The sequence below is a fragment of the Lonchura striata genome, chromosome 1 (assembly GCF_046129695.1).
Source record: "Lonchura striata isolate bLonStr1 chromosome 1, bLonStr1.mat, whole genome shotgun sequence".
Classification (NCBI taxonomy): domain Eukaryota; kingdom Metazoa; phylum Chordata; class Aves; order Passeriformes; family Estrildidae; genus Lonchura; species Lonchura striata.
Window position 1 is genome coordinate 61439652 of NC_134603.1, and position 1153433 is coordinate 62593084.

Consider the following 1153433-nt stretch of genomic DNA (forward strand, 5'->3'; position numbering starts at 1 on the left):
AATGCAAAGAAATATCTTATTTGAACATCAACATTTTCATTTCAATAACTAAACCTGTTTATCAGTTTAGAAAAATGCCAAATCTTGCAGAGCAGAATGCAGACCATATGACTGAAGAACCAGAAAAAATCATGCAGTATTTCACTGAAGATAGCTAGAGTTCTACACAGAACTGAAGAACATAAAGTGACTTTGCTCCAGAAAGGCTTCTTATCACTAGTAAAGAACACCAAACAAAACCTTCAATATTATTCCTACCAGCAAAATGTTCTTTCCTTTTTGCATGTGATTATAGTAGAGTGGAGATGAACAATTTGCTGTTGACAGAAATGTGTTCCTTTCCCCATCTCCTTCTTTTGCTCTATCCTGTCCTTCCACTCAGTGGAATTGCTGTTCCCAATGTAACAACATTAATTTGATTTGAAATGTTACTGATACAGTAAAACATTGATCTTCCCCAATCAGTGTTCCCTAGTTACTATTGTTAAAGCTGTTTAACTTCAAGTGGGATGTACACCAATCTAAATGAAAGAACTGGCAGGCAGAATACTTGAAATCAAACTAATTATATTTGAATGATAGATTAACAATTAGCTGGAAGTCTTCAAACAATGTATATAGATAACCAAGTTATGCTCTTCTGTTAAAATGAACCCAAGATATTAAATACAATCATACAGCTTTTGGCAGTATTGTACAAGTTTCACACAGATAGTAATGACTAACATTGTTTTAGATAAGTGCTTGAAGGCAACTCCATTTAAGAAATAAGAGAGCAATACAGTCCTGCACCCATGTCAGCGTAGCAGTCATGTTTACAAACATATCTGATGTCAGGGCACTGGCTCCTGAGAGTTGCAAATAAACAGCATTCCATAGTCCAAAGGGTGTCTGTCTCATAATCCCTGAGGCTGTGACTGGTCAATAATGATGATGATAGGAAAAAAAGAATTGGGTTATGGATTGGCCCTGTACATCTGTGACTTTGAAGAATAGATTTTAATTGCAGTGAAGCTTGGAAAAAACACAGAGAATGGAAAACAAAACAATTCCCTTGTCTGGTCAGTTATGCTCATAAGCTCTATGATCCTTTGAAAAGAATAATAGTTTTCTAAAAGAGCTCAAGAAAACTGTAGTTTTAATATTCTGATTTTTCTCTCAATTAATCCAGAACCTACACATTTATCTTACTCCATTTTTACTGCTTCATATTATTGCCTTTCTCACAATCTCTTCTTTCCAAAACATGAGTACGGTACCTCCTTCCTTTTTTTCCTCCTGCTATTCCATATTTAATGTGTCTTCTTTTTTATTCTTACTCCATAAATGCACAAAACACATTGCTTACTTACAATGAACCTTCCTATTCCAGAAGTCTGGAAATAACCTGTAATTTCAAGAGTTTCTCTTTTCCACTAAGAAAAAAAACCAAAACAACTATTTACTCAAAACTCTGTAGTTCCTGCCACATTTCTTCATATCATGGGTAAAGCAGGAATAAGCTCTTCCTGCTTTTTCTGTGAGGGTCCTTAAGTGATAATACTTGTACAGCTAAATGACATTTTTCATAGTTCTTCCTTTTGCTAGTATGAAGTAATAGCTTTGCTATTATTTTCTGATTAGATGAGTTGGTATAACATAATGGAAATAAACTTTATACTGTTGTACATGAAACAATGAGAGTGATTAGGCTGTAAAGTGACTGCTAAATCAATCCTGGAAATGCAGCAGATTCTCATCTCCCTTTGACATTGTGAGTTCCATTTGGGTTAATGATGGCTATGGGCACACGCCGAGACAGAGGGGGAGCCCCTTCATTCAGTTTGCATGGCTTGACTTCTGTCAGGAAGACAACACTACAGACATTTATGTGGATGGCAGAACAACAACAATATGGTTTGTGATATAACACAAATTCACACATTTTTCTAAAGCTGAGTGAGTACATACTGTGTTCTCTCTTGCTCATTGAGGACAGTATGGGGCGTGTGCTCATTGACTCCTTATACTGATTGCTTTAAGTCTAGCAAAGGGACATCATCATCACCTCCTCCTCCTTCTTTTCTTTCCTGCTTAAGGACAACTTCTGGGATAGTCACACCTATTTCAGTTGACTGGGAAGCACCTTTTGTTGCACTATTCTTGTCTTTCTTTACCTTAGTGATCACTTCTGTGTAAGAGATTTCTTCAGTGAAGGGCTCTGCTGCTGGGAGCTCAGAGGCGATGTGTACACTGGCTTCCTGGATCCCCTCCTGACCTTCAGCTCCTGTTCGTTCTTTACTTTTTTTGTGGATCTTGAATGTCTCCTTTGTTGGAGCAGCTTGTGAAATGGTTTTCTTGATCCTTATCCCAGATTGTCTCAGTCTTTCTCCTGACTGCCTGATCCTCTCTCTCCTCTCAGGGGTTACTATCCTAGTTTGAAGCCTGTTTACCTTCTTGCCAAAGTTTTGTCTTGTCTTTTGGATATTTTCCCTTGAAAATGCCTTTTTGATGTCATCAATGCGCCTCATGCCCGATTTCTTGAATTTGGTTGCTTTGCTTTCTTCGATATAATATTCTTCATCAGAAGACAGATCATCAGGTGGGAAGAAATCATCCTCTATAGTTTCACCTGCTGTCATCTCTTTGATAACAGAGAGAGATGAAGGACACTCGGTTTCCTCCTGTGAATAAAAGCAGAGAGTCATGTTCCAGCCAGTTTGTTTCAAAAAGATGGTGGTTCAAGCTTTTTTTTTTTTTTTGGTTGGCTTGCAGTTAATTAGTGCTAATTGAAATATAATACTGAAACAAAGTAAGGTAGGCTTGTACCATTGTACTCAATCTATGCAGAGCACAAATCACAAAAGAAATCTGTGCCAAGTTCTCTAAAGATATTATATCCCTGGTTAAAGATTGCTTTTCACTATGGTTCTACCTGAAATTAATTAATGCAATGGTCCTATGAGTCCTGGCCTCTAATGGTTTTCAGACCAGACCAGACTTGTCTAGGTGTTGTTTTGTTGGGGTTTTTTTTTTGTTGTTGTTTTTTTTTTTTTTCTTTTTTGAGCTTATCTTCATCTCTGCATCAAACCTAGATCCATCATTCCTCACCAATAAAAGCAGCCACTGTAGACAAAAAAGGCTCTTGGGCTGGCATCAGCTGTATACTGTCCAAGCAAATGCCTCAATGATATGAGTAGCTTCAGTCTACTACTGTTACCAAAACAATTGTGCATTTTTGACTGTTTGCAACTTAGCAAACACTGCTGTTGCTGCCCAGAAGGGAATGAACCCCAACATATTGACTTACATGTGCTGGCTGCACAAGGGGACAAGTCAGTAAAAAAGGAAGATATTATTTGGTAAACCCAGTAACACACAATTCATTCAGCACCTGCACCATCACTGAGGTGAACATGATTTGTTCCATCTGGAAATGAATGGCATTCCTGAACAAGCACCTCTGTCTCCTGTGGTGAATTTGGTGGCCTGTTTGAGAGTGCAGAATTATATATTTATATGACATATCTAATGTGTATCAGCAGCATGCTTGGAAATGGTGACTATCCTAGATATCTTAGCCCTAGGAATTCATGCAGCCTTTCCAAAGAAAAATTGCTAGAGGCTCAAAGCTCAAACACATGGAAGACTTCCAAAAACTGTCCACAGTAAACAAAAAAATTACCAAGAATGAAAATGTCCTTGTGGTTAAGGATATCGAAGAGGAAAAAAAAAAGGGAAAAAAGTTTATGGCAATGAAGGATTTATCTGAACAGGGAGAATCTCCTAAGAAAGTTCCCTGATCTACATGGACAGTACAAATTTGTGGCTCCGTGTCAGTGAGTTACTTTTATCTAGAAGTTCAGTGCATGCAGAGCAGAAAAACTAACTTGTAGGAGGGGTATGAGATAGTGCCACCCCGTTCTTCCCTACCAGCTTTTTACATGCACATGCCTGTGCTCTTCTCCCAGGAGGAGTAGCCCTTTGGGGTGCAAACAGCTGTATGTACAACAGCTGTATGACACTTGTCTAAGCTGTTTCTCGTTAGTACTAACTACTTCAGCTGATTTCCGAGGCATGGCAGTATCAGGACTCTACCCTTAGTATTATCATCCTAATGAAGACAATAGGAGAGAGATTGAAGCTATGAACCCATGAATGGCAAGTAAGGCTAACTGAATATTTTGCTGTGAACCTCTTTCCAGTCAAAAAGATGTCTGCCATTTTTTACAGTGACTAATTAGTAGTGAGTCATGTTATTTTACTGTGTGCTAGCAATACATAAAATAACATACATCGAGCTATTTGACAGATAAAGCCCACTAAGCCCACTTAAGAGGCTCTCATCATGCCTTGTCTTCAATAAAAACCTTCTAGTAAAATAGTTGTTAATGCTTAGAAAAAAGAGGGACAAATTATGTTACATTGATTACAGCAGAATGTTGTTCAACTCATCTGTCAAAGTCAGCAGGAACAAAACTACAATGCTTTGCTAATAATCTTCATTAACGTGCAAATTAACATTAATTATATAAAGACTTCTACACATAAACATAATCTCTTTTTCCTGAAAATTAACTAAAAACACAGCTGGATAGTAATTCCTCAAAGTTTTTAAATTATACCCCACTCCTTCAGCTGAAATGGTAACAGAAATATTTTCAGAATTAATGTTCTGAAATTTCAGTACATACAGAGATGAATACAATATGGGGAGAGGAATACGGCTTTCATATGAAGATTACTTTTTAAAAGGAAAGAAGGCAGAGACACTATTTTCTCTGCAATATTTGTCTTCCTCTGGAAGAAGAATTTGTCTGTAGTTTTTGTCAACTGCCAGATTTTTATTGTGTTTACCTATAGTCTGTTAGCTACAGAAGAGAGCACTTTAGTTTTCCTACACGTGTTCAAATCAAGAGTTATGAACAAGAACATGTGAGATGAAGATCTTGTAGATGAGACACAAAAACTAGAGCTGCATGCAGATCCTGAGAAACATTTTCATTCAGCATGAACTCCGCCAAATATTTGATTTTCTTCTTTTCCTTGGTCTCTGCACACATCTTGCAGAATCAAATGTAGCAAGGCAAAGCATTAGTGTGAGTTTCTCCTCTCAAGATTTCTGGATGTTACCGAAGTGGAAAGTATTACTGAGACTGTCTAGCATGTTGGGAAGGTTTCAGAATAAAAATTCAGTGATTTAGGCTCAGTAGGTGAGCTTTTTCATCTGCTTCATTTTTCTCTCTCCTGCTTCTAACTCATTTCTTCTTATCGTTAGTTATCTGTGGGGCAGAGAGAAGAGAGGAGCTCATCCTTCCTAAGGCAGGAACAAGGAACTTTAAGACCAAGAGGGAAACAGACAGAGTCAAAGCATATAGCTACCAGCTCCTTTATAAGCTCACTAAAACCAAAAAAATCAAACACCTACTGATTTCAGCAGCACAGAACAAAGTCCTAAATTGGGTGAGAGCTTCCTCCTTGTGTATAAAGCAGATGGGACTGGGAATAGCAGGACTGAGCAGTCCAGTCTTTGGGGAGGGTGAGAAGGGACTTGAGCCATTGATGCTGCTGCTTTCAAGATTTTCGTTAAAAATCTGCTTAAGCATTTTTCTAGGAAGAACCCACCACCACCACTCAAGGGAGGTAAGAGAGGGTCTAAAATGAGGGCAGAGATTATTTCACAGTAAAATATTATACCAAGCAGTCAATTATTTTTAACATGATTTCTTGAGGACAGAGGCATGCAGTCATAGGGACTGTCTATCAATTAATACATAGGACATATACTCTGCTTGCCTTATCTACTGGCCAACCACAAAGACATGCACAGGCCAGAATCAGAAAATAAATCAGTGGAAGCTGAGCATTCCCTTTTCATCACTCCTCCTAGAAGGAGCACCTGCAGAGGGTGCTCACACTGGTCCTGGTTTGCCTGTTTGCCATAATGAGCAATTGCTCATTGGCCATAATCCCCTGAAAAGTTATCCACCACTCAACACACTGGAAACAGACCTTTCAAACAGAACAATATTTTTTCTTTCTCTTCCAAGAAAAACATTGGTAAATCTGTCATGAAAGTGTTTGATTTGGAAGTTGTCTTCAATTTGTACAAAAAGTGCAACACACACATGCTTGTATTATGCATCTCCCACCTTCTCACCCTTACCTGGTCCCTCCACTAACACAGAAACATTTAGGCAATTTCCACCAATTAGAGAATGGATCTGGGTTCTGACACAAAGAACTAAGTGCTCTTCAGCCAGAAGAGCAGAACACTGGCTGTGTTCTGAGTCATTCTTTCTGTCCCCCTAAACTGACATCTGTTTCAAGCAAGCATGTCATGGCTCAGGTACCTTGCTTGTAGCACTGAATGTTGTCAGGGGACAAGGGGGCTGAGAAGAGGGGTTGTGTATTATGAATGGGTGTAGGAGGAGGGAGGGGAGAAAGGAGTCAGATTAGATGGTGTGTTGAAACTGGAAATGTTTCGGAGAAATGCTTGTGTCTGGAGGACATGAAGCCTGAACAGAGAAAGACTTCAGGTTTTGTGGTAACAAAGAAGGGACCAAAAGCATTGGTTGAATGGTAAGGGAAAATCCTGGAGACATTTGCAGTTGTAGTTGCAGGGTAGTTAGATCCACTGCTTAAGGAAAAACTTTAACATACAAAACTTAGAGGTATAACATCATAGCAGAGCAATTGAACTATTCAGGAATGGCTGGTGAAGCCCCCGGCATGGCAAGTTTACTAAGAAAGCATCTTAAACTGAACTTAGTTTTTTCCTATTTTTTTAGTATTTCACCTCTCAAATATGCCTAGCCAAAAAATTTTGAGTTCTTAAGGGCCTGGCTGAATACAAAGTAAATATATAAGTAACCCTCAGCTTTGATGAAGGAGACCAGCATGACTCCATCGCTGACATTTTCACCCCGTCCTCTCATTTCAGTTTCATTCACAATTAGAAAATTTTCAAGGGGACATAGACTGTGTCTTTCAAACCCTCCTTTTGCTCTTCAAGCTTTCCATCAGCTGCCAAAATTCTGGCTGCTAAGCACCCATGGGAGGGAACAATGACCAGTCTGCAGGCACTGTGGGCATCTTCTAACCACAAGGAAGGGATCAAAGCAGTAGGATTTTTTTCCCATAGGCTGTAGTAAAGCATTTATGAGGGAAGGCTAATGCACCTGCTCCTCAACCATGCAAAGGGAAACACAGACTTTTCCACCGTGCTGAAACCTTAAAATCAGTAGGTAAATAATCTTAAATGTGGCAATGCCTCTAGTCAACCCTATGAGACTCTCAAGTTGGCAATTATCAGATAATTGAAGCATGCAGGGGAAAAGAGGCTGTTTCAGGATGTGCCTGCTTGATAACCCTGCCTGAATAGTCAGGCTCTCCTCTTCTCTGGGAAGAGAAGGGGGAAATGGCAGAGCAAATTGTTTAGCAATGTCTCAGGTATTTTGCTTTGGTGCTTTGGCAAAGATCAGGTTGGCTCTAAAAGCAGCCTTCCCTTACTGCTGCACTAGGGAGCCAAAGGAGACTGCTGGAAGAATGTCATGCCTTCAGCAAGGACTGCCAGGCTGGGAAAAGAAAAAGGTTGTTGAAAAGATTCCCTCACAGACTTACTAGCTAAATTTCCAGTCTTTGGGAGCACAGATGGGATCAATAATTAATAGCAGCAGTACTTTTATTTTCCTTAAGAAGATGTGTGTTTTTCATTTAGAGTTCACTTCATTTGCTAAGCAAGGCAGCGACTTAATATCACTGTAAAACAATACTTAAGTTCATGAACATTTTAAATTATAATTTCAGCAGTAATTTTATTATGTCAGTCAAAAAGAAAAAAAAAAAGAATTTGAGGGCATTTTAATGAATATAGCCAGTTCAAGAGCTTTACATCCCTTGTCCTTTTGTGTTTTTTGCTATATGTATTCAAAGCTTTGTATTTCAAAATTCAGACTGGGCTTCCCAAATTTGGAGAGAGGAAAAAAGGTAATGTACTGTATTACACATAAATATTTGCAAGAAATGCTATAAACTGGTTTTGTGCTCTCTTTCCAAATAGCTTGAAAATGTAACTCTAAAAGTTATCTAAAGGCAACAGTTAGTAGCTCTCAACTATTACCTAATTTCAATCAATACTTTAGCAGAACAAAGCTTTTTAAAATTAAAAAACCTCATAAAATCAGAATTACTAAATAAATAATTCTTTTTTATATATCTAAAATGACATATATGTATATATATACTTATGTACTGTATATGTACAATCAAGACTCAAAATGGTCTTAAAGAGACTGCGCTCAGCATAAGCAAGGAGGAGAGACTGATGAAACTCCATAACTTGGAGTCATTGTGTTGCACAGGGAAAAGGTCACAGCAAATGATCTCTCAGCCTTGGGGTGTATGACAAGAAAAGTGCAGGTGATGATTAACACAAGCACAGATGGGACTGGCTGGTGATCACCTGACAATTCTGAAGCAGAGCACGAAGCAACAAAATGGTCAAAGGCTACCCAGCGCCTGCTCTGGCATTGCTTGCTGTGTCTGTGACAACTGGGGATGCAAATGATGGGCAGCTTATGGGCAGGAAACTGCATTACCACAATGTTTTAAACAAATCTTAGAAATTTGCATGTTAGATGAATGATTTGTTATTCAGACTGTTGGCCAAGGTAAATCATTAAAACACCTCCTTGAAATTGTGCTGTAAATCAGCATGAAACCACTGATGAATAACCAATTACAAATCATTCAGTACTTTTACTCATATTCTAACAATTAAGAGTGAAGCTTTATAAATCTCAAGTGATCCCCTCATTTCTTCTGCAAATATTTCGGAATCTATGACAGCAGGCCAAAAAAGTGCTTAGATGAGAGAGAAACAGGATTATTTTAAAAGACCACCTAAAGAAATTTTATCAGGTAAACACTTCAGCATATAAGACTTTATGGCTAAGTGCAGTTGCTGCATTTAGAATTATTTTTACACAATGAAAAACCAGTTTGGACCAGTCAACTCCCCTCATTTCTCTTTTGTGAAGCCTAATACACATCCCTTTTATTTAAATCCTGACAGAAATTCATTAATTCAACCACCAGCATACAATGACTACAAAAGAACTCATCTCATTTTCCCCTTATCATTGTGACTTGCAGCAGTCAATGAGCAACCAGTTCCCAGTTACAGCACATCACTGGAGAAGCCCGTGGCTCCAGGCTACCACATGCTGCATAAAAAGAACAACTGCAGCTTCAGGGAAAAAAAACCCCAAAACTTCACACTTTCTCTGCTCTGCTATTGCTTTATGGAACTAGACCAGGGAATAGCTCTGCAGGTCAGTTTGCAGGCTCGCAATCAAACTGGTGAAATTCCTCATTTCCAAGTTTTCTAGAAGCCCCTTGCATGTGAAGGGGAAAAAGCATCACAAAGTGTGATAGGAAAAAAAAAATTGGTAATGTTTTGATTCATTCATTCATCACATGATGACTGCTCCTACAAGTCAGCTAGATCAGGGGAGTGTTCTCAAGTACAAGTGAGAACTCCATATAAACTAATTTCTGGACAACATTTTAACTGTATGGGAAAGCAGATACTTATAAAGTAGGAGCTGTATCCAGAAGTAGATGTCTACAACAGGCTGGGAGAATCAGGTTCCACACATTTCTCTCCACTTGGAAAGGAATACAGGCCAAATGTACAAACATCTGTGTTACTAATGTCTAATTAATGCCTGGCAAGATGAGTCTTGTCCCAGATCCTAAACTTCCTGGTTTTGACTTCAAAATTTCTTCATCTCCATTCCTGTCTTGTTTTGATCAACTTTTTTCCTGTAGTAAGGGAATAATTGCAAGGTTCAGCTATCTTTAGTAGTGTTGAGAACATGAATCCCAGCTGCATGTCCCCAATCAAGTCCATTCCCAAATCTGTGCCTCAGGAATGAAGGGTTTAGCTGAACAGCTGGATTTGATGATCTCAAGAGGAATTTTCCAATCTAAGTGATTCTGTGATTGCATTCTAAGATATGCATGTGCCAACAGCAGCCAGCCACAGCTCCTGGTGACAATTCCGAGCAGCCTCGAGGACCAGGGAGAAGAGGCACGACACAGGAGGCTCATGTTGTAACTGCACTCCTCTGCTGACTTGCAGGGGAACCCCAAGGGAAGCCCTGAACAGCTGCATCCAGTGCAAACGTAAATTAAGATCAGCTGTTTCCACCACTCATTGCTAATAGGTGGAGAAAAATCAATGGGAGCTCTGTGAAGGGGACAGCCTGTCCCCTTGTGAGGATCATCCCAGAGAAATGGGTCTGGGGGCACCAGATCCAACAGTGTTGAGTCCAGCTTGTAAGCAATTTCATTTTAGGAACACAGAAGCAGCCCAGCATCTGTTTTTTATAACTTTTAAAACTTTTTCTTTCTCCTCTTTCCTTGAAAACATGTCACTAGAAACACAGTTTTTCTTTAGCTGGTTGATAGCTTCTCCATGAGTGGCTGCTGCACAGCACGGGGCCAGCCCTGCACTTTGAACTGGAGCACTGGGCTTGACAATGCAAACAAAGGGCTCTCATGACACTCTCTGACACAATAATTGAGTTTATTTTATTCTTTGTTTTCTCAGCAAAGGCAATTACCTATCACAGCTGTAAAAATATTTTTAGGGTTTCTGCCACAAGACTCCAACAAAGGCCCTGTGTCGCTGGGCTGCTGAGGCCAGTGTTCTGCTGTCAGAGGTAGTCAGTCAATTCACACTATTTTTTTCCCCATTAAGTTTTCAGGCTGCACTTTAATAACAATTTGTGTTTTCTCTCTTCCCATGAGTTATAGAAGGCAGTTTTGTCCAGACCCTGTTGTCTTCAGCACTGAAGACATCCATTTATGGTTTCAGATCAGAACTAAAAGTACAGGAATTAGCACCATGTACACTAAAATTAACATTATTCCAGCTGTAAAAGTAATTTGGTTTCTTGTCTGTATTTCTTTCTATGAACTGACAGCTTCTAATTTTGAGCACATTTTTTTTTAGTATCACACTTTTTCTGTATCAAGATTTTCAAGGAAGATATTACACCGTTGACAAAGACAGAAACACACCTCAGAAACCCATTGCAAGCTTCACTTCACATTTCAACACAATGCACTGCCACCTGTTGTTTTTCCAGACTATCTGTTATGAGGTAAGATACCAGGTACATAAATATGAGGAAGGATAAGACCTCCTGTGTTACTGCAAACTAGAAAAATTATCAAATACGAGCCATCTAGCATCTGCTATGGGTGAGCTATTTAACTCCATTCTACTAAGGATTTTGTTCTGCAGGGCCATTTTTGAGCCTGCCATTCTTATGGCTAAATGGTACCAAATTAATGGCAATCTTGTGAGCTCCTGACACCCTGATTTCTACTGCCACTTCAGATGAAGGTGCTTTCACCTCAGGTTTCCAGATTATTATCCCCATCTTGATCTCATCATTCTTACTGTCCCAGTCTTTACAACCAATGTCAGTGGGCAAGACAAGACACATACATTTTAACTTATTTATGCATAATATCAGAGGCATACACAAGACTGCTTCTGTGAGCCTCTCCTGGTGTGTGCAGTGAAGCAACCACAGGGCAAACAAATCAGTTGTAACCCTAGGTGTAGGTCAGTCAAGCCATAATCTTGGTTTATGACACATCCAGTAATTTTAATGTCAGACAGCAGTGAATGAAACACAAATGCACATGCCACTTCATAGGAAGTAGTTACTCATTTATGGTGCTTATGTGAAATAATAATAGACTGAAAGCCCAGTAACAGTAACATGGACTTTATGGTGCCTATACAGTTCCATTTAAATAGGTCTTGCAGGACATGCAGAAAAGCAAATGAAACAAATTCATTCAGGGTAAAAGAAGAAAGAATCCACTTTAATTTCTGAATAATGTAGTCAGAATTATTTAAACTGTTAAATGCTCTTTGACTTCAGAGAAATGATAGCTCTTACAGCTGGTTGCTGAACAGAAATGAGAGTGACCTGTACAACCTACAACATCCTTTTTATTCCCTACTATAGTCTCAGGTCACATAGCACTCCAGGGTCAAAGTCTTCACTAGAAAGTCTGAAGTAACCTGGCATTTTTAATCATGCAGACAGCCTAGGGAGGAGAGCTGCCTGCTACCAAATCTTTTCCTGAGCACATGGCCTTCTAAAAATGAATGCCCTCAATTCCCTAATCGCTCTGCTCAAGGATGATCACTTTGTCTTTTTTTAATGTGAGGATATCGCCAACTCCTTTCATCATTGCTGAGATCTCTTGGGACAATCTCCTTCAGCCAATGATCCTTTTCAACCTGCCTACTCCCTCCATCAATGATAAGATCAAAGCTATTCACTTGAAAGGAAATCTTTAGTATTTAATTGGTGTTTCCTTTTTCTTCATATGCTGATGTTCTGGCAAAAGTTAAAACTAAAACCCACATGTGCTCGCTCATGTAAAGATTCCATGCCAGCAACACACGGGTCATTGGCCCCATCACAATGTTCTAAATAGTTCATCAGAAAAAACCACCTCTCTGCAGAAGAGCAGTCAATCACAGCCACAGAGTAAACAACTTGGTTATATCCATTTGTAACGTACAGCACAGGGAGTACGCTGGTTCCGTAGCTATTAACAGACTCCCACTAATCCTAGCCAAGCTCCAGTCATTCAGGTCTTGGCACTGCAGCAGTGTGCCTACCCTGGTGCAAATCAGCAGTGTGAAAATCACTGACTTGTGTGAAACACACCTTTGTTAGTGTACCTGTGCCTTGCAGTTGCAATGTGCTCTTGCCTACCTAGACTGCAGGTATCATGCAGTATTGCAATTATCCCTCTCCAGAAAAGCGTTACATGGTGGATCCTAGAGGGATCTACATATCTACCTCTCCTCCGTGCAAGTGGGAAAAGGTTGTTCAATTTACCTTACAAAAGGGATGGAAATTAAGGAGGCAGTCATTCATATTCTCACTGACAGTTTTAAACCACGCTAGGAAGAGGAAACCAGAAAGACAAGAAAAAATGCTGTTTCCCTTCCTGAAAAGTACCACCTAAGAACTAAACATACAGAACAGGGTGCAGGTCATTCTTGTCCAGCTAAACCAGCAGAGATAATGAACTCCTACTGAAGATGATTCTTAGGGAAAGCACACATTGGGAGACCCACCTTTTGTATGAAGTACCTGAAAATACCAATGGCTGTTCTTTACACCTGCATGTAAATCCATTTGGACCATATTTCACTATATTTTTAATAGACAACAGCTCATGCCTTGCTAGCAGAAAAATTTACATCATGTAATGAATATATTTTAAGAAAAAATATTTTCAAAGCATTGATTCTGCTGCAGTCATTATGGTAAAGGTCCATCAATGAAATGGCATTATGTCATTAGCCAGGGGAGTCACAGAGATTTATTACCTTTAGCTAGGAAATTATCTGCAAGCAAAAAGTGAAAGTGCCTGTTTTCTATTCCATGATGATGATGCAGCTTGCAATAATGATAATAATAGGAGAGATTTGGCCTGTTTCTACTGAACAACCATAGTAAGTCATTCAGTCAGAAAATCTGGGAGGCACAGTTTGGCTGTATATGGTACTAACATAACATTAAAGAGGTAATATTCCCTACCTTCAGCCTTTTCTCTTTTTTTCAGCTATTTTTTCCCAGTAGTGGAAAATGAACTATGTAAGAAAGCTGGGTTATGAAGAATTTGTCAGCTGTTCACTGTGGTGAATAAACTCAGTGAAACACACAGCCCCATTCATTGCAAATGATGTCATTTATGTACAAACAGATGCAAGATCAGAGTGTGAAAGAGTGATGGAGGTGCACTGTATTACTCATGAGGGGTGGTATTTTCAAGAATGCCTAATGAGGAACACAATTCATTTGAAAGACGCTTTAGCAACTTGCTGGTAAAAAAGGAGCAACTATGCTTCTGGCAAAATATCAAGCACTCTTACTTTCTACTGACCTGGGAAGCTGGGAAGTTCCAGCACAGGCAGGATCAGACCAAATGTATTTCACAGCACTCATTGACAAGACCCCAGAGCTGTCTGTGCTGTTTGTACAGATGCAAGTGATACCATGCTGTTTCATGAAACTTCCCTTCAAATACAATTATTTTAATGTACAATGAACATCCTAGGATAAGGTCAGTCAAAGAAACAATATGATTTCCTTGCCCACTGTGATTGAAAGAACAGTGCTATGTTAAACCATTTCCAAGGTAGACCATGCAAGGGAGTATTTCTTGTCATGAAGGGTTTGTGGATCTGAACCTTAGTTTGTACATATACTGCTATAGACTGAGACAGTGAAAAAAGTCTCAATTTGTCAGCAGTATGATAGCCTGGTCAATGCTGAAAGTTAAATAAGCTATGCTTTGAAATTAGTGTTAGAAGAAAGTCTGCATTTCAGGGAGCCAGAAAACACTTTTGCTATTTGCACTTCTACCTAATACGGTGAAAAAAATAACAGACGTGAATGTCAGGCATGGTTTGTATGACAAGATTTACAGGGCCTGCCTCATATTACCCTTCGGAGAGGCAGCAAATAGTCCTTGCTGATCTGCAGTTAATCTTACACGACTGGCTCAGAAACCTACCGACACTAATAATAGACCCTGTGTGCTGCTGCCAGTAGGTTCACGCTGAAAGGCACTGGGGAGCACAGATCAGTGTTAAAGAAAGCATAAAATAACTCCTATGTTGGACAGACTGCACCTTTTGCTTCGTTAGCCAACACCTACAGAAGTCACCGAGGAGGTGGCAAGGCCACAGTACCACAACAAATTAGGTTCATGGTTACCTGATAGATCACGACCCGGAATTTGTTTTTTCTCAGCATCTCCTCCTGTTTTGCTTCCACCTTCCGCACACTGATGCTCTGCCTCTCCACGCGCGCCCGCACCTCCTTCATGGTGGAGCTGACTTTGCGGGTTTTCTGCAGTAACTTGTTCACTGTGAAGCCTGTATTGCCATGTGCCTGGGCAAGCTTTAACATGTCAATCTGGATGGTCTTGATGGCATTTTCCATCTCCCTGTGCTTCTCCTCTATCCTTTTCTGGCTCGCCTGCACGCTGTCAACAATGTTGGCCACTTTGTCCAGGACTGTCACAATCGTGTAAGCTGCATCTTGCTCTTCCTCCTCCTCGATGACACTGGAGAGACGATTTTGGTGCGTTTTGTCAGCTTCCGAGGTGATTTCATGGCGATCCATTCTGCCTGCCTTCAGCCAGGTTGGAGGGAGGCGAAGTTTCGGTGATCCTGCCAGAACGATTCTGGCGCTGCTGCGGGGAGCCAGCGCGACAGCTGGCTCCGGCGATGCTCAAAGTAGGGCGTGAAACGCCGCTCCTGGAGCTTGGTCAAATACTTCTGACTACAAAATATCCACACATGATTGCTCAGATACTTTCAGCAACATGAAACCCCTAAAATTAGGAAGCAATATCTGGAAAGGAACATACGTTTAAAGGGTCACGCTTCTGTACTGATGAAGTTATTAGTGTTAATCCAGGAAAGTTAAGTAACTTGCTAATTAAGCAGGAAAGCAAACTTGCATATTTTTAAAGATCTACTTTTGTTTTCATGTTACTGGAGTGCTTTCCTCTGAGGGAATTCAAAAAGCGGTCAGGAAAATTAGCATGGCTGTTTCTTTTCCAGCAAAACAACTTCAGGTCTTCAGCTTGCTGCAATTACCCCATGGGGTAGCAAATAAACACACTAACCAGAGGCAATATAGTGAAAACGTTGTATTGTGACATGCTTTTCCAGTTCAAAATGTTGAAAGCATTTTTTTTTTTATTGAACAAATTATTAAATCCTACATGCAAAATTCTGAAAGCCTACACTACATGTTAAAACAGCTGAACACATCCTATTCACACTTTATCTTGGGATCTTTCAAACGACAACTAACAGTCTATTAATATAACTATGACCAGCAGACTAATTTGGATGGACTTCTTTAGCTCTTGAAAATACTCTATACAAGAGCACTAGTAATTCATTCACTTTTATTTTTTTTAATTTTAATCACAAACACTATACAATCTGTATTGTAGGTGTTAAAACATGTATTTTCTTTAAAAAAGTTTAAGAAGTATTAAAACAGTTTTAACAGTGATAAAGTAGGCTTTATTCCAATTATTTGTGTTCAATTATTCAACACCAATTTTTACAATACCTAAATCTACTAAGACCTACTTCTTTTGGACCTGTGCCATCTGTTCTAGCAGGTAACTTCCCAAATTATGAAATTTATAATTTTCGTCTTTAAAAATAAATTGTTGGAATTATTTCTGAAGATGGCAGTGCTTAGACCCAGCCCACACATTTTATAAATATGTTACAACTACACACAGCACACAGCTTCACAGGTCATGCGATAGGCAGTGTCTAAAAAATCAGTTACTAACTTCCAAAAACATTTAAATATCTACGGTATTTAAACACAGTGTTTTCTAGTTTCTCATAAGAAAAGTAAGCTGTAAACATTTTTACCTTTAGTTCATGCCTTTTTTGTTAGGTAATGTGGACTTATTTTGTTGGTTTTTTGGGGTTTTTTTAAGTCTACAACCATTGTTGGAATAAATCTGTGTTCCCAAAAATATTACATTCCATGGATAAAGCACAAGTCTATTACATAACCATGTGATACAGATACAGAAAATGAACTACTGTATTCAAAAACATAAAAGTAAATATACTAAAACAGTCCATAGCTGTTAGAGCTGATGCTTTCAGAATACAGACCAACATTGTGACACTAAAAATGTTCAAAAATAAGGCCTCTGAAATAAATATTTCCATTCTTTAAAAAAAGATATAATAAAAATGTACATCACATGGTCAATGTAGGTATAAAAAGCACTAAGTTAAACCATTCTGGATGATGTATCTGAAGTAAAATGGCCTAGGTTTTGCTTCTGCCGACGTCCTCTATTATTTTTGGGGCATTTTCTGTTAAAAAAAAAAAGAGAGAAATAGGAAAGGAGGGCTGATTTTATGTATACCACCTATAATTAAGCCTAACAATCAGGCATTGACTTAATTTTCTGTACTTAACAATAGCAAGGAGTCCATGATCTGTGCTGACAAGTGGGACACTCCTGCTGTTCAGTACTGGACTGTGACCTGGGAATGTCTGTAGGACCCCAGATCATGCAGAAGGGAGTCTTGCTTGACCTTGAGACTGAAACCAGCAAAGTGCTACATACTTCAGCCTTGATCCAGCAAACATGTTCCATAGGGAATGATTGCATTAGCTTTACTTGATGCATATTTCATATTTAAAACCCAGTGGATGGTGAGACTGGATCAATCAGCCTTTTGAAGCGCTGGACCTCCAGGTGCCTTGCTGCTCACTGCAGCCCATGAGACAGAGCCCACCCAGGTCTCTCTGTGGGGTGTCTCTGGCGGTCCCTTTCTTGGGCCCAGACACACAACTAAAAGGATTCACAAAAGCCAGCAATCCTGAATGGAATGGCACTTACTCAGCCAGGGCAATGAATGATGGAGCAGTCCTGCTGGGATGCAGCAAGACGTAAGAGACTGAGAGCTGGGGAATGATCATACAGAGGCTGAAAGAGGAGCTGAACCATAGCCTAACACACCACTGCTTTGGCCAGCAGGATGTTGAGTGAAAAAGGCAATGACATCAATTGCATGAGCCAAGTAACTTTTACATGTGCAGATGGTGTTTTATACATGTGCAAGTGTCTGTTAGGTTGAACTTTACAAGGGATACAGGGAAAATGGCCTGTATTGTTCATTCACAGGATGTCCCTCTACATCAGTGAGTTTTGGAAGCCTTAAACTCATGCAGTAGCAGAAAGTTTTATGGCCCAATGTAAGTGGAGCTGAAAAAGTGAAGGACAATCTGAGGAGGAAAAGTCAAACTGCGGCATGGATGCCCAAGTGTAAGACTTAAATACTTCATGCATCTATAAGGTAACAAAGTCACGCTTTATCTATCTCAAAGACCACAGTGTTTTGTTTGGTTCAAGTGCTAGAACTGTATGCCTTGTCATCAAAAAGAACCCATGGCTCTCATCTGAGTTTTTACACAGGGTGAGAATTTGAGACAACTCTGAAACCTGAACTTTGTGCTTGTGTGTCTTTAAGTTTCACAAAACAGATTTTTACAGTGAGTGTCTAATAATGGGACTAAGTTGCACGCTAATTTTCAGAACGTGTATATGGTGTAAGGGGTATTTTCTCTGTGTAACACCATTTACAGTGATGTTACAGGGAACAGCTTCTTGTCAGTCTCTCTGGTTTCACTAGGTGGTAGCTGGAGATCATAGGTTCCACAAAAATTTCAGCAATCCTAAATAAGTCCAGTGAAGGTATAAGACATCAGCTTAACTCTTGGATTTGTTTCAAGGATGATCTGTTCTGCTGTGTATTTGGTTTGGAGATTCAGAGTGGTTATTGGTGGTCTCTGAATTCAAACAAATCTGTCTTTTGTGACCAAAGAAACGAAGGGGCAGATAGGATGTTGCATAATTATCCTGCTTCAGTCATTAGGTAGTTTTTAAGTGGGTATTAAGCAAATAAAATGTTGGACATCATATAATTAAATACACAAAAAGTATATCCATACAATGTGTAATTTTTCACTGTTTTTGTCTTTACCTACCTGGTTATGCACATGACAATTGCAACTATAATGGCAATCTGTACAGCTCCAATTATTGCTGCAATAAGGACATGCGTAAGCTTTTGTCTACTTGGGACAACATAAAGAATACTAAAGTCTGTCTTTTCACAGTGCTGTCCAGTATATCCTGATTCACACCTGAAAAAGAAAAGGAATATTTCATGGAATCTGTAATTTGACAGCACCCTGGTCATTTTGCAGATGAAATGAGAAATCCAAGGTCACTCCAGCTGAGAAAGAGCTGGTGAGAAGGTGCACGTGTGATAATGCTTGGGTTAGGGAATGGTTTGGATCTGTGTGGCAAGAGAAGAGACAGAGCAAGTAGATATGTTCTGCTTTTTCTGGATAAGGTTACTAGTGGCCCTCTGAAAAGACACCAGTGTGGGGAAGACCCTCATTTGTCAAAAGAAATATTGGGTCATAATTATATTGATACAATATTGAGGAAGAGTGTAGCAACTGGGTGGAACAAGTAGACACTTGAAAGACAAATAGACAAGGCTAAATTAAATGCAAGAATCATGCTCATGAAGCACAGAGAGAGCACAGCTCATTCAACTCCATTGTCAATATGGGACAGAAGTGACAAAGAGGAAGGGAAATCTTGAAATATGGATTGAAAATCCACCTTGAAAAAAGAAGACCCCTTTTCAAGCTTCAACATAGAGAAGTGGTATCTTGCAAAATCTTCTGGACAAAACCAGCACCACACCCCCTTCTGCCTTGTGGCTGAGACAGAATTCGATGGAGGTCAGATTAGAAAACCCAATGGCTGACATCTGTTTGTTACACTATGAGTGAGAGTGAGAGTTTGTTACACTATGACACAAAATAACTCACACAAGCAGGCTAAATGTAAAAGGAAAGAAAAGAAAAGAACCCAAAAAGCAAACTTTATTTTCTGACTCCAGTATATATACAATAGAAAAAGTGACAGTGGATTAGAGGGTGAAACTGCCACCTCTCCAACCACACTGGTCAAACCAACAGTCTATCAATTCTCTCTACCCATAAAGAACAATGTAAATCAGTATTTATATGAGCAATGTGAGAAAATTTAGTAGAAATATGTAAACATCAGAAGTCATTGAAACTTTTAGAATAATTTTAAAATCCTCAAAAGAACAGGGCAACAATAGTTCAAGGAAGAATCCAAAATCATTTGCATGGGGTGGGGGAGAAATAGGTGGAAGCAGAAGAGAAGCACCTCTCTAAATGGTAACTTGCCTGAGCAAAGCAGCAGTTGTCTCAATGAGAAGCTCAGCAGAGGCTGTTCCTGAGCAGTGAGTGACATATTCAGGCAATGCAAGATGTGTCAGAGCAAATACACTCTGAAGCAATTCATGTCTCAAGGCAAAAGAGGCTGAGGCACAAGAAAAGGCAAGAGTCACCCATAACACTGAGATGAAGCCTGCAGAGTCAAAGGCCACCACTTAGAACCCTGAGCAAGTTCCTAGTACAGCTTTTCTTTAGACTGACATGAACGCATCACTATGGACAACTGAATCATACAAGTGGCCTCCAGCTCTACAGCTGGAGAAGAAATATTCACATACAGGCAGAGCAACAAGCCTTTTGTAAATTGAATCTGACAAGCCCAAATGAAACACAAAATCAGACTCATCCATTCAAAAGCTTTGTGCTAGGGTAGGCATTAATTCTGTGTGGAGCAACAAAATAATTACACCAAAGACCTTTTTACAAACACTAATGCAACTCCTAATCCCCCTCTGCATGCAGGGATAATAGTTGGGGTTTACATGTTCATAATCTTGTGACTCTACTTTCTCCAGCCATGAGCTGCTGTGTAAGGAGTTTTGGTTCAGGCATGAACCAAATTCCAGTAAGACTTGTTAAAGAAAACCCTCCATGTGGTGTAAGTGTGCCCAGCGGAAGCCAGGAAGGGAATAAAGAAAACTTTGTATAACCATACAAGAAGAATGAGGACAGTGAACACACTGGTAATCATGCAAGAAGACACAGAAAGGAAGAGATCTCCTTAGTCAAGAGGAATTTAATTTTATTTCTACTTCACTTTTGTTTTCATTAAAGAAAGTAGCAGATGAAATATTATCAATGTGAGAGCTGCTTTAATGCAGAAGAGACAAAACAAGGAAGAGGAGGCACAAGGAATTCAACCATGTTTCCTCAGAAACACTGAAATGCAAGAAATTATTTCTGAGAAATACTGAATGCAGATTCAGGAGAAAAAGTGCTTGCATTAAAAATTACGTTATGGCAGGATGAAGTAGTAGCCACTAGTTTTCTACCTTAAGCTAGTAGAACCGATTTTAAAGCATTCTGCTGCATAAATGTATAACAAGATAATATAGCATTAGTATAATAGCAAGATCAATAGAGGTCAGCAAGGATTTATCAAAATAAGCTGATTAGTCAATTAATTGATTTAGCATAAATAAGTTTAGATTTCTTTTTAAAGGGTTGGACTGTGTGTCCTTGACGCACGCTGCCATAAGGGCAGGGCAGAACTGCACTGCACAAGGAGGGCAGCAGGAGACAGACCCGATCCCATCTGTGCAAAGGCTGCTAAACTCAATACTGTGCAAGTGACTGCTACAAAACCTTCCTCCCCACTGCCTGCTGGCAGTCCTGGAGGGCTGCTGTACAATAAGCAAGGAGATTTGTTGCCCTCAGTGAAAGCAGAACTCAGAATTTGCTCTGCACAAGTATTTTCTGCAGTTTTATAGGTCATCCAATACCTCAAATGCATGGCTACCAGGAAATGAGGACCAAATTAAACTATGTATATGCTAGATGTCTATGAGAACTGAAAGCATTTGAAAATAACAATTTGCCCTTAGCATTCATCATTATATTTTCCTTGCTGGGGAAAGATATTTTTTTCTCTGATAGAGGTACATGATTACTACAGCGGATTGATGTCTGTTATAAGCTATTTGTTTCCTTAATAACTCTGCTCCAGTAAGAAATATACATAAAGCATGAGACCATCAGTATTTTAACAGCCAAGAAAAATCCAAAGGAGAACTGATACTCAGGGTCAAGAACTGATAGTCACAAATTCTGGACTGAAACCAACCACGTGAGGTTTGTTGTGCTAGGCTCAGTGCTGAGAATGTTTAAACACATAGCTGAAACTAGTAACAGTAAATGTAACTATAAAATAGAATTTTAAAGGATGGTACATTAATTAGATCCACCAAAACATTGCCTATCAATACTTACTAGAGTAATAATAAATATTAAAAAGATTGAATTTATACTGAATCATAAATTGATAAATTACTATAAGATTAGCACCTTCCCGAAGAAAATTCGGAGACAATAAAAATTAGTTAATTCAGACAGGAATGTTTTCCTTGAAATACTGCTACTTTAAACATTTTGAGGACAAATACATTATAAATTGTGTTAAATACAATTCTAGATCAAAAGTATACCGTAATCAGATAGTGTTGCCTAGTACCCATCAAGATTATGTTGGGGATGCACCCAGTTTCCCAAAAAGAAGCAAAGCCATGTTGAATTCTCTTGGTTCCAGACCAAAAGAACACCAAAACAGTCCTATTGGAAAGCTGAAAATAAACAAGAAAGGGTCTTGCACGGTAAAAGAAGTAATAGAAGCTTTCAAGTGCTTAAGTTGACAACAATACTGGCTCTGCCATTTGGGCTTCCTGCTCTCTGATCTGTCTGGAAACCCTTAAATCTTAGGAGTGCAAAAACACCTAAATATCATCAATCAATAAGGATCAAGGGAGAAAATATGAAAGCATCCAATGGATTTACAGCTGAAGTTTCAAAAGCGAAGGAAGCCTAAGAGTTATGGCAGTTTCAGCCACATAAATCTGAAAGTACAAGCTTGCAAGATAAAAGCTCAGGAGTGAAACCTCCTAATAAGTAGGGCACTGCATCTTGTTGCAAAGTGGCCTTTTGCTATAAAAAACTTTATAACAACAACAACAACAATAATAATGATAATAATAATAATGAGGAGGAGGAGGAGGAAAATAAATATACAGAATTTGATTAGTGAAATGTAAAGAAAAAAATTATCTGTGAGCCAAGGAACATTCATATATTCTGGAAAACACTGCATGGCTTAATATTGAGTGTTCTGAGTTGCTTGCTAGTTTACACTGTAGACAAAAGGTGTGGGCTAAAGAATATTTTGCAATTTTTTATTCTCTAGATGAAGCCTATTATTGTGAAAAGGGGCAATAAATGTTAAAAAGAAGGTATTGATTCTCTAGAGAGAGTTTACGACAGGAACAATAAAATGTACTGATAGTGCACTGACAGGCTGAGGGGTCAGTGGGGAAAGAGCAGTTACAGAGAGGAGCCATGCAAGGCAAAAGCCTTTTTAATGTGTTTCTGTTTTGTTTGGGTTTTTAAACTCTGGATATGATTTAGCAGCTGAAAATAAGAATACAACACTGAGGCTACATTCCTCAGAGGGATTCAGGTTTTGATGTACCTGACTGACCAAGCCTCTTCTCTGAGCACTATCTCCCTCCTGACTGGAGCAGCTGGGTGCTGCCCACAGCACAGGATACTCCCCCTATGCCACTGCTTAGATATCACAAAGTGACACATCCTGTCATTATGTCCAGAGAGCATTTTGATTTAGCTTTACAGTGATTTCAATCCGATTTTGGAGACATGAAGGACTTACCGGCAGGAAGCCTTCTGAGTGGAATAAATGAACTCACATTTTCCATGTATACAGTAACCATTGAAGCTTTCTGAACAAGGTATGTGGTTTCCAATGTAAATGTCTTCTCTTTGATCACTGGCATCTTGAAAGGAAATATACATAAACAATTATACACGGGTCTATGATGTTAATTTAAAATTCTCAACCAAAAATAGCATATCCTTAAAAACTTGCAGTGAATAAAGGAATAGAGGATAATAAAGCAGAGGCTTAAGGGGGAAGTTTCAGAGGCACCTACAGAGATTTGCTAGAAGGTACTGCACTGGAAAATTTATCCTCAGAGACCTCTAAGTAAGCTTTTTACATCAGGTTTCTCAAAAAGGAGAAAAGTGCTCATGACAGAAAGAAACCAAAGCAGGAACATCAGCAGAAGCTTTGTCAGTGGCACTGGGGCAAAGAGTTAATACACAGATACAGAGCTCTCTCCCATGTGTAAACAGATGAAAAAGAACCCTCTAAAAAGGATTAGAAAGATGTTGAACCACATTTTATGATTACTGGGTAGAAAACCACTTTATACAGCCCAGATCTGATTGGTTAAAGTTAAAATCAAACACACTTCAGTAGCAGTCTTCTTCAGAGAAACATTTTTATGGACAGAGGGTTTAAAAATATTGAAATATGTATAGAATACCCATTCCACTGGGAGGTGTGCTGGTTCTGGCTGGGATGGAGTTAACCTCCTTCACAGGAGCTGTTGGAGTGCTGTGGTTTTGATTTCTGGTTGAAATAATAGTAGTAACACAACACGGTTTTGGCTATTGCTGAAGGGAACTCACACAGCATCACACTTCCTCTGCTTCTCACTCTGCATCTCCCCTCAGCAAGAAGACTGAGAGTGGGCAAGGCCTGGGAGGGGACACAGCCAGGACAGCTGACCCAAACTGGCCACAGGAACACCTCACACCATATGACATGCTCAGCAATAAAAATTATAGTTTTGGTATTTCCAAGGTGGCAGTTGCTCTGAGGTTGGCTGGCATCAATCTGCTGGTGGGATATTGTGAGCGATAGCTTTTGCATCTCTTGGGTTTTCTTCCTCTTTTTCTCCTCCATTTTGCTTCTTAACCTCCTTAACTTCACCAATGAATTTTTGTCATGTGTGCTTTCCTGATTCTCTTTTCCATTGTCCTGAGGAAAGCTGGGATAGAGCAAGCAGCTGGTGGGCATTTAGTTGCTGTCCAGCTCAGCCCAGCACAGGAAAGCGGTACCATCTGCCCCAACATCTTTCATGCTTCTGTCCTGTTACCAAAACTATCCACAGCTGTGTTCATTTTCAACCATTTTCCCCCCAAAATTTTTTGGTAAAAAAGTCCTAAATACAGAAGTTGATATTTCATAATGAACAGGGATCTTAAGATGTGAGCGTAATTATTGAATTCTGTTCATTTCCAAGGCATTAGACTATAGCTTCACAAATAAAAAACTATAAAGCAAAAGGGAGTGTGAAGAAAAAATCTCTTATACAGTTGCAGGTATTTGAAATCAAACCAGCAAGAAGGAGAATGTATTTTTGCAAGACGAAAAGAGATATTTTGCTGGTTTAGGTTTTTTCTGAAATGTCTGGGATGTATTTTAATTTGGTTCTGGAGAAAAATCCCCAACCTTGTATTAGAGGTTTTAGATATAAGGAAGCCTGTTAATTCAGGCTGTTTTGAAGATACAGCAGACTTGATACAAAGGAAGAATACTGACTAATACTGACAGTGTGTCCACCACTGCACTGATGGAATGGACTATGTGGTGACATGTCTAAGAGGAGAAAAGTGGGGATGTCTCATACCAAAACTATCATCTCCCTCCTTGTCCAAGAATTTAATTACTGTCGTATCTGGTCCCAGTCAAACCTTATAATGAGCTACAGACAATTATATTAGTATATTCAGAGAGCTGTACCATATTTGGTTTTAATACATGTATTGATATACAATGTGAGGCCCACTGGAAAACTGAAAGGTGCATCCCCTGAAAAGTGGTCAGATAGCCACACACAGGTCAGAGGCAAAACTTACATCGAGCAAGGAGATGTTAAATGCAGGAGGTGATTCCTAGTGTAAAATAGACATTTACCCCCGTTTTGACAGGAATCCATTTTTAATGGGAGACACCTGCTAGACTGCTTCAGAGCTTCAAAGTGAAAGATGTAACTGGTGTAGGAGCCTTGAAAGAGTGACTGGATATAGGAGTTCAAAAACTTCACCAGAAGGAAAAGTCATGCATAAAAACTGAAACCCTGATGCTCATCTTGGTACAATAAAACCACCAAGCCATCTGAATCTGGAGAGACCTTTCAGATGGAACTTCAGGTAGCCACTTGCACTGCAGGAGGAGACTGTCACAGTTCCAGAGACTAAGAGATATTAGCCATTCAGAGAACAGAGTTTAACAAGATTAACTCACAGCAACTGAAAGCAAAAGCAAACAGGTAGGAGTATGGAGTGTTCTCTTATCCTGGATGAAAAAGAACAATTCAAAGAAGTTCACTTCAGGCTCTCACTGTCTAAAGAGACCTGAGTACTGTATTAAAAAAAATCAAAACAACCTTTTTTCATGAAGCATACTCTCTCCATCCACATCATTTGCTGAATATGAGACTGCACAAGTCATACACATTAATAATAATAATTATATACAATGGTCTTTCCACTAACTAGATTTCAAGGGCAATTTACATGCAATGAATAAAAGGCTGTTACCTCTTTGGAATAGGAACTGAAAGTGGTGTTTCATTACATAACATAATAAGATGCATATTGCATTTGGTGCCTTTTATACCTTCATAATGTAAGTGAAAATTGACATTAAATCACTCCAACTGGTACATCATATGCAGTGAAAATAAGAGAATTTGTGAAAAGAGAAAAATATATGAAGCTTTTTGACACTGAATGACTTTCGAGAAGAACACAAGGAATGTTGAAAGCCATGTTGGAATGGCTTTACTCAGAGAAGCCATGGGAGTGCAAAAGAAGTATGATAGAAAAAACTGAAGACCAGAGGTAACAGAGAAGATAGCAACCCCTTGGAACAAAACATGGATTAAGACCTGAACTGAGGAGAAAGAACAGTGAGTTATGTTCATTTGTGATTCCTTCCTGTGCAATATATAAAGACCCATTTGCAGACTGGATTCTCTTTTCAGGGAAGTTTTCTTCCTTCCTGGGACTGGAATTAGAGATGTCACCACAAGACTGAAGAGTTTATTGCAACCTTCAGACTACTACTCACTTATTCTCTTTCATGTGGCTACTAATTATGATGTAGGCACAAAAAGTCTGAGTTCAATCAAATGAGGTTTCAGAAGCCCTGGGGACAATGCTAAAAAAATTTGGGAACACAGATAGTGTTTCTCTCAAATCCTCCCAATAATGAGGGGGAGCTAGAAACAAACAGATGAACCCAGGATGTCAATACCTTGTTCAGGGACTGGTGCTTCCACCAAAACTTTGGGGTTTTAAATGCTGGGGCCTGATGGAACCAACCTGTCCTGAAGGGTAAAATTACTTTTTGGGTGTAAGGTGGGAGGATGGAGAGGGCTTTAGAATCGATGAGGGAAGAAGGTTACAATATCTTTACAGTAAGTAAGTCACATGGCATCACCTGAGGGTAGCAAGTGCTAGTGGGAGCACTTCCACTACTCCTGGGAGCATGGGGAGCTCAGGAGCACATTTGAAATGCTTGAACACCAACACACACATTATGAGAAACAAACAGGATGAACTAGAAGCACTGGTCATCTCCCAGAGCTACAATATCACTGGTATTTGCATGAATTGGTAAAATGAGTCCCACGAGTGGAGTGTTGAGATGGAGGGCTCCAGGCTGCTCAGGAGTGGCAGGCAGGGCAGACAAGTTGGAGGTATCATGTTTTATGTGACTGTACAGCACTTACAGTTAGTGCTGATGTGGCTGAGAGCCTCTGGGTGAAGGCTAGAGGGATGGAAAACAAGGAGATGTGGTAGTGGATGTCTGCTACTGAGTATCAAGCCAGGATGGGCACTGATGAGTTATTCTAGAAGCAATTATGAGAAATTTCTGGATTGCTAGCCCTTGTCCGTAGGGGAGATTTTTAACTTCCCACACATCACCAAGGGAATCTAATAGTGCTGTGATGAACAGGACTTTCTTGACATTTTCAGGAGATAATAACTTCTTGTCAGAGGTACTCAGCGAGTACCTAGGCTTGCTATTTGTGAATATGGGGATCATGGAAGGGGTAATTTCAGGTGTCTGTCTTGGCCATAGAGATCATGAAATGGTTGAGTTTAATGGCTGAGCTTTCAGTGCAATAAGAAAAAAGGACACTGACATTGCTACCCTGGATTTCAGTAGAAAAAACCTTCAAGCTATTCATGGAACTCTTTAGCAGAGTACCCTGGCAATCTGCCTTGGAGGGGTCCATGAGTACTGGTCAAGGTTTAAGAAGTGCCTTTGGAAGCACAGGAGCAGACAATTTTGCTGCATTGTAAGTCAAGCAAGTGGGCTAGAAGATCAGCTTGACTGAACAAGGAGTGAAGCTCAAAAGGAAAGATAATTTATATGGCTGCTGGAAGTGAGATCAGGCTTCACAGGAAGAGTGCAGAGCTGTAGTTTGTAGACACAAAAGGCCAAAGCTCATTTCAAACTGAATCTGGCCAGTGTTGTGTAAGATAACAAGAACAGCTTTTTCAAGTGTGTTCTAGCAACAGGAGGTCTAAAGAAAGCATTGAAGTGATACTTGATGTGTATGGTCATCTGACTAGCAGGAATGAAGAAAAAGTTGAGGCATTAAAGGTTATTAAAAGGTAAGGTAGGGTTCATGTAGGTGAAACATTTACAACCAATGTGATTCAGCGTATTAGTTTACTGAAAATATTTTAAAACAACCTAACAAATACAGAATCATCCATTTTCCCCAAACGTTAACAGAAAAGATAGAACCATGGCAGGGAGGCTTGTGCTATGTTATTTCATCAGGAATATCACAGCTTGGTGTCTTCTAGTAAAGTCATTTTCACAGCACTTGGAGGGAGTCCAACCGTGTGGCCACTGCACAGGATACTGAGCAGCTGGGCGTCTTAGAGGAATAGAGCAGGCAAAACTTACAAATCATGCACATCTACCTGCTTGCCTTGCAACACGCTGTAAGAAAGAAACTGCTCACAGGTCTGTCTCAGCTACAGGAATCAGAGCTGTTAGGCAGACTAGAAGGGACTTGCATGCTCTATGTTCTCATCTTGTGATGCTGTAACCAAGAAGCACAAAGTCTGCACCGTACCTTTCACGTCTGGCCGATACTGCATGCCATCATCTTTCTTTCCAACTGCATTTGTGTCATCTGTTTCTAGGTGATAAATACATGCATGGTCACTTATTAGGAAAGGATATTTTCCAGACCAGTAAGTGTGCATCACTGATAAGCCAGAATGATATTCACAGAACTATTTTAAAATTGCAGTCAAGCTGGACACACTCCCACATTGTTCCTCCCACACAACCAGGTTGGTATCACACCTAGTTGGTAGCCCTGGAGTCCAGACCAACATGGCACACCTCAAACTTTGGGTTTTGAATGAAAAACTTTTCTGTGGCATGGACCTAGGTTATTTTGGTGACAGTCTGTTTTGGTGTTGGAACTGCCCAAGTTACAGATCTAGATGTAACTGGCAAAAAGTTATAAAAAAAGTTAGAAATCTGTTATTCACATGAGAAAGTCCTAAATGCAAGGCTCCAAAACCAAAGGATTATAGGCAAGATTAGCTACAGGACAGTAGGCAGAGGGCTTCAGTGGACCATTCCAACACTGGAAAAGGAAATTATGGAATCAGTTTGGTTGGAAATAAGCGTATTTCAAATGCTTATTTCCAAATAAGCATTTGAAATGCAAATAAGGGAAAAAGCCCTTAAGAATAAAGGATCAATGTCTGTGCGATCAAGGCCTAACCTGACTCACACTGGAAGCACATTTTTCAGCCCACAGCAACAAGAGGGAAGACTTCCCACACACTGGTATTCCTTCTGTTCTCCTACCACCCCCTCATGTAAGAACTGTAGGATTTTTGCTTATGTTTTCCCAGGAGCTTTTCCTGTCTTTCCAGGTAACAGTAGGCAAAGAAAGGCAATGTGAACATAGCACTATGTGTGTAGTATGGGGAACTCAAAATTACAGGTGATGAGTTCAGTTCGCTGATAACTGCATCAGTGACTTCTGACCAAAAATGCAAAAGGGAAAGTCTACCAAGCCCAGTTACGCCAGAATTTCTTTTTTCCAAAACACCAAAGTTTTATCCTACCTGAGCAGTGCCCAAGGTGCCTGATGTCAATCTGCTCTTGCCTCAGACATGACGCCTCTCTGACAAAGCACGGATTGTTATAGGAACTTCCATCAGAAGCACATACAGGATTAAAACTGTATCCACTGCAGTCTATGTTACATACACACCTGTTAATTGAAGCATACAGCAAAACAAAATTGACATCCAGCAAACAAAGATTAAGCCATGTTAAGTCCTAAGTAAGCACTAGCTCGTGCACCAATGCCAGGAGGGGAGAGCATGCTGCATGAGGATGCTGAAGAAGTCATTGACATCTCAGGCTTCCAAGAATAATGTACAAAATTGTGAATATATACTTCAGTGTGTTTTCAATAATGTATTAATGTTTCTTGTAGTTTTACTCTGGTGTCAATCACATAAAATACACCTGAAAAGTGATAACACACTAGTAGGAAGATTTACTACATTAATTGATCAGTTTGTAGTATTTATTCTCTAGTGTGAAGAAAATCAGAAGAATATTCTAACCTTTTCAGTATCAGGGTCCTTGAGGGGGAAAATAAAAAGGACTCCCTTTTCTGTTAGGCAATAGAAAGAGTTTTATTTCAAAGGCTGTATGTATAGGCTCAATATGCTTGGTTAATATTGGTTAATATCTTGCTGTGTCATTTCAAGAAGACTTTCATACCTTTGAAAGTTAACAATAGGTCTATTATGTTTCATTTAAAACAGGATTATGCAATCTTAATTATTTCATGTTGCATCTCATTAACATTTTGGTTGTTTAGGAAGAATCATTTTCCATACAATTTTTAACTAGGGATTGTAAAATGAAAGCAGGAAAAATGAAGACCTAGTGTGTAGCTGCTTCCTAACCACACAGAGGTAGGACAGCCAAATACTCAGATAGGCCTATGACCTGTTAATGTTTAGATTAAACATTTTTTAATGTTTAGATTAGACTTTTGTAGCCCCAGCAAGTCCAAAAATTTTACATATGTGAATGGCACAGGAAAACTTTGCAACTTTCCATGCCTCACACCCCCTGATTATTTTAATCAATATTCTGCTTTCTAACTGAACTTCTATTTTTGAAAGAAAGTTTCTGTGTATGTTTCACAATGCTCTGCAAGTTCATCTCCACCTTTGGGATGGGGAAAATAAAGAGTGTGGCTGCAGAATGAGGGGGAAGACAAGGTGGGCACCATGTCCAGTTCTCAGTCAAGCTCCTCCTGATGTCCTGACTGTGAGAAAGCCACTCTGCAACTTCTGAGAAGGTGGCAGTGGGCACAAGGACCTCTCCTTGGCAGACAGCTCGACAGGGGGCACATGGTCTGACTGCCAGGAGTAACTATTAGCTTCATCTTGATGTGACTTAGTTTTGTAAGTCACAGGAGAGGGAAAAATGTCCAAGCAACCAACTTACCAGGCTATGTTCTTTCCCACTGTTGCAGATAAAATTAAACTATTAAGGAGATGAATGTATGCCTCAAGCTGGTAACAACTCTGCAGCAGAACCAAATTCCATGCTGCAGAAACACTGAAGACTGCTAGCATACTTTCCTCTCTTCCTCTTTTTTCCATGAGAACCTTTTGTTGCTTAATTTAAATATTCTAATTTTGCAGGTAATTTTCCATGCCTGTGCACTTCAGATTGTTGCTAGACAGAAAATCTCTAGTGCAAACAGGGTTTTAAGTGCACCTACTGACAGTGAAAAACTGCCCCAGTAATGAGTCTCTACACATCTTAGGGACCTACTTCCAAGTACTAATGAAGCCTCTAAATATCAATATGATGAACGTATTATAATATTTCTTACTAGAAATGGTAATGGTTGTAAACCTTAGAACCAGGATGGAAATACTGTTTTGTTTACCTACTCCCACATGATGTTAAAACTAATCAGGGGTTTATTAGGGTTTACTACATACAAATAAAAGGCTCATGGCTCAGCAGTCATGCATATTTATTGGCACAAACTAGCAGAGTGCTGGTCCTCATTTGTATGACACTGGTTGTGTGCAGACAGATACCTTTGCTCTCCCTTAAATCTGCCTGTAGTCACCATCTGATGCCTGTAGCACCATGATTATGGTTGGGTTTTGTCATTCCTGGTGACAAATAAGCTGAGTTTTGAATATATCTTTTTTTCTTCATGGTAACATTACAGACTAGAGTTGGAACTGCGTGAAAATTGCTTATGTTTCCATTATTTGCTGTATTTAGATTTACCATCAATTATTAAATGCTTACTTTCTCAGAATTGTCAGATGCTTGTTTTAGGGGTGCTTATGAATTCCTGATGTTCTGGTCAACAGTCTCAGTCTTATCTCTAGCCATCTCATCAATGTACAGAAATTTCACATGTTGGCCCCCTTCACATGTAACTGATTATCTGCCTGGTGCCATTAGCTACTTCTTTGCCTACGACCATGATGCCAAGTGGTACTTCCAGCCTTCCCCTGGCCAGTTAGTCCCTGGTCACTTGGCAGAGCTGTCTGACATGTAAAAGCAGGTGGTTTAAGCACACTGTGGCATAATGAACAGTTGAACTGGACTGATGCACTTTGAAAAAAATTGAAACTCTTATTCCAACGTAAACCTCTGAAGCCTTTCAGAGGGCTGAAAGAGGATGAGTTAAGGAGAGGACATGGCTTGGGTGCAATGGTCTGAAGGGAAAAGGGCCTCCACAGATGCAGTAGGGTGGCAGAGAGGGAGCCAGGAGCACATGTTAGAAACCAGCACTCATCAAAGAGCCTGTATAGAGTGTAGTGAATTTGTCCTTGCTCATAGACAGTTTCCACTAGATCAAAAATACTGTGGGACTGTGGGAAGTGCCAAAGCGTGAGATGAGAGCAGTGACATATGGGGAGTACTGCTCCTGACAGAAAACATGAAAAGAATGTTGTTTTTAACTGCTTAGTGTTTGTGAAGGAAGGTAAAACCATGGGAGAGCAAGTTGCTGCTCTGATGTTTCACATCAAACACTTTGAAACTGGAGCCTGAGTCCCTGTGAGCGGATGGGACCACCACAGACTGAAACAGAAGAGCAGCTCAGGAAAGTGTTGGAAGATTTGCCAACAAACCCACTGTGAAATACTGAAAATATGTTATATCCTGACGTCAGAGAGCTACAGAGGGCAGATAATAGCTCGGTACTGAGATGACAGGAAATCCAACTGCTTGGTGGAAGCAAGTTTCCCACCACTAGCCAGTTTGGGAGCCAAAGCCAAGAAGGAGTCAAAGCTCCACCAAGCAGAGTCCACAGGTATGACCCATACCACAGACCAAACAAGAAGCACACGAAGTATGTGAGAAGACACAGCAGACAGTGAGAATGAGCTAAAAGTGGTATCTTAAAGGGCAAAAATCTTATCAGAGGCCTTTGCAAGCAGGAGAACCTGTAAGAGGCACCAAGAACTGTTTTCCTTCAGAGCTAAGACTGAAACTGAACACAAAATTTCAGTCCCATATGGCAATCTGTTTCCTGAAGTCTCTGTCCTGCTGGGGACAGAACACAGAGAGAGCATAAGGACAATGCAGAGAACTGCTCACAGAAGCAGGGCAGGAAAAACTTGACATCATGAAGGGGGAGCAGAGACACATAGGAGAAGCACAAGAGGGGCACCCAGGAAGAGAGTGAACCTTAAATGTAAAATCCAGAAGAAAAGAGTTAGTCATTTAAGGTAAAGTCACTTAACAGAACTGTGTATTAAGGGCATCTTGAATGTGCTTCTTGCTTCATACGAGGAAGAAGTGAATGAGTGCTTCAAATTTTTGCTGGAAAAGCTTGTTGTAAAAGACAAACTGGAGTAAAAGAAGTGAGAACCCTACAAACATTTTCTTCACTATAACTTTCCAATTGGTTTTAACCAAAAGAATCTAAACAGTTAATGCTCCAAATTGATGTCTTGCTGGCGGAGGCTCCTGCTTAAGGTCCTCAACAGATCATTCTTTTAGCCCAGGAAAGTCAACAGCATATATTCAGAATTTTTCCTGAGGTACTAGGGTATACAGAAAAAGTATCTGAATTTTGTCACCTGTCATCAGAGAGCTGATGCATTATCATTCATTAACACCATTAGTTAAACAGAAAAGCATTTGAATTTCAAGAAAGTACAAAGTGATATAATTAAACCAAGCAGATTTTTTGTGTGGTTTTTAATAAGCAAGAAATGAGGATGTACAACTCATTTTTTTAGGGGCTACTAGGTATAACAAAATAAACGTGCTTAGTAAAATGAAGTGACAAGCTCAGGCTGTAAGAGCACTTGCTGCTATTAGTATATTAATTAGATCCCCAGAGATTAGAACACATTTTAAAGCTACCTTTGTTATCATGCTTCAAGGTGTACGTGGTCTGTTGGAAGTTCTGTGTGCTTAAAAACCCTGGTAGGTTCAAAGAAAAGAGAGGGGGGAAAAAAGGAAAGGAAAAGCATGACTGACTTGTGGAGCAGGCTTGGCTGCTGGGAGAGACTGGCATTCCCAACCAACGGATCAGGCTGCTGCATTTATGCCCACCTGGGTGTTTCTCACAGATGTATTTTTCTGGCCTGGCTTCGCAGGGAGTGCTGCTTGCTATCCCTCCCCAGTAGCTGACAAGAGTGAGCATTCTCAGGTACTCACCAATTCATTGGTACATCTGCTTACAAATGTAAAATGGAAACACTAGAGTAAAACAAAGTGTGTGAAATGCACACAGATGGATAAGGGTAAGCTTGATGGAATAAATTTAGGTGAATTGAAATAGCAGGGGTGCTGAAATTGCAGTTAAGAATATAACCATGCCAAATGAAGGATTACCTTTCATTTGATGCTTCTTCCCTTGTGTGTAGTTCTTCCCTGATGAAACCTGAACTAAGAAAATCTGGATTTCAAAGTGATTTTTCTACCTCTTTGACTAGAGTTGAATCTTCATCAGGTTTTTGGTGTGTTTATAAAAATCCCTTTATAGCACAAGAGAAGTAAAATTCAATTCTACAAAGCTTCTTTGTGCCTGGCTTTAGCACTCTGTCTTTACTTCTGCCCAGCAATCCAGAACACCCTTTGAATACCATAAGCTTCACCTATTTTCCACACATCCCTTTTCCTACATTCTCCTTTTTCATGGCATGGCTCTCTCTGACCACTGAAGAAATAGTCTTTACTGCAGTGAGCTTCTCAGAGCATACATGGTGAACTGATGTTTGCTCTCTCAAAAGCAGCCTAACCCTCCCTCCCCCCTCACATAATAGGAACCTTCAAAGACCTGGCAGACACTGCTGCAAAGATCACTAAAAATATACATTAAAAAAACAGACATGGATTATTACCCATCTAGGATCTATTCAATTTCTTAATAACCAATATAGTGAAAAGACCATTATGCTATTCCTATCATATCAGAATATCTTGCATCAATATTTTCATAATTCATAATCCTACAACACAGTCTTTAATCCCTTGTTTAGGTTGATTTTCTCTATTGTCTGAATGGTTTGTTTTGTGCACAAATACTTAGGATTTTTTTTCTTCTGTTGGATCAGAAAGCTGTGTGTTGCATTTACACAGGATTTAGATACCCTTTCTTATGAATACTTACATACAATGTCATACCCTAAAATGTTAATTAAAAGAAAAGAAAGATAAATGAGTGAAAAGGTGGTCAAAAGAGGAAGGTAAAAACTTGCATGCCAGGCTTCAAACAGTCCAAATCTTTCCCTGGAGGACAAATTATATAGACAAGGCAGAGACTAGGACTTTATAATATCCACATTGGCATTTTCTAACTGTTAATACTGAGAGTTCTGAAATTCTGGTTTGGCCTTTGTAAAAACAGACACTATGCAAATTATAGGCCAGTTGAATTTATATATTGCTGAGGTACCTTTGCTTTGCAAAGTAAATCTCATAAAATGTTAATCTCAAAAGGTCTACTTGGGGATCAGCTGTCAATCTTTCTTGAAAATCTACATTATAAGTCAAAACATATCTTTGACAGCATAGTACACTTATTAAAAAAAAAAAGACTGAATGTGCCAGAATCCAATTTCCATATTTTTTCTGTTAAAAAAACAACATAGGTAAAACTGAGAACATGATAAATTTGAATTTTTACAGTGAGGCTATTTTTAAGTTAATGACTTCTTTATCAAAGACAAAAAAAACCAAAAACAAAACAAACCAAAAGCAAAACCAAAAACAACAACAAAAAAAAAACCAACAAAACAACTCAAGTGGGGCCTTCACAAGATGGAGAAACCTCCAGAGGTCTGAAGATGACAGGATATCAGTCGCACTGCTGCAGGACAGATTGTGGGTGGACCAGCAGGGAAGCAGCTCTGCAGAAAAGGACCTGAGGTCCAGGGGGAGCAGCAGGCTGGGGGCCTGCATCACAGGAGGGTCACCAGCAGAGCAAGGGAAGTGGCTCTTGTCCTACATTCAGCACTCATGATGTCCCATGTGAAACACTCTGTCCTGTTTTGGGAGTCCCCAGTAACAGTAAATACTCTGAGAAACTGGAGAGGCTGTGATGGGCAAAGGGATGGAGTGGGGGCTGCTGTGAGGAATGGCTGGGGGCTCTGCACCTCTTCAGCCTGGAGAAGAGAAGGCTAAGGAGGTGACTGCTGTCACCAACAACCCAAGAGGGGTTATCGAGAAGGTGAGAGTGAGGCTCTTCTGAGAGGTACATGAAGAGGAGTGAAAGACAACAGGTGCAAGTTGCAAGGAATGAAACTGTGACTGAACATGAGGAAATTATTCCAAAGTGAGAAAAGTTCAGCCCTTGAACAGATAGACCCAGCTGTGAAATCTTTCTTCATGGAGATGGTTGGAGCTCCTGGAGAAGTCCTTGAGCTCACACGAATGACTTATCCCTGGTTGCAGTGCAGGGAAGGAGCCCAGACCCTCTAGGGATCCAATCTTTTGATTGTGTACTGATATAATAATCTGGTTATCACACAAACAGTCAGTAGAACTGAAAACCCACTGTGTGCTAAGAAAAAGTCAGGTGCAAACCATGTGTGTTTGTGATCTGGCTTACAGAATTTAGCCCATCAGCTCTAGATGGCCACAAGCTTTGTGCTGCCCCCTCTGTGTCCACTTCTTAACATGACTGCATATCTAATTCAAAATTCCAACAGAAAACACAGTCACATGCATACTACCTATGTTTATGAGCTTCTTGCCACTTTCTCCCACAAGAGTGTAAGTCTACCAACCTCTTGTGGACACACGTCTTTTTTTTTATTTGTCTTTTCAATAAACAGGAAGAAACTTTTGGCAGAGAGACATTTGACAGTCAGAGGAGAAAGGCAGACACTGACTGAATGATGTCAGGAAGCAGCATTTCTCATGATATATATAACCTGCTTCAGTTTTGTCACTAGATGGAAAGTCCCACCCAACCCATGTGAATCCTTTTCTTTGCATTTTGTTACCTCAGACCTATAGAAAATCCCTGTTCAGGCAAATGACATGCTATGTGTTTATGCAATTTCAGACCAGTGCATCCACAAGTGATTGTCTATGCCCTTGAAAAGACTGACCACAAACTAGCAACTCTTTGAAATACTTACAAGTTGTATGAAAAAAAGAAAAAAAAATATAAAGAAATATATTTCTGTGATGCTTCCTCAACCTGATTACTTTCAGAGTTTAGATAAAGAATTAATGTACTGATTTGCATAAAGCTGAATACAAATTTTCCAAGTGTTCTGTTTATGACAACCCTCTCCTCAGACTTTATTTCTGTGTCTTGACCTAGAATCTACATTGAAATTTTTTATTGAGGCAGTGGAAATTATAAAGTTGTTTATACTTTTGCATTCAGTTTACTATGCATTGTTATCACTTTTGGTTTAGACAGAAAATGTTTCTTTGAAGTAAAAAAAAAATGAAGATACAAATCGAAAATCCCATATAAAGCCTGATTTCTTCAAACTACGTGAGATCTAGTGCAATAAAAGCATATGTACCATTTTTGATCAAGAGATAGCCATAATGCTTTAACACCAAGCATGAAAACTAAGAATCTGTAACTTTTTCAAAGGGGAAAATACAATTTAAGAGCAACAAAAAATGAACATCACTAATTTGTAATATGGCATGTATCTCAGTTCTACAATTCTTCTTTAAAGTTGCTATTAAAATGCACCAAGATTCGGTAATTACACAGATTCATGAATTAATTTAGGCTTAAGAGATGTGTGGAGATTATCTAGTCCCAGCCCCTGCTTGAAGTTGGTCCCAAGGCTGTGTCTGATCAAGTTCAGATCATCTCCACCACCATACATGGTGCTGGAGTGTCCAGCCACCCTCAGGGTAGAAACATTTTCCATTATGACAACACAAAATTTACCATGCTTTGACCTGTGTCTATTGCCCCCCACGATATCACTGTGCACCTCTGAGAAGAAAGGACCTGCTTAGATAACTCTAAGGACCTTCAAGTTCAACCTTAAAAAATCAAGAAGCAACAAATGGTCTTACTTCTGCTTCTCTGTTGTAAGGATCCGCCTACAGTTTTCACTGAAAGTGTCAGGTGCTACCACTTTTTGCATAGGATCTCAAAGTTTTCCAGACCCAAAAGACAAACCATATTCTGCAGGGAATAAAATCATCTTTAGCAGGATTTTTCCACTATTGTGAGAAAATTTGCCTATTCTGCTCCCTAGGCTATTGAGGCTGGCCTCTTGGCAGATCCTGGGATTCCTCATTAATCCCAGCTCATTTTCCTCAAACGAACTCAACATGCGGTGGCATGTGTGGCACCTTTCCCACCAATTCACTAAACATTTTACCCATAAATTAATTTTCTTATTGATAAATGAGGAGTAGAGATACTCTTTCACTTCTCAAGAGCAGTCAGAGCAGAAGGAGCTGGTCTTTGTAAAGTCTCAGATTGCACAGCTTGGAAAAGAAGTTGAAAAAATTCCTAACTGTGCATTTACTGTTTGTATCATAAATATGGCTTGAGATGATCTACTTAACATTAGGGGACAGTTCAGCTAATTCATTTAGTTACCATAATGGAGCAAAATTTTCTTTGAATGCCCAGTTATCACCTGGATCACTCTATTAAGTGTCTTAACATCACAAGCTGCAAGCAAAGGCTGTCCAGGCCTAATAAACCTACATAAATGGAACTAAATGTACTTTTTCTTTGTGGTTCAGTAAATATTAGCACACTATTCAAAAAAGTTACAGTGGACATTCTTATGTCTTAAAAAGGAAAATCAAACCAGAATATTTTTACAAAATTAGGGAATTCTGTGATTTGCTAGAATTAGGGTGATAGTCTTTGTAATCTAGTGAAATTTGAATGAAATGATAATTCTGACTAGCAGTTATGAGAGATATTTGTGTTGCCATTTACTTTGTATGTCATGATATAATTTTATGATGTCAAAACCCATACTGAAACACAGCAGTAAAGAGAATAAGAATTAGATGTTAAAAGCAGTTATAAGGGGTGCTCTACTAAAGTTTCCCAAGAGAAGATTTTAATCCCATTTTGTTTCTGCCAGGTAAATAACTGTTTTAATTTTATGAAAACGTATGCCAATTCCTATATTCTACTTTAGCAAGTTTTTGAGTTGTTATGTGACTTGTCAAAACCAACATTGTGAAGGCAATCTGTGTTAACAGACCCTGATTTACCTATGGCTAAACAGTGAATATCAATGAAGTCTATTTTAATGGTTAAAGGCACTGGGAAAAATTAAATTATATTAAATTCCTGTATATAATTGAAAAATATTATCCAATAAATTGCAAATAACCTACCTATATAGGAATATTTTCTAACTTTTGAGCATTTTCTACAAAAAAGGCCTTGTTTCCACTTATATTTTTAATGAGGACTAATTAAAGAAATCTTAGAGGCAAAAGAGCACTCTCTGCCTGTTGTCAAGAAGCAGGAACTGGTTTCATTTTATATGAGTAGGATGTAGATAATAAATTTACTCCCCTCAGCTTTATCTGAATTTTCTTACAGTTACTATATACCTGCAGGAATTCCAGCTCTACTAGTGCAGAAAGACTAAGCAAGCTTTTACAGAAGTTGAATGCTTCAGGATTTATTTTCCCAAGCCAAAAGCACATTTCAGTGCATATAGCAAACATATATATATATATAAAATCTATGCCATCTTTCCAGTCATAAATGAAGCAGACCAAGGCAATATTTCAAAAGAATATTAGTATTACAAAAAACAGCTCTAGTTCATCTGTCTATCTCCTGGAAAGAGCAAGCTGGCTTTAGTACTATGGCATTTGATGAAATGTGAAGTATGATGTTAGAATTCATGAGCATTAGTACCATTTTGCTTTCCCTTGTATTCTACAATTTAATCTTGAATGTACATCTTGAATGTTAGTGCTAAGCTGCTTTACTGTCTGAGATGTCTTCATGCTGGTATCCTGTAATAAAACCTCGTGCAATTAAAGACATATTTCAACATTAAATGGATTCCAGCTGGAAGACAAGAAAAGGGAGAGTGATGTTTTCTCTGATTAGTGATGTTCAGGCACTGTTATTCTGAGATGCTGTTCCCTCTGTGGATACAAAAATGTACCATTTGCAAGTCTTTCAAACACCTTCATGCACTGTGTCTGCAGCCACAACCCCAGTACCTGCCACCAGCCCAGATCCCAATAAACCTTATTCCATCCTGGTGGCCACTGCCAGGACAAAGGCTGTTGCAAAACAAAACCCCATCAGCAGACAGGACTTCTTTTAATTCCCTAAAACCCCCTTAAAGCCTCATGGAGCTGTCTGAAGAAGACCTTTCCTTCATGATATCTCTGCCCTTTCTGAGAGCCATGCAGAGCCTGGACAGCTGGGGTGTAATACAACCAAGTACCTCGGTCAGGTAAATGTGGTGCATCTGTTTCTGCATTATGAATTGTCTTTAAAAGCTTCTTGTTTCTTGATCATTTGTTTTGAAATTTAATTGACAATAATTGATATTTTTCATTAATTTTCCCCTGTGTGCATCTAGGAAATCAAATGCTACAGTGAGTTTGGAAGATCTGACTAGCTCAAGTCTCCAGTTCAACTTCACCTTTAGGTCCTACATTAGCACGGATGGAAATAACTGCATGTAACACTTTATAAACATGGAGAACATAGAGAAAAAAAAATCTCAGGGTTGAATAATCAGTATTTATTTTGCATTCCTGTTTGTTTTTTGAGTTGTTTTGTTGGCAGGATAAAACAAATCAAGGCTCTTTGTTTGAAAAATATTAGCTAAAGATTTTCCAGTACAACTCTCTGTTGTTTTCTCCCACTAATTTTCAACTGCAGATGGTTTGTTCTTTACAGACACATATCAAACACATTATTACTGGATGGCACTAAAGCTTCAGTTAGTAAGAACAAACATAGTCAAGCAGACAATTGTGTACCTTTAGCATTTTTCCCCTTTTGTTCAGTGATATTGTTAGGGAAAACATTACATACCCGACATTCTCTGCATCTTCATCACACTCAGCTCTGTATTTGCAAACTCCACATTTTGAGTGCTTTCTCTGAACTTCTGTCCCAGATCCTTCATACTCTGAAAAAAACCCAGTAACAGAAAGCATGACTTTCAAATTAAGCTCTGGTTTTGCTTACCTAAATCCATTTGCTTTCAGGAATACTGTCAACATAAAGCTGTCGTATACTGAAGCTATTAACCTTAATAGTGCTCCCTTTTTGAAAGTCAGTCAAATGGAGGTTGATAGAACTGTACCAGTGATAGAAAAGCATCCCTGAAAACATTAATGCTTCATTGATTGGCTCTTCCTTTATTCTTATTTCAGTCATTTTTATTTATTCCCACTTCACCAGGCACATAACTGGCATTGACATGTATCGCAGTCACATTTAGTTTTAATTGCCACTGATAATGTATAAACCCTGTTCCTTTAGATGTCCTTGAATATTAGGTATTGGGGATGTAAATACTATTTTCTGTGACAGTCTTTAATTACAGATATCCTTATGCAAGGTTACTGCTTGCATTTTTTCTCCTTTTGGATTCCTGACTATGACATTAGACTGTGTTCATGTCACATATGCTGTGGTGTATTTTCCAGACTACTTTGTTTAGTTCCATAGGAATAAAAGAAAAAAGTTGTCCTAACAAGAATCTGGTAGAAATGCTATGTATCCTAAAAAGTAAAATCACTATCAAATATTCTGATCCTAAAAACATCTACAATAATTTTACTGTTGACATGGATATCAAAAGTCTTCACCACATAAAAGAGAAATAAATTATACTCTTACTGTTTCACTACCATTAGCCACTCCTATTTTTGATTTTTAACGAAGTGATTGATGAAGGAGATCAAGGTACTTGAAAGGAAGGAAAAGAACCACAGAAATCTGCAGAGGGAGTCGAGATCCACTTAAAGTATCACAGTGTCGTGGTGGTACACAGCTGACTGCACCAGGCTGCCAGATGGACAGAGATCAAAGTGATCCCATTCCTTTCCTCATAGCAGCTTTGTGTGCTGTGGCAACAGTAAATCAAACACCACCAATGAAACAGCTGAATTTACATTCTTTAAATACAAACAGGAAAAAGAAATCCACAACAGCTCTTCCTAATTTCCCTGAATCTTGGCTGCAGGGAATCTCTCCCTCCCACCTGTGGGGCTGTGTTTCCATGAAGAATAGTGCAGGTGAACCTGCAAGCTAACTGCCTTCTGTCTAAAGCATGCTGTGCATTTTCCAGAAATTAATACTTATCAAACAAAATTCCTGCTGTAAAAATTCTATCACCACTCTTATCAAGTTGCAGTAGAGGTCATCTGCTTTTATCTTTACAAATGCACATCTTATTTGATTTCCCCTTCTTTCCAGATGCCACATTCCTATGCCTATATTTGGCATTTTAAAGTGTCCTTTAGTGTCAGATTTCACTTTTCCATGCTAATAAAAATGATCCGCTACGGTTTGAATAAGTTAAACAAATGGCACTGCTTTCGTTCATGGTATTTCCACTTCATTTTCTGTTCTTAGGACCCTTGATGCCCTTTGTCAGCAAGTTGACACCTTCTGGAGGTATGGGTACAAGAGCTGGACATATTGTTCCAGAAAAGTTGTCATCAAAGACAAATACCATTTGTGACATTCTTCACTTTAAATATCCAACAGTCATATTACTTTTTGACCATTTTTCTGCACTGACAATCATATTTACTTTATTATCCACTTTATTCCCCAATGAATACTTTTCAGGGTCAACAGTCTGTAGGAGAGATGTTTTCCTGACATCAAGGAAAAATTACCTAGGTCCTGGACTTGCTACAGATAACTGTCCTCAGACATTAAAATCCTGCTTGCTTATGCATCCTGTTAGCTCAGTGACCTGTTCTCTGTCATCCACACCAAATCAGTGCTGACTGATTTGCTCCCAGGTCTCCAATTGAAGGGGTCATGAGGCCAAGAACAGTCTCTAGAAACACTCATTTTCTACCTACTCCTTAACATTAATGAGCTATTGATTTGCAGTATTTTTTCACATTAGATGTATACTGTGTGGATGGTGTGCTTTCTAGTTGCTTAGACTGGTATGAGATTAAAGATCACATTTGACTGAGAAAGGTTATGGCTCTGTGGTGGTCCTCTTAAATAAAATGTTCTGTTGTACAAATGCCTTTCTTGGAAAAATCAGTTTAAAAAATGGTAATTTTCTCTAGAAAGGTTTTCCATGATCTCAAAGTGACTGTAGTATTTTTAGTATTAGTATTTTTTCCCTTGCTTAATTTTGTACTCAGTTAATTTTTCCACCTTCTATTTCACTGCAGTGCTTCTCACAGGTGCCAATGAGAGGTTGCTGCCCCCCAGTCATCACATTTATCTTTTCTGAAAAAATATATATATTATTTATCATTATTCTACTAAAAAAAAAAAAAATCATCAACAGCCTAGAGAACTCTTTACCGCCCATTTTTAAAGCTTTCAAGTGCAAACCTGGCAAACCTGCTGATTACAAAATACTTCTTTAACATATGGTGCTTAATATCCTTCTATGGTACCACTAGCATGCAAAACATTTCATCATACCCCATTTATATTATCTGACTTGACTACAAATGCAAACAGAGCACTTTACTGAGCACTTTTACTGCACTATTAGCATTTCAATTTTGCAATGGAGCAAAAGAAGGTAGCATACACACAAGCACATGCAGCATAAATACCCTTCCTCTTCAACTCAAGTTATGCTCCCTGTGAATGTCCCAACACCTTTTTATTTTCAGAATCATAACCCAAAACTACTTGTTCATTGTTTCTTTGTATTATCTAATGTAAAATTCTCTCTCTCCTTTCTCCCATCCCCCCTTCCTAAAATTGCTTTCTCTACCTTTTAAAATTACGTCTGTTTTTTAAAAATTGCAACTATTGTTTTTTCTTGATTAGAACTTGCTGGATCTCATGTGTACCAGTCACCTAGCACTAAAAGTATTAGACACTGCATATACTATAGACTGATGTCCTATTGTGGTTTAGGAGTGATACTCCCCATTCAGTGTCCCAGCAAGAACCTCCAAATCATGTGCTACTCTCTGGCTCTGCTCTCCCCTCCCCTTTGTCCCTGTGGTAAATTGGAGGCACAAAAGCTAAAACTCACGGGTTGAGGCAAGAACAATTTACTGGAGACAGCAATGAGATAAGAAAACAAACAGTAACAGCAACAATATTAATAACAAAAGTGCACACAGAATAGACAGCTATTCACATGCTTAAAAGCTCACTGCAGCACCCATGGCTGTAGCTATGCTGCCCCTACCAGAAAAGAGCCATTCTTTCAGAAAAAAAACTCCCCTTCCCCTGCCCCCAGCAATGATGCAAGGTGGTGTAGAATAACTTCTGAGTCCTGGCCATGCCACCTCCTGGCTAATGCAAAAATGAATGTTGTTCTGGCTGGAACAGGTCTTTCAAGTCCTTCCACTAACACAGAGTAGATGAATATTGTTTTTCAACCTGAATTGGTAGCAGACCTATAGACCTATATCCTGTTAAAATATATAAACCCATTAATATTCAACAGCATGTTTCTTTGGTGCAAACATCTTCAAATGTTGCCTCTCCCTTCTTCATTCTCCCCCACATTTGATTGTTCCTACGTAGGTTGTAGGCATTGATTTTAATATTCCAATCAATTGGATCTTCCCAGCAGGTTTCAGTAATAAAAATTAGGTCAAAATATGCTCCCAAATGAACAATTCAGTCTCCTCTTGTTTATTATGCAAGCTTCTAATATTGGTGTATAGATGACTACAGAATTTCTTATTCTTGGTTTTGTGGGTATCTTGATTAATTCTGTTCTTAGCATATTAATTTGATGTTGAGTGAAAGCTCATTTCCCCTTTCTTTTCAGCTTCCTTACATGTTTCAGGGCAGCACCTCATTAATGCCGTGTCCTTCCAAAGAAACAAGGCACAAAGATAGGATCAGTGACTCCCAGTTGTCTCTCTGAGCTGTGCTCCCTAACACTTCTCCTCGAGTCATTATTCCACTGCAGAAGATGGTCAGCTATATCTTAGGAGCTGTAGGGTAGGATCCTGCCAGTGGACAACAGCTCTAGAGGAATTGGGCAGCAGTAAATTGCTTCCCTCAGCAACTCATTTGTGTGTTCCTACATTGGCAGTGTGGCTGGGTTTCTGCTGAGGGCTTTCAATCAAGCTTAAAGCAAAAGCATCCATCTGTGTCAAGGTGAAGTTTTGTCTGCCCTAAGGCATAGCTTGGAAAGGGAGCTATGCTGTATATTTGTATTTATCACTGTTCCCGGTGAAGTGGAGGGGGGGCAGCTGGAACCCCTTAGTAGCCATGTATAGATAGAATTCCCTGATAGAGTGTCCAGGAAAGCCCCTCTTGAAAACTAATTCTTAACTGGTTTGGGATCGTAATGATATTTACTGTGTCATACGGGATCAACTAATCTCAAAAAGATTTCTGACTGTGATTACCTCAGTATGGCTAGCACTGGAAATTCCTCTCAAAATACCACAGTCCACAGGACTCCACATTAAGGACTGCAATTCACTCCAGAACTTAGTGACTTATCCTACATGCCATTAACTTTTAGGGCAATTTTAATGATGCACTTAGTTAAAAAGGAGATTGTTCCCATAATTTGAAACAAAGCTGCAAACTTTCTCTTTTTGTCTGTAAGTATATATTTAAAGCAAGTGCAACACTACCCTGAGCTCTCCCAAAGTTTTGGCAAGTTATGTCTTGAATTCGCTTGACCACGCTGCTGGATCATATGCAAAAGCAGTATTTGGCAGTGTGGAAGGTCCTGCTCTCTTATCCAACAATGCAGCTGGCTTAGAATCAAAGCCCAGCTTTGTCCAGCAGAGATCTATACATGGCTGAGAGATCCTTTCCATGTGCAGTGTGGACCACACACTGCTGCTTCAAGAGCGCTTCAGTAAAGGCACCAGCCTTTGGAATTGGATTTTGCAAGAGCAGGCATTACAGGCTTAACAGGAGGATGCCAGGTCTACTTATGACTGCGGTGCCTGGAGGAGGGGAGTTTGAAGATTGGTTCCCTAATCACAATCCAGCCAAGGTGATTGGCTTGCCCAATGTTTATGACAATGAAAACGTGTCACTTAATAAGCAAAGGACGTGTGTGCACCATTAGATTCCCTCATGAGGTGTTAGGGATTTAACATGCCTGAGATCTGGAACTTCTGCTTTGCTTCTGTGCATGTGACACCGTGGATAATGGCAGGAAAAGCTGGCATATTGCAAGACTGGGTCAGCTTTCACACTGCAGAAACCTCCAGTTACTGGAGGTAACTCAAGTACCCATTCACTCCAGTGTCCCGCTTCAAATGCAGCTAACTCCTTTTTCTCCAAAAGAAGACTCAACAGCTTCAGAGTACGGATGATGGAAAATAAGCATGGTTAGATAATGGTAGAAAACAAAGGACAAGAAAGGCACCAGATACCAAGGGAGGTATCTCACAATGTCATGAACACACTGGACACCTTTTCTGCAGGCCCACTGCAGGGTATGACAAATCTGTCCTCATTTGCTACATATCCTGTGCAAGAAAGAAAAGGCGTCTGTCTTTATGTGCCTCTGGCTCCAGCATCCTTCCAAGAATACTCCAGCATCCCTGAAAAACCTGCTTAGAATAAGTCTCCACCAAGAGAATACCTGAACATTTAGGGCCTCTGCCTCTGCCTTCATGAACCTTTGCTGTAAAAACAGCAATTCTTTCTTGTTTTATTTCAGTGTTAATTTTACCTACATAGAATATGATCTTGACAGCAATAAATAGGGCTATTTGAAGCTGAAGTGGTATTCAATGACAGTGATGGAATCCACATCTTAAATCTTTTTAAAGCACGCATCATTTTAGGAATAGCAAAAAGACGTGATGCTACCTCCTAACCAGGGTGCTAATTACGATTAAGTTTCTGCGAGTCGTATTGAAATACATTAAAACAAATCAGTAGCACGATTACAAATTAAAATAGAAAATATTCGAGGCTCTAAATTGTGTGTGTTTTTTCCACCCTGACTGTGTGACAATTACTGGATAAGTGTTGTCCCCAGTGAGGGGAAGGAACAGATGGCAGCCTGCTAAAAAGCACATACTGTATATCAATTTATTAATTACTAAATGCAATCTGCTAGACGTTCATCACAAGATACTTCAGCTATTAAATTTCAGAGGGATTAGAAATTCAAAAGAAATTATTTTAATAATAATTAACGTAGCTATATGTATTGCAAGCATGTTATTTCCTTAGCTTAAAAGCCTGAAATGATTGGGTGCCATCTGTCTAACTACCATTACAACTTTTTTAATATCAAAAAGGCATTTTGCTCAGGTACACATACAAATACTGAATAAAATGAATTAAAAATTAATGTTATGGGCATAGTAGGGCACTTAGAAATCTCACCATTGTTGGCTGATTACTAGAGCAGAGAACCTGCCTCTTCTAGGGCAGTGATTTGTTTCTGAGGCTGGCTTGAAAAGCCTTTACCATTTGTTAGATCTTTCATGGTGTATGCAACAAATGCTGATGGTTTTAAACACATTCTTGCAAAGGCCTTACTATATCACAAAGTCAACATCACAGATGTGAACTGGCAATCTACTTTTTTCTGCCCCAATCTACATGTTGTGGAAATACATCCAGCAGGCCAAATAGTGCTGAAATTTACAACTGGCAGAGATGAACACAAATCTGAGCCTGTACCTTGTCCTTCTCCAGTTCTGCCTTGAAGTCTAACAAAATATTGAGGAAACAAAGGGCCTAATTTTATGACTGTATTCTTCAGAACAGGGAAACTGCAGAATTATTCATATGAGCATATAGAGAGAAGACCACACTTTAGGTGCAAATTTAAAGGATCCCACCATCTTCAGCCATGACCCTAGCCAGGCAACTCTTTAAAGTCTGAGTAGAACCCTTTAAAGCCTCTCCAATATTGCCTTCTGTAGGGCAATGGTAGAGTATTGAGAATTTTGAAAATTCTCTCATTTCTGAATTGACAATCATATATTCTTCTTAGAAATGGGTCACGATACCCATTGCCACAAGTGACCAACTGCTTGGTTTCAAAACTACAATTTTTATTACACTAATGAAGTTCCAGACTTCTGAAATTAGAAAAATGGGTCATTTTATTACAACTCAATGCTAACAGAGCATAGAAAATTGAAATAGCTCATTCAGAATGTCAGAGGGCAACTAGACAATTGTCTCATCCTTAAAAATTATATTACTTGATCTCATGCAGGCATACTGAAAAAATTCTTCCACTCTTAATTGTTTTCCTAAAATCTAATCTTTTCCTAAATCAAATTATTTTACTAAAATCTATTTTGTAACAGTAAAGATTATTTGTGGAGAACCTCAACCATAAGTTCTGTGGTCTTTAGGTGTTTTTTCTTGTAGCACGTGATAACTACTAAGGCAAGATATTTTCTGAAACAATCTTTGACAAAAAAAATATTTTGTGAATTTTTCTCTTGTTTCTAAATCTACTTTTCTTTTTTCTTCTTTTTTTAACATATAAATGAATGCATTATCATCATACTATTTGAGAGTAGGAGGGAGAATATGCACGAAGTCAAGTTCAGAATCATCAATGAGATTGTTCTGCAATGAAATGCAGAAAATGAAAAAGAACAGTGGGAATCAGTAGCACAAATCTCAGCTAAACATGAGGCCAACAGCTAATTTCAGCCGTGGAGACTGCCTCAGGCAGAGCTGTAGCAGCTGAAGAGCACAACTCGGATGCTTTCCCAGTACTTTATTTCAAAGTTAAAAATCCAGCAACAGTGCATCTGCACAGCACTTGCAATGCCTCCTGAATGCACACAAGCAGCTGTGCTCATCCACTCCGTGTGTGCAAGCATCACTGGTGCATACACAATCACACTAATTGCATGTTTGAGAAACACAGCAAGCACTGATTCTGTGATTAACACAGATCCTAGGAAGAAAAATCACATCTCTAAGCTAGCATGTTTGCTTGCTGGGTGGTTCTCTCTCACTCATTTTTGCATTTTTCCACTTCCACTGAAGTTTCCTCATGCTTCTGAGCAGCAGCTGTACCTAACCCATAGGGCACAGAGTCTCCCCAGGAAATTTGGTTCCCATTTGAGCACCCTTATCCAAGAGTATGAGATTAAACATTCTGGCATGGGTGGTTATTATATCTCAGTATATCCTGACTTTCCAAAAGAAAAGGAGGAGGAAGGTTGGGCCAGGATGCAGTTCTGCAGCAGACAGTCTCATAGCTGAAATAACCAGAGAGGAAGAAGTGTGGAGGGCACCACTGAACACCACTACCCTGCAGGTCACCCTCTGCCTGGGTCCCTATTCTTCCTTCGTGTTTGGATTCTGAACAATGCATCTCCATCCTCAATAGGTCCAACAGTTTTCTAGAAGTCTGATTTTCTCTCTGAATTCCCTTAACTTGTAGCAAGACTTTTCAGGTTTTAATGTTTTCATGTAACACTTCAACAGCTACTTGAATTATGAAAAAAACCCCAATTCTAGTTACAAAAAAATCCTTGAATTTTCAACCAGGGCAGAGTTCAATAACCAAAGCAGCAGTGGATTCCATTTTTTGAAGGACTGCTTTCAGACACAGAAAATGACTCAACATGTTGAAGACTAACCAACTGTCCCACAGAAGTATCACCCAATACTCAGTTTAGTGAGGAAGCTACACAGGGACAGGAATAATTCAATATATCTCAAATAGCTAAGATGTATTAAAAAAAGGAAGAAGAGCCAAACAGGATTTTCAATGTCTTGTTGTGCAAATTTCCTTTTACTTAACCTAAAATTAAGAACTAAATCCAACTGTTTTCATACTGAAGAGAAGAAAGAGCATTTCAATTGTCCCAAAGGCACTCAGAAGAAACTCTAATACATGAAGGCCTAATGTCACAAAACTGCTGGAGGACAGAGTGGGTACATTGTTTCTTCTGAATTCAATACCCAGGCAGTGCAGAAACTCACCTGGGGCCAAGGGAACCAGATTCAATTCTTTCTGCCTGAAGTGAACTGAATCTACATATTCCACCTCCCAAGACAATGCATCAACTACTTCTGCAAGGTATCGAGGGACCACCAAACCTCCTAAGCCGATGGCATTCTATTTTGCATAAATAATTCAAATGCACTGGCATGCTGAGCCCCAGCTAACAAAGCCTTTCCACAGCACGAATCCTTCCTCCCCAGCTCTTTGTCCCAGGCTCAATGAACATTTCAAGTGAGAACAAAAAGAACAGCAATGACAAAATAAAGCCCATGTGGGTCTCTCTTGCCCCTACAGGTGGATTTGGGCCCAGCCTCCTGCCCCAAATCAAGGAATGAGTATATTTGAAGGGACCTTTCACCTCTTCAGTGAGCAGCCAACAAAACAGCATGTTTTGGCCTAAGTTTTTCCAAACTGCTGTTAAAGCTACCCAAAGAATCCTGACATCTATCAGTCAGCTGCCAATCTCTTCCACATCAACATAGTAACATTTACAAGGGACTTTAACCAGGATTTTTGTATGCAGTTAGAAAATATGAAAAAAACCCAAACCCAACTAATCTCAATGGCATTCAAACTTTTCTAAAACTGTTCTAAAAATAAAAGTGAAACATGGACTGTTGGTCTCAGATTCAGTTAAAGAGAAAAACGGAAAGTTTCTAACCAGGCAGAAGCCTGACAAAGTGCTGAAAAGAATGTAAATAAGGTTCTTTATCTCTCTTGTTGTTCACATTGTTTATAGTTAAGTTCTACCACTGTGCGTCTCCGCACTGGGCATCAATGGTGTGAGTTGTTTTCACTTCAGGACCAATGGAATTGGTCTGGACAAAGCTCTCTATAAAGAACGATATATTTTGAAATAAATCAGAGTTTTACTCTCTCAGCCTTCTGAGTGGAGTCATCTCATTCCCGTCCTGCCTCAACAGCGTCAATGGACTAAATTCTGTCATCTGTCTCCTACAAGAACTGCATAGCAGTACCAAGGCCAGAAAGCTTGGCTTGCAGGGAGCAGTTGGAGTGAAATAACGGGCTGGCTAACAAAGGGGGAAGAAGAAGCAAACAGAGCTGGGGAAAGAGTGTAAAGCGTCAGAAAAGTCACCTGTGGAGGTAAGAAGAGGAAGTGTTTGGGAAGAAAATTGTTTCTTCAGACACTGTCCCAAAAGGAAACAAAGGTGAGAATGGCCCTGTGCTAGCAGCAGCCCAAGAATTTACTGATAGCAGTAAGGGGGAGAGAAATGCCAGTCTTCTTCAAGGTGAAGAGTGAGCTAGCTCCTGATTTTTGAAAAGTTAACTGTTACATTTAGCTACAGAGTGATGCCATAGATGGTTTTCCATAAAAACACATTTTCACGTAGTTATAGAAGATCTACAGTACTTCAAAACTCAGTCCAATCCATATGAAATGCAACACCTTCTTAACAATACCAAAGCCTAAAAGCAAAACAGTTTTTCTGTGTTTATATATATCTGTGTAACATATTTTTCATTCTATATGTATTATTGTTAGTAGTATCAAAGTTAGAAAAAGATTTTTTTTTTTTTTTTAAATCTTTGGAAGAAGATTAAGAGGTGTTGAAAGATTGGGACACTTCTACTGCTACCGGGGGTATTACATCTCCTCTTTGAATATACAGTTTTGAACAGAAAAATACTTTATTAAAATACTTCATATAAATAGATATCATAATGCAATTGTTGTATATTTTAGGCAACAAGCTCAACCAAGCATAAGGTAACAACTAGAAGTTTTAGACACTAGGGAAATAAATGGTAAGAAATTTATTGTGAATGGTAATTTTCTGGACAGAGATGCAGGTAAAATAGGGATTTAAATATTGCACTGCATTTCTGGTAACAAATGAATAATAATATAGGTCAAATCTGAGAGAATAAAATTGATGAAATGCACACTACAACCTATTCTTCTACCACTACTGTTCTAACATGGCCCAGTAACACTGCAACCTTAAAGATTATTTTAAATCCCATAATTTTCCCACAATTCATGTGGTATACAGTAGCCATGTAAATATATATATATATATATATATATATATGTATGTATAAAAGTGGCACACATTAGTTTGAAAGAGAGATCAAAATCAAAGATAAGTGGAGTTTGGTACTCACCTCCTTCTCCTGACCCAGAGCCATTATCTGAAAAAAAAAAAAAAAACAAACAGAGGGAGAGGGAAAAAAAAAAAAAAAAAGCAAGTGAAAATATTGCTCCAGGAGCAGATGTTTGTACAGGAACTTGTCATTGTAAAACATTACACAGATGTCACATTTCATGAGCCAGCTGTAAAAACAAATATTCCACATAAGGTCTGAAATCCTTTAATATGGTTTGTCCATACTCACTGTGCCCTAGTTTCACTCTTCCCTGTCAAGATATTACTCAAGGAACAGCATTATTCAATACTGAAAACAAATACCTTTCTTAGCCTCTTTTCAACTCTTAGAGATTAAAATTTGTTAAACGAAAAAGAGATGAAGAATACAAAGTCTAATGTTTGGAACATTTATTTTTCTTTACCCTCTAGCCCTGGGAGTGGTACTTCAAGGATTACTTCAACACATAAATCACCTGACTGCAGAAGTACCTCCAGAAGACAACTAGTCATCCAAGTAAGGTTAATTTAAGTCATCTAATGACAAAATTGCTTCTGTCAGTTGAGTCAATCACTTGGTATAAAGATGCTCTAATGACATTGTTATTTCACTGACATTTGACTGACTGGATTAGCATCTGGTGAGTGACAGCTTTCAACTGGATCCCATTTGCATTAGCAGTTCAAGTGTCAGCAGGACTTGAGCTTCTTCACCACCCCCAGCCAACTAATTCTACTTCAGAGCAATATGGATCTGTTTAGGGATTTTGCATGTGCATACTGCTGGGCAGCACTCTGCACAGGCTTCAGCTAGCACGGCAGTAAAGAAAGCCCTTAAACACATGAACTGAGTCACAGAACTTCCTGTGAGAATGAATGGCAACCACTGTCAGTGAATTGTTTCCCATTCCCATTAAATTAGCTCCTCTGGAAGCTGAGAGGAGAGCATGCACTCTGCTCATCCCACAATCTCATGCCTGCTTTGGTGATGGAGAAGGCAGTTGAATTTATCTGCTAAAAACTGAAAGAAGAAGGGGGACAGACAGAGAGAGGAATTTTACTTCCACACATGGAGGAAAAACTCTCTGTTTGCTCAGTTCCATTTCCTGCTTTTCTTTAAGGACATGTATTTCTAAGAATAATTCCTTCTAGTGCTTGGATGAAAGTGTGAAATTCCACGTTACTGGGTCACTTCACACATTAAAAATAATTTCCTGTCACATGGAGTATAAGGAATAGAGATTTGTTTTTCTTTTACCTTAATTTTCCTTTCTTTATTCCTATACCACTATTTGGTGTCTAACAGACTGAGCTTATGACTTTACAGAAATTAACACAAAAACCAGAAGGTTTTTTTTTTTCCATTGATAGTGACCCACTTTACTGACAAAGCAGGCAATCCCATATAAAATGTCCTTGTTGAGTCACTGGGAAATATGTTTTATGATGCAGTATTGCTTCATTAAGAATTTTGAAGGAGCATAATTTAGTTATATGAGTTAATATATAGGATTATTTGTGCTGTTGAAATCTTGTCATAAGCTGTTTTGAGGGAGAGGAAGCTGACATACAAATATGAGCAAGTTCACCATATGTGATGCATATGAAAGACAAAGGGCAAAATGTCTCAGAGAAGCTTGACTTTATCCATGTTTTTATTTCCAGCTCTCACTCTCTGCTTTCCCCTGAGGTGAGAAATGCTGCTCAGCCCCAGTGTGAGGGGCTCTGGCTAAATCCTGTGTGCATGGGGCAGGGCAGGTACCACACATGGAAAGCACCCTGTAAATCAAGGAGCTGATGTTCAGACCACCCGTCTCCATAGATAATTGGCTTGATATACATGAAGTCCACTTGGCAGGACATCACAGCAGCAGGAGAGATTCATTTCTACTTCTCTGGACTTTCAGCTCTCAAAAAGGATTAAAAGAAAAAAGTATCATCCTCTCTAATACTGTATAATTTTCAACCTTTCCCTGGGAGCTATGCTAGGACTCTTGTCTCCAGGGTAACCATGCTAAACTAAGCTGGTGTTCCTGCTTTTTTTGGTTTTCCCGGGCCTTGGCTAGATTTTCCCAGGCAGCTGCTAGTTATAAGAGTAGCATTTTTTTCGATCTTACTTGGACAAGCAGCCCTGCTCTTTCAGGCCTTTAATGAATTCAGAGTTTTCAAAAGTTGTTTTCATGCACCAAGATCAGTCAAGAAAGACACTCAAAGAAGTGAAGATGCTGGGCACAAGCAGCATTCCCCCAGCCACTGGTCAGCAATTAGAGGAAGAGTGACTGATGTCTATCTTTATTTAAGCCACCCTTTTCCAAATATGTGTCTTTTGCTTCAAGGTGTTCAAGGCCAGGCTGGATGGAGCTCTGACCTGGTCTAGTGGAAGGTATCTTCACCCAGGGCTGTGAGGTGGGAGCTGGATTATCTTTAAAGTCCCTTCCAAATGAAACCATTCCATAGTTCTATTAAAAATATGCTAATACAAAATATACAAGCTTCTGCTGTGAGCTGCTTTAATCCATAAGGAGTTTCTGGATAAAATACACAAAGAAGGACTTGGATGACACACAGCATCTGAATGCTGCAAGCACTCAGCTACAGTCAGAATCTCCTCTTTTGTTCTTTCTGAACAGGAGCCATTTCTGTACTGTGGGACTGCTTTTGTGCAGAGGCAGAAAAACTCCCCAAAACCAAAAATGTTTGCAGCCTCTCTCATTCAGGAGGGATGGCTTTTAACTCAAAGTGGCATGAAAATTGAACCGGTCTCTTACCTATTTAGGGCAATAGCTCCAAACTGCTAAGTACAAACAGGAGGGCAAATAGTCCACTGATGAATTTTAAGCAAGTGGACCTTTTCATAAGCCACTCCTAAGATAATAATTCCTGTCCTTGTTTCTAGATCTGCATATAGCTTTACTCTCCATTTTCCTTTTTTTTTTTTTTTGACTTAGAAATCCCAACATGAAACAAGGGACTGTGGCTTCCAAATGTATACAGTACACTAAGAAGCTGCAAGTCTAATCAAGTACTATATTATTCTGTAGTAATTTTCATACAATATAAATCTGGCACGAGTCAAAATAAATATTAAAATCTGTGTAGGCAGATCCAAAATTTCAGCCATGCATTCATTTCTCTAAACAACCATTTTTAATGTCAAAACTTGCATTTTGTTTATTTCTAAAGCATCAATAATTGACTCTTTTTTAAACATTGCTTATTTTAGAATCCTGAAACTCTGACAGCCTTCTGGCAAAGGAAATGAGAAAATATGCTGCAAATCACAAATGTCTGTAAAATTTTAATCAAAATATTACCTGCCAAGAAACAGAATAATGATTTAGTGACTAAATCACTCAGTGTAGCCTGTTCTAGTGCTGTAGCTACAGAAGGTATCAATCCCTAGGAAATGGGAAGTATTTTATTCTTGTATGAGATTCAAAAATCTGATATACTTTAAATATTAAACAGTTGTTCCAACACTAAGGAGGAACTTCATCCTATTGTCTTGGTGCATCCCAACTCTGATAGGAAACCAGTGAATCTGTACTTGTCTCCCAGTGATGCCCTAGAACAAAGCATTTTAATAGCAAATTCAAAGGTAACCAGTGAAAATTAATGGGGGTCTACAAAATATATTTTAATTTTATATATGAGTCTCCATTATGCGTGCAACAGATCAAGAGCACAAATACGTCGCTGTCTTGTCAGGGCATGGAGAGATTGTGGGTTATGGCTTTTATCATCCGATATTTTCATGCCACCTGAAGCACATCAGACACTCAGGGAGCAGCAGGTGCCATTCTAGTGGAGCTCTGCTGAGGCACTTAAAGTTGCAACAGTGTAGAGTGCAGTATGCAGCCTGAATCAGAACCTCTTATGCTGCATTTCCTGGCTTTTATGTAGGACTTAAAGAAAAGAAGAGGAAGGTTGCAAAAAAAAATTCCCATACTAGCTGAATAACGTAGTAATTAGCTGCCAGCAACCTGAGGCTGAGAAGAATTGATTTTTCATCTTGAAATTTCTCTTTCTTAGTAGAGTAGAATGCACATATAAACATTTTTTGTTGTTCCTAAAACATTATCCTAAGATTTTGTTTTAATGATAGAAAGAAACTTTCATGCTGTGTGTCCATTTCTTAAAATTAGTTGAGCGTAAAATTAAAAAATATTATTTAATTATGCATCGAACCTTCATGCTTCTCAGGCATTGTTATAGTAATATGTGAGTCCTCCAAAACTGGATTGATTTTTTTTTTTCCTATTTTTGCAGCATCTGGAGATAATTTACAGGGGGGAGATTGGGAAAGACAGTAGGTTCAGTCATCAGCCTGAGGGATGCTGGAATCAAGCTTCTGAGCTGGGCACAAAACATGGGCTTCCTTCAGTAGTAGGACCAACAACACAGATGGTTTTGGACCTTAGCAAACGTGAGCCAGACCTCAGAATAGGTCTGTGCTGCAGTCAAAGGCCTTAGAGCAGCTGGTGTGAAACATGCTGCATTTAAATGAGGTAATGGGACTGGCAGCAGTGAGAACTTGGACTAGGTACCCTGCACGTGCATTTCCCCTAATTTCCTGATAAGATTCTGCAGCTACCAGTGAGCTCCAGGCCTGATAGCTCTAAATTGTCATTGCAATTAACCAACATAAAGGTACTAAGGAGTGTGCATCTGACCCACGGTTATGCTTTTGGCTGCCATATGGATGTAACCTTGTTTAGATTAATCCGAACTTTTCTGTATCCAAAGATTGCAGTTGTTGACACTACTGAGTCATTTAATTTCATTCTAAGAAAGCCAGCCATGAGTCTGGTCTCACCAGCTTTGAATCCACAAAGAGGTTCAGAACTTCAACTGGTGGTTAAAGTTTCTATGTCTAAGAGTATGTTGTAAGATTCAAGACAAGGAAAACCTGTTCCATGTATCTGAAATATAGAAAAATCTATGCCTTAAGTATGTGGAAAGACAAAAAAGAAATCTGAGGTAGAATGATTTTGTAAGTTATGCATATCTTCAATGCAATGACCCGAAGTCAAAGATGATGCCTTGGGTACAGGTATGATCAGTGATGATCAGGATGATCAGTGTTATTTGTTGGATGCTACACTAATTCTGTATATCCTAAAAGTCCTAAAGAAATGGCTAATTTGGAATCTGCTCCAAATTTGTTAAAAGCCTTTTGATGGATATCAACACTCCTCTGTAAGCACCACAGAAGAATTCATAATCTATTTTCTCAAAGTATTTCAGCTTGTAATGTTTATTTATTAATCTGTTAGCATATCAGAAGATGTATCAGATTTCTTGCCTAGCAAAAGGTTCCATTCCTAAAGAGGACTTGGGCTTTCCACATTATTTCATTTTATAAAAAGCACAAAAATTTTAATTGCTGGAATTATGGGCAAAACTAAAGACCTAACCATAAAACATCATTCATTAATTACACAAAGTGGTGTTTTACATACCAGAATAACAAGGTCCTCTTGATACCATTGTTATCTCTTTCTGGTGCTTGCAAGCAGCTCTCCTGAGGAAGCATTCATTTTGGTAAGTGTCTCCATTTGACCCACAAACTGGAATATAGTTTGTGTGACACTGGAAAAGAAATTATAAAATAACCCAGTCATACAGAAATCAAGTGATTAATCTGAACTGCATATTAATATACAGGAAGATAGTTGTGTTATTAACAGCATCTTATAACCCTTTTTGCTAAAGAACTACTTGAAATATATTAGTTTTTCAGTATCACTGTATGTATTCCTCTTGGATCACTGAAATAATAGTCTAACTCCACATGGACTGAACATAGGAATTCAGTAGGAAAGATTAAAAGCACAAAAAAACTATGATGGGACTTTGTACTGGCTAGAGGGAATATGCCAGGCATCTAGAAGTATTTGAAGGATAAACACTGAGGCAGGAGAAAACTTCAAGATAATACAAGAAAGTATGACTAGGCACAGGGGGCTGAAACTGAGCAAAGGAGAATTTAAGGAGAACGGTGCTTAAGGGGAGATTTGCTGACCTTTTTGGTCAGAAGAGTCTTACAAAAGTGGAAAACAATAGCCATTCTCATTAAATTCAAGAGCATAATGAGTCTTTTACTTAGTCAACAGCTATAATAATGCTTTTCTATTACTACACTGAAAAATTTATATTTTAAATTGAGTAGAATTTGATACAAATAAAAAGAAAGGAAGGAAGGAAGAAAGGAAGAAATGAAGAAAGGAAGGAAGAAAGGAAGAAAGGAAAACTTATCATTCCAAATAGCTTTTGCAGAAGCCACCTGCATTTTGCTGTTTTCTTATATTCTAACAGAAATGGATTATAAGCCCCTCATACACATAATGTGCATTAAGATTCTGGGACCACCAATCTGCCTAACATCTGAGAGTTATGCATGACTTCCTGCTGAACTGGAGGTCCAAACCCTGCTTTACAGCATGGAAAAGGAGATATTGCCCTGTTTGGGGGTGTGGTAACTGTAATGTCAGACATCTTTTGCATCTTCAACACTTTTTTCTCTTTGTTAAAAAGAATCCAATCAAAAACGAAAACCAAGAAGCAATGATGAAATAGAGTAGCTACCAAATTTCTTAACCACACAAAGTTTATGATTAAACTGGTATAGTTCAACCTGTGAGAGTGCATGCAGAAATAAAAACATTAGTTAAGTTAAAATTACTTAAATGACTTAAAAATAGAGGAGTTTCTTCTCCCAGTATCAAATGAGAGTCTCTCCCACAACAGTTTCGTTATGCTTTGACATACATAATGGTCAAAATACTGAAATGTTAAAACATAATTTTGAAGGGTATTATCCTCCAATCCTTTGTCATCCTGCCATAGATGACCAACTGAGAATGAACTAAGCAAGTACTGACAAAAATAAATCATTCTGCCAGCTCTGAAAATTATTTCTATCAGTTCTGTAATACTTCCTTATACTAAGCAGCTCTTAGACACTCAACCACAGCCATTAGTCCTGCCACATGCCATACAAAACAGTCATTTCTAGAGAGTAATTAGCAGGCAACTCCCAAGAGGGACAATACTTTCCAAGAGATGATTGTCTGTTCAATAGATAGTTCTCAATTCTCCTAAAGTCTCTGTGTGATGATTTAAATTTGCAGGTTCTGTTCTGAGGATAGAAAATGAAAAGTAAAGGGATTCCTTTTGTACAGTTTGGTAAGCCTTTAGTGATTTGTTACAGTACAGCCCAACGTTCTCCTACAAGCATCCTTCAGAAGTGAAGGTGTTTTCTTCTGAGGAAGTACTCTAATACCTCTAATACCTCAAATGGGCAAAGGGGACAGCATCTCTTTGTGCACAGGATCTGCTCAGCACAGTGTGCCATGGGAAAATCCATCCGAGGTCCATCCAGTGTTGTGTGATTTCAGAGTTTCCAACATCTGAATGGACTGTAAGATTTCCTCACCGTCACTTAGCTCTTTTTCCTATTCTTTCCTATTAAAGCAGTTATCTTATTAAACTAATTGTTGTCAAGCCTTTCTTACAGAAATTGGAAAAGAGCCCCATGATGTCTCTCTCGTCATCCCACCTCACCCCATCTTACCTCCCCCACTGGTTCATAACACAAGCACTGTGTTGATCAGTTTTTCATTCAGGTTTTGTAAAACTCATCCAAAACAGAGCAAAATACCTTTTAGCCTGCAGAGCTCTTGCTGCCATGACATTAGAGGTGTTTCAAACACTGAAACTTATCATCCATTTTCCCTAATCTGAAGAAAGGTTGTGCCAATCTCAGCCTTAGTTCAGGGGTGGCTCTGATTAGTTGTGCTGCTCTGATCCCCAAAACACCCCTCTGGCATGCAGACCTCACTGCAGGTACAACTTCCATGTGAGGGGGACAGGAGAAACAGGAACTGATCTCTTCTCTGTGGTCACCAGTGACAGAACCCGAGGGAATGACCTGAAGCCGTGTCAGGGGAGGTTTAGGTTGGATATTAGGAAAAGGTTCCTCACCCAGAGGGTGTTTGGGCACTGGAACAGGCTCCCCAGGGAATGGTCACAGCACCAGCCTGACAGGGTTCAGGAAGTGTTTGGACCGTGCTCTTGAGCACACAGGGTGACTCCTGGCATGTCCTGTCCAGGGTGAGGAACTGGACTCAATGACCCTTGTGGGACCCTTTCAAATCAGCATATTCAGGAATTCTGTGATTTCCTCGCTAGCAGGAACATCTTACCTGACCACAACCTGGATCCCAAATCAATTTAATTTTGCAGCTCTCTTGTTAGGGTACATTTTTCTAAAAATGGCAGTTTTAACAACATAAGAAATGCCTTGCTGGATTAATTCAGCAAGTGTTTTCCTGGCTAAAACTTTTGACATACATAACATATAAGTTATATACAAAGACACAGATTTCTGAACTACAAGCAGGGGTGGCAAAGTAATCTTAGGAAAAAATGCAGTGACACAGTTATAGGAAACACACTTCTGGAAGAACAGGCTGATATTCCCACATCTTCCATTCAGCGCCTCTTCAGCTGAACCACTACACATAAATGTGTCTATTTTCCTTTCAAAACCTTGCAGTATCAGAAAAAAAAAAAAAAAAGCTAGCTCTCAGATATTCTTGCATGTGAAGAATCTAACAGTTTGGGCTGGGTGTTTGTTGCCTGAAACTTTTGGTGCTGCTAGTTGCAGCAAATTGAGTAAGCTCAATTAAATTTGAGAATTACAGGAATATTTTCAACCTGCTATGTTTGAAAAACACAGTATCTTCTCACCCATAGACTTCTTTTCTAAGAGTACAGAATAAATTATTCAAGAAGTAAAAGTAAACATGCAAGTAGTTTAAAAACAATACTTTTTAAAAAGCAGTCTTCAAAACAAATTAACAGTTTAGTGCATGGACTAGTTCTTTTTTTAATGTCTTCAAGACCTGGTTATTAGGAAGTCACAAAATTTACCACCAAAAAAAATAAATTAAACCACTGGCGATCCTAGGGTTGTATTTTTTTTCTTTTTTTTTTTAATCATTACTGGGCTTTGATTTTACTATTTCGCATAAATAAATGTTACAGACAGACTGAGACAGATGAAAAAGCCTTTTCTCATGAGAATTTTTTCACCCTTTAAAAGGCAGCTAGAACAATGTCCCCAGCACAGGTGACCAGAACACTATTTAAAAGCCAGCTCTGAAACACTGGAATCCAGAAACAGTGTAAGATCATATACACACCATTGCTATTCTGGTTCCCCTTGATTTATTATTTATTGGAAACAGAACACATAATTATTTTTAAAACACTAGATAGGCCACTCCAGGGTTTGCTGATAACACTGCCAGCTCTTCCAGTCTTGCCATGAGTCTTGTACATAATATTTGATACATTTGCCTGTCTATAAGCTGTGAAAAGAAAGAACTACTGTATTTTTCTCTAAAAAAAGTTGGTGGCGGGAGGGGAGAAGAATTGCCATGATAGTTATAAAAACTGTAAACTAAATGCTCAAAACCCAACAAAAAATTGAACCTGATATTTACTTATTTTTAAAACTTCAGAAGACATTTATATATATATATTTTTTTTTTTTTTTTTCCCTGAGCAGGACTAATTCATAACTTTTTAAATCACTGGTGACCCTGCTATTATCTGATGCAATCAGTGCCATTGGAAAAGGAGCTTATGGTTAGAGTCCATAAGCCTATCCCTGAGCGCAATTTCTGAAGCAGTGACTCTACAAATACTTCTGAATACTGAAGGATTAGTTAGAAATGGCAAACAAAAAGGTGAGCAGCCCTTACCTGGAACTGACACGCACATTTCAAGCCATCGCCCTCTTCCTTGCACACTCCTCCATATTTACATGACAATTCATCACACACTCTTACGTCAGATTCCCTTACATTTAGCTCTGCAGAAGAACAGAAAAATGAGACAGAAGAGATTTGTAAGATGAGTTATTTTGAGGACTGCCTTGTCCTTAAACCCTTGGAGCACCCCTGCTGCCTTACTCCCATATAGAAACTAAAGGAAAAATGCCAGAGATCTTCCCCAGGCTGCCCTCCAGGGGCAAATCCTGCTTCTCAGAGGAAGCTTTGCCTGCTTGAGAGACTAGTTGTGGCTAAATGCTGATTCACCACATAAACAGACACAGAGAAAGCATATATTTATTCTACCCAAATTCTCTTTCCATGTTTCCCCTGATGGGGATGCCACAGTGTAAAACCCTTCTCTACAGAAGTTGTTACTAGTAGGAGTCAGTAGGTTTACACAGGTTATAGCCTATGTTTCTCACCTACTACCTCTTTTTGCTTTACTCTCTACAAAGATCCTGAGGAAGTAGAAAAGCTGAACCATCAGAATTTCTCTGCCTGGTTTTTCAGTCTCTGCCATGGCCACATTGTTATCCTTCAGACTAAAAATAAACCTAACTGTGTTTAAACTATTATAATTTGCTTGCACTCTAGGAGCTAGAGTAATGAACCAGAGATCTGTGTCTTAGTTCCTGCATAAAAATATGGAGCACAAGTGGCAGCTCCTGTCACTGTAAGCTTGCAGCAGTGGCACAGCTGGCAAGAGGCAAACCAAGGTGTTTTACACATTAACTGCATAAGCACTAGCTCCAGTACAAAGGTCTCCTAATTAGCTTCAAGCTCTTTCTGGACATCACAATCCAAGGCTAGTTTTAAAAGAGAATAAATATATTCTTTTGAAATAAGTATTTGATTTGTATTATATATAGGAAAAAGAGCAAAACAAAGCACAAGGGGGATGATGGAAGTGGTCAGTGTCCGCCTAAATGTGAGCTCATCAGGCTGTGTGGGAACTGTGCTGATACCATTGATTCCACTGAAAAGGTGAAATAAACACCAAGGTCTCTGCAAAAATCCCCTGACACTGTTAAGTGTACAGTGAAATCAGAGGATATGATTCAAAGATGTCTGTGCTATGGTTCAAGCCAGAAACCTTCAGGAATACATAGCAAGTATGATCCACAAAAGAGGTTCACTGACAGTTATGTGATTTAAAATTATATCTGTGACTTTTAATAAGCAAGCCCTATCCAGAAAACTGTCTTAAAGAAAGAACTGAATACCAGTTCAGCCATTCAGAAATGGGGAAAGATAGGTCAAAAGCTGAAGGAAATAATCCTCACTGCCACTTAGAGTCTTAAACAGGCAAGCAGCCTCCTTCTCAGAGCAGTATCAGCAGTTTGGTATGACAGTGATAGACATCCTGGAAAAATGCTCCTATGTGTTTATGTAACATTATACGCCCACACATACAGTTTATATAAATAAATAAATAAATAAACAATAATTACTGTAATAAATTTTACCACTTTTGCCACATGCTTCTATATTTAACAGAGCATAATTATGTATTTTTTTATGGCACTGAAGTCACAGGATTACAGCTCAATGAAAAGTCCAGTTATAATCCACATATTTTTTTGTCAGCCATGAGAAAAAATTGAGAAACATATTGATTCTTTTCCCTCTATACGTCCATCACTCCCAAAAGCATAAATGAGGAGGGCAATGTCTGTAATAAAGGGCAGATAGGTATCCTGGTTGCCATCACAACCCCGTGCCTGTGTTCTCTAATGTTATTCTTAATGTCACCGTTTATCAAGCGTGACTGCTGCATTGTAGGAACCAAGCTAATGTGACAGAACATTGCAGCTTTTCAATTTAATGTGTTCATAACTCCCTCCTGAAGGAAATGTGTGTTTCTTTCTCTTCATGAAGGTCTGCTCCATGAAGATGAACAAACTATAAAAATTAATTAAGGGGAAATGATTGTCATATCTGAAAGAAGGGTCCACCTTTAGGTGATACCACATTTGAGAAAATGCAATTCTAAAAAGGAATAACCATACAGTCAAATTAGAGTGCACTGCTATCAAAATATTGTGTTCATCAGGTCAGAAAGGAAATCAGATGTTGCCCCCCCCTGCTCAACTCTCAGCTGAGCACGCTGGACTCAGTGCTTTGCAACATCCTATCCCCTGCTCTCGACTGGCAGAATAAATCCCTGGGTAGCTGCATCTCCTGCTTGAATTTCTGTGAGTCTTCACAACATCCAACTGCCTAAATAGTGTAGTGCAGACTTTTCCTCAATATTGGTGTTCCCCCAGTCTGGAGAGGGCACACAAACATCAGAAAGCAGCCCCTTCAGCACAGTGGTGGGCAGGGGACATCACTTTTTTGCAGAGGAGGACATGGTGGGCTCAGAAAGAGAGGTCAGAGAGCAGTTCAGCATCAAGGGTGGACGCCAGATGTACTTGTTCATTGCTTATTTCTCTGCCTGCAAAAGCCAGAGAGAAAGAGAAAGACTTCACAACAAAGCTATAAGAAATTGTATGAAGATGGGGATGCAGAATTAGCTCTTGTGAACCTCCCACACCCCAAGGAAAAAAGACATCTGTCTTTGTTTTTGATTCCAAAGGAGGAATTAAGTGGACAGAAAGGACACTGAGCATTAATGGTTACTTCATTTTAGTCATGGGCTGGTTTTCTTTCCATATAAATGATAAATACTGATTATAAGCTTTATGGCATTAAAGGAACACTGAGCAGGAAAGGTCATGCAGAGACCAGGTAACAACATGATTTTCCAAAGTTGCACAAAAACAAGATATCCTGTTGACTGGCACTTGAACATGACAGATGAACTTTTTTCTATGACAGGGTGTCATCTAATCCCTTATTCCATTCAGTGGCAAATTCCAGTGGCAGAGAAATCAGGCCTCCAACATGTGCATGATCACATCTGATGGAATCATAAGTACCAGGAAGTGTGGTGGCTGTAATTACTTCCACAGCCACAGCATTCCATTCAAAAAGGAATACATGTGGACGGGTGGATGGAAGTTAAGAGAGTGATGTGAGGAGGAACTGTAGATGTCTTGCATGTCTGAAATGTGCTCTCTTTTCAGTGAATTCCCCACAGAGAATTAAAATGGAGTCTCTGCAATTATTTGCAGATTAGTGGAATCATCATTGTAAGAACAGATCCATGAGAAGCGCAAGAATATGTAGCAAATGGTTTAGGGTATTTTCTTGCATGTTTCTTTAATGCCTATTGTAACTAATTTCCTTGACTTCCAGCAGGTATAAATAAGAGAAAGCCTCAGTGTGATTCATTAGGCACAGTGAGAATATGCTAGGTAGCAATCCATCAATTCCCAAGAGAAAATATAATTAACGCAATTAAATCAGGCTTCCAAATTTATGATAAAATTAATCTCCAAAGACCTGAAATGAGGCATTAAAAATGATTTGCTAGTATCTGTTCAGCCAATACACTTCTGTTGCAGAGGATAGATAGATATGATTGTTATTTTAGCTAGCCGGATGTCACTTCTACCCTTGGATGAATCCTGGAGTGAAATGGACTGTTCCATCCCACCCTGCAAAAGATTGTGGTTCATCCCGCACCTCTGTACCTGCCCCTAAAACAGAGTCTGTAACCCCATTGGCCCATGCCTTGTCCCAGCCCACCTGGGAGCCCCTGAAAAGGGGGCTCCAAGCAGCCATGCGGCCTCTTGGACTTCCTCCCTCTCTTGGATTTCCTCCCCTCTAGAACTCCCTCCCTGCCTGGGGCTTCCCCTCTCCTAAACCCTCCGTTTCTCTCTCCCCTCCCCCATCCTCCTAAGCCCAGCCACGTGCTACGCCTGAGAGCACGAGGCTTGGGCATCCCTGAATTCTCCAATAAATCTCTTCCCCCAAGAGCAAGCTTCAGAGATCTCTGCCTCCCAACACCCCCAACCGTGCAAGAGGAGCCTACTCATCCCACAACTGGCGCCCAACGTGAAAGAAAAAGGAATCCACGAATTTCGACACCTCCATGCATGGTAATTACCTGTGATAGCCTCCTCTTCGCTCTGAGCACAGGCTGTCGTTGCTAAGCAACGTAGAAGCCTTATCTCTTTAAAGTTTGCCGAGGCATTTTACCCTCGAGCACCATCGCCTGTGAATAGCCGGCTTTTGGAGCTCTTGGGACTGCCCGAGCAAGGAGCTGTGAGCTGGTGGCACGTGGCCACGTTAAGAGAGCGCACCGAGCACTGCCCAGCACTGCCTGCGCTGGAAGCCCCGAGGGGGGAGGTCTGAAGGTCCCGAGCACGGAAAAGCCGTCCGGAGAGACGCCCGGAGCTCTGAGGGGACCTGTGCAGAGTCCTGAGGAGAGGATCTCTGCTTTAGCGAACTCGAGGTGAGCTACACAGGTCTAAAATATGGGACAATCCCACTCTACCCAAGATAGAGATCTCTATAAACAATTGAACCATCTGTTACGTAGTCATAATAGTACTTTGCCTAAGAAAGAGTTAAAATCCCTTTTGGAATGGGTCCTGCCCCACTTCCCTCATGCGGATCGATCAGCCGCCTTTACCAAAGAATTCTGGGACTCAGTAGGTGATAAGCTTTTTATTGAGATTTCCAGGAGAGACGCCGTTGCCTGCGACCTACTCCCACCTTTTAGAGCTGTGGCCGAATTGTTCGTTCCACGAAAGCCGGTCCCGGCCATGTGGCCAGCCCACGCGGCTGCTGACGGCCGCGCCGCGATCCCCTTCCGCCCCGCCCCTCCCCCTCCCGCCGCGGCCCCGGCCGCAACCGCCGCGGCCGCCCCCCTGAGTGACGCGGTTCCCGCCGCCCCCGCCCCGGCCCCTGCGACCCCCCACCCAACCCCCGCGCCGCGCCGCCGGGCGCCGGCCCCCGCGGCCGCTTCCACCCGTGCCGCTTCCGCCGCGACCGCGACCCCACCCCCAACCGCCGCGGCTGCTCCGGCCCCCGCGACCACCCCCCGCACCCCCCCGATCCCCGCGCCGCGCCGCCTGCCGCCGGGCTCGGCGGCCCCCGCCGCGGCCGCTCCCGCCGCGGCCGCCCCCGCCCCTCCCGACTCCACCATGACCCCACCCCCAGCCCCCGCGGTCGCCGCTCCTGTCCCGGCCCCCGCGGCCGCCCCGCCCCCCCCACTGGCCGCGGGGCTCGTGCCCGCCCTCGCTCCCCCCGAAAACCCTCTAATAGCAGCGGCGGTTGCTACTTTAGCTGGCTCCTTACAAAGCGCCTTCGCCGCGCTTCTACAAACGCTCAATCCAGCGCTCACCGCCGCCGCTGCCTTGCCGCCGTCGCCCGCGCGGGGAGAGCGCGTGGCCACGCCCCCAATCCCGGACGTGCGACAGGAAGCACCGGGAAGCCCGGTGCGCCCACCCCAGCCCGAGCCCCGGCCGTGGGGGGACACCCCGGGTCCCCGCGCCGCGACCCCGTCACCCCCCACCCCCCGGCAACCCCCCCGCGGAACGTCCCCATCGTCAGCAGGCTCCGGCGGGGCGGCAGACGCGGCCGCCATCTTGGTTCGGCCGGCGGACCACGTGACGCCCCCCGCGCATGCGCGGTTCGCGGTGTCCCCGGTCCGGCCAGTTCCTGCCGCCTCTGCCCCGCCGCCGATGGAGCCTGCTGATCCCCACGCCGCCCGTGCCGCGATGTGCGATCAACCAGAACCCCCGAGACCAGCAGCGGCGCCGGCAGGACCCCCGGAGCCGCCAGAAGGAGTTCCACTGCCGCTGCCGGGGAATTTCGAGTCGCTTCCGGGTTTGCCGCTAAAGCCCTCCGTGCCGGGTGCCCACCCAGAACTCCGGCCAGCCGTGCAACAAGTAATTCTTGTCACCCCACCGCCGCCCCTACAGCCCCTGGATGCCCCCACTTCCTCTCCTAGGCTGCATCCACATTCCACAGCTGCAGCCTCAGCTTGGAGAGATCCCTCCGCATCCTCAGGTTTCTCCCATGAGCCTTTGCTGACAGTCTCCACTCCTGCCCCTCTGCCCCAGCTGTTGGCAGCTACTGCATCTAATTTACAGCTTAGCATGCAGCCAGGGAAAGAGAGACAGCACCTGGCAGCTGCTTTGACGAATACAGGATCCACGGAGAACTGTGCTAGCCCTACCAGTACCACCCCTGCTGCCTCAGTTTCCCAGGATGCTCAGGGAATCATTGATGGCCTCCAACTGATGGACAGGCATATATCCAAGCCTCATGGTCCCAGAGAGTGGACGGCTGTCCCATCTCTGGACAAGAGAGAATTCCTAGTAGCAGCAGGAGATAGTTGCTTCCGTTTCTCTTATGGTTACCAACTGTTGGGGGGTACCATAGAAAAGACATCTAAAGCCCTAGAAAGCAGCTTATTAAAACAGAAAAGGGGAATATATAAGGCCACACCCCAAAATAGCTTCAGCAAAGCCCCATATGCATACAATCTTTCAAATTGCTGTATAGGACAGCCTGACATGCCCATTTACAGACACTTTCTGAACAACAAAAAAGTAAAAATAAAAGTCTTGATCAAGACCTCAGTCACAGGACAAATAGAAAGCCCATGCAACCTCGTAACATGGGAGAGAGGGTTTGCTTGTGTCTCTACAGGTGAAGGACTCAGATGGATCCCGGCAAAGAATGTAAAGCCTTACCATACACCGAAATCTGGCAGTGCCCTCACCAGTGGCAATGACTTTGCAGGTGCAAACCAAGAAGCAGGCGCTCAGATTTGAACTGTGCTAAGACGAGATGAAAACTACCTGCCAGAAACAATTCAAGACTATGGACATTTATTTTCACATGCATGTTAATTTTGTACCCTTGTTGTTACATTTGTTCTCTTATTTCAAATTTTTGTATTGAGATTTCACCTATAGGTTAACCGAAGACAAATGCCTGGGTAACTCTGGCCAAGACTGCAAGCTCTGATACCATATCTCTAACTGATACAAAGCTCTAATAGACTTTTTCAACCTAGTCAATTATAGAACCTTCCTCAAAAGATTTTAATAACACTACCTCAGTTAAATTCTTCCATTAGACTAAAGCAGTCAAAAGGTTAAAATGCTCAATCAGTAAAGAAATAAACGCCACCTTGATTACAATTAATAATCTAGCTAAACAGTTTATCTGAAGGTTTGAGCTCTGCATCTTGGCTGAAGGAACTCTGTAAAGTAAGCTTGATTGTTTTTGGAGTAATAAATATAGTTTCATTAGCAATATGTTATGTACCCCAAGTTGTGCAAAAATAGTAATTAAGTCTGTATTTACCTTTTCAAAAGTTTAATGAAAAGGGGCAATTGTTGCAGAGGATAGATAGATATGATTGTTATTTTAGCTAGCCGGATGTCACTTCTACCCTTGGATGAATCCTGGAGTGAAATGGACTGTTCCATCCCACCCTGCAAAAGATTGTGGTTCATCCCGCACCTCTGTACCTGCCCCTAAAACAGAGTCTGTAACCCCATTGGCCCATGCCTTGTCCCAGCCCACCTGGGAGCCCCTGAAAAGGGGGCTCCAAGCAGCCATGCGGCCTCTTGGACTTCCTCCCTCTCTTGGATTTCCTCCCCTCTAGAACTCCCTCCCTGCCTGGGGCTTCCCCTCTCCTAAACCCTCCGTTTCTCTCTCCCCTCCCCCATCCTCCTAAGCCCAGCCACGTGCTACGCCTGAGAGCACGAGGCTTGGGCATCCCTGAATTCTCCAATAAATCTCTTCCCCCAAGAGCAAGCTTCAGAGATCTCTGCCTCTCAACACCCCCACCGTGCGGAGGAGAATAATCATCCCTTACACTTCCTGGTTGTGTGAGGCCTGACTGGCACAGAGCAACTTGCAAAGACCTCCAGCAAGGTCTTCTGGGTTTGTCTTTTTTCTCTGTCAAAAATAATTCATTTTGTGAAAATTTGTTACATCACTAAAAATGAGGAGAGACTTCTCCATTTTGACTCTTTTCAGAGAATGTGAAGTGCAGCTCAATACAACTAGCTGTAGATTGGCTTTTTGCCTGTGACCTCAAAATGCATTTCTCTGAGGTTCTTGTTAAAAGGTAAATTACATGTGTCAAAATGCTGAAACTGAAGATGAAATCAAATTTGTAGCTTTAAGTACATCAAACATGTTGTTTCCATCTGGGTACCTCAAGAATAAAGTCAAATCTAAGATGGGCAAATCTGTTTGCTTTGCTTTTTCAAAACTCATGTTTCTCCTGGGGTTGGCAATAGTACATAGTAATGATGAATGGATATAAGGAACCAAAAAATACCTTTCCCACCTGAAAGTGAGGGTGTGAATATTGCAGCTGTGCCTGAGAAAAAAAAAAACCTCCCTGCCTGCCTGTCTATCTATTTTCTCTTTCTATGGGTGAGATTGCAAACAGTAGAAGTGTTGGGACCCCTTGTTTCCTTTTGCTGTTGACCCATGGGTTTGGTAAAAAACGGCAAACAATTTCCACCATTTTCATTAGAGGGAAGAGGATTTTCTGTCCTCCAAGCAGTTTGTTCTTTGTGAAGCCAAGCTTTAAATTAGGCTGTACGACCTCTCGTGGTGGTCATATATAGACACATACACATAGACAGACCTGGGAGATTCACAAAATGTCTGTAACTCTACAGGTCAATAGAACCCCCAAAGTTGTAAGAACTTGAATTGAATCAACATTGGCTTGGAAAAGGGGGCCAGGAAAAATTATGTTCTGTAAGAATATGTTAGAGCACACAAAGTCCACTGGAGACAGTGATGTGTTATGACTGCAGCTCTCAGGACAACAAAACAGAGTCAAAGAAGGCAAAATCTGATGAACAGAAAAACTATAACCTGTTTGGTTTTGGGAGTCAGTCTTATGACTCTGGATTGGCTTGAGTAAAGCACTGGCTTTTTTTTTTTTTTTTTTTTTTTTTAGTTTTGCCAAATTATTTATAAATGAATGGAGAATTTAATGGGGGGAAAACTTTAATGGGGGGAAAACATCCAACAAAATCCTTCCCTTATAAAGGGAATTATAAAGCTGAGGTGCTCACACAAGAAGTACAGTAATAACCTGAGTCTTAAATCAAGCTCCTGAATAAAACTTTACCTGCCAGTCACAGCCTTTGCCACACAACAGAAATGATATTCAGAACCAGGCCTCTAATCCCATGCTTCTCAAAGGCATCCTGCCCACTTCAACTAGGTGAGTTTGAATGGCACTGCAAAAAAACTTTTCCAGGGAAGTATTTTGAGTGTCCCTGGAATACCTTTGCTCACCTCCTGCTGCCAGCTCAGAACAAAACTGCACAATTCTCCTGTAAATAAATCCTACCCATCACTTGCAGACATACGAGCATCCCATCTGGTAGTGGCTTCAGTCACTTTAGATTTCCATCACCACCAGAGACTCTGACATTGGTTCAGACACTTAGTTCACATGCACACATCTATACATAAACATTTACATTTAGATGGCTTCATCTACAAGGTCATCTCCATCCCACAGCTTTTCAAAGTACATTCAGAACAGCCATTCCTGCAGGAAGTCATGCAAATGCTTACAGAGATGTCTCACCCAGGCTCTGAACAGAAAGTGAAATTGTGGGAACTTCCTAATGTCTAGGAAAGGTATACATTAGGAAAAATACCTTAAAAATACCTAAGCCTCCCCTGACACAGCTTCATGCCTTTCCATCAGGTCCTGTCACTGTTCACCAGAGAGGAGGGATCAGTGCCTGACCCTGTTTCCCCCCGTGAGGAAGCTGCAGACCACGAGGAGGTCTCCCCTCACTCACCACTTCCCCAGGCTGAACCGACCAAGTGACCTTAGCCACTCCCTTGTGTGGCTTCTTGTCTAGACCCTTTCCCCATCCTTCTTGCCCTTCTTTGGACATTGCTGGCTTTAGCACCAGCACTGTAACCAAAGGAGAAAGTGGCTTTTCTTGCTTCATCAGTTAGAGAACAAAATACTACTAAAACACTGGAACCACAAGCTTCCCAATTAAGTGTATATTGTTGATAAAACCTGAGATTACCATTTATTTGATAATTAATGAACAACATCTGCATTACGTTTTCCAGAGCATCTTATTATCCTCATGTTTCAGCAGTTGTGGATATGTAAATCACAATAATTTGCATTGTAGAATTTATGTTTGCTGTTTTTCTTCTCAGAAATTGTCATAGGTTATGGGTAAAGAGAGCAGACAAGCCCCTCAGACAAAATTAGCAATTACTTGTCCAAATAAATAATACTTACTCGTGTCAAACAAGGCAAAGCAAGACAGAACAGGTCATACTATCTTGCTCAAATGAAACATTATGATTTTTGGAAAAGAAAACAGACAATAAGACAAACTACTGGGAAATAGTTCAGGGAGAAGAACGATGCCCTTCAGACACTGCATATCCCCTTTGAAGATGGCTGTTGCCACTGATTTGAAGTGACAGTTTAGCAAAAAAAAAAATATAAGAAATTAAGAATATGGAGAGTGGAAAGAGAAGAGCAACAAAAAGAATTTTTAAAGAAAGTCAATCAGAGAATAAAAAAAGAAAAATCAAAATGTAACACAAGAAAAACTAGAACAAATGTAAGCTTTAAATAATTAAACCAGTTAAAAGTCATCTAAATGTCCTTTTCATGATGTGATATGGTATAATTTTCTTTCAGACTTGAATAAAAAGAGGACAATTCACTGGGACAACCAAGAGGTTATATGGAAAAAAAAAATTAAAAGAAACATAATTATTAAAATTATTTTACTCTAAAAAAACCTAGACAATTGTAATCTAACAGCATGCAAATACTCCCACATTTTTTTAATTGGTCAATTCATGGATGCCTTATGTGGCTGATGGCAAATCTGCTGTTTTGGAAACAATCTTAGGCAGTATTAGAGGATAGCAAAACCTGTTTTGCTGTGTCTCAGTGCAATATTTAATGCTCAATTGTGCAGAAAGAAAAAATAAAGCTGTTCTTTGGCTCTTGAAAATGCTATCTGAGTGAATAAAGCTTGAAATATTTCCCTAAAACTACTTTTACAAGACTGCATTAGCTTTTGATTGCTTAAGTGCTGTCCAATTTATCTAGGATGATTATACTTTTACATTTCAAATCACCATAGTTTCCTTTTTGAACAGAGGAAAACTGAATGCATACATGCTGCTGAAGCAATTAGTATTCTTGTACACAATAGGAAACCACAGCAATTTTTAACAACTAGCACTCACACAGCAAGGTAACAAGACAGGCTTTGAACCTGAGAGTCCCCCACACTGCAATATTCACATTGCTAGTGTGCCTGAGATTAACTCTATTCAGTGTGAAAAAAGTAAGGAAAAGTGCCATAGTGACGAATGTTTGTATGACAGCTCCACCAAAATATTGGGTGCAGCCGGTGGTACATTTCTGTTTCCATCAAGGGAAAAAAGATACTTGCAGAGAAGTTAACTTCTTTCTTATATTAAAAGCTTTGGCAATATTTCAGAAATTCTATATGATCTGTAGGTGAATATGTAACCAAATGGTACAAATTGACAAGCTGTGCAGTTGGTTGGGGACAGGGATACATGTGGTAGGTACCTGGAATTATTTTCTCTCTCATAAACACTTTTGTATCAAGGTCGGGCAGTAGAGCAATCTGGCCTTCAGGAACTCAATCTGGTGTGCTTCTCTGTCAGCAGCTAACCAGGACACTGACTTTAAAACTTGCTTGCAAAGCAGAATATGTGTTACTACAAAAAAATTATTGACTATGATTATGCAAGGGCATTATAAAAATGTAAGCATGTCATTGCATATTTTTACATAAAATTAAAATAAAGTATTAGAAAAAGAACATGCTCATATAGCATATTTACAGCAAGATTGATTAAAACATATTTTATCAACCTCCAGTCTCTAAGGAAACAAAGGCTATGCAGGAGCTCCAACTTTCCAGACAGGTTGGTTTGTTCCTATAACTTCTGGGGCATTTAAGCCAAATCTGACAGCAAGGGAGGCCCGGGACACTGATCTTCCTACAAGCTAATGGAAAGTCAGTGGCTGCTTGGAGAAAAGGGGTCTAACATCTCCACTGCCAGTTGGAGGAATTCAGGGCATGTCCTGGTTTCAGCTAGGGGAGAGTCAATTTCTTCTCAGTAGGTGTTACAGTGCTGTTTTGGATTCAGAATGAGAATGATGTTGATAATACACTGATGTTTCAGGTTTTCCTTATGTTTATCCCAAATCAAGGACATTTTTTTCCTTGTCTCATGCCTTGCTAGTGATGAGGTGCACAAAGGAAACTGTGAGGGAGCACAGCTGGAACAGGTGACCAAAGGGATATTCCACACCATAGAACATAAAGACCAGTATATAACATGGAGGGAGTTAACCTGTAAGGGTGGCCGATGTGGGTTCAGGAAGGAAGGTCTGGCATCAGACAGTGGGTGGAGAGCAATTGCATTGTGCATCACTTGGTTTTTTTCCCTTTTTATTGTCATTATTATTTACCAATGTTACTGTATTTTACTTTAATTTCTATTATTAAACTGTTCTTATCTCAACATACAAGTTTTAGTTTGATTTTACTCCACATTCCACTGGGGCTTGGGAGGAAATTGAGAGGGGGTAAATGGCTGCATGGTGCTTAATCTCCAGCTGTGATTAAAGCCATGACATTGGGACGAGGCTCATGAAACCAGAACAAACATATGTAATGTGTTTATTTTTACAAACACAAGCAAATAAGTGGCTCTTATTGACTCTTCTCCACTCATGGCACTGTCATGGTCCTCACCATACTGAGACTCAGAAATTTAGACTTGGATCTTGTAAACACATGGACTTTCAGGATACAGGCAAACTTGTGCTGCTGAATGCTAATGCCTATACAAATGGATTTATTCTGGTAGGCTAACTTTAAAAATAGTGCTCTTACACTTCACCAGCCTTTGACAACTAATGGCACTCCTAGGAAATTTTTCATTTGGGTAAATTATACTGTTAAGGCTTGACAGTTGTGCAGCATGTGCAATTACAGTCAGTGGGAAAATGTCATTTGTCCTTGCTCCCTTAATGTTCCCTTGCTTTCTTGCTCTGTCTCTCAGTTTGCAGAGTAGATGGTCAAACATCCAAAATATTTGCAAGCAATTTAGTAAGGGGCTCTGTCTCTCCTCTCCCCTGCCTTCCAAGCTGGAGAGCTTCTCTGGCTTTCCAGCATCATTGCCCATATAAGAACACATTCAGCAAATACGGCACTCCCATGGAAACTATAGCTTTGGCTAATGAATCCTTGCCCTGAAAAAAAATCTTTCTATGCCAATTACAAGCCAAGGTGAACTCTTCAGTCCTGGTCATGAAGTAAATCTGACTGTAACTTCCCTAAACCTATAGAGGATTGGCAAGCTGTTCAGACACTGAAACAACAGAGCCCTCATTTATACTCCCGAAGAACCTGAATCCAAGTAAAATAGTGGTAAAAATTAACACTAAATCAATTAATAATCTTCCACAAACATTGCAGGGAATTTCTTCTTCAATCTGCAAGTGAGATATGTAACTCAAGATGATTTCTAAATTGGAAAATAATATTGGTCAAATTCCAATCCCATTCCTTACACAAAACTCAAAGGCATAATAGTTCAGGGATCAGCTAGCCAGATTAAGAGCCAGAGTAGAGGTGTCCTTATCTATTGGGTCTCCAGAATTACCATATTGGTGTACAGGTAGGGGATGGATGGCTGATGGCTCTACCTTGCCCTGATGCTAATTCCTGAGCTCCTTCTGTTTTCTGCTCCTCACTTTCATTTTTTCTATAGCAGAAGAGAAACAGGCCTTGGTGTAAGCAGCCAAGAAGATGCCAAGAAGATGCAGCCTTTCTATAACCATCAGATCACTGCCTACAGAGCTCCAGGATGCAGTCAGAGAATGGAGTCTTCATCTCTGTGAGCAAGAGTAAGGGAAGTGTTTAAAGGGCCTGATCACGAGGTTTCTTGTCATTGTTGAAACAAGGACTGAAGTCAGCAGAAACCTGATCACATCAAAAGTATGTCCATTTGCCAAAAAGCCCATATATTTTCTTCACTCTCAAGGTCATGTCAATCTGTTTGTCTTCAAGTCCTAGCATGAAAAGAACTGAGCTCTGTATGTGGATTGACACTTTCCTCTAAGCAAAGCTATGGAAGTGACTTGGCTTCTTGTTTGTTTTGCTTCATTTTAAAGATATTTGGGAGGAAATCAAAGCCAACTATAATTCCTTATTAACCTCCCTACCTTCTCTTATTCTTCTTGTGGTTCAGTGTCAGAGAGACAGTTGAGTCTTGGTCCTTGAAATTCGTTGTATTCACAGCTGTGGAACAGCCTCCCAAGTTGTCATGTAGGGATGAGTTGACCTTCTGGGAGACATTATTTCAAAAACTAAAATAAATTCAATAATGTTTTTTAAAAATAAAATCTCTCCCAAGTATAATGGAAAGCACTTAAAGGGAACTGCTAGCTTTTTATGGATGAAGCAACACAATGCTGACATAGATAATGCTGCACAACTCAGGTTATTACACATGCTCTCTGCATATTACACACATTATGCATGATTGCCGACAATTGTATGTTTCTTGGGGAAAAAAAAGAGAAATATTTTTAAAATGAGACATAAATATATATACATATATTCAAAACCCCATTAAAAATAGTAAAATATATTTAGTAATATATTTTATTATAAAAATATAATAAAATATATTTTCAATGTTTACTTTTGGCTCCAATGCTACTACTCATTCCCTTCTACCTTTTCATTTATCACAACATTTTTCCTTTAGAGATAAAAAAACAAAGAAGAAGAAAATTTTCTGGAATGGAAAGTCCTTACATTTCTCAGCTACAAACCCTAAAAAAGGAGGTGTCTTTGGTGAATTTTCTAGAAAAACATTATTTACTACGAAATGTCCATTGAATCTTGTCCAGGAACATGTCTATTTGAAAAGGTGTTTTGCCATTTGGCATAGATAATTTGAGGCTCCAGTCCTATAAACGCCTGTACAGACACTTAACCCTGAGCATTTGTGATATCTAAATAAGCTGAATGGAATTGATTATGTCCAAGACAAAGAATGTCCTTAAATGCTTGTAGGATCAAGGACACCAGCAATTTTTTGAGGATTTGATTTTTATGCAGGAAACAATTAACTTGACGTAGCCATTTGTCTATTGGTTAAAAATGTGTAGAATTATAGACTGGAGAATTTTTTTAAAGCACTATTTATTTGCCAGGTTTGAAACTTTTGCTTAAAAGCAGCAGAAAATATCTGACAAAAAGTTGTCAGATAGTGTATTAATTATTCACTCTCTACAGGGAAAATGCTGCTCTCTGCAAGACCATTTGATAGTGGAAATCTATAATGTGACTTCAAATAGCTTAAATTTTAGATATTACTCATTGCTCCCAGTTACTATCATTAGCAGCTATGTGAAACACCTAGAGGCTGCAGCGAAGATTGGAGCTCCCTTCTGAAAGGCACGGGTGAGGAGCAGCCCATTACAGTATAAGCACAGAAGCCATACAAATTGTGATAAAAATTAGAAAATATAATTTCCCTTTCAGTGGAAGTGATAAAGGAAGAAATAGAGGGAAGGATTTATTCAAGGTGGCAACACAAGGCCAAGGCAGGATGCCACAATAGAACCTGTCCCTGTCCAATTGTTTTGCTACAAGGTCATCTTTTCTCACTCTCATCACCTTTCCTTTAATAGACACCACAGCTAGAAAATAATTTTGATCACCAAAAATGGAGCAGACACAAACAGATTTAGGCAGTATATGTTGATTAATTTAAAAAATGAGAGGAAAAAAAAAATCCTAACTCGCTAAGGCTACTAATGCTAACTAAAGAGCTATGTTGATGCATTAAATGCAGCTTGGAGGACTCATCTGCTGTATTCAAATAGCTGATAATCACTGCTCAGAATTCAAACTGTGCTGCTGTGATAGAGCCTAATGCAGACAGTGTCATGCAAACCCAGAAATGTGTCTCATAGTCCCACTGGGAAAAACTTGTTTCATCAGGAACACAACACTGTAGGGGGTTGGCTCTTGTTCAGTAGCACATGGAAATATGGAGGAGCCTGAACAAGCTTTCGGGATGTGCTTTGCCCTAGGGAGGGTGGGACAGGGGGACAAAGAAGAGGGTAAATTTGGCTTAAATCAAATACAAATACTATTTTTAAGAAAAGACACTGTCTTTGCAAGGGTGTGAGGAAAAGGACCTGTGCTCGCAGCTCCACCTTATGTGGTCTCCTCTGACAGGGCAGGTGGTGTCCCTGTGCACTCAGGACCAGTTTTCTACTGGAAACACCTCATCTCACACACTCTCTCTTTCCAGCCAATGGAGATTTTCAGGACCTGATCCATTTCTTGCATAAACTGTAAGAGAAACCATTCCTGCAAGGCTCAGCTATGAATGTAGCTCAAGACTGACTGAACATGGGGAGAAACCTGCTGTGTCTAGAATACCCAACTGACATTTTCCAAAAATGTCAGCACATCACCTGTCATCAGAAGATGATGGGGGCAGCAAAGGTTTTGAACTTCTAGCAAGATCTGAAAACTGTAAACTTGTCATAAATCTTATTTCTAACTTTGCAAAAGTGGAAGAGCCTGCCAAATTTATACACAAATTTATGAAGAAAAAAGTGAATTTCATGTCTGCATAACCACCACACTAGAAGGACTACAGATCATACTTGACAGGTTGTGGTCACAGGATAGGAAGATCTTAATTTCAGAACCAAATTTCAAATTTTATTTTAAGTTAATAGTGCCTCACACCCATTTTATATCTGGAAGGGTTTGCCTTGCTTTACCCAGAGAAAATCAGTAAATCATTTCCCATGTCACAAATACCCATTCTGTGCTACTCCTGGCAACTCTTCTGACAGCTCTGAGGAGTGGGCCACCATCTCCAGCTGAGTAAATAAGGGAATGGGTGGACTGAACACTTGGTGAAGGATTCAGCATTACCACTGCTCATCTGCACCAGCATTTTCAATGTTAACAGAGACCGATAGAGCTGAGGCAAAAGAAAAACTTGCAGAAAACAGTCTTCTTGAAATGATTATGATTATGATTATGATTATGATTATGAATGTTTTCCATAACCTCCGTCAAGATCTTCGGGTGAGTTCTTTGCTGACACTTCTGATCAATTCTTCATACACAGGATTACTGAAAGGCCTGTGAAAACAAATAACTGGGAACATCTTCCCTCCAATTCCCTAATGCTGTTCATAAGAGTTTCATATAAACACAACCTTACTTGTAACCAGGTGAGGGAAATCAGCAGGGCCTCATGGCCATTTCTTACATATTATATCTGCTTCCAGCAGCTGTAAATTCAACACTTCACTAGGCATTAAATTTACTCTCAAGAAACATTTTCTAAGAGAGGTGACAGAGTTATTGCACTGTTGCAGCTGTGGAGTCAGATGGCAGTGTGCCAGAATTCCAACAAAATTTTAGATTAGAAATCTGACCATCTGCTATAGGTCGGAAAAAGGGGCTTTTATGTCTAGGCTCCTCCCTTGGTTTTGTAATTTCCCTGGCTCCGAAATGCATGGTCTGGTGTGCCACAGATGTCATATGCTTTCCAATGACTTATTTGCAGCTGATAAGCACTGGAATGTCTTAAATATTGAAGAGAATCAGGAATTACTTCTTAAATGGTATTATGTCCTGCTATTACTCAGTCTGTGACAAAGCAGGTAGTACTTTTCAAAAACTTCCAGATACTCTGAGATACTCCCAATAATAAAATACTCCAAATATTGGGATAACTCCCAATAATAAAATCTGCTGAGGTTTACTTACTTGCTACCTGAAACAGGATCAACAAGGAGAACACAATGGTTTTTTACCACCTGCATCCTAACTAGCTCTTCAATCAATAGTTAGAGCTGGTATATCTTTAAATATGTTTAAAAGCTTCTTTGAAACATACAAAAAAATGGAAGCGTCTTCAGATAGGAAATCATATTTTTGGGGTCTGACTTTCATATGAAAATACTATGAAATTCTCAATAAATGCAAGACAGGAAACATTTTATTGATGCTTACATGAATATTGACTGTACCGCTTTTATATAATTCTAAATCACAGCCTAAAAGAATGCTAGAAAAGTACAAAAATTAACCTGAGGTATCACACTGCACACTCATAGATGGGAAAACACACAATGCATCGGATCCAAGATGAGTATGCAGGTCCTGATAATAAAATGCACATGTCAGTAGCTCATTTAATCAATGGTGAAGATCAACACTAAAAGAAGGATTCTGTTTTAGTGTATATTCTAATACTGAATTTTAATTGTATATATCATTTTAATCCCCATGCATTATTCAAATGATCACTCCTGTTCCTATTTTTGCTATACAAAGTGGGGAGAAGAAAAAAGCCCCTGAATTGTATCTAGAGTCATGTATTGACTCAATAGCTACTTCAAAGGCCAGTTACACTTATCAATATTAAACTTCTAGAAAAAATTGAATTCACTCTTTCTCCTGACAGATAAAAGGCTCAGACTTTATAGGGGATATTTTCACAGCCCATGGGCCACCTTTCTTTCCTTTTCTTCATTCTGCACAACACTCTATGAAATATGTCTGGGGGCTCTGGGTCCATTAAATGCGCATCTTTAAAGCATTCTGACTCAAAGGGCCCCATGATTAGGCTGAAAGAGCTCCCTTCTCCAATGTGAAATGGCACCAGAGACACTCTAAAAGTGTTTAAATCCCGAACACCATGTCTGCACCTGAGCTCAGCCCTTGTGCACACAAAATAGACATTTGTAATATCCACTGTGCAGAACAGTGTTTTTTCCAGAATGCTCTTTGAAATCTGAAGACATAGCTGACATACCTTTACAATACTAAAAAAAATCACAAAAACTATTATTAGAGAAGTCACATTTCCATACCCTTTTAGGATTACTACAGAGAAGTGTCATGGAAATTTAGCCAATTTTTAGCACATCCCAAGCACATTTTAGTAGCTTTTATAAAGAGATCATATCGGATACTGATGGGTAATTATGAGTCACTTAATCAGCTTTATATTCCTGTTATATTTATGTCACAGTGTGCAAGTTTCCTGCAAAAACTGGTTTGGGGCTAATCTCTTGATGATTTGGTGGCTGTGGAAAAACATTCTGCCTACACGAGGGTGCCTGAAACATTAAGATATCAAACACATAAATTTGTTATTATGCCACTGCAGGACTTCAAAATTACTATTAATATGTATTCTGTAATACCGAAGATGTCCACAGGACTTTAAAACAGATGAACACAAATTTCAAAGGCAAGGTAAATATGAATTGGGTTAGATCAAAATACAGAAAGATAAGAAGAATAGATAATGAAGAGCAGTGCCAAGAGTCAGATAAAGGATGACAGGCATTAGCAATAAACAAGAAGAAAAACTTAGGAGAGGTTCAATAGTTCCTCTTAGCTGCCCCTTATAATAAGATTTTTCAGCATTGTTTACTGGTCATGTTATCTTTTTAAAACTGGTTCCAAATCATAAATTAAATATCTTTATTCTAAATTTAGGCTTTAGACTCTCATTAAAAGCTCTCACAGCTGGGTACTTCTAGAAGGTTTGGGGAGAAAAGAGTGAACTAGAAGCACTCGCTGTTTGGAACAGCATGAGTCTTTTATGAGTATTTTTGCTCGTGCCATGCAATTTTACACTTTTTCATGCATTTCCTTACAGTTCATGCAGTTTTTGGAAAGAGCTGCAGCACAGCTTGTGTCGGGTCTTGGGAAAGACCCAACACATTAAGAAGAAAACCCAACGCTTTGTGAGGAATGCCATCATACAGCACTTGTTGATACACTTACACAAAACCCTTCTGCTGCCTTCCCAGGCCGTTGCACTGAAGACGCCTGAGCCACAGCTTTGTAGGGAGAGCAGAGGGGCTCCAGTGCTGAGCACATGAACCAAAGCTGTCCTAGGTTCACTCCCAGCATACAGGGGAGAGGAAACATGGGATTGAACTCTACCACTTCTAAATAACTCAGGAACTGTGAAACCTCAGAGGCATCCAAAGAAATGTGCTTTCTCTCCTTATTGTATTCATTTCTTCTTCTCGCACTAACCTCAGTCATCCTGCATTGCTCAGCAGCTCAGCAACCTTCAGGAAATGGAAAAGACCTTTAAAATTAGGTAAGGCTGTAAGACTTAGTGATCAGATGAGTTCACTCATCCTCTCTGCTTCCAACCCTATTGTAAGGTTCTGCGCATCTTCCCTATTTTTGGATACAAATAAAAAACCCACCTTTGACAAAGTCCTATTTTCACTGATAACCATGAACTGACATGATTGAGATTGTTGAAAGGATCCATAATTCAATGCTAGAATTAAAACAGAAGATAAAAACAAAATAGGCTGAAAATTTCATCTTTGAGAAGCATCATGTAGAAACCATCAGCCATTTAAAACCTACTATGGTGGGTAGGGAAATTTTATTCTATTTTATCTGTGAACGATCCCAACTTCATACTTTCTTTGTCCATATCTTATATTTCTTTTCTTAGAATTTTGACCTCCTCATAATTTTTGTAGGTACTTAAGATCAGCTTCCATCTTGGAACCTAGCTTGGAACACATTGGCAGCCAATACTTTGGAGAGGAAACTGGACTGGGGTAGGTATTGTAAAAAGCAATTTAGAATGTGTAAGAATTAATTGTAATAATTTTAAAGAAAATAAGTAAGAAATTGTATAAAAATGGATTATAGGTAGTTATGGGCTATATTTGTAGTAACTAACTTACAGTTCCAACCCAACTTTCATAAACAAATGTAGATAATAAAGACAGTAGCAAACCTGAAGCAAGAAAGAAATTATTTGAAAATACAATTGTGCGACAAGAGTCTACTTCATATATCCTTAAACTTATAGGCAGTGATGTGTCACTAGATCTGTCTTTGGAGAGACTGACTGCAAATAGAGCATATTTTACACATGCATGGGTAAAACTTATGCTTGTATTTTTTGTCTTATAGAACTGAAACAACTTCTCTTGCCTGAGTCAAGCGCAAATTACTTTATCTGAGTAAAAAGATGGTGACATTCTCTGAATCTGTCTCTTGAGCCCTTTTTCTAACCTATTATATATGGTTCAAACAATTCTTTAGATAGGCTATTAAAAATAAATGTAACATTTCCCTTCCTCTTCCCAGTATCTTCATTTGAGATCTAACACTTCCGTGGTGTCTGAAAGCAAAGAACTCTACAATATATTACAGATATAAAAATACTGCTGCACTCAACATGGGAGACTTTTTTCTCTTTCAGAGTACCTGAATGAAATGAATGCAAGAAGTACTACTTCTGGCCGCCTTTTCTCACCATTATGGCATTTATGCTTCCTGTGTCTGACATTTCAAATATGTCTTAAAGAATCTTAAGGATCATACCATTTTAAAATGGCATTTGAAAATGATTTTTTGAATGATCCTCACTACATGCTACAACTTTTTAATTGCACTATTTATATTTTAAATACTATTTTATTCTTATATTTTTATTATCTTTTTGCAATAGCTTTCTACTACATATTATCTATGCTAAATAGAAACAATACACTTAATATAAACTCTCTCACTTTCTGCATCTGAGTAGTTGAGACATGCCTTAGACGTGTCTCAGCTGCTTAAGCAGGAAATGTGAACACAAGTGTATTTCCCAGAACTTTCTAAACAGACCCCCAGTATAGATAACCAGTATAGATAATGGCTGCTATAATAATAGTCATGAGTGCTTCTGCCCTGTCACCTGAGTGAAAATTCAGATTATTTAACCCTCCAAAAATTCCCAGGGAATTCAACAAATCATGGAAAGAGAAAATGGAAATGCATACTGGTTTTATACCTGGTGGCTATAGTTCAGATTATTTTAGATTGAAAATCCTTTGGGCAAGGATCCCTCCTGTAGGTTCCACACGACTGAGAACAGAGAAGACTATGACAGAAGCAAGGGGGAAACCACCAACTACAGTATTAAGATTTTTTAAATCATTATTTAATGCACAGGACCACAGTCAGCCATGTGGAAGTCACTGTCCACAAATACAATGGCTGATAGTCCACAACCAAAGAGAAAGAATGAGCCTTCAGAAAAGACAAAAGTGTCATAAAAATGAAACAGCTTCTTTGCCTGAGTGTTTACTGTGAGCACTGGGGAGAGGTTCCTTACTTATACACAAAAGCTTGGTACCAAATGACTGGTAAACTTACAGTTTCCCAATTTGTGTAGGGCTCCTGTACAGTGTTCCTAGGCAAATTAGCAGAAAAGCAGTCAGAAGAGCAAAACTGTAGCAGAAAAAAAATCACAAAACAAATATGGAAGAACCAGGATGACTTTGCAAATCGGACCTATACCAGAGAAAACTGCTGGACTCCTTTGAAAGAGTAAAGGAGCAGGTGGACAAGGGAGATCACCAGATGCCTAAATGTGCACTTGATAAAAGTCTTCATCAAAAACTTTAAATAAGTTAGTACACCACAGTGCTGGTCACATGGAGAAAGTGTTGGCTAACTCCCCAGAAACATTAGGCCACAGACAGTCACTTTCAGATCAGCAGGATGTACCCAGTGGAGGTCAAGAGAGGTCTGTGTTCAGCCTTGTTTTTCAATCTGTTCCTGAAAGATCGGGAAGGGTATGAAGAGCAAGGTGAAAAGACTTTCTGGTTGTGTCAGGGTGCTAAAACAGATGGCTAATGGAAAAGTTGAAGAAATCTTACAAGATTGAATGACTGGCTTATAAAATGCCTGATGTAATTCAATGCAGATAAATGAAAAAGAAACCATATGGAGAAAAATGCAACTTTCTTCACACATACATATTAGAGATACATCCTGAGACTGTTATTACCATTTAAGAACAAAATGCTGGTGTTCTAATAGACAGTTTTACAAAAATGTCAAGTCTGTACTTAATAGTGGTAAAACCCCCTAGACTGAATGTTATGAATTGTTAGGAAGAGAACAAAACATAAAGAGTACGTTATTATGCCACTATATAATCTAGAGTGCCTTTTTAATAATGTGTGCAGTCGGGTCCATTATTCCAAAAAGAACATAGAATGGAAAAAAAGGTTCAGAGACAACAAAAGAGGATGAAAAACATCAAACCTAGCTCTTCAGTAGCAAAAATGGAATCCAAACACAGTTGTTTTTCTCTTCAAAGATAATCCTAAATATGTACCAGAACTCAGCATGTTTTTCTGCAGCTGCTGTACAATGATATTCCTGATATTTACAGCTGTAAAGCAATTAGAAACATTTGGCTGAAAATCACTATGTAGATAATAACATTATTATCCAGTGTCCTTAAAAGAGAAAGAGGAAAAACTTTTTGGAAACTACTATGAAGTCTTAGTGGTGTGTCACAAGCTAAATTTAAGGCACAGTCTTCTAAATTACCCTACACAATTTGTGCTTCTTTTCACTAAGACTCTCACAGTCTCTAAAAAGGCTGTTTAGCTTCATCCTGAGAAAGAAAAAACCCCAAACTGCTATTTTTATTCTTTTTTACTATGTGCACTCCTAGCTATGTCCATTCCCACTCCCACCTCTCAGTGCAACTCAGAGAACAGCATTTTCTCAGCATGGATGTTAGAGAGGAAAAGAAAAAAATTCTAAGGATATAATCTGTGCTACCCTGTGGTCTCCATCTGGCATAATTTTGGCAGCATTTTGGCTGCCTCCCAAGAGACACTTGGGTAGTTAATTCACTGCTGTAGGAGCACAACATTTAAGCCAGCACCACACTGCTTCTTTTACTGTGCCAATCTCTAGTGCATCAGCCTGGATCTACCAGTGTTTTGCTGAATTGACCATTTTGGCCAAATACATCTCAATAAGACCCAATCTAGGCAGACATCATACTCCCTCATCTTCCTCTACCTTCCCTGACACAAGTCCCCTTGCTTTTCCACCTCCTCTGGCTTCCTCAGCTCAGGCTGAGATCCTCACGACATGCTGTAGCAACAGGGTGGACACTTGCAGTCTTCTCATACCCTGCCTTACTCTGGCAGGGCATTACAAAGAGGAGACACAAATCTTTCCTGGCAATGCTGTGACATCAGCGTGACCTCCTGAAGCTGGCCCAGACCAGCCACCGTGCCTCTTCTCTAGGGAGGCAACAAAAACCAGAGAAGGACTTAAAAGGGAAGAGGGACAGAGGAATTTTCAGACAGCTGAAGCTGCAGCCATGGATTCTCATGCTTCATTCACAGCTTACCTGAGTCAGGCCTGCAGGTGCCCTGGGCATTGGACAGCTTTTCTCAAGCTCTGTTGGTGCACACCACAAGAAAACTAAAATGCTGCTCCTGGTTCTAAGTGTACAACTTCACATGGAAGGGTAAAATATCCAGTCTTATGATGCATGTATCAGAATAGGTTTTAGAATAATATTTTTAAGTTTTATTTATGGGACACTTTTTATAAGCAGGTGATGGTGTATTGAGGAAGCATCTGTGCATATGTGCAAGTTTCCTCTATATTTCACCTCTTTAAAATTGAGTCCAAATGGCAAGAAAGATAAGCTAAAGCCTTCCCTTTACCCACAGATAAACATATTATGATTAAAGTATTCTTCCAGCATTGTAACGATTCAAGCAATAATAGAAAAGGGTAGTCCCCCTTCCAATGTGGGGAAGATGGAATTCAGCTGGACTTTTCTCCAGCTTACTGAGTTCCCTCAGCGTTCACCACTTGCAGTGTTACAGACATATCTCTATCCCACCTGTGACACATCACATCCTAAGCCAAATACACTATCTAGGGATTTTATATGGAATAAAATTGGTGGAAAGGACTGAAGGAGAACAGTCAGCTATTACCCACAAAGCTGAAAGGTTAGTGGTAACTATGAGACCATGTTTTCCTGAAGTTCAGAGAAGAAGTCTGTAGTTTAGAATCCTTAGGACTACAAATGCTTGTATTGAATTTCAGTATTTGAGGCACCACACAGAGCTTTCATATATGAAGATCCATCAAATATGTCATCAGTATTATGCTACAAATGATTGAAACTAAACCACTTCTCATAAGCAATGAAGATACTTTCCCAGCATCATTTCTCAATTTAAGTTACTAAATGCAACTACAGCATGACTTTAAATTTTAGGGTCAAAGCATACTATACAGTAAGGCAGGTGCTTCAATGAGATTTTCACAGTATAAAGATGTACTCTAAGTGAAGCTACTTGAGAGCCTTGCTATAAACACATTTTAGTCCGGGGTGAATTCTCTGAAGAGTCATAAGCACTTGAAGACAATGGGACTAAAACAAATAATGTCTCCTCAACCATAACTGCTGAATACTGGGAGAGATATTAAAATAAAATGCCATGACAGTTTATCAGGTGAACAAAATTTCAACCTTTATGTTTTCACCTCCTTTTTCAACCAGGATCTTCCATCTGTGAGTGTGGCAGTGATTAACTTTTCTTGCTACACCCAGATGATGCGCTGCTACTCACTGAGCACCCTATGCCACAGCACACAGAGAAAGCAAAGAGAATAAAAGGTTGGTAATTCACCCCCACAGAAGAATATATTTACGCTTTTTAAAGCAACCTGGCGTGTGGGGGAGGGATAAAGGAAGCACAACTCATTAAGGCTAAAGCAGAAAGGACCAGGTCAGGAAAAGCGAAAGGGATGTCCAGGAAAGCCTGGGACATGATTATGTAGTTACTTTAAGGCAAAGATTCTTACAGCAGAGGAAGATGGTCCCTATTTCAGACAGACAGCCTGCAGTGAATGGGACACAGCTCACCACTGCTCAGCAGCCCGGGGCCCCTGAGTGCCCCCCACCACCCTGCTCAAGGGCACAGTCCTTCCTGAAAGACTGGACTCACCCAGAAGCATGGCCTGGATATCCAGACCACTGGGAAAACAAAAGACTATGGGATTTATGCTGTAACATCAACATGGAAACAATGAGTTTCAAAGAAATGTACTGAAATAATTAATGTCCTTTTGACGAAGGAAACTGGAGATATGCTCCATTAGACATAACTTCTTGCAGTGCTTTCTTAAAGCTTTCTTTCATCCTTAAGTTTACTTTCTTTGCTTCTTTTTTTTTTTTTATTGAAGAATTTTGCTTGGTTTCTTTATATTAATCAGACTTCTTGAGAAGTTACTGTCCTGTGGTGTTAGGAATTTCCAAGATAGGAGAAACAAATGAAAAAAAAAATTAAAACAAATCAAATACATTGCCCTCCTGAATGGCAATGTTCAAAGTTGCATGTCTAATAGTATTCCGTATCCCTGGTGTTAAAAAAAGCCCTCTGTAGATACTCACATTCTTTGAACAGTACATCATTTATCACAGTTTCTTTTAGAAAGTGCTGGGGAAGATTTTAAGTGTCCAACAATGTATTCCTTTGATTTAATTTTTCCTGTTGGGGCAGAACTTCAATATTAATACTTTTAATACTTCAATATTAATACTTTTGGGGTCCAGTGGGGTTTTCAAGAGCTCTCTTTTTAGTCTCTCAATTTAGTCTCATGGACTTCAAACAAAAATAGGATGATAAACATATTTGAAGAATCTATACTAGAGGAAAATTTGACTAAATGGGGAAGTTCTTGAGCCAAATTTGGAAGCTGTATCCACTTACATTAGGAATACATTTGACATCCTGGTAGTAATTATTTCGGTATTTAACAGTTTGAGATGGTAGTAATTATTTCGGTATTTAACAGTTTGAGATGGGTGCTCAACTGAATTTTCTTTATGAAAACATGTCTGGATACCACCAAGAGTATCTTGAAATCTCAAGTCTGAGAAAAAGATACTGAAAGTGCTAAGTTCCAGGCAGAATGTGCCCTGTCTGCTCTGCATGTACTGTTAAATATGAGTCAACTAAAGTACAAATCAATAGCACCATTTTAAAATCTCTAAGATGTTTTGCCTTCAACTCTTTTTTTTTTGTCTCACCTAGCCAAGTGTGGAAACAAAAGCAAGCCTTCACAGCCAGAGGTGAAAACAATGCATGTCTTTCCTTTCCCCTTCCCTCCACTTCATCCTCTGAAGTAGAAAAGCCAGTATCCCACCTCTGAGGAAGAACTAATTTCCATGCCTGCCAGAGTACAGCTGAGAAAAGGCAATGAGGCAGGGTCTAAGGAAAATGGGAAACAGAAAAAGAACTTATTTCATCTGAAATACAACATAGGTAACATTCAAGGGTGGAGGAATAACTATGTCCTTTTCAAAAGCCCAGGAGTGTAAAGAAGCACAGGCCATCATTATTAAAAGACTGAAGTGGATTGGACACTGGTTGAAAAGCTTAAGAAGTCTTCTCATTTACAAATAAGAACTGCAAATTATCACAATGCTTTATAATTTGATCCCATCTAAATAATTCAATATTCATTTGTGTCTGATATAAAGCAGACTTCCACTGCAAATATATTAAATCCAAATTAATTAATACTGAAACCTGTTCTCCAGTAAAATAATGCAATATAATTTAATATTTTCTTCCCCCTGAATATATGGTTATATTCTGGTTATAGACAGTTACAGTCTTTCAGTGAATTCCCGTGCTGTGTTACACAGTGTTGCATCTGCAATGTGTTCTCATGAGATTGGAAAGCTAGCATGCAACTCAGTGTAAATGTCAGAGTTTGCTCAGGACAAGTAATAACAGATAAGTAGCTGAAAAATGAGATGCTTCTCTAAAGCCCTAAAGATTTAAAAGGAAATTATTATATTCTTCAGAGAAAAAGACGATGTTCTTCAAAAGTTCCTGGATCAGAATTGAAACACAATACTAGTCTTGGACACAGCCCCTGTGCTAATAGAGTGCTTTGTCAGAGTAATTGCCAAGTAGATGTTCAAAAAAGATAGCTTCTAGCTAACTTGGAGGTGTTTAGATGTTAAAAATGGGTTTTACAATTCCCACACCTCTTTCCAAAGATATTAGGTTCTAACTATTGTGTTTAATTATGGTTCAATCTCAGCAAAGCTAAGTTATTTTAGATAACTGTAAGTTACTGTGGCATTATCTATTTAGCTTTGCTTGACCACCATCAACAGGAATAAAGCCATGACATATCCTGGCCCTCTTGAATTAATTAAATTCTCTTCCAGCTTTAAAGATAAGGAACCATCAGCCATTCCTATACCCTAAGGACAGACACAAGCAGCCAGGCACTGCTGCCACCATCATCAACAATAATTATTCAGCTCTGCAGTTCACAGGCATGCACAGAACTGCAGGTCACTCAGGAATGCTCCACCCTAAGGCACACAGTAAGTAGCTTTTCAAACCCAAATACAAGGCACAGGCTGAAAAACAAAGCTCTTAGGAGTGTGAGAGAAAGAAATTGCAGGGATGAAGGTACCCACTGTTTCCCATGAAGGAAGGAGAGCAAGGAGATCTGGGTTTCATGAGAGCATGGTACAAGAGCGGAACTGAAGAGGAGCCACTGAAGAAAGTGCTGATGTTGGTTCTGGGTTGAAATGTGAAAGCCAGGTAAAAGGCATGAATTGCCATTTGCATGAAGGAAATTGCAGTTCAGAAAACTAATGAGGATTGAACAAATTGATGCCTCTCAGTCCACTGTCCTGCTTCCCCTAAAATTACTCAGGGGAGCACAGGTAGCATCAGTACTACTTAAGCCTGTACTTAAAGAGTTTTGACAAAAATGTTTCAAAATCTTCTTCCAGTCACTTGTCACAAAAGAAACTTAAATTCTGATTGAGAAGATACTGTTGGCAACATTTAATGGAGAGAGAGCTTGCCAGTTCTTCCATCAGAAGCCTCTTATATAGCATGTTCTGGGGAATTTCCAATGGCAGTAGAAGTAGGCCAGCCAAAACACCATAAATAAAATACAAAGGAAGACAAAAATCCCACCACTTGAAGGACAAGATTTAAACTGCTTTCACTGTAACTGTGACATCAAGAATCTTTTAAACCATCATTTTTCCTTTGCTTAATTATGCAAAATATGTTGGGTTGGTTGTGGGAAGAGAGAAAGTAAGGGATTGTTCATGTTCACCATTAAAAATAAAGCAGTTTTCTAAGCATAGTATTTCAGTGGCAACAGTAGAACAAGACTAGGGCAAGCCATAAGGCTCCAGAAACATCAAAGGGAATTCAGACTAAGGGGAAATTCCCTCCCTTGAACTTCAAGACAAAGATGGATGGTGGAAAAAGAGTAGAATTCTCATTGTGTATAAACATTTTCTCAGAAGCATACAAGTCTTGGTAAAGTGGTCAGACTACCAAAAAAAAAACTTTAAAATAGCATTGGTTTTGCTAATAATAAATCACTCTGTTGTGCCTACATGGATTGTGCACAATGTCAATGGTTTTGAAAAAAAATCCTTTCACCTGAACCTCACTCAGCTGATCTTTCTTAGCCTATGGAGTACTTGTGAGTGCTGCTGATAGTGTTTTGCCACACAAACAGAGACTGGAATCCCCTAATCTGACAAAGAGGACACTGGCTGCTTCTTTATTGCTCCTAGAGTACAATAACAGAAGCCATGAAAAATCTGTCTCCTACAAATTGTCTTGTCAAAGGTAGAGGCTTCCTTTTTCAAGAAAATACAATTCACAAAATGCTTTTGAATTGTAGATTTTCATTTCCATTCACATTTAACTGACTCATCCAAAATAAATATCTTCTAATAACAATTTATTTTCTTTCACATATATACAATCACTATTATTTTGGCTTATTTTAGCTTTGTGTTCCTCTGAAAATCAAAATGGAATTATTAAATTGAAACAACTACTTGTTTATAAAACCTCAGTGAAATTCATCAGGAATGCTCATGCTTACCTGAAAATAAAAAGACTCACATGAAGCAAAGTATTTTTTTATAAACTCCCATCATTCAAGTATTATGCCATTATATATTATGTCTCTTAATTAGAAAAGCATTCTTAGAGCTTGCTATTTTATTTTAAAAGCATGTAAGCATTTTTGCCATAATCATAAGACTGGAAATTAAATCTTTGTATTTTACAATACAAAATTTACCCTACAATAATTACAGAAAAGTGAAAGAGATGTTTCTTTGTTATCTTGGGTAAATTACTATGATCATATTGGAAATGAAATAGGTTTTCCAGTATCAGCTTATCAACCTCCCTCATAACACTATCTTAGTGTTAATTTAAATTGTCATTCCCAAATCTCAATTTATTCGTAAAACTAACCTCAATACCAAAAGGATATAATTTTTGGAATAGTCTTTGCAGTGTGAAAATCATAGAAAATAGGGTTAGAATACAAACAACAACCAGATCTGTAATCTTCTATTATCATGTCAATTATCTGTCATTGGTAAACGCAACCAGAGTTTTATTCAGCTCCTGTCCCCAATGCTCAGGGCTGTGCATCTGACATTTATGCGTTTTGTCCATTTATCTATAAGCTATTGAAATGTTTCTTGATATAAAATGTGCTTTTTTGGTTGGCTTTTTCTTTTGCCTTTTTTTTTTTTTGTTGGTGGTCTTTTTTTTTGGATGGGAAAAAAGAAAATAAATTATCTGACATTTTCTATAATAGCCATCAGATGTTTCACAGTAAACATATCAAATTATACAATCAGGGGCTCTGAAAAACTCATCATCATGTCCATGAATAAGGATGGAGTAGCAGACATCCTAAATTCAAACTATCAGAGGCACAGACACACGCTCTGCCAGCTGGCCATTTCTGTCAGCAGTGCACATTTGCATTGTGACCATGTATCAGATGCTGAAAGGGAGCCACACAAACCACTCTGCTGCCAGGGATGCAGGAGGCTGTAGGGTGCACCATGAGGAGGGAAGAAAACCACAGGCAATGCTTTATGGTATCGAATGAGGGGAATACTGCAGTGCCATTGCTATTAAAGTCTTGTATTTTGTGATGTGTTTGGCACTACTTAGGCTGATTCACACCCAAAAAAAAAAAGAAAAAAATCATTAAAAATCATGTTTGGTGGTCATTTTTATGTCTGCACACATAACAAGTGCAGAAGCATTTCCCTGGTTTGGCTGCACTGGGTGGCCTTGTGATTGTGGCTGGCAGTATGTCCCAGAACTGCTCTGATCTCCCTGGTCTTCCCAGGCATGGTGAGAGCCACTGAGGTTGAGAAGAATGTGTAGTCCCACCCAAGCCACAGATGATGGGAAAGAGACCAAGTCCCCTCCTTGCCTGGCTGCCACATGCAAGGGCCCGCGGAATAGGGTGGGAGCTGCTACATGACCCTCCTGCATCCTGCATCACATCCTCGGCAGCTCAGATGAAACCACACAGATGACAAGCAGTGAAAGACCCCAAACCTGAGACATTAAGGTCTGGCTCAGCTGCTGGTCAAAGCTGGGAACAGCTGTTCACAAGTTGCACTCTGCTTGGGTCACTCTGAAAGAAACTGGGAATAACAGTAGAAGTAATAGATTTATTTTTTTTTTTCTGGGAAGCATGAATTATTTTTTTCCCCCCTTTTATCTTCTTTTTAGTATTTTTTCAAATTTCTTTGTCTGGATTAAGGGCAGTTTTTGCTTCTGGTAATTCAGGAGTTCCATCACTTACTACCAAAACTTAAGATTCAGTCCTCAGGCTCTTCCAAGCTCAGCACATACAGATAAACGAGTTTATATGCTTTAGTGCAAAACACTGATGTGTTTAAAAGTTAAACTCCAACTGTGGTGATTTTCTGAACTGGGGTAAGGCTGTTGAATTAATGTCAGAAATAAGTCTTCACCCTTTATATTAGTTAGTAAGGGTACACATCATTATGTAAATATGCATTTATATTATTGATATACTTTTCCTTCCTTTCTGTTGAAACAACTTTGTGAGAAGTTGTTTTTAACATCGAGGCATCTCAGTTGATTTGGATTTATCTTCTTCCTTTTCACAGTACAATAGCGTATTTTATATTTCTGGTGTAATTACTAATTATCTTGATAAGGTGTCAGATGATATTACTAATATCACTATACTAGTAAAATGTTTTCCTTCAGAAATATATTATCATGAGAAATAGTATTTACCAGTAGCACTTTCAAGAAAATTTAAGTAAATGCATGCCACTTCATCCTTATTTTAAACTTAGACTTTTTTTTGAGCTGACCACAGTTGATCTTTAAGATAAGAAAGCTTTTAAATTGAGAAAATATGTTATTGCTGAGCTCTATTGAGAGTATAAAGTGGGAAAAGAATTGTCATAATCTGATTGTGCTGTTCGTGAGAGAACTGTAAATCTTGCACATTTTAAAAGATCAAATTTAATTAAAAAATGAACAACACTTCTGAAAATCAAGATATGTATCTGCACAATGCCTTTCTTTAAAGGTCCATTTTGGTTTGTTTCCTCTTTTCTGTCTCTATCATATTTGCATGAGCTTTTTTCTTTGAGGGCCAGAAAAAAATCTTATTTTATTACTTTTTCATTTTTCTTCTTGTTTTCTGATACTATGCCCATATGAGTTGGTATGTTCCATCTCCCACTTGTAAAAGAAAAGGAATATTAGCTAGCCTGCATAGTCCCAGTAGATGAAGAACAGCTAAACCACAATAAAATGGCTTTGTAAAGGGCAGAGCTGGCTTTCATAGGTACACACGGACAGAAGTGCAGAAAGGAAAGGAAAAAAGTAAAGAAATAAAAGAGAGGGAGAAGTTGGTGAGAGAGAGAGAAAAAGCAAGACAGCAAGAAAGTGAAAAAGAAAAAGCCCTGAAGCAGCAGGCTGCCGTTGTTACCCTTGATGCTGAATGTAAATTCCATATATTAAGAAATTCTGTTCCCTGAAATATGACTAATATTTTGGCTGTGCAGAAACATATGAATCTTAATAATGTAATCTTTTGGTCTGAAAAAGAGATAAATTTAAGAAAACACCATCAAAATAAGAGACATAGAGAAGCCTTTTTGAGAGAAGTCTTTATTTTCTCTCTTTCTCTCTCTCTCTTTCTCTTTACAGGGTGTCTGGACACTTGCTTTGCAAAAATTTCAGTGAGTTTTATGTGCATTTAATTGCAAGTAAAACCTATTAAACTTTTCAGTGCACATCTAGAGGCTCACCTCATTTCTAGCAAATACAATCAAATCCCAGTGATATTCCACTAAAACCAAGATAGTTTTCTTTTGATGTCAAATTGTAAAAGACACACAAAGTGGCAGGGATAATAAAAATGAGTAGTTTCTGAAAAATGCTCTTTTTCAAAATGTCCATTGTGATTGAAACAAAAGGATTTTGAGTCACACCTATAGGAAAGCACAAGATTCTAAACCTGCTTGAACCAGTGGAGTCATACTGAGGTACTTTGACACAGGTGTATTCTGCAGTCACCAACACACTTCCTACCTATGAACCCCTCAGAGCATACCAGGATGCTGATGTGAAATAGCTAAACTGGGTGTGCCAAGAGCTTGCTCATATACATGCTCCATCTGCTGTCTTGAACATTGCTTTCCCCTCCCACAGTCCCACTCAGAAAATAACTCCCAGACTAAGCTCTGACCCCTGTTGGCCTGAACAGAGATACACGACAGAGAGGCAAAGGCAGCAAAGCTTTCACTAGCAGGTAAAGTCACTGCTCTCCTTCCTTCCTTCCAGAAAGCACCATCTGCTCTTTTAGTGAAGAAGCACTGTAGCTTATTATGATGCCATAAACTTAATTTCCCCTAAAGTCTCGATATGCTGTACAGACCAAGAGTACAAACAGGGGATTCCATGCTGCTACCAAGCTGTGCATGAACTACTGGAAATGAATAGATAGAGCTAGAGAGAAACCAAATGCGTGATGCCCAGGTAATTCAGGGATAAGCATTATCTCTGGGGGTTCATGCAATTCCTTTTGCCAAAAATTTAACCTAATATGGAACAGCATATTAGGAGAAAAAACATCACTCCATTCCCCCTGTAATAGAGTCACACTCATGCTCACACTTGAATCCATGTGTTACCCTGCAAAACCCTCTTTTCCCCAGTGTGTCTAAGAGATTCTGGAGAGGTTTTTCATAACCAGCTCCTATAACAGCATGCTGGAGTAGAATTTTAGCTACCTAGCCACTGGCTTTTAGATCTTATAAGGTATCTGAGGGGTCTGCATGGGGCTGAAAGACAAGGCATGGGATTCCCAGGAGTACCAAAAGGATGCAGTACTTTAAATGTAGGTAGGCGTCCTGAGATGGCAGCACAGTTGGCAAAATAGCAGACATCCACTGTAATACTAAGATGCCTAAATTTGCTGCTAAGTAGCAAGCAGGAATGTTGTTACAACTGGTACCAAAACTGGCACCCTGTGTGTGAGGTACTTGTCACAGTTTTCAGTATCTAACAGTCGACAGACATCTTCAGTGATGGAAAAACCACTCATGAGATCATGAAATGTATTAGAGCCAGTGAAAAACTCACTGACAGAGAGAGGCAGTGAAAAACAATTGGTCCCAGTAACAGTGGAAATACTTCATGCTGAAAAATGAACCTGTTATCATCTCACACAGAAGATGTGATAGTCATCCCGTGTGTCAAAGTACACTTGCTACACAAAATGTCCAGTCTCTCCTGACTGAGGCCCAACCATCCATTTCAGGCCAGAAATTGCAGAGAAACTACCTGCTGCCCTCAACAAAAGTGTGAAAATATCACAAACCTGAAACCTAGAGACTGGCCAAACACCACTAATGTTGTCATACCTACATATAGCATGATTTCTGGGCTGACGAACCTTTCCTTCACATTAAACCTGCTGCTTGAAAAACACAAAGTACACTGGAAAAAAAAACACTTCTACAAGTTCAGAACTCTAGAAACCATGGCTAGAAGCCAGTTCATTTTTATTAGATAATGCTGTTCTAAATTTCAGTCTTCCAGAGTGGAAGGAACAGGAGGATTGGAGCAGCAGCTCTCTGGCCACAGAGAGCAGGCACAGACTTTCTCAGACATTTTTCTGGGGAAAGCTGTGAGAAAATCAGAGAAAAGAATGAGAAATAATTCTTATCTCCACTTGTTGCACCTGCGTATGTGAAATGTGTCATAGAGATTTGTTTACCAAAGGGTGATTTCTTAATTAGACACCGGATGGTGTTTGGATTGATTGACCAATGAGGTCAAAACTCTATCAGACTGGCTGTAAAATTTACTGGGTTTCTTAAGAAGTATAGTATAATATAGTATAAGATGATTATAATAAAGCAATTAACCAGCCTTCTGCAATCATGGAGTCAATGCTAATTAGTTCCTGGCTGGGGGCCTGCAGCAAAGAGGATCTGAAAAAAAAACCTATTTGGTCTTCAGAACTTGATGTCATGTGTTCCCTGGAGTTGACATTTCAGATGAGCTCAGGGATGGCCCCGGGTACAGAATGACCATTAGCACGTGGAGCATTGTTGGGGCAACCCTTAAGTGCACATTTCAGTTCAGTTTTATCTGAAATGAACCCAGTGCATGCTCAGCACAACCATACCATGATGTAAACCAAAGCACAGAAAGTGGGGACAACTACAGGATTTGTTTTGGACCAAGAGCCGCTTTCTGAGCTCAGATGCCAACTTTCAGAGATATCCTTGGCTGAGAGCCTCTATATCCCTTGCCAGAGGTTCACTGAAATCTCTGCCTTCAGAGGACTGCATCAGCTGCTTGTCTTAGCTCAGGAAATGGAAGCTTCCTTTAGAATGGTGGCCTCTTGGTGGGAAGTTTTTTATTCAGTTAACAATTCTCTGGACAAAACATATGCTCTTGAGAAATACAAAATCTACGATGTGAAAGAAAAAGAAAAAATCCAAATCTCTGCAGGCTCTGCCAAGAACAAGTGATATTACCTTTGCTTCTCCAAAGCTGTTGGCAATGTTTGTTGTACTTTATGACTTTTTCTTCAGAATGTCCAAAATGAAATCAGCACAGAAGGAAGTACAGGAGAAGACTCTTCTGCTGGTCAGTGCCTCTGAAGGTTAGAAGATTTATTGGGAAGTCTGTCTTTTTATTGGTATTCTTGGCTGCTCCCAACTGTAGCAACGGATCAGAGACACCACACAATTCTGAAAAGCGATTTATCCTGCCTGAATGGCAGGTATTCATACTGGAGAGGATCTATCTGTGCCCATCCAGATCTTCATTCAAAAGCATTTATCTCCAAAAGTCATTCCGGATAAGATCATTAAAAAGCAAATAATCAACTCTCACTTCAAAACTAAATCAAAGACTACAGAAGCAGGTAAATTATTTGAACAATTCTTTCCACCTTATTTTGTTTGCACTTATTTCTAGCTCCAGAAACAACTTGGAAACTGAGCTTTTAAGCACACTCGGAATTGAGTTTCTCTTAAATTTCTATTCAACTGTTCACGCTGAACTCAGGTCAGACTGAGCTCTTCCCTGAGGATTAAGGACACACCTGCCTGATAAAAGAAAGAACTGAGGGCAATATTCATGAGTTACTTCACCTCTTCAGTGCATGGAGCAGATCTACAAAGGGCTCAGAATTTGATAAGAGAACACCTTCAGAGAATGATTTGCTATTCATCAATTAATTTTTACAAAGGACACGTGAAAATCAGTCCTCGAATGCATGTTATTGTAAGTCACTATGAGGTGAGGAGCACTCAAACACAGGAGCATGGAAGAAAGTTTGAAAATTCTTCACACAAACCTGAATTGAACAGAAGAAAACAACAGTTTCCAAAAAGCAGGATGGAAGGTAACTGTTTCCATAGAAGCTGCTCACAGATGAAAGCGAAAAAGGAGGCAGAGAAGGAGGGAAAAATGAAAGAAAGCTACAATCGGTTAAGCCTTGCAGAGAAAAGATAAGGGCACCAGAAAGGAAGAATGATTTAATGCTAGCTAAAGTGATTACAGAGAACAAAAGGGCTCTTATAAATTCACTGCGGCTGTGAAGGGGGAAGAAATACAAGTGAGAAATTATGACTGTTAATAAATAAGGAGGGAAACAATACAAAATAGTACCACAAAGTGGCTGAGCACATGACTGATATCTTTAAAATCCTGAGTCTTTGACAGAAGAATATTTTTCAGAGAGGAGCAGGTAATTAGGAAATTAGTAGATTCTTGTAAGCATCATTTTCAATACATTAAAAAAAAAAAAATAAGTCACTTATTCCAGTGACTTAATTTAATCAAGGAACTCTTTTTAAATTAGTGGGGTTTTTAGCTCTACAAAACTGGAGAGCATCCATGAAGGGATAATACTGGTTTTGTTTAAGCCCTTTAGCAAAGCATAAAACTACCAGTATCATATATATATATATATATGTGTCAAGAAAAACAGTTGCTTGTATGTAGGTACTACTGAATGCCATTTTGCCTCAGACAAGCCTTATAATCATTGTAAAATACAATAAGTCTTCAAGATAGTCCTGTGGAACCTATCACTGAAGCCCTTTAAATCACATTTCTCAAAACAGATAAAAACTAAAGCAAATTAGTAAATTTGAATTTGATAAAGCATGACCAACATAATGAAATATTAGAAGTTTAAGACTTTGTCAGATTCAAAGATTCTGCTGCTCTGGGGAACTCGGACAACGCGTGGGGACTGCAAGCATGATGCCACTTCTGAAAGCAGATTATTTGCCCAGGTTTTGTGTCTGGCACTGGATAGTCAGACTCCATGGCAGATTAAAACATGCAGGTGATTTCTCCAGCCAGTGGACAGCCACGCTGCCCATGCTGTTTGTGCATGGCTGGAGCCAACTTCCAACTTCCCAGGCACAGGCACTCACTGCTCACCTTGCAGCAACTCTGCCAAGACCTCTCCTCTGCAAGTCACTGTGGGATTTCCAGGTACAAGGCAGAAAATGCAGCTCAGTATATCCTTACATTATATCTCTCAGGTCACAAAAATAACCGAGTAGTTACCAGCAAAATATTAAAATTGCAGGTGACTTTTTCAGTTCTTATTACAGAAAAGGGGTGAAAAGGAAGCTTCAGAAGAATTAGGACCTTTCTCTCTGGTTTTCTTGTGTTCATACAAAAAAAAAAAAAAGGAGATCAAATATATTAGAAATTACTTGAAGGTTTTAAGACACTCTATTCTGTACAAGAGGAAACAAAATGTGACCAAAAGACAGAATAAAATAGAAGACTATAAAAACATTAATTTATTTTAGCTCAATGGAATGAACATCCATAACTGAACCCTGATTTGTAAATGCAAATAGAGCAAACTATAAAATATACAGCACAATATTAGCATACTTCAAAGCTGTGGGAAGCAATTAATCACTGAGACAAAAGGCTCCAACTCAGGAAACACCACTCAGACTTGGCAGTGGCGTTCTGAGCCAGAACTCAGTGCAGACATTGGGGAAATCAGCTTTGCCATAGGTACAACCAAATACCACAAAGTCAAAATCACCCCTGGCCTCTGTATGCCTCAATTGCCATGATTAATTAGCAAAATTCCTTTGACATTGCTTCTTAGAGACCTCGGAGTCCACAGGAGAGCCCACTCCCAAAGGCTGCCCGTGTACCTTGGCCAGGAGTTGGAGCCAAGCAGGGGCATATGAGTGATGTGCAAGGTGACCAGAGCAAAGCCATGAGGTGCCTCTAGTCAGGGCAAGGGAGGAAGTGCAGAAAAACCCCAAGCCTTTCTTCCTTTGTCTGAGGAAAAAAGCACTGAAGCATCTTATGAATGGACAATGACCTGCAGCCCAGGTCAAGGGGAGAGGGCTGGGTGAGGAGAGAGTGAGAATGGCAGAAGCCTCTAAGCAGAAAGAGATGGGAGTAGAATAAAAAGAATGGGAATCTGCTTGGCTAGGGAAAGAGTTATGGGAGGCCTAAAGACAAAGGAACAAGATATTTGAGCTAGAGGCAGTCAAAGGTGTCAGCACAAGGATTCAGAGAGCGAGGTAATAAGGTCACCGTGACAGGCAAGAAAGGGGATATTGACGGCTGCCTTTCACCGGGCTTTGAAGTAGGAGGTAGAGGTGTCAGCAGAGATAACAATAAGTGAAATGGAAGGCAACACATAGATCTTGGTTTTTCTGTAGGAATAGGGACTAAAGGCCAGCCAGGGTAAATGTTTTTTGGGAGTAATTATCAGGATTTAAACAGAGCCTAAACGTGCAGGTCACAGAGGTGGTGGCAATGGTTCTGAGTTGCAGATGTAACACCAACAGAGGAGAGAAAAGGGAGTTCACTGTGCTTCCTGGGATTAGGTAGGCGGATGGGGTGTGTTTAAGAAGTAGTAATTACAAAGAGAAGCCCACTCCAAGCCTGAATGCACCTTGATATCTGGTTGTGACAAGCTTCCCAGAGAGATTCCCAGGGAATGCTACAATCCTTTGCTGCTCCCCATACACACATGCTGTCTGCTACTGTTATTTCAGGAAACAGCATTGGTAGAAAGTGATGGAGAATAGCAGAGGAAAGAAATTCTATGAGAAATAAAATTCAGGTAAGAGGAAGGATCTCTGGTGAAAACGAAAGCAAATCAAGAGGAAAGGAAGCATACTGTGCAACTGAGAGTCTGATCATGAGTCCATAAAAATATAACGTTCACAGTAGGCTGGTTAGAGGCTGGGGTATGGATGGACAATTGACCAAAAGATATGCATGAAGATATTGCATGAAGACAACCAGCAGAGGAGGAAATTACTGAAGGGCATGGGGAAGATAAAAAAAAATAAAGTCCATATGCTGAAAATACTTTTTTTTAAGCTAAAGTAAGTGTTATAATGACTCTAAGCTACCACAGTGAAGTGACTGATGGCAGGTACAAAGCTCAGTTCAGGTTACTGGTCCAGATCATTAGAAACCTCAGTGAGAGAAATTCACAGACAAGAATTCAGGAAAGTTTTGTTTGAACAAAAGTAAGAGGGGAAAGATCAGGCAGCCCTAAGGGTTCAGAACATGACTATTTGTGGTGAGGGAAAAGGTTTTTTTGAGGACAGAATGAATTGATGGTGCCTGCTGTAAAGAAAGGCATGCAGGCATATGACCTGAGTGTGCAGATGACAAACTGTGACAGAGGAAAGCAAGGAAAAACAAGAAAATATTTCCAGCAACAGGTCCCTGGGTGGTCCTGAGATTTCTTCTGTGGAGGCACATGGCTGACATATATGCCAGTAACAAGGCAGAGCTGGATGCTTTAACACACAGTGCTGAGAGAGGAAAATGGTAGCCAAGGGTTAAAGATAAACTGTGCAGAAATGAGAGCAGAAGCAAATTAACGAGAGCAGTGAGGGGAAGGATGAGATTAGGAATTAGATGTCAGGGATTTTGACAGATGGAAGGTCACAGAAAGGACAGGTGAGGATGGGCAGGTGGGATGGGGAGAGAGGGTTTTGAAAGAAAAGTGGTGGTGGTGGTGGTCAGATGAAGGAACTCGGTTAGTGGGAGGTCAGAGAATGACTGCCTCCTCCCCCCTGAAGTGGAAAGGGTGGATATAAATGTGTCATTTGCTCAGTATTTCATGCTTCTGTGTCAAAGGGCAGGATCCTTAATAGCACAAGCATTAAAAAGCATGGCAGGTTGGAGGGGGTTTCTTGGGATGTTTTTACTCTCACAGGACAAAATAAATGCCTACATTTTGCATCCTTATTTTTATTCCATAATTTAATACAAAGCTGTTTTTTAAGAAAACACCGCCAAACATTTAAAAAAGTTTACAGCTACATAAATAGATAACAGCTCACCTTGATACATAAAAACATCACAACACTTCTAATGCCTTTAAGTGTTGACATGAACAAGAGTAACTTGATTTTAAACTATCATTATTTATAGCATATATTGTAGTAGTTTCTTGTTTTACTGCATTTCTATTGTATCCAATAAAAACCACATCACTTGTCTGGAAATTTAGCACCAACACACCTAGCACTTTTTTCCTACAAGGGAGATGGATTGATAATACTTCCCACTATAATGGCAAGATATGTATTCTCCACGCAACCTCCCACTTACTTTAATTATGAAGAGAGTAGGGGACATGGATGTGGTGGTCCTCTGGCTGAGGGTCAGTGTATATGGAATGCACAGCAGTGATCAGGAGGACATTATGAACCTCAGCTGGCACATACTAGAGCTTACAAACACTTGTAAATTGCTTAAGCTACGGTCAAACTAGCTCTGGGCATAGAAAGAAACACATTAGAAGCTTCAGGAAATTATGGAAAACACTTTAAAATCTCCCTTTTCCTTCACAGAGTTTTTGAGTTTTAGTGATTTTTTTGAGGTTGAAGTCAAACTTTCAAAGCCTTGTCTTTAAATGCCAGCTGGTAAAAACCAATAACTTTAGATTACAAAATTCACAGCATGGATTTATAAATGCTATTTTCTTGTTTAGTGAATGTTAATGCATAACTGAACACCAAATTTCTCTGGCAATCCTCTGTGGCCTTTCTCTCAGAGTTCCTCATTTTTTGAGCTCCAGCCACTGCTTCTCAAGAACCAGCATGCAGACACTCAATTCTGCAAATAATGAATAAGTGAAAATGAAATGCCACGTTACCACCCTGAGCCTCCCTGACGCACACTGCTCTGAACAAAACAGAAGATGCTGATCTGAGACTTCATGGCTGTATTTTGCCCTCTCATACATTTCCAGGAGCTGGATTAACATTCATTGTGGCTGTTGGCTTGCCTGTGCTGAGAGAGTGACAACATCTACAGATACCCACCACTGCAAGCATTCACGGCTCCTTATCAAACCCACACACAGAAAGAACTGTGCCTCCTACTCAAAAACCTTGTTCCCTTAAAAGTACACGCTTCCCTCTCAAGATGTCAGCCCCTTTATTAAGCCTATTTATAGATAAGTAAAATGAATAGCAGATGGCCTGTGCAGATTAGGATTTTGAGGCCTGCTGCAACCCATAACATTTTGTCTTTGATGCGGTTAACATCAACCAGGAACAGCCATCTGCAACCTGGAATGCTCCTCTCTGAATTTCCTCCATTAGCAAATGCAGCAGTGGCACTGGCTAAGAAGTATTGATCAGAAATCGTGATGGATTATTCTAGTGTTGATCAAGACAGAGGGAGGCACATCGCAGGGGAGCAGTGCTGCTGGGAACCGAACCGATTCTGGCAGGTTCTTCCCTCCACTGATTCACTGATGACTCTTCTCATCTTCCCAGGTGCCTGGGCAGCTCTTGCATAGCTTTTCCTGCCACAATAATTCACTAGGATAGTCTTCTTATGGAACAGATAGCTTTAAACATCTTTACGAGCAGTCCCCTAAAAGTAGCTGTTAGCTTTAAAGGAAAGAACTTCATTTCTCACACAACTAAAATCTTTTTAAAGCAAGGGTGAATGGTTACAATGAAGGTGAGAACAAAGCCTTTGAAACAACACTGTTCAATTTTTAAAGTAAAAATTAAAATGCTAATTTGAGCATGGTGCCCTCCTATTCTTATTCCACTTATACACAAACTCCCTAAATTATAACTGGCTTACAGGGGAGGCATTTATAATTAGCTCATTTTTTCTGACAGGTTTATTCTTGTAAAGTATCTAAATATTCACTTAAGAATTATGGTATCTTAAAGTAAATTGATACGGGATGCTGAGGACGGCTGAACTTGGACAAGGCTAATAGACGCATTTTTCTTATGTGAAAAAGCAGATCTGGTTGATCATTTCAGCTGCCTTTTGTATTGTAAAAGAATCATAATTACCACTTAGAGGAAGACTCATTCTTTTCAGATTCTCTCCACCATCAAAAGTCTCAGAATGCTCTAAAAAGACCTCAAGGAATTAATTTCTTTACTTTCAAATCTACAGGAAGAAAGTTGCAGAAGCCAGCTTCTGCTTAAAAACACAACATGCTCATTCTTTAGATTATCAAGACAGGATCACAAAAACCTTCATCAGACTCATGCTCAACTCAGATGTGTCCTAGAAAAGAAAAACTAGGAATAAAGGACTTATGCAGGTAAGAAGCTATTAAAAAAAGAAAAAAATATTATTAAACTGACTTGTTTCTTTGCAGTTATTTGCAGCAAAAATGCTCTCAACAACTGGGTTTAAGCAACTTTTCTCCCATCCCATCTCAAGTGGAACAATTTATGTGATAGTCCAGCCCTGAAGATGCTTAATACCTGATACACTGATACCTACCAGAACAGACACTGATTGGGAAATCCATTTACCCAATACACAAAATCCAACATTCTCCAGTTTCTCAAAATAGAAGTACATGTTTTCTGCTATTATAAGACAATGAGGAAAGTAGGTTTCATCAAGAAGGATGATGGCAAAGAAAAATAGCAGCAAGACCTGTTATATATCCAGTCTTAAGCTTATAAAACCTTTCCATACTACCACAAAATTAATGAAATTATGTTTGGAGCTATAAATTAAAATTCCCTGCATTAATTTTGGATTTGTCTGTTCCCAACATTTCTCATGGCCATTACAGATCATTTTGTCTGTTCATTTATGTCTAAGACTTGAGACTTTCCAGCTCTCATTATTGCAAGTTATGTCAGCATTCTCGACTATGAATTAAACTACAGCTTAGTTTCCTCTTTAGGCAACAGAAGAGGAAATTGAGGATGGTCTAACATCCGAGGAGAAAATGTCTGTGTTGTGCTTATAGCAAAGGGACTTGATGATGCTGTCCCTGTCTGGTTTAGTCTGGCTTTGTAGGGCCATGTATTTAATTTTCCAGCCTTTGCTGAGGGCCAGTGTTTGGAAGCCTTGATAAGGTGCTGGTAGCTGACTAGCAAGCTTATTAGAACACAGGTGTGGAAATTAAGATGTGAGGTTCATACAAACTCTTCCAGTGATGAAGAAATTCAGATAGGTTGTTGGAATTTGTTGGAAGCAGCTGAAACCAATTCCTCATAAAATTTAGGGCATAAATGAGATTGCTGGGAGATTTGCTCACTTCAGTTGCAGGGAAAGGCTAGATGGTTTTTCTGACTTTCCTTGCTGCCTGGAGAAGCATTCATGAAGCACCATATTTTCTAGATGTGTCTGGTTCTTATGTCATGCTGTCTCTTTAACAGTCTATCACCCCTTTCTTCTTATTTAAAGTGACAATATCTGCATTGTCACTTTCATGACCATGCTAGAGGAATTCTGCAGGAAATACTGATTTTATATGCTGGAACCAGCTTGATGGCCAGGCTTTGGTTCCCTCTTTGCCAGTCCCAGTTGTGCATCATGTGCCCCTTCCTTCAGTCGAGATGCTGACTGGCATGTGAGTGACATGCAAAGCTGGGCACATTTGCTTTCCAGACAGTTAAGCAAATTTGCTGTTGTTTCACAAAATCTGTTCTAATTCTGGGAAAATTCACATCAGCCTCAGATTAGGTTCTCCCTTGGCATGGGGAATTAGCTCAGTTTGCTGAAGAAAAGAAAGCTCCAGAGGGGAATTGTGTTTCTCTCTGGCAGAATGAAAATTAAGGACAGGACAAGCTAATCATGAGAGATTATGTAATAGATGCAGCTTCTTATACAAACAAGACTGCTTCATACACTCCTAACAATTCATGCTAGGCTGATGTTGTGCTGGGTAACATCACAAAACAGCAAATGGGCAATAAAATGTGTATGCTGAAATCTTAATTTCTTTATTTTTATTATTGTGAATTGACAGTTTTATGACTGACAGCAAACATGTCTCTGGTGAGATTATTTCTCCTTTGTGAAGAACAACTCTGTTGGCAAATAAACTTTTGCAAAGCACTTAATTTAGAATTACTTTTAAAAAATCATACACAGATATCTGTGACACATACTGTCGTATAATCTCTTAAAATCTCTTACAGCAATAATTGTAACTCAGGGGTTGTGATTTCTGTGGGGCATTTTCAATGAGATGCTCAGATACCTATTCTCAGCCTGACACCATTTACACTTTTATTGATGGTCTGAGAGAAAATAGAGAAAATATAGTCTTCACCCAGATAAAGTTCACAGGTCACACAACAGATGAAAGGGTGAACAATGACAGAGAGAGGTTTAACTGCAGAGTGATCTGTGTTGCCTGGTAGCTTAAGTTTCCTTCAACTCCCAAAGGACTTTTAACACCACAATACCAAGTCACGGGCAGCCGTAGGAAAAAGAAAGAAATTATGTTGTTCATGTCCATAGAAAGAGGAACTTTGTCATGGTAAAAATGTCTCAGAAGAGGATTTAGAGGTCACAAAAATGAATTGGAAACCTGTATCTAACAGGAACTGACATTCCTGTTCCCACTTCTGTCCTCAAAAGGGAAACCTTGATAGAAGTGTCTACTAAAAGATTGAGGATGAGTGAAAAAAAGCAAAATCTCCAAAACAAAAATCCTGCTTAAGTGATTGTTGAGTTGTTTAGCTTATTCATTGTCTCCTAGATCAAGAGGCATGAAGATCTTCAAGACGTGACCTGTTGGGCTGCCCTCCTGGGCTGCACTGGAATGACATTTCCCCAGGCAGCCACCACTCCAGCCTCCTCATTCTTGGACAACTGTCCTGCTGTGGATAACAAGCATTTCCCAGAGGAGAATCCCATTTGACATTTTGAAATATCGGTGAAAGAATTCTGGAAATATCCCCATTTTCAGCCTTACTCAAACTTAGAAACAGCCTGAAAATTATTAACAGGCTCTGCTTAAAATTATCCCTAGTTACTGTTGAAAAAGAATATACTTCCTTCTCCTCCTCACTGTTTCTTGCCACACATGTATCATTTGGCTTTTTTTTAACTTCAAAGAAAAATTTTTATTGAATGTTTCCCTGAGTTGAGCACTTTTCTATACAACTATTGGCGATTTTCTGCTCTATCCAAACAGTAATGACAAAATATGTTTGTTGGGTTGGGATTTTTTTCATCCTCTTGTGCTTTGAAAACATTATGCACTGTTCTTACCTCTGCTGGGCACTGATTTCTTCTAATTTGTGTCTTCTTGCTTCCTTTTCCCCAACCACAACTCTTCCTAACAAGAGCTTGTATCAACATCCTCATTTTTCATTTCATAAACACATATGTGTGTGAATAAACAGATATATACACAAGTATAGACACCCACTCCAATGGACTAGACAACCGCTGGAGATAGTTTGCAAGATAAATATTCTGTGAGTCTATGATTGTACACACATGCATACAATTAAACAAAATTGTACAAATGGACTTGATGCACATGTGGAAACTTTAATTCACCTCTTAACTTCCCTTCCCTCCCCTCTGGACTAGACTATGGATGGATAATTATATTCAAGTATTTGGTAAAGCATACTTGGCATTTCATCTAACAAAGAATATGCATGCTCAATGAAAATATTTTTTCCTTAGAGCTTAATTAGTATTACCAGCTTTGTGAAACCAGCACTTTTAAAGCCCAAGTATATACATATACACTATCCTAAGATGTACTTGTCTGAGGTTTATGCTTTTGTCATATCAGTCATGTACAAAAAAAATTATTATTCGTACCTCATCAACAACTCCTTTTGTGTCGAGTTCCCTATTTTTCTGTGCAGGCAGCATTCCTCTGCCACAGCCTTCTCTAGGCAGGGAAAGTGCCCCTGCTTTTCTAAGAGAAGAGACATCAAAGCAGTGCTTAACACGGACACTTCAGCCACGTCAATGACATTTTCCAAGAACATGCACAGCTGCTGAATCACTCCCCTGAATCACGAGCACCTTCTTCCCATCACTGTTGGGATTTGCTGAAGCAAAGACCAACAGCACCCTGCTTCCAGCCTCTTCCCACTGCCCTGGCCATGCCATGGTGCCTCTCTGGCAGCTTCAGCCCAGCCCCTGGCACCCACCTTGTCTCCTCAGTCTGCTCTGGCTCTGCTCCCCAGCCCCTGCTGCTGGGGCCCCCAAACCTGAGCAACAAAGCAGGGCTTAGATATTTGCAAAGGCTTTCCTTACATAGGCAATTAAATGCTCTCCAGCCCCCCACTCATCTAGGACTAGTAGAGGAGGAACTCTGCTCTGTAGTATTCAGAAATTTCAGGGACAAAGCTCTTGAACCTTGGCTGCTTTTGTTAAAACAAAGCTTCACGTATGCACTAAACATCAGTGCTCATTTATCTGAGTCAGGTGTGCCATCATGTGCACTCCCAGAGCCCCGTGGTGGCCTGTGCCAGCGGGGCCTGGGACAACACCTCCAGCACATCCACATCCAGCGTGCACCTCAGCCGTCAGTAAGTTGGAAACCAGTTATGCAGTGTCTAGCAACCACTTCTAGAGACTTCTGTCTCAGCTTGGAGCTCAGGAGCTGATGATGCTGTACCCAAATGCCTCAGCAGAAAGATGGCTCCTGACATTAGAGAGCACCTTAATTTAGGAAACAAAAGAACAACAAGGTTTGGCTGCTGGAAGCAGATGCTCAAACGAATTCAAAGCCACAATATGGAGTTGATTTCACACTGAAGAGGACTTAACACTGAGACAATACACCTGGGGACTGGCAGACGTTCTGCCTATTCAAGTCTTTAAAAATCAAGTTTGGAATGTCTTCCAAAAAGCCACATCTTAGCTCAGAGAGAAATTATGGACTTTTACATGGGAATTACTGGATGGAAGTCTACACCATGCACATGCGGAGGTCAGGCCACATGCCCATAGCAGTCTCTTTTGGCTTTAAAATTATATTTCAGGTTGCTTTCCCTCCCGTTTTATGTTTTGTGACTATTTAAAATTGTAATTTCTCCTGGCTTGAAAAAGGTAATACACACACACCCACATGCTTTGAAAGAATTTAACTATGGCTTATGTTTGTAAACCAGCCATAATCTGAATTACATTACATTAAAGCTGTTCAATATTCAAATATTCAAATGCTATTATTTGCAGGAGAATTTTGCTACTCTGCAATAATGCTGTTTCCATTTCTTTGAATACTTTCATTGACTATATTCAAAAGACTACCTGCAAAAATCCAGCTTTAAAATATTATCTTCAGTGAGAGACTAAGGTGGAAGAAATATAAACAATCTTTCAAATTCCCTTTGAATTTGTCTTTAAAGAGATAAAATAACAAAATAATATTAAACAGACCTTCAGAGACAAAAACCTACTCTTTTTCCTCAAATAGCTAGTTTTATGAAGTCATTTGCAATCCAAATGCCCTATAAAAATGCTGTGTATGCTTTTTGCAATGCAAAAATTGGTGTAATCACCTATCGAACACAAGCTGCAGTGTATCATTCATTGAGCATCCTTCCACATATTCTGCTGACAACTGAATGAATTTAATACTTATATATCAGGCATGATTATTTATATCAACTGCAACTATATGTTAATTATTCAATAAATATAAATTCACAGGATTGCTGTGCCATGTAAATCCTGTAAAAATACATCTTCCCAAAAGTTGTTAGTAGACTGCTCATTTATTACCTTATGAAATAATAGCAACATTACAAGGAAGAGTTAGGAAAAAAGGTATGCTTTATTACATGTCAATAAATTGATCCGGTAAGTATTTTGATCTAGTGTTTGTCTCTTTTTATTTAATTACCTTTTTTTTCTAAATAAAGCATTTCTTGATAAGCAAATAACATTTTCTTACACAAGTCCTCTGTGGATATTTGACACAACACAATTAAATTCACAAATTGCAGTGTCCTTTTCTTTCCCTCTATTCTACCAAAATATGTATGAGGGAGGAGAGCAAGTTTAGTACTTTGGAAAAAATGTAGATAATAACATCTAAATCTCCCATGATAAGCATGAAACACTGAAATGTAGGGATTAAATTCAAGTGTAGGAAGGCACTCCCTTAGTTTTGCTAGAAGTAGTAGGAAAACCTGCCAAATTCATTGTTTAAAATCCTCATTGAAACTGGTCCTGAGATGCTGAGGAATTTTCTGTCCTACTGTTGCACAGAGACAGAGCTGCTGCTGACACTTGTAACAGTGCAGAGCAGGCAGGAACTGCACCACCTCCGTAATTAGGAGTCTCTGTCTCCAGGATGTGGCTGCTCTAATGATGCTCTCCAGAGTGGATCCAAACAGTAAGACAAATTTGTCTGGAGCTCTCTGAGGTCTGGAGCAAAAAGAGGGAGAGATGTAATGTTTGTTTGTTCACATATCAAGCCTGCCCAAAGGGGATGGATATGGACCAGCTGGACAAAGGATCTGCCCAAATACCTTCCCCATACAGCCACAATCAGTATCTGCTGAAGTACCTGTATGCACTTCACACACTTCAGAGAGGGGATAAGGGGATGTCAGTAAAAATTATTCCAGTAACTTTAAACTGCAGCTTTAGTAGTAGGACTAAAAGGGGCATGCAGATCAGCTGAAGGCAACACTGGGTGCAAGTGATGAATGAAATCATGATTCCATTTTTTCACTCATCCTGGACTAATCACACTTCTCAGACATGGACACAATGACTGTGCCTTCCCCTTGCTGTTCCTAGCACTGGAAAATAAAATCTTGCTTGAAATTCTCATGGTCCCCTGATTGCTGGATCAGTTTCAATTAAACAGAGAGGAAAACATGTTTCTGATGTAATTCACAAAGAGCAAAATGTCTTTGCCCTGCCACAAGAAAGTCAACTTCTGTGCAAGACAAGAAAGGCAAAAAAAAAAAAAAAAAAAGTAGAATAACAGGATAGAATGTAGAATAAATGTAGAATAAAGGAGTGATAATGTAGAATAAAAGAGTGATAATGTACAATAAAGGAGTGATAATAAAGCACAAGATCTTGGAAGTGAGTTTTGGTAAAGGAAGATGGTGGCCAAACACAGAGCATGCCTCAACACTCAAATACTGGGAAATGCATTGTCCCTTGCATATCCAATGACAGTGCTTGTGACAGCCCTTAGACGCACAGGCAGTGTACTCCACCTCCTGCCAAGGTGCTACATTTCCTGCTGACAGGATTCATGCTCTGCCTCCCACAGTTTTACTGCCTTGACATATCTGGTCCTCCAATTTTTTCTCTCTTTGTGTTTTCCTACTCCTCAACTTTTGCTTCATTTACAAGCTCATTAAGTATGGTGATATAATCAGGATCCTATTTTCCCCAGGGGATGGAGAGAGAAAGGGAAGGATACTACATGACAAATGCTATCATTTAATTTAATGTACATCAGGCAGATACCCAAGTACCATGTCTATGGGCTTGTCACAGCAACACATTAGCAGAACAAAATGAAGTGGAAGGGCTGCTTTTATCTTCTCTGTCCATAAGCCTGAAATATCATAAACCTAATAAGGAAAAGACAAGGAGAAGGCTTTCCTCAGAGAGGAAAAGAATAGCAAAAATGGGTGGCAAGACAGACATAAAAACCTCTCAAAGAGCTACAAGATCTGGAAAGATTGAGTAAACAACGGACTACAGAGGAAGTTTCTGAACTCTTGTGTCCACTGTGAAAAGCTGGAGACGCTGGCCTGTCTCTCATGCACAGGGCTGTTGCCAGAGGATAGGACAGAAATCAGCAAGGAGCTGAGACCCAAGGAATGCAAGACCATTTCTCACAAAGAGAGATACTGTCAGAAATATTCTTGCTCAAGGGTGCATCTTATTTCTACCACAATTCTGCTAACATGGTAGCAGAATACTGCTAGAAGTACACTAGTGGAATTACTGCTACTCTAGTATATTGCTACTGGATCACATTACATGGATAATGTGCCTCAAGTGTTGCAGCCAACCCTACAAAAAATTATATACAACACAATGCACCTGCCCTCTGCCCAGCACTAATCCACTACATTATTCATCTATCAGACAGCTCAGCCAAACCCAAACACTGCTCAAATGGTAGACAAGTTAAATTGTGTTGTCCCAGGGACAACCTTAACAAAAAAATCCCTGTATGTACACTGTAAGTACACCAACAAAGCATTTGCTTTGTCTTCCTCAGAGTGTGGAGCATGAATTATAGGAGCAGAGTCAGACCCAGATGGCCTTGTGCAATGGAAAGGAAAACAGACACTCATTAAAATGTCGTCTTCCTCTCTGCTTCCAGGATGGGTCAGCAAAATTTCTCAGGAACTAGGAGATCCTTTTTCAGTCTGGCAGAGGCATTCAAGGGAGAAGTATTCAGCTAGAAGACTTTCTGATTAATCTGTCACTGGCCTGCATTGCTTTTGGGACAGCACACCAGGATGTTGTGTTTCTCTGGGAGCTGAAGAACCCATAACTGTGCCTCCTGTATTTAATGCATATTTTTCAAATATAGCTGTAAAAATTAGCTTTCACAAAAGGGCCTTGGTAACAACAGAAACATTTTTTTTCATCATTTTTTACCCTACCAGTTTTTTCTTCAAAAGATGCATTCTCTGACACTTCTAATATGCAACAAGGCGTCTTGCTTCCACAAAGTGACCAAATCAAAACACAGAATGACAGTGAGCACATTTAATTGTGAGCCCATTACTTTTTAAGACCAGGACATAAAGCAACATCAATTTTCTGAAAAATACTGAAACGTATAAAATAATATAGTCATTTCTGAATTGTTTAAAAAAAACATCTTGTAATTTAAACTTTACCATATAATTTCAGTATTTAAAAAGTCCACATATAGGTAAATATAATGATTTGAGAATCTCAAATCAGGGTACTACATTTCATCCCAGAAGATCTTGCTGTTGCCAAGATAAAAAGCAATGAGGATCAGCATGTCTACATTAAGCTCTGACAGTGTAATAACATCTATATTTTAAATAACTAAGTAAAAGAAAGGAGGAATAAGACTTACTTTTCTAAGTCACAGTTATAAAAGTATGCCATCCTTTAAGCATAGAGATGAGGGGACAAAAATATTACATTGGGTGATTCCAGATTTATAAAAAACATGTATCCAAGGAAAAAAGGGAACAGTTTCTTCAGTCTAACTTTCTTCATCAAAACTTTGCAATACCTAAGAAAATAATGCCAAAAATTCACTATATTTTTTTAAGTAGAATGGCCTCCAAATGCTCAGAAAATCCTGACAATATAATTTCTTTTTAACTAGAAAGCATAACTAAATATTCCAATTAAAAATCTTAATCAAAAATCATTAATACATTTTTGAATGAACTGGATATGAATGATAAAGATGAAAAGACCAACTTGTGCATGTTGCCTATTTCTGATTCTAAACTGGAAAAATACCTAGCCAGTTTAAATTTAAAGACTTGATCTAGTCACTGTATGTTAAGTCCAGCACCATCTGTGATTTAATTTAATTTTTCTGAAATTAATTAGGAGATTTTTAAAGGTACCAATAACCATTAGATAAGTAATTTCAGCTTTGAAAAATCTCATTAATGATAAATATATGGAATGAAGACATCACAGCAAATTAAAAATTATGTGAGTCTTTCTGGGTGAGTTTTTTAAGCATTCTTGATCTAATATCCATATCTGTTAAGTCTGAAACAGTATTAAATCCTTTTGAAAGCATCTTCATTTTCAATATTTAAAGCAGTTGAGCACTTCAGCTCTAATCTAACAAAACAGTTAAGAACATAAGTATATAACTGTAGAATTAAGCACGTGCATATTTTCAGTATTAGAGGCTTAATCTGTCATTTTGGCTCATGGTCTGTTAAACAGAGAAAAAAATATTTCTAAGGGGAAACTACAATAACTGATAAAAGAATTTGGGTAAATATCCACTAGCAGGGAGAACATTTGGTTCTCTGTTTTCAAGGAAGAAGAAAAAAAGAAGAAAGAAATTATATTTTTGATGAATTGACTTTCCCTCTCCTGCTTCCTGACGCAGGATGCTTTTTTCAGGAATCTTCAACATGTTTCTCTTCCTTAATCCCCTCACTTAGCCAACTCCTCAGCTAGATGCAATGCCATCCCTTCTTTCTCTCTTCCATCCACTCTCTCCTTCCTGTCATAACACCCTTTTTCCAGTTTCTTGTCCAACACCGTGGGTGCTGCCCATGACCTCTCCTGCGCGGGGCTGTCCCTCCTTGTTGCCTTCTTCCTCACAGCCACGCACTGCCTCCTGTCTCCCAACAATGCAGTTTTGCTCCCTAATGGCCAGAACAAGTTCCTGTTTTCACCCCATGTTTTCTTCTTTATTTGAGGCCAGCATGATTTATTCCCATTCTTCCTGTCCTTACATTTGCCTCTTCCTCTTTCTTCAGCATTTACCTTGAATAAGCAATTTTAGTCTTTGCTAACTTCTGACTGAAGACCACTCCTTTTTCACTTGTTTCATCCTGTCTCAATCCCTTGATTCAGACTTAATATTGAACTCTTCCTTCTGATATTTTAATTTTCAAATTCCTTTTCTCTGAGGAACAGCTTTTCTCACCTGCCGTTCTGCCACACTTTCTCTGACACCTGGCCAATTGCCCTCTCCATCTCACCTTACACACTGACCTTCAGCAGACCCTTCCTACATCAACACACACAACTGTTCCATTTCCTAGGAAAGCTCTCTGCTTTCATTACTTTCCTTCTGCCCTGTCCACTTTTGACTCCACACTGAATTGTGCACAGCTGGCTTGGTAGCGATGTGGCTGCAGTTATATGAAGTTTAGCGTGAAATGAAAAATTTACTGAAAAGCAGGACAAACACTCTGACATTTCACCCAGCCTCATCTCCTTTCAATAATTGTTCTCTTCTTGGACAAAGACAGACAAAACTATGTCTTATTTTAAAGTCCTTGCCCTCATCGGCCTAAATCTATTGCCTCTAGAGAAGTTGTTCACCCGCTGCATTTCTCACAAGTGCACCTTTATGTGGCTCTGACTGCTCCCTGTCTTGACTTCACCTTTTTGGCAGTGTGCCTGCTTGGCTGAAAAGAGTCTTAATGAATTGAAAATACAAAAAGGGAGCACACAAGTGTAAATAAAGATAGGCAGGACAGGAGGAGAACAAAAGCATTGCCTGGGCACTCTGGCACAAAAACAGGAAGGCAAAAGCCCAGCTGGAGCTAGCAAGGGACATTAAGGTTAAAAAGAAACTATTCTACCAGACTGCTATTTGCAAGAGGAAGGGCAGGAGAGATGTGAGTCTGCTGATGAATGGGGAAGAGACAAGTAACAGGCATCAAAGAAGAGGCTGAACCTCTCAATGTCCTTTCTTACAAGTCTTCATAGACAAAGCCTGTTCCCAAGTCCCAGCAAATATCAACCCCGTTCAGAACACACAGGGCCAGACAAAAGCAAAGCAGCAGCAAGTTACAGGCTACTTAGAGGAAACCAGGTATGCTGAGATCCACCAGGCCAGGTTTCACCAAGGATCTGACAGAGATGACTGATGCGACCGTGAAGCTGTTGTCTATCAACTGTGAGAAATGAAGGTCACAGGGCAAGCTCCCTGATGACAAGGAAAAAGCTAACATTATTCCCATCTTTATGGAAAGGCAAGCAATGCAGTGAAGGGCATCAAGGGAATAATTAGTGGGTCAGCATCACCTCAGGCCCAGGAGAACATCTTCTTCTAATCCATCACAAAAGACAGGAGAGGATGACTAACAGGAACAGCCAGCATGGATTTTTCAAGGGAAAATCATGCTTGAATTCCTCACTCTCTTCCACAAAAGAAGAGTTTGAAGGAAGAGCAGTAGAGGTGCACTGTAATTAGACTTGTGATACTATCTCCCCTTTTAAGACAAGGAAATACAGATGAGATGGACCCATTGGTTGCAAACTGACTGGACTGCCAGACTCCATGGCTTGACATGTCATAGGTGGCCAAGAACAGCAGGGGCACGAACCCTTGGATACCCTCATCCATGGCCTGTGATGAGACAGAAGTTACTGTGGGTAAACACGCAGGACACATCAGGTTGCAAGGAAGGGTGGAAGTAGATGGATAAACAGCCACTGTGTCCTCTGTTTCCCTATTGTCCAGTGCCTGGAAAGGCTGTTTCCATAAACACAAAGAGAGAAATAAAAACCCCGGTATATTTTTTTGCCGTGTTTTGAATCAACTCTCTTGCTAAAGTGGAGAGGGCTCACACAGCTCTTTTAGAAACACAGCTCTTTTTTTCTTTGGGGTTTGTGCTCATAAGCCAAGCTGGCAGATGCAGATCTTGTAAGCTCAGGTGATGAAGCAGACCCCAAGAGACAATGAGTTTCAGCAGGTTAAAAATCATTCATGTTTCTATTACTTGTTTGATTAGATGATTAAAATTTACCACCAAGTGTGTTTTCAGAGATGTGAACTCAGAAAAAAAGGATTCCTCTGAGATAAAAGGTTTATGTTTTGGTTTGTTTGGGGTTGTTTTGTTTTCGTCATTCAAAGTGAACTCAGTTGCTCTTCCTTTTTTGTTGCCATGCTTTCTTGGATTGATCCAGTAGGGTTTCTTTTCTCTATAGCAGTTTTCTTGCTCCTCTTAGAAAATATAACATCTTTAATAGCTCTGTGAGGATTATGTATATTGTTGTTCTTGTGACTGCATTATCAGTGCCATGTAATAAAAATGCATTCCCCATATTTTGTTAGCCGAACATGCAACTGCTTTTAACTTGCAATAACTGCACAAGCCCATTAAGAGATGCTTCCCATTATGCTGCCATATCACTTACAGATTTCACATTTTTAGTGGAATAAAAAGTTTAATTGCTCCTCAATTTTGGGAACAACAGTGCTTAACATCTTGCATTAGATTCCTACCTCATCTTTTGCTGTTTCACTCTGTGTCTATAAAATCTTTCTCACAGTTAAAATTCCTTTTGTGTAGATAGATTCTGTCATGTGTAATGGCAGGCATAAAGTAAATATATTTAGTGAAGTGTAACATGAAGAATAAGGCAAATTAAACAAGATGAATCATAAGCAGGGCTTCTATGCTAGCTATGAAAGGCTCCAAAAAAGTGAACAAACTCTTTCTTTCGGACAGATTTCTTTATTCCACAAGATTTCTGCCCATTTTGCATAAAGAGAAAAACTGAAATTCATTATTTCAATATAGTGATGAAAATTTGTGGCATAAGGCATATTTATGGTTGCCATGAGGTCTGTCCAAGCTAGGGAGACATTCAAATTTCACTAAGGGGTATGAGTTTGTGAAGAAATGCCGAGAATCCACTCAAAAGTTAATCCATATGTAAAATGGATGTATGCACCTCTAGTCAAGCAAAGAAGTATAAACTTTTTCCTAAAGGTTTTATCCTCCTCTTTGGCTGACCTCTGGAGTTTATGCTGCCCCACCAGCTGGGCAGTGAAGCATTGGCATTCCTGCTCCAGGACCTTCTCCAGGTGGAGCAAGGGTACAGCTTGCAGGCAGCTTGCTGGTGCCAACAGGGACAAGGACTCCTATTCCCTTGCAATCCCTTCCCGTTCTCCACTTCATGGTCTCGTTCCATCTGGTACTTGTCACAGAATCATAAAATCACAGAATCATTTAGGCTGGAAAAGGCCTCCAAGGTCATCAAGTCCAGTCTTTGTCCAATCTCTAGCTTGTCAATTACAGCTTGGTACTAAGTGCCATGTCCAGTTTTTTCTCAAACAGCTCCTTGGATGGTGACACTAAGAACCAAGAAATAACACTAATAAAAAAATATCCACTATTTGCTGCACTACGGTTCTTCAATTTTTAGCTAGTGCTAAAAAGCCAGTTGAGAGCACGGTGCATTGAAGGCTGAAGTAGGTGAAACCCTTGGCAAGGTCAATCTTCAACACCTTCTATCATAAAAGCCTTTTTTGAAGTGGGATTTCTGTCACATTTAATAACCAAGATGAACCCACTCTCCAAAACTAAACAACAACTTTCTCTTCCTGCTCTGCAAAAACAGAGACAGTTTTTCAGTGTTATCTAATGATATTATTCAGCTGATGCTTCTAAGATACATAGAATAAATACTTGTTTCACTTCTATTATTTTCCTTTTCACAGCAAGAAATAAGACAGCCTTACTGACCATGGGAAAAAAAAAAATCTGTTCAGAGCTTCTTTAGGGTAAGTTGTGAAAGAATCTCAGAAACATGCCCATGAAAATGAGGATATCTGACTTACTGAAGAAAATGAGTTTTACAGTTCAAAATTTTGAGATTTTCTAACTTCTGAACAACTCAAGCAAATGTGGAGTTCTTTGATTTTAATGCAACTTTCTAATGCTAAAGCTGCAATAATACACAGAGCTGGAAACTGTATTTTTAGTTAATGGTGTATAACATTTTCCATAATAATATCAAGTTTTAAGTTGCTCATAGTGTGCAGGCTCATTGTTTTCATATAAAATTTCCAGCTGTGTCATTTTTAAGAACAAAGCTGGGGCACTCACAGTGTTTTGTTCGGTTGTTTGGGGTTTTTTAAGTAGCCAAATTGTAGCTATTGTGTTCTTGTGTTTGAGCATGTTTGCATTCAGGAGCTGAGATACAAGGTGCAGTAAAGGAGGTGTGAGTTCCCAGGCTCACACCATTTTATTCCGCTATATGAACATACATCCAACCCACCTAAGTTTTAAGCTGCTCTAAGAAGTTTATCTCTTATAGTGCCATCAGGAAAACTGGTCACAGGTTCCACCTTTCATGCACTCTTTTTAATGATGTCCCAGGTGAGCTCTGGCTTCAGCATTTTCAAAATCAGTGCTGGCAAACTTGTATATCTGTCCTACTTGTCACATTCATATGGTCTCAGTGGTGTCCTTGCCCAAGAGCAGAAAACAGTCCAAGTACAAAACTGAGAACTGGCTGTGCAGGAAAGAGACCTGGCAGGTACAGCATTGGTGGAAAGAAGACCACAGGAAAGCCAGAGGAGAGGGATCACAGAGTGGAAGAGGCAAGGATGGATAAAAGACAGACACTGGAAAACACAGGCTCCCAGGCCTGGAGAGACAGCACAGGGTTGCTAGATCTTTTCTTTTTCCAGTAAATATGTGGAAAAATTCCATGTCTGATTTTCAGGTGACTGGTTGATAAAGAACTACTTTCAGGGGTACCCATTATGCCATTAATTCAAGTGAGAGGTCTCTGCCAGGATATAATGGTCTTAGCTTTCCTCACAGCCACTTAAAAATTAGTCCATCCTTAGAAATGTCTGCATTTTTCCTTAGTTGTTAGTGGGGAGGTTTGATCTCTTTTTTTTTTTCCTGAAGAAACTTGTGTTAAGCAAAGCTATATTAAAAACACAAATCAAGCGATCGGAAACAGAAAGATTCCTGAATTAATGTTATTTGAGCAAATGTAATTTTTATGTTCTTGTGCAATTTTAGACAAGTTTCTCAAATCAGATTTTCCAGACATGTTCACTAATTGGGTATTTCTCATCGTCTGGAGGCTTTTTTTCCCTCAAAGCAATTCAAGCAGGAATGCAATAATTCACAGCAGTGGAAGCTGTTCAATGAATGTATCAAGTTCTATTTAAAAAATCTATGTGTCCATATCCCCTGTTTCCCTAAAATCCAAGTTTTCACAGACTTAAAGTCTAACTAACACCAAATAAATAAATAAATAAATAAATAAATAAATAAAAGGGGGTAAAGTCATTTTCAGATTAATCTGGCCCATGTATAAGTTTTAGAGATGGTTCAAACTATATACAAAAAAAGTTACTGATTATAATTCTGAGGTGGGAAATTTCTGAATACAGAAATTTAAAGAGCAAAATTATTGTAAAAATGTTTACAATAACATTCCTAATATTTGTTCTCTTTAATAAATTTCTAAACTAGGTTTTTAATTCCATTGGTAAGATAGAGTCAAGAAAATACATGTATGGTGGGATCAATCAAAAAGAAATGGGACGTAGGCCTGAGTGCAGAAACAGTGACCAAGGAGGCCAGATGCCACGACAGATCTCCCCTAGCACAGGGATGACACACTGTCAGCATGACAGTCAGCATCTATGACAGCTCTTTTGTGGGAATGTTCTATTTACAGGAACAGAAAGAAATAGCTGTTTGCAAGTTGCAGAACTTTACTAGACATAGGAAATGAAACACCCGCTTGCCTAAACGTGAGATATCCAACAAAAAAAAAAAAAAAAAAAGGCTGCTGCAGTTATTTGTGGTCTGAAAGAATTTAGAGCCAACACTGCACCTTCTAAAGCTACAGACATTTTCAAAAAGAAAACAACAGGAATACTCTTCAAAACGTACTTAGAGGGAAATGCACCACAGAGCCTGCCAGACTACATCAAAATCAAGAATTTACAAAAACATCTTAAGTGGTTACTGATTTCAAAGAACTAAGTACCTTTTCACTTTTAGAATACTAAATAGAAATTAATTCCAACAAGAGGATATTCTCCATGTAAGAGATTAAAATGATAGATCTCATAGTTTCCAAATTAAGCTGAAAACCTCAGTTTTCTCTCGCACTTCACTCTCATTAAAAATCCTTTAGCAGATCTATAAATTAAAAAATCATTGTGGTGCATTCTTACAATACACAAACTTTTGTAAAATAATATTAGATTCCTATTTTGTATACAGAAAAAGGAAATAAATTAACTCCTGGGTAATATCCCTGAAACATCAGCAGTATGAATGATGCTGGAGCATAATTAGGTTTGCAGAAACTCTCTCTTCTGAACACCCATACACTATGCTATTTAGGTATAGTTTTGAAAACTGTAATTAAACAGTCAGAAAACCACTGGAAAAGAAACAAAATAACCAGCCGCATAGAAGTCACAGGGAGAAAACAAACAAACAAGCCCCTGGTTGATCATTTAGGTTTCTTAATGAGTTCTGGTAATTCCAGTAAATTACAGAAGCCAGGAAGAAACTGAGCAGCCAGCTCCCTTCCTTTCAAACTTTAACAACTCTATTACGCTTCAAAAAACCAAATCATTGCCCAGCTTACTGAAATGACATTTTTCTCCTATATGCATTCTTGTCAGATAAATCTATAGCTAATATTTCCTCTCTGCCTGCTCGTTTATCCATACTGAAACACCAGGACAAACACAATTCCCAGAGCTCCTGCTAAACCCCTTTGCCAGCCTGGAAAGGATTTTCAGGGGCTGGGGGTTTATAGTTGGGCTACAGCATGGCACACATAAAGCAAGGAATGCTGTCCTGTTTCATCACCTCTGGCAACGATGGCTGGCACAGGGCTGGAAGAGCCGCCAGGTTTGTGGAGAACTGGTGAAATTCCAGCTTGCTCGGGGCTGGCAGCATCTCTGTATCCCACCACAGCAGCAAGCTGGACAATGCCGCTGGACCGGACCGGACCTGTGATGCCCAGCATTTCAGAGTCAGAAACAAGCCTTTTCTAAGGGACAGACAGAAGGCCACCTCTTTTCCAACATATTCATCCATCTCTCCCTGTTCCCATCATGCCACTCACACAGTTCGAAGCAGGTGGAAATTATTCACGCTTGCCTGCTGGGGATTCCCTCGGCAAATGTAACGCTGGATTAGAGCGCTCACGAGCTGTCTTCCCGGCGGCTCCGGGGCCGGGCAGCGCAGCCAGCGGACACTGCCAAAACACGCCTGGTGTCACCTTACAGCTCTCGAGGGACACTTCCTAATTGCCGTCAATTAGCCGCCACTACCTGCTGGACAGCAGAGAGCCAAGGAGCTTTGCCTGGTTGCTGTCATTCCGCCCTCGCCCAGATGCTGCCGAAGGACATCCTGACTTTGCCGGGTGTCGCACAGCTGGAGGGTGCGCAAGGAGCAGAACCTCGTCCTCCCCCGGCACGGCCAGCCAGGCCGGGGGCTGGGGTGAGGAGGGGCTCCAGGCGGGTTATCATCCCTGCTCGGCGCCACCTCACTGCCGGGGCGCTGGGAGACCTTGTGTCGCTGCTAATCTGAATTTCATCGGTGTTTTCTCTTCGAACGTAGGGCCACAGCCGCACTCGCTTCACGGCCTCAGCTGTTTTTAACAGTGCTGTGCACACTCAAAATGACAGGGAAAAAAAATTTAGCGGGCACAAATCTTCATATAAAAATAGCAAGAGGGATAAAAAAAAACTAACAAGCTTACAGGTATGACTGAATTCTGCCTTTTGTCTCACACCCACACCTCTGAAATGCAATAGAAGGACAATTCAGTCCTGGGGTACACAACCACTGACTGAGGTACAGTTCATTAGTAAACCCAGGCTGAACTGGATATAAACACATCCGTGTAGCCTGGAGAAATGGCAGCAACTGAGCCCATGACTTTGGTACAGCTTTGGAGGCAAGCCAATGGAATATCATTGTTTCTACACCTCCAATCTGTAGAGCTGTATGAGACTAAAATTTACAGGTTCTCACTCCTTTCTCTGATCAAAGAGAAACCTGATTTTCACAAGGATCATGATCTGAGAGCTCCTGTTGATTTTAATCAGTGGTTAGCAATTCTGGAAAAAATCCTTAGGTAGTGGGCTTTGCTCTACTGTTCAGGAAGTCAGACCATCAGCTCCCTTCCCCTGTTTGTAGAAATCTTTTTAAATAAGTTATTCATGGGGAAATACTAAGAAATACTAAGAAAATGAAAGACAATTTGATTTGCATTATTAACATGAGATTTTTGTTATGTGCTTTGTTAGTTATCAACCTACCCATCCTCACCCACAAGATAAAAAAAAAAAATATATATATATATATACCAAAATCAGAGGACAATATGGCATAAAGGTCTCAAATCTCATTGACTCTTTTCAGAAATAAAAGCATTTACTCACAGAGGACACATAACAGCAGATTCTGGTTGCTTTCCACAGTAGAAAAGAGAGATGTTACAACCTATTTCTTTCAGTTACCTGCAGTCACAGAGATGCATTGATCCCTAAAGGTGGAAAGGGGACCAAAAGACAGGTTTTCCCTGTCAAGTGGCCCCACACCAACACAGCCAGACCTTGCTGCTGCACTTCCACCCTATAGAAATTGCATGTACGTCATGGCATTTCCCAAACAGCCTATCCTCCACCTAATCCTACAATTAAAAATAAAACAAAACAAAACCAACAGAAACATCTTAACAGTGGAAAATGAATGAGCACAGAAGCCACCTTTTCTTAGTCTTTTCTAGATAGTGACTGAATGCTTCACAAGGAAAATCAGAGAAAAGTCATTAAGAGCTTTTGGTGGTAAAACTATTCTGATCTCTTGTAGCCTGAGTAACTGAAAGAGGCTAGGGACACATTTTCAAGACTTTTAAAGAAAGATGTAATTATGACATAACGCTAGTATTGGTATCTTATAATCTTCCATTAAGTAATTCTGAATGCACAGTAGGGTGATTTTAAATAGAACAGAAATATCTATTACCATAATACAGAATACTAGTAAGTAACTCCTGTGATAGAAAAACCTGTGTATTTGAGAAAGAACTGTGAAAGCAGTCTAAAGCTTCACTTTTCCAAATTAACTCTGATTTCCATATTTTGATACTGAATTTTTGAGTAATTATGTTTGAATAATATAAGGGGCTTGGTATATAATACACTGCTTTAGATTACACTTATCAAGTGTCTAATAAAGCAGGATGCTCATCTCTTTTGTCTTCTGGGTGAAGACTCTTTTATTATAGTGTAGTATCTTTTGTTTTAATGCTGCTCTGCAGTGGATTGCCAGCTCATTAATTTTTCTGCTATAACACCCAAATCCCTTTGCTGATCAGTGTGCTGAATGATTGATTCCCTGCTCCCAGACTAATTTTTTACATTGGACTGCATTTACCATCTGGTAGATAAATCACCCAAAACACTCAAATTCAGAGTCTGATTCCAGTGATCCTCTTTGTTTGTGCAGTCAGCAGCATGAATATCACTTGCAAATGTGGAGATTGTGTTCTTTCACCTGGATAACTGCTCCATATTGCAGACAGAGGTTTTAACAAAGAGCAGGAAAAAAAAAAAAAAGGTATCTGTTCTTTCTATTTTCTAGCCAAAATTTTTTTCATCCCTACTATAGCCACTTGCTTGTCACATGAAAAATAGTATTTCTTACAGTACAGAATCAGTTTTGCACATTTCAAACACATTTAACTATTTTCACAAAGACATCGTTTTGTAGGTGTAAATACCTGCAGAAGTGAAGAAAAGGACACCCTTTGCAGTTAAAACAGAGAAGAAATACAATAAAATAAATTGCCTTCCCAACCCCATGTTTTATATGACAAAACAATTCTATAACCTCAACAGGAGCTTGCTTGTTTTATTTTCACTTTTATAACCCTGAAATGATACTTCCATAAAATTATACTTCCAATCAAGACAGCAAGAAAAAACTCTGCCTCACAGAATTGTCTCAGCAAAATTCTGGGAGAGGAGAAGGATGAAGAAAAAGCTCTGGGAGAGAGGTGGTGCTTCAGGAAAAGAACCATTCATCTGCCCACTGCATGTGGCAATATTGCTTGGGGAGGGGACAGGGCACCCATTTCTTTCCTTAGTCTAAGGATATTTTGCTTCTCTTTGCTTCTCTGGAGAACCCAATTGGCACAACACACTGACCTCTGTCTCTCCCAGAGGGATCAGGCAGAGGCAGCACACAATCAGAGTCAATACTAATTAGCAAAATGTAAACATTTCATTAGATCAATGCTTCCCTGAATTTTTAAAGCAACAAACTGCTATCCAGCCACAATTTTTTATCAAATTTTCTATGGAAATACCTGTTGAAAGCTCTGTTTTAGCTGTCTACACCAACCAGCTAAAGATTTGATAACTTGTTCATGTGTTTTATGGACGTCCTTAAGGATTTAAACTTGAATTTTCAAAAGCGCTCATTCATTCTGAATGCTTAGACTATTCTGAACAGTTTTGGTACATGCACGAACACCTTTAACTATCCCATCTCTCAAGCTTTTCTGTTGCCCTGGGTAAGAATCTTGTTCAGTTCAAAATTTCTGAGAAAATAGCGCCACTTCTGCAAATGATGTTTATCCAAACACTCGTTCTTTGTAGTCATGCATGAAGTTTCTGTGAATAGGAAAGAAAGCACATAAATCTCTTGTGAGGTACAACAAACTCCTCCATACACTTCAGGCTTAAGCAACAGGACACTTTGTCACCCACTGCTGAAATCTGTGTGTTTGCAGGAGGTTTTCTATAGCCATAGACAGGCAGGTGTGGCAGCACGTTTTCATGGGGGGCTATGTCCCTTCTCCCCTCACCACGTGCACTGCTCTCCTCAGTTAATAGCTGAGACTGGTTAAAACACTTCCTAAAGCAGCATTTTTTTGTCAGCCACAGGTGAACACTGACCTGTGTCAGACTCCTGAAGCTGGAAAGAGAAGAAACAATCAGGGCTGAATATGGAATGAAGCAACTGGAGCCCCTAAAGACGTGCATTTTGTGTTGCCCTCAAACACACTGCGGCGATCAAGGGTAGATTAACCAGAGTTTGCACAGTTCCAACTCTCTGGCTTGCCTGACTGCCCCCATTCAGCCCATCTGCTTCCACATGGACCGCATGAGACTCAAGTTAGGCATAGGAGATGCCCCAGGGCCTTCCCTTGAGGAACACTGCTGTTGCCTGCCAGCGAGCCAGGCAACTGGAATGAGGCTGCCGACAGCTTTGCAGCCAGGCAGAGCCAGATTTCAGGAGGTTTTGGCCTCCAGACAAGACCTGAGAAGAACCATTTCATGTCCTAAACATCCTTTTGTCTGTTTGTCGACATTGTACCTTCTCTCTTCTTTGGCTGCTCTCTCTGTCTATTCATCTTACAGAAGTACAGAGAGTTTTGCACTTATTTAAGATACATAGGAGCATGCCGAGGTATCAGCCTAATAGGAAAAGGTGGAGAAGACCCAGTACCTACCAAGACAAATCAGATCACTTCAAAAAAAATTACTGACAGTTTTGTCTTGTTCCAGATTTTCTTCCCTTTAATTTTTACATGTTTTCCTGCTGGTCTTAATTAACACTCTTTTTGAACCATGCATGAGGATCCTGCCAGCTTGAACATAGTTATATAATGTGGGTGTTTCAAGACTGTAACTGCAACTAAATTTATTTTTATAATACGAAATCAAAAGAGAGGTATTACAGAGGTTTAGTTTTATTCTAAACCAAATCCTTTAAATAGTGTTTCTGTAACACATAATCTATTATCAGAAAAGTCCTGCCTTTTCAGTCCTTAGAAACTATCTACTGTAATGAGAATTTAAATTATCCTAAAATAAATCCCGATTTGCTAGTCAAACACTGCCTCCTCACAAACTACACTATGACCAGTGAGGCAATTTTAGAGCAACTTAGAAGAAATTGAACACTGATATCAGTGTAACATTAAATTGCTCTCTTAAACAGAGAAATTCACATCAATAGATATGCAAATGCATGTAGAGCCTGATCTGTCTACCAGCTCCCAACCAGCCAGGTCTGGGGATGTAACCGGGTCAGTGAGAACTGAAGTCTTACAGGTACTCTTGTAGCAAAGACTTTCATCGGCATCTTGACAGAAGTTCCCTGGCAATAATCTTAAAGAGAAAAAAAGACCTGGAAATTTTTCTCCTTTAAAATAAACAAACAAGTAGTAAAACATATGACCCATAAATCCTAGATACCTAATGGCTCAACTAATGGCACCACTAGATACAGTCCTAATAATGTAAGATTAAATAATTCTGCTTTCACATCCTCCTGAAGCCATCTGTGAACTAAATTAGAACCAAAGATACACTGTAGATGTTCATCAAGACAAATAAACAGATTTCAGGTTCTCCAGGAAACTTTAATTTCATCAGATCAGTTTTGACTGCTGAGCTTACTCCTAATCAGATTTTGTCTGTAACTTTTTATCCTTTTGTGAAAGAAAAATATATAAAGAAGACCAAGAAATGGTTTCATAAAATAAAATGTATTATCAACTGATTTACTGAAAAAAGCTCTTCTTTACACACTTTGGAGTTCCACAAAATATAGCTCCACTCCCCCACACTCTCTCTTTTTCTTCTTCTGTTTCTCTATATTTCTAAATTGTTAGAATTTAAAGATGATCTAGGAATGAACTACAGCAATTAGAAGGGATTATTTAGTTTCCACCATAGTATTTAATTATCATTTTCTTATTATTTAAAGCTATTTTTGGGAAAGAACAATTTTTTTAAAGAGTGTTTCTACAAAGAATGTCCTCAGTCTTCAGTTCTACTGAGCATTAGAGTCAGTAATGCTCCACATCAGTAATACCAACATGTCCCTTGTCTCCACTCTTGTTCCTCAGCACATGTGAGGTCACAGTGAGGAGGATATGCAGGAGCCTCAAGTCAGAAGAATAGATCCTTTTTCAACATTCCTGATGCTCAGCATTCTTCCTTCCACAAATTCTTCCTTGCTTCTACTGTTATCCAGGGAACTATTGCCACTGTCTGCTTAGTGGACACTCACCAAAGTCTGACCCCAGGCTGGAAAAGTCACAAGTGCTTTCAGCTGATGGATCAATGGTGGAATGTAATGATCTCTTTAGATGAAAAGGGTACAGGCTCCTGTCAATGTTGGTTGGATTCTCTGCATTTGTAGCTCTCTACTCAAAGTTCTTGGCCACAACTTTTTTTTTTTCTCAAGTCCAAGTAAATATTAACTCTCCCATTTATCCAGTCTACTGTCAACTCCAGAAGAAAACTGACAAGATAAAAGTATAAAATATTTATCCTTACATCAACAGGAAGAAAATGACTAGAATTCTTGTTTTCGCCTTAATAGGAATTATCCAAGAGATCTTGGTGCAGAAAGAATGTTTCCTTTGCTGTATTTTCCACAACAAACACAGCTTCTTTATTTCTCTTTTCAAAAAACCAATAAAGAAATTGGATTCAATCCAATCCCCTCAGTCAAGCCTCAATTGCTCCATCACACTACCAGTTCCCACTAGTGACAATGATGGAGTGACACCTGTTACAAGATGATTTTCTGCTATTCTGACACTTTCAATTCTACTTTAATTACCTTTTGGATCTTTAATCAGCATGAGAATCTGTATTGCAAGGACATTTCATGTCTAGGCAATTACACTAAAGGGAAACAAATATATGCATGCTACTATCTGAGTTTTAATATATCTTTTTAATAATTGTGTTTACTTTTTACTTATAGTTGATTTATATTCATGCCTTATGATAGTTTCTCAAAGTGGCATGTAACCTGATTGAGTTTAGATCATTTACTTCAGAAGTTCGATTGGCACAAACATGTATCACATTTTATTTGGCGTGACTGTTATAATTCATTTACAGGAATATAACTCATAGTATCTTAGATAAAGTAACCAATAATTCTAGTCCTGTCTACCATTTCAGGTCAAGTGTAACTATGCAAACACAAAACAACATGTAATTCTTAAAGTATGATAATTTACCTGAACCTGTATATCTGTTACATCCCTTGCTCTTAATGTTCTCACCAACGTGGCTGCATATCTTTAGCACAAATTGGTTTTGCTCTGTGTAACTTAGAATGATATCGCAAACAAAACCCCTCATCCACTTAATTTGAGCAAAAAGCACAAAGGGTATGTCTGTTCTAGCTGATAAGCACAGATGAAAGCCAGTCTTGAGGCCACATCTCATTCTGGTTCACAGAGCCCCCACTGAGCCCAGGCAGAAACTACGGCTGAGCTCCAGAGACCAGCAGCGCCTGAGGTTTATATCCTCCAAAATCCACAGTCACATCTGCCACGTGGACTGGGCCAAGGGAGCTACATGCTTGTGTTCACTCTCCCTTGTTACAGCAGGGACAGCCTGGATCCAAGCTGCAGACAACACAATAGTATAGAGTGAGAAATAGTGCACACAAAACTAATTTTGGCCAACTCACTAATTATCTTAAGGCTTCAGTGTAGCCATACCAGATAGGAGTAGATCTAGACCTCATGTCCTAAGGAAAAACAGCTACAACAGCACTGTAATAGGTGTCCATCAATAGTAAGCCTGGGGGATTCCTGCTACAGGATCTGGAGGACAGACATGAAGGCATCTAAGAAAGTAATGGAAACAAATGCACCAAATTTGCATTTAAACAGGATCTCATCTTGATATTCAATCCTCAAAAAGCTGTCGTGAAACAACTGTATTTTTACTCACTTCATTCACAGAGGTCTTAAGAAAAGCAGGGGCAGCATACACTCTGTGAGAGTCATAGAATCATTCCTAGCAAGTCTATTTTATCACATGAGGGACCAGCACATTGAAAGGCTTACAACACAAGCGTATCCCTGTTTACTAAAATCCCAGGTGCACACACCCAGACCAGTGCACTGAGCAATATCTCTTGTTGAGTCTGTGGAGCTTCCACCTACATCTGCAGCGTTTGGTCAGTTCTGATCCAACTACAACCCCTGTGGCTCCACAGGTGACCAGAGCATATCCCACACCAGAGATTCAACCAGGCTAACACGGAAGCTGATGATCCCATGTGCAGCCCGAGAGCACCATCGGTTTAGGAGCTCGGGAAGGAACTACACATTGTGCTTACCTTCACACATGGGATGTGTGTAACCCCCTGTAGTTCACAGCCCCCTTACTAAGGACACAGCTACCCCAGAGCCTGAGCACAACACTACACCACCAGCACATGGACAGCCAGGGAGTATTGGGAATGTTACGGAAGAAGACTACAGGCAGCGCTGGGAATAATATAACATCTCCAAAACATCATCCTAGGACTCTCTTGTCCAGAAAGAAATAACTGTTTTGTTTTTACCCCACTGGGGTAAAACAGGGTTATTCTGGGTAAACCAGTGTTGTTTTATTTCATTATTTTATTTCATTAGTTTAGCAAAGTATGGACTGACAGATGAACAAACATACAGAAGTCCACATTGTCAATTAACTCCAGATACGTCTTAATTCTCTGTTTCCTGCTCTAATCACTTTATCAAATGTTCTTCCCCTGGCCAGGGATGATGCAATTATATCGTAATTTAACAAAAGGCCAAGCTGCAATGCATGTGCCAAAGGAGCAGAATCAAGGCTGAAAAAGCCATCTCAATGTTCATGTTGTCTGCCTGTGTCCTCCGCCTTGTAATGTTCTTTTGTTACAGCAAACCCTTTCTTAAGCAGCATATTCTGTAGCAATAAAGGAGAGAATTTCAGCATTTCTGAAAAGAAACAACAAATAAATAAAGATAGCTATATAATCTAACAATGATAAAATGTTGCCAGCCCAGGAACCATCTCAAGAAGCGCAAAAAACCTGTTAAGGCAGCAGGTCAGACTGATGCACATATTAAATTTGCAAAAGAGCAGAAGAAAGGAGAAGTATTTTGCTTCTTTGAATATGTAAAAAAAATTAGAGAGTCCAGTCATTTGAAGAAGTAGTAGTAGTGTTGAAATTTAACTTTCAGTAGAAACAGAAATGTACATCGTAGCAGTGTGCTGAGAAGGGTGCTAATGCCAACATCTGGCCCCATGTGTAAATACAGGAAACTCATCCTTTTCAGGGAGTAGCTCCTTCAGTAAAAGTTAATGAAGCTGTGCAAAGGTAAGTGAGGGGAAAATCTGACCCAGATATGGTGTGTTGATGTTAGGTCTTTCAAAATAAAGTTGAGTACTGAAACCTTGCCATTTTGCATGAAACAGTTAACACATAGCAGAATCTGACCACTGCATTTGAAACAAAATTTTCCTTCCATATTTTTGGAGTTACCCTGAAAAGAGTGCCTGCCACAAGTATGTATATAGTGCATACATTTGCTTGTGCCTATTTTTGTTAGAACAGAATCATGCTTAATGTCTTCAATATAGCATACGGTTTTCTAATTCCAGTCTGGAAAGCTCTCTTTCTGTGATGGTTTCTAAATAATGATATTCCTGTGTTCCACATCATCTTAGAAACTTCCTCATACATTTCAGCAGTCTTCCATATTTAATCTCACTGATTTATGTTCATGCCATGGTCTAATGACCTATATGTCTCTGATGGGTAAGCCGCTAACGCCAGTGACACGTTAACCTATTAACCTCTCTTTAAAAATAACCATCATATTCATACAAATAAAATGAAAAGTCAGGCAGCAGCAGCAAAACAGTACCATTGTGGTATCACACAGTAACACAGTGTATATCTAAACTGGGTAAAATGAAGAGGAGCATTTCAAGAATGCGTAGCAGATTTATTATATTGCAAGACCATTTTGCCACAGTTTGCTGCTTTGTGAATTTGATAGCCTGCTTTAGCAGCATTATCCGTATTGTAAAATGTAATTGGCAGGACGATCACTCTTCTGTTCACTCATTTCTTGAAATCTCTGGTACAGTTTGGGGACCTTACCCTGGAAGGTACCAAGAGTTCCTTCCACCGTGCAAATTGCCTTCCAAACCCACTGAAGACAATGGGAGTGGGGGGCTCTGAGCACAGGGCAAGAAACCTTCATCACCTTGGAGAAGGCACTTTGTACAGCTCTCGCTGGTGATCCGTGTAGTGGAATAAACCTATCATTTTAAAAGGCAGGAGGAGGCATCCACAGCCATTTCTTCTGAGAAAAAAATAAATTCCTTTTTCTAAATAGTAGTTTTAGAAAGCAAACAAATCTTTCTTAAAAACTGTAAACTTTATATTCTATGTATTTACTTTGTTCTACTCCAAAACCATCACATCCTTCAAAACTAAGAAAACATGCTCCTGTCATACCAAACCACATTGCAACCTTACAACACCAGCACATAATTATGCATATTATGTATAAGTCATGAAATCAAAGCAGGAAAAAAAACTAAGAAAGCTTATTGTTCAGCACATCGCGGGGTGTTTTGCTGCCTACACCTCATCCAGAGTGAATCTCTACGACAGCCGGCAGACGGACGGGCGGAGAGGCTACCCCGTGGCTGGGCTGCTCGCAGCAAGAGTGAGACCCAAGAAACAGCCCGTGTGAGCCATCAGGGGCTGCGCTCACGGCTGCCACCCGGCTCGCTCCCTCTGCTAGCGGCAGGACGGGCACGGGGCAGCGGGAGGGGAGGACGGCGGAGGAGGGGGCGGGATGCGGGCAGCCCCCGGGGCGGCTGGCGCGCACCTGCCGGCGCCGCGGCGGGGGACAGCGGGAGCAACAAAAGCCGAGAGGCGGCGGCAAAGCCCTTTCCTTCAGCGGGGAGACCTCGGAGAGGGGGCTCCCCGCACCCCGGAGAGCGGCATCTCCCCGCCGGCCGGGGAGCCGGCTCGCCGCACCCGGGGCCGGGGCGGGCGCCGCTCCTTTGTTTTCCGCCGCCCGCAGCGCCACGGCGGGCCGGGCCGGGCCGGGCGGAGCAGGGGGGCCGCGCTCAGCCCTCCCTCCACGTGCACGCGTGGGCTGCCCGCAGGGGTGGGCGCGGGGCGGGAGCCGGCGGAGCATTACCTGAGCAGTTGATGCCTTTCCCCTTGCCGCCGCCCTGGCACTCGGAGCCGGGCAAGGGATGAGAGGCGCGGCCGGTGGGCAGCGCGGAGAGGGCGAGCACCAGGAGGGCGGAGGTGTAGCAGAGCGCCAGCGGGGGTCCCGCCCGCAGGAGCGGCCGGGTGGCGGCCGGGCTCTCTCCCAGCATGGCGAGGGGCGGCCGAGGAGTAGCGCCGGCGGCAGCGGGATGGCGGCGGCAGGCCCGCAGCATCAACCGGAGCCCGCGGCGCCGCCCGGGCGGGACCCTCCTTTCTCCGCCGCGCCGGAGCGCACCTTCAGCATCCCCGCCGCAGCGGCCGCACGGACCCGCCGCCGCCGCCGCCGCCGGGGCGCGGGCAGGGCTGTCCCCGCCGGGGCCGCGCTCCGTCCGCGCCCGTCCGCACAACGCTGCCGCCTCGCCCGGCCGCGCTCCTTTGTGCGCGGCGCCCGGCAGCGCCGCCGCTCCGCCTGCAACAAAGGGAGCGGAGCCGAGAGGCTGCTGCCGCCGCCGCCGCCGCCGCGGAGGGGGAGGAGGAGGAGGGAGAGGGAGAGAGAGATGGGGGAGGAAGCACACGTGATAGCAGCCCCCTCCCCCGGGACCGGAGGGGAGGTAAGGGGCTTCTCCTCGCTCGGCGGGCAGGGCAGCGGCGGCGGCAGCGCCCGCCCTCACGGCGGGGCCGCCCCCGCAGAGAGCGGTGCGGGGTCCCGGGCGGGCCGGGCTGCTGGCGACAGGCGTGCGGGGATAGCGCCGATGGGCGAGTGGAGCAGAGAGGGTCCCCAGGGGCGTCGAGGACCGCTGCCACAGGGTTTGTCACTGGCCGGCGTGATTTTTTATTATTCACTAATCAGCCGGCGTGAATGTGGTTGGGAAAGAAAGCAAAGAGATCATCTCTTCTATTAATTTTAAGGGTTGTGTTTAATTTTTACTGAATGGAAGCCCAGCATGTACAGCCGGAGCGTTTACACCAGTCCAAGTCAATTAATTTTTTACGGTGAAGGCAGTGAGTTTTGTAAAAGAGTGCTTTTTCTATCTACGGGTTTTCCAGTCCCTTGCATGGAGACACTTCAGAGGTCAGAAGCACTGCACAGGTAGAAGGCATATATCTTGAGTACAGATGCTCAGTATGTAACTGTGTGGCTGAAAGCTTTGTGTAAATTGACAGCACAGTGACTGTTTTTGCATGGTGAAAACACAAGGCAATGCTTTACATTCAACGAGATTTTTTCCTGTCTCAGTTGGCATGTTTCATGTGAGTTTTTTTAATCCACTGTGCAAACCATTTGTTTTTCAGGAATAAAAATTGCCTTTTTCCTTGATCTCTCTGCCGCTACACACTGCTGATGGGCTGTAAAATGTAGAGCTTCTGTGAGGAGATCTGGCTTGCACTTAGGTATAGCTGTTGTGTGAGGAGACCTTTGAGCAGTTTGCTAACCAGAGCAGTCAAGAGCAAGGCAATAAATCCAGGAGTAAGCTTTGGGAGGCACAGTGGTCAGACATATAAAGTCAGATTGCTGTCTGTTTAAATACAGCATTGAAGACTAAGTCCTGTATTACTAAGAGAGCAAGTTCCTGTTGACATAGGTGGTTCAGCACTGGCTGCCTCTGCTGAATAAATGCTCTTCTGTAATTACTTGGTGATGCTAGATGTGAGAAGAGTTCTGCTCCCCAGTAAGGTTGGGCACATTACCTCAAATGGAACTGGTGCTGATGAGACTGGGCTGCTGAGGTACACGGGTCAGGATGTTCAAAACTCTCTAAGTTTGGATGCTGCTGTCTAAGCAGATGAACCTTTGGGATCTTTGAGTCATGGGACTTGCAGAGATGCTTTGAAGGTATCATTCTGCTGTTGTAGGAGCAAATGCTCTGTATACCTTCTTCCCTAAAACACATCTAGATCCATCTTACACTAAATATACTGTTTTCCTGTACCTCTTGCTGAAGGGCAGGACCATAATAGCCCTCATCTCAAACACTTTCAAGACCAGTTCATACCCATTTGTTCTTGTGACATCCAGTGTTCCAGTTAGTAATTTCTCTTTCCCTTGCATATAAATCTGTAATACACTTACAGGCAGTAGTTATAGCCACTCTTTGCTGGTCTAACCTATCAGTACATTTTATTAGTCTCCTCCTCTAAGACAGAGCCTCTGTAACTCAGATTTTACTGCACTAGATAAAGTTTGGATTCAGCTTTCTATAGCATAGCTGCTGTTTGTAACAGCTTTTCACAAACTATTGCCAGTCTCTGCCATAGAGGTAATCTCTCCCGATTTCTTCCAAAATTGCCTTTGCTAATTGTCTGCTTGCAGACAATATGACCAAACCTCACTGATGTTTCAGGTCATGCCATGAGCGACAAATACAGGCTACTCCTTGTATTTGTCATTTACAGTCCATAATGATAATAATGCTTTTTATAAATGTCCAAGTGCATAACTGTATCTTTTCCATTGTTGCATTTCATCCCATTTCTTTTATTCCAATCCTCAAAATTATGTAGTCATCTTTTTGGTATATTCTGAACCTCTTTTCTATTAACAGTCTTGAGCAGTTCTTTGAGTCCACTTCCACATCTACAACAATGAAAAATACACAAATACAAACGAAAGGTCTCAGAACAAATTTTACCAGTAACAGTACTTCTCCCAGTTCAAACATCCCTCTTCCAGGGCAGGGGGTAGTCTGTTATAGGGAGTTCCCAGCTGAATTTACAACTTTGTTTCAGTTTCCCGTGTCTTTCTGCTTAGTCAGGCAAACTATATGCTGGGCTCATAGAATGGTTTGGAATGGAAGGGACCTTAACTATGATCTAGTTCCAACCCTCCTGCCATGGGCAGGGACACCTTCCACTAGACCTGGTGGCTCAAAGCCCCATCCAGCTTGGCCTTGAACACTTTCAGGGATGGGATATCCACATGCTCTTGCAGTTTAAAGTTGCTGCCCCTTCTCCTATTCATACAAACCCTTGTAACAAGACCCTCTCCAGCTTTCTTGTAGCCCTGCTTCAGATGCTGGAAGGCTGCTATAAGGTCTTCATGGAGTCTTCTCTTCTTCAGGCTGAACAACTCTGACTCTCTCAGCCTGTCATCATACATACTGCAACCCTTTGATCATCTCTGCGTCTCTTTTCTGTACTTACTCCAACAAGTTCACATCCTTCTTATCTTGGAGGCCCCAGAGCTGGCCACAGTATTCCAGGTGGGTTCTCATGGGAATGGAGTAGAGAGGGACTATCACCTCTCTTGATCTGCTGGCCATGCTAATTTTACTGCAGACCAGAATATGTTTGGCTTTCTGGACTGCAAGTGCACATTGCAGGTTGAGCTTCTCATCACCCAGCACTCCCAAATCCTTCTCCCCATGGCTGTTCTCAATCCATTCTATCCCTGAATTTGTGCTGGGTTTGCCCCAATCCAGATGCTTTGAGCTTCATGACTTTCACACAGGTCCACCTCTCAAAACTGTCCAGGTCCCTCTGGATGGCATTCCTTCCCCCCAGTGCATCAATTGCACCACACAGCTTGGTGACATTGGCAGACTTGCTGAGGGTGCCCTCAATTCCACTGTCCGTGTTTCCAACAAAGATGTTTAAACAGCACCAGTCCCAGCACCAGCCTCTGAAAGCATCACTTGTCACTGGACTCCAACTGGACATTGAGCCATTGCCTGCAACCCTTTGAATGTCACAACCCAGCCAATTTCTTGTCCTCTGAGTGGTCCATTCATCAAAATATGTCTCTCCAATATACTGGCAAGGATGTTGTGCAGGACAGTGTCAAATGCTTTGCACAGGCTCTGATAGACTATGTCACAGTTGCTGTTCCTTTATCCACCAATGCTGTAACTCCTTTGTGGAAGGACACCAAATTTGTCAGGCATGATTAGTGTGAAATCTTTTAAAAAGTCCAGATAGATTGTAAGTAAACCTTACATTTTTGGTGGGTTTTTTTGGGCTTTTTGTTGTTGTTGTTACTTTTTGACTCCTGGGGTGAAGTACATGCCATTTTTTATCTAGAAAAGCCACATCTGAGCAGTTCTGTCTGTCTGGAAGCATCTCTGGCTAGTTTAAAGTGAGTGATACAGTCATGTTTGATTGGCAAATTCACACTATGCCAGCTGGGTCTGCATTTCTACTCTGTTCTCTGATATATGTATTAAAAAAAAAAAAAAAAAAAAAAAAAAAAAAAAAAGAGAAGAACTTAAATACTTTCCTGCCAGCTTTAAAAGCAAAAGAATTCAGAAAGAATTTGAGCAAGCTACTTCTGCGGTGCAAATTGTTGCAGACGGAGGGAAAGCCACACCAACAAAATGACAGATTTTGTGTGTCTTTGGGATCACACTAAACTCTGCCACATTTGGTAACTTCCATCTTTGGCAAGTAAATGTAACTTTATTGCAATTATCCATCAACTTCACTTTTCCTCACCTCCAACTGCTCTTCTGTGAAAGTAGGAAGTTATACAGATTGTTGAAAATTGTCATCTTTGGTGAACTCTTGAATACTACCAGCAGTTTTTAAGTCCCCTGCTGATGCACGCACAATTTCTACCCTCCTCCCCCCTGATTTTTCTCCAGTAGTTTCTTTAGAAATGAAGAAGTACAACCAAAGGGAAACAGGGAATATGAATGAACAGAGAGAAGCTGCCGGAGCAGTGAGAGTGATTTCATTTGCCAGAGATCTGGACACAATACAGATACACTTAATTGTGAAAGCACTGTTTTGTTTTGTCTTGGAGAACTGAGATCTATAATTTAGTGACACCGTCAAAGCGTTGTTTGCACCCCCCTGTGGCCTTGTGCATCAGACAGTAGAATCCTGCTCTTTCCAGGTATTTTATCAGAGAATTGTTCTTATTAGTCTCAGCTTTCCTTCTTACCCAAAAACTGCCTTCCCAACTCCTGCACTTGTAAAGAAAACATCAAAAATATTAAGAGTAAAGTGGAACAGTGTTCACAGAATCAAAGAAACACAAAAATGTTGAGGCTGGAAGTGACTTCTAAAGGTCATCTTGTCCAACTCACCATGTTCAAGCAGGGCCATCCTGAGCCGATTGCTCAGAGCTTTGTCCAAATGATTTTTTAATATTTCCAAGGATGGCACTCCAAAGTCTCCCTAGGCAACCCATGCTGGGTCACCCTCACAGTGAAAATGTGTTTCCTGATGTTCAGAGAGAATCTCCTGTGTTTCACTTTGTGCCCATTGTCTCTGGTTTTAAATCAAATGTGTTTAATGAAATCTAGAATCAGCCTCAACAAAAGACTCAGCAGTTCTCGCATACAAAATATTTAGCTTCTGTTACTTGATTAGAAGTGCCCAGTTTATCCAACAGTTGAACTTATTTATCTGTCTCTATAAGGGGCTTTGTGCCCAAAATTTCAAATGACACCAACATAAATCTGACACCTTCAGTATTTGCAAGTTGCATAATACAAATAAGTATCTTCAGTATATAATCTCCCTGTATTATGATGAAATAAAATTAGTGCAAAACCAGGAAAGAACCAGGTGGCACTGGCTATGTCATTTAGGTTCATACATAGCTTATTATCTATTAAACTTTTTATTGAATTAATTTTTTTTCAGCACCACAGAATTTCTTCTGTGTTACTCCCGAATTCTTCAGCAATCAGACGCATGGCCCAGGATTTACAATGATGTCAGATTTGGGAGTGTATCCAGCAGACCCTACACAGGTGGTTCTTGCCACAGTTACCATGCAAACATAACTGTGGAAAGGTTTTCTTGTCTGGAAGGCTCTCAGCTGAACAGAAGGGCTGTTTAGCATAGTACTCTCTTGCTCCTTTCCATCCAGTACTAAATATGTGGCACCAGTCTCAGATCAATACTTGCCCTCTGTCAAAGTCTCACATGTCTAAATTTTGGTCCAGGAGCTTGATCAAGTGATTCAAGTATCTAACCCCACTTAAAGCTAAGGGGGAAAAAAAAGCCAGTTTAGGCCAAACTGAATTTGCTGTCACAGTAACGAGGACAGAGTAAGGGGAGAGCAAGAGCTCAGCAAAACTGGTTTTAATGCTGCTGCTCCTAAGAGCTGGGAAAGAGAAAGCTGATTGTGACTTGTGCCCTTTCCCTGCCCGTGTAACTTCATCAAGGCTCTGGGGCAAGCAACACAGGCAGTGGTGCAGTACCATTTTACTGCCCCCCAGCACCCTGCTGCCCTGTTCATCTCTGTCCTTTTCCAGTGCATAAAGCTGCCTCAATATCTCACCAATTTCTGAGGCAGCAATGTGCTCAGGCTGGTTATTATTGGGAAGCTGAGAACTCTTTCCTTTGTACTATGCCACTCTATTTTGCATTTTCTACCCCACTCCTATAGTTCTTCTCTATTTCCCTCCTTTTATTTTAATTTTTAATTTTTCAGGTGTTTCCCTAGATTTTATGCTTTTCCGTTTTCCATTCATCACGGTGCCAGATCTGTTTCTCTTTCTGTGGTTGTTTTGACTCTTCTTTCCCAAAATATCTTTATTCAGTCAAAAGGCATGACTAAAAGCCTATTTGGGTCAATAAGATGATTTTTAAGAACCAGGCTGAATATATATTCCTTCACATTGAATTTCCTGTCACAATGTCCCCATGAGTCAATAAATATTACTGAGCCCACTTTGCTGCTGGGAAAACCAGGACATGGAGAGATTTCTTTTTCTAGCACCAACCACGGAACACAAAGGATTCTGTAGCTGTAAAAGTAAGCAAAATCCTTACTTTTTAAAACCCAGTGTCAAACACATGCTTCTCCAGAATACTTTGTTTCCATCCAACTCTAACACCTTCTGCTGTCATCTATTCAGAGTAGTGGCAGGAACAGTAGGGGAAGCTTCAAACCATTCTCAGGACTGACCCAAATTTGTTTGCCCATATCACTTGTTCTCAGTCATCTATTCCAAACAATTTTTCATGTTGTTTGGCTTATATAAATAAAATATGAGCTGTCACTTAGCACCTTCACATCTTTTAATCTTTCCTAATGAATCAATTTTTTAGTTCATTATTCAGTTTGTTACCCTTTTTTCTGTTCCTTCTAATTTGTTGACATCTCTCTTCTTCAAATACTTCCATACTAACTGCTGATCAGTAAAAGTGATTTCCAGATGTTGATAAATGCTTTTGTCACTTATTGATCAGTCGGTTTTGGTTCTTTGTTAGTGAATTGTATTTAAACTAATAATTCCCAGCACAGTAACCTGTATGTGCCTGGGTGTGCCAGGAAGTTCATGACTGACTCCATTCTGAAGATTTTCCATGGTGTTCATAAAATCATGACAATTTTTCAGTCTTGCTTTTAACTTTTTGCATCTTCACAGGCAAAAATATAAAATATTTCATTGAACTTGATCTCCATTGCCCCAACAGCTCTCTGTATTCTGCATCAGATGGGTATTCAGTTTGCTTTAAGTTTAATCTTCAGTTAATGAGTACTAGGGCTCTTGCCAATTATACCACTTGCTTTGAGAATACCCTTCACATTGTTATCTGCGATTCTTAATCAAAATGCAAAAGAAGATTAAAGAATGACATGTTTTATGCTGTGTTTAATTGTCCCCAATGACTGGTTTTAGTAGTACAATATATGGTAAAATATTCTCAAACATTTTTGTCAAGGGCTTCTGTAATGTCAGTTTTATTTTGTTGTAATTTTTGCTGCAGAAATACACAAGTGGATGCAGCATACAGTTTGTTAGCCCACTGAAGTCATATAGAAAGGGACTATTACTTCCCTGTGCTTTTGACAGTGTGTAATTCAGAATTACATAAGCTTGTATTTATTGCTATATTTCATTGCATTTCTCAGTCTAATTTTCTCCAGCCTTCTGCTGTTCTCATACTCTGGTTTTGCATAACTTTTCAAAGTTTATTAACCATTTTCATCATGCTGTACATTGATTTCTATCATTATACAGTTAGCCTTCTCAAGCATATCCATATGCAGTTATGAACAGCTATGTTTCTCACCCTTGTATCATTACCAAACAGTCCAAACTTAATTTTCTTAGTTATTTTAATGTTTATGCAACACAGACAGATTGCATTGTTCTTGATCCACATTATATATAATGCTTACAAGCACAAAAGCAATTACATTATCATTATGTTAATATGTAACAATATACTTAGAAAAGCAGAACTGTCAAGAAGGAGAAAGAGGAACTGTATATTTTTTTAATATAAACAGTGATTGTGGCATACAAAAGAAGAATTAGACAAGGTGCCAACTCTACCCTAATGCACATTTAGGTTAGTGAGATACTATGGTCTAGAACAATGACATGCCTAAATTATGATATATTCTTCTCTTGTTTCTCCATAAAAATTCAGAAAGGACTTCTGAAACTCATGGAATCTCAATATGTGTCCATTAACATAGTAATATATTTTTTCCAATGGAGCTCATTTCTAAGTATTTGCAAGCCGTGACTTATAAATGGGAGGTTTATTGGATTTCCAGAACCTTGTGAAATCTCCTTTGGTGGATAATAAAGCTAAATGAATACATTTTCAGAGAAACTTGTCTAATATGATTATATTTGTGCCCAGAAATATGAGACTATTAGGGATTTAGATTGTCCAGAGCATCAGCTATCTTGTTCCATATGTTTCTGTCTGTCTGATGGAAGTTTTCAAGGTAAGAACATGACTTATTGGGTGAGCTGTCACTCTGTGTGACAAGTGACAGCTGAGACACCTTGAATAGGATGTACCTGGAAATATGGCATTTTTTGTTGCTGCATAATAATGTCTTTGTAGTGAATTAGGATGATTTCGCAGTGGCTTGCCTTCTTTTTTTTTTTTTTTAAGGTAATTGCACAAAGCATTTCCATCTCTTGTATCACTGTAATAAAGGTCGGAATACAGCTTCAGTTTTTTTGACAGAGTGATTTAATAAGTAATCTCTTCATATGAATAGTGAAATTTCTACTTTTTTCTTTTCTAGTGGAAAAATAGGAGATGAATAGGAATGTTTGCAGATAGAGCAGATCTCTTGACTCACTGTAATTACAGGATTTGTTTGTAGACATCACTGTCTCCTGTCCCAGCTTCCTTTCAAGAAATGTTGTGTCTCTTTCCCTAGATGGACATATGGAAATGAACACTAACTTTTTTGAAGACCACCTGCTTCTGATAGATAAAAAGTAGTTTAAAGACTGAGCTGCTTCTGTGGGATACTCCCACCACACCTTTGCTGGGTTGCAATGTGCAGGAACTTTTCTCCAGACTTCCCAGGCCATCAGCAGGTTGTAGGGCTTTCCCTCTTTGGGCTGCTCTGCCTCCTGGCATGGGCACAGACAGTTCTGCTGTAGGGGTGAAACCTCACTGTGAAATTACCTCATTACCTGGAGTCCCTGTTGTCTCCTAACATATCTCAGTTTCTCAGCTGGAGTGTGGAGGGTGGCTACCATTTTCCTTTCCAGAGGCACATGGCTGGTGGCTGTATGGCATCCAACATACAGCATTGCATATGTTCTTGAAACAGCATTGCTCTGTGTTTAAATGTTTGGCGTTGTTTCGTAGAAAATATGGACAGCATTAGGGTGCAGATTCAGTAGGTATTGCCGAACAGTCTCAATTATACATAGTTTTTAAATGTGGAATTTTTCTGAATCACAGGATGCTTCTAAGCTTGTAAGGTTCAAATAAGTCCTTCTCCCTGCCCAAGGATATGTGTTTTGTGTCGGGAAGTGGCACTAATTGCTTGTAAGTAGGGAGCAAGCTAAATTGTCTGAAATATATCAATCAATATGAAAGCACCAACTAAAACTATTAAGAGAGATGCACTCCATCTTACACAGAGAGAAATTATATCACTATCCTGCAGCCCCAAGAGATGGCATGAAATGTTATTTATATTTGATTATTTTCTCCCTCCCAAAAAGACATGATGTTGTGGATACTGATGTGAGTCATAGTTAACTTCCAGAATACCATTAATCCCTTTGTTCTTCATCAGGTCACGCATGCTATGCTGATGATAGAGATGATGAAAGGAGTTTTAGTTCACAAGACCCTGAACTTGCTGCACTTCTTCCTTTTACAAGGAGAAAAATGGAATTGCATCAGAGCCACAAAAAGTGCAGATTGTTCTAAAAAGACATATTTTACCAAAGCACTTTCTATGCCTGCTGTCGTGGTCTGTAGTGGACTTATTGTTGACACAGCTCTGGATATTTATATTCCTTCAGGAATAGCACAACATGATTCTGAATGTCGTGTGGAGCTTGACAATAGGATTGCTACCAAAGGAAAGAACTCATTCTGAACCGTGTTCTGAATTTCAATCTGCACACAATGAACTTTCACATGAAGGCTGATGGGAAGTGAGAAATAAGATGCTTTTGATAATTGAAATGAATTTTATGGAGCATTTTTTGAATCTTGTATGGATTAGTAACCAGTATCACTGAAATAACTCATTTACTGAAATAACTCTAAAAATATGTTTAAGTGAATTTGTAGTAATGGTGTAGCATCTAATCTGCTTTAAGGACTCCATTCTTGGAATGAAAAATGTTTCTGTCTATTCAGCATAAGGTTTTAAATTGAGCAAGAGGACATATATCACAGTTTCTCTGCTCCATTTTTCTCTCTGTCATTTGAGGTGTTTGAAATGTGCAACGTCTGTATTACTTATGTACATTATCTTGCAATACATTTTAGCATGCAGGAAAGTGTGTTTTCCAGATGAATGTATCTGGTGTTTTGGTGCCAGTGCCCCCAGAAATGCACCTGGCATGCACTGCTGGGAATAAGGGCTCTTGCTTGAAACAGCTTCCTATACATACCATCTTCTCACATTATACCTACCCACTTCTAGCAGGAGTCTATCCCTGGTGGGAAGATGGTGGAAGGGCTGTTAAAGTCTCCTTATGCTGTACAATATCACAGTTGCTCTGGCATGCTGCTGGATGAGCTCAGAGTCAAACACGCTCAGTGGAACTGAGGATAAATGTTAAACTCTTCTCGTACTAAGAAACAAGACATTTTGAATTTGCCCTCCAGACTGCACATGCACTTTTCACAGCCTCAGCATACAGGACTCTCCCACAACCATCAGGATGGGGTTTGTTATCCAGGTCTTCACTTCCTCTTCCAGGACAAGACCCATAATTTGAGGTCATGTTGCTCACCCACTCACGATTGTGAAAGGACAGGCTTAGTACCAAGAAAACGAAAAAGGACAAATCAATGTGCATGTCTAGGAGGTGGATTTGGTGTCCTTCTCCTTTCACTAGGTACCTCTAGGCAAGAGAGACAATGGGCCAAGAAGAAAAAGAAAACCTCATCTGTCATGTAGGACTTAATTTTTGGAGTTGGGAAAAGTCTGAAAACTCCTCAACAGGGAGCCTAGCAGATTTCCCCACTCATCTGAGACATTGGCCATGGCACAGCTGGCACAGCGAGAAGCATCACAGAGCCACAGGTTCAAACAACCCAATTTGTCAAATCTCTGATTTATTTTAGTATACAATTGAAATGAAAGATGCCAAACTGTGAGGAACATTGTAGTCATAGTGATGATGAACAGCACAAGTGTACTTGAGCATATATTTTATTAGAGAACTATTGCTGTACATGTTCATTATTTGCAGACTGACTCCTGTAGGCTATAAACTCTTCTAAAATATCACTGCCCTGGTGGTAGTTTTTTTTTCCTAAATTATTGTAAGCTTAAAAGGTTTCAGTTTGAAAAATCTTCCCCCAAACAACATTTATGTGGACTTGGCTTTGTGTTTTTTAAAAAGATGATACAACTATCCCTTTGAAAAAAACATCTGTTTCCCTTGAGCATTTAGATGCTGAGTTGAAAAGCAGTTTACAAATACCTATGATACATAACTTACAATCCAATATAATTTTATCCTATGTTCTTAGACATCTAAGAAGAAAACAATACATTGATTTGCTTCAGTTTTCTATACACTGTTGTGACAGAAAGAGAAAAAGCTCTTGCTAATTTATGCTATCTGGAAGGAATATGTGACATGCCTTCCCAAGAAAGGATTAGAAGTGAGATAAGTTATTAATAAACTAATTTTTATTTTTGGTTCAAAAAGTTCTTATTTTGTGGCTAGACAAATGAACATACATTTCTGATACTAAAAAAGCATTTTTCCAGTAGTAGAGAGATAAAGTAACAGAGCACTACAACAGAATGATGTTGCTATTTCAAATGTCTTATTTTCAATTTGAGTTTTCTGACTAATGAGATACAGCAAGAGCTATGATAAAAAATAGATAATCTTTTTAATATTATAAAAATGCAATTAGAAAAGGAAATATACAATTAGGAGGAATTTAATATAAAGATATAAAAATAGGTTCTTCTCTTATGTAGGCTCAAAGACTTTTTTATAAATTTGTTGAGCCATAAGATAGAAAAGACCAATCTCATCTGGGAAAAAAAATGCTGCATTTGGAGACACTGTCCTGTCCTTATCAATGTCCTGGCTAGATCCAGACTGGGATCTACTGACTACTGTTTGTTCATCCTGCTACTGTAAATTTTTTGTGTATTGATACACAGACTATTTTGGAAAAGCTGTACTTGGAGAGTAGGAACAAGGAAACTGAGAAATGACATCTGGCAGTTTAGGTAAGTCCTCAGACTAGTGTATGTCTGGTAATTTTTCATGAATGCCTCCAAATGCCCCAGAGTCTTGAGGAGCCTCATGCTTGAGAGAGCCCAGCATCCAGCAGTTTGCACTTTTGGTCTCTCTGGAAAGCCTGTCTGCTTATTTTGAGGTCTATATGTCAACAGTTTGCCAAACTCTTCTTAAAAATCCACTTCTTAGAGTCTGCTACACTTAAAATAAAAGCTGTGACAATGACCATTCTAGTTCTCAGAGACATGCAACTTCTGTTGCAGCATCTTTCCATCACCCCTCAATTGCTCCTAACTTTGGTAATTTATTCTGGGTAGTAATGTTCTAATTATGGTTTCAGCACAGCAACATTTTCTTTTGAAGTGAAACGCCAAGCTCTGTTATTTTAAACTCTGCATGGTAAGGCATGAAGTAGTGAGCCCTTTATTTAAAACAACCAACACTTTTTCATTGTAAAATGGTTTGTAGCAATATTTAAGGAACTGTGCTTTCTCCATGATTTATTGTTTGGTGCCAGGGTTGGCCTTGAGTAAAAAACTAGGATCCCGTTTTTTGGTTTTATAAAAACCAGTAACAGGCAAGTTATCATTTTCCAGGCCCCTGGCTCCTTCCATATATAATTTGTTTTATCCAACCTGAAAAACAGAATCTCTTAAAAGGCTAGAAAACCACTTTTACACTGTTCCAGAACTTCAAAACTGCACTGTGCATGGAGGAGGGAGAAATTCCAAATAACCATCCCTCTTTTGCCATTTCAAATTACCCAGATGTTCCTTGGTTGATAGGATGTGTGCCCCAAATTGACTGTGCACAGTGTACCTGCTCACTTCACAGAGCCCACAATTTCTCAAAGTCACATCTGAAGATGCAGGGATAAAAACTTGGCAATAAATTGTCAAGGTCAAGCAAGGTCTCCACAAAGTCTGTGTTCATATCAGCAAGAGAAGATCTGTAAAGCAGCTGCTTCTGATGACCTTTCATGCTTGTAATATGCATTTTAGGACATCTTCCTTCAACCGGGTTAAAGTTGGTCCCAGGAGCACCACACCTATTGGCATCTGGGCTGCACCTTCCAGTTTGTTTTTCTGCAAAAGGAATCAAATTCATGTGTTAAGGGACCCCTCCATACGGGAATCAAAGCAGGACCATTAAGGAGGACTGGGAGATGCACTCTGGGACTGTGCTACTGGTCCAAATTCAACAAGCTAGATGCACCCAAAAGAGAGTAAATGTCTGTGTTTTCTGTGCCTGGAAGGTGTAATTTCTCTGCAGGGAGGTTTGCTGCCTTCTGCTCTGCAGAGGTCTGTGCTTCCAGGAGGAAGATGATGAAAATGCAATGCTGAGTGAAGAGCTGTGGGTCTGTGGTTCCCACGCTGCATTGAAGTTCTGGGTAGAAATGAAGAAGTGAAGAGAGAAAAATGCTAACCTTTACCAAAAAACACAACAGCTTAAATTATACCAGTACGAATATTTTCTTTACTCTTTTAGTATTTATTAACAACACAATGTATGAACCCGCATAAAGCAAATGGCACAATTTGTGAGCTTTGCCCTGTTTCGAAGACAATGATAGAAAAGGCCCAGTGTACTGCTATGAATTTATAGAACACTGTTATTGATCACTTTACAATGTAGAATTGCACAGCAGAGTTGTATTAATTTATGTTTAAAGAGTTATTCTGCGAGGCCTGATCATCCTGTTTCCATTGAAGCCAAAGCCCAGCTGACAGGAAGCACAAATATGTGGCAGCTGCAGCTGTGGCTAAATCCTCCTTTGATTTTGAACTAACTATTCCAAAACCCCTCACTCCAAGCTCTGTTTCCAAGATCACACAGGCCTGACTCTGATAAAAAGGAGCACTGTCTAGAGAATCAGCATTTATCAGTCACCATAAAAAGCGTTTCTGAAGTGCAAGTTCCCTTTTACTTGAAGCAAAAGTTTTCACAGCCTCGTGCAACACCTCACTAATGACTCTGGCTGAAATTGTGAGATGCTAATTATGAAAATGCTTATGTGATGTATTCATACTAAGTCAGATTGCGAAAAATAAGTAGATATATTCTTGAAAGATCTCATAGGGGCTAAATGACAGGAAACTTGACACACACCCCCTACATAAACTTTAAGTTTTCCATTTGTCTGTAGAATGCAATCCTGGATCACCAATTCACTTTCTCTCTCTGCCCTTGAACTTTTATGGTTGTAGGGCTCAAACACTGCAGTCTATTTATTATTTATCTTACCATGGCACTTTGGGAGAGAAGCAGAGCTTATCATTCAAGCCCACGAAAAACAGGACAAAAGCATTTCAAGCAGAAATCAATCGCTTGTTTTCATCACTTTTGGGGTGTTTAGGCCTTTCAGGGTTTTAGCAGAGCAATTGTCAATGTAGTTTAGCAGCTCTCCCTTCATGCTGGCAGTATCTTACCTGAGCCAGTTTTAAGCTTTGTTTAATTTTTCAGGTAGTACTTTACTACACAGACAAAAAAATCTGATCTTGGTTTTGACAATATAGGCATGATTTGACAATATTGGATGATTATAAAATCTTGCAGATATGCAGGAAAATCTCCTTTTTTCCCCCATGTTAACTCCTTTGCTCAGTCGTGTGCCAGGCCATGACACAAACATCAACATTTCTCTGATCCCAGCTTCGAAAAAGTTTTTGAATTCAACTTTTCAGATTATGCTTGAACTTTATCAGGCTCTTATATAGGGGCTGCATAATTGGCTGCATAATTTATTTAATACCTATATTAAAGCAACTTACTTAAATTTATCAGCTTCAGGTAATTTTGATTTTTATCTATGGATTGTAGGCTACTTGGGCAATAACAAATGAGTTAAAAATACAGTAAGACCAGAGAACTGGAAAGAAACTGGAAACATGTACAGAGTGCAGGTGCCCAGGTGCTGGCAGGGGGAGCTTCAGTGGGCTCTGTGATGAGGGGCCAGGGCTGCACAGCCCTTTCCAGCCACCTCCAATGCCCCCACCACATGGCATGGCTGGGCCCTGTAGCCAAGGTGGTAGCCCCTTGAGGAAAACGTATTTTAAAAAGGCAAAATGCTGCCTGGCAGTGTGGGGTGAGGAAAAATGTGAGAGAAATAACCCTGAGGGGAGAGCTGAAGGAGCTGAAGGACACTCCCCTGCAGCCTCTGGAGAAGATCACAGTGGAGCAGGCGTTTCCCTGCAGTCCACAGAGAGGAGTGTGCTGGAGCTGGCACCCACCTGCAGCACCTGGAGGACACCGTGCCACAGCCCGGGGAGGTTTCCTGAAGGAACTGTGATCCATGGAGAGCTCACACTGTATGGACTGGGGTATCCCAAAGGAGCTCCACACTGGAGCTGGTGTATCCTAAAGGACTGCAGCCTGTGGGAAGGACCTCACCCTGCAGCAGGAAGATGGTGTGAGGAGGAAGGAGTGTCAGAGAGGAAGACTTATAGACCAACTGCAGCCCTCATTCCCTGTCCTCCTCTGCTACTTGGAGTTGAGGGAAAGGAAGGGAATTCAGAGATGAATGAGAAAAGCTGACCCTGGAAATACTTGTGGGAGAAGTGTAGCTTTTGTCTTTGTTTCTATTTCTACATCCAAATCTATTTTATTTGGCGATAAATTAAATTAATCTCCCCTGAGTTGCCTGGTTTGCTTGTGATAACTGGTAAGTGATCTCCCTGTCCTTGTCTTGACACATGAGTTATTTCAATCTAATTTTTTCCCCATCCTGTTGAGTAGGGGGAGTGAAAGATCTGCTGATGTGTGACTGACAGTGCTCCAAGGTCAACTCACCACAACCAGAAAGCATCCCTGTCTGACTGGAAGGGAATATCAGAAAATTTTAGGGAGCTGAGACCTAAATCATATGTTGTTATGAAACTTAATGCCTTCTGAGTTCATGGGAGTTTGATGCTGCCTTGAGACTATGACTGGAAATGTAGGCATGCTCTATAATCCAACCTTTGCTATCTGCAGAGCATGTTATGTATTTTAAGGTGAAATAAAGAATACATTAAGTTTACCAACAGAGGCTCTGTTGAAAGATTTAGTGTTTCTTATAATATACCCTGTGAAAAATCTTCAGAAACCTCAGGGGAAAAGCTTGCAAAACCTTTGGTAGGCTCACTCGGTTTCCAGCTGAACTGAACCTTAGGTAGGCTATTTCCATTCTTCTATGACAGAAAGGCTCAGTGGTGGCTGACAAGCTTTGTGACTTTGTGAAAAATTCAAGAGCAATCCCTCTGCCAGGACTCTGTGGACATGACAGCAGATGGACAGAGCTGCAACAGGGGTTGCTCAGTAAATCCTCAGCAGCAGGGGGGAAGGGGGCCAGCAAGCACCAGACCCCTTTAGGATCCAGCTAACTGTGGTAGAGCAAGCCCACCACAATTCCTCAGCAAATCCTGTGGTTGCCTTCCATTTCTGACTTCGCTGTTAATTTCTGCATCTCACCATCCCCAAGAAAGCAGTATATAGCCTAGAATTGCTGCCTTTATTTTGAGGTCTCATAAGGTTGAGACTCAGATTTTAATTACCACACACAGAAAATGTGTTTGCATTTTTTGCTTATTTTATATTTGACAGTGTTTCATCTCTGCTGGAAACCTAACTTTTCTATCAGTAGAATAGTTCTGAATGCTCAATGCTGAGTCAGAAATATTGCACTTCATATATATGAGTCATCATCAACTTTATCATTTTAGATCAAAAGAAAGCAAACCCATCCAAATTTTCTGGCTTCTGTGATGTAAAAAATTACAGTAAATCTGGAGTCAGTTTATGCACATACTTTAAGAAAGTTCTGGAGTTTTTTGAAGGTTCTAGGTCATATGATATGCAACTTTCCTTAGCTGTTTCCATCTTCATATATTAGAAACTTGTATGTGAATAATTCTACTTAAATTAACTCTACCCCAGCCAAAACCAGCACAGCCTTTTATCCACTTTTATATGAAATGTCAATCATCTCTGGTTTCAATGGAGGAAACTGTTATAAAACCTTCTGTGGTCTGACACAACTTTCTAAGATCATGAAAAAATCTCTTCCTTTCTTATCTGAAACAAAATCATTTTTTCTGAAAATGTAGATGTGTATCATACTTTTTGTGAATTGATACATAACAACACAAATGTCTTTTATATTCAGGGACATAATTTTATTCTCCTAACCACGTGCAAGTTGTACATATTTTGCTTACAGACTAAGGCAGTATTCATCTTAAGAAATGAGAAAGTAATACAAAATCAATAAAATATATGTAATGATTATTGATATCTGAGGTTAAATTTTGACTGCAACTAATTACTTCACAATAACAATAACTTTTTAAAGACAATAGTGCAATCAGGTTAGAACTAGTAAATAAAATAATAAAAAAACCACTCATATTTCCATTCTGGATCGGTTTCAATACCCAGTGCCAGAAAATCACATTACATTTAATTATTTTCTAATGGATTTGATTGCAGAGAGAAATTTTATACACATTTCCAGTTTTGGGGTGTTTTTCTTTCTAATTGTCATGACATTCAGAATTTAAATACAGGAAATTTTATTGCATAGATGCACAAGTTGTTGCTGACTGCCATTTCAGCTGCCTAAGTAAAGACTAGCTTCTCAGAGCTCAGCTGGCAATTAGTACCACAATTACACTTACGTGTACAGCTATGCTGGCAATTTACATCAACTCTGCAAACCATTTCACATGCTGCTAAGGCATTTCTTTTCCATGTCATTCCTTAGGCATAATCCATGTCATTCTTCTGATTGTTGGAGTTGTTTTATTCTCTGCAAACTGTTCTAGTTTCTCCTCTCAACCCCAGCCCTGGTAATGGGCAGTGGAGAAGAAGTGGAGCACTAAAATCAAGTGGTGACTGATATTACCAGTTTACCAGTCATGTGGCGCATGATAATTTGGCTTGACAATAAAGAAAGCTGTGTGGACATATGAAGAAAATCTATCTTGGTAACTGCCCAGAGGCACATTCCTACCCTAGAGTAGATGTGATAAGCTTTTACAAAGAGACAAACCATCTCTGGTTTGCCATGAGGAAGTAATGTGGACCAGGGTCACTGTTACGGAGCAGTTGGTGCATGATAATTTCGTAACATTCAGCAAGGTATTCCTGAATCTGTAATTTTCCCTCTCAAGTGTGGCAGCTGCCAATTCCCACAAGCATCAGCAAAACTCCCTGCAGCAACTGTCTCTATACTGATACCTGCACTCCTGCACTGAGTAACGGGGCAGGAAGCTTGAAACGAAGAGAGCAGGCTTGCTGGCACATGGGAGGAAGGTGGGGAGGGTAAAGAAAGTAGAGTTTTGGATGTGTAAAATGAAAGAATAGGCTATGAAGGTAAGAATATGCGGTAAAGAATAAAAGAAAGACCCTTGAGGCTTGGAAATCATGAAGTGGTAGCATGCAGTTGGAAAACAGGGTTTGGTGGATGCACTGCAGAGTGGCATGGACTTCAGAGTGGCATGATGTGGCTTCTGACAGCCAGAGAGGCTGGAAAGGGATACAATAGCTTTAGAGTTGGGATCAGAGCAGATGGTAACAGTGGGGTGTTGTCAGGCATATATGTAGGGGACTAATCAGCTGGAAATAAAAGTAACTCAGAATCCCACACATTCTCCATATACATTTTAGAAAACAGATCTTACATCTGTGGACAAAACTGAAGCAATGCAGACCCATCCTGGTATCTAGAACACTGCTCAGAGAGTCAGGGTCTTCCACACGCTCTTGCATGTAGTGCAGCTGTGCAACCTTGCTACAAACTCCTCTAGGATGGGACCTTCTTGCTCCCTTTTTTTCTCAGTGGTTAAATTGCACTGAACAATTACACATGTCCTGGCCAAGGAGAACATTCTAGCTGTAGGAAAGACAAGTTACCCACTGTCAGCTAGAGCAGGAAACTGGGTTCTGGTCTTCTATCTCTCTTCTAGGGATCATTACATTTTTGGTGGTTCTCCAGATTCTGATTAAGAGAATGGTCAATACCTGCTGTTTACAGCCTTCTGAACAAAAAGGTTGTTCCACACTTTATTTTTGTTGTAGAAAGGGTTTACTCTCCTCACATTAGGCTTAACATATTTGGGGTCAATGAAACCCTAAATCCCTGCAGTCCAGCACTGGGTAGCTAAAGGACAAGGTTGGTGCAGCTTAAGAGACTTCTGTATTTCCTTCCCACTAGAAGTGATTCCTGGTCCAGCTCTTAGATAGCCTAATCACTTCAAGGAGAGAAAATCCAGCAAGTGGAAGTGAGGACCTTACCTATTATTCTAGCTGCAAATTAGGTATGTTAGCAAGCAATGTCCAGTGGTGGGTGCCCTTGAACAGACAGGCTACGCTGAGCCATCATTTGTTGGGTAGCAAATCCAGAGTCTTCCAGGTAAGACTGGATCTTTTACAGCCCACATGCTTCTCTGCCTCCCTAAGTGCTGCTGTATCAAAAGTAGCACCAAACAGTTCTGTACTATTGTATTGTATACTGTTCTGGAGAGAACAATAGTAGGACTTTGAAGAAGGGGAACCTTCACAATAAAAATGCCATTATTAACATTTTAAAAGAAAAAGATTATACACTTGAGAGAACTATATCATCAGTTGTACCAGCTTTATTAAAACTCACAGCATGCCGAATTCCCAGATTAGGAAATTAGATCCCTGCTAGTATTTACACACATTAGAATATTTTTAATGAATATAAAGAATATTTTGTTTCTACATGATTAGAGAGAAAACAGGACAGATAGTGTGACGAAACTGATGAAACAATCATTACAACACTTCAAGGCACAAATGTAGCCATGCTTTCAACTGCTTCCTTCTTTCAGTGATGGCAAATGGGAAATTCCAAAGGTCCTTAAGGAAACAGAATACTTTTTTTTAACCTTATTGCATATGCAAATCCACAGTTTGGTGCAGCAGTGTAGATTTCAGTCTGAGGCCTAACACCAAGTGTCTCATTTAAGACAATATTGAATCTGATCTCTCAAAAGGTGCCAGTTAAACCTCACATGTATTTGCACATGCTTTCAAGGCTTTCTTACTCACAGCCCTTAGTAAGCATGTTTTTGTCTTTAAAAGTACAGCCAGACCTCATGCATTGCCTGCCCAAGAATAGCCTATATGAACATTTTAAAGTGCTGCTACTTGCTTTTCATTCCATGTGACAGTAAATGTAATAACCTTTTCTGGGGGCAATGGGAAGGTGCATGTCTGTGCAGTGGCGAGAACTTTCTGACAGTGTTGCTGAGTTCTCATTTTCAACTAGTTTTACACAATTCTCATTTCTAAGACTTATGTGCTTAATGACATAGCAGTAGAATAAATCTAATGTAGGCAAGCAAAAAAGCTTTCTCTGTGCTCTTAATCATTATACAGTCTCTGCTACATTGACAACTGCAGCATAAAGTTCATTTCTTGAAGGTTACAAACAGCTAACCTATTCATACAGATTTTTCTGTGATAAATCTGGTATTTTTTTGGAGATACATGTTTTAAAACAGGGCCAAGGACCATTCTTTAGCTGCATGAGGACAGATGACACTACGTGCTTCATCTCCAGATAACTCTTTCTTCTTGCCCTAAACAGAGTGGCTTTGTCTGAACTGCCATTGAAGGATTTGGCACGACTGGAATCCTGTGTTCCATTTTGGGACCCTCACTACAACAAGGACTCTGAGGTGTTGTAACATGTCCAGAGAAGGTCAATGAAGCTGGAGAAGGGTCTGGAGCACAAAACTGATAAGCAGTAGCTGAGGGAGTGTGTAGCTTGGAGAAGAGGAGGCTCAGGGGTGACCTTATCATCTGAAAGGAGGGTGTTGCCATGTGGGGATCAGCCTCTTCTCCAAAGAAACAGCAATAGGACAAGAAGAAATGGTCTCAAGCTGTACCAGGGAAGGTTTTGATTGGATACTATGAAAAATTTCTTCACTGAAAGGGTGGTCAAGCACCGGAACAGGCTGCCTAGGGAAGTCATGGAGTCACCATACCTAGAAGTGTTCTAAAGACATGTGAATGTGACACTTAAGGACACGGTTTAGTGGTGGACTTGGCAGTGCTAGGTTAATAGTTGGATTTGATCTTACAGGTCCTTTTCAACCTAAATGATTTTGCTATTCTATGGTTACTTCCAATGCTTCGTGTTGAATACTTAGCATTTATTTATGCAATGCTATTTCCTCTATTTTTAAATTGAGTTTCTGTTGCTTTGAAAGAAATTGAATCGAATTAGTATGAAATTTCAGTTCTTGTTTCAGTTCATTAGCCATCCCAAAACACAGTTGCCTTTCTAGTACTGGTCTCATGATGCTGCTGCAAGGTATTGTGGTTTAGGGTTAAAAACTTCTCACTTAATGTGCATTCCATTCACACTCTAAAAAGTCCACTAACAAGAATTCAAGCTTGAATTTAGCTATCACACTACACATGTCATCCAATGCTTTAGCCTGGGCTCCAGTGTGTTTTTCAGGAGCTGGGTATTAGTCAAGTAGGAGCTCAAATGCTGGCTTCAACTTAGTTTTATGTTTATCCTCTCAAAGATATGTGGGAACACTGAAGAAGAATCCATTCAAACATGTCCAGGGACTGTGACAGTTGCTTTAGTTGGTACTTCAGTAGTAGATAAAGCCTAGCTGCTTTTTTACTCTTTTAGCCATAACACAGGATTGTGGCAGGGGCTGGGTGTATCCAGATATGTTTCCGCAGCACAGGAAATATTGGTTGTCATTGAGCTGCTGCAACCACCTCTAAGAGGTCTTTGCAAACAAACAAAACAAGCATTAATTAGATAAGCCATTAGAGCTGGAGGGGCATAAGCCATTCCCTCATTTTTGTCCTGACTGATCCTAAGCATACTGATGTCATTGAAGATCTTTTTATTGATATTCAGTGAACTTTGGATTAGATCCTGGCTGTAGTTCAGTTATGGCAGACAGTAATGACATTATGCTTTTGTGATGATGTCATATTATTATGCAGTAAGCACAATAGTAGTGAACGCTGTTTGCACTTTCAACCTAAGTATGAAAATGTATATAATGAAAACTGCATCTGGTCCACCCTGCTTTCTCTTATATCCATAATATTCCCATGCCACAGCAGTAAAACTTTCCAATTCCCTTTAAAAGCCTGCTGGACTTTTTGATTTCATTACATTTATCAATAGCAAAGTGTTCACATTGTCTGCAGTATAGCCTTTGACAATTTTAAATATTGTGCTTTCACATTTGGTATTCTGCTTTGTTATTTTCCTAATGTTCACTAAGTCTTACTTTACAGTATTTAATATATAGAACTTGCCCAATATTCCTCTCTTAAAATTCTTAGTATGTACACATTTCTCTCCTCTCCCACATTGTCTTAATTTTCATCACTGCTGTCAAGCTTGTGAAAAAAAAAATAAAATGAACCAAGGATTGAGACTGCAGATATGGTGCAGCAATATAACAAATCGCACTTTACATATATTTTATTAGGTAGATTCAACCCTTCTGCTTATCCTGTAATGCTAAAGGGATTTTAATCTGCTTAACCACTGTGAGGCATGACAATATATATTGTAGTTCATGGTTATGGCCCAGCTTTCTGCCCCTTATTTAGTAAGGTAGATCACAAATTACTGTTGAAAAGGTAGGTATGTCATGTGCCCTAAAATCTTCATACTCTCTCAGACTCACCAACCCCACTGAAGAATGTGCATGAGATGTTTTTCTTCCACTATCTCAACTACAAAGTCTTAAAATTCTCTTTCCTATGCTGCTGGTCTCAGTAGAACAGAAAAAATAGAGTAGATTGCCCCTTCCTGTTGCCACTGCAGCTGCTTTTAGAGGGAGAAAGTTGTGTAGAGCAGTGCAGGAAAAAGTGGGTAGGAAAGAAAATAGAGAATGCTGTGCTGTGAAAGATGTAGGATGAAGTTAATCTGTGGCTTAAGCCTCTAACATCATCTTATCTTCTTAGAAAACAGTGCAGTCGACTCCACAGGGAGTTCACTACTGCACTGAACTTCACAACTCACTGCTCAGCCCAGTAGTGTGTAGCATACTTGAAGGAAAAGAGGGCTAGAACTGGCAGATGTAGAAGACAATCCTTCCAGCATCTCAATTGCATCTATACTTTACCTTTCTGGTAAAGGAAACTATAAGGAATCATTGCCGATGCAGCACAATCACAATCCTCTTGACTGTGGAGGATGCTAGAATAAATTCAAATCAGGAACTGTTCATTTTGTTCACCTTTTCAGCAGTGCATAGGAAAAGAAAGATGTTAAATCTAGGCTCTCATTCAGTGAAGGCACAGTTCAGGGACTGGTCACAAGTTACAGGTTTATGCTCGCTGTTCCTTGATGATTCTGAAGCAGTGTCTGCTGCAGGCAAAGAAAATTGTGTTTTGAAAAGCTACTACTGTTAATCTCTCCTTAGAATAGTTCATTAAAATAACCCTCATTAATCTTTTAATGAACTCTTTTAGCATTTTTCAAAGAGAACATGTATCTTCTGCAGGAATTTATCTCTAGTACCTGGTCAGGGTCAGTTGGATAATTTGGTTTTCTTTTGCTTTAAAAGAGTTATACTTCTCTTTAGTTTTCTTACTAGCTTTATTATCATATATTCTGACTTAATTTTTTATGCATAGTTTTAAAGAAAAGAAGCAACAGGTATATAATTCAGATATTTCATTCTACATTGGATTTATTTGTATTTTGTGTCTCCCTGTAATTTTAATAAGTTTGGGGGTGAAAAATATACTTATAAAATTTCATTAGAAGTATGATATTGTGGAAAGTGTTAGTATACTTACCTCTGTCAAATGATATAATACAAGTTATTTTTCAGATTATTTTTCAGTTCACAGTGTTTTTACAGAACTGTGTTCAAAAGACACAATTAGATAAATACATTTCTTCTGGTGGGCTGCAAAAACTTGAGATAAGTCAACTTTTGCTGAAATTAAATGCAAAATCCTTCTCAGTGATGATTAAGGAATTAGATGGCACTTTCTTCTTACTATCACAGCATCGGCCATTCCTTTCTTCACACAACTGATAGAACTGATGTGATAAAATCAGCTGTTCTTCATCAACACTATTTTTCCGGATTAGAAGAGGAGAATATGGCTATCTTGTAACTGTTATTATTTTTTTTGTCTAGTAATAATGAAGCCAATTGGTACTCAAGTAAAACACATACCCATTACATCAACAGCCCATTGGCAGATGCTAACAGGCAGCACATTAACTTACTGAGGGATAACTATGTTCAACCAGTATTAATGGATAAGAAGTAATTAATATGAAGGTCAATATAGCATGTGTAATTTTTAGCAATGCCCACTTTTAGCATGTAAGGGAAAAAAGGGATAAAAAAACCCTTGAGCTCTGGATAGCTGCCCCAAGAAAGCCATTAAGAAAAAATAATTAATTCCAGAAGGGAAAACAACCAGACTGAGCCTTAGAAGAGCTCATGGAAAGAAATCAAACTGCTTCACACAGAGGTAGAAACACCTTGCTTTGCAGTCTAGCTCTTCCATGAAGACAGAAATTATAGAGATTTTTTGCATATGATCCCTTGTCAAAAGTCCTAGTGTGCTGGGGAAACATTCTGCTTGTCCACGGCCATGGTCAATCTGTTTTAAACTGACAGGTTTATTAGCCTCATAACTAGAGAAAAAAAGAATGCTCATGTAAAGAGATACTGAGTATTTCTGCTTTGGATTTATGAGATTTTTCAAGAAAGGGAGAAAAAATACTATTTGCTCACCTGAAAAGTCACTTGCCAAATCTCAGAATCATAATGGGCTCATTCACTTGGATATTGTGGATTATTTAACTGCTGGTTTGTTCTTTGTGGCATATATATATATGTATACATATATGGATATAGACATAGAAACAGATATAGATACAAATACATATATAAATATATGTATGTGTGCTATTCATATGGGCAGCACTACAGGTGTAATTAAAGATGTTTCCTACAGGGTAAAAGAGGGAACAAAGATCCATTTGATATATCCTTTGAAATGGAAGGGAGAGAAGACTCTGCCACTGATTATTTCAAATGGCCAGGTTAAAGCGCTTACTTATGAAGCAACTTCCCAAACTTCTTATTAATGGTGTGTGCTGGGGGGATTTTATTTTTTTTTATTACTACTAGGACTAAATTTTTTCAACAGCCCAGTTTTTAAGCACATGCCACAATTGTCATATGACTTACTAGGAATAGCTGTTGTTACTATACCAATATAACTCCTTTTCGCAACAAAGCTTGTGAAGCCATGATTGCATTTATGACATTGTGGCAAGAAGCAAAAGAAGATTTTATTTCATATAAATTCAATTTACAATACCTGGTCAAGCAAGTGTTCTAGCTAAGATGACAGACATTTAAAAAACCAAAACAAATTACAAAGTAACAACTAGTTGGAAATCCAGTCTTTATTTTTATTTCATAACTTTCTTAGCCCAGGTAAGTATTTCAAGCTCTCAAAGATATAATTTTAGATTGTATCTGGACAACAACCTGAAAACCATAATTTTGTTTTCATTTCATTTGGTCACACATTTCATATGTGAAAGAATAACCATTTTGACTGTAATTAAATTGGAATAGTTTAAAAATTCTTTGATTAATTTTCAAGTATTTCACAAGAGGCCTTTCCTTGGTGTAGATTTATGAATCCTGAGTTTATGACTGAGTCCAATCTACTTGATGAGTTTATAAGATCCATTACTACTTATTCAAGTCCTAAAAATGAAGTTCCCTAGAACAGTATTCTACATTACAATTAAAAAACATACAAACAAACCTATCTCTGAACTTTATTGTTACTGGGCAGAATCTGCTATCAGGATGCTACAATGCATTTATAAATAATGCATGAAATTGCCTCACTGGAACTATTTCCAGAACTTTATGCTGTCAAACAGTCTCTCACTCAGTTCTTTTGGATATTCCACACAAGGAAGGTTTAATGCTTTAACACAGAGTTTGCTTATTTTATGTATTTGGCATTAAATGCCACTTGGGTTTAAAAGCATGAGGCAGCAACATGTAAAATACCCAATTCAAGTATCCTACATCCTACAGAATTTGCAACACATAGTTAAAACCCCAGACAAAGAGCACACCCATTGCTAGTCCCTGTGAGCTTGCTGTCATAAGCAGAGCTACTCCTTTGAAGAGTTCAGTGGCCTTTGCCATGAGGCCTCCTGACTTTCCCTTCTAGGACATGGTAAAGCAGGACTCAGGAAGCTGCAGACTGCTCCTGCTCTGCCGTGCCAAACAGGTACTTGGAGGCTTAAAGGCATGAGTTTAGTGTTTTTCTGATTTTTTGACATTTGACTTTACAATCCAATTGTCCTCTCATACCACTGTCTCAGTACAATTTTAAATTTACACTGCAGTAGTACTCAGAGGAACCAAGTACCTTTGTAACCTCATTGTATTAGGCACTGTCTGAAAGCTTATGAATATACATTTCAGGTCTGTAATCTTTGGGAAGAAGTGACTAGGATATAGATTACATGTAGACCATATTATGCTAAATGTATGCATTTGCTTCCTAGGCACTTTCTTATTTTCTCTTTTGAAGAACATTATTCCTCAGAACTGAATTTCAATCCAGTATATGTGCATAAGTTCCATGTTTTTAGTTTCATGGGCTATCAAGATGCATAATTTCTGGAAAATTACCCATGTTTTTCAAAGGAAAAGTTAAAAACTAAGAGTTCTTTCTCATTTTTTTTAAGGACCTGGCATTTTAAAGCATTTTATAGTGCAAATTGTATTTTCCAGAAAGATACATTCCTCAATAAACTTGATCTGGGTCAATTCTCCTCATACTCTAATGGATAGTCAGGACTCTACAATATCAATAACAAATTTGTAGATCAAAGTCCAGTGACTCTAACCAGTAGTCAGTCTGCTTTGGCATCACCCAACAGCCAGTTAAGCCAAGTGATACCTCTGCCTGTGATCTCCAAGGCAGTCTATATTCCTCAACCTATCTTTAACCTAGACTAACTTAAACCAACATAGACTAAACATAACAAGCGAACGTTCCACTGCTGCATTTGTCCAAGGGGATAGAAGCTGAATGTCAGAAACATTCAAGCTCCTCTGTCATGCATAGTCTTCTCTAGGGCACCTTTTCATTCGTGCAGCTTGAATGATGACTGTTTTCAACATCCTATATTCTGGTTTGTGATACGCCATCCTCATCCACAGGTTTCCTCTCTTGGCCCTCATTTCAATTATTTTCTCACAATTTTTCTTCTCTAACAATAGTTTTGTCTTCTCCAATGGTCCACATCTTTATCCAACAAATCCTTAAATTCAGCACAGAAAAATTATTAACTCAGCACAACTTTCCCCTCTTCCTATTCGCTGTATCTAATGACAGGGTCACATTTTTGCTTTAGAAATCATATGGGTGAAACTCAGTTGGGCTCAAAACCAACAAATAGAGATGTTATTGAGTTGCATAGAATTACCGGCTCCAAATAAGACACACTACCAAAGACACATATTATGAAAACATAGTAGGGATGGGTTGAGGGAAAAGAGTTAGAAGTTAAACTTTTCTGCCCATTTCAGCAAAGCACAGAGCCCAGGGAGAGCTGAGAAGGAAGAACTGGGAAGCTTCCCCATAGCTACAGCTCTCCTGGGCTGCCTCTAAGACACAGGGAATGTGACCAGTCCTGGTTTACAAACTCCTGGCCTCTAAAAGGTGAAAGGTGGCGTCATAATGCCTGCCAGCCCATTTCTGGTCATTTAATCCAACCTCCTTGTAGAAACTCAAAATGTCTCTCAGACATTTTTAGAGGTTCCAGGCCTTGGTCTGAATTTAGAGCATTTTAGATCCCAGCAAGCAGCTGAAAACAGCTGTGATTTTGAGTTTGAGTCATGGAATGAGTTAACAACTTTGAAGGTGGAACAAGCAGTCACAAAGGGTTAGATAGTACAGTAAAAGTAGTTACAAAACAGAGGGAACATTTTTTTTAGTATTGTACAGGGGGGTTTTAGTACTTGTACAGGGGGGGTTTTCACTTTGTACATGGGGGTCAGAAGTTCTAAGATGGAGGAAAGTGGGCTGATCCTGTTCTTCCTCCTTCTTCTTCCTTGCCTCCATGTTCTTGGTGATGTTGGCATTCACAGATTGGTTTAGAGTAGAAAAGCACTTTGTAATATAGGTAGTAGGTATTGGGGAAAATCTGTAAACATATTATACGTAATATATCATATAAAAGATAGCAGCAGCCCTGGGTGGGGGGAGAGAAGAAGAAGACAGCAGACAGAGAGGATGTCAGGGTGTGTGTGCCTCTGCCTGGGCTGCTGACCAAGCAGCCGCAGCCCACGAAGACAATCTTTTAGATAACTAACAATAAACTGCCTTGAGACCGAACAGCAAGAGCCTGCGGAGCTTTTCTTTGGAAGCACGGGTTGGAGGAGAGACTTTACCACCACACGAGACCCCAGAGCAAGCCCGGGGTTCTCACACCTCCTGAGCTGATTCAACTATGCCATATGAAGTATGGGTGGTGGAGATGCACTTTGTATCCCTCCCCTTTGCCCATCTGGAATGACTCTCTGGTCATTTTCTAGGCCTCAGAAACTCCCCTGAACCACCAATCTTTTCCACATGACCTTGAGTGTGTCCCTGCAATGTTGAAGATGAACCCCATGAGTATTCTTGGAGGCCTCCCTGCCTTGGCCAAGTTCCTACAGGGAATCTGAATGCCAGCTTACAGTCCCTCCTGTTTGGTGTCACCAGCAAACCAGCAGATCAAGCACTCCACCACCTCCTCCAGATGTTCAATGGCATGAGCCTCACTGGCCATGGTCAACCCCTGGGGTACTGCCTCTCCAAGGGCACTACAACCCCTTCTCCACTCTCTTTGGAGATCCATCAGCTGGCCCCATCAGTGTCTCGTGGCAGGGAACACAAGGGTGGACCCCTTTGTGGTGTCACAAATGGCTGAGGAGAGGGAAGAAGCAATTTTCCCTGCCCTGCTGGCTCCCACCTTGTTCACAGCTGGCTGCTGCCTTTGCCACAAGGCACCTGGATCTGCCGCCTGAGCCTAGGGGAGCTCAGGTGTATAGCTGTTCCTGCACTATGGGTACCAGCTTCCCCTTCTGTGTGACACATCTTGTGTTGACAGCTACATAGAAGTGCTAAAGTCTCTCAAAATGGAAAGAATCCTGGTAAATATAAATAATGTAAAATGTAAGGTGAAACCCACACAAGATAAATAAGACAGACATCAATTATTTTAGCCATGAGGCTTTAGAAGAGCACACATCCCACACTTATTAGCCTGAGGGTGCACCTATACACTGCTAGCCTGAGTGAGAAATCCATCACACCAGACTGCATCTACAGAGGTGCTAATTCATGTCTGGTTGCCTGGGAAATTTCACTCTTTCTTTCCATGCAAGCACATTAGTCCTAGCTGTTGTTTCCTCTGCCTCCCTGGTACTGCTTGAGTTTACCAATTCAGGGTCTGAATTCAGATATGGGTAAAAAACTGAAAAAATCAAAACAACCAGGCTGACTCAGAAGAGAGAACCTGAACTTCTACTCATCAGGTCAGAAATTCCATGTAACACCTATATAATCTGCCTCACCAAAATGTCTCCAAATCTTACACATTTACATGAAAATACTGGCTTTGATAAACAGAAATTTCTAACAAAAATAGCTTATGATTGTAAATACAATCCAGCCTTTCTTCACTGATTCCTGATGAGATTCTGTGGCTTGCAATGTTTTCATCTTAATGTTCCATTAAGTTAATGGGTTAGTCCCTGCCCCAGCTCTGTTACAGAGTAAAGTGCAGTCAGCAAAGTTACACTCCTATGGCACTAAGCAGGTCACAAAACCAAAAACAAAGTTGTATGAGATCCAAAAACAAGGCAATAGCTGTTCCATATATCCACTAAATGCATAATACTATTTACCATGAAGATGGCTTCCATAGTCAGGGGCAGTACAGAACTCGGAGAGAACAAAACAGCCCTGCCTCTGACTTGTATCATTGTAGAGGCTGCTGCAGACATTCCCACCGAGTTGATCCCTGTAATGTGTACAGAACTCCCCAAAGGAGCTTTTTCAGGGTGTCCTGTAGGAGATGATGTGTCTCTCAACCTGAACCAACTTGTCTGGGGCAAGTTCAAGGGCTCTTTGTATACTGCCTGAATTCACAGTACAGTAGCTGTGCTGTAAACAGTAAGCAGCACGCAGCAATTGCTTGAAAGAGTTCACATTGTAGCCTCCAAAAATTTAATCAGTGTCCTAAAATTTAAAGAAAATTTGAGTAAGTTAGGCTGCTTAAATGCTTAAAAAAATTTAGGACATCACTCCTTTTCAATAATAGAGATACAAATATATCCCATACTTGCCCTTACAGTGGTTTCCATGATTTGGCTCAACAGTTCTTACCCTGATCACAGCATGAGAAGTGGATCGTGCCTACAGCCCTTCTCTGTGTCCTGAAAGAATCATGTTTGGAATGCTTAGTGTGAGGAAATTGAAATGCAAGTATTTTCTTCATATTAATATTATTTAAAAGAGTAATTGGTAATGTTAGTGATGGTTTTCCCCTTTAATTAGCAATGTATAATGCAACTTTAGCTACAATTTAATTACATTATGAAAGCAGAAGGTATTTTCTGAAAGCTCTTGAAGTTTTTTTCTCTTGCTCCTAGGGAATTAATCTCATTAGTATTAATAGTTTATCTGCTTAAAATCCTCATATATTATGAGGACTGAGCTAAAAGTTTAACTATTTTTAAAAATTGTAACACTTGTAAATTAGACATGTTCTACTAAATCTTAGAGACATTAAAATGGAAAAGATCTTTGGAATTTCAATGTGGTTTTGGCTCTGTGAGAGAAACTGGACTTTTATTTATCTTAAGAAATATTGCAGTAATGTTGATGATCAATTTTATCAAACTGAAAAGAGCTAGTATACGACTCTCAGGGAAGATTTTGACATTGACAGAGAACACCTCTTTCCTGCTCAGAAAAGAAGGTGTGAAAGCATTCTTATTTACACTTCTCAAGAAAATGAGCTGTTTCTTCTCCCCTTGCCTGCAACAGGAAAGTTTCTTCACCTTACCTCCTTGGTGTTCAGATTTAGATTGTCACATGTCACACTCTCTATCAGGGAGGTGTCAAAGAAGTGGCTTTTGATCCTTGTCATGAATGATGCAGTTCACCTCTCAATGCAGCTGTTTCAGGCTATCTGTCATCTTAGGCAGATACATTTATTTGGTTATACATAGGTCATGGTTACAACTAATCTGTGGGCTAGAGATCCACATGTACAGAAAAAAGAGAAAGGAAGTCCAACAAAAATCATTAATTTCTGATGGAACTATTTCACTTTCAAAAAGAGCACAAAAGGTAAGAAACGTGATCCTAAAACTCATTCTGAGCTAACCTGCAGTGGAAACGCAGACATCCACAGCAGGCTATAACCAGGTCACTAGCAAATCCATTACATCCCTCAGAGAAGAAATCTTGGAATAAACACCAGAGGCAAAAGATCAGCAGCATGTTACACAAAGTGGGAAATGAAACTCTAGTGAAAATTTCAGTTTCCTTTAAATGTACAATATGCAACCAGATGTTTTGAGCGTGAGTATATTTGCATTCTGAACCCACAGTTTGGGCACAAACATTGAGTTGTAGAAGCAGAGGAATAAACAAATACTGCAACTTTCTCAGACAAAAACTGTAGAGTTAGCCCACCTTGGATTCCCTAGCTGAGATCAGCTAATGTTAAGAGGAATCAGGCTAACTGGTGGAAGACATTCTGGGTTTAACTGAGAATGAGAAGCTCCTGACACATATATTTCTTTTTAGGAGATTGATTCAAATTAGTGAATCCTTTTTCCTTCTCAAAAGCAAATTCTATGGAAAAAAAAAGCTGAAAGAGCCCCATTCTTTCTTTGTGCATGCAAAGGGAAAAGTACTACAAGAGAGACATTTATCCAAAACAAACTTTCCCTCCATTTATCTAGATACACTTGAAGAACAATTGCAACAAATATGAATTTGTATTTAGTGGAATTGTAGACGTTGATGAAGTTCTAAAAAAGGGAGAGCTGTTTTTTCATGCAGGCAGGATTACCTTCAAATTTCTTGTCCCACTTCAGATGAGTTTCTGTCATAAACAATGTTGGAAGCTGCAGCAAGAAATCTGAGTAAACTCTGGTGACACTTTTCCTATTGAACACCTCAGTAAAGCTGATTATGAATCAGGTGGGAAATAGCCTCCACAGAAGAGAGCACAGGTCTCCAAAATAAGCATGTAGTGAGCTATGACCTTCGATGTCCTGGTGGATCCTCAGTCAGCTTGTAAGGCAGAAGTTCTTATAAACCTTACCTAAAATAGTGGCAATCACTTTTCTCACATTTCTGGGTGCAGGAATCATCTTTGTTATTTTTAAGCAGAATACTTTAACTTACTGACCCTGGTGAATGTGTAACTGGGACACTCAGGCAGACTGCTGTAATGGAGATTTAAAGCACCGTCAGACAAGCAGCTCTTGTGCAGTAATCACACCTGCACAAATCACAATTTGGTACCTGCTTTTTGTGAGTACTTCTGAACAATGCCAGTTTATGGATGCCTAGCAAAGGGCCTCAGAAGAAATGACCTTTCTCCCTATAATTTCTTTGCGACCTCAGAGGAGAGTCCTGAAGGTAATTTGCAATTTTCCTACTGCCAAGAATGTCTTTCGAAATGCTGCAGTACATATCCAGGGAGCCTCAAGGCTATAATGATTTAGAATAACTCAAGGTTTGAGATGCATTTTTTTGTTTAAAATTTCTTAAGCCAAGACTTTGTCAGCTTTGAATGTTTCTAATTTACAACCTACATCACTATTCAACGAATAAAAAGATGAAAAATGAAATGTACATGCGATTTACGAACTCTCAGGTAGTACAACAGTTTTCATCAATAAAAAGTGGAAAACCCTTTCCTGGATGCATTCAAAACTATACTGAAGAAAAAAAATCTAAGGATTAAATTTCATGACATATGGAATGGATATTTTCAATTTTTATTTTTCCTGTGATTTGATTAATACACATTCCTTGTGTTACCTTATATATTCTACATTATTTTTCTGTACTTATCATTCTGCCCGTGTCTATACTAATTAAGGCTGTAACTATCCATAAGAGTCTCTAAATAATTAGGGTGGATAGTTAAAGCTTCAGTGAATCCAATGCTACTGAAACCTAGAGCAACTGATCTGCAATTTTATTGCAGCAAAAACTATACAGAATTTATACAAATTAGGTACCATACAAGATTACCTTCTTATAAGTCATGGGAGCACTAAAATAAAACTTGACTGCAAACCTAACACTGCTGATTTATACACAGATGTGATGAAAAGACAAAATGAGACAACTAAAGTATCAGCTGAGTATATTTAATACTTACAGATGACACTGCAATCATAAATGAGTAAACTTTTTTTTGTGGTGGCAAAGAATGAAAAACATTCTAGGATAATAAATGCAATATAAGGCTATTTTCCTTGTTTTAAGTATCAGATATATATTACCTGAGATTCAAAGCATAAGGCATATAAACCCCTATGACATAAAAACAAAAGCAGATAGAGTACTGAAAACAATCAACAGGATTTTATTTTTATCACCAACAGAAAAATTAATCAAGTTTCTATTCATTTGTGAACAGCTCATACTCTGAGGCAGAATTCTTCTGGCTTCTATGAGCAACACTGTTGAACAAAATTCAGCCAAAAAGGCGTCTGGACAAACCATCAGTGGAAATGCTTAATTCAAGCTAAAAATATGAAGAATGGTTCATATGAGCTCCTGAGCTACAAGAAAGAATTCCTAAATTAATAGCAGTTCTTATTTGACTTTTGTGAATACAACTTCTTGGGGTTTTTTTTGCAATGGACCATTTATCACTTGCTTTCCTTGCACTGCTTAAAAACTCTTAATTCTAATTTACCAGTAAGGTTACTTGAAGATATCCCTTCTTGTCTTTAATCTTTGCGAAATCCCTTCAACAAATTGTCACCCTTCCAGAACAGGGACTCGTAATCATTGTACCTTATTGAAATGAGATAAAACCAAGGCAGATAATATTGATTTTACAGATATTTGAATATAGAGGAAAGAACAGAATCATATTCACAAGATTACTAATGCTTTGTATTTGTATTTCGAAGCTTATTTTCTGTGAAAGCAGGAAGTCAGAAACTGGAGTCAGATATGTACACATATTCATAGGCACTGAGAGCTATAAAGAATGTGGGTTGTAAGATCTGAGTCACCTCCTCAGACTTTATTCCGCTTGTACAGATTTTGACCATGTAACACTGGAATTAATTATTCTAATTTTTTAAAATTGCTTCGTGTGTAACTGCTGTATGATTCCGTCCTGTCTCCACTGTCACTTTACAAACAGCTGGTAATTACTTAACATTTCCTCCTTCACAATCCAGATTGAGTCAAAGCAACATTTTTCTGAATACTTGTTTTCTTACCAAAAGCACTACGAAACTTAAAGCTTATATTGACTAGAAGCAACATTCCTATTTCAGCCAGTGTCACCCCTCACCATTTACCAGAATGTCAGGCAGAGGCACAGTTTCCTCTCCAATTTAACCTTTTGAGAATGTCAGAGGATAACTTACACTTCTTGAGTTACATTTCAGAAATTAGCTTTTGAAAACAGTTCACTGAAGCGACTAATCCTTGGAAGTTCAAAAGTCAATGCTCTAAAAGCTCCCCTGGTCTCCTGCTTTTTTCTTAGTCTCAGTCAAAGCTAAACAGAGATGGTCAATCAAATGCCTGCTTAACTTTTACATTAAAGATAAAAATAAGAGATGAAGGATCTTTAGTACTTCAAGCTCTTGAAACTGAACCAACAGAAAACCTAGGAAAAAGACAACTGGGTTTTTAATTTAGCGAATGATGAAGTTAGTCAAATTGTGATAAATGCTGAATTTCAAGAGACATTTTCAAATAATAAGACCTATTAAAATGTGCAGTATCTTATGTGTAGGAAGAAAAATCTTCACCCCTGTAATTAAACCTTGACTAATGTGGAGAAAATTATGCCTGTAGATGCAGAAGGATTATATCACTTCCTCATATCCCTATGAAAATTAATTTATGAATTTCAAGAATGTTTAAAAATCCAAATACATACAACCTGCAAAACCCATAAATCAAAGGACAAATGACATTAATTCAACTAGAAGTTTATATTAATCTGGCTGAACTTTATATTTGTCTTAGTTATCAAAACTGCTACAAAATCTGTTCTGATACACCACTGGTAAAGAGAAATTGATGGTTGTTTAAATTAAATTCCTGGAAAATAAACTTAATTATTGTAATATATTTCTGGGGTGTTTGAGAAGATGCAGTGGGTGAAGAACAAGTCTCTAAAAATTTTCAAGGATATTATGATTTTTTTTTTAATATAGTTGTAACCAGCATCTGTTAAGTATAGGAAAGATCATAGAAATTAAGATTGGACAAGTAGATATTCTATGAGAAACAGCACTGAGTTTCTGGAGAAGCATGAACCTGTCACAAGCTGTCTGGAGACCAATACTCTCTCCTGCAAAGTTATGGCCACATGTGTGCAGTTGTACACATTTCACTTCAGCACATCAATGTTTTTGAAACGCTCAGCCCAAAGAAGTAGAGAAAGGCATCTCTGGACTTCCAAATGGACTTTGCTGTGTCATTGGTGTAATTCCCATTGAACTCTATCAATTAAGTTTCCAAGCTGCTTGAGCCTTTTGAACAATAACTCACTGCACCACTTTCCATCTCTCCGTGTCCAAAAGTAATTGGCAATTTATCCATAATCAACGCTGTAGTCCAGAATATATGCTTCTAAATGAGAATTACAAACTTTAATTAAATAAAACTGAAAATTATTTGGTGACCTCAAATGTGACATTTCAGAGAAGAAAAATATGTTAAACATATCAGCCAATAAAGCACCAGTGTAGAAGAAAAGTTACATATTTTTGGAAGTGTCTTTATAAATAATAAACTGAATTGGTAGTATCAAGAAAAGATTTCTCAAATGATGAGGTTTTGGTCAAGAGTTAAAAAATTTTATAACAGGAAACTGGGTTTAGTGCATTCATTAACTTCCAAAAAATTCTGCAGCTTTTGTGACACATTGAATCTGCTTAAGTAAGGGTTTAGACTACTTTCAAATTTCTTTGGTTTGAAAATCATTAATTTAGATATAAAAAATGTTCAAACATTTGATACATATCATTACCAATATAATCTGTGACAAAAGGGGGTTTTTTGTGTGTTCACATTTCACATAAATTTTTTGTGATCTTTTGCTGTTCTGTAATGTACTTGCTGCTTCTGGGATTCAAAATCCTTCACAAATTCATCTTATATTTTACATTATCTCAGTCATCGTTTTAGCAGTCCTGTCTCCCAGAACTGTGCTTACTACATTCATGGTGTTTATTTCCATACTATGTTACTTCACAGCTCCTGGATTGGTGTCTGATTCACTGGTGAGTGATTCTAACCCTGGTTGCAATCCTGGCTGCTGCATTCACGTGTTAATCTGCAGAGCTCTCCTGCCAGCCAGCTTCAGCTACTCTACAGTTATCCTGCGTGTTAAATACATTCAGCACAAGAAATGAGCCCCTGCTGCTACGACAGCTCCACGGTTTTCTGACATCTTCACAATGATTATGAAAAATCAAATCCTATAATTCATAAAATCCACTCCTTATTCAAGTTACTGCAAGTTTATTGACCAAAATTGTGTAATGCTATCAGACAGAAATTTTTGGCTGTGGTGCATGCACTGACTGGTGTAACTCAGATTTCTCTAAATGTCAGATTGATTTATAATAGCCTGCTATCTCCTTTAATCTTTTTTTTCTGATTTTTTTTCATCAGCAGACTAAGCCTCTTGGTATTGGAGGAATAAATATTAGTGCAATATAAACTTGGAGATCTGTAGAGGTTTATGATGTCATTAGCTTAAGACAAGAGATTAAATCACTAGTGTTCTGAAGTCCTACAATGACTAGTTATTACATCCACAAAAAGGTTTCCAAGCCATGTCAGACTGATTTTGGTATTTTTCCTTTTCAAAAGGTTATTTATATCTGATCAGTCTTGTTTTAGTGGGCTAAACAACCAAGGATCTCTAAGTAATGCTTTCCTTGTGTAACCTCACGGTAGCTTGTGTATCTGTCCCAGATGTCTTCTTGCTCAAGCTCATGTATATTCTTTGTGAACCAAGAGATATTTTTATTAATAGGCAGAGTCAAAGGTACAGATCAAAGACAAAAAGTCAAGGTACAGAATGAATAAATTACTTGATCAGTTCCTATTCCCTACAGGCTTTCTAAACAGGAAAAGATTCCTTTGGTTCATGATCCATTCAGACTTTGAATTCTGCATAGAATGATGATTTAGGATGGCTTCCTGATATACACAGTGCTCTCAAATGTCAAGGGTTTTGTCAGGAAGCACAAAACTCTAATCTATACAATATACAGTACGTGGGAAAAATTATGACTCCTGACAATTTGAAATCCTGCCCACACTATAGGAATTTTCATAATGGCACTAAAAGATACCTTTCTAACTCAAAGACCCTTTCCTGCCAAGCTCACAAAATATGCTGCTAATCATGATGGAATGGAGCTGTTATAAGTTATAACCATTTTAATTTATTACAGAAAGCACTAGACCAACTGCATTAGCGACTAATACTTCTTCTATCATAATGCCTATATAGTAATGAAATAATTATGTCAAGCAATTACTTTAAAAAATATTCTTGCAAATTTTGACTATATGGTTCTAAAAAGCTACCTATATGGAAGAGACTGAAAATGCAGTGCTTACATTTAGTTTGGTAAGTTACCAAAGATTTACAAGCTTCTGACAGGCTGGAATTTTTCTTTTTCTACAGAAAAAAAAGGGGAATCCTCTTTGTAGCCACCATTTAAGTACTAGAATGCTGTGATGAGATCTCTCCAAGCCCTCTTGTCTTCAGGGAGTGACTATCTCTAGTGTTTCCTGAGAGGTCAAGTTCTCCAATCCTTTGGTCATCTTCCTGGCCTTCCTTCAGACCCTCCCCTCACAGTGTTCCCGGCTTAGCCTGATATGTGCTGCATAACAAATTGTGTGAATTTTACAGGTTGGAATGACCCTTATTAATGAAAACCTTTATTGTTGTGACTTCAAACCCTATTTTTAATTACATAAAATTATGGAAAATGCTAAATCCTTTAGCTATTTTAGGCTCAAGTAAAGATCTTTGGGAAGATATGCTATGCTTCAAAGGAAACAGTAAACCATGCCATTTGTAGGACAAAAATCCTGCAGTTTATATAAAAATTTACTGAGAGAAAATTTCCACTGAATTGAGAGTTGCAGATTTGGATCAATGCACATCCTAATCTAAACTATCTTGGGAGCAGAAAATACAGAAGTGAAGAGAAGGCTGCTTTGTCCCTCTTGAAGTATGAAGTATTAAAACCATCAGACTTTCTACACAGAGATGTCATAAATTCCACAGTTGTAACAGTAGCAAAGGGACTGATGTTTTTAGGAGAAAGAGTTATTATCCATGTTTTTCCTATAACTGTAGAGCAGAAGCTTTCAGTCAAAGTAAGTATTGCAAATGTGGTTAAAGACAGCACAGATAAACTTCTTTTAGAAGATTTACTTGCAAGAAAAAGAAACTGGAGTTTTAGAAATTAATGAAGACCTACTAAAGCTTCCATAAGATTACAGTATCCAAAATATTAAAGATTGGCAGTTGCATATTTTTTTCTTTTCTTTGATGCACAGTGTGTGTCTTTTTTCCCCACTGTTCAGAAACAAACCTTCTGGTCTAAAGAATTTATTACAGTCTTACCATTTTGAAAGCTTTCAAACCCAGCAACTTTTAAAGCTGCTTTTCTGGTTTTGCTTGCTACTTATCTATTTTCAAGGAAGATGGTAGAGTTGTTTAAACTCTCTGCTTGTCAGTTCCTAATTATAAGTTTTTGCCTTGTTAAAATGTTTGCATACATGTTCTTCAAAAATTATTATTTTTCCACAAAAAGGACCCTAAATTTAAAAATATTGTGTCCAGAGGCTGCAAAATTTAGTTTTTGAAAATAACATTCAAAACATCTGCGAAGAGATACAAGGAAGACAGAGAGCTTAAAATACTGTATTCTAAAAATTAAAAGACCTTTCTTGTAATGAAAACTGACAGTAAACTGAATGATATTATGATTTTGCAGCTGCACTCTCAGCTGTCCATAATTAGAGTGAATACTGCACATATATAGAACAATAATTATTGAGAATCTGTCCCAACATTGTGCCTCAGCTTCAAATGAACAATATCTCTCCTACATGGACTTGTAGGATATGCATTCAGGCACAAAATTATTAGCATAGAAAAGTGAAAATTAACATCTTAAATTAAGAGTTGCTTTACTATCAACAATGTTATTTACAGTAGGATTTGAAAAGCTAGGGTATTCCATAAATAACATTCTATTAAAAAATGCCATTTGGTTGCCATTATCTATTAGCGACAGAGTTTTCTTCCTCTTCCACTTGGTAATAATGTTGTGTATTACTTTATTTTAGTAAGTATGAGAAAGACTTATGTCGAGAACCTGCTATTATGTGAGTTAAGAAACCAAACACATCAGATAACTTAGTGGTCACCATGGAGCAAAGGTTAAGGATACATATGCCTGTTTACAAAATACTTGTTTAAAAGACTGTGGAACAAAATTGTGTAGGGCTTGTAGGGCACAGGAAGACTTCAGAAGGTGCCAGACTTCAGAAGTTAGGTCAATTTCAGATTCTCCACTTATTTATTTTGTATTAAGTAAATGCTCTGATCCATCTCTTTGACTACTCAGCAAGCGACAAGTTTTTGACAAATTCTGGGACTACTACCATCATCCTTCCCTACCTTCAATTTGATTCCTTACTAAGGCATAAGATAAATTTCTGATGCCAGAAAGCACAAAATCAAACACTAGGACTTCCACTATTTCGGTACTTGGACAAATTTCCAGTAATAATGACTCAGTGGTTTAACCCCTTGCAGCTCATGTAGGTGACAGGAAGATCTTACCTAAAGTCAAGAGGATATTGACAACTTCATTCACACTTTTTACATCTTCAAACAAATCATCCCAAGCAACATTTATATATATGCACATATGTATCTATGACTGCTTACTTACATATCTGACTGTTCAAATTGCTTCAGCTCCCAAACCTACTGAGCATAGCTTGTAGAGCCTGAAATGGGCTGTCTACAAGGAAGAATTTAGTTTTTTTACAAGGAAGAGTTTAGTTTTAACCTTTGTATGATCTTGTGGGCAGATGCAAGCTTGTTTTAAAGACATAGATGTGACTGCATTACTATCTGGCACCAACCCTGATCTAATAAGCTCTTCAAGAAGTTTGGAGAGACAAGTTCTGACTTAGTGGATTGCTAATGCAGTCCTTGGCTTTTTGACTAGAGCAGCCTCATATGCTCTTTACTCACAAAGAAGAGAGTTTGCTCCTACCTACCATCAAAACAGCTCAGATAAAGAAACATAGAATCACAGAATATCCTGAGCTGGAAAGGACCCACAAGGATCACCAAAGTCTGACCCCTGACAAAGGACAACCCCAAAAATCACACCAACTTTGTACAAGGAGCATAAAGTAGATGTAATAGAAGACTGGAATATGCCGGTCACAAGGCAAAGAGAGGAAGGAAATATTTGCAGAAAATAATACAGCAATCATTGCTCTAAATGCAGTATTAGATCCTTCTGCATTTTCCATCTTTCTATAGGAACCTTCTCTAGCTTCTAACTGCAGAGCTAGAGAGTGTGGAGATTTTATCATGAGTCCAGAAAGACATGATAAAGTGTGAAATATGGTCCAGAAATATCTGGTGTTCAACATTATGTTATTTGAAAAATACTATTTTGAGTTTCCACACTCATGTTTGCAAAAGAACCTGAAAGCAGAGACTGCTGAATCATCTGATATCAGAAGCCAGATTTTATTATTATTTTAATCTTAAAAGAGTGGAGAATTTTAGTCACTCAGGCCTGCTTTCAGCATTAGGCTCACTGTTTTTTAACAGTTATGATTAGTCATATTTGACCTTCTCTTTTCCATGCTCATTTTTGAAATAGTAAAGTGCATTTGAATCAAGTTTTCTTTCTTTCCCCTGGAACTGCAAGTATTAGAAATGTATTTTAAAGACACTAACACTGACATTAATTTCTAAAGACATTAAATTAGCAGTACCTTAGGGTTTTAAAATAAACACCAGAAAACAAAGTTGCATATGGAGTCATGAATTCACCACAGGTTGATATTATGGTTTTTATAACAAACACACACATCAAATGTAAATTCTTACATGTCTCCCTTCCTCGCTATGATTTAAGCTGTAACTGCTTATGAGACAGAGCACACAGAATACCTGAAGGCTTTTCTGATCCACCAAATTCGAGTTGGCAGTCTGAGAAATGAGATAATGAAAAAATACCTTTCTCCTTTTCTCACAAATTACACTGTTAGTTAAAACATTCTCCCTGGAGGATACGACTTCTCTCACTTCAGGTCTCACTTTTGCTCCATCCTTTCACCAACTTGTAAAAGTTCATACAAGTTAATACTTGGGCATTGGGTCAATGGCTTCAGGTAAGCATCTAAACCACCCCACAGTGAAAAATCAGACTTAATAGAGCTGCACTAAATTGGCACACATTCCCATTCCATCAGGGATACCCACTGGCTTCAGCAGATGGTATAGGCAATGTTTGTCATGTATCTGTGGTGTACAACGCAAACATCTGATCTCACATGGTGAATGAACCAGACTGAATGCACCATCCCTCCTCAGGACACCACTTGGAGGGAATATTTCCAGGAGGCTCAGAGACTACAACTGGACTTTGTAACTGCTACATCTTTTTTTTTTTTCCTTTCCTGGTAAAAACACTGCAGTGACACTCTGTAGAAAATAAACTTCTGTCAGCTATGGAGGAAGGTGAAGAGATGTGGTCATTGGGTCAATGATTATACAATACTCATTTTCTGGATGCTCACTTGCTACCTGATTAACAGACAAGCTAAAAACCTCACAGAGGATCATTTACCACCACTGCAATTTTTTCCTTTAATGAAGTTAGTCAGAAAAGGACTACAAACTTGGTGCCTAGACTATTTTGCAGCAAGGGTAAAAATCTTTATTTTCTGATTGGTACAAATGCAGCTGCTCTGCAGGAGTTGTCAGTGTTGATAATATTGTTGAGCAAACCCGGTGGAAAAACTCAGCATAGAAAAAATTGCAAAGACTTGAATTTAAATTCTTACATACAGAGGAGGATTTTTTTTGGCTGTCACTCATGCTCTATTCCCAATTTTGTTTCTCTGTTTTAATTTTGTACAGACATCTTAAAAGCATAAATGGTAGGAGAATTAGTATCTATTATCAGTACATAGTTTAGTTACTTTTTGAATGCAAAAACATTAATACATTTTAGTAACTTTGTGTGATTGACTCAGATCTGTGAATAGCACCATTGTAGTTATAAATGTATTACTATGGAATTTTGTGAAGAAGCTTGCTCTCAAGCTGAAGGAAGAAAAACAGGCAACTGCCTTACAGAGGAAAGTTCAAAAGTGAGTAGGATGAGAAACATGAGAAAGCTAAAACCTGGAAATTCTCTTATGTCCCAAGCAGAAGAGAGAACTGAACTCCCCATGCCTCACAGCAGAATATGAAGTGTAACACCTCAGATAATCTGGATGAATGAACCCAGATAAACTGCAACATCTTAAGTAATGCACCAGCACTCACTATGTAAGGCTGAAGAAAAGAACATTCAGGGAAGTAAAGGACAGGCTGCTGTTTTTCCTGGAAAAGGTTGTTAAGAACTAAACCAACAAGCACAGCTGAAAGCAAAAGAAAATGTACAGAATTTGACAGCTATGATATCAAAAGTACTGATGTACCTGAACATTTCTGGCAGATAGAATTGTATCTGAAAAGTTTAAGTTAGGAGACAGAGTTTCAGCAACAGCTCTCAGGCCATTGGGTCACCTGAAACAAGGCAGAATGAAAAGGGCTTACCACACAGCATTCAGCGTGTGTCAGTGCCCAATAACAGATACACTACTTACTGAGCTGTGGTTTTGTTGTCATTGTCTGGCAGCAAGATCATTTGTTTTAATGACCTTCTGCCATCATGTGAAAGCAATAGCTCTTTTGATTGGGCATGTGGTAAAATTAAAGGCTAATTGGTATTCCACTGACAATATACAGTAAGTGCCTCATTGTGCTGCTGACAACATCTGATGGATGCTGCTTCAGGGTCAAAGGAAATTAGTTTGATAGGAAAAAAAACCTGGCCATGCCAGGTTTGCAAGTTATCTACTAGTGTTCTATTTCACCAGAGATATTATACCATCCAAATTTAATACAGACCAGGCAGAAGAAAACAAAATGACAATAATGCTAAATATTATTGTGGCATCTGTCTGCTCTATGAGGTTACTTTTTTATCATTGTTTTGAAACAAACACACCATGAGGCAGCAACAATTTAAAGCATTCAGGACATCAGCGTAACAGTTTATCAAAAGAGGCAAATCTTGAGACCAATAACAGCTCTCCTACTACTAGAAATGTTACAAGCCTTGAAGAGCAGAGCTGGGCTGCTGGATATTCAGAAACCCTACACATGCCAAGTAGTTGAAAAGAAGTAGCTTATCTAAAGTGTTTTAAGTGCTAGATGCAGTTTTAGAGTTTATCTGCTTAGGTACAATTAGTGCAACACACTTTGGACACTGTCAGTTCTGCAGAATGTAAACAAGCAGCTGTGGCATGTTCCAAGGGCTACCCAACACGCACATTGCTATTTCTTTCCAGAAAGTTCCAGAGAGAAATACAGCAATAATTTTAATGTGTAATTATGCAGTAAACAACTTTATCTGTGAGCCAGCCTTTGTGTCAGAACAGGTTTACTTCTTATTTTACCTTAATGGCACTCATCAAAGCCTTAGTGGTCAGAACCCAAGCTAACATTAAAGACAGGCTTTTAAAATGGCATGGGAAAACTGGACCGGACTGAAGAATATAAATAAGCAGGCTTAGATTCTGAGAGGCTGAGTACTCATTAACTTCAGCGATTTCAAAGGCATTTGGGCTTGAAAACTTTGATTTTGAATTTGGGATTAGGAAGACAACTTCCCAAATGCATGCCTTCCAATTATCTTCTGTGTTCAGCAGAGAGCATAAAATACAGTAAAAATTGCAGCACTCATACATGCTTTTTGAACCCAGCTTTTAAGTGCCCTAGCTTTGCAAAGTAACATGAACTCCAAAAGTTCATTCCAGCAGTGCCTTGAACAGCTTGCATTATTACAATCCATTTTCAAAATACACAAACTAAAGAGGCATCATTTTTTTCCGTTAGGACAAAGCAAAGCAGGGTGAAAAAAAGAAGGGAAAGGGTGTGTGTCAAAGGGAAGGTCACCAGTCATGAACCCAGTCCTGTGTTCAGTCCAAATAAAAGAGCCACAACAGAAGTCATCCTAGTGCAACATCCCTTTTACAGGACACTGCACCCAAAAATGGGAAGAATATGCTGCTACTACGAATATTCTTCACCATGAATTTTCTCATTGCAAGTGAGAATTGCACAGCTGGCTCAGGTAAAAAAGTGAAGGCAATGAGTATTGAAAAGCCCAGTGCTAACCCAGTGAAGTTGGCAGTCCACCTTTGCAGACTGAGCCAGGGCATTTGAGATTCAGGCTTCTATTTATAAAATCAAATGTATAAAAAAGGAACAAATAAATGAGGAAGCTATTGCTTCTGTGTTGTTTAAATGTAACTTTTTCTAACTAAGCAGAAAGTTGCTGATTATAATTGCTACCCCTGTATTTTAGATACACACAAAATTCTAGGATACAGAATCTCTTTGGCAACTTCTAAAAGTAAATAGAAGCTCTAAGCACCAGATGATAAACTGTACTCAGACATTTTGATTATTATATTTCTATGGCACAAAGGAACAGAATCTCCAGCCTGGGATATCTTTTAATTATGCAGTAAAGCCTCCTATGAAGATACATAATAACTTATGCTACTGAAAAGCATGCCATGCATGAATACGTGCTGTTACTCTCTTCTTTCAGCATCTTTCAGTCAATAGCACCCACAAGAATGTATAAAGTTATTGCATATTATTGTACTGTGTATATATAACCTTGCTATATAACAAAGCACATTTTTCTGCAATTCTAAATAGGTTTCTCTGGAGTGTTTATATCTTTGTTTTTCTTACTAATTTTCTCCATATTATTTTCTAGTATACTTTGCTGCTGCTCACATTCTTTTCCTGAAAACTCAGCCTTTCTGCATCTGAGATCTAATGCCTCCACAATACCAAATCAACAACAACTACCCATTAGAGGCCAGGCTGTTGCTGCTCTGGTTTCCACAGCAGTGAGGCTGAGTTAGTTTTTTCAAAAAAAGGTGGAGAAGCACTTGTACCCACACAGAGCCAGTCAGATACACAGACCAAAACACAGCCCTCATGAAATCACCATCAGTACCAGCACCCACATCCTGTTTCCCCATCTGGCTGATTAGGATGAAAGCCTATATATGCAAGGAATCCATAGATGGATATAGTACAGATCCCTCCAGCAGCTGCTCTTAGACACTCCATCTGTCTAGTTACTGTCTGCCTGATCTTCTGGTGTCTCCAGTTGCTGGCACCTGGGCAAAAAAGCCCCTGAGGCATGTAGCCACACAGACTTCTGGCTCCCAGATCCCCTGGAGCATGTGCACACTTGCACACACTGACACACACCCTGTGGCTCCCTCTGGGCTTAGTCAATCTGTACCTAGCTTCTGAATCCCCTGGTCTGACACTTGCCTCACGTACAAACAGGCTCTCCCACAGCCTCATCCCCTAATTCCAGGGGTCCTTCCAACAGCTGGCTTGGACCTCCACCTTAATGTTCATTAGTAATTAATTACACACATTGATGGACACATCCACACAATATGCACCCGCTCCAGTCTTTCCAGTTGCTGTCACTTCAGACACACAGACACCTATGACATACTTATGGCCACCTGTCCAGCTGCTGGCACTCAGACCTTCACATTTGTCTTTCTAGCTGCTGGTATAACAAGCAAGAGCCCCTGTAAATCCTGGTGTCCTCTCCAGCCACTGGCACTTACTTATCTACCCACACAGAACAGACAGACCCTCATCCACAAATTTACCGACAGAGTTCAGTGACAAGGCTGGAAAAGCAGCAGACCACATTAAACTACTTACCAGCAACCTTGCAACTGGCCCTTGCTGTCTTCTCTTCCCTATCTTCTTGTCTTTGTCCCTTCTCAAATTGCCTTGGTCCTCCTTCTACCCACCTTGGTCTTTCTCCTAAACATTTTATAATAAGCCTTGCACAATCCCAAGAATCTCTGTCCTTGCACCCCATAATGACTTGAACGCCCTCTCAGGGTAATGATCCAGCCAGCTTCTTCCATTAACTTGTCTGGTGAATTTCACACTTGGTCCCAAGGCTCGTCCTTCTCCTTTGACAGTCCAATATGCAGAGCAGGGCATTTCCCTCATGCTTACCCAGTGACTTGGCCACTGGAGTTTCCCCTCAAGTCACTGCTCCTCTGTGCTCATGGCTACGAGACTCTGATAACCCCACATACAGCTTATGCCAAGACACTTTTCTGTGTTATATCATTACATTAGCAAGCACGGCTTAACAGTTTACAAATTATTTTCAATACTGATATTCCATGCACCATCAGCATTGAAGAACACAAGATATAATCAAGATTACTGAACACAAAAATTGCAGCAGACCCAAACTGCAAAGTTTTTGGTTTATAAGTATCTGTGATCATATGTTCAAATCCCTAGGGAGTTTCTCCACAGACTTCAGTAACTGATGGATCAGGCCAAAGGAAAAAGATCCTCTGCAGGGGGAAATAGCACAACTTTCATATTTTATTTCTATTCTTTACTATTTCCATCACTTTAGGGCTTATTCTTCAGAAATTACTTGCAAGCAGGTCATATCTATAGCCATGATTTGTAAGAAAATGTATGATACAAGTCAAAGCCCCACCCTGGCAGTTAGCACTTCCCCAGACATCTGTGCAGCTAAACACAGCACAAAAGGATCCAATGCTCTTGCTGTGAAACTCCCAGATAATTATTTCTTCAGCCAAAACCTCTCTGTTTCAGAGAGGTCTTCAGAAAAGAATTTGCTGACATGAGGATGAGTCACTAAAGAAAGACAGGAGCACAGGAGAAGGTTGTGGAGAATTTGACATAAGGATATATATGTTCTTTTTTTTAAACTTAAGAAATTAATGTCATGTATTTATGCTAATTAAAACAAAGCAAAACAAAACAAAACTCCCTTCCAAAACTCAATTATAGGTTGCAGAAAATCTGTAGCCATTTGGAAGACATAACCAGTAACACCAATATTTTAAATTTTTTTTTTTTTTTTTTACAGACAGAATTCTAAGGATTTTGGAAACCACCACAGAACACACACAAAAACAAAGGACATTGCCACATTAAAAGGCATCTTTAGGACTTAGAATACAACAACGTCAAATATGCAATTGACAACTTGTTGTTCTGCATAGTACTGAAAGGAGGACCCTACTGGAACACTAACAAGGAATTCCTGATTCAGGGATTTCTTTACAACTGTGAAGTGTTGTTAATAGAATATAAGGAGTACTGGAGATTTTAAAGAAAAAGATGGGAGTTTTGTGTGAGGTTTCAGCTATCCAGAAATTCTATGCTAACAACTTTGCAGTTTAAACTAAAACCAAATTTTTTAACTTTCAGAGTTTTCATTTATTTTATAAAACATTTATTATCACTAATCAAAGATACTGATGTTCCCCATAAAAATTTAAAAGGCAAGGAAATAAACTTTCCAAATCTCAAGAAACTTCTAAGAGGTAGAAGCTTAGAAGGACCACTTAAGGGTGATTCCCAGCATCATGCTCAGGCCCACTTCCCTAGCATCACCTCCATTAAGTGCATAATGTTGAGCTCACACAAGGCACTGTGATAAAGCCTTGCTAAGAGACTGGAACTGCACCAACAGCCAGCTCCTTACTGATTCCCAACTAGTAAGTCTTGAGGCAGTTGCACTGGCACACACTCAGCACAGCAATCAAGGCATTTTTGGGCAACACCAATCACATCAGTTAAATGTGGTATTATTTCACAAGCTTTTCCATTTCCATCTTCTTCTTCCTCATCCATTGTACACGCTGAAAAGGCTGTCACCTCCTGAAATGAACAAAGAAAAAGTCCTAATGAAGACAATAATTTCAATTCCAAACATACCCTTTTTTTTAGCGCAGGCCTGGAGGTACAGGCTGTATTAAGATGAAGTTCCATGATGGACTAAGACAGCAATCAAGCTGCTTCCTGGTTCACTTTCCACCAGCTCTCTAATTAATGGTTCCCATTTGTCCACAGGCTGAGAGATTTATATACATGCATTAAGCCATCCACAGAGGTCACCAAGACCTTTGTTTTATGTAATCAAAACTAATGCAGAGCCCACGGCTGGATATGTATTCAGAATAAAACACTAAATAACAGAATGGGAAAAACATATTATTGTACTTTAATTTTACCGTAAGATGAACATACTGAGATCAGTTCAGGTAAAATAGACCTGACCTCAAATTTTACTGCAAATAAGTGTTTTAGGTGAATTGTTTTTACTGTTATGGATTCTTTTTTTGCCTAGTTGATTTGTGTTAAGTACTCAAAAAAAAAATATAAAGACAACTGAAGACCAGTTCTGTGTGACCTAAGCTCCAATATTTAGGTTTGCAAATGCCCTTGAAAAGATATGAGGGGAAACTCCAGATTTGACACAATGAAACAAAGATAGTTGAGGCATTCAAGAGGCTAGAAAAAGAGGCTGCATCATGCAGCAGCTGTAATTTCAAAAGATTAAAAAAAGAAAACAATCCATGAACAAATGCCTAACACTTAACATAGACATAAATGTTGTGCCACTGAAATTATAGAAAGGCATCTGGTAAATAGTATTCATGCAAAATGAATTAGCATTAAACAAAAAAAGATCCAAACACACCAACCCCCCCACCCCCCCCTCTATTTATAGCCTCCCCCTCTTCCTTCGGGGGAAAAAAAAAAAAAGAGTAGGGTTGAATGACAGAATTTTTTTTCAATACTTCAAAAGTGAGTGCATGGAACAAATCCATAACCTTCTAATGTGTTGTTCTCTATTTCTGAAATCGTTCACAACACATACTTACCTTCTGTCCTTCAGTCAGCTGAACTCAGGAACAAAGAGGTTTAATTCAGTCAGCAAGTGGGAGGTATTAGACATAAAGACGAGACATCTGTCACCTCCTGGCTGGTGAGCAAGGTGGCACTGTCAGGAGCGCAGGCAGCAGGAGGAAGATGTCTGAGAATGGCTTGGATGTTAAATTTAAGTCACTGTCATAGCATTCAGAAGTCATCAGTAAAGCCAGATACTAGGGCAGGATTCAGCGCTGCCCTCACACTCTTCTAGCAAGCTGAAAAACCTTGGCAACACAAGAGAGGCCAAATTCAGAGGCAGCAGGCATGGGTAAGCACAACTGCACTCACTTTACCTAATATTAAGTAACTAATATTAATCATGTGGTGATAGACATAAAAACTGTGGAAATGTTGGAGAAAGAAAAAAGAAGTGTAAGAGACCCTGTGCCTGGGACTCAGAGTGGTGAAGGGCTCATGACCAGTTAAGTGGTACAGCAAAGCAAGATTTGAAAAATACAGTATGCTTTTTCAGAAAAAAAAAGCAACATGTTTTTAGCAAGTTTCAAGCCTTTCTCCACGGTGATCTCAGTGCTTTCTTACTGTCTATTTGTCCACTCCTGCACAGAGTGATCTTCTGCCAGATCACTAGTTATAATGACAGGTCTGAGCAAACAGCGCTCGCCGCCAAGGCCTGTGGATGCCGTGGGAAGGCGACATCCCGTGCCATTCACCCTGTGTCCACAGCCGGACAGCACAGCGCCGGCCCTGGCTGCCCACACGCACATTCTGTTTGAGACCTTGTACAAAACCCTTTCCAAGCCTTCAGGGAATGCTACCACCCCTAGCGCCATCACCCAACCCTGAACGACTCGTGTTTTCTGGGAGGAAAAGACTTCTCTGACTCCCATCCTTTTAACTCTTATTCACACTTCCCGCGAAGCCCTAAATCCAAGCGCCGGTGTTTTCTGAAGCAGGGCGCCTCTCGGGATCCCACCTTCCTCCCGGGCCAGCTCCTCGTCGCTGCTGAGTGCGGACAGAGCCGTGGGGCGGCTCCGGGACCAGCTCCTCGTCGCTGCTGAGTGCGGACAGAGCCGTGGGGCGGCTCCGGGACCAGCTCCTCGTCGCTGCTGAGTGCGGACAGAGCCGTGGGGCGGCTCCGGGACCAGCTCCTCGTCGCTGCTGAGTGCGGACAGAGCCGTGGGGCGCTCTGGCCCCGCCCCGCGGCGGCCGCCGTACCCGGAACGGGAAAGGGAGGCGGAGGGGCGCGGCGCGGCCGGCGCGGGCGGGCAGCGGCGGTGGTGCGGCTCAGCCCGGCCCGGCGCCGGGAGAGGTAACCTCGGGCTTCTTGTCCTCCCCCTCCTCGCCCCTCTTCCCGCGGCGGCCCCTCGTGGTGTGCTGTGTGCTGTGTGCTGTGTGCCGTGCCGGGCCGCGCTCCGGGCGGCCGGGGCCGCCTCCGCCGTGCGGCCGCGGGCGCTGAGCGGTGCCGCGGCTCACGGAGTCGCGGAGCGGCACAGGCTGGGGCGGAGCACGGTGGAGCGTGCGGGCCAGCCGCCCTGCTCCAGGAGGCTCATCCCAGAGCACGCGGCGCAGGATTGCGTCCAGGCCGTTCTGGAATTTCTCCAGTGAGGGAGAGTCCGCTCCCTCTCCGGACAGTGTTCCAGTGCTCGGTCACCCGCACAGTTGAGTTCGTCCTCATACTCCGGGGCCGCTCCCTGTGCATTAGTTTCTGCGCCTTGCCTCTTGTCCCATTGCTGGGCACCACCGAGACAGCCGGGATCCATCCTCTTGGAACTCCTCTTTCAATTACTTGCCGACAATGAGGAGGTCCCCTCATCTCTTTCCAGCGGCGGTGCGGGGTTGTCCGGGCTGACTGATATTTCCTCATCGCCCTGGAAAAGGACTGAGGCGGCACAGTCTCCATAGCAGTTAATTCGCAGCCCTGCTGGAGTATTTATGGAATGAAACTCACAAACGCTCACACTTGAGAGCATGTGGTCCACAGCAATGGCCTGCCTGCCTAGTGAAAGGAGCCGTGCGACACTGATGTTAAAACAAAGGCAAAACGTGACAGCAGAAAAAGACAGATTTTTTTTGAGTGCTGGAAACACTTGCCCAGCTGGTTTACCAAAAGCTTCGGGAAATCCAGTGATGAAGGGTTGGGAATTTCGGTTTTTAAGCAGGATCATGTAATTTATATGACTTATTCATTGCTCAGACAGAAATTACAGGGTTTATTTTAAGCACAAGAAAACTCTAACCTAGAACTTACTTGGTGCACCCTTGAGGGCTCTCATTGTGTAGCCCATGTAAGCAGTGACTCAGAAAGAGCTAAACAAAAGCAAGCTGGCACCTGGGGAGGTGTTCATGGCCAGTGACCTCACTGTGGTATTCAGCTTCTTCTGTTGCCTGAGGCAACACATCTGGGAAATGTGCTGAATGTGTAAGAAATTTAAATGCCTCTTGCTGCACTTCCATACTTTGAGTAGGGTTTGGTTTTGTTTGCTGTGGTGGCTTTTTTGTGTATTATGGAGGATAAGGTGATTGGTTTTGTGCAAACCATTGATATTTTCTTCTTTTTTCAGATTATTTTCACTGCTGAAAAGGAACTGCAATGGAGAGTACGGTATCAGTTATTTTTCTTGTATCATTTTCCATACTGCTGTGTGAAAGTTATCACCATGGGGTGGAGACAGCTACTGTTGTGCATACATCAGAGAGAGCTTTTCCAGAAAAGACAGTGGGTGTTAATACTGACTTGGCAGGACTAATACAGAAGTTGCACCTTCAAGAACTTTTTAATCGTTATGGAGAAAACAACTCTCTGTCAATTGATGGGTTTAGAAAACTGCTACAGAACATAGGTATAGATAAAATGAAGAGGATTAAAATAAGCCACGATCATGACCATGATCACGACCACAATCATGACCATCACGACCATGACCACGACCATCGCTCTCATCATAATCATGTTTCATTGAGTAAAAGCTCCGAGAAGACTGCTTGTCCAAGCCACGAATCTGATGCTAGCAAAGACCACAGGAGCAGCCACGCGAAGGAGCCTCATAAAGCCGAGAGCGTGGAGCGGCAGCAGAACTTTGTGCGCAGCAAGAACGCGCTCCATGAGATCATGGCGTCCGTCATCGCCGCTTCCGCAGGCGGCCACGCCGAGCTCCAGAGCGGGCAGCCCGGGGAAGTCAAGACAGTCGTTCGAGTGGGTGCTGCTGGCCCTGGTGCCGCTAATGTCACAGGGGGCCGCAATGCCACCTGGCTGGGTGCCACAAAGGCAAACGAATCTCGTGCTTCTCCAAAGGAGTTGGAGAGAGGGAGCTACCTCTATTCTAAACTGAAAAAACAAAGCATTCAAGAGGTGAGGCCGGTTCTGTTGTAGTCTCAGGAATCCAGATCCATCAGGAATATTGTCATGGCTTATTTTTCAGATGCTTATTGTTTACCTGGGTGCAAGTTTTGTGGTGTAACAATACCCATAGCCAAATGCATGCAAACAACTTTCCTTGGAACTTAACATTTTGAGGGAATATGGTGTTGTGTTCACAAGCTCAGAGGAAAATTAAGTATAAATGTACACTTGGTTTAATGCATTTATGATTTATATATTTAACTGCTACTAAATATTAAATAGTTACTAAACCTGAAAAACAGCTACAGTTTTAAACTTGCAGATCTGCCTTAGATCTGGAGCCTGTCTTGTTTTCCTATTAATGGAGTAAAAAAATCCAATTAAGGTACTGTGATTCTTACGAAAGCTGTCTCACATTGTGATAGTGTCAAACCGTCTTCCACTTAACACCTTCCCCTCCCCATCTAACAACGGGATGTAAACAACTCTGAAAAGGATCGTGGCAAAATGTCACATGTTACTTCAAAATAGTGTAAAATTAGCACTGATAAAGAGTATATCTGTGTTGTAGACATTTTTCTTAAACAGTCAGATCCTTTTCTGTTAAAGGCTTTAAAAAGCAAGCAGGATCTTGCAATGTTTGCAGCCATGCCAGGTAACTCCGAGTGGGTGTTGTGTGGCATGTAATGGTGGGTGCTGAGTTCACGAGTTGTTGCTGTGTTCTGCACTGTTGAAGCAGAAGTACTGCTGTTCTTTAAACCCACTGAGACTTTGTGTAGGTTGTGCAGTGGGGAGCTATTTACTCGAGGGAGTGTATGTACACGATGTACAGCAGTTAGTGCTACAAAACGGCATTTGACCTTGTTAATGCTTCCTTATGTGGCCTTTAAAACTGACTGAAAAGCGTTAGGCTTTTTCTATTTGTACATCAAAGCGTCTGACCCATTTGTGCTGAGAATAATTACATGTCATCTACCCAGACTCCCAAACCAACTTTCTGAAGCAGGATTAGGGTGGAAGTACATTTTTTACTCAATGGGTTTGTTAACAGTTTTTGAGTTATGTTGATGTAGCTGCTTTCATGTGGTGCCACTGCATTTCAATTAAGATGGGATGTGCAGTCCTTTTAAGATGGATCGTGGTATTTTGTTTCTGGTTAATCTTTAACGTGTCTCTTTCCACAGTGCTCCAATGCATCCAAACTGATGCAGTCGCATGGAATAGGCACTCAAGTATTGTTGACTGCTACAGAATTTAGTTATCTCTGTCCAGCTCTTATTAACCAGATTGATGGCAAGTACTGCATAGTCCATGCTACTAGTGAAAAAGCTGAAACTCCTCCAAAAAGTTATTCTCTGCAAATAGGTAGGCTGTTTTCTTTTTTTTTTGTAACATCGAAGCTTAATGGAAAAGTGTTTATGTTGGTTTTAAATCCAAGAAACCTATTTCATAGTTGTAGGAAGTGTCATTTTCTTTTGGCGCTTCACCAAGACTAGAGAAAAATCTTTGTGGCATACCTTTTGTTAACATCTGATTAATTTAATGATCAAGTGTGTTTGATAACAAAAATGTTAAGCAAACAAAATCATGTACAGCTGTTACTTATTGCTGTTACTATTTTATTTTTTTTGCCAGCTTGGATTGGTGGCTTTATATCCATCTCCGTCATCAGCTTTCTTTCCTTGCTCGGTGTTATATTGGTACCACTGATGAATCGAGTATTTTTCAAATTTCTTCTGAGTTTTCTTGTGGCATTGGCTGTGGGGACCTTGAGTGGAGATGCTTTCTTACACCTCCTTCCACATGTAAGTATTAATTATTGTTTCATTCATTATCTCAAAGCGGAGAACTTGGTAGCTGTATCTATTAGTGCCCTATTAGTTCGTACCCATTTGATGAGTCATTTCTCAACCCTGTTATGCAGGTTTTTTGATGGAAAGGTTTTCCATTTGGAACATCTGCATGAATCATTTCACAGTCTTTAAAAGTTCAAGAGCTTCATAGCATTATCCCACTCTCTATTTCCTGTTCTTAGTCATATGTGTTGCCATGTCCTTTTATTGTTCCTTGAATGCAAGAATTTTGCATAAATTTTCTTAGTGGTTTATTGCAGTACTGCCACCTGCTTTTTTCCCCAGTTTAATGGACTTTAGAGGTATTGGAAATTGCTCACTGAAGACTTTAAATGTGAAATAAATAATCAACTATTTTTTGTTACAAGCTACTTATGTTGATAGCTTTGTGATTTTTCTTTTTTTTTAACCAGAATCCAAAATTTCTGAAGTCCTGGGGAAAATACTACTTGATAGATTTTGGAATTGCTATTATGTAATAGGGACAATGAAATGGGAATATGATTGCTAAATTGACTATCTTTCTTGAAGTTCTTAAATAGACATTCTCCCCTCCCAAAAGTAGCTTGTTTCAGCTTTCAAATAAAATGGATAAAAGTGACTGCAGATTCTGTGGTTTTCCAGTCCTGCCTATAATCCACCAGGTGGTTCTTTTTCCTTTCAGTTAATTTTGCATTTGCTGTGTAAGGTTATGTAAATCAAAACGTGTGAATGAGATGTGCAAAAAGGTTTTTTATTTCTGATTATACCTGTATCCAGTAAGGAGAGGAAAAGTGTCAGACTTCCTTTAAAAAAATAAATTGCAGCCAACTTCCTTGTAGAAAAAATTGTTTGACATCTAGGAGTTTTCTTAGATGGGAAGCTAACTGGTGTGCTGGCTGTGACCACTGCTTAAAATGTGGGTTCTTTGATGGTGTCAGGAGTTTGTGTGGGGGCAGATGTACACCTTGAATTAAGCAGTGTCCATGCAGCTTCAGTGAGTGAGCCAGTGCCAGGCTTGTTCTCAGTCCTTGCAACGTTTCTTCCTATGAAAAAATTTCCAATCAACAGATTCCTTTTTAATTGCTTGAGTCTGTAAGCAGAGCATTTGCCCTGTGAAAATTGTCAAGTGTGGACTCCAGACACGAGGAAAATGATGTGAGGAATACTTTCTATGTTTCTTACATTGTGGTTCTTTTGAATATGACGACTTTCCCCTTTTTGTTCTCCCTTTAGTCTCATGGAAACCATCACCATCACCACGAAAAGCCTCTGCTTGATCAAAAAGGTTTTATGTACAAGCATCTTGTTTTTCAAAGTACAGAGGAGAGTGCTTACCTGGATTCTACATGGAAAGGACTTACAGCACTTGGAGGCTTGTACTTCATGTTTCTAGTGGAGCATTTGATCACTTTAATAAAACAATTTAAAGACAAGAAGAAAAAGGTAGGGAGACTATTACTCTGAAGCTCTATTGTATTACATGCTCATTTCTGAAAACACTTATTAAAAAACCTTCCATGAATATCATATATCTTTTAATTTAATAGCAATAGCTGACTGGATTAGTGTTAGAATGTCATTTTTATTAGGGACACATACACTTCTAAACCTTTTATTAAGGGCTCTTTGCTATTTCCATAACCAAACAATATAGTACACGGTTTGACATTGCAGTGAACTGTTTAATAAGAAAATATCCAGTTGCATCTTCAGTTTTAACAGAGTGATTTTAAAACTCACTTAATTACTGACTTCCTTCTGACATCTTGAGGCATTTATAACTATCTTAGCTGGTTTTATTATTATTATTTTAATTCCAATCCTGGATGCAGTAAGTTTGCATTGTACAGGTATTGTTCTGCTGTTGAGGAGGGCACTTGCACAGACAGGTAAGGGTTGTGAATAAGCGCTTACATAAATAAGCCTCCAAGTATGCTCTGGAAAGTGACTTTATGGAATAGCATTCCATGAGGAAACGCAGTCTGTCAAGCCCCTTGGTGCTTTCCCTTCTGTCCCCCAAAAATGCAGTTCTCAGATTGTTATGCTGGTTTTTATGTGTAAGGTAAAAAACTGAATTTTGGCAGGTCATTAGTGTTGGTAACTTACCAATTACTTATAACAGTTCTTTAAAGACCTGTGTAGCCAGGAATAAAGAATTATATAAAAACTGATTCAGTAAGAAAAATTAAACAGAAGTTTGTGATACCTTCCAACTCAAACCACTCCATGATTCTATTGTATCTTAAAGGCCATCTGGTTCCAACAAATCCTAAGCCTTGCTTGAAGAAAGTTAGTAAATACTAATTACTTAGTTTAAAAATAGCTAATTGCTAGGCTACCTCAGAGACTGATAATCTCTGTTTAGTTTTCATTAAATTGGTCATTAAGGCAGTATCACAGGGAAGATGCCATGTAAGCTCTTTGATCATGGGAGGTTGTGTTAGTGTGGTTTATACTGAAGCTAAACTAACTGTGAGATTTCCCTATCTCTAGTTAAATTTGTTTGACAGGAAAGAACATGAGTTTCAAGCAAAGCAGGAATTTTGTCTCCTCCCAGCCACAAGGAATGGATTTCCTGTTAGTCTAATTATGCCTTACTAGATGTTGAGTCAGTGATCATAAATTGTTGTGATACAGACTTTAGTGGGCAAGGAGGAGAGATCTTATTTGGTTTTCCTTCTGTATGTTATTAAAAAACATTATATTGACATTATGATAGAAAAGAATTAGCAGAATAAATTAGTCACCATTTGATGCATTTCACTTCTCAGATGAAAACCTTCTGATTGTTTCTTGTGAAAAATGTAGGACATTTGTGTGTGTGGGTTGATTGGTTTGTTTGTGGTATTTTTTGTTTTGTTTTTTCTTCCTTCCTATGGAGCCTGAGGAGCCTTTGTCATCTTACTTTAGTTAGTTTCTAATATTCCTCTTCTACACGCTTTATATGGCTTCCGTGTTGTCCTCTTTCTGTGCAGGCTGCATAACTGTTGTGAATATAATGTTGCTCATGTATATCCTGAAAAATAAGTAAAATATTCATAACTGCAGTATTTTCTTTTGGAATAAGAAAAAAAATGAAGATGATGGAGAAAGTAAGAAGTTTTCAGCAAATGAGGAGAAGTTGGATACGGATGATCGTAAGTCTCATTAATATCACACAGTTGTTTCTTTGTGGCAGCACTGTTTAAAAAACACCTGATTGATGGCAGCTCCTAGATCAGCTTCTTAATGTTGGTTGGATTGCTGCCTATTTGAATTATTTTCAAAGCAAAACCTGTCTGTCTGCTGATATTTGGAGCACTAGGTCTATTTGCTGCTTTCCTTTGAAAAGGATCAGTGGATTAGAAGTAGTGAATCCACAGTTTTGGAACTTCTAAGCCTTTTAATTCTGGATTTAACAACAGAAGTTGAAGTCATTCTGTGAAAGTTGCAGTACAGCTACACTTTGTACATTTCTCTTTAGACTGCTAGATGTTTTCCATGACTCATAATTTATATTTCTGGGTTTTGTTAATTTGATTATTTATAAAGGTAATATTACAAAATTCTAGACAATACTTGAAGTTCAGCATTCAGAGTACAAATGACCATGTTATCCCCAAGATCATGCTTTAAGCTAAAACACACCAGACTAGTTACCTGTTAGCTGTTGTTGCCAAAAGAGATGTTCTGTTTTTCAGGGTAATTTTATAACTAATGAAATACTTGTCTGTCATGTAGGAAATAATATTTATTAATTTAATTGCAGAGGCAGAATTTATCAAGTTTCAGCAATTAGTTAGAAGAACCAACTGTGGTGTGTCAGCAGTGTTTATATTAGGATATTTAATAGTCTGTATCGATGACTTTTTTTTTTATTGTTTATTTTCCAGGTGTTAAACTCAAGTGTCTGTATTTGTTTTGAAATATAGCAGTTTCCAAAATTATCTATAACATAATCTTCTGTATCCTTCTTCAGCCCTGAGAGTACTAAATGGTGCATACTTTTTAGATACTTGGTTTTTCTGAAGCAATTGAACTAACAGTCTTCATGCTGTGAAACTGGGACTTGGAGCTTTTTGCTGTTGTGTTTAAATTGGAGGGAGTCTTAGATGAAAAGATTTTTGCCTTTTAGGAAGCATTTGTGTCCATAATGTAAGGGCTGTTTCAGCAGTAGGAGATGGAAACTAGAAGTTTTCCTTGTTGGGAATTACCTCTGAAATCTGAATAAGTTGTGGAAACATTTCAAAAAAATCTTCTGGTTCAAGAAATTGGATTGTATCAATCCAATCCTGGGATTGATATCAGGATATCAGTCTCAATTTCTAAACTTCTTTACTGCTTCACATAGCCGAACTTTTTGTTGTATCTTTGCTTCCTAGGTGATTTTTAAAATGTGTAACATTGTACTCTGGGTTTTTGTAACAGGACCTGAGGGCTATCTAGGGACAGACTCTCAAGATCCATCAACCTTCATTTCGCAGCAGCCAACTGTACAAGAGGAAGAAGAAGTGATGATAGCTCATTCTCATCAAGAGGAGGTTGACAATGAATATGTGTCCAGGGGCTGTAGAAACAAATGCCATTCTCACTTGCACGATACTCTAGGACAGACAGATCATCTAAGTCACCATCACCATGACTACCATCACATTCTGCACCACCATCACCACCAGAACCATCATCCCCACAGTCACAGCCAGCGCTACTCGCGCGAAGAGCTGAAGGACGCGGGGATAGCAACTCTGGCCTGGATGGTGATCATGGGAGATGGACTGCACAATTTTAGTGATGGACTGGCAATTGGTAAGTGCTAACTCAGATGCTGCAGCCTTGGATGTGAAGGCAGTTAAGTCTTCTAGCTGTCTCTTACCTCTGTTAGTGATGTAGCTAATTAGCAGAGGATCTTTGAAGTCTAAACTTTTTTCTGAGAACATCATCTTAGTAAGTATGAAAAATCTCCAGCTTAACAACCTGCAGGTAAGTGATGAAACAGAAATTAGTTGCTTGCAGCTGTTTTTCTTAAGAAAATCTATAAACTGGGCTTCATTTTCTGCTTTTGTAGAGTTAAAACTAACATGTTTCAGAACTAAAGCTAGGCTTATAAAAAATATTTAAGATTGAGTTTGTATTTCAGTATCTGCTAGTGCTCAGGCAGTTTTTTAAAATGTTGGGATTTTAGTTTTTAGGACAAGCTTGTATTTTTTGTCACATACGAAGTAATTGTAGTTTTTGACTTCCATCAGGCCACTGGTACCATTGGCTTCTTCTTTCTCTCTTTCATCTTCTCTTGTGATGCAGCAAGGTCGGGTTCTATACTTGGCATATCTGTGTCCCTGCCTGTACTGGGTCCTGGTTACACATCAGTGTTACTCCAGAGCACTGATGGATAGGGAGATAAGGCCCTGGTTTCAATCTGTTTTAGCCTGAAAATTTTGTTTTCTGAAACAGTGGTCATGCTATACTCAAAATTTTGTTCCTAAAGTTGAGCATAATAGTCCATTTTTAAAAAAATTGAACAGGTAGAAACAGTTATTTTACTTGTAAACAAAACATTTAAGTTCTTGTTTCTGCTTAGTTCATGCCCCTGTTTTTCCCTTAATGCATGTAGTTGCTCAATCTTTTTTGATAATGCTTCAGTGAAAATATTTCTTTATCACAAAAATAGCAGATTGAATATTTTGTTTCGGACTTCTGTCTGGGAGGTCAGATTTGGGAACTCTCTCATGTTTTTCCTAGAAGGAGAACTAGATTGCAGGTATATTGAATTTAAAAGGTTAAAGTAGGTTACAGAAAGTGAAGTCAAATCAATAATCTTCAGTACTTACGCTAATCTTTCCTGATCTTGACTATTGTATGCAAGACTAATCTTTACAGGTATTGGATTTATTTCCAGGCTGTTTAGCATACTGGAGGCAGTTCAGCAGTATCAGTCTTTCTGTAAATTTTATTGTAGGAAAAAATTTGTTCTTGTTTGAAGAGGAAACCAAATAATAACTATTTCTCACAGCAATATTTGCAGTTGTTCAGATTCAGTCAATTCAAAGTGTAATGTGAAAAGAGACTTTCTGATTTAATCTCATTTTTGATGAAAGTTGAAGCATGAAATGTAAATTTTTGAGCGGATCAGTAGTGAAAAATGTGGTAGAAGGAAGATTTGCATACAAATGACACAGAATCAATTACCTCTTGGCATTAGGGAGATTTGGGAAGGAGCTATGACTTTATAGTTATGAAGGGAAAAGTACGAGAAAGGTTAATAAAGGCTTATTGAGCAAGTGAGAGCAATAGCTTTCAGAAGTCCTGCTGTGTAGCTTGTTCAAACTAATGAAAATATGGGTTTCTTTCAGTGTTCTGTATGTGCTTAAAGGAATTATTATCAATTTGATGGTGTTGTGAAAATGCCAATGCTGCTTGCGTAGTAGTTAATCTGTATTTTAAGTAAGATGTGAACGCTTCTGTAAAGATAACTTTAGCCAGCATAACCCTTCATTTAAGTTCATTCACTTCATGTGATTTATTATTCATAAGTTCCATCAGTTACTTTTTTCCTCAAATCTGTTGTGCTAATTATGTAGGAACAAGATTTAAAAGTGCTTATTTTTTTATTAAGGCGTGGAACTGTTGCATCTGACTCATTTGTGCGAAAGGATCATCTGTGATTTGAACTTTTATGTGTAATTACAACTAGATAAGTAAAATGCAGAACACTATTTTTATACTAATCTTGCATGGCTATTTTTTTTCTTCAGCTTTTGAGAGAAGTCATGTCTTAAAGGTATATTTTAAGATAAATCAGTGTCTTGAGAGGGGATAATACCAGACATATTAATTTCATCCTGAGTTTGTTAACATTTCAGGACTTCTTTTTAGCAGTGAAAAAATAAAAAAATATATTCTTGATATTTAAGCTTGTACTTTAATTACTTCTTACTTTTTCTCTTTGAACTTTATAATAATTAAGTTTATTATGGTCTTGTCTAAAGCTCTAGTGCTTGGTGTTTCACCTCAGGCCTTACATTCTCCCTGCTTTCCCCTAAATTTGCTGTTAGTGCCATCTGTTTTATCCAGATCATTAGTGAAGATACTGAAGAAAATGGGTTGTAGTATTTGTCCTGATGACATCCACCAGGCCCTATTAGTCCAGCAGTCCAGTCAGTGTGCAAGCCCTTATCTCCTCTTTGCCCAGATAAGACTGCTATAGGAGGTAGTGTCAGAAATCCTACTAAAGTTCAATTGTATTCACCATCTATATGATCAATTATTTCCTCAAGCTGGATGCAGCTTTTGGAGAGAGATTTCAAGAGGATATTCCACATGATCTTTTCAGGAACTGAGATGACACTGACCACTCCTGAGTCCTTTCTTAAAGATGGGAATAATGTTATCCTTTTCCCAGAGTTCCAGTGGGGCCTTCTATAGCCATGGTTTTCCACACACGACCAAAAGCAGCTCTCTAGTCACACTAATGTCTGTCAGTGCCCTCAGGTGAGTCCCATCCTGGGATGTATCTGAGCATTTCCAGGATTTTCTGCATTTCTCTGAACTGTTGCTCCTGTGGTTTGCTGTCTCTTTCTTTCTGGAATGGAGCTGGGATCTGGCTGAGATGACTGAGATGAAGGTTGTGCTGGTGTTTTGCCTCATTATGTCTACTGCTTCTTTCCCTTCCTCATCTATCAACAGATGTGAATTTTTCACGAATATTTTTTCTCAGCTAACATTCTTGTAGAACTGTTTCTTGTTATCCTTGGAGTCTTGTTAGTTTTAGATCAAGCTGGGCTTTGGTCTTCCTCCCTTTTGTTCCACTGCTTTTAGCTTCTTTGTTGCCTGTCTTTGTTCCTATTTCTTGTGTGCTTCCTTTTTGAATCCTAATTTACTAGGACACACTGCTTAGCTGGGCACATCTTCTGCAAGTGTTCCTGTACAAACAGGCTTGTTGGCTTTTGCATCTCTGTAATATACAAACTGGCCATCTCTTCTGGGCACATTATCTCTTTTGACCGATTCCCTGCCCTGCAATTCCTTAAATAAATTAAAATCTGCTTCACTGAAGCCTGGAGTCCTAATTTTGCTTCTTCCTCTTCCAGTCTCCTCCTGTGTCCTGAACTCAGTTACCTCATGCTCACAAGATGTCATTTTTTGCTGTATTTGCCATCAGTTTATCCTTGTTTTTAAGCAGAAGGTCAATTTGCAAGGCTGCCTTTTGTATCCTATAGTAGGAAACGATTACCAATACAATTAAGGAAGATCCTGGTTTGTGTGCCCAGTACTGTTACTTCCACAGCTGAAGACTCTCTGTGAATGATGATGTCCTGTGTTCATAGGTAGGCTTATCTACCACCTTTCCTTTCGTAACCTTATTCCTAGTGTTACTCTGATTGACCAAGAGGCTGAATAGACACATGGAACCACAATTCACACATTTATAATGGAGCAAGGAACCCCTTTATGGAGGTAGCCAAAAAAACCCAGAGTGAATTGTATTCTGTCCCTGTAGGCAGTTGGTATCTATCTGTGACAGGCTCGACCAGCTTTGGTGGTGTCTCCACAGCATCATTCAGGCAGTCTCATGGACTTCCCTTGGCAACAGGTCAGGAGATCTGTCTTTGACCTGCATGGGAGGAAATCTCCTATCACTAAAAAAAATATTTCCTTCCTTTTTGTACTTCTAATCTGATGTACTGAACTGCTGGGCAAGACAGGGCTTAGCTTATCCTCTCACTGCTGCCAGGGTCATGACCATGTTCTTCAGATCAGTAGCTGCAAGTGGGAACAGAAGATATTTCACTGTTTTCAAATGTTACTCATCTCAGAGTTCGTGTTTCTTGTTCCAGTGCTGCTTTAGTTTGCCTTCCTCTTTAGTCTGATGGGCTTGGGCTTTTGCCTCTGCAGAACCTTTTCTAAATACCCTCTCAATCCTGTTTGTTACCACAAAGGTGCCTGCTTGCTATGTCCTGCGTCCTCTTGCCTGGATGCTGCAGCACGCATCCCAGACATAACGTGGCTGCTGTCATCATCACTTCAGGGAGGAGCATCGGTCATTTCTTGCACTTGAAGACCTGGATAGCCATGTCTCCCTCAGGAGTTAGGTCAGCATGTAGCTTCCCCAGGGAAAAGAAGGGATTGTCTCCAGTGGAGTCATTGCCATTGTAGTGCTTCCCCTGGGAGCAGTACTCCTGGGTCCCTTGTGTGCCAGCCACTGTGGCATGGCTTTGTGCCTCTTTGACTGCTTATTGGCAGCATCTGGTTGTCTGACAGGCTCTTGGTAGCAGCTGAAGAGGAAGTTGGATGTGGCTCTGCACCCTTGGAGAGACTCTTCATGCAGCTGGGGACCTGACATGCCATGTGTCAGCTGTGGTGCAGCTCTGCAGCATGCTGCGTCCTCCCGAGCTGCTGCCAAACAAGAAAAATGGCAAGCAACAGGAGGAGCAGAGAAGACAAGAAAGATGAGGACTATAGGACTAGTTTAAGGGGTTTCTGTGGATTTGGGGATTACTTTCTCTTAAAAGCAACCTGCTGTGGTATTGACCCTAAAGCAAGCTGCTTAGAAGTTGATCTGTCCCTGTTGATTTCATAACCTCTCTTTATTGTTGTCTTGACTTTCCTTTCTTAAGGAGTGTGACTCTCAGGTGCAGTTGAACTGCTTTGTTCCCTTTGTATCTTTAAAAAAAAGTATTTTTGGATGGTATTTCCATTTATTGCATTTTTTGGGAAGGGTTGTGTTGTTGGAATGTTGGAATGTATTTGGCTTAGTTCAGAAATAAGGTATGAAATGTGGTTTACTTTAATAGCAAAATTCTGAAGAAGAATTTTGCGATGCAAGAATCATAAAAAACTGTTCAGTTAAAGTTTAAATGCTTCCACAAAAAGTAAAATTAAGTGAAATATATGTCCTAACGTAACACAAGCACATAGAAAAATGCTTCTGCACTTGATGACTGAATATCTAGTAATGTTTTTTTTTCCCTGTCTCTTCATAGGAGCAGCCTTTACTGAAGGGTTATCTAGTGGTTTAAGCACTTCTGTGGCTGTATTTTGCCATGAATTACCTCATGAGCTAGGTAAGACCGCAGAATTTCCATATGCTGCATGTGTATGTGCTTACAGGTGCATGTGGGAGAATAAAATTTGATCAGACAGCTTTATCTGTCAGGTTGTCTATTCCAGGATACTTCTGATTTACTTAAAGACTTTAACCATGTCTTAATTGAATTAATAGTTTTAAAATCTAAATATTTCAGCTACTTCTTTTAAAACTTTCTCTTGCAGTTACAGTTTTTTTTGTCTACTGTAGTTGTAGTTTTTATTCTCCTTATATATAACATAAATTGTGAATTGCAGGAGGACGCATGACAGAATTTGCTTTTCTCACATCTCTCCTTAATTTTATTCTTGTGCTTGTGCTGCTAAAAGGAAGGTCACGATTAGTCAAAGTACTTTCCACATAACATTTGCTGCTTTTTCATTAAGTCTTGGAAAGAACTGCTGTAGCTCTAAATTAAACTTGAAACTACTTGGAAATCTGTCTGGAAACAGTTTGTCTTTCAAGCTCAAGTGATTTAAATTCGTGTGCAGTCCCATGAGAGATTATTGTCATGTCTTACAATATGAGTTCAGTATTTGGCCCTTCAGAAGGGCAGCTGGTGAGAACACGATGGATGTGCTCAGTTGAACTCAAGACAAAGCTGGTCTTTCCAGTTGTCAGATCATTTTGGATGTGCAACTGGTGTTTATTTCTCAGCTGTCATGGTCACAGTCACACTTGGTGTATAGAATGAAGAAAGAGGAGTTTTCTTTCACTTTTTTTAAAGTTTAATTCCCCAGAGGGGAGAACCTTCAGTTTCATTTAATAGAGCTTGTAAACCAGTTTGTGTAAACATTAAACTCTCTCTGTATTAACAGTTTGATATATTTGTACAGTAAAGTTATACAGAAATGTGTTATTATAGAGAAAATGTATCTGATTTTATGGGTTAGGAGGAATTGAGTCTTGTTCATACTAATCATGGAACTTGCATTAATGACATGTACTAAATGTTGTTAGTTTAGATATAAGAAGTAAATTAATTGTATGAACCTGATAATTTTAGATTCAACTGTTCTGTTGGTTTTGGAAATAAGAAAAATCTCTTAAAATTTAAATCATACTACTTTAATCAGAACAGAAAACTTGATAGGAAATATTTTCAATACCAGAGGACATAAAGCAGCATAGGAATATCAAAACAAATGTGACTACTTGAGGTTAGCTGGTAATAAAATTGTATCGTTGTTACTGCTAAGCAATGTTTTTAATATACCAGTTCATCTTAGTTGCAATAGCTTATAGGAAAAGCTGTTGTAACAAATTACTCAAATCAGCTTTGAAAATCACTTTTATTTACTTTAACTGGAGATAACTTAAAAAGAATCAATTTTATTTTCAAATAATAAGCTTATATTACTCTGGTTTAGAAAAAATATGTTCTGAATTACAAAAAATCTGTTTCTGGCTGGTGGTCTTATCAGTCCTTCAAGTAAAAATAAGATGTTAAGGATCATTTACAGAAATAAATAAAGAAATTATTTTAAATTTATAAAACAGATTAAAAGTACAAAGAGAGGTTTCAGATAATAAATTGAATATGCAATTGAGTGGGAATATTTTATTTAGGAGCACTCAGGCATATCAGGTACTGCAGAATTTTAGTGGTGGTTTAAATTCAAACTGTTTGAGGATATGAACTATTAGAGACCATCAAAGGAGGGGTACAAAGATGGTGAAGGGCCTTGAGGGGAACCCATTTGAGGAGCAGCTGAGGTCACTTGTTCTGTTCAGCCTGGAGGAGACTGAGGGGAGACCTCATTGCAGTCTACAGCTTTCTCGTGAGGGGAAGACAAGGGGCTGATTCTCCTCTGTCCTGTGACAGGACCCAAGGGAATGGCCTGAAGTTGTGTCAGGGGAGGTTTAGGTTGGATATTGGGAAAAGGTTTTTCACCCAGAGGGTGTTTGGGCACTGGACCAGTCTCCCCAAGGAAGCAGTCACAGCACCAAGGCTAAGCTTTCAAGGAGTGTATGGACAGTGCTCTCAGGTACATGGTGTGATCTTGGGGCTGTCCTGTGCAGGGCCAGGAGTTGGACTTGATGATCCTTGTGGCTCCTTTCCAAGTCGGTGATTCAGCAAAAAGCTTCTTCTTTCAAAAATGCAAAGACTTAAATGTTACAAACTTACAGTATCTGCTGCTGTGTTGTTCATGTGCACCCTTTAAGTTTCTGTCCCTCAGTGATTTCTGATTTTATGAAGGAAAAAAAAATAAGTCAAACAACAGCATAAAAGTAGTTTAGTAATCCTGTAAGTAAGAGAACTGTAAATAAGACAACACTGCAGTACTTACCCAAGAATGAAAACTTCATTTTGTTTCTTTTTTCCCCTGTTACAGGAGATTTTGCTGTCCTTCTAAAAGCTGGTATGACTGTGAAGCAAGCTGTGCTTTATAACGCTCTGTCAGCTATGCTGGCCTATCTTGGTATGGCCACTGGGATCCTTATTGGCCATTATGCAGACAACGTTTCAATGTGGATATTTGCACTTACTGCTGGCTTGTTCATGTATGTGGCTCTTGTGGATATGGTAAGTGCCTAGACCTATTTGAATTTTGTAAGACACAGCTTAAGAATTAATGATTTGAAGCAACTGTTTCTTTTGAAGGCATTTAACACCTTTTTGTTTTTTTAGGTACCTGAAATGCTCCACAATGATGCCAGTGACCATGGATGTAGCCGGTGGGGATACTTCCTGTTACAGAATGCTGGGATTCTCCTGGGTTTTGGGATAATGCTGCTTATCTCAGTATTTGAACATAAGATTGTATTCAGCATAAATTTGTAATCCTGGTTGCCAGGAAGACACCTTGGTGTTAAATTATAAGTGGTAGGGGTTTTTTTTTCTACAAATTTCCTTATTGGAAAGGTACATTTGATATAGGCTAGATATTTTTGTTGGTGTGCTTTGTTGTTGTGTACTTCCCTCCCTTCTTGCCTGATAGAAAGGAATACCGTAAAGTTTGGGGTTTGTTGGGGTTTTGTTTGTTTTTAATTGTGTTTTTTCTACTTGGGATTTAGCATTGCTTATGGTACTTGAAAAGTGGTACTTAGTAAAACATGGCCAAATCTGTATTATTTTTATTGTCTATTGTTTGGGGGTTTAGGTTTGTTTTTTTACTGAATTTATTTACTGTATGTAATTATAAGTGATGTTTTTGACTTCAGTGGTTTTGCTGGTTTAAAGAGGTAAAACAACAGTGGTTTTTATTTTAGCACAATTAAAATCAGTGGATACAAAACACAGTGAGCAAAGTAAAACAAGAACAAGACATATAATGGTTAGCATGTGTTTATTGGTAAAAACTCGTCTCTTCTGCATCCAGCTGGTGTATCCGGGATGGCAGATAAGTTCATTCTGTCCTTTGTGGTGGTGCTGGTTCTCTCAGTAGCTTGTGGATTCCTATGTCATATTCCAGTTGGTTTCTGCGCCAAACTAATTGATGTAAAACCAAGTGTTACATCATATGTTTCACTTGTTTCATCCATTCTAAAAGGAGTTGCTCTTCACTGGTTTCTCAAATCCGTAACAAAAGTCCAGCTCCTAAATTGCTAAAGCTTTAAGATATGTGAATTCCATCAAAAAGACTTTAAAAGCAGTGCTGTATCCCACTTACACTGCCTGAAGTGACAAAGGTGTATTAAAGCCTCTTTGATATCAAGGGGGAGGAGTGCTACAGGCTGAGATAAACAGTCATTTCCTACAAAAGCTTCCTGAAGTAAAGTGTTGATTTACTTCGGGAAAGTGAGCTGAGTGGGAGAGCTGCCTACTTCTAGTTCAGTGTGATTGCACACAAACCTGTGCAATATTTTTTGCAGGAACTAAAGCCGAGAAATCCAAAATAAGGAAATTTCTTTGGTAGCATGTCTAGAGAAGCAAGGTGTTAAAGATAATAAGTGTATACTTAAGTATGTAGTTTAAGCCTACAGTCTTAATATGTTTAACCATCCTGAATGTCACTGAAGGAGGAAGGTTGAAAAAACCAATGGCAAAATAAATTCTGCATTTGCAGGGAAGGTGAACATGTCAAAGTTGTTTAATGGTGAATAAATAACAGAATTATGCTATCTTACTAGCTAGCTTTAAAAATCCCAGAAATAAAACGATTAGAACCTATTTCTGATCCACTGCTCCAAATCATCAGCTGAATAAAAAACTTAAACAACAAGAGAAATGTTTGATAATACTGTGTATGACAGGCTAAAACAGTTTGTTGGTCTCTCATACAATGAAAGCCAAGAACCATTCTGTCACCTCAGAAATAGATATTTTCAATTAATTGAGAGGTTTTAGGGTCTTTTAAGAGTTGAGAAATCAGTACCACATGAATTTTTGCAGCCAATGGACTATTACCTTTTCCTCCTCCTTCAGTCTTTCCTCAGGTTAGCAAGATTGATACTTACTTTTCTGCTCACAGTGATGAAATCCTGTTCTGTGCCTCCTTTGAAGCTAGGGCTTGAGAAAGGTGTACTTCCTTCAGCTCTCCAAATGCATCCCTGTGTCCTAGCGGGCTTTTTAGGGCTTAGGCATGGTGTTTACCTGTGGTGTGGGAAAACTCCATAAATACAGTGCACTTCATCCACTTTCTGCACTGCAATCCTGGCTGCTACAGAAATCTGTTGTCCTGGGGGATTTCAGACTTGAACGAGCTCAGTTTGCTTTGAATTTTTCACTGTTGGTTTCTGTTAGCCTACAGCCATAATAGCTGCCAGTTCAGCTGGATTTCTCTTATCTGGATATGTCACAGGAAGTGTGCAGGTAACCTACTGTTCTAGAGATTTTATGATTAATGACTAAATGATGGAGAAAAATCTACAAATTTCAGTGTTTCCAGTGGATTCTTAGCTGGCGTTTGATGTACTTGACTGACATTAAAATATCCACATATCAAAACCCATTGCTAATTTAAGAATCAAAATAATTATTTGCTTTTAGAGCATGTGGGCATTAATGTCTCTACCCTATACACAAGCATATGTCACCCATGCATTGTTCTTTAATCATTGATGGAGAAACATCCATGACAGGCAGCTGTCCAAACTGATAACTGAGAAGGTGGCAGACTAAAACTTGATGTAGTTTTGTATCAGCAGGATGATAAAATGTAGGTTATTATTTTTTTGTGTTTTGAGTTGGTTGGTTTTGTTGTTGTTTGTCTTTGTTGGCCTTACAAAGTAGAGTATGCGTCTGTTGCAAACTACTGTTGTTGGAAATACTCAAGGTTTGGCAAACTGGTGGGGCAGAGCCTCTAAGTAGCCCTTTATTTTTATGTGCATATTTTTCTGCAGCAGTTTTTAATGTGCTTGGCTACACTGGATACTAAATGCAAGTGTCTGTGTATCCATCTGTAGCTTAATAATGGTACAGACCTTAATTTTTATGCTGTTACAGCTGCCTTATTGCTTGTGCTAGATGCGGGTAAACAGAATAGGCAAACAATGCTGGAATCAATCTTGGTTTGGGTTTTTTTCTGTAACATATTCTTCTAATGGTTTTGGCCTGTATTTGTACAGAAGAGGTGTCGTGTTACTTTGGGCAGCAGGAGTCAAAGGTGTGGAGGTTCTCCAGGTTCTCCCCTGCCTGGCCTGTGGGGATCAGGTGCTGGTACAGTTTCTGTGCATCCTTTGTGCCTAAATGTGATGCCATGTGTGTTGTGGGAATACAGCTCTTTTATGTTTATATAAAGCACAGCCCAGGCTGTGAATTCAAAGGCTGGAAGAGAATTCACGGAGGCTCTCCTGCTGCCTGAACTGAGACACCACTGCAGTTAAAATCTCTGTGGAAAAACAGGGTCGTTCTGTTTTCCATGAGCAGAAAACAAAAAGATGTTTTAATGGAATGTGGATTGTTTTTCTTGGTTGTTTGGGTTTTTTTTAATTTAAAGTACGTTTTTGGTGTGTGTCTATATGGTTGCTGTAGCTGTTACTGTATTGCTGTGTGCTAGAGAAAATAAACCACTGAACCAAGCCGCCGGCGTCTGAGCGTTTTTCTCAGTGATGCAGGTACGGTGAAATATGTAAGAGCCTCGAGAGAAAAGAAAGAAGAACAAAACCAGGTAGTGCCAAGAGGTCGAACTGCTCTGCTCAGGGTTTCCCGTGCGGGGCGGGGCGGGCGCCGCCGGGGCGGGGCGGGCCGGGCGCCGCCGGGGCGGGGCGGGCGCTGCCGGGGCGGGGCGGGCGCCGCCGGGGCGGGGCGGGCGCTGCCGGGGCGGGGCGGGCCGGGCGCCGCCGGGGCGGGGCGGGGCGGGCGCCGCCGGGGCGGGGCGGGGCGGGCGCCGCCGGGGCGGGCCGGGCGCTGCCGGGGCGGGGCCGCCGCTGCCGGGGCGGGGCGGGGCGGGGCCGGGCGCTGCCGGGCGCCGCCGGGGCGGGGCGGGGCGGGCGCCGCCGGGGCGGGGCGGGCCGGGCGCCGTCGGGGCGGGGCGGGGCGGGCGCTGCCGGGGCGGGCCGGGCGCCGCCGGGGCGGGGCGGGCCGGGCGCCGCCGGGGCGGGGCGGGCGCCGCCGGGGCGGGGCCGCCGCTGCCGGGGCGGGGCGGGCGCCGCCGGGGCCGCCCCCGCCGTCATCTTGGCGCGCCGGGGCGGGCGGCGCCGGGCCGGGCATGGCTGCGGGGCCGGGCGGCGCCGAGCGGTACTTCACCCGCTGGTACAAGCCAGGTACCGCCGGGCCGGGCCGGGCCGGGCCGGGGTGGCGGCGGGGCCCTGACTCCTCTCTGTGCCCTTCTTGCAGACGTGAAGGGGCGGCCGTGCGAGGACTTCTGCGTGCTGCAGCACTCCAACAGGCGAGTGGCGGCGGCTGCCGAGTCGGGCTGCGCCCGGAGAGAGCCGCGGTGGCTGCGGCAGCCGGGACACGAGAGGGTTGGCCTGGGACACAGCACCGGGCAAATCGGCCTCCCCGTCCTTTCATTACTGCTCCAGTGAGAAGCAGGAGCCTTGGCCTCTTCCCCCCGCCGGCCCCCACACCCCCCGTACTGCCCAGCAGTGTCCGCGGTGCTGCCCTCGCTCCCTTGCTCCCTCCTGCGAAAGGGCCCCGTACACCATCCCTGGGGGTGTTCATGGAAACACTGGACGTGGTGCTCAGTGCCGTGCTGTACTTGGCACGGTGGTGTTCGGTCGTCGGCTGGACTTTTCTAACCTAATTGATTCTGTGATCATCAGTAGCAGAAGAGAAACGTTCCAAAAGGCCTTTCCCTAATGACATTTTGAAGGAGTCTGTTTAACTTGATTTAGAAATCCTTCAGTTTGAACAAACGTTCATCTTTTTCTAGATAAAACTTAATTGCTTTTTCTTGTGCAGTAACCGACAGTGAAGGCAAGATAGGAAAAGTGTCTTGCTTTTGCTTGGATGTAGCTGGATATCAGTAAATATGAGTAAATCAACCTGTACCTGATGTGGAATCTCCTTCCATACCTTACCTCCCCCTGCTGCAGCCCATTAGGGCATCGGGTGCATTTCTGGAGTGCTCAGTCTCAGAGAGAACAGAACCTAACTACTGTCCATGCAAAAACTAGCAGGGCCAGTGGCTCATGGGTTGAGGAAAGGTGAGGCAGTATTTGTGTTCCCAGTGAGTTGCCGGCTCTAGGAATTTAGAGTAAAAGGAAGGTATGCGTGGCACAGGGCAGAACCATCACCTCACTGCAGCCTTTGGAGTTGGAGCTTCTCTGTGGCTGTTTCCTGCAGTTCTTCCTCAGTTCTTCCAAAAGGGAAATTAGTGTACCTTCAAATAACAGGTGTGACAGTAACAGCAAGGTAGGACATCCTTCCATTTGTACTGAATACTAAATATAAGGTTACTAATCTCGGGTGTCTGGTATAAACAGTAGTTTAAATCCCACTGATTTGTTCAATTGTCTGTGAAGACTGTTCTGCTACTTTGAATTCTGAAATATCAGGACCCTTGGGTTCCACAGCAGCTTAGCCAGTTCTGTAAAGTATTTTACCATTATTATGTGTGGGGCTGTGGCTCTGTTTGCTGTTCCTAGGCAGTGTGAAGTTGTCTCTTGATGTTTTGTTTTACGAGGTCTCAGCTTCATCAGGTGACAGCTCAAAGATAATTTGTCATCTTCCTCTTAGAAGGAGGCTGGGGTGAAGGAAGTAGCTTTGCTGCTAGGACATGCTGGATACGTTCTCCAGGATCCAGCTCCCTCTTGTGGGAGCTCTGCAGCCAGAACTCCCCAGGAGTGTGAGGAGATGGATACAGCATCCACAGGGAGCGATCTGGTTCTGTGCCCTGGTTTTCTCTGCAGTCACTCTTCTTTTGATTCTGGTGCTTCCTGTAGGTTTTATACTCTCAAACAGAAGAGCTTCCACTCTCTTAATTTACTGGCAAGTTCATGCTTGTGCATTAGGCATGGTTCTAGGCCAGGCAGGCCTAGTCTCTTCAGCTGGGCTCATCTCAAACTGTCCCATGTCATGGTAAGAAATAACCTCCTTTAATAAAAAATTAAGTGCAAGCAGCAAGTTAACTAAGGCCCAGGTCATGGAAAGATTACTCAGCTGTTCACCACAAAGGGCTTTTAGCTGTTGAGAAACCCTGTTTTCTGTTACATTTTGTGACAGAAGTACACCATGCTTTTCTTGTCTTATCCCAAGTACCTACTTCAGCTACTGGCTGAAATGAACCAACCATGCTCTCATGGGGTATAACAGATGGCTTACAGCACTGGCTTATTTAAAAGCAGTGGTTTTGTTTCAGTAAGAAGTGTAGGGCTTTTGACAGTCCAGTCCAGTATCTCAAAATGAAACATTTTCCATGGGAGTGGCTTTAGGACAGAATGCCATTTTTGTTCAGTTTGGTAGGGCAGGTGTCAAGTAAGATAGGCAGAGAAGGTTGTGGGACTTGCTTAGAGCACAAAGCTGTGGCTTACAACTACAGTGGAATAATTGTGGTGTTCTGTTGTTTTTTTTTTTTTCAGAATCTGTGTCATCACCTTAGCAGAAGCCCACCCTCTTCTTCAAAGTGGGAAAACAATTAAAAACATTAATTACCAAATCAGTGCAAACTGTAGCAGACTTCAGAATAAGGTCTCTGGAAAGTCAAAAAGGGTATGGCTTTTTGATTTCCTTAGTTTTGATTTTAATCTCTCACACTCCCTGAGATCTTTCTGTCTTTTCTTGGATAGAAACCCAGCAGGTTACTTTTGTATTTCATTTAAAACCAGCCCCTCTGCACTTGAAGAATTTAGACTTCCTCAAGAGGTGCCTGTCTGCCTGTCCCAGCAAGGGTCTTGCAGTGCTCCTACAGCACTGGTGGTTTCCAATGCTGTTCAAACACACTTTTTTGGTAGTGTACAGAGGGACATAAACATCCCTGAAATAATAAAAACTTATTTCCAAGAAGATGTAAAGGATTTGGAGACTAGATATAGATGGGCCAGTTCAGTGTGGTGGGTTTTTGAAGGTACACTTTAAGTAAGCAAACACCAAAATGAAAGGTGCTGTTCCTCTCCTCTCTCCTCTGACTTCAGTCTCATAAGAACACAAGTTTGCTAGTCTGCAAGAAATTAATTAAATCTAAATCTGTAAGCTTGTAACAAGCTTTTATTTGATTTGTGCACATAACTAAGTTGGCATCTTCCCTTCTATAGGGAAGCACAGCTCTGGAACTGGGAATGACCTATAACTATCACACATCCTTTCCTTTCAGACACTGCTGATGGCAATACTTTTACAAGTCCTGTGCAATTAAAACTACAGACATGTTTGTTTATTTTCCAAATGCAGGGAGCTCAGTTTTTAACAGAACTTGCCCCTCTGTGCAGGATATCTTCAACAGATGGAGAGGAATACACAATTTACAGGTAAGGTTTTTCCCATTTTTTCCTTGCCTTGCCATACCACACACATCTACAGAATCTGAACGCTTTTGCAGTTGCATACGAGGGCGGCTGATTGAAGTGAATGAGAACATCCTCAGTAATCCCGCTCTTCTGCAAGAAAAGGTAAGACACTTTCTTGTTCTTTATTTTTCAGCTTTTATTTCACTGCTAACTTCAGTCTTGCTTTTTAGCCATCAACTGAGGGGTACATCGCAGTGGTTCTACCCAAATTTGAAGAAAGCAAAAGTATAACTCAGGGACTTCTAACGCAGAAGGAGTATGAGGAAGTATTGATGCAACGCCGCAGTTCTGCTTCATGAGATCAAATCTGCACTTCCCATCTATGTTTGATACTAAATAAGTGACGTTTATTGTACACTGTGAGTTTTATAGTATGGGAAAGGCCCAGTGCCAGTTTTTAAAAGTGGAACTAAACTCCTTGATTTGTAAAAGAATAAACCAGTTCAAATAGTTTGTATATTAAAATTTCTGTAAAAACTTGATATTTTTTTTTCTCTTTCTCTGAATTCCATATTAATTGAGGTTTTAAAATAAGCTCAGAATGACAAGTTGGAGAGTATTTATGTTCCACAATCAGCTTTGCTTCTGCTTAATGCAAGCATAATACATATAGAAAAAATCATAGCATTTAGCTATCATGTCATTTAGCTAAACTAATACAACATGGAGTTTGACACAGGTGAATGGAAAATAAAAATGCAACAAAAGCCTGTGTACAAAGAGCAGATAAACTTGAAAATATGTATTTCACACTAAGTTGTATTTTCATGGTATCCTGAAGTCAAATAATGCCCTTTGTACAGAATTTTGTAATAATCAGTATCTATTTTCTTCAATTGTAAATGGCATAATGTCAAGTCTGCATAATACTTCAGTGGTTCTACAGACAACTCAAATTCTGCTCAGTAAGTTTTAATAAAAAAGAAAGCAACAACTGCCATCTACAAATAGGGTAAAAGAAAAGGGGTTTGAGTCAAGACTATTAATCACTAAGAAATATACTTTTTATGGAGATAAATCCTGTCAAGATTAAAATTCAGGGGTGCATCTATTGAAAGAGGGCTTTTTTTTCCCTAGGACTACTTCATTGCAGGTATAACTTGTAACTAAGGTAACATTTCAGTGCTTCAGGCCACAGCCTTTCAGACTATATTCCTGATTCTGCTTTATCAAACACATAGACTGAAATAGGCCAGAGATGAGTTTACAGACTTCAACAGTAGTGTAACATACAGCACAGGGGTCTTCATGTAAAATGTCTATTAGCAGCATCTTTGGGTTGACACATCCACTAAGACATTCAGAAGCATGAATTACAAAATTGGTATCAATAGTGAGCATAAGAGAAGCATTCACATTATAAAAATACAGAACATTTAGACTAGGTTGTATTTTAATGGCTAAGTAATGGGACATCTATTAGATGTGACAAAGATCAACAGTTTTATATCAAATAAACCTGGCTTGACTTTCCACAAATGAAAGCAGTATTGAAACTTCAGCAAGTGTTATTTTCAAAAGGGAATTCCTGCATTTCTCAGTGCTATGATTACTTGCTCTCTAAAAATGTCATGTTTGTTACGTGATTTTCCAAAGACTTGATGCCAAAGGTCTCCACTCTTCTTTCTGGAATACGTGCATTTGTACCAGTTCGTATTCTGTCTTCTTTCCATGGTGGAGCAGGCTTAAGACAACCATTTCCCGCTTTATTCTGTGTATGTATAAAAGAAAGATTTCTTAAAAACAACCAACCAACCCAAGCAAACCAACCCCAAAACTTTTAAACAGTGCAGATTAAGATAGTACTCACCTTTCTCAGTAATTTGCAGCAAAGTGGAAGAAGTTGACACAACAGAGTCATCACATTCCTTGTTTTCAGAATGCATGCATCAACCTAAACAAGACAATTAATAGTAGAGTAATACCTCTTACTCAATACTTGTGTTAGGCAGTTTTTGGCATGAGATGATCTGTTTTGAGCTGGGTTAAGTAATACATTTTCTGTTAAAATACCTCCTAATCAAATGGGTTTGCCTACATTTTTTTAAACTTCTCTATATAGTACATGTAAAACAAGAGCATCCCTTCTGTACTGCACAAATTGAGCAGACACATCCCAAGAGAATGAACTACTACTAATATATTAAAAAGTAACAGAAGTCTCTTGGAAAGGAGCTCTTACAAGCTAAGCATGGATCATCACAATTCTTCATGGTTTTCATTTTGTTTTATGTCTTGCCAGCATGATTTAGAGAGTCATGTATCACCTAAGCTTTAGTTCAATGTTACACTTAAAGTTATCTTAAATCTTGACACTCAGCATAGGTCACAAATCTGAGCCCTCAGACATTTACTTGAGAACCTGTTACTGCTACATACCGATACATCCCATTTAATTTAGAGGGTGTAAAACAAACCATACAGTAACCCCAAGGTTTGGTTCTGAGTGGCTTGCATGCTTTAGCCAGTTTCACACCCTGCTGTAAAACTGAAATACCCTTTCCACAGCCAACTAACTGGAAACAAATATCCAGCTGCATGGAAATGGTCTTGCTCACACTGATCACTGCTGGCTCAGGAATACTGATTCTCTCTGATGTTGCAGATCTACTTCTTGTGTTAACAGTGATGAAACTTTCATGATAGGTGTCCATGTAGCTATTTATAGCAAATATGAATATCAGAAAAAAATCTGTGCAGTCCAGGGTAGGTGCTATCTACTGAGAAGCAAATGTGTTCCAGTAGTGGAGTTGGGGGTTTGGAATTTGTTAAATTTATGTTAAGCATCAGTAACAGTAATTTTACAGTGGTGGAAATACATATTACCTTCATTAAAATTTTGATCCCTGAAGTCCATATTGAGGTACATTTAATTACAGTTCCTGTTTATCTGAATGGAATTCTAGTGGATTACAGTACTACTGCAGCCTAGTTCCATATTTTAACTGGAGTATAAATTAGTAAATTACTTTATTTCAAAACAAGTTAGGTGTTACTTTGAGAAATATATATAATTTTTTACCTTACCTTTGTAAATGTAGCACTTTTACCCTGAGCAGAAGCTTTAGCTGTTGCCTGGAGCTGCTTGCACAGAGAGATGAGTTTTTCAGCCTCCAACAGAAGCAAAGGCTTGTCATCATCACGTACCTGGTATGTCATCCAGGAAGACAAAATAACTCTGTGTTAAAGACTCCAAATTAAGGGAGAAGCAACTTCTAAGCAGTATCACTTATGTCATAAGATACATCACCTGATCAGAAAGAGCATGAAGAGCTGAAGCGAGCTTTGTGCCCTCTGTGGCAAAAATCTGAAAGTAGGAGAAAGCATGTAACAGAATGAATCACAACAGAAAGGCTTTTTACCTTCTGGTTTAATCGTGCTTTTAAGTAAAAAGGTAGCAGGAAATACTTGTAATAGTGGTATACGTCTATAATTCACAAGTCAGCAGTTTGCAGAGACTTCTGAAATAACAAGTTACACTACAAACTGCCATCCTCACTGATAAGCAGAGTTTAAAGATTTTCCCTTTACATATAACAGTAATTATTTCTTGCACTGTGGCAGCTCACAAATGTTTTGTGATGACAGCTCCCTATTTGCTTATTGTCCTTTCAAAGGTAACCAGCTGTCACACACAGGTATTCATACTGGAAATAGCATCCCACATGACTTCATTTGGACCCTTCTGTTTGCATTGTGCAAGTTTTTACTTCTTATTTATTTTCCATGAAAATCCTGCTGCTCAGACTAGGATTTAGTATCTGTTAACACTACCAGGGACTGAGCTCAGTACACAACAAATACTACAGATGTATTGAAGTCCACTGTATTTGCCATAATGCCAGTTTGCTATCCCTACTCCTAGCTGGAATCTATCAGTGTAATGATTCTGTCTGAAGCTAATACTGGAACACTGGGAAGTTCACTTTCAGAATATGTACCAGGGTTAGGCTGCTCAAAATCTACAGCTGCCAGTCAATTCATGGTGCACTGTACTTATGTGTAAGAAATCAGACACTGAAGTTCCTGTTTGGCTTCACTCAGAGAGTCTATGTCCTATTTTGTTAAAAATACATTACCTCTGCCTGATGAAATAAATCTTGAGTAGTTTTCAGAAGTCCTTCTCCTCTGTGGAAAATAACAAGAGCAGAAGATATGCCATTTATAGACTGCAGATTATTTTTCTTGCTACTTTACAAAAATTATAGTGTCACCACTGAACATTTTACAGTTCACACCAGTGAACTATAAATATCAGTCTTTCAGAAGATACTGGGCACAACGGTAACTATCTACAGGAACTGCATTTAAAATATTACACAAACACCTCAGTAGCTACAGCACTGTTGGGGAATTAACAATGGCTCAGTTTTCATAAGCTGAACAAGACTAGAAATCCACATCTCTGGCATACTGAGTATTACTGGAGTAGTAGGTAACAAAAAAAATCTCAACTCTGGTTAAAAACCTCAAGTAAACCTAAATTTTTCAAGTAAGAAAGCTGACATTGCACAGATAAATTTCAGATAAACGCTTTTCAGTACAAGGATCAGTAATTCTCATCTACAGTCATGTCTCATCTACAGGTATATACACTTGTGCTTTAATTCCCTTAATTTTTAAAGTATTTAAAAGCATACTTAAAATGTTTTCCATACCAAAGAGACATTTAAATAGATGCCCTCTAATGAAACGGGTGTTTAGCCCTTTAAAAATAAAGGGGGGTTTAAAATTAGGGTTTTTTTAAACAGCTTAGAAATTCACAAAGATGTGTAAAGCTTACAGACAGAATCAAGTTCCTTTCTAAATGGGTCCTAATTATTATGCTCTGAAAATGAAAATTTTTTCTTTCCTATGAACACTGTTAATGCTCTTTTCCCCACCAAAATTTTCCACATGCAGTGTAATTACCTGGTAAATAAATACATGGAGTAGGCCATGCTTGACATGCCTTGCCCATGTTGCACAATCTCATTCTCCTGATCCTCCCATTTCTCTGTCTCACAATCCACATCAGATGTTAGCAGATGCAATTCTAATCCAAGTTTTGCAATTTTTGCCTGTTCCTGTAAATGGTAACCATATTTATGGCACTTAAAACACATTCTTCAGATGAGATAAAAATATGAAAGGAGTTTTTTTACTAAAATGATGGCATCTTACCTCAGTATCTAGTTTGACTGGCTTTAATGCTTTCAGATTTGCATTATGCTTCTGTTTCAAACAAAAAATAATATTTTTAAATAAAAGGAATTGGTAATCATTTTACTAGCAAGTCTTAAAGAGGTAGCTCTATATTCAGAGAAAGACTTTGCAGGAGAGTTCCAGAGGTTCAAACAAACTTCTCAGCAGAAACTGAGAACCTGTTCTGATCTGTCTGTCCTGAAATGGCAGGTGCAGATGCCCTGAAATTCCAAGGAAAAGACTTCTTTTCCACAGTTCTCAGGCTCCACTTCCTAATACAGTACAGTCTCTTCCCTTTACCCTGTAAATCCTCAATAATACTCAGGACTAAACAGTCTTAAGCAAGTACTCCTGCACTGATTTTTCTATCATAGAGGGTACTGATATAACAAGGATGCTGATCTGGCTAACAGCACACTGATGTAGGCTACAACCCATATGAATGAAGGTGTGAGGAGGCAGCCCATTATTGTGTCACTCTGGAGAAGCAGCTGTAAGCAAGTACTGACACTCATCATTTCATGGGTTTCCTTTTTTTTTTTTTTGAGTCATGAACTATCCAAAATATGTCTGGCTGCAAGCCAAATATTTGCTTATAGTAAGCAATAATTAATGGCATTGATGTGAGTAGACTACCTGGTAAGGCAGTGCTTGCCAAATGCATTACACACTTAGGCAGTAATTCATAATTTGTTTCATAATTATTTGCTGTTCTTGGCTTTAATTTCATTTGCTGGTGCTGTCACTGTGCAAAGCCAGCAAGACCACCAGATGTGGGAGGCACAGTCCACATTCAGAAACCACTGGACTGCAGAGGAGTAAAGTTGGTGTCATAATTTGGAGAGGTGTGAGGCAGAGGAGGAAGCTGGATAATCCCAGTGTCCAGCTGAGGGCCTTGTCTAAGATTCTGAAAAACTCTGAAAAAAACTTGCTGCTATTCATTAGTGGGAGGAGTACTTGGGCAAATTAGGTTCAGTAATGCATGCAGGAAAAAAAAATCCACACAAACACAAGAAACAACACTGTTCATTGTGAACAGCATCAGAAATGAGATTCTGGTCCCATTTCCATTTCTCACTTCAAGAATCTGAGCAAAAGTACTCATACTGAAGTTCCTAATGCAATTTAGTGCTCAGTTTAACTTTGTGCCACTTCCCTTTTCCTATCCAAAAATGTTTAAATATTCTGACTCTTATGAATGTCTATCCAGATGAGACACCAAAATTCTGCCTACGTATTAGAAATGCTGATCTCGTATTGAAACATTTAGCACAAAGGACTGAACTCCTAATTGTGATCTGACTATACTGCATATTAGAAATGCAATTTAAGAAATGGTGTTTTCAAAGCAGTGTCTTAAAAGAAGAAAGGAAGACAAAATCAAACTACATTTGTTTGTAAACACAAACTTTGGTCCAGAAGGTATGGCAAATATTTAAGCTGCAGAGTGAAGGGTATTCAAGAAAACCAGCACTGGTTACAACAAGTAACTTTTCCCATTCACAATTAACTAAAGAAACCTCAGAATGTTTTTGCAGTTTTCCCCACTCTAGCGTTCCCCTTGCACTGTTTGAATAGTACAATTGTTCAAAGTCAGATCAGTAAATATGTTATTCTGCTTTTAAAATATGATTCAACATTTTAACTATACAGAAAAAATATGCATTAAGGACACACATGAATCATCACTGCTGCTCTGGTCCTCATCTACAGCATGGTTTAGGGTGCCACTTATTACCAGCAAACAGCACAGTGGCAATTAAACAGATGTAACAAAATATGTGATCTAATTAGATTGGCAGGAACAGTGTGGCCTCTGTGCAGGGACAGCGTGGGTGTCAGCTAGGCACAGCAGATCTGTGATGGCAGTAGGGGGAGGAGAGGCTCTGCTGAAAGGAACAGCACTGCCAAGACAGTCAGTCCCAAAGCTCAGAGCATCAGCCAGGCAAAGAAATTACTCTATGAAGAAACTCTGGTGTTCTGTGGATGCAATCTACATTTCCTGTCTACTTTCAAACTGTGCATTTGTAACTGGTAAGTATCTTGCAAAACTCAAAAAGAAGGCAGCAACCTTTCAAATAATAACAAAGCAGAACTGTTTAAATGCTGACCACAAAAATTTTATTGAATTATTTAAAAAAAAACATATGAATCCATAACTGGGACTCTGACTTCAAACATTTAATCTCTAAATTATGACATCCAGAAGCTATGTGTCTTAGTCAAAGGGGTCAGGGAAAGGAACCCTAAATAAAGTTTCAATATTTAGTTCCATAACTGTGATATTCACCCATGCTCATGCAGCCTAACATATTCTATTTAAATCTGCATATTGGCTTTATAAAGCTTTTTTATAAATATTTGATTTATAAAGCTTTCTCTTTTCATTAAGGTCAGATGTTGTAATGTGTTTGAAGCTGTAGAATTGGACAACAGAAGACATGGAGACAGAGGACCATTTTAAACCCAAATTCCCCTACAGATTAAGGAAAGAAAGCAAGGAGAGAAAGAAACAAGCTAGAGATTACTGTACCTTTTGAGACCATTCTTTCCCTTTTTACTACCCAGGGAAAGATTCAGTTCACAGCCAAGTGAATCAAATGACTGATTACATGACACCAATAAGATTTAGGAGGCTTTCTAACAAACAGATGCTCTCAGAAACAGTGTAATATAAATTATAATCAGCTAAAGATATTAAATACCTCACACCTAAAAACTGGGTATTTGGTGTAACTTTTTTCTCTACATTAAACACACTTAGGATCAAAGAAAGAAACAAGAACCCATTATTTAAAGAGGCTACAACAGGCTCAAACATGAATCCTTGTTCCAAATAGGTTAACTGAGGTTACAATGTTGTCTTTGTAGTATGATTTATTTTTTCTTTTAATTTTCAGTCTATTGCAGCATATTCCTACAGTTAATAGCAACAATGCACTTTTTAAGTATATAGCATGAAAGTAGAGTATGTGGTAAAAAATTAATGAACAGGAATTAAAGTTTATGTACAATCAAAGTGATTAAAGCATATAACACAACTAGTTACATTTGTCTTCAGTTTGCTTATTCACTTAATAAATTGACAAATGTTGATATTTTACTGTCAGCCATCCAGTCAGGATGCATGTTACCAAGATATTGTTATGTCCCTATCAGGTTGTGACAGGGAAAGAAGTCAGAGAACAGCAGATGCCAAGTAAACACAACAAACCCAAAAGCAACTTACCCCTGGTCTGGGCAGTGATAGGTAGACACGCTTCTCTCCTATGAAGAACACACAGGTTTATACCAAAATTTTTATACAGATTTTAATCAGTGGGGTCAGAAGCCTTACTTCATCCTTCCTTAAAATGCAGTACTATAAAAGCAAATTACTTACCTGTAATTCCTCCTCTCTGAATACTGCAGAAGATCCTCTGTCTCATGCTTTCAGAGACAGGCCAAGAGCTCTGTACTGCTAAGATTTTAGCAACTGGCAATTAAGAAAGCTTCTCTGAACATTTCCCCCAGTAATATTTCTAGCCCCCTGCATGTATTTCACAAGGAAGTAAAGCAACTCTCTCCAATGACTCACCAGCTACACACACTCATTTTATCACAAAATACAGAACATAAAACTGTAGCTGCATGCATGGCTTTTCTTGCCATGAGTTAAATGGTCTGAAATTCGGAGTAGACAGTGCCACTAGTGAGAAATACCTAGGCAGGTTTTCCTAAGTAATGCAAATAAAACTCTCATGTTGTACTGTACTATACGTATCCCATGTGTGTTGTATTTTATGAAGAGGGTTGTTCTACAGCATTTTACACACTTACTGAATTGTTTCTTGTGTATCCAGGAGCCTACAATATTCCAAGTCTGAGCAAAAAAAATTAAGAAATAAAAAATCCTTTTTGGTTGTTACCTAAAAGTTGATAAGAAGAGTTTATTTTCAAGAGGAAACACTGCCTGGGCTAACAGCCTAAGATTAGAGTTTCAATTACCAGAAGAACTTAATAGTCTACGAAGACTTGCATTATTAGAATAGATTCATGAGAGGAAAGTCTGCTAAACCAAATTAAAATAAGTAAAAACCTTAAGAGCTAGTAAGAAATTTTTGGTATTACCAAAAACCCCAGAAACAAGGAAAAAAACCCAACTAAAACCCAAGGGCTACTACAATGGATGTCAGTACAGGTTTACATAGAGACCACACATCCCAGCAAAGGACAACCAAAAGACGCCTCTACAATTGCTAATTCCTCTTCTTGTATCAGCTCCTAGAGAAATTCCATTCTGAGTCCTCAGAAGACAGTTCTTTTGTGCATTCAGGATTTTTTGAATGCATGCCCTTTTTCTCCTGACACAACAGGAAGATCATAATCTCTGTATCTAGGCAACTGACTCCTACAGTTTTAGGATGCCAACAAGTGTCCTTCAAGCCTCTTGAAAAATACGAAAAAAGGAACCTTCTTTTCTAAGATCACTTTCTCCTTCCCCTATGCAGTTTTGCAAAAGATGAATGAGTTAACAGGGCACAAGCTGCATAATTGTTTTTTTTTTCCAGAATACAGTGTTATTCAGATATTAATTGCCCAAACATGTATCCAAGCAAGATTTCTCCCTAAAGACCAATACAAATTATGAGAAGTCATTTACAACATCCTATACATCAAAACATCAGCTAAAGGGCATGTAAGACATACCAAGAACAAAAGTGAACTTGCAATTTTAAATGCTGCAGCATAAAAGATCTCCTTGGAGCTATGTAAAAACGTGTTGTGTCTTGTTAAAAAGTTCAAACACAGAAAGCTTTGCCATAACAAATGGAATAAGAATGCTCACTGCAATGACACAGTACTTGCACACACAAGGCAAGCATTCAGAATTGCAGAAACCAAATGGAAAGTGATAGCAAACAGAAGTAAGAAAATAAAAATTGCTTTTGCTCTTCTAGTAATTCCCATTATTTGGCTTAGCAAGGTTTCTTTGCTCACTATATTCAAAAAGAAGAAAGATCTAACTATTTATTTCTTGGAACATTCAAAAAAAACCCCCTAAAGATCACAAAATATGCACACAAAAAACATACTTCACCTGACCCATAGATACCAGACCTTTCAAAGGAGTAGATCAACTCAGGTCAGAGATAATCGTAATTAATCAGAAAACACTTAATTGCATCAGTGTAATTACAGGACTTTTGATTCCTTTAACAGAATATGCATTTATAATTTTAGGTATTTAATTTCCTTAGTTTGTGTGTCAGATCTTTGCTATTACATCAAGAGGCTTGATATCAAGACCACATGATGGTCTTCATTTTATTTTACTCTGCCTTGGTTTTTCCTAATGTGTTTTCTGAAACATGTTTTTCCTTTTTTAATTTTTTCACTTAGAATTAATTTTCATTATTTCATTCTATGTCTTCCAATTTTCTGCTTTCTACTAGTTCCAATCCTGATTTTCCCTCCATAATACTTCTATAAACTTTTAACTCCCACTTTTGATGCCACTTATTCTCTGAGAGTATGGCAGCATGCCTGCTTCAGTCTTCTTCCTAGAATTTGAGCTTCCTAATTCTGATCTGTATCACCTATACACCACCTACAGCCATTCAGAAATCTCATGGTCATTCAACTCCTCTCAAATCAAGTGGGCAAAACAAAAGAGGAGGGCAGAGAAGTATGTTATCTTCAGAAATCATTTTCTCACTTCTTACCCCAGTTACAAGGCAGCAAATAAGAAGATTATTTATTTACATTCTTCTCCACCATGTTCAAACCAACACTTTAGACAAAAGAGATTGATGAAAGGTCAGGTGGTTCATCTCAAAGTGCAAGAGCCTCAGAGTTAAGCATCAAATGGAAATGAACCAAGCAATGCCTCTGTGGGAAGAATCAGACTTCCCATGGCTGGCAGGAAGAACTCTCTTGAGGAGCCTGTCACCCTCCTCATCCCAAGCCTGGACACACCAACATTGTGGAGAAGGGGCCACCTCACCACTGGATTAAGAAGTGTTTTAGGATTGAGCAAAATAAGGACAACTGTACCTTGCTGTACAGTTCTGCACAGCACAGGAATATTTCCAAAATACAAATAAGGGTTACTGGGCTGTGGTGTGCTCACCAACCTCCCCCAGCCTGTCATGCCTGTGAATCCTGCTACCATAGAGAAGCCCTTTTCAATTTGGGCATGTTCTGGTATAATTTCACTAAAATTGATTAAAATATTTCTTCACTTTCAAACTGAATCCAGCTCCTCCCATGTGTCTTGGAATCTCAGCATGAGAAATACCTCATTTTAGGTTATGAAAAAAAACCACTGGATAAGGTGCTATGCAACTGCTCATGAAAATAAAGAAATGAGTATAAACAATGTGAATCTAGTGTAATCAGAAAAATGCTTCTTTTATTTGATGTGTCATGTGTCCAGCACATTTAGTCACCATTCAATTTTTGCATCTTAACCTGTATTCTGAACTCTCTAACAAAGCCAAACATTTAAACTGGTAGTACAAAAATACAAGTTTTTAAACTGAGAAGAAAAAAAAAATATACCTCTTACTGTAATTCTATCTCTTCTTACATACAGTCACAATTTTACTATGAATAAAGCACTTGATACATTTTATTCTGTAAAATAAAGTCACTTTTACCAACCTCAACATTAAGACAGTGTCATGAATTACAAGAAGAATAAAGCCTTATCAAATATTATGAAACTCCATAGTGTTTGGAGGCAAAAGGTTTGTGAATGCCATTCCTTTAATCTTTTAGCAAGTAAATATGTTCATTTCATTTATTCACTGGGTCACCAGTTGTGTTTTCTTGGAGAAGAAAGATGTTGGAAGTGGCAAAGTAACTTCAGAGTATTTTCTGGTAGAAAAAAGGTCAGGGTATTTGGGTGATATTTTTTCTCCTCCCTTTTTTTTTTTTTAATGACAAGAGTCACTCTGAAGTACAACAAGAGAAAATAAATAAACAAAACCAGATTAGCCCACAATAGAGAGGAAAACTTTGTAGAAAACTTTGTAGAAGGCCCACCAATTATCTCCTTAGACAATTATGTCTAAAGACATAATTGGTGGGTACTGTGAAACAATCTAGATTCAAAGGACAGTCTCTAACTAGGCTGGGCCATGTGACAAGGAAAATGGAGATTTCTTAATAGTGTTTTGGCAATGCAAGATCTAACGCACCCAAGGCCACAGAGAGAACACAGGCAATGCTCAGTATCTTACCAGTGGTGGTATCAGAGTGCTTTATGCTTAAAGAGAGACTGAGGAAATGAGAGACACTAACAAGAACACTCGTGTGGTTATGCCAAACAAGAGAAATCTTCACTGCATCACTTACGATGGCCTCTAACCTGCTCAGCAACACCTATCCATTCTCCTTTCCCTCCTTCAAGCAAGGACATTGAATTGCCCTTGTGAAATGATGCTTTAAAGAAAGTGGAAAATACCACTTATGGAAAATGTGTTATCTGACATCAGCAGCTCCAAGAGAAAGTTATTAACTACAGAGGAGGCTGGGCATCTGACATCAAGAACAATTTGTTTGGAGAGCCAAGGATATGCTTTGCTGTGGTTGCATGATTCTCATCCTATTATTTTTAAAAACAGTAATATCTATATATGTATATGTATGCACACACACAGAGATAGATATAAATATAAAAAAAGGTTATCATTCAACCTTGCTAGATCATTGTATGAATATGAAAAAAATCACATATTGCATGATCAGCCCTAAAGATTCCAAATTTATTCTGACAAATTAACAACAGCAAAACAGCATAATTTAAGTTTCATTTTATAAAATATTATCTTTAGAGAAAGCAAGTTTGACCCTGGCTCCCAAAACAAACAAACAAAAAATCTGCTGGAAGTTAAAAGACCCATAAACAGGCTCTCTGATTGCTGCACATATTTATATTGCATTTCAGACCAAGGTGGAAGAACAGCTGGGATAGCAATCACGTTTTTCTCAAAAGTCACAAACTGCCAATAACCTGAAGTACACACAATTATTGTAAACCCCCTCAGAATTTCAACATATGTTTTCTTTTTACAAGTCTTGAGGCTCAGGCATACACTCATTCAGCAACCAGCAGGAACAGTTTAAGATATTACACCCCATGACTGGTTGCTACTCTGCTCAAAATGCTGGCAGTAAAGACCTGCTTACACAAAATATCAAGAACAGAAATTTAAACTACAAAATAAAGTCTGAAAATGAAAAGAGGTCTCAATAGCAAGATGAAGTACTGTATAATTGATAAAGTGTTATCTAACCTGAATAAGGATTTACATTTTCTGTATCTTAGATACAAAAAATTAAGCGCCCATATTTAGCTAAATCTAAGCTTTTGAACCTGAGCGATTTTCTTGAAAATACAAGACATTCAGTATTACTATATATTACATTCTATCTGTATGCAATTATACCTTAAAGACTGAAACAAACAAGTAGCTATAAGAAGCATGACAGGCTACACTAAAGACATAATGTGAAAGAAAATTACATGTATAAAAATGAAAACCAAAATACCTTCATTTTAAAGGTAAATTACCCTATGCTAAAATAGACACATAATTTTTTTCCTTAAGAATCCAAGCTTTTCTTCTACATGTTGTACAAATACCAATAAACTTACCAACCAGAGAAAATATCCCAAGATTGTGCAGAGTCGTCAGAAATTCCATCCAGGAGAAAGGACAGCAGTTTAAAAATCAAATAACTACATTCACTACATTATGAAGTGAATAAAAGGCAAGCTGACAGTAGAGAACATATATGTATATATATGTATTTTCCACAAATTCAGGACATTAATTAAACATGTCACAATTCAAGTTGTATCTTGACTGTCACGAATTGATGATATGTCCAAGCCAAAAAAAGAGGGGTGGGTGAAAGTCCTATACCCCTTATATTTGGACACTGCTGGCAAAGAGCTGTGTCAAACACTTTTGTGTCCTCTGAACAGTTCTATTTGATTTTGCTAGAACTAATCCCAGTGCAGAAAATTAAGCATCACTAATATTATGTAAATCAGGCCTTTAAATACTGGGTTGCTTTTATTTGAAAAAATCCAATAAGCAGCCTGATGTGACATCTAAACAAACCAAACATATTTGTGTATTACTACCTAGATCCCACAGGATGTGGAATTGTTTACTGCACTCCACTCTTAAGAAAACAGAATTTCCTAAATCACACTTAAAATTTCTTACATTTGAAGTAACATTTTTCTATTTCTACACAGCTTTCTTACCTCTTCTTCCTTCAAACACATCGTTGATTTCTCTTAACAACAGAGACATGTCACTAAGCTGTGACTCCCAGGCCTCGCAGAACACCTCAAGATTTTCTTTTGCAATCTTGCTAGATGGATGTAATGCCAGGGTTTCTGCAGCAGAAATTATCTGGACGAAGAACAAAGCATTTGCTACTGCAAGTCCTAGTACATAGTGTTCTACATGAATTCACAAATGCCTCCCCAGGCAAAATACAAAATTAAACTGCTACTAGTATGTCTTTGTAGTGTATTCATCTGACAATTGCAGGCTTGATGATCTTTCTTGTGAGTTCTTTTAGCTACCACACAGCATTAGAGCAAAATTCCTGCTTAGAAATGAATGCTTTGAACATGGAAAAATTAGGTCTCTTAAAAATTCAGACAAGTAATTTTTATTGATTTATTTGTAGTAGAAGAGGCCAGTTAAAAGCTGAACATACCTGTGGGCCAGTGACCTGAAAGGTATCCTCTGCATGTATGCAAGTTATCTCAAGGGGCTCAGTTCCAGAAACATGCCTTAGTAAGCGACACATCTGAATTATTTAAAAAAAAAAACATGAAAAGAATTGTAAAATAAGGGCATTTATTAGTAGTGAGAAAAGGTGTACATACAAAAATAAGGTGTACAAACAAACATAAACTTATTGATTGTCCTTTCAAATATATACTGGGGACTGCACAGCTGGGTGCTTCTCAGGGAGAATTAACAATAAAAATGGGGCTAAATCCTGACTTGAAAAGTGTGGAAAACCACTGAGAGAAAGGGAAGTCTTAATAAATTAAATTAAAGTAAATTAAGTAAATTAAAAGTAAATAAAAGTAAATTAAAGTAAAACAAAAACAATTTCACATATTTATGACTAAATAAAACTTAAAATAGACACACATATAGAACTTGGAAAGACTGTAGAATAAATAGCTTTAGCAGAACATGGGTATTCAGAAACAAGCAACCATGTGGAAAATTTAGGCTTTCATCATCCAATGGACTAAATTATCTTTGAGCAAATCAATGTCAAATTAATTTAGGGAAGTAATACTGTTTCCTTCATCTTTTTTTTTTTTAAGAAGATTAAGAATGAACTTGAGTTGAAAAGGAACATGGAAGTTTTCAGATCAAAAGGAATTTTTAAGACAGAGACAGCACATATGCAACTTATTGAACTGTCCATCATCAGACATGATGTAAGGTCTCACAAGCAAGCACTATTTAACCTTCTGGTTATGCCTGAAAAAAAAAAAAAATTATGTCTCACTAGAACACTAAATAGCCACAGATCAAACAGACATTAAAGTTGAAATTAAAAATTCAAAGCATTGCTCTTCCAAGTCCTCGAAGTTCAAGGGTGTTGCTTCTGCATATTCATAGTTCTGGGAGGAATCCTCAAGCCCTCTATATAATAATTTTTTTGAAATGAGTATTGGATACCATGCAAGTACAGCTGCTGGCATCACCATATTTCAGATCAAAGTGATCTATATTTATATGCCTCCTGCTGGCATAGGTGCCTCTGCTCACCTGTGAGAGAGACAGCAAGAAGGTACATGTGGTTGACATCCCCTACACACATTGCTTTTAACAAAGGAGGAAGATTTTCAGTGGCCCTTTTGACTGATTGTCAAAATCAAACTCACTGCATTAAAAACTTAACTGTGGATCTCCAGCATTCTTGTATACCTGGATTCAGCTATTGCTGGATGCCTGCTGCTTGAAAGAAAGGGGTGATAATTTCCTCTTGGACCTAGAAACTTGCTTTTTAAATTAATATTTTAGGCCAAATGTCTACATAGAGATTTAATCTAGATCCATTGGGCACAAATATAAATCCCTTCTACAACATTTACATGTCACAGTGACATCTGTGGCTCAGACCCTGACAAGAACAATCCAAAATTCAGCAGCATACTATAAAAATAAAATAAAATTACAAAAACACAGACCAACGGCATCCTAAAGAACAGACTGATGCAAATTCAGGCACTCATTTTCTAAGTGCCCTATACAATGAAAGCAGATGTGAACTCACCTCAACAAGCTGTTCTTTCTGCTCTGATAGCTTGCAAGTATATTCTGCTACAGCTTCAAGATTTCCTTCTACTCCTGTGATTTTTAATGCTTTGAGAACTGTATGATCTGTATGGTATTTTAGAAGATCTGCTGCCAGAGATGTTGCTGCACTGTGGACCTTGAATAGCATTAAAAGAAGGAGAGAGAAACCATGAAACCAAAAAAAGAAATCTATCCAGTACCAAGTCAAACAAGCTTAAGACAGATTAATTTTTTAAGAAGCAAAAAAATTTACTGGCATGAAAGCTCATATACAGCTTGCTTATTATCTGGAGCTTTAGTTCTTCAACTACTATTCAAAGAACAAAGATAAAAACCACTGAAAAAAAAAACCCACCAAAAAACAAAAAAAAAAAAAAAACCCAAAAAACCCAACAACAAAAAGCCAAGAAACTCTCCCCACAAACAAGAAAAACCAACTTCACAACCAAATATGGAGAGAAACAAAAAAGCAGCTGGGTAAAATGAGGCCCTGAAGTTATCACACCACTGCTTTCTGATTATGTTACAGCCGGGGAAAAACCAGGCCCATGAATCTGTGGATCACCAAGCTCAGCATAAGCAAAGTACAGTGGCCATTCCACTTCTCCTAAAGAAAACACATTGAACTGTGTAAGTCAGATTGAAGCCACACAAAGATGAATTTATAAAGTATTAGAAATTAGAATTATCAGTGATGCAAAGAAAAGCTTGAATATAATCAGCTTGTAACACAGCCTTAGGAAAGTTTAAAGCAACTTTTCTACAAGAAGATGGGTCTTGAAGAAGTCTCAATCTCCCTACAGTCCCAACAAGCAAGGAGAAGCATCTCATTTAAACACATCTCTAAATCCAGACACACACTCAGGTCCTCTTGTGAAGCACCCTGGTTGAAAACATGTATCAGTGACTGCTGCTACTAGTTCTATTAACTAGTCACTAGGTTACCTGCACCCTGCAATCAGCCCCATTTTAAGAACATTGCTAAAACCAAAATAGCAACTTCTTTAGAAACAGCAGAGCATGCTCACAGGACTATTGTGAGTCTTGTTACACTGCACTCACTTTGCTAAACTAGACTGAGTAGAGAACAAACTTGGTGTTCAAGAGAAAGTATTTTTCCAGTTCTTATGAATGTGATGCGCTTGTAACTCACTCCACAGAGAAAAATGTTTATTGGAATGGCATGTTGAGGTTTTTAATTCACTGGACTTCATTTTTTCTGCCTTTCCTCTGGCAGTACTTCCTGCGCATCCAGAATCGAGTTCTTCTGGATTTGTTTTTTAATTTCACAATAGACAAGACAACTGAATTATTGCCTCAAAAACAGCTGCAATTGTTTTTTAGAGGGGGAAAAACGAGCTATGACAAGCTGTTATAAACTATTTATATAACATTGTTCACATGGCATTAAAAATTAGCACTAATCACTAATCCCAGAAATGAAGTCAGCTCTGAAGAAAGGATAGCTGAAAGGCTTGTAATGTTGGAGTAGGAACTGGCAATTCTTATTTATACATAGACTACACAGGGATCACCTTTTCATTAGAGGTTCTTTTCATTCTGATCCAAAATAGAAATACACTTCTACTTAATGCTGCCTCTGATCATGAGTGGTAAAATCACCTCAAGAAAGGAGGATAACTTCTGTTTCTTCCATAAAAAGACAGAGGTGGGTAGAGAACTACTTTAACAAGGCTGTCTTTTGTTATCAGCCACTCAGGCTCTCAAAAACACTTAATTAGAGTCACAATATTTGAATTTACCAGTAGAAATCTTGGTTGCTGACTGCTACACTGCAGCACCCCAAGTCAGACTGACAGGACAGCCTTCAGCCATGTAAAGAAGTATGGCCACTCTGGGATCAATTAAATCATTACACAGAGAACAACAAAAACAACATAATTTTCTGAGCTTGCTTCTAAAAGCATGAATCCTTTCTTTCACAAAACATATTCTAGCCACCTGTGGCTTTATTATCTATGCAATTAAATAGTCACATCCTAATTTGACCAGGAACTCTTCCACCTCATTCAGCACCTGGGAACAATGTTACTCAAAAAGGATAATCTCACAGTTAAAGCACTGTGAAGCACTCACATTCCAAAGTGAATGCCATTTTGGAAAAGCTCTGCTACTTCCATAATGGTGACCAAATTATAAACCAGAACATAATCAAAGTGCAAAAATTATGTATCCTCCACTTTCTAGAGCCCAACACTCTGCCTGACAGCAAAAGTGCAACTGAACTGAAACAGATTGAAAACACTTTCAAATCTTCAAGACAGTTGCAGGAATTATAGTCCAGAAGACAAAATTTCTCATTCTGCCTATGGTAAAAAAGGGGGGCATGATTTTTTCAGCAGTTGAGATTTTCCAGTTACAACAGCTGACAGCTCAGCCTAAACAAGTTCACCACATTTTTCTAACATCTTTGCACTGCTCTGTATTGAAACTCACTGTTCTTAATCTTCATTTCTCCATCTGTTTAAAAGAACAGCATTTTGAAGCAGTTAAAAAGATAGCTGAATCATGTGCAAATATTTAGGAAGCTACCAGAAATCAGATTCTGTATTTGCTTCAATTCTGTGGAAAAGACAAGGCAGCGATGCCATCCTTCCTAGGAAGGGTGAAGACCCTGAGCAGCAAGTGCAGTCCATCCCATGTACCAAATGAGGCAGGTATTCCATGTGTGTGTGCCAGCTGACCTCAGCATACTTGCACTTAGGAAAACAAGAATGATTTACTACAGACTCATACATAGCTGCCAACTGCTGAGGAAAAAAGCCCTGAGTGTAAGGCACTATGATAACATATTTCTGCTAAGGAAATCAATAGGAAAGGTTAACTACAAACAAACTGCAAATGTAATTTATTAATTTATGCACACACTAGAAAAAAATGTATTTACAAAGAGTGATGCATACATCTCCAAGGGAAGTTTGCCTTTACATTTAAAATAATTATTACATACATAGTACTTGCTTCCAAACGCTTCTTTTTTGGGTTAGCAATGAACCTATGAAGCCAAAAGATTTCTAATCAGTAAAGACAAAGACGATGTAGCTAGCTCCATGATGCTATTATGATTTGGTTACTCTTGTCTACAAGAGTAGGCAAGGCAACAGTCTTCTTGGGTACAGGATCCCATTTTACAACCTCACATATGAAATTCAAACTTTTATTCACCTTATCTTGCTTAAGCTGCACTTACCTCTCTTTTAAGTTCATTCATGCACTGGCACATTTTTAAAATGGCTACTTCCAAGTCTTCCATGAGATCCTTTGTCTTTTGGTTTTGCTAGAAACGAAAGAAACCAACAAGACATTACACAAAAAACCCAGCAAAAAAAAACCCCACCCTGACATCATATGTCATTATCTCAAGAAGCTTTAGAAGATAGCCTTTTCTTTCCAGATGAAATGCTCTCACTTGTGCATCCTGTGTATATTCTACTAGAAAAATTATTTTATAGAAAAATTTATCACCAAATTAAATCTAAAACCAATTGTGATGCAATCTGATTGACTGCTTGTGTTCAACAGGAATTTATTTCTAAACCTCACTGAGCTTTCTTCAGGAAAAGGGTTTCCTTGACATCTGCCAGAAATCTTCTACATGACCATCCTAAAGTAAAACAAACGTTTAAGGCATTTTTCTTTTTAATAGAAACACCCTTTTAAAATAAAGTGGTACCTAAAAATGTTATACCAAATGTTTTATATTGAATTATAAAATGCTTCTTCAGAACATTCACCTTGCAATGAAACTGTTGAGCTGAAACCAAATATCCACCTCAGTGAGCTGTTATTGTTTTACCTGCTACTGTGTCTTTAGTCACAACTAGACTGGGTTATTTATTAATGAAAATTCTTAATGCACAAGCACACATGTGCACATCCAAGTATTTTCACAGATCATATATATGCATAATCTTGAACTAGGCTCTCATTTCTATCTCCTGAAATGTAACCTGTAAATTATTTAGAGGTGATTATTTTCCACCAGTAATAGAGCTTAGAAATAACCACACATCCTGGTTTTGGCTGGTATGGAATTAACTTTCTTTATATATCTGGCATGCTGCTGCTTTGGATTTGTGATAAAGGCAGTGCTGACAACATGGTGTTAGTTATTGCTGAGCAGTGTTTGCACAGCTGCCTACCAGGGCTAACCAACAACACCAAGCTAAACACAGGTTTAGCTCCTATAGTTAAAGGGAATCTATGCAATTGATATTCTGTATGTGTCTTGTTTGTCATAATAATATTCTGTATATTATTAAGATTTATATGCCCTTCAAACTACACTACTGCATTAAAAACACATGACAGTAGTACCTGATTCAAAGAGGAAAAAAGGAACAAAAATGCTTTCTCGTAAATAATACACTCAGTTAAGTAAATATCCTATACCAGGACACATCTGCCTTACTTCAGAGCGTTGATAAGACTTTGTGCTATACATATCCCCAGGAGCAAGACTGAAAGCAAGTCAGCATCAGAACCAGAAGCTGCATTTTCCATCTCTGCTTTTGCTTCCCCTTTTGCATGTGTCTTCTATCATTTTCAAGGAACAAGTAGGACAAGAGATAGAGGCTGGCTTAACATGATTCTTTCCCAAAAGCTACCATCATTTAAATAATGTAAAAAAGGACAAACAAAAATAGCCTTATTGTCTCTCTTCTCCCTCCACAATATTAAAACCCAGTCAATTTTTTACAATGTTTTCCTTTCCAGCAGTTTAACAGTTTCTGTTGAAAACAAGAAAGAAAACTGTGGTCACAGCTATTGGGATCAAGACAATTGAAATCTCTGAACTACTCCACCAAAAGACTTCACTGTTTAAGACTGTGCAGTGATACTTCTGTTCACTGCCTTGTTTCCACTCACATCTTCATTAAAATTAGTCTACTGCCATCAGTAGCCTAATTTAGCCATCAAAGAATCAATGAAGCAATACCACTGGGGTAGGGGGAGGACAGAACATATGGATGCTGCAAAAGCACAGAACAAACTCTGGCTTTCTTGATCAGCTCCCACTGTGAGGAATATACCCAGTTCTCTATTCGTAGACCAGAAGAAAGACTGCATTCAAAATTTCTTTTCAAAGTAGAGATGAAAAGATTTACTTTGCTAAAAAGCTCTTACAGCTTGCATCCACACTGAAACCAGCTGCTCTAGTTCCATTTTAGCTTGTTTAGACAGCTCCAAAATGTGCTCTCTGTGTTCATGACTGGTATAGGCAGAGTCTGTGAAGTCTTCTGTATGTTCCAGGATAACTTCCAGCATTGTTGAAAGGTTCTCTTTTGAGAGAAAATAAAGATTCTCACGGAGACCTTCAACCTTATTCTGAAAAGAAAGCATGCCATTTTCTTGAGAATTTATGTGATTTAGTTGTGATGCAAATGCAGAAGGTAGAGCTACCATTTGACATTTTATTTTTCTCCTTAATGCTTTTTAAAATTACTCCCTTATTTTCAAAATAATCCAACAATTTGCTTGCATCCAGACCTACAGTTTGGGGTTTGGAATGTTTCTTGAAATTGATAATACAATCAGCAGTTTACTAGCCACTTACCAGAAATAGCAGCAAATATATCATTGCATTCCTTATCAGGAATAACAGAAAATATATCATTGTTCTACTCTTGTCAATAAAAAGTTTCTGAGTTCAGGAAGTTTCAGAAATTAAATATAATCCAATTTTGTTTGATCCTTCCACATCCATGTAATCCATTTTGAGTAGTTTTCTAAAAATGTGTATTTAGCAAATTTAATACTCTGGGGCACTCTCAAAAAATTTAAGTGGAAATTCAAAGAGAGGAAATAGATAAACAAATAAATTGAATCAAAGTGACATGCTCAAAAGCAGTAAGCCATGGTTGCTCATTAACTGTTCTTAATGGAGTATGAAATTTAGAAAAGCCTTTATGAGGAAAAAGGTCCATTGAACTACAGGATAAAATTTCACTTCAGAACATTTATTTTGAATGTCAGTTTGCTCTTTTAAATGTTTGTATGAATATTTTTGCATGCGGTTTTAAAAACTTTAACACTTAAAAAGCAAGAATTCTCAAACAACAACTATTTTAATGAAGTTCTGATCACATTGTAATACTTCAGTTTATTCAATGTCAATGCATCACCTCACAAAAAATATTAGAGTTCTGAATGTATACTGTTTCAGAATGAGAGGTGTATTTTGGCAATGACAATTAAATTATAGTCACCTCTTGACAGATTCCTTAACATTATAGGACAGTTATTTAAGTCAACACTGCTGAAAAGATGCAGCTCCATGATCTCAAATCTAAAACCACTTTTTTTTTTTCCCAAAATCCTAGTTAAGAGGTACTTTACTGGTTGTAGAAAACAATATTATTTCTACTCTTACCTTGAATTCTTTGATGCCCGAATATATGCTGATGGGGGCCATTTCATTTTCTCCATTTGGTCTAGAGTCAGTTACAATTTCTATCACCTGTTCCAAAGCTAGTCTCATCCGATGAAAAACTCCATCTTTGTTAATACGAGCAGATTCACAGTCTGGATGCCTCAGACAAGTCTTTTTAAAGAAAGTAGAGTAACTATTATGAAAGAGTACACATGCAGTATATTAAAATGAATGCTTCCTGCTAAGGCAAGTCTAAAGAGCATGTTTAGAACATGGTGAATTCTTTCTGTTGAACTGCTGTTAAGTTCACACTGTTACTTACAATATAAAGATTTTCTTTCCTCATTCTTTACACTTATACCCTTCTTTAGCAATAAATCAAAAGTGGGGCTGAAAGAAGAGAGTCAGCTCTCCTGGCAGATGCCATGCTTTGTGATTTAGCCAAGTTGTGTAAGGGTGCACAAGCTCACTCACCTTTGAAGCGGTCAGAAGCATCATAGTGCACTTCTCAAGAACAGCCCTAGATGCTGCCATTCTAGCCTTTTTCTTCTCATCCTTCAAATCCTAAACACCAAACAAGCAAACAAACAAAAAAGACACAATATCTAAAATATTAACTTGTGAGACTGGAAAAAGAACTCTTGCAGGTGAATGGGTTGTGAGAAAGCTTTCTAATTTCTGACAACTGCTATTTTCAGCCTAACTCATGATCTAGAACTTACTTTGAAGACAGTCTTTAATTTATGCATTTATTCTTGGCTCTATTCAATTCAGATTTCAAAGAAAGAAGATCTCCAAGATACAGAGAATGTTATGTAAACTGTTGCTAATTTTGATACCTTTATCATAAGGCATTATTCATAAAACAGAAAAATGAGGTGAAAAGAATAGCTGATAAGAAATATTTTCTGAAATGGAGGGAAAGGTAAGGCAGAAACAGAGAACACCTGCTTTTCATTATACTGCAGTGGAGGAAATGTAAACAAAATCTTTTTTCTACTTGAGTTTTGCATTTGCTACATACTAGTAATAAAAAAAGCCTTAATAGGCTGAAAAAGCAATTCCTTGGTATTTCTCTGCTCTGAGTACAGAAATTTATCAAGAACTTTCCAGGGAAAGATGGATACACCTGCAAAACTGAACTATAGCCCCAGCAAAGTTCAGCAAAACAAAAGAATTTAGACTCCAAATCAGGATATGGGGGAAGAGGGCAAGACATCAATCCCTCAACGTGCAAGAGGGTCTAATAAGGGGGAGAACTTAGAAAGCTACAACTACAATCTTCTCACTGCTCACAAAGACAGATGAGCGCTCTCTGAGTGTCAAACAGAAAACTGAATGGGACCAGCTGAAGCTTTACAGGATGTAATGAATCCTAATATACCCAAGATTAAAAAAAACACCCAGATAAATCACAGCAGTAGTCTGTTTTGACATTTTCATAATGTCTGTATTTAGCAACTACAGAAAATCTTTAAGATAAAAATCACACTAAAAACCAAACCAACAAAACAACCAAACAGGAAAACAGTTGATTTCTGAAATTCTGACATTACACACTGATAAATCTGATGGCACTCAAGAATTTATGGCACACTTAAAAATACTGTGAGGGAATGCTTCCTCCCCATAAAACTAGTAATGCCACATAGCAGTCTACACACTGAGCATATCAAGAAAGTCTTGACAAAATTGAAAAAGTGGTAACACAGCACTCTTGTCAAAAGAATCAAGTAGGCAAAGATGGGAGAGCAGACCACTTAACACTGAAAATTCAGCATAGTTGAAAAGTGAATAAGACTTCCTAATAATGCATGTTTCCCTTTCAAAGGAACAACTGCTCAGGGAAAAAATACTTCAAGAAAAAAAAAAAAAAAAAGAGTTCGCTTCTAAATAGGTATTTCCTTTAAGTAGCTTTCCCAGTAATGGTTCTTTGACACCAAGCATGCACATATCAACAGTAAAAGAAAACACATGATTTTGATCAATTTGTTTATACAAACTGAATTCTGAATTTTGCTGGATATTAGGGACACTGTATATTTATAGCGAACCCTGGTTTAGCTCTGAACAGAGGATTGGATTATCAAGGGAAAGCAACTAGGGCTCACAGCAGAAGTCTTAAGCCTCAGCAAACTCTTTAATTTACATGGAAGTAGTGGGGAAAAAAGCTTCCAGTATGAATGAAAGGCTTTGACAGAGTAGTTGCCTGTGAGAACTAAAACTCATTGCTCTAATATAAGAAGGTTTTGACCTAAACCTAGAAAAATTTTTCATAATAATAATAATAATAATAATAATAATAATAATACCCCCCAAAATCTAACAAGCCACCAAGCAGATGCTTTATTAGAATCCATTTGGAGTTTTTTAAGATAATGAAGTTCTTTCACTACATGCAAACATCAAATATTCCGTCACAACAGTCAAACTCTACCAGAGTAATGAGCCAGAAAAGTTAAAGCCAAAAGACAGTGACCGAAGCCAAAAGACAATGTAAATATCACACACCCAGGCTTCTGGAAAATATGCAGGGCAAACAGTGCAGCTATATTTCTCGGGCTAAGCTTTAAAATCAAAATATGTGTTTTGGGTGGATCTAGGAGCGGGTAGGCTCCAGAGACAGGACACCAGCAATTGTTTTGTTTTCTTTTATCATCCACCTTCCTGATAATAAGATGAAGATGATACTGTGCAACATTCTCTTACAACCTCTTCCTAATACTTACATTCTGCCGATCTCCAGTTAAATGGGCAAACTCCACCATTTCATTTCCAAACTGGCTGAATATCTGTACAAACTCCTGAAAACTACTGACTTTTTCTAGTTGCTCCATTGTTGCAAGAACCTGTAAGATAACGGAAAATACTATAGATTATCAAGATGCTGAACAAAAAACATCATTATAATACCGTACAAGTAATACTACTATTTACAGACACTCCTAAGGTGTGTAGTTTAAAATGCATGTATTTTGTTACTATTTAAGCATTAATAACACAACAGCTAGAAATCAAATATAAGTGAATTATCATGCTTCATTCAAAGTGAGTAATTTGTTGTCCACCCTCAAAAATCATTCTCCTTGCTCCTTACAGTATTAAGTAACAGTATTAATGGATTCAGCTTCCAGATTCAGAAAAAAATGTGGTTTAAAATTTAATATGAGAGTAACAAGTGCAGATTGATACCCCTGTGTTGTAACTCCATTTCAGATGCCTAACTTTCAAAGTCTAAAATCACAGTTGTACAGACATGCATTTCAGTGGCTCTGTATATTAAAAAAAGCAACAGAATTCAACAAATTTGAACAAAAAAGTTAGAAATAAGTGAATACATAGTTTTATACTTTCCATAACAACCTACTCTAACTCTGGATATTTCTATTAGTTGCATATAAAACAAAGAACTAAATATACCCAAGTTGTACCATGTTCTTACTCAAGATACATGAAAGCATGTAAAATAAGCTTTTTTTTTTAAACATTCAGCAAAAACTATCATAGAGCTTATAAATTACTGGTTACTGAAGATATCCTGTGAAGTCACTACATTATGGATTATAACAGAAATTAACATCTGCATTTTTCAGGTTAGACATATACTTGCTAATCTCAAAGACACCTTTCAAATCCACTAAATGTCTTCAAAAGGGAAAACACTCAAAGCAGTTCTGTATTGTCTTTCAGACTAGAGATAAAACACTGCATGAAAATTTAATAGACTGTACTTGAAAGGGAGAAACTTCAACTGATTTTTCCTTTTTTATGCCAAAAGTATCTCCCACCAACTACAAAAACTGTACACACCTGATTATGACAAACTCCCCCTTCCCTGAAACCCAGGCAAACTCTCCTAGAAGCACCCATTTGTTTGTGGCAGAGCAGCTGCTCAATATCAGTTGTAAACTAAGTAAAGCAAATGGCCCACTAAACTCTGCGACTGCTGTGGAATTCACAGCTTGTATCAAGCAATATGAGACTGCAACAATCTGTATGAGGATAATAGGTTGGGCAACCATTTCCACAAAGGCTGCAGAAAGAAATATTCTGGATTTGGGTGTTGATGCATGAGAAAGGCTGGAGTACGAAGGACTTGGAAGGAAGATGCGTGAAGTTGTGAAAATAGCAGTATGAGAGTGGAAGAAGGAGAGAACCACAGGACTGGGGAAGTGAGGATGTAGAAAAGTGTGGATAAAAGAGGAAAACATACAAGCTAAGGCCCAACTTTCTCTTCTAAGAATAGATAAAAAGAAATATTAATGATGCTCAACCATTCTAGGTTTAATCAAATGAAGTAGTTTATGAGTCTGACCTTGGCTGCAAAAAACTGTTACAGTTTTCTGTGTTTTTCTCATGACAAATTTCTTGTCAAATAAAAATTACAGTGAAAGCACATGCATTTCCATTACATTGAATAATTCTAGACATCCCAGGAAGAGCTCTGACATTCCAAAAAATTGTATAGACAGCTCTAAATTTGTCTAAAGCTTATTCAAGATGCTGATACAATGCAAAACACCTGTGATAGCTTCATATTTTTTCATTTTAAAGCTTTTTCAACAAGAAACATGTGGACAGTAATGAAGACATACATATTTTAATTAAAAGGTTAAAAAAATGTTAAAAAAAACGAGGCTTTAAGCTCTTATTAACATCTAAATTAGCACTAGATATTGCACAGCTAGTGCTGCAGGATGAATGTCTCCTTGCAGACAGCAGTCGTAGGCTGACATCACTTCAGGGCACATCCATATTTTGATCCAAAATGAACAATGCAGCAACTCCCCCACTATCTGTCACTTCCCTACTTATTGTTCTGGCTCTCCTATCCTGACTGGTGACAGTGAGTGGAGCAAAACCTTAAGCTCACTGATGCAGTGACTAAGTCTGATGGACAATGAAACTGATTTTGTAAAGGAAAGATTTTGTAGGAAAGATGTGGGCAGGTATGGAAGAAAATGTATGCAATCCAAGAACACAAGGACAGCATATATGGTGCAGAGAATGTGGAAGCAGGAACAGGATCACTGGGGATCATCAGCTGATTCTGGAACAGATGACCATTCTGGAAGATCTCAACCACTTCATTTGTCTTAGGGATTGCATGTCCAGCCACTCTGTTTTTCTATCCTTTACCCTTGATTGACTCTTTATTCACATGAGGAAGATAATGACAATGGAAAAAAAAGGTGTTCAGAAATAAGCATTAAAAAAAAAAAAAAGCAATAAAAGTTTAACACTGGGCATTCAGTCTCTAAGATAAAAATGGAGCCGAGATCTTCTGGAACAGTGATTCATTTTAAGAAGCCAGAATCTTCTCCAGTTGGCAGTACTGATGCTCCTCTTCCTATCTTTCCATCCTCTTTGCCATATTATACTACACAGTTTCAGAGTATTTGCATGCACTTCTTAAATCCCTGCCTACATTATCCCTCTACCACAAAGTCTTCTACAGCAAGAATCTCTTTGCTATCCAGCATAGCAGTGTCTCTTCATAGCAATGTCTCTACACACTTTTCAGGAGTACTTTACAGTAAACATTAGGGCATATAAAAATATTAAGCCAATATTAAGCCTATATAAAACACCATTTATTTAATCTGGTCCTGGAGATGTGAATTGTGATCTACTGTTACCACAGACAAAAGCAGACTTTCCCAGACATGCACTATGCATAGAAAGGAGCATGCAGTAAAACCCAGATCACAAAGAATAGCTGTGTCCTGGGGTGCATCAGCTGGGCAAGGGAGGGGATTGTCCTGCTCTGCTCTGCACTGGGGTGGCCTCACCTCGAGTGCTGGGGGCAGCTTTGGGTACCAAAATATAGAGATATTAAGCCACTAGAGAGTTTCAAAGGAGGGCTATGAAGATGGTGAAGGGCCTTGAGTGGAACCCGTATGAACAGCTGCTGAGGTCACTTGGTCTGTTCAGCCTGGAAAAGAGGAGACTGAGAGGAGACTTCAATGCAGTTACAACTGCTTTGTGAGGGGAAAAGGAGGGGCAGGCACTGATCTCTTCTCTCCTCAGCGATAGGACTCGAGGAAATGGCCTGAAGTTTTTTCTGGGGAAGGTGAGGTTGCATATCAGGAAAAGGTTCTTTACTCAGATGGTGGTTGGGCACTGGAACAGTGCCAGGGAAGTGGTCACAGCACCAAGCCTGATAGAGTTCAAGAACCATTTGGACAGTGCTCTTGGGCAGATGGTGTTACTCATGGGGTGTCCTGTGCAGGGCCAGGAGTTGGACTTGGGTCCCCTTCAAGTAAGGATATTTTACAGTTCTGTGCCTATGGCAGTCAGAGTCAGATACACTTACTTGGTACTATGAGATTGCTTGAAATGCTTTCAAAATTAAATGCTGCACCTATGCTCACTATATTCATATTGGTGTGGATATGACAGTATTTTCATACATATTTAAAATTACCAGAAACCTAGCCTGCTCCTCAAAGGATATATTCTTCCTTATCCTTCCGTGATACATGCATTTGCACAGTTGCTCCATAGCCTAAACCTGCCACTTTTGGAAAGGTAAATTAATTAGGATTACTGCATGGAAACTGATATTAGTAACACTGCTGCCAACTGAATCAACCACTGAGAGAAGAAATGAGCACAAAGACAGCAGATCAGTGCAGCCAAGTCTAAAGCCAGAGAGAAGCAGGTAATTTCACTGGTTTTGAATGCTGGAGTGAACTAAGTGTCTTGGATCTAGGTGCTACAAAATAGAGTCCAGTGGGTCTGGAAAGTAAACTGGGACAAAGGAATACAACAGAGACACCATTAAGGAGTCAAAAGTGGAAAGAGGGACACTGCTCTAGATTACAAGCTCAAAATTAATGGAAACCCTCAGGCCTTATCAGGTTCTCATTTTTCAAACATAGGCTTTTTCTATTTTTGTTTTAGCACATTGTGAAGAAGAAAATGGAAGAATATCCTACAGGCAGACAGTGAAGTCTGCACTGCATGAAATTATATTTGAGGTTAAATGGGCCTTCACAGATTCTTTAAACCAACCAAGCAGTTTCATCCTAAATCTCAAGACCTAAGTTAAACTGTACAAGAAGCTTTTAATCTGTAAACCTCACTTCAACTGGCAGAGACTTTTACGTGCATTCCGCACAGCTTTTTGTCTAGATGCCAGAATGCTCTCTTTGTCTTAATCCTGATGGTACAAAATCCTGTCATTAGCAAGTAGAAGATTTATTGACCATTTTAATCAACAGACACACTTTTCACCTCACAGCACATTTAAAATTAAATAAGCAGTAACACAGCATCTTCTCTAACATAATAAGTGAATAAAGCAATATGGGTGATATAAAATGCAGAATGACTGAAAATTTTAATGCTACTGTCTTAGAGCCATCCCCTTTTGGATATCTGGTAAGTAAACATGTGCAAGGCATTCATTTTTATCTATTTATTTTATAATTCCTGGATACCTGGTAAGTAAACATGTGCAAGACATTAATTTTTATCTCTTTAATTTATAATTCCTCCACAGAGACAATGACAGTATCACATTTACTACTACCATTCTTTTGCACTGACTACAGGTATCAGTTGAACAGAAGAGAAGCTACAATACCTTGTTCCTGGAAGTTATAATTTGCTTAATAACAATTCTGTCTGCTAGCACCAGCACCTTTGTGACAGAAGAAAGCAATAACCTTGCAGCTTTTACCACACCCGTTTTGTCTGTAAAGATTGTTATGTGGCTATCAGATTCTGGATGATCCAAGCTTGCCACATCTGTAAGCTGTGCAATTGTTTCACCTAGAAGGAAAAAAAAAAAAAAATAAAGTGACTTTCCAGACTTAGAAGAAAGACACTGGGATATTAAGCATTCTTAACTTTTACCTTTGAGGGATAAGACAATTTCAGAGCTATCTACAATGCTTTTTATTTCACTTTACTTCCTTCAACTGACTGCTGGTGGCACCCTCTCCATATTTAAATGTGGATTACTATTCACTACTACCTTATTCTTCCATCTGTAACATACACTAATTTGTTTACAGTAATCTACAGCTATTTGAGGGGGGGGTGATGGGCAAAATTAGGGAGTGTGGAGGGAGAAAACATTCATGGGAGGTATTTTTCTAATTTTAATAGCCAAAGTCACACCAGTATTCACACTTGCAGCATCAATCCACTGAAATAGTGGGATGCAGCAAGGAAGAAAGAACTATAAACTCCCTTCCACTTTCCAAATTTCAATTAGCGTTCCCGTATTTTATAGGTTTCCTATTCCTTTAGAAGTCTCCAGGCATGAATAATAAAGAGATTCCAAACCGTAACTTTACAACTTGGAGGACTGAAGCATTATAGTGAAACTACTGCACTTTACATTCAAAGGAGGGCCACTGAACAGGGCACTGTCAGAGACAGGAGAGGAAAAAAAGGAAAGGAAGCACTGATTTTTGGTTCATGACCATCTTTGTATTCAACTTGGGTTTAATTAACTAGATATTTGAAAAGGTTTAATTAACCACTTTCCTTTTTTATGCAGGTAAAAACTCTACATCCACTGCAGCTAATGTATTTCCTTATCTGAGAAAGAAACACAGACCATATCCAATTGAATCTTCTGGAGTGCCCTAGATAGTAGCGCTATACAGGAAAGACAGAGCAATCTGTAACCAGAGAAGGGCTGCTAGGAGACTGGGCTCAGGCAAGCTCTGAGACATGATTTTTGTTAGCATGCAAGACAAGATGACCAACCTACAGCTGACCTATAGATCATCCTTAAAGATCAAATCTAGGCGATTTGATCAAATTCCCTATGACTCATTTGCAAAACCTCAACAAAGGTAATCCACCTAAGCAGGCAAAATACTCCAAAAGCCTGATAAAGCTTGTGCTCTCCTTTGAAGAAGTACTGGCACTCCAGAAATACCACACTATACAGAACAAGGAAGGTCTGACAGTCCTTCAAACTACAGAGCTCCACATTTCATAGTGCTTCTCTCCTCTGATACTTGTAATCCCTCAGGTTCTTAAGATGCCAAAATAGTATTGCATTATGGAAAGGAACTTCCAGTACATTTGCAGGGACCAGGCCAGGTCACAAAAGGCATGCTCCAAATAATCAGTCACCCAAATATACTGTACTATAGTACAGTCAGAGACAGTGAGTTCCACAGCTGAAGGCCCTGGAAATGGACAGAAGCAAGAGGACTTATAGAAGTACAGCTGCAGTTCAAAGAGTGAGGGGAAGCCAGAGGTACTCCCAGTGAAGCTGTAGGACAAGCCTCCAGTCAAATAAGGAGATCATTTGACAGTAAAACACACTGGCTATTGCATTCTCCACAGTCCAATTCATTTCACTGCACACCAGTCTCTACTTTTTCACCTCTGTCAGCAGATTAACCAATTTTTGTGTTGTCACAATACCCATGATAACATAAAATGTTGTAGAATCACACAGAGAACAATTAAAACAGATGCAAAGTTCTTTTGGTAACCAAAAGAAGATGAACACCATTATCCCATTCTTATGCTATGGGATTCACCTTCTTGAGGATGAATCAAGTCATAGGTGAAGCAGCTAGTTACACAAAGAGTTATCAGAGTACACTGAAACACCTGCAACATCTGCCTGTCAAAAATTCCAGATAGCCATAGAAACTCAAGACTTCTGGCTTTCTTCTCTGCCTATAGATCTGCAACTATAGGAACAGGAATTAAGCCCTGGGAGTAAGCTATGAGGAACAAGACTTCTTAGAGTAAAGAGATGGAGCTGGAGAAGCTATACCCAGATGGGTGTACACCAGTCCATAAAACACATCTGAGCAAATCAAAGAAACAGCTCAGTGTCACTGCAATTCTCCTACCATGACTGAGAGATTATGACAATTGGGTGATATTTCCAATGATAGAAAGACAACTGTCACATCCACGTCAAAGAAGGTTTACAAGAAAAAAATCAGTTTTATTGTGGGCTAGTCAGCCTCCAGGATTAACATTAAAATAATCTTGGAAGACATTACCACATTAAGCAGAAAAAAGCAATTAGGAAGAACAATCACAGACATGCCAAGGTGAATAGCCCTTATTGATCTGAGTGCCTTTTACAATGAGATGACACTGTTTTCAAAAAAAAGAAAGTAACAAATGCTGTGCATCTCAGCTTCAGCATGGCTCCTGCTATGATATCCCATAGTTTCCTTCTAACTTCATCATATGGACTAAGTGAACAAAAAGGTGGGTAGAAAATGAGCCTGACTGTTGGGCTTGGGGATGTTGATAATGGGTACAAAGTTCACCGGGCAGTCAACTTCCAGTGGTGTACCTCTGGGACTGACAGGAGTCATCAAAACTATTTCCTGGATGATGAGTCAGCATGCTCAGCAAGTGTGTGAACAATATCAAAGTGGGTGAGTGCCTGATACTGTGGAGGGCAGGACTGCTAGACAGAGGAACAGGCTGAAAAATAATGATCTGATAGAAAAGCTGTGAAGTCCAAGGGCAGTAAATACCACATCTGGGCCAGGGTAACCACTCAGCCCTACAGGCTGAGATCAGATGTTAACAGGGAATCTTTGTGGGGAAAGATATGGGAGGCCAACAAATAGTTGAACAGGAGTCAGCAATAATGGCCAGCTGCATGTGGAAGGCTGCAGAAAGTATTCTTCCATTCCTTCTGGCACTTGTAAGCCAGCATCTGGAGTACTATGTCCACTTCTGGGCTCCTCAACACCTCAGCTGACACAGTGGAGTAAGTGACATAAGGGGAGAGCTTGAAGGGGGGGAGTTATTCTGCCCCAAGAAGAGAAGGTCAGTGGCAGAGTCTTCTGTGCTCTACATCTATCCCCCCAGGGGGCAGGTATGGAGAGACGCAGACAGACTGATCCCAGTAGGTATGGTGATGAAACAAGATGTAAGAAAATACTTTTGCCACAGCAGAGGTGGTCAAACACCCTTAAGTAGGGGCAGAAGAAAGAAGTAAGAAATGAGCAGTGTACGAGAAATTGCATGATCTCCATTCTTGGGAGTTAAATGATGCTTACAACCTCAGTTATTCTGTGATTCCATTTAAACTTCCATTTTTTCAGCATCTTAACTTAGCCCTCTCTGTACTAAAATCAAAGCAAAAATATGAGAAAGCTATTTATTGCTTTTATTTTGCTCCATGTCTTCCTTTAGAGCTATGTAGTCAACCAGCAGAAAATACTGGAAAAGCTATGACACTTATTCCTGACATGTGCTTTCTCTTTTAAATTAGCCAGTCTTTCCTAGTTTTTAGAGAGAAAAATAAGACAAAAAGAAAATCACAGATGAGCATCTAAAGCGTACATTTAGAGCATCTGTAAGTTACATTCCTCTACTATACTATCACGGTAAATATTGACACAGTGCAAGAATAATGTAACCCAAAATCTGCTACATGACCCTCTGCAGTGTTTTAGGATTCTATTTTGAGTCAATCAAATTACAAGGTTTGTTACAAGCAAATAGTCATAACAAGTCTGAAACATTTCAAATCACTCATTATACCCTTCTCAAGAAACAGATACAACATCTGTCATCCTTCAAAGCCTCTGCAGAATATGCAATTGATTTAAAGACTCCCTACATTTTTCAGAAATTGAGATGCTTAATGTTCTAAATCCTTTTGTGTTTAAATCTTTTATGCCTTGCAAAATCTCCATTCCTAAGACACAATCTAATTTATTGGCTAAAAAGAAGTATGAACAGCTCTACCAGATTCCCTGCCCTAATGAGTAAAGGCTTTCTACTGCCTATGCCCTCAGAACATAGGGTTTATTAATATGGTCAATATTCTTGGCTGTAATTGTCCAGGAATTTTTTTTTTTGCTTGCTTGGGAACACCAAAGTTATTAAAAATGGCACTTGGGTTACCTTGTTGAGAAACTGAGTTCAGACAACATTTAGCCATAAGAATTTATCTGCTCAAAGGACTATATTACTTTGTCCACCACTGAACAGTCCACAGAGATACAACTGGCACATAAAACCCTCCATCAAAAAAATAACCAGGAGCAAACATGTTTGCTATAGTGGATTTCCCATGTAAGCTGTTAGATCTCAAATGCAATGAACAACTGAGCCATGCCAAAATAAACGTGAGGCTGACAGAAATGCAAACAAGCCGTATCTTCACTCCTCTAGACTGAGGCTGTTACTGCATAACAGGAAATAAAACTTTCAATACAAAAGAACTATAGTCTTTTGCTGGAATAAAGTATCACAGACTATTTTTAGGTTCTGAGCTCCTCCTGCATACAGTGATAGGGAGAAAAAAATACTTAACCACAGCATAACTAGCAAGTCAAGAAACAGATTCAGACTGCACTGCTCTTCCAGCAGCTGATTATTGATGTGAACTTTGGCAGTTTTGGCTTGTCAGCATTTTACTTGGATCTCTGAAGAGAAAACACATGCTTCACATATAATTGGAATGTTTTTAAATTAGGACATTTCTGTTTGCAGCCAAGTTTACTGGAGCAACTAGGAATTTTCAATCTAAGGTTTATCCAGAACAGTCCTTCAAATCCCAAGAACAATCATTCATCATCAGAGTGTTTCTAGACATTGTGACTCATTGTTGAGAGATTTTCAGAGGATTTCTTACAGCACCATACCCAATTTCTAAGCTTCTTTTTTCATTTAATCACAAGTAATAGTATGAACTGCATCCCCAAAGTCTGAGGCCAGAACAGCGATCCAACAAGACATACACCAGTTAGGTCACCAAAGACAAGCTCTTCAGGACTCTGAAGTAATTTCAAAGATAAAAACCAAACAGCCACCCAAGCCCCCTTTTTAACTTAACAGATCAGTTTCAAGTACAGTAACCCACATTTTGGAGTAGAATATTGCTCCATCCTACAGTAAGCAAGATATTAATGTTGAAAGGTTGTTGAAGGGTCATTTATTTGTCCCCACAACAGAAGCTCAAGATTGTCTCCCTGTGGCCAGAGCAAGTAGAATGTGTATCACACTTGCAGGGTCATCCACCTGCTCAAACTGGAAAAGCTTCAAGTAGCATTTCCCATAATCCAAAAGTATTTGAAAACAAAAACAAAACCTCACCCCACTAACAACAAAAGGAACATTCTACTAGATGTCATTTCAAAGCCTACACTGCAGATTTAAAAATATGCATTTACTGAGGGCCACTGAAATATTATGCAAGCAACAGTATTTAGTATCTAGGAAAGCAGTTTTTAGCACGACACTGACATTGTCTTACAGCATCAGAGAATGCAATCCCCTGTTTGCCTAAATAGAGTCTCCTGGCAGAAGGAGAGTGACAGCAGGCAACTCAATTATCCACACTTCACATTCAATTCTTACACACAGCAAGTTTGCAACGAAACTTGAATCCAGCAAAAAGGCAAGCATAGTATGATTTTCATTCTAGTGAGTGGAGTCATCAGATGACTGATGTGAGTCATCTTAGTGAGTCCTGATGAAATATGGGTTGACACTGACCTTCATTCAGACACTGAGATTTGGAATGCAATGACCACAGTAGTATAACACTTAAATAACTTTAAATACTCCACTTTTTTAACTTGGCAGCAATAAACTCTAAAGTTGCATTCCCAACACTCTGCTCTTTGTCTGTAGTAACATCATAAAAAAATAGCAGTCAGGTAATCCCTTGAGGCAAATGATCCTATAAAAATCAAAGCCAACACACAATTCCATTCCCTATTAGTAAGATGACAGCAATTTAAGTAAGTGACAAAATCAGGTAACAGATCAAGCCTTGAATGAACCAGCAGAGGAAGGTTAAGCAATTAAATAATAAAGTTCTTACATTATGCCTGACACTAAAAATAGTGTGCTAAAAATGGCACAAGTACAATTTCATGAGTAACTACATACCTGCTCTCCTTGCCTCGATGCAAGCAACACTCATTTCCTCCTTTAATTCATGGTTTTCATTGGCTATGGCTTCACCCACAGTAACAAATCTCCCAACTGCCAGGTTAACAGCCTGGCCCACTCGCTGGATTGCTTGCAGAGTCTTGTCTGAACGCTTTGGTTTATCCTTATGATTAATAAGAGTAGTTATCTGCAAACAAGAATAATTATTTATTAGAACATTTCAACTTTCATACTAAATGCAAGTTTTGAATTAAACTCAATAATAGATTTTTACAGTACTTTGCTAATAAAACTTAGTTTTGTGCTGTGTCAGGAGGTATCATTTAACTTCCCAGAGAATGAAAAAAAAATTGAAGTGTAATTAAGGTTGCTCATCTGCTCAGTTTATCTCAAATGAAAAGAGAGACTTTTACTTTTATTCCCCTCCCATTTGTAGTATTAAAATAAGCTGCTCTGGGTCTCAACAGCCTTTCACATAGCCCTTCCCCCATTAAAATATCCACCATACTCATAACTTAAACAGCCTCAATTACACGTTTCCTAGAATTCAGAAAAAGGTTGCTATTTTGATACAAGTTATCAGTAAAACAATTTGTGAGGATATTCCTATTTTGAGCTCCCCATTTGGCTTTTCTACCCACTGCAAAGTGCTATGCATTCCCTCTCAGATCACAGCCTGGCGATCAGCTGCATGCAGGCTGCAGGAGACTGAAGATTTGTCCAAAACACCAAACACAAGGAAACAAAGAGATCATTTTCCCTCACAGAGGAAAAAGGCAGGATTGCTGGAGCAGCTTCTGAACCAAGGCATCAGGTAAACATGAGAACAGTAAGCAACTCACAATTAACTAACTATAAACTTCATTAAAAACCTGAGCTTTACATTTTTTGCTACAATTCTTTTCTAGTGAGAGGCAGGAGAGAAATTAAACTCTGTAGTTTGAAACACCCTAAACCAGCATAAAAACCCAACAAAAATAGTCCTGACTGTCCTTGTCACCCATGCTCATATTTGCAATTAATTTATCTGATGTGGGTAAAACCTCAGTTGTGGAGAAGGTGATGCTTGTTTTAGTTTTCCCCATAATCAGGTCCCCAGCCTGGTTCACTGCATAGCTTCATGAATATTTTTTGGTGGCAAAAGGGAAAGAGTCCAACCTGAGGAAAGATGGGCAGAAGCACTCCTTTCAGCAGGAGTATAGTTTAAAAAGCCCACAGAACTCCACAGTAAGCCACATCCCCAGAAGCTCAAAGATGTCTGTTTAGAGAATCTCAAAATTACATGAATTATTTAAGTGTCTGAACATCTTAGCTATATCAGCTTGATCACAGATGTCTTTGCCATTCCTCAACAAGACATAAATCATCATTCACTCATTCACCAGTCAAGCCTGTGGTGGGACAGCATACAAGCTGCACTTGTAATGCTCACTACAAATTGAAGGACATAGCAGGAAGCAATGTAGGAACTGTTCTGCTTCATGATGGAGGGTTTACCCTCCAGATATCCAAGCTGTCTTTCTGGAGGAAAAAAAAAGTGTTGTTTAACACCTTGCTGAGGCTGGTTTTCAATGCCAGGAGCTGGTTTAGCCAGGTGTTCAGTATTAAACTCTTTGCAATGGGAAATATCAACACTTCATAGAGCAAGCACTTTGCACACACAAGAAAAATAAAAAAGCCAAAAAATCTGAGAACAGTGCTACCCTATGGAAGAACTGCTATGAGATATAAGAATATTTTGTTCTGGTACAAAACATCAGTACAGATATGCATTGTCTGCCCACTGCTTTTTTATATACATTCTTCTTCTCCAATTTGTATCTAAGCCATAAGGTCTAAAGGAAGGCCGCTTTCTATAGTTCATACAACAAATCTCTCCCTGTAAGAGACCCCTGGATCACCAAACTTCAATTCCAAAGCCTATGAACCTCAGATGCCTTTCCAGTGAAAAGATCTTCTTATGATGAAAACATAGTCTTAACAGAGAGTAAACTGAGGAAACATCTGAATATCTTCAAATTCATTTTAAATGGAGAATGACATTCCTCAAAACACACAATTACCATTACTTCAATGGAAATTCAGACCAACATTAAATTCATGGTATAAACAACTGCACTACACAGCTCTCCTGAATTCTTACACTGTAGGTACTTCAGGTATACAGAATTTAAAAAATACCTGTCAGCAGCTAATCTAACAATGCCAACTGGTGAATTCATGAATAGGCATGGCTAGCAAGCCAACTGAGAGCATTAGTCCAAATGCTGAAGAAAACCAAACAGATAGAAGATCTCAAGTTTGTTTTTTTCAACTGGTTTTAAGTAAAGAGCAACCCAACAATAGCAACTCAAATAAACAGCAACCCAATAATATTACATGGATTAATGGATTAATATTACATTCATACAGTTATTGACTTCTCAGAAGTATATATAAAATAACATTGGCCTAAAACAAACTGCAAGTTTACATACTGGCTGCAAGTTTACCTCCCACAACATTTTACACCAGTAGAAGTTTAAACACGTTCTGCATAACCCTGAAAAAAATACATATGCAAATAACACTGCAGAGTGAAAGGAATCCCACTGTCTCTTGCAAATCATCAAGGGCATTTATTTTAATTCCCATGTTACTGCAGAGGTATGCAAATAATAAAAATTATTAAGATATCACAGGTTAAATTCCCTTATTAAAGTTTTACAAAACACTCTCAGGAACACAAGTGCCTTTTACATTTCTGTAATTTCTTTTGCACTCTTTTCAGAGGGCATCATAGTTTCTGCAGCAGAAAACAACCCCTCTACTCCCCCTGCCAAGGTTCAGCAAGAGTAAGCAAGTGTTCTGACAGGTCTTATCACTAGTATCATCTTAACCTCATGAAGTTCAACAAGGCTAAACACAAGGTCTTACACTGGAGCTGGGACAATCCCCACTACCAATGCAGGCTAGGGGATGAATGGATTGGGAACAGCCCAGCAGAAAATGACTTGGGGGTACTGGTGCAAGAAAAATTGGACATGAGTCAACAATATGCTTGTACCCTGGGCTGCATCAAAAGCAGCATGGCCAGCAGGCTGATGGAGGGAATTTTGCCCCTCTATTCTGCTCTGGTGAGACCCCACCTGGCGAGGGGTGTACAGCTCTGGGGTCCCCAAGAGAAGGACATGGACCTGTTGAAGACAGCTCGGAGGAGGGCCATGAAGATGGTCAGAGGGATAGAGCACCCTCTTCTATGGGCAAAGACAGGCAGAGAGAGCTGGGGTGATTCAGCCTGCAGAAGGCTCCAGGGAGAGCAGCCTTTAACATATAAAGGTGGCTTAGAAGATTAGGAAAGACTTTTTACCAAGACCTGTTTAGTTTTTGAAGTAGAAAGGTCAACATTTTTAAATTAAAAGAGGGTAGATTCTGATTGGACTTAAAGAGGGAATTTTTTACCATGAAGGTGATGAGGTACTGGAACAATTTCCCTGAGCTGTGGAAGCCCCATCATTTTAAGAGTTCAAGTCCAGGTAGTTTTAACAACCTGGGGCTTTGAGCAACCTGGTCCAGTGGAAGGTATCCTTATCCATGGCAGGAGGGAAGAACTAGATCGTCTTGAAAGGTCCCTTTTAACCCAAACCATCCTCTGATTCTATGACCTACTCTAGACAGCCACTTGAGTGGCTTGTAGATCAAGATTAAACTCAACCTATATACACAGCAGCAAGGGCTTTGAAAATACCTCCTGGAATAATGAACTCTTAGCTGGGTAATATAATTTCTTCTCAGACAGGCTAACTTAGGGCCAATATAGTAACTATCTTTAACATTGGAATGGAGGGAAGTTGGTTGTGCTCCATACTTTTTTCAGGGAAGTCAAAAAACTGTATGGATTGACAGTTAAAAACAACCATTGTGAGAGAACCAATACAAAAGTTGGTCAACAAGTTTGAAACATCAGAGCAAACAGCTTCATGTAACACCTCTTTGGAGTGCGACCAACATTATATAGCAAATGCAGCCTATACTGATATCAGATTTGATAAGATGTTTCCTATAAAAAACTAAGTAGCAAACAGCCCTGAAATAGAAGTAGGTAGGTCATGATAAAAGAAAGATATGAAATATTGATCAGTTAAAGAAAAAAGGGTTGGGTTTGGTTCTAGAAATATGAGTTACACATAAACCAAATGTAATAATATCAAAGGCATGAGGAAAGCTGTTCAGATACCAGATGGGCTTCTCATAACCTGCCACCTGCAGAAAACACTGCTCTATAAACAATGAGAAAGATTTTTCAGAATTATGCATTCTCATTCCCTCATAGAGTGTTAAGAGTGACAGATACATCTTCCACGTCAAGCGAAGTTTTGAAAAAAGCAGAGGTAATGGCAACTGCAGTTTAGGATTCTTTTCAAGACTTAATTAAGCTTGTAATTAACGGGGTTAAAAAAAGAACAAGATCTTAACTTAGCAAGGAGAGGAATTTCACTAGTACATTAAGTGATAGACTGAAGGAAATTGATGCTAATAAGCAGTGCAAAGATTATTTAACCATTCCAGCACTCAATAATAATTGCCTCAGAACACAAATACAGCAGGGAGCATTAACAGGTCAATAAGAAAGACTTCTAAAATAAAGAATAAGCAAAGGTTTGCTCCTTACTTTTAAGCAATGTTTAAAACAAAGATAAAAAATTGGACAAGTTAAATGGAGAAAAGGAAAGACCCAGACAAAATTAACAAGAAATTTTCTCTGCAACAACCAACCGAAGGAACCCTAAGAGCCTATAAAAAGCTGAACTAGTAAAACTTGCAACACTTAAGATGCTTCAGATTATAATTGCTTTTCCCCTGCAGTCTATTCAGTTGGAACCAGACTAGACCTATTACTATGTTTTAATTTTTTTGTAATGAAGGAAACACCTGCAAGTCCTCGAACATCATCTAAGGCCTTCTTCAAGCTTAACGCCTCCCAGATATTTAATCTGTTATAGTCTGATCATGTATTTCCCAGTCACCGACATCTGTGATGTTTGGACAGGAGTGAGCAGCTGAAAAGATTACCTGCAAGTCTCTTTGAACAAGAGCAATACGTTACATGCTGTTTACTTAAGGATTTACTGATCAGGTCCTAGAAAGGAAACAGTCCTTTTGATGGTACTCACCCTCTGTTTAATGTGAGTTCTAACACTATTTCCATGGAATGTTTATCTGAGATTTGAGACAATCAGTTTAAGGAGTGTCTCAAGAATCTGTCAGCTACATTCTTTTGCCACTTGTTATGAGAAGCCACAGAAAAAGAATGGCCTTTTCTCAAAAACTTTACCAAAACTAAGAGATATAGCCATAATGTATTCAAGATGTACATCATATTTAAGAAAACAAGCTCAGTTGTGGCAATTTTTGAGCAGCTGTTTTCAGATCTTTTTGAGGACCTTCAGATACTGACATTTATGTCATTATATACTTCATGCTCAGGAAGCATCATGACAGCACACTTAGCTAAAAATATTCTAATGTCTATTTATTGTCAGTGTAATTAAGTCTTGCATGACAGAATTAAGTGATACTTAAAGAGACTAGGTTTCAGGAAGTATTTATAGACATCTATAAATAAAACCAAAGGAAACAGCTATTTCACAGCCCCTGCTACAAACACAAGAGTTAAACTGACAAGTCATATTTGGAAGATATCCTGCCCACCTCTCTCCTTATGAAAGTATCCACATTATACACAGGACAATTTAGACTCTCAAGAGTAATATTTGTTACTGCCTCTTGTGTGGCGGGTTGACACTGTCTGGATGCCAGGTACTCACCAAAGACACTCTATCATTCCCCTCCTCAGCAGGAAAAGGGAGAGAAAATATAATAAAAGGCTTCTGGGCTGAGATAAGGAAGGAAGAGATCACTCACCAGTTACCATCACAGCCTAAATAGCCTCTGCTTGGGGGAATTACACGTATTTATGACCAACCAAATTGGAGTAGGATTGTGAGAAGTAAAACGCATCTTAAAAATACCTTACCTCTATCCCTCCCTCCTGGCCTTTATTTCTGATTCTCTACCTCCTTTCCTCCACCAGCACAAGGAGACAGGGAATGGTGGCTGTGATCAGTTCCTCACATGCTGTTTCTGCTGCTTCCTCCTCAGCAAGAGGTTTCTTTCCCCTGCTCCAACATGAGGTCTCTCCCATGGAAGATGGTCTTCCATGAACTTCTCACACACATCCTTCCCATGGGCTGCAGTTCTTCACAAACTTCTCCAGCATGGGTTTCTCCCACAGGCTCCAGTCCTTCCTCCTTCAGGAACAGGTTGCTCCAGCATGGGTGCTCCTTGGGATCACAGATCTTGTCAGGAAACCTGCTCCAACATAGGCTCATCTCCCCAAGGCCAGAGGCCCTGCAAGGAACCACTCCAGTGCAGGCTTCCCACAGGGTCACAGACTCCTTCAGATATCTACCTGCTCCAGCATGGATCTCTGCATCCCTCTGAACCTGCAGGGATGGGGCTGTAGGGGGACAACTGCCTCACCATGGTCTGCACCACGGGCTGCAAGGGAATCTCTAGTCCTGCAACTGGAGTACCAACTTTGGAGTCTGCAGAATTGTTTGTCTCATATTATCACTCCTCTCTTCTCTGGCTGCAATTACTTCTGCACAATAAATTTTCCCTGCTCTTAAACACATTATCCCAGAGGTGTTACCACCATCCCTGACTGACTTGGCTTTAACCAGTGGGTCTATCTTGGAGCCATCTGACACTGGCCCTGCCAGACATGGGGGAAGCTTCTGGCAGCTTCTTGCAGAAGCCACTCCTGTAGCCTCCCCATTACCAAAACCTTGCTACACAAACCCAACACACTCATATTCACCCTGGAAAAGTAAATGCTTTGAGTGACCTCACTTCCAGTGTGTGAAAAGAGTCTACAGGAAAGATGGAGAGGGTCTATTACAAGGGCATGTAGTGACAGCACAAGGGGGAGTGGTTTCAAACTGAAACAAGAACTGTTTAGATATTAGGAAAAAAGATCTTTACCCTCAGCGTGGTGAAGCACTAGAACAGGCTGCCTAGAGAAGGGGATGCCCTACCCCTGGAAGTGTTCAAGGCCAGGCTGGATGGGGCCCTGATCAACCAGATCTACTGGAAGATATCCCTGCCCTTGGCAGGGGGAATTGGAACTAGATGACCTTTAAGGTCCCTTCCAACCCAGGCCGTTGATTCTTTATATTCTATATAGATCAGCTTTCCTGCTAGAAAAAATTCAATATGTTATCTCTATACAATGAGGATTAGCTGCCTTACAGTAACAGCTCCACTTTCATTTTGTGTATTTTCTGCTTTCTACCTTCCATTACCTTTATAATGGTAGAAAATTTCCTTCTAAAAAAAAAAAAAAAGTAATACCAGGAATGAACAGTCTTTGCTAAGAAAATGTAATAGCACAGATTAGATACTGGGAAAGAAGTTACAAACTCCTACAAGAAGAGTGCTGTAAGGTAAATTTAGTTGCATTGAATACAACACATGGAAATCTTGGTCAAAAAGGCCTTTCCCACACTGCTTGTACTTTCATTAGCTCATCTTGTGTTTGGAGACAGAGAGGAACTTCTAACATTATATTTTAGGTACTGTCTCTCATTAGGTCCTGCACACTCCTAGAGGAGGATCAGGTCTTCAGACTGATTTAGCCAGACAGCAGCACATGTTGTTCCAACACCCACACCCACTACAGAATACAACCATGCGTCAGACAGAGCAGAGAAGCAGCAGCTAGCATTTGACATCCTGTCCATAAGGGCTACAAGCAGAACTGCCACACAGACTTGTCATCACAAGATGAGCCTCAGGGATCTTAGGAAGTGAACAAGGACTACCTGCTCATCTGTCCTAGAAAACAAAAGTCTGTTAAGATTAGGTGCCTGTCCAGGCACTAATGGACATCCTAAGCTTTTTGTACAATTTCAAGCACTAAAGTATTTTTTAAAAGTTCAGCTGGTGTGTGGGTTTTTTGAATCAGAAAATTTGTATCTTCCTATTCATATTTAATTTTGTGAAAAATACAAGAAATAAACTTTGCAGAAACTCAATTTTAGAAGTTTTCAAAGGTTGCTAACTACTAATGCACTAGTTAACTGTAAGAACCCATAATTTTTTAATGCTGAAAACATTATTTCAGACAATTGCCCCTGCTTTATAGACTACTTAACCAGAACAGTTTCTTCTATACATTATTATACAAAGGGACAATCAACTCTTCTTGCAGAAGTCACACAGACCTCAACACATCGCTCAGGATGCTAAGTCAACACTTTTGAGACAGCCTCCATGAAGTGATGTAATCCAGCTATCCTCTATTTATGAATTTTCCTCGTAGTCCCTCTGGACTGGTGTCTAGAAGAGCAGTACAAATGCACTGCATATCCAAGACTACTGAGTACTTAAACCTATGGCATTGAGACTTGTGGCATTGTACCTTTACCTGGAGGCTTTTTAAAAGTATATTATCGTTGGTTTTATATACATCTTTTATAAAAATCTTTAGGGAAGCAAATTAAACAAACTGTAACAACCTGTAGGTTGGTTCACTTATCTGTGGGCAAATGCTAACATGCTTAGCAGAGCCTCAGGCAATCTTTCACATGCAGTGTCTAACAAGCTGGTAAGCCACCTTTGAAAAGGAAGGAAGAACAATCCATGACCTGCAGGGACAAGCAGGAGCTGCCAAGCACCACACAAACAGCCTAACCAGCTCAGATCACTGGAGTACCTCACCTAATATCTTACATCCCACAGACCTCCACATGTTTGCCTAGAAAATATAATGAGAATTAAACAAGCAAATGCAACATGAGCTACAATGCACTTGCAACCAGATTTCCAGCTGGCTAACTGCAAACTGTACATTAAATTTTAAAATACCATAATATCTAATGTACAGTTCTCACAAGCACAATACCTTCACCAGGTAGAAATACTTTCTAGAAGAGATGAAAACAGTCCTCTTCACCTCCTTCACATCTACACTTAAAATCTACTCTTTGCAAAGTTCACCAGGAAATAGAAGAGTACACAACTTCAAATTCAAATACACACCTCAGAGTATCAGTACCATTGCTAGGTACTTGTTAGGCATTCTTGGAATTCTTAAAAGAGATCAAAAGAAAGGATTCAACTCAGAACAAGACTATACTATAGCAGTGAATACTCTTTCTTTGTGCTGAATGCATTCCTTGAAAACCAAGAAACTTTTAAATTTCAAGTTCCAAACCAAATAGCATTGAGGAAATTATTAGCTAAGATGTGATATAGATGAACTTGTTCAAATGTAGTGCAGCAAATTGACATCAATTTATTTCCTCCAGTGTGTGTTATTTTGGAATTGGGGATTTGCCTGATAGGTTTTCTTTGTTTAGTTTTTGGAGGTGTTTTTTGTTTTGTTTTGTTTTTCCCCAAAGCAACAAGAACTTTGAAAATTTCAGTACTTTTTTTTTGCCCCCCTATGGGATTAAATTATTTCCAATTTTTTGTAAATTGTGGAAAGGAGTATCAGAGTGGGGAAAAAAAGGAATGACACAAGTCACTATTTTTGCAGTCTGTGGATTCTTGATATTATGTAGAGGATTGAATTAATGATGTTATTAAAGTACCCTACTGTAGAAGAGAAATATGCTTTCTTTTTAATGTTCTCTTTTCATAGACTTCTTAAAACCAGGGATCACCACTGATCTGCAGAGGTGAAGTAGAAAAGTAGACAAAAAACAACCTGCATTGATGCTATCCTCTTTTCCACACTTGGAAGAGGGGCTCAATCACTGGAAAATCATTAGTGAAGCTTAACCAATGATCAAAGGTACCTTGTTTACTCTTAGTCCCACATGGTATGCAAGTCAGAGGACTGCCCCACTGTTCACCCAAAACAGGCGTCTTCAGAATTTCTATAGCAATGAGTGACCATGAAAAAGATCATTTTCAGACAATTCAAATCTAACCTTGCTTCTCTTTTTAAAGAGATGTATGCAAGTTCACAGAGCTGGCACCAAAATTTGCACCTTTGAGCAACTTACCATGAGTTTGCAAAGACAGTTTTTCAAACAAGGTCCAACTTAACTTCTTCTCATAATAGAATATGTGCATCAACAAGCACACTGGATATCATAAAATATGCATTCACTATTACAAAAGGTGTTCAGAAGTAAAACTGGCTTTCTAACTCAACTGCTGTCTTGAAATGCACAACCACCTTTCTAGAAAAGGTGAGTATACAGTCCAGTAAACCAAACAATTGGGTTTCAAGGCATACCAGGCAGTACATTTTCCTCCCCTCCTATTGCTCTTCAGTATTTTCTTACCCAAACCTAGAAATCCTGGGCAGGATTAAGTCTAGAAAAATCCAACTCAGAAGGAAGTTCATTGTTTAAAGTGTACTTTCAGATGTGGTCAAAACAGATGCAGACATGTTTTCAGCACCAGAGAGATGCAAGTCTCAGAAATAACTATTTACTAACATAATCGGGTAACCTCAAAACCAGAGACTGGCAAACACAACTTGCTGTTGTTAATGTACCTAACCTTGTACTGCTTGTGCGAACAATGCCTGAGCCAGCTCTGAGCTGCTTATTAAAAAAAAACAAAAAAAACCCCACTACTGTTGTGGAACTAAAAACTCAGACATGGTAATAAAGGATGTAGCAGGGACAACACACTTATTTCACACTTATTTCTGCAACTGAGAATTCTTTCTATTCAAACTGGATTGGCTCCTGAAGATGTAGAAAATGCTTCTTGTTAGTACATAAGCAGGTGGCTTCCCCGCCATGAATACCAGCTCTTCAATCCTTCTTACACTGCATCTTCCTGACAGAAGAGTTCCTTCAGCCTCTTTCAGAGAAGGCTTCCTTAGCAGCCTTTTGACATCCCACTTCAGCTCAGAGCAACACCTGGCACTCCACTTTGAAAAGTACAGACTTGCTCTAGGGATTAACTGAGAAGTACAGTATGCTCTGGAAAATGCTATGCAAATCCAACTACTATCCACCTACAAGAGTGCAAAACAAAAACTTAATATAGTCCAGGAACTATCATCTTATTTATGCTAAAGTGCCTGTATGTTCTTTTGATTGCTTCATTGAAGAGCTCCAGGGCAATAAAAACTCATTCAGTTGGAAAATTTAAGAATATTTAAATGAAACACAGAGATACAATATAGAATCTTTGGTAATTAAAAGGGAATGCTCCATGCACTGGTCTAACTCCTACATGTTAAGTGTTAGCAACATTGCACTGCATTACCCGCCTACTTGTAAACATTCTTCATGCCTGTGAATAAACAAACAAACAAAAATACTATCATAACCCTCACATGCTGAAAAGATTACGTTATTACAGAACAACTTTGCTTTATTATTTGAATAATAGGATTTGTGTGGTTCTAAATGGTTGTATTAATTCTGTTTAATAAAAACATGTTTCTGTAAGACAAAATAAACATTTTTTTAATTTGTTTATGCACATCAGAAATAACTTTGGGATTTGCACATAAAATACTTTTGTGATTTGTGCTTAGGAGTTATCTTACCATTTGAGAATTCATTTTAGGCATACAACTAAGAAATAATCCAATTCATTATCTAAAGTAGAGTAACAATTATAACTTAGCTCTACAGTTTATATCACCTCTCATTTACCCCATTAGCTTTAAACAAGGCTATTAATGAAATGCAGTATAGCTCAATAAGTGAAAAATAGACTTTAAGGTTCTATCTAGCAAGAGTTATACTTTTCTAATGAATTAAGAAACATAAAATAAATCCATGCAGAAAGCCACAGGCTCATAGTACCACACAACAGTTTTACTAAACTATAATCAGAGCTGTTTGCAATCATTAATTCATAAATCATCCTTTGGGGATTTCTCTACCTAATCTGTCTAAAACCATCTGTTAACAATGATGAATAGCAAGAAAGCTGCTCTAATTCTTCTTGTGCAGGATCATAGAGAGGTAGTTTTGATTTAATGCTCATTCTACTGGAGAACTACAAAAATTTGTTTTATCTGCACACAAGTCATTAATCAGATCACAAAAATATAAAGGATATGGTACCATTGGAAAAAAGCAATTGATTTTCAGCTATGTCAGTAAAAAGTATCTTCCTTCAGCCACTTGAAATGTTAGTCTGACTCATTTATCACATCAAAGACTAAGGTATTGAACATTATAAAGCAGTAGCCAAGCTTAACTCAAAGCAAATTTTACTATCCAAGGGTTCACAGAAAAAAAAGCCTGAAACCACAGCTGTTTCGTCATAGTGCCATTGCTCATGTGATAAAATGTTCAAGTGTAATTTTACTTGTAAAGCAGAATATAATTCGTGATAGTAACATCATTATTTATTAATGCAATAAAATAATTTCATTTATCTTTTAAAGTTATTCTAAGGTACTCCTGGGCTCCCCAGCATATCTTATAAACCACAACTGTAAATGATAATCTATTTCTCTTCCAATGTTTCACAATAACCTAGCTTCAATGACTAAAAGCTGTCAATTAAAAACTTGTCTCATTAAAAGGAAACCTGCAAACACATCAGCCAAGAAATACAATTGATACCTTGAAATAATCACCTTTTCTACATCCAGATGACAATCTCCTGAGAGTTACTCTTCTGCATAAATCGAAGTGAAACCATCAGGTTCCTTTAGGGGCACAGAGCACCAAGTGTAGGCTGAGTAACAGCTGAGCTTCTGCCAGAAAAAGAATTTGCACGGAGCGCAAGATGCTTAACACAAACCAGAAGCTCAGAACTTAACCCGCAATACCTATGGAACCACAGGGAGAAGAGTCATGGAGTTAGTGACTAATTGGAACTACGGAGGTGCAACTCAATACCCAGGCAGCACCATATGCTTCCGGACCCACAGCAGTTACAGCATATGATCCACGGCAGAGCCTCTCTGCTGTACAGGATGTAAACTTTTCTGACTTCAGCAGGAGGTTTTGCCTCTCTTCATACAAGTTACAACACAAGCCTTTACATCACAATATGTAATTTTATTACTCAACAGTAGTACCAAGTTTCAAGCCTAAAGTGAGTACCAAATTAATTCATAAGAAGAAAATTCTGGAAAAGACAAGAAACAGTTTTTCAAAGCTTTCAAATTACCAGGATTTTTAATGTACAGAAAAACAAAGACATTAAAAGGAGAGCATGCAGATCTTTTTTTTTTTCCCATCAGATGCAATGAGCTAAAGACAAATATGGATCATCCTACTTTTTCCAAAAAAGAATTTTCTCATCCTCCAAAAAGAGCCATAAGGGGCAATGCACCAGCCAGCAATGTAAGAACCCTTCAGCACCTTAAGACATATGAAAGAGAAAGACCTAGCGGTACCAAAAAAATGCCCAGTGAAACAAGGCAGCCAAGGGATTTGCTGGAACAAATCTGTCAGTGCATCTGCTGCATGGGAAATGCAAATAAGCCAAAGAGAATGTGAGTTTGGACTGAAGGCTGAAGTTCAGGAAGGGAATGAGACAACACATATTCCTTTAGATTACAAATTACTCCAGAGAGTATGAGATACTTCTATTTAGACTCTAATTGAGAAAGAGAATGCATTTGATTAACAAGTTCAACAGTAGGTATGTAATGAGCCTGTACTGCAATACAATACTACAGCTACAGACATTCAAACATTAGCTTATATACAAGACTGATGCATGATGCAGAGGGAAAAAAAGCCAGGGATAACGTGGTGTTTTCCCCCATTTTTGTAGACTTCCAAGAATAAAGAGCTAGTGATAAATTAGAAGCCTAACAGTGCTTTTAATATAGGACTGTCTGCTTTAAAGCTGTTAGACAAAAATCAACTGAATTTCAGAAGGTTCCTCTCTTCCAATCTCTCCAATTTGTCAAGGTCCTTCTGAAGTGCTGCACAGCCCTCTGGCGTATCAGCCACTTCTCCAGCTCTGTCTCATCAGTGAACGTGCTGAGGAAGCACCTGCTTCTTCAGCCAGGTCATTGATGAACAATTTAAACAATACTCAGTATTGAACTTGGGGACACCACTTGTTACAGGTCTCCCACTAGACCCTGTACCACTGATTACAAACCTCTGGGTTCTGCCTTTCAGATTCAGTCAGTTCTCAGACCACCTCACTGTCCCCCCATGCAGTCCACACTTCCTGAGTTGGCCTATAAGTATGTTACAAGAAACAGTGTCCAAAGTCTTGCTGAAGATGAGATAGAAAAGATCCGCTGCTCTCCCCTCATCCATTCAGGAAGTTGTTTCGTCACAGAAGTCAATAAGGTTGGTCAAGCACGATTTACTTTTAGTGCATCCATGCTGACTATTCCGGAACCCCTTCTTGTCATCTGTGTGGATGGAGAATGCATCCAGAATGAGGTGCTCCATCATCTTTCCAAGGATTAAGGTGAGGATGACTGGCCAGTAGTTCCCTGGCTACCCTTTCTTACTCTTTTTGTAGCCTGGGGTGACACTTGATTTCTTCAGTCCTCCAGCACCTCTCCCGACCACGCTGACCTTTCAAAGATGCCTGTGAGCACCTTCGCTGTGGTGTCTGCCAGCTCTCTCAGCAATCATGGATACATCCCATCATGGCCCATTGACTTGTGGATGTCAAGTTTGCCTACATGTTTTCTAACCCAATCTTCCTTGACGAGGCAGAAGCCTTACATTCCCTTACTCTGGTCTCCTGAGTTAGAGATTTCTGAGGGCTGGTGTTGTCAGTGAAGACTGATGCAAAGAAGGCATTCAGTAACTCTGCCTTCTCTGTATCCTCTGTTACCAGGGTCCCACCTCAAATTTAGCAACAGTTTCAGATTCCTCCTAGTTTTTCTTTTGTTATTAATGTACTTGAAGAAGCCATCTGAGGACTTCCAAAAGCCAGCAAATCCACAAAACAGCTTCCCCAAAACCACTGCTTAGCCTACAGACAAATTCCAAAGGCCAGTTCTCAGTAGCACTGACAGCAGCACACTGAATTCCATGTCTGCAGTTTTATACTTCTCTTAAATCTCTCTCTTGGACAGTACATGCTTTTTCAGTTCCATGGAGAATGATATCAGTTCCACTAAAGATACAGCAATGTACCAGCTATTTCAGTCCATTTCTTCAGGAGTTTTAACCCTGATGTACTCTGTTACTTCCTTACCACAGTTTTGCTGTATTCTTTTGACAGAAAATAACAACAGAGCAGAGCAGCTATTCATAATTGTGCTCAACTGCAAAAGAAAGTGAAGCAATCTCTACTCCAGAATGTGTACCTCTGTGAGGTACTCAGAGAATCTGTGTGGAATCAAAGTGATATGCAGAATATGATATGAAAATGTTAGACTGAACTGGAACAACGCCAACATTACATGTTATTCACTAAGATTTCAAGGGGCTCAAAGATACAATGGATTATATCCACTTACTCATGCAATCTCCTGCTTAAAAACAGGTCAACAGTTGAGTTACAAATGTTGCCCTGACACTTGTACATATCAAATCAATACAAAATTTAAAAAGAAGTAGTAAACACTTTAATAAATATGAAATATGGGCAAAGATTTAATGAAACTGATTTTAAAGGAATTATTGCCTCACAAAACAACCAGATTTCTCTGTAGACATCACCTGAAAAAAATTAAGAAACAAAACTGACACCACAGTTTTCAAAAGACATGAGACAAGTCTCCGAGAGAAACAAGCAGATTCTTTGTATGAATATTGACCTCATCAAGAGACAGAATGATGAAAAGGAAGATGATGGGTATTAGAAAGTGAATAATTACTTACTTTAATATAGTTGTAGTACAGAAACCTGTACTACAACATGGATATTATTATACATAACCATTAAGAGAGAGGAGAGATAAGCAAGTATAAAATGATGAAGATTTGTTTGTGAACCAAATTTATTTGTGACAGTAAAGATAAGATCTAACTACAGAATTGCAGAAACATCTTGCAGCACTGACCAAAGAACAAAATGTCAGACCAAAAAAATCACTGCAGATCAAAGTGATACAGATGGGAAAGTACATTCTTAGCCTTCCTTATGAAAGCTAGGTCTGAGCTGACCATTACTCCCTCAGCAGCAAGATCTTTTGATTATGAAACAGATATCTGTGGAAAAAATCCAACTTGCTTATGATGAAAGCAATTTGCTATCATCTCCTCTAGTTCCCTGCTCAAGCCATGTCCAGTTAGAATGTGCTGTTTATAGTCTTATCCATTCTAAATATCTCCAAAATTGCAGACTCTGTAGGAGCTCTGCACACCTCATCCAGTGTTTGGCCTCCTTTACATTGATAAAAGCCTTCTCTTCTTATCTTTGCCTATCTCATTAGACTTTCCCATGTCCCAATTTCTGTCACCATACATGTCTGGGATCAGACTGTCTCTGTCTTCTCCATACCTGCCACTATGTGGGTAGCTGTAGATGGTGGTAAACTCTGCCACTGTCCAGACAAAAAAAATCAAAAAACAAACAAACAAAAAAATCACTCAGATTCAAATGATACAGAGAGGAAAGTACCACCTTAGCTTTCTACAAGAAACTAACAAACACTTCTCTTCTTGAGGTGGAACAAGCTCACTTCCTTCAACCACTCCCCTTATGTCACATACTTCACTATGCCAGTGTTTTCCCTGGAGCACAGAACTCAACATGGTACTGTACCCCATGCTGCCTCACAAGTGGCAAACAAAAAAAAAGAATCACTTCTGCAGTCTGCAGGTGCAGCTGGCCATCACTGCTGACCCCTGTTCAATGTGTCCTCCAGGATTCCTACAAAAAGTTTTTCTCAGGACAGTTGATCCTAGGCTCTACTGCTGCATGGTGTTACCCTGGCTCAGCTGTACGACTTGGACTTCACAGATTTCCTGTCATATCATCTTTCCAGCCTGTCCCTCTGTCTAGCATCCCTGTTATCCACAGCGTCAGACACTCCCCAGCTTGCTGTAAGGAAGTTCACATGCCTGTTGAACATGCTGGTCCATGCTCACCCCAAGATTCACATCATTAATAAAGATATTAAACAGCACTGGCCCCCATATCAGTCCCTGTAAATGGACCAAAAAGGGAAAAAAAAAAAACAAAACAAAACAGAAAAGTTTACAGATTATATACAGACCTCTAACTTGATGCACAATGCTATTCTAAAGTCATACCTTCAGTCTGAAAACTGCATTGAGCTTCTCACATTATTAGGAAAACATCAGCTGTGGGTTTTTCTTTGGGATCTAATATACAACTCCAGAAACTTCTGGAAAAACAGAACACTGACAAACATTACATAACATTATATAACATTTACTGAAATGGAAATTATTTTAGCTAGCTTCAGAAAAAGCAAGGAAACAATATGATAGTAAAGAACAGGTTTGTTTCATTCACCTCAAGGCACTGTTAACTTATGTAGACTAAGACTGACAACAACAGCATTCAGAAGCATTGGTATCATGGGCTTTTTGTAACTAAAATAAAAGAAAAGCTTAAAAGCTTATATTTATTACTATATAGATCAGGTCAATTCCAACACCTCTGGCAGCATCTCCTATACCAAGAAAATTGGAAAAATGTGTTCAGTAACACGTGGGCACACAATCATTCTCCAAAGTGCCTATCACAAAATGGGCTTTCTAAAAGTTGAGCAGCTGTAATCATATTGGTCTGCACTCCAGATGCTGGAGGATAGGTCACCTTCAACTGTGAAAAGTGACTTTGTTCTTTTGGGATATAGAAGTATAGGATGATTTGGGATGCAAGGGGAAGGCCACCTAGTTCCATTCCTGCTCTGCCAAGAGCTGGGACATCTTCCACTAGATCAGGTTGCTTAGAGCCCCATCTAATCTGCCTTGAACACTTCCAGGGATGGGGCACCCACAGCACCTCTGGACAACCCACTGCAGTGTCTCACCAACCTCACAGAGAAGCATTTTTTCCTAACATCTATCTAAACATATCTACTTTCAGCTAAAAGCCATTGCCCCTTGCTCTATCACTACACACCTTTGTAAAAAAGTTCCTCTCCAGCTTTCTTGCAGGTCCTCTTTAGGTACTAGAAGGCTCCAACGAGTCTTCTCTTCTCCAGGCACACAGATCTCAAAGTATCCCTCTTTTCCCAAGTACCTGACTGTGAAGGTTGACAAATACCTATTCTGCTGTTTCTCAGAATGCTTCCTTAGAACAGATCTAGACAAACTCCCACAGCTGTGAAGGTACCCAACTGCTCCTACACTAGCAAACAGGTACAAGATGGCAGCTGCGGAAGCCGCTGGTGAAGCCACATCCTGAAAAGTGCTTTTTGACTGTCTTTGCTTTTCCTCAACTGTTTAAATGATGTGTTATTAAATGAGTCAGCACTGACCACTTCAAACACCCTTCCTGACATGTGTTGCCAAAAACTTCCCATTAAAAAAAATGAACTCCAAAATAATTAGACTGGAAATGGGTAGCAGCAGTGACAGAGACATCTAGACTTTTAAAGAATGCCATAGTATTTATGCATGGAAAACTGAACTAAAGACACCTATCCCAGTGAAGAGAATATTGCTTAAAGAAAATTGTGGTGCTTGACCCCAGAAGCCATGTTTTCTGAAGTGCATGCCACATGCCTTGCAAAATACTGTACAATGATTCTTTTCACAGTACAGCTATGTAGACAGTGAAAAAGAAGCAAATATGCTTAATACTGTGGCTTAAAATTGCCGTCTTTGTCATCTGTGGCACTCTTAAAAATGGGCCACATCAAGGTTTGAACAGACCTAGTTTAACTCTGTAAATACTCTAAGTTTTAAAACCAATTTTAATTGGTTTAATAAGTACATGCAGTAATGACTCTAAGGGTAATTTCTCCTGCTGGAAAAATCAGAATCTTATACTACTGCAAATGTACTCTGTTACAACACAGTCTATAAGGAAAAAAAAAAAAACACAAACAAAACCAACCCTCACAATTGCTGAGGAAAAACAAGCAGGCAAACACATGCTTACAATATTACAATGATGATGATGTATGAATACAGTACATGAATTTAAATAAAAATCAATGCAGCTTTTTTTTTTTGCTTTAAGAAAAGATTTAATCCCACATGAGAGACTGAAAGTGAGTTTGTCATACAAGGCACCTTTTGTTTCCTGTTTGCTTAAAATAAGTAGTGAAAAGCAGCAGGAACATTCTGACTATTTTTTCAGTAGTGTACAAGTATCACATAGCGCTTCTCAGATTTTAACAAAAGGGTAAACTGTAAAGTTAACTTGACAGTAGGAACAAAGCTCATTGCAAGCACATTTTGTACAAGCAGAAAAACAAAGTCCTGAGGGCTACTGCATGCATAGCTTATGCAGAATCTACAAGCAAATTCTGAGACTAAGAAGTACTCTATAAACACCATTCTGCATAAATTTCTGAACAAAGTCAATGAATGAGTACAGGCAGAACTGATAAACCACCACAGTAAGTGGGGCATTTTACCAGGCAGGTGGAGGGAGCTACTGCCGACACCATCAGCAACTTCAGCCTGAATATGAACAGAGCTCAGCGCTCGTGCTTCAAGGAACTTGTCTCAAGTCTGGAGCACCTTAGCAGGAAAACACTGAGCTCTGGTGTTCACAAATGCTCAGACACTGGTATAGAGGGAAGTGAAAGCTGCTTAGCCCTCCTGGAAGATCTTGTCACAGGCTTTGTAGATAATGAAAAATCATACATGACGCACTTGTCTGCAGGTTTTGCTGCAAAGGTAATAAGGTCATTGTTGTTAAACAGTACTCCAGAGAAATCCAAAGAACATCGTCACATAAATCTGTTAAAAGTACAAATTTAAGATATGCAACTAAATTCAGCTTTTGCAACTGGATGTGTTTCTGACTGCTCTTAAGCTTCTTAAAAGAGGTCTCCTTATTTTATCTCGGTTGTTTCAGGACTAGAAAATTCATTTAACTTTACTTTGCCTTGGAACAAGTGGTTCGATCCCTTTGAAGGGCTTTGCTGTACTGATTCTGATTTCTCCGAACCGAAAAGAAAATACACACTACCATGATGCGCACAGAAACACAATTACCCATTAGAAATCCTCCCTGCAGTCCAGGCATACAAATGCAAAACAAAGCTTATCACAGTTTGTTTCCAGATAGATGATGACAATATAAACACAGTTTGACCTCACCGGGACCAGTTCTTTTTGTATAGCTGTTACATATTGCTTGAAGATTTTGCACAGATAGGTTTTGAGTTGCTAACTTTATTTATCAGTGTTCAAAGCACAAAAATCCTATATAGCAAACACTGTGCTGTTTTCAGACACTATTTTTCAAGAAAAAAAATTCTAATGAGTACGTCAAACGCCAATTTTGTAACTAAATGTCTGAAAAAAGAAACCCAACAACAAAAAAAAACACCAACGCCAAAGTGACTGGCATATAATTACTTAGCAGAGCAATGAAAAACCCGATTTGGGTGGGTTTTAAGGTCGTTTAGCACTGTAAGGGACATGCTAAAAGGTTCTCAAGACAGTTTGTCCATTACCGAACCTCTTAAAAACCGGGCACTATCCCGGGGTGCAGTAGGAGCTCCAATCAATGCAACGCTCAGGCCAGACCGCGAAAACACAAAGCTCCGCCAAAGCCCCTGGAAGACGAGCGCTCTCTCCGCGCCGAGCCGGGAGGGAAGGAGCGCGCTCCCGCGCGGGCAGCCAGCGGGCGGGAGGCTCGGGAAGCCGGGAGCGCTCGGGCGGCGGGCCGGCCCTGCGGCCCCCACCCGCCGCGGCGGCCCGGGGCTCGGACCGCCGGCGGCACCGCAGCGCCCGGCGTTACGCAACGCTCCGCGGCGACCTTGCGGGGAACTTCGCAGTCTTTCTCGGGGACGGGCGTGCGAGCAGCATCACGCACACGGCACCGGCTCCGGCAGCCGCCCGCGGCCGGCGGGATCCCGGGACGGGCGGGAGGGGGCAGGCTCAGAGCAGCCGGAGAGACCGGAGCGCGCAAACTTCGGCGGCGGCCGAGCTCGGTCCCGGGCGGGCAGAGCCTCCCGAAGGTTGTGGGGGGAAGGGGGTGGGAGGTCGTTTTCCCGCGGCGATTTTCCTACCTGCGACACCAGCGGCACCAGCGTCTGCTCCACGGAGCGCGTGCGGATCTCCAGCCCCGCGTCCGCGCCCAGCCCCGACGAGGACGACGACGAGACGCCGCTGCTGCTGCACGGGGACGTGGCCATAGCGGGTGAGCGGGGCCGGGACCCCCTCCAGCCGCGCCGCCGCCGCCGCGCTCCCGCACGGGCAGCCCGCGCCCGCCGCTCCCCTCACGCCGCTCCGCCCCCGGGCCGCCGCCGCCCCCGCCCGCCCGCCCGCCCGGGCTCCGCGGCCGCGCCGGGCGATGCCGCGCGCGCGCGCCCAGCCCCCTCCCCTCAGCGGCCCCTTCCCCGCCCCTCGGGACCGGACCGGCTTAAAGCGGCAGCTCCGCCCGCGCTGCCAGCGCCGGCCGCGGGTTGCCGCCCGCCGCCCCCCGCCCCACCCGCAGCCGGCGGAGGAAGGGAACCGGGAGTGGTCCCGCCACCACCGCTCCCACGCGGAGTTTCGCCTCCGGCCTCGCTTTGAGTGGCGGGAGGTCGAGGGTCCCTGCCCGAAGGGGGGCAGCTGGAGCAGGCGGTGGCTGAGCGGCTCGGGTGGCCCCGAGGAGGCGGCGGGCCGGGCCGGTGCCCGGCCCGGGGCTGCGGCGGCACCGGGCGGCACGGGAAGGGTGGTCTCGGTCGGGAAGTGCGGGGCGCCGGTGTGGGGGCCAGGGAGAGGCAGCCGGGGGTCCGCTCTCTTCTTGGGAAGGGCTGCAGTCGCGATTCGCCTACTTTTAGGATGTGGGGGGCTGTGAGGTGTCTCAAACTAAACGCCATCACTTCTCTCTTAGAAGCCTCACGGCGAAGGGGAAAAAGGGTTTTTTTCTGGCTTTGGGTGATCTGTATTCCATACCTGGTCGCTCTTAGAGAACAGCTATCGTGTTTACCCGGGTTTGCCCAGCCCTGGTGCTAAAGCGAAAACATCTGTGATTGATACAGCTAAAAAAAGGCAAAAGTGATTCAAAGAAATAAAAGTGGTTTGGTTTGTGTTGTGAGGTTTGTTATGGGCTAAATTCACTTCTCCACTTTATTTAGTAACATGTACTTGATAAGTATCCGTACATGGATGCTTACAGGTCCCATTTGGCTAGTATTTGGTACGGCTGATTCTTCCACAGGTTTGTCTGCCTAAGACTGTGAACCTGGCACGGAGCTCTTCTGGCTGTTATCCAAACCGCTGAGGTCCAAAGCGGCTCCAGCCCAGCACTGGGCAGTGCTGTGCGTTGCCAGCAAGCCCCGTGTAGGGTCTGACAGTAAATCGCTTCCACCTAACTACTTAGTTTCCTGGTCAGAACTGATGATTTGTGTTTGACTGCTCAGCTCTTGCACAACACAACTCTATAATCGTGTCTGTGGCTCTTTTTATGTTTTAGATCAGGGACTTTGTATCATTTTATGTCTTCGAAAAGACTTCTGACCCTTTTTGCACATAGAATCTTTTCCACAATTTTGAAATACAGACATAAGATAAAGGACAATATTTGTTGTCCTTTAGAGTCCTATGGACTTATCCATATTTATTAAAAAAGAAAATTGTCAGAGCTGCAAGCATAACACTAGATAACAATATGACCCTATTCCTAGCTCTTCAGGAAATTGGTTTCCAACACGGTCTCATATTTTCTAAAATGACATCTTATATAACATCAAGTGTTTCAGGAGAGAAGTGAAGGCTTAAACCTGCCATGGTACAAAAACATCTAAATGATGGTGTAGACTTGAAATAAATGCTAGTCATGCTTGATCAAAGTGGTTTAGAGCACACTTGAGATTTCTTGTTTTGTTTTTCTCCTAAACTTTTCATTTTCTTGCAACATCTTTTGTTCTTTTTCAGATAATATGCTTTTCTTTTACTTCTCAATAGCCATATGCTAAGCTGTGGCAACAACTGCTTTCTTTTACATTTTTGCTAGAGTAGTGAGGGCAGATATGGTTGCAGCCTCCCCAAGACTCTACACTGGTACAGGAGAGTTCTGGATCATGAGCAGAAACATCACCAAAGTGTCAATAATACCAGAGAGAAGTGCATTCCTTTTCCCTCTTCCCCCTGTTATTCCCACTTATTGACTATTTTATGAATATTACCATAATACAAATTAACAGTCATCAGCATCTACAGATACAAATCTATGCACTAGAAGGACATGAACACTTGGATGCACATGCAGTTTATAGTTTGACAACTTGTGTCAGTTAATTTCAAAGACAGCTACCTGTTGTCCTCAACACAATGACAGATCAGACATTCCAGAAATGACATTTTCTGATTCAAAGCAGCCTTAGTAACAGAGGTTAATGATTAATTTAGAAGATTTATTTTTAAGAAGAAACATTGAGTTTTAAAGAGGCAAAAATATTTTAAAGATTATTTTTTACACTTAGTGGACAAATTGTGTGAACTTTGCAATGGCTTTCTGCAGACAGAAGTCCTGTTCCCAATCTACCACTTTGTTTTACTGCTTGCATTTTGTTATCAGTTGAGAAGCAGTGTTAGTGGGTGGTGCTAGTGACAACACTGTCTAGCTCTCCCCATTCTCCTCCTCAGGCGCTTCCAGTTTTAAGCATGGAAACCACTGCTCTGCTTTTGGGATGCTGTGCTAGGCAAACAGAGCATGATGTAATGTTTTTAATATCACACAGCACTAGCATGCTGCAGACTAATATCTTTGAAGACACCTTGAGGAGTTTGTCAAACATCATAGCCTGGAGCTTAATTGTGCTCTTTAATTATGTTAAAACAATTTGAATGAGCCAGTATGATAGATTGAAACCACACCTTTGGCATGCCAACACATACCTCTGAGGGAGCACACTGTGCAATGCACAGCAGTAGAACATTTTGCATACGATCATCATCAGCCCACAAAAGCAGTAGCCCTTCATCCCACAAAGAACATCCCTCATGGCTGCAGGATATGAGGACCACCCACTGGCCATGGCAGTCTCATGTTTCCACTTGAGTTATCACTTGAGTTACCACTGTTCTACTCTGCCTTTGAACCTGTAAAGCATGTGAAGTATGGAGGACAAGAGAAATGCCTAATGCACTATATTTCTAACTTCATAACTTAGTCAGTGGCTAAGGGGAAGGAAGTGATTCATCTCCTCATAGCATTATGAACTTGTCAGTCTGGTCCTCCTTGTGTTTTTTCCAGACTTTACTCAAGGACACTTGCTCCTCTGTCCATGATCGGGCTCTGTGGCTGATGACAGAATGTAAGCCAGCTTTCCCTCATCCAGCTCTTCTCTTTAATTGTTCCTATCTGAAGTAGCTTTTGTGGGAGACAGCATCACTACCCAGTACAATGCAGTGCCAAAGTTCTCAGATGAAAGTGCTGTTCCTCGCACTTTGACATTCTGTCAAGGATGGCTGTTTTGAGCATTTATGTGTAGTTAAGCCTCTCACTGTGGATGCTGACCTCTTAGCTTTGATGAGAATTATATGAAACATACTAATGAGTGTACTAAGCATATCTTATGCTACCTGTGCCACGGCTTGTTTGGAGTAGCTGTCAGTCAGCCTCAGTTTGATGGAGCAGCTGGCACCTTAGCTAAGATGTCTGTGTTCCCTGGGCTGTTTAAAGCAAAACGAGATTGGTTACACTTAAACGGTTTAAATTATGCTTTTACTAATCTGGTCATTTTGACCAGCATAAGGTTCAGCAATGAACACAGAAGCATTTTCCACATGGAGAAACCTTCCTTAGGAAGCAGGTTATAGTTGTTCCATATGTGCTGTTGAGGCATATGCAGCAAAGCAGATGCCATTTAACCAGTGAAGACGGGTTTGAACTTGTGAGCTGTGAAGAGGAGCTTAGCAGTTTCTGTCCACAAGGAGCAGTTGGTCTAGGAAGCACAAACTGCAGGGGGAACAGGGAAATACTACCAAAAGCCAGCTGATGTGATCAGAGGGCTTTTTAGTCAATTTTGATAATGAGCATTTTTCAACACATACTTATAATGAATAAAACATAGAATTAGCTAAATTATTAACACTTTGAGGATGAATTCCAAGGGATAATTGGTCTTTATCCTCCCATAGAGAGCATCCCAAATATCCAAGGGTGAGAGGAAGCAGTGCCTCCATTGCTTCCTTATCTCCCAGCTGCAGTCTGGAAAGCAGAGCTGAGTGGGCTCAGTGTCAGATTGCTCCCTTTCTCTTTCCTCCAGGTGAGATTAAAGTTATAGCGGTGTGGGAGGGGAAAGCACATTAATCATTCTTCCAGATGAAATTTAGAAATCCACTTTAAGCTTTTCTCTCGATTGCCTCTAGTTTCCTCTAAAATCTGACAAAGTCATATTTCTTTTTTTTTCAGTGGGGATGTTTTGCAGGAAGCTTGTGAAATCAGTAATTTTAAAGACGGCTAAAAATTTAGGCTTTTGAGAAATGTCAAAAGATGGGAGACAAGCATTGCGAGAAATGTCTAATCCTGATTATTAGTGGTTATTAACTCCAAAGTACATTACTTCTTTATAAAAACAATCAATCTTTTATGTTTGCTTCATGCCCCATAGAAAAAGACTACTTTTTTTTTCTTTTCTTTTCTTTTTTTTTTTTTTTACACAGAGAGCATTTTATGTGACTCTACAGTGACTATATTTATCATTTTGTGAATTTACTAGTTTCACAGTGGGATTTCAACAGTTATTACAGAAACTATGAAGAAGAGGGGATATAAAAGTAATGGATAGATGTATCTGAAGGACTACAAGCTCGTGTCTGTTTTTATCTGAAGGTTTTCCAGAGTAATGATACAATAATAATAATAATATATATATTCCATATATATAATATCTGTGCCCATACAGCCAGAGTGTGATTTCTAGCTCTCTTTCCCTTTGTGTTTACAAGGTGGTAGCTGTCAAAATCTTCAGCAAGTAACAGCTATTTGGCCATGCTACTAAATGTGGTACACCTCCACTTCTGTCCACTTTGTCTGAGGAAAATGAGGAACCTTGTTTGGATGATCAGATGCTGATAGCCCATCATGACTTCACTGCCTCTTTTACAGAGCTCTAAAGAATAGTTACCTGGGCTAGTTCTCCAAGAAGTCTAGGAACACAGTATTTTTCATCTAGCCCAGCACCATCAAGAGACTTCTGTAATAAGTAGCAGTTTTTGAAAACACATCTTGGCACAAAATATATGTTTCCTGTATCGTGCTGAACACAAAGAGCACAGAAGCTTTAATCAACCAATCAAAATTAAAGAAAGAACATTAAAGTCAGGGTCTGAAGGTTATATCCCATTTTTTCACTGATGTTTCCTACCAAAGTCACCTGCAGTTGTAGAAGATGTCTGTCTGGGGTAGAGAAGAGCAAGGGAACAATTTTCAATCCTGTAAAAATTTTCTTTTTTAATGAGAATATGAGACTTTATTGGCAAGGAAATATATAGTGGATAATATATAATGGATACTGCTAGAGTTACCCAAGATTTCCATTGTATGACCCATGCTTTTAGTTGAATATGAATATGCTGAGCCTTTAAACAGGTACTATGTCCTGCAGGAGAAGCTGAAGCTGCTCTGTAATAAAGCCTGGTGTTTTTTCCCCCGTATTTAGGGCTTCCTTGTGCTATCATTTGATACATATTACTGATATATTGACTTGAATCTAACACTGACATTAGTGTGACAGCCTTTGGAGGTGGAAAGCCTCATCAGTTTAGCTTCAGCTGTGAATTTGGCCTTATTTCAAAAGGACATCTGAAGAATACAGTTTCAACTTGATCTGTAAGTAGGAATGAATGTGCAGTTTTGTAAAATCATACCCTAGGAATGGTAGAGTGCAGGATTCTTTTCAGACAAACACTATATAGATTTATCAATGCATTGCTATACTCTTTGAAACTCTGTGCTGCTGTAACATCTCAGGCAAAATCCCCCAGATGATCAGCTCCTAGATGTCAAAAAAAAGTTTTGCCTTCTTCCTTGCAGTCTGTGAAGTTCTTCTTTTGCATGTACATATTTTTCAAAGCTGAGGCTTATTCATTATATCAAGGACCTTGTTCTAAACAGGAGCTAACTCCAGATTTAGAAGAAGGCATGAGCAGCCTTGCAATATGCAGATACAGGATAATGAACCCTCATGAAAGTCTTCAACTGACCTGTAGCTAGGGAATAAGCTTTTGATGCCAAATCTCTGATCGCTTTCAAATCTACGATCATCCTAGCACTGAATGGTATTTTGTTGTTTTTTTAACAGTTCCTATGGGTTATAAAATAAATATGGAGGATTAAAGGTTTGAAGAAATCTCTAGCCTGCAAAATCTTTAAGAGCATTTGCCACCTAGCAACAGCCAGGAATGTGCATTTCCTTCAAACAATCTGCAATTGTGTGATTTAGAAAAAACCTCCACGGTGTTTATAACTGCAATTGTAACTTATGTAGGAAGGAAAAATGCAGCAAAAGGCTCTGGTTACATCACTGACAAAAGATTTCATTACCATAAGAAGTCCCTAACAGGGTGACAAATAATCAAGATTAAAAAGAATGTGTGAGACCAGCAGAAAGGGAAACAATGATGTTCCCATTATAGTTGTGGCCTTTGCAATAAATGATATGTCAGCTTTTTCATTTTGAATTGTGCTGAATAACTTGGTGATTTTAATTCATCAGCAAATGAATACTTAGATTAGAAGCTATTTTCTTTTCAAATGTGCGTTTGCTAACTTAGTCATGCAATAAATACCACACTCCTTGAAAAGTGCGATAATACAGGTACTGCTTATAGATGTTAATGATGTAAACCACAGATACTGTGTTAGTTTGCTCAGATATGTGAGGTAAGTATGGGAATTATATGAGAGAAAGCATAATTGCAACATGCATGAGCTGGCTGGCTGCCAATGTCCTGTTGGTCTGCATTTTGTGATGTTAATGAGACAGTAGGGGAAAATTACACAGATGCTAATGCACATGGGTTCTATTTAGATGATTATCATGCATAAGTCTGCAACATCTAAGAATATACTTTACTGAGTACCAGTTATCACAGTTGCTCTTTTTCCCTCCTTTTTTTCTTAATATCCTTAAGGGAAGGAACCTGGGGATATTTAAGGACGCTGCATCTTTCAGACCGCCCTGACCTCCAAACTGTTGTAATTTGTTAAATTAACCTGGATCTGTTCTTAGAAAAAATGAGCAGCTTCTAGACTTGTGTTCATAGCATTACTTAAAATTCCTTATTAACAAGGTACTAAACCCCACTTTGTTTCCATGTATGATCTTTTTAAAACATGGGTTGTAGTTTCTCAGTTAACAAACCAACTTAAGCCCAATGAAGACATTACTAACAAAATACTTCCAGTGCTAAAAGATATTGTTGCTAACCCCTTACAGGCAGCTGGTAGGATTCAATTCTGTTTCTGGCAGCAAGAGAGTACATGCTGAAGTATCAGAATTGGAGCAGAAAATTGTAAGCGCAGCTGAAATGGAAGGGGAAGCGGCAAGCTATTGCCAAGGGAGCAAAAGGATTTTTGAAATAAGTACATTCAGTGAGTTTATACTAAATATTAAAAGTTTCAGAAAGCATAATGTAAATAACTGAAAATTTAGAAGCCTCTCTTTTTCAGTCATGTTCAAAGTACTAAAAGCATTTCTGAATTGAACTTGACATTTGTACTGAATTGCACTGAATTGCCAATGCAATATCAGCTATTTTTGGAAAACATCCTAATGTAGACAAGCCCTAATAGGCAAAAGTTTTAAAAGCAAAATGAGGTGTTACAGTACAAGGAGAACACTGACAGGGTGGATTTTTGCAGTACTCACTGACAGTATTCCTGACCTGGCAATTCTTCCATTGATGTACTTTGGAGTGGTGCCATATGAGGACTGCATGTTCAGGTGTGCTTGGGATACTGTTCATGTTCCTCAGAAGGAAGTTTGCAGATCACAGGTGAAAAGCACTTAAAAGTCCAAGCTTTCTTCTTTCACGGTCTTTTATAGCAATCAGAATGTGAAATCTAACTGTGGGCTTTGGATAAGGAGAAAATGGCTTCCTGATCAATGTTTCTTTGATCCTGCCATAAAGGATGGCAAAAACCCTGCTTCTCTGAAAAGAAGATAAACCAATCTATGGGAGACAGTTTGTGTTTTCAGTTCCAGGATTCATGCCAGCTATTTAGACTGCAAGTTGCTTCAGGATTCTCAAGACTTCATTTACTGTCTATGCCTCTATATGTACCTATTTTGATTTCTCACAATACTATGTATTTTAGCAAGCAGCATAATTAGAAAAAATATCACTCTACATTAAAACAGTGTCTTTTTTGAAACTTAAAATATCACAGGATGATATGTAATTGATAATTATATCCTGATGGAATTGCTCCCTACTCTGCCTGTCATGCTCAAATTCTGGTACATACCAGGTAGGGAATCTCAGCCCTTCCAGCAGAAACTGCAACTGTATTTTATCTACCTCTGTGTCCTTCTCAAAAGTTATGATCAAGGTTCTGAGGGGATACAGCAAATGATAATGTTCTTTTAGCTCTAGCAGAACATATCCTTGACTTTGAAAGACAGATGACTAAGATTCACATTTTTTTAAAAATGGGCATAGCAGAGGCAAGACATAAAGTGAAAATCTACCTAGATTCGTGTAGCCTGGTGTACAGGTCACACATGTAGCTTTCATAACCTGATTTAAATCCCTGCTTAGCCAGCTTCAGATCATGGTCTTGAAACTAAATTCCCACTTCCCATCTGCATGTTTAGCTATGTATGTTTCAAGGAGGTGTCTTTTTTTTTTGAAGAAATCTGTCAGGCTTCATCTTCACATTCGGATACAAAACAGAAACTGCTGTGTTCCCCACAATTAATTCTTACCTAAATTCAGGAAAAAAAATCAATAGGATCTTTTCAGTCTTAACATTTTACTAATGTAATTATGATTTACTGCTCTTTTTATTTCAAAGTAGAGTTAGGACTTAAAAATGTGATCTAGAGCAATTCATACTATGTTTAGCAATGTTCCTGAATGTTTAACTTTCATCCCAAAGAAAGAACAGTAGAGTCCACTTAAGGTTTTAAACATAAGTTTCTTTTGTCCTTCCTAATGTTCTTTTCAGCATCTGAAGGTGCTTTAAGACATTTCCCTCCAAAGCCTTCATAATGGAAACTGAATTAATACATTTGACTCCTAAATCATGCATCATTTTGCTTCTTAAAACTTTCTTAAAAAGAACTCACAAATTAAATACGAGTTTCAGAGAAAGTTCGGTGTTCCAAGGGCACTTTATAAAAGGCATGAGCAGCTGTCTTCAGACAGGGATTTTGTGTATTTATATGCTGATCCCAATAGACTTAACGTGAATGATGGAACTGTACTGTAGCCATACAATTTGAATTAAAACTATTACTTTTATATCTCTTATCACAACTCCTTTCCAGTTAACATTCTCCTCATTTAAATCCTGCATTTGTAATCCCTTAGGATATTTTTCCCCAATTTTTAAAGATCAAAATATTCATAAGATTAGAATCAGCAGTTTGTCATATTCCTCATTTGAATACAGCAAGCCTGCTTATAGTTGGTTCTGTTATACGTGGTCACAATACTCTAGCAAGGAAGAATAAAACCCTAAAAACTGTTTTGTTGCCTTATACTTCCTCCATTAGTATTTCATTGAAGGAAATTCTTTGGTGATAGTCAAAACCCTTCAGACACTGGCCTAAAACTGTTTCAGTGGAAGTCAGCTGTCATCTCCTGCATCCTCTGGGTCAGGCACAGGTCAATAAAAGGCACATTTGTGAATTCCCACTTACATAACCCAAGCTCTGGTCAGAAGAAGGCTGTATTCTGGTTTCTTACCACCTTATAACTTTTCTTACTTATCCTCTGTTCAGCACTATGGATGTTCTCAGTTTTTAACAGACTAATATGGAAAGATTGCTAGCAGGAATTAGGCTTAGGTAACATGCACCTATTGAACCTTACAATATTTATAGTTGTCATGACTCTATTTTTGTCCTGTTCGAGAGTTGATAGTGAGAGACAGTTCATCCTTATTTACTTATCTCTTCTTACATTTATTTCCTGTCTAATGTGGTGGATGCAAACTGGGAGGGAGGGGAAGAATTCCTTCCCTGCTCTTTGATAAGGTGACCCTGAACAGTATCATCAAGTATCCCAGTAGCTGAATTCACTTTCTAATGATTAATTCACCTTCTAATTATACATATTATTAGTTATTCCTCTGATTTTCAGAGATACAGACTTCTCTAGTAAAAGATCAATGACAACCTCAGACAGAGCAGAAGTAGACTTGTTCCCAGCAAGAAGTTACTACCTTCTTTTCCTTCCTTGGCAATTTTTCTTCAGAAGAATCAGTCACTTATTTTCTGGGGATTTTTTAAAGAGATTTCACTTTGATCCTAAGAATGTACTGAGAGCTGATCCAACCATAGTGTTCTCTTTTCTGGATTATTTATGTGAGGCTGCTGGGAGAATCTGTGTATTAAATTCTCTGGCTTTTACTTTCTATAGATCCCAGCCTTGGAGAGCATCTTGGAGAGTCAGAAAAAGTAACAAAGTAACAAGTGGTCTTATTGTTCCAGAGGACCTCATACTACTCAAAAAAAAAAACCAAAAAGATTTTTGCATGGTTTAGCTGAGTAGATGTTTAGGTGTTTTAATGATTTCTAGTTGAGACATGTTGCTGTGTAAACTTTTATCCCTTTCCAGTGGATGACAGACAAAATTTTGAAACTGTTAATTGAAGGGCAACGTAGAAGAGATTTTTTTAGGTGGGAAAGAAGGACTAAGACAATGCCAGGAACTATGATCAAGGATAAAAAGGCTAAGTTTAGGCCACTCCCTTAATTTTTTTATCTGAGGTCAAACTCTTATTGTTAATAGTTGCCTCTCTTTGTGCTAAGTCATTCTGTTTAGGTCTCATATAAAAAATACCAGTACAATCCAGCATGGACATTTCAATTCATACTTTTCCAACCCTGCGGCTGTTAAGCACTAACCAGTTCATTCATAGCCATTCAATTTGAGAAGGAATTCTTCAGCCAACTTTAATATTAGTTTGTGGAGAAGTTCCATGTTTTCAGAGGAACGTTTAAAATCAAAGATTGTTGGCAAGTGGACATGGCTGAGCCTCCTCTGTTCCACAGCACTAAAGCACAGAGGGCAGGCAAGGCTGACAGGCCAAGCAGGCTTGTTAGACACAGCTTTCTTTTTAGGACAATTTCTCTAACACATTTTGCTACACTCCAAGTTGAATACAGGTGGAACCTGTTCCTCCATTGTAATGCAGAGCTAGGAACTTTCAGCTGTTTCTGACCTAATACTTAAAATACTTGGAGAAAGCTGTTGATCACGAAATCTGAGATTAGAACAGGAATCTGGAACCCTATAACAAGCTAAGCTTGAGGATGCTCTTTGAATATGGTTCCCTAATGTTCATAGGTATATAGAACATCTTAGTTCAACAAAATAAAGGGATACTGGATTAAGTTGCAATATCTATTATAAGTCGCAACACTGGTAGCTCCTGAAAATGCCTTTGCATTTGAAAGACTCAGGAACCATATATTAGTCATTGTAAGGAAAACTGAATCAGCAATTACATGAAACTGGAAGGGTCCTTGTACAGCAGCACATACACTTGTGCACATGTTATATGTTCCAGGCAGCTGTGATCGCTTGAGGAAGGCTATAAAGAGCACTAGTCTTGTTTTCTGACAGCCTGTAATATAATTTATATCAGCCTGATGCAATGAGTATAATTTCTTTCCATTATTTTTTTCCAGTGTAAACTTTACTGGAAAATATAAAACAAAATATTCTTTTATTTCTTATATTCTGTTATTTGTTATTTGAAATCTAAAATGAGGCTAATATAATTGGTTATAGATTCCCTAGTAATTTCTTTTACTTGGTTGAATACTGATCTTTCATCAGATTTCTACAGTGAATATTTTCCAAAGTAAATTCAGAATTATTTTTCAACAAATGTTTTGTAGTGAGACTGAAATTCATTTTATGCAAACATATCACAGATGGTACCATTCAAATGAATGACTGTAGAAAGTAATGCATAAAATTGAATCATCTAATTATTTTTAATACTTATGGGGAAAAAATTGTATCCAATACTGTTTTCAACAGATTTTGTATCCTGTCACTAAAAAATGCCATTCCCACGGACTTGTTTTGTCACGGATTAGGAGTAACGTTGTTAAAGAAATATGTCTTTATGTAATGAAGTATAAGTCTGCAGCCTCTAAGCCTGCCTTCCCTATTAATTTTTCCTAAGTGTATTTTTAAAACCTCTTGACTTGTTTTATTTCATCACATAATGTGTCTAGCCTGTATGACTTCCCTGTAGTCATTATCTGTGTCATTTATCTTAAGGGAATTTAAATGATTGAAACAAGCAGACTATTTTGTCACTATTTAAATGGTTCAATTTTTAATATTTCTTTAATATTTACCATATAGTTCATGGATCCAGCCATCCAATAATGCACTCTGCAGTAACCAAAAGCCTGCTGATGAAATCTCTGTACTCAGATTAGTTTGCTGACATTTGTCACTTTTTCCATGAAATGCAATGTACCCATTTTATCTGATATATTAGCTGGTGCAATAGGATGGCTGGAGGAGCAGAGTCTGCAGTGCTTCCATCCCCTGCCGCTGCTCTGATAATCAGGAAAGCAGCACATCCCTCACTTCTGTCAGAGAAGCAGTGCTGCTGCCTTCTGAAGTGAGATACCTGAAGGGATCTTACCTGCAAAGGGCTGTTTGCACCCATGGTGTAAGGCTGATTCCCATATACACTCTCTTCCAGGCACAGCTTATGGCTTCCAGCTTGGTTTTAATAAAAACAGTTCTCAAATTCTAAATACTTCTGACTGATTTTAATTTTGTTTATCAACAAGTACACTGTGTTCAAGTAGGTTTTTCAAGTTAGAAAAGCTGCTAATGCCAGAAAACTGAGGAGACTTTTGTGTATTTTAAATGTGCAAAATGCATGAGTACTTATAAGTGATGTTGCATCCCATACTTTCTAATGAAACTCTTCTTGATAGTGTTTCAGTGTTTACACAGTTCAAATTTTCAGGTGCCTTTCATGTCCTAATTCTGCCAAATGTTTTTTTTTTTAAATTCTAAAGTAAGAAAAACACAGCTTTTGGTTTTATCAAGAACTGTTTTTAACCAAAATAACACAGTTCACCATTCTTTTCAAACTATTTCTCAGACTGAAATGTGGTCTATGCAGTTAAAAATGTGGCAATAAAACAAATAGTCTTATAAATTCTTGTACAAGATGTTCCAAGAATGCAGTCAGAAGAGAAGGAGACAAAGAGGACTGGTGAAGGATAAAACATTGTGCAGGCTCATTTGCAGTTCTAAAGTGAATGCCTTTATGTGGCTGGTGCCTTTCCTTTACCCTCCTTCTCAAAAGCAAGAGACTTCCAGGAGAGACTGAACTTTAAATTCCTTTTGGCATTTCTTACTGGGAGGAATTTACTAGTAGCTACAGCAAACAGAGTTAGTGATTTAGGACTAACTTTGACATATTTGCTTTCCCTTTGACTCCTTAAAGACAAGATTTTAGTTTTACAACATATCTATCTGGGTTTTTTCTTTCTGTAGTTTGCAGACTGAGTTAGGGTTATAAGGAGTTATATGAGTTATATAATATAATTAGTTAAATGTACTTGGACTTCCACAGCAAATCTGTAGTTAAGTCATAAACAGATGCCTGGATTTGTCTGTCCTCTGCTCTAACCATGAGATTCATTGTGTGTTTTTGCCAATACATATGTGATAGCTCATGGGGTTTGAACCGATAGCATTCTGGATAGTTAGGAAGCTGCTCAAGTAGAAGCTGAGTCATTGGTGTCATCATCTTCCCACCCATTCTACCCAATATCAGTTTGGCTGTGTATTTCCTTGCAGACCACCTATTTTCTTTTATTCCAGTCCTGCCCAAAAGCATTTCTAAACTGCTCTACAGTACACTCTGCCACTTACTCAAATCCCTTTAGATATTATAATATACTGCTCAAGTGAAGCTAGGAGCCTGAGCACTACATGAGAAGCAGTTAGGCTTTTTTTATATCTATAGTATAATTCTGATTATAGAGGCAAAATATGCCAAACACTACATTAACACAAAAATAGCAGGTGTCTCCTTAACAGGTGTATTTTTTACAGTGAAGCTTGAGGATGCTTCAGTTTTACTTTCACACACACTATTGTTACTATTAATGCAAAGAGAAACTATACCAATCATAAAACTTGAGAAGTTACCAGTTCCAAGACATTTAATAAAATTTTCAGGACTACAAAATAGGAGGATCTCTGCAGAGTCAGATAATAAGGAAAGAAGTGTAGAGGATGAGTTCTGGCAGGGTTTTTAATTTGTCAGGCAAATTGGAAAGTTGACTAATGTACCAGTTACACTTCTTGTAATACTGTGCTAAATGGAAAACCACCTTTCAAACACTGGTATTATTGAATCTCATGGGGAACCACTCCATATAACCACTCTTGTATAACATAATGAAGAAGCTTTATCACCCTAAACCAAAGGAAACTCAGGGCAGATACTTTTAACAAAAGGATTTAACTGTTTCTCTCTAAAACAAACCCAGAATGTTGGCTTTCCACCAAGCAATTCAAGCCATGTAAAGCAGAAGCACGGCTAAACCGACCTGGGAACTCTGACTCATGGGGTCAAGCGTCCTCCTTGTTGCAGAGGGGAAGCGGTTTGCACCACCCTTTTTCCTGGCACAGCCCATTTCCTCCTCTCCTGCTGCGGGATGCAGCCCAGCCTGCTGACCCATGAGCCCATGGTGTTTTATGTGCTCTGCCCACCCCAGAAAAAGGATAAACCAGTCCACCAACAGCTCCTTGCCATCTCGTACCGAATACCAGCTACTTGCTCTTCTGTGCAGGCATTCAAAAGAGCTCACAAGAGGGCTTCAAATATTTTTGTGTTAGCTTTTTAAGTGATAAATTATTAACATAAAATGTTACTGATCTGACTAATACTTCAGTGAATTTGCTATTACTTTTTAGCACCTTACCAGCAATTTCAGCACAGTGAGAACTTCTATTGTTCAGTTTATCTCAAATGCACTCTGTTAGGGGTTCCTAAAAAGGTGTAACTACTGATTAAAAGCATTGAATATGGTTGTGGAGTCTGAAAGTGTGGACAATGTTTCATGCTTAGCCTTCCTAAACCTAGCCTTCAGTTCTGGCTTACTGATCTCCCAATCACTCACAGAACAAATTAAATTGAAGGGTACACTCTCGGTTCTGCTGTAATTAGGTTCCAGGAAAAGCATGAATTCAGCTACTGATGTGTACTGGTCCTTGCAGCGCAGACTTCACTGTCAGCCCTCCTTCCAGGTCACACAAATTGTATTCAGGTCTGTAACAGACCTCTCCTTTCCTCCTAGTTCTGTAAGGTTTGGCACTTGTACTCCATAATCGTTATGGGTTCCTTCCAACTCAAGATATTCTATGATTCTAAGTTGGACCTCTACAGTGCAAATTGCATCCCTCTCTTCTTGTTCTCCTCAAACTTGAAACACTGGAAAAAATACTGCAGGTACACCCAGATCCCGTGTTTCTCTGGAACGCTACTGTCCTTACAACATAACTGTCCTGCAGTTACCCAGAAAAAAGGCTGCCCCCTTCTCCCTCCTTCCTCTGCTCTGCTCCCTTAGGTGTCCTCTCAAGTGATATTGAGCTACTGGTTTAAGTACTGAGTAAACCCAGGAACAGATCAAATGGTGATGGTGATCCCCTCCAGCACATGCCTACACATTGCCGGTGCACCTTCGAGCTAGACTACAGCAAAATCCAAGCCACTGACAGACTGAAATTGGTACGAGATGGAAGGCTTCGTGAATTGGGATATTTTACTGGAAACCAGTGTAGTAGTGCTGTCTGTTTTTCAACAGTTAGTTGAGGATTATATTTGGGGATTCAGAAGTCTTGCTTAGATATGTAAATTTCTAGCTGGCCCATAACCTATTTTCATGAGCCGTATTTTCTCCTCTACTCTGCTACCTCTCAACTGTCGTGTTCAAGTGAGAGACTTCAGCTGAAGGATCTCAAGGCAGTGCTCTCTGCAGATAACAGTGTTATCTGTTTGGAAGGGGATTTCTGAGCATGGGGGAAAGTGTCATTAGTTACATCCTTGTATTATGGCTCCTTTCTATCTATGTGTACAAAACAACAGAGTCAACAAACTGAATCAATTCTTTAAGTAACATTCCATTGCTATCTTTACAGTGCGTTGGTATCAATGACAGTCGCCAAAGCTCAGAATTCTATTCCTGTTTCTGTTGTTCCTCAAGGAGGGAAAAATCTCCTTCAGTTTTTAAAATTTTTTTTCCAGCTTATGCAAATTGTAGACAGATGATTAAAATATACCATGGGTATGGCAATGACTTCACAGTTATGCTTCCCAGTTTAAAATTGTAAAACTTTTGACTGCTCCATAAAAATATCTTGTAAGTTTTTCTCTGATGGTGAATTTTCATTAAAAACTGCTCTATAAATTCAGCATGAACATAAAAGGAAAAATTCATGAAAGTTGACACACTCTAAGCTGAACTTGGCAGCTGCATTTGGTAATATACATGACAAAAAAATGGAAAGAGAAAAATTAACAGGCAGTGGATATGAATATGAAATATATTAGAGTTGCTTTAAATCACTAATGTTTAACAAGATATTAATTCTCCAAAGATAATATTTAAATTATTGGATTCCTACCACTTAATAAAAATTATAATTTCTTTGAATATATTCTTGAAAAAAAAAAATTATCAGATTTACTTTCCTGTTAAGCTCCAGTAATGAAACACCTATCTAGAAATAATTTCTTTCTCAGTGTAGGCAAGGGTAGTAAAATTGTACACAATTTCTTTTCTTAATAAAAGATATATAGGCCAAAAAAATTCATTATTTCATTAGGAAATTTCAAGGGTGTCTGTCTTGAATTGAAGCAGCTTAGTTTGGAATCCTGTTTTGTTTTGTTTTGGTTTTTGGGGTTTGTTTGGTTTTTTGTTTGGTTTTTTTTTTGGTGTGTTTTTTTTTTTTTTTTTTTTTTAAGTTCCAGTTACTCTAAGTAAAGCAGTGTCCCCCATCATTAAATTGATACAGTGCACTTGGGGGCCATAGGCAATGGGAAGCCCAAGCTGCTGACAAGAATGGGACTGCAAGTTGCATCTGAGGTACCAAAGGAAGGAGGAGGGACAAGTTGGTTTCAAACCAATACAAAATGACAGGATTTTGCATTTCTCAACTGAAATTTGGTAACTAAAAATTAACAAATGAGTATTTTTGTTTTTTGTTACCATCCATTTTTCAACAGTAGAATTCCCAGGAATTACAAATTATTAGTTTTATGAAATACTCCTGGAAAATAAAATATCTGGTGATCCTCTTAAATACATCTTACAGGAACAGCTAACTAAAACCTTTCTCTCATTTGGACTTCAGCTTTACAGGTCACAGGAGCACAACAGTAATAGCTTTCTGAATCACTCAACTGCTAGTACTGTTTCAGAAGATATTTTTTTCAGATTTGTGAAAGTCCTGGGTCCTGAGCAGCTGGGCTGGGATGTTGTAAGAACTTAGTCTGAGATAAAATGGCAGGTCACCTTGCAAAATGGTTCACTATGATTAAGACAATCTGAATTCCAGTTTTGTCTTCTGAGGCGTGGCTGCTTGCTGGCTTCCTAAGCCTGTAATTCATTTACAGAAAGATAAGTTTCATATCCATGTCTGTGACAGCCAGTATGCCTCGTCTACTGGAACAAGCTAGCAGTTTATACTCTGTATAAAGCAGTTCCCCAAGGGGCCCAGAACATTTAGGATCAGTGCCTGGGCAAAGCAGTGCTCTCATTGCTACAAGCAAAAGAATCCCATCATAATCATTCTTCAGTTCAGAGTAGTTTTCTTTGCTTTATTCACTTTCTTCATTTTCTTAAAAGTCTTCCCAGTTTCTACATTTTTCTCTGCTGGCATAGTCAGTGCTTTATTCCAGAGCATTTGCATTTTGGTGTGGGGATAGTGCTCACTTCTTTTCACACTGAAACAGAGCACAGCCCACAATATGAAATAAGAAAAGCCTTAATAGATATGGGCAAAATCCTATTCTAAAGAATTTTACTTCTATGCTGTGTGATACTACCTAGTGAACTCATGAATCCAAGTTTCATTCATCAGGTATGTTGTTCTGTAAATTTGAGGTTAAAAAGAACCATGACATTAGGAACTGGCACAGTGTTAGGAAAGAAAAATTGTATTTGTTTGCATGTTTGGAGGTTGTTATTGGTTGATTATTGATTTAATTTTACACTGATTATTTTTGCTATTCTTCTGTTTGCTATTGTTTAGTAGCATTTTATTTTTCAAGTATTTTGGACCTGTCACTTCATTACTTGAAATTTACAGGTGTTTTATCTGAGCATTATTTGCTACTGGCAGATTCTTGTTCTCAAGCTCACGAACCAAATTCCACTCATTCTCTGTGGTCTCAGTCCCCTTTATTTTTCCCATGTAAATAGTTATGTGGATTTGAAGAGATAACAGAGCATGGGGGACAGAATAGGAGTTAATCAGACCTTACAGCAGGCAGTGGGATACTATCTTTTCTTTTTTAATATTTTTTTGGTACTAAGATGTGGGAGATGACACCAGTTATTTCAAATATTTCAAAGATACTGGGACACTTAGGAAAAAACAACTGTTTCCAAGCACTCACTAATTTAAGTATTCAGTTAAGTTATCTCTTCCTCTGACGACTGATACTGCTGAGAGTTAGATGGATGACAGAACTATTCAAAGTACCAGGAAAAATAAGTGTGAAATCACTCATCACTGGAGAGAGTGTTATTGCTCTTGTCTCATCCTGATAGACCTGAGGCATGTTAACTGGGATGTCTGTAGGAAGGGCTCAGCTAAGAGAATTCCAGTGGTCCTCCACTCTGTGTTCATTGCTGATGACCAGACTTTGCCTCCAACTTGAGTAGTTTGAAGGGCTGCCATCCATGAGAGTATGGGAAATGCAATATTTATGCAACTGGGCAGTTTTAGATGCACTATACTTTGTATCCTCACTGCTCTGTGTTACACCACTGTGGTTTCACTGAACTTAACACACAGCCTCCTCCATGGCAAATTCCAAGTGGTTTTAGAAAGCTTTCAAAGGATTTAGCTGGCTGTGGGTTAAATCACCAGAACATAGTGCTGTTTTCTTCTAAAACTGGAAACAGGAATTAAATTGTGATTTTCTCATAAGGCAAAACAGTTTCAGTTAAAGATTTTGGAAATCGCCCACAAGGTCTAAGCAGCAGCTGTTGTGAAGCAGAGGGAATGGTAGAGATCTGGGAACTGACACCAACAGCTGCAGAATTATTTTTTACCGCTGTCTCATGCTCTTTCTCTTGGATATTCATGTTTTGGTTTTCTGGTATTTGAGAACAGTCTCTTGTGACGAGAATAATTTTATGAGTCTGGAATGGGGTGAGCATCCCTAAGTGACAAGGTTTCCTGCTTTGTTGTGATGAGCTGCCTGGAGAGCAATTCCACTGGGCTGAGAGAAGACAGCACATTTTCTATGGAAAAGTTGTGCAAGAAAGAGTCTCTGAACTTTTGGATGAGCTCTTGGTAGGTGATGATGCTGAGGAAGAATTCAAGGAGACACTCATTGATGGAGCCCTATGTCCATTCTGGGTGCCACATACAATCTCTTCAAAGTCCAGAGTACCATATTTAATAGGAATGCAATAGAAATTCATTGTGGTGGGTATTTGAGGAAAGAGCTTAAACTGCACTTGAGGTTTCGATTGGATATTAAAAAAATAAATGTTTCACTGAAAGACTAGGGAGTCCCTGTCTCTGGAAGTGTTCAAGAGGCATCTGGATGTGACACTTGAGGCTATGGTTCAGGGGTGATTATGCTGGTGCTGGGTTGATGGTTGGATGATCTTGAAGGTCACTTCCAACTTAAATGATTCTGTATTGTGAGAACCCCGGCCTTGCTCTGGGGTCTCATGTGGTGGTGAAATTCCTCCTCCAACCCGTGCTTCTGAAGAAAAACTGCAGGCTTTAGCTGTTCGGTCTCAAGGCAGTTTATTGCTAGTTATCTAACAGATTATGTTCTTGGACTGCGGCTATTTGATCAGCGGCCTGGGTAGAGGCACACACACCCTGACATCCTCTCTGTCTGCTGTCTTCTTCGTCTCTCTCCCCCCGCCCAGGGCTGCTGCTATCTTTTATAAGATATATTACATATAACATGTTTACAATTATTCCCCAATACCTACTACCTACGTTGCCAAGTGTTTTTCTACTCTAAACCAATCTGTGAGTGCCAACATCACCAAGAACATGGAGGTAAGGAAAAAGAAGGAGGAAGAACAGGATCAGCCCACTTTCCTCCATCTTAGAACTTCTGACCCCCATGTACAAAGTGAAAACCCCCCTGTACATGTGCTAAAACCCCCCTGTACAATACTAAAAAAATTTCCCCTCTACTTTGTAACTACTTTTACTATACTATCTAACCTTTTGTGATTGCTTGTTCCACCTCCAAAGTTGGTAATTCATTCCATGACTCAAACTCAAAATCACAGCTGTTTCCAGCTGTCTGCCAGGGTCTAGAATGCTTCTGACCAAGGCCTGGAACCTCTAAAAATGTCTGAGAGACATTTTGAGTTCCCACACTGTATTTAATGGTGTAGTTAGAACTGTCAGGCAAGAGTTAAAAACTCTGGACCTAAGAAGATCAACTGAAATTATATGATCATCTTGAGATATAAGGAAAGAGGATAATGTAAAAATATCAGATAGTGTTTTAAGTAGGATTTAGGTGCACATTAGATTAAGTAGGATTTAGGTGCAATTTTAGGTGCTGTAGAGTTTTGGTGCACATTCACAGTTTCCTCAGAGAAATAATTCTCTACTGAATCTCTCAACACATATTATTCTTCATACATAGTATCATTAAACAGTCCAATTCCAGCCTTTTGTCATATTTCAACCCTTCAGTCCTACTTATGTCAAAAAGTGATTTTTTGTATAGGAGGTGGCTGAAAATTTGTTTACTTATAGAAAACTGACAACTCAGGTTTCTGAGAGCCAATGTATGCTACTGAATTTATCTCTTCTCACACACCTTGTGCTTTTTTTTGATGTGTTTCTTAGATAAAAGTTACTGCTATGACAAAAGAATTTGTCATTGGTTCTTTGTCATTACCCTGCAGAGAACACATAATTTCAGAAACCTTAGCATATAAAATTAAACTGCTCCAAGTTTAATCATTAAAATACTTTTAGCTCAGTATAAAAGAATATAAACAGCATTTCAGTTGCCAAAAGTGGTTTACCATCATCCACACCTTTGCCATCTTGAACCAATTTACAGACTTCATTTGATAAATCTTCACCTAACATACAGAGGTGACTTATAGAAGCTGGAAAGCTTTTAAAAGCCTTTTAGTGATAACATGGATCATTGGTGAATAAAAATCAGAATACTTTTATATTTTGCTGACAAAATTTACATATCCTGAAATTCCTAGCCTTTTTTTGGGCATAAATAAGAGTGACAAGAAAGTTTTGTTACAGACCTTTGTATTCAAGAGTTATGTTATGCATGTTGTTATATGTACCATGTGATCTCAGCAGTTAGATAGAAGCATATATTCTTGTATTCCTAGTAGAATATCCCCCTTGTAAACTGATATTAACAATATTATGGTAACTATTTAATTCCAGTAATCGAAAGTATCAGAGGCCACTGAGAAAAATATGTCCTTTTTATTAGTCTTTATTTTGTCCTTTAAAATAAGTAGCTGTTAAAGTTTTTAAATTACTTTAATTTTTTTTTCTTTCAAGTTATTAGAGAATTAGTCACCCACTTCATCTTAAATAATCTAATGCCACAACCATGATTTGTTTGCTTGGCACACTTTTTATTGCTTGTGGTACAGTTACTGCAGCTTTTTTCTTACCAATAAAATAAGCTGTTACTTAGCAGATATTCTGGAATTTGTTTTTATGTTTTCTCTTTCAACATTCTCTCCCATGTCTGATAATCCATCATGAAAAACTGGAAAGCTCTTATCTTTTTTGATATGAGCAGAATTCTTCTACAGTGAGCTGGTACCTCTTGTTTTGCAGATGAGTTATTTTAATAATGTCATGGCCATTATGTGTATAGGTAGATAATTCAATAAATTAGCAATTCACTAGGGCCATAGCCAACCCTAACCCACAATCAAGTACTCACATCTTCAGTGTCTGTCCAGAGGCAGGAGTCATGTTTGAGTCTGTATGGCATTTTAAACAGAGAGGATAGCACAGTCTTTAGAGAAGGCAATTCTAGCTAGAGGATTCTTGGGAATCAGCTAGAGCTTTTCTGGACAACACAAAGGGTAATATCTTACATTTAGGGAGCAGCTGAAATCCTTTCCATATAAAGTTTATGAAGCAACATACGACATTTTGAGTTCAGCATTTAATTCAATTACTTGGAAGTGTCTCTAGGAGTGAGCACTCATTGTAGTTCTTTCAACTGTTTCAACTCTTCAGAAAACAGAAGAAATTTCTGTTTCAGTTTGTTTTTAGAGTATATCTGGTCTCTGGAATGCTCACATTTTCTTTCTCCTTATATCAGAAGAGTCCCAGTATGCTTCCAGTTCCCTCAAATAGGCTGTAACTTTTATTTGTTCAGTGTGGTAGTCTGTGGGGATGAAAACATCAGTGACAGAGTAAAACCCCCTGTTGTTGAAGGTCTCCTTTTTTTATAGGATGCTGAGCTTGTTATGAAACTCCTATAAAGCACTAGCAAAGCTTCTACTTTAAAAAAATTATGGAAACCATATGGGCCGGTTTGTTTCATGTTTCTGCCCTTCCCACAGTACTCACTAAACATGTGTAATAAAACATGCTAGACTTCAAATAACATGAAGTATTTTCTGTTTATATAGCCCTACATGATGGCTGAAGCCTTTGAAAGGTTCCTTTTTTTACATGCCATTTCCCTAACTGGGTTACAAATGCATAAACATCACACTTCAATAGCCAATGGCTCAAATAGAATTCCACACCCATGACTTTATGTTTCAAGCTAATTCAGTAATTCAAGATAGTCACAGAATAACAGAAAATAATATTTTTCTTAGTCTTTGTATTTAGATTTTTTTTTAAAGATGTCATTTCCTCCAGCTGAACTACAGCCTGAAAAAAAGTGATTGGATCTGTTGATGTTGCCTTTAAAAACTTACGGTTGTAGCATTTGACTGAATCGTCAAGTTCCCCCTATCCTTTGGAAAAGTGAATGAAAAAAACTATTCCCTTACAATTAAGGATGGAGTGCACCTGTGGTGAAAAAAGTTCTTCTACCAGCAGGGAGTGCTGACCCTTGTGGGGTCTCATTAGTCTTCATAGACTTGAGCACATCAGAAGCTGCCCCTCTTTTGAAATCGTCCTTAAAACCTGCCTCTGGTTAGCTAAGCCCAGGCGGATACTGGCAGAGTCAGAATGTGTTGTCATTAGTGATTTAGTTTGGATCAAAATTATGCTTTTTACGTGATTCTCCTGATTATGTTCACTTACCACGTTTTTATTTACATCACAGAGAGATCATTGACATGGGTGGATGAGATCTTCCTAAGGTCCCTAGAAAAGCCCTTCCTTTAGCATGGAAGTACACCAAACATTTGGTTCCATCAGACAGTATGCTTCAGGACTGTACTCTGTGTGTGCCAGCCACTACCGGGCTGTCAGTCCAGGAGACCAGAGAAAAGCTGAAACACTGAATGTCAACACTGGATCATCACCAGAGCCTCAGATTATGGGCTGCAAAGTTGGATTTGCTCCACCGGCATTGCACAACTTGTTAATGCAGGCATTGCCTTGGCAGAAAAGAACTGGGGAGACTTTTATTTTTTAGACGTCACAGGGAGATGTCTTCTGGGTGGCAAAGTCCTATGTTCAGAGCTCATTGTTCTAGTTATCATGCTTCCTGCATTTGCATAATAGGTTTTGAAAATCAAAACAGCATTTTGGACACAGCAAATTGGGAGGACAGTTTGACAGCCTCGAGATGTCCAAAAGACCAAAGCTGCTTGAATTTGTCTTTAATGAGGCTTTGATTAAGTCATGATGTCCATGGGCACATGATTCCAGACTGGATGCTGGGCACTTGTAAAAGATCTGCAAATTAAAATTTTGTTTTATAAAATGGATCACTGCTGGTGTATATTTGATGTGCTGCTCATCTTTGATGTGAAATATTGTCTTCACTTGGAAACTAGAACACAGCTGACCTTCCAGAAATGGGATAAAAACCTACCTTCTGGATTGCAATGTTATCATCAGTAACAGCTTTGTATTTCCCTCCTTGGGAAAGTTTAAGTAAATAGCTGAGTTCAGTATCAATCTTGTGTCCTATAGGTTTTTATTTTCCCCTCTTCTGTGATTCGGGTTTATTTTTCCCCATTGCTTCAAAGGAGCTTCAAAGGAGCTTCAAAGCCAATCATGGGCCCCAAGAAAATCATATCAATGGGGTAGAAAATCATGCTGTTGTCCCCACTGGTATTTAGGCCACCCCTGGTAGAAAAAAGGAACAGCTGGATATGTGCAGCAGTAATTTTTGGCTTCTGGAAAAATCAGTTTAGATTAGAGGAAGCTGGGTGCAAATTAAGGAGACCCATAGCTGTCTTAAATTTTTGAGGATTAATGACTTGTCAGGCAACTCTAAAAAGTGTGAGCAGGAAGATGGAGGATAATCTGTTTTAGCAGAATTTGTGAGCTGCATTGTTGCCAGCATTTGCCCAGAAGAAACATTCAGACACGTCATGTTTCCAGCAGCTGCTCTGAAGTCTGAGCAATCAAAACAGATTTCTCCCAGCACTCTGGAAACAGAGCAGGCCACTCTGAATCTCCCATGTGCAGATGAAAACTCCCAGCCATTACTTTCTGTTTATTTAGCGTGCCTGTGGAACGGACCGTGACCGCTGATTTCCAGTCCATCCCGCTGTGCCTGCGTGGGCAGAGGCACCACAGCTCTCTCAGGGGTGGGGGGAGCCAGGCTGCCTGCAAAGGCAACGCTGAATGCAGGGCTGGGACTATTGCTCAGGAGAGCTTGCACTGCCCATTGCAAAAGAGCCAAGACTTCCATCCCACAGTGCTGAGTGGGACGTTGTTTTTCTGGAGCAATCCTTCCCCTGGATGAGTGACAGGGAGATGGAACTTGCAGTGTAATCCTGCTTCTGACTGTTGGAAACTTTTGAAGAGACTGCAGTGGTGATCATTGATTTGCAAGGTGACACTCACCTTCTCTCTTTTTAAAATGAGAAGCCACCACTCTGGTGACAATGGATGCAAGATCCACTTGGTTACAGGAGAAGAGGATAAAAGCTCATTTGGACACAAGTACAAATGAAATCAAGCATTTCAAAACATAATTATGGCAGAGACAGTAAACTGCACCCAAAGGACAATTTCTGCACCAAAATTTCAAACCCTGCCTGTTTATGTGCATTCAGGAACAATTTTGCATCAAAGCAAATGGGTTTTTTTATGATGGCTGAATCAGAAGGCAGTGGGATTTTCTCTGTAGAGAGCTGCATAGCTTTTTCTTTGGAGAAGCAAGGCCTCGCATGGTTGGCATTGAGTGGAAATCAGAAAACTTCATTACTAAGACTCATAAGAAGTGGGATTTCTTCTTCAGATGAGCCTGATTGTGCTAGAGTACCAAGAGGCTGTAAGAGAGCAATAGGCTAATATCCAAATTTCCCCTTTTAGCTTTCACAGGGCTACATCAGGTAGGTCCCACCTTCACAGAGTGAAATTAAAAGGCATGTTTCACCCTTCAGGGATGTGAACCGAGCTTGATGACCTGCATTTTACAAAATCTTCTCTATCTCTTTCAGATGTGTGAATAACTAGGCTGACATCTCCAAGCCATCAGGAGCCCCAGATTGCTCTAGACTCATGAGTAAGGTGCTTTGCCTTTTGCTGGCAGCTTAGTCTAATTTTCATATGACTGCACAGACACTACAGTTTGAGAAATCTTAATATGTTCATTCCTTGAATAGGAATATTTACAGTCTTGTTTTTTAATTACTAACAACTCTCTTATCTGAATTATTTTCCTAAAACAAACTTTCAAATGCAAACTCATCATTGTTTTCTCTCCTTCTGTTGATTCTCTCAGCCTTGCTCACAGGCCTGCAGGGTTATAAACCCTCTCTGATCATATGCTAATAAGTTATTAATACTGACTGCCTGTTAATGTGAATAAATCTCTCCTTCTTAGTCAGATTTTGTCCAAATAAAGAAGTCTATTCTGATAACAAAAATTTTAAAACCAGCCAAAAATCAGTGAGGTAAAATTAGTACAGCTCTTCCTGAGCGATGCCTGGAGCAGGGCTCAGCTCACTCTGCCTCAGCCTGGCTGATCCTCCCTACCACTGTCCCTTGTTTTATTTAAGCACTTTGAGTTTAAGATGGTGTAATCAGGTTTCAGTTAGATTTTGAAGTCCTCAGATGGCCAAGAACAAAAGGTCAACACTGTTGCTCACTGTGTGGCTTTACTTTTCACCATAAACTCTGCACAAGGTCATTTTAAGATATTTTTTGCACTTTTGTTAGCGAAGGGGAATTACCCATTCACTTCTGGACAAGGTTAAATAGCTGACAACAGCTACAGGTTAAATATTAAGCTGTTGGTCCTTTTATTTCAGGTGAGAAATTGCAGCTGTCTTCAGAAACACTTAAAAGTTCAGGCAACATCTTGGAACTGGTACAAGGAAAGGCCATGTCAAATTAGCACAAGGGAACTCTACAGATTTTGAGTCAGACTCTATTGTCTTGCACCTTCCTAAAATTTTCTAAGATCAATAAAGGCCATATGTTGGTATTTGAAAAACTCAGCAGATTTTATTTTCAAGAGCAGCCAGTGTTTGCTTGTTTTATACTCAGCAGGTCTGAAGGTACAATCAGATGAGATGGCTGAGCTGACTTCACAGCTTGCTATGTCTAATGTCTCTCCTTTTTTTTTTCTTTTTAATCTTAATTTCTACCACTTTCATGAGCTCAGCTGCCTCCTTGAATGGTTATATAGCACCAAGTTACCTCAGGGAAGTGCCGAGGATCAGTGCAGTAAGAGTGAGAAGAAGGATACTGGTGGCAAAAAGGAGAAGAGAGAGATTAACTGCTTCTTTTAGCATCCCTGGGCTGATGGATCAGTTCAGCCTGTTTAGTCTGACTGGAGCCTTGGAGTCCTACAATAGATTTGCAATCGCCCAAAGCCTCCACAGTCCAAGCTTTTGGGCATAGATTTAATAAAATATTTAGGTTGTGATTTTTTTCTTCTAGACTGGTAGCTTCCTTTTTTTATTTTCTGTTCAAAGAGTTTGATAACAGCTAGGATCTATACCTTATTGTGTATGGATCTGTGGAATTACAATTATGGTGATAACTGAAAATACGAACTGAGTTCAAGTCACCAGTTTGTTCACAGCTTGCAGTAATAGCTACTGCAGGGGGTAAAAAGCTGTCTTCATTTCAGACAGGGACTGTGTGCTTCCAAAGTGCATGATTTTGGCCTTTTTCCCAAAATGTTACTGAATTTGGTATTTGTACTCTAAAGTGCACCAGCTTGTTGCATTTGGCCACCATCCATTTCTCATTCATTTGGATGGCCAGGACGTGCTGGCAGCTCAATTTTCCTTCCTGGTTTTCCTCACGTGGTTTTCCAGTCTGCCTGAATTGTGGCACATGATGTCTGAACTGCTAGACCTTTCCCTGAATAAAAGCATATACCCTCATTTACTATCCAGCCACATTACCAGCCCTGGACTGTGCACTGGCTTAGCTCCTTGAGGATGTGGTTCAGAGCAGAGGCAAGAGCAGCCCCATTTCTAAAGATGGTGAGGACCCATGCTCTACCTGCTGTGTGGCTTGAATAAGTCAGGCAGAAATAGAAGGTAAAAGTTGGCAGTCTATAGCTGCAAAGAAATAAGGATTTCTTTTTAATTGCACCACATATGGAGTTTCCTAATTCACCAAGGTTCAAAGTGAAACACATTACCTTATTAAAGCTGTGTTTAAAATTGCCTTGAAAAGAGCTGGAAAAGCTTAAGTGTCCTGGGATGATCAGTAGGCCATTTAAAAAAGTGAAATGCCCTCAGCTCATTTTTCTGTTTTCCCAAAACAAAGGTGGACTGCATGATTCCTTCTAGTTCACTTTAGTTCAAACTAAAGATGCTTTCCACACACCTACTTAAAGTTGCTCTAAGATGAGAAGGGAACTTCAAAGAGAGGAAAATGGTCACTTAAAAGCTTTTCTTGCCTGCCCCTCAATTACTAGCTGCTCCTGGCTGGCTGAGCCCCATACCCAGTTCTGTGCTGAAGTGGCCAGGGCAACAGTCGGTCAGGCAGTGCCCTGCAAGAAGGGTCCTTGTAAAGTTTGGATGTAGATGTGTTTCAGTGGTGCTGCAGGCTTTGTGCAGTGGAGGAGAAAACTCCACTATTGTAGTGTTTTATGAGCAGTATCTACCGCAGCTTTACTTTTGATAGGCACTTGGCCATTAATGTGAAGTTTCTGTGAGGCTTCCCTCCTATTGTATTTTATAGATGCCAGTGTAAGTGGTTCACTGTGACAGATGACTGAGGATGCAGTCCTCTTCCTGATTGGTGAAGCATGTCCTGTAACATTTGCTGGCTGCATTTGCCTAGGTCTAGTGGTGGTGATCACTGCTATGAGACTGCTTTTTTTGTAAGTAATACTCTAATTCATTTAATAATGCAAATGTAGTCCCAGCAGTATAGCTTTAGTGCATAATGACTAATCTCTGTCACAGCAGGATGCTGAGAATGAGTTTCTCTGGGAAGCTGTGGGTATGCATAATGAACAGCTACCCCTAATAAAGTCTTTTTAATCAGGAGTGTTTCTCAGATCAACTGAGTTAAATGAGTTTGCACTTTGTAAATACAGGGGTCGAAGTCTCTGACTTGTATGAAACACCACATCTACTGTGAAGTCAGTGAACATTTAAATACATTGACATCCTGGACCTAAGAGCTAACTCCTATGCTCACATGTGTGACAGGAAAGCCCATGTCACTCTACACTGCCTCCAGTGAATGAATACAGAGTGTGTAACACTGCTTGTTGTGTACATATTTCACTTTCCCCCAGTGACCTGTGAGTACAAGTCACAGCCAAGGACTCTGTGTCACTGTATTTCAAGAACAGATGTTTTAAAGATGCAAGTTTCCAGTATATTTGAAGAAAGCAGGCGAGAAAGGAGAGAGATACAACTTTAGGAGAGTTTCATCTAGAATTCATACATTATAAGATGCCAGGGAACCCAGTTTTCCATCAGTGTGTCTCTGTTGGTTGTGCCTTGGCAGGGAGATCCCTCTGAAAGCAAGCAGGACTCCTGAGATAGGGTGTTCACAGCCTGTTTAATAGAAACAGCTCTGCTTCCAGTTTGAGATTCATACAAATATGACTGCTAGAAAAATATGCCCTTGGAGTCAGGGCCATTGCAGTTGTTCTTATGTTCTTAAAAATCACTTCAGCAACACATTTTGTGTTTGAGAGGCTATATTCCCGCATGGATTTGCATTTGAATGTCACAGCATTACAATCAGATGTGAGAATCAGTAAGTAAAATGCCAAGTTTGCCCTTGATGGCTATCCTGAGTACCAAGGCCCGTAACTTTTTATAAATACCTAAACAACAGCATTATACATAACATATAGGAATAGCACATGTCTAACAGACCGATACTATATTCATGGGATCACCACCAAGCTGAAGGAAGGAAATGAGTCTGTGCTTCTTAATATGACCATTGACTTAAGATTGTCCAGGCTTACCTCCAATTCAGGTGCATCTTTCCCTTATTGTCTTGTAAAGAGAAGATAAGTCTGTCTTGTGCTCCAGTATGATAATCGAAATTCTCAGTACAGATAGACTCATGAGAGTAAGATACTCTTTTTCCTTGACTGTTTCTTTGTTAACTACAGAGGTAAGAGCAGCCAGACATAAAAATTCAGATATTATTGCGGTTCAGGTCACTTTGTAAAATAGGCTGGAAACATCTTATGTTTTAATGCCTTTTTTTTTCCTACTACATATTTAATGAAGTAAGAAAGACAAGTTCTTTTCAAAGATGCAAATAGATGTGCTGGAGTGGTTAATAATTTCTGCCTACTTCTAACATCATCTGCAAGTATTGTCCCTTGAGATTTTCACACCAAACCAGTTTTGTAAAACTCTAAGCCTCTAAATTTCATCTCTCTGTCAGAGGGAAAGCCCATAGCACACCCAAGGATGTCACTCTGACTCTGCAGGTGTACGGTATAAGCCCAGCAGCTACTGCTCCCTCTTAGGGGTGGAAATACTCTGGTCTTCTCATGGAAAAAAGGGATTTGCCTTTATTTTCTGGCTGTGATAATATGATTCATTTCTTCTCACATACTTGTCCCATTAAAATTCTAATCTTTACAAATCCATGCCTTGCTTCTCTGGTTTTAGAGTTTAACAAAGCAAATCACCACTAGAATGGGAAAAACAGGGTGATCTGTGAAAGACCTGAGGAAAACATGCCTATATGTGGTGACACAAAGAGTTATAAAAGAAGAACAAATGCTTCTGGGTTCTTTCTGCTGATACTTCATGGCAAGTGTAAACCTGAGCACTGTATGAGAAGGCCAGATCTTTTTGCTTAATTTTTATAACCAAGTGTTCTGCACCTAAATCCCCTTTCTAACATGCTGTGTGAGAGAGTATACGAAAACTACAGCAATGTGTCATCTAATACAATGTTCTTCCCCTTCAAGGAAATCTGTGAGAGACTACTAAGTAAGGCTCAGAGAAAAAAACATCATTATAGATTAAAAACATGGGGTATTTTAGCTTGCTAAAAAATTGGATGTGTGGTGTTCATGAGAGTGAAAATTATCTCATGAATAGTATTTGATTTTTCTATTTAAGCACAATCACTAAATATTTATTTAAATGTTAAAAAAAAAGATGGAAGGCGAGACAAACAGAAATTATTTCCAGTTCCCAGTTCCCCATTCAAACTTATCTCTCACTAAGAAGAGCTGAGATACCTTCATGGGAAAATGGATTTAAAACAACTCTTTTGTAAAGTAGTAATTGATAAACTGGTCTGATTTCACAGCCATTCTCAGGAGCTCTCTGAACACTGTCTGAAAATGAAATTGGATGTTAAGGATATTTCCTATAAAGGAATCACCTCGGTTTTGTCTTCAGAGTTATATGGCCTAAATTAATTTGTTTGGCAAAGTGTTAGCTAACATACTGTAATTTGTAATGTTGATATTTTTGTCTTCACACACTTACAATCCATGTAGTTTAAACTGCCACTGAAGTATAAATCAAAGGCTTTCAGCATCCCTTTCTGAGGATGTATATGAGGTGTATATGTTAAATATCTATACTCATAGAGTAGATTAAATTTCATAATAAACAAGATGCAATATGCTTTTGGAAACGTACTCTCTCAGGAGAGTGCACAGCAGCTTGAAAAATTATATTCCTTATCAATATGTTTAAAGATTGTCACTGAGAGCTCAGATATATGTTTAAAGGAAATCCTGCCTCTGCTCTTCTCTGTAAATACCAGCCCATTCACAGCACGACCTGAACAGCCAGTGTCCTTGAGGTGCAGGAAACCTGCAGCTGGAGAGGGAAACTTGCCCCACCCACTTTTGATGGGAGGGCGAGTACTCTGATTACTACTGGTGAGAAAAAAAACAAGGTAAACAGCATTTGGCTGGTTGCTGAGAGATGCTCCTTGCAAGGAGATTCTCAGTTCTTATTGATGCCTTCATAAAGCTGTTGTCTTTATAAGGCTTCAGGAGTCCCAGAAGTTGTTGGGAAGATTGCCTTGCTTCCACTTTCAGGAAGTAGTAACACTGTATTCCTTGGCTAAAAACATTTTTTTTTTTTTTTTAAATCTCCTAGGGGGTGAAACAAATGCCCATTTGAGATCCTAGAGAATCACAACCCTTAACATCTATAATTTCTGTGACAGGAGTTTTGGAGAGAAGGCTCAGGTAGTGCAAAACAAGATCAACAAGAAATTGTTCAAATCTGTTCTGCAAGCATCCTGTAAAGCACTAGAAGTTGTTTTATTAATAAATTATTTATTGTTGCCTTGCTGACTGCTGGCTGCAGGACTCACTCTGAGCCCGCCTCTGAGCAATCTGGCTGTTTTCAGTGTAGTTGCTTGGTTTTTTTTCATTTGGGCTTTTTTATTTTCTCAGGATGGATTCTTTTCCAGGTTCTCCAAGACAATTTCTTTTAGCTAATCTCATCTCTAAAACAGGCTGAAAAACAGTAGCCAAAGGCAGTGTAAAGTAGACAGCACAAGCACAGTCACTCTGCTGTTGTTTAGCACCATGAGACAAGAGGAGTCTCTTGCTGGAGTGCTCGCATCATTTGAAGAAGTGAAGAAGTGTTCTCAAAGTACCTTGATCTCAAGAGATATAACATGGCAGTTCCATTTTACCCCTAAGCTACTGTGAGCCAGTATCACACCTGACCCATCTTTGTCATGGACCTCTCTATTATGGTTGTGAAGACTTTAAAATTGCCATTCCTGAAGAAATTGAGCACAACCTGTCCCAGCTTTAATCAGATCACAGTAATAGAATATGTTGGCTGGATGCAATATTAATCTAGGTTTTAAATGAAATATACCCACTGTGGGAGATAACCCATAGCAGCAACAGCTTTAGATAGGGGATGGTGTTTCCCTTTGAAATATTCCAGACTATGTCCAGCTTTTTCCAATCATGTTGTAAAAGCAAGCAAACATTCACATTTAAAAATACCTTCACTGTTTTATTGCCTAATTCATTCTCACTGTGGTATTTTTTATTAGATATTAATTGTATACCTTGTACAGAAAGCCATCCTCTTCAGGAGAGGAAGTGATTTCCAATTATATATTCCTCATAACAGAAATATTAGAGTGATAATGGTTCCTACATTTAACTTGTGAGATAATTTGCATTGTGAGATTAAAAAATCCTCATAACAATGCCAAAGGCAGAACATTTCCAAAGAAAAATGTTCTCTCTAACAACCTGACTGTAAAACTGAGGGATGATAACACTTAACAGTTTTCTTGGGCTGGGCTGTATGGAGCCTTGGTTAACTGTAAGGAATAATGACAAATCTGAACATGTGTACTCTCTTTTCAATTCTCTCCATGTTGCAAAGGTTTGAGTGTTTATAGTGGGACTGTTTCCCTTTCTAATCTAGTTATACTCTACTCCAGGACACAGTCTGGAACATGTAACACATCAGGAACTGTGTTTGCCTTGTGCAGTAGGCAGTGGTGGTGCTACAGGCTTAATCCCAATCACATCCCACATTGACTTCTGCTCTCTAGGGAACTGTTTTTGCTGCTTTATTCCACCATCGAGTGCACTGTGTTGTTTCTTACAAAGATGCAACATCTTTTTCTGATAATACTATTAAAAATGTATGAATAAAACACAGATATGACATTTGGAGTTCTACTGGTTTTCTCAGTGTTAATAGTTTCAGATGGTGGAAATAAATTTGCTATTAATTTACTTTCATGTCAAACACTCAATATAATTAAGTAAAGTGTCATCTAAACTCTGATTACTTACTTTCAAATTAAAATCATGTGTTAAACAGACTCCTAATTATCATGCTAATACCTGTGAAATGCTGATTTCGGTTTCCAAGCTCCATGGTCTTTTTAGTATCAGACTTCAAAGTCTCCTGACAGGAATTATGGGTACGAAGGTCAGGACTTAGAGCTAGATTTATTTAATACTATCCTTCATGTGGGAGCCCTCATTTTGGTTGTTAATTCCCTTTGCTAAATTTCATACACTCAACAAAGCATGACTATCAGTGTCATACTTGGGTACCATTTGCTCCAGTGGCACATAAAAAAAAGTGCTATTCTCCCTAATGCCAATAGAAATTACCTTAGTGCACCACAGATGTGATTTAAAACCTTAACCACAGCACGTATCTGTGCTTATATTCAGGAAAAAACTCTATTTGTGTTAGTGTTAATTAAAGCCAAATTGGAAGAACAGAAAAACAAATCTGACTGAGGAAAACATCATCATGCATGCCACTTGCTTTGTAATTGTGCACATACCTAATTACACTTCCATAGAGAAGAAACAGAGAGAACTCTCAAGCCCTTTTGCTTATTATCTGCTTTAGTACAACATTGTTCCTCTACAAGCTATTGCATCCAAACTTGGTTTCAATGTTTCAAGCCATGCAAAATTATTTATTTTTTTTCTCCTGGGCAATACTCTGATATTTTACAGGCTGACCACGAAAATGTTTCCAGATACTCATTCAGCCTTTTTCATTCCTCTGAGTAATACCCTCCTATGTCTGCTGCTGGACTTCCAAATAGGATTATTATATGTGGCTTACAGCCTGAAAACTAGATATAGGATTAGCCATTTTAGCTTGATCTTATCTGATAAACTGTGAAATAGTAATAGGAGAAGAAACCTTTCTCCAAGCAATAATTTTCCACATAAGAAAGGTCTCTTTAGAAATATTTTTGCTTTAAATAACAGAAGAAAATCACAATTGCTGTAAGTGGGAGGGAGGATGATCCATGCAAAAATTCTTCCTCATTAAAGTTTCTTGAAAAGGTTTGAAAATCAGCCCCAGCTGAACAACGAGGAAGAAAATCAAGGAGCGAAGCAAAGATCAGCAAGGCTATCATCAACTTTATTAGCAGAGAGTATGTGTGCCCTCATAGCACAGCAAAAAGCAACCACAGGCTCTTTTCAAAAAGGGGAAGAAATGAGAAAATGCCAAGTTTTAAGAAAATTAGCCATACAGAGCTTTGGCCAGCCTGCCAGTGGTAGGCTGAGGACAGCCTGTGTAGGTGGTATAGAAGAAGCTCTGGAAAAGTTTTCCAGAATGTCTCATACAGTGTTGGGTGATTTGCTTTTATCCCTGGGATTCCTGGCAGCCCTACATTCAAAGACAGCAAAAGGACTTAGCTTCTACTTTGGAGATTAAATAATTTAAGTTTTGCCATTTGCAAAGTTATAACCTCAGTGGAGTGTGGTAAAAGCCCTTCTGGAGGCTACCTAGTGTCCACCATAAACCCTGTATATTGTAGTGCAGCTTATACAGGGGCACATCACCAGATGAAGGGTTCAGAGCACATCACATCCAGTCATCTTCTCCTTCCAGGCCTTTATAACTGATGCTCAGCAAAATAAAACAAGTTAATTTTAAACCAAACTGTACTCAGTCAAAAATAAAACAAAACCTGCAGTTCTTTAGAACAACCAAAATGATTAATGTAAGGGCAACTTTTTTTTATTAGAGATATGAACGTCAAATATAAAAATATTTGCTGAACTCAGGAATAGGACCAATATACTTCTCTATCAAAGCAATAGGCTTCCAGGTAGTGAAGACCAATATCACACCTCTGACTTGCCCTTGTGTGGGAGGGCATTTGCACAAATAGATCAAAATGATCACAGTACTCAAAAGTGGAGGAGAACACTGGGGTCAAAATGTATTACTTAAATGATACAGAGTGAAATCAGCAACTACTTGAAATCAATGACATTGAAAAGATGGATATGCTTTTGAGAGCTAGATGTGCAAATTTGTGATAAGTGTGAGAAGCTACATATGCACTGATAGAGGGCCCTGTCAATCTATGAGTGGTTTTCAAATTCCTGAACAAACTGGATGAAAATATAATATATATTCCTTACCTTCACTGTTTGTCAATGAGATTGAAATGGAAATAAATGTATGACATTGTACTTTAATTGAAAACATAACCGCACTTGCCTTGAAGGAACTCGGTTGCTTTGGAAAGCAACAGAGGAATATCACAAAGTCTCATTATAAAAGATGACAGTTCCATTATGTGGCTGCTGGGAGTGAAAGCAGGACAGAAAAAAATGTCTCTGACAGATAAGAAGCCTCCTTGTTTATGAATATTATGTTTTGCCTGGTTATTATATTCACTCTATGGGTTGAGGAGGTAGATCAAAAAGTTCAGACAAAACTTTTTGCAGCAATTTATGAAATAACAAAATGTGCCAGCCCATTCTGCACTTTGGCTGTGGGTAACAGATCTCCAGTGCAAAGCAAAGCTGGCAGGACAGCATCGTTGGCTTAGAAATTCTGTGCAAAACTGGACTTCTTAAGCTGAATTCTGGCTACTGGACATCACCTTCAGTTTTGAAGGCTCATAAATATCCCTGGATCCACAGTAGGGCTGGATTGATGCACTGGGGGAAGGTGGAAGGAAACAAGGAGTTACCTTCCTCTTTCTACAGAAAGGGCATATGGACAACTGGAGCCTCAGAACTTAGAACTACAAATTACCAAACTCGGATTTGCAGCATCATCAACAATTTTCATGCATTGAAGCATGCTTAATCAATATTTGCTCAGACATAAAACAATTTCATTGTCTGGAATAAATTATTGTCTGTGAAGAAAGAAAAATGTGAAATCATTTTATAGTAGCATAATAATGTAAATGTTTAAATAGGATAGAAACAGGGGAAGTAATATAGCATGGGAAAAAATGGGGATTATGGAAGAAGAGGGTTTGAAGAAAAGGCCATAGTCAGGGTTTTACTCAGTGTCTTGCCTTTTAAAATTCTGTATGGAATTTATAAATATTTAGCATACACAATTTTGTTGAAAGGGTTTAAGGATAAAAGAGATTTGGAGAAAAACAAATGGGCAAGAGAATTTGAAGGCATGTGTGAACAGAGAAGAAATGTCACATGTAACAAGGAGCAGACAGGGCAAGACATAAGAATTTCAGTGGGATAATGTGATGAGTGAGAAAAACTCATGTCCATACCAACTGTGACTTAGCATCTCTGTAAGGTAGGTCACATCTATTTTATGATGCTTAACTTGGATTTGGAGCCCAAATATATGAAAACTTTAGAATTCTTTAATTTCTTGTCCTATGACTCAAAGGACACTTTATCAGGTACCTTCTTGTCAAATGAGACATAAATCAATGGAACCATCACAAAATGTAAACCCTAAACAACATCATGTCAGGCTCCAGAGCTCAAGAAAATTTTTGGGCTTTAATATGATTCTAATTTTATGGCTATTATACATATAAATACTAAATTATTGCCATATTATTCAATTCTGTTGGTTAATATATTTAAAAGCTGTGGATAATGTTCAGTTTACCACTAATCTTCTTTAGAATTCAGTCTTACTCAGAAAGAAGCACATGACAGCAAAATAAACAGCTAACCTATTTAGCTCTTAGACACAAAAGATATTCTCTGAAGTTTCAAAAGGACAAAATATGTACAGGCTAAAAGAAGAAGGGTGTCCATGTACTGAAAATTAAAATATTAATGTAATAATGTGCTTGTAAGTATCAAGTAAGGACTTAAAGTAACTGGAAAGAAATGAGAGAAAAGGAACTACTCTATGAGAAAGTATTTGAACAAACCAATAGGCTGTTCATACAAAAGCATCCTTAAAAATGTAGGCTGAGCTTTTCACTTGGAAGTGAACAGTGATGTGAAATAATGATAAAACCTCTATTAGTCATTCTTTGTTTATCAGAGATTCTTCAAACATACTGTCAAGTTGCATCTGATGACCTCTTTTGAAAAAAGTATAGTTCTGGACAAGCAGGTATAACAAAATGTGGAACAATAGTGATGCAGAAAATAGAAGAAAAAGCCCACCAGGTATTTTACAAAGATACATGAAAATGAGCTATTTTTAATATATGGAAAGATTTGGATGCAATTACCTATAATAAAATAGGGAAGGTACATCCTGTTTCTATGTCATAAAACAAAAAAAAAAAAAACCCAGAAAGGGAAAAATCTGCCTAAGAGGCTGCTGATTATTTTTTTTCTGTTTCATGAACACCCACCTAAAATTTATTCAATTTGTTTTCCAACTGCTGCCCTGAAAATGGTAGAATAAATTTCCAACATTCATAAGAATATTCTTATGTACTGGGGCTACAATAAATTGATACATATCATAGCTCACTGGGTATATTGAACACTTACTGAAGAGTAAAATGCCTCTTTCTTTACCACAATTAAGAAGCAAGCCTTCAGAAGATGCAAACAATCAAAGATTTGCTCCAAGACAAGTATAACCATTTCTATCAGCCTAGGGCAACTCCTGTAATGCTTTTTATGTCTACGGAAAGATTAGATTTATCCTAGGAGTTCTCTGAATCTCTGGGAGTGTTCAAGGACAAGCTGGATAGGGCTCTGAGCAACTTCATCTAGTGTAAGTCATCCGTGCCCGTGGCAGGGAGGTTGGAACTAGATGGTCTTCAAGGTCCTTTCCAGCCCAAACCATCCTATGATATTATGATTAACTTAAGAAAAATAAAATTTTCTGGTAAATGATGGAAATAGCAAGAAGGAAAACATATTCTCCTCACACATCTAAGAAAAAAAAAAAGGCTCATGTAAAAAAATGATCATGTTTAAAACATTTTCTTAGCATTTTGTAGAACATTGACATATCTTATACAGCACATGAAAACCTATGTTTACTTCCTAACAGATGCTACATATTCAAAAAGGAGTCAGGAAATATTGTTTGCATATAAATTTTTATACAGAAATTTAGAAATATACAACAGAGAGATCATGACTCTTACATATTCTAAAGTTAATAATGACCATGCCATAATTCTTTTAATTCACATTGATGTCTTTTATTAGGAATTTGGAAACGATTGTGATAACTATTCCATTGGTATACATCTGGAAAAATATGAAAGAATTGTTAGAGATTATATAATTCAAATATGACCACACAAGCTGGGTCTATAGTTTTAGAGTTACCTGCTAATACTTTGGTTGGTTTTATAAAATAAGAATGTTGTGCTTATTATAATTTAGTCATTTCTTCTACTAAAAACTTTATAAAGGTGACTAATGTTTGATGCAGTTGGATGCAGGCTGTAATAAAGTCCAAGTAAATGACACAATTTTTTGTTGTTTTTTTGGCTCCAATGTGAAAGCACTTTTTTCAGTTTTCCCCAAGGCTAAAGATTTATCCTTTTGTTGCCATCCTTATTATTACCCTGGTGTTCAAAAGGTAGAACGGTCCTCAGGGTAACACCAGCACTTGCAGACTGTTACAGACTCCCCCAGGGCTTGTGCTTTTCCCTGATACTCACCAGAGCATGTCCTGCTGCAGTGACCTTGGGCTCACTGCAGGCTTAGGGAGGGAGGACTCCCCTGCTGGAGACCTGTGGTGGAAAAACTTCTCATTAAGAATAAAGTTTTGCCATCTGTCACAAGCCTCACCTGACAGCTGAACCAAAATATCTTGGCTTCCCCAGATCCTAAGCACTTCCATGTCAGGTAATGACTAAAGACAATCAGTAAAAAAAAAAAAAAAAAAAGAGAAAGGACATTGAAAACAGAATAATTTAAAGCCACTCTCACAAAGAGCTCAACAAAAAGCAGAGTAGTGTGCTAGTAGAAGTAATCTCAGCAGCTTCCCTTTATCTTGCTTACTCTGTTTTTGGGTGACTTGGTAGCATTAGGCACATCAATAGTCTGGGAATGATACACAACTCCCGTGCTTGGTGTAGCTGGTTTCTGCTCGAGGCATGTGTGCAACTCTTCAGTGCAGATCGCTCAACTTCTAAAGCACTTTTTTTTCCCTTTAAGGGAATATATTATAGTATGAGAAAAAAAATGTAGTGCAACCACACTGAGGCAGGTGACAGAACCTTTCAGTCCCCTGTACCTGGACTTTATGACATTTCATTAGCATCTCAAAGCCTTTCTATGGCCTGGCTCTTGGGGCTGTGAGGGGGGAACTGAGCTGATGGTGCAGAGGTGTGGTGGGATTAGAGGGCAGGGTTACACCTGGATTATACCTGTGGTAAGGAAGAGGCAGAGGAGGTTGTTCTGCATTGGCGAAGGGGTAAGGTGAAGGGGGAAAGGGACAGAGCAGGGCTTGTTATGGATATCAACAAGAAAGGTTAGAAAATTAAACAACTTCATAAAATAGCAGGTTTTGTACAATAGGAAGAGGAATATATATACAGTGAGTACATTTTATATCTCTTCAGATGCTGGGCACTCTTGTGCTTATGCAGCACCTGATGGAGACAGATGGATTTCCCCAAGGAATTCCATGCAAGGCAGATCCTGTCCATGGAGAGACATTCTCCCATCCTCCTCCTTTTGATTCTTTGAGCTAATATAGGATTTTCTCACAAGAAAACTCTGTTCCTGAAGGATGCTCACAGAACTTTTTGCTGCATGGTTAGATACAGGCAAGGCACGTAAGGAGGCACAGTTGCTGGTACGGTGTCAGAGCTGCCCACAGACAGGTCTGTGACTGCGATGCAGGTGAGGTGACCCTGGAGGCAGGGGACCTATGCAACCTGGGACAGCCCAAGGACCCTGCTGGACAGGCAGTCCAGCACCCACCTGTGCCTGCTTGGGGTTACTGTGGCATGGGTCATACAGACATGTGGTTACACAGAATAGTCTGGGTTGCAAGGGACCAGAAAGATCGAGTCCAACTCTAAAGTGAATGGCCTATATGGGGATCAAACAGTGACCTTGGTATTATTAGCATCATACTCCAACCTACAGAGCTAATCACACATTCATCCATGGGCAGACCTCTCCCAGGCAGGAGAGCTGTGTCCCACCCCCTGATCCACACAAAAGTCACCTTTTGCAACAGTTGTTTAAGTTGCAGATTATCTGAGTGGGCCGTCCAGCTAACAGACAGTCTTCCAAGGGCTTGGAATGTTATCTCCATCCCACAGACACCAATGCAGCTCAGGCTGTGTGGGTGGCTCCCATGTAGGGCTGCTCACACTAATGAATGGGCTGCTCCAGCCCTGTGTCCAAGGCCCAGTGGAACAGGGATGTTCAGGATTGCCAGATCCTTGAACACAAAGCATTCTGCAAAACAGCAGAAGTTAAGATGACAGGGAAATGAATAGGGGAGGGAAAAGTATCCTTTTCCCTCCCTTATTCACTTCCCTGTCACCTTAACTTCTGTACTGTTTTGAAAAGGGAACAAAAGATTTCTAGAAGGTAATGACAGACCAGGAAAAGGATCATAGATTACCTCAAGTTGGAAGAGACTCATAAGGATCATTGAGTCCAACTCCCTGCTCTTCACGTGACTTACTAAAATTACACCATATAATTAAGGGCATAATCCGGATACTCCTTGAACTCTGACAGGCTTAATGCCATGACCACCTCCCTGAGGAGCCTATTCCAGTGTCCAGTCACCATTGCAGTGAAGAATCTGGACTTTTCCTGACACATCTTCATTCCATTTCCTCATGTCCTATTGCTGGTCACCAGAGAAAGAAGCTCAGTACCTCCTCCTCCACTGCCCCCCTTGAGGAGGGTGTAGACTGAAATGAGGCCATCCCTCAGCCTTTTCTTCTCAAAATTGACTAAACAAAGTGACCTCAGCCACCCCTTGAAGTCTTGCCCTCAAGACCTTTTGTCAACTTGGTTGCCTTCTCTGAACACTCTCCAACAGTTTGATATCCTTTTTACATTGTAGTGCCCAAAACTACACACAATATTAAAGGTAAGGCTGCACCAGTGCAGAGCAGAGTGGGACACTAATCTCCATCAACTGACTGGCAATGCTGTGCCTGACACACCACAAGATGTGATTGGCTCAGGGCACACTCCTGACCCATATTCAAATTTCCATCAATCAATCAAAATTCCCAGATCTCTTTATCCAACATGTTTCCCCACAATTTTTACATATAACCAGGAGGATGTAGTTCCCCATGTCTTGGACTATAGGGAAAGCCTGGCAAAAGCAAAGTTTTCCTGTTGCTGATTATATGAATGATGGACTTTTTGGATGGAAGAAATGGAAGAACTGGGGAAGAAACTATGAGTCATGTTGCAATTTATATTGACAATACTCCTTGGTGAAATGACAATTTTTCATGCATTCAAAATGAGATAAAAATTTACCCTAGCCTTGTGTCAGTTTGGTTTTGTTGACAGTTAATGCAGCATGAAAGGTAACGATCTACTCTCTGAGTGCTATTACTGCTGAGTGTGCAGAAGTTTAATTCTCATGAGTGAATTTCAGTGTGCATTGCAGGCTTTTGGTAGATGCCCATTCTGCCTGTTTCTTTCATGCAAAGCTATTTGCAGAATGTCCTGTAAGGTTCACTGGTGCAGAGATTGCTTTTGCCCTCATTCGCTAGACATCCCTGCTTCAGTATTTTACTTCTTTAAATGGTTCAATTTATGACTGGAAATGTCAACAAAATACTTTGCCTCAAAACACTTTAGCGTGCTAAAAGTAACGTGCTTGGAAGCACCAGCTTGAGCTGTATGTTGTACGTGTTTTTCTAAATGGTTAAAATTATGCCGATTTTTATATTTTCATGTTTCATGTTCTCTCCATTTCATGGTGTTTTTCCTATGCAAACTTATTTTCATTTTTTTCTATTTTATCCCGTGGGTTAATTTTAAGTATCAAAATAATTGCTCTATGTCCAAAGAGCATGTTTTTTAGAATTATTATGCAGAAGAAGGAGGCAGAAGGAGGTTAAGGTGTAAAGCATATCTTACTACCTTAAATTTGAAGACATATCATGAATTCCTGTTCATGACACTGCAATTTCCTAACCTGGTATGCTTTATCTGATTTATGAGTGGGATTTTTTTCCTCACGTTCACTCAATATTTTTCCCTTCTAAATTTCTTTACCATCAATTATTATTCAGTCTTATATCCCGGTAGGAAGTACCTTTCTTGTTAGCAACATTTTCTTAATGCTAGTGTGGTATGAAGTCTCCTTCTGAGGTGCTTATTTAAGCTGAGCCATGTCAAACAGAAGGCACATTTTCCCCTTGCAAAATAAAGTATTTTGTATTTCTCTTCTGTGGCTGGTGGCATCTGACTGGGCTGTGTCCTGCTGTGGGTAAAAGAGGAAAAGCAATAGAATCACCTGTGATGCCAACTCCAACTTGAATGGCACAGGGCACTTTGTGGCCCTTGTGGTGGGACAGGTTCAAGCCTTTCTTAAAACTTCATCTACAATGTGTATTAAAGCAGTTCATCAAAATCTCCAAAGAAGTTGTCGTCTACTACAGAAACTTTGTATACCAATGTACACCAATAGTGAAAAAATACAAAAAAAAAACAAAACCAAAAAACCCCAAGCCAAAAAACCTAAAAGAAAGAAAAGGAATTTTGACAGAAGTGAGAGACTTTTTCCCTAGAAGGGGAATTTTCACCCAACACAAGCAGGCTGCTGTATGAGCATAGGATATGCTGTGTCATGTTCCTCTTTTCTCTGCAGCTGTGCGACTCAGCAGACATTTGCCTTTGAGAACTCAGCACTGGGAATGGGGATTTCCTCCTACAAACTTATAATAGTGTTTGTACTTCCCCCAAGCTGAAACCCATGACAGCTTCAGACCAGCAGGACCAGACCAGGTTATTAATTTTCCTATCTGTGCTCATCAAGTTACTGGGAGTGAGATGGTGACAAAGAGAAGGGAAGTATGGCATTACCATACAAGAAACATTACCAGTTCCTAGTGTCAGTAACCAGACCTCTGAATCAAAGCCTCATCTAATACTGGAAATCTCTGACTACTTTGGAAAGCTGAAGGCTTTGGATCAGGCATATTCTTCTGGAGGTTATGTAACTTGTACAAAACCCTTTCATGATCAAACCCATTTAAAATATATATGCAGTGGATGTGGCTACATGATAAACATGTGTGTAGAAATAAAACCACCAACTGATATTAACTCAACATGTTAGGTTCAGGTTTTTTAAATGAGCATGAAGAGATGCATCAGGAGATTGTTACAAAACTTATTTTTGGCTTTGGGAGATATTATTCTATGGTGTGGAAAAATATCTTATACAAGTCCTACAAGAATGGCTGCTAATACAGAATTGAAGTGTAGAATATTACTTTAATTATTCCAGATGGCATTTCCACGTACTTTTTCTTTTGTGTGTGTGTGCATGTGTGTTTGTACACGTACAATCTCTGGAATGAATGCCCATTATTATGTCTCTTTTTAGAGCTTCTGTTTCAAAAACATAATGCATAATCAGTTTGATTATGTGACAAGCTGTTTCATCCTTTTTCTCTTTTTTTCTTCCCAAGCAATTTTCTAGGTCATGTTTGTGTTAGGTCTTCCTTTAAAAAAAATATCAGAGAGGTTTTATGCAGAATTTCTTTCAGCCAGCAATTACAATCATTGTTTGAGGAACTAATTTTGAATTGTATTTCTAAATAATTAGGGTTTTTTTTTCTTCAGAAAATCAGAAATCCATTTAGGCAGTGGGGATTTAAGCTATTCATAGAATACTTAAAATACACCCTTCAAGAAAAATGGGAATAGCTATAGTTAAGATTTCAACTTCTTTCACCAGCATCGTTCAACTTTCAGTCTCCACTGAGATGAATTAAAGGAGAAATTATTTCTAAAAATGTACTCTAAGCATTTAAAATTAAATCTATTCAAGTAATAATATCTGCTTCTTTATCTTGAGAAAATTATTTGTAAAGGATGCCCCAGGCTTACATTATACTCAAGATACACTAGAAATCTTAACTTCTGCTGAACGCAGGACCCACAATTCCAGAATTGTTCCAGTGGCAGCTAAAAACCAGTCTGATACTGAATTTTAATGGACTCAATTAGTAACTTTGAGAATGACACTTCTCCTTGATCATCCCTTCTGGCATCAAATCTGGTAGGTGCATGCTCAAGGGAAGGAAATCCTAGCAAACCCACAAATTAGTATTCCGCATGCAGTGGAATGATTTCCAACACAGATCCTACAGCTGGTGAAAAGGAGGAGACTGGATATGTTTTCAAAATGTCAAAGGCAATGGAGTTGTTCCCATCTGTTGTACAGGATATCCTCTGTGAAGCTGGGAAGTTATTTAAACTCAACTTTATGATTTTGGTCCCTGTTGTTTAATATTTATTTTCACAGTGTTCCTGATCTGATCCCTCATGAAACCTTGGCACAGCCATCAGAAGTGTCCCAGAGCTAGACTCTGATTTCCAATTTTGAATGCTCTTAATCGAAGCTGGAGGCAAAGGATGCTATGTATGGTTTGTCACTCTCCTGAATGCTATTCTGTATTTTCCACAATGGGCATTTCACCCCTAAAGACCTATGGGGCTTGAGAGATTTGGGGTTGCTCAGCCTAGAGAAGTCCCCGGGGACATCTTGAAGCAGCCTTCTTGTATGTAAAGTGGGTGGAAATTACAGAAAATAGGAGAGGAACTATTTATCAAGGAATGTAGTGATAGGAAGAGTGGGCATGGCTTAAAACTGAAAGAAAGCAGGTTTAGGTTAGACATTAGGAAGAAATTCTGTACTGTGATGGTGCTGAGGCACTGAAACAGGTGGCCCAGAGAAGCTGTGGATGCTCCATTCCTGGAAGTATTCAAATCCAGGTTGGATGGGGCCCTGAGAAACCGGGTCCCATCAAGCTCCCATGGCAGGAGCTTGAAAGTACATGATTTTTAAGGCCCTTCCCAACCCAAGCCATTCTATAAGTCTGTTATTTTATTATGAATTCTGGTTTAGGCAGAATTTGACCCCAAGAAATGAATGTAACAATATCCCTCTGCCTAAGAGTTATCTTATAAATAAAAATATAACTCATAAAGTTTTTCCTGAGATATTCAGGTGCTGTGGCAGTAGAAGTTACACAAAAAAACCAAACAAACAAATAAACAAAAACCACCCCCCAAAAAACCCCAACAAACCAAAAAACCCAACAAACTCCCCACCTCCCCCCCCAAAAAAAAAACAACACACACACACAAAAAAAAAAAACAACAACAACAACAAAAAAAAAAAAACAAAACAAAAAAAAAGAAACCACAAAAAAAGGACTATGGAAAAAGATAATTCCGTGCTGTACAGAAAGACTACTGTACAACAAATTAAGCCTAGGGCCATGATATAGCTAATGAGGAGACATTAAAATACTGAATAGCTATCTCATTCACCAGGCACTATTCATTCAGGTTGCTGCTGGAGCAAACCTAAAGTAAAAATAGCAAACAATAACTTGTATATGAGTCAATTTCATTAGGGATTACTTGATAAGCATGTATACAATGAAGACACATAAAGACAGGCTGAGTTCAACAACTTGCAAGAACAAGGCCCCCAGCCTTTGAGTACTAGCTTTGCTCATTTAACAAATTTTGAACTTTCTTCTGTTGAACTTAATTAAACTGTAAAACTAAGATGTGACTGCTCCTTTTCATAGGATCTTATAGAATGACTCCTGTCTATGAACACATACCCTTGTAAACCAAGGATATTTCACCCAATGAAAGAAAGCATTAAACTTTGATTTAACATATTTGCAATGTAATTATATTTTCATCTCAGTGTTTAGACATAGTTAGATAAGAACATTAAGCATTAAATACAACTTTATCATCAGTGTTGTATTTTCTCCATCTCTCATAAAGTTGTAGGCATAACCAAGTTGGGTAGGGAGCACATGAAGGGCACTAAACCACCTCTATCTGCAAAACATCACTTGTAAACATGGGTTTACCATCAAAATGACTATTACTATACAAAATTACTATACAAAATTACTGGTTTGCTACTAAATTACTACTGGAATAGAAGTTTTTCCAATGCCTAATGAACTAGAAAAAATATTTCCAGCTCAAAAAAGCTTTTGTTCAAGTAGTATCTCCCTTATCAGAGCTTGTTGATGTACCTCCATTGGCAGAACCACACTGGGACACATAAAAGATATGAACAAAACTATGGAGTGACTTTTGAAGTCTGCTTAGGCACCACAATAACCATCTCTATAGTTCAATGAACTGAGTTCTTCCTGTGTCTCAAAATTACACCAAAGAGAGAAGAAGAGAAAGATTACTTTTACATATATTTCTGAAAAATAAAGAAGTTCTTTCCTGGGAACATGAAGGAAAACAAGGACAGATATGATGACCCACTCTAAGGGGAAAGAAACACTCTAAGGGGAAAGAACTTCTATGGGCCTGTAAAGGAGATTTTAATTTCATGAGGCCATTAGCTATGAATGAAGACTGGCAGCTAGCAACGAGTCTAGAGTATGTCCTTTTCTATCCTTGCAACAGCAATGACCATCACTATTACTTCCTTAAAAGTATTCCAAAATATTACTATTTAGGAGTACTTTATACTTTTTTTTCCTTATAAAGTATTCCTTATAAAGTGTTCCTAAAAGGCATACTGATTCTATAGTAATTAGCTGATACTCTAAACTTCTCATACAATATCCTTCAGACTTTTCAGTTTTCAAGAGAAGATCCTGTAACATTAGAATCCACAAAAAAATTTTCTTGGGTTTGACCAAAGGCTCAGAGTCTCATTTGAATGAGGCCTTGGTCAGAGTACTGACATAAGTATCCTACTCATGACAAGCAAGAAACCAGGCTCATCTGCGCTTATCTGTCTGGACATAAATCCACCTTCCTGTGTTTCCTTAGCCATGGCTGCTAACATGGTGCCACTGCTACAGCATTCCTCATGGCACTATTAAGTCCATATTCTGTGTTGATTTATCTCAGTTCTCTGTGTTGGACTCTGTTAGGGTGGCAGAGGGGTGACAGTGACACACCTTTTTTTGGGGAAAAGAAGCAATCACTGTCTATACTTGGCACTAGCAGCCCTCCACAATGCGGTATCTCAAACTGGCTGGAAAAGCACCCTGAGGTGTGCAAGGACTAGCCCTACAGAATGGTGCCACAATGCCTGAGGGTGCAAAGACACAACCCCTAATCTCTCCAATACAAGCAGCACCCCAGTAAAACTGTTTAGAGGACAGCAAAAGCAGCAGGTTAACTATCAGTTGGGTTAACTTTTTGTTCACAGAGGAGTCTCTCACCCAATCCATCTTGGAAAAGCCTACACTTATGCCTACCATCACAGCCCGAGGCAGCTTTGTTCCCACAGCAACAGACGCAACTCCTATAACATGACCCAGCTTTCTGGCAGTGCCCGACCTCCTTCTGCTGGAGCCCTGACTCCGGCCTGGCAAGGCCCGCTCAGAAGGGGTTGCTGTGCAACCTGAGTGCTGCGCAGCCATCCTTGGCAGCTCCAGACAGCACTCCTCAGTCAAGGCATGCTTTGATGACTGGATCCATGCATTTTTCAGCACGGAGTCATTTGTTCCCCTAGCAGCTAACATTTCTGGCTGTATCTAGCGTGTGATCAGGCACAGCTTCCTTCCTCTCATATCCACTGGAAAACAACTGTGCCTATCTGCAGTGGTTTTGTGTCAGGTTACAGCGCTCTGCCAGCCACGATTCAAGAACACAGGGGGAGATAAAAGCAGGAGAGGTTTAGGGCCCAAAATGTTCCACGTGCTATGCAGTGTTTCCTCTGGCTGCCTGCTTGCTTTTCACTGCTTTCTCTTCCTGCCCCCACCTCTTGCACAGCCTCATAAAACCAGCTTCTCCCTCCAGCCCAGACTTTCCAGCTTTTCAGTTCAGTTGCAATTATTTCAGGATATTTTAGGTATGATTTGGGGACAGGAAGCACACTTCTGTTTCCCTTTCCATGCTTGCATAGCTGAGCTCTCCATTTATACTTCAACCTGGCTTATACTCCATGGCCTTCTGTGTGTGTGGGGCAGCACATTTGGAGGCAGCGTGGATGTATTGAAGGTCCTGCTAAAACTCCTGCTCAGCCTGTGGGGCAGCTGTTTGTACCTGTGGCTACTGGGAACTAGCAAAGTCCTTGAGCCTGTGAAGCCAAGTGGCTGATAAAATTTGAACACATCCGTGCCTATATTGTGACCCCATTTCTCAATGCCAGTGACCATACAAGTAAAACTAGAATATCACTGCAGCATTCTTTTTCTTGCTTTGATTTCAATTTCTCGTGCAGGAAGGGCAATAAGTATATAAAAGAATGAAAAAATAAAAATGTAACAGATGGAATTCACAAATTGCTCTGTTGTCATATTTTTTTATTCCCCTGAAAAGCAGAGGTATTCAAACATATTCAGATCAAGCTGTTGAGCCCGGCCATTGCTCAGCTGCAAATTCTCAATTTTAGGGAAATCATACACGGTAATATTAAATACATCCCGACGTCAGAGACTTAATTTGAGCATGAATCTTTATCAGGAGGTGGCACCACCATTTTCATAGGTGATGGAAGCAGCCCAGGAATGGGTATCAGCGACACCATCTCTGATACGCAGCTCTCTCCAAGCTCAGGTGGAACCACTTGATTCCAGGCGAAGAATCCAGAGAGGGTGAAGGTGCAGGGAGCTGGACTTGTTTCGCCTGTAGAAAAGAAGGCTCAGGGGGACCTTGTCGATCCCTATAACTCCCTGAAAAGAGATTATGGCCAGGTGGGGGTTGCTTTCTTCTCCCAGGCACCCAGCGACAGGATGAGAGGACACAGCCCTAAGCTGCACCGGGGGACATTTAGATTGGGCATTAGGAGGGATTTCTTCACAGCAGTCAGCAAACAGAAAAGTTTTACACTTTTGAAACCCTTGAACTGCAGGCAGAAGGCGCAAGAGGCAAATCCCCACCCGGCACCCCGCACCCGGCCCAGGCGCGGCCCCGCCCCTCAGCCCCGCCTCGCGCGGGGTCGTTGCCACGGGAGCCGCGCGGGGTCGCGCACGCGGCGGCGGCCAAGATGGCGGCGGCCAAGATGGCGGCGCCCGTGTCGGTCTGTCACATCGCCTGCTGCGCCAACAGCGCGGGCGGCGGCGTCCTGGCCTGGGGCCGCGGTGGCCTCGTCGCCTTCGGCAGCTGCCACGACGTCATCCTCTACGACCCGGCGGTGAGTTGATGCACTTTGTGAGGGGACCGGGACCGGGACCAGTCGCAGTCCGGTCCCACTCCGAGTCCCTGACGCTCGGTGCTGTGTGTCTGTCCCGTAGGTGAGGCGGGCGGTCGCCGCCCTCCGCGGCCACGCCGGCAGGGTGAACTGCGTGGGCTGGGTCCGCCGGCGGGACCACGGTGAGTAGCGCGGCGGTGGGGCGGGGCCCGGGCCGGTTCCCTCGGGCCGCGGGCGCTGCTGCCCTCGCAGGGCGGAGGTGGCCGGGGAGGCTCGGCAGCAGCGGGGCTGCGCTGGACATTCGAGGAAATAGGGAACTGCCACCCTTGCAGTGCATCTTTCACCTTAAGCCTAGCTTCCCACTAGGGGTTTTCACACAATTAATTAGTTTGGAGACTATCTTTAAGATCATTGAGCTCATGCTCTGAGCCAACAGCACCGTGTCAACTAGAGCATGGCACTGGGTGTCACGTTCCGTCTTTCCTTAACTATCTGCAGGGACAGTGATTCCACCACCTCCCTGGGCAGCCCATTCCAATGTCTAAGCACCCTTGCTGTGAAGAAATTTTCCCTGATGTCCGACCTAAACCTCCCCTGGTGCAGCTTAAGGCTGTGTCCTCTCATCCTGTCACTTGCTAGCTGGGAGAGGAGACCGACCCCCACCTGGCTACACCCTCCTTTCGGGTGTTTGTAGAGAATGATAAGGTCTGCCCTGAGCCTCCTCTTCTCCAGGCTAAACATGCCCAGCTCCCTCTGCCACAAATAAGATGCATGCTCCATCTAATGCTCTATCAGCATTAATGCCCATCTCTGGACCTGCTTCAGTACATTAGTGCCCTTCCTGAATTGAGAGGCTCAGAACTGGACACAGTACTCAAGGTGTGGCCTCATTTTAACAGATGGGTCTGCAGGAATGCGAGCTGCCAAACTCAGGTGAACTGTGTGGTGAGGGGATCTCTACTTCTGGCCCCACAGCCAAAGGCACCCCAGGAAGATGTTTGCCTGGGGCTGTGGCAGCTCACACAGGTCGATGGCTTGTGTTGCTTGTTCTTCTACCATTCTCTTCAGTAATGTTTGGAGTTTTGCATGTTTTGACTTTGATTCAATGCCTTTTCAGCAATCTCTGAGTATAAAGCTCTGAAGTTGCATAGAGGTTATGTGCTCAATAAAAAGAAACTTCAGATATAAATAAATGTTTGAGATATTTATGAGGCTTTTGCTGGATAGTAATATCAGAATTTAACATTGTTTAGTGCAGGCTTTTCATAGGCATATATTCTTGCCCTTAGGTGTTTATGGAAATTCACTGAAGAAGAGAATTTTGACTGTTGATTAGACTGTTAATGTAATGTGCTGCTTCCTTTGTTTTGAGAAATACTGAGGTGCCAACATTAGCTTTTAATAGTGATATAAACTGCCATCCTTTCAAGGGGTTGCACTGAAACATATTCTTCTTGAAAATTATTGGAAGAAGTTATTTTCAGGGAATTTGGGAATTAAATTTTCTTGTGACGGTTTGAATTCTGTTTGGTTAAATTTCTCTTGCTTTATATTCCTGTCTTCCAAAAAGACCAAACAAAAACCCAAAAGATTAGTTTACACTGTTGAATTTGAGAGTCTTCTGGAAAGTTATTTTTACCACTTTCACACAGAACTTTAAATAGTCCTGAGAATTTTCTCTTTATATTTTCTTGGGGAATATCTTTGCTTTTAATCTGTTCTGCACAGTGCCACTTCTATTAACCATACTTTATTTTGGTGGAAGCTTTGGTTACCAGTGATATTTTGTTAGTAGTAACCAGCAGAACTGCTTATGTTGCTGTTACAAAGTTAAGTGTACACTGAACTAACTAAAGCATATTTTTTAGCTGCTGAAACAGAGTTAATTTCTGGTGGATCTGATAAGCAACTTATTCTTTGGGAATGGAAAGATACAGTAACATGGAATAATCAGGTAACCTCTTTTCAAATCTCCCTCTGGACTAGTTCTCACATATCACAAATGATCTGTTTTGTTTGTATTTCTGGTTCATAGTATTTGTTTCCCTTTGACTGTTTTGGGTTTTTTTTAATTGAACCCAGTGCGTGTACCCTTGAAATTGTTGGTACTCTGTCTTGCTATGTATTACTGTAAATGTTGTTTCCTCTTTTCTGTGGTTCGTCTTTTTCAAATCAACATTGGTAAAGAAATTTACGAACCTGTTAGTCATTGAGTGGATTTGTTTAGGTGTCTGAAAGACCCTATTTGTCTGTTCTTGATTCATCAGCTTTCTGATCTCACATGGCAGTTTTCTTTAAACCACCTTAAAGCCTTCAAACCATGAGGACTATTCTGAGCTGGCATTTTCTGTGTCCTTCTTCCTTGTTTCCTTATTTCCATTTCTAGTGATTTCTGGTCAATCTGTACAATAGTGTGGGGTTTGTATATAGATAGTCTTACCAGGATGATATACAAGTTGGAGTAGATGTTTAACGAAACTGAGAAATGGAGAAAAGTAAGGAGACATGTTAATTTATTATTTTCACTGTAAAATGTAAGGCAAAAGATTCAGTGTTGTGTGAAAGAGCCTTCCAAATGACCTGAAATTTTGATGAAAAAAACACTTTATTATCTAGCTTTTAACATCTTGCTTATTAAGCACTAGATTGTGAATGGCTGTGTAGGTAACCCATTTCATCATCTGTCTCAAAGTAGGTTATTAGACTTGGCATTTTAAAATGCATGAAAATGCATAGTAGGGGGAAATTAACCTACTTTGTTGGGGGAAGGTTCTCAGAAATAAGTTATTTCTCATCCTGATCCATTGTTCATGCATTTATTTAACTTACAGACTTTTTAATAAACTTTATCTGCTGATGTGGTGTACAGCCATATGGCAATAATTTCAAAAGAATGTGGCTAAATGTGCACATTTTAATGGGAGTTCTGGACTAGTGTAAATTCTTAAAAACAAAGTTCTGTATTCAACCAATCAAAAATTCTCACTGAGGCCTACCAGGCTGTACTTTGAAAAGAGATGTCAAGTCTGTCTATGATAAAATCTGAATAAATGCTGGATAACTGCTGGTTACAAAATTCAAAGGTTCTCATTTTGATCTCTGTGTTTATGAATAACAGATTGCAAATTGAATCACCTGTACTTATTGTCTAAATTTAGTGGCTTTGTTTCTCATGTTGGCATTTTGAAGCAGTAAAAAGCTGTTTTGATTTGTGAGAACACAAGCTAAACATTGCTGCTAGAGCTGCTGTAGCTGCTGCTTATTCCATTGTGTTCTCTTCTCTATCTCCTTCACTAAGGTTCTCAAACTTATGTGAGACGTTCTTTAGGGTGAGGGACAAGAGAAGGATAAAAAGGAAGGAAAACTTCTCTTCCTAACTTCTGTACTGTTTCCAGCTTCCCTCAAGGAAGGGTGAGGTTTGTGTAATATATACAGGAACGTGTAATTCTGTTCAGCTTTGAGCAAAATCTTACCAATTTAATATTCATTGCCGCTGTATCCCTTCTCTGGGTTTCCTGGAATATGCTCTAGCTTAAGCATAGCTTGACAGACACTCTCCCATTGCAGGTGTAGAACTGGTTTTCAGTATTAAGTTTGTTTTTTTTTTTCCCTAAAGTGGCTTTAAAAATTGTCTCACAAAAATTACTAGAATTTAAAACTTTGTAAAATTTTCTCATGTGTTTAGCTTGTGAAAAGTATTCCTCTCAAAGGCCACACGGATGCTGTTTTTGCTGTGGATGCTGTCTACCAGTCAGATGAACCTGATTTAAATCTGCTAATAGCTTCTGCAGCCTCTGACTCAACTGTGAGAATCTGGTCTCAGCATGGTTCAGAAGGTAACATTTTTTTAATGTTAGTGAAAACATACTGGTTAAATAAGAATGATGAATGCTTATCCATTAGATATTAAATCCTAACATCTTGTAATGCAACTACATTGATTTGTCTTCAGACTTTAGTACATCAAAGCCCTATATTACTCTTGGAAAGCCTTGGGCCATATTTGTTCTGCAGAATAATTTATCTCTATATTTCATCAGGGATGTGTGGCAAGAATTTACTTTCTTTAAAAAAATATGTATTCAGATTATGATAATCTGAACCATTGTTTTGCTCTGTTATGTGGAGGAAGACTAGCTGTATCCACATGTGAAGCAGAATTATGTAGTAAAATGATTAATGCTGGCATTAGAAATGTGAGGTTTTACTAGTCGCTTGTTTTTTTCTATTGTCCTGAGTCCAGTGAAGTTTGGGACAATGGGATCTTGACCTTCTATTGAACTAGGGTCTTGCATGGAAATATGGGAAAACAGCATTCTAAAATACATAAGAAATAAATTGGGTAGATAATTGAGATTTAAGGTGTTATTTGCTGCTTCAGTTTTAGTGACTGCAATTTTTCAGCTACCTTTTTCCTTCTTGGGTGTATTTGAAGATCTCATATTGCCTTGCCTAAGTGCAAGAGGTGGGAGTTGGCAATCTACAGTTCCATGTTCTGGAAGGTGTTTTTGGTGCTCCCAAAGAGCTCCATGAAGTCTCATCTTTTCCATTTTGTCTTGCTGGTGTGGGTTGCAGTGATAGAGGAACTAATTCTTCTGCTGTAGACAGGTTTTATTCTGCTATCTTCTTGTTGATTTTCATCTGGATGGCTTACTAGTTTAATGATTTCCAGGATCTCAGGGATGTTGTCAGGTTTTTGCTCATCTCTAGCTGCTGTTGTAGAAAATTCAGTTTTATCTTCCTGTGTTAATGCTATTGCCACAGGATATATTTTGTAATATTTATTGCTTCTGGTGTGTTACCGCAGTGAAGCTTTATAGATTTAACACTCAGTATTATCTTCTAACTCAACTAACTGGATGATTTTTTATGGCCATACAGAATATGATATTATTGTTTAGGCTTCTGAAAAAAAATGTAGATTTTTTTTCAACTTATTAAAATAAAAATGGATGGGAAATTTTAACTATGTAATATAGAATTAAATGAAGTGTAATTGTAATAGTCACAGCGAATGAGATCAACACTGTCTGTTCCTATTTTCCAGCTAAATGCATTGAAATTCTGGACTTTGGAAATGGATTTGTTCTGGATGTCTCCTTATCCTTCTTGCCTGGCAGCGATGGTGAGTAAAGCTGTACAATTTGAATATCAATGCAGGAAGAAAAATCTGAGAAATCCCCCAAACAGATTTTCATTTTACTAACTCCAGACATGTGTGCCACAGTTTTTGTTTTCTATGAAATCTGTTTAAACTGATTCTTGTATCTAAAGATTTTCTCTGAACTCTTCTCAGTAATTAAAAATAAAGACTGATTACAATGTCTTCCAAATGGCACTCAGATGGAGTTGTTTAGTTGAGCTGTTGAGATGGAAAGCTTTAAACCAGGGTAACAATACTGTAAATGAATGGGTTAGGATGATGCTGTTAGTTCCACCTGTTCCTTGTGGTGCTGCTGCATATGTTTCTCTTGTTGTTTGAATTGAAAGGCAAAATTCAGAAAAAATCTGAAGGCCTGCATTGAAAACCATAGGTTCCCAAGCAGTGTTTATCATCTGTTTGTTCAGTCTTAAATGTGAGAAAATTTGAGATGCTGAACTACTTTAACCTGACTGTTCAGTATGGTTTATGTAGGTTTCTACTAACAGAAATGTTAGCTTTTGTAGGCTGCCACAGACATATTCTTTTTGTGTAAATAGGTAAATACACTACCATGTACTTGTTAAGGTGAAGTTAAAAGGCTTGAGGTTAAATTAAAATCATTACTGCAAGTGTGAATATTTTTTAGAAGTGAAGTGTCTGTGGTGTCTATGAGCATAACATTGATATTGCAAAACAACAGATTATACCTTCATTTATGATACTGAACAGGTAAGAAATTCTCACTGTAACACTCTAGAGTAGTGCATCTGTTCAATGTTGAAATCATACGGTGTGTATGAGAAGTAACCATACATTCTGAAAACACCATAAATTAAAATTATCATATTAGTTCTTAAAACTAAGCGTTTCTGAAACTCAAATAGTATGAAATGTTTGAAGCTTCCGTGAATGGTGGAATAGCAAGGATTTTGTTTTCCCGAGTCCCCAAAATCAGTGTTGCTTAAAGCTACATTGAGAGCAGGACAATCCTTTATTATGATCCCATCCCAATTCAGATTAGTTATCCAAAGCAGTACAGCGCTCATAAACTGAAAAAGACTTATTTATTTTTCTCAAGAACTGAAATTATTTTCAATTTGCACAAAAATTTTATTTTGTGTGTAATTGAAAAAAATTCTAGACATCTGCTTTTTTTGTTCCAGTTCCGATACAGATGACCTCTGCTGCTAAAATTGCAAAGAAACAGTTTAGATTTTGAACCGTAAATGTATAGAGGTGTTTCCTGTAGAAATCTGTAAAGGGGCTTTTAATAAAATGTAGCCAGTGTTTTCTCCCTAAACCTGACACAGTAGTCCATACAGCTGAGGAATATGTTAATTCTGAATACTAAATAAAGTAGCTTAAAATATATTATTAAAAACTACTACTGATCATTTGTCAGAAACATTAATTTCTAATGGCAATTTGGAATTTTAATAATCTTCAGGGAAAAATGGTTATGATAAATTTACAAGTTGCTCAGAAATCTTTATGAAGACTGAGTTGTCAGCTGGACAGAGATTCAAAGAAGCTTTTCTCACGAGAACAATCTGCATTTCTTAAGGCAGGAACTAAATACAGAATTACTTTTCTGAAAATCATAAACTACATTTCCTGAAGCATTTACAGTAATCTCTAATTTCAGCAAGAAAATAAATTTGAGGCTTGCATTGAAAATTAATATATATGCAATGAATGCTTTAACTTTCAGAAGAAGTTCCTGATGCATAGGATTTTAATGATTGTCCTTGAAATGAATTATTAAAAAAAAAAATGAAACCATTTTTGTCAAGAAGTCAAATAGGGAAATCTGATAGACTGCTCATAAAAACCTGTCCAGCCATTTGCAGCTGGAAGGCAGCTTAAACACTTCTCTGGCAGCCTCTTTGTTAAGGAGTTTCTATACATTTGGTGTTTAGCCTTGAAGAAGAGCTTTTTGCAGTTTTAGTTGCTTACTTGCTTTTTGCCTTACAGTGCCTGCACAAACTCTGCTTCTAAAATGCTGGCATTAAGATTTATTTTTTACAAATCTTGATCAGCTATTTGTCATATAATCGGATTCTTCGTAAGACCTAGATAATTGTCATGATACAGCATGGCCTCTGACAGTAAATAAGTGTCTCCTCAGAACTGAATTGCAACAGGTAAAAAAAAATGGCAAGTGAACTGGGAAAAGCTCTGCTTATCCAACTTATTTTTTTTATTTCCTCTGCAGGAATTTTATCTTAATCAGATCCAAATTCTAATACTCCGAAGCATTTATGTGAAAAACTATATACTAGTCCATTTTTGACAGATAGATATTTCTTGATAGAACTTTTTGAGTGAAAGTATTTGCATTTGTCTGCAGCAGCAACTAAATCATAATTCTCTCTTTGCTTTTCTTAATTAAAGGTTCATTCCATTGAGTAAATATGTAATTACAGTAATGGCCCATCAAATGTGTTTCTCAGGAAAGGATGATATTGTCTTCAAGAACATCCATTGTATTGTGTTTTATGGAAGAAAATGTCAATTCTGCCCAATTTCTGTGGACCTGATGACCAGGTCTGCATTCAAAGCTGCTCATCACCTTCAATCCAAAGCCGTTTTTTTTTTTTAGACTATTAAAGAGAGGAGGAGACAGAGGTGAATTGTGACTTAGAGGTTAGAGAGAGGAAGCAAGTGATGGAACTATAAGAGAATATGGAATGTGACTGAGAAATGCAAGATGAACAGCGGATAACTAGGTACAGATTTGGTACAAGGAGAAAGAAGAGATTAGTATAGATGATAAACATACTGTGAATATTCAAGTTGATATTTGATGTATCCATAGTAAAGTTATCTATATGAAGGGATGTTATGGAAGCTTTTTGTTAAAAGAAGTAGTTGATTTTAGTGAAATTTGGTATCTGGTTTTCTACCCAGACTTGAGAAATGCAAATGTCTAGCCCTTAACTTAAAACTTATTTCTTCACAGCATTATACTAAATTTATTTGCTTGTACAGTTTCAGCCCAATGTTACAGCAGTAACACTTCTTCCTTATGATGTAAAAAAAAGAAGAATGGAATAAACGTTAACTATTTTTCTTCATCCTCTTCTGTTGGAGAGAGGATCTAATACACTGCCTAACTTCTCTTTTTTGAATTTAACTTTCTCTGGTTTGATTCAATAGACGTACTGGGTTTGTGCACTTTTTAGGTTAGCCAGTGGAAGTCTACTACTACTCAAGACTTGAGTAGTCTTGAGTGAAAAACATTTCATTGCTTTTGTGTTCTTGGGTACAGATAATGGTGATCTATCTTTCTATTCTGATATTTTTATTTGCTGTATAATAATTATGCAAACTCCATCTAAACACATCTTAGTTGATTTAGGAACTTGAATTGCCTTAGCTCTGAGTCATCTTGTTTTGTTCCTTCTTTCTGTTTTTAAAGCAAATGCCTGTTGATGTCAATAAAATATAATTAATTAAAAATTCTAATACTTGAACTTCTTACAGATATATGAGCTTGAGGCAAACTACTTCTTTTAGCATCTTAAATATTTATAGATATTATTTGCAGTTAAAATAACTTTTGAATTCTGTGTTCTTAAGATACTAATTTATTAGACAGCTAATATAGAAAATGCTAAAAAAGTGGTGTATCACACTTGCCTGTCTGTTAGTATTGTTGTATTTCTGTATTGATTTTTACATTGTTTATATTTTTTCATGTCCTAGATTATTAGATCTTATTAAAAAAAAAGACCTTCTTTTCCTTTCTAGTACCAATACTGGCCTGTGGTGGTGATGACTACAAAATAAGTTTGTTTATACAGCAGAATGGTCAGGTAATTGCAATTTTTGTCTCTTGCTCAGGGCATTACTGAGCTTCTGCTTCTTTTCAAATGTGCTGGTGATTTTTTCAAAGTCCTTCAGTAAGTCCTTTCTGTCTCTATGTAGCCATTGCATGCAACAACCTTTTTTCAAATAGTTCATTCCTTTTTTCTAGGTAATAATGAAATGCACATACAGAATATTGAAGTTGAATTCAGTGCCTGAAAGTGTTTGTTTTTCTTAATTTTTTCCCCTGATGGCCTGTTTCTATTCCCACTGATACAAAAGAGCTGCAACTGTCCTTCTTTATTAAGTATCCAGGCACTGAGTTGTTCATATGGAAATGATGTTACTTTCATTCTATAAATTCTTATAATAAAACTGACTTCTGAGGAATTTTAAGTTTGTTGCTAAGTATGCCCTTTATGTTTGACTGCTTTTGAACATCAAAAAAAAGTATTTTTAGGAGTATCCAATCTTATAAAAGCACACATTTTTCATGTGTTATTTGGAAGCTGGCAATTTTTAGTTTTTCATACAGATAAATATTCCTTTTGAGCAGTAGAAAAACGTTATTTCCTCTCTTGCATCTGTTCAGAGGTTTTGTTAGATTCTAAAGCATGTGTTGAATGACTGTTTTCCAAAACAGAACTCGGTATCACTTATTTCTTTCTCTCACTCCCTTAAAAAACCCTTCAAATCACAAATGCTCTCCCATTTCACCAGTGAAGCTACCATTTAGAACCCTGCTTTGAAACTGGCATATATAGAACCACTTATTCTGCTGTAATTGCTCAGACATACTCCCTTTAGGGATTAAAGAATAGATACTCCTTTATTTTTTTTTTTTTGAGAGTGATAAAAGCTACTTTATAGATAATTCTGCCTGTTTGTGCTGCCATGTACGGTAATAAGATTTTTTTGGTTGCTGTTGTTGCCAGTAAGATAAGTATTTAATTCCTTTCTTCTATGTTTAATGATTTCTTGACCACTCAGAAGAAAAGAAGGGTGCTTGGTTAGTTTTTTTCTTCTTTTTTCCTGTGTAGCTTATGAGTTATGTCAGAATTCTCTGATTCTCTGGGCATTAGCAACGGCAAAATGCCACTATTGATTCTCATGTGTTAAGGAAAGACTTTTATCTCGGGGACTGTGTGGTTGGTTTTTCTCCTTCAGAGCTTGAAACTTGTTTTCTTGTATGATTTGGGTTAATGAATTATATAAGGTTTGACTGCCAAAAATGTTCAGAGGTACATAACTTATTTTGTCCATTGTTGCCCAAACTTTCTATTATAACAATAGTCTGCCGTTTTAAAAGGCAGTCAGTCTGTGGAGGGTAAAGGAAGGTAACTTGAATAAAAAAGTTCCCTCTTAAGCTTTTTAAGCAAGTTTGTGCTGTCTTTGTTTGGAGGTAGGAAACTTGATTTATACAAGGGGTGAGCAGTTTTGTTTTGCATGTCTTATTTTTTACAGTTTCAATTTCAGAAAGTATTTTCACCAGCTGTTGTGACAGAGTTGGTGTTTAGAATATCTCTAAAATGAAGTGGGACTTCTTGTTGGTGTCTATCTTAACTTTCCAGAACATCTGTCTAGCTAAGTGGACTGTGCAGGCCTCAAAGAGAAGAGTCTGTGTTGTGTTTTACAACTATTAACAGAATTAAAAATCCTTGTGAGCCTTTGGACATGAATTCCTGCCTAGCTGCTAAATCTCATTCATCAGGTTTTCTCAGATCTACTGACACCTTTTTTATGGCTTCTTAGTAGTATTAAAGGTATTCAAAGGAAGTGTAGCCTTGCCATTTTTTATTGGAACTTGGCGTAGGAGAGTGATTAGAATCTTAGCTCCTGTGTCATTCCCTTACTGGTAAGGGCCTGTAGCTCTGTTCACTTAATACAGTGACTCTTGTAAAGCACTTCCTTTAGTTAACATCCTCAAAAAGGTTATTATGAATGTGAGTATGAATCCAGAGGTAGAACATGCATTTATAACAGGGCATTCCTATGAAACTTGAAGGGCACTGTTAGACTCTGAGGGAGGATGTAGCATGTTTACTTCGCTAATTCAAGCTACCTTTTGATAAACTCATTAATTTTGCAGTCAAAATGTATTTATTCATTAAAAACTATTTGGTTTTTACAACTGAGTGGGCATGCTTTTCATCTTTTGATACTCCTTACTCACAGATTCCTTACTGTGTTATATAGTAGAGAGAAAATGAATTCTTTGCTTTTCTGACTTTTTGGAAGAGGGTATTGATTTATAAAAGTATCCAGGGAGAAATCTTATAAACCATAATATGTCTTCCTGCTTGGGATATAACATCTACAGAAGTGGCCTGTGGAGGGCAAGGAAGTGAACCAGCAGACTAAATTAGAGTTTTAAACTAAAACATTTCTATTTGAGCTTTGTTTTTCTGAGAAGATGGTGTACCATGTGTTTTGGGTTCCACCCAAATAGTTTGGCATAGTTGAGATGAATCAAAGATAATTCAGGCTCTTTCTAATCTGTTGAGATTAACAGCTGCATAGAGGAGAGATATCACATCTAATGTCTGCTGGAGAAAATGAGAAGACTTGGACCACTATTGCCAGATTTACCAAGCTACTAGCCAGGTTACTAGTCTGGTCCTGAAAGATATGTATCCAAAGTGTGAGCAGGATTAGTTGTGTGGAGTGTGCTAGGCATGTCCACAGTTTTATTAGTTGTGCTGCCTACAGAACAGCTTTATTCTTTGCTTAAAAGGAAAGAGACCAGATTGCTGCTAAGCAACAATTTTCAGAGATTAGGTAAGAGGCATGGGAAAGCCTGTGAACTAGTCAGACCAGGAGGTTTTGTTAGATTTAACTGTTGGTACTGTAACTTCTTATGTATCCATTGAGGACCAAGTGGAAACTGAAACAGAAGAAATATGAGACTATAAAAACAAAATTGTAAAAAATGAGAAGAATGACAGCTCAAAACACTGGTGTGTATAGAACCTAGACAACAGTAGAAACTTTTACTGAATCACCTAAAAATAATGACCATGTGCATCTGCACGAACTTTTATATTGCTTCAATTTTAGAACTGAATACATCTGAAGAAACTGAATATAGGATGCCAAGAGACACAAACTTCAAAGAAAAGGGCAAAAACAATACTAAAAATCCTACCATAACAGCATACACTACTCCTTGCTCAGTTTCAGTCAACAGTTTTTATGGGAACCAATATCTTGAAAACTTTGACTCATAGAATCTTAGAATATCTCAAGTCTGAGGAGACCCATAAGGACTGCTGGCTCCAGCTCCTTGCAGACCACCTAAAACTAAATCATATGACTAAGAATGTGGTGTTCCTCGTGCTTCCCTTCTGTGTATGGTAATAGCCCTTGTGTTCACCTCTATTTTCCAGCCACTGTGCTGACCCTGCTCAGATAGCTGAAGAGTGGAGGGTGGTGTTATAGGGATGGGAAAGCAGCATGAGTCCATTTAAGGAACTGGATGCATTTTCAGGTTTGAGGGCATCTCTCTTCAGTAGTGAGGCTTCATACACCATCTAGCAATGGTATTACTGCCATGAGTGAATATGAGGTAATAAAATTCAGCAGCCACTACCTTAAATCATTTGAATAGTTCAATGGGACTATTCAATGTAAGCATATAAAAATTAGTACAGACTTTCAGCTGACTGTTTAAGCATGCTTGTTCTGCATCATGAAAGAGCTGCATGCTTGACTTCAAGCTAAGTAGTGCCTAAAATCCTGTTCAGAAAATGACTTAGAAATTTGAGGTGGTATTAATAAACTCAAAATAATTAGTTTTACTCTTTTAAGGGAAAACAAATCACTGCTTTTATTAATAGATCTCTTTGATGTAAGATGAGGAAGGTAATTATAAAAAACCCTACACCACCACACCTTGAAAAGGGAAAATGATTAGGTATGTGTTTGGATTAATATTAGGGTCAAATTTCGGGAGATATACACACTATTTTAGTGTTAAAGGAACAATAAAAGAGAAGGATGTTAGCAGCAGTTCAGCCTAGACAAATCTTTCCGTTAGAAAAAAAGTTACCACCTAACATTGATGACTATAAAATACAGAGCATTTTCTCAAAGATCGTATAAATGAATAAATAAATGTGTTTTATCTATTATCTAAAATATCAATTGCTAAAGATATTTTTTATGTATTGCCAGAAGCATGTCATCATCAGACAAATCTTTAGGTTGCTGTTTATCTCACTTCCTGGACTGTTCCTTCCTGCCTCTACATGGGCAGATGCTTAACATAAACATCTCTCTGGAATGTCCCATGTAAAGGTGTAAGTGGCTGCAGAAGTGACCAGCCAAGTAAGTCTTAGGTGGCTGTGAGAACACATTCTTAAGACCTAAACTTTCTGATGTGGAAATATCTGATCAGCTTGGTCTGATCATGTATCCTGTTCTGGTCATGTATCTCATATATAGATGGTTCTATAATTTTAGGGATGTTTACAAGGGCATGTTACAGGAGATGGGGCAATGGCTTCAAACTGAAAGAGGGTAGGTTTAGAGTAGATATTAGGAAGAAATTCTTTACTGTGGGACTGGAACAAGTTGTCCAGAGAAGTTGTGGATGCCCCATCCCTGGAGTGGCTTGAGAGTAGGCTGAATGAGGCTTTGAGCAACCTGGTCTAGTGGAAAGTGTCCCTGCTCATGGCTGGAGAGGGTGGATCATTTGGAAAATGTCTTTTCCAAATGAAACCATTTTAAGATCGTGGCTGCAAATGTGTGATGAGGAGAGGTAGAGTAATACTGTTTGATAGGAATGTAGTTTTGAAGAATATCAGAAATGCTGGATAAAGAGAGTGGCACCAATTTCTGAGTGTGGATTTTTTCATATGCATACAATTTTTTCCTTTTTCTTTTCCTGTCACAGGTAGGAAGGGAGACCTCAGTTGCAGGTGTGTGCTGATAGGAAAGGCTGTCATTTAGTCATAGTTCTAAGCAGGCCTAGGTAAGAAGGGATTTAGTAACATATAATGCCAGAAATAATGTGATAAGTTATTAATATTAAACTACACTAGTATTTTAACTGTAACAGTTTCTTCAGGCATTTTAATTCAACTTGGAGTAAAAAAATGTCATGGAAGTAGCACTGTTTCTGGGCAAAGAAAAATAGAAATTAGTTAAATGCTAAGAAAGGAGTAAATAGTTGTGCTTGAATCAAAGTAAAATAGTAATATTACATATGTTACAAATAAAAATAAATTACTTGTGAAAGTTCTTAAAAGGTAATCTAGACTGTGTTTGCATTCTGGTGTTCCTGAGCCCGTGTTCATGCAGAGTTTTCCATCAGCAGTTCTTGATATATACCTTCCTTAGAAATTTTGTCAATAAACTTAAGAAACATAGAGAATATTGCCAGTGCCATAACTTATTCTTGCTAATCATGTTCTATTACAAATATATAAATAAAAAATTATTCTTGACAATAATTTCAAAGCATTTACTCTTCTTTTTGTAGTTGATTTTACTTGTATTCATTTTCTTCATCACCTGCAGTTGCATCCACTTCACACAAATACAAGAAATTACTTGTCACATCAAACCTGCATTATGTTATTCTTGTGTACCACAGTAAGCCTGATAAACTTTAAAAAAGTTTCAGTGGTATCATAGAGAGACTGTAGCCTCTTGCAGGTGTAAACCTTAAATTCACATCCTTTCCTGCTCATATGTGGGTTACATGTATCTAATGGTGGCAAAACCAAAAAGACTCACCTCGAATCTGTGTATAAATTACAATCCTTAGTAGTGGCTTATTTTTTTTTCTCTGTTTCAAATAATAGAAGCTATAAATATAAAAGACTTGAAGAAATAAAGCTTATTGCTGATATGTGCATAGTCATTAGGTGCATTTCTGTGATGTAACAGGAGTTTTTATTCAGTTTCAGAAAACGTTAATACTCTCTGGCCATGAAGATTGGATAAGAGGCGTTGAGTGGGCAGTCTGTGGTCAGTATGCAAGATGAATAAAGTGAAATAGTGGTTTAATGGCAGTACTAGTGTTTTACCCCTCCAACAGTTGACCTTGATGCACTGTAGCACCTAAGCTGTTGTGATGTTTGTTTTCCTGAGATGGTGGTAATTAATATTAAAAATTAAGATGAAATTTTGTATCATATTAAAACATTTTTCATGCTTGTTTCAGGTATGTTTATCTGACTGGTACTTAAATGCAAAAAAATTTGGACTTTAGCAACTTGTCCTTTTCAATATACAAATGTCTCTGAGTGAGGAGGAGTAGAGGGGAAATTGTAATGTTTATATTTTCTTTTCTTGCTTCCCCTTGCCCCCTTTTTTTTTTTGATTGGGAAATTACAAGGAGAATCTTTTCAGACATTAACTAATCAAATAGTTATTGCATGGCACCAAAAAAAAAAAAAAAAAAGGAATTTGAGGATGCTACAAGCCTGGAGAAAGTAAAGGAGGAAAGGAGATTTTGACAAGTATTGAGGCTGATAGAATTCCAAAAGCAACAGCCCATAAATACTAGGGAAGTATATGTATAACATGTACAGTGCTTACCATATCTTCCACATCCTACAATCATGGACATATTCCTAGTATGTTATAAAATAGTAGAGAATTTGAATTGTAGTAGGGAAATTTGAATTTGAATAGTAGGGAAAGTGAAATGATGTTCAGCTAAAACTGGATTTCTTTATGATACTGTGTACAGTAGGAAAAAATTGGGATAATTCTGTTAAGTGCATGTATGGAAAGGTGGTAGGTTAGTAATTTAGTCATGGCAGTGATTGTAATGAAAATTTGGCTCTATTTTTTTTTTTTTTTCTTCTTTTTCTGAAAACAAATAGGTGAGGACCTTTTCTTAGCAAGTTGTGCTAAGGACTGTTTGATAAGAATTTGGAAAGTATGTACAAAATTAAAGCAGCTTCCAGAAACTGAAGATGATTTCATAAAACTGAAAGAGAATATTTTTACTGTTAAAGGTAGGTAACAACTGTAAAATTTCTGGCACAGCTTTTCACTTGTGCCTCTTTTCATGGTTCCAGGGAAGCTGATAAGGTGGTTACTACCTAGTATGGTTTGTTTCATGTTGACTGCATTGTTTTTAGCTGTTGAAAAAGCAGAATTACTGTTTTAAACCCAAAAGTTAAGGATGAATTACATGAAATGATAAGGGAGTGAGAGAGCTTAGTACCAGCATGGCTTGTTATTGTTATGCATATTTCAGATGCAATATGTAGGACATTTGTCTGTGAGAGAGAAGCTGTTCTGTAGTTCTCCTGTTTAATAGCTTAGCTTTCATTTTCTTTTGAATTCAATGAATTAAAAGGTGCTGTTATTACTTGAAGAGTAGAAACATAATGCAAAGTACAAAAAAGTATGTGCAGGCTTACTTTATGGTCATTTAACAAGCTGTTGAAGCACGGTAACATCAAATGCTTGCATTGCTGACATTGTAGGGTAAATTGTTTGGCAACCTAGTTAATATAATGATGTATGTATATGATGTTATGTGTAAAAAGTGCTCACAATAACTTCCTGCAAATCCTGATTCATTGATTGAAGCATCTTAATGCTTGTGTTTTCAGTCATTTGGAGATGCAAATATGCCTAAGAGTATGTGTAGTGCCAATTTAGAGCATTTATTTCAACATGCTTGAGAGTTCTTAAGGAATTCTGAGAGGCTCCATTGAGGCAATACACTGACCTATGACCATAAATGTGGTCCTCAGGGCTTATGCCAAAGTAGGTATCAGGAAGCTTTTGAGATATTGGTAGACTTTGAAAGCAGTTGATTATTTTCACTAAAGATACCAGAAATAACCTGGTCTTTCTTGGCTTTTAGAAAGAAATATGCTTTTCTCTGATTTGTGGTAGATGCTGACATATCATATGCAGTTTCTTTGGAGTCTGTGTTAGCTGGTCATGAAAACTGGGTGTATGCAGTTCACTGGCAACCTCCATTTTACAAAGGTAAAAAGATTGCAAACACTTACCAGTGTTAAGTATCATATACATAGATACAGTCACATGTCTTCGTGTTGTGTTTACATGTTCACTTGTTCTTGTAGAAATAACAGTCTTTACATTCTGCAAATAATGTTTTATGAGTAAACAGATATTGCCATGTACTCACATTTTCTTTAAGGAATGAAATGAAATAACAGAGCTGTAAAGACTTTATTGTAAGTGATTTGTTGGATATGGCATACAAATTAGTTTAAATAATCAGTATGAATTAATAGCTCTATTAAGTTACCTTCATACATGTTTTTAAAATGTCTGTTCTTCAGAAGGTGAACATACCTCAAGAGCTCTCCTTTCTTTTTAGTGGTGTAGATTCCTGGACTATCAGATTTTCTCAAGCATGTAACTTTAAGGCATTAGTGTAGACTTCCACTGAAACTGTTATTTATAGTTTAGTTTTACATTTTGCTCTAATATTTATCTTTCTTTTGAAATCCTTAGATTCTGACGCCTTGTTTACAGTACTGATTTGCTGTTATGTGTCTACTTGGCGTATAAGGGAAGCAGATTTTTGATTTGACATTGCACAGTCAGAACACCTTGAATATTTGGCAAAGGCGTCTTTTTTTCTGATATATTTTAGAGTTACTGATGGCAGGTGACTTCAGCAGTACAAAGGACAGCTTTGCTGGTCTAGACAAGACTTGAACAGCAGAGTGCCAGTAGACTGTCAAAATGCATGCAGTGAAAGACACAGGACTTGCTTTAAAAACACTGGTTTAGGTATCTGGTCCTTAAACTTCTCTTTTTTTTTTTTCTAAATTAGACACCAGTAAAAGATGTAGCCTTTTAGAACAAGGTTTAGGCACAATGTAGGGCTGTCAGCCTTGCAGTGCATTCTGAAAACTGTCCTGGTAGACTATGAAGTTTTCCAGGTGCTTCCACATAAGTGAAGCTGATTGTGTACTTTGGACTGCCCAATTCTGGGTTCCCTAAAATAGATTTGCACTAGAGGCAAACTGATCTGAGAGACATATTCTCAGTGCAGAAGGTAAGGTAGGAAGTCTGTTGCTAACATATCACCTCATGAGATGCCTGCCAATATCTCTATTATCAAGAAAAGTTCCTCAGTGCACAACTGCTGATGAGCCAGCTCCCTCTTTCCTGTTCTGTGTTGGGCTTTTTTTCTGGAGTGTTTCACTGCATTCTGGGGAGCAGTCCTGAATTACTGTATGCACTACAGGCTGCTAGAGTCTGCTGAAGTCAGTAGCAAACTTAACAATTTGGGGAAAAAAAACCAAGCAGTGAATACTGGGCAATTATTTTAAACTGTAAATCTCATTAAAACTTACTTAAGGAATGGAACCAAGGACTGCTGTGCATTTTCATTGTGAAACTCTAGCTTTTCCTCCAAATTATATTTAATTCAATATAAGTTTGGAGTGAGACAACTGGAATATGGTTGTTCTCATGTACGTGTTTTTCTTTGGGTGATTATGGCTGAGAATACAATATCTCCTAAATAATGCCTGGCAAGAATGTAGAGTCTGTAAATTTGGCATATAAGAAATTCATTGCATGTCTCTGATGTTGAACAATTTTAAAAATGTGTTTATATTTCAGTATCGCCTAATTTCTTCAGAACATAAGCTTGTAGGTTGTAGGGTAATAATTTTCTTTGTACTGTAGATGGCAGCATGAAACAACCAATGAGGTTATTATCTGCATCAATGGACAAAACTGTGATCATCTGGGAACCTGATGAAGAATCTGGAGTCTGGCTAGAACAGGCAAGTGTCAGTCTTTCTCACAATATGTGCTGTGTGCAATTTGTGTTTCCAGCATTATGTGTGTACTGTAGGGAACAGAAACTCTCTAAAATTCTGGCAGAGAAAGGCAAAGTGCTTTCTTGTGAAAATACTCATTCTGATGCTGTGTTGCAAATAAAACTCTGTTTTAAAAAAAGGTATACATATGATTTTTATTGCTTGTTTGTATTTTTTCTTACTGTACTGAGGAATTTATAAGGGGTGTTTGTGCTCAGCTGTCATTCATAGTGTACAAGGCAGGGGCTGCATAGTAATGCATGCTATGTGCTCCTGGTAAGAAGAGGAAGAAACCCTCTTGAACCATTTGCAGTTCATCCTTGTGCGAATGTGGCATGAGCAGTTACCACAGAGCAGCTGACACGAATTCACAAGCCTGGTTTTACTCACAGTAACTTGAACATTGGCTGTGTCATTAGCTTCTTCTATTTGAGTTGAGTATTCATGTGTCATTCATGTAGTATTCTGAAAGCTGTTCTGATGTGGATCATCCTAAATAAACAAGTAGTACAACCAGATTTCTCTAGTGCTTTGATTGATGTCTTTTCAGTTGATCTGCTTTTCCAAATTGCAGTAGTTCAGTTGAAGTTGTTTGTGTTGGGTTATGCCAGCCAGTGGTCTTTCCTGTCACAAAGAAAGTTTCAAGTCTCTTGGGTGAAAAAGTGAGTATTAGAGTAGGGTATTTAATTTTTTCTCTGTTTCATTGAAAAATTCTGATGCCTTTGTGCTTGAAGTAGAAATTAACTCATAAAAAAGCAATCGCATAGAGATGCGATTTGATGTCCCTAGGTATAGCGTATAGTTGTGGCTAAATTTACGGCCTTCTAAAAATGGGTTGTGTAGTAAAGCTTGTTGCAAGTTGTGAGTCTTTAATTTTGCACCTTCTTTGCATTGGTTTGACCACAAATGTGTAGCTTCAAGTTCAGATCAGACATTTTAATGGCAAAAATCTATTTTGCATCAAGAGGAATATCTGAACTGGAAGTCTGCAGGGGGGAGAAGGGCACAAGGGGAACATCCCAGTTTCTCTATTTCATCATGATATTATGAACAAGATGTCTCCAGAAATTCATTCCCCTGCTCAGAGGTGAGACTAGAATTCTGCCTCTAGCATGGCATGTCAAAGTCACTTCAATATGAGTGGTATTTTTTTGAATGAGTGCTAGTAAAATGGAACTACTAGTGCAGAGCCTAAAATGGAACATTGGTTCATTTCGTTTTGGTCTTAAAGAGACTATATAAGAATTGGGGAGTTGAAAGCTTGGAAGAAATTGTGGTCTTACGTCTTGAATAAAACTTGAAAATGTAACTTTATTAATCTTTTAATAAAATTAAAAAAGTGGAAGGGCACTAGAGCAACTGTAAGGTCTTTGTGTACGCATGTGTGCATATGTGAGAATTCGTAAGAGAAGCACAAAACAGAAGCCAGAATATGCCACAGGAGTGTGGATCAAATTGCAGCTGTTCATGGAGAAACAGGGAAGTGAAAGTTTGCTGAGGAATCTTGGAAATTTAAGTAGGAAAGAAAATATACTTGGGAACTACTCTTTCTTTGGATCATTTCTCTTTATTGTGCAACAGAGCAGTAGCCAGGCAACAGGGAGCTCTTGCATCCAACAAGCTGGACTGAAACACAGAACACTTGGGTTTGCATTTCATCTCTTGTGGTGTTTTCTTTCCCTTGGGGGAATCCTATCTTGAGATGTCTCTGAAGGGAGGTTCCATTCAACTGGCATGCAGCTTTAAGTCCCATGACATTTCAGTGCTTAACTCTGCAATTAAAATATTCTTCAAATGTGTTTGTGTGTGTGAATGTGAACTCTTGTCTATTGGTAGTTTTTCATCTCATGAAGTAAGAATGATTTTGTAGGAATGGAAGGCCATTTTCATGGATATTTTGCTTCTGTTCATTAATTTAGGTACGGGTAGGTGAAGTGGGTGGCAATACTCTTGGATTTTTTGACTGCCATTTTAGTCCAGATGGTTCAATGATCATTGCTCATGCTTTTCATGGAGCTCTACACCTTTGGAAACAGGCTACAGTTAATAAGGTATGTTGGGTTTTTTTTAAATAATTGTACTTTTAAGACATTTGAGGTTAATTTCTGTTATTAATAGAAAAGTGTAGCAGTATAATTTAAATTTAGCAATTGAAATAGTCTTTTTCTGAATGTAATATTTTGTAGGAGTCTCATTCCTGCACAGAAGGAAGGTTGAAATCCTCAAGGCTCTAAACTCTGCTTCTTGCCTATGGAGATCATGAAGTCAGTTGAATAGGTGGCTATGCTTTGTTCACAGCTGAACAAATAACACAAGTTTCTTTCATATGGGAGCAATACATCAATATCTGTGTCTCTTCAGCCTTTCTTGAGTTACAATAATTTGCTGTTTACAAATGTATTTTTCTTACTTTCTTAATAAGCACATTTATACTTTTATTTTGCTTAGAATATGCCAATCAGTCAAATGAAAAACTCCTTACTTCTTTGTGGAACTGTTTTCATAGAAAGAATGGACTCCAGAAGTAGTGATTTCAGGACATTTTAACAGTGTAGAAGATGTGAAGTGGGATCCAGAAGGAGAGTTTATCATCAGTGTGGGCTCTGATCAAACTACGAGGCTCTTTGCTCCATGGAAAAGGAAGGAAGAGACTGAGGTATGATTTTCAAAGCTTTTGTGAGTGTGGTTAAGGGGGCTTGGTCAGTCCTGAGTTTGGAACAAGTTATCTGAATATAATTCAAATCTTAAAGTTCCCCAGGCGATGATCTGTTTAAAACTGCTTGGTTTGGTAATTGAGTATGTGCTGTTTTCACTTTAAAAATATTAGTGGCAGAGTTTTGTAATCACACAGAATGATTGCAGTTCAATCCTATGTCCATGTTCAGATTACCTTCAGTTAGCTTTCTCCCAGAGTCTTGGAAAACAGGCTCTACAGTAATTCAGAAAGAGGAATACATGACTGGTACTGATAACCACCTATTGCAGTGTTTAACAATTGGCTACACTGCTGCAGGTAATAATGAAGAAACTCAACTTTGGTTGTGCTTTTTTACACAAACATAATCTAAACAAAGTTCTCACTGTATTTTTTTAAATTAATTTGTTAATGACTCTGTTTTACTAGAATGATTATCTGAACTATATAAGTGCAGCTGGTACCTGTCCTGTTTTAGCCCCCAGACAACAACTAAGGACCACATAGCTGCTTGCTCCCTCCTCATGCATTGGACTGGGGGAAAGTCTGTTTAGGAATGCAGAAATTTCTTGTTTCTCGTCCATTTTCCTCCTCTACAAATAAAATCTCTTCTGGCAGAACAGTACCAATATTCCATTCATGAAGCTGGTAGAAACTGGACTGACTGTGCCATTGGTTGGAGAGACTTACAGCTGTCTTATCAAAGCTTCTGTAATGTAGACTACCACAGGCGGTTTGATGTTTCTGAGAGAGTGGATCAGTTCTTCAGTTTCCTTCTTCCATGCCACACAGGAGTGGTGGCAATCCCATTTCAAGAGCTGCACTTTGCCTTGTGTTGTAGGAAGGATATTTCCAGTTTCCTTCCCTGCTTTTTACCCTAATCTCCACTCAGGAGGGTACATTTAAATATATCAAAACAAAGTTCAGGATTGGAATGTGATGTAAGTTGGCAGCATTCAAGAGTTGTCAATATTGCTTTCTATGTGACCTACTGAAGTACCACTCTTTATTATGTATGCTGCTTGCTTAATTTTAATCCTCTCTTCTGAAAGAACTGATCTTTGTATGATTCACCTGCACAGCTTGCCCTGAAACTTTTGAATCAATTGATTTAGCAGAGTGATTGCAGTCTTCATACCTAAATAGGGCATAAACTGAATTCTTGTACTTTGCCTTCCTGTTCTAACACAGAGCAGCTATCAGGCTAATTTGATCAGGTGTAAATCTAAGCAGTTGCAATATTTGCTGCTGCATGAGGTGTGGGAGAAAGCCTTAGTATCCTTTTTGGATGGGTGAAGTGGAGAGTTGGAATAGATATGGGTCATTTGTAGAGGTTTATTCAGGATTTCTGAACCCTGGAAATGTTTTTAGTTCTGCCAATCATGAACTTGGTTAACACAGGCTTTTAAAATGATTTACTTTCTTTGTCACACCAAGTTTAGCATCTGAAAGATTAGAACAGGTGATATCTGATGTTTGTCTTAACAATACAGAATGGATGGTTCAGATGTTTATGGAAAGTTAAATGTTTTTCCCTATAAAAAGGAAACTAAATGTTGAATGCAAATAAGCATCCTTTCTTAAAGTCTCAGTTCTGATATCAGAATATCAGAAAAGAGGGATAACCATCAGCTTCAATTTGTCATGCAAATTTCCATCCTGATTTTTCTGGAAGAAGCTTATTGAATTACTTATATAGCCCTCTCTTTGTTTGGGATTTGAATTTTTTGTGTTGTATGCAAAGATGTACCCAGTAAAGAGTAAGAAGGGCTTGTAGCACTGTTTGATTTTATTTTTTAAAAAAGAATGAATACTTTTTTCCTCACTGAGAAATAATCAAGACCTTGTGAAGTCATGAGGTTTTGTAGGATGTCTTGAATTCCCTGTCAGAAACTTCAACATTCGAAACTCAATTGAGTTTTTAGGGTGATATGTGGCATTTAGCCTTTGCTTATAGTCATGTGACATCTAGTCTTGGCTACAGGCATTGGAATACTGAAGTAGTCTATATTATTTTAAATTATTTTTGTTCTGCTAGCTCTTAACTCAAAGTACACACTGGATTTTTCCAACTGAAGTATCATTTAGGTGAAATAGCTAATGACACTTAGAATCTATTATGATTTTGTCAGTTTTTTGCAAAGCTTCTATTAAATGGTCTCACTTGAGTCAAGTATTTAAAGAAAAGAGAGAAGTAGGAACCTGTAGCCTGCTGACAGCAGTGCTGCTGTTCTTTATGAAAGACAGAGGAAGGAAGCAGGATAATTATCACTACCTTTCTTAAGTCTTTCAGACCTACAGTCTTGGAAGTAGTAGGATACAAACCTCTTTTTACTTAGGCAAATTATGTTCTATTCCTGATTGTCTAGCGTGAAGAAGTCACAGTAAGTGCCTTAAGCACATCTGTGCAGAGACACAGTTTACTAATTGCAGGAATGGTTTGGCGGAAAAAGAGGATTCAACTGATGTATGTGCACACCAGTTTTATGCACCTCTGTAGAAGGTTGCTTTTATCTTTGTGTTAATATATACAGCAAGTAACGGAGGGGTGCTTTTTTGGAACTTTAAATTGCACTGTTTCTCTGTTTAAGAATTGTGTTTTAGCTGTGTGTCTTCTCACTTTTAGGTAACGTGGCATGAAATTGCCAGGCCTCAAGTACACGGATATGACCTGCGCTGTCTGGCAATGATTGGCCGGTTTGAGTTCGTGTCAGGAGCAGATGAAAAAGTGCTTAGAGTTTTTCGTGCTCCCAAGAATTTTATAGAAAACTTCAGTAACATCACTGGTGTTCCAATGGAGAAGCTCTGGTCCCATGTAAGTATGCTAAAACAATGCTACACAGAGAACCCTGTTAGATGTAAAATAAGTTAATGCTTCAGAAAATGTCAGATTGCACTAAACTTTGTAAAAATTCGTTCAGTTGTAATGAAACTGTAACCTTATTTTCTAATCTGCTTGCTTCCATGAGTGTTGTTTCATATGTATTTTTATGATATTATATGAAACAGGTTCTAGTTGAAACTAGCAAGACCTTGTGTCAAAAGATTGAAATGAGTGTGGGTAAATTTTAAGTAACTCAAACCAAAGTAGACCACTGTACACACTTGGGGATTAAGCAAACAATAAAGCCTGTTAATGTGTGTCCCCTTAATTTAAGGGTGTAGTAGTCTTGCCTAGTTCTAATTATTATTGTGTGGTTATGTGTTGGTATTACTTGGTGGTTTTTTTTTTGTAATTGCACGCTTGGAAATACCATAAAGCTTTTGGCATTATTTTTAGTTCTTACATACAAATAGTTATAAATATGTACTTGCTCGTGCTTTGTTTCCACTTTGGCATTGGAAATTTTTTTGAGACCTTTACATTCTAGTTCTTAGTTGTGGGTATGTCAGCTGTCCTGTGTTGCTATTCTTTGTTTGCTCCCCATTTGCATTAAGGTCTAATTCTGATTTTGTCTGCATTTTGTAGAGCAGACCTCATTCAAATAGTTGCCTCTGTACAGTGCTTTGCATGCTATTTGGATATCTTACTCAAAAGCAGAGTTTTCTGTGCAGTTTCTCAGAGATGAATTAGCCTTTCCATTTAATTTAACAATTGAACTATCTGGGATAGAAGTAGAATCATTTTTGATAGCAAGAAATTACATAAGTAACTGCTTAGAGCTTTAATTCTACAAGAATTTGTAAGCATTTGCTTTAATGACCTTTGTACAAGCAACATTGTGCTTTTATAAGGGTGGCAGATGTGCTGTTTTTTGATTCATATCACAAAGTGTTTCACATGGGCTTTGGTTAAAGAGGAAGGCTTTATGAGCTGTAATTATACAGCTGCTTTTAAACAGCTTTCTTGAAATTGTTTTCTGTGAAAACTTTTTATTATTAAAGTGGGGAAGCCTTTTTTTAATGTGGCTTAAATGCTTTCCTCAAAAAAGTACCTGAAACCAAAAAACACTTTTATATTCTAAAAGGGTTGAATAAGATTATATTCAGTTCAAATCCATGGGATTCCATTATACTTTGGGTTGTAATGAGGAACCATTTTTGTTTTAGAGGCCTTATGCTTGTCTGGATCTCTGATACATTGTCTCATCTAATTATGAACATTTAAGTACATTTTAAGCTGTCACCTAAAATATTGATTTAATTCAGTCAAATGGTCTCTCTCTGAACTTTTCTGATACCATAAGGAAGTGGGTTTACAGCTATTAGATCTTGTTTTATCTCTACACAAAGGTCTCCAAGTTCACTTACCCTTTCTATTTTTTTTTTTATTACCCTTTCTAAATTTTCTCTGATTTCCTGTACCATTATGGAACTGTGTTTTGTCTGATGATTTGTCTTTCCCTTGTGCTACTTTAAACAGACACATATTCCAGAGACATATCTGTACTATTTACTGAGTTGTGTTTCAAGTTGTGGTCACAGGCAGTCACTCTCTGTTCTCTTTTCCAAAATGCTGCTTTATTATTACACTTCAGAACAATGATTTCTCAGTTCTATTGTGTTAAAAACTGCAGTGCTCTCAGTTAATAGATTAATTGTCATGTATGTGCAGGAATAAATATAATTGTGGAAGAAAACTTGCAATTAGCATTGAAGAAAATCCTTGAGCAGGGGCCTTAGAAAAGTGCTTTTTTTGTCTTTTTTTTTTTTTCCTTCCTGCCAGAATACTGGTCTTTGTTTTGTTTAGGGTATGTTCTAGACAAGAGTTTTTGAAAGTACCCCCTTCACTTCTCTATCACTTCTCTAGGAAACTAACTCTAGAAACTCTCAGGGATTCCTTAAGCTGTGGCCTTTGACCTACATGGCAATCTGTGTGTAACCTTTCTTTTTTCTTCAATTCAGCAGTCATCTGATCTTCCGGAAGGTGCAACTGTGCCAGCTTTGGGGTTATCCAATAAAGCTGTTTTTAAAGGTATTGCTAGTGAGAAATAATGGATGTGGTGTTTCATGTGGAAACTTTATTTAAGGGATTGTTCTGGTGTGCATATTAGGTCTGTAAGTGTAGGCTTGACTGCAAGTTCAGAATCTAGAAATAACATAATGCAAAGTATTTATTTATTTGCTAGCAGCAAACATGGTGCTTAAAAGTAAAAAACACAAGTAAGGAAGAATTAGTTAGCTAACAGTAGCTAATATCTTGGAGAGGCAATGGAGATTACGTTGTGGGGGAACAGGGAAGGAGGGACAGACATCTTCCTAGAATGATAAAAAAATATTTTCCTGAGACTGGTAATCAGATCTGGTTTTTCATGAAGTCTCTGGTAAAAATGCACTATAGTGGAATGTACAAATTAGGTTAGACCTATTTTTTTTCTCTGCTTAAAGTTTTATCAGACGGTGTGATCTACAAAAGGAAGCATTTTAATAAGCTTTGTCTCCAGGGCCTTCAATGGCAATAAACCAAATTTTCGTAAATAATTTGTGAGAGAAAAACCAATTTCATTCTACTTCAGATAAATTGTAAAATATGTTCTGGCAAAGTTTTTTCCCCTGCTTTCTCATGAGTTCTCCCAATGAGAGAGGGAACAAAACCTCCTTCTTCTAGATTATTGCCACACACAGAGTAACTAATTTCCATTGATTTCATGTGGCCCAACTAGAAGCAGCACCATGAATAGAACTTCCCTGCATCATCCACCACTGTTCATACAGTGCTGTCATCCTTGATGGCTTAGGTAAAACACCACAGATGTGTTCTCACTCTGCAGAGAAATCTTCCTGGTGCTCAGATAGTGGTCTCAGATGAATGCTGCTCATTTCATTTTCAAAGAGAGCGAAGTTGGAATGAATTAGAATTTAGTCTTTGCTTTGCTTTTTCTGTACCTTCTTTTTGAAACTGCTATGCTTGAGGTAAATACATATTTGTATAAAAAGGTAGATTCTGTTTGAGAGGCATTGTTCCCCATCTCTGTACCTTTTTCTTAATTCCTTCACAATGAAGGACAGAGTTGAATTTTAACTTACAATTGACTAGTTTTGATTACCTCTGATACTTTTACCTAAAGCTAAGGACTAAGTATAGCTGAGCCATCAGCAGTTTTGCTGAAGTTTGCAAATTGTAGCTAAACTTGCTCAAATATGGGTTTTCATTTAGTGATCTACATCAAATTTAGGAACTCATCACTTGTATCAGAGATTTTTGTCTTTTTCAAATACAGAAAAAAAGGTTTAACACTGGGGAAACACAGGCTGAACTCTGGTGACTGCTTTGCTCAGTGAAATTCTTTTTAGGAATCTCTGAAAGATTGTGCTGATGCAGAGAGGCCAGTTTCAAAATCAAGGTTAGATTATTATTTCTTTAAAACTTTCTCATTCTCATATGCACTAGAATAACTAGCTTCTAGTATTCATATTATTGTAACTCTGCAAGGAGAGAAACCTAGTTTCAACTACTTGTCAAAAATATAGATTTTTTTGCTTATATTTGTCCTTATATTTTCCCTCCCTTCTAGTGTGTTCTCTACCTAATGAAGTCCTTATTTTAATAGGAGATATGGCTGCTCAACCAGATGATGATGAAGAATCATTTAATACTATTTCAAATCAGTATCCAGAGATTTCTTTTCAACCCTTGGTCCTTACAGGTATGAGAATTACTTCTGTTGTAGGTAGTAGAGAATGAGGTTTATTTGATATAAATTTGAAGCATTATTTAGCTTTTTTGAAAAAAATCAGATTTTAATAGGCTGTACAAATCTTTTTTAGAACCTCCACCAGAGGATCACTTGCTGCAGAATACCTTATGGCCTGAAATTCAGAAGTTGTAAGTTTTATTTTTCCTTTTCTTCTTTATTACAAAATTTCCAGAAAACTGTTGCAACATGTTAATGTAGCTTAGTCTTGTAATTATTCCTATTTTACCATGTAATTTGACCTTGTGTGTGCTGTATTGCTTGTAAAATAAATAAACTATATATATATAAAAATTGGGAAACACTGAGGGAAATAGCAGTTAGAACTGATGTGTCACAATTTTATTGTAGTTGGTTGTTTCTCCTTAAAACCTTGTATATACTGAAGGTTTCTTTAAGGAGTTTTCTGCTACTTTCCGCTTCATAGTGTGGGCTTGCAGATGTGGTATGGAAGTAGAGGCTGAGGCATCAATGGAGGAGCTTGCCCTTAACTCCTGTCAGAGTTGCAAGGTGCAATAGGTGCAAAAAGGTGCAAACCAGCAGCCAAACGAGTGTGTTTAGTGGTAGAGCAAAGTGATAAGTATTGAGTAAGATGGTTACAAGGCTAGTTTGAGGCTAGCCTGTCACTCAAGGCCAACAGAGTGGTTGTCAGTTGCAAAGTTAATGAAGTTACGTGGTCATGATAATTGTTTTGCAGTTGCAGGGTTTTAGAATTCTTCAGCTGTGTTTTCTTGTTTTACTGAAATTCACAACAATTTTCACGTTAATGTTGTCACATGATTTGTTCTGTGAGGATCCCACAAACATGAGGCTATACTTTCACAATCTTCAAAGTTTTAGTATCAATCTTCTAAGTATAGCACAAAGAAATTGAATAATCTCAATTTCTTGTGGGTTTATTTATCTGAATCTCCTGAAAGGGGTCTGAGACTGGAAGGAGAAAAATGTTGAGCCTTTGCTGATGGTTACAGTCACCTTTCTACATTACCAGTTTTGTGAGGAAGGCAATAAAAAGCTTTGGGAAAATGCTGTGCAGCTTGCTTTCATTGGACCAAGGGGGAAGTTCTGTAGAAGTTCGTCTTTGCTTTCAGTTGGGCAGTAAATCTGCTTTGGATGCTTTTAAGCTCTGTTACTGTGTTTGTACTCAAAAATTCTTTTAGGAGGAAAGCCAGTGGATGTTAGACCATATCTGCACACTCTGCAATTTCTAACTGTTACTTCAACTATTTCTTCTATGCCTTCTATGGCTGCTAATGCACTTACATAAGTAGATTGATAAGGGATGTTTAAGTAGTGAAAAGGAGCCAAGGCCAAAATTCTTCATCATTTGCCTCTGACATTTCGCAAAGTCTAGTAGGACATTAATATTTTATACTCTGCGATGGGAGTATTGCTTATCTGCCTTTACATCCTGCATTCATTAAAATAACTCCATTTTATGGCAGTCTTCAGATTACTTTTATCTGAGCAGTTTTTTTCTGGTTTTAGAGACACAGCTAATGATATAGATCATTTTATGCAAGAGAAACAAAGATGTAAAGCATTCATAGACTTTCAGATTTTTTGGTCAGAGTAATCTTGAAAGAAATAACATGAAATTGCATAATGTAGATTTCAAGTTGCCATAGCAGCAGAAGAACAGTGTGAGGCACTGACTTGCTAAAAATAGCTTGTTTGTCATTGACATTTGTGTATTCCTAGCTCTAACTTGACACCAAATTTTGAAGGATTAGTGTTGAGTTTTGCGAAGTGTTTGCTTGAGGAGGTTTTAGCACAAAGAACTGGCTGAATTTTTTACATTATATAATAACTTTAAAAATATGGTAAATTTTGTGAGAATATGCTAATCTTTATCCCCTTGGAAAATTGTCATAGAGAGTTCATATGCAGCATGCTGAGATTAAAGCTTGAGTGTTGACATATATATTTATGTCTATATGTATGTACATTTCATGTGATACACTTGGAAGTTGGAAGAGATCCTATTTGACACTAGAAAATTACCGTATTCATTTGGACACTTGAAAGTCCAGTCAGTCTACCTGTGCATTTAAAAAATGCTATTAATAGTACAACGCTGAGGCAAAATTGCCTGCGGTTGAAAATATTTAATTATTCATTCATGCAGTTACTTCTTTCCATTGTGAACTTTTATTTGGTGGTGTACTATGTAGTGAAGAAATCTTATTTTGTTAATGGGATCAGAGGATGGGACTTTATTGTAGCTCCTGTGTTATCATGGCTCATAGACAGTCTTTTAAAACATCATCTCCTGTTGCCAATAGCTTAATTCTCTTTACTGGAGACAGCAGTGGTCTATACAGCTGCTGGTCTGACCTAGGATAGTCCTGCTCATGTAACTTTGCTACAGACGGTATTTTATGTTTACTGTTAATTTGGTAAGAATAGTTACATTTTGGCACTTCAATTTAGCAAAAGAAGCATTGCATGCAGAAGCTTGAAATTAACTGCTCTTCAAATACTACTTTTAGGAGATTAAAACCAAAACAACTGAGGATTTGTTTCACAGGTTATTTTCCCATCATTGAATTTCAGGAAATTTATACTTTTGATACAATATTTTTTTTTATTTTTAGAAAATTGATTTGCAGTGATTTTCACTACTAAACAGTCTCTAGGAATGTGCTTTAAAAGTAAGCATTATGATAAAACTCCTGTTGGTGACAAATTAAGAGTAAGACATGCAGTAGTACCTTCATTATTATAAGATGCACTCAAATTTGCAACTTAACATTTCAATTAGAGGTACGCACCAGGCCCTCTCCCTGTTAAAAAGTCCAGGCACAGTTACATTTCATAAGAGCCAGTATACATACCCAGTCTTCAAACCTGGCTTTGGCGGTCTGTTGATGGGATATGCCCAGCAATGATGCTTTGGGCTCATTTCAACAGATCCACACAGTAATTTGTTATTTAAGTCGGTGGCTGTTAACAGCTGCAAGTTAAATTCCATGAACATCAGTCCCATGTAAGAAGTTAACACTGCTGACCTAGGAGAATCATAGGAAAGCACTCCACCCGGCTGATATTGAGCTGATACTTGTCTACTGTTTATAGATTGCATCTCCAATTTTACTTTACTTCTAATTTTTTTGTGACTGATATTAATTTGTGTTAAGTCTGTATAGAATTTCTCCTTATTAGTTAAATACCAGTATGGATATGTGAGCTTGGATTTCATCAGAACTTTTGTGAAGAGTGGTTAAAAAATGTATTTCTGAAGAAGGCTAGAATTTTTGGGGGTTTTACAGAGGTTTTTTCCTTTTCCAACACAATGCTTGTCTTTTACTTCAGAAATCTCGCATAGGCATCCTTTGACTATATGTTTGTAGCATATTTCTTCAGTGATTTTCATATATGTGGCCTATGATTTTTATTGGTAGTGCTAAAATTGTTTTTTAAGAAAAGGATACATTAAATGCTGCTTTAATCTGCTTTGTTAGTCATTAGGGTGGCTTTTGCAGTGCTGATGCTTTAAGGCTATGGAATGAGCTGGACAGATTTTTCTGTAGCCAGTTTCTAATGGAAGAATTTGTGCAGATGTTTAAACTGAAAGCTGAACAAATTATTTGGGATGTAATACAGAGAAAGTGGTAAGAAGTTCTTGGCAGGTGCCTTTCATTTTTGAAAAGGGATTTAAATTAATATGACAACTTTGATGGATACTGCAAAAATGATTGTGATGTGTTAAATTTCTTTTCACATGTATTTCAGATATGGACATGGATATGAAATATTTTGTGTTGCTTGCAATAATTCAAACACTATCGTTGCCTCAGCATGTAAGGTAAGAAAAGATTCTAGCACCACCTAGTGAAAAGTGCTTCCCAGTTTCTAGGGCTGAATTCTCTTTCACAAAACATGAAAGATTTTGTATAAGTAACAGTTCCCTTGCAAAGGTGAGGGTGGATTGCCAGTAAGTTATTATTCCTAAATTGTGTATGGTTCATTTGACGATATTGGTAAGATAAATTGTAACAAATAGAGGTCTGAAATATTTTCTTACTGATACATTGTCAGCATTAGAAGAAAGTAGGGAAACATTGTTGAAACTTCCCAGAGGAAAGCAGGGTCTTATCTGATTGCAAACCTAAAAACAAGCTTTCTAATATCTTACTACTTTGAAATGCCTGACTTTTATACTTGCTCTCATTGATTCTCATTTTTTTCCATCCATACAGGCTTCCAAAAAAGAACATGCAGCAATTATTTTGTGGAGCACCACTTCTTGGAAGAAACTGCAGAGTTTGTCTTTTCATAATCTGACTGTTACTCAGCTGGCATTTTCTCCTGATGACAACTTTTTACTAGCTGTTTCTAGAGACAGGAATTGGTCACTGTGGAGGAAACAGGATTCCTCAGAGTCAGGTAAGATACGTGAAGTGAATATAGGTGTTTGTAGACTTGGAAGTTTGTTCATTTTTTTTGGCTGCAAAATATTTGAAAGAGAATTGATAGAATACTTTAATGGACTTTGCTTGCAACTTTGAAGAACTATTAATGTTGTAGGCTCTTGTGGATTTAAGAAATGCAATTAATGTGTAGAAACATAAAAAGCAAATTAAAATGTGGAGAAGAATATAATCAAGCTTTAGGTAGTGTTTAATTGATGGATGTAATGAAGTCCTCATGCCTTCTGCATGTGATTGTATGTTTGATTTACTGAAATCAAGTATACAAGCTGAACTTCAGATTGGCATTCTGTCAAGGAGAGCCTTCATTGAAGAGTTCTGTGCAGGCATAGCCAATGCTGCCCCCATATCCTGCATAGGCTGCCTTGTGCTTGCTTGCATGGCATGACACTTTGAGACTCTTGACAGGATTAATCTCTGTCTTTGGTGTGGCTTTCTGGTAATCCTACACAATTGATTAATTTGACTAGGACTGACTATGTCTGGAAAAAGAACTGATAGTGAGGATTCAGTTGACCTTCTCATTAAGACTTTGAGCCTTGCAAAATCATGAGGAGATTGCTATTGAACTCTTTAATAGAATCCTAGAACAGATGCTTGTGCTGAAAGCGATTATCACTGCACTCTTGGCTTAATAGCATATAAACACTGCTGGGCTCTATAGAATGTTCCTAGAGTCTTGGCAGTGAGTTCTGGCCCTTTCAGACAGTGTCCAGTTGTATCCTGGCTTGAATTTCTGTTCTATTCAGACTTCTATTTTAAAGCCTGGCATATTGTCCACAGTAGTTACACAATGATTCAGGATAAGGATCATGAATACTCACAGCAAGTAGAGGAAATCCTCTTTTCATCTATTCATCAATAACCCTTCTGTCTACAAATAACCTCATTATCAGTGTAAAGCAAAACTGCTGCTATTGGCATCCCAAGAAGTGGTTAAAGTCTATGCTCCAAAGTGACAACCCTTCTACTTAGAAAAAGCATTCCAATTACTGATCTGCGGATCAGATATAGTGCCTAATTGTATACATGCTGAAATATAAGTTTGTCTCTTTGGGAACACATTAATCTTTACAATTGTACCATTATGATTTGAGCAGTTGGAACTTTACTGGCAAATAAGAGCTGTAGTGAAATTACTGGGGAAACGTGAACACATGGTGCACTATTCAAAAACTTCTGAAGTCAGTGTTCTTAAAGAAACTTAATAGAAATAACCTGAATATATTATACTTAAATTCTTCTGAAAAAGAAGTGCATTTAAAATATTGAACTGTTCCTACTGCTTTAGGGCTATAAGGGCTTACTGGTATGGTCTTGACCAGGTGCTAGTTATCAGTGTGGTAAATGCTGGAAAAAGAAATTCATACAGTCCTAAGTATTCCCAGTTGCTTTAAATATGAGTGGAATAATGTCCAAGTATTCTTGCAGTTCTGACATAGTTAAGTAAGAGTAACAATCACTTTTAATATGTAAAATAGTTGAAACAAGGCTTTTTCTTCTACATGTTTTATTCCAGGACCAGTCTTCACTTGCTGTGCATACACAGATAAAAATACAGCTGTTCACAGTCGAATCATTTGGTCCTGTGATTGGACACCGGATAGCAAGTATTTTATTACTGGTAGTCGGGACAAGAAGGTAATTAATATTAAAGGAATTTAGAAAGCCCAGAATAATTTTAGATGTCTTTTAGAATAACAAACTCTGTGTTCTAATGAGCCCCTATTATATATAAAATCTTATTGCATTTATTAGCACAGAAATCAGTAATTCTTTCATAAGCTAAATAAAGTGCTTGAATATGTATATACAAGACTGTGGGCTGCCAGTTGGACGTTCTCCCTTCTTTCTTCATGCAGTAAGACAAGCATATGTCACATAATTCTATGGGTCTCAAGTTTTTCTTTAACTTTCATAACAGAATCTGGTTTTGTTGTCAGTAACCTTAATGAAATCAGACAGACTGCCTACAAATTAAAATCTTTGTAGGTAGAGGGTTTTTTTACCATTTTTAGGGTCATCCACTGTGCCCTGAAATTATTTTAATGACGTTATTCCTTATGTTTTTGTATATGCATTTGCAAGAAGTTTAAAGTGGAAGCTCATAGATTACTCTTTTTCTTATCAGGTCATTATCTGGGGCCAGTGTGATTTGCCAATGATTACTGAAGGCAATGAGCTGGATTCAATCAAGCCTTGTTCAACAGTGCTGGATGCTGGGGATTCTGTGACTGCTGTTGGTATCAGCCATGTGCTTACTCCTGATGGAAGGTATTGCTGGTTTTCTGATTGTCATTTTGTGTTTAATCTGAAATTAGTATTTATCCCTTTAGTCAACTAGTTTCATGTGGCTAAACAGCTCCCTAAATCTACCTGTCAATTGTTTTGACCATTCTTTAACAGAATGACCTCTACTTTTTTCTTTCCTAGCCACCTTTTCAGGTGTATGGTGACTTGTCCAAGCAGTGTAATGAGAAAAATGAAAGTGGAAGAGGGGAGGGAGAGATGAATGAACACACCTGAAACACATTAATTCTTCCAAAACTATTGACTTATCTGATGTTGTGATAACCTCCTTATTTTTTCCTAACCAAATATATGTAGTGGGTTTCTGATTTGCTCTTTTTTTTTTTTTTTTTTTCCTTTGAGAAGCAGCTTTGATGTATTTATTTTTTTCATGGAAAAGTAAATACTGATTTGAAGACGAAATGTGCAAGAACAGTGCTGGAGTGCTAGTTCTTTCCTTAGCATTGGAATTGAGCTGAGCTGTCTCACTGAGCTGTCTACTGTAATTTCTAATGAAATGAATGTAATTATTCTCTTGATAGATACATTGTTGCAGTAGGCTTAGAGAATGGGAAGATTATCTTGTACACATGGAAGCAAAGTGGGAAAGAGCCAGCACTGGCTGACTGGACCACAGGTGTTGAGATAGATAACAGGTATGTCTTTTGAAGTGAGTTAGAAGCAATGAAATATTATTCTTCAGAGTAACAGTGCTGGATTTCTGTTCTTATAGCATAAAATACATGAATGTAGTTTATTTCTACACCAAAAATTGTTATCGTTTTTGGAAGAGTGATCCCTGAAAGTTTAAAGATGTCTTGAAGCAAAACCCAGAAATAAAAATATTGGTTATTTAGATGTCTTAAAAAAACCTTCCAGCAAATACAAACAAAAACCAGAGGGGCATTAACCCCCAAGATAGTTCATGCTATGTAAAAGCTTTGAGAAGTATTACCCTTTGTTGGCCCTACTTAAAAAAAAGGCTTTACCTTTAGTCATAAATATGATGGTAGAAAACACTGAAGAGAGAGTGGAAAGGATTGCAGTCAGTGTACATCAGCAAAACACTTTGGAGTGGGTGACAGCAAGCTTTCATGAGCAGCTTCCAGCAGAAACCAAAGAAATGGCAAGCTATATGTGTGGCTGCTGTGGTGACAGCTAGAGAGACTCTATGGAAAGACTTGGAATGTTTCACTTGAAGCACTCCCCTGGGTTCTTCTATCACACGCTGGCATTGACAGTAACAGAAATGGAAGTTGATGGTGACTTTGGCCTGTGTATGCTTGCAATGAATGGGAAAGAGAAACTAGATAACAGGAAATTGCAGGCTAAAAGCCAGAAATCTGTCATATCTAAGTAACTGAGATACTTGACCTCCAGCTTAATGTGGTAAAACTGAAAATCAATAGCTGTTTGAATTATTGATGAGTGAGAGGATAGAATGTCATTAGTGTTAATGACCCTACATAATAAGAACTTAATACCTGCTGGTTGTCACAAGTCAGTTTTTCCTCAGTTGGTAGTGTTAACTGAAGAGTACTAATTACATGAATGTTGATGTTTACATTCACATGCCCAACTGTGTTTAACATTTTGCAGTTACGTATGGATTTCTTTTTGTTGCAGCCAAAGTCATGCTCTTGCTGTGAAACGCTTATGTTGGAGACATCATGCAGGCAGAGCTGGACATAATGATGAGAACAGCAGCAAGTGGTTGCAGCTTGCAAGTTGTGGAGCCGATCACTGTGTTAAAATATTCAATGTCGACAGATTTGCTCTTTAGCAAAGACAGCAGGCCTGTTTGTGCCAAACAGATTCACAGCATTTTATTTCAACTTTTAGCCACTTTGATTATAGAATTTTCTATTTTCTGCTGTGGAAAGTAAAATATCTTACATTAACTTATTAAAGCAACTTTAGTGGAAGTTTGAAATGTCAAATATTTTTTCTAATCCTGCAGTTCTGGGAATATGAAGTATATATTTTGTTTGGTGAATATCCTGAAACTGAGGGATGGGAGGTGGGGCAGGCCATAGGAGAATAATTAGAGAGCTTTGTTTGCTGTGACTCAAAAGGTAGGTGGGAAGCTGCTGATACTTTGGTTCCTCTTTGCTTGGGATTCCACTTGGAGTACTGATTTTTTTTTTTTATCTCCTCTTGCTATTAAAGTTAATTGTTGGTGGGCCTGCCAGTGCTGCCAGTGTGCGTTCAGGCATGTGCAACCAGAGATCAGGGTTAAACATGAAGCTTTCTCTGATTGCCTTTGAATGTGTATTAGAGCCCTGGTCCAAGTCTGAGGCCACCTGCCTCTGGAAGAAGTAGTTTGTGTTCAGATGCCTGGACAAGGCCTGCTTGATTTTATTCCTGTATTCTGCTGTGCAGGGCTGAACTCATGCTTCTTGGTCAGGTGGGGCTTAAAGCTGAACTCAGAGACCACTTAAATCTTCTGGTGTCTCCCTTGTGAGCCCTCTGAGTAGAGTGTGATAGAAAAAAACACCTCTGAGACTGTTGAAGGGCTGTCTTCTACAGTTTGGACTGAAAAAGCTTATGGATATCACTAGACAGGAGCTAAAAGGAGGTAGCCATTCCTTACAATTCCTTTGGGCTCCTCCTGATTTTTGAGGGCTCCCTCTTTGCTTTTGTGAAAACAAGTTAACTTAGTTGTCCCATAGTGTATTTTAAATAGAGAGACTGAGAGTATTTCAGAAGGACTTCATGTCAGCAGGTCTTTATCTGGTTCCAAAATCTGATTTAGAAATCAGTTAAACTTTGAGAGTGAAATCATTGTTATTTCAGAATTGCTTGCTACATGTAACCGGCAGTGCAGAGGTAACTGGAATTGTCTTTAATTTTTTACTGTGTTGGATATTTAGAGTGTAGCTCTTTCAGAGTGGGCTATACTGTTTTCAGAGTAATTATGGTTTATGCCTTGAAAGGTTTTGTATTTTAGCTCTTTATTTTCAGTTCTGTTTTTCAGACATTTAAAAAAACCAAAACCATTCTTTAAAATGGGCATGGGGGATGTGGAATAAAAAAAAAAAGACTTATTAATAAAGATGAGTTGCTACATTTTACTTGTGGTACCCAGTGCTTTTGTTACACAAGTGCTTTAGCATTCGATTGTATTTCATTTGTCTGGAATTTTTAAACAGCTATATCCTGGCAAGAGAAGGACATAACTTGTCACCCGTGAAGTTTCAAATAGCTGCCAAAAGTGAGTCTTTATTCCGTGTCACAATTGTAATCTTTTATCTTACAATTTGATTTTAATACTGTACAATGCTTTCCAATAGTAGTACATCTTATTATGTGGCAACTTCTGGGTATAGGTGACAATGAAATATCATATTAGTTTCCCCTCTCTTTTATTTTATGAAATGCTGTCATTAAACAAGAATCAGGATTTAGTAATCCACTGCATTACCCGTGGGACTTGGTGACTCAATCACATTCATTGTTCCAGCTTTAAATGCACCAGATTAGTCTGTTGGTCTCCTAAATGTAAATGTTTATAATACACTCATCACTTTGCTATGCATTTAGTAGGTGTGACTTTTATATACACCTTTATCTTCTCATAAATCCACTCATATCTTTTCAACATGTAAATCACCACATAAAAAATACTAAGAAATGGGCTGCTGTCAGTGTACCTAGTGCTCTGAAATACTCTGCTTGTTGTACAGTGCCACTGAAAATGGAGTTGAGAAAATTGATGGGATAAACTGAAGTTTTGTAAAGAACATTCTTTTACCTTTTGATACATTTGAGGTAAAGCCATCCCATGAAGATTTTGGAAGCATATTATCAGTATTTACTGGCTTTATGCTGAATTTGAAGAGACTTTGTGGTCAAAGATGTGAACAAACTGTTTTATGTAATCAGGCCTAAAGGAGGAGGATTGTTTCGTGTTACAGTAGATGTGTGTGTGACAAAGCAAGCAAGAAATAGCATGGGTCTTGCTGTTCATAACCAAAATCAAGTTGTTACTGAGATTGTCCAAAGCGATCCTAAATCTTTCAGTTCAGGATGCAGGTGTAGGCATCCTTAAGTCTGTGTAGAACCAACAGCTATGCTAACACTGACATTAGAGGTGAGCATGCCGTGGTGTCTGGTGGATGAGGAGGACAAACAAACTGTGTGTGTAAACTAGGAGGATGTGGGATGCTGACGTTCAGCCTGAGGAACTCCTACCTGGGTTCCATGTGGCAAGCTCCCTAAACACTGCTGCCAAGCTATCAATTGCGCTAATTTCTTCAGATATGAAATGGCAAAGGAGCAGATTATGCATCGTGCTAAGCCTTAAAAAAAGTGTTATCCTGCTGTTGTCTCTCTTGTGGGCTGAGACTTCAGAAGTAACTAGAACTGGTAGAAAATTTCAAGCAAGTCAATTATTGAACTCTGAGCTATTGAAAATATCGCTTTGGTAACTCTGACTAATCTCTGTTTTCCAAAATATTTAACATGAAGAAATGATAATGCTCCAAGGCTCACTGCCAACTGCAGCTAATGCAGAGATGAGGGAAGAGGAGGAAGCAGCTGTGTCCTCATTTAGACTCAAATCTCACTTTAAAGAAGTGGCTGTTACAAATAACGAAACTTTAAAATAACTGAAATGAGAAGCAAAAATATAACTTGCTCCGTTTTAAGGAGCATCTGGAGCTGTACAAAAGATGAGGGAAAATCACTGACAGGACAAAAATCAGAATTTGCCTTTTGTACGCTAGAAGCTGGTGGAGGCGGGAGTTGTTGAACACAGTTCAGCAATGCCCCTCTACTGCTCTTTTATCAGCAGTCCTTATCAGGCTCTGCTGTGGTAGTTTTGAGGCAGCAGGGCAGGGCAGTGTGTTTTCCCTGTGACATGCCATGCCCTTGACCCTCCAAACGTTCCCATTTTTGCCTTGTGCACTGGCACACCCTCAAACAGTTGTGGGATATCCTTTCAGAGACAATTTTTTCCCCCAGCCAGGAGCTGCCTTTTTTTCCTATGCCAACCACCAGATTCCCGTCATCCTGCTTCTGTGTTTGCTGTAGGGAGCTGGGGGAGCTATGGGCTCCCTTTGCCAGCCCCTGGTACTCTTACTCAAGCACAGCTCTTGCTGTCACCTTGTGTGACCAGCTCTCGTGACTGTATTTGTGGAGTTTGTGTTCAATATCCAAACATCGTCATTTTATTTTCTGCAGCAACTCATCCTATGCTGTAATGCAATAATAAAGCTAGAAATTACCTCTCTCTCTTTCTGAAGGGAATTTAGGGTAGACCATGTGACAAATCCCAATGCTGTACCATAATAATGGGGGCTAGCTCCAGTATCCTGGGGTAGCTCTACCAACCAGACGTGCCCTGGACTTGAAGTCCTCAAGGAGAGCTGCTACTTTACTTGGTTTTTGCAGGACTCAGCCAACATTACAGCAGCACAGATGAGGGGAGGTGTTGTGCCTGAGGTAATTGCTGTGTTGTGGTGGTGTCACCCTTGTATAGATTCCAGCAGATCACAGTTGAAATAACAAGGGATGCACCAAACAGGTTTTTTTTTTTCTACTGCAGAAGAGTTATTCCCCTTGCCTCAAAAGCTTGTGCTAACACCCATCTTGTCCAGCTTCATTTTGTTTTTTTCCAAGGATTTTTCTCTCTTTACTCACCCGCTCTTCTAAGAATATGATTTGCCTTCTTGGTCCCTTTTCCATTCCTGCAGGCCTCTAAATACTTATGTAAGCAATCCTTGTTTTCTCAACAGCTTTTTCTCTCTTCCTATTGTTGTAAGATAATCCAATGCTTTCTAATACATGATCCTGGGAGAATTCAAATGTATCAAGTATAACATCCTCTTGGTATTTTCCATTCTGCTTCCTATGTCTCTGATTCTTCCTTTGCTAGGGGTTTTGGGCTTTTGGTATTTACACAGCCTGTCCAGCAGCATTACCTCCTTTCTCCCTGACAACAAATTACTGGCATAAGTGTGAGCAGCAAGCCCTCCTCCCTTGCTAAAGCATAAGCTGTCTACCTGCCAATGGGGGGAACTTTTCTCCTCTACAGAAATGAATTGACTGCAGTCTCCCCAGGGGAAGCTTTCCAAGTGCTTTTCAAGATAAAGCGATTGTTCCATTTGTCTCTCTGTTTCATAATCTTGGAGAGTCTCCTTCCTGTGAGTTATCATATAAAGATGTGCCTCTCTGAGAATATCTGTACTCCACAGACACACTTTTTAGAGTGTAGGCGCTTCCTGCTGTTTAAGTTTTTTTCTTTTGACATGACAGGCAGTCCTGTGTTCAGTTCTCTGGATGCTACAAGTTTTCATCACTGTCCACAGAGAGCACCGAGCTGTGGCACAGATTCTCTCTCTGCAGAAGTTCAGCCAGGGAGGTTGAAACAGCTGCAGTGCAGAGAAGCTCCTGAGATGCCTGTAGGTTCTGTGTAGGTCTTCAGGGTGGGTCTGTCTGACCTCAACAGGTGCTAAAAGTGTGATGTAGAAGCCTCCTGTGGGTGTTCTGGTCAAACTTCTGCTTCTTTGGTGTGTGCATGCAGTCTCTTTATATCACAGACATTGCTGTGCCTTCAGTAACAGCTCCAGGTCACTAAGTCTATTGGGACTAATAGAGTGGGAGCCCCTTTACAGCTGATGAGCATTGAATCAGGCTGGCAGACCATCCCTATAGTTACAAGTGTGTGGAATGTAGGCCATTAAAGCTAATAAAAAGGTAGAAATATTTGTTTTGCTTAGCTGTTACTAGACAAATGGCAACTTCAGCTTTTTCTACCCATCAAAAAGAAAATTGGTGTGTTTTATCATGTAAAAGGTATTGTCATAGCTCAAAAGAGGAATTACGTCTCTGATGTGAAATTCTGCAATTCCTATGAATTGCTCAAAAGTTCTAATTTCCAAAGATTAGTAGTACTGAAAATTGCTAGCTCAAAGCTGTAATAAAAACATTATGTTTCACAGAGCAATAGGATCATGTGATTATTAAAATTGGAAGAGAGCTCAGGAAGCCTCACTTCCAACCTGCTCCAGGCAGGGTCAACTGTGAAATCACACCAGGTGCTCAGAAATTCTGCCAGTCTGGTCTTGAGAATCTCAGAAGATGAAGACTGCACAGTTTGACTGCTGACTGCCTTCATGGTGAAAAATGTTCTTCTAATTTTCTCAGTTCTGAACCTGTCTTGTTTTATTTTATGCCCTCTTACCTTCCTTCATCTCTTCATTGTAGAGGGCTGGGCTCCATCATCTTCACAGTCTCCTTAGCATCAGAAGGCTGCTACCAAGTACCTGCAAAGCCTTCTCTTCCCCAGGCTGAACCTGACCCATCCCTCCACCCTCCTCCACAGGGCACCTGATCCAGCTCTCTCTACCTTAGTGGTCCTCTGCTACACTTGCTCCAGTTTAACATCATCTTTCCTGTGTTGGGAAAACCCCAAACTGGACAAGTGTCCATGGTCTCTACAATAGATTAAGTGCCTAAAATCTGTGGTGCAATTTCCTTACCTAGGGAGTCCAAATCTATAACTCTCTTCTCTTTAACCTTATCATATAATTCTCCTACACTATTCTTTGCATGCACTTGCCTGTGTGTGGTGGTGATGCAATCCCAAGACAGAGCTGCAGATTTTAATGTGTGTTTGCAGAGCTGGGAACATCCCTGTACCCACTGTGCAGTGTATTCCAACATCCCCACCAGATGGGAGCTCTGGCCACATGGCTGCTTCTGGGAACAAAAGAGCTCCTGGCATAATAGTTAGATGTTCATGCTTCCACCACTGGTGAGGTGGAAAGGGCAGAGGAAAGATGGTTTGGCTCTGGCTGGAAGCTCCCTCTATCTCCTGCCTCCATTTGAGCGTGGGGCGCCTGGCCCCAGAGAGCAAGGCACACAGCCCAGACATGTGTCCAGAGCCCATGGCAGAGCTGCAATCCATTTTTGTTTTCCTGTGACTTGGGGTGGCCATTGCAGCCATCTATTTAGATAATTGAGAGCTGACACAGGTGCTGTTATATTGGTTGCAAACGCAAAAGAGCCCCTCTCCCCTAAAACTCTAGATTTAAAAATTGTTTACCATCTATCTCAGAGGAAAAGAAATGGATGCTATTTTAAGTGCCTGACCTGTGGTCATTTCACTGAAAAATCAGTGAGTTGGTAGCTTCCACATGCCCAGGACCACCAGGTGGCAATATAAGAAAAAGGATTAGTGTTTTATTTGCAGCACCTGTCATGTATACCCAAAAACTCAAAATAAATTACAAATATGTTCAAACACAGGTATTCTGTCTCCTCTGAGTTGTTCAAATGCACTGTTTCAGTGACAAGCATTTATCACGAAACACCGATTTTGAAAACATTCTTCTATTTTTGTCCTGTAGTTGGGAAACTAAACTTCAAAAAGTAATGAGCACCTCCTAATCACACAGGGTCTTACTATTTGCTGTAGACATTTTACCTCACCCCAACAACTCAATCTGAAGAAGATGTAAGACAATCTTAATCTTCCTCCTTTACTTCGTTTAAGTGTAAAATGGGAGCTAATTTTCTGTGTCTGTCTTGTTGTCTTTTTTTTGTTGTTGTTGTGTTTTTTTTTTTATTCTGAAAGCCCGTCCAATCCTGTGGATGCCCTGAGAGGGGTTTAAGCTAATGAGGTCTCATACACCTCCTGATAGTGATTTAGATTAGAGGGTAGATTTAGATGAAATATTACACAAAACTTCTTTACTGTGAGCATGGTGAGGTGCAGGAACAGGTTGCCCAGAGAAGTTGTACATGACCCATTCCTGGAAGTGTTCAAGGCAAGGCTGGATGTGGCTTGGGATGTGGGAGTAATGAACTTTAAAGACCACTCCAACCCAAACTATTCTATGATTTTTAAGTGATGGATGACCACAGTGGATCATACGATCAAACTCTCCCAGACGTTAGTGACTCCTGTTTCAGGAACATCTTCAACCAGAGGAAAAGCCCTGGTGCCTATTAGCTATTGATGAATTTCCTTTTCCTTCCATGGGTTCGTCTAATTGCTTTTTGAATCCATGCAAATGCATAATTTCCCCTGTGATTAGTGGGTAATCCTCAGGGTAAGTCTGTGCCAATAAGAAGATGCATCTCTTGTTTGTTTGGAACATTTAATGCCTCCTTATTATTATATTAGAAAAGAAAAGGATTAGTTGTTTTTCACTGTCTCTTTGTTATTCTTGATTTTATAGACCTCTAGCATATTCCCAACTCATGGATTTCTGTTCCAGTTTAAAGGATCCTGCTGTAATAAAATGTCTTTTTTATGGCAGCTAATGCAGAGATGAGGGAAGAGGAGGAACTTGAACTTATTGCCTCTTCCCCAGTGCTACAATATTTTTACCAATAAAGAGGTATTTATTACTGGTTTTGCATCTTTTTATTTAATTTATGTTTGTCTGGGAGTGCCTAACAAACCAAACTGTTTTATTTAAAGTGCTGGCAAATAATTTAATTTGTTTTGTTTTGTTTTGAAAAGAGCCAAAATTCTCTTATTTGAAGCATTTAAGGCTCACATTGCTGTCTTTTAGATATTTGTGACAGTGTATCTTGTCTTTGGACTCTTTTATTCTTTCCTTATTTAAGTCATAAATTGATTTTTCTAATATCATTCTGGTCTGCAGTGACAAGCTGCAGAGGCCTCACCATCGCAACCCAGTGTGGAATGATTAGCACTTGCTGCTAAAAGATAAGTCCAGTACTAAAATAATAGGGTAGATGCAACCCAAGACAGAAGGTACTGGCAGCATATGCTTGGGACATCTGTGCAGCAGCTGATTTTATGCCTCCTGCATCTTTGCAGCTCCATCAAAGTATCAGTCAATCACAGTGGTGAGAATTTCTTTTATCGACTCGGTAAAAACAAAGGAGGCTGGTGAGTGACTCCTGTGATATGGTGAGAGCCTTTCCAGCCACATCAGGAGAGGGGCTTTCACACTGTGTGGAAAGCCTCCCCACAGACGTTGCAGATGCCGGAAACCCTTTCCAGCTGTCCTTGCCCACAAAATCAGCAGAGAGGCAAAAGTCTCCATAGAATTTTACAGATTTAAAAGCAAATAAATAATTGTTTTTTTCAAGTCTAGATTAATGTGCAGTTGCTGTTCAGCTTGTCCTTTTGCATAATGTAGGAGGGGATATTGTACTCTGTTGAGTTATTGAGCAGTACAATGACTTCTGGTTAACCAGGTTATCCAAAACGATCTTTAAAAAAAGCGAAACAAGCTGGAAATATCTCCTTGCTCCTCCACAGTTCACTCAAAATTCACTTTCACCTCAGTAAAAGAGGTTCTCCAAAAGCAAAAAAGGGCTTGCAAGGTTGTGCTGTTGGTCTCAGGGTCTTGTTCTGTTATGGTGATGATGGGGTTGACTGGTCATCTGTAAGACACCAAAATGTGGTCTCTTAACCAATACGAGAAGTTTTGTAAAAAAAGTAGTACCTGCTTTTCTCTATATGAAAATTTGTGTTTGATATGCCTCTAAGAGGAAACAAATGTTAGAAAAATGTTGCCCAGAATTGTCCCTTATCCCCTTTTTCCCCAGTACATGTTTGATTGAGGGTGCGAACTGGTGCCCCAGACCCAGCCGAGAGCCAGCCCAAAGCAAGCAAGAAGACTTGGTTTCAGCCTGAGCACAGCTTCAGCATGGCAGAACCACAACAGATGAAGACACTGCAGAGTTTTGAGATCTGCCTAAGGGCTCAATGTTTGCAACACCCCTGCCCCTCCTGGGAGCAGACTGTATTCTGCTGTGGCTGTGACGATGATGTGTGTGTGGAACATGTTCTGCACCTTGTGCTTCTGTGTAGGTGTGGGAGAAAGGTGAACATATGCTCTTGAAGAAGCTGTTGTATCCCTGCTACCTTCTAAAGGTGCCATATGTGCTCTCTGAGTCACCGGGACGTGGTTTACCCTGTGATAGGAGTAGCTCTTGACAGGTGTGGTGGGCTCTGAGGCAGTGTAGGGGTCAATGTGCTTTTAGATCTGAGATTCATATTCTGCACCATCTCCCCAGCTGGCAGTGATGACAAGCCCAGTTTTGCTACATCTGGGTTGCACTAGCTTGGGGTTGTTCTTTGTGGTCTTTTTCTTCCAGACTTCTTCCCACCTTGTGCTGCAGGTGGGTGGAGACCCTGTTTTAGGTGTGTACAATATTGTGTCGACATCTGACGCTGGCCAGTTATGACTTTAGCTGTGGTGCCATTCCCATGTTCAAATCGTGAAGCTGTTTGCCATGTCTCATGGCAATGTGTTGGCAGACCAATGCACTTTGGTTTCTGAAAGCACACCATGTCCCAGGCAGACGTTCCCTTTTTTGTCATCAGCTCTTGGCTGATATAAACAATATTCACTTCCCAAGTGGCACAGATATGCAAATGAACCTTTCATAGGATAATGGCCATATGAGGCTTTGCTAGCAGGCATTCACGACATGTGGAGGCATGTTGGTGCCAGATGCTTGCAGGCTTTTGGCTGAGCTACTCCCTTTTCCAGTAGGATAGTCAGTACCAGGCTATTTTGGGAGATCCACTGGAGGTCCAGATCAATGATTGGTGCTTCTTTAACAGCTTCAGGCAGCAGCACTCTCCAGGTTGCCACAGTATTAGCTGGCCCCTACAGTGTCTTTCTGCCTCCTGAAGCCCTTGGCTTGTCTGGCTGCTGTGGAGCCTTTTACAAACACCAAGCCAGTGACATGTTGCAGCATCTCTGAGATGTGCCACTTTTCAGGACAAAAACAGAACAGTGCATCATTCTTAGTGAGATCTTCTGGGGAATCATGCTGTGATAGGATGAACAAAGCTGTAGCAAAACAATCAGAGTCTTCATTTTTTTTTCAAACTAGGATAAAACCTTTTATCAGTGTATACAGCCTTCCATAACGAGGTAGAAATCACTCACTAGAATACACAGAACTGCAGTTTTTGCTTCTTTGTCAGGTAAAAAGGCTGCCTGATATATTGAGGTCTGTTGCTTTATCAGATGAGAACATCAACCTGCTTTCCCTTATTTCCTTTGAGGATTAAAGCTCACCTAAAATAGCTGAATTCACTATAAATCTTGCCACCAGAAGCTGTAAAATTGAGATGGTTCAGGGACTGGTGATCAAGCCAAACTCACAGCCTTTGCTTGCCTTCAATTCACTTAAAAAAATTGCAAGCTCTCACCCTAGCCATGGAAATCTAGAACTTGCACTGCAGGGCAGCAGTGCAAGATAACTCATTGCTTTGGGAGGCCTGAGTTGGGAGTCCTGCTGCACAGATGATCTTCCCTTAGTTCCCAGTATTGTGTACTAGGAGGGAGAAAGCAGGAGCAGTTTTAATGTCCTGTGGTGCATATGGACTCCCTTGGGTGGGGGACACCTCCCAGGACACCTCCTGTGACTTGCAGGAAGTTTGTTGTCGGGAGCACAGGCACAGCCCTGAGCAAACAAAATTACAAGAAGCAGCAGGGACAGCAGGAGAGGCAAAGCCTTTGTTGATAGCACAGTGGTTTTCGGCATCCAAAGCTATCTGGAGACTGGGACTCTATCTCAGTCTGCTCACAACAGAACTAAGGCTTGCAGGCTGAGGCTGGCAAATTTTTTTCTTCTTAGGGAAAACATCCGTGCTACATCACCCTCTGTCTGGAGAAGTTCTTGTTCTAAGCCCTCTGCCCATGAAGTTGGAGAACCAATGCTTTGCCTGGGATTGTTAGGGCAAAGAAGAGTCCTGAGAGGTCTGTCCTCTCCCTGACCCCACTGTGTGTTGGGCAGGCAGCCTGCTACTGCAACTCCCATGGTGGGGCCCATCACACGTGCTCTGCTCAGCTTTTTGTGATTATTGTTACCCATTTGTGGCTCACAGTGTTACTTTTCCCTATTTTGTGTTTGCTCTGTTTAAATAAAGCAGAGTTGATGTTAAGTAGGCAGAACATTTGAAGGCCTTTACTTGCATTTCTGACAATGCATGCAATTATTCCAGCACCAGCATGACTGTTTTGTTTGCCAAATGCTGATCTTATTTATCTCTGTGCTAGACTGAAAAGCGGTATAGTTAATGACAGTCAGCTCCAACATCTTTTCCTGATTGCCTATTATTGTCCTGAACCAGTTTAATTTTCTATTGTCTTTGTTAAAAATGTAGAAGGGGAAGAAGAGGTTGTTTTAATCCTCCATATTGGACTATTGAGAATAGCCAGAATTGAATGTGCCATCAGGAAGGCAGAACTACGGCCTTTCTTTTGGTAGTGACTCACTACATAAATTAAGCTGGATGGTCCCCAAGGCTTATGCTTCTCATGCACTCTGCATCATGTTAGAAACATTAAAATATTAACAAACTTTGATCCCAGGGCAGCTCGATGCTCACTCTGATCTGCTTTCAAGCTAGAATGCACTCCCTGTTTGGAGTCTGTAGTAAACTTCAGAAAACTTGGCCTGAAAGCCCAGAGCATCATCATTCAGCAGCACCTAAACTCCCTCTTCAATTATTTAAAAGCCACTCTGAGAGACTCTTTGGAGTCATGTTTCAGATATTTGTTGATATTACGGTTTTCATGAAATGGCAGGTCTCTGGCCCTCCCCAGTTCTTGTGAATGAGATCATTACTATTTTTATACTATTTTTTATTACAATAACACCACCACCACTTTCTCCCTAGCACCTTGGAACTATCAATGTCCTTGTGTTGATGTCACAAAGATGAGACCTCAAATATCCTGAAGCTATTCCTAGTTAGCTAGGGTTTCTCACACAGGAAAACCACTGAGACTGAGTTGCAAGAATTGAAAGAGAAGAGGCAGTTGAAGGAATATACCATTTTCTTTCCCTGAATATTTCAAGAGGAGTATTATGTACTGGCCAGCTATCAAATATTTTCGCACATGCCCTCCTGTAAGGTACAGTCCTTCTTCCAGGGACCTTGGTGGTGGCTGCAGTGAAGAAGCACCTGTGTGAGGAAGACAAATTAAATCCCTGACAAATCTGCCTCTCACACTGAGCTGCCAATTCATTGTTAGTGGTGTTTTCTTCACAGGCTCCTGCAGCTTCCTTGCTGTCGTGTCACCCAGATCTAGAGAGCCCAGGGAAAACTGGCTGCAGTCTTGGAGTTGCTCTTACCTCACAGGTGGGCAGTGAAATGCTAGAGAGCAAAGTGAGAGGTACTGGCCTGTGTTCCATTATATTTTTTTAATTTTCCCCTTCTCATCCCCTGACTCAAGCCTGATTGAGCTGTGCCTAAAGAAGTTCAGAGTAATTCTGAATTTTTGTTTTGAAAAAGTCTTCTGAAAATTTTCTGCCAGTTAAGACCATGTGAAATCACACATCAGAAAGAGCTCTGGTGCTGCAAAATGACATGCCCATCATCTCCACATTTCTCTCTGTGAATGTCTTCCAGCATTTCTCCTTTAAACTTCAGCAACGCCCTCACCCAGTATTAATTGTTGCTTTACTTTTATCTTTGCACAGCAAGTATTTTTCAGTCGACTTCACTGGAAGAAGCTGAAGTATCACCTAAGGGTGGTGGAGATGGGGGAATAAATGCACATCTGGGACAGGCTCTTTTAGGAGGAAATAGCTACTGCTGGCATTTGGGTGTCCTTGAGTGACCAATAGCTCTGGACTTGTACTCCTTTCCAAGGGGCAGCTATTTTCATTCATTGGTGAGAGTTGCCAGATCACGAGACAGACATTAAGAAGCCCTTTTCACCATGGACTGACTGTGAATTGAATGAAAATTAAACAATAATCAAAACAGGCAATTCTGAGTCCTTGGTTGTTGTTGGCAATCAGGTTACCAGCAAGTAGCTTTGGTGACCCTGAGACTGAGAGCCACTGAAGCTGGCAAGATAATTAAAGAGGGAAGGACATGCAGAGGGTAACACATGCAGACCTCCAGTAAGCTGAACTGAATACTGATCACAACTTTGCTTTGTCTTTTTTTCCATCAGGAAATTTTGGCATGCCACTAAACTTCTGTTCCACAGTTTCTCTGAAACAATTTCCCTGTCCCTCCATCAGATTTCTGCTTCACTAGAAGGACTATCTGAAAACACTTAAAATTCATTTTCTAAATGATTACAAGGTGCTTTATTGAAAAATTATGACTTTTCCTTGCTGCTTCTCTTGCAAACAGATTGCATTGTATTCACAAAGGACACCTCTGACCTGCAAAGTGAGGAGCAAGCAAGTTAAAACTTCCTGAACAAACTAAGTAACAATAATTAAAGTACAAATGAGACCTTAGCAGTTAGGCTAAGGAACAAGCATCTGAAAGAGTAAAACAGCTTTCTTTCTGATGAAGCAGCTAGTCTCCATTCAATTCCCAGACTTGTGGAAAAGTGTATTTTCAATCCTGTCTTGGTTTCATTAGTAACTAAGACCTAAACTGATCATAAAACTACAGGGGCTAATATCAGGTTTCTGTCATGGGCAGAACAAAGCTAATGGCAATAAATGCATGCAAACAAAGGGACCTGGCCCAGGCTGGCAGCAGCACACCCACCATAATGTGCTGACAAGGATCCTTGACATGTGAGATGGCTCTGGAAAGGGCCAGGTGTGTGTGCCTGACGGACGAGCGGCACGAGGAGCGTGGCAGGCAGGTAAATGCAGCGCAGGGGGTCAGGAGCAGGAGCAGGTGGGATGCAGGACACACGTCAGGGAGCTGGTCTCGAGCACATGGCAGCCAGCAGTGTCTGCTGCACAGCTGCTTGGAGAGCTGCTGTCAGAACTCAAAATGTCCCTCAGACATTTTTGGATGTTCCAGGCCTTGGTCAGAAGCATTTGAGACCCTGGCAGGCAGCTGGAAACAGCTGTGATTTTGAGTTTGAGCCATGGAATGAGTTACCAACTTTGAAGGTGGAACAAGAAGTCACAAAGGGTTAGATTGTATAGTAAAAGTAGTTACAAAACAGAAGGAAAATTTTTTTAGTATTCTACAGGGGGGGTTTTAGAACTTGTACAGGGGGGGTTTTACTTTGTACATGGGGGTCAGAAGTTCTAAGATGGAGGAAAGTAGGCTGATCCTGTTCTTCTTCCTTCTTCTTCCTTGCCTCCATGTTCTTGGTGATGTTGGCACTCACAGATTGGTTTAGAGTAGAAAAGCATTTTTTAATATAGGTAGTAGGTATTGGGGAAAAACTATAAACATATTATATATAATATATCATATAAAAGATAGCAGCAGTCCTGGGTGGGGGGAGGGAGAAGAAGAAGACAGCAGACAGAGAGGATGTCAGGGTGTGTGTGTGTGCCTCTGCCTGGGCTGCTGACCAAGCAGCCGCAGGCCAAGAAGACAATCTTTTAGATAACTAACAATAAACTGCCTTGAGACCGAACAGCAAGAGGCTGCGGAGCTTTTCTTTGGAAGCACGGGTTGGAGGAGAGACTTTACCACTACATGAGACCCCAGACCAAACCTGGGGTTCCCACACCTCCATGTTCTTGGTGACGTTGGCACTCACAGATTGGTTTAGAGTAGAAAAACACCATTTAATATAGGTAATAGGCATTGGGGAAAAATTATAAACATTTAACACGTAATGTACCATATAAAAGATAGCACCAGCCCTGGGTGGGAGAGAAGAAGATGGGAGTCAGAGAGGATGTCAGGGTGTGTGTGCCTCTGCCTGAGCAGCTGAGCAAACCACAGCAGCTCAAGAAGAAAATCTTTTAGATAACATGCAATAAACTACCTTGAGACCAGACAACAGAAGACTACTGAGTCTTTCTTTGAAAGCACGGGTTGGAGGAGAGACTTTTCCACACACAGAGCCACCCCTTACCTATGGTGAGATCAAGCAAGGCACAGGTCTGAGGATCCCTGGCTTGGGGGAAAGACACATCACACAGGAAAGAAGAGCAGATGTAGAAGCAACAAAACCTGATGTGAGGCTGAAATGTGTTTCCAGGCTCAGTTTTTCACAGAGCTGTCCCCACAGGGCCTCTCTCTGTCACGGAGTTGTCTCTGCTCCCCAGGAGATAGCAAGGGCTGAGTGCACCTGCTGGGGAAATCCAACTGGAATTATCCTGCATTTCTGCACAGAGTTGGAACTACCTGGCTGCTGGGTGGCTGTGGAGGTGTTGCTTTTCTGAGGAGACTCTTGGGTCTGCAGCAGGCTTTGAAAGAGGATAAATTTTGTTTACCCACTGGGTAAAGCTTCCCAAAGGCAGGTAAAACCTGTGTGTTCATTAGGAGTACAGGATGAGTAGGGTGTTCTTGCTGAATGGTTTTTTGTGCCCAAGCGTTGGCTGGAAATTCACTTGTGCATCTTAGTAATCCAATACAATCTGTGAAATGGGATTTTGAAAAAAAATTGCAGCAATGCACTAGGACAATTCAGTGATTTTGAGCATGGCAAGAGTGGACAGAAGGAATACATCTTGGTACTGTTATCTTATTTTTTTTTTTTTTCTGAAATTAGGACAGTTGTTAAAGTCCCTTCCTAACATAGGGGGACATACAGCAAAGAGAACAGAAATTTGTAGGACACACATTGGCAAATAATTGAAAAATAATTTAATTACAATACAGTATACTTTTCTAAAGCATATTCTATGCAAACAATGGCCCCTTTTTTTTTTTTAAATCAATATAACTTCAAAATTAAATGACAAAATTTTCTGCTTAGAGAATATCCTATTTTTGGCTTAAACATTGATGCACCCTGACTGCTGCTGCTGTTGTGCGTTCTAGCTGTCCTTCAAAACCAGGAGATGGAGGATGAAGCAAGGTGGGTGTCAGGCTCTTCTTCCAGGTAAAATGCAACAGGACAAATGTAAAAACACTGAGGGAAGTTTAGAGTGGATATTACTAAGAATTTCTTCACTGAAGGGATTGTCAAGCATTGGCACAGGCTGCTCAGGGACGTGGTGGAGTCACCATCTCTGGAGGTATATAAAAGACATGTGGATGTAGCACTTAGGGACATGGCTAAGTGATGGACTTGGCAGTGCTGGGTTAATGGTTGGACTCAATGATCTTAGAGGTTGTTTCCCATTTAATAATTCCATGATTCTAGGAATGAACATTTCCGGAAACACTGTTAACTAGTTGAGGAAAGCAACTGAATACTGAGGTTATGAAACAGCTGATAGTTTGTAGGAAAGTATAAAATTGTTTCCATTTGAAGGATGTAACAAGCGCTTACATATTATTTGACTTAAAGAGATCCACTGGGCGTGCACTTTTAAGTCCAAGTAGATAATGTTAGATGTGCAGCTAAGTCCTGGGCATGCAGGGTGAAAATAATCAGCTGCATTTCCAGGGTGTTCAGGAGAGGTCTTCTTTGCTTCTTCCCTCCTGTTTAGAGGGAGGAGAAACTGTCCTGGATCCCAGGCTGGGAGGGAAGGATGAGGAAAGTGAAAGAAACCTTCTTCTTGCTGGGACAGCTGCGGACAAGAGAGAGCAGTAACAGGAGTGGCCGTGTACTTGTGCTCTGAGCAAGGGGGAAGGTCTGGGGGAGGCAGAGGTTAATGGCTGGTGGGGAACTGGCTGTGATCTTCTCTTTAACTCTTCACTTGTGGTGGGCTCAGAGCTGATAGAAATCAGCTCAAATTGAGAGTTTACAACACCCAAATCTGACCACAGCAGGCTGGCACAAAGCCAAGCACGGGCTCCCTGTCACTAGCAGAATGTCAGTATGTTGAGGAATCAGGTCTAGGAATGGTAACCACAGACCCTACTTTTCAAAATAAGGGATTTCTGGTGAAGTGTTGTTCTGTGTAATTTGAATCCTTTACCTGAAAGTGGTCCCTCATGGTTTTTGTGGATGTACTGAGTTTAACCATCAGCTGCTCTTAGGTGATGTCTCTGTGCTTCACTGCCTGTACAGCTGTCCAAGCACACAGTTAAGAAGTGTGGATGCTGTGTGGATGCCATTTGGAGCTGTCTGCTGTTAGCAATTCCCCCCTCCTCTGAAGTGCTTCCTGGCAATGAAATTGTCTTGCTCTCTGACAACAAAATCCATCAGCAGGTTCCTCTCAGGTCTCATCACCACCTCCACTACCTTTCTGCTTACATTGCTTAAAACAATTTTTAATATTATTACATCTGTATTGTGTTTTGCTGTGTCATATGTAATAATTTTAGAAAAATGAAGAAATAAGGAAGTAAGATGGTTTTACAGATCACCTAGACTGCTACACAATCTCCTATGAGCCTTCTCTGATCTGCTATGTCACAGTAAAAGTCCTTGGTAATCAGTGTGAAATTGCATAAGGATTATCATCCAGATAGCAAACCTATGACCATTTAGGCAGTAACAAGCATTTTCCTAAAAGATTATAGAAATGCAGATTAGAATACTGTATCTGAATCACTCTATACCAATTTAATTGCTTTGTTTTTATTTAAAAATATAGAAAGAACTGAAGTACATGGGAAATTTTGCTTCCATAATATGTTGTCAGGGATCAGAGCTGATTATGGCTTCACTGGGAGAGAATGAGAAACATAGTGGTTAAATTTTATTTGGGTCACTTGTAACATTTAATTTGCACAGCCGGTGTGGTTGGCAGAATGTTTTATTATCTATCTTTTTGCATAATGAAACAATGGAAATCCACATCAGTCCTCCTCAATAAAAGACAGTGGGATTATAATGTATTATATTACAAACACTATATATGTTTTACAATTCTGCATGGACATTCCTATAAGATGAGGCTTAGAAAGGGAGCCTTTTTCTACTGACAAAGCCAGTGGAGTGGAGTTAGGTCTTTTCAAATCTGTAACATCCCTCTGAGGAAGGAGAGAGATGTAAACGCCAGTGACATAAGGGAGGCAGACACCCCACCCCTTCCGCCCCCGAGTGCAAGTGTGTGAACGTGTGTGAGAGCTGGGCCTTGGAAACAGGGGGCTGGCAGGATCCACCTCTTCTGCTGGTGGAACAAGAATGGATTTACATCTCATCTGTGCCATCCTCCAGGGCAGGGATCGGAGCTAAAGAAAACCCTCTTCAGCACAGGAGAGGGAATCCGTGTGTTTTACATAACAGCTGAGGTTTTACTCTTTGGTACAAGAGGACTGGGCTGCACTGTTCCAACAGCCCTCTTCAGGGTTGGTCCAGACTCTGCAGTGCCAGGGGAATGCAGGAGGGATGCCTGCATGCCTTGGCCACTGGAGGCACCTGCCAGGAGCAGCTGAAAGCATCCTGCTTGGCTCTCTGAGCCTTTAGGGTGGGGGAAGCAGAAAGAATTTGTATAAATTCTCAACCAAATGAGTATCCTAAAATTGCAGCACTCCTACTTCTTTCTTCTGAGTGTGGGCATTAAAAAATATATTTTCAGTAGGCAGGGAGTGGGTGTGTGAGAGAGCAAAGTGTTTGCACTCCTTTCCCACCATAGATATTTCAGGGGAAAGGATCCTGACTGCAGTGCTCGTCTTTGATTAGCACATCATAAAGAAGTCACACATTAAATCGTCCAGTCCTAAGTGACTGCAGAAAAGATTATGGAAGAAATAGAAAAAAATTAATATTACCATATCACCAAGACTGTAAGACATTCACCCAAGTCTTCCAAAGCAGAATGTGAGGATGCAAGAGCTGATCTGCCTACAGTAGCTTGCAAACTCTTGTCTAAAGCCAGTTTGATATTATAAGGTTGTTAAAACCGCAATCCCATTGTTTTAGAAAGGTTTCCAGTGGAGACAGAGGAAAATGTAGGCTGCTAAATTTGATACTTGTGCTGGGAAACCTAATAGGAAATATAAAAGTAAGATAATAAGTGACAGGGAGTAAAAATTACAAACAGAAATATTGGTGTGATTTGTTGCCTGATCCTATATCATAAATGTATCAGAGTGGTGGGTTAGGCTGGACTGCTTGGTACAATCCTCTTGCATTTCCTAAAGACTTGTGAGGATGTGGGTTGCCTGGGAGTGAGGTTACCATCAACACATTCACCTCTGGTTACCTTGACCAATTTGTAAGAGCTTGTGGGACAGATGTGAGGCTGCAGCTAGTAAAGGAGAAAGAGACTGTGTAGAGGTGCAAGTGGTGGGTGTGGGAGGAAATAATCCCACTGAGCGGTCTAATCCAGGCAACAGGACGGGAAAGGAGACTGGGGAAAGGAAAATAGATGTGGGGAGGCAGCTCTCTATTGCTTTTTTCTTTCTGATTAGAAGAAGACGAAAATGCAGTGTGAGATAGGAGAGGCAGTGATGGAGGCAGCCAGGAGAGGCTGCCTGGGGGCCGTGCACAGCTGTCACTTGGGACATGGTCCCTTGCAGTGACTCAAACAAGTACCCTTGGCACAGCAGGGGCCTTGGCTTGATGTGACCTCTGGAGGTAGGATACTGCTTTCTAGTGCAAGGTTGAGAGGCAATGGGCACAAACTGAAATAGGGAAAATGCCATTTATACATCAAAAGGATCTTCTTTATAGTCAAAGGTGATCAAACACAGGCACAGAAGGACCAAGGGAGGTTGTGAAGTCTCTCTTCTTAGAGATATTCAGAAACCATCTGGACATGGTCCTGTGTGAATCGCTCTAGATGGCTCTGTCTGAGAAGGCAGGTTGGAGTAATTGACCCCCAGAGATCACTTTCCATTTGGGTTGTTTTGTGAAGAGGATGGTGGAGCTTGTGAAGAAGCAATGGGTTTGCTTGTGAAGAAGCAATGGGAAGAGGATTACAATGGCTCTGGGTTTTAGGATTAATCCAAATTTTCTGTACCAATGTGTTGTCTGACCTATTCTATCTTTCTGATAGCTTAAAACTCATTTATGTAATGCCACTTCTTGCAGCCAGCTTTTTTTCAGCCCCCCAGAAAGTACATTTTAACTTCCAAATTTCTAAGTGTTAGATTTTCATAAGGATCTCCTGGAATAGGACCAGCCCTATTTCTGCTAATCAGTATCCAATAGAAGAGTTTTAGTCTTTCTAAAAGCCATTGCTTACCTTGTTTCTTCAAATGCACTCTTTTTTCTTGTGTGAATGAGCCTGTCAATAAAATTATGATTAACACATGTTCTATGCTTTGTATTGATCTTGAATTCACTTCCTTTTGTTACAAATTGAATACCCCAGAAAATGGTTAAAGTCCTCAAATATCTTAAAGGCTGACTTTTTTTTGAGTATTTGGTGACAGCTACAATTGTCTTAAAGCTGACATCTCACAGCTTAGCTGAAGAAAGTTTAGATACACGTGTTGAAAATACAGGCCAAGAGACCTTGACCTTGGAAATAGCTTTTGTGCTCATCCTCCAGGGACTGTACCCGTGCACCTGAAAGCTTTTGTGCAAAATTTCCTGGGTGAAAAGAGTGGAGTGGATCAGGAGAGGCTGATGAGTGAGACTTACAGGGTTCATGAATGGTTGGTAATTGTTGACATTAGGATATGTGTGGTTGTATTCTTCTTCCAATATATTTTACCTCTGAGCCCAGATGTTTGGGTGAACTTTTGAATACCTATTTTGTAGGTATAGGTGTAGTTTAAAAGCAGACATCTTTGTTAGTAAGCCTTTTAGCTACAAGCTTTCTTTAACTGTAGTTAAAGACATCATGTGGTGACTTGCTAGGAAGCCTAAACAAAACTGATAAGAGCTAGGTAGGCCTGCCAACATCTTTGTATAGAGAGAATTTATTTTCCTAAATTAGAAATCTATCTAGAGACAGCACATCCTCCCCTTCTTGAGAGGAAGACCTCCTGCCTTAAATTTAAGAAACTCAGTGATTTTTTCTTTGTCAGCTCTGTTTTGCATATGTGATTACAGACTACTTTGAGGGCCAAGTGGTTTTTAAAAGTGAAGTCCCTTAAATACACTTTGGTCATCCCCCCAACTGCTTTTTTTCACAGCTATTAGTTTTTGTCCTATATTGAGTAATTAACTTGCTCCAGGTGTGTGCTCTGTCCTTGTTGCTAATTCTGTCTTCTGGGGAATAGTCTACTTATTACCTCAAAAACAATTCATGTGATATTGCAAAAGCTAGCCTGCTCCCTCCAGAAAGTTACATCTCTCAAGGCTCAAACAACCTGTTTTACAGTCAGCAGTGAAATAACAGTGGAGACATGATCAAATAAATTAATAGCTGTAAGGCCTGGCTATCTGTCCTGTAAAGCTGTCTCTTGCTCCGAGGATCTCTCCTGCTGCCAAAGCAGGCTTGTGCATGGAGCTTCTTCAGCACTGTAATTATGGGAAGGAAGTGTTGGCTGTATAGACACCACCTGAGCATCTCCTGCTAGCTAACCATTTTTGATTGGATGGTAGGTTGAGCTGTGGGGAAAGTGTTTTGGAAAACAAGGTGTACAAGACACTAATTGATCTCTAAGTCCCTTTCCCACTTGCTCTTTCTCCTTGATTAGTTTCACTGGCTGTTTCTCCTCCTCAACAATGTAGCTGGAATCATTGCACCCTTTACCAGCTACTGTTTTTATCACTTGTGGCTAGAGTTCTTTTAAAATACAACAGGAGAAAACATCTGGGCTCATATATTCCACATCATCAAACATGAATGGATGTCTAAGGAAAAACTTTCAGTAATTCATTCAGCTTTCTCTGAGCAGTCAGACTGTTTTGTGGAGCCTGCCACCGTGTAGAGCCCTCCCATCTGGCTTATCCTTTTGGTGTAGACTTCTGCTCTGTTCTCTGGATTTGGCCGCTCTAAGTTTCTGTAGTGACAGAACCTAAAACTGGTATTTTCATGTAATTTAGAAAACTTCCAGCTGTCTGACAGACTGTTAAAGAGGTGCGGATATGTTTTAGACCTATAAATACACAGTACTCTTTGTAATAACAGCAGAAAACCTATTTTGAGTTTCTTTTCCCATTTGGCAAGTCTCCAAGCATCTACTGTCCAAGAGTATCAACCTTTTGTAGCAAATTGGTTTATTGAAACAGAATAGGTCCAATTTGTTTATTCCCTTAGTGATGAAATAACCCCCCCCCAAAATTGCTACCAGATAACAGAAGCTAATGAGAATTCTGAGGTCAGGTTTATGGTTCTTGGAACATACCTCTGGTAATAATACAGACATCATAATAGATTTTATTTAAAAAATAACAAAAACACCCTATTAATTTCTTCATTCTTTAATATAAGTGAAAATTGGGACAGGCAAGGAACAGATTGTCAATCTTGAATTTTGGGCTGTGTTTGTTTGCTGGGTTATCCACACTCACTAGGGAAATTCCATGTGCCTGGTGTGGAGGCTGGAAAGAGCTTGAGCTTCGAGGAAGGGTAGGATTAAAACTCTTTGGGCACACCTAGCCATAGTCATCTAATCAGCAGATCTCTGGTTCTCGGGTGAGTTTCTTCTGCTTACACCTGTCTCTCCAAATTTCCCTGATGTTAGGAATTAGACAGGGATGTGCCTCACAAGTGAGCAGGAGCTCTGCTCTCCAGACACCAGGGTGGCAGGCAGAGGCAGCAAAGAGGAGAGGGACTCCTGGGGCACGCTGTTCTCTGGGTCTTACAGCAATTTCTTGAGCTCATCCTAGTGATTTGCCAGAAGGCTTCTGCACTGAAGGGAAAACATATCAAGCTGGAAGCTGGCTTGTGGGACAGGGGAGGTAAATGAGCAGAAGAACATAAATTATGCAATTTCTTTGTGTGGCAGCAGCTAAGTGGTTAAGGACAAAGAGTTCCAAACTAATTCCTTACGCCATGCCTTTTTGGAACTGCAGCTGGGGCTAATGTTGTAGGTGAACACCAGGCTTCAGATAATAGCAAGAAACATAAATATCACTGATTCCACCAGCACAGGTAAGTGTCAGTGTCAGAGGACAGTTGCTGTCTGACCTTGAGTTAGTAGCAAGATGTCCTGTTAACCTTTCCTTGAGGAAATGATGTGGGGGGCTGTTTGCACCCTTCAGCTGCCACCTCTGGAAGAAATTGTCAGGAGCTGCCAAATCTGGTAGCCAGATGGAGATGAGACTGCTTTTGCAGCCCCATGTCCCCAGCAGCCAGGCTGGGCAGGTATGTCCTGCAGGCACACAGGGAATTGTAGGGACTTAGAGAGCACAGTTCCCTCTCTCAGGCACTTCTAAGGCCACAGAAGGACTTTGCCATGACATAAGCACAGAAGGGAACAACATAATGGCACTAACTCCAGGCCTGGCAGAGATGAGGTCTGGTTTGTCTGGCTAAACATTCTGGGTGATGCATCCAGACAAAAATTCCCACTGTTGGCAAAGCGTGTAAAGAAGCAACTGCTTGTACACCTGTCACCAGACAAACCAAGATTACCTCAAATTTTGGGACAGATGGCATCTGTGACTATCCAATGCTGGTGCTCAGACACACAGAGGTACACTAGGAATCTCTCCAGCCACTGGTCTTATACCCACAGGCTACCCAGCAAATTCTCTCCAGTGCCTTTGGCACACAGCCTGCAAAGGTGTCTGAGCTGACCTCTATTTGCCACAACTCTCCAACAGCTGGTTTTGGGTTCCTGATCCCTCCAGCAGCCAGCTCTCTCCTGGTCTCTCCACTGTCCTGCCCATCTGGAGAGCTCTTCTGGCTGCTGCAAGACCTGGCTGCCAGGGCTCTCACTCTGCTCACTGGCCAGTCTCACTCCGTGTTTGCCAGTGATTACACAGTGCTCTACACACCCACGCATGTCTGCAGGTGTGCCAGTTTCTCCAGTTGCTGTAATCCCAGATAAAGGAGTTCTGTTCCTCATGGTCTCCTACCCTGTGCAGTAGTAGCTGGGCCTCCATGGACACAATGCAGAGAGGTCCTCACCCAGGAAAACAGAAATGGAGTTTAATGAGAAGACAGGACAGGCTATTGCAGTCAGGCACAGGGCATGGCCAGATGAGTGTGCTAAAAAATTATCTGTTTGCACACAATCAACTACTTTTATGCTATTTCATGGGGGGTTTTTCCATGCTTATTTCCTTGAAAAAGCACAGAATTTGATCCTCCTTGATCCCTCACTGTTCTTCCCTTAAAACCTGTAGTTAGTCTTGCAAAATCTCCACATGCTCTTCCCTGGCATGCCTCAATGAATTCCACATCCTTTAAGGAAATAATATCGCTCAGTCTGTGGGGCTATCCAGAAGGGCTCTCCCCCCACAATTCATCTTGATGATAGGTTTTATACCAGGACAGTGGACTGAGCCTGCAAATAGTCAGGTTGGGGTGCTCTACTGTGCCTGATTAGGATATTGGGGTTTGGCTGCTTGTCATCACTCCTCCATGCTCCTTTGTGTTGGTGGAGATGTGTTTTTATAGCAAAAAAAAAAAAAAAAAAAAAAAAAAAAAAAAAAAATCTAAATAAGTCAACTTGCAGAACTCTTGTAGGAAGGCTGCACATCCACACCTGTCCTTGCTGTTAATGGGAGGTAAAGCTAATTAAAATTGCTCAGGGCCATTGCCAACAAAATTACACGGAATCACTGTATTCATTATTTAGTAAGCTTTACACTCTAAACTCTACCACATAACCTCACTGTTATAAATCATATTACATTCAAAGAGCAGCTAAAAGGGCTTGGGTTTTGCCATATGCTCATTTCTCATTTGTTTAATTCTTGTCTCATAAAGCTATTTTTGTTTCATGCTCCTAAATTAAAACTGAGTTGGCCCAAGGATGTCAATTTGAAGCTAATGATTAAAAATCCCCCAACAATAACATAGTAAGGGAAATGTAAAAAGGCAGAACAATGAATGCTTTTGGTGAAGCTAGATATAAATCCTGGTATGCTGTGTAGTAGCAAGATGGGAAATTGTAACTACTTGCTGCTGCCGTTCACCCCACATTTCTGCTTTACCAAAAGAGCAGTAATTTATAAAAAATACATGAGCTCAGAACATCCTGTCAAAATATTCTTACATGATAAACCAAAATAATATTTATGCAAAATGTCTTATCAACTCAAGAATATGGTGATGGGAGATTTCAACTCGCTGGATCTTCTGATGTAAACTGAACAGTGGAAAGAAGGCAGTATAGAAGGTTCCTGGAGGGTGTGGAAGATAAATTCCTGTTGCAGCTGGTAAGGGAGCCTACAGGGATAAGATCCTGCTACACCTGCTGTGTACAAACAGAGAAGGGCTGGGGGGAGATGTGGTGGTCAGAGGCTGTCTTGGGCACAGCAACCACAAAATGAGTTTTCAATCCTAGGTTAAGTAAGGAGGGGGCATCAACAAAACATCTACCCTGAACCTCCTGAAAACAGATTTTGGACTCTTCAGGACACTGGTTTAGGGAGTCCCTTGGGAAACAGTCCTTAATAATAAAGGGATCCAGGAAGGCTTGGACCAACTTTTAGGAGGAAATCTTAAAGTTGCAGGAACAGGCTGTCCCTTTCTGCTGAAAGATGAGCCAGTGAGGAAGAAGATCAGCCTGGTTGAACAGCGATATTTTTCTGCAACTCAGGGAAAAACCAGAATTTATGACCTTTGGGAGAAGGGGCAAGCAACTCAGGAAGAATACAAGGATGTTGTTAGAATATGTACAGAGAAAACCAGGTGAAAGCTTAGCAAGAACTCAAACACCACTATGGAAGATAATAAAAGTTTTTTAATACATATGTTAACAATAAATAAAGAGCCAAGGAAAATCTCCATAATTTACTGGATGCAGGGAGGAACATTGTCACCAAAGATGAGGAAAAGGCTGAGGTATTTAATGCCTTCTTTTTTTCAGTCTTTAACAGAAAGACTGGTTATCCTCAGGTCAGCCGGCCACTTGAACTTCTAGACAGAGACAGGGAGGGAAATAGATGACCTGCAATTCATGGGTAGTTGGTGACATGCCGAGCCACTTCGACACTCATAAGTCTGTGGGATGGGTGACATTCATCAAGGGTCTGAGGGAGCTGGCAGAATCACCACACTGCATCAATCATCAGTCCTGGTTAACCAGGGATCCCAGACAATTGGAGATTAGCAAATGCGACACCCATCTGCAGGAAGTGTCAGAAACAGGATCCAGAGAAGTACGGGCCTGGGGAAAGTTGTGGAGAAAACCATCTTGAAATGCAATCAGATGGACAAGACAACCAGGGGATCAGGCCCAGCCAGCACAGCTTTAGGAAAGGTGGCTCCTGTTGACTCACCTGATCTGCTTATATGAGCATGTGGTGCCTGTGGTGGATGAAGGATGTGCATACCTAGACTTCATCTTCTGTGAAAGCTGGAAATCCATGGCTGGGATGAGTGCACTCTTTGCTGGGTGGCCAGGCCAGAGAGCCATGATGAATGATGCCACAACCAGCTGGAGGCTGGTCACCAATGGGGCTCTCTGAGACTCAGTATTTGGGCAATCCTGTCTAATATCTGGAGGAGGAGATCAAGCCAGTGAGTGTAGATAGCACCCAGTGCTCATCTGCTGGAGGGCAGGAAGGAGCTGCAATGGATCTGGACAGGCTGGATCAATGGGCCAAGGCCAACAATATGAGGTTCAACAAGGTGAAGTGCCAGGTCCTGCCCTTGGGTCACAACAACCCCAGACAGCACTGCAGGCTGGGGGCAGAGTGGCTGGAAACCTGCAGGTGGAAAAGGACCTGGGAGTGCCCAGTGACAGTGGCTGAACAGTGGCTTGTGCCCAGGTGGCCAAGAAGGCCAATGGCCTCTTGGCCTGTGTCAGAAATAGTGTGGCCAGCAGGGAAGAGATTGTCCCCTGTACTCAACAGTTGTTAGGCCACACCTCAAATCCCGTGTCCAGTCCTGGGACCTTCACTACAAGGACAATTTAAATGCTGGAGTGACTCCAGACAAGGTAACAGAGTGAAGGGTCTGGAGAGTAAAGTCCTATATGGAGTGGCTAAGGGAACTGGGGTTATGAAGCCTGGAAATAAAGAGGCTCTCTTATGACTCTCTACAACTCCCTGGAAAGAGTTTATAGCAAGGTGGGGGTTGATCCCTTCTCCCATGGGACTAGTGACAGGACAGGAGGAAATGGCCTCGACTTGTGCCAGAGGAGACTCAGGGTGGATATCAGGAAGAATTTCTTCACAGAAAGGGTTGTTCAGCATTGGAAAAACCATCCCAGGGAGGTGATGGAGTCACCATCCCTGGAAGTGTTCAAGAAACACCTGGATGTGGCACTTAGTGACACGGTTTAGTTGAAATGGTGGTGGCCACTCAAAGATTGGACTCAATTATCTTGGAGGTCTTTTCCAACCTTAGTGAGCCTATGATTCCATATTAACTTTGCACATAGGACTTCAGTGTTCCAAATTTGGCAGCAGGGAGTTTTAATTCTGCACTGTAAAATCAATGTACTTATATCTACTCAAATTGTTAATACATCCAGAGAACAGTTTCAAATGCAAAGTTTTGATTGAGAAAAACGTGGAAATTTATTCTTCATTGCCTATCATTTTCTAGATGTCTAATTGATTTTCTCAAATTGCTTTTAATATATGCATCCATGCATATGTTTTCTTCCTTCTCCAGACTGTTCTGTTTTGCAGTAAACCCTCACCCTGATTTATGGTTTTCCATCTGGGAAACCATATGAAATAACCACGATTCAGTATTGAATTGTCTTCTCCCTCTGCTAGTAATGTGTTTTTCCCAGTGACAGGTTTGACCAGCATAACCACTGGGGGAGGAGGAGTAGGCAAGTGGTAGAAAACTCCCTGTCACTTTTTTTTCATAATGCATGTGTGTGTGTGGTTTTTTTTTTGTGTTTGGTTTTGGTTTGTTTTCTTATTTTTGTTTGCTTGTTTCTACATTTTTCGAGACATTGCTCAAGTTGATCTAAAAACCATGTGTAAAAATATTTTCTCTCAAGGAGGTGGAGTGGGAAAACCATTCTTCTTCCTTCTTCAGGTACTCCTAGTTCTCTCTCTTTTTTTGTTTTAATATATTTTGATTTCCAGATACTTTCTCATGTTTAGAATGTTGATTAAAAATGATCAGAATAAGGCAATAGCCTGTTCTCCCTTATAGACAAGATGAACTAGTTTCACTAGAGTAAACCTAAGGGGAAGTGACATAAATATAATGGTGGAAAATAATGATGAGTGCTGAGGCAGGAAGGGGAAAGCACTTCTCATCATCAGCCTTTTCTCTGGCAATTTTAGGGAGCATTGAATCATTTCGTTTACATAACTCTCAGGATAGACTTTACACAGAAAATACTTTGCATCTCACATAAACTGGTGAATTCTGTGCTCTCTCTTTCTCTTGTACTAATTCTGGGAGATGGGAGAAGACCATCAGACACATGGTGTTCCAAATGATTGAATGACTTCAGATGAAAAAAAAAATGCACTTTTCCTTTTTTTGTATTATGAAACTAATGTGGGCTTTTGTACACACTTTTCCTGTGCCCTTTTGAGACCTGGAGGTCATGAGCACCAGATTTCCATTAGAAGACAGTGTTTGAGGTGAGCTGATGGTCACTGAGATTCTTCACCAGGAGGAGTTCAGAAGTGGGAGTGGACTCCCTTCCTCCCAGGCATGGAAGTGGGCTCCCTTCCTCCAGCCCTGGCTTGGCTTGGGGAAGCTGCCTTTGTACCTTGCTAGTCTGTTTGGCCAGTCTTTCTTGTTGGCAAGCCAACAAGAGTAGTTACACTATGATTACTATGTTTTCTTAGTCCTTTACTATATACCCTGAAACCTGCCAGCTTCAGTTAAAGAACAAGTTAAGCAGATGATTAGTGTTTAGTGATTCTGCAGCCTTAGCTAAACCAAGATCAGAGGTGCCAAAATACAACCCAGTAAGTTCTGCTAGCAGAGTCATCACTCAGAAAATGCAGATAACATGGCCCGTATAGCAATAACATCAGTGATCTACTGGCTTACATCTTCTTTGACAGTAGTTTTGTTCTTGGTTTTCATTCTTGCCACATCACCTGCACAAGAAGGGTTTAGTCAGCAATCTAGCGAACTATTAGGTGGCCTGATGCACTTGGCAGTTGTGAATAGCATGTTTGGCCACCAAAGAAAACAAAAACATGAAATTGAGTAGTTAGAGAAAAGCAGAAGAGACATTTTAGCATTTGAAGGCAGAAGCCCTCATTAAGAGAACTGAAGAAACATGAGGAGGATTCTATGTAGAGCAAGAAGGAATAATGTAATTTATGGGTAGCCAAATGGCTGCCTGACAGGTGCAAAAGCAATTCAGCAGCCTGTGGGATGTTTTTTTAAAGCAGAAAGCTTGTCTTTGGGGAGATGCAGCTCTGCCCACAGCAACTGCATTGGAAACAGTGTCAGAAAGAAAGTATGACAGAAGCCTGTCATCAGCAGAGGCATCCATTGTATGCTAAGCCAGTGAACTGGGTATTAAATATAAAGAAAACTACAGTGCATAAAACAGTGTGTAGCTTGATGTACAAAAAAATCCAAATCAATCTTTTGCCAATTAAATAAATACATGCTGGAAAATCATGTGGTCTGGTGCTCTACTCTTCTACACCGTTATCTTACAGGAACACACAAGCTACTGGTAGTAAATGTCTCTGTCACAGAGGAAGGAACAGATTTCTATCTTAAGACCACCACAGCTCACAAGGGACAGCTTACAATCCTGAATGTAGATGGAGAAATAGGCAATTGTATCCTAAAGAGTGGGGTAAATTCCATGATGGATAAAATCATCTTGGCCAAGGGAGACCATCCACTCATCATGGGGAATCTGAGGATAAACTTGACTTCAGTGTCTTTCCATGTCAGCTATGTCAGAAAGAACAGAGCAGTGTCCTGTAGTGTGGGAGACAAATCTCATGATGGGATTCAACTGAGGTGATGGATTCTGAGGGAAGCACTTTTTAAAAATTCAACTGGTGACTGGGATTAACAAAGCTAAAAAGTGGCCTAAAGATTTTGGATGAGGATTACTGATGACCACTTAATGCACTGAACTTCTTACACCAGGGAGAGGATGATGCATTCAAGATTAGTCTGAACTTTAGGAGGAATGAATGATCTCCATAAATGTTTTTCCCTTTGTTGTTAAAAACATTTTTTAACTTCCATGATAAACACGAAGTTCATAGTATAAATAAAAAATCCAGCAGTTTCTTTCTTCTCTCCACCTTAGTTTTTCTTTCCTAAGTACAAAGACTATACTGTAAACATAGATTCCCTGTAGGAATAGCAGAGGGGAGAAATAAGATGAAGAGCCCTTATTTGCATAACCAGTGTAGTACTAATAATGTAACCATAATGAAGGTAATATAATATCTATTTAGAACAGAGGAAAAGAACTGAACATCAGTAAAAGGAAAACATTATTCCAGAAAGGAGAGAAATTAAGGAGAAACATATTTTCATAATTTTCAATACACCTCATTAAATTAATTTGAGTAAAGTTGTCTAAATTCTGGTATGTTCCTAAATGTTTTTGTGCATACCAAGCTGAACTAGGTCCTGAAAGAAAGAAAAATGCCTTCCTAAACTCTTTTCTCTATATGAAGCAAAACCAGCAGGGTATTAATCAAAGCCATAAACAAAGTGCATAACCAGAGATTTAATTCTTGAAATTGCACTTGGCTACAAAACTTCCAAAACCATGTGAAAAAGGCCTTTATGCTGTGTGTCTTACTGTAGCTTTAGAGTATGATGAAGTAAATTAATTCAAGGAAGTTATTACTGCTTGCAGTTTGCCTGTGATGAGAGCTGGGACTGTGTTTTCATTTTGGAGCTTGGATTTTAATTTATGTTAATATTCATATCAACAGGGTAAGTTAATGAGGCCCAAGCTCATTTTATTATCTTTCGTCTGACTGAAGCTCTAAGCTTCTACCCGCACAGCCTGGGATATGCACTCTGCATGCTGGATGAGGAGAAGCAGTTTATTCTTGAGCATTTGTACTGCACAGACACAAGTGCTCTGTGGCTGGTGTTCTCCATATGGAAAAGTTAATCTTATTTCTGTCTTGCTTGAAAACAAACAAACAATAAATCAGCAACATGAAAAAAAAAAAGGCAAAAACAAGGGGTGTGGAAGAAATGCAAGCATGCCTGTGAGCTGGGTGTGCACGTTTTTCATTACAGAAGACAATGATGGTTGATGATGGCTGACGTACACTGGGAAAAAAATAGAGCTTATTTGAAAGGAGAGTGTATTAAAATAGTCACTTTTTGATTCCTGAAATTATTTTTATCACATTTGGGTCTCCTGCAGCATTTGCTTGTCATGATTTCTCAAGTAAGGACTGACAGCCTTTTCATAAAGATTTGAACATCTCAGATGTTCCAGCATCAGTAACAATTGCACAAAGAACAATGGAGATGGCAAGTGGAGTAAAGCTGGTAAAGTAGATCAAAAGTAAAAAAAAAAAAAGAAAATAAAGATGAAGTGTGAAATTGTGCAGCCTTTCTGGATGTTGCACTGTGGAGAAATGTGCTTTGGAGTGGGTCTGTCTGGCTGCTGAATGCCTCAGCCACTCTGCCTGTCTGTAGGAGCACAGGGTGCTGGAGCAGAGTTGATCGGGTCCAGGAGGACAAAGGAGAATTTTCGCCTTAGTATTTTTGAAAAGATTCAGTCAGGAGACTTTACAAAAGTCTGAAAGAAGACAGGAGTAGTTATTCTTCCTTCTTTAGGAACAAGTTAGCATAAAAATTCAAAGCAATCTTATTTTGAGAGGTATGGATGGGCAGCTGACAAAATTGCTTCTGTCCTACGGCAAAACAGGTAACTTGCTGCTCAGTGGGGGGAGATCACAGAATCAAAGAAACATTTAGGTTGGAAAAGATCTCAGAGATTATTGAGTCCAGCCTTTGACTGAACACCACCATGTCAACTAGACCACAGCAATAAGTGCCACTTCCAGTCTCACTTTGAACACCTCCCTGGGCAGTCTGTTCCAATGCTTTACAACCCTTTCCATGAAGTAATTCCTCCTGATGTCCAACCTGAACCATCCCTGGCACAGCTTGAGGCTCTGTCATCTTCTCCTGTCACTGGTTGCTTGGGAAATGAGGCTGACCCTCACTTGCTACAAACTCCTTTCAGGTAGTTTCAGGTGCCTTTGTTTTCATCAGTTCGTCACTCCTACTACAGAAATGCTCTGCTACAGACCAATTAGAAGAATATCTTTCTATGTCTTTCCATCCTCATAAAATTTTTCTTGTCCCTAATAGGAGCAGTTTTACACAAAATGACAGTATCATATAGAGCAAAATGAGATGGAAGGAAGGACAGGTTAACAGTAGGCAGTAAAAGGTCTGTGAAGAATTCTTATGTGCAAGACTCAATTTCAAAGTTAATTCCTTCATCCTCAAAAAGTTACATGCCAGCTTTTGCAGAGATGAAGGCGGCTTTAATTAGCAGTAAGCAAACAGACCCCAGTAGGTGGAGCAGGCAGGCTGGATCCCAGGTTGTGGCAACCCAAATTGATTGCTCCAAGATAATTGAAAGCTGTCCTCTGATTCAAAGGTCCATTAAATATGGGATGTGTTTGTCTGATTTTGTTTTCAAATTATTTTCATTTGTCTCAGTGAGATATATCTGAAAGTTCTGAGCTGTAGCAAGTACTGTTCTTATTTGTTTGCATGGATTATGCTGGAACAACTCATGCGTTTATTTCACTTTGCTGAGCTTCACTGTCATCATAAATTGCTTATTTAAGTTCAAATGTCAGTTAATTCCTAGGTAAATAGATTCTTGGATTTTAAAATTAAAACAAGGCAGAAAATATAGAATATTTTGGGAGAGAAAAAAATAAAAGCTTATCAGAGAATGGGGACACTTATTAGAGAAATATTCTTTATCACTCAGCAGTACAACAGATGTTCAGTTGTACTTTCAGTTTGGAGAGTTTATAATCTCAAAGGAAAAGTCTGTGGAGGAGGCCTTTGAAAACAATAAACAATGTGTACATAGGAAGAATAAGGAAATATTCCCTCTCCCCACAACATGACTAAGGCAGCCTGGTTAAAAAATTCTTTGTCTGTAAGAACCAGTGTCTGTAAGATTTTCATAAGGATTGGTAATTTGCAAGCTTCACACTCCTGCAGCCTTTCAGTAATAATGAAAGCCTGGAAACAGCCTAGGATATTGAGGTACTGAACTGAATTTCAAACTTTGAGCCTACTAGAATCTGAGGTCAAAATTTGGAAGTTGCTCCCATTTTAGTTACTAGCAACACCAAGGCAGTTAGTGATGGTGTTGGCTTAGTTTCTGACAATTTTAACAGCTTTATTTGTACAGCCAGCTTTCTGGGATGACAGTGACTACTATCTTTTGCTAGGGGTGCTCATATCTGATGCTGACATTGATGTCTCTTCCTCAGAAGTGGTTGCAGCTGAATCCCTTGTTCATTTTCATCCTTATGACTCTCAAGCCATCTTCTTGTACATGGGTTGGATGTTTTGATATTTTTCCCTTTTTTCTCATGAACTATTTTGCATTTCTCAGATAGTGTCTTCCAGTGACATTGCCATGAGCCAAGGCAAACAGAAGAGGATTTCTTTCCAGTGTTGAATCAGGATGAATTATGGGGCTTACAGAATTCTTAACCTTGTCACACTCCCTCTGCAACCCCAGAGTGAAATTACTGTCCTTGCTCTCATCATTATTAGTGTCCTTCACCCACCACTCATCATGAGGAGACTCAATGTATTTGGAAAAGTGACTGCCTTTAGGATGAGCAACTAACACATTTCTTCCTTTTACCTTTCTGGAGGAGGAGCTGATCCATGCTCAGCAATTTGCTCTTCTCAGCAGGTCTTTTAGAGGCACCTCCATTTGTAGATGACCCTCTCAGTCAGGCAGGTGGTCCTAGCACCTTTTCAGGGGATATTTCCTCTATCTCCTGAACTGCTCAAGAGATAAATTTCACCTCTACTGTTTTGTCTCTGTCTCTCTGCTTCAGACACAGGTGTAGGAGGGGCAAAAGTGAAGAGTTTGTCAGATTGGAGGAACAAATTTGTTTTCTGGAGTAGTAAGAGCTGTCCTTGTAGTGTGTTGTACATGACGTGTCCAAAATAAAAGGAACACAAAACTTCCAAAGAGGGATGCTTGTGTTCTGGAGAATACTTTGCTCTTATAAAGCTCGTGCTGGTTTGTATCACCAGCTGACAGCTTGTTTAATCATGTGGGCTAGTTTTATGTCATCTAGCTTGTTTGGTGAGGATGTGAGGCTTCTCCCTCCTGTAGAAGAGGTGTATCCATCCCTCTGTCTGCTGGGTGCGGCACCTGGTGTATGGAGATACTGGAGTACCCTTAGACAAGGCAGAGCAGGAGTCACTTGGGTAACAGTACAGTAGAGCAGTTTATGAAGACAAAGTCATGTGCATGTTTTCTTGCCTGCTCTTTCCAATTTTTAATTTCTGCATCATGCTCCATTTTGCTTTCAAACAGGAAATGTTCAGTTGGAAGGGCTCAGGATTTTGTGGCAAGTGGGCCAGGACCAAGGAGAATTCTGAGCTAGGGAAGGCTTGTTTGTTTGTATGCTTGGAATGGCTTTTGCTTTTAAATATTTGACAAATTCCCAAAGCAGGAGGTAGCATGGGTGTCTCTGCCTTGACACTCATGGTGTTTTGCAGGCTATTTATGGGAGCTGCTCATACTTTCTCTGTGTCTTGCCTGTGCTCTCTGCAACACACACACATACACACTTTCTGCTCCACACCTGCCCCCTATTTTCCAGTCAATTGGACTTGCCAGAATGGACAACTTCTCACCTGTGGGATAATTTGCTACCAGTGGCAGCTCTTCTGCTCAAGCAGGCATCCCACATTGCTGAGGGCAGTGGTAGGTAGGTGGGTAGGTGGGTGATGTGGTCCCTGAGGAGGTTGCAGCTATGGGTTGTAAATGTAATTAACACTCTTCTTAACTTCTGTTGAACTCAGTGAATGTGGGATGTGGGCACAGGATCAGTTCTGGTCAAAGCCTGTATTTGCCTGCTCATGAAGGTGTCTGTCCTTCTCATGAAGTTCAAGGTCCTGTGAGATCCTTTTTGCTATGCTCCTTTCTGCTAGGGAGCAAGCCCACAGACTGCTTGCTGCTAGTACCTGCAGATCCTGTCCTCAGATCTATTTGACCTCTACTGAATTTATCCTCTAAAGTTCAGGAATTTGTTTAAATCCTTGCATGATGCTTAGCTTTGATGGGCATCCATCAAAAAAAGAAAATAGCAGCCACTTTCTTCAGGGAGGTGAAGGACTTTCTCAGAGTTTGGAGATGCTTCTTCTACCTTTTTCCTCCCATATGTCCTTCCCTCCTTCCCTTCATTTGGACTACTTCAGCACCTCATCATCAAGAGATGCAGTTTAAACCAGCTGCAGTTTGCAAAGTCGGTGGCTCAAAATGTCTGCAGGTTGTCTGTGTCAATACTGACATGATGGTTCTGCCACCCAGGGTTGCCCTTGCCAGCAGCTTGGGCTCTCCCTTCCCCACCTCTTCCAATGCATCTCTAGACCCTCTATTGATCCTCTGCAATATCATTGAATGAGTAGTGACAAGCACAGTAGTGCTCTCAGAGTTCTGATGGACTCAAGAGGCAGAGTGCTGTTGAAAATACACTCATGAATAATATGCAGGCATATTAAAGTAATGGCTGTAAGTACTATTCACTGTGTCAAGAGATGGAAAAGGCAGTCAGTAACTGAGAAATGAACTCTGATAAAAATCATGATGCTTAAACTATTGTAATAAATCTGTCAGTCTTTGTAGACTGTGAGCAGAAAATCCCTATTAAACAAGCCAGTGACAGGGAGAGTCAGCTTGCTGAATAGGGAAACCAGCCCATCCTTTAGATTGTGATTTGAGAACATAAGAAGCCCTGCTGATATCCATAGGGTGCCGTGGAAGTCTTGGGACAAGCCTTACTGGACTGGCTTCTAGTACCTAAGCAATCCTGATTGGAGATCAGCAGGAGCAGTAATCCAGTCTTTGGAAGAACAGGTACATTGTGCTGAGACTTGTAATGAACAAACAAGTTTTGGAAAGATCAGAAAAGATTTGACTATCAACCTTTATGGAAAGGTATAATATCTCAAAAAAAACCCCAAAAAACCCAACCAAACAAAAAAAAATCCCAAAACAAAAACAAAACACAAACCAAAAACCAAAAAGAGGAAAATTATGTTTCCTTACCTTCCTTGATTTTATTTAGTTGAAAGTTGTGCTGCAAGATTAGCAACCTTCCATTAATTCAGTGGCAACTTTGTGATTGTATAGGAAGCATATTTCTTGTGGCTATGGAAACTCAGTGGTTCAAGTAGAGTTGCTCTGCTGACATCTCCCTTTTTTTTTTTTTTTCATGACCCTTTAAAGTAATATTTCACTTTGTTCTGGTTTCCTATTATTCATGAGCAATTCTAAGTTCTTCACATCCTCCCACAATTTCTGGTTGAATATAGGTTTTACATTGAAGTAGTTCTGTACTTTTTCCTTTCTTGAATGAGCTTTGATGTATCTGTTTGAGTTTCTCTAGCCATCTGGTATTCTGCACTGAGAGCCACGATCCACACTGTTAACTCCTCACTGGTATTTTCTCTTTCTGCATATGTTCAGTGTGACTTCTAAGATGCATGAGAAATCTACTGGAAAACCAATTGTGGTGGTTCTAATTCATGTTGGGGTTTATGTAATTTTGTGCTGGCTTGAGGATGCTCCCCTGATGAAAAGCAAACAGCTCAAAATGCACTTTCCTGTCACTTTTTCATTGCCTGACGTTGCCACCCTTCTGTTCTGCCATGGAGAAGAACCTGCTTTAAGATACAAATCCCACCACATGCACAAAACTAGATGGAGACACTTAGTGTTTGCCTTCATGCAGCAATTGGTGTTTATTCTCAGAAGCTTCTCATTTGTGGATGCAGAGATTTTGCTATTGAGCTGGAACGTTGGCTTAACTTCAATAACTTTTGTGAAATAATAAAATATTTCTTTTTCATTTAAATTCACATTCACTGTGGGGCAAGAGAGAACAGTGTGTGGGCCAAGTGGGGTTTGGATAGAAAGGTCCAGTACATGTTTTTATTATTTTCCCATTTGAAAAAGGTCTTAGACTTCACTCTTGAGTACTGTATTTCAGGGCAGAGGCTCATCTACCTGTTATCTCCAAATACAAACTGTTCAGCAACTAGGATGTGTATTTTTATTGCATATTACATTTTTATTAAAATGTAGGGTTGTGATAGGATTCCTCTTTCTCCAAGTAGGCTTTTATATATACCTATGTTTATGTATATATACACACACTCTCATCAAAAATGATTTTGTAATGGGAGAAGAGGGCATTGAGGCCAAAAAGCTAAGTTTTATATATTTTATTCATAAAAACAGATTTGCAACAATTTATTAAAAATTGATCTCATGCAGTATAAGGTTATACAAGAAATTCTTCATTTACATTTTATTCTGGCAGTTCCAGTCTAGTTTAAAGCATTTGTGCACTAACATCATTGGAAAATGCCATTGGGGCACAGCCTCTTCATAAATTTACAGTACATTTTTGCTGCAGTATAAAAGAACAGAAACATTAAATAGCTATATTCACTTGGTTGGTCTTGTTATCTGCAGTAAAGTAAAAAAAATGTTATGGGAGAAACTACCGTATCATTGAGACAAAGAATGTACTGCATGGTTTAAACCTAATAAACGTCACACAGTCAGTATTCACGAAGTTACAGACACACACACACACACACACACACACACACTCACCTCCAATGGTCCGATACTTCTGAATTATTTTTTTTTCCTGCTATGTTGGAATAATATTTCTACAGAGATCTTTGTGTATACATTATATACAATATCATAATTTTCTCTTTTTAAAAATTAACATTCCTTTTAAAATAAACCAGGCCCTGATGATATTAATAAAGCAAGAGAATACTGTCAACACACATTGAGTGACGACGTCAGTGTTTAGTGCTTAAACAGAGTAATGAGTTCTAGTTTATCTGTGTTTATACTTACATGTTTTTTTGTTCTAAAAGCTACAGATATTTCCACAACCTCTCTTACTGTATGTGCCAAGTGAAATATTTTGTGATGCTCCTGTTTGCAAGATTCAGATACATATTCATGTTGATTTTGGCCACTATGAGGTGTGTTTTATTTTTAATGGAGATTTATGCTAGCTTGTCAAAGCTGCAGTTAAATCCCTTAGCTAAGGAACCCCTTCAGCTGTGCTTCAGTCATTGCTGATTTGTAAAACCTTTGTACAAATGTCATTCCAAAGGTTTGGTCTGGGGGGCACAAGTGTTGATTAAAGAAAACTGAGAGCCCAGAGGGTGCTTCATGTGTTTTGTTTTTTTTTTTTTTCCCTACTTTTAGCAAACAGCCCTGACAGTGGGAGGATACATTTCCAGTCCCTTGGAAAAAAAAGCTGCATGTGTGTCTCACCTGTGCCTGAGGGTTTGGCTCCAGAGTTGGTCCAGACGGTACACCACTATCATTCCTCCTAATTACTTTGGTTCAGGGAAGGGAGCTAAAGTTTAAACTCCACTGTTTTTTTTCACAGTCCTTTCAGGAGTCAGGTAAAATATTCTATTGGTAGATTTGATTTGTCCTCTCCTATCCACTACAACTGTCACACGTACGCAGGTACAAAGCAAACATAGTGTATATTCACATCTATGTGCCCTGCAGGCTTTGCCCGCAGCAGCAAAGTGCTGTGCCCTAATCCCGCCCCCGCAAGTCCACTCAATTATTTTTATTGTAATTATATGTGACACAATTCAAACAAACTAGGAAAAACAATTCATCCTGTGGCATTAAGACTTTACTACCCATCTGTCCTCAGTTTCCTGAGTTATCAGCCCTAGGACTTTTTCACAGTCTAGTGTGTTATGGTTGGTGGTATTTATCTTGAAATAGGTGCAGAAACTTTGCTAAAAATGAAGCTGCAGATGGTCAGCAGTCACTACCATTGCCCTGGAGAAGGGTGAAGTGCTCTGCTTGCAACAACAGCTCTCCAGCTGGTGGCAACTCAGAGCTGGAGCTTCAGGCTCTGCTTGGGTTACACATACAGCTGCAAGGTAAAGGTGACCCTTCTCACAGCACTGCAGAGTCTCAATGACACCCGAGGAATCATTTCTCACAATTCTTCTTTCCTACTAAACATCATCCCTGAAATGAAAAAAATAAGACTAACCAGTGCATAATGTTTCCAGCGATTTAACACAACTCCTGTAAAAATGAGTGTATCTATTCCAACATGGTATATCTCGACCACTACATTTTCCTTACATGGATACAGTATAGAATTGCATGTTCTCAGCAGCCATGTAAAGCTCAGTGACATTTGAGTGGTTTTTTGTTTGTTTTTTTTTTTTTTTTCCCCTAGTGTCTTTTTTGCAAGATCCATATATCCCAGCATCCTTGTTGCTAGTAGAAATTTTGGAAGAAACACTTTTCAGTGACTTCTAGGTGAAGAAATAAAAACTCCAGGAATAAGGCTACAGATCAAACTCCTTGTGTCCTCCTTTGCTTTTTCACACGAGTTACGTGGGCACTCCTGTGACGAGGGCCTCAGCAGAAGTTCCTCTGCGGTAAGAGCCAATGTTACATGTTTGTAGCAGAGTTTTAGGTCGGATGTTTAGTCCAGTCTTTGAGTATTTAAAAGCAGTTCAGGAAGCACTGATCTCCTCCTCCTACAGCCCCGAAACCATCACTCGGAAGGAGGGTGGCACGTGTCTGTGCCGAGGACTGGCACTGGGGCTGACGCACGGGCTGGCACAGCTGGCATCGACTCCTCCTATGGACGGCAGGTAGGCGTGATGCAGGATGGGCAGCTGCAGGGACAGCCGGCGCTGTATGCTGCGGGAGAGACAGGGAGAGCAGCGTTAGCCAAGGGCCAGATGGAGAGCATCACATGGCTGATGTGTTCCCAGGCTGCTGCGAGGGAGCCCTCTGTGCCTGCCGCTGAGACCGACAGGGTTAATGCCAAAGGCATCGAACTTGCTGATGCTGAACTGTGCCACCATGATGTTGTTTTCCCCTTGGGGGATTTTTCTGACAGGATGGACACGACAAAGGAAATGAAGTGTGCTTTGTCAGCATCCCACAACCTTCTGAAATTCCCAGCCACATTCAGGTTGTTAGACTGCTGATACCAAGAAAAGGGAAAACCTTTAGTTTGCAAAGAGGGTGTATGGCTTGGTGACCCCCCTACTCCCTGCAAAGTGATCTGCTGCCTGCAGAGCCCCATCCAACTGTGTAGACATGCAGGAGGTCACAGGCTGAGTTTCAAGACACTTAGCATCACTTAGCACATGGATGTCAGTACTAAGCATGGCATTTCTGCAACTCCAGCTAAAGCAAACACAGGTGCATGGTGGGAGGGATTTGGGACTGATGGCTTTTTCCTCTTTTTAAGTTGCTCCTCTTTAAAGTTTGGGTCTGTGCTTTTGAGGTGATAGATACTTTTGAGTTCTGTTGGGCAGTGCTATGGGACTGAGGAGTTGGCACTCTAAAAGCAATCCTGCCCAACACCCATACTACAATTCAGTGTTCCAGAACCCCACATTGTGTATCTATTTTCCCAAGTGGCTTGACATCATGATAATGAGTATAATTTTTTTAAAATTAATACTAAATCATGCTCACAGGTACTGGATCTAAGTCCTTTCCCTGGAGAGGATGGTTCCATAAGAAAAGGGCTCTGCTACTCCTGTGCTGTGGCTATACTAGCACCTTTCACAAAATCAAAATCCTATTGCGGTTTGCCAGTGTAATAGATGTTTTCAATCATTTTATCATCAGGACGGCTTTGTATTTGAAGACATTCCCCTTGAAACACAGATGAACTTTCTAAAGAGAAGAAAGATGTCAAAGTGACTGAGCTGAACTGAGGACTGACTTTTGGATTTCAGTACAAAAATCCCATAGAAAGCATTGTATTAGTATAATAGAGTTTTAAATTTATGTTTGCCTGTTATCTGATATAACGACAGTGTGTAGAAAGGCTTTTATAAGAGGTGTTTCTTTGAAAGCTAGCCTTTGGACAGCTTTTTTGATTCAAATGACATTTAATTTCGCATTTGCTTTGTGTCAGGTAGCGAAGACAGATACTAAGGCATTAATTTCACTGCTTAGGGACCAAGCAGTATAACTTTTAAATTCAAACAGAAAGAAATGTAGTGTTCCCCTCATTAGTTTCTTCACTACAAACTTTGGCTTGTTTATGCAAAGGTGCAGTAGGAATAGCTGCTGTCTTCCTACCCAGGAAACTCTTTCTCATTGTTTCTCCCTCTCAAACTCCTTTCTAAAGTTTCACAAAATGTTAGTCCTCAGGGATGATCATTCTAGTGCTGGCAATGCATTCCTGGAACTAAACAAAATCCATTCATTGTTATTTTGCTACTGTGCTTGGCTCTTCCTGGTGCTATCAATGAAGTCATGCCTTGTTCCCAAGGAGTGCAAGGGGGGCATGGCTTGATGTTTCCCTGTGCTGAATCCTTATGAGCCTGATGCTGTGGATTGTCATTCTGTCTCTTGTTGAGGGGTCAAATGCAGAATTGCCTGCACTTATTTTCCCACCAGTGGAAATGCTTACTTTGTTCAACTGTTATAGACTTCTCATTAAAGGCCTTTTTGAAGCTACTCCAAGAGAATCCAGTTGCATAATCAAGTGAATAGGATTTTTTTTTTTCCATTCATTTCAATGTTAGCCATACCATGGATAAAGCGTGTTTATTTAACTATGCCAATGGAGGCTAGAGTGGGTGGCAAATTTTGCTGTAACTGTACTTAAAAGTTTACTTTCACTTGAAAACTTGGTTCCTGGAATTGGGGCAGAGAACTGTAGCCTGGAGACTTGCACACAATCAAGATTGTAGACAAAACCCTTAGAGTGAAACATGAAACAAAACAAAACAAGTAGCAAAATACAAACAAATCTCGTATTTTTGCCTGAAGTGAAAGTAAATTTTGTGTCGTCTCATTCTTTTTAGGTTTTTTCTCCCCACTATCAGTGATTTTCCTTTCTTCCATTCCTGCCACATTTTGCCAGTGCTTTGGGAGGAATCCTTGGTATCAATATAGGCTGGAGGATGAAGGGATTGAGAACAGTCCTGCCAAGAGAAAATGGGGTGATGGTGGATGAACATCTGGACATGGCCCAGCAATGTGCACTTGCAGCCCATAAAATTAATCATATACTAGGCTGTATCAAAAGCAGTGTGTCAGCAGTATGGGGGAGGTGATGCTGCCCCTCTGCTCTCCTCTGATGAGACCCGACCTGGAATGCTGCATTCAGATCTTCTCATAAGAAGAATGTGGACCTGCTGGAGTGAGTCCAGAGGAAGGCCACAATGCAAATCAGAGGGCTGAGGGATGTCTTCCATGAAAACAGGCTGAGAGAGCTGGTGTTTTCATCCCTGGAGAAAAGAAAGCTCCAGGGAGACCTTAAAGCTGCCTTCCAGTACCTAAAGTGGGCTTACAAGAATGCTGAAGAGGGACTTTTTACAAGGGCATGGAGTGAGAGGATGCTGTGTGAGGTTTTAAACTAAAGAGGGTAGATTTAGACTACATAAAAGTAACAAATTTTTATTATAAGGGTGGTGAAGCACTCCCACAGGTGTCTCAGATGACCCATCCCTGGAGACACTCAAGGCCAAACTGGACAGCGATTTGAACAACCTGATCTATTTGAAGTTGTCTCTGCTTATTGCAGGGGAATTGGACTGGTTGACCCTTAAAGATCCCTTCCAGCCCAAACCATTATATGACCCTAGGAATTTGTTTCAAGTTGTTCACACTATACTGATATGTATGTGAAAGCATATATATGGTCAAGTATTTTGGAAAGGTAATGGTTGGTAATCATGGATCTAGAATCACAGGCAACCACTGAAGGAGATGGAAAGCAAAGATGATTCCACATCCAGAGTAACCATTAGTCAGATTCTGTGTGAGGGCAAGTGTCCTCAGCTCTGTACAGAAATACCATTTATTAGGGAAACATAAAATCAGGTAAAACCTTGACTTCCAATGTCAATGCAGGAACACAATGCAATGCACATGGGAATGCACAATACCACAAGGGGGGCCAAGGCATTTGAAATATATTTTGGTTTTGCTATAGAAAACCACTAAATAAGATCCATTGGTAAGTGGGGGGACTGAAACAAATTTTTGCAAGTCAAACATCTGCAGTTCTGTGGGAGTGTGTAAACTGTATCTAAACACTCAGGGATTATTCCAGTTAATTCTGCAGTACATTAATATTGATTTTAGCAAATGCAGGGAAGCTGTAGAAGCTCTAAAAGACTATAGTAAAGCAAGATGTTCTACTACCAAGTGAATTAACCATTCTAAACCCACCTTATTTTTATGACACATTAGAGTAGGATCATAGATAGATAGATCACAGATAAACCACTCTCAGTGAAGAAACCAAATAACAAAGCCCACTTAATGCTGAGGCATATGCAATAATCCAGACACAACCAAATTTTTTGAATGAGAATTTTTTTTAACTTAAATTAACATAACTGGCTCCAGTTATGCTTTGAAGTTATGCTTTGAAGGTTATAAAAAACCTGCATATAGAAATAGTCTATTAAGATGAAAAGTTTTACTGGGGTCCTGCAGAAATCTGTCATCACCTCTACTTAGAGATCTGGAAGACTGTTACATATTGTTGCTCTTAAAATGAGAATGGAATAAATTCCAATGGTGGCAAAAACTAATGACCTGCTGGATGTAGGTCACTGATGAAAAGGAACAAAATGCAGGAATGAAGTGCATAGATAGATGTTTTAAAGGGTCACAGAAGATAAACCACTCAATGTGGCCATCATACAGATAAGCTGACTGATGTTATCTTTAGATAAGCAGGACTGCCCATCAGGAAATATGCAGTTTGATGCTCATCAAAGCAGATGACTTTGCCTGAGAGACAACTCATCCTACCAGGAAAAGGATTATATCTATTTTAAACCGATTCCAACTGCTCTCTGGACCTGTGATGAGCTGGCACGGTACAGGGTCTATCCACACAGCTAAGTATCCCCCAGGATTGTTGCTGAGCATTACCTGGGAGAGTACAAACTGGTACAGCTGTGCTGGGCAGTATGTTAAAAAATGAGAAATCAAAGTGCAGGGCTTGTGCCTGTGCACTGCTTTGGTTGCTATAGGAGGTGTTAACTTATACTGCGTAGAGAGTGTAAACAGGAAAGAAAGCAGTCAGCACCCACTTTTTGCTCCTCTTATCTGATGGTCTGACTGGGTATGGAAAATTTTACATGGCAGTATGAAAAATCTACTGGGTCCTACCCAGCAGGAACTGACAAGGGAACTGACATTTGTCTATCTATATTCATGGTCTAAGGCTGCTTTACAGTCATACAGACTGCATTTTCCTTAGGTTCAGGGTTCTAAATCTGAGCTCAGCACAAAAAAAAATTATTTCTACATTCTGATTGAAACAGTGTATACATCACCCCATCAACAAATGTGAAACAACTTCCTGCACTACTGCTTAAGGTGTGTGTATACTGTTGTGACTTTACTTTGTGCACAACTGTAGAATAAGGGATCTTACAATGAGTCAAATGTAGCACTAATGGTGAGAAAAAAATGAAAAAATCCCAAATCAGCTCCTTTCTGGACTCTATAAGAGCTTTAATCCTAGAAGATGCCAGTTCTCATAAGTACTGACAAGCGCAGGAAGCTGAGATGATTTTTTTCTTCCCCACAGCTGTTAAAGAGTTAAAACTTCTGCAGGAAAATTATTGTCTTGACATCCTCCTTTCCCAGGTTTATGACCAAGAGGAAATATTTTTCAGACTAATTCTCCTTGAGATTTGTGTTCTTGAATAAGAAATAAGTTTCTTAGACTGTGTGACTATCAGATATCCTATGTATGAAGTGAAATGAGAAAGACAGAAACTACAGCTTTCTTTTAACTCCTTTTTTTTTTTTTTTTTTCCAAAAATTATACATTTAGCAGCCATCAAAGGACAGAAGTGCTGCCAGACACGTTGAAAAGCAATCCTAAAGGTGCAGAAGGATATCTTAAAGAGTATGAATTTTGGAGAGAGGCAATCTTGTTAAAAAGAGGGATGTCCTGAAGGCAGCTATACTTCTCCCTGGCAGATCCACTGTGTCTGGGCAATGTGGCTCTGGTACCTAAAGTGCCAACTCGTTCTCAAGGGAGAGATTGGCCCTTGGAACTGGCACAGTCACAGCTGTGTAAGTGTTGAATGACACTGTTCAGATTTAGCAGGATTTTATTAATTGCTTTCCATAAATGTCAGAGATTGTTCAGATTTGTACTGATCCACTTTCCAGAACCATTAGGAAATCTCAGTCTTCTCATCAGTTATCGCTAGCCTAGAGGAAGTTCTGTCACCACAAAATATTTTTCTTTGTCTGTATTAAATCTGTATAGAGACAATTGGATTATCTGAGTGTCTGTGTTTTGCTTAGCATCTTCCTTAATGTAAGCGGGCCACATGTGGATGAGGCTGAATTCACACTACATTATTTCTGACAAATGGTGCTGAAAAAAACCAGGCCTTTAATAGCTATGCATTAAAGCACTCTGCTGACCCCATGAAGTCATGAGAGCGCTCTCAGCAAGAGCCCTGCTTTTGTGAAATTACAAGATATTTCATCTACTGTGGGATTTCTTTTTGGTGCATATGTGTGTGTGAATTAACTTCTTTGCAGGTTTGGGTTCGGTTTTTTTCTTTGAGTGCAAGGACAGATTTAGACATCCACGTGTTTTCCTGCTCCAGGTAGTACAAGACAGGAGCTACTATTTGCAATCAGAGTTGCTGTTGCTGATGTAATGTGACTCATTCTAGTAATTTGTTTAATTTATTCTGTTTTTAAATAAGCTTTTAAATTGCCCAGGAGTCTGACAGCTATTAGCTCAGACACTGATGAAGTGAAGCTTGTGTAACCAGGCTGCCGTGGGGAAACAGCTGATCCGGGCACACACGAGAATGGCACTTCCCTGAGCTCCTGTCCATGGCAGGTCCTGCTCAGCTGGTGGAGGGTAGGACACAAGTTTATTGTGTAGGTTCCTAGAGAGAAAAGCCTATTTCCCCTCTGTAAATCTAGCCAGTGTTTTGTGCCATCCTCTCCTTTTAGCTGCAGCATTGTTTCTAAGGGAAACTACTTAGTGAGGGCTTTCCTGTGCCAAAACTCAGGTCCAGCTGCTATGGCAACGTTGAAAAGCCCTCAGGACATTTTTAAATTCTCATCTAGCTAAGGAATCTAAAGAACAAAATGTCTATGTACACTATGAACCACTCTGGCTGGTGTGTGGAAGGACTTGGACCTTTGACAAGAGTCCTAAGACATTTGTGCACATACATACATCCTCTTCTCTCCTCCACACACTTTGGGCACAGCTAATACTGCAACTCTCTACAGAAACTTTGGACATCATGCTAGGGATGTTTCCAGCAAGAGAAAAGAAGCATATTGATTTGGGGCACCTTAGGATCTAAGGCCTCTGATATCCTTTAAGTTCCAATGGGGTGGTGAGCTGGTGGCAGGGAGGCACAGTACAATGTTGCTGCCTACTGGTGCTTCAGGAGGTGCCATTTACATTCCCTGGGTGCTGATGTTTCAGGCTCTCTCTAGGGCTGGCTGAAAGCGTGTTACAGTGAAGGTCTTTCCATAAAAAATGTATGGAAGGGAAATACAGGCTTTGATGAAATGAAATGTAATAATTTAAATTAACACTTTGTCAGCAAGGTAATGATGTATACTTACTGTTCTGGAGAGTTGATGTCTTCTATGGGATCTTTGCTTGTTCTGGAAGGGTCTGATGAGCCCCACTGTGCTGGTGGATTTTGATCAAGATGATTTTTCAAAATGGCTTTCTCACCATCTGGATGGACAACACATTCAATTTTACTTTACTGTGACCAAGTGACCATTTAAAAATAGTTTCATTTAAACTTTTTTCAGATACCCATAATGACACAAAGTAAACTCATACTGCCTATATTCCAGCATAGTCTCAAGTTTTGCTGTGAGAATTTGGTACTCCTCTGTTTTGGATGATGTGTTGCTCTATAGGAAACATCACGAAGAAACAGAAAAGTGACAAAAGTGACATCATGCTCTCTCATGTAGTCTTGGGCTGTGTGAAAAAAATGTAACTATACTGTTCTTGAAGTTAGAAATTGTAACCTTTGCATAAACCCTCCTTCTTAAGACTTTTCCTAGAAAAACTATTTCATTAATGTGTAAACCCTTGATACTCTTACGATCACACATGAAACTAAGTGCTGTCATTTGACTGTCTGCTACTGCCATTACTTTCAGCATGGAAACATGATTCATATCAGTTGCGCTGGTCCATAGGCTGTCTGCAGCAAGGACAGCTAATGATGTCATTACACTTTTTTCCTTTCTGTATAGTGAAAACAAAACAGATCATAATTCTTGATTCCCCTTGGTGTCCTGGGGGTCCCTGGCCAGCTGAAGCCCATGGTTTGCCCTGAGAAACATGGGCAAACACAGCAATTTTAAGATCCTTTCTCTTCCTGCCTGCTTTTTCAAAGTCTCTTTCTATGGTAAGCCAAATAAAATCACACGGAAAGCATCTGAATAATGAGGGCAGTTCACAGTTTTCATAAATAATTACAGAGAGCTCCAAATCCATCACCAGCAGCTGTTTGCCACACAAACAGAGGAGCAGTGATTGCCTCAGGCATTGAGGCAGCATGGAAGAGGAGTCTGAGGTAAATTCTTCAAGAGGTAAATTCTTCTCATATCAAATTTTATGTTCTTTTTGAACATAAAAGTGGATATGAGGGGGAAAAGCAGGAAAAGAGTAAAGAAAAAAGGAAAATGACATAAAAAAGTCAGTACATTTTGAAGAGTTAAGCTGATTTCTGTTATACTCATGTTCAGAAGCCCCAAATAATGCTCAGCTCCCAGCATGCTAAGAATGTATATGTTGACAACAGGCACTGGGGGGACAAAGCAAGCAGCAGAAACACAAATTGAAGAAAGAAGCTGGAAGCATAAATGTTTTGAGGGCTAATTCCAGCATCTATAATTGCCCTCCCAGCAAGGTGATCCCTGGCGTTACTTGATAGCATTCGCTTCCTGTTGTGAAAAACCTAACAAGCAAACAACAACCAAATGTGTAGGTGAGGAAGCAACAATGTGCAGACATGGGGATCACTACAGCTCAGAGGAGGAGACAAGAGTTTTCACTGATGTTGCATTGAAGAGAAGGATCTGGGTGAGAAAGGAGGTGACCCGAACACATGAAGCTGCTTTGGCTCGGGCAAGATAATGCCCCAAAAAGAAAAGAAAGAAGAGAGCTAAGGAATTCAGTTGTAGCAAGAAGAGTGTTTAAAATTAAGAGATGGCAGGATTCAATGACGGTTTAGATGTGAAGGAAGTACAGAAAAGATAAGCAGTGAGATATATAATCTCAGGGCAGCCTGAAGTTTGCTGGTGTGGCATTTTCTGTCTGTCACAAGAGCTCAGTTTTTATCTTCTGTACATTGCATTTCTTTGTATATCAAGTTTGACATTTGCATAAAAGTCTTGTGATGTCTATAAACAGACATGTAGAAAAGAACCCTTTTTACTTCCATGATTAAAACCAACATTCAGTCCTGAGTTGATCTAAGCTGACAATGGAAACTGCTGACTTTTTGATATAGACAAAAGTAAAAATTTGAGTAACCCTTGTAATTAGGGATGGAAAACTCTGAATTTAATTATTTTAGGTGTTGTAGAGTGTCTCCAACAGCTGACCGTGCCTTTGCCAGGCAGGTGACACCCAGGGGCATCTGGGTGGCACAGCGGCATTTAGGGTTCCAACTCCTTTTGCCAAGATAAGCAATTTAACATTTACAAAGCTGCTAGAGATATAATTCTTCATCAGATCATTGGAAAATGCAACGGTTGCTGTTTGGGAGTATGTTATTCAGTAGAATGATCTGTGTTGTACACACTAAAGGAGTTACATGTACTTTAAGATGTGCTGTGAGGGAGAAAGAGAAGGAGGCAGTCCTTGTCAAAAAGGTGGGGGATTTAGTTTAGAGTAGAGCAGAAATCATATATTCTCTTCCTACTCACCTCTCAACACCAACTGCCCATATAACACCGTGTGTTATTCTTAATAGACTCTTCTACCACTCTTGCAGATGACTTGCTCTTAATACACTGAATAAATTTCTGCATTCAAGGCTAACAAATGCAAATTTTACTTTATAAGTATAAAATACAGAAAAAATACAGACACTTTTTTTCCCCTTTTTCATTTTTTCTTTAAAAATTAAAAAAAAATAGATAATTCTTATTTGTTAAGTATTTTGGGAGAGGAGTTGTTAGGTTTTTATTTTGCAGCTATGGAAACAAGAATATCTTTATTTTTCATTTACCTTTCATTTAAATAATGAAAAGCAAGATTCTCACTTAGTCATATGCTTCTGGGAGCTGGAGCTTAAAGAAAAAGCACTATTGCCATATGCACTTAAAAAACTTAAGGGTTTAGAAAACTAGTTTTATATACGTGAACAACTGAAAGTAGTGGTAAACATTTGATTTTCCAGTTCTCCATGGAGAGTGTCACAGTGTTTTTGATACTTTTCCATCCTCTCTCTCTTCCTCTGTCTATTAGATATGCTGCTTGGAAAATACCCTTCATTCTCAGGGCACTGTCGGCTGCTGCAGATTCTACCCAGTAAGTTACACTGGGATGATGTAACTACCTTTTAAATTGAAGTTACATTAGCCAGAAGCACCTTCTAAATAATTTTCACCTTTGTAGACCTCAAATCGGAACTCAGAAGTCTGGATAAGTGATGCCTGAGCACTTTCCATCCAGAAAGCTGTCGGGAGAAAAGACAAATAAATCTCAAGGGCCTTACAGAGTGCTCAGTGATGGGCTCATTATAAAACAAAGCTCTCTGCCAGTGGTTGGTGAGAGCCAGAAGTCTTTACCTTGGGACCTTTGCCTACCTGTAGCAAAAAACCAGCTTCCATTTACAAAGCTCTGAGCTGCAAGAGCACACCTGATGCAGGTTGCCAGGGGCTCAGTGAGGAGGTTACTGCTCCCAGCTGTTCTCTCCCTCTGCCAGGGGTGACCTATAATCCCTGCAACCTCATGCTGCCAAAATTACCTGGGCAGGCTTAAATGTGCCATGAATATTAAAAATCCTCATTCAGCTGCAGGCAGAATGCACCAGGTGACTGATGATGCTTATATTTCTTCCAAGAGTTTAAAAAACATATTTTTTTTAACTAGAGGTTGGTTTTGTTGATGTTTGTACACTGCAGCTTTATTGAACATCTTCATCATTATGCTTTGGTGGCAATATTCATCTGATGGCTTAGAACTGCATGACAGAACTACTTTTCATCCAATATCTTTCAGTTTGACTGTTGTTTCTCTTTGCTAGAAAACATATATTATCCTACACAAAGAAGATAGTGTGGTTTAAGAAGGACTTGTAAGATCTGGCAGAGATAACTTTGCTGATTGACTAAAGAGCTCAGGAAACTTTAAAACTAGAGGCAGATTTTGAACACCTGCTGTAATTTTTTCCAGTTCTGTTGTTTGGACTGTGAAACATGACTAGCCAGTCTCTGTTTTTCATGTAAATAGGGTGTTAAGAAAGTAAACTGAAAGGAAAAATTAAAACAATCACATTGTTTGCTGGTAATCAGAAAAAAGTTCTCCTGAACTAAGCGCACTACACTGGCAATCTAAATCATAGCTTCCGATAGTTGTCTTTTGAGAAGAAGATTTTTTAAAAAGAAAAGCCAGCAAGATTCTGTTTTGATTTATGCTACCTTTAATCAGAAGAAATTCCCTTTACTACAGATTCATTTCTGTGCAAGAAAGGGCAGGTACTGAACATCTGATAGGTTGGTCTGTCCGTTGAAACAGAAACAAGCTCCAATTTCAGAATTGAATCCATTTGTTAGGCTTCATAGAAACTAGCATACATATCTTTATACATGTCTGTAAAGAAAGGAACTACATCCTTGCTTCAAAACACCATCACTCTAAAAGATTTGTTTCTGAAAGCCTTTACCTTTGAATCTATTTTTCAATCTCAACCTTAATGCTTGAATTGCATGAACTTCATAGAAATAATACTTCCCCCATCCATAACAGATGAACTCTGTTTTGCTTTGCATTTGTGAGCAACATGCCTTTGAAATCTGTTTTTCTTTGAGCTGCTTTTACATGGGGAAAAACTAACACCAGGAAACATCAGAGTGGGGTGACAAGTGACAGTATGTAGGCATATCTGACATGTAAATGAATGCTCCCAGCCCATTTGCAGCAATGAGTAAAGACTGCTTTCTGGCTTAAAACAAACAAGGTTTTCTGAGCAAGGAAGGGCACCTGCAGTGAGAGAACCTGCAAAAAGGGTTTTCTCATAACAGGGGACTGTGGCAAGGCTGTCTCTTGCTCTTCTGTACATCCCACAAAATGTCTGTCTTTCCTTAATTTTCCTAATACGCTACTCTGAAATGCACTGGCCAAGGTAGAAATAGGAGTAGATTCTTCTCCAGGGTTTCTTCTGAGCTTTGCTTTATATAAAACTCTTTCAGTTCATTTATTAAAACATCAAAAAGAAGTCGAGTAAGATAGTAAGATTCAAAGTGTAGCAATATTATGCCCCCCTCCCCACTCGCTTCCTTTACACAGCATCACAGTTGAGCCTGTTGTCCTCATTTTTTCCAAATGTCAGCCTGGCAAACACAGCCGTGCCTCCAAGCCTGACTCTTCTGAACTGAATGGCTCTATCAGTTGCAGAGATGGCCTGAGCCAAGCACTGGCCTCCCCCACACCCCATCCCTGCCTGAAACCCAGGCTATAATGTGGCTCTGCCACTACAGCAAGGCCACCAGATACCACAAATGCCAGGGGAGAAGTTAATGTTGCTGTGTGCACAGAGCTGAGGTCACTAGCAGGCACATTGACTCGAAGTCATCTGAGGAATGTAGGAAATTAAGATAAGGGGATGCCCTTTTAAATCCAGCACTTGAAGTTTCAGAGCCATAGTCCATGGAGCATGCTAAAAACTGCTTCACCACACAAAGCAGTATAGCATTGCAGCTAAAAAGCCTACATTAAAAGAAAGTAACCAAGCCATAAACAACAAATCACATTTTCCTAATTGCTTTTCTTACATAGCCAATTGCTATAGATGTCTCAGGGACATCATGCAATTGTGAACAAGAGTTGAGCGTCTCAGATAATATCTCTCTTTAAATGAGATGTACTGAAATGTGCTATAACGAAGGAGTCCCTGTGCCACCAAAGAACTCCTGCGATACACTAGGAGCCATTGCTGTTAATAACTAAGCAGGAATCCCAAAGTTATGAAACACTGCCTGTGGTCAGGCTGATATAGGCCTGTATTCACAGCTGTACCTACCTATTTCAACTAATTTCAACTTTTGTATCTTAAATCCATATGTTTGATGTAAATGAGGGTGGTGGGGAAGGAAGAGATGAATCAAATAATATCCTTTGGCACTTGGCTATAAGAGTTAGGATTTTAAACTCTGGGCAATTTTTACAGATCAGAAGCCTACTGAAGTGTACTATGACATTAAAGTTTGATTAGGGCTTGTTCAAGATGCATTGCCTAAATCCTATGTTATGGTCTGTTCTGTGAAGTGCTCTGAGTTTGTGTAAGCAATAGCAGTGGGGTTACCCTACATGGCATTCTCCCTGTGAGCTCCTCCAGAACAGCAAGGTCTTTTATAAAAACAGTTCACATAGAAATGAGCAACAAGGTGAATGTGGCAAATTATCTATGATTTTTAGCTCCAAGTCAGCTGCTCTTTTGAGCCTCTCTCTTCACTGTCCTATTCCCACTCTCCCAGCTCACACTTTTCACAAGATCAAGGAAGGCACAAACCTCATAATCACCTTTAAACTAATATTGGACTGGCTTCCCCTGTTGCACAGTGGGGATGAGAGATGGTCACTTCTAGGTCACGCTAATAGATTATTTACAATTCTGAAGCTTCACTCAACTACCACCAGGGATGCATAATTTCAAGTTTCTGTACTTTCCTTTACTGAAAGCTCATGAAATGCATAGCTACAGAAAGCATAGTCATGTCATTCAGAGTTAGCTTTCCTGTAGCCGTAAGGGCCAGAATTTTTTTAAGTACCATTTAAGTGGTGTCTGTTTGAATCTGCACAGAATCAGCAGTGACTCAGCAGCATGAATTCTCCAAAGTCTTGTTATTCTGATTGGAACAGCAAATTTATATTAAGCACATAGGTTGACTATTGGGAATGGGTGTGGTGAGAGAAACAGAGAGGAAATTCAGATGCAGATAAGGGACAGGAAAGTGTGGAAAGATAAGAGGCAGAAGAAATGGAATTGGAGGGACAGGAAAAGGTTAGCAAGGGTGGTTGATCATAGTGGGTCTGAGCCTGGAAGTATGAATATTTAATGTCACTTGAGTCAGAATCAGGATACACTATAATATGCATGCATGGAGTATTTGCAACCAGGTGTGAGACCAAGCTTCAAACACCTTCTGCAAATTGGGATCCATGTCTTCCTCATTCCCAGGTGAATGGATGCTCTAACCTTTCCATGTAAATTTTGACAAGGAAAACCATCTTTCTCCACCTGTCCCATCTCTTGTGTGGACCTTTATGTGGTAGGTCCATTGAGAAAATTGTGTCCAACAACTTCAGTGTGCAGAATATCTACCCTGTAAATCCCAAGAATACATAGTTCAGAGCTACTCTGAACATTAAAGTCCATGATTAGAGATAATTTTAAATATGCATTCGACAACCGAAATGTAAAAGCTAGGGAATTGTACTGGGGGAAAATTAGAAACAAAGACAATCTTGGATGCTGTTGCTTAAAGCAGCAGTTAGGCATCAATGTATTTTGTAGACATAGCCACAAGTAAGTGCAGAAAGGTTATATTTTATCCTTGATTTCTTTGCCAGCCTCCTACTGCTAATGGAGTGCATCTTGCTGTGGGAAGCATCCATCCTAAATTTATACCCAGTGTATTTCTTGAAAATAATTTTTTGTTTCTCATACCCAGACTCAGATGGGCATTTGGCACAATGCAATGTATCTCTTCTGCTTGAAATATTATTCATGATTTATCATTTTTCCTGGAGCATCTGACATGAGAGGAACATTCTATGTGTTCCTTTCAAACTGCCTCATCCCACTCACTGATGTTACTTCTTGCTCCTGATCTCAGCCCAATAATCACACGCCTCCAGCAGCTATTTACATTTTCCTTTTCCTCCTTTCCCCTTTTCAGGTTTGGTTTTTTTTTTTTTTTTTCTTTTAAAAAGGACACTGGGAACACTCCCTTTTTCTTCTTTTTGCCACAAGTTATACAACCCATTGTATACCCAGGCTAAAACAAAAGGCACAAGAAAAAGTAAACTTATCCAAAAGAAATTTCAATAAGCTTCAAAAACATATGTGAACTGTCGCTGTGGTTGTAAAATTGTTCTTCAAATATATTCATAGAAGTAACTTCTGTCCCATATAATCAAGCCTATGGTGCCACATCAATAAGAAACCTGAGCCTTGAAGTGCAACAAACATGAAAATATACAAATTCTGAACACAGAGCAACCAGGTTTTCACACACTATAGTAATAGTCAGCTGTACAAAGCTATTTGCCAGAAGTTACAAAGTAGATCCATTCTAGAGTCAGATATGGAAGGTGGGTGTCCTGGCTTCCACTTTTATTGCACTATGCTCCAGATTTTATTGTTTCCCAAAAAGCAAAATTGCTCTAATGGAAGAAATTCTCTTGCATGTATTTCTTCAGGGAGTGATGCAAGAGACACAGGAGAAACAACTTAGGAATATTACAGTTGTCATTAAATCCTTTTTAATCAGTTCCTAGGGAAGAACTTTCATACATGAGTGGCTTCAATTCTGCATTTGGAATCCAAACCAGCACTGAAATATTTGCATGCTTCTCTTTTATGTGTTTGATAGCAGTGTCCAAAAGCAAGATTTCAGCACCATAGTCAGACAAGCACATATTAAATTGGGCTTAAAATTCTGTGACTTTCCTCTCCCCATGAGCACAAAAAACTTGGCTTCTGAACATAAGTACACTTCTTAAAGTTTCCCACTTCACCATGTGTGTTACAATAGAAGATGTATATACAGAAATAACTACTCAGTGGTTACCATGTAACTTATTATGTGAATCTGCATACTCACAGCAATTCAAACAAAATATTTAAATTGTCTTACTAAGGTCTGAGTGCTCTGAAGCCAATTCAATGAGACTGCTATTCAAAGGTTTGGAATGTTAAGCTACTAATGGATTTTACTAACACTCACCTTTGCCATCTGTAAAGTTCCGTATACTAAGAATGTCATTAAGGTCCTGATAGTGGTTCTGCTTAATGTATGTTGTTTTCTCAGGAGTGTCCTGAAGTTGCATTGTGACCTCTTCCAAGTCTTTGTCCAGCTGCAAAAGAATGAACACAAATCCTTGAAAATTCATGAGTCCTTGCTTCAGGTATCTGCACTGAGGCAGAGCTTTCTATAATTAGACTGGAAGGAAGGTGGTAATGCAATTACTACTTTGTGACAAATGCAGTTTTTTATAGCACTACTACATTACATCTAAAAATAATGCTACAAGTAACAAAGGTGTTCAACTGTGATATTGTGCACAGGGCATAGGAGAGGAATAAGCTTTAGTAGTTGACAGTATAATCAATTCAGGTGTACTGACAAATGAGAAATATATGGGCATAAGAAAGCCCAGTCTAAAAACATCTGAACTATTTATTATCTACATGTAAAATTGTGGCATACATAGCTATAACTGTTTCATCTATCAAATAATTGAACATACACGAGAATATAAGGGAGCTATGGCATGTCCAGTTATGTGAGTGACTGCATTCAACTCTACCAGGAATGCAATTTTAGCACTGAGCAGAGCACAGTGTGCTTTCCTCAGAGGCTGACTTATAGTCAGTTGTCTACAGCCCCAATAGAAAATGACAAGAAACAAGCTTCCTAATCCTCTTTGTGAACGGTTGTGCAAGGTGTGGCGTCCAGAGTACGTCCCACTCACTACCAGCTTAACTGAGTTTTAAAAGTGCTGAATTTAAATTTACGTTATTCCTTATAGAACTGGGACACAGCAACTCAAACTCCATGAGCCAGAGATGTAGCTGCTAGCCATATAGGGCATGTTCCAAATCCTCTTGACAATGAAACTCATTTGGACCCACTGATTCTTGGAATTCAATCTATTTAAGCAAAGCCCAAAAGAAATAGTCAGAGCTCTGCAAGTACTAATATGGCTGCTCTGATCAGCCTTACCTGTGCTAACCATCATGAGCCTTGTGAGGCACAAGATAAGAGCTTGTGTTAGGAGGCTTAGTAGAAAAAACTACAGTAGAGTAAAGGGAGAAATAGCCAGCAGGCAGCTGCCTTCATTAAAAATTTCAAGCTCTCACATGAAAGGGACCTAGCAAAGCTGAACTAAATTTCTTTAACAAGGCAGAGATAACTTTTACTTTTGGACTCTTTGCTAGCCTGAGTAAATATCTTATAGTTACCCCGTCAATTGTCATTACTTAAGATCAGGGCAAAGAAATAACTGTTGCAATTATATAGTTTTTCTTCAAGGCATAGGAATACAGACTGGCTAAGAACAGGTTAATTTCTTTATTATATGATCATTTATGGTTATCTTGTCTCAAAAATTGGGCAGTCTTCAAGACTGGTTTGTCATAGTTTCAGGTCTACTGAGCAAGGATGGGCATAACTATAAATGTACATGCCATAGCTCTAATGTAATTCATGTACTCCCTGTACTCAGCCTTTCCCTCAGCAGGTACTGAAGAAAACACCACCTTTGTGCCAAAAGAGTCAGCTCACACATTCATAAAAGTATCTTTCTGCCTTGATAAAATATGCAATTCTGTTTCATGGAAGACGTAAATATATGTCTAACATGTTTTTGAGCAAAGTTTCAGAGTGGTTGAGAAATAACAGCAACAGCAGCCTCAGAACTCAACCATAAACAGGAACAAAGACAGCCCTTAAGTGGCCCTGGTGCTGCGAATCTCTGTTGTGCTTGCTTGTAAAGGTTGCACTTCTGGAGCTGTGGAGCTCAGCATGTCCATATGAAACAGCAGGGTAATTGGCCTGTCACAAATAAATAGGGAAAGTTTAATTCCATTTTGCTAAGGTACATTTTCATTTCATCACACCTGCCACTTACTTGCTGTACTAGTTACCAATCCATAAAAGTTGTGTCTTTCCTATTATTTAAAGTGGAAAAGTTAACTATTTTCTCTAAAAAGTAGTCAGCATTTAAGCAGATCTCAGGATTGCAACAAAAAACAATGAAAAATGAAGTGCATATACAGTAAAGAATAGGCAGCATATGCAGTAAAGAATACCTCTGTAATTTTCATTCTCAAGCGGTGGTTCTCTGACTGCAATCCTTCTAGTCGAGATGTGCTGGCCTGATTGACGCTGGTGACTGATGTCGATGTTTTTGAATCTTCTTTCTTTTGATTTTGAGTGAACTGAAACCGTCTGTTCTGTGTGGCTGCATCTGGATTTGTTCGCAGTGTGATGAGCTGAAAGGTTGAAAAGCCTTAAGAAATCCTGTTTTATTTTGCAGCTATTTATTTTGTATCTCAAAATACTGAAAGGCAAACCAAGAGCTCCTTTTTGACTTTCAAGTATAAAACTCTGGAAAGTGAGCTCTGCTTGCCATGTGCACTACTTGATATGATTTCTAAATAACTTTATAGAATAGGTTGAATGAAAATGATAATGAAAAGGGAAGTATTCAAAAAAATAAGGGAAAAACTAACTCAAAATATATTTATCTGGATTTTAAACACATTAAAATATATTTTAATATTCTATAATATCTATTTTTCTCCTTCACTGATATGTTTGTACTTTCAAAGGATGTATTTCTTCAAGAAAAAAACAATCCACCAAACCCTCCACTTCCCAAGAACAGTTTCATTTGAAATTTCTCCATTCCTGCTGTTACATGTAACACTCAAGCAGTGAGAGACATGAAGCAGGAGTATTAACAGAGAGAACTCATGGGAGATTGCACTCTGGAGATAACAGAAACTTAATTAGTTTTTAGAAACCCAAAATAAACCAAATCTGTTAAAAAAAATTAAACAAGCCACTTAGAAAAAGGTTAACCTTGAACATATTTAATTTAAGCAAATATAAGTAAAATTTTACACTCAGTGACAATGTGAAAATATCACCTCGACATGAGGAGAGAAAGTTACTGCTGTTTGGCAGCAGGGAGAAAAATTCTCAGATTACTCTAGAGAATGCAAAATTTATGTTACTTGCCAAGCAGCAGACATATATATTTGTATACAAAGCTGAAGGAGCTCCCTGCCCTGAGAGAATAGGCATGGAATCATAAATCCAGAGGTCTGAAAAGAGAGAATGGGCAATCATTTTGTATGCACAGCCCAGCCAGGTTTTGTGGTATAGCTGCATTTTGGAATTGATTCCTCTTATTCTTGAGAGCACGGAACAGTTCTGCAGCTCCAGTGGCATGAAGAAAGGCCCTAACTTCTGACTGCTCAGACTCTGAAGAGTGTGGTCCCTGGCATGAATTTACAGACCAAAGATACAGATTAGGATGATGCTTGCAGATAATACATTTCATTTTTCAGGTTGTAAAGTAGATGGAGAAGGCAAAGGTGCTATTTGTCTTCTTCACCTAATCTTTACTAGTAGAACTTGCCTTCAAAAATTCCAGACCTCTAAAGTAATTGAATGCATCAAGTTCAGCCAACATGACAAGTCATATGCTTGAGGATTAAGGGAACTGGCCCCTGTCATCATGAGACCACTTTTGGAAGATGATGTTGATTTCGAGCAGTTTTTGAGAATTGGAAGAAAGGAAATGTCACAGCTGAGTTCAGGAGATGTGAGAGACGAATTTGGGGAAACACCTCCTTGCCACCTTCACCTAAGTCCGGGGAGGATGCTGCAGTAAATCCTCTGGGTAACCAAACATATTAAGAGAAATAATGTGATTAGAAGCATTCATTGTTGATTTAGGAAGGAGAAATCTTGCCTGAACAACCTGATTTATCGTTGTCTTCAGTGAGATGTCTGGGCTGGTAGATGAGGGTAGAGAGTTATTTTTCTTGACTTAAGCAAAGATTTAACACTGTCTCCCAGAGCATCCTCAAAGTTAAACTGATAAAGTGGCTGGGCAAGGAACCACTGAAGTGGATTCAAAATGGACTGAAATGACAGGCTCAGAGGACTGTGGTAGCTCGTCATTAATGCTGTTCCTCAGCCTGGAAGGAAATGGGTCTGGGCCAACAGGGATCTCCTAAAGCTAGGCAAAAGGAAATACTAAGTCCTGCCCCTGAGGAGAAACAAACCCCAAGCATGTACCCAAAACAGCATGAAGGCTGTTTGGCTGGAAAGTAAAGGCACTGGAAATTGTGGTGGAACATGAGCCAACAGTACCCTGGGCCAATGGAGGTGATCCTTCCTTTCTACTCAGCCTGGGTGAGAACACGCCTGGGTGTTGTGTCCAGATTTGGGCTGCCCAGAGCAAGAGAGAGGTACGTGCAGTAAAGAAAGCCCAGAGAAGGGCCACAAAGATTCTAAAGAAGTTCACAGTCCTTATGATACAAGTAGAGACTGATTATTTAGCCTTGATATGGAAGACATTGTGGGGAGATGACATTATTCATGTGTATTCAATATATGATGGAAGAGAGTAAAGAGGATGGAGCCAGACTCCGCTCAATGATCGGCAGTGAAAGGGAGTGACACAAGCTGAAAACCCAAAATTTTCACTCAAAGATCAGAGAAAACTTCTCTTATTGTGAATGTGCTCAAATACCAGTAGAGATACTCAGAGGAGTTGGGAATTATTCATCTGGAAGTAACCAAGACCCAACTGCTTAAGGCCCTGGGTATTTTGCTGTAGCTGAGCCTTCCTAGAGGGAAGTGTCTTCACTCTCGCAATTCTTTGTTACAAATTAGGCTGGTTGTTGTGACTGATGTGTCTAAAAAACCAAAAAACAGATGAAAATTAAGTTAAATGTGAAGAATGGTAACTACAAATCTTCTTAAAGCAGCAGGCAGAAGTGTTACAAGATGAAAGATCTGCAATTTGATGTGGTCCAAGTTCAAACTGAATATAAGATTGATGTATTTCCATTGAATCGTCTTCACCTGGGAGTTTATAGCTAAAAATTGGGTGTTTTGCAACAGGGATATGGTTTAATGAATTCATTCACATGGTGTGGACTAGATTAAAAAGTCCATGGGCAATATGCTTAGCTCATGCTGTACAAAGAATGAGATTAGATGAGCTTCTAATTTTTTTTTCTACCATAAAGTTAGTGGAACTAACTTATATCTTGCTGTCTTACATCTGTGCAGTTTCAATTTTCACAAAGGGTCAGTACTGAATATCCACAGAGCCAATTGCAAATAGGCATAAAATGCTACCAACACAGTAAAGGGATGTTTTAATCCCTAGAACTGATTTTGTCTTGCTGCTCTGCAGGAAACTGGATCAGAATTATTGTGTTAATACCATTGCATCCAGAAATGGTATGCACTTGTGGGGCAACTATGAGTGACCCCATTGTTTTTTCTCAAAATTGATGGAGTAGGAAAAAATGGAAGGACATAGAAGCTTCATAAACATTGATAAGCTTGTGACAATTACTTCATTAAGAGAGAAACTATATTAGGATTTTTTCTTCTAAAGAAGTGAAGAGTATGCTGAAAAGTACCATAGACATCTTGGTCCTTGAAAAGATAATTACTCATTGCAATTAATTTATAACAGGAAAAACATACATAATAGGTGTTTGAATTCTGCAGATAACTTCTACAAGATACCCTTGAATACAGAAATGTATAATACTTTTAACAGTGTTTCAAAAGCTTTTGATTGGATAACAAGAATGTGTACAGTTAATGTTAATACAATGCAGTATAATGCTATCAACATTTGTACTGTTAAATGAAGAGAGTAATGAGCATTTTTTCCTCTGATATCTCTTATTCTGCTATGGGATTTTCCTCATGTTTTTTCTGAGGCACTTGGTACTGAACAAAATAGAATGGTACTATGGCAATGGAAGAAGTGGACATTTAACTGGACAAGTATAGTAATTGCCATGTTATAAGTAAATAAGATTAGTAGAGCTGACAAGAAGGAAGGGGAAAGTGTCATGTTTCATTCCTTGGTGTGTCTGCATTGTTGAGTAGTTGCATACTTAAAATGGTTGTGGGGTAAAATTGGAGTTCAGCACTGTTGACCCAGGAGACTGCTGAAGATTAGTTAAAAGGAATGCACTTCACTTGGTATAGCAGAGAAGTAGAGGATCACCTGGCTCAGAACCACATTACTGCTTGCATCTGTCTGGTCAGCTTAATAAATGAGAAAGTGCATTCTTCCAGGTCTTCATTATCATCCTCTATGCTTGATGAGCAACAGGCTTTAGTCTTGACTATAAATATAGCTAAGTTGCCAAGATTGTGCTAATTTACAACAGAATTGCTTGAGGGGAGAAATTTGGTGCCTGTCTCACAGTAACATCTTACCTAGATGCACAAACTAGGTAGTGTTGGATATAATCTGTAGTGTCCAGAGGAAATATTGTGAAACCTGAGCAGGCTGAGGGGAGTATTTGCCAGTTGTGGTGCAACATGGCCAAAGGAGATGTAGAACAATATATATGTGAGTGCTAGAAGAACTCTACAGCTGTGAAAACACTCCCATGTACATTGGAAGTGCTGCATTCCAGACCCTGCTTCAACATCTTTTTTTGTACCTTATCCAGTGATGAATTTTATTGCTAAATATCTAAGCATTTGGAAACCTGACAATAGATGGAAAGAGGTTAAGGACTTCATGATAGGGTGCTATGGGTCATGTTTGTATTTTGAGTAAAAAAGAACTGATGAAAAAATGAGAGTAGGGTAATTGGGGTTTAAAAGAAGATCAGAGGAATGGGTTAAAAAAGGAATCAGAAAAGTAATTTCACAGCCTGTGACAAGAGAAGAGAAGGATGGGCAAAAGAGCGTGAAAACAAAGGGGCAAAGGGCATGGATAGCATTAATAATTCTCTTTGAAGAGAGTTCTGACATTCTTTGGAGGTATTTTTGGCACAGGAGTTTTAATATGCATTTTCATATGTCTTACCCACTTAAATCATGTAGTGTTTCAAAGTACACTCTATTGCTGTGTTTGTGAATGTTCCCTCAATTTAGAACAAAGCTGTGGTTCTTCCCTAAGATTCAGAACAAAAATATGACTATACATGTCTGTATGGCTTTTTAATATTTGAGAAGTGAATTGCAAAACTTGCAAAACATCCTATTATTCAGTCCTGGAGAATGAATTACTTTGCTTTTTTTTGCAGATCACAAATCAGCTTCTATTGTTAGTCTGCACCTCTAATTTCTTTCAGTGGCTACACTTTGAGATAAGTTCATTAGCTTATTTCTCTTGCTTCTTTTGCACACATAATACTTGGTCCCCCAGTAGAGGGGTTGCCACGTAGCACTAGAATCTACTGACAACAATTTGCTCAATACATTGATTGAACGTGGTCTAATAAAGAGCCTCTTATAAATACAGACTTGAAAAATCTAAAAACAGATTATAGAGGCAAAAAGACCTACATTTTTCCTTTGAAATTTTTCAAACGTCCAGCTGCATATGCATTTAATTTGGGGTAATAAGATGTTTATGCAAGCCACTTAAAATGAATACAATTGAACATTTTACTTCAAAACATGGAATGCATTCCACAGTACTTTAGGCTTTGCTAAGTAAGCTTACATAAAACCAGTTTTCCCTTCATTTGAGATATTCATGTCTAAAGCTTAACTCAGCAAGGGAAATGATCAAGTTCCAGCCCTCTGTAAGTATCTTCTTGATTCTTTCAACAAGGCACAATGAACCTGTCCTCAGAGCCCAAAAGAGCAAAAGGAAATGAAAGCACGTGTTTCCCAGTCTGTGCCTCACTTAGTCCTTTAATATACCATTAATAAACATAACTCCAGTGTCAGCATTTGCAGCATACATACACTTTTCCTCTGAGGTACTGACAAAGCCTATTGTACCACCATAAATGAATACTTAGAGGTTTCAACACAATCGATCTCTTATCATGCTAGTGAACTAAAAAAGATCTTACTATTTTGTAGGTATAGAAACACAGAGCTTGATAATCTTGTTTAGGTTATGTAACAATCTTAGAATATCCTGGGAAGGGACCCATTAGGATCACTGAAGTGCAGCTCCTGGCCTGGCACAGGAACACCCCAAGGATCACAATAAGTGCCCAAGAACATTGTTCAAATGCTTCTTGAAGTATGTCAGGCTGGTCCTGTTACCACTTCCCTGGCTATCCCATGCCAGTTTCCAATCATCCTTTGAGAAGAACCTTTTCCTAATATCCAACCTTAAACTCCCTAGTGACATATTTATGCCATTCCTTTGGTACCTATAACTGGTACCTATAACCAAAAAGAGGGAAGAGAAGAAACATGGCAGAGTAGACAACAGGACCTGTCTTCCCTGAATCTCCAATTACATCTCCACAATTTCCAAAAATTTCCTGAAAGGTGAAAATAGAGACTATTCCACTGAAACTACAAAAAACAACTTTTGTTTCCCCAGTCACAATTTCAGTAGAAATACAGACATTAGAAGTTCATGTATTCATATTTTCTCCAAAACGTCGTGAAGCTTCGTTTTTCCTTTAGGGTCTGGAGAGAAGCATTTATGGCTGGGCTTGGTTAAGAATTCATAGACATCCCCTGCACTTGAAAAGGTGATAAACACCTACATATTACATCATAATTGCAAAACAGCAGGCAAATATCCAGATCTATGCAAAACAAATTCACCTACCTTAGGTACAAACACAAGGCAGAGAGTAATGGTGCTGCAGAATATTATGACTAAAGCAACGATGCAGAACTGCACATTGGGTTGGTCCCGAGTAAGGAATGAAACAGCAGCACCAATAATGCACATTATCCCCACGTTGTATACACTCATTCCAATGTACTTGCTGTCGTTCAAAGCAGGAATGCTGACATTTCGTGTCTCCCAGGCGAGGAAACACCCAAATAACTGAAATGGTAAAAGAAGGAGAAATGATAGTTTTAAGAAGAATTTGCTGTCATCCAGAAAAAGCACTAATTTAAAACAGGCATGTTTTCCAACTTGACAAATATAGGCAATATTACAATTCAGAGATATACACCTATCTTTTTCCTCAATATCTAATTGCCTATGTGTTTTGTTTTGCTCACTAGGACAGATTCCTGCTCTAACAAGAAAAATGTGAAACTTAAAATTAGTCCTGATTGGAACACATTTTTCTAAATGCTATGGTTATCTTTATTTTATATTTTAAATAGTTTTTAAAGACTGTCCTTCCTGTTTCTTTTCAAGGATTTTACTAAAGATATAATGTGCATTGTTTTATTAGCTATTTTTAGCAGCTGTTCCCAATATATTCTTATCAATCTAGCTATTCATGACATGATTATCACCTACATTAATAAGCAGCAGTGCCAAGATATGTCCAATGAGAGATAAATATACAATGTAGAAAGTGTCACCCGAGTTGTTCAGATTACAATTATAATGTCTTTTATTATAGTGGGAGTTGGTAATGGCCCTTCAATTGCAGTTGTCTAATGATTTTTGGCATAAAACATTCTTGTGGCAATTTTTTGTTTGCTTTTTTCCTTTGGTGTATTTTTAAATTTTAGCCCCTTTGTATTTGCAATATGCTTTTGCAATTCAGCAGGGGAAAGCCTTTACTGGAAGGAAGCCATCTCCATCCCTTGAAATTTAATTAGATTTTTCTGCAACATGAACTGCTGCAGACAATTATTTTCTTCCTCTTGCATTCCTCAGAGGAGTTCTGGCAATGCAGTAAAAGCCTAAACGAACTGAAGATGTTGTAAATAGGTAACCCAGCCTACAGTCTCAGCAAAGCCCTGTAGGAGTGCATGGTGCCTTGGGAAGAATGACAGACAGCAGAAGGTATTGGATGGAAGGTAAGGACAGAGAGAGGAACTACCACTAAGGTACAGGATACAGTTTCTATGTTTTCTAGCTTTTTTCTGATCACAGTGCAGGGACACTGAAGAAAAAAGAACAAACATGTATTCCCATTCACCTTAGTAGCCTTCCCCCTGGACCAGCACATTTGTCCATTGCCATGTCATGGAGATAATATCCTGCAATCCAGGAAATTGGAGGTCAATGGTGATGCCATTTAGGGGATTAATTGCTGTTATCTAACATAGTCTACCTCTTATTCTTCTGTTTATTTGCTTTTTTTCCTATGGCAAATAACTTGGGCTGGAAGAACAGTATTTGGTTGCTAGACAAGCAAAATAGAGTAGGGAAATGGCAGATTCATGTTTGGTTTCCAAACTTGGGTTTCAACCCAAGTTGTAGTAACACTGGGATGCTAGTAATGTAAGTTTCCTTGATTATTTGCCTAGTTTTAATCTCAAAGAACAATGGCAGCGAAGCCAACCACTGTGACTCAGCTACTTTGCACTCCCACAGGCAGGCTGCAGCCACCTACCTACTCATCCAGGCACTTCCAACCAGGACATGCTGCTGAGCTCCCAGCCCTGCCCTCCCTGCTGGCTTATTGCATTCTCTTGCCTACAGCACACGTTACCCTGCCTCGTGTTCCCGAGCAGAGCTGGCTGGAAGGCTTTGGCAGATTAGGCATCTACTCTCAGCCCATGGAGAATGCCAGGCTGCAGGGGCTTCCCAGTCCAGGCAAGGGATGTAGAACCATTTGCTCAACCACTTTCCAGTGCTGCCATCACTGCTGCAATCCCTAGCGAGATATGTTGCCGGAGGTGGTCCTTCCAAGCAGCAGCAGAAGTAGTTGCCCCTGCAATCCCCACCCAAGTGTTTCTCAGCAACATTCCCACCCTATCCCTCTACATGATGCTGCAGGAGACAGCCCTGTTCGGGGCACTCCATTGCCTCGTTGTTGCAGTCCTGTCTCTTCAGTTTAATCTCTTTTAGTAGGACTAGAGCCCACACTCACTCTGACCCATTGCCTCTCCTCCTCATCTTCCCAGCAGCCTATGAATTTCTGCTGCAGGCAGAGCATGGGAAGAGGATGCTCTTAAAGGGTCTGTGGACAGCTACCTGGGTCAGCAAGGGGTCTCAGCCATTCAGGCAGAGCAGCTGAGGTGAGCGAGCCCCTTATCAAGCTTTGTGCCGGAGCAACAGCTCATCTTCTGGTACATATCAGAGCCCCTCTGGTAAATAAGGAAATCCCTTCAATAGGGAAGGATGCAGGCAGCACTCCTTTGCTGCTGGGTCTGGCACTGTGCACAGGCAGAGCAGGAATGTACAGGCTCCTTTTCAGGCTCTGCAGAAGCAAATTGTCACTGTGTTCAGCTGGGTGCACGGGGTGGGGGGACACACAGTAGTGGTACCTTTTTTCAGGGCACGAACCTGTTCCCCCCCAAACCTCACCGTCTCAGTGGTTGCCTGTTCTCCACTCCCTACACTCCTGGTGTTGCACTACTCAGTTCTGCTGAAAATTTACATTTTGCCAGCCCTGAACTGACAAACAGGCTGGTCTAGGCTGAGCTGTTTTGAAGGAGAGAAGGAATCCTTGTCTGTATTTCTACATCACCTTTTTAAAGAGATGAGACCCTGATTAACTCTGGAGAACATTTCTATCTTTTCATACTATGGTTAATTATTAATAAGATCTTTAGGGTTGTAGGTCATCCCTCACTCGCCTCCACTTCCCCCAGTATGAACAGATTCTATTCCAAAAGGATTATTCTGGGAAAACAGCCAGCATACTTACATGAGGCCAGCACTTATTACAAATAATGGGGATGAATTTATAGCTGAGGTGGTTATAAAATGATCTAAAAGATCAATTATAATGGAAAAAAGATTGTTTGAAGAGTGTTATGGGGGTTATGATTTAGCCCATTCTCATTTATAATTGAGAACAACATGGGAAATGGTTAAATATCTTTTGGACAAAAGGAAATATGTTTATTTTTATGGTAACTAAAGAACGGGAGAAGCTCTTGCAGGAAGTGAGTTTCCTCAGAATGAGACATTATAAATATGGGAGCATTTTTTTAAATTTTTATTAGCATTTTGGGTAAAATGCTTTCCTCAGGAAGAGAGACCTCCTTTTCTAAAAGTCACAGCTCATCTTTGAGACTCAAACATGGATAAAAGCTGAGAGTTTTCTGCATCCTGCTGCCAGGGCAGTGGTGACTGCAGAGGTGCTCCCTGTTTGCCTGGTGCAGATTCCTGCAGGGCTCTGTGGGCCTGATAGGTTTCTCCTCTGAGATAAAGCCTTCCTGAGGGAACACAATGATTTGCTTTTCCTTCTCCTGTCCTTCCTATTTTACCCCTTCCTGAGGCTTAGACAACATGCACACATGAAAGATTCAGCTTTATGACTGTAAAAATCCTGTAAATCCCTTGGAAAAATCCTGTAAAATGGCTTGGTTGAGGAATGGGGTGCAGACACTGCTAGTGAAAGGGCCGGATTTCTGTGATTCCTTGACAACTTTTGAATATGAGACTTGGGAGCTACAGCTAAAAACACAGATTCATAGTACCTAGTTCAGCTCCTCTTTACTCCTGGTACATAAACATTCATCTTCCCCAGATAATAAAATTACATTTCAAATTATGCTTGGGGGGACCTAATTCTTGAGGCTGCTGTGGAATTTAAGGACTATTTGATATTTTTAGGCTGCCTGCTGGGATGCAGATGTCTCTCCTCCTATTGCTCCTAGAGGGTTCAAGCTGGTAAAGGCTTCTCAAGACTGTCTGCTGGCTTGGACCCCACACAAAATGCATCAGCAGACATCTTCATTCAAGACAATGATGCTGGTGATGAGCACTGCATAGCTTCATGTTTGGAGAACACAGCAAAATTAGGGAGATGTGCTCCCTAACCCCAGAGCAGAGTCTGGCCTCAGAAAGAGCTCTCAAACTTCTTTCAGAGCTGCTGGATTTTATGTAATGAGAGAGCGACTGTCTTAATTAATTGGGGACTTACGTGGGATGTTAGTTCTGATCTCTGCTGAGAATTTTGATTAAAGACTCTTTAGAGAAGGCGTGCATAAATACACACTGGGATGGAGGCAGGCAGCTCCTAGCAGTGCTGTAGTGCTGGATTCAGAGAGGTGTAGGACACATCTGTCCCCACTGCTTTACACCAGCTACAATTCCCATCCTGGCTTCTGATGGACCCCACACATCTCCAAAGCAGTTTGAATAACTCAGGGATGCACATTCCCCTATAGAAAGCTGTCGTCTAAAATTTAAGGACACCTCAGCCTACTGTCAAGCCTAATGGCATAATTTTAGTCCTTTTTGGATCTCAACCAATGACACTGAGAATGCAGACAGGAAGCCTTCCTACACTGCTATTCATGAACTTAAAGCCTTCTTCAATTTTAGTAGTCTAATACACATATCTTCTTGATGTAGAAAGTGCCATAAAATATTGGTTTGGATTTTCTCAGAAGATAGGGGCAGCTGTACAGGCAGGACTGGTTTGTTTCATCTTGTGTCTGAGGGTAGGCAGCTTCCATTTGGCACTGATTTAGAGTATTACCTTTGCAGCTGCTGGTATGGTAGGTTTAGGCTGTGTTGTCTGTGCACCTAAAAAGGCTGTGAGAAAACCACTCTATGAATTTGGGGAAAACAGTAACTGTAGACAATGGGATTGTATCACTATGATTAAAGATGTAATAAAAGAAATCTGCATTAAAATGTTAGAGGCATAATAGGGGTATGGAGAATATTATACTTGTGTTTAAATTCAACAGGCAAACTTTAATTTTAAAAAATCTTGTACTGACCAAATTTTCATACATGGGAATAAAATAAAAGTGTTTGTAGTTGCACTATTGAAAAACTTTTAACACTGTTTTTTAAAAACTCTACCAGCTAGTTAATTTTAAATCTTATGCATGAGAATTACTCCTAAACACAGGAACAATTGCTCAGATCCACAACATATATTAATGCAACCAAGTGCCAGATTTGCTATTGGATTGCACAGACTGCCACATGACAGGAAAGGAATTACTTATTCACCTCCATTGCCATGTACTTCCTTTAAACCATTTTTAAATGCTTAATTTCAAAGTCATGCCAGCTTAAGTTATGAACAGTATTAGGAAAGGAAGATAGAGAAAATTACACTGAAGATATATGACAAGAGCAGAGAAATACCAGAGGAAAAATCTCCAGTCTTGTCAGAAGTTATGGTTGCCAATAACTGGGGGATATAGCTTTGAAAAGATTATATATTTGAATTAGCTGCAGCTTTGCAGCTAAGTGCTGTGTTGTAGTAGCACTGACCCTGTTTGCTTGTGGATTGGAGACCTGCTGAGTACCACATAAAAAAAAATAACAGCAAGTCCTTTCTTCAAAGATTTTACATCTGGAGATTTTTGTTTGTTTTGGTTTTGTTTCTTCTAGCTAGATTACTGTGAGACTTCCCCTCCTGGCCCCCTTAAAGACCTTTCAGCCTGAAATAACTGTGAAGCTTGAATTGTGTGTTTCTCTACTCATGTTCATTCATTAAATCACAGGCACAGGCACAGTTTTATCTCAGTGAAATGGCTGCAGATATTTTTCAATTAAAAAAAAAAAAAGGAATTTTGGTTTTCATGTTTTCACTGGAGAATTGTGCAGCTTTCAGGAAGATGCATAGAAAATTGACTTTTTAAAAATTTTAATTACATGTACAATGAGTAAGGTTAGAAAACTGAAAGACAAACTATTCTCTTGTAGGTCTCCTAAATTCACTGTCAGTACAATCTGATGTTAAACCATTACTCACTCCCCCGATCTGCTATAAGTCAGCTGTGTATTTAGTTAATTTTCACAGAGCTGCTCTGGATAGACATTACTAAAGGGAAGCTTAATATTTCTATTGAGCATTAGGACAAGAGTTAAGTATTGATTTTAATTGCAAGATATGCATATTTAGCTATTCAGCTGAAGGACTTTCTTCTTAAAGGTCTTGGCAAAACCCTTTATTCCTCCTGCAAGACAGAAAAGCAGCTGCACAAAGCTCTGAACACTAACAAGCATCCAGATTTCACTTTCCAGCTTCTCAAACCAACAGGTCAATAAAATATTTTCCTCTCTTTCCATTCACAGTACATCTGACTTTTTGCATGAGAATTTTGCTTAGTCATGAAACAATTATACTAACTCAATTGAAACAAATACACAACTGGTCATTAGCAAATATCCATTTGGAATAGCTTTTTATTGTCTTTGGTATAAGATTACCACAATCACAGCTCTGTAAAGAGGTGAAGCACCTCTGCTAAAAGCCAGTGTGTGCTACAGTTTAAATCAATTTCTGCTATACAAAAACTGATGCCAAGAGACATGTAAGGGAATACTGCACTCACTATCTGCAACATTTCAAAAATATATTGCAAGTTTCCTTATGGTCATATTAGGGAAAAATTTATACAACAAAGCCATATGGAAATGTGGCTTTGGATGCTACAATACTGTCCATATTTTATTGAAGAAATAATAAATATCTGGTACCACTATAAACTACTTTCTGCCACCAAAAAGCTTAACTATCTTCCTCTCTAATTACTGTAAGATGTGACAGATGGGATCCACCATATATAAAAGTTGGAATCATGTAGGTTAATTGATGGGGTAGGTCCTTATTCTGAGTTCTCTTTTTGATCATGAAGGGAATTTAGAAAGAATGCAAATATATGTGTTAAAAATCAAAGGTATTATCAGAAAACATTGGGGAATTTTAACACAATCTGAAAACTATTTGATTTTTCTACACATAAAATTTATTAATTTTATAAAGTAATTAATAATATGGTTGATATAATCTCATAAGATAATTGGGAGGAACTTGAGGAAATAATCTAGTGCAACCTCCTGCTCAAAAAGCAGGCTCAGATGTGATTTCAGTTCAGGTTCATACTTTTATCCAGTCTGGTTCTGGAACCTTTTAAGGACAAAGGCTGATCAAACTCTCTGGATGAGCTGCTCCACTGCTTCCCTTTCCTTAGTGACAAAAAAAGCATTTTTTAACATCCAGCTTTTATTGAGTAAATATAAAATAACAGCAAAATAGTAAAAGGAGGAGCATGTGTTGCACACCACAGCTGTGCTGTTCATACCCAGCTCCTGGGCTCGACACACACAGAGGGCTTCAGCTGGAGCAGTAGTGAGAAGCCACATCCAACATCCATCAAGGACAGCCAGACCATCCCTCAGTACCACCTGTAGGTACCTAAATGCTGTCAATAACCAAGATTTCTGCTGGATATTTGCAAACTGGTGCCTGTCACAGAACCAGCATCTGCTTCCCCTTCTGCCTGCTGAGGCAAGAACACCAAGTGCTGACTGAAGACTGGGCTGCACGGCACTGATTGGAACCCAAGTTCTAAACCATGGTACCTAACTCCCTTTTTTGAAAATCTACTTCCAAGTGCATGAAAAAAATGGGAAAGTAATGTTTATGTATTAGCCAACAAAGCAAAGGAAACCACTGGAGAGGGAGAGGGGTAGCAACAAGGTATATTTACAAATAGCAATGGAAAGTTTGTGTATGCACTGTAAATGATCTGTCCTAAGCTGCATATGTATAAAAAAGCTATTCTTACCTTAAAAAATATTTTGGTGGTTGCGGAATGTAAAAGGAACAAGCAATAAAATTGGCCAAAGACTGGGCAGAATGTAACAAAAGTTAAAAAGAGGAAATTCATAATAATCATTATGAATCAAGGATCTAAAATAGAGGTAAGTTAAATGCATAGTAGTAAATGAATGGCTAGCAGCATTAACAGAATTCATAAAGATTTATAAAAGTGCTAGTTGAGAAGAATGAATCGTAATAAAGATTCATTCCTTGGGAGATGACAAATTCAATAGCGATGATGCATGGTAAGATGTGCTTAACAAGGGGTTTTGTCCTATATTTACATAGAGGTAGAAGAGTCCATTCACATCTTGCCAAAACAGTGAAGTGCAGCTTATTCCAGCAGTAAGAGAGAGCTCTTGAAAACTCTGTCAAGACAAGCTGCTGTAATCACAGAGATCCTGTAACTTACATGCAGTAGTTTTAAGAATTGATTTAGAAGTAGTCTGGACTGCTGGGCTTAATTGTTGTTATTTATTGAATTCTGGCAGCGGCACTTAAGATACAAAGAGGCCATATGGGAAAAGAGAAAGTGGAACACCCCCAGTGATTACAGAACTATTACCGTAATTTCTATCCTAAGCAAATTAATGAAATGGCTGACACATGAACTCAGCCAATAAGTAGGAAAAAAAAAAAGTGATAGCAATATAATTCAAATTGCTATTATTTTTTAAAGTGAGTTTGCAAGACTGAATAAAGGTAATTACATTCATGAAGGATACATGGACTTCCCAGTAGTGTTTATCTTAATACTGCACAGTATCATTATTTAAATACAGAATGCTATAAAATCAATACAACAAATTTAAAGTGATTGAAATCTAGGTGATGGATATCAACATATAGCTATTAATGAGAAACTACTAAAAAAGAAGATAGTTTAAAAAAAATTCTAACTTAAGCTGTTCCAGATATGTACATTGACTTGAAGGAGAAAATAATATGGCTGAAAATGATGCAGAAGAAGCAGAGGGTAAGTATGTTAGACAACTCACAGAAAGAGTCTTTAGAGCTATCACAGAAATTTCGCTGAATGCAAGGAAATTTGCCTAGAAATAAGGATATCAGGTCATTTTAGAGTAAGAGGGACAGCATATATGCAAGACGCACCAAAAATCAAGGCTTGGAAGTAAGACAAATTCAGTTTAGCAGTTAGTGAGCCTTAGGAAGCAGAGGATTCTTTCAGACTTTAAATTAAGATTGAACATTATCCCAAGGATCTATTTGAGTTGAATTAATATTTTCTTTGGCTTCTAAACAGAGCTGTGTTGAGCAGTATATCAACTATAGTGAAATGTTGGAATATGAATAGTTAGAAGAAAATAAATTTCTTATTCTTAGTGACATTTATCAAATCTCATGATGAATATGCATTATTTTTTTTCCTATCTCAGTCATGAAACACTGATATTTTAATTCTTGGCAAAGTTAGCTGAGGACAACACATTAAAAACAGTGTATAAGAAGTGGCCACTATTATTAGTTATGGCTTAAATCCCCCTCAATTAACACAGGGAAAAAATAGGATTTCATACAGCAAGCAACAGTCAAGCTTGAAATAAAATTTTTCCTCAAAAGCCTGTTTCTAAATAGCTGAATAACAGGTACCTGTAATAAGATGTCAGGGACACAATGAAACTTCCAATGTATGCACATCTTGAGTCTAATGTTAACAACAAGAATTATCAGGAAGAGAGGAATGAAACAGTAGACAAGACTAATGTGTGTGTGATTAATAAACAAAGCATTCTAGGAGTCCAGTCCACTATTGTTCTGGCTGAGATGAGACAAATAATTCATACCCCTCAGAAAGATGTTAGTGCACTCCCTAATAATGCACCACCAGCAAGTTTAAGACGGTGTGTTTTCTATTATCCTTTGGAATATATGAAAGAAAGGTGCTTTTCAACTATGTCTTCCTCATGAAAAATCAAAATAATGCAACTAACTAGTTGACATGCTGGTTTTCAGGCATATGTTGGACTTGACCTCAGAAGCCTTTCTCAGCCTAATGGATTCTGTAATTCTGTGATGGTGAGCATGTACACAGACCTTGAACTTGTATGCAGCCTTTTTGGAGCTGAGCTTGAGATGGGAGAAAACAGTGAATCCTCTATGTATGGAGGAACTAATATGTATGTGAATCCTTTATGCATGGAGAAGACTAATACATTGGTAATTAAGAAGATTACTAAATGGTAAAGGCAAAATTTAGTATGGTAATTTTCCTGTTATTCTCTAGTCACCTGAGGAATCTGAATCTAATAACTGAGAAGCTTTCATGCAGAGTAAGCATTTCCTCACGTAGCTTCAGAGGCAATTGAAGAATTGTGAATCTGACTTTCAGAGTTTGCTTACTTTAATGAAGAGGGAACCAGTGTATCCCTTTAAGTAATGCCTTCATTATTTTGCCATTCTTTTCCTTCCCTGCCCTTTCCTGCCCTTCTTTGCTCTGCCCTACCCTGAGTGATTTATTCGCTGCATCAGTGCATTCAAGACATCAGAATGGACAGTATTGCTTTTACTTCAAGACAAAAAAGAAAGGAACTTTTTAAAGTCAATCCAATTTTTTATATTCCCATTTTGAGATAAGAGGTCAGAGTAAATAATTTTGGCCCAATAAAAGCCATTTCACCTTAAATATTGCACTGTGATGTAATTAGCAATACTAGCTCTTTAGTATATAGCATGTTAGATTAGATATGTTTTATTATTAAAAATCACATTTTATATTATCTAAACCTTTATAAAATGATACAGTAACATGAGACATTCTACTTTTATTTTTTCTGAAGGCAAACTATGTGTAGTGTACAGAAATGTCTTTGGTGATGAGATAAAATGCATCAATTCTGTTGTCCTCATATCACTCATTCACTCATAGCAATTATTTAAATTATTCAGATGAGTATCTTCCTTTTTAATATGTAGTGATTTGTGTGTTAAGAGGGCACTGGAGTAATAAAGAGTGTGTATTTCACTGGTGGTTATGAAAAACTGTGTGTCTGAAATTAGTGAGTAATGGCATACGCAAAATAAATCTGAATATTATAGATATACTACAAGCCAAGAAATTCAATAGTGAATTGAGTACTTTACATCTACATATATGCACATATATGCATATATTATTGTTTAATGCATATATGCATATATTATTGTCTAATAATGTAATGGCACTTGCAAAATAAGTTTGCAAATGTCATTACAGACTTAAAGAGAGTCACATATCTTGTAGAAAACAGCCTAACATACATGCTGACAAAACAATCTAGGGCAAAGGACTAGTGAGAACCCAAACAGTTTGACTACTAACACCATTCAAACTCGAAAGCTCTAAGAAAGTTGCCAGAGAATATATATTTGAAATATTTTAACTGAAAACACTGATGAAGTTATTTAAAAAACAAAAAGTCCTACCAGTTGTTTGAATTTTACTGTGTTAGTGCTGGTCAATGTCACAGCTCTCAGCTTGTGGCTCCCTTCAGGACACAAATTCCTTGATGCTGTGCTACATGCCAGGGTTAATGTGCATCCAGAGCCACCTCGAGCTGACCAACCAGTAAGCGATGCTGAGGTGTGGAATCTCTCTTAATTCCTGATCCCTTTGGAGAGAGCATGTATGTCCTAGCTCTTTATTTCCTACTTGGACATTCTCTAAAAAGGAGGCATCGACACCTAAAGTTATCTTTTTTTTCCTTTTTTTTTTTTTTTTTTTTCCTAATCTTTTTCTTTATTAAATGGAAAGCTGAGAAGGCTTCCATTTGGCTAGTAGCTCAAGGATCAGAGCTCTTACCTGGGGCCTGGAGACACTTGATGCCTCCTTGCTTGAAGGCCCCACCGTGGCAGAGTGGCCTGACCACAAAGCAACTGTTTAGAATTTAGAGAAACAAAACTTCTCTCCCTTCCTAACCTCACATTGGATATTTAAAGATTTTTCAGCCTGAAAAAAGCAACATGAAAAGCAGCAGGACTCATCAGAGCAGTCGTTCACAGGGGAGAGGGAAGAAGAGGACTCCAGGCACCAGCAGCCCCCTCTGGGCAGCAGCACCAACCATGCCACGTGGAAGCAGCTGATCCAATCTTTTCCTGGTGTCCTAATGAACCAGCATGCTCCAAATGCACAGAACAGATTGACCCCTTCAGGCAGTGTAGACTAATGTCTGTCAGGCTTAGGATCCAGATGGGGCTCAACTCTAGATGGATGTTCTGCTGGTCAGTGCTGTCCATATCAGATGTTTTCAAAACCTTCAGGTTCAGGAGCTTTTAATCACTAATAGTCACCTATACAGTTTTTTGTTTGGGTTTTTTTTTTTTTTAACTATCAAGCCTCAGGGTCTCTGGTTCCTGAGGTCTGTTTTAGTTACTAAATATTTTTATGGAGATGGGCCTCAGTGAAAAAAGGATTATATTGATTCAAGTCCCAGATTAATCTTGCATCTCATAACAATTCCTCAAATATATTAGCAATTAAGAGGCAAAAATCTCAGACAGCTGAGTTCCACCTTTTTGGAGAATCTGCAGGAATTCGGATGATTTGACTTCTTTATTTAAAAAGTTGTCTTATTTATAGACCTACCTTTTCAGTACTGAATTTCTAAGTTTGTGGTATATCCACAATATTCTGCTTAAACGCTACTGATGTCTTATTTATTTTACATATGCATGTATCCACATATTACTGTCTAATGAACACTAGAGCAGATCTGATCATAGAAGTTGCACTCGAGGCAGTTTTTACTTCCTCCCAGCCATCAGGAAAACAAATATAATTCAGTTCATGCCTATCAGTAAATAGCAGCTTGAAGTCAGTGCTGTGCAGAAGAAGCTGTGCTTACCATCAGCAGCCCTTTATAAGCATAGACAATCCCAAGCCAAATGGTCATGTGGGTGTTTTCGCAGTGCTCCAGGATTGGTCGGATGGAGATATCTCTGCCCGCAGGGTCCGGCTGCAAAAAAAAAGAAAAGTGAATTATTTGGAATCAGATTTCCTTTTGTTTCACACCTCAGTGGTACTTTGCTCTCTTTCAGTAGATTGAGTACATGTAGGATATGGAGTGGATAACTTAACAGTAACTTGTGATGGCAGCGGAGCCATGAACCTGCTGAGAAATACAGTGCAAAACAAGAATCTCAGGAAATAGCTGCTTCATAGCTGCTACCTGGTGAGGTCAGATCTACTGTAAACCTGAAAGAAAATATCGGAAGTCACTCCGTATTTAACAGTGTCAGTCATATTTATCAGCTTTAGGACATGTCCCTTTTCTATAAGACAAACAGCTTGAAAACACAGGCATGAAAAATAATGTATTTAAATTTCTCTTTCCTTTCACCTGCAGTCCTTGTTCCTTGTGTCACTGGCAAATGGCTGATAAACAATATATGAAACACTGCTGTGTTTCAGGTGGTTTTTCATTGATAACCATGAGCTAAATCAAAGACCATTTACTATGGAAACTATACCAGTAGCTTAGGAGAGATAATAAATCATCATCATAAGAAAAAAAAGAGTATTTTAGAACCAGTGATTGCCTGTGCAAAATGAAATATTGCTGGAAGCTTTGCAGTTTTCCATTTATCTTGAAAAGGAGATTGCATAATATTGCACAATCAAGAGGACTTGGAGTCTATCAGAACTGTTTGTATGAAGGAGAAGCAATAACAAAGACTCAGAGAAATCTGCAAGACCCACCCCTTGACTTAATATTTTTTTTTAATGGTCAGGTTAAAAACAGTTGACACACAGAGAAAAGGGTTACTATCTACTACGCTATATATAATTAGAATAGATATTAAGGTCTGGTCAAACTGCTAGACTACTTTTTAATGGTGTACATAGTTAAAGAACACAAGGAACTTGTATGGGATTCTAACAGAACTTGTTTTAGTTACATACTGCAGAACACTCCTGTTGTGAGATGCATGTACCTACAGTCCCCTGTGTTTATAGAAAATTCTAAAATACTGAAAGCTATTTTTCCTTCCTACTTTGAAAGAATGGATTTGAGCTTCAGTCAAACTAAGATCAACTCAGATGTAGCTTTCTGTACCTGGTTGTCCCAGTGGGATTTTCAATTTTCCTTTTTTGTGAATAACACATGTAAAATGTCTCATGCAGAAGTATAATTATTATAAAAGGAAAAGAAATGTTTTCACTAACTGAAAAGTAGAATTGTACATGGAAGGACTTGGGCGAGATCTGAATAATTTCTTAAAGGTTGTTTTTGTTTCCCCTGATGAGGTATGACTTCTGCTATGTATTTTAGTAGTCACAGCAATAATTTTCAGTTCACTTTCTTCCACTGGTGTTTTTGTATGTGAGGCATTTCCCCTGACCTCATACACTGTAAAAAAAAAAAGAGAAAACCCAAACAACTTTGTGAGATGATGCGCTGCACAATGAAACTATTCACAATGCAAAGCCTCCAGCAGGCAAGACATTAACATTTAAAACCTTTTCCTACCCTAAACTGCTGTAGAAACCCTAAATGGAAAAATAAAGCTCTTGGAAAAAAACTAGGTGTCCTAAAATAAAATAAGATAAAAACCAAGGCAGCGATATTAACTCTCCCACAGAGCTTATGACTCCATCCTAATGGTTGTTGATGGCAGGCGAAACAACCATTAGCTGAAGAACTGAAATGACTGCGAACATTAAGTGTCATCACAACATTTAAGAAGCTACAAATATTTGTCTGGGGATCAGTTGAACTACCTCATTCTCACTGATCAATGAAAAAATCTCAGTGCTAAAATTTAGGTGAGCTGAAAGCACATTTTCATGTCAAAGCTACAACCTAATATGTTTAACATCATTTTTTTCCTATTATGTAATAAACTTCACAGAACAAATTATTCACACTGAGCTCTGAATGTCTTACTGATGTGTCACCAGGACTGTACTACAGAGAAATTTTTCTAACCTGCCAGAAGCTTCATCTCTTATGGTCTGGAATTACAGAAGTGACATAAAATTTAAGGTTTTCATCATCAGAGTGTTTTCGGTTTTTTTTTCCTTCACATTGGTGAGTCAGCAGAGGACTCTCTTTGCTTCCCCAGATCCACATCACTTCTGTCAGGTATTTCTTCTATTTCAGTTTCCCACATTTGTGAAACAAAGTGTATAAATAATGAGGACTTTCACCTGGTGTGATGAATGATGTCATGTGGTTTGTTTTCCTTGTTCCTGGATTGAAAACTCTAATCACACCTGGACTGAAGGATTCCTCCACTTTTAAGTAATTACAAGTAATTGGAATAATTCCCTGTTTTGAGGAATATTAATTAAATGAGAATTCCTATTTGGTTTGTGGTATATTATATGTTCATATAATTTTATATAATTTATATCTTCTCTAATGAAAATTCACTTCAAAAATGGAAAGTGTATGTCCATTTATTACTCAAAACCTCTTTTTTTTAAGATCCAGGCACAAAAATGATTAAGTGGAAAATGTAATTTATTTTCCAATACTATTAAAAGAGTAAGCATAGTTTCCTTACTAGGAAGATTATCAGATGTTATGAGGCATGATAGTTCAAAATTGATGTTAATTAAGTAAAACAGTGTGTTCAGATTTTCTTTGTGAGACAGAAAAATCTTGTGATCTAGGCAGAGCAGGGAAAGAGAGAATACTGATTGCAGCAAAACATGGGGCAGCAGTTCTTATAAATGACTTTCGAGACCTGCAAGGAGGTAAATTTTTTAAACAAAAATTTGCTGAGGTCGTGTGCATGTGGGGTTAAATGTTGGCAGGTCGCAGTAATTTTAAAGTGAATGGACTTCGCTGATTACTCACCACTACTGGAAAATGACATTTGTGTTCTACTGGTTTTAATTTGCCATTCTGTTTCTTCACTGATTTTGCATGAATTAACTAATCATAGCAAAAAGCAGGGTTAAAAAAACATATGATATTTTCTGATGTCAAAAGAATTTTTGAAAACTCTACAATTACAGCTGAATGGGGCACTTGACTGACCTCTCTAATCATCCACCATTTGTGCACTTTGTTATTGCTTTAGAGAGGATGACAACATAAATGCTACCAGTGATTATGTATGTACTGGAAATTTGCCCTTTCCTTTTATAGAAAACAATCTCAATGCCCTTCAGATGTCATTCTCAAAAGCCTGAAGACCTCCAGCCTTGTGATTAGGCTGAAGCTTTCCTACCTCTTCTGAAAACTAATAAGGTTTCTGACATTGACATCAATTTCTGGAGTGCTTTCAGTAGTTGAACATAAATAGTTTAATCTGTTCACTTCATACAAGAGTTGTGTATCATCACCAGTAAAATGCTTGTTTTACATGAGATCTGCTAGGTCTAGAAAGCAACCCAAACCAGTAAACAGATTGCCCATAGAATGTTGATATCCCCCGTGTCTGTGTGTTTAAACTATTATTAGTCAATTCTGTTGTTCTGTTGCTCTTTCATTTTCTTTCTTCTTGAGTCTTCTGGGAGGGCTGGCAGGTCCTTGTCATAACAGGTGAGTGATATCCCAGGTGGGAATTGGCAGAGTGAGAAGTAAAGCTTAAAACTATCAGTAACCATTAGGGAAATATGATTTATAGTTGTTTTTTTTTTTTTAATTTTTAAAAAAAATATAAATCTGTAAGTGCAATTTCAAAATTCCTCTTGAAAAGGCATATATTTGTATGATGACTAATGTACCTTTGACTTATTTTGTGTCTTTATTGTTATTCCTTTTCTGTAGATTCACAAAGGTTTTAAAAGGAGGAAGAGTCTCTATTCCCTGAGGCATTTTATCCAGCAAATATCTGTGAAGAACAGATTGGGCTAGCACATAGTATCCAAAAGTTCTTGACCTTCCCAAGGCAGTTTTTCTACATGGGTTCCTTGGCCAGTAGAGCAGACGATGCTGTTTGCAGAGCTGTGGTGCTGCTGTGTGGCAGAGCTCCCAGGGGTCAGTCCCAGCAAGCTCGCTCAGGACATTGCAGCAGACCCCAGAGTGACCCTGGGCCATTTCTGGAGCTGCACTTTCACCAGTGAGAAAGTCACAAGATTAGGCCTCAGTCTTTTCCAAAGATGGGCACAGAACATAAGGTAAATAGTTGCAGCTTCTGTTTACTATGTTTAAAAGAATCTGTGTCTCCACAGCACAGTAAAATGCAGGATCATACTCTTCTGTCACACTGTTAAAATGGCCTTCATATACCATCCCACTCTATTTTATCTCCCCTTTCAATGGCTTCAATTGAACTGGCATAATGACTATATACTACAGCTAATTTGCAGTGTGAATTAGATATCTCTGGCATCTTTAATTCAGCACATTTAGCAGTCATATGGACCTTAAATATGATATCTTGTCCTAAAACTCAGACTTTGAAAAATTGTTTCTTTACTTCTTAAATTCACTTTTTTTTTTCCTCACAAGGATAATTATAGTTGGTTTAAACTCTGAATTCTGTAAAGGTACTTCATAAAAGGATTCCAACAGTTTGAGCACGCAGTGTGAAATTGAGAGCCAGGCTCTTAATTACTGATGAAAAGAGAAGGATCAGACACTGTCAACTTTTTGATTACTTAATAATTTGTAGGTATTTTTAGAGCAAAACAGCTGATATGAACAGTGATATGAAGAAGAGATTCCCCAGGAAACGGATCCCTTTTTGTTTCATGTATTTTTTACTTTGTGCAGTCATAGTTTCCATTAATGTGAAAGAGGAATGGCAATATTAAGCTAGGGTAGCTCATTTGGAATGTCTTCCAATTCAAAATTTGGTAGGCAACCTAGAATAATAGGCAACCTTGTTTGTCTTTGTTGATACCTGAGCTTAGGTTTGGGTACATTACGGATCCCATTATATGTCACAGAGTATTCCACAAAGCACAAGACTATTCCTGAATTCTTGCAGTCAGTGACCAATTTAATTTCCCTCCAATGTTAGTTGAGAAGTTTGGACATTTCTGTAACGTTCTAATGATTAAAAAATGAGGTATGCAGTGTTTCAGGACACAAGCTTTCTTACCAAGATGTGAATACACACCTCTTGCCTCTGTGACATGAACTAAAGGGTATCTTTAGGTTATCCAATAGGATTAAAGGGTATTTTCTGCTTCATTCATTTTCTTAAACTGAAATCCAGTTCACCACCCCACCTGAATCAATGGAATGGACTTTAGGCATTGTCTGGCTTCACAAATACTTCAAAAATTAATCTATTACCACAATTCAATATAGCAATATATATATTTATATTGTAACTCCTAAAAAATCTTTATTCCAAGTGGCATTTTATTATGGGACAGTAATTCAGTAATGGTTAGCTAGCAATCATGACACAACAAAATGACACTTACTGGAATACCAACAAGAGTATCCCCTTTTTTTATTCAGTCACTTTTCTCAATTTGGTTTTCTAAAGAATAAAGATGTGCCATGTAAACCAAGGAAAATATACGGATACATTTGGGGGCTTCAAAGATATTGATGTTGCTGTTTTACATCCCTCAGCTTGTTGCATATACAGAATCCAGGCCTAAATTTCCAAGTGAATGGGATCAAAGAAAGACAGGAAACCCCCCATCCTCCCTCAAATATATTAGAGATAACGACTGTCATTCTTATTATCCGAAAAAAACCCCAAAGTTTGATAATAAAGACAAAGTGATATCATCCTGCAATATATTTAAAGGAAACCTACTTTTTAGGTCCCCATCTGCCTCTTGTACAAATAATTCTATAAATCAGTCAGCATACATACTGTAAATTAGTCTGATTTAAAGATGATAAAATGCCAGAAGAGCTATTTATAAATTCTTGTATCATTAATTTGTCCATACATTTATTTGTAGAGAAAATCTCCCATCAGCATTATTTATAACATCACTTTACTCAATGAGTTTTATTTTCCTATTGTGGTGGTTCATTTTTGTTTAAATGAAACCATTTTTCTGAAAGGCAAGATTCCCAGAGATTTCTTGCTATTTTCATTAATATCATCCCCTAATCCAACCAGTTTCATTTATTTTCATTAACATAAAATGCAAACTAATAGTTTATACTGAGTCAAGAAACCTCTGTGATGCCTGCAAATAATCACAGACTAGCAAATGAAAAGGGAAAAGGCAAAATTCTCCTGAATCATGGAGAGTTTCAAACAACCGTGACTGAGTCTTCCCACTCTGCACTCAACTATGGCTTCAGTGGAAATTTTACATCATATTATTTCCTCAGAGAATGTTGCCCCAGTTGCATATCTGGATAATGAATTTTTTCTGTGTACGTGCATGGAGACAGAGGGACAAGTGTTACAAAGACTCAATAATGTACTCAGCAGTAGAACGTGTGCTTTCCTTTGAAGGGAGGGCAAGGGGCCAAAACACATAAGAGAAGTAGGTCAGAGGGATGGGGAATTCTGTTATTACCCAGACCCTCTTGCACTGTACAGATTCTTCCAGAAATGTACAGTTCCTAGTATCAGCTTCACAAGAGGAATATTTTCCCCTCCTTTCCTCTGAAGCTGCCCAGAATTGTGGCTCACAACCCAGACTTGCACTTCCTTCAAGTTTTCTTTTCCTTTCCTAGCTAGATTCGTGCTATGCTGAAAGCCATGCCAGGCACTCCTTTTGGTGGCTGGAGCAATTCAATGTCTCCTTGCTTATGGTAATGGAAACAGACAGCATTCTTGGGAAGGATAGCAAAGGCAGAAAGGAGAACAGTAGAGTGAAACCACAGAGGACAGCCGGGGACAAACTGTTTGGGTGGCCTCAGCTGGAACCAAGTTAGAGGCTGTTTTTGTAATTAATTTCCTAGTGGGTAGGCTTTGAGTTGTTAGCAGGGATATGACTTACTGCCCATTATGTGGCACTCAGAGAAATAGGATTTAACACTTTTCCTGTAAACAAGCCAGACTTGCACCCAACAACTAACAGAAGCTCTCATCAGTTGCTTCTTCCCATAAGAAAAAACAGGTCCTCAATTGTTCCTGGCTATTTGGGTCAAGGAGGACAACAATCTCACCTCTACAATTGTCTTATGTTTTCTATTCAGTGCTATAGTTCCCTTGATTTATGGATTCTAAAAATATCTATCACTATGCTTATTTGCATTGTAGTCACCACAACAACAACAGCAACAAATGGACACTGACTTAATTTAGAGAGTGAAAAATCCATTCCCTAAGAGGATTTAAAAACATATATATCATGTGTGGGAGAAGAGGGAGCATGAAGTAGGATTGTATGACATTTTCAGAGGCAAATATCAGCAGAGACCACTCTTGTCCTATGCAGGCATTGATAAATTAATAGTTTCTGGACTGTGGCAAACAAAAAAAATATTAATTCTCAACATTAGGGAGATTTGGGTTTTTTTTGTATTCTCCAAAATGATAAGATGATGGTCCATAAACCTATTGGAGGATTTTGATGCTATTTTTATAACTGTACTAAGACTTAATTGAGGAACTACTGTAGTAAGGAGAGGTATTTCCTTTGTTTTCAAAAATTTGAACAAAATTTTTAATTTTTAAATCCTAAGACTAGCTTAATAAGTATATTCCATAATTTCATCATGATGACTGAAGCAGAAACATCTAATTATCTTCCATAAATCCTTCTAAAATTAGGTAATTCAATTTCCCCAACACAAAACCTGCTTTCTCTTCAATCAACTCCCAGTTTCTTGTTGACAGTCAAACATAAGGTGCATCTCAATGAACAGAAGTAAGAGAAAACGTTAGCCTTTGATAAAAAATTTGAAGATTTTTATTTTTTCCCCACCTTATAACACTAGCACTTTCTCAGATATAACATTTTTACATACAATTTTCATGCAAAAATGAGTGGATGAATAAATCAATAAAGGTCAGGTCAACAGAAATATTTTGAGTACTTCAAACGATTTGATTTTGTTTTGACCTTTTAAAATTGATAATCTTCTTTGATATAACCTAACTCCATTTTGATAAGAAAGGTCATGTTGAATTCAAAAGATGTGTTCTTTAGTTAACAAAGGTCAACAAGAATATTTTAGCACTTACCTACCAAAATAATTCTGCATGGGAAAACTGAGACTACCTGTTTTTTTTCACCAAGTACATGAGTATTATGCCTACTCAATGTTTTCTGAGAAAAATATCTCAATATCTAACTTAGATATCTCAATTACCTAAAATAGATATTTCAATATCTAATTAGCTTGGAGGATTACTTCTGAAGATTCATGCTGGCCAGTATAAGTGAACCTATATTAGAGCAGTGACACCAATGAATGAACCACACATCTTTGCAACTTTTACAGACACAATTTTGCCAGCAAAACTTACAGGTAAAGGCAGGTACTTAAAGTTGTACGAAGTATGCCTTTATCTTTGGTAGAGTCCTGTTTCAGCAGTGAAAAATGTAGGCCTAAACAAACAAAAATTACACTTGGAATCTTAAATCAATGTCTGTCTTGTTTTAAAGAAAGACTCTGGAATGAGGCTTCATATTTCATAGTTATATTGACATTATAGTTAAATGAGACTGTATATAGATTTTCATATTCATATTTCAACTCCAGTTTGAAATAAAACATCTCTTTTAGGAAAAAAAAATCCTGTGACAATAAACCTATATAGCCCTTGCTGAGCCAATTGTATTGACTACAGAAAAAATAGCCCTAATTTTGGTTCTGATGCCTACAATGAATTATCAGGTTTCTTTAGTTCTTACTATGTTTTGACTACCGAATTGAAAGTCTGAAAAACAGAATTTTGTTGCTCTATTGGTATTTTCAGATTTTGACCCAGTAAACTCTTAATGTAGTCCTTGATAAGCTATGTCTTGAGTTTGTGTTTCAGTGTTGACATGTTTTATCTTTCTTTAACATGCCTTGTCAGCCTTCACTGGGCCATTGGACCAGCACATTTCCTGAAATCTGAAGAGTGGACTGGAGTATGCTCAGGTATTATAGCTGCCCCAGAGATGTATCCAGGATTAATACCACTCTAACACCCAAGGTCAAGTTAGACCAAAGCGTACACCTGTAACCAAAGATGCCACAAAATCTTTCAATTTTTCGTTGGTCTATTCTAAATGAATACACAAATGTGAAGATAGTTTAAAAGCTATAGAAAAGAAAAAAATACAATCTTGAAAAGAAAAAAAAAAAATAATATTGAAAAATATAATAATGAAAAATAATAATATTGAAATCTTATTTACTAGGTATTTCTCTTGATTTCATAGGAATAGTTGACATAACTGAGAACCTATAATAGTTGCACTAAGCTATCTTGAAAGCTACATGCCCCCAAAACACAAAAAGTATAACAGTAACGGGGATTTTTGATTTTTCTATGACATCTTTCTTCTACAAATAGCTATTTTGGTGTTGCCACTTCTATTGACGTTATTCAGAGCAAAGCAGGTAGTCATGGGAATTTTTCTTTCTCACAGTTCAGTAAAACTTTTATGCAACATTTTTCTTAAATAATTTATTTTCTTTCAGCATCTGTCAGACCAGATTTGATTTAACACAAGTCTACCAAACACTTTAAATGTTGCAGGTCCTTTGCTCTGGTATACAACAGAAGACTGTTCAGTTGAAAAAGCAAGCCAACATGAAAAAAAAACCTAGCAACTATAAAATCCATTCTATAATTCCATAGGTTTTTTTTTTTTTTACATTGTTAGACTTGAAATCATATAGGGTTTTTTGTTTCTTTTTGAAGCATATATATTATATAAATGTATAAATATATGTATGTAGCACAAGCAGATAACTCTGAACCTACTCTACCTTGCAATTCCCACATATTCTTGATAATATTAGTACATTTGCTTATTTTTAAGGTGATGTTTCTGTGAATTCTTGCATTAGAAGATCTGGACGAGTAAAAATGTTCATTTTTTCAAGCTGTATAGTTATAGGAAGCATTGATCTGATGCGTTTTCATTCCTATAGCTAAATACATTGTGTATATCCATAGCTTTACATTTTTTCTCTTGTCATGAGACCTTAATGTTATCATGGTAGATAGAGATTATCTTACATACAAGCATCTTCCCAGTACAGGTGTATCATACTGTGTCAGGTGCCAGCATGTTTCAGGAAGTTGGATTGTTTCAGTATTGGAAACAAAGCCTGTAATCTTTACTGGACTTGAAGAATTCACTGAGGTGGTTAAAGTGTCTAAATCTATCTGTAAAGTGGTATCTAGCTGTAATTTTTAATAGGGTGTAGCTAGTAATTTAATAATTTCTCCTGTTATTTTTAGGGATGTCTATTCCATAGTTTTATTTTGACAGGTGAGCATGTGTAATTTTTCTAGAGTGCTTCCAGAGCTGACATGAAAGCCATCAAAAACTCTTTCTCAGCATAGCCCCTGACAGCTTACATCTACACCCAATTTTTCATTTCCAAGATCAAGGCAATGAAGAGAAACAGTAAGGGATTGATGCCTTTGTTCTTGATACCACTTTTCACAACCCACTGAGACCAGCAGAGGACGAGATAAGGACAGGGGGGACAGGCATTATCTGCATGAGGGCAGGAAAAGCAGCACATTTATGAGCAGTGATGGCTGGTGCCAGTGATGACTGGTTTGTCTGACTTGGCATTCACCTCCTTTGCAGTATTCATCTACAGCCACTAACTGGCCTGTCACACATTTCAGAACAAACCCTTCTGTCTGAGCTATCTGAGCAATTATTATGCTGTCACCATCTCCTCTTTAAGGCTGCCGGACTTTAGGAGAGGCAGGAAGTGTCACCTTCTGGCACTGCACTGGGCTCTGTGTGGCAGTGCTGGAGGACTCCTTGGAGCAGGACCAGCCACACAGCTGGGTAAGTAGCAGTGGCGTGGCCCCAGGAAATCTCAGTTTTGCTGATGTGATTTGAGGAGCTAAGGAAATTGCAGAACGTTCTGCTACCGAGCTCTTAGTTGATCCTCCCCAAAGTAAATCCACATTGAGGGTATCTGGAGTACCTCTGGTAAGAGCCAAGTGATGCAACTCAGTAAGGTGAGATGTCTTAATCCTCTGCTGGAGTAAGCTTTCCTACCATTGAGAAACTGAAGCTTGAGGTGGTATTCAAAACTCAGATATCTGAGGCTTGAAAAAGTGTCAGCAGTGGCAATTCTTGGTCACTTGAGTTTTTATACAGTAGAGTAGATTTTTGGTAAATTACTCAGAAAATTAAGTAAGAATCTCATAAATACATCAAGGATAGAAATAAAGCTTGGGGGAAATCCTGAGATTGAACGGAATAAGGGAAATACAGAAAACTCAAGAAGACTGAAACATCAGACCATTTTGGCTCAAAAAGATGGTGGGGAAGAAAGGAAGTGGTGGTGAACACTTTTTCTTGCCAAATTAAAAAGAAAGGGAAGAGAGAACTAAAAGCTTCAGAAAGCTGCAGAAAGTGAACAGATTCACATGATCCTAAACAGCACTTCCTTCTGGAATCACCAAGTGGGATATGAACTGACTCAGCATAAATCCCATACAATTAACACATATAAACCAACATGTATAAGCCAAAAATAGCATAGAATTCTTTCTGCAGGCTGATCAATATTACTTAAAAAGTATCCCTCATGAAAGTAATTTTTTTCTTTTTGAAATGTGTTTGTGTAATCTTTGTAAATCTTTATCTCCATGCAACTAGGCCTAATGTTCCCATAATCACCTTGACATGACTTTATGAATACATCAGTCATTCAATACAACAAATTAAACAACATAAATTATTGGTAAGAAGCAGAAAACTACTTTCTTAGGAGATGGTTGAAGGCTATGAAGTCTACCTCTGTATGAATCAGAAATTGTATTATAATTATTATAGAAACATGAACTCTTATAAAGGCAAAATACAAATGTAGACTTTTGAGCTTGACTTAAAAAAATCTTGATTTGAAAAATACCCACCCAATATTACCCTCCACGGATGAATGGACAGGGAAAGACATATGACAGTTTTTCATACGCTTGTTTATGAACAGACAAGTATATCTTCCACTGAGCAGTCCAAGGATATGTTCAAAGGATAAGTTTAAAACTTTGAGTAGACCATGATTTAGCTAACCTGTTAAAACACAGGGATTTATATATATCAATAAGTAACATAGTTTGTTTACATGCAATTGAGGGATTAGAAAATCTACTGTTTATGATAAATTTTGAAAGCACCATGAAAGGTGGACTCATACTACTGTTTTCAGGGAAAAATCCAAACAAATGCTTACCTTAAATTTAAAAACATTACAGTTTTATATTATATGTATAATATAAAATATTGTACAGCTGAAAGTTACATGAACCCATTCTGTACAGACAGATTATGACAGCCTTCCTTAATTAAATAGAACCATCTTCTACAAATAATTTTTTGCTGTAGCAGTTTGGACTAATTGAGGTTAATCAAAAAGTACCTGAATAACTGTGTTTCAAAATGTAGTGTTTCAAAATGAGAGAGTCCCCATTACATAATTTGCATGTTAAATAATACCTTAGCACTGTATGAGCAAACTCTCACAATATGGCCCTATGCATTTAAAATTTTATGGAGAAATATTAACTTCTTACCATTCTTTAAATACCCTTTATCCCCTGAAGATATAAAGTCTGTGGTATCTTGATTCCTATATCTGCTAATTATGATTAAATAAAAGGTTTCAGTTTTCAATGTAGTATTCTTAAATACACTGCTTTCAAGAATTGTATCAAATAAATAGTCACAATATGCAATTTGGGTTGACTCACAGGATCATGAATCTAAACACTGAGATATGCATTGCTCATGTGTGAATCAAATCAAATGCTGAGGACCAACATCTCTTGTGACAAGTAATAAGAAGCTTCCTCCAATACTGTCTGATCTGTATTAGCTGTGCAAATATGTTCTTTTTAATTAAATAGTATGCAGATGTTATAGTTCAATTTCTATTCCCAATATATTTTCACAAGTATGAGTTCTTGTTCTCTCTTTAATAGGCTCTATGTTTGCCAAAATAGTCTCCAATGAATTCACTAACGTTTAACTCCATGGTGAAAATAATTTGCCTATGCCATGGGTTACAAAGACAGCATATTGCTTACAAATTGAAATCAAATCCACCAGGTACCATTTGTTGCTTCTGAGTTTTTTTCCAGAATATTTTACTTAGTGGACAATAAATATAAATAAATACCTGAAATTCCCTGATAGAACACCTGTCTATATGGACATAAGAATATCTTTACTGGCATGTCCTAGCTTCCTGGGCTTATCTGCACATGTGCATGGCTATCTTCAACCCTTAGCTTTCCAGCTTTATCTAAATGAAAAAAAACCCAAAAAAGAGAAATGATGAGTACACAGATGAAGGACATCACTGAATATACTTTATTTTTCACCATCATCATGCCATTTTTAAATGGATGATAATTTTTTAATGAATGATTTTCACTCATGTCTGTATAAAATACTGTTTAAAATGAGTGTGAAAGACAGGTAGGTACAGGGCATCATAGCAGAGGAATTTATTTTGTGTGCATGGACAATGGCAAACAAACAAGATATGATGTTATTAAACCTATCCATTAAAGTGGCTGTCCAGCAGGGTTAATGTACCTTTGCTAAAGGGTGCAAAAGGCTGTATTTTTCTAGCTCTGCAGAGAAGAGCAGTTCAGAGTATATAATTGTTTTGGATCCAGCAGCCATATCTAAAAACTGATTGCTGTAGTTCATCGCTGTCAGGCAGCTGCTAGGGTGGGAAGAACACCTACTCTAGTTATAGCCTTCCCTAAAGTAAATGGGAATCTTACTTTTCATTTTAGTGCAGTCAAGATTATGCCTGTCGTTTTTTTTTTACATTTTTCAAACCTAACAGGATTCCTACAACTGCAACTATGATTCACCACCTGCAGCACTGCCCGGGCTGGACACACCCATTCAAACAAAGCCCTGTAGCCTTGTTACCCACCAGTGCATAGAGCAAATCAGGGGTACTTTTAGAGCACTTCTGATGTAGTTCCACTAAAAAGTAAAACCAAATCCCAAGTGCACATTCCCACATCAAAATGCTGATGCAGGCAGACAGACACAAAATTCCTTGAGGAGGGAAGCCTTTCCATAAGTCAAGACTTAGATTAAACTGAAAAACTTGATTATTAAAGGTGCATGTGCCTTTGTATGTGTATAGTTTCATGAGACATATCTCTGATACAGATATCTATTTTTTTCTTTATAAAGAGGAAATCAACTTTTAAGAAGCTGCAATTTGAAGATTCAGAATTTCTCTTTTAATTTACATTAGAATGCTGAACTATAATTTAACAAGAAGATCAAAACAGAAAACTGAACCACCTTACAGAAGCTGTCTTTCAAGAATGAAGAGAGATTCAGAATGTTTCTGCAAATTGCAGTCTTCAGTCTGATTAGACATTCACTATGTCAGCATCACCACAGACAGAAACCTGGAGGGTTTTTTTATATCCTCTCTCTAGATCTGTGTTTTTTAACTTGTGTCAGACAGTGAGAGCAAACTACCAAGAATGGTAAGGCTGATGTGTGAGGGTGGCCTCCGTGTACCATAGTATAGAACACCAATCTGTAAGGCACTACTCTTGGTAGTGCCTTACAGGCATTGCACCTTGGAGTCCTGTGGCATGTGTAGCAAGTCCAGGACTTCCTGAAGGTGATCAGGAGAGAACACACAGTGCCCTGTCATCTGCTTGGTACACAGAGCTCACAGAGCCAACAGCACTTAGCAAAAAGCTGAGCATTTATTTTCTCCCAAGCATTTCTTCTTATGACCAAAAGAGCGTCTTGTTAGTTAACTGGCAATTTCTGGAATATAATGCAAAGTGTATACCTTCATATTCTTAGTCTGTGTCAAATTCATAGTGCATGGAGAATCAGGGTAAAGGGGTGGAATCTACCCAGTATGCTTTTCTGTCTTTTTACCTACATCTGCTGAAGAACATCTGCAGCTCAGTAGACAGACTGTTTCAAGGACAGCAAGATATCAGGCTATTCACACAATTCCAGCTCCAGAAAACCATGGAATAGCTAAGGTCAGAAGGCACATCTGGAATTCATCTTGCTCTCTAGCTTCACACAGGACCAGCTAGGGTCAACCACATGGTGTGATCGCCTGTGGTGCTACCCAGCACCTTCCTAGAAACCACAGAATATTCAACTTGTTTGCCCAGAGCTGTCCAAGCTTGGCCAAGTGCTGCATGAGAAGACAGGGCACTGGTGGCACAGTTATCTCAGGCCCACTTCTCTGGCTTGTCCTTTTGCACAGGAATACTTTGGAATTCAAGTGTGGATTTTGGTCTGCACTCAAAATGAAGTATAGATATGTCAGTGGAATATTCCAAACACAGATCCACAGGAAAAAAAATATTCTATGTTTTACCTTCTGCTTAGTCTTCATGTATATGTCTTTCCCCCTAACATATGTGCCCGATTCCCAAAGTGATGGATACATTGAAAATTTATGCATGCTTTACATTTAATTTAGGCATTTCCATAGCAACTCCTACATTTCTGAATGTTTTATCCCAAGATACAGAATATATTCTTTTCAGAAAAAATTCCCAGGCTGTATTTAGCCACATTCATATATGACTTTCTACAATTTAATTTTCAATGAAAATCACCCTATCATCTACCAGAAGCAAAAGTTTTAACATACAGATTAGATTTTATGACTTCTTTCATCTCACTTTGTGTTTAAACAATTAGTCCTGCATTAAATAGAGCTAACAAAGCCTGATTTCTCAGAATCAGTGTTTTTGATTGCTAGATGCTGGTGTTTTATAAAGTCTGCCTTTGAAGGAATAGATCAAAGATGCCTCTCCTTTCTCTCTCTCTCCCCTGGGTCTTTCACACTGCGGCTTTCTTGTCAGGAGACTCTAAAGGATGAACACGCTTTCCAGAGGCCTGATATTCAACCAGTGTTTGTAAAGACAGGATGATAGACAAATCAAATATATATATTACTGTCTCTTCAAGTCTGGAACAAAACTAGATGGACTTGAGGTGATGTATGATGCAAATGGTAGTAATGAATTGATGACCTATACTTCTATATGGGTGAACTTAAAAACATCTGGGATTCAAGTAGGAATAAAAAAAATCTCAGATAGAAGAGGAAATACATATACAAATAAAAGAAGACAGGAGAGGTATGGGAAATAATATCTTCCTTGCAAATTTCCACTTGTTTTTCAGCTGCATTTTGCCTTTCTAAATGTCACTTCTTGGAAGTGTGGAAAAGGATTCCACAACTGCAGGCTTTGCTGTCACAATAGTAAACTTTCACCACATCTGATCCCTGTTCCAGAACCAGCTGGTACAGCACATCTCGTACACTGGTATGCCTCCTGAGCAGTCAGCATAAAGCAAAAATCTAATGGAAGGGAGGTGAACAAAGCATTCAGATTTGCCATCAGGTTATGCACACATCACCTGCATTTTGGGCAAGCAGGAATGCCCAAGCCAAGTGGTGAACAATCAGGCTTCCCATGTGTCAGGCAGAAACCTGATGCTGTACTTGCCTGCTGTGTCACACAAATCTGAACTGCTCTGTAAACAGCAACAAATAACTGAAAAGTCAGTGGTGACACACCTAAATTTATAACTTGCACATTTCTTCCAGTTCCATCATTTTCATACTAGGAAGCAAGAGAGGGAGTTGAAAGAGAGACTCTCAGGATCCCAGCAGGCTCCAGAACATAACCATCATATATTTGATTTAACCCTAATGCAATTATCTGCTTTAGATGAAGGGTGATTTTAGCTTGCTGGATTCACTTATAAGATCAAAAATTAATAAGTTTACACTGTTCTAAAGATTATAGCATTTTCAGTGGCCCTAGTACAACTCCAATGGCTTGAGTGGAGCTGCTAGATATAAATTCATTACATAAATGAGAGCTGCTTTCAGTCAGGCAGCAACAATTTGATCTCCAATTAAAAAAATTAATCTTAAAAAAAAAAGCCTAGCACTACAATTAAACTGCTGTTGGATGTACAGTGAATGTGCACCTGTAGCACTGAAATGATACTCAGTTTGTGGGTGGAAGTGTCAATAACAGAATCAAAATTGAAGCCATTTTCTCTGTATCTGTGCTCAATCTGTTGTAAGTCACAATGTCCTTAGGAGGGCAGACTATTTGTAAGGCTCACAACAAGAACCTAGGATATTAAATCTTACAACCTAAAGATCTATTTATTTTTCTCTAAAAACAGGGTAGTGGGAGGAACAATGTCAGGCAGGGATTTGTAAAAACAGAGAACTTCATTAAAGGCATGTGGTAATCTCAGCTCCTGATCATGCAAACAGAAAGACCAAGGTACTTCTCCAAGAGATGTGATCAAAGCCAGTAAAAAAAACTTTGTAAGTATGCATCCTGTATTTCCACAGGTTACTAAAGAGACTACTATTAATTTGAGCCCTCTAATAAAGAGAAGACTGCAAAGAGAATATCAGATGGAGGAATGCTCAGCCTGTGAATCCTGGCAGCTGGAAGGGCCCAGCAGCTCAGCAACAAACTTTAAGCAGTTCTACCCTCAATGCTGTGCTTGGGCATATGAAACATTAAGATCTAGGATTTCAGAAGCCAGAAAGAAGAAGTGGCAGCTAGACTGGGTGAATTTGCACCTAGGTGCCTATGAGACATCTAGGCAATTAAGAATTTAAATTATTTTGGATTCCTGACCTTGTATTCCCACATACCTCCTGTAGTGCTTTAGCTGTTGCTGGTTTTCTCTGGACAATGCACCACCATGCAGCAAATGCTGTCACCATGCAACCACTGCCTGCCATCCCCAGCTCCTTTTCTTCTGCTTCCCATGCAACCATTGATCTTCTGTTCCAAGGAGTTCCCCTGAAGAGTTCTGAACATTTTCCATGTAGCTAATTAGTTTAATTCCATGCAGCCCTGGCATTTGTGGACACTTTCCTTATTTATAATTTCCTTCCTTTCTGGTGGCAGAAGTAAAAATGAAGCAGCCAGGTTTTCAGGAGGATGAGAAAACCTGGGAAGCACCAGAGAAACTGCCACATCACTCATGCAGCCCAGGGCAGCTCAGCCCATGGGACGTTGAGCAAAAGGCAATCTTCTACTTGCAGTGAGTGGTGAAGAGAAATAGATGTCTGAGATCAGGCTGGAACAGTAAAGCTACAGGAACCTGGTAATAATTGCCTGCTGTACCCAGAGCTCCCCAAGCCAAACAGAAGCTATTATGTTTAACTTCAAAACTACATGTGTATTCACCCCATCTGAAAGACATACTTGTCAGGTTAAAATTATGGCCTCTAAATCAGAAGAAGTATTGATCATATAATACTGAAGGGAAGACATGGCAGCTGAAGTTAATAAACTGTTGGTAATGTATTGTTTCAGCTATCCACACATAAACTGGTCAAAAGTCACTTTGGGACAAAGTTTAGAGAAGTAATTTCTTTATAAATTAAAGGACTGCCTCCAGCAAGACCTAGTTCTGAGTACTGAGAGGAAGGAATGAATCTCAACCAAAAAATTACTTCAGCTAAGATGAATTTGGACATTATTTTTCTGCAAATATAAAGACTACACAGATTATCAGGAGAACTGTCAAAGTTAGTAATTGATTTAATTATTTCAGTTCATGTTTATTTGCATCTCAGTTCTGAGTACTAAGTCAAGAAGCAGAAGTTTTTCTCAGCAGTAACTACAACCTCAAACAGTAATTATAACAAGTTTCCTTTAAGGCAAATAGACTAGGAAACAAAGAAATTTCTATCAACATCTCTCATGAAAACTCCAACTCATCTCAAACACAGCCATTATAAGAAGAAAGAAAACACAGGAATAACTAGGCAATTCTTTCAATTGTTAGATGGAGGACACTTTGTGAGACCACTCACTAATGTCAAAGACAAAACAGAACAAATAAGAAGGAGAGAACTATTAAAGATGCTCAAGGATGCATTTACAAAGAGGACAGGAGTGCTGAGTTTCAGGGATGTATGTCCACCATTTTGATATCACCAATACCTGTGGCAGGCCAGCTCTGTAGGCAAAACATCCCTCTGCACATTTCAGTTTTCTCTGCAAACAATCCTAGTAGCCACCTCCATTTCAGCAGTGAGGTGCATGCATGGGACCTCAGGACATCTGTTCACCTGTAGCTTGTCTTATGATGATTCTTAACACAAAATGCTTCCCAACTGGAGCATGTGGGGCTTGATTTTCTAATTTTCTGGGGTAGTACCTACCCCTATGTGAAACAGCTGTGGGAAGGGCAGGGAGGCATCCTTTTATTCTTCCCTCCCCATCCCAGCTGGTGTCTATTGGGATGGAATACAGATGAACTCCAAACTTGCTTCCATGATGTAAAATTTGAACCAGCATCTTCTACTTTTGCACACTAACTTGCTGAAGCACAGTGAGTTTAAAAGCTTATGCTCAAGTTGGGAAGAGAAGCATGAGAGAAACTGCCACATCCTTGTGTCCCTTGATGTACAGCTGTCATCTGGAAGAGAGGAGATGCTGAAATGAGGCATCTCAAAACCTAATTTGGGGTCAGGAATTCTATTAACTAGTGCAAGCACTTGAAAATGGACCTAGTTCTCTGTGTGGCTGAGCAGCAGTGAAAGAAATGGATATAAAGATTAGGAAAGAGGTTGAGAAATTTTGAGGTTGTGTCCTGAAATACAGAAATCACTGGCCATTAAAAGCTTCTAATCCTTTTCTATTTTTGGTCTAACACTTAATTCTATTGCACAGAAATCCATTCTGCCAGCAGTTTGACTGGCTTTAAGAAACAAAACAAGTTCAAAATGTGGTAGAAGTTGAAGTAAATGAAACATTTTGTGAAAAATTGCTGTACGACTCAAATAACCAAGAAGGTAATAAAACAAGGAGGTGTCAGGGTCACCAACACCCTGAACTGCCATCAACCGATCTCTTCATACTTTTAAAATAAAATTTTCTGCAGTGCTTCCTTGCAAACAGTAAATATCTAATTTCTCCTGAATGGCAGTAATGCTGTCATACATGCACACACCAGTCACTTTGAGAAAATGTGGTGACAGGGAGATGTACATGGACTATCTACACTGACTATTGGAAATCATCCATTTAATCAACAGTGCCTTTAATTTGTTTCCTGAGGATGAAGACAGCTTCTACAGCTAATCCTGCCCTTAAGACCTTAATATTCTAATCCTTCTCATACATGCACAACACTTAATTAGAAGTAAGTTGCATTTGGTATAATATGACACTGCTCAATTATCTGTGTCACCATTCAGTTGGCTGGCAAGAAAAGAGAAGAAAAACCATGTATTTTTCATAGGAATTATGTAACAAGTGTTATCACAAAGAAATGTTACTATTTACCTTATTATGAAGTAATAAAAACCTGTATTTTTAACCCTACTGTAGAGTGAAGAAATGATACCCTGAAATAGGGTATTTTATTGAAATTTTCCCACTCCAATCCCAACTGCAAATATGTGCAGTGTATCTTGAAGAAAATTATGATTTTCCCATTTTAGTGGTGAGGAATGGTGAAAGACTAAATGGATTATTCAAAGTCATGATGGGAATTATGACTACACTCAAGTGGACTTTACAGGAATCCTAAGTTATCAGACCCATTATGCCAATCTCCTACGCTTGTTATCAATAGCTTTGATACATTTTTTACTGAGCATCATAAGATCTCATGTGTTCCTTGCTGAAAAACACTTTTCCATGGCATAAATAACAATTATTGAACTAGTATCAAGGACAAAGTTGGTAGGAAATGAAGCTTCATCCTTACGCTTTGATATCTAAAGTGCTTCTGAGATGTGAGTTGGGAAAAGCATTGACCTACCCAGAAGTGTCATGGCAACATACAAGCAGCATAAACTTCTGTTGTGGTAGCAGAGTTCCTTATTTTGCATAAAGAATTAGTTTATTACTGCTAGTAAAGAAAAATTAATTTAATTTAAGTGGGTTTTAAATAGAACATTACAGAAAAAGTCAGGTCTTAACTATTGCTGTTCTGTTGCTATATATAAGTACAACTTATATTTCACAGACAGGTGTGATTTTTTTTTTTTTTTTACTTTTTTAGGGCAACTAATATATCTACACTGCATCACAACAAAGACAAAGAAACTGTCACTGCATTTAAGATCAATAGCCCAGTTAGCTGGAACCTTACTTCCAGATGTGTTTTGCAAAATGTCCAAACTTACTAGCTAATCATATTTCCCGGAAAAGGAAAATAAAAGCTTTCTCCCAAAGTACTGGAATTTTCTATGATGGAGTGGTAAAACCTTTATTACTTGTATAAAGGTTGAAGTTTTTTTCTTCCTCAGTTCTTGCACAAATTACTTCAACAGGTTATTTATGCATAGTCTACAAAATATACACTTTTATCTATTAAAAATATGTTGATAAAATTAAGACTTTGCCTGACAGTTTGCTAATGTTGTGTTAGAAGAGTAAATACACAATTTAGCCTTTTTCAACATTAATTATTTTTATACTACTATCTTATTAGCTCTTATGTATTTTCTGAGTTTTTAGAAAGCATCTGAACTAAACTCCTTTATGATTTTTGTTGTTCTCTTACTATCTGAAATTTCTTTCATCTCTCTGATCTGGCCTCTGTATATACTCCACTTTCAACACTGTGTGCCCCTGACATCTACCACTCTTATCAGCTATAAAATTGCTCTTCAAAATGGAAACTCTTATATTATGCTTCTCTTTGCTGCCTTTTCCTCAATCCTTTAAGTTGTCTCACAACAATTTAAATATAACTGATGTTAGGGCCAGCTGTAAGTTCTGCTATGTAAACATTCATGGCACCTTTTCATCTTGTTAAGCAACTATGATCTTCATACTGATTTTGAGGCATTTCACTGTTAGATCAAGTTTATATTTGTGGTAAATATATTTATATTTATATTTATATTTATATTTATATTTATATTTATATTTATATTTATATTTAGTTATAGTTATAATTCATATATATAATTCTATTATTTATATTTATATTTATTTCTAACCAATAAACCTATGAAGGCAGTTTTTCTGATCTGTTATATGCTTTTTCAACTGAAATAGCAGAACAAAACCACCATCTTCTGACTTTCACTATGAAAATGTAAGGTGACAATACCATCACACATTTTTTGTAATAGAGTAATGATTGCCCAGATCACTGGTTTATATCGTACATACAAGCTCTATTATTGTGATATACTTTTGCTTTAGTATCTTGTGGTACTAAAGATTGAATCTGCAAGAAAATCTTTGGAAAATATGTCAACTGCTCAAACCCACATACTTTCAAATTTTGCTCTTCATACTTTTACTCTGGTATTTCTGACAATAAAGTATTTCAGTATATTCTTTAAAGCTTTAAGCAACTTTAAAGCTTTAAAGAAAATAAAAAGGACAGGAATTTTTTTATGTTTTTGTGATGTCTGAAAGGAATGGTAGTCTTTTATTCTTTCCAAACACGTAAAAGTTATTTGAGGGCAGGCTATTTCAGCTTCTACTGAACTTCAAAAGTGAAACTCCAAAGGTATCCTCATTGACTACTATGCATTTTATTTATCAGGATTACATTGCTCTTTCTGCTTCATACTTGAAAGTGGGAGGTTTGTCCTACAAAAGTGCTTGAAAGTTTCTACTTCCTTCATATATGACTATTAGAGCATGTCAAATATATTCAGTTTCTGTTTTCCACAACTGGATGTAGTGACTCACACTTTGTGGCTGCTCTTTTCATTTTTGAAGCAATTCTGCCTGAAAAGGCTCATATACACAGGTTGTCAGCCAATTATTTCTTATATGCCTAAAAAAGCAAATTGTCTTTGCAGACACGTAGGATTTGATCATTTGCTGGAGTCTATGGTACTGTTAGATTTCTTTAAATATTTCAGTTTGGACTTTAATTGTTTTTGTTCATAGGTGCTAAATTAATGAATTAAATCCGGGACTATATTCATCCCTGGCAAAAGCATAGATTTACTACTTTAAAGCAAGTCTCTGTTTATTAAAAAAAAAAAACAACTCAACATCAAGAACAAGAAACAACCTTCAATGAACACTGAAATGAATTTCCCTATACTGTGCAGTTAAAATATACAGAAAAGAGAAGTTAAAGAGAAGTTATGTTTAGACCTTGTTTTGCAGTCACTGCAAATAATCTGTATTTTAAATATGCAACTCAACAGTACATGAAATCTGCAGGCACATCTCATGCAGGATTTTACCCTGCTGGCTGGGGAAGAAGGGAAAAATGTGACAGCCACAGCAAATTATTTTGAAGAGCCCTTTCAGACTAAGCAGAAACAATTCCACTTAACATGAATCTTACATCTAAATATAATACAAATAATTACATAAAAGGCTATAGAGCCTTAGAGATTTTGATTCTTTAAGCTAAACTTTTAAAAGAATGGCAGAAGTGGAAGCAACTCCTTCTAGCGCACAACCACTGTTACACGAGGGTGATACACTTCATGAGTTCTTCCTGACAGAATTTCTTCTTTTAATTTTTCCTTCACAATGACAACTTTGCTGTAGACATTTCCACGCCTATGACAAGGAGAGAAAATAATATTCTCCTGTGGCTTAGGGATCATTATATGTAATCACAGCAAAGCTGCTTTATCAGAACATATCCAGTTTAGCATGACATTGTTGGAGGTCTCTTGAGATGGCTAAACTTTAGAGGTTTCCTCATGCAACTCCTTCTGTGTCAGCATTGTGTTTGTTTCTGACATGCTAATAGACAATTTTCCTTTCAAACAATGTATTATAGGTTCACAGGAAAATTCTAAGACACCTCAGGGACCTGTCTGTAATTTAACCCCCTCTCAAAAGCAGGGTCAGAACCAGTTACTCGTCCAGTCCAGTCTCACAATGGACAGAGACTGCACAGCCCCTCTGGACAACCTGATTTAATCCAGGACTGTGCCCCCTGCAAAAAAAATATGTGTCTAGGCCAAGCCTGTTTCTCATCCTGCCCCATGAACTTCTGAGGGGAAGCTCATCTCATCTTCTCAGCAATGCCCTCATAGGTGTTGGAAGGCTGATGTTAAACCAACCTGGAGTTTTTTCTTCTCAAGGCTGAGCAAAACCTTTTCCCTTAACCTCTCCAATCAGGTGAAGTGCTCCAGCCCCTATCATGTTGGTGGCCCTATCCTGAACTTGTTTCAGTAATGAGCCCGCAGAGATTTAGAATGTGTTATTTAGAATGTGTTAGTGCTTTTCTTTGACTCCTGGAATAGTAGAGGAACTCAAGGAAATAGTATTCCAAATAAAACTGCAATTTTTTATGAATCATCCATGATAAATTGAAATAGAAATTTTCAAATATAATTTGAATTCTTTTCAAAAAATTTGACAAGGACATGGAATAACAGGACAGAATCACAGAAGATTCTGAGTTAGAATGGACCCACAAGGATCGAGTTCAAATCTTAAGTGAATAGTCCATATAAACAATTGAAATTTTAATCACATCACTTTAGACATTAACAGCGATAATTGTAAGGCCACAATCTGGCTCTGTCTTAGATTCTTGATTCATCAGATACAAGGTCACATGTGATCTAGTTCATGAAAGAATGTTAGTTTTACAGTCTCCATTTAATGTGAATTATGGTTTTGACAGGTGGATGTATATGTTTGTAAAATCAGCAATTCTACTTGAATGCTCATGCCAAGTAGCTGATTCTGTAAAACAGAACTGCAATAAAAGGCTTCCATGTGCAACAAACCAGGTGCAAAGAAGAAAGAAAGAAGTAAAGTTTTTTCTGAAGCATATGCCATGCTTTGTACTTTGTATGAGACAAAGATTTTAAAATTTGATGTTTGTGTTTGCTGGCAAACACAATTGTTTTGTTCCATTGTCTTTACAGTCAAAATAGTTACCAACAAGTTAATATAATGAGAAGCATGATGTAAGGGCATTGTGAATGCACCATCATTTTCTTTTTCCAAGATAATAAGATGTGTTGTTGAAAGACATCCTAGAAAAACCAGCAGCTCATGTACTAAGCAGAGGAACTACAGCCACTATGTTATTCTGGCATTCAAATTAGTAAAGCCTCTGACATTAAGTGTATCAATACGAGAATGTGTTTTTTTAAATTAAAGAAAGAAAAATGGGACCAATGATATGAAAGAAACAATATTTTAAGATAAATTCGAAAAGCTTGGACTGACTTTTGTCCTGCAGGCTGTGTGCTTTGGCTGTGCTTCTGAGGCTGTGCATTCCCTGCCAGGGCACTCATTCAGCCCACACCTGCTCCTGAGAGCAGCTAAGAAACAGCTGCAGACAGAAAATGTTCATGAGACCTTTATGGTGACTGAGCAGCAATGTCAGAGCAGCCAGAGGAGTGCAGTGTGATTGATCTGAGGATATGGGGTCCACCCGATGCTGCGGGAAAGCAGGTGTGGGGGTGTTATGCAGACCTACACTGCATTTAGTGCAAGCAAGCTGTAAATAAGGGGATCAGGTGAGATGGGAGCAGGATGTGGTACATAGCTCACCCCAACCCTGGAAGAAACATTGAATGCCCTGCAGAAGAATATAGATAAGAGGTTTTCCAATGTCTCTTGAAGATAAGAGCTACACTGCCTAGCACACTCAACTCTCTCATAACAGTTCTGTGTTGCATATTTAATTAATTGCATAAAGGTGACAGTTTAAAACAACAGAAAAGAGAATAATTGTACTTTCCTGCAGTGAAATAAAATGACCCAGATATTTCTCAGGCTAAAGGATGCTCAACATTCTGAAAGAAGCTTCTGTTTTCCTGAAATACTTGGAAATTAGAAAAGTCACTGCCTGAATTTCCAACACTGTCTTTAAACTCTGATGCAAAATATATGTTAAACACTTTTTGAATGTTTTTTTAAAATATCAGCGGGAATATGAGTACTTAATAAAATAACCCACATTTGGAATTAAGGATGTGAGACTTTTTGTTAGCTGAATCAAATTGTTGATCTGGATCAAACACCCACATTTATATGGCTCATATTTCCCCCCCATTTTCTCCTACTGTGAAAAAATAAAAATTCCTTTTCTCTTAGATAAAATATTATTTCAGAACTTGTTAAAACAACAGAGCTAAAGGAAACCTGGACTTGCTAAACAAAAAAGAAAGGTTGGATTTATTCAGCCTTTCAGGGATTTACAGTTTAGGAGCCCCAAGCTCAGATGCCTCTTCTTCTTGAGGGGATCTGAATTCCCAGTTCCTACCTCCCTGGAAAGTGCCCTGGTGCCACAATGGGCAGTTTGCTTTGCAATTCTCCTGTTGAGGAACTTTCTGTGTGTTACTCGATAGTAACTTGTGTGAACACTGGTGTGTGTCGAATCATAGAATCACAGATTAGTTTGGGTTGGAGGGGGACCTTTAAAGGTCACCTGCTACCCATGTAGTGCATCTCAGTGCATTGATATACTGTCTATCCAGCAAAATTCCTGGCACATGGCTGCAGAATCAGTCTCAGACAGCTCTCTCTCTTTTCCTTTTTTCTTCTTTTTTTTTTTTTTTTTTTTTTTTTTTTTTTTTTTTTTTGCGGGGGGGGGTGGGGAGAAAATATGTAATTATGTCAGTATTTAATATATAATGAAACAATCTCAAAAGGGAAGAGTGAGGAAGGTCTTGTTTAGAACATCTCATGATCTGATTATTGGTACCTCCTCCTCAGCTCACATCCAGCCTTCAGTTTTACAGAGGATGAATTTTATTAGAACTGAATCAAGTCCTTTACAGCCTTCTACACTGCCCTAAGCCTTGAGACAGCAGGCAGACAAAAAAGAATTCTCCTTGTCTAGTTTAAGCATGCATCTAAATGAGGCACCTTTCTTTTTCCCCCACATGAAATTATTTGGTGAATTTGGTTTACAACTGTAAGATATTGTGAATTTATACTTTGAAATAATTCACCTTTTTTTATTTTTTTTCCTAAAACATTTTGTCCAACTATGAAATGGCTCACTAACAGTTAGTCTTGTTCATGAATCCTGTTTGGCAAAGCATAACTACAATTACACAAACGCAAAAAGAAGAAAAAAAAAAAAAACAGCATAAAAACTTAGGAGGCTATGAAGATTTTGCAAACAGGGATCCCAAGAATAATAACCAAAGGACTAGGGCAAAGCGAGTATTGTGGGCTCTGCAGGTGAGCCAGGAAAGGCGCTGCTGCCAGCCCCCACCAGGTGGCTCTCCACACTGGAGCATAGCAGCTTGGAAAATCCCTTCTCATAGGAGAAAGGGGCTTGTACTTATGCAAAAATACTAAAATTTGCTACTGAATCTAAGTATCCACCTCAGCTGCTGAACAGATGCTCAGTCTAGGAGATGGTTTGAAAGCCTCACACTCAATTCTTCTATTTACTTTAGGCCGTTTTTTTCTGAATTATTGTTCTGCATCTGGAAGGATTATTCCCTGCTCACTCAGCCCTGTATCCTGCAGTGCATGCAAGTGGAATGTGTGTCTGTCTATTGCAAAGAATAATACAGCAAAAGTCCCGTGCATCACTAAAATCCCAATTAAGGATAATGTAATCTATCCTTTGAAATGTGATTTTTCTCATTGGCTGGAGCTCCTTTCCCTTTAAATCTTTTCTATCTCTGCACATGACTGCTTAAATTGTTTCCACAATTTCTCTGAAGATCCCATTCCTTAATAATGAAATATATTGTCACTTTATTATGATGGCAGGTATTTATGTTTTTTTTTTTCCTCACCACCTCTGCATACCTGAGATAACAATGATTATCAAAGTCATCATGCTAAACTGGGTTGTCATTATTAGGTCAGAGTCTGAAAAGGATTCAGTAGAGAATATCATCTTTATGCACACCATACTTTAATTGAAGGACACAACAGAATGGCTCCCGTTTCACTGACTTTAAATGACCTTGGTCTTCTTTGCCATTTTAGAGGAAGACAAAATCCTGAATTCTGAGGGCTTCGTTTTTTCATATCTTGCAGCATTTCTTCACCTTTTCCCCTCTGCCTGTTTAATAACTAGGTTTTTAACACCAAAAAAGAAGCAGTGGGGAAAGAATTATGTTTGTTTTCTTTCTTATCCTAATTGTTCATTTTGTATTGATTCTTCATAATGCTGGCACCTGGACAACAAAAGGGTATTTTGCAGCCCAGTGTTTCTTCTTTGTGGTATTAACACATAGTCCTCATTTCAATCTTGACAGCGCAGCTGCTTGTAATGTAAAATGTTATCACCACAGCAAGTTAGCAAAAAGAGATTTGTTTACTGAGAAATCAAAGCTATTCTTACAAAAACAGGAATATTGGCTGATATTATGGAAGGTCTGTGAAATAAACTGAAGTGGTGAGTATTTGAAGAGATAATCCCTGAACCAGATCTCAGGTGCTACTCTTTTTTCTGAAAATTCAACCTCAAATTTGATAAACCAGGGAACATGAGACCTATCCTCTAGGTATAATGTGTTACATAATAACTATGTATTTACAGAGAGTATATATTTATATATATATATATATATATATATATGTATATATATATATATATATATATATATATATATATATATATATATTTATTTATTTATGAAGACTTTTAAATTCAGTGCTGAAATGAGGAGCACAAACTGCCTGCAGCTGAAGAGAAGTTTCCCATTTGCCCATTTCTGTGGTTAAAGTTTCCCCATCTGGCTGTATTTCACCAGGCGCATCACCAAATCCCATCCTTCTGCCATGCTGGTGTTGAACACTGGGAAGGTGACAGTACACCAGAAACCTCCTGGGGAAGCAGCACCATTGCATTCTTCTCCACTCCAGGATGCTAAGAAGCAGAATGTGGCCATGGTAACAGCAAAGGGATGGATGGGGCCTTCCTCCTTGGAAATGCAGGGAAATCCCTCTGCCAAGAAGTGCCCCCCGCAGATGGGGGAGCATGGGCCACTCACAGCTGCTCTCTGCCAGCTGCAGGTGTTTCCACACCACACCTGAGCCCAGCCTATAGAGCTGCAACTGACTGGGTTTTTTAATACAAAAATGACCTCCAGATCCTCTATTCTACCTCAAGGTGCAAGTGCCGTAGCAAAATGTAGTATGTAAAAACTTCACTTATGTCCCTAGTTTATCTCTACTTTAATTCCAGTGCATTTATTTGTAAAATGTAAATGGTATTGACTTCACAGACTCTTAAACAAAAGCTTAAATAGATTTAATTTTTGTTTTATTAGGAAGCTACATATGTCCTAAAGATAATTAAGGGGACAATGAACAAGGCAGCAGTTAGCCATTGTTTAAAAGAGGTAATGAAGTGCAGATTATATAATTTTAAGAATGAGTTCACTTTTAGTTTCAAAGATGTATGGCTGTGACAGATATGTTTCTCATGAGAAGTGTCCTGTTAAAACTAACAGAACAAACAACAATTTTGAATAAAGGCAATTTTTTTTAAGAGAGGAGATAAGAACGTCAAGAAAACCATCAAAACTGTGAAGCTCATGATAATATAATGGAAAATACAAGGCAGTGGGCTGATCTTTTTTATTTTCTAAAATCCAACTGGACTTACAGATACATACGTCCCTTTTTTATTATAACCTGGTATAACTTCTGCAGCTAGAATATTATTTCTACACCTTCTACTTTTGTAGTACTTTTGAATTTGGGATATGTACACAGTAACATAGTTTCTACATTCTTCTTGTTGCTTTGCACTGCCATGAGGAAGAACAGAATTAGAAAAAAACTTTTTGCAATTCTAATTGTTACCAACTCAACAGCCCACGGGGTTCATGGTCACAAGAGTCTCTGGATGTGGGTCAAGTTCAGACTTGCCTCTTTTTGCCTTGAGGCATTTTCTGCAAGGCTAATTCTACAGGGCAGAATCACAGAATGTTAGACTGACAGCTATTTTTAGTGACTAAAGATGCTGTGTTTTAAGAAAGAAAAGAATTGCAATTTTCAGAATAATCATGCTATGCAGCAAAGATTACACAAATACCACAAATTTTAAAAAATGGCATCTTTTCCATGACAGCACTTGTTTTCTGTCCTTATCAGTGACAGCTTATTTATTTTGCATTATTTTTTAGAGATTCTGGACTGCCTAAAATACAGTTGCGCTGTTTTTCATGTAAAACAATTCCAACAGCAGCCTGATGTGAAAGTTCTTACAATCAGGCTAAACACAAAGAATGCAATATTTCAAGAATGGGAAAGGATAATCATGTAGGGAGCACTGTTTTGTAGTGTGAGCACTATTAGGCAGCAAACCTTAGAGCAGATTACCACAAAGAATGAACAAATCTGGGTTTTGAGCACTTATCAAGTGTTTTTTTCCAATCCCTGCTGCTGCTCATTATATCTCTGGGAGATGTTCTGACAAAACATGGAGCTGGGGAATTTCACATCTCCAGCCAACAGAGGAGTGTCAGAGAGGCTGATAGCTGTCAATAAAACTGGTATTTACAGCAGAGCAGAACATGATGAAAACCAAGATACAGATGTGTGTGAATTACCCTTGGTATCCCAAACAAGGAGGTGGAGTGGAGCCCTCCTCATAAACAAGACCTTCCTGCTGATCCAGGAAGATAAGCATTTGAAAAGAGGCTATCAAGAGACACTCATGAGCAGCCTCTTCTTCCAGAGTAATTTTCCTTGAGGATACAGGAAATCAAGAGTTCATTGATAATGTTACTTTGTAAAGGAGTCATGTGGGTCAGATTATCAGATCTGCTTCACTTACTTATCACAGCTCAACCAGTATCAAGGATTTAAAAATGAGACACATTTGCCAGCTAAGGATCCTTTCACTACAAGACAGTTCACTACAATTACAAACGGAGTAGTATCCCACCCTTCCTAGAAAAGAAAACATGTTGGAAAGGGCTGTAGTTTTCTCACACTCTGCTTACTTTGGCAAACAGCTCTTTTAGACCAGTTGCTAATTAGCAGTCTTCTGAACGGCACTAAATTCTCCCAACGCCATAGCTCATGCAGAACCATCCCCAAAACCAGCAGCCAGGCAGTCTCAGCCATGACCATAGTGAATATGAAAACAAGCCTGTTACAAAAAGTAGTTTTATTCTATGAAAAAATAGGTATTTTGATTTTATGCTAATTCAGAAAAAATGCAAATGTTGAAATATCTTAATTTTTTCAAGACAGTTTCTCCCTCGCAGCCTCAATAGAGATTCATAGCCATGCTTTGCTTAATAAAGCTGTACAATTCTTCCTCTTGAATTATAAAGGTTATTTCTTTTTGTTTGCATAGATATAAAATTTGTGAGAGTATGTGTCTCACCTGTATATTAATTACAGACTTTTAAAACATTTTAAATTTGGCAATATGAATTTGCCCCATCCAAGCCTCTGAATTATTGTGTAAGTGTTTTGGTCATAATAAATAGTTGACTGGATACCATTCATATATTTTCAGAGCTATTGAAAGTAATTTTCAGACACCTCTGTATTCTTCTAAAAATTATGCTGCCACCAAGAACAATTATAAGTGACTATTTCTTTTTCCTGTCATTCTGATTATATTCAGTATTTCCCTTTAGTTTTCTCTCCTTGCTGGATGGAAAGATGAAAATTGCCTATGCTCTCAATTAACTTTCTCACTCTGCAAATTAAACTTCCTGAAAATTGTTGCCTTAAAAATGAATTTATTACTTTTGCAACTGCAATCAGTCTGCACCCAGATAATCTCATCCTCACTCTCTCTCATATATATATCTGCTAGTCCCAGATGGTTTCACTTTATTATGACCAACTATGGCATGAGGATGGCCATCCAGAAATGGGGGAGTTCAGAATAAGTAGGCTTTTTATTTTTTTAATCTGACCCCTACTAGAAAGTAGGAGTGTGCTCTTTGAAAGAGATTTTCTGACTATGTGGAGTTCCACCATTTATGAGATGCTAAAAGTTTCTATCTCATCTTGTTGCCGAGACAGAAGAAGGTAGGTGACATTTGCAAGATCACTGAACCAAATAGAGCTTCAGCATTGTAGACAGGAAACCTCTGTGTATGATACTAAAAATAACAAAAAAAAAATGTTTTGCATTCTTCTACAAAGGATTGGAAAATGCCTAAAACACAATTATGTGTTGGGAAAGGGTTGTAGTGGGATTTGCTCCATCACTATCTCAGCACTTAAGGTGTGGTAGACTGTCCTGTAGATCCCTAGATCCTCCTGCTTGCCCTCATTGAACATATCAGTGACCTTTGGTTTTCCACTCCTCTGAAACCTTCCCCAGTCACTACAATTTTCCAAAGATAATCAAGAATGACCTCACAATGACATCAGACAGCTGCCTTAGTCCTCATGGAAGCTTTCACTTGTGTCCCACATATATGTATGGGCACTTGGTTTAATATTCTGTAATGTGATCCTCCTGAGTATAAAACTTAATTGCTTCAGCCTTTCCCGTGGGTCTCAGGGAGCTATGATTCCTCAGGACAGATTTTATCAGTAAGGCTGAGGTGAAGAAGGTACTGGGTACCTCACCCTTTCCCATGTCCTTTCTCCCCCACTCTATTCAGTGTCAGGCCCTCATTTTCACTGATCTGTCTTTTGTTGCTGATAGACCTGTTAAAAGTCCTTCCTGTTCCCCTTCCTGTCTTTTCCAGGATTCAGCTGTAGATGGGATTTAGCCTTCCTAATGCCATTCCTGCATAGTCAGAGAATATTTCTGTATTCCCCTTTTTCACCTGTTCCAGCTTTCACCTCTTCTACTATTCCTTTTTAGGCCTGAGTTAAGTAAGGAGTTTGTCCTCACCCATCATAGAAAAATTCAGATTGGAAAAGACCTCTAAGATCACGAAGTCCAATTGTCAATTCAGCACCACCACCATATTCATCACTAAACCATGTCCTCAAGTGCCATATCCACATGTACTTCAAGGGATGCTGATGGCACTCCACCACTTCCCTGGGCAGCCCCTTCCATTGCCTGACCATCCTTTAAACAAAGAAATTTTTCCTAATATCCCTTTCTCTCTACAACCTTCATTCAAGTAGCTGTAGAGAACAGTAAGCCCCTTGGCCTTGTTTTCACCAGGCTAAACATCCCCAGGTCCCACAGTTGCTCCTCATAAGACACGTGCTCCAGGTCTGCTGCCCTTGTTCCAGCACCTCAATGTCCTTGTAGTGAGAGGCCCAAGACTGAACAGAGGTGTAGGCCTCCTGCCAGTTTGGTTTGATTTCTTCCACATTGGCATGGCTCGTTGTTATGCATCCTGAAAATCAACCAGAGCTCGTGGTCTGCTCCGTGACCATCTCCTATCAAGCAGATCCTTTGAGAGGCCAAAGTCTGCTGTTCTGTAATCCAGAGTTATGCTCCTATCTGTTGCTCAGAATGGGCTCTCCACCGCCTCATGGGCAGCCAAGACTTTCATATCCCCAAGCTCCCAAGTTTCATATCCCAAGCCTTTCTTGTTTGCAAGCATCCAGTCTTATGGAAGGTCAGCCATTGCTGCATCACCAGTCACCCCTGCTGGGAAGTTGCCGTCAGTGCAATCCATGTATTGGGATTGTTTGTTTCATGCTGTGTCCAGCACGTAACAGGCCCCTTATGCGAAGTGGGGTTTTGAGCACGAGGCTTCTTCCCCTTGTCTGAAGACAGCAGCAACCTCTTCCCCATCTGGCAATCTGTAGCAGATACCTGCCACAACATAGTCTGCTTGATGATTCTAAACCATAAACTGCTGACTGTCTAATTGCCTGTCCCAGGGCAAGGCTCCTCTGTTAGTCTCTGACAAAAAGATGAATGACTCCATGACCTTCCCCATCACCTGCTGTTGCTGCAGTGCCTGTGTCCAGCCATAGCAGCATGCTGGCTGTGGGAGCTGCCCCACCATGCCTGTGCAAGGTCATAGAGCTGCACACAGGATCTGATTCCTCCTGCTTTTGTCTCATGCTACATGAATGCATCAGTGTAAAGGCATTTCAGAGGGGTGCTCCAACCCCTCTGATTTATGATTTCTCATAAATTATGAGAGCTTCCCCCATGATGCTGTCTGTGGCACTTCCCTGCTTGCCTTCATGTGCTTGAAGTGAGTGTCCTTCACCCTGTTTTGTTGTTCTTAAGCTCTATCTTGTCTACTGCACCTTCCTGCCAACACAACCCATCATGTCCCCAATGGACTGTGGGCTATCATCTCTCTTCACCCCCTTGTCAGGTGGTGAGGGTCTTGTCAGGAGGCTTTTCTGCCAGCCTGTTGGCAGAGATACTTTTGCCTGAATCCACCTCAGAGCTATTTTCTAGAATCCACCTAAGCACTAATTTCAGACATTTGCATTACTAAGTAGAAATCACACAAAGCTAGGCTGAAAGAAATCTCTGAGACAGGATGAAGCATACCCAGATCACTCTTGATTACACATTCATCTAATGTGTCCTCAGAAATCTCCAGTGAAGGAGACTGCACAGTTAGCATGTTCCAGCACAATCTGTCTCTACATTTACATTTTCTTAGCATCTAACTTAACTCTCTCTTGGAAAAATTCTGCTAACTGCTTTTGTCCTATACTCAGTGGATACGAGGGAATTTGAATTTCTCATCATTATAGTAATCTTAATATTGCCCAGTTCTTTTTAGGACAAGCTTTCTCATACTTGTTTTTTTCAGAACAAAGAAACCACAACAAATAAGCAAATTCTCAAACCTCCCTCCCAAGCCATTTTCTAAACTTCTCATATCCCTTTTGACTTTCGACTCTTAGCAATGATTACCTATTCTGAAAACCAAGCATCTGACATAATGGTCTGCTTAAAATGCCACATGTAAAACAAAATACCTCCTACCTCCCATGCTTTACATACAAACATTGAAATTCCTCTGCTCCTTTTTTTTTTTTTTAGCAGTATGAAACTGCAGTTTTGACTGTGATCTGTCCCTGCTCCTTTGTACAACATTATCACCCTTGCTTCAAATATTCTGTTTGAGTATTTTACTCTTAGTGAGTGTAGAAGTCTTTCATGTGTAATGATTTTCAAACCACTTCTTCAAACTGCCATGACTTTTGAATTTTAATCCTCTAAAATATTCCATTTTATCAGTGGATAAAAAAAATACCCATTTTTTTATGAGCGTTTTCTGATCATTAATGAAACTGGAACAAAACACAGGAAAAGTCTGTAAAGAACGTTATATAATATGTCTTCCCAATTTGACAGTGAACTGTCATAATTACTTTTTAGTACATTTCTGCAGCCAGTGGGTGCACCCACCAGATGGCAATTTCATCCAGAACATTTCCTTAAGTTGCTTATAAGAATGTAACTGATAGTGTGTCAAAAGCCTTATTAATGTCCAAATATATCACATCCCCTGCTTCCTTTTATCCACCAGGCCAGTTACACTGTCAACAAGAAACACAGACCGATTTGACTTGATTTATTCTTGATAAATTGATGCTGACTGTTTCATATCACTTTGTTATTTTATTATCTATGTTCCTATAAACCAATTATTTAACAAAATTATTTTGGTAACCTTTTTACTATTGAAGGCCAGGTGACCATTCTACGATTTGTATTTTGTCATTGGCAATATTTCACAAAATAATGATTCTTTCTATTGTAGAGAGAGAGTTCTTAAATGCTCAAGTCAACAGTTTATAATGTAATTGTAGATATTATACATTTTTAAAACTAAATTACAAATTTGCAGAAGAACTTTTATATCTCTGTCTCTCTGAATTTGGGTTTTGCCTTTTTTTTTTTTCTACTATTGCCATTGTGTGTGCCACAAGCCTGTTTCTTTACTCTGTAGTACTCCACAGAGACATTTCCGAATTCCTTCTCTGAATTACCCCACATTTCATACACTTCTTCAAAGTCCTCATCAGGAAGGTCTTCATGATCCTTACACAGAATTAGTGAAGCAAAAGTCATTTCCTATGGGCTTGTCTGCAAACTCCTAACAACAATTAGCAAAACAAAGCCACTGACTGCATGTTTTATCCTTCCTTTGCTGATTGACATTGCCAGTGTTCAGGAATTCAAACCATTTCAATGTTTGGACAATGAAGCTTGAGGATACTAAACAAGAGATCCAGTAACATCTATCTACATCAATCTTAGTTATATATCTGCCTTTATCTCCAAACTTTTCCTTTTTGTGTTCAGCCTGATAAGATAAACACAGAAAAAGAATTTGTAATTTCTAAGAGACAACAGATTTAATTAGCTCATAGTACAGTGCAGTGCACCAAAGGATGGTGAGAAATAATAAACCAGAAAGTGCTTCAGCCTTGAGACAATATTGCTAAACAAGTGTTATTCTTAAAAAAGACTAAGTAACAAAAGACTTTTAGGTTGCCGTAAGACATCTGGATGCTTTGAATGACATAAAAGACAATTATGTTGTGAGCTGTTTTGTCTAAGTCATTATTTGGAATTGTGTAACCTTAGTCTTTGACTCCTAGGTTTAGACTGGATGCAATAAAAAAGATAAGCAGTTTCCTATGGTACTCAGTCCTACATCTTCATCTTGTCTGGAGGTGCTGAACTAGTGGAGTATATTATCCAATACTCACATTAACTTAGCACTCAGGTGCTACAAAGTCAATCAAGTGAGAGATAGCATTGCCCCGGTTTACCCTGGCATCTTATTTTAAACAGGAGAGACTCCTTTTTGTAAGTTAGGGCCTTCTTTTTGTTGGCCATGCTGCTCCTGCACTCTTAATGCAGAGACCAGTTCATCTCCATGCTGTTTGCTCTCCACTGCAGGATTTGGCAAAATAAGGTCACTGTAATACATTTTTCAGAGAGAGCTTGCCTGTGATGTCTCAGATGTTGAAACCTGAGTTACATGGAAGGATGAGTAGTAGGTAAGCACATTACACTACTACCCTCAGCACCACTGTACTGGCCTTCAGTGAGCTCCTGGGTGGAAGAAAAAGGGACAGTTTAAGCTTATAAAGCCCTAAATAGTCTGACAAGGATCTAAATAATAATGGCAAAAATCCACTGCTGAAATAATTATCCTGCAGTGTAGCCTGCTAGGGTACCAGAGAAGCAGAGTCTCTGCAGAGACGTGACAGGCAGCCAGAATTTTGCCCCAAGAAATCTTCAGTTTTACTCTCCTCACCCATGCCATTAGTCAACTTTCAGCATGCTGTAACAACCAATATTCTTGTATTTCAGAGGAAGAGGCAAGATCAAGGTTTGAAGAGTTGGGGAATAATCGATGTAAGTATGTAAGAGAGCACAGGATTATGTATTAAAAATGAGCACACTAAGAGCACAGATGCATGTAGGCACCTCTAACTATTCCAGTGAATCCACATGTTCATGCTTTCTCATCACGATATCTATGAACACTAACTGTCCAAACTTACAGATAAAAAAGTGCCAAATTTAATCCAAAACTTATTCAAACGAGTTAAATCACATTAATGCCAGTTCACAAGCATTTTCTCAGTGATGTTTCTCTCTCTTCAGATCTCAGACAAGTGATAGAAAGACAAGACAGTTGATCAAAGTAAAATTAAACTGCCTGTGGCTGAGATTAGGGAAAAAAAGTAAGAATTGCTAAATGAGAGAAGGCACTTTCCTGCTAACAGACATATAGAAACCTTAGGTCTGTATTTGAAATGCTGTGGACTTAACAAGTTTGTGGGGGGGAAAGCTGGCATGACATTAACTGCCTGCTGCTTGGCACTCAAGGGAGTAGAAAAACTGCAACAATTAAGTTTTCAAAAGGCTTTCTTGGTAACTCATATTTAAAGTTTCAGTTGATGTTTTAATCACTCTGGTTAGCAGACAGGAATTCCTATGAAACAGACTGCCAGGAAACTGGCTTGTTTTCAGCACCCTTTTTATTCTTGTCAAAATTGAAGAGGGATAACTTAATTTGTCAGTCATTTTGCACTTCTCAGCCCTTTTCTTTCTTTCTGCTTCCTTTATTTACAGAAGAGAAAAAGGGAACCACACATAAAATATTTTTTTTCTCCTTCATAATTGCACACTCCTTCCCACCCAAATCTGCAATTTTGAAATTGATGCAGTTACCACATAGGACAACAGAGTCTAGCAGTTTCTTTAATGTACTGCAACGTGTGTTTACCATGCTCTGATGCTATCCCTTGTGACTCCACAGGGAATTGCAGGCATTCCTGCAGAATACTCGTGAAGCTGCTTTTGCATGAAAAGCAGTGTGAGCTGTTTGTGGACTCTCAGAGCTGTTTAGCACTGATGTCCATTCTCAAAGGAAGAAACAACTTTCAGCACCTCCTTCAATCCCCTGAAATAAACATGCATATGCTAGAAAGCAGATTTCTTGTCAGGCCCTGAGTTAACTTTTTTTAAAATTTTGTACTGATTTCCTGATTTGAAACTAAGCAGGATATCAGTTTTTCTTACTGAACATTATAAAATTAATGTCTACAGGCAATTTTTCTGCAAGGCATCCATCTGAAACCCACTATATACTAAGTCCTTTGGTATTTCCTTATTTTCTAAATGGTGGCTGCATAAATAAATTGCAATACTGTTAGGATGGTGCAGCAGGTTACTTCTAGCAAGCATTCAGAATTGCTTCAAGCATTCATAATTGCTTGCAGCCCATTTAGTATGTCTCCTCTTCATAGGTATTTGAGTAAATAAAAAGTTTATTACTGTGTAAAGCTGTGATATAAAGCAATTGCTCCACTTATGGAGCACATATCTTTTAACATGATTTACAGACAAATTAGCTGGTTTCTTTGAATAGCTGAAGCATGCCCCTTCAGATGGAAATTGTACCACATAACATTACTGTTGTCTGTATGTGCACACAGACACATGACAGACAAGACAATATATACCTGTGTATATGAAATTAGGTCAAAGCATATATGAAGAGTATTACACGATTTTAGGTTAGAACAAAAGTAAAATTATTATTAAACACAAGCAAGTTCAACTGAAATGATAATATCAGAGAGGATCAATTCCGTAGCCTGATATATAAATTATACCAGATGCTATGTAAAACCTGTCTCTGAGTGCCCTGGCAAACCACTGGATGGCATCAACCCGTAACATTATCAGTTTCTGCTGCTTTTGTCTTTATACAACTCTGCTGATTATTTTACCATTTGCTGTTGCTTTATACACCCTCTAGTGCATTCTTTATCCAAACCCCCAATCCTGTGAGTCCATCCCTTTGGGAAAAAAAGTTAACACAGTTTATTATCCTCTGATCTTACTGCCATTTCAGCAACTGATTTAAATTGTACTACAATATACAGCACCAGTTGCACCATACTGGAAAAGTGTACTCATTTATGCAGTACATAGTGTCTAATAAACTTGTTAGGGACTCATGATCCTCTTATGCTCAACAAACTGTTAAATAAAAAGACAGTTAAGAGTATCAAGTCATGTAGCGTCACAGATATTTCTTGCTTTACATCTGTCAATATATGCTGGTCAACCAGGATAACTATATAACTAGTCATATTCTATGAAGAAGAAATAATGTGTTTCATATGACCTGAAATTCAAATATGGGAATTTTACTGAATATTCATTTCTAATAGTTGTGAAAAGCTCTGGGTCTCATGTTTAAAAAACTTCCCTCTTGTCAAAGGTATTGATTTCATGAAACATCTGTCTATAAAGTTAATGCAGTCATTGGGAACCTTTGTAAGATGAGTTATTTGCATGCACATCACACTTTGAAGGAATAGGGCCTTTATAGGCTCAATTCTACCTTCAAGTATATCTGAAAAACTACATTTCAAGCCAATGCAAATTAGAAAGAAGAACTGAGTGCTCTTTGTAGAGTTTGGCATCACTGATAGCCTTCTTCTAAGGAGAGGAAAAGTGCTTGACTGGGGCAGCAGCCTGTTATAGATAAATGTTGAAATTCACTGGCTCAGCTGCAGTGTAATACTGTTGACTCTGTGCATGAGTTTGTACACACTTTTCCAGCTGTGCTTTGTACATCTGGCATGGGGTACTTGTGTTGATGGCCACTGCTGAAAAAAAATCCCAAACAGCTACACTGGACTGACAGTGCACCTTATGTACTCCCTATAGAAATTACAGATTTGTCACTGTGTTTACTGGGTCTACAAGCCAAGATGCGCTGGTAGGAGCCTCACAGCTCTTGTTCATGCTACAATTTGCCATCTCATGCCCATCAGTGTTCATGCCCTCATGCTGTTTCTGCTTCACTTGAAGGCAGGAGTCAGCTTCACTTATCTTTGAAATATTCAACAATGAGCATCCAGTAACAGTCCCTATAATTCATTTTGGGTTGTCTTAATTAACATGAGATTTATTGAAGAGAAAGAATCAAATTAAACTTTAAGCAGAGTAAAAACATAGATTAATATCATGATAAATTTAAGTCTCTAGGCCAGATTATTTCTTTTTTAAGTTTGTAATTTATTAGATAGATAAGAAAGAATTTTTAAAAACTGTATTTCATAAAGTTAATTTGCTGCTGCCCAACAGCAATGGGCTCTCAAGGCTGGTTCCAATAAGATGATCCAGAAAGTAAGGACAGGGATGGGTATCTTTCAAGCATCTGCCTTCACAGGTTTGGTGGCTGGATTAAGTATGTGGACAGAGAGGGAAATCCTTAAATGGAAACCAGCACAATTTGAATCTTGAGTGGAAATCTACCTAGAGCTAGGCAATTGGATGGCAATATCATTAAATCTTGCCTCTTGGGCACATCATAAAGATTCCTCTCTTTTCTTTATTTCTTTCTCCAGCATAAAATCCACACATCAAACATATTTCTGAGATTTTTTAAAAAAACAAAGCTAACAAAATAAATGGTGTTCCATTTCCACATAAAAATTGGTATCTTAGACCACTGATCAGGAAGAGGGGAACTGCTTCCTGGTTCATTGAATAAAGTGACAATAATAAAAAAATAACCTTGAGACTAGGGATCAATCATCTACAAAGGCAGCATATGTCTCTAATCTGATAATGCAAAGTGGCAATTTTCCAGGATACAGACAAACGTGCCAGTCAGTGCCTGGAACTGGGTGCTTAAATACTGAGCAAGTAATTTAAATGTATCCCAGTTCTTGAGCAAACAAACCCATCACGATCTTTTGCAATCTGAAGGGTTATGTTTTACAAGGAAGGGGCAACTGTCACAAAGGTTTTTGTTTGGTGTTTTTTTGAAGTCCACCTGTGTCAGAGTGTGTTAAACCTAAAGATTAAGCTGTTCAAACTAAATAAGGGGAGTGATGCTTCCCTTCCAAGTACTGGTGTAAAACAATAAGAGTTTAATCCATTCTGCCAAGACTGAGGCAACTCATCATGTATATTATCATTCTAGAGGATTTTAAAGCAGTAGAGTGTTACTGGTTTAGGTTACAGCTGCACTAATTTGAATTTAATCACATAATTCTGCTGAAGTTTCAGTTAAGGTTCTTGAACTTTTTATCTTAATTCCAGTTTTTAATTTGTCTGTTAATGTCCTATCTTTTTTCTTCATATTGCATATCTGCTCAGCATTGCAGAACTGAAAACAAAATAAATTCATTAATATTATTCTGTAGGCTCAAACTTCTCTTCATAGAGCCTCAAATCTTAACCAAAATTTACTCAACCCTTATAAAACTAAGTTTGTGAAGTCAGCTGGGCTGATGTTTATACACAATAATCCAAGATCTTAGAAGACATGAAACGAAGCAGTTTAACACTGGTTGACACAGTCACCAGAGAAAGAGAGAAACTGAGCTTTCTGGCCCTTGAGATTGCTGGCCTGGAGGGATGGAGTCTCAGCTTCTGTTTCCTGCTGCTGTATTCCACCACAACATGGAGAAGCCACTGTCACTGCCCCCATTTCTTCAAATAAGATGAAGTAATGCTTGAAAGGATCTCAGCCAAGTCTGAACTAATAAACTTCTGCAGATAAGTACAGCTGAATGAGTAGTGTGCTTTTTTGTTTGAAAGGGAGTCATCTCACAGAAGAAAACCCTCCTTTTTTTATTCTGGTTTGTTATGATGACTTACTCCAGGTGATGCAGAAGGGGCAAATACTGGTAGTGTGCAGCAAAATATCATCATATCAGGGTCTCAGTCCAGAAATACCACTATGTTCACTTCTGCAGAGCTGGTTTGGCCAATGGACTGCATATCACCATCCATAACTGTTTTTTTTAGTAACAATGTGTTTAAAGACATGCATCTGGCAATGCAATGAATATCAGAGTATATCACTGAGGGGTTTCTGGAAAGTCCTTCTCTGCTTAATAGTCAGGCTTTTCCCTGTGCAGTAATGTACAGAGAAAACACCTCAATTTCCCTACTGAAGCTACCAGTAGAATGACAGACTTGCAATAGTTTTAGAAAGTGGCCTCAGAATTCAGAAATTTGGGCTGGATTTGAGGCCCCTGGACTTGTATTTTAATCTCAACTTATTTTATTTATAATGGGTAAGGGAGCACAGATTCGGACAAAACATACAGCATAGACAGACACCAGATTAAAATGGTCTATCTAAATATTTTATCTAGTCTGACTCTCTGGAAAGCTCATCTATGTTGGCTTAGTTATATTGAAAAAAATTACTTTTCCAAGAAAGCACTTTCTGCTTTCCCCCCTTTAACTCTTTCCATCTCTTATGCTGTCAGTTACTTCTGGATTAAATCCACTTTTCTCTTCAAACCCCAGTCAAGTGAGTTCATGTCATTTGCTTGTAAAAATCTGACAGACTTCATCATCCTATGAGCAAAACTGACTCGAACTCTGATCATTCCTGTGATACAATGTCTGATCAGGTGCTATGTCTGAAGTGGGCAGAATAGTTTTTTGTTCCTGGTAGATTAGCCATGTCTTTCATTTCTGCTGACATACATATCTAGCTCTAGTTGTACTTTCCAGTTCCATCAAAATTTAATATTTCAAATGCACCTGTCATGCAACTGGTGTGTTACTCAAGTGAAAAGAGGTCAAGGTGCATGGATCTTGGATGACATTTCAATTATTCTTGCCTGAAGACAAATCATGTGTTTTGTCTGTGTATCTTAAAAAAAGGGTCCATAACTTACACTTCTGCCAACATCTTCCCTTCTCTTTATAAAATATGAATTATTTATAAATTTTACAGGTTTTAAACTGTCGTAGCATTGAGCAGTTCAATGTAAAATATTTCATTTCAACATTTGCTGAACAAATCCAGATAAATGCTAGCACCTTCCCTCATACAAAAATAACCTGAAAACAAATAGCAAGCCACTTATCAAAGCAACAAAGAAATAATATTTTCTGATTGTCTATCACATGAATACTATTTGAACTTCTTGCATGGATGATTAATATTTTACAAGAAGGAAAACAAATAGTGGACAGTCACTGTGCTGGAAAACCAAATTTACTCTATTAATATGTATTAAATTGCCAGAAAGTTCAACATGCTTCTAGATTTGAGAAAAAAATTTCTAAGACTCCTAAATTTAAATCCAGAATAAGTGCCTCACAAATTACAGGAATATATTAGTCTAGTTTGGAAGGATTTCCAGCTGATACAATAGCTAACCCTTTATACTAATTATAATAATATCAACACTATACATGTTTTTGTAGTAGTGGTAGAGCTCAAAGGGGAGACATGATAACAATGAGATTTGCACACACACAAACTCCAGAAGAGGGAGAAGACTTCAAAAATAAATTAAATAAACCAGACTATTTCTCTATAACCACTCCTCCCACCAACCAAATCAGATGACATTCACATGGCCACTGAATTTATTATAACCACAGTTTTCTGAATTTTGGTCTTTATGCATCCCTTATCCATATAGACACTCCCATATCTCTCATATTCTTTGACTGGCACTGTAATTCAAGTACTTCAAGAGTCTCATCTCAGAGTCATTCAAAACTTGTATTCCATCTAGCACTTTGAGTCACCCTGGAAGCCCGGCAGGGTGATGGAACAGAGAGAAAGAAAAATAGATAATAGGATCCACAGAGACAAACCATTTTGCATTACTGCCATTTTTAGCAAGAAATAGGTTTAGAATCTAATAGTAGTTTTTTTTTTTTTTAATAAGAATGCCGAAGATCAGAGAGAGCCAGGACTGTGACCCCTTATAGCACAAAATGGTATGTTTTCAACTCATTACTCATTTTCCTTCTTGCACGGAGAGGATTGGTCTTTCACCTTACCTGGCAGCCTGGGGATTCCTGTTTAAAGCAGTCTGGTGGGTGGCTGCTTACACCTGGTAACTGCAGTGCTCTGCAAGCTATTTCATGCTGAACCCATCAAGGTGAAAAGTTCTCCCTTACCAATGGATACAGCCAATATCACATCTGTCAGGATGCAAAATGTCACTTTGGATTGTCTGAGTTTTGATACATTTTCAGGAGGACTGGACGACTGAGAGTCCACATGCCTCCTGTTTTCTTGTGTTGAAGCACATGTTAAGACCATAAGTTTGAAGGGAAAGAAATATTGACACTGAGACTGTATCCTTTTATCACTGCTGCGTGGAGACAACGCTGGAGAAGTGAGACTGTAAATGCCCACATGCTGCTTCAGACTGGCAGCCAGCTCTGAAGTAGCCTCAAGTGAAATCTTGCAAGTGAAGCCATACAGGATAATTATTATAATAACATTGTGATGCAAGGATTTCAGCTGATCATATTGATGATATTGACCAGAAATCTTGCTGAAATTGCTCAGGATCCCAGGACAGTCCCAGGAAAGAATGGAACTGAACTCAATATATGGAAAAAAGTCCTGAGATTCTAATGAGCACAACAAGGCTGATGCCATGGTCTTGAACTGAAGATCCATATGGGAAAATAGACTGAGCCATATTGGTTATATCCCTTATTTTCTCTTGGCTAGGCAGAAGGAAGTGATACAGATAGCAACAGAACGTTATTCTGTATCTCCGAGATGAAAGTAAGATGTAATTTCTGTAAGGGACACTGGTTTACAAAACCTATTTGCAAATGATTTCAGATGTTGGAGAAGAAGAAATGGAAACAGAAGTATGTGGAAAGCAAGAGAAAGAGCTAAATACTGCTTTTTCTTAGGAAAGATTTCCTGTATCTTCCCTGTTTGCAGGATGATCAGGTGTTAGGATCTCTATGATTCATGGATCAAAAAATATTTCCTTTGTCTGATTCTTAAACTGAAGTGCGAGCTTGAAGTCTATAAAAGAATAGATGTTTTGCTTTCACAAAGAACTGACAACCTTTAAGTAACATCTCCCACTACTAGGATGCTTCAACAGCTTGTACCTGTGAGCCATAATGACAGGGCTCGAAAGATGCACGCACAATGATGGAAAAATGTGTGGACATTTGTTTTTCATAATTTTCAGCACTTCAAAATGATTGCTTGAAAATATAAGGGAAGTCAGTGTAGCTTGGAGCAACATCAGAACAGAACATCAGAACAGCATAAGGATTGCGAATTTTAATACAGGAAAGCATTCATAATAAAAGTGTAATATCAATGGGATTGATAATGACATAAATCCTGAGACTAGAGAGATGTAATCAACAGAAGTGACAATAAATACCAGATTTTTCAGTGTTAAGGGGTTCCCAATTCATCCTGTTTCTCTACTTGTCAGATTTGTAACACATTTTCCAAGAAAAACATCTCTGTTTAACCAAAGCTGGCTTCCTGTAGGCCAGAAAAATCCTTATGGTAGCCTTTATTCTTCTACTCAATTTGGATACAGTGAGATGAAGAAAGAGGAGACCTGATAACTGAATTGCTATACTGAAGGCAATTTTAATGGTAAATCTGAATACATCTTTCCCTGAGACTGAACTCTCTGAGGAAGTTACAAAGCAATTAGAGATGCAATTACAGTAAGTCATCAGGACCAGATGGTATTTCATTCAAGGATTGAAAGGAATAATGTGAAAGAGTGTACTGAAGAGGATATTTATTCTGCAGCTTCCAAGGAGGCAGGTTTCGCTCACAGCAGAATGAACAGCATGCTGAAGAGTCCTGGACAGTTGTCCACTGAGTGACACAAGAGCAAGCTCTGGTCTCTGGGTTCTTGCTGCTCTCTGAACAAAAGAATGAGTCTTACACTCTCACTCTGAAATTCAACACATTTCAACTCTGCAGAAAACTTGACTTTGATATTGAGTGATTTCTAATGAGAAAATGTTATCAAGTGGTCAAGATGAAACTCTCAAACTTTACCACAATCTCAGATAGCAAAATTAGTAGAAATACAGAAGCTATTGTATTTGTTCCTTCTTGAAATAGGTAATCCATATTATTCAAGCTGGACTAGTTGAATCTATGAAATAAATACAAAAGTCTGGTTAGTAAGAGATGTGCCAGTGCAAAGACCCAAACTGGCTAATGTGCAACCTGCAGACAGTAAGTCACAACTCTCACAGCAAGGGTATGCCACAGAATTACAGGACTACCCAAGGGAATATTGCCCCATCCCAGAGTAAGTTGTATGAGTCTTCCGAGCTAAATCCACTTCTTTCCTGTGAATTGTCCCTGAAACTCTCTTTGATTCTGTTAAGTGATAAGTGCTTTATTAATGCTCTACTGTTGACCACTCGCTCTCATATGGTCTGCAAGTTTGGACTGAGTTTTGTGCATTTGCTTTTTTGTCTGCCCAAAGTTTAGCATGTGGTTCTTGTCAGCAATGGCAAGGAACAAAACTTTAGGTGAACACTTGGAAAAGAAAAATAAACACATAAATTAAGTCTTTCATACATGTTTTAATTTATAGGATTATCAGAGTGTTTAATACTATATTTTATCTATTGCAATAATCTGAGAAGGATCTTTAGGGGGGGGGATATTTTAATTGCCATTGTACCAATAGTTAAGAACAAAGCAGCCTTATATTTTTGATAGCAATGACAAGTGGAACTGAGTCTATAGAGAAAGTATGGCGCAATATTCTGGTACTCAGTAATAAAGACTCAAAAATGCTTATTGAGTAACAGAAGGTCTGAAACTGATATTAATATCTGAATAGTAATTCAGGTCTTTAAGACTGGTAGCAACTATTTCTACAATACATAGGATTTTACACTGAATGGGCATATATTTCAACCATGCTATGCTGGCCAATTAGAATTGATTAAATATGGAAGAGTAAATGAATCCTTAACATTTAACAGCTAGAAAACATATTTCCTTTCTTTTTCTGGGAACTGAGCTAGTTCTACCATATATCCAGAAAATGCTTAGCATAATCCAGTGCAGTTAAACCTACTGTTTATGCAAGTTATTCTTAAAATAGCAACTGTTCCTAAAGATAGCAAAGCTACTCCCAAAAAGATAGTTTTATAATCTACAGACAGAAGCAACTTAAATGAGAGCCAGGGAAACTGTATGAGAATCTAGTTCAGAACTTGGTAAAACACTGGTACAATTTGAGAGGATTAAATTTAACATCTTATCTATCAGATAAATAAATAAATAAAAAAACCCCACAAACTTTGGCACATTTCATCCTTCATCAAGTTTGCTTGCACCTATGATACTTTTCTCTGCAGCACCCGCCAGTAGTCAGAACCCAAAAAGCCAATCCCATTCCTGAGTGCCCAAGGCAAAGCAGATTAGTCAATCAAGGAAAAACACATGTAGCTTTATACTGGGTTAGAGCATACAATGACAGAAAGATGCCATTTTCACATCCTTCAGCAGTGTCAAAGGTTAAAAGGTTCTATCCTACAGAGCTGTTAAAGCAATACTTATTTATATACTCATATGAAGAGGAACTGGACTTTAGCAAATTATTAAAATTTGCTGATTGGACTAAATGGTTCTAGACATTAAAACACTACAAAGGACTTAAACTACAGCAGGATTTGCACAAATTGGGGGGATTGAACAATCTTGCAACAGATGTTACAGAAATTAGCTTCTTGCCTTCTGTAAGCATAATGTTAACATAAAGTGACATTAACTAAATCCCTGGAAAACTTACTTGGGTTTGGGCTGTGCAGGACTATAAATAAATAAATTTCCTGACCTGGACAGGAAAACTGAGACAAAAGATTATGAAAGGTAATACTGTGCCAGATTTTTGATTCCCGCAGCACCACAGCACTCGTCCATATTTTTCAAGAATATTATACATATCCATATTTTTCAAGAATATTATCCATATACATATTTTCTTAATTTTGAATAAATAGTTGAAATTGCAAGATGGAGCTGTGAGACAATGAACATAAGTAAATGTGAATTTATAAATTTTATTAACAAGACTTAAATCTGTGGCGCTCTGTCTTTGGGAAAGACATAGTTCACCAGCCATTTCAAATATGTATTTGAACAAAAAATTTTATACTGTTTATATTCAATTAAAGTCCTTCCCATTCTCTCAGAAAAAAAAATGCTGAATACAGCTGAAAAACTGTCAGAGCATCTGAGATGGAAAACCTGTTAGAAAATAAGAATATGTAACCTATTTCATTTAACAATTTAGCAGTGTTTCCCTACAAGATTTGCAAAGGCTGGAGAGATGAGCAGCTGGTGTACTCCTGTGCTTTGATGGTTACTTGTGGTGAATATTTTCCTTTCTCCAGTATGCAAAGTGGCAATGGCTCTGCCACTATTCCCAGCCATGTTACAGACACAGCAGTTTCAAATCCCACCTGATGAAGCCTGACTGTGGATTAGTATATCTGTTCTCTGACCATCCTTCCCAGTCTTTGTTCATCCCTTTCAATGTTTTTGGCTGGCAGGATGTCGTTTGGTTCACCAGGAGGGATGGCTTATGGATAGTCTGTTATGCTGTAACCCTAATTCACCTAAAATTGCTCTCACTCCTAGCCTGAAACTCTGTTTCCTCAGTCATTTTCCATACAATCTGTTCAGCTCACCCACTGGATAGGTGAAGTATCCCTGGCAGTCATATCAGAAAGAGATTTTTGACAGGCTTTCTACTGAAACAGAAAGTACTGTGGAGAAAAGGTCATGAAATTGCCATCCCAGGAAATGTTTCCTGAAACATTAGCAGCTCTAAAGGAAAGACTGCAATTCTGATATTTTTGACTCACAGTGAGGATTACTATTAGATGCCTGAAGCTATTATATAACCATGCCAAAGGATGGTTAAACTACACCTGAAGCAGTCCCCAAACAACTAAAGAAAATACTCTCCCAGACACTATAGTTGTCTTCATCGTCTGGTTTGCAAGCCTCATGTGTGGTCCAGCCAGCCCAGCTTTGGAAAGGGCAACACCTGGGGCAAGGAGTGGAAGAACTGCTAAAGGCAACGTGCACTTCTGCCATATCTGTTAATTCACCCTGTGCCAACTCAACTGGATTAAAACAGAAGGGAAGAAAGGTAATCATTGCACCAGCCTGGATGAATAACTACACATGGCTGCTCTATAGTGTGAATGTGAATGCTTCAGGCTAGTTCATCAGACTGTGAATTGCTATAATCAAAGTAGGTAAACAGAAATTTTGCCAGTTCTCTGCTCCTCCACACAACAGAACATGACTTGTGATCTTCTACTGTGATCAGCATTGTAACAGTCCCATAAAAGTGCCTTCCTTTTAAGATGAAAACTAGTATCATGTAATGATGGTCAGCAGAATTTTCTCTTAACATTTATAGTAATGTAAATCTCCTTGTAAATTAGAAAAAAATATAATATCTTTCTCTCCTACCTCAAACCACATAAAACATTATAAATCTCTAAATGTTTTTGCCAGTCCTGGTTCTGAGGGTGCTGTGGTTTGGTAGAGGAGGATGTCAATCTGTATCAAACAGTTTATTCCAGTCCTTGTATGAAGTTTCAGGGTCACAGCCAACCCAGATGCAGAAATACAGCTCACAGTAGCACCCCTCATAGTCATTACAATAAAATTTTAGCTGTAGTAAAGTTCCAATGGCTACTGTAAAATAAACTATGAGTAAGTTCCAGACTTTGGATGCTCATGCATACCCCTGGCTTAAATAGAAACAATATTACTGCTGCTCTTCCAGGAGTACTGGGAAACAAAATGATTGTTATTCTTCATGATTTTTTTTTTTTCCATAAGTCAAAAGTTAATTACTTCACAGATGGCAGAATGGTGAATGAAATGAATGCAGTCAGCTTGCCTAGAAGACTGGATTGCAGAACATATGCAGTGAAATGAGACAGAAAAAAGGGCTGGCAAACAATAAATATCTATTTCCTTTTTGCTTTAAATAGACTAAAAGGTCAAGAAAAATATATGACTGACATTTGTCCAAATAAATTGCAATAAAACTAGTTATATTGGTCTAAAAGAAATCTCAGAAGGAGGGATGAGCACTAAATTGGCTAGTAAAAGATATTCCTCCATAACAATATATTTCTTTCATATTTTTAATCATAATAAATTGAGATAAATAATCCTAAGTTTGCTGCTATTCTGCCATATTGCTAACAGTGATAAAGATCAAGTTATTATTACACATTTAAGGGATATAAAAGAAAAATAAATTATGTTTTTAAAGTGTATTATATGTAGGAACATTGTAGACAGTAATTTGCAGGATTCATGGTCTGCACACATGGAACATTTAGTACCTTAGCAAAAGATTTCCTTTTATTCTTCTGTGCCACAGTTGTTCATCTACCTCTCTGGTTTAACACTGACACATATTGGGAAACGAAACAAATATGAGAGTGGCTACAGGTATCCCAGGATAGGCTGAGCTAAAATATTAGGGAGCATTAGAGACAAGGCTCAAAAGCTACAAAAATAATATGTCAATTCTGGCTAAATTAATCAGAAATTTGCTCTACAACAAAAACAACAGATGCAAGTGAGTGCTGTTTTTTCCTTACTCCTAAACTTTGTCTAAAAAATTTAATTAATTCAAATATTGTATTGCATGTGTTTATGTTATGGCCATCAGAACCTTCCCATGGAAGCCCAACAGCTCCCTTATCCATCATCTGAGATTAGGGAGAGAGATATTTTAAAATCAGCTGCATTTGAATAGCCAGATGGTGTAAACATGAAAGAAAGAACACCTACTGTCCAAATTGCAGCACTTCATCATTAACTTGTTATCAATTTGTTTGTTATTGTGGTAAGAGTTCTTTAACTACGAGCAGTAAGGATTATCAGCCCTGACCTGGTATTGTATGAATTTGGGTAGGCCAAGTCTTGCAGGAAAAATTCTGTGTTTAGATTTTGTCAATGTACATCAAATGTATTCCATATATCCCTTTACAAGAGTGAGAACATTTAAATAGCCAGGTCTGGAGCTCCTGTGGTAGTACAATCCACTGTGGAGAGCTTTTATTGTAATGTGACACTTTGACACCTGAAATGATGTGATTTATACTATTTCCCAATAATACATTTTTCACACATATTAAAACATCCATTGGGCTTGGAAGTGTATTCACTGTTTCTGTTGTGTTCAGTAGAACACCAGAAAGAAGCAAACTCTTAATGCAATAGCCAAGACCTACACACATGTCAGCAATGCTGACACATCGCTTTTTAGAGCTGAACTCTCAGGTACAGCAGCACTTTTGGGACCCTTGAAAACCCAAAGGCAGGACATGTTGGGTTGAAGAGCATGGAGATGAAACCAGCATACACCTGCAGGGATTGGGATGTTCAGCTCAGGATTCATCCTCTACAACCAATTGCTCTTCATCAAACACCTTTTAGAAGGGCAGATCACAGTTTTCATTTATGTAGTGGTCGCCCTCAGTAAAATAATTTGTACCTTAATAATGAAACCATTGTCCTGCTGGAATTTCACTGTATAGGTAAGATTGCAGAACAATTTGAGAAATTTCAGTGCCTGATCCCTTTAGGTACCAGCTGGGATTTCAGAGAATATTTTCTCCACATCCCTCAAATATTGTAGTTTAGAAAGAAAAGAGTCTGTTTTGGAAACAGATATACTTAAAAAATAGTTACAAAAATAAAACCATATTTAAGCATAACCATGGTTATGTCTGTATTTTAAAAAATTCCAGAGCTTGATCTTGGCATTAAACCATAAGTCTAAACTTGGCAAATGAGCTGAAGTGATAAATTGAGCAGAATAAAAAGAGACCTGAGAGACCAGGCTTGATGACGTGATGTAGCTGGCATGGATTCTTACTGTTCTTTGACTGTAAATGGAATAGTGACTTTAAGAAAAGGAGTTAATATATATTATTTTAAAATCCAAGTTCCTATGGAAGAGGTTACTGAAAGCTGTGAGGTGATGGGTAAAATAAATGAAACAGTAAGGAACTACACAAAGATAAACGTGTACCTAACACAAGGGGCTGATTCCAAAAATCTGCTTTAAAAGCTCACTGTAGAGGTTGGATGTGGGAAGGGCGAGGAGGAGTTGAGAGGGTGTTGGTTTTTCTAGGGGTTTTTTCCTGTTATTTCATAGAGAGATTGATTCGAAGTACCTAAGTATCAAAGTATCCAAGCTGGACATTTAAACTCCCAGGGCGTTCAATGACAGATTTATAGTCTGCAGTCTCTGGGAATTCATGAAGATTCAAGAGGTCACCAATCTGAGCTGTTTGCTTCTGGCACAGGCTACTGCCACTGTAGCCACATGGCAGAATGGATGATTTACTTGCTGTGATTCAGTGCTCACACATTAACTTAAAATCACTGCTGACTTTCTTTTAGGTTAATTACTTAGATGGCACTCTAAGGCAGCCAAAATGTCATTCTGCCACTTCTGGTAGTGGTCTGGAGAGCCACAATGGATATCAGGCTTTGATATTTGGTGGCGGTGAATTGCCCAGAGTCCATCTGCCAGAGCACAGCTGACAGCAACTGAGGCGCTTTCAAAAGGCATTTCAATGGTCTTGCAGAGCAGAAGTTATTCTGGAAGGAGTGCTGAGCTGTGCCTGACCACTGACCTCTCCCAGATGCCTCAGGCTGTGAATGAGGGTTCCATGGCAGGTACTTCAGTATCCTCAGATCCAGAACTGAGAATCCTCCTCCGCAACTGCCTCCTCTCCTTTCAAACAGGAGAAAGACTGCATATATGGTAAGAAATATTTGTGAGTAACAGCAAACTTACCAAAAAAGAGGAATTCCTAGGATTCATGTCAACATGGATCTGTCTCCACACAAATGCCAAAGAGAGAAAATTAAATGCCTAATGCTTAGCTAAAATCCAGGATAGAGAAAAAAAGCTGGGTTTTGACCCTGTTCCCAGAAGTCTCTCTGCCTTCTATCACGTGAATGGGCAACATAAAAACAAAACAAAACAAAAAACCAAAACCATGAATGGATTATGCTAAATAGATTACTCTAACACAATCATTTATTGCAAATACAGATAAGGAATGCATATGAAAGAAAAGCAGCAAACTGATGCATTCAAATCCAGCCCCTTCAAAGGTAATGAATAGAAAGAACAGTGAAAATCTAGAGCTACTTCATGACCTGAACAGAAACTCTATGTAGAGCTGTACAAAGAAATAAACCTGGAATACTGTCTAGGACAAAATCTTGTTTAGTATCTATGCAAGAAAACCTTGGTTACAGTACCAAAACCTGATATTACACTGTCAGTCTTCATAGAACTCAAACAGATTATCTCTGCAAAGCATTAGCAGAACTGCTCATCCAGCCTTCCAGTTACATAATGAAGTCTATGTAATTTGCTTATGGTTGCACAGGATCATGCTACATCAGCTTTTCCTCTAACCTCATACACAAATCCCACAAGATATAGCATCATGGCACACAGACAGGAAATATGGAAATATGTCAGGTGTCCTGTTCTTCCACACAGTGGAATAAGAGCAATTTTATTATTCTCCAGCATGATTTTAGATACAAATCTGTAAAAAAAACCAGAACCACTACTTAACCATATGCTTCTCTCTGAGTCACCTGTTGACTTCAGTATGAGCACCCATAAGCTGAAGGTGTACAACACATTGAAGTCGCATCTTGGTATGAAACCAAAACTAGAAACAAAATAGATCCTTCTTCTAGAGACCTGAAATGGTGTGGAGTTCATACATGAAAGATTTACAATTGTGTCAGGATAAAAAAATAGAACATAACTATTAATGTACTTAGGAAGATGAAAAAAAAAGGGATCACAAAAATGGCAAGACAACTTCTATATTCTGGGATGACTAGAAGGAGATTAATTCACAGTAATACAAAATTGGATCACTATGGCTTTTGCAGTTTATATACTACAGAGCACTGCTGAATTGAGGGTTGCTAAGAAAGAGGAATTTACTACACAATTAGGATGGTCTTATGGCTCATTACTGATGTATTCAAAATGTTCCATCTTGCTTCTTAATGTGGGCAGTGATAATTTTGATTGTCACTCAAAAATCATGCTTTTTTGTTTGCCAGATCAAAGGGTTAGGTAACTTGTATCTTTTCTCTCTGCATAGGTATTTCTGAATTTGCCTTAATATTGTACTGGAAAATAAGCAACCCCGATTGTAGTATTTGGCACAAAAAATGGATCAGACTCTAAACAGACCAAAAAATACTCAGTAATGCCAGATAACAGGGCTATGAATTGTGGGCACTTGGGAATTTTTAAATTGCATTTGATACCTTTTCCAAAAGCTATTTATAGCTTGGAGGAATATTCACTGAGCTGTGCAGTCCCAGCTCTCCCACTTACATATGGTAATATTCCTGAACAGTCAAACCCCTTAGCATCAGTCAAGGCCTCTCAGTGCTATTGTTCAGGAGTAAGTATGTATCATGCATTTCACTCATGAGGTTACATAAGGATATTTTAGGTAGAGCTGAGCATGAAGCACAGGTTTTTAATGAAACAGCTACATTTTCCCTTGTTGTGCCACAGGGACAATATAATTGCTATAATGTATGCAATATTAGTGTTGTTCCACCGTCAGTGTCTAATGACATAGAAATGCAGGGGTTTTAAGAACAGGTGATTTGTTAGATTGACTGGAAGAATAAAATAAATTTATTTATGAGCTCATCTCAGGTTTGAAGAGACAGCAAACACTTCAAACTAATGCATTAAAAAAAAAGTTCTGAGTTAAACTTAATTTTGTTATGAACTTAAGACAACTTGAGACAAATGGATAGTTAGCACTAATGGCTAAACCAGGTGCTTTTAGCACTTGCTTGTTCCTGGATTGTGGAAGGCAAGCCAAGCACCAAATATCTAATGTACTACCACATAATCTTTTATGTACTTCCTATGAGGTGCTGTGCTATGGTTCTCCTGACAGCACTAAAGGAAAACATTTGATCTGAATATCAGAGAGATCCAAAAGTGGGAAAATGTTTTATGTCCCAGGATATAAGGCACATAAATGCAAGAAGATTGACCAAGAAGTAGCTCAAGTGTAGCTCAAGCATTGCACTAGAATTTGATTACCTGATGATAGCTATTGTGGTCTTTTAAAGTTTACTTTATTTATTAGCAAAACTAAATTAGCACTTCTCCTTTGGCCTCGCTGGCAGCAGAACACTTCCTCTGTATAATATCTACTGCACTGCAGCCCTGTTCATTAGGATGCTGGAGCCATTCTTGCTTAAAAGACTCACAAGGTGATGTTGGCTATCAGATTCAGTGTTCCTGTCCACCAGCATGGTCTGCATGCTCGCTGGAAAGTCAGAGCTGCACAAATTCTTATGATTGAAATGTCTATTACCTCCAGAGGAAGGTCCTTCTCCCTTCTCATTTTATTATTTGCAGACCACTGTCAGAGAAAAGATTGCCTTAATCCCAATCTGTAGACATAAAGTTTTATTCATCAAAACTATCAGCTGGCATTCTTTTATAATTCTAAATTTATAGGAAAGAAGGTAATATTTGGAGAAATTTGTAAATTTAAAAAACAAAAAATATGTAAAATAATTAATGGTTAATACATAATACAGGTCACAACATTAGATAACAGGGAGAGCTGCTCTCAGTACCTTGGGATTCTGCACTAGCAAGGACATCATCCTACCCTGCTTTCAGAGCAGCACGCAAAAAAGAGCAGATTTTCACTACAGCAACTCTACCCTGCCATGTATCTGGAAAACATCCAGCTCTCTGAAAGACTCAAGTCCTGTTTCCAGCCTTCATCTCTGCTCTTCCCTGTAAACTAGATTATTCTACATGGTTATACTGGCAGTACACACTTGACTGCCCTTCTCTCCTCAGTGCAGTCAGGAACCACAATGAATGCTGAAAATCAGCCTGTTATGAAATTCCTTTCACTTCCATGGTTCTTCCTTAATTCCCACTGACATCTTGCTCAGTCTTGGGAAGGATGAATTTGTATATCCAGACTTTCTCAGAAGTTGCTAGAAGTACATGTGGGGAAGTAAACTTTCTCCTTCCAGAAAACAACAGTCCAGAGGATTTCTTTACATCCAAATTGCACTAACAGATTCAGAGCTTGTGAAAACAACAGACCTCATAAAATCAGCTTTGAAAAGACTAATTAACTAGTTTTATGGTATGAAGTTTTTGTTTTCTTAATATATAATCTATTTTAATTAACCATGAAGTAGAATGTTAATTACTGTTGTCATTTCATTTCAGACAGTCATATCAGTTTTAGAATGGACTTCACTGGATGTTATTGAAAACACATTTCAAAATCAAACGTGTGACAAATTAAAGTGTTTTAAATAAGCACCATTCAAATTCGATTGTGCAAGTAGGCGGGAAAATAATTTTGGTCTGCAGCCTAGATGCTGGATGTCAGCCTCTAGGAAAAAGGAAAAGCTGGATGTCAGCATCTAGGATGAAAGGAAAAGCCTTTGTGGCAAGGTGATTAACAGACACAGTGCTTTACTCTTCCACACAACCAGAATTTTTACAGTAGACACAGATTGCACAGACATAGTCTGGAAGGGCAAAAAGAAGCAGGGCATTTCTAGACAGGAAGCTTCCCTCAAGAATTTTGGAATATTTTCTTGTACTAGCACATGCAGTTTCTTATCTGCACTTTGCAGCTGTCTAGCAGACACTAATGAGAGATTTCATGTTCGTACCAATTACTTGAAATATTTAATGTCCTTCTTAAGGTGCATTTACACATCAAAGAAATGACTCAGGCCAAGCATGCCACAATGCTGCAGAGGAAAAGAAAATGTCCCCACTTTGTGCTGAAAGAGAAATGACTTTGAGTTCTCCTGCAGCTAAGGCTACATCATCAGTTTTATTTTAGATCTTCATTTTCAGAGGTTGATAACCTACGGCAAATGTGCTGTATCTGTACAATTCTGCGTAGACAGAATTCAGGTAAACACTAAAGTCGTATCCTTCCTAGCCAGTTAGGGACATTTTTAGGCAGGTATCCAGACAGGATCCCAAGAAAAACTTGGGCACAGCAATAGTGAAAGCAGCTGGATTCTGAACCAAAATAACCCATCCTATCTTATGCAACTTGGGTGTTCTAGGCAATTCTTTAAGGTCTGAGACAAATCACTAAAATTCTCTTTCCATAAACACACTCTTCTGGAAATAATAAATTGTTTTCTTTTTTTGGTTTTGTCAGAACTCATTCAATAATACTCACAAAATGCTTCTGTGAAGAACACTGTGTGTTAATTAGCCTTTTAAGAAAACAATTACTGAAACAATAGGTTTCAATTTGCAAAAAATTTATAAAACATGTAGCTTACGTTGCTAGTGTGTTGCCATGGCAGTGGCCACTAACTTACATAGTGAGCAGCATAAGATTTTTTAGTTTTGGGGTTTTATTAACTGCTAGAAAATATATTCAGCCATCTTTACCATTATCTACATGAAACCAAAAAAGCTGGGCTTGTTAAGTTAAAGGATGTTATTAAATGCATGTTTATCTAATTTTATGTACTACTATCTTACTAAAAAATTTCAGGCGACATCCATCTTCCCTTTTCCACTCAAAGAAATCGGTGTTATTGCCAGAGACTGCTGCTCACAAAGACACCTAACACTCAGTACATAAGCATTATCTGAATTTAGCCTCACTTCCTCTAAGGTTTTATTAGATCTGTCTCTAGTAAGGAAACTTCTTTAGCTGCTAAATGAAATTGCATTTTCCTAGCATATGCATTTAATTGGCTGCAGTTGGTTCTCAGCCTATTGTTTCATGCTATTTGTATTTTAGTTTTTAAAAGTGCAAATCAGCATCGAGAATACATTTTTGGCCTTAAATGTAAGTAATAATAAATGTAACCATTTTTTCCTTTAGAATACTGATATAAAGAAATACATTCACAGCTGTGAAGCATACTTTCCATATGTAGAGATTGTTTATAAATAATATAAAGATTTTAAAATGAGTAATTGTGTCCAATTTTTTTCCACTGCTTAGAGAATTAAAATCTTTGGGTTTTGAAAATTAAAGTGTTAGTCTTTGATAAACAGTATCATTTGAGCTAAAACAAAATCAAACCTCCTGCCATTTTATTTTCATGGCAGTTAATATTCAAAATACCACAAGATTATGTGGTCTATACTAAAACTGACAAGGGTTTTTTTAGCAAAACACATACTCATAATTCCATTAAGAAAACTTAATTGCTAAATTTGAAAGAGTCAGTTTGCTATTCTTAGTACAGGCAGTCTTTGATTTGTAGGTTAGAGGAAAAAAACGGTCCCTTAGACACCATTAGCAAAAATCTGCTTCATAATCCTTTTCTTCAGTTGGTACTCTCTTTGACCAAGAACTATTAATCTTTGTGGCTTTTTCATTCTTAGGAAAAAATAGCTTTTAATACTCATCCTCCTTTTAAATATTTTCTTTTTGTGGTAAAAAATGGTTGAAATGGTTCAGAGGTACCCTTTAGTTTTTGTTACTGTGTGGTCAAGTATGATTCCATGCAGAGAATAGAGAAATTCAGTTGATCTCCCAAAAACTATTTGTATCTTCATTCAGAACCCAGCAATTACACTGTCAAAATAATATTAAAATCTCTGCAGAAAATTGTGCAATTTCACAAGTATGTATTTGGGGTGGTGGGATGCAGAACAAGAAAAAATCTACTAAAAGAGGTTACTGAGATGACAAAATCCTGGGAGTTCAAAAGAAGCAGGAACACAGCCATCACTGATCTTCAGTAAGGCAAGGGAACTAAACACTTTTAGGTGACCCTCTTGCAAGTTCAGCGGGAATGGACACAGGACCAGTGACAGGACACTGCAGCCATAAGTCAGGCACAGATTGCTGTAGCAAAGGAATAAACCTTCACTATGGGTACACAACAGCTTGATGTGTGTTTTTGTGTGTGTCAGAGTGAAAATTTCACACCATCTTCTGATGTGTGTGGTATCGCCTCACACAGAAAATTAAAATGGTTTGAATTAATAATGTACTCCTTAATGGTTTTATCGAAAAAATTGTACGAAATTTCAAGGTGATATGAGACTGTGAAGTGTTAGTTTATCCACAAAAGGAAAGCAGACTCAAGGTACTTGCAGAGGATAATTAGGGACATGAAATACAGCAGGATATAAAGGAAAACTATCCTCAGGATACCTGTAATACCTATGCCCATAAAAATTCTGCAGGTCAGAAACTCATAATGTTAATAAGAGAACTCTGAAGAGAATGAACTGGATAATGAGTAGATAACAGTTTTTAGTGAAATATTAACAAAATCTTCATCCCTCTACTTGTTTTAATGGGGACAATAGACTTATAGAAGAGCCGTAATGGGATCTCCCACATATGGTTCTCCCTGTTCAGAACCAGAATAGTGGATGAAATAGGAAGTACAGTGTAACAAGAGAAAGGATCCTAAGACGGACAGGACTGCAGAAATGAATCTAGAAATAAACATAATTAGCACAGTTGTATGACATGTGTCCTGGATACCTGCCTGCAAGAATTTAAAAGGAAAAAAACTTCAAGAAAATGTTTGGGGTTTTTTTAAAATATCTATAATAGCATGTCTAAAAGCTGTTTAAAAATAAACTATTACAAGGGAAGATGCAGATTGCTGAGATTAGACACTTTATGAATAGTGACATGTCTCCAGCTGTGGAGTGGTCTGGGAGGATATCTGACATTGTGTGGAGTTACCTTTGCCATCTTTGACATTTCCAAGGACAGACCCAGCACACTGAGGGAGCAGAGATGGGAAGTGACAATTAACAAGTACACCATGGCTCAACAAGAAAATAACATTCCAGTCAGGGAATTCAGCATCCTGGAGCACATTGCCTTGTCCAAGTTGCTTATCCAAGGGTCTGCCCTACCTTTTGCCAATCTGCCTGATTACTGAGCTGAGGACTGGACATGCTGAGTGCAGAAATGGACTGAGTGAAGTCATTTAGCATGAAAGTGCATTTCTGCAATGCCCAATAGATGAAAGAGATAATTTAAATGCTTTCTGTCAGTGGCAGATTAAAAGATTAAAATTAAAATTGTAAAGGTGAGTTGTGCAAAAGGATGCAGACACAGTGTGAGACCTGGCATTGTGGTGTCTGACTTTGAAGTGGCTGGCATCTTCTTTTGAAGTGCTATCCAGCAAGATGTGTCAGCTGCCTGCACTCTCCACAGCAACTCTTCTGAATGAGATTTAAAGCAGCAGCATGCTGAGCAGTGAGCCAGTACTCCAATAACAAAACTAATAAGAGAGGTATGTCTCAAATCACACCCTCCTTTGGCTTTGGACTCCTAGAAGGGGATGAGTTATGCTAGATAGTCACACACCAGAGTTTCTCCAGTACAGAAAACCAGCTTCCTAGCTTCAGGCCAAATCTGTGGAGAGTTTACTCCAATATTTTTGCACTGGGACACCTGGATAGTGCAGCTGTAGGAACCCCCAGTTGTATAATGCATGTCTTGTTGAGGACACAGGGAGCTGTAGATGTTGAGATGCTGAATCACCATCACACCTGCAAGTCCCAGCTGCAGAAACTGCTGTTGGCCCTAACAGAAACCATCTTGGTTAGGCTGGGCTACAAGGAGAAAGGAAAGGCAGAACAGTACAAAAGGCAGGCTGATGGAGCACACCCCAGCTGGAGTGGCTAAACCAAGAACAGTTCCTCTACTTTTTAACCAAAGTATCTGACACTGCTATGCTTTCAGATGAACTTATACTGCTTGTGTGTATCATACCTGCTCTTCCAACAAGGCACTAAAGAGGTATATTGTAGAGGAAGGCCCGAGACACAGCATGGTGGTGTGTCATCCACCAAGGAGATGCAGAATTTCAGGTGTAAGGGAACTAACCAGCGAAACCTAAGTGTCTGCAGACCAGGGGGAAGTGATTTCTAAATGAAGTATAAATACTGCTTAATTTCCCAAGAAAAAATACAAGTATTTTTTCTTCTCAGAGGACGAAACTTGAAAATAGGAAAAGACAGAACTGAAGAAAATACAAACAATGAAAGATATTTTCAGTTTTTTCCCTTAAATATCAGAGGTGCAAACTGTGGTGTAATTTACATGGGAACTGTGAATTAGACAAATATACTAAGTACACTGAGTACATAGAGGCCACCAGAACCCACCCTCAAAGGCTGCAAAGCAAATAATGTAACATTAAAAGAGTACAACAAAACACAGAGAGAAGTCAGAACCATAAGATAAAGTATTTGCAAAAATATCCCTATTTTGATTATTATGACAGCACTTCAGAAAACTGGTACAGGATTACATGTCACAAAGAAAAGTCCTGCATGCACAGACAGAATACTATTCTTGCTTCATAAGATATAAGCCTATTAAAAAACCTAAACCACACACTGAAATATATGTATTTCACTCAAGGTAAGAAATTGTAAGTTGTAGAAATTGTAAATTTTAAGTTGATTCAATTTTGCTCATTACCATAACCAACCAGCACCACTGCTGCTCTTCATATTTTTTCTATTCTCACTTCTGTGCTCCTGACTGCTTTTCTCCTTGTGTGCACCAAAAACCAGAAAGGCACTGTCCTTCTCATAATATTCCAGGATCTTAAAAATAAAATATAAATAAAAAGTTAAGGAAAGGAATTCAGCTTAATGGCAGAATGGCATAGGTGATGTCTGGCAGATTCTGTTTTAGTATACACTCCTACTACATACACCTTATGTACAACTCCCCCTGCCCTAAAAAAGACCAATAAAGTTGTGAAGCAGTATTTTGAGGATAAGACATTTATCTATGTGAAAGATTACAGGTGGATTGGGATTCCTACAACAGCTTGACTATTGCAGCAAGCTTGCCATTGACTGGTACACCTTGTTCTTAGTTGAAAAGTAATGATTTAAAATCTAAATCCAAGCACTGCTGAAACTCTCACCACTGAAATCGGGTGGAACCTTAATGATTAAATAGTTCATATAAATGATGATGCAGAAGACACAAAACCAATAGCCCAGTAGAATGGAGAGCACTATTAACAAAACCACTTACATTTGCAACAGTAAGGGACAGGCCCTTTCCCTTCCAGGTTAGACTGGTAGGTCAAGAAACATTTCTGTCTTTGGTGAGAGGCTTTTCATCTCAACCTACTGAAAGCTGCTGACAAATGCTGACCTTGCTTGACCATGGTCATTAACTGCATTCTCCATGACAGATTTAACAGCACTTCTGTTTTACACTGCTTTCTCTGACCCTTTTCTTCCTGGCTTCTCACTCAGACCTGGCTCAGGGTTTCTCTTTGCCAGGGTGAAGTCTCAATAACAAATTTTCCCAAATGCGGTTTGCTTTTTAAATTTTTTTTCCCAATTTATGATCTGGCTTGGCTTGCTAAAAAGAAGCTCAGCAGTCTGACAGTTCCCCCCAGCTACAGAAGCAGACATGGCTCTTTCAAAATGTATTAGAGTGCCAAGGGGACTATTAAGAACAGGAAAAGAAGGCAAAACAGTCCACTAGATTCTACTTTCTGAGCATGCAGTGTGGGATAAAACAATTCATGTTCTAAGTTTGGACAAAAACAATACAGAAAAGAGAGATGCTTGTGGGAAAACACAAATGTTAGCATCTTTTGCATTCATAATTACAGAACAGAGTTGTCCAGGCAATTCAGCTTTTTTTCAGTATGAATTTTCCATGTTTCTCAACTCAATTAAATTATTAGACACAGCTGTGCAAAATTTCACACTAAAGGGAGTGTATGTGATTGTTTGATACTGTGAAGAGCTAAGTTTGATAGATGGAATATATGCAGCAGTAATAGAGGAAACTTGAGTAAAGGGAAGAAGATAAGCACTAAAAAATGCAATGCCATAAAATATCCCTTGTTCACTATTGCTGGGATGAACAGATAACAGTGAGAAGTAGAAATTCTGTATTCCAGGGAAGAAAAACTTTTTCTTATGTGGCAGATGTTTGTACTCTAATAGTAAAAATATATATGTTAATGGAAAGAATGGAGCTAAAACTGTCAAAGGTGGTTGACTCTGAAAATGTATAGCCTGTGTGTCACTTCCAAAACTAGAATATTTTTTGGAGAACAAACCACTCTTGATTGCCTCTCAGGAGAGCCTTGCCAGTGAGAAGTCTCAAGTGAATGATGATCTTCTCCCATTCAGCACCAAGGATGAAATCGATAGCCCATTCTTTAACAGTTAATAATAACCCTTATATAACAGCATTTTTTTTTTAAAAAAGAGACAAGAATATTTATAAAAAATCTGATTTATCACACATTGAGAATATGCTTTGCCTGCAGAAGCCATCTGTCTATGCACTTCACAGCTCTGTTTTCTGTAGGAGATAAGCTGTCATATGAAACATTTCTTTCCACTGTTTATTTTGGGGTTCTCAATTTGAAGGAGATAATTATTTTGTATTTTGTTTTTTTTCAGCACAAGAAGACATATTTGAAGGCTGACACATGAATCAAGGGCCCAGGGAAAGTGTTAAGCTTGTATAAAAGTTTAAGTTGAAGTGACGATTGGGTCAGACAACTGTCAATGGCTGGAAGAGCTTTCAGGTGAAGTGCCTTAGAGAGGGGTAATAGAAGTGTTTGAATCTGAATGAGCCACTGTACTGAACAGAAAACAAGTGCTTTGTTTGCTCTAACTAAAAAAATGCACTTTTGATGCTGCAATTATGGCAAGAGTTCCCTTTATAAATCTCTCTGAACAAGAATTTTTTGCATGTATGAACATGTATGATGGAGTTATATTAAGAAAATGCATTGTTAATTAGCCAAAGATTAATTTCTTTTCTTAGCTTTTCATTTCTATTTTATTTTTAAGATTTAAAAGTTTTGTGAGGAGAGTGACATCCCAGTTATAGGTGAACATCTTTATGCCTCATTTTTAACTACATCCAGTTACACACTGAAGGCAAGTGAAAAAGAAAATATAGTTTCAGAGGTTGATAAAGACTTGATCTGTATTGGATGTAGATACTCCAGTGACAAAACAGGGGATATGTCTTACAGCTTGTTTTTTAGCAGTATGGTCAGCTTAAAAACTTCAACAATTAGGAAGAAAGTAGCAATGATACTAATAATTTTTCAGTAGAACCACATTATGGAACACTCAGCTGGGCAAAATTGGTGCATGCAAAGGTGTAGTAGCAGAAAAGGAAGTACTCTAGTTAACTAAGAACAAGTATATCCTCAGCAGAGGAGAGAAACAAACATCTTTCCTTGAAAGAGGAAGCCTTCAATGGCAAAAACAGAGTTAAGAGATGTAGTAGGTTAAAAATGAATTAATAAAGAGGAAAGGAGTAATCTGGAAAGAAGGCAGCTGAAAGAATGAAAAGAGAAAATGAGAGAAGCGCCCAGGGAATGAGGGGGAGGAGAGAAGAACACTTAAATACTTATTTGGATCAGTTCAAAGACACTAATTTCTGCAATATTTTCTCATCAGTTTCAACAGGAATTGACTCAGGGTTATACTTGAGTTCATATTTCTGTTAGACATGCAACTGCGTGCAGCAAAAGAAAAAACAATTGCAGGATCTGGTTGTTTCAAAATAAATAGGAATGCTGGGCTGACAAGTCCAGAGGAAAACAATTCTGCTCACATAAGAAATAAAATGGTTTATGTGTGTTTCCTGTGGGTTCAGTTGGAAAGTACGTGCAGATGTGGTGAATACACACATCATTGCTCCTTTAGTGGCTGTATTTTTTTTTAGAAGAGAAGTTCATTTAGGATAAGCTGGATCTGGGAGGGAAGCAAGAATAAGCAGAAAATTCTGGTGCAATTTTACCAGATAGTTACAATACAAAAGGAGTAGATGTATGTAGAGATGGAAATGTACTCTGTAAGTGTTATGAAGTGAAGAAAGGCTTAGAAACCAGAACGCTTTCAGGATTTACTTACACAAAATCCATAGTTCCTTTAGTTTAGTGACAGGTATTTTTATTTTTTTTTTCCCCACTCAAAGAAGCAAACAAAATCCAGGCAAGAAAAGTTTCAGATTTCACCTTTCTTCATGTTCAAATCAAATAATCAACCAAAAAGGCCAATTACCTTTACTGAGAAGTTTAAGAGACTCTTTACATTGGTTCACCAAAATCCACAACCACAGAGAACCTGACTCAGGAGCAGATATAGTTTATGGCAACAGTGAAAGAGCCAAACCGTTGATTAAATGCCTGAGGAGAAGCTGTTTAGGAGGGAAACAGGGAAGAGAGGGAGGGACCAGACAGGAGACATCTGAGCATAATAAATTGCTGAATAGGTGAATCAAAAAAAAAAAAAAAAAAAAAAAAAAAAAAAACCAACAAAGTGGGAAGAGCGGGAAGAGCACAAGCCCAAGCTAGACTTCTTACAAAAAAAGAAACCTGTAGCATATTAATATAATGTGTAAGAAGTCATCTACAAGTCATTTCAAAAAACTTTCTCAGGACAGCATCTATTTTGCCCTCAGATGAGATACAACACACAACCTGGGGATTTCTGGGAGGAGCAGTGACCAGTTTGAGCTCCTGCACTGAGTGGCATTGCAATTGCTTTACACTAGAGGAAGAAATTCAGGAGCTACATCTGCAATCAGAGGAATTTTGAGGTAAAAATTATGCCAGTATATAGCCAGTGTATTTTATGGCTAGGTAATGAAAGATAAACACTTAGCAAATTTAGCAAAAGTTTATCTGTTAATCATTCTAGTGTCTCAGCCAAGAGACCCACAGGTATTGCTATAATGATAAATGAAAAGAAAAAAAAAAAAAACCAAAACATTTTCTTGCCAAAATATGGACATGCAAAAAATGCTTTTCAAAATTTTGAAAAGTCACAATACACAATACTGTATTCTTTTTTCCAGTTTCCCATATTGCTGGATATTGAGAAGATGTCCTGATAACAGACCTATGTTACATGAAAACAACAAGCAAGAGAAGAAAAAGATGGGTTTGTACCTTTCCTAAACAAAACTCTGATCATTTTTATTACTCATAGTTTTTTCTTTCAGGAAGTGATATCACTTACTGCTGTAGCCCTTATTCCATCAGAATTACCCCTGGGGCACCTCAGGGTTAGCCTGATAAATGGTCATCCCTACAAACCCAACAGTTCTCTGCAAAACTAAGAGAGGAGCTCAAACAGAGTGACTGCAGCTGTTCAGCAGTACCAGCCAAAACACATAAAATAGGTCACATGAAGGGATACTGTCATTCTGTAGCTTGAGGACCTTGGAGACATTATCTTGAGATAAGTCACTCTTTCTGGTGTTATAAAGTGAATTATTTTAACACAAATTTCATGTAAGCCAATAAGGAATCAGTAGAATACTGGTTTTCTCTGAGTCTATAGACTGTATTTGATAATCCATGTAATTTTCCATTACTGTCGTTCTTGGTGGTTTTTAAGTTCTTAACATAATTTTAATAAATTAGTTGGTCTGCTTGCCAGTTTCCTAACATTTTTCCTTATAATACATTGCAATCTCTGATAAACAGCCTCTCATTGCAGTTTTCCCGGTAGTTACTGACTTTACAATGTGCCACCTTAATGTTTTTGCTTTCAATAACAGTATTTCACCCTTGGAGCACTAAAGTAGCACTCTTTCACCTTGACCCTCTCTCCGTGGAATACTTATTTTCTTTGATGAGAAGCAATAAACAAAAAACAAATAGCCAAACAAAATAAAACAAAAAAAAAAGAAGAGGGAAAAAAAGGAAATAAAACCCACCACCGCTCCCTAAATATCTAATATCTTAATGCAGAATCTGGTGGTAAAAGGGATACTGCATGTGTTCAGAAAAGCCACAGTTCAGCCAGTGAGCACATGCTGGTAGCTGTGCAAAATAGCTTGCAGAGTCAGGGTCTGAATCAGCAGTATAACTGGTAAGAAAAAAAGACAGAGACAAAAAAAAAAAAATCTATGATCTGTGTTATGATGAGCAGTTTCATGAGACACAGATGACAAAATGACATTCCATACTCTGGTTGTTAAGAACAGGAAATTTTACCAGTATTTTTACCCTGCTGCTTTTCAAATACTAAACATTAGGTACAATAAACTTCACTATTTGTGCTATGTTAATGATATATTTCATTTCACATGACAGTGATTCCTCGCCGAGTCTCTAGAACAAATATTTGTGAACAGTGAATACTTCCTTTTTAAAACCTAAATAAAAAATTACACTGAAATTAATTTGTGTGTAGGACAGCCATCTATGCCTCAGTTTGCTCTTAAAACAAGACTTAAATTTTGTCACTGGTCTTAATATTATCTGTGCCCATAATATATTTCAGAAAGCATTAAATGGTGTTATTGTTTAAAAATGATACCAGTAACTATAAGATAATAGGGAAAAATTAAAGATATTAAAAAATGATGCTAAATACCAGTCCAGAGAGTACTGCATTCAAAGGCATACTTCTCTTATTTTTTTTCAAGCATTCAGTGAAGTGAGTAATAGTTTCTATTTTATTTCATAACAATTTACCTTATTCAGCTCCTCATTCCCTTAAGAAACTACTTGTAGGCTTCATTACTTGATTTCTTCTTCTCCTCTGCCTTTGGCTCCATGGAAACTAAGGTAAAATTAGTAGCAGAGAGGAAATTCCAAGTAGCCCTGAGGTAGACTCTTAGGAAATCCACCTTTTTTATTTTACAGAATCAAAGAATCACAGACTGGCTATGGAAGCAAGGGATCTCCAGAAGCCATCTTGTCCAACCCATTTGCTCAAGCAGAGCTACCTAGAGAAGGTTTTCCAGGACGATATCCAGGCAGCTTTTGAATATCTCCAAGGGTAAGAGTATCTCCTCTGTGTCTCTGGGCATCCTGTGCCAGTGCTCAGCCAGCCTCAGAGTGAAAATGTGTTTCCTGAATGTTCAGAAAAAACCTGTGTTTCAGGTCATTCCCACTGCCTCTGGTCCTGTCACTGAGTGCCTTTAAAATCTTTGCCCTCCCTCTTCAGATATTTATATACATAGCTGTATGTATATCATGTGTCATATATACATATATATGTATATCATATATACTTACACACAGTCCCAGCTATCTCAGCCTTTCCTCACAGGAAAAATGCTGCAGTCTTCTAATCTTGTGGCCCTTCATTGGACTCTCCTAAATGTCCTTGTCTCTCCTGTATTGGGGAGCCCAGAACTGGAAATGGCACTCTGGGCGTGGCCTCGCCAGCGGCGAGAAGAGGGGAAGGATCCTCCTTTCACCTGCTGTCAGTGCTTTGCCTAAGGCAGCACAGGGTCCCACTGGCCACCTTTATGGCAAGGGCACATTAATGGTTCATGTTTGATGTCGTGTCTACCAGAAGCTCTGGTCCTTTTCTGCTGAGCTACTCCCACCCGTTCAGCCCCCAGGGTACTCAGGCTTGTTTCTCCCTGAGTGAAGGACTTGGCATTTCTCTCTGTTGAATTACCTGAGCTTCTTGCCAGTCCATTTCTCCAGACTTTCAAGGAACCTCTGGATGGCAGCACAATCCTCTTATGCAGCGGCCATCCCTCCCAGCTGCACACCACCAGCAGCCCTGCTGAGGGTACCTCTGCTCCATCACCCAGATCATCAGCAAAGATGCTGAACAGGGCTGGACCTGGGACTGAGCCCAGGGCACACCACTGCCTACTGCCTCCAGCTGGACTTCGTGCTGCTGATCACCCAGCTCTGGTCTCAGCCATTCAGCTTCCAACCCGCTCTCTGCTCATCATCAGCTACAGCTTCTCTATGAGCATATGGTAGCCAGTGTCAAATACCCTACTAAAGTTGAGGTAAACAGATAGTATCCACTGCTCCTACCTTCCTCATTTAAAAGGAGGATGTTTAACTGAATCTGTGGTTTGATGAAGAAACTCATTCTCCCTCAGCATTTATGTGCAGTGAAGATTTCTAATATACTTGAGAGTGACAGTGCTTGGAGAGCCACCCAAACTAGGCAAATATCAGCAGGTGCATTGTTGAAAGAACTTGGCCAGAACTCATCTGAAAAACGACAAAATGAAAGAACAAAAGCTGGAAGAAATAGAACAATCACCACTTGTACAGGTTAGGATGGAAAATACCATTTAATCCACAAATATGTGTAAGTAGTTTCATTTGAACTTCTCTCTGGTGTATGAAACTACTGTGAAAAGCCCTGTGGTTGTCATGATTTCACTGCCATATAATGAGATAAGGGGAAAACTTTTAAACACGCAGTTGCAGGGAACAGTTTGAAATTTCTGTCCTTTTCATTATCAGGCCATGAGCTAATTAGTCAGAATAAGCAGGAAAACTTGCCTCATGGCATATTAATTCACAATTCATATTCATGGGGGTTCCTACTCATCCCCTCAAGCTTCCTGGACTGCCTACTGAGAGGCAGCATGGTTTGCCCTCCAGTACTGCCCTGCAGAAAAGTGGGTATAGCACCACTTACTGTGTTTTGAAGTCTAATTAGTTGTTTGCAAAAAGAAGTGAACTTGGCGGATGAAAAGTGCTTCAAAAATGCAAAATATTATTATTACCATTAATAATAATAATGAAGCACATGCACCAAATAATTATCATAGCAAAAAAACCACTGATACCTTTATAAGGTTACCAAACAGTATGAAATGAATGTTAAAGGGAAGTTGAGAAAATACCTTCTTTTTCCTCAGCAAACCCCCTTGTATATCATTATTCTTGTTTTTTGACAGATACTATTAATAACAACTGGCATAAAATGTTGTATATAAGCTAGATGAATTTTCTAAATAGGGAAAATAATACAGCTAATGTTTTAAAAACAAGTTTATATTAGGTTAACAAATACTGAATGTTAATCAGGAGATTTTCCAGATTTTAAGCACTGAATTGGCTGATCTCTTGAAAAACATGACCTATTTTTAAACACTGATCTTGAAAATGCTCTACTTACAGTCTTATGTTCAAAGTATTAGACTGCAAGGTTTGGAACAATCTAAATAATTGATGATCGCCTAATCAAAAGGGACATACATCAAAGAGAAGAAGCTACAGTTCTCTTCATTGAAAGAGTTAGGAAAACATGGAGGAAAAGAAAAAGGAGTGTTGAGACTGAAAATGTGAGCAAACACTAATCAAATTACTACCAAAAGACTTTTTACAGACCACTCCTATCATAAATCCCACAAATTGTTTATGATGAATAATTCCATTGACAACATCAAGTAAAAACTGAATCCCAATGAAAACTAAATTATCACAAGTTATACTTTTTTTTTTCCTGTACACTGATAGACCCAAATCTTGACATCCTAACAGACAAGATTCCAATCCTTCAATTTGTACCACCTAGAGTGAATGTTTTTGTGACAGGTAACCTGAGAGCTTGGAAAATGGTAGCTTGTCTGCATAATAAACATCAGTGGCCTAATTTATAGAACTTAAAATGGCGAAAAAGTGTTAAAATTAGAAAAAGGTTTTACATTAATAACTACACCAGCCAGAGTTCTGATGTGAACAAAATGGCTGTAAGTTAGGTCAAAATCAATTTAGAAATGCCACAAAGTATATCCATCTTAGGATTCAGCTTTACTTTAATTCTCTCAGCTTTGTATGGGAATCACTTAAATCTTTCAGCAGCAATGACAGTGAATTTCCTTCTAATGTTACACAGAAGAAAAATTTTATCTCTGTCACCTAGGGGAAATATGGGCTCTGAGAAACATGGTCTTGTGAAAGATGCCCCTCTCCACGGCAGTCTCCTCCAACCTAAATCATTCTATGATTCCATGATTCTATGATTTATAACATAGAAGAATATAGACATTATTTCAACATGGAATATTTTGAATAGATCTTTTAAGGCTACAGTCATCTTTTAATTTATGTTTACAGACTGCACTAAAATAGTCCTATCTTCTAAAACACTCCAAGCCCCACCATTTTATTAGCTATACTTCACTAGCCATTTAAAAATAATCTATTCAGTTCCACTTTGTAGTCTGTATTATTTCATTGTCATTATTTCATGACAATGAAATCATTATCTTGGTATTTTCTTTATATATGTTTCTTAGTAACGCCTGGACACATGCATTTTCACTGCTAGACATGTATTTTTTGCCTTGGTTTCTTACTTTGCTGGCTTGTGGGACTTAGATTCAAAAGAATACTCTTCTGCTCCTCTTACCTTTTTTCTTTAGGTCACCCTTACCTTCACTCATGTTTGTCAAACGTTTTTTTCCAAGCAAGAATAGAAAAAGGGTTTCTCCTTTTCCGAAATCACTACTGTTTATAGGCAGCCTTATTATTCATGAAAGAGTAAAAGATTCTGAATCGTCCAATCATCAAATTATTTTTAAAATATTAATATTAGGTTTCAATTTGTTATAAGTGTTAAATATAACATTATAAAAGTAACTAAATTTTCTGTCCTTTCTAGAGCTTTTATGCAAAGTTTCAATAGGGGTCTGTTCTCAGTGAGTTGTATATGGTGCCAACAAATGATGGAGAGTCTTCCAGGTGGGTTCTAGGAGTGCAAGCTACCAGAATAACTATCAAACACCTGGTGAGATAGATCAAAACAGAGAAAAGGAAGTCTTGATGGCACAATTCCTACACCCTAAGACAACCACACCCATAAGCATTACTACAACAGCTTGGAAATCAGACTTTTGAGGAAAAAGATCTATGAAATGAGATTTTGTCCTTTACAGGATACACATACATAATGCTTATTACTATTTGTACACAAAGGAAAAAGTTCCTGCAACTGTCCTGTACCCACCAAAAATACAAAAAAAAAAAAAAAAACCAAAAAAAAAAACCCCAAAAAAACCCCAAGGTAAGCTTTCCCCTAACTAGAATGTTTTACAGGATGGTAAAAAAAAAAAAAAATCAGCACATAAAATCACACATTCCCTGATACACATGTACATGTTTTTTTCCCCTTTATCCCTCTAAATTACCCTCAAGCTTTGAATAACACCAAAAAAGTAAATGCCCACTTCCTCTAGCTGTCTCCTCTTTCACAGGTGCAGAACAAAGGAAGACAGTTCAAAAATAACCATGAGTTACTAAGTTGTTATAGAATATGGGCTGAATGTCAGATGATAAAATCAGACTTTTATTCCCAGACTTTAAGAAAAGAAAGTTCTTGGCAACAGTTACAGAATTGCCAACCTAATAGCTTGGTATTTCCCATGTCTCGCACCCAAAGAATAAACTAAAACCACTCTCTGTTAAAGGAAAATAGTGTAAAGATGCACAGAGATGCCTTTTGTCACATAGTTGGACCTTCATAACAATTTACTGACGGGAAAGTCAGAGCTACACACCTATGACTATTCTCCAAATGGCACAGCCCTTTGACCCTTCCCAAAAGGAATGAGAACTGGATGTCTTAAATGACATCCTAAGGTCATGTTGCCATCTGAAGCTGAATACAGAGGGATTTGCTTAGTTTGTGAAACTTCCTCTCATTTCAGGATGTCAGCATGACACTGCAGTTATCAATGAAGGCATTGCAAGTGCAGAAATGCAAGCTGTAAGCTCAGTCTCTGGGCTTGCATCTCTTTTCCCATTGAGTGGATAATACAGCTCTTTACCTCTATACCTGCTCCAAAACATGGAAGATGACTGCTTTTTAATGAAAACAATTAGCTTAAAAAATCATGCCATTCTCTGTAAATGTATTGGTTGTGAGAAGTTGCAGACATATTTGGTGGTCAACATTAGCTGCATTCACCAATGCAGTATTACTTTGCTTGAAACAGAAGACTGCTACCAAGAAACTGAGAGTGTTTTTTCCTCTAGTCCCTTCTCATGCTTCATGCAGGAAGTTGCTGACACAAAGTAGAGTACACTGCTCCCACTTGAAAGGTGGCTGCTCTTTTCTGAAGGGCTGGTTCACAACAATGATTAAACACTTTCATCACACAGTTGGGAGCACCTTAATTCTGAGTTTAGATGAATGTGCCTCTCTTTTGCAAAGGTTAAACAAAATTTGGAGAACAGTGTGTTGCAACCACTGACACACTTGTTAGACTTTAAGCCTTACTCTTTTTGTAATTTGCCTCGTCTAGCTTTTCCTATTAGTTTCTACAATACACTGTGACAGTTGGATAGATTCAAAGCCCTAGCAGTAAGTGATAGAGCCTCCTTATGTAAAATGAAAATAGCTATTTCAAATAGGTTAAATATATTTACACATGCGGAGATATAAAAGAGGTTTTGAGGTTTCCAGATGTTATTGGGCTACTGAAAAGAAGCTGTGATCTAAAAGAGACTTTATTCAGCCATGCTTTATTTCTCTGCATTTAGTACAGTCTTTTACTTTCCTAGTCAGCAGCATGCCACCTGCTCTTTCATTTCCTCAAAGTAGGTCAGCAGTCAGCCATCAATCTTTCATCTTCATTACAGCTAAATCCTAAAGCCTGAGGCAAATGAACCATTTTAAAGGAGATGCAGTGATAGCTGTGGTATTCTCTCTCTTGTGTTAGCCATTCGCAGCTGAAAAAATATCTCAAAATCCAGATGAAGCTAGCCAACCTTTAACTGGAAAATAGCAGGGATGAAAGCAGTTCTCACAAGGTCTTTTTAAAAATCTGGGGACCAGTTCCAAAACACAGAAACATGGGAGCAGTCTTCACATCACATAATGTCTTTCATATCATTATTAAACTCTGAAATTCAAGTTATGTCATTACCCCTCCCAAAAGAAGACAATTCTAGATCTTCAACTAATCTAGTGCCTTAGAAACAGTCTCACTCCCACACAGTGTCTCTTTACTCATGATCAATTTTTAGCTATATATTTCTAGATGAAGACAGACTTTTTTCAGTGGTATTCAATGATAAAACAAAAGGCACAAATTGAAATGCAGGAAGCACCTTTTAAACATGAGGAAAAAAACAAACAAACAAACACTTTTTGATGATGAGAGTGGTTGAACACTGTAGCATGTTGCCCAGAGATGTTGTAGAGAGTCCGCACTTGAATATATTCAAAATATGATTAGACATGGTCTTGAACAATGCACTATAAGTGACTCTGCTTTAAGCAGAAAATATCCAGAAATCCCTTCCAATCTCAAAGATTCTATAATTCTATATTTAATTTCTTAACCTCAGTTTCTCTTTCAGGAGTCAGTTTGTACAAATTAAATAGAAATTGGGTAAACACTGAAGATTTCTTCTACTTTGTAACACATTAGAATAATATGTTTTCCCATCATAGCACAGCTATCGAGTGCTCTAAAAATATGTGACATACTTGGAAAAGAATGCAGGACACCTGGTGTCGAGAATTACATTCTAAACATTCTTCCATCAATGTTCATAAATGCTATCTGCAGTTTGTCAGAATTGCTCTTTTTATTCTATGAAAACAGTTATAAAGAATAGAAACAAAATTAAGTGCAAAGAGAACTTAAAAATACAGGGGTATCCCCTCTATCCATAGTTGATGTATATAACAGGTGTACCCATTAAAATCTGTCTAGCCCAATGCATGTCTCAAGTCATACCAAACTATGCCTCCCAAGGGGAAGAATCTGAAAAAGGCCACACATATGGAAACAGCTCTCTAGAATATTCAATCATCTGTCATACAGTGATTTCTTCAGAGTGAGGTCATGTCTGCTTATTTAACACCTGATAGCTTTTTCTTTCATCAGTGTGCCCAGTTGCTATGTTAATCCCATGTAAGCTCTTAAAATGGACAACACTTTGCAGAGAAGTTCACCACCTGCATTATGTTGTCTGTTCTTTGAACCTGCCAGTTCCACTTCACAGTCCTTAGCTCTTGTATAGGAACAGACTACGTGTGATCACTTCTAATCACATTTTCTAATCTACTGAAGATTTTATTCTTCCCTGTCCTCATCCATCTCTTTTCCAGCCGATTCCTTGGATGGGCACTATTCCATCCATACTTCTCAAGGCTCTACATAGCTCTGGATGTTTTCCACCTCCTGGAGGTCAGGAACTGGTTAGGACTGTACACAGTATAGGTATAACTCCACTCTGGATTTAAACACTGGCATAGTATTGCTTTATATTTTGTCCCCTATTTCTTTTCTTATAAACTCCTTACACTTGGTTTGCCTTTTGACTCCTATTGTGCATGAAGATGATATTTTCTTAAAACTGAGTGCTCTTGTATCAAGATCTAACCATCACCTGGCATTTATTTATATGCAGCTTCACCTATCCTGTCATTTTCCCTTAAACCAGAAATCTTGTTCAGCATTCAGTTTATGAAATCATTGTTATAGTGACTTACAAAATAACTTGGCAAAGTTCATAATTTTAACTGCTTAACTAATTACTTTAATGATTTCTGATATGGATCTCATTTCATATTAATTAACATTTTATTAATTTATAAAAAAAACCATCCAAACACTGGAAAAAAGGTAAAAAAATATCCAAATTCCCCCCACAGTGATCTTTTCCATCTTATTCCAGCCCAATTCCTTTGTAATGCCATGTCTTATAACGTTGCTTGATAGATTTTCATCACACACACATTTCCATCCTGAATGTGTCTCCAGAGTGCTTTAACTGGCTTTCTTTCTTCTATATTAATGTATGCAAATGAAAAATATGAAAAAAAAAACCTAAAAATACTTTGGTTTAAACTGCTCACAGCATTATTGTAAGATTAGATCCCAATGAAAGCATTAAAGATGTGTGCCTTCAACCTGTATAGCAAAGCTGAAAAGCGTCTCCATTTTGGAAGCAAGAAATTCTCATTTTGCTTTCATCTGATGCACAAAGTTACGTGCTGGCTCAATGGTATTATTGCAAAGAGAAAATTCCATAGTAAATGAACTTTCTATCATTAGCCCTAAAGATCTAAGATACAGGTGTACTGTTCCACTTTTATTTTCAACAGCCCCACAAAATGTGAGAAAATGAATCAGAGGAGTTAGATTAAAAATTCCCTTTCTGCAGGGAAGTAACCAACATACAGAAAGAAATAACAGAGGGAATACCCAGCTTTTGTCAACCAGAATCCAAAGCATTGCTTGTTTCAATTATGCCCCTGACCAAATACCAGAACTGAAATATCAAGATTCAAGATGCTAAATATACATATATGTACATATTAACACACATTCATACATCTACATCTACATCTATATACAATATATTGAAAATAAATATTTAAAGAAGCATTTTTTCACAAATATGTGCCTTTTCAATTATCTCATTCTGAACAGAGTAGAAAAGAATCTTCTACACTGGTAAAAATTACACAATAATTCATTTGTTGATGATAAAAACAGACATACAGATTTTAAAATACAAGCAGGGTATTTCATTAAAATGGGGATTCAAGCTTTATATACTCTAACCTGATATAAAGTGATAAAGGAATTATCAACTGCTTAGAAAGATTCTCGGCTCTCTAAAATTTTTACTTGAGTCATAGATGCTTCATGGGAATTCTAAAGAAATAAGTACACCAATAACAAAAATCAAAAATGTTATTTGAGATAACCAAGAGTCCATTATAACACAGTCGTAATAAGGAAATTATATATTATAGCAGAAATTACATGAGAAAAATTAGGATGGCTAATAGAAGTTTTCAAGAACAAGCAGCTAAAAGGCAAGTGGGTAAGTTTTTTTTTAAATGTAACCAAAACGAAAAAAAAATGGATCTGTGACATTGCTGTTAAGGTGAGAAGTAACAACAATAAAATGATGAGTCATAATTTTCTGTTGAAAAGGGTGTTGAAAGAAACAAAAGAAAACCCCAAAAATCACAAAAAAACCCCAAACAAACACACACAGCCCCAAACAAAAACAAAACCCAAAATTAAACAAAAACAACAGCAGCAACAACAAAGAGGGCTGCCAGGCAGCTACAGCTGTGGGGAATGGGTGTCTCTCTTTATGAGGCATCCTCATGCACTAGGAACTTGCTCCACTTCCATATAACTAATTAGCAAGCAATTGTTTTTGAGTCTTAAGTACAAACCATTAAATCAGGTCTTACTGGGAAACCTCACACTGACTGTCCAGAAGTATGTCCATACCAAACTGTGCAGCTCAGGACTGATTCATAACTCCTTATTTAAAGAAAAAAGAAAAAAAAAAAAAAAAAGAATGATTGTATATGAGCAGTCTCAGCTTTCTTAACAAAAATAGAAGCGAGTACCTCTCTTGGGAAATTGTCCAATCTGCATCCATTTTTCACTTTTTCTTCTTCTGACTGATGGTCACCTGCAGTCAGGTAGTCAGGTCATCACCAGTCTTTAACAGCTGCTTGAGAATAGCCACTCTTGAGTGATCTAAAGCTGAGCTGGCCTAAGCCACAAGTTTGCTGCCCTTTGACACTGTCAGTTTTATGAATGTCCTGCACATTATGGGAGTGAAAGTGAGCATGAGGTGAGATTTGTTAAGTATGACAGTCATGGAGACAGGCAGGAGAAAACATTATAGGAGGGTAGAGAAGCATGGAAGGAAGGAATGCACTTCCCAGAATAGAGCTGATGAAGGTCTAAGAACAAAGACAGCTTGGAAAGTAGACTTCAGGATGATTGAGGTCTTTAAAAAGCAGGATGCCCTCTCTCTTATAGCTTTAAAAATACATATGCAACCGAAGTATTACTAATGCATATTGACCCCATTAATAATGTGGTTAACAGCAATTTTGTGTTTCTTCTCTTTTATCCAGGGAGAAAAGTCTATACAGGAGGGTATTTTAAAATACAATGCATAGGTATAAACACATTCTGATGGATATTAATGTGGGACACAGCTAACTGAGAAACAATCCTTGCTTTTGCACAGCTGAGATTGTGAAAAATTTCAATTTTTATAGAAAAATTTTTCTGCCAGAGCCAGAAAAAAGGTTTTTCTCACTTGCATATGAAACATACATTTAAAGTTTAGAGTATGCTTATCAGAGAAGAAAAAATTTTACCCTCTAAAGCAAAACAATTTTATATACCTAAAATATAATCATATAAGAGCTTTGATTTACAACCATATGGGAAACTCCAGCAGAGAATGGCCCAAGGCACTGACAGAAAATGTCCTGTGTTGGTACTAGCACTATTTTTAAGAATAGTTTTTGAAATATGACTTCATTGCTTTGCTAGGGAAGGACAGAGTCTTCAAGGTTTGGGCACAAATACAGTCTCTTGCTTACAGATGCTGCCCATCTGTAAGTTTACAGATGCTGCTCTGTGCGAGAGCGCAGTAACAATGAGGAATCCAGGAGAACCAAACACAGAAGCAAAATGACCCATATGTGTAGCCATAAAGAGGATGGCTTTGTTCGAGGAAGCTCTTCCTCAGGCCCTCTGCCCACCATCATGAAGTCTGGGTCAAGTCTGCAGCGCTCTGCCATCTGCTTATTGCCTGTGTGTGTGCTCTGGCTGTCCAGCCAGCTCTGCCTGTCTCCCTGGGTATGCTTACAAACAGAAGTGCTCCACCTGGCCCTTCACCTCAAAGGAAAAGTACATCAGTTCCTATTAACTTTGAGCAGCACTGAAGTGGTTTTAGTGCAAAGCCAAGGTGCTCCTTTTGAGAGAGAGAGAGAATTACTTTATGGTCAAGCACTGCATAAAGATCTTGTGGCAGGTTACTCATGGCTTGCTTTTCCAAATTGACAATCACTGCCTTTAATCCTTTCCAGTACAATTTGCTGGCCAGAACTCAGGACATTCTAGACAAATGATACTACCTATAATTATCTATAATACATACTTGAGGTTTGACTTCTCCATAAAGTTGCTTATGATTGAATGAAAGGTTTTAAAGAAGCACCAGGATATCCAGATTGTATCTTTTCAGTAGCAACCTATTTAAACATTTGAAGGAACAAGAGAATTATCTTCCCCCAAAGAAGTATTAATTACCTTAGATAATCTCCTAACCTAAAAAGCTATTTTAATGCAGAATTCTCAATTTGCAGAGATGTCTGGTGGAAAGATTTTATTGGTCTCTATTGTAGCCTTAGCATATTTGCAGAGTAATTAATTATGGTTCTTTTAATCCACATCAGCATCTGTTTTTGGGTATAAGCATTAAAGTCTTTCTTATACAGTGGTGGTTTCTTCCAGAAAACAAGAGAGGTGCTACAATGCTAGAAAGGGTTGAACATTGAGTACCTAGGATAAAATGCAGCAAGGAAGATTAATCAGTTCCTAGACTGTTTTCTGGAAGTTTTTTCTCATCAGGTTTTGGTGATTGATGGAGAGAATAATTTTCTTGTCTTTTTCACTTCTGATATTAACAACTCAATTCACTGAAAAAAAGAGCAAAAAATAATCCTGTCTGGCTTATAAAGCCTGTAAATCTTAACATTCAATATGAAGTTTAAGGGAAAATGTGTCCAGAGATCTCATAGAGACTTCTCTCTGAAAGAAGAAGGTAAGAATGTGAGGAAAAGAGCTTCTATGACCTTGTTAATGTCGTAGTGCTTAACAAATGCTGAAATATCCTAAAGCTGGATATATTTCTATTTAGTAGGCAGTTCCTAACTGCCAAAAATATCAGTGTTGTACTATACCAACAATGTAGTCTTATGAAGGAGCATAAAATCATTGCTGAGTTTAGCTCTGGCTTCAGTTTCCAGAGAAATAAATCTGAATGATTGTATCCTATGTATTTGAAGTTTAAAGTGAAGAAGTGCCACTGGGTCTATCATATACTGAGCCTCCTCTGTGAATGAACAAAACTGTTACAGTGCCTTCTATGTGAAGCAGCCAGGTATCCCCTATAGATGATGTGTCTGCTGCTTTTAATGATGGTTAGGTGGTGAATCATTCACTGGCTGTCTCACACAGCAGCCTCAGCAGTGCTGCTATCATAAGTGGTAAATGGCTGCTAAGGTCTGTGTGTATGTACTGACTTGTTTGGGTTAGATATCTGACATCTGATTTCCTTTCCTCCAACAGACTAATTCACTGAGGACTAGGGATTAGGCCTTAAAATCCCAAAGGGGCAACAATAGTCTGAATTTCCAAAAGCAGTTGAAAGGATGAGTCCTGTTGGGTACCTCTGGCAGCAGAGCCCTCAGAACCGGAGCAGCTACTGCAAAGTAGCAGTGACAGGCCAGAAATGTGACTACAGAACAGCAGCCCAAGTAACAATAATTATATAACAAAACCCCTCCACTATCATGCTTCCATGTTCCAGAATAATACTTTCACTCTGTAAGATATACAGAACCATAATTCCGTACTAAAATCAGTTTTGCCCAACAACACAACCATGAAAATACCCAGACAAAAATACTGTGGTTAATTGAGACTAAAAATGTGAGGAGTGTAGCTGAGTGGGCCATATGATGACAAGTGGAATTTGATTTCAGTAGCTGTAATGCTACTGTAAAAACAGTAGAACTACTTATACATTTTCTCAGAGTCATAATTAGTTCATGGAAATGATCTGGGAATCGCTCTGACAGTGAAGTCCAAAATTTTGTTCAATGGTGTGCAACAGTGAAAAATAATGCACTAAATATATGGGAGAGGATGAATAATAGATAAAACACATTACACTGATCTTCTAAAATATGAAATATTAGTCATCCTATCTAAAAAGGATGCTTTAGCATTTCTATGTCACATGAAAAAGGGCTTTACAAGATTGGTACTATCTACTAAAGAGAAAAGAGGAAAATAAGGTTGTAAACACACAGATGTATAGTAATGATTGGTGCTGCCAAAAGAAATGTGCAAGACTCAATTATCTTCTTTTTCCCTAAAAGAAAAATAATGTATGTCCAATGAGACCGAAAAGCAACATTTCAAAAACTGAGAAATGAAGTTCTTCACACTGTGTCTAGTTAGCAATTACACTCATCTATGCAAAGTTTGCAAGTGTCAAAACCCTCTGACATTTATGAGAATAACAAAAGTGTTCTGTTAGTGAGAGTATAAGAACTATGAGTTATATACAACTGCTCATTTCAAGTTACTACTCATTATGAATCACTGCTGAAATTTTTAAGCATGACAGATGAACTTTCAGATATGCACTACACATTTCTGGCACCCACCTCTGAAAGTATTTGGGCCAGTCATTGTTTTAAATGAGGTGGCGGACAAGAGGAGTTACAAGTCTGGTCAATGATAGTGGTTCCTACATTCCTAAGGTGGGAATATTAGAAGTACTGGTTTTTTTGGGAGGCAGAACTAAAAGTGGAACTGTTTATTGAAGAGGAATAAGTACCAGCAAGCCTCATCTTGTTAAGTAGCTGTTGTTAAGCAGCAGCCATTCATCCTGCCATTTTGGAACTGACCCTGCCCTATTTTCTTATTTTTGCCAATTTGATACATGTTTCCATGGGAACAGAAGAAGGACTAGCCACCAGCTGAGTCAATCTCAGCTGCTGGCTCCCAGCTCTCATGTTTTGTTCTGTTTCCTTGGAAACTGATGTCAAATGAAAGAGAGAAGTAAACCAGCTTTTACTCTTTAGTGTTTACTCTTTCTTTGGACCTGTGCTATATCCTCTGGGCTGGTAGAAGGTTTACAGATAACTTTATGGCCATTCAGTTTCCTTCTCTCTGGAGGATCTGCCAGCCACCAGAGTGTCCCAGCAGATGGAAGAGTTCTCAGTTTCAGCTACTCCTGGCAGGCCACCTCTTGAGAGCTACAATGGTAGGGTTTGAAAGCAGGCTACAGCATTCAGGAGACATTTGGCTTCCACAGTCTATAATATTTCAAATTGGAAGGAAAGAAATTAAATTTATTTTAAAAATGGTAGGGGAAACAGATGGGTGTAACGATATATAGAGAACAAATTGACTAACAAGCTTTGACCTGCATTAGGCTGAACACCCACAGAAACTACTTCAGCCAATTAAATTCTTCATTCACATCACAAATTTAACAAAGATCTCTCTAATCTGGCTGTTAGCTGACTAAACAGCACAATGTAAACAAAACCCTATAAACACATCTGTTTATGCATATATACATGTGCAGAAAAATAACATGATCTGATTTTTTCAAGACGTCAAAGAATTTGCAAAAATCTGCTGAAGTGCATGAATTTGAACCAGACACCTTCACCAGTTCCATACCTAAGTTACTCCCATGTTATCATGTGAATACTAACACTCCCTACCCCAGGCCACCCCACACTCCTTTGTGTATAATTTTGGACCAAAGTATTTTCCAGTCCCTTCAACAGCAGTATTGTTAATGAAAATGGATATTAAAGAAAAATATCTAAATCTGTGCAGCCAAATTCAAATTTTCACATAACTTTCACCAAAAAAATGTAGGGACAAGGCAATTTTAAAAGACAAAAGTCTTTCCTAAGGAAATGTTTTATACTTGATGACTACAGCTCTTAGTTAACTAGTCCATCAGGGTATAGCACCAAGCTCCCCTTGGACTTTCACACTTAATATATGCACTCCTTCCTGAATAGTCTTTACATCCCATCTCAGTTATTTTCACACAACTTTTACTTACCATTGACCTTGAATTACTATTGTGAGTAACTTTTAGAATTGTATATCTATATATAGTTAAATTTATGTACAGACCAAGTAACAGGTCAGTAGTATTAATTTCTTCAGGTTCTGAGAGCAGTCCCACAGAAAAGACAATCAGATACCCAGGCACAATATTTATTCCTCCAGTCCTGTTGTACTTACATCCGTCTCTTGAGGATCTACTCAACATCTGGGTGCTCAGAGAGCCATGCCAAACCAGTTAATGTGATTTAGTTATGGGTTAGTTATTTAAATAAAAACTTTATGCAGTTTTAATTGCTTTAAGCCAGGCTTTTCTGTCTTATTCAGAAAGATGTAAGATGTGCTCAGTTTATTTAATCTATTTATAGGTTTCCTCTATCTGAACTTATATATATAATTCCACCTTCCTCTATATCAGAAAGAGTTTACATCACAAACAAGACAACATTTATTTTTTACTGCTGCACCTGCAATGAGGAAAGAGCATTTCACTTTATGTTAAGCTTTGCAATGTCCATCCCATATTCTTCACAGTCAGCCCTCATTTATATTTTCTGAAATAACTTGATATAACCTCTTCCACTGAACAATACAGGCACCAGCACAAAGACTGAGACTTGTCCTGTAGGACTCTACTGGCTACATGCCTCCTTACTAGAAAATGATTTATTTCTTAGTTATGTTTCCTTATTCTAAAGAACTTCATACCTACTTGAAGGCTTCTCTCTTATTCCATGTCTATTTCATTTCTGTGAGAACCTTTGATGAAATAAATTGATGAGTCCTTTTTTGAGACCTAGCTGACTGTGTCAGCTTATATTCATGTCTGCTGTCTTCTTCAATGAACTTTACTAAAATTTTATGACTTATTCCTTCACAAGTGTGATGTCAGCTACTCCTCAATGTAGCATATACATTTCTAATCCTATTCCTGATTATAATCTTTATAAATTGGCCTACTACATGAATGTACAGATTTAAGGTTTCTATGGTGTCTTGAAAACATGGCAAGATATTTGCAACATTTTGCTCAGAAATTAAAGCAGTTCTGAGTTAATGATTACATACTCTTGTCAGCAGTTTGACAATTATTCTTTTGAAATGCTATAGAAAACCTGTGAGAATAGAATATTTTTCCATTGATTTATTTCTGATCAGTTTCCCTATTCCTACCAGCAATTCCAGTCACTCCTCACTGAGTTCATCAAGAGGGTTCTATCACAACAATCTCCACAAATCCTTCCACTAAGAATTTCGCTAAACAAAGCAGCAAAGCAATCATTTAGTCATTCTTCATAGCCTTATTTTCTGCAAGTAATGATCTTCTGTTCTGCTTAAATATTAATCCCAAGATTTTGTGGCAAACTTGCTGCTACCGGTATTTACAGAAAGATTTATTATTCTTTTTTCATTCATTGTAAGATGTTTTTTTGGACTGCTTTATTTTCTTCTACATTTAACTTACCAGACATTATGATCCTGTGTATTTTCCCCGTTTGGATATAATTTTTTTATTTTAAAGGATGTCTTCCTGCTGTTTTGTCACACTGAGTCTTTTCTTTTTCAAGTTTTACTTGATGCATGGCATGAAATTACTCTGTGTCTCATATATGAAGTTCCTAATACACTCTAAACCACCTGTAAAGATTTAACTCTCTACAGTTTACTCTTTAGCCTCTCTTTAAGACACTTTAATTTAATTTTCTTCTGCTTTCTGAAAGTGAGTGCTACTCTACAGACTTTTTTTGGCTGTTGCTTCTTCAGAGCTATCAAAACTAAGAACAATTTATTTGTAGCTATGGAAAACTCTTTCAGATATCAAGACTTTGGAATGGATTCTGTGTGCTATTCAGAATGAAATCAAGGGTAAGTCTCTGCCTGTGGGTTCTCTAATCTTTTGAATTATAAATGAGTTACTCTGAACAGCACATTTGTCCATTTTACATAGCCTTTTTTTTTTTTTTTTGGTTTTGCAATGTTTTTCAGTCCCTCAACATATCAGTCAAAGCTGACCTTTGGGCTTGTTGTGTAGCAATGTGCCTGGTGGCATTGTTATACACTTGTAATACGTAGGATTTCTGTCTCACTCATTGAAATTATTAATTTGGTAATATTAATTGACTTTTCTTTAACATACTGCACTACTCTGACACTGGAATGGCCTACTAATCTTTCCTGCATATTGGTATTTTTGTTATTACAACATCCTCATATATAAGGTTTCCTTGTATTGGTTTCTGCATTTTACATTTATATCAATGCTGGAAGCCCAAATAGGACATGTCTATTGATTTCTTTTTCTCTTCTCTGTCTTCTAGAATGGCATCTCCTTTGGATTTTTTTTCTCTATTTCAAGTTTATTACCATCCCAGGACAAATTAGAGTGAAACCTTAAATACTGGTTTTCCAGATATCAGAATGAAGTTTATTTTAAAATATTGATAATGTTATAATAAGAATGCATAAAAGGAAACATCACAGAAATAATACTTAATTGATACTAAGACATCAAAGAATATAAAGGCTACTGCCCTGGATAAAGGTTTTAAAATTTTACAAGAAATATTGGCATCCAGTATGCAAGCTACTACTTTCATTGAGTCTATCACTAATGCAAGATATTTTTACCTTGGGAATTATAAAAGGTAGTCCATTTCCTCTACGAGTTATTATTTATTAAACATTATCACTGTCTACCTTCCAAGGCCACAGAGATCCAATCTGCTTCATAGATATTTATGCTGGGTGAAGATAAGCCAGTCAGAGGCTTTCAAGCTGAACTCTAGAGTAAAAGATTTACTACACCATAGAATCACAGAATATTCTGAGTTGGAAGGGACCCACAGGGATCACTGGGTCCAGCTCTTAAGTGAAGGGAACATACAGGGACTGAACACGTGGCCTTGGCATTATCAGTGCCATGCTCTGACTAGCTGAGCTAATTGTGGGCAAGAGGTGAGTGTGAGTGCATGTGTACACATGCACCCTTTCAACTGTACTAAGTACATGTCTGAATTATCATATGGCTGCTGCACAGACTCCACTTTTTTGCTATTTCAGACTGTGCTTTCATTCCAACATAGCTGAGGAACTGAAACTAGAGGGACCTGGTTTCCTAAATATTTTTGTCTTGTGGCTGGATTCTCTTCAGCTACCATGTAGCAGGACGTTTAAAATATCTGGTTTTAGACAAAGGGATAAACTCTGTGACCCTTCTCTTAGAGGAGACACTATCAGAACCTCTCCTGGCTGTTTGCAGCAAGTCTGTTGTGGTCCTGTGTCCTTTAGAGCTGTATCTCAAATTTGTCAGATTTGACTGAAACAGGCAAAGTTTGTTAGGCAGTAGGAAAAAAATTGCACAGAGCACCCTAGCACATAAACATTGCCTTCTTAAGAAAGCAGGTCAAAAAGCAAACAATGGTAGAGCCTTGCAAATCTCTTCTACAGCAGCATCCACAGAAGCACCATAGTTCCTCGTGGGCAGCCCAGCCAGTGAGACAGTGAAGGAAGGATGCACTCCAGCTCACATAACTGAGGGAAACAGTCTGGCAGGGACCTAGCTCAGATCTGAGCATAATCATTTTGATTATGACTAAAAAGGTGAAATGATGAAAAAACCAAATTCCTAGTTCAGCCTAGGAAGAAATTAGTGAGGAAAAAATGTGATTGGTCTCTCCACTGGTCTGAAAAATTAGCAAAAGGAGAAATGTTACAGGCAGAGAAACTAGGAAAACTGACAAATAGAGGTAACATTATGGATTAATTCTCTTTTTTTTTTTTACATGGCTGCTTGAAGATTAGAAGCCCTTTGTGCCATCAAATGCTTTTACATTATGTGAAAATTAAACCTACATCACTCTTAGGAAATGTACATAGGGACACTGCTATGGTTCTTCTGCAGATCTCTGTACAGTTAGGGAAGTTTTAACACTGTCCCTACCTTGGCCTTTAACCTCTTTTATTTATCCAGCAAGTTTATTGTCCATATACCACAAACTACTTTCCCTTCTGGTGACTAGAGATCTGGATGCTTTATGGTTCAGTCATTAAAACTTTTAATATGGTATCTTATGGCAGCCACAGATGTGCTTTTCTTAAAGAAACCGTACCTGTAGGGTCAGGATGCCAGAAATCAGTTTGAAAACTGACAGATCCAACATTCCACAGGATTTCTGTCTCCTGTAACGGCCAGAGAGTCTCTAAAAATGTCTTAACTTCTCTTTGTACTTTTAGGTTTGGAATGCCTATCCTCAGCTTATAAAGCATGGAATTCTTGGACTTCGCAAACAGCTCCAGAAAAGGAGCCTGGATTTTAAAGTTCTGGGTTTAAGGACTCTTTTAAAGCGTTCTTGATAATTTACTGCTGTTGCTTCATTAAAATGAACTATTTTGTGAATAATAGCAGACAGCACAGGACATTACCAGTCTTTAGGCTTCTTGCCTTGGTTCCCTTGATTCATGTGTTTATGAAGACACAACTGACAGAGGGTCACCCAACAGAAGCCAAATGCACAACTGTCACATAGGAAGCTGATGAATATTCATAAACAGAACTCAAATGGTTCATTAGCTAGAATGACTTATTGCATTCATAACTTTGTAGCCTACATTTAGTTTAATCTTTATCACTTGGCTTAGCATTAACTGACAGAAATAATCCCTTTAAAATTATTTCACAGAATCAAGTGGGACAAGAAATATGCACTACAAAATATTGCTGAAATAAAACAGAAACTTGCCACCATTAGTGTTTACTATGTGGCAAACAGAGAAAAGATAATATGTGCTCAAACTCAAATAAAGAATTTACCATTACACTTTGGAAACCTAAAAAATTAAAAAATACAACAACGACAGCAACAACAATAATAATTATAGCAGTGAAGACAATTGTCATTTACTTTCACACAGGATTTTTGAGACCCGAAGAGGTGTGCTTCAGGAAAGTAAATTGCAGTTCCTCTCACTGCTTTTATAGTAACATTTGATGCACATACAATATTTTAATGACTACATTTTCTTGAATGATACTTTTATTTCCTTCCCACCCCAAATCCATTAGCTTAAAAAATATTCTGTGCAATTTACACTAATAGCTAAGAGTTCTAACAGTAAGTTCAAGCCAATACTATGCTGAGGAACCAAAATATCAAACATTGTCATGTGTGCATTCAGAGATTGTCACTTTGCATGGGCTTATATAATTCCAGGAGAATTTCAGTTCCTATGCAAAGTTCAGACAACTGGTGTGCAGCCCCATGGTCTGGAAAGCCCCAGATGTGGAAAAAAACACACTAAATTTTTAGTTTTATATATTAGATGATCAAAGAATATATACTGAAAAGTTCAGATGGAAATTGCAATCATTTAACACTTTTTCAAATATATGGTACTTAGGGTTTCACTTCACAGTTACTGCTGCTGTCTATGGACATTATACTCAAGTGAATCTAATAAGATTAGATATCAGGATTTTTAGTTCAAACTAAAGTAAAAAAGTAAAATTCCTTCTATCTGAGGTTATTTTAATTGGATTTTGTGAGTATTTGTCATAATATATTTGGGTTCAGATGAGCAGAGAAAATGTTCACAATACTGACAACTGAAGTATCACTTACAATACAATTGGAGCAAAATGAAATAAACAAGGTTCTCAACAAGCTGCTATGGCTTCAAGCTATACACACCCAGACCAGAAGTGTCTCCAGCAGGCAAATTTCAGTTACATTTTCAGTTTTTTATTGACAACTGTATTAGCTGGGAAGCCTTTCAAACTCTAAGGAATGACTGAGACAAATATTTTCATATTGTAAAATTATTTTTCAACTAAATCCCTTGTAGTTTAAGAGGTATTGTTATAAGTTATTTTCTGCAAATTATACTAAAAAAGTAAAATCTTGTCCTAATAAAATTCCAGAGATACACTTCAAAGTAAGAACAAGGTAAAAGCAGTGGAGCTAAACGGTATATATTTTCTTGCAAATGTTAACATCAGAAGATAAAAAACTTATTTTTCTTACTGATTGCAAGTATAAGAGAAGAGACTAAAACTTCTAGATCGTCGTTATATAATCTAGTTTTCAGATATCGCCAGTTTACATGTTGGAGGCAATAAACTCTCAAACAATGCATATCCACATACAGATATATGGTTTTTTCCTAGGTATAATTTTTTCCTGCCATGTTTCTTGCAGTCAGTTTGTCCAGAAAGCTCTACTTCAGCTCCACTTCTAGAAACCAACCAGAGTGTTGGAAAGTGTGTACAGCTGGCATTAAGCTATTACGTCCTGCCTATCAAAATTGCTCATGTGACCTTTCTGGGAATACCATTAAAAGAGGAACAATCAGTATGGGTGCACGCACATAAAATTACTGCAAATAAATACAGCAGTAGGTAACATAATTCCTGACCATCTCCACAAAGAATGCAGTCTAAGCAGTGACCTCTCCTGCACTTATCTTGAATGAGCTTTTACTGAAATTCACTAATGGGTTCTGATAATCTATTATTTATTGCAACAGACTCTAACAGAGAGTCTTAGCTGAGGGCTCTCCTGTGTTTACAACCCTTGCAAATAAAATGTCTCACAAGTGACAGAAATGTGGGACCTGCAACTACATACACAATTTCTTTTGGTCGCAGTTCTTTTTTTTCTATTTGGTTTTGAAAACCAGAACCCTTCCTTCCCCCAAAATACACAGCCTGACTTGCTTTCATGTTACCTAATGCATCTTTAGCTTAATGTTATGGAAAGCTGTAGATACTGATATGCAACCATTAGTATTACTTGGGCTTGAGGACATACCTCCATGTTATACTTTTCCACTGTCCTCCTCAAAGGATCCACAACCTGCCAGCAAATCAGGATGCAAAGATCAATCAGTAGCATCCCTCCAACTATCCCCAGTAGCTTCTGGTCTTTAATGATCTGGAGAGACACAAAAAGAAAAAAAAAATAAAGAAGAAATAGGGAGATTCCCATGAGCCACAGATAGACCCTATACAGCTTTATTCCTATAAAGGGAGAAAGACACAGGTTGCTAATAGTAAAGGTTTTTAACAATGAACAAAGAAAAGAAATATAGAAAGATGAAAGCAAGACAAATTATTTTAGTTCATTTCATGGTTATTAGAAGTATCTGAAGTGCTTTCCCAGTTCAAAAAACTTTGGGAAGGCTCTCAAACATTTATATTGAAATCCAGGTTTAAAATTAACTCCCAGAAAATGAGAAAAATATATTCTAGGGAGGCACTACTGTGTTTATGCATGCAAATATGGAAAAATGTTCATCAGCATCTCAGAGTAGAAGGCATTGAGGTAGTTTTCACTAAGATTTAGTGCTCACTCTTTCATGACCTTGGATGTGGAAAATGCAGAAGTTATCAAAACTTTATTTTGGAGGTTTTTTGTGTCTATGTATTTAATATTTGTCTCTGTTACCCAGGGAACAGGATGGAATGATGTATTTTTTCTGTATTATGAAGGTCAGATGCACATCTAGTGTAAAACATGCTTTTAATTTTGCTTGGGGTTTAGGTTCAAAAAAGAAAAATAAGAGCTGCTGATAAAAATAAAAATCCAAGCCATGTATTAGAGTCTTTTATAACTGCATGCAATCCCTATGTAATTTCTACTGTTGTACACATAGCAGCACAGAAAAAATGCACTGCAATTGCATTATTTGCAGTTGCAAAGCTGTAATCATGTTGCAATATCAGGTTTAAATTAATTTTATTTCAGTGCTCTTGAGTCCATGGTCAGGGTTTCTTAATTAATATCTACCTCTATTATAAAGAACACTCATCTGATACTCAAAAGTTTTTGCCAAGTTGCTTTAACATGGACCAATGCACATATTTTTTCCAAGTTTCCATTCTGGGAAACAGCTGACTTAATCCAAATGAAATATTCAAAAATATTAAGCCTGAGAAGCTTAAGAAAGTTGTGATTATTTCAGTTCAATTTGATGAAACTATTAGGATTTCAAAAATGCATTAAAAAGCCAGAAGTGTCAGCTAATCTTAATAGAGGCAAGTTTAGTATTCCTGCATAGAATAAATTGTATTTGCATTACATTCTTATCAAGCTGAAGGAAATGATGAAAATGACAAAAATTTGAAACAATGTATAAAGAACTTTAGAAACTCTGGTTTTCATATTGTTTGGTGTGATATCTTTTCTATTTTGAAAGATGTTTTGGAAACATTGTGCACCCCTTTTTGTTAATCTGCTGGTTTATTTGATCGATAATTTGGAATAAACTAAGAGTAAAATAAAGGCTAGAAATCAGAATGAGCTAAAGGACTCGATACAATATTTTCATTTCCTGAGATCTGTTATGTAAATCCATGTAGCTAGCACTGCCATAAAGCACTGGATGCTTTCCAATGTTTGTGGCAGCAAGGAAGCAGTACACCCATCCCAGAATTCTGAGACAGCACAGGTACGTCTGGAGAGGGCAGGGTGAACGGGGAGGGGGTGGCTTTCATGGTGATATGTCTTGCTGCTGGATGATTTGGCAAGGAGAGAAAAAGGTGCCTTGATGTGCTGTGCAGGGGGAGGAAAACTGTTGAAATGTGTTTCTTCATAACGCTCAAATGAAAGCAGGTATTAAGCAAAGATTCTCAGACACAGCTTGGTCCCTTGTCATGCTTGGGAAAACAGAACTATGTCTGACCTTTTAGCTGTTTATCAAGTGGCAATCAAAGCTGAAAAGGAACAGGTTAGCCTTTGCTAAAAAAGCCCATGTCTTTTTTAATCTCTTTTCTAATGCCTGCAAACAAGCCTTGGGTGAAATACATGGAAGAGAAAACAATGGGGAGTTAAGTCCATAGAGAACATGGATTTAGATGAAATGTTGACACCTTAACTCAAATTTCTTTTCCTCTCTCATAAATGGCTAGGGAGATTATTGTCTTGGCATATTTTAGTTGGTCTTCCTTTTTAAGTGATGATAGTTTTTTTTTCAGTGAAGGCTGTTGAACTATTATGTGTTTAGTCTTTCTCAGTAGTCAGTGGGCAGGGACAAAAGGCTTTAAAAGACAATTCATCCCACCTATCCTGGGTAAGATTTAGGGTCAGAAAAATTAATGTTATGAAATATGTCCCTCCCTTCCTCAATCCCTGCCCCCTAAGAGGAGGTGAAGACAATTAACTTCAGCTAACACTATGCATTTGATTAACTACAAGCTATGTGAAAGTATCTTGCCAGAAATGTCTCCCTCTGCTCTTCTAAGCCAAAAATGTTCCTTGAAAAAAAACCTCAAACTATCTTATCTTTCAAATGGAAATAGTGCATATTTTACCTAGGATAGGTAAGCAGCCCAATGTCTTCCATATTTGTATGAGCTATCTTCATATTGCAAGTAAGGTTGCATTGGATTCAGATTTACCAACCCCTGGTAATATTAATCAATCTGGTACAGCAATGCCAGATGCAAAAGAGTAAAAGGACATTATTAAAAGTAGTAATACTGATAATCCACTCGCAGAATCAAAATAAATTACTTCTATTGATGATCACATTGCTAATATTATCACATCACTTCTTGCTCTTGTACATCTTTCATTTGACCTTGCACTACTGCAGATCAGTATTTTTTTTCACTTTTAAGTTTAGTAGCCTTTTTTTGGACAGGTAGTTATTAGAAAAAGATAAGAGTAGAGATACCTCAAAGAGTTGAGCTCTTCCTTGGATACCTCTTGGAGTAATTTTTTCCTGCATTACTCTGCCCTTTTTTGGACAGAAGGGGAGTTGTATAACAGCAGCTGTCACTGGCAGCAGGTATTATTCATCCCTTACTTCTGCCAGACAGCCAGGAGGAAGGCAAGCAAAGGAAAGCCCATAAGATAACATAAGTGACCTACACCAGCACAATGAGCTCTGCAAACACAGTGATGCTGGTGCTGCTGCAGGCTGAGAGGGCTGAATGCAGGGCACCTGGGGCTGCCTCACACACCCATCACAGCACTGCTCTGTCCTTGGCAAAACCACTGCTGGAATATAGCTCTGAAGCACAACTCTCCACCAGAATGCTAGCTTTCAGAACAAAACACCGAGGTTCAATAATTTTTCATTTCTGCCTGTTACTAACAGCTCATCCTAAAAAAGAGATTTGCCCTGAGAAATGCCACTGGTATATCACTAACAGCATTTCTAAAAGGCTAGCTGCTCTCTCCCTTCCACCTGCAGGAAGCCAGCTTTCCCTCTCCCCAGCCAACACTCCCACCCACTAGAACTCCTTAAGTTCAGTACATTCACTCCTCAGGAATCACCAGATGCACTGAAGGAGTCTTGACTCAGATCTTGCAAATCCAACAAATTCTCTGTCTGATAAAAGAGTCATGAGCTAGTGAGGCTCCTCACAATCAAAAAATGTCATTTTTCTTTAAGAGGAAGGCTCTCATTTTTTCCCTTTTCATTTTCCTTCTAGCAAACAGTAAATCAGCCTTTGGAGAAATACATGGTAGCTAATAAAATCCATTTATGCAAGTGCTCCTGAATCCTAGCTGAAGCCAAGCTCTCACACAGCAGCATCTGTGAGTCATATTTTCTACCATCTGCGATTGGATAGGTGAATCTGTCTAATCCTGGCAGATCTGCACACTGTTATAAATGCCATTGCCACCAGTCTGGACTATATATCTGGATATGAAGCGATCTGTCCTCAAAATAAATTCACTCTGAACAAAAGCTGGTAGGTCATTTTCTTCTCATCACTGTATGAGCAAATCAAAATTATTCTGAAAACTCACGACCATGAAGACAGATCAAAGTCCTTACTCTCCACAGACCTTGCCATCTGATCACAGGAGATAAAAAATCTGCCTAAAGCTCTGGGATAAAGTTTCTGCTCATGGAAACTCTTGAGGATTTTCTAGAACTATCACAGGCTGTACCACCTACCATAGTAACTTCAACTGTCCATTTCATTATTATTGCATAAACCTTTTGTTGGGCTATTTTAATTTGCTTTCTAAAGCATACCCATTGTGTCCTGGATGACCCTATCATCCACCAACTCATGGGATCACCTGGAAAATTGGTAATCAACAGTACTTAAACATTAGGTTTGTTTTTTATAATTACGGCTGGGGAAAATTTTCTGTTATTTCTTATCTTACTAGAAACCAATTCTGAAAATGTTTATGACACAGCCCTTAAAGTTGAACTCCATTCTAAACCATGAAGGAAGAGTCTTACATATGAAGACTTACATCTCCAGGATGCAACATTAGTTTTGTACTCTCTGATTTCCACAAATATCTTTCCAGCATGACTGAAGAGTTAATTTACTCCTGTCTTTTCTTCAAAGTTAGTTTCCTTGTTACCGGATCACTTCCATTTGTCAGAATAAAGTATCTTTAAATGTAAAGCCATATTAGCTACATCTTTGTGGCTTGTTTGTTTGTTGGGTTTTTAATTGAATGCACAGAAACATAGAAAGGCTAGAAGTGCTTTTGCATTTATTCATAGGTTTTGATATAAATATATATATTTTTCTTTTCCATTTAAAATGTAGGATCTTTTTTGCTTAAGAAGGAAATTCTGGTTTCTCTTATGTATATCAACCCTGACTAGTCTAGCTGACAGAGTAGTCCCTTGCCTTCTGGCACTAGCTAGATAAACACTTAATGTTATTAATTAACTTTTTTTTCAGTTGTGTCTTTCCCAGACTCCTGGGATGGAATCTGTAGAGAGAAACTCTCTTCAAAGGATCCCACTGTGAAGCTTCCTAGACCTTATTCAATTAAATGAATATCACTGACATCAATTACAAAAGCCCTCAGAAATCAGAAACCAAATATTCTTCTCCCTGATACATACAGAAATCCTGCTGATCAGAGTCCCCCCTCTGAACTGGAGGGGAAAGAAAGAAAACAGAGTTTGCAGGGAAGAAAAATGTGAAGTCTGTGAGCTTGCAAAAGGGACCATAAAACTACTTGTGAACTTGCCTTCAGGATACTTTCTCCACTGCATAAACTAAACTTTAATTTCTCTCAGTATGGCTCAGGGACACCTTTGACTTGCTCCCCTGCATTAAGTGGGTCGGTGCCAGGAGGTTGGGGATGCAAAGTCAGTGGTGGGTGGGTGAACTTTACCCTATGTGGGCTGAGAGAGATTCTATCTTAGAGTTATTAAAGCCATTAATATTTTAGTGAGCTATACTGTAATACATTCTTAATTTCTATTGTGTAATGGAATGAGAAAAAAGGACTATTGAAAACACATTATGCATTGTTCCCAGTAACTCCACAATGTTTTTTTCAACAGCTATTATGAGTATTTCCTATAATAGATTGTACGATTAGTATTGGCAAGGCCTCAAGCTGCAGTTACATTAGTTTTAATGAGTGAATGCTAACATTTTAAAAAATGTGTTGTAGTATTAAGGATTTTGACCAGGGAGTAAAAAGCAAAGTTTTATTCTCTTAGAGGTATTTTAACTGATTTGATAGAAAACTTATATATCTACTTATACATTAAAAAATAACCAAAACCCCAACATTTCTGTTTCCAGTGAGGCTCTCCTGTGACACCTGTAGTCTAAAAACTTGGTAACTGCCTTTCAGGATAGTGGAGTGTGTGGTACTCCTGACAATAATGGACAATTGGATATGATCAAAAAGCTTGGCTTTGAGAATTAAATAGCTACAGTCACTAGCCTGCTAAAGCACATATTTCTAAAACGTGTCTTCACTGGTGACTCCTGTTTAGGATAATTGCTTCATTGGGCAGACTCACTCTCCCAATAATGCTATTGCAAATGTGGATTTGTTGACTCTATGCCCTACTGCCAGAAAAAGCAATTGATCAGAAGATACCTTTCCTCTTTCCCAGCTCATATATTAAAAAAAAAAAAAAAAAAAAAAAAAGTAGGAATATCCTAGTGGTGATGCTCCCTAGGGGAAGCAGAAGATAGAAACTATTCAGAGGTTAGAGATGGAGAGAGATTAAGTGATGGGTTTAAAAAAGTTATAGAAATCCTTATTTTTTAAAGCCTGAGCCTCAGTTATGACTATACAGAACTAGAGAATTGGTGAGGTGATTGTTTTGCTAACACTGCTAATCCAACCACAATGAGCACACAATTTATGTTTTTCAGTATAAATCTATATTGAAAAATGACTATTTTTCACAAAACTATTTTAAAGGGACAAAAATAAAAAACATGTTAATCTAAAAATGGTACTAAGAAATCCAACTTGACAGCATTAGAACCAACCATTCTTGCTCTTGTTCTGAAGAACAGTCTTAGAAAAAAGCCTCAATATTGTGTTAACTTCTGCTCACAACCATAACTAAAGCAATATGTACTGCCTTGAGAAGTATGTGCTGCATATCCCACCAGTACAGCAAGTCAAATTCACCTTTGAGAGAAACTGACTTGTTGAGCTCAAAAACACATGCACCATAAATGTAAAGGACTTTCTATGAGAGGTGTGAATTTTCATCTTTGGAGTTGAAAGGAACTCAAACCTTCAGGAAAAAAAAAAGGTGCATGAAAGATTTGAATGTTGAGGAAGAAATATTCTGATTTTGTTTGATATAACATTAAAGTACTTAGACTTTAATATTTTTCTTAATGAAAAATTCTCTGGGAAAGCATACTTCATCATTACCAAATAGCTGGGAACATCAATGCACTTGATTACATTTACAATCCAATTTCAAGCTATTCAGGAATAAATTGCCTCATACTGTATAGCAACATGTTCTTTATCACTCTGTCATCCAATAGTCTCATAATACATAGAAATTATGGTTGTAGCACCATTTATGAGCACTTACATTTCACAAAGAGTTTTTGTTGTTTTTGTCACTACTGAGGTTTACCCTTATCAAGCCGTACCATGCAGAAATTTCCATACATAAATTACTTCAAAAGAAATTTTTTCTCCTGGATGTACAGTTCATTAGCTCAGCTTCTTTCTATGTTATGAGCTTGAGATTTAGCTCCATATTCCATATTTATATGAACGTAAATTTTAGAAATATGATTCCTGTTGTTCCTTGGTTGGCATTTTGGCTGATCAGCTCTTATGAAAACCAGGATGCTTATTTTACATCTAAATTTGGATCCTAAGATTACACTAACTATTTTTAAAGCTTTGGACTTAAAATTTATAGTTGTAGCTACTTGGGGAAAAAAAAATCAGAATAATTTCATTTCCACTTATATCACTTTAGGAAATACGGTATCTGTTTATTAATAAACCATAAGCCATATCTGATTAATTTACACTGCCCTGTAAGTATCAGAGATTACTTGGTCCAGTGTTAAATATTCATCATGAAAAAAAAAAATCCTAAACATAAGAAAATTACAAACTGTCTTCTTTCTTACGCTCAAAGACTGAACAATAACACAGAACATTTCTTTAGGTATCCATATGCTGGTTCATTTTCAGCAGATGGTCCCTAATAGATTGTTGTACTGTTGGTATGGTTACCCAAAGCAAATTTTTGGATCTTGACACATCTCCTCTCCAGACTTATGATCTCTCATATATATTTAGTAGAATACAAGTGTATCCTAGGGGAAATCCATCATATAACTTCTTGTTATACACACAAAAAGCTCTAGCAAGAATAAAAAAAATCCTGGAAAAATATAAACATTTACAGTCAGAAAACTGACCTGGAAAAAGATTTTATGACAGAAGTTACAGAAAGAACTGATTAGATAACACAAACTACATTTATGCTAGTTCAGAACTATGTCTACATGGGATTTAAGTGAATAAATGAGTTGTGGCCTGTGAGGTTCTGACTTAAAATCTCTGTCAACATAATCTGGAGAATTTTGCTTCACCTATTTTTAAAAGATTAAGATAATGGGCAATTTTTTTAAACCTCTTCAGGACTTTAGCGAGGAAAAATATAGATTGTAATAAATTCTAAATTCCATAAGTGGCTTGAAAAACTTACGGAAAAGTCTATAGCCAGAGATGACATTCACTCTGTAAGCATCCTCATGGAGGTTTTCAAGTGAGAGATGGGGATAGCAATCAACAGACACAAGCTGAGAAGAGAAGCCAGCAGCACATAAACCCGTAACTGTGTAGCCTCCAGGTGCTTTCTTGTCTCTGTTTTCCCCCCTCAGGGGCACTGTGCAATCACAAGACCTGGCACTTCCCTGCAGCTGGCACCAGGCAGGGTAGGAGCACACAGCCAGCTGCTGCCCACCCTGACCTGGGAGATGAGGATTGCGCACTGCTCAGAGTAACCCGTGTGCCTTGATCCCCAGAAAGAGCCTGGATGGTTTCTTACCCCTCCCAGTTTTCTATACACCTGGTTTTGAGCCACTAAAAGCCATGGAGGTGGGGTGGCCAGATTTGTTTAAAAATGGAGTGTGAAGGCAACAAGCTAAAATGTCTGAGAATTCCTGCACTGCTCCACTCAGGTAATAGATTTGCTTCTCAGAAAAAAAGAAAAGAATAATTTCTGAAATATATACTCAGAGAGATTTCTACAACATAACAAATAATTCTGGAAAGTAGTTGTTTTTCTTCATTTGGAACTTAACTGTCTTATACATGAGATCACCTTTCTCAAAACTACTGCCTTTTCCATTATGCATATTTTCTGGTTTAAGTGAAAAAGATTGTAACATAAAACTCTCTCTTTTACTGCACAGTCCTATTCCATGTCCAGAGCAGACTCACTACATTTTCTCCATGACAGTGGCATTCTGTAGGAAGCTCAGGCTTCACTGGTGTCCTAGTAATCCACATAGGGTAAGAAATGTACATTCTAGAGATCCTAGCAAGCTGTAGTTTTTAAATTATTGACTTTTCTACCACAACATAAAACTTCTAACATTTTCTTGGGCCCATTCTTCATGAAGAAAATGGAAAGAGGTTGCAATTGTAGAGAGAGCTGCACGCATCAGCAAGAGGAACCTTTACATCTTTGTACACCTCAGTTTGAGCTAAAAGAGTCACTAGTAGCTATCAGGTTTTATAGATACATAGTAATAGATACATAGTAATAGAAAGAATAACAGTAAGATTCCGAAATCCTGTGTTCAGATTTTTCACACTGCTTGTGAAATAATTTTGGCCAGTTCAAGTTTTTTCTTGCTGCTTTCTCCATTCTCATTCCTGCTTTCCTTTCCAAGACTACATCCCTACTTTCCAGGCCTCCCATTCTGCCTCTAAATTTCAATCTTAATCTAATTCTAAACCACGCCCAGTCCTTCAATTACAGTTTCCCATTTAAATACCATACTCAGACTCTGTACTCCATCATCATGCTCAGCTTTCTTGATCCCTTCTTACAGACCTTCCTACCTTTGCTGTCTTTGAAATTTAGTTTCCAAGGGAATTTTAATCCAAATTAAGTCTCCTTCTTCAATATCTTCTCCCAGTATATAATACCAAGATTTTTCTATTTTTTTTCATCTGGACAGGCTTCTCTCTTGAAGTCATTGGCAGCAAACCTGATTTCTCCTCTTCAGTCTCTTTCCTTCTCCCAATTTCTTGGCCCTGAAGTTCCCTTGCACTGCCAGCCTCCCTTCCCCATCCTACTGTCAAAAACATAATTTGCAAAATCTCCTACCCATCTTTGCAAAGCATGAAGACCTCAGCTCACTTCAGTAGTCTTATAAGGACCTAGTAAGCCAAATGGACTACAATAAGTTTGCCAGATGGCAGCCTGGGAGGTATAGCAGGCATAGGTTAGACTGATAAGTCATTTTTGATGGCTGTGATTAGTTGTAGCTTTCTTTCCTATGATATTGCCGATACAGAGAAAAGTTTATGAATTATCGTGAAGGAGTAGAATAATGTTGGTAAAACTACAGCATCAAAGCCTCAAGAAAAGAGGCTGCTCTACATCCCACTTGTCATTATATTCTGTATTTATCTTGTAATAATTTTTCAACATAAGGACTTATGCCACCAGAAGTCTACAGCAGTAGTAATAACTGAGTACAATAATAATATTTTCAGTGAAAATTGAAGATAAAACATCCCTTCTCTGATACCATAGTTGAAGAATTAAGTCCAAATAGACAAAGCCAGAGTGTACTCTGTTATGGGTAAGACAAGCTTATCATGGCAGCATCAATTGAGAGGTATTGCACTTTCAAATACAGCAAATGCAACAAGGCAACATTGTGACCTTGATCATCTTCCTGCTTTAGTGTAGCCATCTACAAAGGGCCAAATGCTTGTCTTTGTAGGAGCAGAATTTATAAAATTTATGGAGGCTTTAATACCATTGCTTTGAATTTCTTACTTGGCATTCAGGAGTTGTGCAGGAGCAGTCACTGTGCAGGAGTGCTTCAACACCCCCGAAAACCCAAGACAGTGCAGATCCCACCAAAATAGACAGCTTCTCATCCTTCTAAATTTTCCAGAAGGGCTTGTTCTGTAAATGGTTCAGCTAGCTACAGCTTCCCCAGGACACCACCTGCCCTCCTGCCACTGATATTCTCCTTTCTTGTCCACTGCCAGAAAGGGAAACAAAAAAACAATCCCCACCTCCCTCTGAGAGAAGACCTTCTGCAGCCCAAAACAACAGAAAGGAGATGTATGTAAACCAGAATTGCACCTCAATTATAAGTGTTATAGTTATTTTTAATACTAATTCTATTTCACTTTCCATTATCTCTGCTAACCTCTTCAAAACTCAAATATAATTTATTTCCCCCTACTGTTTTTGTCATTTCCATTTGACAAAAATTGATCCCCTTGCACCCCTCTGTTTCCAGCTAAAACTAATGCATTTTTAATTTGCTTCCTTTGAGCCCTAGCAAGATCAAAGATGGTGACAGAGCTCTGGGAATTTTGCAAAATTTGTCCTTAGTAGTCTGATAACAGAATGAGTATATTCTGAATTTTATTGTTTATTAATTTCCAGTAACAGAAGAGTGGATATATTAAAGGGTAAAAATAAAATAGACTTTGAAAGCTTTATAAACAGCAGTTAATGAGAATCTTCAACTAATTCAAGACCCTGTAACTCATTAAGTTTCACTTTCCATTGAAATACTATGTAGTGTATTATTATTATTTACAATTCTGTATGTTTTCTCACAGTGAGACAGATATCCACTAATCTCTTCAAAAAGCCATGTTATACACCAAAGTGTACAATAAATATACAGAAGCTTGTCCTATCTGATGAAGATAAGCAGATTTACTCATCATATTATCTCCCTTACTTAACACCCACTTTCAACAAATGAATTAACCAGTATTTTCAACAGCCACTCAGAGATTCTTTCACTCTGTGAAGAAATTTCACTATTGACAAATACTTTCCTGATGAAAATATTGAGGATGACAGGCAAAGGTGGTATGCCTAAAGGTCATACAGGTTTTACTGTCATATACAGGTAGTAACTGAATGATCACAATGAATAAGATCCACACTACTTAAAGAATTTTGGAATTTTGTACTTCTCAGTTTGCTCTGTCATGGCACAACCAATTCAGAAAACATTAATGTATTTTTTTCATGCGACACTACCTTTGTGCATTTGTTAATTTAGATACTGTTTGCAAAAATTTGTAAATTTAGATATTGCTTGCAAAAATTTCTACTTTCTGTGCATCCATAGAAAGAAAATACTTTGGCTATAAACTACATCTGCAGAAAATGGAAATGTCATTCTTGCAAGACATAAGTAAAGAATGCCATGTTTTTCAGTCATGTCCTAAAAACACTTTTATCTATCCTGGCAAATCAAAGACCGAAAATATATGACTAGTAAACACTTCTCTGGATAGCTGATTTGTTTTACATAAAGAAAACTGTTGCACTTCATGATTCATACTTATGATTTGGAGTGAGGTATCTAAATAAAGAATTCTTTAAAGCTTACAGAACAAAATGTGCTATTGACTTAGTTCCAGAATACAGAAGAAGGTGGTCTAATAGCCTCAATGTTTCCAGTATAAGTCAGAGCAAAGAAGCTCATTGGTCATCATGAAGATGTTTGAAAGGTTATCTCCCTTAAACTTGTCAGTGTCTTTTTAACTGATCTTAAATAATTTTGACATACAGCTATGCATAATCAATTGCAATTTGCTGTTGGAGATGAGTCCCTTGAAGAACAGGGTCAATAAAGAATTTGAGGATTATGTTTAATTAACAGTGAAATCTAATATTGAGTAGCAAATTGCAGGTCTAAAAGGTAATGTTTAAAAAAAAAGAAAGCAAAAGATCAGTGACAGTCCATTGCAGTACCTGTTGACTCCTATTTGAAGTAGTATGTATGGGAGAAATTATAAAATTCTGAGAATAATAAAGGTTATGAAGTAAATGCTTTTATGTGTTAGACTGTACTTGTGTAACTTCACTAGTTTAAAAATATTTGTACCAATAGATGAAAACATATTTGCAATGTAAAGTTTCATTTCTTAGGAAGGTAAAATCCTGGCTCATCTTTGATAAAAAAAGGAAGTGTTGAATATAGGAAGTGTAAGATCCTTGAAAAAACAAAATTATATATATAAAAGACTCTGGTAGCATAAACTGATATGTTACAGTGGGCTCTTTACACATGTGCAAAAAGGGGGGTTTCTGTTTCACTCCCCCCAGAGTATCATGGTTTTGGTATAGAAATTTTTGATAATTTTAGTTAGTTTTAAGATATTTTGTATTTATGAATAATTTTTTGTACAATGAAATAGATATGATAGAATGATAATGAAATAGGGCAAACCTGAAATGACCAAATAAGTGGATGTGTTGTGGTGCCAGAGTAATAGATCCAGTTCCAGACACAACATGGAATTCCTTAATAACCTCAGACATAAATCTTGTTAGAAACTGAGTTAACTATCTAAAGTTCATTCCTGCTAAGGGAATGATGTACCCTATTGTGACAGACTCCCTACATATTGCAATTGTGGAAAAATAACATAGTGCTAACAAAATAAACAACAGATATTTTATGACCACACATAGCAAAAAAAAAAAAAAAAACACAAAACTGCAATCTGACAACGTTTTGGAACCTTCTCCTACTTAATTTGGTTATATAGAACTCTTTATTGGTTATTAGACTAAAACTGTTTTAGTATGTTCACATAGGAACTGTACTTGGCACTTCTGCTCATTCTATAAAAATATTAATTTTGTTTTTCTGTTTCATGAACATTTCTTTTAATGTTTTTACTAGCAAAATGTTTTCTACTCAGTGTTTTTCCAGTTTTTTAATAAAATAATCTAATAAAAAGTACTTCATGTATGAAAAGAAGCTTAATGGGAAAAATATAATGCAGAGCTGCACTACTCCTAAACTGAGCCTAATCCTTTACAGAAAATGTGCTGTACCAAAAACGACAGAGACACTTATTGTGGTTCAATTCTGACCAGTCTTAGAGTAAACTTATGCAATTTCAATACTAATTAGAAATACGAAGCCATAAGCAGCACTTTCTCTTGCCTCCTCCTACCAATCCATGAGAAATCTTCAGGTAATACCCATGTCTTCGACAGATACGATCAGAAAACATTTCATTAAAAAACCAGAAGGAGACCTCTGGATGCTGAAGCAACATATTAAGAGAGAGCAGAGATTCAAATTCACTTTGATATTTTACAGCCAACTCCACTGTCCACATCTTATTATAAAGACTGGAGGGCTGATTCTTGACTCCAACTCTGAGAGACTAAACAAGAGACCAAAAAACAAGAAACCTAATATCAAACTATTCAGGATCTTTGGATGTGACACATGAACTGTCAGCATGGCTATGGCCATCCAGGAGAGGTATGAAAACAATCAGAAAATTCTATTAACAGGGCAACAAAAAAAGAGTCTATTTTCTCTCACCTTTTTCTTCATTTTTACGTTTTTGAAAATTGCATGAACTCTCCACGTTTTTGCAAACATTGCTCCAAATGCAGTTGTGTATCCCACTGTAAGAATCCATGTTCGGACCTACAAATGTATATACATTAAAAATAGACAAAGTTACTTAGAGATCATAATTTCAGACAACTTTTTCATCAAAACCCGGAGGAAAAAAATATCTGAAGAACTTAACAAAACTGTTATATTTATATTTAGTAATATCTTGTTCATTGCTTACTTGTTTTTTTGTTCATCACTCCATTCCCTCCCTAACTAAAACAAGCCTGGATGCTGAACTAACTATCGCTTTTATATATAAACCCACAAATCTCTTAAAATATTCTGCTTTTTTACTTTTATTGTGTTCTTTGCAGATAGAGGAAAGAACCAGTGGAGAAACTCAAGAGACAGACTATAAAAAGCACTCAGGGAGCTAATATTAACAGCGACATTTTGAACAGAAATGAACAAAGAAATAGAGATGTAATTCAGACTAAATAAGAAAAGATTGTTCTATGTGAGATACGCATCACTCAGTGAAAAACCTGAGCATTCTGGAAAGATAAGAACAACAGATTTTAAATTATTCTATGAGAGAAAATGGCAAAACAGGAACATAGTTTTGGTCAGCAAGCCTCAGGAACAATACCTGAGTCAATGATAATTACTGCAGATGTGTCCTCTGAAAAGGGAGATGTTGAACTTGCACAGAGCAATGATGTAATAGCACCTGTGCTGGCCACAGCTTTGACAAATACAAAACAGATTTTAAAACTAAAATAGAATTTCTATCTTTAGCGTAAAAAAGAGACTAAGGTTTTTTTTGGGTTTTTTTTTTTTTTTTTTTTTTTTTTTAATAGAAAATCTTCAAATTGACCAAGAAGTAAAGAACATAGATTAAAAAAGCTTTTTCTGAAATTCTTCCCCTGCCCATAACATCTTGTACACAGGCCCTTGATTTCAGACTTGCTTTGAGCCAGGATAGCGATCTTCAGAGTTGCAGCAAGCTCTGCACAGCTCTCTCTAATTTCCAGGATGTTTCTGTTTTCATTGCCATGCAGGTTTGACTGATTGAAAGATTTTTTTCCTCTGAACAGGCCATTTTCTTCCCAAAGATGGATCAGAGACTACAAAGCATAGCAGATAGAAGACCATGTAAGAGACACAGCATGGAGCTGGAAGCCAATAGTTTAATCTGAGAGCCTGAGAAATCGCAAGGAGGAGAAATAATCTCATCCACCTTCTAGAGACTCCACATGAACCAGCCCATAAAAAGGGAGACTACACAAAATTGAATAAAGAAGAAAAAAACCAAAGTAGTCTAGAGCTGTTTTATGATATAAAAAAACCAATCTGATTTAGAGAAACGAGGATGTTCTAAGAAAGCATTTGGGAAATATTCTTTAGAGAACATAAAGGCAATGTTTTTCGTTAGAAACCAGCCTAGTTTCATGTCAAAATTCTGGAGATTTTTTATTTGTAATTTCAGGATATGCATATTGATGAGAAACTAGGCCTTTTAGTAAGATTCAAGCCTTGACATCTAAGATAAACCTGAGGAATAACCTAAATGTTTCATATCTAAATACATGTTATTTTTTGTCTTTACAAACTTCCAAAATTTCCATTTTTGTACTCAAAACATGATCTTTTTACACAAAATATTCTGTGGAAAACAAATTCTAATTTTTAATAATGTTTACTGACTAGGTATAAAGGCAGGGAAAAGAAAAAAATATATATTAATTTAAAAACTATTGATAAAGCAATAAAACTACTGCAGTTCCTTAAAATAAATAAATAAGACACACATGGTCCAAAATAATGAATTAGTAAGAAAAAAGTGGTTCTTCAATATGAGACTTGTCAGGCACTAGAATAATTTGCCCAAAGTTGTAGAAGTCCCATCTCTTGAAGTGGTCAAGGCCAGGTTGGATTTGGCTTTGAGCAGCCTGGTCTAATGGGTGGCATCCTTGCCCAGGGCCATGGAATTGGAACTAGATGATATTTAATGTACCTTCTGACCCAAGCCCTTCTAGGACTCTATGAAAAATACACAAAGCACCATGAGTCTAAACATTAGAAAATGTTGTGATGACACATAGAAGACTGTTTGGATATTTGTATCTATATATTAACAACGTAGTGGCATCTAATGTGGTTTATCTGTTGAATTGCTGATAATGACTCATTGACACATTGCTGGGTAATCTTGGTATTAATAAAACCAGTAAAACAATTATGATTAGATTCAAACTACAGGAGTTTTACCACTTTGTGACATTCTTGAATGTGATATTGAAAATGAAACCCCTAAACAAACATGCCAAAAAAAAAAAAAAAAGAAACAAGGAATAGATTTTTAGGCCATCAATTATTTTTAACTTCATTAGTTTTCAACTCTTTGCTGATTAGCCACTATTCTACATTATACTTCAATAAAACCAGTTATATCAGCTCTAAGGGATTTAAAAATACATTTCATATCGTGTTCATACTAGCCAGTTACATTTTTTCGACTTCACATCAACAACCATACTTAGCATTCAATCCTTTTGCTGCTATTAATAAGTATTCAGCTCTTCTGTGTACAGCTTAGTGGTATATTTGGCAAACAGATACATGGTATTTTCATGTATCTAATAAGACTGTTTTGTTCTCACTGAAACAGTAATTGTCTCTTGGGAATACTAATAAATTCAATTATGCTCATAATATGTTTCTAACTCAATATTCAGAAAAATGTTATTTCTATCATGTTTGATTCAAAAAAATTATGTATTCCTGATTGGGATTGTGCATATTAGAATAACATAACTACTGCCTGTATCAGAAATATTTTAGCTTAAATATACCAGGATTTTGTCAAAATGAGCTCATTGTTGCTAAGAAGGAGATTATAAGTTTCAGATGAAAATTAATTTTTAATTTTGAAGAAAATGACCTCAAATTCATCTGCTATAATTCATTAATGCAGCTGGCAAAATGAAAAATTTAGAAAACAGCAAAAGTCTCTGAAATTCTTATATCTGCTCATTTATATTCTTAAATGTATTATACCTTCATATGCTACTAATTTGAAAGAACATGATAAAAATATCAGTAATTGAAGAGCATGACCATGATGTTATACAACTGATCAGCAATTCTGCCATGTTGGAAGTTTCTAACATTGTGTCTGGCCAGAAGCTGAAGAAAATCATCCTTCCCTCAGAACCCACCAAACAAGCAGAAAAATGTCTCTTTAGTAGACAACTCGCATTCAAATACCCGTTCCTAACTAGACACAAAATCTGAAAAAATTCTTTCTTTCTTAAATGGTTAATTCATTACAAAATTCTTGATGCCTTCAATTATGTTAGGGTGTAGTTTCAATTATCTGCTTATACTTCTTGGTTCCCTTTATTTTGAATAAGATGAGTTGACTGTTTGAATATGTCTTGCAAATATTTTTTTTTTCTATAATTTTCTATAAGTGCCAAAGGAAATTATGTAATTTGGTATACAGCAATCAAGTGTTCCTACACAGATAGTAAAATGGAGTTTCCTATGTCTGTTCTCTTTTTAGGTGCTACACTATTTTGCTTGAGGGTCTGTTTTAAAAAACATAATTTAGGAATTTTTTCTTTTTATAAAATATCTGATAAAATCTTTTACAGGTGCATTAACTGTGATAACTAAAAAAACCTAGGAAACATTTATCTGGTGGATAGTACAGCTGATAAACAGTAAATACTGAAAGTATCTCCACAAATAAAAAAGATCTTTCTCATAATGTTCCAGATTTGAAACAGATATAACTGTTATTTAAAAAAAAACCCTACCTTCATCAGATATTAAACTTTAAATAAAAAATAAGCACAGATAGGCTAACAATCTTATGTAACATTACTTTGAATTCAATCCTATTTCCTCTCAACATTTAACTTTATCTGGGCTAGTCTATATTTGCTGCTATTTGATATCTTCACAAAAAATCTGAGCCTTTCCCATCATCTCATTATGGGAATGGTGAAGTGATTGCTAATTACAAATCTGTGTAACAGACATAAAAGTTACTTGATATTACCACTCATTATTAATAAAAGAAGCCATCTTATTGTGAATAATGGGTTAGTAAGGGGAAGTTAGTAAGTGGTGAAAATACCAGAAACACTCTGAATAAAGTAGTAAAAACTTCTGTTTATATATTCTAAGAATGAAGCTCACACACCCAACATTTTAGGTGCTGCTAACTTTAAGGTATACAGCAATATTATTTGAATTAATTTTAAATATTTTATTTTAATACAATTGGAATTCTATATAAAATTATAAAATTAAGTTATCTTGAAAAAAAAATCATGAAAAGTTAAAATTTTTCATTTTTCAAGAAGTGCCATTATTTTCCTTTATTTGACCACCACTGCCTATGCATTCAGAAGACCACACAGTTACAATCTAGCAAGGAATGCCTGGGAAGGTCTTGAATTCATGAAATGTGGTTGATCAAGTGATGAATTTTGCTGTTTTGTTAAATTGAAATAAAAAAAAAAAATATATAACCACCTGAACTGAACACACTACACACTCTGGCTTTTCACATTGCAGCTTTATTAATGCTATATTAATCCAGTTTGCCAGTCTCAAGTGAAAAAAGGAGATGGGATTAAAGATTCAGAGTGATGAATAAAAAGCCAAGTATCAGCACAAAGAACCTTCATGTGTTGTGTTAAAAGCTTCAAACGTCTTATAATTTCTCTAGGTGACTGTTTTGTTTTAAATAATAGTTATTTCAATGAAGTAGTGAAACTGCTTGGTTAAGAATTCCCTCAGTAAAACATTTAGATTATACTCCTGCAGAGGAATCACTCAGGTTTAAGATTCTTGCAAACATATTTTTCCCCACCTCAAGATGTTTTGTGGTTTTTTGTTTGTTTGTTTGGTTGGTTTTTTTTTTTTTTTTTTTTTTTAATAAAACTTACAAATCTTTCTTTTGGAGGACTTGACATTCCACTCTCCAGATTTGTTTATGAGACTTGGATGGATTGATTTAAGGAATATCAATAATGAGTCAGTTCTCCACACACCCTGGGTAGAAGCTGCAGTGCCCACAGGGCCAGGCTGCAGCTGAGCAGCTTGGGGTTATCTCAATACTAGATTTAGGTACTTAAAAAGAACAAATGTGAAAATAAACCATGCTGTGCATTTAGCGCTGGAGAGCACAATTGTCTTTAAGTGGACAATTGCATTGATTTCTGTGGAGTATGCCGGAGTTGGAAAATAACCACCTTCTATTTTTCTTGGAAAACTGAGGACATAATGGACAATTATGATGAACAAAAATGTGTCCTCTCAACAGGTTTTCACTGGGTTATGGCTCTGCTTCTATTAATGATGGCAAAATTGACTGTGTGAACACAAGCAGACCCCATAGAATAAGTTCACCCCTTTGAATTATACTTTTCTCATTTATATCAGACATTTTTGACAAATTTTTATGATTTTTAGCTCATTTTTTAGAATTTGTGTGGCACTAGCACAGATTTCTGTAAAATGTAAGTGGCAATAATGTTGGAGAATTGAATCCTGCTGTTTTCACATCAATTAAATACAGAGGTTCATCACATGCTGTGAGATCTCCTGTAGTGATTTCTTAATATCCTTTAGATCATTTTTCATAGTTAATCTATGGGTAGTGCAAAAGATGTTATCATTTCTCCTGTTTCTTTAATGGGGCTTTAAAAACTGTCTGGTGTTTCTACTGAAGGAGAGGAAAACATTCTAAAAATATTACCTTAATAAATCTCTGGCAAGGTTGTGGTGTATTTGCTTCAGTATATGATATAATTTTGTTTCTAGGATCTTATCAGCCTTATAACTTTTGTCTGTACTCTTCTTTTCTTTACCCTCAAGAAAATGTCATTTACTAAAATAGAAGCTGATCAGACTTGTGTTAAACTCAGTAACATAACTGATGTTGAATTAAATAGGAGTGAGATCAGTCTCAGACTGAATGACAGTGAGAACAATTATGGAAGTGATTATACAGAAAAGGAAGATTAAAATTAACAGCTAAACAATTAAGTAGGAAATAAACTGAAGAATACACACAAAATTAGAAAGGCCAGATGAAAAACACAAACAAAGGCTCTGGTTTCCAGAGACAAAGAAATAGATTAGAGGTCTAAATCCTTTTGCAGTTCAATAGAAGTTGAGTGTCTGTCTGTTGGATTTTCCTTTAAATTCCTGGCCAAAACAAAACAATCTGAGCAAAAGGATTAGGCAAATATAAAGTCTAAAGACAGGAAATACCCTCTCCTTCCCCCCAAAAAAATAATTCCACAACAAACCAAAACAAAACTCTGGCTTTTGGGAAATGCCTGAAGAGCATAAAGGGCATGAATAGGACCCTATTATCAACTACCATCCAAATATCAAGGCCACACAAGCTATTTGGTAGCACAGGGTCTAGTTCAAGAGCCTCTTGCCCACAGAGAAAACCACAGCTTTAGTGGTGGTGCTGCCTACATGTTTTCCTTTCAGTCTGTTGCCTCAAAATTGGTTAAACAGAGGAAATGCAAAGTGACAAGCAAAGACAAAGCAGAAATAAATAAAAAGACAGAAGGTTCATACATCTTCTCCCTCTCCCTGCTTTTCTATTAGAGGCAAGTCCCTCCTTTTAAAGCTGCATTGAGCCAGCTTTCAGAGTTTTAGGAAATTGTTCACCATCCCCCTCACCCTGTAGCCTGCTTCCATCCCTAGGAACCTATCCCACAACAGCTCACAATGTTCTTTTCCTGCCTGTTCCTCGCTACAGTCTATAAATTTCTGTTTAATGTGTTTTTCAGGTGTCTCTTCACTTTCACATCACATGGTAATCCCTACCCTTCAGAGGTTCAGGGCTTCCCTAGTAAGGGTGAAATGTGGACTGTGGAGTTTCACCCTGCCTAGTTGTTCTCTCAGCATGGCAGATATAAGAATATTTTTAAAAGAAACAGTAAAAAAGAAAAAAAATTCCTGCCTTTCATGTTGCAAGGCACAGTCAGAAGTATTTATGACCCATAATTAAGAATAATACTAGTTGCAAATGCTAAGTACATCTGAATATCTGGATACATTTAAAGGTCAAATTTTAAAATGCACCTTTGAGAAGACATAAGGTCTATAATAGCTACTGTTGCTGTAAATGCACATGTCCTCAATACATTTTTCTGAGAAAAACACAAATTCTGGGTAGTCACACACACACTGTAGTAGTGAGATGGACTTTGTCACTGATCTGTACCCTCCTCTCTTTCTGTCGCTCCGTCACACCTCACTGGTTTCTTCTTTCTGGACAAAGAGTGTTTCAAAATCTCCACATCATGGCTGAGGGCAACCTACTGAAATCTAAGAGCCTAAGCACAGCCTGCAGTGTGCAAAAACCTTCATGCCCTTTTTTTTTTTTTTTTTTTTATTTTATCCAAGCCAAAACATTGACCCAGGCTCAGTGAGATCACCTGAAATCACAGAACCTCTGTCTACCTTTGGCAATGCATATAAACGATGCTAACTAGCGAAATAAACAAGACAAAACATGCTTTATTTTAGTACCTATGCAAATTGCAAGACTTAAATCCTCTTATATTTTATGTGACACCCTTGCAGAATACTTTGGAGTGTAAAGGATATTGAAAGGCAATTTCTATCTGCAAAATAGGTATCTCCTATCAAAGCATGAACCCTATATTAAGTTATTCAAGGCAGATTATTTGCCCTTTCCCAATCATTCCAATGACCTAGAGCATTGGGTCTGGAATACAGAAGACAATGAGGGTGACACACTCCCCAGGAGAAAGTCCTGCTACACATCAGAGCTACCAAGACTGAGGAGAAGAGCTGTTCACTCCACTACTACCTAATAAACCAGGCTTTTTTTGGTGGAACTATGGGTGGGAGCAACGTGAAGTACTTAAAACATCTTCAGCCCCAACTGAATAATTAGATTTACTTATTTGAGGAAGATGCATAACAGAGAAGACTATGGTCGTCCTCAGGACCACAGTAGTCTTTTATTCAATAGCAGTTCCAACTTGGAAAGACATTACTCATCTTAAATGCAAATCACAAAATTCTCAGTGGAATGTATTACAGAAGTCTAAACGTTATGATCTTACCTAATATTCTCTCTACTTTAAGTATCTCTATTTAGTATGTCACTTTAAACTCTATTCATAGGATATGTCACTAGCATTGCTAATTTTGAGTCTCTCTTCCATATAATGACTGCTTTCAAATATGCTTCCACTTGCTTGCATTTTTCCAGTCAGCATCACATTTCATTTCACACCCTTACTTCTAACTTTTCCTTTTTTTTTTTTTTTTTTTTTTTTTTTTGCTAATATACCTTGGTGGTTCTGAGATTAAAAACAAAGATAAATTATTCTCCCTCTCTCTCTCTCTGAAACACTTTGTACTTTGGCATACATATGAATGCAATGAAATATTGTATTGCCTTTTCTTTTTCTGTGCAACCAATAAAGTTGCTATTAAGTAAGATATTATCTGATGGTTCAATAATACACTGACCACTTTCTCAGAACTCACTGCTCTGGATCGTTTTAATTCCATATAATTGCAGTTATAAAATATGATACCTAATCTTTAATTCTGACATGGAACAAAATAATGTTACATTTACTGTTATGAGTTCTCACTGTGAAAACACAGAATTATTATGTATTTAAATATACTTGATTACCTTTCCATAAAAAATGGGCATACCAAGATAAAAATGAGTGCGTTTGCAAATCAAGTATCTACTCTATCACTCTGTCATGGAGTCCACATTTTATAATTTTAAAGACTAATATAATACCCTTATTCAGCAAATTATTTTGCTATCTGTGTAAAGTGCTTGCTTGTTCTTAACTACATGTAATCCTTGTTTCTATGTTTCATCATAATGACTTATAGAGGCAAGTCCCTCCTTTTAGAGCTGCACTCAGCAAGCTTTCAGAGTTTTAGGAAATTGCTAAAACTCTGTTAACATGTAGTTAACTACATGTAACTCTTGTTTCTATGTTTCAGCATAATAACTTATAGACCACCTCCTCCTACACCCAGTGCCTTACAGAGTGGAAAGTGGTAGTACTACTTAGCAAATAAATCCTTTGAACCTTTCATACGTTACTGGTGTAATTTTGGGTCATGGATCAGTGTCCTTGGAATATTACAGCATTAGGCATATGCCACATATAGACATAAATTGTTGAAAAGTAAAAAAAGAGCTGATGTTAAAAAGCTTTTCACCCTCCAAACAGAACTACAAACAACATGCTCTAGAGGAAACAAACCTAACAGAGTGGAATGTAATACCTACAATTTGGAAACCATGTTTCCTGAATTTGTGAGGACAGAATAATAGAACGGCATAGATTGTAAGATAACCTTAAAGACCACCAATTTCAAATCCCCTTGCTGTGGCAGGAACACTTTAGTAAACACAGAAGTTTTAAGGACCTACTATAAGTTTGCCAAAAATTGTCAGAATATTAAACAGAGACCATGTATAACATATCCAATTAAGTGCACTGGCTATTGTGTATATACTGCTACTCTGGTGAGACCTCATCACTTCTGAAATACAGAAGGGTGATTACTTGGTTTAGACACAGGATGACACTAATGAAAGCTTTATAGCTTTGCATGTGCGTATAAAACTTGAATTAAAACTTTTACTTCCCTTCCAAAATGATATCTCCTTTCATTGACATGGCTCTTCTCTGTGTCTGAGACACAATTGTTACACCCTGACGACACGCCTTGATGGCTTTTTATGACTGCTGTCAATTGTAACTGCTTTTTTTAAAGACTAAGTCACAGTCTGAAATAAAATGGGAATGTTAAACTGATCTCTCATGGCTAGAATGAGTAAACAAAATCATGCATTTCAAGGGAGATGAAGAGAGATTTGTCCTGGCCTGATCCTATAAGCACTTGTATCTGAAAGCAGACCTTATGAAACCACTAAGCATATTGCCCACATGGGAAAAGGGATGTCCGTGACATGGAGCCAAATCTATACTCTCTACTCAGCACTTGGTGGATGTTTTGAGGAGAGGAGGAGAAAGACAAGAGTTATTCAACAGGTAAGTGTGTTTTCCTCCCATATTTATGAATTTCCCAGCACTAATTCAGAGTTTTCTAGATACAATAAAAGTGCATTGCTACAGTGAATGGGAGCCATGTAGAGATGATATATAAGAGAAGCATAAGCTATCCCATTTAAAAGAATATAATGGAAGGAAAAAACTTTTAAAATAATTGTTTTAATAAGTACTGTGTTGGAAAAACCTTTCTAATTGGTGGCTACTGAACGATTTGGTGCATCTATGATTGTAGTATTAATTGCTGACAAAGCTGGGGTTCATAAGGTACATCAGTAGCCATGCACAGAAAACACAGTCAGAATTGCTTCTGAAAACTTGGAAAGCCAGGTCTGAGAAGAAATCTCAGACTCTGCTCTGTTTATACAGCCTTTAGCTATGTAAAAAAAAGAAAAATAAATCTCTGCTTGAGGCATGAGGTGATATTTCTTAATCAAAGTTTGGTTTTAGGACACAGCTTTCTCCCCCACCTCCTTCTTTTTATTGGTCACCTAGTCAATTAAGTGTTTTACTCAAGTAAAGATCTCTCCTTCTATGGCAGACACACAGACCTAACATAATGTTACGGATACAAATTAGAATAAAAGGAAGAGATATGTAAGATTGGACAAAATAAGCAGCCCAGAGTTAAATTTTGTTGCATTTAGAAAATGAGACTAGTGATTACATTTTGAGAGGCAAATTAGAGAAAAATCAAAAGAAATGTTCTAGCTCAGAGGCACAGGATTTTGGACATCGGTTCATTTTTCAGAGTTAAGGCTGAGCTGTTCCACATGTAAAACAGGACTCAAATTTAGTCTTATTTAGTCTTATACAGCTACATTTGGTTGGAAATCTGTTTCCTAGAACAGCTACATGCTGATAAGTATCTCTGGTTTCCACTTTCCTTCTGTTCAGCAGTGCATGGCTACTTCCAGAGGAGGGTTGTAGCCCAGTCATACAATGGCCTGCAGCCTGTCAGGGAACTCAGTAGCTCTGGATACAAGCACCTCAAGATTGAGCAGACATCAAGACTTAAAAATTGTGCCCCATGCCACTAGATCCTTCTGCAATGGAGGATGAAAAAAGAATGGGTATTGACATCAGTGATGGATTTCTAATGGCATTTCTGCTCCATCAGAAGCTATTTCACAAAAAAGGGTGTGAGAACCCCGGCTTTGCTTTGGGGCTTCATGTGGTGGTGAAATTCTTCTTTTAACCCGTGCTTCTAAAGAAAAACTCTGCAGGCTTAGCTGTTCGGTCTTAAGGTAGTTTATTGCTAGTTATTTAACAGATTATGTTCTTGGACTGTGGCTATTTGATCAGCAGCCTGGGTAGAGGCACACACACACCTTGACATCTTCTTTATCTGCTGTCTTCTTCGTCTCTCTCTCTCTGTTTAGGGCTGCTGCTATCTTTTATAAGATATATTACGTATAACATGTTTATAATTATTCCCCAATACCTACTACTTACGTTGCTAAGTGTTTTTTTACTTTAAACCAATCTGTGAGGGCTAACATTACTAAGAACATGGAGGTAAGGAAAAAGAAGAAGGAAGAACAGGATTAGCCTACTTTTTTTTATTTTAGAACTTTTGACCCCCATGTATAAAGTGAAAACCCCCCTGTACATGTGTTAAAACCCCCCTGTACAATATTAAAAAAATTTCCCCTCTACTTTGTAACTACTTATACTATACTATCTAACCTTTTGTGATTGCTTGTTCCACCTCCAAAGTTGGTAATTCATTCTATGGCTCAAACTCAAAATTACAGCTGTTTTTCAGTTGTCTGCTAGGGTTTAGAATGCTTTAGACTAAGGCTTGGAACCTCTAAAAATGTCTGAGAGACATTTTGAGTTCCCACAAAAGGGCATAATTCCTGGGCAAAAAAATGGATTATGTCATCTTCTGCTTCCTATTGGCCCCATTGTATTCACAGAGTTATAGACTAGTTTGTGAGAGGTGAACAGGATCATCCTTTTCATATCTTTAAAGCATCTCTTTCTACTAGCTGTACTGAGAATTAGAGCTCTAGTTGTAGGAAGACTGGATATTCTTTCCTTCTCTATTCCTTTGCTCCTAAAGTTTAAGTGTCTGAAATGCAGCTGTGTCCAGGCCCAGCTAAGGAAAGTAAGACTTTCCTCAGACAATCCTGTATTCTCACCCATAGAATGTCTTCTCGTCCATCTTGGCATGTGCTACGGAATCTCCAGTATTTTGAAATGGTCTCACTGAAAAGATTACACAGTGTTTCACTTCTGTAAGGATTCTAGTCAGTATGGAGGGCTTCAGTTGACATATTGGGATGTATTTGCATCAACTAGCTTTAGGTATCTAACTTTCATGCTTTGAATTATCCTCTTGAAGTAAAATTCCTCTCTTGCCAGGCATGATAACAGACTCCTAAAACCAAGTGCTGTGGACTGCAACTTTCTAGAGACATGAAGAAGAATTAAAATAATAGTGAAGGCAACTCCTGACTAAGGGTGATATTTTTAGGCAACAGGTCAAGCAGAGTCTTAGAATTTCTTGAGAAGATATTGGATAAATTTAAATGCTGTTTTGTACTGATTTTGGAAGGCGTATCCTATCCCTTTCTTTGAAAAGACCTCTGTAAGTCAGAACAAGTGAACTACATTGAACAATTAAGACAAGTTTCTAGATGGACGTATTTAATTTGGTTTCAGAGTTGCTTGTTTTGATTTAACTAGAATGTATTATATATGGATCTAGGCTTATAGCATAGAATATAAATATCAGTAGAAGTCTTTGCAGAATCAGCCAAAGCAACTGACTAAAGAGATCTAGACAGGCAGCAGCAATGTAGTTTAAAATAATATGGAATGTATAAAGAAGCAGCTTTACAGTTATTACAAGTTGTCCAGCTACAAAGACAAAAATCATCTATAGTAAATAATCTTTCTAGATAGGATTTCAGAACAAGAATATACATCTACCCTTTTAGTCTGAAGTCAAGTCCCAACGCATTTTAAATTTTCTATAATAAACAACAATAATAATAACAATAATAAGAACAACACCACCCCCATAATGAAGTTTTGTACATATTTTAGAATTTGGTCCCAGAAAATATCTCAGGAAAGAACTACAAGAATCAGTGATTTACTGGAATGACACATCCAACTTCTGAACCTTCCCATTTGCATTTTCTGTTTCCTGTAAGACTGAATTCAACTAGAATTGAACTAGAATATATGCAATTACTTACTGTGCAAAGTGTCTCAAATGTCTTTTCGGAGACAAAGGATCCATCAAGACCAAAAAGAAAAATAGATGCATAAGAAAGCATCCCTCCAAGGATAATAAGGTTGTTCATGTAGGGACTGGACATCTTTATTAGTCTATGGACAAAAGGTGATAGTGCATTAAAGAGGAAAGTATTACTGCTAGGCTACTAGAGCAATAAAGAAGAACTTTTTGTAACCAGGCAAAGAGATAACTCTTCTAGAATTCCATGAAATCTAAAGGCATGCACTGTATTTGCTGTTTTATAAAGTTTAACATTGTTTCAGGTTTTTGAATGCTTAATAAGAAGACCTTCTCTTTTGCTGATGGATTAATTAGCTAGGGTTAATGTTATTAGCAGACAGTCAAACATAAAATAGAAAATTACAATTTTCAGACAGTATAAAAGAGTATAAATGCAGTCTGTTTCAATGTGAATATACTACCCAGTGATTTCAATTAAATAGTTCTAAAATACCACCTTTCCACAGTTTTACATTTTCCTTACACGTATATGTAGATATATGTATATAAATGACTGGTTCTACAGACATGGCATTAAATATGAAAGAATTTGTGACAGAAGTAACAAGAATGTCTTACTTCTGATTTCTGTTTTTGATGTTAAAGAACAAGAAAGCACTGGCCATGATCATTCCTAGGATTGTGAGGGCAGAGAGGATGCTGTAGAGAGGTAGGGAGATTTTGCGCAGCTCCTCTTGTATAATCGTTTTGTCCTTCGGAGGCTCAACTCCTAGAATTACAAGAAGAAAAAAAAGGCTAAAGCTCAACCAGATGTAGAATTTCTGTAAGAAACTTTGCCTCACCTAAGTACTATACCTTGAATTAGCACATCTAACAGCTGTGAACCACAACAGTAGCTGATGAAATCATTGACTTTGACAGACATAGGTTAGTCACATTGATTGATGTGAAGATTTGCATTTCTGGAGCAGGTAAATAACCTCTTTGGAAGAAAAGACACAACCATACCACAGTGTAGAACCCCATACATGCTAACTAGCCTCATTTTAAAGTAAATAAACACTAAAATGCATTCTCTGGGTGTAAATTTTTCCAGGAGGTTATGCTTTTCTGAAACAACTGACAGAGCAATGAGTAGAAAACAGAAAGCATAATTTCTGTGCCCACTGTTGTTGCCAGAGCAAATTCTAACAGCATGTCTGGAGATAAGCCTTAGTGTAGCATCACAGAGACAGGGATTGATGGCCCTGGGGCTGAAATGTGGTCCTTAGCTGTGGGCATGGTGGGGGAAGGCCTGGGAGGAGGGAAGGGAGAGTAGTTGGTGCCCTTAGGATTCTATAGAAGGAAAAAATATGGGAAAATGGATAGAAAAAGTTTTGTAGGGACAGATCCACTTTGCAGATGTGGATTTGAATGTCTGAACTTAAAAAACTATGTTTAAAGCTGTGTACTTCATTGACAGTCAGCTCCAACTAATTAAAGGCTTCTTGGTTTAATGACGAGATCACTTTCTGACAACTGCAATAAAGCTCTGTATCCCTGACTTCCCACACTCCATTTCACCTGCTTACTAATTTTTTCCTTGGTGCAGGAGATTGGCAAAAGGCCTTTTGCATCACTGTCTTCCTTCAGAAACAGATTTGTGTGCAGTTCCTGAGCCTGTCCTTTCGCATTGGCCCTCTGATGGGGCTGCAAGGGCCACAGGGCTGAGCAGCTCATTTCGCAGCACGGCTGCAGAAGTGGAACTGTGAGTGCCTGACTAGCAGCTGTCATGGCTAAATTTTACATCTACTTTTCTGCCTTGCACCTAAAAGAATATTCAAGGATTTACAGAATAAAATATCTTTACCTTTAAGAGTTAAGTTGAAAAAATTTAGACCATGGAAACTTGCTATCATTTGGCCTTTATGCCCAAATTTTCAGAAAAAAAAATGGTTTATATGATTACAAAAAAGTGGTAGTGAAGGGTCCATTTGTTGATTTAATATTAGAGAAAACTACCTGAGATTTTCCTCTTTTCCTCCATATTGCATGTATTTACAGTCCATGGAAATTCTGAAAATTAGTCAAGTAGCAAGCCAAAAAACCCCAATAAAACACATGCCTGAGTTAAAAGAACTAATACAAAAAATAAAACTTCACCCTACTGTTTCTACACTCTACAGAGTATATTGATGGTTTGTATTTATTAAATATAAACACACAATGAGTCTACAAAATTTATTTTCTTGCTTGTGCACTGGCCCTTCAATCCTATTGTTTTTTGTTGCTGTGGAAGTTTATATAATGGTTTAAATAGGAACATTTTTACTACTCTCTATTTCAAATATTTAAAGTTACTAGGCTTTTAATACTGACTAGAAGTCACTGTCCTCCACATTGAATATACAACTGCCTCAATGAAAAGCTAAGATGAGTCAAATGAAAAGATTCACTTTGAGTCACATAATACATCTTAAGACTACCATAAAACAGGTTATGGGTGGACAGGCCACCTTCAGGTGTGGTCAGAACAAGACCTAGCAGTTTTGTCCTGAAAAAAAGACTGTACAGAGACTTTTCCCCATCATATACTGTCTGTAAAGGCTAGAAGTTATGAACAAATGCTGTCTCCTGTAACTTGATTCATACTTCATATATTCTCTGGAAATTAATGGACTAAATCAATATTAAACCACATCATTAGTTTCTCCTTGCAGCAAAAATAATCTGCTGCTTCCCAGACTTTGGCAACTGGGACAGATTCTGCACTCTTCATTTCCAAAGTTTCATTTCTCAGAGACACATGAGAAGTTTGTGTATCTGTGCTCTTTTGAGTCCAGCAAGGGATATCAAAAGGAAAGGTGGAAAGCTACAGCAGATGGATAAGTAGTCATGAGTTAGATCACTGCAGTGGAACTCCACCCATGCTCATGCAAACTTTGGGTGTTGGGACAATGGAGAAAGGTGTAGTAGAAAACCACATAGAACTCACAAAGCCAACTTCATTTTATCTCACTGAACTGCACCATAGTAGAGCTTAAGATTAAATCTTAAAATTTAGCTTTGAAAATAATGTATATGCCTATATTCAACAGGAGACACCCTTAGAACTCATTTCAGCTCCCACCTGGCTGCCATGATCATGGGCTCTTAAAACCATGGGTATGCTTGCACTCCAGCTGGTTAAGGGCTGAGAAGGACTCCATGTTATATTTGGTGCAGTGTGGGATAAAAAATGGCAGGAAGATACAGTAAGAAATGTTTATATGCCTGCTGTGGATCTTCAGAGTGCTGCTGGTCTGAAAACCCTCTCTGGCCCTGTTTCCCATGGGCCATGTTAAAGCCAGCCTTGGTATTTTGAAAATCTATTTTCTAACTACCTAACAGACACCTCCCAAAGAAAAACAACTGCCTCCTCCTCATGTCTGGAAACAGAGAACATGAGAGCATCCCTCAAGTGAGATGACCTGGGGGAGTGGGAAAGGAGGATGAAATAGAACATTATTCATTGGTGAAGAACCTCCTGCTTGAAATATCAAAGAACACTTGTGTACACATATAAATTTATTTTTCCCTATTTTGGAACAAAACCCAAGTTTACAATATCAAAACACTGTAATTTTCTGTTCAGAATTCTATTTTATAAAGCATTTTTTCCCTTTTACTTTCTACAGTGTCACAGCATTTGATATTAAAAATCCTAAAACAGATTTTTTTCAGAGCACACAGTCTAACAAACTACATACAGCTATCCATGTCACTCCTGTACCTCTTTCCAGTTTTGTCTCCTACCTTGGAACCTGATGCTGTTGTTGATTATTATCAATGTGTCATCCACAGCATTGTATTCTCCCACCTTTACTTCTTTTTGTTCTGCAGAGAAACAAACAAGAGTGATTGTTTATGGCAGTTCACATGTTCTCAAGTATTTAACTGATTTTTTATTTTTTTAACAGTATGTCAAAAGGAAAAGAAATATGAAAGAATAGAGTATGAATAAGTAAAACAGAATGCGAGGCAGCTAACATCATTACAAGAAACATTTCTGGTACTTGAAAGAAATGTAAAGCATTTTTAAGAACTCATTTACATAATCAGGAAATTTCTATTGGACACAGTCATCTCCAGCTTAAAGATCACACAGTTTCTTACTGGCTCATACTATGTGGGATATTTTTACTGGGAGAACACACACAGCTAAACCATACATTCCCCTCCCATTTAAACAACAAGGACATCTTTCTTTGTGCAGTATTTCCCAGGAGAGTCATGGTGGCAGGCTCCAGCCAGTATGGAGCAGACTGGCCAGTTAGCAGATATGCTGGGAATGAAATCTCTTACTCTGACTGGGAATTAGCAGCTCATTGGTACCCTGACTGCAGAACTCACTGCGTTACATAAGTACAGCCAACACACACTTGAGTTAAAATTTTACAGTTAGTCTTATCTGATATTTTGGGACTGTCTTCATATCTATGGCCTTCTTGTACCTGACAGAATAGAGTATGCAGATATAGAAATTTGTTTGTTTGCTGTCTTGGCAACTGTACCTGGAGCTCTGACATGCATTTATCCCATACTTTTGATAACATCTGGCATCAATTATTTCCTGCTATTTTTGTTGAGCTTTAGGTATGGCTTAGAAGTGCAAGAGCTTACTGAATTATCATTTTTACACTAAAACTTTTACATTTTGATGAGACTTACAAACCACAGGCTAAAGATTTAACCACTGGCTAAAGATTTCTTTGAAGAGCTGGCTCAGCAGAGACAAAAATTTCCTTTCAGGCCTCTCTGTCTGGGCATGCACAATCCAATTTACATTTAAATTCCGAGCTCATGACCCTATTTGTGACACTGATTTTGGAAGCTGATGATCTTGAGCTAGATGGCATATTTGGAAAGACAGTATTTCACCCAACAGCTCCACATTAACCTTTTCTCCTTTCTCACTCAAAGTGATTTGCTGGTTCAGCTCTGCTGAATAGAGCATCTAGCTCCATTTTAGTAAAATCTACAGTCTGACTAATACTAGTCTGAGAGCTTGCAGGAGGCGAAAGTTTTCGTAACACAAACTGCTATTTTTATTGTTATGTTGTTATATCTATTGTTATATTTTTTAAATTGTCAACAAGAAATTGTAGATTGGCCTGCAAATCTGACAGAGGATCTTAGGCTTTTATTGCATCAAGAGCTCCATCAAGAGCTGGAGTTTGCGGTTCTAAGACTTACTTGCCTTTCCCATAGTATGATCCACTTGGATGGACCTAAGACTAGTTTGGAATAAAAGCAAAATCCCCTGGTGTCTAACAGCAGTTTCACAAAGCCCATCTGCATGGCACCACATACTTTAGAAGTGAATATAAGTTTATAATTTCTGCCAAAGACTGAACATTCACTGTGAAATAGATACACGAATCAATTCTTGACAATGTTAAATAAAATATTCCCAGTAGTCATCTAAAAGCTAAAATGGTTAATGTGAAAACAAGAACCTATCTACTTCGATTTGTATTTGTAGCATGACAGCTGTTACCTGTAGATCTAAAACATCAAAATACAACCTAGAGAGAGGAGAGAAAAACATAAGGATGCATATTGATCTACGGTGGGCATATTAGATACCAGATAGTCCACAGCATCTCCTGACAGCAAAAGGGGATGACACACACCTTGGTGTTGGTCTAGCCCCAGCTTCACAGCAACAAGCTGAAGCCTCACAGTTCTGATGAGCTTAGAAGGGAAATGAGTAATTGCTCTGTAATTTTTTCTGTATGGAGAATCTACTGGGACTAGATGAGATGTGGGAATCACATAACAGGTGGAGAAACATGTACAAAACCCAGTGTAAATCTATGGCCTGATTACAGCGCTGCAATTAAGGAAGTTTTTCTGTGATTATTTCATGTGACAGATGATGCCATTTCTTTTCAACACTTATAAATTCTTACATGGTTTCCTTCATAGGTGAAGTAGCACTGAGAATGTGCCTGTCCTGTAACTAGCTAGCCTGGGTACCAGGAGCTAGCCCTTGTAGGAATGGAGCTCAGTATGCAGAGAAACAAGCTTCCATGGCAGCCTGAAGAGCAAGATTTTTGGACTTCGAAACCCAAAAATGTGGGGAAAAAACCCCAGTATTTACTACCAGGAAAACACATGATCAATGCCTTGTCCCTTACCAACAGGAAAGGACAGTTCATAGAGGACATGCCACACTTCATTGAAGTCAAGAAGAGCCATAAAGATACTTTAGATATCCTAAAGTAGTGACAACTGCGGAAATTAGTCTGTGAGGGAAATAAAACATACTTTTATTGAGAGGAAGGATATACTTCTGATTTTATAGTGTGATTACAGAGCTGCTGAGGGGGAGACACAAAAAGGATTTTTGTGATCTTTTGTTCTCCCAGCAAGGACAACTATAGCTGCTGGTTTTTCAGATCCCCAAGCACAAGTGCTGATCAGTGACAAAACCACTTCCAAATATTAATGAAAGGAAGCAAGGAGACATAACTGTGGCTCTACTCTCTTGCACAGGTCAAAACAGCTAAGGATGGGACTGCAGGCTCACTTTTCTATATGCCATTCCCTTCACTTTGGAAATTCTGAATTATTAAAGCTAGTACAGTATTTGTATAATGTAGCTCATATCTGTCAAACCTCTGAGTGTTAACAACAAAAGGACAGGAGAGAGTAGAACTCCTTCAAAGAAACACCAACAAAGTGCTTTTCAGAATATTGAGAATATGATGTTGGCTTCTTTCTGTAGTGCTTCTATTATTTTTAACTATATCTTTCTGTAATCATAATAGAGATATTGTATTGAAACTCACAGTAAAGTGCAGAATTAAAATATGAGGGAAAATGTACTGGGGTTGTGAGATAATGTTTGTCAGTGCCATGACAGGAGCTGAGAAATTTCAGAACTTGAATCTGAAGATATTCTTTCACAGAGGGACAAAAAAAGTATAAAATCTATCCAACCCAGATAAAACTGGCCCAGAAAAATGTAACTGTAAATTATGCATATAATTCTCACAGAATTATAAATAATCCTTATTGTTAATTAATCGTCACAGAATTGATTACTTATGTGGTCAAGATGAAAGCCTTCTGCCAACAAAGAATGAGATACTCTAACAGGTATATTGAAATGTTTTTCTCTACATATTTTATTACAGAATTTTATAGCACACTTTAAGCAGCTCCACACAAATTGACTCAATATCACTTAATTAATTAGCTCACATTTCACAAAGTTAGTACAGAGGATTTTCAAGAGCAGATCAGGTAGTTATATGTTCTCATCTAATAAAAGCAAAAAAAAAAAAAAAGTCCTGCAACTGATACCAGCTGAATGAAACAAGTTTACCAAAATGCATAGCAGTGTTATGATCGCCAGTTTGACTGTTATCCACTTTCACTGAGACTTTCCAGATGAGACTATTCTTAGATTCTCAGTTTCAGTTCCTTTCACTATATGTCATAATTTCTATTTTCACCACATTTTTGTAAGGGTACTTATTCACACCTCATGAAGACTGAGAGTGCTTAAGGATGAGAGAAATTCACTTGCAATGCAAAAGAGATGGGATGGATGGATTTCCTTTATTTCCCTCTATGCAGACAATGTTGTCTTGCTTTCAATGACACTGTAATAGCTATTAGCTAAGCTAAGCTAATAGCACCCTCATTTATGTCAGTCTGAATGCAAATAGCCCTCACGGTGATGCAGTTAAGCCAACATAAAAATATTTATATCAATATAAGCATCAGTACAATTTATGCTTATAAAGGCCCCTCTGAAAAACTAATGTATCCTAAAAAGTTTCAAAAATATGTATATTGATATGTCTATCCATTCGTTAACTCCTATATGTCTGTTTGGATATACTCATGTAAAAACTATGTCTGTGCTACCATAAAGCCAAATTACATGTCTGTCCTAACATCATTGCAATGCCCAAACCACATGGTTCCAAATGAAGATTAAGGATTTCAAAGCTCATAATAGCTTGCCATAGCTTGACACAACTAAGAACATTGCTATGTCACTGCAGCTCTTTATAAACTTAGAATTCCATGCAAACTACAAAGAGAAATATGAGCAAGTGATGAGTATTCACTTACCAAAAAATACGAAGTAAATTTTAAAGTAAATTTAATAAACTTAGTATGTGCTATTCTCCAGATAACTAGAGGTCACAGAGGTTTCTCATCTAGGGGACACAGGCTATGCTTGATTTAGAAGCAACCAAAAAATAATATTACATATAGCTGAAAGCCTAAAAAGTACCTAAGTCATAGTTTGTTCTGATGAACCATGCCTGCAAAAGGTGCTGCCTCCATGACTCCTCCTTGGAAAGCTTTTCAAAATTTTTTATATAGCCTCTCCTGCTTGTCCACACAGTAAATGATCACTGTACTCCCTTAAACCTTCCTGTGACATCAGTTTAACAATCCCTTCTCCCACTGTCTTCCAGATGCCCCTTTTGCTTAACCATCCTAATTCAGTGGGAGTGATTAGATGCTTAGCCTTTTAGAAAACCTTGCTGCATAACCAACACTCAGCAGCCCATCTCAGGAACCAATATTATTAAACCTTGTCCTACAAAAGAGCCATTTAGTTTCTGAGCATTATTCCTTATTCATGCATCACAGCTCAACAGGACTGCTGGCAGCTATAGGGAATAGTTAGTCATCAGATCTCAGAGGAATTTTGGAAAAGTGTTTGCCAACAGGTGAAACTAAGCATGATCCAGATGCATCTGAAATACTTGATGAAAAGCATCGCTCCAAAATTTGGAAAGATTTTCTGATTGTTTCAGCTGGAGTAAAGTTATTTTCTTCACAGTGTCTAGGACAGGACTGTGATCTGGATTTCTGCTGGACACAGAGTTGATAATACAGAGATCTGTTCTTGCTGAGCAGGGCTTGCACGGAGTCGGGAACTTTCTGCTTTTCATACTGACACGTTGGCAAGGGGCTGGAAGTGAATGGGAGCTTGGGGTGAAATACAGCTGGGACAGGTAAGCTCAACTGACCAAAGGGATATTTCAGGCCATATGGTCTCATGCTCAGGATATAAATTGGGGGAAGAAGGAGGATCCTCTTGTCACTTGGAGTGACAGCATGTGTCTTCCCAAGTAAACATTACATGTGATGGGGCTGTGCTCTCCTGGAAATAGCTGAACAGCTGCCTACCCATAGGAAGTGGTGAATGAATTCCTTGTTTTGCTTTGCTTGAGTGTATGGTTTCTGCTTTTCCTGTTAAACTGTCTTTATGTCAACCCCTGAGTTCTATGCTTTTACCCTGCCAATTCTCTCCTCGGTCCTGCTGGTGTAGGAGTGACCAAGTGGCTCTGTGGGGTTGGCTGCTGACTGGGGTTAAACCACAACAGATTTTAATCTCACATTTCAAATCAATCTCCTAGACATGAATGAAAAATCATGTCCCTGCACATGCCACTCACACATTCAAAGACACATCTGACTTGGCTTAAATCTCACTATTAGCAAGCTATTGGCATCTCGTTGATAGGTTCAGTGCAGAGAGTGAAGGGTGCTCTGGCACATTACATTATGGTGTCCTGAGGCTTGTCTCTCTCCAATTTAGCTTCTGCTCACACTCTCTTTTAAAGAGTGAATGCTTTCCTTTAACACTTTACCCTGCCAGTCACCTAGCAATCATTTGTCACTGACAGGTCTTAGGTCTTCTTTCTCATTCCCTCTATTGCTTCCTGGGAAGGCTCCCAAAGAGATTATGTGCTGCGCTGAGCGACAGCAATCCTGTGGCTGATAGTGTTCCAGAGCAAATCATGGGAAAGAACACTGGCCAAACACAAACAGTGAAAAACTTAAGCTGGAGGCTGAACACTCATGCTAAAGCTGAGAACACTTCCCATGTTTCAATAAATCCTGTACAAATTGTCTGCAAAGTCTCTGCTAACCTGCCCTACCTGTCTCACTTGTTTTGAAAGCTGTTTCATGAAATAACAATCTACCAAATAACTGGAAATGCTGTCGCAAATGCCTTTACAATACTGAATGAAGCTGAGTGTCAGGAAAGCTAATTTCCTTCAGAATAAATACAGAAACATTTCATGTTATGGATCATGTAAAAGTCTTAGTAAATTAATGCAATCTTAACTTTCATAATATATCCTTGTCAGACAGGACTGAGAAGCTTTTCAGTTATCCTTATCAGATATCAGCAATAACCAACACCAGTTGAAAGTTTCCAATTAAAAAAAAAAAAGAATCACAATAGAAGCTTATAAATAATGAATGAGCAAAACCTTTTTCATTCACTTGCAGGCAACCATTTCTTTGTTTAAAGACAAAAACTCTGAGATTAAGAATCGCAGTTCAAATAAGGAAGAAAATGTCAAGTCAGATAGAAGATTATTCTTCAGCAGAAGCTGCCAGAAAAGAAAGACTCAAGGAAGAAAAACATATTACGTTTGCAAGGATTTGAATTGTGACAGTTTTTACCCTTGTAATTAGAGTTTTAAAATTTGTTTTGCCCTCAGAAATGCTACTTTCATCTTTAACTGATGCAAAGCTATTACCTTCATTTAAAATTTTATTTATGTGTTTTATTTATGAAATCCTAGATTTCATTGCTTTGGAAACATACAGACACAGCATACAGGAAATCTTGAGTTATGAAAGCAGTATATGTAGTGAGTGATAATTACTCCTCATAGCCAGTTCTCTGGCTGTAAATCTTTCAGTCATCCAGAAAGCAAAACAGACAGAAAGGTCAGACCACACAAAGGACAAACAGGGTATCTTTAGAGTCAGGATAAAAGCTAAGGAGTCTTAACCCTTCACTGTTAGGAATAGTCTTTTACCAAAAGGACACAGCAAGCAAGTAAGCAAGTACTACAAAAATATAATTAAGTAACCTGAACTCATAAAAGGATCTATTAATTTTATAGCCCAAGAGGATTCTTCTATAAAAATTTCAAGAATATGCATTTTTACAAGCTTTCAAAAATTATTTTTACTGATTCGTTTTAAACTTTGTTTTCACCTTCCTTATTATACTTCTGTCTTTTACTTGGTTTGTTAGACTGACTTCTAGCTCTGCATAGAAATTTATTAATATAGTTCATATGGATTTAACACCTAAAAATATTAGGTATTTATATATTACGTGTCAAAGAAAGAGCTATATAATGAAATAAAAAAATAAAGACTGTGTTTAAAACAGTTATTTCTTTAAATGTGAATTGTTAACACCATCATTATAGCTTTCATTCAGGAAACTGAGAAAGGTATAAAAACTATAAAGAAATGAAGGCAGATCATCCATGAAGTATAACAACAGTTGTGATGAAGCAAATGAACAGAGTTTACATTAATTCTTCTGAAGAGAAGTTCCTGTTTCTTAGGATGCTTAATAAAATCCTTAATAGTTTGAAATGAGGTTGTACATGAGATCACACCTTTTGTTGGATTTAATAATTGTAGCATAAAATCTTGACTGATATCACACTGTATAACCTGAAATGTATGTCAGTAATTTGAATCAAGTCTAGTAAGTAAGTTAAAAGATAAAACTATATATTCAAGTGGATCTGGTATGATTATATTCTAGGATACATGAATATGCAATAATTGCAATATCTTAGTCTAGCCAAGGGTTTTTCTGTTCTACTGTTCATTGTCTTTTATTATTTGATTAACTTTTAAGAGAATGCAAATCCTCATCATTCTGGGAGTTTATTTGCCAAAATAAATTATTCTTTAAAGTCAAATGGTGTAATTATACTTGTCTTATTTAATATTAATATTAATATTTACCTAAATATAGCATGGTCTACAGAAATTTATATTTATACCATTTATCACTCTGAGTTACTTCCTGGCAGAGTCCAAACCTAGCAGGCTTTTGTTGATTCAGAATTTACGATGGAAAATAAAACTAGAGGCAGCAGTCAAGAGAAGACATTTGCTCTATTAGTAAATAATAACTCAACTTCATTACTTGTTGTGTCATACACTAGTCCATTTTCTGCAGGGATGTGTGAGTGAATCAGCCTGTGCAAGCTTGGGCTGACTTCCCGGGAGAACTCCCAGGAGCTTCCCAGGTTGGAAAGGCCATCCAGGCAGTGACAGGTTTGGACATGGATGCCACTGATCAGCAGAGAAGCCCCCCTGGCAGCAGCCCAGGGCCCAGCAGCAGCTCCATCTGTCAGAGTCTCTCTGGGAGAGGGACAACCGAAGGCAGGACCATGCAGGGTGTGGAGGTGGAGTGAGAGAGTCAGTGGCTATGTTCTCTTGCTTCCCGAGCACTGAAATGTCAGAGACTGTGAGGCAGAATTTAAAATACACCACGACACTGCACTCATTCAAAGGTAAGGGACAGCAAGACACAGGAGTGCAGTGCACCTGTTTCAAAAATCTATGGTGTTTCCAAAGAAACCCAAGATAACAGAGCATTAGTCTACCCACATATTTTATCCAAGAAGAATAAATGCAATTATTATGTCCCTGGTGTCCTGCAAACTCAGTCTGAATAGGCACAGTGTACACAAACAAGACAGTGTGACAAAAGAAAGATTTGAATCATTATCAAACTACCAGATTTTTTTTTTTTTCAATTAAGCTAAAAGTCACTCCTGAACTTAAATCAAATCCACCAAGCAATGTCATTTAGAGAAGAAAAAACTGGGAATAGCACTGCTGTCAGTCTTTCCTGACTTACCAGGGTAAAGTACACAGCAGCTGAAAAATGCAAGATACCCAAGACAGTGATCTAATCCCAGTTTCCATCTGCCAACTCAGCATTTAAGATTTCCATAGAAACATGACAGATGATGTGATATAGGCTATCCTGAAAGACAGGATCCCCAGGGACCTGGATGACCCTGATGCCAGCCCAGCTACATACTCTGATTGAATTAGAAAGGAGACCAAGGTGACCTTTTCCTCCTCTGGTATGCTTAATATTCTAGCATTCATTAGAATTTCTTGTGCACACCCAAAAGAAATGTTTTGCTACAACTACTTAAGCCCTTTACTTATGTAACTGAAATTCTAAATTCAGTGTGTAATATCAATTATTTTTTGCAGTAGACATAACAAATTGAAAAATCCAGGTCAGTTACTTAAAAAGCTTGATGTGGTTACCTTTTCCCAGAGAGGCTTTTCTTGTCAGTGTGGTGATGCACAGCATAACAGTTTGACAGTGGCCCTGGTGTGTGGACAGCTTCAGCTGACCTGCACATGTCTGCTAAGTCTCTGCCACTGTGTTTTCAGTGGCTGCTCAGATGTACAGGATGAGCTGCGTGATGCAGTTCTCCTTTTGAGGGCAGGTTAGCCCTTCCTGACCTAAATGATATCCAAACTTAAGTGCACAACATGACAGAATGTCTCCCAGAGCAGAAGATATGTGCTTGACCAAAGGATCACGCCAGCAATCATGCCTCCCAGCAAGGCTGTTTTCCTTTCACTTAGCAGGACATGCCTGCTTTATGGTGATCTCATGCCATGCAGGGAAGAATACTCCATTTTGTCCCATTTGGATGCACACTTTTGATTATATGGTAAGGGCCTTCCCTCACCTTCTGTCAGGGCTCTGTTCCCCCTCCCCTGGCAGAGGAAGTCTCAGCATGCTGAGCAGCCTCCCAGATGGCTGTGCCTGCTCTGCTCCAGCTGAGAGGCCCTAAATCAAGATGCTCTAACTTCTTCCTTATGTACTGCATCCTTAAACTTTTACAGAGTTAAGAGGGTGTTATTTAGAGGTTGTAGTTTCACAGTTACCAAGCCTGAAAACGGAGAAGAGCAGCAGCTGCTGTGCATATTATGTGTGTTAGATCGCAGTTACTCATTATGTCCTTGAATAACCATTCTTGCCATTACACCAGGTGGCCTGTGAAAACACTGTAGCTCATGAAGAGCATTCTTCATGATTCAGGGTCAAACCCAAAGAATTCCCACTGCCCTCATCCTAAGATACAAAATAAGGGAGTTGAGGCAGTGCTGAACACATTCCTACAAACTGCAAATTCTCTGCTTTTTCCTGTCTTATGATTTGTACAGCAGCTGCTGAAGTTTTTTTCCTGTACAAGAAATGCAGGTTTGAGGTATCCAGGCTGGTTTATTCCAAATACTTTATTCAGGACTTGTAGGGAAATACTTCAGGAAAAGCTTTAGAGCAACAAAAATCCCACTTGTGCTGTAACCTACAAGTGAACCCTTACTGAGATATAGGGGAGACTATAAAGGCCCCCAAGTAGCAAAACCCCTCCATGATCACTGTTGCAGTTTCTGCTGCTGAGATGAACAAGACAGCTGTCTCTCAAAGAGCCATCAAAAGCCTGAGACTTTGAGGCTTTGCAGTTCTAGCCTTCCCCTGACAATCAGCTCCCCATGCAAAAGTCAGATGAGCTCACAGATTGGATTTCCATGTCCTCAGGGAGGTACACTCTATTCCCATGAGGGACAGGCTTGTCCCTGCTACAATTAGGGACTGCACTCTAGAGAGTGAGAGAACAAGAAATGTTACACAATGCCAGGATGCCTGTCTAACCCAAGAACTGCATGATTCTTTGAGTGAGGAAAATGTGTGTCTGGCTGCAAATTTCAGTATTTTAGAATCATAGGAAGGGTCCTTTTAAAGATCATCTAGTTTCCAATGGCTCTGCTATGCGCAGATATGCATTTTAGAAATAGTCGTGGCTGCTGGGAAATTCCTCTTCAAAATCTATTTTTCTTGTCTGTCTCCATGAGGCCACCTGCGAAGTTTGGAAAGTTTGGGTTACTCACTAGGAGAAGGGATGCTGTGAGAGTGTAAAGATGTGTGAGACACCCAGAGCGTGGGGCACTGGCTGAGAGGCGCAGGTGGTGAGGCTGTGAAGCCCCATGACCTCAAGCACTGGAAGAGGAGAAAAAATGACCATGCCCCACTCAGTTCTCACAGACTCTTAAGAGACAGATCCAGAAGATGGAACCTGCTCATGAGAGGCTGCTGTCTACAAAAGAAGTGGTGGGATTTCAAAAAACAGCTTTTGAAATGTATTGTGTAGCAGGTCTGCCCAACAGACCCCTACAAGGATATTTCTCACTTTATAAATTTCCATTTTATGCTTTTTCATTTTTTTATGTAAATATATGTGAATTGTACATCAACATGAGAACAAAGCAGTTTTGAAACAGAAGATAATGGCCAATTCAGAATTTAGCCCATCCTGATCCACATCTTTCATGTTAGTAGAGTTTGACTTCCACCATATACTACCAGTACATTTTAGCAGGATGACATCTAGTCTTGAATTGCAAAATTTATCACCACTCCTACTTCATGATTTTTTATTTTAAAATCTAAAGATGTTAAAAGTTACAGAGGGAAAAACCACTCAAAATAATACTATTTTCAAAAGAAAACTCATTAATAAAACTATTTTGGTTTGGTCAGATTTGGGTTGTTTTTTTTACCTATAAGCTGATCCTATATTCAAGAAAAAAGAAACCACTCCAACTGAAACAGGTTAAAAGTCAAAGTTCCAGGGAAATAACTCCTTCCTGCTGCGTCGGCAAACCTCCACTTGTTTTAACCCATTTTGAGTAATCTCTTTGTACTAATCCACTGGAAAAAAATTTCAAAAGGAGGAGAAAGTTCCAACAGTGATTTCCTTTTAGCACTAATTAGGAACAATGTGTTTTACTAAGATCAGAGAAATTGGTGTAGAAGACTGTCTAAGACACAAAGAAGAGTTTTAAAGTGAAACGCATTGATTTTATCTTTAATGACTGCTTTAAATTTTTTCTTAAAATACGGTACACGTCATTGTTGTGCTGTTTAATTTTAAATTCTGATTTATGTTTCCTTTTATTTCTTCATCTGGAGTTTGAATGGCTACAGGAAGCAGACTAGCATTAAGAGAAAAAGCCTGCCATGGAAAGCTACAGCCATTAAAATATAATTACTCCAAATAATAAAGGATTTAATAATTAATATAGAGCAGTTATATAATACACCTGACAGACAGCTCTGAAATAAGGTTTTGCGGCAAAGCACAACCAGAGCACAAAAGCATTTCTGCATAAGTGTAGCATTGTATTTGTGTGTAACATTAAATACACTTCTCCAAGAGTTTCCAGAACTAAAACTGATACTTCAGGTACTAAGAGAAAACAATTTGACAAAACACTCCTAGTTTCAGAGAATCTATTCTGCTCAGAAAATTGAGAGCATACAGCAACATTGTCTTGTTAGGACAGGATTTATGCCTGTAGGAGTGAAATACAATATAAGTCAAAAATCCTTGCAAAGCTGATTAAAACTAGAAAAGCAGAAGTATGCATTTTTTTCTCATGTATGAATATTGCAGTATGAGACTGAATAATGGTAGAAATTTTTTTAATGATTTGGGCATAAAATAATAGATTAAATAACCTCCACAAGATGCATAAAACTTTGGAAAACTGATGTATAAAACAGATGTAATCAGTTTTTCTCTACAAGTGACATCAAATGACAAAAATTGTAGCACTCTAAATGAGATGGATTAGTGTCTAACTGTTCTAATATAATTTTTTGCCTTTTGTCTAAGAAAATGTTAAAATTGTAGGTGAAGAAAGCTGAAGCTAGTTTGGAGTATGAGAGGAAGAAGAATTTTAGAAGAAAGTAAGGCTAAAAACAGTTGAAAAATATTTTAAAAAGCTTTTCCCTGAAACTGATATCAAAGTCTTAGTATGAACTACAAAAAGTAAGTTACAAAAGTCAGTGGTGCCATTAACTTTATTTCTGACGAGTCTGAAAGTCAAACCCACAATGATTAAAATGTGAGAAGGGATTTTAAATGTTACCTGAAGTGAGTGAGTATGCAGTGCATATGCATCGGTGTACTCACTGTTACCACTGTTACACTTGATATTTACAGCATTTGGTGGAAATTTAAGTCATAGAATGAAGAAAAAAAAAAGAAGAAAAAAAATAAGACTGCGACAGAATGATAATCTCTTGATAACACATCTGTTGATGTGCTTTATTTAGTTTCATACTTGACCATAAATCTTTAACTACCTAAATTTTAAGAATCTCAGTACAAAACTGTATTTAAAAAGTACTTAGGTGCAAGCTTTGTCCCTTCACTCCCTTATAAACAATTCCTTCTTCTGCAATAGCATGTACAGATTCATGGGAGCTATCAATGCAAGTCAAGTGCTCTTACTACTTTTCAGTAAAATATGTAAAAATGTTGTCTTGCTTCCCTTTGTTTTGGATAGGTACAGAAAAATCTATCACAAACCTCTTGGTTCTAGATTTAAGTAACTTTGATTTAAACAAGAACAATAGGATGTAAGACAATAAATGTCAAAACTCATGAGGAAGTAGCAGCCACAAACATACGAAACATGTGAGATAAGAAATCACACTTGTGTGAGAGAAGTCACTGGATCTTCACTTGCATACTTGGAAATCTGGCACCCTCAAATTACAGCTACAATCTTTTCCTTATTCCTTATGACCTACTCACCTCAATGATCATACCATTTGGCTTTCTAGAAGGAACAGAGACGTCTTGGCAATGGTTCTGGTAGAGCCAGTACCAGGAAAAAGAAGAGACAACAGGATTTACAGCTCGTATTGCAGAGCTCTAGCTAAGGTTTGCCTCGGGTTTAAGCTCACCCTGCTTAAATCACTTTTTCACTTAAGCAGATCATGTTACTCCTCACTGCAGCAGTACCATGAGTGAACATGGGGGAAAACACAGCTGCTGAACAGAACAGTGCTTGTGTTGCATCTTCCTCTGCACTGGCCTAGCTGCAAGAGGAGTTGCTGGCTCCTTTTCAATCACACCATTGATGGGGAGATCACTGCTGTTTGGCAGCACCTCTGTTTTCCATGTGCAGCACCAACTTGCTTTGCCTTTGCACTGCAGAATTATTCCTGGCATGCACCAGCAGATATATTCCTAGAAATGGAAGTCTCTAAGTTAAATGGAAAACATCGTATAACTCATGTATCTGAATCATGGACTGTTTCTGCAGGTGTTTTTCAGCCCCGAGCTGTAAAGGATCAGATTACTACAGTTCATAGGGAAAGAAATTCTCAGCTCCTCAACTGGTATTGAGAACATGACAACCTGCTGCACCACTTGCATTGTTTCATCCCTGTGCAGAATGCCCCCATTCTTGCAGATTTTGAAGCTGCTGTTTTTTTCAAAGCTAGCAGGTCATGGGTTTTCTGGTATTTCTTGTATATGGGAGGCACAGTGGAGCTACCATGAAAACTTCATGGACTCTTCTGGGCTAGCCACTAATGACAGTCCTTTCCTGCTCATGTACCTACCCTGAAAATACTGAATTTTTTCACAGCTTTGACACTCCACCCCTTCACCAAAAATACTTTACAAGACCAGGACAACTGACAAAAGAGATCAGAGAGCAGGCTGACACAGGTACAGCTGCAAGACACACAGGTCGGTGGCCAGGTCATGCAAACATACTGGTGGGCCTAGAGAACAGTAGCAAAGGTGGTGGGAGGCACAGAGAAATGATGGGAGGACAGAGACACAGCCTCGTCATGCTTCATTGCCAAAAAGTAATAGCATGCGATGCTGGAGAGACAAGAGCCCCAAGAAACAGCCATGTTTATCCTCAATGCTTGCATACCTCCAAAAGAAATATTATGTACAGAACTTTTTACCTATTGTTAAGTCCTTAATCTCGTATCTAAGTTTCTTAAAACATCCAGAGTTTTGGGCATTTCTCCACCATTCCAAAGTTTTTCACATGTGGTCCAAACAAAGAGTTACAGGTATCATTCAGCTAGATCCAGTTCAAAAGTGGCAATTCATCAATAGAACAGCAATAAGTACTGAGACTGAGATTTTTGTTTATAAAACTGTCCTCTGAGTTCCCTGATTTGACACATGAAAATCAAGTAATGAAAATATACACTGACACTACATTTTCGATAACATATATTTTTTTTTTTTTTTAAACTTGGGACAAGATGTTCTCAGACATACTATTTTAATTTCCTTCAGTGGGCTTTCCATATCTTAGGAGATTTTTACAGGATATGCTGTAAAACATCTGTGGATGAAACAGAATTGCATTCAATTGAAAACAAATGCTAAATCTATCATGATCTAACTTGTGCATTGTCTGTGTCCTACAATAGCTGATCCTGGTTTTGTGAAAACCCACTCACTGACTTTAGTAAGAGAAATTGGATAAATCTGTTTTGAAGAGATCCAATTTCCTGCTCCTCTTTTCTTAATAAAAACCTCCTTTGCACCCCATACAAACCTTTAGTTGAACTTAAACATGAAATTACCTGCTTTCTGATACCCAGTAATATGCTTCTAAATCATCTAATTCTCATCCACTTGAAAATAAAAATTATTCTATACCTTGACCTAGCCTAGAGTGTAATTTAACAATCAAGAAAGCACTATACACATAATTTGAAGTGGTGAAAAACCATCTGAATTTCTCTGCCTCTTACATGAGACATTTTCTTAGAGGAACTGTGTATGACTAATTTAGTTCTACATCAGAAAGGAAACAGGCCTATTGAAAATAAAGTTGAACAGAATTATCATAATAAATTTGTCTAAGAGCATACCAGATAAGATGCTATTTTTCTAAAATTATATTACTATAGTTTCTATAGTAAATAAAATAGTTTTATAGTAAATAAAATAAAGGTTTAAAACCAGTTTTAAAAAACTGTCTCCAAATTAAATTATGATTTTTGTTAGTATTTCATTTTTGGTGGAAACAAATAATGAATTAATGAAATCAAATTATAGGTTTAAATACTGCATAAATTATTTTTTCTTACTACAAAATAAATTTGCTATTTCATTTGATTGCCAAGCAAAACCAACAAATACAAAATATGACTTCTAAAATATTTAATCTGTTTCCCAGATGTTAAACAGGATTACTACATATAGCAAAATTCAGTAAATGTTACTCAATAGTTTTTAAAAAGAAAAGTTTAAAATTATATACTTATAAGCAAACAGTATTTGGTTTGTGGGTTTTTACTGTTTGTTTGTTTGGTTTGTTTCTCTAGAGATGTGGTTGTTAAAATATTCTGTGTTGGTAACAAATGTATTAAGAGGGAGAGACACAAGAATCTCTACTGATGGGACTAGATCCACACTGGTTTTCTGTACAGAACAGACACAAGGGGACACAGTCAGTCACAGCAATTAGTGAGGTGCCTCAGGGAGCCAAAAAAGTGTCCAAAACCTAGGTACTAACAATTTCTGTGCTCCTAAAATTCACTCCAAAACTGATCCCATCAGCTTGAGGTGACACATTCCACAAGACTGCTGAAGATGTAAGGCACCACACACAGCTTTTCATAGGCTGTTGGGTCACCAACTCAGCCACCTTGGTTTAGCCATCATAAATACACAAATTATCAGACCATTACCTATTTAAAAAACTAATTTGCTTAATTTTGGAAACAAATTGTTATCCCAAATAGGCCTAAAGGGTGAAAAAATTTGGATTAATATTTCTATTCACAGTTCATCATACAGATGGTAAGAGGTGCAAGAAAGTCTGGTGTTGAAAACCCCACTGAGAGCTTCCTGGTTTCTGGATGGGCTACTGCTGGGCATTCCCCATGATATGCATGTACAACAAAACTTTATGCACCAAGGCAGTATGAGTTAGGATGGCACAAGTTAGGATGGTATAAGTTAGACTTCTTTTTCCCCTTGTCCTACTATAATAATTCATTCATGGTGATATACTGACCAGTTCTAGGAACTGAGCAACTAGTTTCCAGATTTGTTGTGCTTTCCAAATTATTGTGCTGGGGAGAAATATAAAATTAAATTTATCTCAATTTGCATTACTAAAAAAAATGCAGTTTGGGCTTTTTCAGCTTTCTCAGCAAGGATTCTCATATTTTCAGATTTAATTTTGTTTGATTTATTCTTCAGCAGTACCAAATTATTTTTGTGAGTTCTACATCCAGTAAAAAATAACTGTCTGAACTTGGTTATTTAAACGCTATTATATGGGATATGACTGACGATTTTAAACCTACAGAAGGAACAACTGGGTAGTGCTTCATTTAATTTATTGCCACAGCTAATTTCTCCCTTTTAGAGCCACTACACTATTTATTAGTTAGAAGATGATTTGCTGGGATTCCTCTCTCCAAACTTCAAGTGGGTATGGTGTATTTCACAGTTACCTTGTCTGGGGTCTCTGTCAAGAAACTGAGGAAGATAGGCATTTCTTATACAGCATGATTTGTTTTATTTCCTATAGACATATACCAAAGGATAAGATTCAGCTTCACTCTGGAACTGTCAGCATCCTTCTTTATGGTGGTTCAAGACAATTTGCCCAGATGCATATATATGGGTATGTTGTTTGCATTTTCATGGATATCACATGTGATACAGGTTTCATCTTCTGAAAGGGCCTCCTTACAAATAAAAGGTGAAGGAAAACCAACACAGAATGAATAAATTATTCCCTTCTTACATAATGATTTATCACGTGTAGTATCATAGCTTTTGAGAGAGTTGAAGGACAAATATTTGAAAGAAAGATTTTCAAAGAGGCCACTAAAGAAAACAATACCTGCTCACAAAAAATAATCCTGCTGTCACTTACACCAGTACAAATAGAGTACAGCACACAAACAAACACTGAGCTCAGCCAGAGATGACTCCTGTTGAACTAATATATTCGGGCTTAATATTTTTCTTGAAATTTCTTACCATTTAACTAGTTTAATCTAACTATTTACCTTTCCCTGTTAATAAAGTAATACAAAGGTGTGTGACTGTTCAAATATAAATGACCTAGGCACCTAAGTCAAAACCAAATATGGGCATAATTAATAGTGCAGATATATTCTAAATCTGACCCAATACATTTTTGTGACAAGAGAGAGGAATTTCCCCTAGCCCCACTCAGCCTCCTAGATCAGTAACAGGAACATTCCTCTGAGATACATCAAATAATGGTTTCAGTTGCCTCTCAGAAACATCTGGATGACAGATCCAAAATCAGTTCTTCCTCAGTTTAGATTAATGTCCCAGGTTCTGGACTGTAATTTTTCTCTTTCACTGTGGCAAATTAATATTTAGTTATTTATACATAGCAAAAAGAATAAGCATGAAAGACTTAGAAATTCACCCCAGATATATCTCAGGAGCAGTTAAGTAACTTCAGAATAAAGGTGATATTGATGTAAATTCTTTTTCTGCAGTGAGCAGAGGTTGGAACTACATCTGAATTATGCCCTTTTTATGTGGGTGGTCTATCTGCTGTGCATGGGACATCCTAAGCAATGTTGCATTTTGTCAGAAAATTTGTTCTGAGGTACTAGGGCTTAGATGTGCCACATTTTAGTGCAAGACTGGAGCAGGTAAATGCTGATGGAAATATGGGCACGCAGGGAAATAAAGATCAAGCAAACATCTGAGGAACAGCTTGAGGATCTACAGTCTTACAATTCAATTGGTAAACTAACTAAAAATACTTTCAGTTAAATCCATAATTCTCAGTTATCAACTACAACAAATATATTAATGAAATTTGGGACTTCATTTTCACCTGGCAAGCAGAGTCAATTTGTACATTTGTCAAAACCAAAAAAAAAAGAATTCACAAAAACCCCATTCAAAATGACACATGATTAACTGTATAGACACTTTGGCAAGAAATAAATTCTATGTACACCTTTTTCATTTGTAGTATTAGTAGAAGGCATTGGAGAAGGCTATCACACACCTGGTATAACCTTGAAGGAAATAAAGTTTTGTATTTCATATGCCTCAAGAAGATAATTTCTGTATTTGGGTACTTAACATTGGTTCAGATTATATACTATAAAATCAAAGTAGGCCGTGGATCAATACCTTAAAAATTGAAAAGCTGCGACAGTCACAGAAGAATATTTAATCCATGTGCAAAATGAGGTCTCCTGTGTTGCCTGTCACATTACAGGTTTGACTGTGAGATGCTGAAGGCTCTGAATTCCCATCAATTTAACATTTCAGGATGGACTCAGAACTTTGCTGTATCAGTCTCAGAGTTTACAGTGTTACAACTACACTGTCTTCATAAAGCACTGTTTAATTACAGCACATACACAGCAGTAATTCATCATACCATAAGCTACTGCTGATTAAAAGCTGTAAGCTGGTTTTAAAACCTTGTGCGCTCATTATAATCAACAGTAGGGAATGATTCCTAAAGGCCTGACCCATTTCCAATGGGATTTGACCCAATTCAGTGTGATGCAGCTTCATTTATATTTTATCTATTGTTTGGGTTTTATCCATCTAACAGATCAGCTATTGATTTTTCTGTAACAGTGCAATTTATAGAACCATTCCAGATGAAAAAGAGAAACAGCTATTCAATTTTGTTTTTCCTTGGTTATTCCATTGGAATTAATTATCCACCATCATCTAGCTACCTATTTGAAAAATTAAATGTGTATGGCATAACTGTCCTGGCAGCTTCTTCTACTACTTGACCATTACACATAGTTACCTGATGATTTGGCCAACATGTAATCTGAATAGTCCCCTAAATCCTTCTCTATCCTCATAATTATGGATCAGAGGCAAAAATCCCATCATTGAGAATGGCTGGTAAGATGTAGTATAGGATGGACATCATGTGTACAAACCAGGAAACTTTCCTACTGCTCCAGACTTTTACAAGGCACCCACATCTTTTAGTTTGGGAAATCTGTGGCAATTCCTTGAACAGCAATTAACAAATCTCAGATGAGGACAATTCCCAGAAAACTCATACCATCTGAGAAAAGGGAATACACAGGAGGATATTCTAGTAAAAGCACAAAGGAGATTACAACTTTTCCAGGGTCTGATTGCTACTGGCCTTCTACAAGGAGTGAAAAATACACACACGGTGGTGACAGAGGACATTATATGATGCTTATGTCAAATCTGAGATACCAGTATATGCATATCACTATTTTTTATACAAAATTTAACCAATTGAAAAATTCCTAGTATTTTTACCACAGCAAGAATTAAATCTATGTTTCACGGTCTAGGTTTTTAACAGTTCTCTGCTCTGCAAGGATATCAACAAAGATGAATCAAAAAGATTGACAAAGGAAAAATTCAGAGAACCCTGAAGACTGTATTTCCTTTCTGTGCATCTTGGGTGGGTTTCCCATTTCTGTTTTAGTCAAGAAACTATTTGGAATGCTAAGTGGCAAACAATTTGATTGAACTGGAGAAACATAATGAAATATTTCAGCTATGTGTTTCCATCCCCTACCTGAGCAATGTAAAGCAAGGACAGAATTTCATTTTCTTAATGCAAAGTCACTGAAAGCCACTCTATGACCTAATCTCTCACCCAGTTAAAATCAGGTCTGCCAGCACAGACTATTCCAGTTTACCTTATCTGAACCTTGAATTGAGTTTACCATGGCTGCTTGTAACTTTTTAATTGCTAGAGATTTTCAACATTAGTAATTTTATACTTTAGAATGGAGGGAAAAACTATTTGTGAGTTTTACCTTTGATCCTGTAATTTCTGACCTTTGAGGACTGGGTTTATAACGTGCAAATGTAATGATTCACTTCCTTACTCCTGTTTTCCCACCTTTCGCTTGTTTTTAATAATAGTTGCATTGCCAAGATGAAAGGGAAGCAAACAAGAGCAATATATGTAGTCTTAAATAAAGCATAAATATTTCATCCTGAATTTATCCAAAATGATGAGAATATGAATGTCACCTGGAATGAGTGCCTCTTGAATAAGTGTAAATTACAGACAGTCATGAGATAATTAATCATGTTGTAATGAAGACTACTGATGAGCCACTTTTACATCTGTTCTTTTAGTTATATATTAGTGAGCTGGTGAAAGTGCAAAGCAACAGATGCTGCAAAGGCTTAGAAATCATCTTTTGTCTCCATCCTTTGCATCTGCAGCTTGCAGTTATCTGAACTTCAGGAGAAGCACTTCTACATCTGGGTTTCCAACGTAGATCATTTTAATGCATGTCCAGAGTCCACAGCTGGCATCTGCCTAAAGGCTTGAGTGCACCTTGCCCCCATTACCCATGCCTGGCCATGGCTGTGCTGTTTGAGGCAAGAAGGCTGCTCATAATGACAAAATCACAGAATCATTTAGGTTGGAAAAGATCTCCAAGGGATCATGGAGTTCAACCTTTGACTGATCTCTGCCTTGTCAACTTGACCATGGCACCAAGTGCCAGGGCCAGTAATTTCTTGAATTCCTCAAATCTGTCACGAAAGAGGCAGTACACATTTCTGTAGGATCTGTTGCCCAGCAGCAGGGGGTATGTATGCAGACTGTGAAGGCTCAGAGCTAATCTCCTAGTACATCTGTCCATGGCCCTCTGGGGCAGGAAGCCCTGCCAGGGATGGTAGTTGGACAGCTTTGCATGGGCACATCTTTAGGCAGCAAAAAGAGCTTTTTCTTCCAAGTACTCTGCCCATGCAAGAGCAGCCAAGGTTTTGCTAAATGGAAGAGCTCCAGGCCAATTAATATGAATAAATTGAACCTGACAGATCATTTAAGATAAACTTTTATTCCTTTTAGGATCTCATGCTAAGCAAATCTCTACATTAAATTTCACAAGGCAGAGCTGTGGAACTTTGCAATGTTCCTACCTAGACTGTTATTCTCTTTTTCTTATTCAGTAAAAGAGAAAAAAAATCATTATCATTATTCTTCAGATCTCCTTTGTCAATCACAACAAAGGTCTAAGGGAGGAAAAGCTTGGAAAAACACCTACATGCTCAAATATCCAGTTATGAAGTCAAGGGAGATGCATTTATCTGGCTACTACATCTTAAGGTAGGCTTCAGCTTTGCTCCATTTGGGATAAGGCATGTCTAAGTTGATTTGGCTGCCAGCTAGTTTCACAGAATCAGAGGATATTCTGAGTTGGAAGGGACTCACATGGATCATTGAGTCCAGCTCTTTAAGTGAATGGCCCATGTGGGGATCGAACCAACATCCTTGGCATTAATAGCATCATGCTCTGACCAACTGAGCTAATCTTTGGGAAAATCCACTTTGGGCAGCATTTTCAAAATTCTTGAGCCCCTTATAAATTAAAACATATAACTCAGCTATCTTTCCCCCTATGATTTTATCTTTTGTATTTCTTTCATTTAGTCAGCCTCTTCCATAAAAATAGATAAATTATAGAGAACCAAAAAAAGTAATTTGAATTTTCATTTAAAAAGATAATTGAAATATGTATTAACAAGGGAAACAGAAGCAGAACTCCAACTCAAGCCTGGACAAGGGATGAAATATTTAACTTACACAGTTGTCCATGGCATCAGTAGGGCATTCTACATCCAAAGGGCATTTAGATACATATGTACAGCTTGCAAGCTCACAGTCTTTTCCAGAACTAATGTTTTTGTAAATCCCACTCTCTCCAGATTCAGTCCACTGTTGGAGTTTTGTGCACCACTGATTTTATCTAGCACAGTAAATCAGATGGACTAAAGCTACCTGAAGCTTTCAGAGATTAAAGTAGTTCTAAAGTGCTGAAAAATGAACATGCAACACAGAGGCAATAATCTAGCATTTGGCTACAGGTTATCACTTAGGTTGTCAGCTGAATTTATCAAACCTGGATATGAGTAGTTAAAAAGCTTTTGATGATTTATAGCTTCTGTACACAACTGCAGCCTTAAATCTTAACATTTTCCGGGTGTGAAAATTCACAAATTGTGTTTTGTTTTTTTTTTTTTTTAATTCTGTTTTCTTCTCTGAATTCAACAAGGCCTTTGTGCATTTACTGACCTTTGGGATTCACACTTCAGAGACTTTTCAAAGTGTTTTCCTCTGGAGAGGGGAAGTACAGACTAAATACATTAATAAGTCCCTCATTTTATCAGGCCGCCTGCCATTTACAAACACAGCACAGCACAACATTTGCCTGCTGTCACATCATACTGCCACAGCCATGCTCCAAATGTCACATTAGCAGAGTCAGGTTAAAATCACTTTGTGTTACAGTACTTTCTGCAGTGACCTTTTGAAGGGCCAGAATGAGAGTAAAGCTTAACTTCCCTTGCTCTGTGCAGGGAGCCTCTCCTTATTTTTCTCCTAAATGTGAGAAAACGTTTCATTTTCGAAGGGGAGTTGTCAGCTTTTATGAACATGCGACATTCCTGCAATCCACCGAGCTCTCCGTGGCTCCCTCTTATAGTCTGTGTGGTATAAACAGCATTCTAAAACAGTAAAATTGGTTACCTGGGGATTAGGATCTCTGTGTTTTATCAGGCACCTTTTTCTTGAGGAGCACAGGGATCTGCTTCGCACAGGTCAGGGCAGTATGCAGGGCAATTTGCCTTAACAGGTCTATAAATAACTTTTTAAAAATGGCCCAAACAGCATATGTGTGTTACTGATTTGGATCCTATAGCATACTTTTAATAGAATCAAGGATCCATCATGACTATTCTATAGGTGGGAATACAGGTTTCCCAGAGAAGAGCTATCCAGCCTGCTCAGTGCAAAAGCAGAAGGACTGGAACAGAGTGGAGTGGACTATGCAGGGAGATGGAGGAGTCACCATCCCTGGAAGTGTTCAAGAAATGACTGGACCTGGCACTTAGTGCCGGGGTCTATTTGACAAGGTGGTGATCAGTCAAAGGTTGGGCTTGATGATCTTGGAAGTCTTTTCCAGCTTAAAAGATTCTATGAGTTAAGGGGATACACTTTCAGTGAGGTATTGCTCCTTTCCTCATCCTCTAAGATAGTCTTTATTGATAGATCCCAGATGATTTGCAGTGGCCAAGCCATAGACAGGGAGATTGTTCCCATGTTTCCCATGTCATGTGGAGCTTCTGAGACCACCTAGTGAGTCCAGTCAAGTCCCAAATCTGGTAAAATAAAAGTGAATTGATTATTACACACAACTGATTAACCAGTGAAGACTGCACAGTCTGTCAGGGTTAAGCATGGCATGGATAGATCTGAATTGAATATGCAGAAAGTGGCTCAAGGAGGAAAAACGCGTCCATGGCTTAAAGGTTAAACAAAGAGGGGAGGAAAAAAAGGAGAACACAGCAAGCTATCAAACAGCTTGGTCTCAGTAGCTGGGGATCATATAAAATAGCACTAAGATTTATGTACAAATGACAGTTCCCTATATCTCTGCCTGACCCTGTTCCTTACATGAACAGTACTAATTCAAAACATTTTTCATCCTGGCAGTAGTTTGAACTAAATCACTGCTAAATCATCTGTGGTGAAATCACTTTGTTGCAGGTAGATGTACTAGATCAATCTAATGAAATAATTTGCTTATGAGGAATTCATCCCTTGTCCTCTATAATCACTTAAGGAAAAAAATGTACATGTGCTCCAGTTGAAGATAACAAATACCAAGATGGATGGAATTTCAAACAGGACTTTTTCTCAACAATCCACACTCATATTCTCCCTTTGGTTTCAATTTTTGAAATAGTAACCCAAGAGTAAGAAAAATATGACCCAGTCCTTTCATTGCAGGGGCAAGGGGACATTAGGGTTCATAATAAGCTTTTAAAAAATGTTTTGTTTAAGTCCAAAATGTATGGGGTGTGGCTGTTGTGGGGCTTTTTGCTTCCCAGACTCTATAATAGAAAACTCTGAAAAATTAGTTTCTTTTAAGTCAAAAAGTCTTTAGTGACTCTTGGAATGGAGAAATGGAAAGCTATTCTTTCCTGAACTGGAATCCCCACTTAATTTCTTTCCAAAAGGAGGGTGAGAAATTCCTGCTGGAGCAAATAATCAAAATTAACTGAAAATAAATTGAGATATTTATCACAGATGTGTAACAAATTCATTATAGTTATATTAAATAATGTGATTCAAGCCAGAAAATAACACCCATGCTATTGTGAAATAGTGCCAAAGGTCAGGTATTTAGATAAAATTCTAAAAATTTATCCAAATCTATTAATTACATGTGCTCAATTTCTAATACATTTTGACAAAATCAGAAATTCTTTAATTTCAGACCAGGGTCCAGTGATAATATATCAAAATAGATTACTTTTTTCATAAACTAAAATGTCAGCTTAGAGAAATAGGTGCCAATACAATGACAGCATGATCTTCTACGATTTGAAATTAAATAAGCATTTGTAATGGCAGAAAAAAACCCAACCCTATTATTAGGATGAAAAAAGGGGACTAGTAAATTTGAAAAGCAATTTAGCCTTTCTGTACCCTTAATAAGGTGCTAATACCTGGACCTGCTTCTGTGCTCTCAAAGTTTTAGTACAAATGCCTATATGAACTCTGCAGCATATAAATCAAAACTGACTTTGGTCACCTATGCAGTGAATAAATCAATCTTCACTCTTTTTTAAAAAAAATATTCCACTTTCATCTCCCTTATCTGTAAAAGATCAGAGTTGTTTTCTCATAACACCGTGATGATATTGTCCTGAAGTAGTTCTGTGAAGGAAATTTTTTCAAATATACTTTGTTATATTATTCCAGAGATTCAGAGATATTTTTGACTTCACATGATTATCTTCCTATCTTTAGTCTACGACTACACAAATCTTAGCTTGGTGTGCTACTCAACAATTCTGTTTTGTCTGTTCAAAGGGTAACGTTGAATAAAAAAATCTATGTCCTTTCAGTGACCTAGATAAAATTCATTTTCTTCTTTTCTATTCATTCAGAATTAAAGTTATTATATTTCACGGTTCTGTATATCTTGAGGAAATATTTGAATTACTTGTTAGGGATGATGTCATTGCAGTAGACTGAACTCTCTATTAATTACACCAAATTAATTTTTTTCCCAAAATATGTATCAGAATTTCATGGGTTTCTTGTAAGTCTTCTGGCTCTTTTTATCCCCTTATCTTTTTTTTTATCTTTTTATGTATTACAAATTCTTCCAAAAGAAAAGCATATCTCTGAGATGTCAAGGAGAGAGATGTGCCACCACATAGCTCTGCAGAGAGCAGCAGCTCATGGTGGCCCCATAGACCTCAAGAAAACCTCTGTCTCTCTTCAAAAGCCAGGGAGGACTGCATGGTGACAGGGAAGGACAGCACTGTCCATCACCTGAAATGGAACATCTGAACAAGTTAACTCTAATAGAAGTAGGATTCTGAATGCAAATTGGAAGAAAAGGAAAAGTTTTAAAAGTTTTTTAGAATTTTTTTTTTTACAGTGAAAGTCAGAGAAAGGAAAGGAAAAGATCTAACAATTATTAGATCTCTGAACGAAAAGATCTAACAATTATTTCAGGTTCTTCTTAGACACTATTTCTTTAGTAGGGCGCTAATTTCTGTTGACTTTTTGGAGCTGGATACTTCAGTCTCTGGTAGAAATTAATTATTGTAAAATTATTTCCATTGCTTATCCACTTTTTTTGTTTGCTGTTGCATTTAAAAGTTGCCATTTCCTCTGCAATTAAGACATCTCCTAAGACAATTTTTCCACAACATAGTGACAGACTTATCAGATCCTGGGAAACACTTTGTGCCTAAGAGTACACTGAATGAACTGAAGTGGAATCCTATGAAATTGACAGCTTCTTCTATAGTGCGTGTGCTTGTCCCAGTAATAATTATTTGCACAGTTCAAACCGGCTCTCAAAGGATGAACCTCTTTGTAAAGCACAGGCACAGAACCACAGTGATAAACAGTGGTTTATCCCCCCTGCTCCTCACACAAGCCTGGGGGAAACAATGAATGCAACTCTTCCCAGCAAGCCATGGTGCTCACTGAGACTTTGGGTGGCACAGAACTATCCAGCTAGCCTAAAACTAGTTGGCTTGAATGCTGATAGGTGCAAAGCTGTGGCCTCCCATATGCTCCCAATGGAAAGGTTACCTACCAAACCACTGATCTTGCCCCTGGGCAGATTTCCAGTTTTCAGTCTGCTCCGTGTTATTGTTGCTACACAGCTCGCAGCACCGCGGTTGGCCTGTTTAAAGCTAGCTCAGGTAAAACAAAACAAAACAGAACAAAACAGAACAAAATAGAACAAAACAAAACAAAACAAACTGCCATAATGACCAACAGCTGCACATCAGTGTCCCCTTCCAGCATGTCCTCCCTGGCCTCACAGTTTATATCCGCACAATACATCTTGCTCAAAATGAGGTGACTCAAGTAACTCCCCACACTTAATTGCATTAATCTGTCTTTGTAAATAATTCCCTAAGACCCCAAGCAATTTCTGTAGTCCTTATCTGTCCTTTCTCCAGTTTGATATCACAAGTACAGAACTCAAGTACCTGAATTTTAATACACTTTTTCTGTGTTTACATAAACAAACCAAATGAACACAAACTCCAACTCCTAATAAATAATGCCAACAGATTACAAGAGAAGTAACTGGCAGAGGGGGTAACATTGCTTCTGGTAGGTATGGAACACAACAAAAACTGAACAGGAAACGTGTCAAAAAATTTACAATAAAAGGGGAAAACAGCTATAAACATATATTAAATATAATTTCCTGTATGGTTTCATCTGACAGAGGACTGTTATAAAAGTAAGTGAAATACTGATATTAAAATTACAGGTGAAGTTCAGTGCTAGTGAGGTACAGCATAACATACAAGAGAAAATGAATATCAAGTATACAAATGCAGCTGCTGGATCTAAGTAATTAAGAGCAACCAGGATGAGGCCCTGGACTAACTGTGGCTGGTTCTTCGAAAACATCAATGCTGTACTCACCGGTGGCCAAAGAGCCAAAAAGAGGATGGATGTGGCAAGACAATATTGTGAAAGAAGTTAAAATAATGCAAAAAGGTCATTCAGAAATATGAGTTATGGAGGTGGATATTTCAGAGCTGTGTGTGGCTCTCATTAAGCTCTCACAAAGAAAAGAATATCAAGAAACATAGAGGCTTATTAGAATTATAGATCAGCTTTTACATGATGAAAAAACTAAATGGATGTCAAAGACTTGCATTTCTAAAGAGACTTATTGATAAGAGAGATCTGTAAAACATGAACAATTTATAAAAAAGTAAGACACAGTTATTCACTGCTTATCACTTCACAAAAAGCAGGGTATGCCCAGTGAAATTCTAAGACAGTTGATTTAAAACAAACAGATGGAAGGGCTTTAATCATTACATGCATCATCATTTTGTGAAACTCATTGCCAGTAGATGTGTTGAAGGCTGAAAGTATAAATGGATTCATGAAAGACATGACAAATTGATAGACAATAAATCCACATGCACTGATTAAACCTTATGGTCCAAAGACACCTTCCAGCTCAAACAGGCATGGAAACACTTGCCTTTTGGATCTCAGAGTGTAAACCACACACCTATTCCAATACAGATAGCCACCCATAACGTAGACTTAGCATCTGCTTGGGAAATCCCAGCTTCAATTCACTTTCTGCCTGAGGAGAGCTGTAGTTTTTACCTCTTTGCATTTATACACACATCCGGATAATGATTTTCACTTTTTGTCCTGCTAAATCTTTGTACAAGATAGAAAAAAAAATTCCAGATGGATAGACCAGGAGACAAAGGGTAAGTGGCCCTGACACCGATTAGCAGTTTTGATGCTCACTTGGCTCCCTCACTTGGAGGGATCAAAAGATTTACATTCAAATAAATTGGATTTAGAGGAAAAAAGAAAACAACAAAACACAGAATTGATACTGGAGGAGCAATTAAATGTAATGTTTCCTCCCTACAAATAACCTAGTCACAACTCTAGGGTTCCATGCTTATCCTATGTCTCTTACTAGAAACAATACAGTGAAGTACAACAAATGGTATTAGTAGCATAACGTGGACAAGTATTTGTAAATAAAATGACAGAATCACATTATGGACACTGCAGAGGAGCAACAGCTCCAGAAGAAATGCAACTGGAATTGTAGAGAACTCAAGATGTAATAAAAGTCATCTGTCTGTCTCAAGGCACAACGAATACATCTACAGCACGTCAGGTGTCTGTTTAACTTGTTTTTCAAAACTTCAAAATATAGAAATTTTATTCATTTTCTAGAGTTTAAATATCCTTTTCATTAAGAGGTTTTTCCTAACATTGGCTCAAATCTCCACTCCTATTCAAATCTTTTAATTCTCAGCCAGACAATGAGGACAGGACAAGAAGCTGTGTTATCAGCAGCTGTCATGCATTTTGACCATGGTCTCTAAGCAGCCTAGATATTTTGGTTTTTATATTGAGGTACATTCTTAATCTCCTGTTTTCTCTGCACATTTTTCTTAAATCAGTACCAGACACAGTAGTTAGCTATAGCCTTTTGGCACCAGGGAGATTAAAAGGATACTATTATTTTAACACCTCAGAAATTTTCTTTTTTTACCTTTTCATGTTTTTGCTTATCCATGTTCATTCACCTACTGTAATCTTTAGGGTTTTTTTGTATAACTATGGACCGATGAGTTATTCTCCATTTTGTATTTGTCCAAATGTTTGCTGCCAATGTAGTACCAGAAATCTGACCTAAAAAAGTTTTATTTTTCTCCTGATTACTTCTTCAAATTCTTAATATTGTTTTGAATCCTTGTCTAGTCTTCCTTGTGCTTGCTGACTCTCCCAGAGATAATTGTACATTTTGGTAATTATATATTCTAGTTCATCTTCTTAATTAGTAATGTCAGTATTCAGTGATTCCAGATTGAAGGCTCACCCTTTCAGAGTTCTATTTGGTATACCCCTCCATATTGAAATGGGACTTTAAATCAGTTTTAAATCAGATACTTTTATATTTGTATAGATCATGGTCTAGAGGAAGGTGTGCCTGTCCATGGCATGGGGGTTGTAGCTAGATGACCTTTAAGGTCCCTTTCAACTCAAACCTTTTTTGATTCTGTGAATTGATAACTAAGCTAAAAAACCACTGTTCACTAAGGTATGGACAATTACAATAAGATTACACTATTAATATGGAGATAAAAATGGTACTGGACATGGTAAAGCAAGAAGTCTTCAAATTAGCCATTCATGTGATTACAGTCAAGACCTCCTGTTAAGATGTGTCAGAAGTAAGCTTTCTGACTTCTTCAGTAATTCCCTTTATTGTTTGCTTATGAGCCTTTATGGAAGCAAGAACCAACAGTATGCTGGACTGTATTTAGAATAATAGAAGGAAACTTTTCCAGGGTTGGATTGATGCCCTTGGAGAACAAGTTGTAGGTGAACTGAGGATGCAGGAAAGTAATCCTGGGTTCTTGCATACCTTCCTATTGACTGTAGAATATACATTTCTTTGTCGACTTCCTTTGATTAAACTCAGAGAAGAGTACCTGGTGCTTTTACTGCAGAAGTTCAGTAAGGCTTTTCCTGAGAAGACCAAAGGTTTTGCACTTGGCAAGTCCCACTCTCCCTCTCGCTTGATGTGCAGATCAGCTTTCAACACTAACAAGTGTCATACCACATTACCTGGCTTAATGAGTTGAAACACAAATTCTTCCCAGAAAGACACAGCAGGTGATCTCCCACTTCTTTAAAGTTTTTATCCAATATGCAGTACCAAAGACTTTTGTTCTTATCTACACAAAGCACAATTTCTGGACAGTTAATTTGTATTTGTTTATAATTCTTTGATTTTCCTTTTTAACCTATTCCAACACAGATGTTCTTAACTTTTGTTTAATGCCTGACAGAAATAGGAGTCCGACTGAAAGCAAAGTTCTTTCTAGGCTCTAGTCAGATTAATCAGGAAGGATCTGCAAAGTGAAACATTTTGAAGGACAGGTATAGATCTGTTCTTGAAGCTTCGCATGTCACAGCAATCAACAATCTCAGCTTTGTTACTGCCCTCCTTGCTCCCTGATACACCCACAAAAGTTGTCAGGACTCTTTTTCAGCTCTCTCTAGACAAAAGATTTTGACCATCTACTTCAACTACATGTCTAACTATGAGAAGAGTTCTTAAATTACACCCATGGACAAACTGCCATTCATTCAGAAGGATGCCAACTTCAAACATCAATTGGATATCTCAGCTAAATTAACAGTCTGCTCTTTATTTACCAGTAAGGTAGGAGGAGAAAATGCTATTGCATATGCTTTGTATTCTCTGTTGCATACTAAATAATTCCTGGGAGGTATTCATGATCTATACAACAGCAAGCAGTTTGGTCACAGCTATCTCTGGCACCATCTGTTTGACCACTTGCAAAAGTAACAGACTGCAGAGAAGCTGAAAAAGAGGCACGACTAGTATGAGTTTGAGAAAAACTGTATCTAGATCCAAAATTAAAACAGCTATCCAGAATTTCATCACAGTGTGTCAGCTGTACTGCAGTTACCCCTTGAACCCTCACAGGCTGGTTTTCCCTTGCCTCTGGCAGATGTGCCTGTCTGCTTTGTCCATAGCCAAAATGTTTGCAGATAGTCTCATTAAAACAAGTTTCCAGCAAAGAACAGAAAATTTAACTCCTGAGATTGCCCTGCTGATTTTTCTACCCAAGCAAATGAAGAACAGAGGCTTTGGCCATATTCTGATACATGATTACCTACTTATCTGCTTTATTTTTCTGCATTGAATTATTTCAACTGTGACCAGCTGACAACTTTCATTTAAATTGTTAAAGAAATTATAAAGCTGCATGGATGAAAAAATGACTCTTGAAGTATGGAACACTAACACTGGATATTCCTAATTATTATGTTTGGATAATAAGCTACTAATACATTTAATATAAGCTATATTCATAATTACAACTAATCTTACAAAAGCAATTACAAGATATTTTTGATGTGGTCTTTTTTCCTTGAAATCATCATGATTTGTATTGTATTCTTTAAAAAAAACTTTAACCAATGAGTTGTATATCTGTCTCATGCTTGATCACTCCTAATAGCTATGTCTGCAAAGGAAAACCCCATTTACCATTTCAAGCACTGGGCTTAATTAACTTCTTTACATTACTAGGAACTTTCCCAATAGTTCAAGAATTATTAAATGTTAATGAGAATGTTTCAGAAAGTTTCCTAACCAATAAAGGATTCTCTTGAACAAATTAATAATGTCTACAATTACACCACAAATATTGAATATAAAAGCTTTGAACAAAACTAATAGCAATAAAAGAAGAACAGAAAAATCCTTGATAATATTTAGACTATCATTTGTAGTTAAAAAAAGAAAAGCTTTCATCTGTGGTGTTATACTGTTCCTTATTTCAATTTCTCATACATTTTTGCTCATTCTCTTTATTTCCAAAATGGGTGAGAAATTAAACAAACTTGAGACGAGCCTTAAGATGTGTTGACTGAACGATTGCTCGCATGAGTAGAAATCCAGCCCTTCTCTAGCGTTTCTCCACAGGATATTTGAGTTTTTTTCTGTAGGCTACTTGGAAACCTTTGTTTGATGATCAAAATACCAAGTATGTGCCTGAACCACTTCTGAAATGTTGGAACTCAAAATGTCCCTCAGACATTTTTAGAGGTTCCAGGCCTTGGTCAGAAGCATTTTAGACCCTGGCAAGCAGCTGCAAACAGCTGTGATTTTGAGTTTGAGCCATGGAATGAGTTACCGAATTTGAAGGTGGAACAAGCAGTCACAAAGGGTTAGATAGTATAGTAGAAGTAGTTACAAAGTAGAGGGGAAAATTTTTTAGTATTGTACAGGGGTGTTTTAGCACCTGTACAGGGGGGTTTTTACTTTGTACATGGGGGTCAGAAGTTCTAAGATGGAGGAAAGTGGGCTGATCCTGTTCTTCCTCCTTCTTCTTCCTTGCCTCCATGATCTTGGTGATGCTGGCACTTGTGGATTGGTTTAGAGTAGAAAAGCACTTTGTAATATAGGTAGTAGGTATTGGGGAAAAACTGTAAACATGAAACACATAATATATCATATAAAAGATAGCAGCAGCCCTGGGTGGGGGGAGGGAGAAGAAGAAGACAGCAGACAGGGAGGATGTCAGGGTGTGTGTGTGTGCCTCTGCCCAGGCTGCTGATCAAGCAGCCGCAGGCCAAGAAGACAATCTTTTAGATAACTAACAATAAACTGCCTTGAGACCGAACAGCAAGAGGCTGCTGAGTCTTTCTTTGGAAGCACGGGTTGGAGGAGAGACTTTACCACCACACGGGACCCCTGAACCAGGCCAGGGGCTCCCACACTGAAAGTAATTTTGCAATTGCAAGGGATTTTAAAGATGTGGTTGTCTCCCGTGTTTTTATTGATCTAGCAATATTTCAGATGATGGTAAAACCATTTGTGTTAAATAGTGTCTAATATGAAATGAAAATATTGTAAAGAACCTCAATATAAAATCGGCTATCCTGGACTTCTGCTGCTCTTCTGGATTAGTTCAGTGACATATATTGCACCTCCCAATGATTCCAAATCACATCCTAAATGTGCAGAGGGAACATGACAAATTTCCTCCTTTCTCAGATGTTCTAGAAGGGTACATGTAGCTACCTTATGCAAAATGCATTAAAGCACCTCCAGACTTCTGAGGGAAAACACCTCTTGTAAAAATTTTGTCATGATTCTTTCATGTGGCAGTAAGCACTGCTCTTATGTAAAAAAACAGGGATGGGGGGGAGGAAGAAGAGGAAGCAATCAATATTTATCATTAGTGTTGAGCAAGAATTCCTAAATTACATTACCGTGAGATGATGCCTGCAAAGTTTTGGTGGGTTCAAATGTTTCTGGGAGCATGAGTTAATAGCATCACTTACAGTTGTGAAGGCAAGAACAATTCTGAAGATTGCTTCAGTAATTCAGAATGAGTAACAACAGAACCCCTCAAGTGCATTGCTGTTCATTAATAATAATGTCCATACAGCAGAAAATTTCTGTTTAAAGAATGAGCCTTTGTAACTTGGTCAGCAGGATTATGTTTAAAGTGCTCTCCTGAAAACAAAGGGAGAGCAAGCTTCTCTCTCATGCACTGTATGAAAAGAATTTGCCAGCTTACTTCTCCCTCACGAGACCATCCAAATGCAATCATCTCTTGTTTTATCTCAGCCTCAGCCCGGGAAAAAAAACACATGAATTGCATTCTATAAACTGCAGAAACAACTACAATATGAATCACCATTTCTGCAGAAACCACTCCCAGCAAGTGCCTCATCCTGGCTGCAAATGGCCCCTGACAAATCCCTACGGCTCCATTTGTGGTCTCTGCTGCTGAGACCATTCCCTGCAGGAGCAGCTCAGGCTGAGAGGATGCAGCAGGCTTGGTGAGTTGTGCTGTGGAGCATGTTGCCTCCAAGGGATGGGGTCAGCAGTTTGTGTCCTCTGCATGCTGAGGGACTGGTTCCTGAAGCAACTTTTAGCAAGCAGTTGCAGAATGTCAAAAGTGAGTCTTCAGAGAGTGCAAAAACTAACTTGAAAGAGCTTAACAACAAAAATCCTCTCTAAATTCCACTTCACATTGGTTTTAAAGAAACAACTGCATTAAAAAGTAGATACTTAGCTGAGCAGTAGGGTTTTTTAAACAGGTACAGGTTGCTATAGATCAGTAGTTTCTAGAAATATGGATATTGTAATCAAGAAAAATTCCAAGAAATACCCCACTCAAGGTTCAGAACACCGCATTTTAAACAGGTAATAAACAATTACTAAGTTCCTTTCATCATCTTCCATGCACTTCCTGGTCAAAATAATTGTACATATTTAAAACATCCTGAAACAAATGCAACTGACACAAAAGTTTGAAACTGCATAATATAATGAAAATTATTTGCAACCTACCTTGGAATTGTGTAAATTTGATGGTTCCCATTCTCTCTCCATTTTTGAAAACAACTTCACCCTAAATAAAATAAATGAACACCTTAGAAGTTTTATAAATCTCTCATAATATAGTTTTACATTAACATTTTAATTTTTCATTGACTATTAAAATTACCAAAGCAATATTTAAACTCTGAAGATAGCAGATTCAAGCAGATCCAAAATAATTAAAGAACACCTCCTTAAAACATTCTCTTCTGCAGATTTCAAGTGGCCTTAGAAAGCTGGCCAGAGTTAACACCCACTTTTCATTTCAAGGAAATGGAAGTGCAATAAAGCCAGCAACTTATTGAATTTCAGATTATAAGAGATATGCAAACAATTGATTTTCACTATTTGCTTTATGAAGGATATGCAAAAATCTTCAAAGATCACACAAGAAAATAGTTTTCCTCTTCATTTATCAATCACAATTGTCTGAAAGGCTCTAGAAGCTATTTATCTTGTTTTATATACTTATCGTGCTAGATTATGGATGCCAGTAGCTCCTATGGCTTGGTTTTGTACTATATCAACGTGTGTCCTAGTATTCATTTTAATTGTAATGTCTTTAAGTCAGTACTACCATTTGTGGTGCTATACACCGTTACTTCTCAATATAATGGTCATGGAGGTTAAAACCTCCTCACATACCCCTAGAAAATTATTCTCATCTTTTATCCTATCATTCTGGATTAAATTAAGAAAAGATCTTGTTAAATTTCCTCCTTACTTCAGCTATTTCGTAATTGAGCATGAAAGAAGAGGGTTTCATTCATTTATGGTAAGTATTTTTAATATTTGAACCTGTAGTGGAGAGCTTAGTGCTGTCAAGATAGATTGCTGTTCTACTTCATCCCTGGTTTGGCTTATTAACACCATCTCCATAAATCTTTGTTTTGGCAGACAACAGAGTAAAAGAAACCAAATGGTAAACCTGTGAGACTACAATACATTTCTCTGTACCAGACTGTCACTTTTTGAATAACCCTTTCTGGTCACTGAAGGCCTCTGAAGTACTGAAGTCAGGTCCCTGCAGCTAGAGTGCAATAGTTTTGTAGTACAGCACACTCACCTCCCCACCATTTTCTACAAGCCACAAACACCATTTCCCTTTAATAAATAGAAGAAACCTTAAAAAAGTGTAAGCCACATTGTTCTAAACTTTAAGCAACAAAAACCCCCTTCTCTGGCTATTTAAAAAAAAAAAAAGATAATTACATTTGAAGCAAAAGAAGTTATACAAATAGACAATAAAATGTTGAATTTAATTTTATAAAATACAGCAATGCTAGTAAAAAATAAGCCAATCAGTGTTTCAGAAACCTGTCTTTAGGAATTATGTGCTGATTTATAGCATGAGAAGTGAGCTATAATCTTATGATATTCTAGAGCTCTCATCAAGCCATTTCTTTGTTACTGAGATAACATGCCATAAGATTTAGCTGGAGAGTTGTCTTTACACTTGAGATTCATAAATTATTAAAAGTGATTTTTCTTTATTTAAAGTGGAAGATGTTTGAATAATAGATATTGTTAATATACACATTAAGATGAGATATTCCAAAAGTTAGTTTTAGTACTATTTTGTCCTTTCTTTTTACCTCATCACACACTCCAGCACATGTATCAGTACAAACTACAGTTTATGGTGTGACTACATCTTATGAAATCCATATGAATATAGAAATACACAAAATCCTAATTTTTCTTTCATTGTGTTTTTGTGACATTACACAGGTATATTTAGATATTTATTAGCAAACGGACCAGTGATTGTATAGAATTAAAGAAAATAATTGAAGCACTGTTGATACTAACTTCTTCAGAACATGATCATCATATTCAAAAATATTTAGTGATCAAGTAAAAATTTTATTTCAAGAGATGTAAAATAAGACCTTGGTCCTGAACCAGCATTTAAATCAACTGCACAAGTGAATAACCTGCACTTAGAACAAACCCCACATTTTACTATATATTAAATAGCTAATTAGCAAAGCTTTCCTCTTCCATTACACACAGGTCATCCCAATGGAGACCAACAGAAACCACAATGGTGTCTTGGTGCCTATTTAATTTTCTTCAATCTACCCTCTACATTTTTTCTTTCTTTACTGGTTGTAAAAGTGAATGCCAGAGTAAATACCAATCTGCCCAGCTGATCTGCCCAACTTTGAGCTGTAGACAGGCATCTTCACCCTAGCAATGACCCTTGAAAAGTTGATGGGAAGGAAATAGACAGTTTGTGGCTTGGAATCCAACAGACAGAGATGGGAGCAGAGGGTGGAAAAGGAGCTGAATGAGCTCAGTCTGTCACAGTTTGGCCCCCCTGGATATTGCTGCTGGTGTGTACAGCCAGAAAAACATACAGAATTTAAATTTTTTGGCCCAAATACATCCTTGCATTTGGGATTCATTGCAACTTCATAACTCATCATTCAACCTTACACAGGTGTACTTTATTTAGCTTTCTTAAATGTACTACCAGTCATAAGTATAAACCATACTAGTCTCACAGTACAAGTTAGGTGACTCAAACAACAGAAATATAGAAGCTTATGATGTAGGTTTTTAAGTTTTTGTTTGTTTTCATTTGTTGGTTTGCTTTTTGATACATCTCTGACCTGCTTCCCTTTCAATTGTCTTTTTTTTTTTCCCTTCCCTTAAAAAAACTTGAATGTCCTTTACAAATGATGAAAACCAGACTGGATCAAACATTTCAAGAGCATCAATCTCACCCTTGTCACATACAAGGGTATCATCTCCCTATTTCTTCTGAGTACCATCATCTTTTTTGTGCTCTGTTTTACAATATCGATTTGTGTACTTTGTTATACAGAGTAACTGTTTCACCCCCTTAATAAAAAGACATTTTCTACCCTCCTTGGATGTAGTCTTTCCCTTTATCTTAAGTCATTAGTTCTTTATTTGTGGTCAGATAAGAAATCCACATCATCCATTCACACTGACACATGGGACTCCCCCTGTCTTTACAGCAGTCATTTGTCTCTACTTGGAAGGAACTGTATATTATGCTTCTCTATTTTTTTCCTGGTGGTTAAAAAGCAGGTCTCTTTGCTATGTTATGAACATGTCATGAGCTCTTTTTGAGCTACTGAGCACTAGCATTTATTATAATTTTCTTTGCATTATCTTTGACAGTATTATTATTCAGTTCTGGACAGAGGCCCATGCCAAAGTTAGAATTCTTTCATTCTTCATACACTGAAATCCACAGCCAGCACATTTTTTTCATTCATATCCTTAGTTTTCTTTGTCTTCTTCAATCAAACCAGAGTTCATAACTTTCTTAACTACTCTCTCAGTCAGGGCCAGGTCTGCATTTTGACCATCCTTTAATTTACGTGTGTATTTTCTTCTGCAAACAATCTCAAATTTAGTAAACAGAGAAATAAGTGCATAGTATTTACTTAATAGTTTTCAGTAGTATCCCTACAGCAAATGTCTCCTTTAGACCATGTTTACTCCTTCAGCAGTTTTCCATCACATGACACTGAACAGCTGTTTATTCAACCGTTTATCATATACCCAGCCTATACTTGTTGCTGGTTTAATATGCCATAAATATACATTCAAGCTAAATTAACAATACAAATACCCCTTAATCAGAGGAAAAACCATGAGAATGTTGACAGAAATACCACAGTTGGATGCAAGACAGTTAAATACTACAGGGCTTCTGTGCCCTGTGTGTTTTCTGATGGGGCAACACATGTCAGGACACTGCTTCAGTTCCAGTTCACTGCCCAGGAATCTGGGTTACTCTGCCCTATAGACAAGTCATCTACTCAACAGTATTTAAAGCCCACTCCAAAAGTGACCATCAGTATTTTCCCAAAAAAAAGTTAACTCATTCACTTTTGGGGCACTTGAGTGAGATACTTGAGATCAAGTAAACAATCTAAATAAATGCATGCAGAAATACCTGAAAAGCAGTAAAATAACTATGACAACTGAAATATTTTACATAATTCCATATATTTTTACATATTTATACAATATCTAAAATTTAATGTGTCTCTTGAAGTTCTGTGACATCTACTGAAATCAAGGTGCACTTCTGAACTTGTAGTTTCCTTTTTGGTCTAGGTCCAATAAAAGCACCAGCCAAGGAGGGTGAAGCATCCCAGGACAGGAAACCTAAGAGTTCACTATTACCCAAGAGGGCAGCTTACTGGCCTCTCACATCGCTCCTAGCTATACAGCTCCACACCTACCTGGTGGTAGCTCAGCATTCACTGGGCCCCTGTGTGAGCTGTAGTGGCCTACTAAACCAGCAAAATACATTCAGTGTTTTTTGTTTGTTTGTTTTTGGTTTTTTTATTGCTTTGGCAAGTGGGCGATATGTTGTTTCTGAATTGCTGAACCAGAGCCAGCACAAAGGAGCCCTGAAAGGATGCAGGTACTAACAGAAGGAGGTAGGAGGAAGGGAGCAAGACACTCTCTGTTAGACCCAGATCCTTTCAGAAGACTTTCTATGTTTTTATGCAATCCACCCAGCCTGCTACTCACATGTTGCACTCAATTTACTTGTTTAGGCTCCTTAGCTACTGACACATCTTCCCTGTCATGCACAAAGCAGTATGCTGGGTTTCTGTGGCTCTTGGTTCTGCAACTTGTGGGCAGTGAAGAGCTATATAGGGGAATTCATAGCCTCTTCCATCCTCCAAACTTCATGTCCAAGATAGTGGTGTTTATAGAGGAAGGGAATATAATTTATTCAACCAAGCTTTTAGCCCTGCATGTATAACCTCGCTTCTGAAACAAAACAGCAAGCTTCCAGCTGAGGGCAGCTTATGCACAAGTCTTCTGGTTTCAACCTAGTTACATCACTCATTCAGCTGCAGACAAAGAACTAAGCACAGGAGATGTAAGCAGAGTGCAAGAGAGGATACCAAGGAGACAGAAGTGAAGGTGTAATCCCCTGTGGGATAAAGAGGTAACCATCATCTTTCAATAAATGAGAGGAGAGCAGAAGGCAGAGGGTGACAAAAATTAAAATGCTCTGTCAAATCAACAATGCTTCTCAGCCCATGATTCTATATCTTTAGACTGCTGTGGATAAAATTTTTCTAGAACATTTGATCAAAACAGACTCAGTGACTGCTGCTTTTCAGGTCTTGAGTCTATTTTCAGAAAAGGTGTTTCCTTCAAAATTTTCAATATTAGGGACTAAAATCTGAAACAGTTTACAATCCATTGGGATGTCTTTTTCCTGCCTGTTTTCTCTCTTATGACATTTTCCAAAAGCTTTGGGTAAATGAACACTGTTGTCTGGAGAGCAGCAGAACAGCTCAAAGAACAGGGTGAAGCATAGCTAAAAATGTGGTCTTGGCTAATATTTTCTAAATGAAGAAATACCATCATTCTCATCTAAACAGGAACTTTTGTTCTAGCCATGACAGAGCAGGCATGAAATAGCAGGAAAAAAATGAACAGGTCATACCCACAAACAAAGTAGTTTCCCACACAAAAACCACTGGCTTTGGAGAAAAACAGTGTGGAAGAAGGAAGATAAATTGTTGGAAGAGAATCACTAAGAAAAAAAAAAATCTGGTAATCATGACAGGGATGAAAAAGAAGAATGAAAAATTGGCATTCATCAGATCCCTTAATATTGGAACTAGGATGCACTCATCTATTAGGACTTTGGCCTAACACAGAAAAATCATCAATGTTTTTCACATTATTCCTTTGCACAGCAGGTAATGATCTTCTGAAAATAGCATTGAGTGAGAATTACTTATAGATATCTCTTTAATTTAGAAACAGAGGACTGGGAAGTGATCCAGTCTACAGATCTCGTGCAACACTTCAGATATTCAAACCTAGCTTCCGTGAACTCTTGGAAGTCAGACAGGTAAATGGAAAATTATATCTCAGAGATCAGGAAATATTAATGATTTTTTAAATAGGTTACAGAAACTGCTCTCATATGAATGAAGTATGGGGTAAGTAGATGTACAAGTTCACATCAGAGGCAATTTGGAAATAAAGAACATGGAAGAGAGATTATATAAGTTCCTTTTTTTTCCTCCCCCATGGCAAAAACTGTTCTGGGCAAAAATATCTGGCAATTTTAATAAAAAAGATGGGCTTTATGTCTCATATTTGCCAAGATCTTTGTTAGCATCAGCTAATTCAAGTAGTCTGTGGCATTGCCTATTGTGTTCTGCTTTGGGCAACTTGCCTACCTTAAATGCTTACAGAATAAGTAATAGAGTGCCTCAAAATTAAAAAAAAAAATCCCTGATGAATAAAATAATTTCTTTAGACTATCTTGAATTAAAATCATTTCCCCAAACCAAGTTTCCTTAAAAAAAGCAAAAAGCAATAGTGCATCTCCTAATAACATGACAGCAATGAGTCCTATTCTATAGCTGGGCTGGAAGAAATGGGAGCTGAGGATCAACACCTACAGTTGCAAATTAAGTATAACATCATTATGCCCTATCATTCCCATATATCCTCAATCTAGTATTATGTGGAAATACAAAGGACTGGAAGACTTACCACCATGGTTTCATTGTTCTTCTACTACGCTCCCTTCTAAATAATGAGTTCCAGTTCATTCAGCCTCTTCTTCCAAGGATAGGGAATTTTTTTTTATTTTTCCTATGTCCCCTCTCTAAGCCTCTGTTACAATTTTATTTATTTCCTGACAAAGGCATAACTGAAACATAGATCCTCTTGCTGTGCAGAAGGGTGCCTCTATTTCTAACTAATCTTTGCCAGCTGATCTTTACCATGTTTCAGGCAGAAATTCAACTCTTTTTTTTTTTTTTTTTTTCCTGTCTTTGTTTTTTTTTTTTTTCAGGAAAGTGAAGGAACCAGAAAGGCAACAAGACAGAATTTCTTCCCTCCATCTCATCAGCATCCTGTATCATCAGTTGTCACTGTATAAAAGTGTGTTGTTGGCAGCACAATGACATAAGCCCAGACCAAGCTGATCCATTAGATTAGCATTTAGATGCATCTAAACAATTTTACACAGCTATGCTGAAATGAGACAGCACAATCATAGCATTTCTTTCAGCACAGCAAGCAAAGGCATCATTTACGAACATCTGAGCACTCCGTTTACACACAGAAGAAAGATTAAGGAAATAATGTCCCTGACAAGGTACCAGCAATTCATAAGCAGCTAAAAGCAGGGAGAATAGGATGCTAGCCAGGAAACCACACATCAAACAGTATCAGACTTGCTGGCCATTGCAGGTGAAGAAAGATGAAACCTTTATGCTTTGTTACTCATTAATGTGCTTTTACATATTCATCTGGGCTTATGTCCAGTAAAAGGCAAGGCAGGTAGATGCTCTTTTATTCTTTATGGTCATATCATTTTTACCCAGAGTTTTTTGTGAGTTATCTCTGTCAGTGGTCAGACAATCTCTATGTTGAACATCATTAGTGGCCTTAGGTTTAAAAGAACGGCCAGAAAGAAATTAAAATGAAACATATATACTTGAGAAGCTATTTTGCAAGTTTTTTTCTGAGTACTTCAGAAACAAAATGACAGGCCCTGGAATGGTGTGCAACAAATGCTTTCAAGTCTGGTGATATTTATGATATGTAACAGCACTGACTGTTGGTTTTTAGGCAATTTCCTGATCTATGGTTGGCCTCTGAAGCATGAGGAATGTAATTCCTTTTCTCTTGACTCAATCTCTTCCAGGAGTGTATAAAAACATTGGTGTAAACAACCTGTCTTTCAAGGTGGCAAGAGAAAAGGAAACAGTCTGAAGCACTGGGACTGGGAACTCAAGCCCTTCCCATTGTGTATAAAAAAGTAAATATGAACTGCTGAAGTGATGTTCAGAATTGTTCTTACAAGGGTGAATCCCTGATAATTTCACTTTCTAGCTTTGTGTGTCTGTAGAAAAAGGGTAACAGCACTTTATCTTCCACCACCATGGGTTTTTTTTCCCCTCCTGCTTTTGCAAGAATGAATCAGAAGAGATGGCAAAAAGCTTTTTAAGGACGCCGCATTAAGCACCAGCTCCATCTCTTCAACAGTGCAATTTCATATGATGTTCTGAAGTAATTTCTTCCATTTTCTTTAAACTACATTAATCTCAGAAGAGAGCAGAACCACACAGGCTGTATTTCATTTGTTCTGATGATGACCTAAATGACTGCAGGACCCAGTGCCTCTTCTCTGTGCACCTCCTGCCCAGGCTCTGTCACATTGGCTGGACACAGGAGATTACTTTGTTTACTCTGTTCTTTCTAAAGAGCAGGCAAGCCTCTGTTATTAACAAGGGTTTCATATCCAAAGCAGAACACACTGGCATTACCCATGTGCAAGTGCTGAGCACAGTATCTTCAGACTATCTTTCTAAGTGAGCAACTTTAATGCAAAACTGCCTTAAAAAGAAAGAGGAATTAAAAAAATTTATGAAGGCCAGACAGCTTAACAAATCTCTTTCTAAGTATGTACACCTGTCAGTTGTGATGATTCTCCCTACTGGGTAGAGAAAGGACTATGACAGCAGTGTTACACGGCTACTTTACATCTGAAATTTCCCCTGCAGGCAAAAGTGTAAACTGATGCTGACCAAGGAAGACTGAATAAGCTAAAAGGTGTTTTGTTTTTTTTTTTGTAGCGAGCAGCTATCCAGGTCTAGAACACTGTTTTTCTCTCTTTTTATGCAGTACAAACTCTTACACAGGAATTCAAACTATTTATTTCGATATTCATAAAATGTTTCTAGTGATTAGAGTATTTTAAACTTTTCTTTGGCAAAACAGCTAAGAGAGTCCAAAGCACATGGGAACTGACTGGCCAGGACATTGACCTTATAATACATTTTCCAATAACCATCACTGAAATGGGTCAATTTTTCATTACAGAATGTAACAACAATTTTTGTTTCTCTAAATTTACAGTAAACTTCTAACAACCCTTTGATTTAGCCCAGTTGTAGTTTTGACTTTGCTTGACAATTGCCAGAATTGCTATGACATTTAAGATGTCTATTTCTGTAAAGCCAAAAAGCCTAGCCTAAGCTATTTCCAATCCTAAAACTCTCAGATTTAATTTTCTTTAAAATTTCAGGTTTTGTCTTTATTGCTATCAGAAAGGACTCCTGAAGACAGCTATATTTGATGATAATGAAGTAGAAGTTTTGTCCTCTTCCCTTTCTTCAGCAAGGAGTCGCTCCAGGTGATGCTTTCATCAGCATCAAATTCTGACTGAAATCTGAAGAGAAGAGCATTAGCATTGCTGAGCACAGAGATTTGAACAGGCTTGGCAGTGGCATGAAGGAGATCTAACCAGCATATTCTTAATAAAATCAAATTAAGCCCTTTTTATTGTCCATTTTAATCCTTCAGGCTATTATAACCAGTGCCAACAACCTGCAGAGAGTCAGTAAGATAAAACTGCCATAGTTTTGACACTTTAAAGATTCCCTATTGATATGCATGTAGCAGTTTCGGTGAGGAACGCTCAGATCCAAAGATGCTAAGAGGCCCGGTTTGGTTTCTGAGTGATCAGTGCCATATACCATTAGATCCTAGACAACATGGCACTTTCCAGACAGCACAGGCCACAGATCCTAAAGGTGTAGCTCTCTTCAGACTCCATAAAGTGATGCTTAGAGCAACAGCATTCCTTTGGAATCACTCTTCCTACACTTTCAGGACACTGAAGTTAAGGCTTACTGACACCTAAATGTCTTCCCACTGTGAAGGATGCGTTTAAACAATTTTGTGAAACACTTTGTTGTTTTAAATACATTATCTGCCTAAAATTAATTAAAAATAAATATCATACTAAAACTTTGTTGACATACCTAGTCACTTATTAGATAAAGTGTATTTTTCAAGGAAATATACTGCTTGAAAACTCTTCAGGATTCCCTATGGACATGATGGTGGAGATGAAAACAACAGATGATATCCTCTTGTTACTCCTTAAGTCACACCAGCTAAGTTGTGGAAATTCGTATAAAAGTGAGTTAATGAAAAGTGAGTCCTGTTTTTGGTTTTCTTCTAACTCAAGGTAGTGTTCAAAGTCCAGCTAGTACTATGAAATAGCTACAGATAAGACATCTTCTTCCTACCTATCCATGCCCCCAAGGTTTCACCCAGGACATTATCTACACCATGCCATGCAGATTAATTCAGATGCTCCCAGGTAAATGAGCTGGTAAATCTAAATAGGAAAACAAGATTGGTGTCAGTCTAAAAGTACAAGCAGATTCCCAGAGTAGCAAGCTTAGTCTAGGGAATTTCCTTTCTCAGCTCAGACACCACTAAGCTGTTACAAAAAAAACCCAAACAAACAAACAAAAAACCAACAAAAAACAACCCCAAAAACCAAAACAAACAAAAGAAAACAAAAAACAAAACAAACAAAAGAAAACAAGAAACAAAAAACAAACAAAAAAAACCCACAAAAAAACCCACCACAAAAAAAACCAAAAACAAAACCAAAACAAAAAAACACAAAACAAAAAAAAAACAATCCCCCCCCCAAAAAAACACCCAAAACCCCCCACCAAAACAACAACCAAACTAAAAACCAACCAACCAACACCCCCTAAAAATAAAAAAAAATTTAAAAAAAGAAAAAAAGATTTGCACTTATTTTAAATGTATTGTTCTCAGTTCTTGCTTCAAGAGAAGCACAGGCAGAAGCAGAGAGAGTAAATTTGGAACTGGAAGGGAATTATGGAATTACTACCCATCAATGCATTTCATTGGGCTATATTCATATCTAAGCTCCTGGAGTTATAAAACTCAGTATGGGAAGCCTTTTTACTTCCAATATTTGCATCAGAAGACTGCTTCTGAACCTGAATCTTCTTATCATTTTAAACCTGAATCTTCTTATCATTTTCACTTGCTTTCAGGTTCCTCTTATTACTGGCCATATGCTTACTTTTTGGCTCACAGTATTATTTGAAGGAGATTCCCCTTTTCTTTTTTTAAATTATATTTGTGCAGAAAAAAAGTAGTTGTCCTCTCAGCAGACTAGGTATTCTCAGTGCTGCAAGAGGGAGAGGAATAAATACCAGCTGAGTTATCTTTCCACCACAAAATTTGGTTTTAGAGAGGAGGAAGATTTTTACCTGGCCAGTCTGAAATGTCTCTCTCATGCACAAAGTGTATTGGAACTTCATATACCAGAAGGGAGGCAGGGATTGAATTTCAGTGTCCTGAAAGTGAGACTGGAGAGGAACCATTCTGGGCTGCTGTTCTCTGAACCTCAGACACCTATGCTCACCTATGCTCTCTTTAAATGACTCTGGTATTACTAAAGTAGACAGATTAATGCTCTCCTCTAATAATTTGGCAGAATAACAAAATTTATTTACTTAACACATAAGAGAAATTGAAATTTGTATATCCGTTACTTAGTTGCAATGAAAAGAAAAAAAGAATAAATTTTAAAAGACATACAAAGATGGCTGGAAAATAAATATAAAAACCTGCATACATTTTTCCCATGGAAAAAGTGCTAATATCAGTTTTCAGATTTAAAAAAATATTTTATCTGGAAGGAAAATAAATCCTTTTCTTTTGAAACTTCAAAAACAAATTTCTAAGTATTGAAAATATTGATATTTAAGTTTTGATTTTAAAAAAGTGTGTGTGTCTATCAAAAGGATGAGGGTGGCAGAATATCACTCAAAAGAGGAGATAATCTTTACTAACTCTTAACTGCACACTTTAGACAATAATGTACACAGACCTACACTAATTCCCCTAATTTACATTCAGAAAGGCCTGGACTCATTTGAATACAAGATGAGTTTTCATTTCCCTCTCTCCCTTTGCAGCCCCACACCCCTGAATCATACTGAGCTGGGCTGAACTGCAGTTTGAGCCCCAGCAGCGCACCAGCAACTGAGCAAGCTGATGCCAGGGTAAATCTACTGAGAATATTGTTGGCAGCACCTCAGCTTGTGCTGAAGGAAGTCCTGAAACTGTTCTGCAGGGCTGCTGAACTGATTTCAAGCTTAGATTTTTTCAAGCAAGCACAGAGGCCCAGACCTTGCTTTGCCAGTTTTTCTCTTCCCAGTGAAAGAGAAGGTTGTGTCATCCTCAAAAGCCTTCTTATCAGTTTAAGAAATCAAACCTTCAAGATCTAGGAAGCCTTAAACTTGGAAGAGATTTCACTGGAAAGCAAAGAAACCATTGTTTAAAGATGCAGTACTCTTCACTTTCCTACAAAAGATCCAACACTACAAGTTCCAAATAAGCACTGTGAGTTGAAGCTCACGCTGACACCTCTGTAATTAAAGCATTCCAGCATCAGATGCTTGGCTTCTTGGAGAGACAGCAATAATATCTAAACAGCCTGAAGGAAGACAAATGACAGATTCCATTATTTTCTCTGGCTATCTCCAGTATCATAACCTTTTCCTTATCTTGGTCAACACACACACTGAATGGAATAGGACTAAATTTCTTTTTAATACTCTGACACACTGCATTGCTCTATACAATAGCAGCAAACCCTGTACTCACAGCTGCCCTTAAAAATCAGTTACTTCTATTTTTGAATTCTTGTCATCAATCATCTATGCTAATTGGCCAAGTGTATGGCATCCCTATAGAGTATTAAATATCCCAAAATAACTAATGAGAAGCTTTTTATTTCATCTATCTTAAATGAAAGTGGTATTAGAATAAGAAAGTATTTCCTTCTTTGCCACTGGCATTCAATTAATATTTATGATGTTTTTCACTATATTGCAGTGATATGACAATGTTGAATCCCAGCTAGAATGAGGATACAGCACTTAAAAGGAGATTCTACTCTCTTTCTATCACTCATAAAAGGAATTAATAATTGCAAAGCAGCTAACAATTGCTTCTCAAATTAAATCATATTTATCTTCATATTCTAAGCTGGAAAAGGAATCTCAATATGTAGCAATAACTATCTTTAAAAACACTAATATTGTGAACCCATTTATTAAATATTTGTAAAGCTATTTTATGCACAGCACTAATGCTGACTGATCAAAGCATATGTAATTAATGGACAAGAAAGCAATCATTGCAATAATGGAAATCTTATTAGCATAAAAATTATGTTGTTTTCAAAAACTCAGAATACCCATATAAGGAAGATACCACTTATTCCAGACTATTTTTCTGAAGCCTATGAGCCAAGTCAACTTCCTTGGAAGGGCCATATTGCTGTGCCTCGTGGTATCGGAAAAAACTTTATTCTCTGTAGAGGTACTTGTAGGAAATGATTGGGAAGTTTCAATGCAGATCTGGGTATCAGCTGGTACTGCTGGACTATGTTACTGTCCACATTAGATAAAGGAATTTATGCAGCATTGTTTTTCAATCTTATTTCTTTCTCTTCTATTACCATCTGCCAGATAAGGTGCATTGGTAACCCCTAGAGATAGGGAGGCATTCATCTATCTCGCTCTTCTTTTCCTCATTGGAAATCTTCCCTCTGCAATGTGGCAGAGAGGATATACAGGAGCAGAAGAGATGAGATGCTTACTGCTGCTGATATGACTTTTTTGACTCAATGTGTTCAGAAAAGGGATTTTGCTTACTAACCCCTGACAATAATTTTTGTGGCTGGAAGCCAGGAACAATTTCCAGCACTCTCTGACTTATCTCCCGGGGTGGACACAGTCTGTCTGACAGACAAAGACACAGTGTCCGTACTCTTTTCTGCTAGGGTATGTTCATACTCTTGAAATGAGACACAGTGTTCACACTCTTACATTTTCAAGACTGAACTTTATTTTGCTCCCCATGTAGTGCACACAGGGAGTAGTGGATTGAGAGATAGAATTGCTCCTAGTTGCAAACTTTTTTCTATCTAACCCGCAGAAGACTGTCAATATCCTATTTAAAGGTGATGTCTGGAGAGAAAATTCATGTCTCCAGTCTTTCTAACCAGTATTTGATCAACAGCATCACAGAAAATATCTAAAGTCTTTTACTGACATCAGAAAAGTATAATTAATACAAATTTCTCTTTCAAGACAGCATTAATCTTTTTTTGTCAAAATGTACCCAAATGATGTTTTTTATCCAGAGCATGTACTACTTTATTAATAAAGCCCATAATTTGAAGATTTTCTGAGCCTCTGAATGTCTTTAAAATTTATTCCTAGAAGTTGAGTAACTTCTCACTCCACCAAGTTTTTATTAATGAAATTTTCCCATTGAAAATAATGGGCTAAATATTATTGATGATAGCTAAGCAAAACAAACCTTCTTACTAATTGAAGTGAGAAGGATAAGACTTTCTGTTTTGCATATGGATATTAGAGGCCATTGTAACCTTTTTGTCCAAACATCATGCATTTCGCATGCATTTCACTGAAATTTAAGCATAAGGCATCTTCTGTCTTTATTCAATGCTGTTTAATTTATACAATTTACAAATGCTGTGGAGCACTAGGATAAATCTTTGTTTCCTCATGAGTGAAAAGGATGGTCAGGTAGTCGCTGTTGAGGCAGGACAGGAATGAAGAGAACTCTGACTCTGAAGGCTGTTGAGAGTAAAACTCTTATTTATTTAAAATATACTGCTCTTTTATACAGAGCTCTGCAAGGACCAAATCTATTGGTTCTAAAGTGAAAACAACCCACCACTATTGGTGCAGAGTGCTTGATGCACAGTGATAGAACTTAATTATAAACAATGTGGAAAACAAGAGAGATAAAGAATTATTTATATTCTTTCTCAGCTCTTTCCCAGGCCTCTGCCTGGATAGAAACTCTCAGTTTCTTCCTTTGACTGAATCTGAGTCCCACATCAGGTGATTATAAAATATTCCCTATTTTAAAAATTGTAAGATAAAGCATATGAAAATCCGTTTGCCACACATCACAGAGATGCTGAATATTACTTACAGGTGTGGAATAGGGAAACAGCAGACATAGTATTTTCTATTTTGATTGTTTATATTTAATGAAATAATTGCAAATTCCATGTTGTGATAACCTAGTAGCCCAGCATCAGAAATGGTTTCCTTAAAGAATAACTTCAATTGTAGCTTGAGATGAACCATCTTTAGTTTCAAATTTATCTACAGAACCTATGGTAGGAAAAACAAGTATTCAAATTCACAACCTTCTATTGGAGTTTTAATTTTAAATTTTGTGTACATCAAATGCTGCAATCTTTCTCCTAATTCTCTTCTTCCCGACATGTATTAGCTATACTAAAATTGTCCTTTTTTTTTTTTTTTTTCCCTGTTGTATTAGGTAAAATTAAGATTGTTTGGTCACTGTATGTAGTCAAACAAATGTGGTATATCTCAGTATGATGCTTATCAGGGAGATGTGTTATTCCATAACTTTAGCCTTCCCTCTAATGAACTAAGAATGCTGTTGTAGGAAGCCCTTCCCAACCTGCATTTTGTTTCCTGCCTCTTATCTCTTTTACCTGATGACATAAACAAAACATCAGTTGAAAAGACAGTTGCTTAACATTTGAAAAAAACAACAGAGCAAAGTACATTCAACAGAGCTACAGTCTTGTGTTAGCTCTCCTCTTCCCATTTAACCGACAAACACTGCAAAACTTCAGCAAGCATCAGATCCAGAAAAAGCTCTCACGTTTTGCCAAACCTGGCTGTTCATTTCAGTGTGCAGCAAATATGAGAAGTTTCTCATTCAGACACACTGCATGAAAGACCACTCATTGAAAAGAAAGATCATGCAGACAGTTGTTATAAGAATATGCACTCAGTAAGAAAATGCATTCAAATTCAGATGTGTTGGCTACACTTCAAACATGCTCCACAACAGAGCTCTGATTGCTGTGTCTGACCTTCACACAGAGCCCTCTCACCATGCAACTACTGCTAGAGGCTATCACAGAATCTGTCTTCAGATAGAGTGGGAATAGAGTGCCTGTTCTGGAGCAGGCTTGGCTCAAGTGCTGTCTCCACATGCTGCAGAGTCCTGGGTCACACAAACCAGCCCAAGCCCACTGCTCCTGGGTTACTCTAGCTCTACACCAAGAAAGAGCCCCATGAGTGGCAAGGGAGCAATTACTCTCAACTCCCAGTTCCCATCAGCTCTCAGTTTACTGCCCAGCATGGTGGGTTTGCTGGTGTTACAGAATTGAAAAGAAAACAGCAAGACAAAATGGGGAAGAACTGAAAAGCAGCCTTGAAATAAGAACACGACACCATTTTTTAAGATGAATCATCTTTCCTTCTACCATATCCTAGATGGCTAATCTGAAGAGACTTATGACCGCTTCTGCTAAAGCAAAGAGCACCATCTGGTTTTAATTTTTCTTGTTTTCACCTTTTTTTAGCAGGATGGGGATATATGGCCTTCAAAAATTTGTGGCTTGCAAATTACATCATATTTAAACTTCACTTAACCTTTCTCTACAGCAAACTCAGGTCAGGTTTTTAAAACAGATCATAAAAACTGTGCTTGTCAACAACTTCCTAGATGCAGCATTCAATGTTTTTTCAGCTTTTCTACATAACTAGTAGGAACAAGCTTCCACCCTTCTCCTGTTGCCTTATAATCACTTATAACCTCTTTTTTGGTTTGGAGAGTTTTTAAAAGTGGTTTTCACTTCATCCAGATTTAAAAAAAACAAACCTACATAAGAACTTTAAGGTGTGAAAAATAAACATTCTAGTTTTGGAGAGAATTTCGACACATCCAACTTTTAAATATTTTGTATTTTTATTGTTAAAAGCCTGCCATCGGTGAGTATAAATGCATGCTAATTACTGCATATTTTAGAAGCACTATACAGCAAATATGAGAATCACTTGAAAGTCTTGCCTCTGTTAACATTATAGACTAATAAACTGGAAATACTCTGCCTGTAAAGGCATCCGTGTTATCCTGCCTGCAAAGAGACTGCACCAAGGAAGGCTGGGAAAGGTGCCAGCTGTACTCACCTACATCAGTACTACCCTCCTGCAGTTAATTACAAGATTAAGCTGAAAACAACATGCAGGCTTCAGGAATGTAGAAATTAGGACAGGAAAATAGCCAGTGTTTACTACAAAATAAGGTAGGTCTGAACAATCTAATCTTCAAACTAAAGGCAAAGAGGGAAAATAGTGAGAAAGATAAGCATAACTGCCCCATCTGTCTGGAGTAAACTCTGGAATAATTTACACTGAGAAAGCCCCTATCACACACAAACACTGCCACTACAGAAAGATGTGAATTAATGAATGGAAATTCAGAAAGCCACAACACAAAAGCCAACATCATGCATGTCAAATACTATTTCCTCTCTCAAATCACAGTGTTTAAATCAATGGCCTGCTCACTGCCACATAACTTCTTAACATATGCATTGGTGGAGGAATTTAAATCAAATTAAGAACATAGGGATTAATTTCCTGGAGAGGATTAAGCCCTTGCCATCTATACTGAATGGTGAAGAACAAGTAAAATAAGATATTTCCACAAATATTTGAAGGAGGTAATCAGCAGACAAAAAAGCTTTTTCATTTAGGAACGGAAAAGGTAAAGAAAAACTGTAGCAGGAGTAGCAGATTAGATCACAGCACAAAGGCTAGGACGGAGAAATATATTTTTAATAAAGATTTCAAGTGCTGGTCATGACCAGCAGGATTTTTTTACAATATAGAAATGAAAGCAAAAGATAGTGCCATCTTGGAGTGGAGTTGAAATTGTAGAGAAGGTAGCAAGATGAATATCCTGAGAAGGGGAAGGCTTCAAGGCTGTGCACCACAGCAGTTTGCAGAGCAAACCATCCACATTTGATAACTACAACTACTGTCTAAGTCAGATAGTGATGTCTGATTTCTGAATGTATTTATTTTGGCTGCATTGAAAAAAGATGGACCCAATGTTGCATTTCCCTAAAAGATTGTGGTTTTTAAAAGTAAATTTTGTCGTTGTTATAACTGAAATAACATTGAAACAACAACTAAATCTTATGAACGTAATAGTGACTAAAGATGATTACCATGATGGGATAAATAAATTTTAAATTGAGAAAATAATAATAATACTTTGACAGAGAAAGGTAGCCACCCCTCTTTTCCTTTCTTAAAAATCTCATTTAAGCACAAAGGAATTGCTGTGTTTGAGAATTTTTTCACTTGTTCCCCTTCTTATATGAGATCGGCTGCTGAATGAGATTATACTAGGGACACATAGGGCATTTGGAGCAAGTTCTTTCCTGGCTCCTCTCACCTATGGACTGCCAGGAGTTACCAAGCTTTGTGGAAATGTAGTTGGTATGAAAGACACAAGAAAATAAGGCTGCTGTGGTGCATGGGGATTGCATCACACACAGTTGGATTTTGTGATGAGCTGAGAGGAGTCCATGGTTTGCAGACCTCAAAGAACAAAGCCAACCTAAAATTAAAACATTAACTTCAATTTTATTATCTCCATTTGAATTCAGGATATTCTATGATTCTGTTATAACTTAAGATCATAAAATACATGCAGTTTTCAAAAGCCTTAACACGTTATATTTCAGAGGCAGCACTGCCTCGCCTGTCACTCAGAGAAGTGAAAAGCATGTCACAGACTAGATTTTCAGCCATGACAAGCCCCCAGGCGATGGCATGCCTTTGTTGAAAAACCTAAGCCTGACATGCCTTTAATTTCACTGAGATGCACATTAAAACTTGTATAATATTCACATTTTGTATAACAAAGTTTAGTCACTCTCACATTTGGGTTATTGTAAAACAGTTCCACAAAGAGGGGATACTAAATATTAACTCTACAAGGGAAGTACTTCTTTGTAAAACAAGGAATGTACCCTTTAAATACTTGATTCAACAACCCTTCTCCAGCCCATTTGGAATACTCATTCTTAATATTCAGTGTATATTAAGCACTTTGCTTAATTGGATCCTAACAGAAAGACCAGTATGAGCCCTTTGAAAGCCTCAGAAAAATATTTTCCAGAAAGAAAATATGAAAGACAACTACTCTGCTCCTGATATTTTAAAATCTAAGTAGAGAAAACATATTCTGCAATTTTTAAACATTTACTTTAGCAATATGTGTTCCTTCAATTTACAGCAGAGAGATATGCAGTTTGATATTTATAAGTGGGCAACACTTAGGATATTCCAGGTTTATTTTATAATTATTACGGAGTTCTTTTTAATATTTATTTTTTATCACTCATCACTGGGTGAGCCTTTGACCAACATACCAACTGATTGAAATCTTTATTTAAAACATGCTATAAATATATAAGACACATAACATGATTATCAGTATATACGTAAATTCCATCATCCACTTTTCTGGGAAATACTTCATAGGTGTATTTCAATCAGAAATACAATACTGTATGCTTATGTTTAAATACCCACTAAATACTAAGTTGCAAAATAAAATCAATATTCTAGGTGCTTAGCTGCATCTTTAATTGCCTGAACATTTTAACAGCTGACATTACTCACTGGTGCAACAAAAAACCCCAGAAAACTAAAGTGCCCAGATCTTAAAAACCCCAAATGTCCAAACATATCACACAAATCTGAAGAGAAATAATTGGCAAGGTAGTTACATTTTCCTTCCTTCCTTCCATCCATGTACATGCTGTTTGCAGGAATAGTCACAGAAATTCACGAGCCCAATGAGTCAGATGCCACTACTTAGGTTTTAAGGAAAAGTACGCTTAATATTCATGATTCATAACAACTACTTATCCAAAAGTTTTCTGAACCACATCTACAGGGATTTCTCTTCCCTCTGTCACAGCTTCTTCCTTAGCCCAGGAGCAGCTGAGATGCGTTTTAGAAGTACTCTGGAGCAGGATCCCTCCCCTCTCTCACAGGCTAAGGGTTGACTCAAACTGGGGAAATGGCCCCTGCTGTGTCCCTTGGGACTTAGCAGCTGTCTTATGGAAAACAGACTCAAAACAGAGAGGAAGCTTGCTTTTCTGTACACTGTCAGGAAAAATCCACTCAAGGTTGTCTTTCTTCCCATACGCTTTCCCCTTATTTTCTGCAAGAGGGAAAACTTGACACTAACACGCATAGGTCTGGAACATTAGACTGAAAGCTGAGCATTAAATCTTTTCTAGAATACTAATTGTGCCTCTTTGGCCTCTATAATATAACTTTCATCTTCAAAATGGAAATTAGCAGAAAACATTATCTAGATGCAAAGAGATCCAAATTTCCACAGTGCCACAGTCTTTGCATTTAAAGAGTAGGCTACAGAATAAATCTCATTAAAATGAATAGCTTTAAAATCACAGACAAAAAGTTATGAATCAATTAACAATTCCAGAATTTACAATGGAAAGGTTCTTGCAAAGCATTTGTGTTGTGCTGCTGCTGTGAGGTCTACTCACAACAATCAGTGTGTGACCCAGTGTTTAATGCTGTGTTAGTTTGTTGTGCACTCATCCAAAGGGACCAGCAAATAATTATCCCTCAGCTCTATGTGTAGCTTGACTGATTTATTTCTAGATGCAATTTAACTGATGTATGTGTTCTTACCTCAGGCAATTTATACTTTTAATCCCCAATCAAATTTTGTAGTGTCATAATTGCTTTTCTTATATGTTTGCTTTGCTCCTATATCAGCGAAACTGTCGTAATGGAGATGAAATTGTGTAGCCTGACACCAGGAAAAGATTTTAATTTAAAAAAAAGGAAATTAAATGACAAGCTAGATATTATGCATCTCAAATGCCAGTCTTGAGTGTCATTCATAACAAAAGCATCAATAACAAAATTTATGAGATTTGACTATGATCTTAGAAAACTTAGTGTTAAGAATATCTAACAGAATTGTCATTGAAGTCTCTCTTGGGCATGCTCACATACTTCCCTGGTCTGAAGCAAATATCTGAGTTCAGCAGAACAAGAACCTCCAGGCTACAGAAGTTTACCTCTGTCTCACAGGTTCACATTCAGCTGAGACATGCACTTCTGACCACTGGAACTTCCTTTCTCCTTTGTAACTCCTGAAGAACATTTTAACCAAAGCAGCTCAACACAAGCATGCTGAAGCTGTAGCCCCACCACGCCTCATAGTCACCAGGCAAATGCAGCAATACCACAGTGTATCAGAAAGATCAAGCAGTAGCATGCAGAACAAGGAAGCCACCTGGGGAAGATCTTCAGTGCTCGAGACTCCACAAAAAAATCAACAAGCTGTTTCCTTCACTGCATGGAGCAGGACCCTGTCCTTCACTGGGGGTGGCTGAGGGAGGGAGGGAAAATTGCCTTGCTCTGCTGCTGCCTCTCACTCTGAGATAATATTCTTTGCAGGCCCTAGGTGTGGCTTTTAGCCCTGGCTACTCTGCAATGATGACTGCTTTATGCACAACATCATCCTAACTACACGGTCTAAAACAATTGAATTGCCATCTAATTCAGCAGCCAGGATGAATGAGGCAGAACTGAAATTGCAAAGGCAGAAGAATTTCACCAGAAGTTTTGAGGCACAATTTATGAGGTAGAAAAAGTGTAGAATTTACAAACTAATATAATACCTTGATTTTTCAAACAGTTTAAAGTCTTGGCTCTTGTACAGCTAATTTATACAGACAAAACTCCCTATGTAAATCCATCATAGATGGAAAACTGTGCTGATTTTTAAATACACTGTTATGGAACCATGCTTCCCTCAAATAATTATCTATAATCTCTTGACTTGTGTTAAGTTTCTCTTGAAATTTCTTCAGTTTTTCAGTATTACAGCCATATTTGCATGTCACCATGGAGCACATAGCGTATTCTCTTCAGTGATGATGAAATATCATCCCTGGACAGCTTTACTTACAAAATCCATGATACTGTTTGACAGTGAGTTCACTCTTTGTACTCAGATTATCTTGTTTTGGTTGGAGTTGGGTTGTTTTGATTTAATTACCTGTGAAAACACCTACTGATTCTAAATAAGTGGCATCTCACAGACACTCTGCAGATTATGCTCAGGATGAAGGGCCACTCAGCCAAAAAGTTTTGATGGCATGTGAGAGGGCTGGGTATAGCTATCCTTGTCTTAGCTACATACACAAGATTTAATGTCAAAGCAGTTCAAGAAGTTCTTGGATGAAGGGCAGAAAGATTTTTTAGGAGATACAATAAGGTTTAATGAAGCTTTGGCTAGATCTTGGAGGCTGATATATAAAAATATAGATGCTGTTAAAAGTAACAGCAGAGTGATGTGTGAACTTCTTTATAGAGCATGTTCTAAAAGAATAATCTGATTTCTGACAGGTTAGTAGGAGGCATGGTTATAAGTTTGGGTGCATTTGAGGTCAATATGAATTACAAAATTGGAAAAGTTAGTGTCACACAGAAAGATTCAACAAGTGAAACACAACAGGTCCCAGGCTTGATTAAAACTGTTCATAAAAAATGAAAGAGTCTGATTCCTGTCCAGTGCTTTGGGTTCTTATGCCAACATCTTCAGCTGTCCCTATGAACCAGATATAAAGTGGGTGATAATGCAGAAATCAAAATCCTAGGATTATTTTTTTAAAAACATGTAAAATAGAATTACCTACAAATTGTTCAAATGAGGTGGTTGGGGGAAAAACCCAATAACAGGCAGCCTACTTTAGTTTTCCAAATACTGTCTTTGATCTCGGCCTGCATTGTCATGGGAGGACTGAAGCTGGTATGCAGCCCAAGTGGAGCATACTGAAGAGGCTCCATCAAGGGCCCTGCTGCACTTTCTGCTTCATTACCTTCCAAATTTTTATGTTAAGAACTCCAAGGGGGAAATCCTACCATGCCATATACTCTATTGAAGTGCAAGATCTCTTTTGTTTTATGATATCCTAAAAAATAACTATCTTTATGTGGCTCTAGCAGAGGCTAGAAAATGCCAAACTCATCCTCAGCAGCAGCAGCAGATGAGAAAACAACCTATAAGATTGTGGGGAGAAGAGCAGAAAGTAGCAAATACAAAAGTTCTAAAAGCTGACTTCAAAAATACTACAAAACTGTTTGAAAATGTACTGTGCATTTATCTGCGATAAATGCCATTATAATACTTTAACTTTCCTGTGTTTCACTAAAATGCTTGCAGGCTCCAAGAATCCTATTTGTAACTGGAGCACCTCTCCAAGGAAGAAAACTAGTTCATAGAAATCATGACTGCCAGAAAAGATGAGCAGTGATGTATGAAAATATAATCCACTGAACATCAGACCTGGCAACCTCAGAGCATTTCCAGGCTAAGTCAGCTAATAACACCACTCTTAACACTGCTGCAGGTGGGTTCACACTCAGCAGAATTCTATATTCAAGTTAAGAAATATTTTTGCCTAGGGCTGCTATAAAGATTAACAACGGTGCAAAATATGTTAATTTGTGAAGCTACAAACTCAGAAGTGCTGCAGAGAGAACAGAGAGAATTTAAACAAATACAGTTTTAAAAGTCAAAAGTTTTTTACCAGCCATAAAGTAAAAATGTCACATTGCAAAATATTCCCCAAGGGAAAATTTTGATTTTAGGTGCACACAAAAATTCCCATCATGCTAAATTCCAGTTCTTGTAACATCAAATGGGTCACTATCTGTGAAGACAAAATAGGCTCATTTTTAAAGCTTTTTAAAATTGCCCAGTGATGGGGTAACCTAGATGAAAGTAGAACATAAATTAAAGTTTGTCAAGCAACTATTCAACAATGGAGAGATGTGCAATTAACCTGAATCAATAGATCTTTGTAAATGTGGTATAAAAACTGTAATAGAAAATGTACATATTTTATTTATTTTCTTTGAGTATTCAAAACAGTGCTGTAAAGGATAAATATAAGCAGGTTAGATGTAATTTTATACTTCAGAATTTATTTACTAAATGAACCTGCTTTCAGATCTAAGCACATTTAGAAATGTATTTATCATTTATGAGCTTTACTCATTCTCTAAATGCTCAAGAAAAGCAGATGTTGAGAAGATTTTAGAGTAATATGATGAAAACTCTTCAAAAACAGTAGAAAACACATTCTTGAGATTTCAACAAACTGGCTTATGAATATTCTTCCTATTGCTTCAGCCTTCAGAATATTATTTGTATGCTTCAAGGTTTTTCATTTATCTTTTTTCCATGTTTCATTTTCCCAGCCATCTGATACCCAGTAAAGAATTACACTATTGATCAAAAAAATTACTTAAAATGAGCACAACTGATTACCAAAACAATCAGCATTTCTTTGATTTAAATGACCTGCACTTAAAGTCACAGGCCCTTATAGTCATCACTAGATATTATTTTTAAATTGCTATACTCCACCCCATTATTTTAATCACTCACAGTTATTTGACATCTGAGTAATGTAATTCCATATAGTACACTTGACACATTCTCCAAATGCACTTGAGCAAGCTCTTGAGCCTAATCATTCATTACTAACTTACAGCAATACACCTGATCAGCACTCTTGAAGTATCTTCACTAATTCCAGACAGCATCTCAAATGAAGTTTCTCCTACATTTTCTGTGAGCAAAAAGGATTTTGGAATAAGGTTTTGAGTTATATTTGCAAATTGTTTATTAGAGCACTTTGCTAGGTAAAAACCACCTCCTGCTCATGATGAAGCTAAAGGAGATTTGTCCCTGATTGAAACAAGAAGAGGATCAAACAATAAAATCTTATTATATTTTGACTGCACAGTGAAATAATAATGAAATGAAAGTCTACTAAGAGAAGGGAGAACAGTAATACTAAAATTTTGCATCTTTATGGCATTTATTGTCCCAGAGGAGTCCTGGTGAAAAGCTAGTAAATAATAATTTCCTCATCCATCTGAATCCTCAGTAAGAGTTTTAGATACACAGAACAGAATAACCAGAGCTGGAACAATCCCAAGGCAGCAGGGCTAACATCTGTTCTCGTGGAAAATAAAAGAACTGCAATTCCCTCAAGCACTCAGGAATTCAGTTTTATAATATCTCTAAAATATGCTAACTCCAAAATAATAGTGTTTTTAAACTCTAGAATCATGACAGAAGACCATATCTCAAATATTAAGCTAAACCAGGTACTTCTCTAGTGCTCTCTTCTAGGAGGGAAGGGATATAAATCATATGTAGCTCTGAGGAAAGAGTTTACAGACTGAGGCTGATGCAGGATATCTTGCTGCTCTGAGCACTGCACACTGAGAGAATATGCTATGCTTCAAGCCTCTGTGGTGGTACTCATCCCCAAACCACTGAGCAGATGAGGGTTTGGAAATATCCATGTAAGATGTCTTTGCTTGTAATTTCAAATGGAGACATATCAGACAGAAACAGTAGCATCCCTAAATTTGCCATACATTTTTCCTTCTCTTAGGGTCACCGGGTGCAGGAATATCGGTGAAAAACACTGTTGCTCTGGAATGCCCATAATTCATAGATTTTTTTTTTTTTTTTCTTAACTTCACTGTATCATCTGCAAATACACACCTGGCAGTATGGTTGAGCTGTGCCAGTACCAGCCTGTATGACTCACACAGCATCTGTCAGTAACCATAAAAAAGCCTCACTGACTCTTCAAGACCATCAAGCTCCATCTAGTACATACTTATATGGCCCTACTAAACACATGGTCCATGCACACCTGGCTTATCTGGACTTATTTCTGTGGAATTGACATAATCTGTTGCTGATCTGCTCTTCAACAAAGACAGTAATATCAATTTCAGGAAATGCATAGGTAAGAAGATGTTCATTAAACTCTAAGCACTAATAAACAAATCAGAACTAGAACAAGAGACACTGGAGACTGGAAATTCAGAAGTGTTCAGTGATGTAGATTAGAAAAGAGCCTTCCAGGAAATCTTTTTCCTTCCCATTATATTCTCCTAAATACACATTTTCCTGCAGTCGTCCTTCCCAAAATCACTGTTCTTAAGAAAGCATGTGTGCAGGCTGGGGACTTAGCTACAGATATAATTCCTCTCCAGGGCCTCTCCACCCAGCACGCAGACCCTGCTGATACCTCGTCTGTTCCCTCTGCACTCAGGTTATTTCTCTCCTGGGGAAGGAGCAGTCATCCTTTACAGACAGTACTTGAAAAGGGGTTGAAATAATTTTAACCTGCACTATGTAATCACAGCTCTCAAGACAGTTGTTTGCTAGGCTGCTGTACTGTCTGACACACTATGAGCTTCAACAGCTACCAAGAACTGCAACAGGTCCCAGTGCAGCTAAAGCACTACAGACTTTCCCTTCTCCATCACACCCCTGCATCTCGCCCTACAGCAATGTTTCAATCCTTCCTAGGGGGTGTTGTACCTGCTAAATCAGTGACAGAAATGGAGAAATTCCAAACATAAATTTAGAAATTTACAATATTGTCAATACCACATGCCTTTCACCACCTTTTCTTTTTGGATAATTACTTCAGGGGAGACTCTGTCAAAGCAGTTCTTACAGACTACATTGCAAACCCTGAACTGTTTTTATGGACTTGTATATGATGAAGAGAGGTGCTGATATTTTCTTGCTGATACGGGATCATCAGCAGAGATCCACACTGATGTGTCATCTACCACTGATCACAAGATACTGACATGGTTTGAAGTCACAGTACAGGTGGATGGAGCTACTCCCGATTTTCTATAATTTTAGGTGATGACATTTTGATGGTACACTTGTTGCAAGCAGGAAATTTCACCGTAAGTGTCTGTAGAATTTTATCCTATCACCCTTTTTCAGTAGGCACACAACACTTCCTATCTCATATAAAAAAAAACACAACTTGTTGAAGTAGGACATGGGGTTTTAATGCAGTGATAGAAGGTACATAACATCTTTTTCTGAACGATGGTGAAGAGGTGGCAAAGGTATCTACCTAGTAGTATTTCTGACTAAGCAGAAGACAAAAGGCCATCTAATCATCAGGAAAAACAATATCCTGCTTACTCCACAGACACCAGAACCTGTAGTTCCATGTTGCTGGTCCAACACATGCACACTGCTCACTCTTTCAGTATCTCGCTGTTTTCAAAGCGGCCTCTGTAACAATTTCAGACAAACCCAGCTAGCAAAGGAAAAAACTGTCTTGAAAAGTTGCTTTTAAACCATCAATACCCTCTCCCACCTTAACTGCTGATGTGGAGCAGGACAGAGCTTTTGTAAATTTAACTTTTTTCTTTAGTCTTGTCATCCTTCAAATTCAAGGAATACTGACAAGAAAAGCAAAACAAAACAAATGAAAAAGCAATCTCAGCATATAAATGAAAGGTTGATTAGAAACATGCAGCTAAAAACCAAATCACACTTCAGAAAAAAACTTAAAGTTTTGATACTACTGAAATGAGCTTGCTTTTTTTAGAAGCTTGAAGAGAACTACCCTGTGAAGTACAAACCTGCACCACCACTCCAACAGTGCAATAACCCTCCTTTGAGTTTTGCTCTTTATTATTTGTAGGGACTTCCACTTTTTGTACAAAAAGTAGCAAAAAAGCAGCTTCTAGGGCAAATTAAGCATTATGTTAAACACTGCCTAGATACAGACAAAATTAAATATAAAACAGAGGAACCTAAGAGATATCAGCCAGAGAATGTTTCACTAGCTTTTCTATAAATGTATGTTGTTCATTTATTTTCATCAAATATCCAGCTATTAAAATGACAGATGCTACAGTAAGTGTTCTACAACTTCAGACAAAAGCCTTTTTTATTTGACACCTACTACAACTATTAAATCGTCAACTGCTGATTAGCTTGAGGGCTAATCTTTGAAATGTCACAGTTAATTTCAGATCTCATTTCTAAAAGTTAGTATTTCCTTTTGTATGCAGTTTTACACTGTTGGCAGATGAAAACATTTGCAATGAATTTTCCTAATGAGCAAACATTGTTTATGACCTTATGCAAGCTTGCTGATGGCTTAGTTTAGCAGCTCTTTATATTGAGGAGTCTCTTAAATGAACTGGCCACATAGAGAGCAAATTAGTTCAACCCACTGTACTGCTCTTGCTTGCTCAAGGAATTTGGACAATTTACTGGAAGTCAGGAGGGAGTAATGTAGGGGAAGAGATTCATCATATTTATCTCTTCTCAGGTAAATGGAGATTCAAGGTTCAAGAAAACCAGAAAGCTCTGTAGGGAATCTTGCACACAGCCAGATCCCAAGTGCTTTTCTTTTTTGTGCTACACAAGCAATGCCTAACAGGAATCAAGTTCTGAAAAATAAAAAAGCAAAGCAAGGCATTAAATTCAGAACAATTCATACTCACAGGGTCAAGTTTAGAAAAAACCTGAGATTCACCAAGGGTTGGTGGCGTTGTGAGTGTGTGTGTGTGTGTGCATACATTTATAGATTTTCCTATGTGTTTTGCTAGCTTTTTGTACTCCCTCAAATCACCCAATTATAGTTAATATCCAACAAGAAATTTTCAAATGCTCAAAATTAATTCAAATTTGATTGAACTTTCAAAAGCATTTCTCAGTAACAGATGTCTTTCTAGTGTCACGTATTCCACTGCACACTAAACCTCTACCCTCTGCCCCTTTTATAAAATTTAATGTTCTTTTAAAGCTCTCTTCTATATTAACAAGAAATTGAAATTGAAATTTCTGCCTTCCCCCCAATACTTTTAGTTTTCACCCTACCTCAACCATGCCAACAAAGAAAATATAACTGCAGTTATAAATAGCCCTTGAGGCTTAATTCAGAAGTGTTCATACAAAATTAGCTGCACTGATCGATGCTACTAACAGAAATGTTCGTTAGATTCCCATATTAAGGATAAATTAATCCTGCTGAAGTCCATGCTAATTTTATCTGATACTCTGCCAAAGACTGACACATTTTTTAATTTAAGCATCTTGGGCATGTTATTTTTTCAGGGTGATATGAAATAAACACTTTCTCCTGCTCCTATTCTATTGCTAACATGTCCTGTATTTCTGAGATTCCTGTACAGCACTGAGATTTCTGAAGCCTGGAAATTGGAGGCAAGCTGCTAAAATAAATCTTCAGAAATAATCAGCATCAAAATACAAAGCAAACTTCATATAAATAAGCATTTCTCCAGATATGAAAGATGACTAGATCCATTCAAATGCAGGATGCCAGGGACAGACTTGAAAGCTATTTCATGGCTTTGGTTTCAATTGTGCAGCAACTACTGTGATGGAATTTTATCCTACTGTGCTAGTCTCTGTCTGACATAAAAGGAAAAGACAACACTGTATTTAATTTTCTCACTCCTCCACTGCAATTCTTTTTCCATTACACAGAAATAATAGAAGGTCATAAGGATGAGAAATAAATTAATAATTTTGAAACTTGATTTACAATAACAGATAGTAGCAATAAATGCAAGAAGCAGAACACCCCGCTGCAACAGTTCAGGCATAAATCAGTGAGAATGGTAACATTCATGACTTCACATTAGTGACATAGGTGAAGCAAATAAAAAATTTCAGAAAAACATTTTTAAAAAAATAGTGTCATGTTTTGAATAAAAAAGGAATTAAAAAAACCCGTTTGACACGCACTGTATTTTTCCCAATACTTGGCTCCCCCATGGAATCAAAACAAATTTCTAATATCCTGAGAAAAAATGTGGTATTTAATATGGCAGCCTTCCAGTGCCCAAAGGGAATCAACAAGAAAACTGCAGACTATTTACAAAGGGATGTAGTGATGGAATAAGGGCCAATGGATTCCAACAGAAAGAGGACAGATTTAGTTTTGATATTAGGAAGAAATTCTTTACTGTGAAGGTGCTGAGGAAGTGGAACAGGTTGTCCAAAGAAATTGTGGATGCCCCATCCCTCAAAGTGTTCAAGGCCAGGTTGGATGGGGCTTTGAGAGGGGCTGGAACTAGATGGACTTTAAGGTCCCTTCCAACCTAAACCATTCTATGACATCTTTCCAAGTTTAATCAACTTTTTTTTGATAACAAATATAAATATTACTGTAATTGCAATTTACTGTGTAGTCATCCATAGTCTCTACAAAGAGAAGACAAAAGGGAAAAATTTCTAAAACAAAATCCATCTATTCTCTAGACAGATTTTGATTCCGTATACACTAAGTATGATTTGGTATCCTGAGAAGATGGCATTAATTCCTCGATAATTATTAAGCCTCCAAGCTATATCATGGTAGCATTGCACAAAATAAAGTTTGACTTTTCTTCTTCTTTTTTTTTTTTTTTAATTATCCCTAAGACAAACAGATTTGCTTTAGGAGAATAATTCTGACTCTGTGGAAAATTCTCTTCAGCTTTCATACATACATGATGAACATGTTATAGGTAGAATGCTGAAAAATGCTACAGAATTGAAATGCAGATATATACATCTCCTAGACATATATTTTTTCCCCATCACTTTATCACTCTGTACTGATTCAAAGCAGTAACCATTCAGCAGAAACCTTGGTTGATTCTGCAAATCTAAATTACTCCCAGTGCCTCTACCAGCTATATCAGGGAACTCCTCAGACATCTAAACTGTGTCAAAAAAACCTCTGTAAACATTTCTTCCATTTTCTGATGCTCACGTTATCAGGAAGAATGTGTATATTTGAGAAGACGAATATATTTAGCAAGGCAATAGGACCTGGCACTTTATAAATCACAAGGGTAGTGTTGCATTCAGTTTATACAAATGTCTCTATCTAGATTAAGAAAAGTGGAAAAAAAAGGTTCAAAATTATTTTTTTTTTATTTCAGAACTTTCTCATTTCTAACTGATCAAGTGCTCTGATAATGAAGAAAATTTAAAAAATGCACACCATGAAAGCCAAACTAGTCCCAAATCAAAAGCACTCCTGTCCAGAAAGCTGATTATTGAAGAGGGGCCACTCTAACCATGAAATGCCTTATTCAAGTGGAAAATGGCCAACACCAGTGAATTTGAATGTCCTCCAGAATTTGGACATTCAGATTAATTAAACTGTAGGAAGATCCCTGCAGATCTTTCATTTTGCATTTCTAATCACAAAATCCTTTTCCACCTGTAAAACCATATCTAGTTTATCTTTGTAAAAGTGTAGCAGATAGCTGTATTACTATTTTCTGATAAAACACCAAATTTATGTTTTCCTGCTATGGATTCAGAATGCACAAGAAATTTATATGGTAATCAACATGATTATAAGTCTGATAAGTATGAAGGCAAAATAAAAGAAAGAATCAATTTGCTAAGAAAAAAAATCCAGAAAGAGTGCAGTACCCTCAGGAATATTTAAGGAATATCCATAATTTCCCTTCCAATAGATTTCTGACAGCAGAATTAGAATAAACATTTTTTTGCTGAGTTTCTGTTGCATAAAAATAGGATTTATCATGTCAAGTCGCTGGGCAATAGCATTATCTGTTTTCTAAATGCTGTCTCCTTGAAATTTTTTTAAAAATTAAAAAAGAACAAAAAGTTGAATGAATTCTATTCCATATAATTAGGAACCAACACACTTCATCCCAAGTCTTTTCTAGATTGTTTAAAAAATACCACAATCCCCTCCCCACTCAATGGCGTTGTCTTCTATAAATAATTTCAAAGAAAATGAAAACTGGGTAAAGGGATTTATTATTTATGACATTACAGTGTTTCTGATATCATATTCACAGAAAGCATAGAGAAAGCTACTTAATAGATTTTCTAGGTTTAGATTCTTGTTGACATCTTCTTGTTTATCTTTTCTTATCTAACAAATAACAACATAGTTTTTTATTGGATGAGTTTTTGAATATTGATAAGATTTAGTCCTCCCTTCTGTATCTTTTTTTCCCCCAAAACTCAGGTTATATTTGGCACAGATAATCTTGAATAAAGGAATGTCCTTTTCCTTTTTAGAATAAGTTTTTTAAAATAAACTGCAAAAAACTTTATTTTAAAATACATATTCTGGAAAAAAATTAAATTAGATTTAGCACTCCAAGACATAAAACTCTTATTCCAGTGAAAGTTTTAAATGAGGTCACAAATGACAGCATTTATTAAACTGAAGAATAAAAAGTTTAAAAATATGTCTGGTAAAAATCAATCTGCTTCTTCAGCTCCAACTTTCTGAACACTATAATGCAAAATAATTAATACTCTTCTAAAATTCTATTTTCTCCATGCTTGTCTGGAAAAGCTTTAGCATTGTGTGTTGTAAGAATGTGTAGTTGCCATAGACTTTCTTCTCTCCATATCTCTCTCAATAAAGTATTTATGTGAATTACAGGTACAGGAAGCATGATCCCTGCAATTACCAGATTTGGGCTGTGCATTGTCATTATGACTTGGTTGACCAATGATAAAGAGAAACATTTTCCAGCTGCCTCAGACAGGTACTAAATACAGTGAATAATCACGCAGTAATTTCTCTGAAAACCATTATACTTGAGATTATAAAGTAAGTAAGCATAGCTGAATGTGGCTGTAGAAGCTTTGATTCATTTCCTCCCTAAAGGGATGCTTGTGAGATTTTGCTGGTGTCTCTGAAACTAGTAAAAAAGAGCTTTCTTTCAATCTTAGATTTTTTGGGTTTGATTTTGTTGGGTTTTGTTTTGGTTTTTTTTCTTTTTGTTGTTGGAGAGGAAGCAGTGAAGGGTAATTAAGCAACGCTAATGAAATCTATCAATTTCACCATAACTGGATGCAAAACTAAACAGAAGGCAAAAAGGATAAGAAAAAACATAACAAAACAAAAAAAACAAACCAAAAAGGAACTGCACAGCAATAATCAATTTCAAACCTATTGATAGACATCATACATGGAATAATGCAGGACAAATATAACTGAGTCCCTGCAGATTCTGGATCATAACTGCTACTGTCTGAAAGCTTCATCAAAGATCCAGTCCTATTGTGGATACAATGGAATGACAAATTATTTTGCTGAAATTTTCAGTCTAATTTTCTGCAAAAAGAAAGTAAAATTCATATTGTGCAAGCAACTAGATACTAGTATTGTCTTGCCATATGGTTGGGTTTTACTTAGAAATTCTGAATTAATTTCAATTGTGTGTACCACATCACAGAAAGCTTTTTCTGCAATTTACAAGGACACCAAAAGTTTGAGCCTTTACACTTTGTTGATGTATTTGTGCAGGCATTTGCTCCTTGAACCCATTTCTGACATGTATGACAACCTTAGTTCTCTACTTCATCTCTACGTGTTTAGATGTTAATTGATATCCAAGACAGTTTGTTCTAACATGGGGACAGGATTTTAGTAGCTCCCTCCAAGCTTCTCCATACTCTTGATGCAAGGAGATGCCCCTCTGTGCACCACTGAAACACACTTTTCTTCAAACACAGTTTTCCTTATCTAGCTATATTGCAGACCAAGCACATTGCTTAACAAAGCATGTTCCAGTACATTCCTTGTTGCATCTATTGGAAACTCCAAAGACCATTTTCCCTGAAATGGAGTCTGCTCATCTCTCTTGGTGAGCTCTGCAGACTCCTGAACACATATGCATCCCTAACTTCCAACTGATGTTGCCACAGATGCAATTAAGAAGTTTTAAGACCATACTCCTATCACCTGTTTTACTCTGCTAATAAGCAGAAGAAATGCAGATTCTAAAAATAAAAAATACTAAGGATTTGAAATTACACAGTTGAAATCAGAATTAAGTTCCTACTGTATATGAGCAGTTTTTAAGTCACTGTGAGCATGCTTTGTACTCAACTGTGAAAAAATTACAAATTATAAAAAAACTTAAATCACAGCTGAAGCATGTTGCAAGAATATCTAGGATGTACAGCACTGGAGTTAGAGACAGTGTACTATAACCTATTATCAAACCTAAATGATGGAGAGAAATCTGTATTTTCAGATCACATTCCAGCTACTCCTTAACTGCTAAAGCTTTCACTTAAAAGGTCACTGCAGCTTGCAAAACTTGTGGTTCCTTTGAGACCACTCTGATTTGTTAATTCAGATGACATTCATGCTTAAAAATCTGATAACAGGAATTGTACAGTGTCATCCTTTGGCATCTGCAGACAGGTAATGAGCAAGACTGTCAAGGCATGAATTTTTAATATAAAGTGGAACTGGTAGCTCTGAAGATAGAAGCAACTCTGTTTCTTTTTCAAGCGTACTTAATATTTAATACTTGTTTCAATTACTGACACAAAATCACAAGCCTCCTGCATCCCACAATTATCTGATGAGGACTTACCGTTACTCCGAAGAACCTGGTTTCATTCATAGCACTCAGAAAAATGTTGCCAAGTTTTTGATTTGAGTAGTTAAAATCTTCAATTTTTTGGTGCTCATTGGTGGAATTCAGATAACTCATTGCCCGCTGTAGGGAATTGGCAATCACCCATATTCCATCATAAGCGTAACCATGAAATTTGCTGGATTGCCCATCACCACGTCTAGCATTGTATTCCTTTTCATACTGCTGTGGAGTCTGCAGAGGAGATAAAATTCATTTTTACCTCAATACTTAATATTTTACAGAGTTGAATCTAAACCAACACCTGAAACTGCATCCTCCAATTTAGAGATATGCATAACTAATACAGAAAAAGCCTCCAAAATAAAAATTATGAAAGAAAATAAAATTTAAGAAACATATATAGTTTGATTTAAAAACTGGTGGTGAGATTGGGAAGAGGAACTAGGAGACAGACTGAAAGCAGTTGTACTGCCTCACTGTATAAATGACAACTTGCTTTATTTTATTTTTGTAAAAAAGGCTCCAATTCAACCAAAACTGTACCCTGTGAGCCATAGTACTAGAACAGGGAATAAGTATCTATCCCTGCAAATTAGTGGTCTGATTACACTTTACAGGATAACACAAATCAAATAACCTTTACTTGAGCAACTATTTGCTCAATACGAAATTTTGAGTGGAAATTTGTCTATATTTTACAAGTTCACTATGTTCTGGATGGTGTGCTGTCATATGATGAGCTACCCTTCAGTAAAGTTGCCTTTCATGCTCACTCAGCAAGGCATGAAAGGCAGATAGAAAAAAAAAAAGATGAAAAGCAGCAAAATCAGGCATGTTTATTCATTGGTCAGAGTTTGTATGAATTTGTTCTGTGATAAAATTGTATGTGTTTTATGAAAACACCACATATTTTTATATTTAAAACTAACCTCACCTCGTGCTCCCTAGTTCTGAGAGACACAAATCACCATTCAAATTGGCCATTTGCAGAGTAGGTTTAAATATAAGGGTTTTCTGTTTCTGTGTTCATCTATTTAACTTGAAGTGACACAGCACAAGATACTAAAGACTGTAATTCGAACTTTAATGTACATTTAACTAGAATGTTCATACTGGGGGAAGAGGGCAGATTTGAAGCAAGGGACTTCACTGCTTTCTTACCCTGTAGAAAATTAGATTTGATTTTCAAATATTTAAAAATTACAAACTAGTGGAAAGTAGTGAAACTAACTGATGGCTGCCCAGGTCACTTGGTAGAAGAACCCTTTAGGTTCACCTCCCTCCTTGGTGTTTTACTGTGCCAGCCAGCAGTGAGAGAACTACTGGTATCATAAAATAGATGGAAGAAAAATACGAACCCTTCCTGATATAGTCTTATTTGTTTTTGAGCTGAGAGGCTCAAAATCCACTCCAATATAACCTTCCATGGCTGTAAGAAGATTTTTGCTGAGACACTGTGAGGAATTAATCCAAGCTTCCCACCAAAGATTTTCATACCACCCTGGAATAATCCACTGATATTTACTGCCATACATTTCTTCATCATAAGCCTGCAAATAAGAAAAACAGAAAATAGACATTTTAATAGAGGTATTGAACATAAACCCAATTGCTTTTGGTTAACTTTTTTCATTATTACTGAAATGATGGTGTAGTTGGGTTACACAAGCAATTTAAACAGTTTAGAATAATTACTTGGTAATAATGAAGACTTTTTTTGAAGACTCCTGATTTAGAATTTGGGAAATGAGAATTTATTAAACCCTGTTTTTCTTCAGTGGAAACAGAAAAATGAAACTGTGTTCTGGAACTGAGGGAGTTAAAGGGGAACACAAACAGAAGACACAGCTTTCCACAGAAAGTTCTTTATAACACAACTATTACATGAGTGATAGAACCACCATGCTACCATATTTAAACTAAGTAATTTTTACCATTAAATCAACCTAAGGACTGGGTTAACAAGAAAACTTGGATCATAGGCACCATTGAATCACACGTGGCTAAAAAGCAGATTTATATTGATCTTTATGATTTTTTTGATCTTAATGATTTTTTTTTTCTCAGCAAGAATTTTCTTCATATGAAATTCTATATTGTTGGAATACTGAATACAGCCCACTGTAATACAAGATACTGAGATTATAGTTATCTCCTTTCAATACTTAGCAGACATATACAACAGGAAACAGAAATACTTTCTTAGGCACATATGCTGTTGAGCCCAAAAGCTGATCTATTCTCAAATATTCTCTTTGATTGGGAAGAGTGTTCTAGTATAAAATCAGCAAATTTTATCTCAGATGTTTCTCTTACTGTCTTGCAACTAGATAGTTTTCTTTTGAGATTTCAGTCAGGCTCCATTTCAAAACGGGAGGTTTCATGCTTTTTTGGCTCCTAATATAAGCAATACTTGAGTAGAAAGCCTAAGATAAAAATAATTTTTAGAAATACATGGTACAAGCTTAGAGCTCTTAACAGGAAAACAGCTACATTTTCATAAAAAATATTACGGAAAGAGGAAATTATAAGAATGCAGACAGGACATATCATTCCGAAATAACTGTTTTGAAAAGTATCCCAAGGATCATACAAAAAGCCTATCAGAGAAGTAAAGATCAATAACAGAATATACAAAATAGGACAACCTCCTAAATATGTTAATACACAAATTAAAAATGGGCTTTTAATCTGTGAAGTCTATTATAAGGGTGCCAGTTCAGTTCATAACAGTATTGTGTAGAAGGCAAACTTATTTGGCCCCTGGTTGCAGAAGCTTTTGTTCAGACAAAATCAAATTTCATGCCTTTGTATGCAATGCTGCTTGAAAGTCCTGTCTGCAACCTGGTATCTTGCATCTCATATATTACTTATTCCACAATCCACATAAACAGTTTGTCTTTCTCTTGCTTGTTAATTCTGCCCTTCCAGGAATATATGTGTTTCTGTCCTCCTACCCACCTGCACTCCTGCACAGCTATGGAGACACTGCATTCCAGGGCCACCTGCGAGGAAAATAGCAATTCCATCGTGCAGTACTCCCTTCTAAATGAGTTTGCATTATACAGTTAGGTCATTCCAGACCTTTCAGTCACTCAGTGGTTTTTTATCTGACAGTTTTCAAATCACGAGGACACAAACTGATACAGAATAGTGCTTTCAGAGAAGGACAATCTTGTGCAGCTTCCCTTGCTCTATAAAGTATCAAATTATGTGTTGCCAGAAAGAATTGGCTGTGAACTATTCTGAAATTAGAGCTGCTGGAAATTTTCTGTTTGCATAAGCACTTGTACTGTTTCCTGAATAATCTGTGAATGCCCTGGAAAATAGGCTGAAAATTGAAAGTTTCAAAATAGCCAGAAATTTCATCTTGGAAACAAGGGATCATTCCCAACATGGTTGCCTGAAAGACTGGGTTGCACTTTCACATTTTTACACCAATCTGGTTTAACAAAACACAAAACAAACACTTTAAGAGCTGTCAGCTCTTCCTTTGAGATATAGTGGAATGACAGGGCTTGAAGGGTAGTCTGGGGAAGGCAAAAGTAGGAAGAAAATCAGATCCTCTGAGGCTGAGCACTATGACCATACAGTCATTTTTCTAGTGACAGCACAGCTGACAGTATTCAGATATTTCAGTGTTTGGGTCCCAGAAGACTTTTTGCAAAATGATGCTTTTTTGCCACCATTTTCTCCCTGTTGATTCTGTTAAGTGGAGATTATTTTGATGCTTAAAAGATACAAGTACTTGAAACACATGGATCTTTCTTGAACTGTTTGAATGCACATAGACCAATACGTACAACTTTCAGTTTCTAACGGGAAGGTTTTCTGGCAAACAAGAGCAAACTGAAGAAGGTTTGCACATACTTTGTACCACCAGAACAGCAAAAAGTAGTCATACATTTTCCTTAACCTTTTCCCCATACCCTATGTAGAATGCAAAGCCCCGAGTTGCTGTCAAGCAGCCAGGAAACTGTCATGGACAATTTTTGCCCTTGTGAAACTGAATTTTTATTTTTTTCATTTAAAGCATTTCCTTCTTGTTTGAATCCATAAATAAATGCAGAGGTTAATGTAACGGATGTTTCTCGTGCAGCAAACAATTATTGGCAATTTATTGATTGTTGAATTATTAAGTTTTGACCAAAAGGGCCTATTTTTTATCACAAGAAACTATCACATTCATCCCACTGAGGTGAAAATTAATTATAAAGCTAAGATTTCCCATAGAACTAAAATTGCTCACTGTTTTTGACACTGGTGAATGAAAAGCAAAGCTTATTTAAATCCTTGTAAGAAATACCTGCCAAGATTCACTTTGACTTGAACCAGTCCTGTCCTGTTTTTAAAGTTTGCTACTGAGTTATACTATCTTTTAGCCCAATTTTTTTGTGTGGGTATAGGTGTTGGTCTCTTCTTCCCAATAACAAGGAATAGGAAAAGAGGAAATAATCTGAAGTTACAATAGAGGTGGTTTAGACTGGATATTAAGAAAGACTTCTTCACTGAAATGATTATTAGGGTTCAGGGAAGAGGCTGAGTCACCATCATAGGAGACATTCAAAAGATGTGCAGATGAGGCACTTAGGGACATTACTTAGGGTGGACTTGGCAATGTTGGATTAATGGCTGGACTTGATCATCTTAAAGGTCTTTTACAACCTAAATGGTTCTAAAATCTTTTATAAACTACTATGGATGTCCTAAGGAAACCTTACAGAATATGACTGTTGAATCCAGGCAGAAAAGTGAGGCAGAATTTAAAGGTTTGACCACCTACATAAGTCATGACCAAATAGTATTTAGGATATACCTACAATCAGAAAAAAAAATAAAAATCTTGCAATTGTGAAAAAGCACCTCCCTTTAACAAACTCAAAGCCTTTTTCTGACTGACATCAGTAACCCTACAGAATATAACAAGGAATCACAAGTGAAACATATCTGGAGATATGCCTGGAAAAGAGGAGTTAAAAAACTTGACATATCTGAATTATTGTGCTCTTAGACATATATCTATAGGACTGCATGAGTCAACAATATATTATATGAATAATAACAAGCTTTCTGACATATTGTAGTGCATTAAAATATAAATTACCTACTTTGAACTGCCCTCTCCTGCATTCAGTCTCCTACTGAAACTCTCAAATAAATACATTTAAACAAGCCTAAATACATGATCTTTCAGATTTCTCCAGGCTCCAGAAAAATGAACCTTATTATTTTTGACACTAATGTACTTTAGAAGCAGCCATCATGCTTTAAACCACTGAGAGTTACACACATTTCCCACACTCACACCAAACCATAGCCACAGAAACCTGCAGCCAGCGTTCATGTGACAGAGACATCCTCTCCCTGGAACCTTTCATTTGGCAGTGATGCAGAATAAAGGACAGCCTGCCCCTCTAAGGAACTCTAAGATTTCTTCAGTTGCCTCATATGAACATGGATTTGGAAGAGAATTCCAGAGAAATGCAACAATAAATTGAGGGCAACTAGAAATGAGGCAAATCTCTTGCTAATGTTGGATTGGAAGATAATTCTGACCAGGACCCCTCTGATGGGGAAATGCAGCCCAATCCCAAGAGATCTGAGATAGATCTGGGCTACAGAAGTACCATTCTTTCTTCCAGGAATGAAAAAAACAGGAGATTATCTCTGTCAATCCAATTTAAATGGCAGTACAAAAAGATCTTTATACAAAAACCTGTAAGAGATGAGAAGAATGAAAAATAAAATAATGCTTTCCATTTCCTTTTGGATGAAAACAGATTATGTTCCTTCCAAATATACTCTACAAACTCCTTTCCAAATTTTGCAACCAAATGGGACAGCTGCTGAGTAAGAGCCAAAATGTATCTGGGACACATCTAGCACTCAGATCTTGATCTTTTGCCTTTCCTTTTTTTCCAAGGATAGGTAACTTTCTCACTAAGTGAACACTTAAAAACACCCTTATATGCTCTCATTACTGCTTTCTCTTTATATTTACTGTGTTCTTGAATTAATCTAACTATTTAGACTAAGAACTCAATACTTAAGCCACTAAAATCTTTCTCTTTTGGATTTTTTTAAGGCTAGTACAAGTATACATTTTAATCCTGCTACTTTTAATGGCAATGACGGTGGAGAAATTTGAAGCACATTCACTTAAACAAATGGTGAGAACAAGGAATTTTATGTTTGCTAGTCTCACTGTTATAGTTAAAAATTCTCTTTTTTATTAATTAATATTTGCTTTCATGTAATACATATAAAATTTACAGCACTCGGATGGGAATGACGACTGTACAATTAGCAACATTTTTGGCAGCAGAAATTATCAGTGTTTCTGAGTCAGGATGTACAGGAACTGGCTTGAATTTAGTATTCTTTAAAAGCAAAACATGCAAAGCCCATACATGCAGACATTATCACCAGAACACAGTTCTTGGACAAGACTGAAATCTTGCAGTTCTCTCTCTATCTGCTGCTATATGTTTCCCTGGATCTGATGTGAAGAGCAATGCTCAAGTTTGATTTAGCATTTAATTCCACTACAGAAAAGTAATGCAGTCTATACCTAAATTCCATTGAAGACAAAGTATTTTATTGAAAGAGAAATGGAACTACACGTGTAACCCCTTTTTAGGATACAAACCTTCACAGAGCTGAGCTCCATGAAGAAATGTTTATGCTCAAGTTACTTTTTTATAAAATGCAGCACAATTTTTATTCTGATATGCAATTAAATGTATTTACTTACACAGCAGAAAACTTTCACAGCCATTTCCTCATTAAACTGGCCAAGGATTATCCGAACATCATTACCCTGCAGATTGAATAAAATACGAGGCAGTTAAACACAGTCGCAGCTTCCAGATAACACTTTAATTGGCCATTCAGATCATGCAGGGAGTTAATACAGATTACAGCTGCAGACAGAATTAATACAGAACTGTTTCATCATCTATAACTTCAACAATATGAAGTACAACAAAAGAAAAGATGTATAGAAAATTATTAATCTATAGTAGTAATGAGAGTAAAACTGATACTACAGTCAAATATCAGTATTTCAAAACACTAAAATATCAAATATTCTTTTGCTTCCTTGCAATATTTCTACTACAATTTTGCATATTAGAACTAGTTGAAGACATAAACTTATCACTGTCTGCATGAAATAAAACTGTTAAGAAATTAGATTTGTGAAATCAAATGCCTTGCTTTTAGGTCTGCTTTAGTAATTTTTAAAGGTTTTACTCATATAGCATCTTCTCTATAGTCACTATAACAGATTGTCAATTCCTTCTCTACTCCCTCCCACCTCGACACATTAAAAAAAAATCATCACAGTTTAAAAACCTATGACTGAAGTCCAAAGACAATTTTACTTTCATACTTAGAAACATATTAAGAGAGTCTTCCTAAATTCAGGAGCATATGCAGGAAAATATTTCTCCTGGAACAGGACTAACCTCTTCCTAACATGAAAAATTACTTCTAATATCCATAAAACACACTTTTATGGCTTCACATTACCTTTTCTTTCACACAAAAAAGGCAGAGTTCTCTGCAAAAGCTTGAGCAAATAAAATTTTTCATTTCTTTCATATAGGACCTGTTTAGAATCACTAATAGCTCTTTCCCTCTCTAAGGAAAAAACAAACATATGTTTTGGTATGATTTTCAGTGGCAAAAACCATTTAAATTTTAATTAAATCAATTTGTCAAAGATTTTTAGCTCAGATAATTTCACTGTTTATTTCTTGTCCAGCAGAAAAAAAATTATGATGGACAATGCAGTAAGATTTTAGAATGCCTCGGTAACTAAATACATTAAAACAGTATCGCTCTTAGCATGGTTTAAATCACAAATAATGTAATGTCCTTTGCTCATTCTGAACCTGTGCATTTTCAATAAGCCTGTTTCACTTCATTTTTATATTTAGCCACAGACTGATAAAATAATGTAAATCTTTTCCAAGTGGATTAGATTATTTATAAACAAATCTAACAAGGTTATATGAAACTAAACAAACAAATTACACAAATTACAGCAATAGTATTACAATTTTTGTAAGAACAATATTATGCACAAAACCCCGTACCTCATCTACTATTTCTTTTTTTCATATTTTAAAAATAATTTGGTTATTCTTGGAACCTTAGCTCTGAGTCACTTGACTGCTCTGAATATAAAAATGCAGACTTAATATTTGAAAAAAAGAGTAGCAGAGTTTGATTAAAAAATAAATGGCACAGCACCTAAAATTAAACTTAAAATTGAAGAAATTCCTTTCTATTTTATAACATGATGAGAACAAATTTAAAGAGCAAACAAACAAACAAAATATATAAACTATGTAGCTTCATAAATAATAATGCCAGAGTGCACACGCAGCAATGCTGCCCACTGGCTGTGTGACAACATTCAGCCTGAAGTCATGGTGCCTGTGGTGTGTGATTTCACGCCGTAAGACATTGCTTCCACCTGATTATCACATAATTTAGTATGCAATCATGTAACCAAGGAATTGTGTGTCGGAACATGTGTAATTTAGGAGCTAATTTAGGAGAGTCTTAACAACAGCTCTTCCTCTTTCATTCATAGCAGTCTTCCTCTGTGCAATGACACACTCCTCAGCCAGCCTCTTCCTCCTGAACTCCACTTTTTGCATTCCCTTCCACATTTTCCCCAGATTTGTCCTTGAATAATTGCATTCAAGATTGCAAATAAGCCTAGATCCATTGGATACCAGGCTTGGGTCTGCTGGCTCCATCTCACATAAGAGACACTGAAGCTTCAAATTCATGCAACTGCTCATAGCTCAAGTCCCTTGCAGAGGTTTTATCTGCATGGATAATGAAGTCGGCACTGAAGTGTATCAGAGCTGGGTTCATGTCAGTGCTCGTGGGTCAAAGGCCACAATGCACACTCATGCAAAGAGATACATCAGATACTTGCTGGGCATAACTTTTTTTACTCCTTCACTCATACTGTTAACTGGCTATAAACAAGCAGGATTTCCTTGCAAGGATATACTATTCCTTTACTCAAACCCTTGCAGAATGATGCAAGGTATCACAGTGGAACTTCCCCATAGGGAGCAAAGAAATCACCCACTGGATCCCAGCAAGTGTCAGGTCTCTTTTTCAGAGAGCTGTAAATTGCCTGCATGGAGCTAATACATATTTGACAGAGAAGGTTTTAATTCGTGGAACTAGGCAGGTGATCTACAAGATGATTAAAAACATCCCAGGGGGAAGGCAACTCCCAAAAATGCACTTACATAAAAAGACCAATGTTTAGACTGTTTGCCAGATGGTGAGCTGTCATATTTACTCTTCCCCGAGATTACAGTAGCAATATCAGCATTTAAGCTTTGCCCCTCAGTAAGAAATACATATGTTCCCATATGGACTGAAGTTCAAACAAGAAAATGAAGAACAGTTACATTTCATTTACCCAGAGTTGTGGCAAACCCTGCATAAAAACATATTTTATAAATTAAGACTATAGCACAGCTTCAAAAAATAATGATTCTTTTTCTCATTTCTTTCTTTCACATAGGTAAGGATATTATTTGGCTACTAAATATTAAAATGTCTTTGTTAGCACCAGGAGCTGAGCAATATAAACCCTGAAGAGTGTGAGGATCAACATATCTAAGATGCTCTGCTGAGGGATGAAGAAGAATTTGTCTCCTTCACTGCCATTTCCAACAGCCTCAGACACGAGACACTCTTTAGCCTTTTCAGAGTTTTTGAGTGATGCACATTATGCTGAAATAGGCAGCTATTTTTTTTCAGCCTTCAGAGCTTCCCTTCTTTGATCAGATTTTAATCTGTCTCATTTCTAATGAATAACACCACAATGTTGTATTATATAGCTTTTCAGAGAAGGATTGCTACAATATCTCATCTGCCAGGAAAAGTCAACATCTTGGCAGGCTCTTTATGAGATACCTAAATTGAATAGCTCAGATACTCTGTCTTATTCTCTACCACATATCTGACAGTCAAGAGGTTATCAAGAAATCTACAAAAACCTGGGTAACTTTGACAAAAGAGGTAGTCACATGTTCTTCCTTCTAAATGCTTGGATGTCCTCTTGAAGAACTATAGATAAGCCTCTGACCTCAGCTAAGGAATCACTGTTGGTGAAGGTGAACTAGAGGACATCAACTCCCACCATCATAACATGACAGTAATTCTTTTGTCCTACGCGCAAGACACGTAAAAGTTGGAAGCAGAGGTGTTATTGCTCTTACAGTTTGTCTGCACATGCTTAGAATTTTCAAGCATTTACAGGGATGTACAAATCCATCCCTTTCTCTGAACACAAAAGTGAGTTTTAATGATACCCTTATGCTTAAATTTACTTTTTAACTGTGCAGTCAATGTGGTAGAAACTAAGGTGTTACTGAGAGAAATATAAAATATAAAGGTATATTTCTGCAAATCATACCAGATTTTGCTATTTTCCATTCCATAATCATTACTTTCATTAATTTAATTGTGTTTGTGAGAATAAAAGGTATTTCAGGTAAGCAGATACCAGTTTACCTTAGAGATGAGGTTTATATGTTGAAGAAAGGAAATTGTTTAGCTAAATTCTGTGTCAAACATGTACCTAATGACAACTAACCTTATACTTCTGTCAAGAACAAGCAATTTTCTGGATAATTGCTTATTTATTATTTTACTAATTTGTTTTGAAGAAGAAATCAAGAGGTAACAGATATACTGTTAGTTTAGTTATCTGGTATTCCCTGCACAACTACCCAATGTGTTGTTGATGCAGAGGACAGCTAGAACTCCATTGCTTCTCCTGACTTCTAGCCTAAAGATCCTTGCTTAATATGCATTTTTTCTTGTTGTTACACCATTCCAAGTCAAAAATATTAGCTTTACTGTAACACCTACTGTAGTGTCTTCAACCCAGATAGGTTTTTAGACAGCAAACGCAAACTGGCATAGATTGCACAGACACAACTGGCTTTCCACAAACATTAACTTGACCTATTAACACTTTAAACAATCATACTTACATCTCTAGATTGGGGAAATAAAAAAAGCACACCTAATTTACCATGCTCTAGAACCTTTCCAGCTTCAGTAGTGGTCTAGTCTTACACAGGTCAATATTCTTGCTTTAATTTTTTTTGTATGTTTTACATATATTTAAGCATTTGCAGGATTGTGGCTTTGATTGTGTGTCATATAAACTTGATGCCAGAAACAATTTGATCTTCATAATTTAAAAGTTCTTTCTCCTGCTGTTCAATCATTTTTTTTCATGTTCCTGTGCAGTTTAAGATTAATCTCTCCTGTGTCTAGTTTATTGCTGGTTGTGCTGCATGGTAATGTTAAAATATAGTTTTAATTTTATGAAATGCCAGAAGTCTAATAAATCATTATAATAAGAGAAGGATGGGAAAATATTCTGCTACAAATTTTTTTTCTTGTTTTTTCCTTATGATTCATTTGAAATCATGCAGATGATGTTAGCAAAGAATCCAATTTACAATGTGTAATGAAGCTAATGGAAAGAGGCTCAATATTCTTTCTACATGATAATCTACCTTAAAAGGGTTCTTGTTCCAAACCTCAAGAGTTTTCACATGTATATCACAATGACTGGGGCTTTAACTGTGAACATTAAGCCAGCATCAATTTCCTTTGTTTAGTATCACTATCAGGAACTACTAATAATATTTACTATACACATAGACCTTCATTAACTTAAGAACTAGGGCCTCAAAAATCCATTTTTTTATATTATTATGCAATGGAATGTAGTAATACACCATTCTAACACAGGGGTTATTTCCTTACTTCTCTTCATAGAAAAAAAAATCACCACTTTCTCTTTTTCATCAAACAGCAGCACAGCAACACATACCTTAAGCTTCTTTACACTTGTGCAGGGATCATCGGAAAAACTCTCAGTATCTGAAATCTCGATGTCTTTGCCATCAAGGACGTCAGTCAGATTATTCCTCACCTGTCACAAGTTGAGAAAAAGGCAAACTAGTGAACCGAGAGCCAGTGAGAAGGAAGCAGATGGACTGCATTTAGATCTGTAATGACAAACAATGATCTTGGCGATGATATATGCACCTGCATAGATTTTTCCATTTTGCCTAAAATGTGATCAAGGTGCTATTCCCCTACGACCACATTCTGCTATCAATGACTGTATCATGTAAAGGACTTTACTATGAGTGGCAAAAAAATGTTCACAGACAGCCCCAGAAATTTTGTGTCATGGGGCAGACAATTCTTCTGTGTTTCCAGGGCTGTTAAGTCCAAAAATTTCGTAGTAGCCAAAGTGATGTATAGGACAGTATAAAGGGAAAAGACTCATCAAGGGAGCTCTTATACATTCTCAATTACTTATTTCATCTGGTCCTAGTATGAATCAGCAGAACTTAGCCTACATCACTCAGGGGCTGATAAAGCCTAATGAACTCCTCTGTGGCCTACCCTTTCTTAGACCACTCATCACACCATGGGGCAGCAAGAGGTATAGTTGGCTTGAAGGTGGCACAAGCAACCAGGTACTAGCAGATTTTTTCACCTGTTTAATAGTGGCCAGACTGTCCTCTTTGAGCTACTTAATAGCACAAAGAAGCCAGACAACATACAGAGCAATCTGGCCTTCTAATTTAGCGTTTTTTTCCCATAGAACTACTTCAAGGTTTTCTGTCTTAATTACTGCTGGTTTTCCTCCAGCCACATGACTGCAAAACCAGCTTCACTTTACTATTCCTAATAGATAAGCAAAAATAATTTTAGTCTGCAACATGATCACAGACTGAAATTAAGAGAGTGGCACACCAATCTTAAGTTTATAGAATTATGATCACATCAACTGCAGTGATTGTCTATTTAATTTGTTTGTAATAACAGAAACAGGAGAAGCAAATCAGTGTAAAACAGTTAGCATGCAAACACAGAAAACAGAAGATGGAAGATACATTATATTAAACAGGAGAATTTAGAAGCCTGTCTATCATATGCAGATACTTTCTGATGACCCTCTGTATGGGTCATTTCCAGACAATCACCACTACACCAGCTGCCTTAATTACTTCTTTCACGGTCTTTATGTTATCTTATCCCCTTTAGTTATGCTTTAAAATTACTAAGACATTTTTTTACTTTATAACCTTTTACAATGATTAGAACAAATGAACATATAGGTAACTTTTTCTTAAAAATTGTTTTATCTCAGAGAAGCAAGTTGGAATGGTCAGCTCACCAAGATTTGTTACATCCTTTATCCTTCTGTGATGTTACCAGTTTTTAAACTCATTCTGTGAAAACATGTTCACAAAAAGTGATAGGTAATGACTTCTTGTTCTGCTTCTATACCAGTAAAATGGAATTAATTTTATTTTAGCTCCAGCAATGCCATTAACTACTCTTTTTACAACAGAGGTTTTTCACTATACAAAGAAAAATTGTTTTTTTAAAAACAAACCATCAGTGATAACAAAATAAAACAAACCTCCTTGATCATAGTTTAGCCAATGACCAAAATCCTTCTAGCTAGTGTAAGAGAACACTAGAACTATCATTTGCTACTGACAAAAGTAGCATTTTCCTTACTTAGCATCAATGTACTTTCCAAAGGAATACAACTTGTCATATGCTTCTATCCAATACTGAACTACTTTGTTCTGTATGACAAGAAATTTTTTAGTTCCAGATTTGCTTTCCTGATATTTTATGACCAGTTCTAGTTAGCATTTTAACCAAAGAAAAACTAGATTAAAATTACTCAGCTAAACTGAACAGAAAACAGTTGATTTATCAAATACTGTCTAGTCAAATTCGGAAATTAACGTAAGAACAATGACAAAACAACACAATAAAGATTATTAATAATTATGGATAGACTTCAGTGGTGGTGATTAAAAAATTATACTTCAGGCTGTCTACTGACTTGCTGTGATTCCATCCCTTCAGAACTTTGCACTTGAGGAATTTAATTACGTATGTTTGGGTTATTTCTGAGCAGCACCTATTTAAATTCAGCCACTGAGAAATTTATTTGACAGCTCCCCTGGCTCATCTTTGCTAGAAGCATAGTATCTGTGGCTTTCAGAGCTCCTATATTTTTCATTTATCCACTGATTAATCTTCCAAAAGACACACCTTACTCGGTTTTGTGCCAAAGTTAAAAACTTTTCCCCTTTACTGGTGCAAGCAGATATTTGCTGTTTTCCAGATGCATCTGTTGTGAAGATCTTGCCAAAAGAAAGATGATTCTTTCTCATTATCCCAACAACATACTAGCAGCTTTTAAAGAATTTACAAGGTTTTTCTAAAAGATGATGTTTCCCTTTCAATGTTCTGACACGTCATTTTGTGTCCCTGGTCTGGGAGTATTTTTACTATATTTTCTAGTTTACTTCCTATTTCCATACTTTTTTCCCCACTAACCTCAGGTTCTTTTCTTCCTTTATAAATACTCTAAATATATAATGGAACAGAAACTTGTGGTTTTCTTTCTACAAAGGTCCTTGACTTCTTTCAGATAAATTTAACTACAGAATCTTCCGATTTGGATTTAGGTCCAAAGTCAGTCACCTCCATTTCTAGAGCTGCCAATCCTGAGGCAAACACTCCTGTTTTGGGTGAAATTTGTGAAACTGAGAATACAAAATGCTGCATGCTTTGTTTTAGCAGATGCTTGCAGTTCTGGAGAACGTATCACCAGCAGTTTTAGTACAAGCAGTTTTAGCACTCAGCAGCAATTGTTTTGTTCCACCAACTCCAAGTAAGGAGAACCATAAGCTACTGTGCTTCTGGTTTTTGTTGTGTAAATAGGATAATTTCCACTTTCCAAAACTGCTATAACAAAGTGGTGACAAAACTACATTAAGTTTTTATGGGGATCCACAGTTGCACAACTATAACAGAGAAGCACGAAAGTAATTCCACGGGGTTTTAAACCCTTGTTAACAATTTAATGAAGGCTATAGCTCTATGTCTGTTTATATCAACTTCACATATTTTAAAGACAGTAATATTTCATTTTCCCAAAACAGGAATTACCAGCTCTGGTCATCGATAAATCTGAAATTTTTCACAAACCAGTGAAAGACACTTTTGCACTGTTCTGCCTATAAAGCTAGAGGAAAACAGTATTTCACCATATTACATATTTAATCTGTGTGGTGAACTGCAAAATATGCTTACTCAAGGGTAAGTTCCAAAAAATGAAGGGTTTGTAAGGGATGCTTTTGCAGGAAGAAAAGGATGGCCCTTTTGCTTTAGGCAAAAGTGAAGATGGGATGCTAGAAAATTGTTTTTTCTCTCTCATTCTGCCAGAGCTGCCTTTTGATTCAGCTCCTATGACTGAAATAAAGTTTTTAAAGTTTGCTACCAAGTCAGGCTGTACATTTTTCTTGTGAAGTGGATGGCAGCAATACTTGCCTACCTCATAGCTCTTGTATCAAATTTAGTGATGTTTGAAAGGTGAACAACAAAGTCCCTCACCCTGCACCTGTGAAAGAAGAAATACAGGGATTTTGAGGAACTTGCACTGCAAAGGCAGAAATTTTAATTTTTTTAATCTCTAGCAAACTGAGAGAAAAGCCAGTAAAAACAGAAAAAATTGAAAGAGTAGACAGAATAAATAAGTGGGCTGTTTAAAATGGTGAGTCTAGAGGAAATAAAATTTCAACATACTTGTGGTCTGTACCAGAAAGAGTGGATGTAGCTTTAATAAAAGGAAGAAAATGTTGGGGAACATCATGGTCTGGCACCCTAAGGAAGTGGGGCACAAATGCACAGCCCCTGGACCAGGGAGCTCACCAGCCAGCAACCCAGCAAGGCGAGCAGGACAGTCTTGAAAAGAACAGCCAGTTCCAGCCACAAGGTGACAGCTCCATGCAGGTTCATGACAATAAGGCAGGCCCAGGGTAAAGCTGAGCTGATCCTCAAGTCTGGATCAGGTTTGTCAGACAGAACCCATTGCTGGGCAGGTCCATACCAAAATGACAGGACTGGGGACAAGCTTACAGGGCCCCTTGCCAGGCATAGCTGTGATGGAGAGAATGAGAAACCAGCACTCTGCAGCATCATGGGGGCACGGACGGACAGCGCTGAGCCGAAATGGGGTCAGGGATGGGGAAAGGGGGTGGGGGGGAGTGATGTAGCCCTAGGGGGTTACTCAGGGGCAGAAAGAGCTTTTGGTGCTCTCAGAGCCCCAACACTGACTTTTGGTTGGTTTTACTTCCTACATGACCTCTGTGTGATGATTCTCTGCATACAATACATAAATGACCTTGTCCCTCACAAGGATACAAAAGTTGCACACATAGTGATTTTATTTCAGATGAGATGAAATTCCTCACTTCAGAGACATTATGAATGCAAGAACCTTGTGACCTGTAGTGAATAGTTAGCATCCATTTGACCACAATTTTTCATATTTTTGCAAGGCGATTTGATCTGATTTTTCTGAGGAAAACATTAAAGAAAGGTGATATTTCTGATGAACTGTCAATCTAGTTATGATAATTTGGATTTAGGGGTCTCTACTGAACACCATTTAAAACTGTTTCAAATTATACGTTTAAAGGCACAGTTCACACAGTTAATCCTAACTCTTCCAGTTACAAAATTAATTTAATGATTTTTAGATTAATCATACTACTTTGCTTTTAACAGATATTTCCCATGACCTTTTGGCTCACTAAAGCTGCATGTAAGTACAGCAAACTAAATCCTTGTCATTCAGGGCAGTCTAATCCCACCAGATGTTGATCGTAAGAGATGCCTAACAAATGAGACTGGTCAGACCAGATGGATTACACAGTCAGATATTTTACTAAGATTTCCTGTTGTCCAGAATATACTGTTCACTACAAAATGTTGTACTGTAGGAGTTTCAGTACAGACATATATATATATGTGTACAAAAAAAGTGCTTGAATGATAAGAAAAAATTTCATCATTACATGGACAAAATGTAAATTGTGAGTAATTGCATAGGACAGATTACAATTTTTGGAATTAGTAGAGACAGAGGTCTCACCAGGTCTAAACATCACATATACAATGTGTTACAAGCAAACATAATTATCCCTATTTCCATTCCATTGGAATACATTACTGACATTTAGAGGCTTAGAAGCATTAAGTGAAAACTTTACATCCAAGAAATACAAACTGCAGAGACAGATTTTCATTGATATACACATAATTTGGCTGTAAAATGAAAAACTACAAAAATTAAACAGGTGGTAGAACCTTATCTGAAGCAGACAGAAAATGCAAAAATAAAAGATGAAGCAAAATTACACCAAGAGAAAACAGTAAAATATAATTTTGGCTAGTAGGAAAGAGTTTCATTTAGAGGAAAACTAAAAAACAAAATATGTTTTACCATGTAAAGGAGAAATGAAATCAGAACTTCATTGGATTTCCTCATCTGTTCAAAAGGAATCAGGTATTTTATAAAAGTACCATGTTTATAGTTTTCATTGTGGCAGGAAGGGAAGAAGGATCCCCAGAACATCGAACTTTTATTTGGGTAAACTGCCAAACAGTACAGGTTTTCACAACAAATATTACTTTTTTCATTTAAGTAGGATGTTAGTAGCTGGATCTAACCTGAAAACTAATGCAATCAATATTCATCTTGCCTACAAGAAGCAACCACGTGTTTCAGACTGGAGTAGTAATACTGTTAATGATATTTTTGTTGTATTTGTACTATAATTACATATTCCAGTTAAACATGGAAGCTATCTTCCTTTCTGCCTGGATTGGCAGTATGGTAAATATGGTTTCACATAAAACCTACATGTGTGTGACTATCAAACAGATCATACTTATTTGAAATAAACCTCTGTGAAGTCACCTACAAAATGTTCTAATTTCCTCCCAAATTCTCTAACGGAAGAAAGAAGTTTCATTACTTTACTTTTCTTGTGGGTTTTTTTTGATCACAGAAGTTAAATATAAACAGTAACTCTGATGTTAAATCTACCAGCTGTGTGTAAGAAGAATTGATAGGCATGTAGGGTTCTTGTGTTAGGAGGGAAGTTAATTAGGAGGCTTTAGGGTGACCTATGGACAGTCCAAGTTTGAAGGTGATTTCTCTCCAATGGATAAAAAAAATCAATTCATCTTATCAAGATGTGGATCAATTGCTGTGAGGTACTTGAAGAAACCAGCATATTATAGTGAAATAAAAATTTAGCTAGGGAAAAACCCCAAGGATCTGCACTATGACAAAGTATGAAAAGGTTAAATTCCACTTAATCTACAGGAATGTTAAGAACATGCACATAATGTTCAGCAGGACTTTGAGCAGTCTGAAAAAACAAACTCTTTTCACTAAGACTGGACACTAAGACAAGGTAAAACACAATTCAGTAGTACAGCAGAGAGATGAAAGGAATGGTACATTCCTTACAGGAAAAAAATATAATGCATTGCCAAGCCAGAAAGGATCTCTAAGATAGTAGGCAAGGATTGAAAGTAATGATGTAGTCTATAAGAAATAACATCTGTTCACATGAGGAGTTAAGGAACACCAGTGAACAAAACTGAAACAGAAATTACACCAAAAATATACTTTACTGTGAGATACCATCTAAAAAACTGAGGATAATGTGATTTCTGATGGCTTCCAGGGAAATAAGGTGACCGTCCTTCTAAAAGTTTATCAGATGTGACTTGTAGAGAAAGCAAAACAAAATTAAAGGGTCTGGAGGCTGTAATATTATACAACAGTAATTTTCATGTCAGGTATTATGAAAGCAAATAGGGGCCATATTGAGAATAGATTTTTTAATAATTCATCAACCAATGCCAGGAAGTGCAAGTAATTAAGTGAGAATTTAGAAATGCTTGTTTATTACAGCAAGAGAATGAAATAAGACTCCTGAAGTTGGTGCAAGCATTCAAGTAACTGAGAAAGTTGAAATACCCAATATTTTATCTTGGAGGGAATGTGGAGGCAGACAAGTAAAGGTACTCTATATTATTATGTGTGAAGCATAATCAGAACATCAAATTATAGAATATAGAGTACGCCTGCATCTTTTTCTGGGAAATTAAATTTCACGGGGTTTAAATACGAGTTTAGAGAAAAGATATTTAAAGATTTTTATTTAATTAAAATAAATTTAAACCCATAGAATACATAGTAAGGCTGCTTTACATTGGTGAATTTAGTCTAGCCTAGGAAAAAAGAAGAGAACAAGATGGAAATTCTCATGGTGACACAGACATAAAGAATAAATCACAACTTAGAAAAAGATAATTAATTTCTTTTGAAGGACACACTGTACCACCACCCTCAAACCCACTTCTGTAATAGTCTACATGTAGCAGAGATTGTTTGATTACTAAACCAAAAATTAGGGACTTAAGATCTTTCTATCTTATTAGAGGTGGAAAATGTATAGTGGTTAATATTTTTACATATATACACACACTTCAAACACATTTCTAACACTCAGAAAGAGCCCATTTACTAAAAAATTCTGAACAGAATTAATTGAGAGGCATAATTCAAACAAACATGAATGATAATTAAATATTGCTTAAGAAAATGTTACCAGTGCTAAAAGAGCTTTGATTCATAATTACATAAGGAAGCACCTTACGTAAAATTGTCCTTGATTAGGCAGAATGAAAGCAACCTACCATTTATTAATTCAAAGTCTCTTAATCCATGATGGATAAAGTATTTTTTTTATTCCAACACTAACTAGGAAGGGTGTTACATGTATATTGCCAAAGTTAAGATAAATAAGCATTTCTAAAGAATGAGTCATCTCAATAGATGTCTAAAACAGGTGAGATGAATTGCACCCTGGAAGAACCTCTCTCCTTTCTCCATTAACTATAAATGGAGCTCAGATGACTCTCAGATACAGACAGCTGAATTCCAGATCTCAAAATCCAATCCTGTCTCAAAATGGTGTTCCACTAGCACTGCCAGCCACTGAAACTTCAAAGCCCCTAAGATCCCTTACCTTAATAAAAGGTTCTCAGGGCAAGGTCAGAGGAGTGAGCTGCCTTCCTGAATCACTTCTCACTCTGTCCACCCAGTGGCTAAGGGAGAACACACAAGGTCTTATTCCATTTCTTGGCTGGTAGAGAAGGTTTGATCTTCCATAGGTTTGCAAAAAACTTTAAAGTCTTTATGTATTGGATTTTTTTTTTTTTTTTTCAGAAAACCTGGACCAAGTTCAAAGTTTTGCCATGCACAGTGACTGAGTAGTCACTGTACCAAAGCTACAGTTCCTCACTAATGGTTTAATTGCACCAGACTCAGGGGACTATGCCAGCATTTATGAAAACCTCTGCTTCCAGGGGTAAGTCTTGTTATCAACTGAAAACTATGAATGCAAGCCTCAGTGGAAAACTAAAAAAGGAAGAAACATTTACCAAATATAAAAATCGGATGACATTTTGATGAAAGGGAGATCACAGAACCTGTGAGGATAGACATCACAAGGAATTATCACATTACTTCAGAAGGCCTCCAAAATAGCATTCCATATTCCTCAGACTGCCTAAATGTGGAAAGGTCAGCAACATCATACTCAGATTTAATTCTATTCTGTGTCTGAGCTATGGAAATACTTGCCCTCCTGGCAACTCAATGGAGTATTAGGGCTTTAGGCTTTTTAGGAGTACAGGGATAGGTTTGCTTAAAATTTGAGAACAGTTTAAGAAAGCTTTTCATTAACTTATTTTCCACTGCTCCAAACATCTTTGTTTCAATCAACTTTGTAAAAAAAACCTTCCAGCATAAACACCATAAGTCTCTATTTCTTCTTTCAGATGAAAAGCAGAAGAGATACCATTTCAGAGATCCAAAGTCATCACATTAAAATGATAATGTTATTATAAATATACAAGAAAATTTTACCACATGAACCATATATTCAGCCTCATGTTCCTTCTTTTCTGAAAAATATATAAGAAGTTACCTTCTATCTCTTCTGACTCAGAGAGCTTCTGCTATATTAGAGAACTAAACTGGGTACAAATTGGAGTGATATTACTGGGCAGAGATAAGCAATAAGGAGATTTTTAAAAGAAATATTCCTCTTTCTCTCCACTGTGTATCATTTACATTCAAAGAACTTTTTTCACTTGCACATGTATATTAAATTGAGCCATTCTTTTCTGTTTTCTTATGCCTGAAATTTTGTAACACATTGTACTAAGGACTGTAACTTTAATCCACTTGGAAAACAAAGTCAGAAGAAGAAACTGAAAATACATAACACTAAAGTACTAATACATTACTTAGTTTTATGTATTGAAATTTAATACCACTGGGTTTTTTTCAAAAATAATTTTTTTGAGACTTTGAAGTGGAAACAATTTCTCACTTATTATTATTTTGCTGTCTCAGTTGGTCACTAGTATCATTCCTGTGATCACTGGCATTATTATCTAAGGAAACAATGGGTTTACAAATCCAAATGTTTGTAAACATTTCTGTCTACAAACATTTGTAAACACTTGCATGTCTGCACGTGCAAGTTCTGCTGATCTGGTCTGTCAAAATGCTTCAGCACAGGCTCTCTCTGAAGACACCATATTAGCTTTAGTCATAACTTATACTAATTTACGAGGCAGAATACCAAAATAGTTACACAAATATTTGTGAAGACGAATGTTTAATTATTTTTTTGCATTGTCTGTCTGTGGGGTGCAGAAAATCATCAGCAACTCAGATCCTGAATTCTGAAGGATTCTGAATCTGGCATCAAGAGTCTGCACTCACCCAGCTGTACTGGAGAACTTGTGGTGTTACAAAACCTTGAACTAAGATCCTGTCAACATTACAGGAAAATGTATTTTCTTTCTGATTTCAATCTCACAAGCCACAAGGAGACTGAATTCACCATCTTAATTGTGGCAGTCTTCACAATGGGAACAATACCTTTCCCTTTGGATCTCCTTGAAGTACTTTATATTTTAAAAAATATATATGTACTATCTCACAGGCTGGCTGAAAGGCTACATAACTTGTGGGGAAAAGATCATTCCAAATACCAATCATGCTTTTATTTACAGAAAGGACTTCTGTAAATTCTATCTGTAAATCCCAACTGATTTCCAAATCTGTTAACTTAGTTGTCACTACATTCAGATATCTTACATGACTTTGTAGAGTGAGCTAAACATTCTGATAAGAATACTTGATAAGTTCAATGTCATCGTCATTTGATACTTCAAGAAGGTTCAAATGACAAAATACAACTAATATTTTTCTGTTTGGGAAATTTAATATTCAGTGCAGTAAACCTCTGACAAAGTGGCTACATGCTACACCTGTAGAAGGAAACAGCAGTCTTGCAGGAGCTGTATGGTGGCTATGGTGTTAATTGTTTTATGAAAACTTGTTTAATAAAAAATAAAAAGAGAAGCGAAAAAGAGGGGTGAAATGGAAAATGTCAGAAATGCGTATAAAATGGCTCACATTCACAATTAATGGTATCTAAAATTTAGTTGCATTTAGATTACCCACGAGCTCAGGTACAAAGAATAAACCTAAAAGTAAAGGCTGAAAATTCAAAACTAATAAAAGACAAGGCATACAATTTCAGCTACTGAAATGTATTTGAAAAGGTGCCATGTACTTGACACAACAGCCAGCTGATTTCTAGGAAGCACTCAAAGCTGACCCTGTCTCTTATATGCAGCATCAAGCTGAAGTTCAAGGCTTCTTTAGGGAGCATGACAGAATGTTGCTAAAAGTCTGCAATAGAAAAAAATAATGGATGTTTAAATGAAACTGTCTGGCAAAAACGGAGCTGCAGTAGCTCATATCTGGGGAGAAGAAAGTTGCAGACTAAATGACTATTTTTCCTTCTAATCTCTCTGCCTCCCACCTCTTTCCCCTTAAAAACTGATAATGGCACTATCATCTACTACATCAGTGATTTTCCCAAATTCATCATGAGAGCCATGATTGTCCTCTGCTAAAGGCTTTGGAGAGCAACCACCTCTGTTAAAAAAACCAAACAAGTTAAAAATTGATATCATGATCACATTCCTCTTTGGAAAGCAAAAATTTAGATAAGCAAGGTAGTTAATAGCTCAGTTAACCCATTCCACTTAATGTAATTAATTCTCATGTGTTAAGTTAATTAAATTCCCTTTTTAAACAATGTTAAATTCAGGGAAAGCAATAAAAAAATAGTGTTGCTATTAGAGAATTTTCATCTTATTTTCTAGGACTACTAGATGGTGAAACTTTATTTTGGAATTTGGGGATTATTCCTTGGTTCTCCACGGTTAAAGAAAATACAGTAACTATATTAATATATTTTTTAATATTGAAGAAAACCTTGCAGCAACATTTCCTGCAATGGCGTATGACTGTTATTTCACACTTTATTTACTCCAGAATCCTCAGAAGGACACCATATGGTGGTGATAATTTATTGTACTTGAGCATCTCAGTTTGATACACATACTTCTTCCACTGAGATTTCAATTGTTGGCTGAAGCTGTACTGCAGCTACCTGTGAAAAGTCTTTCTAGAAAAGAGATTTTCCCTTGGCTCTTGTACCTATCTTTTTGAGCCCTTTAACGCCTTTGATAATTGTTCTTTCTTCAACAGACTTCTATGTTCTGAGATTTCTTCCTCATAGTCTTTTCCTGAAACTTCTTAAATCAAAATAATTTCTTGTTTGTATCATAAAAAGTAATTTCTAAATAAGTTCTGCACATTATTTTATGTTATTCCCAAAGGAATTCTGAATAGGTCTTGTGCTGCATCTTGGCAGGTTGTCTTAAGTAGCCTTTTGGTGTTTGAATTCATTCTCACAGCAATGTAGTTAAAATATATATTAAAAACCATGGCGGCATATTTTAATTTCATTGGCTTCACATTCTTCTTTTCCTGCAGAATCCTCCAGAGTCACATTAATAAAAGCTGCTTGGTTTAAGAAAGTAAAGCCAATTGTATCCACGACTGGAAAATCATACAAAAATGTAAGCAGTCTATCAGTACTGTATGAGAGGAAGTCCTTAATTCAGTATGGAAACCAGAAGACAGAATCTTCTAGGTAAGAATTCCAAGTGAGAATTACTTGAAGTGCTTTACGCTGCAAATTAAGGAACCAGTTTCAATCTGTGTCTTTGAGCCACCTTTTGGCAGCTTCAAGTGGTAAAAACTATGTCTGTTGGTATGGACTGGTGGTCCTCTCCTTGACCATATGTCCTAACTCATTTTACTGTTGCTGCCCTTTTATTTTTAACTTTATGGATTGTGTCTGGAATTCAAAGACTATCTGGAACCAGACTTCTATATCCCCACAAAACCTAGCAATAATCTGGTATGAAAAATTGTTTGGTATCTTCATAAGCACATACAATACTTTTTGTTTCAGTCCTCTTAGTACATGTATACTCTCCTTCCTATCATTATGGGTTACACATTTGACTTCAATGGAATTAAATAATCTCCCTCAAAATAACTTCTATCTATTTATGAGTCTTAAATACATTCCATGCCATTTGTTATGTGTTTTGAATTCGTTTGAAGGACAATGCCCATTTAGCACTAAAAAATCCAAAACCAAACTGTAACATTAATTGCCTGTAAAATTAATCTCCCTCCTTTAAACAAGAAAGAGACTTAGAAGCACAGGGAATAGTCCCATAGTCCATACAGGAAACTGCTCTTGAAAGAAGAAGCTGTACTAGATCAGGAGTTAGGAGAAAGACATTAATTTTGTTTAAATTATGTTCTCTTTCTTTACATAACATTTCTGCTAAATCTGCAGACATGTTTGACTATACATTTGTGAATCCTGCAATCTGAATAATTCTTTAAATTTCCATCTATTTATTTATTTCAATGCCAGGAAAAAAATTGGTGACTATTATCTAGGAGTGCAGGTTGTTATTAGAGTACTTAGGAAACTGACCATTCATTACTGATTTGTGCAAATAAATGTTTAAATAACAATCCAATATAGCAATCCAATGTACTGATATATTAGAGAAAGGAGGAGAGGAATCCTCCCCTCTTTATCTCCCCGCCATGATTCCCTATTGTTACCAGATGATGTGATACTCTTAAGTATGGTCCTAAAGTAGAGGAGAAATGAAGGAATAACGTGGTGTTTCTCTTAGTTTTCAATCATTTCTCTAAACTGTAATTTAATAGATTCTAATAGATTAAGTTTCAGCTTTATAAAGTATTTTTAATATAAGATTAACCACATTAGGAGCACTGCAGGGCTTCAGCTCAGCTCCTGCTTCTTTGCTGCAAGAGCTTGCCAATGACTGATGCAGCAAAGGTATTTTGCACATGATCTTAGCTCTGAAACTCTCTGGAATAAACTTTTTTTGTACCAGCTGCTCCATTAGTGGTTACACTTACACAGTTTTTCCATAAAACATGACTCTTGTTATTACTGCTGAGAATGTACCTTCTGCAGTATGTATTTCCTTCAATGGCTCACAAAGAAGTACTTCTTTATTTGTTCCATTACTGAAATAGAACCCAACAAATACCTGAGACACATTAGAAATATCTGTACTTTCAGATACTCTCAACATCCTATAATGCATGATTTTTTAATATCTGTTTCTTCTACTCTTCTGTGCCATCTTACAACAGTATTTGCTGACAAATGGACTTTTTCACCCTATTGTTCTCCAGGCATCATTTCAGCTATTTTCATTGGAGCAATAAGAACAAGTGTTGCCTCAAAAATATGAGCATTTTTGTATTTTCCTAAGTAAGAAAATTCAGAATTTTCTTTTAAACATTTATCATAATGTTTAGCTATGTAAAGTACTGGACAGACTGTCACATGACTTTACACATCACTTGAGGCTTGTTTTCATGTTTTTGATGCTTAAATTTTAAATGTCTTGCTAATCTGAATGGCTTCATTTACTTCTCAATAGCAAATGTCTCAAGGCACAATATACCTTTAGAGCAAGGTTTCCTATTAGCAACAGTAGTTATAAATCTATATTTCAAATGGTCTTGGTAACTTGGTTGGGTTTTTTTTTTTTGTTGGGTTTTTTTTTTTTTTGCTTCACTTTTTTTTTAGATCTACGTGGCTCATCATAGTTGTTATCCATAATGTGACTGATGAAGAGCTCACACTAGCAGAAGGAGAAATGTCAGCTCTGTCATTTTCTTCCTGTTCACTTCTACTGGCATTATCAGTATTATCTTCAATCTGCAGTTGCTCTGCAGGAATCTTTTTAAGCCCCTTGTCCATTTGGTAGTTTAGTGAAAACTACATAATATAATCCATAAATCCACTTAACTGGACATTTGTAAACAGTAATACATGGAATAAGCTGAAAGTGAATGAATGAGTGAGGATGCCACTCTCAACACCCCAGGGTTGGGAAATAGCACTTCTCCCCTCAGGACACTTCAGGAACCCTATGTGACTATATGACACATGAAGTGGCTAAATGCACCAGTGTCATTTGGTATCCTAAATATTAGTAGAGTTTAATTTCTTTATTTTTTAAGATAAAAATAAATACAAATGGCAATGTGACAATTTTCCTCCTGCACCCCAACAGATCATCTTACACAGCAATTGGTATGCAGACACCCCTACCTGGAGACCTTAGCCCTACTCACTCTTTAACTGGGCACAGTTCAGAGTTTGCCAGACTATGTCTGGATTGCAGCATGGATTGAAGGCAATCTCTGGCCACTCTCTGCAAAAAGATGTGCACTTCAAGATATATGCCTAGCAAAAAAATTACAAATACTTTAAGTGCCTACAGTTCTACTACAATACCAACACTCTTCTCCCAAAACTGAAGATAAGCAATTCTATCCAGTTTTTCCACTAAAAGCAATGCCAAGATAGAGCTCAAACTTCAGAGGAAAACCATAAGATTGATTTGCAGTTTGGAAATAGACTGCACAGCAAGAGACTAAATGAGGTCTAAGATGGATTAAGACAGAACTGGATCTTGATGATAGTCTGTACATGATAAATTACCTTCTTAAGGAGATTTTCTAACTTCAATCTCTAATCTAGCAGACAAAAATACATAAAATATAGTGACTGGAAGTTAAAGATCAAATAAGACACATTTTTTAATTTGTATCACTAACCACTAAGACGGTAGTGAACTTTTCAGCCTTCTGGTGTTCTTGAGCATGAATACATGCAAAACAACAGATTTATACATCTATGAATTAGACTCTTTAGCATTTTCCCTTAGCAAACCAAGAAAAATCTACATTTTGAGAGATAAAACCAAACTTTCCTATTTTGAACTTTTCACTGGATCCAGTCTAACTCCCACCCCTCATTTATTTGGACTTTATTTGTACGAAATGTCTGCATTTTTAAAATTATAATAAATCCCTGTAGATAATAAAAATGGCAAAGTCTTTGATATTGGCAGAAAGTAGTTCTTTTTAACTTAACTGTTTAAGATCTACTGGTTAAAACCACTGATGACTTTCATTCTCTGGCAGCAACCTGAGCAAAAAGGAATCACATGATGTACCGGGTCTGGCTGGAAAGAAGTTATCAACTCAGCTTTGTTCACAGCAGCCTGTGCATTGCTGTGCTCTGCACCGGTGGCTAAAACAGCACTGATAACCCACGAGGGTTTAGGCTATTTCTAAATCCTTCTTGCACAGAGTTAAGGATTTCTCTCTGCTTCCTGTCCCCCAGAACCACAAACTTGGAAAATGTAAGATACTGGGAGGGGACCCAGCCAGGATAGCTGATCCAAACTGACTAAAATTATATTCCCTAGCATATGATGCCACAGTCAGCAAAAGAACCTCAGGAGAAGATTGCTATATTATACCACATAACACTGTATTAAGATCTGGAACATAACAGGCTTTTTAAGGAAAAATACAAATATTGTAATGCCAAAAGGAAATTTATCAGTTGGAATTCCTGCAAAATAGAGGGCACAATGCTTTAGTCAGAAACCACTGCATCAAAGCCATATGATGGACACTGGCAGAATCTTAGCCTTAATAAAAAAAATCCTTTTTGAAAGTTCTTTCTGTCTTGAAGAGGGGTAAGAACTTTAATTATTTTGGTGCAGACATATTCTTAAGATCTGGAATCTCAGGTCTATAGAGTTCAGCATTTGCTTATCAAGTAATTCTATTTAGCTTTCTTCTTTTCACAGATAGAAGTTTGCAGCTAAGCTTAGCTGCAGCTGAGGTTGCTTTTCTTTCATTGCATCACTGACTGAAATTCAAACATATGTACTGTGTACATCTGAAATGATGTGCATTATTTTTCCCTCCCTGTCTTTCATTCTTATGTTAAGTTTTACAGGAAAGAGGTCTTTCATTCTAATAATTGAAAACTAATGTCCATTCAGTTCTTGTCTACAATTTTATTTTAAATTGGCATAGAATTTCTACCACAGATTCAAAGGATCTGGGAGCCTTGCTTAAGGTCATTTTTAGTAAATGTGAATTACTTAGTTCATCAAGAATTACCACAGACTGCTTAATATTCATTCAGCAGAAAGGATGTTTCCATAAGAGAAATAAAAATTAATCAATTTATTTTCAATTAACCATTTTTTTTCTAATGCAAATATGTTAAGACTCCATTCAAGCCTCAGTATGTTCCATATTTCAGATTGCCTGATTAGTTTCACTAAACAATGATCAATAGCTATCACAACACAGCAGTGCTCTTCTGTATTTTTCAGTAAGGAACTGTAGATATTTGAAGCAGGCGTCCCTTCACCCTGCTTTATTGCTCCTGTACTCTCTCTTGTTCCCATCACCCTGCACTCTGTGCTCTTGAACCCCCACTCATCATCTCATTCAGCTACAGATCATCATCTTCCTCTCCTGTGGTTAGCATTACACAAAATGAATCCCAAACACAGAGCAATTTCTGTAAGCAAAGGGAGCATTCTGGCCCTGAGGCATCAGTTATGCAGGCATGTTCTCAGTCATCTGAAAAATTGAAACTTTACATGGATCACACTCTGTTAGTACAGTAAATATTTAAGAGAACCAATTCTGAATCTAGTCATCTGTTTTATCAAGACCATTCAGAGCTAATCTTTATCTTTTTTTTGAGTCAAAAATTTGCCTAAATGTGTTGGTCAACAAAATACAGGAATCTTGCCAGAGGAAGAAAGTCTCAATCAGAGGTAAATTTAAGAAAGTATTTTATATGGATAGAATGAAACAAGTTATGCAAAGCATTTTAAGGATACAAAATTTAAGCCAAACAAGGCAGTCAAGGTAGAGGGATTTCATTAGTTTTGCATTTGTAGAGCTGCATAAATTATAAGTAACTTTAACAGAAGTGAAAAGCTCAAAAGAGCTAGCTTCCAGATTGTTGAGAACTTCTAGTTTTTTCCTTTGCATTCATTCTATAGTGTTCATTAGTCATATAAACAAAAGCATCTATGAAACCATTGGTGATGATATCCACCACAGAAAACTTCACACCATGGCTTTCATTTCACCAAGCTGGACAAACAAAGCAAAGCTAGTCTGAGGGAAAACCTCAGGACCAATTGCAGAAGACTGACAAAGGTAACAGAGATCACTTGTCTGTTCCACCAGTGCAAGAGCAAGCACTTTTGCAATCATTAGATTTGACAGAGGCAAAACATGAGATTTTTTACTAGGCTGTAGGCAAACTGGTTCAATAGTGCATCAGAGCATCATACAGCCTGAAATTAAAAAAATAAAGCTAAAGCTAAAATGAAGAAAATTACTAGAAAACAAAATAAGAGCTAAAGGGTACAGTGCATTGTACCATAATCAAAAGGTAATTCTTATATTTCCCTCCTCCAGGGAATATCATTTCCATGTGATACTGATAGCCCTGCAATCTCTGGTACTGTGAGGAATATAACTTTGCAGTACAGACAAAGATATCAGAGCTGGGAACTTCACAAACAGCACACTGTGTGAGCATAGCAATTTGGATCCATTCTAGCCTAAGAGTCTCTGAACTCCTATGAATTTTTACATGACTATCAGGACTGGATAGTGAAAATCAAAATTTATATCATTTGTTGCATTTTGAAACAGATTCCACCTTATACTTTCCAGTGAGTGATTTTAGTGCTGACATAAATTGAAGTTTTACAATCTTAGAGAAGATGTCTTGAAAAGACAAGTGGACAATTTTTGATGAAGCTGGGCAGTGACAAAAATGACTTGAAGAAAATGAAAGACTACACTTTTCACTGATAAAGATGACACAGCTGGATTCTGCACTCAGTATAAAATTAGTATCTAATCTACAAAACCACTTCAGACAGATGACGGGTATAGTGGAGCACACCTCTGTAACATGCAGCCTCAAGACAGAAGGATCACAGAAGGTAAATTTTCAAGCTGGAGACATGACAAGATTCAGAAGAGTTCAGCAAAAAGCAGGGGAGGAAAGTGAGCCAAATAAGGTCTATGGAAAACGTTCCTGCTTCCTTCTTAGTGACTGCAAACAAGCACTTTGTTGTGTCCATTCTTGAAGGCAAGAGGAACTATAGGGGTGTTTGACTCTGCATTGAATAGGAAGGACATTTACTTTTTGGATGGATTCCTGCTTCTGTAGGAAGCCATGATTTCAGCAATCACCATGCAAAGAACCACTCCTGATAACTGCATAACTGCAAAGCCAGAGCCTCTTGTTTCCCATGTACAGTTTGACTGATGCATTTTTCTAAATGCTACTGTATAATTTGCTTATTAGGAAAAGTAACTGCATCCTGGATATGAAATTGAGATGCCTTTACAGATTACCCTAGTCCTTGACACCTGTTTGTCCTTTGCACTTGATCACAGAGTGGTATTAAAGAAGCTTTGGTATACCTGTTAAGACCTGCTAATGTCATATATTGTCTGTCATGGTGAAGTTTGCATTCCTCTTAGCACTCCTATATAGACTGGGGATGTAAAACATGTGAGAACAAATCTCCATTATGTATCTGCAGCGCAAACAAAGGCACAGTAAAGGCACTCCTGCTCATGCTGCATTACTAACTGTGCATATCTAAGGAATGACTAGAACAATCTCTGCAGAACGAAGACCAACATCTGCTCGTTTCTTATAATCCAAACAGTGCCAGCTCAATGTCCATATAGATACAGGCTGAACTTCAAAAGAAGTTTTGTAAGCGACATGTTCTGTACAACACTGTCTAATTCTGTTCTGTACTCCTCCTCCCTTTAGTAGATGTGTAATTTGCAGAATGAAGTACAGGAATTCACCACCCACCTTCCTCCCTCAGAGCAGTGCAGAGCAAACATAAGCATTTCTTGTTATGTATCTAAGAGTACCTGGACATATTCCTCGTTTTCCACCTACATGGTATCCTTCTAGAATGGGTTATGCTCCCATTTATTACAGTAGCAAAATTATTTGGAGTTACTGCCAAAAAAGTTAGCAGATGTCTGCCAGTCTGATGATTAGGTCCCTATCCAGGCAGTAGGCTGATGTGAGTTTGAATTCATTTCAGAGGATTCAAAGAGAGGGAAAAGAAAAGATAATTTCCAATTCCTTGGCATGCTCTTGAATGAGAAACTAAAACAAAAATATCATCTGCAGAAATAGTTTTCTGAGAGAAAGCACCGACCTCCATTCAGCCTTTGAAGTACAGAAAGTAGCACTCTGGAGCCCAGAAATTTATTTGGGGATGTGAATTCTGCATGTGCAGCACATCCCTATAGCCCCAGAGGAAGGCTTTAACTTCCTAGGAAAATGGCAGCATTTGTAATACACAGAAATCTCAGTGCTGACTCTTGGTTACCTTTACGAGTTCATTGGTCTGTGAGTTGTCATCTCCACCTCTGATTTTGGGAATGCACCCAAAAATTATTTATCCACTGCCCCATCAATTGATGTCAGGAGGAAGAACAACTAAACTCCACAGGTTTTGAAGCCGATGTACAGATCTAGGTTATGAACCTCTTGAAAGCTCTTTCACAGCAATAGCAAAGAGCTCTGGAGATGAAGCCAAGAAAGCTAGTGCAACAGTTTTAGTGGATTTAACTCCTATTTAACATGTATGTGATTTGGCTTTTGACATTTACAGAAAGGGTTGAACTCAAGTTCGTTCTGACAGTATTGATTGCAGTCAAAGTTTAGAAATGTGTACACTGGAAGTCCTCATTCAGCCAGGTAATACTAATACAACTTACAAGCAGCTGTCTGATCTAGACTAAAAGTGCATCTTCAGTATCATAACAGTATGATTATTATCATAAAATTTTCAATAATCAGAGTTTGATTAATTCTGTATTTTCTAACAAAAAGAAAAAATATATATTTCTTAAGTAAGGTCTCCATAAGGTGACGTAACACTGATTAGGGAAATAAAAAAATTTCACTTGCAGAAGGAACTTACAATTCTTCTTGATTTGATCTATAAAAGAGCAAGGAAAGGAGGTTCTTGTTAAGAATCGGGCGTGACTAAAATCCACAAGAATTTATCACTGAAAGGGGCTGCCTGGTACAACCAAAAAGTTGATACATGGATTTAAAATATCCACACATGGGAAGTCTCTTCATATGCTGTAGGCTGTAAAACATTTTACAGAACTAAAATTTAAATCTGCAATAAAATATTTAAGGCTACAGCTATAATGATTCAAAGGAAGAGAGTTTAAAAGCGAGTATTTGAAACCATCCTCAGTGTCTTATGGTTCTGCATCAGCAGGAATCTGTTTAATTAAAATCCTGGAGTATCTGGAAACCTTACCACATGTAAAGCCTTCCACACTTCATTTTCTGACTCTTTTTAACAAGATCATATAGAACAACCCTTGTGATGATCTGTTTCTTTTTTCTAATGGGAATTTCTTTATTCCGTGTCATCTACAATTTTCACAAGTTTGTAAGTTGTTCTCCCTAAAGTAATGAATTAATACAATGAAAAAAAAATCTGTCCCAGGGCTGTTCCTTTAAAAAGAAAAAGTCACTATCAACTTCTTTATTCTAAAAGTACTGCTATTTGCTGGAGCCTTCCCTCTGGCTGTGTTTCTGAACTGACTTAGAACTCCCTGCACTCATCCTATCTTCTGTGTTCTGCCCAGGTCCTGCAGGGCACTGTACCAACCAAAATAAAATTCAGCCAAGCATTAAAATCCACTCTAATAGTACTAAGAAATCAATTAGCTTACCATCTCTGACATAATTTTCCTTCAATAAAACTATGTTGTGATTTATTTTTCCTCCTGCCCCCTGCGTCTCTTTTTACTGCCTCCATGCAGACGTTGCTTTGTGTGTGTCCCAAAAAGACAAGACGGTGCAGCAGTTGATGGTCTTTGCTTTGTGATCCTCTGGGCACAAGGTCCAGGATAATGAGAAAAATCAGGAATCCTCTGAGAAACTTGAAGGTGCCTGCTACTGCCAGGCAAGGATGAGATAAGGAGAGCCATGCCAGTGTGGCCCCAAAATGTTCTAGCAAATTCTAATGAAAGGACCAAGTGCCCTTGACCCAAGGTGCTTAGAGCCCTCTTGCAGCCACCAATTACAGAGGGTCAAGAATCCTTTCAGCTGGCACTCAGGAGAGGCCTTTGCAAGAGCCAAGACCAGAGCACAGCTCCTAGGGACAGACAAGCACAGCAGCTCATGCAGAAGAGTGCAAAAAAGAAGAACTGAGAGGTAGAATACAAAGAGGCACACAATTGTGTTAAAATCAGCGAAAACACAAATGTGGTATTGTCACATAGGTTGCACAACAGCAGGAAAGATGAAAGAGAGACAGACAGATGGACACACAAACTTCTTGGACAACATTACAGTTTCAATATCCCTGGACCCCAAGAGGCAGTGAAGATTCAGGCTGTCTGTGCCAAGTCAGTGATCTCTGGCATCAAGAGGAAAACTGATTTACATAAAGGTCTACAAATATGACAGATTCACTATCCTCCCAGTAGTGTAGTGAATCCTGAAGATGACCGAAATGTGCTTTCAAGCAAAGGATCTGGGTCCCCTAAACCTAACCTTAAATCATGCAAGACTACCATAAAGAAGTAAAAAACAATAGTAATGGGTGGCTCCTTGCTGTGGAGAACAGAGGAACTCATCTGTGGACCTGACCTATAATCTAGGGAGGTTTGCTGCTTCCTGGGTACCTGGATCCAAGATAATATTTAGACAGTGCCAAAGCTTTCCTGACACTTACATTACTCCCTGCTGTTCTTCCATGTGGGCACCAATAATGCTGACTGGAGAGCATCAAAAGTGACTTCAAGCTCTACAGGCAGTGGCCAGGTGCACAGGGGCCCATGTGGTGCTGTCCTTACTCCTGCTGGTGAGGGGAAAGGCTGTGCGATGGAGGCAGCTGGTAATACATATCCCACAACTGGTTGTGGTGAGAGGGTTTTGATTTCTAAACTGTGGAACTCTCTTTGTGGGTCAACATTTGCCTGGGAGAGATGGGATCCCCCTCACTGGGTAAGACAAAGTTATCATTGCCAGAAGAATGGCTGACCTGGTAAAGAGGCACTTTAAACAAAGAATGACAGAGAAGAGAGAGTTACCACAAGTGCTGAAAGACAGTGAAAGGCAGAGAGAGTTGATAAGTAAAGGGCCTGGAGTGACATGACCAAAAGAGATCACAAAATCAACAAAACAAAGCTTAAGCAGCCTAAGCAGGGTCACCTCCAAAATGTAAGCAAGGATGTGCCTACAAGGCACCATTATGGAGAAATCTTCCCATTGTTTTGGGAAATCCACTCTCTGCAGCGCCCATACACTAATCAGTGAGCTGCTGTGGGGCTCACAGATAAGGTGTGATGGATCATGTAACTTGAGTGATGTAATGGGATACAGGTGCCTCTGGAAGAAGGGGAGGGAAATGAGGAGGAGGTGGGGTTGCCCTTTATCAGGCAGAACAGCTGGACAATATGGAGCTTTTCCCAGGGATAGATAATGAGCCAAATGAGATCTTGTGGGCAAAGAGTTACTTAGCACACCACTGTAGGTGATATTGTAACCAATAATCAAACAATCATGGTGACTGGGAGAAGTGCTTGAAGGCTGGAGGAAAGGAAATGTCAGGGCACTACAGACCAGTCTACCTCACATCAGTCCTTGAGAAGGTGATGGAGCATATTGTCTACCTAGACTTCAGCAAGACTTTTGACATTGTCCCATAATATTCTCATAGAGTTAATAGAGTATGAGCTGGACAAGTGGACAGTGGGATACATTGAAAACTGGCCCAAATGGCTTTACCCAGTGGCATGAGGTCTAGGTGGAGTCCAGAAGGCAGCAGTGTACTCTGGGGGTCAGTACTGGCTCCAGTCCTGTTCAACATCTTCACTAATGATTTGGATGATGGGGCAGAGAGTACATCACTGGGATGAGTGACATGCACAGTAGGGTCATACTGCCATGGGCTGACAGAAGCCTGATGTTTGATAAGGGGAAGTGCAAAGGCCTGGACTGGGGAGGAACAACCGCCTGCAGCAATATATGCTGGATCTGCCCAATGGAAAGCACTTGGCGGAGATGGTCCTGGTAGACACCAGGCTGAAGATGAGCCAGCAATAAGCCCTTGTGGCAAATAAAGCTAATAATATTCAGGGCTGTATGAAGGAGTGTTGTCACAGTATGCCAGTGGAGGTGATCCTTCTCCTCTGCTTGGAGCTTGTACATGGAGTGGCAGGTTCAGTTCTTGGCTTCTCAATACGAGAGACATGGATACACTGGAGAGAGACCAGAAAAGGACCATGAAGGTGAAGAGGATAAAGAAAGATTTCTTGCAGTGATGCTCAGTGACAAGATCAAAGGACATAAACTGAAACCTAGGAAACCTAAACTGAAACCCAGGATGTACCATCTGGACATCAGGAGATGCTCTGCAACAGCGAGGATCACCAGCCACTGGCACAAGTTTCCCAGGGAGTCTCTGTAGTCTTCATCTGCAAAGGTACTAAAAGGCTGATTGTATATAGTCACTTCCAATTACTATTTACAATTCTCACTTAAAATTACCCCCCTGCTCTGTAGCTGAATGTACACAGACCATTCCCTATGAAGAGGGACAAACCTGGGCTAAGGTTCTATCTCTCTGATTTATCCCCATTTCCTATATCATAGTCTTATGACCTTGCCATAATCTCTTTGTCTTCGATCTTCAGAAGCCAAACCTAAGAAATCAAAAAGCATAATCACACCTTGAAGTCTACATGATATATACGTACAGTCATCGAAAACTGCTGTCTCAAGTTTGTTTTCTGGCTCAAATTTGAAAGGTCAACAGCTTTCTCATTTATTTTCCCCAAGTCCTCTTAGCCATACAATAACTCTCTCATTGCCTCTGCTTATACAGTGAATTCTTATCAGAAGTGACCATTAACTCAGATGCAAGTTTTCAGACTGCACATTGATAAAGCAGGGCTGCAATAAATAAAAGGCTAGATTAATAATACTTCCACCCTGCCTTCTCCACAGCAACAGACATACTATGTTGAGAAAACTTATTAGCTGCTTTTCTTGGGATCAATTTTTTTTTTCCGGTATTACATTTTCTGGGATGAGATTTGGAATTTAGAGATACTAAATTCTTTAAAGTTAGGTAAAATGGACCCTCATGGCCTGCTGATTTTCATAGATGTTGCATTGTCAACGTACAAAATGCAACATAAACTAAAGAAATCCTTAGTGTCCCCTAGAAAAAAAAAGCCTTTTTGTCCACTTACAAGGTTTGTTTTTCTTAAGTTTTTGTCACTGGCATATTTTGAAGTTATTGAACTCAAGGAAGACTGTGACAGAGTCACAGGAGAGAATCTTTTATCTTGATATTATTAATGTATTTCATTATCATACTGCACACTTCTCATTTCTTCTGTCTTTTTGAAATGCCACCTACATTTATAAAATTCCATTAAGAGTTCTCAATATTTCCATGAAGAAGCAGAAAAATCACATAAAGAGATGACTATTAAGTAGGGAAAAACAAAGATTCACTTGAGATGAACAGAATTTAACTTATTTTTAAAACAATCCCAGACAAGTTATTCAGTGGGAGGAAAATGTATAGCTATATATTTAAATCTAGGAATATCATTAATATATTATCCAATGCTAAGTTAAAATGCAGTTTCAATGAACTTCAACATGAGATGATTGCAAGAAGAAGTAATTTAAGTCAGTCTATATCACAAAATAAGGAAGCCCTCTTAGTGTACCATTGCAATCAAGTGCCAGCTTCCAGTTTGAAACATACTATGAATAAAAATGTGTATAAATAAAATGAAAGATATCCAGGAAATAGCAGAAAAATACTGAAGCAAGGTAAACTAGAATTACTAATTAACAAATAAAGCATTATCTGAAAACCAGTACATGAGTATACATTTTTCTGTTTCCCAGTCATATTCTGTAACCTTTACATCTTTAATACTGGTGATATTCAACACTTTTGACTTATAGTTAAGTATAGCTTTATTCCCATGACTCTTCCCACTGAAGCATGAAAGACAGCAAACCACAAACTACAGGAATATTGCTTGGTTTGCCTAATTCAAAACGCAATCCCAAACAGGTAATGCCAGGCAGCAGTAAAACTTGAGGCACCCACCACTGCATAAGTTTCAATCAGCTGAAAGCTCATCTGTGAAGCAGAAACAGGATATAGTCAGGCTTTTTGTGGTAACTGTGTGTGCAAAGTGTTGTGTTTTAGGAATGTTATTCTCCAGTTTAGTGCTCCCAGTGAAACCATGAGCCTTTTGCTCACACCCTCTTCCCCTTCCCCTGTGGTGGGATGGAAAGGAGAGCAAGAAGCACAAAAGGTGAAGATAATGGGATGAGATCAGAACAATTTACTAGAAACAGCAATGAGATAAGAAACTGCAACAGCAGCAATGACTAACGACAGAGGGTACAAGAAAGATGTGAACAATTCATATGGAAACAATTCCCGACTGCTCCTTCCACCACACTACGCACAGCTGGAAGGGATCCCTTCTCCCTGGAAGAGACTCCCTTCCCCCAGATCCCAGCAATAAGGTGAGGTGGTATAGAATAACTTCTGGGTCCTGGAAATGTCCCCTCCTGGATACTGCAAAAACCAACCCTTCCTGCCCAGAACAAGGACAAACAGCTGTAACTCTTCAGGATTATTAAACACTAATGCTGGACTGGCTTTGAGCATCAGGTTGGATGAGAGACCTCCCAAGATCTCTTTCAGCCTAAATTACTGTACAGTTTCATACCACAGCAAACACTTGGAGCTGAAAATCCTGAAATATTTGGTAGCCTCATTTATAAATCTTTATCCCAGAATTAACTTTTGAAACTGTCTTCTCCCAGAGGATGAAAACAAGGCAGCAATCCATAAAATCTAGGACACAGAGCACAGTAGGTATGAATTTGTCCTAGTTAAGTAAAAGGACTGATGAAGTGTGTACATTATTCTTATACCAAGCCAACTAACACAACTGAAACAATAACCCAATGGAAAGGATATTTATGGTCATACAAAGGGACCTGAAGAACCCACAAAGGATACTAACAATGAGCTCACCTATTGGCAGCCATAAAATACAGGTCACTTGAAAAGTCATAATCCTTGAGTCCAAGTAATGCCAAAAAGGGAGTCTCAAGCCACAACAGCGGTATAAGACGTATAGCTATTGCCCATGTGCTTTAAGAACTGAAACTACAGTGGCATGAAGTTCTCCATTCTCTCTACCTACCCTTTATCTCTCTTTGCAACCTGGAGAAGAAGGAAGATATAACATTTTTTTAATAAGGAAGAGGAGCTTTTTCACCAAGTAAAAGGAAATAGTGATAACCCAAAGCCTCGGTCAGAAAGGATTCCCAAAGGAAACAAGTGAAATAGAAACAAGAGATCCTCTGTGATCTTGGCCTTCAGAGATAAACTGGAGTGAGACAGATAAACTAAGAAATTGAGACAACTGCCTTCATTACAAGGCAAAGTAAACCAAGAAGACAGCATGATGACTTTAAGGGGCAGTTAACATGCAGACAAGTTAGGTGATCTTTAATTATTCAGGAGATAAGATCAAAGTACAAATTGCAGAGGGACAAGAGACAGAGATCTAGCTAAAGGAAAAAAGTCATCAGCCCAAAAATCCCTGAAGTTAGATGGCAGGTAAAGAGATGCAACCAGCATTCTTGTTGACTAAACTGCATGGGTATGAAGTCCCTATGCAAGAACAAGCATCTATTGCCCCATGTGTTTAGGTGGAAGGACCACTGGAGGAAATTTAGATAGATGTCCAAACTGCTCTAGATTAAAAAAAGAGAAAGAGATCTGCCCAACTGATGCAGTTTGGAAGATGAGAGATGGAAAAATGAGAGAACTGTCTGTCTCAGATGGAAAACTGTCTGTCTCACTGTTAAGAGTAAAACCACCTGAGGCACTTCAGAGGCTTCTCTAAAAATCCCATTGATTTCTGCTTATTTTTTTTTACATAAGAGTAAGAGAAGACATTTAGTTACTTCTGATTTAATGGCTTGTAATGCAATTTCATTATAGATAAAACCATTCACACCCCAAGTTCATTGGCATTTTACAGCAGAGAGAGGCATTTTAGATCCTATTCAACTATTTTGTCACTTTCAAAAAATATCAGAAGAATAGTTTTGCCTAATGTTCCTTGAGAGGGAAAATCATAGTTTCAGTTGACCAGCACCTGAGGGTCACTAACAGGCCTTGATGGTCCTTCCTCTGGGAGCTCTATCCAGCCTTTAATCCTGTGTCTTCAGTCTCTGCCATAGACCTATCCAGCAGTCACTAGACCTGACCCTGACTTATGGATTCATTTGCCACCTTGGCCTTGGACCTGCTTCATTGCCAGGGACTTACTTGCCTGATGATCTGCACACTTGGCTGATCCTGACCTCAGTCCCTGGGTCTACCCTCCTCTCTTGCAGTGGGACTGGGCTCTGCCCAGCCATTGTATGCTCTTCTGCTTTACTGCTCGTGACTCCCATTCCTCATTGCTGCCAGACAGCAATTTAATAAGTTCTGGCAGTTTTTCCTGTGCTTTCATTGTCTGTATGGGGAAGGGAAAAACTCTACATGAAGCTGAAAAAGGAGGAATCGAGCTCTAATCATTTTGAAGACATCAGACCCAACAGGCTCTATAAAAGTCACTGCAATTCAAGGAAGCTTTAACTGAATCTTGCCCTACCTGAAAGCTGTAATGAATCACAGTAAATTGAGTTTGTAGACACAGAAGGTTGTTCCTTAGTTTTCAAGCTTTCAAATGGAGAGGCTTTGAACTCAAGTGCAGGAAGGACTCTTGCAAACCCTTGAAAGATGCAGTTTTAGAACTTCTTAAGTGACCCTGAAAAACAGGAAGTCCCTCCAGCTGTCCCAAAGGATGACCAAGAATCCCTGTGTCGTGTTTGTTTAGTTTTATCTTCAAAAACCCTATACAACAAAAGTTCAACAATATACCCTTTCTATTTGACTTTTTTTCACTTCTAATCTTCCTCAATAAACGTGTTTCCAATTGACCCAATGTTTTTTGCAGACTTCTCTGATCTACTTCCTTCTTGATGATATTAGACCTGATGTTCTAACTTCCACCTAATGAACACTAAGTAGAGTTATGGTTTGCTTTGTGTGCCTTAAATGTCAAAATTGCATTACATCGGGATGGCGTAACAAGAGCCCTCTGCTTTCTTTCTACTTTTTGCAGTAAATCAAGGAGTATAAATGTCTTGCCCATCACTGAATTTGTGGTTCATTGTAGTGCTTGCCATATCTTTCTCTGGAGTACTGCTGCCTACATAGCCATTTTGCACTTTTTCACTCAAATGCTGTTTTTATTAAAACCCTTATCAATGTTCTAGTTGTGGGTGGGGTAGAGTTAGTTTTCTTCACAGTGTCCAGTATGGGGCTGTGTTTTGGATTTGTGCTGAACACAGGGTTGATAATACAGAGATGTTTTTGTTATTCCTGAGTAAGGCTTGCAGAGTCAAGTCCTTTCTACTTTCCATACTGCATCATTGGCAAGGGGCTGGGGTTGTATGGTGGGCTGGCAGGAGACACAGATGGGACAGGTGATCCAAACTGACAAGAGGATATTCCAGACCATATGACATCATACTCAGTATATAAAGTGGGGGAAGAAAGAGGAAGTGGGGGACATTTGGAGTGATGGTGTTTATCTTCCTAAGTAACTGCTACGTGTGATGGAGCTCTGCTCTCCTGGGCATGGCTGAGCACCTGCCTGCCTATGGGAAGCAATGAACTAATTCCTTGTTTTGCTTTGCTTGTGCACTCAGATTTGCTTTCCCTATGAGTCTGTCTTTATCTCAAGCCCTGAGTTTTCTGGCTTTTGCCTTTCAGATTCTGTCCCCAGACCTGCTCGCAGGGGAATGACCAAGTTGCTGTGTTGTGCTTGGCTGCTGGCTGGAGCTAAACCAGTATCAATATCACTCTGAAACTCAATCCTGTCCTCAGCAAAGTACTTGCAGCTTTTCCCAAGTAAGTATCAAATGCAATTTAATAAACATTTTCTCTATCATGCTATCTAGAGAAAACCTTATCTCTTTCTAGAGAATACCACTTGACAGAATCGCATGCTTCTTGTGTGACAGTGAACCAGTGATAACTACTCACTGAAATTATTTCCAAGACAGAAAAGGGTAAAGAATAGCATACTTTTTGGCGTCTTTTTGCTTCAGCATTTGTTTTAAAAACAAATATTCTACTAACCTGATGTCAATTAACTTTTGTTGCAGAAATATTGGTTAAAGACAAGACTGCTCTAACAGTATGTTCGCCAAAATTAAGTTTCCCTACTTTTCTTTAGGAACACTTTTAACATTTTATAGGTTATGAAATATTGCACATCACCTATCACACCTCCTTGAAACCTGATACCTTGTAATAGAGGAAAATCAGATTGCTTTACATGATTTATTCTTGACAAATCCATTTTCACCATTGTTTAGCATCTTATTATCTCCTGTGTGATTCCAAACAGATTATTCGCTCAAGTGTCTTTCCGGGAATCAAATTTAACCTGACTGGCCTATAATTCCCAGGGCCTTCATGTGTTTTCTGGAAAGACAGACACAAAGGTTTCTTCCTCCCTCTACAATTCATTTACATTTTATCTTTTAAATCTCAAAGCTCATAAGGGAAGATTCTAAGATTTCTTAAGTATTCCATAGTGAATTAATTGTGCCAGACAATTTGAAAATATCTGACTCATCTATGACTCTAACCTGTTCTTATCCTTCTTCCCTAGTTTTAATTACTCTAGTCTTCAGAGCACAGTCAGCCTTTTATAAAATCAATACCGAAGAAGAAAAAAACTACCAATAACCAAACAACCAGGCACATCTCTGTTAGTTTTTTACCTCGCTAATAATTAATGGACCAACTCTTTGTCTTTTCCTTGTCTTGCTCTGATTCATTACATATAAGATGTTTTCTTTCACTCAGTTGTTAAAACCATGATTAATGGCATTTAGTCCATACTTTATTGCAATTTCTATGACCAAAATGTTGCTCAGGGTGAAATTTGAAAGACCTGTGGGGTGCATGGTATGTGATCTTATTAGTTCTGGGGGCTCCAGATATGTTTTGTCTCAGTAAGCTCCTCTAATATTGTCAGCCACAGACTTACCAGATTTTGTTCCTCAGTGTTCAGATTGATGCTTTTAATAAATCAGAGCAAAAAAGGAACACGGTGAAATTTGATTTATTCTCCTTTTTAAGTGAACCAGAGTCAGAATACAAGAGTCCCTCAAATCCTATGTTTTTGCAAATCAAAGAGTATAAAGGAAACTTTGCACTCGGGTGCAATGATCTTGTGTGAGAAAAACAGACATGAGAAAGCATGGGTAGCTTTCATTACAGAACTCAAATAAGCCCCAGAAGAGAATTAAGCTTATTCAGTACACAAAATGTGACCTACTAAGAGAAAGCCAAACAGGACTGAAACAGTGGGACTTTCTCTTTTTCCTGAATTGCAATTAATAAAGGAACTAACTCCTTAGAAGTCTGATATTAGTATCTCTTTTTGTGTTCTATAAATTATGCAAATCTTACCTCGGAGAACCTTTGTACATCCTGGGTTAAAGTTCCTACTCTTTTCCAATGATAATGTTTGAGTAACTTCAAAATTGCTGGATTCACTGCATTATCAGATGGCACTGTCCGGAAGAAATAAGGGTATTTTTTCTTATCAGCCAACTCTGGAGTTGTTGCTGCAAATGAAAGCTGGAAAAAAATCAAAACACACACACACAAAAAAACAAAAGTCACCATAAGTCATTTAGAGTCAGTAAAAAATCTTTGCTTTTCTGAGTGCAACAAGACACAATCTGCACATTGCTGTCATGTAGAGAAATTTCATCTTCATACAGCTTGAACATCCTACCAGCACCATTTACTTTTAAACAGATTTTTGAAATATTTTAGCTCTATAAACCACCTGCTGAAAAATTAAACTAGGAAATCTTAAAAGTCAGTGATGTAAAATCCTATGTTTAAAATAATGTATATTACACTCTACACAGAGCAATAAGGCCTAAGGGAATAAATCTCTATGATGAATTCCCCATCAATTTCTCTTTGTAAAAGTTCAGAATTCCTCCAAGAGAATATTCTTTTCTCCAAGTCTTATGTATCTTAAATTACTGGGTAAATCTCTAGTAGTACTTCTTCCTATTTTCATGTACCAAAACAGCTCCAGGTAACAGAAAAACAGAAAATCATCATGTTAGCCCAGGCTGAAACTCAGAAATTTACTTGGGTCTCAGCTTCCTGCGCTGAAGTAGGCCCCCTGTGGTTTGTGTTATAAAAGAGGATTCAATGGCTAAAATGCTGGAATTTGTTCATGGTTAGAGAATGCTTGCTACAAAAGAAAAGAGGAAACCCTTTAAAACATACAAAACCAAACAGAAAACTTCATTGAATTCTTCTGCCCAAGTTAAGGGTGGTAAGTTTTTGTGAATGTTTTTCAGACAGCATTTTGAAGAGAATGCCTGCACATTCACTTTTTGAAAACACTCTTATACCAAAGATACTTCAGGTCATTCCCTCCAGTTCTTTTTAGGCTTCTAGGAATGTACTTCTCAAGCATTTTTTTGGACAGGATTTTTGGATGAGGGGTTTCTTAAAGTACTGTTTTAATGCAAATTTGTTTGACTGACACAGAATAAGCTCCCCAGTACAGATACTTAAAGTTTTTGAAAATCAATTGAGAGTCAGAAAATGTAGGTTAATTCAAGACTTATCAACCATAGCTTTAAGTTTCCACATTTGAAATTAAGCATACAGTATATTTCAGTTAGACAACCTTTTCTGAAATTCAGAGTAGACAAATTTAATAAAAAAAAAAACAGTTCAAGCCTTTTCTTCAAGTTTATAAAAATCTAGGTTTAGCCCAGCAGCGACAGAACTTATTTTCTGTCTGATTTTAGACTCACAAAGAATATATTGCATTGTTTTAATGGCCTGAATGCAGTTTGCTTTCCTAATTAAAAGAAAACTAAACCACTTAAAGTGTTCCATAGCCTGGACAGTTTACAGTATACCATTCAAAATTTTCTTTCTCTTCACTGGTGAGGAGATCATGAATAATGTAATTGTCATGAAATTCTGAGGTAAAACAGTTTTAATATAGCAAATGCTCTTTTACTAGATTTCATATTAAAAGTGAAATATGAGGTGCTATGATATATTGTCATCTTTATTTTCCAAAACTACTCCCCATAAGGAAAGAAGAAGGAACATCTGCCAGGCAGATCTAGTCAGCTTTTCTATTTAGCCTGGTAGGGCTGAATGCCATGCACTCACTGCACAATGAAGGTGGAAATAAGGACCTGCACTGCTGACTGAAAAAGAGGGAAAATTTGACCTTAGAAATCCAGCATGAAGAGGAATACCTCTCAGAAGCCCAGCTGCTTGCAGCCTGCTGACTGCAACAAGCTTGCTTTTTAAGTTATTATGGGTTTGTATCAAACATAATTGGATTGATCTTAAGAAAAAGAACTGAAGAGCACCACTGAAGTAACACTAGTGGCAAGAAACATCAGCAAGGTTCACCTAGCTCAGGTTAGTAAATTGAATGGCAAATTTTTCTGATCTGTAGTATAAAGTAGTTCATAGTAATGAGAAGCATCTCTATATGTGTGAGCTGACTTTAGGGTGAAAAATTATGGCTATAAGCAAGACAATTCAAAACCATCCTTTGTGATTTTTAGTGGCAACAAGGGCCTAAATTAGTATTCTAACTGCTCAAATTTCCTTGGAAACAAAACATTATCTCTCTTCATTACTTACAAAAAGAGGAAGTCTCATAAGAGATTTCTCAGCCATGTGAGGTGAGATGTGATGAATCCAGGTTTAAGTGTAAAACTAATGACACCCAAATTACAAAAACCACTATTCATCTTCATTTTATTTTTAAATAAAGGTTTTATTAAAATTAAAAAATGGGAATATTTAATGCTCAAACAATTATTGTATTGCAGGATGTATTCAGAAGTCTTTCAAGCATCACATATATCATTGTTAGTCTCATTCTGCATCACTCTGACAATTAATAACCCTTGTAAGAGACAGAAATATTCTGAAAATATTAAGTCATTAAAAATATTTAACTTTTCATAAAATCATCTCTGTAAGAGTTTGGGACATGCAATGAACTTAACCCAAAAATCACCAGCACTCAATATTCTGCTTTGAGAGGGACAAGGATGAAAAATTAAATAAAAACTCATTATGTTCTAAAAAGTGGTAATAAAAAGATCGTGTTAAGAAATTAACTGACATTTTGGAAGAAGCATGTGAGATAGCACAGCTATATGGAAATATAAGGAAAATACTCATAAAACCCCCTTTGTTGCATTATTATTTAATGCAACAAAGCAAGTAAGATCACAACACAGTCCACCCACATATGCATTAAGATTGTACAGCTCTTTCTAACTGAGCATTTTTCCTCTGTATTTTAGGGCTAAAGTTACTTATTCATGGCTGATTTGAAGCTTGCATATTGAAAGACTTTTCATAGTTTCTTAACTTCATTCTACAAGATTGAAAGCCATCCTGCTTTTTGTTACAAGAATTTATTTTGATAACTAAGTTCTTTAGCAAAGGCAATAATATTATTCATACAATTCTTTGCAAACTTCAAAAGTTCTATTTTTCACATTATTGCATTTTCAAAGTATACATATTCCTGCACTACTCTATAATATTTTACAGGTGTTTATAATTGTCTCTCCACGTTCAGGAGGAGTGAGAGATAAACATTTATATGCAGGATTATAACTCAGCAATAAATACCTGTGGGATGTATGATGTCATTCTTTCACAGAAAACTATTTTACAGAACTGCTAAAAGGTGATGGCCAAAAGCCAAACTTCAAGAAAAGATGAACAAAAGGAAAAAGAGTCTTTTCAAGATGTTATAAAGTAGAAGACACAGTGGGCAGATACATCATAACTGTGTGTGTGGTGTTTGTGTGTGTGCATACATAAACAGGCTCTGTGCATATGTGTATGTAGATCTAGATTTAAAAAAACCCTCATATATATTATATAAATATATATCTGTTTGAATGCTGTCAGAAAACCATGCCTCTACTTCCTAGATTATCTCTGAGAAATCTTTCTTTAGAATATATTTAGAATATCTGCTTCCAATTTGTGAGCAACTGGATCTGAACTTCAAATAAGTGTATGTAGGGAAACATAACTATGATTCAGATGGGAATTTCTGAAATGAAGCAGTATGAAACTTTGAAATAGAAAATAAGATAATATTAAAGTAAGAGCTATAAAATATAAAATATAACTATAGTACAATATGAGACCCAAATAGACCAGGGTATTGGATAGACTTTGGTGGACTGCTGAAAAACTGAAAGATATAAAGAATGATTTTATTATGCAAGTTTTGGGGGTCAGGTATATGTGCTGATGAATTAAATTTTCCCAAGTAAGATGATTTTTTCTGAAAATGTTAATATAGTCAAAAACCCACACATTTTCATGGGAACTTTGTCATTAATGCTAGGTAGTGATGTGAAACAAAAAGGATGCTAAAACAAAAATGTTGAAAGGAACAGCTCTGCAGAAGGGGAGTAAAAGGTAGCTTCATAACCCTACAGTAAATTTAAAGGAGGTGTGGTAGATTAAATGAGAAACATCAGTTTGAAGTGCTTTCAAGTGCTTCTGTGTAAGAAAGTAATGGTGCAGTCAACTTAAAGTCATTAAAGAAGCAGGAATGATAAGCTCTACTGTTCATTTGAAAAAAATGGGATGCTGCACTAATGAAGTCTATGGGAAAGACTAAGAGTTATATAAGAAAGAATGGATATTATTAGAAAGTGGCAACAAAATTAGAATAGGAAACAACACTATATATCCGATGTATACATCCCATATATGAATCCAGAAGCTGGAAGTTGGCAAACTGAATGAAGCCACACTACTGTCCATGTATTGCAGAGAGAAAGGAAGGCACCAGAAATGGCAAGTAATCTTCTTCTGTTCAGTTGTTTTACTATCTCTAGAAAGTATTTGTTTCTGTAGTAGGGTACAGAAGTCTGGAAAAAATAAAGGAGCAGCATTATCCCTGGGTAAACAGTTTCCCTCATATAAGGCAACAGGTCTGTTAAAGACTCATATTTAAATGGATTGAATCAGCTAAAGTATCTAGTAACAGTAATCCTTTGCAAAGTTATTGTAGATCCAAATGTGTAGATCTCAGCTGAGTCTGACCCAAGCAGACCTGGATGGAGCAGTCAAAAGCGGCAGCACCAGTGCCAGCTACAGCTGTGTGCAATCGAGTCCAGCATCCAAAGCAGTAGCATGGCTCAACGTGGGCAATGTAGCTTTTGGGGGTTGTCCATTGTTTTCCTGTTCCCAGCTCAGGGAGAAGGAGAGTGCATGGGGAGTACCTGGTGTCCTGTCTTTGTCTGGGGAAACCACGTGGCGCTGTTGTGGGAGCAGCTGCAATCTTGTCTTTCTCCCGGCACCCGCAGAGCTATGCCAAGGTGGTGGACACCTTTTTGTGTGTAAAGCACCTCCTCCTTTTGTATACTTTTGTTATTAATATTGTTGCTGTTACTTACTGGGCATTTCTTAGTCCATTGCTGTTTGCTTTCAGTAAATTGTTATCTCAGCCCATGGTCCTGCCTTTGTCTCTCCTGCCAAAGAGGGTGGAAGGGAAAGAAGTGGCTGTTTGGAGTTTAATTTCTGCACACCGTGCTCATGGAGTATTATATAATGGATGGAAAAATAAAAGGAAATAAAAGTGCCTTCAGGTAACAGGGTAACCACCCTTGAATAAAATGTCATCTGCTAAGAGAACTGATTCATGTTTGCAAATGAGGAAATCAGCTTATTGAGCACTAGAGAAATTAGCTTAGTTTTCCTAGGTTTTTGCACTAGGCTTGCACAAGTATTTTATTAATGATTGATAGAAATTTAAATGTGCCTCTGTTGCTCCAAAACTAGTCCTGTGGAGAGTGTTTCAGAGATGGCAGATATCACCTTTATTTCCCGCACATTTTCTAGAAAGCTAAATTATGCTGATAAATCAACATTGCTAAACAGGATATAAACTGCTGATTCAACTAATTGGTGCTAACATTTATCATCATAACAAGAGATTGTATGTCATGTATGCTTAGATAGAAAACAATATTTGAACATAAAAAACTGCATTTTTAATGGAATAGTAAATATAAATATTTAGGTTAAATGTTAATTCATGATAACCTTACTATATAAGCCAGCTTATACAGATGTGCAAACTACCACTGAACTTGATCTTGCCACTAGCAAAGTTATGAAAATTTTAATACCATAACAGCACTTGAAATAAGAAAAATATATTTATTCTAGAAGAATATTAAAGTGAACCTTAAATACATGATAGCCTGTATAATAAGAAAAAGGATATTAGAATAAAAAAAGACATTAGAATGTCTTTTCTCACCTCAATGCACAAAATGTATCATCTAATCAGCTTTGATGGATGACTTAGAAGAAAAGCATGTGGAAGTAACATTGCAAAAATGGTTACAAACACCTATATATTTGGGAAATATGTCAATATAAGAAGGTAAGTGCAGCAATTTCACTGACAGTTGCTTCCATAGATCTTCAAAGCAGGGGAAAGCAAAACACAGTAATAAAGATCAAGAAACAAAGATACTGTTTCTTGACAATTTACCAGTACAGCTGCTGGTGATGAGTGTCTAGATACAAACAGCAAAGAAGTTCTGAGCTGGACCTAGAGATCATAGTGGCAATCTTCTCTCCTAGCTATGCCCTAATCCTGATCTCCAAACAGCACAGGTGATAAATTGACATAAAGAAGATGTAAGCTGAGTAAAAAAGAAAATATTAACAAGAAATTATGCTTTTTCAGCAGTGGTATATAGTTACATTTTTACTTGTCATATAATACTCTTAAATAATTACTTGAATGAAAGCTCTGGAGATTCCATCATTCAGAAAAATTTATGGGACTGGACAAACTTCATTGTCACAACAAATAGAACTCATAATTTAAAAATGAGTGAGGGCTTTCATTATGACAGCTGCAAGAGCAAAATAAAAGTCTGGGAGAAAATCTATGATGTCTTGCTAGCTGGTACATGGGCAGGATGCCTCATCCAAATGAAAATATGAAGATACACATTGTATTAAACTCACTGGACAAGAATCAATCTCATGGATGAACATTCCTTTCATCATCCATAGCATATTACCCATGTAATTAAAGATACTGTTATTTTTGAAGTCAGGTGTTTTGCCAAACACTGCTGCCTGATATCATCAGCTGTTGCCTTCATTAATTCTGTGTCTGAAATTGCTTTCCCTGACTGCCTTTTGGCACCTGGGAGTTTACAGAAAAAGCACTTCCAGCTGGTCTCAAGGTTGGAGGGCACCTGCCTCAATGCTGATGGCATTCCAGTGGATTAATCTAATTACAACAAGACTGATATTCAGCTGCATTTTGCTCTGGAGACATTTTAGGAAGCAGTTCTGGCAATTGAACTAATCAATATTTTTGAGGTAAGAAACTTGTTTAGACAAAATCCATATGAAAAGTACTTCAGCTGGAAGATGTGTGCCTACAGGTTGATGGAAAAGGAGCATTCAGTCCTGTTTCCTTCTTGGGCAATCCAAACTACTCACAACATAATTTGGTAAGACCTTGTAGATGTCTGAATGCAAGAAGTCAGACCGGACTATAAAGTTTGGTCTTTTGATGTTAAACTTTTTTAATCCTAAAAAGTCTGTAGTTTAGGATGGTGATTTAGGAACAGTGATTGAAGCTCTGGGGCCCCCAATGTAAGAAGAATGTGGCCGGCTGAATTAAGTCCAGAGAAGGACCACAAACAGGATCAGGAGACTAGAGCACCTCTCCCAAGAAGACAAGGCTAAGAGAATTGGGGCTGCTTAGCCTGGAAAAGGAAAGACTCTGGAATGACTTTGTAGTACTTTAAAAGTACCTAAAAGGGACTACAAGAGGAGAGGGACTTTTTTAAGGACATGAAGTGATAGGACAAGGGAGAATGGCTTTAAATTGAAAGACATTAGGTATTAGGATGATTTTTTTTTTTTACTGTGAGGATGGTAAGGCACTGAAATAGGTTGCTCAGATAAGATGTGGATGTCCTATCTCTGGAAATGTTCAAATCCAGGTTGAATAAGGCTTGGAGCAAGATGATTTACTAGAAGATGTCCCTACCCACAGCAGGTAGGTTTGAAACTAGATGATTTTTAAGGTCCCTTCCAACTCAAGCTATTCTGTGATTCTATGAATCCATTCTCAGCTGACAGGTGCTTTTTTGTCTTCAAGTCATGGAAAGTCCCAAGTAATGTGATCCCTTTTAAGTTCTATTAAATACTGCCTCACAAACCTATGATATTAACCTTACTTCCAAGACAGGCCAAGGAAGTATATGATAGAGTTATGGAAAATGTCCTTCAATTCAGCAATCAACAGTGCAATCAGATAAGTTAATAGAGACTTTAGGGTTCAGAGTTTCAGAAGGTAGTCATGTTAACATGAGGCAGAATTATCTCCAACAGGTGACTTCATCCAAATTTAAAGATTTATCATTGGGCCTAACTTGATTCTTTTACTATTAACAGAAAATAAACAACAGCCATCCTCTTTTCATTGCATATTTTTTCTGACCATTCATTTGAAAAGATCTGTTAGAGCCTAAAAATCATTAATTCCTTTTTCTATACTCCAGAACCTACTTTCAGATCTATATTAAACACAAGTAATTTTCACCTAACACGTGTTCTGCTTATTGCTACAGGTTGAACGGAGCATTAAAATTAAATGTCAGATCTACTGAAGCTGCTGCAAATTTTGTTTCAATTTCCAAACAGAATAAGAGAAAAATCTTTTGAGCATTATCAAAAATGGAACCACATTGCAAAAGAGGGCTATATATTTTTGTCTGTCACACTCAGTTGCTTAGCATTTGGCTACTGGCCTGGATTATACCAGAATTCAGCTTCAAATCCCTGTTCTCCTTCAGTCACAGCATAATTGTTTATCCCAAACCAAATAAAGTTACCTATGTTCATAGTTTTCGTACCCAATTTCCATGTTTCTTGTCTATAACAGATTATCTTCAGAATCTAGTGGAAACCAACAACCACATAAAATACTTCACCTTTGATAAAACAGGCTATATTGCCATAATTCATTAAAAAAAAAAATCTTTCCAGACCTATTGATAACAGCGTGTTCCTGGCTGTCTGCCCAAAACTATTATTATTCTATTAGTATTGTTTGTCAGTTTTCATCCAGCTAACACATGCTAAAACTACAGCTGTTCTGTCTACATTTGGTCTTTAAATATCTGTTTTATTTTTTTTCTTCTGCCTCTAAATGATGAAAAGAGGGAAAAAAAATCTCTCCAGATACCTTAGATGTGCTATATTGTTCTTGGGATAATACGAACCCTTCACTCTACTGGAAACAGGGAGCAGGGCCATTGGTGAGCTTTAAGATGAAGAAATCTCCCAATTCTTCTGTGGAATGGACACACCAATACAGTCCCAATTCAGTTCTTTCCATCTTTTATTTCTTTTACTGGAATACAACATCATGTTAGCTCAAGATTTACTGAAATCTTTAAAAAAATACTTTTTATCACAGTCCTAAGCTGTGAATTAATGATTTATTTCTTCATTCTCTGGTTTCAAATTTAAGCAAGAAATCTCAGATTTTTCAGGCTAAAATAGGTGACAGGCTCACTATGCAATGTAGCAATACAAAAGGAAACTGTTTATTCTACATGGAACAGCCTAGCTCAGAGATGACTTATCAGGTCCTGAGAGCAATAGCTCATTACTAATTCTGTACTCAGCCTGGGCTAATTTGCCTTTTCTTTCAGTTCTGTAACTTTTCTGATATCTCAGCACTACATGCTGCAGTTACAACCCACCATAAGTGCTTAGAGAGTAGTCTGACATCAGTCACCTGGAACTGTATTCTTAATAGTGGATAAGAAGGGATGTGCTACAAAAATCAAGGGCTTGCTGGAGGGGAAATGTTGAAAAAATCCTGGTGAAAACTCAGGGAACTTTTTTTGCCAACAGACATTGCCAGCAAAATAAATTCCGCTTGCCCAGCAGCAAGGGTAACTTGGGTTACATTGCCACTAAAAACCTTCAGCAGAAATGTCAATCACAATTATGATTATGATATATTTCACATTAAAATGTCAAATGTGCCATTGATCCTCCTCTAAGAAATAACCAAGATCATTCATATTTTATGCATATTTTCTTAATCTGCGGTCAGCACAGATTTTAACAAGATGCTCTAGATGGGAATATACACGTACAAAACCTTTCAGCAACATATGCAGCTAGTAAATACTCATGCAAATATATTCAGACAACCTAAATCAAAAAACTGTCAACTTAAAGCTGCATTCTGTGGTTTTTTAATCTGTAAGATGTTGTAAAAAATCTAATGATGCATTTTAATCTACTTTTATAAAATAAAAATTGTCAAACGGTCTTGGTTCAAGTACAGTTACAAAACAAAAACCCTCTCTCACATGTCACCGAGGGAGTGGAAGAAGCCATGACTGTTTCCTTCCAGTGCTGATGGCTGCAGGACATAACCCAATTGCTGCCCAAGGAAACCTCAATGTGTTTTTCTCAATACCTATGCCTTGCAGGTCACTTCAGCAGTTACTATTAATTTAATAAGTATTTCTTTATGCCTGCATTTGATTTTAAGTACAGTACTTGCCCCTGGTCTTTGAATGCATGCTGGGTACAAAGCATTAAGATTATCTACACCATTTAAGATTATGCACACTTCAATTAGATCTCTCAACCATTTTTCCTTAGTTACTGCCATCGCCCTAGTTCCTGCAGGCTGAAAGCTGAATGTTTTCTCTAGACCTCATTATCTTTTTTGTCACTCCATAAAACTGTTCACTATGGTCCCATCTATTCCTGAAAATAGTCCTCATCAACCTGCTCTTCTTACAATATTTTCTATAATTTGCATCCCTCCAGGTGAGATAGAAATGGAACTAAATCACTCCATATCCATATGCAGTACTAAAGCAAATGTAGCTTTAATTTTTCAGTCTTTGTCATGGAGCCAGAAAAGTGCTTGAGAATATAGTTTAATTTTAAATATTTCAATAGTTGTATTGATTTGAGAGAAGGAACTCATATATGAAAAGTCAGATGTGCATTAGAGTTTGGTACTACTTATTAGTTTTGGAAGCTGCTTTAAGTATCATCTTTCCTAATTCAATGTCATGTATTTCATTATTTATTAATCACTTCCATGTGCAGTGAATAAGTTGTGATTTTTGAAGTCGCTTGCCTCTTCCCAGCTCTCTTATTTGTGACACAGTGTTTTCTGAATTGCCATTTATTTTTATACAACATTTCTGACCAAGTTGTTAATATTTGTGTGGGGAGGTTTATTTTGTTGGGTTTTTTATCACATATGGCTTTGTCAACTTAGTCTCAACAGACTGACTTGGGCTTTTGTTATTTTGGATAGTATTGAGTTATTTTCTTCTTTTTCAAGAACTGGTCTTGGATATATTCCTGATAAATGTGAACTTGTCTGCTATTTTTACTGACTCTGCATGGGTCAAACTCATGATGGCACAGACAGCAGGGAAAATGAAAAGCATCTGTGACAGGTGACCAGTGCAATTCCAGTTCATATTTGCCTGGCGATTCAGAAATTAAATTGGTTATCTGTATTGCTTTTCCTGAGGATTTATACTTTATTTCATGCTAATGTAGTTTCACTAAGAATTTTGAAGTGCCTCCTGCAGTTAAAATAATGTCAGCTTTATCAAATATATATATATATATATATCAAGAGATGCACTAACAATTGTGTATCTGGGTGAAAAACAAAATAATATTTGTTATATTCACTGTCTTTTTTACAAGCAGGCTATTCAGAAATTCTCTGAAATTGAACAGCTAAGTTTCTTAATGAATATCAAATTTATTTTTCACCTCTTTAAATATAATTTCTAAAGAAACTATACCTTTGAGACAACTCCTGTTATATCTTTACACTTATCCAATAAGAAAAGAGAAGGAAAACCAGAAGTGACAGACTACCTCTGACAGAGCTGTAGTAAAAATTAGGATACTTTTCCTAATATGCATATGGTGCCTTTGCAGCTAGTTCAGAGAAGCCACTAGAAATTAATAAGGCATTCTTTTCTTTTTTTAGTTTTCTTAATTTTTTTAGCATCAGATTCATCCCGTTTACTATTTATCAGTTACTGGATTTGACAGCTTTTGTTACTACATACCAATAGTTTATTTATTCTCCAGCTTCCTTGACTCTTGATTGTTTCCCCTTATAGAGAAATTGAGATTACTCTGAACAGAAAAGCATGTCCCAGAGCACAGATAAGGAGTGATCAAAAGGCAGTCAGCTTGAATACAACCTCTTGACCCATTCCAAAACAAAGTTTTGTAGATGAAAATCAGGGAGGAAACCCTGTGAGGAAATTGCTAACAGCAAGGACTGCATAAGACACTATGAGAGAGATGGACAAGAGAATACAGGAGAGGTGCTGTTTGCTGCAGAGAAACACATTGTAGGGAACAAACAAGCAAATAAAAAGAGATGAACGGTCAAAACATGGACAGACAGCATGGACAAATCAAGGGAAGAAAAGAAATCATAGCCTTATTTTTACAATCTGCTGAAAGGTTTGCTTTGTGCCTACTTGGGATGACATATGCAAAGACAAGCATCTAGCCACACATGGTTACATGTCCAGGGGTCACTTCAGACACTTCAGAGGTCTTCAACCACTGAAAAATCTGTGTCACATGGACATTACAGACTGAAAGTAGAGGCTAGCATATGCTTTCCAAGACTTTTCTTAAGTTTATGCAAGAAATTTTATGTCCTGGTATATTTTAAAAAGTGTAAAATTCAAGTTTGATGTGATTTATATTGGTGTGTCATAACTTATATTGACTTGCCTAGGGTAAAACTTGAGATGAATCACTCTATAGAAGCATCTGTTACTAACTACTGTAGGCACCAGTGGGAGACTACAGTGACTGTATCAGATGCAGCCACCTACATTGCACTTGGTCAAATGAATCCCACAAAAATTATCAGACCTATATAGATATTAAAGCATGTGAGGAAGCAGTGACCCACCTCAAAGAGACTTTGGCCTCCTAATCCATGAGAATTTTAAGGTATTTGATCTCTTTTAAAGGTTAAACTAAATGGTTAGCAAATCTAACAGTGCCTTAATTCTTCAGAAATCATAGCAAGGGAAATACAGATATCACAGAATTTTCAAGTGGTTCCTTCAAGTAGTATCTTCACTGTAAATTTCTTTTCTCTAAATGCGAAGACTTTAGATAACTGAATTTTCACTGTAATTTATCTCAACCTTAAATGTACTTAAGATTCAGGTCAGCTGTTTCGAAACAATCTTAACCTTGTTCCTACCACATATTTCATCATAGCATAATACTTCCACTTGTACATAAACTATCCAAAGCAACAGATGGGGAAGCTGTTTATTTTGTTGAGTGAGCTGCCATTTGAGCCAGTGATTTTTTGTAGTGCCATTGAGCATGTAATGCCATCACATGCCACACCAATATAACCTCCCTCTATGACAAGCAATGTAATTTACCTTAAACCTCAAGCAATAGCCAAACAGAACAATGCCTGCATAATTTCAACTGTTTCATTCGGGATTTTGTACATATATCCACATAACCAAGGCTGCAGATGGACCAAGACCCTGCTATATCCTAACTGCTGCATGGCACTTGAGCTCTCAAAGTCATGAGGTAAAGCACTCACTCTCTGTTGTCCATTTTCTGCAAGTCTTGCTTGACCAAAGATAAGTGCAATACAGTTGAAATACAACAAGAAATATATTATAAATTATTAAATCTAAGAGAAGAGGCAACAAAGTTTCTAAACTAAACTGCAAGGCTTTGCAGAAGAAGTGGGGTGAAATTGAGAGGAAAAGGACACTGGACAGACACTGCAAACAAATCTGGTGATTTTTGGTTTAGTGATTCAGAAACCATCATCTCCCATGATAATCAGCTAAATATGCAAGAGAGGCAGATAGGTAGAAGGATTTCTCACTATTCTTTGCACAAAATGGTGCACCAGAGCTATGAAGTTTGCCTGGGAAAAATAAGAGCCACCAAAAAGTAGTAGGAGTCAAACAAAGAAGCAAAACAAAGTCTCAAAAATAGAAGATCTGGAAGTGTTTTGAATTAGTGGATCCAGGAAAAAAAAATGAAAATATTATACTCTCAATTTCTAAACTGGATATTAAGCTGTTGTCAGGATGTCATTCAAATTATAGTTGTCTTGTGCTAGATGCCTACATTCAAGTTAATAAAAATGGTCAAATAAAAATGGAATGTCTTATTACTGATGGAAAGGATTTTTTTTGTACTGGCACAGACTTTACAATAATTCAGAAATTTTGATACCATTACTTATTGATATTATTGAGATCTCATAAGCTATACATAAAGATAAATGCACAATCTTCCTGTGTTGAGCCTCTCTCACTGCCAATCAACCATGCATTTACTCAAGTTCTGAGCCTGTGGGACTTAGGTCAGTGTAGCTGCTGGAAGAGAGTTAGTCAGGAAGTGACAGGGAAGGGCAAGATCTCCAAAAGGAATATTACATCTTCTGGGTATTTATGGTTTCTGGGTGCGTATTTCAGAAGGGTACAGCTCAGAAGCTCCACAACAGCTTTCAAAGAGTGAGAGGCCACTTCCATTTTTTGGGGGGAGGTTAGGGAACAGGTGTGCACCTTCTCCCCTCTATATGTCTTCCAACCTCTCCCTTTTCTCCTGCAGTACACAATATCTGCCTCCTACTTGAGATTTTCAATACATAGGCACAAAATAGGCATTCCTCTATCTGTGGCATGACCTCAACTCACCTCCTCCTGTTCTGCTCAGAAGAGACAAGAACCAGAAGCTCTTCCCTGGAGAAGATGGGATACAAAGGTATGAGTAGAACAAATAGCCCAGCATCTCAAAGGGCTGCAGAAAGTGATGCCTGCCCTGGTTGATCTGTTCCTTGCCTCTCTCTGAAGCAATCCCTCTTTCCCCAGCCCTCACCACTGATCAGCAGGACATATGTCCCTATGCTTTGAGAGTTAAAGCAAGCACCTCTGCCTTCATGGCTGACACCCAAACCTGGTGTTAACAGAGGCTCAAGCTGCTGCTGCAGGGCATAACTGGGATTTGTAGTGAGCGCCTGGTCTGAGTGTGGGAGCCACAACTTCTAGGCATTCTTGGGAAGATTTAGAGTCTTCTCTTCTTCAGGCTAAACAATCACAACTCTCTCAGGGTCCCCTCATATGATAGATACCAAGTACCTTCATTTTTACAGAGGTTTTTTCTAGACTTGCTCCAGTATGTCCATGTCCCCCTTGTTTAGGGGAGCCCAGTGTGGACAGACCACTGCAGATGCGCTCCAGTCAGGGCTGAGCAGTCAAGAAGACTCACTCACCTCTCCTGATGTAGTGGTAATGCTCCCCCTGGTGCAATCTGGCTTTTCCTGGCTGCCTATATTCCAAAGGTACTTTACTGGCTCATGTTCCACTAGATATTCACCAGGATCCCCAGGGCCTTTACTGGAATGCAGCTTTTCAGCCAAACACCACCTAGCCTGTATACAGGTGAGTACCTGGGGTTTTTTCCTCCCCAAGGGCAGGACCTGGCATTTGCCTTTGCCTGGCTTTAAAAGAGTCCTGCTGGCCAAGATCTCCAGCCTTGTGACATGACACAGAATGGCAGCACAACTCAATGGTATGTCCGGTGTACCAACAATTCATCCTGTTTTTTTCACACCTGCAAATCTGATGAGGGTTTACCCTACTCCATCACCCAAGTGATTACTGAAGATGTTACCTTTATTGGACCCATTATCAACCTCTGTGATCTAAATACAAAATAATATATTTTAAATACTTACATGCATACTTGTTTGTCATCTTCTCAAAATATTCTTGACTAAAAAAATTAAAACTAAAAAATGCCACCAGTGAAATAAAACAGTTATAAAGATGCCTTTCAGAATGGCTAAAGTGCAGTTGCAAGTTAAAACTCTAAGACAGAATATGTATCTCTATTTTCTTCTCTGCAAACAAACTGATAGTAGAAGGATCACATTATTCCATCCAAATTATGTCCCCCAGCCCTACTATTCACACAGAGCTATACAGAAAATATCTTCACTTAATCCAAACTAACCATATACAACCTCATCCTTCGCATTGTTTCTGTATATGCAGTTACTGTGTAGTATTCTAGGCTCAGGTAGCCAGCTTCCTGTCTTATTATTTAAATGTCTGTCATTGAAAAAGCAGTGTTACTTGAATCACATAATTCCAACACATGATTTCACAAATGCAAATTCATAAATCCTACAAATGTAGCTCTCTCATATCTTCTGGACTCAGAAGCTGTCATGCATCTAGGAGTTGCAGATAAGAGAGTAGCTTTAGATTTCACTTAAGATAATCAGCCATAAATTTGTTATCGCTTCACTCCTCTTCACGAAGGCTTGAGAGCTGACAGTCTGAGGAGATTAATGGGAAAAATCCACACAGCATTCAAATTTGTTCATTCAAATTAATTCAATCAAGTTATTCACAACGGAAGGCAAACACCTACGTGGGGATCCGCTTCACCCAAGATATATTCTCCAGTTGGAAAAAGCTCAGCATATCAGAGCAATGGCCATACCAGGTCAAAGAAAAGATACACATTGTTGCTTTCTTCACCTCTGTGTCTGCTCTCTCCTAGGTCTCTGTGCTCTAAGGTATCTGCTCTCAGCCACTGCTAGAGATATTTGCAAAGGAAATTCCCAACCTCCATAAATTTACAGCTTATGAATTTATTTGGATATTTCTGTTGCCTTTGGATTTAATATTCCTCAAACCTTTTATTTTTCCCTTCCATGAATTTATCTACTTCAGATATTTTCTGTAGGTAATGAATTCTAGTCCACATAATAATCCACAGCAGAGATGCACAGATTAAACACCATTTACTTGAGAAACCAGGTCTCCAACTTGATTTTGAATCTGTTGCTTTCATGTTTCATTTTATGCTGCATAGTTCTTACTTAGAAAACAGAGTGAATAAACTACTGCCTTAGTAAAAGTTCACAGGAGCTCATGACCAGCACCATTTTAACTGCCTGAGCAATACAGAGTACTTGTTATCTTATTCTGTGTATTTGATAAGGAGATCAGGATTGCAAGATCTCGGTACAGCTGCTTAACATCCCAAAGATTAGTAACACAATTTTTGCAGAGATGGTGGAAATATTCCTTCAACAGACAAAAAATTAGATGTTCATGGATAAATACTGGGGTTTTAGCTGTTACAATCCTAGATTAATTATGAATTTTGTGCATGCAATTTGCAATATCAGAGATGTCTTAATTACTGGAGATAGTTTAGTGGTGAACCTGGAGGTGCTGGGATAACAGCTGGACTTGATGAAGAGGTCTCTTCCAACCTTAACAATTCCATGATTCTATGATACACATGCCTTAGGACACCTGTGTAGCAGCATGACATATAATATACTGTAGGACATCTGGCCAATCCACTGACCTTTTAGATGCACACAGATTGAAGTCTTTAAAGGCTTCATTACTAGTTCTTATACTCACTGCAGCTTCCCAAAGAGACAAAAAGCAGAGGGTGCAACTTACTGGCACACTGAGACAACTCTGGCAATTCTTAGATGAAGCTAAATGTCTAGTCTTTAGTCAGCTTTCAATTGTAATGAGATAGGAAATAGCATGAAATTACTCCCAGGCTAAGGATTTTATAAGTGGTTCTGTAAAAGTCCATCCCCACCCCCTGGCAATAAATAAAGAATATGGCCATGCTCAGAATCCAGACACCTTCTTTCTTGAAAATGCAAGGACAACTGTAAACTATATTATAAATAAATAATTAAATTAATTTTCATAACAAAACTTACAACAAAAATAACTATATGGACATTCTAAAATTCCTCAGGTTTCATCTTGGCAATTAGATTTCACCAGAGCCAAGCAGAAATGGGCAAAAGAGAAGATGCTGTGACTCCTGCATTTCAGGTTGTGTGGCTGTTGCATTTATTACTGGGAAGCCAGCAACGCTCACAGCCCTCAGGAGCCCTGAAGTTCTGGCTGTTACAAGCTCTGTCAGGCATCTGGCAATGCTTGCAGCTGACATTAATCACTGACTTTGGGGTTCACAGCTGTTACAAGAAGTTCCAGAAACTTGGTGATGCTAGTAAAAATTTATTTCACTTAGCAAAAAATGCTGGCATATGGGTGTTGCTTGTAATTTCTAAGGAGTTTTTGGCGATGCTATTAAATTCTACAGTCAGCTGGGGTTATACTAATGGAAGACTTAAGAACTTTTAGGACCATTTCTAATAGTGGTGCCTAATAACAAAGAGTACCTTTGGCTACAGTCACTATGCATACAAACATTCCTAGCATGTTGGCAACTTTCCTAATAATAACCAAGTGCCTGACACTACTTACAGCTGTGGAAGCATTAGTCAGAGCTTCAAAACGCCACTGCTCTATCAACAACATGTACAGAGTTTAACAAGTCGTTCTTACAATACTGGGAGATTTTCTGCTGGAGCTCTGTGCTGCAGCTAAGTCCCCCAGCAGGGTATATTAGCTCAAGCTCAGCACCATGTGAATAAAGTCACAAAGATTTTGGGCAATGTGAAAATATTGAAAGCGACACCGCAGTGAACGCAGGATGCTGAGAACACAGAGGCTCTGCTTCTGAATGCTGGAAAATGTGTTTAATGCAGGAGAGAGACTGAGTAGAACATTTTAATTCAGACATCACTGTCATTAGTTGTGCAGATATCTGTTGTAGGTTGTTTATTTTAAAATCTAAATTAAAAATAAAAAGACAAATGCTCTAAGCTTTTATAAACATGCTGCGGATTTGTTCCGTGATGTCTCAATGAAGAGATGTCCAAGGAAATACTAGAATGACATAATTTTCAAAAGTAATGTAATATGAAAAATACAGTGCAATTCAATCCCTGAATCCTGTTATATATAAGTATATTAATCCTGTAATATATAAGTATATTTTAACATTATTCTACTACAGATCACGCAAAGAGCCTGCCAAATCCTTCCTTAATTTCAAGTTTCACCGTATCTGCAAATTCTGTGGGGGAAATTTTGAATTTTTTTTTTTTTTTTTTTGTATTGGCAGAAGAAATTCAAGTAAAATTATTTACTTTAACTCTTCTTAATATAAAAAAATGTAATAGATGTGATTTCCTCACTTCATTTGGAAAATGGTTAAATTTTTTTTACAACTCTTTGTTTAACTTAGTTTGGATTTTATATATTATACACCTAAATATATGACATCAATATGTGCTTTGAGATGCATTGAGATATCTTATAAAAAGCATGGCTAAAGGCAATTTTCATTTCCAAAAATTTAGACAGATGTTGAAGGACAAAATTTTCAGTCAATTTATTTTGTTTTCAATTTATTTTTCTTTATCACTGATGACTTCATCATAAACATAAAGGGCAAATCATGTTAAACCAGTTATATCATCCTTTTTGATTGAAAACAATCTTTGTATCTGAAGGAACACCAAGGGGAGTGACATATCTCATTTTTAACAAGGTTTTTGACACCATCTTACGATATTTTGTAAGCAGGCTAACAAACACCCTAGGCAGACTGACCTACTATCCAGTTGCTACAAAACCAGTAGGAAGGGGCAAAAGAAAATTTGCTATGAAAATTTTGCATGATGTCATACGGTTTATGCTGCTTACATCCAGTCTTTTCCAGCCGTGCTATCATATGGGCTGAATGATGAAACAACATGTAAACTACTACACTTGCAGGTAACAGATAAGAGGAGATCCAAGATACACAAATGCAGTTGAATAATTCAGAACAACAGTAAATGTGAGAATTACTCTGGAGGAAACAGGATGAAATTTACTAAGATGAAATTTAAAACCTTTATACGTTTCAGAACAATGAAACCCACCAAATTAAATAATACCAAAAAAAAAAGTTAAAACCCAACTTGATAGTCTTGCATGGGGAAATTAAAAGATCAGAGCATATAATAGTTCACAGAGTTGAATGTGAATCAAGAATGCTGTTCTGCAGGACAAAGGTCATGCTGCTTTGTATGAATGGGAGTGGTCTCTGCAGTCCAGAGGGAGAGAAGTCTGTCCTGTACTGCTGATGTATGGCAATACAGGAGCTGAATTTAGGAACATTCTGTTGTTATGAGTACCAAGAGGAGGAGGGGTCAACCATTTTTTTTCTGCTGCTTTCCAGAGCTTATGCACAAGATCAACACAGAAAGTTCAAACAATCCAACTACTTAGAAGGAAAACACTTCCAGTTGGTAACATGTAGTCAGTATAATCTGCCCACCACCAATGAAATTAGATCTTGTTCATCAAGCCCCATTCCAGCAATTGCACAATATCAGAGTAAGAAGAATCTAGAGAACACATGCTCCAATAAATCAAACCCACAGAATATTCCCTACGTACTTCATTAAGCTGAAAACTTGTAGTAAAACCCCCTTTGACTCAGCAATGATGTGCTGCAAAATGAGAGCATAGGAAGATAAGAAACTCTGCCAATGCTCTTGACCTACACGGAAACAGGGGATTTATTCTGTGAAACTCCTAATGACCTTTATTAGAGCTGTTGAATCGGGTGGCCCAAGAGAGGCGAGGCTGCCCCAGCTCTGTGCCCCCAGCTCCAGCCAGTAACAAGGCTGGGCAGATATTCCACATACAGGGAATACACACATATAGATAGGTATATTTGTGCACATGCACACATGTTTTCCCTATGTAAACACAGTTACAGAGCCTGCACACAGCCAATATGAATTCCCAATGTTTCTGCCCTCACAACCTCCCTTGATGTAGGTCATCTCAGAGCTTTGCTCTTTGGATGTGTAGAAACTTTTTTAAAACCTTCAAATCTAAATGCTCTACAAATACTACACATGCATTTGCTCTTTGAACAGAAAGATAATGACCAAAGTTTATTGGAAAATATTAATGTACTTTCTCATCATCATTTTACTAACAAAGTATAACATTTTTTCCCCAGGAATCCCTCATTCTCTTATTCATCTTATTTGGGCTATTCTGTTTGAATGGTGTGAACATTTTGACCAGATTTTTGCAGAATGTTCTAATTACCTATTGAGGTATTACCTATATCTTGTACCATGGTACTTGTTCCAATCAAGAACCCCTTGCCATAACTAAACTTAATTATGTTTGCATACACATCATCCTGGTGTTTTACAGTCACAGGTGACTCAAGCCCTATGTCCATGGCAGAAATTTTTGTTACCAGTTTTAAAACACACAGTTCTGCACAATGAATCCTTCCTGCACAGCTGCTCCTTCCAAAAGTCCATATTGTCTCAGTAATTCAGCAAGAAAACTCTTTTCAGTAATACAGTGTGTATGAGCAGAGGGGAGGTGGAATATTGGTATTCATTGTTATTATGGAGAAAGTGTAATTTATAGGGATGGTGTAAGTAATAGTTTATTTTGGGGGTATTCTGATATAAATCAGAATAATCATCTTTGCCATTTAGTAATGGCCATAAATACAGCAATGGACTGGTACAATTGGTGTGCCTTTTAAAATTTATATAAGTTATATATATTTCTAAAATATATAGAATATAGTATTTCTATTGTATTTATCTTTTATAAGTCTAACTTTGTTAACATGCACTGAATCATAGTTCTAGCTAAGACTTCTTGACTTTACCCAATTTAAAAAAAAAAAGGTTTATTTTCTCCCTCAACTTAATTGAAACACCAATTTTACAGAAGTACTAAAAATTGTTACTTTTGGAACTGTTTTGGGTTTTTTCCTCAATTTTTTTAATTTTACTTTTTATAAATATTTTTAATTTCATAGAATAACTTTGTTTGGAAGGTGCTGTAAAGGTCTGGTTCCAACCCACACTCCCACTGCCAGGGATGATACCCATTAGATCAGGTTGCTCAAAGCCCCACCCAACCTAGCCTTGAACACTTCCACAGATCAAGCTTCTGTGGGCAAATCATTCTAGTGCTTCAACAAACTCACAGTGAATATTTGCTTCCTAACATCTCACCTAAATCTTTTCCCTTTAGTTTAAAACTTCTTCCTATTGTCCTATCACTATGTGCCCATGTTTAAGCCACTCTCCACCTCTTTCTTCATGTCTGGAAGACTGCAATGAGATCTCACTGGATCTCAGATTCTCCAGGCTTCTCAGATTCTTTCAGCCTGTGTTCACAGAAGAGCTGTTCCAGCCTCCTGATCATCTGTATGGCCCTTTTTTGGATCTCCTCCCACAGGTCCACAATTTGCCTGCTAATAATTTCCTTCAGCTGGGTAACCACAAGCAGTAGTCATTGAAGATTACAGAAGATACAACACAGAAAAAGATAAATTATTTTTTATACTAATTAATTACAAGTAACCAATTAGCGGTTCCATCAATTTCATTTTGTGGCACCAAATCAAATGGCCCATGTGTAAAATAAGAAGATTGCTTCTTGCAGGGGCAGAGAAAGAACTAGGCCATTAGGGTATAATCTGTCCATGCACAAGTTCTAGTGAGGATAAAGAGAAATCTGTCTAGCATTCAGTAGCAAAATCTGTCCTAAATTTGCTTAATTGCTTCATAAGTGCTTTTGAGACAGGAAATGTAGCTGCTACTGCAGTTGTAAAACGAAAGGCAGAGAAGGAAGATGGTTATTGAGTCTATTTTTAAGTATGAAAAATGCACTTGCATAGTACAATGATTCAGACACACCAGAATGGAAATGCGAATAGTGCAGGGAAAAGAACTGGCTTGTGCTATATTTTAAGATGATGACAGCCACCCCAGCCCTATGGATTATAAAAACACAATGGATAAATAGGTTATAAGGTTTAAAGGCTAGTAGAAGCACCCCGCAGATAATATTTCATGTGTAAAATATGCTTTTGAGAATTTTATATTACATTGCAGTTTTAGAACCAGAGGGCTACAGTCCTGCGTGGTCACATAACTTAAAGACTACCAGTACTTTCCTGAAGTCCTATTAGTTGGAGAAACAATTGAATGTACTGAGAGTGGTCATTCTAAATAAAAACCATATACTCTTTTATGTCCTATTACAGTGACAGAATTTTTTTTTTAAAGTAATCCTTCAAGGGCCAGATAGCTTCAGAAGAGAAAATGCATCTTTTCTCTTTACTCACAATAGGAGAAAAATCATTGTAAGGTATGCCAGGCTCTGGCAAACCACTAGTATACTGGTAGTTGTGAACTCATGGAAACATTAAGGTTGGAAGAGACCTCTAAGATTATCAATTCCACCTGTTAACCGAGCACCATCACCATGCTCACCACTTAACTATGTCCCCAGGGCCATATCCACACATTTCTTGAACAGTTCGATAGATAGTGATTCCACTACTTCCTTGGACAGTCTGTTCCAGTGCCTATCTTTTCAGAGAAGAATTTTTTTCCAATATCCAATTTAAACCTTCTCTGGCACAACTTGAGACCAATTCCTTGTGTGCTGTTGCTTGCTATCTGGAGAAGAGACAGACCCTCACCTGGCTACCACCTCCTCTTAGGTGGTTGTAGAGACTGATAAGGCAACCCCTCACTCTTTTCCTGTAGGTTAAACAGCCCCAGCTCCCTCAGTCACTCCTCGTGAGACTTGTTCTCCAGATCCTTCATCAGCTCCACTGCCCTTCTCTGGACACGTTTCAGCATCCCAATGTCTTTCTTGTAGTGAGGGGCCCAAAACTGAACACAGGATTTGACGTGTAGCGTCACGAGTGCTGAATACAGAGGGACAATAAATTAACAATGATGCTGAGGGGGAAAAAGAGTAAAATAAGGAATTCAAAAGTGAGCATGTTACTCACTGCAGAGGGTTCTACCAGTTTCCATCAAAGAAATTGAAGAGTAGCATTTACTTGGTAGTTTCATATTAAAATGTTATATTCACATTAACAGATTACTAGAACAAGACGTTTTAATGAAACACACATTTCCATCTCTATTTTTTTTTCAGCAAGTTTAATGTTTGTATGATGTTAATAACTGGAAAACAAGTTTTTTAGAAAGCAGAGGAATAGATAAAAAGGTCACGTGTCCTCTTCCCACACTGATAAAGTTTGTCTCAATCATTCTTAGCTGAAATTGTGACCCAATTAGACTAGTACAAATCATACCAAGCTATGATGGCAGAAGTGACTGATGAACTTTGCCACAGAACTAATCCCCCACCAAAATGGATGGATGGGCACGGCATTGATGCAGTGTAATGCCAGTGAATCGTGTCCAAGTACAATTCAGAGGGACATTTAAACCAAGAGAAACTATCTACTAAAGACAGGCCACAAACTCTCTGTGGCTATAGCAAAATGTTTCTCCAGTGTGTTTTACAAGGGATGAATCTTGAGTGGCATTAAAAAAGTATCTATCAATAGCAGAAGTAATACCTAAAATAAGCCATTTTAGCAGGTAACCTATTGCAAATTGTCTACCACTGCAGATGGGAGGTAAACAAATCGAGTTTATCAAGAACAAGGCATCGGCAATTTTTATAGCACTACCAATATCAAGCACCAAAACCCCCACTTTTTCAATTAAAATAACACTAAAAAGCAAACACAGATACATATATTTTTTTCCCTTGTTCTATAAGGTTCATAGTTTAAACCCGACTACTTATTTAAGAGGGGAAAAAAAATCTCAAGAATTTATTTTTGCAGGGAGGATGGAGATTCATTATATAGCAACAACAATGCAGGAATTGAGGTACTCAGTAAAACTCCTAATATCACAAATGTTGCAACTAAATCCTGAGGACTGATAGCTCAATCCATGCTTCCAGGGCCAGTGGTAGCTAAAAATGAGGGGTTGAAAATGAGGAAGTTTGTGTACAAATGAGGATGTGATGGCATGTACCTACCAACCAGCTTGTGGGTGATGACTCAACTAAGTTTGTTAATCACTTACTAATAATAAGTCCCTAATTAACAAGCTAGTGTATATGTGAATTTTGGCTTTCCACCAGCCACCAAATTACAAACCTAATTTATATGTTTGAATAATTTTAAAAAATTAAAAGTGTGTTGGGTTTTTTTCCTCTTAGCTAAATAATATAATTTAATTGCAAGTTAACACCTATCTTTCTAAATAATTTACCTAGTTTTCACAGAGGTATCTTACTGAAATAAAAGAACATCCCTCCATGGATAGTATCTTATTTGTGAGCTCACTGAACCAGTAGGTTGAATCCTGCAGAGCTGGCAGCTGAGAGAGTCTGCTTTGTTCACACCTCCCCCAGTGGCTCTTTCAGATTCAACCACAAATTATTGCCATTTCAAAGCAATTCTAAATCCTGAAGAAGATGTTGAGGTAGCAAGAAATCACAGCAAAATGGAAGACCCTCAGTCAGGAACAATTTCATTTCTCTTCCTTTGCAGTGTTCTCAGAAATGCTGCCATGTTTTGGGAGACCCGGGAAAAACAGACAGGGATGCGCCTTCAGACTAGCAGTTGCTAATTCTGTTGTGCCAGTACATGGCACAGAACACATAAATGGCCTTTGGCTTTCAGCAGACAGCACGTGAGAAGAGTCAGGCACCTCAGGGAGCCTATTTGTTTAACTGTCAGTAGTCAGAGGGAAATGATAAGCAGGAAAAACAGGTATGGAACTTTGCCTTTCTGCCCAGACTATAGCTATCCTCTGTAAGGATAGCCTAGAAGTCAGGATTCCCAGGTTGTATGCCCCTCTTCCAATCCAAGCATTCTCATCTTCCCCACACACCATCTGGGCTATCACTGTAATGACAAGACCACAACTACATCAAGGAAGGGTGCACTGCAGCAAAAATGTCATCACAAGCCACAAGGCTTCATACCTCCTTTTCTTTGCCCACTCTGCTTCTCTTTTTTTATTTTGGAAGAAATAGTGGAAGCCACTGTTTCCACAAGCCTGACCACACCGATGCGTTGGACATTTTCACAGCTTGACTTCTAGTCACAGCTTTTGGGAGATTTATGCAAAAAGTCAGGTTTAAGCAGGAGCCACATCAGACACCTCTTAGGTCACAGCAGTCCAGGCCTGTGTACAAGCAGAAATGTTGGTGCCAGCTTATAGAGACCCCTTGAAAATTCAACTTCTACAGCTTTTGTTTTAGGTGCTCAAAGCCTTCCTACATCCAGCATGAGATGCACATGCTATTCCATGTTTGAATTATCCCACAAAATTGTTATAACAAGTTGTTTCATATCATCATTTTATTTCTGTTGCCTTGAAGAGTCTATCAGTTAACTGGTTATGTCAAGGACAAAGAGAGAGGTTTGGCTGCTAGCTTTCCACTTGGTTTGCAATGAGCCTTCTAGAGCAGCTTGCTGTGATCTTGAAACTAGAACCATGAATTCATGTGGTGATTAAGCAAATTGAGGAAAATGGCAACATTATACGCAGCAGTATGTACACTAATGCATCTTCCACAGGAGGATTTCAGTCATGACTGCAATCCTCTTCTTTGGCTGAGAGAAATTTGGGAGGAACACAGAAAACAACACTTGCTTGGAAAAAAAAGTTACCTGACATTTCTAATATCACTAGAATTAAGTTTAAGATTGTTTTTGTCCACCTAATGTCTCAGGTACTACTAGAAAAACCCCTAGAGATTCTAACTTAATAGACTTAGAACAGACCCATACAGATTTGCGTACTGTCAGTATAAAAGCTACAGACATCACCACTTGAAAAATATGTCTAGAAGAAAGTTGAACTTTTCCACCTACTGGAGGAATGAGACAACAAATGAGACACAGGAGGAAGAAATTAAATTGTAACCCAAGAACCAGGATAGTATAAGAAGAATACTAGCTGGTTTAACAAATTCTGTGCAAGAGTGAAGATGGAGTAAAAAACCTGTTGTATTGCCAAGAGGGATTTGATTGTATTTCCTTGCTGTGAATGGAACTTCAAACAGCACACAAAGCAGAAATTGCTCGGGAAATAATCAGCAAAATTAATTCCTGAAGAATATAAACCAATGATTGAAGACTTCCTGTTAAAGGAGGCTAGAGGTTTAAAAAATTATTTTTCCATTATGGAAAAGAATAAAATCGTTATGCATATGCATCTATAAAAGGAAAAGAAGCTCAGAAAGAGCCTTTAAACATGCAGGAGAAAGAAGGAATGAAGTCAGGTATTGGAGAACAGTGTAACAGGAGCAAGTCAGAGAATCCTACATTGGGCTGGAAAGGATGTCAGCTCTCCTGGCAGACAGACTGTTCTATCTCCTTAGACAGTCTGACAAACCATAAAGTTGGCAAGTTGCTCCCTCCTCACTGCAGTGCAGGAAAGATCCTGCCTCCGCTCGCTGCCTCCTGACAGTCAGTTTCTTCATGCTTGAAGCCTCTCTGCCTTCTTCATTCTAACTCTTCCTTGAACAACTCCAGGTGTTAGACCTTTCTTTGAAGGTCAACCTGTCTGGACCAAAAATTATTCTCATCTCTCACCTCTGAACATGAAACCTTTAAGTGTCATGCTCCATTCTGGACTCAGGCCATGCAGGGTTGAGCGCTTATCCTATTACTACATTCGCCCTTGTACTTCTGCTGTTGGCCAGAGAGCCAAGCTAATTCTTTGGGATTTATGATGTTTTTTCCTATACAAGTGTAATGACTAGGTCAAAATTCAAACTGTACTAATTAGGTGAACACAGAACAAGAGAGATGAAAATGGTCACAAAATTGTTATGTTTCTGGACCCTTGAAGGATATTCTCGTATATTTCTTCAAAAACCAGCATGTTTCTTGATATTTGTTGGCATTTTTGTTTCCAGTTTTAAGTGCTTCACATTGCAGAATTGCCTGTCATGGCAGAGAAGTTGGCAAACTAGAGAAAACGTCTCAGTGGCCTCTTCTCAATACACAAAGCTAACTCAGAGGGACAGGGAGTGGAATTCTGGACTTCTGTCTTTATCTGAGTATAGGATTATCACTTTAACTATTCCATAGTCTTTGAACACAGATCATACACATTAAATCAGCAGATAGCACTAGGTAAACACGGGTGGTAAGCAAATGAAAGCTCAAAATAAGAACTAATATGGAAGATCTCAACAAAATGAAGCAGTAGCTTGCAACTAAATCAGGAATTCAATTGAAATATGGGCAAGCTATCAAATTGTCAGGCAAAAATAATCACTTGCAGAAGCATAAAACAGGAAAATAATGTTTTTGCTGAGAAACATATTGGTTCAGCCTAGGGAATGACACTTTAATTAGACTGTGGGCCAATGAAAGTATGTTCAGAGAGGAGCATGAGAAAGGACCAGAGGTCCAGAAAAAAACAACTTTAACAAAAAATTGGGTTTTAACCTTGCTGGAAAGAGGGGATCTAATAGGAGTGTTTAATACAAAAGCCTTCTTTCATAAAGGTACCAAGAATACTCTTAACTCTTTTTCAAAAAGGCAATAACTGGTATAGTTTGCAACAAGAAAGATTCTGGTTAGACATGATGAAAAAACCCTGGTAGCCAAGCACTGAAGAAGGCAGGTTGCACAATCTTCATTTCAGAAAGTTTTAAAATCAGATTAGTAGAAGAACTCTTCCAATAACAATACAGATAGAATTTCTTTAACTTAAAGTCTTTTCTAGCTGAGATTGCTATGGTGACAAGATAATGATTGCTAATTTTTTTTTCTCTAATCTGATTATAAGGTTACAGAAATAAAATTAAATTTTATTAAAGAGTGAATATTCCACTGGATATATAATCCCAGCAGACTGCAAAATTAATCTGAAACTGAAGTGACATCATAAAAATCCTGGAGTTTTATGATGAAGTGAATCCTTTGACCACTTCTTTGAGGCCTATGCATCTAAGTTCAGGTTGATCACTAACCCAGTCTGAAAATATTGTTTCATACCTATACTCTAATTAATGTTCCATTCAGACTACCATAAGACCTTTCTTAGAGCTGAAAAGCAAACCTGTTTAGAAAGAAAAGAAATTTACAAAGTGTCAAATGAATAGAAACAACCATACTATGTATGCTTAGGAAGTTGTGTAAAATAATTATTGCAGTCTATGCCTCATGCAAAGTAGAAAGAGCACGAAAAAAACCTCTCAATTGCCTACTTTTCCATTTCAATATATTGTCAGAAAGCCAGAGAAATGTAGCTCTTTTCTCTTAAAATTTAAATTCCAGATAAATGAAGATGTATGTTTTCATCACTTCAGTTTCTAACCATAATCATTTTGACAGCATAGGAAGCAAGACAGAGGTTTATAAGTTTAGATATTTTCTATAAACATACATATATTTTGTTTTCCTCGGCAGTAGATGCCCACACTGAATACAGTTTAAAATCTATCTTTGGCCAGTGCTTTGGCAGCATTCAGCTAATTATGTGTTATCTATATTTTATTTCTCTATCACAAGGTAAGCCAAACTACCTCTAAAGGAACTGAATCTTTACAAAAACACAGCAAATATGCACACACATACACACAAAAGTTGTTTATGGTGTATAGCAACAGAAAATTCTGAAAAATTGTTTTTAACCTGCAAGTAACAAAATTATGGTATGGCAGATGAAAGCCACCCAATTTTGTAGAAGGCACTTCTGCATCTTAGCAAAGTAAAGGCACATTCCCTTGGGACAGAAGCAGAATGGCAGATTTTGATTTGTGGTTTGTTTGGGGTTTTGATTAGTTGGTTGGTTTGATTTTTTAAATTTATTTTTTACTATTATATTTATTTTAAAATATTTTTAATATATACTATATATATTTATACTATATATATTTAATATATACTATATTATTATTATATATTTATTTATACTATTATAATTTTAAAATTTATTTTTATTTTTTGGTTTTATCATATTTTAAAAGTTGTTTTCTAATCCCTACTGAAACATGCCACAAGGATGATACTAAAGGCAGACACACTGACATCAGTTAAAAGTATCTTTTGAGCAATAGCTGTTTCAGGTTTAATTGAATATATAAAATAGGTTACAAAAAGAAAGATTGTACCAAATATTTTCTTCAGCTTTAATGTTTTTAAATCTGAATTTCTTTTTAAGAAAGAGGAATAATAAAGAAGATTGCTACCAATATGGCTTTGATGTGATTGGTAGCCACTGCAGATACTCTCAACAAAATGTCCTAATTGCTGTATATTTGTTCAAATACAATACCCCACATAATTGGTCTTACAGAACATATTTATCTAAATGTGGAAAAAGCCAGCTTTTCTTTAATATGTTTTCATCTGATGCTGTAAGGGAAGTTACTTTTTTAAGTGGTTTAGAAATAACATGCATGTTTTTACTTTCCCATCTGCCTGCGGGTGTGAGTTGGCATTTGCTCTACTGGGGAGTCTGTGGTAGCCTACTGAGCTGCCATCAGGACTGCATAGGATGTTATGTCATGTCAGGCCAATAGTAAAGGCAACTACATTTTTAATTAAAAATAGCACACAAAAAGATGATACTTGTATAAATGTGTGCAAAATTAATAAACAAATACAAAAAGAACTAATCCAGTCAGGACTTTTTTGGTGTTTCTGAACAAGGAAGCATAGGACTTTTTATTTTCCCTATCCACCTATTTGCCCATGTTTGTTTTTTAAGTAAATTTTCACTAAAACTAGCATACAAAAGTAATGTTGCTTGTCAATTAAGACTGAGAAAGTACAGTGTCCATAAACCCCAAAATGCATTTATCCCCCTTAGGGGGAAGTATTTTCTGATTCTATTTCATTAATGCCTGCAATGTGCTTGTTATTTTCAACAAGCAGTAGCAAAATATATGTTGCTTCACAACATGCTACATTTCCGAAGACCTCCTATTCCTTGGCATAAAACTCTCTAACAGGACTGTTATATTTAACTTTCAGGCATCTTATGATTTGGGAATTTTTTCTGCCAAAAATGACTGCCAAAGTAATGCTAAAAGCTTTGCTCTAGCCTGCAAGCTTCATGCATATGGGACACATATTGCTTTTGATACTTGTCTAAGACAGATCCTTCTGTATGTTGTCATTAGCTACTGGTGAAGCAAAATAAATGTCTGCAGAAGCTATGTATAGATATGTAGACATAACACACACACAGAGTCCAACACAGCAATCCGTAAACACCAAACCCTGATCATTAAAGTGCAATACTGAGCACTGAAGATCACCATATGCCAGCACTTTGTGCTACATCATGACTACTACTACTCAGTGTGCTGATGGAGCCTGTGCCTCCTGTGACACCTGTCCCTAAGAACACTGAAGAAAAAAACGATTGTGTACTATTTTTCCTGTAAATCTCTACTCATATTGTGTATTCTTCATTTAAACAAGGGTGCTACTGGTGACGTCAAAAACAAAGTGGACAAAATGTGATCTTGTAAATTTGATTTTATAGTAAAATAATGCAATATTCAATTATTTCTATGGGATTAAAGTACGAATGGATTTCTACTGAAATTACATTTGCACTCAATCAATCATGACAGACAAATAACTTTATACAAGACGGCAAAATTTAAATAAGTAATATACAGACTTAGGCAGAGTATCTGTCTCCAGAAGCCTTGCCTTTTAAATGCAGCAGATTTCAAGACAATTTCAGAAAGACTGAAAGACCTTGGCTGAAGATTAATGATAAGTAGCACTAACAGAGCAGCAGCTTCTGCTGCCTTCTGCTCCTGCGGTGAGAACAAAAGAGATTAGAAAACCATTACAACGTGATTTCCCTGAGAAGTGCACCCCTGTACCTGTATACACTGTGACCTTCGATAAAGAAAGGAACAATTAATTCATTGGAGTCCTCCACATGAAAGTTGTTGAATGTTGTATCTGGATAAGAGCTCTTCCCCCAGGCTGAACAAGCAGAAGGCAGAGCCCCTCCCATAGTGATAGGAGTAGAGGCCATACAGTGCTGCTTCCAGCACACTGCTGGACAAGCCTGCATCACCTTCTCTTAGAGGAAGTGCTTTTAGTAAGAACTCAAAAGAAGGAGCAGCAAAAGCTACACGACCCTCATCAGAAGCTGGGAAGGTGTGTGAAAAAGGTGAGCTCTTACTGTAACACTTCAGATTCCAAAGTAATATTCTGTTCAACGTTTAATTACTAGCTTATTAACTGGGTGTAAGGCACTAATTTCAGAGGCATATAATCACAGAATGGTTTAGATTAGAAGGCACCTAAAAGATCATCTAGTCACAACTCCTCTGCCATGCATAGATGTAATGGTTTAGGAAAGGTTTTCCCCAATTTAGTACTCCCACTAAAAATACCACAAGCTGCTTAGGCCCCTCCTCCTCCAACTGAAAGCACAAGAAGTAGAGAGCTAAGAACAATTTACTGGAAACAACAATGAGATAAGAAAGTGAAGAAGATCAGCAGCAATTGACTAACAAATGCTGCAAGACAAAATAAAAGACAAACATAAAATAAAACAACACTGGACTATTTCGCCCACAAGTTTTTCTTCCTCTGAAAGGTACACACTTCTTCCTGGAAGCCAGAGAGCAGACTGTCCCTTTTGCCTGCCCCTGCCAATGACATGAGGTAATATCCAATAACATCTGGGTCTGGCCATGCCCCCTTAGCCATGCCCCATCTCAGCTACTGGAGAACATTAACCTTGTCCTTGGCTAAAACCAGGACACCAGGGACACCTTCCATTAGATCAGTTTACTCAGCTCCCCATCCAACATGGCCTTAAACACTTCCAGGGATGGGGTATCCACAACTACTTCAGACAATCTGTCCCTCACCACCCTCACAGTACAGAATTTCTTCCTGATATCTAATGTAAACCTACCTACTTTCAACTTTTGGAGGTTTATTTATTCCTTTCCTAAATATTTTTTATCTTAAGATTATCTTAACTCAGTGTGTGCATTTTCTTCTTTCCTATAGACTTTTTGAATACTGATTAATTGGGCAACAATGATTTTTAACTCGTTTTTAATAAAAAACATTATACTTGTCATTTAATGACAACCTGTTTGTCACTTGTGGTAAAGAGCTGATTTGAAGGACTTTATTTTCCCCTATTCCTTCCCCCACCCAAGCTGTTTCTTTACCGTACCCGCTCCTTGTTTTCCAAGACCATCCATGATTAGGTTTTGCTCACTGCAACAGATTTTAATATGCTAACAGAGAAACAATGAGGGCATTGCTATGCCCTGTTGCTATTCACATGTTATTTTTGAAGTGCCTGAATCAATCTAACATGTTAAGGACTTTAAAACACTATTCCTAAGCTCATCTTAGTGCTTAAATCAGAATCTTTATTTCAATGCAACCAAGCATGTAGAGATAGAAACAAAAATAAAGATTAAATATATTCCCTTATCTGAATTTTCTTCTGTGCATATACTATATTTCAGCTGATGCTGTCAAAAATGGCTACATGCTCAAAAATATTTTACTATTATACCATTGCAAATATGTCCGATAAACTTAACTACTCATGGGGCAACTTGCAGCCTTTCCATCTTGGGGGCATTTGTAATTCAGTCTCAGCAGATAATATCTAGATGTTTATGAAAAAGTACTTCAGGATTTCCAACCACCTATGCAGTATTTGTCTGATCATTGAAAACAATCATATCCTTGCAGAATAGATGGCTGAATTTATCCTGAGCTGCACAGTTTTTTTCAAGCATTTTTATCTAATTTTTAATTTTTTAAAATTTGCTTTGTAGACAATGGATGTTGTATTTCTCTTTATAGATTAAAGGGCCTAACTAAGCATCTTTCTTTGTATACACTTGTAAGGCCACAGATTAATTATCTCTTAATAGGCACACTGATAAAGCAAGTATTTTATTGTACTTTACACTATTTCACTTTTACAGAAGATCACAGGAAAAATATATAAACGATTTTTAAACTGATTTAAAGAAGACATGACAGTCTTGGTCATTGAGTAGATGAATAATATCATTGAGTAGATGATGAGACAAACTCTCCAGCTTCAGAAACCAAATTATTTTCAGTTTCCTTTTAATTGTTTTCTGAAGCAGCATAAAGAATTTCAATTCTCAAAAATACTTCATTCAGCATGAAAGGAAATTTCTTACTTCACATTCTCCTTTCCTGAAGTACTGCACATCACTGAGTAGTGCATACTCAAGAAAATCACCTGATAAGTTTAGACAAGAATACTGGGAATAGACATGAAAACAGATACCTGTCTCCCTGCTTCTAAGTTAATTTAGGGATTTTTAGGTGGTAAAAACATACATATGCTGCAAAAAGAACAGTTCTGGAAATTCTCTAGCATGTGACAAAACAGTATTTTCAAATCACAAAGACTAAGAAATACCTGTTTTTTACTGGGAGCAAAGGCTCTCCAAAGACCACTGAAGAAGTTTTCTGGAAATCACCTTAGAAAATGGTGAAATTTGAAGAACATACTTCTGCAAAAGCACAATTCATTCTTTTTTTGAATCAAATGGCTTGTGATAAGCAGAGTATTTGAGCTTCAAAGCAAGACTAGCAAAAAACAAAATTCCTACTTGCTTTTACTTCACTGCAATGAAAATGTCATTTATAAGTAGCAACTGCCATGAGAAGTTAGATAGATTCATTATTGGAAGGTTTGGAGAGATGAGTTGTGGAAGGGGAACAATTCTGACCCATTTAGAGATACCGTCTATCAAAATAAGAGGAAAGGGAAAACATTACATTAGTTACCTTTATGCAACTGAGAGGTCTTGTATTTGCCTAGCATTTGTTTGCTGATATAAATATGTATGTACACACACATGCATGTGGATATATATGCAACATGGTAGCATTATAAGATATAAAGACACAAACACTTATAAATGGCCAAAGTTTCTCACTCCCTGTTGCACAGCAGATGCTTAAAAGTCTCCCTAAACTGATATATTGCAAAGGTTGCCAAATCTTTTTTCTGCCTAAGCAGACTGTTTTAAAGCTTCTACTGAAAAACCCAGTCTCCATGAAACTCCTTCCTTACTGTTAGAACAATTAAGAGATGCCAGTACATTGACTGTAAAAAAAATATGCAGCTTTTTTATAGCTTTTGCATTGCAGCATTGCATCCATGAGTTTGAAATGGAAGTATATTTCAATTTTAAGAAAGATACCATGGAATTGCTGTGATGCTGAAATGAAAATTAAGTGTGAAAAGAGATAGGGGAATAATGTGATTGGATTGAAAAAAAATCAACCTGAGCAAGGACGCAGATTTCTACTGCCTGCCACACAACTATTGGTAACACAGATTTAAATCTGATTCATGTGCATGTTTGTATGCAATATCCCCTCTCAGATGCACAAAACCAGGAGCTATACCCTAACTGACATAACTCATTACCTTAGGTATGGGCAGCATGCACAAGAGTACAGAACTATGAACTGTTGACTCAGGCAGCAGCTCCCACTCAGGTCCCCAGCACACTGAAAACACTCCTGGTCCACCACTGAGCTCATTTAGGCTGCTTCTCAATAGGAAATAATTTGTGGGGAAAGCTGCATGTTGACATTCAGCAAATGAGCAGCTCTGTCACTCCCTGCTCTAGAATGAACTTTGTCAGTGTATTCCTAGGACTTTTTAGACCCCCAAGATGGCAATGTTAAAGAGAATCTTAAAAAGCAGGTGGAGGAATCAAGATGCAGAAGGATATCACCAAGTTTTCTAACATATTTTTGTCCTTCCATGAAGGAAGAACAGAACAATCAGGCTTACAAGACATTAAAATAAAACCCAACAAAACAAAACAGAAAGAGCAGATAATGTGACTCAGTGGAATCCATGGTTGGGAAAATCTTACTGACAGAAAGATGATCTGCCAGGACACAGCTGGTGTGGAGAGAAAACAACATTGGAAGGGCAGGTCTCCAGGGGAATGTCCACAGGGAACTTTATGCAACATGGAGTTAAAGTCTTCTGGATGAATTGTCTGTAATATCTCAGGGGACAAAACCAGCAGTCATAAAGTATCCCTGCAGTCTACTGGTAAATCTACTACTATGCCATTTTTTATTAGCTGATTTTACTTCTCTCTTTAGTACTTCATTTAGGTAAGTACAGATTCTTTGTTTTCTTTAGCTAAGAAAGAAAAGGGTAGCTAAAGTGTAAAATGTAGCTAATGATGAAAGCACCACTCTGTTCTATCCCTCTGGTTGTAGTCATACTACAATTACCTTTGTCTTTCTTTCTCTGAGCTAAAGTATTTCAGCAAAATGCATTCATCAAAAGTGCTGTTGATCTAAAATGAAATTGTTTAATTATTCAGCATCTATTATCATTCATGTAACATTTTTAGCCCTTTTGCTTTCAGTAGTGGATTACAGATCCACAGAGCTTTTAGATACAAAGCCTCAAATAGTTTAACACCTTTTCACCTGCCAGCAATTTTAGACATGTCATGTAGGTTGCAGGGATGCTCAGAAAAATTATACAATTTTCTGAGAAGATAATTTTGCTGCAAATACACTTTCCATTCAGGGAGATTTCCAGGTCCAAACCTGAGTGTTTTCCACTGATTTCGAAAGACCAGGTGAGTAGGTTGGGCTGGAAGACTGCAAGTCATCCAGCAGTTCTAAGAGTAGCCATTACTTGTATAAACAGAAGAGTCTACTGTGCACCTATTCCTTATGCTAAAACAGCATCTGAAACCTGTTTCTATTTAATTTTAAATCACTACTTATGGTATGGTCCTCTTGACAGCTGATCAGAATAAATCACTCTCTGACACCGTCAGCAAGGTTGTAAATAAAAGCAAACACCGGACATATTAATAAATGTCATCCTAACTCTATTAACTGAAAGAGTGAAGTTTCGGAAAGTTACAGTAACAAAGTAGGTTTTAAAGAGATCATCTTTCAAATTTTTCCACATTGATAAGAGGAAACGTACTGCGAATTGTATTTCAACATTCCATCTGCTTCACATGGAGTATTCTGTGCTCAAGGTCAAAATTAAGGTTTTTTTTCATTTCTGAAGTGAGGACTTGGCATGGGAAAATAATGATGCATTTAAAGTTCTTATAACCTTCTCCATGTTCAAAAACCACATCCCAATTAACATTTTTTGTTAATGTGTCATATTTTATTCAATATTTTACCTGAGAAAAACCCCAAATTTCCTAAATATTATTTCCTTTCAGAATTCACTTTATTTGCCTCATATAGATCAGTGTGTAAGACAAATAATTTTACAAAGGCAAAACAGATTTAAAAATTCAATAAGTTAACTCTATTTTACTGCTTTTTTTTTTTTTTTTTAAATCATTCCAGCTTGTAACATATCATAGCCTGGAATTTAGGGGTTTGCAGCATCTTTATTTAATGTTTACCTTTATTCCTCTCTGAAGCATGTTCAATTTATATTCATGTTTCCAATAAACTTTCTTTTAAAAAAACCTTTAAAGTGATTTCTTTTTTTTTTTTTTTTTGTGAATCAACAAATATTTTTCCAGCATTAAATATATAAAAAAAACAACCTTAAAGCTGCAGGAATAGGCATTGGACATAGTCAGCAATGCCCAACTAAGTAACAAGGGGAAGCCATGTTGGGGGTTGGAGAGAGGTGATTGTGCTGCTGGTGGGTTATGGGTGTTGTTTTCTAGGTCACAGTTTAAAAGAGTGTGAGGGATTCTGAAAAAAAATTCTTTAGTTAGGAGGCTGGTATTTTGTGATAAAATCAAGCACTGTTGCCTTGTATTATACAAGACAGTTGTTTTCTTTCAGTTGACATTAATTGGTGGAGTTGTCCAATTTCTTTGTTTACAACAAATAAAGGACACCTTGAGTGTCAAGCATGGATGGCTTGGCTTTGTTGACATAAGACTCCAATTTTAAGAGCAGCAGTTTTCCATTTTACTTAATGTTTGTTTGCAGAATTGTAGAATGGAGACTTCAACTTTATGCATCAGTTGTGATGACAGGAATTCTGTATAGACTCTAGAACTGTGCTTACAATAAGGAAAATGTAATCTGAAAGAGGACTCAATGGAATATTCCACTTAAGTGTCAAATAAGAGAGTGAAAAGAAATGAAAATTTCTGAAGAAACTGGGCTGCAGGAAAGGTATACTTTGGAGAATAAGTTCAGTAAAGGACAAACAAAACTAGGGGAGCATCTCTCCTATGATGAAAGGCTGACAGAGCTAGGACTGCTCAGCCTGGAAAAGAGAAGGCTTGGGGAGGAATTTATAACTGCGTAGAAATACTCGATGAAAAGGAATGAAGGAAAAAGAAGCCGACTGTTCCCAATGGTGCCCAGTGTCAGCACAAGAGGCAATCTACACGAATGGAAACACAGCAGGGGTCATGTGAACATCAACACTTCTTTCTTTACTATGAGAATGGATGTCCAAACATGATCTTGGATGGCCAGCTCTGTGTGACCCTGCTTGAGGAGATGGGTTGAACTGGACAATCTACAGAGATGCCTTTCAGCCTCAGCTAGTCTGTGAATCCCACAAAAGTGACTGGAGTTGTTACATGTTAACTACAGCAACAAGTCAGGACCTTACCAGCCCATACCAAAGGGAAGGCTAAGTAGTGAACTGGTCTTAATTTTTAAATCAGTAGAATCATTCTTAAAACAGAAGCTATAAATGTGTTAGAAGCATTACTTAAACAGCTCGTGTTACACAGTAGGCAAGTCTAAGTGCCATCATTCTCTGAAATGCATGGGTTTTTTTGCCTATAAAAATCTTCTAGGCAGTGTTTTAAGTCAATTTACTCCTACTGAACTTTTATTTTTTAAGAAATCAATTTGTTCAAAGACTGATAATACAGAAAACATCATCTGACACATGTGGCTAAAATTCTGGAGTTCTAAGCAGCTTTTATGTTCTCACTTCTCAGTTATTAAACCTCAGAAGATTCTGTGACTCCAGAGATTGCATGATCACAGAAACAACAACCATAACACTAGTGCATCCTTTATATTTACAAGGTAAAAGTTGGAAGTCTTAACATTAACATAAAACAAATTCTAACCAATAAAGGGAGATCAACCATTGCTCTGATTTTTTTCTAGAACAGAAGTCAAAACAATATAAGAGCTCTATGACTTATATCTTAAAGCAAAAGGTGCTGCAGCCTCACAGGAACCATTTGCAATGAAAAAATATATTGAAATTAGTAGTAGATGCCACTTGGAGTTGTTAGAGACTGGTTAAGAAGTTGAAGAGTATGGCAAGTGACAAGGTGCATGAAAGGGACAAATGCTGATAACATAGTGAGAAGATAGTTTTCTTCTACGTCATTTGCCAGGACAATACAATTTCTGTGACTATCATTACTCAAAAGGCATTAAGAAATCATACACCTGCCTGACAGACCAAACACTCCCTAAAGAGTGTTATCATCCAAATTACTAGCGTTGGTGACCTAAATTCAGGAAAAAAAATCACACTTTGCTGGTCTTGAAATATGTCTTGTTGGCTGGGATTTTGAAAGACTTTCCAATAGCTACTGCAGTTGCAGTGATTTAAATTCTCACTTAACTGACTTGTTTTTCAGTGCTACTTTTACCTTCTTCTAATTGAAGGTGGCAGAATATTCAGTCTGTGCCTTGCAGCTGCACAGGTGATAGTATAATAACACACAATAATTACATTTTACTGTCTCAGTTGTTATTAGCACTTGTATTCGAAGTTACACATATTTTTGAGCTGCCAGCTTGCAACAGGTGACAACATCTGTGGTGGTTCTGCCTATGAGCTACAGAAATCTAAATCAGCTTTGGGGTGTTTTTCTACCTTATTTGCTAACAAATTTAAAATACAGTATTTAATATAAAATCATAAACTAAATTTCAAATACTTTCATGTCAGTGTTTTCAGGTCTCTTAAGAATTTATAAAATTGATAAATAATCCCTGCAGACGTCTCTGTCCACATAAGACAATAAATGGTGCCATAAATATTTTTATGTTAACATGGACTATTTAAGTTCAGTTTACCAGTAGATCAATAATATTTCTGCATAGGAAGCCACCTCCATGTACTAAAACCAAACAAAGTTTGCAGCTCTAGTTAGGTGTATAAAAATCCGCACTCTAAAACATTAATCATTAAATGGCTGTGACAGTTAAACTTCCACAGATGTCACATTAGTGTTTAAGGGTAACCAAACATTTCAATGGAGTATTAAGAATTTCTAGGAAGATCCTATCATAAAACAGAGGACATCCTTGTGACAATTTATTTATCTTCATGAAGTCACCTCAGCTGGAATACTGTCTCCAGTTCTTTTTTGCATACCCCAAAAATGAAACAGCAGAAACAAAGCAGGAACAGCAAAAGTATATGAAAAATGATCAAAATCATGGCATGATTCCCACAATGTGACACTAAAGACAGCAATGAGAGATACAAATGAGCTTGCAAAGGATCTATGAAAACAAAATTGATAGCGGAGAAGGTGGTAACAAAGAAAGTGGACGGTGGGAAAAAAAAACAAGAATTAAAGAGAGAAAAAGACAATAGTTCCCTAAATTCTCAAGATGAATATTTAGAGACCTGATCACAGAATGGGTACTGTTGGAAGGGACTACAGTGGATCATTTGGTCCAACCTTCCCATTCAAGTAGGATCATCCAACAGCACACTGCACAGAATTGCAACCAGATGGTTCTTGAGGATCTCCAATGAGGGGGATTCCACAACCTCTCTGTCAAATCTGTTCCAGTGCTCGGTCACTCACAAAGCCATTTATCCTCATAATCAGGTGGAACTTCATGTGCATCAGTTTCTGCATGTTGCACTTGCCCTGTTGCTCAGCACAACTGAGAAAAAAGTCCCCTCTCAGTTGTCTCTTCTCAACCCTGAACAGGCCCAGCTCCCTCAGCCTTTCCTTATAAGAAAGATGCTCCAGTCCCTTAATAACTTTGTAGATCTCTGCTGGACCCACTCCAGGAACTCCATCACTCTGTTGTACTAAGGAGCCCAGAACTGGACACAACACTCCAGATGTGGCCTCACCAGGGCTGAGCAGAGAAGCAGGATTGCATCCCTCAACCTGCTGACATTCCCAATGCACCACAGAATACCACTGGCCCTTTTGGCCACTGGTATCTCATGGACAGCTTGTTGTCCACCAGGACTTCCAGGTCCTTCTCCACAGAGCTGCTGTCCAGCAGCTCAGCCCCCAGCCTGTCCTGGTGCAGGGGGTTACTCCTCCCCAGGCACAGGATCCTGCACTTGCCTTTGTTGAATTTCAGACAGTTCCTCTCTGCCCATCTCTCCACCCTGTCGAGGTTCCTCTGAAGGGCTGCACTGCCCTCTGGGGTGTTGCCCACTCCTCCCAGCTCTGTGTCATCAGGGAACTTGCTGGGGAGGCCTCTGTCCCTTCATCTGAGTCATTGATGAACATGGATGTCAAAGGAAAAGTTAAACAATGCTGGGTCCAATATTGAACCTTGGGGGACACCACTCGTGACAGGCGCTAGAGTGTGCCAGTGATTACAAACTCACTGGGATCTGCCTTTCAACCAGTTCTCATTGTCCCCTCAGAGAGTTCACTGGTCTTTCAAGGGTGCAATTGGAAAAGCCAAACCAAAAAAGACTTTTGCGTATATGACCCATGTTGTATGCTTCCACAGAGAGAGAAACAATAAAATTATGCAATCCAGTATCAAACAGCTGAAGTAAAATCCCAGCAGTTATGATGTTCCACTTTGTTCTTTTTTCCAGTACATTGTCTTACAGAATAAGGCAACACTGTACCTGTGAGCTACAGCCCTTCAACACAAAGGAAGGTGGAGACAGAAGTTGCTAGAAGACAACAATGCTCCTATCTTTTAGCCATATATTTGTAGTTATTTAAATTTATTCCAGAAGCACCCTGTAACATGGGCCTCCCACTCCCAGTTCCTGTACAAAGGCCTACCCCAAAGCCAAGTGATGCCCTTCCATTGCTCTAAGTAGATCAGCTCCTTTGAGCCCAGAAGTGACTACCACCACTTATTACAGCCTTTTCCATGGGAGCCAAGTGTTGTGTTAATGTTCTGCAGAATTTCAAATGAAGGGCAAGTTCTTATCAAAGAAATGTTGAGTAAAGTAAGCACAGTTCATACAACAATTTGCTTCCTCTGCTGTGAAAGGCATTCTCATACTATTCAAATTAAGGTTTTTCCATTAGAGTTTGCTCATCCCTTCTCTTTCAATTCTATAAAAAGAGAAATCACTGAGGAGCAGCTGCCTGTTCTTCAACAGCAAAAACCTGCCACATAATCTAAATTCTGTTTTTCTTGCTACGTAAGCATTTTCATTTCTTGACTTGCATTTTAAACTCATTTAGCAATAAACAGACATTTAAAAAGAAACCAAACATGTCTTTTTTCACACAAACAATCATGCTAAGTGGTTTAACACTGGATAAGGACAAAATTATTTTGGAATCTAAAAGTGAAAACTGATTTCAAACTGAAACTTATATATTGTTACACTCTGATAAGACTTGGTAGATATCTGTCTTTACCTACTTATTCCTATCTTTATCTACTTATTTTTATCAATTATTTTTAAGGCTATCCCTGCTAAGAAATCCTAGAGTAAGTATGTGTGAGTAGTACAATGCTCATGCAGATTCGTTGCAAAGCCCAAATAGTACAGATTGCTTTACTTCTAAAGTTCCTGCAATGCAGAAAATTGCAAACCTCTCTTAAAAAAACAAGGCAGAGGATGTGTTACACGTGTCATGGAGCTTTTCAGTGCTGAAAAGTGTTTCTTGAATATCAACAATGACTGATATAAATTAAATAGGTATTTTTTCTTCAACTTTTCAGCCTGATTCAAGTTAAAAATGGTCAGAGATTCACTGCTGCTATTGCAAATTCTTTTATTTGTAAGCACTTCTTAAAATTATTATTACTATTTTTAAGTAAAAATGAATCTCTGTATTTTTCTGCCTTTGCTAGTTCTGCAGAAACATTTGTCCACCTCCACAGGCTTACTTGCAGCAACAAATTTTCTTCTGCTTGATATTTTCCCCAACCTAAAGCTCTGTAACTCTTACACAGCAAACATCTTGAATCATAAAGTTCTTATTACTAGTTATAAACACAAACACATTTTTTTCTTAATTAAAGGTCACATAAGGAGTAGGGAGACAGTTCTTGTTTTTCCTTTGTTCCGTATGGTGTTTAACTATATCACATATTACCTTTTCTTCTTATAGAAGTTGAATAACCCCGATTCTTTTAATTGTTTATGTTTGTGGCTTATAATATTTCCTCTTTTTTCTTGGAGGTGTTATTTAACTACTCCTGTTTTATATGTATGTATCTACTGTTGTAGAGTTATTTATTCCATTTACTTCCAAAAAAGATAATTAAGTTATTCCTTTAAAACCAGAGTGCAAACACTACCAACAGATTAAAAGCCTGAAGACTGTAAAATTAGGATCCATGAGTTATGCATTTAAAAAACCTAATGATCTGCATCAACTATGAATGCATCACTGAAATCAAAAAGCTCTATTTCTATTTTTACCACAGTCATTGACAGAATAAAGAGTCTAAAAGTAGAGCAATATTCATGAATGATTTAGTATGAGGAAAAGATGCCGATTGCATCAAGATTCAGACATCAGCATTTGTCAGCCAAATAGGACAGAAAGCTTTTTATAAATGAATCCTTAAGAACAACTGAAATAGAAAATGGTATTGCTATCAACGTTTTTTATTCATTATCTATAGACAACTGAAAAGTCTGGTATGTTGTTTTTGTGTCTCATATTTTCTTCTGTTTGATATATCTTATCCTGTAAGACACAGAAGGATCTGTCTAATGTGAGAGGAATAATCCTCATCTGAAAAAATGCACAGCTTAAACATCCTCTACCTCTGCATTCTTATTCACTATAGAATCATAGACAAAAATATACAAAAAAGTTCATATTAAACTCCTCTTCTGTAGAAACCTGAGCACGTCTCCCCACTGTGTTTCAATATGGCCTGGACTATACAGAAGGTTACAATTTAGTAGCACATTTCATAACTTTATAATTTCTGACATCTGGTTCAAGATATTTTAATGTGTCCCAGAAAACTTGAAATAGTTCTTCTATGACTTTTTTTTTGGTGAATTTTTGTTCTGTTTGCTTTCTATTTGAAAATGGGAATTAGAACTACATATTATATTCTAAAATACATTTTTAAATTAGTTACTTGGCAGCTATAAAATATCAAAATTAAGCTGCTGATGCAAGTAAAATGCATGAAACAGTATGTACTGATGAAAATTATCACACAGGACTTAATTATACTCCACTGAGGTGTGCTTTCAAAATAATCAAACCGATCCGGATGCAACAAACAGAAATAAAAATACACAAAACCCAAAGAAAATCTGTTGCAGAAAAATCTGCAAATGGAAAAAGTTCAGCAAAAGCATAAAAGCAAGAGCAGTTCAAAGTGCAATGTCAATGATACTAGCATAAAATTAGTTCCATACCCAGAGAAAGGGAAAAGAAAACATCTGAAATTTCTTGAGGAATCAAGGGGAATTTCAACAGGATAGTAAGGAAAAAAAAGTGGCATGACATACCTGACCCATTAATTAATAAGAAAAGATATATTTTTTTAAAATATTTTTAAAAAAGCATTTCTACATTTTATTTAGAGACAAAATAGAAAAGGATGGCATTATGTCATCACTATGAAACACTGGAATGAAAGTAATTTTTTCTAATACCTTCATCTACATCAAGATTTACGAGATTGAAATGGAAAGGTTTGAAGATTTGCAAGGAAACCCATACAAAAGGTTGAAAATGCTCAGCTGAGTAACAATAAACTAGAGAACCATGCAGCCACTTTTGGAAACATCTAAATCAAATATCAAGCCTTGTCTCAACTCCAGAAATGTAACACTGGGCAATAATCTTCATATTCAGTGAGTTTTATGAATTCCTTAAATCCAACAAGACCATTCTCCAAGTCCGTGGTTTACATCACAGGGACTAATAGTTCTGTCTCATCATGACAGATGCCAGTTATCTCCTAAAATGAAAGAAATCTCCAAAGAGAATATCTATAACTTGATATTCTTTACTGAACCAACAGTTTGAAGATGAAACTATTTCACTTCATAAGCTACAGTCGAGGTTTTAAAATAAAATTCCTTTTGCTCCCTGCAGTCATTAAGGTCTGTGAATAACTTTCCAGCACCTGACCAAAGGGATGTTACTTGTCAGACCGACTGCACTGTGATTAACACCAAGACAGAGTCCATTTTTAAACCATAATCATTTGTGTTGCATGCTAATTACATGGTGACAGAAATAGAACACTTCAACATAGAACATTTCAAATAGATTTTCAAATGTTCAAATAGAACATTTGTATCTCTCAGCCCAAAGACACCATTTTCTTACCTTCCAGTTCTTTTCTAAGATAGCTGAGATGACATCCTCTTACCCCCTCATAAGAAATGTGACAGGTCTTCATTTAATACCAGTGCACTGTAAGTTTACAGAAAACAACTACACATAGAGCAGCAGGATTGTAGGGTGTAAAACCTCGAGCACATTCTGGATATCTCCAAAGTAGCAAAATGTGCAATTGTTTATAAATTCTTATTTCAGGCTAGCTGAAAAATGTTATTAAATTTCCACTTTTTATATTTAATCTCTACACAAAAAAAAAAAAAAAAAAAAAAAAAAAAAAAAAAGAAAACAAAAATAGTTTCAAAATGACAGTGGACTTTCTTTATAAAAACTTTAGGTTGCTAAAACTCCTGCAATATTCTTCAATTTTCATTTAATGTCAGCACAACCGCTTTTTCCAACAACCTAAGTTCCCCTGGACTAGTCTCCAAAAAGTGGCTTGTTTCAAAGTTATGAGTGACTAACTTAATGATGTTTGGAAGTTCATAGTTAGGAAACAATCCACTTTTATTTATGTGAAATCAGATGCACCATAGCACACCTGAGTTATAGTTAGCAACTAAGTAATGCAGCTAAATCCCAGCAATGTATGTAGATTAACTGGAAATAAAATTTATTATTACAAAATTGAATCTGAATATAGTGAGGTTACTTCAGAAATAAACTTGACATGGCAGGAAAAGTGTGGGCTTAAAAGGTACATAAAAATAAAGCTGTATGAGAAGAATTAAAACATCTATAGGTAAAATTGCAGTACGCCAGAGAATTACAACAAACCATAAAACAAACACAGGTAAAACCCGTACTGATTGAAGATAGAAAAAAAAATTGCAGTTGTGCAAACACAATTTTCAATCAGAAATCCCAGAATTTTTCAACTACAAAGTATTACTGGATATTAAAGAGACAGGGCAAAAATAACAAAAAGGACTCTGATGTTGAAATATATATTTTCTTGTGTTTTTCAATTTAAAAAAATTGTAAACAGCAGGTTCTGATATGAGAAATAAACAGACCAAAAATTCTAAATATATATAGCAGCACACCTGCCTTGGTAAGGGAAAGCTTTTAACTAAACATTATAGTACAAAGAATAAAACTCTGTATCTTGTATTTAAAAAAAAATTAATAATTTTAAGTGAATCAGGAGAACAAAAACTCCATTATTTAAAGCAAAAACTCATAAGATAAACACCAGCACAGATATATTTCTACAGAACAAGTGAAAGCAAGTATGTCAACTCTAGTTGTGTTGTTTTACAAATGCATCATACCTAACTTACTGTGGAAAATTCAAGTATTATGTGCAAGCTATGGCTGATCTTTAATCAAATTACTGAGCATGGGTCTACATGGGAGCTGTTCTACATGCATGCTAGGAAGGTTTCATTTTCAGTGGCATTTTTAGGGGTTGTTTTATATTAAATGCTACCAACTGGGTGTGCAAACTACAAAGAGTGCCAAGCTCCTTGCAACTTCCTCTTAAAATGAGCAACATGCAGTGAGAGGCTATGTAGCATTTTACTGCCTCCCTGAAAATGATCTCCACATTTTTCTCTTAAAGAAATTTGGGAACAGTTTTCAGTGATATTCTCATATTAACTGAGACACTTGTGGAGCAGATATTTTGACTAGAAACAGGAAAAAAATATATTAAAAGGTTGTACAGATGGAAGGTGAATTTATATCACAGAAGAATCTCCAACATGTTGATATAATTAAGCCTCTCTAATGAGTTAGAAATCCAGACTAGTCACAGAAGCTATTTTAGTTTCTCTAGCCTTCTTCTGCAGTCAATGGGGAAAGACTCTTCTTGAAGGCAACGCCTAACACAAGGGCTGATCTTGTTCCCTGGAGGGCAGGCTCTTGCTCTCTCTTTCTGACTGACTACAGAAAGAAATCAGACAGATCAGAGATTAAAAGCATCCCTTTGTTAATAAACTCTTTCCATACTAAATTGATGTGTGGAAAGATTGGCAAGAGTAATTATTCTGAGGAAATAAATATTGTCCCAGATATAAATCTTTAGTGAAATATTTCAAGTTTAGCAAAGAAGCCAGAATATCTATTAATGCAGTATCAGCATCAGGTTGGAAGGCATCTTTTATGGTGATTGAACAGTGACATGTTTTGTTAAACAGCAACTAAAGCAAAGTGAAACTATTCTTACACTGAAACTAACACCAAAACCTTGACAAATGCTTGACAAATATTTACCATTTGAAAAAACCAAATTAATCATCAGAAATCACTTTATATAAATTCTAGTGCAATGGTTTGTTAAGATCCGTTTAGGCTTTATAAATTGATGCAAACTTGCAGAAATACTCATAAGAACAAAACACTATACCAGAAAAAATTATTATTGCAGACACGTTTCAATGGTACTCTTTAAAACTAAATTAAGAAAGTGTGGGAAGGAAATTTGTAAGTGACTAACATACCATCCTGTCTTGTAGAAAAAAAAATATATGTATAAATTATGAAAAATTCCAATGGGAAACACTTCAGGACCACTGATCTTCAAATGTATGCAGATTATAGTAAGAGAGAACAGTTTAATTCAAAATCTAACTAGCTTCTGGACTAAAAACCGGAGCTAAACTTCGAGGAGATTACCACAAACTGGTCTGAGAGAACAAGAAACATTGTTCGGTTATCAAAGAGTGTTTGGCAACTTACTGAAATAGCAGCCTGTGTTAACTTTGCATAGCCTCCCTTGTTGCACAAATAAAGGACAACTAAAAAATTGTCAGGCAATAAACTGACTTTGCATTTTTGAGGGAATTCTGTAGGCAAAAAATAATTTTTGCCATCTCCTTCAGTGAGGGAGGGACTAAAGGAAAGTGGCAAAAGGCAAAAATAAGGCATAGAGAGCACCAAATAATCAAATGTAAGAACTCATCTACGAAGTTGAGCAGGGAAATTTCTCTAATATGCCAATAAGATGTAATGGAAAGAGCAAATTAAATTCAGTGCAGAACTTCAGGAAGGCTAATCTATGCCTTTGTACTGGCCAGCACTGAAAATTAGCATCAGTAGTCAGGGGAAGGAGGGAAACTGAAAACAAGTTATGCCAGCCAGTAAGGTAATGATGTGGCAGTAGAACTCATCTCTGAAACACAGACTTTTTAAATCCTAGTACTGACAGCACTTTTTCTGAAGAAGAGGAGTATGTGTGTATTTTATTTACATGAACATATATAAAAGTGAATGTGTATTAATATTTTACCAACTCTTTAATGACAACTGTGTCTTAAAATTTAAAAAAATAATTTTGTGGTACTACATCTGCAAAATCCTACAGAAACAGAGGCAGCTTAATTAGGAAGGTTGGGGGAAAAGAAGTTACCCACATCTCATCACCCGGGGGAAAGTCATCTTCCTTTGTATCCACCACACTGGCTAAATAATAGGAAAGTGATTTTATTGATGTTTTATTACCTTTTAAGAGCAAACACTAGAACTCTGCTTTCTCTCCCATGCCCTGTGTTACTCAGGAGCAAAAATATAAATTCTTGATCCATAGGAAGCTAGTCATAGGTATGGATGGATGAATTAGTCAACATCCACAAAGAATATCTGAAGGTCTGGTTAATGTCTTTTGCTCTGACGAAGGTTTAAATATCTTCATTTGTTCACCTCCAAAATCTGACAAGTAGAATCTGCCAAAAACTCTCATTTTTTCCATTTAATTCTTCCCCAGCAAATGGCAAATGTCCTTATCCCCTGAAGGCAGAAAAGAGCCACGTCATCACCAGCAGAGACATTATGGTCCCAATTATACATCGCACTGCTATGCCTGGCAGAACCTGGGAGCTGTTTGATGCTCTTTTGTCTTCCTGAGTTGGCAGAAAATAAAAGTCTGAAACATGAATTTCCCTACCCTCAGTTAATCTAATTGGGTTGTTCACTCATTCTAAGTGTCAGCATTAACTGTTCAACGATCCTATTTTGCAAAGCAGTTGAGAGAGGAAGGGGAACTGAAGCACAGGAGGATCAGCTGGGAGTTCTCAAAAGCAATAAAACACAGAAGGGAAAAGTAAATGAGAAGCAGAGGATGAACTGGAAAGAAAATGCTAAGAATGCCAGGAAAAAGACAATAAACAGCAGCTCTAAAATTGGCTTTCCAATTCTTGGTGACATTCAGTCTCACTGAGACATTTATTCTGGATACCGGTACTACATTTATATATTATTGTTTATTTTAACTTCCTAAGAACTTTCTATTGGCTTTAGTGGGAACTCTGGTATGGGTCAGAACTGGACAGTTCTCAGGCTGTGCACAAAGGTAGAAGTGGCCTTCCTTTGAGGATGTGTTCAATACCAACTTCTAATGCAGAAGACCTTTTTAATTTTTGTTAAGTGCAAAAAAATTACAATTACAGTGCTCTGCGCATCAAGTCAAGTAGCACATGCTTTTTTTAAAAAATACCCCAAACTTTCTTGTCTGGAACCTACAAGAGCACAGAAGGAATAATAAACTCTTGGCTTTCAGGGGAAAGTTGAGATAACTGTGAGAAAGAATACACCTATCTTCGATGAGACCACATGCAGGAGAGAAAGTAGAAAACTTTATTACCTGTAATGAAAAATACAAAAGGGCAGGTTTGCTGAACCTGTTGCAAAATCTTACTTCCTGGGACATGTTACTGGTACAATAATAGGAGGATTCCGTAATGTTTGCTATCAAATTTATTTTTGACTCGCAGCACCAGTCTGAAATTAATCAATATTGCATACTAAAAAAGATAATTGTTCAGTAAGCAAAATAGAGAAACTGAACAAAGTATTTTGCACGAATGAGCGACCAGCCTCTTTCAAACTTATTGCATTACCACGAGGAAAGCTGTGGTATTAAGGGCACATTTTGCTCCTAACATACCAAAGGACTGAATGACAGACACTGAAAAAAATTATTTTCTCACTGTAAAATCAAAGGAGTTCCAGCAAGTAAACCTTAACTGAGTACTACAGAGGAACAAGGACAAATGTCCTCACTTGACATTCAGCTAAAAATTTTCTTGACTTCAAAGTTATTAAAAGAAATGCAGAATAAGCAGGGCTCATCTTGTTTGTAAAGCAAGTGTTAATTGTCAAGGGAGTATCTTTTGGTACCTTTGATATCAGAAATGGAAACTTTAAGTATTAATATATAGCACTGAAAACACGTAAGGTGTTGGAATCAAGGTGACATAAGTAACCTGTTACCTGAAAGCGTGGGTGAGTAAAAAAGGCAAATGTACTTTCTCAAAGTAAAAAATTGATTAGTGTTAGAAAGAGAAAAGAGAAAAACATGTTAAATAATTTAATCTACAAAAAGTGTGGGAGATTCTAAGCCTATAGTTTTTTTTACTTCAGTATTTACATGTTTTTGGAAATAGGTATGATTAAAACCTTTCTAAATTCTTTGAGTTAGACAAAGGCAGTCAGAATTAGATGATTATAAAGTGTTTGTTATTATTTTCATTGATTCTTAACTAATTACTTAAAACCAAATAATTTTAACAGCATTAAAAAAGCAAGAGTATGTTAAACTTTATAGAACTACAGAGAGATCTAATTTTTCTGAGGACTTTTTAAATAGTCTTAACCTACAAATCACAATAGGCGCACTGTGTTTTGCTTTCTTGAACTGGAACAAAAATAACTAAATACTCAAAAACATTTGGATTTTTGCTTTCAAGCTAAATCCCTAGTTAAAAATGTTCATAATATTTCTGGCAAAATTAATGAAATTAAATAAGATTCCCATAAACTAATACTGAAAACAGGAAGAAAAAAAAATTAAAAATAATTAATAGACAGTCTTTCCAGTCACTTTCTCAGAGATTCAAATGTCACCACAGGTGAAGTATTTCTCTGTTGAGAGTAACGGACACATATTGATAACCCACATGATTTCTTTAGTCTCCTTTACAAAAATATCAAAAAGGAAAAAAAGAAAAATACCTTGTTTAAACTCATGCTGCCTTGTTTTCAAGAAAAGATTATAAATCTAAGCAACTGAAACAAACATGAGAAAACAAAACCAACAAAAAAAGGATAAAATTGCTTGCTTTAAATAAATAAGAAGTTGGCAAAGCCAGCCAGATCAGAATTTCATTCTATAAAATATATTTACTCTACAGAGACAAAAAAAATTGGAAGGAGATTTTTGTGTGTTTTTATGTGTGCATTAATTATTTACATGTGCAGCAGATTTTTCATTAAGAGAAAACATGTCATCTAAATTCTTTTAAGAGAAAAATACTTTAAAACTTATTGGAAAGAAATTACATCATTTTCTGTAGATGTTCTGTAAGTCTTAAGACTATTCTACTGGTTATTCTAAATATACTATTCCTAAAGCAAATGAAAGATAAGTGATGGATATCCTGGCTATCTAAGCAGTCAGCAGGAAGTGAATACTATCCTTCCATCTTCATTTTACTTGCAGTAATAGCATATGTCATAAAAAACATACTGAGAAGCACTTCAAACTCTTTGAAAATAAATCCACTATATTTTCTCCTGTTTTCCTAGCAAGTTGCTTTTCGTTTTTTAGTCTTTTTCTTGCTAAAAAAAACCCTTTTTGTGTTCTGTTTTCACAGCAAAAAGAACAGCAATACCTGCCTAACCTTTGTGCAATAGCCAGCAAGCAGCTTTTTAATGACAGATGCTGAAACCGACAGAGGAAGCAAGACACTTTTAAATGTCCCTCTTACAGAGTACATAATCGACTGTTTGTGAAGCCCTTGTCTGTAAGAGAGCTAAAAGGTCTAGACGGTTTTCTTCTTCATGTCTAGCCATTAGAAAGTGACAGAGAAGAATCACTGTAACTTGGGCCTAAAAAGCCCCTACACTGTCAACAGGGACCACAACTTTACTGCTTTTCCCAGTAACAACTCGGGGGGGAAAAGGCATTGGGAAGACACAAGCAAACAGAAATATCTCTTTATAGCATCGAGCTTTCACCTCTATCCATCAGCAGCATGGCAGCAAACAATCTCTACAGGATTAACACAGAGGACATGTAGGGTGTGAGGCCTGGGGGAGCACCAAAGGTCCCCACACCCAGCTCCCCATGTGAGATGAACAAGAGAAGGTCGTCCAAGAGTCCCCACACCAACCTCCGGCCTCCTGTGATTCACCTGGATTGTACTGTTCAGAAAACTTCCCGTCAGAGCAAACCTCACACAACTCTTAGGAAACTGCAGCTGGCCTTTGCATAGAAAGAAAATATCTCCCCATATATACATTTGCATTTTTGTAGCTGACAAGGGATCACATTAAGTTTTGTCTGCTAAGTCAGAGAAGGTCAGTAACATTGTAAATCAATGCCTTGCATACAAATCAAGTTCTCTAAATCTTTATTTGATCTCTGAGAAACTAGATTGAAGAAAGAACATGGAAAAAATTGCCAAAATGTTCCCAGACAAAGAACCATTTTCATAAATTTTAATTTAAAGGTCTTCTAATACATATAATATTTGAGTCCTCAGACTGTTATACTACAGTTCTGCAAGGTTCTGCAAGGTACTACTGTCCTGGAGTCAAAAGTAAACCTATCTTCTTTATTTTGTATTTTCTTCCATTTGCTTCGTTAAAACCAGGCAATCATGAGTTTAGTTCATCTACCAAGACTGCTCAAATTACTTCAAAGCCACTTTTATTTCAAAGTAAGCTTTCTACACCATTGTATAACATCAGTAAAACTCCATTTCTTTTCCATTAAAGAATTTTAGACCCCAGAATTCCAAACATATGTGTGGATGATGTTCAAGCCAAATTAGACTTGAAATAAACCTACCATAATAGAAAATGGGAAAGGCATTGACATCAAAAGCTACAAAAAACTTGAAAATATTTGAAAAATCAAAAAAACCTTGTAATCACGCACTAAAATCCACAGGCACCAAGGAAGCTAAATAGCAGCGAAGAGACCCAATTTGGTATGTGTGCTCTGCATATATTTGCCAAAATGACAGTTCTGAAAGGTGCCTTTTCTTGCCTTTTTCATTTGTATCATGTTGACTTGGTAATTTCTGATTTCACTATTCAGCCAACATGTAGACTGGATGGGACCTCACATCAGAATCTAGTCCCTTGGTATTACAAGGGTCTTAATAAAAGGTAAGTCCAGAGCATCTGCAGAGAGCAAACCTTCCAATTTTCAACATACATACATGAAAAATGTCAGGTAAGCTTAAACTTTTTTTTCCTGTTTGCAGCTGACTCTTAGAAGATTTACTCATTGAGCACTTTAACAAGATTACAATGCATGGCTCAAAAAGCTGGAAAACAAACACTAGTGTGAGGCTTGCAGAGGGAACATAAAGAGCTAGAAATGTTGGCCAGTAGTGTCAGCCACACACTTCAGCTATTTGTTCCAGAGATCCTTACACCGCATATTGTGCCACAGATTTAGGGCTACTTAATGAACAGAGCAGCAGTACAGACTTGTCCAGATGGTGAAGAAAAGCTGCTCTAACACCCTTCGAGCTTAGCCTCTCCTCTGGCACATGGGGAAAAGCAGGTTCAGACAGAGATTGTAGGTGATGTGGCCATACAGCTTGAAAAGCACATGAAAACATTTGTTGATAATATTAATCCAATATAAAATTTTTTGAGCATTTTCAGCTATGAGTCATATTTCATATCTTTGCAAGGGACATAGGTGAGAAAAAATAAGTATATTACTTAGCAATAAAATAAATTGATATTTCTATGGAATTCACTGGCTGATACTGGAAAATCAGAGAATTTGATGCCATTGTATAGCAGAATACAGATTACTTTAGCTGCATTTTAAACTATGTGTATTTAAAACTTCAGTGCATAGATTGCTTGAAAGATCTTCAAATCACATTCCCATTACCATACTCTGACCAATTTATTAATAAGTAGACATCATCTTTCAAATCAAAGTTATTCCTAGTCAAAAACCTGGAGGATCATTCCATGAAAAACAAAACTCCCTTCCTTTCCATGTACACAGAATTGTACAGCCAACATAAAGACTCTCCAGCTTTTCTTTTTATGATGCCCCGAACAGATTCAGACAAATTGAACAAAAAGAAATGAACCCCCACAACAATAAGAAACAAACACACTCTCTCCCCCAAAAAAATAGGAAAAAAGCCCTTCAGCATATAGAAGCACATAAGAAATTTATAGACATTGTGACTTTTTGACATCTTTTTCATTTTGGATTACTACAAGGCAAAATTAAAGTCGCTTTCAGAAAAAAATCACCACTGTTTTGTTTCCATATACAAATGAGCAAATATTATGCAAAAGAAAAATGTTAATCACAGTAATGAAAATGTAAAAAGAAAAGAGATGTAAATACTGGGTTAGTTTTACTTGTAGTAATCTTGAGAAGATTATGGGAGAAGCAGAGGAAGAAAAAACAGGTTTAGCAACAATTAACTGAAACAGAATCATAATTGCCCATGGACAGACAGCACAAAGGAAAAGAGGTCATGGAATTAATGGAGTTGAACTCTGTTGGGGATTTAAATAAGCATATTTGATCAAATACTATGATTTTATGACCTCACACTCTCAGGAGGGAGTTGGAAATTCTTGAAAATAAGTTTACTGGAAGTCCGTAACTACTGAAGTATTTGATCTTGCTGAAACAAACAATCAAACCAAGGAGGCCTCTCACCATACATATTGTTAATGATCAGTAGCGCTGAAGTCTATTTATATTCCTAATGATGGCAACGACTCTTGTTATTCAATAATTTTGAATTAAGTTATGTGTACTTACTGAATGCTACTAAATCCAGTAGTGCATAAAAAGTTAAGCATGCAGTCATTTTCTTCACTGAATCAGCACATTACATAACAAGTTTATTTTTATCAGGTGCATATCAAAATGTACAGTCTTCAAGACAACTTTGAATTTGAATGCTGACAGCTTGACTTCACTGACTTAAAAATTTCTAGACTTTGTGGCTTATTTATAGAAAAATTACAAAGATAGGTATGTCCTTGGTTTGATTAAATGGAATTAATTAGGTAATACAATAATATTTGTTTAAAATTTTGTGTCACAATACACTGTGCTAGAATGAGAGATTCATTTTTCTCTTAGCTATTAATTGGCATTGCTTGTACACTTACTTTTCTGCTCCATGCAATATTTTGTAATGGCTAGAAACCTGAGAGATAAACTTTAAGTGAATAAAAATTAGTTCTGTTTCATGATTTTTAGAGTTTTTCTTTGTAATTATCAATAAATGCAAATTCCATGCCTCTATTTACTTATTACCTGAAAAAGTTTTAATTAATTTTTAGGCATCACAGTCTACCCAAATATGACTGATTGTCAAAAGATATAATTGAGAAACTGAGATTTAGCAATCAGCAATATGGAACATTGGTAGTTTACTGTTGCATGTCAACAAAGCTGCCAGTTTAGATCACCAGTTTAATAAAGCACTGTTTCCCATGCTGCATGTGCATAGCTGATGTGGCTAAACAAGGACCTGCTGTTTGTTTTGGGCCTTTTTGCCTAAGAAAATGAAGCTTAGTTGGTCCATCCATATGTTTAGGGGGCTGTTCTCCAAATCTCAAAGACACCAATTTTCAACACACTTCACACAATTTCTTGACCAGGCAAAGGAGGAAGCTCTTGTCAGCCTCCATAAAAGACAGAAAAGCTGAAACACTCACATAGCCCCATTTGTGGAGTTACTGCAGAATTCAAGAAAGGACCCCCAACGACCCAAGAGCTGAACTACTTTCAGCAGGGTCTTCTGGATGAGGCAGCCTGGGGTTGTGTATAGCTAAATTTTGAGCATCATCTTGGACAAAGACTCAGAAACCTCTCTGGGAACCTGCTCAAGTCTCTGCTCATGTTGAAAAATAAAATACATGTCATTATACCCAACCATGTTGCGACTTCCATTTCTTCTTGTCCTACCATCATACACCTTGGACTGGAAAGCTTGGCTCTACCATGTCTGCACTTCCATTAGGTTTTTCTCATCTTACCAGCAACTATTAAAACATTTAAAATAATAGGAAAAACTTTCTGACACTTTCTTAAATCTAAAATTGATTTTTAAAAATTTTAAATAACCATGTTGTAACTCTCTAAAAATGATGGCATACAAGGTAACAAAAAGGAATGCTATATCAGTTTTACTTCATTTCAACTCATGGCCATGGTTTGATAAAAAAGTTCTCTCCATCTCTTGAAAGTTCAGTATAACTATACTATATAGAAAGACATTCTTATTCCCTTGAAATTGGAAATAATTGAAAACAAAGCAATGCTTGAAATGTTGGGTTCTTTTCTCTTAAAAGATTTTGAAAATATCTGTCACTTTAACAGAACTGTTTTCCCAAGGGCAACAAAATGTCAGTTTGTAAGTACCTACGTATCAAAAGATTCTCCCGTGGCAAGCAGCTTCTTGACAGACAAAGGCACAAAGATAAATGACTGGAGACTGAAGCTAAGCAAAGTCTGACTGGAAATATTTTCAGAGTGAGTGCAATTAATCAATGGAACACCTCACTTAAGGGTATGCTAGATTCTCTGCAGAACATTTTAAATCAAAAATGGATGTCTTTTATAAAGATTCAGTCTAGCTTAGCCATAAATTACTAGGCTGTACAAAGATAGCTGAAAAGTAGCTGAAAAATTTTGTCCAGAGTTTTAATTGCATGTCAAACTATATACTGTAGTCTCCCCTTCTGCTCTGAAGATTTTAGACTCTGCAAATAAAATAGTTTCAACTGCTAGAAAACAGACGCTTCAATAAAAGTTTTTAAGGCCCAGTCCAAGAATGTGGAAAGCTTTGGATACACAACAGGATAAACTCTATCCATCAATGGGATAACTCTACCCATAGGGGCTCTTGTCTTAGCTTTGTGAATATTCAGAATCCTGGCTGCAAGAGGACTCTTAGGGCTTCTAAAGATACAGAACAAAAAAACACAAAAAAACAGAGAAACCCAACAGCTATTCAGGAACAGTGTTTACCAGGCACAGGGGATGGCAGAAGGCATCATCCTTTCATCACTCCAACACCTAGTTTGGCAAGAGCCAAAGCATGGTAGGTGGGGACAATAGTAGGATGCACTTCAAAACCACACTCCAGATCTGAAGTAAAATGTTCCTGTAGGTATTTTCCTAGATTCCTAGCCTGCTGGGCCCAGGTGCAGACACAAAGCACAAGGGCAACTTTCCTTAAAGGGTACCTCCATGTCTTCACAGCTGCAGGAGAATCTGTTACATGTCTGATGCCTTAGGGCATACAGACAAGCTCTTCTTCACAATACAAAAGCTAAAAAATTCTTAGTGATGGAAACCTATCTTTTTATGCAATTTAAGGAAATGGTATTCAAACATTTAATAATATTATTTCCATTTTTAATTTAAGAACACAGTAAAAAATACATTTATATCTTTCCTTCTTGTCCCTGCAAAATAGTGTGATTTAAAATGATATTTCCTTCTTATCTTTGCCCAGAAAATATTTTTACATGAACACATTTTCCAGTTGCAAATGAAAAATATTATTTTTTTGAAGAAGCCAAATATTTTTTCTTTACTGGAAGACATTTGCCTGCCTCTAGACTACACTCAAAAATTAGGACAGTAATTAGATTTCTTCACTGTGGATATATGACCAAAAAAAATTCCATCAAATTATTAAAATATCTGAGCAAAGAATTTATTAATCATGGTTGTTCTTTTTTTTTTTTCTTTTGCAATTACTTTATCTTGTGTACAATAAACTGTTAATATCCACTACAATGCAATCTTCATGCAATTTCCAGAAGAATAATTTCCTTCTAATACTTTTTCCTCAATTTAAGCCAATAAGCAGCTTTGCCCATTAGCCAAGGAAGGCTTTCTGATTTTTTTTGTAAAATGTCATTTTCCATGTTTTCACACTGGAAACAATAACATTTCAGTGTTCCTGTAAGAATGTTTGTGTTCGGATAACTTGTAAATGATACTGGACAATTTTGAGGATCTGTAGTGACCTGCCGAAGTACAGCCCTAGTTTACATTTTCTTTAACCTAGAGTTTAGTTTTAGAAAAATATTTGCTCTTGACCTGCTAGCAAGATAGAATTGAATAATAGCTTTTGTAAATTGCTATATTAAATATATCTGCTGTTAAAAATGTATCTTATTTCTAGCCTTATTTCCACTGATTTCAAAGCTTCTACCTAAAATTATTCCTAGTATGGAAGAGGTCAAAAGTTTTTGTATAGTCCAGATGACAAAATTTCACCATCATACGTGTGAGGGTTTGAACAGAATTCTTGAACTACCTCATTATTAGGAGACCTTTTTACTGCATTTTATCTATTTGCATAGCTGTTCTGTGAAAACTGTGGATATGTCTACCAGGACTAGACATAGAATTCCTCCTAAAAATATCCATCCAGGAATCTTGCTATTAATCCAGCTGCCTACCAAGATTATTTTGTTTGTTTTCTTTTTTTTAAGGAGGACTGCTTTCCAGAAGAGAAATCTTGCAGAAGAGAGGAATACAAAATCTATGCAGACATGTTGTTCTCTCACAACTGAGATTCCTCTCTGCTAGTGACTTGGTTTTGTTACTTATAATTCCCTAACCTCTGCAAGGGAAATACTATTTAGAAACTAACTCAGTTTATAACTGTATGGGTTTTTCCTCAACAGAAAATATAAATTCCAAGCACGAGAAGTTTGGCAGGAGGTAATTTTTCATAAATCCACATGCATAATTTTTCTCTTACTTCTGTCTGCTCAGTATAAGTCAAAAATCTATATCATGTAATCCATTTTGTGGGACTGACTTTAGTCTGTATCAACTCAAAATTTTCTTTACAGTCTTTTAACAGTGTTAGCTCCCTTCTACTTCCTTTGATGTTCTTTGGTGGTCCAAGATGATAACATTCATGACAAACACTCACAAGGCTCTTTGATGTTTGTCAGAAAATTTAAACAGAGATTTATTTAAAACAACTTGTTCTAAAATACCTAACCATCATTCTCACAGGTTACTGCAGAAAAACCTATAGTATTTTTGTTGTCATCCATTTCCACAAAACAGAAAGTACAAGAATATTAAAGAAACACTTTTTCTGTTGACACATTGTTATTTAAAACTTCCTCATAACACTTAACTGATATCATCATCAGATTTCCTTAGTTTCTGATTTACCTAATCATGCTCTTCTCCTTTGTCTTCCTACAATATCAGAATATTTTTGGTGGGGAGAGACTTCCAGAGGTTGCCTAGAACAAACCTTTGCCCAGAATAGGTCTAAGCACATCAGACTGCTCAAGATCTTGTTATGTTGCAAATGTTCCTACCTTCTGATTTTAATCAATTGTTATCACTTTCTCCTTTTTGACTTTGTTTTCATTAAATTTCACCCAGTATGCACATAAGTTTTCCGTTTGTTTGGGTTTTACAATCATGACAACCTGTAGGTGTCTGGATATGGAGCAATATTGTTAAACAACTCAAATTATAAACTGTGCTAATTTAAACATACGTCTCTACATTCAAGTCCTTTTTCTTTGTTGCTGTTGTTCAGGAAGTTGCTATTTCTACCATATTTAATGCAGACTGAAGTCCTCTGTCGTGTCTCTTCATTTTCCCCTATATATATAATAGGTATATCCAGAGTTCTGCATTTTGTTTGTACCATGATCTGACAGTTTTCTGCAAACATCAGGTAGTAAATTCATACTGATCACATGCTTCATACTTCTCTAATCTGACAGTAATCCCTCAAATACTCATTTTCTTTCAAGAGGTCACTGACATTGTAACAAGAAATGCTATTTTTGAGTACTTCCTCTTGAGTTTTGCCCATTTTATCTTTCTTAAAAAGAGTATGACTGTAGAATTTAACCCTCCAACCATGTCCATCTTTCTAGAAGGATTAACTAATTTATAAAATTTATGTTTATAGATGAGGAATTATAATTATTTTCATCTGAAACTCAAGTGAAGTCAAATAAGGAATGTTTGGGCCCTGTGCAAAATATAATTTTGCTTTAAAATAGGTACACTTACTCTCTTCCCTATATTCCTCTTCTATTTTCAGTGCAGTGATGTTCTGACCATTTTTCATGTAGCTCCTCTTGAATTCCCATCCTTGCTTTAGTGGGGAGGAAGCCATACAATTTATTCAGTCTCTGCTCAGGACAGAAGGCAGACACTGTTCCAATACATTGTTCCTGTACATTTCCACTGGTTCTTATTTTTGGCTTTTGTGTTTGACAAGACTTTTTGAATGGTCCTTTAAATTTTACTGACTGTCATATTGTTTAATTGTTGGAGCTGCTTGGTAAATTACAAAGAGGCCCAAGAACTTTGCCTTTAGAACAGTAGCTTTAACACTTTAGTAACTACTAAACTTGATTATAGCAAGACAGAGGACCTTGCAAAGAACTATTATCTAGAAATACAAGAAGCTAAAATGAAGTTTCAATACTCTGGCAATTGCTAAGAATGTCAGCACTTTCAGAATTATAATGTGGGAGAGATAAACCATTTTCAGTCTTTTAAACCTAATAGGAACCACCATAGTCCAGCAATTTCAGAATCACAGAAAAACAAATAGTCCAACTTCCTGCTCAAAGAGAATCAGTGAATATTGTATGTGCTTTTAAGAACTTTGTGTTTTAGAAATGCATATTTATGTATCAAGTAAGATTTAATCTAATATTCAGAGGGTTTAGCACTTTGTCTCATTGTTATTGCTTTAAAAGCCTGAAGGAGGATTTGGGGAAAAAACCAAAAACAAACCAGTAACAATAAGTGCATACAGAATTAAACAGGATTGAAATAAAATCTGTTCATCATTTTTAGTTGATAAGCAAACCTATAGAGATTTCAATCTTTCAGTGGAATTTCACTGCTATTACTTCAGATTTTTTAGTCTACAGTAAAAAAAAAAAAAAAAACAACAAAGACTGTGTGTTACATTCACAAAATCACAGAATATCTGAGGTAGGAAGGCAACGTGGGACTTAGTCTAGTCTCACCTCCCTGCTCAAATTAAGGTCTATTTGTGCATGTCGCTCAAGGCCCTGTCCAGTCACATTTGTGACTGCCTCCAGGAATGGACTTTCTACAATTTCTTTAGGTTTGGTCACCCCTACAATGACATTAAATTTCCTGCATTTCAGTTTGTGTACTTCTCCTGCTGTCCTGTCACTGGACACCGCTGAGAAAAGTCCAACTCTGCCTTCCTCACTTCCTACACATTGGCATGATTCTCCCAAACCTTCTCCTCTCCCAGCTAAAGAGTCTCAGCTTCCTCAGCTTCTCTTCACATGGCAGACACCCCAATTGATTAACCTGCTCTGAGGGCCTCCAATTACAACATGCCCACGTCTCTCTTGTACCAAGGAGCCCAGATCTGGACACCATTCCTGATGTGTCTAGAAGAGGGAAAGGTCACCTCCCTCAGACTCAGCCTGCTGGTTACAGTCTGCCCAAAGCAGTGAGGCCAAGGGTACCAAGTATCTCCAAGGATGAGGACTCCACACCATCCCTGGGGAATCTGTTTAACCACCTGTTTCAGTGTTTAACCACCCTCACATTAAACAAAACTTTTCTGCCTTTCTACTCAGAGTATCCTGTGCTCTAATGTTAAAGCATTCCAACAAGGAAATGTGTTTATACTGAAACCAGAGAATGTACCTAAATAGGATCTCATTTGTGCACTGCAAATAGAGGTTCCATTTTTCTGGCTCTGGGTAATTCAAGTATATTTCTAAAGAAATATTAAACTTAGGGTCAAACAGAGTTAAGACATCACTATATAATGTTTATAAGTTCCAACATTACTAAGGTCTCCTTGAGAGTGAAATGTTTTTAAATAGGTTTATGCAGAAAACTATTAAGAATTTACATCTTCATCCAAGGAAAAGTTACACAGACTAATAAAATCATAGAATTATAAATACTGTCAGATGTGAGATTTTAATTTTGAGCAATGTAATCAAATCATGCCTATTCTATTGAAAACTTCAATATTTTCAGCTCTGAGTTGCATGTTCTATGACACTTTCATAGTGCAGAATTTTATACTTTGATAAAAAAAAATAGAGATACTGCCATAGGAAAATAATTCTGAAGGTTCATAATTATTTAGGCATAATTAAAGTAGTGCATAATTAAAGTAAGATCTAGGAATCACCACACACAGGAGTCTCTTTAAAATAAAATACTTAGTCTTTCAATTTGCTTGAAGAAAGCTTAGAAAATATTAAAATTAGATTAATTTTCATTAATGTCTGTGTTTTGGAAAAAATATAGAGCATGTATTTCTAGATTGGGTAAAGAATCAAAAGAGATAAAGATATCTTTAGAAAAGAAATGGTATCTCTAGAGTACTTTCATATATTATGTTGTAATTCCTGATTCTCTTAGGCTCAGATTTTGGGAAAATAAGGAAGACACAATCTATGTGTTGAAGTGATGGAGAACCACTACAATGATTCTTGGGATCTGTTGTGGAAAAACTTGCTATGAAATTCTGAAATTTGAGTATAATCAATATCTAAATTATATAATATTCTTCCCCTTTAAGAAATTTTCAAAAGTTATCCAACAGTTTAAATAAAAAATGAAGATTTCTCATACTACCTGAAAAACCCATTCCAGTCATTTGTTCCTGTAAGACAGATAATTTGAGTATCCTATCCTGAATTGACTCCAAAGAACAGACAGTATTCTTACATGGACATAAGTTCAGAAATACCAAATGTCTGAACATTCTAAATTTCATAAAAATTAAAGCTGACAAGATCAGTCATACACTCTTTTGTATGGATTGTTCCTCTATGCATATCTAGAATGTTTGAAAATGACCCCTAAGCTACCATCAATAAGCGAGCTATTTTTTGTTCATGTCCTCACTCTATGTTTGTGTTGTACAAGGTAACTTCAGGTAGTGTAGTGAATACAAACTGAGTTACAGGTGAAATTAATTTTGCCAGTTCCTACAAGATAAATACTGCAGAACTCAACCTGTGGGAGCTGGGTTCCAGAAGAGCACCTTGAACTCTGTGTACATTTAGCTTCCTTATAACATGAACTGGAAACTATGGTGATGCAGAAAACAAGTAATGCACTAAACAGAGCATATTTAGCACATTTGGAATCCTTAGGGTAATGGGGAGTACCAAATCCTTGCTCTGCAAAGACTAGTCACATCATTCAAAGTAGCAGATCCCTACACCCATCCATGCAGATCACAGGCTGAAGTAGAACACTGATACTTGTCCTGTCAAAGCAGCTTCCTATCGTTCATTATTTTTATCTAGATACATTGTCTGCCAGAATGTAGGAGTCCTCATATTTTAAAGTCAATGTATTTTCCAGAAGGAAGGAAACATAGATCACAGAACCACAGAATAAGTGAAGTTGGAAGGGACCCACAAGGATAATCAAGTCCAACTCTTGGCCCTGCACAACACCATAACCAAGAGTCAGATCATGTGTCTGAGAATCTTGTCCAAGTCATCCTCAGGTTGATGCACTGACACTGGTTTTTATCATCACCCTAAGTTCAGGGTACATACTGAGGTATGTCAGTGGTGCCCCACTGCACAGCAAAACATTGAAAAAGTTTGTGTGACCAGAAAAACAGAGCATGTGAGGGACAGTGGCTCCCTAGCTCATTGGTTATGGCACTCTGAGGTGATTTTGACTGTCTTAGGAGAGAAAAGCAAATCTTCAAATTTCTGGGAAACTGTTCTGGTTGTTTTATTTTCACAGTAAAACAACAGCAACCTCTTTACCGTCATATCTACTGGAAACAAAAGACAACCAGAGCATTGTGTTAAGGGATATTTCTGCAACTAAGTGATAATAACCTGCATCGACTAGAGCAAGCTTAAATAAGATGCACAAAAGCAAATTCATACATATCCATCACCTGGAGCTATCTGAGAAAATAAAAGGGAACTGCCTTATACAAATCAGGCAAAAGCTCCATCTCCATGAAAGTTCTTGGTTTTTTTTTCAGTTGGTGTGTTGGTCTTCAGTGTCTAGTATTGGCTTAAAACCTCAGTAGAAGCATACAGCTTCCTCTCTACTGAGCCCATAAAGTTGTTATTACAACTCTAAAGAGATTTCTCCAGATGACAATTAGACTGCAGAGCAGGAAAAAGGATTTGGTTAATAACTTTTCATTTTGTTCATTACAGCCACTTCCACAGAAGTCAATTGTGATGTTAAAATTAGAACTGCAGTTTTATATATGGTGATTCAACATAGTGAGCAGTTGCAGTATGATGAAAGACAGACATGACTTCAGAAATACCTGGCAAACACATACTCTGGGAACATCAGTGCTTTTTCAGAGCAATGGAATACAAAGTTAGCCTCTTAAGCTTACTGTACAGCACAAAGGGAGAATTAAGTGCCTCAGGATGTGATTCAAACACATCAGGCATGCTAGGCATGGGGGTGCTTAGAGCTAGAGCAATGAGCCATTCCAAGTCAAGCATCTGAAATCCCACCCTCTGCAGGGCTTAAGCTGCAGGTTTCATAACTCCATGCTCTTGGGACCAAATCACGCTCTGAAAACGTGTACACTTCATTCTTTTACACTCTTTCATTTTCAGATAAATTTGTAATGTGAATATGTGTATTATTCCATATAATAACATTGTTTAGACCACCCAAAGATAAGTGGAAATCCATCCATTCTCTTCAGTGACCCAGGTACTCACACGGAGCTTGTCTTTGTATCACCAAAGAAGAAGCTGAGACAGTACAACTTCCAATTCCTATAAATTAATTTCACAAGTGTAAGCACTGAGGCATGACCATCTGAGACAGCTCACTGCACCTTTGATGTTTTGTAGCAAGACAGAATTGCCTTCCTCAAAGGCCAAAAGCAAAGGAGGTACAAAACCAGAAATTGTAACATTGGCCACAATAATCTTGATGACAATTCAGAAAAGTGACATTTGTTTCGATTCCTCTGCTGATTTTTTTTTTTTTTTTCCATAATAACTGTAGAAATTGCAGTCAAAACTCCTGGGAAACTCACAAGCAACCTGGGATGGGACCCTCCTGACAGAACCCAGCATGGCATAGTCATGGCTGACTACCAAGCAGAGATGCAGAATGAGAGACATTTATACTCTGAAGCAGTGCAGGATCAAGGGCAAAGTCTGATAGCATGTTTATGAGATACTGGGCTTCGAGGTATCCTCTTATAGAGGGGTTACCAAAACCCATTTCATACATGGACAAGTCCAAAGCTCTATAGAATTCAAACGATGCATGTTTCATTATTCATGTAGGCATCTGAGGCAATAATATTACCCTTGCTTTCTGAAAACATACCTCTTTTAAATGGAGCTTTTGGGGAAAACATTCAGGTAGGATTTATGTAGTCTCTGGACAGGCAGCTCAGACTTCCAAAGTGGCACTCTCAATCACTTATTCTCAGTAAACATTAAGATTTACTGCCCAGCAACCTCTTCCCTTTACAGCTATGCTAAGAATGTCATATTCTGTGTGAATTCATTTGTGACTGGAGGCATAAACTATCTTTCCAAGGTGATTATAATATTATAATAATCTGCCTGTAAAACAGTAGAGTATTGAGCAACAACATTTAAGTTTTTATTTGCCCTGTCCATATAACTAGTTAGAACATTGAACTAACTACAAGACTCCCCTCTGTTGGTTCATCTGCATTAATAAATGTGGACTTCTGGACATAAAAAAATAAATGTCTGCTGTTCAAACGAGCAATGTGCAAGCCATGACTAATTGGCAAAGTGCTGCCTTTGAGCCCTCCTAGCACTGCTTGTGGCAATGGGAAACAAAAAAGTTAAGAATGAGGCTAACAGTAAGAGCAAAGCAAAGAATTACTTGTACAAAGATTATTACTCAGTTTTGCTGTCTTCTATGTCAATTCTTTAATAAAAAAAAAAAATAAAAACCCAGCAGCTTATCTACATACCTTTTCTTAAACAACATTAAGTTGCAGAATTCTAGATCTCTTATTGTGATCTAACAAGTAGACAGTGAATAGGAGACAAGTCAAGCCAGTGCAAGCACATTTGTTATGAGAAAGATTTGTGTTATAATTGAAGATATGCCTCCTGCCACCTTGAGTACAGTCTATGTATAAGAGGACTCTATGATTGTTATGGTTGCAAAAACTGTAGCTTGAGGTCTCAATCAATAAAGGTGAGTAGTCAGGCAGTGAAACTCAGGGCCCCATAGCATCATTCTGCCCTTTGCTCTAGCAAAGGAAAAAGATAAGAAACCATCATCTTCATTTTCCTACTTCCTCCCAAGCCAAAACCAGCATAAAGACAGGATTTTATCACACTGTCATACAGACTTCCAAAAGAAAGAACAAAATCACATCGGTCACAAGAGTTTTCACAATGACAACTCAAAGAACTCATAATCAACATTAATGTTAATTACATTAAGCATAGCATTAGCAGATTTTGCAGCTGCAACTGTACTAAATTTTAATAGTTAAGACATGAACATTTGAAGAGACAGAATGAAATTTGCTAGGTAAAAATTACATCCTAAACTTCTGTCTCTATAGGCAAATTTCTTCCAGGCCAGACTGATTGCAGTCCCTAATCTAAAAAATTCTGTATTCCTGCATCAAGATCCAGAAATAACCTACAGGATTTTCCTATAAAAGTAAACTTCTCGTTCTGGCCCTTCCTTCACTTTTAGATTTGCAAATCACATTAATTTTTAACTTCTCACAAGCAAGCAGAACAAAACAAAACAGGTAAAGGACTGGAGAGGAGAAAATCACAGGAAGAAAATTTCAAAGCAGGCTGCTTATGAAGCACCCACTTAAACATGTTAACCATAATTCTGAATTAGAATGCATCCTGATGCAATATAAGAGAATGCATTTATCTGAAACATGCCAGTGTTCACAAGCAATTTACTGAGCCATAAAAGAGACTGAGGACAGTTTTGTGTAATTCTAAAAAGATATGTGTGTGTATGCATACATATGCAGGTAGGTACACAACATTGCTATTTAATTTTCATAGTCAGTAAGAGCTAAACATAACACTGATCATCTCTACTGCTTGCTCAGTCACTCTACTTTTCTCAGTAGCATTCTGAGCTTTGAAAGAAGAAGCAGCTAAAATTTGCTTACCAAACAAATTTGGAAATGAGGAAAATGATCACTAGCAGAAGTATGTCTTTATAGCAAAAAGCCCCATTATAGCAAGGATACATGTGTATGCACTTTCCCATAAGTGATCTTGTACTTGCAGCTACAGATACTCCCAAACAGATTAGTGGATCCAATTTGTGAGTTTGTTTGGAATCATGGAATGGTTTGGTTTGGAATGGACCTTAAGGATCACCTAGTTCCCAACCCACTGTCATGGGCAGGGACACCTACTAGACCAGGCTGTTCAGAGCTCCCCTCCAACCTGGCCTTGAACATTTCCAGGTGTGGGGCATCCAGAGGTTCTCTGGGCAACCTGCTCCAGCATCTCACCACCTTCACAGTAAAGAATTTATTTCTAATAATCAATCTAAACCTACCCTGCTTCAATCTAAAGCTGTTACCCCTTGACTTATCTCTCCACGGTCTTCAAAAAGTCCCTCTTCAGCTTTCTTGTAAGCTCCCTTTAGGTACTGGAAGGCTTTTATAAGGCCCTGGAGCCATCCCTCCTCCAGGCTGAACAACTCCAGCTCTCTCAGCCTGTCATCACAGGGGAGATGCTCCAGACCCCTGACCATCTTTGTGCCCTCCACTGGAAAAATGCAGAAAAGCATCCAGCTTTTGATTGGCAGTTGTAGACTATTTCAGATCCAGACTGTCATAACTCTTCTACAAGCTTTTCAAAATGGCTATGCAGAAGGACTTTCTTGCCTTTCTTTTAATAGAACAAATTAACTCTTGATTTATGTCAGGAACACAGTGCTTAAAATGAATACGAAGTTGTAGCTCCCAAGCACTTCATGCAATATTTTTGACTGCTGGAGACCTGCCACTCTCCAGTCACATGCATACTTATTCCCTTATCTGAATACTGAAGGACTTAAACAAACCTTCCAGAAGCTGTGCCACTAATCTTTTTACTTTCAGAAAGCAAACTGACATAATGAATCCACATCCTGATACACACTGTGCCCTCACAGTAGCTTAATTATAAATAATTATAGAATTTTCCTAGCTTAGTGTTGCATCATAACACAAACAAAGCTCACAGTGGTTGTATTGCCAATCCTGCTACAGTTTATTAATCATATTGTGAGGAACTGCCTACTGGATAACAAAGTCTCACGGACTTGTGCAAGGTAAGGGAACACAGGGACTACACTTCACTGGAGAAATGCCTTCCTTTAAGAATTAGAAGAAGGTGTTATGGCTTAACACAGAGTTCAGAAATTTCAAGCTGTGCATCTCCTAAAAATGAATGGAATCAAGGCAAAAAATGAAATTAAAGTAAATCTGGATTTGCAACTACAGTTCAGAATTAAAATCCAGAGAGCCAAGAAGAGATTCTGAAAGACTGGAAATGTGCAACTGTGGAACTATTTTGTAGTGCAAAAATAAGTTTAGACTCAGTTACTTAAGGTATCTAGAGCTGTAAGTTTTAAATATGATGAGAAGGAAAGGGAAATTACATCACAGGTCAATGCTTAAGAGCTGTGGAATACATTCATCTTCTCAGTTTAATCCTAGGGCCAAACAAAGCTTCTTAATCCAACTACAAATTGTTTTAGTCACAATTTTGTATGCAAGGCTGCTTTTCCAACAGAGTCTGGAGATTCTTAAGCTATGTTAATCATTTCTTTGTCTCTGATACTGAGATTCAAGGGTTTTTATGAGTGATAGCTAAGGCTAAAGAAAATAAATGTGCATCCAAATCACTTCATGCTTAATTAAAACATCATTTGTTCAATTTGCCTTATATTTGTTTCAAAACTTAACTGATGCCTGGAGAAAGCATGCAGCAAGATCTGAAAGTCCCCAGGAACTGTTCTAGGTGCATCAAGTACTGGAAATACCAAAAATGAAGACAGTTTTCATCCATATAAGTTTAAATCCTAGATGAATCACATACCAAGAACCCCACTGTGAATTTTAGAACAGCTTAGAACAGCTGTAATTATGTGAGAATTTGTACCTTAGCATTTGCTTTTCTATAAACATATCACCATTGAATTACTTCTTTAATGGAGCACAATTAAACTTTTTCTGTTTTTAAAGGCCAATAAATATTTTATTTAAATTTCAAAATTTAATGGCAATGATTATTCTTTTTCCAATTTCTTAGTGTATTGGTTTGTTCTTCAATATATGCCCAGGAGCTGTTGATGCCAAATTTGTATTAATTAATCTGTTCCTCAAAATAAGTAATTAAGTAACTTCTGCCAAATAGCATTCAGGGAAAAACAGGTTAATTTACCACATGAAAATGCTTTCTTTGTTCTGTAATAGAACAGTGACATGAAGAAAAACATTCAAATGAGAGAGAATGAAATGAAGAAGTGAATTTAAGGCTGTGGGAGCCATAATATGAAGCAACAAAATATATCATATCAACTTTGCCTTGACTTAGCTGTCAAGTTGTATTTGTTAGTTGTTAGTTATTATTAGTTTGTTGTTGTATTTGCCTTCTTACTGTGGACAGGTCTGTGTGTTTCCAAGGAAAACAGCAGCTATGGCAGAGGGTGCCACTCCACATAAGGCCACTCAAGCCAGGCTGGCCAAAGGGACTGGAGAGAAAACAACCCCAGGGATTTCCAAGCAGGCTGTCGAGAAACAGGCCAGCAAGTTGGTCTTGTAAAGCACAGTTAGTACCACTTGTTTAAGGAACAAATCACAGTAGTCACTCTGACAAGTAGCATACCAAAATAACCGATTCCAACTTTGCAGAAATCTTAGGTGTAGTGAAAATAATCAGAAGAAACACATTTGGGGATTTGGTGGTAAAAGAAGCTTGAAACTGACTTCCTAGAACTTTTGAAATATTGCAATAGTCAGAGAAATACAATATAATAGTCATTATAGAACATTTTGAAATAAATTAATAATGATTGCCAAAAACCAGACAAAAAGTGATACAATGATTTTCAGTAAAATAAGATAGCTTTAAATCAATATAACCTTTAAAGCAGAAAAACCCTATACAGATGGGCAGCTAATCAGCATCTGATCTCCCTGAGATAGCTTGCAATGAGATAGAAACAAGATTTGTAGTGTCAAGCACAGGGGAAAATGGAAGAGGCAGCTCAAAATTCAGTGCTGCAATTGCTGAGAAACTATAAAAATGCTCCCACTAAGCAATGGGGGATTCTAGACAAGTTTTTGGGTCACAGAGTAATGAAACCAATGGGATTAATGAATCAAAATGTGATTCTTTGGGATGGCATAACTGGGAATAAATCAAGTATTATAATTAATGGAGTATTAGTGTCACACAACTACATTCCCAAAAATTTTATCACATTTCTCAGAAAAAGTCAAGGGAAAACACAATGCTAGACCAAACTTTAGCAGCTTTAGCAACTTTAGCAAACTTTTGTCCAGTGGGTTACACCATTTAAAAAAAACAGGCATCTGACAAGGTACTAGAAAATGTGTCAATAAAATAATCTCAAACCCGAAAAATAAATAGGTGTATATCATAGTCACCCTTATTCACCATAAAGAAGATGCTGAACTACATGTGACTTTTCAAAGAAACAAGTCTTATGTCTGCCTATCATAACAGGACAGGGAAGAGGAGAGAAGGAAGAGATGGGAACCAAAATTGCTTCTCTACCTCCCCTCCTATAAGACCTCCAGAAAAGGCAGCAGCAAACAGCAGCCTGAGGAAACACTACAGGATTCCTTTGTAGCAGGGAAGGAAGCTCTGCAAGAGCTGCAAGGTGCAATACTTAAACATTTTCGTAAGTAAGATTCTACCTGCCAAGTCTGTTCTAGCTGTGGGGCTGCAAAAGCCACATGTGAAAAGACTTCAGGTCTACTGAATAGAAATGAACACAATAGGAATGACAAAAGAACAACTGAAAAAAAAATCCAGCAATACAAGCAGTGAGACAATAAAAAATTACATGGTGGAAAAAAAATCCCCAAATACCAAAGTACACAGCCATTATTTATTGTAATTATAAATTAACCTGGACATTTTAAACACCTTACAATGATGTGTATTAGCATTATAACACAAGGCTTTGTATTAAAAAAAAAATCATTGCTTATGTATTACACTGTGTGTTTTGGATATTTTAATGTAATTTATTTTTGTTCAAGAGGCCATTCAGATTCAGACAGAGGGAATATCTGATTTGTTCAGAATTAATGTTTTCCCAAGCATAAATTATACTGTAAGGCAAAGTGACACCCTTGCCTTTTCATTGTGTTTCTTTGCCTGAGACCATCATTCATTCATTTTATATTATTGATCCAATGCAAAACAAAAGTGAATTAATATGTGCAAGCAGCTAAGAAGAAGAAAAATAATTTTTAAATTGGGTTTTTTTTTTTTCCAGAACATGCAAATCATGTTAGAATAAATATACAAATTCAGTCTTGAGCTGCTTCAACCTAACTCTAAAGCTGTATTAAAATACCTTTATTCACACTTTATGTAGTGAACTGAACATTAGACATTAGATCAAAGGCAAAAAATAGACTATATATTGTAGTTTTGATGTTTTCTGCAGGACAAACAAGATGAAAAACAACAGCTAACCATATTTAAATAAAAGCAAACACTGGAGAGAAGCCAGTTTTAAATTGATGGAAAGATAGGTTCAGCCGTAGAATCAATGTCATACATTTAGGCAAAAGGTGAACAGAGGAGAAAAGAAGGTCCTACTACATCTTGCAGTGCATTACATTTAGGATGTGCATTTCTTGCCATACCACAGCCTGGAAATTTTCTGAAATTTTCAATTTTAACTTTGGGGACCATGTTTCTGCTCTTAAGAGCAAAGTGATGCAAATGTCTCCCCTGGGGTACAACTGCAATAATGCACTGAGATTCAGCATCCCTGTGAAAGGACCTTGTTGCTAAAGTAATTATTTTGCCCTAGAACAATCTTGCCTGCTGTACTGCCACATCCATTTCTCTAAGCTGAGAGGTGAACATACAACTGCTTCCAAGTCTCCTTTACCTTGTGCACATATGCATCCATCCCCACACTGGGACACACAGCCTAATTAGCAGGTATGGCACTGATCATCTGTTTCAACTCCCCATGCATCTTCTTCTCCAGCAGCAACTGCAAATCTTCAGGGGCATTCATCAATATTGGCAGGGCTCCTGCTGGCAACTTGCATCAGGGGGAGGATTTGCAGAACTAAAAGGTCTGTTTCCCTCCAAATTCACCACAGCTTCTCTCAAATGAGGAGAAACTTCACATGAAATTCTGCCTGAAGGTCAGACCTACTCTGCTTTTCTCCTGCTCCTGGGCATTCCTACAGAGAAGTAAGCAAAATTTCCTTATGTGCTCAGCTAACTCCTGAAAGCAGAACCAGAATGTCCTCAGGTTTGCACCTTATATAATAAGACCTCAAGAGGTGTCTTCCCCTCATGCACTTTGTCTATTAAAAGCAAAACACAAAGACAGAAAATCTATAAAATCCTTCCAATCTCAGGAGAAAAAAAAAATAGGAAGAAGAAAAGAAGATTACAATAGTGAATTATGGGCCAAAAAACCAAAGATTCTAGTTTGTTGGTGCATCGAGTGATATTCCAGTGGGGAAAAGGCCTCTTCAAGAAAGACTGCCTGCATCACATAGATAGAAGTAGCTAATCTTCTTAGCCAAAGACTAGTTTAAATGTCCTTTTCATTACTCAGACTAATAATACATGAAAATTGTGCAGTGAAGGCAAAAGTAGCACAAACTCACTGTATTGGAGCAAACATAATGAAGAAGGCTAAAAAGAAAATAAACCACCACATTCTTTTATCAAATGTTTACCTAGTCATGCTGGAGCTCAAGGTAACAGGTATAAGGATTTAGAAAATGGAGATATTAACAAGAAGAAATTTGATTCAGTGGACAGTATAGAAATCTCTGTGATGACCTGCAGTACTTTCATGGTAAACCACATAATTTTAAGCTGAACATAGCTGTGAAATTCTGTGTTGAAAAATAATTTTGGTTAGTAATAGACACCTAATAAAGCCTGGTTTCTTACAGATACATGTGTCCTAGGCTTCTAGAAAAACACAAATATATACCTCAGATCCTACCTCATACCCTTCTGGATTTCACCCTTCCTTGGTGTTTCCTCAATTTTTTTATTCTGTTTTTTAACAATCTTCTCGATCCAGTCTCAATCCCCTTTCCATAAACAGCAGCTGGACATGTAGGACAACATAGCACAGCTGGCCCTAAGTTTTCTGTGCCCATACTGCAGCCTCCTCTCCATTCATATGGATCTCTGTCCACAAAAGCTCATTTTCACAGAAATGTCCAAAAGCTGACAATCTTTGGGAAATCCCTTGTTAAAATGGGGTTGCAATTGGCCAGTGGTCAGAAATTCCTAGGAGGAACTGACAGTGCAATCACATCAGCCTTGTTTCAGAAGGAAAGCAAAAGCTAAACATCACTGATTTTCTTGAACACCAGCAGCCTTTTCAATAATTCAGAGATGAGATCTTGAATACCTATGGATCCCTGGTACAAAAAAAAAAATCCCAGGGTAGGCTCTTTAATATCTAATCACATGAGAACCAGGAATTTTCCCTTTCCAACTCCCATTTCTAACACAGGAACTCATCCTATATTAATATGCTCTAGAGTGAGCAGTAATACATCATGATTAGGGTACCTATAATTTTGTTAGAAAACTTTCCAACACGAGATGCTGAATCCAAAATAAGGTTCCTCAGTTTTGAATGTCATTACGATCTAATCACTGTATTGCCTGAAGGAGTTACTTGCCTAGAAGCCAGCAGTTATGACTAGATTACATAAAATATGTAGAAACAGAGGATATTCTGAGGAAGCACAAACATTTATATTTTGTTTCTGGCAGAAGCTTATTTCCAGAGTTAAATGAAATTGTAAATTAAGCAGGCTATAAGAGAATGTCAATGGCACAATGGCTGAAAAAGACGAATCTCCAAAAATTGAGTTCCACAGATTAAGAGAGATGACCAGTGTGGTCAAAATCCTCATGCTGATTGAATGTTTGTGTTAAAAAAACAATTAGGAAAAGTGTGCTGAAATAGAAGAGAATGGCTGAATAGATATCTCCTCCGTTTCACACTAACTGGATACTGGCAGGAGTGTTTTGATGTACACAATAAAATATATAACTTGTCTTTTGCAAGATATTAAGAGATACTATTCATGATTCTTCTCCACTCTTTAATTGCCTTGAATACACACTGAAAGAGAATGGGGATAAGATTAATATGGAATAATTTGACATTGATGTATTCCCCTTACAGAACAGCAACTACTCAGTATTACGCCTTTAAGGCCCACTCTCAAAGGCACAGGATATTATGGGCACTTTTAAACTAAAACACCGAAAGCTCAAATTGAATCCACTCCTCAACCTCAAAGATGCAGCTGCAGACTCCAACCCATATTCAGACTGCCACTCAACAAAGGACTGCTGCCACACAGAGATTACCCATGGAGAGGCTTTTCATTTGAGAGGCTAAGGAATGGGTACCTGGATTTGTCCTGCTAAGAATATCTGTTCAAAAAACATTTTCCAAGTTCTGTCACCTAGCATACTTAAGTGAAAGTCCTTCTGGATGACATAAGACTTTGCAGACTAAAACAACTTGCTCCTTTCACAGATATAAAATGCTCCATTAAAAAATAATTCATTTTATTACAGTAAGAGATAATTAAATCAGCCAGCAGTTGAAGGCAGCTAATTGAGAACACAAATTCCCTTTCTACTCTTGATCAATACTAAATTAGAATTTGTCAAGATGGAGAAGGAAAGAACCAGTTTTTTGATATGACATGGAAATAAGGCATGTCACCTTCAGACTGAGACTTTTCTCAAACTCTCTAATTTTCCCTATTTCACATTGTTGCAGGCTGTCAGTGACCTGATTTAGCCAGTTAAGTAAAAAAGACACTATCATTATCAAAAGCATACAGTAAGGAGAGTAGAGACTGAAGACACCTTGCAAGAATCTATTTCTTTCCCCTCCCTCATCACTACTGTAATTGCCTGAGTAGAAAATGCAATATGAAAATTTCCAGCACTCTTAGTATCTTGTTTCACTGTTTGCTTTTGGCAAATTCTTACTGTAGACAAAGAAGAAGAGGCAGAAAAGAAAAATTCATCCAAAAAGAGGAAAAGTAGTCACCCAGTAACTTGGAAATCAGGGCTAAAAGGCTTTCAGAATGGTTTTGCAGTCAGCAAGCCTCATATTGTATTTGCTCAGGAAAGTAATTTTTCTTTTAGTTGTTATATTGTGTTATTCTTCTTTCATCCCTATTTTTCCCAAGACTATCAGTATCATCCTGCATTTCTCTTGCATGTAAGAGAGTCATCACTTTGCTGAACCTCATGACACCTGTGTAAATCAAATCAAATCAAATCAAATGTTCCTGCTAGGGTTAAGAGCTTTGTTTTAATGACTACAGGCACCAGGCCAGGAACAAAGCTTTGGAGTCAGACATCCAAAGGAAAATCCCCTATACAATGTCAGGTTAGTTTTTGTCTCTGTGCTGTTTTCCCTCTTCCTGACTGCAACATGAAATGACTTCATCATCATCATGATTTCATAAAACAATTTTATGTGAGTTTGGTGTGATTCCTTGAGGTGAAGTCTCAAGTTTTGAGGGAGGACAGCCTTGTATTTTATCAGACTGAATATTATTGCTCCACTTCTGAGAACCAGAGATTTCTATCTTCTTCTATTCAAGTTAAGCTTTTAATCAGAGACACTTATGACAGTGGATCCTGAGGAGTGGAAGGATTTGTACTCTGTTTCCCCATTATCTTATTCATGCTACATCTGCTGATTTGCAGATACACATATTGCTGTCACTATATGACATAACACTTTCACAAACAATATTTAGATTATTGCCATTGTTGCTATTCCATTTACTAAGCCTTGCCACACTTCCCAGTCATGCTGTTGTGGTTTTTTTATCATTCAGCCAATCAAGATATTAAAACAAGATAAAGAGCCATTTTGTCATGTGAGGATTTATCTAGTGTCCACAGGATATTAAGCCCAAGCAGTCAAGAATAACTTGGTAAGCTGATATAATACATAATATTTAAGACATAGTCACAGCTATAGTGGTTAAACACAGAGAAATAAATGCTCTCTGGTAGCAATACTTCATACCATTCTGTGATTGACATATACATTGATAAATTCAGGAATTTAAAAGCTTTCTAATCACCCTTTCTCAGACTGAGCAACTTCATGAACAAATTGATTTCCAGATTGTATCAGGCAGAACTTGACTGCAAACCAAAAGATTTTTAACACAATCAAACCCAGCTGTTTAAAACATCCTACATCATACAGAAATTCGATGTGACAAATTAAAAAAAAAAAAAAAAAACAGAGCTCCAAACATATACTTCATTATAGGTCATGAACTAGGCTAATTTTAAGAGAGAGTGTTAAAGGCTAGTTTCAAGGCTTCTTTTATTTTCTCCATTCTCCCCAGAGACACACTATTATTTGGTTTCCACAGAGGAATTACTTTTTATATCAGAAAAAAATCTCAAAGAAGAACGAAAAAATATCTGATCTGACAAGCATTGCAAACACAGTTAACAAGCTGCTTTAATTATCCTCCTAAGATTTTCCCATTTGTACTCTGATCATCATCTTCTTCACAAACTTAATTATGCCTCATTTGTTCTTGCTGCACTACTCTCAGTAAGTATTCCAGGTGGAAAATAGGAGCCTGTTTGTAACTGTAACCTCAGGTAATTGTTTTGTATTTTTTATTTTGCTATAGAATAATTCAGAGTTTTTAAGGAAAAAAAAAATATACAGGAGTATCTTTGGGCAATATGAATATTGAGTAGAAAGCCAGGGTATTTCTACATCAGAAAAGCAAAGCTCGATGGCTATATGATCAGCCATCCATCTGAAAACTTTCAGTAGTCAGATGATTGAATAAATGAAGAAAATCATGCTGTTATCATCTGCATTTTAGAGATTAGTATTAATAAATTCTGATTCCTCAGCAGAGGAAACCTTTCCACAAACTTGACCTTTGAGAAAGTCAGAAAGAAGAACAACTGGGAATAAATGTGCTTTGTGAGTTAAATACTGAGACGTGAACCTAGTCACTATTTAGAATTTATGCACTACCAGCACTTTTCAAGTGTGTAGGAATTACTGTGTTCTGACTGAGTACAGACTGAGTAAATACCCTGAAGTACCATAATTTGAGTGCTGATGAGTTTGTTCTAGCTTTTCAAAAGTACTAGGTTTGGCCCCCTACCATGCCTGAACTTGATTTCACCTAGGTTGCTTTTTGAGATACATTATTTTTATTTAATTAACCCACTGAGACACATAACTGCTGCCCCAAACTCACAAGCATTTTTGAGTACAGTGAAATGCCAAGCTTTAAAATCTAGCACTATATACAAGTCACTAATCTTTACACATTAACAGGCCTTCAAAACTGAAACATAAAAATTACACAAAATTCTAAGCTTTAAAAGCATTGAAGCTAAGTTTCTATTTTTTTTTAAATCCAGAGATACAAGACAGCATTAGAATATATTCCATTCCATGCCTTACCTGAACCAAATTCCATCCCTTCAGAGATTCAGCGATGATAGAAGTAACAGTTGCACATACACCACCAAAAACCATCAGATGATTAGGTCCAAATTTTATTGCATCATAGAAGGCTTTGAGTCCTTTTGCATTGTCACACTGGAAAAAAAAATAGAGAGACAATATTCAATGTCACAAATAAATTAACTAAGAAATAAACTGCTGAGTAGTTGGGCAAGGAAAAAAAATCAGGGGTTCCACAGACATAAACATAAGACCTAAACATGAAAAGTTACAGCACTCTCTTCCGGACTCCTAATGAGCCATAGTAAAAGAACAGCAAAATGTCTCATTACATTCTACAAAACCAGAATTTTGCCACCATTTGAGAAATAATGAAAAAGTCCAATAACAAATGGTTGACCAAAATATTTTGTACATTTAAAGCTACAATTTCCCAATGCATAATTTGTAATGTAACACTGGATTGTCAGCAGGGCTTCCACAGCTGGAGGAAAGTTTGACACAACTGATAAAGTTCTATCTTTAAAGAAGACTCCTAAGGAACTTCTACTTAAAGTCCAACCTCAGTATTATGTAGAAAAATATGTAGCAGAGAGCCTGTCATTTAGAAGCCCCAAGTCTTCAAAATATAGCAAAATATTCTTTTGTAGTGCCAAGAATTAATTGTTCTTCTCTCATAGCTCACACAGCTTTGAGTGGTAGGCCAGGCTAGATGACATTCTGAGATCCTTCTAACCAGACCTGTTTTTGGCTTCCCTGATAATTAGTTTAATCATTATTTCAGGTGTAAAGGATTTTACTGTAAACTGAGACCAGGAATAAAAATTTAGGAAAAAAAAGGCTCATACTAGTCACTATTGCAAAAGATATATCAATCCTTGAATAAAGCATTATTAATAATTAATAATAACCCTAATTCCTAAGCTTGCAATGGAGTATTAATAAATTATGTGCCTGAAGGTTGAATTTGATTCCAAACCCCAAACCATACTGGAAGTCAGAAGTATCAACACAATATAATAGTGGCTGCCACTGCTCCACTAACAGCCACTCCTTTCTCTTTTTGAAACAGAAGTTTTCTGTCCTCTTTTGCCTCCTCTGCAAAGTCTTCCTTGAATGTACTCTTTATAAGAACTATCACACACCAGCCTCCAATATTTCATTACGACTATTCAATAAAACAGTTCATTTACTATCAGCATCCACATAGTAATTGTATTGCATTCTGCAGAGAGAATAAAGATTTTGACTAAGAAGTTTGGAAGCTTATATTAATCTCCTTACTGAATTAATATACTAAAAGAAAAAATATTATATTTGCATTCTATCTGCAAGAATAGAATTATTGCTCCCACTTATTCAAAATGATACAGATATTTAATGAATAGACTCTCTTAAATTGCATAATATAGCCCAATGCTTTTCTTCTTAATGCAGAAAAAAACCCCAAAACTTCTCAGTACAGCAGAGGCTCCCCTGTCAGTTTAATGTGCGGGTGATAAGCTCACATTGTGAGGGAATTAAGACTGTGATCATTGGAAGAAGCAGCCTTCTCCATTCTCACTCCTTCACTCCCTACTTAAGGACCAGTTTATTCCAAGTGCAACCAGAAGACACAGCTACTTCTTGAATCTGAAAGCAGGCAAGGACAATACAGCTTTAGTATCTGCACTTAATTGCCATTTAGCCAAACCTTTTCCCTCATCCACCTTATCATATGAAGCTGCAGCAGAAGAGACTGCTGAATTGGTTTTCATACCAACTTAAAACCAGTTAATAGAATTATTTTTCTTTTTTTATTAGGTCACTTTTAAAATGTATCACTAAGTAGTACTTTGAGAGGAATACAAGCCATTTATGAAATAAAAATTATATTAATAGTAAAATAACTGTCTAAAGTTACAGTCCATGAAGGGGCCACATACATGAAAAGTTATGAATAAATAAATGATAAGGACTTATGGCATGTTACATGAAGTAAAATCCACACTAAAACCCACCCTTACATCATTAAACATCTGATGCATTTTTAACTGCTCTTTTCTTACAAAATGTTTCTTACTGCAGTAAACTTAAGAAATTGTGGGTTGAAGTAGGTCAGCTTGCTGGGAGGTCCAGAATTGGTATTAGGTCTTTCTTTCTCATTTGATTTTTCATGGTTATGAATATACTAGCACAACAACAACCTTTTTTCAATCACACAGCAGTTCTCTTGGGAAAATATACCAAAAGGTTTGCTCATTTCTCCCAAAGTGAAAGGTTCACACTGCTGAGATAAATTGCTGATCAATCAAAAGGACCTGCAAGAGCACCTGGGCTTTTCTTCAATGTGATGCAGTTAAAAGGCTACCATGTTTTCACCTTTGTACTTTCCTTCTGACTAGTCTCAGTTCTCTCTTTTTTTAGACCACCATTAGACTCTGCCTATTCTTGTGCAAAACTGTCCCAACAGTCTAAAGTATGTCTCAGAAAGAAAGAACATGAACTTAATACTCTGGCTGGCCATGACTGGACAGAAATGAAAGGAAAAATGAAAAAGATGGGAGAAAGCAGATTTTCATATTTGTTTAATGTCACATTTCACAACATACACTGTGTATAACATTCTTCCCTGCAAGCAACAGAACAGCCTGTCACAAACATTAAAAAATAAACATTAAGATAAAAATAATAGCCCTACCAAGCCAGACAGACAAGCAGGAGAAAAGGTTTCTTCCTGCCTCTAGTCTGAGAAATGTATCCTTAGTGAGCTCCTGAAGCCCTGTGAACAATTGGATTTTTTCAGAAATCCCAGGTGGCCAACACTGCTGCTCATGGTCTTCAATTTCCAAACCCTACATATGTAACCATAAACGAGGGCAACGCTGTTGAAAGACAACGATCACTGAAATTCCCATCATATCGCCACCCAACAACTTCCTGAATTGTTGTCTCCAAGTAACTCCAACTAGGTCTAGGAAAAACCCTTTGCAGCAATCTACAAGACAACTCAAGGCTGCATAAGAACCAAAATCAACATTAAAAAGCAAAGGCTAGAAAGTTATGGCCACATGTGAATGACAAGAAGCTGACTGTATTACTAATTTTAGTATGACTGACAGCAATGAAGGGGAAAGAATCCCTCATAAAAAGTCACGTACTTGCATCATAAAAAATATAATCTGAAGGAGCCAACACTGCTTTTACCACCAAGTTTTGATATTTTGTCTGAGTTGTTATCAACATGTCTACTTCACTGACCTGAACTGCAGCCAGCTCCCTTTCAACCTGAGTATAAAACCAGGCAGCTATGCTGTGCCCCTGAACTTGACTGCACACTGAAACACTGACCACAGTCACAATACATTTACCAAAACTAGAATTTCAAATATATGTGATTTGTCACTTATCAAAATTTTCTTCAGGAGAAGGGGCTGAGAACTGCCTACCCCAAACACATTAATTGCTGCACTTAGTCTCAGCCAAAAGCCAGGAATGAGCAAAATATAAATAGCAAACATACATATTAATGAAATAATTACATTAAGTGTATCTAAACACACTGACTTGCTACAGATTACCGGGGAAATTCACAAGGAAAAATACAACCAAATCTCTAAGCAAAGGTTTGTGAAGAGTCCTGCCTCTTGCTGTGACAAAGACAGCTTAATATCACAGCTGGCATCTAACAAGGTGTGCAGAACCACCTATTTTAATTAGGAAAAATAACCAGATGAACTGCTGCACAGGAGACAGGTCAGAGGAATTTGTGGATTGAAGTGTGAACCTTCCTGAATCCTCTTCAGAGGAGTGGCTAACAAATAAGGAATATAATCCCCTACTGAGGAATGGATGCAAACGCATAGGGAGGAAGAACTGCCTGAGGCATTAGGGGTGCACACAGGCAAGAAACATTTCTGGAGAGAACGGCACAGCAGCTGAATACACAGGAGACAGCTCCAATCTACCCAGAAGCCCTCTGCAGCTGGGAGAAAGGATGTCCCATGTGAAGGCCACACATCACTGAAGTCAGGAGAAGCAGCAGGACTGACCTTGTTGGCTGTCAGGAGGGGCTGTCTAGCAGACAGTGAAAGAGATACCAGAGTGTGCACTGAAATTCTCATGGCCATAAGCAAAACACACTGCAAGTCCTTGGTGCACAGAACAGAAATTTATGTGGCTCTCATACAACAAAAAGTTTTGCCAACTCCCTAACATTGTCAGGTTTGAGCAATTACAGAGTTAGCACAACAGCAGATACTTGCAATTTAACCTATCTTGTTAGGGCTGCACAGCAGCGAGCATTGTAGGAATGGATACACTGGTCACATATGTGATTATTTTTAGATTTCTTGCTGTTGGATAGCTGTGCTGAGCTGTTTCTCAGCAAGCTGTATTCTGGCACAACTATACTTTTTCTGAGTAAAAGTAAACATGAGGAACTATTTTGGTTTCTATTGAGCTACTGACAATTGATGTTAGAGAGCCTTTATGAAAAGTGGAACTAACAAACAGCTGTCATCTGCATAATGAAATATCCAACTTTATCGAGTGATATTAGAGCTTTCAGCAGCACTCTGCCCTAAATGCTCGTAAATATATTAAGAGATTTCTTTGAGCAGAGAGAACAAATGTAAGAAGCCTTATTCCTATCCTCTACAAAATCTTGCTTAGAAACTACCCTGAGTTACAACATCAGCTCAAATGGAGCTAGGAGATGAGGAACACCAATAATTATTTTAATTTAATTTTCACTGATTTCTTTAAAAGCATCAGACAATTCAATACAATACAGATAATTCAGTGAAGAACATACAGACAACTGCTTGGAGCTACAAAAATATCAATCAGTTTGGCAAACTCTGCCATGGGGCATGCTTCCCCTGAGGTTTCTCTCCGTTTTCAAGTATCTGCAATTTTGGTACCTTAAAAGCCAGCAATTATATTTTTGCATTTAATTGCTGTAGCTGGATTTTCTTTCCATGAGTTTGTACGACTGCTCCTGGAACCTCCACTTTGACAACCACAGCATCTGGTGACAACATAATTATCCATTGGAAGAAAAAGCACTGCTCTTCAATTGTTCTAGAACACTTCATACTGTGCAAAGTAGGTGTGAGATGTCTTGCTAGGGGATATTATGAATGGTAAAAGTTCACAAATACATGAAATTAAATTAGACTAGTTCATAGATCAAAAAAATCAATTCAAAACTTCTTAATGGTGAGATGGCAATTTTCTCAGGCAACAACTGAATCACAGGTTTTTGGTATCTAGAATAGATACTATTCTAGGGAAGCAAGACCAAAATCTCACCCTTTCCTGCTGATGAACTGACAATGCCAAGTACTTGCATCAAGTCTGGTCTGAACTGATATAGCCATTCCCACATTCTGCATTTGAAAAACAAAAGCAACTCCTTCCAGCAAGTACACTAAATTTCTCTGTCCTAAAACTGAAGTTAACTCATCCAAAATGCTGGGCTTTTTTGTATGCGATTTCTCTGTCATATTTTAATTTAAATAAAATATGCAATTATATTTAGCAACTATATTTGGTTTTGCTTTAGAAGGACCAGAAACAGCAGAGGAGGACAATCTATTCAGTGAAATATTTCCCAGTAAGGTAAGTCCCTTACCTTAACACCTCTTGACATACATCTAGACTTTATCTAGCAACTTCTTTATCTGATTCTGGCTTCTGCACAGCTCACAGAGTGCTGCCTCTAAGGTACTGGTGCTTGGCATCTCATTTCGTAGCTTATATTCTGCATTAAGTGTCAACAGCTCTTTAATGACTGATCCCAAAACAAGGGGGACCACTCACTCCTCTGTTCCCTTATGTCTAAACACCTTGTGAAGGCTCAGTCTCTTTCTCAATGACATTTTCTTTTTACTCAGTTCACTGTTTGGAACTGAGTCCACCAAGCAAGACAAACAAAGATTTCCTGTCTCTCCTTATAAAAGAAGTGTATTTGCTTTTCCCAACAATACCTTTTTTTATTATATGACTTATATTTTCAGTCTCAATACTATTTCTTGGAGTATATAACATTTACACTGAATGATTCCTATTTAAGGACTCCAATATTAAATGGAATTGGAATGTAGCAAATAGATAAATCCTGTGTAATCAAAACTAACTCTATGTTTCCATCCCAATTAAACACACAATAGTATCAGATACCAATTTGACTTCCTCTTTTCAGAGTAAACTTGCATTCAGCTTAAAAGGTGAAATCTTTCCTCAAACAAAGGTGAAGTTCCCTAATGTGTAACTGTAACACACACAGAAGTTCAGAAGATCATCAAGAAACATTGTTTATTTGTGATATGAAGATCAACTTTTAATAATGCAACTATTGGTTGATGTGGCAAGGTTTTGGTAGCAGAGGAGCAGCAGGGGTGACTTCTGTGAGAAGACACCAGGAGTTGCCCCTGCATTTGTCCCCAGAACTGACAGCCAGTTCTGGCCAGCTCCAAAACTGCCTACTGCCCAAAGCTGAGCTCATTCAGCTCATGAAACTCTGTGATAACACATTTAATAACAGGCAAAAAAAAAACCCCACTGCATAGCAGCTGTGAAAGAGGAAGAAGAAAAAAAATATGAATGCAACCATTCAGGCAGCAAGGTCAGTGAGGAAGGAGGGACAGGAGATGTCCAGGTGCTGCAGCCTGTGGTGAGACAGGCTGGCCTCCTGCAGCCCATGGGGGTCCATGGCAAAGCAGAGATCCACTGTCTTTTTTTTTTTAAAATTTTTTTTCCTGGCTGTAGCACTAATCCTGTGCAGGAGTTGTCCGAGGGCTATACAGCAGTGAAATTCATAATTCTGGAAACACTGGCCAGGAAGTCTGTAAGAAGTTGAGCAGGAGTTCAAAACATTAATATCTTCTTGTGAATTGCTAATGGAAAGCCAATATGTGGGCCTTAGAGAGATCCTATTGTACAAAATGAACAATTAGTCAGATCCCACAGTATAAGTTACTTTTTGTTAGATTGTTCTGCAGTTGGTCCTGCCATCTTACCTGAATCAAATTGGTGTTAGTTCAAATATTCCTGGACCAGAGGTGATTTTTAACACCCACATTGTATTGGCTCACCCACAACATACAGTCCATTTTATTTAACTTGCTCAGTTCTGCATCAATCTAATAAAATATTACACAAGATAATTTTACAGACTTTTCAAATTAGCAGCATTAATTGAAATGGATGGATGTTCCCAAAAAAAATGTTCTCTTGAATTAGAATTTTTTCCAAGTATCCTTAAAACTGCTTGTGGATGTTCACATTGACAGTTTTATGGCATAAATATATAAAACACAAAACTAAGTCTTGGTACTGTACTGGGGTTTGTTCTGACATTCTGGTGCTCAAAGACCTATCAGATATTTTTGAAAATTCAGTATTTACAGGGAGACAAATATGTTGCTTATGTCCTTCTGACCTAACCTATACTACTCCATTGCCATTATGTTTTATAGAAATAAGTGGAATTACGGAAAAGCATAAAATTCCAAAGGAACAGTAAAATAATAAATCCAAACGTATTTAGAAAACAAATAATATATTCTAGTTTTGAGCATAAGCTGGCTTGGTTTTCTCCAGCTATTCCAATTTTTACCAAGTTCAACCTTACAATGGTTTTTAACAAAACAAATAATTATTTTAATTATTCAATAATTGAGGAAAACATATTCAGACTTTATTTTTATCAAAATACTTTTTAAAATATCCCTATGAAATCAGTTATGTTTTTGCATTTAAGTAACCTCAAAAGGTGCAAATTGTTTCAGACACTTGAATCCCAAGATTTTTATCACTTAAATTTATTGTTGAAATCTACCTATGTTGTTGTTCTCTCAGACATATGCTCTAGTAGATTTACAAGGTATTTGCCAGCTGCTGCTCAAGTACAAATTGGAGAGCAAAGGGAGACAATACTGGCAGGTTCAACATAGTGCCACTAATGTAAATTCTTCAATTTTGTATTCGCCACCTTTTTTTTATTTCCTGTCATTATTACCATTTATTATTTATCATTACACTGCCATAAATAGCCTATGTTTTTATAGTCAATATGAAAACATATTCAATATGAAAACAATCTTCATTATTTATCTTGAAATATTTCTGTTAGATTTCCTTTCATTTTCTCCCCAGTACTTTTTAGAATATAGGGAAGAATTCAGAAAAGTGATGTGTCATTTACATATGACACTGAATTTTGTTTTCCAAATCTAGAGTAAGCAAAATATATGACTTTTCACAAGAATGATCAAAAATAATAAATCATACTTCATTCTATGTTCTTTGTAAATAGATTTTCTGAAACTGCCTTGAAAGTTACCATTTCACCAGTTTCTCCTTTCCTTATGTTTGCTACTACATACTCAGTTTTAATAGGGTTGAGGGTTTTTTTCCTCCACGTCATTTTGGGAATAGGAAAATCACCTCAAACAGGGAAGGGTACTATCTCTAAACTTTTAGTATAAATTTATAAATAAAAATCAAGAAGTTCTTGTAGGTGGAAGAAAATAGAGGTGTACTAGAGCAAAACATTTAAAGTACCAGTGAAATACATGATAGACTGCCTAGCACCCCTCTCTGCAGTAATAAGCTGCAACTGAAACCAAGATAGGAATGCAAAAATATTTTGAAAAATCACTTGACCCTCAATAAGCAGCAGTTGTAGGAGAAGTCTGCTATATGAATTCTTTCTTTACGATGGAAAAGGCTTTATTTATAAAAGGTGTAGGGGTTGGGGAAAATAAAAAAAAAAAGAAATATTTCTTGATAATTTTCTGACATGAAATTAAAATATTATTATGAGGGTGAAGGACTATGGAGGAAAAAAAAAAAAACAAAACAAAAAACTCTTCAGCATTCTTCTAGTTAAGGGTCATGTCAAAATAAAATCTCCCTTGTGTACCTCTGTCATACAGCAACAGGGCCCACGTCTCAGTACTCACAACCACAGGAATTTCTAAATAAACATTCACTGGGGATGACAAGAGGCACAGATGACTCCAAAACCCTTCAGAATTGTTCTTATAACTTCTGAAAGTCATTTACCTGGAAGATGTGAGACAATCTCTTAAGCTATGACAAGGATGGCTGTAGCATCCTTGAGAATATATTTGAATTTTAATAAAAGGTCTGAAAGCACCTGGCATTTTTGGAAAATATGATGAAACTCTTCTACTTTAGAGGATTATATTCAACATCAAGTGGTATGTGTAGCTCCCAGTATGACTCTTCTGAAGCAATATTGTTTGAAAGGGATATTTTTGGGTTGGATTTTTTTTTTTAAATTCCCCAGCAAGAACTTCAGAAACACAAAGATCAGAATTAAAATACAGCTGACAAAGTAAGAGGTTAGAAAGGGCATAATGAATTAAGAATAGCAAAAAATAATTTTTTGACTCAAAGGTCAAGAAAATCTGGTATAATAGCCTCCATCACAAGTCTATGATTTTTAATTAAAACCTTTCTGTGATGTAAAACAGTTGAACTCTATCCATAGTGAATGAAACTCTGCTAAGCTGATTTATCTAATGAGGAATAACATGTGATCCTTTGGATTAACTACCATTAAGTTAGTCCATAAAGCCAAATAAAATTAATGGTATGCTTTAATTTGGCTTGAATTAACATAGCATGAGACTACAATAATTCACCATTTTATAGAAATCCTAGGCTGGAAATGGATAGAGTACATATCAGCACAGTTAGCATCAAATTCTTTCCCCCCTTAATACCTGGCAAAAGAGAAAACACAGAGACAATAAAGTTTTATTTCAGCAGCTCAGATGGGATAACTCAGATGTGAGTAGGCACGATGCTTCACAGTCAGCAGGCATGAAAAACCCCCAAAATCCCAGCGTCAGCAACCTTGCTAACAAGAACCTGAGGTGTCATGGACTCATCTGCAATGAGGAGTTAGTTAAAGTTGAGCCAAAGAGACAAAGGAGAGAAAAGGATCAGCCCTGGAAGCATGGAGAGAAACTGGAACAGAAACCTGTTCAAAAATGTTTCCAATTTCATTAGCTCTGTAGGCAAGGTTGTCACAGGTATTACTTCAAGCCAAACTAAATTTGTTGTTTTCCTATCTAAAGGCTCTCCTTGATCTGAGTTTTATATTCCAGAAGCGTAACTGGTAGAGATTAGGGACCACTTCAAAAACTTGAAGTGGTGAATCTGTCTGATATGTGGTCCTGTCACATTCACACATGAACACTAAATTTCAATAGCTTTAAAGCTATAAAAGCAACATACTCCCTCCACACTGCAAATTACAACATGATTAACAAACAGCTGCTCCTTTGCAAGATGAAGAAAGGGGAGTAGATTGACAAATAAATCCTCACCACTCACATCCAGTGTAGTACGGGATTTCTACAAGCAGACTGACCAATGCTCTTTCTTTTTCTTACAGCCCTCACAGAAAATCTAAATTAAGCCTACCAAGAGCAAGGCATTAATCACCTTGAAGTACTGACCTTGGGGTTACACTCCTTATGCCCCCCGCCCCTCCCCCCCCAAAAAAAGCCATATGACATAAAGGCGAAATAGAGCTGAGTGCAGGTGAAATGCTCACAGAGAGCACAGCTCAAACCTGCAGCTGACCCCAGAACAACCACCCAGATGTTTAAAGCAAATACATTCAATGTAAGACTGAAAACTGCAAACAAAATCCATACTAGAGGCTAAGGTCTGTTAACATGCCCATCTTAGCGTAATTAGGTCACCCTAATTCTCTTCCTTTCGTTTCTTGAATGTATTGCATACTTGTGACACACAACAAAATTTGTTCCTCAGCTCCTTGCCTGCTTGCCACCCAAGGTGAACATAGGATCCCAAGAATTGTTCTGTCTCCGAGCACACTATCCTTCATAAGAAACCCCAACGTGAACTCCCTCAGACATGTCTCAATGAACTAGAAATTCCGGAACTAGTAATTCCTACTGGCTGTTAACCAAGCTTACAGAAATCTCACTGACACACCACAAAGAAGTTCCAAACCACCAAATCCTCTGTCATCTGCCCAGTTGTCTTCCCACTGTGGTTACATTTGAAACTTCCCTGACTGCTGCTATTACTTTGGCATGTAATGCTCTGCTAGGCACTGCTACCCCACAAGCAAAGCTTATATGCATGAGTAGAATTCATCCCTGTGTAAATTGACTTTAACTTGCATAAATGCCACTAAAAAGGGCTTGACTAAACTTTAATAAACTGTAAATGACTAAACTCTCTGAATCATCACAGTAGAAAATTCACTGACTAGTTCAGTAACTGGATAGAGAAACATGTAAGTTTTTTCATCTGTTTATTGAGATAACCCTGCCTTAAAACCTCCATGATTTTGTCAAAATCATTCAGTCCTAAGCTGGCCAGAGATAAAAAATAAATTAAAAAATCATGCAAATATCAAGTTTCTCAAGACAGCCTGCTTTCTCTTATACCATGTACTCCAACAGAGCTAAATTGCTTTAAGCTTGTACAGGGAACAGTGCAAATTCTTGACATTCTTTTGCCAAACATGTACTGACTGTCACCCAGAATCTTAAGAGGCTGAAATGGTATAAAATGCTAATAGAATGATTCTAATCATTCTGTCAAGCATGGCTGACACTACACTGTAAAGTGAAGAAAAGTACTTTATACAGCTCTGGATCAATTTTTTTTTTTTTTTTTTTTTTTTTTTACTGTGGCATCATATAGATAGAGAAAGTAGTGTGAATGAGTTAAAATCTTCTTACAATTTTTTAGGAGACAAACTGAAGGAAAATGTGCAAGTCCTGACCAGGTGAAATATTAAATTGACAATGACTTTGTTCAAGGAAACCTTTCTCAAAATGAAACGGTGCTATGAATACCTCATGGGATTTCAAATATCTTACTTGATATGACACTCAAGACTGTCTCAAGGGGAGGAAAAGGGTTTCTGTCATTAAGTCTTCTAGTACAAGGTAGTGGTGCAGAAAAAGAGACCTTAAAAGGTTTTTTGTTGGTTATTGGAAACTGGATAAGAATTGGCAGCTGTGGAAAATCTTGGTGCAGGAAGGAGAAACAATATCTAGCTCAAAACCAGTAGCGAGAATGTACACTAGCAAGACTAGGATTTCAAAGATTTGATGCAATGTGAGAAGAAACACTCCAGTGCCACAGACCAGATCCCACCGTAGAGTCAAAAAAAGCATTCTTTACTTAGGTTGTGGTCAGAAATATATCACCTGGCTGATACCTTTCCACAGCCCAATTAGAAGAGTTTATGCAAGTGGTTCCCAATTCAGGGAAAACAAGCTGACAAATTACTACTAATATTTACAGTTGTTTGAAAATGTCTGCTGACCTTACATTGAAATGGATGAGTTCACACCATCTTTTTTTCCATTTTGTTAAAGCAGGATGTGAACTTACATGTTTGTGACAGCATGTGCATGCAGGGAAAACGATAGAGGGAGGACAACAGCCTTGCTGTTTGCCACAGATCTTCCTGCAGCCCTGATTTGACTGGTATGCTTTGAGGGTGAAGCACAGCATTTGACTGGTATGCTTTGAGGGTGAAGCACAGCACAGCAGTTAAAATGAAGTGTTCTTTTCAAATAGCCCATATCTCATCTTCAAGAATAGGACAGTTTAGCAGTAGAGTTCCACGTACTAATATTTAAAAAAGAAAACCACAAGGAAACAAATACCAGCAAAAAAAAAATCCTCACCACAAACAAACTAATAAAACCAAAACAGATCTGCTCCAGCAAATGGAGCTGGAAGGACAAGTCAGCTTGCTGAGCTGAGGAGCATGTGGTGACAAAATAACATCTCAGGTGCCAGTTCAAAAAACCATGGAACAGCCCATTCCTCAAGTGCAGTGGAGATTTTATTCCCTAGATACTGTAAAACCAGTGGAAAAAAAGAGGGATGATTTCTTCTGCTGCTTCCTATTTACACTGCCATTTGCAATATGCCATATGCAAACCGATGTGTGAGTACCCTCTTCCAATGTGTTCAAAATGTGGTTTAAGCTACTGTAGGAGTTGGAAGATAGGAGACTCCCACCCACAGCAAAGAAGAGAAGAGAGAGACAGGGATATGTATGAATCACAAATATTAACGTGGATTTGGGTGGCATGTGATGTGTTAGCATGCAAACATGACAGAATTGGAAGGGGGAGAAAAGTGTCATGTCTCCCCTAAACCCAAAGGCTTATTGACTGCTTTAAGTTCAGAATATTTCCACAGATATGCAGATGTGACAAAACAAGTACCACCTCCAGATTTCAGAACTCCTTGTGTTTTAAATTAATAATAATAACATTATGGGAAGGAAAACAGAAAATTTGTCCACTGCTTTTCTCCATTGTGTTGTAACCATTTCTGTGACTTTCTTTTATTCATAAACTATGAACAGCATGTGTACAACCATAAATATTAGAAAAAAATATGAACATAATTAATTAATTGACATCACAATAGAAAACAAATTTAGGAAAATTAGACAAGAGTTATTTGCAGTGTTACTCAGAGAAATTGTTTCCCAAGTTTGCATTTTAATGTTCAAATCAACAAACAAAAGGCTTTTCAGCACTTAATATTCAGTACACAGCCTACTGATAATCAACTTCTGAGCGCTGCATACTTCTGCTGTATGCCACAACATCCAGAAAAGAGATTAACTTACACTAACAAAGTACTAGTTCTTCATTTGACTAGCTCCTGACAGTTGAAAAAACTCTTTATAGTCTTGTTTTGATAGGTTTTCAACTTGTTTGTGCATTAATTCTACCAGGTGTATTAGGAGCAACTTATACTGGTCAGTCCCGTACTCTCCACTGATTTACCCTGTATTCCTCACAGGATTTACCTTCTAATCCATTATTTATCATTGCTGATAAATTTGTACATGCACCTTGAAATGTCATTTAACAGTCTAGCTTGGCCTTTTCAAAATCATTTAGCAGCATTAGTTCCTGTACATTCTCATGTCCAGAAAATATTGGCTAAGTTCTTAATTAAAAATTCTTAGTGTCCAGCAAATAGGGTGCTGTGATTCTAAATGCCACTTAATCAAAAATATGTAAAACAATATGACTGAGTTATGTAAGACCTATATAAATTAAGCCAATGTGAAGTTTTAGTGCAGCATAAAAACAACATTTAAGACCAAAAATAATCACATTTTTATCAGCTATCTGCCTTAAAAGTGTCACAATGCAAATAGCACTGCTTTTTATTTAGAAATAATAAATCAGAAGTGATTTTGGCTCAGCTTTAATCTGTTATAAATAATTTAATTGTCTTTCATTTGTACATAAACCCCATTTAAAACCTCACAGAGTTTCAGTAAGCCATCTTAGTAATATTACTCACTCTGTGACTTCAAACTTTTAGAAAATATTTATAGTTAAATCTTCAAAAATATATTTCTTCTGCTCAAAGAAAAATATTAATTTTTCATGGGATGAGTCTTTTATTTTTATTACAAGCCACTAAAACATCAAGGCAAAGAGAACCTGAGAAGAATATACCTTTTTCTTTCCACTTGATGATCTAGACAGAGGAATGCTTCTAATTTAACTCAAATAGTTTCAGGACACCTTTAGCAAGAGAGCAGAAGTGTGCTTTGTCCTATCTTGAGCCTGGCAGATAAAAAACTGAACAACCTCTTCTGAGTGGCAAGACTGGACTACCTCAAGCCGAGAAGAGACACCAACAGGCTCTAAATACAGCTAATGCTGTAAACACAAAGGTCAAAGTCAGCTAACCCTCTTGTTGAGTCCTACTCCTGCCAGCCAGTGTTTGCCAAAACTACCTTCCTTTTTAGACTTTAACTCCTTGATACCATTGACTTCTGAACCAATGAGTTTGGTGACACAAACATAAACCCCTCCTTTAGAGTCATTGATCAACTCTATAGGAAGCAAAATAGGTAATATTAGCTTGGAAAAATGCAACTGGTTACATGAATGATTCAGGAGCTTCTTGCAAGTACAGAAAAAATGCAGAAGCTGAATGAGCTAGTGGGAACCTCATGGCAACCCCAAAAACTCTGGGGCCAAGTGGAACAGGACAGAGGCCAAGACTTCCCTTACCCAGATCCCCAAAGACACAGCATTTGGCTTCAGGGACACTGCTGGAACAGCAAGCTGAAGTCCTTTTCTCATGACTCATTTACCTGAGCTCAGCCAAGTCAAACTCATGTTTGTACACAGGAGGGCTGTGCTGCCCTTCACTGACAAGCCAAAGGTATGCGTTAACAGCACCTGCATGAATTTCATCAAGGCAAATCCAAAATCTCATATGTAGAATCAAAGTGCAAAGTTCAGGCTGGGGACTGACAGGCTAAGCAGCACCCCGAGCCAGGAAAGGGGGAGTCTGGTGAACAAGAAGTTGAATGTGTGCCAGCAGTGGGGCTGTGCTGCAGTGAGTGCAAATTGCTCTGCGCTAGCACAAGCACAGCCAGCAGTTTTATGGGACAGACTATTCCCTTTTAGTCATCATTGTCAAAGCTGCACTTCAAACAGCCTGCTCATTTTTGAGCCTTTGTATACACAGGAAATTCTGATAAATAGGAGAGAAACCAAGGAGAAACATCAAAAGGGTGGAGCATGTGATACATGAGGAACAGCTGGAGAAGCTGGGCTCCTTCAGCCTCAGGAAAAGAAGGCTACCAGGGCAGCTTTCTAGTGCCTGATGGAGAATACAGATGGGGGCAGACCCTCCTCACAGACACAAAATGGAAGAACAAGAGCTCACAGTCTCAAGTCACAGCAAGACCAATTCTGATGGAAGAGGTAAAAGGGCAAGTTGAGTGAACAAGGATTGGAACGAGTTAACTAGAGAGCTTGGGGAAACCTCCATCCTTGGAAATTTTCAACACCTGACAGTTCAGTGCCCTGAGCACCCTGAGAGGCCTTCAAGATCAGCCACTTTGAGCAGGATGCTGGACACAATCATCCTCAGAGGTCCTTTTTCCAGCAAAATTAATTGTAATATTTCAATAATAAGTTGCCACAAGAGCTGAAAGCAAAGCAAGACAGGCAAAATCAGCCTCACAACACTGTGGCTATTCACAGCAATCTCTGATGCAGCATTAATTCTAGCCAACCCAACAGAAATTCCAGGATTGATTTAATAAGGTCTTTTTTTTATTAAGCAGTACCTATGAGCACTGAAAATATAGGATCTTCACCCCATTTTTGGAATGAAGCTATGCAGATAAAACTTTTGAGCCTAAGGTTTGTAACACATTTTCCATCATCAGTAAGAATCACTTTGCAATGGGAAAGCAGAAAATTATTTTGCCTAGCATTTACTTAGGACAGAAACAGGAATATATATATATATATAAAATGAATGAGAAAGAATGGCATAATTAATCTTCATATAACAACAGTGTGCTTCCTAGCTATCATGAAAAAATTTATTTGAAACTTTTTTGTTGCTTTATAAATTATATTTCCATCATGGTTTGTTCTCAGTCACTATAAAGAGCATTGTTTACAGATTGTTATGGCTAGTTAGACAACTGTTTTCCTTGTACTAATTTCACACTGTTCTGCCACAGTTTTTCTAACTAGATGAATTTCAACTTGTCTAAAACCTTTTATTAAACACCGTTTAGTCAAGCAAGTGATACCATGTTTCATTTTTGCATACTTACATTCGCCCAGCAACTTCCAACGGCTGAGGAAATATGCTATGACAATATTTATTAACCCACAAACACAGGATGTGTCACCTTTTGCCAAGGTCCCAGAATAATTCCTGGCAAGTCAGAGGTTATGAAAACTCAATGAAAGCTCTGATGGTAATATTCCTTGTAATAATTGAAATATTGAAACAGTATAATGATGTAAGGTATTTATAACTTCCTGTAATTACAGCTTCTACTAGAAAATACCAGATTGTCTAGGCTCTATTCCTGGAAAGAAGGCATCTGCTAATCTTGATAAACAGAGCAGAAAAGTGGGATATTATTTAGAATAAACATTCCTAATACTCATTCATTGCATTTCTCAGGACTGTTCCTTGAGACTTCTGGGACCAGCCCCAGAAGTTGCCAGCACATGCTGCATCCTGTGGAACCAAACCCTGGATCCCCATCACTCCAGAGACAAGAGAAATCCACTTAAATGAAATTCCTGTTTCACACTTAGGATCTTGCCTTTTAGACGAGTACTATACTCTATAGATCTGTGAAAATAGTGTTCGGAATACTTAGGTTGGAGGTAGCAAAATGGTTAGGGACAGAGAGATGCTAAAATTAGATAAGGCAAGAGACCCTAAACCAATCCTGGAAGACAAAAATGTCACTGAGTAAATCTGTGCTAAAACACTCTTCATCTAAATTGTGATTGTGAGCCTTTTAAGTACAGATCTTATTTGAATGACTCCCCTTAGGTAATCAAATAAAAAAATTATTTTGATTTCCTACCATCTGTTTAAAATAGGAAGGGAAATAGAAGATGTCAGTTATGTGTGCAAGAATGCACTACCATGTAGTGTTCCCTTGTCTTCCCTGAGTATTCCTTGACCCTAGCACCACTCCTGCCCTGAGACATCCCAATTACTTTCACTCCAATCCTTCTCCTTCACATTCTGTTGAAAAATCTTTCTCTATTCCTGCTTTCTGCATACTCTTTCCCTTGGGCTAGGCTTACAGAACCCAACTGAAGAAAAAAGCATAATCATAATATTTTCTAATAAAGAGCAAAAGACATAAGTCTCTGCCCATACACCTTCTATATGCCTTCCTGTGTACCCTTACAGTCTCCTGTGTACCCCAGCTCCCCCAATACTTGATCCTGAGCTCAGACCTGTGTCTAACCCAAAATTCTTGGCACTTTATCAATACTTCTGTCCTGCTTTCCCAGTGACTACTGCCATCCCTCTTCAAAGAGTACAACCTGAGACATCTAAATATGTAGAAACTAGTCATGCTACTGCAGCAGATGTACATGCAGGAAATATCCTCTAAGAAACCACATCTGTGATGGAATTTTGAGAACTTGTGAAATATTTTTATAAGACAGCTTTGTCACACTGCTAATTTAGATTTCTAACAGACATCCAAATTTCTTTTACTGAGTGTTCTGTATCATTTTCACTTGGGAGAACATCATGTATGTTGCCTCATTACCGTATGCTCTGTTATTCAGTGCAGTTTACACAAGGTTTTTTCAGATCTAGCATTCTCAAATGTTGGCATTCAAACAAAAAGGAAGTGGTCCAACATACTGCAGTGTCTGTATGAAAAAAGCATTTTTAAATATATTTGAATTTGAATTTTTTTTGTATAAGGAGATGAAAAACATGATATGCTACCTCTATTTTTTATATAATACTATCAGTATGATCTTTTCCCTTTTTTTGTTTTCCACTAAACATGATTGAGATGTTGGTCTGAAATATCCATGACATTCACCTAGTCTTGAGTGTTACACCCCTTTATTAATTTGACTGATGAATTAGCAATACAAGAATCCTTAGGATTGTCATCAGATTACTATCTTGCTAGACAACAGCAGCATGCAGCAGCTGTTACTAGCTTCTGTTCAACTCTTCCCTGTACCCTACAGTATTCAGCAAACATTCTAAGACCAGGGAGGGAGAGGAGGGAGGGAAGGAGAAGAGGACACATTTTCTTGTTTGTCAGCAATAACCAATTTCCTATCACCTACCTAATGAAGGTAATAAAAGGTAAAAATTTAGTCATACTCTCATTAAAATTTTTAAAGATCTTAAGGAGTATGGCCAGTCAGCAGATGTGCAACAATAGAGTGTGGTAAGACCAGCATGAAAAGCCAGCCTGCTAAACTGCAATGTGTGCATTCATTTGCCTGAATTATTTTCTGCAGGAGACCAGGGGATTTTGTTGCATTCCTGATCCTCATGTTGACCTGTAGCCTGTCATTAGGCCACTTGTTTTATTTGTATATAGGCTCTAAACTGGTAAAGTCCAGTCCTTATTTGTGAGGTGGATATGGTGGATTCAAAGTCCACAAAATTATGTGCAAGATCCTAATTCATTGCTTGATCCTACATTGTGATCAGCAAACTCTAGAACAAGCATTTTTCTGGGACCAGAGTAGAAAATAAGTTTGTACAATTCCCAGCATTTTTAATTAATTGTAGTGATTAATCACTATCAAAGTTAAATTCTGTTCACACACACAAGAAAAGTTTCATTCTCTACCACTTACACTTAGTTCAGATAGTAATGATTTGTGCTGGGCATTTAAAGCCTCTCCTTTCTAAAGATGATGTTGTCTTGTCAGGAGTTTTCACTCTGAATTGTTTAAGGTAGCAATAAAATCCATTCCAACCTATTGCATAACATCATTTATGAACAGCCAACAAACACTGGGAAGATAAGGTGCATCCAGATTGATAAATCTACTGATATTATTCAAAGTTCATGCTAAAATCTCTTCTGGTAAAACAAAAGCGTGAATGCAAGGGGAAATCACACATTAGTGATGCTTGACATCTAAGTGATGAACAGACAATGAGAAGGTTGAAATACTGTCATTCACTGCTCCATTTAGCTGTCTTTAAGAAGGATGCTGTGAGGACACACTGAGCAGCCTAAGGAACATGAGAGACTCAGAAGACCAAATCTCACTGTCAGAGCTACCACTCTGCCAACTCTGTAGGCACTGGATGTGCACAAGGACTCGGATGGGGCTGGGACAGCCTGCCCAACCAGAAAGCATCACCATAGGAAACACAGGATACTGCCCCCTTATCTGCCTTTCTTTAATTCATGAACACCTGGGAACTGGCATCTATGATCCTGCTCTCTTATGTCTGGTAACTCCTACTTCTGCTGGTCTTGTGTCCAGCAGCACTCTCTGGGCTGAAAGCTAGCAGTGTGCACTCACAGATCAGAGGGTCAATTGCACCCTGTGGTCCACCAAAAGGAGTGTGGCCAGCAGGTTAAGGGAGGTGACCCTCTACTCTGCTCTCATGACACCCCACCTGGTGGCCCTCTGCACAGACAAGACACCTCTCCTTTGAAGACAAGCTGAGACAGCTGGGGTTGTTCAGCCTGGAGAAGAAAAGGCCTCAGGGAGATCTCTAGCAATCTTCCAGTACTTTAAATAGGGCTTATAAGGAAGAGGGGGAGAGACTTTTACAGAGCAGATAACGATAGAAAAAAGAGGTTTTAAACTGAAAGAGTAGAGATTTAGATTAAATGTTAGGGAAGAAATTAATCCCTCAGAGAGTGGTGAGGCACTGGAACAGGTTGCCTAGAAAAGATGTGGATGCCCCATCCCTTCAAGTGTTCAAGTCAAGGTTGGATGGGGCCCTGAGAAACCTGGGAGAGTGAGAGGTGTCCCTGCCCAGAGCAGGGAGATTGGAACTAGATGACCTTTAAGGTTCATTCCAATCCAAATCATTCTATGATTCTCCCAGAAGCACAAGGCCTGCAATAAAACCACCATGAGCCTGTACTCAAAGGAGAAAACTAGAGTCAGAGTTTAAATGCCCATGCCATCTAAATGCCCATACTTTTGAAAGGGTGAAAGTTATCATATGTATAGGCAGAGACTTTGATGTTTTGTTGAGTCTTTTTCACCATTTACTGAAAAATATAAAGGTGAAGCAAGCAGAAAAAGCCTAAAACTGAGTTGTTATAACAATCCACATGCCCTTTCCCCACCCCTGCCCTTAACACAGCTGAGAGGACAGCTTATCCCCATGACTGAAGCTGAACTAGCACCTTGCTGCTGATGAAAGCAAGAGGTGCTGACCTTCTGCTCCTGCCACCCTCTCACTAAGGCTGGTTTTGACAGTCATTTGATCCTACAGTGAGTACACTGAAACAATAAAAGAGCAGAAAAGTATTAAGGGGATTTCTTTCCCCCGGTCAATGAGTTAAAGCATCCTACCGTGAAACCAGAAGCAAGCAGGCAGGGTGGGGGGTGCAGGATTTCTGGTGCAGGGAAGGCACCAGAAATCTCCCTTTCTGCAGCAGCAAGGCCCAGGCTGGGCTGGCTGCACTGCGAGCTCACTCTTGATCATAGCTGCAAGCTGCCTCCCCAGGGTGCTTTATAAAAGGGCACATCTTTTCATCTGCTGAGGCCTTACACGCACCTCTTCTCTTACTTAGTTGCTGATTTTCCGTTCTTCCTGTCCTAGTTTCTTGGTTTGCATGCTCGCACACATGCGCAGCCTTCAGCTTAAATTTATAATAAAATAATAGTCATCATCTGACTTTCCTAGGTATCCATGCATCTTCCCACTACATGTAGGTATCAACTGTGAAGAAGGACATTGAATTCCACTTACATTTAGCTTGATTAAAAGATTATTTAGTCTGTAGTTTTAACCAGACCCATGACGCGTGCACATCAAACATGCAGTGGTTGGTAGCCATTAACATTACAAACAGAAACAGGGCAGCATTTCCAAAAATCTCATCCTGTGGCTTAGTTACATTCTTGACTATTTCATTACGAAAGCAGTTTCATGAAGAATTATTTTAACATTACATATACTTTCCAGAGCCTCCTCTTCCCTACAGTGGGTATTTGCTACAGTTATTTCATTATCTTCAGAAGACTTGGTTCTAACTATATTAATTTAAGTAAGTTCAAAAGTAGGCCATGCAAACAAAATGAAATATGGGCAAAGTGCAAAAACTCTTTAATAGTCTCATTTAATTTGACATATAAAATAAATACGTATTTTATTCAGAGGTGTATTGTCATCTTTAAAAGACTGCTAATCCTAGAAATCATTTTACTGAGTCTTTGGTTGGTGATTTTTAAGCAATAATTTATTTCAATTAAATGACAGCATCTTTTAATCATGGGAAGTGTCTTGGCAGACAAGCAGTTCTGTCTTTGGAGCTTTCATACATTTATTCATCTGCCTAAATTTCCTTTGGAGTTCAGTTGAAGTTTCATCCTGAATTAATGAATTCAGGAAAGAAATCTGTTTCATTACAACACACAAGAAATGAAACAAGGTGAATGTTAGGGGAAGCGAGAGTAACGTGATAATGTCAAGCCTGAAAAAAAGCAGATGCAAACCCTTTGTAATCATTGACCATCCACCTTCATGTGCCAGAGTTAAAATTAACCCACAATAGCTATGATTTTTATTTCAACGAAACCATAGATTTTGCTGAAAATTATACAGATGTCATACAATGCTGCTAGAGTCTTTCAAGGAAGCAAAGGCGTTAAATGCTGCCGATGCAGTTAAGAAGTATCTCTGTGCCTGGCAGATAATGTTTAATGTCTCTTAGTCATCAAATTTGGCAAAATAAACCTGCACCTCTGCACCCACAGTGATCTGACCATTCCTAACAGGACTGGTGAACAGGCAAAGCCCTGCTCCCTGACACCAGCTGCCAATGGCTGGGCGCTGCTGCAATGCTCCATTTTTGAAATTTCTCTGACCCATATGGTTGGGAAAGCCACAACACCTGAAGCTTTCTAATACTACATTTTTCCCTGCTGTATTTTGCAACTTGGAAAGAGCCCTAATAGCTCCACTTTCTATAAATGGATGTTTCCTTTTGGCAGAGGAGCAGGTCTTGGACACCAGGGCACACTTTTCCTTTTTTTTTTTTTTTTTCCCCGATGGAATGCATCAGAAACCATTGAAAACGTCTTACAGAGTTTATCACATTTGCTTTCTTCAGCCAGGAATGAAAAAAAGCTGTAAGTTAAAAAAACTATGCCAGCCACTTAATAAGAAGTTTCACCTTATTAGATAGACAATGTTACAGAAATTATAAAAATTCCACACAAACCCCCACTTCCTGGCCTTATGAAAATCCTCTTTTCATGTACTATACCTACAAATTATTGATCCAAACTAAGTAGTTGCTGTGTTATCTCACCACCTCCACAGAACATAGTTAGGAAATACAAATAAAAAGGATTTCAAAACATGCAAAAAATCCATGAAATTGTTAAATGCACCATAGGATAAAAGCATTTAACAAGGCTCTCTGACCACATCACTTGCCTTCAGTCCACAAAGACACCTCCCACTACTTAGCCTAACAGTCCAGTTTCTATTCTGATCCACACATCTGTCACAAAAAAAAAAAAAAAAAAATTTAGCCAATCTACCATTAATTTTGTCTCCTCCCTGAATCTAGGATTTAGCTCCAAGGTATGTGCAAATCTGAGCACTGTACAGTGCTGACATCCTGAAATGTGTCAGGTTCATTATATATAAAATCAGATGAGCAAGAAATGGGTGCTTAAATTGCTCAACCCCTTGATGCTGTGTTTTACAGATGAGCTATTTTAATCATAGAAAGAAACTGGTACCATATCACCTGGATCCCTTGCTACACCTAAATAAGCAATTGAAAATGATCTTAGGGGGAAAACTATATTTTTAAACACAATGTTCAGCCAGTAGAAAGCCCAATAAAATTTTACTTTAGAAAATATGTTACATGCTACGACACAAAGGGGGGGGGAGAGGGGGAGGATGGAGGAAGAAAAAAACAAGGGGAAAAAAACCCAAAAAAAACAGGTTGAGAAACTACTAAAAAGTCTGAAATTTAGATAGATTTATAGCTTTTTTCTAGTATCAAGAAGCCAAAATAAAGAGGTAAAATATTAGACCGTAATTGGTAGTCTCATTTTGGTACACTTATAGCAGGCTGAATTAGAAACTGCAGTGCTGAATAATTCACCCAGAGGGAGGTTGGGCACCACAACAGACTCCCCAGGGAAGTGATCACAGCACCAAGCTTGAGAGAGTTCAAGAAGCATTTTGGCAATTCTCTCAGGCACAAGGTGTTACTCTTGATGTGTCCTGTCCAGGGCCAGGAGTTGGACTCCATGATTTTGATGAGTCCCTTCAAACTCAGCATTGCTTGCACACATATTTTTTGGGGGGAAATACCTCAAAATGGTATATTGCAGCATTTATAATAAAATTTATGTAGCATTGCATGCATTTGATCTACTCCATTCTGTGTAGTACAGCCTTATTTCATGAAAATATTAATATTTAGTAATAGGCAGATCTCTTCCTCTTTACAGAGTAAAATTGGCAACATTTCAAGTTCTTTGTTTTCCTAACAATTACACAATTTGAATGGCTATCTTATGCAATATTTTCTGAATACACTAATGCACATAAATAACTGCAAACTCTACAAATTATGAGGTTACATTTACTCATGTATCTTGACATTTAGAAATTCTTGTGCATTATAATTACTTTTTCCTCTGCACAACATTTAAAACATCTCCAGAGATTTCGCCATGATTATTTTCTTGTATATCAGGTCACATTTCACAAATCTCAGTAACACCAGAATGACCCAACAAGCAAACAACCAACAAAAAAACAACCCCCACAAAACACCACCACCATCTCTGAGTAGCTTGAAATGCACAATTCCAGATTTGCTTAAACTGCAGCAAAAGCACAACACCTAATTCTTTCACAGCAAAAAATTACATTTGTTTTTACACTGCTTTAGCCTAATACTAAATACAGATGACATCTTAGAGAATAATTCCTTCAAGAGCACTCCATCTCTCACTTCTGTCACTATGTAAGTCAATCTTACTCCCATAGAGAATCAGGCAATCACTTGGTTCCTCATCTGCTACTGCACAGTACCCATGGGGCAATCACCAAAAAGGCTTATTTATACATTAGTGGAAGATTAGATTATTTCATCTGTGCTTTGAAGCAGGCATTTCAGTTGGGGTGTTCTCTTCATTTTTCTTACATCCTTCCTTGCTTCTTAGTGTCCTGCAGAGAGAAAAAACCTACAAACCAACACCACAGCACTGTTTCACACAAACCCCTTGGGTGAACTATGTTCCAGAACACAGGTACTGCTAAAAAGCACATGAGTAAAGTGTTGGTATAAAAGGAATTCACTGGCATTAGGTCTTTAGGGACCCATCTTCAACCACTCTCAGTGCTTTTCTATCCCAGTGAAGTAAGTTCACACTAATGGTTTGGTCTATCCTTTAGCTATCCTAAACACCTTTAATTATCTAGTGAAAGGCCACAAAATGATGACTGGCACTGATACTTTGCTATATTCCTTGAAGTCAATAATTCTCAGCCTATTTTGCAGCTAAATGACAACACCTCATTAAGTAAAAAAATACCTCAAAATCATTTACTTCTCTTGATCTCCTTAAAAAAAATTCTATTTCTTGAGTACTTCAGGCAATAACTTTTTTCTTGACCATTAACTTACCTTTAAAATTTAAGCTATATACATACCCCCATTTACGTTACAACATATTAAAATAATGACAACATGCAATATTTTTACATTAAAACTGCAGAATACACAGGATAGAGTGGTAGCTATTAAAAAGTGTTTAAGGTGGCATATTTCAAAAATGTGACAGATTGCTTCCATAGCAGAATTGTGCACACATTGTGCTACTGTACAGATCAAGACTTTGGCTCTCCAGAAGTCAAGAGAACTCTGCAATGGCAGATACAATCACCCCATGGCACAGGAATGCATACCACACTGGCTAACAAAACAAGGAAGCAAAGTACCACTCCTCCAAAATTATTCACAACAAATCCATGCCTTTTTAGCCTTATTTGTGTAGTAAGTTTTCAAAAGAAATGGTCTACCATTATATTGGCTCTTTGCACTTTACTCTAACCTTGCAGTAAATTTCTCCAAAGTTTATTTGGTCTTTTACTACCACCAAAATATCTATCTATAAAAATATACAAAAAAACCAAACCAACCCCACACTATTTGTCAGTTAATCCTGTAAGACATTTAACAAGTTACATTACGATAGGTGCTGTACAAAACAAGGATGCAGTATTACAACATGCTGAAGTTGATGGTCAGTATTTTACAAAATTACACCTAAATTTGTACTGATTAATGTTACATATATACAGTAAATTAATTCTACATTAATCTTTTGAGCAGACCTAGACATCTATCCCTTAATCCTTACAACTGGAAACAGAAATGACACAGAGGTTAGTAATGTGCATTCCTCTCTGATAATAGATCCCTCAAACATATTCCTTCTCAGAGCAATTCTCCAAGTCATATTGGGAAACCAGAATATTTTCAGTGAACGACTCCCAGCCTCAGCCCCAGAATTACCTGTCAAAAGGGCTGTCTCAAAAACATTTGTATTTTGGATCCAAGTAAAATAGAAGGTAAGACAATGTTTCTCCAAATGCCTGCCTGCCCCTCTCCCTCTCCCTGCGCTGGCCTCGTTACCAACCACTCCCTCTCCCACCTGGCTGATGCCTCAGCATCACCCCATGGCTCTCGAACACATGGTTCAGGCACTTGGCTCTGGAGCTGCCCAGGCACATGTGAGGAAACTAAAGTAGGTTAACTCTAGGAGACTGCTGAAGATAAATTATAATATCAAATAGATTTAACTGAGTAAAATTGATGAACTCCACTATATCTCTTAATAGCATTTCTCTGATCTTGTTTAAGCACCGAATAGATGCATTGACCTCTGTGTGTTTGTTCACCCTCAAGGGCAACCACATGGATATATCCCTCAATGGAGCTCTGGCCTACACACAAGTGGTGACCCTTTTTCTAATAAAAGAAAAAAGATACTTTGTTGCTGAATTTGATGCATTTATGAAAATCTTAACTACATTGTCATTATTTCCATTTACTCAAACAAGTTATTTCTATTCATAAATATCAATGTGAAACTCGGTTTCCCAGAGCCAGGTAAAGGCAGGCCATTGTAAAGGTTAGGAAAATGGGGTAGCAAAGGAAGAAGTCTCTTTTGTCAGCTGATCTCTGTATAGAAATTTGTCATAACTGTGTCTCCTCTCCTTCAGTTTGTAGCTTGGATCCACTGACATCCCAATGCAGGACAGCAACTAACATAGAACAGAAGGTGAATGTGTTTGGCACACTTCAGTCTTCAACAGCCTCAGAGGACTGTGTTACACAAAATCTGTGTTTCACTGCTCAATTAACTGGACCATGTCCAAATTATATTAAGGTATATAAATACACTGTGAGCACTTTACATAATGTTAAACTAGAGGTCAGAATGTGGCATATATCTAGTACTACCAGTAAGAGATCAAGCAGAGAACCCAGGTGGCAAGGAAACTGCATGACAAACATTTTCCCAATGGAGCAAAACCTCTTCTCCTATCCTTGATCTACAGTTAAAGACAGCACCATTTAGCTGAAAAACACGTTTGTGTTTGAGTCATGCTTGCTACTTCTGACTTGTGGTTACTGCCCTACTTCAATTCCCAGTTCCAAGTTCTACACTATGGTACAATCATTCCTATTGTCATTCCTCCAGCAAGATTGATCATAAACTTATCAGTAATGCATACCAATGTCAGTTATTTCACTTAAAAATACCCAAAATGTCTCTCTTCATAAGAGCATCTTCTTTTTTTTTTTTAACGTTAGGACTATATGATATTTTAAGTTTTTTTTTAAAGTGTTGAGATAGAAGCCTACTTTTGACTTTTACATGAAGCTTACACTCTACAAAATTTAAACACACACTTCTGATGCTATTCATCTAACAGTATAGATCTGTCCCATAACTCAAGTATTTATATAATAGAAAATTGGAATAGCTAGAGAACCTAGGTATCAAAACAACTTAAAAGACAAATCTGTTGCAGCTGAATCAAAGAGAACTCACATCAGAAAGAGAGAGGCAAAGACATCTCCTATTCTTGTCACTTGTCAGAAAAAAAAGAATGCTTAATGAGCAGATTTTTTAAGAAAAAATTAATTTTTACCTTGTACTATGTTATGCAAGATAATACAATTAAAATGCTTCATTATAGTTGAAGATGTAGCTTTTTTGCATGTCTTCTCAATAAGATTAAACAACCTCATTACTCATTTGGATTAAAACATCCTGATTTACGAAACTGAAAAAATGGTTCTCAGTGAGCTCACAGAAAGGAGTTCTGAGGCTATTCTATGACAAAAGACCACAGCCATACCAATGAATTGGCATTAGGTAACAAAATGGAACAGGGACAGGGAGTCCTTTTGTACATTAAAACTATAGTGCCCAGTTAGAAATTGACACATTTACAAAGGGATGAGATAATTAACACTTCTTCGTTTGCTTTTTTGGTCTCTAAATTACAACCTTCTTCCTCATCCTGGCACACTATTAAGACGCATTTTGTTCCTTCGGTAAGTAGATCTGAAGCAGCATTCCTGACTATGTAATTTATGAAACTGGAAACACTATGGATGCAAAAAGGCCCAGGTCAGCCCCTGTCAGTTAATATGTGACACTACACATTTGCAACACTGAAGCTGTTGTTGCAATCTTAAAAATAACTGAGCCAAGGCATGAACCTAAGGGCTTCCACATACTGGAAATGAGAAATTGCAGCTAGGAATTTTTGAAGGATTAAATCCACATTTTCAGAAGTATTAGAGATGTTTGTTGCCTCTACACGTCCAAACTGACTTACATGAGGACCCTGATCATCACTAGGTTAGACCTCTATATGTTACTTTAAAAAAATATTCACAATCTCTGAAAATTTCCAAAACTCCAGAAACCAAAAACAATTATTAGAAATACAAAGTTCATATTTTTAAGTCACACTTCTTTCCCAGTTTCTATGCTCAGCACTTGCAATCAGCAAGTCTCTAGTTCCACATATAACACACCCAATAACACTCTTTGTCTACTTCTGCCTCTAGTTCTAGTCTTTTTCATCTATCATATTTCTATTATGAATAATGGGAATTCTAGTTTCTTAAGGACATACTAAAATGGGCAAATATCCTTAAAGCAGAGGTCCTGTTTGAGGTAGACAGTGAGAGCACTAAAGATATTAGATATTGGACACATGTAAATATTAAGACTTAGAACTCGACAGTCTTCTGCTTACAGTTACACTGACAGATGTGAATTTTTTCCCCTCTTAGTACATTAAGTTACACTGCAAAGCTTAAATCTGAATTTAGGGCTTTGTGTCTTGCAACTAATTCTTCCTATTAGTGAAGCAAAAGGAGACAGAGGACTCTACCGGCCTTCTTGAAAAATTCTTGGAAATCTGGTATTTTCTTCTCCTCCTCCACTCTACCTCCTAAACGAATGCAAGAAAGCTAACATTGCACAAGAAAGATCCTTAGGGACAAGATCTGTTGATGTCTTGAGACAACTTGATTCTCCCATTGCTCTGACAGAAGAAATGGGCCACTGGGGGCAGACTATCTGGGCAAGGGACTCCTTTGGGATTGATGGTCAGGATTCCCTTCCTTTGAAAGCAAAGAGCTGCAGTGCACACGAGCAGGCTGGTTATTATCGATTAGCTGGCATAACAGCAGCCTTGTCTTTATGCTGGGACAGGAACTCTGGCTCAGTAGCTCACGCTCTTTGCCCCAGAGCACCCCTGAGCTACACAAACCTGCTCAGACTGGGCTTCACAGGAGGCAAACACACATCTGAGTGCAGCAGGCACTGACACAACACTTTTCTAGCCCAGAGCTCACAACTGGACTATATAACATACCTGTAGGTGTTGCATATGTAGGAGAGCAGTAATTTACAATGTCTTCAGAATTACAGCAGAGGGACTAGAACAAGATGATTTTTAAGGTCTCCTCCAACCTAAACCATTCCATGATGCATCCGTAAAATACAAGTTTGGCATGAAACACCAAGTTTGGATGGATGTTGGAAACTGAGGGGTAATGATGGGGTAAATATTTAAATATCACATTTAATTGCGAAAACATCAAAGGTAACTTTAAAAGTTACCTACCAAAATATTTCCAGACACAGCAAATAACCCAAAAAGGACTATCATGTGCATCTTGAATCATAACACTTGAGAATGATTAATTCATTGTGCAACAGATGCAGAGAAAGACTTTCCATTCCCATTACTACTCTTTAGAAGCCTGTCTTAGAGGAAGGCTAAATATTAGCTTGACTTATTTATGCCACAAAATATAAGGTGTAGAGAGTAATCCTGTCTTTTTGCCCACTGTGTCCAGATGAAATTAAATTACATAAGGAAGTTAAACTCTTGAAAATTTTTCTTTCCACATTCAGTTTTGAGCATCTGGAATACTTGGACTATTCCACCCTTCAACAGACAATTTTTATATTACAGCTAATGACTTTCATTGCAACCCTGGAGATGGGAAATTACTTTCCTTTTTAAGCAATCATTCTGAAGTATCTTTCAGATTGTATAGATCTACCAAGCAGATCAGAACTGACCCAGCATGTGAAGAATGTCACACTTTCATATATGTTAATAATATTTCTGAATCATGTCAAGCTGAAACCTGAGTTTAAAGACATTCAGGGTGACTAATATGCCTGACACAAGAAGAGGGCATGAAATGGAAAAATTAGAGACTGCAAAGATAATGTCAGAATGTAATTATTTTTTTATAGACTGACAGCAATAAAATGCTATATAAATGCTAAAGTTTAAACTGATTCATTTAATTTTAAAGCATCACTTATTAGACTGTGTTCATTATCTGTAAAAGAAATTTTCATCCTTAAATTATTTGCATGATTCAAGTATATCAAGATTTAAGCACAATTCTCTTTTTCCCCTAAAGAGTATAAGCACAATATACTGCAAACAAGAAAACTACCCAAATTACTCAGCCTTCCCTTCTGTACAAAAATGTCAGTATTATTAACAGAGCATTTTTATTGAATGCTTTCCATATGGAGATCATGTAGATGAATTAGACATGTACAACATTATCATTTATTTCGTTTTACACTTACTATAGTTGTCATATAAATCTTTTCACAGGATGTGTTCTTATGGGCACTGAAATTTCACTGATGGAGAAAATATTCCTCTTATTTTGTCTGCTGGTAATAATCTATTTCTAGAAAAATCCCATTTATAAGACCAGTTATAATCACAGAATTGATTGGCTGAATAGACACGTCATTATATAGTGCACATTCCCCCTGCAAAGTGAGTTATTATTTATTAATGATTTCAGAGGAATTTGTAAATGGAGAAGGGTCTTTCCCTAATGCTTCATCCTGGGAAACGATATACACATGTTCTGTACCACAAAGCAGCTTCATAGAAATATATACTAATGAAGGATTGACATGGCAATTCTTGCAAAAGCAAACTCATGTTGTGTTTTAAATGCAAGGTTACCTGGAATACATGTGATACTGGTTCTTTACACACACACAGAAAAAAAAAAAGTAAAAAGCCCCAACCTGAAGATATTTAATTATCATATAAAAATAAAACTACAATTAAAAAACACAGAAACAATTTTCACTTACTGTAAAACTAATTTTTAAAAATCCCTGTAGTTTTCATAGTTTATAGCTTAATGAATTGGTTCTCTTCCTTTAATTTAAAGTCAAGCATGAGATACGTAATAATATGGAGATAGTTATATATTTTCTTATTATATTAAGGTTAAGAAATAAATATGCAAATATGGAATTTCAAATTACTTTAGAGACCACGCAAGTAGGCAAGATTTATAAATATGAAAGTAAGTCAGCCCTGGTAAAATCTCATGCAGCTCCACTGACATTCTTCGTAAATGCATATTTTTAGAAATGCATTTATATCACTTCTGTTAACACTTTGGGTAGCGTACAGTACAAATTCCTACTATTTTTTTTCCTAAACCATTGGTTGTAGCTCTTCCTTTCATTTTAAGATTAATTTAAAATTTACCAGTATTTCCTTGTGATGGATTTTCCTTTCAGTACTATCTCTCCTTCCTCCGTACTGTTCATTGCTTCTGTTATTGTTTACAAATTCTGGGTTTGTGCTGACTGTGACTGAAACCCAGAAAGGATTATTCTGTTCCTGAAACTAGCAAGTCCAAATCCTTCCCTGAGGATCAGATCTGTCAATCCCTACCAGAAGTGTTAGCACTGATTTTCCCCTAGACTGAATGCATTACAGTATTACACTCAGGGAGGGTTTTCTTACCTATAGCAAAAAAAAATATAACGAGGAAAAGCTTATTTTTAACTGCTGGGCTCAGAATCCTAAAGCTTCAAGAAACATTGCTTTTCACTTCTTGAGAGACTTTTGGAACATACCATTTGTTTTCTGCCTATCTTTCATTGTCTTCATAACCTTTCACCCTTCTGAACTCCTAAAGGATTATTTTTATGTTGGAGGAAACCTAGTGACCAAGAATCAGGAACAGGCAAACTGCAGCACTCTAACGTGCATGATGAGACAGCCCCTCAAGCTCGGTCACCTGCCAAGTGCTCACTGTTCTGGCCACACACAAATGCCACACAAGCTGCAGCTGCCTCTTCCCAAGGCATGAGGGAACACAAGGTAGCCTGGAAGTGCTATAAAAGCCAAACAGAGGTAAAATCCAAATGGATGTGAAGAAAGCTTGAAATTGTATTTTTCACAGTGCAGGCAGAGGCCAAGAAGAGAGACAGAAGGCTCAAATCTCCAGGACACCAGGTTTAATGAAGTAGTTTTTTCACAAATTTCTAATTAGATAGTACATATTTAATGACAAGTTCACTGTGGCTACTCCTTTTCTGCCCAATCATATTACCAGTTACTGAATACCACAGATATTTTTTTCTCCATGAAATAAATGTCTTTAAACACTTGCTGAGCTTTTCCCATTATTTGTCCTACTACTAGGCTACTAGCACCATGATCCTGAACAGCCCTACTTTTTTGTAAAACAATAAAATAGCAAAATTATAGCTTTGCACTTCTGAGCAGACAGACTGATACAGTGTGGAAAGTGAAATTCAATATCCCTCCTAATTGATTCTGTGGAATCTCTTGAAACAGAAATAAAGAGAGGAAAATAACTGGTGGGAGGTCTCATTGAACTTTTCAAGGAGTTTCCTTTTTGTGAACTAGAACAAGGTAAGAACCTACAAAGCTAATAAACTATCTGAATAAAATCCCTGCTGATCATTGTGATCCAGTGTGGAATTCCTTCTAGTTGCATTACTAACCCTTCCTCTTGTAGCTTTACAGACAGTAAGCAAGCAACCCTTTACACTACCCCCAAGATAGCCTGGCCATTATGTGCCAGTCAAACCACAACACTGAGTAAGCTCAGAGTTTTTCCATCACACCTTGACTCTTAATTCATGACTTTCTGGAAAACAAAATTGAAATCTTAACTCTCTTTTCAATGCCTATTTGCAGAAGCAAATGATGAAAACTTCACCTGAAATGCTATCATACCCTGAGAGAGTTACAGTTATTTAGAAGAGGCATGCCAATTTACTGTGTTTGTCAAGACTGTTGGACAGAAGGTCACAAAGTATTTTCTTCCTTCCTTCCTCCCACTCTTACAGCTTTAATTCCCAAAGTGCTCAAAGTCCTTCAAAATCCAGGTCTCTTTGAGAACACAGGTATCAACTGAGATTGAGCAACAAGGAAACAGGACTGTTCAGTGACAGATTATCAAACTGCTGAACATCACAATAAAATATGCAAGACAAACACAGCCTTAGTTCAAAGACTTACTGATTGCAGATATGAGGCAGTATATCTAATCCAGAGCATGACACCTATATTCTTTTCTCATAAACTCTGTAGTGGTGATCATGAGAAGGCTGGAAGGAACACTTTTCTTACATCCCAATTATTCTTTTTCCTGCAAACATGAATCTTGTGGAAGGAAGAAGCAAGGCATAGAAATCAAAAGGGACTGCAACAGGACCTGAACCAAGAGAGATCAAAAAATCAGAGGCAGCCATCACCACTGCAAGACTTTAAGCATTAAGACACTCAGCTGCTGTGGACTCAGAGGAAGCAGCTTTTCTCCTTTCCAAAACTCTCTAAAACAGGACAGACTGTAATTTAGGTGCCACAAACAATGAACCATCTATGTTCCTATTCATGTATGAAAATTATTCACATCTCTTCTCTCATTTTTGCCCAAAGTCCTTAGGTATGTCACAGCATATGTTATTTTTTGTTGATCACTTTATTTTAAGTCGTGCCTTAATTCTGTATTTTCACATCTTCTGTTGATTGTGCTAGGGAGGTTAGAGGGTGTGTGTACATATCAATATTTCCTTGGAACCTCCCAGCTACCAATTTCTGTGCCCAGAAAATACCTAGGAGCCAAACAAGCAGTCTGACTCCAGTTTTGAATAATGAATACACCATCAATCAAATCATGCTTTGACACAAACAGTCTGCCAAATCTCAAACCTCTCTGCTTTGATTAAGGTCATCAAGAAGGCAGATCCATTCCTGAAAGCAAATTCAAAGAAATCTTTGCTGAGAATGTTCGCAGCTGACAGGAAAGAAAGATGAAAAACAGGTGAAATGTTAACAATAACAGCTCTACATAGCTTTCTTTAGTATAGAGATCGGCTGAAAAATATGAATTTTAGTACTGCTATGCAGCTTACTTGCAATACAGACAGTAATATGCCCTCTACTCAAGGAGAAGGACTGCACTTAGGATCAAACCTTGGCACCCATAGGGAGTACCCAGAGGCCTGGCATCAGCTGCTGCAGAAGAGAGGACCTGCTGGGGGAAGACTCACTACACACAAGCAATCAATGCCTCAGTGTCAGTTCCCACAAGGACAGCACTGGAGTTCCTAACAAGTAAAATGAGCTGCAGGCAGGAGCACTCAGTCTTGGGAGAAGCAGCCTGCTCTGGAGTGCAAAGGAGAAAATTACATCCCAAATCCTGCTGCCAGAGGAAGAGTGTGCACAGGGGCCCGGGAATGCTGCCCAAGCTGCTGGATGCTGTGGGTGTCCACAGGATATGGAATGCATGTACCACATCACACCAAAGTAAGGAAGTTGATGAAGATTTCTTTAAACAAAGTGAGGAAGTCTCTGGATCAGACCCTTGCTCTCATAAGAGTCTATAACTGCCTTGACATCTTCAGCAAGGGCAACATGGCAAGACACGAGTAGTTAAGTCAACAGTTAAGAAATTGTTGGAGGGTGTTAGAGAGAACTTGTTGACATGGGTACAGGAAGAGCCAACCAGATGTGATGCACAGCTGGACCTGAAGTTCACTAACACAGGAAGAACCATGTAAGAATGAAATAATTAGTTGGAACATTGGCTGTCACAACCCTGGAACAGGGTTCAAGATTCTGGAAAATGAAAAAGCAACATACAGACCCTAGATCTGGGAAAATAATGCAGTAAATCCTCTTGGAACACATTTCTGGGCACATGAAAGAGTAAGTGACTGGGAAGAGTCAAAATGGGTTTACTAACAGTAGATCCTGCTGGACCAACATGGTTGTTCAACCTCAGAACCCAGAAGAAGAATGGGTGGGGTAGCATAACACCAGGAATGGGACAAAACCCAAGAGATTTGTCTGTGACAATGTTAATGGCATTATTAGACTTGTTTTTCTACAACTAATGATAATTAGACTCATAACTTTTCCATTATATTACAAATAAATGCTTGGTTTTACATATATAAATGGTATGCTTATTTGATTACTTACATGCATCCTCCTTACCCATAACAGGATTTTTGGAGAAACAGAAAGTCAAAGTGTTTCAGCCCCAGATAACATTGGCTACTGGGTCCATGGCACTTGAGTTGCTAGAGCTGCATATTCCCATGTCACCTTTTTTTGCCTTAGCTTTGTAGGAAGCACAAGTGAAGCACTTCCTTTGAGTTTGCCTTTAAAAGGCAGAAATTTAACAGTTCTGAAAGGAATCTATTAGATACAGTACAGATGATTCTTGCAGATGCAGATGATAAATATGCACAGCGTATTTATGTATGTATAATATGATTTCATGTAAATTAAAAACCAGCCTTTTACATATTCCCAGAGTGTCCTTCTATGTTCCCAGCTCAATAGAATGCCTTGTGCCCAGGAACTGGGCCACCTGAGCTGGCACCTGCAAGGGCAAGTCAGGACAGAGGGTAAACGAAGTCAAGTAGAGCAAGAACAAACTAAAAAATCTGATGGCATAAGGTTTAGTCATACCCCTCACCCCTCCCACCTCTAACTGCAAGAAGAAAGGGACAAAGAGACGGGACTGCAAAGGAATTGAGACAACAGGGTCACACAGTAAAGTGACTGAAGCCAATCTGGAGTCCCAAAGTGAAAACCTCCAAGTCCAGCCTGTCCTGGCCTGCTCCTGTGAGCAGAGCTGCTTGTTCACCATGCATGACATTTTTTTCTCCCCAAGCTCCTCTGGAGATTTCTTAGTTGCACCCCTTTCCCTGATAGATGTAGAGTGTGCAGCCTGCCGTTCCAGCAGAAGGATCTCCTCCACAGCTCAGAGTGCAGCAGCTGGCACCTAGGCAGTGCTCCCTGCTGGTCTAGTCCTGTCAGTATAAAATACCATTTTTTCCTTGGTTTTTTTTCTCTCTTTTCCCCAGCCTTTTTTTAGCTTGCTTTCCCCTTTCTTTTCTTCCTTTGAAACACAAAACTGAAGCAAACAATACTACAGAATAATTGGTGACCATGAAAGAGTTGGGTATTTTTGAGTATATACCACCAACAAAGAGTGCAGAGAAGCTCTCCAGTGCAGGTGGTTCACAGTCACCCAGTTTCAGGATATGCATGGACTACACCAAAACCTGAAGGGATGTAATGTGCAGATTAGCTTTTTATCCAGGTGTCACAAGCCTCTGAATAATTCTCCATGATGCGACAGGGGCTTACTTCTCATACACAGCTTTTTGAATAGCTGACAGCCCCATCAACAGAGCCACTGTCATTCTGAGATTGCACAAGTGCAAGCACAGATGCAGTTCTACAAAAAACACCCTAATCTATTTGCTTTTTGAGCAAAACAATTTCTCATAAGAATATGCTGGTTTATATATTTCAAGACTCTGAGCATTCTCCACCCCCTGCCTGTTACCCAGGGAGACTATATGATGGCATGGTCACCATGGAAACAGTGGACAAACTTAAGATGTTTTCATTGCTGTAGATAAAAGCCATCTGCATTTTTTTTTTTTTTTCATTTCTGTTTCTCACAGCACCAGCTCAGGCTCCCATGCCAAACTGTGACAGCTGTGGTGCTACCCTGCAGCCAAGAATCATGTACCATTCCCAAAGCAGCATCCCCATGACATCCCTGGGTTCACAGGTGGGGAATAGGGCAAACCTCCTACAGGTAATAACAGCATGTGTTCGCTGCAGCAGCCACCTGCCCTCCTTCCTCCCTCACCTCATAGCAGCCCACTTCTAAGATGTTTCTGAAAGTTTTTTGACCACATTCCAAGAAGGAAAAAGTATACTCTTTGCCTAAACAGACAAAAAAGGGGCTGAAGAGCATTTTGGTACCTTTTTATCCAGGTGTCACAAGTCTCTGAATAATTCCTGATGTGACAGGGCCTTATTTCTCATCCACAGCTTTTTGAATAGCTGAAAGTCCATGACTGTGGGTATTTGACACTAGTGGTATCAACTCTCTTTATTCAGGAATAGTTGATCAGAAGTGTTTAAATAATTATGTTCATGATATATGAAAGTTCTATAAGCAGTCTTGAAACTAGGGTGTGTCTCCATGGCTAACAAAAACATATTTTCCTCTGCAGTAGGCCAAGATGACTGAATACAACCAGAAATATCTATTAAGTAAGCATCAAATTAGGTTTCTGCACCATTTTCCAGACAAAAACTGGATGTTCTGTTACACAAAATTAATTTGCTGGTGGTTGAGTTTTGGATTGCTGTTCTTGTTGGTTTTTGGCTTTTTAAGAAACTTGAGGTTGTTTCTGTTTTTTCTAATAATTAAGCCAAATTTGTAACTTTGCTACACAAATATACTCTTTCCAAAGGGTATATTTACTAAACAATTATTGTAAAAAGACAGTTTCTTCACAATGACTCTTCATTTGTGAAGTCAATTGACAGACATCTTAGAGAATGCTTCTCAATTTCAATAATCACTTGTAATTCTGTTTTAATCTTTCAATGGGTAGAAATGTACTGTTTAATGCCTGCTATGTGCCTATGCTCTCTGTAGCCTATAAATCCTCTGACTCCTATCAAAACAACACAACAAAATAATTTTATTATTGGATTTTGTTAAAGTTGGGAGCTTCCTACCAAATTAAAGACCTGCCTATAAGTTAAAGACAGTCACTGAGGAAGCATCTGGTGTTTTGACAAGCCAGTTTCTTCCCTGCTTGTTTACAGCCAATTCTACCCTGCACAACCGTCTCCAACATAATCCTGCCCCAGGCTGTGATCAGGACATTTCTGAAGCAACTCTAATAAAACAGACTTTCTTTTTCTCTTATGCTAAGATTGTTTTTCCAAATGTCACATCACTCATTATTTTTCCTTTGAATCCTTTCCAGCTTATTTGCTGGATGCATAAACCAGAGCCGAGTTCACTCTTGAAGTAAAGGTCTTAATGTTTAGTTAAGAAAAAAACTATGAAAAGTTCCTACACTTGAGAATTACAGATGTTTGTTCAGCCTATCTCATGAAACCCAAATCCTTCTTTTCTAATGTTATTATAACCAATATCCCACTGATAATGTACACAAAGCAGAAATACAATTAGAGGTGGTAGCTCAGCACTCTGAATTAAGAATACAAGTAAATTGATGCTAATTATGCTGAGATCCCAGCTTCAAAACACAACTAGTTTATTTTAGGTTTAAAATTTATTACTTGAAATTAGTGCGACAGGCTGAAATAAATAGACAGCCAAAATCACCAAACTTCAAGGTAAGTTAGTATAAACTATAGAGAAATTGTTATCAAGATTGAAAAAAAATATATGGTTTGCAATCTTTCTGCCAAGATTTGCTACTTCCATACCCTATTGTTTAAATAAATAAAGAATAAATAAGCAAGGAAATAATTAAAGCTCTAGGAAGATTCAGCAATTTGAACCACGTAAAGAATCCCTCGCTGGCAGAAACAAGACACTGGATGTTTCGTGTTTCCTATCTGGATCACAAGCATGCAGCATTCAAAAAAATTTAGTAGAAAGAAAAGAACAGCAAGACATGAGCAGGTTTTGTTCAGTCTGTGACTTTAATCTTGAAAGGGTCCTGAAAAAATATGTCTTTCTTAAGCAGGAAGGGATAAGAAAAATGAAAATTAGATTCTCCGCTAGATTTTAAGAGTCCTTCTTCCAGAAAGACTCCTAAAACAAAAACTGTTTTTAAGAATAAATCAGCTCTCATGCAATGTTACCAATCCAATGTTTCTGATTGTTTACTCTTTCTCCAGTGTAGCAGTTAAAAGCAGGGACACCAATCATCCTTTTTGTGGACAAGATGCAATAATTATGGCCATCCTCACTAATCCAACTGATAAACTAAGTGAAGGCCAGAATAGATGGTCATGCCTAATAAGTTTAAAGATCTTCTTCCATTTATCGTATCAAAGATGAAATCAGGAGGCATTTTGTCAAAATTTGTAAATGTCCATAGGCCAGAAAGGATTTATTTTTAGAGACCAAACTACCAGCCAGAGTTTAACGAAATCTAATGGCTGCATGTTGCAGCCATAATATCATATGGTGTATCATATCAATAATATCCTATGGTGTTTGTACAGGTTCCTTTATGTACTCTATAGAGGTGTAGCACACAACACAAGCTTATGACTCCTTCAGTGCAGCAGAAGAAATATGTAGATTTGAAATTCAAGCATTTATGATGAGATTTAGTTTGTTATCTGAAATTCTACCTGTCATTTGAAGTATAATAATCTCTTGCTATTAATAAAACCTACCAGTGTAAAGAGGAGAAATTATTTGCTTTACAAAAATTCTTAGGGATATAGTCTTAATTAAGGCAGCTAAATGCTTTCTCTGCAAATTTGTTTTGCTGGAAGTCAAATCTATATCTGGAAGGCCAGCTGTGGAAAAGCAGCTTATGGGAGGACTTATGTTGCATTTTGGAAATATGGCAAGATGCAGAGCACCAGCAGCTGAGCAGGATGGGACAAGTACAGAAGCCAGAGATAAGAGGTGACAACAGGCCAGGGAAAAGAAGGGCAGTCTGAGCAACTAGATTTAAAAAATAAGAGGTTAAACAGGCAACTGCAAAAATCAAGGACACTAAGTGACACTTAGACACTTTAATGCAAGTAAGACAATACATGGAGAAAGTAAGATACACTGTGCTGGAGGGTCTTGCAGGAAGGTGCTTGAGAAGAGCTGTTGCCAGTACATCACTGGATAAATATCTTTCTTTAACAGACCTCTCCCTCATTTTGTAACTAAAGATGCTCTTGCATCCAAAAGGATATCCATCTATGCCACAACTTATTCTGAGGAAGCAAAGGGCAAGGATGAGATATAACTAAAGCATTCTATCACATACAATGCTAGGAACCAGTGAGAGATATATAAAAATCAATACTACTTTAGCCCTAGTATGAGTAGTACTGGTACTACTTTGTACTTCAGTGCATATACTAAATAGCTCTGGGGGGAAAAAAAAGAAACCAAGCCATTTTTGCGTGCTCTTTTTCACCTGATATATAAAGAAGTTTGTTGTCACCTTATTAAAATGACCAAACTGACTTCTTTTTGCCAAGCACTAAGGTTTTTCTATTATCAGAGTGTGTTTATAGTGGTACCTCAGACCAAGCAAACCCTGAAGTTATCTCCTCCCATGTACTCTTCCCAAAGAGCTGGAGTTTCTCTGTTTATCTGCTACTATACCTAGGAAACTGTTCAAGCATCTGTTAACAGTGCACCTCTGCAAACCACCACTCCTGGAGCTGCCTATGTCTCCACAGCCACCTCCATTCTCAGGATGATCTTTACATCCACCTAGTTTACGAGCAAGATTTCAGAAGTCTTCTGAAGATAAACAGCTCTATGTGACTTGAGATACAGTGTCATTACACCCAGTGATAATGCTGGCTTGTGACTTAAAAGGACAGTCAAGCCTTTAATCCTTTAAAATTACAAGATGAAAGAGAGGATTGAAGCAATATTTTCAAAAATGTCAAAGTGATTCACATGTCTAGTTCACTCCTGAAATTTTCAGAATGTAGGCTTTAAAGTTACTTAACAACTTATTTTAAGGGACCCAAATCTCTAAATTATGATAAATATGTTCCATTTATGTAAAAATGAAGTGAGAGCATGCTCAGAACTAATTCTTGAAAACCTTGAGATTAAAGGAATCAGAAGATAGAAGAACAGAATTGTTCAGATTTTTCCAGCATGTCAGTACAGAGCAGCCTGTATATGTTTCTATACTTAGATCTCTCACATCTGATAGAAATGCAAATTATTTAGAAGCAAAAATGGTTTGCTTTTCATATTTGCTGTATATAGATATTTATTTATATTTAGAAGAAAATACAACACTACAGTTAAAATCATGTTAGCCCATTGCTGAGTACTTAAACACTGGGGAGATGGCGATTTCTGGAGAAAAATAAAAGGAAAAATAGAGACACTAAAAGCAACTGAAAAAAAAGTTTCATATTCTTTTGTAAAACTTCTGTTGATTTACTGGTCCTTCCTAACAGCAATCAAGATTAAAGAACATACAGCCTTCCCTTGTGCCATCTGCAAGCTCCTATGGCCTAGCTTTCCTCTGAAGTATTATATAGGACTCATCCTTCACTTCAACCTCCTATTTCTGCCTGATGTGGAAGACAGTCTGGCTGGTCTCTTAGAGATTTTTCCCTTCCAATACCCATGCAAGTATTTCCTTATTACACTAAATTCTGTGCTGGACTAGTTACTAAACAAATCCTTGCTGCAATGAAAACCTGCGATTTTGACTTCCCTTTTGGTGGCTGTTTGGCTTTATACAGCATCAAGGAATGCATCTGTTAGTGAACCTTACAGTTTGTATCACTGTAAATTATTTTATTCATTAAAACCCTGATATTTTAACAGAATAACTGTGTGTAGCTTATCACTGGCTCTTGATGAGTCCAGATGTGATGATAATAGGGAACTTCAGGGTGCCAGCAGCATTGCAGCAATTGTAGATCTTCTACAAAAGAGAATAACTACCCAAATCTCATTACTTGTCTACAATCCACATAAAGACAAGGCTGAGGAGAAAGCAGCTATTTAACAATTACCCTACATTTTTCTTTCTATGTCACAAAAGCAATCTCTTCTTTCATATACAAAAGTAAAAAGTATATGTGCAGCTCTCTTTTCCCACACATTTCTAACCAGTCTAAGTGGCTGGCTGGATCCAATCAGTTTATCATCCAGGCTACATATTTAGATGCCATAAAGCTTTTGTCTATTCACTTCTGCAGCTTACCTTTACTCAACAAAAATTTACTAGGCTTACAGGCTGGCTACTAGAAGACAATGATATCTTAATATTATGTGAAAGCCACATGTGCTGAAGAGACATTTGCTTTTTATCTCTCACAGGAGATCAAAGATAATTAGGCAATCAACATTGCTATTTGAACAAATGAAAAGCAAAATAAAGCCCATCAATATCATCCACTCCCCAGAACTCTTAAATTCAAATTTATGACAGAATAATGAGTTTTAACAAAGTTTGTGCTCAGCTGATTTCTATCATCAACAGAAGTTTTAAAACAGATAAAAACCAAACTGTCGCTCGGAATAAAAGGAGCCCTATTTCATACATACATAAGTAAGCATGAGACAAGCATGTGGTAGTTTGTTTTGTCTTTTTTCTCCACCCATCTTCATAATGCAATTTAAAGCTTTTGTCAGAGCTATTTTAAAATATTTTACTTCATCACTTCTACTTATTGCCATTAGACAATTTTTTTTTTTTGCTTAATCCAGTTATTAAACACACATTAAATTAAAAGTTTGTTCAAGGAAATAGGATGGTAGGAAAAAAGACTTTAGATCAGAACTTTATGTTTCCTGTCTAAATTTCCATTTGTATCACATTTCTATTTACAAATAACACTGACTGCCCATCATGATAGGTCTAACTAAGGCAGGATTTCTGCTTCTTAGGACAAACAGGTAGGCAATGACTTTGGGTTTATTCCAAAATCTACTGTGCCTTTGCAGGTGGAAGAGGCATCTATTCGCTTTGTAAGGTAACAAACATGTCAGCTGCCAGAATTAATACAGTGGAGCTGAACATTTGCCTGGACTATACAGGCTGGACCATGCCTATCCTGAATCACATGCAGCCAAGGAGCAAGACTTCATCCACAGGCTAGGCCTCAGCTTGTATTAAGGAGCAGAGGGAGGAAGAACAAATTCTGCTTGTGAATATACCAGGCAGCAAGTCATGCCAAGGCTAACGGAGTGGAGGGGCAGCAGCTTATTTCTGGAACAGGGACATTAAAAAATGGAAAGCCACACTGGAAACCAGAGTGGATTATATCTGTTATGAATGGGGTCCCATATGTCCAATTTCATAAATCACAAGATTGAAATTTAGCAGCAATTTTTAACTGAGATATAAAATAATAACAATAATACAATCAAATATAATGAAGTGGTTACAAAGAGTTATTTGGCAATGGTTTGGATAAAGCATAAGTGAAACTGATCAGGGTATGGGGAGGGCTTTCCACTCTACCACCCGTACAAAGGGCAAAAGAAACCAAGCACAACTTTTATACTGTATGCTAATACATATTCATCAATAGTTCCTCCCATTTTCGATTCTTGAAAATGTAGTCACTCTACTGCATGCCGTATGCTTTCATTGTTGCTATGGGGTCTTCTGCTCTCTTCAAGGGTCTTTTTGGAGGAAGGCCAAAGGTCTTCCTCACTGTCCTCTGAACCACCTGGCAGGTTGCACATGCACATTGAGCTTGATGCATTATGTTCCAATTGAACCTCATTATAAGACCACTATTTTAGGTTCCCTATCTGGAATGACTCCAATTTTATTAATATTCCTGGTCAATCCTCCTCTGGGTGTTGTCTTTTAACTTCAGTTGATGCCAATTTTGGTTTGGGAGTCAGTTCCTGACTTCCTCCATTCCCAAGGCCAAATCCAGATCCTGCATCCTGCTTTCCATGTGTATTCTTGAAGAAACCCATCTGCTTCATAAGACTAATCATATATACTTTTCCAATTATTTCCCCAAATTATTGATATGACTTATTCAGTACAAATCACATCCATTTATCACATGTATTCTTACGGATCTTTTGGAGAAACGTCCAGCTCTGTTCTACCCATAGTTTACTGCATAGGCTTAATTTAGCCTTGCATAAATTACCATCTGCAAGATGCCCCTAATTTTTTTTTTTTTTCCCTTGAGTTTGCAGCTTTCCACATCTAGTTCATTCTGGGCAACGTTAGCCAGGCGAACATTTTCCCACCGTTTATTAGCTGGCATTGTTTTAGAATCAGTGCTAGTTTGTTTTCCAAGTACAACATTGCACCACAGCATGATTTAAGAGCTAAATTGTCACACTCCAGACCAAGATTTTAAATGTGATTTAAAAACCTCATGTAGTACATGGGAATCATCATGAGTAAAGTCACTAATGAAAATTACAGACACAAAAAGCTTCAAGGTCTTTTGTATCTTCTTTTTTTGCTTATGAAGGGGCTCAATGGAATTAAAGACACCACTTAGCAAATGGCAACAAACAGTAGCTCACAGTTCATCTTCAAGACAAAAACAGCCCAAAATAGCAAAAAAAAAAAAAAAATTCCTAGCGTAATTTTTAACAGTATCACTGGCATATTTGGAGTTGCATTCTATAGAAGAAAAGAGGTATCAAGAAAAATGAAGATCCAGCATTTTGAAAGACAGGTTACCAAGCTGTTTTTTTAAGTATTCCATAAATTACTAGTCTGAACTGCAAATACTTATTGCTAAGATCTCAGTGCTGACAGCTTAAAGCCAGCATTTGGAAATGAATCCTTGAATACCATATCCCAAATGTCACTGAGTAACTGACAATATGCAGCAACTCAGAGGCAGGGATTCACTAGTGAGTTTCAAAATTTAAAAATGCCACAAAATATTTAATTTGTGAGTGTTTAACAGAGATGATTCCTGGTCTGAAATAATATAGCCGCTGTGTATGCACTGTTTTAAGTAGCAGATGAACAGATACATCTTCTCAAATAAAGGGCATGACTGGATTTCGAGAACTGAGAAGTACATTCCCTGCCTATTACCGTAAACACATCAAAAATACACATCTACTCTTACAGGTCTGTGAATGCCATTTGTTTCACTGGGAAACCCTCTGACAACAGAGCTTTTCCTAAGCCTTTACCTGAAGTACAGGCTCCAGTAAAACAAATTTTGAGTTGCATTTCTGATACTTCATCTTTAAGAGGTTAAAAATAGCACATAAGCCTAACACAAACAACATCCAGTGGATTGAAAACTAGCACATTTTTCATTTGTTTTATTTAGGAAAAGAAAAAAAAAAAAGAAAGAAAAAATAGTCCTCCTCACCAACTTGCTTAGCTTGGCTAACCTTCTAGGGTCTCCTACTGAAATCTTGGACCTCTATTTTAATTCAGTAAGAACAAAAGCAAAGTTTATGTTTTCAGGTCTATAGACATAGGATAAATTATTATGCCATAAAAAAAAAAAATCAAAGGGGCAGGAGGCAGGTGATAATGGTCTCAGTTGATAATGCATTTTATGCTTATTAAAAAAAAAACAAACACCATACCAATAATTTAAAAGAAAGAGTATTGCCCATAAGACAATCAGAGAAGTACTTTTGCCCTGTGTGGCACTAGCCAGGTCTTTACCAGCATACCCAGTTGTGACTGCTAAAACTAAAGAAGTATCCAGGCTCACAGTTAACCATGGGGTAAATAATGGGACCAAGTAGAACACCAGAAAGTATAGCTTGTAAGAAAGGGTTAAATGAGTCAGGACATTTTGTCCTGGAAAGTGGAAATTGGTAATCATTCAGAGTCATCAAGCATCTAAGTGGCAAATTAAAGCAGCTTAAAGTATCACTTTCTCCTCCACATCTTCTAGCAGTAAAGTATTGCAGGGCTTGCATCACAAATTTAAGGTAGAAAATGCTTCCCGTGCCAAACGCTGCAAGCTGGAATATATGACTAGGAAAGGATTTGAATTGCCATCACAGGAGGTTTTTAAGAATAGGTTAGACAAAGGCTTCTAAGAAATGACAGTTACAATCTATCCATTTATATTTGGATGGATATATGGAAAACACAGCCTCTCAAAGTCCTTTCAGTTTTCTCCAATTTACCTGTCAAGCATTTGCAGAGTTTACATGGCAAGCGTAAATTGAACATCTCACATTTTTCCCACGCTGGAACCAGTTTAATGGCAAAGTGTATGCAGCTTTCAAGAAAATATTACCCAGGCAAATTGGGATAAGAGACAATGAAAGCAGAACTAAGATTTGCCAACCAAAGGAGCAGGCAGCAGCGTTGTGAAACCATCCAGTTTATAGCCCACAGCAAACATGCATCCAACAGTAATAAAAAGGTGAAGGAAAACATTTCACATCTGTAAAGATACACTAGGGTATGAGAAAGCTCCTTCCTCATTGCATCCCAGCTGCCTGCTAACAGCACTACATGCAGATACAGAGAAACACTGCTGCAATGCTACAGCACACCAGTAATTGCTCTGAGTACAGACCAGGGCTGAAACGTGTGAAAACCACGAAGCTCAGTTTGCCAGTGATTGACCTTCAAACCTTGATGGATTCGGCAAGGACAAAAAGTCTCTCAGGCACAACCACGAGCACAAAGAACAGACAACAGGCATAAGAGCAGTCAGGAATTTAAGAAATTTTACAGGAAGAGCACAACAAGGATTCTTTTTACTTGAAAAACCAACATGTAAAAAAATGCCATATGCTGACAGTATTGCACACATTCCTGGACAAGGCTGTAGGTGTAATAAAATATTTTTGTTAATCACTATATGTAGTTTCCTTTCAACCACTATTATAGCTACCAACAAGCTGTGTAGCTTCTGATCAGATCAAGGCAGATGAAGCTCTACTTTGAGTCGAACTGGGTCAACCCAAATGAATTGATGATGACTCATTTCAGAGCACAGAGCTTAGCAATGTAAAAAGCTGGCGGAATTTATTCTCCCATCTGAGATATTATTATTGTTATTACTAGGAGTTAGAAAGTCTCCTTCATTTGTACTCTACTGAATGCATGCGATCTTTCTTGTGACTCTGCTGTCCTAGTTTCCAGGTATTGTCATCCTGCTGCATGGGGTGATGCTTGGAATCATTTCAAAGCTGAAATTTTGGGAAGAAAAAATCCTGTGTTTGAAAACTGAGTGGTAGGAGGACTCCAGAACAGTTTTCCAGGGTTTATGATGGGCTCTGCAGAAAATTGCTGAAGCATACTCAGTTTGCTGCTAATTAAAAAAGCTGACTATCTTTTTGGAAACACACAGAGCCAATGTTGAAAATAGTTTTCTTCACTGGTATAAAGATATCCATGCATGCTTTCATACACTTTTTGCTTTATGTGTTGTGTAATAGACAACAATGCATTTGACTTCTTAAACTGCAAAATCCTGCTGAGTGTTCAATATTTGCCCTGTTTTGTCAGTAACATGAAAATTCGCTCTGCTTTCGTAAATATTCTGTAGAGATTGTATTTTATTATGCACTGGGTTCATAGGAGCACTAAACCTACAGTGACTTCTACATTGATAAGGTGCATGAAGCTTAAAAGGTCACTGCATCAATGTGCAGACTGACACAACAGTATTGTAGAATCACAGAACTTTTGGACTGGAAGGGACCTTAAAGATCATATAATTCTAATCTCCCTGCTGTGGGTAGGGACACCTTTTACCAGTTAAGAGCCCATCCAACCTGGCCTTGGATACTTCCAGGGGTGGGGCATCTGGAACTTCTCTGGTCTAAGTGTTCCAGTGCCTCACCAACCTCATAGTAAAGATTTTTTTTTCCTAATATCTAATCTAAACCTACTCTCTTCCAGTTTGAAGGCATTCTCCCTTGTCCTGTCACTACATGCTCTTATAAAAAGTCCAGCTCTCTCATAAACCCACTTTAAGCACTGGAAGGACACAAGTAGGTCACCTTGAAGCCTCTAATCAACTTGGTGGCCCTTCTCTGGACTTACTCCAACAGGTGGATGTCTATCCTGTGCTGGGACACAGTGTCCTGGATGCAGTGTTCCAGGTGGGGTCTCACCAGAGCATAGAGAGGGGCAGCATCTCCTCCCTCACCCTGCTGCCCACACTGCTTTGGCTGCAGCCCAGGACACATTTGGCTTTCCAGGCTGCTAGCACACGTTGCCAGCTCATGGCCTGCTTTTCAGATGCCAGCAGCCCCAAGTCCTCCTCAGCAGGGTAACAGAGCTTTATAAGCACATGAGGGAGAGCAGACAAGAGCCTTAAAATTTCACATTGGAGTCTGACACTTGGGTACCAGCACAAGAAGCAAACATTGCTGCTCTGCCCCAAACTGGCCCTTAGCAAATGCCCAGGGAAGCAAGACAAGAAGGTGCACTTCAGGTGTTAACACTGACGGTCTGGCTTCCTACAGAAACCCACTCTTATCAGCAATCCAGTCCTCAAGGATTAAGAAATGGAACCACAGATACACGTCTCATTCTTACTATAACGATGATGGCAATTTTCAAAAGCCAGGGAAAATCTTAAATCAGTGCAAGCAAATACATCAAAACTCACCTTCCAGTTTCTAAACTAATTGCAATGCACAACTGCCATAACTTCCTAAGCACAATCAATCATAAGCAGGCAGACTGCAATTAAATGCATGGATACTAATCAGAATCAGCTGCAGCAAGTCTTACATCAGCCTCAGCTATTCAGAAAAATAAAGTGCAAAACTTTAGGGATTCCTTATCCTTTAAGAATTCCTTATCCTTTCCAAAGTCACTCTTTCCTCTCTAACATTTTAAGAAATAGGGAAACCCAGCAGTTCCCATTTCTCCTCCTGTCACTGGAGGTCTGGAGGTGACCTTATTTGACTATCACATCAATGATTCTTTGATGTATCTCTGTCCCTACACTGTCCCAATAATAAAGCAAAAACATCAGTAACTACAGAAGCTAGGGAAAACCATCATGCCACATTTTATATTTTTACAGCACTTTTATTTATAAGCTAATACTGACTTTTGAAGCTCAGTCTTTGACTGTGCTGCTCACCCAGGGCTACCCCAGTCCTCCTGCATGAGAACTCATTGCTCATAACGTTCTGTATGCTCTTACAGACTATGTTGGGGCCCATGACAGCACATAACCTCTCTTTGCACTGTGATGAAGGGCTCCTTTCCTTCAAGATTCACTTTCTGATTTACACCACAGTAAGGCAGTAGTAATAGAAGTGAAGCAAGTTACACACGGAGACACTGTGCCTGACCTTACAGCTCCTAGTACATATTTAAACCATGTCATACAATTCTGAAAGCAAGACACAGAGATGATAACTACTCTGTGTTCCATCCTACTTGATTCAACACACAACCCTACCATATTCTACTTCCATGAATTCTCTGTCAACCCAACATGAGTTCAGACTGAAAGCAATTAATTTCTTTTGTGATTCCTCCATAAGTTCATTATTACAGCATCTACATGCATAACACATTTTAATAAATTTATTTTCACAGCATATATACAGCAAGAAAAACTTATTTTAAAAAGGCCTAAAGAACAAAAATTAAAAAAACCCCACACACTTACTAATTTCAGATACTGAAAAAACTGCTTTTCAGAAGACTCGTTTCATGATGCTCTTCCATGTTCAAAGCCCAGCTACTATTAACTCCAGCTGCAGCTGCAAGTACTCAGTGCTTCTGCAAATCAAACAGTGAGGTCGCAAGTCAGCAACCCAGAAAATGAGAGCCACCTGTGAAAGGCTCTGTTCCTCTCCCGTGACTGGCACAGCAATTGCTATAATGCTTCTTCACAGCTGCTCAGCTGGGCCTAAGGCTAGGAAAGATAGCTGTTTGTTTTGTGAAGGATTTTTTTTTATTATTATTATTTTATTTTTAAAGAAAATAGTAAACTATTTGCAAATTCAGGTTGAATTCAGTTAATGAAGAGCTTGACAAGAGGGAAAGCTCTACAGATCTCTTCCCTGACAATGAGGAAGTTCCTGTGATGATTCTTTCTCTCTACAATGAGAAAAAAACAGTACAATATTAGTTGGATGTAATGCCTGTTTTATCAATTCACTCATGATTTTTTTCTGGGTGATGTTCTTCATTTCATTATTCCCTTCAAGATACACCCATGCTTTGATTTTCATTTTCATGCATCATTTTTTGCCAAGCCTCAAGCCTTAGAGGAAGTAGGTATCCTCACAACCAGGCCATAGGAATAGTTCAAATTGTTCCCTAAGGAAAAGAGTTTAGTATTTATTCTTTCAGAATTATGGTGGTATAGGAACATGATTTGCACTTCCATTATGTATAACCTTTCTGCTACTCACTGTATTTATGTCTCAGCTATAAATCTCTCATCACTGTCATTAAGTGCTGGCCAGTACCTCTGGCCACACACAGTAAGGAGACACAGTAGTAAAATTGAGCTTACTTCTGGCAGCATGCTGAAAGCAAAATTTTCAGAGGCATTCTTTTCCACTCAAGTAGCTATTTGAAGCTTATAAAACTCCATGATGTAGTGTTATCTTTCTCCTTTCTATTTCCAATCTCCTTATTAATTGCTTTTTTATTTGTAGTTAGATAAAAAAAATTGTAAATACTGGTTGCATAAACCACTCAAACTAATGAAAAGCAAAGCATTATTTAATGCTAGTAGGCTTCTGTTCTCTACATTAATTGCTTTCATAAAGAACAGATTTATTATTTTTACTGAAATGCTTTTACTGAAATACTGATTTTTTTCATTTATAAATAAAATATTTTCAGTTTACTTTATTCAGGTCTTTTTATGATTTTTCTTACTTTTGTAATAGTTTTCTGACTACATCTGTCTTGTTAAATTGTCTTCAGCGATTTTATTGCCTTATCTTGTTCATCTTCTCTCAGTTCATGTTGTTAGGTAGGTGCTGAGCCAGTCACCTGTGCATTTTAATCTGTCACCTGTTCCTTGCTGCCAGACACCAGTCTTGCATGTGTGTCTTCTTGCACCCTTCACACCTTGTCTCTGGTTTTAGTTGCCAGTTGCATCCTGGGTTAGCAAGAATATTTAAGTCCCAGGAATCTGGCTATCTGCACAGCAATATCTGGTTAGCTACCACTGGCTTGATGCTTGCAGTAACATTTTTAGCTGCTGCTGGCTTCAAATCTTCATTTGCTATAAACAGGATAGTCCATACATGGTGTGACATGAGCTGTACTGGAAGGCTGCCTTTGCCTTCTGCTGATGTTTTTCTCTAGTCTAGTAATTCTTTCTACATGCTTTGTTATTCTGATATGCTCCCACTTACCTATCCCTCTCCATCTGGAGAAGGGGGGATGCGGGTAGGGAGGAAAAAACCATAAAACCCAAAGCCCAGATTTTTGTCAGTCCTGACAATTCTTTCTGCCTTATCATGGTGGAAGATGTGCTGCGAGGAGGATTAGATGTGTTCAAGCTCATGACAAGAAAACTGAGGCCCATTAACTGTAATAACACTTGACACCTTCTGTTCATTATGCTATCAGGTTACAATCAAGAACTTCCTCAGCCAAACATTATAGTGTCATCTGTGTTTGTATCTAACCCTCCTGAGGCCTCATACAACAGAACTGGCACTGGCACTATTGCAGCACGAGGAAGAAAGCAAAATGTCCTTCAAAGCTGCTTGTAACAGTCAAAAGGCACCCTGAAGGTCAAAAAGTTGTTTTCTTTGTAAACTGGTGTTTGGAAATGTTCTGAAGGGAAATATCTAAAGCTGAGGCACTTGCCTGGGTGACTGTTAGCTTTTTTAAAAATTTAAATTAAGAATAATTTAATATGCAGTGAAAAATCAGTGAGTCAGTAGCTATGAATTTACCTATGTTTCTGTAATAGTTATTACACTTCTTATTCCCTCTGATGATCATATAGGCTTATTTTAAAGTTTCTGCTTCCCCCCAGGCTATCAGTTTGGTTTGATCTTTTCTTCCAGAGAGGCTGCTGTTGCAATATTTCACAGGGATGATCTCCAAATTATATTTTGAAGCAAATCACTTCAAACCTTTGCCTAATGTGTCCAGTTTTTTTGTAAAGGACACCTAAATTACAGCCTGAGGTCATAAATATTTCTATATATAGCAGACATATATCATTATTAAAGTCATAGGCCTGGGTATGCCTCTAGTACTGATATTTGACTATTACCCTACTCTCCCCAGATTCTGTCAGATATTTATCTCATAACTCTGATGTCCAGATCTTTATTTGTACAATTACTTTTTCTTCTTTGTTTCACAGCTCCACCCCAAGGAGCAGGAAGCTCATGCAAGCTGAATTCATTTGCCATGTAACATCCAATTCATGTTTGCTTCTGCTAGTAAGGGAGTCACTGCATAATCCAGACACTGCACAAGCAGAGTTACAGAGATGTCATACAAGGTCTGGCCTGCTGAACAATAGGATTACCAGCAAGCAAATTGTTTTCCTATTGCATTTGCACAGATTAGCCACATTGGAGAGAGCAAATAGCATTGCAAAGCAAAAACAAGTTGTCCAAAATAGCTGAGTGGCTTTCATGACAGTAATTGCTTCAAAGATTAGTTATTTCTGTCAAGGTAAAAAGAAATACTTATAAAACTATTTTAATGACTGTAACTTGACCTCAAAATGTGCATCCGCACTAATGCAAATACAACTATTTATTGACTTATAAACACTCATTTGCATGACATGTATATTCATATATTTTCAAAAAGATGCTGAAATGATAAGGAGGAAAACAACAGGCAGCATAGCAGTGTTTTGCATTCCAAGAATGTAAACATCACATTATCCTAGAAGATAAACATTTACAAATAAGCTCTTGCTTTCCTTTGGGGAAAAAGAAAAAAAAAAATAAAAAAAAAATCTCAAACCAAAATCACAACATAAAAACTCCCACGTCTGCCTTGGTAAACTTGGTTCATCTGTCCCTCCCACCAGCAGCATGTTTAGAACAGTGCCATCCTGCTCAGGTCTATTAGGCAATGGCCACGATAACTTGGCATGACAAAGGTAGCTTGGTTTGTTTCCAGCTGGAAGGTGACAATTTTCCGCAAGTTTCAAAACTAAGCAAGATCTTACTAAGCTTTCAATCTCATTAGCAGAAAAATTTTAGAGAGCCAAAGTTAGGTTGACTGAATCTGTGTAGTAAAATATTTTTCCACGCATGGAGAAGCACTGAAGCCATGTCATTTTAAGGTGGGGTAGGGCTCAGGGTGCATTATCTTCTCAATCCTCTTGCACTGTGGGTTCTGGTGGAAGGAGACCTGGGCAAATGGCTCTGTGTACTTTACCAGGCTATCTCATCTGTGCAAATGTAGTGCCAGTGCCTGAGCCCAAAACAAACACCCCTCATTGGTTAACACACAGCCTGGGAGCACATTAATGCGGGTCCTTTCCAAGAGGGTTGAGTTGCTTCTTAAATGAAACGCTGTGTTACTCTGTCACTTGTTTTTCCCCAGCATCTACAGTTAGCTGCACATTTCAGCACTTTTCATGGCCTCTGAAAACAGTCAATCCAAAAACAGAAGTCTTGAATGGTGAATTCATGGAATAAATTGAAAAAGCAATATTAAAAAAAAAAAACAAAAACAAACAAAAAAAAACAACTCCCCCCAAAAAACCCCAAGTACAAAACTAAAACACACAAATAAAATGTTTTTAAATATCAATAGGTGGTATTGAATTGCAAGCATGAAAACTTTGAATGCGAAGATGGTCTTCCAATATTAGTTTTTTGGCTGATATATTCAAATTCATCCAGCTGAGCTGCATTGTCTGTCTTCTGGGCAGGGGAAAGGGAAGATTAGCCTGAAAGGTACAGGGAGTGCTACGTCCCTGGTAGAATCTATATCAAGCGTTCAAAATTTGAGTAATTTTATATTGCAGAGAAAGCGATGATAGATGCAATTTTCTGACTACATATTTAAATTATTTTATTTTCACAACTGGCATTGGAAGTGTTAGTACAACATATTGATTTTAGAGTTACATTCTGGAAAGAAATAACAGCTTGACTCTGATGCCCTCAATCATTGGAAATGATCAAGACAATTGAGAGAGACAACTTCTGAGTCTGCTTCAAATTTATTATTTTCACAGCAGCAAACGTAGGCTGATCCTTGCTTCACAGCCCAGTTTTGGCCATCTGAGTGGCTTTCTGAGTTGCAGCAAAATGTGCACAGCCTCCTTTGCCTGTAGGGAATTTTTTCTGTCATTTGTGTTACTAGCAGGTTGGTCCCTATTTTTTCCCACTGCCTCCCCAGTGCTTCTGGTGCTCTGCAGGATCCCTCCTGCTGCCACCTTCCCTCCAGGCAGATCTCTGCTCACCTACCCCAGCAGGAGCAGCCTCCCATTTCCACCTAGGTCCCACCCAGACAAGTCCTTCTACTTAAAGGAAGGATACAAAAAAAATAAACAAAAAATCCCAAAATACCCCTCCCAGTATTCTAAACAAAAGATGCCATCAGCCATACCTCTCAATCAATTTATCCCATCCCTGTCTTGCAAAATACATTTTAGTCTGTCTGTGAAAATGAGACAGTTTTCTTTACTGAACCTTCCACCTCATCCACCCTACTCAGAAATTCAACCTTAATTTACCCCTTCACCTCTACTTCTTCAGCTCTTAAATTGGAGAAGAACCTCCTAAATCTCTTAAATCTCCAGCTCTTTCCTATTGCTGGTCCTTCCTAGCCTTGCAGTTTGTTCTACACAGTATTACTCTAAACTCAGTCTTCTTTTTAAGTGAAGTCTTGATTATACTTGGCAATTCATCTATTTCTTTCTGTATGTAAGGTTTTTTGGTCACAATTCTTGCAGGAAGTGAAACTGACAAAGAAATAATAAAATTTCAGTAATTAAAAAAAAAAATCTTCCAGAAAATTACGGGGTTTATGTGTATGGGGGGAAATTTTTCCCCTGTAAAACTGGAATTTTTTCAATTTTTTGCTTCAAATCCAGAAGGGTAAAAAAGAGTAAGGTAGAGTTTCTGCTTCCACCTTCCTCTCATCAAGTATGTTATTATACCTTTATACTATTATACCTAGCTCCTGTTTATCACTCCCTAAATAATTAAATACACAATTAATGCATCAAGACTTGTGTTCCCCCATCAGCAACAGAGGCTTTTTATCCCCAATTGTCATTTTCCCTACTAAATTCCTTGTATGTCCACACATTATGTTACCAAAAAAATATCTATGCACAAAAATACCTCTTTCAAGCACATCCTTTGAATCTATCCCAACAGGACACTTACAAATCCTTATGCACCTGTCAATCTGTTTAGCTTGTTTCCTTACGCTAATTGCTTGTGGTTTTCTACCAGATTGGCTGCCTGCCACTGCTATCATACATCTTGTACCAAGAGAACAGGATTTATGGAATCTCTTTGGTTACTGAAGGTACATCACATGAAAACCTACTTTTTCAGGAGGCCTCTTGGTATGGTATCAACAACAAAAAAAAAGAGAGAGAGAGAGAAAAACAAAAAAACAACAAACAAAAAGCATTTTGGGCACCAAATTCTAAACTGTGTTCTAATTACAAGCATTTTTGAGCCTGCCTCTTTATGTCAAGCTGTGTTTCATCAAGCCCCAATTCTGATATGGTTGTTCACAACAAATACATTTCTAAAGGAAACCAATATTATTTAAAGTTGTATTGAAAGAAAAGGACAATCAAAACAGAAAATATATTTCCACCTTTTTATTAAAATGTGAGTTGCTGCAAATGTCAAACTTTGGAAATAACAAAGAACTACAAAATAAGAGGTTAAAAGCAGTTACAGAAGACATTATGCTCAAATACAAATTATGTATAGAAGCTTGCATATGACTTACAAAGTTTGGAGTTGGATGCACCTGTTTTCTTAATATTCTTAAAAATTATTCCATGCACTGTTTGGAATTAAGGTGAGCTCCACATTTGCCTTTTTTTGTGTAATTTTGAGTAATTAAAAGCACATTTTTAAAATAATAGTCCCATTTAATTAGACAACTAAAAATGGATTTTCAAAGTAGAAGTGAAGCAAGTCCCTCATACCATCTTCAATATCTTTGTGAAGACTATCAACAAGTATTTTGTGAGAGATGGGAGGCATTCCACTCTCACATATTTTCTGTGTGATGTTCTCCCTTCAAAAACCAATGCAAAGGATTTGTATGTAGTGGATATTCATCTTTCTGAGTCCACTGCCAGAAAGCAAAGATGAAACTAACCCACAATCATTTCCCATGTTGCTTTGCTTCTCTAGCTTAATCAAGTACAAACTTTCTCTTAAATTTGAGAAAAACAGGCCTTGCATCTCAAAGTCAATTGTTATGATTTTGATAAAGAAGACCTTGATTTCTCAGATCCATGTAGTACTGTTTATGCTGGCAAGACATGTTGGAAGCATACCCTATTTTTTGTAGAACTTGAAGAACAGTGTTATTTTAGAAAAGTTATCTTACCATATTTCTCAAACACTATGTAATTAGGCTGTAATGTAAGCAGAAGTAATTAGATAGTAAGAAGGAAGATATTCTTCTCTTCTTTTTGCCACTATATCTAGAATACTCTGTCTAGCTCTGATTCTCAAGCAGAAGTCCAGTTGCCAGGTTGGTCACTAGCCTGGAGCATGCAACCCAGCACAGAGACGCTGAGGGAGCTGGGCTGCTTGAGCTTGGCTGAGTGACAACATAACAATACTTGAAAACAGGCTACAGAGATGATGTTCCTGACAGATAACCTAACAGTGGGAGGCAAAACAGATGCAAACTGCAGCCTGGGAAATAAAACCGGACATCAGCAGTAACATTTTCACTACAGCAGTAGTGGGTCAGGTGGCCCAGTGAAAATGCCTTCTGCACCCTGGAGGTGTCTAAGGTTTGGCCAACTGAGCCACGAGAGACCCTCTGTAGCATGGGCATAAGCACTGCTTGGAGCAGGAGGTTAGCCTAGATGACTTTGTCATCTGATGGTGCAAAGGTAGGAAGGCACTCAAGAGAATATTTAGATCTATAAGAGGTGCTTATAGAGCTTGACTAACAGTTACACCTGAAATACAAATGGTCCTTGCCTTTGACCAACCCTAAATATATACTTCAAAACGTGAGCACTATTTAACTTTAATAATTCTGTTTAAAATTAAAATAAAATACATTTCTTTCTTGACTGAAACTGGAGTTAGACACGTCCTCCTCACACTGATATTCATTCAGAAAGAATTTTAAAAATATTTATAGCTTTCAACAGCAGTAATTTCCCTGAAGACTGATTCAGAGATTTACATAAGTGCGTCTACTCACACAAAGTCAGTTCTTATTTGTGTCTTCTACCTTCAACTGTTTTAATGTTCATTCTTTTTAAAGGTAGATGCATGCACATGAAGAAGACAAGAATTGTATTTCATTCCAGGTACATTGTGGCTTTGCCATCTATATGCTGTTCAGATTTTAAAACAAACTGAGACAGCAGAACAACCCACTGGCATAAATCCAAACAGTATACCTCTGCCGTTTATAAAAAAGGCTAGGAAAAATTAAGAAGCATGTTCACTGCCCCTGGATAAACAAGGAAAAGGTCCATCATTTTCCCATTTATTATGAATGTGCTACCCCCTCAACCAAAACAAAGCCTAAGTACACAACAAAACTCTTCATGCCAGCAGTACTAAAGGTGGAAGAAAGTATATTCCAGAGCTGTCTCTGGTTAATACCTGTGATGTCACCCACTCGTTCTGACATTCCTGCTTTTTTCCAGCTCACAGAGCCTCTGTAAGGATTACTTCACGATCCAGGCTATTCACACATTGCAGTGCATTTAAGAGTGTTAATAATACAAATAAAAATACTTTTTTGAGGGGGAGAAGGAAATCTGCTCATCTAGAAAGATCCAGAAATGTCACCATTTCAAAGAATCTGAAGCTATCATTTCCATACTATCGAGTATTTCCATACTCGATAGTATACACTTCTTTATCATTTCTGTACTTTTTTCTTTCTGGTACCATTGCACTTGAGATCCAGAGAACAGATTTTGAAGGACATGACTGTTGTCTAAGAAGCACAGTAAAATTTAGCAAAAAGTGATGCTAGGAGATGGCAGCTGATGCTGTGTGTACCAGTCGACTCACAACTGGTTAGGTAGTCACAAGCTGTAAGTAATGATGATGTAGTAGAGTCTTCCTGCCTTACCAAATTTCATTACCATGGATACAGAAAATATATAGATTAAATGTTTGGGTTTTGTCTTGGTTTTCTTAATTATTATTTGACCGGTAGTGTGCTTGCTCTGCTTCACTGGTGACATAACAGAAAGTTCTAAAACCACGTGGCAGTGAAGCTGACAGACATACTGATGAAGTCTGATGCAGAGCAGTTTAGCTGGACCCTGCCAATGAACAAACAAGGAAAAAAAAACAGTGCTATATTTGCAGATACTCACACAAGTGCATGTAAATATATCTTTTTCCATATGTTTCTATAATTTATTTTTCAAACACTGTAATTTTAATCAACATTATTTCATGGGCAAGCTTGATGTTCCTAGTCAGACAGCAACCTTTCAATACTTTTGGTGGCATGCATTAACTAAAAAGTTTTAAAAGTTTATATATAATATATTACTACTATATTATATATATAATTATTTTAAATATCTTTTGTAATGATCTAGAACCTTATGTCCCCGAGAGAAACCTTTGTCAGAGACAAACAAGGATCGGCTTTTCTGTGCATACATGCGCATATTTTAGCAAAAACAAAAACACTTTTATATTGTATATATAGCTTCAGAAATGCAAAATGAGACATCCACTTGGATGATGCAGGAGCTGGAGTACTTAATGCTACATTTTATCACAGTGTGATTTTTTCCCCCAAAATTAATCTGATGGGTAATTCCAGGACAGAACACAAATGCAGTAAATTATCCCACCTCCATCTTATATAATGAAGCAAATCATTACCCACTGTAAGTGAGTTTTAATTTGTCACAGTGGAAGAAGACAATTACAGGTCAATCTGTCAATGGAATAATTTGAGGAAATAAAAGTAGTTGACCTTTCTGGTACACTCTTCCACGACCAGAATCGCTCCCCTGCTGAGCAGCAGCAGATGGCCAAAGCTGAGTGGCTCTGCTTCTTTGTGAAAACTAATTTGTTTTTGGGCATTATTAAATATGTAAAGAAAGAAGACATAAGCAAACCTTTACTTAAGAATTCCAGCCCAGCACCCAAGCACTGCTGCAAAAGAGTCAAGTAAAGTATGTGGGCTTCGTTGAGGTCACGTGTGGCTGCTCCAAGGTCACCTGCAGCTGCTTGAACTCCAGCTTCAGCCTGGAGCATCCGTGCCCAGGAGCTACAGAAATGCTCTTCTTGGCACACGGCATCCAGAAACAGAATGCCCCAGGGTTACAATGCAGGAACAAAAATAGTGGAAGATAACATCATGATCAAAAATGTAAAAGCAGGAAAACATGAAAAAGAAAAAAAAGCATAAAGTTGAGAAGATGAAAACATTACATGAAAAAGAAAAATCCATTTCATAGCAATGATCAAAAATTTTTTTTTTAAACAAACAAAACCTGAGGTCATGGAAAAATAGCAACAAAAAAGCCTTTAAGCTTGGCTATATGATCTTCTCTTACACATAAACAAGACAGAACCAAAATAGGGGATCTGGGAGAAAACCCTACAGTAAAAATGTTATTAGTCAATGCCCAGAAGCCAAGAAACAACAACAAAAAATTCCTGTCCTCATATATTAAAATACAGACTCTTTTGGTTTTAATCTGCTCAAATTTCTTTTATTAATGAAAAAGGACTAACACTAGTGCAATAGAGGAAGGTTTTGCAGGGGAACACTTATGCTACCCCAAAAACTGTATCTTGTTTTCCCCTCTAATATTCTTAAGGCATGTGGTCTTCAATATGAGCAAATCATTTTATTAAGTTTGTACATACCTTAGATATGAATTTTCTTGAATGTTTATGTAGTGTATTGCATACATAATTTAAGTGTACGATAGTATGTATTTGTAAGTACATACTTGTATGTTTTGGTTGCCCAAAAAGTACCCCATGCTAAGAAAAGGAGGTAGACTTTCTGAAGTCTACAGTTACTAATAATCTAAACTTTTTTCTTCTTTAAGCATGCTGCATTTTTTTTCATGTTAGATGAAGTTATGTGGTCACTTGGGCAAATAGCATTTTGTTAATATGGTTGTTAAATACATTTTGATTTCAAGGAGAGCAGGTTCCCTAAAATGACTTGTTTAACAAGAATTTGTATTCAACAGTGCTCATAAATAAACAGAGCTTAAAAAAAAATCCACTCATTAGTGGTGAGTGGAAAGCCACTAATTCCCTATTGTATGTCCTAAGCCAACAATTCTGGCTAGTTTTGGGCTTTCATTTTTAAAGCTATTAAGAGTAATCCTTTTGAAGTAAACAAAGCATTTCAAATGAATGTATGAAAACCAAAATAGTGAGTTCATTCTGCAAAGGGCTTATGCACTACTCATAGTTTTACAAGAAACTAAAATTTGTGATCAATTTTGATGTCATTCACTTAAAGATGTCCGAATAAGAAACCAATCAGCATTCCTAGTAATCTTTGGAAACACACACCTGATGTGAGCACAACATAGAGGTTAGTAAGGAAAGAGACAAAGAAATTAAGGTCCTGTATTTGAACTGCTTAGCTCTGATGCATGACCTACAGACTAGCATTAAGTCCCTTGTTTACACTTAACCATTCATGTAAGAGGCTCATCTGACTATATACACTTTTGGCAAACTCTTCCCAGGCAGATGAATGGATTTTCCAGAAGGAATAGCTCCCATTCATAATCTGATGGTGATACTTTCTGGGTCAAAGTCCAAAAAAGTTTTGCTTGCTGGAATGATGCATCTTAAATTAATGCAAAAAATTCTCAGTACTATTGACTTTACAAGTCATTGTGATATAAATTATAGCTCTACAGAGTGCTCCCAGACTCTAATCTCACTAATTCCCCTTGTGCATGCCTAAGACTTTACGTAGTATAGATCAAATGTGTATCTGTATTAAATTAATTTTATAAAGTAAAGGTCCAAGATAAAATTATCAAGCTTAATGTCTTGATAATACAAACAGAAGAAATAGTATACAATATAAACTTAACCCATTCTATAATTATCAAATGTGGCTTTTGGGGAAAAAAAATATTGTCAGGCACGTGGGAAGTTTGTATGCATATATATGTGTGAGTACACATAAATGTATATGCTTACACATACACAAACAGTACTCAATCTGAAAATTATGCAAGAATTATGCAGGCAGTTCGTGTTACTTCAAGTAAAAACTTTTGCCACACAAGTAGGAATTGGAAGAGTGTTTCAGGTTTTCACTTTCATAAAATTCAGAAATATTGCAGTTACACAACATTAAGGCAATACGCACATTCTTTGTTCTCTAGCTTAGTTTTCTTTACACATATGAAACGTGCTTGGTGGAAAATGGAAAAAAGTCACTTTTAATAAACATACAATGCCCGTGGCATATTAAGATTGTATTTGACAATGTACAAAAGTACATAGGAGACACGTTTGTTAATGCTAATTATCTTACAGATCTTCAATAGATTTTCAGCAGCCATTAAAATAGTCATTTTCAAATAACTTGTGAGGGGAAAAGTAAAATATGGTTATGTGGACAAATTCCTTCGTTCAAAGATTATTTTTACATGGTTTCCTTCCCAGGATGATCAGTCTTTTTATAAGAAGAGGAAAATATTTTGGATCATGTTTCCTATTGCCTTTGAAAATATCATTGTGTAATTTTCTGACAGGATCCTCTTAACTGTCAAACATTGAATGTCATTTCATATTTCTTATTTTCTGAGAAAATGCACTAAATTTTGTAGTTTAAATCCTGGATTTTGAATGCAAGTGTGCACATGGACTTTAATAGACTATTAAAATACAAATTCTGCCATAATCTGGTAACATATATTAAAATTATCATTTACAGTTCAATCTAAAAATAAAAAAAAACAAACAACCAAAAAAACAGCACTATTATTGTTCAGTAACTTACACCTTGAGAACAGAACATATGACATAATAAATCTGTGAGGTCTCATTATGCTACAATGTCTTCCCAAGCCACTCCTCCATGGTCTAACAAAACCCTTGATCTAAGCTTTAATGACATTTTGACTTCATTATTTCTTTATTGCATTAAAACAAAATAGCAGGATGAGAAAAATATTAAAAAACAGTTCTAGTTCCATATCATCTGTGTGTGTGGGCTCAGATCTCTGAAATCCAGCCAGGAGCAGAAAACTACTGGAAAAGACAACTACTGCCCACATTATACCTGACTTGCACTGAATTTTCTCCCAGAGCAGCAGAGAACAACTGGGGAAAATATTTCCATTTGGCACAGAGCTTGTCTGAAAAGACTTCATTTTTAAAACCACTCAGTGAATATTCTCAGATCAAAATAGAAACCTACATTCTCAAAAAAGGCTTCCTGGACATACTTAAAATAGAAAGAAAATGGACAAGTTTTCTCCTACTGACAGATTAATTGTTGTAAGAACCCAGCACTGCAACCTGCTGATGCAATTGCTCTTCTAGCAACCCAGTGAGCTTGTATTTCCGATGCCAAAATATCAGGTTCAACCTTCAAAGCAGTCCTGAAGAAAGACATGCATGGAAACTGCAAAGGATAAGACTAGTATTCCCAAGGGCAGGAATAGGTATAAAGTGTTCCTGGAAAAATTTTAACTTGTAGGAGGGCACAATGATGCAGACACTTTTGGATTCTGCTGGTACTGTCAGACTTTACTTCTGTTTTCCTGAGGTTTTGGCCTCAAGAACAGGTCCTTCCTGAAAATCAGTGGACTGTTCATATCCTTCCCATCCTTTTTATATCATCAGTGCACCCTTAAGAGACTGAGAAATTAGTAATTACTTTAGGTGGTAAAAAAAACTCCTGTTTTGGCTTTCTAATACCTGTCTTTATAATTGCAGTATTTTGGAGACTATACCTGTTCCAAAATGCAGCAGTCCAACTTCACACATACATAAGTAAGCCTAGTTCTGGTTAAAAAAAGAATTGTAGCCACCTTTAAGCAATCCTTCTGTGCTAACATACACATCCAGAAATTAAAAAAACCCCAAAACATTCTAAATGAGCTCCTTAGAGGGCTGAAAACACATCTGACACTATAATTTATATTACTATTATCTATTTTTAGAATAAACACTACAATGTTGAACAACATATATGAAGTATATACCATACTATTATTATATTTTCTGTTGTATATTTTAGTGAGAAGACAAGAGGCTATTAGGTGCATTATAAAAAATGTTGCAAGTTTTTTTACAAAGAAAAGTTAACGAGATGAATGTAGCAAATGCTCTGCAAAGACCTCTCTGGCTATCATATCTACTCTCTGCCCATTATGGCTAAAGAAACACTTGGACATTCTAAGCAGATATTTGGCAAACCTCTATATCTTTAATTTAGATAATGCTTTCTATGACTTTCCATAGTAAAAGCCACCTATGGAGATGTACAAGGTAGAGTTGGGTCATAGGTTGGACTCAATCTCAAAACTCTTTTCCAAGCTAGTTGATTCTGTGCTTCTGTAGGACTCAAAATGTGACATAAAGATAGACCTTGAGGTAAAGAAGTACCCTTTTTTGCTTAAATATAAACATTGATACAGATAAGCCGATATAAGATATTTTATAAAAAATACTCCACTGTTTCACACCAAAGAAGAATCCAATACCTCCATCCCCCCTAGCACAGTAAATCACAGTGATGTCATGAATCAGTCTACATAAAACAAAAGCCTTCAGCAGGAAGCCAACAGCTGTCTCTTGCCTCTTTCAATGAGGGAAGACACAAGGCACAGATGACTTCTTCCTTCTTTCTTGCTGGTTTCAGGAGATTTTCCTTTTGCTTTGTTTTAACCAGTGTTTTCTTGCTGTCCATTCATCAGAGACACCATGAGAACACATGCCAAGTGTCCAAAACACTGTGAAATGCCATTCAGAAGCAGCAACAACCTCTTGAATAAAGTTTGTTTGGGACAGAGCATTCAAGAGTTCCTATGAAAGAGAAGGAAGGCCTTCTGTTGCCCCTGTTCTGCCAGGAAATAAGGGTTGAGAAGTAAGAAAGTAAGTTCAGGAAGGATGCTCTGGCTTGTGGTGTTTTCGCATGACTTAAGAACAGATGAGAAGTCACATTCACAGAGCATCATATGACAGAGTAGTAAATGGGAATAGGTATGAGAAAATACACAAAGAAGAGTGAATGATAACTAGAAATATGTCCTACATTGTCACTTGGGATCATTGCTTCTCTCCAGCTCCCACACCTCTTCTAGCCATCTTGGACTTTTCCAAGCAGAAACAGAACCTCTGGCTTTTTTGTTTGAGGAGCTGGAGTTCAGTGCTTACAGATAGGAAGCAAGAACTGTGATGGCTTCATGTTCAGTGGGACCATATTTTTTATTTTATTATTTGTTGTTCTGGTTCTCCTCTTCAGAGACCAAGAGGGAATATCAATCTAGTGGGACTTTTTAACTTGACAAAGGGCTTTGTTCATGTTCCCTAGAAAGATCAAAGGCCTCTCTACATCCTTGAATGCAACAGGCACTGCTTGAAAGGCATGGAATTTGCAGGTATCTGGCAACAGCAAAGATTTAAAGGATAAGTGCATGTATCTATTCAAAACTTGGGAACAGAGCTGTGTGCAACACAGAGCAGATGCAGAGAACCTCAGAAGAGTTAAGCAGGGAGGGAAAGAGAGGAGAAATAACGGCATTTGTATGTATTTACATAGATTAAGATGGGCAAATTGACAACAAGACAATAAATACTTCTGGAAGTGGCTGGAAGCAATTGATTACAGGAAAAGGAGGGAAGGAAAATCAGAAATATCCAAGTACTTCCAGAATGTGTTCATTCATGTAACAAGACTGAACAGCTGAAGAGAAGAAAGTGATTTTCCAGACCCACAAAGAAAATCATAAGACACATGGCATGGCTCTACCTTGACTAGCATGCTACATCAGAAAGTTAAGAAGAAAAATAATTTACACATCTTCGATTCCAGCTAAAATGTCTGACCAACATAGGCCCTTGTCCTTGCAAAACAGCCTCTAACAGTGCTCCAGACATTTTTCTTTCTTTCTTTCTTTCTTTCTTTCTGACAGCCTTCTGTAATCAAATTTTTCTCTCAACTTTGTACCTTCCTATCATCTTTTCTTTTAACTCTATGGCAGGGATAACCAATGACAGGCTTCATGTCTATTTCCAGAGACAACAATCCAGAATCTTATTATCTATGTCAGCCATGGCAAGGGTTACACACTCATTTATTTAGTGCATTTATTTCTTAAAAACAACAACTGTGTTAAAGAAACAAGAAAAAAATAATAGTGCTAGAGATGCTTAGTTTATAATACTGAAAAACTGAACAAATTTGCTGGTCAAAATGTTATCTTTGGTCCACTCCTCCTTTTGATGCATTGTCTCAATTTAAAAGTATGTTACTGATTATGCAGGCATTTATACTAGTGTCTTGTTACACATACAAAAAGAAACCAATATATTTGTTCATGTGTGTAGATAGATGCCCACATTTTCTTCCATAAAAATCTAGGAGCTGTATACATTGCTGCAGTGCTAATGGAAACACCTTGTTCCTTCCTCTTCCCAAGTTTCTTAGTTCTAGCAGGAATCTCTCATTTGACCTTCAGCAAGGCATTTCAATTCTTTGTGCCTGTGTTTTCTCATCTGTAAAATTAAGGTTATAATACCTACCTACTTCACAAGAGGGACAGTGTTAAATTTAATACATTGTCTTAAAGTGTTTTCAGACAAATGGGTCAAACACAATACACAATGTAAGTTATTATTAAATTATGTTTCACTGAGTTAGTGCTGTTGCATTACTGTATATGATTAAATAAGAAAAAAATATTCAAACAATGCCTCTTGGATATTTCTTTCCAAGAGGGTGAAATTGATGTTAACAAGCCTACAGATGAACTCAAAGTCTTATTTTGGAAAAAGAAAGAAAGAAGTGAGGAAATCTAGTAGTCAACAGAAGTGAAAGAGTCCTGGAGAGTGGATGGTTATGAGGGTACTTCAAGCAATTGTGAAGTAGAGCAACTTGTGAAGCAGAAATTGCATAGCAGAAGGCAGCTGTGCCTTGTGCCCCACTGTGACACATCAGTCTCTGGAAGCGATAGAGTCTCTGTTCATCTCTGTGCCAGCCAGACAGGAGCACCCCCTCTCACCATCACACAACTGCTGCATTTGGCCTCCACTCAGAGTCATGAAATAGAAGATCTGTAGCCTGGAGCTGCTTTCCTGGTGGATCCGACCACCTCTCAGGCACAGTTCAGATACACTTTGAGTCTGTTCAGTCACGGCAGCCAATCTGTCTGTGATGAAGGTGACGTGTAAAAATGTCAATTGTAAAAAGGGGTATTCATTGCAGGAGGGTTGTTCATACCTGATGCCTCTCCTACATCTCCTCTTGACCTGATGCGCGGATGCCTGGTCTTGTCCTGTGGTCTTACATCAGGATCTTGTTGTGGGGGATAAGGGAAAGGAGTGTTTGGAGCAAGAGCTGCAGGAAGATGAGAAGGGTTTTTGACAGCATGTTGAGTTGGATGTTGATGCCGCTGGTCCCAATGCCATCAAGGCATTTCTTGTGGATGACAAGGAATCTAGGAAAGTAGTGATTAACATGCATATCAGTGTGATTGACAAGCTACGTTGCCTGCTTTGTGCTAATGTATTGCATGGATAACACCTATTCTAGGCATACCAGAATTAGCATATAGATTTAAAGCACAGGTTTAAACCAGAAATATTTAGTATCTTTCCCAAATAAATAGATAAAGAAAAATTGTTTGATGGAAATTGTTGATTCTATCTGCTCAATAGACCATGGAGATCAGATTCTGTCTGGTGACAAAATGTTTTTGCCTTGCAGGGTTCAAATGGATACAAGGCAACACTCTTTCAGATTGCACTAAGATCAATTAATTTGCTTTGCCATTCCTCCATCCCCAGTTTGTCACTCCAAAGGCAAGAAAAAATAAATACAACATTAGGTCTGATAACCTTCTGCTAGTAGTGTACTATTAAATATACACAAATCAGGGAGCTTGGAAACATTTAAGCCTTCCAAATCTGCCAAGACTGAAATGGAGATTGCAAAGTCTAAGGTTGTATATATTTTACGTCTTATTTGACACCATGCTGCATTCATCAAAGCATCCATTCTCTTTTTCTTTTTTCCTTATCGGATCTGCAGAGGCTAGGCTACATGCTTTATTACTATACCAGTCAAAGGTCACACAGTCTTCTAAACAATAAGGATGCCAGTTTAATTTCTTGAAAAAATTCTTCTTTGATGTGAAAACTTACCACAAAAGCAGTGGTGCCACTTGCTGTGTAAAAAGTGTGCAGTAGCTCCTAGGATTAACTCTGTGTGATAATTCTAATTTATGCTGGTATTAAACATTCCTTCTCAATTTTCTTCTCTTCACCAAGGCATATATAAGCCTTTCACAATGGCATTGGCTTATTTTTTTAATCCATCTAATACTTTAGAGAATTTAAATCAAGCACCTGAAGTTGATTTCATTACAACATCTATTTTATTTATTTGCTTATTTGGCTGACTAGCAATTTTTAATTTCCTAGTATAACATATGATATCCAGGATCAACCTCCTGCTGCCAAGAATTATCTGTGTCCTTTGACTGAAAGATCAGCCACTTCCTTTGGCATTTTTATGCCAAATGTTAACTCTGGATCCCCTTTTAGCAGCAAAGAAGTAACATTTCACAGTCTGCCACACAGGGAACAGGTTACTTCTACATGCACTTTCAATTAGATGATTAAGTGTAGGGATCTGAATAACCAGATTTCTGAGTGGTAAGCATGAAAATGTATTGTCATAATATTCTCAGCTAGGAGACCACACAGATTGCTCCTGCACCACAACAGTTTCCTTCCTCTTCTCATTTTAGTGATGCTATATCTTCTAATACTTACAACTCTACCTTACAGCAAGACTGGCTGAAGGAACAATGTGATTTATGTCTGAAAGCCATTTACCCAAAATAAACTACAATAAAATAAAGTATGCTCAAATGTGTAATTTCAGACTACCATTGTCATGGGAAGATAAAGTATGTAAATTTGTATTTGATTCAGGAATAGTGCAGCAATCAATGTTTCCAGTAATGTTTGAAGTGACTGATTCAGCAAGCTGTGGCAGGGAAGTGGGGCTGTTTAAGCAGCAAACTAATTTCCAGATATTATTTTTATGCACAGAATATAATACCTTATTGATTATCATTTTGATAATTACAAGGCCAAGATGAAATGGCACTGTAGGTGAAAGAAAAGGTGAAAAGAAGGAAAGCAGGAACAGGAAAAATTACGCAGATACAGTGAAAAGTACGTATGTCAATTCATGAGCAGAGTGAGAATGCAGAGGGTGCTGTCAGAGGTGACATGAGAAAGTACAGAAAGGATGGTCACTCTCTAAGCAGGTAAAAGTGTAGTCCCTTACTGTGGAGGGGTTTTATAATGATCTAGAAATTAACTGATTTGAGAGCTTTCTACGTTGCACTACCCCTGACACACAAAAAAAACCCAAAATTCCCACTGTATTTAATACTTTCAGTTCTACACATTGAAAGGTCTGTTCTAGAGGTTTAGATCTTCTTCCTAGCTATTTCACAAGGAAAAAGGAGAGGGGAAGTGGGGTTGTTTGGTCTGTGTGATGCAGCAAGTAAATTTCTACTTCTGACATTTCTCTTCCCTTGGCAGCTCCCCCACAGATCACCCTGTGCATGGAGAATATAGAAGCAGCAGGACAGAACAGCCCAGCAATCACAAACCTCCTGTGAATCTAAAGCTGAGATAGTAGCTCCAGCACTGAGGCTAAGAAATTATTTCAGTGACATCTGGCAGTATTTACCAGATGTTAATATGAGAATTCATGCATACTAGGACAGGAAAAAACACACATCTTCAGTGAATGAACTATACAACATTGAAGAACTGAGAAAAAGCAGCAGTAGTGAATTGTAAAGCAAAGAAAAAAAATAGCAAGTCCCTCATATAGCCATTTTTCAAGGACACAATTTTAATTTGAGGTAAGAGCCTATATAAATGTAAAATAAATTAAAATATATATGAATGAAGATTTAGGGATATGTTATAGCCAATACATGACAGCTTGTGAAGAAATATTTGATGGTCCTAAATCCTCCCTAATTATCTTTTTGTCTAAATACATGTTCCCGTGTCAGTGGTGAACAAAGATATATTTAATTATTTATGTACAACTGAGGAAAACTGTCAAATTAAGTCACATATATCAAAGACCTATAGCTAAGTAAGGAAAGTGTTTATTAACTTTGTCTATTGCTAAAGCTGGAGCTTTGCATTTTTCTGCATTGAGTTGTACCTATTCCTTCCAGACTGTTTCTCTAATCCATTGTGATCATATTAAAATTTAGTTCCACCCTTCAGCTAACACCAAGGAAAAAATATCAACCCAAACTTACAGACTGTGTTCTGAACTGCTGTGAAGATGTCAGATAGGAAGAACATTTTATATTTTTAATTTTAAGTTCTGGCAGAAATGTTCACAGATTATGACCCCAAGTTTGCCTGTCACTGACTTCCTGAAGTATTTAAAATGTATTACTTAAAACTACTCAATTTCCTTCAATAGCCATGGAAGTCCTTCTGCAAAAGCAACTTGAAGCTGCAGGATACCACCAAGAGTGAGCTACCACTCCATCTGGAGTCTTCAACAAACAAATTAAGCAGCCATTGCTCCCACAGACTGTTTCACACCAATCATTCACTGGACAGGATACATCTCTCAGCTTTCAGGCTCTGCTCACACTGTCAGAATTTCCTTGACATGATTTTGTCTCATTGATACATCCCTGTCTCACTCTCCAAACACTGCCCATGCAGACTCCTAATTGGGCCTGCTGTGCAAAGACATTGCTAAGTTCTCATCTTGAAGTGTTTCAAGGAAGAAGAATGTCAGAACCCACCTTGGATTCTACCAGATGATGGTGCCACCAGTGCCAGATACAACTTCTGTGGCCTGTGAGAAAGCCACCAAGGCTATTTACCCAGGCCACCACTTGCAAAGTGGCACATGCCTGTGTTGTGGGCTCCCCTGTACAGAGGAAATGAACAGTACCCATCTTAAGGATTCAGGATCATGGGGAATTTGACACCTGCTTCTCCTCAGGACTGAATGTTGTTTGAGAATATATCATTGCTGATACTACTACTTGAAGTAGCACTACTAGTATTACTCCTACTACCATTATTACTGCCAGAAACTTTACTTATGTAATAATTATCTCCCTTTATATTGAAATGTCATTCTTTCAGATTTAAACTAACCACGACTTCCAGACTGGAGACTCTTTCCTAATAAACAGGAAAATTATTTTCTTTTTTCTTGCCTTGATTTTCAAATAATACAGATTTTTTTTTTTTTTTTACCTTTTCTTCTTGATGTAACTTACAAATTCTGGCCTAAAAACATTTGGAGACTCATAACTGTGATTCTACCACTGTTGCTAATCTTACATATAGACTGACATTTGAGTCAGGTTTAATATAACAGATGAACCCAACTGCTGACTGGTTCCAGTTATGTTAAGATGTTCAGTGACTTGTAAAAATAGCAAAAAAAATTACTTCTCTGGCAGGATGAGGAATTAACACCATACTGAAATACAGACCTCTTCTCATGTCATTTTCTTTGTTGGGGAGATTTTTTCATCCATCTGTTATTAACAGTTCTCAATACAAAAAAGGAATTTATGGGATGTGGAAAAAGGAACAGGCCATATGGGAGGACTATAGGAAAATCATTAGAATAGGCAGGGATGTGACAAGAAAGGCCAAGGCCTACTTGGAATTAAGTCTGGCAGAGGACATCAAGGACATCAAGAAGGGCTTCATAAATAAATCAGCAGATAAAGGAAGATTAGAGGAAATGTGGGGCTGCTGCTGAATCAGATGGTTGTTCTGGTAATGGAAGACACAGAGATGAAGGAAATACTGAATGCCTTCATTACTTCAGTCTTCACTGCTGAGGACAACTCTCAGGAGTCCCAGAACTTTGGGATAAGAGAAGGCCAGAGAAAGGAAGACTTTCCCCAGGTCATAGATGGTTGGGTTAGAGATCAGCTAGGCAGACTTCACATGTGTAAATCCATAAAACCTGATGGGATGCCCCTACAAGTGCTGAGGGAGCTGATGGGTGTTGTTACTCTGCTGTTCTCAACCACCTTTGAAAAACCATGGAGAATGGGAGAGGTGCCTTATGACTAGAGGAAGGCCAGTGTCACTCCTATCTTTAAATAGGGCAAGAAGGAAGATCCATGAAACTACCAGCAAGACAGCCTGACCTCCATCCCTGGAAAGGTGATGGAATAGGTCATTCTGGAGGTCACCAGTAAGCATGTAGAAGAAAAGGTAATTAGGAGTAGTCAGCATGGATTCATCAGGGGAAATCATCCCTGACAAATCTGATAGCCTATATCATGACACAGTAGGATGGGTTGATGACAGTAGAGCAGTGGGTATTGTCTACCTAGAATTCAGCAAGGCTTTTGAGACTGTCCCATAAAATTCTTGTAGGTAAACTCAGGAGATGTAGGTTTGATAAATGAACTGTGAGGTGGATCAAGAACTGATTGAATTGCAGAGCTCAGAAGGTTGTGATCAGAGGATTAGAATCCAGCTGGAGGTGTAGTCAGTGGTGTTCCCCAAGATCATTACTGGTTTAATTTTATTCAGTTTGTTTATCAACAACCTGGACAAAGGGAAAACATGCAAGGGACCATCAGTAAGTTTGCTGATAATAAGGAGGAGTGGCTGATATACCTGAGGACTGTGCTGCCATTCAGCAGGATCTTGATGAGCTTAACAATTGGGCAGAAATAACCTAATGAGGCTCAATAAGGGCAAGTGTAGGGTCTGGCACCTGGGGACAACTAACCCCAAGCACTAGCACAGGCTGGGGCCTGAACTGCTGGAGAGCAACTCTTTGAAGAAGGACCTGGGAGTCTCAGTGGATGACTAACCATGAGCTGGCAGTGCCCCTGTGGCTGGGAGGGCCAATGGTATCCTGGGGTGCAATGGGAAGTGTGTAGCCAGCAGGTAAAGTGAGGTGATCCTGCCCCTCTCCTTGGCCCTAGTGACCCCACTGGGATACTATGACCAGTTCTGGACTCCTCAATACGACAAAGACAAGGAGATACTGAAGAGGGTCCAGCAGAGGCCATAAAGTTGATGAGAGGTCTGAGCACCTCTGTTGTGAGAAGAGACTACAGGAGCTGGGCCTGTTTAGTCTAGAGGAGAAAAGACTGAATAGGGCATCTCATTAATGCATGTAAATATCCCAGAATCGATGGTCCAGATTGTTTTCAGCAACAGAATGAGGAGCAATGGCCATAAACTAAATCACAAGAAAGTTCTACCTCAAAGTGAGGAAACGTGGCAGAGCATTGGAACAGGCTGCCCAGGGAGGTCATAGATTCTCCCTTTCCAGAGACATTCAAAACCCATCTGGACCCGTTCCTGTGTGACCTGCTCCTGGTGACCCTGCCTTGCTAGGAGAGCTGCACTAGATGATCTCCAGAGATCCCTTCCAACCCTGAAAATTTTGTGAGTCTGTGATTTATCTGCCAAATTACTTGTGACACTGAGTGCAAGAGTCACAAACAATTAATTTATTTCCTCATGCTTTTGCAAACGATTGATAGAAAATGCATATTTGCTCATTACTGATTAACATCAAACCATTTTAATTTCTACTGTTCTTACAGAATTCAAGTTATATATGGATTAAAAGAGTGTAGTGCCCTCCTTGTCTTCATTTCTCTACACACTTCTCTCTCTTGCCTTGCCATCTGTTTAGGTGTTGCGTTTTTAAGCTCTATTATTTCACACTACTAAGACTTTGCAAATTTCAGGCTGAAAAGGGAGTTGAGTAACATGCGTAATTTTGGCTCTTTAACATGGTTAAGTAAAATATTCAATCTTTAGCAATTTTAATTATCTTTGAGGTTTTCTATCAAATAGTAAATCTAGTAACCTCATACTTAGTTTTTTTCACCATAGACAAAGCTGGAAATTATCAGTCTGCCAGTATTTCAGGTACACTGAAATTCATTCAGTGCTTCCCACTCAGACTCAAGTCATCTTGCTAGACAATCACAGACCACAGAAGGTATGAGTCTGAAAGGGATATATGAGGATTCATCTCGCTCAAACTCCTTGCTCAAAGCAGGGTCAGAAAAAACAAATTGTCCAGGACTGTGTTCAATTGTGTTTTGAGAATGTCCAAGGATGGAGACTGTACATCTCTAGACAGTGTTCCAGTGCACAACCACTCTAACAATAAAGTAAAAAATAAATTCTTATATTCAGATAGAATTTTTCTGTGTTTTACTTTATGCCTATTGCCTCTAGTCTTCTCAATGAGCATGAATGAGTAGCGTCTAGTTTCTCCTTTACACCCTGCCATTTAAAAATATTTATAAGCTTTCCCTTGACTTTTCTCATATGAGAAATCCTTGTAGACTTGCTCCAGTAAGCCCATATCCCTGTTGTATCAGGGTGCCCAGAAATGGCACCCCAGATGTGGCCTCACAAATGCTGAGCAGGCAAGAAGGATCACCTCCCTGAACTGGTTAGTAACATTCTTCCTAATGCAGCCAGACTGGGAGGCTGTTGGCCTCCAAGAACATTGCTGGTTCTTGATCAGCTTGTTGTCCACCAGGACCTTCAAGGCCTTCTCTGAAAAGACCAACTGCTTTCCAGTTGGTCAGCCCTAGCGTGTACTGGTGCCACATATTACTGCTCCCTGTGAGAAGGACTTTGCCCTTCCACATGTTGAACTTTATAAAGTTTACTTCTCCAGCCCATCCAAGTCCCACCCTGCATCAAAGCATACACACCTAAAGTTTGTCAGCCATTCCTCCCAGATTTGTCTCATCTGCAGACTTGCTGAGAGTACAGTCTGCCCCATCATCCCAATCACTAATTAAAACATTAAGCAGTGCCGGACCCTGTGTTGCTGCCTACAGTACACCACTAGGGTCTGATCTCTGATCTCCCGCTAGTCTCCATGCTGCTGATCACTACACTTTGAGCCTGCCGGTTCAGACAGCTTTCAGCCCACCCCCCAAAGCCCCTACTTCATCAGCTTGTGAGCTCCTTGATCACTTATGTTTTTTGGAAGCTATCACCAATGCCCTCCAGAAACATCCTGAGCTGCTTGTGCCCTTCTGTGCTGTCCCTCCAACATACAGGAGAGTGGGACAAGCCGCCCATGAGATGAAGAGATGATAGCTCAGTATGGTAGTTCCACTTTACCTTCATACTAGTGAGTCACCAAATACCATCTGCTTTGCTTTCCCTTACGTACAGTATTTCAAAACTAAATTTTGAACCACATTTCCTATGTAATGTGCTCCAAACCACTGAACTATCTTAGCAGTCTTCTGCTGGACTCATGTCATTATGGCAATGTCTTATAGCCAAAAGCCCTTTCAAGCCAACCTTGTTGAGTTCCTTCTTCCTTCAGTCAACAACCACTGCTCCAGTCCAGTGTCCTTTACAAAACTGAGAAGGGTGCACTCCATCCCATCCTCCAGGTTGATAATTTAATAGAGGAATTCCACAAAATCAGCTCCACTGCTGGTGGATCTCTGAAGAGCACTGCCCAGTCTTTTCAGTATTCCAGAAGGATATATTTAGTTAGAGGGCTAGGCTCTAAGTGACATGCTATAGAATTGAAAAAGAGTATTTATGTATTTTTTCTATTTAAGGATCTCTCTCTGTATTTTTACTGACCTAAAAAACTCAGTTAAAATATATTGTTACACTATATTTCCACTTTCAGAAATTTCGAGGACTCTGATCAACTTCATTCTTTCAGTATTATTTGCTCTGTTCCACGCACTATTTCAACTAATATTTCTGTTTTAGCACAATCAGACCAACATGATTTTCAGTCACTGGAATTAAATTTAAAAGCATCTTAAGAAACACATGCTCTGTGTCTTACCATTATAAAGAAAGCAAAAATAAATTCAGATAGATAAACCAAATTCAAAAGTGTGAAGTTGTTAACAAGGTATATTTCTTCAAAGTCAACTGGAACAATAAAAAGAAAATCTCTACACAGGACAAAAAGGCAGGAAATTAAATTTCACTGCAAAGGGGTTGACAGGCACTATGGTTCTTACTTGACTGCTATACATTATGAATCTTTTTCCTATTTTGCTAATACCATCCATTACAGATGTTGAAAGGTCATGAGTCAGGCTCCATTATATTGTGAAACTGAACCTATGATCACAATAAATTCTTATTGGTTATTTACCTTTGGATTTCACAATGCACTCCTATTACCTTTTAAAGTTTTACTCTGTAACCACACAAGAGACTGCATGCCTATTTTTAAATTAAAGCATTAGAGTGGCTTCCTGACCATTCATCACACTCCATTCCTCACCACCCCCAGTACTCACTTCAGAGCTCTCTCCTACTTCTTGTTTTGTTTTTTTTGGTTTTTTTCTTATGGGCTATGGAAAGCATCCAAGACATCAGCTTCAAGTACCCAGTGTCTTCCTACATTTCCTTATGCACCAAAAGAGCCAGATTCAAAAGGAATGAAGGATGATCTGGGGCAACCTTTACATTAAATAATAATGGAAGAAAACATTTTATATATCCATTCAAACAAATTAGAGGAACTGGTACATGAAAGAACAGTCTGGGTGTGACCCACCTGTGCATTATGCATTGGGCAAGGCAGGAAGTGGACGGACACAAGTACAACAAACAACACCAAGAATCTATGTGGATATCCCTGTGAAGCCAGAAACCACTGCTTTGAGTCTCTACTTCTGATATCTGCACCAAGAAATATTTCATTCAAGTAAAATGAAAAAGTAAAACAAAGCTTGGGTTTGTTTTTTTTTTTTCTTTAGGGGAATTAAGTTGCCTAAGTGTCATGAAATGTGATACTGGGATTGACCCCCTCTTTCAAATCAGATCCCAACTGTGCAGTCACCTGCAGGCCTTTGACTAGGTTCATCCCCCATCTCTAAATCCCTCCTGTTAGTCCTCTACTCATTTTTATGATGGACTACAGCTCATATGTAATGTAGATGTATCACCAATTTATCTAATATCTCTGTATAATATTGTATCCATGATTTTCTATTTCATTAATTATGCATTGCACTTTGATTTTAATGTATTTGCTTTTGTGATACATCTGCCCAGTGAGTCGGAATTTTAATTGAAAACTAGGCTTGAACTCACTTAGAATATTTGAAATTTAGCATATCAATTTATGTTATCTTGCCAAATTAATTACATATGATTACATATGTGTGATAAGACAGTCTGAACTATGGCTCAAGTACCAGAGTGATGATAAATGGCAAATTGCTAAGTTTGGGAAAAGTGACTATGATTAGACTGCCAGAGGATCAGTGTTGGAACAGTCCTGTTTAACATTTTAATTTTTATATTGAAGACATAAACAACTAGTTAATTTGCTGAAAATTTGCTGATGTTATTAAACTGGGTGCTACTGAGAATACTAATGAAGGCAAGGAACTTGGTTCAGAAATGTGTTTGGAAAATAACAAAAGCGATAAATTTTCAAGGATGTAAAAGCATTTATTAGCAAAAGCATCCTGCAAAATTAAAATATCACTAAGAAAAGCAATCTGAACACAGTTCTAGAAGAAGCACTGGAAGCAGAAATTTAGATAAATGTGAATTCTACAGTGAAAGGAAAGAGAACATGTATTAGGTAACACAGGCAGCTGCTGGGAGGTAGCAGTCCCTGAGGCACAAAGATAGGTTGCCATTAGTGGGTTTACTTTTCAGATGCTAAATAGATGGTCTGTCATGTAAAAACCTAGGTAGCATCCAGGAATTCCATTAAGACATAGACTGACTTGAAAGTATTTCCTAAATCAAGAGGATATTGGTTCATGAATAGGAAGGAGTGGAAAAACTATAAATGCACCATTTTGCCATGCAGTTGATCAACAAGATAGTGATCACCATGTACCTGAGCAGCACAAACAACAAATTCCTTTCTATATGGCCAGATGCATAGTGTGATTCATTTGACCAAACTTTGAGTTATCCTAAATATTATGGGTTATTATAGACAGTGGAAAGAAGGAGACTGCTACAGTACAGGATTCACTCCTAAAGCATGCATCTAAATGTCTTGACTGTAAAGGCTGACCAACTCAGACAAAGATATCTAAAAATAGGTGTGATGAATCAGACATCAACTTTGCATCCATCTTCACTTCTCAGTTCAGTTCAGCTTTGATGGGCTCTATCCATACATGTGCATCCTGGTTGCGGATCAGGTCTTAAGCAGGGAACTCTGTAAGGCCAAACTAGCAGTACTTATATAAAACTAAGAATGAAAACACTCTTAATAACTATCAAGGCAGAAAACTCCATAAGTTAAGTGTAATAAAAGATAATGGGGACTAGAATAGCCTTAAGCCAAAGGAGGGTAGATTTAGATTAGATAGCAGAAAGAAATTCAGTACTGTAAGGGTGGTGAGCCACCCGAACAGGTTGACTAGAGAAGTTGTGGATGCCCCACCCCTGGAATTGTTTGAGACCAGGTTGGATGGGGCTCTGAATCTAGTGAAAAGTGTCCCTGCCCATGGCAGGGAGATTAGAACTAGATGATCTTAAGGTCCCTTCCAACCCAAACAATTCTATTATTCTAGGACTCTATGATTTTATGATTCTATGAATGGGAGCTTTAGAAATATCACAATACCTAATTTTATTAGCAGTTTTCTTGCAGAGATTGAAAGAAATGTCTATAAATGAAAAGTGCTCTCATGCAGGACAGGTGAAAACCAAAGCAAGCAAATAGTCATTCAAATTTTGTATTCATAGCTAGCCATAGTCCCTCAACTTCTCCTTTAGTGTTACATATCTACATATATTTAAACACACAAGCTTTCGAGGTAAACAAAGTCAAAGAACAAAACATCTGTCGTATTGTTTCTATAGAGAGAAATGCATATTTATATAGACAGTGTTCTGTAAATAAAGATTAACAATCTTGCAATGATATGTGAAACACTGTAAAATCTTAAAATATCCTCCTTTTCTCACGCTGAGTTTTTGTCATCAAGCGGATGGGTTTCAAACTTATTTTAATCAGAAAAGGTCATACTGTGGTTTTGTCTATCAAGAATATTCAGATTGAGACAATTGTAGGCTAAACTCCTTATATCTTATGGGTATATTATTTTATGATAGATACAGCCTGTATCTCAGCATTATGTGAAGACAAAAGAGTAATTGTGTGCTGACAACTCAAGGACACAGCAAAATTTCTAGAGACACTTCTACCTTTGTATGTGATTTTTACATAAATAAGGCTGTTCTTGAATCAAATATGTATCCCACTTGTTCTTTGGACCTCCACAAGTCAGTAGGAGCAGCAGAGTCAATTGCTACAGGAACCATGCTTCTACAATGTGAGGTTAAAATAGGAGTCAAGTAGGGGAATAGAGAATGGTGATACTCTGTTCTCTCTCCAGAAAGCTAATTTGGTGATTGGTGTAACTCTTGAAAGTTCTGCCTTGCAGCAAGAAAATAAAAGCACTTCCTCTGTTTATCATGGCCAATAGAAAGTGGTGAGATGAACATGATCCACAATCAATATACAGAGATCACACTGTATTCTTAAATCTAACAGAGACCATTGCATATTACAACTGAAATACAAAATCAGCAAGGTTTAACCAGAAACAACATATGAAATTGCCTATTGGTACAGCTTTGCCAAAAAATGCAGTAAATTCTCTTCACCCTTGGATGACTCTGAATAAAAATTGCACATCTTTCAAAAAGATAAATTACAATTCTGAGGGAGACTGGTGAACCTGCTGCAGGAGTCTCTTGATGGATAGAGTAACTGGTCCATGAAAGGCTAATGAAGTCAAGATTACCATATTTTGTAAATTAATTTACTGCTAGGTTTTTGACCCCATTAGGCCAGCCAACAGTCACAACAAAAACTAGACAACAAAAAGTAGAAGTTCTTGTTATAAGCATGTCCTAAGACTTCTACCACCATTACAATCACTGCCAAGTATAAAATTATTGCTGACGTACCAATATCTACATGCAATTGTTCCTTTCATGGCAAACACTTTTTTTTTACATTTTATTTATCTAGTTTTCTCTGCTCTTTGGTTGTGCTACAAAGGAGAGGCTTTCTGGTATTTCTACCTGTTCCTCCCATGATTTACTATACAGAAAGTTCTTTGCATGACCTCTTAATAACTAGATCTTAGTCCCAGGGATAAAACCTGGCATGTCACCTGGCTCTAAAACATGTCCATATTATAGCACCACTTTGATTGCAGCTAGCAGCACACCAAAGTTAAGGGAAACAACCCTCTAGACTTTTTTATCTTCCTGATGTATTTGTATTCACCCCACAAGTTAGATGTCTTTATTAATACTGGCTTTCAGGTTTTGGGGAGAGAAGCTTACACTGAGGTCAATTACTTTGTCTTTGGTTGTGGTTTCTGTCCATGCAGACTTAAAGATCAGATCTTCTCAAGGCACGTTTACCTGTCAGTTTCAGTAAAACTGTCCTTTGTGTAAATGAGAATTGGATCAAGAGTATTTTTCCTATTGTTATACAAGTAGCTACATAATTGCTTTGATCAATAAGGTTTAAATAATTTAATACATATCACATAAATACTATAAATCAATTCCATCTGTCTGTCAGATCTTCATGTGAGTTTTCTTATGTATCAAGAAATTCTTGTTTCTATTAGTTTTCTTTTTCAGAAAAAGAACATAATTTGGAACAAAATGGTAAATGTAATTCAATGTCCCTGCCTTCCTATTAAAAATAAGGAAATACTTACTAGGAGATAATTTAATCACAAAACTGAGAAAATAATCAGAAAAACCTCATGGTTTTCCTTAAATGATGCATTTAACATAGTTTTCAGAAAATCTTCCATTCCAGCATGAAATCTATTAAATACACTTGGTAAAGTACTGTAGCAATACTGGATCCACTCGGCAAAAAGAAGCAAGTTCCTAATAAAAATGTAAATAAAAATTTATTTCTATCTTCTTCCTGTTGCTAAATACCTCTGGAGTTAACATTCTTTACTACAGCTTCAAGCCCCACTTCTTCAAATACAGCACTCTGATCACATTTGTGTCTCTAAATTTCTTGTGGTTTAGCTGGTACTAAGCCATGCACTCCTAAAGGATTCCTGTGCTTGGAAGTTGCTCATAAGACATCGGGGTGACATTTTTCCTGATCCTTCTTGTTTTAAAACCCTGCGAAACGCCTACTTCCTCTTCACAACATTTCATCGGCCCCCTGTTGATGACTCCTTTCTCTTGGATCCCTGCCTCTCTCCTCACTGTGGGCAGATGAGAAATCACAGAGCACCCGGAGTCAGTGGTCATGGCAGGAGAGAGGAGCTCTGGAGCAGCAGTGATGTGAGCCAAGACAGAGCATATGATAACTGAGAGCAAAAAGACCCACCAGTGAAACGAGGGAAACAAGAGTAAGAGCCACAAATGGAGGAAATGGGCAGCAGGATTGAGTTCTTTGACTGACATAGAAGGTCTGGAGAATTGGGTATGAACACCCTCAGAAAATAGTACTATATTCCTGTTTTTTTAAAAAAAATCAGATTACTTCTCTATGTTTAAAATATTTACTGTGCATCTCCATCAAAGAAAATTTTCCTAATGGTATAGCATCAATAGCATCAGCTGGTATCAGAGAAGTGAATAGATGGTTCCTGAAAGTAAAAGACATTCTTAGATTGTCTATGTAAGAAAAAACAAAACAAAACAAAACAAAACAAAAAAAAATGTTCAATTGTGATGCAAAGCCAAAATGTCTAATCCTTCAATGGAACTACTCAAATCAGTGAAGTGGTCTCACCACCTCCTACTTTGAAACAACCACTGGTTTACTTCTCCTGTGCTAGTTGTCCAGCAGAGCATCATTCCAGGAGCAGTTTGTGAGGTTGCCACACTTTATCCAAGCTACAAATGATCCAGTATACAACAACAGCCTTTCTGTGGTCTTTTAATTATTTGCCTTCACAAGGCCCCTGCATTGTTTTATCACTACTTTACAGTGAAAGGTAAGGAAATTGCAAAATGTGTCTGAAAATGACAGCAGAGATGTCACTGCTGGTATTTCTTTAGAGACTGACTGCACAAGTGACAAATCAAGATCAAGCAAATTGCTCCAAAAGCAACACTATTCACCAGAGACTTGGATCCATTAAAACATAATACACCAAGCATAAAACCTTGGAGTTGCCTAAACAAAGCATACTTAAATGCACTAAGTTTTCCAGAATACGATTCTTCTGATGGATCTCCCTTTTTACTTTCAAATTGAAAAAGAGGCATTTTATGAAACCTTCACAATAAAGATCAGAAAATATATATGTGTAGAATTTCAGAGTAGGAGAACATCCATGAAGAGATATGAGCAGAGAGGTGCAGAACAGGATCCAGTGATTTGTGAAGTTTTGCAAGTGGTTTTCATACTATTAGTAACAGAAAATCCCAAACATTGGATTTCACCATGAAAGGGAATTCTGAAAATAATTAATTTTTCATTGATGGGAATGTTTCATCTTCATAAAAACAATAATTCCAATTTTGATTTTTTAAATTTTGAATTTAATATGGAATATAGACAAAAACACTGCCATCTAAATTGAAACTAATTTTGAAAAGAAAATACAAGAGCATGCAATTTCAAACATTATCTCAAGAATATCTAAACTCTTCTTCCTTGGTTTTTGAAATTAAGGTGTGGTGATAATAATGTGGTTTTCCAGTGTTTGTGATTTAGAAAGAAACTGTGCTCTGCATGAATAGTTCTCCTCACAATTTTCTCCTTATACAGGAACTGAAAACAAGACTAGAAAGCAGAACATGTTTCCCCAGCATTGTAATGTTTCATCCATGAAAAACCCTTAACTGGTGAGTCCCTCCCCAGGCACAGCCCCACAGCTCATGGCAGCAGAGGCCCATCCTCAGCTCAGGTGAGGGACAGCCTGCATGTCCCCAGGGCTGGCACAGAAGAGCTCCTGGTGTGCACTCCCGGCCACTGTGCTGCCACCACCCTGCTTGCCCACGCACCACAGGACACTGCTGACCTGCCTGTCCAGCTTTTCTGGCTAGGCGTGAGAGACCAAAGAGTATTTTGTAACCAATAAAGATGAAGTGGGGATAGTAGGAAATGAGATCCCTGGACCTTCTGCTGAAACCCCGGAGTGCCAAAGGTGATGGAAATGCACTGTTACTACAGGATTTTACATTAAAATTCCCCCAGACACATAGGGAATTCTCTAGCTGATGTAATACAGACCTCCACATAGGAGACAGCTGCATCTACACTAGCCACCTAAGGCTCTCTTTATTTTACCCCAAAAAAATGGCTTTCTCTAGTATACAATTCTTTTTATTTTAAAAATAGTCACCTAAAATAGGTTAGATTAATTTTTCCATATAAAAGTGCCTAGTCCTTGATGGCACAAAAACCCTGGCACACTAGCCGAAGGGTGATATCCCCAGCCCACATTTCCAAACCCAGGTCAGATGAAGCCCAGAGCCCTTCTGCCTTGGACATGCCTGGAAACATCCCTGGCTTCACAGTGCCAAACCCCTCTCCTGCCCTGTCAGCCCTCAATGGATTCATCAACCAACTCCTCTGCTCAAATTCCTTATGGCTCAGAAACAGTAACAGCAAAACAAAAATGCCAAGCCCAAGTAATTTTTTCTCACACCAGATGTCTACATGTGCAGTTCTCATATGGGTAAGGTGCATTAAACACAGCAGTTTCAAAGACCTGAAATAAATGAAAGGTGACACTAAGAAGATAGAGTAAAAAGGCAGAATTGCATCCATGAATAAAGGCTGAGTCTTTTGGGGCCAAAAGTTAAGAAAACCTACATGTCTTTCCACTGTGGGATTAAGATTCAGTCAAAGAAAGAAACTGAGAATTTCTAGCCAGGCAAATGCCTGGGAAAGAGCTGGAGAAGAATGTAAATAATTCTTTATCTCTCTTGTTTTTCACATTGTTTATAGTTAAGTTCTATCACTGTGCGTCAAGCACTTTGCACCAATGCTGTGGGTTGTTTTCACTTCAGAAGCAATGCAGCTGGTCTTCACAAAGCTCTGTATAAAAGAGCAGTGTATTTTGAATAAATCAGAGTTTTACTCTCACAGCCTTCTGGGTCCAGTCTCTTCATTCCTGTCCTGCCTCAACAGCGACATTCCACTATATGAGAAGTAGCTCAAATAACATTTAGAAAGGCTTAACATAAGGCAACTGTGCACCCTTTGTACAACTCTGAACCCCTGCTGCACTAGAAAGCGAAACATTAGAGTAAAACTGAAACTGGATACCTTTCATGACAGTTCAAAAATGTTCATAAGAAATTTATCATCATTTTTTCTTAAGTATATTATTTGTAAAACAAAGAGATATTGCCAGGAATCATAATTAAGATGTTTTAGGTTTGAAAAATATAGACAACATAACACTTTTCTTCCCGTTTTTCAGTTAGACTTTTCCAATAATAAAGATAGTGATATGACAATTTAGGAAAGCTAAAATTATCATTTTGACAAGTATTTTATTGTTCACAAATTTCATGTCTAAAATACTATACTGAGAAACCACATTCCCTGAGAGGGAAAATAGAATATCTTGTTCATGTGAAAGTTAGATGTCAAGAACTGATTTACCAAGTACATGGCCTTTTAATAACTTCCTAGGTCACCAATTTACAGAAGTTTTCAAACTCTTAAGTCTACAAAATGGGATGCTTTTGTTTCCTATGCCTGTCTTGTCAAACTGTTTCACAAAGCATCCCAGAATGCAGGAATGTGCAAGGTTACACATCACATGCAACAAGTTGCAAACACAAAAACCTGGAGATATTTTGTCTTATTTACAGAATAATACTGGTGCTGTATCTTGACATCACTGCAAAATGCCTATGCTTTTAGGTGATTAATATACATGTACAACCCAAAAACAGTGTAATGCTTCAGTTTATTGCATCTTAAGTCTGAAGCAGATTTGTTTCTTATTTAGGCAGGATAAGTAAACCAGCATGCCTTGAAATTTTCATTTTAGAAATAATTTGCCTATCAATGTCACTTTCAGTGACTGTTCCACTGCTGGTTTTAGGGGGTTTGGGGGGGAGGAGGGGGGCGGTTTGAATTTATTTAATAAAAACAAAAATCTTTACATCAGCTGACACACAGCTATCATGTTATTGTGTCATTCCATTACAAAGGAATCAGTTTACTAACAAAGAAAAGACAACCAGCTTTTAAGTCAGACTGGGATACGTTGTAGCATTCCTGTCAGAAATTATACACATTAGGGCAGACTCAGCCAAGTGTCAACTAGCAATCTGAGTGCGTATCAGCACTACTCAGAAAATCCCAGTGGTAAATTCTATTTGTTTGCTCAGACCATGCCCTAATTACCGCATGTAAACCTTTCCTGTTAACACCATTGCTAATAAAGCCCTGGCTTCACATCCCTTTAACTGGCTACTAAGTCAGAAAACTAGGTAAGAATGGAAAATTAACTTTGAAGGACCAATATATTGCTCTTTACACAACAGTAAAACTATTTTTAGACTTGCTTGAGCCTCTAAGAATCCACCAGCCTGATCACCCTGAGGACAGCATAGAAGGAGAGACTCCAGATGTCAGCCATACGGTAAAAGACAAAAATAAAGTGATACTCAGACAGCTCAATTATACCTGGCTGCCCACCCCCATAGGTGAAGATCTCAAGGGCATTATTTCCCCTACTGCACTAAAAAGCTGCTCCATGTCTGGATTCACAAATCTGCAGAAAGCAGCTTTTCTGCCTTCCCACATCCTTTGTTCAACCTTTCAAGGATTTGAGCTGTCCACACAACCCAGGTTCAGCCCTTCTTCAGTCAGAGGCAGGAAACACGCCTTCCCAAGCTGCCACTGTTTGGGGTGGCTAGCATAGAGAGATATATCAGCTCTGTTAACACTGTCCTTCTCGTATAAATAAATAAACACTGCAGACACAGATGTACCATTTGATGGATAAACAGCTATTTACCGAACTACGAGATCATTTTCATTTGCTTGCTTTTCATTCTTAGTGAATATTTAACCTTTTTTTTTTTTTTTACATGAAAGTGCTACATCATGAGTTTTCAAGGGAGTCCCACTTAAAAGGAATTGACAACATAGTAATTAGGAAGTGCACATTTAATCACGGGAGACCTGAGAGACATCAGTCAAAAAGAGCACTCCATTCTTAGCTCAGTGCTAAAGCCACTAGGTTATAAAGTACTCTGCCAAAGAAAGTTTCCCAAAGGCTCCTGACTGGAACAGCTTCACTTAATACAAAGAATTCAGACATCTCTTGCAAGAATGCTCCCTTTGCCTCTTGATTACCACTCATATTCTGGAGTAGTGACAGCTTAATTAGTTGAAATAAAACAGTAGCAAAGCCAAAAACTGAACACCCTGCACAAAATGTCTTACCTTTGGGCAGGACAGTGCTCCCTCCTGGGCAGCAGAGAATGTTCAAAACTTCAGGGGCTCATGGTAAGCACAACTCTCCTCCCCTTGCTCCTGAATGAAGCAACACTGTTTTCAAGCCATGTGCATCATCATATATTGGGAGTCATGATTTCTTTCCATTTTTTTTTATTTCAGGAAAAGCAACTCAAGTACTTTTAGATGTAACTTTTTCTTCCTAGTGAACGATGGCAAAAAGTAGACTATCTGTCCCCCTCATGGCAGATACTACATCCAAAGAGTCAAGTATCTGTATTTTCTACTTGAAAGGAAGCTAATCCAAAGGTTGTATACGGTCACATAGGGCAAGTCTAGGCTAACAGCATTAAAAAAGCAGAATCAGCTCTCTTGCATTCGTACTGTCCCTGACAAACAATTAAATACAAGGATCTCTGCAGCATGTCTGTAATCAGTATTTAAAAGTCAAGAGTACTCAAGATTACTCTCAGAACCAGGAAGAAAAATCAGAAATTTTAAGGATACACATTCTATTAATCTCTTACAAGTCCCCATGATATGTCTTTCTGCTCATGGAGAAGCAGGAAGAGAAAGGCAGTGATCTATGTCTTTTGCCAGGAGTTATTTTAAAAATATAATTATAGATTACTTCAATATTTTAATTCAAATTGAGAGGTCACTGCAACAGAGCTGAGGTTCTGTAATTCAAATCCACTGAATGTGGGGAAAAATATTTTACAGCTGCTCCTAGAACTGGAAACTGTGTAAACACAATTAGCAAATAAACATCCACCTCCACAAAACTGCCTATAGCCCAACCACAACACTGAATCCACTGAATCTGAGTAAACAAAAGTAGGTTTTAATTGCTGTCCAGTTAAACTCATATCCACACTTTCCTCTTATTTAAGCTGAAATGTAACTGAAATTTTACTCTTTTTACATGAGAAACTAAGAAATACACTTTTTTCAAGCCTTCATATTTATAATTACATTTCCAATAGGAACATACAGACAAATAAATAAAACAGTGAATTGTATCAAAAGTAATTTACAAGACAGGTGATTTCTTAATGAGAACATGAAGTTGATGCATTTGTGTTCCATTATTAAACTTGGAGGCAATTTTCAAGAAATTTTATAGCATATAGGATCATGTTTATTATATATTAAGCACTTCAAAAATTATATATAAGTGCTTATGAACCAAATACATTATTAAAATTACACTCTAATTTCTCCCTTGGCTAATTTTCCAGAGTTTCAAAAGAAGACATATAATACCTTCTTCCCATTATATAATGCAGCACAACTGTTACTGGCATAATAATGTCAAATTTTAATAACTTTATCATAACAGTACATTCCATGTTTAAAGAGTTATAGATAAGCAAACATGTTGAGACACACTACTTTGCGATTTAAAAATATTAAGCAGCCTGTAAGTGTGTATAAGTCTGAGGGCATCTGCTCCACCACATGTGTCTGATGTGGGAAACAGAAATTCATATCAGTAACAAGCCCCTTAAGAATATGTTTATGGCCCCAGATCACCCTGCTATGTGAGCTCCTCTTAATTTTGTCACAATTCTTCTGGCCAGACTAAAAGACAGGTTTTAGAAATGGACTGCATTAATTTTTGTACAGAAGATGAAGAGATATCTCAATTCCAGAAGAAGCTTCTCTTAAATCTGAAATTATTGCAAAACCAGATATCATTTCAATATATCCAGCTTCTCAGAACCCTCATCTCTCACATCAGCCTTTAATTTTCACTTAAAGTGGCAAGCAAAGCTCCACACCATCACCCTACTCTGACAGCACAGCACGGGCTGGTCTCCTTCATGCAAAGCAGGAAGAGAAGGGCAGTGATCTATAAAGCTGTCACCATGGAAAGCTGGAAGAGCAAGATGCAGAAGACAATGCAGAAGAATAGAGTGACTCGGCAAGCCATGGGTTTGGGAATCACTTCCTGAGTGCCTCAAACACTCGAGAGCCGTAGGTGTTCACCAACCCCCCCAATTCACACACTCTTTATTCCTTCTCCTAGCACCAGGAGGGCATGATTGCACTACAAGATCCACACCACAGTCCAGCATCCACCCAAGAGCCCAAACATTGCTGGACAGCCACATTTGCTCTATTTCAGCAGAGCAGCCTTTGCCAGGAAGGGGTTCAGTCACAGGCACAGGAAGTGTGCTCACAGGGGAGGTTCAAGCACGGCACAACTCTATACCTACATCCATTTACCTGCGTGTCATGGAATGAAACCTGGAGCTCATAGTTCTTCAGCATCCATCTATGCTTGTATAAATGTTTCAAGGCCAAATGGACTGCAGGCAGTGCATCTGCTGTTAGGTTTTTCTGATCAATCAGGCAGCTGCTGGGTAAAAGCCCGAGGAGAGAGAGGCGAGTCCGATTCCGCTCCTCAGAGCACCTAATTATTAGTAACACAAACAGCATCAGAGTGTCTAGTTTCCAGCTCCAGAAAACCATCTTTTTTGGTGCTTTTCTTCTTTTTCTTTGTCTTTCCCAGCAGTCCACATCCTTGAAGAGAAGGCCTTAGATACCCTGGTTGCCTGACATTTTGCAGCTTTCCTTTGCTTCAGTCAGCTGTGTCCCTCTAAGAAAAGCAGCTAATTGTTATTAAAGGATAAAGACCTCTCCACGACTGGCTTTTCCAATTTGGACAGTAATCCAGCTCACAGCAGTGCTGTGAATCAATACTTCACAAGAATAATCTCTAGGCAAATTGCTCTGCCAAGTCTAATTTTAAACATGTGTCATTTTAAACATTCTGTAGGAGAAATATTCAACCATAGGTGACAAATCAATACAAGAACTCATATGATTCCTTTGAAAATAGATATTCTAGGGGTTGAACAAAGTGGTTGCATACTGAACTCATATTTAAGTTGCATACAGCATGCCATTGGGTCAGAAGATTGCTTCAGTTTGTTTTATCTTGCACAAACACATTTTCTATTTGCTTCATACATGTCAAACAGAGAATATGAAGTCTTGCATATCGATAATATTTTATATACTTCTAGTGCAAAAGCTGCATCAGCTCAAATCTGCACATCCTGTTCCTGGTTCTGCTTTTTGTCAGAAACCCCATGCTTACCTTAAAATCAGTGGTAGTTGTGAGAAAATTCAGCATTCAGGCCTGCTCCTCCCATCTACAGGCACATAGCATTTGACAGGCATTTCACATATTGTTGTAGCTAGCTAAGTAATTTCAACACACTATTTGCAGTTTCCCAAGTAATATGCCAGGCTACGAAATAGAATGGATGCTGTACACGCAGAAATGCAGAGGAAATAGTAATGCTGGAGAAAATCTTCCCGGCTGCTAATCAAAACTCAGCAGGGTGAGGAGGGATTATACACAGGATCACCACACCATAGAAGAACCTGCACCTCTGCTCACCAGGACTCGCAGCCGACCTCACCCCTCAGGCAGCAGCATCTTCCCTGCCCCTTTTGCAGCAGCAATGCCCCTGTTCTCCTGGAGGCAGCCACCTGGCTGACCCCACTCCTCCATTCAAGCAGCCAGCTTTCCCCTTCCACAGGAAGCCCCCCACATCTATTGGAATGCTGCCATAGGCAAGGGAAGGAAACACAAAGGCCAAGCCTAGGGGCATGGAGAGGAAGGAAATCTGGAAGATTATTGCTTCTCCGAGTAGGAAAAAAGCTCTGATTTTCAGCAAGTCTTATTATATATGCAGCCGAAAAGCAAATTGCTTCACCACCTTGTGGAAATTCAAGGTTTCAAAAGAATTCCCTGTGCCAAGCTGGGATGGAAACCCAAAACCTCAAAGGGTTTCATGACTCAATAATCTGAAAGGAAAACAAATGGAAGGGCACATAAGCAGAAGGTTAATTTGGTATAAATCAAATTTGAAATTATATGTTCGGAGCTTGGCAATTTATTTTGTGAATGGCTGACATTAAAAAAAAAAAGCATTATTTTGCTGCAGAAAGTAAGAGTAGCTTGTCTAATTTTAATTTTAAAAACACAACGTTACAGGTCAACAAATTATTCTGAAACTGACATGCAACTAAGAAGTTTTTACAGAAAATCTCCACGTAAATTCTAATTATAAATATTCTAATTTGTAATTAAAACATGTATGTCACATGACATGAGGGCATGGCAGGAAATAGATAAATAAAATTAAAACAAGCAAAATAGCAAAACATATTTGGGCCTAACAAATAGCTCCAAGCAGGAGATACACTCAATTAATCACTGACTGTCCACAGCGACCCTTTCTGCCAACCCACCTGTACAACTGGGTGGACAAGGAAAGAGCCCAGTGCATTCTTATATATAAACACAAGGTGAAATAGAAATACCCTTGCTTAGGGTGGAGAAAAAGCCTTGCATAACCTTTGGTCTTTTTCATCACCATTGCCCATAGTCAGAATGCAGCAAGCCTGACAGAGCCCTTCATGTGGGGAAGGAGGTACTGGCTTTCTTACTGTATAAGGCTATGGCTAGATCAAATGCAGTGAGATCAAAATTTATTATGGATATTTCCTAGACCAAGAAATTTAACACATTGTCTGGGCACAAAATGCAGTAGGAAGCACGCTCTCATAGCACAGTCTGCATAGCAACAATTTAACACAATGACTTAATAGGTATTTTCCATTCCTAAGCCTTATGATTCTATAATGTGATCACTGAAAACATATTTTTAAAACATTTTTTAACTTAAGATGAAACTCTTCCCTGAGCAGTCGGCCAGTATAGGCCAAGATGTTACTTAAATCCCATTTAATACCTTTCTTAGAGGCTTAAATGGGATTTGTTGGTGAATGGACCAGCCTTCCTTAGCAGCATTATTTCAGCATTGACTACACTAAAGAAGAGGAGAAGAAAGCATACATTCATGCTGCCAAACCTCAGCAAATAAGGTGCTCTGAGCTGCTCTTCTTCCTATCCCCAAATCTTCTCACCAGCTAAGTGAGGACATAGGCCTCCATTGAAGTCATAGCTTTGGCTCATGGGTAGGTAAAAAATAACGTGGTTTGACTATCCAGTACCCTCTTCAGCATTTAAAAAGGCACAAATCTACCACCACACCTCACTGAACCCCTGCTGCTTAGCCAGTGCCTTCAAATTCATAAGAGGGCAATGGCGAATAAGAGGCTTTGAGATAATTTTCAGCACCATATGGATGGGCACACATTTAAAGGAAGCATCACCTTATTCTACAGATCCGTGACCAGCTTCAACCTAGACCAGTATTTTTCTCTTCTGGTGCTACTTCTGTGTGCCCTCAGCATTTAACCCATGTCTGGCAAAGAAGCAAACAAGATTATAAAGCTATAGCAGCCTCCTGTCACTTGTCTCCTGAAAATCTGCTTCCTGACAGAAACATTTAACTACCTAACCAGACAATTGTTTCTTGAATTGTACTTTTATTGCTAACTAATCCTGTAAAACTTGCATCAAAACAAGATTGTGTGTTTTCATTTTTATGAATAAAATAGCTATATTTGCCATGCTCATGTTTGATCATACAGGTATTATCTTCATTTTCAGAATAGCATCTCCTGAGGCTTATTACCTACAAAAGCAGATAACTAAGCCTCTGTTTCACATTTGAAGATAGAGTCTTTCAAGTGAGTTTGCCTGGCACCCTCAAAATTTACTACTAAAATATTACAATGGGGAAATTTTAAGGTGATAAATCAACTCACTGCATCTTACATCCACTTCTCAAATGTGAAGCATTTGAAATAGCACTGATTTTAAAACTTGATTTCAGTGTCAGAAAAAGAAGGCCATTTGACTTTAAACACTGCCTTCCACACTGTTTTGGGGGAGGTTTACCAAAGGTCAATCACTGTTATTCAGTACATTAAAGCAGCTTTTGCAAGATTTAGCTGAAAACCTTAGGACAGAGCTGGTGACCAGATGACTCACTGTTGGCATCTCCTTTGTGAGTTCCACACAAACTGAGTAATATTCAGAGAGGGAAACTGTGGGAGGAATTTGTGCTCCCTCATAGAGGCATAATCCCTGAGAACTTAAAAATAGAAAGAACCCCAAACACCTGGCATAAATGTGTTTTCCACAGCCAATACTTTCCAAAGGCAAAAGAAGGAATCTTTCCAGTGTTGTCCTTCTTGCCGCATTATCCTCAAATTTTATAGCATTTAAAATTCAGTTCTCAGTCCCCTGATAAGTATTTCTGAACTGTAAATCACTTAAACAGTTATTAGTTCATGTAAAAGCTTGATTATAGACTGTATTAACTGTGTTAAAGACTGGCTATATATTTAAGCTATATGTCACCTCACGCCTCCCACACACGGCTTCCTCCCCCTTGAGTAACACCCATTAACATTTATAGGATGTTCTAATCCCAGCCTCACATGTTAGTTTTTCTCAAAGCAGGTTATCATTCACCCCTTCTCGTCCCATGTGTCTCCGCTCTTGTTGCTTAATCGCTCAGTGTAATTAGAGTACAGACCATTCACATGTTCCTAAGAAACCTTGGTAATGTATTGGAAACCAATACAATTCTTGTGGAAGGCAACTCCTGTTCTGACACTGAGACAAAGCTTCTACCTACTGCCAAGAGCAGCTTCACAATCAAGGTACTATTATCTGCTGTAACATGTCCCAGCATTTTGAGTAACTGCTGTCCAGGTAAAATTATTTACCTCCCATAGTATCATCCAAATGCACAGGCTATGTCACAGAATTCACAAAATTTACAGAATGACTAGGCTGGAAGAGACCTTCAAGATCATCTTGAAATAAAAATGAAAATTAAATTTTCATTTGAAATGAAAATTTTGTTTTGCCTCAAACCCTAGTGTCTCACTCCTTGTGTGTAGGTTGAAATTCTCTCTGCCTCCTTTCCCTCTTTCCCAGCAGTGCAACACAAAGATCAAATTAATTTCCTCCATTCTGAACAGAAGGCTTGAAGAAAAGAGATAAAATTACTAGTATATACAGTAATGGTGAGATTATTCCTGAAGTGATAGATGAAATTCTAGTGGCAGCACTTTGCGAATGAAAATGACAAACTGCAAAAGATTGAGAAGAAAGACACAATAATGCATAAAATGCTGAGGGGAAAAAAAAAAACAAAATCAGTCATTCTTTCTGTATAGTTTAATGTTCAGAGGCGGCTTAATCTGTAATTTATTCTATAGTGGATGAAAAAATTATTTCTAATAATACCAAATTTTTGAGCGGTTAAGGAAAACACAGTTTCTACCTTTTGGTAAACTATCCCATTTTAACGAAACAACCTTTGTTAGACCTGGTCAAAAAAGATGTTTGCTGCTGTAGCTACAGTAAGGGCTTCTGCTGGTGTTGAGATGGCACCTCCTGATACCCACCAGTGACATAATTGTGTCAGCCATACAGACCTGCCCTGAGTAACAAAGCCCTAGGGACAGAGTGCTCCCACCATCTCACTCCTTTTGTTTACTTCATACAAGCTATAATTTTTGCCAAGGTCAAACATGCGTTAATTATAAAAATGACTATTTTTATTGTTTTTTTAAAAATACTGTACCTTGCATATTTCTCAACTACAACATCCTTGTGATGTGATAATTTAATTTTAAAAGATATTTAATACTGCCATTGATCCTGAAAGGTTTTCTATCCCAAAGGCTGAATGAAATCAGCATTTTATTCCACCAGGCAATTTGAAACTGTAAAGCAAGTAACGATGAGTGCTTTGTTCTTAATTAAAAGTGGCAATTCTAGGTCTCCTCCTCATAGAAGCACACTGTATTTTCATAGGTGGGCTGGCTTTCTAAAGTGCTGAGCATTCAGCAATTCCCACTGTTGTTGACAGAAAATGCAAATCACTCAGTGCTTTTTGGAAAGCAAATCTTTAGTTCAGGGACCTAACTAGAAACTCTTTAAAAAAAAAAAAAAAAAAAAAAAAAAGTGATGTGGAGCTGATACTATTAGCATGCTTCACAGCAAAAAATGAGGAGCAGAGGGGAACTTGGCTAAGTTTAAAGATGCAAAACTTTTTGTATCACTTTATATACAGGCAGTTATTGGAACTTAATTGATTTTGCTGCATCTCACAAAATCTTGCCACTACTAGCACATTCCTCCAGATTAGATTCTCACCAACATGGAATTTTGTCCTGCTTATAATTTTTAGAAAAAGTGGATGGGGAAAAAAATAAGAAGTTGGCTCTCTCTCTTGATCAACCTCCTGTAAATTATTAATACTTTGGGTTTGCCAAATTCACAGGAGAAAATAGATAGCAAAACCCATGGTGCTTCTGCAGAACTTTAAAATTATATGGAAGACCCCACAGAAACACAAAGCTTCATATTTTTAGACCATATGTGTATACTAAAATATATCTACACGGTGCTGGTAAGATAAACATGAGTGCACATCTGAATGACAATGCTTGAAAAATGTTGTGTGTTGTATTTTATACCACACTAAGTGTAGTCTGCCAAAAATTGTCCTTTCATATAGAGTTAAAGATAATAAAGAAAGAGATTTATTCTTTACTAGAAAAACACTTAATTCTCTGCGAATACAGGAGCAGTAAACAGTGGAAAGGAAGTTAATTAGCATCCCAAAAGGGGCCTCTTACTACTTCTCCCTGGAGGTTTTAGATGTAAAATGGTTACTTAGACACCTATTGTGTGTATGAATCTTCACATAATTCTGTAGTTCAACGAAGCTGCAGCAGAAACTGAGACCTGCCCTAGGTAAATGGTAAATTAGAATACATTACTACTTTATGGACATAAAAGATTAAAAAATAGATTATTTTAGAGATATGTGGTGGTGATTATTTGATAAATAAAATAAAAGAGATTATGGAAATAACTTAATCAGACAGACACGATAAGTTCCTTTGATGGGGACTGTGGCAAAAAGTGTCTTACGAAAAAAGTGGGGGTAAAGAAGAAGAAAATCAGTTCAGCCAAGAATTCAAAAAAGGTTCTGCAGAGCCATCTTCTCAGTGACAAAGCACATGAGCCTGGCAGACCCAGCTTGCAAAAAAGCAAACATACAACATTTTCACATAAAGTCTGTGACAGTCTGACAAAGTGAAGAAGTTTTTTGATTCCATCAGGATCCAATCCACCAGAGTCCTTTATACAAGGGAAGGATCCCCTAGACAGCCATAAAATTCAGAAAGCCTTGATCCCCCTTTTTTGCTGGTGATGTCCCGAGTCTGCAGCTGGTAAGGTATTGGAGGGAGGGAGGTGTATGTAGGAAAAATTGGAGCTGCTCCTCTCACAGCTTCAGTGGCTGCAAGATCAGCAGAGTTTAAGCTGGAAATAACATGCAAATCACAGAGAAAAGCTGTCCAGGGACAATGATTTTGGGGGATCCTTAAGACAAGATAGAAAGGTTTTCTGAAGTACATATTATAGTTTGCAGCAGAGTGGGCAGAAATCCCAGCTGAAATACATGGTCTGTGGATAATCCTAATGGTCCTCTGATCTGAGAACTCATTAATTATTTAAGGAAAGTACCATGGCCATAGTAGGAAACCTAAGTTTTCTAATCCTATCACTCAAAGTTGTTATGTTCACTTTAAAGCAATTAGTCCATTATCTGGGCCTTCATCTCTCAGAAGACTCAATAACAACAATTTGGACATCCCAGCTGAATTAACCCCCATATTTTTAATTCTTTGTGAGTATAGTTTTCAGGCAGAAGGTGGCTATTTGTCTTTAATTTGTTAGCTTTCGTCTTCACATTGGAGAAAACTTCTTTGAAAAATACTATAAATAAAATTATCAGAAATAAAGGCAGATTATAATGAAAAATTAATGGCACCAAAACTGAGCATCAGTGATTTAGCAATCAGATTACATAGCTATTCTGTCACAAGGGGGAAAAATGAAATAAATAAAAGTGTTTGCCAGTCAGTATGTCCCATTTCCACTGAGCAGGCAGTATCAAGCAGTCGCCAAATCCAGCAGACCTTACCCACAGCAAAAACCTTTGCAAGTAGAGAAATCCCTGCTTAGCAAAGAAGGCATCCCCTGAGTGTCCGTAGCTTGGCAAGGGGAGACACAGGGTGACTGAAAATGTATTCCACCTGTTTTTAGGGGCATTGCCTTCTTTAAGTCACAGCAATGGTGTAGCTGAATGAGCTCGCTTCAGGAGTCGGGCTACTGGGCCATTAACTCTGGAGCCCAAGAACCACAAAAGTACTGAAAATCTCATTTCTACCGCAGCTAGACCCACAAATCAGAGTGCATCTGGCTGCCGAAAAGTTTGAGGCTCTGTCACTGATTTAGTTTGAAGATTCCTAGTACAAAAATAAATCTGAAAAATTGTGATGTGTGTGCACTGCACCATCTCAGTCTGGAATCCCACAATCTGAAATAGGCTTCCTGGGATATATGGGGCTGCTGCGTACTAACAGATATCTCCACAAGACTGAATCATAGCTGTGCTCACTGATCTCTATATTTTCTGCCCCAGCTGCCCCCAAAATTATCCAAGTCAAAAGGAATCATGAGGGGTTTTCCTCTATTAACTATCACCACTTGATTCCTTGAGCCAGATCTCTGCATGCAATGGTTCCTTCTAAGGAAAAATATCTCCTTTCCTATCATAGCAATGGTATCCACTTGAGTTTTGTTTGGTTCCCAGATCCTCCAGTTTGCTCAAAGGCATTATACTTCCGCCTTATGCCATGAAAATGTCTATAAAGCAATAAAATCGAAAGCAAAGAACAAAGCTTGATATGCACATGTATCATCATATTCAGATTATTAATGCAAGGTGGTGTTTTGCAGCCTTGACAGTCAATGCTATTCATGATGTCATTCTAAATAGTTACATGTATTTAATTAAAACAATATAAATAGCATATCAACAACTTTCTTTGTGAATGCTGTCATTAAATCTCTCTCATCTAGCTCCTTCCTCTCTGCTTTCCTCTTGCAAATATTTTCTTCACAGTTATCATCAGGATATTACACCCCATCTTTTACACAAACTTGAGTAATTAAATCTGGCTGATAACCATGTAAGAGGACAGGGCCTTTCTACTCTTTCTTCAAATGCAAATAGATACTATTTCCTAGATTTATTCCAAAAAAATAGTTTTTCCGTGCTGATGGAGCATGTTTGGCATTTGAATCTAAAGATTCCATAAGGGTGTGTTTTGCAGTATGCATAGAATAAGTTATACAAGAAATTGCAAGACATATGCCAGAAACTGGCTTTAATCTCTTTGCAAAGATATTTAGAGGATATACATTCTGCAGGTCTGGGATCCGCACCCAGAGGAGTGGGTGCAGTGAATACATGATTTCTCTCCTCTCCCCACCCACATCTTAACATCAGCGGAGAAGCCAGCACAGAATTAACATAAACACTTAACTTTTAGATCCTTCCCTCCAAGTTTACAAAACTCTACAGCAGAAGGAGGTTATGTCGTAAACGGAGTCATGTTACTCGGAAGTCAAAGGGGACGCTGACTATTTAAAGATGTCCCTTCCAAGCAGAGTGTCGCCAGCAAAGCAGACAGTGACTGTCACCATACACGCAGCGTAGTGCATTTTAATGCCTCGCTCTCTGCAAATATCAGACAGCCCAAGTACTAAGTAATATTTAAAGGTAAGAAATTACCCAGCTACTTCAACATATGCCAGACACATGCTCACCTCATGATACAAGAACAAATGTCTGTACAGGGTCTGTACAGACCCTCTTTCAGACCCTGACATCTCCTGTGTATTCAGCTGTTACCCTCAGATGATCACAACACAGCCTTACCTATCCCACTATGAGAACACCAGAAATCAAAATATGGCTCCAGACAATTTAGTGCTCAGAGCATTCACAAGCATGACAGGGCTCACCCAGAGACCCCGCTTGACATTGGTACATCGTGCTTCCTCCTGCAAATCCAGGGAGGCACTTGGATCAATGCCTCCTAAGACAAAGGGCCTAACCAACACATCACATGCACTTCTTTAGGGATAGGGGTGCCCCTGCTCAGCCCTGTTATGTAACAGTGGAGTTTTCCAGACAGCAGACAGTAGCTGTTTGTCCCTCTCTGAGAACCACCTTGTGGAGCTCCAGTGGACAGACACCTTATTCTGTACCACTGACACAAACCTGCTCTCCGGTTTCCAGAATGTGTTCCCCATACTTGGCAAAAGTGAACAGTTCTCTCACTCCTACTTGCAGAACAAGACATGAGTGGGTTTTGTTGACACCACTTATGACAGGACTTTCTGGAAGGAGCATCTTTATTTGGGGGCTCAGGGTGCTTTAAAACTTATAACAGCTGGCAAGAATGACTCAGATGGGTGCATGGCCTTTCTTAAGCTTTGAGAGTTTTACTGAAAACGTGCACTTTTTTAGTAAAAAAGAAGGAAACAAAGATAAAGTCTATACATACTACACCTAGACTATAATTTCTTGTCAGATAAATTAGGAAAGGCACTTTCTACCTAGTTACAGAATAGAAAAAGGCAAATATGTATCAAATATCAATAAGTTCACATTTTCCTTCAGATTTTGTGGAGTCCTGTGCATTTTTCAGAGCTCATCCTTCTATGCCAACCCGCTATTTAAAGGTATTAGAATATTTTATTTCACAAAAATGAGATTATATCATGCTTACTACAAGGTGCTTGTCGTAGTTAGATAAAATTAAATAATCTCATCCCCCCCAGTACAAATATTCATTCCTCTTTGTGATAATGTACCCACTTACTTCAGGAAGATTTTTCTTAGCTTGTCCAGACTCACTTTGATTTTCATAAACAAGTGCTTTCTTGACTATACATGTTTAAATTAAAAACAAACTCATACTGTCTGTGCACCACTTGCAGCACTGCTCCTACAAGAAATGAGAAAATCCAGTGCATATCTGAGGGAAGATGTCCAGATGTAGAAGGACAGATATCCAACTTCCATTAACTTTCCGTTCCTTCTTCCACAATGCCTCTCCCTCCAGTTACTCTATGGTCAGTTTTTGCCTGATGCAAATCAAATACTTTTGAAATTTATAATAGGGTCCACTAGAATGATTAGTTTCTTTATTTTAGGGCTATTCTGCTTTTTTCCTCCAACAGATGTGTGTTAGGGTGCTTAAACTGAAATCATCTTTCCTAATATCCTAATTTTCCTAATCCTTGACTTGTATCCAGTGCTTGTAGATGTTTTTCTTTCATTATTTTGTGAAATATTTCTTTTCTTTTTCAACCAACTAAAGCTACAATCACAGGGATGGAAAAAAAAAAAAAAGGAACTATTGTATCATGATTGTTGATATGAAGCCATAAGCTATCAAGCACCCTTAACTTCTAGGACTTGGTCCAAGGGCCGCTGGAATCAGTGCATTTACTGCCATTAATTTCAATGGGGTTTGGATGATACCCTTTAGAGATCATTTTATACATTTCTGAGTTTCTAAAATAACACAATTATGAAATTTTTCCCAAGAGTCTCATCTAGAGAGAGTCTCATCAAAATGAACAGCACAAAGTAAAGTCACTTAGATCAGAATTCTGCAAATGCCTACATATGAGATTTGTTTTATTGACTGAGTCTGCATAGGAATGCCCAAATAGATAAAGACATGCCCATGAAGTAGCAAAATACACTGGATCATGATCACACTCAAAGCACATTTAGAGATCAAAAAATACCCAGAACAGAAGCCTCTGCATTTTTGTATGTGAAGTAACTTGTGGTCATATTTCATAACAAAGATGCAATTCACAGAGTCATAAACTAAACATTGCACTTAAGTGCTAATTCAATTTAAATGCTTTGAAAATCACTCGAGCTGCTGCTCATGTCCTCAAAGGTTAACGAGTTCAAGTGCTGACAAACAACAGTTCACCTTAGAAGGCACGCTGCAGTTCTTCATATGTTATGGTCAGAAAGTAAAGACATTATGATGCTTCCTTATACAAACCAGAACTATCAAGCCAGATAGAATATTCAGTTCAATCCTGACAGAATGAACCTGAACTCATAATAAAAAACAAAAAAAACCAATCTAGTTTATTTTCATTATTGTTTTTCACAAGCACTTAAAGTATTACAAAAAATTACAATACAAGGATCAGACTGCAACAAAGACGGATTTTGGAGACACAAGGGAGAATACCTGAATTAGTAAATCACTGCCATGCATTTCCTAAGCATTATAAATATACTACAATTATTTCTCAAGCTATTAAAAAATCCTATGTGTTCAAGGCTCTACATTCTCTCTTTCAAGAGCCAACAATGTCACAAGCACCACCTGTGAAGCCCTGAGAGGGAGAACTACTCCCTGGTCTCTGATTATGCAATGATAAGGATCCAGGCCCTTCAGGCATAGCTATTTATTGGCAGTCTCAGAAAATAGGCTGAGAATCAAGTGGGCATGATGAGCCAGCTACCCTCCTGCTTATCGTAAGTGCACTGAAGGAAAAGGGTAATGTCTGAACCGACTGAAAAAGTTTGTGCTGCCATTAGGTATTTAATGGCTATTCCAGGCATTCGTCCATTCTGTTGGGTGCAGTCAATCTAGCACTCTTTATGGACACTAACTTATTTACTTGTCACTATTAAGCATGCAATAATGACCCAACTGTACTCTAAACATGTACGGTCACCTGAATTAGCATTCCATAACCATGCATTTATTAATTTCTTAAAAGCATTTAAAGCAACACAGCAAGGTAGCAACATGACCCTGATTTCTTATGTCCCTGGAGTACTAACAGTAAAATTTTAAAGAAACTGATACTCATTCCAGAACAAATAGGGTAATTTTTTTCCTGAATATTTTTATGATAACTACCTAGTTCAGAACCCAAAATCTCTATGAAGAGTGCCACAATATTTTGACTGCAATAAAGTGCAGCACCTTCTTTATTAAGATATTACTGTAAGAAGAAGGGACATCCTGCCTAGGCTTCTCTAATTCCTATGCCTATTTTTTTAATAATTCTATCCACAGGAAAAACTAATATAGATTAACGTAATGAAAACAGGATTAGGAAACCTGTGAATTTTTTCCTGACATGCATCTCACTTTATGAGACAGGTAATGCCATTCAGAAAATCCCCCATAATTCTTTTCATTACAATTGCAGAGTTCCCTGAGATTCATCTTTTTAAAGAAACAAGCAGCTACTCTAGGTTGATCTTGCCTGTATTCCCTGTCAGTATCTAGTCTTGTTCACACAACACAACAGGATGGCAGCCTGCTCCTTCCTAAGTGACATCTTCAGCAGTATTGCCCTCCATGCATTTCTGCTCAGTGGTTGGTGTTTTTTTTTGTTTTTTGTTTTTTGTTTTTTTTAACACTATGACAAATTTATGTCAATAAAAAGCAGCCACCCTGGAAGGAGAGGCCTTTGGTAGTCATTTTAGGGACGGAAACACTGTCACGATACAGTACAGCCTGTCATTGCTGCTCTCAGTTTGTTCCCCCCGGACCTGAGAAACCTAAAGGGAGCACAGGGGCTTCCTTAAATTACAGCCGGCAAGATTTTCAGCAGTCACTTGCTTTACCGGGGGTTGTCTTGGAAGCGAACCCCGACCGCCAGCATTACACAAGAAGTGACTGCCATCTTCAGGGGAGCCCCGGTACCGGACCCGCGCCTATCCTCCGCAAACACACAGGTACTGAAGTTGTGACAAAAACCAAAGGCAGCTGCGGGCGGGCGGTAGTGGCAACCAGCTCCACAAAGCCCTCGCCCCGCTCCCTGCCTCTCGCTCCCAGGTAAAGGGAGCGTGTTTCCTCGCTCAGCAGGGCTCCCCGCTCTCCCAGCGCTGACGGCCGGCCGCTGGCAGCGCTCCGGAACGGGGGCAGGCATCCCGCCGCACTGGCAGCGCTCCGCAGGAACCGGCACTGCAAATTTAGTTCTTCCCGAGAAGCGAGCGCCTCCGCGCCCCGCCGCCCGCCTGCCACGCACCCCCGGACGAGCGCTCAGCCGCTCCCGCCGGAGGGCAGGGACGGGGGGAATCTCGGCGAACCCCTGCGAAGCCTCCCCTCCTCCTCCTCAAGCTACGGCTGCGACCGCTGCCCTCCGCGTCCCGTCGCCGCATGGGATAAGCCGGGCTGGCGGCGTGAGCCCGTTGGCGGAGCGGGGGAGCGGAGCGCCCGGTGTGCATCTGTTGCTGAGCGGGTGGCGGCTGGCACAGGGATGCGGCCGCGGCTTCGCTGGGCGAGGCAGCTTTCCTCCCACCGGTGTACGTGCGTGCCAAGGGCAGCGGATCCCAGCCACCGCCACCGACAAGAGCCCCCGCCGCCCGGGCACCCGTCCGGGCCCACCCCCGCGCTGCAGGCGACTCCCGGACAGGGGCGCTTCTGGGGCGGTGGGGCGAGCCCCAGCTGCCGGGGCAGCCGCTCCTGGTAATACCGGGCGGGCAGGATTCGGCCCGCCGGCTCCACGTCCTCCCCCTCCGCCGCCGGTCCCTGCACATCTGCCGGCAGCCCGCGGGGCCGGGCGGGCAAGGCGGCTCGGAGGCGGCGCGCACGGCCCCGCCGGCAGCCGCAGCCCCGGCCCGGGCGTCCGCGCTGCCCTTGCGCCCCTGCACCCGCAGCGCCCCGGGACTGGGCGGCGGCGCCTCCCCCTGCGCCCGGCGGCGCGGGGCCCGCGGCGGTCCCTACCTCCGTGTCGTAGACCCGCAGGTCCAGGGAATAGGGGTTGAGCAGGGATTCGTTGCGGATCTGATCCATGGCCAGATACACGGCGGGTAGCACTCCCTGGGTGATCCTGCTCTCCTCCTCGGACTGGTTGACCGGCATCAAGCCCATGATGGAGATCGGCGTGGTGGCGTTGGGGGGCAGCCCGGCCGTCCCCCGGGAGCTGCCCCGCGACCAGCCCCAGCCCGGCGGCGCCCAGCCCAGGCACAGGAGCAGCAGTAGCATGGCAGGGTTGGAGGTGGCAGCGGCCGGTCTCCGCGGAGAGGGATGCATGCTGCTGGATGGGGAGGAGGAGGAGGAGGACTGAGGGTGGGGGAACGGGCTGAGCGGCGGAAGAGAGCCGAGCCCCTCTCAGTCTGGGCGCATCCCCCGGCGGCAGAAGCCAAGGCGGGAGGGAAAGATCTGCCTGTCTCCTCTTCCTCGGGAGCCTCGGGGTCTCCTCTCTCTTCCCCCCCCCCCCTCCCCTCCCCTGGCAATAATCCTTCTGGCAATGGCGCCTACTCCTTCCCAGGTCTGCCAGCTGCAACCACCAGGAGCAATAAATAAATAAATAACCACCACCACGCACACACAGACACTCTCCTCACCACCCTCCTCCGCTCTCCCCGGCGGCACAGCAAGGGAGCGGGACCTGCCTCTGCCTCCTCGGCAGCTCTCCACCCTCTCCGCTCAGGGAGGGACAGCACCTCTCAGGCGCGGGGGGGGTAGCCGAGCAGCCCTCATTGAACACTTCCTTCCTTCCCCCTCCTCCTCCTCCTCCTCCAAAAGGGTGAAAAGGGAAAAAAGGGATGCTCCGGCAGAAAACGCCGAAGAGGAAAAAGCCCCCCCTCTAGAGCCGGGGAGGCGGAGAAGGGGAGCGGTGCCGAGCCGGGCGGGGGTGCTAATGCCGCATTCCGCGGGAGCCGGGGCAGCCCCCGCCGCGGGAGCGAGGTGCCGCCTGCGCCCTTCCTGCGGGTCGGGCAAAGCCGCCGGGCAGGATGCGCGGCCGCGGGCAGCGCAAAGTGTGCGGCGGCGGCGGGGGCCGGACCGCGCTCCCTCTTCACGGCATCAGCGTTCGCTGCCTGTGGGTCGGGCACCTTCTCCAGGTGGAGCTGCCAAGGCGGGCGCGGGTGGGCGCGGGGAGGTGCGAGCTGCGGCCGCTGCCCATCGGCGCTGTCCCCACGCGCGACCCGCCCGGCACACGCACGGAGCCCGCTGGCAGGGCGGCCCGGCGCGGGCGGGCTCCGCGCACTCTCCCCGCCCTCCCCCGCGCACACGCGGCACGCAAACACGCTCCCACTCGGGCTCGGCACCCCGCACACGCACACGCGCAGCCAGCCCGGGCCACGGCAGCTCTGCGGCACGCAGGAGCGGGGCGTTTCGCTAGAGCAGAAGTCGTGGGGTTTTGGTGGGTTTTTTTGGTGGTTTTTTTTGGGCTTTTTTTTTTTTTAAACCGGTTTCTTTTCCCCTCAGAACTGGCGGGTTTTTGGAGACCCTGACACTGCTCAAATTACAAAAAACAAAAACAAATAAAAAAAAATAAGGTTGCGGCAGGACTCTGAGCCTCCCCGAGGGCTGTCGCAACCCTGTGAATAGTCTGTGGGAAGCGAGCCCTTTCCACACATGTTCTCCCAAGTAATTGTCACCACATCACAGTGGCTGTGGGGCATAGCCCATAGACAGCCCATGGCTTTTTGCGTTGCTCCCAGGCTATCCTCCCATCCCAGGGAACACGTTCACACTGCCCACCCACGTCCGTGGTCTGCAGAGTCCCAGAGCAGCAATTCACAGATCTGTTTCATCTCAGGTAGATCCCATACCTGTATGGGTACAGGCAAAATGAAAAACTTTTCTTAACCCTGCCTTAGGCACCTCACTTTTTATACATATTCATAAATTTCCTGAGGTCACTCCAAGCAAGCCTTTGAAGATCAACCTAATACATCTAGTTTATGTTACACTGCAATGGCAGCATGTCTGCAATAAATTGGAAAGAATTTTCATGGATTAATATATTCTAAGATTGTAAGATTTGACCTTGGGCCAAAAGCCCTCAACCAGTAATTTCATAACATTTGTTGCGTTACAGCCTTTCACGCAGAATGACATCCAGCAGTGTTGACTTTAAGATATCAGTAATGAAGAGTCCATCACTTCTCTTGATAAATCATTTCAATTATTAATTAGTTTGCTAAAAGGTGTATTTCATATTCCGTATCAATTTGTCTTATTCCAACTTCCAGCCACCAGTTCTCATCATACCTTTATTGGCTTAAGGGAATGTAGTGTCAGGGATCTTCTCCCACCCACAGGGGCTAAGATTAATCACATCTTGCTTTTGTAAAAAACAAGGCCAACTTTCCCTCACCTCAAGAATCATTCCTGGAGGCACTTCCAATGCACCTCTCCTTTTTCCACATGATGTTGAACTGGCCCTTCTAACCCTGTGACCTGCCTGCACTGGGCCAGAAGCTGCAACCTCAGCACCTCCCTCAGTACCAGCCGGTTCCATAGGCTGGGCAGGTTGGCAGATTGAGAAACCTAATCCCTACAGGAAGACCAGGTAGTGTGTTGTCCTTGTAGGAATGTCTCTTTATGAAATCATCTGCACCATGTTTTTGATGCCTCAGATTTTAGCTTTTGTATTTTCCAGATTTTGTACTGCTTTAGTGTGTAGTTCTGAGCTTCATATTGGGGAATAGTAAGCTCTCCTCAGAGTAGGTAAAAAAAAATAATCCTTTTCTCTCTGGGGACCAAGGACAAATGATCCAAATTTCAGTCCCAAAAGCATAAACAACAGTGGACTGAAGAGAGAAAAACAAGAAGGATATGACTTCGTAATCTAAAGCCGTAATTGGACAATAAACTCCAATAAGATAATGGATCCGAATTTATAAAAGTGAGAGACATCCATTGTGTGATCATTTTGGTTCATCTTGGGTGTAGCCCTGGCTGGGCTCTTGTACTGCCCAAGGTGTATCTATTGAGACCTTCTAATAAATACCTACTTTATTATTTAACTCTCTCTAGTCTCTGTTCCAGGTCAGCCTTCAAAGACATCAGTTTCTGGTGACCCAGGTGGGACAGAAGGCATCTGGAAAACCCCCTGGACCAGAGCCAGACGAACATCCAGCTCTTGCCCCCTCTGCCCCCAATTCCTGCTGGCACTGCCTAAAAGCATCACCTACCTCCTTACTCCTGTGCATTTGGTTTTGCACTAGAATAAATCAAACCATGACCTTTACTTGTACAAGTGATTTGGCCAGCAGTTTGTCACCTGCAAACTTTCCAGCAACTCATTTTCTTCCAGAAAATTGATTATCATAACACCAAGAACATTCCTAGGATGCCAACAGAAATAGGTGCCATATTGATTTTGTGTAATGCTATTTTTAACCAGAATATCATATGCGAAATGATGTTTTGCCATTCTCAACTTGCTATGCAAGTTTGTCAAAATTAGTTTCACAGAAAATCTTTCTTCACTGCTTGTATACTGTATCATTCTGTGATTTTCACCAGTACTTGGCTACCAGTACTACAGCTACTTGGATCAATTTGATCATTTTACAATATTGGCAGTTTATTAGCACACACACTCACATTGTCTCTGGACTGTCATCATCTTTCCAAGAGCTGGGGTTGTTTTGGAAGCAATTTCTCTTTTTGAGAACTCAGTCTTTATGAAAGAAAGCTTGAGGCCAGGTTGTGTGTTACAACAGAATTAGTACCTTGGACATTATTAGCAACCACCTGACATCCTTCTTTACTACTGCTGCAGTAGCAAATGTCCTTTTGTTAGCTGAAGATTGAAATGCATCTCCTTGCTTTTCCCAGTACAGGTCAGAAACTTCACTGAGTGTGAAGTTCAAGGTTTGCCCTCATGTGGGAGGCAGAGACCAGCTGACACTGGTGTCCCTGCAGTGCACAGGGAAGGCCAGTGCTGGAGAGGTAGGGCAAAGAAATGCATCTAGGAGAGGTCTGCAGAGGTCTGGAGTATGGCTGGATATCGTTTAAACCAAGCAAAGCTGCACTTCAAATTACAGTATTTAACAAAGTGGTTCTTCTGACTTTAATCTGTTTGTTGCTGCATTCCCTGTCAGTAAAACAGGATGCTCTTCGTTAATGGTAAAAAAAAGATAAAACAAAACAAAAACAAACAAACAAAAAAAACCCTCACACTAAGAAAATAACTTTTATTTTTCAGTTTAGGGATTGGTTATGGGAATGCAAATAAGACTATATTGAACAATGAGGATTAGTTAAAGTAAGCCTCTCAAAATTCTTCCTGTGTATCAGTGAGGCATGAAAATGACAGTTTCTCCACCTTTTGTAAAAAGCATCAAAACCCCCCAACAAAAACAAACAAAAACAAACAAAAAACCCCAAGCACCTCCCATTCCCCCCACAAAAACAGTGGATGTATTGTAAGAAAATAATGTAATTAAAAATCATAGTGTAATAGACACACTGAAGCCAACTTCTGATTTCACAAAAACCTTTATTTCTGGCACCTAAGTAATTTGCAAGGAAGTTTCACATTCTTCACATATGTTTTCAGCATGATTCTCTGCTACAGTTATATTTTGTAAAGCCTGCTTCTTTCCAATTCTCAGCACTGAGAAATTTCTTCTTTCTTAGGTACTATGCTGCATTTATGAATAACAGATGCCCAGGTAACAGCTCATTTTAAATAAAAGTAGGCCTAAAGGAGAATTGCTCCAAAATGCTTATTAAATATTGTGTCAGACACAGGCACTGGCTCAGCTGCCTTTTTTTTCCCTCTTAGAAATACCCAGAACGTTTTGCTACCATCGAACTGGTAAAATAAATTCCCTAGGATGAAATCCTCTGAAGCAGCACACATTCTTTATCTGTTAGGCAAAAAGGCATTATATTCTCATTTGGTGGTCCACATCAGACACCCTCTGTTTATTCCTTGTTGATTAAAATATCAGTTCACAAGAACTGTAAAACCTCTTCACTCGAAAATCAAATGTCACTTTCTTCCTGGCATGTTACCCAGCCATTTCTGTGCTTCAATCATGTGAATCCTTCAACCATATTTCTGTAAAAACACTGTCAAATATCTTTCCGCTAATGAACACTTCCAATTTCTCAGTTACTTCTAAGTCTTCTCACAGCCTATGCACAATTAACAATTTTTTCTTTATATATTTATATTTGCTCATCAGAGTACCTAATTAACTTCACATTTAAGCATCTGTACTAGTATGACTCCCTTGACCACTTCTTCAGTTGCAAGTATCTTCAGACCATGGATAAAGTCAAGAAACTCAGAGAACTGATTTTCCATTAACACTAATAAATAAATTGCATCTGTTGCAAGTCCTCTCCTACTCTGGGAGATGGTTTGATGCTACACAAAATATGTCATGCAGCCCCTTAGGCCAGCAACTCACTTCCTGTATGTATTTTCCTGTATATTCATCTTAATACTTTTGGAGAGATCACTGAGAAAGTCCTGCCCTGTTTTTGTCTCCAGCCACCTTTGCAAATCCTGGAGCCATGCAATTCCTGTCAGTGCTGACAGGGACTGGTCTAATTAGGCTTTGTCTGTTCATAAAAATATCAGTGAATTGTGGAATTTAAAAAAATGAAAACTGTTAATCTAGGCATATTAATTTTAGCACTGCATGTACAGGCATAATGTTTTTCCTCTGTAAATGAGAAATGTAACAATACTGCAGTGCTCTTGCACCTCAGCAGAACAGGGGGAGCTTTCCCATCCACCTTTTCCCTCCCTCCCAAGGGCTTTCCCACCTACCTCAGCTAACTTCCTAGCCCAAAGTTCCATATTTGTTACAAGAGCATACAGCATTCTCAAACACCACCAAAAACCCTCCACAGCTGCAAGAGTATACACACAACTGCATGATCCTTACCCTACAGCCTCTCCAGACACCTTGATTGCTGTCTTTATATCAGGGTGTCAGGACACAGCTCAGCTTACTTAATCTCCAAATCTAAGGGCCTTAAGAGAGGCAAATGAAGTTAAAAGAGCATCAGATTTTAAATTACCAACCAAGCACTATCACTGTGTAAGTGCCGATGTTTTTATAAATAGGAAATAGGAGCACAATCTCATCAGTCCTGGTGTTATCATCCAACATGAATTTCCCCTTGCAGTGTATCTTACCACTTCCTATAAATATATCAAAAATTGAACACAGTTTTGAGTCTCTGTTTTCAACAGAGCCAGCAAGAAATACTATTTCCAATTTATGTTGACTGATGCATGTACAATGATGATTGTTGTTCCCAGGTATTTGTGCAAGCTCTAGTAATTCCCCAACATAATGGTTCAGACAAGGCCACACATACAGAGGTTTTAGTGGTTAATTTCTTAGAAGGAAGGTTCATGTACTGTCTTTTGTTGAAGTGAAAATCCAGTAAGTTTTAGCCCATGTTGAAGACTCATAATTTTTAAATGAAAGGAAATTAGTGAGTGAATAAATGAAAAAAAAATCTAAATCATTACCCAATAATTTCAAATAAATATGATAATTAGGTACCTGTCTATAGTCTGGATGGCTTTCTAAGAAAAGAAAAAAAAAACAAAAAAAAACATAAATACAGGCATAGAAGGACTAAGAAACAAGCATTAATTTGTGACTGAAATCCTCCAATTTTTCCATTTCTATAAGACATGCAGCCCCATCTCTGCTCAGGAGAAGTCCGAAGCTCACAGTCCATTCCTCGGCAGGTAACCCTGACCTCCTGCAAAAGGAAGTCTGGAAATGTTAAAGGAAGTCTGAAGATGTGCTTCATGACTCAGATGCTTGATGGAATCTTTCACCCTCCAAACCTGAAGCCAGGCATTAATACAACTCCAGTGAGCTGAGAAGAAGAAAAGGCTATCAAGGAATAAAAAATGATAAGTAGAAGGACTAAAAGGCCAACAGAGAGGGAGCAAGCTGGTGGCATTGCTAATGTTTGGTGTTTGCTTTTGAACTCAGCTGTGTTTGTCTAGCAAATATGCCAGCCAGGCTGGCAGGTTTGCTGGCATATATGAAAACATCATAGCTGCAGGAAGTCAAAACCATCAATACTTCCCTCTAAATAAGGGCAAAGTGAAAAGATGTATAGAAAATAATTTCCACTTACTAAGTTTCACTTGCATACCACCATCTGATGATGAAATCTTGAAATACCAAGACTAAGAAAACCTGAGAATGGAGGACAGTGGAAGCTTTGGCTGTGATTCTAGTATTTGGGCTTTTATCAGTTACTAACATTGTTCAATCAGCAGTCAAGGAGGCAAAGCAGAAATTAATAGAAAATTCTTGCTGTTCTCTTATGCAGCCACTAACTTTTGATCTGTGGCTCCCCAAAGTATAAACCACTGCTGCTACCAGGTGAACAGAAGCATTACTGAGTTCAGGAAACAGGACTTGAGACACCATAAAATAAAGCTGTCTTCTCCCAAGTGCTGTAGGGATCTGGGCCTAAGAGATCAGCAAAATTATTAAATGAAAACCACTGACCACAAGATTAAAAAAATAGTTGATAAGACATTTCCCATTCTACTGAATCCCAAAACATTTTATTAATTCCAACATCAGTTTCATCAGTCCAGCCCACAGAGACAAAACTTCAAAGGTGCTCACAAAATCATTCTATCTACGTGGGTAAGAAAGATTTGTAAGAACCTATACATGTATCTCCTACAGGCAGAACCCCCCCCCCCCTACACCCCAATCATATAAATACGTATGCCAAAATGGCATGAGCTTATGGGGATTCAAAGGAAAGGCTATACATTTTTTATAGAAAACATGAACAAAAGCAAATAACAAAACACACACCAAACTAATCAAAACAGATGCTCAGACTTCTGGGGGTTAAAAGGTTGACGTTTTCATCCTTCTACACATAAGCATTCCTTTATCTGACAGGGAAAGAAACTCTTCTTATGAGCTGAAACCCTTCTAATCAACATGGTGATGCTGATGGTCAGTGCCCATGTACATTGCTATACACACACTCCTCATCATTGGGCAAGGCAGATCCCACACACCAGGGCACAAACCATCCCGTACTGCTGTAGATTACACCCCCTGTGTTCAACAAGACCACATGCAGGGTCAACTAATCTAAAAGGAGCTCCCAGAAAAAAATGCAAGTTTCACTCCAAAGACAATAATTTTTCTATTAATAATATCTGAATTTTTCTATTAATAATAGCTGAATTTCACAGAAATCAGTTGCAAAGCCATTTTTAAGATATGATAGCTTTCATTTTTAAAGGAATCATTTAAACACTTAAATTTTAAGATTCATTTTCTCTAACTGTAATTTTGAAATTTTTACAAAAGAATTATTGGTAGGTCTTATCTTGGAAGTTTTATGCACAATGAAAATCCACATAATGTTAAAGTTGGTTGTGCATTCCAGGACACAGCCACATAGCTGGGCCTATATGAACCTAAATAGCTTTTCCCAAAGCATCACCCTTAAATATCGTTGCCTTCTGCCTTTAAGAAAGATGAGAAAATCCCCATTTTACTCCCAAACCCATCTTAAGCATGATTAGAAACTTGTCAAGTGCCATGAACATCTAAAATTGTCAGACCATTTAAGGTACAGTATTGTCAAGCATGTGCAATTTGTATGCATCTAGATTGTTATTTGTGCAAAAACATGCAGACATACTCTGCCTTTATGTGTAAATCCACACTGTCTTCAGTGAAGGCTTTGTGGTAGATACTTAGGGCAGAATATGGCCTACATTTACCTTCTTGGTATTTAAAAGACAAGAATAATTATTAACTACTATCTGTTAAAAGACCCAACTGCAGAATGTTTTAGTAGAAAAATAAACATTTTAAGTTATTGGCAGATTAACATTAGTGCAATTTTTTTGACTGCCTTACTTCCACACAGTAGATTAAAAAAATGTCACTTGCGTAAAGAACCTAAGACACTTCAGAAGCAGTTATGTAGCTGCCAAATAAAAAGGAGCAGATTCTGTGGCACTTTGTGAAGCTCTCAATACTTAGTGCCTTCTAAAGCTCCAGGAAACGAGATCCAAGGCTTGTCAACTAATTGCAGTTCTTTCCATACAAAAATATATCACTTATAAGATTTTCAAAAGGCTGACTAACTGCTGACTAGAAAGAACACTTTTTTTTGTATTCAGCTATATCCTAGACACCATCTGGATCAACTTCTTTCTTTGAAGAACCATTTTTGGTAGTCCGAGTTGCTACAAGGTCGTAACAATGGTGCTGGGTTTCCATTGTAAGCATTTCCCTCAGCTTGTATGCACTTCTGGGTTTGTGGGTGAAACAAGGTACCATCCTACAAAAGACAGAAATAAAGTTAGCTTTTCAGGTCTCAAAAATTGCAGACATATCACTATGTTTTAAAGTCACAGAAAACATTCGCAACAAATAAATATCTCATATATCCTTCCAATGGGGTTATGCAGCAAAGCCTAACTTGAGGATGCCTGAAAATTTATCAAAAGATCCTGCTTTTAAATTTACATAAACTGACATCAGCATTGCTTAGAGTGGCTCATGAAATGGCATCTCAGCCTGTAAAGGATGTGCTAACATTTGCTTTCATTGCTTTTTTTTTTACTGGACCAGAATATGGCAGAAAAGAACTAAGCCAAGCACAAGCATTACCCAAATGTATAAATTTATTGCATATCACATAAGTAAAAGGTAAATATTGTTCATTAAGCGTAAACGTTGGAAATATTTTAGCAAGAAATTTTCCTGTCTCTTTGTATTTTTGGTGGAAAAAGTAAAAATACCTAAGTGTGCCCCTTGCCTGCTGATGTGTGTGGCGTTCACTTGCTTTGCTGAAAGGCAGTACAGCTGCCTCAGAGGTGTAAGGTCTGACAGACCTACACAGTCAAATTCCCTAGAGAACATATTTTGAGATCTCAGGCCCTTTTTTTATGTTTATCTCCAGTTCAAGTGTCTCGTTCCAATCAAGGGCACTGTCAGCTAGGACAGTGAGCTGCAAAAGGGCAGCATAGCCAGCCATGGAGGACTGCCCTGCTCTGAGGCCATCCCCTTGGCCTGGGTGACACTCCCACATGCAAGCATTCTCAAGGCAGTTTTGAAAGCAAAATGCCTTGTTTCTGTCCATAGCCCTGCCTCCTGTGGAAGCCTGTTCAATCCCTCATCAGGAATGTTGCACTTAATTGCATCCTGGGCTGCAGCACCTGATGCCCAGCAGTATGTGCTTGCTACAGACTTGCTGACAGATTCAGCTGCAGAATTACTTTCTTGCTTCTATCACTATAATTCAAATTTTAGAATAGATTAATCAGTATCCATCTCACTCATTTTTGACTCTGTTTGCAAGAATGCAATTTTTTCCAAGCTGCTGGGAAGGCTGTTCAAATCTTTGATTATGCTCCATCCATAAGGACAGCTGTCTGACACTACTATGCACAAAGCAAAAGAAATGTGGTGCTGACACCTCACCCATCACCCACCTTGAAAGGTGGAGACCAGTGGTTTTGATTTAGTGCAGTAGCAGAAAAGGAATTGGAGCAGAGCAGTACATTCAAATCACACACAGGCACAAAGTGATCATGAGAAAGAACATTTAAACTAATTCCTGAAGTCTCAATGCTAAAATTAATGGTTAGAAATACAGTGGAAACAGGTGCATTCCATAACTTTTTCAATTTTTTTTCATTTTCTCGATTTGAAAATTTCAGTTTTCTTGATTACTTCTTGAAGTAACAGAAGATCCTTCAATATATATCATTTTAGGGATTAATGTTTATGGCTGAGCAATTTTGTTAAAAGACAACATTAAAAATGAAACATCATTCATAAAGTAAACTTTTTAAACATTTTTATTTAGTAATATCACTATGAGCTTCAGTCTGGACTAGATTTAGGGAGCGGACAGTAACTTCCATCTTATTTTTTAGCATTTACCCTGCTACCTATCACTGGTAGTAGTACTGAAGTGTGACATTTGTCAGCCATGGAGCCTGTAGAGATTAGATGCATTATGCAGACACATTATGTAAATATACCATTTTGATATATTATGTGACCTTTTCCCTTAGCCAAATAACAACACTCCAGAACCTGACCAAGGCCATCATTTTTCATCCAGCTTATTTTCTCTCAGGCATCCAGGAGTTTCTTTACAGATTCAAAACTTCTAAACACAAGTTTTCTAATATCTTGTAGAGGCAGTTGCTTAAAAGCAGGAAAGAACACAAAGAAATGGTGGTGTGTGAAGTATTTGGGATATATGGTAATATAAATACTGGGAAATAAGTCAATGAAAAGAGAGCAGAAGTAGGCCAGCCATATGACTGGCTGGGGAAGGGTTATATTGAAGCATCTCAATCTCATGAGAAGACAGTAGGGGTGACATGCAAGAGAAAGAATGTTCCCAATCTCCTTGATGTTAACAAGGATGCTTTCCTTCCTCTTATGTTCCTGTTCTTTATGACTGGAATACTCTTTGTCTGCTACCCTGTTTCTGTGCTCAGATATTAGAAGCCAAGACACCCTATTTATCCCAGAGACCTTAGCCAGTGTTGTGGTTTGCACCATGTGTATGCAGTAAGATAAAAATTTTAAAAATTCAACAATTCTCCTTCCATCCACTCCCAAAAAAAAAACAAATGCAAACACAAGCAGGCACACTTACCTCTCTGAAAATAAACTTCTGATTTTCAGGAACACTGTGGGCATTTTCTTGACACAAGTACATCGTCAAGTAGTCAGTCCCTGAATCGACTGCTGCGCAGACTTCTGGTTGTCGTGTGTTGTAACGAATTTCATTATGGGATGTGTACTCAAAAAACTACAAACCCAAGAGAAGAAACAAAGGACAGCAGTCATTTCATTTGTACACAGAGAGTATTTATAAAGAAGCATACACTAAGAAACTATAATTAGGCTTACAAATAAAAGATGCTGCTGTGAAGGGAAATTCTGCCAGAAATATTCAAGGGTCCTTCTACTGCTTACTATTTTACAGAAAATCAATCTCATCACAGCATTCCTTTAATCTTGTAGCACTTAAATGTCCTAGAAAACAGGCATTCTAGCATTAAAGAATTTCTGAAATTAAACTGCAATATTTAAGTTTCACATTCTAGGCTCCTCTTAAAAATAGGATGGGAAACAGGATCTGGTCTGACATTATGCCTTCTTAATTCAGTCATCACAAAGTAATATTACTTTTAACTAAGGAGTTCCTCACTGCATAGTTCAAATGCATTTTGGTCCAGTTATAATGATCATTTCCGGTACTAAGGATGCATGGTGACAAACATTTTGTTCTATAAAATTGTAAGATATTATTTGAATCAAAATAGGTACAGCTGCTTTTAAAAATGAAAAAAAAAATTTCTTAAAGACAATTGACTATCTTTGCTTGTTGCACGATATTCTACAGAAGTGTTATAAATATGCTCTGAAACTCCTGCCTTCTGTAGCAGTTATGGTTGAAGACTTCCTTAAAATTTTATATTTATTATGGACATTTGCCAACTTTTGGACTTCATTAAAGAGTGGCAGAGTTGGAGAGTTGTTTGTATTTAGTAAGCTTATAAATAATTTAGAAGACTATAGTGCACGGATGTGTGTTTAGATCTGATTTAGATTATACTCAATAAAGTAGAGGAGAGTTTTATAAACATCAGAAAATTGCTTATTACCCATAGAACAGCTGCATTAGCAGAGACCAATAAAAGGATGAGGGAGAGAAGGAATCCTCTTTTGTTTTCCACCCCACCCCCCCCTCCCCCCCCCCCCCCCCCGGAGACTTTGTGAAGCGGCTTGTACCAATTCAGAAATGTACAGACTAGAACTTACCACAAAAACCAGAGCTCATAACCTTGATGAGGAGTTGGAAATGGAGTTTCAGTATAAACAGGACTGTGCTATTACAAAATCTGCAGCCATCCATTTCCAAGTGTAAGAGCTCTGATCTAGACTACACTGATAATAGTTATTTCATGAAATCTGGCCCTCCTGTTATCACAGTCAGGAATTTTTCTGTCAAGGTGGCCATCCCAGCCATACACTGACCGGTGCTGCCCACTGCATCACCCTGCAGAGCCTCATGGCTTTTTTGCAATGATGCAAGTGACTGACCCCCTCCCACCCTGCCCCCCCAGAATTCACCTGTTCGCCACCATTCATTTGTGGTAAGCCACAAAGGGAAATTAGTGTTTTGAGGAAGCAACATCAGGTTTGAAGTTCCCTGCTCACATAAGACCCCAGAGACCATGATTTTCCTTGGAAACCTATTGCTAATATCTGTTCCTACAATGTAGGTTGCACTACCTTTACATTTGTCTTATGCAAAAAAAATCTTATCATAACAAAAGTAAATTGTGTGAGAATTGGTCCTATTATTATTATCTACCCTAACAGGCAGCAGCTAGTCCCTGGCCTTTTGGCTTTATTCCCAGATTCAGTATCTGATTAACACGTGGAAAACCCACTACTTTGGGCACCACAGTGAGCTACAAGAACATGCATTTTAATCCTATGGCTTGTGAATAAAGAAACAGCCTCAGTTCTGCCCAGTTGTGTGTGGATGGACACTTTTTACAGCTGCCACTTTCACAAAGCCATATTTAGAGCCTTGCTCATTAGGGGATTTATTAGATATAATAACTCCTTAGCAATTTGTATTATAAGTGAAAGCCTGCAAGCTGCTGACTGTACCAGATGCATCAAGAATAAATGAAGCAGCCACTAGATCAGAGCACTTCTTACTACTGATATCTTTCCTGAATGATCTCTCAAGGACTTGCACCAGATTCCAAAAATGAGCAATTTCTGGATAACTTTAAGGGATGGGGTTATAGTACTAACAACTAAGAACTCCTGCCTTCTTGCCCAATGAACATAATCAGTTCATTACCCTACACTGCTTCAAACTGAATAAATATTCAGGCTTAATCTTTTCCAAGCTCTAGTAATACAGGAAATAAATATCTTCCTCCTCAAAAGGTAAAGTGTTTCTTAGTTCTCTTTTCTTGCATTCTGTCAGCAGAAATGAAGCATTTTCAAACTAATCCATGGCCCAATAACTAGTAGCTTTACTGCATTTCTTTTCTTCTGAGAATCAGTAGATTCCCTTAAGTGCTATTGGCAAACTTGATGAGGCCTTTTACCCAGTGTCTCTGGCCTCTGGACAATCAAAGAATATGCCTCAGCTGCATAATGTCTCTCTGGTACTAGGTCCAGCAGCAGATTTTGGCTACCTCACTGGATCCTGAAACACACTCTCATTCTTCTCTGTGCCTGGCTACTGTTGTTTTGCACACAGGAAAAAGTTTTCACTTGACGGGTAGAACCAGCAGAGAGGTTACCAGGTCTGATTCTCTATTTTTGCTGAAAACCCAAGGGCTTTGCTAACTTCATTGTTTCCATCTCACTGTTTATGTCAAATGTATCAGCTCCAAGTGGGAATTCTGGGAAGAACACTTCAGTCAGTGTATTCCCATCCTCTTATCACATTAGGTTGATTTCTTGCCATCACATATTGATGCCCTCTCTACTGCTTCCCAGCCATATCCAGAAGGGCAAAGGGCTTTACTGGTGTTGAGTTTCAAAGCTGTTCATTCTCCTCTGTGGGGCAGATACTCCCACAAAACATAAGCAGCCTGAGGTACAAGAGATCAGTAGCCAGTGTTTCATGTATTTCCTGCCTCTCTTCCATATACACTCAACTCTTAACACTGCAGTGTTATCCTCACTTTCTTGTGATAAGGAACATGCAAATTTAAAAAAAAAAAAAAAAAAACAAAAAACAACTCCAGTTAGTTTTCTTATATTCACACAAAAGGAGTAAAAGAAACCCTCTAAATTAGACTGTGGATTCAAGAAAGAACACCAACAAACTTCCAGGAACTTTAGTTTTCTGAGAGTAGTTTTATTCACTGAGATGTAAAAGAGGAGCTGGTGCTGGACCTTATAAATAACCAAGAGCACAGTGCTCTCGCCTCTTGGCACAGTGCACACAGATATTCAGAGGCCACTAAGTGGAGACTTGCTGTCAGTGAAAAAAGTTGTGCAGTTGTCCCCTACATAAACAGCCACCTGCCTGTGGTCTGGGACAGGAAATGGGAGCAAAGCTTGGAATGAGGGCTTGCTGCTAAAACTCTATATAGGTAATAAGTGGAGTGATGAGAACAAACTCACAGAAAAAAGGCAGGAAGAATTGGAGATTAGGATGGTGGATTCCCTTCCAAGGGGCCAAAGAGAAGTTAAAGGCTGCCTGCTGTCAGTAAACATCTCTGAGACTCCAGGGTTGTTGATACTAGAGGATGACCAGACCTTGCCAGGATCATTTCATCAGCAGACAGTGATGGATGTAAATGTGGAAGATTTGACTGTTTTGATCCTGACAGTGTCACCTGCCAAAGAATTCATACTGCAAGGAACAGCCTGCTACCTTTTCAGACTGACTGTCAAGAAGGTGGTGGGATGGGAAAGAAATGGAGAGAAATGTCCTGCTGGTAGGTTTCACAGCTATTTGTGAGCCAGAAGAGGGAGCGACAAGTCCAGCAACCCCAGCTTCATTTCCCACCTCACTTGTGTTTCTGCATCTTGTCTTATTTTAGTCTTCCTCTGGTTCCCCACCCACAACTCTTCCTGTTGCCCACTTGTTCTCTTTCAACTGCCTATCACCCTACTCACACCCCCCTTTGCCAGCTGGTATCTCAGCTCCCACATTCGGTAACCCTGCACCTTTCCACTAAAATGACTCTGCTTGGTTCAGTCCCTGCCCTACTCTTTCCTCTATCACACATGCCCTGCTCATTACCTGTTGCTCAACCTCTGTCACAAACTACTTTGTCACCTTGGCCCTTTCTCCATGGCTCTTGCCAGCCCTCCCATGCCTTTTGCCCATTTCACTAATCTTGTTTTACCCATTTCCTGTGCTTGGCCTTCCCTCTTCAGGCTCTGCAGTTCTCTTGAGTAATCTCATATTTTCCTCTACTGGTTTATATTGCAGTCAGGTGGTTTCTCCATTTCTCCTTCCTCCTGCTGCTTGGATGCCAGCAGAGGGAGCGGTTTGCACAGTTCCCAGAGTGTCGCTGCTTTCAGCCAGTGCCTGCTACTGCAGGTACACGGATGCACCACACAGCAGCAGAGATGGAAGAGCATTAATACCCAGTGATGTGATATCTTGCAGTAAATTCTGTTAATCTCTTAGTGCTAGCTAAACAAAGGATAACTGTAAAAATGTCATCTAATGACAATTTCTCTAAATTGTACTTTTGCTTTCACCTTTCATCTTATTTCTTTATTCTTTCTTGGGGGAAGGGATAAAATTTAAGCTAACTCTTTTTGTTCAGAGAAATGCAAAATAAAAATGCAACCCCTCTCCTCTCTGTAATCTGCAACTCAAAGAAAAAAAAATAAATCTATAAATACCTTTGGCATGTTAGCATGTAATCCTATACATTAAATGTTTCTTAAAGTGACTTGACTGGGTTATGTGATTACTAACTTCTCTATAGATCTATAGAAGTGTTCTGAACTTGGGCAAGAATCTGAACTGAGGGAGTAGAAGGGGTGAGGTGGGGCTTAGCATAATTGGCATACATCTGCCAGTATTGAGATCCTTTTGCTTTTATGATACAAGATTCCCCCCCATCTTCCACTGCATCTTTGCCTTAAGGAGAGAAATATTATGAAACTTAAGACATAAACCAGACATGAGCTAATAAATAATACTAAATAATAGTTATAATACCTAAGGCAAATAATAAACTTATCAGAAACAAATCTATTTCCTTTTAAGATCTGAGGTACATTGTTTTTTCTTTCCCCTTTCTTAGGTAAAGTGCAATTCATATTAGAAGCTTCCTCCTTAATACAGACTTGTTTTACATTCCTAGTGCTTTTATGTTTTTTTTTAAAGCAGAGTTATGATAGCAGATAAAGACTGCTTAATTGTAACATCTCTGCTTTCTTTCCAAACTTTGTTTTCCCTTTTCCAAAACAATACTAACTGAATGTTTGGATTCATTTCTTTAAAAAAGGACCTAAACAGCCAAGCCACCCAAGCTGTCACAGGGTTATGTACAAGAGGTATCATGATACCTTTGGTATTCGGCAGTGATGAGACCATATCTCAAGTACTGTGTTTAGTCTAATCTGAGTTAGAAGCCAAAAATCATGATAGACAGGCAAGTATGTGCCCCACATCAAACATCAAACTTCAATGGTCATCAAACATCAAACTTCAATGGAAGATAGTCACTCAAAACTATGCAAAAACAGCCATTCTAGCGTAGCACACAGTGCCCCACAACACTTTTACCATGGCATTATGCAGAGAAGCTTATAGGTATCAAAACCAACAATTGGTGCACACAGTTTCACTCAACATGGAGTAAGAAAACAGCATTTTCAGCTTCAGAAGTTAAAAACAAGACAGCAAGAATGACAGTGTTAAAGAGAACCCACGTTCTCCTGGAACATGGAGCCCAAGCAAAGAGGACATTTCTGTAGAAGGACATGTTTTAGACGTGGTCTAAAACCTCTTGGGTAGCTAGACAAGCACCACGAGGAAGAGACATGATGACAGACTCAGGTGGAACTAGGTGAGAATTCCAGTGTTATTAAGATTAAGGGCTTTGGAGGCATGGACAGACAAAAGCTGAGAGGGGTTTTGGAGATGAGCCTATGAGCACTGTAGCTGCACTGATGTGCTATTAACCCCTGCTAATGACCTCTGTGGAAAGGAATAAAGGTATGGGCTGGGTAGACACATCCTCAGAATGAAGAAAATCTGACCTGAAGATACATCAAAATAAAAATCATTTAGTGCAAAAATCAAAACTCGAACTAAGATCACCTTACTGTGGCAACACATTCTCTAAGCCCTATTGCAATGACTTTACCATACTTCCTTACATTACAACCCTAAGTGTTAGTGAAAATGAAAATAAAACATTATTCTTACCTGATTTTGTCCCATGCCATGGCATGGGTAGAGTATGACCCTCTGTCCAGTTATTTGATGTTCATTTGTAGGGTTATAATCAAAGCAGAAGTTTTCCATTCCTCTATTCTTCAGCTAAACAAAACAAAAGAATATTTTAAAATATTAGTCTAAAGTAAGGAACATATTCTGTAGTCACTCTACACCCATCCTGCTGGGCTCTGAGATCCATCCCAAAGCTAGTGCAAAGCAACTGGAATAGATCAAAGGGATGCAATGGTAACATCTCTCAGACTAATATCAAATAAAACTGGACCATCTTGCCTTTGAGCATTGAAGCAGCCAGACATCATGGCTTCCCCTAGGAATGACACTGTGTTCCAATGTATTTGCAAAGGAAGTGGGTAAAAACTATGAAAAAGTGTGTTGAAACCCAACAAGCCAGCAACTCATGCAGAATAAAAGAGTCTGCCATGTCTTTTTCCCCCAGGATCTACTTGTTCAATCTTTTCCTATGAAAAGATGACTACATACTTTTCTCAGTTTGTCAAATGGGAAACGTTAAGAGAATTTGTTCTCAAAAGGACTCCAGTACCCTCTTGAGGCAGAACAAGCAGACAGATTTTAGGATCAGAAATCTTGAAAGTGGGCAAAATACATCTTTGGAAAGAGACACTAGGTCTGATATTAAATGCTTTTTACTCTTGTTGCTGATCTCTGACAGAAGAGGTGCATAACTTCTAGATAAAATTTAAAATATTAAGTTAGCTAATTTTAAAAACAATAGGCTAGTTAACAAGGATTTGTATTTAGTACTCAGGAGGCAAAAGTAACTGAAAAAAATTTAAACAATCACATAACCACTGATTCCTGGTATTAGCCACATAACCAAATTTGAAAACACACAGAGCAGAATAGGTTCTGTAAACAAGAAGCTGAATGCCCCTGGTACTGAGTGTAATTATATCACAGACAAAAAGAATAGGCAGAGTAAGTCTCAGAAGAGTTAGTTCAGCAAGGTGTAATTTCACTGCTCTTCCCTAGTCATGATAATCATATCCTGAGTTCTTAATGTGGAAAATGAGTGGACACATAGGGATTGCAGGCGGCTAAAACTAAACAAACAAGACAAACCCTGCAGGGCCTAAACCCACCACAGAGCAAACCACACAAGTTGGAAAATTAAATGTGTTCTACATATGTTTGCTTTGCCAGCTTCTACTTTTAATGCTACCCAACACCTTCTTTCCACTGCTTTGTGCTCACTCCCACATTAGACCACTGCAACCTTTCTTGAACAGTCAAAAGAAAATATTTTGTTTACCTTCTTAATAGGAGCCAAGACTTACACTTAGAAAAACAGGAAAGAAGAGTGTCTCACACAGACTATTTTTAACACTGCCACGGAACTACATAAACCAAATAAGCTTCTCATATTTCTACATTCTACATCAGGAAATATCAACTTAAAAGTCATAACCACTTAAAATGGTAATTTTATCTCTAGAATTGCTGTTGTCAGCAGCTGTCTTCAGAACCAAAGGGTCTCCCATTAATAGGTTTAATAACATATGACTCTGCCTGTCTACTGGCTCCAAGGGCAGCAAAGCTGTTATCCATGGTGCCCTTCCAGGCAATCCAATGACTTCACTAGTGCTCTTTGTCATCAGGCCCTGGCACACGCTCAAGTGTGAGCTCCCTTTTGGGAAATTTTAAACAATCTGTTTGAAAATGCCCTGCACCACCAGAACTACAGTAACTCCCATATGCATGTTACTCAATGCCCAAATACACACAGCAAAAAGATGTGTAAAAGCTTACTAAACTTAAGCTTCATTTCAGATGGTTTGAAAATGAGGCTGTGCTCCAGGATGTTACCATGTATGTTTTCTCCTTTTTCTTTTTCATGCACAAATGTTTGTGATACATGCCGACATCTTCCTATATGTACATGGTCCATATGTTTCACCTGGTTCTTTTATTTTGTCAGACATTGGTAGATATGCCCATATTTCATTAGGAAGCCCAACAGGTATTCAAGACCTAATTAGTAGGAATAGTATATTCTAAGCTTTTAAATTACCAGATCTGAAATTACAGAGAAAATTTTGAAAATCTGACTGCAGCACCATTTATTAAAAAAAAAAAAACCAAAAAAACAACAACAAAACCATATAAACCTACCCTCTGTTCCAAGGCAGATAAAAAGTATGAGAGAATTTGTGAAATATTTTTCTCTTGTTAAATGAGAATATACATTTTAAATATTTTTAATGTGCAGGAGTGCAAGAACTCTATCAAAACAGTGATCATCCACTCATTCTGAAGTTATGTTTATTCCCTCATCCACCATAAACAAGTCATGCAACAGGAACAAATTTTTTTCTGTGACTTACCTTAGTTCTTGTGCAGAATGCTGCATTAGAGAAAAGAAGCAAGAAAAAATGTTGATCACCTTGCCATTGAAAGGAATCGTTCAGCTCTAAAAACAATGTACCCATGCAGGACAATTGGCAGTGGTTTTTTACAGCATTTGCCTCCCATTGAAACATTGCTGGCGTCACTGTACATGCCATTTAGTTACTACTGTTTGGAGGCTGAGATAGGTAATAAGCACCAGCTGTCAAGATATTCGCCATAGATCTTAACCCTTACTGCTAGGAAATATTTAAATCTATTGTTTCCTAATATCTGGACACTTGCACATAACTACACAATACAGATGGCATTCTATTAAAAATTCTTAGTTTGATAAAGTCCATTGTAAACACACAATCAATAACAGATTTTTGGCATTAAAACTTCATTATGTTAGTTGATAAGTACGGCCAAGGGAGCACTGCCAACCTTTCTCTACATCCACAAAATAGATCAGAATCCTCTTTATTCTGCCAGTGGCAGTGGTGCTGATATATCAGTGATATGGATAGATGATACTGTGGGATGCTGTAAGATATGAATTTGCAGCAAGCCGAACAGCTTCACTAGTACTGATCAAACATCATCTTTTACCTCAAAAGTAATCCAAGCAGTCACAGGGACTGATTCTACTGAGTGAATGCCATTTTCATATCACCTGTTAACTTCTTAAGGGCAATACTGGAAAGGGCTTACAACACTGATGACTAAAACCCTCTGAAGGAAGGTGACACACTGCTGCTGGATTCATTGGCTCACCCCACCAAGACCAAATCTCCCTGGGAAGTTCAAAAACATACAAGCATGTGGTTCAGGCAATGGTGTGTTCACTACCAAACACTTGAATTTCCTCCACTTCCTTTTAAAAAGCCTCTCCCTAGCTTTCAGAGGCTGTACAGCCAACCAAAGTGGTGCGTATTTTCCTGTGATGGGCATACGGTCTCCAGGTCTAGTCAGTTCTAATCTTTGCTACCAATTCGACCACAAGTGGCAGTTCTACAAACTAGTTTGTAATGCAGTTTTAGAGGTATACCCTAGAGAAGGGACCCTGATACCTCTGAGAACTTGAAGCACCAGACATACAATAATCTTTGATTACATAACTTAAACCACATAGCTCTCTTCTTCTGCAAGCCTGTCCATATATATCATATGTTCTTTAGATAATTTAAATAATGGTCTCTTTCATGTTGCAGCAAAACAAAATTCTTCACAGTTTTAAAGGCATAGTTTAAAATCTTCTTTCCAGTTTGTTTTTTTTTTTTTTTTTCAAAATTATGCCTAGTCTAAATTAAAAGAAAATTATGACTGAGCACGTGAAAATGAAGATGAGATGGACTTGGAGGAAAATGGGGAAGGAAGGTGTCAAAAGAAAAATTCAAGTTTTTGATTTCCCAACTGACTCAGTCAGTGACAAATGCCATTACAGATATAAGACAGAAAGAGAGACCAGATAGAAAGTGACAACAAAAGACATCTATCAGCTTAGTTGTTTTATATTCAGCTGAAAGAAGTAGCAGCTAGAAACTGAGACGAACAAAGAAAAAGTTATCATGTCAGAACATAGTATGGTTATTGTAAATGCAGGCAAACCCAATGGGAAGAAATGATATGTCTGACTCAATTCAGAAGGCTGAATGATTTCTTTATTATAACTATGCTAAAATACATTAATATACTATATAAAAGGAAGATACTAAAACTACATGCTACTTTCTCTGACTCTAACACAACTTATGACCCTCTCTCAAGAGTCCAGACAGGTGGATTAGATTGGCCATCAGGCTCAAACAATCCTCACTAGGATCCAATCAAGCACTCACTCTGGGTAAACAATTCTCCAAACACATTCCACATAGGAAAAACAAGGAGCAGAAATAGAAATTGTTTTCTCTTTCATTTCTCTCTGTGCACCTCTATAAAAAATCCTGAGAGGGTGAGAAATGTGCTTGCCACATACGGTCTCACCACCAAGTGATCAAACTTACAGAAAATTAGAGTAAAATCCTGATTTTTGTGTCATCACTGTTTTTTAAAAGCAATCTTGATGTCAAATTTAAAGCCAAATTCACTGACTCACCATAATTTTTATCATCGGATATGCACCTCAATGCCAGACTTACTTAATACATACCTCAGAAGAGAGAAGAGCCCTGACTACTCCCTTGTTTTGCAACTGTGCCTTTCCACAGTCACTGATAACATGGAAATATCACAGAGCTCCTCTATTCTCATCTGGCTGCACAATGCAGCAATGCCACCACACTAATACTGAGCACTAGCTGGCTCAAAGCTCTTCCTGCAGACGCCCACATCATCCCTTTCCAGGGCAGAGAGGATTTGTAAGCTGACCGAGTCTCTGCTGCCTAGGTGGGCAACCTGTACGGAGCTGGGGCTCAAGTCTCATTGCAATTTCACACCTACTTACTAGCAGGTACTCTGTCACAAGTGCATGCTCAAGGATGGCCAAATCAGAGTCTGTGCCAGAAAAAGAGAAATCAGTGTGTTACACAAGAGCCTAAAAGGTATTATCAGCCTTTCCAGAAGTGGTGACATCATATTATTTTAACCCGCTGAGTGCCTATCAGCTTCACTTCCTCCCGCCTCGCAAAGAAATTACTCAAGTCAGAAGGTTCATGTCCCACAAAGTTCCAAAGCTGCATGAAGCCCAAGGAGAAGCATGAAGATATTTCTCTCTTTTATAGGTCTCAGGCAGTTTGCAGGAATGCAATCATATCTCAGGCAAAAAGATTCACAATTCAGTATGTTTAAGTAAAGTTTGAGTCAGCTAACTTTTTAGATTAGCAAGGGTAGTATGGATATTTTTATCTATGTATCAAGAAAAAAAATGTAAGAAGCTGCTTGTCAGTGCACAGCACTGAATGCTGCTCAGTAATTCTTTACTCCATTTGAATAATACATGGCTGACTTATAGGTAATCTTAGAAATATTTTCAACTTCAGTATAAAAGTAAAAAGATTTTTCAGGGATATAAAAATCTCCATATTCCCTTGTATTCTCTTTGAACAATTAAATAACCTCTAACTAAGCTGAGCTGTTATCAAAGCTGACACTTTTAAATACAGTATTTTTGTGAACCAGAAAAGCCCTACACAGCTGAGGCGGGAGTAAAGAACACCATCAGTGATTCATTGAAGCTAGCAGATGGGACTCAATATCCACAAATCAGCTGAATCAGTAGGTGTCGTTTCTGTACTCTCAATTTCTCAGAGTACAACCATATTTCCATCACATTTAAAATTCTTCCTCCCCCCCAAAAATGCTGTCTTCTCATTATGCTCACAACTAGATGACAGCATTTATGAATTGTTTGTAGAGAAATATATAGACCACACCGAAATTACACTTTAGATACTTCAAGCAGCTTTGAACGAGTTATTTCTAAGTACTCTCAACTCCTTGCCTGAAGATGACAATTAAATCATAAAAGAAACTGCACATATCACTTCTCTTCACTATCACTGGCACCAGTCTAACCCTTTATTTTGGAGGGAGGTGGAGGGAAGGATAGAATTCCTGAAATGCTCCTGGAAGGTAAGTCTTATAATACCTTACTGCTTCAACTGTCTCAGACCTTGTCAGTAGCAATCCAGCAGAAAAGAGCAAAAACAGAAGCAATGTTGTACCAGGGTTTGTTCGAGGTACTGGATAATGGTGGGTAACACCTTTCACACCAGTGATCACACAGAGATACCACCTCTCCTCCAAGCTCCAAGACAAGTGGAGGAGGGTGGCAATTATCCCAGAGGCTCCTAAGGGCTTTTCTGACAACTGCTGCCCTCCCCATGGGAAGTCCCACAGCTCCCCAGGAGAAACCACAGCATTTCCACATTAGGATCTTTTTCATTCAATAAGTTACAAAGCTATTAGGGTAGACTGCAGGGAGACTTGTTTCCTGAATATTTTGTATGTCCATAGAGATCAGATTTTTCTTCTTTTCCTGAAGGAAATTCAGCAGAGGTTGAGTGACTTGGAGAAGGGCAGATGGCAGCAAGACAATGGCTGGATGTGATGATGTAGTGTGGGAATGCAGCTTAGTGAATCTGCAGAGTGATTGAGTTACCAGCAAAAGTACTTTTAAGTCAATGCAGCATTTTGTAATTAGGAAGGTATTTGATACATCTTTGCCAGGTGAAAAGGTGCAGTTTTGTGTTCCTAACATGCAGTAGGTATCTGGTGATTTTTCAGAGGAAACAGCTATATGCTGCATCATCTCTGCCTTCATCCCTTCCAGATGAGATTACAGTAATGTAATATACACAGAGCTACAGTTTATATTTATTTGTAAGCTGCAAAAAGCATAAAACGCTGTCAAGCCTCAAAAGAGAAGAGGTTTCTGATATTATTGAACTCATTGCCTGTGCCCTTGCTGGTCTAAAGTGATCTCCAGATTAAAAATTAACATGTTGGTTTAATATACAGAATCCCCTATGATCTGGAAGCACTTAGCACCAGCTCTCTTTTCCATCACCAGAACATCATAGTTTTCATCAGATAAAATGTGTGAACAAATGTTTCAGAGCACATTCTTTTTTTTTTCAATTCAACAAGTAAAATAAAACACTTTACTGGTTTCTTTTCATTACGCAATGTTTCAAGAAATAAAAATCTCATCCGTTGCTGCCTTTAACAGTCCCAAGATGTCACTTAGAAGGAGTAATTCACAGCAACATTACCTGTTCTCCTACTCTGTAACAGAACTCCGTCATAAACAGTGTTCCCTTAAATAAAGATTCTGATAGATACCACATTTTAAAGCCTACCAGTTTTAGCTAAATTCTACCAAAATCCCAGACTGATTTAGGCACACAAACACTTTCACACTGACTTAGTAGGAGAGCTCAGAGAACTGCAAGTAGGCCTCCTTCTCAGCAGCCACATACCATTCCAAAGAATCCTGGTCTGTCCTCGGGTACGTGAAGTTCTGGATACACATTCTCCAAAAACCATTTGAAGTCCTTACATTTCAGCTTCTCTCGTAGAAGTCTCCTTTCTGTCACATCTCCATATGGTTCCTAAAAAAAAAAAAATAAAGGAAAGAAAGAAAGAAAGAAAGAAAAAAAATATTTAAAAAAATCCAGAACAGATGCTTTCTTTTAAATTATCTGTATACATTATTAGGAACCGTATGCTACAGTGATGAGTAGGATTTCTAGCCAGGAAAAATCATCATGTTTGGGTGCTGGATTTGATTTCATTACCCTTACATTTGTTAAATGCTGACAAAAAATAATTGGAACTGTGCAAGTAAAACTTTAAAATATTCTGGAAGACAGTTTGTCTAAGAAAACTCCTTGAATCTGCAAGTGAGGAAGCCTTTGAATACAGATTGCTGAAGACTGGGAAGGCATATTGGAAAATGAGACTCCTTTAGATAGATAATTGAAAATCTCCAAAGCAGTGAATGAATTTTTAGGATTTTAAATTTTACCACTATCCATTTGAAAATTACCTGTACAGTTTTACACTTAAGTGATGCAATTTGTAAAATCTGCTAATGCATCCTTTGAACTTCACCATTTTGGGGGGTGGGGACTATGAAATCTTGAACCTCCAGAGAAAATCTTTCATTGCAAACTTCTTCTGTGTCTATGGATTGGAGCAGAGTCCACATCTTCTTATGTCTGTCTACAAAAACCTATCTTCATATTGACTAGGGATTTCAGATATTCAGGCATGACAGAGAGTTTGCAGCCCCCAGATTTTTACAGGTCACTGGATGCAGTCTTTCATCAAACCACAAATGTATTTGCATTTCTCAAAACTGCGGAAATACCACTGAAAACACAAAGCAGATGTAGAACAGAGGCAGAGGTGCCTGTTTGAATAAACAAACTGCGTGACATATTAGCTCTGGGGTTTGAACATTAAACTTGAAGTGAAACTTCATGGAACCAATTTTTGCAGCCATAGCATCAATCATTTTCCTGTTATGCTACGGAACTGAATATTTGGGCTTGATGAAGTAAAAAGGTCTGAACTCAACTGCTGCAACAAGTGGTGCACAGAGCACTATGGAAACCAAAGCTCATCGGCAGCAGCTTTGATATGGGGAAAAATAACCCTCATGAGTTTCATCTTATAGCCACTGTGCTACAATAAGCCAATACCTGACACTCCCAGTACTAACACACAAATATCCTTTAAAGTTAAAGCTCTGTCATTACAGATATAAGATGCCCAGCACTTTACAAGAAAAATTGTCAGCATTTATTGCTCTTTTTGTGTATGACAAACTGAAATCAGCCTGGTGTTGCCTATAGGTGAATCACATATTTCCCTCCAAGTCAAACTCCGATAATAAAACCTAACTGGCTTTTATGACATTAAAGTAAACCAATTATTACAAATGTGTGGACTATAATGATCTAATTACCCAATTTAATCCAAACAAACACAAGATGAAAGCTAACCAAATTCGTCTTCTCCAGCATCCTCCAGCATATCTTTTAAAAGCCTCATGTTTTCAAGGGCAGTTTTCCCCTGCTGTGTCCATTGGGGTCAGCCACTCAAACGAGTGGGGGGCTCGCTGTGCCCTACACTGCTCCCTCAGGTCTGATCCAATGCACCAGAGGCTGATGCCCAGCAGCCCATCCCAGGCACAAAACCAAAAAGGCAGCGTTTAGAAAACTTTTCATGCAAAGGGATCATGCTGGGGAGATCTCCAGAAGCAAGCAACAGAAGCCAATTATTTCTTTGGGGCCTGAATTTCAGATCTTGCGACAAAGGTTCATTTAATTCATTTCTAGACACTGTGAGAACATTCAGTGTTACTGTTTTCCAGCCTTCAGGTCCCTCACAATTAATATGTCCAAGTTATGAATTTGCACACTGTTTTACTGTTTTGACATACTTAGTTTTTACAGTAATAATCTCCTGAAAAATTCTGCAGCCAGTGATGTTGCATTTTCATTTCAAGGAAAATAAAAGCATCAACTTAAAAGAACCTCCAAAACTGAGAGAACTGATACTTGAAATATTTTATTACAGACATTTTCATCTGAGTTGCCATGACCAATTTTAATTAATTTAATTTTTTCAATATTAATTTTTGTTTCCATTTGTTGTTTGGGGTTTTTTTAAGTGAACATGATGCAGCAGTAAATCAAACAGAAAAATCTATTTTTCTTTACATCAGTCCAAAGTTTTACAATTTTATTACCATGCTGTTTACCTGAAGGTCTACTGTCCACTGAAACTCATTGATTTGCATTCATTAATTGTGAATTCTTATTGAGAATCCTGTATCATCCATTTCACAGAAGCGTACATTTTAGGCTAAACAACTCCTCCTTGCTTTGATTACCCCACATCACATTATTCTTTCATTTATTCACTTACTGTTGATATAGATTGGGACATCTTGTACTCTTGCAGAATTTAATTTTTTTTTCCAAAGAATTAAAAATTATACACTTATTCTATGTCTGGGAAAAGGTTTCAGAAGGAATAAGAAATAAACATAAAAAGCACTTCATGTTAAATATTAGCTTAGTCAATAGTAGGTTGAAAACAAATTCTACTGAAATTCCAGGAACAATGGAGTTGAACTCACCAGGCGGGCGTGTGGGTTTCGGTGGTAATAAAGTTGTTTATATTCATCCATCCACACTTCAGCTGCACGCACACTGTTCGCCAAAGCTTTGGCCCGTGAGTATGGAGCTTGCTTGGGGAAAACATGACCTACATGGGAGCAAGGATGGATCTCAAGACTTCCTCCACACTGCCATATCTGAGCAAAGAATTGACAGTGTGTATCATTAATTTTGTCTTTTGCAAGCTCAAGGATATAGTAACATTAAGATTGTGTAAGAATAACACCGTCTCAAGAATACCACACCATAGTACAAGTAACACATACAATAATTTTGTGTCTTATTTGATGACTAGACTGAATAAAATTACATCCTTGTTGCTCTTAGTAATTTGCTCTGAGTTCACAAGGAGATAGCCACTCTCTAGTTTTATCTGGAGTGCAATATTCCTTTCTTAGTTTTATTTTGTCATGATAAGATGCGGTCTACCATACAAGTTATGCAGGTATCGTTAAAAAAAAAAAAAGAAAAAGAAAAAATAAGCATGTTTCTTTTCTAATTAACCACATAAATAGCTACCTTGATAACTAATTCTTATCAGAAATCTATAGATCTATATATTATCTATATATTCTACTGGAAAGCTGACTTGACACAGGTAAGCTTCCCATTTGTACATTCACATATGGAAGGGAAGGGAAGCATAGGTGCCTGGAGATAAAATCCCACTAACCTTTTCCATTGGAAAGTTTGGAAAGGTACCCCAGATCCAACACATGAAAAGAAAAAGCAAAGTACTTCTAGAACTTCTGGTGGTCCAACCAACAACAATGAAACAACCTCCCCTATCTAAACCAATATTCCTGCTTGGTGCCAAGGAAGTACTTGCACCCAAATGTGGAATTGGCAGATTCCTGCAAACTGTCACTCTGCCCTTGTGCTCACACTCCTGCTTCTCTGGCTCCCTAGGTTGGGAAATGTACAGCCCATGAGATAAAGTCCAGAAACAACCATCAAGTGGATCCATCAGCCTCACCATTCTGTATACATTTTTGTAATTACATTCTTCTCCTCTGAAAACCAAAGAGTTTTGGCATTTCATCTACACAGCCACTTTCCCATCAGCCATTCTGATCTCAAGTTTGATTACTTGAAAGGAAAGCACAGCTAGGCATTTCCTATTTGATATTGTGTGTGACCACACCATGGCAGATGCCTGGTTTCTGAAGGGTGCCTGAAACAAGGTTTCTGAAATTTAGCCAGGTGGGAGGAAGGCCAGATATATTGCTGTACTTGAACTAACTTGAGGCTGTCACCAATGGCTCTGATAGACTTTCCATAAAAGATTTAGAATTCTCCTAATGTATTCAACCATGCATAAGTGGCAGTTCATCATTCCTTTGTAAATGGAAGACAAAGGAAATTAGCTGGGATAGGCTTAAGGGGTAGAGGTTTGCTCTCTGACAACCTTCTTGTAAAAAACATACATTTTTAATTACATGCTATTCAAATGAATACAACAGGAGTGAAAGATATGAGACAGCAAATAAAAGCTCTGCTGCTAACTGCCAAAAGATCAGTGGTGGGACTTTTACAACCTCTCTCTCTGGGAACTTTAGGGATCTAAAAAGATAGCCCACAGAAGATAGGACTTGGTTGTAGACTGCTAACTTTTAGGGGTTTTTTTTTTAGTTACTTAGAATTTCTCTAAAATGTCTACATTTGGAAATCTATGAGTTTCATCTCCATTGATTTGGTTTTGGATAACAACATCAGACTTTATGCATGGCACAATACTGTATTTAATTACTGAAATGTAAGCACTCTAATGCATATGTTTATTTTTAAAAAAGAGAGTTTCTTTAAAGATACGGGTAATTCATTAATCAGCTATAGGGAGTACTGGATAATTATTACTTTCTGTATTTAAAATTTTAATTTCTTGTTTGTCATGTGAGATTTCTCTCTTCTTTTTTGCTGCTTTTCAGGAAAACAGTATATTTGTCATTTGAACAAAGGTGATCAAAGAATTATACAAGAATTCTAGAATTCTCTACTGGTCTTTTAAACAATTTGCATATTTTCTTAGGTTAGTTACTCTACAGCCATTTTGCCAACTATCCACTTTCACCTTACAACCTCCTTTTTTGAGATTTATTTAAAACCAGTATATTTCATAATTATTATTTCTATGTTCAAGATTATTTTTTAAAGCTGCAATTTACCATTCAAGGTTTGTCAGCAAATATTAAGAGCCATACGTTTATTAGTTTTAAATTGTCCAATGTTATAATCCACATAAGAATTACTAATTCATCTTTATTTATCTACTTTTAAATAAGATATTAGGAACAGATGATAAAGACTACTGAAATAAAAATGTAGTTAAGAAGGAAGAACATACTTCAGCTCTTCCATGATAAAGTCTGATTTCAAAGGAATGAAACAAACTGACCATACCTCTGTTAAATTGATGACAAAAAGAGAATTCCATAACAGCTAAATTTTTAATAATTAAAGCTCTCTAAGAAATAACTGTAGGTTGCTAAGCAATGCTCATTAAATTCTAAGTATTTCATAAAAACAGTACAAAAATTATCTTGTCATCCTATTACAAAAGAAAATTGAATATACTTCAGCTAGACAGTTCCTCAAAAGGTTTATTCACTTTCATTTTAATGGAAAAATTATGACCTCTATATAAAATCAGATACAAATGAACAGCCACAAAATAAAGCGAGGAATTTAATAGAGAAACTAAAGTTGATTACTAAATGCTAAGTGGCTCCGCAGAAGATTCTCCATAAAATTAGTTCAACCTTCACTAACAGAAAATCACATAAGGCTTCATGCATATTTTGCAAGCTCATGTGCATGTAGATCTGTTTCTTTAATAGGTCTGGATAATTCACAGCTCTCATTATAAAAGCACACATTTCTCCTCCACTTCAAAAAGAAAACAAGGTGACATTCCTTTTTTCACTTGCACTTTCATCTTGATGCAGGCAGACTATAGGCATATTTTCTTTTGTTTTCAGAGACAGATGGTGGCATTATGAAAACCTACAGAAAATGTTCAGAATCTCACCTTGGGATCACTGTCCCTGCCAGGGTCTCTGGACAATTGACCTTGTGCTGGGTCAATGAATACTAAAGAATAAAAGCTTTGCCATCTCATTCTAATGTTTTAAGACTATCTGGAAGAAATAAAAAACATAGAAAGGATGCTACACCCTAAAAAAAGGGCAAAATATGGAAAACCCCTATGTTTCTGCTGCTCTCTCTCTCTCTGCCACAATTCTTTCTTGACAGCTTGTGGCTAAGCCCCCAGTGTGGTGCTCATGCACAGCCTGCCAGAAGCTGGGTGGGTGGAGAGGCACCCCAGACACACAGACTCACCCTGGCTGCTCTCAAGAGAGAGTTCCAGATCCAGACAAAAAGAAGCAATACAAAAATACTGGGAAAAGACCGCAGGTATTGTGAGGCATATTCCCCAGGCTCGTGGGCAGTAACATTTCTGAGAAGAAAAGCCTTTTGGCACATGGTAGACTGAAGGACAGACCATAGACATATTAAGCCTTGGTCAGAAACAAACTTACATTGCAGCACTACTTGCAGGACCAAGAGCAGAGAGGGGACAGAAGCTGTAACCAGGCTCCCTTTGCTCTGAGTACAAAAGGGAGAAGATGAAAGAGCATGTTTTGAATCCCTCAGAAAGAGGGTTTCAATGCCCATTATGCCTATGAAGTGAAATTTTATCCAGCCAAATAGCATTAAGCAATCCGAAATCAAGGTACATTGACTCGATTCTGCATTCAGCACGTAGCCTCCATCTCTCTTAGTCATCATGCTTTTAGTGAAAGCTTTGTCCTTGTTGCACCTCTCAAAACCACAGAGAATTTCTTCAGCTCAGAATAATCGAAGTGCGAGAAAGAGGAGGCTTGAGGACAAGTCTTTTCATGTCATTGGGAGAGAGTGGTGTTTTAAGAGACACGAGAGCAACAATAAATTAATTTTCAGTGGTTTTGAGTAGTTCTGCTCCTAATTTTCAGGTCTGACAGGTTTAGAAAACACAAGGAGAACAACACTAACAATGATTTATCCCTTCCGACCTCCTGGAACACTGCAGGCAGCCAAAAGAACACAGTTAAACAACATCATAGCACTCTGCTCTGTTCCACAAAAATCCTCTCCACACAGAGCACAAGTACAAGGGCTCCAAATCAAACAGAGCAAAGCATGTTGAGTACAAATGCCCAGATGCTACTGGCAATCTGCACTGGGAAAATTGGCATGGCCAGGCAGATTTGTTGGCCATTGCACAGCCTGTCCTTTGTGCTTCTCCTGTGTGCTAGGCCACCACTGATACTTCCTCTGTCCCATGAGGAGATCACAGTCCTGCATGCTGAAGGAGTGAAGGCACTGCTCATACATGCTGGTGCACCCCATGGAGTCCTAGCTCAGGGGAACCAGTGATGTAAAAAATTATACTGGCTTTGAGAGCTTCATAGAAGTCAAAGGCATTGGAAGGGTGGGGCAGCTGATACTGGGGCACTTTGAGTCAGAAGGAAGGGGTCAGGCTGTCTGCAAGCCTTGGTGCACCAAAAGCAAGATACGAGAGGAGAAAGCCAAGAACTGCACACCAAGAGTGCCATATTTGAGGTTATTTCAGGGAGTTGAAGATCTGGGTACACCAGAAGCAGAGCTTCAGAGCTACAGGGTTGATGGAGGTGGGTCACCCACTTCATGATTCAGGTAGAGGCCTGTTGAACTAGACCAAGGCTACTGAGTAGGCTGTGCTTGGGTTTATGTGCCAAAAACTGTTCCCTAGGTGAAAAAGGAGATGGTCATGAACTCAGATCAAACAGTGTTTCCAGCTGAGAAGTCTCCCTCCAGAGAGAAACCAAACCAACTCTAAGTCTGTGCTTGTTATAATTCCTAATAATTTTTGTTCCTTATTTTTATACCCTCTTTTCTACAGTTTCTGCTCTGCAGTCAGCAGAATATTGGAACAGCAGCCAGGAAGACTCCATGCTTCTCTGGTTAACACACAGACATCCAGAGAGACAGTCTGCTGATGTCTCCTTTCTCAAGAAAGTGGTTTTGTAACTTTAAAATGTTATTTAACCTTGAAATCTGTTGTCACCTGGTAAAAAAAACAAAAACTCTTCTGTACCATGAGTCAATGACTCACAGAAATGCAAACATGACCATCAAAAATAACAGATGATGGGTACAGCAGACAAGGGTAATCCAGGATAATAAGTTGTGAACTCCCTGAAAGCCAAAAGCAGCCCTACAGCATCCCTCTTACATCACCACTGGATGGCTTCAATGAGCTAAATGTGATTTGAGGCAAACCATAGGCAGCTAGTGCTCAGTGGGAATCAGCCACAGCATTGGTGACAGCTGAGCAGAGGAGAACACTGCTTTGCTGATCAGTCTGGAGTGTCCTGTCTCCTCCCTTTTCCTGCTGTAAATCCTTTTCCTTACAGCTGTCTGACTCACACCTGAGCACTTGGTCATGCCTCCTGTGGGGTACAACTCTACAGTTACTGGAGATCTTCCCTCCCACCCTTTATAACCTTTTTACTTTTTCTGAGGTGAAATAGAGTAAAGCCTTAAAATTAGTATAGGGGCTGCCTTCTCCTATCCCACTGGGAACTGCTCACTCCATCAACCACAGCAACAACTCTGAGTCACATCAAAGCACTGCAAATCTTCTTCCCAATGACCTCCTTCAAGCTGCAGGATGCAAATTCACCCACTAGTATTGCACCCTTTTCACATTTTATACTAGACCTCAAAACAAAGACATGTTTTCAAGAATTGCTTTAAAATGGCTATTTGGAATTACAGCTATCCTGAAGTGCAAGAACAAGATTTATATAAACACCTTCCAAAAGACTCCCTTCTTAGCACTTGCTTACATTACAGATACCTCATTAAGTAAAAGGGCATGAAGAAAGAAACAGGAACTTGTTGTATTGAGGAAAATAAACTTTCAATTAAGCCACCTACCCTAAATGAGAATTCAAGGTTTTCTCCTCCCCAGACTTCCATTCCTGTGTCATAGGAACCAAGATAATCAAAATACTTCTTGCTCACAGAAAATAATCCACCTGCCATGGTTGGAGACCTATGAAAGAGAACAGTAATTCTGAACTGAATAAAAACAAAAAATATTAAACCAATGCAACAGATTAAAAAAATACAATATATTTCTATTTCTATTTTCTCAGTCTTTTCTAGATACAAAGTAACAGTCAGAAATTTATCAGTTATTATGAGGCCATTTGAATTTAATTCTGTAATAAAAAGCTGTATCTGAAACAACACCAGAATGTAAAAATATTACATTAAAATAAATGTTTCCAACTGCAATGTCTGTGCATAAATGAAGAGCCTCTTCACATAAGAGTAGAACTCTTCTTTGTAGCAGAACTGCATTAGTCGGCTCTGAAATTCTGAATGCTGTATCTTCATCTATTTTACTTAAACAATAATTAAAGCAATACTTGTGCTTTAGTAATTAAAACCAATATTCTTGATCCCACTAATATCAATTGAAAAAAATCTAAGACTTTAATTATTAGGTAAATATAGCCCCTAAAGATATTTGTTTCCTTTCTAAGAATATCTACCCATCTGTATGCTCTTAAATTTTTTACTAAGTTTGGGAAAAAAAAAAAAACAAAACTCGGGAGTCATGACTGGGTACTCATTGAAGATCACAAGGCCCAGAGTGACAGCACACTGAAAGGATGTACTTCCATTATGGTAGAGCATGCACATATACATAAATTTGTATTTGATCAATGTTGTTCCCTATTGTTTACAGTCTTAGGATTACTTTCTTTAAAGTGCCAAGGATATAATGCTGATTAGAACTAAGTTCAGCTGACATTATGTGAATTTTACTAAATTGCTGTTGAGGTAAATATCAACAAAAGCAAGATGTGCGATCAATTACTCTTAATCTGTCACAGCTAATTTTACCAGCTATCTTTTTGAAGCAACACTGTCTCACACTGTCATATGTTGTTTCAAAGAATGGAATGAGATGAGACAAGACAGAAGGAAAAATAAAAAACTCTGTAACCAGTCAAGTCCTTCTGTCTCCCTCCAGATCTCTCCAAACCAAGCTGTTTGTGAAAACTCCCAGCACTGCTGCTTTCTCCAGACACTTGTCGAGCTCACAGTCCTCAGGCTATCATGAAACTTTATCCATCATCATTTTCCTCTTGGCATGTCAAAGACCATTCTTCTTATAATGAGGAAAAAAAAATCATCATATTTGAACTGAATGTTTTAAAAAACATTTACTCTATTTGGATTTTTTTTAAGGAGGACACATGCTTAGAAAGATTCAATTACTACCTCACTTTTCCCATTAAAAAAAAAAAAAGTTCATTCAGTTGAGGACAAATACATTAATATTTGTGAAATACTGGGTATTAATGATAAGCAAATTACAAAAGACTGAGAAAACTTAATTATTTCGGGTTTTTTTGTGGTCTATGCAATAACAGATAAAAGCACTAACAAAACGATTATATTAAAAATGCCTAACAGGTTAATTTACTTCAATAAACTGCTGAAATACAACAACTTCCATAGCAGATGGAGCTAGGCTGAACACGGCAGATCGTCAGCTATCAGGATCTTGTCTACCACTCTCATTTTTCAGATGCTTTGTTTGTTCTATTCTCTTAGCTCTCCTAAAAATACAAAGTTGAGTGACAAATAATACCAATTGATGGCATCTTGTCTTAAAATAAAACAAAACTAAAACTTATAATGAAAACATCAACCTGAGCTCTGCAAGTTAGCCTTTCACAGAAACCATGCTGGATAGAGCTGTTTTGTTTCACCCCAGTGAAGAACTGTCAAAATGGCTCACCTTTGAAAATAGCACAGTGAACTACAACCATCATTACAGCACAGAAGAAAATCTTCAAAACTACTTTTACCTACTTACTGGTTGGTGATTTTTTTTTCCCCTTTCATTGTTGCTCATGGTATTTTTTTTTTACAAAACAGAGCTCTTCACTTTGCACAGAGGACATTCTCCAGTATTAGTTAATCAGTTACACTCTCCACATGCTGGTAAGCATCTGTAAGAGTTTGTCTAGAGGAGTCAAGAGACTGCAATAAGTTTTCCATATGTAAGATGAAATAGGAATTTCAGCTTTTCTATTTCACTATTCTAGCTTTCACTATTTTTTCCAGGAACATGGTAAACAGGAGTTATTTTGGAAAAAATTGAGAACTAAACAAAATACACTTTTTAGTAATATGCTCATTTCCCAAACATCTTTCAGCACCTGGCATTTTCAGGTGAAGTCACAAACACATTCACAGTTTCTAGGATGCATAAAAATTAACCTGATCACATCAGTCTTGGACTTCCTCCGTTTTTGTTCTCTTTCAGGGGTACTGTGCCAAGTGAAGACCAGCCGCCAATCAAATCCACCAATCTGTGGCTCACCAGCATTTCCCAAGTACTCAAATGTGTTCCAGTCAATAACATCAATGACAGGGCAGACAACAGCTGTTTCTTCTTCAGCAATCCTGGCAAGGTTTTAAAACAAAAGGGTAACTTCCATTAGAAATTTCTCTAAAAATAAAAAAAAACTAGAACAAAGAATGCTTACACTACTAAACGTGAAGTTTTGCTCCTTTTCAATTCATTCAGGAATGGAAATGATGGTACAATAAATACAAAAATAACCCCTATTTTCCTACATCAGGAGGATGTATCAGGATGGGCTCCGCTGGCAAGCATCAACCTTCCTGGATGGTGGAAACAAGATATGCCAGATGGCTTGAGATAACACATTCAGCATCTGGCTTGGCTGCCACAGCCAGCACCACTTTGTCAAGAAAAAAAGTACTCATTTTCTTTTGTACAGGTAGCTGTTTTAGAAAGCAGTCTGACTGCATACTTTTGCAGTGATGAATAATAAACCAGCCAGACTCTTGGCCCTTGAAGTCATGGCTGTTCTAACTGTGATCATCTGCAAATGTTGTACTGAGTACTGTAACAGTAACTCAAAAAGAAGCTCTGAGCTTAGAAAAAACCAAACCTGCAACATGGGAATTAGACCTCCAACAATGAAACATAAGTGAAGGAGGCTTCCAGAAACCCCGGCAACATAGGAGATGAAAAGGAGAAACAAGATAGCACTGCAGAATGACATTCCTAATACCAAGGGTGATCTAAAGATAGTCAAGATCTTTATCATACTATGAATACATCAGAGCTGATGACATTTTTTGCAGGTCTACTTCTACAAGGAGATGAACACTTTCCTCCCATTTCTCAATATATGCAGGGTTTTCAGGATTCCTTTCCAAAAGAATTCGTTCTTACAGAAGGCAGTGGGATTATTAGCTTCTCACCCAGAATGGCCCCCCTCAGTACTAGGAGCAATGTCAAACACACAGTCTCAAGCCAAGGTTTTTCTCCTAAATCACTGTTTAGTATCCTTGCTGTTCTAGTGTTAGACATCCTCTAATAGTTCAGTGAAATGAAGTTAACTTGTTTGACTTAGAGATGCAGATATGCACTCTAGCCCTGCATCTTGTATTTACATATTTCAGAGGTGAAGGAAAACTGAACACATTATACTGTCAAACAAGAAAGAGTTGTAGTGCATCCAAAGGGAGCTCATTCCTCATGGGATTGTTAGGGTAAAAATCTTTAGACTGGCCAAGGGCTCATACTGTGAAATTAGAGTGGCTTGTGATGGTTAAATGCAGCAGAGAACAGCAGCAATTCCAAAGTAGTATTGTCTGAGCTGAGAAAGACTGTCTTAACTGTGAAATGGTTTCTTGTTGCTGGAGGGAATATGTGAAACAGCTGTTTTCTTCTTTATGATCTCCCGTTGAGACTTTGTTTGGTTGAGCACACAAAAGAGCTTATACAAATATTGTTATCTCCTGTCTCACTTACATAAAACTTTGTATGAATCCTCATTGTACAAAGCAATGAAAATGATACATGCAGAGGAAAAGAAAAAACAATTAAAAGTAAAAATATTTTGTTCCTCCTGTAACAAGTAGTAAAATTAGTAAAAAAGTAGGTAGCTGGCATATTATTTCAATTATGAAAGGAATGAAGTAAGTGAAAAGCCATCACCTTTTCTGTAAGAATTAACTAGATGGTACAATGCACAGACAGCTTACAAACACAACTATCTTTGCACTGCAAAATGCTAACACTGTTTTATTGCTGTCATACATTTGAGTCAGATACGCCGCAGAAAAACCCCTTAGAGATGTATGTCTGCATCTGCAGCAAGAACGACAGGAATTCCAAGACAGGGCTAACTTTTTACAGGTGGTGATTATTGCGTTTAAAAAATCCCAATCCTTCCTCAAGATTGCCATCTAGTGGCGTGCTAAAGAAGTGAAAAAATCACAGGTTTCTCCCCTCATCATACACTTTTTTAGGCGACAGTGGATAACCTGTACTCATTATTTGATGTTTATCCCTTTTCCTTTCTTCATGCTATCATAGCTACCCCACAGTTATCTGGAATACACTCGGGGTGAAATTTAGAAACAAGGCAAGCATGACAATTTTAAGAAAACTAAAAAATGAAGTTGTATTCTAGATACAATTTCAAAGGGACATGGGGAATTTGAGAACACAAATTCCACTAGGAATTAGGAAGACTTGCAGTCATCAAGACACTATGTGCTTTTTGAAGACTCTCTCCAGTTTGTATTAGCGTTATTTTTCTGGTCATTTTCTGTACTCTATATTTTCTAAGTACATGGTTGGAATCTTAACAGGATCCAAATCAAAACACTGGCCTTCAGGTAAGAGGTTTTTTCCTTTTAATTATGTTTTAAAGAGAGCTGGTTTTCTATATACAATATTTAGGAGGTCTGATTCAGGTCCTGTACCTATCAGTATCTGCTAATGGCATCCAAGGGGATAAAGCCATGAGCTGTTAGTAGAAGGAGCAAAACTAATAGAGCCTTGTAACACAGTGCAGGAGCAGTAGGTGCTGTGATGAGGTGCCAGTGGCTGAACACATAGCAGGAAAAGTGCATGTATGGCTGCTGGCTACACATGGTGAGGCTTCAAGAATACAATAAATATTCTCAGCTGAAACAGAAGGCGAGTGTTCTGGTTTCTAAGGGTTTTTTGTTAGAGTTTTGGGAAGGTTCTTTGGGTTTTTTGTTGTTTGTTTGCTTGCTTTTAATTAATGAAAGTTTTCTGAACAGCCTGACGTATCTGCAGAATTAACAAGAGACCACACAGGCATAAAGTGTAGTGTCCCAGGACAGATGGTTTCTAAGTAAGAGTCAATGTTGACATAACATTTACTCCTCCCTATCTTACACCATGATCCTTTATGTCAGAACCAGTCTGGAAAGGTGAATTTGCTCAGGACTAAGAAGATGGAGTTTATTGACTTGAATTATGCAAACACTGCCTTGCAGGGCACATATCTTTCCAGACCTTCTGCTCACCCAGGCTGACAGAAATAGCCTCCTTTACCAATGTAGTTCCAAAGCTGGAGGTGAGGACTCGTCTTCTTGAAAACCAAAATTTTCCATTGCCTGAAGAGGCAGCCTGGTCCTCAGGGAAAAAACTTAAAACAAACAAAAAACCAAAACAAACAAGAACAAACAAGCAAAAAAACAACCCACCGGACTGCAGTAACCTTTGGTGAACCATGAATCATTTTTCCACTGCAGAAGTGGGCCAAACTGTCTCGTTCCTTCTTCTCCAATAGGAGAGAAAACCAGGCCAGGGCATGAGCTCACCTTGCCAGCAGCGGCTCCAGCCAGCCCTCATGGCACTCACAGTGGCAGTCCAGGAACGTTAGGATGTCTCCTTTTGCCACAGACGCCCCCAGCAGCCGGGCTCGAACCAGCCCCTCTCGCTTATTTGCGCGGATAAGACGCACCTTGCGTAGACCAGCCACGTAGTTTTCCAAAGTCTCCTTTAAATGTTCTGTAGCAAGCCAAAAAACAAGGGAATAATATAGTCTGAAAAGATTTATTTGTGTCTTGCTATAGGAAGCTCTCTCCCCACTAGCATATTACTTATACTATGGCTCTAAAGACTGTGGTACTTTGAACCCAGATTTGGCCATACATGTTTAAAAAGGACAGGAAAAAAGCACAGAATTTGGATGGACACAAATCACAGTTACTTTTAAGAAACTGAACGCTTCACATTTACCTCTGTAATACATCCCCAGATCAATAAGAGCTTCTCAAATATTACTTAAGACTTTCTGTATAAAAGTTTTATTCTTAACACAACTCATGTGTGGTGGAAAATGCCAGCATTGCCTTTGTGCCTTGTTATTCAAACAAGACTAAAGAACTAGGTCACTGTCATTATATGAGACACCAGGGGAGCATTGGTGCAATTGAAACTTGTTCAATTCAGGAAACCTGAAGTGATCTGATCAGACTCTAATCTATCTATACACACAAGCACTCATGTTACTGCACAGCAAATGTGCTTCCCCATTCCAAACTAAATTTGGTACATAAGCCAAATTTTTCACTGGTACACTACAAGAAAAGCTATTTTTCAGTGAGAGGGCTTTGTTGTCCTGTATTATGGTATGTGACCTGAACAGCATAACTCTTTCTCCTATACACTAGCTGACCAAAAAAAAGCCCATCATCAATACTATTTAGACTTATTCTTCCTACCTTTGTCACTGTAATCATCTACAAGGATAATTTCTTCCAAAAGTATATCTGGAGATGTCTCAAGAACACTGTGAACAGTTCGCAGAAGTGTTGACCAAGCCTCGTTATAAAAAGCTATCACAACAGAGGTTTTTGGCAGGTTATAATAATCATATTTCTTCTCTCTGCATCTGTAAAGGGGGAAAAATGTTTAGTAGAAGTGTAAAAGCATTTATTAATTTTCAGGAAACAATTCTCAAATCCATTTGCATGCTAGTTACTAACTGCAAGCAAGAACACAGAATGAATCTTAAAAGAACTGCATGTGTGTGGAAAAGTGTATGAGAAGACATTAGGAAGTTGCTCTTACAGAGGTTCCATTTCCACAGAAGCATTATGAGTAAAATTCTGCAATCTATCAAAATGTCTAAAAAGAAAAGTAATAGGAGGTATTCTGGGCTGGTGTAGCTGCAGTAGCTATCTTCGCACAATTTCAAATAGAAGAACAAGCAATGGCCAAAATGTGCCTCAGATTAAAGGGGAAAAAAAAGAAATATAAAACCTAAGTGCAGTAAAATGGTAACAAACTAGTGATAACTGTTGCTTTGGAAAACAGAACAAGTGCTAGACAGTAAAAATATGGCTGTGGAGGAACAGCAATATATAAAGAGAAAAAAACCCAAACCAAACAACCAGCAACAAAACTGAAATGTATGTACACTGAAGCAGAATTTGGAGAGACCACACAACTGGCAAAATCTAATAGTGAAATCCACAGAAACCTAAAACAGATATAGAAATACATGGTTTTGGCTCTGTGGAGAGCCCAAAAGTTTGCAAACCTTTGGATTAAGCTCCAGAATGTATTTTCTATAAATATATACATGAACTTCCCTAAATGAACATAAGGATGCCAAGAAAGTTATAGCTGAGCCAAATGTATAAATTCCTAAAAGAATCCGCTGGTTTAGAAGAGTTTTAAAATAATGATGGCATTCTCTACAATTTCTCCTCTTTGCTTAGAGCATTCCATGTTGGCAGTTTTTATTGCTTGGAGTCACCAAAGTTTGTAAGGGACAGAAGGACAGACTCTAACTACTGTAGACTGCTAAATCACAACAGACACCAAAGCAGGTAGGACATCCCTCCTACCAAAACAGAACATCAGCAAGTCCTTCAGAATATATGCTATGGGGAGCTGAAAAGGGAAATTAAAACTGATCAGTAGAAAATGCAAAAGGAAAATACCTTAGGTCAGTTTAGGGGCACATAAATTCCCCAAAACACTAAGAAAATTATATTAGAAGCAAACTGCTTACCCATAGCACATTGAGAATATTTTAACACACTATTTAAGGTTGCTGTATCTGCAATTAAAAGAGGCTTATAGGTTTCTTTGGAGATTAGGCAGTATCTATTAATATCTGTTGTACAGAAAGAAAAAAAATCTGAATCTGATTATGCCTAAAATTAAAACTCTTACAACAGAAACAAAAAAAGTTTCTAGAGTAGTTCTGTAATAAATATGTGAAAATGAGGAAGCAGCAAGGACAAATGACAGCTGAGCAAAGGAGGCACCCAAAGGCTGCTTCTCAAACATGACAGGAACACCCTGTGACAACACCTGTGCATACAGACATAGGTACATAGGTAGGTGCACATAGACACACATATCGATGTAGAGAAGTATAAGAATGCCTGTCCCTCCAGGCTGTAACTTGTCCTGAGGGGCTTTCACAGAGGGAGCTGTCTCACACCAACACCTGGTGACAGAATTGATTTATTTAGCCAGACATTAATGTATTGACACATAAAAAGGAGTGACAAGTGACATTTTAATTAACTTATTTAATTTTAATGCAGAAAAACCCACTGTATGAATCCAATTTTAGAAATACATATTTAATTTAGCCTACTGAAAAACATTTTTGCTCAGTACTGCCAGGAAAAAAAATCCATAGATATCAGTCACTTGTACCAGGTAATTTTAAGTTCATTTCTTGATGGAAATAGGATCTCTACATACTCATTTTAGAAAGCTGAAGGACAATATAAATAAATTTTTAAAAACACGAGGAAAGCATTCTTTGAAAAATATGTTGGAAAGATTAATAGAAAAATAATGCTGTATTCCATTTAAAGAGTGGCAACCCAAAAGGTCTAAAGAAGCTTATAAGTCTAATTATAGATTAAAGACTTCAACAGATTTGCCTGAAATTACATGCTGGAGATGGAAAACATAATTTGGCACAGAGCAAGGCAATCCCCACACTGTTTGTGATGCACTGTGCATTGCTGCCTCCTTCCTTGAGCACACCCCACACTGCAGGAAAAGGTCAGTCTACTACAGCACATACCAGCACACGCGTTTCTTAGGTTTCCAAAGTCAAGAAAGAGGCCAGCACTAAAAAATGGGTTTAATTTACCAGCTCCATGGAGGAAGGCAGCACTGGAGTGCAGAGAAGCGACCCACCATGGTAGCAGGGCAGGCTGCTGGCCAGCATGGCCACCCTGACCTGAGCAATACCCTGATGCCATTACTAAAAAAAAAACCCAACAAAAAAAAAAAAAAAAAAAAAAAAAAAAAAAAAAAACATATTATTCAACTTCTGTGCAGATTTGCATGCTTATCTCAGATATTACTTCCAAAACATACTTTTTGCTAAATTGCTAGAAGATCTCAACTGTTAGCAGTCTCAAATAATGTTGCTAAAGTGAAACACACTTTTCCTTATCTTTCTGTAATGAAAGAGTTTCACTAAGCCTTAAAAATTAATCCCATTTGAGAAATTACAAACCCAAAGCATTTAAACCCTGGAAAAATTATAGCATAAGAAAATCTTTAAAAAGCTAATGAATCCCTGAAATGGAAATGCTTAACAATGTCGCTGAATAACAATTAAGTGGCATGCATATGGACACCAAACATTACCACTTCACAAGATATAAAATATTTCAAAAAACCCACTACAAGCCTAGTGGTCATAACTCATCTTTTCCATTTCTCAAATCCTGTTTACCACAGAAGCACCTTAGCAGCCCATCTTCAAGATATACTTGCAAACTTCAATATGTACTTTTATTATCCATGTGTCAGCCAAGTATCCCAGCTCCTACTTTCCAAGTGAATCATTTCACTCCTACTTTTGGATTATTCAGAAAAACAAATGCATATCAATTACATTATGCTATTAAATGACAGCAACTGGTGACAGCAGTCCCAAAATATGTTTTCGCAGACACTGGGAATGTATATTTATGCATACTATACTGCAACCTGCTTTCAGCTTCTGAGTAGGGCGCTCTTTAGTGCCATTCACAAACACATAACACTGTCCTTTCCAATAGAGAGGATCATGTTAAGACACAATTAATTGCATCTCACATTATTCATCCTAAAAACTACTTGTCACCTTTGAGCTGATCGTCTGGGTTCTGCAGGTCCATAAAGACAGATCCAGAACACCTCACCCTCCTTAAGTCATTAATCCAGCACAGCGCAAGAGACCTCAGTGGGTCCCTCTTGTCTATAGAGGTTTGATTATGGAACAGTTGCTTAACATTTCTATGAGTAAAGTTAAATGCGGTCCCTACCACTGGCTGTGATACATCACTTTGAACCTAGTCATCATAACTACCAAATGGTTGGTAAAAACATTACACAGACATAAGAAAATTAGCTCCCTGTAAGCATGACATTTCCAAACCTGGAAAATAATGCAGATGCATTTAAAGTCCAACATTCTTTCACAATTCTCCTTATCTCATTCAATCACAGGAGCTTTACTGTTTTTTAATAATTTTATAATTTTAAATTTAAAATAAACAATTACCTAAATTAAAAATGGCATGTTGAGTGGGTTCATTTTCATCAGAGAAGTACACGTATCTCTAGTCAACCTGATTTTGGTAACAGTTATGAGATATCAGGACCAGTCACTGAGGAAAAACCTGTTGCCAACACATCCAAGAGGCTTTTCTAGAGGCAACAAAATAAACTAATATAGTTTTAAACAGGACTCAGATTTCAATGACAAACACTGCTATATAATGAATAAGAGCCAAAACAGGTATGGCAATGCAAAGGAGCAGTCTCTGCTCTGTCTCTGCCTGCTGATCACTCCTGCTCTCCGCAGATTCACCAGAAAATGCAAAAGCAGAAGCCTTGTGCACAGTAGAGTGACACTCAGAGAAAACATGGCCAGGACTGCCCAAACCATCTTCCAAGGAGCAGAGGGAGACACTACAATGCTCTGGCAGCATCCTGCTTCTGCATCATCCTTCACTTCCCTCAGGCACTTTCTGCCACACTGGGTGGGTGTTCCAGGGATGCTCTTACTTGACCACTGTGGCATAAAACAGGCATAAAACAAACAAAAGCTTTGTGTTATGGCATTTCTTATCAATTTACACTAAGACAACATCTATATTTTAGAATTCTAAAAGTGTTCATCAAAAAAATCTTTAAATTTCTCGATAGGAAGAAAGAGAAAATAATGCTGGTATGTACCTGAACACAAAACCATGTTCACTATGTACCACCCTTCCTTTATGGCTCACTACAGCTTCTTACTCAAACATCTATGTCCACAAAATGCAAATAAGACAAACACATAAAAGTGTATCATCATACATCCAAATTCCTGTGGGTTTTTGTTTTGCCTTTTTTACACTGCATTTTTAAATCACAGTCTAACCGAGAATAAACAGCTGACAAGTTTAATAAATTAACCTTGGAATCTACTACACTACACAGTCTTCTGCTAGCATGTTTTACAATAGGTTATTTATTAGAAACTATGGAGACATCACTCAGGAAATGCCTAAACAAAATTAAATGGGTTGTTTTCAAGAACATTTGTGTCAATTAATGTAATCACTCAATTTATTTCTTTGTAAAGAGTTGTTTCTCTAAGAGATGTGTATCTATACACGAGGAGAGAGCATGAATGTGTGCACACTGGGCGCACTGCCATGAGTTAATTAGGAATGGTCGCTGACATGCTCTTACTTGAGACTTTCACCACAACTGTGATAATGATACGGAAAGGGAAAACAGACTTTTAATCTCCAAATTTTATCTTCTATATGCACTGTTAGTTATATTTTAAGAAAAAAATATGAATTGTTCTCTGCGTTTTCAAAGATTTGTTAAGAACACAAACTGCTCATAAATTATTTAATGCTTTCAGAAGGTATACGGCATAAGTTTTGGTTTTGAAGTTTCAATGTGAATGCCCTAGGCAAGTTCAGGACTGTGCAGCTTCTCTCAAGAAGTGCAAAACAGCACATGTCACTTCTGAAGCTGATTTAACTTGATTTATGTGACTACAGTATTTGACATATATGCCCCATCCCAGTGTCACCTGGAAAACACTGCCAGGGTTCTACTTCGGGATGGCTTTCACATGGTGGGCTAGGAACCAGGTTAGCTGGGCTTTTTGTGATGGGCCATAGACATGCTGACCCACCACACAACCGCCTTTCCTCTTCTTAATTTCAACAGTTAAAACACCAACTTAAACTACTCTTTCAGTAAGACATGTGCTCAAAAGTGACATTTTGTAGGCTGTAAGTAAATGAAGCTGATGGGGATGAATAGCAGCATCTATGGGCATTTCAATCTAGTTTCACCATCTTCATTCCCACTCCATAAACTGCAGAGGCAGCAATGTGGGCATTGGACTCTGCCAAGTGCCTTCACCCAAGAGAAAGCACCTCCTTCTCTCACTTTCCCAAAGCCATGGCAGAGGACACAGCAGTATTGAGATCTTCTATCCCCTTTTCTACTTTTGCCCAAACAGCAGCTTGGGGTTCATCAAATCCATCCTCAAGCATCCCAAGCCCTGCAGCATGACACAGGTGGCAGCACTGGTTTCTAAGCCACCCCACAGTTACCAAGGCTGTGTCCCTTGCTCCAGGCTGAATATACAGTTGAACATCCACTCTTCACCCCTCTGTGTGGAAGAGTAACCTATGGGCAAAATGCAGCACGCGAGCCAAAAGCAACACCACCCAAAGCCTGGGATAGAAAAGCACAACATCTCCAGTGGAATGAAAGGATATTATAAACATTATTCTTATCTCCTCCAAACACTACCCAACTTTTTGTGCCAAATTTATTTTTTCACATAAGACTACCATGATCCAACTGGCTGTTCAAGGAATTTTTTTTCTTTTTTTTTTTAATTAAAAAAGGTTTATCTGGGCATGGAGAGGCTCCACCTGGTTTTACACACCTACACAGGCCACGTGTTCAACTGTTGCAGAAAAAGGCATCGAGAGTTTACAGAAGGTGTGTCTTAATGTAAGTATCAAAGCACATAGCAGCAAAGTGCTGATAACTGCCAGAATGGCCAGATTATTTGGTGCAAGGCTGTAACACTTAAGCAGGTTGAGTTCAGGATGCTGGCCTACACTTCCTCACCACCCAGCAGGCTAGCTAAAAGCTCCCTAAATTATATCTGCTGAAACAAACCACGTTAGAGAAAGCACTCCTGTACAGGCCACAGCACTGTGATATGATCAAGCCTCTGGAAACAAGAGGCTGGTTTGATTGTGAAATAGTTTTTCAGGTTATTTAATGTTCTACGGAATGATTCTCCCAATAACAAGAAGGTAATGACAAGACTGACTGCCAAAAGCTGTTTTTAAGATTTCAGATAATAATGGGCTGTGCTGCCTTGCATACAAGCATTGTGAGAAGCAAGAAAGAAAGACACTAAGTCTGAAACAGAAGAAAATATTTGTTAAGAAGCTGGAGGGTGGGGCAGAGGTGGCACAGAAAGCAAATCTCTTTAAAACAGATTAAAAATACACTAAGAAAAAAACGTCTAGAAAGACCAAAATAAGACAATTTACTAAGTGTGTATCCTAAAATTCACAAAGTTAGGAAATCCATAGTGCCTCCTATTTCCAAATTGTTAGAGAAATGCTACAGAAGTTCCTAACTGACCCATATTCTGGATATGCAGATGAGAAGGAAATTCTGCATGTGACAGTGGGGAAACCCACTTGATTTTTGTTTTATTTTGCTGAGCTGAAACAGAGGTTACATTCTGCTCAAATGTTTTCACTTTTCTTCCAAGATAGTGAAATACACTTAACCTTTCCACAGAGACATACTATTTCCTACACCTGCATTCAAAAACTTACTTCAGTGTGAGTAATTTGATTCAGGACAAAAAAAAATATTTTGCAAAGCCATAACTGAAAGAAGCTATAGTAGTCATCACTGCAAATAAGGGGTGGATGCACTTGATCCTTATAGACAATTGTTTAAATAAAAGCAGTTCTTGAATTTTAAAAAAATCAATTTTTGCTTACTATCAATCACAGATCTGGGAACTTTCCCGGAACAGCATCAGGTTAAAACTCCTGGCAGGAGTAGCTGTGATTTTTGGAGTAGAAAAGGAACCAAAACATAATATCAAGGCTTATTCTTGGAACTTGCTAGCAAGATACTATCAGACAAACATCCTGGTATAATTTCCTATTTACAGCCCAAAAAACAAAACAAACCACAGAAGAGAGACTCTGGGAGATTCAAATTCAAATATGGGAGCAAACATGAAAAACAGTCTTGAAAGACAAAATAATCTTAGCACAAGATTGTTATGCTAAAGTCAAACATAATTTTCCCCCCAAAATAAATAAAATTATAGGCATAAATGATGGTGGTAGAGGAATTTGAGCATTTGTGTATATCTAGCTATCTATACATAGACACTTAAAGGTATATGTACAGACATTTAAAAATATACATAAAATCACACATATACAAAAAAACATATAAAGAATCTCTCCAAAACACAGAAGATTATCTAGAATTAAAGAACAAATCTCTAGAACTTTTCTTAATAGCTGAAAAATACTGTGCAGACCACATTCAATATTTTGGGGGCTTCTGTGGCTTCTTAGGAAAGACAGGAAAGAATTAAAAATCCATTTCCTTGTGATAACAAGTAAAATGAGCCCCAAGGGCTGAATCAGGCTTCTACCATGAAAGAAAAAGCATGAAATGCTGAGTCAGCACAAAAGTGCCTAGTCCTGATTGCTCCATTTGTACCAAGAGTCAGCTGAAAGGCAACTTGTGTGCTTTTACAGAAACTATCCCCAAAATAAATGAGCAATGCATCCCTACTGTGATATAGAAAGAAAAAAAAAAGGTCTAAAATCTGGAACAATGCTTGAAAATAGCCCTTAATCTGAAAGAACCCAAGTAGAAAAACTGGAAATGTATTTCTTACACATTGTAATCAGCTGTAAAAGGCTAAGAGAACATATCAGTTGTCTGCCTAGCCCTACAGTCCTGTAAAACAAGCACACAAGGAGAAGCCCCATGGGACACAATGCAAACGTGTTGTTGCAGGGGGAAGAAGGCAGAGAAAGCAGCAGCAGCAGCCAAACCCCATGGCCCCAGGCTCAGCACACTCACTTACAGGGCATCAGCCTCAACAGGGCCCTCAAAGTCTGACACAGGACAATTGCTGGCTTTAAACCTCCTATAATTGTTACTTCCTTTATGAGAACAAATTCAAGAAATTAAGGGTAAATGTTGGGAAGCTGGGCCATCCAGACAACCTTATGATCAGGGGAAAACAATAAAAAGAAATCAGTGTGGCAGTGATGTTGCATTTAAAGATGTGGTCAAAGGTTGTTGAATCTCCATCCTTGGAGGCTTCAATGTTGGACTAGACACCCCAAAGTTTCCTTCCAACCTCCATCCTTCTCTGACCCTATGGCTTATTTCACTTCTAGCCTTGTACAAACTGTATGATCATTTAGTAACTTACATTCTTATCCATAAGTCTTCCAAATGAACATTTTAATAGATTATTTATACATAATATTTATTTGTTTGTATGTATACTTTCAATAAAACTAAACAGTTCTTGTGTGATGAAACACATTGTCAGTTGCTGATGTCAAGCTCAGCCAGATAAAGGAAGCAGAAATTGTCTGAAGGAAACAACTGTAGTTGTCAAGTTCTTTGGGTCTGCAGGTCAATAGAACGGAATCAGTCATCAAAAAAGCAAATTACAGTAGTGGGAACAAGAAGGACTAACAACTTTCTAAATATTTTCACTGCCAGGAATATATTGGTAGGAGAAAGATCTATATTGGAAATGTCCTGGATTTATGAGTATAGTCAAATATCATCAATCCATACATTATTTGAGAGAGTAACCTCAGCCAAACTATTCTTTTCTTTCTGAACTGTATTAGAACAGTATTACCAGACACAGACATTAGCAAATACCTGCCACAGTTCCGTTCCCATGGCAGGTCCAGGATGTACAACATGCAGCACTAGGAAGAGATTTTTGGAACGAGTTTCTGACACAGAAACACCTTGTGCAATCATTTTGCATATCACATTTAACAGCTTACTGGTTCAGACACTATCTTATTAGCAAAACTCTTGTTTTCATTGGATTCAAATGTTTTCACCAATTCACACACAGAGAGTGGGTTCATTGATCAGTGTGGGAGGACATTAATGTCAAAAGGAGCTTTGGGGCATCCAGGTGGTGTAATGTTGTCTCTTTTTTGGTATCTAAAATGTCCTGATTGCCTCCACACATACAAGAATATGCTGAAACAGACCAAAAGCCCATAGCCCAGAACAGAATCTCCAAGTATAGTATCTGTCAATATCTCCTGAATGTTTTATTTAAATTTTCTAGTGGATGGACTATGCTTTACAGGAAATAGATTTTTGGAACAGGGAGGTGGCAGAATTTGTTACATCCATTTTCATGCATCAACCATGTATTGCAGGAATCCTGCAGAAGGTACAATTCCAGCAAGCCACCAGGAAGACCTGTAAATTAGTCACTTCTTTATGAAAGCCATGCTGTAAGTTGAACTGCATTGAGTCCAACACAGATTTTTGTGGGAAATCTTTGCTCCTTAAAACAAACAAAAACCAAAACTAACCAAACAAAAAAACTGAAAAAAAACACCAAAAAAAAAAATTCACAGATTCTACTCAGTCATTTATAAATGCAAGGAATTTCCAGATTATTTCACAGTTGTTTACAGAACTCATCAAGTAACAACACACTTCTTTATCCATATAATTAAAACCTTCGAAGAACTCAAAGATTTGTGAGACACATCATCCTTGACAAAAGCCTTGTTGACTTTCTCAATAGATCACACCCTCCCATCTGTTACTAATTCTTTCCCTTACCACAGTTTGTAGATAACATGCCTGGAAAAGATCCAAGGCTTGCCAGCACACAGTTCTCTGGTTCTCTTCTGGGAATCCACTAAAAAATGGTGCATTTGTCATCTTCTGGTACCAAAGCTGTTTCACTGATCACATCTAAAATTTAACCTTTGCATGATTTTGGTGGACCACTGAAGTCTAGTTGCCATTTACCATTACTACTTACTTCCCATCATTATAGCCTCACCCATCACCAAAATGTTCATTAGAGGTCATAAGTAGTCAAGCATTACCCACCTTAAAATAAAAATATACATAAATAAGATTTCCCTTAAACTCGAGTTTTTGAACTGAATAACCTCTAATCTTGGAACAAACTGTAATGCATTTTCTATGGCTGTGGGTTTGGTGATAAGTTTTTAATTTTTTTTTTTTTTCTTACTTCAATCTTTTATGGTCTTCCTTCTTGAGAGAAGGAGTTAACACTTGGTTGCAAAATTGCCTTTGGGAAAGTTTTTTTCAATTGCTGTGTGAGTTGGAGAGATGTTCTGAGACATTCTTGCCATAATTTAGATTTAACTGTGTGCAAAGGCATGAAGCACCTGCCAACAGTACAATACAGCCTCAGCTTCAGAAGGCAATTATCTCTGAGATTATGTCACTGATGCTTCTGTGATTCTTTTGGTTTGGATATATTTTGTCATTTCAGCATCCATATATTCAAATCAAAAAGGGTCTGCTGTTGTAGCAAAATCTATTTAAATAATTTTCATTTCTAGAATAGTCACCCACAACCATCTATAATGTCTCCTATTCAACAACTGTGACCTTCCAATTCATCTAGCACCCTGTTGTAGAGAAATGGCAGAAGTCCAAAATAACTCATTGAAATAATTAATTCTTCCCACGGAAATGAAACTAAAATGGTCCTTTTTGACCTATGGTCTACAGACTGCTGATAAGAGGGAAATAATAAGTAAAACAAGCTTAGTGTCAGGCTCAAACTCATCATGAAAAAGCCTTGCATTTGCAACTTTTTGAAAGCCATCATAAGATTCATGTTTTAGACTCAGCACTTACAATTAGAGTTGGCTAAACATTGGGCAGGACACACAGGCATGAAGTGAATGCACAGGAGAGGCAGAGCCCTGCCTTTTCCACAGCTTTTTATTACCATATTGTACAAACCTGTTGCAATGAAATGAACCAGCTGAAGCCACGCTCAAGTGAAACAGAAATGAGTCAGTAGCAGTCGTGGCTCCATCCCATCCCCTGTCATGGCTAGCATATCCCCTTAACTGGCTAGCCCTTCCTTTCACCAGCCAGCCGCTCACTCACAGGAGAGCCCAAGACGGTGCCACACTTGAGTATTTGCACAAGGACACAACAGTCAGACCTGTTGTGCCACGCTGGCTTCATAGCTGCACTGAGCCATTGCCTATAAACTAGAGCCACCTCATCTAACATTATCTAACCCTTCGTTTACAATTGCCTATGCCATTATCTGCCACTGGTGTCGTAACTGTAAATGTAATTTGTAAATGCACCTTGTGCCAGCAACCATGCATCCCGGATCAGGCACAGTCCCACTTCAGAATACCATTCCCTACCTTTGTGAGCACCATTTCTAGCTCATTCCTGGTAAAACTGCTCTTTTAAACTGTGTGTCTTAAGACATTTGAATACAATCCACAGCTGAAGTCTAGGAAGCGTAACATTTGTAAAGCTGGGAGTGACTGGAAAAGCACGCTGCTGCCCAGTAGCAGCAGGAGGGGACAGCAGCAGGAGAAACACGGCAGAGCAGCGTAGCTTGAGGACTGAAAACACACTACCAGAGAAAATAACCTCTACACACACCACCAACACGCGATTTTGTACTGCCCTGTGTAGGTGCGGCAGCCTGCAAAGTCACCAATCGACTTAACTCTGAGAGCGAGCGCTGTGATCCAAGAGTGTTTGGGATGGGAAAGTTTCCAAAAGCCTCCACGCTCCTGAGCGAGAGGTACTCAAGAGAGACACGACTAGCCCCGCGCTGACCGCTGCAGCAGACACTGCAGTTTGCCGGAGCGGCTCCGAGCCACAGCAGCGGCAGGCACGGCTCCTCTGCCCCGGCCCCACCTGCCTTCGGCAGTACTCACAGCGGGTGCCAGCGCTCGGGCAGGCGGCGGTGCAGCGAGATGCGGTCGCTCAGGTAAATATTGATCTGGTGTCGGCGGATGCTCTCCTCCTGGCGGCGCTTCTCGGCCGGGCTCAGCTCCAGCCTCACCGCCCGGCCCAGCTCCCCCAGCGCCCCCGGGTCCAGGGCCGGCTTAGCGTACACCGGCCGCCGCAGCAGCTCGGAGTCGGGGGACGGCGGCTGCGGCGGGGCGCGGCGGGCGGCGTGGCGGGGCGGCGGGCCGTGCCGCCACACGAGGAAGCCGAGGGCGGCCAGCAGCCCCAGGGCGAGCAGCGCGCCCTCGCCCCGGCAGCCCCGGCCGCGCTTGCCCCAGCACATCCCGCGGCCGAGGCGGCCGGCCATGGCGAGCGGGCGGCGGCTGCCGTCTCCCGGACACGGCAGCGCCTCCGCCCCGGGCAGAGTCGCGAAGTTCTCACGGACCTGCCCACGCCGCGATACCCGCCCGCTGCCAGCGCTGCCCCGCCAGGAAGCCCGCACGGCTCCTCCGCCGCCGGCTCCTCCCTCCTCCCCGCCCCGCCGCCGGCCAGCCCGGAGGGGCGCGGCGCGGAAGAGCCGGGCACGGGCGCTGCAGCGGGGACGGGAGCGCTGCCCCTGGGCAGGGACCCCGCCCCGCTTGTCCCTCAGGGGTGCTGCGCCCCTGCCCCCCGCCATCCGCCTCCCCGGGAACGGTGTCCCTCGGTTTCCTGGTGGTCGGAAGGCTTGGCCTCCGAGGGTTCCAGCACCCCAGGGAAGGCACACCGCTCCAACCTGCTCCGCGCTCACCCTGGGGACACAACCAGTGGAACCAGTGCTGGTGCTGACCCATCCCGGGGCAAGGAGGGAGTAGAAGTTATCCCGGTTCTGCTAGATCACACAGAGCTGGGATGTGGGGAGGAGGGAGGAAGGCATGTTTCTTTTGCTGTCACCCTTCAAGCGAAAGGTGATCTGGTCGCCCTGAAGCTTAAGGAACTTTCATAAGCACTGATAGCTGCATGGCGGATATACAATTTCCCCAGCAAGCCAAAGCACTGCTGGCACTGAGCTGCCAGGGCCACAGCAAGCTGCTTTGGCCCCTGGGACAGCCCCAGGGCTTGCTGTCTATAGACAGAAATTTTCGGAGCTGCAGGACAGCAAGGAAGGTTATTTCCCGCAGAGGGACTAGGAAGAGCTTAGGGGTTGAAAGGAACAAATTGATAGGAAAACAGGCTTCATTCATTCTGCTACCAGTAAATAGCATGTGCTTCAGAAGTAGAGCAGAACACAAGCTAAGAAGTTATAGGCATTAATGACAAGCTTTTTTGTTGAATAAATTAGTGTTCTTGGCTGAAAAAGGAAGTCAACCTATGTTGCCTCATTGAGAGAAATCCAGAAGCCTAGAGAAAATCCCAAGTTTACTATACAGGTAATGGGCAGTCCATTCTATGGCTGGACAGAATCATGGAGGAAAAAAAACAACAGTAGCACTAGTTAGAACTTTCAGATTTGCTTCATACTCAACAACATATCCATACTGTTTGTTTTACTTAAGCCCCTAACAGTATGAAGCCCCATCTGCCTAAACTTGTGATCTGGAGGTGGTGATATTACCAGAGAGCTCCTGATTTTGCATTTGAAACACTTTAACATAAATGTAACATAACTGGATACAGTTTCTCTCTTACATGCAGTAGGGAGCTGGAACTGGTTTTGAGGTGTCATTTGCTCCACTTGTTTTCCAAAGAAATTGTTCACTGCAACATGCTCAGCTGCTGGACGCCTGTCAAGATCAACCCAGCAGAGGAGTTCAGTCATGCCCGCAGAGAGAACTTCAGGCCAGTACACAGCATTGGGTGGTGCTCACCAGCACTACTAAGAAGTGAAAGAAACTAACACTAAGGAAGGGAAAACATTTCGTCACTATCAGGGTAAGAGCATACAGCTATGAGCTCTTTCTTATTTTGCATGATAATAAATATTGTATGTGACAACAAACACATTCAACTACTGTGGAGACCATGCTCTGGACAGAAGAGTGCTGAAAACCAGTGACTGATTCTGATTCTGGCAAGCTAGTATAAATCGAGTGATTTAGATGGATTTGCAATGACTGTGTGTATAGACAGACTAATATTCATCTATACAGCTAGCTATCACATGTATAATAAATACATAAATCTATAGGCATAAATAGGCATAAATCTAATTGCAATATGCTTTGTAAACAACTACTAAATACCAATATGTTGGACATGAGAATTCACATTGCATATAAAAGAAGCCGTGCCTAGCAAACTTTGGGTCTGAAGAGTCAGGTGGCACCAGTTATTGCATGCCCAGTGTTTGCTTTGCTTCCTTGCTTGCCATCTTTCTGAATAAAGGAAGCATTTTCCTGGAATGAATCAAAGGAGAAGTGATCCTCCTGGACTCCCAAAAGAAGTTACTGAGGAGATTGGGAAGAGGTAAAGAGCAAAATGTAGGACTAAGGGTTAATTAAGAAGACTGAAAAAAAAAAAAGTTAAAACCCAAGAAAAAAACTATAAGAATCTGTATTTTATGTAAGTATCTTAAGTATTAGAGCAATATGGAAGAAGCACAAGAACATGATTACATGACTAAAACAAGTTCTGAAACAAAAAAATGGGAAACAGAGAACCAAAATTACAGAACTGCTCTCAGCAGTAATAATGCTCTTACAGCAAAGTAATGGGTGAAGACTTTCTGTGATTATCATCACAGTGGGAATTGAAAATATTGCTAATAATGGGATGTAAATATGATGGGAAGACTGAATGTTCTGAGCTGAAATAGTTAAGGTGTGAAGAATTCTCTCTGAACATACAAATAAGCCCCAGAGGAAAAACAATCTACAATTAATAAGGCAAATGAATGAGTTTACTGCTGGCCATAAAACTTGTAGCAACATTTTCATGGAAGAGTTCCTTTTAAGAAGTTCTCTTGTTTCTTTCAGGTGGAATAAGAATAGAAGTTAAAACAATTAGCTATGTTTTTTAGTGTTTAAAGAGTTATAATTTCATTTGCTTCAGGAGTTTCAAACAAAGATAAGTAGAGTAACCAAACAAGTGATATAAAAACTCTAATTACTTATCTAGAAATATCTATTGTGTCCTTAGTTGTCCAAATTAAAACAGAAGATCAGTAGAATAATCAATGCCTTTGAAAAGTTTATTTTTAAAAATGGAAATTTTTTCTTTACCTCAAAAAGTATACAAAATATTAACTAAACCTATCAAAAAGCACTAAGATATAAAAACTAACCGCAACAATATGTAATTGTCCACGAGACAAGAATTCACATTATAGTGAATGTAATAGCTGAAGTTAAGAGTGTATCTGTTGCTTTCTGAAATATGTTTGAAATGCAGGTAATATTTAGTTCATCTAAAATACATGAGCTTTACATATAGGGAATACCTAAAATGCATGAGTTTTTTTAGGTTTCACCTAAAATACATGAGGTTTGCATATAGGGAATACCTAAAGAGGTAAGATAAGGTGAACTATTTGACACCTGTAGAGTTATTAAAAGGTATTCTTATTTTAAATGATGACATATACATTACAGAAAAAAAACTGAACTATTAAATTTTGCAAATTTTTCTTTTTGTGTGTAAAAAGCAAAAATCTAAAATAGAAATAGAGTGCTAAGACTGTATTTTCAATAAGTTAAAGAGCTTCCTAAATTCACACTTCCAGAGTAAAAATAGAGTATCAATTAATGTATTTCAGAATAAAGTTCCTAGTTCTAGAAAAAGCCAATGCTTACATATTCTAAAGAAAAAAGAAAAATCAGAAGAATATGATAGGAAACATCATGTACAAAAACTTTGGTCATAGATAGGAAATTTGCTTAAGGAAAGGAAGAATCGTACAAGCTATAAAACATACCCACTGGAGATAGTATTGGACCTATGGGCTCATTGTTCACCATTGTTTTAAATGTGCATAAAAACTGTGCACTGCCCTGCAACATCATCCCCCCCCCCCCCACCCCCCCCCAGTTCTCACCTTGGCTGCTCTTTCTCTCCTTTATTAGCACAAATATTTTTAAAATATTATTATTCAGCCTATAACTACCAGTGCCAAGGATTTTTTTTTAAATAAATGCGTTTGGATTGAAAGTCTCTTTATTCAAGACAGCTGCACAGCGCATACAAAACACGAAATTAGCCACACCCTGCTTCCCCAGTGCCAAAGGGTCCTAGTGCTTCAGCAGGATCCCTGTTTTACAGGGTAAGCTTTGGGTCAAGAGGGAAGCTGGGTGTATAGTGCACAGGTAGAGAGATCAAGGAGTTGAGATGAGAGGAAGAACTCTAAAAATAAAACAGATTAAAAACACAGACTTGATGACTGACATAGAAACTGTCGCCTCCTTCAGGGACCTTCTATCTGATGAATGCTGTGAAATTCTCCTAGTGACAGGTCAATAAAATGAGGCAGCATTCAGTGGATTACTTGGCCAAGACCTCAGCTACACCAGTTTGCAGACCTCTGTAGAACATGTATGTGCACATGTACATGTGTATGTGTACACATAGATAAATTACACACACAAAATGCCTTGCTCAGAAACTCACATAAAAGCCAGGACAGACAGACAGAGATAGAGTATGCATGTCAAAGGCATCAGTCAATATATTTGCTTGCTGTAGGTATGTATTGCTTGCAGATAATTTTTTTCTTAAGCAAAATAGCAAGCATGAACTACAGGCAGTGGAACATATAATGTACATAAAGGAAAAGTAGGCCAGGAAGCTTAGCTGTCAGAAAGTATTGCAACAAAACTGCAGTTCTGCTCACAAAGTATGGTATGATGTGGCATGTTAATGAAAATATGTTTTGTTGGAAACCTGACTGATTTTTCATGAAGTCTCATGCAGACACAATTAATTAAAACACAGAGTTGCAAATACTTTCTGAATGTTTGTCAAAATTATGGCATATTCTGAAACATATAAATGAAGTAAATTCCTCATAAAGGTATAGCACATGGTTATAGTAGACAAAGGGAAGACCATGATTAAAATTCAGAACCAAGAAGTCAAGCAGGTATTGCATAGTGAAATTAATCTTTGTCACCCTACACTGTAGCTGCTTACTACTATTTGGTTTTTTGTAATTTTTTCAAAGTTGTTTCTGTTTCTATGCCTGAAAGGACCACAGTTAACATACATTAACAAGTCCATACTGCGGAAGCATTTCCTGTTCTGTGATGGTATTTCTAATATATGTATCTTCCTTTTCATTAAGGCAGAGATAAGTGTTTTTACACAAAAGACATACTAAAAATTTCAGTTTTCTTTTTCTCAGAAGTATGACTTCCTTGTGATTCACATCAGTAAGATTCTACAGTAGAAAATAAGTATTTTACCTCTTAAATTGCCATGAAAAAATGCCATCATACTTGGGGATTTGAGATGCCACCAACCTCAGACTTTGAAAATACAGATTATGAGTGAGTCAGCTGTTTCTAATTTTATGGATTTCTTTGGAACAGATTGTTTGACAACTTGCATTTTAACATTTCTGAGAGGCTTTTGATTATGATGGCAATTTTACAGTTTTCCATATTTCATGATCCTGAATTATATACAAGGTAGAGATTTGCTCATGTGTCACGGTATGTATCCAAATATATTACATCCTGTTACTATTGTATGAGCAACAGAATTTTTTTGTCACCTTACCTGGCCAATTTGTAGTTCTACACCATTGCACATTGCCATCATTACACTTACTTTAATGTTCCACAGGCACATTACATGCTCTAACAGTTTCCTAGGCTATGTTTAGCAAAAGATGAATTCTGAATCTTGAAGAACAATAGCCCTAAGTAATTTATCTCTTTTATTTCACATTATATGATGAGTAGCATCAATAAAACTTGTATCTCCTTGCCAGTATTGCTGGTGTTTTGAGATCATCAGCAGTGGAGACTTATGCTAGAGAATTTTCATAGATGTTGATTCCTGACGTGTGTACTCCTGCCTTATCTGTTCTGCACTTTTTAGTGGGCCTGTTCTGTTCCTTGCACTTTCCTCATCTTTATTTGAAAATAATTTCTTCATTCATTTGGGTTTTTTCTGTAATTTAAAATTATTTTAACCTTGGAGCAATCTACCATTGAGCTATATAAATTAGCACAGAACTGATGCAAAGGAATTTCTTATCAAAAGCAATGTATTTTTCACTGACTGGATAAAGATGCAGTTTGGAAAAAATCTTCTGAACAACTCACACACAGTCTACACTTGAGAATCTTGGTTTTATTTTGTCCCATCTTATCTTCCAACCTAAGTTTTCTCCATTATCTTATCCTAACGAACTGTTTGAAAGGCTTAGGTTGTTCTTTCATTGGTGAAGAAATCAAATCCTATATTTTCCAAAGAGCTTGGTACTGCATCATCCAGGAGAAGACTCCATAGCAGTTTATTAATTTCAGAAGAAATTTGGTTATTTTTCCTTGCCTTGATTGTCAGTCTGTGACAGAAATCCCTGAGTGATCATACCAGTATAAAAGCCTACTGAAGATGGTAATGACCATCAGATGACAGCAGCAGAATTCAGGACAAATAATTTTCCCTCTCATGTTTTAAACCCCATCAAATATTTCCTATGTCTTATAAACTTCTTAAAATAGGTGTTGCATCTTTTGCTGATAGGTTTCTAAATCCATTAATGATATCTTTGTCTGGAGTTGCAAACCACGAGTAGAAATTGATAGCATAACCATCAGCTACGTAACATAAATTTGTAGGATCAACATGTTGAGTAGCTTATCTCAAAGATAAACTGGAGTGATCTTGTCACTAATTTGACTATATCTTAGCATGCACTTTGATATGGTAAGTATGACCCAATTTTCTTCAATAATGAATAATGTATTGCATTAATCACTCTTTCCATTCCCTTCTGCCAGGCTCTGAAATCTTACAAAGAGTGAAGTGCACCATCCAGCTTTATTGACAATGGCAAGCTTCTCATATTGCTGTAATGTAAGGATGGCTGTAGGATGATTTGGCTGGACCAAAATTCTACCAACCCACCCATCTTTATTCTGCTGACGGCCACTGTAAGCTTCTTTATGCTTAAGAAAATTATTTAACATAAATGTAGGCAACACATACTTAATTATTCTACATGAGTTAACACATGTTATTTATAATGAAAGAAGTATCCTTGAACACCTGCCCTGTCCAAGAAATTGTTCTATTATTTCTGTAATGATAAATAAGCAAATACTTATTTTGTTTTGCTATGAATGGTACTTTCCCAAAGGAAAAGTGTCCATAACTGCAGCCAAGACTCTTGTTTGCTGTAGACTTTCTCCAAGTGTAACTTGTTCGGCCCTTTGCCATGATGATCTAGTAATCTGGATTTGCCAGTGTTTCAGAGCCAAAAGGGTGTAAAACTTGGAAGATGAGGATGCCACTGCCTAAACCCAGGGGATTGCTACATTTTAGTGGCATTTGGTAGTTTTATTATATTATTTTTAGGTTTTCCTAGTCTTCTCATCCCCAAACCCTCCATCCTGTAACAGGTGCCCTGTCCTGCCATTGAAGTCACTGATTTTCATAGAAAATTACCTATCTGAATTTACAGACAGGGACACAACACGATATCCTTGAGTGACAAAGTTCAAGATTTTTCTTTTCTTCTTTGCCTTGCTTTAGATGTAAAATCAGTTTAACCTAGGAAAGATTTCAGGATTTCCTAGGGGTCTGGAACTGAAGAGAAGACACACAGGAAATCTACATTTTATGCACAAAGATTTTAAACTGATGTCTAATCAGCGCTGTCAGGAGATGAGACATGGGTATTTGTAGGGCAAAAGACTGAACTTCAAATCCTGTATCTCATTGAAAGGAGAGATCGCTTTGGAGCTATAGGAGACACAAAGTAGAACGGTGCAAGTAAAGGCTGAAGCATCACGTACAGGGAGCGGGGCTGACAAAGGGACCGCGCCAGGCTGTACGAAGTCGCGTTGCGAAGCAAGAAAAAGGGATTGTTGTGTCAGGTGAGAAGGAATAAACCCCATAGCGAAGGCCTGCTGAAATGACCCCGGGCAGAAAAGACACGCAATGCGGAGACATTTGATTGTGTGGCAGCCAGTAACGGCGCGGAACGGCTGCAGCCAGAGCGCAGAAATCCCTCGGCGAGGAGGGCAGGAGCCGTGCGGACACAGGCGCTGGCTGGGCGAGGCAGGGAGGCACCGCAGGGGGCTGCCAGCGGGGCAGGAGAGGCGCCGAACACCCCGGCCCAGGCTGGGCTAACCCTCGGCGGCTCCGAGGAGCGCGGCCCAGCCCGGCTCCCCCTTCGCGCCGGGCGAGAGCGGCCGGGGCGCTACGGCCGCCCTGGGCCGGCCTCCTCCCGCCAGGCGAGTCCCCTCCTCCCCGCTGCCTTCCCGGCGGCGGCGGGGGCGGTCGCGGGCGGCCGAGCCGCTCGGCGCCCGGCAGCGCTGCCCATGGGGGAGTGCGGCGTGCCCCCCCAGGTCCAGCTCTTCCTCCGCGCCTGCGAGCAGGGCGACTGCGAGACCGCCCGACGCCTCCTGGGGCTGCCCGGCGGCGGCGGCCCCGCCGACCCGGCGGCCCCCTCCTCCTCCTCGGGCGGCGCCGAGGAGACGGCGGCGGAGCCCCGCGGCGAAGCGTCGTCCCCGCCGAGCCCCGCCGTGCCCGTGGACTGCACGGACGAGGCCGGCAACACGGGGCTGCAGTTCGCCGCGGCGGGAGGCCACGAGCAGCTGGTGCGGTTCCTGCTGCGGAAGGGCGCCTCGGTGCAGAGCAGGAACCACTACGGGTGGAGCCCCCTCATGCAAGCGGCCAGGTACAGGGGAGAGGGAGGGAGGGATCGGGCCCGATGGGGTCCCAGCTTCGGCCTAGTCGGCGGCAGCCCCGGGGCGGGGATGGGAGGGAGGGCCGCCGGGGCTCTGCCTTCCCCGCCCCCGGGCTGCCGCGGGCGCTCGGCTCCCTCGCCCTGCGGACCCCGGGCCGGGGCAGGACGCCATGTTGGAGGCCGCGGTGGGTTGCGGAGCCCGCGGCTGTCCCGGGGAGCGGAGCGGTCACTCGTCCCGTCCTTGGGGGGGCTGGCCAGCGTAGAACTGGCTAAGTGCTATCCTGGGGCACTGGGAACTATTCATGTTAAGAATGTGGTGTTTACTATTCCTTGGTTAAGCCGGCGCAAAATTGGAGCTAACGTGAACACGAAACACTGCTCTCCTCTGTGACGATAGCTGTATGCACGTAGCCTTACTTAATTTTCTATTTTTCTATTTTTTTCCCGTCTGTATGTGTCTTTCTTACTTGTTGAAAACTACGTCTGACATAAAACATACTGAAGCAAACTGAAACGATTAATTTCACTTGGCTGGCCCTTGTTTGCCTAGGTGGCTTGCTGGAGGATAGGGAAAATCATTACTGAGGGGTTTTAATGACAAACCGGTTGTTTTCTGCATCGGTGACACTGTCCTTTCATAACCCACTGCTGGGCCGTGGGAGGTTCCCGTGTTGCTGATGCTGGTGTTGGTACTTTGTCTTTATTCCTAGGCACACCTTGAGCTCACAGGCGTGTTTTGCAGGGTTGGAGGGCATTGCTGTCCTATAATAACTGAATGCTTAATCAGGAGAATATTTTTTTGTTGTTGTTCTGCTTTTTTTTTTTTTTTTTTGTTGGTTTTGTTGTTTTTTCCATAACATTAAAATATTTGGAAGAAAATAATCTGTTTCAAAGTCAGTATTTCTCTTTTCAATTAATGGCCATAGCAAGTTCCCAGAGGATGAGTCACACAGCCGGTTTCCCAGAAAGAACAAGGAAGACAAAGTTCAACAATTTGGTTATTTTATGAAGGTTTTAAAAAAAGGAAAAAAGTTGTAGAAGCAGTTTTAGATTTTTCCCCCTTAATGAAAACCATATGCTCATTTCCTAAAAACAATAAAGTCAGATATAACCCTCTCACTGATATCAAGAAATTACTGACTGACATTTGAAAAGTACTGTATATATATATATATATATATATATGTATATATATATATATACATATATATATGTATTTATTGTTATATATATATATGTATTTATTGTTGAGAAGCATATAGTAGAAAAGTATGTTTCTCTTTTCTTTTTAATGGATAATCAGAAAAGAAGCCCAGTGTTTGTGCAAAAGTAGGCTTCAGACTTAGGTAACTGTTTAATTTTCTGGCTGTGATTAGCTCTGTTGCAGTTGGACAGGAGGTGGCATGTATGCATAAAATTAACTGTGTGCAGGGGTTGCAGGCTCTACTGAAGTGATGGAGTGAAGGGTGCAGGATAGACCTAAGGAGTACACAGGCTCCAGAGGCTTCCTTCTGCAACTGTGTACTTTCTGGAAGGAAACGAAGGACTCTGGGGCTCGTGGTTGGTAGCATTCTTTGGGGTTTCCTTGACTAAGCTTTGCTTTGTTGTAATATACAAAGGCTGCCTTCAGGGTCAAAAGTTGGGTTGTGCTAGGCACAATGTGCATGAGCATGTAGTAGTGCACGATGCCTGCAACAACAGCATGATGCACACATCTTGTCAAGGTATTATATTTATTAAAATACGGGGTTGCCATTTTTTCACTGATAATCTGGCTGGTTGGGTGTGTGGCTTACATGATTGCCTTTTGCTTACTGACAAACTAGCAGAGCCTCTGATAAGTCAAGTGATTTCAAAACTAGGTAAAACTGGTGTGTTCAGTAGTCTGACCAAGTTCTTGTAGATATTCCACACAAGGAGGGTTTGGTGCCAAATTTCCATATTGGAAGATACGTAACATTACACAGGGTTTTAATTTAATTTAACCTTGTAATACAGCAGTCTCCTGAAATCATAGCACAAGCCTGACATAACAACTGCAACAGATAGTCAATCACATCACGGCACACCCATTACCATTCCCTATATGCTCATCTTCACAATGCTGGAAGGAATGGGTTAAAAACCACAAGACTGTTGAGGAGGATTGTAAATCACTTAAGTGACCTTGCAGCCAGGAATAATTCTAGATAACATTGTATGAACTGCAATCCAGTGGTTCTTTAGCACTAACTGGTAATAGTACTTGCTTGGCTACTTCTGTATCTCTGCCTGTGTGTTGCTTTGGGGATCCCCAGGTTCACGAGGTAACAAATAAATTTACTCTTTGCCTTCTATCTGAGTGAGTTTGTGGTTGTTCTGGCTTCCTGCTTGTGTCAACTTGTGCACTGGGTATCTCCTGTTATCAGGAAGCAATATGTGGCTGGAAGCCAAGTCAAGCACCTTACTTTCTTAAAATTTATCTTCTAGTTCCTCAGTTTTGGTGTTCATCTGAACTGTGTAGATGCTTTCCCCATGCTGGTCTGTCTGACTGAGGAGCAGAATAATTTCCATTGATTGTTTTAGGGAAGGCCATTCACATGGCCAGTTGTCCCACTCTGTTGGTAAGCCATTTCTCTTAGAGATCTCCTCTGGTCCCCTTGGTGTTGAGGGAAGTTCAGCTAACTTTACAACAGTGATGGCCACTCACAACGTGAGTCTACATTTGGTGTCATTCCTGCAGGGCAAGCTTCCCTGAGCTTCCTGGGTACGTCTGTATTCACTGAGTCTTCTTCCATTGTGGGAGTTCATTGGTGGCTCACAACTGCAAAACAAGGGATAATGCAAATATAAGACTGACTCTCCAGTTGATAAAATAGTCTTTTTCTTCCTTAGTTAGCAGTTGTTCAATAGCAATGAAGATACTTAATAAAGATCCTTGGAAACAAGCTGGCTTTGATCCGCTAATGTGATACAGCTGTGGAAATAAGAGGATGAAAGCGACACTCTGGTTTGTGGAAGTTATGAGTTGGTGCCCTGCAGCAGAAAATGAGGCTGGCACTTTTCTGCTTTGAGCAGACCATCCTCTTCAGTAGGTGCCTGCTTTATGAACATGGTCACTGGTGCATGTGGAATGGTTTAGTTTACAGTCCTTAGCTGATGATTGGTCTCCTCCATCAAGGTGCCCATTGTCACATTCAGAGATGTTTGTGTGATCCCCCACAGTGTGCATATTAGTCAATAGGCAAAGTTGGTAACAAAGTTTTCTAGGTTCAGAGTATGTTGGATTTTGCAATCCAAGGTGTTAATTCTCCTCTGTATCTCTTTCTCCCAAGGTTTGGACATCTAAGCGTGGCCCACATCTTGTTGGAGAATGGTGCTGATCTCAATGCACAGAACAAGTTAGGGGCCAATGTTCTCACAATGGCCTCCAGAGGTGGTCATGTCAGCATGGTGAAACTGTTGCTGGAATCCGGAGCTTTTGTGGACAATTACGACCATTTTAGCACAAATGTACTTAACAGCAGCAGAGATGACCTTCCTGATATCACTCCGCTGATGGCAGCTGCTCAGCATGGACATGAGGCAGTGGTACATCTGTTGCTAGACTGGGGAGCTGATTGTAACTACACTCTAAAGACAATGGGCTGGAGTCCTTTAATGCTGGCAGCTGGCAGTGGAAAGGTGAGCTTGGCACAGCAGCTCATGGAGAAAGGTGCCAATCCTGATCACTTGAATGTACTACATAAAACACCTTTAGAAATCTCTGTTGGCTTCAAACACAAAGACATGAAGGACTATTTGGAATCTCTTACAACCATTAGGCCTCAAGCAGGTATGGAATGTTATGTTTTTGTTTCACTTCAGAAATTGAGGAGCTTATTTTGTATGGGCATGATGTTCTTTGTAGTTTGCAGCTGGATTTTGAAAATGCTGGAGTAGGCACACCTACTTCAGCTGAGGTACGAGTGCCCAACTTCAGCAGATTTTTTTCATGTTAGCAGGATAAGATGTCTGTATGTGGCTCTTTTGGGGACACTTTTCAAGGTATTTATGCAAACCAGCACTGGGAAGTGTAGAACAAGAGGTTCTACACTTTGGAAGAGCTGGATTTTCCAGCTTTGTACTGCTTGCTATAAAATATAAGGATTGGCTAGCTCTAGAAAGATCATTTTCCACTGCCATATGGACATGTCCAAAACCGTTGTCTACGTTTGGTGTCTTTCCTGCAGGGCAAGCTTCCCTTGTACTTGAAGAAGTAAGAACAAAAATCAGACATCTGTTTCTGCTGTAGAGAAGGTGTTAACTCACATATAGGTTAAGTTGGAATTCTAGAGCTTTCATACAGCCATGCTGCCAGGCAGAACTGATTCGTTGTAGATGTTTGCTCACAACCAGTCTCTTGAGGAACAGACATCATTTGGTTACAGTACACAGAATAAGAAATCCATGGAATTCACTAGTGTCCATGTGTTTGCATGTACAGGATGTATGTGCAGGCAGAGTTGGGCTCATGAATCTTGAAAACCTTCTGTGGTCATACAACTTACAATATTGAAGGATTCTGTTTAAGTGATGAGACTGGACTTGCTTTAAAAAAGATTGATGTTTGCCACGTCTGCTGAGGGGGAATTTTCATCAGCAGGAGGGTAGTAACTCATTTGGGCAGAGAGTGGAGTATAAACATTATTCTTCCACATTTCTGCATTGTTTTTTGACCATACTTCAGTCTCCTCCTAGCGCTGGAATCTTGAATATCCTGTGAAGAAGAAAATAATTTCTGTTATATGAAAGATAGGAAAAAAGGAGCTTTTCTTCTGATCCATTGCCATAGATAGGGTGAATTGCCTCCTAGGAGAAAGGAGCTCCCTTACCACAGTTGTTCTCAGCAAATTCACTACCTGGAATGGCTTGAGTGTTACCTGCCTTCTGTCCCTGTCCTTACTAAAGCTTACCTAGATTGCAGTCTTTCCTTCTGGCATCTTCTCATGGTCTCCTGCTCCGTGAAGCTGCCTCTCTTCCAGGGTTTTCATATGGCAAGAATGGAGCCTGGTCCTTTCTAAATGAGTCTTTTGAAATCTGTTTTACAGTGGTGAGCTCATACACACAGCTCCTTCAATGAGCAGTTTATGAATCAGGAGAAAATGTAGGACCCATCACTCTCTAGGTCTTAAAATAAGAGTTTCTTGGAGTATTTTGGGCTTTTCAGCAATTGCTTTTGTTCAGCATATTAAGGTGACTTCCTTTGGAGTAAAGCTGTGACTTTTTCTGTATTTCATAAAAATGCCAGAATAGTGCTCATGAAATCTCTCAGCATCTCCTTGTTGTCCATAAAATTTTGTTACCCCATTGATTCTGTAGTAATAATTTGTCCATAATAATTTGGAAGATAGAGGACGGTATTTTCTGGCATGAGTGGAAGCTGAAAAATATGTCACTATTTTTTCCTCATCTTATATAGTGTCAGAAGCTTCAAAGCACTGTTAAATCATGTAAAAAGAATGATTCTTCACTCAAAATATTAAAATTTGTAATAATTACAGTTCTTATTGTGGGGATGGTCATCTGCGAGCTGAAGAATATTAATTCACAAGTAGCAAGCTGTGTAGTTAAATTGACATTATTATTTTTGTGACTTTTACAAATTAACCTGGAAATACTCAAGAGGAAGTAAAACTGGAGCAGCTTGTAAAACTCCTTTTGAGTCACCTTTCAAAATAATCCCATACAATTTGAGTTGTTCACTGTTCTACAGGGGATTTTACCAGACCAGAGCCATACTGTAATTTTTCAGTGGATATTTTAGACTTCCAGGCAGGAAAAAAATCAGTTTCCAAATACAATTTCTTGATGGAGAATGGAAATTGAAAATTTGTGCTGATGCTTTATTATAGTTTCTAGCTTTAGCTCTGCTCAGAGAACTATACTGGTGACTCATTCTTCCCAAAGGTAATACAGAAGTTGTCAATACTTTCTTTGTTCTTATTAAATATATACCTGAACATATGCTTTATAGTACTTTTAATATTAATAATTTTTTGTATAAAAATTCTACTAGAGATTTTTGCTTTTTTTGGATTGCTAATAGAAATGTTTATATTTCTTTCAGATGCAGAAAAGAGGCAACCTGATGTCTTTCATGCTTTGAAACTGGGTAAGTACTGCTGTAATTCTTCCACCCTGTCTAGTTTTTCTCACTTCAGAGCATGTCTGTTTGCTAGCACGGGAAACATGATTTTTCTGTTCCCACTCTTCAAATCTGAGCTATCAAAACATCTTCCTGGGAAAGCCTCAAGGCTGTTAGATTTTTAGAGTGATCATGTGCCCTTCTTGTACCCCTGTGATTTCTGAAATTTAGAGATGTTAGTGCTGGGTCAGAAGAGGTATCATAGGAGGGGCCAAATGAGTACTGGTCAGCACACTGAGTTTTTTGGCTTTTTTTACTTGACTAGAGATGGCAGCACTGTTAAAAAAGTAGCTATTAGGTTAAGTGTCCAGCATTCAAAGTAAATTCTGGTGTCTCTGTAGGTTCCAGGCTTTCTGTTTCACAAAGTTTGTGCTCTGGGTCTGTGTTAAAAAAGCCATGTGCTGTCTTTTACCAAATGGGAACATACAAAAAGTAGTTCCGTGCTTTTCTGTCATTCCTGTTCCAAGAAATTAGCTGAGTGGCATTGGTGGGTGTGAGTTTCGGTAAGTGCATTCAAGTGGATGCAGGGTTTGGGATTCTGACTGACTTTCCAAGGAAAATGTTCATGCCTGTGATTGACTTGAAAGCAGCTTATGCCATGAAGCAGTTACCAATTGAAGGTTTTTTAAAGGTGAAAATGTTTCCATTTTGCATGGCAATTGATGATTTACGTGTTCTTGCCCCTGTTCCTGTGGTGGTACACACAGTCAGAGATTTTTATTTCCTTTATCTTCTTCCCTGCTTTTGTCTGCTATAGGATATTAAAAAAAAAAATACAGGACATAGGTGAGCTTAAGCTTTCAGTTTAAGGTAATCCTGACTACCTCATGTGTTTTTTAAAAGCGGTCTTACTTGAAGATTTAGAAAAAAACTCAACCTTGTTCAAATATGTTCAGTTACATATTTCATACTCCCTTTCATAATGTAGGCAAGAACTCAAGTGTCTACCAGCTCCTTTATGTGGAAACCTGAACATTAGATTAACTTTTAAAGAACTGTAAAGATGACTAATGATGACAAATGACTTTACTTTTGAGCGAGGAGTAGGAAAGTTTTGTATTGGAGATGTAGTTCGAATACTGGAGGCGGAAAGAAAAATCATTTGGAATATAAGAAAGTCAAGTGCTGGAATAAACTTCTTGGGAGCTTGTGGAATTCTATCAGTAAAGGTTTTTAGGATCAGTGAACTGTCTTTGTAAGAGGAACTTATTGGTCAGTGTGAGATGGGGCATTATTCTATCTGTTTAAGGCAAAGGATGACCTCCACAACCTTTTAGAGTGCCTTTGAACCCACCTACTTTGATTCTAAAATCATTGATTCTGTGATTAAGCCTGTGGAAATTGAACAGGGATCTTTGAAGGAAAAATCATGGTGCCTGAGCATCATCAATTTTCCTTGTATGACATCATCTTACAGCAATTTAATCAAAATATTCCCTATTTGTGTCTTCACATGCAGGATGTACTGCAGTTTATACAACCTTCCTTAGTCAATCATTTCAGAAAATAATTCTTGTAATGGTGTTGCACTGTAAGTGTACAGGTAGAGGAAATGAGGAAAATACAGTGCCTCATGTAATTTTATGTATGCTGGAAAGATGTACTAATTAACTAACATTTAGGTTATGTTTTATCACTGTTTTGCAGGAAACTTTCAGCTGGTTAAAGAGATCATTGATGAAGATCTGAGTCAGGTTAATATTACCAATGTTGATGGTGCATCTCCGTTAATGATTGCAGCTGTCACTGGACAGCTGCCCCTTGTTCAGCTCCTTGTTGAGAAGAAGGCTGATATTGATAAGCAGGATAATGTTCATGGCTGGACAGCACTAATGCAGGCCACATACCATGGGTAAGATATGTGCTCTCTTTGTGTCTAGCAGTAAAGAATTTTAATTTTTCTTACGTCCCAATAGAAAAAAATCCTTTTTGATACTGACTCTAGAAGCAGAGAGGTCAAGAAATCAAGAGACTTGTGCCCTCAGTTTCTTATAACTCTTGCACTGCCCTCAGCTTTCTGGAGAAGATCTGAATCACATTTTGATCACCACAGTATAAGAAAGACATTAAACTATTATAGAATGTCCAAAGGAGGGCAACACAGTTGGTGGAGGGCCTTGAGGGGAAGCTGTGTGAGGAGTGGCCTGTTCAGCTTGGTGGAGAAGGGGAAGCTGTGTGGAGAGTGGCCTGTTCAGCTTGGTGGAGAAGAGTATGAAAGGAGACCTCATTGCAGTCTACAACTTCTCATAAGGGGAAGGAGGAGGGACAGGCACTGATCTCTTTGTGGTGATCAGTGGCAGGACCCAAGGAGATGGCCAGAAGTGTCAAGGTGAGGTTTAGGTTGGATATTAGAAAAAGGTTCTTCACTCAGAAAGTAGTTGGGCAGTGGAAAGAGCTCCCAGGGAAGTGGTCACAGCAAAAGCCTGACAGAGATCAAGGAGTGTTGGAACAAAGCACTCAGAGACATGGTATGACTCTTGGGGATAGTGCTGTGCAGGGCCAGAAGCTGGATTCAACAGTCCTTGTGTGTCCCTTCTAAGTCAGATGATTCTGTGATATTTGGACTTTAGAATGTGTAAAGCATTTGGGGAACCTGAAGCAACCTCAGTAAGTACTGGGAGTGTAGTGCTCCAGGCAGTCCCCAGGAGTCTTGGTGCAGATTTCAGCTTCCATCCTTTGATGTTTTTCAGTATTGTGAAAGATTCTATCAACCCTCCTGCCAGGGTTGTAAGCTTATGTGAAGTTGTGACACTTCAAGGCAATCCGCCTTCCATGTGTCACATTTTCCAGTCATAAAACAATTCCTATGTTCTCCTGTTCAGCCTTTAATTTTTATGGAGTTTTTGGAAGTGCAACTAAAATAATTGTCATTTTCTATAAAGGTCCTTTGTAAATCTAACTAGAAGCTTAAGAGTCAAACCTCAGAAATTGCCTGGTTGGTACTTCACGTGTGATATCCATCATGTACTTAACACTGCTTGAAACACAGGCTGTTCAGTTTAGGAAGGTGAACTTTTCTTCATCATTGGCAATAAGGCCCTCAGCAAGGTGAAGGTTCTCTTTAGTGGTAGTGTATTAATTGTCTAAATGCAGGTATTCTGCACCAGATTTTGTTTTTAGTCAACAGATCTCATTGGACTATATATGTGCAACAAAGAGAAAAAATAGCAGGTCAAGTTGTCATTGCTTTGTGAAACTTTTCTGAAGTAGTTCTTGGGACCTTTATTGATAGTAGTGACAGACATTCCACAGAAGTCCACTAAGATCAGATTTTTTGCTGCAGCTGTCAGCCAGCACACAGCTGGAATAGAAGCAGCCAGCACAAAGTGATGGGCAAGGTTGCTGGCATGTCCCCTTACTAGTACTCAGGTACTTGTTTATGGAAGCACACACCAAGCTGAGTCCTGCATGTGTTCAGACACTGGCTGTTCAGTTTTCTGGATGACTGGGTTATGAAAATTCCTTTCCGTAATGTATCAGTCAATCTTCATAATATAAAACTTTGTTATTTAATTTTGTTAACTATGCTTAACATCTGAGGTAGTGGAATTTTAGGAGTCTTCGGTATTGTTCATGCCTAAGTAAAGCTAGCTATCTAATGGACACTGGCTTAGTAAAAATACCAGAAGGACACCCCAGTCTTGGAAATAAGGGTGTGACTTCTTGGGAAATTGGAGCTATACATGAAGGATAAAGGATACCCCTAACTCAAGATAATCCCAGCATCACAGCCATCTATGAAACTCTCTCAGCGTTATCTGGTATCATAGGTAAGTAATGACAACAAGACTGACTCCAGGGACATCTGGATCAATACAAGAGCAGCGTGAATGCTGCAGGAATACAGTTGCTGTGCTAAGTTTTACTATGATGAGCCAGCATAGTATAAGTTAAGGTAGTACACTTGAAGTGTACAAGAGCCCTGTGTGTAAAGCCACATTCACAGTGCCCCAGTGTGGGTGGAATACCTCATGTTCATAAATAAACACTTATCCTTGTAATTCTATATTTTGCATCTAAGCCTTTTTCTTAGCATGAAAAGTTGCAAATTTTCATAACATCTGGAAATCTTTAGGCGCCACAGAGCCTCAGCCTCAGGACCACCAATAGTGTGAAGGGTCTCAGGCTTGAAGGAGGGAGCAGGCAAGGTCTCTCTGAGCCACTAAAAAAATTGTCCCTGTGTGCTCTCAAGGTGCAGGACTGGAAAGCAGGATGGAGGGATGATAGTTTTAAAGAAGAGTAGGAAAGTAATAGGAAGTATCCAATAAGCAGAATTTTTGTTAGAAGAGAGGAGTAACAATTGTCCTCCATTTCAGGTTGATTTTGTGTGGGGTGAGTTCAGGAGTGGAAATGTCATCTGAGAAAGAAATGGTGTTCTGAAGTGGAGATGTTGAGATCCATTTTTCAGCTTCATTATTAGAATTTGCAGTTACCTGTTGGTGCTTGAGAATGTTTTTTCTCTGTGTTGCTGATGCATGTCAGAATTTGATTTTATACAAGGTCAGTCACTGTTTAAGAGTTTTAATATTAAATATATTTTCCCTAGCTTTGTTGTCTGTTCAGTTATTTCATAGGCTGAATTGAAGTATTGTTTTTAACTCACAAGGCAAGTCCGCTTATTTAGTCAGGTGTATTGGAGGGGAAAGGGGCTAACTGGAACAGGATGGTGAGTGTCTTTTATGCAGAGGAGCTTTTTTATGAGGAGCTTTTGTTGGAGGTGTTTGTGTTTGACATTTAATGCTGATTGTTTTTGCATTTTAAACACCTCAGGGAAGTGATAATGTGCCTTCTTAATTATAAAATTCATAGCTGTAATTAGGTGAAGTACTGTTTGAAGTTTATAAGTTATCTTCAGTCAGTTTGGCTTTTCTGTATGCAATTTTTTAATGTGCAAGTTGTGAAAATGAGGTTGCATTGAAGTATTAGTGATGGCATATGATGACTACTGAAATGCCCTTTGTCATTCCATCTTCTTTTCTGCCCTAGGCATTAATTTCATTGGAAAGGTGTTTAACAGCATATTGCAGTCACTTCCAAAGGATCAGCTTAGGAAGCTGAGTATTCAGATTAGGCATTTAAGCTGACTTTTTGCATGTTGATTAATGTAATTCATTCTGAGTAAATGTGACTGACAAAGGACTTGTGGGAGCTTTTGAAGAGCTTGTGAACAAATTTTACACTAAGTTAGGTGTAAGATGTGTAAAATTGATCTCTGATTGAGAAACAGTGTTATAAAAGGTCGCAAATGGAGTATTGGGGGTTTCTTTCTTCATTTACATGGTCTTTAATGTGATCAATGACTTTTTTTCTTCCCTTAAAGGAACAAAAATGTTGTAAAGTATTTGTTAAATCAAGGAGCTGATGTTAACCTTCGTGCAAAAAATGGATACACAGCTTTTGACCTGATAATGCTGCTGAATGATCCAGGTATGCTATTTCAAAATGCTGTGGAGAAATGTACAATATAAACAAATGCACATTCCTTCCAATCTAGAAAATATATCACAGTTGCTAGGATGTATCCTCTCATGTCTAGGCCAGACTGGAACAAGAAAAGACACTGTCTGAAAGTGGTGGGGCTTAATTGGTCAGATGAGTGTATACATTTATGGGATAGCAGATTTTGTGTGTTCCTCTTGCCTTTGGTTCTGAAGGTGATTGAAAACTGGTGTTTGTGTCACTAGAGCCAGCTGAGTGGCATTGGATTGTGGGGGTACTGATATTCTGTAGTGTCATTAGCACAGAGCTATGAGCTGGAGCTAGAAATTGCCCCTTTGAAAAGAGCAGCAAAGAGACAGGACAAAGAGAGCACAGTAGGAACAGAGCTAGGGAACTTCTGGCTGAACCCCCAGCCTAACCTGTAAAGGCTAAGAATAAATCATACCTCATGGTTCAGGTTGTTTGTGTGGGAGTGCTGTAGGACAAGGCAGCATGCTTTGGGGAGGCTTGAATGAAACACATTTAGGTTTTATTGCAATTTGTTTTACATATATAATTTGTTGTTGTTAACCTTCCTTGGTACCTGAATTGATTTATAGGAAGCCAAAACCCACTACTGCTAATGAAGTGTCTGAATTTACACGTTATTGTGGTCTTGGTTACTAGCAGATTGTTTTCTGTGTCAAAAGTAGATCACTAATTGTACAATATTTTAGACAATAAATACAGAGAATTATTTTAGAAGTAGCTTCTGTGACAGAATAGTTTGTCTTGCTACTTCTTTCTCTCTCGTTCAGTTCTCTCTGCCTTTCTGAAAATCCTGCCATGTACAAAATGTAGATATACAGATTTTTTAGTTTTGCTTTCCTGTCTCCTGTCATGCTTGTTCTTTTTTCATCCTCTTAGTTTTTTCTTACTTCTTTTTTGTCCATCTTTTTCTTACCATTTCTTTTCAGTCCCTTCATTGTCCAGGCTGAACATCTTCTTTCTCTTTGGGATTTACTTTCGAACTTCTTTTCTGGAACCTGTGCTTGAAGAAAGAATATTAATTTTTCTCTGCTGTCTTCTGTGCCAGGTGAGAAAAGGGAACATATCAGTATTGTTCTTTTCTTGTACAAAGTGCGAGAGGAGGCAGTACACTTGGTCACACATGACGGATTCCAGTAGCATGCTTATTTATATTGTAAAATACTTTTAGAGAGAGGATAAGACTGCAGCCCAAGTTGTGGGGGGAAGACATGGGAAAATAGGTCAAGAAAGAAAGAAGGTTTGGGGGTTCATCTACTTTGTGTTTGAGAGGTAGATCAATTGCTATGTATATGGGATTTACAGGGAAAATGTCAGTGCATCAGTTGTAATTTGGGAAAGCAAAACGGGCCAAACATTATCTTAATTTGCTTCCTTTTAGATACAGAGCTTGTAAGGTTACTGGCATCAGCATGCATGCAAGTAGATAAAGATAAGAATAAACTGAACAACAGATCATCTCTGCCTTGTTCCAGAAGTAAGCAATCCTTAAATGTCCCAATGTTGCCAGATGACAAAGGAGGCCTAAAGGTAAATATATTCATTTTTGATAAAAGCTCATTAATTCCTGTAATGTATAAGCAGAAAAAACAATTGCTAAGAATTGTTTTGGATCTAATATGTAACTGGGTTTGTTGGGGAGCTGTGTGTGTTTCTGAATTCCTTGTTGACAGTGTGTTCTGGTTTTGTGAGGCGTAGCATGTATTCAACTTCCTTTTGTCAGGTGGCAAAGCAGTGGGAAGAGTTTGCATTGAAGCATTTCAGTGCTTAGAAATAGATCTCATGATTAAGTGGAAGGTACTGTGTTCATAAATTTGGAACTCAGTTTCCATTATGATCTTGCTTTTAAATCTGGACAGAGGGTAGATTCTTTCACAGCCATAAATGGTAGCAGGCTGTTGATATTGAAAATGAAAAAGATCATAGCAGAGATTTTCATATGAAGAATTGTGGAGGAGTGTGCACTTCAGGCTTACATGTCATCTGGCATGCTGTATCCTTAACTCAGAACTGATGGTGGTCCGGTAGGAAACAACATGGAGTTAGAATAAATGTATGCCAACTAAACAAAGATATCACAACTTTCACTGACTGTTTGCAAAAGAGAAGGAAAAAGAGTTAGTTTTGTTGTTGTTGCCTATTTCCAGGCATCAGTTTATTAAGGTGAATAATCTTTAATTAAGGTGTATGTATGGTGTACCTCAGAATTTCCTGGAGTCCATGATGTTGTCCCTTAAGTATGAATATTACCAGGATCTTGAAAAAAGTCATGTGAATTTTCAGGCTATTTTTGACATGAATATTAAAGACATGAATAATAAATTTATGCTTCAGCTCAAATCTGTTTTGCAGTTTTAACTATGAAGGAACATGTGGTTGTTTTCATATGATTATGCTATTATTCAATATGATACAACTTTGTTACCAATTTAAATGGACCTATTTTATTTAGATGGGAAATTGTCAGAATAGCTTTTGGGCTTTATGGAATACAGATGAACAATGGATTGGATTGCAGTGTTATGACAAAAAGGCTTGGTCATAAAAGATTGTTAGGTAAAAGAAAAAGATTTGTCAGTGATAAGGATATAGACTCAATTATTGACACAAATTTAATATTCTGGAATATTTAAGTATTTGGCCTCAAAACTACAGAATATTACAGTGCTTGCTAGTTATAATAAAACTTTTTTTTTTTTCAGCAGAAATTGTATTTTGTATAGTTCTATTATAAAAAATAACCTGTAAGCCTATGTAATCCATTCTTCCATCACTTCTTAATGTCTGACTATGAGTATCTTATTTATCTTACTCTTCTTACAAATGCTCAAAAAGGGTAAAAATGATATTTTCAGATATTCTGGCTGGAGGGCAATGTCATAACAGTCACATCTCTTTGGGCCAGCATGTGAAGAGAGGACTGTGGTGAGGGGACCTCTCCTGGGATTAGTAGCAACAGTGTTTCTGTGTGGACAACTGCTCTGTGGTGAGCTGGAACTGTAAACAAAAGACACTTATGGGAACTTGGCCAGCACAGCATTTTTTTTGTCTAAATCAGTACAAATGACTCAGTGTGGGGTCTGCAGGATCATGGAAATGTAAAAGTGAGAGGGAATTCATAAGGCTCACTTGCCTTAACATCAGGAGACAGAAAAAATATGCCAAGAACATCTTTGACAGATGTTCAGTTCATTCTTCTTTCACGTGGTGAAGAAGAGCCCCTGATCCCATGTTTCTCCATCAGCACCCAATTCCACTGCTTGATGCTTTTTTCACCCTGAATTTTTTTCTTTTGTTGCCCATTAAATTGATTGAGTCTTGTTCAGTGATCATCTTCATTTTTATAAGAACTGTATAAATACTTAGAAAACTATAATATTCAGGTTTTTTTTCTAGTCTAAACTGATTAATCCAAATTTCCTTGACTGTATGTTTTGATTCCTAAACTTTTGACTATTTCTAGTTTGTATGTTACCTGTCAAGATGAGAATTCTAAAATGAGTGGTGAGATTCTGACTAGGGTCACAGTATCACTTAGTCACATACAAAAACTATGTCACAGTTGTGTTTCCTGTTACCAGTGAAATTCACTTTTTTTTTTTCCAGCAGCGGTAACAGTGTGCATCTGTACTTAGTTTCTGCTATGTTGTGACTCATTTTTTTTTTCTTTAGTACACCTGCTTTGTTCCTTGCTTTTTTTCCTACATTAGTACACTTGATTTTTTCTCGCATGCCAGCTTGACCTCTACTGGAAAATGTCAGTTTGGCAGTGTTTAAATTTAGAGTGTTAAAGGTACTTACAAAACTGTCTAGATGGATGTCTTCCATAGACTGCAGAAAAATATGTTGTATTTTATTGTTGCAGCTGTTAGTGAACATCCCCAAACCTATTGCACAAAGTATGTTCTCCCAATTTGAGATCAAATGATTCACAATTTGTCTTTCTTTGGCTATGGTCTTTTCCCTTTATTAATTTTACTTGAACCATATTTTTCTCAATTGTTTAGTGAATGCTACATGAAATAGCAATAAAAGCTTTAATAAACTCAAGCTGCATTCCAACTTTTCCTCCCTTTTGCTCACTTGACTGGTAACTGTCGAAAAGAGATTCATTTGGTAGAGTTTATTTTCAACAAACCTATGCTGGCTGTGTCTTATGAGCTGTGACAAAGTTTTTTTATGCCTTTTCGTGGTAAGCATTTTGATCAGTAAATTTTCAGATTTTCCCTTTTCAGTGATTGTATATTTACCTTTTGCCTGATTTCTGTAATTTCTTCCATACTTTTTAGTGAAGATAATAAATATTTATTCAGAGATCATGTTGCCTATAATTGACCTGGGGTAATTTTAATCAATATTGTCTGGTTCTAATTTGTGTAAGCTCATTTAAATACCCTAGCTTTCTTAAGCAAATGCACATATATTCCTGCCTTCTTCCTGTTAATGGTACTCATACTAAAATACATGATTAAAATAGGCTGCTTATGAAGTTTAAAAAAAAAATAAATGCTCTTCAGTCTCACCTCTTCTGTGATCACTTTTGTCATTAACTAATAGACTTTTTATTTTGTGATGTGTTTATTTTACTTTTAATTTGTGCGCATTATTGGCCCATTCCTTTACCTGCTGATAACCTGATTCTTGACTTCTACCACACAAGAACTGTTAACTGATTTGTTTCTTACCATTTTATGGCCTCTGTGAATCAACACAGGTGGGTAACTAAGTCAACCACGAAGCCACAGCCGAAATGCAAGATTTATTTTGTTGCCTCAACGACAAGGCTGAGTGCCAGAGACACACAGGGATCCAGTCTCCAGTAGGCTTAGTTCATCCATAACTAAAGGCTTTGGGTGTGGCTGTGAGAGTGTGTTACCTCTACACAGGAATTCTACTTCTCCCATCAAGCAGATGATGAACAACACTAGGCATAATAAATGAAGTTTTGCACACCTACATTTTTAGCATTCCCAGCTGAAAGGTCACTTTGAGCAGGAGTCCTTCTCTCCTCCTATTTGATTTTACCCCTTTCCTTCCAACACCCTCAAAACCAAAGTTGTCCCTTTTCCATATGCAAAAAGTTTATTTCCGTTTTTTTTTCTTCCTGCCTGTTCTTCTTCAGCAAGTTACACTCTCAATGTCAGTATTAGAGCAGTGTGAATTACCACATTCAGTTTTCTATTTTAGATCAAACTTTTTGAGGGCAGAGATTTCCAGTTCTCCCCCTTACTCTTTTGTTCCTAGCATTGCTACAAATGTCTAAATTGTAGACATTTCTGAAATGGCAACAGCACTTTTCTAGTTCTTTGATACTGTTACCTTCTCCCACTGCTGCTAGATTTCAGCCTTTTTATAGACGCTACTTTTGAGGAGAAATGAATTTTTGTTACTTGAATGCCTCAGTCTATTTAAAGCCCTTTATTACAGCTTCTGTACATGTGTGATGTGGTAGGGGTATATGGAGAAGCTGAAAACTCCTACAACACCAAACTAAACTCCAGAGATCAGACCATCATACTGTGAACATCAGAAGACAAGATGAACCTCTCCAGTGTCATTACTTTCTTGTCAGAGGGCAGTGGTTTTTTGTCTGGTAACATAGTGGCTGTATTTACTCCATTTTGGGGTAGTTTGTGGTGTGAGTGTATATTCAGGGAGCAGAAGCACTGTGAGTAGGAGTAACAGAGATGATGGGCAATTAGAAATGATCCTTCTTACAGAAGCAAGGTAGCTTCAGTGACCAAAACCAAGAAGTGCAAGTACTCTCTTTTGTCAGCTCATTGTACTCTGTGTTAAAACTAGATGAACTTCCAGTTCCTTTTGGAAGGTGAATAAATGCTGAACTGTGGGTTTTATTGCTTTCTCAGAGCTATTTGTATCTCTTGCCTTTTTTCATCAGATCTTTGTTGCTGAAAGTAATGGAATCTTTATTAGTTGTGACTCCAAAGAGGTACAGGGGTCTGAGAACTCTATACATTATTAACATTCTGTGCAGATCTGAAATGTTTTTAATGGCCTTATACTATAAGGATTAATATGTAGAGGAAAAGTATAAGAAAGTCGCAAAAACATATCAGTGAGTAGTTGAAAAATATTAAATGCCAAGAAGAAGGAAGAGTATGTATTGTGAGAAGGGGTTGTTACCTGGATTTGCTATCAACTAAAGCTACCCTGATGAAGTTGTAATGTTCTTTTGTAATATTACTTTAACATTAGTTTTTTTAAAAAGTATTCCAGAAAGGGAAGGAGAAACTTTACTACAAAATAATCAGAAGGTACTTGCAATCTGATTTACCTAGAAGCTACATAATTTTTGGTGCAAATGGCATAGGTTATGTATAATCTAGAGAAATATTTTGCTGAAGACTTGAAGCAACTTGGACTATCTGCCTGTAAAAATGTGCAAGTCTGTGAATATTTGAATAAATTTTACATTGAGCAAAGTCCTTTTGCATAACAGTTCCCACGTATGTGATATCTGTATGGATGGAGGTTATAGGTACATAGTCCTAAGGTTTATGCTGTTTTCACAGCTGCTGTTTCCTTGCCTTGCTCTTTTTCAGTTTATCATCTTCCCAGTCTGGTTAAATTATCTTTATAGCAGCACTGTATGGATTGTTGATCTTTAGTTTGACAGAAATACTATCAGAACTCTTCCAGTTTGCCACTGATTTTGAAAATCTTGGTGTGAAGCTTTGATACACATTACATAAACTCATATGCACACCTCTAAAAAGCAGAAACTAGAGATGCCACTCATTGATTCCAGAGAGAGTAAAAATCAATGGTGAAATTGGAAGTTAATGGGAAAATTAAATATTTTCTATGTAGCTGCAAAAATTCCCTATTCAAATTGCCCTAATACTTCTGTCTACTTTGGCCTTCCAGATACTGTGGAAAAACATTTTAAAATATTTTCCAGGTGAAAAATAATTATTACACATGCAAATTACACTGAAGGATTCTGTTGGTAATTGCAAACCACTTGAACATTGCTTTTTAGCTTATTTCAAAAACTCCTTGGTAAGGGTTGCTTAATTATGCATCTCTTTTCCTCTTTTTTTTCTTTTAGTTGGAACTAAATTGTTGTGTCTTCTTATCAATCTAGTCCTGGTGGAGCAGGATGTCCAATCGATTCCGCAAGCTGAAGTTGACTCAGACATTGCGCCATGGATTTCCTTCTAATCAGTTTGTGCCTTTTCCGGATGAGGCTGAACCATCATTAAATTGCACTATAAAAGTAACCTCACAGAGTGATACAGACATCTCTGGAAACCTTGATGCTGCTACAGCTTGGAACACAAATAACAAAGCTAGTGGTAAAGGCAAAATTGTCTTGTGGGAAATTAACTCTTGTGGGGTAGTCAGATACTATTTCTGATTTATTGGTTTAGTTCTACTTTAGCTTAATATAAATGAAAAAAATATAATGTATTTGTAGTCTGTAGAAAGAGAGATGTTCATACTTGTTGATCATGCTGAGTGCAGTAGCATTTAAGCAGGAAAATACTAATATAACCATGTTACTGTTCTTTAATAAATGCCATTAATGCAATTAAGACAAGTCACAGGTCTTAATGCAATTAAGACAGGTCACTGAAAAGTGTTAGTATCTTCCATAAACTAATTTATGTAAGGAAGACCAATTTATTTAAGCAAATAAATAAATAATTCTGAAAAGAAAGAAATTGGAAGAGCCCAGTTTGTAAAGCACATCTACTGAAATTGTGCAGCTCTCCATGAAAATCTGCCACTGTGTGCAATGCAAAGTTCTTGGCTTAACTTTAGCTGAGGTGCATGAGAGTGTTGCTGGAAATCTTCCTACTGAGGGTAAAGCTGTTGATTGTTTAAAATCAATGAGCTAGACTTAGAAATAGAAGTAGAAACATGTAAACAACAGAACATAATTTATGTATTTTTCAGGTGCAAACACTGTGAAAGAAGAAAAGGACGATGAATTATTGACAACTATGGTATGTTGCAGTGTTCTTGGTGTTTCAGCCTAATTCAGAGGGTCATGTAGCTCCCATAGCTTTTACAGTTTTTTGCCTCCTGTCCAAATTACGTCTAGAAAAAGAGCTTGTTTGTAGTCACTAGACATGAACTGGTAGGCTTTGATATATCAGTAGTTCTTAGACTAGAAAGTACTAAAAGTAGTGTGATATGGAAGCTGTACTGACCTCTTTCAACAGTTATCCATACCTTTGTTTGACCAGCAATGAAATAGTAAAATAGATAGAACAGCTGCTTAGTTGCTGACAAGCTCTATGAAGTGAGGAAAACATGAATAGAACCATGGTACAGTGGAGGTGTGAAATTACTGGTAGAAGCAACCATGAAAGATTTAGTTTGGGAGGTGTGTTTGTGTTATTCTATTTCTTCTTTTGTTATGCTGTAGCTTTATATTCCCCTTGACTTTACCGTCTGGTGATGTCATTTAATTTGGCTGGTTATTATCTTCATGTTCTTTTGTAAGGAGTTTGAGTTCTTTTTTAAGAACTTTTGATATTACTGACTGATGGAACTCCAGGAAACAAAATCAGTTGTGTTTTTATTTCTTTCTGCAGTACACATGCATCAGGAACATGCAGTTGTTCACTGTTTTTAGTCATCCTGTCTGGGAATACAGAGAGGACTACATTGTTATTTCTTTGGAAATTGGTTGTTATTCTTGTGAAAGTCAACCTGAGCAATATTTAGCCCAGTAGAGGAAGAGACAGTTTCTGCCACATAATGAGCTATATTCATTGTATCAAATGAATAAGCATAATACTGAGGGGTGCCACAATGTTCATTGATTTTTCGCTTGTTATTATGTGTGTACTTCTCCTCAAATAGTACTTTTGTGTCTCATTTCTGTTTGTTTAAGTGTGTTTTCATCCTTTTCCTTAACTTAATATTTTGAAACTACATCACCAGGTCCCAGTAACCTTTCTTAAGAAGTGACTCTTCCCCACCTCCCCCTCTCTCTGTTCCCCTTTCTCAGCTGAGGAGTAGTGCTCCATTTACCAGGCTGCCCAGTGATAAGCTGAAAGCAGTGATACCACCTTTCTTACCACCCTCAAGCTTTGAGCTCTGGAATTCTGACCGAACCCGACTCAGCAAAGATGGCAAAGCTGAACAGATGAGAACTGCCTGGCCACAGAGAGCAATCAAGCATGATTTTAACAGCAGTGGGAACTCTGATATAGTAAGGAAACTAAATGTGTACGAAAATACTGTATTATGCCCTGGCCCTGTTGACTGGTGAGCCACTCTGTTTCTGATTAGAAATTACTTTTAACCCACTGTTTCAGCAATGGCTTGTCCTTTTAAGCAGTGCTGCTTAGGAAGAATGCACATCTATATGGAAGGAACATAATGAAACAAAAGTTCTGTATGAAGTGAAACATCTTAATTTGGTTTGGTTTTGGGGTTTATTGATTTTGTTTGGTTTTTTGTTTTGTTGGAGGGTTTGTTTGGTTTGTTGGTTTTTTTTTTTTTTTTTTTTGCTGTTAACCAGAACCGCCAACAGTGTGGTAGAAACTTCTCTGATTTGAAAAAAGGACCAGAGACAGTAAAAAAGAATAACAATTGCTCAATTTTTAGGAACTGAGGAGGAGGGAAGAAATATCAGTAAGATCAATAAATATACAGACATAATATTCTAAAAGATTAGTAATAGATAAAATTGTAGCAAGTAGTGATCAAGTGGACTTGAAGGCACACAGCTTTAAATTGGAAGTACTGTAAAACTAAGAAATCAAAATCAAGAAAAAGTCTTGATTATTTCTATTATTTATAGAAGGAGCTTGTCTGATTCTACAATGTTTTCAGTGAAGATGCAAGCTAAGAAAAAAATAGGTGGTTTGTCTTGAGATAGGAAATGAAACAACCTTGACAGCCTTCTCTTTCATAGTTCTAGAAAAAGGAGAAGTGCTTATTCCCCTAACTGTAGACTGTAATAGCTAGATGTAGAGAAGACCAGTCCATAACTGTGTTTCAATGTCAGTTCTAGACATGGGACAATGAAGACATTTAGGAGGAATTTTTTTATCTTTCCTTTTTTTGTGTGGACACTAGCTTAATACCAATAGAGGTGATTTAGGTGGAATAAGACAGACTAAGGAAAGTGACCTAGCAGGAAGGTTATTGTTTATAATCCCAAAAAAGATGGTTGTAATAACATAACTGCATGTGAATAAAATGAGGAGCAGGGAAAGTAGGGGAGGACTAGCCATCAGTTCTTCTGTTAGGAAAGAAGGGTCTTGCTGAGGGTATAGAAGGAGGGAAACAAGTCAGAGATGGAAGAAGTTATTTGAGCAACAGATATAAGAAACATTAAAAAGCTGAGCTGCAAAAGTTCATATGTCAGCTGGCTGGCAGTGGCCAATGGTGTAAAAGCAAAAGAAATTAAGTAGGATGTGGCTGAGGATTTGGGTAGTGTATAGCTAGATCAGTAGTGCCTCACTTAATAAAACTCAGTAAAGTGGTGCAGCTGGCTACATAAAAATGCAACTGGTGGAGAGAAAGTTTATATCACTTCTAGCAGCTTAGTTTGTAAGAAACCAAGATATGATGGATGGGAAGGTGGTAGGTGTTTTGTAAGATGGGAGAGACAAAGCCAGGATTCTGCAGAAAAGAAATTGCATATGGGATAATTTTTTTTCTTCCCCACTGCTCATAATACTATGTATATCATGTCTTAGGTGCATCATATATGCTCATTTTTGTTGGCCAAAGATTAAGAAGAAATAATGGCTTAATGTGGTGTAATTTATCTCATTGAATAAATGTATTCAGTATATATATATATTTATTTATATATATATATATATATATAAGAGGTGTAGTATAACAAGTGTGTATTCAATATATATGTATATGTAGAATGAGATTCTTTCTGATATCCCCTTGTTCTTCAGTGGAAGTTTCAGAACTTAGGGTAAATAAAATAGCAGTTGAAGTTTGCTCTTTATTTTTCTCAATCAAGAAAGAACAAATTATTTTTCATTTTGTTTTCCAGACATCTGTTAGCAAAGGTACTAGAACAGTCAAATTACCAACATTTGCAAGAAGACCAGCATCTCCTTCAAATTCCAATAACTTCAGTCATTCTCCCCATTCTTCTGGTGGATCTAATAACATTGCAGGAATTAACAGGCATGGAGGAGAACTGCATAACAGATCAGGTGCCTTTTTTAATAAAAAAGTAATTTGTATCTGATTCAGTTAAAAATTTAGTGTTTGTGATGATGGTATAAGATACTAAACCTTTTCTGAGCACTCCTACTATTGTAGAAACAAAGCTTATGTGAATTTAGTGGACATGGGATTTGACTTCAAACACCTACATAAGGGAGGAAGAGCATCACATCCGTTACAGAAGTCTCAATGGTCAGCCCATCTCATGCAGATTTTACTGGATCCACCCATGGTGAATCAGGTGGATGCTGGCTCATTGCACCATGCATGTTATAGAGCTGACTCCTATGCCTATTGCTTACTTTTTGTTTGAAATAAAAAATAGTTTTCAATTAAATCAAAGCTGCACACATTGTACCTGGTAGTTGTTGAAGACAATATGGTGAAGTGGCTTATGAAAACTATGTCCAAGGGTATGAAAGTCAGCTCTGTGTGTGGATAGACAGGGCTGGCTACCCTCTTCTGCTACTGATTTCTGTTCTTTATTCTGGAAGCTGCTGGAGAGATCTGAACCTTGCAGTTGTCTCATGCTTCATCCAGTCGGTTTTTAAATGAAAGTGATTGTTTGAGAGTTGACAAGCATTTCAAAATTATGGTTTCCTTTACTGGGTTTATTTTATTCTTTGTTCTAGGTGGCAGTGCAGATAATGTTTTGTCTCAGATTGCAGCCCAAAGAAGAAAAGCAGCAGGTTTACCTGAACAGAAACCCAGCCAACAGCATAGTCCAGTCCAGTCAACTCCTTCATCTGCTGTGTCAGACTTGCAGTGTGCTCAGATTGTTGGCAATGGACAAGTTGTAAAGGTAATGGGAAATGTAAAATTTTGCACTTCAAATTGTCTAATAGGTCATATCTCAGTCATGGCTGGCTGATGCACAATTGCACAGCCAGAAAAGAATGAACCTTTGTTAGTGGAAGCTTTTCCACTCTACAAATCTTACTTTTAAGTGCAAGTTCACAGAAGATGAAGCCTAATAAGAAAACATTACTTTATTATTAATTTCACTCTATTTTAAAACACAGTAAATGTAATGCTTGATTTTAGGGTAGATCTACACTATTGTGGTTTCTCATTATTTCTTTCTATGGACCAGATAAAGTGTTTTGTTAGTTATTCCTGGATTTTGCCCTGAAGTGGTATAGTTAGTTTCTCTAGCTAGTTTCCCTTCAAAGGCTCAACCTGAATGCAGAGTATGACATAATTTGTACCAGGATATGGTGACCACAACAATATGCACATAACCAGTCTGCTCCACTGGTGTTATTTTTAAACAGTAGGTCATGACCAAAGTTCGGGATTGCTCTTGAGGCCATACTGTTTGTGCTGACTTACCTATAAATTCCTTGGAATAGCTTTGCTCTCTCAACCTGCACGTTTTTGGGCACGTACTTTGAAGTTCTTAACTGCTTTGTACAACATTTTTGATGGTTAAGGTTTTAAATCTTCAAGATCTGCAGAGACACAAACTAGAAAGCAGCATCATAACAGAAGATGCGACATGCTATTGAGAAATTGATGGGTTTATTTACATAGGGAAACGTTGCATTTCAGAGAGCAAGAGAAAGAAAACATGAAATTTGGGGTTTATGTTCTAACGCCTAATGGTATTTGGAAATGTTAGAATATATGAACAAGAGCAAAATTTCTCCAACTTTTGCTTATGTAATCTCCAAGCAGCTCGTTTTGTTTTGTTTTGTTTGCATCTTTCGGTGAAATTTTTCAAATCTTGCCTGAGGAAATAAAAGTGACCAGAGTATAAAATTAATACTTTTGCAATCTCATTCTGTGATGTCATGTATGGCAACAGTACACAATATTTGTATTTAATCAGTACATAAAAATGGTAAATGAAATTTCAAAATTGTTCATAAATTACATGGAAATTTCTGGAGGACAAAAAAATCAGAAATAGGTGCAACTACCAATGCTGAAACAGTTTCCATGAATAGTCACTTTGTCTTTGATCTGTCAGTCCTGATTCTGGAGGGGCTACTGGTTGCCTATCAAAGATGAGATTGGGAGCTAAAATTTCTAACTCAGCTGGAGTATCAGAGTCTGAGGATTCATACCAATTCTTTGGCATATGGTAATCTTTCCTCCCTTTCTATCCTGTGTAACTGCTCCCTGAGTTATAAATGATCCATCTCTTTTTCCTGTAGACAAAACCCCTTTATCATCCTCTTCCCTCATTAAAGTCTTCTCTGCAGAGCAGCTACCAAATGCTTTTTCCTCCAGAGGTCTGACCAGTGTGTTTTAATTAAACTCTCAGCATGTCCTCTCAGCTTGTTTTTAACTTGGAAATAATTTCAGAAGAGCTCTTTGTGTGCCCCCCAAAAGTCTCATTTTTCTCTAGTTATATTAATCATCCCACCAAAAGATAATACCTTTGTCTGTGAGCTTTGGCTGCAGATACAGTGGTCTTCTGTTGCAACAATGCTGCCACTAAGAAGTTAACCAGCTGTTTCCACTCACATTAGGGGATAAAAAAGTAGTGAAATGCAGTGTGCTGCAGATCATCTTCTGGAAAGGCTGTTCATTGTACTGTTGAAAAGACTCTTAACATTTATACCACTGTTTTGGAAATGCTTGGAGCTTTTTCATGTGCTCTTTGCTTAGATGTCTAGACGAGTTTCATTCTATCCACTAGTAACAAAGCATGTCATAGTGTGGATCTCACTATAGATGCTCAATTATCACACAACTGAGGTGATTTTCGGAGATTTCTGGTGGGAGAACACAATTAAATATGGATCCATACTGGCTGCAAAAGCTGGCAGTGTGTTATTGTAATCAGCAATGTAAATGGTGGAAATTTAATGTCTATATCCACTGAGGAATGGCCTGTGTCCTCCCATTAGGATCATGCTGTCTAAACTTGGAAAGAGCTGATTTAAAAATGCAGTGATATTACACCGATCAATTTTGCAAAACTTACCCATGAGGGGTGAAATTGTGCAAGCTTCAAAGAAAGGAAAATAAAAAAATTAATAACATTTTACAGGACGATGTAATTTAAATAATGTAGACATTGTTCTAGGGAGGGAAGATTATTCTGCAACACAAATGGCCAATAACAATTTCAACTGAAATTTGGGGCAGAAAGTTGAAATGAGTTCATGAAGTTCACGATGCTCTTCAAGGAGCTCTCAAGTTTGTATCATACTACATTACTTCCAGTCAATTCAGTGCAGGTCTAAGGAAGTATTACATTCTGACATAGGCTAGAGTAGTGGAAGAATGTTACCACTCAAATGAGTTTTATCTTTTAAATCTGCATCTTTTTCATTAACTAGAAATGCTCCATTTATGCCACAGCAAAGAAGCAAAATTGTAAAGACAGGAACCACTGTCATTCTCATTTCTTACATTGTTACCTAGATCGAATTTTTATCAGTTTGTTGTAGTAGCCTGAGTGACAAAAGGTATTTAAACTCTGAATTCAGGAATCCAGTAAAAAGTCACCTTCTTTTTGGGTCATACAGTGTAGACAACAAAATGTATATATAGATCAAAGAATTTAGGAGATGAAGTGCATTGATGGTTTTGGGAAAAGACTATTGATATGTGTATGTATATATATTATTACTACCCATTTTAACTCATGTATTTTCCTGTTTTCCATGGCTACAAAAGTATTAAATATATGCTAAATTCTTAATAAATCACTTGACTCCTGTCAGGTAATAATAAATTTGAGGATTAGCTGGAAACTTCCATTCCAGTGCAGCAAGGGGTTTAATGTGCCCAGAACTTTATTTGTGCTTGCTACATGTTCTGGTTAATCCAGCATGAAGTGCTACTTTAAATTAGCATCTCATATGTTTTGAAAATCTTTAATTGAGACTTAAGTCTCTGAATGAAAATCCCTGTTTTCAAGTCAAAGTAATTTACTTTTTTTCTGTTATTAAACTATTTTTATTTCTAATGCAAGTTTTACTTCTGCTTCTGCACATTCCAAGGGAAGTGGGGAGGTGAGTGAGAGACTGTGTTGAGCATAGGTGCCACCTGTACTTAAACTATGATAGTCATTTTAGAAAAAGAAAAGTTGTAGTGTTTGTGGGCAGTTTTCGTTTACAAGAAATAATTTTTCTTACAAAATTATAGCTTTAGTAAATGTATTTTTCTTGATAATTTTGAGATGAGAGACTTCAATCTGGGATAAAATCACTATTGCTTCTATTATTTCAATATAGGTCAAACAGAAACTTGTGACTACATGCTCTCAGAAATGGTACACAAGTAATATTGAAGCATCACATATACGTAAACATTTTTGAATTATTTTTGAACTCAAATGATTGTATCATTAACTGCAGCAAAAACTGGACATGAACAAAAGACCTCCATCTGGGACTTCATCTACATCTAAAAGCACATCACCAACTCTCACACCTTCTCCATCACCTTCCCCATCTCCTAAGGTTCAAAATGCAGAGTCTTCTGTCTCTTCTTCTCACAGACACGCCAAGAGCAACGGCTCCAGCAGTGGTACTATTACAGAGGATGGTGAGTAGCTCACTGTAATTACTTGAGATCCATTCATCCAGAATACTATGTTTTTAAAGCTATAACTATACTGGACTAGTGTGTATCTGCATGAGAGTATGGTTTCTCTTCTTTCTAGAATATATTATGGTGTTTCGTACAGTGAGATTGGTGTTCCTGCACAAACTTCCTTTTTCTCTCCCAAAACCCATTTAGAGAGACACTGGTATCACCTCAAAGCTAGCATAAAATATTTATGTTGCCCACTCTTACGTGGCCACATTTTCCCTCTTCATGGCTTAAGTCTTGTTTTTCACCCTTTGCTGAGGGTACAAAATGCACTTGGCCAATACTATTTTTTTTCCTTAGTAAATGCAAAGAAGCACATCACTACAGAGATATATTTTTCATCCATAGCAAGTCATAGCTACATGAAGTTAAGAGCTGTAGTGCATTTATTTTTCTGAATCATGAAAATAACCTTATTACAACCTCTTTTTAACTTAAAGTCCTAAGAAAGACTGCTGATGTTATTACTTTTCCAGTAAGATTAGTATCTTTTAAATTAGACTTTCAGGTCTAGATTGCAACTTTTTAAAAGTCATTTTACTGCAATGGAAAAAGGGTATCAACAACTTTGTTTTCTCTTGTAAATATCTTAAAAAATGAAGAAAATAAAATGACTCAGAACTTTTTAAATAAGGAATGGAGGCATTTTATACTATTTTTGTTTTTTCTGAAATTGTCTCTATTGATTTTAGTTTATTTTCACTTACACCAGCTTTGTCCATTAACAGTAATTCCATTTGACACTGAAGACAGGTGATACTTGACTTTCTTTCTGTCTTTTTCTCATGGCTTAGCTGTAACACATTCTAGTGACTGCTGGAGCAAATCCTTTCATGTTTAGTGCCATTTTATAATGAGATCTTGATAACATAAGTGTTGCTGATTTTGAGATGCATAAAAGCAGGAGAACTCACTGTTGGATAATGAAGCAAATTCCCCAAGCCATCAGCTGCTCTGATCTCACTCAGTCAAGATCGGTTTTGTGACCGTGCACTAATGCCAGGATTCTTTGAGTTCCCTTGTAGCAGAGAAAAGGTTGTTTGTCAGAAGCCCAAGCAGCTCTGGGTTCATTGTATTTGTAAGCTTTTGTAGTTAAGTGCTCCTGTAATTCAAGGGCTTCTCTTACTGACGTTTGATTCAGCAGCAGCAGAACAAATGCTGATATGCCAAGCAGTAATCAGAAGAATAAGTACAGAAGGTCTGCAGTGTTAACTTTTCTTTCAAGTGAACTTAAATGAGTAAGAAAATTGATTTACATTGACTGCTACTGTGAAGGAACAGTAGGCAGCAGCATTCAGAGATATTCTTTGTTTCTTTTTAGGCAACCATTTGGCGGACCATCAACAACTTGGCCCTATTCTGAGAGCCAGTGATGTAGAGAATTATGAAAGACGAAACCATGTGAGAGTAAAAGAAGGCTCTGAAAACTTGGAGAAAGGTAATCTTACCTTATTGCTGTAGAATAGTATAAAAGGAGGTGCTAAATAGGAGTAACATGGCAAAAGCAGTAAGAGCTCCAAGAACCTTTGCTTGCTCCAGGGATGGAGGTAAGGAGACAAGATAAGTGCAGAGCAAATAGAGTGGTAAAGCAAAGGACAAACATGTTAATCAAGAGTTGTAAAACTGAGAGGTTTCAGGTTTTGTTCAGCCTTAGAGTAATAGTACAGGAACTGGAAGAAGGCCTTACACCTGAAAGCGTTCTCTATGTGTGAAAGATGTTTGGTATTATAGTTGTTTATGACAATAAGACTGAACTCAGATACCCTGAAAGTTTCTTCCCATATCATGGCCTACAGTTCTAAGCACAACAACATGATGAAAAATTAGAAGGGTAAATAACAACCTATAAGAAAAAAACATTAATAATATATCTAGGGGTCATCTAATGAGAATTCTGTTTTCTTTCTCTAAGATGATATTTTTCATCCAACAATATGGAGAAGTTCCCATCATACATTTTTAAAACGGATTGCCTTTTCCCATGGATTAATTTCAGGGTACTAAAGCTTTTAGTCTGAGACCACATCAACTTATTCAAATCATGTTGGGCATACCAAGTTAGTTGAAGTTAAAGTAAAAAAAAAAAAAAAAACAAAAAACCAAACAACAAAACCCTAGCAGAATATCAGACTCAGCTAGAATTTTTCTTTTCAGTTGTCTGTTGACTTTACTATAAAAAGAAGTAGTCTTCCAAAATAGTACACAGGAGTGTGTTTATCTCAAGCTACTTGATGTCTTTTGAGAAGCTTAGAGTATGAGATTCTCTTTCATGTTTCTAGTGATGACAAAAGAAAAGGGAAAATCAAAAGACAAAGAAGTGAAATAAATGAAAGTATATTTGGTAATTAACTAGGGATGTCTTTAAAATGAAAGTGAGTTTATATGCAGAATATTAAATACAGTTTTGTTTTATAATGTAATAATTAATGTTCTTTATTTTGATTCCGACTACTTAGTTTAACTGACCATTTAGGTACTTAAGGGGAAGAAACAGTTAGTTACTCATGATAGCAAAGTAATAAAAAGAAAACTTTAGCTGAGAGATGTAGTGTGTAATTAAGAGAGATAATGCCAGGTTATTCTGAAAGTTCACTTACACTTTTTAGCTAATCCCATTTTAAATGTGTGGGAAGAGTCACTGTCAGGTCACATTTAATTTTCTTAGGCTTTCAGAGGAAAGACAATATTCAGTGCTCTTAGCCTTGGCCTTGTAAAATTTAAATTCTGTCCAGTTTTCATCTTATCTGGACTTCAGCTGTGTTCAAGATGCCGGGATGTTGGGCACATAAGGAGAAGAGGGTTCAGAAAGGCTGTGCTGTATCAGGGTTTTGAATGAGCAGGTGTGTGGTTGCTTGCTCTACACTTTGCCTTCCTGGATGATGACATAGAAATATGTCTTTCAGTTCCTTGCCTGCTTGAGGAGTTCTGCTGTCTTAACCTGCACAATCTGGATCAGCCATCTGGGGCCAAGCACCTGCATTTTAGGCATTGAAGCGCCTTAGTTGCCCTTATTCATTTGGTTTTGTAAGATTCTTTTAATGAGGTAGAAAGGGAAATACAGCAGTGTTTATCCTAGCAAGGTAAGACTAGATGGATGTATAGTATATGTAAGTAGGTGAGAACAGAGTAAGCCAATGTTTCAATTTCTGATGGAGAATAAATGGGGTTAGTTTTTTCTTACCATAAATTACTACGGAAAATATAGGCTTTAATATATATTTTCAGTTTATAATGCTGAGATTATTACGATATTTTCTAATCTATGGGGTTGACTATTTTTTTTTCTGTTACTACAGATGAGCTGACTGGCATCCTTAAAAAATTGTCACTTGAGAAATATCAGCCTATATTTGAGGAGCAGGAGGTATGTCTTTTAGAAAAGATCTTTTTTTTTTACCATTTTTATGAAAGTAGGGTATAACACATTGCATCAGATTTGTGATCCAGAATCAAGTTCTACAACCATTCCTGATTTCAGAGAGAACCTTGAAACATAGACCAAGTGATATTTGTGGCATTCTCCAGAATAATGCAAATAGCAGAGCTTTTTACACTTAACCTACAGCTTTTTGTATACATAGGGTTTTTTTCCTCTCTGTTGTTACACTCTGCTTTTTCTATATATGTCTGTATCCAATGTGACTAAATAGTTCATAAGACATACTATATCATCCCTGGAATCACAGCTGAAACCTCATTTTCAGAAGGAGAACAGCAAGGTGTGAGTCACCGAGATGGCTGCTTTATTTCTTTTTCTGCTGTGCATAAGCAATAGAAGAATTAAACTGGGGAGCATAGCCATAGATGAGAGCTGTGACTCACTGAAGGATGCAATGAAAGGAAATGTTGCTGAAAATAAGTAAAAGTAATTCATTACAATATTTAAGGCAGGATCAGATGTGAGCAAATATTGTGTGTTTATTTGGTCAAAGAAAAGGGTAGTGAATGGACATGCAGTAAGCTGACTTTGCTAAGAGTTCAAAATTCAGCACAAGCCCAGACAATTTAGCTGCATTACAATATATTGGGTTATTATTTATTAGTATTCCTGCGCATGATAGGCAAGTGAGCATTGATTAGAAATTGATTTGCTTTGTGTGTGAAGGTTATATCAATATGAAAAGTGTCAGATATTTGTTCTTATCACAACCTTATGGATATGTTGATATAATAAAAACTGATATATGAACAAATCCTAGGTTTGTCTCAGGAGACACTGGAAAAGTAAACACAATATTCTGAAATTCCAGAAATACTTAGGGGGAAAGGGTGAAGAAAAGAGAGAAACCTTAGCTTTATTCAGGTAGCTGCTACTGTAGGCAGAGGACTTTCTGTGGAGATGATATATTCTGAATTAATAGAACTTGATGGGAAAAAAACTAAAAATCCATTAATATTTAGGATGTACTATCATGATTAGTTGAATGTTTAACAGCAAATTAGAAGCCTTACAACAGAGTGGTAAAGTATGTACCATTTGGTGCTGGTAATTCATTAGAAATTCTTTTTGCACAATATTTACATTAAATCTATACAATTAAAAAAACCCAACAAACCTCTTTTAACCTGTAGTAATGAATCTTTGCGTAGGTAAATTTATGTTACGTTTTATTTCTTCTTTTTTTTTTTTTTAATATGCAGGTGGATATGGAAGCTTTCCTCACACTTACTGATGGTGATCTGAAAGAGCTGGGTATTAAAACAGATGGATCAAGGCAGCAAATTTTGGCAGCTATTTCTGAACTGAATGCAGGAAAGGTACATTTTAAAGTACTGTACGCTGTAAATTATTTCAAGGTTTTTTTATACAATTAATTCAACATACATTTTGAAATTCAGTTGCGGATGTTAGTTAGAAAAGCTTAAATATTTTTTTCCAAACACAGTGTTTCATGTATTTGACTAGTAAAAATTCTTCCTTTCTGGCACTTCCTGTTCTCTTTCAGTAATTCTTTCCTAGTCCAGTGAACAAGCTACTTGGAAACATGAGCAATTTTGCAGTTTCTCAATATTGATTTCAGCAGTGCTAAAAAGAATCACATGGCTGCAATAGTGTAGCTAGAGAACGTAGTATAAGAGGAAGGGTGTCCTATAGTTAAAAGGTTTTGATTCCTGTGTGATCAGGTGAATAGTGCTCCTCTTCCTCTTCCTCTTCCTCTTCCTCTTCCTCTTCCTCTTCCTCTTCCTCTTCCTCTTCCTCTTCCTCTTCCTCTTCCTCTTCCTCTTCCTCTTCCTCTTCCTCTTCCTCTTCCTCTTCCTCTTCCTCTTCCTCTTCCTCTTCCTCTTCCTCTTCCTCTTCTCGCTTTTTTAGATTTGAGGTCTGTTTGCTCTCTGAAAGTGGAAGTTAAGACAAAACACAAAGACAATTTCCCTAAGTAGAGATGAGGCTAAAAATGAGGGGAGGGATGATGTTCCATACTAAGATATGCCATAAAGATAGGAAGAAAATAATGAAAATGTTTCTATTGTTGTCTGGTAGTTTCAGGTAAAGATTACTACAAGGTTTTATATATATGTCTGTAAGGTAAGGATTTGTTATTATTTCTGATAGTATACTGAACATATTTACGCATTGTTGTGTACTCTTAATAAATTCATTTTTTAAACAGAAATTTAAAACTACCTTTTATTTTTATTTTATTTTATTTTATTTTATTGTTTTTACAGGGTCGAGAGAGACAGATTTTACAAGAAACTATACACAACTTCCACTCTTCCTTTGAGAGTAGTGTTAGTAACACACGACCGCCAGGTCATTCTCAATGTAAGTAGCACCTGAATTTAATTCAAAAATTAATTGCAGGTTGAATCACAGAATCACACTATCAGTTATATTGGAAAGCACCTCTGATGTCATGCAGTCTAACCTATGGCCCAACACCACCATGCCAACCAGACCATGGCACTGATTGCCACATTCCATCTTTTCTTAAACACCCCCAGGGATGGTAACTCCATCATCTCCCTAGGCAGTCCATTCCAATGTCTAATCACTCATTCAGTTAAATAAATCTTCCTAATGTCCAAGTGTGTGGCTACTTTATTTAGTACTGGCTGGAAGACAGAACGTGACAAACAAGCCAGTTAGCTGCTTTCCTGGCTAATGATGTTTGTCTCTTGCTAAGACTGTAGAGAAGATTTTAATATAAAAAAATAGAGGTATCTCTAAGATGTTTATACACCCTTCATTACTATCTGAAATAAGGATAAGATTTTTGTTCTGCATTACTAAACAGAAAATGGATGTAAGTATAGCAAATCAGAGTATACAGTACACTGTCTATAGTGTGTACATATGTAGCATCAGTGGGAGGTGTTCCTGTATGATGTGTAATTAACTTTAGCATACTCTTTATAGGAGACACTTTAGTATGATCAGGTAGAATAAATATATTAAAGATCTACAATTTAGCATAATGATTTAGACAGCTATGTTAATTATATATTTTTGTATGTATGCATTTAGTTATTTTGCATAGGTGATATTTTTATATGATTATCTATAGTTGGTTTCTTTGGGATACATGTATTCCAAGCACCAAGCTGGAGAAACTGCTTTCTGAAATGTACTGAACGCACAGGAAAGTGTTGCTGACCTGTAATAACTGAATACATTTCCTACTCTCTCAGATATAAAAACTGAAAATCTCTGTCCTGCCAGCCACCTGAAACAAAGGCAGATACTCATCTGTTACTCCATATTATAGCATAGGGTATAACCTATTCCCATGTGTACTTCTGTATCCATGTTTTAGTAGAAACAACAAAAGCCATTGAATAGCCTTAAGAAGTTCACCATGTTAATAGTGCTTCTTCTTCAATTGTTTATTTTGCTGCTTTCATCTACTCGCAAAATAATTTCATTTGTTTAGTGTCTATGTTAAATAATTCAGGTATTGCATGCTTTAGGAAACCTTAATAACAAGCTAGTCCCAGTTGTTCCAAACTCAGTGAGCTGCATTTCACTAGATATGTGAAAGTAGGTGATAACTGTTTACCTACTGATGTCTTGGGGCAAACTGGGAATTGCTGGGGTAGTTAGTGAATGTGGGCTACTTCCAGTATTCTGTGTAGTCTGCTTGGCTGAAAGCCACTATTGGATGTCCCTGTATGCTTTGTGCAACTTTCAGTTCTCAGAACAGTCAGCATGTGTGGGAACTTCTGGATGTCTCTTGGTAACATCCCAGAGTTGAAGAGCTTCTTCTGTAAGGTCTTACTAGGTGAGCAGAAGCTGTATGGGATTTGATTACGCAAAGAACTGGAATTACTCAAGAACCAAAGAAGCATAGAGGTGTGATGTATCTCCAAGCAACTTGCTGACCTTAAGTGTCTTGAAGACATCAAAGGACAAGAATGGTGGCTCAGTGTTGGGGACAACATCCTTTTGTAAAAATGGAGGCAACAGTTGTTCTTGTTGAGCTTTTGATAAGAGGCTGCAAGAAGACTGCCATCAGAGATCTGGCTTTTAGGTTTTTGTGTATGAGAGCTCCGTGATACAGATTTGGCTGTAAAACAGAAGCACTAACAGAGAAGAGGAAGAGAACATGTAGCTAAAAGAAGTTTCTGCACCAGGTAAGCTGCTTTTGATTGTAAAAAGTAGCAGTGGAATCCTTATGCAGTCTCTGGAACTTGAAGTAATTTCCAGGAATGTATAATATTTTAGAGCATAAGACCAGCTGTACCAAGGCAGATCCAAGGTCCATACTGTTGTGTTCAACTTTTTCATCCAGTCTCATCTGACACTGATTTGAAGAGCTACTTGTTTTCATTTTCTGTGAACTTGCCATGTCCTGACTTCCTTTGCTTCATCATACTGGATCTGAAGATATAGTGAGCAGTTGATTCCTCTTCACTGCCTCCATGCCACTGATGATTTTACAGATCACTGTGATATCCTTCTTCATTCATGTTTTTTTTAAGGGGAAGGCTTATAGGCTGCTTTGTCATTCCCCATACCATAGGTTTTCTAACCTCTTTTCCTTTTCTGCTATTGTCTTTTCAGACTTGGGAGGTACCAGCCTAACAAACAGTATTCAATATGTAGGCATATTATGGATTTACATGACAGACTGATGTTTGTTTTTCAGTTGTGTTCTGTGCTTTCCATTTTCTTGTCTTTTTCTAGTTATTTCTGGTACTTTGCTGTGTTGGCTGTAATTGAAGACTGAATTGGTAATAATTCAAATTACCTCTTACAACCCAGCTGATCTACTGAATTTGAGCTCACAGCCTATAATTTTATATAAACACACATACATAATCTTTTCCATTTGCCTTACTTCATATTACTTCATATTTATCTTCACCAAATTTTGTCACTATCTTATTGTTTAGGCACAGATGTCATATGACATCTTTTTGCCAGTCTTCTCTATATCTTTCTTTTTATTTATATGGATAACTTAGGAAGGTTTTTATCTTCATTCTATATGCCCTTTCAAAATCATATATTGAATATACTGTTCATATCCTGAATATCCTCTTGCAGATGCCTATGAAATACTAGTGGTCAATCTTTCTACTATGGAAAAAATCACTATTTACTGCAATCTTCTGTCCTCTGCCTCCCTAACAAATTATTTATCCACACAAGAAATTTTATTTTTGCCCTGTGGGTTCCTTGTTATCTTATGGCTAACTTTGGACCTTGTGAAATGCCTTATCAAAATCCAAGCATCAAATGGACCTCTTTTATCTACAAGACTGCTGGCACCTTCAAGGAATTCTAGTAGGTTGGTGAGGCAAGACTTCTAAAATCCCTTCTTGATTGTTTCCAACAAAATTTCAGATTGTTGGTTGGTATTACTGTCCACCTCACTGGTCTGTTTCTCTACATTTCCTGTTGAACCATTAAAAAGATTTGTGTCACTATTACCACATCTCAGTTATGTGACTGCCGCGCTCCCGCCCCGAACCAATACATAATACAGGGATAATAAAACATATACATAACGCAACTCCACAATGTGACAGTTTAACAACAACGTGTTCTGCACACAGCAGTTCTGCTGTTTAATCCTGCTTCTCTAGGACGTCTGGCTTAGAATTTGCTATTACTTGCTTTGTGTATTTGTTTCATATTCTTTTTTGCTAGTACTTCTGGTTAAGCTGTCTTGGACTCCCACATAAAGGTTTCTGAAATGGAATCCTTCCACCCCATCCCATGCCAGGGACACTAGGTTAGGCTGAGTGAATTCCTTGCTACAGTCCTTGTCTGACTGGCATGAGGCAGAGGAGTGTAAATGATTCAGAGGTTACTGGACATCCAAGCCATTAGGTTTGGAGGCACTATGAATTCTGAATAGGCAAACAGTACTTGCATGGGTAATGTTGCCTCCATCTCTTTTTTAAATGGAAGTTAGTTGGTCATTTTTAGAAAATTGTGATAAAATTATTCATTCCAAGAGTGAACATTTTGGCAGGTTTTGACACTTGGTGGTTTGACTACTACTATTACATCTTGGAAAATTAACAATGCACCGTCTCCATGATAATAGAAATTACTAGGAAGATACTGCTCCTTTATAGCCCAGTGAATGTGTCCAACAAACACAGAATTACTGTGCTGGTTTACCATTTAGAGCAGATAACCAGCCCATGGAGGCATGAGGCAAAATGACTGCTCTGAGGAACAAAATGTCTGGATCCTTTGTCTTGATTCCAACTTCAGAGAAACAGCAAGTGGCAGCATAAAGTCCATCTTTCTGAGAGAATGGGATTTAACAAATAGTATTATCCCAGGAAAAGATTCGGTTTGTGGTTTGAGGTGAGCTTAACAGGATTCTGGTAAAAAAGATTGGACTTTCTGAATGCCTAGTTGTCAGGACTAACTGTTTATTTTGGGGGGCTTTGTTAAGATTCATGCTCCCATTAACTGAGTTCAATCAAGAGGCTGAACAGATCTGGCAGTGGTTGGCAGGTTAATTGAAACAAATTACACCAAAGAAGACAGAGTTGCATTTCAACACAAACTTGCCAAATCAGAAATAAAAAGCTAAAAAAAAGTCATGTGAATTCTTACGGAAAAAAAAAAAAAAGTGGGGTGGGGGCAGGAGAAAAGCGAATGAAATAATTTCCTCCAGAAGAGTAGACATAAAATCTTATGTGCTAGTTATGCTAGTTATAATAAATGTGTAAGGAAGTGTTACATGTTAAATCCTCTGATGAAAAATGGAAACACTTCATGGAAGTTCCCATGCCCATTTATGGCTTGCAACAGAATTTGCCATTTCTGCAAAAATGATATGAAAAATGCAAGAGAACATCCAAGGTTTATACTTAGAAGGACACAATCTTTTTCTGCTAGGATATTTCTTAAATTCATTATGAAAAATCCTATTAAAATTAGTTGGGGGTAAAGCTAAGTACCAGTTAACTTAGTTTGCCTTTTTATGCCGAGTTTATTGAAATGTTTGAAAGAAAAAGATCAGCCTTGTCACTTGGTACAGGCATCCAGCTACTCTCCCCCATCTAAACAGCACTTCTGATAGTTGGAAAGAAAAGAGAAAATCCAAACATCTGGCAGGGGCAATGAACGAAGCCAGGAGATAGATATCAAAAGAATAAACTGAATAGTCTCCAGACAAAAGTTTAAAGGAAGAGTAGCTCTACCTATGATGAAAAAAAAAAATTATACCATTCAGTCTATAGTTACTGGAAATTCTGGTCTTCCTGTTTCTTTTTACATATTATAGTATGTTACATACATTGATAGATACATACATACCTGCAGATACAGAGTTATTTGGGTATTTATTTTCATTTTTGGATTCAGACTAAAAAATATCAAGTGGAAATTATCCAGAGGAGGGAGTTAAGAGATTGAAGAGAGAGAAGTAAAAACAGGAGCAAAATCAATACAGATTTGCATATAAAAATCATACAGGATCCAGATAATTGCTTACTGGAAAGGTGCACATTAAGAAAAGAGGGATACTGGAAACTTTGTGGCAGTAGGTGACCTTTTCACACATGAGTTTGAGTTTTTATACCTTATCTTTAAAGGAGACAGCTTAAGATTAGTAAAATGAATTACAGGATCAAACTTAGATACTGGTATAACAAGTACATTGGGAAATGTGGGCCTGTTTTCAGTAGTTGTGGAATTATACTCTTGTTTATAGCTGTGAGTCTTGCTGGTTGCAGTTTTTCAGATTTCTTTTTTTTTTCCCTCTTACAGCTCCTGGCTGCTCTTTGAAACCACAGGAAGCCATTTCTTCTAAAAGATAGCTGCTGGAACAAAAGTGTGGTTTTATTTTTTATGGTGAAGTTTGGCATCTGACTAAGTGATTCCATACAAATCCATACAAATGAAAATTTGAAAAGTTAGTCCTGACTACACTGACAGGATTTTTTGCAGTAACATGCTTAAAATACAAAACCCTCAGAAAGGCAAAGAAAATAATAAAGAGATTGCCTCTATAGTTCAACCTAAGTGTTGAATTGTTCAAAGCATCAGTGGTCTGAATTTAGGAAGAGCAAAGTCAGAAGAGCAGGAAGAATGAATGAACACGCAAGAAGATGGATGTTTCATTCCACTCTTGCCCATAGGTGAAGAATCCATGGGAGACCAAGATGGGCACAGACAAGAGCAACAAAAACATGGAAGAAGGCAAGAAGGACACCACAAATTGTGACCCCCTTCTACATGGAGAAATACATAAGATGAATATGCCTCTCTTGATTGGATACAGATAAAGTAGTCTAGATTGAAAATGTCATGATTTAATGGGAAGAAATATAAAGGAGAAGTAATGCTGCATTCTTCAATAAGCAAAATATACTTTATCTATTCAATATTATGAGGTTAGAATGGCAGTAAAAAATAAAAACAAAATACCTATTTGTAAAAACAGCACTTTATTTGAGCAAATGCGTAATCTGTCACCAATATTTAAACAGAAAAGAATGTTAAAATATTTTATATTACTGACTTTCTTTTGAGAATAAAACCATTTACGTTATATTGGCTGGGTTTTTTTTTTTAATAGTAACACTAGCATATCCTTAAAAATACATTTTTATAACTTGATTTTGTAGCAATTTTGAAACAAAAGTTACAGTAATTACAAGTAGTAAATATTTTTGTTAAGCAGTTAAAATGCAAATCATCAGGAATTAAAATAGAATTCATCAGAAGCCTCTGACACTATATTTATCTTTCTGAAGACTCAAGTACTGCAGGTAAGGGCAAGAAGATCTTGGAGCTCCAATTACCTGAGTGCTCTCAGTATATAACTAAAGATTTTACATTTCTCCATGCTCCTCACTATACTGACAGTTCATGTCTGCTTTTTCTGCCTTTGAGAGGAGGTAAGTTTGAGACAGAGTCCTGTATTGTGTGTCCGTGTCAGGGCTGGCACGAACAGCTCTGAACTCTGCCGTATGTGGCGGAGGTCTGGTCGGTACCATCGCCGGGGCCTCAAAACCCAGTATCTCACTGGGCTAGACCAGAAGTTTGATTCAGTTGTTCAGACCTCTACTGGCATTTGCCAGGCCTTAAGGCATCCAAAGCACCCAGAAGGGATGCCAGACATGACACTACATGAGGGTTATGATCAGGTTATACCTAGCAGCCACTTGGACAGAGAGACCATTCAGAGACTGTAATTTCATTGACTTGTCCTGATTTGTCACAGACTTTTAAAGGTGAATACTTTTTTTTTTGTTCCTGTTTACTGTTCATTTTCTGTGCCCTCCTTTTCAGTTTAAATTAAAATCTTTGTTGTCAAAGTTTGCTTACCTCAAAATGAAAAGTGATACCTTCTGAGTTTTATCAAAGAAGGAAATCCTGGAAAAACCAATTCTTGTTATGATTCAGTCTAGCATTATAGTCTTGACTAATCTGGAGTTATTAACCTAAAATTTTACCGAGGAGTACTGTTACTTTACAAGAAGCTTTTATAAGTTTCTTTGAATTTAATTTTCTTTTTCTGTACTTTGAGCATTAATGAAGGTCTGATTTTAAATAAAGATACTTTGTTATCTGGAAATTATTCAAGCAGTCATCTATAGTATTTCTCATGCTTCAGCAAATGCCTTAGAAGCCAGGTACCTTCTCAAGGGAATAACTTGGTTTCCAGAGTGAAGGGGAACATAAGAGTTCATGCAAAGAGATTTCTTTAATACTGAGATCAGCTTAATTTACAATTGCTTGGCTTGTCTGACTCTGACACTAATAGCCTCAAACTTGCCACTTAATTTTATTTCAAAGCCCTCTTGGCAGTACAAGGGTGCATTTAGTGGGAACAGGCTTTGTCCATTAAAACTGAAGCTTCTTGTGCTATATTTAAAGCTCATTTGGAACACCTAATTTCCAATCTCTCAGAAGTTTGTATTATTGAAATAAACTGTTAATGCAATGTCCTCCTTAAAGTGTCATGGCAAGGAATTGTTTAAAAGCACTTTTAGCCACTTGTCATTCACAGCATTCCAGTGTGCATTAAAACTTAATGAAGTTAACATGCAGTCATAAAAACAAAAGCAAATAGATATTTGAAGTATGATTGCCATATTCCCAGCATTGCATCTATAGCATTTTAATTATTTCTCTCATTTCTCTTGAGTTTTTATTTGTAAGTATGTTCAAAATAGGTCTGTCTGGTCTTAATAAGAGTGGGTTATCAGGACTGTTAGCAGAACCACAGGGTAGTCCTGTATAGGAAAAGGGTTCTTGAAGATGATAAACAGGTTAATGTGAGTGTTGGAAAGCAGACCCATTCAAGACACTTCCTTATAAATAACCTAAAAATATTCTGTGTTCATGTATACACTTGATGTGTGGCTGTGAGTTCTTGTTTTAATAAACCTATGTGATTTGTTACTTCACAGAATCGGTAGCCTCCAGTTAGCTGGTGCAGAGATTTCCTAGTTTTCTGAGTTGTGGAACAAGACCATTGCACAGACAGCAGCCAACAGTGTACTTACTAGGTTTGATCACAACAGACTTGATTTCAACTGTTCTTTTTCCAAGTCACTCTCTGCTGCCATTAAGAATGGCATTCTTCCTAAGAATAGGAAGAATGAATAAATGGAAAACAAACTGAATAAAAGCTAGAGATAGAAGCACAACTACTAGATTGGGATTTCTGGTTTTCTTTCCAGGATCTGCCTCTCTTTTAGGTTTTTTTTTTGAATACTCAGAATTAATATTGAATGCCCTGGGATTCATGTACTACAGCAGCTCAGGATACCAAAGCACTTACTGTTTATCAGAGACTTAGTTCAAAATCTGTTGCTCATATCTTTACTTAGAACAAACAGGAAGTGTCATTCTCTGTGCTAGTAATTAAATGGTGTAAGCAGAGATCCACTTTTCCAGCTGCTTGGGCCACAGAATACAAAACAGCTTCAGTTTATACATGCTCCTAGAACGTTGTATTATCTGCTATCGTGCATTTGAATTGCTTATTTGGTGTATGAGTCAAGCACACACAAACTGTAGTCCTTAGCAATGCCATAGATATATTTTACACAATGACAGTATGACTGAGGCTGGAATGAGTCTTTGGAGTACATCTTGTCCATTGGGCTCCTGCTGAAGCAGACCACCAAATCTGGTTGTCTGGGACCCATTGGTCCATTGGTCTCCCATCATCCAGTGAGATGCTCTTCATAGAAAGCTGTCAGATTTGTTAGATATTATTTCCTCTTGTGAATTTATTCTGACTAATCCAAACACCATCTTAAAATAACTGGAAGTTATTTTTAGGGTTATTTTCTCCATCACATTCCCCAAAGTCAAGGTGAGACTGATATGGTCCAGTTCCCTGAATCCTCTTTCTTTGTTATTCGTAGAGATAGGGATGACATGTTTTCATGACATAGTACAGAAACCTTGGCCAAACACCACAACCTTTTAAAGATAATTGAAGCAGGTTTGCAATGACACCAAACAGCTTCCTCAGTACTTTTAGAGTGCACTGCATGGCCTTGTCTGTGTTATACAACACCTCTTGGAATGCCATGGAAGGATATTTTGTGTCACTCAGACAATGGATGTCATGCATACTACACCTCAGCTCGTCCTTTGGTGGTTTATAGACATCCTCTTACAGTGAATTTCATAGTGGTTTGTCAGCTCTATTCCAAGCATACCATCGTTTTCACTGCACAGCAACATTCATGGTTACCATTCTCTGGGCATGTGTTGCTTCTCAGTTTACACAGTGATACATAAACTTTGGGGTTTTCCTTCTAATTCCTTGGACAAGGAGAGTGAACAGGTTGCAGCTAAAATTTGCCAGCACTTTTTTATCAGCATTCAAGCAAATCCAGCATCATGATGAAGTGGGCAACAGCCTTTTAAAATGCTGAGAGTTTGTGAGGCTCTGAATATTCTGAGGAAAAGGACCTAGTACATAACTGAACACTGGAATACACCTTATATTTCCTAGCACCACATAACTTTACTCTTGCCACTCATCACACTGGCAAGTACAATAAAACTAATTCAAATCAGTGCACAGTTAGGGAACAGGCTATTAGATTCAGAAACAGATCGCAAATCCCGCAATAACAGAATGCCTCTCCTTGGTGTAGACACAGGTTGTTTCCCGTGTTTTATCCAGATGACAGACTGTGAAGTCATGCTGACTACTCTTACAATTCAGCCAGCCAGCAGACACAGGTCCAACTCCCAGGGAAGCCAATCACTCCAAGGCCCATTTTCTGCACAGCAATTTTTACTTGCCACCAAGCTCTTCATTATTTCCTCTGTGAGGAGAGATGTACATTCTCAAGTATCCTGCAATGTAAACTTTGATGATCAGACAAAGATACTGGCTTCTAGCATTAATAGTGTCAATTCTTTGCTCAATTTAGAGGACAGTGATGTTCTCAGATTAGTCAGTCCCCATGACAGCTCCTAAATGTGCTGGGTTTTGTGATAGCACTGCTTAAACATAATAATGGTTTTCTACTTGTGGCAAGATGTTTGCTGAGAAATTGTAATAAAAAGAAATGTCCCTTTTTACCTTTCAGTAAATAAGTACTGAACTAAAGAGACAAATACTGGCCTGATTTGTACCTGCGTAACTCTGCCACATCCAAGCCACAGTGGATTGAAGTGCAGGGCACTGCAAAAGAATCTGGGCTAAAATAATCTGTAAATGAAGTATTCCACCTACCATGTGTGGTTGCATAATTTCTGTGCAAACATAGTGTGTGTGCAAGGAAACTATAGGTATATTCTTAGACAAGGAGCTGCAGAATGTGTTTGTTGTGTTGCTTTATATCTTTCTCATTTTGATGGTGGCTCACCTCCTTGTTGGCATTCATTATGCCATTGTTTAACACCTTGGAACGCCTTGCTGCTCTCTAATCTTATAAGTAGTTATTTGATAAATATTACAAATGTTGTTAATGGACTTGTTTTATAACACCTTTCTTTTCTGCTGGATCAAAGCAACAGAAAGAGCAGTTCATTTACAGAGATGAGGGGAAAAAGACGACAAAAGAAAACTGAAAAAAAACCCACTAGAAAACCCTGACTTGGTTGGATATATCAACAAAACTAAACTGATGATTTAGCTTGTTTACTATGTGGAAATTAGCAATAGCCTTCTCATTTGTTAGCTGTTATATACATGTGAATATTTTAAATTAATTTGGGAGAACTGTGCATAAGCACAACATGAGAAACTCCTAATTTCTCTCCTGGAGACAACATGCAACATTAGAAGCATTGCGCAGACAGGTAGAGCATGCCAAACAACTAGCAAATACAGAAGGCAGAGCTGATGATGGGATGGAAATCTGTACTACACCTTCTATGTCTGGCTCCCCATGTGCACTGGATTCCTTTTAGTTTACTTACACAGAAATCTAGATTCTTTGTTTTGTACCTTTAAGACATCTGGCAAAAAACACACTAGTGAGTTCCTAGGTGAAACAAGGACAATTCAGGAAGGGAAGAAGAGGAGAAAGACACTGTCCTATGCTTTTTGCATTTTAAAGTTAAAAATTACACAGGAAGTTTTAAAACATGAATGAGAGCTGTATAGCTATATTTATGTTAAAATGTAGAATTTTTAAAATCAAAACCACACACATCTATAAATTTCCCATATAAACATAAAATAAATATTTACTTTCCATTTGCCAGCTTTTATTTTTTTATTTTTTTGCCAGCTTTGCCGTCTCTGTTCGTATACCTGCTTTTTTCAGTCTGTCATCCTAGGTTTTTTAACATTCCCCAATGAGCTCATGTTCTCCATAAGTGCTTATTATCAGAGCAAAGTGCATGTTGCAATCCAGATAATTAACTTCAACATTGTGTTGCTTTTTTGTTATACATCTTAGACATGTATATTTATAATGCAATGAAACCTCAAGCTGAGGTCACTGGACGGAAGAAGTATTTATTTGTCTCAAGAGTTCGAATGGAAAACTATGTTCTTGGCATTAGTTATCATGTGATAAATTTGGGGATGTGTCCAGAAGGGATTACATCCTGAGTTCTGCTCCCGCCTGACAACAGACATGTATGATGTTGAGTAAATCACTTTTCTGCCAGAGTTTCCCTTCACCAATAGACAGCTGGTAATGTTCCATCCTAGCTGGTTTTGCAGCCACCAACATCGTCAATAGAAAGCTCCAAAAACAACATTGGCATCAATAGCAGGCTGCTCTTTGACATTCATGATATTTTTTAAGTTTTGAAATGAGAGAGTAAAAACACTACATAAATATTCACAATCGTGTTGGTGCCCAGATAGGAACACCACCATTCCCAGGCTTTGGATCATACTCCTTCCCAAGATTCATGGTGAAAGCTGCAAGAGTCTGCATGAGGTTGCCAACTGCTTAACCAATCTGGTTGCCTTCTATGATAAAATGTCTGAATTTGTGGATGCAAGGGCATCACCTTGACTTTTGCAAAGCTTTTAATACTATCTCACAGTATTCTTATATCCAAGGTGAGATACCACAGTTTGGATGAGTGGAAAACTAGACAGATAAAAAATTGGTTGGATGGTCAAGCTTAGATAATAGTATTAATAGTACCTCAGTGGTTTATGCAGCAGAAACTTTACAAAATTCAGCAGGGATAAATGTCAAGTCCCTCACCTGGGAAGGAAGAACCCTGAACAATACAGGCACAGTGGTGGGAAGAAGCTCTGTGTAAAATGATTTGAGGGCCTTGGTGGACATAAGACAGGAGCACAGACTGTCTGCAAAGAAGGCCAACAGCATCCTGTGTTGTAGCAGCCACAGAACGAGAGGAGACAATCCCTCTCTGATCACCATTTGTTAGGCCCCACTCCATCCAGTCTGGGGATCCACAGTGCAGGAAAGCAGTGGATAAACTAGAGTGACTCCAGCAAGTGCATTAAAATACTTGAGCACTGGAGCTCTTGCCCTGTTAGGAGAGGCTGAGGAAACTGGGTTTATTCAGCATGGGGAAAGGAGGGCTACATGTGACCCTCTGGTAGCTATGCAGCTAGTGAAGACAGCAGCCTTCTGGTTCCTATCAGGGGGCTGTCAAGAAGATGGAGTCAGGCTCTTCTCAGTGCTGCAGGGTGGGAGGGCAGGAGTCAATTGTCATGGTCTTGAAACAAGATTGCCGATCAGTGATGCTTTTCTCCCCAAAGACAGGCTGTCCATAGGGCTGTGCAGCTCCCAGCCTGGCAGGCTGTCGAGACCTGAGGGAGTGAAGCCTGGACAGACAGCTCGGACCTTCCAGCTGACCTGCCCTGCGCAGGCAGCCGGACCAGAGCACTCGGCCGCCCGAGGTCCGCTGCCGGTCCTGCATCCTGCAGCATCCCAGCGGGACCGAAGGGGTGCACAGAGCACTCCAGGATGCAAGCTGCTGAGCCGGGACCGGCTGATACGGCCGGACCGGGTGCCAGGGATCAAGTTTAACACTCTCCCCTGCACTTTTAAAAAGTTGGAGCCTCCGCTGATCTCTCGGTACCCTTATCTCGGGCTCCTCAGCCTCCGCGGCAGCGCCTTGAATTATTCATTGCTATCGACAATCCCAGAAATTGCCGTCCCCTCATCCGCGGCGCGCTGCAGCGCCCTGGTAGCAATGACCGCGGGCGGGGCAGGAGCGGCGACCTCGCCGGGGCCGCCCCTCGGCGCCGGGCCCGGCCGCGCACCGGGGGCGCCGTGGCGGCGGCCGCCCGCCAGGGGGCGCTGCCGGCTCGGCGTTGGCGGCTCGGGCGGGCGGGCGGCCCGGGCCGGGCGGGCTGCCTGGGGCTGCTGCCTGTCGGCGCGGGCCTTGCCTCGGCGAGCCGCTGTGGGTGGAGCTCACGGGCTCTCCCCTCGCTTTGCCTTGCCTCGTCCCCGCTTTTCCCAGCAGGGGCGAAGGCCCCGTTCCCAGCGCCAGGGGCGGTTTGGGTCTCCGAAGCAGAGGGGAGTGGTGCGTGCCCTGGGAACGCGGCACTGTGGCTGCCCCCGCAGCAGCAGCGTGGCTTGGGCGGGAGAGGGATGCCGGTGAGGAGGCTGCAAGGCCTTGGTTCTGCTGTGCCCGGAGCAGAGCGCCCACGCTTACTGGGAGAGCGCGGCTGAGGAGCCCATCCGCACTGGCACAGCTAAAGCCGCCCTGGGAGCCTTTTCTGGCCGCTTCTCCCCTACCTAACACAATTGTTCAGTGTAGGCTGATGCTCCGACAGCTCCAGTGGGTAAACTCTCCCAACAGCCACGGGGATCCAAGCCCTCTCCTGTTTACCTACTGGAAAGGAGAACTCGCACAATGATACCAGTGAGTGAATGCCAAATCAAGTTTTAAGCATTAGCTAAAATTGCCCTAGTGCATTCTCTGCTCCAGTCATTATGCTGTGTGTTTGCTGTAGAAATAAGGTACAGAAAGAGCAAGAAAGGGAACTGTGACAGGCACAGTATATTTGCAGGTGCGCTTCAAAACACAACACTGTTGTTCTCCATTGCAGTCAGAATTCCCATTGCAGTGGGAAGTACAACTGTTCTGAACCCTCCAGTCTGAGTTATCTGTTAGTTTAAGCCATCTGAATGAAAAATATTTATGGTAGTGAAAAATCTCTGATCTGCTTAAATTCTTCCAAATTTAGGTTTGGCGTTGAGTCATCATTTTTCCCTGTCAAATGGTTTTATGAATTCACCCAAATAATGAGATGTCACTTGCCTAGATACATTAATAATTAGAAGGATTTATTGTAGCAGGCATCATGGGAAAGTGTAACTTTCCCATTAGATGTCCTTAATTAGAAAAGAATGTGTCAGATTTCAGATCAACGTAGGGGAACTACAACTATCCATTAAAGAGAGAAGGACAAATAATGTAAGTGACAGCTCTTGCAGATGTACAAAAATTTAAATACTTTATAAATTAAGGGGATTGAAAGTGCTCATTTTCATCTCTAAAGCTCTGTGACCTGTCTTCATCATCAGAAGGGTGCAGTCTCCAAACTGAATTAAACAACATAAAGAGCAAGTGCTCTATATAATTGTGACAATAGAATATTTGTGTAATCATCAGTTATTCCTTTTCCTGACTTTCAGCAATGGCTCCTTAAGGTGGGCCAGACTGCTCTGGAAAGTGCTTGATTATGCTAATATAAAAATTTTATTGTGACAATGGCATCTCTTGAACCACAGGAGCTGTAGCTAATACACTCGTTCAGTTGGTGGCAAGATGTGGGATAAAGAAGTGGTCTGACTGGCTTTAAGATAAAATTGGAGAGCTGTTAGGTAATTCTAACATGTGGGAGGCATTACTGTAAATCCGAGCAGAATGAGGTGCCTAACTACTTGGGCATGTGCAAGGAGTTAATTTAAGTACCCATCTTTTGTGTCTTCCATTTGGCTCTAGGTAATTCTTCACAGACCCAGGCCAAGGGTTTTACTGGGTGTTACACAGAAGCTAGAAACTAAGTCTTACAATGCTTACATTTACTTAGAGTAATGAGCGAAACCAGTTTATACTCATATTTCTGCTCGGTGCTTGGTTAACGTTCAGGCATGTATTTTATTTATACAGTCTTAAAATCATGCCATGAATGATGTCAGAGTAAGGGTAATTTAAGAAACAGGAACATGTGTCTGCAGTTTGTTTCAGCTTGCAAAGAAATGATGTTCCGAGATGGGGAGACTTAAAATTTTGCACTATAAGTAAACTACTGCATCTGGGAAATTTGATCGACTAATCCTATGTCAATTACACCTGAAAGTTACTACAAGCTGGTTTCTGTGGCCTACAGTTTTTGCTACAGCTTTTCTGCAGCCTCTGTGAAATCAGTAACACTGGACCAGTGCCCAACTGATAGGTGGCCACCAAGTTATCAGCTTGTTTTCTGTTCTTGATAAGTGTTTCATTAGAGATGATTTTGGGAGGAAAGGTGGATTTGTTGCTTACTGAGAAAGGAAATCCTCTAACACGGAGGCTGAGCCACACAAACAGTGCCATTTTAAATAAGCCTTTCAGTTTTACCATTTTGTGTTGTATTTTGCTTGAAAAATATGTTTCTGTTCTTTTATGAGCTTTTAGCTGAAGAAGAATCACAAACATTAGGTTTGGATTTAGAAAAGATATCTCTAATTTACCTGGAGGAGATAGGTGCCCAAAATATATGTAGTTCTGTGGGATTGAAAATGTGCATGTTTAAAACAAAGTTCAGGTAGGACATTAAAGACATGACTTAAATACTCTTTTGAAGTACTGTGTGGAAGTCTTCTCTTTTCTAAATTCAACCCTTATCACATATTAAATGCTAAGAGTGCTAGGGAGGACAGGGCATATTCCAAAGGGATGCATAAAAAGCACCCTCCATAAGTTATTAGCATCCAGCATTTGTGTTTTAATGGGCTGAAATGAGAAATTTTGTAAACTAATTTGAACTACAGTGTTTTACTCAAGCAAGGTGTATCAAACATCAATCAACTATTGAAAGTTTGTTTGTGAGATACTTCTCTAAGAATCTTTCATTGCAAATCTCACACTTGAAAACTCAGCAGTAGATCTTGACAAGATTCACATATGAATGCCCAAGAGATAAGTGGTGAGCTGTTTCACTGAGGAACGTGGTATATATATTCTACTTTTGAAGGCAGGACTAAACAAAGCTCACCTGCTCATTAAAAGGTACTGAAACCTGACTGTTTTACAGACTGTTTTGTAAATGAGAGTTCCTGAAACACACCTTTATTTTCAAACTTTCTCTGAAAGACCTCTGGGGATAAGCAAGGTTTGGTATAACAAAGAAAACATTTTATTCAGCTTTAGGAGCTGGAATGTCTGCCTCAGGAGAGTATTACCTGTGCTGCCCACACATCACACCATCAATAGAGTTGGCTATTCTTGTAGTAGTGGTAGTAGTATTTTTAGCTTTAAATTAAAATCTGCCTGAAGTCACAGATGAGTCCTCAGCACACTGCTCTCTAAGGATGCAAATCTAAATTGAAACTTTCCTTAAAAAGCCTATTTAAAGGTTAACTGTCCACTTGGAATGAGTGAAGCACCTTCGACTTGAGGAAAACTAAAGGGTTGCAGATGTTTGGGCAAGTTATACCAGAGAAAGAGACAAAGAAAGAGATTGAAGCCAGATCATTGCCCATTTATTTCTTTGGCAAGCAAGGGTCTTCATGTATCTGAATACAATAACATTAGGGCTTTTGCATCTTGAGAATCTCTGTCACATGAATTCAGGTTGGTGAATCAGCATAGCTGTTCACTTTCCATGTGCTAAAATACATGCCTGACTTAAAAGCAATGTATTGATCAGATTATACAGTGAAGAAGTTACCCAGACTACATGGATGATTTGAACTTTGGTTGTTCAGACATCTTAAGGTAACCAAATATACAGACAGATATTTCAGGAGATATGAAATTTACCTGGTACCCCTTGAAGTAAAACTATTTTTGGTGGTATACCCTGTACAACAATCATGAATAATTATTTATGTCATTACTTATAGGAAGCAATGTATGCTCATAGTCAAAATACATGCTTAGACACAAAACATATTCCTGTTTACTGGACTTTCAGGACCTTGTTTAATATGAACAACTGTAGTGTACAGAACTCTGCCTAGGGAATGGACTGTGAGCCAGCTGAGTGCTCTTGGGTATCAGTTACTGGGTACTGGGAGATGTTGTAGTAGGTGTAAACTACAGGAAGAACAAATGGAAAAGACCTTCTGTAGACAGAGCTGTGGTTCTCCTGGCGAAACTTCACACATCTGATATCTTCCAAAGGAACAACACAGATATATGCAATCCTGGAGGTTCCTGGACAGTATCTCCTGACGCAAATGATAGAGGACTGAGTGGAGATAGGTGTTCTGCTGGCCCTTATAATTACAAATGAGGAAAGTTGAGGACATGAAGGTTGAAATCAGTCTTGGCTTCAGTGGCCATGAGATAATGGAGTTCAGAATTCTGAGAAGAGTAAGTAGGGCTCATGACCTTGGACATCAGGACACTTGGGCCTTGCAGAGAGACTGTTCATGCAGCCTGCCATGGAATAAGGCCCTGAAAGGAAAAGGGGCCCAAGAAATCCTTGATATTCAAGGATTATGTTCTCCAAGGTCAAGAATAGTCTATTGCAACAAGCAGGAAGTCAGGTAAAAATAACAGGACAATTATATGACTTAACAAGGAGTTCCTGGCAAAACTCAAGCATAAAAAGGAGACACACTGTCTGAACATGCAGAAATTATGTTAGAAAAGCCAAAATCTGTCTAAAATTGAATTTAGGGGGATGTTAAAGTTGGCAAGAAGACTTCTCACAGAACAAAATTAACAGAAGACTAGAGAAAATACATGCCTGCTGCTGAATGGGGCAAGAGCCCTGGTGACGTATGATCTGGGAGAGGCTGAGTCACTGAATGCCATCTTCACCTCAGTCTTTTCCAGAAGGACCTTCCTTCAGAAATCTGAGGGCTGAGAGAGCAAGGAAGTCTTACCCTTGATGGAAGAGGTTCAAATTAGAAAATAATTCATGAAAGTACATGAAGGGGTCTGGTGGGATGCACCAATTAGAAATGAGGGAACTGGCATCTTTGAGAGGCTACCCTTGATAATCTTTGAATGACATAGTCACGAGGAGTGTCTGAAAGGCTGGAAGAAAGCAAGTGTCATTTTGTCTCCGGAAAGGGCAAGAAGAAGGACCCCAGGAACTACTGGCCAATTACAGCCTCACCTCAATTCCTTTGCATGTGTTGGAACAGATAATCCTGGAAACAATTTCCAGGCATATAAAGGACAAGTAATCACTTGACCACTTGATAACCTTCTATAATGAAATGACTGCTGTGGTAGATGAGGTAATGCATATTCTCTGCCTCAATTTCTGTAAGGTTTTTGACACTGACTCTCACAAGATTGTCATGCAGCAGGTGATGAAGTATAGGTTGGCTGAACAGAAAGTGAACTGGGATGAAAACTGGAGAGTCTGGCAAAGGACGACTAGGAGAATTTTTTCAGCACATAAAAATATTTCAAAGGGAAGGTAAAAAGAAGACAGAGCCAGGTGGTTGGGGTGTCTCTATCCTTGCAGATACTCAACAGTCATCTTAACATAGTAATTGGTAGCCAGTTTTAGGTGGCCCTCCTTGAGTAGGAGGGTTGAACCAGATGACCTTCAGAGGCCCCTTCCAACCTCAGCAAAGCTATGACTCAGTGAATTTACCGTGCTTTCATTTTGGGGATGAAGACAGATCAAATAAATCAATCAATCTAATCCATATTTGCAACCCAAAGACTTAATCACAAAGTATAAAAGGAAAGTGAGGAAAAGAGCTGCAGAAGGTCAAGATACTGCAACAAGTAGGGTTGTACTCTCTGACAACTAACAAGTAGTTTCATTTTTTCACTTTGGACTCATTTTGAGTCAGTAGAATGGCTGAAGAGTATCCAAAATGATGGAGAATGAAATAGCCACATGAAAGATACATTAATTTTTCTTTTATGGAAGGAGAATATTTCCAGTTTGTAAGAGAGGCCAGAGAGAAGAGACCTTCCTGGAAGGTCTTGGTGTTGCTTCAGGAGCTCTTACCTGTTCTAGAGAGTTGGGAGAGCCATTGCTGTAGGCACACAGTTTGTGGTAATTGGGAATGGGGTTGTGATGGAGGCCATCCCTAATGAGCTACAGCTGTGCAGGACAGGTGAGCAGTATGGAAGGTAATGAGACATGGGGGTGAGGTGCACTGACCAATCTCAAAAGGAAACAGAGGGTACACAGCTGTAAGGCATGTAAGATGAAGGGTATAAAAGGTTGGACTGAAGACCTACAAAGAACAGATATTTGAAGCTTTCTGTAGTGGTATGTTGCTACTCAGAATGGGTGGATGCTTGCCACTTTCTGAAATTGTGTGGTGATACTCTGTGTATTGTGGCTGTCTCAACTGTGACATATGCTGTGACACACTGCAGATCTTTTTCTGCTGCACTAACTCCTTACTGACCCAGGAGCTCCACATCAGGATTCTGGAGAAATCTGGAGGTGGAGCAGAAATCCATCATGTTCGCTTCTTCCATTTAAGATACTGCTTGCCAAAGTATTTTACTCCATGTTTTCAGTGAGGCAGAGGTCCAGGCACTGTTGCTAGAGGAAGATTTGTGTAGCTGTGCTGGCACACGAGAACTTGAGCTGCATAAGTTTGCAGTCATTTGCAAAGAAGGCCTCAGACCTTAGGCTAGGTGGTTAGGTGGAGATGAAGATCAGTCTGAATCCTGTGGGAAGTGAGTTTAAACATCTATCTCAATCCTGTAGAGCAGGGAATGTAGAAATGAACTTCCCAAAATATTGTGGAACAAAAGAGGCGCGCATGAAAAGGATTTTTCAAGGAGTCTGTCTTCCTTTGCATTGATTTGTGAAGTCAATAGCTCCTTGCTCCTCGATGTGCTGGCTAAAAATGGTCTCTATTTAGAGGTGGGGGAAGTTGATAGAAACAGTTAACATGTGCCCAGGCTCTTTTTATCTGCCTGACTGTAAACATCCGTGGATATTAGCACAGTTTGTGTATATTTTTCCAATTACTGTGGAAGTGAGCATTGCTGCAGTGTAAGCATTTTCATCCATTTGTCTTTTGAGTAAACCCAAGAAAAATAACCAATACCAGAACATTGAAAACATTGCAAAATTACTAAATGTTGCAGCTCATACAGATGTCCACTTTGACCTAATGTAATACCATAAGTAAAATTTTCAGTATTTTTTCAGGCTTCATTTACCTAGTTTAATTATCTTTTTAATCAAATGATACTTCAGATGTGGTTTTTTCTTTTTTTTTTTTTTAATGTGCAATACGAATATGATTGGAAGGGTTGCAGCTTTCTATCCAGTAAATATGACTTTATACATAGAACAGCTCAAATATAATTACAATATGTACAAAGTCACCAAAGCATTTTCTATCCATGTGACCAACAGGGCTGAATTTGCTATCACTGAGCTTGATGAGTGGAGCTTCTGCTTTGCATGCCACATTTTTTCAAAGCATAATGCAGTTTCTATTTCCCTGTTGTTATGATCGTATTAGACAATCCCTAGCTTTAGAAAAGGCAGCAGCAAGTTAGGGCATTAAAATTAAAAGGGAAAAAAAATCTACACAAACCACTTAAGCACACTCATTATTATGGCCCTTGCTACCTCAGGCCACTGGAGAACTTATAATTTAGTCAGCATTATGCAGTTTGAAGTGTTTTATGTTCTGCATGGGAGCAGGCTGCAATTCAAATATCAGTGGCCATGAAAAATATGCACATACGTTTAGTATGAAAATCTCCAAGGGCATAACAGAAGAGATGGGCACATGTAGCTGCAGTGTGATGGAGAATTTCTGTGAATTAATCATTTGGACATAGTTTGTCACCATTTTATATTTTGCCAGTGATGCTTCCTCACCATTTGTTAGGAAAACTTATTATACATGCACATCTTAGAAAGATAATAAGGCCAAAGCCTTTGATGCTTAAAGGCAACAGCCTTTGTTAGATTCTGTTATGACACAGACAACTTCTCCACTGACAGAGCCATTCAGATAACAAGAGTAATTGCTTATTTTATCGAGTTTAGGGAATTGTGCTCCATTCTCCCTTCTTGGCTACTACATTAGCTATTATGACCCATCTTCTGCCATAATTTAGGGGGAGTGGAGTACGTGCATTTTTAAAGCTTTTCTTGAAAGAATAGAGTGCTGTATTTACATACTTCCTTCATTATTCCACAGGGCCAACACTTTAATATATTCCTTCCAAAGAAGCAGAGTGGCATGTGTGTGCATGTGTGTATCTCTTTCTGTGCCTAGATGTTTGTGTGCAGTGCAGTGTCTGAGTGGGTAGGGGAATGAGAAGGGCTTATTTAGTTGTTTCTTTATGCCTTCTTCTGACTGGAGACAATACCATTGTAAATTGGTATTAGCAAAACTACAAACGGAGCAATCTCTTCTGACACTTTAAAAGAACTTTATTGACATCTCCAAACATGAGAGGAATTTTAAAGTAGAACTTTTCCATCTGTAAAGTTTGGTCTGATCAAAAGCCTGATAGTAGCTCCAGATGTAGCAAATGAGGCTCCAGAACAGATTCCAGCTTCTTTTGGATAAAAAGGAAAAAAAAAAAGGCTTAAGTTTGATTCAGCCTAATCTTGGCAAAATGATCAACTATCCAAAGGTAACATTGCAAGGAGAGAATTAAAAAAAAAAAAAAAAAAGCTTTCAAAATTTATGTGCCATCCAAAGATTTTAAAAGGTTCAAATACAATATTTAAGTGTAAGGTTTAATATCATAAAATGCTGCTGTGCTTTACAGTTTTATTACTTAGAAACCCTGGTTTTCTCCAGTATGGGCACGTCCTGGTTCTGGCCAGGGCAGAAAAAAAATTAACAGGGTTAATATTGCAGTAGCCAAGAGGGAGAGTGGCTGGGACCTACAGGTTATTCTGTGCTTCATTTCGGGGGACAAAGGGATGGGACTCCCCTTCTGAAAGGAAGAGCTCTCTTGCCATTAGGGTGGCATGGCTGGAATTACAGGCTCCACAGTGAGCATTTTGGCATGAATCACTCTTTTGCACGCTGTTGTTTGTTAATATTGTTGTTACTGTTAGTTTTCTTTTCTCATTGTTGGTTCCAGGAAATTGTTCTTAGCTCATTATTCTCTGCCTTTTGTGCCTCTGACTTCCCTCTCAAATGGAAAGGGGCAGTGGCATAGGTTTTGGTAGGAGTACAGAATATTCCTAAACCACAACAGACCACTATAGCAAAGCCATGAAATGGTCAGAATCTGACTTCTGAAACAACAAAAAACAATATTGTTGTTAACAGAAGGACAACTTTCAAATGGAAACCAATGTGAGTTATACTTCTTCCACTGTATATAAATAGAATAATTTTCCAGAAGTGTAACCAAATATGAAGGCTGGTTCTGAGAAAATTCCAGCAGCTGTTTCATGAAGGAAGAGTTAGTGATTTCCCCCCCCCCCCAACAAGACAGGTGCATTTTCACTCTCCAGATGTACTTGTTAAGAGGCTGTTACATGTAAGAAAGAACTTTGTGTTCCCTAGCTCTTTTTCTTTCCTGAGTCATGTGAATGCCCTGTTAAAGTATCTGAGCTGACTCATCTAGCTATCCAGCTATCAGCTGGGTAGACTGGATGCCAGCTTTATTTCCCTGATGCTTGTTCTGCTTTTGTCTCCATGAAAAGGTCTGGTTAATACATTCACCTTTGTGTTTGTCATATTTTAATGTGCAGCCAGAGTCTCTGTTTTGCAAGGACATTTTCTTCATCTTTTGAAGTCACTCCATGAGACTGGTAACAAATGATAGCTTGCCAGCTATGGAGTGGGTATTAAAAATGAATTTTTCATAGCAGACATTCATGCGATTGTCTTGTGGCTGAGGGGACACAAGTGTGTTCTGCATCTCAGTGGAGCAGCTGGCAAGAAAGGGAGTGTCTGGATTAATGTGCTCTGCTTTGATTAGTTCCATAAGAGGTAATTGGTCTATGCAGAGGGCTATGCTGGATTAATGAAAGTACACCTTTTCCAGGACAGTCTCTTTGCATAGCACTGGTTCCTGTAGCTGGACCAACTCATATCTCCATTATGTTTGTTGCCTTGTCATTTTCGACTGTAAGGTTGAGAGTGACATAAGATTTCCACAGATCTTATATCCTTGGCAAAACTAAGGAGATCTACTCACTATGTACTCAAGCAGGTTCATGAAACTGAGAGAAAGAGGGTAGAAATTTGACACTTACTTTTACAAATACTCCATCCCTATTTTTCTTTATAGGGAAGCCACTTTGTTTCCTGCACCTGCTACTCTCCACAGCTCCATGATCATTTTTTCCGCAGGGCTGGATCAGGAATGTGGTGGGATTCACAGGTAGGTTTGCTTTGTCTCCAAAGGGCTGTCCTACTGCAATGCTCAAGTCAGTTGTGTGTACAGATGGTGACCCCTGCAAATGGACTTCAATTGCCCAGCAGCTCAGCACCCAGATGCACAATGCTGGGCATGTACAGTGACTGACAAGCAGGATGTGCCAGTCTTGCCAAGCGTGCAGTCTCTGTGTGTGCAGCAAATCTGACACACTGGGTCCACTGAGCTTTCACCGTATGCCCAGAGTGTCTCCTCTGCACCTGACTAGTAAATCCAGGTTGCCATGCATGCACATAGTAGTCATTTATGATGGAATTTTGAGCATTTGATAAGTATTTCAAGCTCCTGCCTCTGCTCTGTAGTCCAGGAGAAATGTCCAAATCCTTTTTTCCTGCAGGACCAGTAGAAACTGCTACAAGTTGAACATGGCATTGTATCTGGGGTAGATCAGGTATGTGGCATCTGCACAGGAGGTTAGCAGATCATCACATAGGAAGGGTGACTGAGAGCCACTCTTCAAGAAAGCTGGACACAGCTGTTGATAACAGAATACACTCTCATGTATTGAGATCAGACTGTGTTTGGTCCTGTTGCTTCTTGATGAAACTATGAAATACCCTCTCTCTGTGGTACATTCTGTATTACATTGCTGTCTCCCATGCTTCATCTCCTAGGGAGTCCAGTGATTCAAGTCCTACATAGAAACAGCACTGGTGCTTTTTAGGTTTGCTAAGATTTCTGTATCAGGATGCCCCTTTACAGCAAAACTACTTCACTATTGTCTGAAGTGTTGGTAATGCTTTATTGCAGCTACTCTTGAGTTGCCTGAAGTTATCTGGAGCATGTGCTTCACTGTTTAAGCTTTTCTATTTTCCACTTCCCACTCTAGTTTGCCTCCCCATCTCCTTTCATGTTGCTTTCAATACATACTGCTTCCTGTTTGTGTTTATGGCTGGTAGTGAGAGTAAATGAGTAGCAGTAAATGAACTGATTCAAGTAGCAAGCAGTGTGTGACTTGCCAGGGCCAGCCTTTCCCAGGCTTCCCAGGACAAGGTCAGGAAGAAATGGGCAGAACTTTTGGTGGATAATCCAGGAGAGTGTTTCCTTTTGCAGTGCTGAACTGTGTTTTGAGGCACTTGCATCCCTTGGTCTTTGTCTTAATTTGATGTAGATTTTTCTTTTTAAAAGCAACAGCCAGTGAATGTATTTCGAACCGGAGTCTCTGAGAGTTTATTCACTTTTCCATGTTGCCATATCCTTTTGACTTTGTGTCACTATAACTTCTTTTTTGGGAATGTATTCTCACTGTTTTGGGTCAGTTATCTGGTCTTTGCTGCCCAACTTCTGGCTGTTACTTTGTTCTCTGCTGGATCAGGCTGGGTTCTAAACATTTCTTTATGCTTTAGAGTTAGTTTGGCACTGTATGTTGCTGTTCCTTCTTCTCTCCAAATTAATTAACTGCTTCTTTACATATCCTCTGAAAAATGGAAAATCCACATCACTCTGTAAGCTGAGCATAAAGACTGTAGTCTGAGAGCACATGTCCTAGTAGAGCAGAAAGCCTGTGGCCTAACTATTGCTTAATCAAGGTGTTGTATATATATATATTAATAACAGAAACTGCAAAGGTGGCGGAAATTGTGAGTAGGGACAGGCAAGATCAAAATGGCTCTGGAAAAGTTATTTTAGTCACATAGGATTTTTTTTTTATTTATTGCTTGGGACGAAGTATGAATGCAAGCTGAAATTGCAGCAGCAAATAACCCCAGAGCATGGCAAGTTATACTTAGCTAGCATTAAGGTAATGTCATGTAGAAGCAGAATATTTGTGGTTAGCTAAAGTGACAAAAATACAGCTGCACTGATATTAATCCTATATTAATCTTGTAAAGAGATGGGATTTTAAGAAGTAATGGTCTTTGGAAGGAATCTACCTGCTTGCTCTGCATAGACCAGTTATCTCTTTTTAGCCATTAACTGAACTTGTTATTCTGATTTTATTACTAATAAACTGACCAAGCTTTATTGCTCACTTATCTGTGAATTTTGTAACTTTATTTAAAGTCCTTGTTATAGCTCTAAATTCTACTGATCATTAGAAGTTCCATTTTGAGATATTTAGTGATGTTTTCATAACTGGTCAGTAATTCAGGATGTGTTTTTAAAGATGCAGCTGCAGGCTAAATACTTTTGAATTACAATGGGAACATCTGAATGAATATTCCATAAAACATGGTCCTAACTTGGGAAAAAATTAAATATATGCTTCAAGTTATGTGAGTACTTAGATAACAGTTGAATGTTTCTAAATCTATTGTATATATTATATCAACATACTCTTTCAAGAAAGACAGAATCCCAGATGATTTAATTTCATTCTGCAGAGGGCAGTATATGTGTACATGTATCTAATAGTTAAATATTTGCATTGCTCTTTTTAAAGTAATTTAGATGTTAAAAAAGCTGATAAATGGTATAGTAGCTAGCTGTTATTCAATATGGCTACACAATTTGGGTTATTTGCTGAGCTATAAATCGAAAAATGCTAATATTTCAAGTAATTAGCTGTAGAAATAGGCTAATTTTAATCTCTGAGAGCCCATGCGATTTATGCTGTTACAAGCTATAAAAATTAGATTGGAACTGTAAGGTATTTTCAAGATCCAACTCTTCTTTTGTTGGTGTAGGAGAGGTGTAATAATCTGACCATGAGAAGAGACTTCATGTATTTGGAACAAAATAGCAACTCTCATGTTTTTGCACTTTTCTAAGGAGTGAATGTGATCCCATTCCATTGTCATGTAATTTATTTTACTCTTTCATTTCCCTGGCAAGTGCTTAGGTGAGAAATGTTGGAAGTGAAATAGAGACAGCTTGGGTAGGTCTAGAAACCCTTGAGCTTACATTGCTGAATATCAGTCTTTCTAAGTAAATAACCACTGAGCAGCATTTGCACTCAGTGGAATTTTTTCTGATAGTAAAAGGAGAGGAAACATTATCTTGAGGGTGTTTATAGTTTTGGCCTATGTCCTTTTTCTCTCTTCTGGTTTCCACTCTTGCCACTGTGCCTTTGGAACTTCTTTCCCCCAGAGAAACACACTTTGCAGTGTTTAAAAGCTACACCACATTTCTTTTAAAAACTAGTATCTGTTTTCTTCAGATCTTTGATATTTTGTATCACTGGATTCATGGCTATTGTGTTACTGAATTACAAAACCAGACTGGTGATAAATTCTGGTATGTTCATGATTTTTCCCTCCAGGGAAATACAGTGCTAAAATGTGATTTCCCTTTTGCACAGCAAATGTTGCATGTGTCTGTTGAGTTTTGAAGGGAAATTACAGAGCAAATTTGGGACTTCACATGCCCACACTGTCATTTTTAAAGCTGTCACATGAGTATCTGGCATGGACATTCAAACAGTATCTCAGATATCAGTCCTTGGGGAATTAAAGAATTGCAGGGGGAAATGCTATTTCATTTGGAGTATGTCTTAAATTGTAACTGGTGAGAAGATACTGCATACCAGCTGTTTTTCATGGCTTCCCCTGCAGCCTCAGCTGCTCTGGGATGGCACAGCACTTGAGGTGGGGTATTTTCAAGATGATTCATGCTGTAGCTGGATGAAAATATATTTTATACAGATGTACAAACAGAAGAGTTACAGGATTTTTTTAAGGTGTTGGGTGCTGTTACTGCTACTTTCTGACCAACTACATATACAGATATTTGCTCAGGTGGTGTCTTTTGAGTAGAAATCAAATTGATTTCTGAGTTAGTTTATTGGCTGTTCATTAGCTTCCTCCCTGTATTTTCACTTACAACACTGTCTAGCACAAGGAATGCATAGTTCAGTTTGGTTTTGGTTTGGTTTGCTTCTCTTAAATGATGTACAAATTCTGGTCAGTACTGCAAATCCGCCACTTAATTTTAATTAGTTTTCCTTAAAGATGAAGGATAAACTTGGTTATTCCATGTAGCTTGAAAACAGCATGTATCATAGGAGAAGCAGGGATTCTCTGCTAAAAATGATCATATGCAGACAGATATTTGGACTGCTATATTCCTATTTTTTTTTTTTTTTTTTTTAATGTAGGTTTTGGCACTTGCCTGCTAGTCCTCTCCTTTTCCACAGGGCAAGAGAGGGCATTTCTCTGTTGTCCATGTTAGCCACAGAGACAGGAGAAGAGGATGGTAAGTGGCTCTAAATTCCTCTTGGGAAAAGATAGGCTAAATGGTTGCCTTAACTTGGAGCTATTCCTTGTGGACCAGGTGAGAATGAGAGATCTAAGGATTAGCAATAGGTATATCTGCAAATTGACTGAGCCTTCTGGAGGGACCATCTATTTAGAGTAGGTAAGGAAAAAAATCATATTCCTTGACCTGAGTGTGGATACAAGATGACTGATCAAATTGCTGCCCGTGTTGGACTTTCAAAAGAAGCAGTTATTTGAAAACTGGAGGAAGTGCCTTCAGATTTACATGGTTAGTGACTGATGATAAGATCTTTTCCAGCTGTTGGACAGTCTGATCTAGAGTTAAGATACCTGTTTAATGTACATCAAATAAGAAATTGAAAAGCACATATTGATACCAGCAGCTATAAGAAATAAAAATAAAAGAAACCCAGCTCTTTGATGTTACTTTTCTTTCCGTATGACATAACATAATGTCCCAAACTGGTAACAATATGATGTGTCTATGTTGTTCCCACAAGATAGAGCGCAATGTTAAAATCTTCAAGTTTTCTAGAGAAAACATATTCAGATCACACAGACTGTGTCTTTATTTCATGTTGCAGAGTATTTAGTCATTGGCAAACATGAAATCAGATAAATGTGGAGGGAAAGTAAAGTATAAATGAATATAGTTAAGAACAAGCTTCAGTAAGTAGCTTTAGAGTTGATGTCGGATTTGAAGGTCCAGATTGCACAGTGGTTAAAGTTTTCTATTTAGAGTAGATTTCTGTTTTGTCTTTAGAGATCCTTAGTTGTGCTCTTTATAAAATGCATTGTTTTCCAGAGTGATTGACTCTGGGAAGTCTGGTGTATTTGTTGTACTAACTGCATGGCAGACACCAGGGTCTGGATGCAGACTAATCTTCTTCTTGCAGCCATCTCATTACTGGAGAGTGAGGCAGAACATGCAAGCCAGAAAAATTTCTAGATTGGCTTATGCAGTCTAAGGTTTGTTGTAGTAAACAGTCAATAAGAAAGAGGGAAGATAACAGAGAAGGATCTGAGATTGAAAGTTTTACCACAACTTCCTTGACTTACAGAAGCATAGATGGTCCATGCAATGCTGACTTCTCATTGCATTTGATGCAATCAGGTTTAATGTGAAACCCTTAGCATGGGAGCCACAGGCCCAATCTGCACCCTCTCTGTAGCTATAGAGGTAAAGGAGATGTTTTTTTTTTTCATAGCCGTCAAGCTACTGCTGTTCATAAGCAGTAAATTTATACAAATTAATTATAAGAGATGGAAAAAAGTTGGGTTTGCTCACAGGTAATACATTTGGACTTGAACAATGTGAAAAATTTAAGAGCAAGTGAAAAGAAAGAGAGCAGGCTGTATTTTTTCCTTATATTTAATGAAGTACTGTGAATTTCTGGCTCTTTGGGAAAGGTCTATTACTAAGAGTCATTAATGGAACCTAGTCTTAAAATACACTCAGCTGAATTGTTGACCAAATAAATGTCTATGTAAAAATGAATGTTTTCCTTTTTGTGAATATTTTAGAATCTTTAAAAATTTTTGAAGAAAAAAAAATTGGTGTTACACTTCTTACCATTTGCTTTAAAAAGAATTTTCCACTTGCTCATTTCCAGAAGGTCATCTCTGAGATGTACAAGCTAGCCCTTCATTTAGGTCTCCTTTTACATTCATATTTAACTTTCTTTCATTCCGTGGCCTTTATTAGCTGAGCTCAAGGAGCTTGTAGCACATTTTAAACAGCAACACTGGGAGGATGTAAATGCAGAATAATGTATCAGGACTCAAATTTGCATGGTCAAATGTCAAAAAAATTAGGCCTTCCCCAGAACCATGTCAAGAGAAATAACATAAGTGGCCAGCTCAACAGCAGGCATGCCATTATCAGTTAGTTCAACCTGTCATCACTGACTGGGAGTGGAAGCAGTGGTCATTAGCTTTAACTCTGCTGGGGAAGGTTGTGCTTCTTTTTATTTTATTATATATATTTTACTCCATCTGACAGTATTTCACAGAGCACCACAATGTTATGGTTTCCTCCTTGACAGGGGAAGGAGGGGGAAATGCAGGTGAGGGAGTAGAAGAGAACACTTGCAATCATCTGTTGTCAGCCGGAGGAGGCAGGAATTGCATTGCCTATCGGATAAATACTCATTTAGAGTAATCACTTTATTTCAGCCCTGTAATGACATTAACAAGCTTGGAATACAGGGAATTACATGAGTCAGAACAAATAATTGAATATTCCACTACTGGGAAATGCAGCGCAAGTCTGACTTAATGTCATGCCATCTCTGAAGCCAGCACTACCATGCAATTAGATGATAAGCTTAAACAGCATATAATTGGCACTACTAGTATGAAAAACATACTATTAATTGTTAACTTCTTACCTGCTTGTAACTTTCATGAAATAAAAGTACCTTGTATGTCTCTTTTAAACAAAAAGAACCAGAGGAAACACTTCAGTAAGTTTTTATGAAAATAAGAGTGGAAGATCTGAAGTCCAGGATGTAGAAGGAATAACTTAAACAAGAAAAGCTTCAACACCTTTTTTGAGGGCTGGAGGGGGTATGGTTTAGAAGGTGTTAGACTGAGAAAAGTATGAGAATTATTTAGTATATAAAACGTTACCCTATTTCATACCCAAAGAAAAATTCCTTATTTGTCCTTTCTTGAGGCTGGTCCCGTGTAGGGCCAGGAGTTGGACTTGATGATCCTTGTGGATCCCTTCCATCACAGCTTATTCTGTGATTCTGTGATTTGGTCAGCTCACAGTTTTATATTGTTGCCTGACAAACTGTAATCTCACAACTTTGAACCCTTTTTTCAGTCACTCATTGTTCATAGTTAGTAATGCAGAGGTCTTTTTGTAGAAATATGCCAAAGTATCAAAAACTACTGTGGGCTCTGATAAAAAGAGAATTGGAGAAATCCTAATGTGATTGATTAACACAACACCTTATCTGTTTGGTTTATCAGCAAACTCTAGGTTTAATTTTTGAGACACTCTTGCAACATCCCAAGTCAGTATAATTTGGAAAATTCTATTATTTTAAGCATCAATTAAACCGACTTAATCCTTCAAATTATACACTCTAGGATAGAGTATTAAAAGAATTCAGATGGATATATTGTATGCATTGAATGTTTTGATAGCAGTTACTCAGGCAGCACAGTTCCTCAAGTATGTGCCAGTTCATGCAAAGATTAATGCTGGACAGATAGAATGCAAATTCAAAAGCAGCATCATCTCCATCACCTACCCAGATTATCTCTGAAAATCACAGTCTTATCCAACAGATAACATATTAAATTTGCAACACTTGAATTAAACACAGTGGAGAACTTCTCGCATTTGTTATAAAGATTAAAAGATGAAGCCATCTTAAAAGTAAAATCCTCTTCTCAATCTTTGGCCACTGATTTTGGCAGCATTGGAACTTGCATATAGTTAAACCAATAATTGGTACTGGAGTTGTCGTTTGTTTTTCTCACCAGTCTTTCATCAGCCATCTCTGACTCTTTCACTGAGACTCCTGTAGGAGCATGGCAGACCTAGGGAACAGCTCTTTTTTTTAGAGTTGTTTTGTGTGAAAGCCCAGGCCCTGTGTGGCACTTCAGGCTAGAAGATGGGTTTTTAGTTCAGAAGGAGAGAGGAATCCAAGCTGATGAGGAATTGTGGGTTCTGATAAGTGAAGATTTGCATAGCTAGCTGAGTCTTGGAGATCTGAGGCTTGTCATGTTGAACATTTATTTCTGTTTTCTTAACACAAGAGAATGACCCCACCTGTTGCTTTTCTGAAGATAAGGTATTCTGGGTGATTGCATTCAGATTATTGCTGCCATTTGGAAAACATGACCCATGTGTTTGACAAGTTGGCTTGAAGAAAAGCAGGCTGTAAAGTAGCAAGCACAAGCTTTAGATTAGAAGGTCAGGTGAAACATCTACTATAAAGGATGTAGTTGATCCCCGAATGGAATCCAGGCGTGCCACACCTGCAGTGGTGTAGCTTTGAACACTGAAATTTTTCTAAAAGGACATATTTGGTGTATTGCTACTAATTAGTAATACAATTTTATTTACATTTACATTATGATTTTTGCTCAACAGATGGCATACTCTCAAGTAATTTAATTTATTCTAGCAATAAAAATACTTGCAAACCTCTCTTGAATTTAATAATGGTGCTACAGTTACAGAATGCATTTACAATTTACTTGTTTATTAATATTAACTTTTAAAAATATTGCAATAACTATTATCAGTCAGAACATTTATGTTAATCTGTTATACTTTTCTACCTGTATGTATTAATTCCAAGAAGACAGTACTTTTAGTGTATTAGTATTATCCATTATCCAGGGTTTCATATTACTATGCTGATTTGGTTGTTTTACCCTAGAACTGTACTAGCAGTCCTGAAGCAGCAGCTAAAAATGTTAATTTATGCCAGAGTACTAATTTGTGGGTAATATTTCTTAAAACCACAGAAAAATTAGGAGGTATCTACTGAAGAAAAGTAATTGAATGCTGCACTGATTTCCATATTGCTTCCTGTGTATTTTTCAGGTCTCCAAGTGCGTCTATTCTACACTGTGGTTTTGGCAGCCTGGGTTTAAGGTCAGTGCAGCAGTGTGGCCTTAGGCCTATCTGCTGCCAAGGAAGACTGAGAAGGAGCTGTGAGAAGTCTTGCTGGGTTTTTTTTTTATCATTCTTGAGTGCTGTTTTTAAACTCAGTGGGTGGTCTAGAGGGTGACGTCCCTGCCTATGATAGTGGGATTGGAACAAGATCTCTTTGAGGTCACTTGCAACTTGAGCCACTCTGTGATTCCACAATACCATTGAAGCTGATTACATTTTGTCTCATTCTCTCTGAATATGAGAGACTATTGATAAAGTTATGTTTTACTACAAGTCTTAAAATGGTGTTATAGATTCTCCTTAGTACTTTTTTCCGAGGCTGAACAATAATTCCTTCTACCTGTCTCCAAAGGCATGTTTCCTAAACCTACCACCATTCTTCTTCTGAGCATTATTCTTATTTCTCTGCTTTCTTGAAGTATGATTCTGGGAAGTGGTTGCTGTATTCCAGCCGAGCTGACTGAACACGGAGTAGAATGATCTATATAATTTTGGTCATATATATGACAGTCCTACCAGTATATAGTAAAAAAAAATGTTCCCTTTACGACAGTAACATCACCAGGTTGAGTCTGTAAGTTTATGGTCGTCTATGCTCTAGCTATTCAGTTATTTATATCCTATTTATATCCCACTTCACTTCTTCAGGCCACAGTTCATTGCATTTGCCTAGGGAATGTCTTCCTGACATATTAGGATCATTTCAGTCTCTGGTGTGAGGCCTTCAGACCAGTGACATCTGCAAACTGATATTTTGGTTTTCTCTGACATTCAAATTTTAAATTATTGTGTCGAAAAGAGTTTGACCAAAGATAAATTCATACTCTATTCCAATTGAAATTTATTCCCAATCTAACTTTTAAATTACTAATATACACATTTTCTATGAAGTGCTCACTCTATTTTAAATTAATCTCCACTGCCTTTGCTAGTCCTCTTACATGAAAAAAAAAAAAAAAGTATCACATCTGCTGCTTCTCTTTCTATTAAGCTAGGTGTGCTGTTAAGATAAGTAGCTTGAGCTATGCTATAGCTTCTTGATGTGTTGACAAATCCTTTGTCTTCTAAATGTTTAAATGCTGATTGCTGAATAGGTAGTCCTAGAGTCTTGAAATAAGGCTGTTTTGTAGCTCCCTCTATCTTCCTTTTCCTTCTTTTTAGGTAGTTTCTCTTATGCTACTCAACCAATCTCTCCAAATTCTCAAAAATTAGTGATTTAGAGATCAGAGTGACTCCTAAATGTTGCAGGGCACCGATTATTCAACAGAGAAGCCAGTTTCTCACCAGACAGTGAGCGATAACGTGGCAGGGATATTCTGAGACAGCAGGGATAAGGTACTAATCCTAAGAAACCATTTCCATCACATTCTTGAGGAAGAGGAAGCACAGCAGCCATATTGAGCCTGAGATAACAAGGAAGAAAAGGCAAGGAGTTATCTCTGCAGAAGTCCAAACTGGTGCTGAATTTCTGAAATATGGCTTGTCTAAATAATTTCTGTCAGGGTGTTTTGGTTTTTGTTTGAGTTTTTGTTTGTTTGATTTTTTTTTTTTTTTTTTTTTTGTGGGGGGTTGTGGTGTTTGGTCTTTAATGAGAATTGTATTTGACTTTTGGAAATAACTGCTGTTAATGAAAAGGCAAACTGAGCTCCCTTTAGGGGAACTGAAAAGAAGATTCTTGGTGAAGGAATTAATTGTTCCTCCCTCCTTTGGTTTTAATGTTTTTCAGAGAAGAATCCACCTACATGTGCAGTTGTTGAATGCTCTGATTTTTTGCTATTCCTCCACCTCTTCCCTTCAGTAAACAACTAGAGCAGCTTTGCATCCTGCTTATTTTCTGAGAATTTAGCATTCAGTGAACTAATAATATGGGTATTGAGGAAACCTGGAACAGAAAGTCTGCTTGCTGACAAAGCATAAATAAGCTTTAACTGGTACTTACAGACAGATGTATATAACAGCTGGATCTGAAAGGAGGTTTGGAGTACTCAGCACTTGTTTGATGGCTGCATCCATATATGGCTTTCATGTCTGGATGAGCAGCACTTTGTGTTGTCAAATACTCATGGGGGAGAGAGGGAGAAATTCTGGCAGCATTTGGTAGTTAGCTGTGAGCAAGCACTGATGCCAGAAAATATTTCAACATCAAAAATAGCTACATTTCTGTACAGGCTTGAATGAGACCTAAGGGTTCAAAACATCGGATTCTTATTTTCACCCTGCAGCTTGTGCAATAGCAGAAAAGGAAGGGACATGAACACAGGATAAGAGTAGTTTTAAACATACAAATTAAGGTTTCCTTTTATTTAGAGTCACCCATACGATGTAGTGTTAGGCAAAATTCATTATGAATCTTCTCTGTCTATTCAGCTGTCGGCTGTTATAGATTGCTTCTTAAACAGCAAGAGCTCTTGTTTTGCAAACTTTGTTTATTGCTAAGGTACCTGTGCCCTCATGAACATGAGTACCCAGATTGATCTCATGCCACACTGTAAGCAAGGAAATGAGAGATTTTTATTTCATATCTAAAGACAGGATGATTTTTGAAGCAGTTGTGGAGTATTCTGCAAGAATGTCAACATTATAAATTGAAAGGCACGTTATCTAAGACTGCTGTTAAATCTGGAAGAGCCAAGTTTTTTCTTTGCCAGTAAAGAAAGGAACAGACTCTTTTTTTCTTCTTTCTCCACAATGGGAGTAAAACCACCTTTTTTTTTTTTTTTTTTTTTTTTGAGAGGTTGAGGACAATAATTCTAAAAACTTTAAAGTCTTTAATGAAAAATTCGAATGATCCCTGAACAAAAAATAGCTGCTACTGGAAGAAGTGGCAACTTCTGAAAGCTGCAGCTTCCAGCTCATGGAAGAAGCATGCCTGCTCTGTGTAGGAATAATTCACCCAGCTTTTGCCTTTCTTGCTGATAGTAATAAAAAGTGCTCCCAATAAGAAGTAGTTTCCATCTGGGAAAGAGGACTAATACTTTCATACATTTCCAATATGTCAGCAAAGAAGTATATCAAATTACAACAAAAACATAGTACAGTTCTGTGATACAAATATGCTTGTAAAGAGTATGGACCTCTCCAGGCTCACAGAGATTTCGGATACATTTCTGAGGAAGGGCTGGCATTTTCATGGAAATGACAACTTTTCAGTGTCAGACTGGCAAAAGGCTGGTGAGATGAGAAGCCTTCCTGATATATTTGCCCAGAAAGAGGTTTAAGGAGACATCTGCATCTCTGTGGCATTCTGAGTTTGTGCTGGTTCATGGCTGTTCTACCTGCTGCTTCAAAGGGGGCTGACAGGACAGGTAAGTGCAACATTTGACTTGCTCTTCTTTCTCCTCACCTCAAAGTTTTTTTAAAACACTTTACTGACCTTGAGAAGGCCCAGGACAAGGGATTTTAAGTCTTGAAGTCTTCATTCTGTTGGATTAAGTGGTTCAGTGGATATTTCTGCAAATGTCTGTGGTATGTCATTCTTTCAAAACCAGTATATCAGTGCCTTTCATGGCTATACCTTAACATAGGTGCTGCTTCTTCCACTTTTAAAATTTATGCAAAAATATAATGCATTAAAAAAATAAGGCAGCTTTCTTGCTTTCTCTATTCTTCTAAGCAGAATTTTATAAACTTGTCATACTACAATCCCTGCTGTTAAGGTGTTACTTGCAGATTCTGAAGAGATGATATTTGTTGTGTCCATAATTTCATTGAAGTTTTTTCTTCTTCTCTGGTATAGGCCTATGATACATCAAAACAGCTGATATGTGAGTCATGGCCTGCTTTGTTTAATCCCAGGTATTGCAAATTTCTTTCTGTGTTAGCTATAAGTCCAAGGTTTGTACATGATTTGAGGAGAGTGGCTCTGCATAGGAACTCCAATAGACATCCATGGAACCAGGGTAAATGCTGTTCAGAATATAGTGATTTTATTTAGTCTAAAATGCAGACCATTATTAAACTTGTCTGAGATTCAGTTGCCCATTAGTGCTGTTTGGTCCTAGTGATTTCAGTGTATTTGTGTTATAATGTGTCCTCCTTGAGATCCCCATATGTTACCCTAGAAGCCATGTTTACAGACTGTAATCCTCTCTACTCTACAAGTTTTAGTAATCAGATTACAATACACCAACTTTAAACTGATTTCCAGTTTAAAACTGAACAAATGTGAGGCAAAAAGTTGGGACCAAATTTCTGTCAGTATTTTTCTATTGACTTGTTGAACAGTTATTATAGACAAGACATTGCTATAGTAGCCATAAGATGAATAAACCTCAAGAATAATTTTGCAGCCTGAAATAGTTGCCTGTTAAAAATATATATTTTTCCATTTGTTATTCATACACTCTGATGTAGAAGTGCTGTTTGGGAACACCTCCAGTAGTCCTTTCAGTTATAGTTTCTGATGGATGTACAGGTAAATGTTCCCAAAGAATGGATCACAACAAGCATTCAACACTGTGAATGTTTAGGAGATGATCTGTTTACTCAGATGTTAATACTGAGACAAGAATTTTCCCTCCACCGCTCTTGCAGTTCCAAACAGAAGTATGACATCAAGACTTTTAAAACCTTGATAGAACTGGTGTCACACTGTAGGAGAGTTTTAATAATTACAATAGGGCCAGGGTCCTGGTCCTTTAATATATGTACTATTTATTTCTTACTGCTGGAAAAGAAGAAAAAGAAAGAATACCAAATCCCAAAAATTCTGTTCACATTTGAAAAAGCATGTGCAAAAACCACTATTTAGTACTGGTAATTTTAAAACATGTTGTTTTGTTAAAGGCCCCTGAGAAAGTGAAGCTTTGAGGAAGTGGAAATAAAATTTCTAATTAATTCTGAAAGCACATAAAGCACCTTTCTGTGCTTTTACATTTCAGAGTTTAACCCTTTGGGGCTACTTCTTTGTACATAGCCTTTTCAGTTGCTTTCACTGCAGTTATGGAGGCTGAAAAATACCATCATTCTTTGCTATAGTTCAGTCTCATTAGAATATGAGACTTTTGGGCCGTTATGCTGAAGAAATTTAGGGACTTTTACCCATGAGTAGCTTTGGAGTGATGTTCCATTTCTCAGAAATTAGTTTCTCATCAACTCTATTAATTATTAATTATCATATTTTACAATAGCTGTAGTTTTCTGAGTTAGCACTAAAATGATCCTTACATTGTCTTTCTACAGTTTTGTTCAGCTGATTAACTTGAACTGGTTTATTGCTGTGCCATCCATTTAAATTAACAATCTGCAAAGAAAGCCAATAAAATGCTTCACACATCCCATTACTGGGGTAGTAATAGTTACTCAATTAGGCACAACTACTTCAGTTTCCAGTCTGTTCCTTAATGACCAACAGAACACATTAATTTAAAATATTACTAACCAACAAATCTATTTAAAGAGATGTATTTTAAGTAGAAACAATGGGGAGAAAAATGTTGTTTTACTTATTAAGCATCTGCACTACAACTGCTAACGCATCTATAAAGCAGCACAGTGTTACAAACTTTCCAGTTGTGACCTCCAGCTGCAAGGGTGTACCTAATTGCTTGTCCCTTGACTTTCCTCCCTGATGAACTAGGAATATCTCTGAACACTTTTTCCCATCATGTGAATGGGGGTTTTTATGGGGGGACCTGAGGATGGGGACATCTTGCTGTAAAGTTTATCTAGCATTTGATAGCAGTTTTGGGAACTTCTGTGAAATAGTGGTAATAAATAATCTTTAACAGTTATTTAAGCAGCTGCTGTGTTTGCTATAACAATATTGGTCATAGGAAACAGTTCAGAACAGGATTTAAAGACAGTTAAAAAGACTGTTGGATGACATATAGCCAGTTCTGTTCCTCAGCATTCGGTTTTTTTAAACACTGGAGAAAAATAGAACAGAACATACTGTAAAAACTCTGACAGTCTTTCAGTCTCAGGAGCACTACTATAGATCTGCATTTATACCTTAATATGCTTCCAGTATACTCAGTGCTGCATTAGCAAAATGGCAGCTCTGACCTGAAGAAATGCTCTGTCTCTGAAATGCGGAAAGTGCGACTCATTAATAATTTCAACATTTAAAAAGTGGAGCTCCACTCCTTTTTTACAACTCTGTTGATGCAGCAAACATAGAAATCAAATGTGTTGGTACTTTGTGCATATGTGCTACTAGGATTCTGAAGCTGAGTGATCCTATGAAGATTGATTAAACATCATACTAATTCTGCACAACCAGCATGTTGCACAGTTTTTATAGGTGAGTGAGCCAAAGCATGGAGAATCTGCTTTGCCAGACATTACGCAACTAAGTCGATACCCTTGACAACACCAGAAAAAGAGTAAAGTAAGGAAAAAGCATGTGGAACTCTGAAATAAAAAAAAAAAAAAATTGCCTCAGCAATTGATAACTGGAAAAATAATCTTTGTGGTTTATTGAAACTAAAACTCATAATGAAATTTTTCAATGAAATGGAAGGGAAAAAAGCTCAAACTCACTTGAAAAGATAGCTATCAAGTTTCCTTTTGAACTTATCTCCTTGTTGTATCCTGGCTGATATATTTTTAAAGTATGATCTTTTCATCAAACAACCCATAATACTTAAATTATAAATTGTTTGATAGTGCTATTCTTCACAATTTAAAGAAAGCTGTGCTTGTTAAAATAAAGGAACAAAGTGTCCTCTGTGATGTAGTATCCTTGACTTTTTTAATCCTGTTTGTTTATTTACACACTAATTGCAAGAATTGATAATCCATATGAGACCACCTAGTTCCATGCAAATGAGTTTTTACTGTAGGTTCTGATATTGTAAATATTTATTTAGCTGTCTAAGTTATTGGAACTAGCCATTACAGTTTTTCTGTAAAGGACACTTTCTGTGTAAAAGCTTCTTGAAGGGGAAAAGATACTAAAGAAGAGTTCTTGGTAGAAAGGTTATTTTAAATTTTATTATGTAATATTATGTATATTTTGTATAGTTATGTAACTGTATAATAATAATAATAATAATAATAATAATATGATGTATACTATCATCCCAGTACCTTGTAACATAATACACTATGATATAACTGGCCTCATTTGCTGTGTTCAAAGAGCAAATTGCCAGTTCCAAACAAAGTTGCAGTTACTTTGAAGTTTGGGGGGAAACATAGGAAAATACATTTTAGCATATTTCTACATTTTCCACTGGCTCGCTTTTTAGGTGTTAAACAATTATTTTTCAAATGGACTGAGGTACATTAAATCTCAAATTCTGACGAATATTACCTTTATATCACAGTTGCTTCAAGTTTCATATATAGTTGATGAACATACACTGGTTATGTCAGATACTATTATTTTTAATAATAATAATGATTTCCAAAAGTCATTAAGCTTTTGTCATGCTTTTTGTCCACATACATATCTTGAAAGTTCAGAGTTCTATAGGATATTTATAAATATCAAGACTTCTTTGACCTGTCTGATCATTGTCTTTAACATTTCTGTTGCAAATGTACAAGGTGAGTAATTCCATGTGTTTTATATTAAAATGTGTCTATAAATGGAAAATGCTTATTCTCTCTGAAATATTTCAAACTTTATCATGTGCAACAATGTAGAATTAAGGGCTTGGACTTACACATAAATGAATACTGGAAAGAATTACAGTTTTTCTGTTAAAAAGAGGTGTCTGACAGTCTTTTGTTTAGAGTTTCAGACTCTTTTTATTGAATATCAGATGAAGTTTTAAAAATTAACCAGAAAATAAGCTTGTTTAGTAATTACACTGAATGAAAAGAGGAAATGTAGTTGGTCTGTTGTCCTATCTTAAAATTCAGGGTTCTGAATCTACAGCTTTGTAATATTGCAGACATTAATTGAGTGCTTCTGCAAATGAAAGCTGCAGGTACTGACCAGACATACAACACATAAGAATTTACATATATGGATTCAAAATCAGTTCTACATGGGAATATTTCAGTAGACGTATTTTTAAGATTGAGTTAATTTTAAAATTAAGTTCACAAAAGGACCTTCTCTGCAGCTGCATTAAAATATTACCTCTGTATGTACAGATGAGTAATATTTGCATTCATAGACAGCAGTGTTCCTTCATTCTATAAAGTAAAATCTGCAAATTGATACATTTTAAGATCTTCTATCTCGTGTTCAAGAGACAAAGTATGTGTAAACTCAAGTTTGCTCAATGGTAGGCACATAAAAAAATATGCAAACTCTGTAATTTGTGATTATCTTCCTTAATCTCTGACTAACTGCAGAATTGTTTATGGTTAGTTTTTGGTATCATTTGTTGATAATGGCTATTCCCTTCTTCCCCTTGGCCTCTAAAACATTTTTTATGCCAAACGTGCTCCATATTTTCTATTACAACTTCAAAATGTCAGGTGTAATGTTCTTGACATTTAAATCATATACTTAGTTTGTATTGTTGACACAATACAAAATTGCCCATCTTTAATAAAATTAAATTGGATTAAATTTCCCATTTTTAATAAAAATGGATTATTTTGCTTTTTTGAAACACAAGTGAATGAGATGCTTCATTCTTTTTCAGAAATAATTTGCTTGATAAATATTATCTAGTCCCGAAAAGGCATGAAATCTATACTGCAAGAACTGATGTCATATCTCTTCATCCTGAAACCTGATATAGAGCAATACAGCTATCATATTTGCATTAGTATGAGCTTGAAACACCATCAGCAATGCAGTCCTTCTCAGAGAGGAGAAGGGGCTGGGAAAAAAATAGAAAAGAAAGCTTTCTGCTAAAATCTGCTGGAGAGTAGGGAAACAAATGAGTAAATAGGCATCAGTAACTTGATGAGCTACTGTTCTTTTGCAGGAGTGAAGTCACCAAATTGCTTATTTCTTCTGCCCATTTTGTTGACCTAACTTTTTCAGCTTGAAAATGGGATGATAGCAGTAAGGATGAGACTGTAGACATTTCTTTTGCCATCTCAGTAATACTGTGCCATCTTAGGTTTTGGTTTATTCCCTGTTCACACCTCTTGAGTTGAAGTCTGGCATTTGTGTTGAATCTGATTCTTGATCTTTAGGTTTCATTCTCTGCTTGACCAGAGATGAGTTTTGCTGACTGCACTTACTTCTCATTGTTTCTTTGCAAAGATATCAAGTTCCTTGAGAATAGACTTACGCTCATTTGTTGACATTTTCCTCTCTCAAGTCCAGATGCAGGAGCAACAGTTCCCTTTCTGAAACTTCCTAAGTTAAATTCTTGTAAAGTGATAGTGTGAATAGACTTAAAATCCTCATCTCCAATGTTTCATAATTTAGCAATGTCTTAGGTCTAACATAAAGACAGTTGCTCCTGATATGTGAAGATCAGAGCTGTTCATACTAATTTCTAGCAGGGATCCTATTATATTAATTCTTATGCAAATTTCGGAGTGCAAGTATTTTGTTTAAGGTACACTTCGTTACATTAGCAATTTTGTATTAATAGTCTTAGACTGTTGAACTGTTTGCTTCAGCTCTTTGTTCTGTGCTGTTCATTCCTTATGTTGCATGAGTGGCCACCTCAGCTGCCAAGGACTGAGTTTTCTCCCCGAGTGAGCGACTGAAATTTTCTAACTGCAATCACAAATTAATAATATAGGATGAATGCTCATATTTACACATGGATAGTCTGGTTTGCGTGCAAATACTGGAATTCAGATTGCTCTTGGTGTTTTTAGGGTATATCTAAGAATGGCCAAAAAACAAGAACTCTCATGGTGCATTCTTCTAAGAATCCATGCCCCATCACTGTTAAGTGTAAGTACACTCTCCACCACACCTTTAAAATTATAGAAGTTTTAATGGACTCTTTGTTGCCACTGGGGATCCATGTCCTGCATCCCTCGATCCATTTAATAAGATTGCCTTCAGTTTTGTTCCATAGAAGGAGATGATAGTATTGCTCCATTGCTACTGGAATGTAGGGAGGTGATGGCAGCACCAGAGATCAGGTGGAATCATGACTCATTTGACTGGTGAGTTCAGGGTGATATGTTGTATTGTCTTCTTTTGCATGACTTGAAGGAGAATCTAGATTATTAGAAAGCACTAATGAGTTGAATTTTTCTACATCTTAAAATAGATAAATGTACATATATATACAAATACAGAGTCATGTATTCATAAACATGTAAACAGATGCATAGGCACATAGATACATTTGTCTGTGTCTAGGTATGTATCTCATGATGGAGAGGACTAAGAGGCTCCTATTGCCCAGCCTTCAGAGATAATTTGAAATTCTTTATCTTCTCTGTAAACATCATAACTGCCCTCTCCTAAGTACATGTTTTCTCCCTGGGTGTCTGTTCATGACAGCCCTAATGGGCTTCTGGGGTTATGAAGCTGGAAAGGAACATAAGGGAAAGTACACGTTTGCCATCTCCAAAGTTGCTGCAGTGTGCAGGAGTTCCTTAGGATGATATAGTTCCTGGTGTCTTAAACATAAGCTGGTATTTGGTTGGTCTGTGCTGACCTTCAAGAAGCTATCCTGGAAATGCTTCATCCAGTGTAAGTTTGTAATTGGTTTATTTTGGAATGAGTTCTCATGGCTCAGTGCTAGGGCATAAATCAGCAGGGGAAGCCTGCAGCAAGTTAGAGAATTTCTCAACCAGTTTGAACCTGAACACTTCTATATGGTCAGAAATCAGTCTTGATGAAATTAGAGGAAAATGAGTGGTGAGAATTCAATTCTCAGAGAAGAGTCAACTGTTAAGTGACATAGATAAGAAAAGATATTTGGAGGTTTCAAAATTCTGGTTCGGTAGTTGGCCACTGCCTCCGGAAGCTGGGCATAATAATGTACATAGAAACTGCTTCATCTTTTAGAAAGGTTTCCCTCTCTCAGCTGAAGGAAGTAACTATTTCCTGCATGTTCCACATTTTTCAACATTGAGATGTTTTCAGTTGAAAAAAGTAACTGGGTCTACCCAGAACATCCGCATGCCACATGGGATTCCTGGTGGCTTTACCATGTCTCTTTACGAAGAAATCTACATGATGCATTACATTATACATATTTGTGTATGCATAGTGCCAAATAAAACCTTTAATTATATCAGCATAAAGAGGGATACAACAGCTATCAAACATCAAAAGTTTTTACCATCATATGCATTCCTATCACAGCTATCTGTTGACTTCTTGGACTGTTTTTTACTAAGTACAATATATCTATATTCTGTATGCAAATTCCACTGTGAGTGATTTGCCTGTTTTGTAAGCTAGACTGCACCTGTAACATGTGGGATTGAGTTAAAAATGACAAGCAGACAAGCACAAGGCACATTATCTTGACAAACTCAGCCTCCGAAAATTAGCCTGTGCCTGAATTATTAAAATAACAAGGAGTATTTCACTCAGCTGTGGAGAAATGCTCCTAATTGTCCACTTTAGCCAACTTCTTTCAGACTTCACGATCGGTCAATTTACAGTAGCGGCTTGCAAATTCCTGAACTCCCATTAGAGAAAAGTGCAACAGCAGTCCAACACACCCTCATTTATTTTAATAACCTGCCAAGCAGACATGAAAATGTTAAAGTTGGAAGGCTGTAACATGACAGGAACCTGACTTGTCACAGACACATTATAATCTAGTTAAACTACTTTCTTTCTGCCTTTCATGTCTTTTCAGGTAAGTGGAAAACTAATTGTCAAATTACTAATTTTGTTGGCATTAATATCAATACTAAGGCTAGAGAAGCATGAACACATAAGCCTGTGGATTTTCTTCATATTGTGCTTGAATGCTGGAAAGCATTCTGAAAAATACAGAAGAATAAAATTGGAGCCCAGTCTTTTATCAACAATGACCTATTTATTTTAAGAGGCATTGAAGCTCTATAAACAGGCTAGTTAAAGTCTCTGGATTCTTTTATTATTATTTAATGCCTGGAAATCTTGTTTACTTCAATGTTGTTTCCTTTGTGCATAATAGTGTACCTGATGTAACAGGGCCAGTATTCACATCTAAAGTATTAATGGCAGAGTCTGATCGTGTAGGAGACTACAAGGAACTGCACTACCAAGAAAAAAGTCTTCAACAATGCTGGGGTCACACTGTCTTCTAAAATGAACTGTAAGTAGGTCATGCTTCAGCTGCAGACAGGGTCGAGAACATTACTACACAAAGTGCTTGGGATGGTTGAGGAGCTTTTTGAGAGAAGTGGGGACAGCTCAGGTGACTGGGATGAGGATCTAATTGTGATGAACATGGAGATATGAATCCATCTACATGATGAATCCATCTACAGATATGCTGCTCGACCCTTTTACAAGGGGTTGCTTGCTCTACAGGGCATGCAGGTTTCCAGGTGCTTTCTCAAGGCAGGACAGAATCTATTACTTTTGTCTGAAATCTATTTTTCTATTTGTTGTTTTTCAGGGCAGGGTGAGGATGGATGGTGCTTGCTTGCTTGCTCATTGTTTTTCTTCTCCATTTGTTGATAACCTTTCTGGGGAATTTGATTTGGCTTCATGAGTGTTTGCAGAGATTTTACTGTCCATCATGGCACTGATAGCTTCCCATGAATAATAAATCTTCCACAAAGAATACTGATATGCTTTAATAATTATATTTCCCAGCAGTACTTGAAAGATTTTCCTACTAAGTACTTAGCTTTGCTTCTATTTCATCTGGAATGGGCTCATTATTAGCTGTAGTTTTGTGGGAAGCTGAATGTTCAGATTGTAGAAACATGTTATGATTTCTTGTACAATTTGGGACAGAATTTATTTTCCACTGTCTTTTTCTTGCTCATTTTTTCTCTGCTGAAAAGAAACATGAAGAAGCCCATTCTCACAGTCTCAGAACATCAGGTCTGTCCTGGTAGGAGCCGGAAAATGTATCATCAGAAAACAAAACTCTTGGTGTTACTGACAAAATTACCAAGAGTGTCATTGCACTTGAGTGAGTCCTATAGCTATGTCAATACTCTCTTGTGGAGAACATGAACCTAGGCAAACAATAACAGCACCAGTAGGTCTGAAAAATCATACTCTGAAAAATTCTCTATTCCTCTGCCCAACTTCATCCTCACCTCTCTTCTGCCCACTCTCACCATTCTTTGTGCAAAATGAGTTACCAAGGTTAGGAGTAGAACACAAACATTTGCAAAGTGTCATTATTGCAATGAGCAGGAAGAGAAGAAAGAGAGGAGGAGGGAAGCAGGTTTGCTGGAGCACAAGCAAGAATGGGAAAAGCTAAGAGGTACAATTTGCTTTTCAGTTTCCAGAAGAAGTATCATGAGCAAACTTGGGATGGTAAATGAGTCAACTAGGGGTATAACATTCCTGAGGAGAGAATGTTTCTGTGTCCCCTAAGAACTGGGTCACCTGAGAACAGCTTCTACAGGGCTCCACTCAGCATGAAATGGTAGCTACCTTGTTCGGTAAGCTCTCTTTTGAGAAAACTCACTGAGTTCCAGGATGACTGATATATTGGGTAGGATGGAATTTTTAGTAAATAATTTTCCTGTCTAATTAAAGCTTTTTGAATTATTAGAAATTAATCAAAATACAATGATTTTTTGTCAGTGACTCTGCCTTTATGTGTGACACATACTCTCCTGTACCTAGTTCTTCCTGTCAGCAATCTACAAAGTACTTATAAATGTGCTTTTTACTTTTCCCATTGTCTGTTTTAAAAATGTCTCCATTTTGGGAGACAAGAAGTCATCCATGAATGTTTAACCTGCCATTAGCATCTATATTTTATATTTGAAACATTTAAAAGCTTCTTTTTTAAATAAACACATTCCTAAACATCTCTGCAATGCATGACACAGAACAATTGAGTAAGCATCAAAGTGCTTAATAGATAAAACAGTGCTGGATGTGGTAAAATAAACAGGACTTAATCCCTTTATAACTTGAGTAAATAAATACAGCTTTAATTCAGATACAGTTTTGCCTTTAGGTTGCTCTGTTCTGTTAACACCTATCTGTCAGCAGTAATACCATGTAAATGAGCCACTCTGAGCCTTTCCCCTTGCATCTTGTTTAATCCTCTTCCATTCTTCTAATCATCCTACACACAGAGGCCAATATCTATTTTCATCTGGCAAGATAAGATCTCCTAAGGAATTAAAGATGGTTTCCACTTAGCTCCACAGTAGGCAAAGGCTGGGCTGTGATCTAGGGCTTTAGGGACTTCTCATAATGCACTGGTGCTCGCTAGATCGAAGAATTGAGTTCTGGCTACTGGATTTTTAATCCTCCTGTGGCTGATGTTGGGCGCTCCAGTGATTTAAGATCTTTGATTGCTCAGAGCTTGGCCCTTTGATTGAGTGAACTTCTGAAGACAGCGTGTGAGTGATTTCAAGTTAGTGGTTTTAAGTAACTACTGGAAAAAACAGATAGGAAAAGCCCTGTGATTAAGATGCACCATCTCTCTTTAATTGACTTTCTGAAGCTATCTGATGCTTTACTCTCTGTACACAAAAGAAAAACTATATAGATCAGGATTTGTTCTAATGAAGAACTCAAGTGTCACAGTATTTCTCGGTGCTTGTTTGCAGTGACATGTCTGTTAAAACTGTAGACACTAAAGGATATATTTTAGAAACACACTTCTCACAGAGCACACTTTAGAAGTATCAGCAAACAAAGCCTCAATGCATAGCGCTAAGATCATAGGTTAATATCATTTTGGTTTCTAATTTATTTTCAGATACTATATATTTTGCCAGCTAAAGAAGAGTACATGCGTAAGAGTACAGGCAGGCAGGGGTCATGGAAATCTATTTATCTTGGCAATCTGAAGTATTAGCATTTTGTGAAACTTTGAAGTGTCCTCACATATTTCTTTAAAGATGAAGCTAGGGCTTGTAAAGTAAGACAGTGCCTGGGAATTGAACAACTTTGCTAGCTGGGAGCTGAGTTTTCTTTCTCCTGTCTTGCTGCTTAATTGTCAGGTTCACTGAGTGTTGTGAAAAGCTGCTCATTTTGCTTAGTGAGTCAGACACAGGGTAGTAACCATGTTTCAGGACAACCACAGCAGTTACAGCTATCATTCCTATTCATTTGGTATGTAAATTAGTTTTGTTTCTTAGACCTCTCTGCAAAGACCATAGCATCGGGATCTTTGCCTTACAGCAATTCAGACATTTCAGGTATGCACCAGCAGCTAGTTGTTTTAAAAATGTATATGCATCTCTTTACTGACCTTGTAGATAGAAGGGGTTTAGTTTATAGTTACATAGCATATTTGGTATGTTTTGTATATATTTCTATCTATAAACCATGGGTGCATATCTCCTCACTCCCATAAAGGTGTTTATATGAATGTGGTAGCTTCAGGAGCTATGAAAATCTTTAACATTTGTCCTTTAGTGAATTAAAGTCTTGCTTATCTTCTCCAGTGAAGGTTTCCTGTGCACTTTCTTCACCCAGATGTCTGTTCAGGACAAAATATCAGGTTTTCTTCCACGTTTTACTCCCTTGTTGCTTTTGCTTTGTGTAGACACTTAGCTCACTGTTTTGGCTGCCTGTCTCACATTCGTCTTATGTCTTTCCCACAACTGTCTTTCACAAGCTGAGGTTTACTATCCTCCCAGATTTCAGCTTTTGCATTGGAGCTGCACTGGAGTGTTTGATGCTGATACCCTTTTGTTCTGTGTGAACATCCTCTCTAATCTTCTTGAGCTGGCTTTAGGGAATGCACAACTTTGCTTTTGCACTTGAAACTGGGCTTAGTGAATATGCTAATAAACTGTGCATGTGAGTTTGGGAATCTTATTCATACAGCATAGACCGTTCTACTGCATTTCTGATGGGCACGTACTTGGTCATTTGGGCATGGTTTTATGTGTGCACATGATGTGGGAAATCTGCATAACCAAATATTGGGCAGTGTAACACTGCCTGTATAATCATTAATTAATTTTATTAAAGGCGAGTTGGGACTGGAATGAGGATTAATTATGAAAAGTAAAAAGTATAATTAGGAACATACTTTTTCTCTTACAGCTTTCTTTTTCTCTGAATTCTTTTTCCTGGTGTCCTAATTATTTCCCATCTTTTAAAATTCACTTTAATTTCAATTTAACTCTCCCTGGGCATGCAAACTTGATTTTTTTTTTTCCCTCAAAGACTGATTGACAGCAGTTTCAGAACTGTGACAGTCCCAATTAAAACCTTGAATCTGTGTTTTTGTGAAACCTGAAAGACTCTACAGTACTACAGGATCCAGAATCTTGTGTCTTGAATTAATTTTTTTAAGCAGCTAATATGGAATCATTATTAGTTGTCTTTTGTCAGGCTTGATACCCAACTGTCTGTTTATCACTTATTTTAGAGCTTATGTCTACAACATGAGAAGTAGTAGCCCTCCCAAGCTATGATTCCTGTTCTATCTAGCCAGTGTCGTTTTACACTTCACCTTTTCTTCTTGGCAGAGCTGGGCAGAGTTGGCCCTTACCAAATGGGAACGCAGTTTAACTCACAGTCCTGTGTGTTCATGGGGAATTCATGGTAGGAACACTGTGGTCAAACATCTGTGGACTGACTGACTTCACTGAAACTGTGTTGTTAGGAATCTTCTACCTTACACTTGAATTGTTAACATGAGTCATCAAGTACTGTATGCATCAGAATTGGATCCTGATTTCTAGATTGCAAACTTTCTGGAGGCCAGAATATTTCCAGAATCTTAAGGTAGGTATGTTGGGAAGCTAAGGTAAGCATCTGCCTCTAAGCTACAATTGTAAAGGCGATGCAGAATAAAAGCCCCTGCATTCTGTTGGTATATGGCTGTCTTCCTCCCTCTAACCCAATATTAGTCACTTTTACAGTAGAGCAGAGAAAATAAAAAAAAAAAATTAAATAAAAATAAAAGTTAAAAAAAGTGGAGGGCGAGGAGTCAACATTCCTTTCTTTGTGGCACTCAGTAAAAATGAGTAGCTGTAAAGCTGTGTGTGAAGACATCATGCAGCAAGCCTGGTCAGAACATCCAGAACAGGTTTTGCTGCTTTTCATGGTCATGATAGCATTGTGTTACTTCTTTGTAAATAGAGTTAGTTTATATAATAAATACTTAATTTATATAATAAATACTTAGTGTGAAAATATTGATGACGTGAATAAATCAAATTAAACTGGAGGGACTACTTAATATTTTAAGAATCTGCTTAAATATGTTGCACAGAGACATTAGTATAAATAATCTGTATTATCAAGTTTTGGCCTTTCTGGGGGGATACTTTTTGATTGTTTATTTGGCCATGACAGAGGATACATTTAGGGTTTCTGCAATCTTACACAACACTTAAATATGGGCTATTTTCTCTTTCCATTTCTTGACATGTTCTGAAAAATAGTTGTATTTAAAGACTTTTTTTATTGTACTTTTTGATACAGAGTGATCAAAAATGGAAAATATTGCCCTTATTTAATGTAAGTATTCTTGTACTAAAACGTGTGAAAATAGAAAGTTCATCACTCTTTTTTTTTTTTTTTAATTAAGATATTGCTACAGGTAATAATTCTTCCAGAAACAAAATCAAAACTAAGACAGCTTGGCTTGAAAGGCCTTTCCTCTATCAGACACTCAACTTCTGGTATATTAGCTTTAACATTCTACTAATTGTTAGTTGTCCCAGTCACCATAGGCTCTGATTTTTCTTTTCTCGATATACAGCCTAATCACTAGAATTGCCTGCTGGAGAAGGTGCTGCCTTGTCAGTGCCTGAGTCCTTTCTGAACATGATACACTATTAGACTCAGCTGCCTCACCTGTGGGACTGACTACCCAGTGTAAATCTTTTTGTCCGAGTGCTTTTCCTCTCTGTCTGAATAGTTATGTTTTCATCCCCATCATCTTCCTCCACTGAATCAAGGTCAGCAAGACCATCCAGAGGGAAGGACAGAAAAACAGCCTTGTGACAAGAGATAGCAGAGCTCAGTGTGAATTGATTGGTGAAGTATGATTTTGAAAGATCTCAGCTGCTGTAAAAAGAGCCAGTAAAAAGCCCCAACATCTCCAGTTGATAAGGATGATCTGTCTCTTGCCTCTGCATCTGCTACCCCATGCACTCTTGCTGTATGTATTTAGAATACATGTATTTCTTAAGTCCCTGCCTGCATCACTCCTTTGTCACAGTAATTTTCATGGGAAAAATTACTATCCATCAATTTGTGAGCTGTTGGACTATTTTGGAATACGTCATAAGCGTATCAGGGTATAGAGAAGAGAAGTGAAAATGCACTTAGCTATGGAGGACAAAAAGCAGGTGTCTCTGATATATTTTTCCCTTTCCTATGCAAAAACCTTTCTGGCAAAATTATCGTAAGGAGCTAACACAGTTATTCTTAAGGAGCTGCTTTTGCCACATGCATTTAGTCTTTGCTATAGTGCCTATTGCTTGCATTTCTGATTTTAATATGAATGTCTGCAAGAAATTGCATCTGGTGATAGTAACTGCCTGCCATGGCAGTGATTGTGCCTAATTGCAGACAAGAGATATCCATAGATCAAAAATTGCTAATTTGGGTCAGCTCTGCTCATAAAGATGGAAGGGATTATGTGATTTTGACTAATTTTTACCTCAAAGGAGTATTTATCAGTCCCTGTGCATCATATTTTCAAGCAGAAATATTGCAATTAGTTAAATATAAAAACAATAATTTTATTCCCCCCTTAAGTGATTGATAACACTTAGAGTAAAAGTGTTCTGATTAAGAAGTACTTGACTCTGTATAGCGTTATAAATACTCTTGCCTGCAAATGCTAATAAGGTAATTTTATGACAAGCACAATAGACTATAGCCAGCTAAATACAGAATGGGAATGTGGTAGAACATCATAATGATCTTGTTTTGCATGAAAAGCAATAATTTTAATTGATCATGCTCTGAGACAGACTACAGTTTAAAATAAATTGAAGTGTTAAGACAAAATATGGTAATTTTTTTTCTGAGCAGGAGTTTCTTATCAGTGTGCAGATATTTTAGCATCCCTTCTCCTCTTGATGCATATCAGAGTGCAAAAGGTCTAGCTGATAAAATTCTTTAATGATCCAAAGGTAACTTTGGGAAGTAAAGGATATCAGATATTGGAGGCTGAATGAACTATTGCTCTCTGTATAGTACCAGAGGCTTATCTTTCATACAGTGAAAAAAGTGAGCAAAGTTTGAGGCAGAACGACTGTTTATTTAGCTTTGTGAATCTGGATCTAAACAACAGGTGGAAAGGAGAAAAAAAGTGTGTGGTAACCACTATGGTTTTCCTCTTTCCCCAGTGAATTTGTTTCTCATAGTGTTTTTAGACTGAAAAATAATCCTGCATTGTTATTAATCATATTTATTATTACAGTGGTTAAGGGTCAGTCAAGTATTGATCCCAATTTTTCTAAGCCCTGTACAAACACAGAGTTGACAGTCTAGACAGACGAGTTGAAAATAATGTAGAGCATAAATGGAGTAAGCTGCTCATAGCAGGTCTTATCTTGTCAGTTCTACAGTTAATTTTAGTAGGACATGAATCATTCAAAAGGAGAAGCAAAGGAAGTTGGTTAGGGAATGACTGAAGGGTAGTAAAAGGAAGAAAGTGGAAAAAGTTAAGGATATATGTTGGAGTCATGGAGCTGCTTATAAATTAAGAACTGCACTGTTATTAAGAGACCGCTATCTGTTATGAAGCCATCTATCTCTTCCAAAACAGAAAGCTTTATGACTGACATAAAATCTGTGTTCAGAACCTCATTTGTGCAACAAATATTTAAAGCAACATCTTTATTTTGTGTTAGCAGTGTACAACTAACTTGTTTTCACCCATTTTTACAGCATCATTTGGTAGCATACAGAAAGTTGAAGGGAACCTGGGGCTGTTTCCAGCTTTTCAGCTTCTCTCCACCCTGCTTTTGTTTCCTGCAATAACAGAATAAGCCAGTTTCTAATATTCCACATCAAATTTTGTGTATCAGTGACACTTATTCTACCCCTTCAGACTATGGCAGGCTCAGCCACCACTGAAAGTCTTAAGTTCTCATGTGGCCAAGAATTGCATGTGGCTGCAGAACCTTGTACTCTTCAGTCTTTGTGGAAGTCTCTACTCCTGTGTGTAGCCTACTTCTTGGGAGTCCTCTGTCTAAGCAGACCTACATGCATCCCTTACTACTGGAAGGAGAGGAAATCCTTAATGTTCAGTGTCTGTCGGACACTTCCCATTGCTTATAGTTTTTACAGTACTGTCACTGCATTAGTGCACTGGAGCAGTTTGTCTGGACAGGTTGCAAAATGCCCATCCTCGGAGAGCTTCAAAATACGATTGGACAAGGCCCCAGGCAATCTGATCTAGCTTTGATGTTAAACATGCTTTGAACCGTATGCTCAACTGAATGGCCTCCCGTGACCCCTTCATACCTAAATTACTCTGTGATGACCCAAATTACACTGCCAGTACATCTGTGAAATCTCTCGGCAAAAATTCTAATTTGATCATCTTTTAAGTAAGTGTTTAGGGAGGGATAGAAGGATTAGGCCTGAGTTGCCTCCAAATGAAACCACAGATCTTCCAAAGCTGCATTTGAAGCAATTGCAACTGCTCCAAAAAAACTAATTATTAATGTCAGAGACTTTTATTGATTCAGTTTTCTCCTGTGATTTTACCATTTCTTGTTCATAGAGTTTAAAACAGCTGGTGCACAATTCTTCATTAAAGATGATGTCTTATTTAAGGACTGTGGTGGACTGAAAGAGTTCTCAAATGAACTTAAGTTTATGTGGTCTGCTTCTTGGGACCTTTACTGCCACTTCTCTATGCCTCTTTCAGTATTTCAGGAATTACTTTTTTGTGTTTTAGAGTTCAAAGCTTCTAGGTACTAACAAGTAGTCTTTTAGCACAAAACTGACATCATCTGACAATGGATATAAATTTGTTAAAAAAAAAAATCTCTCTTCATTCTTTCCTTTCCTGAAATAAATCAGAAAAAACTTTTGTGGTTTTAACTGAAATAGTTTCAGGTTCACGCTAACTGCAGCAAAATTTGGTCGTTTATTATTCCCAGCTGTTCATCACTTGTAGAACCTATTTAGAGAAGGGCAGTGATTAATTGGAGTAAGGTGCAGATGGACTAAGGGATAGTTGTACTTCCCTTCCAACTGAACTACTCTGTTCTATTCTGTTCAAGATTGAAGTTCAACATTGGGTATAGAAGGTTGGACTTGAGAGCTCTTGAAGTCCCTTCTAACCTGAGTTATCCAAAGAACCATTGCTCATATCCTAAGAATCCTTTTCACAGTGGACAATCCTAAACACTGACAATACATGTGCTTTCTGCGAATGCTCCTGCGATGTGCATCTTTTCCTTTGAGGAGGATGAAGAGGAAAAATCACAAAGATAAATTTACTGTTCTTCCCATTTGACTCAGTGCGGAAATCTACAGTTTCACTTCCTGGGCGAACTTTCTTAGTTCCCTCAGTAAATAAGTTGTGCTATAAATTTTCATCTGAATTTGCAGTTACTATAATCAAAATAATTATGAGATACAAAATAGATAATATTTTAGTTTGAACTCTTTGTTAGGCCTATCAGCAAATCCCCTAATTGGTAGGTACTTGCAAGAAATCTAAAAAAAATAAAGTTAATTTTTTGTTTTTATAAAAGCTGTGTAATATGCAAAAATCTATTTGATATATCTCATTAAGGAGTTTTCTGAAGATGTACTGAAAAACAAGTCTTGTTTGGGTAAGATTAAATTATTTTCTTGAATAATGAACTGAGGGCTCAAACCAGTGTGAAGGTGGTTACAAAAATGAGAGAATGACTACTTAAACAAATGCTGTATTTTGCGTCCTATTAAGGGACATCACTTGATGTCAGCACTGATTGGTCTAGCAGCTGAAACTTAGTATAAGCAAGGCTCATTTGGATTATCAGAGATGGAGGCAAGTGACACGGGAGGAATGTACTCTTTTTCAGGATCTTTCACTTTAACTTTTTACATAAAATCAGACCATAGCAAAGTGAGGGACAGAAAAGTGAGGGACAGAATAATTCTAGTGGCCAAGCTTCAATGAAGAAGGGCAGCATAGAGGACACAAATTTGTTTCAGAGGTTTATCAATAGAGGGAGATGGCATGCTGGATTTCTTTACACATCTACAGAGTTCCTGGGCTTTTCCTTCCTGAGGGGATGCTGAGTTATGCAAAAAGTGTTGTTTAAAGTAACTGAGAAGATACAGATTTTTCATTGTGAAAAATTAGTAACAGTAAAACAAGTTAGGTACCTAATTCTTTATTTGACTACCTAAATCAGTGCAATTAGTTTCCTTTATGTGACACAAGTAGAATTTTAGAGCAGATTTGGACTTCAAATGCACTTGTTAAAACAGGTAATTCTATTTCATCTTAGTGTACTTGGCACGTGGTGATTATGCATTATGATCTGTGTAGCCAGTCTTCAAAGCTGCTGTTAATAATGTCAAGTCTTTGTATGGAAGTATTTTATGAAGACACCATAGATTTGCTCTTTCTAGTGAACTAGAAGTAGATTCTGAATTTGCTTTCTTATCATGTCCATACTCAGGCTCTGTAATAGGCTATTATGTGTTTCAAGTTCTTAGGGTTTTGGATATAGTAAGAAAAAATGTAAGTGTCATTTCTGGAGTATACAGTATGTCGTTTACTTTGTAAAAAGCCAATAACCTGGATTTTTTCTTCTCCTTCCAAAATATAGGTGACAGGTTATTTTTAAAAACACATCTTAGGCAAGTAATTCAAACCTCAAATTTCTATAGTCCTTTAAGTGTCATTTTTTTTTCCTAAAGGCTGTTATCAAAGTAATCTAAATCACTTTCTTTCTATTAATCAAAGAATTACAGCACTTAAATTTGTAGTTGTCACTCACATAGTTTGTGCCTAAAGCATTTTGAAATTGTTTTGTGTGGTCTTTTCAATCACTCTGTTTTTTTTTATCAAGACATTGTCAACATGCACAAAGAATGGGATCACAATGGTAATGAATTTCATTCCTTTGGGACTTACAAGGTGAGATGCAATCTGATCTCCAAGGGTTTTAACAAAAATAGTCATTGTTTCAGGAATTCTAACATTAAACACAATCAACGACTACTCAGTCAATGGAATATCTTTCCCAGCAAATTGGAAAACATAACCAAGACTTTCCTACTCAGCTCAACAAAGCCTAATGAAATCTGTAAATTAGCACCTTCAAGAAGTAATTTCTAGTTTTCATAATGAAAGTCCAAGGATACGTAACACCTCATTATTGCTTTGGGGATTTTATGTTATAGCAGAATTCCTAGAAAAGCACCTGTTTTTTGAGATTAGATTAGAATAGTTTAGGTTAGATCGTTATTATTACTAAGAATTATTTGTTCATGTTGTAGAAACTTGGAATAGCAGACCTTGCTATACTAAGGACCACACGATCTTAGAGCATTTTTGTCTAAAAGTAACAGGGACAGGTAAAAAATAAATGAAGAGTTCAAAGACTGATAAGTTAGAACTATTTACATATTGGAGAGTCATGCATAAAATAAATGTGAACATAATATTTCTAATACTGCAAATAGTGTAGTAATTTTAAGTTGATGCATTAATCACCTGGACATTGTTGAAGTCTAATGTATTCTTTGACTGTGTATGTTCTTAATTAGCTCAAATTGAACAAACAGAATTTATCTAAAGATTTATGGGATAAATAAACACAAAATTTAGCACATCACCATAGACTTTCTGGGGCGATATAGACTTTTTATTACCTCTAAGTAGGTTTGTTAATTAAACTGTAATGTACAAAAGAGAGGAAGATTAATTGTTATTCATTAATTCAATATTATTTTTAAAAGTCTAATTTACATTTTCACACTTTGCTTAGCTCACTGTAAGTTAAGACACTTAACAGAAACATAATTAATAATAAAACTATTAGTAGTATTTAACACTTAGCATGTCATGTTGATGTAGAGAACCATAAACATATGTAAATTATCCATTGAAGTTGACCACCACTTGTGTAGTCAGACACATCCAATACACTTGTTAGTGACATGTAATCTCCTTAAATTGTATTGCATTCATTTAAAAAAACAGGCAACAAAATTGACACTGGTAGGGAAAAAAAAACAAACAAGAATGAGTTATGTTTAGAATTGGACAGGCATATTGAAAGAAATAAAAATATAAATGAAGGAAATAAATGTGTTCTTTTTTTTCCTTGATTTTATTTAAAGAACAGACAGAACTCTTGGGTAATTTTCTTCACATTTTTGACAGCCTTGACAGAATTGAATGTTGTGGTTTGATGCCTTTTTTTTTCTTTAATCAGTAGGACAGCAACTAAAGATTTTATCCATGACAGCCAAAGAGTCAGAACAAGACAAGAAAGGTAAATTTCCTCTAGTTACTTTTGTAAAGTTATAGGCAACTCTGCAAAGCCTTGAAAGGCTTTCTTTTTATTTTATGATTTTTTGATTTTTTTTAATGAAAATTGTAGATTCAAGCAATGAAAAATAGATTTCCTGGATAATTTGCACATTTATTTTAATTCTGAGACTAAAAGTGTATGGAAGCTAATCAATTACTTTGCTTAAATGACTATTTTGGGAACATTTGGCATACTAATGAAGGGAGGACAGTTCCACTTCTCAGTTCTGACTGAGGCACATCACAATCAAAATTTTAGTAGCATTAAAAAAAATATTTTGTATTTCTTCTTGTTTTATTAGCCAATTTGAATTTTTTAAACAAGGCAATCTTGCTTTTTTCCCCCTGATTACTCTTTTTTGTTTCTTTAATGATGCCTTTGATATATCTCTGGAGGAGGAGAGAGGGTAAGTGGGAAAGAGGAAATACAGGAAAGTATTAATTGAGGAAGAAAACTGAATTTGGTAAAAATTTGAATAAACTGTGTTTAGTAGGTGACTTATATCATGTTATCCTCTTTCCACAGACAACTCTGGACTGTTCTAGTATATTTTAAGGAAGCTATCTGAAATCACACAAAGAATTGAGAGATCAATAGACTAGCTTAGTTGCTCAAGCAGTAAAAATCAATATTGTGGTCTCCTGCTTTCTAAGCAAAGTTTGTGGAATTACACTGTAATTATGGATAAACTATGCAAAAAATTAACTTTCATGAAGGACAGAAAAAAATGCAACTGTATCTTTTTTCTTTATCAAATAATATTAAATTCAATTTCTTAATGACATTTCAAACAAAAACATTACCACACGCACAATTATCTAACCAGTAAATAATAAAATACTTAATTTTTTACCTAATATATATTTTATTTCTATTATTATGAAATATGTATATAATACTATGTATTCATCTTCATATTTTAGGTGTAAAATGGGGAAGAAAAAAAAAGTGTCTTTGATTACAGTATTTACGCTGATTTGAAAGACAGACCTTTCCTGACATGAGTGGAACAGATCTGCTAAGTGGGGGTAATGGTCAATTAATTCTGATTTTTTTTTCTGTAAATCAAGACTGCATCAATACCAGCAACAGCCAAAGAGAATGCACTCACCTGAAAAGTCAGGATCTCGTATTGTTGTATTCAGTGAGAGGCTATCCAGTGACTAGGATTCAGGGAACAATTGCCTACAGTGAGCTCCATTTTTATATTTCAATTTGATCCCCTGATGAAGAACATATGGAAGGGTTAAGCATGCCTCATTCTGTTTGGGCATGCATCATGCCTGCCTGTGCATGTGAGATAACAGATGCTAAGTAGCCAGTGTGGATTTGAAGGATTCTGGATCTTTTCATGGTAAACAGTTGTCAAAATTCATATCACTTTTAGGTTCATCTTACAGTAAAGTACCTAGGAGATACAGGATCTAGTCCTTAGATTGCATATAGAAAAGGTCTGCTCAGCATTTTAGAAAGGAGATTATACCTCTCTTATTTTAATTATTTTACAGAATTATGACCAGGCCTGACCAAGAAGAGGAAAGACTGACTATTCTTACCTCTGTGAGAGATGAATACTACATCTGCTAGGTAAATTAGATAGGTATTGTATACACAGCATGACCACCATCTTGCCGTTATGCTTTTTATGGCTTCTGAGAATACAAAAATAATCAAAGTGGACCCTAGGGGTGACATAGGCTGAGATGTACATAGTTTCAAATTCTGGCTGGTGTGTGTAGAGTGGCTGCAAAAGTCCTGTGTGCCTTCAGAAGATGTGTACCTATGTTTATGGCTGGTAGGAAAGCAATTATAGAACAGTATTAGGATTGTTGAAATACCAAGGCACTTAGAGAATGATTTGACTTGGATAGGACCCTAAATATCATCCAAACCCCTGTCATGATAAAAGATGCCTCCCTTTAGATCAGGTTTCTTAAACCTCCTTCCAACCTGGCTTTGAACCCTTTCAGTGGTGCTCAAGATGCTTCTGTGTCTTCAGCTTTGATACCAAAACTAGTGGATAATAGATAAATTTAATATTGAAATTTTAGAGGGTACAGGGCACTGAGGACATTGAAAACTAACACAAGTCAGATGCCACACTTTCATTCTTGTTGCAAGAGAAAAGAAAAAGCTGTGGCTCTGTGTGGGGGATGCAATAAGAAAATGGGAGGGTCCAAACCCTTGTTCCACCCATCTAGTGTTGGTTTTTTCTCCTGAGATACTTCTATCCATGTAACCTGAGGGAAGAAAAAGTACAGCAGTGGATAAGATCCTTAGTTCAAGGCAAGCATTTCACATATTTTAAAAAGTGAACACAGTGTAGACATCGTCATGTTTAAAAAAATCTTAGTAGGCTTGTTGCTTGTGTTTTTAGAACTTACTCTACTTAAATTAAACTCCAAAGGGATTTTAACAGAATGAAAGATTGACAAGTACTATTTATCAGCATTTAGTATTAAAGTGGCATGCTTAAACCAATGCACTAATAAAAAAGAAAAGCCAAGCTTGCCTTTTAGAGTTCTTTAAACAAAAAGACTTATTTTGATTGCAACAAAAACACCCATAAATCTATGCACATATATATTGATCTTTCTTTCCTCTTAAAAATGACTCTGTCCCAGTAAGTTGGCATATTTCATAAACAAACCAACAAATTATTGATCCATCATACACTCTAAAAATCCTGTGAAGAATCTAGGTTGCTTTTAAGTTCATGCTGTACCTAAGGGAATGAGAAACTACAAAATGAAATATAGATGTTTAAAAAGAAACACAAATATTAGATGTATAGCTACTTTTGCTCCTGCATAACCTTTCATTGTAATTCTTACAATGTAGTTAATGAAAAATATTCTTTATGAGCTAATAGATTGTTATTTGGGAATATGATTCTTTGTGGTGACTATTAGTTACTACATTAATTATATGTCCCTGCAGATATCTGTTCCTTTTTGGCAAATGCAGTGACATAATATATTTTTTTTCAAACGAATCATACAAAATTAGGATTGCCTGGCACCTTAATATTTAAAGCAAAGTTATATTCATCTTAGATTAGAAATGGATCCTGGTCACATATCCTTTTGAAAAGGAAATAATGAAGTAGATTACAGATGTTTATTAGTACTAACTTAATGAACAATGCTATGAAAAGATACAGCCAGATAGATTTTTAGTTATTCAACCTATCTTCCTTGCAGTGTTTTGAGCAGTTGATGTGACACAGTCACCAGGAGCTTAACTGTGAATGCCTTCCTAGAGAGGGATGACAGCAAGACACTGTATTTTGGAAAGGAGAGAGAATTAAGGATATTAGTTTGTGGTAAAGTTAATGGCTATTTTTTCAATCCCTTATCCATTAAACACTAAGACGCAATTCCCCACTAAAGTGTAATTGTGGGGTTGCACAAGCTGCAATTGTTTTTGCAAAACACTTGTCTTGAAGTAGCTGCAATTCCTGTACTTACGCAGATACCAGAAGAGTTGGGTACCTCAGTGTGAAACTCTGGTCTAAAAAGTGCTTTCCTCTGAGCATCTATCTAATACTGATGCTGTTTTTCAGGTAGACCTGAAAGGTCCCAAGAGCAACACTTGATAGAAACACCAGAAAGATGTTTCCAGCAGTTAAAAAAACATCAAAAGAATTAAGTTTCTTTGTGATCATTTCACAGCGTACATGAAACACAAATCACAGAGCTACAAACCAGAGACTGTAACTGTTAGCTCTTTTCTCCCTCTCTCTTGCATGGGTAGTGCTGTGCAAGGAAGAAGCCTTTTTTATGACTAATGGCCATGTAAAATGTGGATGTTTACTGTTTGTGCAAGTATTTTATGGCAAATATTGCATCAGTACTATGAGAAGGGAAAAAATCTCTGACTGTAACTTTAAGGTTTTACAGAGTTTTCTGAACTCTTATTTGCCATCCTGTCTGTTGAAGAACATTTCCAGCTTCACTCTATTGTACCACTGCTGAGAAGGTTGTGGAGAGGAGATTCTTAAGTGTAATGTTGAACTGGGAAAACAAGTCAGCTTTTTCTGACCTTATGGTAAGGCCGAGATGAAATTTTCAGAGAGCTGTGGTAGAAAATTTCCTTTAATCCAGATATGGACTCATTTATATAAAGAGAGAAGCATAAAGCTTTCCCTCCCTTGTCTGAGTGAGTGGGAAAAAAATCTCAGCACAACAAACAGAGAGATATATTATTAGTATTCACCCCATCAGAAGGATATCAGAATGACTCATACTGAGCTGCTGCTCTGAAGACTGTTCTATATTCTCAGCCCAGCTGGTCTAAGATCAAGGCTTCTCAAATAGGAGTACTTTACACTTATAGGCTTAACATACTTTATACTTGCACTAACTTTCTAAAAAACAAGATCCTAAGGTAAAAAAATTGTGAAGCTATAAACACTCTTAGCTTCAACATTCAGAAAGTTGTATTTAAAATGTATTTGTAGAGCAGTTGCTATGTAGTCTGTGCTGGGTATTTAAAGATGATTGTAATATATTTATTTATTTTTGTCATATTGGTTTTATGGGACACAATACTTTGAATTATTAGTTCAGTACACCACATATGATAATTGGCATGAAGCTGTGCCTTGGTGTTGTTTAGATTCTTTGATTGATAAATGAGAGGAGAAAATACCATAACTTTGACAGTAAATTTAAAGAAATATTACATCAGTTTTCCTTCAAAAAAACAGACTTCTTTGAACAAAGATAACTCAAGGGCTACAGATAATCCAAAATACAGAAAGAGCAAATGTTTCTGATAATTATTCTGCATAAAATAGTCAGAAAATATAAACTACTTTTTGCTTGATTATTTTTGAGAAGAAATGCTGCATTATCCACAAAGATGAACAAAGTATTTTTCATGTCAAAGTTTACAATGATTGAGTAATAGTTTAGTTCTTCATTAAAGACTGCCAGATGCAGAAAAGGAATACAAACATAAGTAATAAAAGTAATTTCTATATAATTTAAGGACACAATTTTTGAAACTATTTTACTACTAAGAAAACCATGAAACATATGCTACCAGAGTCACTCCTACACAGGAGTTAAGTATGGCTATAGTTTAGTGAGTGCTCTAAAATTATGTTTAAAACAGAGAAAAGACTGTATATTGTCAGCAAAATGCCAGTTCCTTTTTCAGATGAGAAAGCAATAATTAACTTGGTTGAAAAGTGAATTTTGCTGTATTGCTGCTAATGCTTCAAAACAATTGAAATATGTAATGTTTTCAAAAACACATAAGAATAACCCACTTCTTTCCTTTTTTTAAATTTTGACAGCAATCAAATTTCATTAGAAATATTCAGTATTGTAATAAGTTTAAGTGAATTAGAGGGGTTTCTTTGCTGCTTTTCAATTATTTAGTGCCTACTGTGCTACTGCTAATTTGGGGAGGAAAACAGTTCATGATAAATAATGAAAAAGATTTGCTTCTAGCTAATTACTTAGCTTGTATGCTGCATAATGCAATAAAGTATGTGATAGATTAGTCATCATTTGCTCATGTAGAAAACAGAAGTTTTCAATTACACTGTATGGCAACAAGTTTTCTAGTTGCTGGAAGTATTTAGTTTTCCTAACTTAAAATATATCAAAGTATTGAGCTATATCACCCTAAGATTAGCTTTATTATGTTGACACATTCTTGATTATTTTCCAGCTATTAAAATTTAGCTATCAAATATCAGAAGAAACTAGATTTTTCAGTTCTCTGAAGACAGAGAAATGGGAATGGTGGATTAATATCTGATGCCTGAATACTAATTATTTTTCTGTGTATGTTAAAATACAAATTAGAAAAAATGTAAATGTCTCCATTTAATAATATGCAACTGGTCTCAAATAACTGACTCCACTTTTTGATTTTGCAAACAAAGCTATCTTTACCTGATCCTGTCTCCTTTCAGAAAAAAGTCAAGCTTCTCAAAGGTACAGTAATGAAAAGGACTGGGTATAGAGAGCTTGTCAGGAATATTGTAATGAGATGCTTAGTAGAGCATGCACATAGCTGCAGAAGTGTTGTATTAGGAAACAACATTTCAATCTTTAAATCTTGAGTATGTTAATTAATTAAAGCCTGTGGAATTTTTGTTCACTCTAATACAACAGTAAGAGCAATATTTCCTTGAGTAAACAGGATTGCTACGAATACAGAAATTTGATAAACATGGATTCTGTAGAGACTGATTAAATTTGAATTTTATTTCACTTATTCATGACAAAAGTTTTACGAATTGATTTAAAGTGCCTATTTGCATGGAACTACATTAAGCAGGTATTGCTTAAACTTTACAACTACAATATGGAATTGTATGTCTTGAAGTTATAGATTAATATAGTCTCTTAGATATTAGTTGAAAAATGATATTTAGATTTATATGTAGTTAATTTCCAATTAAATTATAATAGTAATTACCATTTCCATATTCCACTGATAAAGAATAATTAATATTAATACACTAATATTATTAACACACTAATATTAATAATAAATATTAATATACTGACTAATAATATTGTTCAGAAGCCTATGGTTCCTTTTGTTAACAGTCTTTGAGTGGGAAACTATTTGGCCATCTTGCAGTTCTTTCATATATGTCAATGGTGAGTGACCAAAATATCAGCCTGGTTCTTTATTGCCCAGTAAAGAAATAGGACTACATGCAAAGTGTGAGGCTGGTACTTCAGTTCCAACCAATTAGTCTAAGGGGAAAACTATTACATGTAGGTGAGATCCATTTATTTCATAGATCAAAATAATTCAGCCCTGAAAGAATGGGGGGAAGGCAGCAGAGGGAAGCTGTTCACAAGATTATCCTATTGGAAGGATTTTCAGTACATAGGATTATCTGTAATGAGATTAACCACTGGGAGATCAAATTCTGAATGGATACTTCATGGAGAAAAAATGTCCACTAAAACAAAAGAGAAGTGGGAGGTAAAGGCTATAGGATTTGAATAAAGTCTGGTCCTGAAAGTCCTGTTTTTCTGGCAGCAATAATGGCAAGACCGGTTGGCAGACAACCAGGAGAAATATCAAGTAAAAGACAGTGTTAGGAAAATGGTTTCTAATGAATGGAGCAATGCTGAGATATAATAAAAGGTAGCCACTGATTCTTCTGCATCAATGGGCAGCTGAGAATCCTGTGAGCAGCAAGATGATGCCACAAAAAATTGCAATGCATGTTACATTTTGTGTACAGTTACAGAGATCGGCTTAGACTGGATTTCAAATAAGAGCCTAGAATGAAGTACAAAACTACAAGATGTGCAAAAAATAGTTATCATTTATGCTTCAAGCCACGCAGGAAATTTGAGAGACACATTCAACAAGTGATTAGTATTTCAAGTAAATCATCAGTAACTGAACCTTGAACCTTTTTTCACTGGTGAAACATTTAGACAGAACAGAAACTGTTTTCAGGGAGGTAGGTGTCAATATGAACATATGTGGAAAGGAAAGTCAATAAATAAATCTTGGTCAAAATGAAGATACTTTCCAGAAGGTTCAGTCCAAATCAGCATTTTGGCATTTCCAATTAACATCAGATGCTGCTAGTGGGAAATATTATATTTTTGAGGGCCAAAACAGACATAGAGATTGCACTTCCATCAAAAATGCAACTGTAGATTTGCCTCTCAAACATTGGGCATTCTGCATACTTTGTCTTTCTCTTGGGGCAGAAACTCACTCAAGATGTAGTTGCTCTGCAGTGACATTAACATATCTAGTAGAGACATCTGAAGGCTACTTAAAAAAAAAACAAAACAAAACAACATGGAAGACATGGGTCAGAAAAAGTATTCTGTCTGTAAAGGAGCAATATTTTGTTCACAGACATATTTAGAGTAGCACAAGTTAGACCCATCACCATGCCTGGTGTCCATTATGCCTGTTTTGCTAGAGTGAGTCATGTCAACACACAGCTCCTCTGTTGAAATGCCTTGAGCTATTCTGCATGCCACATGTAGGAAAGGATAGGATGTATCTATTTTTTGTGGCTGGGATTTGGTAGTGGAAATGGGCTACAGGGGTGGCCTCTGTGAGAATGTAAATAGTAGTACAAATGCAATTTTAAAGCTTTGAGCAGTCTGAATCTGCTTTCCTGTGCAGGTTATCCAGTTATAACTTTCTCTGGGAACTGCAGAGTTAGTCAAATGCCATAAAGTGTGTACTAAAGAATAAGGCCAATTTTTGTAAACAGACTTTTAATTCTTTTTAATTGGGTGATGTCTTAGATTTTATTAGAATTTAATGGAGCTTGTCAAATACTTGAATAGAATTTTCCTCAAATAAATTATTCAGCAAATATTGCTATTATACATTAATTAATTTATTCAGTGAATAATATTCAACCAGCTGCACAATTGATCAAATGCTGCTAAAAGCTGTTTGCTGAAGAACAGTTTTGATGAGTAACAGCAGTACTCTTTGGATAATATATATGGCAAAGACTACCTGCCCAGTTCTATTTTTATTAGATTAGAAACATTGAAGACTTTCAGCTGACCAGCCATGGAAGCTCTAGTTAGACAAGACCAATTTGAAACCCAATTATTTAGTATGTCTTGTTAATCCATTGAATTTGGGAATGGTGAATATTTTGCAGTGGTTCACATACCGTTAATATTTTCTGAAAGTTGAGTTTGCAGGACAGTCGAATACATAGATAACTAGTTGTTTTGGATGTTTAGTTTAATGCTTAGTAGACATTTTGTTCTCTGATCTTTTTACCTTGGTATCCTGGCTACATCCTTCAAGAGATTCAGGACTTCTGTCACCTATCCAGCAGCTCCAAGAAGACAGTGGAAGTTGTATTCTTAATGACTTTTGTAAAACAAGGGCAGCTCTAGTTGTTCAGACTAATCGTGGGACTGACTTAAAGCTATTAAAAAACAGTGTTATGGTTGCAGAAGAGTTAGGTCATGCTGCAAAAAAGTGAGAAAGGATGCATCATAGACCATGAGATTTAGAGGGACTGAAATTTTGTGAAAGCAGATTTAGTACTGGCCTTGTTGAGTGACCTTGTTTGAGTTTTGTTCACTCCAAAACAGCAGGGCATTAGGTAAATTGCTATTTTCAGAGCAGCAGTAGATTTAATTAATCCAAACCAGCTCAGATTGTGATTGCTTGACTCTTCAGTCCTGTGCTTTTATTAAATTCAGAATTCCAGGACTTAACGTTTCACTTCCTACTCTGGAGACTCATCCTGCCCAATACTTGGCAAGGGACTGACTGCGCATGGTGTGTCCAGCAACCCTACACAGTCTATTTGAACTACAGAGATTGTGAACATGACTGAGGAAACTAGATCTAAACTGTAACATGAAATAAACATAAACACATCTGGAAAGTAGGGTACCCGGGCATGGATCTATGCCTTGCTGGGCTCCATTAGCCCAGGCTGTCCTGGTGTTATGTATGTACAACACACTACTGCTTTAGCCTGATGAAACTATACAGTGAAGCTGAAGCATGTCAAGATGGTCTGTTCTCACAAGTTGGGCCTACAGGCACAGTATCACAAGCTATGTCAATAATAACCAGTAAATCAGTCCAGCATAACAGTAACATCCTTCTAGGGCTAGAGGATCTGACCTCCCTACTGTATGTTTCCATGGGGTTTATTTTTGGCTGGTGCTAGTATGATTCCATGGACTAAATTCCCAATTTCATCTGATATGCATCAGCTGTGCTGCTGGGGAGTGAACTTTCTAGTTTAATTTCATCCAAATAGACTCTCTGCTGCTCAACACAAATGGAAACACAGTTACTTGGGTGCATACCTGAGTTGAACAAAACACTAACAGACATGCTCCTTATTGCTCATGATAGGAGGTTTGCAGTGTGTTAGATTTTAGATAATCATGGAGCCAAATTGGTGTTTTATTATACTTTCTCATTAAAAAAGGCAGGGAGAAAAGCAGTCATGTTTTACTGAATTACACCCTTCAGATTTCTTTAAATGAGCTTGCACTGGTGAGTGGGTTGAGCAGAGAAGTGAAGTGAGGTGTTGAGGATTTGAGAAATATATTTATTCCACAAATTAATTAAATTTGGAATTACAAATATGTTAGTGTTTGTCAAAGCCCCATAGCATTGCATATAGTGTTATCCATGAAAATATTACAAATCAGTATCTCTTCTGAGCTGCAAAACAATATTTTTAGGCTCAGTTATAATGCCAAAATGAATATATAATTTAATTCCTACAAGTTTTGATCTCTGTATTTTTTATTAACTGAGAAAATACCAAATGGTATGACAAGCAAAGACCTTTAAATCTGCATGCCTTCTGGAGTATAATAGTTTTACTCTTAACTGCATCCATGAGTTAGAAATATTATGGGTCAAAGGCACGCCTAGGAGGCCCTCAAGACTGACCTAATTATCTACAATACATTTCCACTTTTCTGTATCTGGAGGCCAATTAGTTTCCACACTATGTACAGTGGAGCATTTTTTTGTGTCTCTTGTAGTCACCTGAGCCTTAAGAATACTGTAATAATTCAATATAATAATGGAACATAATTGAGATCTGTGATTTAGTATTAGAATAAAGAGCTCAACATCAGAGCTACCTACTATATGAAGTACACCAGAAACATACAACTATATGCCTAACAGTTTAGATAGAATTTGGGGTGAGGAATAATAGGGGCTAAGTGTCTTCATCTCAAATCTACTTTTCTCCATTTTGTCTGTGTTCTATGTACCACAACAATGGTCATACTGCAGTGTACTATCATGATAGCCAATGACTCAATCTAATCTAAATGCCTTAGAAAACCATTAACTTTTTTTTGGTTGTTATTATGATGTGTAAATTGGACTAATTTAACCTTCTGTGCCTTTATTTCCTGGTGATGACATTCAGTTCTGATTTTTCACTGCTTTGGCATAACATTATGGATTATTTTGATGTAGAAAGCTAAAACTTACTACTAAATCATCCTTGATTTTGCTCTCTGTATTAAAAAATATGAATCCTTCTAACTAAGTGCATCCTCCTCTAATGTAAAGCTGTTTCCTTTCCCTTGTCTGTGGAGTGAGTTGAAGAGGGCATATACAGTACTGCTGCTCACCAGGAATGGGCAGCACCACTTCTGTGTTTGGGTCATGTAAGAGCTGAGAGCCAGAAAAAAATGTGGTACCCAGAAAGTGGTGGAGGTACTCAAAAAATCCCCCAAACCAAAACAAACCCCCCAAAAAACTCTAAACCTAAACCCACAATAAAACAACAAAAAAAACAAGAAAGAAAAGTGCAACGATAAATTAAGGCATGAACAAGGTCTACCACATTAAAAGAAACAGCTGAAAAAATATGATGACACACAAAAGATACAAGATGGAATTTCTAAAGCACGGCATATTGGACTGATGATATTCTATCAATGGATACTTCCCAAAGCCTTGTGTAAAATTTATTCAAGTGTGCTTTATATTAGCTGTCGTCTGCCTTGTTCATTGTGGTGACCTAATGCTCTCCAAAGTGTAACACAAGAGTGTCCTAATGTTCAGGCAAAAAAGTTTGTCTGTCTGTACACGCACCTTAACCTGGAATCAGACTTGCTCAGTATTATTTTAGAATTCAGTGAAGAACAGTGTGATGAATGGTTGAAATATTTCTTTTGCTCAATGAATACACACCATGTGCTCTCTTCTGTTAGCAAGCCTGTGGCTGAGCAGTCCATTCTATTCAGGATCAGGAAGACTCTCCATACAGAGGAGAGGTTGTGTATTTCCTTGAAAATAATCTTGTTGTGCAGCTGGGAGAAGCATCTGGGCTATGGGGTGACACACTCGGGATGACTGGAGATGAGGTGCATTTTAATAATGTGGGATTTGTGTGAAAAGAAATGCAGCTGAACTTCAGGTAATGGGGATGATAACACATTGCTGTAGAGCTTCAGAGGGTACTGTGAGGTTGGTGCATGTTAGTTCAGGGCTAAAGGGAAGGGCATCCATGCAAGGAATGGTAGATAAAGAGCTCCACACTTTTAGTTTCAAGCTGCTAAATTCAGCAGTCCTAAGTGTTATCTTACAGCTTTTGCTGTATTAACCCTACATTTAGAGTGTGTGTTCCTTAATTCTGCATCCTTGCTATGGGAGGTGCATTGGATGGTGGTGCAGGTGGGTCTAATTCTGTATCTGGTTCATATGGTGACATTGTGGGACTTTTTTTAGTAGGGGGAGACTTGCTTATTTTAATACGGCTAGATTAAGCTTTCAACTTCTGAATGCCCATCAGAATAGTCATTGGTAAAGAAATAAAATTAAACAAGTGAGCATATATAAAATGATACTTTTTTCTATTCATAGACCTATAATCTCTATAGGAGAAAAAAGAATGGACTATTAGTGGCAAAAGCCCCAAAGGAGGTGGCTGCTGAGCTGAGGCAAACACAGCCTAGAAAGTAGGAGATTAGAAACATGTAGGTGACAGACCTTGACCTAGCAAGCTTTATTTCACTTGTTCAAATGTAGTGAAAAAAACAATGAAATTTGTGATAGCTGAGAAAATAGTGACCAATGTTGTGCTGTCAGAGATTTGGTGAAATATAAGCAATACTAAGGACCTGGAGACTTGTTATAAGAACTTCAGGATGCCTAAAGCAGTGTATCAGCAGTGCTGGTGAGTTTGAGGTGCTGCATTCCAGGGATGATGATTTCTCCACTTTCCTGGGCAGCCTATTCCAGTGCTTCCAAATCACCCTTTCTGTGAAGAATTTTTGCCTAATATCCAACTAAAACCTCCATGAGTGCAACTTTAGGCTGTTTTCTCTTATTCTGATGAATGCAAGCTTCTAGTCAGACCAGAGCATATCTGACTAAAATGTAATACTTTGTGTTAGACTGACACTTTTTCTGGATCTTTCTGACTTTAATATATGTAGATTCTGATATTTTTGACTGTACCAGGTGCAGGATCCCCAGATGCTGCAGGAGCCTTTCTGAGGAGTGGCTGGACATTGGACATTGGCTACCATTCCTGGTAGCCCCAGTGGCATAACTGGGCCCTGCAGCCAAGGTGGTGGCACCTTGGGCAAAAGCTGGATAAGAAAGGGTGAAAAAATGCCAAACAGGCAGGTTCCTGAAGGACTGCAGTCCATGATGGAGCAGTGGAACTGTGTGAGGGGAAAGGGGGGACAGAGAGGAGCTGCTGTATACTGAATGCACACTTCTCCCGTTCCCTCTGCTGCCACTCCAGGGGAGGCAGTAGAGGAGTCTGGACTTCATGCAGTGCAGGGGAAAAGGGGAGAGGACATGTGAAATCTTTGTTTCTTGCTACTTGAATCTATTTTTAATTTTCTTTATGCAGAAAGGAAAAATTCTGATCCTATTTTCTTACCTTGCCCAACTGGGCAGGTGTGAGTGAGAATGGGTATTTGGCTATTAGGTACATCGGACCCACAAATTGACCTTCAGAAGTGAAGGTTTGAGTATGTGAAATCAATCTAGACTTCACTTCTATGTTATAATCTTTTATTGGGTTTGCTGCAAGAGCAATGTCATATAATGTTTCCTTTGTTCAGATTTGAGACACTTATATATCACCTACTGAATTAAATAAGATAAAATATTATGTTGGAATTTTAGGTTCAAGGAGAAATAATACTAGTAGAGATGCTAATAGAGGACTGTATGATTCTGAAGCTAGCACGAAACAGGAAAGGTCTAAAGTTTTCCTACATGATGATGCCAGAAAAAGCATCTCTGTGACTATAACCTTGGCTGAAGAACACAGTACTGCAGGTCAGTGCATGTCTGTTTCCATATAGGTAGATGAGTAAAACTGTAATTTGTAAACAAGATGGATGAATTTATTTGAAATTGGAATGAAAAATGAGAAACTGTCCTACCTGCATGATTGGGAAACAATGACATAAATTTGAACATGTGTGGCTTTGGTCTCTCCACTATCTTTTTGGAAGAGGTATAATACATTGCTATTGTGTTTTTTCCAAGTAGAACCAAAACAGTAAGGCCACATGGACAATTCAGATAAGGAAACCTAATCAGAACACAGTCTAATTGCTAAAGTAGTGATCACTTGAGTGAAACACTCAACAGAAAACCACCTCAAAACACAAAGAAAAGTTTGAATGAGTTTTTAGTTGGTTAAATTTAAGGTTAAGATTTGTTGGTTAAATCTATATGGTTTTCCTGATAAGTGGTCACAAAAGCGTTTGTGACATGATGTGCTCTGCACTCTGTCCACCTCCTGGGCATTGCAAACAGCTGAGGAAAACCTTGCCTGGGTATGCCTGGCAGCATATTAACCATACAAAGCTTTCCAGAGTCCTTAGGGAAATAGGCTTCTGCATGTTTTAGAGCATGGCCTTCTGCTTTGCCTAGGGCTTCTTGTCTGGGGTTGCTACCTAGATAGATGGTGACTGTGGAATCGAGCAGAGAGCTTCTTTCAAATGACAGTTTGCATGTACTTGTGGGCACTAGATTTTCATCTGGCCAGGCTAGGCGTGAGAAGTTTGCAGTAGTTTTGAATAATAAGCAGTGCTGGGCATGTGACACTGAAGGTTATGGACTTAAGATAGAGCACATTTTGGTCCAATCACAGCTATTTATTATAGTTTTAACACATGAGGCTGTGTAAGGTGTATTTTGTGCTTAGTGGCTATTCTAAAGTTATTTTGAGTTTCCTCCCCCTAAAAGATAACAGTAATATTTTGGCCATTTGATATACATATGCTGTAGGAGCTGTAGCAAAAAAACATTAATGGATATTGGAAAAAGCAGGGAAAATGGAAGATGAGATTCCAGGTGCTAGAAACAATATTAAATATAAAAATATTTTTACTGTGGACTTGTGGCAATTTTGCCACTGGAGATGCATCTATATGCTATGCTTCTAGAGCATATATTCAGTCTCCAAATTTCATGAGTCCTAAAATCCAGCAAATTTTTGATATTCTCTCTGTCAGACCTTAGTTGTCTTTGAGGAAGCAAATTCTTTTTAGCAGTGTAGCTGTTAGAAAAGGGATAAAGAAGAAATGTTCAAACACCTTTAAGTACTTGTCTCAAGAGGGTTGAGCTTAAACCATCATTTAATCTCTTCTATGCTGAGACTAGAGGTCTGAGCAAGAATTTTTGTTTAAAGCCAAATCAGTGAATTAGTACTTACGTTTTCTGTAAGCACAAAATTAGTCTATGTTTCCAATTATATTGTGGAAAATAACTCATGTATTTTGAGAACAAAAACATTCAGGATGGTTGAAAATATGAAATTTATTTGAAATAAAACCAATATTTTCCTGTAGCCCTAAAAGGAATAATTTAAAAAGCAGTATCTCAGGATTCAGGCACAAATGCAGTCTTTGTGACCCTTGTCTTTGTTAACAAAGATTTCCTCTTTCCTTCTCCTTCAAATATTATAGCTTTGTGTCTTACCACTTTCCTGTTTTTATATAAGTGACTTCCAGCATAGTTGAGCCCCGGAGTCAGGTATTGTTGAACTAGCCTGAGTCCCAAGAAGGCGGATTTTATCTGCCATACTAACCAGAGCCCAGCTTCCTAGGGATAACTTCTCTGTTGCAACATTTTTTAAAATTTTTTTTTCCCTTGAGGAATTTTTCCAGCTTTCATAAAGTAAAGGAGTTTAGCCATTATTAAAACTCCTTCATATAGGCACTGCATCAGTATCAGTGTGCTAAACCCCTTTGATATAATGGTAATAGATATGTAGATTTCCCATCTGTACCTAAAAGATCACAGACTGTGCAAATCTCTTGTACTTTGTGGCTGAGAGCTGCTTGGGTGTGTTCTTTAATTACTCACAGAGACGACCAGTAGCAGATAATGTCATACAGTGAAGCAATTGTCAGGTGCTGAATGGCAATAGTGGCACAATAGTGGTTGGTGCTTGAGAAGCTCTACAGTCCTTGTTCGATGGATGGCTCCTGGCTCACTGTAAACCTGGCGGGGGAAGTTCACCTGTGAGAAGGCAGCCAGCTTGCTGTGTGGAAGCAGCCCAAAGGTGGCTCCACTGTCAGTGTAGGTAGGACCAGGAAACACGGGAGTATGTGCCACAGATGATTGTCAACAGCGGATTATGAAAGGGACTAAAGATTAAAAAATGGAGGGGGTTGAGAGACTGGCAAGTCATACAAGATATACACTTGCTGAAGTTCTCCAAATCACAATTTCCTCCCTGACCTATGTCCAGGTCAGGTATTTATGGCAGATAATCTGGGGATGTGCATTAAGTTTGGCACGTTTCTTCTGCCTATTTTGTGGACATCAGCTTCTAAAAACGTGGTTGTGGCTAAACAGAGTTTAAATCCCTCTGGTAGCAGTGACAGCCTGTCTGCCACAGAGGAGGCTTTTAAAAGCTCCATTCACACTGCATGCATTGCAGGCATGCTAGAGTACAGAATGTCATGCTTTGTGACCCCCTTAGTCTCTGTGAGAACATGGATGTGTGTGTCGTGCAGAAGTGGCACAAAATACTTAAACCAGTTGGACTGTCCTTGTACTCCTCAGGCTCCTTTCTTCCTAACGTGCTTTTAATTTGCAGCTCTTGATGGCTCATTCACCCTCAGTGACCCTCAGTGACCAAGTATGGGAGTTGTCACAAAACCAGATCCTCCTCTGTAGGATATTTAAAGCTCTGCAGAGCTTCTGCAGTGTGTTTGTGCTGGTGTGTGGACACATCCACCCATGCTGGCATGCAATGTGCTAGTCAATGAATGTGTGTTTTAACAAAAAGTGAGAAACTGTGGTTTACTGTTAAGTGTAGCAGCCTCTGAATTGTCAAAATTATTTCTTCTAAAATCAGCCTTTAAATGCTGTGCTTCTATTTGAAAGAGAATATGAGTAAGGCACATACTAGGAAATTCTAATTGTAAAAGGTTATTATTGAACTCTTTGTAACTGAAATATTAAGAACATATTTGAGAGGACTATTTCAGTGAATTTTAGTTAAGTAAAGCTTAATATTTTAGCTTTCTTTTTCTTTTCTTTTTTTCTGCAAGCTTTTCAGGATTTCCTAGTGTATTCTTTTTTTTTTGATCATCTTTTGTAATAACATGATAGTCTCACATTTCAATAGAAAAACTGGAACTAAAGTATACATGAAAAAGTCCATAACAGCTCTCTTGCTGTTTATTTCAACAATCTTAATTAAAGAAAAACCTAATCCTACAACAGACTTGTGATTTGCCTTTTCTTTGAAGCACAATTAGTTTTCATTCATATCCCTTGATGTCAGTGAGGAAAAACTATTGGTGGGCGCATCAGTGCTGATGGGGTTCAATTAATACTTTTTTTTTTTTGCCTGAAATGTATCTCACAATAAAACCATGCATGCAGCACACATGCACACACATATAGGAAAGTAACCTCTGTATTCCTTCTGCCTGCAAAGCCATGTCTAAGTCTCTCTTGGCTGCTAGCCAAAGCCTCTAAAAACCCATTAAGGCTATTACAGAAATTATTTCTCTTCCTTTGTGAGCTGGGTAAATTTCACAGTTATCATTGCAGAAGGAAATGAATTGGGAATATATCTGTCTGGGGATGGTTGTCCCTTCAGTGGGAATTAAGCCAACTCAATGCAGAACAGCAGCTGTGTGTCAGTGCACGTACTTGCAGGAGAGAGTCAGTGGATGGCACTGTAATATAAGTATTGTGCCAGAAATATCTGAAAATTTTAAGTGCTGTCTGGTATTTGTGAATAAATTTATATCTTTGCAATTACAGTCTTTATTGGAAATCAGCTTTTGCTTTAAAATGATATGTAAACCAATATTTCCCATGAGGTATGCTTTCCAGATGCAGGAGAAGTAAGCAATTCATTCCCAAAATGGTGCAGCAGCATCACGTATGGCATTGAATGGTGACCTTGTCAGATCATGCTAACAATATAAAAACATACAATAAAAATTCAGGAGATTTAAAAAGATGGAAGGATTTGGCCTGTGTTCTCTCTTATATTTCACAATATTTGCAGTTGGAATTATCAGTTCAGGGGAGGTTTCTAATCGGCATGGAAGTTGGAAGCAGCAGAATTTCTTTTTGATTTGTGATCTTAGGTAAGTACAACTTATACAATCTGCAATTCCAAAATGCACAGAGAATAGTATTGTTTTTATTTTTTAAAAAAAACAACAACTTTTCCAATACTATGAAATTTCAAGTTTCTGGAACACATATAAAATATATGGTGGAACAAGTACAGTAATACAATATAAACTTTTAACTTTGCAGTTAGTCACACAAAATATTTTTATTTATTTACTGAAACAAGTGAGGTATATGTCCCAATTTCTCACTAATATTTTCCTTAGTGATTTGACAAAGGAATCATATTTTCTTCTCCACATCATATACTCTTTCTGAAAGGGTTTGTCTTTTTACCTTTCTTTTAACTCCTTGAAATCTTGGTCTACTTTCCTCATCACTTTGTCTTCCTAGTTGCTAGCAGCAAGCAGTGGTTCATACAGAAGTTTTTTGCTACTTCTTGTAGGTGCTGAAGGTAACAAAATGATGCCGACCATGTCAAATTATATCCTGTGCTCCCACTGATCCTCTAAGTTTTTCAAACCTTAAGTATGACAAGTTCTTAGAGGGCCTTGCATGTTCTTCAAGCTTCTCTCACAGACCCTCAACTACACAGGATTCAATAGAACAGTGGCAACTGAACAAAAGTGAAACCCTCACAATTTACATTTTAGAACATAAATGCACATGGGTCTTTCCAAAGAGTGGATACTGGCAAGTGGAGTGGAGGCTGGTGTGAAACCTCTTTTTTCTTCAAAAGGAAAGATATAATAGCTAGAAAAAATAAAATTAAATTAAATGTTTGAGGTGCTTAAAAAAAATGTAGCCAATAGGTATGACTTTGCAATTGCCAAGGTAATCCTTGGTATGATATTTGCCCTGAATATCTTGTCCTTTTTGCTCTGCCTCTATTTTGTCTGAGCTTCTTTTCTTTGTGTTTAGAGTTCACTGTTGAAGTAATCAAAAAAAGTTTCTTATACAATTAATGTATCTTTTAAAACAGAATATTTGATTATTTACACTTATTTTCTCTCAGCGTTTCATTGATTTGTTAAAGTGGAGGCTGTTTTCCGAACCTAGAGTTTTAAAAGGTGTAGGAAATCAGTAAAATTTTCCAAAGAAGCAAGTAGCCATGTCCAAATGATATATACCCAAGAGTTTTCAAGGTGTTTTAAGTATGACTTAGCTGAATTTATAACAAAACCAAAAAGTTGCTTAAAATGGGTTAACTGATCAGATGATGACAGGGCAGAAATTCTGACCATATCTTTTAAAAAGGTTCCAGAGGAGCTCTGGAAGGTTTGTCTTGCTGATAAATCTTAATTGGAGTAACTCTGAGGTAGAAAGAAGTTTAATATAGTTCTGCAAAGCAAACTTTGTCTGGCTACTGTCTTAAAATTCTTTGAGAATGTTAGCAAATGAATGGAGAGTATGTTAAGTGTATCTTTAACAAGATGTCTGACAGAGAGTCAGAAGAGATACTGCTCAGCATTTCTAGATCTTGAGGGTTTTCCTAGGGCCCATATTACGTGTTTTTGTTTCTTTAAAATTCTTCATTACAGTTGTCAAGAAATGCGATGAGAAATTTTTGTAAAAAAGAAATTTTCTAGCAGCTTGGGAGTTAAAGTTCATGATCATGAATGAGGTTAGCTCAGAAATTGGACACCGATAGAAACAGAATTGTTATTATGTCTTAATATGTCATGATTTGTAAGCTATCGTGATTTTGAGGCTAGTCATGCATGGTTTTTTGAAGTCTGTGGATTGATATTATCTCCTCTAAAAGAAACGAAGTAGCCATGAGACAGTGTAATACTGTGGGTCAAAAAGTAGCTGAGAGGCAGGAGACAAAGCGGGAGCAAATGGTCGACTTTCATCATGGCAAAAGGTTAATAACCACAAGTTTTTGTACTAGGTCTGCTGTTGTGTAATGTATTTATTAGTTATCTGTAAAGAGGAAGAAGAAACGAGGCAGCAACACCACGTTAGTGGTAGATAACCTCTTTGTAGGTTACTTGTTAATCAAGTCCAGAGGAGCATTAAGGAATTTCATGGACTCAGACTTGGTAACTGAGGTAAATTTCTTTTGGAGAAATACGGAAAAAAGTTAAAGTAATCGCATACAAAGTCATTGTATCAGCCTACAGTGTGGTGTTTCATAAAATTTATTGGGTATTAGAAAGTCCATCTGGGAAAAAAGTATTGCAGAATTGGATAAGCCCAGATAAAAGCAGAGAGAAAGACTAGTGATGTAAATATATCTGAAGTGATTGTTTACCTGAGGACTCAGATAAGAGTAGAAGTGAAAGAGAAAAAAAAGAAAAAACAGAGGCATCCATCAAAGACGAAAGATCATGAGACTGTGGTTTCTCCCATCTCTTAAGAATAAAGAAATTCTTCCCAAAAGGTGCCTATATAAACTGTAGAACTCATTTACTCTGGATGAAGATGAAATCAAGAATTTTGTAGGCATCAGAGAGGGAAAGGGCATTTGTATGGATAACAAGAATATCCAGAGTTATGATAGTAATGCTAAAAAAGAGTATTTGAAGGGATAAAACCCCTTATGCATCAGGATTATAACTAAAGGGATTAGGATGAGACCTTCAAGGGAGACAGATTATCCTGCATCTGTGGGGATCTTGTATCTTTCACCAAAGCATCTGGTGCTGGCTGCTGCTGGAGACACTGCCCAGTGGGTGTCAAGTTTGAAGCAGAATGGCCTCAAAGTGGTCAGATCTGGATTTATCTTCTATTGCCACTGTCTGTGTCTTATTTCTACTCTGCAGTGGGATCTGTCTTCTGTTAATTTGCATCATGGCTTTATACAAGCTCAGGCTCATGTTTCTGATGGTGCAATGTGTGTTTCAAATTGCCATGCAGCTTCTGCGATCCAAACAGAGAGGAGTTCCTCAATCTTTTCCTCTATTTCTCCAGCTGTAAAATGGAAAACTTAGGTATCTAAGTGGTGTCTGTGTCCAGCCTGGGCACTTAGAAGAGTTTAGCTTTAAGTAGTTTCCAGTTTTTAAATTTGTTCTCAGTGTCTTAAAGGCAGACAAGTACAACTTCAAAACCCAGTATTAAGAGAGTGTTCTAAACATTTCCCATCTATCTTTATATTTTATTAATTTGGTTGTTCTAACGATAGAATGTATCTGTCAGAATTTTGTGCCTATGGCCCTAATTCTATCATAAAATGAATTTAATTTTTATCGCAAGTTCATTTGCCAGTGGTCCTTTACTTCTGTGTCTTTTTTTTTAAAGCATATTTTGCATTAATTCCTGATGAGTTGGGTTTTTTTTTTTAACTGAGCTTTAAGTTTAGTGTTTATTACTAAATGTTATGACTCCTGTATTTAAAGGGCCTCACTTGGCCCATGTGTCAGTAAGACTGGAGAGTGATTTTGGCTGCAGAATCACATGAAATTTTTGAAATTCCAACCATTGTTTTGCACCACAGTTTTTGTTAAACCATATAGCAAAATAACTTAGTATTGACCAGGTAAGTTTTCTGTCTCCTGGAATTCATGAGACTTTGGAGTGTTGACATCCACTTTGTGATGTGAATTAATTGTAAAGGTATCTCAACTAGTGCAGAAGATAATTGTGCTAATTTGGCTTTTCATGAAGGGCAGATAACAGCACTATGTCACTATGACATAAAATCCTCAGATACTGTAGCATTCTGTGTATTCTGAAGCATGTGTACATTTCTAAACTATCTTGGTCTTCAGTCTGCTTTTTTTGTCTCATCTGCTTTAAGCTTCTATTGCTCAGAAACTCAGCATTAACCATTGTTATCTTAGCTCTATTTTATTTTAATTTCTTCTTCCCAAAACCATGTTGATTCTAGTTTAAACATAAATATGATGCTTTCTTTTAATATTAATCAAACTGATTAATGTGTATAATCTATTTTTATCAATTTGCCTAAGTGCTTTTTAGATGCTATTTGTGTATCAATTTGTATATTTACAAGGCTTATCTGTATTAGAGTGGCAGAATTAGTAAAATTTGAGTTAGTTTCACTTTTAAATCCATTTCAGCTCAGTGGTAAATTCAGGCATTGCAGCTTGCCTGGCAAAAATTTCTTTCTCTTCCCTGTTTCACTTGGGTATATGACCTTTAGGCACTATTAAATCTGAGTAGAATACTCAGTTAATTGTTGGTGGTAAGTTACTAGGGTTATGCAGACTGACTTGCAGCCTCTTCTGCTGTGGCTTAAACAGTAAGCAGTCTTTGGAAATATTTCACTGCTTTTGAGAAAGCCAGTTCAAACTTGTCTTATCTTACTATGTCTCAGCTATTTGATGAAGCCAGATAACCTCACAGTAGATTGTGTTGAAAACTGGCAGGATGACTTGAACAAAATAGAAGCATCTTCATAATTTTTACCTTTAATTTGATATAAGGTAGAGCAATGTTTACCTGATTTTTTTTGCATTGGTGGAAAGCACTGCATATTGATTGAAATAGCCACATCAAGATGATGTGTGCCTAACATTTTTTTCCTCATCCCTATCTTTCTCCTTGCATTGAAATTGATAATATCTATGACTCCTTTTACAAATCTGCAATTTTAGAACCTCTTGCAGTTTTAGGAATTTGAAGAATAACAGATAAGAAAATGAGTAAAGCTACCCAGTTTTATTCAGTTTTTAAAAATTTTACTTTGAATAGGAAAACAAAAATCTGTGTGTAGAAGAATGCCATCTTTTTTTTCCTCTTGTGACATAATTTAGATTTGAAGTTTTGTTAATATCTGGTTTAATTTACTGCTTGGAAAGTTGATACATTTATTGCTCTTGTCACAATAATAATAACAAAAATATTAAACGCTATTTCTACAGAGAAGTTTTGGAGCCATCCCAACAGTGAGCTTCATTGGGTGACAGATATTGTGCAGTAGATACAGGTATCCCATATTTCCTTTGAACACTCTCAGTGCTATTTGCATTCTCTCTTGTATCATCCGTATGGCAGGGAGTAAATCTCTCATGTAATTACTGTAAAAATTTCTTCCCTAGGCATGAAGTCATAATCATCTCATAGAGTAGTTCTTTGACTGCTAGTCAACACTGCTGTAGTTGAAGTGAAGTTGATTTTGACCCCTTCTCTGGAAGCAGATTAAAATAACTTTCTTGCATCATCTTTTCTTGATTATTTTTATATATCATTGGAGTAATACCTAAACTGATATCTCTGAGAACCTAAGGGAAAATAATATGGAACCACTTCCCAAAAACCAAAGGTTAGATAAGGATTGACAGCTCTTTTGAACTTAAAATATGTGGGAGGATGGGGATGTAGAAAGTGACATATGGTGTGTAGATGCTAAAATGTGTGTCTGACAGTAAACAGCAGTTAGCTACTGTTTAATGCTACTCATATCCTGGTTTGGTAAAGATAGTGTTTGAAGGGGTCTAGAGCACCCTGTTATCATTGTCTTTGCTGGGACCATGTTCTGACTCGTGGAGCAACCTTGTGATGATAACAGGGACTGGCTTGTTTCAATAAAGATGTGCTCTGTCTTCCTTCAGAGAGGACAGCTCACCTGTCGGCTACAATAGCATCAGCTTCACTACACACCAGCTTTGAGCATACTCCAGCAGCTTGGAAAAAGCACAGCTACTTGGGAAAATGCAGGTCAGAAATGCCCCCAAGATGCCAATATATTAGCACTTCTTTTGGCAAACACTTGTTTTGAATATAACCTTCCAACAGCTCTGTGATCCTGGCCCTTGTGTAGTCCAGGAGCTCTGGGCACCCTGAAAGAGCAGGAAGTTCTTTAACCTCACTTCATTGTTCACGCTGCTGTTATCATGCCTGGTTTGCCCATGCTGACAGATGATGGTTTTTGGCACATACAGTAATCCTAACTACTGTTCTACACTTCAGTCCTGTCCTCATTGCTCCTGATGTAAGTGCCAGATTGTTTGTGTGCCACTTTGCTGCTTCTGCCTCAAGTTTCCCTTCCCTTATTTTTCTGGAAGTGATAGGAAAAAAATCCTGAATTTCCACTTTTTTCTTCTTTGGGATCCTATGTTATCCTCTCTGTTACTAATGAAAAGACTAATGACATTTTCTATGTGTGTTCTTTTTAATTAACACTGTGTGTTTAGGTGGACAATAGCCTAGTTGAAGTTTTCCCATTTTGAAATAGCATTAATGACTCACAATAGAAAAAGAAACATATGCTTCTGGCTTCTGGTATTACTAAAAACTAAAACATGTTATTGAGAACAAACCCAGGCTTTTTCTGTATGGGATGAGTAGCACAGCCTTTGGGCTATCACTACTTCTCACCTTTCTCAGCTGAGAGCCCCTGTTCATATTTCCTTGCTGCAAGGAGACAAACTGGCTATATCCCACTTGTGGAAGCCAACAAATATAGAGATTTCCAAAATAAACATGAAGATTTAACCTTTGTGAAAATGTTCAAGCTAAGGGAAATTCTATTTTAAATCTGGAGCAATGATTGCTGTGATGAGCATGGGCATGGCATGGATTACCCATTGCTAGTATCAAATGAGTTGGCTGCTGATGACTCTGTCAGTAGGACAAAACAGCTTGCACAGTGAGGCATGCTAATTCTTCTCATATGTTTATGGAGCAGTGCTTCCTTTTATTGCACCAGATGCAAAGAAATTTGGAGCTTGCTCAATGCTCTCTAACATGTTCCCAGTTGTGCTGTGTGGACATGCTTTTTTTCACCCTAGAAAGGTGAACCCTTTTGAACATGTCCTTTTTTCTATATAAATGTCTTTTCTGTTACTGCCTATTGCCCCTTCTGCTATGTGCAGAATTTCCCTGATTTTCCTGTGAAGTGGAAAAGAACCTGTGATTTTTCTTGAGGGGTGGTGCTTCAATTATAAAACCATAAACTAAATGAGAGCCTTAATTATAATGGAAAACAGATTAGAATATTGTCATCTGCCTTGCTGGGGAGCCAAGGGAAGATTAAAAAGCCAGTGGCCTAAATTTATGTTATTTGTATTTCTGTGAGTCAAACCTCAATCATGTAAAACAGCCAGTAGGCCTGTATTAATGGGAGAGGCCAAGAGAACTGAATCTCAAAGGGCTGTTGCCCTTAGGACACAGTACATTATGATAATATGATGAAGAATAATTACTAAATGTGAAATATATATTGTCAAACATGAGAGCAAGCTATTCCTAACTGAAAATGAGGATGTGAGAATGACAGTGAATGCCAAGCAGCCAGGACTTGGCTTCTAAAGCCACCTCCACTAAAGAAGGCATTGAACTGTCCCTCAGTTCCTGCAGGCTGAGGTAGATCAGTGTCATGGAGTAAGCTTGTCTTGTTTGTATTGAAGCCAGACCTTAACCTGTGCTGCAGAAATCATCCTGGTGATGACCACTGTAATGATAAGGGCCACTAAATGGCAGTGATAACAAAAGTGTAAGATTTCACCAAATAATATTAAATGATGTGAAACTGGAATGAAAGAATTTATATATGTATGAGTTATTTATGTTGGTTATTTCTCACAAAATAGATCAGTGCTTCCTTTCCCTTCTTTCTAAGTGTGGTAGGATTTTTTTAAACAGCTCTCTTTGTGGCTGTTGTTCATAATGTTTTCTGCATTAATATTGTGTTTGTCACATGGAGAGTGTGACACAGAACATCAGCAGTCCTCTCGCTGCTTCTCATTTTGTATTTGTGTGGTGCCAGACAGCAGTGTAGTACCCATGCCCTGCTTTGCCTGCTGTTTGTCTTCAGGCAAACCATGCTGTGTGTACTGAAAGGTTTGTTCTTGGCTCCTCAGACATTACAGTAGCCTTCTCCATGATGTGGTGTAAATGTATGGCAGCACAGGACAACTTTGCAAATTTGTGACTTCAGTTGACAGGCCATAGATGCCAAATGGGTGTAACCATAACTTGGCCAGCTGGACTGAATTCAGTGACATTATTTTCACGTTTCAAGTTATGCATGAATTAAGTGTTTTGCTGGACCAAGCTTTTATTACAGATATTTTTACAAATTCTGAGTGGAATCTGTCTATAAAAAGCTCAGGTAAGAGTACAACTCAAAATAGAAACTTCTCCAGCTAACGTGGCAAAATGAATTTTTAATGAATTTTCTGTCTTGGGAGAAAAGACTGATTTAGCAACTGGATATAATCAACTGTAGACCAAAACTGTTAGCGGATTTGTAACATGTGCTTTACTTCTTTTTTTTTTCAAATAGCATACTTGTGAAATAAGTCTTCCCCTTGAAATACTATCTGGTTTAGGTATTATATTTTTGGTATTTTCATAGCTCTCAAGACTGCTAGCTGTGTGTCTCATTTTATATAATATCATGCCTACATATTACTAGTGCTTTGTAGGATGGAATTGTTGGCCCGTTGTAAAGATGGGGAGCTGGTGTTCAACTTAGCTTGGTCCAGATCAAGTAGGGAATTTCTGAGGAGAAGACTTCTGACTCTGTGCTTCAGAATACCACTCAAAGCACTGCTGTTTCTACTTCATTGCCAAGCAGGACAATAAATATCAATAAATCACTGGAAAGAGCTTCTTTCTGTTGTTAAACTAAATAGATTCTCATTGCTCCTTATGTAAATTTACCATCTTAAAAGTGTTTTTGCAAGTCACTGAAGGAAACATTTTAATCGTTTGAGAATTTTACTCCTAAAGAAAAAGACACCAATACACACCAATATTTGGTGATCACTAATCTTGGATTGCCCAAATGTATGGATCACAGGCTAGCCATATAAAATAATGGAACAATTAAAGTAAATGGGCATGATTTTGAATTATTATGAAAAATACTGCCCCTTTAAAAGCAAGAAACAGAAATGTTTAGGGTAAATAAATAAGCCTTAAATTTGCACTTCATATTCTGTATACTATAGGCAAACCCAACAAACAAATGAGATTTTTAAAGACTGTATCAAGTATGTAAGTTTTTTGCCTCCACTTACTTTTATGTATTTCATTTATAAATCATAACTGTGACTTGCAGCTAAAAGTTTAAACAGTAAACATGAAAAGATTTTTCCTCTGTTTGTCTTGAATTTTGTAATGGTTTAAAGATGAGGGAGTGGTAAATCATTGCATGGATCCAGTCTTCACTTACTTCTGGGATATAGATCAATTCCTACAGTCATGTTTTAGAGATGGTAGTTGTTTTTTTTTCCTGAGTTGGATGGGAAATAGAGCTATTCTGTTTTAAAGTCTTACAAGCATTACCATACAACTGAGAGAGGTAGATGTTGAATAAAAACATCAGGACTCATGAAATTCTGTCCACTCCATAAGGAAGTGTGGTAATGCAACAGTTGTAATGTATGCTTTGGTCTGAAAACCATTTCCCTTGCTCAGTCTGCCCTTAGGCCAATGTTAATTGCTGAAATTCCAAATGGTATGAACAGATTTTCAGAGTACAGAACTGCTGAAAAATAAATGTAATAAGAAAACAAGATAAATACCCAGTGCTAAGAAATGATGATTCTCTAGATTTCCTCAGTCAAGCAATATTTATCAGGTGCATTGATTTAACTAGCGGCTATTGGCAGTTACAAATGGATGATGACAGGAAACAAAAAACCACCTTCATTTGCCATAAGGGGGCTTTTCATTTTAATGTAATGCCTCTTGGAATTACCAGTGTCCCGACTACATTTCAAAGATTAATGAACATCATCCTGTCAGGTTTAATATATCATACTTCTCTAGTACGCTTGGACAGGAGACTGTTCTCATAGATTCCCAGAGTTTTCAATGGCACTTAGGAAATTTTTTTTAAAACATAGGTTCTGAAAGGAACTAAATATATAGGGTTTTAAAAGAGAGCTTTCATTCCAATCTGGATACATAGTAAATACTATAAAATAAATTTATGTCTGTGGAAAACAAATGTTACTTAAAATGTTGTGGGATCATGCAGAAAGTTGCATATAGCTATGTCCTATTAGGCTGGAGGTAGTCCTGTATTGTGTAAGGAAGCAAAAAAAAATTGCTCTTAGACATCAGGAATCATGTAACAACCTTATTTAGTCTTACAGGTCTCTTAAAAAAGTGGGACTGAAACAGGAAGACGTTCTTCATTTTTTGTAATTTGATGAATATAGTTCAGTGGATTAAAAAAATTGACAGTAAAAATGACATTAATAAACAAATCAAGTTGAAACATTAGTAATCAAAAGTTACAATGAATTAGGGTTAATTTTATTTTGTTTCAATGAATTTACTTCATTAAGCTCAGAAAATACACAAGCACAATTTTTATATAAACCACACTATGCTGTTATGATGAAATAACATAAAAAAAGAATAATTTTCTTTCTTGAAAAAAACTTTGAATTGTAGTCTAGATGCCATTAACCATTACTTATTTTTTGACACAAATGAAACATATTCCAAAATTAGAAAAATGAAATAATTTTATTTATCACATATTTTGTCCATTATTAAGTACATATTATACTCTATGAGCAAACTTTCTTCTTTTACACTAGGGAAAATCTTAATTTCTGAGGCAAAATGAGATTTTCCTGACTTGTTATGTATCATGGGCTTCATTCAGAAGTTGTTTTACCAGTGGAGTACCTCATAGTGTAATTTGATTTTAGAAAAACATTTTCCAGTGGATGGGTAGGTTTCCATAATTGTTATAATAAATATAAACTTGGTTGTGTTATATATGTGTTAATTTAATTAATGTGTAATTTATCTATTTCATATATAATGTTCCAATAGCTTCCTGTAATCCATAAAAAAAAAAAAAACCTATGGAAAAGAGCAAAGGCATATGCTACTTGACATTAAAATTAGTCTTCATCTCAATGTTAAGATTTTGTTTCAGGGTGCATTTTCATGTCAAAGATGTACAGAGCACCTTTGATACTGTCTTCTTTTGATTTGTATAAATATATTCCTACTGGTCTTTTAAAATTATTATACAAAATCTTAACAAATTCCAAAAGGTAGAACAGTGCATATGGGTAAGGACAGCAATAGAAGCTACATGCATAGTTTTAAGTAAAATGATATCCCAGCAAATACAAATAACTGTGGTGGAATATTCATTGTTAGGTTCTTAGATTAAGATCGGATATTTTATTATAACCACAAGTAACCAGTCTTACTTCAGAAATTATTCTGTGACATTGTACAGCTTCTCTTACACAGGAAGTTGAAATACAGGATCATTGTGACTCCTGATTTTAAATCTCTGAACAATTCCTTTACTTTGATTAGCAGAATATAAATGTCCAAATGAACTAATAGGTTTAACTAGCCTCTCTAGTTATTTATGGTAGTCTTGGGACAACTGCAAAATAGAGACATACTTGGGCTTATTTTTTTTAATTTTGGCATCTAAAATTTTGTGCAAAAATAAGTTGGAAAACCTTGTTTTAGACAGGAGTTTAAAAATTTTTTTTGAAGAGTAAATGTGGTGGGTTTGTTTTAGTTATAATTAATATTGTTATAAGTAAATAAAAATGTCCTATGATCAGAACATCTAACACAGCTGAAACGAAAAAGTCTGTTGTGTTTCACTTCAAAACTCTTGAAATTGCAACTTTGTTCTAGACTTCTGAAATTGCTAAGGAAATGCTATAGTTAACAAAAATGCCTGAAAAAGAATTCTCAACCTGAATAAGGTGTTTTGTGAGCTGTATGAGAAACAAACTCTGTGAGCTTTGGCTACAACACCTTGCCTTAAATAAGCTGCAATGCAAAGTGAAGACTGAACAGAGCTGTGCAGTGTGGGAAGCACACAGTACTACTCAGCTTTTTGGGTGGAAAACTACTTGGTCATTTTTCCTTTTTGCATGCACTGATTTTTAAGAAGATTTAGAATTTTCACATTGAATTGCACCTCCACTTTAGCTGTTGGAAATGTAATGGGCTAAATAGATGAGAAAGAGGAATCTGATAGTGACTACTCATAAATCTGATTTCTTTAGATTAGGGAAAATCCTAATGCTTCAAAATGGGTTTTCATTTTTGCAGTAAATTTTGAAAAACAGCCTACATCTTTGTAGCAGCACAGCTTTTAGTTAAACATATTGTGATATCTGAGATAACTTTGAGGTGTCTCAAAATCTTCATAAATTCCTGGAAATAGCCCTTAAATGTAATTTATTACTTCTGCTGTGTAAGACTTGCTTTGCAAGGTGGAAATATCAATTATTTATTCCATTCCATAGTTGCCCAGGAGATTTCCCCCCATCACCTCAGGCCTTCATCCTTAGCCATACCTCATTCACCTCTAGTCTGCACACGTAGTGTTATTAGCTGTGATATCAGTGAGAAGCCCCTTTCCTACTCTGCGCCGCTGTGGTTTTTCTCGGGCTTGCGTTACTTATCATCCCAGCTGCAGGAATCTTTGCATGCTGTGACTGGGTAATATTGCCTCCGGGAGGTTTAAGTCCTGCTCTCAGTCCTTCCTTAGTTTTCCTTCATTTGCCACAGGCAAATCTCGATCTGGTCCCTCTGAGGTGTAAAAAGGGGTTAAACTTTAGATGTCTGTCAACTCAAAAACATAATGAAGCAGAGGACGCAATTGAGTCTTACGCTTGTTCCACCATTTCTTTCTCTCTTGCTAGAAAGTATTTGTTCCTTTTACCAAGAACACAGGTTATCTGCTCACATTTCTCAACTAAATTGTTAAAACCTGTGCAGGAAATTTCCTGTTTCTAGATTTTGTGCCTTGAGCTAGTGTGCTGTAAATTCTTCTGGTGTCTTACTGAGCCCATTACAGCTTTAGTCATTATTGTCAACCCTCTCAGTGGTGTGCTGAGATGCTGAAGAACTAATTTTGTCAAACTAATTTTATCAGACTTTATTAAATCTTATTAAAGAAAAAAATCTTGAAAAAATATTAGACTATGTCACTGTTTTGTTTCCTGAACTGTTTTTGAAGCTGTCATTCTCTTCTGCAGAATTCTTTGAGATTTCAAATTTGGCTTACAGTAAAACCTTCTGTAGTTTTATGTATGGCTTTTTAAAACTGAGAGATTTTTTTGAATGCTGGTAGAGCATTCAAAACAGAGAATGACAGAGTGGCCCAGAGGAAACCCATTTTCAAATCTTTTTCTTAATATTGCTATATTTAGCTGTGGTATATACATTACCTATTTGGGCTGTATGTTTGTTGGAACAGTTGTACTCTGTATATGCCATTAAACAGTGTTTAGAACAAGGATTTTCACTGGAAGATCAATGGGAGGCATGGTGGGAAGACAAGAGGTAACAAGCTCAAGCTGTAACATTAGGGAATCCAAGTATATATAAGGGCAATCTTTTTCCCCATGGGTTCAGTCAAACATTGGAAGAAGTTGCTTAGGGAGGGTGGACAAACCTTATCCCTTGTATTCCAAAATTCAGCTGTATAATGTCCTGAGTAACCTGTTCTGACCTTAGAGCTGACCCTGCTTTGAGGAAAGGATTGAGCTGTAGACCTTAAGTTCCTTTCGGATATTGGATAAGCAGTTTTTCAGTCCATTTATACATACATTTCTTACAGAAGCAGGAACTGTTAACAGTTCTCTAAGTTTTCACGCTTAAGTTTCATCATCTATTGCTAATTTAAACATTTAACTTTCTCACTTAGAATCTCTACAGAGTCTTGAAAAAATACTAAGAAAAATGCCTTTTCCTTTTTAACCCCTTTTACACAGAAAGCTGTATTAAAAATGAAATCAGAACTACACATATCAGAAAATACTTTGTTTGGGGTACTAGCCCCTATAAACCAAACAAAATGTTCCCAGATTTAGCTTGGAATAGACAAGAATATTTTTATGCTAGCTCAGACACTGCAGTAAATAATCTGTGTTGAAGAGTTAAGTATATAAATTGCTTATATCCATGCTGTGTACATTGCTGTGAGCCTAATATTAATAGTGATTGGAATGAACACACATATGTATATGTAAGTATCCCAAATTAGTTTAGAATATGTGACTGTATCATGCAGTAAGGTGGTGCATTTGGTTGCTATATGATTGTTCAGTGAGCAGCCTCATTTGCTCATGGAATTGACATTGTAGCATTCTGCTTTCAAATGCATTATCCATCCTGAGCAGAACACAAACATAAAAACCTAAGAAAATTATTCTTCCCTGAAAGATAATGCCACATAATTGAGTCTCTGTATAGGTTGTTTGGAGACAGTAAGAAAGAAATGTAAAACAGGATCCCTGAAACTGGTACAGCTTGTAAAATCTTGTTAAGCCATGTTAAAAAAAAATACATTAATGCCTCCATTAGAAGCTGCCGTTTATTTATTGCATCCTATTCTTTAGTTCTGGTAGACACAGGCTCTTTTTTAATCTTCCATCCGTCCTTCCCCCCTCCCCTTTGAAAGTGCACTCATTGAACTCTTGGCAATTAGTGTAATTGAAATTTATTGACAATGTGGCCGTCTGCTGCAGCTTCATTGTTCCGAGTGCTTAGTGCACAGTGCTATTGAGCAATGCCATGGCAGTGTCAGACAGCTCATACCTTGCTCAATTATATCAATGGACCAGTGACTGCCAAAGGTTCCTTTGGGGGTACGAATGTTACTTAGTGATAAGAGCCTTTCGAAACAGAATCCCTGGGCCCCATCTCTAGTGGGAGATAGAAATGAAATATGTATTTCTCTGCTGTGGAAAATTAATGTAATTGGCTCCCTTAAAAAGCTTTGACAAGTTGACCTGTTTGAAATCTGAGGAGGGCTTATACTGCAGTATCATATTATCTCCAACATAAAACCCCTCCTTTGGTGGCAGTGACAGTGGGATAAAATGGAATTTGGATAGTAATATTAAACTTCAGCTCTATTGAAGACATTCATATGTTTTTCCATTTATAGCTGCAAAACGGGGTCTTATAGAAATCCTAGCTTTTTTTTTTGTATTGCCATCTAATATTTTGTTTTATTTTGATTTGATTTATAATAGTGCTGGAAAGAAAACAGAGTGTGTGAGTAAGATCTCAATACTTAGGTTTTCTTCTAAAATGTCTCTTGATGGAAATTTAAATTATATGTCAAAAGAGAATATTTGATTCAGGCTAATTCTGAAATAATATTTAAGCTAACAGAAAAAAAATTCAATATATTCCTTCCATGCATAAAGTTTTATACACAATAGATAAATAAGAGGGTTGCACAGGAGTCAAAGAACAAAACTGAATATCCAAATATGCATTTCATTTTGTGTTTGAATATAAATGCATATAACAGTTTTATCTTATTGGAATTAAATTATAGTGTTGGAACAGGAGACATTTGCAATGGACCCTATTCTGCTCAGGCTTAAGCATCATGCATTTCTACTAAATTCACTGTAAAAGTGTGTTTCAAAATTAGTCAAAGTTCAAATGATTGGGTTTTTAAAAATCTTTTTCCAGATGATGTGATGATAATGACTTGATATTTTTATTTAAAAGAATATTAAAAAGAAAAAAGTTTGAAATGGAAGCCTCCACATATGAGTGCAAAATTTTGTTAAATAATTATTTATTTTTCTTCTTTTCAAAACCAGAGCAAAATCTGTTTTTTGTAAGAGACGAGGGAGTAATTATTCACATTGTAAATTTTTTCATTACAGTTGTCTTTACCCTTCAGCACACAGATGAAGATCTCTTATTCATGAGAGCTTAGGGAATATAGAATTCCGGTTCTCATATGTGGGTGTTTTGGGCTGTAAAATCCTCTTTTGTCACCTAAAAAGTTCCCTAGTAATGAGAAGAGGCATTTCTGGAAGACTCAAGCACCTGAAGTGCCAGAGTCTTGGGTGACAAAAATGTAAGACAAAAGGAAAACAGGAATTTAATTGAGATGAAGAAAAACTGCAGAAGATATAATGAGGTAAATTATTTGGTTTTGCTTTTTAAAAAAGAAGAAAAAACAGCCCAACAAGGAAAAATCAGATTAAAAGAAAGATTGAACAAGTTTCCTTTGATTCTTGTGGAGACAGAATTTACCTTGTGATTTGAAATGTTTAATTTGACTATATCCCCACATCTTTGATAGTCATTGCTTCCCACATTGGAAGAACATCTTTCTTGGTTTCAGTCTGCATACTGTCAAAATTTTTTGGGGGTATCTTTCAAGATGTACAGTACTGTTAAATCAGGATTAAAACCTCTATCCAGGATTGGGTCTCAGACCCAGAATAATTCTACTTTTCTTCCAAAATTACTATTTCTCAAATTGTAGGTCTTCAGAACCTAGTAACAGTTAAATTCCTTGATATGTTTCTTCTAGTGTTAAAAACTTTAGAATGAACTCTAGAGTTAAGTAACATAAAATTTATCCCACCAGATATAAAATATTTCAATACTTCAACAGTACCTGCAGTCAGACAATACTTTAGTCAGCCTAATACTTCAACAATGTCCAGAGTCAATTATCCCTCATTTCTGGAAAAAATTATGAGGAAAGAATGTAAGTGTTTAAGAATGTGTCAATATTTTAATGCCAATACTTTAAGTGAATTTGTTTAAATAAGGAAATAATTACTTTAAAATTTTTAAATTGCTATTATTTAGTCCTACCAGTGTTATTATGATTTAGTATTATCACAGAATACTTTTATATTTAGTTAAATGGAAGTCTACCTTGATAAACTAGAGTTTTGTATGGAGTGATTTCTTTATGTAGTTGTCACTCCTTGATTGCTGGATGGTAAACTAGTTCATAAAAGACTAATCCTTTATACCTCAAAGAAAGATGACACAATCAAAGCTCAGTCACCAAACCCATCCTACAGATCTTCCAACCGTGATCAGCTTTCTTCTGTTTTTCTGCAAGTGAATCATGCAGAAGATAAATATATAAAATACTGGATTATTTATATAACTTTAAATAATTTCCCTTAATCACATTAAACTTCAGTGAATGTTGTACATGTGATGAATTTAAAGCTTTCATCCTAACTTCATAAAAGTTCCTTCAGAGCCTGTACTAGAGAATGATCATTCTGAATTGCTACTAACTAATGAAGGCATGCAATTATTTTAAATGTTCCTCCAAGGGATTCTCTTGGTAAAGTATTTTAAATTCATATATAAAAAATTAATGACAATGTGATTTTAACTTGCTCTGCATCTGGGCTGACTGCAATCATTACATAGAGAAAATTATTCAGATATCTTTATTAAAAGTATAGTATTGAGCTGCAGCCTTCTTTGTGCATCATTAATTTCTCGTCTGGACTTCATAATATTGCCATACAGTGAAATACACTTTACCTAATAGTTGTTTAAATAGTCTGTATTTAGTTTTAGGAAAATAAATTACTGCTTTCCTGCTTTCATGTATTCTTCATACCAGATGCAGATGTTAAGGTCAGATGGTAGATGGTAGATACCATACTAGATGGTAGATGTTAAGGTTATGCAATTTGCTAGCACCTTTAGGGGATATCTATGGTCTGGAACAATATACAGTAGGCCTGAAAGTACTTTATTTAAAGTACTATTATTTTTTTAAGTCCCTCACTGCTGAAGACAAATTATTTTAGACATTTTTGGATTAATTAAAATGTCCGTGGTATTATCAGCCCAAGAAATGGGGGGGGGGGGGGGGGGGGGGGGGGGAAAGGAGAGAGAAAGATGAAACTAAATATGAAACTCTTGTACATGAGTACATGTACATCTGGAGGAAGAAAAGGATCCCCATAGCTCTAAACCTGGTTACATCTGTTCTAAAACCTCATAAATTTCTGCTTAGCAGTCCAGCTGGGCAGAATCTTAAAAGAACATCAAATAGATACTCATCTTGATAAAACAATTATGTTGTCAGTTCCCTTGATCAGCACAAACTTGACAAAGCATGCTCCAAACTTGTAATTTTAGCCTAGAGCTCATAAAACCTGAAGAGGTGATATATGGAAAGGAATGAATTATCTGAAGATATGGGTTTTCATGAATCGTTCCTTAAGCACCAAATCTTGGCCTGCAGTTATTTGAAAGTTGGGCGGTACCAGCCCTGGGGTGGAGAGGGAGAATAATATTTAGGCAGTGAATGTATTTTTGCTCCCAGCTGACAGCTCCATACCATAACTGTCAGCCGTGACATCTATCTTTAGAGCGTAGCACTTTTCAAGTTCTTTTGTGTCTGTCATTCAACTGTGGACATGCTGTGTGAAATCATGGCCTGGCAGACAAAACTCTTGCTGACTGCCTGGATTTCATGCCCTCCATGCAGAGTGGAGGAGAGGCTCTTTCTGCCATGTGTATTCCTTTCTGCCAGAAATCAGACCCCAGGCCTGAAAACACCTGTTGGTGTCTAGAACCAACATTAAAGGGGATATGAGTGTAGCATTTGCACAGTAAAGAGAAGAAGAAAATTTTGTTTGAATGTTTCCTTTTGTGCTTGGACTGGGGCTCAGACAGGAAACTATGTAGTGCTCAATGAAAGAGAAAGGGAAGCTCTAGGAAACACTGTGCATGAGGTGTGTGTAACAGCAAAAATTTGGGGGGAGTATCCACATACTTAGATAATGCTTAGGCTTGGTTATGCATCTCAAAATATGACAGTTTTAATTATGGAGATTCTATTGTATTCTTTTCTTGTCTTACTCCTGGAAATATAAAATTCCTAACAGATTTCAAGTCAAAATAAAAAGAGCCAGTGTTGTTCAAATTCCATTTTCTAAACTGACATAATTAAAATATAATTTTCTAATTTTTACTTAAGTCTTACTTAAATATCATGCAGATGAAATATTTATAGAGCCAATGCAGTATGTTGTGGATTTTGAGACACGTAATGTGGTGTTGAACCAATGAAAGATGGCAACTTGACAGAGATACATGCATTAGACTGGAGCAGTGCTGAGTGTTTTCCTTGACATTTTGCTAGTTCACTGCCTGGTGCTTTTTAATTCATGCTCACATATAAATTTGACACATTGAAGTATTGAGTATTCAGCATTAGGTTTCTGATAGAGCAAATGCAGTCCCTTGGCTGTCCAAGAGTATAAGTGGTTTGAAACATGATCACAAGGCCTGGGAGAAATCCTCCTAATAGGCACTAGAGAGAGCCGACATTTTTAAAGGATAAAAGCATATGGTAGTCATACAAGAAGGTGCTCCTCTGAGACAGAATTAACATCAGATATTGATAGTAGTTCTTTCAGATTAATGTGTTGCATAGTCATTACTAGTTTCGTTTGCATTTACTTAATGCATTTCTTCCCAGGTACTTCCTTACTCAATAGGGACTGTCTTCTAAAAAACACAGTGATGTGTGCTGTTAGATATGTTCCAGCATATTCTCTGAAAAACATGCTGGGAGGCTGGAATAGCATTGGCTGAAATGAAAGGGCAGAAATAACCTGTTGAAAGATTTAAAAAGGGTTCTTTGCTGAGGTATATTGAAAAGTCTACAGTAAAGCAGCATAGATTTGTAAGAGATCTTATCTTTTGGCCTCCAATTATTGGAGTAGTTTCTGCATGTTTGCCTGTGCCTTTGCAAGCTCCCTTAGAGTATGCCATTAAAGTGCTCTTTGGCAGTGGAAAATGAGAGATACAAGAATCACCTTGCAATTTTTACAACATAATAAATGATTTGTTTCATAAAAGGTTAGTAGCATGTGTTAAGCAATGAGTTTTGCCTTCATGCAGGTACTTAAGAAATATTTCATTGGCTTCAATAAGAGCTTGATGGCTTTATGACAAAAATTGAAATGGAAAAGATATATGCAGATCAGTTTAAACAATGTATTAGTATAGAGATTAAAATGCTACTGTGCAGTGCTGGGGGGTATTTCAGGTTTATCAAAATATTTAGTTATTTTTTAGGAACAGTTAAAATAGAATGTCCAAGAACCTCAATAAAAGCATACTATATTTAGTGGGCTAAGTTTGAAATTATTCTATAACTTTCTGCTAGTGAGAAGGGTTTATTTGTTTCTTTTTTGCCTCATGATCCTTTGGTCTATCCTGGGTTTGTCTCACCTAACCTATTTTGGACAACCAGTCATAAAACTCTGCTAGCACAGATTCCTTAACTTTTGTTTGTTTTCACAGGGCAAAAGGAACAGGAATTTCTTTCCAGACAAGGAGTATCATGCATTATACGGAGTAATGTGCATTATGGACTGGCAATATTAATAACTGGAAAAGCAAACAAACTAGCAATGCCCCTGATATTCATAAATCCTCCTAAAACACACCCTGCAGATTCTTCAAATTATGGCAAAAAGTTATAACAAAAAGTGATTGCATGTTTCCTTTTTAGGGTGTACAGTGACATCCTATTGTGTAATAACTGAGATTTTGGTCAATCTGTGCTAAACCAGTGCAGTGTGAAAAGCAAATTCAATAGCATTTATTTTTTCTTAGGAGTTCTTGTCTTTTGTTTAGCTAACTCTGATAGACCCTGAAATACTTTTATTTCCAACTTTGTGCTGAGAACAAGAAAGTGTTCAGGTTTGCCAGACAACTACATCATCTTTCTCTATAACTTTCTCTATAACTTTGTGCCATAATTTGAAGAATCTGCAGGGTGTGTTTCTTGCCATATAACAAGTAATAAAATTCAATGTTTATTTAGTGTGTGCCTGTATTTGCTGTTGTGTAGGTGTTGGCAACATAAGGTAGGAATACTGTTTGTTTTCTAGTATGTGAGGCAACTAGTGTTGCTTGTTGGTGTTCCTTTTTTTTTTTTTAAGGAGGATGGATTTTGTTGGGGAAGTCAGAGGAAAATGTTAACTGATTAACATTTTACATTGAGTTGTAAATTATATTCACTTAGAAAGGTTTTTATGTAGTCCTACTCTCACTACAGCAAGTCACAATAATTGCTTTGAGGGGAGGAGATATAGGCCTTTATATTTTCAGTGTGCTTTCTCTTCAGAGTCACTAGAAAAACAGCAGTAGTTTTTAAAGAGGCAGGTGAATTTAGAAATCCCAAAGAGAATATTTATAGACATTTCTTAGTATACAAGATTTCTATATGAATTAGTATAAACAGTGCTGGCTTGCTGAGACATGGATTACAGTACATTTACTGATTTTATATGTAAGCAGTCTCAGTTATGTAGGAAAACAAATGCATATCAATGTGACTTAACTACTCTGAAATTTTTCCATGTCATTCTATAGGAACTATAAATACAAAGCAGAATGACATTTACCTGTTTTTTTTTAATACCAAAGACAGCAAGTGGAAAAATGTCATAAAATCAGATTTTGTATGACTGTCACAACTTGTCACCTACGTAATTTATGCTGTAAAAATATGAATAGAGCAGGATGCTATACATGATTTATAAAGATATAAATAGTAAACAGTGCTTGAAATGTATATATTCTTTATTGCTAGCTATTCTCTAACTCCATTGTGTAATGCTGAGAATTGAACTTGTTTCACAATTTTTAACTTTTTTTCTTCAGCAAATCAGTCATATTTGAGAGGGGCATGCTGAATTGGCAGGCAACTGTGAGACCAGCTAGGATAACAATCAGGATAAATTAAAGAATCATGTAAATACAGCCTCAGACTATTAATAGGTAGCATTGTTGTCATATTTTAAACCATAAAAGTATTGAAAATGTGGGGGCTTTTTGACAGGTGATATTTTGTCTGTCTATTTTGAGGGTGAGAGGCTGGAGGAAGAAAACTACCATAATTTTTAGGGTGTACAAAGCTTTGCTACCTATGAAGGTCATCAGTGAGTTGTGAGTGTGCTTTTTTTGGTTATTAATTGAGAATGCATTATTATTTATTATGTGAAAATGGGTCTCTGTAGACTGATATACAGCTACTGATACAGTGTTGATCATGAGCTCTTTCATAGCAGGGATATGTAGGCATGTCAGTAAGCAAAGTTCATTCAGTGTGGTTCCCATGTGAATCTCATTACTGATTTCATTTACCCAATCCTTAAATGGCTTTGTTAGGCATTAAGAGGGGATCCTGCTCTTAGGCATAGGGTCATTTCACTAGCTGTACTTAACCAGATTTCCATGCTCGCCCCCAGGCCAGCAGGACTACTATTATTATTATTATTATTATTATTATTATTATTATTATTATTACTATTTTGGAGTAGGTTTTTTGAGCTAGGGTATCAAATGTTCTATTTCTTGGGGAATATTTTAATGTCACATTATTTCCATCTCTGGGTAATCATCTGTCACTTTAAATACCAGTGCCAAATAAAGACTCCCAAGTCCCTGAGGCCAAAAAGCTCATGCTTTTCTCCACTATAAATTAGGGCACATTAGGACTCACCTTTCTTACAGTTTGTATTTTATTCCATTCTTGCTGCTGATGACCACCTGGACAGAAGGTCTTCCTTGAGATAGCTAATATTTAGTTGTCTGATTTCTGGAGGAGGCAAAGAAGGCTTGGGTGGTGCCATGGAATTTGGAAGACGTGTTATCTGTCTTATCTGTCCCACTGCTGCTTCTCAAGGCTTGAACTGCTGTACTATTTCATTCTCAATTGCTTGTTCCTACTCAATTGCTTGTTCCCAGTTAGAACTTCCTTTCTAACACAGCTGGAATTATTGCCAGGTATCAGGAGAGGGGTGAAACACTACTAAGGGGATTGCTCATCTGAGTAGAGGACAGTTACAGTATGAGCGGGGATTCCAAGGGCTCTCTTTTCAGAAATCTCTCTTATTTACATATTTTGCATTCAAGAGTCATTGTGAAGACAAGCTGAAGCTGTTGTTGGATAATCAGTGTCAGAATTGATTGGATATTGCAGATTAGTGGAGGTACTAAAATTTTGTCAAGTGAATCTTGGAAATTTATTCAAAACTACTTATAAAGGAGACACTTTTTTTGCCACTTGAGAACAAATCTGTGCTGGCAAAATTCAGATGAGATGAAAACAAGAATTTACATGGCTGTGTAGAATCCTAGAATCATTAAGATTGGAAAACACCTCTAAGATTATCAAGTCTAAGCACCACCATCATAATGCTCACCCCTAAACCAAGCATGTTCTCATTGCTATAACCACATGTTTTCTGAACACACCCAGGGATTGGGGCTCCACTCTTTCCCTGGGCAGCCTCTTTCAATGCTTGAACACTTTCCCTGGAGAATTTTTTCCTAACATCCAATCTAAACCTCTCCTGGCACAACCAAAGCTATATCCTCTCATCCTGTCACTGGTTACCTGTGAAAAGAGACTGACACCCAACTGGCTACACCCTCTTTTCAGGTGGTTGCAGAGAGCAATAGGGTCTCCCCTGAGCTTCCTTTTCTCCAGGCTGAACAACCCCAGCTCCCACAGCTGCTCCTTATAAGACTTCTCCTCCTTCAGAGGCAGACTCTGTGTTTGCTGACATAATGTCTCTTTCAGCAGGTAGGATCTCCATCAGAGTTGACATGTTGCATAACTCTGATTTTGGACTCTGCTTTAGGTACCATCAAAAGAGAGAAGTGGCAGCCTCCATGCCTGGAAAGACCCTTCACCTAACTGCTTGACACCTCCAGTTCCTCGGCTTTTGTGGAAGGGACCGGCAGTGCAGATCATAGCAGAAAGCAAATATAGGTAATCTTTTTTTTCTTTCCTATTAGTGCCAAGTCAAGTGGGAGGAGGAAAAGAGGATAATGGAGAACCCCTGAAAATACAGCAGCCGTGACTATATTGCTTAAAGAGGAGTGCAAAGCCATTAGGATCTGTGAAGGTTGTATTAATTATGGATCTTTGATGTGTGGATGAAGACCCAAGAAGATTCATGCAGCTAGTAATTAGCTAATTAGTTCAGATTTGATAAGAAGTTGTAAGTTCTATGTTCAACATGTTAGTCAGCAGGAGCTTCTAAAGTAGGGGCCAGGTTTATCTTTGTACGTCAGTCAGAGCTGGCACAGGGAGTTGCACACACCTTCCTTAATGGGAGGTCGGAAGACTTGCCAAATGTGTAATAGAAATACAGGGTTTTTTTCAGTGGTATTTTGGCATCAAGACCATTATTTAATTTTTTTTTTTTACTCACCTAAATATTTAAGATTGCTAAGACTAGTATCAAGAGAGAAATGATAAGGCCTCAAAATTTAAGAGGTGATAAGGCCTCAAAATTTAAGAGGTCTCCTCACATCTCAGGTGGAGCTAAAGCAATACACTGTTTATGCAAAAGATACTGTTTTGCTAAACATCTCATTTTATACAACAACAGACAAGAATACAATACAATTGGAAGGCCTGAAATATGAACTAAAACATCTGATCATTTTTTCAGGTTTCCAGTAGTTCAAGTGTATTATGGATTATGCTTTCTGGCCAGGGTTCTTCCTCTTATGAATGTATATAGTGAGAGGTCTCATTTGCTGCATTTTTCTGGTTGGAATTGGTTTTAGGCTTTGTGGCATGCTTCTGTCCTGAAGCAAAATTGAATTGCTCTAATAAATATGGTTGAGAGCTTCATAGTAGACTAAGTCAAACAACTGGTTATGAGAAATTTTAAGAGCTGAAATCATCCCTTCTCACTTCCCTGCTTTGCTTTTTTGCTTCTCTATAGAAAGAAGTATGCTGTGTCTGGAGTTCTGAGAAGCTAGCTCTGTATAAACACAGGATGTGATGTAAAGATCAACACTTTTGCAGTAAATTATTTATGCTATTGGCCAAAATTATTTGTTGATGTTTTAAGAGGAATTTTTCATTAGAGTATTAAGAGCGAAGGCTACTTCTGTGTTGACTGAATACAGTGTACAGTATTTAACCCACCCTCCCACACAATTACACGGTAAGATACTGCATGTGCATGAAAGAATTTATTGTTGCATGAATATGCTAATATGTTTGCTTGAAATGCAACAATTTTTTCAGCATGGTGCTGAGTGTATAGTGCCTTTCTTTTATACTGTCTATACCTGATCTGTGACTTTTCCATGGAACTTCCCACAAGTCTCTATCTCAGACATCTAGGGTTTTCAATAATGCTGCCAGAAGACAAGTCAAGAAAAATAGGGAGATAATGTACTTTTGTTGTCTCCAGAGATGTTAATGTCCTATTTCTGGGGTCTAGGAAGATATACTTTCAAAAGTATTGCTGTTGTCAAAGACAAGTTGTCCAAGTCACCATTTGTTATCTGTTCTTCTGATGTTTCCATCTGAGTCATTGGAGCGGATTGATAAAAATGTCTCAGGTCAACAATTAGTTTTCTGACTCCTCAAACCACTGAGGCACTGTTCAAATCTTAGAATCACCATCCAAAAACAGAGTAGCATGTCAGAGTTGAAAACTAGAGGCAGTACTGGAAGCACTACAGCTACGATGAGGAGGTCCTGGATCAGTATGGTTTCGATCCCATAGAGGCAAGTTGTTTTCTCCATTGATGGAGAAGTTTTGGTTTGTATGGTAAGGAAGACAAAATTAGCAATTTCACATTAGCTGATAAGCAAGATTTTTATGTCTGGAGCCGAATTTTTAGCTATCAGTAGACAGATTGGTTTTGTGGTCCATGATTTACCTGGACAACCTAGCTGGCTGAGGTGCAAAATTGCCTCCAGCTAGGCAAGGTGTGTCCATAAAGGCAAGTTCAAGTCTGCTGTGTTGATGTTGTCAGGAGGCACTATGCAGGCAAATGACAAGGGCTGTGCTTTTGTGCATTGCCTCTTTTAGGGTTTGTAATACGGTCCACTAATACTATAATAAAAATCAGCTTAGTCTTCTAGAATGAACATATGTTTGGGAAGCCATGAATTCAGCCTTTAATTTTTCTATGACTACTGTAGCTAGTACAGTAGTGCTGTGGAGATCCAATTTCCAAGTATGTTTGGCCCACATTTTGGCCAATTATATAAACAGCATACTAGTTATCAAATTTTTAGTATAGATTAAGCACAGAAGATATTTTGAGCTCTTCTGCAGTTAAGATCTAAATATATATTTAAATTATTTCCCCCCTAGATGTGTGATTTAAAGAGTTGGTTTTCTTTAGGAGATAATTATAAGTCAGTTTGAATTTTTCCCTTAGGCATCTTAAAAAACTAACACCTTCTGAAACTGTATTAAGACCCATTCTCTTCATTGTCTGAATATTTTGTAATCTGTCTGAGCCAATCTTAAATTTAAAGGTGGTTTATTTTGTCATCTAACATCAAAAGAGGTTTCTTTGGTAATATTTAAAATACGTGCTTTGCTTTTTTGTCTCTTCTTTTTTATTTCTTTCCCATTGGCTGGCACAGTGTTTTGTATGCTAAAATTATTTCAAGAGAGGATCTTTGCTTTAGACACTCACTCTTCATACATATGCCTGAAGTCAATAAAAGCATACTACTGTTTATTGCATGAGATCACACAGCCAATTAATCAAGATTTGAATGAGTATCAAGATGTAGCTTTCATTCTGTCTGCTTATTAACTTTCATTATGTGTAAATCTAAGTTGTAATTGTTATCAGGATAGATTGTGCTCCAAATTTTTTTTCCTATAACAGCATTCCTTCACAGTTCTCCTTATTAAAGTGTACCCAGGGTGATATATTATGTTAAGAAGGTTTAAAACATAAGGTGACAATGACCTTCCCTTTAATTAACTATGATGGAAATAAAGGTGAGAACAATGATGATGAAGCTCTGCTGGAGACCATAAATCATGTTCTGTACTGGTTAGACAGGACACACCTATAAAAATAACCTTGCAATTCACTGGTTGAATGGCTCTTCCATTGTGCTACATTCACTATTGTTTTTATTTAATAACATAAAGATATCTTTATGGCAGTGTAAAAATTGTCCTGTCCTAAAAAATGAGTTATTTTATAAGTGTTTGAAATTTTGAATTTTGTTGTGTTTTCTTTGGTTTTTTTTTTTTTTTTTTTAAGTATTATTCAATATCCCAGCTTTTAAAGAGCAAAGTGGCATAGGTGCCAATAGAAAGTTGGGACACTTCTGTGTATTCCTCTATAAACCTGTGCTGTAAAGGACACAAGATAGACCAATGTTTTTTTGTAAAATAGTTCTTTGTTTCTCCTAAAGATTCTGGACTTTCACAGCATGAAATAAGCTTGTCAATTATATTCTTCAAGGTCTGAAAACATTTTCTAACTTAATTAAGTAGGTTACAGAAGATATTACATGTTATTTGCAATAAGACTGCTTCTTTTTCTAAATACATCCCTTTATCTGTGAGTTATAGTTCTCTAACATTTAGTCTACAGAGTTTGCAATATAATGGGAACAATTAAATTTGAATTGCAGTTCAACAGAAGTCATAAATACATTCACTAGAGTCAACTACTGCACAATAAATTAAGCAAAACTTCTGTCACCTTGACTATCAACATTGTTGTAAGGATATTAAGGGCTTCCTAGTCAAATTCTGTTGGAAAATCCTCTAAGATTAGAATATATTCAGAAGCTGACCTTTTAAATAAAAAAAAAAATAAAAAGGCAAAAAAACCCTAGTGAAAGTTCACAGACTATTTAGAGCTTCCTTTATGTTTTATATCTCCTGACTTCTCCATGAAGATATGCTGTCGGTCTTTGAGACTGGTAAATGTAAACATGGAAAACAGTCTGGTGGATAAAGAAATTATAAAAGATGTGGATGTTTACAGACATTAAGCATTAAGCAAGAATTTTGTGATATTTTGCAACTGATAAGAAAGAGGTAAGTCTTCTAGAAAGGAACATATTTGAAATAAATTAATATAACAGCAAGTAAAATTTAGCTGTCCATTCTTTTCTGTGTTGTAATGACAGCAGTCATTGCTGGATAAGTTTTGGGTGGTAATTTTTTTGAGAATAAATTTCAAGATAAGAGTGTGGAGTTTTATCTTATGCGCATTCCCAAGTACTTCAATTTAGCATTTTAAGATGAATCATCAGAGAAGTTTTGGCTTTTTGAAGTGCAGAAACACAGATGAAGGGATCATGTATGGAAAGCTAGGTGTCTGGGAATTACTTTTGAGTAGACTAACTCCCTAGGGCAGTGAAATATTTTATAGTTAAATGACATTGGTCTAGTTGATTGTCCATTTATGTCGTTAAGCAGACTGTAAGAACAGGATTTCTTACTGCTTCAGTGTGTCTTGTACATAATAGTTCAGAAGAACTTTTTTTTTAAGTATGCAGTCTGCATTAGTCCTTCTTCTATGTTGGCATGTGGATGGCTTGAGACACAGAAAATGTTTGGAATCAATTTCCTTTCTGTGCTGGGAGATCGGCAAGTGATGCACTCAGAATTCTGCATTTTTCCTTGGGTATCCAGTCCACAACACAGTGGGAACATTGCTACAATATTTGTTTCTTTGGCACCTTCCTGCGTATGTTGAGCAAGTAACAAGAGTGACTGGGATATCATCAGTTCCAAATGTATCAGCAATATTAATGAGTCAAGATACCTCCAAATGATCACAGTATTATTCTGTACTGGGTAGTCCTGTAAGGCAGATGATAATGGTGATGATTCCTTCTCTACAAACCCTTAATGCTGGTTGTGATGCTTGCTATTGATCAAGAAATATTACGCTGTTGTGGGCCATGATGTTCAGCATTCACCACAGCTCATAAGAAGGTTCACACTTCTCTGTACCCCGACTTGAGCAGTAGATGGTGCCTGATGGCTCTAACCTGTCCTGACCTTAACACAAACAATGAAGAAGGAGAAAAGTCCCTTCCAGCTCTACAGGTTATTGACCCAGAAACACAAGACTTGCTTTCATACTTTAGTGTAGCACAGAACAACAAGTGTTTAGAGTATCTTCTGGATAGGGAAATAATATGAGAGTATTTAGTTAGGTTAGGCAGAAAGGTCAAAATGTTGCCCAGTCCCTGATGGACTAATCTCATTCCAACATTTTGCACTTAATGCATCCCAACCCCTTTGGTTGCTATTGATCTCCTTGAAATTCTGAGTATTTTTTTTTAAACAAGCTACTTCAGTATTTCTGGAAAAACTTCTCTCTCAATCTGCTTTTCATTCTTTGGATCTTATTTTCTCTCTGAATAAATGTTTCCAATAGAGAATTTTTTTGCTATACCAATATTTGTAAAGGATATTATTCTGGTGCAGGTGCAACACACTCATATATTTTACCAAAAGGACAACACTGGTCAAGTATGCTAATGTCAGAGTATTGGAAAACTTAATGATGGGCTAAAATGTTTAATAGTATAGCAGAAGTGTAAAGCATTGAAGGCAGAACTGGTACTAGCCAGAGACAGACCCTAGCTTGGCTCCTTCCTTCAAAAATGCCAACATATTCAACAGTTTCAGGCCAGAATGAATTCAGGCCAAATATCGATTTCCTTAGTTTGATTTTCTGTGAAGTAGCTGGTCAATAGCTGGTAAATCTTCCATAAACAATAGTAAGAGGAAGTCTTTGAAGGAAAATGAGAAATTACTTTGCTGCTTCTCTCGGTCTGTAAAGCTTTTGGCTGTTGCAATCGTTCTAGGCAAGAAAGAATTTTTACTGTTCGTATTAATTCATAAGATTGTTTAGGTGGGATTCCCTCCTCCTACTTTATTGCCTTTTTCATTGACCTTTCTATTAGAAGAGATAAGATACAAGATACTTTAATTACCTGTTTTTCATAATCTTGACTTTATGCCCTAACCTAATTAAGTGGAGAAATTCCATAATATTTACTTGGTATTTAATAGGCCTCCCAGAATTCCCTTCTAATTTTTTCTTGCCTGTACATTGTCTTCACCTGGCCCCCAAGCTTTTCTCTGTATTTCATTTTTTCTTTCTCATTAGAATAAGAAGTACCTATTATTGGAATAAGCTTTTTTCACACCCACATTGGAGCCAAAAGTCATTTGTGATAAATGTGCTGAAGCTGAAAAGTGTGGTTTTTTCTCAGCACTTCTTCTGACTTCCATATTTTTAGTACAAAGGCAGAAGTTTTTAACTTTTGTATTGCAAAGCTGAAAGACAAATGCATAGTATTGAACACATTATAAATAAGATAAAGAAGAGACATAAACAAGGGACAAAGATCAGAAGTGATGCTACTTCTAAAAGTATCAGATCAGCTTATGCATGACAAGGAAAAGGTAAGAAAAGAGAAAAGGAATTGCTGCAGGTTTACTTGCCTACTGTCAGACACTTAGGAAAAGCTCCCATGAAAATGCATAGCTGTACATTTAAGAAATGTGGTGGGACATGCTAAATCTAAAATAATCTTGGTGGCCAAGAAGGCCAGTGGAATCCTGGCCTGTTCAGGAATGGTGTGGCCAGCAGGAGCAGGGAGGTCATCCTTCCCCTGTACTCAGCACTGGTGAGGCCCCACCTTGAGTGCTGTGTCCAGTTCTGGCCCCTTAGTTTGGGAAGGACACTGAGATGCTTGAGCACATCCAGAGGAGGCAACGAGGCTGGTGAGGGGCTTGGAGCACAAACCCTGTGAGGAATGGCTGAGGGAGCTGGGGATGTTTAGCCTGGAGAAAGGAGACTCAGAGGTGACCTCATCACTCTCTACAACTCCCTGAGGGGTGGTTGTGGTCAGGTGGGGATTGGTCTCCTTCACCAGGCAGCAACCGACAGAATGAGAGGGCACAGTCTCAAGCTGTGTCAAGGGAAATATAGGTTGGATATTAGGAAAAGGTTTATCACACGAAGGGTAATAAAGTACTGGAATGGTCTGCCTGGGGAGGTGGTAGAGTCACCATCCCTGGATGTGCTTAAAGAAAGACTGGGTGTGGCACTTGGTGCCATGGTTTAGTTGAGGTGTCAGAAAACAGGTTGGACTCAATAATCTTGGAGGTCTCTTCAACCTTGTGATTCTGTGATTCTTCTCTATCAAGAGAGAAATGTTTCATTTTGATGACTAGGATTTTGTTTATTTGGCTTCTGATTTTTTTTTTTTTTTAATGCAGTTGAATGGAATTCTCTCATCTTACACTGGAATTCCAGCTTATTTTAGTTTTGGGCAGCCAAAGTGAATATTTAAGGGCACATTTAATGTCCAGAAATTATTTTAGAGAAAAAACTTAGCTGAGAATATGATTTGCATTATGCCATAACTTCTTCCCTTGGAAACTGTGAAAGAAAATGAGCTGCATATACAGTTCAGTGGCAGGAGTCTGTTTCTGTAGTAGTTTTAATGAAAACACCTTTTGTATTTTTAGAACAGTGTAGAAATAGAAAACAAACTTTTCAGCACTAATTATTGGGCAGGCACAAAATATTAGAGAGCAAATCTCAATTTGTTGAGATCCCTCTATAAAAGAGGGTGCTAGCCAGTCACATGCGTTTTGTGCTTGGTCTGCACATCTGCAGGGGACTGTGCACTGCACACCAATTGAGAGTAGATTCTTGGTACATGGCATGGATATACTGTATCTGCAATCCTCCTGATTAATTAAGATGAACTAGACACAACCACTGTTTTAATGTTGGACTAGGTTCAAGCACCTTTTTTTCATGTAGAGCATCACTGTCTCAGAAATGCTGTTCACCTTACAGAATTCTACAATGTAGGCATATATTTAGGATTCACAATAAAATGAAAAGTTGTTTTTAATATTGTAGAGGAAGGGAGATAACTATGAGAGTTTGATGCTGTTTTTTTTTTCTGGCTTCTGTTGAGTCCTATTTAGGACAGAGGGCAAGAGAAGTTGATTTCACAGTTTAAAGTCCAGATATCACTGTAAGAAATTTTATGACTAAAGGGTGATATTTTAACGCAATCAGTTTTAGATTGCACTTAATAATAAAAAGTTTGAAGGTTAGTACAGAAATCAATAGGTACATCTTATCCCTATGAGCTTTCTCAAATGAGTTTGACTGTAACTTTTTCTTTGATCCACCCTAGGATGGGAAGAAAGATTTATAGATTGTTAATAAAGGGGAAAATTACTGAAGCAATGACTTATGATTAATTTCAGATTTCAAAATCAGGAATTTTGGGAGGTTATTAATAAAACTTCTTAGTTAAAGAAGCAAGAAAATGGGATGCCCACTGACTATTATAGTCTAGGAAAAGGTAACATTTATAGAAGGTGTAGTGTCAAAGTTTCATATGGTGTCCTGACTTTGGGATGAAAAATGTTCTTCTAGACTCTCTAGAAAAGATTGCAAGAGCCTTGGAATTTTTTAAACAAAATTTTGAGATTTGTGCAAAATGTAGTTAGCCAGCCTAGTTGCCACCTAGCTTTATTGCTGGCAATTTTGGCTTATAGGCTCTTTTTTTTTTCCAGTCAAAGGCTGGTAAAAAAATCAGTCAAGTCATTTAGAATGAGAAATAACAGCAAGATTAGAAAGTCCAGTAAATCAAAACCTCCCACACAAATACTCAGTAAAATTAGCTGCACTATAGTATTAATATCTGTCATGGTACCTGTGGAATGATAGGAAATTGTTCTGTATCCTAATGGCAAAAAGTCTGCAAAAGAAAAAAAGCTCTGAGCAACTTGAATTTGTATTTGAACAAGTGAAAGTCAAAACAATTTGACTTGATCTTTTTAAAAACAGATTTTACTTGGTTTGTTACCATTTTAATTTTTTCCCATACTTGGTGCTAATCAGGCATGACAAATAGGCTCACCTTTGAACACATTTTGCACTAATAATGTCATAAAGTAACTCCCTTTAATTGGTACCTCAGGCTACTCTCATCAAACAAGCTCATAAAAAGAAACTAGTGACAGCTTTCACTTCTGCTAGATTTATGAAATACTTCTAATCTATGCCCAGACTGTATGTGTTTTCATTGTTACTCTAGGCCTGACCTTTGATCAAAGAAGCAATATATTTTTTTGTTCCACAACAGACTTGCACCATCACTTCCATTCCGGCATTTATTCTTACAGTGCATGGCTATTGTGAAAACTTTGCACTTAGAAATACAAAGGGCAGTCCCTTTACAGAGTTACAGTTCACCATAATGTAGCAAATATGTTTTAAAGACAGATACATAATTTTAATTTTATAATTTATTCTACAATTGATATTTTTTTTTCTTCACAGATTGTATAAGCAAAGACTCTCATATGTGCTCATTATTCAAAATTATTCTCCTGAGAGCTTGTGTGGATAATTCTTGTCTTGGTCTGTAGCTCATTCTCAAGGATCTCATTGTGAATATTTGATCGTCGAAATTCCAGCTCAGTGACTCATCACCTAAATCATATGGTATGCTTCTGCCAGGATGGAGGAACACAGCCCTTAATTTTCTACTTAATGATTCAGAAAGTGGTGAGCACTTGTCCTCTGAAAGTCAAGGCCCTTTATCAAATACCAGAACTTGAGGTCTTATCTTAGTCATTGGTTTTACAGATGTTGGAGGCAATAACCTGTAAATGCAGATTCAAAATTCAGGGTTTTTTAAACTATTGAATTTTAAATTAGATGCTTTGATGGATGCACCTATTTTATGTTCCTCTTTTCTGGCAAGTATTCAAGGCAACTAACAGATAAGAGTGAAATTATTAAAAGTGTTTTTCTACAAAACATAGGATCTATAGTAGCAGAAATTCCTGCTAATGTCCAGTAATACATGCTCAGCAATTGAATTATGAAAATAATTTTTAAAAAAGTTTCTTTTCAGTTTTTACTATGTAACTGTACAGTCTACAGTGTAACTGTTGCAGTGTTATCTATAATTGGGGTACTTCGCAGTGGAATTTCTGATCTTGATTAGTATCAAATTACAGAGAATATCTAGATTTTACTTTCAGGATTTTATATGAACACTCCTGTCATCATTAAAGAACACTAATTCTTCCAATGATAATTTGTTTTATGATGTAATTTTGTGTGAACTGCCTTTTGCCTGCATAAGTATTTTCTCTTAGTAATGAATATTGTTAAGCTAAATATAGATTTATTAGTTTTAAATGAAGATGTTTTATTTGATCTGTCCATAATGCCTTGATTAGAATAATTTGCCCTTTTCTAAGCCAATTTATGTCAGAGGTTTTTCATTACAGCGTAGAATTTGGAACGAATGAATTCAGCAATCAGTGATGTTTACTGTTCATAGAAATGTGCATTAAGAATGTGTCTGGAGTATAGCTATGCGTATATTTATAATTTGCCCAGGTCTTTTTAGGTAACTTTGCTGTATTTCAGGCTCTCTGGATTGATAGGGACCTAAGTTAGTACACTATAAACGGTATCAGAAGGGAGTTAATGATTCTCAGAGTCCTAGTTCTTCCTCTTTTCCCTCATTATTATAGCAGTGAGAAAGTTATTTTAGTATTTTCTAATTTACCTATCCATCTGCCCTTCTCTTGACAGTCTGTATAGATCAGTTCAACTTCGGTGATACATAAATGTGACTCTATTAACCTCTTTAGGAAAAGATAGTCCCTGTCAAATGCATAAATGTACTATCAAAATGACAGGTCGGATAGCGTTCTGAATGTTTATAGCATTTTATTTACCACTGGTGACTTCTATTTTATAAACTACCTGGTGCTGCTGTATTCTTATTTACTATGTGGATAAACTCTACATCCATCAAAATTAGAGCTATTTTTTAAGCAGAATACATGTCTGTCTTTAAATTATGCTTTGAACTGAGGAGTTTTAGACAATTTTAATCTGCAATCATGTAAAAAGCATTTATTAACTCTTTGTGAGGAACATGTATATTTGAATAGATATTTTTGTAATGTTCTAAGGCCACAGTGTTCAGAAAGAACATGATTAAAAGATTTTGCTTTAAGTTTAAATATTTCTATTTGGATTTGAATCATATTTAGAGAAAAGCTGACATAATAACTTTAAAATAATATAAAAATATCTTCTAAGCTACTAGCTATTCAGTATTAAAATAGATTTTATTATTCTTCCTTCCCCTTTTACGTAAAATGCTCTCACTTTCCTAGTTTATACCTGATAAAAATTTCAAGAAATACTTATCCATTTTTGGACTATGTGCAAAAATTTGCAAACCAGTCAGGAACTGATACCAGATACAGCAGTAGACACATTTGGGAAAAAATCCTCTCAATAATGCCACAAAATATTATTTCCTAATGTGCTCTGAGGTTTCAAAATTCAGCTATCCAAATATGTGAAAAGTCAGTGTGGAATAGAAATATCTAGTTTTTTGTGCTGAAAAATTCAAAATATGCAGTTAAATAACAGTTGCCCTTAGCTAGATGAATTCATTTGAATAAGTTCTTTCTCAGATCTAGTAATTCCCAAGTGGGGTTTTTGGTCTGTTTGATTTATGATAGATTTAGTGAAGAGACTGGAATAACTTAACAAATTATTTTTTCCTTTTTCTAATAATTTCCTTGCTCAGTATTACGTGACATTGTCTATTTTCCATTGATCAGCACTATTTTCACATGGGGCCTGTCCTCACCTTCTAGCAAATGGATGAGAATCACTGAGAGGAGGATGGTGAAGAGCTTCTGCTTTGGATCAGGGGAGACGAAGATTAGCATGAACAAATTTCATGTTTAAATTCTTATCACAGGAAGTAGTGCCTGTACCTATCAGTAGAGAAGGTGTATGGCAAGCAGCTTGAAAGTGACCTAAGTGGTTACTGCCATTTACAAATGTCATTTGCCTCCCAGGGCTGCTTTCTAAAGAAATAGAGGATGGGAAAGGACTGCTAAACATGAAGAAACTTCCTGCAAAGCCACCAGACTGGAAAAGAGGTATTTTTGCCTGAATCTATCCTGCTTCACTAAGCCAAATGGCTTTAAAAGGTACATTGTACTCTGACGTTTTCCTGTTCTAATTTATTCAGTTGACATTGGAAATGTGATAAAGAAACCAGTCAAGGATGCCTTGCTCTGTAAACAATGCAATAGCCAAGTGCCATTAAGGATTTAGAATTAGAAGGTAGTGCACCAATTTCTTGTCTCAATTAACAGGCACTGTTCCTACAGTGAAATCTCAGTCTTAGATATACAAAGAACTAAATTTATGCTAATTTAAAGTATTTCTCCAAATTGCTCCAGGTGAAAAGGGATGTTCTAAAATTAATATACTAAACCCCTGTTTTTCAGATATTCAATAGAGATTTATTATGAAAGTAGGATATTTGGAATGTGAAGTTAAGGTAAAATCTTTCCCATTTCCTCCTCTTATTAAATCTTTCCAGAATCAGTTTTTCTGGTGAGGCAGATGGTTCCTTAACTGCAGGGCTGATGCTGCTTCTGATCACAGGGGAAAAGTTTTTTGGAGTAAAAAAACCCCCCAAACAGATGGTGAACATTAAAAAAAGAGATGTTTGTAAACATTCTGATGTGTCTGCAGGACAGCAACAGAGAAAGAAGTCGGTATGGTTGGGGCTGACTTAATTCTTCTGACTGGGGAGGAAGGATTTGATAAAAATGTTCATAGATTTCCATCTTTCCTTCTTTTATGGCAGTGTGCAACTACAGGTGTGGCTTCTGCACCTTAGTAGCTGCAAAAACTACCTGAAGGAGAAATTCCTTTCTTCCAAAGCTAATGTGATCTAGTTTTCAGGTGGTGTCCAGAAACAGCGTGTTTGCTCTTTGATGTTTTTTAATTATATGTACTTTAAGTAATGCTTTCAGACTTCTTAATTGTAAGAATTGTCGCCTTAAGTATCTAAAAGTTATTTGGCTTTGATGAATGTAAATGTGATAAAAACCTTAAAAGTATGTTAGCATTCAGAACTGCCATAACCTTGCTTAGATACTGTTTGCAGTGAATGTGAATAATTTTAATATATCTAAATGTATAGTGTGCTGTGTGAAAATGTGGTCTTCATGTAGTTTCACATAATAATTTCAGCCTATTCTGCAACCCCACGCTTATTCACACAAGTAACAGAATTTAAACAATTAAATCTATTTATTCCAGTGCAGTACTGTGAGACTTCTGCATCAAATCTATTCCTTTGTATCCATTATTTATAACTACTTTTTGTCTTTTCTGTATTTGTGCTGTGTCATAAGGAAACTCAAAATACAGCTCTGAGTGAACCTAATTAAACAGGGAAACAAAATCTCATTGTTAAAAATGTTTTGTTTTTTTCTTTTTTTTTTTTTGCTCCTCCTGCTAATGGCAGATATTTTGAATTGCTTTTCTTGTTTTTCATCTCTGGTTGCCTACCAATGTTGAGGGAAATGCCTTTGTCCAAAATTTAACTCTTTTTCTGAATATGTTTCTAGGTTTATGAAAATGAAATGTTAAAACAAAACAAGACACACAAAGCCTCTCAGAGTAAGCATAATAATTGCTGGCATCTTGTCAGAATACTTTTTTTTTTTTTAAATCTGCAACCCCAGTAAATAGTGTGAAAAAACAGGTTTTAGTGGGTTTAGTATTTTTTACTCAAAGCTTGTAGAAATTAATACCTTTGTCTCTGCAAGTGTCAAAACATTAATTTGTGTCAAGAACATATGCTTTTGGTACTTAAAACAAGCTTGGTTTTGTGCTGTTGCTCTGCCTTGTTAGCTCTTACACTTCGATTGTCTGGAAAGGTTGCCCCTCTCTACTCTACAGAAAAAGGGCCAGGCATAATTTTGCCATGGATTGAATGTGTGTAGCGAACAGTCATTCCTGCTGGAGAAAGGCTGAGCCTCCTGCCATTGTTCTCTTGACAAATAGTGAGTGTCCTCCCTTTCCACTGTCTGACCTTGACTAATTGTGGAGAATTGGTGCAGCTGTCCCTGGCTTATTCTGAGCTGCAACACAAGGGCATGTAAGAAACTTTAAGCTGCCATCATAAAACTCCAGTTTGAGGACTTCATCACATTGCGTAGTGCTCACTTGTTTTGTTGTGTGCTGTTTAGTTTGTTGCTGTTTCCTTCCTCAGATAGCATATTTTAGAGTCATGCTGTGTTTTCCTCAAACTTGCCCTTGTATGTATTTCAGAAATCTGTACTAAGAGATTAGGGTAAGAGGGTATTTCTAAAATAGCTGCATAAAGTCACATGGAAAAATACTTACAAAACCATCAATTAAAAAATGATATGGAAAATGAAGCTTATCTAGAAAGTGAGTGGAAAGGCATGTTTGTACTTTTTCCTTATTACCATCACAATCTATTGTTGCAAATTCTTTTGGTAGAAAGCTTCAGTATATTAACTTGGAAACTGAAGAATATAATCAGAAGTACCATGTGCATATTAATACAGGGATAAAATTTTCTGGTGCTGCTTTTAAATATTAAGCCTAACTGAATATTTTAATTACTATGTATACCAGAGCAAGCAAAGTGTTTTTTTATGTACAGGTTATTTTTCATAATACAGAAAATAGTTAAACATACATTGATAACAATATAATATGCAATTAATGTAAGTTGAAAATTTTACTAGAAATTTACTGAGAATTTTTATTGTTTTATTTACTTAATTTGGGTAAAAATTTATTTTGTGAAGTGGGAAAATTCAGTGTACCTACACCATTTAAAAGTCACACTTAACTTTTAGTATTAGGGGTAAATGGACTTGTGTTTGAATAGCAAATGAGTCATATATTTGGGCAAATTTAATTCACATAGGAAGAACTACTGTCTTGATTTATTTAAAACTGAACCTATTTCAATAAAGTTCAGTTTTCAGCTACTATGCCTTTTCAGTCACACTGCTTCTCAGTGACAGATTATTTTTATAGAATAAGCAGATTTCTATTTAAAAAATATCATACAGAAGTGAGGGGCCTTATTTTTCTGCCCAACATATAAGTCTCTCCAGAATAAAAAGAATTTCTGGGTCCTTGGATTGTGTTAATGCCAACAGGATTACTGTTCAAGATAGGCTTATGAAAAAGATTAGGAAAACCAAATAAAATCTCCACTAGAAGATCTGCAGAAACACAAATTTCAGATTAGGTGGCAAAATACTTATTGAAGAAATGTAAGTAGTAGATGAATTTTCAGAAGCAATGAGTTTTTGGTGGCTTACATCACCCTGGGCATGTCTAAGTCACAAAAAGGCTGACAGCATAAACACCTTACCCCATGGACTGTTTTCCTGAGTCTGTTCCAGGGTGTGTGATTTACTACAGAGAACGGGAAGACTGACATAATTTTGGTCATGAGATCTTTCTTCCACAAATACTCTGCCATTGTTACCTGTGATGACAGGCAAATCAAGTGTTCTGCTTGGTATGTTGCTTACTGCAAGGAAAGAGTGGCAACACGTGGCCTAAGATACTGCAAAGAGACATTTCAAACATGATTGTTTCAGGTTCCTGGTAATGTGCTACAAAACAGGATTCCCTTTAACAGCCCTCATGTCCCTGCTCAGACCTGTGCTGGGACAGCCTTTAGTACTACTTTGTGACCTGCTTAAAACATTTTTAGTGAAAATAAAATTTAGGAAATATCCAGCCTGAATTAAACTTGGTAGTCTTACCGCAGTGAGGTACAACTGTGATGAGATGAACCAAGTCTTTCCTTGGTTTGACCTGAAGGCATGGTGGCCATTTTTCTCTTCACCCTTCATAAGGACTTTCTGATTACCTTGATCCCTCTCTAACTTTCTGTGTAATGGATGAGGCAAACTCATATTACCTGATAGCCTATTTTTGACCTCTGGAAACTTTTAGACCTTGAAATTTGGAGAAAGCTATCTTGAGAAATGCACTACCAAAAGTTGAAAGTGATGGAGTCACATTTTAAGAGTCCATATGTAGAAAACAAAGCCTGTTTTAAATCCTTTAACATCAACAAAATAAAAGATGCATAAATAAAATTGTTGTTACTGGTGACTGTCTATGTTATCCCTCAGGAGCAATCATGTGCCAGGGCTCTGGTGTAGCCATGCTGCTGGGGGTGAGCTGACAGTCTAGGGCCTTTCTGAGATGTGAAGCCCCCAAGATCTCAAACTCCAACCTAGCTACCCAGCAGGCAGATAAACCCTCTGGCCTTGGTTGTAGGTCCCAGCTACAAAGTCCTTCATCAACAATGCCAGTTTGAGTCCTGCATGAAACTGCAGGGTGCTGGTTGTGCACGGCAGCATGCTGCCTTCCTGCTTGTGTCAGCACAGACATTGTAGGAAGTGAGTGGCTCCGGGACATATAAGAAGCTCAGTGAGCTGTTCTCCCATTTTATATAGAGTCAAAAAAGATAAAAGGCTGCAATATGCTCAAAGACAAGGGATATTTTACATCCTGTTCACACTGACAGTCTAGCAGTTGCAAAGGCACTGCTAGGACATGTGGGTGTGTTGCACATGGATAGTAATTGGAAGGTGTTCTGAAGCAAGAATCTTTAATGTGATGTTGTGGCCAAACACTTTATTCTGTGGAATGCACACACTGGATGGCTTTAACTGTCAATAATTTAGATTTTCTTTCGTGTGTAGATTAGAACATGATTAGAACAAGATGCCATTTTTCTACTTCCTGTCTTCAGGTACTGTGTGGATCTTGATTTCAAGAACAGAGAAACAAGCTGACTCTAAAGAAAGTGTGCAGGGACAAAACAGACAAAATGTGCCCATTTCTTTGCCTTTTTCACTTCTGTCTGCCCAGCAGATAACTAACATGTAAGAGAAACAAGAGAAGAGAGTGATAGTATTTTGGTGTTGTGTTTAGGTATGCCCTTGCACACCTTTCAGCTGTGCCCAGTAGTATAGTACTGGTTGAATAGTGTCTGATTCAGGCTCTCCTGAATGCTGTTTCCCAGCAGTCTTAGAGAGGTAAATCAACAAATGGGGCCTGCTGGCTTGTGTCTGGAAAATGGGAGTCCTTGGGATACTTACAGCTTTTTGTTTCTTCATAGACCATATGGGAAGCTTAAGAGAAGCAGTGCTTCTAAGAAAACTTGTAGGTCTAAAACAAGTGTCTCTTCTGCTCCTTTTCCCCTGGGTATCTATTCACTAGTTCTTTTCATTTCTCCATTTTCTAATATTCCCTCCAGTCAGAGGGGTCAGCGGATATTTTTTTCAGCTTTTCTAAACTCTCAGAGAAAAGTAAGATAAATAGAATCACTGGAGACCTAAACCAGAGCAACAGTGAATGCAGGTTGTGGGCAATGTTGGAACAACTCTGTGTTTTACAATTTGGTTCAACAGAAATAAAAAAGCTTTTTAAAAAATGAACCCAATTTAAATACAGATTTTCTGTGGCCTGACTCATAAAAGATTGTTTAATATACTAGTAACTTGCCTGCTTCTGTTCTGAGTGCATATCTTCCCTTGTGAGGACTATGGAGCAGGACTGTAATCTTTGCATTGCAGAACTTCAGACAGCCTCCTCAGATACTCTCGATATATTGGGAAGTACTGGTGGATAATATTCTGTAGCTGAATTCTGGTTTTTGTGTTGAATAATCCTCCTGAATTCTGACTGTACCTTATGCATGTATTCTTTATGTCTGGAAACACAGCTGGAATGGCTTTCAGAATGCAGCATAGAAGTTGAAAACTGAAGGGCTTAATTTTTTATTTAGGAATGAACACTAGGAATGAACATTAATTAGTTAGGTCTTGAATAAAATAACAGATTTTGTGAGCTTATCATGCAGCTGGGCACATCTAAACTCTCCTATCCTAAGTGTTTTGGAGCAGCTTTATTTATTTATCAAGCAGAAGTGAGAATCAGGAAGATCACATATTTTCTTGATGTTACACTGCCTGCAGTGTTTATGGCATCCCATGCACAAAGACAGATATGCATACAAAAGTAGGGATAACATGCAAAGGATTACAGAAGAGCTAGCTAAAGTATTTGATTTTTGTATGTACAGGCACATGACAGGACATGACTTTAGCACAATGAATCTATTTCTTAAAATCCTATGCACTATATTCACTAGAAATTCAAATAAAGCATCGCCTTTGCTTTCAAATAGAAGAGGGATGAGCATATTTAGATTTCATACTTCTAAGTTCTCTTCAGGAAAACAAAGCATCAAACAGAGTTGGAGTGCATTTTTTCTGAGTAGGAGGACAGTGGTGCTCAGAGACAGAAGACAAATTATTATGTGTCTGGTTTCTGCAAATCTTGCTTCACGGGAATTGTAAAAGCCAAGTGCTGAGGAAGACATGCAAGGGTTAATATAATTTCCATTCCAGCGAGTTTTGCTTGCCATTATTTTCTTTTTCTTTTCTCCCTTTTAACTGATTCATAGCATAAAATCTTCCTGGACACCTAATTATCAAGCCAGCTCACAGTCACAGCTGTCTGCTTGGAGAACCCATTAGATGCAGCAGTTGAAGCCTCCATAATTCCCCAAACTTCCCGGTTGTGAATATTAAGAAAAGATTTTTACATGTCATATGCAATTCGGAGGTGGTGTGAATGGCGTTGGAAATGACGAGCTCTGAATGCTTGTCCATCACTCCATTCACTGGTTACAGGTGGTCTCATTTTCCACTTTCAGATATCGGCTAGCTATGACAGCAGGCACTTAATTTGCATGTTCGACAGACAACAAACGGCCCTGTGCATGTCAAAATAGGTGGTGATGCGTGACAGTTCCTACACAATACTGTCTCCTCTTTGCTTGACCTTCGACCTCCCTGCATGTCTTCTTTCACAATCAGAAAAAAATGCACTTTTCGGCTTTGGAATAAATTTGATACCAAATTGATTATTTTCCTTTCTTCTTTTTATTCTTCTTTTTCCTCCTCCTCCACTTTTCAAGTATGCATGCATCCAGGCTTTCATCTTAACGGCTACAAAACTCTGCCAGAAGAGTCTCATAAAATTTAAAAATACGCAAGCAGTCAGAACAGGAAGCGCCTTGTTAAAATTCATTGTAGTTAAATTGCTTGAAAGTTCTTTGTAAATGCAAATGTAACCTTTAAAAGAGACCTTAAGTTGGGTTAATATTTGTTAAAAAATAAGAATTTTTTTAAAATCATGAAAGTGTTTTATATTCATTTTTCCCTAGGCTGTATATCTATCTTTATATATGTAAATTGAGTAGTTTAGTATGGACTTCATCAAAACATTCCTCCAGTGTTTTTATGGTTGCTGTGACTTGTACTACTGTTAAGTAACAAGAATTAGTATTCTAGCATCATTAGAAGCACACTTAGAGTTTAGGGTTTTTTTAAGTTAAAATGCTAAGGAGTGATTAAAGTGCAAAAATGTTTGAATGATGGTAGCACTTTATTGAGTTGTTCAGTGTTTGGTTCCTTCCTGGAAGTTGCGGCTTTTTGGGTGCAAAAAAGCTGGTTAAATCATATTAAAAGGAAAACTAAGATGAGATGGTTTCAAGCATGGCTCATCATCACAGAGTTCACCCAAGCACGTGAATTTTAATTCCAAAGATACACATTCCCCCTTGTCTAACCAAGAATGACCATAATCCTCTCACAGATCTTATCTGAGCTGCAACTCTTGTTTTAATTAAGAATTAAAGCATGACAGCAGATAATCACACCTCTGGGGTGTTACAAGACTTGAGATGTAGTTGTGTACCCAATACCCAAGGGTGTGATTATTCTGTGATAACCCCACCCCTAACAAGGCATCTTGTCCAGGCCTCAGTAAAGGGCAAAGCACTGTTGCTGTTGGCTTCAAACCTCAAACTAGATCAGTAGTGCACAGTGGGCTGATCATAGGTGATAATGGACTAATGTGTCTTTTCTGTTGTTTTATAATGTATCACCTTTACAATAGTCTTCACGTGTCTCACCATGAGAAGACTTAGCAAGTTGTAGGCATTCCTTCCCCCACCAGAGTAAAATCTTTCATGAAGCAGCACCTGGTGAAATTTGATGGATATGGAAATTCAGTATTACTTTGATATATGAAATGATTGCTTTGATGTGTAGCTGAAGTGCTTACAGCGTTACCTTAGTGAGCTTGTTCTGACTTCCTTGTTCTTCCAGACAACTTTGCTGTCAGTTTGGATGGTCACTGAAGCCACTAGACCAGGTAATCCTCCTCAGAAGCATTGAAATACTTGAACGTAGTTGATCAGTTAAGAGCTTAGGCCATAAATACAATTTACATGTTATGTTAGTTAAAGGATAGAGCAGGGAAATTCTTTCACTAAAACGTATTTCTATGAGTAGTGTTAATCATGACATTGGCAGGTGGGCTCAGAACCATGTTTTAGCTATTGACCCCCCTAAACCCTAGGAGGGAAATGAGGGAACCAGTACTGAGACATGAGGCAGTCCTGGTTTTAGCTCCAAATGGTGCTGTGACAGAGCTGCATCACAGCACCTGCTCTGTGCGGTTCAGTTGGTGTGTGCAAACACTGATTTCCTTTTAACAGGAAGGTTTGTCAGGAAGATAAAAATGAAAGGGAAGGAAGGATGGCCATGTTTCCTGTCAGTCAGATTGTCTGCTGATAGCTCAGGAAGGCATTTTAGTCTTTAACATTAGTCTTTACCTCTATCCACTGGCATCAGCAGAGACCAGCTGAGGAAACAACTGTTTTGCTTAGAGGGAAACAGTTGTTCAAGCTGGAATGCTCTTCGATGACATTAACTACTTGACTGAACTGCCAGCTCTGCTCTAGTCCAGGAAGAGATTATTTCTGAGGTTAGGTCTTAGACTTTAAGGTCTAATAACCAGTGGGACTGCAGCAGTTTATGATGAGGGAAGTTCTGTGGAGAAATTGGGTCTGAGTCACCTGGACTAACTTGTTCTGGCCACTGTAAAAATAGAAAGGCTTGAATTACAGCAGAGTCACTTTCAAATCTTTTACAAAAATTTTATTTTTCACATGTCAAAGCATTATTAAATAGTAAGGTGGTTGATCTAATGTTTTATTGCTGATCGTGGATTTCTCAACAGACATATCATAGGTGTCAATATCAGCTTAACAGGCTGCCTAAGAGCAGCTATGTACAGGATATTGTAGACTGAGGTGGAGCTGAAATATCTGCCCAGGTGGACATAAGCCAAGAGTCTAGTTTCTCATGGGACTTGCAAAGTGAGGCTCAGGGCTCTGCTAATGGATATCCAGCTTCTGCATCTGACTTCTCATGTCCAGATGGCTCAGAGCACAAGCAAAGGAGGCAGACAAGCACATGTTTTGCAGTGGTCCATTTAAAGTGGATAGATTAGAGAATTATATCTTTGGAGAGGGCAAGGTATATTCAGAGAAATCAGGAAGGGAAGAAGGATGCAGCCAGCTTTGCAACCATGAAAGATACTTTATTTTTCTCCCTTGTCTCCTCCCATCCTATAGTAACCTAGCCAAAGTTGAGCTATGTGTGGCATTAGCAATGAAATAAAACCAAGAGGAATGTGCAACAGCTCATGCTCTGTCAGTGGTGTGTTCTTATGCTTTTTTTTTTTTTTTTGCATGAATCCTGGTATGCTCTGGATGGATACTCATCTTTCCCATTAGAAATTCACACCCCTATTTGTAAAAATTTGTAAGGAAAAATTGGAGCATAAGTGAAGTCCCAAAGAAGAGAGGACTTGCTTTTCCAGAAATTGCTTCCAACATGGTTTGATGACTAGCTTATTTTTTTTCTGAAATTGTATTTCTTCTTTGATTTTTGTGAAAAAAATAGGCCCAACACTCATCTGTCCAACCCTTACTTGGGTGACCATTGCTTGCAGATCTGCCTTTACATATAAATTCTTGGCTTGTCATTTCTCATTCTTGCTTGGGAATATCTCACTCAGTAATGAAGGTGCAGGTTTTTTAGGATTTTAGCATTGGAGCATTGGAACTGATGAGTTATGCAAATTTTTGTGGATGTCTGAGGCTGTAAGGTAATTAATTTTTTGAAACTATGGGTAACAGACCTTATAACTTTAAATGGAAAGAGAACTGAGAAGATAAACTTATTGTTGTTAACTCAGTAGGAAGTAATATAGTAAAGCAATAGGAACCAAGACTAGTCTAGTTTGTTTTCTCAGATCTCAGGAGGGTAGAGGCTTGAAAGTTATTGGTAATCTTTCTGTTACAAAGAGATGCCTTTATAGCAATGTTGCATTTGTTACCACCTAGTGCACTTAAATACAACATTTAATAGCATTCCATTGCCCCTGAATATATTTATATGTAATTGCTTTTCATTGTGCAGTTTTCATGCTCATTAAGAGAAGGTAGATTCTATGGTCTGCTTACAACATTTTTTTTTAATTTCTAATGTAATTTCTCTGGTTAAATAAAGAAGAAAAGAAAACTGTGACAATTGTTCTTGGATGCATGGGTGACATAGTTACATCTACCTGTCTTCCTCCTTTCAATTCAAGGATGAATTTCAATTAATGATTGCTAAAAGGTATTTAAAATGTCTTGCCATAAGTTTGTCATATTCCTTTTTGATTTCTTTTTAATTGTAATTGAATAGTAAATTTAAATTAACAAATAGGAAATTAACAGTGTGCTTACATACTAAATGCAGTGCAGATTCTTCACTATGGAAGAGGACAAAAACAAGAGAGGCAACAACCATAACATCCAGAAAGAGAGCAAAGCAAGGCTCTGTTTTCATTCTGTTTTGTGAGTGCAACCCAGATGCATCTTGTCTGAGGTTAGATTTTATGTTCCCCATTCAGAGATTTGGTGTAAGCATCATCTGATCAGCCTCTACCTCATTGGAGCATTTTCTAGGTCTTGGAAAATCTTTTAGTCTGTGAGAACAATCTCAAAAATTTCAATTTGCCTAAAGCTTATTTCTGTATCAAAAGGAAACATTGGGGGGTTTTTTTAGTTGCTCTAGCATAGTTGAGGTTTTTTCTCACTTGTTAAAATGATATGATCATCTGCCCTTGTCTTTATTTGTATCTATGGTGTGAATGAAGGAAGTACTTCTGTTCCTCTTTCTTCTCTCCCCAAAGAATTTGACATAGAAGCCCTGGAGCATCATGCTCAGGATACCAAATCTACTGTGCAACACCCTTAGGAAACTGAATAAGATCCAGAATTTGAGTAAGAAAGCTAAACCATGCATAGGTGGGACTTATCTAACACACTTTAGATTTTTGTGACAACTTTAAGTTCATTAAGCTCCTTCTGTAATCAGGACATAGAGATTTGTTTTGTGATTTGTTTCAGGAAAGGATCAAAGAGACCTGGGGAAAATCTACCATGGTCATGTGAGAGTGTAGAACACTCTCCAACTGGACGCCAAACATTTAATGGAAGTTAGGTCAGACAAGTTTTCTTGCACATACTTATTTTCAGCGTACACAAGAAAGTCCTAAACAGGGTATGGGAGAGATAGAATCACGTGTGATCACAGAATCACAGTAATTTGTTGGCCTAGGTTGGAGATTCACATGTAGGCCATGGGAGATGCAACCACAAAATGATTAGTAAAGAGCAAGCAACAGATTGTGAGTTTCATTGTTAAAATACATCTTCCAGGGTTGTTAGGATGTGAGAAAGACTGACGATATCTTGATTATAATTTCCACTGTACACAGAGACAAAGGACTTTACCCTTTTCAGGTATGCTCCTTCACGAATGAAAAAAGTGTTGCAGGTTGCTCTTTTCAGCTTGACACTGTTCTGTCTGAAATGTGGTGCCCAACTAACTGAAATTAGCATATGCAATTATAAGAGCTTTCATCAGGGTGATGGTTCATATGCATGAACAATGAAGTCAGCTGCCAGATCAGCACACTTCAGTGGAGCATTTCTGAACCTTCATGTAAAAAGCACCTTGAGTTTCACCTGTGGCCTTGTCATTTTGGGATTTCTCTTTGTTTGCCTGCTTTTTGAAGTAGGATCTCCCTCCTAATTTTGACAGTACATTTAGATTTCCACAGCTCTTTAGCTAGCCCAAACTTAAGTGAAGATATTCTGCTTTTCCTTTGTTTACTGTTTCTTGACTGTTGATGTTTCAGCTGTCAGCATACACATAGCATGAATATATTTTTGTTTTCAAAGTTTTGAAAAGGAGATAGAAACCTACTTCTAGTTTTATATTTTTTTTCTTAAGTGTGATATGTGATGACAAGTAGACCATGTAAAAGTCAATCTGTGGTCAGCCACATCTAAAACTGAAAAACTCATGGCTTCACTTTGTAGGTGGCCATGACAAACCTCCTGAAATAAATTTTAATTGTTCTGTACTACTAATAGAGACTATACAATTGCTATTTCTATACGACTAGTGGCTTTATTAATGACATAAATATAGTGACTCCACTCTCCAAATTTGGTAACCTGTTTGATAAACATTTCAGGAAGATTATGATAATGTACAAAAGATTTAAAAAGGTCTCTTTCTCATATTTAGTGCTCTAAACTGTACAACTGTAAATTCCCATCAGTTTTAATTTTGACATTACTATCTTACCTGATACATTTCCTTGTGGGGTCTTTCATTTAAATTTATGAATGCTATCTAAAATGAGAAAGTGGTTTTTATACAAATTATTTCCTAAATTCCTAAAATTAAAAAACCCCCACACTTTTCCCAGTGTTTCAGTGAAATAGAATGGAGAAATGGTGACATTAAGCTTTTTCTTTGCTTACTTCTCTTTGTGGTTTTTTTTTTGTTGGTTTTTTTTTTTTTAGAGACATCTTTTTGCACATTTATGAACCACTTGGAATAAACTAAAGTCTACTTTCTTATTGACTTTAGTAGAATGAAACCTTATTTCATATGTTTTACTTCACATTTTCAGTTTGGCCCAGAATCAGTGGAGGCAATCATGAGCAGTCTAAAAATTGTTTATTCTCTGGCTTCTAATGGAGAGCAACACTAGTGGAGAATTTTCCAGAATTAATAGGTCTATATAAACTCTGCATCCTTATTTGCAAACCTGATCAGATAGTGAAAAGGTACTGATGAGATTTTTTTCCAGAAGTCATTCCTAACCACTTCCTTCAATGTCAGATTCAGACAGAAATCCAGCCTTTTAGAGTTAATTTCTAGCTTAGTGATTTCAGGTAATCACACAACCTTTTGACTTCAAACTTGCCTGAGAGTTTGTCATAGCTGAGTCCTGATTTTAGAGGAAAGTTTCTGTGACTAGTCCCAGGATGCTGAAAATTGGTGAACTCTGATTTCAACTTTGCCACCTCAGACTGTTAAAGTCAATTCTCCTTTTCACAGGCAGTGTTATATTATTAATTTCTTTATACCAAGACATGGAAGCTTACCTATGGGAAAGGCTTTTTTTTTTTTTTTTTCTGCTTACCATTTTACATTGGTGTAAATTTTAATATGATTTAGAAGTTCCCTCCTTTTCTTACATCAACCAAGTTGTGAATTTCCATTTTTCCATGATATGTTAGACCTTATATATAACCCAGGGCAGAATTTGAGCATCTGAGATGGAATCCATACACAAACTGTCTGTGGCACCGCGTCACCTCAGATTTAGATTTCCTCTGCTACGTGTCCACTTCTGTTCAGAGTGGAGTTCTTGACATTGCCAGTAAACTCTTACTGGCACACATGGGGCCTAAACTAGATTCCTAAATCTCTGAGGTGACCATATGGCTGATGAAAAAATAATTTACTATTTAGTGGTCTTGGTTGTGTAGCAAACAATTGTAGGAAAACTGAGAAGGAAGAAATAATCAAAATAATTGTTTAAGAGTCAAACATATCAGAGGAGAAAAAAAAATCCTACAACTCTCCTCTAGAACCTTTAGTGTGATTTCTTGCAGTTCTCTTGAGCAGTGAAACTGTATCGCTGTCATTTAATAATTCTTCCATACCTGTTTCCATCTGCTTCTGCAATTCCAGGATTAATTTTAACCCCCAGAGGCTATTGTGAAACAAAATTATTTTTAGTTGTATTTCATTTTAAAAAGTGTAAATAATTTCCAAGTGGAAAGTTGAAATCTCATAACATAAATATAAAACAAAACACAGATCTTAAAACATCAGATATTTCATACTGCTGATAGATAACTCGTGTACTGTGTTCAAAGCAAAAAGAAACAGTTTTCTTGATTCTCGGTTTAACTTATTTGTGTCTTTTTAATTTTCATATAAAGTCTTGCCTCTCCTATAAGAAATTTACTGTCTTGTCTTATGGAATGTATGCAGTAAATGCCTATCATTGTATCTTCCTTTTCCCTGCCTCTAGCCTCCGTTCTCCAAAGCTAAAGTATGCGCTTTTATTGGAAAATGTCAGTTGCAAATTCTGATATTAAAGTAATAAAGATAATTGTCTAATTTCCACTGAAAGTATTAATAAAATATCCAGAAGCTCAAAGTAGGGTTACAGTTCTCAGGGCATTTTTAATAATTAATGGCAGCAGTGTTGCAGACATCTCCATGATCTCAGCTTATAAAAGTGTTTTCTGTACCAATCCTGAAACATTGTTATGTTGAACTGTGGGACAGACAGCCAAAATTTTTATTATATACCAAACATAGAAAAAGAAAGATGGATGAAAAATTAAAGGCATCATAAAATTGGTCCAGACACAATTCTGGCCAATTATATGTTGTTGTGTTCCACAGAAAAAAAAAAAAAAAAAAAAAAAAGCAAAACAGACGATAAGCTGTTAAACTACTTAAATTATCATAAATATTAGTAGGTTACAGGTGCTATACCTCATGCATATAGGATAACTTTGTAGCCCTGCTTTTTTTTGTTTTAATTTGTGCTTTGTTGTTCTAATTTTTGTCCTACCAAGCTTGGCCTTTTGTGCCTCTTATAAGCAAAATTCAGACTGAGAATATATTGAATTTTTGAGAGAATCTTGATTTAGGCTCAGGTGAAAAGTTAGACCACTTGAATCACTTCTTTGAAATAAAAATAGTAAAAATACCAGAAAGGAGAAAACTCAACTGCTTTTGTTTTGCTACAACTCAAATTGAAAAAGTATCTTTGAAATAGAAGAATTCACATCTGGAGAAGAAATATGGGCCAGATAAAACCCCAAACCATTTCAATAATTAGATTTTGGTGAGAAGAATAATGAAAATCTTTGGTTTTACCCTCTTATCTTCTGTCCTTACTATCTGCATCTTTTTTAAAGTCTTAGTTTAGGTCTTATACTTCAGACTGAGATTGTGCTGATTGCAATTAAAAGAATAAATTAAAGCAAGACCATAAACTTAGCTAATTACTGTTAGTCTATAAAAATATTGTAAAGACAGACTTTTTGTTCAGTGCTTTCATAAGCCTTGATTGTACCTATAAACTAAACAAAATAGAAGAAAATTGAAGTGCATGCAATTAAAACTATGAAATTATTCCAGCATATTTTATACTAAATCACCTATATAAATGGCAGCATTATTTAAACACATTTTAAAATTAATTTAGTTCTCCTTTTGTTAATAAAATTATAATATTTGATCTGAATGGTATATATTATGCATTAAAATAATTCTTAATTTGCTTTTGTCTGGAAGCTAAGCAATTGTACATTTTTTAAAAGCTCAATTAAAGAATGAAACTCAAAATTAGCACTTTGGACCTCAGAGCAGCTAAATGAATGTGCTCCTAAATATGTGTGTAAAAATAAATGGAAAGAGTTTGTTGTAAAACCATGCAAAAACATCACTTAACAGCTAGAATAATTTCATCTGAGATCACTAAAAATAGGGATTGCCAACTACTGAATGAATCTGCACTTGGAAATATATGTAAACTTTAATTATAATATTTTGTACTATTACAGGGCAATACAGTGGTATTCTTAAACCCATAGTGCATGAAGTAGTGGGAGCAAGTGTGGAATTTAGCACACACTGGGCTGTCTTCAGCAATACTCTTGACCAGTAACTAAAGAGATGGGCTGAAGGGGTTTTATCCTAGAAAAGAAGCCCTTTTTTTTTTGGATAAGTAGAGCATCACCTGCTGAGTGGGTCAATGTGGAATGCCAGGGTGGGGTGGAGAGGAGTTCAAGTAGTAAGAGTGTTGTGAAAACAAGAAATAACATATATTTGCAGCCTAGTTTCCAGCAGGTACTTCCAGACACCTGGTGGGAGCCTGATTTTTCTTGTTCACTCCTGGAGTGAAAGGAGGCCAGGTAAGCTCTGGAGGCCAAATAGTTCTCAGCAATTTACATGGCAACTCCCTGTCTTACATGAAAATATCTTCAAGGTTGCTTTCTGTTTCTGTGTCATGTTGTTACCTGCATTTTGATTATAGTGTACCATGACAAGGCTGAAATCTGAATTATCAAAAGCTACAATACTTCAAGGCTTTGCTCTTTCCAATCCCTTTTTGTCGAGCGATCTGTATCATCTTTCTCATCTCCTGAACCACTCCCTTGCTGGAGCTGATTGTAGTTGTGGTTTTTCACTACCACAGCTATTTCACTATTTGTTGGATATGTCAAAACTACATAAACTTAATTTGTTTGTGCAGCTCACTTCTTAATATGCCCTTTCATAAACCCAGTTAACCAAACATAATTTCAGCCTTTTGATCTCTTATCTTGTCTAATCCTAAATATTTTGTCTTCCTTCATATACATTTGATAAAGTTTTCTTTCAGTGGAGATTTCTTTCATTCTTAGTCTTGAATATTCCACTCCTTTGCTGCTGTGATTTCTTTTCTTATCTTGTTGAAGATTATTACATGACCACCCTCTTCTTTTCTCCTCTTTGTACTTCTGTGTGCACAAATATTAAATATTGTGTTCTGAGATAGCACTACCTTTTAGAAACTTGTTTTTCACATTATGCTGTTCTTTCTGCACTTGAAACTGCAATGCTGCACCCTTAGGAATGTATTGTGTGTCTTTGTTGCCTAGGCTCAGTGATATGCTTTTAGTGGAGAACTTGCAATATTATATAAGAAACACATTTATTTCCTATATTTTGTATGGGACTGGGGTAGCAGGTAGCTTTGTGTACATAGTGTACACAGTCTCTCCAGTCTGCTCTAATCTGCTATTCCCTATTTACTGTAAATTATCTGAATGGATTGCCTTCATACTAAGTGAATGGTGAAGTTAATACTTAAAAGATGGTGTACAGAAACAGAAGAAAAAGGCTCTTTTAAAGTTCTGGTGATTGTCACTTAATTGGCAGTATTTGGCTAGATGCAATTAGCGATTCTCATTTGTGGCTGCTTGCTGTCAAAGGTACAAAGCTGGGTTTACACCAATTCACATGATTTCAGCACAGAGAGTTTATCCAACAAGACTTGTTAGTTTTACACTAAATCTTCAAACTGTGAACATGGAATTTCCTGTGTAAGGGGATGAGATGTGTGGTCCCTAGAGCAAGGCTACCCTTATATTGAACTGAGAGGCCTCCCTGAGTACCTCAGCAATTTGCATCTCTGTAACCCTTTTACTATGCCTGCACAAAACTTTACTTCCATCAGTATGTGGTTGCTACCAAAGAAAAAGAAAGTAGAGGTACTTCAGATACCTTCTTGGCATTGCTAATGAAACAACACTTGGCTATGGCTTCTTCCTCCTGGTTGACTCAAAGGCTGTCAGCGCTGCCTGTCAGCATTGCAGGAACAGTGGCTGTGTTTCAGCTTTGGCAGGTGTGTTGTTGTGGCACAGCATCCAGCCAAACTGCCTTCCACTCCTCTGAGCCTGTTGTGACTGCAGTTTGCCAGTCCTTGGACACAGCCATGTGCACAGCTAGGCTCTCTGGGTAGGCAGGGCTGATAGATGATTTTGGCTTGGCTGCACTTTAGGAAAGCTGTAGGGCTGAGAGCACTACTTCATAATTTTGATTCAGAGCATTTTTGTTTTGTTTTGTTTTGTTTTGTGAGATGCATCTAGACAACATTTAACAAAAAGACTCCAAACGTAAAGATTCTTATCATGTTCTTATCATGTCTTATCTATTCAGTGCAGAAAGATTTTTGTTCCAATGCAGAGGAATTTTTGTTTCAAGGAATGAGTCACATGTTGTTCTGCTTATCTGCATTGAATCAGAGTAGTGAAGAATTTTGTTCAATAATATTTTTGTACTCTTGTGTCTGATATGAAAAAAGTATCAGGTGTTCAGGCAGCTTTTTTCAGATGTCCTGCAGCACAAAATCTTGACTTACGCATTCTTCACCTTTGTTGCTAATTAAGATGTTGCCAAAGAAATTCTAGAGAAATAACTCTTTTTAATAATTTATATTCCCAGTTGAACATTCTAAACCAAACGTTTCTTTATATACATTGTATTTGCAGAAAGGAGCAATGAAATAGAGGGTGTGCCATCTGAAACAAATGTGGAAAACCAAGAAAAGTATATAAAGGAAAAAAGGCTAGGTAAAACTTACTTTTCCAAGAGAAAAGAATATGGAAAAGAAGGAGAGGTAAATGAGAAACTGTAAAATATTGTGTAAAATGAAAATTTGTGACAACTAGCCCAGCCACCATTTTTTCTACAGATAATAAGAATTTCAGGGCTTTGCTCAGTATGTAGATTGGTTAGGAAGTTAGTATAAGAACTAGCTTTAAAAAAAATTCTTTAAAAATATGTGGTTTTTTTTCAGATTCCATCAGGAGAGCAATGTAAATGTATGCCAAATGTAGGAGGCATGTTTCAGGAAAAACAAAACAAAACAGTGCAGGAATATGGTTCTAATAGTTATAATTTTAGGAGAAAAAAATGAACTTAAACATTTGTTGTTAAGAGCTAAAATATTGTTGCTTGCTTCCCACCCAGTTGTGCTGAAAATGAATACAAAGAGATGAAATGCTATCATAAAACTATGAAATGGGAAAATCTCCCCCCTCCCCCCCACCATTTCGAAGGGAACACTATGTTACCATAAATCAAAGCTGGTATAAGGAAATTATGGGTGAAGATTAAGTCTTTGGAGTTCATTTGCTTGAAAATAACAAGTGCCACCTGTTGATCTGACTTTTTTTATATTGATGTTGCACAATGAGTCATGTTTTACACTTCAGGAGTTGTGGCTCTGCACAAGAAAATTATTTGATCCTCATTTGCCATTAATTAATAGTTGTGCGTATATTCCTTGAAAATATATTTTTGTATTAATGTATATTTTATGTCTTTTCATTCTTTGATATTTTGTAGTATGTCAGTCTTCATTTTATTTAGCCTTAGTAGTTGCTTAGTGAAGGAATTTTAGTTTGTAAAGCCTCTACTAAGAGTAGATTACTTTGCTATATGTTTTAATGCTTTTCCTTAAGTGTTTACTCTTCTAAAAATAATTTGGAAGCAACTCCAGATATCTTCCTAGAAAATGGTTAGAACACAGTGCTATTCAATACATTCATTTCTTTGTGCTCGTTACAGGCTTGTATGTGTGTATAACTGGTATGCTTGTTAAAGTTTGGCTGTTTTCATTTGCAGACCTGAAGAAGGGTTTGTGTGCTTGAAAACCAGTCTGCTTTTTCAAGTGCATCAGGCAATGTAATAAAAGATGCTGAAACACAGCTTGTGGTGATGGTATCCTTTACGGCAAATGATAGAAAAGTGGTTGAAAGTACAGAGTAATGTATTTGAAAGCAAAGCAATAAAGCAAAACTACTGAATATAGTTCCAGCTTATTTTCATGGTGGGCAACAGTGAGAACAATGAAGTCAGAATGATGTAAACATAAAACATAAGCAATTGCTTCTGTAATGAAGCCAAACATTAAGAGATTTTCCTTACTAAGTTCATTAAAAAGTTTGAGACTTTTAAACTTTACGCTTTTACACAGAGAATGGCCTCCTGAACTATCTGTACCAGACCTTTCCTACATGCATTAGCCACTGAATTGATATCTTTTAATCAAAATAGACAAGAATAACAAGTGAGTTCTTTTTGGATATAAGTTCTCACTCATCTTTATCAAGTGTGTTTTCCTTATCAATTCCTATAAATATGATATGTATATATATATATATATATTTCTTACAGCATCAAATTTTCATCAAGTAGATTCACATGTGTAAAAGGGACAAAGCAATAAAATCAGCAGTAACATAAATCAGCAAATTAGGTGATTCAGAAGTGTTCTTGAAAACAAAGTACTCAGAACTTTTAAAGTCTCAAGGCAAATGATTTTGCCTGGCTCTGTATGGACAACTTCCCAGTCTCAAGGTTTCTCAGAGGTTCAAAGGGACAAAAAATATCCATAATCTCTCAAAGAAAGATGTAGATTCCACCTTGAAAATATATACAGTGGGCTATAGATGTTACAGAAAACCAGATTTTCTGCAGCTTCTAGTGTGCAGAAGCCTGGATTTTATTTTTCAATGAACTGGACCCTTAGCTAGTAAAGAAAAGCAGTTTAAAATGTACTTTGGTAGATTTAGTATGCTCAAAATGTACACTTATTGCCATATCATATCAAACACATTTGTAGCCTCTTTCACGCTAAACTTTTCTTAATGTGCTTTACAGAAACAGATCAACATATTAAAGGGACACTGTCAAGGCTGTTAGTCCTAAAAATTGACCTGCTTTGACACTGGTCCCATATTGAAGCTTTTACTTCTGAGGTTTGTTCTGTGTCCTTCTTCCTGAATAACTGGTCTACACAAAGGCTAGACATAAAAGCATACGATCAAATAAATTTTGTTTCAAAATTTTGTGATCTTTAGCAGAGGTTTTTTAGGGTGTAGGTGTAATTGCTGTCAATGTCAAGAGGAGATCCCAGTGCTAACATAATGTGTGACTCAGAGGGCTGAATGTCTATGTCTTGGCAGGTTGATAGATAGAGAAGTGACGAAGATCTGTTGAAGTGAAGTGTGAAATAAGAAGTCCATTCAGCCCAAAAGTTTGTTCTGGCTCATCAAACTTAATAGCCATCTTCCAAAAATGGCTTGCATTTTCCTGGAGCAGGTATTCCCTGCTTTCCCACAGGTTAGGTACTATATTAAAATGAATTAATAATTAACCATTTAAAGTTTTGATAATGCCAGGAGCTTAGCTGTATTGGTTCAGTAAAACTATAATGCAGCTCATTGCATGCCAGGCTGGTAAAATAACATCAGAGACTACCGAATTTATTGCCATGATTATCTTGATAAAATTCATACTTTTTTCTAGTGATTTATATTATTGGGAAACATTAATAAAAAAAAACTCCATAACTTTGATACAAATTTCTGTAAAGAAATTCTGTAAGTGGTGTAAGCAGCTCTGGGTTACACATGAATACCTAGCTCATGCTGTTTGCTAATTGTCAGTTATTTCATAAGGACAGGCATTCTGATATACAGAGCAGAGATACTTTTAAATACAACATATGCTGATCCAAGATGTGGACATGCATTCTAAAATCCAAAATTCATATTTCTATTCTGGGGAATTTGGTTACAAAATTCCAATTCTGAATACATGCCTGCACATGACTGACATCTCATCCTCTCTCTCTATTTTTATTGTCTAGTAATATTAAGAAAAGAAATAACTCATAACTGATGTTTTCATGACAACAGACCTGATGTTTTTACAGAAAAGCTGACATTTGTAAAGTCTTGTGCCAAATTCTATGCCAAGTCCCACATTTCCCAGGAGGTGTGATCTGGCAGTAGTTTTCCTGGATCTATACCAAAAAGAGAATTTAACATCCTCTTGTGAATAATTTGCAAGCCAATGCTACTGCGAAGCAAGCAAGCAGTACCTATTCATCTGCATTAACTGATTTAATGTAATTGATAGAGAAACATTTTATTCCATTATTCAGTCATACTGCTTGTCTGTCACACCTGTGTAGCTTACAGAAAGACTCATGCTTTATTTCAAAAATCAAGTTCAAAGAAATAGAACAGTATTGCTCTTTGTTCTGCTACAGTTTTCTTCAGTGGTTCAATATCTAATAATGCTTCATGGTACTAATATTTGGGGATTTGGCTGTCATCAGAAATGAAGTTCTTACTTTAACAGAGATAGCATATTGAGAAGGTTATAGACTTGCACTTCATTTTGTAATGTCAGAAAAATTTGCTATGTTTGATTTTTTTCCTTTGCTCTCTTCTTTGGGGAATTAATTTCTACAACAAATGGACATTACTGTTGGATTTCAGAACTGATTCTGTGCAGTTTTCATGGACGCCTCTGGCTAGCTGAAGGCTGCCATCGTATAACTGATGCTACTGGGCACACTGCTTGGTTGGTCTTAACTCCCATTTTCCCCCTTCCCCTCAGGAAAATTCACCGAAGTTTGTATCCCTCCTGGCTAACCCCGTAGCTGTCTTAATAACCTGAAGCCTGTCCCCAGGCTACCTGTCTTGGTGCTTTCTCATCCTCTGTCTTGCAAACCCAAAAGTAGTTAATGTGACTTCAGCAGAGGGTCAGGATTACCTGATGCTGTCTCTCTTCAGTGTTTCTGAGCTGCTTTTGGTCCTAACAGAGGCCTCTAGCAAAAGATGTGCCTGTTCTTTGCATGCTACTTCTGACAGTCCTTCTGTGTCCACCTGGAGTGTTGCTTATCACAGGGAAGGGGGAGAGAGATCAATACTGAGTTCAGATATAGTTACAGACCAAATATTTAATGTAAACCCGGCATTTCACTTAGTTTATCTCAGCATGAATAGAATTGTGTGGCTGTTTATGGCACGAATGAGCTTCAATATATTATTTAGCTCTTGTTCCCACTTCTTTGAAAACCCTGGTGTACAGTCTCCATAATTTTCAGCACTTTATAATAAACTGGTAACTGAACAATTATTTGAAACTCAAATAACCGAAGGGTATTTTTTGGAGATCTGTTTTCAGTTTTTTCCATTTATAATCTTTGATTTTTGTAATTCTCTATAAGTGCCATAGCTATTATAATTTCTGTCTATATTCTGATTTCCTGTGCTTTTTTCAAGATTTTCCAGAAAAACACTCTTTCTTCTTGCACATGTCTGTAAACTTTTTTGTAACCCCAATACTCAGCATATGAACTTTTAGGCATGTCTCGTTTGTATTCTATTTCTCAATAAACCTCATGTCTGGAATTTAACTATTTTTTATTTCTATACTTTCAGAGTATTTTGTTCTACAGTGATTGCAAAAGTTAATAATTATGTAAAATATTATATTTAAGAAATCTGTAGTAGGGCAGAGGAGAGCAGGCTGTTTGGATTCAAGCTTTGGTTGGTTGGGAAAATCATTGCTGCCATCAGCCCCACAACTGTAAGATCTCATGGGACCCTGACGCACCAGCTTCCCTCAGCTGCTGGTTCTCAAAACTGATCTCTACTGGGGAACCACAAGGTTCTTCACAAGGCAAGATATTTGCTTGTAGATTATAAAAAATAAAACCCAAAACCACAAACCCACACCTTAAAAACAGAGAACAGTTAAGGTTGAAGGGAACTTTGGGAATTGCCTGGTGTAACGTCCTGCTCAGGGCATATATAACTTCAAGGTTAGGTCAGGTTACTTCTCATGTTCTTCATGTTTCTTGATTATATACTGTTTATATATTTAGTGTTTTACATACATATATTGTTTTCATGCAGGTCCATGTTCCAGAGAGACGTAAGAATGCAGCTGTACATTTTTAGTGCACATGCATATATTGACAACTTTCAAACTATGGTGCATGAAACTATAAAATATAATTTAATATAACATAAATGATTGGTTTACTCAGACTGTGAAAGATGATTACAATAATCCTGGATGTTGCTGCTATAACTAAGACTTTTCAGCTTATTTAGGCAATTTTCCTTCTCATTTCATATCCTGAGGTCAATGTCCTTTACTTCAAAGGATTTAAAAAATGTAGGGAACTGCATTTAATTACTTGCTTGTTATTTTTTCCTAATGCTTTCTGAGATTCATCAGTTGATAATGATATTTCTCTTGTATCCTGTTTACTAATTTCTTATTTTAACTTTTTTCAGTTCCAGGTTGACCTCTGACTTGCTGCTAGAACCTGTTACTTGTATCTTATTTGTCTCTGTTATTTTTGGCTTATGGAATATCTGATCTTCCTCTGTCTTTTTGTCTTAAGGTAGAACACTTTGCCGATTTAGCTTCATTTCTCTTTCTAACATATTTAGTTATTGACTTGTCTCAGTTTTAATGCCCTCTTTCCAGATAGACTGAAATTTGTGTTCTCCTGATGTATTCAGGGTGCTGGGTCTCTGCCACAAACATATTTGGAAGGATTCCTAAGAAAAGATAAAATATTTTCAGGAGTAGGAGAGGAAGAAATGACAATATATTTGCAGTGATTCTAGCTGAGGTATGCTTGCTTCTCTTCATGTACTTCCAGTACAGAGAATTTCTGTTGATGTCCCAATGGAAAGAGAAAGTGTTTTCCAAGCATGTCATTCAAAGACAGATGTTTCTCCTTCAGTAAAAGAGGTCTGGTGGCTCTCTGTGACAGAAATGATATAAAAATGCTATTTACTTGATTTTTAATGAAAGCATCAAGTACTTATTTCACATCTACTCAAAAAGAAGAGCTGTCATTGTTTTTCTGTCCTGTGTATTCGCAAGAATATACAACTGCATTGTTCTGAGGTCTGACTCTGCACTTTTGCCTAATCAGAGCAATTTTCCTGCTTGTCATGCATAACATTACTACAGCTTCAAGCAATTAATTGGATAGTTCTGTACTAAGATATCCACAAACTGAAGACTGGTGGAGCATAATAGATGAGCCGTCTGCATCAGAACTGCAGCCCTAAAGATGACAACCTGCAACGTCCAGCAAAATTTCTTTCTTGAGTGGCAGTCCTTATTGCTGACATATATTTGATGTATGCTAAGCATATCCATTGCATGTCAGTTTACAGACCTTTAATTCTGCAGACTTTTCAAATTTGTTTTGAAATTCTCAGTACGAGTTTTAGGATAAAACCTCATAGACTGAGATCCTGCACAGCTCTGCTTGAGGATTACAACCTCATTATAAACCTCATTTTGTAAAAAAGTGGAGTCTGGATGCCTTTAACAAAGTTTTCTTGACTTATCATGAAATGCATTATGTACTGACTGGCTGTCATTCTCAGCTTGAAGGAGCTGATTTTGTTTAAAGCACAACATAATGGTTTTGGTAGGGAGACGTAACAGTACATGAGTAATAATGAAGAATGTGATATAAAATTATCCAAAGTGTAAGGTTTAGTTTATCTAATAGCTTTGATGTAAGAAGCTAATGGCAAAAATCTTTGTCTAAAGATTTCTACAGTTACCATACTGAGAATGGTCTATCACTGTAGTGCCTGCTTGTATATTATTGGCCTTTGAATCATGGACAAGAATGAAAACCTGTCAGAAAATAAGAGTAACTGAACCAAGCAAACTCAGTTGGTGTGTAAACCTCTTATTCCAAAAGTGCCAAAAAAAAATGTGGGACATACGTAACTTGGGTAAAAATGTTACCAATCTAGATTATGCACAATTGTTATTATTTGAATAATCTTTTTTATTAAAACTTCTCCTTTGAAAGCCAGCTACCCTTATAAAAACTTGATGAGAATACACATTCTGGAGATGATAAAGAAGTGTACTGACTAATTTAGAGATCAGGGAAGGCCAAAATTATGGACCTGTTCATATGCATGACTTCTTAGTCTTTAATTAAGTTTGATTATGTGGATTAAGATTCTGTACATCCATTATAATGAGCAGTAACTTTATCTTCTCTCACGAGTTACATAAAATGGGTAAAAATGATACAATACCTGTAACTTTCCAGTGAGTACTATGATATCTGCTTTCAGATTTAGGTACCCATGTATGATGGATTGCATTCATGTTCTCCCACTAACTTTTTTAGGCGATGAGATCACATGTTTTTCATTGCAAACCATTTCTGTGATAACAGTTACAGTTTTCTTATTAATACAGCCATCTCATAGCATCTTTTAAACTTATAGTTTATTAACTTATAGTAGTTATTTCAGCTTCAATAGTTAAATTGCCATGAATATATTTTGGATACCTATACTAGGACTTTTTCTTTAATTCTTAGATCTGTGGGGTTTTGTACACTTGCTTAGTACTGTAAGCTTTCTGTCCACATGCTTCACATAATTGATTCAAATCATGCTCAGGACAGACTACAGCAATTTAGGGAGCAACATGAACTTGGAGTTGTTAGCTCACGACTTTCTCCTCTTTTGTCCAGACTGGTCATGGCTGTTCCAGGATAAATGGGATTGGGCTGTGGCCAAGTAGATGCTGACAGTGTTGAAAAGAATCTAGCTGGATTGCCCAGAGAACTTAGAGCTTGCCAATATTCTGCTGTAATTTCTGAGTCAGGTAATATCCTTTCCATAACAGACATTTAGGAACAACATATCTTTTGAAACTCTTGATTGAGGGCAGCCATTGTTACATTATGTAAAGTTCCTCTCAGCAATTAACAAATTGAGTGGTTTTGGTAGTGCCAGGGCTTTACAGTCTTCTTTTTAGGAATTTTAATGGTGTTTGCAGTCATCCAGGAGGAGCAAAAATTAGAAAGTGTTAAGAAAAATTTTTGTTTGTTTTGTGAATTAAATGCATCAAACAACAACAACAACAACAACAATGACAACAAAAAGGGTTAAAACAAAACAAAAAAAAAAACAAAAAAGCACACATAAAAATAATAAATGTTAAGGCTGAAACTGTCTGGGAATGGAACAGAATAAAAACTGCAAATCCTACATGGGGGGACATATATTTGTGGGGGGAAAAGATGTGGGCAACCTGATTATTTGAGAGGATTTGGTGGCATGAAGTTTATGAGAAAAGCTAAAAAGGGAGAAGCTCCACCTTGTCAGGCTTCGTTAGTACAGTGATAAGCAGCCTTTGCTGCCATTACTGTAAATGTATGTAGCTAAAATGCAGTTAATAGTAAAGACAGCTTTCAAGGACTGCATTAAATTGTAGAACTAGTGCTTTTTTAAGAGGGTGACCTTCTCCTTCCTGTTGTCACCTAATCCTTTGCCTTCTCACATTGTCATAAACTCCATTTTTCTTCTCCTGCTTTGCTCTGGCAGTATTTGTCATGTATCATTTTTTTCTGCCCCTGCTTCACAGGAACAGGGGCTCAATCAATTTGCTATTTTTACTTGTGAACATTGTCCTCATCCAGTCATTCTCTAGCACCTGACACTTTTCTTTTCCCCTTCCCCTTTCCTGTCTCTCTTTTGTAATGGACTGAATTGTGTTTTATACCCTAATCCTTTCAAAATGCTGTGTACCTTTCTAAACGATGGCAACCTTCTGACAAGGCAAGAAGATGAGAAAGCTGGAAGCCATATCAGGAGGACCTGCTGTGTTTGCTGTGACAACAGGGGAGGAACACACTGACTTTCTCCATTAGGTCTGAAAGCACCTTTGCTGTGTTTCTGACAGAGAGGGAGGGAAGGTGGGGACCCAAACTGCTGGTCCTCTTCTGTGCTGCCACTCAGCCCAGCCCTCATCACTCTCCCTCCCTCCCTCCCCTTCCTTCCCTCTGTCTCTTCCTTCTGTCTTTGTAACAGCTGAAGAAAGGGTAAAATAGAGAAGATTTTTCTGAGAATTATGCAATTCATACCAAAATCAGAGAATTACACTTTCCTGATTGAAAAAGCATAGAGGCTAAGAGAAACTAATTTATGTCTATATGTATCACAGTCACTGTGTTCCTGGATTTCAGCCTGGTTCAGTTGTTATTTTAATCCTGAATTCACTTTAAAGAAAATGAAGTGGTTTCTTTTTTTGGTTTTTTGGGGGTTTTTTTGGATGGTAAGGTCCTAATTTACATGAACCTGTCAAGTATTATGACACTTTCATTATTTTACTATAGGTCTACTGCACTCTGGAAGAACCACTGGTATGAAACAAATGTTTCTGATGGTGCTGTCATAACCAGGGCACGGGAAGAAACTCAGCTAAGAAGCCTGTTACAGGAACCACCAGAAGGGCAGACACCTTGCAGTCTCTGTCACTCCCTTCTTATGGGGAAATACTCCAAAAATTTGAACTTGCATTGCAATAATATTCTCTAACATCAGCCTCAAAATCATACTTTTGCCAACTGTGGTAACTATAGAAAATGAAGCTTAAGCTGAAGTGTGCAGCTAGTCTATATATGTTATTGCTAGAGGACCAGGACACCAGGTTCAAGACTAAAAGACAAATCATATTCTCAAGGATTTTATTCAATCTGCAAAGTGATAAAGGGAAATTTGAGTGTCATTTTGTGATGCCAGAACTTAAATCATAAGAAAAATGGAATATATGAAATACATGCAAACCTAAATGCTGATAAACTTAGATACAGTTTTCCTACTGTTATAATAAGATTTTTTTTAAAAATCTCCTTACACTGTGGTCCTTCTTTTCTGCATTGTTCAGTCTGAAACTTTTGGTGCTGAAATACATTAAGAAGTAACAACATATCATGTTCATTCTGAAAAGTAATGCATATGCAATAGGTTGTGAATTAAAAACCCTGACAGCTTTCTTGTGATGGATAAGTAATTTAATCTGTTTCATCTTACAGAAAGAGATGAGACAGGAGGATGGTTGGCAATTTTTTTTTTCCTCTTCTTATGTCTTTATTCACTCTAGTATGTGTACTAAACCATAAGAGAAAGACTGTCCTCATAAAATTCCAGCTCAGGTTTGAAAATCCAGGTGTCCTGAATAAGCATAAAATTTTGTATGCTCCCTTCTAAGGAAAAAGTTCAAAAGACTTAGAGGTTTTGTGAAATTGGGATAAGCAACAAGATTTCATGCTTATCCAAATAGTACCAAACTTCTCAGTCTTTGAACTTTCCCTAGAAGGGAGCACAAGTTTTAGAGATGGGAAGAGGGATTCAAGGAAAGAGAAAATATAGAGAAAACAGAGGGGATAACTCTGTGTGTCTCTGTTTGTCTCTGTGTGAATATGGAAGTGTCTTTTGCAGTGGTAAGGAAGATTTACTTTGAAGGCAGCAGAAAAGAAAAGGATCATGAAAGTATTGCATGTACACTTCAGTGTTGTGTACAGAATTAAAATTTTAGGTCCAACCTTTGGATGGAGCTAAACTTGTATTGAAGCATGTGCATATCCTTGGTAATTTTATCAAAGTGTTTCAAAATCAGACCACATGTATCACAATAGATTGGGATCCAGCTTCAAAATCTGCTATAAAAATAGCTATGAAAATTACAAAGTGATAATCTAATTTTTCTTCCTTGCATTGAAAACAACAAAGTAATTGATTAACAAAGACATGCTGGTAAAAATAACTGCAGCTAAGGATTGCTTGGCCTTTAGCATATTTCTCACAAATGCAGATTATTTCAGTGAAATATAGGCTTGATGACTGTTAATCAGAACAGAATTTATAATAAAATTGTTATACATTCATGTTTACAGTGTCTATAGTAATAATTTCAAGACAAGATGTAATAAGAAATAATAGAGTAATAGAGTCAAAATTACTTATAAAAAGCAAACATACATCAGAATGAACCATAGCTGCTTTTATGAGCTCTTTATTACTTTGCCAGTCAAACTGGAAGGTCTAATGGAAACTGTATTTTCTATGGGCTGAATGAGAATAATGAATGTACCTCAGAAATTTGAAACTATAATTTAACTGAATACTCATTTAACTGACTTGAAGAGTCTTCCCAACAAATATTTGTTCACAACTACCCCTATTAGTGCCATTCATTAGTGCTATGGGTTAGTGCCATCCATTAAGTATTCACTGAGAATCTGAATTCTGATTTCCTTTATTTGGATAACAAGGTTTTTATTAAATTCAGTGATGAGAAGCTTAGCACCTTTAATATTCAAACCAACTTATATTTTTGAGGATATAAAAGGCGTTCTAGGTGTTGTCAAGTCTAAACCTATGTCAAATCAGAGAATTCTTAAATTAAAACTCACAAATATAAGCTTAAACATAGAGAAGCTGACAGATTCACATGACATTGTGAATTACCATCATAGGAAAAAACCTCTGGCTTCAAACTGCTGTAAAGCATGGATAGTCTAAGTTATCTTTTTTTGTATTGCCATGGTGAAATAATTTAACTGACTGTATTTGTATCTCTTGTATTTACTGATTTTAAAATGTTAATGTTTATGAGTTGAAACTTTTTGAATTTAAGACTGTACTATATGTATGTTAGACTAACTGTGCCATCAACACAGTAAATTAGCCTAGGTAACATAACTTCACTTGTTTTGAGCATTGCAGGATCAAAGTGTGCCTGAGAAACTCAGGAAATCAATTGCAAAGAACCTTTAGGAGTCTGTGTATAGGTGTTGGTGCTGGATAGTGCAATGCATACTTGTATCTCTCTGAATGAGTAATGATTGCAGCTGCAAGGGAAATACACTCTTATACATGCATTTTTAAAGGAGTTTAAGGAATTTAGATATCCAAATGTTATTAGAATTCAATCAAGTTTGGATTCTTATCTGCACAAGGATTTAAAAATTATTATTTTTTAAATACCTGCAACTTAGGTGGCCATCACTGGTCTGCCAAAGTATTCTTTTTTTCATTCATGATGGTAGGTTGTGAAAATCTGAATCTGAGTTGGTCAGAGTATCATGTAAGCTTCATGTGAAGTGACTGGACTCAACACACAAACCAATTTATGTTCCAGCTTTTCAGAAAGAAGCAGGAAAAATTTCATCCTTTTTCTGGCTACATAGCATTGTTACAAGTATTGCTACAAATCTTCAAATAATCTAATAACTTGATATCTTGTGACATCTTGCTTTGCTTTCGAAATTTCAGCAATTTCTGAAAGTGAGAGAAAAGTTATGAACAATCCCTACTGGAATCTTGCATTTTTACCTACTGGGTCTCTGTCACAAAATTTATGCATTTTGTAGTGGACAAGAAAATCCTTGATCCAATTGGTAGAGTCAAGTTAGTTGACCAAAAATCCTGAAGGGTTCCTCTTCAGTGCACTGATTTGAGGTTTAATTCATGTGCCTAAAGAAAGCATCTCCTGTCATTGCAGACAAGCTAAAGTATTCCAACCTGCTTTTTGCTGCCATTGCAGAAAGATTTAATTTTCCCATAGCACCTCTGTCATATCTGCCTTACAAAGATCCCAAAGAACCCAAACAGCTCTAGATGCCTGTGTTTAGACAACTGATTTGAAACATCTGTCTCCAGTGACAGAAGCTTATATGCTCACTTATATGCTCATTCACTAAATATAGACTGCTAAATTTATACCAACAAAAGAATCCCACTCAAAATGTCATGACAATGAGTATTTACTTCAGCTGTTAAATGGTTAATGAATGTCTGAGACAGATAATCAACAAAGTCACTGACTTACAAATAAGTGGCGTATTGAATTTATACATGGAAAAAATCTTCTAATGTAAATAAAGACAAGTCTTGGTAAATGAGCCAAAAATGTCAGCCCTGTTGAACCAAGGCTCAGGCCTCATTGACTCAAATTCTGTACTACTTCACAACTCACAAAATAACATCAACAAGAATCTGCAGATACTGTATAGGATGTCAATTATTACAGGATTTGGGGTAAAATTAATTTGTGGATTTATGTGTTTCTTGAATCCCTTTTGTTTTTTTTGTTTTTTTTTTTTTTTTAATAAAAACTGTGCTTATTTAGATGCTCTCAATAGAGGGTCAAAGTTCTTGACCAGGTGCGGTTGGTCTTGCTTCAACTCACTTAAATAGTGTAAATATACAATAAATAACTGCACTTAGGATGAGAAGGAATCATACAAGATATTTCACCTTCTCTTCATTTTCCTCCCAAACTGTACTGGCTGAAGACAAACCTTTCAGCTGAAAGAAGTTAAGTGTGCTGCTTCACAATTTTATTTGTCATACAGTTCAGTGTCATTTCTAGTTGCTATTTGTGTTCTGATATAGTAAGAGTAACCAGGCAAACCTGAGGTTGTTCTAGAGACTGTGGAATAAATGTAATTCCCTACCTACATAAGGCATGACCTTAGTACAGAAGATAAGACAAATAATGGCAAGAAGGATAGGACATCCATTTGGTGGTAGTATTTGAGGGTTATTCAATCTCCTCAACATGAAAAATACTTATTTTCTTTTGTTTTGTTTTTCAGGAATGATTAGCTGAAGGGAAAGCAGTAGAGTGAGAAAGGAGGCAAGAAGTAGAGTAGGCAAGAAGAGAAGAGGGAAGGGATCTTTTATATAATTTTCCTTCAGGCTACTTGGTAATCTTTGATTTAAGGTTTCTTTTTCAGATTTGTGCTAAAGCGTGAAGTATTTTGCAGGAGTTTGCTTGTTTCATAACAGTATCAGGGAACTTTGAACATCTCTCTCCACCATCTTGCCATTGAATCCTCATACTTCCTTGTATGTGGAAGTTGTTTGTGGAAGCATCAAAGAAATGGTTGCAGCAATGCTCTTACTTTTCTCCATAGTGCTACTGCCAGAAATCATCTGGGTTTCTTCCTATCTTGTTTTGGAAAGGAGTGTGTAACTGGGACAGAAGTTATTAGCCATAATAGTCCAGTAGTCTATTTTACTAATATTTTACTTCGGGTATCTTAGTCTCCCTTTTTTTTTCCTTCAAAAGCTCGAAGACTCCTAAGATCCCTGTGAGATAGAACCTCTCTGTGTTTCAATATTGGGCTCCCCTCTTACAAGACAGTGATTGCATGGAACGCTGCTGTGGGACATCTGCTGTGGTAGAGATAAGGGGTCAAAATAACATATATGTAGGTATTTCCACTCAGCCAGGAACACTGTACTTCCATGGTTAATTTGCACATCTGCTAAATAAGAGTGCCACATCAAATTGCTTTGTCTTGCTGAAAATATATTCCTATAGGAGTAGCAGCTCCTTGCATTATTTGTAACAATGGATAATTATTTAATTGATTTTCCCACTTTGGTGGGGTTTACAGAAAACCATGTCAGTCACAATGTATTCAGAAGAAAAAGCCAGAAGGAGGATGATAAGGTGTAAAAAGAGTAAATTTATAGTCAGATTAGGGTACCTGAGAGTTTACACAGTTCTAGTCTGCTGACAAATAGAAATTTTCTTCTTTGTTGCTAAGATGTGTTGGACATTGCCATACTTTTATTTCATTTATATTTCATCAGTTTTTCTCTCTGGATGTGTGAGAAAATTTACAGACCTGATAAGTAAAATAAAGGTGCATTGATCTCGTATAATTGCTTGTCTTCTGTGAGTGTTCCAAATAATTTTTTTTCCTTCAGTGAAATTATGCTGAATTGCAATGTGTTTTTCTGAGATGAGGCTGTATTATATGTACTGGCAGAAGGGGTAATATCTGCCTGTATCTGAATAATATTCAAGATGGAAGGTTATGTTCAAATGAACCTACATAACTGTATAACTGTATTAACATTCTCCTTCAGCCCCATGATTGTTCTAATGAGAAATGCAAACATTATTTTAAACCGTATGTAATATATATTACAAGTTATCATTGTTATCTAGATGAATGCTTTCTATTGTATTAAAAAAGCTGAGCCATATTCCAGGCAAGTTAATGCTTATATATCCTGTGAAATGGATTGAGTCCTTCTCTTGTTCTAAGTCCAGCAGACATAGCAAGAAGCGAAACCATTTCCTGGCTTTTGCAGGTTGATAGTGTCTCCTAAAGATGTGTGCAGAACATAAAGAAAGGGACAACTGGGCCTTGAAGTTGCTAGGACCCAGAAAGTAATGAGAGTTTCAGATGAAGAAGCAGTTGTAAAAAGATTTGCAGAGTTTGCAAGAGCTTGCAAGAGTTTACACTTTTAATAACCTCTATTTTTTTTCTTGTTCCTTTGATTGTTTTTATTAACTTTCCAATCTCCTGGCACCCAAGTATGAAACTGATTAGTGACCTGGCCTTACAAGTTTATGCCCTTAAGACAGCATTTCCAGTAACACAGATCTTCTAGTAGTTTCTAGCAAACCTCACTGAGAACTTTATGTTAATTTTAATGAAGTCTAAGGCTACAAATCCAAAATTCTTTGCTTCTGTATTATTTTAGATCTGAATCTCCTTGAGATTATTTTTTTCCTTTGCTGCCATTGGCAGATGAGCTAATATCCCTTCGAAGCAAGCAAAGCACATAATTACTCACATGAAAAGCAAGCTCTTTGGGAGAATTTTCAGCTAAACCCACCCCTTAGAGGAAGATAGGAAGGGCACTGGCAACTAGATAAGCTGAACTTCAGACATGAACAAACACATTTATCAGATAATTAGTAGATACTTTTCTATGTATTTCTGGCACCAAGATCCAAAAGCAGTGCTAAGGCAGGTAAGCTCATCTGCTGAGAAAAGCCCTGTGGCTGCAACAGACTACTCACTTGAGAGAGAGAAATGTCCCATATTGGATTCCTTGCATGTTTCTGACACCCAGTGTTCTTTGTTGTGAGTGTTCAGCCAGTGTCACCTATTCTTCTCCCATAAACCCAAAGGCAAGAATGGTCACATGCAGAGAAAGAGCAGCCCTCTGTCAGCTGTCTGCCTCTCACAGGAGAGAAACCCCACCTTAAAAAACCTGAGTGAGGTATTTTGGGCAGAGTGAGGTGAGGCAGCAGAGATGCTGAGCAAAATTATCCAGAAACAAATTCTTAGTTCCAGTTTCTTCTTCGAAATGGGAACTGAGTAAGCTATCTACAAACAAGCTCAACACTTCTATTTTGGCAGAAGCTAGTGGATCAGAGAATGTACTACTGAGGTGGATGGCTTCAAACAATGTGTAGTGACCTCTGGAGGCCCATGAATTTCTCTCTGGACTACAGGAGACCTTGAGAAACAAGTTCTGTAATGTTTTTTTAAGGCGAGAGGACAGCTAATTTGTTCCTAATGGTGGGAATGTTCTGACAGACAGACTAGATAATGAAAAAGATGTTGTGTACACTTTACCAGTAATTAAAAGTATAAAATATACTGCAAAGTCCTTGCAATTTCTGTGTTCATGCAGGTACATAGATGTATAAATAGATGTGCATTTATCTATATATAAAGATCACAAATGAGAAGTCCTAGTCACCTATTTTCATAAATTAGAAAATGGTCTTTTTTTGATCAAAAATGCTAAAGTATTGCACTAGTAAGTGACAGAAAAATATGATGTTTTCATTCAATAAATAAAACATTCCAGCCTGGTCAATATTATTGTAATTAATTTTCTTTTTCAAAAATACTAGTGATTTCAAAAAGCACTAGTGATATGTCAAGGAACAAGTTTATGAACAACTTTAAATAGCATATGGAAATGTTCTTCTCACAGTGAGTTATGTTATGCTTGTAAAAATGTATTAAAAACATTTGTCAATTATCAAAATAATAAACCACAATCTTCTGAAATTTTTAACATTGTTTCTGACTTTTTTCCTCTGAACCTCTCTGCATCTGCATATGTATGTGTAAACATGCAGATTATATAATATATAGAATACATGATTACCTAATAGCATACAGCTGTAAGGTATTTTTTTATATATGAAATTAAATGCATTTTTTCCAAAAGTACAGGTACAATATTTTTTAAAAATTCTAGTATTAATAATTTTAATAATTCTTAAAAATATTTTAATTCTAATTCAGAATAAACTCTGTGCTTAAAGGCTAAGCATTTCAAAAATAAGGGTGATAACTTTTTTCCCAACTATGATATACACTCAACATACTATGTATAGTGTATTGTGATAGATAGGACTATGTCAAATATTAATCTGAAAATCTTCCTCCAAAATGCCATAGAAATATATTTATTAATTCTACAAGACTTTAGACTATTTTAGCATGTCTGATTTTAATCTTCTCTCATATGAAAATTGCCAATCACAGCTTGCACAAAAATGAAGGATGGTTGTAATTTTGGCACTACTGGCAAGAATAATTTCCTCCAGAGAGCTACTTTCAAAAGTCTTTGTTTCATAAGTTGGGCATTAATGAAACTTTAGTTCTAAAGCACTAGAATCTATCCCATGTGTGTTGCTGTGGTTTTGAACAGCTGTATAGGAAACACAACAGAACTATTTTGCTCACAGGGAAGTTAAATTCATTAATGTTTGTAAGACATTCTGAGAGCCACACACAGAAGCTGGTATGTAAGTGTCCATGTATGAAAGCCATGACTATTACTCTAGTTGTGTGGCTTTATATATAATATAACGTAAAACTACTTTACTCAGACCAATCAAAAAAAAGGATTATCTAGAAAGCTTAATGATGTTGGGAGAGACCCATTAACTTCTTTTCATTCATCTATACAGCAGTTTTAGTGCATAATTTCTTTATTCTGAATTTTTATTTTTATTTTGGAAGTGAGATCACAAGAATTTATAAAATACCTACATCTAAATCTTTATTCAGAGTGGTATTTGTTTAATGTAAAGTTAGCTATCTGAAAGTTAGACACCTAAATGCACTAGTCATTTATATTTTCTCTATAATAAGCAGAGAGAAACATGCATCTCCTGAGGGCAGTTCTTCCTTGGTATACATCAAACGTAGGTGGGATGAAACACCCTCTGGAGATGTCTATCTGCTTCCATTAACCCTAGAGGGAGCCTATTTTAGATTAGCTTTATCTATCTAGAAGTTAAGGAACTGAGAGAGAGCTAAGACTCTCCCTTACTGCTCCATTAATGAAAGATGCTGCCAACCCCTCCAATAATTAAAATTAATTATTTTTAATTAATTAAATAATAATAATTAAATAATATTTAAAATGTAATTAAAAATAAAAAAGAGAGAATGAGACCCTAACCCTACTAAAATCAGTGACTCCACAAACTTCAGCAAACCCAGCACTTTTGCTGCCAAGTTCAAGTCTGTTTATGTGTGTACAAAATACCCAACTTCAATCTAGTCTTTTTTACCCTTGAATAAAGTCTGTGACTGTATAAAGCTATTTACCATCACAGCAAGTTTCTGCAGTTGTAACATACTAATTCTAGCAAGAGCTATAATATATGTAATGTTTGACTTTTCTAAAGTGAGTGTTTATTTACTGCACTTAATTCTTTGGTTATACAGTTCAAGCAAATTCCTAAATACTTCATGCCTTTGTTCAGGTATTTGAAACACTGATAGAATTGCAAATGAAGACAAGAGTATAAACAATAGGCAAATAAGGGTTACATCAGCTATCTTTAGGCAGAGACTGGGCATGAGTAGAAGATGGCACTTGCTCTGCTGCAATAGAAGAAAAAAATTCATGTTACCACTCTATGTATGGAAAAAAGTAAGTTATTTGTTCATTATCTGAAAACTGACAAATTTAGTTGTGCCTGTGCTACTGAGGAACTTTGGGCAGGTCCACAGACCTATGGAAACTGCTTTACTTTCTAAAAACCTGCATCTGTGAAGGGTGTTGGTGACGGTGAGCAGGAGCCTTGACTGACTTATGGGTGTCACAGACAATGGTTGGACAAAGAGCAGGAGTTAATAGACTTCTAAGACTTCTACAGTAGTGGCTTCTCTATCTGATTTCTAGAGAAATGCTTATGCCTTTATGCATTTAGCCAGCATAGATCACTTCTTATATTAAAGGATATCTCTAAAATGCGAAATATTCTTGAAACACAGTAAATAGCAATGTCAGATGAAACATGAATTAATGACAATAAGTTTAGAGATGAAATTCACAGAAGATATTGAGCAGGCAGTAAATACCAGCCTCAAGAAAAAATTGCCACAGGAAGAGGTACACCCACTATTTCCAAAGAAAGAAATTATCCAGTAATGTGCACTGATTTTGCACATTACTGTGCGATAGGTACCAAGAGATGTACAGTTTTGAACACAAACAAATGCAGACTTCTTTTGTTCCCATGCTATTCTCTCGAATAGAAATACAGGAACAATAAAAAGCAGTTAATAAACTCTTAGTTTTGCAGCCTGACCCCACTGTTGGTTCCTGGCTCCTCATTCCCTTTCTTCAGCTGCAGGATGACTCATTAAAAATCTTTGGAAAATGCATCTATCATTATATAACACATCAATTATTCAATATACAGTTATTCTTAGTCAGTCAATGCATCCTTTAATCAGTGTTTTAGAAGTTTCTTGAACCAGCTGCTTTGTTGAGTTTTTGAATAGAGAGCAGCATGTTTCAGCATCCAGGCAAGCCTTGATGAAACTGTAGGTAGCTGCTCATAAAAGGTATTCATGTAATTATGACACAAACATCTAGTCCTATAACAGCAAGTACTGGTTGCACTGACAAGTTCTATGTATCCTTAAGCAAGCTGAAGTTCATAACTACTCTGTATATATTTTAGATGTATACTTCCTAAAGCAATAAAACTCTTACCATCTTAATGTGACAAACACATTAAGAATAAACTTAGTGGCTAAAAGGAAATATAGAGCAGGCATACAATTATTGTAATTTCTATGGGAGCTTTATTGTGTAGGAAAACATCACTTTTTAGTATTTGCAGCTGCTGGGAAATCTCAGTAGCAGGGGGCTCATATCATGTTTTTTTGAGCTGATTTGCCCCTTTTTTTATCAAAGTGTATTTTGTCTTGTCTTTAAGCAATACCAATGATAACTCTCAATGTTGCTGGTGGTATTTGCTTTCTATGCTCCTCCTCAACTGGATGCTTATAAGAGCATCCAGGATAGTTATAAGAGTCCTTTTTTGCTTCTTTTGTGTGGACTTTGTGAGGCTCTTTACCAGCCTGTGCTCCTCAGCTGCAAATTGCACGGGGTCAGGAGGGTCAGGATGATTTGCGAGCTCTTCCTTGTGTGACAAGTTACTTTTAGCCGCAAATACACTCAAATACAGTATTACGCCTTGATGGCTTTCCAAAGTTGTTCTGCCCCCACACCCTGAAGAAGATGGATTGCTCATGATCTGTGTGTAAGATGCCGCTGCTGTAGTCTGTAGCTCCAGCTCACATATCTCACCTCTGGGCAACAGCACTCTGTAATTGATGTTCAGTGTGCCTCAAGGGGTTAAAAGATTAATGCACCATAGAGGTATCCTGTAAGATGCAGTTTTGAGGAGATAGGCTCCAATCCCCAGTATTAGGTTTCATTAGGAGGTTAAAAAAGAAGATGCACCAGAATGTGTATTTGGACAGCAACTGTAAATAGTTGAATGGAATCATACCGTGCCTTTCTGAAGGTTTTTGTTGTTTGGGTATGTGATTTCATGATAATAACCATTGAATAGGATTACATTTGATGATGTGTTTTCTTCAATAAGGTGAATGAGTCAATATACAATTCATTCTATGAATCAATATACAGCAATTATTATTATTTTAAGAATTTCAAAATTATTTGTGTAATTGAAAGAATTTATAGACATGACTGAATCCTGAAGCCTTGGTTTTCCTGCTTAGGTTATAGTGACTTATATGAAACTTATGACTTCAGTAAGAAGTTGCAAATGTCCAGAGCAGAAAAAAATCAGCTCCAAGAGCATATATACTTGTATTCACACATATATAAAAATATGTACATATCCTCTTGCCCTCATGTCTATTTTGTTTCTGGAAATGATTAGCTCTGTGAACATTGTCAAGGACACCCATAATAGGCAGATAAAGTGTTATTGCAGTGATTGTCTGGAGAGCTGAGTAACATTAAACTTTGAATGTGAATGGATTTTTTCCCAGTAACAAGCTTAGATTTCATATCTGATTCAGGCTTAACAATAGCAATATAAGGCAAAAGAGAAAAAAACCCACTTTTATGTATATTCTGTTTAAATTAAGTGTTCTACTTTTTAAATTAGATGTGTAGAAGTTATTTCACTGAAGCTGGAAATTAAGTTCATTGAAATTATTTGGCCATTAGCATAAATATCACAGAGGATAATAAAAAAAAACCCGTTAAGAAATGGCATGACCTGAATAAGCCATTAATATTAAAGCTGCAGTTTGGCAGATATTTAAACAATAGTGAACATCACCCCTTCTGGCCTGTCTCACTGGAAAAGCCTTCAATAAGAAAAGTGGTTTTGGTCTCATCTGAATCCAGACTCAATTCTAACTATTTGTATATGTGGTTGTATCCAATGTAATGTGTTCAGTATTCTCAGGAAAGTTCAAAAGACTGATTTAGAATAGGTGTTCCTGGCCTCCAGCCTAAGAAATTGAAGCAAACAGTGTGTCACATGCTAGATTAAATCCCACTGATTAGTTCCCAGATTGCCCAAAGACTCTGTCCAACTCTGCTTCTGCTACTGATCTGCAAATATAATCCTCATTTATGTCAATATTTGTCCTGGTTATAGGCTATTAAATGCTTATAAAATCCAAGGATTTGGGGAAAATTTGTCAGTTTGAACTGCAAGGAGTTCCTGGTTCCTTTTGCTATTTTCCAAAACTGAACAAAGCTGGTACAAAAATGGGCAATCCACCTGTGCATGAGAAAAAATGAAGATAACAATTAGCGTTTAAAAGGTACCATGTTTGTAGTGAGTCACTGGGGACACTTTTTTTGCTGGTTTTTTGTACTATGGGATGAGGAGACTACATTTGCCTCTTCTTTAAATGCCTTGGAATGCTTGTTTAAAAATTCTTCTCAGTGAGTGAATGTAATGCAAGAGCTTAGAGAAATGAAACAGAAACCTCAAGAAAAAAGTAATTCAGTTGAAAACAGAAGAAAAGAACAGAAAATGTGGAAAAGTATGGAGACTGCAGTATATAAAAGATGGAAAAATAGAACCTGCAGCATACTGTGACATATGCAGTGCTTAGCATATCTATTTTGTTGAAATTTTCCTAACTGATAGAAGTCTCCATGTATCTAGAGTGTATTTATTTTTATGAATGTGTAAGTTAATCATAGAAATATTCTGGTTTGGAGGTTAGAGAGAGATTGTTTTTACCCAGATAAGGATGATGGCACACCTCAAGTAGAGTCAGCTTCCACATCTGAGCTATGACAAACTGGCTTTCAAGCCTCCAGATGTCATGAAGTTCACAAGTCTTGAAACATCACATGGTTTGACCTTGTCAAAACCAGGATGTGCTGCTTTGTGGAAATGAGGCAGCAAACAGTGTAACAAGTTGCTGGAAACAATGGTGATTACACATTAAGTTAATTAGGCCATTATCAGGAGATAAAGTACCAGTGGTTGGTTATGTGAATCACATCACCACTACAATGCCAAGAGATGTTGCAATCTGGAGTTGACTGGTGTTAGCATTTAAAAGGCACCAGAATAAAAGAGTCTGAGAGGACAAATTGTGGATCTGCCACAAAGAGGTGAGAGTCACAACATGAGGACAAAGGGAAATCTCTGTGATGCCACAGGTATTTGCCAATCTTGTCACACCGTTTTCAAAACATATTTTAAAGGCATCATTTTATTCGAATGATAGGCTACAAACTACACAGACAATGCAAAAGTCAGCCTTGGTATTATTATTGGTTAATGCCTGACTTTAAAAAATTATTTTATTTTATTATTTTACTTTGGTTTTTTGCTCTTATTCTAAGAATCCATCCTAGCTTGCACATACAATTATACATTCATGTGACATCACCAAAGGGATTAAAAACATAGGCCTTAACTGGTTTAAAGAAACTAAATTTTTTTCACAGTTTAGCTTGAATGAGATGTTTGAGAAACCCTTAACAGACCCCTGGTTCATGAGGCACTAGTGCTCAAACAAATAGACCATAATTCTCTAAGTCCTAGAACCACACGAAGTTTTCACAAAAAACCCCAGAAAACTATAAAAACTCAATTCAGTATACAAAGTATCGAGTTCATAGTACAGCCTGAACACTTTTTCTGCAGTTGCCACAGGTTTTGCACAAATTCATCTGTACTTTGGAGTGAAATGAGATAACCAGAATTATAGTATCTGCTTCCCTTATCTTTGGTCTGTTTAAATTTATATGGCAAACTATCAAGGGATATTTATTCCTATGGGTAGTGCCCAATTTCACCTTAGACCTGTAGGCACACTTACAAATAAGCAGTAATTACAGTGAAATAAAAATATATTTTTATAAATTTCAAATTTAATCTGTTGGGTATTTTGGGGTAATTTTACAGGAGAGCCCTCTGAGAGCTGGCAAACCTTCCACATCCATTGTTGCAGTACAGAGGGGAGAGGGTTGTTTTTGAAGAAAGTATCACTCTGGAGGCTCTGAGAATTGAAGCAGCTCTAAGGTCTGCAGCTAAGGGCTGAATGAGTGCAGAGCAAAATGAAAGAGATGAAAGGGAGCTCAACATGGGCAGCAAGGCAGCCCAAGGACGAAAAGTATTGCCGTGCCTTTTAACAACATCTGGGAGTAGTGGGAAAAGCTGGAAGAAGTTGGAGGATATGAGGAAGTTCTAGCTGAGAAGGAGGAGGCACTACATAAAAAACACTCCCTCTAAGGTGAGGAGAGCATACCAGGCTGTTTATTCTTAGACCAGTGGCAAATACAGCAGTGCTGCTGTGGCTGATCCCTTTGGCATCAAAATGTTACAGTAGCAATGGAGCAAAACTACTTGTCAGGCTAGAAACAAAACAGAGGACACAACAAGGTCTTTCATTCCTGTCTCTAGAGTCATCACCAAGGAAAACTATTTTGTTAATATTTTATTGTTATTAGTCATAAGTATAGCAAGGGAGCTATTACAAATGAAACACTAGAATAGACTGAGCTGACAGTAAGCTGAAACATGCCTAGGGCAACCAACTTCTTTTTTTAGTGTTGTGACTTTCTAGCTTCTGCTTGTGATGCATAATGTGTCAAAAGAATCCCTAAATTCCTTTAATGATTACTAAGGTTACTGAACAAAGTGTCTTTAAAAAAATGCAATTTTGGGGTGGCTATTTGAAAGTCACAATTTTTCTTTAGTTAAAACACCCATGTAAACTTGTTCTTTCTGATCTATAAGTCAGCTACTGCCTATACTTTTCTGGTTGAGGCTGAGCTTCCAATAAGAAGGGTGCCTGTATTTGGAAAACTCGGACCTGTGAGTTTTTCTGTGATTGTCAGTAAATCTCTTTCCCCACCGTTACTCATTTTATGTTCTATTACAAGTTGAAGAAGCATCAGATTCTGACTCCAAATAGGGAAAGAGTGGTGCTGAGAGCTGTCCAGTTTAGGCATCGGTGGAAAGTCTGTGTAGATAGCTGTCCTTACATCATAAAGAAAGGCTGAGAGAGTTGTGATTGTTCGATCTGGAGAAGAGAAAGCTCAGGAAAGACCAGCTTGTGGCCTTTCTTACTTAAAGGGCTTAGAAGAGAGAGGCAGAGAAGCTTTGTAGTAGGGCTGGCAGAAAAACGAGAGGGGGTATTTATTGGTTTTAAACTGAAAAAAGATGGATTGAGATTTGACATAATGAAGAATTTCTTTACTGTGAAGGTGATGGAACACTGGAATAAGTTGCTTGGAGACATGGATGCCTTGCCCACATTCAAGGCAAGATTGGATGGGGCTTTGAACAACCTGGTCTAGGTGAAAAGTCTCCCTGCCCATGGCAGGAGGGTTGGAACCAGGTGACCTATATAGGTCACTTCCAACCCAGGCTGTTTTGTGATTCTGTGATAAACACAGGGTTTATTAATTAAATAGATTTGGCAATGCTAATCTGAGACCCATCCTGGTGATTGAAGGCCAGGAATCTGAAGAGCAATTCAAAATTTTTTCCAGGCTGTGTCCGAGTTTGTTGTCAGCTTTAGCCCATGCATTTATATGAGTTGTAAACTTTCAGTTTTCCTATGTTGTTAACTTTCATTTCTAGATCCTTGAGTTGGTTCTAAGTGGAGTTACATACACTAAAATCTTTTTGGAAACAAAGAGTTCCTGCATTTCATCTGATAAAGGACATTGGAAATCTGTGTTTTCCAGTTACAATGCCTAACCTCATAAAATATAGTCTCTCTTCTTACAGAGATAGCCTTACTAATGTCTTTTGATGATACATAATCTTAAACCAATTGCATAAATTTCTTATAAAGTCTTATTTAACATTGACTTTATAAACTTATCTTTATTTTGCTGTTGTGAGGAAAGCAAGGGATAAACCACAGCTCCTCCACTCTTCTGATGTTACTGCACACATAGGAAGGAGCTGCACTTCCTTTCCAAATCATTTTGGGACATTTAGCTTGCATACTTCACTGCAGTTACTCCTCTCTTCTGAATGTTACGCCTTGAAGGGAGGAGCAGGCTAACATTAGGCAGATCTGAACAAAAGAACAAAAGTCATTTATAAATGACTTAAAAATTAATAAGCAGCACAGATGATGTTTTATTGATAAGGATGGGATGTGTTTTTTGGATCTGGAGGAGCTGCTGTTCTCAGTTTAAGCCATCACTATAAGCTTTTAGGAGAGAATAGATATGCTCTTATGTTTTCACTGCTGTGAATATTATCACACAGTAGGGCTCTTGTGAGGACTAAAAAAGACCTTTCTGTGAAGAGTGAATATTGCTTTCTGCATCTGACAGCACTGTGATTGTAGAAAAGATTAAATCATTCTCCAGATACTGAAGACATTTGATGAAGCATTTCCAAACATTATGTCAAATAATAAGGTATTTTCATAAAATGAAATAAGGGAATCATTATTTGTTAAATTAAGAAATTTTCAAAAGTAGAAAAATAAAAAGTGCATTAGGCTTATTTTAGTATAGTTTTTCAAAGGGAATTAGCAAATAAATTTATATTGTTGTTTTTCTAATTTAATTTTATGAAATTGAAATTATGAAAAAAATTATATTTTTTATTTATATTTTTCAAATTTTATGAAAAATACAAAATCTAAATCACTCATGTCTAAGAAGAAACTGCTGATGAAAATTTCTCCCAAGTGAACTAGTTTTCACTCATTTGTTCCAATCACCCAAAGGTACAGAAAAAATAATATTTTAGAAAACACTGAATTTTTATTGTCAATTTGAGTCAGAAAGGGGAGCAGGATAGAAATCTTCAGTGAATAAAGTCATATAGGCACAGTAATCTTAAATTCATTCCATATGATTCAGCATGGAAACAGATATGGGCATCTGCTTTATTCTCACCAGTGCTCTCGCTGTGCTAGTAGACACTCACAAATGAGTCAACAAATTGGTCAGTGTTTACCATTTAAAAACATATTGCTCAACACTTCTGTTTTAGGAAAGGTTTGGTTACATTTAATCCATCTAATCTCTTGATTGTACAGAATTATTCTGAGGCACGTTACCTTCCTCCCCACTGAACTCAGAGAACATGACACTATCTTGTTTTTCCTGTAATCAGGAGCTAATGGGGACTACACAAACTGCTCCCTTCACTCTACCCCATTCTTCTCCACCTCCCTCTGAGGCAATCAAACTGTGTAATCATTAGAGAGACTAATCGAGACAACAGGATTAAGATCCAGAAGCTCACTGTAAGCCTCCACTGAATAGTTATCTCTAAATAGGCCAAGAACAGAAGCGTAAGTCAGAAGTTCTCTAACAAAATCATAGATCTAGTGGGAAAGAAGGATGTAAACTTAGTTTTTGCTGATTGCATGAGGCTGTGTGGGAGGCTTCAGTTACAGTACAGACAGCAAGTGCACTTCCCTTTTTAAAGGGTATATGCACTTTAAAAAAATCTGTCATAATTTATATTTGGTAGTTTTTTGCCCCCACCTGTTTCATAGCATTCATTTCTATGTAAGAATTCTTTCTGTTTGTGCATACAGGGACAGTCTGGAAGTCAGCTTTAATGTATGTGAGTGCTTATTCAGCGGAAGATATCTCAGAACCTGAAGTGTAAAATGCTATTAGAAATATTCAAAATTTTGTGACATGTAAGAAGTAATGCATATAGAGCACAGCTTGGGAAGAAAAGGAGAATCATCTCCTAGTTCCCTGTGTGTTTGAGAGTACATCCATGTAGGACTGCTAGTCTTTACAAAAATAATCTTTAAGAATAAGGAGATGAGTGTGCAAAAGAACTAAAGAAATAAACTGAGAAAAAGAAAGGATCCACAGAGGCTGGGGGGAAATAGCTTTCAGATGTTTATTGGTAAAGAAATTAGAACTAAATAACAGTCCGGATTGTCAGAAAATCCTTATAAGCTTATTTATTTATTTACTTGTAAGAGAAAACGTATTTATATTTGGCAGTGCTTCTAAAACTAAAAAAAAAATATACATTCAATTTTTAAAGGAAGAGAAACTAAAGATATAATGTTGATCTTTACTTTTGTTTTAATAGCCCATATTTTCATGCATCTAAATTTCTATACAAGTAGTTAATGCCCAAGAGAAGGAGGAAAAGCATGGCAGGTATGTGTGTGTCAGTTTGTGTGAAAATGTGAGTGCAGGTTATCTGAATAAAAAATGAATTGACTGTGTGTACTGCAGTTGGTAATGGACAATGCTAAATATACTGCCCAGCTGCCAATTAAAAAGGCAGAGTTGTTTGGTTTTCTTTTCAGTAATTAAGTAGTGATTTATATGAAAAACCTCACATGGTAATGCAAAAATTTTCTAATTTAGTGATAAGGTCTTTATTTCTTGATAGCATCAAATATTTTGCTGTGGACATTTTTGACATGGATAATTTTGCCAATGTACTATTTTTTTGCCAATATACTCATTTCAATACATTTGTTAAAGGAATAAGAAAAGGAAAGAGTGCCTGGGCTGCTAGGAAAGTACAGAATTGCTATACTAACATGCGTAGACATGAGAGAGTATTATAGGCTCTGCTGAGCATTCCTCGGAGGTGTTAACGACTTTAAGCCTGTCAAGAATGTCTCCAGCTTGTACAGCAAAGACAATTCAACAGTTTAATAAAAAGGTGTAACATTTCCTACAGGTGAGCTCAAGTGATCAAAGGCTATAATAGAGCTTTTGTTACTTCATTCAAAGAATGCATTCTGGAGTTTAACCTTTGCTTTTGATGTAATGTCATCTTTGAATGCTAACAGCCTTTTCTAGGAAGGATTAAGTTGTTTGAAGTGTTTTTTGGTCTTTATTTAGGGCCTGGCTTTGAAAACTAAAGAAAGTGTGGAGCAACGTGCTATAAATTATGGAAAGGCTCAAACAGTAATATCTAGAATACTCATAAAACTCATGAAGGAGAAGTTCAGGACTGGACAGTTGAATTTGGCCAACTAAGTTTATGTTCAACATGGTTGTCTGGAGTTTATTCATATAAGGAAACCCTTTTGGCTGAGAATATTTGTGAAATGTCACTGACTGGTCTTTGTGGATATGGTACTTGCATTTCCATCCTGGAAGAGGATAAACAGTCAGCAGTAGATAACAATAGCAAATCCGAAACTGTATAGGCCAGTCTCTGCTCTAACTGTCTGAAGGATGTCTCTTTTCTTGAGGCAGAGATACAATATTTTCTCCTAAACCCTCACAAGATTTCACCTGAGCAGTTTTGTTAATATTTTTGTTACAATTGTTACTAAGACTGTGGCTGCTGCTGCCCTATGCAAAAATGTATTTGCTTTTGGGCTGACAAGGAATAGTGACTTTTGCCACCTGGTTTTATCCTACTTCAAATGCATGTTAAGAGTCTATGGTGACACATTCATCATCCCTGCAGATGCAAAGATAGTATCCATACCATCACTGGATCCTCCCAGTATCCCTAATAAGCACTTCCACCTCCAATTTCTCCTCCTAAAAATGCACCCAGCAACCAGAAGACCTAATTTCTATGTGCTGTCCTGATACAGGGAAAAGCAGAGATACTGAAAAGTAATATGAGGCATGACTTTTAAATAAATTCAAATATGATGCCATCTAAAATTAAGCAAAACATATAGAAAAAGTGAACAGAATTGACAGCAGAAAAGTAATGCTGGTGCTTTGTTTCTGAGTAACAAAACCAGATAGACAAGGCTGATTAATTCCAGTAGTTTTTACCAATTAATTGATTGTTTTGGCCCTGAAATGCTAATATATCTCCATCCTCTGGCATAAGGCAGTTCAGGTTGTCTTTAGAGGCATCTGACTTGACAAAGAAACCAGAAATTAGCGAGCATTACAGAATAGTTTTAGGCAAGGGTGTAAGCTGTGGGGAAATTCAGAAATTCCACATTTTGAAGCAACAATTTGGGCTTGAGGCAGGCAGTAACACTTTCAAATTACTGGAGCATGTTATACTTTCAAAGTCTGAAACAGAAGGCCATGGAAATAGAAAGGGAATTGGTGTCTTTTAAAAAATGCCCCCTTGCCTGATGTTTGTTTCTCCACCCCTCCTCCCCACTGTGACTTTCCAACACTAGAGAACAGATGTGGATGCTAGGAAAACAACTTCAAGAGACTAGCCAGAAACAACAGCATGATGGCATGTTTTAAAGTTTAGGGTGAGATACACTCTTTCAATTCATTGCCTTAATCTCAGTTTTTCTACAAATTTGGCACTGGTACTTCAGTTCAAACTAGTAATCCTCTGGTTGTGCATCAATTCCTGTCCATTGCCATGGCTCCAAAGTGTTTCATAAATAACTAGTGGAATTTATTTGTGCCTTTGAAGTTTCTGCACACGAATGGAACACAGATATTAGACTTTATTCAGCACAGCAGTCTTGTGAGGGTGTAGGGTAGGCAGCTGGATCAGAACAATGCAATAGCCTGCTGAAGCACTGCCATGGCTGGAAGGTGCAGAACGGAGATGTTACAAATGATGGTCACAAGTAAATGCAATCCTGTTCAGGTAACAGAAACCTTCAAAATTGTGGCTTATCTGTGTCCTCATTTCTTACATGGCTTCTTTTTCCAGCACCTTGGGAAAGTCTATCTTTCCTCATGGTAAGGATGACCTTCAAGGAAGGCCTTTAGACTCTGGGCTTCATCAGAAAACACAGACTAGGAGCAAGTGTCAGGAGAACTGGAAGAGAGAAAGGAAGGCAGTCTTCTTAATGATGCCAGAATTACAGGGCTGCTCAGTAACATGCATTTCATCTCTTAGGATGACACAGAAGACAGAGGTGGTGAAGGGATTGAAAATAATGATTTTGTGCATCCAAGTGTTCTAAGTTTCTTAAGCTGTTTTCTCAGAGTGACAACATGAAAATTTCTGCCTTGGCCTACCTTAAATCAGAATATTGCCACATATCTTTTATTAATTATTTTTAATGAATGCCACAGAAGAAACATTCTTAGAGTAAAATATGGATTTATTTCAGGGATCTGAAAATTTTGACACAATGGACATATTATAAATTAAAATAATAATTATGAATACTGTTTAAAACATGTATATGTACCTATAGAAGAACATAAGTAATTCAGAAATGTGTTTATCTGTTCAATAAACTTTTAGGCAGCAAATTTTGTGGGGATTTTGTGGATATTTAATTTTTCTTCAATTCTGTTATTTCATTAGTGTTCCTCTATCATTTAGATTGAAAATGGTCTTCCTCTGTTTTGATATTGAATATGAATATTGGACTCACTGACTCAGACAAGAGCAGTAGAATTTGTAGAGGGAGGGAGTAAAAAGTTACACATTTAAGGGAAAAGGTCCCCATTTTAAGTTATGGGCATATGTAGACAGATAGTAACACATGAAATACATTTGTAGTATCTCTGTCCACAGATTCATATAGTCTTCATAATAGATGAGAAGCATGAGGAAAAATCCCATCTCTTCTGAAGACAGAAGTTGGAGGACATCACTCTAAAGACTTCTTCAAACCTCTTTTGTCAACCAGATGGATTACTTGCCAGTGCAGATACACTGAATACTGAAAACACATGCGAAAGGTCATGTGGTCCATGGGAAGGAATCCTACCTCTGCAATTCTTAAAAAGTCTCAAACACTTTGATTTATAAGGCCTTACCCAGTGTATTATTGTATAGCTTTCAGTATGTTATTTTTTTATGTCCCAAATATATCTTTCATAAAATATTTTGGACAACTTATCCAAAAGCTGAAATTCTTGGCCTTTGAAGAAGTGAAATACAGTGTGTTCATTTTAGACACCACTTCATTTCCATTTCCGTAACTATTAGAGAAAATAGACTTCTACAGGATTAGAAATAAATTAACATTTTTATCGCTGTTAGCTATGATTCCAGTTCTTGGATAGTGCATGCTAACGTGAATTTGAGGACTGCATATTAAAATTTGTTTGTTTTCTCCTGGTATTACTGACAAATCCATATCAATACTGCTCACATGAAAGAAAATATGCCTTACAACTTTCAGGAATTATATTGTTTTAAATTGAGACATTGTTAACCAGCAGTAGTGATTCATTTTTATGAGCTCTGGCTGTCTTTCATGATCAGTATAATTTTTTCTCCATTTTATTAAGAGTGGTCATTTTTTTTTTTTATGAGAAGAGGCTGCTGATACTATGAAACTATTTGAGGGAATAAAACAAAGACATATCTTGACTGATTGTGTTCTTTATTTTATGGATAAATCCATGCTATAATTTTAGTTATAGAAGCATCCATGAATACTAAGCAGTGTTCACTTTATATCTTTACTCATAGAGAAGTGGTTGATGTTTCTGAACAGACAATGAAAAATCCTGTCAAATAATTGTAAAAGCTTGCTTGCTGAACCATTTTCTGCTTTTATTACTGCTTATGAAAGAAATTGAGGTGTTTTATATTTAAATGTTTATTTCATATGTATCATGATGATGAATATTTTACTGTAATACTTGACCTTAAACCATGCCACAGGGATGTTTTTTTTCATAAATTCCTACTCAGTGGAAGAGTAAACGGTTTTATATTATGGAAATTCAGATAGCTACGCCTCCTGTAGAAAAGCAAATTAACTGACTGGGATGCCCCAACTTATACATCAAATTATCATTTTATTGTCCTTTTTCCTAGTTGTGCTGGTCACACATTCTTTTTCATTCTATTGTGGAAATAAAGTGTAAATAGTAAAATATACTTTGTTACCAGACAAATCTGCACACCTCTAACTGTATATTTCAAAAGAATGCTTAAAAACTTATTTAGTATCATGCAGTGCCTTATGAAATTCTAAAAGCAGAGTGAGGCTGCTGCCTTTATTAGCAACAAGAATTGTGGGATTTGTTTTGTACTTATAAATTGCAAAACAATTGTAAAAATGTCTTTTCTCTATGAACTTGATTCTAAGGAAACCTAATTGCAAGATATATCTGATTAGGGAAGACAGCTGTTGATAGTTGCAGCATATGTTGTCTTCATTAAAAAAAAAAGAAGCTTAAAATTCAGGTGCAATGGTAGAATTAGAAAAATATAAAGTACACTTTTCAAATTTTTAAAGCTATTAGAGGAAATAATTCTCTAAATACTTAGGTAGAAACTTTCTGAACAGGTATATTATTATAATCTGAAATATTTCTCATTACTGTAATTCCAAATTTCTATGGACTTCTTGGCTGGATTAATTTCAATCTGAGGAGAAAACATGAAAAAAACCCTAGACTGATTTTTTAGATTTTTGAAGTCCATGCTCTCCAGGTGGCTACTTAGGTGTTTTCCTTCCCTGGTGCAGCCTATGAGTATGTCCATTAATCCTGTCGCTGGTGGCTTGGGAGAAGAGGCTGACCTTCACCTGGCTACAACCTCATTGCAGAGAGAAGGTGATAGGGTCCCCCCAGCTTCCTTTTCTTCAGGTTAAACACCACCAGCTCTGCCAGCTGCTCCTCATGGAAGTTGTGCTCCAGACACTTTGCCAGGCCCGGTTTTGTTACCCTTCTATGGAGCCTTCTCAGCACCTCAGTGTCCTTCCTGAGCTGAGGAGCCCAGCACTGGACACAGCACTCGAGCATGGCCTCACCAGTGCTGAGTACAGAGAGAATCACTGTCCTGCTCCTGCTGGCCACACCACTGCTGATACAGGCCAGGATGCCATGGGCCTTCTTGGCCACCTGGGTCAATTGTGGTGAAACATTCTGACATGTTATGAAAGAGCTGTTCGCCTGCAGGCTAATGCTAGATGCTCTCATTATCCAAGCAGCCCACTAATTAGTGCATTAATGATAAACAGCATCTCTGATAAGGTGTGTAACATACTTGGGATCTCCTAGGTTAAAAAGCAAATGTTGAAACTGGAAGTTTAAGTAGTGGTTTACAAATCAACAAATCTTTTGAGGTGTATTTTTACTCAGTATAAACTTTTTTTCCTAACCTTTCTTAGTTTACCTTTTGAAAAACAATAATTTGAAAGCAGACACCTGTATACTGTTTCATCTCCTAGGGAAATTAAAGAAGGAGGCATTCCTTCAAGTTGGGTCAATCTAAGGAGCTTTTCATCATAGCTTCTCTTTGACAAAATTAGGCAATTCTGGGCAATGTGAGGCTAAGGGGAGATGAGACAGACTATAAAGCTTTTCACCTGGAGCAGAGGATTTTTTTCTCCCCATAGTTGCGTCAAAACATGTTTTCAGCTTCTGTGATTTTTCCTAATCCTGCATGTTCCTTTCAGCTGTTTCAGCATGCAGGGCATGTTTGAGGATAAGATAATGTAGGCAGGATCACTAGCTGGTTATAAGAGTTATTCATAGCTCTGTGCATAAGTAAGGATAAACAGAAGAGTTTATTTTCTTGACAAGATTCACTGTGTTGTGGTTAGATGGAGTAGGTTTAGTGTGTTGTCCTAATCCAGCTCTTGCAAACAAGATATTTATTCAGCAAATCCCTCGCAGTGGATTAAAATCTTAACCTTTTGAGTCGCTTAGCATGAAGATAAAATCACAAGCAGAGGCAGTCTTGAAAATATTTCTTGGTGGTATATAAATATTTGAAAGGGAGTTTATATATCTTAAAGCAAGATAAAAAATCTTACAGTATAAAAATATTGAACATGACAGAAAATATTTACTTCTGGTAAAAATAACTAGTAAAATATATATATTAACAAGTTGCTCTCATACTTGAGTTATTAAGGGAGTCTTTCCACTTGAGCTCTACAAAATAATATTCACTTAGGACTTTTAATAGGTCAAGAAGAGCTACTGACAGCTCAGGGCAGCACTTCCTTGTATAGACAAATGATTAAACTAACCTTTGATCAAACTCATCTTCGTACACCAATTTCAGAGTCATATTTGCTTTTACAATGTCTTTAATAATTAGTTTCTTTCCTGATGAAATTTCTTCTTGTCTTTTTTTATTTTAGGGAGGTGTTCTATCATTCTGCACAGCCGTAATAACATTATTGCTTTATATTGAAGAGCTTTTTTCTATAGAAACTTTCCAATTGACTAGTTTATAAGAATTTAAGAATTGTTTTGAGACATATTTCAAAAAGTTTCAGCTATATTAAAAAAAAAGCTTTCTTCTCAGAACAATTTTTTTTTCTGTAAATACCAAACTTAGTTATGCTTCCACAATAAAGAGTGAAGATCATGGATATGAGGTGTAACTAAAAGTATTTATTCAGATTTGGAGACAAAAGTATGAGTTGCTAAGCCACATAGCAGACAGAAGCAAAGTTACCTTTGCCAAAGAAATGTCTTACTATGTCTCAAAATGAGACACTATTGTATTTCAAGAAACAATCCATAATTCCAGAAATATTTAAATATTGGTGAGTGCTAAATTTCAAGCAAACCAAGAGAATATGCAACTGGGATCCCAATGAAGCTGGTAGTAAAACACCATAGTAACAAACCCTGGCCAGTGTTTTTGGTACATCAGAAAATCCTTCTCTCTAAAGTAAGCCAGCCAAAATCTAGCTGGTGCTTAGATTTTAACCTTGTCCATCATGGTTACAAATAGTTGCTTGCTTTCCTTGTACAAATTCTAGACTAAGAGATTTGACCCTTTTCTCTTTTATGTCTGTAGGTCCCTTAATCTCTCCTCCAAGAGGTAAAAAACCTCTTGACGTGCAGTCATCAATCTGGTACATGATGTAGCAGGGATACTGTGAGTAGCAAGCCCCTGCTTCAGAGGTGGCATGTGAATAATTGCTGCTGAGCTGTTGGAGTTGCCAATCTGGCACGCAGGACGGTGCCTGCTGAAGAGTGCAGCTTTGCTAGGAAGAGCCATCATTCCCTTCCACGTCCTTTCTGTGTGTGGGGCAGGGACATTCCAGTACCCGTTAGGCTTTTTGTTCACTGGCACTATCACTCATAAGCAGCTGTCACATATCGTATTTTCCATCCTTTCAAGCATCAGATGTGGTACTACTGAATAGCTGCAGCGCATTGATTCTGGAGCGCCGGTTGCGCTGGGTTGCTGAGTGACTATTAGCTGTGGCAGGTCGACCGACTTTTTCCCAGTAATACTCCTAAGGGGGTCCTCAGTAAAAAGGCAGAATGATTTTTGAAGTTTCTTTTTCTATCTGTCTGCCAAGAGCTTCCAAAAATAACCCCTATTGCTCCTGCTATTAGAGCTGAGGCTGGAGCTACGCACTTGGGGAGCGTTCACTGAGCTCAGCGTGGATCCTGGCATTTCAAAGCCAGTCCTACTCCATGTGTAATTCAAGCAGAAAAGTACTTACACCCCTTGCCCTGCAGTGGGCCAGGCCAACTGTCCTGATGAATTTGCAGGCTTTAATGTTTCACAGGCACTTAACATTAAGCATGACTCCTGACCCCCAGCCCTCCCAGGCTGGAATAACAGGCCGTTCAGTGCCTTACCTAATTGGTAAGGCAAGATAATAATGAGAGTAAAAGAGATACGAAGACAGATCATGCCTAAATGAACACAGGGGAGCTTAACCAGCAGGAAGAAGAATAACTAGGATCTTGTGCGTATTGTTTGCATAACATCCTATTTTTATAAATGCAGCTTCTCATCAACACTTCAATTACACTTATAAATGCACAGAAAAGGATGAATGCAGATGCTTGTGACACAGTAGGAATGGCTGCACAACACAGGTTGAGCTGCTACATATCTTTCCAGAACAAGGAAAAAAAGATCATGTACTTTTTTGGCCATGGTCCTCAGTAGAGGACTGCAGGTTTTTTTTTTTTTTATTACAAAAGTAGCAATTTAGCAACACAAAGGAAATAAAAATTCATCTTTGTACATCTAAATTTATTTTAAAACTGACTCTACAGAACCAAGGTCTTTACAACTTTTATAAAAGCAATATTCTAGCCTTTTTTGGATTCCTTAAAAGCGGTTATCAAGATGAATGAGAACAGTGGTGTGTAATTTCAAAAATGTAATTGCTTTTCTCTCTAGCTTTCTCTAAGAATTTTCAAGGTCACCCATAAAAGGGGACAGATAAACCTACAATCCAAGTCTTCTCCTGGTGTTCCATGCCAGTGCATATTACACCCGGAACAAAAGTCTTATAACTTCTTGAATTGTTCATTTCTACTTTTCTCACCTTCTCAAATGAGAATATGGAACTCCTACCACTTTCCATATCACGGTATAACACTAAACCTCTGAGTGACCATGAGGCAAAATGAACTTGCATATATTTTGAAGAACAACTGCAAATGGATGAACAAAATTTATTTCCCTGTCATCTACAGTGTGTATCAATTCTGGTTTGCTTCTTCAGTCTCATGTGTAAAGAATGGGCCTGTTGAGAGAGTCTACAAAATTTGAGCTCATGTTCTCTGTGTGATATCTTCAGGCCTGCTCTAGGACATGCTTGCCTGCCAGTGAATTTGTCCTCCCTTCTGCTTGGGCCACATTTGAGCAGCTCCTATTTTCATTCTCACCCCAAGATTCTTCTCTGGAGGGACATGGACATAGAAAGGTTTCCTGGGACAGCATCCCTTAGTGTCTTACCAAACTGGACCCATCTGCCAGGTCATGAGAATGTCAACAGGATGCAGTAAGAAAGGGAATATGTAGGTGCCATGGTGGGCATTATTTGTGTGTGTAGAAAATGTGATAGAAACATCCTATAAATACGTAGACAGCTTCATGCCATGTCTTTACTGGAGGCTGTGGAATCTAGATAATTTCAAACATAACCAAAGGAAATGGTGAAACTCCTCACAGGAAGAGGAGTACCATCAGTATAAATCTGGCATTTTCAAGATGATCCTCTTAAATCTCTGTTATGATTGTTTCAGCACTTAGTTTTGTCAGCTCAAGAGGATTTGTAATATTTTAAAAGGGACATGAAGAATAAAATTCCAATATTTTCTTGGCATATTTATATGAAAAATTAATACTCAGTCTGCTCTGACACTTTGGTTTTTTGTGATAGTGACCTGTAGAAAACCTGAAAAATTATCTAGGAAAGCAGACTGGATAGAAATAGAGAAGTGGGAACAAAGTTATTTTTTTTCTATTAAGTTATTGTGGGGATTTACTTTGATTGAAAGAAGCTTCACAGCCATATTTTTGTAGCCAAAATTTATGCTCAGAGGCCTTCTATATCAGCTGCCTGATCAACTTTCATCATCATGTGAAGGGTCTGTGAGGAGGAAGAGTATTGCTATGACTGAACATTAGATCTCTTACTTGGGTAGTAAAAGAAGATCCAATACCCTATATTTTGTCAGTTCAGGTACCTTAGGCTCTGCCCTTCACTCTGTACAATATGATGTTCTGTTATCACTTCTTGTATTGGTTACCCTTCTCCTACTTATCTTTTTTTATTCTGGATTTGCATGTGAACTGTTATTTTTAGTGTCCTTGTGTCCAACAGAACAATGCATATGCACTCTTACATAAAAACCCCTGATTTTTTATTTCCTATGGGACATGTGTGCACATGCAACAAAAAGTTAAACAGCATTACCTGGAAAGATGCTTCTGTTATTGTGATTAACAAAGGTTTTGCAAATGGAACTCCGTTGGCAAAGATGATGTGGGAGTACGTGCAACTAGTGAGGGTTCTTCCAAAGAATTACTTGTTCCTAATTTAGTATCTCACTCTGATCTACCATAAATCTGATTCATTAATCTTTTAGACATACTGGAAAATCCCATCTATTTTAATAACCACAAGAGAATAGAAATGGTTGAAGGTCCTGTGATTATGATTGATCTTTGTTAGGTAATCTATGGAAGATACTCTATTAAATTATGTTGATCGACAGTATTTGAGTTTGTAACGTTCAGTTAATTTTTTAAGGGTTCCAAAGTCTGGGTTGCTGTCGATTAGCATTGTTATAAATGAATATAAATATGTTCCACAAACCGTAGCAAATTGAACTGTGAGATTTTTGTCAGTGAAGTTATTCCTAAATCAATTATTCATAAGTAGTTCAAATGATGATCAAGTTTAATGCAGTTCCTACTCAACAGAAGCAGGAGAACTATTGAGAAAGGCTTTGAAGAACCAGTTCGCCTTGTTCCATGGTAATCTTACATTGTTTACTGGCCAAATAACTCTGATTTTCTCTTATATTTCATTGGGTTTGCTTATGTACCTTATATATAATTTGCTGGCACAGATTTCAATTATGGATTTTCTTTAATTTGGCAAGGGAAGCCAAAAAAATTCTATTCATTATTACTGTAGCCAAGGGGATCCCTAGAAATGGAAACTGTCAATAAATTGTAGTGTTTATTTCCACTTCCCTGGAAAGCTACTGCTCCTTCCAAAAAGGGATGGTTGGAAGACAAAACCTTCATGGCTTGCATTAGGTGTGGCAATCTTGCAATCAGTTACCCTTCAGAAAACTCTCAGCACTTGGTCTCAATCAAATCTCTATGATCAGTGTTTCAGAAAGCAGCATTAACCTGTTCCTTCTCTGTCTCATGGCACTGTAATGACAAAATTGTACCAGTGGATCTCTGTGGGTAGTTGACAAAAAGATCAGTATTGTTGCAAGAAAAGAGGAAGGCATCATTGTAGGTATCATCCACTCTATCTCTGGCCATGTAGAAGTGAGAAACTACTCTGTTTTTTCTAAACTCCTGTTAGTGGGTGAAGGGGATTTTTTAAGAACAGTGGGATTTGCAGGAGATCTATTCAAGGTTGAACAGCAATCAGACTCTTTTCATTCCATGTATTTCAGAACATTTGAAGCTATTTCCAATGCATGGAATTTCTTTCTTGTCCAGGACTGGACAAAATTCAAAGTTCCAATTCCTTTCAATCAACAGGGCTGAAAAGTAGCTTTTGTCTGACATGTTTCCCATGTTACCTGGTAGTATGTGAACCCTAAATAAAGAAGGGATAAGAAGACACTGATATTCTATCTCTTGGATGTTTGTCTACCTTCAAAATCAGATGACATAGTGCACCTTCAAAAGCCAAATTAATCAATTTAATTACGAGTACCTTGAGGGGTTTCATTCTATTAGAAAGAGTCTGCTTACATCATGCTTTTCCAAAATAATCCTATCAGTGCATTTACTCAAGCAGATGGATCTTGAGCTGTCCTCTGGGCTTCAAAAAATATGTAATAACTTGCTGTAGTAATATTAACCGAGAAGTGGGGAAAGGTTCAGTTACTAACACTACACAATCCACCTCAAACCTTGTTTTTTAAAAATATTTTTTCAAATCAGAAGTGTAATTTAAGGATAAAACATTGTTAGCTATCCTGCCTTGCTTGGGGCTTTGCTGCAGAGTGACAGGTCTTTCTTCCTCTGTAGACTGAATGCTCTAATTACACCTACTGCAAGTCAGAGCTACACTACTACAGCATCAATACAAATGTCAGATGTCTTTTCACTTTAAACTGTCTACTCTCTAATAACAGTGTCTTATTTCCAGGAAGAGTTTTTAGGAAATTTCTTTATATTTAGATACCCTTTATTTGTCTCCTTCATCTTTATGTCTCTAATTGTGTTCAATATCATATTTCTTTTCAGAGGTCTGAGCACAGTGCTTTGAAAGTTTATATGTTAATTGCCAAGGTCAAAAGAAAGAGAAAACATGCTCTGATTGTTTGATGACAAGTAGTGTGATTTGAAACATAAGTTTAATGGAATACTCTGTCTCTTAATAAAAAGTACAGTTTCAGGGATATTGAACATCCGCAATTTAATTCAAATCCAGTCAGTATAATACAACAGGTTGAAAAATATTTTAACACTCTTTCTGTACAATTCAAAGGCTTACTAAAAGGCCAGCTAGTAAATTGGCCCTTGTTCAGGAAAGTAAACTATAATACCAGTCTTGCATATGCTTGTGAAGCTTTGCTGTTTGATACATGTTCTTCTGCTCCACAAAGCCAGTGTCCAAAGCACATGAATATATTTCCGTGCCATTTCTGCACCTTTGTCAGATAACAACTGCCTTTGGTATATATAAGAGAATTGAAACTTGGCTTGTTATCATTTCTAGCTAAGAACCTGATCCTGCCTCCACTGAAATCAACAGTGATTTACAATACCTCAGCAGAAGCAAGATCTATATTGCTACATAACATTTTATTACATTGCATAGTATTGAACAAGCTTCAAACATTGCATTGCATAGACTCACAGTGTCTTTTGTGAACATTTTTGACCATAGCTGATTCTCCCCTCATTTAATTCCTGCAAAACAAACAAACTAATCTAGTTTCTTGACTTATTTTTATCTGATTTCCAGTAATAACTATGTTAAACCTGTTTTAAACAGTGTATAGGTCACCCATAAAGTATTATCTTACATATATCAGAGATAAGCAGCTAAATAGTGTCCTTGCAACTGGATGTAGCATTTGCTTTTTTAATAGACATATCATCAATCTGCCCACATAGGAATGGTATGGTCCAGTTTGGATGAGTGGCATTCAAGCTCCCTTCATAACATTTGTCCTCTGTTCAGCGCAATTAATGTGCATGCGAAATTTTTGTTATGTATGTGTAGTATAAGTTTATGTTAGAGGACTGTACCTTGTTCATTTTATGTTCATGGCATCTTATGTCCATAAAAATAAAATAGTTTATTTATTGTGCTTATCCTTATTGGAGCTATGGCACAATGCCACAGTGCTGTTCCCTGTAACTATCTTGCTTCTTTGGCTTTCAGTTTTGAGTAATAATGTTTGGAAAAAAAAATTAAGGAATTTTGATCTTTTTTTAAGAAAAAGAGACCATGCTCTTGGCTTTCAGCCCAAGTAAATGTAAAATGTATGGTGAATTCTGATTTGTAAAAAGCATGGTTGATGTGGTTTTCCTTCTCCCTTATCTAATGCAGTGGATGAGCAGTTCCAAACCTCAAACAGCTGACAAATGCCTATCATTTATGTATAGTAGGTGTTACTAATCTATCACTGTCTTCTGCTGCAGGTGTGCCTTTGGAAATAAGTTGTTACAACTTTCTTTCAAGAAAGAAGTAGCACTGTGCCCAGTTTCAAAGTTGTTATCTGTTCCTGATGGATGTACTACCACGTTTCTTCAGGCAAGAGTTCTATTGGCCTTGGGAAAGAAATGCACTGACCCACTCAACATCTCCTTTCATAACAGCCTGCTCTTCTAAATTCCTGTGTGAAAGTGACTTTTCAGTGGTTATGACATAGCTATGAAATATTTCTGTTTTCCCAGATTTAAAGAAATGCAAATGCTTTTACCCCCTTGTATTTCTCTCTACCTGCAACCATGTGTTGATTGTGAAATATCTGCTTAGCTGCTAATGGAATCCTCAGGCTTATTTATTTCATTTTTTTTCTACTGAAACTGAAGCTCTTTGGACATTCAGTTGGCAATACTTGGAAACAGGGTTATGTACATATAACTGATTCCCGTTGTCATTTTTGCAAGTAGCCAATAAACAGTGTAACACCAGTAATAAGCTAAAGGCATGTCAGTCAACACATACAGGGGTAGGAGTGTTTTCTGAGTGGGGAAGTTGCTTTTGAACTTCCAATTTATTTTCTTATTGCTGAGGAAGAATTCTCCTTTCCTGAATGTTTCATAAATGCAAAATATATATATATATATATATATATATATATATATATATATATATATATATATATTTTTTTTTTTTATTATTTATTTACTTATTTGAAACAACAATGCATTTTTTGGCAAGTGAAAACAAGTTTATGTTTCTATCCTGAAGAAAGTCGGCTTGGAGACAGCTTGACATATGCTTGTTGTAAGATGTTTCTTTCACATCATAGAAACTACATTCATTTGGTAGTAAAAGTAAAACAATGTTTCTGATTCAATTTGCAACTTCTCTAGGAAAAACATGAATTTCAGTACCAAATGAGGAGTTCCACATTACAATAATCTTGGCAGCAGCTCAGAATTCATGGTAGCAGTTATTTTTATTGAAATGAAATTGGGAGGAAACCAAGAGCTTTTCGTTTTGAAAACAATTGTTTATTAACAAAAAAGATTGTTATGTTTTTCAGGTTTTTGTTAATGAATTCCACTGGTTGGTAATTTCTTGAAAGATTATTTATTGTTCATTATCATTCTCAATTGGTCTTGCATAACTTTAAATAGACAACAGAAAGCCTAATATATAAAGAGAGGCAAGCTTCTCAGTGGTTAGTATCTTTAATTCTGAGACACAGAAGAAATTTTACCTTCCTCTAATTTTTAATTATATTTCCTAGAAAATATCAGTGATCAAAAATAAATAACTTGAAGTCAAGAATTGAAAGTTTCATTCTTACATTTTCATTTTTAGAAGTGGGAAATGCCATTATAAGTCAGCTTAGAGTGGGCTTCCATTGCCTGTCACATTCCTCTCAGCAATATTTCATATCTTGAACTGGGATAAGGACCAAACACAAAATTAAACTCAGGGTTGATCTCACAAATCACTCTTATCTGAACAAGGAAATATTAAGTTCTGGACTTCTGGTCTGAGTCCTTTGTAATCTTTAAAATCAGAGGTAAGGGAAGTCATGTCTTTCCATTTGGTATTGTGATTGTCAAAGCAGATAAGACTCATGCCAGCTGTTCATGGCTCAATTATGATATTTGACTAGAAAGAATTTGCTCAGGAAGAAAAAATACGAACATTCTCTTCACCACTTGTGGATGTCAAAGTTTAATGGCATTTAAATGGAGAGTTTAAATCATACTTAGTGGTGCTAAAGCTGAAGTGAAAATACCTATATTAATGTTAGGCTCAGAGTTCAATTAAACAATTAGGATATATATTGGAAACTTAGCAGGGGGTTGGGAGAACTGGTATTTTGTAGGGTTTATGTGTGTTTTTTTTTAAGAAAGAAAACTGCTGTGTGCATATATTTATTGTAATCCTATATATTTGTAAACAATATGCAAGCCACAACTTCATAACAGCAGCTAAAGGAGACCTTTAAATGCTGGTATTGTTTTGATGGCAAATCCTTGGATGCTAATGTAGGTTGTAGGTATGAAATATTTCCTGGAGAAAACACCATGCAGCCCATCAGAGATTTTATATGTGAGTGAGAACTGTGGGAGCCACTGGAAGAGCGTGCCTTTACATTTTAAGTGGATAAGCAGTTTCTGAGAAGAAAGCAGCTGGAAGAGAGATCCATGATCAGTTAACCTAAGCAGCAGCTCCACTGTGCCATTCTGGAATTTTAATTGTCCTGTTATATAATTTTTAAACAGCTGCATTTGCATTATGCAAATGTTTGGTAAAATGCACAGCCTTAGGTACCGTAGGTAACCATCAGGGCTTGTCCACTGCTGGAACTGTTACCTTTAGTCTATCTATCTTATAATGATTAAACATAATGTAAGAAATTTAGTGGTTGAGGCCAAATAATTGCTACAGAAGGTCCTCCCAAGGGCACCCTCTCTCTCCATTTCTGTGTACTGGACACGATTTTCTCATGATTAAAATTCAGGTGCAGAGTTCTTAATCAGGCACAAATAAACAAGAGTTATGCTTGTGCTGGGCTGACAGCGTGGGAGAGCTGGTGGCTTTGCTCTGAGGACAGGCCACTACCACAAGCCTCCCCTGGAGTTTGATCATGGTGGTCACCACGAGTCTGTGCATGCCTTTGCACAGCTAGAAGGAGCCTTTCCTTCACTCGGAGAATTACAATCCTGAATTGGAAGGGACCCACAAGGATCATCCAACTTCTGGCCCTGCACAGGACCCCTCCAAGAACCACACCATGTGCCTGAGAGTGTTGTCCCAATGCTTTTTGAAGGCTTAGGGCTTGTGGAGATAAGTTGTCCTCTGCAGATACTGAAAACTGAAAGTACAGTGTGACAGTGCTGGGCTACCTGTAATCCCAGCAAAAGCAGGAGTGATCAGCATCAGAACATAAAAATTCAGCCACATTTGCAGGTACAGAGAGAAATGGAAACTTTGGACACCATTGTCCTAAGCAGTCTCAAACACAAAATTATACAAACTCAAGACTTTTAGGGAGAAAGACCAAGGTTTTCTTCAAAAGACCTTTTAACATTTTTCAGCAGCTACTTGAAAGTGTGTGTCTGTATACCTGTGTGTGTGTGTGTGTGCTGGGGAGGAGCAGCACACATAGGACACACTTAGCTGGCGAGTTGATTTTGAAAGTTCTACTGTTTGTCCTGTTCAAACAATTCTGTGCTGAGAGCTTTTCTTCTGGGCCTTCTTCACAATGAGACCATGAGGCAAAATGGATGAACCCACGCAAAGGAACTATAAATATGCAAAAATTACCTAAGTGAGACATTAAAGAATGAAATGTCCCTTACAGCCTGTAGTGAGAATGCTGTTGCAAAGTTCCTCCCTCCCTGCCCCCACCACTTTTTAACTTCCCACTTTTTAACTTCACCTAGATGATTTGTCAAAAAAAAAAAAAAAAAAAAATAGCAGGAGGAATTCAGAGAGGGAATATATTCATTGAATATGATTAAATTATCTTTTTTTTTTAAAAAAATATTCATCCTATTCCCTCTGGATGTAAATAAATGTATTTATATGCATCTATATACATCTTTGTGTAAATTTTATAAATAAGACTATTACTATTACAGGGCCTTTCATCAAGACAGCTGGATGTGGAAGTTTTTGTATAGTTATGGAAGAGGCATTTTTGTAAGAAAAACATTTTTCACAGTCTGAAAACTAAGCAATAAAAGGGCATGTTGGCAAGAAGTATACCATAGTTCACAGCAATATAAATGCTATGAGCTTTTCTGCTTTGAGAAGGAGGCTGTGTTTAACAAAGACAAGTACTAGCTGCCTAATACTTATGTTTGTCTCTCCAGCAAGTGATATTGAAGCTGTGTGCAGGACAGTGGAATCTCAGCAGAGCAGGTGCCAGATTGCTCCAGGTAAATCCTAAGTGTTATAATCAAAATGAGTCACTAGAAATTCTGTTACCATTTCATTCTAGAAATGCTAGGATTTCGTCATAGGTGATGGGGGCGATTCCAGTGCAAGCTGTGTGCAGAAGGAGCGGGGCTGGAGGAGCAGAGCCTGGAGAAGGATGTCAGGAGAGGGTGGGCGCATCGGCAGGTGGCAGCATCGCCACAGCCCTGCAAGTTTTACTGACGGAAAGTCCTCTGACCTTTCACAAATTTATTGTCGCCCTGGTTGAGCGGCACTAGGTGCAAATAGTCCGCCCCTCCTTCAGTGTTTGCCTGTGACTGGCTCTAGTAATTAGAGATTTCCAACTCTCCGAGCTGCTCGGCTCATTTGTTCCACTCATTGTTTTTGCTACGTGACACAACCTAAATTCTCCAGCTTGTATTTACGTGAGCCCGTTCTCAGCCTCACGCAGAGAGGAGCCGGGCTGGAGCTGGGAGAGGATGGGGCTGTGCGAGGGAGGCAGCGTGCGGGGAGCGATGGGGTTCGGGCTGTCTGCAGCGAGCTGAGCTCGGTGTTCAGAGCCAGCATTCAAGTACCATTGTTAGAATCGGCAGCTCTGCGCGGAATTTCAAGAGCAGGCTTTTAGAGGGATTCCTAACATAATCGGAGGGTTTTGTTTGCGCTGGCACTTCTGGCTGATAAATGCCTGCATAAATGTCAGCGTTTGTTAGCGGATATATTATACCCACATACTTAGAGTGAACTGTCCTGACCAAGACATTGTAATCAGCCGCCTAGTTCTGATGTCAAGTAGGAGCTTTCAAGGAGTTTCTCTCCTTTTTTTTTTTTTTTTTTTTTTTTTTTTTTTTTTTTTTTTGTCCTTGTCCACCCCCGACTTTCCCCCACCTCACACATATGAAATACACTTTGCAAAGAAGGGTCCTTCTTTTCAGGTTTTATCAGACTCAGGAGTCAAAGGTCAAGCTCCAAATAATGACCCTCCCCCCAAACTTCAACTGCTCATTTCACAGTGAAGTTAGTTTATCTTCAACTACAATCCAATTAGACTTTCACCCCTGACACTGGTGCAGTGATAGTATTTTTTTTCCTTTTTGATTGTTTTTAATCTAACTGCTACTGTAGACACAGAATTATTCAGCCCTGATTAAACATTTTCAACAAGCCAATCATGTGCACATACATTTTCACACACGTTTCTCACAGTAAATTAGTAACAATTTCTTATATGGTTAATAGTTCAGAAAATGAAGTTCTGCCTTCAGAGGTGTATTGTACTGCCACAATACACACCCCAAATTGACACTACATAGTTGTGTATGCAGGTTCTACTTAAAATGATGGTAGACTGAAGCACCAGGATTCATTAAATTGAGCAGAGTTTCTCATTAAATGTGTAGATTGACACTCAGAACTGACTGTCATTTGGGTTTTTTTTTTTCAGCTGTTTCTCCATACCATCAATGCTTTATTTAGAGTGAAACTTTACCACCTGATGGCTGAGAGGTAGCTGGTTTGTGTGAGGAAAAAAACAAGTAGAAAAATATTTTGCATTATTATTTTTCTGGAAAAGACAACTGGAAGTTTTCAGATTTAAGATCTTGATCTTGTCTTCTCCTTATTTTTTTTCCCTGTGTAATTTATACTCTGAACAATGTATGTTATCTGGTTTGCAATGTGCAGAGTATGCATTTACATTTGTTTTCTAAAGGGAACCCAGTTACTTCTCATCTATTTTCTATAATAATCTCCTCTGCAGAGGTGTTAGCAAGTACATTTCATTTTAACTGAGCCCTATAAATCCTTCATGGAAAATTCCAATTAATATGGCTATGTAGCAAGCTGGGCCAAAAAATTAACTGATCTGTTCTTGCTCAGCAATGTGACTTGATGACTGTAGGAATGGAACAGACTCAGTACAAAAATATTCTTTCTACTTAAGGAGCCAAAGTCACTGGGTACCACTGTTTTGCATCTTAACATAAAAATCTATGAGACTGCACCTTCTGGTAGTAACAGATAACACCAGAATGCTCTACCCCATGGCAATTTTCTGAGATGTGTGATATCAGTGCCCTGAGACTCTCAAAAGAATTTTTTCTTTCCATAAACATGGAATGTCCATGACTGAAGAGCAGAACTTGAAGAACACTATCACCATAAATCAGCCTTCAGGAAGAATGCTGATTTTGGGAAGAGAAAATATGAAAGTTGGACATTAATGAGTTAGAGAACTTGGAAGGGACATCCTTCTAAAATGCAGGGAAACCTTCAGGATACAGAGTCCATTTGTTAAGAACATGAACTCTGTGTAACACTGAACGAGCACATAACCTTGTAAGGAAATGTCCTTAGGGGAGGGGGCAGTGAGGCCATGAAGTCTCCCCTGTTATATCCTGATGGCCTCCAGGGCGAGAAGAGGTTCATACGATGTTTTGTTTCTGTTACATATCCATACTTCTGACTTGGGACATATTTCACAGTACCACAGAATAGTTGAGGCTGGATGCCATCCAGTCACCCATCAGCTCAGTTAAGGTCATGTCCAGACTACGTTTGAGTGTCTCAGAGCAGAGACTCTGTAACCTGTGCCAGAGGTCAGTCACCCTCAGAAGTAGAGTCTTCTGTGTTTCTGTTTGTACCTGCTGCCTCAGGTCCTGTCTCTGGGCTTCACTGAAGATCCTGAATGCCTCCTCTTTGCACCTGTGCTTCAGGTGTTTATGTACATTGGTGAGATTCCTCTGAGCTTCTCTTCTCCCAGCTGAGCAGTTCCAGCTCTTTCAGCCTCTCCTCACAGGAGACATAATCTAGTCCCTACATTATCTTCATGACCCTTTTCTGGACTCTTTCCAGTAGCTCCATTTTTCTTGCACTGGGGGCAGACCTGGACACACCACTTCAGATGTTATTTCTCCATAAATAACACCAGCTTTTTCAGCCTGCTGGTACCACTCAATCACCATCCACAGACAATTTGCTTCACCAAACTAACAGAGGCGGGCACGGAGCAGCACAAGTGAGATACTGCTCCCATTTCACAGGAGGAATTGGGAGGGCTCTTTTTCCTACCCTTTTTTACCCTGCATCTAATGGCCCTGAGCAGTGCAAGGGCTACAAATGCAATTTGCTCATATTCAGAGGTGCTCAGGTTCCTTATGAATGGCAGGAGGAAAAATCCATACATGTCTTCAACATGGAAACTAGTTCCACACTACACATATGTGGGCTGGAGCCCTTATTTAGTTTTTAACAGAACATTACAGTTTTCTGAATTTTTACATAATGTTCTAAATATGCTGAAAAAATTGCACAATTTGCACAAAATATTCCCAGTCAAATTCCCAAGTACAGATGCCAAAGTCATGTGTGCTTCTAATGGTGAAAATTGTAGTCAAGTAATTTTTTTTCTGGTATTACTCATTACAGTTTTTAAATTGGAATATTTGCAAAGTCTTTCAACTCCATAATAAGGGAAAAAAGGCCTTTTCCCCCCCAAATTTTTCACATTAAAAAAATTATAAACCAAGATAAAAAATAATATAAGAAATATATTATGCCAATTTCCACAAGAAAATGGCCTTATTCTAGTAGAATTTTTGTTCAGTTTCCCAATTCAGATTTCTCAGTTTTCATAAGCCCTCTTAAGCTAAACTTAACTTTGTGTCAAGAAGTCCTACTAATGTTTAAAACCGTTCCATTGATATTGGTCATGTTTTCTCCTACCATGATATGTATCTGCACAAATCTTGATATAAATGCTACTTATATGTTTTTGTATCTTTAAGCCAACAAAAATAATAACCTGCTAAAAACATTATGCTCCATGAACATAATGTGATGAGCAGAGAAAACAACGTATATGGATTGTCTTGTGAAAATATAATTACCAAAAGTGGACATTTTGGATTAATACAGTATTACGAAAAAAATAGCAGAAGGATTTCTTAACACTACAACACTTACATTAAATAAGTATTTGACATTAATTACTCCAGGAACAGATTTCAGTGTATTGCTTTAGATGCCTGATTTTCTTCTACATCACCCAGAGCTGTTTTAATTGCCCTGCTTGAGCTTTAGAAGAAATTGACTGAGGTGAACCAAAAGGTGACTTGGTCTGAATAGGTTCAAACTCAAAGCCTTCATCATATCGAAATGCAGCATAGTCATTAGGCTTCATGAGGCTGGCTGGAAAGGACTGATTCTCCATTCTCTTGTTGAAACTGGGAAGCAAGAGTAGTCATGAATGAAAAACCCTTTCATTCAGAAAGTGAGTGCAAGAGAGTGCATGCCTTTGTTGCATGGGGCCAGACAACTGTACTGGCAGAAGGGTGATGCTGGGATCTTTGTGTTGAGTACCCAGGGTTCATCCTTTTTCTGCCTGAGACTGGGTGCATCATGGTTCTCATTTTTCTTTGCTGGCTAATTCAGATTAGTCCTTGCTTAGTTACTGGAATTTTTAAATTCCTTTTTATGTAAATGATATAATATTTTTCCATATATACAAGATATATAAGCCACTCTTCTAATTTTGATTAGTGGAACGGTCCAATTTTGATTTACTCTGCTGTACCTTTCGCAAAAATACATTTTAAGTGGCTGTGAAGCTCCCTTTCCCTCTCCATAGGAAAATAAATTAAAAAAATATATTTACTGGAAAGTTGGAAAGCACTGATATTTGAAAAAGAAAATCTAATCTAGTTCATTCTAGATATAGTCTGTGCTGTGAAAACAAGTATTAGAAGGAGTATGAATAGCAGAAATATCACATTTCTATTTTGACTGAAAAATTCAGGAATATATTTTTAAAATGCTTTCAGATATGTTGATGGGAACCTGCTACAGCATTTTAAGGTAGCAATTAATTAGAGCTAGCTAGAAAATTATTATTGTGTCTTCATGTCTGAAAATGACATCTGTAATATAAATTTGCTAGTATATTACCACACACAGTTCTGTTCATCTATGTAAATATTTTCATATCTTCTAGTAGTTAGCCTACACTGGATGCAGTTTTGGAAATCAGCATGTATCATTATCATAGAAGAGAAGATAAGGTACTCCAGGCATTTCTAACAAGAAGAAGCACTTGTTACATGAACTCTTATTACATATCTGTGCACATACTGATCATACTTGGTTCATTTTTGAAGATTCTGTTTTGCATTGCCTTACTGGAATAAAAAATACCTACACAATTTTATTTTAAAAATTATTTTATTGTCCTTTTATCCTGCTTTCTTTTTAAAAGCTGCTTCACTGTGTGCTTTGCATTTGTTCCTCTTTACATTACTCAAAGAATGACACCAGATAGTCGCTGTAAAGAGTTAACACTTCAGCATTTACTTAATGTTTTACTAACAGTTCTCTGTTTATGTAATTTTGCTGTAAACACAGAATGCAGTAGAGAACTTGAAAAAAGGTGATGGGTCATTGCTCTGTGGACCTGACACAAGGGTCACTTTCTAACTTCCCTACCAGAAGCAAAAACATTCCAACCAAAAGGACACTCCATCTAAAGAAATTGTAGCAAAGATTGTGTTCACCTCCACAGTCCAGAGGCATACAGACCCTGTAGGTCACAGAGATCTTTGTTCCTCTATACGTATCGGAATGTGTGGCGCTGATTTACCTGGATTAGCTGAGTTGTCAGTCTGTTTCTTCACTAAGTCTGTGTCTGTTTGATCCTACCTGTGAAGGTGCTGGTTTCATGTCCTGGTGATGAACCCAGCCGCAGAGGAGGAGATTGCATTGTGCTGGGTGGTGGTTTATTTCACAACTAAGAGCACCTTGTTTTCAAAACTAGCATGGCTGGTTTATTTTATCCCAAGGAGTTACATCTGCACAGAAGCCTAGTGAAATGCATTTGGTGACTTATGCTATTATCACGCTTTCCTTAAGAGTTATTTGGCTAGAAAGCATGCACAAAGAAACCAATTTACAGCCTGTCGATATTGCCATATTTGTAAAGTATCCTGGAAGTCTGACTGGTTTTCTAGGCCTTACTACATCAGCACATCAGCAATTTGCCTCAGGATCTGGCTCCTTAAAGATTATGGTGATGACTACAGCTTTTAAGTAAATGATCCCACACTTACATTTCTAGATGCAAGCTCCAATTTTGTGATAAATCAAAGCACTTCATGCTCTGCTTCCTGGAGGTCATAGAAAAGCTAAAGCGGATTTGCTTCATTTATGGTTACTGAGATATGTATTTTGTGATTCTCTTTATTTTCCCCTTCTGCCCCAGTGCAGCAGCACAATCAGTGGATGTATTACTTGTAGGCAGTGCCTGCATGTTATGGCAAGGGAGATTCCAGCTTACAGTAATTGCATTTTCATAAATACTAACTGTACTCTTCTAGGTTGCCTATTTTTTATATTTGAAAATATGAAAATATGAAATTCCTTTGTCATTTCCACATACAGATTTTCTTGGGCTTTGAGAGAAAAAGAGGAAGGATGGCATGGCATGAGTGGTACTTAATCTCATTTCCATTCATGACTCTTCTGTCCTCCCTATTGCCCAGAGAAACTAAAGTCTAACCACATGCTTCAAAAGAGAACACTGTCCAACAGGGCAAGATTATACATAAGATTATATATAGGATTATGCATTTTAATTAAAAAGGGGAAAAATACTTAGAAAAAACCCCAAATCTTTCCTTTAACAGGGAAAAAGCATGTTTCCTCAACAGATATAGGCTGTATGTGAAATGCATAAATACCTATTTCTTATTACTGAAGAATTTATACAAGGTACCTGAATGATTCTCTCCAAGGCATTTTTTTTTCTTTCAGGGTTAAAATACTTTATGGCTTCTCTGAGGGAAAATTAATCTACAGTTTTCTATAGAGTACCATGGGATAAAATAAACAGTGCTTTAATATCTCTTCTAAAGGACATACTATAAAAATAAAAGTGACACATTTTTTACTTGTTTTGAGTGCACAATTTTTCACACCAGAAGTAACTATGTAATTTATTGGAAATTACACATTTACTTTATTCATTAGTACTTGTAAAAAATAATTGAATTACTTCTAGCCTATTCTACTTTTATGGAAAATGAAGAATGACTTGATTCAAACATTATTAACTAAATTAAGTAATTCTTTATGAGGCATTTATTTCTAGACTGCCAGGACTTTCAGCTGCAAATAAGCCCCTTAGACCAGGGTAGAGATTAGTTCAGTGAAAGCACAGAGCTTCTCATTCTCACTTTATAATATTCATCTCATTAGGTCCTGCAAGATCTGTAGCTCAAAATAACAGAGAGAGAACAAGAATTAAAGGAAGAAGGCAGACATATGGAAAGAGATGGAGAAGGAGAGAGCTTTCCTTTATCTGCAAGAAATATATCAGGCCAAAACTAGGAAACAATAAGGTAAAACAAAGTGATCATCAATTAGAGAAAGTTAAATATATTCTACTAATTTGGTAACAGCTCACTCTGCTGCTTTTCCATGTTTTTACTACTTGCAGATGTCCTGTAGCATGAAGGTTACTGGAAAGTGTGGCAGTGTATCACAAAGCAGTACACTACAAGCTTTGCCAAAAGGATGGACTGTGATCACACATTTAGCACTGACCAGAGCTGTGGTAAAAAAGAAGAAAAATAAGTTTACAACAGGGAAAGAGTTTCTCTGTAGGTGCTGTAAATCCTGTGATCTGGGTAAAATTCACCTTATTATGATCACAGATTCTGATGAAGCAACTTCAGACCAGAAGCCATTTTCTCTGAGACCTTGGGAAAGTTCCACAAAGGAGAACATCTCCATATATAAACAAGAAAAGGAGGAAGAAGTAAGAAATATAAGGCAGTTGCAAAAAATCCATTATTAGAAAACATACATGTACTTAGTAATGAAAGAATCTGCTAACATCTGAGTGATAACAGAAAGGAATAAACACCCAACAGTGGGTTATGAGGCGCAAATTATATCAAAACAATTACATGACAGGCAAAGGAGAAGCTGCCAGAATTTACCTCTTTTGGTAAAACATTTTGCACAGTGGTCTTAAAATTAAGCTTGGTCAAAATGTTTTAGGTCAAAATGTTACTAGTTCAAAACTTATGAGAAAACATGCCCAGTTTATTAACAGCACATTTTCAAAATGCAGTGAATGAGTCTCAACAGATATCTGTCCTGATTTTATTTTTTTTCACTAGAGAATTGGTCAAAGGACTTGAAAAGATGCTTAAGGAACTGGTTAGATTGGCTGATGCAGGTGGACATGATTACAATAGAAAAAAGACTTTTTGACAAATTGAAAATATAAAAATATTGAATCAGCAGAGCAGTACACTTAGATAAGAATAAATAGTTGCAAGAACAAATGCAAGCTGACTAGGCAGGAGGGCTGAAGCAGAGAATCTTGTGGGTCTTCAATGGGCCCCAGAATGAGTCAATCATGCCAATTCTGTCACAAAAAGAAAATCACGACCACGGGCTTTTAAGAACATACCCAGAAAAACGTGTTACCTAGAGCACCAAGCATGACATAGTTCAAGAAGCATTTGGATAATGCACTCAAGCAGCCAGTGTGACTCTTGGGGTGGTCATGTGCAGGGCCAGGAGTAGGATTTGACAATCCTTGTGGTTCCCTTCTAACTCTGTGATTTTATTCTGCTCAGTGTTGGAATGGCCCAAGCTGACATACCACGTTCAATTTGTTAATACTATGCTTTTTATAAGAGGAAAATCAAATTAGTAGAAGGATGAAAAAGATCAGTGTCACCTGTTCTTAGAACAGGTTGACTGAAATAATACTATTTAGATTAGAGAAAGAGAGTCATAACTATATTTTTTATATCAATGACGGGAATAAATTTTTTCCTATTCAGCAAAAATGTACATGTTTTGCATTAAAACAAACAGACAAATAAATTATTCTCTTGAAGTAACAAATACATGGTTTTGACCAGGAGTTTTGTGGGATCTCCAGCACAGGAGTTTCCCAAAATTTCTGGAACATGTCTTTGTTATGAACGAAGAAAATAGAAGTGGCCCTCAGTTGATGTATGATCCTGTAAATTCCTCCTATCCTGTGGCCTATGGCTTGTGCAGGGCCAGATTACCAAGTTAATTGTTGGCTCATTAATTGGTAGATTTTATCATGATAACCATGATTTCTGAAATATGGAACTACTCATAGAGAGGAAAAAAAGCCCTGAGGCCTAATTACAGTTTTTGTAGAGACCTTTTGTACCCCACTGATGAAAAGAATCCATAGGAATGTAAAGAACCTATATAATCAGTCTCAGTCCCACACATATCATGCACAACTTCAATGTAATAAGTACAGCATTTTGATAAAATGTCTATTTTTTTTTAGTTAAGATTCTTCAGTTGTTTATGGTTTTGAAACAGAATCTGTTTTTCAAAAGCAGCCACAATGTACTGAAAAAGAATGAAAAACAGGAGAAAAATAGCCACAACAGTTATTGGTAGCATGTGTGATATACAGCAGTCTGAAGAGAAGAAAACAGGAATGTCCCAATATTTCTCACTGCAGTGATTAAAATACATTAGGAATCTGCGTGTCTTGTTTTATAGTCTTAATGTACTTGTGCAATGGTCTGCATGCATATGAAAAACATTCTTTAAAAATGCATTACAAAAATATATTGCAAAAGTCAACACTTTGCAGTAAGACCCAACTAATTCCTCTGGGTTAAGTGAGCTTGCTTAGGACACATCTTCAGGTAAAATTTAGATACATAAAAATCTCTTAGGTGGACAAGATTAACAACCTGGGATTTCATGCTACTCAGAGCTGAAAGGCCTTAATCAATTTCTCTCTCATGTACAATCACTGCTGCCACACAGTTGTTTTTGCAGAGTAAACAGCATAGCTTGGGTTGCAGTGTAAAAGGAACTGAATTTTAAATACAGCTGTTCCTAGATGAAGATTCCTTGGAGGTAATGCCATGGATTCCTAGATATTTCCCCTTTCTGTGGTTTTTCTTGCTCTAATTTCAATCTGACATCAAGAGAGGTACAACTGAAAAGACTAATCTGGGTAATTTTGTCAATTGTTATAGTTCTAAGGGATAACAAGTTGACACCAGCACCTCCAAATATTTTGGAGTCACCATGTCCACAGCATGATGGGGTGGTTTTGGTTGGTACAAGACCTGTATTTCTGTAACTGAGATAAACCATGGTCCAGAACATAGCCAGACTTTATAACCAGTCTCAATATATATGTAAGTTTTATATTCCTGACATAAATTCAGTGATTAGAATATTTTCTAAGAGGGGCCATGTTCATCAAATATTTGCTTTCTATAGATAAGAAATTACTATTTGTCAAGGTAAAAGATGTTGTAGCATATAATTAAAATAAAATACTGGAAGATTTGAAAAGGATTGTGGGTTAGAAATGATATGTGAGAAAGAAAGTATTTCTTTAGCTTGCCAGTAGAGGAAGAGGAAATTGGGATTTTTATTAATAATTGAGATTATTTGTACTTTAGCGGGATTTTTTTTTAGCCTTGATCAAATTTTTAATATTGGTAGAGGAAAAGGGGGGGAAAAGCCCACATTATTAGAATAGTATGTTATCTGTTTTCTGATATATTTGCAAAGAACAGATAGCTAAACAGGTTTACCAGAAAAGTTGTCCTTAGCCTCCTCTGCCCTAGAGGCTTGAATCCATATTCTCTGCTCTTCTGGTCACAGTAGATACTTATATTCTCTAAATAATTTCACTTAAAATTATGTTGTTCCTTATGGCATGGGGTTTTTTTGAGAATGATTAAGCTCACCATTAGTGATTTCAGCATCACTGGGTTTGTGTCTCAGTGGTCCACTGATGGTTGTGCACATCAGATCTTTATGGAAATCATGGAAATCATGGAAATTCAGCCTACTATCTTCTCCCTATAGGAGACACTAAGGCAGATGAAGTTGTAAAATGGTTATAGCACCATAAATTTAAAACAGATGCTGTCTGTATTTTTGTACCCCACCCACTTGTGTCCCCTCAGGAGATTTCCACAACTGCACGGAATGGTTGCAGTCCTGCAGCTGAGGGCTGCACAGGTAAATTGGTGGAATTGTGTCTACTTTGTGCTTGTTTAGCAGCTTTTTGATGTGCTATATGAAAGCTTAAGATAGTGAACACAGGTGGGTATCTAATCAAGGTGCAACAGATGCCACAGGAAAGCAGAACACGCTGTCTCTCTCATGTTGTCTCTCTCACATGGCCAAGTGTGGAAGCAACTGGATCAATTCTGCCTGCACATGCTCTTCCTTATGATTTTTCAAGGCCAAAATTATGAACATTAGATAATAATCTTGTCTGTAATGTTTTAATGACTTAATAAAATTTCCTTTTCAGTATAAAGGAAAGTATATGAGCTAATTGAAAAAAAGTTAAATGAAAAATAATTAAGACTGCTATTCTGTGTAAATAGGGCATTGAGAGTTTTATATGTATTCTGTTTGCCAAAGATTGTATTAAATGATAGCTAGCACAGAATTCCCAAACTTCATCAAGCTTTCATCTTTCTTGATATGAAGAAATCCAGAAAGATCTCTTCCCAAATTTGCAAGTCCATGTTAAATGCTGTAAGTTTGTATAAATTACAACTGTGCAGTCACCCTAAACCCCCACATCATCTTGTCTCAGGCATTAAAATTTTACTGATAATACTCTCTTTATAAATCTTGGCATTGCAGTTAAATTATTCATATGGTGTTATATGAAAACACATGACAATAAAGCACCTTTCAATCAGCTGAGATGCCACTTTCCTGGTGATTTTTCTGAATCTTGCCATTTGAATATTCTGAATAAGTTTTAGTTTATTCAATGAGTTTCACTCTTGTTTCCAAGTGTTTCATTTATGATTTTTGCAGATTCACTTGTATTAACCTTCCATTTTATTATTTTCTTGACTCAATTTCCCCTTCTATCTGACATGTTCTCCTTTTTTGCCATTCTTGCAATCTATAATTTTAGTGCTGAAAAAGATATTCCTTATTATCTGATCTTCCCTGGATGTACTTAACTTTGTGACATTCTTCTTCTCTGAGTGACCTTTGTAATATAAACTTTCATTTCTTCCTCCTGGAAAGGTATTCTGACAGTAAAGTCTGGCACGCCTTTAATTCTTAAATACAGAAGTCACATTTCTTGACATTCCCATATCCCCTTTCTATGCTTACATTTCAGCAATATGACAATTGGATTGGGTTGCTGAGTTGCATTATACCTTTCCATTTTCCTTTTATGAATTGTCATACATTATTTCTTTGGTGTTGGTCCAGAAAGTGAAGAGAGAGTGGGTTTTCAACTGAGAAAGTAATTCAAGAACAATGAAGCAAACAAAACCTAAATTCAATAATAATAAGTATCTTTGTTAACATGTGGGTTAAATTGCAAATATCTTTTGATTATTTCTAGCATAGAAGTCTTTAGAGTGTATTTGCAGGGTTAGTGCCCAAAATAAGAAATAATTTGAAGCACAAAAATGACATGGGTTAGTTTCAATTTCTAAAACACTCAGAGCATCATGAATACGGAGAGGAGCAATTAAGGTATATAACTATCCAAACTATCTTAACTCTCTACTTACCTCATCACTTTGAGAAAGTAGAGAAACTTCAGTAAACTATCAGAATGCTACTGGTGTACACTCAACTAGTGATCACAGCCCAGTGTCAGTCCTCAATACACCCCTCCAGGACTTAGGAGCTTGTTTTATTCTCAGTTTATACTCGTAGGATTTATTGTAACACCTTGTGACTGTTTTGCAGCGTTGAAAGTTCAGGGAGGTCTCTGTTGAATTCACTGAAGATTGAACTAGGAAAAATGTGTCTGTAAAAGGAAACAAACATAAAAAACAAGACAGGAACTTCTACGCACATTTCACTTTAATGATTTTATTTTATTTTTTTTTTTTTTGAAACAGCAGGACCTTCGGAAGTGTGAATAATTGGTCTGAAATTCTACAATTATAATCCCTGCATCAGTTTGTTGTGTGTCTGCTAAACAGGAAGTTAGCATGAGTGACACAGGTTTATCTGCATTATAAAAGAAAGTGAGTGGGAAAGAAAAGCAAAATACGAACAAAAATAGATTATATTATTTGATTGTCCTGACAGAGCCTTGTGTAAAACCTAATGAAAATTTATATAATTTTTCTTTGAAATACCACCAAAGTTACAAGAATGACAAAAGAATAATATTAAGATTAGTTTTCAGGAGACAGTTTTCGTGTCCAATGCACCATGTTCCCAGTGTCCTGGGCTTTCAAAAGGGCACAAAACTGATTCAATGAACACTAAGCATCTTGATGATTTCTCTAGGTTGGCATAAAAATCCTATGATACCCAAAATATCAAGTCAGAATAGAGATACTGATAATGTGTGTGTGTGTGTTTATTTTTTATCCCTGTCCACTTCAAATTCATCTGGTGTTTTCCCATGGATATCAGCTGACCACAAAGTAATTTATTCATGGAAACACTTCCAACAAATTATAAATGAAGAACTGGAGCGCTGTACAAATTTGTTCACTCCTTGACTCCCTATTTCAGTCATATTATTATTTATTTGTGACCAATCATCAAGCTGAAATTTATAGCACTTGTTTATTCAAGCATTATTTACCTGAATTATCTACTGAACATGTCATAGAAAGTGTTCCCTTTCTTACATAAATCCATTATTGAATTTAATTGATTTAATAATTAGTTTCAATAACAATTTTCTAATCCCTGAGAAAGCACATAAAAATATTTAATAAGAAGGTTATGAAATTTTTAGGTAATACAGAAAAAAAAAGAAAAGTCTATTTTAACTAAAAAAACAAAAAAAACCCAAAAAACCCCAAAAAATTAAAAACCCTGACCCCAAACATTTGCTTCCAAGAAAAGTAATTTTAAAGGAAAAAGCATATTTTTAGTCAAAACACCACAATCTCTTAAACTGAAATTATATTAATTGCATGCATTATATTCTTCTCTAGTCGGACTCTTAGCAAACAAACTCTAGCAAAACAAACCAAAATTTTCAATAATAAATAGTGTAAAAATGTCATGCCCTCATACTGAAATGTTTGTTTCTTCATAATGTCTCTAAATCTAAATAAACTCCTTTTTAACAGAAAAGAATAAATCCTTCTAATTCAGAAACTTCTTAGGAAAAAATGCCATAACTGGGTAGCAAAGGAAATTACTTTAGGCAAACATAATAGCTCTTCCTGGCCTTGAAGTTTAAAAATCTATTAAAACCCACTCCTAATCCCAATCATAACCCAACTCTTTTGCAAGTCTATAGCAAAACATGCCTTTACAGCTTCCCCAGAAGTTAAAAAATATTCTCTTGGTATTCCAGGAAAGTATAGAAGAGCAGGAAAGAACAGCCTGTCAGCAGAACTTTAGTTTTATAATCTCAGAAGATAAGAAGATAAAATGACCATGCTAGGTCAGGCTACATGGCCATGTAACTCTGTACCATAACTTTGCTGGTGGCTACTACAGGGCATGTAAGTTCTCTGTACAAACTTCGACCTTCTGTTCACTTCATAGATTACATATCAAGCGTGGAAAAAACCCAAACAGTTTCTTGTTTGTTATGATTTTTTTCTTTCTTTTCCCATGGTTTAAAATGTTATTTCCATTTTTTATGTGCCTTACTGTGTGTTTTTTTTTTTCCTATAATTTGTCTAAATTTTTGCTTTTTAAAACATTTTCAGCTGGCTATGAATGAGGAGGATAATTCCCCTTTTTTCAGATTTGCTATTGCTTTCTTTTCTGTCCAGCTGTACAATATCCAATGAAACATATGAGAAATATATTTTGGTGGTAGGAGTGATTCACTGTTAATTTGAATGGCTAATACATGATCTTTAAAATTTCTTCTGTCACTTGTCACATTTTATCCCTGGTTTTTTTTTATTTGCAGCTTCTTTCAATTTGTCTTTAATTAGCTGCCTTCTCTATGGAAGGGTGGATTTTTTTCTGCTGGTCTTAGCTGCAGCTGGAGAAGTTCTTCCAGGTAAATGTACATCAAAAAAAAATTTTGATGTAAGATAATATTGTCATTTTTAAGTACCCCTAGAATAAACAGCTCAAGAAATCCCCAGTGTAACTGTCACCACAAAAGTTCTAACAACATTGTGGTTTGTAGATTACCACAACATTTTGTGTAATACATTAATAGCAGACTACCTTATTACCCATTTTGTTTGGACTCAGCATAAGTCATAAATAGCAAGTAAAAAGGGTCAGACCCCAGAATCTTTACTTATTTGCTGAAATCCTTTCCTTTGAGATTATTTTATTCAGATGTCAGAATGAAGGCTAAGGAACTTTATCATGGACAGTGGTAAAAGACTCTTAAAAGTAGAAAGAAGTGGTTAGGTCTTGCCTCTTCTTCTTTGCTTAAAAGGACATTGGAAAAATGGACATACAGAAAAGATTTGTGTGATTCATCCAGAATTCCCTGATGAACTATGATCTCAGGTACCTTGTTAACTGAATACCAGAGATTCCCCCAAAATAAAAATTACTTCACTGAACCCCATGTTAATATGTCATAAGACAGATAAAAAACAGTCTTTCCTACTTTTGGACCTTCCAGTACATTCTCAACAACATTTTCAATTAAAGCTTGGAAAGTTTGCAATTTCTCAGTGGTTTTGGGTCAAGATACAGGAAAGAACGTGAGTCTGCTACACGGTGACTTAGAGGTAGAACTTAATTGTTTTTCTGTGAATGCAACTTTCAGATCCCTTTGTCTCACCCGAAGGAAGGAAATCAGAGTGAGGAATTTAGTGATGTTAGATACAAAACATGACTGAGAACCCCTTATAGCTGACAGCTTCTTGTGCAGTGCAGGGCTGGATCTGCTAAAGCTTCTGGTATGTTCCTTCCCAGCTTCTCAGTCCAGGAAATTTTGTTCTGTTTCATCGCATTGGTGATTAACTCTTGTTGAAAATTTAATAGCGATGGATTATGCAAATCATGTGCTTTACAAGTAAAACAAATAAAAATGAGGAAATGTACACATTGTACCTTTGAAAGGTTGCGAGCAGTGGCACAGAAGACTTGGGTTACAATAACATCTGAAATGAGCCTGGGGTGAGAACATAGCAAGGCCTGTTTCAAAGGAGAGCCAGTTCACTAAACACCAGAGTGATTTAATGCACCATCAATTATTTCCTGCTTGTCACTTAAACAGGCTCCACATATGCATGGCAGGTCATGAGTGCAAAGAGGAGGTAGAAAGCATGATTTATTGGCTGGGGCAAACACCTGCGAATTAAGCAGCTCAGAAATTAGCCACAAGTAGCATATTAGTGCAGCTAATCAGGCACGGTTCAGTATTTCAGTTTCTTGATTTGCCCATAAATAAGGCTGTATGTGGCTGCCCTGGGGCGTTCTGGTGATTAACAGCTCTGACCTACAGTAAAGTGTGCAATCTAAACAATTTAGTGGGATCTGCAGGTGTACATTGTAAGCTTGTTCCCTATAAGGCTGCTACATTCAGTACACAGAAAGATTCTGGTATCTGTATGTCTTGTTCATACATTTAATCGCACCATTTAATGATCAATTTTCTTTTAATTCATTTACCAGAGCCTGTTAGCATTAACGAGTTTTAAACTATGAGGCACTGATGCGCAACTGTGAAACCCAGTTGTCTTTGTTTAATTCAGATGCCAGAGAAAAAAGATCACCATTCTTTACTGCACATTTTCATATCTGACACCGCAGTTGTTGACTTCCATCACGGCTGAAATGACAAGATGCTACTTCATTATTTTGAGACCTGTGTTTAGCTGGCCTACCTGTTGATTGCTGATGAAGTGCTGTGTGGAGGAGCCTGTACACAGCCAACAGCACACTGCTCTTCTGGTTCTGCAAAATGCTGTAACAAAGACAGATGCCTGAGCACTAAATACCAGCTCTTCAAGCTTGGAGGAGGTTTGGAACACTAGATGTAAACTCACACAAAGCTCAGCAGTAGCCATATAAACTTTATCTGTAAGAAAGTTACACTTATGGAAAGAAAAGAAAGAAAATATCCTCCAAAAAGCTAGATACTTGATAAAGCACCCTCATTACGCAAAGTACTCGTAGTAGCCTGCTATTTCTCACATCCACAGGAATGCGCAGGGACATGGACAAGAATGAAGGTGAAGGACTGGTGAGAAAGTTTTGTTATCCTCACCTGTGAAGGAATGACATTGCAAATCTAGAGCTGTTCACATTCTCATGTAAAAAAGTACTGGAATATTTTAGGAAGGAAGCACAGAATAATGCATGATTGAGGAAAAGCAAGGTGACCATTGCCATTCACATTTTTCTCCTGCTGTATGAATAACATGGTTGGACTTGGACCACAAGGCAGCAATTATTTTTACATAAATGCTTTATTATTTTAACACTGAAAGCCTTGAATTATTTGAGCAAAAAGTATTAAACATAAAAATTAAGCACACTGATAGACAGAGTCCACAACTGTGTTTCATAAGGGAAAACTTTACTCACAAGGGATACATAATTTCCTGTTTAATATTAAATATTAAATTAAATTAATGCTTTTCTTGTACAATTTCAGTTTATTGTTTCATCACATCATGCTGTACCAAGGATTGCTGGGATACATGACTCAGTGTGATACTGAACCTGACCTGCAATATCTTTGCTTATGTTTCTAGATTGAAAACTGGCCCAGTTCTGGCTAGTTGCTGTTCATAACCCTCATCATAGAATGCCCTGTTTAGCTCCTCTAGGCAAGAACAGACATCGTGTCCCAGTCTTCTCACTAGGAGGCCACCCCATGCTTTTCATGGGATAGATAGAAGCACCTGTCAAGGCTGTTTTTTCTTGATCTAAAGTTTTTTTTTTAAATTATTTGGACTCAGTTTCAAAATCTGCTAAAGCTTCTCTCAGAATTCATACAACTTTATGTTGGAACAGAGGTAGCTATGTTCAGTGAAATGAAGCTGAGGGTGTGCAACATGTGCAGAGGAGGGCAGGATGAATGTAGATTTGAATGTAAGGTACTGGAAGACTGGAATGGGCAACAAAGCAAGATGTCTCATCCCTGTACCTGCCAACGGAAGTTTTCAGCAGGCCTGGGCGCTGCCTGCATAAGCATTGCTTAATTGATATTGCTCAATCACAGGAAATATCCAGCACTTCTGAAGTGTTGCCTGTCAAAGAAGCAGTGCAAGTGAGTCATTAAATTGATGGCATAGGCACATTTTGTGCATTTCTCTGGGCTTTTTTTGATTGGTTGGTTGGTTTTTGTTTGGGTTTTTTATGTTTAGTTGTAGCAGAAATAAAATGGGACAAAATGGTTTTCCCGGCTGACGTGAAAGATAGTTTGTTTTGGAATAGTTTCAGAAAAAGTGCTCTTTTCCCCTCGTGTTGTCCCCCTCATACCAGTATATTATAAACTCCTCATGTATTCAGTAAAGGAGGTAAAGAAAGGAAATATAAGGGAACAGAAATGTAGTGGAGAGCTTTACAATATTTTATGTTACCTCAACATTTAGACGCTTTATAAGGTATGTGTGCTAGAAAACAATTCAGAGTCTTGCAGGTATTGATAACAGAATAAAAAATGTTCAAAATATCTAGAATAAAGATGGCAGTGTAAAAGAAAGAATGAGATCTATTGAGATTCTTTTGATGCATTACACAATTTCAGGCTATTTCTTTGGCAAAGTTAAAGTAAGATTTGAAGGTGTATCTATGATTTTGTGTCATCATCACATCACCAATGTGTCAGAGGTTTTGCTATAAAACAACCCTTCCATTTTGGTAAAGGAGATGCTAAATTTCAGGTAAAGGAAGCTCAAAATGTACAGGCTACATAAAACCAAGCAGATTTAAAAAATGGTTAAAAAACCCCAGAATTATTGTGAGAACTCTGAAATGATATCTAGATGACTCCCCTAGCAGCCCTTGAGATGTCAGAGATGATAATACAGTAACAACATTTGGGAAGTATTTCTAGTTTTACACTTAGCCTTTTGGCAGGAATTTATTAAGACAGAATAAGCCTGTGACTTTTCAATTCCAAGTACAATTTGTTTCTCTAATATATCTGCAGGAGTAATGTGTGATGGAATTTTTCCTTTGCTGGGCCCAGTACTTGTGGGTGATGATGTGCTATAATAGGTTCTCACAAGCCATATCTCAACAAGATAAAACACAACACATGTACATCTGTGGCCCAGTGTCAATGCCTTAAATGTACATCAGAAATGCATTAAATCTTCTGATTGCTATTTTGTTTGTACAGCTTGTTGGTTCAGACTTTCCTCTGTAATGTAACCTGCTGATTGCCTTGAATTATTGGCATATCCTTGGTAGAACAAGCACACCTTGTCCCGAAATTCAACAGTACAGATGTGGCTTGAATCCTTTCCTTTATTAGTAGAAACAGAAGAAATATTCTTCAAGTTATTCCAGTACGCTTCCTGAAAACACTTATTTCAGAATCAACTGGGTCTAGCAGAGGTTTGGACCAAAAGTAAAGGCATGTGATATCACATCAGAAATTCATCCACACAGTTGTTTGTGTGAATCTATACCTGTGCCTATAAATAATGACAAAACCATGTAGAAAATAAATTGTTATGGACAGCCATAGAAAATAGTGCATCAGAAGAGGCACTTTTAGTTTTGGACACTTTCTGTGCCAGATTCTCATCTGCTTTAAAGCTGTAAATCTCACATCAGTTTGCTATTTCATATGTGAAACTTTTCTTTTTAGAGAAATCAAATATTTTAGAAGTAATCTTTAGCTAAACTGTAATGGAAGACACGGTGTCTGATACAAATGAAACAAGTATATGAAAATTAATATTAATACCATTCAGATTCAATCTTCTGTGCTCCTGCAACACAATTTCTGAGCAAAGACAGCCTGCTGAAAGCATACCCTGTGCACAAAGATACTGAGATGCATAATCCTTTGGGTTTCAGTTTATGTTAAAATACCTCATAAGGTGTCCAGCATGGGATGGTTACTGCTTTTGCAGATGAATTCTCCTTTTTTTCCCCATTTAGTTGGCAACTTTGGTTGTTAAGGCTCGGGTCTTTGTGCCAGCATTGGTACTGTGAGGCTCCATGACCTGCACACCTTGTGACCTCTGGACTGATCAGGTTGGAGAAATTAATGGAGGGGGTCTTTTCTCATTGACAACACAGTGTATTCTTTCTGAAGGAGAATCATGGTAGAGTTACACAGAGAATGACAGATATGTTTGCCTGGGAAAATACAAAATACACTCAGGCAAATCTGTTGGCCTTCTATGATGTGCTTCTGACGTCAGTGGTAAAGGGAAGACTGACTGATGTCATCTACCTGGACTTGAGCAAAGTGTCTGACAGTGTCCCACACAGCCCTTTATCTAAACTTGAGATGTGGATTTGATGGATGCACCAGTTTGAGAATAAAGAATTGGCTGTATGGTCACACTTGCAGTTTTGTGAAGCAATGGCTTCATGTCCAAGACCAGTGACAAGTGGCTTTTCTCAGGGGTCAATATGGGGAGCAATATGGTTTAACATCTTTGTCAGTGACGTGGACAATGGTCTTCAAGGCAGCCTCAGCAATTTTGTCCATGCCACCAAGTTGTTTGGCACAGCTGAGGCACTGGAAAGAAGGGATGCCACCAGAGGGACCTTGACAGCCTTGAAAAGTGGGTTCAAACCTCATGAAGTTCAATGAAGCCAAGGGCAAGTTCCTGCACCTGAGCAAGGGCAATCTCAAGCATATATACAGGCTGGGTGGAGAACGGATTGAGAACAGCCCTGGGGAGCAGGACTTGGGGGTGTTGGTGCTCAACATGACCTGGCAGTGTGTGCTTGTAGCTCAGAAAGCTGACCACAACCTGAGCTGCACTAAAAGCAGTGTGGCCAGCAGGGCAAGGTGTAGTAGATAGGGACAGGCGAACGGAAGATTTCGGGATGTGACGGAAAGAAAGACCCCTTCCCCCTCTCACCCTGCAACATGTTATCCATTACCCCAAAGAATGTAACCACACCTAACCCAGTAGTTTTCCACTCCTGACTAACCCTAGAGACCCTACCAACCCCCCCTGACGTAGCAGAGTCCCCCAAGACTATTTAAACCCATGAGATAAGATAATAAAGGCTTTCGACCGTCCACCACACTGGTGCCTGCGTGTGTCGTTGGCCTGAGTGGCCCAGGGGAGACTGGGCTGCCGTGCTGTTCCTTGAAACCAAGTCGCCTTGCCTTCCCCTGAAGGCAACAGCAAGGGAGGTGACTCTCCCCCTCTGCTTTGCTCTCTTGAGACCCTGCCTGGAGCACTGCATTAAGGTCTGATGCTCCAGGACAGGAACCTGTCGGAGCAAGACTGGAGGAGGGCCAGGAAGATGATCAGAACTGGAGCATCTCTCCTATGAAGACAGGCTGAGAGAGTTGGTGCTTATCAGCCTGAAGAATAAAATACTCTGGAGAGACCTTACAAGAGCCTTGGAGTACCTAAAAGGGGCCTAAAAGACAACTAGAGAGGGAGTTTTTACAAGGGTATGGAGTGATAGGACAAGGGGTAATAGCGGGTTTAGTGTAGATAATAGGAAGAAATTCTTTATTCAGATGTAAAGAGGCACTGGAACAAGTTGCCCAGAGAAGTTGTGGAAGCCCCATTCAAGGCCAGGTTGGATGGTGCTTTGAGCAACCTAGTCTAGTGGAAGGTGTACCTGTCCATGGCAGGGGAATAGGAATCACATGGTCTTAAAGTCCTTTCCAACTCCAATAATTCTATGAAGCTACAGTGCAAATTTTATTAACATTTAAATTTCTTTTTGGCTTTAAAAGTAGTTTTTCATTATTTTCCATACAAATATATATTGTGATTTCAGTAGAATAAATTCATTTCCACAATCCATTTGACACCTGATTAATACACACTATTGAGGCAACAGAGATATGATTAACTTATTTATGTCTTGCAGTTCATAAACTATGTTATAGATAACAATGTGAGTCACTGCTGATCCTTTATGCAATAAAAAAGCTTTAGAAACATCAGTAGAGACCTGATTTTTCATTAAATATGGTTGTAATCTAATTTAGTTGTAGAAATCAGCATATTTCTTGAAACTGACATCCTACATCAAATAAAATGGAGCTTGACAGCAGCTTTTTAGTCTTCCTAGCAGAACTGAAAAACAGATATGGGAAGTTTATTGTGCTGGCCCGATTTTTAGATAATGTCCTAGAAACTTTTCTACATATTTCTAAATGGGTGAATTGTATGACTCAGTGAACTCTTCTGAGCATTCTAAAAAAGTACTTCATTACAGTGAAAAAACAGATAAGGAAAATGTCATTTATAGATGCTTTGTAAATACATCAGTGCCCTAAAATTACAAAGCACTCATATTGGAAACTGTAATGACAAAAAACAGTGTCAGTGCTTGGTTACCCTCACAGTAAAAAAAGTTCTTCCTCATAATCAGGTGGCACTTTCTGTGTTTCAGTGTGAGTCCATTAGTTCTGGTCTTGCACTGGGTGCCATTGAAAAGACCCTGTCTCTGTCTTATTTGCTTCCTTCCCTCAGGGTTTTGCACAATTTGATGAGTTCTCCCCCATAACCTTTTGTTCTTCTCTTCTACAACCATGAACCCATGGTTGACTCATGGGACCAGCTGTTGGCTCATAGAGTTGATAAACTTCCCAGGTCATTCTCTGCCACTGACAGGACTGAGGAGAGCACTGGCTCCTCCAGTGTGACACATTCTCTCTGGCACCTCACCACAACAGCTAAGGTTGTGCATCCCATGAGATACTTTGCTGGCCTTTCTTTGTGATCTGTTTTACTGAACTAGGTGATACTTCAGACTATTCATATTTGCATAAATGTCTTGGCATTTCTCATAGCCTGAATGTCTTAGGAGAATAATTTGTTTGTGAAAAGAGAAAGGCTTCTAAGTGAGTTAAATTTAATCAGAAAACGAGTGAGCAGACAGCTGGAGAATATGGACAGTGATTCTGAACTCAGAGACTGGTAACTGGAAACTGTCTCCTAAAGAGAATACTGATTCTTTCTCCTGGAGACATTACTGAATGTCATCTCCAGCATACCTGACCTTCTGGAATGGTGGATCTCCTTTAGGAGACAGTAGAAAAACTCTGCAACCCATTACTTAGATGTAATGAAGAAATTATTTTGGTCAATTTGTGTCATTCCTGTGAAGCCATTTAAGGCAAAGACTAAAAATCCCAGTGTTTTTTCAAGTCAAATATATGATGAAAAGAAATTGAAATATAGGAACATTGAAATAAGGTGAATGCACTGATTAGAGAAAAATGAATATATAATTAATTAATTAATGTGTCATCCATAGAGGTGGATAATAAATTAAAATATTTGCTAAAGTTAGAAATAAACACAGGCAGGTATATAGCTATAAGTTGTGCAGCAACACAGTAGCTCATATTTTTGTAAATTTAGAGCAAGGCAGTCTCAATGGAATGAATGCCAGAGATTTTTATTAATTTATTTATTAATAGTATAGAATATATAATCAGTACAAATTTATTATTGAAAAGGCAACAGCTTATCCTAAATTATAATAGCCTAATATTGGTTGGTGGAAGAGTTGGGTTATTCACAGCAAATAATTGTTATCATTTTTCTCCTATTTTGGTTTGTAAAGAATTTACAAACTGCATCTGACATCTAAAATATATTATTTTGCCAGAACTACTTTACCTCAACAGATTTCAGAGTAATTTCTGAACAAACCACTCCAAATGATATATTTTATGTATAACACTGTGTTCTTCTGAATACCAAAGCATAATACAGTTTTCACTTATAGAGAAGAAGAGAGCTAACAGAGTAATAAACAGAAAATTTTTCTCTTCTGTGAAGAAGATGGTCTGAACAGTCACATGTTTTAGGATTTCTGTTTTGGATGTAGGCTGCTAAATTTACCTGTAGTCCACTTCAGTTTCAGTTCTCTTTGGATCTGACCATGAGGCGGCAATGTCTCTGGGACACAGGTATTTTTCTGTGTATTGGTTTTATGATTCATGATTTGTGGTGTGGATTTGTGGGGACTGATGCAAAACTGGTCATAGATAAAATGCTTCAGTAGCCATTGTGTTCAGCTTTGAGATGCAATCTTCACAAAAATTGTGGTTTCTGTAAACCCCACAAAATATGCCTCACTTCCCTTTTCAGTTGATTCTGCCTACATGCAACAAGATGCAGGTGATTAGACTTCTCTATTTTGCACAATCCTTGTGGGGATTATGTGCTTTTGCCTGTAGTACTACTTAGTTCCTGGCTGAAGTTTTTATCCAAGTGACTAATTTCCTTTTAATAATCTCATTCTCTCACAACAATCAAAAAACCCTCCCTCTTTCATAGACTGTATTTATATGTCAAAAAAGTCCTCATGATAAAAAGTCAGTTGAAATGAATTTGAGTGTACATATAATGTAAATAATTTAATTCCACTGCCTTCCATTATTATTCTTTAAACTGAATTATGAGACCCTATTTGCAAATCTCAAAGTGCTCTGTGAATTATGAATACTGTCTCTTAGCAAAAGTCCTATAACCAGACCCTATATTACCACACAAGAAAAACTTTGATTATACAGCTTAAAGTGGACATGCCATTTAATGGTAATAAAACATAATAGTGATAACACAGCTATCCTTAAATCAAAGGAATTCGGACCTAAGTGGCACTCAAGAGAAATCCAAAATTATTAGAGTACAAACCTCTCCAAAGACTTTGCATTTGATCTCTGCTGATGCCTTGCAGTGAGTGAAATATTATGATTTCAAAGCACTAGCCCTGGAGATCCAAATTATATTAAAAAATTTTATAGTCATTAGATTCCTTCTGTCTTCTTTTAGTTCTTGTTGACTGGTAAAGAGATTTGTATCAATTCTGATTCTAATAGAGTCTCTTTCTGTAGGATCAAAGCATTCTCTCAATTGCAAGGACCATAAATGAAGGACATAACCAAACCCTGTAAAATAATAGAGGTAGGCACTGACATTTGTCTGTTTCACATGTATAAATTTTCGGACAGCCTTGATCTCAAAAAGTTGTGTCAGCAACTTAAAAGAAAGAAACAAGTAATACCAGGATTGTATGCTTGGTTTGCTTCTAAAATAGGTGCTCCTACAGTGAGCTTGGATGGTTGCATCAAAAGGGTGTGCAATAATCTTCCCTCCTGCCTCACTCCCTCCGAGATGGACATGGAGCTGTGCTGAGAAGGACTGCAGCTGGCCAGTCTGCAAGATCTCTGTGGGAACTTCTGCTGCAGTCCTGTATGCATTCCAAATAAAGCAATTTGGTTTAAGAGCATCTGCTTTTCCCTGTTGCAAGATAGTGCTAATCAGCTAATTGACATTGTTTCGCCTCTCTAATGCCAGGGGCTCCTGAATAAAAACATTAGTGCTGCCATGATGGATCAGATGAAAGAGTCCATCTTATCCTAGTTTCCTTTCTATATTTGTGACTAGCAGCAGATGCCTAGGGAAGCAGTGATAATTCCCTCTGTGCACCCTCCTAGTTTTGAGCAGCATGTGGACATGGTGAGTCAAGGACAGTGCCTTTTTTGATATTTCTCTGTGAACATATCCAGGAATTTTTGCTTCTGCTTCTTGTACTCATTAAGTGGAATAGTATCACTCCTTTAAATGCAGCATTTTGATTCACCCAGGTAGCTTCTGATTTTATACCACTTTCTCATAAATCTATTTATAGACTCTTATCTTTCTTCCATATGGTAGTTATTATCTCTTTAACTGTACTTTGTTGAGAAAATGTGCCACAGATCCTCCTCACTCCCTCTCCCAGTGCTGTTTTACTTTCTGTGGGACCAGAATGTCATCTGAAATAACATTTTATTTTCTCCTAAATAATGTTTAACATTTGTCCTAGGCATTTTCACATACCTAGACATTCCAACTTGAGAACTTTGAACAACTCAGTAATGACAGCTTACTTTAGACACTGCAGATGCTAATGCAGATTCCTACCAGTCTGCATTATTGACCTATCTCTCTAGAATCACAATTTATCATTCTTTTTGTTCCATAATATAAAAATAGGTATTTGTGGCGCACCTTAAAATTTTGAATTCTTTTAGAAAATTTAGTTTTCTTTTAGAAAATTTCCTTACCACAAGAGATGTTGCAGACAACTTTGTAAAAATCAAAATATAGTATTTCAACCAGACCACACTCACCTTCAGTCCTACAGAGATCATTAATAAACTGTAAGCACATTCTTCTCAATGAATACTGGGTTATTTCTTCCCCATTGATTCACATGTTTCCTCAGACCTATTGTTTCTATACATTATTATCTGTTTCTAGAGGTTTGCTCAAGTTTAGTGCCATATATGATGATCTGGAGCTCCCCAGACAAATCTCTCCACTGGAGCCATTTAAAAAATTTGGTATCCTGTGCTGGCAGACAGTTTTTAGAAATTGGTATTATAGATCACAAACACTGACAAAACCAACATAAGCTAAATACAGAGATGTAAATTGATGTTTGGAATCATTGCTCTTGAATTTCCAGCAATTTTATTTCATCCTATTCTATCAAGTGCACTGAATCTTGTTTACTTCTAGGAAATACATTTTTTTTTTCTTTTTTTAAAATGTAACACTCTCACAAAAGATACTGGATTCAACCAAATTCATCTGTGGAAATTCTTGTCTAGTTTAGAAAAAGTAAAATAAATGCTGTTTTAGCAGAAGATCTCACAGAAATGTTATGTCACTGTACTGTAGTGAGAGAAAATTTTAAGAAAAATAATGATGACTCCAGAATAGACTTTTTTTTTTTCTCAGATTTTTGGTATGATTTTCTGCTGGACAATATTAGGTAGACAGGATGTAAAGCTACTTAATTTTGGTGAAATATTTGACTTTTCTTCAAAAATGTTAGTTTAGATTAATTTTGGTAAAAAGATTAGAGTGTTTGGTGACAGGGAATGGGAAAATACTGTGACACACTTAACACCAGGGTAAATTAGGCCATAAACCAGACACCTGTGGATGTGAGGAAGAAGAAGTCAGTGACCTAACCTTAGTGACCCAAGCTCCCAGAAATGTAGTTCCATCTCAACATATGGAACAACTAGAAATCACATGTTAGTGCATTGTGCTGATGCTTCCTCACTATCCAGCCTCCAACTTGAAAACAGCTGGACTTACTGGGGCCATCTGGGCAGTTGTGTCACAGAGATAGAACAGATCTGCCAAGGAGCTGCAACAATTTTATGGCAAATATAAAATGGCTCTCTAGAAGCTGGCTTCTATCCATGAAGATTTGGTTTAATTAAGAAAGTTTGCATCTTGAGAAATGTGAAAGTTGTTTCAATTGAAGCTGAAAGGCTTCCTCAGACCACATAGTCAAACCCAAGGCAAGATGACTGAAGAATTGAAAAGATTTGCTTTAATCTTATTAACCCAATCTTGCAGCCCAGCTAAAGCTACTTTAAACTCCTTTTACATTCCTGAAAGAAGACAAAGTAAATAAGTATATCCATGAAAAAGAAGCCATGCTGGCTTAAGAATGAACAACAGGAGCCGGTGGATCAAGAATCCTCCCAGCTTCACTCAGTTCTTCCACTTTCGGTTTGGAACAAAGAGAGTCTTTGTTGGGATGATGCATATTAATAGTCTGTGACAAGTTATAAATATATTGTGGTTGAATGGATCTTTTTTTACAATAGATTCTTGTAGTGTTTCTCTATCAGAATTATATGCCTGGATTTTAAACAACCTGAATACATTTTTGGGATTATATCTCTGAAGGTTGACATGATATGCAATAATGCATATTTAAGATGATACAATGTAAAGTCATTTGGCAAGTCTGTGACCCAGTAAGGGAGAAAAGAGAATATTCTCAGTAAAATAATAATAAAAAAAACCCAGCTAATTTTTTATCATGAAAGAGATTTGAGAAGTTTAAAAATGTCAATTTCACTCAATTTTCACTATCTTTTGTGGCTTGAATTTAAGGAAGGAAGAATAACTGATAGTATCCTGATTTAATATTCTGTGTTTTCAAAATATAATGTCAGTGAAAAAAGGATAGTATTGTCATATTTCCTTGACAGTTAACCCACAGTTATATTTTTCTGTAGGGACAATAAACTTTGCTTCACAATAGTCTCTTTGCTCCCTTTTGGAGGAAGCATATTAATGTTTGAAAAGAACACTGTACAACTTTTATTAATTCCTCATAATTAACAGTGGACATTTCTAGGGAGACTCATTTGAATAATTTGAAAAAGCTTAGATTCTTAAACTGCTCTATAATTTCAGGGAATGACTGTAGTGATCAATGTTATGATGATTTAATTTCTTTCCAAGGGAAAAATGTGTGCCTGCAATTTGAATTTTATGACATCCAGAAACCAGAAGACTTTGCATATGAAAACCAGTGAAAAAACACCAAATGAAAACTACTCCTGTTGAATGTCTTCCAATGATATAATTTCCTGCAAATATGAAAAAAAGAAAAATACAAAGGTTCTTTTAACTCCTAAATAGTAAAATTTAAGACTGTCTTCCGAATAAGAAAAAGTACTATTTTATAATTAATAAGATGGTGACTAGCACTCCATCAGAAACCAGGTTTTGAGTTCTCTCAAAATATGCCTCTGGCTGAATACTGAATGTATTAAATGTATATTAAAATGCATGTTATTTGAATACACCCATGATGCCATGTGATCTGGATGCCTCTGAATAAACAGCCTATTCTCACCATTATTTTTAGTCAACCAACCCTGTGTCATTGATAAATCAGATCAGCTTTTTCTTATGAGTGATAGAATTACTGAATACACTGAACAGACTTATTCACTGGAAATAATCACACCAGTTTCTTTTTTTGTGTGTTTGGTTTTGATATATGCCAAGTGGTTATATTTCAATTCACACAACATCTATGTTTTTGATTTTGTATATTGCAGTTTATTTAAATAGTGCTGATATACAACCATTGTATAAATATCTGAAAAAAAGAGAAGTATGTAATTTGGTCACCTTTTATTTTTATGGCCAAGTAAGTAGAGAATTTCTGAGCACATTCTAAAAATAATTGATCTCATTTATGGTCAATTTTTTTCTTGAGGATCTGAGATAGCAACCTAAAACTAGTATTACTTAAAAGAATCATATGTGCAATGTAAACCAGGATCTGTTAAAGGCTTTAATTTTAGTTGCAACACTACAAGTCTACTGTGGAACATTTTAAGGTCAATGAAGTTTCACAATACTTTATATATAAATATATAGATTTATGGTTTGAAAAAACAATACTTTATATATAAATATATAGATTTATGGATTGAAAAGACAATGTCCATAATCACTTCAGTCAATATTAATGTAATGGTTGCCTATTAAAAAAAAAAAAACAAACACAAAAAAACCAACCAGACAAAAACCCCAAGAAAGCTATTTTGTTAGTTACTTACCTTACTTTGTTGAAAGTGGAGGGGTAAGGGAATGGTGGATTATTTTACTAATTTTGGATTAAGCATTTCAGCATGAAATCCAAATTGACTTCTAAGGAAGGAACTGCTGAGAACTAGCATAGACAGATATGCTTGAGCATGTGCCTGTCTTTTTCCAGATTCTGGGAAACCTATGAAGTCTGGAGTAATAGAAAAGAATATTAAGCTTGCTTCTGGAGAAATAGATTGGATTTTCTCCTTGAAAATATAGTAAAACACAAAACCTCATGGCTTAAATCTCTGCACAGTGTGTGGTGGCCTGGACTCCTCAACCTCAAGCTATTGGGACTGAGATATTCTACCCTTTAGAGTGTACCTGAACCACCTGTCTATGATAACAGCCTTGAAACTGTTCCTATGCATGACAACACCTTGCATATCCACAGGATTTAAAGAGAGACAAAGACAAGAGAGAGCAAGTTTGGTAAACTGGCACGTATTTAGGATATTTTCAAGGTATCATTGGATTGGAAGGAACCAAAGATTGTCTGGTTCTACATTGCCCATCATGGGCAGGGAAGCCACCCACCACATCTGAAGTTCTAGTTCCAGTATTGGCAGCTGCAGTGAGGTCTCCCATAGCCTTCTCCTCTTCAGGCTGAACTACACCAACTCTCTCAGCCTGTCTTCATAGGAGCAGTGATCATCTTTGTGCTTCTCCAGAATATTGAAACACCTTTTGCCAGACCGCACTTTTATTCTATCAAATGACCATATAATAGATGAACAGTGCTATACTGATATTTTATAGTACTGTAGGAGCTTCCAGAGACTTAGAGAGATGTGTAAAATAAGTTTCATGTAAGAGAAGCATGAACTGACTTGTGAATGAAATATGATTTTGATAAAAAATGAAGATCCTGAACAAATGAAAAAAGCCCCCAAAGTGACAGTTGACCAGACAGGGCTGATCCCTTAAGTACATGGACAGTTCTTACACAGTAAATGTTCAAGATTAACAGGGGAAGGGCCACTTTGATATTTTGCCTTGTTTTTAAAATACCCCAAATCCCAGTTTACATACAACAATCTGAGACAGAAGACTAGTCTATTAGTTAAATAACCTGTTTTTTGACTTGATATTTGATCAATTTTTAAAAATTTCAAAATCTCAGTTAAAATATAAAAAATTTCCTTGTTCTATATAAATATATTTTAGTACCTCTGACATTCTATACTTTCTGTTGGCAGCTATGCTTTCATATAGATTTGGTTTAGAATGAGCTTGGATGGATATAAAACTTGATTTAGAAATTTGGTCACTTTTGAGTGAAGTGTGGCTGTGTTTTGAAGGCTGGTGAAAACCATTTTTTTGTGATTTTTTTTTTCCTGAGCATACTAAATACATTAAAAAATTGGTGATGCTGTTACAATGTTTTTGTTTCAGCGTGGAAAATGAAGAGGTTTGTAAATTGCTTTTCAATTGTTCATTAATATGGGAAGTGCAGTCTGAAATTAAAAATTTTAGTTCCTTTTGCCTCTTATAAAAACATATTTATTTTCTGAGTGATTTTTTGGAGGGCATGTGTTTGGGGCTTGTTTTGGTTTTTTCTTAAATGCTGAGGACTGTCACTTCTCCCGGATCTTTGTTATGACCTACGGGGCATGTGGTTCCTTTGACATGAAGTTTATATTTCTAAACCCACAGCTTGATATTCTAGCACTTAATTTCAGAATGCAGCTTAAATCACAGAAACCATAATATGTCAAATGATCCTACACTTGCAGGGGAAAACAGTAAGTAATGAAAAAGCTGTGATTGCTTTTCTGTCCCTCCAAATGACAGTTATCACCTCAGTGACCTGCTCCGGGCGGACCCATCTAAACATGACACACTAAGGGATAACGTCATCTAACAGGGTAGTTATAAAAATCAATACAAAACCCATTTCAAAGATACTCTGTGTAAGAATCCTGGTGTAACGTTTATTTATTGAATAGGCCTGAGGAAAAAAAACAACAACTTTTCTGATAGATATGCTTTACCTCCCAAGCAAAGGAATTCTGTAGGTAAGCAATAATTGCATTTTTCAATCTATTATTTAGTCTTGCCAAAGCTCAGCCTAGAATCTAATATGTGGATGATTGCTATAACTCAATTATGAAACCTAAGCAGAGCTCTAATGCATCTGTAATGCAAAAGGAGCATAACAAGACAATTGACTGTACTTCTTTTAGTTGTGGAGTAGCTGTCTGTTTTTGTGCAAGGATGAACAGAAACGGGGAGGGAGGCTGTGATATTGTATTTTTTACTGAAGGATTAGGAATTTGCTGTACTTGCCTTCACTCATGAATATCGAAGGTATGGTTACATCATTGGAACAACTGCAGGCTCACAGCTGACTGAAAATAGGTTTCTATTGTTTGCTTTTTCAAATGGCAATAATACTGAAGCTTGGAGCAATTTTATCCAGTCATATTCCATATACAAGGTATGCAATTTGATTTGCTAAAAAGTCTGTTTAAAAAAGCTACTATTTATTTTCCTTATCTTTATAAAACTATTTTCAAATCTGTGTGAGCTTTATTACTCTCAGAAAGTAAATAAGTATAGGATGTATCTTCAATTCTGATTTCTTTCAAAAAGATGTAATATAGTCTGATAGCTTAAAAAATTATAAAAAAATATTTTTTCCTGCATATTAATATGAAAGCATGTTTATATTTAGGAAAACATAAGGTTTAACAAATATTGGGATTTTTTTTTAATATTGGCTTTTATCGTCAACATTTTGTTTTGTAGTATAATATAGGATCTTATTTACCTTCACACTTAACATAATTCTGGAGATTCCTCATTCATATTAGAGGCGTTTGATCACTGAAATTGTCTCACTGAGATAATCTTACAGACTTTGAAACAGAAATGCAAGGAAAGGATGAAAGAAATAATGTAACAATTTCTAAGGCCTCTCAGAAAAAGTAATGAAAATCTGGGCTTTCTAGTATACAGAGGTTGCACTTTTGAAGTCAGAAAGCATTCTGCCAGCTGTCTGCACATCTAAAACATAAACAAAATTCAGGAATGAATGGCCTCTTATAGTGGAATCTGAATGGGGATGCTCAGAAATGTTAGCTATTTCTTCTGAAGCATTGGTCTACTAAAGGACTCATCTTGACACTCTTCATACCCCTCCCAAAGCCAAAGAGTTTTGAAACAAAAAATTTGTTTTGCTGGATCGTCTCTACTTTCCGCTCTTTCTGGCAGATCAGCTGCCATAGTGCACACAAAACAAACCTTGGCACCCAAAATAAAATTTTCTGAAGTAGACTGTCCTGTGAAATAGAACCAGTATCCTCTTCCTGAGTAAACTGTACCTTAATTCCATACTGTGTTTTCTCCAAAGACATGAACTACTTGGATAATTTGAGTGCCTTGGGCCTTTCTATTCAATTCAGTCCGAGAAAGTCTGAAAAAAACCCAAAACTCTTAGAAAACAGAATCCCATCCAAAGTATATCCAAGTATGGAAGAAAAGATCTGCAATAGTCTGCATATATGTCATATGAGTGGCATGCAGAAAGATACAACTTTGATTCTTTCTAGTGTACTTTATTAATTGGCACAACAGTCTTTTTAGAATCTAATTAAAAAAAAAATTAGTACTGCCTTAGTGCTCATCTGGTACATATTCAATTTATGTAATGGAAAAACAGAGCCCTGATGAAATTGGCAAGCTAAATCTAATACTGGGGCATGTGAATATGCATCTCATTAACAGGTGCTAATGGAAGGTGGGAGAACACTTTTTTTGAGAACATGATTAACACCTGACTTTTGTTTAAAAAATTTAGAATTTGGAGAACAGAGAAAATTTATTGTCAATGACCACTGACTAGGAAGCAGCATCTAACATTTGGCTTAATGGCTGCTTTGTGGAGCTTGGTTGCTTCTGTCGCTCAGATACAGCTATTGATATTCCTTTTTTATTTTTTAGACATAGTGATTGCTTGCTTTCATCTTTGAGCCCCTTGTTTAAAGCAGTATATAACAGCCAGGAAAAACTTGAGCAAAAGTCAGGGTGGGGGAAGGCCTCAGGACACTGACACCATATGTGGGAAGTGATCTTTTTAGCTTCCTTGATATTGGTATGTTTGCTGTCCTAAAGGTAGACACCTGGAAGCATCATAGGATGGGACATTTATGGGACTATTGCTTTCCTTTATTATAGTTAAATATCCCTGTTGGAACAGGAAGGGCACATCTGGTGTTAAAGATGCCTTTAATTAGTGCATAAGGTTTCTCTTCAAGCAATTAAAGCTAGAATTTTGGTTTCAGAAAGTCTTCATATTAAAAAAACTCTTATGAATAAACTCATATTAATAAAACTCTTACGAATAAAGGACTATGGCAGTGTGCTTGCTGAAATGTCTTAAACCACAAATATCCAGATGGACATTATGTTTGGAAAAGCTGTTTACAGGCTGTACCAAATTATAGGGTCAAGAGAAAAGTCATTATTGTGAAAGCCCAGTTAATGAAAAATCGATCACAGACCCTTCTAAAGGTGTCTCAAAATCCCTAAAAGGAGCAGGGGTCTACAGCTGTAAATCAGCCCAATAAGTAAAAGACCCAGACCCTGTGTGAGCAGTTGTCCAGAGAAAACTGAGTAAAAACTTCAGCAGCTGTTTTTCTGATGTGTCAGTGTCCTTTGAGAAGAGTAAATGGATTTATATGAATAAGCCAGTATAAGATGTTGCTTAAGCCCAGGAAAGTTGCTTTAGAGAAACCCCTCTGCACTGCTGTGAAAGAGAAGATGCTTGTCATGTAGGAATCCAGCTTGAGCAACTTGTATTCCTCTCTCACTATGGCTGTAAACTAAAGTCCTGACTAAAATTCCGAGATATACACTGATGACTGGAGGCTGCTTCACAGATCCACATTCATCCTTCAGGTTAAATCACCAGAATTAAAGTAGTCCAGTAATCTTGATTTTTAAGTGGATCTTTTCCAGTGAAGTGACACTTCAGTTTTGGGGGAGAACAGAGATTTGCAGGAATCAGCTCCAGAGTTAAGTTATGATATGTGCTTGTAGAACTTCAGTAATGTCAGAGGGAAGGCATGATAGAGTTTGATCTTGAAAACAGGGGTCCTTTTTATTTACCAAGATGGTTTCATTTGTTGCCAGAAAGATTTTGAGGCGAACATATGGGAGAAAAACTGTGAACTCTAGAAAGCATTGACTTTTCCAGAGAATAAATGTCATCAACACTTTACTGAAGAGACTTTCCATTTCTCCAGGTATGCAGTCGGATGCTGCAACTGTGAGAATAAGGGGAATAAAGATTGCTGCGGAGAATAAGGGTTTTAGGGGGATAATTGCAATTACACAACTGAAACACCATGACATGGGTATGCCACCAACTCAGAATGTCCAAGACATCATTTTGCAGCAATATTAAAACTCCCTTTCTGTTCTTACTAGAATTAAGCTGAACCTTGAATCATTGGATGTCATGACTCAGTCTCATTATTGAATTGTTGTCTTATTCTGGCATTATATTGTTGCTTTGATCAGAGTGTGAGGGGGATGTAGTATTTGCTGGAGCTCTCACATTTTTTCAATAATCTCTTTGATTTCTATAGATGAGTATTAGAGGGTTTGTATCATAAGCCACATTGTAGAAAACAAAGAGAATATAAGAAATTTCAGAAGGCATTCCTAGTTTTATTTTTTTTTTTGTGAAGACAATGTGTACTAAATTCTTCCTCCTAAGCTGAGCACTTTGTTCTCTGTCCTCTCTCTACCTCAACATTTTTTTTTCTCTCAGTTGCTGTCTCAACCTTCTCATGTCCATACACCAATACAACATGTCTCTCAAGAAAGCATGATGTGGCTTTTAAGGATCTAATTAAGTTTTTTGCATCAGTGCTAAATATTCAACCATATAATACATCCATCATATCTTGAAAAGTGCTGAAGATAGTTAAAACTCTTTTTAAATTAAGAACGGCATTATTTCACAAGACTGGGAAAATCTGTGTGACAACAGTGAAGCCATTGTAATTTCCTGGGAATTATGTCGAGACATTGGCAAAACATATCCTGTTAAAAAATGTGGAGAAATAACCACAGCACTTATGAAGAGCCCAAGATGTCCTTAATCAGAAGTAGCCAATCAGCCAGTAAAATTAAAACTGGTTGTGTTGAGACATGTGAAGGTAGTCTCTATCTCAATATATCAATAAGGGCACATGCTGAGATTTTTCCAGTATGATAATGAGCATCTGGCTCATATTTATAAACCAGTTAGAGACTCATTTATATTTCAACCCTGTGTTTGTCTTTTTAACCTTATTAGCTGAAAAGGAGGTGGTAGTCTGCAAATAAGGTATGTAGCCTCATTATATTATTCGCATAGTATTTTCCCTCTGTAGTTTTAGCTGCTGTTTAATGCCAACATGAACCTTTCTATTTTTGAAAAGTGGAATTTGGTCCAGATCAGCCATGATCAGGTAGGGCAGGAGGGGTGTGAGAGGGCTGTGCAGTTGAATGACAGGTCAGTGTCATGTCAGCTGAAGCATGCAAATTGTATGAAGCCATGGTAATCATGGGGAAGAGATTCAACTCCCTTTGTTTTCTCTCCTTACCCAATAAATTCATGCTTGAAAGATGTCAGACAGACTTTTTAGCTCTATAGGTACTTTGATGCACGTGTGAAATTTTTACATAATCAGAGATACATGCAAAATATTACAGTCTTTTGTGTATTACCAAAGTAGCTTGCTTGGGTAACATTGTGTCTTCATGTTACACAGCAAGATTTTAGAGTAGCCTTTTCAGAAATTAGAATCAACCAAGTCAGATCAGGTCATAATGTTAAGTATACAGTATCTTGAGAGAAACTCAATCAAACCCAACCAAACTTTTTATAAGGCATCACAAATCATCCTGTATTAGCATCACATGGATTATTTATGAAAATGCTGTTGCTTATCTGACAACCTAGGTGACATTACCTCTGGAGGATGAGCATCACCATGGCAAAACAGACATGTCACCATTAGACATTAGTCTACTGTAACTAATTTATAAGGCTGTCCTGTAATTTGTTTTGATCAGGCAGTCTGAATGTAGTTGAAGGGGATGAAAGGGAGGAGGGAGTGCAGGCAGGGAGGAGAGAGAAAGAAAATCCAATATTATTATTAACTAGAGAATTCAAAACTGTAAAAAATAAAGCAAGAAAATGTGTAGAAATTTTCTCATCTCTATAACTTCTGTCTTTACACACAGACATAGATCAGAAACTCTAATACAAGTTTCCTCTCTTGGTCGTGGAATTTTTCCCACAATTTTTCTATGCTTTAAATTTGTTCAAGATAATATATGATAACCATTGCCCTGCTTGTAGGTCTTCTTTTGTTTTTTTTTTTTTTTTTTAAACAATGTATGGATATAGTCCAAAAGTGACTTTGCAAAATTGTCACCAGAGTTAATTATGTTACAGTAAGTGTCATATCAAGTTTGTCTGTCAGGAAGAAAAAGGGAGCATTTCAAACTAAGGCTTACAAGCCAAAGTAAACATGTAAATGTTCAAGCTTTGGGCTGTGTCCCTTCTGACTTAAAAAATTCTTCAGTGGAATTTTGGAATTTAAAGAATCTTTTTTTTCCTATGGCTAACTGATAAATAACATGAAATAAGAAATAAAGAATCAATAGGATATGCATGAATATGAAATAGTGAGCATTTCTTTAACTGTAGTTGATAGTTGCTAAAAAGAGATGAGAGGGCACCATAATTATATAATAACATCTCTATAATTTCATATTAACATCTCTATAATTACATAATAAAATTTCTGACCATAAATGACCTTGAGAGAACTCATTGTCATAGACCCTGCTTGTGCCTGTGTTGGGATACAAAGCATTCTTTTGGGCTGAAGTTTGCATGACTGTGTCTCCAACTTATAACTCAGTTTTGACGGAATATATTTTCCCTAGGAAAATGAAAGTTACTGTTCTAAAAGGAAAGGTATTCTGTTCAGACGTGGGGCAAGGGAGGAGGATATCAATCATCTAGGGAAATTATCAGCATTTAAAAGGCCTCAGAAAAGGTATTCAAAGATATGTAAAATGTTCCAAAGAAAATTATTCCAGTCTGAGAAGATTCTGCTGTTAACATAGAAAGTGAGAATTTTGGAGCCAGAAGAACTCTGTTTAGCTGTAGTAAAGGAAACCAAAGAGTAATCTATATTGCAGTATTATATAATTATTAATTCAAGTAGTAGCAAGTAGAGAGTTAACAGTAAAACATAAATGAGATTTGCTTTTGTATTTGGAAGTAAGCACAGTTAGGAATAACAGATGGAAGAAAGGGAATTGCTCATTTGGAAGATTTATTCCTCTTGTGAGCAGACATATCAACATCATTAACATTTTTGCTCTAAAAAATCCCATCAAAATTTTCCTCTCCTCTTCCCCAAACTTTACCAGACAATGTGTAAACCTAGAGAAAAAATGCCTTCTGTCAGAATTTCTAATCTAAATATAAAAATAAATAATAATAAAAAATAAATACGGGAAAAATGGGAGTATAAACAAAGTATTAAGAACAAGGCCTGCTTATACTAATTAGATTTATTTTTCCCCTTGTATTTTGGCTACTCTGATAAACTCAGAAGGAAAGCAAGACATGGGCATAATTTGTCTGGTGGCAATGGGAGCTTTTTCTCTATAATTATGTGATAATGATTTCTTTTTTATATTTTTACTTTCTAGTGTTTAAGGTTCATGCCATGGTTTCTGGCTCCAAAAACCATGTCTGGCTGTGTCTCAGATCTCTAAAATTCTGGTAGGCACATTTGAAAGCAAAAGAAAGGGGCTGATGGCTGCATTAGCCCTTTCAGCAGTTATAAAATGTATTTGTTCTATTTAAGTAGTATTACAAAACACCAGCAACTACTAGGAAAGCATATATTTACATCAAAATAACAGCATAATTTCATTTGCTTGAGCCAGTTTTTCTGGAAAATAAAAAAAATTATGGATTTTTGTAGGTCCAGCTTTTTAGTCCCAGCTGCAATATTTTTCAGTCCTCCAAGTGGACAGTTGGCATCATTGGGAATGACGCACTGTATTCTCCTATTTTTTTCTCTGATTACCAAGGTATTCAAATAACACAGCAGCATGGTACGTGTTCTTCCTGTCCATTCAACTCCTTAAATTCTGGTCTATTTCCAACATAGTTTTCACTGTATATTAGTCAAGTTCTTAAAAAAAACCCCAAACCCTAAACCCTAAAAATATATTCTCTGGAGTTACCATCTATAGCTCCTCTATAATATTAATTAAATTCTATGGTAATAAGAAATTAATTAATATCGCCATTGAGTCTTGTATGGGCAGCTCCTTTTGAATATCTACTATGAAAAAACTAAAAATACAAGGCAGCTTTTCTTAGCCCAGTTAATGACAAAATTAGCAAGTTTACCTGTACATTACACACAAAGTTACACTGCTCCCAGCTACTTATTGTCCACAGTGACTCAAAAATCCAAGTCTAACATGTACTATCCAAACAATCCAGTGTTCAGATATCTCTAAAATATATCAAGTTAGGACATAAGCCCGGTAAATATATTTACCCTTTAATGAATATTATTGTGTGGCATCACCATTCTAAACTGACTTTTACATTGCACAGAATGCAAACAGGAGCAAAAACAATATACCTCACGTACATACATTTCTGGTTTTGTAGATTTCTTGCTTTTCCTCATACACTAAATTTTCATGTTACAGCTCATAAAATTTCAACATAAACCAAAAAAATCCTTCAGCAGAACATTTACCTTTATGGAAAGGCACCTCTTATGCAAGATTTGTCATGCAGAATTCTTATTATGGGCATTGTTTTCCAGCATTCATAGATAGTAGCATATATGCATTCATACATACAATATTCTTTTTAATCTTGCACACTAAACTTCAGAAAAGTAAAAGTATGCCTACCCTGTATGCAGCAAAAGTAAAGCACAGTAAATTAGCCTTCGCAAACTCCATGATTCTGCTGTGAGATTGACTTCAGTCAACATATGAAACAATTTGCTTAAAATTAGGCAGGGTATTGCAGCAGCTTCAACTGCACATATAATATTAGAAACCTATTAGTACTTGTACAGTTTATTAGTATTCTTTCCCTGATAGCAGGATGCACTATTACCTTTTATGCCAATTTTTACAGCAAATTTAATTCTTAAAAATAAACTGATTTTGCTACAAAAGTTGGTTTCATTGTATTTAAGTCTGTAGGAAAATTTCTAGTTTATTCAGCAACTGGATTGTAGGACAAAGTTGCTGGGGGTCACAGCAAGATTGAAGAATGCAAACAATATATTTAGAAAACCTTTTCAATTATTTTGATAAAACTGTTTGTAGCATGCTAAAATTAGCTTTTTGAGAAAGACATTTTCAGACCCCTGTTTATGAAAAATCTTTTGAACATGAGGTATCATAATCTGAGAAGTACTATAAGTGTCTTGTAGCAGTAGAACATGAAAAGTTTGCTTTTTTGGTGGTACTAGTTTAATAGAAGATGCTCAGAATGGTTTCCTCTACGAATAGGAGCAACTATGTTTGTCTTTAATTAGAGGCCTTTTCCCAAAATTCCCAAAATAACATTTCTTGCAAAAAGATGTGTTATCAAAATAATTTCACTAATGAAACAATTTACAAGTATCAACCCAAGGAGAATTTGTGTCTAATAAAAATGCTTGTGGGGGATTTTTTGTTTTATTTTGCTTATGATAAGCCAGTACATTTGGAAGATGAGTAACAACATTAATATAGATGCTGGGTTATTTGAAAGCTAAGCTTTTTGTGCTGTTCATTATCAGACCTGGCTAAATATTTCAGAACATGAGATTTTTGTTTATTTTTCTCTATTTCAATTAGCAGCACAGTGAGATACAGACTATCTCCTCTTACAGAAGACAGAAGTTTGTGACAAGGAAATTCCAAATGTTTGATTTGGACACGTGTGTCACAAAGTACCTGAGATTTGACATTTGGCTTAAGACAGAAATTCTGAAAACTGTTTTTGTTTGCCCCATTAGAGGAACATGAACAGTTCCTCTGTCCTGGGGGTGAATACATTGAGCTGACACCTCCATTGATGGAATTTTACTACTTTTCCTTACTCACTGCTGCTTGTAAGACCTCAGAGGGAATAATCTGAGCTGAACTGTTCCTCTGTACCTTCCCTCCTAAGCCTCCATTGAAAAGGATACCCAGGCCAAAAATGCATAAAGCACGTTAATATTATTTGCAGGAAAAATTTGTATCAGTAGAAGTGCTGCCATGGTTCAATTACAATCACACAATGGAGCAATTGCTTAGTCTCTGGCTGGGCAAATACATTAAAAAAAATGCCACACCTTCACATTTTGAGCATCTCTCCTTTTGTTCCCTCTTTTGTTCACAGTGTCTGAAAAAGCATAGGAACTTGTAGTGCAGAATCTCTGACTTTCCAGGGAGGTAAAATATATTTCTAAAACTTCATATGCCCCAGTTTCTTTAGCTGAGAAATTTAGGCAAAAATATTTCCTGAACCCAAAACAATGTTGTTAGATATTAACCAATAAAACAATGTCAGGAAGTCTTTTTCTTTAGGAAGTGTTTGAGAAAAATGGTAACAAAATATTATTATTTATTAATCAAATAACCAATTATTTATTCATCAAAGGAAATGAACGCAGAGCTCCTGTTACCTACATCATGTCTTAATTCTCTGCTTCATATCCTGGTATTTGTAATTAGGAAAATGAATATTACTGGTTTGTCTAGGAGATGAAAATGTGCCTCCTTGCAAAAATGCAACATAATTATAATGTTCACTATAGAAATTATGCTGGATGAAAATTTGAATTTGGTGCAAACCATCACAGATCTTGTATTGATGGCAATATGCAAAATAATATATAAAATGGCTTTCAAAATTAACTTTAATTTTTGTCAAGTAAAATTCATTTATACTCCATTTCTATGTGAAATAGATTTTGTGGTGTTATAAAAGCATTTCAGCTCAGAGTGCAATTTTCCCTTTAGTGGTGATATTAAATTTTGTAGATTGTTTGTATTTGCATTATCTGTCTGTCTCTTTTCATAAAATTTGGATGAATTTAACCTTTGAGGTCCTAATATATGAGTTGCATTTGACTGAAATTGGTAAATTGGTTCAGAAATTACTGTAAGAGGAGGGACAATTGTTTGCCCAATGTACAAAACAAGAAGGTAGTCATAAGGGCTCATTTTCTAAGAAATACAATGAAAAACAATGACTGTTTATTGAGCTAAGTTTTTGGTTTATGTAATATCTAGTCTTTCTGTTTTTTTGTTTTTTTTCACATAGGAGACATACATGATCAGTTTGTTTGACATAAAATAAAAAAATATTAGTAGTGCTATAGTATTATCTTGTGAGCTTTTCTGGTTTGCTATGCTATCATAAATGTAGCTGGGAAACAATTTCAGCACACAGAAAATGTAAAGGACAACACATCACCTGGCTGATTATTTTTCCTCAGCCATTACTTGCATATCCCAGACCAGTAATTGTACTGTTGTTATGGTGCTGTCAAACTAAGATTTCTTCAGTGAAACAAGGAATTTCTTATACTTCACCTGAAATAAATATAAATCTTAAATACTAACTTTTCCCAATAAATCTAAAAAGGCCATTTGATTTGGACCAAATATATTTAGAAACACATGGATCCAAGATACGTAGGCTTGGGAGGGACCAGTTATGTCATCAAACTCATTTAGGTTACTAGAGTTTTCCAGTACAGCAGTCATGCAATTAGGTCCCTCATTCTGAAGAGTTTTCAGAAATTGTCCTTTCTATATGTGAGACATATAAGCAGAGTTGTACACTATGCTTTACCTTCTTCCCAGCTGATTTCTACCTCTTAAGAAATGGGTGGGTACTACTTTTCTTGTCCTCATCCTTTATTAAAACTATTAATAGTTAGCAGAAAAAAACTCTCCAAGGGCAAGCCAACAAACATATCTGCATTTTCTCTTGTACACTCTTGAGCAAGGTGGTCCTATATGCCTAACAGGCAGTCTGTTTTCTCCTTTTAAGCAGAAAACAACAGTGTCCCTCCTGTTGTTTCAGTTCTTTCCTAATGCATAAATG

General features: G+C 38.0%; 9 protein-coding genes and 1 long non-coding RNA gene across 13 annotated transcripts; 4 read left to right on the plus strand and 6 right to left on the minus strand.

Moving 5' to 3' along the window:
- Positions 1-547: 547 nt before the first annotated feature.
- CAVIN4 (caveolae associated protein 4) lies at positions 548-15635 on the minus strand. Its single transcript, XM_021528717.3, has 2 exons — positions 14814-15635; positions 548-2663 (listed from the first exon to the last, which is right to left on the minus strand). Exons 1-2 carry the CDS (start codon positions 15222-15224, stop codon positions 2004-2006), a joined length of 1071 nt encoding a protein of 356 aa, XP_021384392.2. The 5' UTR covers positions 15225-15635; the 3' UTR covers positions 548-2003.
- Positions 15636-15741: 106 nt separating this feature from the next.
- On the minus strand, positions 15742-133277 carry TMEFF1 (transmembrane protein with EGF like and two follistatin like domains 1). Its single transcript, XM_021528716.3, has 10 exons — positions 133016-133277; positions 62008-62117; positions 57697-57826; positions 52254-52280; positions 41063-41159; positions 29637-29785; positions 28622-28687; positions 23323-23446; positions 18648-18806; positions 15742-16966 (listed from the first exon to the last, which is right to left on the minus strand). The coding sequence occupies exons 1-10, from the start codon at positions 133260-133262 to the stop codon at positions 16882-16884; spliced, it is 1194 nt and encodes a 397-aa protein (XP_021384391.3). The 5' UTR covers positions 133263-133277; the 3' UTR covers positions 15742-16881.
- Positions 133278-178786: 45509 nt separating this feature from the next.
- LOC110469744 (uncharacterized) lies at positions 178787-184266 on the minus strand. Its single transcript, XR_004147812.2, has 2 exons — positions 184049-184266; positions 178787-182058 (listed from the first exon to the last, which is right to left on the minus strand). It is a non-coding gene; the product is annotated as an uncharacterized LOC110469744 (long non-coding RNA).
- Positions 184267-184303: 37 nt separating this feature from the next.
- On the plus strand, positions 184304-204277 carry SLC39A6 (solute carrier family 39 member 6). Its single transcript, XM_021528719.3, has 10 exons — positions 184304-184384; positions 185637-186424; positions 187600-187780; positions 188051-188220; positions 189484-189693; positions 191318-191387; positions 192658-193035; positions 198210-198290; positions 200650-200840; positions 200946-204277. Exons 2-10 carry the CDS (start codon positions 185666-185668, stop codon positions 201096-201098), a joined length of 2193 nt encoding a protein of 730 aa, XP_021384394.2. The 5' UTR covers positions 184304-184384; positions 185637-185665; the 3' UTR covers positions 201099-204277.
- Positions 204278-204889: 612 nt separating this feature from the next.
- ABITRAM (actin binding transcription modulator) lies at positions 204890-208626 on the plus strand. Of its 2 annotated transcripts, XM_021528723.2 has the most exons (6): positions 204890-204961; positions 205035-205086; positions 207221-207350; positions 208029-208105; positions 208177-208246; positions 208315-208626. In XM_021528723.2, the coding sequence occupies exons 1-6, from the start codon at positions 204907-204909 to the stop codon at positions 208441-208443; spliced, it is 513 nt and encodes a 170-aa protein (XP_021384398.2). In that variant the 5' UTR covers positions 204890-204906; the 3' UTR covers positions 208444-208626. The 2 variants fall into 2 exon arrangements, with proteins under 2 accessions (XP_021384398.2, XP_077640951.1); XM_077784825.1 differs by having other exon boundaries at positions 208067-208246.
- A 259-nt stretch (positions 208627-208885) lies between these two features.
- CTNNAL1 (catenin alpha like 1) lies at positions 208886-266214 on the minus strand. Of its 2 annotated transcripts, XM_021528720.2 has the most exons (19): positions 266010-266214; positions 244925-245114; positions 238653-238840; positions 233791-233910; positions 231536-231625; positions 231062-231232; positions 229816-230016; positions 227879-227965; positions 224645-224803; positions 223058-223150; positions 222594-222744; positions 216558-216595; positions 213308-213358; positions 213056-213210; positions 212224-212272; positions 211395-211451; positions 211172-211291; positions 209955-210038; positions 208886-209855 (listed from the first exon to the last, which is right to left on the minus strand). In XM_021528720.2, the coding sequence occupies exons 1-19, from the start codon at positions 266133-266135 to the stop codon at positions 209694-209696; spliced, it is 2292 nt and encodes a 763-aa protein (XP_021384395.1). In that variant the 5' UTR covers positions 266136-266214; the 3' UTR covers positions 208886-209693. The 2 variants fall into 2 exon arrangements, with proteins under 2 accessions (XP_021384395.1, XP_021384396.1); XM_021528721.2 differs by lacking the exon at positions 213308-213358.
- Positions 266215-315774: 49560 nt separating this feature from the next.
- On the plus strand, positions 315775-353788 carry ELP2 (elongator acetyltransferase complex subunit 2). Of its 2 annotated transcripts, none has more exons than XM_021528724.2 (22): positions 315775-315935; positions 316036-316114; positions 317801-317886; positions 319618-319768; positions 320980-321057; positions 324829-324893; positions 330792-330858; positions 331722-331856; positions 332752-332847; positions 334531-334631; positions 336587-336718; positions 337174-337323; positions 339989-340177; positions 342208-342277; positions 343854-343949; positions 344071-344128; positions 347733-347805; positions 348200-348386; positions 349950-350071; positions 350562-350704; positions 351262-351375; positions 352346-353788. In XM_021528724.2, exons 1-22 carry the CDS (start codon positions 315789-315791, stop codon positions 352500-352502), a joined length of 2496 nt encoding a protein of 831 aa, XP_021384399.2. In that variant the 5' UTR covers positions 315775-315788; the 3' UTR covers positions 352503-353788. The 2 variants fall into 2 exon arrangements, with proteins under 2 accessions (XP_021384399.2, XP_021384400.2); XM_021528725.2 differs by having other exon boundaries at positions 342211-342277.
- Positions 353789-389797: 36009 nt separating this feature from the next.
- GABBR2 (gamma-aminobutyric acid type B receptor subunit 2) lies at positions 389798-842870 on the minus strand. Its single transcript, XM_021528727.3, has 20 exons — positions 842777-842870; positions 841665-841974; positions 739393-739530; positions 661702-661872; positions 630596-630697; positions 625451-625516; positions 620055-620246; positions 618691-618927; positions 584624-584684; positions 549748-549828; positions 546592-546742; positions 545972-546104; positions 532609-532716; positions 518618-518740; positions 429076-429186; positions 416398-416622; positions 409898-410080; positions 407811-407940; positions 399228-399345; positions 389798-392312 (listed from the first exon to the last, which is right to left on the minus strand). Exons 1-20 carry the CDS (start codon positions 842845-842847, stop codon positions 392147-392149), a joined length of 2877 nt encoding a protein of 958 aa, XP_021384402.1. The 5' UTR covers positions 842848-842870; the 3' UTR covers positions 389798-392146.
- A 7576-nt stretch (positions 842871-850446) lies between these two features.
- GALNT12 (polypeptide N-acetylgalactosaminyltransferase 12) lies at positions 850447-894954 on the minus strand. Its single transcript, XM_021528650.2, has 10 exons — positions 894575-894954; positions 882281-882450; positions 881375-881564; positions 877976-878161; positions 875609-875726; positions 869608-869784; positions 866936-867067; positions 859635-859748; positions 853344-853499; positions 850447-851003 (listed from the first exon to the last, which is right to left on the minus strand). Exons 1-10 carry the CDS (start codon positions 894952-894954, stop codon positions 850866-850868), a joined length of 1761 nt encoding a protein of 586 aa, XP_021384325.2. The 3' UTR covers positions 850447-850865.
- An 8098-nt stretch (positions 894955-903052) lies between these two features.
- On the plus strand, positions 903053-942755 carry ANKS6 (ankyrin repeat and sterile alpha motif domain containing 6). Its single transcript, XM_021528728.2, has 17 exons — positions 903053-903411; positions 906735-907234; positions 909509-909553; positions 911234-911438; positions 914907-915013; positions 916434-916582; positions 922161-922371; positions 922976-923025; positions 924039-924242; positions 926058-926223; positions 926869-927038; positions 930553-930742; positions 932112-932228; positions 934087-934154; positions 935432-935548; positions 936458-936554; positions 941970-942755. Exons 1-17 carry the CDS (start codon positions 903053-903055, stop codon positions 942017-942019), a joined length of 2805 nt encoding a protein of 934 aa, XP_021384403.2. The 3' UTR covers positions 942020-942755.
- The last annotated feature ends 210678 nt before the right edge of the window (positions 942756-1153433 follow it).

What these genes read in the sequence shown, in the direction of transcription:
- CAVIN4 (XM_021528717.3), bottom strand. Translation starts at nt 15,224, where the DNA reads ATGGATCGCCATGAAATCACCTCGGAAGCTGACAAAACGCACCAAAAT. An exon ending in TCCGGGTCGTGATCTATCAG is followed by an intron (nt 2,664 to 14,813) that starts GTAACCATGAAC and finishes TTTTATTCACAG; the next exon opens with GAGGAAACCGAGTGTCCTTC.
- TMEFF1 (XM_021528716.3), bottom strand. Translation starts at nt 133,262, where the DNA reads ATGCTGCGGGCCTGCCGCCGCCATCCCGCTGCCGCCGGCGCTACTCCT. An exon ending in GAAAGGCATCAACTGCTCAG is followed by an intron (nt 62,118 to 133,015) that starts GTAATGCTCCGC and finishes GTTCTTCTGCAG; the next exon opens with AGCTAAATGTAAGGGAATCT. An exon ending in ACTCAGAAGGCTTCCTGCCG is followed by an intron (nt 18,807 to 23,322) that starts GTAAGTCCTTCA and finishes TTTCTTTTTCAG; the next exon opens with GTGTGAATCAGGATATACTG.
- SLC39A6 (XM_021528719.3), top strand. Translation starts at nt 185,666, where the DNA reads ATGGAGAGTACGGTATCAGTTATTTTTCTTGTATCATTTTCCATACTG. An exon ending in AAAAACAAAGCATTCAAGAG is followed by an intron (nt 186,425 to 187,599) that starts GTGAGGCCGGTT and finishes CTCTTTCCACAG; the next exon opens with TGCTCCAATGCATCCAAACT. An exon ending in AAGTTATTCTCTGCAAATAG is followed by an intron (nt 187,781 to 188,050) that starts GTAGGCTGTTTT and finishes TTTTTTTGCCAG; the next exon opens with CTTGGATTGGTGGCTTTATA.
- ABITRAM (XM_077784825.1), top strand. Translation starts at nt 204,907, where the DNA reads ATGGCTGCGGGGCCGGGCGGCGCCGAGCGGTACTTCACCCGCTGGTAC. An exon ending in GTGCTGCAGCACTCCAACAG is followed by an intron (nt 205,087 to 207,220) that starts GCGAGTGGCGGC and finishes TTTTTTTTTCAG; the next exon opens with AATCTGTGTCATCACCTTAG. An exon ending in TCTCTGGAAAGTCAAAAAGG is followed by an intron (nt 207,351 to 208,066) that starts GTATGGCTTTTT and finishes CCCTCTGTGCAG; the next exon opens with GATATCTTCAACAGATGGAG.
- CTNNAL1 (XM_021528720.2), bottom strand. Translation starts at nt 266,135, where the DNA reads ATGGCCACGTCCCCGTGCAGCAGCAGCGGCGTCTCGTCGTCGTCCTCG. An exon ending in TGTGTTTGAAGGAAGAAGAG is followed by an intron (nt 216,596 to 222,593) that starts GTAAGAAAGCTG and finishes TGTTCTTCATAG; the next exon opens with GAGAGAAGCGTGTCTACCTA. An exon ending in ATTTATTTCATCAGGCAGAG is followed by an intron (nt 211,452 to 212,223) that starts GTAATGTATTTT and finishes TCCTACTTTCAG; the next exon opens with ATTTTTGCCACAGAGGGCAC.
- ELP2 (XM_021528724.2), top strand. Translation starts at nt 315,789, where the DNA reads ATGGCGGCGGCCAAGATGGCGGCGCCCGTGTCGGTCTGTCACATCGCC. An exon ending in GTCTCAGCATGGTTCAGAAG is followed by an intron (nt 319,769 to 320,979) that starts GTAACATTTTTT and finishes CCTATTTTCCAG; the next exon opens with CTAAATGCATTGAAATTCTG. An exon ending in CTTCTTGCCTGGCAGCGATG is followed by an intron (nt 321,058 to 324,828) that starts GTGAGTAAAGCT and finishes TTTCCTTTCTAG; the next exon opens with TACCAATACTGGCCTGTGGT.
- GABBR2 (XM_021528727.3), bottom strand. Translation starts at nt 842,847, where the DNA reads ATGGGCAGCGGCCGCAGCTCGCACCTCCCCGCGCCCACCCGCGCCCGC. An exon ending in CTGTGAAAGTTTTCTGCTGT is followed by an intron (nt 620,247 to 625,450) that starts GTAAGTAAATAC and finishes TCTTATTTGCAG; the next exon opens with GCTTATGATGAAGAAATGTA. An exon ending in TGAGAATGAAAATTACAGAG is followed by an intron (nt 407,941 to 409,897) that starts GTATTCTTTACT and finishes ATTCTTTTGCAG; the next exon opens with CTGGACAAAGACTTGGAAGA.
- GALNT12 (XM_021528650.2), bottom strand. Translation starts at nt 894,954, where the DNA reads ATGGCCGGCCGCCTCGGCCGCGGGATGTGCTGGGGCAAGCGCGGCCGG. An exon ending in CCCGAGCGCTGGCACCCGCT is followed by an intron (nt 882,451 to 894,574) that starts GTGAGTACTGCC and finishes CCCCCTTTACAG; the next exon opens with ATGCAGAGAGAAGAAATATG. An exon ending in AGATGATTACAGTGACAAAG is followed by an intron (nt 881,565 to 882,280) that starts GTAGGAAGAATA and finishes GGCTTGCTACAG; the next exon opens with AACATTTAAAGGAGACTTTG.
- ANKS6 (XM_021528728.2), top strand. Translation starts at nt 903,053, where the DNA reads ATGGGGGAGTGCGGCGTGCCCCCCCAGGTCCAGCTCTTCCTCCGCGCC. An exon ending in AACCATTAGGCCTCAAGCAG is followed by an intron (nt 907,235 to 909,508) that starts GTATGGAATGTT and finishes TATTTCTTTCAG; the next exon opens with ATGCAGAAAAGAGGCAACCT. An exon ending in GCAGTGGGAACTCTGATATA is followed by an intron (nt 924,243 to 926,057) that starts GTAAGGAAACTA and finishes TTTGTTTTCCAG; the next exon opens with ACATCTGTTAGCAAAGGTAC.